The sequence below is a fragment of the Furipterus horrens genome, unplaced genomic scaffold (genome assembly GCF_987537825.1).
Source record: "Furipterus horrens unplaced genomic scaffold, mFurHor1.1.pri manual_scaffold_12, whole genome shotgun sequence".
Classification (NCBI taxonomy): domain Eukaryota; kingdom Metazoa; phylum Chordata; class Mammalia; order Chiroptera; family Furipteridae; genus Furipterus; species Furipterus horrens.
The window spans coordinates 65,704,350-66,857,782 of NW_028327182.1; the positions used below are offsets into that span (position 1 = coordinate 65,704,350).

General features: G+C 36.6%; 1 protein-coding gene and 5 pseudogenes across 2 annotated transcripts; 4 read left to right on the top strand and 2 right to left on the bottom strand.

Moving 5' to 3' along the window:
- Window positions 1–213,849: 213,849 nt before the first annotated feature.
- On the top strand, window positions 213,850–215,613 carry LOC149996294 (NADH dehydrogenase [ubiquinone] 1 alpha subcomplex subunit 5-like; annotated as a pseudogene).
- A 60,422-nt stretch (window positions 215,614–276,035) lies between these two features.
- Window positions 276,036–961,379, bottom strand: NALF1 (NALCN channel auxiliary factor 1). Of its 2 annotated transcripts, XM_090258354.1 has the most exons (4): window positions 959,807–961,379; window positions 333,785–333,956; window positions 278,607–278,652; window positions 276,758–276,822 (listed from the first exon to the last, which is right to left on the bottom strand). In XM_090258354.1, exons 1-3 carry the CDS (start codon window positions 960,722–960,724, stop codon window positions 278,630–278,632), a joined length of 1,113 nt encoding a protein of 370 aa, XP_090114480.1. In that variant the 5' UTR covers window positions 960,725–961,379; the 3' UTR covers window positions 276,758–276,822; window positions 278,607–278,629. The 2 variants fall into 2 exon arrangements, with proteins under 2 accessions (XP_090114479.1, XP_090114480.1); XM_090258353.1 differs by lacking the exon at window positions 278,607–278,652 and having other exon boundaries at window positions 276,036–276,822.
- Window positions 373,088–373,513, top strand: LOC149996296 (elongin-C pseudogene; annotated as a pseudogene).
- LOC149996297 (phosphoglycerate kinase 1 pseudogene) lies at window positions 687,856–689,372 on the top strand (annotated as a pseudogene).
- LOC149996298 (annexin A1 pseudogene) lies at window positions 937,928–939,176 on the bottom strand (annotated as a pseudogene).
- A 101,336-nt stretch (window positions 961,380–1,062,715) lies between the features above and the next one.
- LOC149996299 (TIM double twin CX3C motif protein pseudogene) lies at window positions 1,062,716–1,063,124 on the top strand (annotated as a pseudogene).
- The last annotated feature ends 90,309 nt before the right edge of the window (window positions 1,063,125–1,153,433 follow it).

The window sequence follows — 1,153,433 nt, forward strand, 5'->3', positions numbered from 1 at the left end:
CTTCTCTGTCTTCTGCTTCCCACCACCATATTGCCATATCGCCTTCTTCAGGGCTCTGCGCACATATGTAGTTAACATATGTGTTTTGTTGAGTATTTGTGAGGTATGTTGTTGCTATTATTGCTGCCAATAGAGGGAAAAAAGAAAAGGGTGTTTTACAATGATGTGGTAGCATAACAATGTTCACAGATTTTCCTGTCGAAATATTTAAAAATAAATGACACTTCACTGGGTATCATTTTGAACATAGTTACAACTTCTGAGGAAAATAAATCACTGAATTAGACAGTAGTTTATTAGCCAATGTGCTGTTATTTCCTAAACCACTGCTTTCATTTGTAATAAAATTGTCAGCCAGGCGATAAAAAGAGAGTGTTTGAACATGTTTTATCCATGGGCCCTAGATGAATTGCAGAAGTTCAATGTGTATTACACGAGAAAGTCTTTTCTTTAATATCATTTTGATGTTTTAGAAAAATATTATTTAAAAATATTAACTATCTTTCCTTTAACTCTGTTTAATTAAAACATTTCATGATTATGATACTATGAGGAAAATCAGCATTCATTTATTCATTTTTTTCTTTCAACAACTAGCTCTTGATGTTTATAAAGTATATATTTGTTTTTTAAATGTTTGTCATCTCAGGTTCTATAATAATTATGCCACTGGTAACACTGCATTCTCCGCAGTCATAGGCAGCATATGTAAGTTTTATGACAGCTTTCTGTTGCATTGGGGGAATATAAAAGGGCCTATCAAATCTCAATAAACTCAGGGATAAAGAGTCACAATATCTGCTGAAATCCTGTACGGTTCTCTAACAAGGGCAAACCTCCCATTTCCTTAGGTGAACTTTTTTTTTTGATATGTTTTATTGATTATACTGTTACAGTTGTCCCAATTTCCCTTTCCTCTGCTCCCCTCCACCCGGTGGCCCCCCTCCCTCCAGTTGTCCCCTGCTTTTAGTCCATGTCCATTGGTTGTGCATATAGTTCTTCTCAACCTCTTCCTGTCTACTCCATTCCCTCCTACTATGCTTCTAAATTCCTGTACCATCTCCCTCCCTTCCCCCCTTGTCCTTCCCTTCTGACCTCCCCCCAATATGTTCCCCATACCTATAGTTCTTTTTCCACTCTCGTTGCCTATTTAGTTTGCCTTTGTTTCAATTCCCTAGCTTCTGTTGTTGGTTCTTGTGTTGCAGTTTTCATTTTAGTTTTCATAGTTTTGATCCTCCTTTTTTTAAACCAGTCCCTTTAACATCTCATATAATAGTGGTTTGGATCTAATGAACTCTTTCAATTTTATTTTGTCCTGGGAGCACTTTCTCTGCCCTTCTATTCTGAATGACAATTTCGCTGGATAGAGTATTTGTGGTTGTAGGTTTTTGATTTTCATTTCTTTGAATATTTCTTGCCAGTCCCTTCTTGCCTGCAGAGTCTCCCTTGAGAAGTCAGCTGATAGTCTAATTGGGACCCCTTTGTACATGATTCTTTTCTTCTCTCTTGCTGCTTTTAAGATTTTCTCTTTTTCTTTAACTTTTGACAATTTGATTATAATGTGTCTTGGAGTGGTTCTTGCTGGGTCCAGTTTCTCTGGAACTCTCTGTGCTTCCTGGACCTGTAAGTCTATTTCCTTCCCCAAGTTTGGGAAGTTCTGCTTTATTATATTTTCACTTAATTTTTCAATTTATAGTTCTTCTTCTTCACCCTCTGGCAATCCTATAATTCTTATGTTCAATCTCTTATAGCTGTCCCAGAGATTTCTGATCCTCTTCTCACTTTCCTTGCTTCCTGTTTCCTCTCTCCACACTGGTTGACTGTTTGTTCCTTCTCTATGTTCCGGTTTGTTGATTTGATCTCTGGATTTTATTTCTTCACCACTTGTCTCCTATGTGTTTTTGTTATTTTCAGTATGAGTGGTTTTCAATCCTTTCTCGTCTTTTTCCAAATCTTTTGTTAATTCTGTAAGCCGCCTGATAACAATGGCTCTGAACTGGGTCTCTGACAGGTTTCTTATTTGTTCATCTGTCAGATTCTTCATCTGTTGCCTGGTGAGCTGCACCACCGAGATTTCTACATTTGTCTGCCTCATTTTGACAGTTTTGCGTTTTGCTTTCTTGGGCCAGCTGTAGGGGGCAGAGCCTGTGTACTCGTCACGACCCAGCGACCGGCGGTGATCCGCAAACTATTTCATGGCGCTGTGGCGCTTTGTCTTCCTTACCCAGAGACCGGTGGTGATTCATAACCTATTTTGCAGCGCTGTGGCACTTTGTGTGAGGGCAGGGGTCCAAGATGGATTCCTGCCATTATTCTCCGCTGGGAGACCCACATGGATCCATTCTCCTGCCCTCTGGGCCTCACCGTCCCAAGGCAATGTGGTGGCTGCTTTTCCCAGCGTTGGGGTTGGGAGCTGCTGTGGCTCAACTGCAACCAGGGTTGCTTTCTCTGCTGCTGTCCCTGGTGCTACTGAAGACAGCACTGCCCACTTTCACTCTTCTTACCTGCCCAACGAGTGCTGCTGGTTTATAACTTCGTATGTTGGGCTTCCATGTAGTTTTATTTTCTAGAATTTCTAGTTATCTTTTGTTTTGAGGTAGTTGTATTCCTTTCTAGTAGTAGAGGGAGACCAAGCGTGTCAGTCTAAATCTCCATCTTGGCCAGAAGTCTAGGTGAACTTGTTTAAGGCCCACCAATTTTGGGTTTTTGCCATGCATGTTGAGTTTGGGAGCTGAAATGGTATATAGCTCAGAAAGAAATTATAAGGAGCAAAAAAGAGGTTTTGTTGGTGGTCTGTGCCTTTCTGACAAAGACACTACATTCATGTATTCTCCTGTGTTTACTCCTTCTCTCCTTCCCAAAAGCCAAGATGCCAGTTCATCTACCAGCTTTGGCAACACCTTGGACTTGTCCTTGAGAATTTTGCAAACATCCCATTTTCCAGTCAGTTGTTTTCCTTACTCCTTCAGAGAATTGCCAAGATTGGCAAGGTAAAAGGACAAATACTCCATGATGAATGATTTGGTAATGGAGTGGAAAACAGTATCTGGTAAATTTCTGGGTACAGCAGGGAAGGGTCCAACAGTAGACCATTTTCTCTGTCAATGTACATTCAAAGTTAGGTACCAAATTACCCTGAAAAAAAATTGAATTCAAAACATAAAAAATGTTATAGACAAAATGCACTCACATTCACTGAGAAAATATAAAATGTTATCTGAAATTTCTAAAATGCCAAGTGACCTTTAAGACTTTGTAAGAGAATAGGCTGAGGATTTCTCCTGGGGGCCTTTGTCACATAACCTTTTTTCTGCATCACTAGCCTTTCAGATAGGATTTGCTATCCCAACATTTTCAGTCTTTTAAAATGGACAGATTATTTTCTAAATTTTATATTCTGAGCTCCTTTTTAAAACTATTACTGTAAATATTGTTTTGTGCCTTTTTTGCCAGAAACAAGCTACTCATTAAAGTGATCCCTTTGTGCTGGGTCTTCTGGGCATCTACAGATGAGATGAATTTCCTGGCCGCCTGTCTCTGTAGGTTGAGTTGGATATTGGTGCTGCTCTGGAAACACTGTGAATGTTCTAGTCCCAACGTCTCCCTGCACTGGACTGAGATGTCGCCTCTTATGCACTCTTCACAGCTTGTTGCAATGAGTGCTTCCACCATCTCTTAACCTTATTCAAATGGAACTGCATAGTCACAATTACGTATACATAATGTGGATGAAGCCTGCTCATTACTGTTTAGCTTAAGCTAAAATGACTTAGAAGGAAAATTGGTGAACGACAACATTTGTCGACTTTCTCTTGCATAACAGCTGGTAGGAATCAGATCATTCCACAAGCCTGGCCAGCTGGCGGGGAGCACGGCAGAGCAAGAGTGCCAGATACTTAACAGCTGTATCACTGCACATCCATCTGTACCACACACCACATGCCAAACCCCAAAGTCAATGGGGAGGGGACCCCTTTAAAAAAGAGACTTTCAAAGCTATAGAGAAAAAGCATTTTCTTCTTTAGTGTACCTGCTTTGATCTCATATTCTCATGCTTTTTTCCCCCATCCTCACCCAATCCTGATGGCCTACCTCCTTTAGAGTTGATGCAAAATAGTTATGGAGGAATATATTTGGTCAGCTTCAGGAAATCATTTTTCAGGTAACTTATAAAGAAACCTAATACCTGTATACCTTTTAAATAAAGAATCATGTAGTCATGTAATTTGGAAAAAAAATCTCTCATTGATGTTTAAAAATCATTATTTATGTCTTAACATTTCATCATAATGCCACATACTGAACTTTGAAAAGGACAGAATAAGTACCTTTAGGAAAGACTCCAAGATTTTCTTTACCTTAGTAATTTTAGCAGTTTTCAATCAACAGTTAAGTAACACCATATCCCAACAAGACAGTCTAATCCTGTTCTTTCCCTTCTGAGGTCATGGAAGATCATGAGAATTGAAATTGTGGAACAGTCTAACCAGATAGTCCATTTTATAAAAGGAGATGCCCATTTAAGTAAATGTGAATCCTAGAATAATGATTCTTTAGAATAGCCAATCACTTAGAGAAATTATTTTCTGCTGGAAATAAGAAGAAAATATTTTCTCACTCTTTTGTGAACATCTCAAAATACAGATGGCAAGCAGCCAGCAGACACGAGAATGTGCAAGGACTCCCAGTGGTTATTCAAGGATAGCAGAGCCACACCCTAACTCATAACTCAACTGCCTTTGGAGCTGCTGGTGAGTTTTTAAGAACATACTTGCCATTCTGTTTACTTTTTTCAGGGCAGTTCTCCTTGCTATCTTAGTGGAGGCAATAGGAGAAGCTAAATCTTTTTTCTTTTTTTAAAGATTTTATTTATTTCTAGAAGGAGGGGAAGGGAGAGAGAAAGAGAAGGAGAGAAACATCAACATGTGTTTACCTCTCACAGGGCCCCAGCTAGGGACCTGGCCTGCAACCCAGGCATGTGCCCTGACTGGAAATCAAACCATCAACCTTTTGGTTCACAGGTTGGCACTTAATCCACTAAGCCACACCAGCCAGGACAGGAGGAGCTAAATCTTTACCACATATTCCCCCTTTCATCTACTTTTTACTTTGATTTCTGAGTTTTTCCCCTATTACTATTAAGAACAACATTTCTTGTTTACAAACTGCTTAACCATTTAAAAAGTGCCTATTCATAAAGTATTTTGTTTAAAGAGAAGTTTAGTGTAAAAAAACTAATTGTGATGTCCTTTGGAAAATGACACATGCTGGATGGAACTGCCAGCCCTATTTGCTGACATGTTTTTGTATTATCCTAAGTATAGGGCAGGGAGCCACATGGCATAGTCTTTACATGGAATGACATTCAAAAGAAGAGTTTAGCTGCCAAGCAGCAAATAAAATGGAAATATAAATTTTACCTTCAGTTTTCAAATAACACTGAAGGGAATCCATTTTCTAATTTTTAGTAACACCTCTCAAGAACTCCTTTTCTTCACATTCCAATTGTTTAGTCATTCTCCAGATTCTGAATCATAAAGAATCTAGGCTGGCAGTATATTTTGTTCCTATCATAGGATTACAGATATAATGTATTTGTATGTTTGTGTATGTGCCTCATATATATGTATATATAGGTACACACACAGATATATGATCACTCAGAGTGTATACATACATATACATACACTAGATATATTCATATAACAACCATGAATATATAATAATGTGCATGCATGTACACAGACATGCAAACATTACAATATATGTGCTTCAGTTTAAGCATAGATATAGATATCAAAAGGATTGTAAGTAATCTTAGCAACACATATTTGTTATTTATCTTAGTATACTGGGCTTATAAATTTAATTTCTATTTCCACTTATTTTCCAAAAAAGTCTACAATGGAGATGTTGAAAATATGTCCCAAATAGCATTATTTCTTATGGCAAAGACAGTTTTTCACCCTAGTCATTAGTTGCCAGAGTTTAGAGAATCTAGAGAAATCTATCAATATGGTCCCAGATGTAGGAGGTGTCCACAACTGCATCTCTAAAAGAGGCTTATGGCATGCACACTGTGTGGTTCAAACAACCTTAAAACTGATTTTCTCACATTCCTGGAGACTGGAAGTATGAGATCTGAGGTGCCAGCACAGGCAGGTTCTTCTCTGAACTCTCCTTCTGGCATATAGACAACTGCCTTATCGCGGTGTCCTCACAATGAGAGAGAGAGAGTGCCCTGGTGTCTCTTATGAAGACACTAATCCCATCACAAGGACTCTATCCTCTGATATCAGCCAACCTTAATTGCTTCCCTAAGACCCCATCTCTAAATACCATATTAGGGGTTCATCTTATGAATTTTGGGGTGACACAAGTCCGTAACAGAGGTCATCTACAGTTCAATTTCAGTTAAGTATTCCAGGCTCATAAAAACAGTTTGGTGGGAGATTTTTAGGGACAGACAGCTTTTCATCCATCTGTCCTCTGCACAGAGGTGGCTGCCTTGCAATGGCCACACAATCCATGTACAGGTAGCAGAAATGCCCTTTTGGAGTTTTCTGAGGTTAAAGATAATATTATTCTAGAAATGGCAAAAACCCTGCAACCCAACATGCTATTTTCAATTCAGTGCAGATGATCGGAAAAAGAGGCATACAACAAAATTAAAAGAAAAACAAATTCAAAACAGATGTCAGGAAATACTTTGCTCCCCAGAGGAGAAAAAAATAGATGAGAATATTCAAACAAGGCAGTTTACTGAGCTAAGAAACTGGGATCATCATTTAAAAATAGAGACTGGGTGTTGGGCTGTGAGTGAGGTAGGTAGATGCTAAATTTAGTGAGAAATGTGACCTTCTGTGGATGAAAAGGGGCCCAGTGTGAGTTAGTCCTGCCAACTGCCATACTGCCCCATTGCCTTTGTCTCTCCTTGGGTGTTAGAAAAGGTGCACTCAAGTTATGTTTATGAGACAGGAAATACATGTTTTAGCAGGAAATAAATCTGTCCCTACTGACATAGACGGCTGTGTATTTCATTAAGTTGGGAGCCGGTTGTGCCCTCTTTGTTCCCACTTTTGATTCCATCTCAGGGACAGAGTTTTCTGGACAAAAGTCTCATAGCTGGTTTTCTAAATGACTGCAGGTCAGGCTTACAGACCAAAATTTCCTCGGTGATTATCGGTGGGTAAAGTTCTTATTCAGCCTAGTGTTTAACACACTCTCTTGTTTCAAAGCTGAGAGAAGTTGAGGGGAAATTTTGGACCCCAACATTTTCAGTTTGTTTTAGAAATTTAAACCAGGAAGACCAAAAATATTAAGCTCCTCAGACACAGCATTGTGAGTTGCTTCATTTCTATGTCAAGTCACTCTGCAAATGGATCAAGAAGTTAGGTTGCTTAAAAATAATGTATACATACAGTAAAATTTTTAAAATGGAAGGCTTTCATAAATTCTGCATGAAATTAAAAAAAAAACAACACAACAAAAAGTAGTCCCTCTTGTTGGAATGTTCACAGTACAGTGGAAAGTCAATGAAGTACTTGTAGTACTGTAGAATGATAAGTCCTGACAAAATATCCTACAAAATGCTGTTTTCTTCATTGACATGTTCCCAGTTCCCTGCAGGAAACATGGCATGTATAAGTGTTCTGTGCTTCATACTGAAAGAATAAATACTTCACACTTTTAATCTTTGTTCACATTACTTCAGCATTTCCTTTGTTTTTCATGTAGCACATTATTATTTGATATATCTAACATCAGTTTAAATACTTTTTCTGAAAGCTTTTCAAACAGGTTCCCTTTCCATTGCCCTCACCCCACAAAGAATTTGTTGTTCTTTCCTCTGAGTTCCTATAAACCTTTGGACATGCTATTATTATAGTAACTATAATATTCTATTGTGATGACATGTCTATTTCTCTTGCTCCTTCAAAAAACAAACAAACAAACAAACAAACTATTACTCCTTCAGGTCAGAAGAATGTATAATTGCATTGCTTATCTTTAAACCCTAGTGCACTTCCTAGCATAGAATTATTATCCAATAAACATTTATTGAACTGAAATGATGTGAGATACTGTCTTAGTTTGGGTTCACCTAAGAAGAGAATCTGAGAAGAAGGCCTTGGGTGCATGTGGTCTATTTGGAAGATGATTATAAGAATAAGGGCATAAAGGAGTGAAATAGGGAAGGAAAATCACCAATAAAGAGTGCACTATTGAACTGGTTTATCACTGTGAGCAACTGGGATTCAAATCCTCTTGAGAGCCTCTGAGAAACTGGATTGCATGTAACTCAAAACTCACATCTGCAGAAAGAAAGGTTGGGGCATTGGTCTACCCATCTCTCTAACTGCTAGTAATGGTAATGGTTATCCTGGTAGTAATACTCAACCACTTCTTGAATGCCCAGGTTGAGTGAGCTTCTAGGCATTGGAGAAAGGCCACAGACAAAAAAGCTGGAAGTTGGGTGTGGGAAAGCTGTCAGCAAGCAGGGGTTTGTCCATCCACATGCAGTTGAAGTTAGAGTTGAGCAGAGGTGGTGGTGGCATGAGGTATGATAGTGTCCAATTAATCCTTAGCAAGTACTTATTGAGTGGACTGAAGACCAAATGAGGAATGAACGAGAGCCTTGGAGAACATTGTGAGTGGATGCATGAATCACACCCAGCTAATGTCCCATGGTGAATGTAGAGGGATTCATTTCCAGGATCTCTTCCACCCACCAGAATGAAAGTAACTTCTTCAGAGTCATAGCTTAAGAAAATGCAGACCTATAAGTAGAGTTATGACTGCATATGCATGCATTCTAGGGATAGGAGAGAGCAATAAGATGTGTCTCCCACAGCCTCAAAGAATAAAAAAGGCATCCTTGCACGTGTTTTTACATGTTTTCACAGGCTTTTATTAGTGCCCGCATTCATGACCATCAGATTTCTAGGGCCTCATGTTAGGTTCTGAAAGTAATATAATTATGTCATAATTTCTCTAGCATCTTTGAAACTCTTAGATATGTATTTACTGAACTTATTCATATCCTCTCTAGAACCAGAGAGCTCACTTTACAGGTAAGAAACATATGATATGGAAATTAAGGGATTCATAGTTAGTGATGATGACAAATGCCTTGATCTACAATTTCAACACTATATCAAATTCAGCTAAAGTACAGAGTCAAACAAGCAAACCCTTTCATACAAGAAAAAATAAAGAAATTTACTGAGAAAGACTGTAACAGGGGTCCCCAAAAGTCCTCACAGCCCATGGTTTGGAGATGAGGGAAGGGAATAGTGTAGCTTTGGGAGAACTTTGCATATCTATGGATGGTAGCTAGTTCCTTAGTTATGCAGATAATGGTGGCTACTGCCTGGTGTTAAGAGAGATGGGAAGAACTTTGACCATAGAAGGGTGATGAAAAAGCTTACAGGGCCTGTGTGACATTTGGTGGGTGGCCTTGGCTGGTCATCGTACCCATGCATCACAGGCTGTGGTTAGGATTTAAATGATAGGCAGCAGCCATTTTGGCACACTGGGCCACACAGTTTGAAAGACTGCAGAGGGACCCCACCAGTCCATCATGAAGTCTGCCATGAGAAGAAGCACAATGGAAGAAGCATGTTGTAAGAGCATGATAGAACAGCAGGTTGTAGTAGCCATGTGAAAAGAAGTAACTATGCAGTTTGCAGTCAGGATCCAGGCGTGCAGCCTAGGCTAGTAAGAAAGCAGGCATGTTGCTGCTTTGACCATGCCTGCTCCAGCTGACTGTGAAGCCACTAAGGACTCCACTTTGCAGACCTGGACTCTCTCTGAAGTCTTGGAACTCAGGACATGCGAAGACTGTCTTAGGACTTGTGACTTTCCTGGACTTTGCCATGATCTGTTGTAACATGGTACTTGCTTTCCTGGACTATTATACAGAGGCTGATGACATCATACCCCAGATCCTGAAGAAGAGAGCTGACAGATAAGGAATGGAGAACTATTGAGCTTGGTTCTGGCTTATAGCCTTTTTGGGAGAAAGGAAAATGCTGGATCTCATGAGAGAACAAGGCTCAAAGTAGTAGTGCTCCTAGCCTCCCCCAGGTTGGAATATTGTAAATAAAGATCTATTTTCTCAGCACTAATTGTTGGGCCTTACACCGAGGTGCCATGTGAATGAACTCCGCTTTTCTTGGTAAACAAGACCAATGAGAATTATCACAATAATGGGGCCATCTAACAAACTGATGGGACCTCTTTGTGACAGACTTATCTCAAATAATTTTATTTGTAGAATATTTTTGCCCTTAAATTGTGTTTGACTTTGGAGTGAAAGAAAACATGGTGTTTTATGTGGTAGAGAATTCATTTGATTTAGAATTTAAAGATTGAGATTATACAAAAGAGCATGGGTAATATTTAAACAAAATGGAATTTTAAAGATTTAGAAAGTTGTCAAACTGGAGATATAATTTAAAAATAAAAGAGCTTTGTGTTTTTTGAGAGAAATTGACTTGTGCATGTTATCCATCTCCAGATTAAATTGGGAACAAATAACAGGTTATACTTTCAACATCATATCCTGCAATTGTATCATACAGCAGGGGCCCACTAACTCTATGGCATTGGGCCACTTTGAGACCACATGTGAATTAAACCTAATACTTGAGATATAAATAAATAAGAAGACTCTGTTTATGCATAGGTTAACTCCAGAAAAAGAAATGCAAGTGTTTGAAGATAATTCTGGAATTTCTCACTGAGAGTCTCTTCACAAGTCACCTGAATTAGAACAACTATATTGATGGGAAATGTCAGTTCTGTCCAATCACACTCTCAGAGATAACTTTTTCATGGATAAACCCAAGCTGTACAAATAATGATGTACTAGTAACAAAGATTAAAGCTATTCAGAAAAGATAAATTCTGTGGTATTGGAGCAGAATAGTTAATAATTTATTTGGTTAGAAACACATTCATCATATCTGCAGAAGCCAAGTTGTGTAAACCAAGGAGCTTGCAGAGAATTGATCATGATCAAACATGTGTAAAGGAGTAGCGAATTACCCATACACATATAAAACTGAAATACAAAGTGCAATTATGGTTCATTCTCCAGTGAAAGATAAGAAGACACATCCCCCTCACCTTTTAGGCCTTGGTCTTAAATGGCCCAGAGAGATAAAGATGAATTGTTAGTTTAAGGAAATCACAGCTCTCAGGATTAAAAGGAGCATCAATAATCAAGTTTAATTGTTCATATGAAAACTTATGGTTTTTCTATTATATCCTTATCAATGGTTTTTAGGTACATGCTTGAGTTTAAGTATTATTGAAGCATCTCAAATCTCTGAAGGCCATTTATTCTGTATTGAGATAAATAATTTCCTTGATAGTTTACAAGTCTTTGAGCATTTCCCAGTACCTACCTAGATATTCTAAAATGAAGTTTCAGGACATTTTAGAAATGATCTTAAAGCACAGAGTATTAAACCCATTATTTAATAAATTATGCAACTCTTAATGTAGCAGAAGATCAAATTGGCTTTAGTTTGGCAGTCAGTTGCATAACATCATTGATTTGACTTATAAAAATCTTAACCTACCTTTGACCTCACAAGGCTCTTTTATGTCTTATACCACTGGGACATGAATTCTCAGTTTTCTCCCTGTATAAATTTTGAAAATAGAAGGCTGTCTAATAATTTTGAATCTGATGAATAATTTTTCAGATTATAGGTAGGATCTATGGCTTGTGTATACCTCTTTCTGACCTCACTGTCCTGGCACACCAAGAATATATGAAACACAATGTGGGCCTTCATTCTTTCCTTGCTGTGGTTGCCTTTATGATAAGCTACTGTGATTCCATTTATTTAGAACAGTGGTTCTCAACTGAATATGATTTTGCTCCCCAGGAGTCATTGGCAATGTCTGAAGACATTTTTGTTTGCCACAGGTGGGAGAGAGTATAACTGGTATCTAAAGAATAGAGACCAGGGATGCTGTTAACATTCTTCAATGTACTGGAGAGCCTCCCACAAAGAATTATCCATCCCAAAATGTCAAAAGTGCTGAATTAAAAACCTTTGATGTTAACCATTATTATTATCATTAACAATATCAATTAAGTGCCCTTCTGTGTGTAATTCTCTGCATAAGAGTTGGATTTAGTTTTGTCCTCAGGTATTTGTGATCAAACCACCTATCCTGATCAGTGGAGAATAGAATATATTGAGGGAAATAACACAACAGTAAGTACAAACATATTTATCTCCGTATTTCACACTGACACATTTAAAAAAAATAGCTAAGAAACTAAATGTCAGAAGTTCTTTAAGTTTGATTCACAGACACAAGTAAAATATATAAACCCAGATGTGAATCCCAAGTGCTGCTATCTACCAAGTGCAGTACAGGTATTATAACTGATACTCAAGTTGACACAAGCTGTAATCCTTTTGGTCAGTTTTCATTAATTACAATTTTAGAGAGATGAAGCTTTGTGTAGAGCTCTACTATATCCTTTTTTTAAAATATAAATTTACCAATGCATTCTCAAATCCAAGATTTTATGATTTTTTTATTGGCCTCAATGTGATTTACACCTTAGGTAGCACCCATAGTAATGTATGCTTTATATGGAAACATTAATTTTTCAACACAGTAATTGATTATCCTCATGGATTTGTAAAGTAACTTGTTGAACTTTATCTTTTCCAGGTGATGCCCATTTTGATTAAATGCTTTTCTTTCAAGTTTAAAATTTTGATACATTCACCCATATCTGACCTGACCTTTTCTGAAAGCATTCCCTCCCACAGGTTTCCATAACAACCCATACTGCTATTTTTATCTTAACACTCCATCTATTATATTAGAGTGAGTGGGTGAAATGTGTTGAGGTCTTGGACATTGTGCTCCTCATTCCTCCACCCACCACTTTTTCTAGTTTCCCACCTCTCACAGAATTATCTACCTTATTCAATATTAGCTAAGTTAAAAATACTAATACCCAGTACTTATAGTTTCTTTGTCCATATGGGGAATATTGAGCACAACTGAGTCCCAGAGCAGGAAGTTCTTTTAGTCAAGAGCAATTCCTTACTCATTCATTAAATCACAATCACTAATACTTATTGAACATGTACTATGTGCTAGGTGCTATTCCAAGTGCTTTTTAGGTAAGAGTTTACTCAATTCTCACAGCAACCATTATCCCCATTTTAGAGTTCACAGGCATAATAACTTGTCCATTTTATAGCAGATAGAAACTAAACCCAGAATTAAGAATGTAATAGTGCAATCTTTAGTCCTGTCCTTAAGGCAAGTATACCTTACAAATAAACAAATAGGAACTATAGCACATTATTTTAATAAGCATCAATATAGGTTGTAAAAGATGCTACAGAGACTCATAACTAACTTAGACTTTAGAGTTCATCACAATATACTACTACTCTGAGCCCTGAAGAATAAGAAGAACTCATGAGGAAATGACCAGGGGTATCTCAGGTATGGAAAGAGGTCAGCATGGCTGCAACACACACATGAGGGGAGAGTGATGGCAGATGAGGCTGGAGAGGTGGCAAGAGCCAGACTTTACTGGCCTTCTTAGAAATGTTAAGTAGTTTGCATTTTACTCCAAGAACAATTGGGAGCCATTGTAAGGGGGTTTTTTTTTTGTTTGTTTGTTTTGTTTTTGCTTTTGTTTTCCATTGTAAGATTTTAAGCAGAAGAATGACATGATCATATTTGCATTCAAAAAGGATCCTATTGCAATATAAAGAATGTATAGATGAAATAAATACTAGAAGATAACAATTTAGAACAGTTGCAGGAATACTGGTGAGCAGTGATAGTGAACATTAGAACACTGATGGAGGTCATAGGGAGAAAAGACAAACTCAAAAAATATTTAGGGGACTTCCGGCCAAGATGGAGGCTTAGATGGACGCGCTAGGTCTCCGTCTACAACTAGAGAGGAATACAACTACTTCAAAACAAAGGATAACTAGAAATTCCAGAAAATAAAACTACATGGAAGCCCAACGTATGAAGTTATAAACCAGCGGCGCCCTTTGGGCAGGTAAGAGCGAAAGGGGGCGGCGCTGTTTGCGGTCACACCTGGGACAGCGGCGGGGAGAACAATCCCAGAAGCAGCGAGAACAATCCTGGCTGCAGTCGAACCCCCGGCAGCTCGCGACCCCAACGCTGGGGAAAGCAGCCACCACATCGCCTTGAACAGTGAGGCCCAGGGGGGCGGGAGGACGGATCCTGGTCACCTAGCGGAATAACTGTGTGAATCCATCTTGGACCCCCGCCCCCAAAGAAAGCGCCACAGGGCTGCGAAATAGGTCGCGGACAGGCGCCGGTCGCTGGATTGTGACAACAAAGCACCACGGCGCAGCAAGAAAGGTTGCGGAATGGCACCAGTCGCTGGGTCATTATGAGTACACAGGCACTGCCCCCTACAGCCGGCCCAAGAAAACAAAACGCATCTGTCAAAATGAGGCAGACAACTATAGAAATCCCGGTGGCACAGCTCACCAGGCAACAGATGAGGAATCTGACAGATGAACAAATAAGAAACCTGTCAGAGGCTCAGTTCAGGGCCATTGTTATCAGGTGGCTTACAGAATTCACAAAAGATCTGGAAAAAGATGAGAAAGAAGCGAAAAACACTCATAATGAAAGGAACAAAACCACATACGAGACAGATGGTGAGGAAAAAAAATCCAGAGTTCATTTCAACAAACTGGAATATGGAGAAGGAACAAGCAGTCAACCAATGCAGAGAGAGGAAATGGGAAGCAACGATGAGAGGATCAGAAACCTCTGGGACAGCTATAAAAGGCCCAACATAAGAATCATTGGTTTGCCAGAGAGCGAGGAAGATGAACTAGAACTTGAAAAATTGAGTGAAAATATAATAAAGGAGAACTTCCCAGACTTGGGGAAGGAAATAGACTTACAGGTCCAGGAAGCACAGAGAATTCCAAAAAAACTGGACCCAGGGAGAACCACTCCAAGACACATTATAATCAAAATGTCAAAAATTAAAGATAAAGAGAGAATCTTAAAAGCAGCAAGAGAGAAGAAAAGAATCATGTACAAAGGGGTCCCAATTAGACTATCAGCTGACTTCTCAAGGGAGACCCTGCAAGCAAGAAGGGACTGGCAAGAAATATTCAAAGTAATGAAAATCAAAAACCTACAACCACGAATACTCTATCCAGCGAAATTGTCATTCAGAATAGAAGGACAGAGAAAGTGTTTCCAGGACAAAATAAAACTGAAAGAGTTCATTAGATCCAAACCACTGTTATATGAGATGTTAAAGGGACTGGTTTAGAAAAAGGAGGATCAAGACTATGAAATCTAAAATGAAAACTGCATCACAAGAAACAACAGAAGCTAGGGAATTGAAACAAAGGCAAACTAAACAGGCAACGAGAGTGGAAAAAGAACTATAGGTACGGGGAACATATTGGGGGGAGGTCAACAGAGAGGGGTAATGGGGAGAGGGAGTGAGATGATATAGGAATTAAGGATCATGGTAGGAGGGAATGGAATAGACAGAGAGAGGTTGAGAAAAACTGTATGCACAACTAATGGACATGGTCTAAAAGGGGGGGACAACTGGAGGGAGGGGGGCCACCGGGTGGAGGGGAGCAGAGGGAAGGGAAATTGGCACAAATGTAATATTATAATCAATAAAACACATTAAAAAAATATTTAGGTGGTACAATTGTTGGGAATTTGATTAGGTGTGAGAAGGAAGGAAGGTGAGAGAAGCAAAAGGAATCTTGTTTGAGCACTTTGATAGATGATGTTGCCTCTCATCAAAATTTGGGACCAAGAAAAAGCAGGTATGGTAGAAAGGGGATGAACTTATTTAGGAATATTTGAGTTAGACTTACTGAGATATCCAAATGCTATGCTCCACTAATGAGAGAAAATTTAAAGCTGAGGTTGTAAGGAGATTTAGTGAGGGGAGAATTTTTTTGTTTTTTGTTTTTGTTGTTGTTGTTGTTCATTAGTTTCCTTTATTATGTGATATCATATGGTATTTTTCTTTCTTTGCCTGGATTATTTCACTAAGGATAATTTTCTCTAGTTCCATCCATGTTGTTGCAAATGGTAGAAGTTCCTTCTTTCTTTCTACTACATAGTACTCCATTGTGTAAATGTACCACAGCTTTTTGATCCACTAATCTACAGACGGGCACTTAGGTTGTTTCTAGCACTTGGCTATTATAAATAGTGCTGCTATGAACATAGGCATGCAGAGGTTCTTTTGAATTGGTGTTTCAGGATTCTTCACATATAATCCTAGCAAAAGGATTGCTGGTTCAAAAGGCAGTTTCATTTTAAGTTTTTTTGAGGAAATTCCATACTGTTTTCCTTAGTGGCTGCACCAGTCTGAATTCCCACCAGGAGTTCCTTTTTCCCCACATCCTTGCCAGCACATGTTTTTGATTTGTTGATGATGGCCATTCAGACTGGTGTGAGGTTGTATCTCATCGTGGTTTTTATTTGCATCTCTCTGATGGCTAGTGATGTTGAGCATTCTTTCATATGCCTACAAACCCTCTGTATGTCCTCTTTGGATAAGTGTTTGTTCAGGTCCTTTGCCCACTTTTTAATTGGGTTGTCTGTCTTCATGGTGTTGAGTTGTATAAGTTCTTTATATGTTTTGGAGATCAATCCCTTGTCTAAGTTATCATTGGCAAATATGTTTTCCCATATGGTAGGTTCCCTTTTCATCTTGCTGATGTTTTCTTTTGCTCAGCAGAAGCTCTTTATATGATGTAGTCCCATTTGTTTATTCTTTTCTTTATTTCCCTTGCATTAGGAGATATATCAATGAAAATATTGCTATGTGGGATATCTAAAATTTTCCTGCCTATGTTTTCCTCCAGGACTTTTATGGTTTCAAGACTCACATTTAAGTCTGTGATCCATCTTGAGTTTATTCTGGTGTATGGTGTAAGTTGGTGGTCTGGTTTCATTTTTTTGCATGTCCCTGTCCAGTTCTCCCAACACCATTTGTTGAAGAGGCTCTTTTCACTTAATTTTATGTTCCTTCCTCCTTTTTCAAATATCAGTTGACCATATAGACCTGGAGCCCTGGCTGGTTTGGCTCAGTGGATTGAGCGTCCGCCTGCGAGCTAAGTGTCGCTGGTTCGATCTCCCAGTCAGGGCACATCAGAGAAGGAAAACTCTGACTCCAAAAAACCTCCGCTGCCTTGCGGCATACCTCTTCAGGGGAAAGGCTAAGGGAGTAAACCCCGACAGAAAATTCGGAGCCGGAGTCCCTAAGGCGGTTTGACGTAGTCAACACCGGCAACTCCTGCGGCACACCTGAAGCCAAGCTGTATTGACTCCGTCTTTCCCTTGGACCCTTCAGCTGCGAAGAGAGGGGGGGGTCTGCTGCATGGGCAACAGAAGACCCTCCATATCACCCTGCCCAGGCTCTGTAGCTTCAGCTTCACTGGAGAGGACACTCCAGCGTCATCGCAAGATGTCAATTCAACACGGGAGGAGATAGATACCGTGTCACTCCCGAGTCGGACGGCACAGCCATTCTCGGCGGTGCAGATAGACTCTTAAGAAGCTACACCATCGTCTCTCGAGATGGACGGCTGCTGATGAGAGGGGATATAGACCTGGTTTTATTTCTGGGCTCTCTATTCTGTTCCATTGATCTATATGTCTGCTCTTATGCAAGTATCAGACTGTTTTGATTACCGTGGCCTTGTAGTATAGTTTGGTATCAAATATTGTGATTCCTCCTACTGTGTTTTTCTTCCTCAAGATTGCTGTGGCTATTCGGGGTCTTTTTGGTTCCATATAAATTTTTGAAGTATTTGTTCTAGGTCGGTGAAATATGTCATTGGTATTTTAACAGGGATTGCATTGAATCTATAAATTGCTTTGGGTAGTATGGACATTTTAATGATGTTGATTTTTTCCATCCATGAAGGTGGTATATGCTTCTATTTGTTTGTATCTTCCTTAATTACTTTCTTCAGTGTTATAGAGTTTTCTGAGTACAGTTCTTTTACCTCCTTTGTTAAGTTTATTCCTAGGTACTTTATTTTTCTTGTTGCTATAGTAAATAAAAATTTTTCCCAGTCTATCTCTGATATTTTATTGTTGTTATACAGAAATGTCTTCGATTTCTGAATATTGACTTTGTACCCTGCTGTTTTGCAAAATTTACTTATTAGGTCGAGTAGTTTTTGGTGGTGCCTAAGGGTTTTCTATGTACACTATCATGTCATCTGCAAATAATGACAGCTTTACTTCCTCTTTTCCAATTTGGATGCCTTTTATTTCTTTTTTTTTTTTTTTGTCCGATTACTGTGGCTAGAACTTCCAATACTCTGTTGAATAGGAGTGGGGAGAGTGGACATCCTTGTCTTATTCCTGATCTCAGGGCGAATGCTTTCAGTTTTTTTCCCATTGAGTATGATGTTGGCTTCAGGTTTCTCATTTACGGCCTTTATTATGCTGAGGTATGCTCTTTCAATTCCCATTTTGTTGAGAGTCTTCACCATAAATGGGTGTTGTACTTTATCAAATGCTTTTTCTGCAGTTATTGATATAATCATATGGTTTTGGTCTTTCATTTTGTTTATGTGATGTATTATGTTTATTGATTCGCAAATATTAAAACATCTTTGCATCCTGGGATGAATCCCACTTGATCATGGTGTATGATCTTTCTAATATGTTGCTGGGCCCAGTATGCCAATAGTTTGTTGAGGATTTTGGCATCTATGTTCATCAGTGATATTGGCCTGTAGTTTTCTTCCTTTGTTGTGTCTTGACCTGATTTTGGAATTAGAGAAATGCTGGCTTCATAGAACAAGTTTGGAAGTCTTCCCTCTTTTTAAATTTTTTTGTAATAGTTTGAGAAGGATAGGAGTTAGTTTCTTTTCTATATGTTTTGTAAAATTCAGCTGTGAAGCCATCCAGTCCAGGCCTTTTTTGTGCTGGGAGTTTTTTGATTACTGTTTCAATTTCACTAGTTGCTACTGGTCTGTTCAGGCTTTCTGCTTCTTCTTGATTCAGTTTTGGAAGATTATATGTTTCCAGAAATTTCTCCATTTTATATAGGTTGTCAAATTTCTAGTGATACAGTTGTTCAAAATAATTTCTTACAATCTTTTGTATTTCTGTGGTATCAGTTGTGATTTCTCCTCTTTCATTTCTGATTTTATTTATTTGGGTCCTTTCTCTTTCTTTCTTGATGAGCCTGGTTAAAGGTTTGTCAATTTTTTTAAATTTTTCAAATAAGCAGCTCCTACTTTTGTTGATCTTTTGAATTGTTAGTTTAGTCTCTATGTCATTTAATTCTGCTCTGATCTTGATGATTTCCTTCCTTCTATTCACTCTGGGCTTTGTTTGCTGTTGTTTAGCTAGTTCTTCTAGCTGTAGGGTTAGGTTTTATATTAGAGATCCTTCTATCCTTTTTAGGTAGGCCCCTATTTCTATGAACTTCCCTCTCAGGACTGTTTTTGCTGCATCCCATAGGTCTTGGGTTGTTGCGTGTTCCTTATCATTTGTTTCCAGAAACTTTTTTATTTCTTCCTTGATGTCATTGCTAACCCATTTATTATTAAATATTATGTTATTCATTCTCCATGAGTTTGATTGTTTTTGAATTTTTTCCTTGAGGTAGATTCCCAGTTTCAAGTCATTGTGATCTGAGGAGACACTTGATATAATTTTAATGTTCTTGAATTTGTTGAGGCTTGCTTTGTGTCCTACCATGTGGTCTGTCTTTGAAAATGTTCCATGTGCACTTGAGAAAAATGTATATTTTACCTCTTTGGGGTGAAAATTTCTATATATATCAATTAAGTCCATTTCATCTATAGTGTTGTTCAGTGCCTCAATATCCTTGGTGTTTCTTTGCTTCAAAGATCTGTCCATTGTTGACAATGAAGTGTTAAAGTCCCCTACTATGAGTGTGTTGCTGTCTATATTCTTTCTGAAGTCTTTCCGAAATTTCCTTATATATTTTTCTGCTCCTATATTGGGTGCATATGTGTTTGCAAGGGTTATATCTTCTTGATGGATTGTTCCCTTAAGTATTATGAAATGTTCTTCTTTGTCTCCTTTTATGTCCCTTGCTTTGAAATCCATTTTGTCTGATAGCTTTTTTTCTCACGTCCATTTGCTTGGAATACTTTTTTCCATTGCTTCACTTTCAGTCTGTGTAAATCTTTTGTTTGAGGTGTATCTCTTGTAGACAGCATATATGTGGGTCCTGTTTTTATATCCATTCTGCTACTCTATGTCTTTTAATTGGAGCACTTAATCCATTTACATTTAAGGTTATTATTGACATGTATTTATTCATTTCCCTTTGTACCTGTGTTCCTCTCCCTCTCTTTTTTTCCTTTTTCTTTTTTTTAAAGCAATCCTTTTAGCATCTTTTGCAATGCTGGTTTGGTGGAGATGTATTCTTTTAGTCTTTCTTTGTCCTGGAAACTCCTCATTTCACCTTCTATTTTGAATGAGAGCCTTGCTGGGTAGAGTATTCTTGGTTGTAGGCCTTTGTTTTGCATTGCTTGAAATATTTTTTGCCATTCCCTTCCGGCTTGTAGTGTTTCTGTAGAGAAATCAGTTGATAGCCTTACCGGAACTGCCTTGTATGTTATTTGTTGTTTTTCTCTTGCTGATTTTAGGATTCTCATTTTGTCTTTGAATGTTGCCATTTTAATTTTATGTTCCCTGGGGTGGGCCTTTGGGGGTTCCTCTTCACTGGAACTCTCTGTGCTTCCTGGACTTGCATGACTTTTTCTCTTGTCAGGTTAAGAAATTTTTCTGTCATTACTTTTCCTATCAGGTTTTCTATCCCTTGCTCTTATCCTCCTTCTTGTATTACTGTAGTTAGAATATTGTTTTATCTCATGTTGTCTTGCAATTCTCTTAAACCCTCTTCATAGTTTTTCAATCTTTTTTCATTTTGTTGTATTGTCTGGGAATTTTTTTTTTTTACATTGTCCTCTAAGTCACTGATGCGATCCTCTGCTTCATTTAGCCTGCTATTGATTGATTCTACTGTTATTCAGGTCAGAAATTTTATTCTTTATTTCTTCCTGGTTCTTATTAATAGTTTCTACATCATTTTTTATGCTGGTGTAGTTCTCCATAAGTTCCCTGTAGTTTTCTTGGAGCTGTTGGTAATTTCCTTGGAGTTTGTCATAGTTATCTTTGAGGTTGTCAGGTACACTGAGCTTCTTCATCACCATGGTTTTGAATTCTATGTTTGGTAGTTGGCTTATGTATATTCCATCTACCTCTCTTTCTGGGGATTCCTCTTTTCCTTTCATTGGGAGGTTGCTTCTGTGTCTTCCAATGTTGTATTCTTCTTTTTTGTTTTTGTTCATTAGATTTGTCTGTTTTGATTTCCCACCTTTGTGGTATGAGATTCTTTATAGGAGACCTGGGGGTTTCAGTGGTGCAGTCTCTTTTGATCTCCTGAATCTGACACTCTTGGGATACCCTTTATGTCATTTATTTACGTCATCTGGTTGTATTTTAGTTACTCTTTGGTGTGACATTTCCTCTGGCTAGTTGATTGAGAGTCACTCTTCCTACTTTGTCTTGGGTTCTTTTGTAGAGATGCTGTTAAAACATAAACACTCAGCCCAGGCAAGAAACCCACATCCTCAAAAATATCCCCCACTCTCTATCCCACTATCAGCAGCAAATGAACCAGTATTAATATAAATGTAGTGATGTTAATACTATTATCTATAGGAGAAATAGATAAAAATTGTTTTAAATGGAAAAAGAAAAGATTTTTTTGTGGGAGTGATAGAATAATAATAGTAGGAAGTAGGATCAATGCTATGCAAGACAGTAAGTAATATTTACATTATATGTTAAAAAAAGAAAAAAGAGAGGGAAGAATGCAGAATAAAGTAGGAAAGTGGAAGTGTATAGTATTAGGTTTATATAGCAGTATATGCTTTACATTTAGTGTGAAAGGGAGGCTAAACAAAATAGACAAACAAAAATTGAAGAAGAAGGATGTGAGGGAGAGAAGGTATGAAACAGATTAAAGAGATAGTTTTTTAAAAATAGAATAAAATAAAAAAATAAAAATAAAATAAAAAATAATAATAAAATTTAAAAATATATGTAAAAATGGTATTATATATATAAAGAAAGTTTTTACTCAGCTCAACCTTTGTGTGCAGTCTTCTTTTTCTGGATCCACACCTGGTCAAAATTACTTGAATTTCAAATTTTTTCTGGCTGGCTGGCTGTGAGGAGATCTGGCTGGTTTCTGTGGCTGCTTTTTTCTCACTCATGGGCCTGCTGTAACTTTCTGCTGTGAGCCCCGCGGAGTTGGGTGTATCTCCCCACTTGTCCTGTGGCAGCCTCTAGCTGTCCTCAGGCTTCTCTAGCCACGCTGTTCTGTTGGCAAGCCAGTGTGCTTGTTCCTAGTCCCCACTCAACCTTGGGTCCTGTCTTCGCTCCTCCTCTCAAGAAGTCTCTGTGCTCCAAGCTGCAGCACTGGGCTGGTAGTATCCCACCATTCATCTGTGCGCACTGCCTGCCTGTCTGGGGCTCCCACCAAGCCCACGTTTCTGTCGCAGCTCTCCCAGCCCAGCTCTGCTCCTTTCTGCTCAGTAGTGCCACGATACGCATACCCGGGGCATGGGGCCACCAGCTCAGACCTACCTGTCCATGGGTTCCCCACCCAGACTCAGTTCACACAGCTTCCCACAGTCTGGGCCACTCGCTGTCCTCTGCACCTCCAGCTGTTTCAAGGAAAATTTCCTATTGTCTCCCTCCCAGATTCCACTGGTCCCAGCGCCTATGGCAAACAGCAGTTTCCAGGCAGATCTCAGCCAGTGAGCAGGTCTGCAGCTACCCCTCTGGGGTGCAGTGCCTCAGTGGCGCTGGGCTCAATGGGCCCAGCAACTGGGCTGGGGGAGTCCAGAGACTCCTCTTGAGAGCATGGGTAAGCCTTTTGCCCTTTCCCACTCCACTCTTGCACTCCTTTTCCTGCTCGTGCTGTCTGAAATTTGCACTCATTCACTCATCTCCGTGTTTGTACTTTAAGACTTTCCATGATAGGAGCAAGCAGACAATACTGCTACATACTCCGCTGCCAATTTCTCCCTGTCTCCTGGCTCTTATTGATAGCTTCTATGTCCTTTTTCATGCTGGTATAATTCTCAGTAAGTTCCTTGTAGTTTCCCTGGAGTTCTTTGTAGTTTTTTTTGAGCTTGCTGAACTCATTGGGCTTCCGTATAATCCATGTTTTGAATTCCATATCTGATAGTTTGCTTACCTCTATTTCATTTAGCATTCTTTCTGGGGATTCCTCCTTTCCTTTTGATGGGGGATTGTTTCTCTGTCTCCCCACTTTTGTGACTCTTCTTGTTTGTTGTTGTCTATTAGATTGATCTGAACTTCCTGGACCTTCCCCTGGTGGCGTCAAATCATGTACCAGTCTGGGCCTAGGCAGCCTGTTTGAGACTACCAGAGATCTACTGCCTTTATCTGTCTCCTTTAGTTGGTAATATAAGGGGAGAACTTATTTAATGTTGGAAAAAACAATTACAATGGACCATTGACAGGAAAGGGTTGGTAGAGTTGGCGATGTTGAAAATCAATAAAGGTGCTGGAAAAGAAAGGAGGGAATGGAATCCAGACCACAGGTAGAGTCCTGGTTCAGAGGAGGGCTTAACTTCCAATGTAACAAAATAAAACACTGAAAATGGGTTCAGAGGCCAGAAAGTTTATAGCTTTGTCCTTGAATGTTGAAAGTGATCATCTCTTCCTTAATAGCATCATTTTCTGTCTGGAAGATTGCAAAGTTGTATATTGATTGTTCAATACTAATTATTGTGGGAAATATATTTCAGCAATGGAGAAAGTAAGAGAGTGTGTTTGGCCTTGAATGGCCTTCCATTTTCATTCAAATTTAAGAAAAAGCTGAAAGAGCATTTAACAAAGCCAAAAAGGGTATTTTTAAAGAATCATTCCACATGATAATCAAAATGTTGACTACTGTGATGTGATCAGGATGCAGAGATAAGAATAAATTTGAGAGAGTCTATTGTACACAAGTGGTGATTGGAAAAGGGTGCAGTAGGGATATAATTGTTGAATTGATTCCTCTGGGTCTGATTTGAGCAAATGCATCAATGGGATGTTTGTTTAGTAGATTTTGGAGAAGGAATTAGGAGTTCAGATTTATAAACATCACGCATGAGAAACCTGTGTGACATAAATAATATGTTCTAATTACATAGTTTGGTCTAGAGCTCAGAAGAGAGGTCTAGGTGGAAGGTAGGCCAAGGAATACGTATAAGAAGTCATGGGACTAAACCAGAACATGCATTTAAAATGCATGAATTTAGGAAATGATACCAGCAAAGTAGACAGAAATAGGTGAAAATCCAGGAGGGTGGGGAAACAGAAACAAAGAGAGAAGGCAGCCTCCAGGGGCAAGTCATCAACCATGTTGTATGTGATGGAGTGGTCAACTGCTTATGTCCATGGGACAGGCTTACATGGATATATGAAATCACAGGAATAGAAAAAATAAAATCAACAACAGTGACTGAGCTTAGAGCATTGCAAAAAGAGACTGAGGTATGTGCAATGAATGTATAGCATTGAAGCCAGCAGTTAACCAGTCTCTCCTCAGTCATTGTGAGATATGTCAGTGGACAATGGGATCAGGATGTTCAGAATGCTAATACTGAAGGAAAAGAGATCTCAGCTATGCCAAGTACATTTTCTTAACTGGGGCCTATATTAGAGGTGAGCAAATCACTGTGTAGCTAATGATCATGCTTCAGGTTGTCTGTCTTGTGTGAGATCCCATTCAAGGCCCTGAAAGATCCCTAACAATGTGATATTTTTTTTATTTTATTAAAGATGGTGTAAATGGTTAATCTTCAGGCTATTCAAAAATGTATTCAGCACCAGATCTTTACCATTACTGTGTGAATAAAAATTGATGAATATATTTCTTTACACTTAAAGAAACTGTTAGGCATGCCTTCATTATATGTAAAATAGCGTAAATTTGGTTATAGTCAACAAATTACGTTTAAGTCTTAAAAAATTTTTAAAAAGCAGCACATCTTAGAAATTAAGAAGTACCAGATAAATCAACTGTCATATAATGTCACTCTTATGGTATCAAAATTGTGTAAGGTAATAACATTTATCCAGTTTTTTAGAAGAATGTGTCTGTTTTCTGCTATTTCTCTTATTTAGTCTAATACAAGCCATATGTTTGTATTGCAACTACTGTAGTTTAAAAGGCAAACTTCCAAAATTAAAGCTGCCCAGGTTGACAGCAAACATTGGAGGATAAAGATGTGGAAAACTTTAAGAATGTACTTGGAAGTTAAGGCTTAGAGTTATACACTCACAGATTAGAATTCGTGGTGAAAATAAAAATTGAATATCAGATTTTGTTTGGTAGAAACAATTAATGCATATTCTAAGCAGTAATGCAGAATGGGTATAATGTTCATTTTATGTTTTACTTCTGGAAACCACACTAAAGATTGGTAAACTAACCACCCATTGTTTAACATTTGCAGGAAGGATGTTGGATGGAATAACTTTCTTTGGTCTTCTTGTTTTGCATATGAGGCCTTATTTGGATATACTTTTCTGTGCTATATGAGCAGACGCCCCAGAAATAATAAATGAAACTCATTTCTCCAGTGCCAGGTCTGGATACTCTGATGTCAGAATGCAGTCCCTTTAAACTCCACACACAGCACAGTAAACACTGGGCACAGTGGAATGGGACTTGAGATATGATGGGCAAAGGTAGGCCAGAGACAGCAACATGGAGGTGTAGGAGGGGGCAAACAAAAGTATCTTAGTCAACTCAGGCTGTTGTAACAAAAATATCATAGAGTGGGAGGAGCTTAAATAGCAATTATTTATCACAGTTTTATAAGTTGGAAGTCTGAGATCATGGCCCCCACACGGTTGGGTTCTGGTGAGTGTCCTTTCCCAAGTTTGTAGATAGTTATCTCCTCACTGTGTGTTAACATGGTGGAGAAAAATATCTGTAGTCTCTCTCTTCTTCTTCAAATAAGGGCACTACTACCATCATGGGGGCCCCATCCTCATTACCTCATTTAAACCCCCAAAGGCCCCACCTCTTAACATCATCACTTTGTGTGTTAGGTCTTCAGCATATGGGCTAGGGTGGGGGTAATCAAACATTTAGTTTACACAATAAGAAGCCAGACCAAAAGCAAGAAAGAAACACTCCAGAACTTGGGACCATCTGTTAACCCATGGCATTACTCCACTCTGATTTAAAAACAATTCTATTGGTTTGATTTCCATTCTTGTCTCTCTATGTTTTCTTCATTTCTTCCTTGTTCCTTCCTTCCCATCCTCCCTTCCTTCCTTCTTTTCTTTTTTCTTTTTTTCTTTCTTTCTTTCTTTCTTTCTTTCTTTCTTTCTTTCTTTCTTTCTTTCTTTCTTTCTTTCTTTCTTTCTTCCTTTCTTTCTTTCATCTTTGTAAAGTTGAGCTGCTGTTTCCACCAACAATTTGCAACTAATGGATTAAAATCAGTTTTGTTTTTGTTTTTCCTGAGGTCAAACACATTAATGGCAAATAAGCATTAGGCAGTCCTTCATTCAACTATACCTTAATTTGTAGTTTTCTACTTTTAATTTAGAAAATCCCTATATGCAGAAAATTGAATATGAATTAAACAATTATTTCCTATTAAAAGGTGAAAGTTTAAGGAATAAAAGAATTAAGCATGTTAAATTAGAAAAGAAGATATATATTTTAAATAAATGTTGTTTCACTTATTTAATAGTACTAACCTGAGACATAGGTGATATTAGTTACTGTAACACTAATAATTAGACTGTGCAAAAGGAAAGATTTAGTGGAATTCTTAAAAAATTTGACCACCAAATATTGTAAAACTTTCTTCTAGAAAGCACACATGCACATTTCTTTATGCAAGTTCAACATTGGCCAAAAAGTAGGCCATTAATTAGCTGCTTGACTGCTTATAAAACTGAAAAAAAAGGGCTTATAAAATTATTTAGAGCAGATTAGCACAGAAAGCATGATATGATGTCTTACCCTTTAGATTCCTACATTCTTTGCAGGTTTCTTCACTTGTTCTCAGTTATTGATAGCATAACATTTATTGTAATGTGGTATGTTATGACATCTCAGGGCCACATATCCTAGCTCATGTTGCTATGGTTTGAAATATTGGAATCAGAATCGGTAGTTAAGATATTCTTGAGTGTGGATAGAGAGGAATCAATAGTTTATTTTTTTAATTTAACATCCTTCTTCTTTTTCAGTTAGGATAACTTTAGATATATAGGAGTATGAAAGGGTATTTTGTGTTTTGACATCTGACTGGACCTTTTGGGAACTTTCTCATTGCTTTGGCATCATGGAATTCCTTTAGACTGTTTTGCCTAAATAGCTTATCTTTACCCATCTCTATTGTCCAACTATTTTAATTACTTTTACATTATGCTAAAAAGAAAACAACCATCATAAAATACAATTGTTAACATTGACAATACTGGATTCTATAAAGAACTAAAGCTCTTAAATACCAGTTTATAAAGCAGTCTTATTTTTTCAGTTTGTGTAACTTTATTCCAGTATAAAAACATAATTATTAAGCAGAATTAATAAATAATTCTGAAATAATGAATGACTAAATTGAATCAATTAGGCACCAGAACAGCTATATTTCTCACCACTCACCCACTCCTTTTAAGATCTGCTCCTCTAATTCTGGTAATTACAACTTCTTTTCAATTGCTTAAGTCAAACACCCTGGAGTCATCTTCATGTCTCTATTTGTCTCACACCTCATCAGCATATATCATCAACTTTATCTTCAAAATATCCAGGACCTGATCAATCTTCATTACCTCTGTTCTTATACTACACTGGTGCTAGCCACAACGATCACATGCTGAACATTCTGATAGTCTCTTGGTTGTTCTTTTGCCTTCAAGAATGTACACTCAGTAAATGCGCCAGGTGATTATTATTATTATCTTTATTATCCAGACATATCAAGTTTCCTCTGCTTAATCCTATGAGACTTCCCATACCAATTCAAGTTAAAACCAGAGCCTCAAAAATATCTGCTTCTTCAAGTCTTGCTTCCAATGCCTCCACATTTCTGACCTCATCCCTTACTCCTCTGGCTCTTGCTCACTTCTCTCCAGCTATACTGGCCCCCTTGCTGTGATTCCAACACTGCAGGTATGTTCCCAACTAAGGGCCTTTGTACTCACTGTTCTTTTCACCTAGAATATTCTTTCCTCATCTGTCATTAGGATGTGCTACCTCCCTTCTTGCTGGTTGGTTATTTAAATATCACTTCAGTGAGGCAATCCCTGACACCCTATTAAAATGTTCAACCCTCACATAACATACTATATACACACAGAACCCATATTACGTACTTATTTTATTGTCTAATCCTGCCCCGACCACCATCACCACTGTAGAATGAAATTCTTTGAAGGCAAAGATTTATGTGTGTTTTATGTAGGGTTGCAGTGTTAGCGCAGAGAACAATGCCTGGCACATATAGGGAACTCCCCTAAATATTGGCAAAATGAATGACTTATAATGAATAGTTCTAAGTTCTATTCTCAAAAACTTTTGTAATCTTATTTTCTATTCCCCACAGTATAGCTCCCTTTCCATGACTTAAGCTATCCTGCACTTAAAATGCCCTCTCACCAATCTTTGCCTGTCCGACTCAGTCAAGCTGCTCCTTCTCCATCAAGCCGCCTAGATGTCACCTGTTGGGAGTTCTTTCCTTCTTCCCAAGACTTACTAAAACCATGTCGTAGTTTGTTTCTTGCATATTTATGTGTCTATACTGACATTAAAATTCTCCAAAGCAAGAACATATCTTTCCCAGCCCCTGGTGCATATTTGTTCAATAAATATTTGTTGACTGACTAAACAAAGACATAAATAAAGGGGAAAATAAAAGAATGAAAAATTGTTATGCTCTTTACCAAATAGGAGGAGCATAGAAAATCTGGAAAGAATTTATTTATGGGTGTATTAGAAATATCCCGAATACACATTGATGGATTAGGCTGCTGATACTTTTTAATCATACACATCTTGGGTTCTTTTTCATCTGATTGAACTTCTTTTGGAAAATATTATTTATTGAAAAGTTATAATATCAAAGCTAAGAGCCACATTTTAAATATGAAACATCCTCTTTCCCCCCTGCCCTGATAATGATTCTTTTTGCCTATTGGAAGTTAAATATTTTATTGTTTTTTATTTTATTACTTTTAATTTAAGTAAATTAATCTTGAAGGTATTTTTAAAACACAGCTAAAACCATTGTCACATACTTCTGAAAGAAAATATATTTTTTACATACTAATTCAGGTGCTTGTTACAAATTTTATTTTTGTCATAATTTGATAAATGGAATTTATGTAATCCATATTTCCAAAATAGGATATATGTTTATTATGTAAGTGTGTATCTTTGTGTGTGGTAACATGTAACATATTTGTTTAAATGATATAGCTGTACAGAATCAGTCCATGGTAAAAAAGAAAAGTAAGAAGCTTAATGTGCTAGGATGAGTTCTCACCTAGAAATCAACACATTAGTTATTATACAATAAGATTTATGTAACTGCATCTATTTATTGAATATCTGTTTTATACTAAGTGCTTCCCATATATACCTCATCAATCCTCCCAAAACATGTGTAAAATAAACACTTAGGAAACCAAGGCACAAAGAAAATTAGTGATGATAATGACAACATCAAGACCAAGGCCACTCAGTTGGTAAAAATGCCCATTTGACTCTAATGCCCATGTTCTGATACTTTGCTGAAAAGATCCAGAAGTCATTCACCCTCTCTTGTGTCTGAAGAAAGTCATATGACAACTGCAATATAAATGATGCCATGCTTTTATGGTTCCTCAATATCTTTATCTGTAAACTGGGGACAGTAATAGCTGTTCTTGTTATCTTGCAGTTGGTTTATGGTAGAATCATCACATTATTCAATAAATTACTCCAGTGTAAAAGGCAACAACATGGCCATATTTAAAATACATAAGTAGAGCATTAAAGACATATGCTAGTATTCCAATTTGAATGATTAACTTATTTAATATAATTATTCATTATTAGTAGCAGATACTATTATCAGTTCAAACAACACTTTTCTGAATACTAGTTTATCTGTTATATTACTTATGTACACTAATTGTTTCCATCCTAGACATGCTCATTTGAGGGAAGGAACTACCTATTTTTTTTACCATTCCAAGTCTTCAGTTCTAACATGCATCTATGCATTTATTTCCAGCCTGGAATAGATTGATCTCAAACTTTTCCTTGATTTACCTTTTCAGAATTTAATTAATTTCTTTAATTTTTACATTGACCAAAAACAAAAAAAATGTCATCCAATAACTTCATTTCTACTTTACACTGTAGCCCTGGTACTTCGATTCTTTCAGATTCCTTCATTAAATGCATACAAATTAATAAATGAATCTTTAAACTATATACTCTTACTGTTCCTGCTTTTATAAAACATAATTAAAATTATTTAAAATTCAGGATTTAATTCTGCATTTCAACTGACAAGGATAACGAGTAATATTTCACTTTCATAAATTAATAATTTTTAATTATTTTAAATACACTCACAATATATGGAAGTTTTTTTTTTAACTTTTAGAAGTAGCATTACATACCACTGCTTTGAAGAATTCCTGTTGAAAAATGAATACTTTAGATCTACATAGAATGACATCTGTTATGTAGCCACCTGGTGTAGAGGGAAGAGTTCAACTTCTGAAATTTGTTTCCAGCTTTCTTCCTCATCTCACCCACTAGGAAGGGCAGGAGGCTGCAGAGTGCTGTGTGGGCTTAGCTCTAGGTTGTGGGATGCCAGGTGCTTCCCCAGCTGTGACACAGCTGCATGTACTCTCACTCTAAGCTAATGAGGGAGCTTAAGCCATCTTGAAGTAATCATAATTTTACCTTCTTGGAAGAGCCTTCATTGCTGAATTTACACTTGACCTTGGACCAAGTCCTTCTTAAAGGCTCTCATGCATGGACAGTGATGGGGTATGCCAAAACAAAATTGCAGTGATGATGCTAATCCTCCTCCATTACACACAATGTGAAAGGATGTACCTTGTCAAGGTCTATACAAAACTGAGAATGGAAAGCAGAAACCATTCTGACATTTTATTCTCTATTTCTTTCTATTTAGTTTAGAATAGTCAATTGACCCTGAGATATTTCAATTCATAAATTATACAGCTATGTACCAATTTTTTTTTATTTTGAGAAACTATGACATATTTGTTAGGTAGCATCTACCCATGAGTACCATTTAGCACCTACCCATTGTGCATCTGATACTGGTGTAAAATTCTGGATCTTGTGCAGGATAAAAGTGATCTAACACCTGTTTTCTATTTCACACTCTCTGAGGTCTATGTTAGCTTATTTGGGGAGTAGTTAATAAGTTATGAGAAAGAATTTACTCTCATATAGTTTTAATGATCTTTTATTATCATATCCTTACTATTATATATAGCAACAATACATGATAGTCATTTTAATCTTTTAAGAATAACTTTAGAAATTATAAAATTCACTGGCCTACTATGTCCGAAAACTTTTGGTAAAGAACAAAATGTAATGTTCTTACCTTGACTTCTTTCAATTACTTTTAAAAGCTTACATCTTTCATGAAAGTATATTGAAATGTAACTTGTCTAAGGAATTCCACTGTCATTAGAACAATGATTTCAGTGGATGTCCATATAAATCAAATGCAATGAAGACATATTTTGCATTCTATATCATGGAATGCTATTTACAGAAGTAACTCTATCAGAACACTAATTCCTATGGCCAATATAAATTTTTGTCTTTTCTACAAAGGACCAAAAAGAACATGTTAACAAGGTAAAGCAAACACGAGGGCTGTCCAGAAGGTATCCAACCATGTAATATGAAAAATAGAAACACTTATTAAAGAAGATACAAGATACAAGAAACACTGTACATAGGACAATGATGCCTCAGTCCCCTTCAAAGTAGGAGCCTTGAAATCTCACACAGTTCTCCTGATCTCCAACAGCTGCACTGTTGTATTTTCCTGAATCTTCTCAATGGTCTGAAATCTCTTCCCTTTCAAAGGTGATTTTAGTTTTGGTAAAAGCCAGAAGTCACAATGCACCAAATCTGGGTTGTAGCAGGGCTGAGCCACCTAGGTGATTTGATGTTTTGCCCAAACCTGCACAAGATGTGATGTTTGAGGGGGCACGTTGTCATGATGAAGCTGCCAATCGCCAGCTGCCCGTAGATGCAGCCTTCTGAATCATCTGAATAGTTTCCACAGAGGAATGTTCAAGCTTAATGCAAAATTTGATGCAGATTTGTTGCTCTACTCACTCATTTTGAATGTGACAGCTACATAGCACACACGCTTACTCAATGGCATCTACTGCCCAGAGTGACTAGTGCAGTGAAGTCATCATTGTTCATGAATATGAATCCCACTCCACTTTCCTTGGCTGCCAGGTTCCATCGATGTTGTTCAGAATGTTCTAATTATATTAACAATGGCTGGACTTTTTCCCAACAGACCTCATCGTATAGTCATCCTAGTTAGCCTAAGACCAGAATTTAATGTCTGTTCTATGTGCTTGATACATATACATTGGCAAAAATACTGTACTGTAGCATATAAATATTTAGAAAAATGGATTTCTCAATTCAGATGGTAGTACCAAGTAGAATTCTATAATTAGCAACACATAAAGTAAGATATAGAAAGAATAATTCAAAAGTATTTTGACTTTAGATTTGAAGAAAACACCAAAATGAATTATATGTATTTTAATAAGTATATGCTTTCAGTAAACAAGGCACACATATATGTACATACATGTGCACATACACCCAAATATACACACATGTGCACACATATACCAGCGCACACAGATAACACATATACACACAGCATATATTTACATACCAATGTATGTTTGTATTAAGTTAACGCTTGGTCAATAATAAATTGCAAACTATATTTATTTCTCCCAAATTGCTGGTATTTTTTTGTTCCACAGGACCACACATATGCCCAACACATATTAGGGACTCCCCCTCAATATTCATTTACTTAGTTGAATTGGATGAGTCTATGTACAGACTCCTTGATTTATGAAAAGGAATTTGAATTGGCAGTAGTGGGCTGAACTCAATAAAAAATTTCCAGTGTCAAATTCTCTCACTGTCTCCCATAATATGATCAACAGTTTCGTAGACACAGGTACAGTGCACAGAATATTCTAAAGTTGTAAAAGTGTGCCAACTGGTGGCTCCTAAAGTTACATCTTTAAAAAACAAAAGCAAATAAAAAAATTTTAATTCCTTTGTTTGTTCTTATTTGCAGCTTTTCTGACACAGTATCAGTTTTTCTAATGTTTCCAACCCAGAAAGAAAACAATGCCTAGCCTTCTGGAAGTGGATGGAATTGTTCATGTTCCTAACAACCAAAAGAGACTGCATCATTTTGCTGAACCTGGGGAAAAGGGGGAAAAGGACAAGCTAAAACAAGTCATAGGATTTTGTTCTGTGACTTTCCAAATTTGGCCTACATTTCCACATAAGGAGATTTGCAGGCTCTATATTTCTCTTTCAAAGCTTTCTTTTCGTTTTTTCCCATTAAGGAATAAACCAGCTACAGAGAGGGCTTCTATTTTTGCTCTTTGGTTTAAACTGGGAAAAGCTAAGGGTCTCTGTTTCCCTGAAGTGTAACACTATCTTCCTGGAAACAAGTCATGTGCAACCTGTGGCATCTGAAGTGATCTTTTCCAGGCAGGATGTGGAAGCAGGATGTTCCCCTTAAGCAAGACCTTCCAAAGTACCTAATCTAAGGCAAATAATGTTTCAGTACCCCCAGGTAGAAAACCCACATTCTTAAAAGCTTTCTTAGGTAAGGTAAAGGTCAGCAAAAATACCCAAAATAAAACAGCAAACCAGATAAGATTATCACATAACACATAAAAACCAGTCAGAGGTCACGATCAATCTCTGTGAAAATGTTCGGTCAACAAGTGAGCCATAAAAGGAAACAGAGGGGCACATAGTTTATTGGTCTCATGGAAACAAAATATTGATCAGACGGGTAATTCCACTAGATAATCTTCGAACACTGGTCAAATAACTGCTGACTGATTTGAAGAATACAACAGGTAATTTTTAAATAATTGCTGTGGGGTAAAAAAGATAATAATTTCAGTACATAGCACCCTGAAGTATACAAAGAATTATGACTTGCTAATTCAAAATGATTTTATGGTATATGGATAATTCTCTTTAAGATAGAAATATTTATGAGGAATATATTTAGTGTTAGGTCTTTCTTTGCCTTATGAAACTGTAAAAAAACAGATGAAAGAGGAGAGTATGTATAGCTAGCTACACATGAACAAATTCTTGTATACAAATATATTAATGCAGATTCATAGGCTCTTTCCTCAAATTTGTATTTAACATAAATAAGGAATCTTAAATTTTAATCATAGAGTAGGTTTGCTTCTCTAGATTCCAGGTAATATGCATTTTCATGCAGATAGGACACTTTCTGAAAAGGGAGTCCTTTTGAAATCTAGGGGAAAACAAGAAATAAGGGTGAATGCCTTTCCCCTGGAGAGAGATCTTACAGTTTGGCTTGTTGGACAATATGGACAAGGAAAAGCATTTTCATAAAGACTTATATTGTGATTTTCAGTTTGCTCTTTAGAATAAAGAAAATCAACAATGTTTTCTGTCCCACTATTATATTATTGTCTGATTTTAGAATCTCACTGGTGTTTACCAGGGATCAAAACACCTTTAAAAAAAAGTCTCCACTCTGTGTGTCTCTAACCCATTTGCAGTTTATTTTACGTTCATAATTTCTGCAAGGCTGCCAATTTGATGATAAAAAAAGAAAAAAATGAAGAGTTTAGTTTGCTCCTTTGGTTTAAATTAACATCTGCCATCTTCCCGACCTGAATTCTGACAACACAATTGCTATGAAATATTGGTTTAAACTTAAAACCAGAAATCCTGAATGTAGCTTTCTGCCAAATAGGTGCTAGTTAGAACCAGCTGCCTGAAGCGGAACTGCTGAATGCTTCAAGGTTGCCTATGATCTGAGCTGGTCGCAGGCAGAGCCTTTTCAAAGGAGATACCGCCAGTTAAGATATTTCTCCAGGATGGATTAGGATTCATCTATAGCCCAATCAATATGTTATTTCTCTTCTTGTTTAATTTATCACTGATTGAATCCCAAACGTAAGCAGAAATAATAAATTATAACTATATTTAGTAACTTAAATCAATTATCTTAGGATTTAGGTGGTGGTAGAAAGGTGTGTGTGCATGAAGGATGTGAAAGGAAAGAGATGGAATATCAATAAATCTGCAAAGTATAGTCATGAAACACATGTTTTTGAAAGAGTCCTTAATTGTGGGTGTATAATGGAAATTACAAGTCAAAAGAGGCTCAGATCACACCTCTACAAATCTTCTGTTGTGCAATAGGTGATCCTGGATTATAAAAAAGCAATGAATAGTTTAAATAATAGAAAAAATTCTCTGTGGATAGAATTGGCCATGGTCATCTCGTTAAGCACCACACTTCTGTTCTCAACATAATTATTCATCTAATTGCTCATCCAAAGTTAGTACATTCATATGCCTAATTAATTATAATTTCATTCAAGTACCCTGTTGGCAATGCTTTTGTTCTCTGTTCTGACAAATCAAATTACTGAGGGACAGATTTGATTTGGAAATTTGTTTGATTCTTATCATAAACATATTAAAATATTAATGACTAAAACAATTAGAGTATTAATTTCTATAATAAAAATACCCCCCCAAATATTAAGTATTTTCAAAGAACACTGGTTTCAAACATTAGAGCCATAAATCCCTTAGGGTTTCAGATTGAGTACTAAGACTGAAAGGGCAAGACTGAGTTCAAATACCTCCATTATTGGTAATGAAGTCCTATGCACACAAGACTGAAAAATAGCTTGTAGCACAGGGGTGTGGAAGGCTGTCTTGTTTCTTATGATCAATAAAAACTGTTCACTATTGTTTGTACACTGTCTATAGTTAACCAGGTAAAATTATTCTAAAAGATAATCTAAAGGCTGCATGATAGTTAATCTACAACTTTAGTATTATTCCAGGGGAAAAACAGTAAATAGCTATTTTGAGGCACTGATTATGCATTAGTCACAACTCTAAGGGTTTTGGATTTTGACTCATTTAATCCTCACAATCTGCCTTTGGAGTATAGGCACTATTGTTAGCCTCATTTTATGGAAGAAGACACAGAGAGGTAGATCACTTGCCTGAAACCACCAGACAGAAGTATAATAATAAAAACTTTTCTTAGAATAGCAACCTTAATACAATGTATTGAATATAATAAGTTTTGTCTGAAAATATCATAGAAGAAAACATCTCTGAATATAAAGATATATTATAAAAATATTAATACGGATTTGTTCTTTAAAAATTTTTGCTTTGTGATTTTCATTCACATGCAGGCATGACAATAAAGAAGGAGTTATACGAATGCCCACTGCCTACCTCAAAGTCCAAGTGTACTACTGAGACAATGCATGAGAGTGTAATATTATTTTCTTACAAAATATAAAAGATAATTATTGATATTCTCCACTTTGACAGAAACTTGAGTTCTAATAAGGAAGGAGAAGATTAAATGAAAAGGCAAGTACTAATTGCATGCAGCAATTGCTCTGAGAGAGACAGGAGTGATGGAACCTACTTTGAGATTTCTTACCCAGTATCTGTTACTAATTACTGTCCTGACAAATATTCACAATTCCTAAAATATTGGGGTACTTTATCGTGGCTTAGCATTGTTCCTGAATTACCTCCTCTACTTTAACTTTATAATCTTATGATATCTCTGGTATTAGCCAAGATCATTCAGAAAAGTTTGTATGCCAGAGTTCTCTGCCTCATGACCTAGTTGAAAAGAAGACAAATATTATATGTAAAATATCTCTATTTCAATGCTGGTGGATCATTGTGGGGTTAAATAAAAGGTAGCCTGATCTAGTAGCCAGAGAACTATAAGAGACCTGAGTTGTACTTTCATGTTTTGCTCCAAATTAGCAATGTAACTTAGGTGAGATACTAAATTTCTCTGCACCTTCATTCTCCCTTTGCAAGATGAAAGAATTGATATTTTTAGGTCTAAAAAGATATAACATGAATGACATAGCCAAAATGATTTAACCTGAATTGCTTTATACAAATTATGATAATAAAAATAGAAATAATAATAAGTAAACCATAATACTAATAACAAATAATGATAATGAAGAACAGGAATTGCTGCGGGGCAATAAATGAAACGACTACATTGGTAATATAAAATGACTTGATGAGTATTTTTTTGATGTGTAATATAATATTAGAGCACATAGTTAATTTTTCTTTCCCATTATTCAAAAGTAGCAGTTAAATGCATTCCCTAGATTCTTTATGCACAAGAGAAGACACGGAGCCAATTTATTTCTAACTCTACTGCAAACTATGTTTTTAAAAATCTACTTTTTCAAAAACTGGGCCACTGACTCATCTTTGCATTATAGTTATAAAAGGAAAAATTTAAACTCTTCAAAGAGACAAAACAAGAGAACCCAATTACCCAGCTGAAACTGTACAAATATCAGTTCGCACACCCAGCCTCAGAACAATAGGTATTGTAATGAATTATCCTTTTCTTGAAAGCCCTCTGTTTCTATCCCCTGGTTTGCTATTTTCTCCTAAGGTTGCCATCCCATCTGAGCTATAAAGAAACGATGCATAGGTTTCCTTTCCTCATTTCCCCTCTTGAGTTTGGTACAAAAATTAAACCATTCATTTTCATTTTTCTCAAGAGTTTTCTTGCCTTAGTGAATGTTTTTATGAGAACAAAAGAAAGATAAGAATAAAGATGAAATATACAAAGAGACTAGAGAAAATCTTAAATGGGGATAAAAATGTGAAAGACTAAAGGTGAATGGAAAGAGAAACAGCAATGAGATTGAGAAAATTAAAAGTGAGAGGAAGGGGCCAAGATGTGGGATTGTGTGCTCATCTTTCTTCATTTGTTAGTTTCCACATCCTTCTTTTCTTTCCTTTCATCTCCCATTCCTCCTCTGTTTCTGATTGTGCCTTCCAAACTCAGATGTACTAGAAAGGCTTGTCTTTCTTCCCAGATCCCTTTTGAATGATGAAATAATATGAAGTTTATGCATAATTTCTCTGTACTGTTCAAAAAACATTTTCTTGATGGGAGCTTTGCACTTATCCATTTTGCCTATTAATGTGTGTATTAAATAATTGCTAATTATTTTGTCACTGTTTTGTTAAATGTCCAAAACATTTGAACTGACTCACTTTAATTATCAGATTAACACAATTTCATGGTTGCTATGTTCAATTTCTCACCACTGGACATTATTTATTTATTTATTATTAACTAGTTCATTTCTGGTCTTTTCTCCAAATCATTCAAAGAAGCAAATCATGTCCTTGTTTCACACTCATGAATACTCTCCATAGACATCCAGAAATTAAGGGTAGCCCAAGAGTGCCTGTTCTTGCAACAAAGTCTTTCCTTGTCATTTTTCGTTATTGATTTCTAACCCATCAATGACATGTATTTATTCACAGGGTAAGAGCTTCAGTTCAGTTGGAAATATAAAAATTTTCATAGCTTTTTCTACAACTAATTGCTTCAACTCAGTGGTTTCATGTACAAAAAGAAGGGAACTTTGCATTAATGAAAAGGGGCATCTACAATTCTAGCTGACATTAGACTATAAAAATAAGAAAGATTAGTTATTTTTTTAAAGTTGTCAAACAGAAATGATCAAAGTGAAGGGGTAATGGCTGAATAAAATAAAGTAATTATAAGATCCAGAATAATTGATTTCTCAAATTCTCTGCAGAGTGTATTCATTGTAAAATACTTTGCATGGTTTCGAGCACGTATTAGGAGCCCAAACACATTTGTTCCTAGACACTAAAATTGCAATTTGCCTTCTGTGAAATTTAGTACTGCCTCTGAGCAGATTCAGAAGCAAAGCAACTATAATAATTCCCAAACTCAGAAATTAATCTCAATAATGCCAAACTGGCTGAGTTGAGCTCCCTGCACAAACTGGTTGACAAGCATCATTTTAAAAACAGCTTTACTGGGGCATAATTTTACATTTCACCCTTTTGCTTGTATAATTCAATGAATTTTAATAAATTTACAAACTTATGTAAACATTTTCATAACCCAGATTTAGAACATTTCATCATTCTAAAACGATCCTCTGCACTTATTCACAATCAAACCCCCTTTTGACTCCCTGGCCTCAGGCATCACTGATCTTTCTTTATTAGTAACACTTATGTAAACAAAATTATACAACATGTGGTCTTTTGTATAATGAATTTTCTGTTAGCATAAGTGTTTTTGAGATTCATTCACACAGGAACAAGCATCATTTTATGAACCTCAGTTTTATTGTTGCAACAGTTTTTCCAATAGATTTTGTTCCAGATTTTGGTTCTTCCTATGATCAGTTTTGCTAAAGTCTGTTATATTGTGAGGTACATTTCACTGGTTAAAAATATAAACAAAATCCAAATTATGTTAAGATGAGAAGACTATTTTCTAAATGATCTAAAGAATATTATCAAGAATAAGATGAGATAACAAGTACAGTATTAGGTTATATGTACATATAAAATACTTAGAAAGAAGAAATAACAGCATTTAATAACAAAATACTTGCTAAATAAAGTTACCCTGAATGGAGTCATAAAGGCTGTGCCTTTGAAAAATACTTAGATTGAAATATTTGTGTATTTCAATGTGAAAAAATTAGAAATGGGAATGAATATCTCATTTGGAGAGTGAGGAGGTAAGATTCAGACAAGATTAATTAATAGGAAGCAAAGTGAATATAAAATATTTGAGTATACATCATATTAGATAGTAGGAAAATGTAGAAAGCTATATTTTTTTCTGGAAGTATTCACAATATAAACAAATTTCTATAAAGAAAATGCAGAAAGTAAGTATCTTCTCACTGAATATGATTCTTTAAAATCAAGAGTAATTGAGTAGAAGTTATATGAAGGAGGGAGAAAAAAACAGCAAAGATATGTAACACTGTGTCATTAATATTTTTCTTAAGACATTTTTTCAATATAGTATCATTATTTTTAATTTTTTAAATAAAATTTCAAAAAGTGGGTTTTTTTGTTTATTTTATGGTTACTAAATTTGAAATTTGTTCTTCTATGTAGGAAACAATGATGATTTAAAATATATATATATATCCATTTATTGAGGGGTTTAACTGCTCAAAATCATAGAATGTTATCATATTGTTACAGATTCAGGATTGTTTCTGGGGATAAATCCTACACAAATTCAGTGGAAACACATCTACAATCATAAAATGAACATACAGAACACCAGCACCTTGCAATCAAATCAGTTGAGGATCAAGCCAGTGACAGCTGAACCATATTGGAGCTCCAGGCCCTTGTATAGAGGGTTTTATATATTTTTAAATATTTTTTTAAATCAGTTTTAGAGTAATGGGAAATTTAAGAGAGTTCTCATGTACTTCTTCTCTTAGTTTTCCCTGTTATTAATATATTCATTAATATGTTGCATTTGTTTCAATTAATGAACCAATATTGATATATTATTAAGTCCATAGATAATTTAGAGGTAGTTTTGAGGTAGTTGTGTTCCTTCTTAGTTGTGGAGGGAGACGCCGCGTGTCTGTCTATGCCTCCATCTTGGCCAGAAGTCCTCCTAGTGAATATTTTAATTGAATTATTATATTCTTCAATTCCTGAAGTTCTGTTTTTTAAGATACTTTCATTTTGTTCATGCATCATTTTCCTGATTTTCCTTAGTCGTCTGTTTTCTCTCGAAGTTCATTGAACTTATTTAAGATGGTCGTTTTTATTTTTGTCTCATAATTATTAGGTCTTCATTTCTTTAAGGTTGTTTCTGTGCTGGCTTAGGGGAGGGGCTCTCATGGGTGAAATAATTTTTTTAACCATTTTAATGTAGCTGGTTTTGGCTTTGCACTTTCCTGGGATATTATGACTTTTTAACTGGTTTCTGGAGTTCTCTTAAAGCGTTTTTAGACAGTATATTGTTAAGTTCGTGTCTCTGTGGAAGAACAAAGTGTGGGGCTTCCTATTTTTCTAAAGGATTGGGCTGGCCTGGCAGAGGGTCCCTGGTTTATTCTTTGGGTGTTCTAGAGGGAACAGGCTATGAGGCAGAAGCCTGTCATTCTTCCAAAGTTGTGTAGTTTTTGTATTTTATGCTGTTTTAGTTTGTAACTAGCCCTATAGAAATAAGGTGATTAAAACAGGGGGAAATGATAGCAGGGCCCAGGTGTTAGAGTTTAGCCTTAATTGATAGGCTTAAGTAATTGAAGCTGTGACTGGATAGACTTTCTTTATCACCAAACCTTTGCTTCTGGAATTTTGCCTAGAGGGTGGCGGCAGGCAGCAGGACCCCAAATTGCTTTTCGGTAGCATAACTACTATTGAATCAAGATTAAAGCATTTCCATCTCCCTAAAAATTATCCTGTGTCTTGTTGTATCATCCTTTCCTCTAGCCCCATAGCCCAAGGCAACCAGTGATCTACTTTCTGTCTCTATAATTTTGCATTTTCTAGAACTTCATGTAGACTTTTATGCTTTGCTTCTTTCACTTAGCGTAATGCTTTTTGAGATTCATTTGTGTTGTTTTGTGTATCAGTATTTTGATCTTTTTAGTGCTGTGGATGTCTGTGACGCGATATTCTAGCGTCCGCATCGTTTAGAGCTGCGACTCAGAACATGGCGCGTTCCTAGAAGCCGCTTTCGGCATCAGTGGGTGGCGGCGCGTGGACTTGCAAGCGTGGGGCGCGGGACCAACCAACGCCACTTCGTGTTGGACAGTGGAAGCTGGAGAGCCGGGCTATTCGGACTGAGCCAATTGGTTTCCATGGATCTCAATAGTGCCAGCACTGTTGTTCTTCAAGTCTTAACTCAGGCCACCAGTCAGGATACTGCTGTGTTAAAGCCAGCTGAGGAGCAGTTGAAACAGTGGGAAACACAGCCAGGTTTTTATTCAGTGTTGCTGGTAAGTTGCTTAAAAATAGTTATTATTTTTAATAAAATGAGACACTATTCTATTGTTTTAAAAACCTACTTGTGTTGGTGGTTTACTTAGTGAAACTGATCCAAATGTTTGGCTGCCATTGCACTGCCATTTACTAATTTGAGGCATGGCACTTGGAGGACATTTAAGAGATGTTTATTGTTGGGTGAGTATACCCAAGCAGGGTATTGGTAGTATCTGCTTAGAAGGTTACACTGCCAGTTTTCTATTTTAGCCTGTAAATGCTGCCCTCAAGACTGTAAAGGAGGAAAGAGGAAGGACATCTCTAAAATCAGAGAAGGAAAACTCTGACTCCAAAAAACCTCCGCTGCCTTGCGGCATACCTCTTCAGGGGAAAGGCTAAGGGAGTAAACCCCGACAGAAAATCCGGAGCTGGAGTCCCTAAGGCGGTTTGACATTGTAGTCAACACCGGCAACTCCTGCGGCGCACCTGAAGCCAAGCTGTATTGACTTTGTCTTTCCCTTGGACCCTTCAGCTGCGAAGAGAGGGGGGGGTCTGCTGCATGGGCAACAGCAGACCCTCCATATCACCCTGCCCAGGCTCTGTAGCTTCAGTTTCACTTGAGAGGACACTCCAGCGTCATCGCAAGATGTCGACTCAACACGGGAGGAGACAGATACCGGTTATAAGCTCATCCGATTGGCGAAGGAAACGAGCGCCAGGGGTCTCCTCTGACGGTGGGAGAGGTCATCGCACCTCACTGGACAGCTACCGTCTCGCCATGGCTCGCCTGCCCCACTGGGTGCGTGGGGATCAGAGAGGCGCCTCTCGAAAAGTGGGCCACAAAACACCCGCACCAGTTAATTCCAAGCAAACAACAAGAAAGAAGCCTCCGGCTCTTCGCCTCGCTAGCTGGAACATCAGGACCATGTGCCCCGGACTTACTGCAGACCTTCCGTGGATCAAGGGTGCCAGGAAAACCGCTGTCATCGATAGGGAACTGGCACGACTAAACATCGACATTGCGGCTCTACAGGAGACCCGGTTGGCCGACAACGGAACTATCAGAGAAACCAACTACACCTTCTACTGGCAAGGGAAGTCTCCGGACCAACCAAGACAGCACGGTGTTGGGTTCGCTGTGAAGAACACGCTTGTTAACTCCATAGAGCCACCCACAGGAGGCACAGAGAGATTACTTACCCTCCGATTGTCAACAACTTTTGGCCCAGTCAGCATTCTTAGCGCGTATGCCCCAACCCTCTGCGCCGCCACCGAAGAGAAAGAACAGTTCTACCATGCACTGGACGAAGCGTTATCCAAGATTCCCAGAAGTAACGCTCTCTATCTCCTTGGAGACTTCAACGCAAGAGTAGGAGCCGACCACATGGCCTGGCCCACCTGCCTTGGAAACTTTGGGAGAGGAAAGATCAATGAGAATGGTCAGCGACTGCTTGAGCTTTCGTGTCACCACAGCCTGTGCGTGACAAACACATTCTTCAAGTGCAAAGAGATCCACCAGGTGTCATGGAGGCACCCCCGCTCCCGCCATTGGCACCAGCTTGACCTCGTCATCACCAGAAGAACGGATATTGGCAGCACCCTCCTCACCCGCAGCTACCACAGTGCAGACTGCGACACGGACCATGCCCTCGTGGTAAGCAAGGTGCGCATAATGCCGAAGAGGTTGCACCACTCCAAGATGAAGGGTCGCCCACGCATCAACACCAGTTGTGCCAGCAACCCAGTTAAGACCCAGCAATTCATCAACAAGATGGAAGATGCACTCGGCGAGGGAGTGGCGGCAGATGACATTATCGAATCCAATTGGCCACGTCTCCGCGACGCCATATACAACTCCGCCATTATTGCTTACGGGAAGAAAGAGCGGAAGAACGCTGACTGGTACGAGGCTCACTGGGAAGAAATGGAACCCGTGATCGAGGCTAAGAGGAAGGCCCTACTGGCTTACAAGTTCACGCCCACTCCCAGTACACTTCAAGCTCTACGGGCTGCCAGGAACAAAGTCCAGAAGACCGCCCGCCACTGTGCCAACACCTATTGGCTAAACCTGTGCAGAAGCATTCAGGAAGCCGCCGATATAGGCAACGCACGAGGAATGTATGAGGGTATCAAGAAGGCAACAGGCCCAATCCCCTCCAAGATCGCCCCCCTTAAGTCCAAGACAGGTGAGGTCATCACTGACCAGGAACAGCAAATGCGGCGGTGGACCGAGCACTACCTCGAGCTGTACGCAACAAAGAACACCGTAACAGACACTGCTCTTAAAGCCATCCCAGACCTACCAGTCATGGAGGAGCTAGACACCCCACCTACTGCAGCAGAGCTCGGCAAAGCCATCGACCGCCTTGCTTGCAGGAAAGCACCAGGAAGCGACGGAATCCCTCCAGAAATCCTAAAGAGCGGGAAACCAGTCCTGCTACAGCCGCTCCACCATCTACTCTGTCTCTGCTGGAAGGAGGGTTACATCCCCCAGGATATGAGAGACGCCAACATTATCACCATGTACAAGAACAAAGGAGACCGCAGCGACTGCAACAACTACCGGGGCATCTCTCTCCTCAGCGTCGTCGGCAAAGTATTCACCCGGGTCGCTCTTGCCCGCCTGCAGACCCTTGCTTCCCGCGTCTACCCAGAGTCCCAGTGTGGCTTCAGAGCTGGCCGATCAACAGTGGACATGATCTTCTCCCTACGCCAGCTGCAGGAGAAGTGTCACGAGCAGCATAAACCACTCTACCTCGCCTTTATTGACCTCACGAAGGCGTTTGATCTGGTCAGTCGAAGCGGACTCTTCAGCTTGCTATGGAAGATTGGCTGTCCACCACATCTGCTTGCTGTGGTCATGTCCTTTCACGACAACATGCACAGCACGGTGTCCTACAACGGCGCAACCTCTGAGGCCTTCCCAGTCAGCAGCGGAGTAAAGCAGGGCTGCGTCCTCGCGCCTACGCTGTTCGGAATCTTCTTCTCCATGCTCCTCCAATACGCCTTTAAGGACTGCAGCGAGGGTGTCTTCATTCACACCAGATCCGATGGCAAGCTCTACAACCTGGCCCGTCTACGAGCCAAGACCAAAGTCAAAGAGGTGCTCATCCGTGAGATGCTCTTCGCTGACGACGCAGCTTTGACATCACACTCCGAAGGGGGACTCCAGCAGCTAGTCACTTGCCTTTCCCACGCATGCAAGGAGTTCGGACTAGCCATCAGCCTGACGAAGACGAATGTTATGGCTCAAGGCACGGGGACTCCCCCATGCATCACCATCGACGGATACACCCTGGAGGTTGTCAACGACTTCACTTACCTCGGGTCCACCATCTCGAGCTCTCTGTCAGTCGACTTGGAGGTCAACCGGAGAATCGCCAGGGCAGCCACAGTTATGGCCAGACTGAACCGGCGAGCGTGGAACAATTCCAGCCTCACTGAGAAAACCAGACTGCGCATCTACCAAGCCTGCGTACTCAGCACTCTCCTCTATGGCAGCGAGACGTGGACCACCTACGCAAGGCACGAAAGGAAACTCAACAGCTTCCACATGAGGTGCCTGCGACGCGTCCTGCATGTTGCCTGGCAGGATAAGGTCCCCAACACCGAAGTGCTGAAGCGAGCCAATATGAGCAGTTTGCATGCAGTTCTTAGCGAGAGACGCCTCAGGTGGCTCGGCCATGTCAAAAGAATGGATGCAGGCCGTATTCCCAAAGACCTCCTCTACGGCGAGCTAGCAGAAGGCCAGAGGATGACAGGGCGCCCAAAACTGCGGTTCAAAGACATCTGCAAAAAGGACATGACACAATGCTCCATCAATCTCAACACATGGGAAGTTCAAGCAGACGACCGCCTAGCCTGGAGGCTCGCGGTCAGGCAAGGTACGTCACGTGCAGAGGCTGCGCGCAACGAGGAGGCGGTCCAGAAAAGATCGAGGCGGAAGCAGCGTCAACAGCAGCAACAACGGCCATCTGCCTTCACCTGTACCAAGTGCGGCATGGATTGTCACTCCCGAATCGGACTGCACAGCCATTCTCGGCGGTGCAGATAGACTCTCAAGAAGCTACGCCATTGTCTCTCGAGACGGACAGCTGCCGACGACGACGAGATAATTTAGATTGCCTTAGTTTTTGCCTAATGTTCATTTATTCCAGGATCCTATCCAGGATGTCACATTACTATTTACCATTATGTGTTTTGGGGCTCCTTGTGACTGCAATAGTTTCTTGAAAATGTTTTTGATGCTTTTGACAGTTTTGAGGAGAAAAGATCAGATATTTTGTAGGATGCTCCATAGGACATGAATCAGTTTTATGTTAACTGATCCTTATCTCATTTTAATATTATGCTTTTTAAATGCATTTCTCATGGATATATCCAAACTCCTCTCCCTTGAATTATTCTTGGATCCAGCTTGTATTGCAGATGCTCAAGGCTTGGCAGGTTCAATCTGGATTTGGGCAACTGGAAAAAAAGATGAGGAATCAAGGGGATGTCTGATATGCCTTTATTACAGGTACTGGGGCATTCAGTGTTCACGCTTGCTTGCTCCCACCAATGGAGGTCCCACCCTCCCTATATACTATGCACAGACAAAGTTGGCTGCTTTCCAAAATATGACATCATAAGTTATATAATTATGAGTTCTCTGCTCATACGGGCCTCTAATTATTATTGCTAAGCTGGTCATGACTGGACATATGGGTGAGGGAGCCTGATTGACTCCATTTTCCTCAAAGAGCCTTACCATTTTCCTGGTTCCCTCACTAATTAAAGAGTTCCTTGAACACCTTTATCCTATATGGGTACACAAACTATATTTTTAACTTTTTGAGAGTGATACATTGACACTCTGAAATATTAAGAACCTCCTGTGTAGAGCGTTGTGTGAAAGCCTTGGGGTAACCTTCCCTTCAGTTCCTTACCCTCACCTTGGAGACAATCAAGCAAGGATAGGATGCATCCTAAACTTAAGTGCTATTTAGAAAAGAAGCAAAGCAAGTTAGACGTTCTTCAGAAACCAGTAAAAGGACAAGAGCAGTTCTATAAAACATAACTCATAACTCCTGGGGTCCTCTGACATCTTAGTCTATATGTTCCTCTGTTATACCAAACTTATAGCTGCAAGGGCTGACAGACACTCAAGAGGGGCGCTTTTAAGAATGAGACCCAATATATAACCCCTCTTTTCATATCCAGAGCACATCTATACACAGAAGCACATAAGTCAAGGGCTTATGTGTTTCTTTATAAAGAGGGAAGCGTAATATAATCCACAGTGGGTTCAGAGATGCATTCATTTACAACTTTAGCCACTCGCACGTACAATTAATACCTTATTTCATTCAAAAAGTGTTTGTGAATGCCTTCTTAATGTCAGGTGCCAATCTAAGTTCTGGGGTTTCAAGGCAGATGTGGGTGAAGAATTGAGCAATTAAATAGAGAATTAAAAGTCAGCAGAGGTTAGGTGGAGAAGGTCCTTACCCACATTCTGCAGATGACCAACAGGATGACTTCTCAGGATGAATTTAAAAAATAAAAAAATACTGAAGACTGAGGCAAAAATGAAAAACACATGCCAAGAACATAAACAGAGAGAGGGCACTGACATGTTTACTGTGGGAAGTCAGGTGTGGGAGAGGCATATTTCAGAAAGATGTTGGTGAGAAAGGAACAGAAGACAGATTATAAAGGGTCTTGAAAATCCTCTTTAAAACTTTGTTTTGATATTTTCTAAATAGTGTTTTTAACTAGACTTTAGCTAGTGTATCATGGTCAGTCAGCACTGCAAGGAAGTATTTTAGAGTGTTTTAATCTGAAAGAAAGAGAAACCTTCATTTACTTTTACCTTTCCCCCTCTTACTTTCATGAACTTCACACTTTTATTGGAAATATAGACATGAACTTGACCCTCAGGATTGGGCAATATGATCTACATACCCAAAATAAACTATGTGATGATAGAAACAGATATTAACCAAGTCATAAATTACTTTGCATGGGAAATAAGCCAGAGTTTGAGTTTATAACACAGTGAATTAGGGAGAGACTTGAAATGGGCAGAAATTATGGTCAGCACATTTAATGGAGAGGTGGATGCAACCAGGAAAGGATTTTTAGAACATATATATTAATAACTTTTAAAAAGCAATGTTAAACATTTTAATATTTTTAAAGCAATTTTTTTTTCCTAAGCAACAGGAACAAGTAACTATAAAATTACATACCACATATATTAAGGTGCACAATTTATAAATGTTTAAAAAGCTTTACTTTAAAATATCTCTTCTTAACAAAACAGCCCTCTAACAATGATTTAGAAGAAATCTACTTGTAAGAAATGTATGAAAGTACCCGAGTATAACACCTCACATGTAATTGTAAATTTGTAACACTAAATGTATTAGTTTTTTGATATCACTTTTTTCAGATTATATTTAATATGCTCTTTTTTTTTAATTTTTGGTTTCTTTTTTAATTGGGAGGTTTTTTTTTTTAACCAGTTAGAAGGACTAACTGCAATTGATTTCTTTGAATACTATTTTGTTGTTAGATAATAACTGAGTCTCATCTCAAAATAAATCCCCTAGGACCCTTTAATTGAAACATTCGTTCTATTCTACTCTCACTACAGAGAAATAACCTTTTTACCTGTGCTGTCTTCACCTGCCCAGCAAGCATTGCAAGTGAAATGAAGTGAAGGAGAAGACATTTTAGATTTCCCTTAATTAATTCCCTAATCTACTGCTGTTTGTGTTGAGAAAAATCAATCACAGACCAGCTACAGAAGAGAAAAAATAGTTCAGTATGAAATTTTAGTTAATTTAAGAACTGAGCTAACTACTGCAAAGACCCAAAACCATATTTACGCTAGAATTATAAATTTCTTTAGAGTCCTATCTGTTTTTTGCATTCTCAGCTATCTTGGTGGTATATTGTTGAATGTTATAGAAACAAATCATTTTTACTTGGATTTTATGAGTAATTAAACAATGCATGATATTAAATTTTCTAATTATATTGTGTTTTTTATGTAAGCAGGATAATGCTCTGAATTCTATTATTTATCAATCAATTAATACATATGTAAAATATAGGTATAGTATATATTTACATGTAAATATATAAATTTATATGTCTATATATAGAGAAAGAGATAAACAGTAAGGAACATCGTGCAGTTCACTAAAAAGTTTGCAATGAAGCTAAGAAACAAATGGACTTTGAACTTTAAAATTTTCTTATTGATAAGGAAGAAAATCCCAGGATTTTTTTCCCCATAAAATGGAAATAAAACAGCTTAGCATAAGTGAGACTAGGAGCCTACCTAGTTCACCTAGACTTTAGGGAAGAAATGATAATAGAGCTTGTTTTAAAGATGGGCAAAGTTTTCAAGAGTGGAGAAAAGAAATCTTCTCTCTGATTAGTGGCTGAGGGAAGAAATTTGAGCTAAAGCAAATGAATAAAAAGCCCCAATAAAGGGTTAAGGAGTTCATGCTCACTGTTAGAGGCAAGAGGAAAAATTCAAAAGTCTTGTGTAAGAATGTGAGTTAGAAGCACTGAAGTCGTCGTCGTCGGCAGCCGTCCGTCTCGAGAGACGATGGTGTAGCTTCTTAAGAGTCTATCTGCACCGCCGAGAATGGCTGTGCAGTCCGACTCGGGAGTGACATGGTATCTGTCTCCTCCCGTGTTGAATCGACATCTTGCGATGACGCTGAAGCTACAGAGCCTGGGCAGGGTAATATGGAGGGTCTGCTGTTGCCCATGCAGCAGACCCCCCCTCTCTTCGCAGCTGAAGGGTCCAAGGGAAAGACGGAGTCAATACAGCTTGGCTTCAGGTGCGTCGCAGGAGTTGCCGGTGTTGACTACAACGTCAAACCGCCTTAGGGACTCCGGCTCCAGATTTTCTGTCGGGGTTTACTCCCTTAGCCTTTCCCCTGAAGAGGTATGCTGCAAGGCAGCGGAGGTTTTTTGGAGTCAGAGTTTTCCTTCTCTGAAGTATGAAATGCTTATTTAACTACCACTGCACTCAAGGGTGGAATTATGTGCTGTCAGTGGAAGGTAAAAAAAAAAGTTGAGCTGATAAAGGTATTGTGGAGGACAATGAGGAAGATGTGGTTTGAGGAGTCTGAAAGTCTGGATTGTTGATCATTATATGTCTAAGTGCTAATCCAGGGCCTGACACAGTATGGAAAGTAAGCAGGTTTGGGGGGTTCCAAGATGGCTGCAGAGTGGATGGAAGCTCCGTCCACTTGCTCTTATCCCTGGACTGGTCCTACAGGTAAAATACAGAGCAATCAACCTGAAAAGTCAGTTGAGTGTATGTGAGAGTGTGTATGAATGAGTGTGTATGTAGGCAAGTGTGCAATTTTGCAAGTGTCTGTCCACTTGTGTGGATGCTTGGAAGCAGGAGGTCAGGGCTCTCTTTTAAGAGCCACCGCCATTGCCATTTGGCCCAGTAATTCTGGCTGCACAGGTTTGGAATGCGTGCATTTTGTGATATTTACAAAATTCTTCTCAGAAGGAAGCTGCCAAAGCAGCCGCACCTTGGCTCCCAGCCCCACTGCTGTGCTCTCTGCACTGGGCTGAGTCATGTGCCCCAACCAGGAGCTGGGGGTCCAGGGACTGCAGTATTTGCCAGAGAGGTGATTGTCACCTTCCAGGCCCTGGGCACTGCTGGAACCATGAGTAGGACAGAGTCTAACAGAGGATGCTGCCAACTAGCCAAGAAACCAGGAGTGCCTAGGGTGAAGAGAAGTTGCTGGGGTGGTGCTGGCTGAGGAGGCTGTGGTGAGAGCTAAGCAGCAGAAGTCTGAGGCTGAGACTCAACAGAGGTAGTGGCAGGAGCACCAGCCATTGTTTGTTATAGTTTTGCTGCTGGACTCTTCCCTCTCTTCCTCTACCCCATCAGGATGATATGAGACTTGAAAGATGATGCCTACAGGATATATTCTACTGATGTGAGAGAGAGAGAGATAAGTGTCAGTGTGAGAAAGAAACATCAATCAGTTGCCTCCTGTCCATGCCTGACTTGGGATCCCACCCACATCTAGAAGCCCTCTTAAGACAGAAAGGGATCCTATGGTAACTTGGGATGTTTACTGACATACCCCTGGAACCAGTGCTAATAAAAGCCATCTTTGCAGAGTAGCTTGTCCCACCTCAGGAGCAGCCAAGCCCAGAGAAATCAGCCACAAACTGTAGATTGTTTGTAGCTTTGAAAAGGCTACCAAGGGCCAGCCATGGACAGTACCTGACATTGGCAGTACCTGGACAATACCTGACTCAGTCATCAGAGTGGCATCCAAAGAGACAAACCAGTGGGCAAGCACCAAAATATATTGAGAACAATCCACTTGGTTTTTTTTCCATTATTTTTGCTATTTTTTCATAGCCTTTTCATTATTTTAATCTATTTTTACTTTTTCTTTTCCTTTTGTGCTCTATTTTTCCTTTCATATCTCCTATTTTACTCTTACATTTGATTACTCCATTGTTCTGTTCTTCTATTTTTAAAAATTTTGTTACTTTTTCTGTGTTCCTCCTCCCTGTTTTCCTCCTTCAATGCATTACTAGTATTAGTTCTATTCCCCTTTCTCCTTTCATAATTACTTTACTTTCCTTTGGCCTCCTTATATTCTTTTTCCATTTCCCCTTTCTCTACTATTCCATTTCTCTTTCCACTTTTATTATTCTTTGCTCTTATTGTTGATATTGCTGTTGTGGTTGGGGGAAATGCTTGCTTGTTTTTGTGTTGTGTAGCTTTGTTCTGTCAGCACCTATACAAAGTGTACAGGACATGGTAAGTGTTGAGCCTCCTAGTCATCCCTCCAGGGGGATTTCACACCTACAAATGAGCCAATAAAAATAAAGTCTCAAATATGACAGAAGAGTCCATGTAACCCCCACAAAGGATATTCTTAGAGCATCCACATCAGGAGATCAAGGATTCTGCACCACTGGATACCACAGGATTCTTAATACATAAGACCATTATAAAAGAGTCAAAGCATATCAATCTAATACACAGAAACAAACACAAGGAGCAACTAAAATGGGGAGACAAAGAAACAACCCCTAAGTGAAAAAACAAGAGGAATCTTAAGAAAAGGGTTGAATAAAATTGAAGCAAACAATTTATCCAACATAGAGTTCAAATTAATGGTTATAAGAATGCCCTAAGAACTTAGTGAAAATGGCAAGAAACTTTGTGGGAACTACATTAGCATAAAAGAGGACATAGAAACCTTATAAAAGAATCAACTAGAAGTGAAGAATGCAATATCTGAAATAAAGAATACACTAGAAGGAATTAAAAGCAGGCTAGTGACTTCCAGTCAAGAAGGCAGCGTAGGCAGACATGGCTTGCCTCTTTACACAACCACATCAAAATTACAACTAAAATATAAAACAACCTACACTCAGAACCATCAGAAATTAAGTTGAATGGAAATCTGACCACTATGGAATTAAAGAAATGACATCCATCCAGGTTGGTAGGAGGAGTACAAACATGGATAGGCTGGCCCCACACCCATGTGTGGTGGATAAAGACTCAGGAGGGATATCTCAGGAACAAGGATCACAGCTACTCATCAAGCCCCCAAGCCCAGGTTTCCAAAGCCATGAAGATAAATTCCCATAACTTCTGTCTGAAAAACCAGCAGGGATTCAGTTGATAAAAGAAACTGCTGGAATACTAGGCAGTTTCTCTTAAGGAATGCACATATGGACTCACCTATTCAGACTCACTCCCTCTAAGCTTCAGCACCAGGCTAGCAGCTTGAAAGACACCAGTAGCATACTGAGAGAAACTGAAATGTCTGGCATCAAGGCACTTCAGTTGTCCCTTTTCTAAACCCTCCAACTACAGAACCACAGAGTAGGCAAGGTGGTATCATATCTGAGACTTCATCAACCTGGCTAACACTGTTTGACCTACCTTAGGGATCCTCAGCGATTTTGTCCCACCCAAATTATGGGCCCACCCAAGCTGTTTTTCCATATGAATAGTTGGTCTTTGCTCATGCTGCACTATTACCTAAATTAATTCAAACAAGCAACAGCTGGTCTCAGCGAACCCCAGGCCCACCTCTAGCAACAGCCAGCCTAGACTCACAGCCTGGCTACTTCTGGGAATCTCTAAGCAAAGCAAAAGTATCAGTCACCTCAGTTTGCTTAATAGCTCAGAGAAGGTAGCCACTGGCAAAATACAGTTGGGGCTCACCTTGGCCTGCACCATCCAAGAAACAACAGAGCCAGTGCACCCAGTGTTCAGCTATAAACCACATTGGAGCGCCATCACCCTGCCCCTGTACAACTGATCTTCCACGGAGGATGGAGGTTGGTAGTAAGTGGTATCAGATAATCCTTGTAGCTGACTGGCCTGTGTAAATCCCTCCCATTGATCTGCCAACAGCATCCAAGGCTCAACTACAAGAGGAAGGTGTATTCAGCTCACACAAAGGGCTCAACTTAAGTACTCAGTTTGGGTGATAGGGCAGGCTGTGCCACTGGACCTTACAGAAGATCTACATTAGTCTACACCATCAAGACACAGAGTCAAAGAAGCTCTACTGAATAATAGAAACAGTGGGACTGCCAAAACAAGCAGACAAAGACACATGACCCAAATGAAAGGACAGATCAAAACTCTAAAAAAGAGCTAAATGAAATGGAAAAAAACAATGTATCAGATGCAGAGTTCAAAACACTGGTTATAAGGATGCTCAAGAACTTAGTGAAGACTTCAACAGCATTAAAAAGATTCAGTCAGAATGGCCATCATCAACAAATCAACAAACAAGGGCTGGTGAGGATGTGGAGAAAAGGCAATCCTAGTGCACTTTTTGTGGGAATGCAGACTGGTGCAGCCACTATGGGAAATAGTATGGAGTTTCCTCAAAAAACTAAAAATGGAACTGCCTTTTGAACCAGTGATTCCATTGCTAGGGTTCTACCTGAAGAATCCTGAAACCTTAATTCAAAAGAGCTTATGCACCCCTATGTTCATAGCAGCTCTATTTACAATAGCCAAGTGCTGGAAACAACCTAAGTGCCCATCTGTAGATGAGTGAATAAAAAAAACTGTGGTATATTTACACAATGAAATACTATGCAGCAGAAAAAAAAGGAGTTCCTGAGGTAACATGGATGGAATTACAGAGAATTATGCTTAACAAAATAAGCCAGGCAATGAAAGCAAAATACGATATGATATCACCTAATAAAGGAAACTAATGAACAACACAAACAAATGGGAAAACTGAACCAGAGGCGTGTAAACAAGGAACAGGCTAACAGTGACAAGGGCGAAGGGAGGGAGGGAGAGAAGGGTGCTAAGAAGGGGAAGGGTTTAGTAAAGGAACTAGTATAAATAACCCATGGACATGTACAATGAGATGAGAATTGACTGTGGGAGAAGGGGTAGGTTGGGTGGGGGGTGCAGTGAGAGAAAAAGTGTGACAACTGTAATAAAAAAAACAATAAATAAACCAAAAATTTTTAAAAAAGAAGATCTAGTCAGAAACGAAGGACACACTAATTGATATAAAGAGCAATTTACAGGGAAACAACAGTAGAATGGATGAAGCCAAGATTTAAATCAATAATTTGGAACTTAATTAAGAAAAAACAAAAAACTATCAGGACAACAAGAAGAAAAAAGAATCCAAAAAAGTGAGGATAGTATAAGCAGCCTCTGGGACAACTGCAAGAAGTCCAACATTCACTTCATAAGAGTGCCAGAAGGAGAAGAGAAAGAGCAAAAAAATAGAAACCTATTTGAAAAAACAATGAAAGAAAACTCCCCTAATTTGGTGTAGAAATAGGCATGCAAGTCCAGAAAGCATAGAGTCCCAAACAAGATGAATGCAAAGAGGCCCCCTCCAAGACACATCATAATTAAAATGTCAATGATTAAAGATAAAGAGAGAATCTTAAAAGCAGAAAGAGAAAAGCAGTTATTTACCTACAAAGACATTCCCATAAGAGTTTCAGCTTATTTCTCAACAGAAACACTACAGGTAAAAGGGATTGGCATAAAATATTTTGGGTAATGAAAAGCAAAAACCTGCAAACAAGACTACTCTATCCAGAAAGGCTCTCATTTAAAATGAAAAACAAAATAAAGAGTTTCTCAGATGAAAAAAAAAGACTAAGACAGTACAATTCCACCAAACCAGCATTGCAAGAGATCCTAAAGGGACTACTTTAAGAAGAAGAAGAAGAAAGAGAGGAACACATGTATAAAGGGAAAAATGGTAAAGAATAATTATCTATCAATAATAACTGTACATGCATATAATGAAATGCTCCATGCAAAATACATAAGGTAGTTGAATGGATAAGAAAACACAACCTGCATATATGCTGTCTACAAAACCACCTCAGAACAAAATATTTACACAGGCTGAAAGTGAAGGGATGGAAAAACATACTGTATACATATGGACATGAAAAACAAACTGGGGTAACAATACTTATATCAGACAAAATAGGCTTCAAAACTAAGGCCATAACAAGAGACAAAGTCACTATATAAAACTTAAGGGAGCAGCCCAACAAGAAGATATAAACATAGTAAATATATATGCAGCCAACATAGGAGCACCTAAATATATAAAGAAAATCTTGGAGGACTTTAAGAGAGAGATCAGCAGCAATACAGTCATTGTAGGATATTTTAACACCCTACTTTTAACACATGGTCCTGATGTTCCAGCTAGCGAGGCGAAGAGCTGGAGCCTTCTTTCTTGTTTTTTGCTTGGAATTGCCTGATGCGAGTGTTTTGTGGTCCACTTTTCGAGAGACGCCTCTCTGATCCCCACGCACCCAGTGGGGCAGGCGAGCCATGGCGAGACGGCACCTAATTGGCTGGGGGCTGCCCAGCTTGAGGCGGGCGGTAGCTGTCCAGTGAGGTGCGATGACCTCTCCCACCGTCAGAGGAGACCCCTGGCGCTCGTTTCCTTTGCCAATCGGATGAGCTTATAACCGGTATCTGTCTCCTCCTGTGTTGAGTCGACATCTTGCGATGACGCTGGAGTGTCCTCTCCAGTGAAGCTACAAAGCCTGGGCAGGGTGATATGGAGGGCCAGCTGTTGCCCATGCAGCAGACCCCCCCTCTCTTCACAGCTGAAGGATCCAAGGGGAAAGACAGAGTCAATACAGCTTGGCTTCAGGTGCGCCGCAGGAGTTGCCGGTGTTGACTACAACGTCAAACCGCCTTAGGGACTCCGGCTCCGGATTTTCTGTCGGGGTTTACTCCCTTAGCCTTTCCCCTGAAGAGGTATGCTGCAAGGCAGCGGAGGTGTTTTGGAATCAGAGTTTTCCTTCTCTGATGTGCCCTGACTGGAAGATCGAACCAGCGACACTTAGCTCGAAGGCCGACGCTCAATCCACTGAGCCAAACCAGCCAAGCAAGGTACGTCACGCGCAGAGGCTGCGCGCAACGAGGAGGCGGTCCAGAAAAGATCGAGGCGGAAGCAGCGTCAACAGCAGCAACAACAGCCATCTGCCTTCACCTGTAACAAGTACGGCAGGGATTGTCACTCCCGAGTTGGACTGCACAGCCATTCTCGGTGGTGCAGATAGACTCTCAAGAAGCTACGCCATCGTCTCTCGAGACGGACGGCTGCCGCCGCCGACGACTTTTAACAATGAACAGATCTTCCAGACAAAAAAACAAACAAACAAACAAACAAAAAAAAAAAACAAGGGTATAGTAGCATTAAAAAATGACACACTAGATCAAATGGACTTAATTGATATTTACAGAAATGTCACCCCATAGAAGCAAAATTACATTCTTCTCAAATGAACACGGATTATTTTCAAAGATAGAGCACGTTGTAGGACACAAAATAAAACTTAAAAGTTTGAGTAAGTTGAAATCATATCATCTTCACAGATCTCAACAGCTTGAATAGAAAACGACCTCAAGAAAAAACTCAGAAACATTTAAATACATGGAGGCTGAATAACATGCTGTTAAATAAGAAATAGGTTAATAGCGAGATAAAAAAAGAAATATAAAAGTACCTGGAAACAAATAAAAATGAGCATAAAACACCCCAAAACATATGGGATAGAGTGAAAGCAGTCCTGAGAGGCCTACATAAAGAGGATAGAAAAATGTCAAAAAAGCAATATAACCATACACCTAAAAGAACTACAGGAACAACAACAAAGCCCAGAGCAAGTACGAGGAAAGAAATAATAAAGATCAGAGAAGACTTAAATGGCACAGAGACTAAAACAAACAAGCAAACAAACAAGCAAAAAACACAATTCAAAGAATCAATGAATCCAGGAGCTGGTTCTTTGAAAAGATACACAAAATTGACAAACCCTTAACCAGATTCATCAATCAAAAAAGAGTGAGAAGCCAAATACATAAAATCAGGAATAAAAGAAGAGAAGTAATAACAGATACCACACAAATACAAAGGATTGTAGGAAATTACTATGAACAACCTAGGTGAAATGCATAAATTTTTAGAAACATACAATCTTCCAAAATTGAATAAGGAATAAGCAGAAAACCTGAACAGACCAACAACAACTAGCGAAACTGAAGCAGTAATCAAAAACACCGAGCACACAAAAGCTCTGGACCAGATGGCTTAACTAAGTGAATTTTACCAAACATTCAAAGAAGAACTAACACCTATCCTTCTCAAACTTTTCCAAAATATACAAGAAAAGGGAAGACTTCCAAACTATTTTTTTACAAGGCTGGTATTATCTTAACCCCAAACCCAAGTAAAGATACAACAAAGAAAAAAATTACCAGGCCAATACCTCTGATGATTATACAGTAGATGCTAAAATTCTCAACAAAATATTAGCAAATCAGGTCCAGTAGTACATTAAATAGATCATTCACCATGATCAAGTGGGATTTATTCCAGGGATGCAAAGATGTTATAATACTTACAAATCAATAAATGTGATAAATAAAATGAATGAAATAAATAAAATGAATGAAAAACAAAAATCATATGACATATCAATAGATGCAGAAGAAGTATTTTATAAAAATCCAGCACCCATTTATGATAAAAACACTCAGCAAAGAGGGAGTAGTGGGAGCATACCTCAATATAACAAAGGCCATATATAAAAAACTAAAAATATTTCCCTTAAGACCAGGAACAAGACAAGGATGTCCACTTTCACCACTCCTATTCAACATAGTATTGGAAGTACTAGTCACAGCAATCAGACAAGAAGAAGAAATAAAAGGCATCTAAATTTGAAAGGAGGAAGCGTAACTGTCATTACTCCCAGATGACATGATAGTATGCATAGAAAACCCTACAGGCTCCACCAAAAAAACTGCTCATAATAAATGAATTCAGAAAAATCGTGTAATATCAAGTCAATATTAAAAAAATTATTGGCATTTTTGTACACTAACAGTGAACTATCAGAATGAAAGACTAAGAAAAAAATCTCACTTACTATAGCAACAAAAATAATTAAAAGTACCTAGGAGTAAATTAAGCCAAGAAAGCAAAAGACTTGTACTCAGAAAACTATAGAACACTGAAGAAAGAATTTGAGGAAGATACAAATAAATGGAATCATGTACCCTGTACATGGACTGGAAGCATTGACATCATTAAAATCTAAAATCTAAAGCAATCTATAGTTTCAACACAATTCCTATCAAAATAGCAATGCTACACTATATAGATCTAGATCAAATGTTTCAAAAATTTTGTGGAACCAAAAAGATCTCTAATAGTCTTGGCAATCTTTTTTTAAAATTTTTATTTAGTTATTAATCATTTTTATTTATTTTTTAATTGTTGTATTATTACAGTTGTCCCATTTTTCCCCTGTTGCTCTCCCCTGCCATGCCCACCTCTCCTCTCTCCTACTGTCAATCCCCACCCTGTTGTCCATGTCCATTGGTCCTTTATACTAGTTCCTTGACTAGACTCTTCCCCTTCTTTCCTCATTTCTCCTTCTCCCCTTCCCCTCTGGTCACTGTCAGTCTGTTCCTTGTTTTCATGCCTCTAGTTTCATTTTGCTTATTTGTTTTTTCTGTTGTTGTTGTTAATTAGGTTCCTGTATTAGGTGATAACATATGGTATTTGTCTTTTGCTGCCTGGCTTATTTCACTAAGCATAATACTCTCCTGTTCCATCCATGCTGTCACTAATAGTAGGAGTTGCTTCTTTCTTTCTGTTGTGTAGTATTACATTGTGCAAATGTACCACAATTTTTTTGATCCATTCATCCACTGATGGGCCCTTAGGCTGTTTCCAGTAGTTGGCTAACTAGCACTACTATGAACATAGGGGTGCATAAGTTCTTTTGAATTGGTGTTTCAGGATTCTTCAGGTATAATCCCAGCAGTGGAATCACTGGATCAAAAGGCAGATCCATTTTTAGTTCTTTGAGGAAATTCCATACTGTTTTCCAGAGCGACTGCAATGGTCTGAATTCCTACCAACAGTGCACTAGGGCTCACTTTTCTCCACACCCTCACCAGCACTTGTTTGTTGATTTGTTTATGAAGGCCATTCTGACAAGTGTGGTTTTAATTTGCATCTCTCTGATGGCTAGTGCTGTTGAGTGTACTGTCATGTGTCTATGGGCCCTCTGTATATCCTCCTTGGTGAATTGTCTATTCAGGTCCTTTGCCTAATTTTTAATTGGATTGTTTGTCTTCCTGGCATTGAGTCAAATAAGTTATTTATATATTTTGGAGATCAAACCATTGTCTGAGGTAATGTTGTAAAATATGTTTTTTCATATGATTGGTTCCCTTTTCATTTTGCTGATTTTTTTTTAGTTGAGCAGAAACTTTTTAGTTTGATGTAGTCCCATTTATTTATTCTTTCTTTTATTTCCTTTGCCTTGGGAGACATATCAGTGAAAATATCACTGCATGGGATATCATAAGCTTTGCTGCCTGTTTTCCTTTAGGACTTTTCTGGTTTCACTGCTTACATTTAAATCTTTTATCCATCTTGAGTTTATTCTGGAGTATGGTGTAAGTTTTTGGTCTTGGCAATCTTGAGAACAAAGTTGGAGGGATTATAATACCTGATATCAAACTGTACTAAAAGGCCATTGTAATCAAAACAGTCTGGTTGGCATAAGAATAGACACAAAGATCAATGGAACAGAATAGAAAGCCAAGAAATAAATACATGTCTTTATGTTCAGTTAATATTTGACAAAGGCACACAAACATAATGGAGTAAAGGCAATCTCTTCCATAAATGGTGCTTGGAGAACTTGACTGGTACATGCAAATAATGACACTAGACCACCATCTTACACCATACACCAGAATAAACTGAAAATAAATAAAAGACAAATATAATCTAGATACCATGAAAAATCCTAGTGAAAAACAGTAAATTTTCAAATATTTCTTTTTTTATTTTAAAGTATATTTAATTGATTATGTTGTTACACATGTCCCAATTTTTTCCCCTCTGCTCCCCTCCACCCAGTACCCTTCTTCCCTCTTGCAATCCCACCCACTTTAGTTCATGCCCATGGGTCATGCATATAAGTTCTTTGGCTTCATCCTTTCCTATATTATTCTTAACTTCCCCCTGTATATTTTGTACCTACCAATTATGCTTCTTAATTCCTGCACCATTTCCCTCTTTATCCTTTTTCCCCCTCCCAGCTAATAGCCCTCAAAATTATCCCCATACCTATGATTCTGTTTCTGTTCTGGTTGTTTTTATATTTTAGATTCAGTTGTTGATAGTTGTTTGTTCTCATTTTACTGTTCATAATTTTGATCTTCTTTTTCTTAAGTAAGTCCCTTTAACATTTCATATATAATAATAGCTTGGTGATGATGAGCTCCTTTAGCTTTACCTTGTCAGGGAAGTACTTTATCTGCCCTTCCATTCTAAATGATAGCTTTGCTGGATAGGGTAATCTTGGTTGTAGGTCTTTGGTTTTCATCACCTGAATACTTCTTACTAGTCCCTTCTTGTCTGCAAAATTTCTTTTGAGAAATCAGCTGATAGTCTTATAGGCTTCCCTTTCTTGGTAACTCTGCTTTTCTCTTGCTGCCTTTAAGATTCTTTCTTTATCTTGAACCTTTGGCATTTTAATGATGATGTGTCTTGGTGTGGTCCTTTCTGGATCTAGCTTGTTGGGGACTACCTGTGCTTCCTGAACTTGTATGCCTATTTCCTTCTCCAAATTTGTAGTTTTCCTTTGTTGTTTTCTCACATAAGTTTTCAGTTTCTTGCTCTTCCTCTTCTCCTTCTGGCACCCATAAGGTTTGGATGTTGGCATGTTTAAAGTTGTCCCTGAGGTTCCTAAGCTTCTCCTCAATTTTTTCAATTCTCATTTGCTCATTCTGTACTGGTGACTGTTTTTTTCTTCCTTATGTTACAAATCATTGATTTGGACCTTGGTTTCCTTCCTTTCACCATTGGTTTTGTGTGGATTTTTCTTTGTTTCATTTAGCATAGCCTTCACTTCTTCCCTTATTCATCTGCCATACTTAAGCATATCTATAAAGCCTTTGACCATCTTTACCACCAGTGTTTTGAATTCTGCATCTGTTAGGTTGTCTATCTTCATTTGTTAGGTTGGGTATCTCCTCTTTGCTTAGTTCTCCCACTGGAACTTTGATCCGTTACCCCTTTTGGGCCATACTTCTCTGTCTCCAGATCTTGACAGGCTCCTGTGTTTGTTTGCCTCTGTGTCTTAGGTAGAGCTGTCACTCCTGTTACATTGTAAGGGGCGGGGTGCTAGGTATTCATCAGTACAGGGCCACCTGTTTCACCATGTTGTAGCGCTGTGTTGGAGGGAGGGGGTCTCAGAGGGAACAATGCTACCTGCTTAGCACTCACCCCTTTTTTAGGCACTTCTCCCACTTTGTATGGGACTGGCGCCTCCCCAGCTGCCACCCGAGCTGTCTCGCCCAAAGTGGGTGGGTCTGTGGTTGTTCCAGGAACCTGGGGGCCCCTTAAACAAGTGGACTACACTGAGAGACCTGCAGTCTCTTCCTCTGCCCCAGCCCCCACTGGCCTGCACAGTCAGAAGCAATGAAGCTTTATTTTCCCTGGTGCTGGAAACATGAGCTGCGTGGTCTGGTCTGGTGCTGGGAGTGTTTCCCAGGTGTCTCTCCTGACTTTTTAAAACACGTGAATGCCATTTCTGCTGGCCTGCTGCTGCCACCACTGCTGTTGCAACCACACTGTGTTCTCTCTGCCCCTTCTACCTGTCTGGATGAGTATTTCTTTATATTTTTGTTTGTTGGACTTCCATGCAGCTCAGCTTTCTGGGACTTCTGGTTGTCTTTAGTTTTGAAGTAGTTGTATTCCTTCTTAGTTGTGGAGGGAGATGCAGCATGTCTGTCTAGGTCTCCATCTTGGCTGCAAGTCCCAGATATTTCACATAGCAATATTCTTCCAGTAAATCCTCCAGGGTAAGGGAAATAAAATAAAAAATAAACAATTGGGACTACATCAAATTAGAAAGCTTCTGCACACCTAAAAATAATTATTAGCAAAATGAAAAGGAAACAGACTATATGGAAGAACATATTTGCCAAAGATACAACAAATAAGGATTTAATCTCCAAAATATATAAAGTACACAGAATAGTCATTACCAGGAAGACAAACAATCCAATTAAATAATTGGCAAAGAACCTGAACAAACACCTCTTCAAGGAAAACATACAGGTGGCTCATAGACATATGAAAAGATGCTCAACATTGCTAGCCATCAGGAGGTGCAAATTAATACCACAATGAGATATTACCTCACACCTCTCAGAATGGTCATTATTAATAAATTAATAAACAACATGGATGGAACTAGAGAGAATTATGCTTAGCCAAATAAATCAGTCAATGAAAGACAAATGCCATATGATATCACCTAATATAGGAAACTAATAAACAATACAAACAAACAAGAAAAATTGAACCAGAGGCATGTAAACAAGGAACAGACTAACAGTGACAGGGTGGAGGAGGGAGGGAGAGAAAGAGGATAAGAAGGGGAAGGGTCTAGTCAAGGAGCTAGTATAAATGGCCCATGAGCATGGACAACAGGGTGTGAACTGACTGTGGGAGAAGGGGTGGGCAGGATGGGGGGAAGCAATGGGGAAAAATGTGGGACAACGATAATAAAAATAAATGAATGAATGAATAAATAAATAAATAAATATAACAACATCATTGTGCTGGTGAGGATGTGGAGAAAAGGAAGCCTTAGTGCACTGTTGATAGGAATGCAGAATGGTGCAGCCACTGTGGAAAAGAGTATAGAGTTTCCTCAAAAGGCTAAAAATAGAACTACCTTTTGACTCAATGATTACACTGCTAGGAATATATCCTAATAATCCCAAACACCAATTCAGAATAGCTGATGTACCTCTTTGTTCATAATAATGCTATTTGCAATAGCCAAGATTTAGAAACAGCCTAGATGGCCATCAGTAGATAAATCTATTAAAATACCATGGTATAATTACACAATGGAATACTATGCAGTAGAAAAAAAGAAGGAATTTCTACCTTTTGACAGCATGGATGGACCTGGAGACTGTTATTGTAAGTGAAATAAGTCAGTCAGTGAAAGACAAGCATCATATGATCTCACTTATAAGATGAATATAAAGAACAAAATAATCTATGAGCAAAATAGAACCAGAAACATGTAATCATGGAATAGACTGGCAGCTGTAAAAAGGGAAAGGGGGGTGGAGACTAATTAAAATAAGGTGAATGGATTAGTCAAATAACATACATGAAGAACCCTTGTACATGGTCAACAGTGTAGGGACTAACTATAAAAGTGGGAAGCAGGCTTGGGTGGAGGGGGGAAAGGGGGAAAAATGGAATATCTGTAATAGCATAAACAAAAACAAAAAAAAACAAGAGCTTTAACTGTCAAATTCCATTCTGTCAAACCACTTATTTCAATCAGAGTTTTCCATTTGCAAACCAGGAGGGAGCTCTCACTAAACATGGGATCTTCTGGCACTTATAACTTGCAAGTCTAGCCTCCAGAACTCTGTGAAATAAATGATTGGTGTTTAAGCCCCCTCTCCCAAAAGTAAATAGTGTGGCTGAATGAAAAGAATGATGAAACTGAAGGTCACCCCAATATTTTTACCTTAGGAAACTGAAAAGGATAATTATGTCATTTAGAGGAAAAGAGCTATGGGACATGAAGCTGGTTTGGGGGTAATATAATTATTTAAAGTGAAGCATTCTATCCATGAGAAACTATTCAGCAAGCCATGTAGTAAGAAAAAAATTTAGGACTATAGAGAAAGGATTTGATAATATTTTGCATAAAGGCAATAGGTGAAGTCTTGGGGTTAGATGATATATTCAATGAAGAGAGAATAGAAAGTACAAATTTAGATATAAATGTAATGCAACTACTATTTATGCTCATACTGCACACCATGATCTCATAATTATTAATATAATCTTGTGATATAGGCTTAAAAACCTCACACCCAGTGGAAGAGAAATCTGGGGGTGAAAATTGTAGTGTAGTCTGTTGAGGGTCACAGTGTTTGAAAACAGTACAACCAAGAAGAGTTTCCTGTCCCTTCAGGCACAGAAGCTTCAGAGCAGAGGCCCAAGGGGTAGATATCAGAAACAACATAAAGTGGACAATTGTCATTGAGAATTTCAAATGCATACAATAGTTGTTTTGGCTGATTTTGACTTCAAAATCTGACCATACTTTATATTGTTCTTCTTCCTGTCCTTTTCTCTGCTAAATTCTCCTGTTATGGTAGGAACTTTCTCTGTATTTTTAGTCACTAGCTTAGATATCTCATATTTCAGTTCAAACATGAGTCATTGAAATGACTTTTAAGGTAAAATGTAAGTCTTTCTTCAGCAAGAGGTCTATTTATATATTTTTTGGTAAAAATAATTAAGGGCTATACATGCTATCCACAGGAAGAAAGCATATATGTACTGAATTACACTTAAAGCTATCTATACATTGTCTTTTTTAAGTCTTTTACTCATTACTATTATTTAACAATGAAGAAATGAGGTGAGTCCTAGTTCAAGTGTATAGCAGTATATTTACTAAGATTAGCAAAATGGATTTAATAAGGGATCACATTCTCACATGCACAGAGAGTTACTAAGAAGAATCTCTAATGGTCCCTTTAAAGAGGTGAGAGCCTGAAATCAAGATGGAAAGCATGGTTTGGAGAAAGCCTTGACTAGTTCAGGAAAGGAATAATTTAAATTCAAACAAGCTTTCTGTCTCATAATGCAACTACTAGGCCCAGATATTTGTTCTTCTATCAAATAGACTTTAAGTATCACCATAACATTTTTATAATAGTTCATTGAACTGATATATCAGTTTAACTCAGATGGGGAAACTGAGACCTAGAAAATAGGTTGATTTTTCAAAATAATTACTTCATTCCCCCCCACATTTCTCTCCTTCCCAAATTATAAACATGTTTATGACAGAAAACTTTGTTTCATTTTTGAATCTCCAGTTGCCTTAGCATAGAATCTGAGAGATAGTGCTATAAAATATTTGTTTAATGGATGCATGGATGAGTCAAAAATCATGGTAAAGTTCAAAGAATGTTAAGCTAAATAATAATTAAGTCTCCTTTACCTTTTATACTTCCCCAAAATTTACCTTTTATCCTATGACAAAGCTCACGTGGTCTGTGATTCTCTTCTCTCCATCACCCCTCCCAACATACTAAACAAAAATTAAGTTGACAGATAAAATTATTCACAGATAAAACAAGTCTAAAATTTGACTCAAATGACCATCTAGGTAGAATAAATTAGGAAAAAATAGTAAAATCATATAATTGTGGAACAACATAGATTATTCTGCAGACTACAATAGTATCCTTTTACCATGTTGTAGCTGTTGGTAATTATCAAAACATTGTTTCTCAAACTGTGACTGAGACCTATTAATGTCTTAAAAAATCAACTTCTAGTTGGAATGGACATTTTAAAAAGTGATAGAACAGTGAAGTGAAGAAGTGAAGGAAGAAAATTCATAAAATTTTGGATACGCATATGTATATAGTAAATATGTCATGATCACATGGGTTCATTAAAAAAGTTTGAAAAACACAGATGTAAATAAGTGCTAAAATAGATTACACATTTAGAGTTAGGAGACCTAATTTTTTTCTAGGCTTAGAGAAAAGGCACAAGATTTTCATACCTAATCATCTTTGGCAGACCACATTAAGTTCTGATAAGTTATTCGCAGACAAGTTTTGTCAAGTCATTGATGTAGCGTGACTACAGGCATAGCCTCACTATAGAAAAAGCAATGCTTTATGTGTGTGTGTGTGTGTGTGTGTGTGCACGTGCACGCGTGTGTGTGTGCATGTGTTTAAATACTGTAAAACACCACTAGTTGCAGGAAAGGTCAGACTAATTCAGTTCTGTAGCAGAAAAGCTTGTTCAAGAACACATTGAAAGAAAAGCATTTTCATTATTATCTCACCCCTTGGCTCTCAGCTGTCAGGGAAAGGCTTACAACACTTGTTAAGTGCTTCACAGAATAACTTGGAAGCAACTGTAAAAAGCACACATTGTTTGAATGGAAATCATGACTAGAATGGATTAAGAATAATTTATTAACCTTCCCTGCAAAAAATTATTTTTCATTTTCTTAGAAAGCCCATTTTCATAAAATTTGCTATTAAATGCTATGTCTGTGTTTCATTTATAATTTTTTAATTTATACTAATAGTATTTCATTAGCTCCTATATGCATGCATGCATTTATTCATTCATTCATTCAGTGTAATTGAATTTTGACAATATTCCAGGTTATGCACTAAATTCCAGGAAATAAGAAGACGTAGTTTCCACCTTTAGGAAGTTTGCAGTTTAGTGGGGGAGAAAGAGGAGTAGATGGACCTGTGTGATGAGTGTCTTGAAAATGTGCTCTAGAAATATGGAGGGGGACATTAAGATCATACCAGCTATCAAAGAGAACTACTGTGAAAAAGTAATATTTGAGCTGAAAATTCAAGGTTGAAGAGTTTCTAACCATGTGTACAAGGGGATAGTCAATGGGGTCGAAGGTGTTGAAATGACCAAGGGAAGATCAAGGATCAGACCGTTTGGAATATATCTTGCCCAAAAAGTAGCCCCCATAACATACTATTGCAATAGCCTGTCTTCTGGTTTCCATGACTTCAGTTTCTTACCCTATAGTTTATCCTGCACTCTACAATCAATATAAGATTTGGAAGCTTTTGTTATAATATAATTTTTCTCAGCGAGGAAAGAGAAATATTATTCTAACAGCTAACTAAGATCCTTTCTGATTAGCCTCATGTCTCTGTCTAACCTTCATTGCTGTGTTCATATGAATTATATGTGTTACTGAAGCTGGTTCATTGACTACCCCTACTTCTATTTTTTCATGATTTCCAATTATTTATCTCAACCCTTGCATCAGAGAAAGTGAAGAATATTAAACATGTCAATTTTTTACTCACTTCATAGCTAAATTTTTGGTTGTATCTATGTTCCTTCCTTCTTGTTTGAGGGGAAAGATTTTTTTCCCTGATTTTTATTATATGTGTTCCTTATGGACTTTTCCTCTCTTCTCCCTCTCTCCTCTCTTCTCTGTCATCTCTCTCCCTCCCTCCCTATATTTTACTAGGTGATTTCATCCATATGTGTAGCTTCAATTACTAAATAATGACTGATGACTCTAAAAGCAATGTCTAACTAAGATTCATCACCAATTATCTCAAACTGTATTTCCAGCTGCCCATCAGATACACTACCTGATTTTAAGAAACATGTCTAAGACTGGAATCAGTCTTTCTTTTCAGCTTAAAAAATATAGTTTTACTTACACCATACACCAGAATAAACTCAAAATGAATCAAAGACTTAAATGTAAGCTGTGATACCATAGAAGTCCTAGAGGGAAAAATAGGCAGGAAAGTTTCAGATATCCTACATAGCAACATTTTCACTGATATATCTCCTAAGGCAAGAGAAATAAAGGAAAGAATAAACAAATGGGACTACATCAAACTAAAAAGTTTCTGCTCACCTAAAGAAAACATCAGCAAGATGAAAAGGAAACCAATGATATGGGAAAATATATTTGCCAATGACATCTCAGACAAGGGATTGATCTCCAGAATATATAAAGAACTCATATGACTCAACACCAAGAAGAGAGACAACCCAATTAAAAAATGAGCAAAGGACCTGAACAAACACTTCTCTAAAGAGAACATACAGAGGGCCCATAGACATATGAAAGAATGCTCAACATCACTAGCCATCAGAGAGATGCAAATAAAAACCACAATGAGATACCACCTCACACCAGTCAGAATGGCCGTCATCAACAAATCAACAAACAACTTGTGCTGGAGAGGATGCGGAGAAATGGGAACCCTGGTGCATTGCTGGTCGGAATGCAGACTGGTGCAGACACTATGGAAAACAGTTTGGAATTTCCTCAAAAAACTAAAAATGGAACTGCCTTTTTAACCAGAAATTTCATTGCTAGGATTATATCCGAAAAATCCTGAAACACCAATTCAAAAGAACCTATGCACTCCAATGTTCATAGCAGCACTACTTACAATAGCCAAGTGCTGGAAACAACCTAAATGCCCATCTGTAGATGAGTGGATCAAAAAACTGTGGTACATTTACACAATGGAGTACTATGTAGGAAAAAGAAAGAAGAAACTACTACCATTTGCAACAACATGGATGGAACTAGAGAGAATTATGCTTAGCAAAATAAGCCAGGAAACGAAAGAAAAATACCTTATGCTGTCACCTATTACAGGAAACTAACGAACAACACAAACAAAGGAGCAAAATTGGACCAGAGCTATGTAAACAAGAAGTAGACTAACAGTAACAAGCGGGGAAGTTGGAGGGAGAGGAGGGGTAGGAAAGGGAAGGGTCTAGTCAAAGAACATGTATAAATGACCCACGGACATGGGCAACTGAGTGGGAACTGAATGTGGGGGAAGAGAGGGGCAGGGTGCAGGGAAGCAAGAGGGGGGAAAAAGTGAGACAACAGTAATGGAAAAACAAACAAAAAATATTTAGTGGGGGAAAAATGAAAATATGAAGAATGAAAATGCGAGTTCAGTGAATATTAGGACAAAGATTTTCCTTCATGTTGTATATTTTTCTCCCTATCTGATCCCTCCAGAGTTTGGCATTCTAAAGAAGTAAGTAATGACATAAGTTTCTTTGCATAAAACTAATAAGACCAGTTGTTAATAGAGGTTCCTTTTTTTTTTTTTTTTTTTTGACCAAGTCTTTGACTGGAATGTCAAGCCTAAAGGAGACATGCTTGGGCTCAGGTTGTTACCAAAAAGCCCTGAGGAACTGGAAATGACTTTCAAAGGTAATAAAAGCCCACGAGATAAAAGGCCTGGTACTATGGTGGGTTGTGTGGTCCACAGCAATCTTTCCAGGGAAGGAGCGAAGGTTGTTTTCCTGAAAGATGGCTAGAAGGGACCTTAAGGCACAATGAAAAACCAGAAAAACTTGGAAAATATAGGTGTGTACAGGCAAGGATGAATGTCAGGTATGTGGCCCACCTTCTGTGCCCTAAAGAGCAGACTTAAGGTCACCCTAAATGTTCCTTGGGTAAGTTCCAGCAAAGCAGAACTAAAGATCATAAGTGATCATTTGCTGCTCTTGTTGTGTTTATGCAAATGAACAGGATAAATTAAAAATGGACTTAATGTAGTCCCTTTAATGACAAGTAGGGTAATCTTAGGGAGAAAAATCATTGTTCAAGGACAATCACAATGCTCAGTGGTAGACTATAAAGTAGTGCAGCTAACAGTCTTAAAAGTTTCTTTTCATTTAAAATATGTTTTCACTTGAAAGTTAAACCATGTCTGTGATATCATCAAAGATATTTCAGTGGCAGGCAAGTAGAATGTCAAGTGCCTTGAAACTAGATGTCTTCCCAGTAAGACAATCTTACAGATTTAGAGACTTGTTTGTGGGTTATGTTACATAAATTAACATGTGTTTTCTGTTTTCAAAGGGCATAAGCCTATGGCCACATTACCTGAGTGATTGTCTGTACATATAAGCCTCACTTAATCCTCTCTGCAGTGCTGCCTCCTGAGACTCAATGGTTTGGCTGAACTAAGTGGCTGGGTTGGTGAAGTATGGGGTGGTCTGTGGGCTTCACTTTAAATCTGGTTTCTCTTTTATATCCTAATGGCTTGGACAGAAAGGTCCCAGAGGTCTGAGCGGTGGGAAACCTAAACTATTTCCCTCAGCCCAAACTAAGTATAATGGGCAAAAGGATTTTGGACAGGTGAGATGTGCCTAGCACGCCTTCCTCCAAAGAAGCCCTTTTTTCTTTTTCCTTTCTTTCTTTTTTTTCCCCCCTACTATGGAACATTGAAAAATTAATCCCTGCCTCTTGTCATCTAGTAGTTATGGATTGAATGATGTCTTTTAACCCTTTTTGTCAAATCTGTTGCCCCAGAACACAACAAGGATGCTAGCCTGTTAAACCAAGCATGCCATTGTCCGGAGACAGCCAACTGACCTGGAGTCTGCACGATCCTTCCCCATGTGGGAAGGCCACCCTCCCCTCCACACCCCCACACTTATTAGGAATTTCTGGACCCAAGGGTAGGTAGGACGATGACCATGTCCAGTTCGAAGCAGCTAGAGGAGCTTGAAACCTTTGCCCATTGTCCTCTATAAGATTACAAAGGGTCTTAATATCTGAGAGGGAAGAATTGTTATTTTTTATTGTTAAAATAATTAATCACATATTTACTAAAAAAAGAGAGAAGAAGAAGAAAAATATATGAAAAGGTGAAGCGGGAAAGCTTGTATGTATAAACCATGGTTATGGACTTGGGGGGGATTGCTGGGGGAGGGAGATGCTGGATGGAGGGGAGTAAAGGGGAGAAAATTGGAACTATTGTAACAATATAATCAATAAAATACATTAAAAAAAGAAAATAGTTTTAATCAATTAAAATAGATTCATCAATTGTTGTTCATGCACTAAGTGGTCATTGATACCGGTTCAGTCCTGCAACCCAGGATATGTGTTAAATATCCTCTACTATTTCATATACTTTCTTTTTTTAAAAAAAATTATTTATTTGTTTTTTGTTTATTTATTTTAGAGAGAGGGGAAAGGAGAGAAGGAGAGAAACATCACTGTGTGGTTACCTCTCACTTGCGCCCCCACCTGGGGACCTGATGTGCAACCTAGTCATGTACCCTGACTGGAAATGGAACCAGTGACACTTGGCTCACAGGCCGATGCTCAATCCACTGAGCCACAGCAGCCAAGGATTATTTCATATACTTTCATGACAACTTGATGTGGTATTTATGGTTGTTATTCTAATTTTATAGATAAGTAAATACTTTTGGAGAGGTTAAGTTACAAATTCCTCCAGACCCCATTCTTCATTAGCAGAATCTAGCCACAGACACAGTTCTGATTGCCCAAAACCCTTGTCTTTAAACACCTTACTACACTGTATTCTGCAGTCATCTGTGTTCATCTCATTAAAACTCCTACTGGTAAATATGTTGTTTTATCTCCCTGTTTTTCCAACTAGAAACTAGAATACAAGGAACATGAGGAGGGAATTTCAAATCAAGTGTGTTCATAGAGTAAAAGGCAGATCTGGAAAGTAAATGTAAATTTAGTAATGCATCTTATAGAGCATAATAAAACAGAGCACAGACTACAAAAGTGAGTTAAAAATATTTGAGCCTACCTTATTATATATTTTGAATTTTAATAAAATTTGAAGACTGTTTACAATATCGATGTAAAATATTTATTTGGTAGAATATAATTTTTCCAAACTCATATAGAGCAAGAGCTAGTAATTTTGAAAACTGCTAATTAAGAGAGCTTAACTTTCTCTTTTTAGCGTTATTTTGAAATGAACATCCCTAAGAACTATTATCTTTTAGTACATTATGAAGCTACAAGTGTTTCATGATCTGTTATCTGTGATGAAAAAATGAAATATTATTGTAAAATTTCTTTCTTTTTCCCTAAAATGAGAGCTTACTGCTCAGACAGCTCCCATGAATAGGCAGATAACATGGGCTTCAAATGACAGAAAAAGCAAAGCCAACATATCAAATGCTTTACACATGTAAGCAAAGAAAGATAATTTTGTTCCTGAATAATCATAAGGTCATGGAAAGACACACTGTTAAATTGATTGCTTAAGGTCAATCTAGAGAACGAGGTTTTTATTTTTGTGGCTAGGTGTCTATATCCTGAACCTATGAACTTTCTCACAGGGTCACAGAAAAAAAATAATTATCCCATGTTGTTGACAAAAAAAAAAAAAAAAAAAAGTCCTGGAAAAAGTAATACTAAATGACAAAATAAACAGGAAGACGATAAAATCGTAAATGTTAAAGTTGAATAAACTCTTCCAGTGATGGATGTTAAAAGCCATTTGTGAAAAAGTTTCTAGTTATTTTCAAAGACCAAAGCAAATTGATGTCATTTCTTATAATTTCCCCAAAGAAGTGATAGACTTAGGAAATATATATAGTAGCTAACTATAAGCTTTTATCAATATTTTATTTTTGTCTCCAAATAAAATATTATTAAAAGTCCGTAAATTACACCCTCACTCATGCATTGTTTCCAGAGCACTTCAGAAAAGTCCTGGTTGATCCTCTTATGCTTCTTTCTTGATTTAAGCAAACACTTTGTCACTGCAGTCAACATTCTAAATTTGGACAGAGAGTGTTTTGTGACATCGACTCATCTTTGATTATTTAGATTGCCACAGTCTATGGACTAAGAGCTCATGACAACCAGCTTCTGCTTCTTAAGGATCCACAACAGGTACAGAGCCAGACAGGAAGTAGGTTCTCACTAATGATTTTCAATATAGCATAGTAGGTAATGCTTTAGCTAAGTCCACACTGTGTAATCAAATAATTCTTAGTGAGGTAATACTGGATTCCTAAAATCATCATAACATCAAATTAAATATAAAATGTAATAATTTAAGTTCTTAATAAAAGGATGTTTTTCTTTTAAAAATATTTAAAATAACTTATTACTTCATATCCAAAATATCAGGCATAATGCTGATATGCTTTTCAAATCTTTAATGGTTACATTTAGAAAACAACTACCTATTCAATAGTTATTGTCTTTAGAAAAAGTGTGAGCCCCCACATATAAAAAATTATACCATCAATACACAGTAAAGTTAGTAATTATTACTTTTTTAAAAATCTGATTCGTTTAGGAATCAGATTAATGGTGATAAACCTATCTTTAGAAAGATTATCCTTTGAATCCCTACACTATTAGTTTTTAAGTCAAGTTCCATGGGCTTATCAGCAGTTCAAACCATTCTCTCTCAATTTCTTGGTCAAGAAGTTGTGGTTCTGTGAACCAGCTATGACTCCAACTAGCCATCGACAGCTATCTGCTGAGTAATCTGCCTTAAGTGCCTCAGAGAAAAAAAAACTGACTCAATTCTAGAGGTATCTCTTTGTAAACTGCATGACAACACTGCAATAAGAGGTAATCCTAAAATATGGAGTACACAGTCAATTTCTAGTCAAAAAAGATGAATTCATTTGAGAAGTTTAGCCCAGCTATGCCATTAGCTACTGGTACTATTAATAGTTAGATTTATTCATATTTATTTCATCAAAGAAAAATAGTGCTTTATACAGATAATCTAGAATTTTCAACACATTTAGACATTTAGTATTATAATACCTATTTCATTGGTGAAGAGAGAGGCTCAGAATAGTCTAAGTAACTTGCTCAAAATCGCAGTAACTTGTCAAGGTAGGATTCAATCCCAAAATTGCACTGTTACAGAGGCCCATATTAAAACACTCCTGATCAAGGATCCTAGATGGCAGAGGAGTTAGGGGAAGATACACTAACCTCCTACCAGAACCAATATAAAATTAAAACTTAATTGTGGAGAAATCATCTAGAATAACCAACTGAATAGTAGCTAGAGAGAAGTCTTATAACCATGGACAGACAGAAAAGGCCACTTCATTGAAACGTGACTAGTAAGAAGTGCAGAGACATAAAAGGGCTGGCTGGGCTCCCACAGGTGGTGCTGGAAGAGACTGAGAAACAGATCAGCAGCCAGGGTTTCCCCTAAGAAGGCCAAGGACTAAACCCCCAGCTGGGCTTCCCAGCCTACAGCAACAGAGCAAAAAGTAAAATAGCATCCAACTGTGAAAAGTAAAAAGCCAAAAGGTTTTTTGCTGTCCTGAAAGAGACAGCTGGAGAAAAAGAGCTCCTAAAGGAATCATGTACAAAAATATATTAGCACCCACTTACCCTGGGCTCCAAGCAGAGAGAAGGAAGAGAGGACTAAGGACGCTTAAGTAGAGGTTGGGGCAGTGACTTTGAGGAGAGAACTGAGGAAGCAGTCAGCCGAGACCCAGTGCTGATTCATTCCCCATACTACAGGCAGATCACTGTCCTCCGAGTGGTATCAGTCTGAGGGGAAGCAATAACCCTGCCTGCAGGAATTATTCTGCCCCACCCTTGGTGCTTAAGCTTGACAGCTGATCACAGACTGAATATATTAACAGCTAAAGGAGACAGACAAAGACAGTAGATCTCTGGTAGTCTCCAACAGGCTGTCTAGGCCCACATGCAGACATGACTGGACACCACCAGGGGCAGATCCAAGAAGTGTAAATAAATCTAAGAAGCAGAAACAACCAAGAAGAGTCACAAAAATGGGGAGACAGAGAAACAACTCCCCCATCAAAAGCAAAGGAGGAATCCCCAGAAAGAGTGCTAAATTAAATAGAGGAAAGCAAACTATCAGATATGGAATTCAAAATATGGATTATAAGGAAGCTCAATGAGCTCAGTGAGCTCAAGGAAAACTACAAAGCACTCCAGGAGAACTACAAGTAACTTACTGAGAATTACACTAAGCATTGAAAAGGACAGAAGTTATCAATAAGAGCCAGAAGGAAATGAAGAATACAATTTCTGAATTGAAGAACACAGTAGAAGGACTCAAAAGCAGGATAGAGGAAGCAGATCAGATCAGTGGGCTGGAGGACAATGTAGAAAAAAATTTTCAGATAGTGCAATGAAACAAAAAAGACGGAAAAAGAATAAAGAAGTTTTAAGACAGCTACAGGACAACATGAAACATCATAATACCCTATCATAGGAATACCAGAAGGAGAAAAAGAGGAGAAAGGGCTAGAAAACCTGTTTGAAAAATTAATGACATAAAACATCCCTACTTGATGAGAGAAAAATTAACACAAGTCGAGGAAGTGCAGAGGGTCCCAATGAAGATGAACCCAAACAGGCCTACTCCAAGATATAACATAATTAAAATGGCTACATTCAAAGACAAAGAGAGAATCATAAAATCAGCAAGAAAGGAAGAGCTAATAACACACAAGGGAGCTCCATTAAGGCTATCATCAGATTTCTCAACAAAAACACTACAAGCCAGAAGAGAATAGCAAAAAATATTCCAAGCAATGAAAAACAAAGGCATACAACTAAGAATAATCAACCCAGCAAGACTCTCATTCAAAATGGAAGGTGAAATAATAAGTTTCCCAGAAAAAAGGAGGCTAAAAGAATACATTGGCACCAAACCAACATTGCAAGAGATGCTAAAGGGTCTGCTTTAAGAAGATGAAGAAACAGAGAGAGACAGAGAGGAACACAGGCACAAAGGGGAAAAATTACAATGAATAAGTACCTATAAATAATAACCTTAAATGTAAATGGATTAAATGTTCCAGTCAAAAGACATAGAGTAGCTAAATAGATAAGAAAACAGGACCCCATATATATTCTGTCTACACGAGACCCACCTCAAAACAAAAGATCTGCACAGACTGAAAGTGAAGGGATGAAAAAAATACTTCAAGCAAATGGACATGAAAAAATTGCTCAGATAGCAATAATTACATCATACAAAACAGATTTCACAGCAAAGACCATAAAAAGAGACAAAGAAGTACATTTCATAATACCTAAGGGAACAATCCATCAGAAGATATAACCCTTGTAAACATATATGCACCCAACATAGGAGCATCCAAATATATAAGGAGAATTATAAAGAACTTCAAGAAGGATACTGACAGCAACATACTCATAGTAGGGGACTTTAACACCCCATTGTCAACAATGGACAGATCTTCGAAGCAAAGAAACACCAAGGATATTGGGACATTGAACAACACTTTAGATCAAATGAACTTTGTTGATATCTATAGAACTTTTCATCCCCAAGAAGCAAAATATATATTCTTTTTAAGTGCACACAACATTCTCAAAGATAGACCACATGGTAGAACACAAAATTAGCTTCAATGAATTCAAGAAAATTGAAATTATATCAAGCATCTTCTCTGATTACAATGTCTTGAAACTGAAAATCAACTTCAAGGAAAAAACTCAAAAACATTCAGACTCATGGAGAATGAATAACATGCTATTAAATAATGAATGGGTTAACAATGACATCAAGAAGAAATCAAAAAAGTTTCTGAAAACAAGAACTAATGAACATACAACATCCCAAAATCTATGGAACACAGTGAAAGCAGTCCTGAGAAGAAAGTTCATAGCAATACAGGCCTACCTAAAAGGGATAGAAGAATCTAAAAAAACAAACAAACAAACAAACAAACAAAACACCTAACCCTACAGCTACAGGAACTAGAGAAACAACAACAAACAAAGCCTGGGATGAGTACAAGGAGGGAAATCATCGAGATCAGAGCAGAATTAAATGACATAGAGACTAAACAAACAATTCAAAAGATCAATAAAACCAGGTGCTGGTTCTTTGAAAAGATAAGCAAAATTGACAAGTCTTAAAACAGGCTTATCAAAAAAAAAAAAAAGACAGAGATGCAAATAAACAAAATCAGAAATGAAAAAGGAGAAATCACAACTGATACCAAAGAAATACAAAGGATTATAAGAAACTGCTACAAACAAGTGTATGTCAAAAAATTTGACAACCTAGATGAAATAGAACAATTTCTGGTAACATATAATCTCCCAAAACTGAATCAAGATTAAGCAGAAAGCCTGAATAGACTGATCACTAGTAAAATTAAAGCAGTAATCAAAAAACTCCCAGCACACAAAATTCTGGACTGGATGGCTTCACAAGTGAATTTTACAAAACATTTTGGGAAGAACTAATGCCTATTCTTCTCAAACTATTCCAAAAATCTGAGAAGAGGGAAGATTCCAAACTCTTTCTATGAAACCAGTATTACTCTAATTCCAAAACCCGGTAAAAACAGAACAAAGAAGCTAAACTGCAGGCCAATATTGTTAATGAACATAGATGCCAAAATCCTCAACAAAATATTGGCAAACCGAATCCAGCAACACATTAGAAATATCATACACCATGATCAAGTGGGATTCATCACAAGGATGTAAGGATGATTTAATATTCGCAAATCAATAAACATAAAACAAAACATAAGCAAAATGAAAGACAAAAAACACATGATCATATCCATAGCTGCAGAAAAAGCATTTGATAAAGTAAAACACCCCTTTATGATGAACACTCTCAACAAAATGGGAATAGAGGGAGAATACCTCAACATAATAAAGGCCATGTACAAGAAACCTGAAGCCAACATCATACTCAATGGGCGAAAAATGAGAGCATTCCCCCTAAGATCAGGAACAAAACAAGGATATCCACTCCTATTTAACATTGTCTTGGAAGTTCTAACCGCAGCAATCAGACAAGAAAGAGAAATAAGAGGTATCCATATTGGAAAAGAGGAAGTAAAACTGTCATTATTTGCAGATGACATGATAGTGTACATAGAAAACCCTGTAGGCTTCACGAAGAAATTACTTGACCTAATAAGTTAATTTGGAAAAATAGCAGGGTACAAAGTCAATATTAAAAAATTGAAGGCACTTCTGTATAACAACAATAAAATATCAGAGGAAGAACTAGAAAAAAATCCCATTTACTATAGCAACAAGAAAAATAAAGTAACTAGGAATAAACTTAACAAAGGAGGTAAAAGACCTGTACTCAGAAAACTACATAGCACTGAAGAAAGAAATTAAGGAAGATACAATAAAGGAAGAATATACCATGTTCATGGATGGGAAGAATAAACATCATTAAAATGTCCATACTATCCAAATTAATTTATAGATTCAATGCAATCCCTATTAAAATACCAATGACATATTTCACAGACCTAGAACAAACACTTCAAAGATTTATATGGAACCAAAAAAGAACCCGAATAGCCACAGCAATTTAGAAGAATAAGAACACAGTAAGAAGAATCATAATATCTGCCATTAAACTATACTACAAAGCCATTGTAATAAAAACAGTCTAATGCTGGCATAAGAACAGACAAATAGATCAATGGAACAGAATATAGAGCCCAGAAATAAACCCAGGTCTATATGGTCGACTTACATTTGACAAAAGGGAAAGGAACATAAAATGAAGTGATAAGAGCTTGTCCAACAAATGGTGCTGGGAGAATTGGACAGGGACATGCGAAAAAATTAAACTAGACCAACAATGTACATCGTACACCAGAATAAGCTCAAGATGGATAAAAGACTTAAATGTAAGCCATGGTACCATAAAAGTCCTAGAGGAAAAAATAGGCATAAAATTTTCAGATATTCCACATAACAATATTTTCTCTGATATATCTCCTAAGGCAAGGTAAATAAAGGAAAGAATAAACCAATGGGACTACATGAAACTGAAGAGTTTCTGCTCAGCAAAAGAAAACATCAGCAAGATAAAAAGGAACCAACCATATGGGAAAACATATTTGTTAATGATACCTCAGACAACAGATTGCTTTCCAAAATGTATAAAGAACTTATACAACTCAACATCAAGAAGACAGATAACCCAATTAAAAAATGATCGAAGAACTTGAAAAAACATTTCTCTAAAGAGGACATACAGAGGGTCCATAGGCATATGAAAGAATGCTCAACATCACTAGCCATCAAAGAGATGCAAATAAAAATCACAATGAGATACCACTTCACACCAGTCAGAATGGCCATCATCAGCAAATCATCCAACAAGAAGTGCTGGCAAGGATGTGGAGAAAAGGGAACCCCAGTGCACTGTTGGTGGGAATGCAGACTAATGCAACCACTATAGAAAACACTATGGAGTTTCCTCAAAAACTAAAATGGAACTGCCTTTCGATCCAGAAATTCCCGAAGAATCCTGAAACACCAATTCAAAAGAACCTATGCACCCCTATCTTCATAGCAGCACTATTTCCAATAGCCAAATGCTGTAAACAGCCTAAGTGCCCATCTGTAGATGAGTGGATCAAAAAACTGTGGTACACTTACACAATGGAATTCTATGCAGCAGAAAGAAAGAAAGAACTCCTACCATTCGTGACAACATAGATGGAACTAGAGAGAATTACGCTTAGTGAAACAAGTCAGACAACAAAAGACAAATACCATATGATATCACCTATTACAAGAAACTAATAAGCAACACAAACAAATGAACAAAATTGAACCAGAGGCATATAAACTAGGAGCAGACTAACAGTGATGAGGATGTAGGGGAGAGGGAGGGATGGGAGTAAGAAGGAGAAGGGTCTAGTCAAGGAACTAGTATAAATGACCCATGGACATGGAGAATAGGGTAGGGATTGACTATGAGAGAAGGGGTGGGCAGTGTGGGGGTTAGCAATGGGGGAAAAATTTGGACAACTCTGATAGTAAAATAATTTTTAAAAAGAAGAAAAGAAATTAAAAATGAATAAATTCTTAGAAACACACAAATTTAAAAAAAAATAAAACACTCCTGATTATTTAAAAAATATCTGAGAAATAGTTAGATAGTTATACTAGGCAGGGTTTTCCAGAGAGAACAGAGCCAATAGTTAGAGTATATACACTAGGGTGGGCAAAATTATGCTCACAGTTGTTTCAATGGAAAAGACATTCAGTTTATGATTATTACAATAGCTTTATTAACTCAAAAGAATGTCATAATAAAACTGTAAACCTACTTCTGTCCACTTCTGTATATGCTCTCTCTATATATGTATACATAGGTATACATATATATAAAGATAGAAATGTAGATATAGATGTATAGATCTGCATAAATATGGAGGTATAAATATACATATACATATCAATAGAGAGAGGAAAAAATTTTAAGAAATTGACATGAGATGTTAAGGAATTGACTTATGTGATTATGGGGGCTGGAAAAACCAAAATCTATAGAGTAGGAAGGCAGGCTGGAGACCCAGGGAAGAGTTGATGTTGCAGTTGGAGTCTAACAACAATCTGGGGTTAGAATTTTCTCATCCTCAGGGGATCTCAGTTTTTTCTCTTCAGACCTTCAACTGATTACATTATAGAGAATAATCTGCTTTACTCAAAGTCCACTGATTTAAATGTTAATATTATCTTAAAAATACCTTTACACCCTGACTGGTGTGGCTCATTTGGTTGGGATTCATCTGGCAAAGCAAAGGGTCAAGGGTTCAATTCCCCGTCAGGGCACATGATTGTGTTGCAGGTTCAGTCCCCAGTTGAAGTGTGTGCAAGAGAAATCCAATTGATATTTCATTCTCACATGGATGTTTCTCTCCCTCTCTTTTCCTCACCCTTCCTCCCACTCTAACAATAAGTAAATTTAAAAAAATTAAAAATACATTTACAGTAACATCTTCAGTAACAGTAACAGACTAGTGTTTAACCAAAACTTTATATCATAGCCTGGTCAAATTGACATGTAAAATTAACCAGCACAATAATCATTAGACAGGAATGTACTAAAATCTCAAGAATCTGGTGGGTGATTGACAGTTTTGGCATCTTTGTGAGGTTCTATGATTTTACTGTTTTACACATGAGGCAAAAATGCTGGTTATATTGATAACTACAACTGAACCAGGAGATATGTTCTCAAGGAACTCACCTTCAAATAAGAGAATCACCAGGAATACAAAGAAGTCTCAATTAAGATAAAGTCCATGAAGTGGCTTTTTTCATTTCTTATAAATAGATTATGAACCTTTGTCAATGAATTTTGGTCTTGACCTCTTTCCTGAATCATAGGGGCTGGCCTGTTTTCAGGATAAGGAAACAGAGATCAGAAAGGTCAATACCATAAGTCAACATGACTAAGGCTAAACTGAGATGTATTATCTAACTCCCAGTTTCTTTCCTGCTGTCTTGATTTCTGCCTCTGCTTTATCAGTCCAATGCAGTTGGGTTAACTGAGTGATTCTGAGCATGAAATCAAAATTTGTGTATAACTCTGCCTTGAACTCTGTCTAGTGGAGTTTCAGAGCTACTTAAATATAATTGACCAGATTGGTATTTGTATGCACTGCATGCTCAGTTTTAGGAAAGTGCAACCAGTAAATGGTGAGGAAGGAAGACCTTGCTCAAGAGGTCAACTACACTGACTCTAGTGTGATAGATGATTGCAGTCACATGATCTTTATGTCCATGATCTATTGATGAAACCTAAATCGGGTGTAACACTGCACAGAGTTCAAGTGTAGAGCCAGTTTAGAGCAAATATTATCTCTGCCCGCTCCAAAGTTATTCTTTTAAGAACTCTCAGTAATGGATGGAAAATAAACAACCCTCTTTTCTTTCTAACCAAATTTGTTGTGCTGCCTGGTTTACAGACTCTTCATCTTGTTAAAGGTCCTAAATCATGACCTAAAGAACAGCAACACATTTTTATTAGCAAGGTTTTTTATAAACAATTTTAACTTACTTTTCATATGTGAGCCATTAAAAGTCAAACCTGTCTTCTAATAATAAATCAGTTCCCAGCACATTAGAGTTTCTAATGTAAAGATAAGATTTAAAAAGCCAAGTTGCTTAAAAATCTGAACAGAAACTTCACACCTGCATATCATCTTAAAAATGTGCAAATGCAGACAGGTTTTTAACAAACATAGAAATAACATCCACACCTAGACACATTGGAAATAGAAACTGAGAAACATGAAATCTTATGGACTTGCAAAGAACTTTTTAGATGAAAAAATTAAATGCCCCCCAAAAAACAACATGGTGACTTTTAATAATCTAATGCTAAAATAGCAAGACATTTAGTATCTTTTCTAACATATTAACTTTTATATACAGACATTTCAAAAATAACTTGATTGAAAATATTAAATTTGAAACATTAAAATTTTTTCTTAGGACAGAGGCTAAGGCTGAGGAGTTTTCCCTCATGACAATTATGTGCATCAGGAACTTTATAGTAGCAAGAAAAAATAATTAGAAAATAATATATGGTCAAGTATTAAGTAGTATGTTGAAGTGTTTGAATGCAACAAATGTCTAGGTAAAAAAAAAAAAAAAAGACAGTGCAAGCAGCCAGGGTGATATCATGGTAGGTTAAGAATTTTCATGAAAGAAATTAAGTGTGCAATGTATTCAAGTGATATATATGGATAGAGCAACAAACTTTATGTTTATTAGGCTTCAGTAAATAACAAGTGAAAAATGTTTTTTTCAATTTTTCAAAATTGTTATCTGAATTCAGTGATTTCCTAATGTTAACCTAAGAACGGATACTATGGTCACTCAAGTAAAATTTAAAGAAAAACTATAAGTGATTTTCAGTATTTCTGTTATTAGCTATAAACTTTAGAAAATCCCAGGACTAAACAAGTCCAATTCATTTTTATTACCCAAATATTTTTTATTGTGCTTCTACTTTTCATTTCTGTTGTCCTTGCAGTAGTTCATACAAAGGCTGGTCTACTGCACAACTCCAAGGGGCAGTGTCCTCATGTGTTCCAGTGAATGGTTATTCCCCTGGAGTCCTTGGGAAGATCCTTGAGAGTAGTGTTGAGGCACTGATTCTCATCCTTATCATTTCTTCATTTATTTATTTATCAAAAAACTACCAAATTCCCAAATACTCATAATTTTAAATAAAAACTACTACTGTATTGTATTTAAACTGCATGTCATATATTTTCTACTTCATTTCAACAAATATTTGATTACTACACGTAGAAAATTTGGTAGACTCAGGAACACTCAGACCTTTCCTTTTTTTTTTTTCTTCTCTTAACTGATTTTCTTTTTTTTTCAAGTATATTTTATTGATTATATTGTTACAATAGTTCCAATTTTTTCCCCTTTGCTCCCCTCCAACCACAACCACCCCTCCCCCAGTCATCCCCCCACAAGTCCATGCCCATAGGTTGTACATACAAACTCTCCCGCTTCACCCTTTCATATATTCTTCTTTTTTTAAAAATAAATAAATGATTAATTAATCAGTTTAAAAATAAAAAATAACAATCCCTCCCTCTCAAACTTAAGACCCTTTATAATCTTATAAAGGACAATGGGTGAAGGTCTCGAGCTCTTCTAGCTGCTTCGAACGGGACATGGTCATCGTCCTATCTACACTTGGGTCCAGAAATCCCTAATAAGAGTGGGGGTGTGGAGGGGAGGGTGCCCTTCCCACATGGAGAAGGATCGTGCAGACTCCAGGTGAGTTGGCTGTCCCCGGACAACAGTGTGCTTGGTTTAAAAGGCTGCCATTCTTGTTGTATTCTGGGGGCAACAGATTTGGCAACAGGGTTAAAAGACATCATTCAATCCATAACCACTAGATAATAGAAGGCAGCGATTAATTTTTTAATGTCCCACATTAGGGAAAAAAAGGAATTCTTTGGAGGAAGGTGTGCCAGGCACATCTCACCTGTCCAAAACCCTTTTGCCCATTATACTTAGTTTGGGCTGAGGGAAATAGTTTAGGTTTTCCCTCTCTCAGACCTCTGGGCCCTTTCTGTCCAAGCCATTAGGATAAAAAAGTGAAACCGGTTTTGTAAAGTGAAGCCCACAGACCACCCCATACTTCACCAACCCAGCCACTTAGTTCAGCCAAACCAGTGAGTCTCAAGAGGCAGCGATGCGGACAGGATTAAGTGAGGTCTATACATACAGACAATCATTCAGGTAAGGAGATCATAGGCTTATGCCCTTTGAAAACAGAAAACACATGTTAATTTATGTAACATAATCCACAAACAAGTCTCTAAATCTGTAAGACTGTCTTATTGGAAAGATATCCAGTAGCAGGGCATTTGACATTCTTCTTGCCTGTAAATTAAACATCTTTGATGATACCACATAGTTTAACTTTCCTTTTTTTTTTTTCAGATTTAATGTGTTTTATTGATTAAAATATTACATTTGTGCCAATTTCCCTTCCCTCTGCTCCCCTCCACCCGGTGGCCCCCTCCCTCCAGTTGTCCCCCCCTTTTAGATTATGTCCATTAGTTGTGCATACAGTTCCTCCCAACCTCTCTCCGTCTATTCCATTCCCTCCTACCTTGATCCCCAATTCCTATATCATCTCCCTCCCTTTCCCCATTCCCCCTCCCTGTTGACCTCCCCCCAATATGCTTCCCATACCCACAGTTCCTTTTCCACTCTCGTTGCCTATTTAGTTTGCCTTTTTTTCATCTCCCTAGCTTCTGTTTTTTTAAACCAGTCCCTTTAACATCTCATATAACAGTGGTTTGGATCTAATGAACTCTTTCAGTTTTATTTTGTCCTGGAAACACTTTCTCTGTCCTTCTATTCTGAATGACAATTTCGCTGGATAGAGTATTCGTGGTTGTAGGTTTTGGATTTTCATTACTTTGAATATTTCTTGCCAGTCTCTTCTTGCCTGTAGGGTTTCCCTTGAGAAGTCAGCTGATAGTCTAATTGGGACCCCTTTGTACATAATTCTTTTCTTCTCTCTTGCTGCTTTTAAGATTCTCTCTTTATCTTTAATTTTTGACATTTTGATTATAATGTGTCTTGGAGTGGTTCTCCCTGGGTCCAGTCTCTTGGGAACTCTCCTTGCTTCCTGGACCTGCAAGTCTATTCCCTTCCCCAAGTCTGGGAAGTTCTCCTTTATTATATTTTCACTCAATTTTTCAAGTTCTAGTTCATCTTCCTCATTCTCTGGCAAACCAATGATTCTTATGTTGGGCCTTTTATAGCTGTCCCAGAGGTTTCTGATCCTTTCATTGTTGCTTCCCATTTCCTCTCGCTGCATTGGTTGACTGCTTGTTCCTTCTCCATATTCCAGTTTGTTGAAATGAACTCTGGATTTTTTTTTCTATCTATCTCGTATGCGGTTTTGTTCCTTTTGTTATGAAATTTTTTCGCTTCTTTCTTATCTTTTTCCTGCTCTTTTGTGAATTCTGTAAGCCACCTGATAACAATGGCCCAGAACTGAGCCTCTGACAGGTTTCTTATCTGTTCATCTGTCAGGTTCTCTATCTGCTGCCTGGTGAGTTGTGTCACCGGGATTTCTATAGTTGTCTGCCTCATTTTGACAGATGCGTTTTGTTTTCTTGGGCCGGCTGTCCGGGGCAGTGCCTGTGTACGCGTCATAAATCAGCGACCGGCGCCTGCATGTCCGCGACCTATTTCGCAGCCCTGTGGTGCTTTCTTTGGGGGCGGGGGTCCAAGATGGATTCACAGTTATTCAGCTAGGAGACCGGGATCCGTCCTCCCGCCCCCCTGGGCCTCACTGTTCAAGGCGATGCGGCGGCCGCTCTCCCCAGCGCCGGAGTCGCGCACCGCCTGGGGCTTGACCGCAGCCGGGATTCCTCGCCGCCCACCGCTCCGGGTGCGACCGCAAACAGCACTGCCCTCTTTAACTCTTACCTGCCCAAATGGCACCGCTGGTTTATAACTTCATATGTTGGACTTCCGTGTAGTTTTATTTTCTGGAATTTCTAGTTATCCTTTGTTTTGAAGTAGTTGTATTCCTCTCTAGTTGTAGAGGGAGACCTAGCGTGTCCGTCTAAGCCTCCATCTTGGCCGGAAGTCCCAGTTTAACTTTCAAATGAAAACATTTTAAATGAAAAGAAACTTTAAAGATGGTTAGCTGCACTACTTTATAGTTTACCACTGAGCATTGTGATTTTCCTTAAATAATGACTTTTCTCCCTAAGATTACCCTACTTGTCATTAAAGGGACTGCATTAAGTCCATTTTTAATTTATCCTGTTCATTTACATAAACACAACAAGAGCAGCAAATGATCACTTATGATCTTTAGTTCTGCTTTGCTGGAAATTACCCAAGGAACATTTAGGGTGACCTTAAGTCTGCCCTTCAGGGCACAGAAGCTGAGCCACATACCTGCCATTCAGCCTTGCCTGTACACACCTGTTTTTTCCAAGTCCTTCTGATTTTCCATTGTGCCTTAAGGTCTCTTCTAGCCATCTTTCAGGAAAACAACCTTCATTCCTTCCCTGGAAAGATTGCTGTGGACCACACAACCAACCACGGCACCAGGCCTTTTATCTCATGGGCTTTTATTACCTTTGAAAGTCATTCCCAGTTCCTCAGGGCTTTTTGGTAACAACCAGAGCCCAAGCATGTCTCCTTTAGGCATGACATTCCAGTCAACATCTTGGTCAAAAAAACCTCTATTAACAACTGGTCTTATAGGTTTCATGTAAAGAAACTTATGTCATTACTTACTTCTTTAGAATGCCAAACTCTGGAGGGATCAGATAGGGAGAAAAATATACAGTGTGAAGGAAAATCCTTGTCCTTCTAATATTCACTGAACTGGCATTTCCATTCTTCATATTTTCATTTTTCCCCCACTAAATTTTTTTTGTTTGTTTTTCCATTACAGTTGTCCAACTTTTCCCCCCTCTTGCTTCCCTGCACGCTGTGCCTCCCTTCTCCCACATTCAGTCCCCATGCAGTTGCCCATGTCCGTGGGTCATTTATACATGTTCTTTGAGTAGATTCTTCCTCTTCTTACCCTCTATTCTCCCTCCTGCCTCTCCCCTTGTTACTGTTAGTCTACTCCTTGTTTACATATCTCTGGTTCAATTTTGCTCCTTTGTTTGTGTTGTTCATTAGTTTCCTGTAATAGATGACAGCATAAGGTATTTTTCTTTCATTGCCTGGCTTATTTCACTAAGCATAATTCTTTCTAGTTCCATCCATGTTGTTGCAAATGGTAGAAGTTTCTTCTTTCTTTCTACTACATAGTACTCCATTTTGTAAATGTACCAGAGTTTTTTGATCCACTCATCTACAGATAGGCACTTAGGTTGTTTCCAGCACTTGGCTGTTTTAAATACTACTGCTATGAATATAGGGATGCATAGGTTCTTTTGAATTGGTGTTTCAGGATTTTTCGGATATAATCCTAGCAATGGAATTTCTGGTTAAAAAGGCAGTTCCATTTTTAGTTTTTGGAGGAAATTCCAAACTGTTTTCCATAGTGGCTGCACCTGTCTGCATTCCCACCAGCAATGCACCAGGGTTCCCATTTCTCCGCATCCTCTCCAGCACAAGTTGTTTGTTGATTTGTTGATGATGGCCATTCTGACTGGTGTGAGGTGGTATCTCATTGTGGTTTTTATTTGCATCTCTCTGATGGCTAGTGATGTTGAGCATTCTTTCATATGTCTATGGACCCTCTGTATGTCCTCTTTGGAGAAGTGTTTGTTCAGGTCCTTTGTCCATTTTTTAATTGGGTTGTGTGTCTTCTTGGTGTTGAGTCATATGAGTTCTTAATATATTTTTGAGATCAATCTCTTGTCTGAGATATCATTGGCAAATATATTTTCCCATATGGTTGGTTTTCTCTTCATCTTGCTGATGTTTTCTTTAGGTGAGCAGAAACTTTTTAGTTTGATATAGTCCCATTTGTTTATTCTTTCCTTTATTTCCCTTGCCTTAAGAGATATGTCAGTGAAAATGTTGCTACGTGGATATCTGAAATTTTCCTATTTTTTCCTCTAGGACTTTTATGTGTCACAGCTTACATTTAAGTCTTTGATTCATTTTGAGTTTATTCTGGTGTATGGTGTAAGTTGGTGGTCTAGTTTCATTTTTTTGCATGTCCCTGTCCAGTTCTCCCAATACCATTTGTTCAAGAGGTTCTTTTCACTCCATTTTATGTTCCTTCACCCTTTTCTAAATGTTAGTTGACCATATAGACCTGGGTTTATTTCTGGGCTCTCTATTCTGTTCCATTGATGTATATGTTTGTTCTTATGCCAGTACCAGACTGTGCTGATTACCATGGCCTTGTAGTATTGTTTGATATCAGGTATTGTGATTCCTCCTACTGTGTTCTTCTTCCTCAAAATCGCTATGGCTATTCGAGTTCTTTTCTGGTTCCATATAAATTTTTGAAGTATCTATTCTAGGTCAGTGAAAAATGTCACTGGCATTTTAACAGGGATTGCATTGAATCTATAAATTGCTTTGGGTAGTATGGACATTTTAATGATGTTGATTCTTCCCATCCATGAACATGGTATATGCTTCCATTTATTTGTATCTTTCTTAATTTCTTTCTTCAGTGTTATGTAGTTTTCAGAATACAGGTCTTTTACCTCCTTGGTTAAGTATATTCCTAGGTACTTTTTTTTTTTCTTGTTCCTATAATAAATGGGATTTTTCTTTCAGTTTCTATCTCTGATATTTTATTGTAGGTGTACAGAAATGCCATCAATTTTTGAATATTGACTTTGTACCCTGCTATTTTGCTAAATTTATTTATTAGGTCGAGTAGTTTTTTTGTGGAGTCTATAGGGTTTTCTATGTACACTATCATGTCATCTGCAAATAATGACAGTTTTACTTCCTCTTTTCCAATTTGGATGCCTTTTATTTCTCTTTCTTGTCTGAATGTTGCGGCTAGAACTTCCAAGACTATGTTGAATAGGAGTGGAGAGGGTGGACATCCTTGTCTTGTTCCTGACCTCAGGGGGAATGCTCTCATTTTTTTTTTGATTGAGTATGATGTTGGCGTCAGGTTTCTCGTATATGGTCTTTATTATGTTGAGGTATGCCCCCTCTATTCCCACTTTGCTGAGACTTTTCATCATAAAAGGGTGTTGTACTTTATCAAATGCTTTTTCTGCATCTATTATTATGATCATGTGGTTTTTGTCTTTCATTTTGTTTATATGGTGTATTATGATTATTGATTTGTGAATATTAAACCATCCTTGCATCCCTGGGATTAATCCCACTTGATCGTGGTGTATGATCTTTCTAATGTGTTGCTGGATCTGGTTAGTCAATATTTTGTTGAGGATTTTAGCATCTATGTTCACCAGCGATATTGGCCTGTAGTTTTTGTTCTTTGTTGTGTCTTCATCTGATTTTTGGATTAGGGTAATACTGGCTTCATAGAATGAGTTTGGGAGTCTTCCCTCTTCTTGAATCTTTTGGAATAATAGTCTGAGGAGGATAGGAGTTAGTTCTTTCCTAAATGTTTTGTAGAATTCACCTGTGAAGCCATCCGGTCCAGTGCTTTTGTGTGCTGGGTGTTATTTAATTACTGCTTAAATTTCACTAGTTGTTATTGGTCTATTCAGGCTTTCTGCTTCTTCTTGATTCAGTTTTGGAAGACTATATGTTTCCAGAAATTTGTCCATTTCCTCTAGGTTTTCAAATTTCTTGCCATACAGTTGTTTGTAATAATTTCTTATAATCCTTTACTCAGACCTTTCTTAACAGGACCTGTCCCCAACTCTGCAGACTTCCAGGTGCTCCCCACCTTGTACATTTCATTCCAACATTGTTGAAGAATCTCAAGCTATTTCCTGTAACCTACCAAGCTGTTCTCTGGCTCAGCTTTAGTATGTTCTATTGTTTCTGTCTGAAGTTTCTATTCTCTGTCATTTCATCCTTCAAGACTCACAAGAATGTCTGTAATGTCAGACTGCAAGATTGCAGGGATTTATTTTATTTTATTATTTTATTTTATTGTTTATGTTATTACAGTTGTCCCAATTTCCCCCCTCCACTCCTCTCTACCCACCACCACTCCACTTCCATAATCAGTCCCCTCACTATTGTCCTTCACATGTTTTTTACTAATCCCTTCACCTTCTTGCTATCAGTTTCCACCTCCCCATAACCCACTTACAGCTGTCAGTCTGTTCCATGATTCTATGCCTCTGGTTCTATTTTGCTCACTCATTTATTTTGCTCATTAGATTCCTCCTTGAAGTAAAGTCATATAGTATTTGTCTTTCACCTACTGGATTATTTCAATAAGCATAATAGTCTCCAGTACCATTTATGCTTTCATAAAAGGTAAAAATTTCTTATTCCTTTCTGCTGCATAGTATTCCATTGTGTAAATGTACCATAGTTTTTTGATCCACACATCTACTGATGGTCTCAGGCTGTTTGCAAATCTTGGCTATTATAAATAGCACTTCTATGAACATTGGGGTGCATAAATTCCTTTGAATTGGTGTTTCAGGATTCTTTGAGTTTATTCCCAGCAATGGAATCACTGAGTCAAAAGGTAGTTCTATTTTTAGTCTTTCTTGGGAAATTCCATAGTGTTTTCCACAGTTGCTGTACCAGTCTGTGTGCCCACTGACAGTACACTAGGGTTCCCTTTTCTCCACATCCTTACCAACCCTTGTTTTTTTGTTGATTTGCTAATGATGGCCATTCTGACAGGTGTAGGATGATAGCTCATTGTGGTTTTAATTTGCTTCTTTCTGATGCCTAGTGATGTTGAGCATCTTTTCATATGTCCTCCTTGTAGAAGTGTCTATTGAAATCTTTTGCCAATTTTTTAATTGGGTTATTTGTCTTAGTGTTTAGTGGTATAAATTCTTTATATATTCTGGAGATTAAACCCTTGTTCATTGTATTGTTGGCAAATATGCTCTCGCATACTGTTCCCTTTTCATTTTGAAGATGGTTTCTTTAGTCTCATTTGTGCATTTTTTTTCCTTTATTCTCTTGCCCTAGGAGATATATTGGCAAAAATACTGCTATTTGAGGTACCTGAAATTTTACTGCCTATGTTTCCCACTAGGATTTTTATGGTATCCTGACTTATATTTAAGTCTTTTATACATTTTGAGTTTATTCTGGTATATGGTGTAAGATGGTTGTCTATTTTTATTTTCTTGCATGTACCAGTCCACTTCTTCCAACACCATTTATTGAAGAGACAGTATTTACTCAATTGTATGCCCTTGCCTTCTCTGTCAAATATTAATTGACCAAAAATGCATAAGTTTATTTCTGGCTTCTATATTCTGTTCCATTTATCTATGTGTCTGTTCTTATGATAGTACCACACTGTTCTGATTACAGTGCCTTGCAATATAATTTTATGTCAGATATTGTAATTTCCCCAACATTATTCTTATTTCTCAAGAATGCCAAGGATATTGGGGGTCTTTTTTGGTTCCATATAAATTTTTGGAATATTTTTTCTAGATCTGTGAAGTGTGTCATGGGTATCTTAATAGGAATTACATTGAATCTATAGATTGCTTTGGGTAAGATGGACATTTTAATGATGTTAATTCTTCCTATCCATAAATAGCATACATGCTTCCATTGATTTGTATTATTTTCAATATCTTTCTTCAGTGTCCTAAAGTTCTCCAAGTACAGTATTTTTACCTCCTTAGTTAAATGTATTCTTATGCACTGTATTTTTGTTGCAATAATAAATGAGATTTTCTTAATTTCTCTTGTTGATATTTCATTGTTGGTGTATAAAAATGCCATTTATTTCCGAATATTGACTTTATATCCTGCTACTTTGCTTAATTCATTTATTAGGTCAAGTAGTTCTTTGGTGGAGACTACAGAGTTTTCTATGTACACTACCATGTTGTCTGTGGACAACTTTACTTCCTCTTTTCCAATTTGGATGCCTTTTATTTCTTCTTCTTGTCTAATCAGTGTGTCTAGGACTTCCAGTATTATGTTGAGTAAGAGTGGTGAAAGCAAGCACCTTCGTCTTATTCCTGATCTTAAGGGAAATGTTTTGAGTTTTTGTCCATTGAGTATGATATTGGCAGTAGATTTTTCATATATGTCCTTTATTATGTTGAATTATGCTTCCTCTATTCCCACTTTGGTGAGTATTTTTATTATAAATTGGTGCTGGATTTTCTCTAATGCTAATGTAATTTTTGTATTTTGTTTTGATTATTTGATGTATCACATTTATTGATTTGTGAATATGGTACCATCCCTGCATCCCTGGAATAAATCCCACTTGATCATGGTGTATGATCTTTTAAATGTATTTCTGGATCTGATTTGCTAATATTTTTTTTTTGAGGATTTTAGCATCTATGATCATCAGATATATTGGCTTATAATATTTTTTCTTTGTTGTGTCTTTACTTGGTTTTAGAATTAAGATAATACTAGCCTCATAAAAAGAGCTTTTGAAGCCTTCCCTCTTCTTAAATTTTCTGGAATAGTTTGAGAACAATAATGTTAGTTCTTTTTTGAATAATTGGTAAAATTCACCTATACAGACACCTGGTCCTGGACTTTTGTGTGACAGGAATTTTTAAATTACTGCTTCAATTTCACTAGTTTTATTGGTTTATGCAGGTTTTTGCTACTTCCCGATTAAGTTTTGGAAACTATATGTTTCTAGAAATGCATCCATTTGCCTTGGGCTGCCCAATTTCTTAACATATAGTTGTTTATAGTAATTTTTTTCAATCCTTTGTATTTCTGTAATATCTGTTATAACATCTCTTTCATTTCTGAATTTATTTATTTGCGTCCTCTCTGTTTATTTCTTGATGAGCCTTGTTAAAAGTTTGTCAATTTTGTTTATCAAAGAACCAGCTCCTGGATTTATTGATATTTTGAATTGTTTTTTTTAATAATCTGTGTTTTTGTTTCTGCTCTGATCTTGATTATTTCCTTCCTTCTACTTGCTCTTGAGTTTTTTTTTTTTTTTTTTTTAATTCTTTTAGTTGCAGGGGTAGGCTGTTTATATAAGAATTTTCTATATTCTTTAGGTAGACCTATAATGCTATGAACTTCCTACTCAGGACTGCTTTTGCTGTGTCCCATAAGTTTCAGGTTGTTGTGTGTTCATTTTCATTTGTGTCCAGGTACTTTTTGATTTCTTCCTTGATCTAATTGTTAACCAATTCATTATTTAATAACATGTTATTTAGTTTCCATGTATTTGAACATTGTTGAGTTTTTTCATGAGTTGATTTCAAGTTTCAAGCCATTGTAATCTGAAAAATGCTTAATATGATTTCAATTTTCTTGAATTTGTTTAGGCTTATTTTGTGTCCTACAATGAGGTCTCTCTTTGAAAATGTTCCATGTGCCCTTGAGAAGAGTGTATATTTTGCTTCTGTTGGGTGAAATGATCTGTAAATATCAATTAAATCTATTTGATCTAGTGTGTTGTTTAATGTCATTATATACTTGTTGATTTTTGTCAGAAAGATGTATCCAATGTTGACAGCGTGGTGTTAAAAATCCCCTACAATGACTGTATTGCTATTGATCTCTTTCTGAAAGTCCTTCGAGATTTTCTTTATTTAATTATGTGCTCCTACATGGGTGCATATGTATTTACTAGGGTTATATTCTCTTGTTGGACTGACCCCTTAAATATTATGTAGTGACTTTTTTATTACGGTCTTCGTTTTGAAGTTTATTTCATTAGATACATGTATTGCTACCTTGGCTTGCCTTTCACCTCCATTTGCATGGGACATTTTTTTTTCACCCCATTCACTTTCAGTCTGTAAATCTTTTGTTCTGAGGTGGGTCTCTTATAGACAGTCTATATAAGAGCTCTGTTTTCTTATCCATTCAGCTACCCTATGTCTTTTGATTGGTACATCTAGGGTTATTATTGATAGGTACTTATTCATTGCCATTTTCCCCCTTTGTATCAATACTTGGGTTTCTTTCTCTTTATATTTTTTCTTCTTCTTAGAACAGTCCCTTTAGCATCTCTTGAAATGCTGGTTTGGTGAAAATGTACTCCATTAGCCTTTTTTTTTTCATCTAGGAAGCTGTTTATTTCACTTTACTTTTAAAATGAGGGCCTTGCTAGGTAGTCTTGGTGGCAGGTCCTAGTTTCTCATTACTTGGAATATTTCATGCCAGTCCCTTCTGTCCTGTAGTGTTTCTGTTGAGAAATCAGCTGACAGCCTTATCAGAGCTTCTGCTTGTCTCTGCCTGTCAGCTTGTTGTCAATCTTAGATTAGTCGCAAACCTGACATTTCTGAGAATGCTTCTGGTATACTTAGAGGAATGGGGCTCCCACTAACTTCTCCCTTTGGATATGGCTTTTATGTTATCTGAAGTTGGTGTAAGCAAATGTCAGGTGCTGACCACATTATCTAGCTCTCAGCAGCCTGTTTATATCTACAAGAAACCCACAGACTGTGGTTTATTCCTTCAGGCTTGGGTGTGCCTGTGTTGGGCCAGACTGCTCTGACAAGCTGAATTTTATTAGCACAGGGTCAAGGGGTGTGTCAGCAAGCAATCAATGTCACTGCAGAATCCTCCTCTGCATGCCAGCCTGCTGTCAGTTTTAGACTAATTGTAGACCTATTTCTGAGAGAGTTTCTGGAGAAAGCTGAGGGTGAGGGGTTGAAACTCCTGAATCTACCATGGCAGGTGCCTTTTAGACTTCAGGGAAGTTGGTGGGTGTGTTTCCCTGTCCCCAAGCCACTACTCTGAGTCTGTCTGAGATATTTTCCCTGTATTTGGCCGGGTGGGGTCCCTACTAGACTAACAGGTGGAGTCTCCAGAGACCAGATTTAGGGTCTGCCGAAACTGGGACTGGCTCTCTCGTGAGAGGGAAGTGCCAGTCTGTTTCCCAGGAAAGTGTATGGCATAGCTGTACCCTATAGCCCATCTATGACACCCCCCTGAGTGTGCATATGTTTCTGTCTCTTCAGCAGGAGTTAAGATGCAGGATGGAAAAAAGAAAGGAGAAACGAAAAAAAGAAAAAAAACAGACAAAACACAGAACTAAACAAAAAGAAAAAGAAAAGATTCAGGATGAGGTGAGCAAGATTCCAGAGGCTGGGGGAAGCAGTAACCCACAGGTAAGGTAACTGTTTTATCTCCTGGGAGGGGCTTGCTCTTCTCAAGAAAGATGGCTGTCACAGAATCCAGGTATATCCCAGCACACAAAACCTCACAGCTGCTCCCTCACATCTCTCCCCGGTATGTTACACGCCAGAGTCTTCTCATGTGACTCCAGTCTGCACCGCCCTCCCTTCACTTGGACCTAAGGTAAGCGGTTGTAAATACAAAACCTGTGCTTTTCCCCCTTTAAGAATTAAGAAAGGAAAACAAAATAAAGTAGTGGCTTTGTTTCCAGCATGTCTCGTCTCTCCTCAGGAGAAACAAACCCTGTGGCCTTTTACTGCTGGATGCTGCATGGTTCGCTGATCCTGGCACTGGCGCTCTGTGCTTGGCAACCACATTTGTGGTCCTGGTTTCTCCTCTTTCAAGGGGACGCTCCCCCAGCTGCGCTGCATCCTCAGCCTGCCTCTTTTGTGAATGAGCCAGCCCCTTTACCGACTTCACCATTCCTCCTGGTCATGGTGTTTTTTTCTCCCCTGTCCTTGGTCCTTGGTTAAAAGTCTCTTTCTTAGGTAGTCTTCAGTTCATTTTGGCTGTCTAGTCCTTTCTTTAGTTTTATTACCAATTTGGTTCTAACAATATATCCTCTTACTCTGCAGACATCTTGTGACTCCCACCCCCACCCCAAGGTCAGGAGTTTTTGTTGTTTGTTCCCTGAGATATTCCAAGCACCTAGAGCAATGCCCTGCATATAGTAAGCACTCAATAAATATTTGTTGAATGACTGAATGAACAAATGAATGAAGTTCTCTGTGAAACACTGGAAGTTTCTGAAACATTTCAACAGCTAAAAGGGGTGATGTTGGGGGTGTGTCAGGGAACCCCAGAGGGGTGATGTTGGGGGTGTGTCAGGGAACCCCAGAGGCTTCCCATTGCCCACTGAGTGCTTTCCTGAGGACTGACTCCTGAAGAAGGAAGTAGTAAGCATGAGGAAATGGGGTTTTGAAAAGTTATGTGGTTGGTCTTCATATGTGCCAATCATGTAACAATTTTCACTTCTATTGTGTTCTCCTGATTTTACTCATCTATGACTAAACTCCTGATGAATCACATGAAAAATGTTTATCTTATATAAGTGGGATGTGTACATGCACAATTAAATGGAAACATGAGGAGACCATAAAACAAGTCTTTAAGAACAATATCAGGAAAAGCTCAAACCTATGACAAATGAAGTTCATGAAAAATGCTAGGAAAAATAATAAAGCTTTTTTTTTTAACTACAAGGACAAAAAAGGCAGAGGCCTTTGGGAAATATGATGTAATATTGGCCAAAGGCAAAACTGGTCAACTTTCATTTGACTTTAGTCTCTTCAACTAAGAACAACCCCAAACTGTAAAGGGTAGGGCAAATCTGATGCGGAAATAACAGAACTTAAGTTAGCAGCTGCAGAGTATTTAAAACCAAACCCACCCATTTAAATTTTAAATATTTATTTATGTGAAAATTACATTAAATATGTTAAATACATTGTGTAACCTCAGAAAAAAACTTTATAATTTAAACAAATATGGATTATATGAAGATTTTTTTGACTGGATAATGGCACACAGTGCATATCTTCTGGAATTTTCAGAAACTATAGACTGTTGACCAAGATATGTAATTAACTCTTTTCAGTTGACTGTCTGTCAGTATTTAGAAAAGAATGTGGTTATTGTGGGTTTACAAAAGACATATCATGCCAGACTAGAGCAATTTAAAAATTTTTTGTTAGGATTACTAGCCACATATTTCATATGTGTCTGATGCACTTGACAGTTACTCTTATATTTGTATGACTGTGGTATTAAAATATTGAATGAGCAGAAGATATTAGGACTATCAGAATCACAATGTCAGGATTCCTTTGCTATTTAATTATCTGAGGCCACTATTAAGTTCCAAATTCAACATGCTCCTGTCCTTAAATCTGCATTCCTTGCAATGCTTATTCATCACTAAAATGAAGGTGTAAAAGACAATCAAATCTATTTTATGTTGACATATATATTTGAGCAATATTTAATATACTGTGTTGTGCATGCTGTGATGCTCATAACTTATTTTGGATTATCTGGGACACTGAATAAAAGCATGTTTGGTGGATTATATCCAATTAACTATGCTAAGTGACATGTAATATCTAAGATTGCTGAACATTTAAAATACTTTCATTATCATATAGCTATTCAGGTAGTTATAATTTTTTTTTATATTATGATACTGTGTGGACTATGACTAGCATCACCAAACCTCTGAGCACCTATGTCTCTGGGTGAAACTTTTCTAGATGCTGTATAAATTAGTTTGCCCAGTCCCGCTGTCCAGGTTTTTTTTTATCATGTGCCATAATAAAGCTTTTGTAGGAATATCAGCATTTATTCTGGTTTCTTACCATTGTGCCCAGAGTAATCAGGCTGCTCTTTTTTTTTTTTTTTTTTTTTTTTTAATGTCTGCGGTGGCTGAGCTGCACAGTATACTGCAGCAGCCCTGGGGTGCAACAAGACACAGAGGTGAATCCTACATCTAGCAACACCAATGCCAGAGACATCTGAGCACCAAGAAGGAGGGCAGTGACTATGACTAGGGGTGCAGGGACTCCAGGGAGACAGATGGCTCCATTGTGTCTCAAGAGGGTGCAAAATGACTCTAGTGTGCATTCCATGTCTGGTTCGTTGGGAAATTCACAGCATAAGCAGTAAGCACAAGGATGTAAACCCCGCTCAAGGCATCTATGCACAGTGCCACCCATCATGTCCTACAACCCCCATTCCTCATGGGCAGGGTCAAAGCAAGTCACCATCAACCATGCTAGAGTCTTCCCTCTTTGCTCTGGGAAGGGTTGGGGTGGGTGCTACCTCAGGTCCTGGCTGCTGCCCTGAGGCCACCTGAGAGCCCACCACCTTCTGAGCTCCATGACTCTGGCAGGACAGTGCGGAGAAGGAACAGCTCAGATGGAAAATGAGGAAGGGACTTCTGTAGGATGGGCCTGAGCTCTTTCCACAGGAAGACCACCATGGAGGCAGCTGGCCTTGAGCATGTGACCCCAGTGGGGCATAGAGTGAGGATCTGTGTAAAAACACATAATGCTGGTGGGGAGAGTCCTGGGCATCCTCTCACCTACCCATATCCTTGGGTGCTAAGGGGATCCTGTGGAGAGTGTAACCAGGCTCAGGAGTGGAAAGTTAGTGTACGGACCAAGTGAATGAAGGCTCAACTTCTTAGGACATTACTTTCAGCATCTGGAAGCCTCTCATAAACTTTGCTCTGGTACCACAGGTGGGAGGGCTGGTCCCTGATGGCCTGGTCTCTGTTGAACCCATCCTTGGCCAGGCAAACCACCCTGCTGCTTGGGATAAGGATAAGGTTTTGTACCATTCACTGAACCTTGGAGACCAGCCCCAGCACATCTGGGCTGGCTGGCTCACAGAGGCCTGGCTCAAACAGGGACACTTGCAAGATGGCGATGTTGGCAGAGATGTTGGCCAGTTCAACAGGACACTGGGCAAGGTAGGGTGAAACATGTATAGGCTGTTCTGGGGGGTCTCCAGGTTCCATCTGGTTGGAGGCCCCAGAAGAGGAAGGCTGAGTGATGGTCTGTGGGCTGTGGATTGAGGGTCCCAAGGGAGGCCTGGAAGAGCCTGGCTTCACTGAATGGCCCCAGGGCTGAGGTCCAGAAACAAGATCTTTCTGTCAATGCCAGTTCCATTTAAAATGACCCCTGACAAGGTGGTAGATTTGTAATGGCCAAGGATGGACTTTCTGAGGACCTGGGCTGTGCTGAAGGTCCACCTGACAGCTAGAGAAACAATATTCAAATATAAGAATTTCTTTTTTAGGGTTTACTGTCTATTAGTGGAGGACATGCTATAGGACTCAGAAAGGAGGTACAATAAGGGCTGTAGGCTTAGGAGAAATGAGCCAGGTAATAGTCATCACAAATAAAAGGAAAAACATTTGACTCCACTTCTCAGAAAGACAGGAATGTGATTTTGAAGCAAACTATTAGCAGAATGAAAAGCACATTTCCTGGAATGAAGACCAGTTCTGGAATCACCTCCAGGGAGATTGTTAACAAATAAATTTTCAACTTCAGGTTCCAGCTTTCTTATCAGGTACATGGAGAACATTATACAATATTATCATAAAAATAATAACATAATTAGTAAAGCATTTTGTGATTTAGAAAGTGCCTTCACATATACTATTGATTTAGTACTTACAACAACCATATGAAGGATTATTATAAATCCTTGTTTTATAGATAAGGAAATGGATTCAGGGGGGGTTCGAGGGCCTTGTGAACTATGACCAAGTCACTCCTATGTGGTGGCATCAGGACTGAAGCCTAGGAGTGTCAGGCATATCCGGCCAGGGACTCTCCAGTCCCTGATTGACCACCAGCCAACCAATTTCTTGGCAAAACACCTGGTCTCCAAAAGCACCAAGCTCCTTTCTGAAAAAAATGGCCAAAGGAGCCTAACATGCCTACATCCAAGTCACCTGATAATTTTATATCAAAAAATATTTTTATTTATCGTTAGTCCTGTTTACTCTTGTAAAAGCTGAGACCAGAAAAATAATGCACAGGCTAAAACTGATTTGAAAATTATGTTTACTTAAAACAGTGGTTCTCAACCTTCCTAATGCTGTGACCCTTTAATGCAATTCTTCATGTTGTGGTGACCCCCAACCATAAAGTTATTTTTGTTGCTACTTCATAACTGTAATTTTGCTACTGTTATGAATTGTAAATATCTGATACGCAGGATGCATTTTTTTATGTGTTTTATTGATTATAATGTTACATTTGTCCCAAATTCCCTCCCCTCTGCTCCCCTCCACCTGGTGGCACCCCTCCCTCCAGTTGTCCCCCCCTTTTAGACCATGTCCATTAGTTGTGCATATAGTTCTTCTCAACCTCTCTCTGTCTATTCCATTCCCTCCTACCATGCTCCTTAATTCCTATATCATCTCCCTCCCTCTCCCCATTCCCCCTCTCTGTCGACCTCCCCCCAGTATGCTCCCCATACCTATAGTTCTTTTTCCACTCTCGTTGCCTGTTTAGTTTGCCTTTGTTTCAATTCCCTAGCTTCTGTTGTTGTTTCTTGTGATGCAGTTTTCATTTTAGTGTTCATAGTTTTGATCCTCCTTTTTTCTAAACCAGTTCCTTTAACATCTCATATAACAGTGGTTTGGATCTAATGAACTCTTTCAGTTTTATTTTGTCCTGGAAACACTTTCTCTGCCCTTCTATTCTGAATGACAGTTTCACTGGATAGAGTATTTGTGGTTGTAGGTTTTTGCTTTTCATTACTTTGAATATTTCTTGCCAGTCCCTTCTTGCTTGCAGGGTCTCCCTTGAGAAGTCAGCTGATAGTCTAATTGGGACGCCTTTGTACATGATTCTTTTCTTCTCTCTTGCTGCTTTTAAGATTCTCTCTTTATCTTTAACTTTTGACAATTTGATTATAATGTGTCTTGGAGTGGTTCTTGCTGGGTCCAGTTTCTCTGGAACTCTCTGTGCTTCCTGGACCTGTAAGTCTATTTCCTTCCCCAAGTTTGGGAAGTTCTGCTTTATTATATTTTCACTTAATTTTTCAATTTATAGTTCTTCTTCTTCACCCTCTGACAATCCTATAATTCTTATATTCAGTCTCTTATAGCTGTCCCAGAGGTTTCTGATCCTCTTCTCACTTTCCTTGCTTCCTGTTTCCTCTCTCTGCATTGGTTGACTGTTTGTTCCTTCTCTATGTTCCGGTTTGTTGATTTGAACTCTGGATTTTATTTCCTCACCATCTGTCTCGTATGTGTTTTTGTTCCTTTCAGTATGAGTGGTTTTCAATCCTTTCTCGTCTTTTTCCAAATCTTTTGTTAATTCTGTAAGCCACCTGATAACAATGGCCCTGAACTGAGCCTCTGACAGGTTTCTTATTTGTTCATCTGTCAGATTCTTCATCTGTTGCCTGGTGAGCTGCGCCACCGGGATTTCTATAGTTGTCTGCCTCATTTTGACAGATGCGTTTTGCTTTCTTGGGCCGGTTATAGGGGGCAGTGCCTGTGTACTCGTCACAACCCAGCGACTGGCGCCGATCCACAACCTTTCTCGCCGGCACTTTGTCGTCACTGCCAGCTACCAGTGGTGATTCGCAACCTATTTCACAGCCCTGTGGCGCTTTGTGTGGGGGCGGGGGTCCAAGTTGGATTCACACAGTTATTCCACTAGGAGACCAGGATCCATCCTCCCGCCCTCTGGGCCGCACTGTTTGAGGTGATGTGGTGGCTGCTTCTCCCAGCGTTGGGGTCATGAGCCGCCAGGGTTTGACTGCAGCCGGGATCGTCCTCCCTGCTGCTGGGATTGTTCTCCCTGCCGCTGTCCCTGGTGCGACCGCAAACAGCACCACCCACTTTCGCTCTTCCTACCTGCCCAAAGAGCGCTGCTGGTTTATAACTTCATACGTTGGGCTTCCGTGTAGTTTTATTTTCTGGAATTTCTAGTTATCTTTTGTTTTGAAGTAGTTGTATTCCTCTCTAGTTGTAGAGGGAGGCCGAGCATGTCCGTCTAAGCCTCCATCTTGGCCGGAAGTCCGCAGGATGCATTTTCATTGTTACAAATTGAACATAATTAAAGCATAGTGATTAATCACAAAAACAATATGTAATTATATATGTGCTTTGCAATGGTCTTAGGTGACCCCAGTCAAAGAGTTGTTCGATCCCCCAAAGGGGTCATGACCCACAGGTTGAGAACTGCTGATCTAAAAGATTTAACTTATTCATCTGGTGCTAAATGTTAGTAATTCCAAAATATCATAGTATCATAGAAATTTAAAATATCAGTACTGACTCACACCTCTTTATTTTTCCTACATGAACCCAGGTTAAGGGCTATATTCTAAGAATGTTTTAAGAAGAATACCTGATAGCTAGTTGACTTTCCTGCTGATTTCTCCACAAAACCCCTCATCTTAATTTCTAACTGAGAAAGGTGGTTGCTTCAATAGATGATATTTCTCTCAGATTTTCTTTTTCTTAAAATTTTTTCTAGTATAATGCTAGGAAAAAATAAACTAGTACAAGCTGTTCACTGTTATTGAAAGCAGCAAATTCATCCTTAGGAAGTTCAAACAGAGGCTAGCATCTACAAATACAACTTTAAAATAAACTTAGAAACGTAACTAATTCAACTTTCTATTCTTGGTTTATAGCACTTTTATTTTAGCAAAAAGAAGGATCATGAAAACTTTTGAAGGAGGTCAGAAGTTACATTCCATACTCCAATTTGATTTGCCCCAACTGGAGGGCATTTTCAACACAATGTGAAGAGTTTTCAGCAAACACATTCTTAGAGATGTTTCAACTCTCTGGTTTCAATGTATGGTGAGTGGACACATATGTTAATGAAATATGTTTACTGCTCAAGCTGATGCTAAAATGAAACTACTGGCTAACCTCCCATGTTCATTTCTACCTATGCTGCTAGAACAGCCAAACTGACTTTTCTTTTCAGATTTTATACAGCTATTCCTTTTCTCTCACCCTCTCTTCTTCTATCCCAAAGAGATAATTCACCCTCGCCTTGCTTGCATGCTCAGCCCTACTCTACCACCTGGAATGTACTTCCTGCTCCCAATCACACTGAATGTTGTAAAAATGTTGCTTCTTATGACCCATTCCCTTGGTTCCTAATTTCCATATTTCACACTTTGTTAACTGGTACTCTAAGAAAAAGTAATTAAAATATCATTTTGCATATAATTATTTAGTCAGGCTTCTGAAAGGGGCAGGTCACTCGAAGGTTTTCATTGCAGTGAGTTGAATAAGTGAATTCTTTGAAGAGGTGGAGGCAGGTTTAAGAGAACCAGTGAAGAAAGGTGAAGCTATAAGGAGCTGACTATCATGGGAAGGTGTCACCACTCTGCTAAAAGTATGAAACCATTTTTATGGAGCCCAGAGAAAGGGTCTCTTGATAGAAATGGTAACAAATAATTTAGACAGTGTGAGAACTACAATTATGGAGGAGGCTTTGGTTAGATCCAACCCACAAGAAGCCAGAGGACCAGTGAGCCCAGGGGGCTTAGCATTCAGTCTCCTGAAGCATAGAGTAGGGCAGGAAGGGGTGAAGAATGATCTTGGGGTAATGGGCAATGGAGAATAAACAGTGCCTACCAAAAAGAAGGAATATTGGAGAGTGAATGCTTTGACTCAAAAAAATGTTTTACCCTGGAAATTGAGTTTCAGGCATGAAAAGGAGTCCTCACTTTATGACAACACTCCTAGTAACAAATATAAATGTAGTACCTGATTTCTTAAATCATTCATTTCATGTAGTAATCTTAAACCCCACTGGAAATCCTAAAAATATAAAGTGGTTCAAGCTGATATTGAGATTTTGACCACTATGAATCGTAAGAGCACCATCATGTTCCTGACAATAGGTACAGACAGTGGTCTTCAACTGGTGTGCTGCAGGAACTTTTAAAACATGCAATGCCTGACTACTTAGTCAGGGGCACTGACCTCTTTTCCCTTAGATTGTCAAATAAAAAATGACAACAACCAACACAATGATTGCTGTCCAGTGTGAATGGATCAAAATTATACCTATTTTTTATAAGATCAGCAGATGTTATATATCTTTGTGTGTGCCACCAAATTTTAGTAATTAGTTTAGATGTACCATGAAATGAAAAATGTTGAAAATTGCTGGGTAAGTATGATTACAAAACATACTTTTTAATATCAATACAGTCTTACCTTAAAAACCATGAAATTACAAGCTGTGAAGTGCTTAGGTTTCCTCTCCTCTTCCTCAAATCAGCTTCTCCAGATTGTCAGGTTTTAAACTGAGCCAAAAGAGCAAAAACACCCTACATTTGAGTGTCTCTTCTATGATTATTCTTTAATTTTTATTTTTAAATTTTGAAACAATGTTTTTTGAGAAAGTTATAAATACAGTGCATGGAAACATTTTCTTCCCTGAACTCTTCGAGAATATGTTGTCAATAAGATTTCCCATTGCTCCCTAAACTTTTAGTGTGTATTTCCTATGAACAAAGACACTCTTCTATAAAATCAGAATGAAGACATTGAAATGAGGAAAATACTATTTATGTTGCCTGCACTACCATCCAATCTTCACACCACATTCCAGTTTCTTCCAACTGCTCCAAAAATGTTCTTGTGTAGCAAAATATTTCATTTTAGAATTACACATGTGTTTAGTTGTTGTGATCCTTCAGCTCATTGGCTATGGAAGTGTTCCCTAGTCCTTCCTTAACTTTCAAGATCTTGAAAGTTTTGAAAATTACAAACCATTTATTATTCAGAACATTCTTCAGTTTGGGTTCATGATTGAATTCAGGTTATATGTATTTGTCAAGAATAACTCAGAAGCCATGCTGTGTTCTTCATATCACATTCTTCCTGGTGGGACATAATATCAATTTGTTGCATTATTGGTTAAGTTTGAATATTTGATTAAGGCAGTGTCTGTTAAGCTTCTCTACTACAAAAAGCTTCTCTAGTTAAAGTTTTCCTTCATTTCTGATAGTCATTGTTGGGACAGGGGAAGTGAGATTATATAAAACTATAATTCCTCATCAAACTGTCAATGTATTTATATCATATACACATACTAGAACTCTGAATATATATATATATATATATATATATGTATATATGTGTGTGTGTGTGTGTGTGTGTGTGTGTCTAATGAGCAACAGTTATCATCATCATTATTTCAATGCCTAAATTATCCCAGATATGGCCAGTGTGAGCATTTTTAAGATGACTTCTGTGTCTTTTAGACATGTTCTCACAATTTTTTAGAGCATTTCTTTACTTTCTGGCACAAGATGTTCAAGACTCTCATTGTGTACTCCCTTTGCCCTGGTTTTGGAATCAACTTTTTCTTCAAGAAACCCTGGTTCCCTGTAGAGAAGAATAGTACTAGAAGCCGAGATCTGGGTACAAGTTGTGCTGGCTGTTTTTGTGGTGTCACTAATCTTATGTCCTTTCTAGTAAACAGAAGTCATAAAATAAATTAAGGAAGATATAATTTTCTCACTATTGAGAGAAGAAAAGTATAAATGTATATTTACATTTGCATCTAAATTATTTTATATCATTTTCTTTATATTTGAGAATGATACATTCATTGTGATCTCATTTCTAATGCAACTTCACTGGATTCTTTTAGTTTTTTTTTTTTTAATATTTGTAATTCTTTTCTACCAACAATGAGGAACCTTCCCAATAAAATCTTTAAATTACTTACTTATATAACCAATTCCCCTTTTTGTAGCCAATCTTCTATTACTTCTGTTGCTGGTGGAAGTGGAGCTCTTGCAATGTCTTAAGGAAGATAATTTCCTGAGAACCACACAGGAGGATGTGTCTCTGTGATATGGTTTATTCATGATGTACAATTAAGGGGTTTCCCCTCCTGATTTCTCAATGCCCTATCTCTGCCTGTCTTGTCATGGAAAAAGTCCAATCTTATCTTCAGTGGGACCAGAATGAACGCCACTGCTCAGAGTCTCTGTTCCATATTACAGTCCAGTCCAGCATCCAGCTAGCTTAGCATGTGTTTCCACCTACAGTCCATTGCTGTGCTTCAGTATCCTGTCTCCCTCCTGGAGGCCATTGGCCACGTGGCTGTTAAAGCCATGTGGCCACGGAGAGAACAGGTGCATGGCATGCACACACAAACACAAGTCACATACAAGACAACTTCTTTGTTCCCCTGGTGTTATAACAAGTAACTTGGGTTTGGGATGAAACAAGTGCTTTCTCAAAAGAAGCATTCGACTTCACAGACTTTCATGGGCTTTGGATGTATCCATGCCCCCTAGTTAGACTGACAGGCCATTGCAATCCATCACCTCCCTTCATGCCCCTAGCAATTCAGTACCAAGGGTGGAAGGGAGGAGTGTTAATCCCCTTGGAGAAATACTATAATCCCATGGAGTGTGAAGTGGCAGCTTCCTGCCTAAGCAAGGAAACAGGCATATGTTTTCCAGTTTATTAAACTCAATGTCTAGTTCCCTTTGTTCTCTTTCCTTTACCAATTTCTAGGTAAACACTGATCGTAACACTACCACTGTGCCTTCCCCACACAGGCAGTGACACCCCCTGCTGGGCCAACCAACACAAGGAAGTTGTCCTCACATTGCCTGAGCTTCAACAGTCACCCTGAACTTGATTATTTCCTCAGTTGAATGCTATCCTGACTCTGAATGACCTCAGGCTACCCTGCACTGGATTACCATCCTACCAGGTATCTTCCTTGCCTTGTTTAGGTCCCAACTTCCTGTGCAAGGCTGGTACCTCTCCCTCACTCCATTATGTAGGTTATCCTCCTCACAATACAATATCAGAGAGGTAAAAAGTTGATATCTTGGACCATTGCACGTGAATTGTTCTGGAGTTTTTGCTTTATGCCAGATGATAATCATATTAAAAATAATTTGATATTACTTTGAGCTGAAAATATCGATCTCAAAAATCTTCAGTTGGTAATGGTGCTAGAAACTGTTCCTTGTATTTTGAAAAATTTTATTTAAAAGTGAATTTTTGTCTTTCAATTTCTACATTTGTGTGATAGAAACATTGTTACAAAACAATGGAACTATTGGGTTGGTGAAAATTTTTGTTCGTTTTTTTTCTGTTAGATGGCTCTAGTAGCATTTAGTCATCTTTAACTTCATTCAAAACAATTCTGTTAGATTGTATTGTGACAACTGTCATATCCTCATGCATTTTAAAAAATTATCAGAATTGGTGAATTTTGTGTAGACATTTAATATTGAAAATAAAAGATAACACAACATTTTTGGCATATTATGCTTTATTATTTCAAAAAAGTAAAAAGAAATTGAAATGCAAAAAGATGTATGTAGTGTATGGAGAAGGTGCTGTGTCTGATTGAATGGGTCAAAAATGGTTTGCGAGGTTTCATGCTGAAGATTTCTTGCTGTATGATGCTCCACAGTCAGATAGACCAGTTAAAGTTGGTAGTGACAAATCAAGACATTAATTGAGAACAATAATGTTATACCATGATGGAGACAGCTGACATACTCAAAATACCTAAATCAATAAGGTTATTGGTGAAAATGAAAAAAAAAAGTCTTTTTACAGAAAAAACTAAATGGACTTTTTAGCCAACCCAATATCTCATATTCATGGGCCATTTCTAATACCTTCCATACAAAAATAACCTTTGTGAAGTGCAAATGTTGTGAATGTTACTGCTACAATATTCTTTGCCACTAGTATCAGTCAAATACCACCTAAATAATATTGGTAGATTAAAAAAGTTGTATTTTTAATTTTGTTTCTCCACTTAGTATTCTAAAATTTTCTGCTTCTAAGAATAAAATTTTATGGACAATCCTTTAGCCCCAATCAGAGGACACATTTTTCAGCTTTACCCATTTTGAAGAAAGAAAAGAAGCTGTCACCTCACACATTATTTTTGATTTCCCCTGTAACACCGAGGTCACTTCAATGGGAAGACTGAGCAGAGCACATTTAGCAATGTTCCCATAGTGATCACAACCTTTGGGAGATAATGGTCTGATTTTTTAAACAGAAAATTAAACTAGTTGATTACAAGTGTGGTTATAGTGTTCTTATTGTCCTTTCTTATATTTTATTGCTAATATATCTGACCAAAAATCCATCTCCAGCCAGTATTTTCCATCAGATGGAAATGAGGAGAAACCCATACCAGGCTGCTGGTGAGAGAAGATTCTTCAGTATGTTAGAAGCTCACCTGAACTTTCAGCTTCATTATTCAGACTGGAAATCACTCAATTTTCCTGCATTTTATATTTTCTCTCTTTTAAACTATGTATTTTAAGTGCACTTTTATAAACGGGTATCACACTATCTCACTTTCACAGATGACAAAGGCCTCAGGGGAAAGTTAATGTTTTACTATTATTAATTTATCAAACAACCACAATCCCAAAGCTTTCTTTCAGGCAATAAACCATATTCCCTTTGGTTTTGGCTCACCCTTTATTTTTATGGCCCATTAACCAGTGCTGAATTAAAAACAAATTTGTAAAAATGATATAATGCTCATATAAATGGTCTTGCAAACTAGTTAGTCATCTGAATATTCAGTACATTGAAATGCAAAGATAAGATTATGAATCAAATACAAGCATATATTTTATATCACTGATGTCCAAAAATATTCTTATTTTAAAGCTGAGAACCAAAAATGGGAGTAAAAATGTTAAAAAGTGCCAAAGAAGATAAATTTGACATAAACTTTAGATAACATTTCATTACCACAGCAGAGCAGGAATTTTTGGCTGAATGAAACCCATGTTCGGTGTTGGCAAAGGTACAGATTACAACTATGTCCTTTGTTTATTTAATCGTGTCACTTCATACTGACATTTGGAGGAGTTGAAGGTTTCTGGACTAATTTTTCCACATCTCAACGCTAATACCATCAAAATATACTGTAGCTTTTCAGTGTGAATCCATTCACTATTCAAATATATATATAAAGCAGAATTTTTAAATAGAAAAATTTCTGTGAATCTAATGAGATAATGTTTGGAGTTCTCTGAACCACTAATTATAATAATTTCATTCTCATTGTCTCCTCAAATAGTAAGCAGTTCTTATTTTTGAGAGAAGAATATAACTTTTATTTCCTCCCAAATAAAGGAGGTGGGCCTCTTGGTTCCCATGTGACTTTCCAAAGAGATCTTCTCTGGTCTGGACCAATTTTGGTCACATGACTAAAGGGAGAGGCGAGAAAATATCACTTGAGGTTCCAGTAGTCAATTAATCATGTCATCACTAAGCAAAAGATTTTCTCAGAGTAGATTGTGATAGTACTGCAATACATTCTGCTCCAAAATATTTCTCTCACAATGCATAAAGTATGCCACTTCACCATGTGCTTCTGCAAGAATTTTTGCACACCAGACATCTTTTTGGACTGAGATGCTACGCCTTGAAAAGGGAGGAGGTGTGTGGTAGAAAGACAGGAACTCTGAGTCAGATGAATTTGGCGCCAATCTTGACCACACCATATGAGGGGGGATCCCCCAACAAAAAAATTCATTTATAAAACATTGTGTATTTATTTTTACATGTTTAAACTTTAGTCACCTTCAAAGTACTCTCCATTTGATGCAATACACTTATCGAGACATTTTTTCCACTGATCAAAACAATTTTTGAACTCATCAATTTTGATGCCTTTTAAAGTGCTTCTGCCAATTTTGTTTCACCTCTTCCACATCAGCAAAACTTTTTCTTTTGAATAATTATTTCATCAGGGGGAACAAAATAAACAAATAAATAAAGTTTCTAAGGGCAAGATCAGGTCAATAGGGAGGGTAGGGCATGGGGGTCATGCTGTTTTTGGTCAAAAACTGCTGAACATGCAGCACAACGTGGGCAGGTGTACTCGTAAATCACCCATCATGAAATGGGCAAGTACATTGAAAGAGTTTTCAAATAAGATTCGCTAAAACCACATGCAGCCTCCCACAACAGTGCCAGCTGGTACACCGACATAGATGGGTTCCCAGAACACTCACCTAGTAGGGGAAGCCTGTACTACAAGGGGTCTGTCCTCCAGAAGATAATTCCACCGTTTTGGGGTCTCCCCATTATATACTGTACAGCTGCACTGAACTGCTCTGTAAAAATGAGATGATGTTACCTACTATTGGGTTTATGGAAGAGATTAAATGAGATAATACATAAACTGCAATTTGATGCCTGGACATCATAGAAACTCAAAACTGATATTACTATTAATAAAGTAAAAAAACAGATATGAACAACCTCAGGTATTTGAATCCTCAGTTGGATTAATGTAATCTTTTGCTCTTCTCTGGGCTTCTAGTATAATTAATCTAGTTCGGGATACTGAAATGAGAGGAGTGGCTCTCAGTGCTCTCAAACTAAATGGTATCGTTTTAAAACCATAAATAGTTTGCAGTGCTCTACTTATTAAGTTGAAATGAAATCATAGGTAATATAACCTAAAATTAGATACACTTAATTTAAAAAAAATGTTTTTATTATAATACAAATAGAGACAAAAGTAAAGTAATTTAAAATAAAGTAATACACACTTCAGAAAGTAAAAGCTTGACTCATGAAAACTACTCTAAAATATAAAATAGTCAGATCCTCACCCTTCATGTAGACTCTCCATGAATACAGTGGATACAAATGCAGACTGATTGATATGCTTCTTGATGGGGATGTCACTACCAAGGACAATGCCATGGGGATTTCTAAAATTGTGACTAATCTTTGGAAAATTACAGTGAGAAAATAATATCTTCTCTCACTTTATATGCAGTTATATTGTTGGAAAATACTACTTACATTAAAATTATACAAAAAGTAATCTTCATTCACAATTAAACAACTTTTTAAGTATATTTTATTGAGTATGTTGTTATAGTAGTCCCAATTTTTTCCCTTTGCTCTTCTCTGCCCAGTACCCCTCTTCCCTGCAGCAAAGTCCCTCCCCTTAGTTCATGTCCATGAGTCATGCATATAAGTTCTTTGGCTTCATCCTTTTCTATATTATTCTTAACTTTCCCCTGTCTATTTTGTACCAACCAATTGTGCTTCTTAATCCCTGTACCATTTCCCCATTTCTCCCCCTTCCCCTTCCCAGCTGATAACCCTCCAAATGATCCCCATACCTATGATTCTGCTCCTATTCTGGTTTGCTTAGTTAGATTTTGTTTTTATTTTTTAGATTCAGTTGTTGATAAGTGTGAGTTTGCTGTCATTTTAATGTTCATAATCTTGATCTTCTTTTTCTTAAATAAGTCCCTTTGACATCTCATGTAATAAAGGCTTGGTGATGGTGAACTCTTAGCTTTACCTTGTCTGGGAAGCACTTCATCTGCCCTTCCATTCTAAATGATAGCTTTGCTGGATAGACTAATCTTGGTTGTAAGTCTTTGCTTTTCATTACCTTGAATACTTCTTGCCAGCCCCTTCTTGCCTACAAATTTTCTTTTGAGAAACCAGCTGACAGTCTTATAGGCACCCCTTTGTAGGCAACTCTCTGCTTTTCTCTTGCTGCTTTTAAGATTCTCTCTTTATCTTTAACCTTTGCATTTTAATGATGATGTGTCTTGGTGCAGTCCTCTTTGGGTCTAGCTTGTTTGGGACTCTCTGTGGTTCCTGGACTTATATGTCTATTTCCTTTGCCAAGTTTGGGAAGTTTTCTTCCATTATTTTCTCACATAAGCCTGCAATTTCTTGCTCTTCCTCTTGTCCTTCTGGCACCGCTATGATTCGGATGTTCGCATGTTTAAAGTTGTCCCAGAGTGAGTGGATCTGCAGATGTTCTAGGACTGTGAGGGACCTTTAAATAAGTAGACTCTGCTGAGAGACCAGCAGTTTCTTTTCTACCCCATCACCACTGGTTTGCACAGTCAGAAGCAATGAAGATTTATTTTCCCAGACGCTGGGACCATGAACTGCGCAGTCTGGTCTTGTGCAGGCAGCACTCTCCAGGTGTCCCTCCTGACTTTTTTAAATGTGTGACTGCGCTTTCCACTGGCCTTCCACTGTTGCCACTGCTGCTGCCACCACACCATGCATTCTCTCTCTTGGCTCCGCCACTCCTACCTGCCTGGATGAGTATTTCTTCTTTATATCTTTATTTTTTGGACTTCCATGCAGCCTGATTTTCTGGAACTTCTGGTTGTGTCTAGTTTTGAGGTAGTTATATTTCTTCTTAATTGTAGAGGGAAACATTGCATGTCTGTCTAGGCCTACATCTTGGCTGGAGTCCCCCAATTTTTTTCAGAAATAAGTGAGTATTGACGAGGTGTTGTTCCCCACATGAATGTTCTGTGGAAACTAGGAACACAACAGGGAGTTGTGACTATTCTTCATTGAGCAGGACCATCAATGCTTTGTAAGACACAGATTCTAGCCGAGGAGTTAAGCACTGTGACATAAATGTTAGGTACATTAATTTTGAAAATCCATTAGATCAGTTTTCTCAAGAAGGAGACATTATTTTAGAACAGTAGGCCCTGTGAGAAAGAGCAGGCTGGGTGAAATAATCAGGGGGAGGCCAGCAAGTAGTCACCAGATACTTGTGGACAAGAAAAAACATTGAGGCAATATGCTTACAAGAAGGAAGACCTTATAAAAGGAAGCTATCTGAGCATGAAGAACTGGCCAGGAGCATAAGTTCTTCCAGAAGAAGTTGTAACTAGAAATAGATGATTAAACATGCATAGGCTGAAGAACATAAACTTGCCTTAACTACTTAAGGGACTACTATTTTGCGGTGTAGTTATTATTTTCACCTTGAGTAAAGTTAAGACTATAAGAGTAAATTTAAAGTAACTGAGAAGATTATTTGATGCTTAAATATTAACAAAGATGGAAGAAATGGTGAGTTCCTTGTCACTGGCATGATCAAAGATGACCCTGGTTTACACTTGGTGGGGATTTGTGGAGGAAGTGCATAAATCATGGCAGGTTGGTATTTTAAATACTTGGCCTTCAGTAACCTTCCAAAACCTGAGAACTTTTGATTTTGTAAAACAAAGTATTATTCAGCTATACATCTAATTGGGGTACTGGTTCAAAGAAGAAAATTTCAATAAACATGAGAGGGTGTAAGGTAGCTCTGGGCTAAATAATGGAGGAAATATTTGTGGAGGACTTAGGAAGATATTCAGAGTTGAGACAATGTTCTGAAGAAATCTGTAGAGGAGGAAAAAACATCAAACATTCAGAGGTCAGTCTGACTAAACCTAAGCTTCTTGTAGAATTATAATAAAAACTGGGCTCATTGAATTACGGTGTGATACAATTGATGGGAGAATAAATTTTTGTTAACTGAGAAATACTGTACAAGTATCAATTATTATTTTATTTTCACCAAGAGACTTAAACCAGCAAGTAAACTGTCAGGAAATCTTGTAGGAGATAATGCCCAGGTTCAAGGTCAGCCAAGAGTGTCACAGTAGAAGAATAAAACTAGGAAAACTATTTAAGTTTCTGAGAAACAGGCAGCTATGCAAGCAGTTTACATCAAGGGAAAGGATTCTGACCACCAGAGAGATTACTAAGAATTAGAGAACACCTAAATCCCATAAAAATTATATATCTTTCAGCAGGTAACCCTGGTATAAACTCAGATCTGGCACAAAATAAAAAGGATCCCAAGAAGCAAGTCAAAAGCTCAGTGAATGGAACTGAAATATAAGGTCATGGTGGTACCAAGAAAAAGGCTCACTTGTTTTTGAACCTATAAATTAATAACCTGAGGTTCCTTAAACTTTTATATTTAGTGGAAAGGGTCACCTCTGAGCTTAGGTTAGAGCTGAACTAGAGTTAGAAATTAAGTGCTTCTGTACTGGAAAATAAGGGGAAAAAGAAAACACTCTGAACAATAGCTATATGAGATCTGTCCAGAAAAAGTCCAGCCATTATTAATCTAAAGAGAATGGTTTGCACAACATCAATGTAACCTGGCAGCCAAGGAGAGTTGACTGGAATGTGCATGCATGAACAATTATGACTTCACTGTACTAGCCAGTGTGGGCAGTAGTTGCCATTGAGTGAGCATGTGTACAATGTGGTCCTCGCATTCAAAATGATTGAGCAAGTAGAGCAATGAATCTGCATCAAATTTTGTCTTAAACTTTCACATTCCTCCATGGAAACTATCTGGATGATTCAGAAGGCTGCAGCTCTGGGCAACTGGTGATTGGCAGCTTCATCGCGACAATGTACCCACTCATGCGTTACATCTCGGTAGAGATTTTTTGGCAAAATATCAAATCACCCAGGTGACTCAGCCCCACTACAGCCCAGATTTGGTGCCCAGCGACTTCTGGCTTTTACCAAAACTAAAATCACCTTTGAAAAGGAAGAGATACCAGACCACTGGTGAGACTCAAGAAAATATTATGGGGCAGCTGACGGCTATTGGAAGAACTGTGTGAGGTCCCAAGGTGCCTACTTTGAAAGGGACTGAGGCATCATTGTCCTATGTACAATGTTTCTTGTATCTTCTTCAAAAATGACTCTATTTTTCATATTACATGGCTGCACACCTTCCAAACAGACATCGTATTTAGACTTGTATGCCTACTCTCATCAGTTGCTAACTGCTGCCTGGAACATGATACTGAGAAGATTTGTTACTGCTCAGCATTAAAAAAAATGTCACAATCAAGTGATGCTACCTTCCATTGGCATAAGACAGAGTCAACACAAGAATCACATGTTCATCATTACTGCACAAGAACATTCCAAATTAGAAACAATGTTCTGGAATAAATTTGAGTAAGAGTGTGGCAAACCTTAATTACCCAATTGAAGGATCATGATTTTATGTAAGAGCTATGGAATGTCACTTGAAGGTCATGGCAACAAGAGATGTGCACTCCTGGTGTTTACTTAGGTTAACTGAACAGGTTTGCAGAGAAGATAGGTTCATCAGGATAGTTACTATTCTTCAACATCTTTACTTGTGGTTCTCAGTTTTCTTTCTGGTGTGAGAAATTTTCTGTACAGTGAACTGTAAAAGCAATTGCCAATAAGAATTATTTCATGTACACATAATCCCCTGTGCAGCATGGTGCAAATTTATTCATGATCTTCTCCAGCTAATATGAGAAAACTCAGCTGCAGTGCTAAAAATGACAGAATGATTTATATATAAAATTGAAATCCACATTAAAATTCTTGTACTTGTTCTCCTGCTCTGGAATTTGAAAGGATGTTTAGAAAAATAACCCTTTCAAAGGTAAGATGTGCAGGTGGGAGATTAGCATTATTGCTCATATATGATATAATTTATGTGTTGCTTGTGAATATATATAATAAAGATACTGAAGAAATGACATAAAAACTGATGTATAAACTAAGTAAAAATTATATTGATATGATTTTAATCTGAGAATTAAAAAATATATATCGTACTGCAAACCAATTTTATACATGAAGAAAATGAGACCTAGAGAGCTGTAGAGACTCACCAAAGTTTTCGTAATAGAGGCAGAAATGTGACTTGTTTTAGATCTGCCATGTGCAAAACCTTTGTGCTTTCCTCCCTGTAATGATGTATTTTGAGTTTTTTCTTAAAGTACCATCATTGTCCACTAGTTTCTAATATTAAAAATCTTTTTTAAATCATATATACTATGGGGAAAATGGAGTCAATAAGGATCCCTCACCCAGATGTCCCGGCATGAATGGCTCAACAGCACTAGGTAGCAACCTGCATGCGTGACCACTCACCATTATGTAACCAATGATGCCATACTCTGGCATGCAGCCGACTTTGTCTATGCTTAGTATATAGAGAAGATGGGATGTTCTGCCTACATGGATCTCCCCAGCATCCAGAATAAAGGCATGTCAGATATCCTGACAGCTCTGCATAGTTTCTTCCATCTGCCCAAATCCTGAGTTGACCTGCTTGGTCTTGAACGTTTGCACAACAGTTGGTGTAGTCATTGGCAGGATTTGTCACAGCACAGTATGGAACCCTTGTTACCCCTGAAGAGGGGCTTAGAAGGGTGGACTGCCACTAGCATGTAGTATTCAGTGGCAAGTATCCTTGTGGCCTGGGCTCCTTCTCAGAACTGGCCTGACATCAGTAGTGCTCCAGACATGGTAGAGAAAGCCCTGTGGGTAGTTGGGAGGACCCTAGAGAAGCCAAGTATCTGGGCAGCCTCAGGGACCATGGGCGGGGTATTTCTTTCAGTTTTGCAAGCTGAGACCAAGATGGCACTTCATGATGTGGTGAAGTTCCAAGAGTTCCAGGAGAATAAAGAAACCTTGGGGGCTCTGATCCATGCCCTGGAAGAGGACCTCAAAAAATAGAGTTGCAGAAGTTCCCCTCTCCAGTTGTAGCAGATAACTTGGAAAAGGGGGAAGAGGAACCAGTTCCCTTGTGAGCCCACCCAGTGGTAGTACAGAAGAGGAAATTGCAGCAGCCTATGGGGCCTGTGGGGAACCTAGCTGGCCCACCAAGATCGTTGAGCACACCAGATACTGCCCCTATATGCAGCCTTAACTAGTAGATTTGATGAAGCAGTTTTGGCAGAGCCCTGGGGAGCCTTTACACATTGCTCCTCTACCTTTTGGACTTACGAGTGGACAGCATTATGTGCACTGATGAGATGGAAAAGTAAGCGTCCATTATGACACACCCCTCCCTGTGCCAGCAGGTACAGAATAGGTGGTGGCATGGAGTAGAGCAGGGATCCCACTCCCTCTTAGAATGGATCATGGCCACCATCCATATGGTTTGGACAGGTGCAGGAGACATGTCTGACCACGAGTAAATGGCAGTCTTATGCAGAGCTAGTACAGATCTTATGGGAATTGGGTATGTGTCAGGCTAATGGCCCAGGGTGCTGCAGCATGCCTCTTCTTCCTATTTTGGGTCTCTTATGGCCACTTTGGTTCCATATGTCTGGCGCCACATTAATGAAATCATTACAATGGTGGCAAGTCTGGGAGAGGCAGAGAGCCAGAAGACCCAGAAAGGGGTTCAAGTGGTATCTTGAACCCTCTCCTCTCTTCAGGTAAAGAGTGAACCCATGCCGGTAACTCACACCTAGATGTGGGCTGATCTTCTGGAGGCTGGAGTAGATCAAAACAAAATTATAAGAAGCTGAAAGCCTATCTATTAGAACTGTGGAAACAGTTGTGAGCTGACCATTTCCAGCAGCCTCAGAAGAAGGAAGTGAAAGGGCAGCAGAGAGTTGTGCCCCGGGAAACTCGTGCTGTGCATCTTGAAGACTACATGACTGTGCCAGCCACCTCCCAAGAGGAAGGAGATATTCTTTGGAAATTTGAATAAGGGGAGGACCAAGGAATCCATCTGCAGGGGACAGGCAGGGACTGGAGGTCACATGTGGAATTGACTATCCACTTGTCCCCTACAAATGTCCAGTAGGTTCTAGCCCCAGCAGATACAGGAGCAGAATGTACTCTCCTATATGGAAACCTTGATAAGTTATCAGCGCCTGCAGCCCTTGTAGATGGTTATGGGGGACACAGTGTAAAAGTGAATGCTGTTCATGTGTGCCCCATTCCTGAGTATATCTTGGGCATTGGTGTGCTTCAAGGGTTGTGGCTACAGACCACTGTGGGGAAGCTTCACTTGCAAGTGAGGGTGGTAAAAGCAGTTCTATGAGGTTGTGCAGTTGTCACCCCCATGCAGTTGTCACCCCCACTGTGGGTATCAGTGACTAAGCAGTACCAATTATCTAGAGGGCATGAGGAAATCATGGCCACTATTGGGGAACTAAAAAAGGTGGAAATCATTAGAACAGCCCACAGCCCCTTTAACTCCCCTATATGGCCAATGCATAAGCCTGATGTCACGTGGAGAATGAGGGTGGATTTTCAGGTGTTAAATAAGGTTATTCCCCCAATACATGCAGCGGTCCCCTCAGTGATGGACTTGATGGACCAGTTAACTAATCAGTTGGAGACTTACCATCTTGTGGCTGACTTGACAGATGCTTTTTCTCCATTGACATTGCCCCAGAGAGTCAAGACAGTTTGCCTTTACCTGGGAAGGCTGGCAATGAATCTTTATAGTGCTTCCACAAGGGTATTTGCACAGCCCAACTATTTGTCATGGACTTGTGGCAGAGAACCTAGCCAAGTGGCCATGTTCTGCTACAGTGTGCCTCTTCCTCTATAGTGATGACATTCTGTTAACCAGTGATTCTCTTGCAGAGTCAGAGAAAGTGGTACCACAAATGCTGTCACATCTAAAGACATGTGCCTGGGAGGTCAATGAAGCCAAGTTGCAGGGTCCTGGATTGTCTGTCAATTTCTTGGGGGTTGGCTGGTAGGGTAAGACAAAAGTTATCCCTGATTCAGTGATACAAAATTCAGGCATAGCCTATGCCCCCCATAGGGAAGCAACTTCAGATATTTCTGGGTTTGCTTGGATACTGGAGAGTATTCATACCACATCAGGATCAGACAATTCTCCTCATCTAAGTACTGGTAAAGAAAGGGGTGAGGTGTGACTAGACCTCAGCTGTGGTACAACTTTCCAGGGAGCAAAGCATGTCATTAAATGTGCTCAGGGGACTTCCGGCCAAGATGGAGGCTTAGACGGACACGCTAGGTCTCCCTCTACAACTAGAGAGGAATACAACTACTTCAAAACAAAGGATAACTAGAAATTCCAGAAAATAAAACTACACGGAAGTCCAACATATGAAGTTATAAACCAGCGGTGCCATTTGGGCAGGTAAGAGTTAAAGAGGGCAGTGCTGTTTGCGGTTGCACCCGGAGCGGCGGGCGGCGAGGAATCCCGGCTGCGCAAGCCCCTGGCGGTGCGCGACCGGCGAGGAGTCCCAGCTACGCAAGCCCCTGGCGGTGCGCGACTCCGGCGCTGGGGAGAGCGGCCGCCGCATCACCTTGAACAGTGAGGCCCAGGGGGACGGGAGGACGGATCCCGGTCTCCTAGCTGAATAACTGTGTGAATCCATCTTGGACCCCCACCCCCAAAGAAAGCACCACAGGGCTGCGAAATAGGTTGTGGACAGGCAGACGCCGGTCGCTGATTTGTGACGCCAAACGGCGCCCGCCGGTCGCTGGGTCATTACGAGTACACAGGCACTGCCCCCGACAGCCGGCCCAAGAAAACAAAACGCATCTGTCAAAATGAGGCAGACAACTATAGAAATACCGGTGACACAACTCACCAGACAGCAGATAGAGAACCTGACAGATGAACAGATAAGAAACCTGTCAGAGGCTCAGTTCTGGGCCATTGTTATCAGGTGGCTTACAGAATTCACAAAAGAGCAGGAAAAAGATAAGAAAGAAGCGAAAAAATTTCATAACGAAAGGAACAAAACCGCATACGAGATAGAAGGTGAGAAAAAATCCAGAGTTCATTTCAACAAACTGGAATATGGAGAAGGAACAAGCAGTCAACCAATGCAGCGAGAGGAAATGGGAAGCAACAATGAGAGGATCAGAAACCTCTGGGACAGCTATAAAAGGCCCAACATAAGAATCATTGGTTTGCCAGAGAATGAGGAAGATGAACTAGAACTTGAAAAATTGAGTGAAAATATAATAAAGGAGAACTTCCCAGACTTGGGGAAGGGAATAGACTTGCAGGTCCAGGAAGCAAAGAGAGTTCCCAAGAGACTGGACCCAGGGAGAACCACTCCAAGACACATTATAATCAAAATGTCAAAAATTAAAGATAAAGAGAGAATCTTAAAAGCAGCAAGAGAGAAGAAAAGAATTATGTACAAAGGGGTCCCAATTAGACTATCAGCTGACTTCTCAAGGGAGACCCTACAGGCAAGAAGGGACTGGCAAGAAATATTCAAAGTAATGAAAATCCAAAACCTACAACCACGAATACTCTATCCAGCAAAATTGTCATTCAGAATAGAAGGACAGAGAAAGTGTTTCCAGGACAAAATAAAACTGAAAGAGTTCATTAGATCCAAACCACTGTTATATGAGATGTTAAAGGGACTGGTTTAAAAAAACAGAAGCTAGGGAGATGAAAAAAAGGCAAACTAAATAGGCAACGAGAGTGGAAAAGGAACTGTGGGTACGGGAAGCATATTGGGGGGAGGTCAACAGGGAGGGGGAATGGGGAAAGGGAGGGAGATGATATAGGAATTGGGGATCAAGGTAGGAGGGAATGGAATAGACGGAGAGAGGTTGGGAGGAACTGTATGCACAACTAATGGACATAATCTAAAAGGGGGGGACAACTGGAGGGAGGGGGGCCACCGGGTGGAGGGGAGCAGAGGGAAGGGAAATTGGCACAAATGTAATATTTTAATCAATAAAACACATTAAATCTGAAAAAAAAATGTGCTCAGGCTTTGCATACTCTAGATCTTAATAGGCCTTGTGATTTAGATGTGCATGTGATACATGAGGGCTTTGGATGGGGCCCCTGGCAGCATTCAGAACACCTGTGGCAACCCTTGGGGTTTTTTTCCCAGGTGTGGAAAGGAGCCAAAGTCTGATACTCCTTAAATGAGAAGCAGCTAGCAGCAGTATCTACTGTCCTGTTAGCCACACAGGCTATAACAGAAACAGCCCCTGTGATGGTAAAGACCACTTATTTCATTGTGGGATGAGTTCAAGACTGGATAGATAAGCCATGCAGTGGGACAGATCAGATGCCCACATTAGCCAAGTGGGCAGCTTATCTGCAGCAAAGGAGCACTCTCCACTAGCCCTTTGTGGGCTAAGTTACAGAAAATATTACATCCTGTTACCTATGTGACTGAAAAATCTACTGCTCCTCTCAGACTAGAAGAAATGGAACCTAGTCCTTTACAGAAAGGGAAGGCACCTATCCCTGCAGATGCTTGGTACATGGATAGGCCCAGCAGAGGCCAGCCTGCCATGCAGACCACTGTGGCAATCCAGCCAGAGATGGACACTATCAGGTTTGACACTGAAATTGGTCAGAGTAGCCAATGGGCAGAGCTGAGAGCTGTGTGGCTCGTAGTTATGAATGAGGCACTGCCCTAGACTATTTGCGTAGATAGCTGGGCAGTGTACCAAGGCTTAACTGTGAATCTCTACATGGCATGCTAATCTATAGATGGTTATGCACATAGGACATTATGGGGGCAGGATTGTGGCAAGACCTATGAAAATTAGGTAATCAGAAAGAAGTTACTGTGTATCATGTGACTGGGCACATGCCCTTAGCTTCCCCTGGAAGTAATGAAACCAATACTCTAGCCAAGGTGTGGTGGCTAGAAATGGTGCCCAATGGCCCATCTGGAAGGGAATTTGTCCAATGGCTGCACCAATGCCTTTTTCATGCTGGGCAAAAGACCATGTGGTCAACTGCGAAATCCTGGGGGTTATCTGTAAACTTAGCAGAGGTGAAGGAGGCTTGTGAGACCTGTGTCATCTGTTCATGAGAACATCCCCAAAGGCCTGCAGGAACTCCTGGATAAGTGGTGTGAGGATGCGTACCACTGACTCAGTGGCAGGTTGGTGTGATTGGATCCTTACCCAGCTCAGAAGCATATAAGAATGCAACCATGTGTGTAGACATGACCACTGGACTATTGGCTGCATACCCTGTACGCCATCCAGATCAGAAAGTAGTAATCACTGCACTAGAGTTCTTATGTGCCACCTATGTGTGACCCTTGCTTATTGATAGTGATTGGGGATGCAGTTTACCGGGGTCCTGGTGCAACAGTGGGCCCATGACATACAGATAGACTGGAAGTTTCATGTAGCTTACCACCCCCAGGCTGCAGGAATGACTGAATGGTATAATGGCCTATTAAAGCAGGGTTTATGAGTCACGTCTGCCACTCCTACATTGAGGGACTGGACAAAATGCTTGTGAAATATTCTCCAAACTCTAAATGAGAAAAGTAGGAGGGGAGGTCCAGGTTCAGTGGAAGCATTACTTTGCTGGGCTGCTGCTCCTATCCAACAGCAGGTGCAGACAAAGGACACTCTCCTGAAACTAGGCATAGGAAGACTAGGAAATATCCTGTTGTCTGTACTGGAGGGCCTGGAGCAGGACCAGACAGCTACATTACTTGGACCTGGCCAAGTAACTCCCTACAGGCGTTGGCTAGCCCTTGTTGCCCCTTGGGGGCAAGGGATAGAGAAAAACCTGAAGATAGTGCCGTGGGTGATTGGACAATGGACCCCAGTGTTATGGGTAACATACCAAGGGCCAACAGACCATGAAATGTTTCTCTGTGGTTCCTTTGTAATTTTTCTATAGCCTTTTATGAGTTCTCCCCTCACGCTGCAAGTAGATATTGAACCGAGGCACAAAAGGTGTGGTACTTGTGTCCCAGGAGGTCCCCTCTGCCAGCCACTATGTTATTGACTGATCAGAAACTTGCATGTATATTGCCTGAAGGGAGGGATTTGCCACTGTTTGTTCCAGTAACTGCTTTGTCTTTTTGCCCCTAGGGTGCATACTAACACCTTAGTTGAATGGGCACATACTTATGCTGCAGAGGCTAACCAGTCAGCCTGTTGGATCTGCACTGAAATTCCTCTCAGCATGTCTGGGGCCTCCCCTGGCACATGTCTCCAGCCACTGTGACCAATTGGCCTTGGCTTCAAAGCCAATGAAACAGTGCACACTTCTTGTGGAACGTAACCTGGGCTGACAACTATGTAGGGGTAGAGCGGTACAACCAGTCCTGCCCGGCAGCTGGCTACACCATATGGGATGACTCGGTGTGGCTCATGGCTGAAGCCATGGAGCTGACTGGACCAGCTCCCCTCTGTATTGAAAATCCTAAAGAGAAAGACCAGGTGGGCTGGATTCCTGTAGGTTTGTGTCAGACCCATACTACCACTGAGCATTATTGGAAGGCAAGTGGTAAAGCATGGGCCATAGTGTCCACTGGAGCCCTTTGGATATATGTGGCTCACATGAATGGCCTTATTTGCCCAGGAACTGGACTAGCCATTGTACCTGGGGCTGGCCTCATCTGCTGGCCCAAGTCCAGAAAACCCGTGTAACTTGGGAAGTGTTTAAAGCACGATGCTGGGTAAAGCGCAACCCCTGGTGGTAGTACCAATTAGCTAGTTTTATCCCTTCAAGCTACTTTCATAGTAACAGAAGCTGAGGTAATAGCATTGGCATTGCACACTGTCCGGGCATTGAATGCAACACATGATGCCTTAAACCTATTGAACAAGGAAGTGTATCAGTTATGAAAAGTAGCTTTGCAGAATCACATGGCCCTAGACATGCTTACTACCTCCCAGGGTGGAGTATGTGCCCTAGCCAGGGCTAAATGCTGTGTATACATTCCTGATGTCCACTACAATGTTAGCCAAGCTTTGCAAGCAATTAACTTCTGAAATGCATGCCATTGAACACCTGACCAGCAACTCTTTACAAGAATGGTGGGCATCCCTAACCTCTGAATGGCGGTGGGCCCTTGCTGTGTTAGGAGGCAGTGCCTGCATATTAGTCACTTGTTGCTGTAGTCTCTATTGCTGTTGTGGTTTACAGGTGCAGGGCTTGGCCCTTCTCACCAAGGGACCCTCGAGGAAGACAGATCTTGCATAGATTGTACAGTGAGGAACCCTGAAGGGGTGAAATGTGGGGAAAGTGGAGTCAGTCAGGCTTCCTCACCTGGATGTACAGGCATGAATTGCTTCATAGCACTAGCTAGAAACCCACACGCACACAGCACTTACTATTATGTAACCAATGATGTCATACTCTGGCACACAGCCAGTTTTGTCTATAGGGAATACGGGACTTTCCACCTGTGTGTATCACCTTAGCACCTGGAATAAACGCATGTAAGATATCATGATGGCTCTGCATATTTTCTTCTGTCTGTCTGAATCCCAAGTGGACCTGTCTGGTCTCAATGTTTGCACAACACATACTCTCTGTTTCCCCTTCCCTAAATCCTTGCTACCTTACTGCTAATATCTGTCTGTCCTTCTGCTAACTTAACTTTTGCATTTACCTCTTTTTTTCTTCTTTAATTACTCTTGGATTTCTCATCTTTATTAGTTTGGTGGTTTTTTGTTTGCTTGTTGTTGTTTTTTGTCATATCTCATTGTAGCGGCACAGGAGTTCAACTTTAGCCAGGTTTACCTTGGATACAGTGAGACCGAAAAAGACAGTGGAGCATTTGAGAGGGAATTCATACCAGTTTATTCTCACTCTTGCGGGCAAGGATGGAACAACAGGATCTGCCTTTCAATTCTTGTGGTGGCAAACAAGAACATGGGCCAAGGGATCATCTGCCTCCAGTCTCATCCTGTGGTGGCGGGCAAGGACATAGGGAGCTGTGGGAGCCATAATCATTTGCCAGCTGCATTGCTTGAACAGTAGGGGCCTGTATATATACATGAAGTTAACAAAGGTGGCACACAGCCAGTCTGAGCTGTGTAATGCTTACACAGAAAGAATTCTCTTACAGAAGGGTAACGTAAGGAAATAAAAATATATGTGTGTAGAGGTGAGGACTCTGGCTGTGTCACCCATTAACCTGACATGACACCCATTAACCATTATTAGTTTTAGGTTTGAACAACATCTTTTATATCATTTTTCCCAGAATCAGAGAATTCAATAATATCCATTTCCTACTGATTCAGGTCCAACATTTTTGTAGCTTAATACTGAAGAATGAGATTCTAAAATGTAGCCCCAACTTTTGACCCACATCCAGAGAACATCACTCCTTTTATGCCCCATATCATATTTTATATGTAGATAAATACAAACATATAAGCTTAACATTATATATTATATACAGTTAGTACATTTTTCATATATATGCATACAAAGGTGTGTCACCTTATAAACTTGTACATATATATTAAATTTCAATTCACTGAATGCCCCAGAGGCTTTGTGCTCAGAAAGCACATCTAACCTGATTCCTCCATGCTTGCTTGTTAACTACTTCATCATAGGTGTTCAAGCATTTAGTGACTAACTGAAACTCCCTTCCCAGTTTATATGTCCCACTAATTCCTTATACAAGCATTTTCATTCTATTGAATTCATCCAGTCTCTGCTCAAGAATATGAACTGTGGTGGCCTTCATCTACTCACTCCTTTACACCAATCTCTCTACCTTCACAGCCATCCAGACTGGATTCTTTTCTACTACAGTCATACCTTGGTACTCGTTGGCTTCAGAACTCATCAAACCCTGTATTTATAGTATTTTGATGAGAAAAAAAATGTTTTAGAACTCGGCACTTGCTCAGTACTCATCGCATTTGCTAGAACTTGGATGAGTCATGACATGGCCCCACAAGAGAAACTGCTTCATCGGTCATTGTTAGAAATATTTGTTCAGCACTTGCCGGTTTCAGAACTCATCACAAGCTCTGGAATAATTACAGATACCACAGTACTACTTCAATTTCTACCCTTCTATTTAAATGCTAATTTTTCTTTATGCAGTCTTACTTGACTATTCATTTGGAAGGGTTTTTTTTTACTCTTCAGAAATTCTATCACTTAAGAATTGCAATACAGGCTGGAGGAAGATGGCGGAGGAGTGAGGGGAGGCTGTGCTTTCAGGCTCCCGAGACCCGTCTGCAGTTTGGGCTAATTGCAGACAGAACATCTCAGTGAGCAGCTGGACACTGGCAGGAGTCGAGCCATGGCACTGTTGGATTAGAGAAAATCCATCTGGGAACAACCTGTTTAGTGAGGATAGCGGAGGAAAAGGGGATGAAACGGGATTCCTGACTGGGGAGGCTGCCCGAGCTGTGGCTGGAAGTACACAAAGGCTTTTTGGTGACCACAGGCTACTCCAGAGAGGAGTTGGGAGGAGAGCGGATCTCTGCCCACTGGCAGAGACGGGACACAACCAAGTGGCATTGGTGCTGAAGGACAGGAGACAGCGTGCTGCCGGGCAAGTAAGAACATAATTCTCCTTTATATTTCTCTCTAGTGGACGGTGGAGAGGGGAGGAAAGTTTGGGGGTAGTAGGCCATTCTTGAGGAGCACAGGCACAGAGGCGTGCTGATCCACTCCCCAACCCTACCCTTGTGTCACGGGGGCGCGCATAGGGAAGTGCTCTCATTCACTGGCCCAGGTGCACAGGGCCGTGAGTCTGGGTGTCCCTTGGACACTCCCCAACAGGCATAAGGTCAGTGCCCCAAAGGGCACAGGGAGGGCCCACTGAACACGCAGAGGACCACGCACAGAAACCCCTAGACAGCTCCAGTGGGCGCCGGGCCCCAGGCCGGAAAGCAGACCACTAGCTCAGGCTCTGTTCGTGCCCACCCAGACAGGTGATGGAAGGCGAGCAGCTGCGGCTCTGGAACAGCAGGCGGCAGCGACTCACGGACGCTCACTTCCACTGTGCACAAGTGTCCGGGGCCCCGCTTTAAGAGGCGAGAGACCAACTCCCGGAGCTCGGCTCAGCGGGACTAAGGACATGGGCACCCAAGAGTGAAAACACCTCAGCCCAGCGACAATAGGCGCCATTCGCGGGGCAAGCTCTCGGGCCGCCTGAGCGTGCAGGGACGCGTGCTCAACGACACCTCAGTGTGAGCATGAAAACACCTCAGCCCGGCAACAATAGGCGCCAATCGGGGGGCAAGCTCTTGGGCCGCCTGCGTGCACGCGGGGACACCTCGGCGCAAGCACGGAAACACCTCGGCCTGGCGACAATAGGCGCCAATCGAGGAGCAAGCTCTCAGGCCGCCCCGCCTGTGCAGGGACTCGTGTGCAAGGACACCTCAGCTGGCTCCAGCGGGCAGCAAGGGAGCGCGCTGTGCCTGCAACCGCTGGTGCACACCATTGCTGCAAGAAACAAGAATCTCTGAACCACCACACTAGACCTGCTGCGGACGCAGAAAAAGAAGACGACACACCAAGGCTGAATTGAGTAAAAACATTCCTTTTTTATTCTCTCTGTCTTCTTTCTTTCTTTCTTCTTTCTTATTTCTTTTCTTTCTTTCTTTCTTCTTTTCTTTCTTCTTTTTTCTTGTTTTTGCTGGTGTTTTTTCTTTTATATTTTCCTCCCTTCCAAGGAAAAAAAAAAAAAAAAAAAAAGGAGAGAGGAGGAGAGGAGAGGAGGGGAAGAAAAAAGGAAAAGAAAAATAAACTATATCACTAATGTGTTGCATATAACCTCTCCTTCTCATCCTTTCTCTTTAATCATTGTTTATTTGTTTGTGTGTCTCGTTTAGCCCCCCTATCACTCTAAATAATAGAATATAATTACTATATAAACCCAATACAATACAATCCCACTTTCTTACTATATTATGCATTTTTCCATCCTTTTCTTCTATTTTTATTAACATACAATGTAAATATTACCTACTGGCTTGCATAGTCTCAACTATTATTAATCTATCACCCCCTCTATCAAAAATTATATTTTTCCTCCCTAAAAACAACTCTTATCTATTCTTCTTATAGTATAAAAGCTCTAATCTCTTTACATTTATATTAATATGGGCTCATTGGCTGACAATAGCCGGATAGAGGGTGGGGGATATTTTTTGAGGGTGTTGGTTTCCTGCCTGGGCTGTGTGTTTATGTTTTTAACAGCATCTCCACAAAAGAACTCAAGACAAAGTGGATAGAGTGACTCTCAATCAACTAGCTAGAAGGAAAATCTTACCAAAGAACACCTGAAATATAACCAGACAGCATAAACAAACAACATAAAGGGTAACCCAAGAACATCAGGCTCAGGATATCAAAGAGACTGAACCACTGAAACCCCCAGATCTCCCATAAAGAATCTCACACCACAAAGGAGGGAAGTCAAAGCAGACCACCGCCCCACAAGAAAAAACAAACAAACAAATAAATAAAAACAAGAAGAATCCAACATGGTAAGATGCAAAAATAACCCCTCAATGAAAAGAAAAGAGAAATCCTCAGAAAGAGAGATAGACGAAATAGACATAGCCCAAATGTCAGACATGGAATTCAAAACAATGGTGGTGAAGAAGCTCAATATATTTGAAAACCTTAAAAACAACTATGACAACCTCCAAGGAAGTTACCAGCAGCTCCAAGAAAATTACAGGGAACTTGCAGAGAACTACACCAGCATAAAAAAAAAGATATAGAAACTGTTAACAAGAACCAGGAAGAATTGAAGAATTCAATCTCTGAACTGAAAAAAAACAGTAGAATCGGTCAAAAGCAGACTAAACGAAGCAGAGGATCAGATTAGTGAGTTAGAAGATAATGTAGAGAAAAACTCCCGGACAATACAGCAAAATGAAAAAAGATTGAAAAAATATGAACAAGATGTAAGGGAATTACAGGATAGCATGAGAGAATTAATATCAGGATCATCGGAATTAGAGAGGGAGAAGAAAAGGAGCACGGAATTGAAAAACTGATAGGAGAAACAGTGACAGAAAATTTTTTGAACCCGATGAGAGAAAAAGTTATACAAGTTCAGGAAGCACAGAGAGTTCCAATGAAGAGGAACCCCCCAAAACCCACTCCAAAGCACATCATAATTAAAATGGCAACATTTCAAGACAAAGAGAGAATCCTAAAAGCAGCAAGAGAAAAACAGCAAATAACATACAAGGGAGCTCCGATAAGGCTATCAACTGATTTCTCAACAGAAACATTTCAAGCCAGAAGGGAATGGTCAAAAATATTTCAAGCAATGAAAAACAAAGGCCTACAACCAATAATACTCTACCCAGCAAGGCTTTCATTCAAAATAGAAGGTGAAATAAGGAGTTTCTCAGACAAAGGAAGACTAAAAGAATACAGCTCCAGCAAACCAGCATTGCAAGAGATGCTAAAGGGAGTGTTCTAAGAAAAAAGAAGAAGAAGAAGGAAAAAAAAAGAGAGGAGAGGAACAGAGGTACAAAGGGAAATGAATAAATACACGTCAATAATAACCTTAAATGTAAATGGATTAAATGCTCCAATTAAAAGACATAGGGTAACGGAATGGATCAGAAAACAGGACCCACATATTTGCTGTCTACAAGAAACACACCTCAAAACAAAAGATTTACACAGACTGAAAGTAAAGGGATATAAAAAAATATTCCAAGCAAACGGACCGGAAAAAAAAGCCAGGGTAGCAGTCCTCATATCAGACAAAATGGATTTCAAAGCAAGGGCAATAAAAAGAGACAAAGAAGAACATTTCATAATACTTAAAGGAACAATCCACCAAGAAGATATGACATTGATAAACATATATGTACCCAACATAGGAGCACCCAAATACGTAAAGCAAATACTAGAAGACCACAAGAAGGATATCAACAACAACACACTCATAGTAGGGGATTTCAACACTCCATTATCAACAATAGACAGATCATCAAAGCAAAGAAACACCAAGGATATACAGGCATTGAACAACACACAAAACCACATGGACCTAACTGATATATATAGAACTTTTCACCCCAAAAAAGCAAAATATACATTCCTTTCAAATGCACATGGAACATTTTCAAAGATAGACCACATGATAGGACACAAAACAAGCCTCAACAAATTCAAGAAAATTGAAATCATATCAAGCATCTTTTCAGATCACAATGCCTTGAAACTAAAAATCAACCTCAGAGAAAAACATCAAAGACACCCAAACTCATGGAGAATGAATAACATGCTACTAAATAATGAATGGGTTAACAATAACATCAAAGAAGAAATCAAGAAATTTCTAGAAACTAATGACAATGAACACACAACAGCCCAAAACCTATGGGACACAACAAAAGCAGTCCTAAGAGCGAAGTTCAGAGCAATACAGGCATACCTGAAAAGGATAGAAGAATCTCAAATAAAAAATCTAACCCACAAGCTATAAGAACTAGAACAACAACAACAAACAAAGTGTAGGGCAAAAAGAAGGAAAGAAATCATCAAGATCAGAGCAGAAATAAAGAACATAGAGACTAAACAAACAATCCAAAAGATCAACAAAACTAGGAGCTGGTTCTTCGAAAAAATAAACAAAATTGACAAGCCTCTAGCCAGGCTCATCAAGAAAAAAAAAAGGGAAGACTCAAATAAATAAAATCAGAAATGAAAGAGGAGAAATCATGACTGATACCACAGAAATACAAATGATAGTTAGAAATTACTACAGACAACTGTATGCCAAGAAATTTGACAATCTAGAACAAATGGACAAATTTCTAGAAACATATAACCTTCCAAAACTGAATCAAGAAGAAGTGGAAAGTCTCAACAGACCAATAACAAAGAAGGACATTGAAACAGTAATCCAAAATCTCCGTGCACACAAAAGCCCTGGACCGGATGGCTTCACAGGCGAATTCTACAAAACATTCAGGGAAGAACTAACTCCTATCCTCCTCAAACTGTTCCAAAAAATCCAAGAAGAGGGGAAAATCCCAAACTCTTTCTATGAAGCCACTATTATCCTAATCCCCAAACCAGGTCAAGACACAACAAAGAAAGAAAACTACAGGCCAATATCACTGATGAACATAGATGCTAAAATCCTCAATAAAATATTGGCAAACAGGATCCAGCAATACATCAAAAAGTTCATGCATCATGATCAAGTGGGATTCATCCCAGGGATTCAGAGATGGTTTAATATTCACAAATCAGTAAATATAATATATCACCTAAACAAAATGAAAGACAAAAATTACATGATCATATCAATAGATGCAGAAAAAGCATTTGATAAAGTACAACACCCATTTATGATGAAAACACCTAGCAAAATGGGAATAGAGGGAGCATACCTTAACATAATTAAGGCTATATATGAGAAGCCTGAGGCCAACATCATACTCAATGGACAAAAACTAAAAGCATTCCCCCTGAATTCAGGAATTAGACAAGGTTGTCCACTCTCTCCACTCCTATTCAACATAGTGTTGGAAGTTCTAGCCATAGCAATCAGACAAGAAAAAGAAATAAAAGGCATCCAAATTGGGAAAGAGGAAGTAAAACTATCATTATATGCAGATGATATGATAGTATATCTAAAATCCTATAAACTCCACTAAAAGACTACTGGATATAATAAGTGAATTTGGCAAAATAGCAGGGTACAAAATAAATATACAGAAATCTAAGGCATTTCTGTACACCAACAACAAAATATCAGAGACAGAGACAAAAAAGAAAATACCATTTACTATAGCACCAAGGAAAATAAAGTACCTAGGAGTAAACTTAACCAAAGAGATAAAAGACCTGTTCTCTGAAAATTACATAACATTGAAGAAAGAAATTAAGAAAGATACAAATATATGGAAGCAAATAACATGTTCTTGGATGGGAAGAATCAACATCATCAAAATGGCCATACTATCCAAAGCAATTTACAGATTCAATGCAATCCCTATTAAAATACCAATGACATATTTCACAGGCCTAGAACAAATACTCCATAAATTCATATGGAACCAAAAAAGACCACGAATAGCAAAAGCAAACTTGAGACAGAAGAAAACAGCAGGAGGAATCACAACACCAGATATCAAACAATACTACAAAGCCATTGTGATCAAAACAGTCTGGTACTGGCATAAGAACAGACATATAGATCAGTGGAACAGAATAGAGAGTCCATAAATAAACCCAGGCCTCTATGGTCAACTAATATTTGATAAAGGAAGAAGGAACATAAAATGGAGTGAGAAGAGCCTCTTTAACAAATGGTGCTGGGAGAACTGGATAGGGACCTGCAAAAAAATGAAACTAGACCACCAACTTACACCACACACGAGAATAAACTCAAGATGGATTAAAGACTTAAATGTAAGCCATGACGCCATAAAAGTCCTAGAGGAAAACATAGGCAAGAAAATATCAGATATCTCACATAACAATTTCTTCACGGATACAACTCCTAAAGCAAGAGAAATAAAGAAAAAAAGTAAATAAATGGGATTACATCAAACTAAAGAGTTTCTGCTCAGCAAAAGAAAAGATCAGCAAGATGAAAAGGAAACGAACCATATGGGAAAACATATTTGCCAATGACATCACAGACAGGGGACTGATTTCCAAAATATATAAAGAGCTTATACGACTAAACATCAAGAAAACAAACAACTCAATTAAAAAATGGGCAAAGGACCTGAACAAACACTTCTCCAAAGAGGACCTACAGAAGGTCCATAGACACATGAAAAAATGCTCAACATCATTAGCCATCAGGGAAATGCAAATAAAAACCACAATGAGATACCATTTTACAACAGTCAGAATGGCCATCATCAACAAATCAACAAACAACAAGTGCTGGCGAGGATTTGGAGAAATGGGAACCCTACTGCACTGTTGGTGGGAATGCAGACTGGTGTAGCCACTATGGAAAACAGTATGGATTTACCCCAAAAGATTAAAAATGGAACTGCCTTTTGAACCAGTGACTCCACTACTAGGGTTATACCCGAAGAATATTGAAACACCAGTTCAAAAGAACTTATGCACCCCTATGTTCATTGCAGCACTGTTTACAATAGCTAAGTTCTGGAAACAACCTAAGTGCCCATCTGTAGATGAGTGGATCAAAAAACTGTGGTATATTTACACAATGGAATACTATGTAGCAGAAAGAAAGAAGGAACTCCTGCCATTTGTAACAACATGGATGGAACTAGAGAGAATTATGCTTAGTGAAATAAGCCAGGCAAAGAAAGAAAAATACCATATGATATCACCTAATACAGGAAACTAAAGAACAACACAAACAAAGGAACTAAATAGAACAAAGAGCAGAATAGAAGTCAATAGGGGGGAGGGGAGAGAGAGAGAAGGGGGATAAGTAAGAGAAGGGTTTGTTTAGTCAAAGAACCTGTATAAATGACTCATGGAAATGGACAACTGGGAGGGATATGATTGAGGGAGAGGGGGTGGGTTGGGTGGGGGAGAGAAATGGGGAAAATGGGACAACTGTAACTGAAAAACCAAAAAAAAAATAATAATAATAAATTTAAAAAAAAAAGAATTGCAATACAAGGCACTTGACAATAAGTGCCCTAAGTGCCTTGTATTGCAATTATTTGATTGCATGTTTTATTTTATATCCTTGTTGATAACAAGGATTGTCTTACCAATATTTCTGTTTCTTAAAGCAGGTAGTGCCAAATGATAAAGTATGAAATGTTATTTCAAGGTGGAACACAGACGCATTCCTTAACGAAAATTTGTATGAAATTTATTAAGGTTTGATAAGAAAAAATATCACATCAAAGGTAAGGAGGCAGGCTATGCATTTATTAGGCTCTTTTTATTTTATTGATCAAACATAAGTCATTTAACATAGACCAACCTAAAGGGATATAATGTTACAATTATGAAAAGGAAAATTCAATATGTAAATACAGCAAAAGAACCTGTATCGGTCAGTGGTAATTGGGAAGATGCTATATGAATTTGGTGCTCTTACAACTCCACTGGTGATGGGATGGCATCCAGAAATGTAGTCCTGTGAGAAGGAGGGGGCTGATTAAAATGGGGAGGGAACTGCAGAACTGGACTGCCTTTAGCAAAGTTAGATCCAAATTTGAGGGAAGGGAGCTATAAATCAATATTAGTGGCTGAACTGGACAAATGTAAGCTTTGGAGTCAGAGAGTCCTGGGATAAAGTCTAGCACAGCAATTGCACAAACAAATTATTCGACCTCTTCAAACTTTATTTTTGTCTTCAAAATGATGACAATTATTTTATTATTTATTGATTTTAGAGAGAGAGACAGGAAGAGAGGAAGAGAGAGGAAAGGAGGGTGAACATCAGTTTGTTGCTTCACTTATTTACGCATTCATTGGTTGATTCCTGTATGTGTCCTGACCAGGGATCAAACCTGCAACCTTGGTGTACTGGGATGATGCTCTCTAACCAACTGAGCCACCAGACCAGGGCCTGATGATAACAATTCTTACATTAATTCTTACCTCATATTTGCTATGAGGCAGGTCAAATATGGACAGGTAATATTACTGTAATCCCAGAGCACTTATATTGTACCACAGAATAATTTGAAGATAGGTAGGGATGCAGAGATAAGCTTTGGTCCTGGATAGAACCAGAGTGCTGACAGAATGCCATGGAGCCAACAATTTGTATGAAGTGAATGTGTGCTGGAATTACTGGGTAAAGGCTGGACCTTGTTGAGTGCCAGGGTTCCTGGTTCACTCCTGGCACTCTGGCTATTGAATGCATGACAAAGCCAGTTGATTTCAGCCCTCAGTCAGCTTGGGGTGGGTCTGGGTCTCATCATGCTTCATTAGGTTGGGCTCAAAATTTAGTGGAACTGAATTTACAAATAATTGCCCCTCAACTTTATATTTGAATGATAGGTAACGATTAAAATATATATGTATATCAGAGTGCTGTTCTCTACAATATTTATTTAATCAATCTATTGTGTAGCCAGGATTAAGAACCACTAATTGAAATTCATTACATACACAAATAAGTGGAGATGAAAAATTAGGGACTGCGAATTGAGTCCTCAGATGTAAAAAGATGTTACCACCCATTTGCTTTGGACTCCAGTTCTGAAAACGATTATTGTCTTGAGTTCCATGTCAAGTTTTAATTTAATTTATGTATTATGAATGTATTTCACAGTTTAAAGGCTATGAGATAGCTCTTTAAGTTAGGTAACTCACTATAAGATGTCTTGAATAAACCTTGGAGTAACATGGAACACTTGTACAAGGCTACTGGGAAAATTTAATGTTATATAAAGATGATGTTATGATCACAGTCTTACTTTCCTAGCACTCAAGAGCCCTTTATGTATACTTAAACCAAAATGTTCTCCCTCAGTAATTTTTCTGTCTACATGAGGTTTCCCAAAACAGAGACAGTATTGAAGCATTGTTCATAGCTGTTTTTTGTCTTAGTTTTTAAACTAACCAGTACAGACAGACTTTTTCCTATTGATGGTACTCTTGGGACAAATCTGTATGTGTAGATTTACTGTTGTTCTCTTTTCACAAATATGCATTGAATAATTGATTGATTCTTTATGAGCTTATTTATTTATTTATTCCATTCAAGTTTCCAGTAAAGATTTCAGACAAGATAGTGTCTAATGCATGCCTTGACCACTCTACCCTCACCTTCTCTTGAGGGCCATACTCCAGGACTCCAATCCAGGCTGAAGTGCCCAGTGAGTGGCATTCTGGGTTGCCTGTTTAAACACCCTGAATCTCTGTGATTTGTTTGCAGTTTGTTTGTTTATTCACCAGCCCATATGCCCATTGACAACAGATAGCAACTTTGCTCATTACAGTTGGAGGTTGACAGATGACAGGTGTCAGAAAGAGATGGCTCTCTTACACATGACCAACCAATCACCAGACACTTCCTAAAGGTGGGGACAAGATTCCAGCCAACAGATGGATTGCCCTGTCTTGATTAGGTGGTAATTAAACATTTTGGCTAGAAACCTCTTTTTTAGGTTTCTGTTAAGAAGTTGTCACTCAATTCCATATGCCCTGATTTTCTCTATCTCCAAACATTCTTTCACACTGACATGCAGACATTTAACAGAAGTTTACACCAGTACATTTCCAGAGATTCTGGCCAAACACCAGAAATCAAAAGATAAACTAGAAATGTTTAATATATCACAAAGAAACAAATTATAAACAGCTACTTTACAAATGTTTTAGTAAAAGACTCATTGCTTTCTTTTTAAAAAGGTTGTTCTAAAAAGCATGTATGTTTCCTTACAGCTTCTCCCTCTTCTTGCTACTGTATGTTTCCAGAAGATTGTACTTTTCTCCACTGTGATTCTTTTTTTAACTTTTTATTGTTATTCTATTATGGTTGTCCCAATTTCCCCCCTTTTCTCCCCTCCAACCAACCCAGCCCTCACTCTCACAGTCAATCCTCACACCAATGTCCACGTCCAAGGATCATTCATACCTGTTCTTTGACTAGTCCCTTCCCCTTTTTCCCACCTTTATCTCCATTCCTATCACCCATTCTTCATCTGATTCCTTGTGTAAACAAGTTCCATGTATTTTTACTGAAGTCATGGCATTTCAGATTGGGTTCTCAGTCTCACAGCAGGACATCCTGTGATTGGAAAGAATAAGTCCATTCGATTGGATAGGAAACAACTTTATCCAGAGGGGTAGTCCTCATTTGAACACTCCTTCTATACTCTGGATTCTCTGTTCTGTGTGTTTTTTTCTGTACATTGAATTCTTATTCTGAGAGATGCCTCAGTTTCACAAATATTAAAAGTATTTTAAAATTCAGTCATATGTACCTAATGGAGATTATAATACATAATTTAAAAGACTATAAGATATTTTGACATAAAAATATTAAAAGTACTACTAAAGAGTAGGGTTCTATTTATTTTGTTATTGTCTACTACAAAGGAAATAACTTTCCCCAAGACAAATGGTATTTTTAAAAAATAATGTTGAATATAAGTTTTCCTAAGGGAAACAAAAATATCACTTCCAAAATCTGAATATCTTTGTCTCAGTGTGTGCTTTAGGGAAAAAAATGTTTAAAATGAACTCATATCCATGCTATATTTATGGAGAAACCTTCTACATAGTAAATTATGATGACCAACATGCTTGATTTAATCAAACCCTGTGTTTTAAAGAATTTTAACTCAATTTTATTTATGTATGTGCTCTTAAAGAAAAATTAAATGCACAGGACCATGGTCCATGGGAATATACCTCTAGAATTATACCTTATATTTGCTGCTTCTTCATGTTATTATCACTATTTGGCCACACTACTTACATCCGTAGTGACCCATAGTTCATTGATCACTGACATGATGGCATGTCATGGTTTCCACAAGTCATTACTGTGAGTGGCAAAGGTATGTGGTATGAAAGTCTTTATCCATGGATCAGGGACAGGATGAGGATACATACACCTTCCAAAATCTACATCATACAAAGCTGGCTATCAGGGCCTATTAATTTTGCGTCATACTTCTTATCACTAACAGGGCCCATTAGTTGCCTATATTTCCCTCAGAGTTTACCTCATTCACAATATTGATGTTTATTCAGGAAATCTCACCTGTAGGCTGGTTTTAAAAGCCTTTGAGAGTATCTGCAACTTGTCTTAGTAATTATCTACATAATCCACATGTTTGTAATCCACACATATAAAATTAAGCCATTAAAATTATATTGAAAATAATGTATAATTATTTATAACTTTAATTTTACTTACAGCTGTTTTTAACAAAATTTTAACTTGTAAGAGTTCATAGAATTGGTTTTGCAAAATAAAGCTACATATAAGTAATTTCTAGAACCTGATTTTTTATTAAAGCTATTATAACTCCAACCTGTAGCTGTTGGATATTGTGAAGTAATGAAGCCAGAAAAAGCTGACCAAACCTAGGTTTGGTGGTCTTTTAGTTTTCAGTCTTACTGTGGGTATGACCTAAGTTTGGGTTCTCTCAGGGGCAGTGCCTGAGACAAGCATCTGAGTGGAGGCAATTTATTAGGAAGTTCCCCAAGGAGCCAGTAAAGCAGTGTAGAGGTCGGTGCAAAGTTAGGCAAAGGTGGGATTTCAAAGGAAGACTCAGACTACACAGTATTCTGAAGGGGGTCTGGAGAATGTGTCCAGACTCGGACCAAGTAAGTGGGTGCTTTACATCCACACTAGTCAATGGCCTTGAGGGGCTGCTGGTGGTGGTGGTGGTGATGATAGTTGAGGGACTTTCTGGTTCTCTTTACCAGTTGAGCAGTGAATAAGGCAGCCAAACCAGTCTCTGAAGGTTGCTGATGTGAACCATTAGTGGGCAGTTCACAGAAGCTGGGAGAAGGATGCATCAGTATTGGTGAAGGACAGATGCTATGTTACCTGTGGAGAGGGCTGGGTGAGCACAAACTCTGCCTGCTGAGTTGATCGTGGCAAAATTACTATCTCAGAAGACCAGATTCCTTACCTGTAAAATTTTTTAAAAAGTGTATTTGTAGGAGGGGTTACATAAAAAGAAAATGCTATTGGGAGGATTAAATGACAAAATACTATGTCAAAGTGCCTGCCACAGTATCTCAGATATACTAACCAATGAGTAATCCTTACTTTCTCTTCATGCTTCTTAAAGTAAACTGTTTTTCTATAACATTCCCAGCTTAGAAATAGTGTTCCTTGTTTCCCACAGAAAACACCTTTATTTTAACATTTGAGGTCATTTACCAAAGTGAATCCAACACTTTACCAGTTACTCCATAGATCAAAACTGTTTAACCTGAAGTTGTGAGAACCCACAAAGTACATGGCTCCCCCTAAAAATTGTGTGGGAAATATATAATGCATCTTGTTCTAGAAAAAGGGTGCATCACTTGGAAATAGAGGATGGTGTTGAGTCCAAGTTCCAGGTCACCCATTCTTACTCAGTGATATTTAAACTTTGCAAAGCAATTTTATCATCTGATAAATGGAGATTTTGACCCTAAGACTTTACGGGATTGTGAGGGTTAAATTAGTAAAAAGCACTTATACAAAAAACAATGTATGGCATATTGAAATTATCTGTGTGTTACTGTTTATATTACTATTGATATTGTTGTTATGGTTACTATTATCATCATATCATTATAAGCTTAAAGGCACCTGTGGTCAAAAAATATTTGAGAGCCACTTCTGCTAAGTTGTAACAATGTTGGTTTACTGGCCATTCTCTAAAAGCCCCTGTACATTTCCCTCCATCTGTGTCTTTGCTCATGCACTAACTTCTTCTGAAGTTTTCTCTCCTTCTAACAAACTTGCACACTTTCAAGGACCAACTTCTCCATCACCCCACTCTGTCTCAGGCCCCAGCAGACTGGCTCTCCCTCTTCTGAATTCTCATCTCACTTACAGTTTACTTGGTCAACTGTAATCCAACACTTCTGAAGCTACCATCAAAGTCCCCAATGATGTATGTCTTATCCCTTGAAAAAAAATAAAAAGTTCTGTAGAAGGCCAGTCCTTGCTTATATGACCCAATAATGTTCTGTTCATCAGCAGTCTCATAGAACCAGTAAATCCTAAGCACAAGAAAACACTCAAATACTATGTGTTCAGTGCATCATTTTAACATAACTCATTCCTGTTGCCAATGTAAATATTAAACAGAGTGAGTTAATCTCTTAAGAAAGGACATGGAAGTTATGGGTGCCTCACAGAATGCCTGGCAGAGTGTAAGAGCTCAGTATACTGAGTGAAAAATATAATCAGTAAGAAGGTTTTACCTATTATGTTTGGAGTGAGTATCAACATTGATAAATTTTATGGCATCTTATTAAAACTGATTATGTAAAGAAGGACAAATACTATTTCTATCACAGTCAAGGAGAAGTTCAAGCATTAAAACAGGATCAGAAATAAGAGATAGACTTTTCCAGATGCTGTCATTTTTGAAGTAACAAAGTGTCACTAACTATAGCAAGCTATTGCATGACACTAAAATAACTGTTGCTGTGGAGCTGCTTAATGATACCTCATTAGTGATAGAAGATAATGAGATGATAAGGGCAAGATTCATTGACCTTTCAAAGGCTTTTGATTTACTAAATGACACTGTTGGAAAAGCTAATTAAATTTGGCTTTCATGCAGCGATGGCTAGGTTCTGATCTCATTTGATAAGTAAGAAAAATCAGGCACTGTTTTAAGGCTATCAGCCTGGCTTATTTCTACTCCTATCTGATGGTGCCTCAGGGCTCAATAACTTATTGACTTTATTTATTTTAAAATTATCTTTCAGATGCTAGCAATAAACCAAGAATCCACTCATAGAGCAATGATAATACCACGTTAAATAACGTTTCCCTTAGTGTCCCAAAATGTAATATGTTTTTCCATCTGAGTCACTACAAGAAAGAATCTGAACAATAAACTTACTGATGGTGAAAACATTGTTTGGTGACAAACTCCCCTAATACAGATAAAAGCAAACAAAAATCTGACTAAGAAAAACAGAAAGGAAAAGAGTTGGGTATAATTTAGTTAGTCAGCAAGTCTACTTAACTGTCAGTTTCCAGATAATTTGCATTTCCAGGTAATTTGCTGTATGTCATGCAACTCTGTATCAGTAGTAAGAGCTTGCCATTTTTCTCTAAACCAAATCCTACATTGAACTAGAGAATATAATGGGAAAAATAATTAAATTTATGTTTTAGACTGAGGCATATAATTAAATCTTTTGACTCCTACAAAAAGTTTAGAATTCTGTTCTTCATTGTCTATAGTTAAATGTAAATAATGTAAAACAATCCTGTTTTTAACTAAAATTAGTTTATTTTTTAGAACTTTAAGATCAGATTTAAGTTCTTTATACTTTCAAAGATAGACCTGTAAACAGTCATTCAAAAAATTGAGCTGAACTCTAAGGATAAAATAAATCACATTTCATAGCTAGAATTTATAGGAGAATGATAAATTGGACTTTGACCTCTTTATTGTATAATGGAAAACAGCACAGTTACAAGCCTATTAGCAGCATATACTACCATGTAACCGCACAGCCATTCTACTCCTAGGTATTTAACCAAGAGAAATGAAAGCATATTCCATACACAAATGTTCATAGAATATTTATTTGTAATGGCCCCAACTTGAAAGCTACTAAAATTGATATATATATATATATATATCGTCGTCGTCGGCAGCCGTCCGTCTCGAGAGACGATGGTGTAGCTTCTTAAGAGTCTATCTGCACCGCCGAGAATGGCTGTGCAGTCCGACTCGGGAGTGACACGGTATCTGTCTCCTCCCGTGTTGAATCGACATCTTGCGATGACGCTGGAGTGTCCTCTCCAGTGAAGCTGAAGTTACAGAGCCTGGGCAGGGTGATATGGAGGGTCTGCTGTTGCCCATGCAGCAGACCCCCCTCTCTTCGCAGCTGAAGGGTCCAAGGGAAAGACGGAGTCAATACAGCTTGGCTTCAGGTGCGCCGCAGGAGTTGCCGGTGTTGACTACAACATCAAACCGCCTTAGGGACTCTGGCTCCGAATTTTCTGCCGGGGTTTACTCCCTTAGCCTTTCCCCTGAAGAGGTATGCCGCAAGGCAGCGGAGGTTTTTTGGAGTCAGAGTTTTCCTTCTCTGATGTGCCCTGACTGGAGGATCGAACCAGCGACACTTAGCTCGCAGGCCGACGCTCAATCCACTGAGCCAAACCAGCCAGATATATATATATATATATATATATATATATATATATATATATATATATATAATAAGTCAACAATAAAAGAACCAGTTATGGAAACATGCAATGTTGATAAATCTCAAATTAATTACAATGAATGAAAGAAGTCAGACAATAAAAGAGTATATACTCTATTATTTCATTTGTTTAAAGTTTCTAATAGTGAGAGAAAGCAGATCAATGTTTACCTGGGGCTTAGGGTGGATTGTGGGATGGGGTTGGTGGGGGACTGGTGTATATAGCAGTCATTGTTTTCCAGAGAAACAGACCAACCAGGATGTGTAGAGATAAAGACAGAGATAGATTTATTTTAAGGAATTGTCTCACATGATTGTGGAGGTCTAAGTCTAAAATCTGGAGGGAAGAGCCATCTGCTGGCAGAATTCTTGCTTGCTTGGAGGATCTCAGACTTTTCTCTTAAGGCCTTGAACTGACTGGATGAGGATCATCCACATTATAGTGAGCGATCTACTTTACTCAATGTCTACCAACTTAAATATCATTCATGCAAAACAACACTTTCACAGAAATATCCAGAAAAAAAGTTTGACCAAATATCTGGGCATCACGGTCCAGACAAGTTGATACATAAACTTAACCATCAAGAAATAACAGAAGTGAGGATCACAAAAGGGCATGAGAAAATTTTGGATATTATGAATATGCTAATCATCTTCATTGTAATGGTAGTTTTATGACTGTATACATAATTTAAAGTTTATTAATCTTTATACTTTACATATGCACAGTTGGTACTATGTCAATTATATTTCAGCAAAATCGAAGCATACTCAGTCCTTAAAGATAGCTGAGTTGGCTGGTCAGGGCTTGAGAGGGAAAGATCTCCAATGCCTCACCCATATGTCTTAAATATCTTCTTAATCAAATGCCCTTCAGCAGAAAAATGAACTTTTTATATGAAAATACTCTATGTACAATAATAAATGTCTATAGCTTCTACTTAAAAAAATTACACACTGAAAAAAGAGGTATGAGATAAATAGTACTTTTGATATTTATCTGGGAAAATTGAAGATTTCAGATTTCTAGTGTAACTATTTTCTTTAGGTAAAGTAATTTTTAAAAAGAGCCAATTCTTTGCTATGTGGTTTTCTGGTGCTGTGAAACGGAAAAGGGCATGTCATACTCTGGTATACAAATTCATGTTGACAGGGGCATTGCATGCCAATGGATGGTGACTTCTGGAGAGATAATTAACTCCTAAACGGAGTGCATCATTTGTCTTTTCCTTTCTCCCCAACTTGCTCCCAACCCACACTGGTAATTGGTAGGTAATTATTTTAGTAACAAAACAAACCTTCAAATTATACACTCTTTCTTGTGGAAAAAAATGAATTAAATTTATTTCATGGTTGTAAATGTTAATGAGAATCTAAGAGATGTGTTAAATGAATGCCCAAACAGTCGGTTAATATTATTTAGGACCAGTAGGCTCAAGGCCTTCAAAAATAATGAGCCATTCTTGACAGTAAAGAGAAGCTTTAAAATAATAACTAAACTTAACTTTTAAAAGTTTTGTATTTAAGAGTTTTCTAGTCTTATACTTCAGTGTTTAAAGTTGATACAAGTCCTTATCTGTAGGGTCTGCGAAATGCTTTGTCTTATGGTTGCCTCTTTCATTGATCTTCACCTCTTATAATTAACTGACTGAGTTGACCCATTCTGAAAATGTCCCTCAGAATTAGCTTGGATCAGCAGAATAAAATGGGGATTCTTTCAGAAGCCATGCAGACTCAGAATCTTTCTCAACACAGTGTTCTAGGAGGCAATGACAATTAATTGTAAGGTTACAAGGGAATTGAAACAAATTCATTATCATCAGTACAAATAGCAACTACAAATGTAGAAATATCAACTTTAAAGACATATAGTAGAATCACAGATATAATCATACCCAAATGCTTCTTTATTGTACATTTTCCAATCACACCTACATGTACAGAAACTTAACCCATGTCTAGTAAGCTGAGGTTGAAGGTGAGTGAACAAATTATGGGAGAACATTCTCTTTTTTCTGAGTGGCAAACAAGTTTAGTTAGCCTATATGTCCATTCAAATGATCCAATTCCAGGAGACACTGCACCAGATTGTGAATCCTCATTAGTATTCCCTCTGGGATGGTAGAGTCACTCTCATTAATAACCCAAAGGAGATAGTCACTCGTGAATCTTAAATATCTTTGTAGTTATTGAGTAATTTAAATTTTTTCTAAACACTCCTGTAGAAGATTAAGGAGTGGTCAACATTATTACTCCCATTTTATGTGCAAGGGAACAGAGCCAGAAGGAAGTTAAATGACTTGGCGAGGTTTAAACTAGTTTAGGCAGAGGGAGAGCAATGCATTGCCTTTTGTTGTTGCAAATTAGTTTATTTCTCATGGGAAGTCTAAATTCCTTATATTCTTCCATCTACCACTTCTTAGTTTCTTATTACATAAGAAAACCAATGCTTATCCCATAAATATTTGTCTTCTATAGTATTGTAACTAAGACTGAGAGAAATGGAATCCAGACACTTAGTTTTTTTCTTGAGGCTAAACATTTATCGACCCCTATTTCTCTAGCAACACTAATAACCCAGTATGGCTTGGACTATCTTTTAAATACAGGCATAAGTATTCTTTGAATTCTGAGGGAAGCTGCAATAATTGGGGAGGGGGAACATTTGCTTTATGTTCACTTATTTTTGTATCACTATAGGGCAAAAGGATACTTTCTAAAATGGTTGTCTGATTTCCCCAAATCAAAACCTGTGTTTTTGAGCAAGATTTTCCATTTTCACACTGTATATGTCTCTTGTGATCACTTCATATCCAGACAGGAGAAAACAACTTCAGTAATTGCCGACTTAATTGGCAAGCATGGATCTCCGCGCTGCACTTATGTGTCTTGTCATGTCAGGTTGCTAGACAATTCTCGGAGGCTCTAGAATCATGTTATTCCCAAGATGGGCACTTGTGCATGCCTTTCATTTTCCAGTCACTGTGTTAAACCCCATACTCCACTCCTGCTGGTTTTAACTACCTAGACTGAGAGGTGGGGGTAGACACACACCTGCAGCCACTTAGCTATATCACAAGGAGACTTCTTTGTATCTGTTTGTGTGTTTGTTTGCAAACCCTATTCATAAAATTTATCCACTGGTGGGCCTGAACTAACAAAGTACCTATGGTGTTATGGCAGGGGAATGCAGGCTTAGAATTTTTCAGAAGGCTGAGGTTAAAATTGCTTATTGAACCTGGAAATAAAAATAATGAAACCACAAGATCACAGAAATCCAAGGATTTTAGAATTGAAAGGAACCATAAAGAACATTTAACTTAATCCCTTCTTCTGGTATAAAACGTGGGTCTGAGTCCCAGTGAGGTTATAAGATTTTAAAGAGGATAATTTTTTGTTTTTCTTTGCTTTCTTCCTCAAGGGCTTTCAATATTTTTTGTTTGTTTTTGTCTGTATGATGTCTTATTTGAGTCAACTCTTAATTACATTTGATATTGGGATGGAAAAGGAAGATAAAAAGAAGGTAATTTACATCTTTATTTTTGGACTTACTTTCCATATGAATACATGGTGTCTGAGAAATTCACAGTGTTATAGAATGAAGCTACAGCCCTAAAACCATCCTACTGCTAGAATGCAAAGTTATTGGAAGTGGTTCAGAGTTCTTGTTTTGATCACTGTCCATATTTTAATTCAAACTTCTTTTTTTCTATTTCCCTTCACCCCAAAATAACATACGCCATGAGGGATCAAAGTTGATTGTCTCCCTAAATCCTCTGAAATAACTATATATGTGCTCACTTAAAAATTAAATAATTATATATTATCACCTAATGCAGGGCTCATCTATCAACATAGAAGGTGAAAATATCAATAAAATTTTCAAAAATCTTGGAGCTTTCTCTGATTCTGTTCTTGGTTTAGCATCTATTTATAGAATATTCATCATATTTTTAGAGTCATATACCTTTTTGGGAATCTGATAAAGCTATGGTCTATGGTCCCTCAACCAGAAAAAAAAAATAACACATCCACTTGTACAGAATTCTGTTTACAATTTCTAGGGAATATAAAGATCTTAGACCAGGTACCACTATTAGAAAGCTAGTCCATTTTTAAAAGTGATTTGATAGCTGAACTCGTATTTAGAAATCAAGATGAACCAATGGTAAGTCAACTGATGTTAAAAAGAGATGGTAGGATATTTACCTAGGACTGAGGACTGAACCCAGTGAAAAAGCTATTAGACCAAAGATATTTGTAATAACTGAGACTTCTTGCAAATGGGCGTAGTAGAAACTCATCAATAAAGAATTCTGAAAATTTTAAGGATAATTACCTTAAAAGTAAATACACATAAGAATACAAATTAGATGAAAAGTTAATGAAATGCTTTAAGAAATGTTATTTCTATAGAACCAAAAGCATGGGGTACAGATGTGGCTAACACGATAAGAGCTTTTCTAAAACGACTTTTTATCAAAGGTGAGCCAAAGGTCAAAAAATGTAACTCATGTAGAATGTATATATTTCAAGAAGAGCAGAATTATGTGAAGTAGCAATGCACAGAGTTAAGAAAAATAAATGTAGTGCACTGGACCTTGAAAATTGTTAAGTTTACTCTGTTGAAATTCCAGAAACAGTTTAGAGGTACGATCTTGAAGAGGAGAATCCATCAGTTTGAAAAATTTTAGGAAATGAAGAAAATGAAGAGAAGTCACATTTCATCAAGACACATACACTTTAGTAATTATACAACAAAGGGAAAATTGCAAGTTATCAATTTAAAGAGCCATAATTTAAAAGAAAATTTTTATTGAATACTTACTATTTGGGGGGCACATGGGCTAAGACAAGACAGGCAGGAAGGACAGAGAATCCAGTTAAATATAAATCATGATTTCTACAATCAAGAAGATTATTGAGAAAAATAATATACATAAAACTGTAAACACAGGCAACATTTGAGTATTGGCACCAGAAGCAATTTTAAAAATAGAAGAAGAAATGTGAAGGAAGAAAGAAATGCAGGCATGTTGGGAGGTGATTGTTCTGTAGGAGCTGGGAATTAAGTGGATTTGGGATTTGGGGAGAATTTGTAAAAGTAGTGAGAGTCAGGAAGAAGAGCATGTTATCTTTAGGTTTCCCTCATGCTATATGGAAATAGTTCCTTGTACTTTAACTTGAAGGTGTTAGAAGATATTCTAATCAGTTACCAGTCACTGAACAGAAGCATTAAGAAACTGAGGGACATCACAGCCCTTCTGAGGTGATAACTTTAAATGGAGACCAGCCCTCCCACCCCCACCTCCTTCCTCAAGGCTGCATAGGATGGTGCATTGCAAAACCAGAGCACTCCTGACATTTTGTAACAGGTGTGACCAATTAATTCAGCAAAAATATTAGCCAACAGGGCTGTTGGGTGTCATGTAGACAAAACAACAGAATGGAGTGGCCAAATCTGTCATTTTTATCAAGCTATTATTTTGAAGACATGTAATTATGGATTTCACTTATTGCAGGCTTTGAGGATATCTATTTTAATGAGAATAAGGAGTGAGGTGTTCTAGGGTGGGAAGGAGAAGGAATGTTTTCCATAAGGGGAAAGGATTGCCTTCTCCAGTGGAAATTCTTACATGGTAATTTCCAAGGAAGGAAATGTGAAGAAAGAAAAGGTTTATTATTCATTTCTGGGAAAGGAGATTTACAAAGTAAGTGGTTCATAGGATGTATCCCAGAGTACATTCTGGATTTACCCAAACAATGTCAAACAGGTAAATGCCTTTGGTTAGTAAAATGATTTATCTCAGTTCTTTCGAGTGTGAAAATGCTTTGTTATTTATATGATTTGGACTTGCAAAAACTGTGCGCCATTGGTTTGGATTCTCCAATGGCATACGGACCCCTGTCACCAGGGATGCCAAGGCAGAATTTTATGTGTGTTTGTTTTAGTTTTTACTTAAAAAAAAAAAAAAACTATTCTGTATTTTAGTAAACATAGCAAATTCTTCTTTAATATCATTTAAAATTCATATGTTTATAAGTGCAACCAAAGAAACCAATTATAATATTGAATATGTCTAATTACCCAATCACTGGAGATTTTGAAATGTCCTATTGGTCATTTGGGCCTTCTATAAAAAAGTTGGAGAGATTTTAATGGCCACAACCTTGGGAATTTGTCTTTATTCTTTACTTTTTGTGCCTCCTCTCATAGAAGCAGACTTTCAGATATGTCTTATTAAGTTCCAAATACCACTTAGATATAGGAATAATAAAATAAAGAAGTATTTTTGCTCCCCTGCCCCTCGATATTGGTTACAGAGGTATTTGCATGGGAGTCTAAGCTCTGTTGATTATGTGGATTCAGACACATCCATGTAAGTACGAAGGGCCAGAATCTACTTGCCTTATGCGAAGCTACTTGCCAAAGTGGAGAGGTGTTGATGAGAGGGTCCCAAGAGTAATGGGTTATGGTTAGAATGAAGGAAAGAAGCAGAGAGGTGATTGTGAGGAACTATGTGTCATCAGATTGACTTCCCACCTAAGACCTCTGGACCCACACCAGGGCCTTATGGTGAGAGAGGTGTTTTAGAGAATGAGTAAAGAGAAAAGATGTGCATATGTAAAATCTCTGAAAAGATACCATGGCACAGAGAAACATTGTCTTGGGCCCTGTGGACAGAATAAAGCAGAACTAAATGATGGCATCTCCACTCTCACAATCCCCACCACCCACAGGGAATTGGTTGCACACAAAAACAGAGTAGAACATGGAGGACAGTGTATGCAGTGTCAACTCCAGCCTATTTCTGAAGTTCAGCCACAGAAAGAAGGCAGCCACCAAAGACCCAGGTGATTTTCTTGGGGAGGAAGGATCTCACCATAGTGGCCTGTGGCCAGCTCATGTGACACCACAGTAAACTCCAAATCTCTGTCCAGTTCAGGAGGGTCTTAAAGAATTTGATAATCGCTCAATTCTCTACCGGGGAACTGAGCCAGAGATCCTGTTATTGTTACCACAAGAAAATCTGGGACACTCATTCTCAGTGCAGGCCAGGATTCTTGGTAGAAAATATGCTTCTCGTGTCTCTTATTTTCTACTGAATAATAAACATTTCAGTTTTGTTCAGAGATGCTAGGCATAAGACTCCTCAAGGTTTGAATTCTCTAGTTGTCTTGATTTGGTCAGGTTATTTCAGCTTTATGGACCTCGGTTATTTTTCATCCATAGAGCATGGATAAAGTCACTATCTTATCAGACTGCTTGAGGATTAAATGAGATGTGTGTAAGGCACTTCCCTAATGAAGTTGGTGGAGTTGGAGGTTCATTTTCTACATGTTGCACTGGTTGACAATTTGGATGCCTTGGTTTGACCAGCATCTCTGTGTTGATGACTCCCATGCTTACATCTTCAGGTCCAATCTCAATCCTGAGTTCTAGGTTTGTATACCCAGCTGTCTACCCAGTCATCTGAGAAGTGGCAGCATTGGAGAAAGGCTAGAATTATCTGAGCTCTTCCCCCAGTGTCATTCACTACTGCAGAAGTTACTTTCTGTGCTCAGCTTCCTACTTGTTAATTGGGATTTTAATAATAATACCTATCTCTGATGTGTTGATTAAATTAGTTAATATATGTAAATTCTTAAAACATGCTTGATCCATAGGGAATACAATAATTCCTCACTTAATGTCATCAATAAGTTCTGTGACCAAAGTGAAACAATGTATAACAAAACTAATGTTACTATAGCCTAATTGATATAAACAAAAGTCAAGTTCCTAGGGTATCTCATCCAGGTTATAATAAAATTATATTGAATGAAAGATGTTATTCAAGTACCTGCTATATTCAATACATTTTAGATCTTATTATCACAATTGAATTTCTTTCTTATTGTATTTTTCTATTATCATTTACCCCCTTAAATGTCCCCCTGAAATCACCACATTGTTGTCCCTGACCATGAGTCCTTTTTCCTTTTTCCTTGATCCCTCCACCCCCTTACCACCTCCCAGCATAGCTGTCATCCTGTTCTCTGTCTACAAGTCTGTCTTTTTTTGCTTTTTAGTTCAGTTTGTTCATTAGGTTCCAAATATGAGTGAAATCATATGGTACTTTTCTTTCTTTGACTGGTTTATTTCACTTAGTATAATGTTCTCCAAGTCCACCAATGTTGTCACAAAGGGTAAATTTTTCTCTTTTTTTTATGAGTAAGTAGGATTCCATTGTATAAATGTCCCATAGTTGTTTTATCCACTCATCTATTGGTGGACACTGGGGCTGCTTCCATATATTAGTGATTGTAAATAATACTGCAATGAACATAGGGGTGCTTATTGTAAGAATGGAATCACTCAAATAACCACTAAGACACAGCAAACTGAGAAGCAGAGGCTTATTGGGGAAATCAGCAAGTGGGGAGACCTGCCACGGGTGGTCAAGACTCTGCCTTTCTAGGGGAGAAGGAGGTTGCTTTTATAGGGGGAGAGAAAATAGTGTGTTTTTTTGTGAGCATTGTCAGCTGTTTGGTCTTCTGGCATCTGCAGGTGCAACAGGCTGATCAAAACAGGATGTAGTTTCAGCTTGATACACCCTGTCATCCCACAGACAGCTGCAGGTAAAGTACGGGGCCAAAGGATCTCGGGGTCTGGGGATGTCATTTATTTTTATTTTTTTAATTGCCATTTTGGGTTTCTTTGGATATATTTCCAGAAGTAGGATTGCTGAGTCAAAATGCAGATCCATATTTAATTTTTTGAGGTATCTCCATACTGCTTTCCACAGTGGCTGCACCAATATGCATTCTCGCCAACAGTCCAAAAGGGTTCCCCTATGTCCACATCCTCACCTGTACATGCTATTTGTTGATTTATTGATGATAGCCATTCTGACTGCTGTGATGTTATATTTCATGGTTGTTTTAATCTGCATTTCTCTGATGATTAGTGGCATTGAGCATCTTTTTACATGTCTATTGCCCATCTGTATGTCCTCTTTTGAGAAGTGTCTATTCAGGTCCTTTGCCCATTTTTTAACTGGATTGTTTTTGGGTTTTTTTGGTGAGTTTTATAAGTTCTTTATACATTTTTGATATTAACCCCTTATCAGACACATCAGCAAATATGTTCTCCCATTCTGTGGGTTGTCTTTCTATTTTTTTTAAAAGTCCATGTAACCCAAAGCAATCTATAGATTCAACTTAATTCCTATCAAGATTCCAATGAAATATTTCACAAAACTAAAACAAACAGTTTAAAAATTTGTATGGAACCACAAAAGAACCCACATAGCAAGGGTGATCCTGAAAAAGAAGAACAAATTTGCAGGAATCATGCTACCTAATATCAGACTACATTATAAGGCTATAGTAGTCAAAACAGCATAGTACTGCTATAAAAACAGAGACATAGATTGATGGAACAGAATAGAGAGTCCAAAAATAAACCCAAACCTTTAGAGTCAGTTTTTGAAGAGGAAGCACATACAATAGGCCAACAATAGTTTTTTTTCAGTAAATAGTGTTGGGCAATAAGTGATGACGGGAAAATTGGACAGGCACATGCAGAAAAATGAAACTAAATCACTTTCTTACACCATACACAAAAATAAATTCAAAATGGATTAGAGACTTAAATGTTAAACTTAAAACCATAAAAATCTTAGAAGAAAACAGAGGCAGTAAAATCTCAGATGTTGCTTATAGCAATATTTTTTCTTATATATCTCCTCAGGCAAAGGAAACAAAAGAAAAAATATACAAAGGGACTACATCAAACTAAAGTTTTTTCATAGAAAAGGAAATTCATTGAATTTCTAACAGCATCTCATTTTTAAAACACTGAAAAAGAACTCTGGTAATCCTGCCATGTCCTATGTCACTCATTCAGTCAGTCTGTCAACAAGAATTTATAGAGCATTACCCAATGCCAGACTGGGAAATGGTTTTTTTGTCCTCAAAAAGCTGATATTCTAAGGCAGGGGCACACAGTAAACAAGTGAATAGGTAATAAAATCTTGGCATTCCCCATTTTCATCCATAGCCCCATCAACTAGGATCTGCTACATGGCTAAGTGTCCCACCTCATTTCACACACAGCCTCATTCCCTCACACTGCAGACACACTGTTCTTTAAAAAGAGGATGCAGAGAATAATAGAATCATTTCCTTTGTGGAGAACCATAATGAAAATCCAGGAACACATATAAGCTTCTGATTTCAATTTTTAGGGTCATTGATACTGGGTTCTTTATGGTCTTTGTCTTTTCTATTATCTAATGATTTTGTTTTCTCTAAGCTTCCTTTCCTGGGTATCTTTATAACACTCTTATACCCTCCCTAGTACTTAATAAATAGAATAGGTTCTTTTCAATTAAAAGAGTATTGTATTAAATTGCTTGTGAGAGAATAAATGGCTAAAAAATTTTTGCATGAATAATTAGTTATTTGTGTTATGATACGTATAACTATTTGTACATATGAATCCAGAAATTCCGTCGGCAGCCGTCCGTCTCGAGAGACGATGGTGTAGCTTCTTAAGAGTCTATCTGCACCGCCGAGAATGGCTGTGCAGTCCGACTCGGGAGTGACACGGTATCTGTCTCCTCCCGTGTTGAATCGACATCTTGCGATGACGCTGGGGTGTCCTCTCCAGTGAAGCTGAAGCTACAGAGCCTGGGCAGGGTGATATGATCAGAGATGTGAAGAGTTGCATACAAGAACAGATATGTATAGTGTTGTTTCCATTAGCAAAAATCTGAAAAACAACTAAATATATAACAATAAGATTAAATAATTTAATGTGCATGTACAGTGTGTGAAGGAAGAAGTATAATGTATAATGACAGAAAAGATATGGTATTAGGCAAAATAAAAAGGTTTTAAATCTGTGTGTCTTGTATGATTCAATTAAAAATATTTACCTACTCCTAGAGGCAGACTGGCAGGATATACACCAAAATGTAAAACCCATGGGTTAACCTAGATGTTGGGATATTTCTCTTCTTTATATATTCTAAAATGATAAGTATGCATAAAGTTTTTAATGAGAAAGTAATGAAATATAATCTTAACATAAAATGAATAAAGGAGAAAATGGAGATAACTGATGGAGTGGCTCAGAAGACACAGAGAGAAGAGGATTTAGATCACTTGATTTTAAATTATATTTTACATGTAGGGAAGGAATGCTTCCATCACATTGTTCATTTAAATCCATCACAGGACTTATATCTCTGCATTGTGTCTTTTTTATTTTTTTTCAGTTTGTCTTTTCAAAAGTGCTATAAGTTTCCTTGGTACAGAGGTATTTTGCATTTATAGCCCCTAGGACAATGAAGAAAATTAACAGATGTTTGTTAGAAAAATTAATACAGAGCACTTACTCTAGTAGAAAATAAGCAGTACTTTCTTCCCTTACTAGAGAGAAAGACATAGGTTTTATTCCTTTTATTTTTTATCTAACAGAAAGAATGGAACTGAAGGTGAATTGCACGTGAGACTCTATACCCCTCTTAGTGGGAGGAAAGGTCACCTGCTGAGAATGAGGGGACTCTGTGGAATGGAGAACACAATGAATGTAGGGCAATCACTGTGAGTTGGGGTCAGTGATTTACGTGTAGTAGACTCCAACTATTTGCCAGATTGGAGTTAAGCCTGAGCTTCTGTTGACTGACATTTAGGTTCAATGCTGGCATCCATTAGCGTACTAACTAACCAACCCTAGAATGTATTGAACATTGAGCTAATATAGGTTTCCTACCAGTAGGCAGGTTAATGATTACCTCACATACTTCCTATAAAATGCATTCTAGTATTTACAAGGACAGACACCAAAAAACCCTGGAATTATCTTTTGGAGGGTGTGCACCTTGCAGTGTAGACTTCTCTGCTAGGTGAGTGTTCTAGGAACCCATCTGTATCAGTGCACAAGCTGGTGTTCTTGTGAGAGGCTGTATTCAGCTTCAGTGAATTATTTTTGAAGACCCTTTCAATGCATTTGCCCATTCCATGATGGGTAATTTAGTAATTTACAAGCACACCTGCTCACACTGCGCTAAATGTTCAGTAGTTTTTGACCCAAAATGGCATGACCCCCATGCTCACCCTCCCTAGTCACCCAATCTCACCCCAAGTAACTTTTTTTGTTTCTCCTGATGAAAAATGCTCTCAAAGGTCACGTTTTGTTGATGTGGAAGAGGTGAAACAAAAAATGACAGAAGCACTAAAAGGCATCAAAATCAACGAATTCAAAAGCTGTTTTGAGCAGTGGAAAAAGCATCTCGATAGATGTATTGCATCAAATGGAGAGTATTTCGAAGGTGACTGAAGTTTAAACAAGTAGAGAATAAATACACAATTTTTAATAAATAAATTTAAATTTTGGGGTGTCCCCCACATACATATCATCTTCAATTGGATAACCTCTGAGATAATTAGGGGCCTAACTATCTACCTATTGCCACATAACAAATGACCACAAATTTAGCACTTAATACAACACACATTTATTTTCTTTGAAGTACGGAGAAAGTTACTTGGGTCCCCATCTCTAGTTCTCAACAGAGTGAGAATCATGAGCCTGTGATCTCATTTCAGTTCACTGGTTGGCAAAATTCAGTTCTCTGTGGTTATAGGACTGTGGTTCTCAGGTCCTAGAGGCTGCCTGCCATTCTCTATCATGTGGCCCTCACCACACTATGACAGTTTCCTTCTTCAAGGCCAGAAGAAGGCTGTTGGCTGCTGCTTTCAGACTAACTTATTCAGTGTCTCACTTCTAGATTTTCTTTTAAAGTGCTTACCTGATTAAGTCAGTCACATTCACAATAATCCCTCTTTTGATTAATTTGAAATAAACTTATTAGGGACCTTAATAACATCTGCAAATGTCTTCTCTTTTAAAATAAAATGCCATCTAATAGCATTAGTGATATTCCATCATATTCATAGATCTTGCCTATGCTCAAATGAATAAGAAAGCATATGATGTGTACATGAGGGGGTAAGAATCTTGGGGCAATCTTAGAAGAGGTTGACATCCCATGTTCCATTTAAGAGGTAAAACTATTGTACTCATCTGTGAAATGGGCATTATAATACCTTATATGAATGTACTTGAAGTGTGCACTTATCAAAGCACCTATCAACATGGTTATGCTCAGTATGAATTATTTTAAAAAACTGAACCTACTGAAGGATTTAATATTGTTTTACATTCCTGCTGCACCAAAACATAGTTCAAGGTCACAATGGCACCCTGTCTTCAACTCTCCCTCTCAGGTAGACGGATGCTTCTACAGGGATGAGAAGGTGCTATGGCATTCCTGCAGCCCACAAATAGCATCCCAGTCTTTATTATTGTGGGTAAAATTTAAGCATTAACTTCTGGGTTTAGAGTGGCCACCCAGAAGTCACACACCAAATATTTAACAACCTGTAATGAACAAGAAATTTCTAATAAAAACACAGGCCAATCTGCTAACTGAAGCTGTACCTAAAGACTCTTTGTGGGGCCAGACATTAACCCTTCAGTTACTGTATAGTGAGGTTCCATGATCTAAGAGTAGGGCCTAGGGCTTATGAGCATATACTGTTTACCAACATGTACGAAGATGTTTGGATATTTTGCCAATTGGTATGCAAAAAGTGCATACTAGCTGTAGACTGGTCCTGTTTGTAGTTTAAGAATATGGACCTTCCACGAGAATTCCTAAGAGAGGTAGTCTGTTAGGCCATTATCATTGAATGCTAGAGATTAAACTACCAGATCTTGGGGGAAAGGCTGTTTGATGTAAATGTATTGCCATGGTCCAGGTCTTTATTATGGGAAAGGGAGAAGAATCTTTCAGAGAATAAAAGGGTTTTTCCAGAGTCCAGCCAGCTCTCCTACTGTGCCATGTTCTTTTTCTAGGAATACCTCTAACATCTGTTCTGTGCATCAGTTACATTGCCACAGAGACCTGGTACTGCTCTTGCGTACAAGAAACCATGGAAAGTTGACTTTATTAATTAGAGTGCCTGCCCGATGGAACTATTTGCTTCTATTCATAACTCATCAACATCCTCACTTAATAAATATTGGGGTATTTACTCATTCCAAGCAATTATCTAAAAGAAGTTACATCCATCACAAGAATTCATAAACTGGGAGATTTGTGTATAAAAATTTCTAATTAAAGCAAGCCTACTTTTAATAGTCTATGCCCCCATTCTCATTCATATGCAAAACAATACTTACCAGTACTGGAAATGAGACACCAGCTGAGATGATACATTATAATAGAGTCACAGGCTTTCTTGGAGTGCAGGTATTATAGTGAAACATTCATACAGCTTTCTTCACCCATTGGACAATGAACAGTATAAGTTCTGAGTGTCCACACTGAGGCATCTTCATTCTCCTGTTTTCATCAGGATTCAGGTAAAACAAGGGGCCCTAACACCTGTGGGACTCAGCCCTCTTGTTACAGGTGAATTCAAGGAGGTTGTGATCTGCTCTCACCATTTGGACACCCAGCAGCCACACTGGCCTGGATTCAACATTCAGTGAAAGCCAGGCAAGGTTCAAAATCAGGACCCACATGTGTTCTAAGATATCAGAGATCAGAGGGTCTCCGCAGGAGATTGCCTCATTTCAGCTTTCAAAGCCTTGAAGGAAACCTTGGCACTAGCACGTCCCTCTTTCATCCCTCTATTTTTGAACGGCAAATAATTAAGGCTTTCTCAGGTCTATGTCAGCCCATGAGTTAAATAAATTATGCATGGAAACAAGCAGTTTCTTGCTGCCCTTACCCTCTCACATAATTACAGCAGCCATCTCCTGTGAGGCTGGTGGCTTTTCCTGTGTTATAACAGAATCCTCCTGTTGACTTTGATGTCGAAACTTGGGCAATCATTCAAAAAGAGTTCTTTCTTTGGCCCAATCTCTTTCCCAGCTTTTACCCCTATAGGAAATGGACATTTTCTCCTCAAAAATATTGTTGGTACTGGGCCGGAATTATACGTATTTATTTATGCCAGAGCCAGTCCTGGAAGCTGTTTTAAAGAACTTAACTTCTCACATAAATGTTGTCACCTGGTTCCACCATTGTTTGTTGATTGATACAGCACACATAATTAATTACCAATGTACTAGATGGCCCACTGTGACTACCTATTGCCTCACATTTTACCAAACATTAACAGAAGTGGGGAAAAGGATAAATTAAATATTCCATTTTCTTAAAAGTAGAATAAACTCTTAGTGTGGAATTTAATTTTTTTAATTTCACAGAATTATAAAACTAAAAGCAAGTTTGCTTTCTTTGCTTCGTCTGGGTCTAAAGTCTTTTTGAACGTTTTGGGGCCAAATCTTTGAGGGGTATGAGATGATTACTACTTTGGAAGTTTGTTAAGTTAAATATTGATAATAATGATTTGAAAAGGCAGTACCATTTTAATTAAATCGTGTAAAGAGTTTTCAAAATAGAAGTGACATGTAAGCATCAGGTAACATCATTACTCATTTATTATTGGTTCCGTATTTGAAGGTTTTGTCTTTTTGTTTTCACACTTGAACAGTAAAAATAAGATTATCTGCCTGCCACCTGGTTATAATGATTAATGAAAAAACATTTGATTGTCATTGTAGGTTTTTTGCATAAGTTTCTCTTTAACTATTGAGCAGTCTTACGTACTTTATTTAGTTAAAAGAATGTAGAATTGAAACTATCACTTCTTGCAATGTTTTGAACAATCACAGCCTAAAGACTATTGTCAGTCAAAATAAATATTATTTAAAAAATGATTAATAAATCTTTTCTAAAGCATCACATTGTGTACAACAGCAGTATTGCACATCTAAATGACAAAACAGCAATTCTCTGTTGTAAACATGAAGTATTATATAATTACTCTTCATTCTGAGAGCAGCTATCATATTCTCAGAAGGTATTTTTTTCTATAAAAAATAACAACTTAAGCCTTTGTGAGGTCTCTGTCACTTATCAAAAATTTAAAGAGCATCTTCCAAAAAAAGAAATGTAATATTCATATTATGACTCTTTTCTCCAGAAATGTATATTTTTGAGAAAACATGTTGTTTAGATTTTAAAAGATGACATTGCTTTCTGATGAGTCATTACAAAGTGCCAATTGCCTGCATAGCATAATTCAAAGTAATGTAAGCAAAATAAAATAATTATAATGATAACATCTTGAATTTATGTAATATTTATTCTGAAGAACAAATATTAAGTCATATGACCTCATTTAGTTGTAAAACCTCTGAAAGTTAGTGGGATGTTATATGCCAAAAGGCAACAATACAAAGAAATGTTATGTGATTCACAAGTTGACAATAAGTTAAAGGTAGGCTCCCACTTCCCATCTTCTATAAAATTAATTTTCATCAATAATTGTTTACAAAATACTGGGTTGAAAAAAGTGATAGGTTTCTATGAAGCTTCCTTCTTCCTTGTCTTCCTTCCCTTCATTTGTTTTCTGTCTTCCACAAACATTAATCGCAGCCATTTATTCATTTATTTATGGGGCTTGTATTGCATGTTGTACATTGTACTAGGTGCTGAGGATATGACAGTAAATCAAAGAGAAAATATTTCTGTATTATTGAGTTGGTATTATAGTGGGTGTAGGTAGAGTATTAACTCTCTTTTTGTATATGTAAATGCATATTTAGAGTATATTAGATGTTAACTATTGAAAAAATAATAAACAAGAAAGAAAGTAGAAAGAGACAAAGGTGGTAATAATAATGTTACTATTTTAAATTGGTTATTCATGGAGATACTCCCTAAAACAATGTACCAAGGGACTAGGCTAGGCACAGGGGTAAAAATGAAAATTTACACAGCTGTTTGTTGTCTCTGGAGAGGGAAATAGGGCAATGTGGAAGAAGTATAGGAGAGAATGATTGGTGTGCTAATAGATGCATGTGTCAGACTATGGATTTGCTTTCTGAAAATTATTTCAACTCTTTTTCTTTTACTTTTCTCTCCCGTAATGTCTGGGAATGTAAAATCCTTAATATGGGAGCCTTCCTTGAAGCCCGGGGCAGACAGATAGCCCACTTCTGGCCAATAAAAAGCAAGCAGGAGTCCCTGGAGAAGGCATCCCCTTCCAAAGAAGAGGGCAAAGCTTGTAGAACAATGTTCATTATCTTCTCCCTTCTGCTTCCTGGGATATTTATGTGATACCTGGACATTCCACATGTCTCCTTGTAAACCTGAATAAGAAAACAGATATACTGAGAGAAGGAAGAGGGAAGATGTTGTGCCCTGAGGCAGAGGTGCGTCACACACCCTAGGCTCGGTTGGAAGTCGCTCTGTCCAGCAGAGGCTTTGTGACCCCAGTGGAAGAAACTTTTACCCAGGACATTTTATTATGTCTGGGGGAAGGAAGGTGACTGCCCTCTCTAGTGGAGAACAGCAATTAGACCTTCTTCCCTCATGCTTTTTATTGAGGAGGATATGCATGAGAGATACAAGGTCAAGATTCATGAATCATCAATAGTTTGGAGGCGTTAGAGTTACAGTTGACAATAACAGATTACATGTACTAGTACAAAGGGTACAGTGACTAGTCTGTGTTAGTCAGTGTCTATCAAACATCTTGATGCCACACTGGCATTAGGTGAAGGTTTCATACATTCCTATCTAGGGACTGTTTATGTTATACTACAGATAAAGAAAGCAGAGCAACTTCTAAAGCATAATAAGCATTCATTAAATCCAATTCCCATGGGAACCCTCTGAGTGGCTTTCAGTTACATCTCTCACACAGCCTTATGTTGAGGCTTAAAGACAGACGTGACCAGAATGCCGGTGGTAGTCACACTCAGGCTGGGGCTACAATTCCCTAAACCATGAAGAGCGGTTCCCTACATCTCCCCCTTTTTTGTTTTTTGTGATGCCTACAGTAGATAGGCCTACGAAACTTGCTACTTGCTTTTCTCTAATACTATCACGGGTAAATAACTTGCAGATACATCGAAGGACACAAGGTATAGCAATCATTAACAAACATCCAGTTGTTCCTATTATTCAAATATGTAAATTTAAACCCTGAAACCAATTTCTAGGGTTAAGGTATTGAAGGTTATCACTTAGGGTTTGAAATACTTTTTGTTCAGCAATCTGCTTAATGTCCATAAGCTGCTGATGGAGCTCAAACTGCAATTGATCAATTTGGCCTTTAAGATTAGTAGAAAAGGCCCCTTGAAGATGATGTTGGATATTTGCCCAGTAATGCTGGCTGGAATTCCATCTCAGGGGAGTAACGCAGAGTTTTGAAAACCTTGGGTCACAAGTGAGCTGTTGTCTGGTAACCAAGGCATCCCGATGTTCCCCCAGCCACAGTATGGCTGATTCCATGGCTGAGAGTCAGGTCAGGATTTCCTGATCAATGCGAGTCTGTTGGATCATCTCCTGAGTGGTGTTGGTGAGCAAGGCTTCCACTGTATGGGCAGTCTGGATAGACTCCGCAAGAGCAGTCTCAGCGGTGGCAGCTGTAGCAAGGATAACAACAGCAGAGATAATACAAGCAATAAGAGTGCCTATAAGACATCGGACTCTAATCTTAGCAAGAGCTTGATTGAGAGTGGTGAGACCTCTAGGGTCTTGCTATTTCCTGGTGATATTAGCTTGCAACCAAATTTCTGATTGCCTTCGCACCATGAAAATGGTTGTTAAATTAAGTTGAGTGACATTGGTCTGAGTAATGCAGCTAGCGTAAATAGAGCCAGCAGTAACATGAAGATGATATATGTTAAGAGAGTGATTATAATCCAGCTGTAGCACCCCAGGAATAGCAAGAAACAAGTAAGAATGGGAAGTGCACACTGTAATCCATGCCTTATTTAAGGTTTTGATATCAAAGTAACTTTTTTCTGTCTTAGGATCCTGATTATAAGAGAAAAGTCCTATAATTCTTTCTATGAATAGCTATCCCACTTTCCATATATTCATATGCATGGGCTACTATGATTTTGAGATGTAATCCGAATAATGGGTGCCCCAGTACCTATCCCTGTCCATGCTAGCTTGGCATAGGTAACATGGGGAAATGCCTTAACTAGACCATTGTTGGTATTGCCTTTAATTTCCCAATAGGCTCCCCAATTCTCAACTTGTAAGGGAATATCAGGAATTCTTATAGCAGAGGCCTCTGTGCCTCTGCAGAATGACCATGTAATAGTTTTGCTGGCTGGTTAACTGGCTCACAAAGAGGCAATTCCGGGGGAGTACTGGCTGAGGTTTGATATTCTCTTCAGACCCTGACTGTCCCTATTATGAATATATTAGTTTGCTGTTTTCCCTTATACACAGCATGGGCATAAAACTTATTCATTAAAGGTAAACACAAGGTGCCAGATAGCATGCAGAAGCAAGCAGGCAAATGCTCTGATATATACATAGTATTGGTAGGAACAGGCAACCAATGTTTGTTTACTTCTAAAGGCCCGTCAGGTGGGAGCCAGGTGCCTCCTGTCCACTTGGTATCATTCTTGGACAGGGGAGGCTCAGAGTTCCAAGTAGGAAGCTTAAAAACTGGTGGATCAACTACATGGTTCCAATATACATGTTCTGTCTCAGCAGAGAGGCCTAGACTTTCAAGACAAATTAATATAGCTATAATTGTTAAATTTCTCATAGAATTAGAGGACATTATAGTTAAAAAAGCTAGAAAACAGTTTTCAGGGATGTCTGGTACTCCAACAATTTCTATTACTTCCTTAGCTCTATTAGTAAAACTTCTTAAATTTACCCGTTACATTTCTAGGTTTAGGGGGTTTGCATTCCCCCCAACTTCTCTTGCCCATCTCCTGTGACTCTGGTGATGCACTTGATTCCTGGCCTGGTTCTGATTCCAGTGCTCATTTGTCACAAGTTGAGACAGCTGATTGGTCAAGTCCTTGAGCTGCCTGATGCATTCCGCATGATTGTTCTCCTGGTGCTGGTTGTCTTCCGTGGTATGGTTTCACTCTTTTTGCTGGTAGCCACAAAGGTCCTGTAGAGGTAGAAACACAGGCATATCCTCTCCCCCAGGTTAGTGAATCAACTGGGCCTTCCCAGTTCTGTGCTCCTTGAGGGTCCCGATACAGCACTAGAGGGCGAGGTTCTCTATCTTCTGGTCCATCATGACAGAAGTGTTTTTCAATGGGAGTAGTAAGAGAGTCATCACAATTTAAAAATTATAAGTATAGATTGCTAGATTAGTTAGATTCTTTGGGGGTGACTCCATACTCCCCCTTTTTTGTTTTTTAAGGAGATTTTTAAAAATATGATGGGCCGATTCAACTATGGCTTGGCCTGTTGGATTATATGGAATTCCTGTTTTATGTTTAATGTCCTATCATTGAAAACTTGCCTGACAGGTAATAAAGTTTGGTGAACAAAGTACTGACAAATAGTAGGGCTATTTAACATTCCTTGAGGAAGAACTTTCCACTGATATCTTTGTAAAGGCTGAGAATTATTGATGACTGGGATGGAGAAGGCAAAGCATTCCTTATCCTTTTCAGCTACGGGAATAGTGAAAAAGCAGTTTTTTAAGTCTATAACTAGTAAAGGCTAGTCTTTAGGATTGCAAGCTGGGTTAGGAACACCAGGTTGAAGTGCTCCCATTGGCTGTATAATTTCATTTATTTTCCTAAGATCATGAATAAGTCTCTATTTTCCTGAGTTTTTTGGAACTACAAAGATTGGCGTGTTCCAAGGACTATATGATTTTTTTATATGTCCAGCTTTTAATTGTGCTTGTATTAATTCTTGAGCCTGTAATAATTTCTCCCCTTTGAGCGGCCACTGGTCAAACCACAAGCGCATATTAGAAAGCCACGTGAGGGACAGAGGCGATACATGAACAGTGCCCACTAGGGAAAAGGAGGCAAGTTAATAGTCATGCCCCCACTGAGTGAGTAAATCTCTTCTCCAGATTTTAAGGGGGACCTGCAGGATGTAAGGTTGAATTTCTCCTACTTGGCCGTCAGGACCATAACAACGGAGAGTCCACACACTTCTTTTAGGCTGTGAGACACCTCCTATTTCAGTAATAGTTAAATTTCCTTCAATTAGAGGCCAGTCAGGTGGCCAAAATTGGCTGGATATGACAGAGATGTCAGCTCCAGTATCTAATAGTCCTTGAAATGTCTTATCTTTAATTTTTACTTCTAGAAGTGGTTTTTGTAACTTAATAGAGGCAGCCTAAAAAAACAGATTGATTATTAGTGCTGCCAAAGCCTTTATTTTCTCTCTTAACATTCTGAGTTGTAGGCACAACATGAGGAAGAAGTATAAGCTGTGCTATGCGAGTGTTAGCAGGTATGATATGATAGCCTGTGACTTGTATCATAACTTTGATTTCTCCATTAAAATCAGAGTCAATAACTCCTGGTTGAGTAATAATGCCCTTAACAGTAAGGCTAGATTGGCTAATTATTAAACCTACATACCCTTTAGGCAAAGTTTCCCGTACTCCAGTAGGAGCAACATAGATGTGATCTTGTTCTTTAAGAGTTAATTGCTGGGTGGTGACCAAGTCCAGCCCTGCACTTCTGTTTGTGGTTGCGTGAAGGTCTGTGACTTGGCACTGCCCTGAGTCCAAAACATTTGATTGTTGGGGCCTTGGAGGCACCTGTTTTGGTTTGGGGCACCAGAACCCGCGCCCCCCTGACAGTTTCCCTGATTGTTAGAGGAGGCTATCCATTTGCCAGTCTTATTAAATGTAGACTTACAGTCCTTGGCCCAATGTTTGCCCTTGCCGCAATGAGGACAATTCTTATTCGGAGACTTTCCTTTCTGATTATTGTGGCAGTCCTTCCTAAAGTGACCTGTCTTTCCACAAGCAAAGCATTTAATCTCTTTTTGACTTTTGTCAGTTGCCGCAGTGATGGCTGCAGTGAGCAGAGATGCCTTATAATTCTCCGTGCCAATATTTTGACAAGCCTGAATAAACTGACTAATATTTTGAAAGTTTTGTTTAAAAGAACAAAGAACTGTTTTACAGTCTTCATTAGTGTTTTCAAAAGCCAATTGTTTTTGAGCTCTTTTGTAAAATTTTCTTATTTGACAAAGCTTTCCAAGTATTCTAAAATGGATCAAGCCTGATTGGTCTAGAGTTTTCTTCTTTTTGGTAAGAAGAAAATAATAAATTCCTGAGATATTTCAAAGGCCCTTTGAAATACCTCAAGGTTATAAGGAAGTTTTTTAACTTATAAATCTTGGAAATCTTGTCAACTAAGCAATATATATTATGAAATGATATTTTACTATTTATTTAAAGTGATAATAAAAGGTATGTAATATTAATATAGACTGACAAAAATTCACTTCTTAGCACTGAGAAACATGAATTTTTGGATATTAGTTAAGTACTTGAGTAATATACTAAATTAACAATATACCTTTCATTAACTTGACATCTAGTTCCTTTTACTAGTTGCTGTAACAACCAAAAATAAATCTCCTCTTTTTTAGATAACCCTGACCCCATTCTTTCATTGGAAATGGGTCCTTTTTTGTTGGTTTTGATTTTTCCCCTTTTTCTGCCTCTCATTCAAAGTGGACCAGTACTTTTCTTAACTCTAAACTAGGGATTAATTAGTGTAGTGGGTCAAAGTGTGCTGCTTGCGAGGAGGCCTCCCAAGGGTGTTACGTCTTGGTCATCTCAACTTTTCTTACGTGTCTCAGTTTCTCTCCCAGTCGTCTAAAACAACTGGAAGGGCTCAGAGTGCTGAATGACCAGTTCTTACTTTGCACATCTCCAGACGAGCCAAGAATTATATTCTGTGAGGGGAATTTTCTATGAGGCCCCTACACGTCTTGGGGAATGACCCCAGACACCTTTTCTAGGTCCCAAATCACATTGGGACACCTGAGAATTCAGGCTAGAGGGAGGAAGTGCCTCTTATCTTTGGAGCTTGGTCACTGCCAGAGCCCTCATATAAATTCTATTTCTGTCCTAAAGCTTTTCTCATTCTGACAAAATCCTAATTGGTGGGAAATGCCACAGGGTTGGACAGTAAGTGATTGTGACTTTGTTCCTGATGTTGCACAGACTTTGACTTGCAGCTGTCAGGTGCCTAGTGCTCTAATCTGGTCCATGTACCAGCTTATCCTGTCACGGGAGACTTCAAGTGGCAAGTGCCCTATTGGCTTTTAACTGCTCGACCCGTGCCCACAATTTTTTTGTGATTTATTGAACGAGAGAAACCAAAATGGTCTTTGAATGACAGGAGAGAAAGGCAAAACCAGAAACCCCTGCCAGAGAGAGTGGCAGAAAGAAATCTTCCCTTCCAGAACTAAACCACATAGGCAGCCTTTTCCATAAAGAGCCTGGGGGCTACAGCCCTTACCTTACCCAGGGCGAGGCACCAAAATTCCAATCCTTGCAGTGTGGTTGTCCATGGCCTGGCTCTTGGCCTCACAGCCTTTCCAGGTGTCACTTCTCTTGAGTGCCTGGCCCCACGTTGGGCGCCAGATGAGGTAGAGGTGCCTCACACACCTTAGGCTCAGCTGGAAGTCTCTCTGTCCAGCAGAGGCTTTGTGACCATGGTAGAACAAACTTTTACCCAGGATATTTTATTATGTCTGGGGAAAGAAAGGTGACTACCCTCTCTAGTGGAAAACAGCAATTAGACCTTCTTCCATCATGTCTTTTATTGAGGAGGATACACATGAGAGATACAAGGTCAAGATTCATGAATCATCAATAGTTTGGAGGCATTAGGGTTACAGTTGACAATAACAGATTACATGTACTAGTACAGAGTGTACAGTGACTAGTCTGTGTTAGTCAGTGTCTATCAAACATCTTGACGCCACACTGGCATTAGGTGAAGGTTTCATACATTCCTATCTAGAAGCTGTTTGTGTTATACTACAGATAAAGAAAGCAGAGCAACTTCTAAAGCATAATAAGCATTCATTAAATCCAATTCCCATGGGAACCCTCTGAGTGGCTTTCAGTTATGTATCTCACGCAGCCTTATGTTGAGGCTTAAAGACAGACATGACCAGAATGCTGTTGGCAGGTCATGCTCAGGCTGGGGCTACAATTCCCTAAACCATGAGGCGCGGTTCCCTATAGTGCCCCAATGACATTGTGTGCAGCTTTCCACCCTGGGCCACAGATCCTCTACCTCTTTTATGGAAGAAAAACAGACTCTTTATTAGTAAATAATGACTTTAATGTCAAGGCCAGCTAGTTTTATTAACGATGGCCTAAACAAATAAAGATCTGTTCTATTTTAGCAGAAGCCTTCAGAAGGATCTGAGCAGTCTGGGTAGGTGAATCAGGAGAAGGCATACTGTCCAGAGAGGATAACTTGGTGATTGGGCCTTGAAAATCACAAGAGTCTTTTCTAGGTGGCCAAAACTAAGGAGTATGATGAGACTGATATCATCAATGGTATTACTGACAGGGGAGCACTTTAAGAAAGAGGGTGAGGTTTACTGAGGAGCCCAAAGAATTTTTGTTTATGTGGATTATAACTGGATATTTATAATATTAGACTTTAAAAGTGAAAATTATTAATATACTCACTTATTAAAGAGTAACAATAATGAAGCTATTACATGTTAAGATAAACAACATATATGGATAAAAACAACCATCTTTCAAACACATAAAAATGTGAGAAGCGTGACATTAAAGACGTTTTGCAAATCTCTTTAATGTCTGACTTAATGAAAGACAGCTGGGTTCTCATATCTGCTTTTGTGTTCATGCTATTGTGATCTATTGTTTTGACTTAAGGATAGGGGCAAAAAATCTGGCCTCACACAGATATGAGGTTTAAGAAAAGAAGAGCACATAATAGAATTTTCAGACAATTCTGGCATGTTAGCAAAATTCAACAAAGGTTGTTTTGGAAAGGTTAGGTAAACTGTGGTACCTGAAATCATGTCATTGCACTTTCCATATGCTATTACTTTAAAAAATCATTGGTCTAGCTTGCACTTTGGCTGAATATTTTACTGGTGCATAATTTGATAAATTATAATGTTAATACATATTTATATGTATTATTTTAAAAATCACATTTGTTGTTATGGCAAATACCGAGTGCCCAAAGATCTAATTTTTGCTCTAAACTCAACATTTGGCAACAAATACTGTCATTTAAAAATACATATATTGATTGATTTGAGAGTGAGAGAGAGACCAATTTGTTGTTCCACTTATCTATGCATTCATTGGTTGATCCTTGTATGTGCCCTGACTGGGGAATGAACCCTCAACCTTGGCATATCTGGATGATGTTCTAACCAACCCGGCCAGGGCATATGCTGTCAAGTGTGTGTGTGTGCACACGAGTGTATATGTGTGTGTGTGTGTGTGTGTGCAAGCGTGTGTGTGAGAGAGAGGTAGAGATATAAATCCACATCTAAATAGCCATAGTTTGTCAGTCAGCAGTTCTTTCAAGTAAAAGTATCATTTCATTAATAAAAGCTATTATAGTTCAGCTTGCAACTCAGTATCATTAATACTTTTCCTTCTGAAATCATTCTATTTTGATTTGCAGGAAAAGTATTTCATGCATACTTTCTATTTCATTACACAGAATAAAAAGTACCCACTTAAGGGTCAAGTTTTAATTTAAAAAATTACTGTGTAATCAAGAACATATTTAAGTAAAATTCACATTAACAAAAACTGCATGCCTGCGCTGGTAAAAAATATATTGACTACTAGCATAGTTTGATGCCACTGCCTTGATCAGCAGTGTCAACCATTCTTGTTTTTATATCAAGAAAGCAAATGTTAACACAGTATGGAAGGCAAGAAACATCTTAGTATTATTTTAAGAGTTGTTGGCCCGCAACCATACATAGAGAAACACTGCTATAGATAGAAGTGTGGTTCTCACAGGTTAGTGCGTATCAAAGTCACCTGCAGAGCTTATTAAAATGCAGATTGCTTGGCCCCACATAGAATTTTCTAACAAGTTCCCAGGTGCTTATGCTGCTGATCTGGAGACCACAAATTGGGAACTACTGCTGTAGAAGAAAGTAAATCCAGTTCTTTAATGTACAATCTATCTTTTATTTGGAAGTTAAGGTCTGTATCTGTGCCATTATGAGCATTTTCTACATCCTTGTACTATCTAGTATTGCATTGTGCACAAAATTGACATTTGGTAAAATTAATTTGGCAATAAAAATAATTTGAGTAGTGTTATTGCTACTGGAATATCTTTTCAGACTGGCAACTTGAAAGAAGATAGGATATTATAAATATAGCACGGATATATCACAAGGGTACCTGATGTACCACCTCTAATCAAAGTTCTCATGAGGTAAGATTATGCATATTATTTCAAGAACAGCAAAGCTTTTTCTCCCTGTTTCCTGAAATGTTTCTGGAGCCAGCAGGGAAGGAACTGCTTGGATATGTCTATATGACCCATAAAAGAACTGCTTTCGAGGACAAACTGCTTTTGTGCAAAGCCCAGATCTATCTCGATGTCCCGAGTTTCCAGTGAAAATGAATGAGCCTCCAATCTTATTTTACCTGTCAAGGAAATCTCACTAAAATAAAGAAGGGCTGCTTATCAGAGTTTCAGAACTAGCCTGCAAGGTTTCTGTGTCTAAGTAACTTTCAAGTCACTTCAAGTTAAAAAAATAAGTTTGATGGATGAGGAATGGTAAGGTAGCCAAGCTCTCAGTTCAAATACCAAAATAACTTTAAAATGTGGGGACCTTAATTACTTTTGTCAAACTATATATTTTAGATTCATTGAGCTCAGGAAAGGATGGTTAAACATGAAAAACTGGACATGTATTTTTATTTCTACAATGATGAAGTAACATTGCATTTCTCAATATTCTGCTGTTAGCTGTTTTTTCAAAATTTATTGGCATGATATCCTGAGCTCTAATATCACTCAAATTTATCAAATGTTTATTTTCTTCTTAAAAAAGCCAACAACATAAAAGTAATAGTTATTGCCAAGTTCATGAATGCATACCAAAAGAAGCAATTTTTAAGTGTTTAGTATTAAATATATCACTTTTATTTCATTTATAAACAATATTTCTAGATATTTAAAATATTTTATTTCTCATAGATAATTTATATTAGAATAGTACAAATATATTTTTTACCCATTTTAGTTAGATTTTAAGACATTCGTTACACACTTTAGAATTACAGAAAGATTTAAGTATAAAACTTATTATGCCATCAAGGAAAGAAGGTAAAATCCTGGTAGGAGAACATACTAAATCACACAATTTGCTGTAGTGGGTGAATAATTCTTAGGAAAAAATAATGTCCAAGTTCTCAAAACCAATGAAGGTTTTATTTATCTAAAATTACCACCACTGGCATTAACTTTCAGAAAGTCACAGAACTGGAATAGGTCATTCCAGCTACTCTTGTCTGTTTTCAAACCAAAGAGCTAAGACACTTTAAATCGATGTATTATTTATTCCACTGCCACATTCAGTGCAACACTCACTAGTCGGTAACATTGATATACTTCATTCACCTTCAATAGGTTGTATGTCTTTCAAATAAAAATTTGTGCTAAATCATCAGTACTCCCTCAATTTTCCTCAATAGCATAACTTAGGTTTTGCAAACAAATATCATTCTGATTTTCCCAGAAATGAGCTTTATATGAAGAGGGTAATCAGACTGTGTTCAAACTCTCAACATCATTTTGTTGTAGTAGCTTCACCGTATAGACCTAGCCTGCTGTACTTAGGGTGCTACAGAGTATTTATTTGTTCATCTAAAAGGCAGTTCATTCAGGACATGTGGGAGATTTCTGATGAATTTGAAAAAAGATTAAAATAGCTCCCCAAATTTGCTTAAGGAAAGCAGCTGTGAACCAGAAAGGATGTGACTGTGCACTTCTTTACTAATCCCCTCCACTCTCCTTGAACTGCTGTTTTTCCTTCTGAGACTTGACTTTTGACATGATGCTGAATGCTGAGGGCACCATATAGTGGCTTGATGGTGGTGGTTTCTCTGGATTAGCTTTATGTGGTTCTATCTTCTAGAATAGTGGTTTTCAACAGGTGTGCTGCAAGAATTTTTAAAACATGCAATACCTGACTATTTAGTAAGCGACACTGACATCTTTCCCTTGGATTGTCCAATTAAAAAAAAAAAGCCAACACAATAATAGCTATTGATATGAATGAATCAAAATTGTACCTATTTTTTTTGTCAGATCAGAAAAATATATAATATGTTTGTGTGTGTGTGTGCTGCAGAATTTTAGTAATTAGTTTGTGGGCCATGAGCTGAAAAATCACTGCTTTAGAAGATTGCTTAAAGCATATGGTTGTGAAGAAGAAAAAAGATGTTTCCAACAGGAAAATGAGAACTCTTGGATTCAAAGAGTGCAATGTGAAAATATATCCTATGATTTTCAATGACTGATCCTCAAATTCTCAGAAATTTACACTCCATGTTTATCACTAAGTATGAAGGGAAAATGCTCAATAATAAAAAAAATTTCCTAAAATATTTTTAAAGTTATTTAATGTGTAAGCAACAAAAATTAATTTTTGAGAAATAATGTAAGCTCTACAACCTGGCCCGTCTACGAGCCAAGACCAAAGTCAAAGAGGTGCTCATCCGTGAGATGCTCTTCGCCGACGACGCAGCTTTGACATCACACTCCGAAGAGGGACTCCAGCAGCTAGTCACTTGCCTTTCCCACGCATGCAAGGAGTTCGGACTAGCCATCAGCCTGACGAAGACGAATGTTATGGCTCAAGGCACGGGGACTCCCCCATGCATCACCATCGACGGATACACCCTGGAGGTTGTCAACGACTTCACTTACCTCGGGTCCACCATCTCGAGCTCTCTGTCAGTCGACTTGGAGGTCAACCGGAGAATCGCCAGGGCAGCCACAGTTATGGCCAGACTGAACCGGCGAGCGTGGAACAATTCCAGCCTCACTGAGAAAACCAGACTGCGCATCTACCAAGCCTGCGTACTCAGCACTCTCCTCTATGGCAGCGAGACGTGGACCACCTATGCAAGGCACGAAAGGAAACTCAACAGCTTCCACATGAGGTGCCTGCGACGCGTCCTGCATGTCGCCTGGCAGGATAAGGTCCCCAACACCGAGGTGCTGAAGCGAGCCAATATGAGCAGTTTGCATGCAGTTCTTAGCGAGAGACGCCTCAGGTGGCTCGGCCATGTCAAAAGAATGGATGCAGGCCGTATCCCCAAAGACCTCCTCTACGGCGAGCTAGCAGAAGGCAAGAGGATGACAGGGCGCCCAAAACTGCGGTTCAAAGACATCTGCAAAAAGGACATGACACAATGCTCCATCAATCTCAACACATGGGAAGTACAAGCAGACGACCGCCTAACCTGGAGGCTCGCGGTCAGGCAAGGTACGTCACGCGCGGAGGCTGCGCGCAACGAGGAGGCGGTCCAGAAAAGATCGAGGCGGAAGCAGCGTCAGCAGCAGCAACAACAGCCACCTGCCTTCACCTGTACCAAGTGCGGCAGGGATTGTCACTCCCGAATCGGACTGCACAGCCATTCTCGGCGGTGCAGATAGACTCTCGGGAAGCTACGCCATCGTCTCTCGAGACGGACGGCTGCCGACGAATGTGTAAGCAACAAAAATTAATTTTTGAGAAATAATGTATGTCTATTTGATTTAGGAAATTTAGTCAAACTAGTTAATTCTGTGAGAAAAAAATTAGTAAGACTTGACATTTAGCATTGGGTACACCAAAAATAGGTTATTGTCTTCAGTATTCACTTTCTATTTGAATGTGTTAACAATTGTCTATTGTCTCCTACAGCTTAGTATAGAACTGGATGTTATACAGAGTACAATCAGCAGAAATAATGGTCTTATCAGATTTGAGTTCCATGAATATCGATTTATAACAATATGACCCTAGAAATTACAAATAAATTATACCTTTATTAAATAGTTTGGTGAAAGTGAACTTACAGTGAGCAATAGCAGACATAGTGTTTTAGTGAAACTCAGAAAAGCAGAAGATGGAAATATAATGTTATAATGATTAATAGTGGGTTTGCTATGTTACAATTAGAATATTGAATGTATGAAAAAGGGTCAGTATCAACAAAAAAGGGTAAATTTAGAGAGTTCAGAAAAGCAGAAGTCAGAAAATACAAAATTATAGTACACATTCAAGGAGAGAAATCCAATTACCAGACCAGTGCACTCAATTTCAAAACCTGGAGAGCTTATTAGGTTTTTATATTATCTGGGAAAATTATTTATTAACATTATGGAAAACTTGCTCTGATTCCTACCTATCCTTGGGTTCCCTGAAAACTGCATACTAAAACTATAAATTCTGCATAGTACATTCAGGTATTTTGATATCTGTAAAATATGCTTTTCCCCTTTAATATTGTAATTTGAAATGCTGGCTTTTATATATTGATCTATTGTTAGTTGTCAGTGTAAGTTAATCCTCCAAACCTCTACACTTCTAAGTATATGACAAATATCAACCTTCCAGACATGTAATCTGAGAACTAAACCTTTTCACATGGCAACACCACTAAATCTTTACAACCAGTAAAACCTTAATTTTTTTTTTTTAGGAACCTTACCTTTATTTATTTATTTATTTTAAGTATATATTATTGATTATATTGTTACAATAGTTCCAATTTTTTCCCCTTTGCTCCCCTCCGCCCAGCACCCCCCTTCCCCAACAATCCCCTCCCCAAGTCCATGCCCATGGGTCGTACATACAAGCTCTCCTGCCTCACCCTTTCATATATTCTTCTTTTTTAAAAAATAATTAATTAATTAGTTAAATATTTTAACAATAAAAAATAACAATCCCTCCCTCTCAGACTTAAGACCCTTTACAATCTTATAAAGGACAATGGACGAAGCTCTCGAGCTCCTCTAGCTGCTTCAAGCTGGACATGGTCATCGTCCTACCTACCCTTGGGTCAAGAAATCCCTAATAAGAGTGGAGGTGTGGAGGGGAGGGTGGCCTTCCCACAAGGGGAAGGATCGTGCAGGCTCCAGGTTGGTTGGCTGTCTCTGGACAACGGCATGCTTGGTTTAACAGGCTGGCATCCTTATTGTATTCTGGGGGCAACAGGGTTAAAGGACATCATTCAATCCGTAACCACTAGATGACAAAAGACAGGTATTAATTTTTCAATGTCCCACATTAGGGAAAAGAAGGGCTTCTTTGGAGGAAGGTATGCCAGGTACCTCTCACCTGTCCAAAACCCTTTTGTCCATTATATTTAGTTTGAACTGAGGGAAATATTTTAGGTTTCCCCCCTCTCAGGCCTCTGGGCTCTTTCTGTCCAAGCCATTAGCATAGAAAAGAGAAACCAGTTTTAAAGTCAAGCCCACAGACCACCCCGTTCTTCACCAACCCAGCCACTTAGTTCAGCCAAACCATTGAGTCTCAGGAGGCAGCAATGCAGACAGGATTAAGTGAGGCCTATACATACAGACAATCGCTCAGGTAATGAGATCGTAGGCTTATGCCCTTTGAAAACAGAAAACACATGTTAATTTATCTAACATAACCCACATACAAGTCTCTAAATCTGTAGGACTGTCTTATTGGAAAGACATCCAGTTGCAAGGCATTTGACATTCTTCTTGCCTGTAAATTAAACATCTTTGATAATGCCACAGACATAGTTTAACTTTCAAATGAAAACAAATTTTAAATGAAAAGAAACTTTAAAGACGGTTAGCTGCACTACTTTATAGTCTACCACTGGACATTGTGATCTTCCTTGAATCGTGATTTTTCTCCCTAAGATTACCCTCCTTGTCATTAAAGGGACTGCATTAAGTTCATTTTTAATTTATCCTGTTCATTTGTATAAACACAACAAGAGCAGCAAATGATCACTTAAACCTTAATTTTATAGATAGCCAATAACTGTTCTCTTTGTCTTAACTATGCCAGTACTTAAATTTTGCTCTGAAGCCATTATTAGCAACACCTTATGACATATCTGTAATGTACAATTTCTGTAACCCAGGATTAACAATAAAGTTGAATGCGTTCACTTACCTGGGATTTGAATGTCATTTGTGCACCCATGCTTCTTGGAGTAAGACTTGTGGTTTTGCCACATTGTCTAGGAACTTTTGTCAATGCAAAGATAGGTAAGTCTTTTTGTAGTCCCATTTCATGGAGAGCTGAAGAAATCATGCACTGGGAAGGTCATCCCAGGAAGTGTGAGACAAGGCTGGCTTTCTAGTCATGTGGCCTTTGAACAAGTCTCCTGAAGTTGTCTTGGACATCGCAACCACTGTAAGGCACTCTACTGTTATCTATCTTATGTAGCTCATGAAGAGAGGTAACTTTGAATGGTTTGACCTCTACAGATCTACAGAATTAATGGCTGAATATGTTGCTCCCACTACAGTGGCAGGAACACTTGTTTTGTTCCGTTCCAGGAAGCCACTGTTTTTAACCTACCAACTGGGTGCTCCTGATATTTCTTCTTGAGTTAACACTCTGTGTGTTAGGACATACATCAGGTTAATGTAAACATACAGCTCAGAGATCATTTCAGGACTCTGAGACATTTAAGGACTAGTATGGACCTTGAAGATTTTCTCAGGGAATGACAAACAGGTTTCAACTCCCAGGCCATTTATAAATGATAAATAGTAGCCACCGACATAACAGTTAATGCTCTGTGTTGTGTTAAGAAAAGTCTGAAGCTCTCAATAGCTTGAGTAGTAGAAAGTGCCCTGTTAATTTGTCATGCCAGCAATATGTGTAGAAGGCACTTTTTGAAATATTTTCCAAATATAAGACACTCCTAATCTTTTCCAATCCTCTACCTTTACAATTGGGAAAATTGAGATTTATAGGGAAGAATTACCTGTGTCCTCATTTAGCTCTCCACAATGAATCACCCTGGGAGGAAAAAAGAATCATTGATGTCCTAACCTTGGGGAAAGTTGAGCTTTCATTATCCTCCTCATTATAAAGAATAAAAACCTCACTCCTTACAGGTAATTCTGCGGGATCTGAAAGTTTAGTATCTCTATTTTAGATATTCTGTCATTATAAAGACCTTGAGCTATAGCTTGGAACTGAGTCTAAGGGAATATTTAGAAGATATTATGTCTAATAAATTGCTATAGTGTTTAATTAAGGTCCTACAAATTATTAAAATTACATTGGCAAAAGATAATGTGTGATGAGGAAATTAGGGATAATTTTTGAAAAACTGTGTTGCAGTGTAAAAGTTAAATACTTGAAGATGGGTTCTGAATGCTGGAGGATTTTAGAATCACTTATATACACCATGACTTCTCAACATTGGCACTATTGGCATTTGGGGCCAGATAATTCTTCATAGTGGGGGTTTATCCTGGACATTGTATTGAGTAATTCCAAAAAGTCTCTAAGGTTTTTTTCTGTAAAATAGAAGACACATTTTTAAAATTTTCACTGATAACTTCATTGACTTGGATATTTTGAGTATGTCAGCTATCTCCCGTGTGGTATGACATAGAATTTTTTTTTTAAATAAAAATCTTTACTTCTTAAATTATATTTTATTAGTTATGCTAGTACAGTTATCTGGATTTTTCCTGTTTGCCCCCCTCTACCTAGCACCCCCCGCTTCCTCAGGCAATCTCCCCACCATTGTTCATGTTCATGGGTCATGTGTATAAATTCTTTGTCTACTCAATTTACTATACTCTTTTACACTTCTATGGCTATTCTGTACCTACCTACTTATACTTCTAAATCCCCTTACCTCTTCTACCATTCATCCATTGCTCCTTCCTCTCTGGCAACCATCAAAATACTCTCTGTATCCATAATTCTGTCTCTGTTCTTCTTGTTTGTTTAATTTGTTTTTTAAATTAAACTGCTGTAAGATGTGTATTTTTTTCCTATTTTATTGCTCATAGTTTTGATCTTCTTTTTCATAAATCAGTCCCTTTAACATTTCATATAACAATGATTTAGTGATAATGAACTACATTCAGTATTTTTTGTCTGGGAAGCACATTATCTACTCTTCGATTCTAAATGATAACTTTGATGGGTAGAACAATCTTGGATGTAGGTTCCTGCTTTTTATGACTTTGAATATTTCTTACTATTCCCTTCTTGTCTGCAAAGTTTATTTTGAGAAATCAGCTGACAGTTTTATGGAAACTCCTCTGTAGGTAACTAACTTCTTTTCTCTTTCTGCTTTTAAGATTCTTTCTTTATCTTTAACCATTGGCATTTTAATTATAATGTGTCTTGGAGGGAGCCTCTTTGCATCCATCTTGTTTGGGACTCTGTGCTTTCTGGACTTGCATGTCTATTTTCTTCACTAAATTAGGGAAGTTTTCTTTCATTATTTTTTTCAAATAGATTTCCAATTTATTGCTCTTTCTCTTCTCCTTCTGGTACCCCTATGATGTGAATGTTGGACCTCTTGAAGTTGTCCAACAGGCTGCTTATACTGTCCTCACTTTTTTAAATTATTTTTTTCTTTTTGTTGTCCTGATTGGTTGTTTTTTGCTTCATTATGTTCCAAATCATTGATTTGACTCTTGGCTTCATCCCTTTACTGTTGTTTCCCTGTAAATTATTCATTTCATTTAAGATATCCTTTGTTTCTGACTGGATCTTTTTAATGCTGTTGAGATCCTCACTAAGTCCCTTGAGCATCCTTGTAACCATTGTTTTGAACTCAGCATCTGTTAGATTGCTTATCTCCATTCATGTATCTCTTTTTTGGAGTTTTGATCTGTTCTTTTATTTGGACCATGTTTCTTTGTCTCTTTGTTTTGGCAGCCTCCCTGTCTTTGTTTCTATGTATTAGGTAGAGTTGCTTTGACTCCATGCCTTGGTACTATTGTCTAAAGTAGGTGTCCTGTAGGGTCCAGTGGCACAGCCTCCCATATTTTCCAAGCTGGGTACACACTCCTTTTGTAGTTGAGCCTTGGTGGCTGTTGGCAGGTCAGTGGGAGTGATTTACCCAGGCCAGTCAGCTGCAAGGATTGACTGTGATCACTTACCACCAACCTCTACCCTCTGTGGATGATCAGCTGTGCAGGGACAAGGCAGCGGTGCTCCAACATGGTCTGTAGCTGCCCACAGGGTATGCAGGCTCTGGTGTTTCCCAGGTGGTGCAGGCCAAGGTCAGCCCTCACCTGTGTTTTGCCCAGTGCTATGTTGCCTGGGTTATAAAGCAATCTGAGATGGCTACTACTTGTGCTGAGATTGGAGATTCCCAGGAGAAGCCAAGCTGCGAATTGAGGCTGGCTATTGCTAGTGCTGGGCCTGAGGTTCACTGAGGCCAGCTCTTGCTTGTTTGAGAGGATTTAGGAAGTTGTAAAGCATGAGCCAAGATCAGCAATTCATATGGAAAAGCAACTTGGGTGGTCCCATAATTTCGGTGGGGCAGAGTCTCTGGAGTTATCCAAGGTGGGTCAAACAGTGTTAGCCAGGATGATAGAGTCTCAGATATTGCACCAGCCTACCAGCTCTTTGAGAAGAGGGCCCATAAAATGGACAATGGCCTCTGCTCACCTTGATTCCAGACACCTCAGCCTTCCGCTTCATGACATTGGTGCCCCTCAAACCGCCACCCTGGTACCGAAGACCAAAGGGAGTGAATCTGAGTAGGTGAGTCTGTGTGTGGGTTCTTATAAAGAAATTGCTTGGGGCTCCAGCAGTGTTTTTCCACCCACTCAATCCCTGCTGGTTTTTGCATCCAGAAGTTGTGGGGATTTATATTCTTAGCACTGGAACCCTGGACTGGGAGTCCTGGTGTAGGGCTGGGATTCCTCACTCCTGAAATATCCCTCCTGAATTTACATCCATCACACATGGGTGAGGGTCCACCTTATTCTGAGTCTATGTCCCTCCTACCAGTCTGATGGATGTAGCTTCTTTAATTCTGTAGTTGTCAGACTTCATTCAACTTGATTTCTGATGGTTCTGAGTGATGGTTTTTATATATTTTAGTTGTAATTTTTATGTGGTTGTACAAAGTGGCAAGCCATGTCTGCCTATGCCACCATCTTGACCAGAAGTCCGATCATTTTCAATTAATGTCTTGATTTGATCGTTATCAACTTCAACTGGTTATCCAAACATGGAGCATCGTCCAGCAAGAAATCCCCACCACAAAACTCGGCAAAGCACTTTTGACACATTCAATCAGTCACATAAACTTCTCCATTCAGTGCACAAATCTTTGTATGTGTTTTAGTTGTGTTTTTACTTTTCTGAAATAATAAAGTATAATATGCCAAAAATGTTTTTTTTCTTCCATCTTCAATATTAAAATAGCTACACAAAAGTTCACCAGTTTTGATAAGGTTTTCAACATGTATGCTGATGTGACAGCTGACACAACACAATCTAAAAAAATATTATTTTGAATGAAGTTAAAGACAACTAAGCACTCTAGAGCCACCTTATGGAAAAAAAAAACAACTAAACTTTTTGGCCAACCCAATAGGATTTTTAGCAGCATCCCTGGTGTCTGTTCACCAGATGCCGGAAGCACCCCCTGCCTAAACTGTCAATACCAAAAATATGTCCCAACATTGCCACATATCCCTTGGCAGACAAAAGCATCTCAAGTGTGAAACACTCACTGACCTAACTATATGAGTAGCTAGAAACCTTTGGGAATTATTTAAAAAGGAAGTACATAATGAGGGCTTTAAGAAAAATTAATCTGTCAATATACCAAGATAGATTTTTTATTTAAACTTTATAACCTACCTATTTATATGTTATTTTATAGTGTTTCAAATGAATGGTTTAAAAGGAATTTAATGGAGGAAGAATATTTTATAGAAAACCATTTTAACTTTTTGTTCTTTCAAAAATATTTATTGACTGACCAATATGCTCTAGATACTGAGAAAAGGAGGGTGATTGGAGGTGTGGTTTCTGCACATACAGAGCTTACTGTCTACAGGGCAGACAATGGAGTAGCAGTTCTTAAAATGTTAGCAGAATTGATTTACCTGCAGTGTTTCATTGTCCAAATAGCTGGGTCCCACCGCCAGAGCTGCTAACTCAGTGGGTCTGAGGTGGGGCCAGGGAATTTGCATTCTGACAATTCCCAGGTAACTTTACTGCCCCCAAAAGCACGTTTTGAGAATGATGGCAACAGAGTGTGCTAGGATGAGGTCATGGCCAGTTGCAATGGGAAATCACCTGTAAGCCACCCTGAAGGATGTGTGGAGTTAAGCTAAATGAATGGGAACAGGGAGACCATGAGGATAAGGAAGGAGGTTCCAGACACAGGCCTGAAAGTGAGAACCAATAAAGTACGTAAAAAGTTACGTTTTTGAACAGAAAGCTGTTGCTAAAGCTTAAGACATTGTGTCAGTGTTACACATAGCATGGCCTTTCACTCCACAGATATTTTTAGGAGGAAAGCTTTGTCCTAATATTGATCACACTAAATTTACTTGCATGCCTTTCCAATTGGACTGAGCATGGAGGTTAGATGAAGCTTATAATTGCATGCCAGCTCCCAGGCCAGTGTATGGCACAATGTATCCTCTTGCCTGCACAACACTAGAGACATGTTCATCATATTTTTTAATTTACATTTTTGTATTCTGGTCTTTATATCCAATATTTTTATTTTCAGTTTGCAACTTTAAAAATACTAACATAGTCATGAGTTCTCCAAACTCTATTAATACCTCTTCCCATTATTTTCACTTTTTCATTGTTGTGGGAATCTTGTTCATAGAAATTTATAAATTGAAAAGAATGCCAAAAAAAATAGCTGTATTGAGCTAAATCTTAGATATATTGACCTTTAAACATGGTAGTCTTCAGAATTTATTTCAGTGATCATCTTGTCTAATATCTTTTATATGAAAGCCAACAAACAGCCTAATAACATTCAATAATGCAACTCAGAGCACACAACTAGGTATGGGAAGATTTGGGATATGAATCCAGGTCTTTTTAAACCCAATAAAGTATTCTTATCTCTCTGCAACTTGGTCATATTGTTACTGAACAGCAAGTTGGGGTCCCGCTGCCCACTGCCACCCTCTAGGCAAAATTCCAGAGGCAAAGGTTTGGTGGTAAAGGAAATGAGTCTTTATTCAAAAGCAGTCACTGAAGCTTTAATTACTTAAGCTTATCAATTAAGACTAAACTCTAACATCTGAGTTTTATAGCATTTCCCCTGTTAGTTTCTGTAGAGTTGGTTTACAAACTAAAACAACACACTACACAAAAGCTACAAAATTGCAGAATAATGGCAGGCTTCTGTCTCAGAGCAGGTCTCCTCTAGAACACCCAAAGAATAAAACTCTCACCCTCTTCCAGGCCAGCATGATCCTCGTCTGTGCTTGGAGTTCCTTCCCATATGAAACACCACCCACTGAGAAATGTAGGCAGCTACAGTATGATCATCCAGGCATCCTTGAGGATGAAGAGCCTGAGAGCCAGTTTAAGAGGAGAGACAGGCAGTCCAGGAGCCAGAGAGCCCAAGCCAGAGCCTGAGAGAGAGCCAGCTCAGGAACCAGAAAAGCTCAGAAAAGCTCAGAAAAACTTGTGACCAAAGAGCCAGCCCTCTTTTTATTTCCATTGGTTCTGGAGGCATTCAGCTTCTCAGCCAATCCCATCCTAGGCTGCTTTTCATCGCCTCAGCAAACCCCTCCTGTAGCCATTCCTACTTCTCCCCAGTAATCTTAATATGATCTCTCTATATCAATATCAGGCGGTAAAATTGTATATTACTTGATATGTTAATTGCTGGTCACTAACTCGTTAAAAATCCTGCAGTTTCTAAACAAGGTAGGATCTGTTCTAAAAGAATTATCCTCTACCCACTCTGCTAGGGCCCATGGCACATGCACTAAGATATGCACATGTAGGTATGGAAAAATGTCCCATTGCCCCTGGAGAATGTAAACCACAGACTAGTCTCTGAAGAAGAGAAAGGATGTTTTAATGATGGTAGACTTTAGTATTCTGTTTCTACCTTAGGCACACAATATTCATCAACCTCATTCTAGTGAGATTGTAGAGATTCTGATAGCTCACTTACATTGTTCTTCATTCCAAATACTGTGTAACTGCCTCGCAGTTCTCTAAGAGGTTAATTTTGTAATATTTTGGTTATGAAAGCATTCTTTTAAATGATTGCAGTTAAGAGTATCTCAAACCATCAAGATAATAACAGCACTTTGTACTTAACAAGAGATTTTCTTCAACCAAGTTATCACAGTGTTTTCCTATGCACCCTTTAGGATGCACAGAACTTCCCAGCTAAACTAGAATTTAAGCGTATGTGTCTGAAAGGGAATCCTTTTCCCATAATTAGACCACAGTTTGCATCTTTACATTCTCAATTTAAAAGTGAAGCATTTCTATTAAGTTTATCATGGCATTTTTTTCATGTGAATGTTAAAATCTGGTACTTTTGGAAATTGTGTAGGTGGCTTTGTTATAGCCAATCATATGTTCTGCTTTTGAAATTCAATGATTGAAACATTTCTCCTTGTATCTTTAATGATCTTGTTCTCCCAAGCATTATTTAAATTTCTTAAAATACACTTAGTGTAGATGAATCTTATGAAAAGTGTTCAATGAGTGTGCTGTAAAACAATGTGGTTTCAAATTATATAAAAAACACTGAGATAACAAAGCCCTTTTCCAGCTCTTTGCTTCATTAAACAGTCTGAAGGGGCTATCTAAAGGGCAAAGCCTTGAATGGTTAGGTTATCACAACAGAAACCTCAGTGCTGAGGAACTTATTTCAGCAAAGAAACCCCTTCGTGCCTGTGTGTAGATGATAAAAAAGAACAAGAGCTCTATTCCATGACAGCAGAATTTAGAATGCACTGAAAGCACAGCAGAATTGAGGATAAAATCTACTCCAGTGTTGCTATCCAAATTTAAGAAAAATACCACTTTTCAATAAGGGGAGACTGATCTTGAGAGCAGATGCATCATGGTAATTAGTGCATATATTATGTTCATAAAGAAAATCTGCCCTGTCTTGATGATAGGTACAAATATAGATATAGATGAGAAATAATGGAGTGGGTATTTGAATAAACAGCATGTGTTATATTCTTTGGCTATATCTTTTTTATTAAAAATAAATTATAAAGTGGCCAAAAAGAATAATAAGCACAAATAATAAGTCTTGCTCAGAAAATACATTTTGATAAGTATTATGAGCTTGTAGAATTCTACTATTCTGAGCATGTAGTAAATGAGATAAGAAATCTTTATTGCTCACCCTTGCAGGTAGACATTTGACTAGTGCTTTGCCAAGTTAACATAAATCACAAAGCCTTTTGATCTTCTCTCAGTAAGATAGAAAGAAAATGAGTTACAAATATTTATGTAGAGTCTAATGTCCCAGAAAGACTGGTTGTAAAATACAGAGACCTCCATAATAAATAGCAAATGGCTGGGAATGTTTTGAATACAAAAGCTTGATACCTATTGCACCATTGTCCAATTCCTACAGCAAACAAAATTTATGCTGGAGAAGTGGTTTAAATATATAAATAATGTTTTGTTTAGTTTCAGATTTTTAAACATGGGGAAGTTAACTTGTCCTTTATACTTATCATTAACTTAATTGATGATTAAAATTTTTCAGTAATTTTTAAAAACCTTTTTTTCTACAATGACCAGAGTTTCATTAATAATAGATCCTTCTACTTAATGTGTATTATGGGAGGCCAGGCAGGAGTCAATGCATTACTAGGCTCTAAGTCTTTTCTCAGTGATACTCATTGTATGGATACAGAACACGCATTTGAGAAAAAATAAAAGTTGTTTCTGAGTCTGGTTCCCACATATAAATCTTCAAAAAAAAACCTGTTTATTTTTTTGTGGCGGGGAAAACTGTTAAAATGATAGATGAAATGAACAACACAAACAAATGAGCAAAATTGAACCAGAGGTATGTAAACGAGGAATAAACTAACAGTAACAAAGGGGGAGATGGGAGGGAGAGTAGTGGTAAGAAGGGAAAGGGTCTAGTCAAAGAACATGTATAAATGACCCATGGGCATGGACAACTGGGTGGAGACTGAATGTGGGAGAAGGGAGGGACAGGGTGCAGAGAAGCAAGAGGGGGAAAAAAGTGAGACAACTGTAATGGAAAAACAAACAAACAGAAAAATTTTTAGTGGGGGGAAAAATAAAAATATAAATAATAGAAATGCAAGTTCAGTGAATATTAGAAGGACAAAGATTTTCCTTCACACTGTACACATTTTCTCCCTATCTGATCCCTCCAGAATTTGGCATTCTAAAGAAGTAAGTAATGACCTAAGTTTCTTTGCATAAAACTAATAAGACCAGTTGTTAATAACGATTTTTTGACTAAGACTTTGACTGGAATGTCATGCCTAAAGGAGACATGCTTGGGCTTTGGTTGCTACCAAAAAGCCCTGAGCAACTGGGACTGACTTTCAAAGGTAATAAAAGTCCACGAGATAAAAGGCCTGGTACCTTGGATGGATGAGCGGTCCATAGCAATCTTTCCAGGGAAGGAACAAAGGTTGTTTTCCTGAAAGATGGCTAGAAGGGACCTTAAGGCACAATGGAAAACCAGGAGGACCTGGAAAAGACAGGTGTTTACAGGCAAGGCTGAATGCCAGGTATGTGGCTCAGCTTCTGTGCCCTGAAGGGCAGACTGAAGGTCACCCTAAATGTTCCTTGCGTAAGTTCCAGCAAAGCAGAACTAAAGATCATAAGTGATCATATGCTGCTCTTGTTGTGTTTATGCAAATGAAAAGGATAAATTAAAAATGAACTTAATGCAGTCCCTTTAATGACAAGGAGGGTAATCTTAGGGAGAAAAATCAAGATTCAAGGAAGATCACAATGCCCAGTGGTAGACTATAAAGTAGTGCAGCTAACCGTCTTTAAAGTTTCTTTTCATTTAAAATTTGTTTTCATTTGAAAGTTAAACTATGTCTGTGGCATTATCAAAGATGTTTAATTTACAGGCAAGAAGAATGTCAAATGCCTTGCAACTGGATGTCTTTCCGATAAGACAGTCCTACAGATTTAGAGACTTGTATGTGGGTTATGTTAGATAAATTAACATGTGTTTTCTGTTTTCAAAGGGCATAAGCCTACGATCTCATTACCTGAGTGATTGTCTGTACGTATAGGCCTCACTTAATCCTGTCTGCATTGCTGCCTCCTGAGACTCAATGGTTTGGCTGAACTAAGTGGCTGGGTTGGTGAAGAACGGGGTGGTCTGTGGGCTTCACTTTAAAACTGGTTTCTCTTTTCTATCCTAATGGCTTGGACAGAAAGAGCCCAGAGGCCTGAGAGGGGGGAAACCTAAAATATTTCCCTCAGTCCTAACTAAGTATAATGGGCAAAAGGGTTTTGGACAGGTGAGAGGTACCTGGCATACCTTCCTCCAAAGAAGCCCTTCTTTTCCCTAATGTGGGACATTGAAAAATTAATACCTGTCTTTTGTCATCTAGTGGTTACGGATTGAATGATGTCCTTTAACCCTGTTGCCCCCAGAATACGACAAGGATGCCAGCCTGTTAAACCAAGCATGCCGTTGTCCAGAGACAGCCAACCAACCTGGAGCCTGCACGATCCTTCCCCTTGTGGGAAGGCCACCCTCCCCTCCACACCCCCACTCTTATTAGGGATTTCTTGACCCAAGGGTAGGTAGGACGACGACCATGTCCAGCTTGAAGCAGCTAGAGGAGCTCGAGAGCTTCGTCCATTGTCCTTTATAAGATTGTAAAGGGTCTTAAGTCTGAGAGGGAGGGATTGTTATTTTTTAGTGTTAAAATATTTAACTAATTAATTAATTATTTTTTAAAAAAAGAAGAAGAATATATGAAAGGTTGAGCCATGGGCATGGACTTGGGGAGGGGATTGTTGGGGAGGGGGGGTGCTGGGTGGAGGGGAGCAAAGGGGAAAAGATTGGAACTATTGCAACAATATAATCAATAAAAATATACTTAAAAAATGATAGATGATACACAGATTGAAATAAAAGAAAATAAACAAGTGTCATTGGTTTGCTTGCTATTAAAAAAACATTTACATTGAAAAAGCATTCTCAGTGCTAAACACTTCAGTACACCCACCTGAGCACACCCAATTCTCCTATTTTTATTCCTAAAGTTCTCCTGATGCCTTTATATTGTTCCCACTTCAGATGCTCTTTATAGCTGAGAGTAATTGAACTGAAATGGAATTCTTAGTAGGCATTATTTTCTCTATCGTTATAAAAAATAATTTCAGGCCAGAATCTGATGAGCTGATCTCATTGCTTCTGCAACAATTAAACTGAGAACTGATTCATTCAATGCTAGAATAGACTCAGAGCTAGAGAAAAACCGAGTTTTAGCCTCTATCAAGTGCACTTACCCCATTCACATATATTTCTGTTTTCCTTAAGTCAAAATCTGATTCATATAAAACATCATTTTCAGTCTCATGTTGTACTAATCATTAAGAAGTTCAGGCTGTAATGTTTGTTTCAGGCCCTGTTATTGACCCAAATGTCTCTCACATGTTGGTTTTTTTGTTTGTTTTTTCTTACATTCCTGGAATTTTACTTGATATTTATTGATAAGTATAAAATACTTATTAGATAAAATACTTATGTAATCCCCTGTAAACTCAGAAATCTGACTGGGCTGGAGCTCTTCCAGGTCATATCTGTTTCTATTAGAGTCTATGATATTGGACACTTTCTTAATATCAATAATTCTGTATAGAATAGGTTGGGGAATAAAATAGAAATGATGTTGAAATTATGAACAAAAATGTAATAAGATAATGTGTGATGAGTCACTTTACTAGCACAATGCCTGGCCCAGAGTTAAAGACAAATGTTTGCTGACCAAAACTGGCTGGATGATTTACCATTATAAAGTCTCACTTAGCTTCAACTTGATGCATTTCATGGGCAGGACTCTATTATTTGATCCTTTTTCTTTCTTCTTTGTGTTGTCATAAAACCAATCAAACAAAGTATTGGCTTGGTTTCACCATACTCAATAAAATATTTTAAAAAGTCAATCAATTAATCATTGATCAATCAATCAACCTTGTCTCATAGAAATTCCTATAGACTTACCTCAACAGATTCTCAGGAAAACTAAATTTGAACTGAAGAAAGTAGAAATCATCTATTAGATTACTTTTATATACTTTTGCTCTATTTTTTCCCATTGAGCTCAGTATCCAGTTACCATTAATTCCATCCTGTTTTCTTTAAAGCCAAAGGCATGTGGATTACTATTTACTTCACAACTTCATTGCAATTCATTTAATTAATTAAAAAGGTGGCAGTAAAATTGACACCAAACTTACGTAGCCAAGCTAATACTGTGTCTGGGATGTTTATTACTTTCTGTCAGTCACACAAAATATGTTTGACAAAATTCTCTTTATGATATATGACACTTAGGTTTGCTAACACACAGTTAATTCTCACTAAAATATGATTTATATTGTATTCTTCATCACTGAAATAAGCCCTGAAAAGTATTTTCCTCACTATATATATAGATCCTACACCTTATTAATGATCTCTTATGGCAGAGAAGAGTCGTCGTCGTCGGCAGCCGTCCGTCTCAAGAGACGATGGCGTAGCTTCTTGAGAGTCTATCTGCACCGCCGAGAATGGCTGTGCAGTCCGACTCGGGAGTGACAATCCCTGCCGCACTTGTTACAGGTGAAGGCAGATGACTGCTGTTGCTGCTGTTGACGCTGCTTCCGCCTCGATCTTTTCTGGACTGCCTCCTCATTGCACGCAGCCTCTGCGCGTGACGTACCTTGCCTGACCGCGAGCCTCCAGGCTAGGCGGTAGTCTGCTTGAACTTCCCATGTGTTGAGATTGATTGAGCATAGTGTCATGTCCTTTTTGCAGATGTCTTTGAACCGCAGTTTTGGGCGCCCTGTCATCCTCTGGCCTTCTGCTAGCTCGCCGTAGAGGAGGTCTTTGGGAATACGGCCTGCATCCATTCTTTTGACATGGCCGAGCCACCTGAGGCGTCTCTCACTAAGAACTGCATGCAAACTGCTCATGTTGGCTTGCTTCAGCACCTCGGTGTTGGGGACCTTATCCTGCCAGGCAACATGCAGGACGCGTCACAGGCACCTCATGTGGAAGCTGTTGAGTTTCCTTTCGTGCCTTGCGTAGGTGGTCCACGTCTCGCTGCCATAGAGGAGAGTGCTGAGTACGCAGGCTTGGTAGATGCGCAGTCTGGTTTTCTCAGTGAGGCTGGAATTGTTCCACGCTCGCCGGTTCAGTTTGGCCATAACTGTGGCTGCCCTGGCGATTCTCCGATTGACCTCCAAGTCGACTGACAGAGAGCTTGAGATGGTGGACCCGAGGTAAGTGAAATCGTTGACAACCTCCAGGGTGTATCCGTCGATGGTGATGCATGGGGGAGTCCCCGTGCCTTGAGCCATAACGTTCGTCTTCGTCAGGCTGATGGCTAGTCCGAACTCCTTGCATGCGCGGGAAAGGCAAGTGACTAACTGCTGGAGTCCCTCTTCGGAGTGTGATGTCAAGGCTGCATCGTCGGCGAAGAGCATCTCATGGATGAGCACCTCTTTGACTTTGGTCTTGGCTCGTAGACGGGCCAGGTTGTAGAGCTTGCCATCGGATCTGGTGTGAATGAAGACACCCTCGCTGCAGTCCTTAAAGGCGTATTGGAGGAGCATGGAGAAGAAGATTCCGAACAGCGTAGGCGCGAGGACGCAGCCCTGCTTTACTCCGCTGCTGACTGGGAAGGCATCAGAGGTTGCGCCGTTGTAGGACACCGTGCTGTGCATGTTGTCATGAAAGGACATGACCACAGCAAGCAGATGTGGTGGACAGCCAATCTTCCGTAGCAAGCTGAAGAGTCCGCTTCGACTGACCAGATCAAATGCCTTCGTGAGGTCGATAAAGGCGAGGTAGAGTGGTTTATGCTGCTCGTGACACTTCTCCTGCAGCTGGCGTAGGGAGAAGATCATGTCCACTGTTGATCGGCCAGCTCTGAAGCCACACTGGGACTCTGGGTAGACGCGGGAAGCAAGGGTCTGCAGGCAGACAAGAGCGACCCTGGCGAATACTTTGCCGACGACGCTGAGGAGAGAGATGCCCCGGTAGTTGTTGCAGTCGCTGCGGTCTCCTTTGTTCTTGTACATGGTGATAATGTTGGCGTCTCTCATATCCTGGGGGATGTAACCCTCCTTCCAGCAGAGACAGAGTAGATGGTGTAGTGGCTGTAGCAGGACTGGTTTCCCGCTCTTTAGGATTTCTGGAGGGATTCCGTCGCTTCCTGGTGCTTTCCCGCAAGCGAGGCGGTCGATGGCTTTGCCGAGCTCTGCCACAGTAGGTGGGGTGTCTAGCTCATCCATGACTGGTAGGTCTGGGATGGCGTTAAGAGCAGTGTCTGTTACGGTGTTCCTCGTCGCGTACAGCTCAAGGTAGTGCTCGGTCCACCGCCGCATTTGCTGTTCCTGGTCAGTGATGACCTCACCTGTCTTGGACTTAAGGGGGGCAATCTTGGAGGGGACTGGGCCTGTTGCCTTCTTGATACCCTCATACATTCCTCGTGCGTTGCCTATATCGGCGGCTTCCTGGATGCTTCTGCACAGGTTTAGCCAATAGATGTTGGCACAGTGGCGGGCGGTCTTCTGGACTTTGTTCCTGGCAGCCCGTAGAGCTTGAAGTGTACTGGGAGTGGGCGTGGCCTTGTAAGCCAGTAGGGCCTTCCTCTTAGCCTCGATCATGGGTTCCATTTCTTCCCAGTGAGCCTCGTACCAGTCAGCGTTCTTCCGCTCTTTCTTCCCATAAGCAATAATGGCGGAGTTGTATATGGCGTCGCGGAGATGTGACCAATTGGATTCGATAATGTCGTCTGCTGCCATTCCCTCGCCGAGTGCATCTTCCATCCTGTTGATGAATTGCTGGGTCTTAACTGGGTTGCTGGCACAACTGGTGTTGATGCGTGGGCGACCCTTCATCTTGGAGTGGTGCAACCTCTTCGACGTTATGTGCACCTTGCTTACCACGAGGACATGGTCCGTGTCGCAGTCTGCACTGTGGTAGCTGCGGGTGAGGAGGGTGCTGCCAATATCCGTTCTTCTGATGATGACGAGGTCAAGCTGGTGCCAGTGGCGGGAGCGGGGGTGCCTCCATGACACCTGGTGGATCTCTTTGCACTTGAAGAATGTGTTTGTCACGCACAGGCCGTGGTGACACGAAAGCTCAAGCAGTCGCTGACCATTCTCATTGATCTTTCCTCTCCCAAAGTTTCCGAGGTAGGTAGGCCAGGCCATGTGGTCGGCTCCTACTCTTGCGTTGAAGTCTCCAAGGAGATAAAGAGCGTTACTTCTGGGGATCTTGCATAACGCTTCGTCCAGTGCATGGTAGAACTGTTCTTTCTCTTCGGTGGTGGCGCAGAGGGTTGGGGCATACGCGCTAAGAATGCTGACTGGGCCGAAAGTTGTTGACAATCGGAGGGTAAGTAATCAATCTCTCTGTGCCTCCTGTGGGTGGCTCTATGGAGTTAACAAGCGTGTTCTTCACAGCGAACCCAACACCGTGCTGTCTTGGTTGGTCCGGAGACTTCCCTTGCCAGTAGAAGGTGTAGTTGGTTTCTCTGATAGTTCCGTTGTCGGCCAACCGGGTCTCCTGTAGAGCCGCAATGTCGATGTTTAGTCGTGCCAGTTCCCTGTCGATGACAGCGGTTTTCCTGGCATCATTGATCCACGGAAGGTCTGCAGTAAGTCCGGGACACATGGTCCTGATGTTCCAGCTAGCGAAGCGAAGAGCTGGAGGCTTCTTTCTTGTTTTTTGCTTGGAATTGCCTGGTGCGAGTGTTTTGTGGACAACTTTTTGAGAGACGCCTCTCTGATCCCCACGCACCCAGTGGGGCAGGCGAGCCATGGCGAGACGGCACCTAATTGGCTGGGGGCTGCCCAGCTTGAGGCGGGCAGTAGCTGTCCAGTGAGGTGCGATGACCTCTCCCACCATCAGAGGAGACCCCTGGCGCTCGTTTCCTTCGCCAATCGGATGAGCTTATAACCGGTATCTGTCTCCTCCCGTGTTGAGTCGACATCTTGCGATGACGCTGGAGTGTCCTCTCCAGTGAAGCTACAAAGCCTGGGCAGGGTGATATGGAGGGCCAGCTGTTGCCCATGCAGCAGACCCCCCCTCTCTTCTCAGCTGAAGGATCCAAGGGGAAAGACAGAGTCAATACAGCTTGGCTGAGAAGAGTAACTGCTAATAACCACTGTATATAAATTATAATATAGTAATAAATAATTACCTTCTAAGGTTATACACATGGTAGTTTCCTTCACACTTGAAGTTATCTAAGGATAAATATAAGAAAACTTAGACAGGATTTTCAGTAATTACATGTAAAAATTGGATGATCCTATCAAATGAAACATGCTATTTAAATACCAAAAAATCTACAGAGCCTTTTACTACCCATACCAGACTACCCTTGATTGCCATACAACCCATTTTTCTTCCTCATTACCATGGGGCCATTTATAGGCTATTGCCAAAATTTCTTTGCTCAGCCACATTACTTGCTGTTTTCAAAATACTCATGCCTTTATCCTAGCTGCCCCTGTATCTGTGAGAGCTTCCTAAAGTTCTTCATTGCTTAATAAACTTCTGCTCAATTCCATTAAAAACACTTCCTCCTCTTAGAAACCTTTCCTACATCCCATAAAAAAATAAGCACTCCTTCCTGTGAACCCCTATAGTGATATATATTTATCTTGGCATATTCAGTCATGTTTGCTTACATGCCTCATTCCTCAAAGACAGACATTTCTCAAATTAATCTTTGTGATCATAGCACCTAGCAGAATGTCTCACACAAGGCAGTTTGATGAATGAATGAAACAATGAATAAATTAATGGAGTAGAATATAATAAATGCAAAAGATATTTTAAATGAAGGTACTAGTAGTATAAGTAATAATTTCTAAGATTGTTGCTGGGTTTTAACTCCCTTTAATGTGCTAGCTATTTGGCTGCTACTGGCCACCTAATATAACTGTAGATATGGATCAGGGAGAGTGCTTATTTCAGACTCCTGAAGAAAGAAGCCCGCCCCTTTTTTATCTGACTTCTTTCCTTACTTCCTTCCTTATCCTCACCCAAGCATATTTCTTTTAGAAATAGAGAGAGAGAGAGGGAGAGAGAAAGCGGTATATTATTGCTCAAACTGGGAATCAAACCTGCAAACCCTTTTGTGCACAGGACATGCTCCAACCAATTGAACCATACCAGCCAGGGGAAAAAAAGAGCTTCTTGAACTTAGAGCCTTTTGAGTTGAGCTTCTCTGTATCCCCAGCCTACACCACACATAGCAAGGAGCAGGTGTTCAATAAATATTTGTCAAGAGAGAAGATGGCAGATGAGTGAGGAGAGGCTGCGCTTTCAGGCTCCTGAGACCCATCTGTAGTTTGGACTAATTGCAAACAGAACATCTCAATGAACAGCTGGACACTGGCAGGAGTAGAGCCTTGGCACTGCTGGATTAGAGAAAAAACATCTGGGAACAACCTGTTTAGTGAGGTTAGCAGAGGAAAAAGGGACGAGACGGGATTCCTGACTGGGGTGGCTGCCTGAGCTGCGGCTGGAAGTACACAAAGGCTTTTTGGTGACCCAGACTTCCTCAGAGAGAAGTTGGGAAGAGAGTGGATCTCTGTCTGCTGGCAGAGATGGGACTCGACCAGGTGGCATTGGCGCTGAAGGACAGGAGACAGCGTACTGCTATGCAAATGAGAACGTAATTCTCCTTTATATTTTTCTCTTGTGGACTGCGGAGAGGGGTGGAAAGTTTGGGGGTGGTAGGCCATTCTTGAGGAGCACAGGCACAGAGGTGTGCTCATCCACTCCCCAACCTTCCCATTGGGTCGCGGGGGCACATAGGGAAGTGCCCTCATTCACTGGCCCAGGTGCGTGGAGCCGTGAGTCCAGGTGCCCCTCAGACACGCCCCAACAAACAAGATCAGTGCCCCAACAGGCACAGGGGGGGGCCACTAAACATGCAGAATACCGTGCGCAGACACCCCTGGTCAGCTCCAGTGGGCGCCAGGCCACAATGCAGATCACTTGCTCAGGCTCTGCTCGTGCCCGCCCAGGCGGATGCAGGAATGGCAGGCATCTGTGGTGCAGGAACAGCAGGCGGCAGCGACTCACAGATGCTCACTTCCACTGTGCACAAGTTTCCAGTGCCCACCCTAAGAGGCAAGAGACCAACTCTGAGAGTGCGACTCGGTGGGACTGAGGCTAGCTCTCGGGCTGCCTTGTGTGCCCACGGGTGCGCGAGCATGGAAGCACCTGGGCAGGCTTCAATAGGCGCCAATCTCTCACTTCCACTGTGCCCAAGTGTCTGGGGCCCAGCCCTGGGAAGCGAGAGACCAATTCCCAGAGTGCCGCTCAGCAGGCCCGAGGCAAGCTCTCTGACCACCCTGCGCGCATAGTGGCGTGCGCGCAAAGCCACCTCGGCTGGCTACAGTGGGTGCCAAGGGAGCACGCTGTGCTGGCCACGCTCACACCGCTGCTGCAAGGAACAAGAAACTCTGACCCACCACATTATACCAGCTGGGGACACAGAAAAAGAAGACGACACATGAAGGCTGAACTGAGTAAAAACATTCCTTTTTTTTTTTTATTCCCTTCCTTAAAAGAGGTAAAAAAGAAGAGAAAAGAGGAAGGGGAAAAAACAAAACAAAACTATATCTCTAATTCATTTCATATAATCTCTCCTTATCCTTCTTCTTTAATCATTGATTATTTGTTTGTGTGCCTAGTTTAGCCTCCCTTTCACTCTAAATAAATAGAATATAATTACTCTTTAAATCCAATACTATACAATCCCACTTTCTTACTATATTCTGCATTTCTCCATCCTTTTCTTCTATTGTTATTGACATACAATGTAAATATTACCTACTGTCTTGCATAGTCTCAACTATTATTAATTTATCATCCCCTCTCTCAAAAATCATATTTTTCTTCCCTAAGAACAACTCTTACCTATTCTTATAGTATAAAAGCTCTAATCTCTCTACATTTATATTAATACTGGCTCATTGGCAGACGATAGCGGGACAGAGGGTGGGGGATATTTTTGAGGGTGTGGATCTTCTGCCTGGGCTGTGTGTTTATATTTTTAACAGCATATCCGCAAAAGAACTCAAGACAAAATGGATAGAGTGACTCTCAATCAACTAGCCAGAAGGAAGATCCTACCAAAGAGCATCTGAAATATAACGAGACAGCATAAACAAATGACATAAAGCATAACCCAAGAACATCAGGCTCAGGAGATCAAAGAGACTGCACCACTGAAACCCCCAGATCTCCTATAAAGAATCTCATACAACAAAGGTGGAAAGTCAAAGCAGACAAACCCAAAAAGTAAAAACAAACAAGACGAATCCACATGGTAAGGTGCAGAAATAACCTCTCGATGAAAAGAAAAGAGGAATCCCCAGAAAGAGAGGTAGATGAAATAGACATAGCCCAAATGTCAGACACGGAATTCAAAACAATGGTCGTGAAGAAGCTCAATACACTCGACAACCTTAAAAACAACTATGACAACCTCCAAGGAAGTTACCAGCAGCTCCAAGAAAATTACAAGGGACTTGCAGAGAACTACACCAGCATAAAAAAAGACATAGAAACTATTAACAAGAACCAGGAAGAAATGAAGAATTCAATCTCTGAACTGAAAAACACAGCAGAATCTGTCAAAAGCAGACTAAAAAAAGCAGAGAATCGGATTAGTGAGTTAGAAGATAATGTAGAGAAAAATTCCAAGACAATACAGAAAAATGAAAAAAGATTGAAAAAGCATGAAGAAGAAATAAGGAAATTACAGGATAGCATAAGTAAAAACAATATCAGAATAACTGGAAATAAAGAGGGATTAGAAGAAGAAGGAATGGAAAAACTGATAGAAGAAATAGTGACAGAAAAATTTTCCAACCTGATGAGAGAAAGAGTTATACAAGTTCAGGAAGCAAAGAGAGTTCCAATGAAGAGGAACGTCCAAAAACCCACTCCAAGGCACATCATAATTAAAATGGCAACATTCCAAGACAAAGAGAGAATCCTAAAAGCAGCAAGAGAAAAACAGCAAATAAAATAAAAGGGAACTCCGATAAGGCTATCGACCAATTTCTCAACAGAAACAATACAAGCCAAAAGGGAATGGTCTAAATTTTTCAAGCAATAAAAAACAAAGGTATATAACCAAGAATACTTTACCCAGCAAGGCTCTTATTCAAAATGGAAGGTGAAATAAGGAGTTTCTCAGACAAAAGAAGACTAAAAGAATACAGCTCCAGCAAACCAGCATTGCAAGAGATGCTAAAGGGAATGTTCTAAGAAAAAAGAAGAAAAAAAAAAAAAAACAGGAGAGGAACAGAGGTACAAAGGGAAATGAATAAATACATGTCAATAACAACCTTAAATGTAAGTGGATTAAATGCTCCAATTAAAAGACATAGAGTAACGGAATGGATAAGAAAACAGGACCCACATATTTGCTGTCTACAAGAAACACACCTCAAAACAAAAGATTTACACAGACTGAAAGTAAAGGGATATAAAAAATATTCCAAGCCAACGGACTGGGAAAAAAAGCCGGGGTAGCAGTCCTCATATCAGACAAAATGGATTTCAAAGCAAGGGCAAGAAAAAGAGACAAAGAAGGACATTTCATAATACTTAAAGGAACAATCCATCAAGAAGATATGACATTGATAAACATATATGCACCCAACATAGGAGCACCCAAATACATAAAGCAAATACTAGAAGACCACAAGAAGGATATTAACAACAAAACCCTCATAGTAGGGGACTTCAACACTCCATTATCAACAATAGACAGACCAGCGAAGCAAAGAAACACCAAGGATATACAGGCATTGAACAACACACAAAACCACATGAACCTAACTGATATATATAGAACTTTCCACCCCAAAGAAGCAAAATATACATTCTTTTCAAATGCACATGGAACATTTTCAAAGATAGACCACATGATAGGAAGCAAAACAAGCCTGAACAAACTCAGGAAAATTGAAATTATATCAAGCATCTTTTCAGACCACAATGACTTGAAACTAATAATCAACCTCAGAGAAAACAATCAAAGACACCCAAACTCATGGAGAATGAATAAATGGGTTAACAATGACATCAAAGAAGAAATCGAGAAATTTCTAGAAACTAATGATAATGAACACACAACAACCCAAAACCTATGGGACACAGCAAAAGCAGTCCTAAGAGGAAAGTTCATAGCAATACAGGCATATCTGAAAACAATAGAAAAATCTCAAATAAAAATCTAACCCTAAAGCTACAAAAACTAGGACAACAACAACAAACAAAGCCTAGGGAAAGAAGAAGGAAGGAAATCATCAAGATCAAAGCAGAATTAAATGACAAAGACTAAACAAACAATCCAAAAGAGCAACAAAACTAGGAGTTGGTTCTTTGAAAAAATAATCAAAATCGACAAGCCTCTAGCCAGGATCATCAAGAAAAAAAAGGGAAAACCCAAATAAACAAAATCAGAAATGAAAGTGGAGAAATCACGACTGATATCACAGAAATACAAATGATAGTTAGGAATTACTACAAACAAGTGTATGGCAAGAAATTTGACAATCTAGAAGAAATGAACAAATTTCTAGAAACATATAACCTTCCAAAACTGAATCAAGAAGTGGAAAGTCTCAACAGACCAAAAACAAAGAAGGACATTGAAACAGTAATCCAAAATATCCCTGCACACAAAACCCTTGGACCGGACGGCTTCACAGGCGAATTTTACAAAACGTTTAGGGAACAACTAACTTGTACCCTCCTCAAACTATTCCAAAAAATCCGAGAATAGGAAAAAATTCCAAACTCTTTCTAAGAAGCCAGTATTACCCTAATCCCCAAACCATGTCAAGACACAACAAAGAAAGAAATCTACAGGCCAATATCACTGATGAACAAAGATGCTAAAATCCTCAATAATATATTGGCAAACAGGTTCCAGCAATACATCAAGAAGATCATACACCACGATCAAGTGGGATTCGTCCCAGTGATGCAAGGATGGTTTAATATTCGCAAATCAATAAATATAATATATCACCTAAACAAAATGAAAGACAAAAATCACATGATCATATCAATAGATGCAGAAAAAGCATTTGATAAAGTACAACACACATTTATGATGAAAACACTCAGCAAAATGGGAATAGAGGGAGCATACCTTAACATAATCAAGGCTATATATGAGAAGCCTGAAGCCAACATCACACTCAATGGACAAAAACTGAAAGCATTCCTCTTGAAATCAGGAACTAGACAAGGCTGTCCACTCTCTCCACTCCTATTCAACATAGTGTTGGAAGTCCTAGCCACAGCAATCAGACAAGAAAAAGAAATAAAAGGCATCCAAATTGGGAAAGAAGAAGTAAAACTATCATTATATGCAGATGACATGATAGTATACCTAGAAAATCCTATAAACTCCACTGAAAGACTACTCGATATTATAAGTGAATTTGGCAAAATAGCAGGGTACAAAATAAATATACAGAAATCTGAAGCATTTCTGTACACCAACAATAAAATATCAGAGACAGAGACAAAAAAGAAAATACCATTTACTATAGCAACAAGAAAAATAAAGTACCTAGGAGTAAACTTAACCAAAGAGATAAAAGACCTGTTCTCTGAAAATTACATAACGTTGAAGAAAAAAATTAAGGAAGATACAAATAAATGGAAGCAAATACCATGTTCTTGGATGGGAAGAATCAACATCATCAAAATGGCCATACTACCCAAAGCAATTTACAGATTCAATGCAATCCCTATTAAAATACCAATGACATATTTCACAGACCTAGAACAAATACTCCAAAAATTCATATGGAACCAAAAGAGACCCCAAATAGCAAAAGCAATCTTGAGACAGAAGAACACAGCAGGAGGAATCACAACACCAGATATCAAACAATACTACAAAGCCACTGTGATCAAAACAGTCTGGTACTGGTATAAGAACAGACATATAGATCAGTGAAACAGAATAGAGAGTCCATAAATAAACCCAGGCCTCTATGGTCAACTAATATTTGATAAAGGAAGAAGGAACATAAAATGGAGTGAGAAGAGCCTCTTTAACAAATGGTGCTGGGAGAACTGGATAGGGACTTGCAAAAAAATGAAACTAGACCACCAACTTACACCACACACGAGAATAAACTCAAGATGGATTAAAGACTTAAATGTAAGCCATGACACCGTAAAAGTCCTAGAAGAAAACCTAGGCAGGAAAATTTCAGATATCTCACGTTACAGAATCTTCATGGATACATCTCCTAAGGCAAGAGAAATAAAGGAAAAAATAAACAAATGGGATTACATCAAACTAAAGAGTTTCTGCTCAGCAAAAGAAAACGTCAGCAAGATGAAAAGGGAACCAACCGTATGGGAAAACATATTTGCCAATGACATCACAGACAGGGGACTGATCTCCAAAATATATAAAGAGCTTTTACAACTCAACATCAAGAAAACAAACAACCCAATTTAAAAATGAGCAAAGGACCTGAACAAACACTTCTCCGAAGAGGATATACAGAAGGTCCATAGACACACGAAAAAATGCTCAACATCATTAGCTATCAGGGAGATGCAAATAAAAACCACAATGAGATACCATTTTACACCAGTCAGAATGGCCATCATCAACAAATCAACAAACAAGTGCTGGCGAGGATGTGGAGAAACAGGAACCCTACTGCACTGCTGGTGGGAATGCAGACAGGTACAGCCACTATGGAGAACAGTATGGAATTTCGTCAAAAAACTAAAAATGGAACTGCCTTTTGAACCAGTGATTCCACTGCTAGGATTATACCCGAAAAATCCTAAAACACTAATTCAAAAGAACTTATGCACCCCTATGTTCATAGCAGCCCTGTTTGCAATAGCTAAGTGTTGGAAACAGCCTAAATGCTTATCTGTAGATGAGTGGATAAAAAAAACTGGTACATTTACACAATGGAATATTATGTATCAGAGAGAAAGAAGGAACTCCTGCCATTTGCAACAACATGGATGGAACTAGAGAGAATTATGCTTAGTGAAATAAGCCAGGCAAAGAAAGAAAAATACCATATGATATCACCTAATACCGGAAAGTAAAGAACAATGCAAACAAAAGAACTAAATAGAACAAAGAGCAGAATAGAAGTCAATAGGGGGGAGAGGGAGAGAAGGGGGATAGGTAAGGGAAGGGTTTAGTCAAAGAACGTGTGTAAATGACTCATGGACATGGACAATTGGGAGGGATATGATTGTGGGAGAAGGGGTGGGCTGGGTGGGGGAGAGAAATGAGGGAAAATGGGACAACTGTAATTGAAAAACTAAAACAAACAAATAAATAAATAAATATTTGTCAAACATCTAGTCCTGATTCACTGCTGATTCAATGTGTACTTCAAAAATGTTCTGTCCTTTAACCACCTAAGTGTTCCAAACATTTCAGTAATGATGGCACAATAGATATTTTCCTTACTGTGGAGACCTTCTAGATCCGTCTTTCATGGTAGCCTATGGGCATCCTGGAGGTCTTTTTCTGGCAGGGCACAATACATAGCCCGGTATATCCAATATATAAAAATATCAGGTTACCTCATAGTTACATAAAATAGAAGCCAAGTAATTTTTTAGCAACTGCTAACATTTCCAGCAAAATTTCAAGTACTTAAGGTACAAGAGAACTAGTGCTATAATCATTGCCAATAACATCTGCAAGTAATGACATTATATAGTCTCTTAAAAATATAAATTGTGGGCCCTGGCTACTGTGGCTCAGTGGGTTGAGCATCAGCCTGCAAGCCAAGTGTCTCTGGTTGATTCCCAGTCAGAGCACATGACTAGGTTGCACATCAGGTCCTCAGTTGGGGGCAACTACACAGTGATATTTCTCTCCCTCTTTTCTCCTTTCTCCTCTCTCTAAATATAAATAAACAAAAATTATTTAAATATATGTATATAAATTACTTTAATAATTCATACTATAAAATCATGAGAATTAGAAAAATGGTATAATTCTGATGCTAAACCTAAAAATTTTAATTTATGAACTCTTGCCACATATCAGGAAATACAGTAGTTTGAAAGATTTTATTTAAATCTCCAGGATATTAGACGCACTTGATTATATATTTGAGTATCATACAGACACTACAAAAATTTAACTTTAAGTTTACAAACTTCAGTTAATGTTTAATCCCTCTTTTATATCTGAGAGGGTAATACTGAGGATGTTTATTCAATGAAGTGAATATAGTAAAAAGAGAATCATTATGTTTACTTTGTTGGAAGATATAATCAACTTGGACTTCTTTTGTAACATTCATGGTAATTTAATTTTTGGACACAGGAAATGTGAAATTTCCAGAAATAAAGCTAATTTTTGAAAATACACACTAAAATTGACTGTTTCAGAGACACCATATGATGATTGTTCTTTAAAAGGCTAAATGTCAGTTCATCTTGGCTAAGTTGCACCCAGCCACAGATTCTCTTCAGCCTGTAGGTCTGTTCCTCAGTGGGTGGGTATTAAAGTTAGACTCTACTCATGACTGTCCTTCCTGGAACCTGTGCAGAGTGCCTGCACACTCCCTATTATAATCTTGCCCATCTACTCCACTATGTTTGTTTAGTCTGGGGCTGGGTGTTTGTCTTGGTTTCCTGTCTTGTACCATTATTCCCTTCTGAGAGTGAAATTCTTCCCCGGATTCCATCTGACTTGAATTTAGCTGGCCAAGCCCTTCTCCTCAGAGACTGGATTGTTGCCCATCTCCCAGCCACTCACTGCTTCAAACTGCATTATGTGTCTGGAGAAAAAATCTTGGTAAAGAATGATTATGTCTTGTTAATTGTTGTCTTTCCTATGTCTAGTTTTTTGTCTACTACAGAGCATATGACAATTATCAGGTCAGTTAGTGAAATAATGCAAGTTTAAGTTTATCTTAAAAGTTTTGTGGTTGGTTAATATTTAGTAAGTATTAAGTACAATTTTTGTGGTGTGCTATTCAAGTTAGGCTAGTAATATCAAAACTCTAACAAGAGTCCACAAAATTCATTCATTATAACTTATGTTAATTATGGGATCCAAAATATCCTTATAAAAAAACTTTAAAAGTTTTGTGTGTAAGGTGAAATTGTTACCGAGCAAAAGGGGGCTCGATCACATGATGTGATTATTGTTGAGAAAAACAGGTCTTTATTTATAATATTCCAACCTGGGGGGGTGTACTGTGAGCATTCCTGCTTAGACCCTTGTTCTCCCATGGGACCCAGCACTTCCCTTGCTCCCCAAAAGACTATAAGCCAAAAACATGCCGAGAAGTTCCCCACTTCTGATCTGTCAGCTCTCTCCAGGAAAGCATGTACTATGTTACACTGGATTATGGTCAAGTCCAGGAAAGGCATGAGTCCCAAGAGAGGGTTCTCTCCATGTGTCCTGAGTGCAAAGTGTCCAGAGAGAACCCAGGTCCGCAAGGCAGAGTCCCTGGTGGCTTTGGAATCAACTGGAACAGGCATGATCAAAACAGTGGCATGCCTGCCTTCTTACTAGCCCAGGCCACATGGCTGAATCCTGACTGCAAATTGCGTAGTTACTTCTTACATGACTGCTACAACTTGCTGCTCCATCATGCTCCTCTAACATGTTTCTCCTGTTGTGCTTCTTCTCATAGTGGATAGGAACCTCTCTTCCCATCAGGGTTCATGGTTGGACTGCAGGGGTCCCTCTATATCCTTTGAAAGCACATGCCTCTCCTCCTCACATGACTGCCACCTTATTTTTTAAACCCTGACTGTGGTCTGTGATGTAGTCAGTGTGGTGACCAGTCCTGGCCACTCACAGAATCTCACGCAGACCCCATAACTTTTTTGTTACCATTTTATAGCCAAAGCCCTTCCCATCTCCTTGATGCCATGGAGCAGCCATATCCATTTGCATAACTAAGAAACTAGCCACCTGACACAGATATGTAAAGGCATCTCTCAGGAAAATCGCTATGCTGCACTGAGCCCCATCCCCCAAATTCTGAGGCTTCTGTCCACTCTCTTACAAAATGATATTAGAGCAATTAAAATAACTTTACTATTAATTTTCCAAAACCAAACTTTTTAAAGTATATTTTATTGATTATATTGTTACAATAGTTCCAATATTTCCCCTTTGCTCTCCTCCACCAACACCCCTTCCACAACAATCCCCCCTCACAAGTCCATGTCCATGGGTCATACATACAAGCACTCCTGCCTCACCCTTTCATATATTCTTCTTCTTCTTCTTCTTCTTTTTAATTAATTAATTATTTTAACAATAAAAAAGAACAATCCCTCCCTCTCAGACTTAAGACACTTTATAATCTTATAAAGGACAATAGACGAAGGTCTTGAGCTCCTCTAGCTGATTCAAGCTGGACATAGTCATTGTCCTACCTACCCTTGGGTTTAGAAAACCCTAATAGGAGTGAAGGTGTGGAGGGGAGGGTGACCTTCCCACATGGGGAAGGATTGTGCAGACTCCAGGTCAGTTGGCTGTCCATGGACAACGGCATGCTTGTTTTAACAGGCTGGCATCCTTGTTATATTCTGGAGGCAACAGATTTGGCAACAGGGTTAAAAGACATCATTCAATCCATAACCACTAGATGACAAAAGACAGGTATTAATTTTTCAATGTCCCACATTGGGGAAAAGAAGGGCTTCTTTGGAGGAAGGTGTGCCCATTATACTTAGTTTGGGCTGAGGGAAATATTTTAGGTTTCCACCCTCTCAGACCTCTGGGCCCTTTCTGTCCAAGTCATTAGGACAGAAAAGAGAAACCAGTTTTAAAGCGAAGCCCACAGACCACCCCATACTTCACCAACCTGGCCACTTAGTTCAGACAAACCATTGAGTCTCAGGAGGCAGCGATGCAGATAGGATTAAGTGAGGTCTATACATACAGACAATCACTCAGGTAATGAGATCATAGGTTTATGCCCTTTGAAAACAGAAAACACATGTTAATTTATGTAACATAACCCACATACAAGTCTCTAAATCTGTAGGACTGTCTTATCGGAAAGACATCCAGTTGCAAGGCATTTGACATTCTTCTTGCCTGTAAATTAAACATGTTTGATAATGCGACAGACATAGTTTCACTTTCAAATGAAAACAAATTTTAAATGAAAAGAAACTTTAAAGATGGTTAGCTGCACTACTTTATAGTCTACCACTGAGCATTGTGATTTTCCTTGAATCACAATTTTTCTCCCTAAGATTACCCTCCTTCTCATTAAAGGGGCTGCATTAAGTCCATTTTTAATTTATTCTGTTCATTTGCATAAACACAACAAGAGCAGCAAATGATCACTTATGATCTTTAGTTCTGCTTTGCTGGAACTTACACAAGGAACATTTAGGGTGACCTTCAGTCTGTCCTTCAGGGCACAGAAGCTGAGCCACATACCTGCCATTCAGCCTTGCCTGTTAACACCTGTCTTTTCCAAGTCCTTCTGGTTTTCCATTGTGCCTTAAGGTCCCTTCTAGCCATCTTTCAGGAAAACAACCTTCATTCCTTCCCTGGAAAAATTGCCATGGACCACGCATCCAACCAAGGTACCAGGCCTTTTATCTCATTGGATTTTATTACCTTTGAAAGTCAATCTCAGTTCCTTAGGGCTTTTTGGTAACAACCAGAGCCCAAGCATGTCTCCTTTAGGCATGACATTCTAGTCAATCTTAGTTCAAAAAACCTCTATTAACAACTGGTCTTATAGGTTTTATGCAAAGAAACTTATGTCATTACTTACTTCTTTAGAATGCCAAACTCTGGAGGGATCAGATCTGGAGAAAAATGTAGTGTGAAAGAAAACCATTGTCCTTCTAATATTCACTGAATTTGCATTTCCATTCTCTATATTTTCATGTTTTTCCTTATTAAAAAAATTTTTGTTTGTTTTTTCCATTACAGTTGTACCACTCCCCCCCCTCTTTCTTACCTGCACCCTACCCCCCTTCTCCCACATTCAGTTCCCACCCAATTGTCCATGTCCATGGGTCATTTATACATGTTCTTTGACTAGACCCTTAGCCTTCTTACCCCCTTCTTTCCCTCCCTTCTCCCCCTTTGTTACTGTTAGTTTGTTCCTTGTTTACATACAGCTGGTTCAATTTTGCTCATTTGTTTGTGTTTTTCATTAGTTTCCTGTAATAGGTGACAGCATAATGTATTTTTTTTTTGTTGTTGCCGGGCTTATTTTGCTAAGCATAATTCTCTCTAGTTCCATCCATGTTGTTGCAAATGGTAGAAGTTCCTTCTTTCTTTCAGTACTTATTCATGGTCATTTTCCCCCTTTGTACTTGTGTTCCTCTCTGTCTCTTTCTGTTTCTTCATCTTCTTAAAGCAGACCCTTTAGCATCTCTTGCAGTGCTGGTTTGAAGGAGATGTATTCTTTTAGCCTTCTGTTGTCTTGGAAACTCCTTATTTCACCTTCCATTTTGAATGAGAATCTTGCTGGGTAAAGTATTCTTGGTTGTAGGTCTTTGTTTTTCATTGCTTGGAATATTTTTTGCCATCCCCTTCTGGCTTTTAGTGTTTCTGCTGAGAAATCTGATGATAGCCTTATTGGAGCTCCCTTGTATGTTATTAGTTGTTTCTCTCTTGCTGCTTTTAGGATTCTCTCTTTGTCTTTGAATGTTGCCATTTTAATTATGATATGTCTTGAAGTGGTCCTGTTTGGATTCATCTTCATTGGGACCCTTTGTGCTTCCTGGACTTGCATTACTGTTTCTCTCCTCGTGTTAGGGAAGTTTTCTGTCATTAGTTTTTCAAAGAGGTTTTCTACCCCTTGCTCTTCTTCTTCCCCTTCTGGAATTCCTATGATATGGATATTATTACGTTTCATGTTATCCTGCAGCTGTCTTAGAGCCTCTTCAGTCTTGTTCAGTCCTGTTTTATTTTGTTGCACTATCTGGGAGTTTTTGTCTACATTGTCTTCCAGCTCGCTGATCCAATGTTCTGCTTCCTCTAGCCTGCTTTTAATTCCTTATTCTGTGTTCTTCAATTCAGAGATCATATTCTTCATTTCCTCCTGGCTCTTATTGATAGCTTATATGTCCTTTTTCATGCTGGTGTAATTCTCAGCAAGTTTCTTGTAGTTTTTCTGGAGTTTCTTGTAGTTTCCTCTGAGCTCATTCAGCTTCTCCATAATCCATATTTTGAATTCCATATCTGATAGTTTGCTCCCCTCTATTTCATTTAGCGCTCTTTCTGGGGATTCTACCTTTCCTTTTGATGGGGGGTTGTTTCTCCATCTCCCCATTTTTGTGACTCCTATTGTTTGTTGGTGCTTCTTAGAATCCAAAACCAAAATTTTAAATTAAGTGATAAACAATTAGGAAAAAAGTTCACAGTTGTCTTCTGTTCCTATTGATTTAATCATAGGATAGAATACTTCTTTAAAATCTGTTACTGATTTTGAAATAAAAACAATTTTTTTCATATAATAGTAATACAATTATTTAATATTTAATTTTTTTCTGCTTTTGTTCTCTTTAGCATAAAATTATCTAGAGTGAAAAAAAATCAACATTGCATTGATCCACAGTATATACATAATTAGATTCTAGTTCTTGCTGGTATATCCGCTCATATGAGGAAATTGACTGTTTCATGGTTTCAACTTGGCCCTTTAATTGTCGTGTGGACAAGAACTTGGGATTGCTGGAGAGAAGTGGGGTACTGGGCAGAGTGGAGCAAAGGGGAAAAATTAGAACTACTGTAACAACATAATCAATGAAATATACTTAAAAAATAAAAATTAAACAAACAAACAAACAAAAAAAAACAGTGGCGGACAGAAGAAACCACATCCTCTTAAAAGGCCCAGAACAGACTTAGCGCTCATGCAGACTCACCCTTTCTTGGATTCAGCAAGAGAGCAACAGCTGGAAGGACACCAGTGGCATATGGGGAGAAAGTGAAGTGTGAGCAGGGAGACAGCTTCCTCCCAGAGAGAGCTCCTGAGGCCTTCCCCAACACAGAGCAACAGAGTGATGACAAGGGTAGCCCGCCTTGGCAATTACCTAAGGCTCTACCCCGTACAACTTAATAGGTACACTAAGACAAGGAATCAAAGCAACTCTACATAATACACAGAAACAGACACAGCAAGGCTGCCAAATTGAAGAAACAGATAAATATGGCCCAAATGAAAGAATAGAACAAAGTTCTAGAGAAACAGAACTAAATGAAATGGAGATAAGCAACTTATTGGATGCACAGTTCAAAACACTGGTTATCAGGATGCTTCAGGAACTCATTGGGTACTTCAATGCCATAAGAAAAACCCAGACAGAAATAAAAGTTGCATTAATTAAAATAAAGAAAAATCTACAGAAACCAACAGTGGAGAGAATGAAGCCAAGAATCAAATAAATGATTTGGAAACAAAGAAGGAAAAAGCATTTAATCAGAGTAGCAGCAAGAAAAAATTCAAAAAAATGAGGATAGGTTTAGGAACCTCTGAGACATCTTTAAATGCATCAGCATCTGAATCATATGGGTGCCAGAAGGAGAAGAGGAAGAGCAAGAAATTGAAAACTTATTTGAAAAATAATGAAGGAAAACTTAACTAATTTGGTGAAGGAAATAGACATACAAGACCAGGAAGAACAGAGAGTCACAAACAAGCTAGACGCAGGGAGGACCACACCAAGACACATCATAATTGAAATGCCAAAGGTAAAAGATAAAGAGAGAATCTTAAAAGCAGTAAGAAAAAAAGACAATTACCTACAAAGGAGTTTCCATAAGACTGTCAGCTAATTTCTCAAAAGAAACTTTGCAGGCAAGAAGGGGCTGGCAAGAAATATTCAAAGTGGTGAAGAGCAAGGGTCTACAACCTAGATCCAGAAAAAGTGTCATTTAGAATTGAAGGGCAGATAAAGTACTTCCCAGACAAGGTAAAACTATAGGAGTTCATCATCACCAAGCCATTATTATATTAAATGCTAAAGGGAATTATATAAGAAAAAGAAGAATATCAAAACAATAAACATTAAAATGGCAATAAATTTACAACTATCAATAATTGGATCCAAATAACAACCTAAGCAAATAAGCAGAACAGGAACAGAATCATAGATATGGAGGCCATTTGGTGGATTATTAGTTGGGAGGCAGAAGGGGAAGAATGAGGGGAAAGATGCAGGGATTAAGAACCATAATTGGTAGGTACAATGTAGACAGGGGGATGTTAAGAAAAGTATAGGTTATGGAGTAGACGAAGACCTTATATGCATGATCCATGGACATGAACTAAGGGGGGTATTGCTGGAGGAAATGGGGTCACTGGTTGGAGGGGACAAAAGGGAAAATTGGGGCAACTGTAATAGCATAATTAATAAAATATACATTTAAAATAGTCCTATTTTAAGGTAATTTTAAGGACTATTCATATTTAAATTCCACTGACATTTTTTTAACAAAATGGAGCCTAACTTCAGTCCCATGGGATGTTCTGTTAGCCCTCTCACTCTGAAAGCTTATACCAAATAAAACTCACAAGGAGTGTTTATTTAAATGATATTCTTTTATAAAAAACTGGGATTTATTCTTAGATTTGCTGATTGAATGCTTTAATTTACGAACAGGTTTCCCAAAGCTTCGTAAAGCCACCAGATGCAAAGAAGAGTGACTGCATCCCCCAGCTCAGCCTGTTTAATGCAGGCAATATTGTAAACAGCACTCTGGGGGAAGGTTTCAGAAGTGCATTTAATTGTATTTTCCACTTCTTGTAACAGCAAGGGATTAAGCTGAGATGGAATGTAATAGAACCTGCTCCATCCTGTCACCTTAATGGGAGAAAGGAGAGGAATGCACAATGGTGAGCTTGTCAGGAAGAAATGTCATCATCATTGTTATTGAATAAGTTGCTGAAAGATCAAGAGCAAATACATAGATTTATATTTTAAGTTTTCCGGTGGTCAGTTTGTAGGGACAGACATCCAAAAGTAAGTCATATTTATTAAAGGTGAATGGATTAAGAAGTACCGATTGGTTGTTACAGAATAATCATGGTATGTAAAGCATAGGGAATATAGTAGCCAAAGAACATATATATGTATGACCCATGGATATGGACAACAGTTTGAGGATTGCCTGAGGGAGTTGGGGGCAGTGGGTAGAGGTGGACATAAGAGGGAAAAATGGGACAACTGTAACAGCGTAAACATTAAAATATAACTGAAATTTAAAAAAATAAAAAAAAGTTACTTTGGCCTTTCATAATGGAATCTTGATTTCAGAAATGAATTCTAATATGCATTGAATGTGCAGCATCATTTAAATTATTTATATCTGATATATCCATACAATAGATAATAAGAAATATATGGACTGGAGAAGCAGCTGAGTCCTATGTGCTGGACTTTCTGGTTACTTGGGCAGCTGTAATGCCAGAAGGCATACAAAGAAACTCTGCTAGGTAAACAAAGGTAAATTAGGCATTAGTTTGCAACATTCCACTGAGGTCAAATCTTTTTAGCACTGTATTTATTATGACATTTCCACAGATTCTGCTTAGTACTTTATAGGTCATATTGAATGGAGTTAGTTCATGTTTTCATATTTAGACAAAAAATCTGAGCTTCCTCAGTAGATTAGAATTTAGGTAGCTTTTCTCAAAATGAGGTTTTCCCTCAACCATCTGTGTCGTAATCAATTGGATGATTGATTAGAAGAAAAAAAAATCAATCTTAAAACCTTGTGAATTAAAATCTAAAATTTCCCCAGGTTATTCTATACACTAAATGTGAGAGCTGGTATTCCACAGAACTGCTCAAGGCTCTAATTGACCTATTTATAGGTGTTTATTGGGCCAGTTAGAAATTGTTTCAACAAGAATTGGCTAGTAGTCCCAAAATAACATAAACTAGTATTTGCTACTTAAATTGGAAGGACATCGGAACTTTCATGATTTCACCTCACAGTTTTTCACAAGTGTCAATTCATGCCCAAGAGTGAACACCTCAGTTGTGTTTGAAACACATACTGCCTCCCTCTGTAAAAATAAACCCACATCCAGTGTACTTAGAGTAAGCTCATTGCTGTAACAATCTCTTACCCTCAGTGGTTTAGCATGATGCTGGGTTAGTTTTTCCTCCTGTCATTGGTAAGCGACAAGGAGTTTCTTCTCTATTGTGGTCCACTGTGCTTGTGGCTTAGAGTTCACGATGGAGGTGCTCTGCTTCCAACTGGCAGATGAGGGAGGGGAGAAAGAGCAGACAACGTTTGTAAGGGCCAGGCCCTGAAGTGTTAAATATCAGTTAAGTTCATATTTCACTGACAAGAAATCTGTACCCTGGCCACCCCCTGTCACTTCTCCTGAAGCTGATTGTTCCCCTGTATTTCTAAATGGGATAATAACACAAGGGAACAATTTTTTAACATAATTCCTGTTGAGTTCGATTTTTCAGCTGTTTTAGACAAATAGGCATGCTGATTTCAAAACTGTAGTTAGTTTTCTCTTACCACATCGAGTTTTTCTCTACAGCTTATCTTAATGCAACCACTCTAGGCTGGGTCGAGCCTGGATCAAGGGAAGCACTAGTGCTTTCCTATTGGCTGAGAGCAAACCTCCCTTAAGTGGGGAGGGGTGGGGGATGACCTTGGAGACCAGTGGCAGGTTCATACCTCTCTAGGCTATTCAGTTACACATGAGACAGTGTGGTGAGAGGTTGTGTGCTGCTCTATATAGTGAATCATATTCTGAATTGTAGTCCGAGTTCTTCTTGTCTGTATACAAGGAGTTAGCAGAATTTATTTTTTATTTACATACATATTTATTTTCCTTCATACCATGTCTGCCTCTGCTATTTCTCATCATAAGTTCCTAAACAACACTGATTTATTTTGTTATATCTGTGGCAGTTTCACCATTCCCAAAGGACAAACATGAGTGCATTCGTCAGGCAAGCCTATTTTGCATATTTTAAAGTAAAACTTGGTGATGAAGATAAGTCTTGGGCCCCTCACAAAGTATGCAAGAAATGTGTTGAGAGTTTACAGATGTGGACAAAGGGAACACGTGATAAATTGCCATTTGGTATACCTATGGTTTGGTGAAAGCCCAGAGATCATTCAAGTGACTGTTTCTTTTGTATAGTGAAAACATCAGGATATAACAAGGAAAATAAATGTAAAATAGAGTATCCTAGTCTACCATCAGCTATACGCCCAGTGCCTCATTCAGCTGAAATCCCAGTGCCAGTTTTCATTGAACTACCCTCTTTTGAAAAACAGGAGTATGGTGAAAAACTAAGTGACAGCAACAATAAAGATTTTGAAATTGAAGATGACTCAGTTTGTAAGGGATTTTATCAGCATGAGTTGAATGATTTGGCATGAGATTTGGGACTATCCAAAAAGGCTTCAGAACTCCTAGCATCAAGACTGCACGAGAAAAACTTGCTTAAAAAAGGAGTGAAGGTATCCTACTTTTGATCAAGAGAAAGTGCATTTTGGCAGTACTTTCAAAGTGATGGTGGCTTTGTGTATTGCCATAACATACATGGTTTAATGGAGGAATTGGGGATTCTAATCTATAGCACAACTGAATGGCAACTGTTCATCCATAGCTCAAAGTGGAGCTTGAAATGTGTCCTCCTCCACAATGGAAATTTATTTGGTGCAGTCCCAATTGGCCATTCAATTTGCTTTCATGAAGAATATGAAGACATAAAGAGAGTCATTGATCTATTGCAATATCACAAGCACAATTGGATCATCTGTGTTGAACTTCAAATGGTCTGCTTCATTCTTGGTCAGCAACGCTGATATACCCAGTATCCCTGTTTTCTGTGTATGTGGGACAGCAGAGCTCATGAGAAGCATTGGGTGGAGTTGAATTGGCCTCCAACATTTGACCTCAAACCTGGTGACCCAAACATTCTACATGAGCCACTTGACAGAAAGAACATTCTATTCCCACCTCTGTCATAAAACTAGGTCTCATGAAGCAATTTGTTAAAGCTTTGCCAACTGAAGGAGACTGTTTCAAGTATCTCATTTTGGCATTTCCTAGCCTGTCACTTGAAAAGATAAAAGACCTTAATATGTATGTTTGGTAGCAGAACTTTACTACTTGTACACAATTTGACTTACAGTAACAACATATAGCCTTTATATGAATAAAATAACTCTAAATAAAAAGTGTATTCAGATAATTTCTCTTTATTTTCCTTTGTATGTACATTTTGTATAATTTTGGGGACAAAGGGAGGGTATCCTGCACCTTAAAAAATTGATGTGATAGAGAAAAACTGTCATTATTTTTGGATTTAGATGCCAAAAATTAGTCAAGAACAAGTGTCATATCTAACTCAATGAAAATTGTGTTCCCCAGTGTACTAGTTGTCTGAAATTTTAAAATTTGATCATTAAATGAGACAATATATGCAAAGTGTCTAGGTAGTGAATGAAATACATACAATAGGCACTTAACGTAAGTGAAATCCTCCCTCCTTGCCTCTCGTATCACTTATTAAGTAATAGTATTTTGAGACTAATTATATTATATTTTTCTTTGTTTATATGTAATATTCTTTTTCTGTATAGTAGGAAATATATTTATACATTACTAATACACAAGTGAAACTCTTAATGAAACTTCAGAGGTGAAGGCTCTGGGCTGAAAATCTCATGTCTCCCATTTTACTAGCTGTTTCATATTTTTGTCTCAATATTCAAACTTTTATACTGAAAATGATAGTAGTTTTTACTGCACAGGGCTCTATGAGAATTAGAAAACACAAATTCTAAACAGAGTGTCTGGCAAATAGACAATAAATGTTAGTTACTATTACATCTTAACTCTACTACACTGTGGGTGAAAGTTTGACAGAGGAATATATGAGACAGAAAAAGCTTCTAAGAACTCGAACAATTCAATGCAGTCATTCTGTTCAGAAAAAAAGCCTTTCTGAAATAACTTTGTAGGTTTTAGTAGTATATCAAGTGATTAACTAGAAAATTTATAAGTGCTCATAGGGATAAACAAAATGACATTTTAAATTTTATTGACAAGACTGTAAGTGTTCCCGGTAAGACCATATACACTCTCAGTTAATTGTTTTAAATAAAAGATTTTACATTCATTTTATTATATTGCAAAACTTAACTCTGATTTAGCAATTAACAAATATAGAATTCTTATATGTGAGGTGGAGGTGGAAATAGTGGGGAAATTTCCAAAATGTAAATAACGAGTCAGTGGTAGACAGAAAACATCCAATATGTTCTCTGGGAAACCATCCTTTTGATTCTTCAGTTGGAGCTGATCTCTAAATACTGGTTAATATAGCATTTAAAAGATCAGAAAAAATATATGGCATAGTTGTCAAAAAATGAATGCTCTTTAATATCAGTAATTTTTAATACTTCAAAGTATATATGAATTTGCTTAAGCCTGGTTAATAAGAAAATATTCTTTCTGTTTGCTCTTTAGAAAATTAAGCATTATCCAGGTAATTCTAGTAACAATATGTTGTTGTGACCATTCTATAAGCTTTTGTTCCAACACAGATGACTCTTTCATACCTATACATGCACAATCACAGATACAAGAAAAATCAATTCACTATATGATATGGTGAAATGTTTTGGAGGTTGGGCTAAGGTAACCATTACCTACTTGCTTTGCCACTGCCAACATTAACTCCTGATACTCAAGGGGAAAAATAACTCATGTTAATAATTAAACAATTATTTTGCTCATTCTAGATTTTTTTTAAAAAGTTAAATGGTCTTTTAAAATGTCAGGTTGACCATCATTCCCCTAAGCAAATCAACATGCTCCAACATCTTTGCTGTGAAAGAGATAGGAAGTCCTCAAAGATGCATGGTACAGTGAAAATGGGAAAAGGTATGCCAAGAACCTCTTGTTATATGAATAGAATATGAAAATTGCTCAACTCTTAAATTCCCAGTCTGGCCAGAAGACTGGGCTTTCAATCAATCTACTGGATACCCAAATTGCAAGAGGACAGAATGAAGAGGGATAGCTGATGTAGTTTCCTCTAGGACCAGGATAATATAATAGGGTAACTCTTGTGATAAAGAGAAGGGCTGGTCTAAAATATAGGACCAGATGACAAACAAGGATAAAACTACCATGTCAAGTTAGCCTGGCTAGAACAACCCCATATGAAGCTACTGAATTTCCACACTGCTTCAGTTGGAGCCCTAGATATGAATTTTTCTTTCTCTTTCTCTCTCTCTCTCTGCTCCCTCCTTCTTACTCTGAATTTCAAACTTTCCCTTTCTCCCTCCTTGAAGTATTTTTCATGTTAAACACACAACTGGGTTCCAGCTTGGTTTTGTCTACTTCCTATGCTGCCTACCATGTACAGTTCCAGCTAGATTTTTATGGCTGCTCAAATACATGGCTGGTCTAAGTATGCCTCAAACCAGCAGGTTGGTTGCTTGGTCTGAATGTTGACAAGGTGCTGCCTTCCTGTAAAATAGGTTAGTGTAAATATATGCATGTTGCATATTTTCAGAATAATTCATGCCAACTACCACTTAAATAATAAACCAATTTTGTAAAACAGCCTGTGTAGGATCAACTATAATGTGGCCCAATGCTAAAAAAATTGATTAGTAGTGTCAGGTACACCTTGTTTTGAAAGCTAATATTGTTACTTAGAGTTTTATAAATTTACTTGGAAAAACTGACTTAGATCTTTGAGACTTCATTTTCTCATTTGTAGCAGTTCCTACAGTGAGTGATAACAAGGTAGACTCAAATGTATTGGTAGAAATATTATATCCCCAAAGTTTTATTATGTCACCTTACAGAGATAATATAATAATTGTAATTAATAATTATTTGCCACTTACTATATTCCAATGGTTTTCTAAGCATTTTATAAGTACTTTCTCACTGAATCTTCACAATAACTCTACCACACTAGTATTGCAATTATCTTCATTTAAAAAGGAAGCAGCAAAGGTAAAGGGGGGTTGAGTACTTACCTCTCAGGTCTATTTGAACAGTTTGATGTCATAGCCCATATTTTCTCTCATTATGACCAGTACTCTCCAAGAACTATTTCTGGAGTATATGAGGAGGGTTACCCCTCCCCCAAAACAGAATTACCTTCTGGAGGGTAGGTCCCTTATAGTACAGGCTTCCCCCACTAAGTGAGTATTATAGGAACCCATCTGTATAAGTGTACTAGCTGGAGTTGTTGTGAGAGGCTGCATTCAGCTTCAGAGAATTTTGTTTGAAGACTCTTTCAACATGTTTGTCCATTTCATGGTGGATGATTTACAAGCACACTGCCCAAACTGCACTGAGTGCTCAGCAGTTTTTGACCAAAACCGGCATGCCCCCCCATGCCCCACCCTCCCTATTCACCCGATCTCATCCAGAGTAAATTTTTTTGATTTGTTTTGTTTCTCTGGATGAAAAAATTCCTTAAAGAGAATGTTTTATCAATGAGGAAATGGTAAAACAAACAAACAAACAAACAAAAACAGCAGAAGCACTAAAAGGCATCAAAATCAATGAGTTCAAAAACTTTTGAGCAGTGTAAAAAATGTCTTAATAGGGGTATTGCATCAAATGAAGAGTACCTTGAAGGTGACTGGAGTTTAAGCATGTAAGAATATATATGAATTTGGTGTTTTGGGGTCCTCCCTCATATATGCTATTCCAGGAACTGTTTTAGGATCCAAAGACACAAGAATAAATAAGAAAGACACAATTGCCTGTTCTTAGGAATGACATTTTGGTGATACTGCAAATTATAAAAATAATTAACATGTATTGAACATTTGCTATGTGCTAGTGCTATGATATTCTTATATAATTCAAAAACTATTCTAATAATGTAGATAATATTTTTATTTCATTTTATAAATAAGAAAAGGGTTATTTCTCAGCTGCAAGCATTTTATATAACTATACAGAACAGTAAGAGTAGTAAGGGAAAAAATTTGTCTCTGCATTTTGAACTAAATTGGGGGACAAGGATTAATTGAAATATTGGCTTGGGTCAAGTTTGGTTTCTGATGACTTTTTAGGTTTTCTTCACTAATTTTAGTACATTAATCAAAATGTGTAGGCTAATTTACTAGTTACTATGCATTTTGACTGATAAAGACAATATTTGCTTCCATTGTGGGTCAACAAAAATGATGTGGGATGTGGCAGGCTTTGTTCCTAGGTTAGTTTTATTGGTTAGGTTTCCTCATATTTATCACTATGTCAGACTTAACTTCAGGGGGCTGTTGTGACTGTTAAATAAAATAACTGATTTAAAGCTTTGCTTACCTGGTGATCTGGTACATATCAGATGCTTAATATGTAGTAGCTGCTAAATAACCACTAGGAGGATGTCTAAAAGGCCATTTGGAAAGCACTTTAAGGGTTCCGGCCTCTGTCCCAAAGTGATGGACACAGGGACTGAAATAAACCTATTGAAGACCCTCAAATACAGAGGGATTATGAGACAGGAAACCCAATGCGCACTGATGGACTAAGAGAAGTAACGTTATGACACAAACCCTGAGTGAGAAATCAAGTGGAGCAAAAGAGAGGCTCCACTCCTGCATGCAAAACAAGACACAGTGGCAATAGACAGTCTAGCATTTATTGCTCACAATGAGAAGCTTGTATGTCGTGAGAAAATAGATCTGCACATTTTGGGGAAAGGGCAATTATACAGGAGAAATATAGGGTATTTGAAAATGAGTTTTGCACAACAAAGGAAAACATCAATATAATAACGAGACAACCCACAGAATGGGATATCATATTCACCAATATATCTGATAAGGGGTTAATATCCAAAATTTATAAAGAACTTACAAACTCAACACCAAAAAAACACAAAGAGATGGTGGGTTTGCTAAAGAAGACTAATGGCCTTGTGGGGTTGGCTGTATGTGAGAGTCCGCATGAGAGGTTAGGAATATTATACAGGTGTTTACAGGTACGGCTGAATGCCAGGTATGTGGCTCAGCTTCTGTGCCCTGAAGGGCAGACTGAAGGTCACCCTAAATGTTCCTTGCGTAAGTTCCAGCAAAGCAGAACTAAAGATCATAAGTGATCATTTGCTGCTCTTGTTGTGTTTATGCAAATGAACAGAATAAATTAAAAATGGACTTAATGCAGCCCTTTTAATGAGAAGGAGGGTAATCTTAGGGAGAAAAATTGTGATTCAAGGAAAATCACAATGCTCAGTGGTAGACTATAAAGTAGTGCAGCTAACCATCTTTAAAGTTTCTTTTCATTTAAAATTTGTTTTCATTTGAAAGTGAAACTATGTCTGTCGCATTATCAAACATGTTTAATTTACAGGCAAGAAGAATGTCAAATGCCTTGCAACTGGATGTCTTTCCGATAAGACAGTCCTACAGATTTAGAGACTTGTATGTGGGTTATGTTACATAAATTCACATGTGTTTTCTGTTTTCAAAGGCCATAAGTCTACGATCTCATTACCTGAGTGATTGTCTGTATGTATAGGCCTCACTTAATCCTGTCTGCATTGCTGCCTCCTGAGACTCAATGGTTTGGCTGAACTAAGTGGCTGAGTTGGTGAAGAATGGGGTGGTCTGTGGGCTTCACTTTAAAACTGGTTTCTCTTTTCTATCCTAATGGCTTGAACAGAAAGAGCCCAGAGGCCTGAGAGGGTGGAAACCTAAAATATTTCCCTCAGTCCAAACTAAGTATAATGGGCAAAAGGGTTTTGGACAGGTGAGATGTACCTGGCATACCTTCCTCCAAAGAAGCCCTTCTTTTCCCTAATGTGGGACATTGAAAAATTAATACCTGTTTTTTGTCATCTAGTGGTTACGGATTGAATGATGTCCTTTAACCCTGTTGCCCCCAGAATACAACAAGGATGCCAGCCTGTTAAACCAAGCATGCCGTTGTCCAGAGACAGCCAACCAACCTGGAGTCTGCACGATCCTTCCCCTTGTGGGAAGGCCACCCTCCACTCCACACCCCCACTCTTATTAGGGATTTCTTGACCCAAGGGTAGGTAGGACGACGACCATGTCCAGCTTGAAGCAGCTAGAGGAGCTCGAGACCTTCGTCCATTTTCCTTTATAAGATTGTAAAGGGTCTTAAGTCTGAGAGGGAGGGATTGTTATTTTTTAGTGTTAAAATATTTAACTAATTAATTAATTATTTTTTAAAAAAGAAAAAGAATATATGAAAGGGTGAGGCAGGAGAGCTTGTATGTACTACCCATGGGCATGGACTTGGGGAGGGGATTGTTGGGGAAGGGGGATGCTGGGTGGAGGGGAGCAAAGGGGAAAAAATTGGAACTATTGTAACAATATAATCAATAAAATATACTTTAAAAAAAAAACAATATTGTACACAAAAATTCTTGATGTTCTTGAGGAAATCCCTAAAAATGCAGCATATGGAAAGTACACAGAACAGATTACAAATGAGAAGTTGGATATGGTTAAAGTGGAACCAGATGTTAAAAAATTAGAAGACCAACTTCAGGGTGGCCAAATAGAAGAGGTGATTCGTCAGGCTGAAAATGAACTAAGTCTGGCGATAAAAATGATACGATGGAAACCATGGGAGCCTTTAGTGGGATGAGCCTCCTGCCAACCAATGGAAATGGCCAATATAATTATTATCAAATGGGCCCTGGCTGGTTTGGCTCAGTGGATTGAGCGTCGGCCTGCGAGCTAAGTGTCGCTGGTTCGATCTTCCAGTCAGGGCACATCAGAGAAGGAAAACTCTGACTCCAAAAAACCTCCGCTGCCTTGTGGCATACCTCTTCAGGGGAAAGGCTAAGGGAGTAAACCCCGACAGAAAATCCGGAGCCGGAGTCCCTAAGGCGGTTCGACGTTGTAGTCAACACCGGCAACTCCTGCGGCGCACCTGAAGCCAAGCTGTATTGACTCCGTCTTTCCCTTGGACCCTTCAGCTGCGAAGAGAGGGGGGGTCTGCTGCATGGGCAACAGCAGACCCTCCATATCACCCTGCCCAGGCTCTGTAGCTTCAGCTTCACTGGAGAGGACACCCCAGCGTCATCGCAAGATGTCGATTCAACACGGGAGGAGACAGATACCGTGTCACTCCCGAGTTGGACTGCACAGCCATTCTCGGCGGTGCAGATAGACTCTTAAGAAGCTACACCATCGTCTCTCGAGACGGACGGCTGCCAACGAATTATTATCAAATGACTTGTGTGTTGAAGGGAAACTGGTGTAATTAAATGTTCTGTTATATCAAAAATATTTCCATATTATTGACATCTAAAATCAAGAAAAATGATGGAGAGTATATTTAGGAGAATTGTTAAAACTGATAATTATGGTAATAGGAACATCAGTTTTTTTGTGAAAGCATTCATTCAAGTTATTTCAAATATGACATTTTTTAAAACAGAGCTTCTATAAGATTTGAAAATTAATTGGAAAAAGTTCAATGCACAGGCCATATATTTGATAGGTAAAATATTTTTAATAGTGTCTCTAACACACTTGATTTTTTTTATTATGAAGAAACCATAAAGAAATTTATTATTGCTTAAACAAACATACAGGTCACTGTTTGAAGTGAAGTAGTAAGAGTAAAAACCATTAAATTACAATTAATTGTACAGTTGAGGAAATTGATTTGGTATCTGAAAGAAAGATTTCTCATTTAGAGTGGTAGCTGGGAAACTTAAATTTTGTCTCATTTAAGAATGTTAGCTTTCTGGCCCTTAATTACACTACATCAGGATAGAGAGTTTCTGTAAAAGAAGAGATAATAAGAGTTCCTAAAGTTTATCTGGCATATGGATAGGCTTTTATTCAAAACATCTTAGTTGTATGGTTATAACTTCTAAGTAGAATCACTAAGTAGTTTTTACTTAGTTTCCAATATGAGTGTACCTGGTATCAAATGAGATAAAGCTATTCAAGGAAAGAAGTGACTGACAAGTTGAAGGTTAAACAAAAATAAAATTACTTTTCAGGAAAAAAAAATAAAAAACAACCCAACCCAAACAACCCAATTAAAAAATGGGCAAAGAACCTGAATAGACACTTCTCCAAAGAGGACAAACAGATGGCCAATAGACATATGAAAAGATGCTCAGTGTCACTGATCACCAAAGAAATAAAAATTAAAACCACAACAAGCTATCGTCTTACATCTTTCAGGATGGTTATTATCAATAAATCAACAAACAACAAGTGCTGGTGAAGATGTGGAGATAAGGGAGCCCTAGCACAGTGTTGATGGGCATGCAGATTAGTGACCCACAGTAGAAAGCAGTATGGAGAGATATCTCAAAAAAATTAAAATGTATCTGCCTTTTGACTCAGCAATTCCACTTCTGGGAATTTATCTGAAGGAACCCAAAACACTAATTAAAAAGCACATAAGGACCCCTATGTTTATTGCAGTGTTATTTACAATTGCCAAGATATGGAAGCAGTCCGAGTGTCAATCAGTAGATGATTGGATAAAATAACTATTGGACATTTACACAATGGAATACTACTCAGCTGTAAAAAAAATAAAAAATAAAAATAAAAAAAGGAGAAAATTTTACTCTCTGTGACAGTATGGATGGACCTGGAGAACATTATGTTAAGTGAAATAAGCCAGTCAGAAAAAGAAAAATACCATGTGATTTCACTCATATTTGGAATCTAATGAACAAACTGAACTAAAAAGCAAAGTAGAGACAGATTCATAGATAGAGAGCAGGATGAAAGCTAAGCATGGGGCATGGAGAATTGAGCAAAAAGGAAAACAACAGTGTGGTGATTGTGGGGTGGGGAGTATAAAGGGACTAAATAATAATGGAAAAATATAATTAAAAAGTGACAATAAATAAACATTTGCTGATATATATATATATATAAAGGATTGTTACCTAAATGCTTTTTATAAAAAAAAAAAAAAGGAAAAATGGAGAAAATGGGTTGGACACTTAGTTGGAATGCAGCACAAGGAGACTTAAACTTGCTGTTTCGCATCTTTATTGACTCCCGTGAAATCATCTAAGGAAATTAAATCAAGAGTAATTAGTCTACACTTTCCTCTGTTGTAGCTTTTACTTATCTGTGACATTTAGAAACCAGCAGGGTGCTCAGAAATATGGGAAAGTTAAAGTTTGAAAGGAAAGGGGAAAGCCAATTGATTATTTCTTTAAACATTGGTTCTAGTATGGAACCAAAGTAGAATTTGTGGCATGATGAAAGTACTCAGAGTCCACAGAGACAGCAATATATACATAGTGTTGCTCAAAAGTGTTAATTGTACATCATTCTAGATTTACAAACTAATTTTAAAAACCACTTGATCGAACTTCATTAATATTTCAGTCTTTGTTTATTTTTTTTTATTTTGGTTTTTCAATTACAGTTGTCCCCTTTTCCCCTAATTTCTCTCCCCCACCCATCCCACCCCCTCTCCCGCAATCATATCCCTCCCCATTGTCCATGTCCATGAGTCTTTTATACAGGTTCTTTGACTAAATCCTTCCCTTACTTATCCCCCTTCTCTCCCTCTCCCCTCTCCCCTATTGACTGCTATTCTGCTCTTTGTTCTATTTAGTTCCTTTGTTTGTGTTGTTCTTTAGTTTCCTGTATTAGGTGATATCATATGGTATTTTTCTTTCTTTGCCTGGCTTATTTCACTAAGCATAATTCTCTCTAGTTCCATCCATGTTGTTGCAAATGGCAGGAGTTCCTTCTTTCTTTCTGCTACATAGTATTCCATTGTGTAAATGTACCACAGTTTTTTGATCCACTCATCTACAGATGGGCACTTAGGTTGTTTCCAGCACTTGGCTATTGTAAACAGTGCTGCAATGAACATAGGGGTGCATAAGTTCTTTTGAATTGGTGTTTCAGGATTCTTCGGGTATAATTCTAGTAGTGGAGTCGCTGGTTCAAAAGGCAGTTCCATTTTTAATCTTTTGAGGTAATTCCATACTGTTTTCCATAGTGGCTGCACCAGTCTGCATTCCCACCAACAGTGCAGTAGGGTTCCCGTTTCTCCACATCCTCGCCAGCACTTGTTGCTTGTTGATTTGTTGATGATGGCCATTCTGACTGGTGTAAGGTGGTATCTCATTGTGGTTTTTATTTGCATCTCCCTGATAGCTAATGATGTTGAGCATCTTTTCATGTGTCCATGGACCTTCTGTATATCCTCTTCGGAGAAGTGTTTGTTCAGGTCCTTTGCCCATTTTTTAATTGAGTTGTTTTTTTTCTTGATGTTGAGTCGTATCAGCTCTTTATATATTTTGGAGATCAGTCCCCTGTCTGTGATATCATTGGCAGATATGTTTTCCCATACGGTTGGTTTCCTTTTCATCTTGCTGATCTTTTCTTTTGCTGAGAAGAAACTCTTTAGTTTGATGTAATCCCATTTATTTATTTTTTCCTTTATTTCTCTTGCTTTAGGAGATGTATCCGTGAAGAGATTGTTACGTGAGATATCTGATATTTTCTTGCCTATGTTTTCCTCTAGGACTTTTATGGTGTCACGGTTTACATTTAAGTCTTTGATCCATCTTGAGTTTATTCTCGTGTGTGGTGTAAGTTGGTGGTCTAGTTTCATTTTCTTGCAGATCCCTATCCAGTTCTCCCAGCACCATTTGTTAAAGAAGCTCTTCTCACTCCATTTTATGTTCCTTCTTCCTTTATCAAATATTAGTTGACCATAGAGGCCTGGGATTGTTTGATATCTAGTGTTGTGATTCCTCCCGCTGTGTTCTGTCTCAAGATTGTTTTTGCTATTCGGAGTCTTTTTTGGTTCCATATGAATTCATGGAGTATTTGTTCTAGGTCTATGAAATATGTCATTGGTATTTTAATAGGGATTGCATTGAATCTGTAAATTGCTTTGGGTAGTATGGCCATTTTGATGATGTTGATTCTTCCCATCCAAGAACATGGTATTTGCTTCCATTTATTTGTTTCTTCCTTAATTTCTTTCTTCAATGTTATGTAACTTTCAGGTCTTTTATCTCTTTGGTTAAGTTTACTCCTAGGTACTTTATTTTTCTTGTTGCTATAGTAAATGGTATTTTCTTTGTTGTCTCTGTCTCTGCTATTTTATTGTTGGTGTACAGAAAAGCTTTAGATTTCTGTATATTTATTTTGTACCCTGCGATTTTGCCAAATTCACTTATTATATTGAGTAGTCCTTTAGTGGAGTTTATAGGATTTTCTAGGTATACTATCATGTCATCTGCATATAATGAAAGTTTTACTTCCTCTTTCCCAATTTGGATGCCTTTTAGTTCTTTTTCTTGTCTGATTGCTGTGGCTAGGACTTCCAACACTATGTTGAAAAGGAGTGGAGAGAGTGGACAACCTTGTCTAGTTCCTGAGTTCAGGGGGAATGCTTTCAGTTTTTGTCCATTGAGTATGATGTTGGCCTCAGGCTTCTCATATATAGCCTTGATTATGTTAAGGTATGCTCCCTCTATTCCCATTTTGCTGAGTGTTTTCATCATAAATGGGTGTTGTACTTTATCAAATGCTTTTTCTGCATCTATTGATATGATCATGTGATTTTTGTCTTTCATTCTGTTTAGGTGATGTATTATATTTATTGATTTGCAAATATTAAACCATCCTTGCATCCCTGGAATGAAGCCTACTTGATCATGATGTATGATCTTTTTGATGTATTGCTAAATCTGTTTGCCAATATTTTATTGAGGATTTTAGCATCGATGTTCATCAGTGATATTGGCCTGTAGTTTTCTTTCTTTGTTGTGTCTTGACCTGGTTTGGGGATTAGGATAATACTGGCTTCATAGAAAATGTTTGGGATTTTCCCCTCTTCCTGGATTTTTATTTCAGCCTTTAACCACTAATTATCTATGCACTCTGTGAAGCTCACATAAGTTTCATATCTCATGAAAATTGTTATTCCATTCTGTGGTTCTATCTGACTTTATTTTATATTTAGTTGTTGTTTCCATCCACTGTTTCTGGTTCTGCTAAAATTGACTTGAATTGAGGGGTGTATAATCTAATATAATTTAGAAATTATTCTTATAGTGTAGGTAACATTTTTATTCTCCATTTTATAAGGAAAGGGTAATTTATCAACTGCAAGCATTTTATATAACCATACAAAACAACAATAGTAAAAGTGCCCCAAACTCATTGTCCAATTAAGAATTTTGCCTTGGGGAGATCCACAATGACAGAGGAGTAAATGGAAGCTACACTAACATTCTCCCAGGACCAGTCTGGAATTACAAATTAATTGTCGAGAAGTCATCTGGAATAACCAACTGAACACCAGCTGGAAAGAAGTCTTATAACCACGGAGCAACAGAAAAGGCTGCTTCCTCACAACACGACTTGTAGAAAGTGCATATATGAAAAAAGGATGGCTGGACTCCAACCGGTGTCACTGGAAGGGACTCAGAAACAGCCCAGCAACAAGCGGTTCCCCCTGAGAAGGGCAGGATCTACACCTCCAGCTGGATTTCCCAATCTACAGCAACAGAGCAGAAAGTAAAATATCATTCAGCTGAGAAAAATGAAAAGCCACAGGGTTTTTTGCTGGCCTGAAAGAAACAGCTGGAGAAAAAGAGCTCTTAAATGGATCACGTATGAAAATATTTTTGTACCCACTTACCCTGGGCTCAAGCAAAGGAAGGGCAGAGAGGACTAAAAATGTTTAGGGAGAATTCGGGGCAGTGGCTTTGGGGAGAGAACTGAAGGAGCAGCTGACTGGATCTCAGCGCTGACTCATTCCCCATACTGCAGGCAGACCATTCCCCTCCCAGTGGCGTCAGCCTGAGGGGAAGAAAAAGCCCCACCTACAAGAATTAATCTGCCCCATCATCGGTCCTTAAGCCTGACAAATGATCACAGATTGAATAGATAAACAACTAAAAGAGACAGGCAAAGGCAGTAGATCTCTGGTAGTCTCCAATAGGCTGCCTAGGCCTAGACTGGTACACAATCTGACAACACCAGAGGCAAATCCACGATGTGCAGATCAATCTAAAAGCAGAAACAAACAAGAGGAGTCACAAAAGTGGGGAGACAGTGAAACAACCCCCCATCAAAAGGAAAGGAAGAATCCCCAGAAAGAGTGCTAAATGAAATAGAGGGAAGCAAACTATCAGATATGGAATTCAAAAGATGGGTTATAGGGAAGCTCAGTGAGATCAGCAAGCTCAAAGAAAACTACAAAGAACTCCAGGGAAACTACAAGGAACTTACTGAGAATTACATCAGCATGAACAAAGACATAAAAGCTATCAATAAGAGCCAGGAGGAAATGAAGAATACAGTTTCTGGATTGAAAAACACAGTAGAAAGAATTAAAAGCAGACTGACTGGAGGAGGCAGAAGATTGGGTCAGCAAGCTGGAAACAATGTAGAAAAGAATTCCCAGACAGTGCACAAAATGAAAAAAGACTGAAAAAGAATGAAGAGGTTTTAAGACAGCTGCAGAAAAACATGAAACATAATAAATCTGTATCATAGGAATTCCAGAAGGGGAAGAAGAGGAGCAAGGGGTAGAAAACCTCTTTGAAAAACTAATGACAGAAAACTTCCCTAACTTGATGAGAGAAAGAGTAACGCAAGTCCAGGAAGCACAGAGGGTCCCAATGAAGATGAACTCCAACAGGCCCACTTCAAGACACATCATAATTAAAATGGAACATTGAAAGACAGAGAGAGAATTTTAAAAGCAACAAGAGAGAAACAGCTAATAACATACAAGAAAGCTCCAATAAGGCCATCATCAGATTTCTCGACAGAAACACTAAAAGCTAGACGGGAATGGCAAAAAATATTCCAAGCAATGAAAAACAAAGGCCTACAACCAAAAATATTCTACCCAGCAAGGCTCTCATTCAAAACGGAAGGTGAAATAAGGAGTTTCCAAGACAAAAGAAGGCTAAAAGAATATGTGTCCACCAACCCAGCATTGCAAGAGATGCTAAAAGGTCTGCTTTAAGAAGATGAAGAAACAGAAAGAGACAGAGAGAAACACAAGTACAAAGGGGAAAAATGACAATGAATAAGTACCTATCGATAATAATCTTAAATATAAATGGATTAAATGCTCCAGTCAAAAGACATAGGGTAGCTGAATGGATTAGAAATCATGACCCACATATATGCTATCTACAAGATACACACCTTAGAACAAATGATCTACACAGACTGAAACTGAAGGGATAGAAAAAAGTATTTCAAGCAAATGGACACGAAAACAAAGCTGGGGTAGCAATACTTATATCAGACAAAACATATTCACAGCAAAGGCCATAAAAAAGAGACAAAGATGGACATTTCATAATACTTAAGGGAAAAATCCATCAAGAAGATATAACCCTTGTAAACATATATGCACCCAACATAGGAGCACCGAAATATGTAAGGAAAATTTTGAAAGACTTCAGGAAGGATATAGACAGCAACGCACTCATAGTAGGGGACTTTAACACCCCATTGTCAGCAATGGACAGGTCTTCGAAGCAAAGAAACACCAAAGATGTTGAGGCATTGAATGACACTCTAGATCAAATGGACTTAGTCGATATATATAGAACTTTTCACTCCAAAGAAGCAAAATATACAATCTTTTTAAGTGTACAGGGAACATTTTCAAATATAGACCACAAGCCTCAACAAATTCAAGAAAATTAAAATTATATCAAGAGCATCTTCTCAGATCACAATGGTTTGATACTGGAAATCAACCTCAAGAAAAAAAGAAACTCAAAAACATTCAAATTCATGGAGAAAGAATTACATGCTATTAAATAATGAATGGATTGACATTGACATCAAGAAAGAAATCAAAAATTTTCTGGAAACAGATGATAATGAACATACAGGAACCGAAAACCTATAGGATACATTAAAAGAATCTCTAGTAAAAAATCTAACCTACAGCTACAATAACTAGAAGAACAACAACAAATAAACCCAGAGCGAGTAGAAAGAAGGAAACCTCAAGAACAGAGCACAATTCAATGACATAGAGACTAAACAAACAATTCAAAAGATCAACAAAAGTAGGAGCTGGATCTTTCAAAAGATAAACAAACTTGACAAGCCTTTAACCAGGCTCATCAAGAAAAAAAGAGAGAGGACTCAAATAAATAAAATCAGGAACAAAAGAGAGGTAATCACAACCGATACTGCAGAAATACAAAGGATTGTAAGAAATTACTACCAACAATTGTATGGCAGGAAATTTGACAACCTGGATGAAATGGAAAATTTCTGGAAACAATGATCTTTCAAAACTGAATCAAGAATAAGCAGAAAGCCTGAACAGACCAATAACAACTACTGAAATTGAAGCAGTAATTAAAAAATTCTTGGCACAGAAAAGCCCTGGACTGGGCTTCACAGGTGAATTTTACAAAGCATTTAGGAAAGAGCTAACTCCAATCCAAAGCATCCAAAAAGAGGGAAGACTCCCAAACTCTTTCTATGAAGCCAGTATTACCGTAATTCCTAAACCTGGTCAAGACACAACAAAGAAAGAAAACTACATGCCAACATTGCTGATGAACATAGATGCTAAGATCCTCAACAAAATATTGGCAAACAGGATCCAGCAACACATTAGAAAGATCATATACAACGATCAAGTGGGATTCATCCAAGGGATGCAAGGACAGTTTAATACTCGCAAATCAATAAACATTATACATCACATAAACAAAATGAAAGACAAAAACCACATGATCATATCAATAGATGCTGAAAAAGCATTTGATAAAGTACAGCACCCATTTATGATGAGAACTCTCAGCAAAATGGTAAGATAGGCAGCATACCTCAACATACTAAAGGCCATACACGAGAAACCTGAAGCCAATATTATATTCAATGTGCAAAAACTGAAAGCGTTCTCCCTGAGATCAGGAACAAGACAAGGATGCCCACTGTCTCAATCCTTTCCTACATAGTCTTGGAAGTTCTAGCCACAACAATTAAAGAACAAAGAGAAATAAAAGCATCCAAACTGGGAAAGAGGAAGTAAAACTGTCATTGTTTGCAGATGACGTGATGGTGTACATATAAAACCCTACTGATTTCACAAAAAACTACTGGACCTAATAAGTGAATATGGCAAAATAGCAGGGCACAAATAAATATTCAGAAATTGAAGGTATTTCTGTACACCAACAATAAAATATCAGAGATAGAAAGTAGAAAAAAAATTCCATTTACTATAACAACGAGAAAAAAAAAAGTACCTAGTAATAACTTTAACCAAGGAGGTAAAAAAACTGTACTCAGAAATCTACACAGCGCTGAAGAACGTAATTAAGGAAGATACAAATAAATGGAAGCATATGCCTTGTTCATGGATTGGAAGAATCAACTTCATTAAAATGTCCATACTACCCAAAGCAATTTACAGATTCAATGGAATCCCTATTAAAATACAAATGAAATATTACACAGACAAAGAACAAATACTTCAAAAATGTATATGGAACCAAAAATGACACCAAATAGCCACAGCAGTTTTGAGGAAGAAGAAAACAGTTGGAGGAATCACAATACCTGATACCAAACTAAACTACAAGGCCATAGTAATCAAAACAGTCTGGTACTGGCATAAGAATAGACATATAAATCAATGGAACACACTAGAGAGCCCAGAAATAAACACATGTCAACTAATATTTGACAAAGGGGGAAGGGACATTAAATGGAATGAGAAGAGCCTCTTCAACAGATGGTGTTAGGAGAACGGAACAGGGACATACAAAAAATAAAACTAGGCCAACAACTTACACCATACACTAGAATAAACTTGAGACCCATCAAAGACTTAAATGTAAGCCGTGACACCACAAAAGTCATAGAGGAAAATATAGGCAGGATGGTTTCATACATCCTGCATAGCAATATTTTTACTGATATATCTCCTAAGGCGAGGAAAGTAAAGGAAAGAATAAACAAATGGGACTACATCAAACTAAAGACTTTCTGTTCAGCAAAAGAAAACATCAGAAAGATGAAAAGGGAATCAACCATATGGGAAAATATATTTACCAGTGACACCTCAGACAAGGGACCTATCTACAAAATATATAAAGAACTTATATGACTCAACACCAAGAAGACAGACCACCCAATTAAAAAATGTGCAAGTGACCTGAACAAACACTTCTCCAAAGAGGACATACAGAGGGTCCATAGACATTTGAAAGAACTCTCAACATCACTATCCATCAGAGAGATGCAAATAAAAACCACAATGTGACACCACCTCACATGAGTCAGAATGCCCATCATCAATAAATCAACAAACAAGATGTGCTGGTGAGGATGTGGAGGAAAGGAAACCCTAATGCACTGCTGGTGGGAATGCAGACTGGTGCAGTTACTATGAAAAACAATTTGGAATTTCCTTGAAAAACTAAAAATGGAACTGCCTTTTCAACCAGCAATTCTGTTACTTGGATTATATCCAAAGAATCCTGAAACACTAGTTCAAAAGGACCTATGCACCCCTATGTTCACAGCAGCACTACTTACAATAGTCAAGTGATGGAAACAACCTAGGTGCCCATCTGTAGATGAGTGGATCAAAAAACGTTGGTACGTTTACACAATGGAGTACTATCAAGCAGAAAGAAAGAAGGAACTTCTACCATTTGCAACAACATGGATGGAACTAGAGAGAATTATGCTTAGTGAAATAAACCAGGCAATGAAAGAAAAATACCTTATGCTATCACCTATTACAGGAGACTAATGGACAACACAAACAAATGAGCAAAATTGAATCAGAGGTATGTAAACAAGGAGTTGACTAACCATGACAAGGGGGAAGAGGGCTGGGAGATAAGGAGGGTAAGCAGGGGAAGAGTCTAGTCAAAGAAGGTGTATATATGACCCATAGACATGGAAAACTGGGTGGGGACTGACTGTGGGAGAAGAGGTGGGCAGGGTGTGGGGAAGCAATATGGAAAAAAGTGGGACAACTGTAATAGAAAAACAAACAAAATTTTTAGTGGTGGAAAAAATAAAATAAAAATAAATTAATAAATGAGCCAGCAAATTCCCCCTTCCCCCCCCAAAATCAAACCTCACATGTGGGAAAGTGAACAAAATAAAATGTAAAGTATGGAAATGCAATTTTAGTGAATATTAGAAGGACAAGGATTTTCCTTCATACTTCATATTTTTCTTCCTACATGATCGCTCTAGAATTTGGCTCTCTCAATCCTCTTGACCCTAGCTGGTGTGGCTTAGTGGATCAAATGCTGGCCTACAAACCAGAATTTGGCTGTCTGAAGAAGTAAGTAATGACATAAGTTCTCTGCATAAAACTAAGAAGACAAATTGTTAATAGAGGTTTTGTTAACCAAGACTTTGACTGGAATGTCATGCCTAAAGGAGACATTCTTGGGCTCTGGTTGTTACCAAAAAGCCCGGAGGAACTGGGATTGACTTTCAAACATAATAAAGGCCTATGAGTAAAAGGCCTGGTACCTTGGTTTGTTGTGTGGTCCATAGCAATCTCTCCAGGGAAGGAACAAATGTTGCTGTCCTGAAAAATGGCTAGAAGGAACCTTAAGGCACAATGGAAAACCCACAGAACTTGGAAAATACAGGTGTGTACAGACAAAGCTGAATGGCAGGTATGTGCCTCTGCTTCTGTGCCCTGAAGGGCAGACTGAAGGTCACCCTAAAGGTTCCTTGTGTAAGTTTCAGGAAAGCAGACCTAAAGATCCTATGCGATCATTTGCTGCTCTTGTTGTTTTTTATGCAAATGAACAGGATAAATTAAAACTGGACTTAATGCGGTCCCTTTAATGACAGAAGGGTAATCTTAAGGAGAAAAATCACGATTCAAGGAAAATCACAATGCTCAGTGGTAGACTACAAAGTAATGCAGCTAATTGTCTTTAAATGTTATTTTCATATAAAGTTTATTTTCATTTGAAAGTTAAACTAAGTCTGTGACATCATCAAAGATGCTTAATTTAGAGGGAAGAAGAATATCAAATACCTTGCAACTGGATGTCTTTTCAATAAGACAGTCTTGCAGATTTAGAGACTGGTTTGTGGGTTATGTTGCATAAATTAACATGTGTGTTCTGTTTTCATAGGGCAGAAGCCTATGATCTCATTACTTGAGTGATTTTCTGTATGTATAGGCCTCACTTAATCCTGTCTGCATCGCTGCCTCCTGAGACTCAATTATTTGGCTGAACTAAGTGGCTGGGTTGGTGAAGTATGGGGTGTTCTGTGCGTTTCACTTTAAAACTGGTTTCTCTTTTCTATCTTGATGGCTTGGACAGAAAGGGCCCAGATATCTGAGATGGGGGAAACCTAAAATATTCCCCTCAGCTCAAACTAAGTATAGTGGTTTTGGACAGGTGTTGTGCCTTGCACAGCTTCCTCCAAAGAATCCTTTTTTTTCCCCCTAATGTGGGACATTGAAAAATTAATCCCTGCCTTTTGTCATCTAGTGCTTATGGATTGAATGATGCCTTTTAACCTTGTTGCCAAATATGTTGCCTCCAGAATACAACAAGGATGCCAGCCTGTTGAACCAAGCATGCCGCAGATAGCCGACTGACCTGGGGTCTGCAAGATGCTTCCCCATGTGGGAGGACCACACTCTTCTCCACACCCCCACTTTTATTAGGGATTTCTGGACCTAAGGGTAGGTAAGACAACAACCATGTCCAGCTTGAAGCAGCTAGAGGAGCATGAGACCTTTTCCTATTGTCCTTTATAAGATTATAAAAGGTTCTAAATCTGAGAGGAGGGAATTGTTACAGAGCAGGGATTCTCCAAAAAAGGGAGGAAGAAAGAAAGAAAGAAAGAAAGAAAGAAAGAAAGAAAGAAAGAAAGAAAGAAAGAAAGAAAGAAAGAAAGAAAGAAAGAGAAAGAAAAAGAATTTTGCCTTGAGCTCTACTGCTCCTTGCGGTCACTAAAAATGTTATTCTACCTCAAGTGCTCCTGATGCAGAGAATTCTGATTAAGATTACTGGAGAAAAGTAGGAGGGGCCATAGGAGGAGTTTGCTGAGGCAATGGAAAGCAGTCTAGGAGGGGATTGGCTGAGAAGCTGAATGCCTCCAAAGCCAATGGAAATAAAAAGAGGGCTGGCTCTTTGGCTCATGGGCTTTCTGGCCCTGGCTCTTAGGCTCTTAGGCCCTTCCTCATCGAGGATGCCTGGATGATTGTGCTGCAACTGCCTGCATTTCCCAATGGATGGTATTCTGTACAGGAAGGAACTTCAGGCATAGCCTAGGATCAGACTGGCCTGGCAGTGGGCGGCAGGTTTACTCTTTGGGTGTTGTAGAGGGAATAGGCTCTGAGGCAGAAGCCTGCCATTTCTTTGGAATTGTGTAGCTTTTGTGTATTATATTGTTTTAGTTTGTAAACTAACCCTACAGATACTAAAAGGGAAAAGATAGAACTCAGGTGTTAAGAGTTTTGATAGACTAAAGTAAGTAAAGCTGTGACTTGATAGGCTTAAGGAACTGTTTTTGAATAAAGACTTTTTCCTTTATCACCAAACCTTTGCCTCTGGAATTTTGCCTAGAGGGTGGCGGAGGGCAGCAGGACTCCAATTGTTGTTCGATAACACACCTCCTCTTTATGTATTTTATGTTCAAATCAACTGCACCCCATTTCCAAAATTCTGAGAGGCATGATTTAAATGCACATGTGATCACATTTACTCACACAATTGGTAAGGACCTATACCAAATCCACTAATTTTAATTTTCTTAGGCACATAAAACTATAAGTGTCTGGTTTACAAAAACAAAAAACAAAAAATCCTAAAATTGTTTTGTTGAGTTTTATTTTATTTAAGTAAATAAAGTAACTGTCTTTGGTGAGAAATTCAGAAGGTACACAAAACACAATAATTTACTTTGAAGTGATTTAAATTATAAAGATAATAAATCATTTATTTAAATTAAGCTACAATGCATAGAATTTAATTCCTGAAGGATATAGGTTGCTATTCTTTGTTTCTCCTATTTTATCTCATTAATTTAAAGACGAAGAGTAAAACAAAAAAGAAACAAGCACTTTCAGAGCATACAATACCAATTTTACATGTAATTAGAACTAACAATTTCTTTTCATTTATAGAACATACTCCAATGACCTTTGAGACTGGTGACAGGATAGGACACCAGCTTATAATTATGCTTTGATTTTGCAATGAAAAATTGAAATGACTATTCCTGTCCAATGTAAGAAATAGCAGAATGTTAAAATATGAAACATTACTGCCCTCCCCTGGTACATTTTGATATAACATTTCTAGAAAGATTTCAACAAGATACCAATTTTAAAAATCATTTTACACACTAGAAATGAGCAATTTTCTTTATGAATTTATATCTAACCTATTTTAAAATAATGATTTCATGTAATGTTTAAAAATTAAAAATGGTGTATAAATCTTTTGAAATCCAGATATAAATTAATGAAGAAGAAAATGTAGGAAAAATAATGATGGCTGTTAGTACCATACATTCATAAGACATTTTCTTTTTTGTCTTTTTTTTTTAAGTATATTTTATTGATTATATTGTTACAATAGTTCCAATCTTTTCCCCTTTGCTCCCCTCCGCCCAGCACCCCCCTTCCCCAACAATCCCCTCCCCAAGTCCATGCCCATGGCTCACCCTTTCATATATTCTTCTTTTTTTTTAAATAATTAATTAATTAGTTAAATATTTTAACACTAAAAAATAACAATCCCTCCCTCTCAGACTTAAGACCCTTTACAATCTTATAAAGGAAAATGGATGAAGGTCTCGAGCTCCTCTAGCTGCTTCAAGCTGGACATGGTCGTCGTCCTACCTACCCTTGGGTCAAGAAATCCCTAATAAGAGTGGGGGTGTGGAGTGGAGGGTGGCCTTCCCACAAGGGGAAGGATCGTGCAGACTCCAGGTTGGTTGGCTGTCTCTGGACAACGGCATGCTTGGTTTAACAGGCTGGCATCCTTGTTGTATTCTGGGGGCAACAGGGTTAAAGGACATCATTCAATCCGTAACCACCAGATGACAAAAGACAGGTATTAATTTTTCAATGTCCCACATTAGGGAAAAGAAGGGCCTCTTTGGAGGAAGGTATGCCAGGTACCTCTCACCTGTCCAAAACCCTTTTGCCCATTATACTTAGTTTGGACTGAGGGAAATATTTTAGGTTTCCCCCCTTTCAGGCCTCTGGGCCCTTTTGGTCCAAGCCATTAGGATAGAAAAGAGAAACCAGTTTTAAAGTGAAGCCCACAGACCACCCCGTTCTTCACCAACCCAGCCACTTAGTTCAGCCAAAGACATTTTCAAAGAGCACTTAATACAAGTTTTTTCATTCAGTCTCACATTATCCACAGAGGAACAAACCATTGTATTTTATTTGTTCAGCTCCTTAGGTTGGTTGTTGCAGTTTATAATTGATTTTTCAGATGCAAGTTGTAGACATTCGATTTGCATGCTTTTGTGATTTACTTATACTTTTTCATTCTACAATACCAGCAAAAGACAGTGCCTAAATATGTGTAAACAAATGATAGTCTCTTGGAATGATGATACTGATCCCAATCCAAAACTAAAGGGACAACTGCACATTTTCCATTGAAACCTAATCTAGTTAAGTAGGGATTTCCACCATTTCATCTTGTCTCAAAATAAAAAATTTAGATCAAAAGGTGAGATAAGGGATTGTTTATATTTAATTATAATTTATAATCCACTTAAGGATTGACCTCCTGCTCCAAATCAGAGTTTACTTCTTATTTTGGTATCCAGGAGAAAAAAAATATATTTATCCTTTGCTTAAGAATTCAAGGGATTACAGAATGATGTCTGTGCTCTGGTTTCTATCTTTGATTGTAAGAAGGAAAATCCAGATGGGAACTGTTTGCTTTGTATCTGTGCAAGAAATTTTCAGGGTCTTGTTTATGTTTACTTTTTTCTGTCTTTGGAAACTTCACATTTGTAGGGTCTGCAACCATATTTGCACAAGGATATTGCTGCCTGTACATTTGGGTCATTTTATTAATAGGGTTCAGCTGGGTAGTGCAGCAACCAACTCTTAAAGCCTTATCCTTATTGTACCACTAAATAAAAACCAACTGCTTTTTATATGTCTGTCCTGGTGTGTTCTCATGTTAAAGTGTTTCATAGCAAGTTTGTTTTAGTACTTAATAACTGAAATCTAGGGTAAAAATCAAAGTGGACTGTCTTTCACCTCATTGTAGCCTATAGCAACTAACATTGTGTTACACACAGTGAACTCCTAAAGGAGGTTTTATCCACTGATTCAGTAAACCCAGAAATACTTAGTGAAATCCTATCATGAACTAGTCACCCTGTTGGCAGAGTATATACTGGAGTGAGCCCAATAGACGTGGCTTTATCTTCAAAGACCTTCATCATGGAAATAGTTAAATACCAAATCAAGAGACAAATTTATGACTAGAATAAGTACTTGGAGGAAAAAAGAAGAGAATTCCTGTTGAGAGAGAGTAAAAGGGAATTATCGAGGGATCAGTGAAGGCCTCTGTGATTCTGTGCTACTGGATTTTATCACATCTCTGATGCAATGATTATAAGATACATTGATACATTGTTCCACTAAAAAAATATGGCTAATTAAACTATAACCCAAATCTCTCCTTAATTAGAATTTCTACTTATACTTAGCAGAAGGTATTTTTCTAGACATATTTAGGCATAGATTTTTAAAAATCATATGTTACCTTTGGGTGAACATAAAAAGAAAATATAAACAAAATAAATTGATTAATATAATTCTAAAACTTTCACATGTCCAGAGTTCATTTGAGAATGAGAGAAAGAAGAAGCAGCAGAAAGATCTGGTATAGAAAATGTGAGACCACTGGCTGTTAGGAGAGCAGAGAAACAGCACCATAGTGTTAGGCAGACTTGTAGATAAGAAATGAGTTGGGAAGAATATTAGGGATATTGATGAGAATAATCCACAGAATGCAAACTGAAAAGAGGCAGGAGGGGCAGATCCCTGAGAAGGTACAAAGGGATATGACCCTAGACTGCTCTGTGTATTGTTCTGTTGATAAGAGAAGGGGCACTGTTTTCTTTGAAAGGGCACAAAGAAGAAATGGGAGCTGATTCAGGTAGAGTTTTAGACTTGAGATGAGAAAATCACAGGTTTCAGTCTGAAGTTTCCTAGTCTCTCAATTGAACATGAGGCAAAGTCATCAAAGGAGTTGCGAGAAGGAACTTACTACAGATTTGAGAATTTTTAAAAATTATCAAATAAACTGTAAAGGGCAAAATTGTATCTGACTAAAAAACTTGTTGCAGTATTATTGGAGACTACCTGGGTGCTGGAGGGATTTAGCAACTATTTCCTTTACAGGACAGACCAGAGATGTATATGTTTGAATTTTTCTGTGTTAGAATTTTCCCAGCTAAGATCTTAGGAGAGCATCAAGGAAGTCAAATTAATTGCAAGGAAATAATTGTAATAAAATATGGAGTCACACTTTCAGAACACTTACTATGTGCTAAGCTTTGTTTTAAATGCTTTGCATGAAATTGCGCATTAAGCACTTAGAATGTTACTGTGAGGTAGGAATTTTTATTACTAGCATCCTTGTTTTGTAGGTGGTGAAACTAAAACACAAGGAGGTTAAATAATGTGTCTAAAGTTACAACCAGTGAGTGGGAATCCTGGGATCAAAATGTGGCAGTCAGATATGGAGGCTGTGTTGGAAGACCCTGTGTGACAGTTCTAAATGTAATGCTTAATCCTGTGATTTCAATGAAATATAGTCAGAAATAGGAAAAAGAGGAGCCTGATGGGTGGGGAAAAAATTGTTCTGTTATTGAGATAGAGGATTTGATAAGATGCTTGTCAGCCATGATGGGTTTAGATTTTCACTGATGTGTAATCAAAAAATATATAAAAATAATGTTATACAAAGGGAAAGGTAATCATACTCATATTTGTGTCTTTTAAAAAAGTTGTGCTGCCACTATGGATAAGAGATTGAGGAAAAACAAGACTGGAGTATAAGTGTCTATTAGAAGGCTCTCATAACAATTCACTAGGAGACTGTGGGAATGAAAAACAATGAACACATAGAAGAGACACTTAAGAGGTAGAATAAACTGGACTTTAGGTTTGATTGGAGGAAAAAAAGAGTCAATGAAGAGTCTCAACCTTTTGAATAATTTAACTGGAAGTTAGAACCCTCTATTAGGATAGAAACAGAAGTTTGGAGACTGTGCAAATATGTTTTCAATTTTGGACATTTTGAATTTGAGATGACAAAAGGATGTCACGATGAAGAGCTTTAGTTGGGATTTGGTTATACAAATATAAAGCACAATGGAGAAATTGAGGTTGGACTTAAGTAAGACTATAAGTTTCCAACTTGTTGGTTGTAAAGGAAGTCATGGAGAGGATGTGCTCATCAAGTGGCACAGAGACAGAGGGGTGGGATTCAGTAAGAAAGCCAAGATGGGCTGAGGAGAGGGAGGAAGCAGGAAAGGAGGAGGACTAGTTGAAAAAGGCAGGAGGGCAATCAGAAAAGTTTGAAGTCCTGGAAGCAATCAGAGGAAACAGTTCAAGAGTAAGGAGTGACCAACAGCTGCAGAAGGTCAAGAAAGATAAAGCTAAGTGTGTCCACTGAATTTATTGACAAGGAAATATTTGTTGAGCTCAGTGAGAGGCTTTACACTTAAGCAAAAAGGTAGCTGCAGATTTTAGGGGCTAAAGAAGGACAGGAAGGTAAAGAGGCAGAGATAGCAAGTATAAACAAGTCTTTGACAAAGTTAGTTGAAGTGGAGGAAAGAGAACTAGAGCTAGAGGGGTCAAGTGTTTATTTTAAGATGAAAGATAAAGAATGTTTAAACAGTGCTTAGAAGAATCCAATAGAGAGAGAAAAAAATCTAAAGATATAAGGAAAAAATTATTAGGAGAGAAAAGTCCCTGGAGATGTCAATAGGGGACAGTGACCTGAATGCAGATAGAAGGATCACTCTTGGCAGGGACAAACATACATCCATGGCAAGCAGGGGAAGATTTAACATGCGTGACAGAAAGTGAAAATGTCTTCGGTGATGGAAGTGGAAGGTGAGGTCATTTGTTGAAATAAAGTGGGTAATAGGAAAATCAATGGTCTGAGAAGGAAAAGGACTATTTGAAATAACCACTGCAAAGAACAAGGGAGAGACAGCATAGTTAGCACAGTAGGAGTGTTTGTTGTCATGGTTAGACATTCTGTATTTGTACCAAAGAGCGCTGGTGTATATTTTTTCTTCTGGTGCTTTCAGTATCCTGGGTAAAAATGTGGAGAACCATTAATCAAGGTTGGGATTTTGACTGGGAAGTATAATGGAGAGAACCTGAGTTAAGGGTATAAACAATATGTAAAACTGATGGGTCATAGAATTTAAACGGGGTACGAAAGTAACTAACTTCAAGGTGGACTTGCCAGGGATGTGCCTGAAGTGCACGTCCCTCTCTGATGGCAGATCTCACTGAAGTAGAAAACATGTGTGTAACTGGTATGTTAAAAAAAGTGCTTAACTTGAAAATTTTGATCACAAATATAACTTTCTTTCTGCTTTCATATCTCTGAAAATTTTATAGAGTGTAATATTTTCTTGCCCCTGGGTAAAAATTCTTGCATGCCCCTGCTTTTTTTACTCACTCATAAGTAACAGAGAATCCTATGACCACTTTATATCCTAAACACAGTTTTGAAATGTTGAAAACACTCACTCTCAATTGATACTAAAAATTCTAGATTCAAAGGATGTTCTACCTTTGGCCCTCCATCAGCTCCAGCCTGCTTCAGGAGGCAAAACTACAGAGGGCTAAGGATCTTCTTCTCTCCTCTCTACTGTCCTCCAACTTATCTCCTCCCATACCATAGAACTTTGCTTCCTCACTCATGAGTATCCATCACTGGTACTTAATGCATTTATTTTTATCTATTGAACTCAAATAATGCAGGTTATTTTGATATATGTATACATGTCTTTAAGTGTCTGCATTATTTCTCTATTAATGTTTATGTAAATTTAGAATACGTGGCAGAATAATTTTTTTAAATGGTAAAAAAGTTATTCTCTTATACTTCCCTTTTTCCTTTCATTTCATGCTAATGGCACAAGCTTTGCAATACACTTCCTCAAGAAAAACAAAAGTAACTTGAATTCAACAGATTTTCTGTCTTTTAGGAAAGCTTAGTCCTTTGTAAGGAGCAACTTAGTTTAGCTAGTGTACCTGGAGGGAAGGGCAGAGGAAGAAAGATTTTGAACATAAGACAGTGAAGGAAGAAGCTAGGAGACTAGAAGAAGGCTCTCTGAAAGAGGCTCACAAGGCAATGGGGGATTCAGAATCCAGACACTTGTGTTCCAGCTTGTATTATAAGGTTAGTGCAAAAATAATGTCCCATTTTGAGGTCTATTTTAAAAAATGAAAAAGCCCATGATTATGAAAATATTTATTTGTTAATATAACCTCCTTTGCTTTCTAGAACTTCATTCCATCTGTCAACTAGCTTATACATGCCACACTTTTAAATTCTTTAGGTTTTGAAGCAAAATATGAACCCAACTCATTTTCAACCTCTTCTCTTGATGTCAACCTAAGACCATCAAAATGGTTCTGTAGTTCCCAAAACAAGTGATAATCAGAAAGAGCAAGGTCAGTAGAATATGGAGGATGAAACAGTGTTTCCCAACCAAGCTCTTTCAAGAAATTTATGGTGAGTTGAGCTGTATGAGGACGAGCATTATTGTGATGGAAGATGACACCCTTTCTGTTGACTAAGGAGAGTCACTGTTGGTTCAAAGCTGCTTTCAGATGATGAAGTTGTTCACAGTAAAGATTAGCAGTAATTGTCTGATTTTTTTTCTAACAGTTTATAATGGACAATTTCTTCCATATCTCACCATACACTCAACATGATCTTCTTTGGATGAAGTCTTCCTCTTGGTTTTTAAACTCTTCTTCCTCCTTGACTGATCCACACTTAGTGTTTAACATTATGGCAAAGGATCTACTTCTCAGCACCTGTAACAAGCCTACCTAAAAATGGTGCCTGAAGGTGTCACAAAAGCAATGATTCACAACAAGCAACATACTGTTGCAGATTCTCTGGAGACAGTATGGGGCCCATTTTCCAACTACTGAAACCTTTCCAATCCTTTTCAGCTGGTGTAGCATGGTTGTATAGGCTATGTTAAATTGTCCTGCAAGTTCCCTAGAGGTAATGGTGGGGTTTTCTGTGACAACAGCTTCCAACACTTTGGAATCAAGATTTTTTGGACGACCCTCTTTTGGCCCATTTTTCAAACTAAAATCCCCATTTCAAATGGGAAAACCACCTCCTGCAACTTCTTTCAGTCACTGCCTAATCCTCATAAGTGCTCTGAATAGACTTTGCTGCTGTACTTGCACTGGCACCTTTATGAAACTCATAGAGCAAAACATTTCTAATGTGGTCTTTAGATGGAATGAACATGGGTGCAAATATTGCAGATGATTATAAATAATACTTTGATAATCTGAAAAAATAAGATATAAAATAGTCACTGTGACATCAAAAATTATAAGGAGGCACAAATTTAATAAATACTATAAAACTTTCTCTTAAAAAAGTCGAACATTATTTTTGCACCAGCCTGTTTATTAAAAACTTGTTTTGTAAGGATTAACTTAGTTTAGTTAGTGTACCTGGAGGGAAGGGCAGAGGAAGAAAGATTTTGAACATGAGAGAGTGAAGGAAAAAGCTAGGAGACTGGAACAAGGCTTCCTGACAGAGGCTCACAAGGCAATGAGGGATTCAGAATCCAGACACTTGTTTTCCAGTTTGTATTAGTCTCCTGTGGCTGCTGTAATCAACTACCACAAATTGAGTGACCCAGACCAGAATCTAATAATCTTCCTAAGTCGATATATTTTCCTTTCTCCAGTGTACAGCCATCCTAACAACAGCAAAAGTGCCAAGGAGGAAGATTTATAATACATGATGTTTATCATGGCTATGTTAAAGGAAACTTCTTCAAGGAAATCTTACTTTCATCAAAGAAGATCTGGATCTGTGAAAAGAGTTAATTCTTTCAACTTGGTGTGATGACATAAATTTCCATTGCAGGGATTCGTATCTGTTTTGAGAAGTTTAGGAGTTAAATAAATCAATTAATACTTTAGTACAGTACTTGTCTACTTAATTCCTAGGCACAATATGACCAATTATCCACCTCTATCAATGACTTTGGAGCAAAACACAGTGATTGGTCCTATACCCCTGCTTCCCATTTTCATAATTTCACCCCTTGTTTCTAGTATTTAAGCACTCCCATATGGCCTCTGTAACTCAGAGCTCATCACTTCTACTAAAATCAAGATATCATTTCAAAGGGTATACCTCCCACTATTCTCCCAGCTATGGAACACCAAAGAGCTTTCAAATGATGCTAAGGTTTTTCTCACCTATGCAATTTCTAATGTCTTAGCAAATGAGTGTCTTCTGACTTAATAAAGGAGCAGGTAAAATATTTACATGTAATAATCTATCCTGATATTACCATCCCCCTAAAGCTTTCGATTCCTTTCTCTACATTATGTCAGTTCTAGACTTTCAGCCACATTAAATTCAGTACATCATTCAGTCCATGGTTCTGTCACCCAAGCAAATTGTCTCATCCACTTTCAGTGCTTGAACTAACACAATGAGGAAAATATATCTCAAACAATAACTTTAGTATGATCCAACATTATTTCAGTCTTGTTGGACTAATAATCTTAAATTCCATTCTCACACATATTTGCTACTTCTCTGCCAATATAAGTTAGCATGGTCTAGCAATAATTTGTATGTACAAGTTGTAAAACTTTACAAAATCCTCATCTAAAATATGCTAGAAGATGATTGTATTTATGAAACTGGAGAAAAAAGTATAAATGGTAACCACATGTAACAGAACTGTCTCAGATGAAATGTGACAGGGCTTTAAGCAAGGAGAGACATTTCTCAGACAGGGAAGAGGGGGCACATATGCTGGCATGAGGTGACTCAACAGGATTTGTCATTCACAATTCTCATTTTCATCTTAGTCCAAAATCTCTGGATCTTCTTCCTTTCTAATCCTTTCCCTAGCCTCACTTAAGAAATTTGGCAGAAATCCAAGATAGCAGAGCAGTAAGTGGAAGCTACACTAACCTCCTTCCAGGACCAGTCTGGACTTACAACTTAATTGTGGAGAAATCATCTGGAATAACCAACTGAACACTAGCTGGAGAGAAATCTTACAACCACGGAGAGACAGAAAAGGCCGCTTTGTCACAGAGCAAAAGGGGGTTCTTTCACGTGCTGCATTGGTGTAAAACCCAACAACTAGTGTTGAGGAAAACAGGTCTTTATTTACAGTATTCCAACCTGGGGAGGGCAGTGAGCACTTCAGCTCAGAGCCCTGTTCTTCCATGGGACCCAGCTCTTCCCTTGCTCCCCAAAAGGCTAAGAGTCAAAAACATGCACAGAAGTTCCCTATCCCTTATCTGTCAGCTGTCTCCTTCAGGATCTGGGGTACAATGTCATCAGCCTCTGCACAGTAGTCCAGGAAAACATGTGTGATATTGCACTGGACCTCGCATGTTTCTCTCTTTGCCCTTTCAAAGTCACATGGAGTTCTCCTCTGCCCTCCTTGCAAATGGTGTGGATCTCCTCTCCTCCTCTCAAAGCCACATGGTGTTTTCCTCTTCTCAAATCCACATGGTGTTTTCCTCTTCTCAAAGCCACATAGTGTTCTTCCTTTTCCTTTCAAAGCCTAATGGTGTTCCCTTTGTCCCACAAACCACATGGATCTCCTCTCCTCTTCTCAAAACCACATGGAGATCTTAGCTAAAATGTCTGCAGCCTATTTTGAAACCCCTGACTGCATCCTCTGTTGCAAGGGGTGTGGTAACCAGTTCTGACCATTCACAGAACCTTGCGCAGGCTCTATATGCTCTTTCTGCACCATTCCATGGTCAAAATCCCTCCCATCTTCCTGGGGCCTTGGAAGAACAAAAGCTATTTGCATAACTGAGACACTAAGCTACTAACCATAGTCATGCAAAGGCATCTTAAAAGCTGTTCTCTTTTCCCCACCCCCAAATCTGCAGGCGCTGGGGATTTTTGGAGACCTCCAATCTGTAACAGCTTTGTCACTACATGACCAGTAGGAAGTGCAGAGACGCAAAAGGGCTGGCTGGGCTCCCACCAGTGGCAGCTGAAAGGACTGAGAAGCAGCTCAGCAGGTGGGAGTGCCCCCTGAGAAGGGCAGGGTCTAAATCCCTAGCTGGGCTTCCCAGCATACAGCAACAGAATGGAAAGTAAAATAGTATCCAGCTGTGAAAAGCAAAAAGCCATAGGGTTTCTTGCCAACCTGAGAGAAACAGGTGGAGAAAAGGGGATCACATATGAAAATATTTTGGCACAGACTTACACTGGGATCAAGCAGAGGGAAGGCAGAGAGCACTAGAGATGCTTGGGGAGAATTTGGTGTGGTTGCTTTGAGGGGAGAACTAAGAAGCAGCTGAACAGGTCCCACTGCTGACTCATTCCCCATACTGCAGGCAAACCATTCCCCTCCCAGTGGCATCAACCTAAAGGGAAGCAAAAGCCCCGCCTACAGGAATTAATCTGTCTCACCTTTGGTCCTTAAGCCTGACAAATGATCACAGATTGAATAGATAAACAACTAAAAGAGACAGGCAAAGGCAGTAGATCTCTGGTAGTCTCCAATAGGCTGCCTAGGCCTAGACTGGTACACAATCTGACAACACCAGAGGCAAATCCACGATGTGCAGATCAATCTAAAAGCAGAAACAAACAAGAGGAGTCACAAAAGTGGGGAGACAGTGAAACAACCCCCCATCAAAAGGAAAGGAAGAATCCCCAGAAAGAGTGCTAAATGAAATAGAGGGAAGCAAACTATCAGATATGGAATTCAAAAGATGGGTTATAGGGAAGCTCAGTGAGATCAGCAAGCTCAAAGAAAACTACAAAGAACTCCAGGGAAACTACAAGGAACTTACTGAGAATTACATCAGCATGAACAAGGACATAAAAGCTATCAATAAGAGCCAGGAGGAAATGAAGAATACAGTTTCTGGATTGAAAAACACAGTAGAAAGAATTAAAAGCAGACTGACTGGAGGAGGCAGAAGATTGGGCCAGCAAGCTGGAAACAATGTAGAAAAGAATTCCCAGACAGTGCACAAAATGAAAAAAGACTGAAAAAGAATGAAGAGGTTTTAAGACAGCTGCAGAAAAACATGAAACATAATAAATCTGTATCATAGGAATTCCAGAAGGGGAAGAAGAGGAGCAAGGGATAGAAAACCTCTTTGAAAAACTAATGACAGAAAACTTCCCTAACTTGATGAGAGAAAGAGTAACGCAAGTCCAGGAAGCACAGAGGGTCCCAATGAAGATGAACCCCAACAGGCCCACTTCAAGACACATCATAATTAAAATGGAACATTGAAAGACAGAGAGAGAATTTTAAAAGCAACAAGAGAGAAACAGCTAATAACATACAAGAAAGCTCCAATAAGGCCATCATCAGATTTCTCGACAGAAACACTAAAAGCTAGACAGGAATGGCAAAAAATATTCCAAGCAATGAAAAACAAAGGCCTACAACCAAAAATATTCTACCCAGCAAGGCTCTCATTCAAAACGGAAGGTGAAATAAGGAGTTTCCAAGACAAAAGAAGGCTAAAAGAATATGTGTCCACCAACCCAGCATTGCAAGAGATGCTAAAAGGTCTGCTTTAAGAAGATGAAGAAACAGAAAGAGACAGAGAGAAACACAAGTACAAAGGGGAAAAATGACAATGAATAAGTACCTATCGATAATAATCTTAAATATAAATGGATTAAATGCTCCAGTCAAAAGACATAGGGTAGCTGAATGGATTAGAAATCATGACCCACATATATGCTATCTACAAGATACACACCTTAGAACAAATGATCTACACAGACTGAAACTGAAGGGATAGAAAAAAGTATTTCAAGCAAATGGACACGAAAACAAAGCTGGGGTAGCAATACTTATATCAGACAAAACATATTCACAGCAAAGGCCATAAAAAAGAGACAAAGATGGACATTTCATAATACTTAAGGGAAAAATCCATCAAGAAGATATAACCCTTGTAAACATATATGCACCCAACATAGGAGCACCGAAATATGTAAGGAAAATTTTGAAAGACTTCAGGAAGGATATAGACAGCAACGCACTCATAGTAGGGGACTTTAACACCCCATTGTCAGCAATGGACAGGTCTTCGAAGCAAAGAAACACCAAGGCTATTGAGGCATTGAATGACACTCTAGATCAAATGGACTTAGTCAATATATATAGAACTTTTCACCCCAAAGAAGCAAAATATACAATCTTTTTAAGTGTACAGGGAACATTTTCAAATATAGACCACAAGCCTCAACAAATTCAAGAAAATTAAAATTATATCAAGAGCATCTTCTCAGATCACAATGGCTTGAAACTGGAAATCAACCTAAAGGAAAAAACTCAAAAACATTCAAACTCATGGAGAATGAATTACATGCTATTAAACAATGAATGGGTTAACAATGACATCAAGGAAGAAATCAAGAAGTTTCTGGAAACTGATGATAATTAACACACAACAACCCAAAACCTATAGGATACAGGAAAAGCAGTCCCAAGAGGAAAGTTCATAGCAATACAGGCCTACCTAAAAAGGAGAGAAGAATCTCTAATAAAAAATCTACACCTACAGCTACAAGAACTAGAGGAAGTACAACAAACAAAGCCCAGAGCGAGAAGAAAGAAAATCATCAAGATCAGAGCAGAATTAAATGGCATAGAGATGAAACAAACAATTCAAAAGATCAACAAGAGTAGGAGCTGGTTCTTTGAAAAGATAAACAAAATTGCAAGCTTTTAACCAGGATCATAAAGAAAAAAAAAAAAAGACAGAGGACCCAAATAAATAAAATCAGAAATGAAATAGGAGAAATCACAAGCGATAACACAGAAATACAAAGGATTGTAAGAAATTATTACGAACAACAGTATCACAATAAATGTGACAACCCAGATGAAATGGACAAGTTTCTAGAAACATTTAATCTTCCAAAACTGAATCAAGAAGAAGCAGAAAGCCTGAACAGACCAATAACAAACACTGAAATTGAAGCAGTTATCAAAAAACACCTGGCACACAAAATCCCTGGACCAGATGGCTTCACAGATGAATTTTACAAAACATTTAGGAAATAACTTACTCCTATCCTTCTCAGACTATTCCAAAAATATCCGAGAAGTGGGAAGACTCCCAAACTCATTCTATGAAGGCAGTATTATCTTAATTTCAAAAACAGGTCAAGACACAACAAAGAAAGAAAACTACAGGCCAATATCACTGATAAACATAGATGCTAAAATCCTCAACAAAACATTGACAAACAGAATCCCGGAACACATTAGAAAGATAATACACAACAATCAGGTGGAATTCATCCCCAGGATGCAAGGATGGTTTAATATTTGCAAATCAATAAACATAATATACTACATAAACAAAAAAAAATGACAAAAACCACATGATGATATCAATAGATGCTGAAAAGGCATTTGATAAAGTACAGCAATCATTTATGATAAAAACTCTCAGCAAAATGGAAGAGAGGGAGCGTACCTCAACATAATAAAGGCCATATATGAGAAACCTGAAGCCAACATTGTACTCAATGGACAAAAACTGAAAACGTTCCCCCTGAGATCAGGAACAAGACAAGGATGTCCACTCTCTCCACTTCTATTCAACATAGTCTTGGAAGTTCTAGCCACAGCAATTAGACAAGAAAGAGAAATAAAATGCATACAAATTGGAAAAGAGGAAGCAAAACTGTCGTTATTTGCAGATGACATGATAGTGTATATAGACAACCCTATAGACTCCATGAAAAAAACTACTTGACCTAATAAGTGAATTTGGCAAAATAGCAGGGTACTAAGTCAATACTCAGAAATCAAAGTTATTTTTGTACACTAACAATAAAATATCAGAGATAGAAACTAGAAAAAAAATCCCATTTACCATAGCAACAAGAAAAATAAAGTACTGAGGAATAAACTTAACCAAGGAGGTAAAAGAGCTATACTCAGAAAACTACATAACACTGAAGAAATAAATTAAGGAAGGTACAAATAAATGGATGCATATACCATGTTCAAGGATGATCAACATCATTAAAATGTCCATATTACATAAAGCAGTTTATATATTCGATGCAATCCCTATTAAACTACCAATGACATATTTTACACATCTAGAACAAATACTTCATAAATTTATATGGAATCAAAAAAGAGCCCGAATAGCCACAGCAATCTTGACGAAGAAGAACACAGTAGGAGGAATCACAATACCTGATAACAAACTAAACTACAAGGCCACAGTAATAAAAACAGTTTGTACTGACATAAGAACAGGCACATAGATCAATGGAATAGAACAGAGAGCCCAGAAAAAAACCCAGGTCTATATGGTCAACTAATATTTGACAAAGGGGGAAAGAACATAAAATAGAGTGAAAAGAGCTTTTTCAAGAAATAATGTTGGATTAACTGGACAGGGACATGCAAAAAAATGAAAGTAGACCAAAAACTTATACCATACACCAGAATAAATTCAAGGTGCATCAAAGACTTATATGTAAGCTGTGACACGATAAATCTCCAAGAGGAAAACATAGGCAGAAAAACTTCAGGTATCCTGCATAGCAACATTTTTACTGATATATCTCCTAAGACAAGGGAAATAAAGGAAAGAATAAACCAATGGGACTACATCAAACTAAAGACTTTCTGTTCAGCAAAAGAAAACATCAGAAAGATGAAAAAGGAACCAACCTTATGGAAAAATATATTTGCCAATGATACCTCAGACAAGAGATTTATCTCCAAAATATATAAAGAACTCATATGACTCAACACCAAGAAGACAGACAACTCAATTAAAAAATGGATGAAGGACTTGAACAAACACTTTTCCAAAAAGGACATACAGAGGGTCCATAGACATTTGAAAGAACACTCAACATCACTAGCCATCAGAGAGATGCAAATAAAAACCACAATGAGACACCACCTCACACCAGTCAGAATGCCCATCATCAACAAATTAACAAACAACAAGTGCTGATGAGGATGTGGAGAAAAGGAAACCCTGGCGCACTGCTGGTGGGAATGCAGACTGGAAAACAGTATGGACTTTCCTCAATAAACTAAAAATGGAACTGCCTTTTCAACCAGCAATTCCATTGCTAGGATTATATCCAAAGATTCTTGAAACACCAATTCAAAAGAAACCATGCACTCCTATGTTTATAGCAGCACTATTTACAATAGCCAAGTGCTGGAAACAGCCTAAGTGCCCATCTGTAAATGAGTGGATCAAAAAACTTTGGTACATTTACACAATGGAGTACTATGTAGCAGAAATAAAGAAGGAACTTCTACCATTTGCAACAACATGGATGGAACTAGAGAGAATTTTGCTTAGTAAAATAAGCCAGGGAATGAAAGAAAAATAGCTTATGCTATAACCTATTGTGCGATACTAATGAAAACACAAACTAGCAAAATGGAACCAAATGAAGGTAAACAAGGAGTAGATTAACAGCGACAAGGGGGTAGAGGGTAGGGGGAGAAGGGGATAACTAGAGGAAGGGTCTAACCAAAGAACATGTAAAAATGACCCATGGACATGGACAACTGGGTGGGGACTGACTGTGAGAGAAAGTGTGGGCATGGTGCAGGGAAGCAATAGGGAAAAAAGTGGGACAACTGTAACAGAAAAAGAAATAAATTAATAAATGAGCGAGCAACACCCCCCCCCCCAAAAAAAAAACCTCACATGTAGGAAAGTGAAGAAAAGAAAATGTAAAGTATGGAAATGCAATTTTAGTGAATATTAGAAAGACAAGGAATTTCCTTTACATTGTACATTTTTCTCCCTACCTGATTTCTCCAGAATTTGGCATTCTAAAGAAGTAAGCAATGCCATAAGGTTCTTTGCATAAAACTAAGACCAATTGTTAAGAGAGGTTTTGTTGACCATGATTTTGACTGTAATGTCATGCCTAAAGGAGACATGCTTGGGCTCTGGTTGTTACCAAAAAGCCCAGAGGAACTGGGATCGACTTTTGAATATAATAAAAGCTCACAAGCAAAAAGGCCTGGTACCTTGGTTTGTTGTGCAGAGCATGGCAATTTTCCAGGGAAGGAACGATGGTTGCTGTCCTGAAAGATGGCTAGACGGGACCTTAAAGCACAATTGAAAACCCAAAGGCCTTGGAAAAGACAGGTATTTTCAGGCAAGGCTGAATGGCAGGTATATGGCTCAGCTCCTGTGCCCTGCAGGGCAGACTGAGTCACCCTGAAGTTTTCTTGTGTAAGTTCCAGCATAGCAGACATAAAGATTATATGTGATAATTTGCTGCTCCTGTTGTATTTATGCAAATGAACAGGATAAATTAAAACTGGACATAATGTGGTCCCTTTAATGACAAGGAGGGTAATCTTAAGGAGAAAAATTGCGATTCAAGGAAAACCACAAAGGTCAGTGGTAGACTATAATGTAGTGCAGCTAACAGTCTTTAAAGTTTATTTTCATTTCAAGTTTGTTTTCATTTGAAAGTTAAACTAAGTCTGTGACATCATCAAAGATGCTTAATTTACAGGCAAGAAGAATGTCAAATGCCTTGCCACTGGATGTCTTTTCAATAAGAGAGTCTTGCAGATATAGAGATTGGTTCGTGAGTTATGCTGCATAATTAACATGTGTGTTCTGTTTTCATAGGGCAGAAGTCTATGATCTCATTACCTAAGTGATTATTCATACATATAGGCCTCACTTAATCCTGTCTGCATTGCTGCCTCCTGAGACTCAACAGTTTGGCTGAACTAATGGCTGGGTTGGTGAAGAACGGGGTGGTCTGTGGGCTTTACTTTAAAACTGGTTTCTCTTTTCTATCCTAAAGGCTTGGACAGAAAGGGCTCAGATGTCTGAGGTGGGGAAAACCTAAAATATTTCCCTCAGTCCAAACTAAGTATAGTGGACAGAAGGGTTTTGGACAGGTGTGATGTGTCTTTCACACCTTCCTCCAAAGAGGCTCCCCCCCCAATATGGGACATTGAAAAATTAATCCCTGCCTTTTGTCATCTAGTGGTTATGGATTGAATGGTGCCTTTCAACCCTGTTGCCAAATCTGTTGCCCTCAGAATACAAAGATGCCAGCCTGTTAAACCAAGCATGCCAACTGACCTGGAGTCTGCACAATCCTTCCCCATGTGGGAAGGCCACCCTCCCCTCCATACCCCCATTCTTATTAGGGATTTCTGGACCTAAGTGTAGGTAGGATGATGACCATGTCCAGCTTGAAGCAGCTAGAGGAGCACGAGATCTTCGAGCATTGTCCTTTATTATATTAAAAAGGGTCTTAAGTCTGAGAGGGGGAAATTGTTATTTTTTTATTGTTATGAAAATTAATGAATTAATTAACAAAAAAAGAGGAATATAGGAAAGGGTGAAGCAAAAAACTTGTATACATGACTCATGGACATGGACTAAGGGTGGTCGGATTGCTTGGGGAAGGGGGGTACTGGGTATAGGGGAGCAAAGGGGAAAAATAGAAACTACTGTAACAAAATAATCAATAAGATATATTTAAAAAAAGAAATTTTGCGATGGTGTGAATTCAACTTGCTTCATAAATATACAACCTCAATGATGTCATATTTGTTTGGAGTGTTTAGCTAACCTACATTGTGGCTATCAGAAATAAGGCATTTTTTAAAGCCATTAATCCTTTGACTATAAATAGAATTTAAAACCCTGTCCTACTCTTTTCTTTCTTCAAGATCTCCTTTGTAGTCGGAAATAGACATTCTAGCCCACAGTACTTGTGGTCATCTTGTATGCATACATACTGTGATATTCAGATGGAACAATTATTTTGTATACCAACACTTTTCTTTGCACCAACACATCATCCCAAATAACCATAGGTAACAATGTCTCTTGGTTTATAAATACAAAGTTTATTTTAATAAATACATTTGGGACCTTCTAACTTTAAATATTAAGCAAATTTCCTTACTACAACAGTTCTCCAGAGGGAAAGTGGGGAGGAAGGAAGGAAAGAAGGGGAAGGGTCTAGTCAAGGAAGTAGTATAAATGACCATGGACATGAACAACAGGGTGGGGATTGACTGTGGAAGAGGGGGTAGGTGGGCAGAGAAGGGGAGAGCAATGGAGGAGAAAAGAAAACAACTACAATAGAAAAACAATTTAAAAAATTTCTCAAAACTTTTATATGCTGAAATGTATTGTATATAAAGAATTTTTCCCCCAATGTCATCAAAGTTGTGTTCCTCAGGAAATACTTAGAAAATGTTACTCTAAGTCCTAGTATAACAATTTATTGTAAACTTAGTTTCTTTAAAAAAAATCCACATTTTTTCAACTCCTGTGAAAATGTCTTAGCTACGTCTATTCTTAGGTTCTCACATGATCTCAGTTCAGTGACTCTCAGGGATGCAGCACCCTCTGTGGCTCAACTAGAAAGCAATTGACTTTGCAGAACTCAATTTCTTGGCATTGTTACTAAGGGCTTTTATTATTTTTTATTTTTTGCTAACTGTTAGTCAAAGGCTACTCTTGGCTCATAGAGACTGCCTTCGGTTCTTTACCACGTGGACTTCCCAACATAGACAACTTTCAACATGAAGCTTGTTTCTTCAAAGCCAGCATGGGAGGAAGAACCCAAATGATCATTGTCATCTTATCTAATGCAATTATGCAATTACATATGCAAAAACACATATATCCATTACCTTTTTCTTATTCTATAGTTAGAAGCAAAGTACAGAACCTCTCTCTGCCCCTACATACACTCAAAGGAGAAGATTACCTAAAAACAGTGAAACAAGAGACAGGGATCTTATGTGGTTACCTTAAGAGTATTTCCTCCACACCTCCCTTTTTTGAATGGTCTTTTGTTTCTCACTTAGGGGAAAATGGTTAGGTTTATTTATACATTCCATAGGACAGATTGTCAGGTTTATATTTTCTGTTACTTATTCTCTTTAAAGAAGAATACAACTAAATATTAACCCATGATAGCCAACTCAACAAGCTAAGTTTTCTTATCTTTCTTTTTTGCTATACTTTGTACTGTCAAGAAAGTTTCTGCTTCAGCTCTAGATGCAAAAAAATCCTAGGAAGGCATAAAAATCAGGACATGAGTTAAGAATTGGGACATGGAGATGTCATGGGGCAATTTAGGCCACATGAAATTTTGTAGTACTCAGCAAGAGGAATTTTCCAATGGAACATGGAAGACTTTCCTTTGTGGCCCAGCTGGTGACCTTTTTATAAGACAAATATTGGCAGCTATTAATATTTTACTTTTTAAACAAATATTTCCTGGGATTATCCACTCTGATGTAATCTAACAAAACATTTAAAAAATTCAGGAACAGCTTCTCTCAAGCTGTTTCTGTGTAACTTCTCCCCCTGTCATCATTTGTTAGCACCCAGGAAATACAATTTTTAATATTAAACAAATGAAACTGTTAAGGTGAATCAGGTACTAAAACTACATGGAGTATATATGGAAGCTAATTAAAAAACACATGGGGTTACCCATGATTTTGCAATGTCTTTACATCTTTCCCCCATTATCATGGGTAGTTAGCAGTTGATTGTAATTTCAAAGCAGCCTTAGTATTAAAATATAACACCCAACTCATAATATTCAATAGTGATTGTGGTGTTCCCTATTTTGAAAATATTCTCTTAACTAATTTGCTTTATGATCTTTCCAAGATATATCCCTTCCACTCTGAGTAACCTAGAACAAAGTGATCCCTTTGACTCAATCTAGTGTTTCTTTTGGCTCATAATCTCATAGCAGAGCAATACAATTGACTTTACATTTGAAATAAAGTAAAAAAATTGCTGTGCCAATATTTGCTAATAACACTATCTCTTTTCACTACTGGGCAGCTAATTATTCTCTAGGTAGAACAAGAAACATAAGGAGATGCTCATTACTTATAAATTTGTTTTTTTTTTTAACTAGAACTATTTTTTAAATAAAGAAATTCTTAAATTTTTGGAAAAGAAATTTGTTATGATCCAAAAGTTGATATTAAAGTTATTTAATATTTAATGTGTTTTCTTATAGAAAAAGTGATTGAAATTGTGGTTAGGTTTCTAGTAATAATATCATAACAACCATTTATTGACAATCTACTGTTTGTTAAATACATTCTATGAATTGTCTCCTGCCTACCCTATTAGTTTTTTATTGTTTCACTCTCCCCTTAAATTTCTGTGTTTTAGCTGTTCTAGAGGTTGGCACTCTTTTTCTGTAAAGATGCAGATAGTACATACTTTGGGCTTTGCAGACCACCAATCTCTGTTGCAACCACTCAAAAGCTGCTGTTATAATGTGCTAGCAGTCATAAGCAATACATGAACAAGTGTGGCTGTATTTAAAAATAACTTTATTTATAGAAGCTAAAATTGAATTTCACATAGAAAAACAATTTTTATAAAGAAACAAAATTTTTGTTTCTAGCATTTGTCATCCTTTGGGTTAGGTGAAATATTTTTCATATCATGGAGGAAATTCACTGAATAGATTGAGTGAATTGTTTACTGTTCAGCTCATAATTTGCTGATATTTTTTTTTTTTTAAGATTTAATGTGTTTTATTGATTAAAATATTACATTTGTGCCACTTTCCCTTCCCTCTGCTCCCCTCCACCCGGTGGCCCCCTCCCTCCAGTTGTCCCCCCCTTTTAGATTATGTCCATTAGTTGTGCTTACAGTTCCTCCCAACCTCTCTCCATCTATTCCATTCCCTCCTACCATGATCTCCAATTCCTATATCATTTCCCTCCCTCTCCCCACTCCCCCTCCCTGTTGACCTCCCCCCACTATATTTCCCTTACCCACAGTTCCTTTTCCACTCTCGTTGCCTGTTTCATTTGCCTTTGTTTCATCTCCCTAGCTTCTGTTTTTTAAACCAGTCCCTTTAACTTCTCATATAACAGTGGTTTGGATCTAATGAACTCTTTCAGTTTTATTTTGTCCTGGAAACACTTTCTCTGTCCTTCTATTCTGAATGACAATTTCGCTGGATAGAGTATTCGTGGTTGTAGGTTTTGGATTTTCATTACTTTGAATATTTCTTGCCAGTTCCTTCTTGTCTGTAGGGTTTCCCTTGAGAAGTCAGCTGATAGTCTAATTGGGACCCCTTTGTACATAATTCTTTTCTTCTCTCTTGCTGCTTTTAAGATTCTCTCTTTATCTTTAATTTTTGACATTTTGATTATAATGTGTCTTGGAGTGGTTCTCGCTGGGTCCAGTCTCTTGGGAACTCTCCTTGCTTCTTGGACCTGCAAGTCTATTCCCTTCCCCAAGTCTGGGAAGTTCTCCTTTATTATATTTTCACTCAATTTTTCAAGTTCTAGTTCATCTTCCTCATTCTCTGGCAAACCAATGATTCTTATGTTGGGCCTTTTATAGCTGTCCCAGAGGTTTCTGATCCTCTCATTGTTGCTTGCCATTTCCTCTCGCTGCATTGGTTGACTGCTAGTTTCTTCTCCATATTCCAGTTTGTTGAAATGGACTCTGGATTCCTCACCATCTGTCTCATATGTGGTTTTGTTCCTTTCGTTATGAAAGTTTTTCGCTTCTTTCATATCTTTTTCCTGCTCTTTTGTGAATTCTGTAAGCTACCTGATAACAATGGCCCAGAACTGAGCCTCTGACAGGTTTCTTATCTGTTCATCTGTCAGGTTCTCTATCTGCTGTCTGGTGAGTTGTGTTACCGGTATTTCTAAAGTTGCCTGCCTCATTTTGACAGATGCGTTTTGTTTTCCTGGGCTGGCTGTCGGGAGCAGGGGGCAGTGCCTGCGTACGCGTCACAAATCAGCGACCGGCAGGCGCGCGACCTATTTCGCAGCCCTGTGGTGCTTTCTGTGGGGGCGGGGGTCCAAGATGGATTCACACAGTTATTCAGCTAGGAGACCGGGATCCGTCCTCCCGCCCCCCTGGGCCTCACTGTTCAAGGCGATGCTGCGGCTGCTCCCCAGCGCCGGAGTCGCGCAGGAGTCGCGCAGGAGTCGCGCAGGCCAGGGGCTTGATTGGAGTCGCGCACGCCAGGGGCTTGAATGCCTCCAGGATTTTTCGCCGCGCCGCCCCGCCCCGCCGCTCCGCAAGCAGCTTTGCCTTCTTTAACTCTTACCTGCCCAAATGGCACCGCTGGTTTATAACTTCATATGTTGGGCTTCCGTGTAGCTTTATTTTCTGGAATTTCTAGTTATCCTTTGTTTTGAAGTAGTTGTATTCCACTATAGTTGTAGAGGGAGACCTAGCGTGTCCGTCTAAGCCTCCATCTTGGCCGGAAGTCAATTTGCTGATATTTTGGACTGGATTTAGATTCACAAACAAGTCTTTATGATTTCAAAATATCCTTACAATTTTTAATTTTTAGTCTATTTTCCTGAAATTGTGTTTTAAGTTGTGAATTGTTGTGTTAATACTTTCATTATGGTATTATTTCCTTTTTGTTACTTGAGACTATTAATAGCAATGTCAATCTGTACTTATTAGAACTACACCTTTATTTTTTAAAAACAGTGCTTCATTACCTAAATTAACTTGTTTTGTGGATCATAAGATATGAACTTCAACTGTAGTCAAATACTTATGATAATAAATATTGATGAACATAATTATGAATTTCAGGGTATGGTCCTTAAAATGTACCATAATTTTAGGTAAGATTCTCTTAAATTTTGGCTGATAAGATAATCACATTTATATATAAAGCAGTCAACTTATAACTCAGAATGGTATTGACTTATTTTGTTAATAAATATGAACACCAGTTCTATTGTATAGCCTACTTATACTAAGTATTTGATATTTAATATTTGAATAATTACCTTATTCAAGGGTCCTAATATTTGAGGGGGGGGGATAGTTAATTTTTACGAACCAGGGGTATGGACTTGGGGGGGATTGCTGGGGGAGGGGGGTGCTGGGTGGAGGGGAACAAGGGGGAGAAAATTGGAACTGTTGTAACAATATAATCAATAAAAAACATTAAAAAAATAAATAAATAAAAGAAAAAAAATGCTTTGTTGAGTTGAACAAAGCTAGGTCTATAGATTAAGTCTTAAAGACAAATCAGACAATGCACAGATTTGTACAGGAGAATGAGAGAGGAAATAGTGCAAATCCAAATTATTTTATTAGAAAATTGCCACAAAGTGCTTGATCCACTTATTAACAGTACTCAGTGTTGATTCTACAGGCAAATACTATTATTTGTTATTGGTTGAACCGTATGTCCCAAAAAAATATATTGAAATTCTAGCCCTCAGGACCTACAAATATGAATTTATTGACAATCGGGTCTTTACAGATATGCTCAAGTTCAGAAGAGGTTATTAGGATGGGCCCTAATCCAATATAACTGTCACCTTTATAAGAGACACAGGGAAGAGACACCATGTGAAGGCAGGGAGATGACCATGAATAAAGAGGCAAAGACTGGAATCATGCTGACACAGGTTAAGGAACACCTGGGGCTACCAGAAACTTTAAGAGTAAAGGAAGGATCCTCTCCCATGGTTTCAGAGGGAGCATGGACCCTCTGAAACTTTCAAGCCTGAACTGTGGAATTCTAGCCTCAACTGTGAAAGAAGACATTTCTGTTGTTTTAAACCATTCAATTTGTGATACTTTGTTTTGGCAGTCCTAGGAAACAAATACAGATTTACTTATGTGAAAAATTCTTGGTGTAGGGATGGGAGTGGAAGGAGCTTCAACTCTTGAAAAATAATAATCAAGATTTTGGGATTAAATAGTTCAGTTATTTTCTCCTGTTTGAACTTTGAGCTAAGGGTGCTATTTGGGGATCATACAGCACCATCTTCTGGGCATCCATTTTAATTGTTCAACTTACTGAAAAGATAGTTTCCTTGCTTGCAATAACAATAGTAATAATTTAAAAAACCCACTTATTGAGCACTTACTATTATTGAAGTATTGTGTTAGCTTTCTTGGGAAGATGTCTATATATCCAAATAACTACAGTACAAAATAAAAAACAAGCACCACAATCTAGAATAAAAATGAGAGGAACAATTAGAATTCTTATTTTTAAAAAAATTAAAAATTAATTCAGTGCATATTTTACTTTGAAAAGTATTGAAACAAATTAGAATGTCAAGCTTCTTGTTCAAGATTCAATAAAATATTTAATTCAAATAACTTTAGATTAATTTGCATCTCTAGACAATTATGTTTTAAAATTATAAATAAATTTCTATATACATATTTATGATATACAATATGTAATTATAGTAATATATATAGCGACCATAATTAGTACCACTATTTTCCAAGGAAACAACATAAATCAGTGTTTACAGTTAGAAGGTTTATCTTATACCTTATGAAATTGTATAGGAAATTAAAAAGCAGAAAAAATAAATATTTAAATGTTCTTTATAGAGATTTAATTTTATCAGGCTACTTTACTCACTAAACATATGTCCTACATATATACACACATTAAATTAATAATTACTCTTTTTGATTTATTAGGATATTTTTTTGAGACGTCCAGATAAGGAAGTATTAATCAATACTGATATACACAGCCATTATTCACCTAGGTTGAAAAAAGAAATAAATTTGGCATAATGGCCCTTTATTTCTGATGTCTTTGGAGATTTTTGAGTGAATATGGTATTCATTAATATAGCAAAAAACCCTTATAACATATGTTTCATTTTCTGCTATCTCAGAACACACAAAAACCCATGGGAATGTGACTAAATTTATAAATTGTGTGCTTATATTGACTATATCAATATAACTTCAAATTTTGAGGAAAATCAATTCAAAAAGTAAGATACTAAGTTCTCTTGAATTTGTTGGCATCTACTTGTTAGACTTTACATAAGAAAGGAGCTGGAAATTGTATGTTGAGCTACTATGAGGTGTTCAACTATTTTGACTTACAGGGCCCATAGATCTTCCAGCCTTGTTGATGAAGAATATATTTTTGTAGTTTTATTTTTTCTCATAAAATAAAATGGTTTTATAGAAGAATAATCTTGGCCCCATAAAATTAGTTGGGCAACGTTCTCTCCTATTACATTTTCTGAAAACATTTTATTGATTTTTTTTTCTTAAAAATTTAAATGATTCACTAATGAAGCCATCTTGTAGTGGAGCTTCCTTTTTTTGGAAGGTTTGGACTGTGAATTCAATTTTTGTTCATAGATACAGACATATTTGAGAGATGTCTTGAATGAGCATTTGTAGTTTGTGAGGTCTTTAAGGATTTTTAAAAATTTCATCTAGATTGAAATTATTGGCAAAAAGTTGTTTGCAACATTATCCTTTTGCTCTCTGTAGTATCTGTCATAATAACCTGTTATTTCTCATATTGGTGATATGCATTCTCTCTTTTTCTAGCTAGGACTAGCTAAGGTGTTGTCGCCTTAGTGATTTCAAAAAGCCAGCGCTGGCTTTGCTACCCTTCTCTTTTTATCTTACAATTTGTTGATTTCTGTCTATGTCATTTTGGGCTGCTACAACAAACTACCATAGAATGAACTACTTTAACAGTAAATATTTATTTCTCACAGTTCTGGAGGCTGAGAAATCCAAGATTAAGGTGATGGCAGATTCCATCTCCGCAGGGCCCTCTTTCTAGTTTGCAGATGGCTCCCTTTCTGGAAGGGAGAAAGATGGTCTCCATCATGTCTCTTTTCATAAGGAAACTAATTCCCTTATTAATGTTCAACTTTCATAACCTAATTACCTTTCAAAGACTCCATATCCAAAAACCATCACATTTGGAATTAGTATTTCAACATATGAATTTGGGGGGGGGGGGACACAAACATTCAGTCCATAGCAACACCCGCTCTTATTTTATTATTTTTTTTATATAACTTAAATTGAGTACAATGCATACTTCTTCCCTTTTCAATTAGCAAAACCCACTACCAGTATTTCCCAGACCTGATTATTATATATTATTTTGGAATGTAGCGGCAAATTTTAAAGATTTCACAACCTAGAAAGACCAAATTAAAAATAATAAAACTCAGAATACATGTTTTATAAAATTACATATCTTGTTATCTTTGGTTCTGAAAAATCTATTAAGAAATGGAGTAAAAGTTCACAGGAAATTTAAAGTTTTTTGAAAATAATTTTTATGAAATTGTAGAAAAAATTTAAGGCATTCCAAAATATGTAGATTTTATGGAGAATTTCTCGCTTCCTCCAGAAATGATGTTTGTTGATTTCTGGGCTGTATGTAGTGTTGGGTTTATAATGAGACATTTCTTAAGTTTATATGTCATTTTTAATATTACTTATGGTCTCTTTTTAAATATATTTCCCTGGAGAACAGTAATTTTTTAATCAATTTTGAGAGGATGAATCCCAATCACAAAATCACTGGGCACAAAGATAGATTTCATTACTCTACAGCAATAAACCAAGACTACAGAGCCATGATCCTTTAAGCCATATGACTATAACTATAAACTTGTCAAAATAAAAGATGATATTTATTTTTCATCTTGACCATCTCCCTGAACACTATGGTGGTGTATTTCAATTTGTGTCAACTGATTTTCTTAGGAATACCACAGCAGTGTGACACAATAATACTTAATTCAGTACTGAATCCAAAGCTTTATTCTAAGAGATTTGGTAACTATTAACCTGTGGGTAGAACACTCTATAAAATCATTGGCCTTGAGGACCAAAAAACAAGAATGGAAAAATGGGAACCCCTTTCACCAGATAGTTTTACTACATTTCTCCCATATTTTTGACAATTAAGAATGAAATTTCTTTCTATTATATAAAGTTAAAATTAAATTTTAAATAATTTAATATATTCTGCCCTCTTCCTAGATTAAGGCAAGCAGGATTATATTAAATGTTATTTAAGGGGAAGAAGAAGGGCCTGGCTTTAGAAAAGTCTCCCTTGCACCAAGCAAATGTGTTTACATACTATTTGCGTGAACTTGCCCCTTTTCTCTCTCCAGCCATGAGGATCTCTGCAATTCTCTGTGCACTGCATAAATATCCCCTTGGCTTCTGTGTCTTTGCACATGGCCAATATTTTTGTCTGCCCCTTGTTTGCTGAATTAAAGGAATTATTAAGATATCACTTTAATCTGTGAAATTTTAACACCTGCCAATCAGAGTTGGTCACACTCTCTGAGACTTGCACCTCCTCCAGATATTTAGGATTAAAAATGACTTCTATGCAGGTTCATCATACAAACCAGAAATGAATTATGAAAAGTGTCTGACTCTGGCAGATGCTTAAGGAAATAGTGATGTCTCCCTTTAGCTTTCTTTGTTCTTGTAATCAATAAGGACCTGACGACTCATTTCCCACCTAGGTTTTATTTTCAAAAGCTTTAATCATTGTCATATTTAGAAAGTTGATGTATCTTTCCCGCACTCTCTCCTTCATCTGCACTGATGTAGACAGAGACACAAAGGAGACCTAGGGCATGGCAGAATTACAAGACAAAAAGCCTTGGCCTTTGAATTAACCTTAGGAAACGCACCTAGAGGATGTTACAGAGAGCAAAAAGTAAATGTCTATTGTAATAAGCTGTTGAAATTTTATTGTCTACTTTTTAGAGCAGCTGGTGTTGTCATAACTAAAAGAATATATCATGCTGTCTTCAGGTAGTTCTCCCAGGATGACTGCTCATATTTCTAAATGTGAATAGGTTGTCCATAGTCCCAACTCTATTCTTCCTGGATTCTTGACTTGATGAATGGCCACACTGGAAAAGTGAGATTCCCTTTAATGTCTTTTTTTGTCTTTTCTTGTCTTTATCACTCATATTCAGAAAAATTTAAAACCCCATTAATTTTACATCATAATATTGCTCAAAATCACCTATTCTTTCTGTCTCATTTGCTGCTGCATTTGTTCAAATTCTTATTATCTCTCACCAATTCTACAGTCCTTTGATACTTCCTTCAACCTATGCTCTATACTGCTACCAAGGGAAAATTTTTACATGCATAAAATTTATTATGCAGTATTTTTTAAAAAACTCTCTAATGGCTTTCACTTACTTTGAGGGTCAAATCCAAACTTCTAGATTGGGTTAGGAGACCAGGCTCTTCTCTCTCCAACTATGAGGCTGTCTGCATTTCTCTGTGCACTGCATGAAGATCCCTTTCACTTCTGTGTCTTTTGCACATAGCTACCATTTCTGCCTGTCTTTTGCTTGCTGAACTTCTATGTGATTATTAGGATGTCATTTTGTGAAATTTTAACTTCTGCCTCCAGAATAATCTAAGTTTGCTGTGCTCTTATCTCTCTACATTATAATTATATGCCCTGCAGTGATCTATGAATTCTTGAAAGACCAAAAATACTTCTTTTGTATGTTTCTCCAAAGCCTAGCTTAGTTCCAATGACATGGAGTTTTCTTAGTATTTGTTTTCATAAATGAATAAAACTCATGAATGTAGGCAGTCTATATGTCTGTTTTATATAAACCAGTAATAGAAATGTAAGATATACATACTCATCTTAAATGAAAAGCATTGGGTGTTGATTTTAATCATCATGTTTTTTCTGCTTTCTGAAAACCTCAATAAATAAAAAAGAAGAAAAGAAATCTATATAATGATATCTTTGAATACCATTAAGACATTTTTATTACCAGAAATTTTATTGGTGTTTATCATGTGATTTCAAGGAGAAACACATTCCTGCTCCTGCACCACTTGTTTTAAGTTAAGCTTGATTGCAACTTCAAGATGATTAACCAGTGACTGCACGCTGCCATCTAGGAGATGGAGTTTTGTCTTCTCACGTGTTGAATGCTGACTGTTATCAGGAATGTTGTGACAGGGATACAAATAATATTGTACCGAAGCTTCATTGTTTTTCCTCTAATGTCATGAAAAACTTAATATTCACTTTGTATTCACCTTTAAGAAAGGCCTAGAGAGAAATAGAAGATTAATTGATTGGCCAACTTCACAGGGAAAAGAAGGAAGCAGTGTTTTTATATTTCTATGAATGAAATTCCATTCTGTTTGACACAGTAAAAAAAATATTTTGCTGGATTTAGCTATTTGTAATTGCACTAATATATAAAATCCAGGATGAATTATTCTTAAAAATATATTTGCTTTAGCCTTAGATCTTTCAAAATATACCTGCACATTTAAAAGCAGTACCGCTTTAACTATATAGTTTTCAAAGTATTCAGATAAATACAAAATCAGTGGTATTTTAAGGTGGTGTGGGTATTGATAAAGAGAGCTAGGGTCTTATTAAAATGATACTTTTCCATAAAAATATAAAAACAAAAATTTCTCAAAATTCTTTAAAAACATATGTACAATAAAATTGGATTAAACTTCCATTTCAGTGGAAATGTATAATTTAGAAAGTACCTTTTCTATATTTTATCAATACATATAAATCCAAACTTTTAACTTAAAAGAAGCCAATTTTAATTTGCATCTTTAAATTTATTCATATGAGAATATTATACTAGTATTTTTCACAATCTAACAGTTTTCCTGTCATTTAGAAAAGGATATTTCTTTGTGAGTCATTTTAATAAATTACTGCATCAATTATTTGATTTTTTTACTGTTACTATATTACAGTTGTCCCAATTTTCCCCCCTATGCTCTATTCCATCCATCCCAGCCCCGTGATCCCACAACCAATCCCTACACTGTTGTCCATGTCCATGGGTCATTCATACATATTCTTTGACTAGTCCCTTTCCCTTCTTTCCACCATTATCCCCCTCTCCCCTTCCCTCTAGTCACTGTCAGTCTGTTCTATGTTTCTATGCCTCTGGTTCTATTTTGTTTGTTAGTTTATCTTCTAGGTGAGATCATATGGTACTTGTCTTTCACTGACTGCCTTATTACACTTAGCATAATATTCTCCAGTTCAATCCATGCTTTCAAAAAAGGTAAGAGTTCTTTTCTGATGCTTTGTATTCCATTGAGTAAATAAATGTACCACACTCATCTACTGATGGGCACTTAGGCTGTTTCCAGCACTTAACTATTGTAAATAGCCCTTCTGTCAACATAGGGGTGTGTAGGTTCTTTTGAATTGGTGTTTGGGGATTCTTAGAGTATAATCCCAGCAGTGTAAGCGCTGGGTCAAAAGGCAGTTTCATTTTTAGTTTTTTTGAGGAAATTCCATAGTGTTTTCCACAGCAGCTGTACCAGTATGCATGCCCACCAGCAGTGCACTAGGGTTCCCTTTTCTCCACATTTTCACCAACACTTGTTTGTTGATTTATTAATGATGAGCATTTTGACAGGTGTGAGGTAATATGTCATTGTGGTTTTAATTTGGATCTCTCCCATGCCTACTGATGTTGAACATCTTTTCATATGTCCATGGGCCATCTGTATGTCCTCCTTGGAGAAGTGTCTGCTCAGGTCCTTTGTTCATTTTTTAATTGGATTGTTTTTCTTCCTGGCATTGAATTGTTTGAGTTCTTTATGTATTTTGGAGATTAAACCTTTGTCGGAGGTATCATTGGTAAATATGCTTTCCCATATGGTCAGTACCATTTTTCATTTTGATGGTGGTTTCTCTGGTCATGCAGAAGCTTTTTAATTAGATGTAGTCCAATTTGCTTATTTTTTCCTTTTTTCCCCTTGCCCTGGGAGATATATCAACCAAAATATTGCTACATGGGATATCCGTAATTTGACTGGCTATATTATCCTTTAGGACTTCTATGGTGTCATTAATTATATTTAAGTCCTTTATCCATTTTGAGTTTATTCTGGTGTATAGTATAAGTTGGTGGTCTAGTTTCATTTTTTTTGCATGTACCAATCTAGTTCTCCCAGCACCATTTATTGAAAAGGCTATTATTACTCCATTGTATGCTCATGCCCCCTTTGTGAAATATTAATTGACCATAGAAACATGGGTTTATTTCTGGGCTCTCTTTTCCATTTCATTGATCTATGTGTCTTTTCTTATGACAGTACCAGACTATTCTGATTAGAGTGGCCTTGTGGTATATATAGTTTGCTATCAAGTATTGTGATCCCTCCTACTTTGTTCTTCTTTCTCAAGATTGTTGAGGCTTTTTTTGTTCTACATAAATTTTTGAAACATTTGTTCTAAATCTGTGAAATATGCCATAGGTATTTTAGTAAGAATTGTGTTGAATTTATAGATTGCTTTGGGTGGTATGAACATTTTAATGTTAATTCTTGCAATCCATGAACATGGCATATGCTTCGATTTATTTGTATCTCCCTCACTTTTTTTCTTCAGTGTTCTGTAGTTTTCCAAGTACAGCTCTTTTACCTCCTGGTTAAATTTATTTCTAGATACTTTATTTTTCTTGTTGTTATAGGAAATGAGATTTTTTCCTAGTTTCTCTTTCTGATTATTCATTGTTGGTATACAAAAATGCCTTCAGTTTTTGAATATTGACTTTATAAACTGTTCTTTTACCAATTTCATTTATTAGGTTAAGTAGTTTTATTGGTGGAGACTATAGTGTTTTCTATGAATACTATCATGGTGTCTACAAATAATAGCAATTTTACTTCTTCCTTTCTAATTTGGATGCTTTTTATTTCTTTTTCTTGTATGATTTCTGTGGCTAGACCTTCCAGTACTATGTTGAATAAGAGTGGTGAAAGCAGACAGCCTTGTCTTATTGCTTAAGAGGAAAGCTTTTAGGTTTTGCCCACTGAGTATGATGTTGGCAATAGGTTTCTTATATATGGCCTTTATTATGTTGAGGCATGCTCCCTTTAGTCCCACTTTGCTGACTGTTTTTATCATAAATGGGTACTGGATTTTATCAAATGATTTTAGCATCAATTGATATGATTATGCGATTTTTGGCCTTCATTTTGTTTATGTGATGTATTATGTTTATTTAATTGCAAATATTATGCCATCCTTGCATCCCTGGGATGAATCCCACTTGATCATGGTAAATAATATTTTTATGATAATATATTGTGGGATCTGGATTGCCACTACTTTGTTGAGGATTTTAGCATCTATGTTAATCAGAAATATTGGCCTCTAGTTTTCTTTTTAAGTTGTGTTTTTACCTGGTTTTGGAATTAGGCTAATATTGGCCTCATAAAAAGAGTTTTTTATGAGTTCCCTCTTCCTGAATTTTTTGGAACAGTTTGAAAAGGATAAGAGTTAGTTCTTCTTTAAATTCTGGTAAAATTCACCTGAGAAGCCATCAGATCCAGGGCTATTGTGTTCTGGGTGTTTTTTTGATTATTGCTTCAATTTCACTAGTTGTTATCAGTCTGTTAAGGCTTTCTGCTTGTTATTGATTTGGGAGACTGTGTGTTTCTAGAAATTTATTCATTTCACCCAGGTTATCCAATTTCTTGGCATATAGTTTTCATAGTAATTTCTTATAATTCTTTGTATTTCTGTGGTATCATTCTATCTTTAGTTTCTGATTTTATTTATTTGGGTCCTCTCTCTTTTTCTTGGTGAATCTGGTTAAAGGTTTGTCCATTTTGTTTGTCTTTTCAAAGACCAATTCCTGGATTCATTGATCTTTTGAATTTTTATTTTTAGTGACTACACCATTTAATTCTGCTTTAATCTTGATTATTTCCTTCTTCTCACTCTGGGTTTTGTTTGTTGTTGTTCCTCTTGTTCTTGTAGATTTAGGGTTAGGTTAGAATGTTTATTTGCGATTCTTCTATCTTCTTTAGATAGACCTGTATTGCTATGAAATTCCCTGTCAGGACTGCCTTTGCTGTGTCCCATAGGTTTTAGGGTTTTGTGCGTTCATGTTCATTTGCCTCCAGGTAATTTCTGATTTCTTCCTTGATCTCATTATTAATCCATTCATTATTTAAAAACATGTTTTTCATTCTCTATGTATTTGAGTGTTTTTATGTTTTTTCCTTGAGGTTAGTTTCTAGTTTCAAGCCATTGTGATCTAAGATGATGCTTGATGTGATTTAAAGTTTTTTAAATTTTTTGAAGCTTATTTTGAGTCTTACCATGTGGAATATATTCAAAAACATTCCACGTGATTTTGAAAAGCATGTATATTTTGCTTTTGGGAGGTGAGATGTTCTGTATATATCAATCAAGTCCATTTGATATAGAATGCCATTCAGTGTCACAGTATCCTTTTTCTCTGTTTGGAAGATCTATCCATTGTTGACAGTGCGATGTTAAAATCTCCTATGATAACTGTGTGGTTGTTGTTGTCATTCTTGAAGTCCTCCATGACTTTCCTTATACATTTATGCGCTCTTTTATTAGGTGCATATTTGTTTACAAGGGTTATATCTTCTTGTTGGACTCCTTCCTTAAGTATTGTCTTTGTCTCTTGTTATGGCTTTTGTTTTGAAGTCTATTTTGTTTTATATAAGTATTGCTACTCCAGCTTTCATTTGCATGTTCATTTACTTGTAATATTTTTTTCTATCCCTTTACTTTCAGCCTATGTAGATCTTTTATTCTGAGGTGGGTCTCTTGTAGAAACCATATATGCAGGTTGTGTTTTCTTATCCATTTTGTTGCCCTATACTTTCATGGACCACTTAATCCATTTACATTTAAAGTTATTATTGATAAGTACTTGTTCACTGTCATTTTTTCCTTTTGTACCTATATCCACCCATCCCCATTTCTTCTTCAAGCGGTCCCTTTAGCATCTCTTGCAGTGCTGGCTTGGTGAAGATGTACTCTTAACCTTCTTTGTCTGGAAAGATCCTTATTTCACCTTCCATTTTAAATGAGGACCTTGGATGGGTAGAGTAGCCTTTACTTTTCATTACCTGGAATATTTTGTGCTTTCCCTTCTGGCTTGTAGTGTATCTGTTGAGAAATCAGCTGACAGCCTTCAGTCGTCCCTTGTATGTTACTACCTGTTTCTTACTTTTTGCCTAAGATTCTCTCTTTTGTTTAAATTTTGCCATTTTAATTATGATGTGTCTTAGAGTTGGTCTCTTGAGTTCATCTTGATTGTGACTCTCTGTGCTTCCTGGACTTGCATGGCTTTTTCCCTCAGCAAGTTAAAGAAGTTTTCTGTCATTGACCTTTTCATACAGATTTTCTATCCCTTGCTCCTTTTTTTCTCATTCTTGTATCTATGATGCAAATATTATTACAGTTAATGTTGTCCTGCAGCTCCCTTAAACTGTCTTCATTCTTTTTGAGTCTTTTTTTGTTTTGTTCCTCTGTCTGGGTGTTTTATTTTAACTTGTCTTCCAACTCACTGATTCAATTCTCTGCTTCATCTAGCCTGCTTTTCAATTCATTCTAGTGTATTCTTCATTTCAGATAATGTATTCTTCACTTCCTCCTGGCTCTTATTCATATTTTCTATGTCATTTTTCATGCTGATGTAGTTCATACTAAGTTCCTTGTAGCTCTCATTGAGTTCCTTGTGATTCTCATTGAGCTCTTTGAGCATCCTTATAACCATTATTTAGAACTCTATGTTTGATAGATTGCCTCAATTTCATTTAGCAGTCTTTCTGGGGATTCCTCCTTTCCATTCAATTTGGGTTTGTTTTTTTGTCTCCCCATTTTAGATGACTTTTTGTTTGTATCTGTGTATTAAATTGATCTGCTTTGACTTTCTGTCTTCCTGGGGGTGGCCCTCTGTGGTAGGAGACATGTGGACTCAGTGCTGCAATCTCCTTGATCTCCTGCACTTGATGTTCTTGGGATAGCATTTATGTCTTTTTGTTGTTGTTGTTGTTCTCTTATTATAATTGGGTTTTGGTTGTTTTTGGTTTATTCTTTTGTGGGTTCTTCCCTGCAGCTGGCTGACTGAGAGTCATATCACCCACCATGTCTAGTATGCTGTTATATAGGTGTTGCCAGAACAAAACAAAAACTCAGGAAACAAAACCCACACCTGCAAAAATAACCCCCAACCACAACCACACTATCAACAACAAATGAACAAATATTAATAAAGGTGGAAAGAGATTAAGACTATTATAAGAAGGGGAAAACAAATATGAGATGAGTAAGAAAAAGAAAAATGACTTTTTATAGGGTAAGAGAATGAGAAATAATAAGAGTAAGGAATAGAAAAAAGGTTAATAAAGAATGAAGATAAATTTACATTGTAAATAAAAAGAGAGGGGAGAAGGAAAAATGGAGTAAGAAAAGGAAAAAGTAAAATATGACATTTAAAGAAATAAAAAAAGTGAAAAATTGCAACAAAATTGAGGAAAAACATCTACTACAGCAATATCAACAAAGAATGAGCAAATACTAATAAAGGTGAAAGGGGATAAGAAGGAAAATGAGATTAAAATATATAATGACACTCAGACTTCCGGCCAAGATGGAGGTTTAGACAGACACGCTCAGTCTCCCTCTACAACTAGAGAGGAATACAACTACTTCAAAACAAAAGATAACTAGAAATTCCAGAAAATAAAACTACACGGAAGCCCAACGTATGAAGTTATAAACCAGCGGTGCCCTTTGGCCAGGTAGGAAGAGCGAAAGTGGGTGGTGCTGTTTGCGGTCACACCAGGGACAGCGGCAGGGAGAACAATCCTGGCTGCAGTCGAACCCTGGCAGCTTGCAACCCCAACGCTGGGGAAAGCAGCCACCACATCGCCTTGAACAGTGAGGCTCAGAGGGCGGGAGGATGGATCCCAGTCTCCTAGCGGAATAACCGTGTGAATCCATCTTGGACCCCCGCCCCCACACAAAGCGCCACAGTGCTGCGAAATAGGTTGCGGATTGCCGCCGGTCGCTGGGTTGTGATGAGTACACAGGCACTGCCCCCTATAGCTGGCCCAAGAAAACAAAATGCATCTGTCAAAATGAGGCAGACAACTATAGAAATCCTGGTGGTGCAGCTCACCAGACAACAGATGAAGAACCTGACAGATGAACAAATAAGAAACCTGTCAGAGGCTCAGTTCAGGGCCATTGTTATCAGGTGGCTTACAGAATTAACAAAAGATCTGGAAAAAGATGAGAAAGAATAGAAAAACACTCATAATGAAAGGAACAAAACCACATATGAGACAGATGGTGAGGAAATAAAATCCAGAGTTCAAATCAACAAACCAGAACACAGAGAAGGAACAAACAGTCAACCAGTGCAGAGAGAAAAAACGGGAAGCAAGGAAAATGATGAGAGAATCAGAAACCTCTGGGACAGCTATAAAAGGCCCAACATAAGAATCATTGGTTTGCCAGAGGGCGAAGAAGAAGAACTAGAAATTGAAAAATTAAGTGAAAATATAATAAAGCAGAACTTCCCAAACTTGGGGAAGGAAATAGACTTACAGGTCCAGGAAGCCCAGAGAGTTCCAAAAAACCTGGACCCAGGGAGAACCACTCCAAGACACATTATAATCAAAATGTCAAAAGTTAAAGATAAAGAGAGAATCTTAAAAGCAGCAAGAGAGAAGAAAAGAATCATGTACAAAGGGGTCCCAATTAGACTATCAGCTGACTTCTCAAGGGAGACCCTGCAGGCAAGAAGGGACTGGCAAGAAATATTCAAAGTAATGAAAATCAAAAACCTACAACCACGAATACTCTATCCAGCGAAATTGTCATTCAGAATAGAAGGGCAGAGAAAGTGTTTCCAGGATAAAACAAAACTGAAAGAGTTCATTAGATCCAAACCACTGTTATATGAGATGTTAAAGGGACTTGTTTAGAAAAAGGAGGATTAAAACTATGAAATCTAAAATGAAAACTGCATCACAAGAACCAACAACAGAAGCTAGGGAATTGAAACAAAGGCAAACTAAACAGGCAACAAGAGTGGAAAAAGAACTATAGGTATGGGGAACATATTGGGGGGAGGTCAGCAGGGAGGGGGAATGGGGAGAGGGAGGGAGATGATATAGGAATTAAGGAGCATGGTAGGAGGAAATGGAATAGACAGAGAGAGGTTGAGAAGAACTATATGCACAACTAATGGACATGGTCTAAAAGGGGGGGACAACTGGAGGGAGGGGGGCCACCGGGTGGAGGGGAGAAGAGGGAAGGGAAATTGGGACAAATGTAACATTATAATCAATAAAACACATTAAAAAAATAAAATAAAATATATAATGAGATGTCTGACGGAAAAAAAGTGATTTTGAGAGACTAGAGGGGGAAGAAATAATAATTGTGTGGAGTGAGAACCAGGTTAAGAGAGGGAAATAGTAAAGTTTAAAAAAAGAAAGAAAGAAAGGGCATGAGGAGGGCCAAAGGAAGTAGGAGAACAGTAAAGTTTGAGATTTGAAATACAAAAATAGTAAACCTCTAAGAATAAATTTGAAGAAAGGCAACAACCCCCACCATATCAATAACCAATAAGCAAGATTAATAAAGATGGAGAGAGAGAGTAAGGATATTATTAAGAAGGGAAAAAAGAATGTGAGATGACTAATGCTAAAAATATGGTTTTGATAGGTAGGAGGGAGGAGAAATAGTGAGAACGAAAAATAGAAACAAGGCATAGAAAAATAGAAAAATAAAATTTAAAATAAAAATAAGAAGAGGAAGGAAGATGGCAACATGGAGTAAGATAAGGGAGGGATAAAATATGAAATATGAAATAAACTAAAATAAAAGATATCGTAAAATAATAGGAAAAAATCTTAAAAAGAAATGTTAAAAAGCTATGCTGGAGAAAAAATAACTGAAATAATGAAGAAGACCATGGTGGAATTCATCTCAGCAGAGTCTAGTGTTTGCAGATCCACCCCTGGTAATGTTAGACAGTGTTCTAGTCTAGCCTTAGGCAGTCTGTTTGAGACTACAAGTGACCCACAGTCTGTGGCTATCTCCTTCAAGCTTGGCTGGTTGCCACTATTCTGCCCTGCTGGCTTTCCACTAGCACAAGACCCAGGAGTGATTCATCTAATATCCAAGAGTACTGCCAGTAACACCTCCACCTGTCTCCAGAGGGGCCCTCTGGTGCGATCAGGAGGGTGGAATCCCTGAGTCACCCATGGGAGGTGCTGTTTAATCTTCAGGGTAAGTGGTGGGAATGTTTCCCTGCCCCCTGTCACATGTCTTGGTCTCTCCAAGATTATTTCCAATAGTGTATAGTTTTTGATGAATTAGCTGTCTGTTTTCTGTGAGGGGCTAATCTGTGTAAAAGGTGCAGCTCTTTCCTGCTTGGCACTGATAGCAGCTCTGTATAAGAGCCAAAGCTGAGTGGGGCCATGAACACCCCTTGTTGCACCTGTCTCTAATAACTCTGCTTTGCTGGTGTCAGTGGATCAGGGCCTGAGGAACCAGCATAACTTGTAGTGTCTGAAAGAAGTTCAGAAAGGGCCCTTTTGGAGCTTCTCCTTTCCCCTTTGGATATGTGCCAAGCAGGGGGCTCCTGAGACTGGCCTCACTGATCTGCAGAGCCTGCAATTCCACAGATGGGGGTTGGGCATGCCTGTTTGTAGGGGGACCTGCCTGACTACAATGAATGTTAGGAGTGCAGCTCCCAGCCTTCTAGTTCCCAGCCTGCTGATCTTGCAGGAGACTCAGGCCTGAACTCTCCACTCTGCTCAGCCCCTTGCTTGCCAGCCACACTGGGCTAGGTCCCACAATCCCTTCACCATGTCACTTTCTGTTCTTCTGCTGCTGCTGGACTCAGTGGGACTGAAATGTGCTCTCAATCTGGTTTCTCTGTTGGCAGAACTGCTGCATGCACATGCTAGCACAGGGTCCTTGCCCAGTCTCGCCTCTGCTCCCCTTTTAAAAGTCTCTATGTGACCTCTACACTGCAACACCAAGCCTTGGGCCAGTTCTTTTCACACTCCACCTGCCCCCAAAGAACTCTCAGTCAGGGCTGTCCACAGCCTGCCAGTGCCTCTGTTTTAGGAGATAGAGTTTCTCTCTTGAACTTTCCTAGTTGGCGCTGCAGCTATGGACATGCTGCTGCTGCTGCTGCTGTGTGTGTGTAGCCTAAATCTCTCTTTGTATATCTTTCCAAGTCTCTCCCAATTAGGTTTGGTGGTTTCCCTTTGTGGGACAGGGCCCTGCTCTGGGAGTGGAGGCTGCATTTTATGTCTGATCTCTCTTCTGCTACAGGCACCTCACACAGGGCATTTCCCCCTCAACTTATAAAATCTCTTACCAGATGGTGCAAAGCATCCTCTGTACTCCTTGGTTTCAAAAATTCATTTCAGTTGAGATTCTGTTGATTGTTCAGGTCACTTGTTGGAAGATCAGCTGAAAATCCATGCTACGGGCACAAGCAAGTGGGCTCAGCTTCCACCTACTCAGCCGCCATCTTCCTTCCAGTGCATCCATTTTTTTTTTCCTAGAAAATTAAAGTGTTCTGGCTGCTCAATTAAATGTATTCTAGTAATACAACATTTAATATATTTTACAACTTTTGATATTTTTCTCATATAATCATTTAATTCTATTTTCATTTGTAGAGATCATGGCATAGTCTACATGATTAAACAACACTGACACTAGTATAGCTCATTTAAAATGATCCTGAAGTTGAGATTTAAAAAGCTATCTAGACAGCTACTGATAAAACCACATGAATTAAGTAAAAAGGTATGGTTTTAGGAGGAGGGGGTGGTGAGAGGCTGCAAGAAAAAGAAAACCACCAAACTTTAGACTCTAATCTTTGTAAAAATACCTGAAAACATTTTACATATATTTTATTTATTTATTCATCATGCCGTGTGTTTTGGGTATTCAAAAACTTATTTCACTGTATCATATTTCAGAAAAATAAAATTGCATTAAATCAAAATCCTTTGGCTTAACATGACATTTGTGTAGAGCTGTAGCAAGTGTTTCACCAAGATTTTCTTCAAAACTGAATCACTATTCAAAGGCTCAGAATCTAATTTTATTTCTATTAGATTTCATTTACTGATAAGTTTTGCATGCCCTTTAGATTAAAGAGAAGGAAAAATAGAAATATGATTTCTGGTGTTTCTAAATAGTGAAAACCTTGGTGAGTGCCTTAGCAGTAGCCATGATTATATCACCAACTCATCACATGGTTTATCTGTTTATCTAGAAACGTCATAAAGGTCGATGTTGAATTTGTGAGCTGAGACAGCAGCATGAGCATTCCAAGTGATTCTAGTTCGCTTCAATACATAGCAGTTGTCCATTAGTCTTCTTGATGGGTTAATAAAGTCAGCAGAAATGATTACCTCAACTATGCTGCCTGACTTTTTCATAAATGCATATAGATATAGCTGAGAATAAAAAATTAAATTAAATTAAGATAAATAAGTTAAATTAACAGAAAGAAGTTAAGGAAAACACTGAAACCATTATATTTAACTAGATAATTTTTGAAGCTCAGTTAACAATATGATCAAACCTAATATACATATTTGCATAAATAAGTTTGTCTAATTCTATTTTGAGGGGAGTCAGTTGTGTCAGAAACATAAGAATAGTGAGGGAAAAAAGCAAATTAACCTAAAATGAGTAATCTAGCCTTCCAAAGAAACAAGATACAAATAAACCTTCTCAGTGGCTTCTATATATTTTTAATTTTTTAAATATTTAATATTTTAGTGATTTTAGAATTTAAAATTTAAGAAATAAAACCTCTCTCTAGCTGCTAACATACTACAAAATGGTGTAATGAAACTTGATTTCTTTCACATCATTCTTAGTCTCTCAAAACTGCATGATGTTAAGTAGTTTTGTTTCATGTTTCTATTCACTTAAAATTTATATTTGAGTGAATTCAGAAAAATAATTTTAAAATGATATGTTTATATATTTGTATTTTAATATATCACATTATCAACAAAGCTAAGAAAAATGGAAATATGGTAAATTAAGTTTATAGAAAACAATAAGATGCTTATCATAATGTGGAAATGAAAATGATATGGAGGAAAAGGAATAAAAATAAAGAGAGAAAGTACAGGGGGAATAATAATTTTTAAGGTTTACATAGAAACAAATGACCTTCTAGTTAGCTAGCACTCATAAAACTGTAATCTTGAAGCATTCAGTATTGGGTGAGTTGGGAGTTTTAGGAGAGACACTCACTGCTCCTATTAATATAGCTATAGATCAATAGCCTATATTCATAGATCAATGTCCATAATCTGGCTTTTAACTAAAGTTGTAAAGATGAAAACATTTGAAGATGTTAATTATAGTCAGAAATATAGATGAGGCAAAATATATTCAAATACATTGAAATATTTGTTAGCTGCGTGAGAGGTATATGGAATGGCAACAAGGATAATAATGAGTGAGATGAGAAAAGTTAATCAGAACACTTGCTTAATCCATTTACTTAGACGTTATCAAAACTTCTCAGGTTCCTCCTAATTCTTTTCACTGTGATTTTTATTACATGAAAATTGTGGTATTTATTTAATACAAATGAGTTATTAGTTCATTTTAGATATATATTTATGTTGAATAAAATTCAATTTAATATGGGTATTTTTTTTCCTTTTTTGTTTTTTTCTTAAGGAATTCAGAGGCATCAAAGATTTACTTTAAAAAAAAAAATTCATGAGTACTTTAAAAACACTTTGAGGTTGCATCTTTATTTCCACTACTGTTTCAGTTCAATTCACACTTGTGCATGAAACTGCCTCTCAACTGTTATGGACTCCTTTAACTTTTGCTTTTAGTTAATGGGTTTTTTGGGAGGAGGGGGAGGTTGTTGTGGAAAGATATAAAGGAACAAACCTTATTTACATGAAGGATCATCAGAGATTCTTAACATCTATAACATATGCAAACTCTTTCAAATTATGTTGAAAATTCATTGATCTTCAGTTTGCTAGATTAAAGATGGAAGTGTTTCTATAAGAAGTAATTAAGCAACTCTGAAAGACTTCCAGGAGCAGATACACTTCACTTCATGAATAAGTATTATTAAAATAAACTGCTGTTGAAGACCCATTATATCTAGGCATGTTTACATTACTTATTTCATTTAAGTCTCAATTTGTCTCATGAGATATTTTCACTTCATGAGGTGTTCTGTTCAAATATATCACTGACTTCATTGGGTCACATGGTAAGAGGTGCCAAAGCTGGTACCCAAACCATGACTTTGCCCCTAAGATCCCATGCTTTTTATCTATGCTACGAAAGGAATTTTAAAAACCCTAATACCAACCACTTCTCAGGTAGGTGCTTCTTCAATGTGTTCCCATTGAACCCCTTCTCCTTTACTTCCAAAATATTGAATAGCGGAGCAAAATAAAGTGTGTGCAAATGTGTCTGTCCTAAGCATGAGATAGTGTCTTTTATATTTTTTAAAATTTTAATTAAAACTTAGTGGTGTTGTCAATATCTGAGAATTTGGAGAAAATAAATTCTACTCCCATATATTTTTGAGACCTAAAGGTCTCATTGTGCTCCAGAGTTAGCGCTTGAAATTTACAGTCAGATGTGGTTTGTGTTCAACCTTTACATTGCCTACCTATGTGGACTTGGATAAAATAGCCAGGAGGTCTATTATTTTTAACTTTAATCTGAATGTTTGGTATCAGGTGGACATAGCCATGAAGTATCTTAAGACCAAAGAACATATTTTATATTTTGTTTCATGTCTTAAGTTTTATTCTAAGACTGAGAGTATTTTCTATATATTTTATTATTTAGAGAATTTCTAGAATTTGAAGAAATTTGATCATTCTTATAAATATCATGGAGATACTACTTTAAGCACCACTCAAGTTTCTTTTCTTCATTATACTTAAAGCCTTGTTATTCACCATAGCCTACTGTCTTAATGACATATTCAATTTTTCCTCTATATTATTAATTCTTGGAAGATGGACAGATTCTGATTATTGCAAAATAATTATTTCTTCATAAACAGAGAAAAATTTGAGGGTCAGTTTTCCATATCAAATATACAGTTTTTAATTGAGCATGCTGCTGCTCAAACATCAGCAAAAAATAGAACTCACTCATTATAATGTTATATGTGTATTTTGTGCACTAAATAATTTTGTGGTTAAAGTCTTACTTATAAACAATGTGTCTACATCTATATTTATATCTATTCATATGATATTTAAATCTGTAATGCAAAACCTGCACATAGCGAAGGTCAACTGTAATTCCAATTATGTTATTTCACATTTGGTTTTGCAGTATCAATATATTCCACATACTGGAATTTCTCTATTGTAAAGAAAATGGCAATAATAAAGTTGGGAAAATGTGTTCCATATATTTGTGAAAAAAAATATTTTCTTGGTTTTCAGCTTGTTTTCAAAAATAGTTGTTTTAATATCTTAATTCATTACCCAGTATGCAATGATTATCCACTAAGAAAAAAATGGAACAAGATGATGTTACAAAGGTGTAGGGTCTGTTTTTTCTGTCAGGATTAATATATGCATAGCATCAAGCGTGTTATCAAGTAGAAAAATTAGTACAATGATCAATGTGTATAGTGATATTTGCATCTTTAATGGTTGTTCCTTGAATTTGTAAAGCAATCATTGTTATTGGGATCCTTTAGCTGACCCAGAAAAAGCTGCTTTCATTCAGTGTGTCACTGGAAATACAGGTGAGTGGTTACACACTTTTGATAATAAGTACTAGGCACTGAGACCATTCTCACATAAGAAGAATAAATGTGTATGGCAAGAAAAAAATCCTACCAGGATTGTAGGCTATTCCAACACTGGCTGAGTTGTTGGAGAAAAAGAACTTATTTCCCTTCTCTCCTTATGTCAGTTCCTCACCTAAATTACAGCTTATTTACAATTAATACTGCATTGTTTCTTCCGGCTCGTGAAATTGTCTTTTGGGGAGCTTATCTTTCATGTAAAGCAGTGGTGTTTTTTTGTTTGTTTGTTTTGTTTTTTCCTTCTTTTGGCTGCCATTCTCCCCAAACTAAAGCTATGTGGTACATGGAACTTTTCAATCATCTTATATTGGAAAAGAATTTCAACCAGCTGTTAAAGACATTAAAAGAAAACAAAACCTTATTTGTTAAGGGATAATGCTTTTCATTGTTTTGCCTAATGTTTTGTTATGAGTGGGTAGAACTTGTATCTGTGTTGATGTATCATTTTTTTTCTGAAAGAATGGATATACCTCTGGCGTGAACAGAAGCGTAAGGGACATTGAAAAAATAAACCATAGAGTGGTCTTTGCACAGCAGAGGTAGATAAAGGTCATACAAACTTTTTCTGGGCCATATGACTTAAAGTCCTTAAATCAGTTGAGTAAGAGCTCAGCTACTATCTTCTTCCTCATTAGTCATCACCCACCCCCTTATCCTCCATTCATTGCCCATTTACTTTCCCCCCAACTCCACAGAAATCCACATTCCACCACTAGTTAGATTTTTTAAAATGCTCATTTCTACAAGTATTTAAAATTTGCAATAATTCAAAGCCTACCCCCAGCCACTTCCTGCCTACATGTTCCCAGAAATAGTACCATATTTCTGTAGATTAAGACTACTGTGTGTGTGTGTGAATGTGTTTGCATACTTATGTAAAAAATTTTTTTAAAAGGAACAAAAACTAAATAATTTTTATTGTGGGTAGTTTTTTTTTTTTTTTTTTGTATTTGCGCAGACCATTTTAGGATTTTCAGTCTCAACAAAACACTATTAAAACAAAGAATCTAGTAAAATAGTTGTGCATGTACTGCTAAACAATTCTAGCAATTTTATTAAGCAATACCTTTATTATTCTTGAATATTCTTAACAGACTGGAACAAAACATTTTTTATTCAAAACAAAATATGCATACTGTACGCATGTCGCAGAGTTAAGTATGATGCAGAGATTAAAGTTTGTTTGAAACAAAAACAAATGCCTGGAGGAATTTCATAGCTATAAAGTTAATGACTAAATTTTGTTTGCTAAGAGGACATTTTCTATGGTTTTCCTTCATCTTCCAACTACACAGCAAACATATCTGAAGTGCACTTCCCAAGTGTAGTTAGAGACTAGGAAGGAATGTAAAGTTTTTTTAAAATTATTTGTTTTGTTTGTTTGTTTTTTAAAAACAGCCCTTATTAACTCTTCCTTCCACTGATTCTACTGTAAACTCAAAGCCTTTTTTTCATAAAGCAAATTCATAGACATTCAGCAGGTGAAATGTTCCCACAAAAAGAAAAAAATACAAACAGAGCAATCAGATTTCTCCTCATTTCTTCAACTATCTAGAGCATGTTAGAATGATACAGTTTTTGCATTTGAATGAAAATGGCTAACTATTTTTTTTAAGTTCTTCTTTTGTGATAATTCAGAGTTGCATACACTTTATACCTGGAATAATTTAAAACCATATGTTGGAGAAATACAGGAGTAAAATTGTGTATATTCTGTATACTGCAGGTGTTTTGAGCATCTCTACTATCTCCTCCACAATGATAAAGGGGGAGAAAGAAGTCCAGATTTGTATTCTCAGCCTCTTTGTTCTCATTACAAAGGCCAAAATGGGCTCCTAGGTTACTGCAACAGAACTGAAATTACAATGAAAGCCCACGTTCCAGGAAGGACTTGCTGCCTCTTCTCTCCCTGTTCTAGGTGGCCACTGGGAGCCACCTGACCAGTGAGAAAGGGCTGGGGGCCTTGGGGAATGGAAGCTGGAGCAACATAGTTTGTGGTAGTTTTCTTTGCTTTTATTTTCTTTTCAGCATAGACATGTATTAACCTGTCTGATCCCACCTATTATGGGGAACACTTGTTTGTTCAGCTAAAAGGAACCCCCTTGTCTGGCCTGTTGCGGGTTTATGCAACAGCAGCTCAGAGGCCCACCAGAGATTGCTTGCCCAGTCACTGTGGCCACACAGACAGAAGCAAGCGGATGTAGTCTGTTTAGGGGGAAGAAGAGGGCCAGGGGAGGAAAAGCTGGGAAGGGCACTGGTTCCCAAGGCAGGAGGGAGAGTTTGGGATTTTTTTTTTTTTTTTTTTTTTGTTTTGTTGTTTTATTTTATTTTTTTTTTGTCTTTTTTTCTTTTTTATGATTTTTTTTTGTTTTGTTTTTTGCTATACCATGAGGTCATAGCAATCATTCCTCTAATAGAAACTGACAGGACATAGAGACAAAACTATCTGATGAACACACACTATGACTAGAAATATATAGAGAACAGTGAAAAGACTTAGTTTATCTCTGAGAAAGCATCCCCCAAAATAAATCCTGTATTAACAAGTGCAAAAAATAAATGAACAAACCAACCAAAACCAAAACCAAAGCAAATAAAACCTCCAAACATTAAAACACAGTGTATAAAATGGTGTGAGAAATTGAAGTCACTTGACAGCCTTTTAGTCGATAAAAAGCTGTGTTTGTGTCCTTGTTTGGATTCAGGCCCATCTTTTAAAATGTTACCCTAAAGGCCTTACAAGAAGTGATTGGAGGGTAAAAGCACCCAGTCTCTGGTACATTGGACAGCAGTAGCGTTTTCATGGTGGGCCAGCGACCACTCTTGTGACACTTTGTCCTTCTGCTGTTATTCCTCATTGGTTGAGCTTTCCTCCAGCGTGTTGATGCCTCCAAAGCTCAGTGCTGTGGTGTTCTGTGCTGCTGAGGCTGTGAGAACTGTATGTAAGAGAATCAGTACCAGAACACACAGTCTGAGTCTGCTGTTGCACAGTCTTGTTGCTGAGGAAACTGTGAGTGACGTCCTGTGACAGGAGCCACTTTTTTCCACCGTCCCTTTGGATGGGTTGTTTGATTGCTCTTCTCTCCTGATATCACAGCATTCTGGTTCATCATTGGTTAGAAAGGTCTCGTAGAGCCCTGTAAGATGAAAGAGAGTGGATGGTCAAAAAAAAAAAAAAAAAAAAAAAGGAAGACCTGAGAAGGAGCTCATAGTAGAGCAAAGCTGTTACTTTAATGTTCTGATCCACAAACTCTTACAAGCAATTCAACGTTTTGTAGAGGAAAGAAAGTCAGGACAGTCTGGGTAAATAGTCAACTATTCTCTCAAGCCAGTACTTTTAAGTTCCTCACTGTTTTTATATTCCTGGTGGTCATCCCATGAAAGTTCTAGGTTGAGATGACTGTAGAATAAAAGATGTCATTTGGTCAAAATCAGAACCTGAAATTCTGATTCAGCTTGGTGACCAAAGACATGCAACCATCCTTTTCCTTTAACAGGAATGAGATTAATTAATGCAATGCATAAAGTAACATCAACTAGTTATGCTAAATAAAATAACCAGCCAATCAAAATACCATAGCTATAGGAACCATTTTCCTAATCACTTCCTCTCCTAACCCTCTCTATGTCTTATGTCTCCCTGTCTTGGAGGGATACAGAATGGGCATAGCCACCCATACATCCAATCAGTAACCATTTCATTTTCGTTTAGTTTCTAAATATTTCTTTTACTCTTCCATTTGCTATTCTATTGATGACTGCCTAATGGGACCATTGGAGACTTAAATGGGATAAATAATATAAATGTGCCTTGTATCTTTTGCCTGGACCACTGCAGGAGGAGTCTCTCTGTTCTTGGTCTTTTTCCCTTCCAAGCTATCCTCCTCCCAGCATTGCCTTTCAGTAAATATCTATCTCATACCCTTACTTTCTTTCTCTCTTTTTTATTCCCTCCTGGAGAGTCCCCCTCCCCTTTTCCCCCATTCTTCCTCTTATTTTAAAATTGATAGATTGATAGTTCTCAAACTTTCAAACTGGTAAAAAGAATAAAACAACTGGTTATCTATTATCTTTCAACCTTATTTTTTGCCATATTATACATATTTAATGTTTTTATGTAGTTGTATAAGCCACTTATATCTCATCTTTTTCACTTGACAAACATTTTTGCATGTGTTAGAATAAATATTCTGTAGAAATTTTATTATGTTACACTCAAGCTTGAAAAACTTAAAAATAAGAACAGAGTAAGTGGAAGAATTAAATAAGATTTTGTATGTAAAGTGCTTGTCTTAGTTCATAGCACAGAAATATAACTTAAAAATTTGGCTACCATTAATAACAGTAGCTATTAATACTATCTCATGGCTCCACCTAAATAAAAACTAAAAACATTCTTTCCTCTCTTTCCAGACTCATTGCTCTCTGCTCCAGCCATTCTGAACTACTGGCTCTTCTCAGAACACATGGTATTTTCACCCACTCTTGTACCACTGCCAAGCTGCATTTCCTTCCCAGAATATTTCCCATCAACTCATATACCTACTCTCATTTACCCTTCAAGTTCAGCTCACAAAAAATTCCCTGTTGAAGCCCACACTCACATGCCTGGGCTGCTAGTGCATTTTGTGTAACTTCAATAGAGCAAGTATTATTTTTCTTTTTATCACAATTGCTCATTTTGATGTCAATCTTTTTACTCATCTGTCAACTTAAAAGCAAGAACTATGTATTTTCAGCTTTGCATTCCCAATATGTAGGAGAATACCTGAAGAAAACATACTTAACAAGCATTCATTACATGAATAAATTCAATATATATTTATTTAATAAAAAAGAATCTATTGAATAACATATTATACACTGCAATCTTCAGTTTCTTTCAAAGAAATGACCGAGATATCCTTTTAATGATGCTTACAATATTCATTTCTTCTTAGGTATTCAAAGGTAAACTTCACCTTCGCCTAGGTAGAATATGGAAAAAAAACTGAATTAATGAGGTCTGCATCTGTGACATTTTTATTGTATGATATTTTCTTTTATCACATAACTGGTAGACTAATAATTTATTGAAGTGTAAGTTTTCCAAAATTACATTCTACAATGAAGAGTGTTTATAGTTAAGATTATAAGAAGAGAAATCTAAAGGTTATTTCAATAAACATTTTAGAATGTTAATAGTCAAAAATGTTTAACAATGTCACCCAAATAAGAAGCTCTTCCAACTTTGCTCGATAGCTAGCTTGCTGCTTTATAACTAAAGTAATTTTAGAAAGAATAAGGCAGTAAATTGAGGCCAATATATGTGTTCATCTTTTTGACTGACAAAATAAATACTCTTTCTGTTTCCTCTGTCTATTCTTTAAATGACTTTTTATTCAGTTATACAGGCATCTTAACAGGCAAATAATTCCACAAGACATTTTACAAAAAAAAAAAAAATTCTCCACCTCCAGCTCTACCCTCTGAAGTCCTCCTTCTCAGAGGCAAATAATTGCAACTCTTTTAGCTGTTTCTGTATTAGCTCCATTTCTGTAAATAACCTGTTTGTGCTTTTTTTGAGTTTTCATTTTGTATCATGAAGATAAAACATTCAGTCTCCCATTTCCTCCTGTTTATATAATCCCCTCCATCCCATCCCTGCCCCTATTCTTCCCAGGTGGTGAGTTCAATATTTAATGTTTCCTTTATTAGGATGTTGTAAAAACAATTCTTAACTCAGTCAAGAAGTAAACTTCAGCTTCCCATCCCTAAACTACCTTGTTTTTCCTAGAGCTAAGATCTTACAGTTTTCTATGTATTTACTAATTCAATCCCAAATACTTTACCAGTGGTTTCAACTGAGTCAGTTATTCTATCAGTTTTATCTTTCTCAAGAAATATTTCTTGAAACATTTTACCATCCAGACTGGCTACTTTTATCCTGATGCATAGCTATCAGCCTGAGAACCATAAGGGGCCATCCTCTTGGAAATGCTTCCTGCCTCTCTCCCATGGACTTCCTATTTTCTGTATCCTATGCTTCTTTTCTCATTTTGGTGGACCACAACATCTAGTATCTTCATAAGGAAAAGCTCATGGGAGTAAGTTTCTGAGATGCTGTATGCCTAAAAATGTGTTTATTTTCCTGTGTATGAAATTGCTTGTTTGGCTAAGTATAAATTCTCGTTTTGAAATCTGTATCCTTCAAATGTGTTCAAGCACCACTCCAATATTTAATTGTTAGACCTCTTGGACCTGTCCTTTACTTTTCTTATCTGATCCCTCATATTTTATATCACTTCATCCCTTTGCTCTGCTTTTGAGATAATTTGGTGAGCTTTATTATATAATAATATTGAGTTGTTTTTTTTTTTTTCCTAGCACATTTTAATTTTGAAGAGTACTTTTATGTACTCTCAATGTTAGGGGCTCTTTTTTGGAAGTGTTCTCAATGTATAGTTGCAACATATTCTTTTACTACTCTCAGATATGTGCATCTCTTTAATTTGTCATGTTTTATTTCCTCTCTGCATGAGCTCTGTTTTCTCCAAATCACTTTTTTCTTTATTTATATAATATCTTTTACATGGGAAACTGCACATTCTTGATTGTCTTTGTACATTAAAAAGTATCAGAATATGGGCACCTAAGAAGGATTGTGAGCTGTGAGCTTCTCTGTAGGATAACCTGCCTCAACTATTTTGATGGCAAAAATTTTTAAATTCTTTCTTTTAGGTTGTTTGGATTGCCCAGAAAATATTCAATATCTATTCAGGAGTGGGAAAGCCAGGCAACCAGTTTTCTGAGAGCTAGATGAGAAAAAGCGCTGGGATGGGGGTAGTCTTAACCTTCAGCATTCACTTCATCCCCATTTTGCTCTCTCTACCTTAACTCCTCTCTGTGTCAACCAGTACAACAATATTCTGCAATAGTCTCTAAATATTCGCTTCTCCTCCCACAAACAAAGTATTCCAAGTCTCCCCTCTGAAATGTTGAAGGGGAAATTCCTAGGTTGTGGGGGTGGGGCATGAGCTGTGGAGATCTAACAGCTTCTTGAATAGATTTTCACCAAGTCCTTATTTTGCAGCCTTCTCCAAACATCTTATGCTGTTGATTCCTGTGTCTATAAAGAGTCTTGGAATTTACAGATTTACACTCTGTAAATCTTGTTGACTCTTGGTTTCCTCTCTGCTGCTTTTAGCCTTTAGCAAATCTTTTTGCATATATCAATTTTCTTTCTAGTTTCTAAGAAGTACTTGGTTATTGTCTCCTTATCCATTCTTCTATTATTTTGAATTTATGCCTCAAAACAATTTCTTTTCTGTTAGGTCTGCCTAGAAAATGTCACTACTCCTTTCTGTACATTATTCTGCTCTGTGTTGAATTCAGACAAATGTCTGTTTTGCTTTTAAATGCATTTTTTGAATAAACAAAGACATACAGCCTGGTAAGTTCAGTGTTTCTTGCTTTATGTGATAGACTATAAGGTGCATCACCCAGAGGTCCCCCAAGACATAATACTTGCCCTTCCATCTGGGAATGCTGCCAGCAGGTAAATTCTGCCTCAGTGTCTCTCCAGAGATCACCCTTGGATGAGGAGAACATTACCTAAACTTTCTCAGCCCCTGGGCAGCTGCTTCCATCCCAGCCTTGGACCTTTACTCTCTGCTAAATCCTCTTCCCTGACTCCTTCACAAATATAGTTCCCAATGTCCTGCCCAGTAAACCATTTGCACACAGACGTGCTTCCTGGAGAAGCCTACCTATAGTGGCTAACTTTTCTTCATCATTCAAAGAAACTATAAGAACATATTTCCAAACAAATAAGTTCTTAAACAATAATCTCATTGCACAAATATATAAGTAATTAGGATTAAAAAAATGAAGCAAATTTTCAGTTAATAAATACTGTTGTGATATATTATGCTTACAAAATGTTCTATTTTTGATAAATAATGACTTATTACCTGCTATTTGACATGGAATAATAATTATAGCAATTATTTCTCAATCTTCTAGTATCAACCTCATGGAGTTTTTTTAAGAATTAATACATAAAAACTGCTTAAGAACAGGGACTAGCAGATAGTAAAATCTCACATAATATTAATAATTTCTATTATAAATTAAGAAGGGATTTGAACATCTAATTAAAATTCTTTTTCTGTTTTCAATTATTCTAACCCACTCACAGAAACACCTTATTTTTCACCACTTAACATAATTATTCTAGTATGGTCATTAAAAATATTAGTTAAGTACAGGAAAGTCAAATATTCTCAGGAAATCCTTAGAATAAACACATCGTATTTAAATATAATCCTTCATTACCTCAGCAATTTACCTTTTACCATTTTTAAGTCCAAGGATAAATAAGATTAATTTCTCAAATATTTAAACTAGTAATATACCTCAATATATTTTTTGAATGCTAAAGTGTAGAAAACAATGAAGTAAAAAAAAATGAAAAAATTACCCCAAATCTGAATTTGTTAGAATAAAAAAAGACAAAAATAAATAAATGGCTGGAATTTGTTTTTTCAATTTTTTAATAATATAGACATACATATATACATATACATACTATGTGGATATGATATATAGATTTCAAATATAAAATTATATTTATCATGAGAGGTTGTACTTTACATTGTCATTCTTTACTTGGTTTGATATTTATTTTTATTTTGTATGCATATTAAAAGATTATGCATATAGAAAATATATGTATTTATATATATACATACATACAAACACACACACACACACATATATATATAGTTGTAGAATTTTAGAAATGCTAGAGTAGTTTATATGGCTTGGAATTTATAAAACTTTCTGGATATAATTTCTTTAATTTTTATAATTTTATAGTTTCTCATGGTTATTAATCTATCAATATTGTTTTGAGTCAGTTTTAAGCAATTATATTTCTCTAAAAGTAACTTGTTTTATTGATAATCTTCACTTACTAATCTAGAATCATACATAATATTGTCTCATTTTATTTTATTTTTTAATGTTTTATTGAATATGCTGTTACAGTTGTCCCAATTTCTTTTCCCTCTTCTCCCCTCTACCCAATAACCCCCCTCCCTCTAGTTTCCCTCCACCTTAGTCCATACCCATTGGTTGTGCATATAGTTCTTTTCAACATCTTCCTGTTTACTCCATTCCCTCCTACTATACTTCTTAATTCCTGCATCATCCCCCTCCCTTTCCCCTCTTCCCCCTCCCCCTGACCTCCCCTCAGTATGTTCCCCATACCTATAATTCTTTTTCCACTCCCGTTGCCTACTTAGTTTGCCTTTGTTTCAATTCCCTAGCTTTTGTTGTTGGTTGTTGTAATATAGTTTTCATTTTAATGTTCATAGTTTTGACCCTCCTTCTAATCAAGTCCCTTTAACACCTCATATAACAGTGGTTTGGATCTAATGAACTCCTTCAGTTTTACTTTGTCCTGGAAGCACTTTCTCTGACCTTCTATTCTGAATGACAGCTTCGCTGGATAGAGTAATGGTGGTTGTAGGTTTTTGATTTTCTTTCCTTTGAATATTTCTTGCCAATCCCTTCTTGCCTGCAGAGTCTCCTTTGAGAAATCAGCTGATAGTCTAATTGGGACCCATTTGTACATAATTCTCTTTTTCTCTCTTGCTGCTTTTAAGAGTCTCTCTTTAGCTTTAATTTTTGACATTTTTATTATAATGTGTCTTGGTGTGGTTCTCCCCGGGTCCAGTTGTTTTGGAACTCTCTGTGCTTCCTGGACCTGTAAGTCTATTTCCTTCCCCAAGTTAGGGAAGTTCTGCTTCATTATTTTTTCACATAATTTTTCCATTTCTAGTTCTTCTTCTTCACCTTCTTGCAACCCTGTGATTCAGATGTTGACCCGCTTATAGCTATCCAATAAGTTTCTGAGCCTCTCCTCATTTTCCTCACTTCTCGTTTCCTCTTTCTGCACTGGTTGACTGTTTATTCCTTCCCTATGTTCCAATTTGTTGATTTGATCCCAGGTTTTCTGCCCTCACCACTAGTTTCATATGTGTTTTTGTTCATTTCAGCAGGACTGGCCTTCATTTCTTCCCTGTCTTGTTTAAGATCTGCTGTTAGGTCTGTAAGCACTTTTATAAGCAAAGCTCTGAACTGTGCCTCAGAAAGATTTCCTATCTGCTGCTTCATTAATTAGAAATTTGCTGTCTGGTCAGCTGAGTCACTGGGATCTCTATCATGATCTGTGCCATCCTGAACAATTTTGTGTTTCCCTTTGCTTCCTGGGCAGGGCTGTCACACCTCCTATGCTATAGCGGGTGGAGCCCTGCGCATTTGTCACAATTGAGTGTTTTCTTCAGGTAGGGGTCCAAGATGGATTCTCTCACTCTCCGCTGAGAGATCAGGAGCCTCTTCCTCTGTCCCCACCCCCACCAGGCCTCACAGTCCAAGGCAATGGAGGTCTGCCTTCCCCTGCTTTGGAATCACAAGCTGATGGGTCTGGTATGCAGTTGGGGGTGCTCCCCCGGCACTTCTCGCCTCCCCTTAAATACAGTGTCTATGCTTACTGCTGTCCTAACACCGTCACTGCTGCTGCTGCAGACAGCACAGCTTCACCTCTCCTCCCCAGCTTTGCCCCTCCTACCTGTCCAGATGAGCACCACTTCTTTATAATTTCATATGTTGGACTTCCATTTGTTTTCTGGAACTTCTGGTTATTTCTGGTTTTGGGGTAGTTGTAGTTCTTCTTAGTTGTGGAGGGACATGGAGCGTGTCAGTCTAGGCCTCCATCTTGGCTGGACGTCTCCTGTGTTTGTTTGCTTCCATCTCCCAGGCAAAGCTGTCTCTCCTACTATGTTGTAAGGGGCAGAGCCTTAGGTATTGTCAGTAGCAAGCTGCCTGTTTCACCATGTTGTGGAGCTGCATGTGGGGGAGGAGTCTGAGAAGGAACAGTGCCGCTCGCCTAGCACTTGCCCCTTTTCCAGGCACTTCTCCCACTTCCACACTAGATTGGGGCCCCTCTAGCTGGTGCCCTGGCCATCATTCCCAGAGTGGGTGGGTCTGTGGATGTTCTAGGTCTGTGGGGGCCCTTTAAACAAGCGGGTTCTGCTGAGAGACTGGCAGTTTCTGCCTCTGTCTCAAACCGCACTGGTTTGCACAGTCAAAAGCAATGAGGCTTGATTTGCCCTGGAGCTAGGATAGTAAGGTGCTCTGATGAGGAGCTGGGAATGCTTCCCAGATGTCCCTCCTGACTTTTTAAAACTTGTAACTGTGCTTACTGCCAACGTGCTGTTGTTGCCACTGCTGCCACCACCACACCATGTCCTCTCCACCCAGGCCCCTCCTACCTGTCTAGATGAGTATTTCTCCCTTATATTCTTGTTTGCAGGATTTCCATGCACTTTGGTTTTCTGGAACTTCTGGTTGTTTCTAGTTTTGAGGTAGTTGTATTACTTCTTAATTGTGGAGGGAGATGCAGCGTGTCTGTCTATGCTTCCATCTTGGCCAGAAGTCTTCTGACCAGTGATTTCTTTTGTTCTAAAGTTACAGTTACATTTTCTTGCATTTTTGTTCTATAGTTAATTTTTAAAAATGAAAGTTAAACAATTCTTAGTTAATTCAATTTAATTACAATAGTATTATTAAAAATATTTCAAACACAGGGTAGGTAAAAGTAGGTTTATAGTTGTTCATATAGAAATCATAAGACAAGTTGCATACTCAAACTCTAACCCTATTTTGCCTAATACAGGCAAAATAGATGATCACTTTTTATACTTTATCAATTCACAAAATTTATGAAAATTTTAGATAGTTTTATATTTGAGTCATAATTCTTTTGCACATTTTTGGAGGTTCTAGTTTTCTTTTCTTTTTCATGTAATCAGAAAAAATATTATACCTTCAGCCCTATATATCCCTGTATCACTTACTCATCCAGTTTAATAATCATACCAATTTCAGTGTTGTAATGTGAATACTTTTGTTGAATAGATATTATCTTATGATTTATTGTTACTATATTGCCAATATTGAGATTCTGTATTATCCTCTTTCATAATTACTTTTTTGTTCTAATACAGTAAAATTTTAATTAATTTTCAGATATATGGAGGGTTAACTTTCAAGACTATATGTATTTGATTTTAACAAACTTTATTCTGTTTGAAAGATATCTTGCCTGGGTATAGCATCCTACATTCATAATCTTTTTCTCCTAATAACTTTGGAAACATAATTTTATTGTGTCTTAGTGTCCAGTGTTGTGTGTGAAATTCCAATTATATTTTTTCCTACAAGGTCTGTCCAGAGAGAGCCCGGCCATTGTTAATATAATGAGAGCAGTTTGCGTGACATTGATGTAACCTGGCAGCCAAGGAGAGTGGACTAGAATGTGCATGTGTGAACAATGATGACTTCACTGTACTAGTCAATGTGGGTGGTAGAAGCCATTGAATGAGCATGTGTATTGGGTGGCTGTTACCTTTCAAATGAGTAGAGCAATGAATCTGCATCAAATTTTGCATTAAGCTTGAACATTCCCCTGAGGAAACTAATTGGATTATTTAGAGGGCTTTCAAGGTTGGTGCAATGAATGCAGCACAAATAAAAGTGTGGCACAAATGCTTCAAAGATGGCTGAGAATCTGTCGAAAGGGATCCACATTCTGGAAGGCCTACAACAAACAGAACACCTGAGGATGTTGAACGTGCATGGGCTGCAATCAACAGATTGGTGACTGATAATGCAAGAACCAGAAGCTGATCTGGGGATTCCAAAAACTACTGTGTCTCAGATTTTGATGCAGGATCTTGTCATGAAATGTGTCATGGCAAAAAATTGTCCCATGTTTCTGCTACAAGAGCCAAAGGAACATCATGCTGCAGTTGCTAATGAGTTAATTCAAACTGCTTCCAGTGAACCAGATTTCCCCAAGAAGGTCATAACTGGAGATGAATTTTAGGTCTACAGCTACAATCCAGAAACAAAGGCCCAGTCATCCCAATTGAAGCTGCCTGATTCTCTAAGCCTGAAGAATGCGAAGCAAAGTTGAGCAAGATCAAGACCATGTTATCTGTGTTTTTGATTGTGAAGGTGTTGTCCATCATAAGTACACCCCTCCAAGTGAAAGAATTAATAAGGAATACTATCTAATGTTCTTCATTGGTTGTGAAATGCAAAGTGACAAAAATGGCTGCAGCTATGGGCAACTGATGATTGGCAGCTTTATCATGACAACACACTCACTCATGCATCACATTTTATTCAGAAAATTGCCCAGGTGACTCAGTCCGCTTACAGCCCAGATTTGGTGTCCTGAGACTTCTGGCTTTATCCCAATACTATCATAAAATCACCTTTGAAAGTAAAGAAATTTCAGACCATCAATGAGATTCAAGAAAATATTATGGGGCAGCTGATGATGATTCCAACAAAAGATTTTGCAGAGTGTTTTGAACAGTGGAAGAGATGCTGGAAGAACTGTGTGAGGTCCCAAGATAGCTACATTGTAGGAGACTGAAGCGTCATTGTCCTATGTGCAATATTTCTTGTATCTTCTATTGTCTTCAATAATGTTTCTATTTTTCGTAGTACATAGCTGGATATTTTCTGGACCGCGCACATATTGATGTTGTAACAAATTACCACAAATTTAGCAGCTTAAAACAATGCTCAATTATTTACTCATAGTTCTGTAGGTCAGAAGCTAGAAAGGTTGACTGGTTTCCCTGATCTGTGTTCACAAGTCCAAAACCAAGATATATTGGCAGGGCTAATTTCCTTTTTTAGAGCTTATAAGGATGGATCCACTTCAGAGCTCATTCAGTCTGTTAGTAGAATTCAGTTCTCTGTGAGTGTAGGACTGATATCCCAATTCCCTTGCATGCTGTTGGCCAGGGTTGTTCTCAGCTTCTAGAGCTTGTTGTCCCCACTCATTGGCTCATGGCCCCTTTCTCCGACTTCAAAGCCAACAAATGCACATGGAATCTTTCTCATTATTCCAGTCTCTCTGACCTCTTCTACCATATCTTTCCTGTCTTTTATGTGGTGTCTCCCTGACTGACTCTTTTGCTTTCTTTATCTTTCAGGACCTGTGTAATTAGATTGGGCCCGCCCAGGATAATCTTCCTATCTCAACATCTATAATCTTAATCATACAAAGCCCCTTTTGCTATGTAATATACTCAGAGGTTCTGAGGACTAGGTCGTGGCCATCTTTTAAAGGGGGCATTATTACTCTACCATACTCCAGCCTCTAGCCCCCAAAGATTTACACCTATGTTATGGGCAAAACACATTTACCCTATCCAAGGTTCCCAAAGTCTCCACTCAATACAGCATCAACTCAAAGTGTAGAAATCTCCTTTAAATCTCATCAGTTTTAAATCTCCAAATCTCATTATTTAAATCATCTAAATGAGGCATGGGTGTGACTCAGGGCATAATCCATCCTGGGATAACAGTTATTTCCATCTGTGAAACTAGAAAGCAAATTATCTGCTCCCAACATACAAGAGTGAAACAGGTGTAGGCTAGTAATTACAGACATTCTGCTTCAACAATGGAGAAAATGGAAGTATAAAGAAATCCAAATCAATTTTGAAATACAGCTGCACAAACTCCATTAGGTTTCTAGGCTTGGGAAAAATCCTCTGTGGTTCTCAGCTGTACCCTCTATGTTCCAAGCTTTGCCCTCTGCTTTACCCTTCCTGTTTAATGAACAGTAGTATATGTGTAAGCCCTGGCTGGTTTGGCTCAGTGGATTGAGCGTCGGCCTGCGAGCTAAGTGTCGCTGGTTCGATCTTCCAGTCAGGGCACATCAGAGAAGGAAAACTCTGACTCCAAAAAACCTCCGCTGCCTTGCGGCATACCTCTTCAGGGGAAAGGCTAAGGGAGTAAACCCCGACAGAAAATCCGGAGCCGGAGTCCCTAAGGCGGTTTGACGTTGTAGTCAACACCGGCAACTCCTGCGGCGCACCTGAAACCAAGCTGTATTGACTCCGTCTTTCCCTTGGACCCTTCAGCTGCGAAGAGAGGTGGGGTCTGCTGCATGGGCAACAGCAGACCCTCCATATCACCCTGCCCAGGCTCTGTAGCTTCAGCTTCACTGGAGAGGACACCCCAGCATCATCGCAAGATGTTGATTCAACACGGGAGGAGACAGATACTGTGTCACTCCCGAGTTGGACTGCACAGCCATTCTCGGTGGTGCAGATAAGACTCTTAAGAAGCTACACCATCGTCTCTCGAGGCGGACGGCTGCCGACAGACGACGACGGAGTATATGTGTGCAGTTTAGTAGTTTCATTAGCATGTTTTCTGCCTGAGAACTTTGGGGGTCCCACAGCCTTCCTTCATTTTATCTTGTCTCTATCCCTTACAGTAAAAGCTGGGAAATTGTGCTGTTATAAAATTCTCAATTGTGAGAATTTTGTCTATGTCTTAGGGATTCACTTCATTAGATAAGAAGCTCCTCCACAGACCTTTCCTAGATTAGCCTTTCTCTATCTGTGGTTGTTGCTCAGATGTCTGAGGGGATCTTTAATCTCCTAAGAAGCCTTTTATGGTACTTAACACTCTGATCTTTCAAATTTTCTGAGGTATTAGAATGTTTGCACAGCCACGCCCTCAGGTGTTTTGTTTTGTTTTGTTTTCTCTAGAGCATATTTTCCTGACAGCAATTTTAGAAATACCTTGCCAACTTCATAAATTAAAAATTTCCCAAATAATCACAACACAAATTCTTATTGTTTCACTCTTCTCTCAATTTATCTTTCTCCTTTTGAATTTTACTATAAGCAACAAGAAAAACAAACAAACAAACAAAAAAAACAGGTCACACCTTAAACACTTTGCTTATAATGTTTCTTTATCAGCTTATAGAGCCAAATTCATCACTTACCATCTCTGCTTTCCATATAACTACAAGACACAATTTTTCTAAGCTTTCTCACACTATACATCATGTTTCCAATTTCCATCAACACATTTTTCATTTTTTTCTGAGACCTCACCTGCAGTCTCTGATGTCCCTGTTTCTATTGGCATCCTGTTCAAAGCAATCTGGGCTTTTTCTATAATGTTTCTCAAAATTCTTCCATCTCCCTCCACTGCCTTATTCCAAAGCCACTTTTACATTACTGGGTATTTTATGCAGCAGCAGTTCATTTCTAGTTATCAAAATTTGTTTTCATTCTATAGGTTCTATTTAAAAAATTTCCCCAGATACAGCAGCTTAAAATGTCACTCATTTATTATCTCAGTTCTGTAGGTCAGAAATGACAGGGCAAGGTCCCTGGAGATATGTGGCCAAGGTTTATCATGGAGTCAGGCTTACTACTGGAGTGTGACTTCTGGATAACTGATGCAGCAGCTGAGTTCCAGTGGCTAACACAGCAGCTATTGTATAACCACTGATGTAACCTCTTCTGGTGACTGATGTAATTCTGTGCTAGAAGCCACTTTTGTTTATAATTGTATATAAGCTTGCTGCCCTGTACAGAAGGCGAGAGAGTGTACTGCCAGCACTCTTGGCCATGCCACACCAATAAAGCATGCAAAAGCTCCCCAAGGCTCTGCAGAAGTTTCTCTTCACCACCGGACCAGAGCCCACCTCACTATTCGGGGGTCTTGGATCCAACAAGAAGCCTGGGTTGGTTTGACTGGTTTCTCTACTCTGAGTTTCCTGAGGCTGAAATGAAGATGTTGGACTTGGTTATCAAGGCGGATAATAAATAGCAGAATTCAGTCTCATGTGGTTGTAGAGGTGAGGTCCCTGTTTTCTTGTTGGCTGTTGACTAGAGTCTCAGCTTCTAGAGGCAATATGTGTTCCCTGGCTCATGGTCCTTTTCTCCATTTTAAGATCAAGCAACAGTGGGTTGAGTTCTTCCCATGCCTTCTGTTTCTATAATTTTCTTTCTGCTTCATCTTTCTGGCCAACGTTTTTATGTTCTGTGATTACATTGGGTCCACTTGGATAATCCAGGATACAATTTCTACTTTAAGGTCAGCTGATGAGCAAACTTAATTACATGTGCAAAGTCTTTTTTGCAATGCAATTATCATATTCACAGGCATAACATCAAAGGAGAGTATGGGGGCCAAAATCTTGCCTACTACACTGATGTTAATATTCTTCTCATTTCATTGAGAGCTTCAGTTAGTTGTTCTCTGTGAAGCCTCTTTAGGTACTCCATGTATCTGTTATACTCTAAAATTTCAAGAAGATATGTCTACATGTGGTTTCATTATAGCTTATGTTGCTGTATTCTTTCTATCTGAAACCATGGTTTTCTTCCACTCTGGAGAAATTCCTTCAAGTGTTTCTTTGATAATTATTCATTTTCTTCACTTCCACCTTTGTTTTCTTTTCTTTTCTTTTTTTTTGTTTTGTTGTTTTTTTTTTTTTTCCATAAAGTTTATATTTAGTGGATCCTGGTCCTTCCACATAACATTTTAATATCTTGACAACTTCAATCTCAAGTTTGTCTAAGAGGCAAAATTCTACTTAGGGTGAATAAATGGAGATCAAGTAAACAAATTGCAGCTCCTTTCATATGATCTAAAAGTCACCAGTAAGAAGGCTTCCTCACATCCATCTCAGTAGCTCATTCAATGTCTTCTGAAAGTAGATCCTGGTATTTGTAGGCAAACACTACTACCATTATATATGTAGGAATGAGGATGACCAGTTTGCTCGGATATCTGCCCATAGTCTTTAATCCATCAAAAAATTTCTGGTGTTTTTATTTTCTTTCTATCTGTACATCCCAATAAACAAACCAAGATCATCAAATGGACCTATTGGAAGAACAGTTCCCACTTCAGCTATGGTCTTTTTGAGACCCTGTTCTGAAGGTTTATCTGTGTTTTGTCTTCTACATATATTTTTAAGCCTTTGTTTTTATCGATGTCCTATTTTATATGTTTCACTAATTCTATGACTGTATCTTAGTTTTTACTTCAATTTCAATATGTTTTAGAGACAGAAGGGAAGTAAAATTTTGGTTTCAGTTTGCCAGTTTGAACCAGAAGTCATACTCATACTCAAATGCAATAATTCACTCATTATCAAGACAAATTTTTGCCATCATGTAAAGTATTAGTGTTGCAGAAAATAGTTTTTGAAATTAGTGTTACAAGTTTAATATCTCTTCATTTTATATTTGCTACAATAGTGATTTCACATGACTATAACCCTAGGATTTATTTAGAAATAACTGGTATTGAAATTGTGTCCACTTTTTAAAAAGGTAAAGCTAATCAAATAAGTAAACTCTAGAGAATTTGCTCATTTTCTATGACTAACTTAAAATTGGTCTGGTAAAACAATATGAAATTAGAGGTCAATAAAAAAATCTAGAAAATAATTTCCAAATCATAGTGACCACCTGCAAAAGGAATTAGACGTAAGAATGTCTACATATGTATACACTACTGTTTTTAAGCAAGGGAATATTTTTAGTAATTAAGGTATACATTTTAAAATAGTTATTTTTTAGGGGTGTAGGGGCAGGTATATCAGATATGTATGATGAAAAAAGTCTAGCATCACTTTTACATTTAACTAATATTAATAGCATTATATTTACTTTTCTTGTAGTTGACATTGCTGAGACTAAAGATCACTCATTCACTCCATCCTGGCACTGTAAACACTTAGCAGGTTGCTTATCTCCAAAAAAACATAAGTATTTGCCTGGCTGCTGTGGCTCAGTGGATTGAGCGTCGGCCTGTGAACCAAGTGTCGCTGGTTTGACTCCCAGTCAGGGCACATGACTAGGTTGCACGTCAGGTCCCCAGTTGGGGGCGCGCGAGAAGCAACCACACAGTGATATTTCTCTCCCTCTCTTTCTCCTTTCCCCTCTCTCTATAAATAACTAAATAAATAAATAAAATTGTTTTTAAAAATGCCAACACATTTAAAAAGAAAAAAGTATTTGTTCAATGAGGGGAAGGAACCAAGGAATAAGGCATGCACTAATACCTCGAGTTACAAGAAAATGTTTCAATGAATTGACTATATTAGATAAGAAACCAAATTAATGTAACCTAATAGTAAAATATAAGTACACATATCAGAAAGAAAAGTGACACAGACTCTCAAGAACAGGTAATACAAATACCTGGTTGTATAAAGGCCAATCAATATAGCTTGTTCTAAAAACTGAAAATGTCACTAGTTGAAATTAAAATCAAAGGCTCACATTAAAAGGGCAGAGACATTCTACAGAGAATTCACTCATTTATTAAAACCATAAACTAAGTTGATTAATACATTGGGCACTTGAAATATCTTGAAGCTGAGCAGATAATTTCCTCGACAATGGGTCCTAAAGTTTTCCAGGATTTTACTATAACAAAGACTCTGCAGTCAGAGAAAATACAGTTTTAACAGAAACCTAACAAGTGCTGTTAAATATCATATTTCACTTTGTTATTTTCCCCCAAATGCTTACAGTAATTTTTAATTATGAAAAATTTATTGTAAGAAACTAGAAAAGAAACAGCAATGGACAAAGAAAATACATGCTCACCAAAGATATCATTTCATTTTCCATCCAATCCCTAGTGAATCCTTTTATGGTTGCTTTCATGAAGACTTTATGAGGTGATGTGGAGGAAAGCCATACAGATTACTGGAGGAGAGTTTAGCGCACCAGAGTGCAGCTGTTTGCATCTGCATGGGCATCAAAACAATGCAGGGTTCAAGGAAATTGGTACTGGTGGGACAAAAAGACTCACCCTTCTTTCTATTCTGATAAATACCAAGTACCAGGGACTCCACGGAAATATGGTAAGAGTCACATGTTAAAGGAATAAGAAATCTCAACTCCTTCCTTCCCATCATTATGAACAGAGTATTGCAAGATGCTTTCACTTCTGGTTAAATTGCTCTCACAGAAGGGAAGAGTCTTTAATGGAATTTCACAAAGTACCTTCAAGAATTCACAGAAATTTCTTAAAGTGTGTCATATTAGTTTACATTATAGGAGGGTGTGAAAAAATTGGAACTCTCTCATGGGATGTTTCTGTGACTTCCTGCTGAGTGACAGTTCATTCAGCATTGTTTCCCAAGGAACCACATGAAGAAAACTGTATGTTCCTTGTTAAGAACAGTACCTATTATGTTCTGTTTCTCTTTATTTTTGTTATTTTTCTCTGGAAATGGCTCAGGGGAGCTCACATATTGTAAATCAGTGTCATTGTTTAGTATATATCCCAGCCTTTTTTTTTTTAATTGGAAATCCTTGGTAACTATGACTCTGTTAAGGAAATATCCTTGAAAACAGGAAACTATGTAAATAATCCTGTGGTTGCAGTGTCTCAAACCATGAGTTGTAATTGAAGAGACAGGTTTGCTAATGCTTTGATCCATCAATGTATTTAGAGTAAGAACAACATTTGCTGCTTTTCTTTCTAAAGAGAAAACCAGACTTTCTGTGTAATCACAGAATACATACAAAATTATCCCAATGTCTGTGTGTACTCATGCATACGTAGACACATGTTAATGGCTCCAAGGCATGTAAACACCTCATAAATAGACCATGACTTCAAAAATATGCTTTCTTTTCAATGAGTTAAGGAAAAATCATTTTCCTAATTTGATGCACCAGTTTTTGAAGCACTAAATGGGAACAAAAATACAGTTGTGGTTTTAATCAAAATGTTTTTACTGAAAACAAATGTCAAAACTTAAATTGGCAATACACCGATTCTAATGAAAAACAAATATTCTAGAACAGTTTTGGACCAGATAAGAAAATCAGCTTCAATACTTTAAAATCAATATTAAATTTAACAAAAAGAATGTTAACTCAAATGATTAGCTACCTTTATTTGTCATATTTGAATTGAATTGACTTCCAGTAGTTTCAACATTTAAAGTAGGACATTAAAATGAAAATAAAGTAATATAACTAAATAGAAGTTATAGAAACATTGGAAGCAGTGACATTAATAGCAGGCAGATAGAGGTTTGGGAGACAAAATATAGGGCCATTTGAAGAATATATCACTCATTATAATGCATACTTGCATTCAAAATAAAGTGGTATCTAATAGTCACACATATTTTCTAACGAGTGAGGTTCTGGCATGCCACTTGTCAAAGGGAATGTCTCAGGCAGTAGCATATTAATTGTTTATTCCCCAAGTTACAATGCCAGGTAGAGCAGCAAAATCTTGATTCGTTTCATCCAGTAGCACCTTAAGTTATTTCTGTTTTTCTTCCTGACAGTTACCCTCTGGAGTCATTAGTTTATAGCTGCTCTCTGGAATCATTGGTTTACAAGACTCAAGTTCTAACATAATGCAAAGGAGTCTGACAATGGTTGCTAATTTGTCAAAGAATGAATTTAATGGGATAGATACAATACAAGGAAATTATTTTCTCTGTTTTGGGGGGGGGGGCAAGTAACAGATTTTAACACTCCGTGTCAACTCTAATTTGAGAAACCTAGAATATCTGTTCTTCATAATGACAAAATTTAATTCTTTCAATAGATTAGATATCTACTGATCTACTGCCTTCTGATTACATTTATGTGTGTGTGTGTTTAGTAAGAGTTATTAAACTGAGAAAATATGTATGAAGAATAATAAAAATGAATTTGAAGTTTATTTATTTTTAATTTTATTTTTATTGTTTTTCTATTAAAATTGTCCCACTTTTTCCCTCATTGCTACCCCCACCCAGCCCACCCCTTCTCCCACAGTTCATCCTGACACCGTTGTCCATGTTCATGGGTTATTTATATTAGTTTCCTTGTTAAACCCTTCCACTACTTACCCCTCCCCTCTACCCCCCCTCCACCCTGATAACTGTTGCTCTGTTCCTTTTCAATTTTGTTCATTTGTTTGTGTTGTTCATTAGTCTTCTGTATTAGGTGACTTCATATGGTATTTTTCTTTCATTGCCTGGCTTATTTCGCTAAGCATAATTCTCTCTAGTTCCATCCATGTTGTCCTCCTTTCTTTTTCCTGCATAGTATTCCATTGTGTAAATGTACCACAGTTTTTTGATCCACTCATCTACAGATGGGCTCTTGGGTTGTTTCCAGCACTTGGCTATTGTAGACAGCATTGCTATGAACATAGGGGTGCATAGGTTCTTTTGAATTGGTGTTTCGGGATTCTTTGGGTATAAATCCTAGCAGTGAAATCGCTGGTTCAAAAGGCAGTTCCATTTTTTTTTACGTCTCCCAGAAGCAATACAATCAATATAAAGCAATGCATTGAGTGAGAAGTTGGGCTTATTGGGTCCCTTCCACTTGACATTTACAGTGTTTGATACATCAACTATTCTATACCATGTGAATAAACAGCATTCTGTTTCCTATAATAAACGATGATGCAGGACAAGGAAAGTGCACATAGGTGATGATAGAGGGAAAGAAAGGAAGAAAGAAAAGATTATGTTTTAAGTTAAGAATTAGACAGTAAGGGGCAACATACAACAGAAGTAAAAAGAACCAGTGTAAAAAAGTTCTAATGCTAGAATATAAAGAATTGAAAAAATAATGATGTATTTTGCTTATAACATTGAAAAATAGTCATTATAATACCCTATGTCCACAAAAAAATGAGAAGTGAGTGATGTAGCACACTGCTGGGGAAAATCTACATTGTTATGAACTTTCTGAGTTTTTGGCAATAAATATCAAAAGCCTAAGGCTTTTGTGTGCCCTTTCATCTTCCAAGTCCAAGTCAATGAATTTAAGAAAACAAATCAAAAGTGCATAAAAACAGGTACACCTATATGATCATAGTAGCATTTTTATATAGCAAAAAGTATAAATAAAAAGTCCTATAATTAGTAAGACACATAATTTATGTTATACTCATATATGGTATTATTATAAAAATATTAAATTGTGCTGTAGAAGCATATTTAATTACTTGAAGCACTAGTCATGGTATAAAATGTTTTACCCTTGGTAGGAGATTATGTTTTTCCTTATTGTTTTCTTTTTGCTATGTACACATACTAAATGTTCCCAAAATGATTAAGGATACATTTACTAACATAAATATAACAATAAATATTACTATGTAGAAAAGATGCTGTGGGTTTTTAATATATTTGACCAAAATATTTAGATTGTCAAAAAGGTGCATCTTTTTGAAAAATATATTTGATGGCACAGGAATAGTAAGCTCAGAGTTTATGATGAAGCTGCCTTGAGCTCTCATGTGGCATTTATCAGCAGAACCCTGCTGGAAAACTTACTTGGGCTTTCTTGGTCTCCTAGGTAACAGGGGCAGCTGTTTAGTTTAAGGAACATCTATTGTACCTTCTGGGAACAGCATCGAGGTTTTATTTGAGGGAATAGCCCTCCCTGCTTGCCAGATGCAGTGCAGGTGGGCTGATCTAGTCCTTCCACATGCAGAAGGGCCTCTGACTAATCTGAATGAGCAGGACATTCCATCCCCCTGCTACAAGAATTGTTCAAATGTGGGTATTTGACTTAAGTAAAAACTATGCCATTTCAAGTCAGGACTCCTGCTAAAATTATTGGGAATGAGGTGATCTCTTCCTGCTAGAGTTCCTAAACTGAGAGGTTATAAATCTTCAGCTACTGTTGAATTCAACTAACAAAGAGAAAAACAGAGCTCAGAGATAGGGAGAAAAAGAGCTAAAGCTAGAGTTGGAGCTAGAACTAGAGAGGGATGTATTCATATCTATATCTAATCTCCCCATGAATTTCTGTGTATCAATATATCTGCATATGACCACACATCTATCCATCTAATATCTATCTATATATCTATCTATAATTAATAATATACCTTGATACTTATCTCTGGAGATTTCAATTATATTAACCAATGAATCATATTTTTGCCTATGTCAGTTTTAGTTAGGTTTCTACCACTTGCAAGAGTCATCACCAACACACACACTCTCCTCACAGAGACTCCATGAAGATTTAAAGAAATGGTCTACCTCAAGTGCTTGGCAGAATGTCTTGTAAATACTAATCACTCACAATTAGTAACCAGTAATAATGCTGGAAGTAGTTATAATAATAATGATTGTGGCATATATACTCAGCAAGGTAGCCCAGAGTCTATGAATTAAACCTTCATCATGGATTTTATCTATGTTTGAGATATAATCTGATTAAACCTGGGAAAATATAGTTCCTCTGTATTCCATTTTTATTCCATAAAAATTATAGAGATACAGCAAATTATTCCCTATCTCCTTAATACTTGTTAATACTTTACCTCCAGTCTAGCATTTATTTAATTTGTTTATTTCTTCAAATGAACATGTGTTTTTTAGGTTATGAACTACACCTATTAATCCTGTGTCTACTGCCACCATGTAGCACAATGCCTGGTACATAGATGTGATAGGCAAATGATAGTCCCCAAGATGTCTCCAAGACGTGTGAATATCTTGTAACATCACAAACAAGAATTAAGAATGCAGATGGAATTATGGTTCTTTATTACCTGAACTTAAAATAAGATAATCCTGGATTTTGGAAATGAAACTAATCACATGAGCTTTAAAAAGGGGAGAAGGAGGCTGAACTCTGGGTGAGAGAGATGTGATCATTGAACAACTTGTTTCTCCATTGCTGACTTTGAACATGGAGGAAGAGAACCACAGCCAAGGTGTGTGGGTGGCTTCCAGAAGCTGGAGATATCCTTAGTGGTCAGTAAGAAAACAGGGTTCTACAACAGCAAGGAACTAAATTATGCCAGCAATATGAATGATCAGGATCCACATCTTCAGTGGGCACTTTGATTTCAGCCTGGTGATATCCATGTACAACCTATGACTTACAAAACTGTGAGATAATGCATTTGTGTGGTTTTAAGTGACTAAGTGTGTGAAAATTTATTAAAGCGGCAATGGAAAATTAATGTAGGGGGTCTTTAGCAATTTTTTTGTTGAGTGAAAAAGAGAAAATACTTAGGGGAAAAAATACAGAACATACAATTTTATATACATCCGCTATCTCTATCCTTAAAAATTTCTCACTAGTATAGTGAACATTTTATAATAAAAGCAGGAAGAGTTTACAACCCTCTGGAGTCAAGCTTGTAATGAGAAAGTCACTATTAAGAGTAGGTTGGCTACTCCAGTTACAATGAGCTATGTTAGATAGGAAGTCAAATGTGTTGGTTTCTACTGCTGGTCTTTCTGTAAACTTGGGGAAGCTACTTAATTTCTCATATTTTTAGTTTTCTTATCTACTAGGTGTAATTGTTTAGCAATCATGTTGAATAGATATGAGTCAAGAAAGCTCTGCCTGCTTCTTCATTCCTGCATACATTAAGTGGTCACTATATGCATTCTTTCTTTTTATTTTTAAGTATATTTTATTGATTATATTGTTACAGTTGTCCCAGTTTTTTCCCCTTTTCTCCCCTCTGCCCAGTACCCCACTTCCCTCCAGCAATCCCACCTCCCCCTTTAGTTCATATCCATAGGTTGTGCATATAAGTTCTTTGGCTTCATCCTTCCCTATATTATTCTTAACATTCTCCTGTCTATTTTTTACCAACCAATTATGCTTCTTAACCCCTGCACCATTTCCTCCATTCTCCCCCTCCCCTCTCCCAGCTGATAACCCTCCAAATGATCCCCATACCTATGATTCTGTCCCTATTCCGGTTTGCTTAGTTGGATTTTGTTTATATTTTATTACATTCAGTTGTTGATAGTTGTGAGTTTGTTGTCATTTTAGTGTTCATAGCTTTGATCTTCTTTTTCTTAAGTAAGTCCCTTTGACATTTCATATAATAATGGCTTGGTGATAATGAGCTCCTTTAGCTTCACCTTGTCTGGGAAGCACTTCATCTGCCCTTCCATTCCAAATGATACTTTTGCCGAATAGAGTAATCCTGGTTACAGGTTGCCTTTCATCACATTGAATACTGCTTGCTAGTCCCTTTCTGCCTGCAAAGTGTTCTCTGAGAAATTAGCTGATAGTCCTATAGGCACACCACTGAAGGCAACTCTCTGTCTCTCTCTTGCTGCCCCTAGAACTCTGTCTTTATCTTTCACCTTTAGCATCTCAGTCATAATGCATCCTGGTGTGGTCTCCTCTAAGTCCAGCTTGCCCAGGACAATCCATGCTTCCTGGATCTGTATGTCCATCTTCTTCACAAAATTTGGGAAGTTTTCCTCATTTTTTCCAATTTTTGCTTCTTCATTGTGCACTGGTTGACTTTTTTTCTTCCTTATGTTCCCAATCACTGATTTGAACCCCAGTTTCCTTCCCTTCACTATTGGTTTTGTGTGGATTTTTCTTCATTTTACTTAGCATAGCCTTCACTTCTTCTCTTATGCATCTACCATACTCAAGCATATCTGTCAAGCCTGTGAGCATCTTTATCACCAGTGTTTTGAATTTTACATCTTTAGGTTGTCTATCTCCTCATCTGTTAGATTGGCTATCTCCTTGTCGCTTAGTTCTCCCACTGGGACCTTAATCCATTTCCCCTTTTGGGCCATACTTCTCTGCCTCCTCATTCTGACAGGCTTCTGTGTTTGTTTGCCTCCACATCCCAGGTAGAACTGTCACTCCTGTTATGTTGTAAGGGGCAGAGCCTTAGGGATTTGTCCGTACAGGGCAACCTGTTCCACCATGCTGTGGCATTGAATGTAGGGGAGGGGTCTGAGAGGGAACAATGCCACCAGCCTAGCACTCGCCTCCCTTCCAGGCACCTCTTCCACCACCGCACTGAACTGGCTCCCCTCCAGCTGATGCCCTGGCCGTCGTTCCCAGAGACATTCTAGGACCATGGGGGCTCTTTAAACAAGCAGAGTCTGCTGAGACTGGCAGCCCCTGCCTCCACCTCAATCCCCACTGGTCTGCACAGTCAGAAGCAATGAGGCTTGATTTTCCCCAGTGCTGGGACTGTGAGCTGCTAGGTCTGGTGAGGAGCTGGAAACACTCCCCAGGTGTCCCTCCTGACTTTTTAAAACGTGCGACTGCACTTTCTGCTGGACTGCCACCGCCGCCGCCGCCGCTCTCTGCCCCGGCTCCGCCCCTCCTACCTGCCTGGATGAGTATTTCTTCTTTATCTTTTTGTTTGCTGGACTTCCATGCAGTTTGATTTTCTGGAACTTCTGGTTGTTTCTAGTTTTGAGATAGTTGTATTCCTTCTTAGTTGTGGAGGGAGATGCAGCGTGTCTGTCTACGCCTCCATCTTGGCCGGAAGTCCACTGTATGCATTCTTAATGAACCAGTCCAAGACATCTCAATTCTCCCTCCCAATAGAGACCCAATAGTCCATGGAGCCAACATAAAACCCACCTAAGGGAGCTGGATAACAACTTTGGGATTTTTGGCTCTACAACTCCATGACTTTACCTATGGAGTTTCTCCTAATTATATCCTCACATATGCTTGTTTTGTACTAACTCATGGAGCTCATGATGTTTAATAAGTTTAGTGTCTTAATTGATAAAATTTCTCCATAGTTTTAAAAGTTATCTATTTGTGGAAAGGATAATAGAAATGAATAGGGTAATAAGTTATTCTTTTTGTAAAAATTAAACTTTGAAAGCTATCTACAAGTTTCATAAAACTGTTAGACAAAGCTATTAGGTTGTTTTTTTTTTTTTTAATATCACAAGAGTAGGCTAGAAATGATTAGAACAAACACACTTCCAAGTAAAAGACAAGGTATCTGGAGATAGAAAATTTATTTGGCTTGATTTTTTTGAAACCCCCATCCTTCAATAGACTTGATTTTTAGAGCAGTTTCAAAGCAATATTGAGCAGAAAGTATAAAGAGTGGCTAGATTTTCTCAAATAAAAATTTACTACCTGCGGTTTCTTGAGGTGAAGGGTTTTCAGACACAGGTTTAAAGTGTTTTAATTATTGAACCATGAAAACTTGAATGCAGCACACACAACAGCATTGCAAATTGATTGTGGTTCTAAATGCCTTCAAAAGGTGAGTCATAAAATTTACAAAAATAATTTAACTTTACAATTAAAATAATCTGTATAGGTTAATAGTCTTTCTTCATTATTACTCCCTTTATTACGCTTAGCTCTATCATGGCCCTTATAATGATTTTTATTGCTTCCTCTCATCTTCTAAAACTTTTGAAGTACAAACAATTTATCTCCATATAAAGGTTTGACATTATTCTATTCCTAAACAAGCAAATTGAATATATCTGTTTTATCCAAATTTGCTAGGCATTGCTGCTGTAACAAATTACAACAGACTGGGAGGCTTAAACAACAGAAATTTATGATGTCATGACTCTTGAGGCTGGAAGTCTAAGATTAGGGTGTTGGTAAGGTTGTTAGACACCCATCTTCTCCCTGTGCCTCTTTACAATGTCTTCTTTCTGTGTGGGCTTGTGTGCCCAAATCTTCCCTTTTTATAAGTACTTTGTTGTGGGATGAATTGTTTTCCCTAAAAGTGATGTAGAAAAGCCCTAACTTCTTCAAAGTACCTTAATATGTGACCATATTTGAAGATAGGGTCTTTAAAGAAGTGGTTAAGTTAAAATGAGGTCTTTAGGGTGGAGCCAAATCCAATCTGATTGGTGTCCATATACTGTAAAAAGGAAATTTGTACAAGCGTGTGAATACCAGGGGCATGTACACAAAGGGAAGAAGACCATGTGCAATACAGCAAGGAGGCGGCCCATGGGTGAAGCCTCCAGAAAATCAAACTCCACCAGTACTTCGATCTGGGTTTCTGACCTCCAGAACTATGAGACGGTAAATTTATGTTGTTTAAATTACCAAATCCATGGTTTCCAGTTATGGCAGCCTAGAAAATTAATACATACCTTAATCAGTACTGGGTTAGGGACCACCCCAGTAACCTCATTATAACATCATTGTTCCCATAAAGACCCTATTTTCAAATAAGGTCACATTCTGAAGTACTGGGGGTTAGGACTTCAAAATATGAATTTGCGGTGTGGGCGGCCACAATTTGACCCATGACACTAAGTTTTGTATATCCATTTAAAATGTAAGTTCCATAAGGTGAGATGTAACATAATTTCTTAGGCTTTTTTTTTTAAGTTCCTGTATTCCAGATAAGCAAGCAAGGTACGGAATAATGGTCTGAACTCAATTTAACAGAAGTCTGTATAATTCATGTGACAGGGGGATGGAATATGAGAGACAAACTGGTTTTAAAATGAAATATTGATATTCTTATCCACTCCAAAGGGAAGATGTTTTGTTACAGTGCATCTAACTGTCACCTCCTTTTGTGTAGATACTTATAATATCTCTGGCAGATGAATACAGGCAAAAGACATCTGGTGGTCCTGCAGGGCATTACCTACACCATCCTGCCTTCCTGAGGCTTGTCCCCCACTTAGCAGGGCCTCTTCTCACTTATAACAAGGACCACCACTGATTTCTTTGGGTTGTCACCCATGGATTAATTCTTTCCATATTTGCTTACTGAGCACTAACTAGGTGTCAGATACTGTTGTGGGCACTGGGGATATGGCCATAAACAGCATGAGATCTCACCCTAACCCAACTCACTGTACATGGGGAGGGGACAGGCCAACTGCATTGTTGTAAGTGCTGTACAGCACAGTACATGCTATAGAGCAGGAAGCACTAATGTTGTGAGTATATATGCTCTCAGCCCAGACCTGGGGTGTCCAAGAAGGCCTCCTAATAGAGGGCCACTTGCTGAAGGATTAGCCAGGTCAAGACTTAAGGGAAGAGTGTGCCGGCAGAAAGAACTAACACATGGGCTGATATTTGAAGTACTCGGTTTCAAAGGGGAAATGGTGAGGTTGGTGGGGGATGGTGGGGCAACAAGGGTCAAATCCAGCTCCATGAAGATTAGGGACCTTCCTGAGGGCATTGGGATTTTGGGAGAGGTACATGATTCATGCCCAGAATTGTCTGCAGAGCAAATATATTTCAAACACTAAATGCACAGACTCTTTGATGCAGTTAGACCGCTTCCACTTCCACTTCTTGGTATCATATTTATGCAAAAGATAACAGCACAAGTGTAGGAAATGATCCTTGCCAAACTGGATTTAATAACTGAAGATTAGAAATCACCAAAATGGTCATCAATATGATCTGATTAAATTGTGATAAATCTCTAACCAGTAACTGCCCATTGGAGAGAGGAAAGAGTTGGCTTAAATTTTACTCTTTAGTATCTTTCAAATTTTTTGTCATGTGCATATATTGTTAATTCAGAAATAAGTAAATCTAATTTATTTATTTTAAGTGTATACATGGGGTGGGAAAAAGTGGGTTTACAGTTGTTCAATTGGAAAATAATACAATAATTAATAAATAATAATACAAAAATCAACTCTGTTTTGCATACTCACAACCATAAACCTCCTTTTGCCCCACCCTGTAAACCAGTTGTTTTAGTCCTAGTGATGATAGTGTGTCATATGATTTAGCTCCTATTCATATATACAGGTTGTGGCAACTCTATTTTCAAACTATGAGATGGAAAAGCAGTGAAGGTGAGGGGAGAGTGAGGCACAGTTAAAATAAATGCACCAGCAGTGAAAAAGCCTGTCAAACACATCAACAAACATCACACTCACAAGAAAAGATGGCGATTGAGAGCCATTTTGGCTTTGTGTCCTGTTCCTGAAAACTGGCCTTTAATATCTGATAATGTTGGTAGACATGTTACTCTATTTTTATATGATCTCTGTAAGAAGAATTCATGATACAATAAGAAACAGATCCTATCTTGAAACAATTATTTCCCTTGTGACTGGAGTTACTTTAAGTTCCCTTGCAATGTTTGTTGCCAAATTTGGAAGAAGGAAGTTGGGTTTCCTGGGGTTTTCCAAGCTACACACACGAAGAAAGACTGAATCATGGCAAATGCTCCTGAGTTAACCCTGACAAAGCTTTATCTCCTCTGATAATGACATGTTTGGAAAAGGAGGGAATAATGATGAAAGTGATCATGAACCCTACCCTTACTAGTAGGAATAAGTGCCTGTGGTGAAGTCAATGCTTTCAGACTACTTCTGCCTGTTGTGACCATCCTTTCGACAGCATAAATTGGCCACTAAAGAGAAAACACAGGGGAACAATTTTTAACATAATTCCTGTTGAGTTCGATTTTTCAGCAGTTTTAGACTTAAATAGGCACACTGATTTCAAAACTGCAGTTAGTTTTCGTCTATCATGTCAAGTTTTTCTCTACATCTTATCTTAATTTGACCACTCTAGGCTGGATCAAGCCTAGATTGAGGGAAGCACTAGTGCTCTCCTATTGGCTGAGGGCAAACCTCCCTCAAGTGGGGAGGAGTGGGGGGTGACCTTGGAGACCAGTGACAGGTTCATACTTGTCTAGGCTATTCAGTTACACATGAGACAGTGTGGTGAGAGGTGTGTGCCGCTCTATATACTGAATCATATTCCAAAATGTAGTCTGAGGTCTTGTCTGTATACAAGGAGTTAGCAGAATTTATTTTTTTTGTTTACATACATACTTATTTCCTTTCCTTCATATCATGTCTGCCTCTGCTATTTCTCATCGTAAGTGCCTAAACAATTCTGATCTGTTTTGCTATATCTGTGGCAGTTTCACCATTCCCAGTCAAAGGACACACATGAGTGCATTTGTCAGGCAAGCCTATTTTGTATATTTTAAAATAAAACTTGGTGATCAAGATAAGTCTTGGGCCCTCATAAGGTGTGCAAGCAACATGTTGAGAGTTTATGAATGTGGATGAAGGGAACACGTGATAAATTGCCATTTGGTATACCTATGGTTTGGCGAGAGCCCAAAGACTATTCAAGACTGTTACTTTTGCTGAGTAAAAACATCAGGATATAACAAGAAAAATAAATGTAAACTAGAATATCCTAGTCTACCATCAGCTATACGCCCAGTGCCTCATTCAGCTGAAATTCCAGTGCCAGTTTTCATTGAACTACCCTCTTTTGAAAAACAGGAGTATGGTGAAGAACTAAGTGACAGCAATGATGAATATTTTAAAATTGAAGATGACTCAGTTTGTAAGGGATTTGATCAGCATGAGTTGAATGATATGGCAAGATATTTGGGACTATCCAAAAAGGCTTCAGAACTTAGCATTAAGACTGCACACAAAAAAACTTGCTTGAAAAAGGAGCAAAGGCATCCTGCTTTTGGTCAAAAGAAGATGCATTTCTGCAGCACTTTTGAAGTGATGGTTGCTTTGTGTATTGCCATAACATACATGGTTTAATGGAGGAATTGGGAATTCCAATCTAGAACACAACTAAATCGTGACTGTTTATCAATAGCACAAAGCGGAGCTTGAAGAGTGTCCTCTTCCACAATGGCAATTTATTTGGCGCAGTCCCAATTGGCCATTCAATTTGTTTTTGTGAATAATATGAAGACATAAAGAGTCATTGATCTGTTGTAATATTACAAGCACAATTGGATCATCTGTGTTGACCTTCAAATGGTCTGCTTCCTTCTTGGTCAGCAATGTGGATACACCAAGTATCCCTGTTTTCTGTATATGTGGAACAGCAGAACACGTGAGAGGCATTGGGTTGAGTTGAACTGGCCTCCAAGATCTGACCTCAGACATGGTGATCTAAACATTCTACAAGAGCCACTTGTTGACAGAAAGAACATTCTATTCCCACCTCTGCACATAAAACTGGGTCTCATGAAGCAATTTGTTAAAGCTTTGCCAACCGAAGGTGACTGTTTCAAGTATCTCATTTTGGCATTTCCTAGCCTGTCATTTGAAAAGATAAAATACCTTAATATGTATGTTTGGTAGCAGAACTTTACTTCCTGTACACATTTGACTCACAATAACAATATATAGCCTTTCTAGGAATAAAATAACTCTAAATAAACAGTATATTCAGGTAATTTTTTCTTTATTTTCTTCTGTATGTACATTGTGTATGATTTTTTGGGACAAAGGGATTGTATCATGTACCTTAAAATGTTGACGTGATAGAGAAAAACTGTGGTCATTTTTGGATTCAGATGCCAAAAGTTAGTCAAAAACAAGTGTCAGATCTAACTCAATAAAAATTGTGTTCCCCAGTTTAATGTATCATAGTTGAAAGGCAATAAAGTCTGTAAGGTAATAGAGGCAATAAAATTGTTGTCTTAAAATGGCATCTTAAAAGTTTTATATTCAACTTAGCTTTGTATTTTCCAGCTTTCATTTATGAGTTTACTCATTTATTCCAATTGTTATTGTTCCTAAATTGAATTCACTCCTTTATTTATTGATTTTTTTTGGAATTGCCTTTAATGTTAATTTAGAGTCACACTTAAAAACTGATTTTCAATTTTAAAATATAAAATATTTAAAAATAAAAAAATTTACATAAAATTACTTACATTACGTGTGAAATTTAACTATATTGATTGTATATAAATAAATTAGTATACTTGGACTTATATATAAATTTACTATATATAATATAATATATATGGCTATATGTCTCTGTGCACACACACACACACACACACACACACACATTTGGATAAATCTCCCAAAGCGCAGAGAGTATGCAGCAGAATATAAAAGTAATTTCCAAAGAAAATTTAAAAAATTATTTTGAAATATGACTGCATTGTGACTATAAAAGCAGTTTCTAAATTTTGCATAATGAAGAAAACTGCATAATGAAGACATGTGCTAATATTCTTTTTATAAAAAGTAGACATTAAGATTATCTGATAAATTAGAAATTGTGACTCACTATAACAATCTCATTTGGTAATTTCAAACCAAATTATCAAAAAGTATAATTTCACAATTAAGAAAAATTGGTTAATTTTTCATTTTCAAATTTATCAAATGTATTATGGCCCCATGGGACACAAATTAGAAGGTCATTTAAATTCACAATATTATTTGCACAGTCATTTTAGAAGCTTTGGTTTTTTTGTCATTACCCTTCATACTAATGTTTGTATCTATGCAACCTGAATGACTTACTAATCTGACAAAAAAATTTAGCCATCTAAGCTCATTTTTCACACAGCAGTGAGCCAGATAGTTCTCCCTTCTTTAACCAGAAAAAAATGGTCTAGGTAGCAAATACTTGTCACTTTGGTTTTTAATGTGATTTCCTGACCACAGGACATGGTATTAAACTGTTGAAAATGGCATTGCACAGTCTGCAAGCTAGGGGTCAATCTTCTTTCACCAGCTGATGGACTTTCTCCAGCTGTTCTGCAGTCTAAAAATATTTGCTTACAGGCTAATTTCCGGATGCACCGACTGGTCATTTCCTGTTCTACTGGTGATTCAGATGCTCTACTAATAGCCAGGAAATGTGCATCTATTCTTGTTTCTACAATAACAGGTTGAGGGTGGGGAGGAGGTTTTGTTTAATCCTATGTGAAAGCAACATCAGACTAGATGACTTCTTTAATTTGAGCTGGTTCTGAAATTGACTGAATCAATAATCATGTCAGAAAATTGCCATGTCCAAAGCAGTTCAAAATAGTTACAAGATGAGAATAAGTTCTTCACAGAGATGTTTAATTGTAAATAAAGTAGGTGAATGCCTTTATTGAATAAGATTACACCTGTTCTGGGAAAACTCTTTGCCTGGAATCATCCTTCCTAAATTGGAATTCCAGAGCTAGAATTCTTCCTTTGACTTACTATTTTAGCTGCTACCATGTCAGCGATAAACACTTCAGAGTCTTACCAGTCTGTTAGAGTTCTGGGGAACCTACACAATGGCATGTGTTTCATCCCTGCCCTTGTTCCAGAGAAGCTATCTAAATCTTTTGATTCAATTTCCACCTAGGCACAGATTAACCAACTTGTGGCCCAAGGTCCCCTGTGCTGTCCCCTTTTTAGGATAGCATTCAATAATTCTGGCTTGAGCAAAGGGTGGCTGTCCATCCTAGATGGATATATCTGTCACACAAAGAAAGTGCCACTTCTGCTGTAGGTTTACACGCAATTATGGGCCTCATGTCACTAGAATCCTTCCTAGAGCACAGCTTTCTTCCCAGTCCACCTGCAGTGCTCACTTACCTGGTGAAAGGCCAGGAAATGGCCTGAGCTCTGCCCTTCATGGCCCCCTTGAACAGCAAGCTAAGAGATCACTGTGATCAAAACTGGGCATTTTTTGGAGCTGAGTCCACTCTAGGCTATGCAAGTGCTCCAGGCATGGTTTTCTACTCTCTCTGGTCTAATTCCTTTCATTTCTCCTCTAGACTGGGTAATGTTAGGATTTCCCCAAAGTTTGTCTAAGTGAACAGGCTTAGAAAGATATGGTCCACATTATAAGCAACCTGGAGATAGATGAGTTTATCTATAAATTCTTCCTGGCTTTCTAGCAAAGATCATTCAGATGGCTTCCTACCACAACATGGGCAAGCATGTCACCTGTATTTTCCTCTGGAGCAACTGCACTTCACCTTTCCACAACTGTCAGTCATCATGCTGGGTCCGAGAAGTTCCCATTTCTAGGAGGATTCTGCTCTCAATAACCTAATGAACTGAGTATTCTAGAGGCTCAGCACTGTTAGCCACTTGTACAGACAAGGAAATTAAAACTTTCTACTGGGTGTGACTTTTCCAAATTTCATAGCTACTGGAAGAATCCAGATGACCTAATTTCTACCCTAGAGCTCTTTTCCTACATTACACCCACTTGCACAAGGCAAAGTTGAGCTGTTTGGGATGCATCTGGAGATGGAATCAGGGAAGACAATCCAGAGTATGAATGGGCTGAACTCAGGTCTAAATATATGAAGTTGAATAAACCGCAAAAATTACAGTGTTTTAATAGGAAAAGATGTCCTAAATACTTGAAGTTACTATAGTCTACTTGTTTTTTTAATAACCTATTTTCATATCTTTTTAATTTTATTCTAATCATACCATCTCCCTTCACATTTCTCTTTTGGTCTTAATTTTTAATTTATAAAAAGATTTTGGGAGAGGAGAGGGAAGATGGCGGCGGAGTAAGTAGCAGTGTTGTCTGCTTGCTCCTATCGTGGAAAGCTTGGGAGAAAGACAAGGAGACGAGTGAGAGTACAAACTTCAGACAGCTCGAGTGGGGAAGGGAGAGCAGAAAGGAAAAGGGCAGAAGGCCCTCCAGTGCTCTCGGAAGGAGTCGCTGGACCCACCAGGCCCCACGCTCCTATCGGACTGCACCCCAGAGGGACAGCTACAGACCAGCTCACTGCCTGGGATCTGCTTGGAGATTGCTGCCTAGTGTGGGTGCGGCGAACAGTGGAGTCCCATAGGGAAACAACAGAAAGGTTTCTGTGAACCGACCAGAGGTGCAGGAGGACAGCGAGTGGCCCAGACAGTGGGAAACTATATGATCTGAATCTGGGTGGAGATCCTCCAGACAGACAGGTCTGGGCCAGCGACTACACGCCCCTGGTGGACGCATCATGGCACCACTTAAAAGAGAGAAGCAGAACAGGTCCGGGAGAGCTCCCTTAGAAACACGGTCTGGGTCAGAGCTCCAGACCAGCAGGCAGGGCATGCAGGCGAACAGGGAGATAGTGAGCGACCAAGACTTTGGGAAGCTGTGTGAACTGAGACTGGTGCTGATGGCACCACATACCAGGCACGCACATCCATCGCGGTGCCACTGATCAGAAAAAAAGTGGATTTGGGCTGGGAAAGCTGCGTCAGATACATGGTCTCAGTAAGGGCCCAAAGTGGGCAGGCAGAGCACACAAGTGAATGGAGAGGTGCTGCTGGCCAGGGACAGACACAGATTGGTGCTGCAGCTTGGACACAGAGACTTCTTGGGAGGATGAGCAAAGGCAGGATCCAAGGCAGGGCAGGGACTAGAAACATGTGCACTGGCGCGCCAACAGAACAGCGTTACTAGAGAAGCTTTAGGACTGCTGGAGGGTGCCACAGGACAAGTGAGGAGAGACCCAATGCTGCAGCTCACAGCAGATAGTTACAGGAGTCCCCTGAGTGAGAGAAAAGCAGCCACAGAAACCAGCCAGAGCTCCTCAGAGCCAGCCAATCAGGAAAAAAATTTGAAACTCATGGAATTTTGGCCAGGTGTGGATCCAGAAAAAGAAGATTGCATACAAAAGTTGAACTGAGTAAAAACTTTCTTTTTAATTTTAAATTTAAGTGAAAGAGGGAAGGAAAAAATATTTTTTTAAAAGAGAAGAAAGGAGAAGAAGGGGAAAATTCTTTTTTCTCTTTAAACTATCTCTTTAATCTGTTTCATACCATCGGTCCCTCCCATCATTCACTTTTAATTGTTGTTTGTTTGTTAGTTTTGTTTAGCCTCCCTTTCACACTAAATATATAGCATACAACTACTATGTAAATCTAAAACTATACACTACCACTTTCTTACTTCACTTGCATTATTCCCTCTCTCTCTTTTCTATTTTTATTTTTATTTATTTTATTTTTATTAACATACAATATAAATATTAAATACTGTCTTGCATAGTCTTGACACTACCTGCTACTATTACTATTCTATCATCGACCCTCTCAAAAATCATCTCTTTCTTCATTTAAAACAACTCTTACCTATTTCTCCTATAATATAATAATCCTGTTACAGAACCCCTGGGCTACTTTAGTTGAAAACAAACCCACGGGCTCTTTAGTTAGGGGCCCGATTGTTCGCCACCAAAATTATAACTTTCAATACCAGAGTTTAGTGAAAAGAAAAAGAATTGTTTATTTAACAGTTATATAGATTTAGTTATTTGCAGATTTTTGTTAAGTCTTATGTTTTTTAAAACACCCATAAACACATATTTTTGCCTCCCCCCCACCAAACTAGGCTAGTTTTAGAAAAGTCAGAGAAACCCTTTCCCTACTTTCCAAACACAGTTCAGCTTTACCAGTAGCTGCCAATTATTCAATTCTGATTGGGGAGACCTCGTCTGTGTTATGGGGTCCACTAGCTTTTAATTCAGAACCTCATGGATTCTTAGCCTTCTTGTAAACTGTATAGTTAGTCCTTTTGTAATTCACACAGTCAGTCTTAGCCTTAGTCCAATTCGCACAGTCCGCCTTAACCTTAGTTAAATTTGCACAGTCAGCCCGCCTAAAATGTCTGCCGCTTATTTTTAAATTCCTGACTACATTCTCTGATGTAGTGGGTGCGGTAACCAGTTTTGACCATTTACAGAACCTTACGCAGGTTCTGTGTGCTTTCTTTATATTGTCCCCTGGTTCAAGACTCCTTCCATTTACCTGAGGCTTTGGATGCATTAAAGCCATTTTGCATAAAAAAAGACACTAGCCACCAGCCTCAGGCATGTGGAGGCATTCTGAAAAGCTGCTTCCTTCTCCCCATTCCCCAGCTGCAAACTCTGGGGTTTTTTGGAACACCCCTGTTCCTGTAACAGTTTCCCCCCTCTCAGACTTAGACCCTTTATAATTTTATAAAGGACAATGGGCGAAGGTCTCATGCTTCTCTAACTGCTTCCTGCTGGACGTGGTCGTTGTCCTACCTACCGTTGGGTTTACAAATTCCTAATAAGAGTGGGGATGTAGGGGAGGGTGGCCTTCCCACAAGGGGAAGGATTTTGCAGAGTCCAGGTCAGTTGGCTGTTCCTGGGTAGCAGCATGCTTAGTTTCCAAGGGCTGGCACTGCTGGACAAGCTGACATTCTTGTCGTATTTTGGAGGCAACAGATTTGGCAACAGGGTTAAAAAACACAATTTAACCTACAACTACTATATACAAAAGGCAGGAGTTAATTTTTCAATGTCCCACATCAGGAAAAAGAAATGGCTTCTTTGGAGGAAGGTGTGCAGGGCATGTCACACCTGTCCAAAGCCCTTTTGCCCACTATACTTAGCTTGGGCTGAGGGGTATAAATTGTGGATTTCCCCCCTCTCAGACCTCTGGGCCCTTTCTGTCCAAGCCATTAGGACAGAAAAGAAACCAGTTTTAAAGTGAAGCCCACAGACCACCCTATACTTTACCAACTTAACCACTTAGTTTAGCCAAACCGTTGAGTCTCAGGAGGTGGCAATGCAGATGGGCTTCTTAAGTGAGGCCTATATGTACAGATAATTACTCAGGTAGAGATCATAGGCTTATGCCCTATGAAAACAGAAAGAACATGCATGTTAAATCACACAACACAATTGACAAACCAGTCTTCAAACCTGAGAGACTGTTTTATTGTTAAGACATTCACTTGCAAGGCGCCTGACATTCTTCTTGCCTGTAAATTAAGTATTCTTGATAATGTTACAGACTTGGTTTAACTTTTAAATGAAAAACAAACTTTATAGACAGTTAGCTGCACTGAGCATTGTGATTTTTCTTGAGTCACAATTTTTCTTTTTAAGATTACCCTTCTTGCCAGTAAAGGGACTACATTAAGTCCATTTATAATTTAGCCTGTTTATTTGCATAAAAACAACAAGAGCAGCAGTGATTGATCACATATGATCCGTAAGTCTACTATGCTGGAACTTACGCAAGGAACCTTCATGTTGACTTTAGTCTGCCCATTAGGGCACAGAAGTTGAGCCACATACCTGCCATTCAGCCTTGCCTGCAAACACCTGTTTTCCCAAGTCCTTTGGGTTTTCCATTGCGTCTTAGGTTCTTCCTAGCCATTCTTCAGGAAAGCAACCTTCGTTCCTTCCCTGGAAAGACTGCCATGAACCGCAGAACCAACCAAGGTGTCAGGCCTTTTTCCTTTTCTGGGCTTTCCTTAGTTTTAAAAGTCAAGTCCAGTTCCTTAGGGCTTTCTGGTGACAACCAGAGCCCAAGCATGCCTTCTTCAGGCATGTCACTTCAGTCAAAAGTCTTGGTTAACAATACCTTTATTAACAACTGGTCTTTTTAGTTTTATGCAAAGAAACCTAATGTAATTACTTACTTCTTTAAATTGCCAAATTTTGGAGGGATTAGGTAGGGAGAAAAATATACAGTGTGAAGGAAAATTCTTGTCCTTCTAATATTCCCTAAAATTGCATTTTCATGCCTTATACTTTTTTTTGTTTACTTTTTTACATGTGAAGTTTTAACTTTCTCTGGGAAATTTAAATTTTCCTTTTAGATTATATGGCCAGTACCAATACAGAGAATTCCAGACCTTCCTTAGGTCCCCAAGAATTCTAGACCTTACATAGGTCCCCAATGGCTAATGCCAAACCAACACAGGGAATTTCAAATGACCTTTCATAGGTTCCCAATGGCTAATGCCAATCCAGGGAATTCCAGACGACCTTTCCTAGGTCACCAATGGCTAAAGCCAATTCCAACACAGGGAATTCCAAATGACCTTTCATAGGTCCCAAGGCTAAATGCCAATACAGAGGTACAGTAACCATACAATTAGACCACAAGTAGTTGAGGTTTTCCTTTTTCCAGGTTTAAAAACTTTTACAATTTTTTTACATATTTTTATGACTTTTCACAGACCTTTTGCAACATTCACAAACTTTTCATATATTTATTCATTTAGATTTAACCATAACCCATTTCCAATTCTTTTTTACACTGTAAAGGACTTTACCCAAACTTAGTATTTAGCAGCTAAAATTTTCCTAGATTTGTAGATATTCTGCAGTTTTCTGAAGCTTAGACCTTGCAAATACCTTTCATGCAACAATGACTTGAATGTTTAGACATATACCATTTTGCAAACAAAGCACATTACCTTAAGAGCATACCTAACCCACCATTTTGCCCGCTTCAAAGATGGTGGCAGCATTACATTCAGCATCTTTAAAGACGGTGGCACCCATAAGTACCACCCACAAGATGGTGGCAAACCCATGTGACTTATTCACCATGGTGGAGCACTTACGTGGCTTACTTTAAATGGCAGTATACCTATGAGGCTTAGTGTCCAAATTACAACCTTCATGCGGGCTCTGGAGGGAGAGACCCATTTCTTCTCCTGCAGAGGTGGAGTCATTGGCTTTGTAGTCACTTCAGAGGCCATAACCAAAAGGCGTGCTGAGAGGGAAGTCCCTTGAATCTGCAGATGGGTGGGCACTGCAGAAGCCACGCTCACCTGCAGAGGGGGCTGCGCCCCAGGAGCCTCCGATGCTGCCGGGGGAACCGCCCCCACCTGGGGAAGGGGTGGTGCCATGGGAGGCGCCTTTACCTGGGCGCAGTTTGGCGCCAAACAGTTCCTTTGTCTCCCAGATTTAGAGAGTTAAAGAGGGCTACTTTTTCATTTTCCTCCTTCTCCGGCGTTTGACTTTCAGGAAAAGGCTTTTTGGCCTCTTCTTCCCTCTGCACCATTATTTGGCCTTTTACCTTCACCAAGGCTTTATTATACAACTTTACAGATGCATTTAGATAATAAACATTTTCCCAATTTCCCGATTGCAGACAGTACCTCTTTAATTGATTAATTACATGGTAATTTAGAGAACCATTCACAGGCCACCTTTTCTTACCATTTAGAATGTACTTAGGCCAAACAGTGTTACAATAATAAATTAACATTTTTTTAGTCATAGGATAACGACAGTACATATTCCAATTTTCCAAAATTCTTTTTAGTGGGCTGCCATTAGGGACTTGCCCAGAACTGCTTTTATTGACCCAGACATACATGACAATGGCTATAACCAGAAAAACCCCAAAGACCAGAAAGCATATATACCACTTAGGCATTCATAGTTCTATTACTTCCAGGAATTCTTCTAATTGGACAAACAAATTTAGTATCCATGATGCCATTATTTCAGAAATACTTTAGAAATAAGTTTTAGCAAACAATTTTACTTCTTTAATTTCTTTTTAGTTCTATTTTTTTTTTACCACATTGGCGTGCTTAGGCGGTCGGCGCCCTCAGAAGGTGTCTCCCAAGGGGGTCGACCTGCCACAGGCAATTATTAACGTCCCATCTGGGTCGCCAAATTGTTACAGAACCCCTGGGCTACTCCAGTTGAAAACAAACCCACGGGCTCTTTAGTTAGGGGCCCGATTGTCCGCCGCCAAAATTATAACTTTCAATACCAGAGTTTAGTGAAAAGAAAAAGAATTGTTTATTTAACAGTTATATAGATTTAGTTATTTGCGGATTTTTGTTAAGTCTTATGTTCTTTAAAACACCCATAAACACATATTCTTGCCTCCCCCCCACCAAACTAGGCTAGTTTTAGAAAAGTCAGAGAAACCCTTTCCCTACTTTCCAAACACAGTTCAGCTTTACCAGTAGCTGCCAATTATTCAATCCTGATTGGGGAGACCTCGTCTGTGTTATGGGGTCCACTAGCTTTTAATCCAGAACCTCATGGATTCTTAGCCTTCTTGTAAACTGTATAGTTAGTCCTTTTGTAATTCACACAGTCAGCCTCAGCCTTAGTCCAATTCGCACAGTCCGCCTTAACCTTAGTTAAATCCGCACAGTCAGCCCGCCTAAAATGTCTGCCGCTTATTTTTAAATTCCTGACTACATTCTCTGATGTAGTGGGTGCGGTAACCAGTTTTGACCATTTACAGAACCTTACGCAGGTTCTGTGTGCTTTCTCCATATTGTCCCCTGGTTCAAGACTCCTCCCATCTACCTGAGGCTTTGGATGCATTAAAGCCATTTTGCATAAAAAAAGACACTAGCCACCAGCCTCAGGCATGTGGAGGCATTCTGAAAAGCTGCTTCCTTCTCCCCATCCCCCAGCTGCAAACTCTGGGGTTTTTTGGAACACCCCTGTTCCTGTAACAATCTTAACCTCTCTACATTTATATTAATACTGACTCATTGGCTACTGATAGTGAAATAGAGGGTGGGAGATATTTCTGAGGGTGTGGGTTTCTTGCCTGGGCTGTGTGTTTATGTTTTTAACAGCATCTCCACAAAAGAACTTAAGATGAGGTGGGCAGAGTGACTCTCAACCAACTAGCCAGATGCAAGTTCTCACCAAGGAGTAACAGAAATATAACCAGACAGCATAAATAAATGACATAAAGGGTACCCCAAGAACATCAGGCTCAGGAGATCAAAGAGGCTACACCACCAGAACCCCCAGATCTCCTAAAAAGAATCTCATACCGCAAAGGCAGGAAATCGAAGCAGACAAATTCAAAAAACAAAAACAAACAATAAGAATCCAATATGGTAAGATGCAGAAACAACCTCCCAATGAAAGGAAAAGAGGAATCCCCAGAAAGAGAGGTAGATGGAAGAGACATAACCCATATGTCAGACATGGAATTCAAAATAATGGTGGTGAAGAAGCTCAATGTACTCGAAAACCTCAAAAATAACCACGACAACCTCCAAGGAAGTTACCAACAGCTCCAAGAAATTACAGGGAACTTACAGAAAACTACACCAGCATAAAAAAGGACATAGAAACTATTAATAAGAACCAGGAAGAAATGAAGAATACAATCTCTGAACTGAAAAACACAGTAGAAACAATCAAAAGTAGGCTAAACGAAGCAGAAGATCAGATCAGTGAATTAAAGGACAATGTAGAAAAAAATTCCCAGACAATACAACAAAATGAAAAAAGATTTAAAAAGTGTGAAGAAAGTATAAGGGAATTACAGGACAGCATGAGACAAAATAATATCTGGATCATTGGAATACAAGAGGGGGAAGAGGAAAAACAAGGAATTGAGGGCCTGATAGGAAGAATAATGACAGAACATTTTTATACCCTGATGACAGGAAGGGTCATGCAGGTCCAGGAAGCACAGAGAGTCCCAATGAAAAGGAACCCCAAAAGGCCCACTCCAAGGCACATCATAATTAAAATGACAACATTCAAAGACAAAGAGAGAATCCTAAAAACAGCAAGAGAAAAACAACAAATAACATACAAGGAAGCACTGAAAAGGCTATCAACCGATTTCTCAACAGAAACATTACAAGCCAGAAGGGAATGGTCAAAAATATTTCAAGCAATGAAAAACAAAGGCTTACAACCAAGAATACTCTATCCAGCAAGGCTCTCACTCAAAATGGAAGGTGAAATAAGAAATTTCTCTGACAAAGAAAGACTAAAAGAATACATCTCCACCAAACCAGCATTGCAAGAGATGCTAAAGAAAATGCTTTAAGAAAAAGAAGAAAAAAAGAGAGGGAGAGGAACACAGGTACAAAAGGAAAGGAATGAATACATGTCAATAATAACCTTAAATGTAAATGGATTAAATGCTCCAATTAAAAGACATAGGGTAGCAGAGTGGATAAAAAAACAGGACCCACATATTTGCTGTCTACAAGAAACACACCTCAAAAAAAAAAAAAAAAAAAGATTTACACAGACTGAAAGTGAAGGGATTTAAAAAAAATATTCCAAGCGAATGGACATAAAAAAAAAAAAAGCTGGGGTAGCAATACGCATATCAGACAAAACAGATTTCAAAGCAAGGGCCATAAAAATAGACAAAGAGGGGCATTTCATAATACTTAAGGGAACAATTCATCAAGAAGATATAACACTGATAAACATATGCACTCAACATAGGAGCACCCAAATATATAAAGAAAATACTAGAAGATCACAAGAAAAATATTAACAGCAACAAATTCATAATAGGGGACTTTAATACTCCATTATCAACAATAGACAGATCCTTGAAGCAAAGAAAAACCAAGGATATACAGGCATTGAACAACACACTAAACCACATGGACAAAACTGATATATATAAAACTTTCACCCCAAAGAAGCAAAATATACATTCTTTTCAAAGCACATGGGACATTTTCAAAGATAGACCACATGATAGGACACAAAACAAGCCTCAACAAATTCAAGAAAATTGAAATCATATCAAGCATCTTTTCAGACCACAAGGGCTTAAAACTAGAAACCAACCTCAAAGAAAAAAAATCAGATATCCAAACTCATAGAGAATGAATAACATGCTAATAAATAATGAGTGGATTAAAAATGACATCAAAGAAAAAATCAAGAAATTTCTGGAAACTAATGAAAATGAGCACACAACAGCCCAAAACCTGTGGGATACACCAAAAGCAGTCTTGAGAGAAAAGTTCATAGCAACACAGGCATATCTGAAAAGGACAGGGAATCTCAAATAAAAAAATCTAACCGTAAAGTTACAAGAACTGGAACAACAACAAACAAAGCCTAGGGCAAGTAGAAGGAAGGAAATCATCAAGATTAGAGGAGAATTAAATAACATAGAGACTAAACAAATAATTCAAAAGATCAACAAGAGTAGGAGCTGGTTCTTTGAAAAAATAAATAAAATCGATGAACCATTAGCCAGGCTCATCAAGAAAAAAAGAGAGAAGACCCAAATAAACAAAATTAGAAATGAAAGAGGAGAAATCACGACTGATATCACAGAAATACAAAGGATTGTAAGAAATTACTACGAACAACTGTATGGAAAGAAATTTGAAAACCCAGATGAAATGGACAAATTTCTAGAAACATATAATCTTCCATAACTGAATCAAGAAGAAGTAGAAACTCTCAACAAACCAATAACAAAGAATGAAATTGAAACAGTAATCAATAATCTCCCAGCTCACAAAAGCCCTAGATCGGATGGCTTCACAGAATTTTACAAAACATTTAGGGAAGAACTAACTCCTACCCTCATCAAACTGTTCCAAAAAATCCAAAAAGAGGGAAAAATCCCAAACTCATTCTATGAAGCCAGTATTAACCTAATTCCAAAACCAGGTTAAGACACAACAATGAAAGAAAACTACAGGCCAATATCACTGATGAACGTACATGCTAAAATCCTCAAAAAATATTGGCAAAAAGGATCTAGCAACACATTAAAAAGATCATAAAACATGATCAAGTGGGGTTCATTTCCAGGGATGCAAGGATGGTTTAATATTGGCAAATCGATAAATATAATACATCACCTTAAAAAATGAAAGACAAAAATCACACGATCATATCAATAGATGCAGAAAAAGCATTTGATAAAGTACAACACTCATTTATTATGAAAACACTCAGCAAAATGGGAATAGAGGGAGCATACCTTAACATAATTAAGGCTATATACGAGAAACCGGAAGCCAACATCATATTCAATGGACAAAAACTGAAAGCATTCCTCCAGAAATCAGGAACAAGACAAGGATGTCCACTCTCTTAACTCCTATTCAGCATAGTTGGAAGTCCTAGCCACAGCAATCAGACAAGAAAAAGAAATAAAAGGCATCCAAATTGGGAAAGAAGAAATAAAACTATCATTATATGCAGATGACATGATAGTATACATAGAAAACCCCATAGACTCCACTAAAAAACTACTCAATATAATAAGTGAATTTGGCAAAATAGCAGGGTACAAAATAAATATACAGAAATCTAAGGCATTTCTGTACACCAACAATAAAATATCAGACAGAGACAAAAAAGAAAATACCATTTACTATAGCAACAAGAAAAATAAAGTACCTAGGAGTAAATTTATCCGAAGAGATAAAAGACCTGTATTCTGAAAATTATGTAACATTGAAGAAAGAAATTAAGGAAGATACAAATAAATGGAAGCAAATACCATGTTCTTGGATGGGAAGAATCAACATCATCAAAATGGCCATACTACCCAAAGCAATCTACAGATTCAATGCAATCCCTATTAAAATATCAATGACATATTTCACAGACCTAGAACAAATACTTCAAAAATTCATATGGAGCCAAAAAAGACCCCAAATAGCAAAAGCAATATTGAGACAGAAGAACACATCAGGAGGAATCACAATACCAGACATCAAACTATACTACAAAGTAACTGTGATCAAAACAGTCTGGTACTGGCAAAAGAACAGACATATAGATCAATGGAACAGAATAGAGTCCAGAAATAAACCTGGGACTATATGGTCAACTAATATTTGATAAAAGGGGAAGGAACATAAAATGGAATGCAAAGAGCCTCTTTAACAAATAGTGTTGGGAGAACTGGACAGGGACATGCAAAAAAATGAAACTAGACCTCCAACTTAAAGCACACACAAGTATAAACTCAAGATGGATCAAATATTTAAATGTAAGTCGGGAAACCATAAAAGTCCTAGAGGAAAACATATGCAGGAAAACATCAGATATACCACGTAACAATATCTTCTCGGATGTATTTCCTAAGGCAAAAGAAATACAGGAAAAAATAAACAAATGGGACTACATCACTCTAAAGAGTTTCTTCTCAGCAAAAGAAAACATGAAAAAACATATTTGCCAATGATACCTCAGACAAGGGACTGATCTCCAAAATATATAAAGAGCTTATATAACTCAACATCAAGAAAACAGACAACCCAATTAAAAATGGGCAAAAGACCTGAACAAACACTTCTCTGAAGAGGACATACAGAAGGCCCATAGACACATGAAAAAATGCTCAACATCACTAGCCATCAGAGAGATGCAAATAAAAACCACAATGAGATACCACTTTACACCTGTCAGAATGGCCACCATCAACAAATCAATAAACAACAAGTGCTGGCGAGGATGTGGAGAAACAGGAACCCTAGTGCACTGTTGGTGGGAATGCAGACTGGTGCAGCCACTACGGAAAACAGTATGGAATTACATCAAAAAACTAAAAATGGAACTGCCTTTTGAACCAGCGATTCCACTGCTAGGGTTATACCCAAAAAATCCTAAAACCCTAATTCAAAAGAACTTATGCACCCCTATGTTGATAGCAGCACTGTTTACAATAGCTAAGAACTGGAAATAGCCTAAGTGCCCACCTGTAGATGAGTGGATCAAAAAACTGGTACATTTACACAATGGAAAACTATGCAGCAGAAAGAAAGAAGGAACTCCTGCCATTTGCGACAACATGGACGGAACTAGAGAGAATTATGCTCAGTGAAATAAGCCAGGCAAAGAAAGAAAAATACCATATGATATCACCGAATACGGGAAACTGAGGAACAACACCAACAAATGAACTAAGTAGAACAAGGAGCAGAATTACAGTTATTAGGGGGGAAGGAGAGGGGGAGAAGGGGGATAAGTAAGGAAAGGGTTTAGTCAAGGAACATGTATAAATGACTCATCGACATGGACAACGGGGAGGAATTTGATTGTGGGAGAAGGGGTGGGACAGGCAGAGGGGAGCAAAGGGGAAAAAAAATGGGACAACTGTAATTGAAAAAAAAAAAGACTGAAACCCAGATTAATTAAATAAATATATCTGGTGAAAATACAAAGTAATTACATATACATAAAATAGAAGTAGTCTGAAGGTTGTCTATAAAACAAATATAAATATAAGATATGTGTATTTTATATATTTGCCTGTGAAAGGAATAAAAATAATTTTATACTGTTATTAAAGATACTAGGAAATAAAAGATAAATTAATGTAAAAAAAGAAAGATTTAGTATGACATCAAATTGCGCTATTAATTCAAGTGTCACTCTATCATTCTTTGATCAAAAGTCCCCTTATTTTAGAAAATAATAAGACATATTCACACATTAGGGAAAATACATAAATTAAAAATAGCATAGATGTACAAATTTAAATCATTGGGTAGCAATTTTTTTTTGCTAAAATACTCCTTTAATGAGAAAATCTTTTATGTTATCTTTAAAAATTTTTTATTAGTTCGACTTCCAGGCATAGACAGACACGCTGCATCTTCCTCCATAACTAATGAGGAATACAACTACCTCAAAACTAGAAACAACCAGAAGTTCCAGAAAATCAAACTGCATGGAAGTCCAGCAAACAAAAATATAAAGAAGAGGGAATGCTCTCAGTTTTTGCCCATTGAGTATGATGTTGGCTTCAGGTTTCTCATATATGGCCTTTATTATGTTGAGGTATGCTCCCTCTATTCCCATTTTGCTGAGAGTTTTTATCATAAATGGGTGTTGTACTTTATCAAATGCTTTTTCTGCATCTATTGATATTATCATGTGGTTTTTGTCTAATACTCAATGGGCAAAAACTGAGAGCATTCCCCCTGAGATCAGGAACAAGACAAGGATGTCCGCTCTCCCCACTCCTATTCAACATAGTCTTGGAAGTTCTAGCCACCGCAATCAGGCAAGAAAGAGAAATAAAAGGCATCCAAATTGGAAAAGAGGAAGTAAAACTCTCATTATTTGCAGATGACATGATAGTGTACATAGAAAACCCTATAGACTCCACAAAAAAACTACTCGACCTAATAAGTGAATTCGGCAAAATAGCAGGATACAAAGTCAATATTAAGAAATCAAAGGCATTTTTATACACCAACAATAAAAACTCAGAGATAGAAACTGAAAGAAAAATTCAATTTACCATAGCAACAAGAAAAATAAAATACCTAGGAATAAACTTAACCAAGGAGGTAAAAGACCTGTACTCAGAAAACTACATAACATTGAAGAAAGAAATTAAAGAAGATACAAATAAATGGAAGCATATACCATGCTCATGGATGGGAAGAATCAACATCATTAAAATGTCCATACTACCCAAAGCAATTTATAGATTCAATGCAATCCCTATTAAAATACCAGCAACATATTTCACAGACCTAGAACAAATACTTCAAAAATTTATATGGAACCAAAAAAGAGCCCGAATAGCCACAGCAATTTTGAGGAAGAAGAACACAGTAGGAGGAATCACAATACCTGATATCAAACTATACTACAAGGCCACGGTAATCAAAACAGTCTGGTACTGGCATAAAAACAGACATATAGATCAATGGAACAGAATAGAGAGCCCAGAAATAAACCCAGGTTCATATGGTCAACTAATATTTGACAAAGGGGGAAAGAACATCAAATGGAGTGAAAAGAGCCTCTTCAACAAATGGTGTTGGGAGAACTGGACAGGGACATGCAAAAAAATGAAACTAGACCACCAACTTACACCATACACCAGAATAAACTCAAAATGGATCAAAGACTTAAATGTAAGCCGTGATACCATAAAAGTCCTAGAGGAAAAAATAGGCAGGAAAATTTCAGATATCCCACGTAGCAACATTTTCACTGATATATCTCCTAAGGCAAGGGAAATAAAGGAAAGAATAAACAAATGGGACTACATCAAACTAAAAAGTTTCTGCTCAGCTAAAGAAAACATCAGCAAGATGAAAAGGAAACCAACCATATGGGAAAATATATTCGCCAATGACATCTCAGACAAGGGATTGATCTCCAAAATATATAAAGAACTCATACGACTCAACACCAAGAAGACAGACAACCCAATTAAAAAATGGGCAAAGGACCTGAACAAACACTTCTCCAAAGAAGACATACGGAGGGCCCATAGACATATGAAAATATGCTCAACATCACTAGCCATCAGAGAGATGCAAATAAAAACCACAATGAGATACCACCTCACACCAGTCAGAATGGCCATAATCAACAAATCAACAAACAACTTGTGCTGGAGAGGATGCGGAGAAACGGGAACCCTGGTGCATTGCTGGTGGGAATGCAGACTGGTGCAGCCACTATGGAAAACAGTTTGGAATTTCCTCAAAAAACTAAAAATGGAACTGCCTTTTGAACCAGCAATTCCATTACTGGGATTATATCCGAAAAATCCTGAAACAGCAATTCAAAAGAACCTATGCACTCCAATGTTCATAGCAGCACTATTTACAATAGCCAAGTGCTGGAAACAACCTAAATGCCCATCTGTAGATGAGTGGATCAAAAAACTGTGGTACATTTACACAATGGAGTTCTATGTAGCAGAAAGAAAGAAGGAACTTCTACCATTTGCAACAACATGGATGGAACTAGAGAGAATTATGCTTAGAGAAATAAGCCAGGCAACGAAAGAAAAATACGTTATGCTGTCACCTATTACAGGAAACTAATGAACAACACAAACAAATGAGCAAAATTGAACCAGAGGGCATAAGCCTATGACCGCATTACCTGAGTGATTGTCTGTACGCATAAGCCTCACTTAATCCTCTCTGCAGCGCTGCCTCCGGAGACTCAACAGTTTGGCTGAACTAAATGGCTGAGTTGGTGAAGAATGGGGTGGTCTGTGGGCTTCACTTTAAAACTGAATTCTCTTTTCTATCCTAATGGCTTGGACAGAAAGGGCCGAGAGGTCTGAGAGGGGGAAAACATAAACTATTTCCCTCAGCCCAAACTAAATAAAATGGGCAAAAGGGTTTTGGACAGGAGAGATGTGCCTAGCACACCTTCCTCCAAAGAAGCCTTTTTTTTTTTTTTTTTCTCCTAATGTGGAACATTGAAAAATTAATCCCTGCCTTTTGCCACCTAGTAGTTATGGATTGAATGATGCTTTTTAACCCTTTTTGCCAAATCTGTTGCCCCCAGAACACAACAAGGATGCCAGCCTGCTAAACCAAGCACGCCGTTGTCCGGAGACAGCCAACTGACCTGGAGTCTGCATGATCCTTCCCCATGTGGGAAGGCCACCCTCCCCTCCACACCCCCACTCTTATTAGGGATTTCTGGACCCAAGGGTAGGTAGGACGACGACCATGTCCAGCTTGAAGCAGCTAGAGGAGCTTGAGACCTTCGCCCATTGTCCTTTACAAGATTACAAAGGGTCTTAATATCTGAGAGGGAGGGATAGTTATTTTTTACGAACCATGGGTATGGACTTGGGGGGGGATGCTGGGGGAGGGAGATACTGGGTGGAGGGGAGTAAAGGGGAAAAAATTGGAACTACTGTAACAGCATAATCAATAAAATATATTTAAAAAATATATATATAAAGAAGAAATACTCATCCAGGCAGGTAGGATGGGTGGAGCTGGGGCAGAGAGGACCCAGTGTGGTGGTGGCAGCAGCAGCAGTCCAGCAGAAAGTGCAGTCACACATTTTAAAGTCAGGAGGAACACCTGGGGAGCATTCCCAGCTCCTCACTGGACCTTGCAGCTCATGGTCCCAGCACCGGGGAAAATCAAGCCTCATTATTTCTGACTGTGCAGACCAGTGGGGGTTGGGGTGGAGGCGAAACTGCCAGTCTCAGCAGGATGTACTTGTTTAAAGGGCCCCCATGGTCCTAGAACATTCGAAGCCCACCCACTCTGGGAATGACAGACAGGGAAGAAGCTAGAGGGGCGCCAGTCCAGTGCAGAAGTGAGAAAGGTGCCTGGAAAAGGGGCGAGTGCTGGGCAGACTGCATTGTTCCCTCTCAGACCCCTCCTTTACATACAGTGCCACAATGTGTTGGAACAGGTAGCCCTTTACTGACAAAACCCTAAAGGTCTGCCCCTTACAACGTAACAGGAGTGACAGCTCTACCTGGGACAGGGAGGCAAACAAACACAAGAGCCTGTCAGAAGGAGGAAGTATGGCCCAAAAGGGGGAACAGATCAAGGTTCCAGTGGAAGAACTAAGTGATGAGGAGATAGCCAAGCTAAAAGATGAGGAGTCAGACAGCCTAACAGATGCAGAATTCAAAACACTGCTAAGAAAGATGCTCACAGGCTTGACAGATATGCTTGAGTATGGTAGATGCATAAGGGAAGAAGTGAAGGCTATGCTAAGTGAAATGAAGGAAAATCCACACAAAATCAATGGTGAAGGGAAGGAAACTGGGGTTCAAATCAATGATTTGGAACCTAAGGGAAAAAAACAAACAAACAGTCAACCTGTGCAGAATGATGAAGCAAGAATTGAAAAAAAGGAGGAAAACCTCCCAAATTTTGTGAAGGAGATGGACATACAGGTCCAGGAAGCACAGAGGGTTCTGAGCAAGCTGGACTTAGAGGAGACCACACCAGAATGCATCATGATTGAGATGCCAAAGGTGAAAGATAGAGAGGCCTGCGGGCAGCAAGAGAGAGGCGGAGAGTTGCCTACAGGGGAGTGCCTATAGGACTATCGACTTATTTCTTAGAGGACACTTTGCAAGCAGGAAGGGACTGACAAGCAGTATTCAATGTGGTGAAAAGCAACCTACTACCAAGATTATTCTATCCAGTAAAGCTATCATTTGAAATGTAAGGGCAGATGAAGGGCTTCCCAGACAAGGTAAAGTTAAAGGAGTTCATCATCACCAAGCCATTATTATATGAGGTGTCAAAGGGACTTACTTAAGAAAAAGAAGATCAAAACTATGAACACTAAAATGACAACAAACTCACAAATATCAACAACTGAATGTAATAAAAAATAAACAAAATCCAACTAAGCAAACCAGAATAGGAACAGAATCATAGGTATGGGGATCATTTGGAGGGTTATCAGCTGGGAGTGGGTAGGGGGAGATGGGGAAATGATTCAGGGACTAAGAAGCATAATCGGTTAGTACAAAATAGACAGGGGGATGTTAAGAATACTATAGGAAAGAGTGAAGCCAAAGAACTTATATGCATGACCCATGGACATGGACTAAGGGGGGTGGGATTGCTGGAAGGAAGGGGGGTATTGGGCAGAAGGGAGCAAGGGGGAAAAAATTGGAACTACTGTAACAACATAATAAAATATACTTAAAAAAATTCTTTTTCAATCTCCTTGTCCTGTCAAAACTGGATTTTGGGAATGATCTTTCATAGTTGTGAACTCTGTCATGTAAATTATAGGACATCAAACATTTTAAAAATTTCTTTTTAATTTGATCAATCTGCATGTCAAAATATTTTCTCCTTCCTTTTTTTCTTTTAGCAGATTATTCTCTTGCCTGCAGGCAATCATTTCCTTAGGATCCCCTGCAGTAGCAAGGAGCCACCAGGGGGCACGCGTCTTCCATCACATCATTATCAGGCCTGTCAGCGTAACTAACAACCTACATTATTTTCCCAAGAGGCAGAAACATAGAATGTTTATCACAACCAAAAAATGAAATAAAAAATTTACGTAAAATTATTAGAATGTGTTTTATTTCAATCTTCAGTAACCCCCACTAGACCAGCTTTTACTTTTTTTCAATAATTTCTCTATGAAAAACATAGCAGCAAATCATGTTGAGTTTATTTTATCTCTCAATCAAATGGTAATTTTCATGTTTGTTACCATCGCACCCATAGTCTGTGATACTCTGCTACTTCTGTTTTCTTATGTTGGTTCTCTATTGCAGGTAAGCAATCAAGGATTTCCTTAGGGGATTCTAGAACAAGGAAAGGAGTGTGCAGAGGGGAAACCTGAATAATTACCACAGTGATGGATTGACAACGTAGAATCCACCAACGACTCCACCCCCTCACTTTAAATATAAGGAAATCAAGTTTTAAACTAGCAGTGCATTTTGTGAGTGAGTTTGAAAACAAAACCCACCTGGAAAAAATTCAGCTCAATTATGACTAACATTAAGTGACAGGTTTTCCCCTGACAGTACCCCAGAATGCCTCTCTAATTGATTTTTAAAACAATCCTTCAGTAATGTGTCAGTTTTATTCTTTAATATAAAAACCAAGAGAAATCTCAGACAAAGTGACTTCCCTTTCTCTCCAAAAATGAAAGCAGAGTTAAACATAAAAAGAGAGACTCTTCTTGCCCTCTAGTTTTGTGGTTAGAATATTTGGACATGACCTTCTGTCACATCCTCAGTCAGACATTATATAGTAATAGACACGTATTCTCAGACATTTCAGTTTTTTTTTCATTAGTTGTAGACTCACAGAGAAACATAAACAAATGAAGTAGCAGATGATCAAAACATAAAAATTTAAAACATTCAAATTTAGGACATGGGTAAGTAATTTAAGCATTATAAAGAAATGATATACACTATTCCCTCACTTATCATGGGTATTATGTTCTAGAGCTCTCCGCGATAGGTGAAAATCCATGAAGTAGAAACCTTACATTTATTTTAGTATTTATATATATTTTAAGGCTTTATAAACCCTTCCCACACACTTATAAACCGTTCCCAGTCCATTATTAACCTTTCCCATTCCCCTATTAACCTTTCCCACACTTTTATAAACACTACTTATGTTCTTAAACATAATCTACACTCTTAAACATATGTAACTTTAACAACATACGTATACAGTACCGCAAAATCCTGTGATATAGCAAAACACTGTGATAAATAATTAAATATAATATTTTTAAAAATCCTGCGATACAGTGAGTCCGCGATAAGTGAACTGCAATACAGAGAGACTACTGTACTAGATATTGAATCCAAACATTGTTAACAAAATTATAAATAACTCTGGATTATTTAAAGAAATTTTGTCTGTTCTGAATCTTCTAATTGGTTCACTGATTCCAAGGGCTGAGATGTACTTTTTTTGTGGATGATGGGATTCCTAAGCATCAGTAAATATCTAGTGAAAGCCTATTGGAGAAGAACAACTTGGTGTTCTATAATTCTGCATCTCCAAAAGGCTGGATGTAGAGGCATCCAAGGAAAAATCATCCCACACCACTGGTTTGTCACCAGGGAGAAGCACCTTGAACAAAATAGGTTCTCACCTTGACAACATTTGTCAACAAGTCATATGTAGTTATGTGCTTACTGAATAACTTTTTTTAAGTATATTTTATTGATTATGTTGTTACAGTAGTTCCATTTTTTTCCCTCTTTGCTCCCCTCTGCCCAGTACCCACCTTCCCTCCAGTAATCCCATCCCCTTAGTTCATGTCCATGGGTCGTGCATGTAAGTTCTTTGGCTGCGTCCTTTCCTATAGTATTCTTAACACCCCCCCTGTCTATTTTGTACCAACCGATTATGCATCATTTCCCCATTTCTCCCCCTCCCCCTCCCACGTGATAACCCTCCAAATGATCCCCATAACTATGATTTTGTTCCTATTCTGGTTTGCTTAGTTGGATTTTGTTTATTTTTTATTACATTCAGTTGTTGATATTTGTGAGTTTGTTGTCATTTTAGTGTTCATAGTTTTGATCTTCTTTTCCTTAAGTCCTTTTGACACTTCATATAATAATGGCTTGGTGATGATGAACTCCTTTAACTTTACCTTGTCTGGGAAGCACTTCATCTGCCCTTCGATTCCAAATGATAGCTTTGCTGGATAGAGTAATTTTGGTTGTAGGTTGTCTTTCATCACATTGAATTCTACTTGCCAGTCCCTTCCTGCCTGCAAATCAGCCAATAGTCCTATAGACAACCCCCCTGTAGGCAACTCTCCGCCTTTCTCTTGCTACCCCAGGACTCTGTCTTTATCTTTCACCTTTGCCATCTCAGTCATGATATGTTCTGGTGTGGTCCCCTGTGGGTCCAGCTCATTCAGGAGCCTCCGTGCTTCCTGGACCTGTATGTCCATCTCGTCCACAAAATTTGGGAAGTTTTCCTCATTTTTTTCAATTCTTGCTTCCTCATTCTGCACTAGGTGACTGTTTTTCTCTTCCTTAGGTTCCAGATCATTGATCTGAACCCCAGTTTCCTTCCCTTCACCACTGGTTTTGTGTGGATTTTACTTCATTTTACTTAGAATAGCCTTCGCTTCTTCTCTTATGCGTTTGCTCTACTCAAGCATATCTGTCAAGCCTGTGAGCATCTTTATCACCAGTGTTTTGAATTCTGCATCTGTAAGGTTGTCTATCTCCTCATCTGTGAGGTTGGCTATTTCTTTGTCTCTTAGTTCTTCCACTGGAACCTTGTTCCATTTCCTCTTTTGGGCCATTCTTCCCTGTCTCCTCATTCTGACTGGCTCCTTTGTTTGTTTACCTCCTTGTCCCAGGTAGAGCTGTTGCTTCTGTTACGTTGTAAGAGGCAGAGCCTTAGGGATTCATCAGTACAGGGCTACCTGTTTCACCACGTTGTGTCACTGTATGTTGGGGAGGGGTCCAAGAGGTAACAATGCCACCAGCCCAGCATTGCCCCTTTTCCAGGCACCTCTCCCACTTCTGCACCAAACTGGCACCCTTATAGGTTCTGACCTGGCTGTCATTCCCAGAGTGGGTGGGTCTGCGGATGTTCTAGGACCGTGAGAGCCTTTAAGCAAGCTGACTCTGCTGAGACTGGCAGTTTCTGCCTCCACCGCAACCCCCACTGGTCTGCACAGTCAGAAGCAATGAGGCTTGATTATCCCTGGTGCTGGGACTGTGGGCTTCGAGGTCCGATGTAGAGCTGGAAATGCTCCCCAGGTGTCCCTCCTCACTTTTTAAAACATGGGACTGCGTTTTCTGTGGGCCTGCTGCTACTGCCACTGCTGCCGCCACCACACCGTGTCCTCTCCGTCCCAGCTCCGGACCTTCTATCTGTCTGGATGAGTATTTCTTCTTTATATCTTCATTTGCTGGACTTACATGTAGTTTAATTTTCTGGAACTTCTGGTTGTTTCTAGTTTTGAGGTAGTTATATTCCTTCTTAGTTGTGGAGGGAGATGCAATGTATCTGTCTATGCCTCCATCTTGGCCAGAAGTCCCTGAATACTTTTTTGAGGTTAATGCTTAGAAGGAATCCTTACCATTTTGCGAGCTGTGAATTGCATGTATTTCTAATACAGCTGTATTAGGGAAATCACTGCAATTAAATATGTTGAATTTGACAGAATCTCCATCTAATCTTTCAACTCTTGATGATCAATGATAATATTTTTCAGCATATATAATGGAAATTAAACAATTTCTTAATATTTTTAAAGAGTGGAATTACTGCAGGCAAGATTAAATCCAAACTACTTGGTGAAATGAGGAAGACATCCAATAGATCAAATATTACTTGTGAACATGAAAAGTTCCTGTGAGCCAGCCATTCCATGTATTCTTAGGTTGTCTGCAGCCAACTGTGAAACTAGGAAAAATATTACCATTTCTCTATTATATTTAGTCTAATTGTTCCTGAGTACAGAAGACATTTCATTCAAAATGTGAAGTCATCTGAGATGACTTACATTCACTGCAAATTTATCTAAAAGGTGATTTTTTTGCATCATCATGTCCATCTGTAAGAGAAGAAGGTCCAAAAATTGTAGGATAATATTTCAAAATAAACATAAAAGTCTTACTAGTTTCCCTATAAATGTGACAAGTCACTTGGCTCCATAGATTTAACCAGTGGTCCTTGAGAATTATTCTCTATGCTAAATTCTTCCAAGACAGAGACTATTCTGGGGCCTGTTTTGGGGGGTTCTCATCAGTAGTGACAAGGCATCAAATAATTAGCATCAGTAGAAATGTTTCTTTTTCAGGCCAGTAGCAACACTCAAGAGACACCTGAGAGTTAAGGTGGGAAATGATGGCTTCTAGTAATCAAGAGAGATAAGTCTTCAAGGAGGCTTAGATCACACTTTAGAAAGCAGAATCAATCTTAAAATTAGTACTTTTATTGATGAAAAATTTCACATAAGTTCAGGATAAAATACCTTCAGAATTTTTTTCTATACATTCATGAGACGTTTAGTAATAAAAGAAACATAAGCCCAATTGACAGCAGTGAAAGAAGAGTGAAGTTACCAGATATTTTGTGATAAGATTCCTCCAGAAAGCTTCTAATGTCAATGGCATTGTTCCCTGGACCCAATGACAAATCCCTTTTCTTATCTTTGAAAAAAAACTGGATGTAGCTATGGTTAGGAAAATACTGCTTTTACAAAACTCAAAGACAAAAGTATAAGGTAGCTTTATGTTCAGGTTGTGCAGAAAGAGAGTAAATCTCACCTTCAGATTTCTGATGGCCTTAAAAGCAGGCAAAGAAGGGATGAACATTCAAACCTGTATTTCAGATTCTCACAGACAGATAAAAGATCAAGAAATTGTAGAAGATGCAGAAAGGCAACTACCTTACTCTTCATTTGAGAACCTGATGAAAGCTACTGAACTTCTCTATTTAAAAAAATCTATTTACATGTGAGTAAGTAAACATACAACATTTACATAAAATTCCATGAGTTCCTTCAAAGTCCTCAAATCATCATTGAGTTGAAGGCCTTAGCTTGATGACCCTTTATTAAAAACTTTATGCGAATATCAAATGAATTAATAGCTTGCGTCTGGTGAATTTGGGCTCAAAGGAATATATGAATACCCTTCTTTCCTTCCTTCTCCGCTCTCTTTCTCTTGCCTTCCTTCTGTCTTCCATCAGAGAAGAGCTACATGAAACATGATCTCAGCATCAAATCAGTAGAACAACAAAAACTATTGGTAAATCATTTTAGGATTCACAAATCACTTCTTATGTACAATGGCTATGGCCTATTGATGACATACCTTGTGTTTCTCCATCATCTGTAATCTTTACAGCAAACATGCATCAAGGGTGTTGATGGTGGCTCAGACAGAGAAAATAGTAGAACTAGGACAAAAGTGCATGTCTCCTAACCTTCAGTCACGTTTTCTTCCCACAACATTGGGCAGCATAAGAAATACTTATTGGTTTTTAGGCAGATTCTTACTGGAGAATTTTGGTGGACTATTTCTTGATAGCTTATCACTTAGAACAATATGGTTAATAGACATGTAAATAGTGATCTAGAAATAATTTGATAAGTTCTCGTGTTGAGCATCTCAATACGTCACTCTGTCCCAGAGGGGTTTCGTGAAGTTATATAAAAAGATGGGTTTCATGTTTCTCAATACTATGATGGTGTGTCTTATTACTAAAACTTGAAAACACACTACCATTGAAGGATCTAGTTACAAGGATATTGCACAGCACCTTCTCACTAAGAGGGCATGGGGCAACAACTTGGAAGATCACACACCAGGCACAGTGATTTGTTCTGACTTGTCTACTCACCATTGGTTTCAAAACACAAGCTGCTACTCTATCCTTTGCACTTTATTTGGTGTATAAGTTATGTAATAGTTATAAAATATCCAGAAATATTGATATAGGTGTTTTGCCCAGTCTGAATCATTTTTTGAAAGAAGTATATACTGTTAATCGGAAATGTAAGATAAAATTATATCTGGCCTTTATTGTGTGGCTCCAATACAAAAATACATACATACACACAAATAGGTGGACACTTCTTTATGTTTTTGATACTTATTTAAGATAACACTTCTCAGAAAACATACTTGAGATATAAACTTGTTACCAGTTTGAAGAAAAATGATTTGACTGGCCTTATCACATCATCTGTTATTAGGTAATATAAAGACAATGTAGGCAGAATCCAACCTACTCTAAGTCAGATTGAAGCATATCTCATGATTGCTGACATTTCAACCACAGAATCATTCATTTACATAATTGTGGTCACAGATAGGCTATCGATAATGCGGCATTTCCAAATCAAGTCTCTTCAGGGCTTTTGTGAAGGAAGCATGGAAAACTACCAGCCATATCTTCAAGGCTATGTCAGTAGAAAGAAGCAACAAAGCAAACAGACATCACATAAGAAAGCAAAGCCACCCTGAGAAGCTGGGTGACAAACCCCTGCTATGCACTGTACCTGTACAGATGAAACTGGAGAGTCCCCCGTAGATGACTTCATCATTGTCAGGCAATATAAACGGACACCTCGTCTGAACCTCCAAACAGTATTGCTTGCAAGGAATTGTCTTTCTGCAGTTAAACTGTGCAACTTCAAAGTACTGGGAACATAGCCAGGCTTTGTAGACCATCTGAAAAAAAAAAAAAAAAGGATCAAAAATAGGGAGAAATGATAACATTTCTGACTCTAATAAAGAACATTCCGTACAGTGAGAAGTAGGTGGTGGTTTCAAGTGGATCATAAGAAAACTCTTATTTTGAACACACATATTTACATAACGTCATCTGCAAGTGATAAAAACATAGCAACACAAGTCTGTAATAGAGCAAAACATTGGATTAACCCTTTAAGAGATTACAAAAGGTAATATGATGTTTGACTTGATATAGCTCATTTGAAAAACAGTGAAGTTAAACAGGACCTGAAGTTTTAAAAATCCAGTGATAAAGTAAAGGAATTAATGGACTGTGCCAATACACTTTAGTTATTTATTGTAGTGTGCATGTTAAATTGGTTTTCTAAACATGCATTTGCTTCAGCTATGCTGCCAGTGGACACTAGATGGTGCTGAGTCCTCTGTAATGATGGCCCCTGAAGATCCAGAAGCACAGAACCAGTAGCAGGAGATATTTACATTTATGACTCACATAATATGCATTAAATATCTCATCCTCTGCAAGTCCGGAAACACCTAGCCTAGGTTAGTCATAACATGCTGTGGTGTGGTAAACACTACAGGAATGAAACCTCCTCAGAACCACCAAGGAGGTCTTTGAGATGCTGTGTGATCTACATGAATACTTATTAAATATTTATTTAATTTAATAAAATGTGAAATGATTATGACTTCATTTATCTCTTTGTTTTTGATAGGCATTTAAGAAAATAAATATTGAAAAATACCCTTTTCTAATATAAGGAAATAAGTAGAACATAAACTCAAAATAATGACAAATGTTCCCAGGTGAAGGGATTGAGCAAAGAGAACAATAAAGAGAGGAAAAAACTCATGGACACTGACAACACTGTGGTGATTGGCAGGGGCAGGGGTTGAAGGGAGGTAGAAAAGGATAAGTGAGGATAAGTGGTGATAGAAGACTTGTCTTGGGGTGGCGAACACACAATACAGTGTACAGATGATGTGTTGTAGAGTTGTGCACCTCAAACCTGTATAATTTTCTTAACCAATGTCACCCCCAACAAAGTCAATAAAGAGGAAAAATAAAATAAAAATGCCATGATTTCTTAACTATACTTTGGGGAAGTTGAAGGTGTTTTTCAAAATATCATTGGTATTTGTGCAATATGGCATAATATGCAATATGATACCTGACATTTATGATAAAAACTGAATTGTAATATAAGAATAGTCGGTTGGTGTCTATTTTGTGATTCCTGGTTTAGATTGCCAGTTTTAAATACTAGAGGATGTTGACTATGTTTATGTATACAGTTCTAAGAACAATAAAATTCCATTATGAAGAAAGCTTACATTCTGAGCAGTTCTGGGATTCTAAAGATTAGAGTCATCTCTTCTCTTAGGATAGATGGCCCTGTGTAATTCCAGAAAATTACATGTATGTATTTTTATGGGCCAGACTACTCTCCATTCCTCCTTCTGGTCTTTTTTTGTGCAGTTGTTATAATCAAAATGGTTTCTGACTATGAAGTCACCTGTAAACTGTCTTAAACAATCTCTCCTCTCTCACAGATTATGGGGTCTTACATATTAAAGTCTCTTGGAATATATACACATCTTTTTTTCAATCAGTCTCCTTAACATTGCCCAATTGGAACAGATTCATTTTTATTCTAGATCCTTAAACGCTACATCAGCTATATTTTCTTTGCAGATTTTTTACTTAAAAAAGTCATCAAAGCAGTTTTTTTAGAAGTCAGGTAATAGTTATGAAGAAAGGGACTATGATTTGCAGAGCTATCAGCAGAATTCTGGATCTATTATGGCACTATAATAGCCTCTCTGGCCAGGTTTCACTGCATCATCAATTCTTTTGATCCAAGTCCTAGACTTTTAAAATGCAATAGAATATTCCTTATTTGAATCCTAAATAGTTTCTAAAATTTTAATTTCAGGAATACACTATGTGAGAAAAAAGAAAAATGAGGTGTTTATTGTTGTCTTCAATATCTGAGGGAATTGTTATGTGCTGATGCTGATAGGTTTTCAAATGTTAAATTAGAAGATAAAGACAAGAGAAAAAATAGACAAGCAAATATTGGTATGAAGAAGAGCTTTCCTGCCAGAAGAAATGAACAGATATAAAATGGGCTGCCTTGTGAGGTCCTGAGTTCCCAATAACTGGAAATAGTCAGAAAGAATTTAGATAACTTTTGCCAATATGCTGTGAGGAGGACTCTTGTGTTAGAAGGGTGGAAAAACTAAATGGTTCTGATATAATTTTCAACACCCTTTTGGAAGTTTCTGAGGAAGAGAGGTTGAGAAATTTAGTTGTTTTGCATTGGAACAAAGCTAAAGAAACAAGAAAATTAGTTTTTAAAAGTACTAAAGGATTTTCAAATTTTAAAAATTGAAAAACAAATATACTAGACTTCTTTCATGAGAACTCTGTAATAATAAAGAAGGTCAGAAATCTATTTTATAATGGCTTAGCCTTATCCTAAAGAAAGAAATATTAGGTACTTGCTTTTCTAAGTGCCACTGACTAACTCATCGGCAGCTGTCCGTCTCGAGAGACGATGGCGTAGCTTCTTGAGAGTCTATCTGCACCGCCGAGAATGGCTGTGCAGTCCGACTCGGGAGTGACAATCCCTGCCGCACTTGTTACAGGTGAAGGCAGATGGCTGTTGTTGCTGCTGTTGACGCTGCTTCCGCCTCGATCTTTTCTGGACCGCCTCCTCGTTGCGCGCAGCCTCTGCGCGTGACGTACCTTGCCTGACCGCGAGCCTCCAGGCTAGGCGGTCGTCTGCTTGAACTTCCCATGTGTTGAGATTGATGTAGCATTGTGTCATGTCCTTTTTGCAGATGTCTTTGAACCGCAGTTTTGGGCGCCCTGTCATCCTCTGGCCTTCTGCTAGCTCGCCGTAGAGGAGGTCTTTGGGAATACGGCCTGCATCCATTCTTTTGACATGGCCGAGCCACCTGAGGCGTCTCTCACTAAGAACTGCATGCAAACTGGCTGGTTTGGCTCAGTGGATTGAGCGTCGGCCTGCGAGCTAAGTGTCGCTGGTTCGATCTTCCAGTCAGGTCACATCAGAGAAGGAAAACTCTGATTCCAAAAAACCTCCACTGCCTTGAGGCATACCTCTTCAGGGGAAAGGCTAAGGAGAAGGGAAACTCTGATTCCAAACCTCCGCTGCCTTGCGGCATACCTCCTCAGGGGAAAGGCTAAGGGAGTAAACCCCGACAGAAAATCCGGAGCCGGAGTCCCTAAGGCGGTTTGACGTTGTAGTCAACACCGGCAACTCCTGCGGCGCACCTGAAGCCAAGCTGTATTGACTCTGTCTTTCCCCTTGGATCCTTCAGCTGCAAAGAGAGGGGGGGTCTGCTGCATGGGCAACAGCTGGCCCTCCATATCACCCTGCCCAGGCTTTGTAGCTTCACTGGAGAGGACACTCCAGCGTCATCGCAAGATGTCGACTTAACACGGGAGGAGACAGTTACCGGTTATAAGCTCATCCGATTGGCGAAGGAAACAAGCACCAGGGGTCTCCTCTGACGGTGGGAGAGGTCATCGCACCTCACTGGACAGCTACCGCCCGCCTCAAGCTGGGCAGCCCCCAGCCAATTAGGTGCCGTCTCGCCATGGCTCACCTGCCCCACTGGGTGCGTGGGGATCAGAGAGGCGTCTCTTGAAAAGTGGGCCACAAAACACTCACACCAGGCAATTCCAAGCAAACAACAAGAAAGAAGCCTCCAGCTCTTCGCCTGGCTAGCTGGAACATCAGGACCATGTGTCCCGGACTTACTGCAGACCTTCCGTGGATCAATGGTGCCAGGAAAACCGCCGTCATCGACAGGGAACTGGCACGACTAAACATCGACATTGCGGCTCTACAGGAGACCCGGTTGGCCGACAACGGAACTATCAGAGAAACCAACTACACCTTCTACTGGCAAGGGAAGTCTCCGGACCAACCAAGACAGCACGGTGTTGGGTTCGCTGTGAAGAACACGCTTGTTAACTCCATAGAGCCACCCACAGGAGGCACAGAGAGATTACTTACCCTCCGATTGTCAACAACTTTCGGCCCAGTCAGCATTCTTAGCGCGTATGCCCCAACCCTCTGCGCCACCACCGAAGAGAAAGAACAGTTCTACCATGCACTGGACGAAGCGTTATCCAAGATCCCCAGAAGTAACGCTCTTTATCTCCTTGGAGACTTCAACGCAAGAGTAGGAGCTGACCACAGGGCCTGGCCCACCTGCCTTGGAAACTTTGGGAGAGGAAAGATCAATGAGAATGGTCAGCGACTGCTTGAGCTTTTGTGTCACCACGGCCTGGGCGTGACAAACACATTCTTCAAGTGCAAAGAGATCCACCAGGTGTCGTGGAGGCACCCCCGCTCCCGCCACTGGCACCAGCTTGACCTCGTCATCACCAGAAGAACGGATATTGGCAGCACCCTCCTCACCCGCAGCTACCACAGTGCAGACTGCGACACGGACCATGCCCTCGTGGTAAGCAAGGTGCGCATAATGCCGAAGAGGTTGCACCACTCCAAGATGAAGGGTCGCCCACGCATCAACACCAATTGTGCCAGCAACCCAGTTAAGACCCAGCAATTCATCAACAGGATGGAAGATGCACTTGGCGAGGGAATGGCGGCAGATGACATTATCGAATCCAATTGGCCACGTCTCCGCGACGCCATATACAACTCCGCCATTATTGTTTACGGGAAGAAAGAGCGGAAGAACGCTGACTGGTACGAGGCTCACTGGGAAGAAATGGAACCCGTGATCGAGGCTAAGAGGAAGGCCCTACTGGCTTACAAGGCCACGCCCACTTCCAGTACACTTCAAGCTCTACGGGCTGCCAGGAACAAAGTCCAGAAGACCGCCCACCACTGTGCCAACACCTATTGGCTAAACCTGTGCAGAAGCATCCAGGAAGCCACCGATATAGGCAATGCACGGGGAATGTATGAGGGTATCAAGAAGGCAACAAGCCCAATCCCCTCCAAGATCGCCCCCCTTAAGTCCAAGACAGGTGAGGTCATCACTGACCAGGAACAGCAAATGCGGCGGTGGACCGAGCACTACCTCGAGCTGTACGCGACGAGGAACACCGTAACAGACACTGCTCTTAACACCATCCCAGACCTACCAGTCATGGAGGAGCTAGACACCCCACCTACTGCGGCAGAGCTCGGCAAAGCCATCGACCGCCTCGCTTGCGGGAAAGCACCAGGAAGCGACGGAATCCCTCCAGAAATCCTAAAGAGCGGGAAACCAGTCCTGCTACAGCCGCTCCACCATCTACTCTGTCTCTGCTGGAAGGAGGGTTACATCCCCCAGGATAGGAGAGACGCCAACATTATCACCGTGTACAAGAACAAAGGAGACCGCAGCGACTGCAACAACTACCGGGGCATCTCTCTCCTCAGCGTCATCGGCAAAGTATTCGCCTGGGTCGCTCTTGCCCGCCTGCAGACCCTTGCTTCCCGCGTCTACCCAGAGTCCCAGTGTGGCTTCAGAGCTGGCCGATCAACAGTGGACATGATCTTCTCCCTACGCCAGCTGCAGGAGAAGTGTCACGAGCAGCATAAACCACTCTACCTTGCCTTTATCGACCTCACGAAGGCGTTTGATCTGGTCAGTCGAAGCGGACTCTTCAGCTTGCTACGGAAGATTGGCTGTCCACCACATCTGCTTGCTGTGGTCATGTCCTTTCACGACAACATGCACAGCACGGTGTCCTACAACGGCGCAACCTCTGAGGCCTTCCCAGTCAGCAGCGGAGTAAAGCAGGGCTGCGTCCTCGCGCCTACGCTGTTCAGAATCTTCTTCTCCATGCTCCTCCAATACGCCTTTAAGGACTGCAGCGAGGGGGTCTTCATTCACACCAGATCCGATGGCAAGCTCTACAACCTGGCCCGTCTATGAGCCAAGACCAAAGTCAAAGAGGTGCTCATCCGTGAGATGCTCTTCGCCGACGACGCAGCCTTGACATCACACTCCGAAGAGGGGCTCCAGCAGCTAGTCACTTGCCTTTCCCACGCATGCAAGGAGTTCGGACTAGCCATCAGCCTGACGAAGACGAACGTTATGGCTCAAGGCACGGGGACTCCCCCATGCATCACCATCGACGGATACACCCTGGAGGTTGTCAACGACTTCACTTACCTCGGGTCCACCATCTCAAGCTCTCTGTCAGTTGACTTGGAGGTCAACCGGAGAATCGCCAGGGCAGCCACAGTTATGGCCAAACTGAACCGGCGAGTGTGGAACAATTCCAGCCTCACTGAGAAAACCAGACTGCGCATCTACCAAGCCTGCGTACTCAGCACTCTCCTCTATGGCAGCGAGATGTGGACCACCTACGCAAGGCACGAAAGGAAACTCAACAGCTTCCACATGAAGTGCCTGCGATGCGTCCTGCATGTCGCCTGGCAGGATAAGGTTCCCAACACCGAGGTGCTGAAGCGAGCCAACATGAGCTGTTTGAGCAGTTTGCACTGACTAACTGATATAATTATAAGATACTAAACAATAATTTGAGGAAGGAACAAAAATTTGTGTAAGGTCTCTGGTGACAAATTAATGGCTGGATTATATCTACCTACACCCTTCATTAAGGGCTTGTACCATTTTTTACTTGTAAAAGTAGTTATATTTGCCAGGTAATTATGCTCATGAAGGATACCCCAAAAGTACCATTCACCCACACTCTCACCTCTGCTTTGTATCCCCTTGGAAATGACTATTGATTATATAAAAACTTTTCTTTGACAGCTGTCCATCTTATAGTAATAGAGAACATTCTCAAGTTACAGTCTAGGAAAGAAACAGATCCTAAATTATTTATATTACCTAAATGTGAACATTATTTTTACTTAGGACTTTGGTAAAAATTTTCTCTTTTCTTTCAAAGCATTTTCTCATCTGTTATTTTTTCTCATGAAATCCTTGGGACATGTTTGGGAACTATTTTACAAGTGAAGAAAGAGTTACAGAGTGATTGTAGTAGCAAACAAAGGAAATCAGGTCTCAACATTTGATGAACAATTTTTTGGTTGGGAACTCAGACAACAAGAACTTGTCTGAGAAGATGCAGAAAGTGATGAGAATGCAAAAAATATGAATTTCTGGAGTCACCAAGGCATGATGTTCAAGAGTGGAAAGGTCCTAGAGATTTCCTAGCTGCATCTATTATGTTAAAGTAAGAATTGGAGACTATAAAGACTACAGTTGATGGCAACCTCAAATCTCTGACATCCAGGCCATTGCTTTAACAATGTACGACATTATTTGGAAGGCATCATCTGAGAATTATTCATTTCTAACATCCTTTTTTTTTTTTTTTTTTTTGCAAGCCACTTCATTTCAGACTATACTTTTGAAACTTCCTTTGCATTTCTCCACAGTGGACTATAAAGAGCCACCACCCCAACTCCCAACAGCCCCCCTACCCCCGCCACACAAACACACACTTAGCCCTTGGGCTGACTTCTGGGTCTTCTCTGTACTCAGATGAACATGTGGTGAGGACAGCAAAGGGTGAGGAGTGGAGAAGTAACCCAAGTGATCCATGGCCTACTGACTTCATTTCCAGACTCTTAATGAAGACCAATTTATTTTAAAGATGATTTTCAGTGTTCACCAAAGTTTTGTTTGTAATTGCACAAACATGGCTGAGTTGGAAATTTTGAAAGACAGAGAAAGGAAGGGTTCTTTGCTCCCTACTGTTGGAAGCAATGTTAAGCAGTGGGCTCTGGAAGGGATTGTTTTATGTGGATATAAAGATGAACCTGAAATAGTCACCATTTTTTTCATTAGAAGTTATCCTGGTTCCCTGAATAATCATGGTAGAGGTTGTTGTTATATATGACCTTCAGTGTGTACTGTATCAGGTTCTTATTACCTTTCTTGGTTCTGATATTTTTTCCAGTAGAGGCTTGGATTCTCAATTCTTTTAAGTATATTTGCTTCCCTCCTAAAAATATATATCTATGTTTTAATGCTAAGTAGGAGATTTATTTTACAAATATACATTAGTCTGCTGAAAAAAATGTCAGTTATAATTTTTTATTATTAAGAAAAATGTTATGTATGGAAAATGGTTGTCATCTTCATATTAGAAGGTTTATTTCACTTTTCCTCCAAGTATTAGTAAAGGCTGATTCTTTTTATACTTATAATATGTGTTGATACATTTTATGAGATCCTTTTCTTTCAACTCTAATCTGTTAGTGGCCTAAAATTTGAGTGTGGGGGGGTGAAATAATTGGTTATGTAAACAGTAGTCTGCTATAGCAACTGCCTCGGGCTAAGGCTTTTTGATGCATAACAGATGTTGTTACAATTATAAGTGGAGGTGAAAGTCAAAATAAATTTTCACATTCATATATCTAAATGTCTTCTTTCTTCTGTATCTGTGGTTAAAGCACATTGCACCCAGAAATTGGAAATATTGATATATTCTAAGACAAAAATGAGAAAACAAAATCCTTGCCTAAAGATGAGCCAAATCACCCATGGAAGAACATTAAGAAATGAACAGTATACTGAGAACCAGGCTCCTTGATCCAACAAAGATGTCAGCAACATCTTGTCCTCCAGGGTTATGTCTTGGCTCCCTTTTCTAAATAAAACATAATGTCTTCCTATTTTCTGTTGATGACCCACTTTTTGAGTCCTGTCATAACACTTGGTCTATTTCCCTGAACTTCAGAACTCCCCTACCTTCTTGGAGCTGCCCTACATGTTCAAGTCCACCCAAATCTTTCTTAATAACATGGTATAGCCCAGGTTCAATCCATATGGGAGAATAAATTGTTTTGAAAAAAAATCAAGGCTGATCTGGGCCCACCTGCAGGTCAGGTGTGGTATCCTGGAGGTCCGAAGCCTATATAATAATAAAGACAACAACAACAAAAAATAACTCTGCTTAGCTTTCTTGAATAGGATATTCCTATCCAAAGATGATCTGTGTGAGGCTTAGAAAAAAGGGAACTAGAGAAATTTGTCATGTGTCTCTAGCACTACCCAAGCAATCCAAAGCCAATTTCATTTCTTTTCCCTCTTTTCCTCATTAATGTATGTCTTGTATTGTATGTGCACAATGTCTTCCTTGTTTCATCTCTCTCGCCCTCCTCATCTCACTATGAGTTAGACTCAGCCTAAACTGTTTGTTCCACAGAAACTGTTCTTTCTAAGCAACTTGACCTTACTAATAAACCCAGCTGCTACAATTGGTTGTTTTCTTATTTGAGCTCTTGGCATCATTGAAGACTACTGATGAAACTCCTTAAAATTCTGGCCCTTCTGATTACAGGTAGCCATTTATCCTGGTTTTCCTCTTACTTTGGCCCTTCTTCTCAGTTTTCATTTGTTATTGTATTTTATCACTGTTTGTTTATTTCCCCTGCTATTCCCCGAAATGTTGATATCCCTTAGCATTCTGTTCTAAACTTTCCTCTACACATTCATTCCAGGCAATCATCTACTTTCATGACTCAATTATAGTCTTTGATATAGTGAAGCCTAAATCTATATTTCCAATGCATTTTCTCCTTTCCCTCTTTCTCATCTATCTGTAAACCTTGTCCTAAATATCTCTGTTTCAACACTCCTTAGCATCTCAATCTCTACATGTCCCAAGTGTAATTCAGCATCTTCTCTTCAGGAAAAAGCAATATGTAAGAAAAGTAGGAGTCATCCTCAATATCTCCTTCTGCTCCCTCCCACAACTATTTCATCAGCAAGTCCTATGAGCCTTCCTCCAAAGTATCTCTAATACCAATTCAAATCTCTTGATTTCTATCAACATTATCATCATTCTGCCATTATCATTGCTCATCTTAATGACTGCATGGATGTATCCATGGGCCTGTCCTGGTGCCTTCAGTCATGAACTCCTCCTCCATGCTGTTCTCTACACTACAGTTAGAGTAATATTTGTAAAATTAACTTGATATGTCACCACTTCACTTAAATTACTCAACGCTTCTCCACACACACATGAAAAATACAAACTTCTTAACCAACTCATAGCTTTGTGACCTTGCCCATCTTAGCACTCCAGCCTCATTTCTCTCTATTTCAATCCTTACACTGTACTCTCTGGCCCTGTGGAGTGATGTGCAAGGTCACTAAATGTGTCATGTTATCTGTGGCCTTGCACCCATGCTCTTCTTTCCACCTCCTTTACAAATACTTTAGTTGGGTTGATTCTTACCCATCCTATGTGATCTCATCTGTAAGTCTTCCCCAACACGCACCCTTCTCAAGACTCTGAAATGGACACTTCTTATGGACTCACATTAAGTGCAATATTTTTTCCTCCTCTACCTCCCCTTCTGCGCTCCTGTAAAGGGGTCTTGTGTACTTTTATGTTCACAGCACACTGGTGTAGCTGGGAGAAATTTACCTTCCATGGAATTGGCATTAGAAATTTGTATCATGGCTTTCTGGTTTGCACAGCACTGTCTTGTGATTCGGTTAGTGTGAACCAGTCCACCTGGCTCTGAGATTCTGCACAGAGTAGAAACTCAAACCATTAACCTTGATGAGCTTCCAAGATCTTAAGCCCTATGAATCCTTTTTGGAATAATTAGCTCACTCTTTGACCAGAAGCAAAATAAATTCTTTAGGATTTTTATTTTTGTATTTAGAAATAAAAATTTAAAAACCCACATCATGAATTGAACCTCTCTTTCCAGACAGATGCTGTGGTTTAGGTCACAAGATGCAATGTAGGCATTGGTTGCAAGCAGAGAAAACTCTCCACAGCAAGGAGATAGGATGTGCCTTAAGGCACAGAGCTCATGGAAGACCCACAGAGCTTTAGAGGACAGAATTTATTCTGAACTTATTCGAAATGGATAAGCTTCTTGGTCTGAGATTATGACAAAATTGCAGACACTAACAGAGGACACTAACTCATACCTTCCCAAAAGAGTTCTATTGTATATCCAAGAATAAATATTAAAAATAATAGTAATAGGTGAATTAAGCTCAGAGTTACTAAATAACCACTTCTTTGGTATAAAGGAAGATGTCTTTTAATTAGCTACCTTCTCTGGATTATCATGTTAAAGACAAAGATGATAGCAGCTCTGCTGGTGGTAGATCTTCCTTTGAGACCACTTCTGAGTGTTGGACACAGGTATTCATGACTGCTGTTTCTCAAGAGATTTTTTTGTAAAATAAGAAGGGACAGAAATAAAGGGAAGCTCCTTTTGTAGACTATTAGCGAATCAGTACCTTCGAATGCAAAAGTATTACATGTCACATGGTCCCCTAAATCCACTAGTCTATGTTAATTATCATAAAAATGCCAATGATCATATTAGAATTTACATTTTTAAAAGGCAGCATGTGAGGCCTTCAATATAAATTCAATTTTGAGCTCCATACCTTAAGCAAGCTGATAATGTTAAAAAGGTTTAAAAAGTGGAAAATCAGTGAAGAAAGAGAAGTGAAAGTGAATCTGCAGGTAAGAAATCTGAATCTAGTGTTAAGCATATAAAGTGATAGTATATTCACTAATAAAAGGAGAAGAATGTATATATGAGACTTCCTATTTTGTAGGACTCATATAGAAATCCATGGAATACGTGATAATAAACAAATAAATGAGTATTATAACCCATAATCTAGAACATATATTTAGAAAATACCAATACATTCAGTAGAAGTATAATAAGTAATCAGTAAAGTCACTGAAAACTGCAGATATATTCATTTTTTCACAAACCTAAATATAATAGGACTTACACCCCTTATATCTTAAGTTATTTCATAGCTTTTTTATAGAATCCAAAGTAAAATATGGAAATTTTTAAAAAATAAAGTAAAATTAGTTACACACTAATCCAATAATTTTACATAGTTGTATATATTATAGAACTAGAATGTAAAGTGTTTTGGGTGTATATGTAAATTTTCTACTTATTTACAATATTGTTAGGACATTTCTGCAGCTCTATTTTACAAATATCAGATTTATAAGAGTTTTCAATTAAAACAATAATAATCTATCTTTGCTCAAAAAAGGTGCTGCTGCCCCTTGGTTGAATAAGTCTTTTTTTTTTTAAGTGTATTTTATTAATTATGTTGCTACAGTAGTTCCAATTTTTCCCCTTTCCTCCCCTCTGCCCAGTACCCCACTTCCCTCCAGCAATCCCACCTCCCCCTTTAGTTCATGTCCATGGGTCCTGCATATAAGTTCTTTCATTTCACCATTTCCTATCTTATTCTTAACATTCGCCTGTCTATTTTGTACCAACCGATTATGCTTCTTAGTTCCTGCACCATTTCCCAATTTCTCCACCTTCCCCCTCACAGCTGATAACCCTCTGAATGATCCTCATATCTATGATTCTCTTCCTATTCTGATTTGCTTAGTTGGATTTTGTTTTTATTTTTTAGATTCAGTTACTGATAGTTGTGAGTTTGTTGTCATTTTAGTGTTCATAGTTTTGATCTTCTTTTTCTTAAGTAAGTCCCTTTGACATTTCATATATTAATGGCTTGGTGATTATGAACTCCTTTAGCTTCACCTTGTCTGGGAAGCATTTCATCTGCACTTCCATTCCAAATGATAGCTTTGCTGGTTAGAGTAATCTTGGTTGTAGGTTGCTTTTCATCACATTGAATACTGCTTGCCAGTCCCTTCCTGCCTGCAAAGTGTCCTCTGAGAAATCAGATTGTAGTCTTATAGGCACCTCCCTGTAGGTAACTCTCCACCTCTCTCTTGCTGCCCCCATGACTCTCTCTTTATCTTTCACCGTTGGCATCTCAATCATGATGTGTCCTCGTGTGGTCTCCTCTGGGTCCAGCTCGCCCAGGACCCTCCGTGCTTCCCGGACCTGTATGTCCATTTTGTTCACAAAATTTGGGAAGTTTTCCTCATTTTTTTCAATTCTAGCTTCCTCATTCTGTACTGGGTGACTGTTTTTTCTTCCTTAGTTCCAAATCATTGATTTGAACCCCAGTTTCCTTCCCTTCACCATTGGTTTTGTGTAGGTTTTCTTTCGTTTCACTTAGCATAACCTTCACCTCTTCTCTCATGCATTTGCTGTACTCAAGCATATCTGTCAAGCCTGTGAGCATCTTTATCACCTGTGTTTTGAATTCTTCATCTGTTAGGTTGTCTATATCCTCATCTGTTAGATTGGCTATCTCCTTGTTGCTTAGTTTTCCCACTGGAACCTTGATCCATTCCCCTTTTTGGGTCATATTTTTCTGTCTCCTCATTCTGACAGGCTCCTATGTTTGTTTGCCTTCGTGTCCCAGGTACAGCTGTCGCTCCTGTTACATTGTAAGGGGCAGAGCTTTAGGGATTTGTCAGTACAGGGTGATCTGTTTCACCACGTTGTGGTGCTGTATGTGGGGGAGGGGTCTGAGAGGGAAAAATGTCATCTGTCCAGCACTTGTCTCCTTTTCAAACACCTCCCATATGTCCGCATCAGACTGGTACCCCTCTAGCTGCTGCCCTGACCATCGTTCCCAGAGTGGGTGGGTCTGTGGACACTCTATGACCGAGGGGACCCTTCAAAGTAGCAGACCCTGCTAAGACCAGCAGTTTCTGCCTACACCCCAACTCCCACTGGTCTGTGCAATCAGAAGCAATGGGGCTTGATTTTCCCCGGTACTGGGACCATGAGCTGCGAGATCCGGTGAGGAGCTAGGAATGCTCCCCCGGTGTCACTTCTGACTTTTTAAAATGTGTGACTGCACTTTCTGCTGGCCTGCCGCTGCCGCCACTGCTACCGCCACCACATGGCTTCCTCTCTGTCCTGGCTCCACCCCTCTTACCTGTCTGGATGAGTATTTCTTCTTTATATTTTTGTTTTCTGGACTCCCATGCACTTTGAGTTTCTGGTACTTCTTGTTGTTTCTAGCTTGAGATAATTGTATTCCTTCTTAGTTGTGAAGGGAGACACAACGTGTCTGTCTACACCTCTATCTTGGCCAGAAGTCTGAATAAGCTCTTTGAGTTCTTTATTTTTCCCATGGATATAAGCATATCTGATTTTGTCATCATGGGGTCAATGCTCAACAAATAGTGGCTAATACCATCATATTGTTATAGTTTTCTGCTTTATTCTAACATGCCCATCTTTCCAAAAGCAGGGACAGGGTGAGGTGATAGGTCCTTTTGTAGACAATAAGCAAACCAGTGCCTTGGGAAGACTGCAGTATCACATGTCACATGGTTCCATAAACATGCTATTTATTTAAACTTGCTCTTCATTGACTGTCAGAAAAGTGCCAGTGGTCTTATGAGAATTTATAGCTTTAAAAAGTCACAGAGTAAACACTTCAAAATTCTAATCAAAATGCAGAGTTGTAGCCTGTTTTCATGAAACAGAAGCTAACTGATTTCTATGAACATTAGCTTCAAAGGTATTATTCAATCTATCTGTTAATACAAAATTATTTATTAAGAACCAGCTCTGGGCCTGACAGTAGAAAAGTACTAGGGAGCAGGAATGGATGGCAGGTTAAAAATTTCACTATAAGATATTTTTCCTGGCATCAAAAATAGTATCTTCAAATTGAAGGAGACAAGTTGAGATGTGTTACTATCAGGGCACTTTGGTTTGGAGAAATAAGAAATTAGTGATAACTGAGGGAAGAGGGGTTTTCTGGAGAGGGGAAGGAGCGGTCCATGAAAAAGAATGACATGGTTCATCAAAGACAGAAAGGAGTGCAGGTCAGTGTTCCTGGGATACAGGAAAAGAAAGGAGGGGCAAAGGGTGGGAGGAAAACTGGAAAGAAGGAACCAGATAATTAAATATTTATTATTCTCAGTTTTTCTGTTAAGTATCATTGCATTATCTATGTTAAGTGAGTATGATTATTCCAATATTACAAAGATGAAAACTAAGACTCAAATTTTCAGCCATTTTAGAATTTCAGCAAGTTCACACAGCAGAACATAGCAGAGCCAGTCTAATTCAGGTCATTTAACCTGCACCCCCAACCCCATATCAAAATGTGTTTTATTACCCACCATGGACAGTCTAGTGCAAACAAATACTACCTCTTGGGTTACTAAAACATCTCTTCTGGAAGTAAGCTTCAGAGATTTTAAACATTTTCAACACTTTATAGTTTCCTATCTCAATAAGATATTTCAGCAATTACCATGCATTTTACAATATAGTGAAGGATTTTAAATTAGCAAAAGATCATAATATTTGTGATGTTAGTAACACATGCTTAAAACTCCAAGCATTGGCCACATGAGTAATATTACTGATAATGAGGAAAGAGCCAGATTTATGTCTGAAAAAAATTACTTTACACTAGAATTAACAGCCACCACCAATTTGGAAGCTTCTGGTTCTAGTCTGGATCTTAAATTCTCTCTCTTTTTCTGGCCCCCAACCACCACCTTCCCTATCCTTTTCTCCCCTCTCCTCCCCTTCCCTTTTCTCTCTCCCCTTCTCTTTTCTCTCATCCTTTCCCCCTTTCCTCTTTCTTTCCTTTTCTTTCTCAGTCTGGCTGTTTATTTCTCATATAAACATTCATTCAACTATTAAGTGATACAGAACTGACACTCAGTTGTATATCTTGTAAGAAATACTTGCTAAATAATTTTCACTCCATTTATTTAAAATTTTAGCATATTTCCCATTACATAAATACTTATTTATAAAGCATACATATGAACTCTTGTATCATGTACACATTATCAATATACATATGAGTAATTGCAAAGAATAGGATAAAGGATAAATAATAGAATTTTAATATTTTCTTGTCACACTCCAATGAGTCATCTTGTACATGCCCTGGGTGTGCATACCCCACTTACGAGAAGCCTGAAAAGTTTTTAAAAATTGTAAACTTTAAAAAACTAAATTTATTGGGGTGATGATGATTAATAGGGTTATATAGGTTTCAAGCATACATTTCCATGATACAAAATCTGCATATTGCACTGTTTGTCCACTACCCAAAGACAAACCATCTTCTGTCACCATGTATTAGGCTCCCTCTACACCCAAACCCTTCCTTCTGGTAACCACTACACTGTTGTCTGTGCCCATGAGTTTCAGTAAACTTTTTAAATGCTGAAAAAAAAAAGATATAAATTATAAATTTGTTTTGCACAGACATTTAAAACCGAATGCTTGCTTAAATTTTACAAGCAAATTATAATAAATTTTATCTAACCAACTAGACAAAAAACAAAAACATAATGAGGGGGCAAAAACCTGGTATATCTTTACTCATCAATTAATTCTCCACCTGTGGAAGGATCTGGCCTTCAGAAAGACTCAGTTATTATTTCTTGGATAAATAAATGAGTTCATGTACACACAAATCAAAAATGAATCTAACTGGCCACTGCCAGTAAAGCAGTTATCAAATCCCTCTTGTTCTATTATGTTGGATTATTTTCTTAACCAACTTATTATTATTATTTTTTAATCTAGAGACTAAGGGTATTCATTTACTTTGATGAACTTTTTTAAAGGCAAGCAATAGAAGTTGAGCTAGTAAGCATAATTTTGGATTAGCCATTATGGTGCTCCCTTTTACCAGCAATGACAGCATTAAAGCTACTATTTCTTTGGTCTGCTTGGTATGACTTAGCAGGTAAGACTTAAATATGTAAATGATAATATTACATTTATTGGTATCTTGTGAAACTTAAAAAAATTAAATCATTTGTTTAATTTAAACAAGATACATTGTTGATAAGTCTTTTTCTTAAATATTCTTAAATATTTCACCAACTTTCAAGAATGGCAGAAGAGGGAAACATTTTTCTTCCTGAATATTTCTGTTTTTCTATTTTCTCAGTAAACATTGAGATTAAACAAAATGTGTTAACATTGTAGATCACACAGTTGTCTATGAACTCAGAAAGAACATATGTTCAAATGATCAAATTAATATGTTTCAGGTAAAACAGAAATAGATTCATTTGTGTTAATGGTCATTTTGGGAGATGGGACTTTTTAATTCCTCCCTAAAACATTCCCTAAGAGAATTTTTTATTTGGCACTTTTTGTTTCCATTTACTTTACACAGTAAAAAAATAATGCATTTATCTATTAGTATAACTAGTAAAATCTAATGTATTTTCTATTATTTAAGTGTGTTGTGTATCTCTTAGAGAAAAATCAGTGTCATACTATTTACATAGTTAGGAATATTAATACACTCTATTGACCCTTTCAATCTGCCCCTGAAAATGTGTTTCAGAGAATAAATCTCTGGGACAAGAAGTGATTTTGTTCCTACTTTTGCAGAAACAGATACTTTACAGTCATTTATGGGTAGGCATGTCACTCTTAGCCTGTATGTCTTCTTTTACCTTGAGGTTAGCATGCCATCAGAAATGTTTTTAATATAAAGTAATACTTTTTTAAGGTAGTACCATATTCATTGCAATTAAAAATTATAATTAATGGAATTCTTAATCAGTAATAGCAAAATTGCTGGTCATAGCAGAAGGTAGTTGATTTTTACCTAGTGTTCAGAATGAAGAGGGCAGTATCTAATTTCACACCCAGAGTAAAACCTGACAGAAAGTGTATAACTGTACTGAAATATGCTTACTTTAAATTAAGAAGGCACTTCTTAAGGTGTTATGTATAACATACCAGAACATTAAGATATTTAATTTTAAGAATTTTCTATGTTGACCCTAGTGCACTATTGGTGGGAATGCAGACTGGTGGAGCCACTGTGGAAAACAGTATGGGATTTCCTCAAAAAATTAAAAATGTAACTACCTTTTGACCGAGCAATTCCACTGCTGGGATTATACCCTAAGAAGCTCGAAACACCAATTAGAAAGAACCTATGCACCCTTATGTTCATAGAAGCATTATTTACAATAGCCATGTGCTGGAAACAGCCTAAGTGCCCATCAGTAGATGAATGGATTAAAAAACTGTGGTACATTTACACAACAGAATACTATGCAACAGAAAGAAAGAAGGAACTTCTATCCTTTATGACAGCATGGATGGAATTAGAGATTATTACATTAAATGAAATAAGCCAGTCAGTGAAACACATATACCATATGATCTCACGTATAAAAGGAGTCTAATGAACAATAAAATCTAATGAGCTAAATAGAACCAAAGGCATAGAATCATGGAACAGATTGGCAGTGGTAAGAGGGGAGGGGGCAGGTAGGGACTGTTTGAGATTGGGTGAAGGGATTAGTCAAAGAACTTATGTGAAGGAGCCATGGACATGGACAGTGGTGTGGGGATTGACTATGGAAGCAGGGGGCAGTGAGCTGGATGGAGGGGGGCAAAGGGGAAAAATTGGGACAACTGTTACAGCAGAACAGTAATTAAAAATTTTTTAAATTAAAAAATTAAATAGTTACATACACACAAAAAAATTCTATGTTGAGAATGCATGTTTATATGCATAATTAAAACATAAGTCATTGCATACACAAATGATCCTTCCATTTTTGAATATTAGATCTATATTAGCAGTCCAAAGCAATGCTAATTGGTTAAAATGTGCCTAAAGTTTGTGTCCATGGCAATGTCTTAAAACTAATAATTTTCTTCCATTTAGTGTGTTTTGTTGTACTGACTGCCATAGTTCCAAAAATAAGCACCTTAATTATTTTTACGCAATTTCAAATAACAAGGTTTAAAAGATAATTTTAAATCAACAGCAATGAGATTGTTTTGTGGCTTACTATTGACAGTGAAAAAAGAAATATATTTTCAATATACAAACTCCAAATTGTTTCAAAACAAAACAAGACATTAGTTTTTAAAAGTTTATCATTATGTGAATAGGAGAGAATCCATATTAATAAATTGATAGTCGATATGACTTATCAGTGGAAAACAGCAATGATAGAAAGAACAAATGGAAATAAAACAAAACAAACAACAATTTTATATCAAAATGAGAAGATTTAGGTAACATTTAAACTTAAATAATGACCATCCTGGGAGGAGGGTGATAATCAAGGGTGCAAATGAAATTAAAAATACCTATTCTGAAACCCAAATAACAAGAAGTTACCCTAGAGACTGCAGCTACAAATAAAAGAACTATCATTTTCTCATACTCTGACTACACACACACACACACACACATTTTGTTCATAGTTGGTCAAATTTTATTATCATATCAAGGAAAAAACACCTTCTGCTTGTTCTGCCTCCACTGGAACTGGAACTTAGCTATACCTTAGGAGTTAAAAATAAAAGCACCATACTACTTTCCATCTTTATGGACATCCCTGACAGATATTCTTTATGGATAGAACTGTGATTCAGATAGTTTTTACAGAATTCAGTCCCATTCATAAAGGTGATTTTCTTGGAGGTCAGTGAGCTGAAAGGATAACGATTGACCATAGAGAGTGCCTGAGTTTAAACACACAGCACTGCAGAAATAATAGAGCACCCAGAACATAGGCCAGAGGGAAGCTTCTGGGTGAGAGAGATCAGAAAGGGATACTGTTTGTATGATATCAAGTAAAGATAACAGAAACTCCTGGCAAAAATACAATTTGATTTTATTTCTTAGAATTTATGTATTTAAAATCACTTTCAGCCACAAAATGTCTTTTACATTTCTATTACAAGGGTAAAATGCCTTTTGTTGCATATCATTGGAATGTGTAAACATTTAGATGAAAATTATTTCTTTTACAGTGTGAAAATGTACTCAATAGCTTGTTTCTTGCACATAGTTTATATGTAAGAGTTCATTCAAAAAGGTAAATAACAAAACAAGATCCTGGTGCTTAACTTTATTAGACCTACAGTATAAGAGATTTCAACATCAGTTTCCTGACTCTTCTTAATCACTATCAATCTGAAGCAATATAATCGTCGGCAGCCGTCCGTCTCGAGAGACGATGGTGTAGCTTCTTAAGAGTCTATCTGCACCGCCAAGAATGGTTGTGCAGTCCAACTCGGGAGTGACACGGTATCTGTCTCCTCCCGTGTTGAATCGACATCTTGCGATGATGCTGGAGTGTCCTCTCCAGTGAAGCTGAAGCTACAGAGCCTCGAGAGACGATGGTGTAGCTTCTTAAGAGTCTATCTGCACCGCCAAGAATGGCTGTGCAGTCCGACTCGGGAGTGACACGGTATCTGTCTCCTCCCGTGTTGAATCGACATCTTGCGATGACGCTGGAGTGTCCTCTCCAGTGGAGCTGAAGCTACAGAGCTTGGGCAGGGTGATATGGAGGGTCTGCTGTTGCCCATGCAGCAGGCCCCCCCTCTCTTCGCAGCTGAAGGGTCCAAGGGAAAGACGGAGTCAATACAGCTTGGCTTCAGGTGCGCCGCAGGAGTTGCCGGTGTTGACTACAACGTCAAACCGCCTTAGGGACTCCGGCTCCGGATTTTCTGTTGGGGTTTACTCCCTTAGCCTTTCCCCTGAAGAGGTATGCCGCAAGGCAGCGGAGGTTTTTTGGAATCAGAGTTTTCCTTCTCTGATGTGCCCTGACTGGAAGATCGAACCAGCGACACTTAGCTCGCAGGCCGACGCTCAATCCACTGAGCCAAACCAGCCAGCAATATAATGATTACAGCAAATAGGTGATTTCAGATCTTACAAATGCAACATGTTGATTAAAAGCAAAGATTTTTATCACTAATACAAAGCACTTACTATGTGTCAGATAGTATGGATAAAATTATTACATGTAGTAGCTCATTTGACTCCCACAACAAATCTCTAAGGTAGGTAGTAGTATTTCTTCTTTTTTATGGATGTGAAAATAAGGCCAAGAAAGTTTAAATCCCTAACTGAGGTCACCAAGCTAAACAAAGGAGCCAGTATTTAAACCCAGGTTGTTTATTTCCAGATCTCATGCACTAAGCTATGTGATTACACAGCATCTATGATGACTGCTAATATTTCACATTCACAAAAGTATATGGTCCATTTTTCGCTATATGTTGTATGGAGACATTCTTGTGTTAGATCATTTCAGGAGATTTCCCTTTGGTCACATAGATTAAAAGTGTTGATCAACTCAACACATCATCAGAGCAGCACAGGAAATTCTTTGAGGTTATGCGCAATTCATCTCCAACAGCTCTCTTCCTATTTAACACAAAGCTCCAATCTCTCTCAACATATCTTCCATTTTATAAAACATAGATATTGTATATGCCTGCACAGTTTAACTTATGTATAAAATTTTCCCCAATTTTTGTAGAAAAAGAGTATGGCCATCTTCAGGTACCCTCAGGCAAGCATTTCAAATGCCTCTAAGTCTTCAGTTCTGACTAGTTGTGACTTGTGATATCTGCTTTTTGGTTGCCTTAATTTCTCCTTTGAAAATGGTAGTGCTAAGGCAGTTTATCACTCACCAGATTCTTCATTAGGGCAACACTTTGATCATTCTAGAAAGCTGTGTTTAGGACTGTGCCTTGACCTAGGAAGGGTTGATAAGTGGGTTTGATTATTGCAAGCTGTTAAAGATGTTCAAGACACAAGGTATGTAAAACTCCTTCTGAGGAGACTGTTTTGTAAACACCATGTGTCTAGAGGGCTTTTAAACACCAAAACAGTGATTAAGAATAAATTCCAACCTTCTGATCGAATATGCTTGGTAATTACTTTAAGTTAAAATTCTAGCAAGCTGCTTTTCTGAAACATCTTCCCCATTATGTAATTCAAGATTGCATAGTACTGGTGATTTTCATGTTTTGATGGACAGGAAAGTTAGTATGGCTAAAAAAAATCACCCTCCCTCTTACATGCCAGTTTTACATGATGAAATTGACAATAAAATAAAAAAGAATACATAATGGCAAGATAAGAGTCCTTCAGGAAGTGGGAAAGATCTCTGGGAAGTCATTTATTAGTCGTCGTCAGCAGCCGTCCGTCTCGAGAGACGATGGTGTAGCTTCTTAAGTGTCTATCTGCACCGCCGAGAATGGCTGTGCAGTCCGACTCGGGAGTGACACGGCATCTGTCTCCTCCCGTGTTGAATCGACATCTTGCGATGACGCTGGAGTGTCCTCTTCAGTGGAGCTGAAGCTACAGAGCCTGGGCAGGGTGATATGGAGGGTCTGCTGTTGCCCATGCAGCAGACTCCCCCTCTCTTCGCAGCTGAAGGGTCCAAGGGAAAGACGGAGTCGATACAGCTTGGCTTCAGGTGCGCCGCAGGAGTTGCCGGTGTTGACTACAACGTCAAACCGCCTTAGGGACTCCGGCTCCGGATTTTCTGTCGGGGTTTACTCCCTTAGCCTTTCCCCAGAAGAGGTATGCCGCAAGGCAGCGGAGGTTTTTTGGAGTCAGAGTTTTCCTTCTCTGCATTTATTAGTGGGAATGTGTTAAAGAACATGATTTATTTGCACTTAGCTTCTTTGTTTGCCTTTTAGTTAGTAATACCAAGCTCTTGGATTTTAGGGAGTTAAAATGACCATATAATATATGTGGGGAGAAGTAAAATGTAATTAAGTCTAATAAGACTTTGCTAATGGTATGTGTTGGCAAAGACCTATTCTTCACAATATGAGTTCTCTATGTGTAACATATACTGGTAGAACTAATAAATTGCCTTTTATTAACTTACTCATTCCACAAACACTTATTACTAAATATTATGTGAAGAGCATATGTCATATACATTGGTAAAAGAAGTGGTACCATTATTGATCCACGTGTATTTTTTATTAATTTAGGTAAACACTGATATCAGTGAAGGTTAATCTCAAAGAAGGTTAATAGCAGCTACAATCTATTATAGCAGTCACCCTTATCTGCAGTTTCACATTCCATGGTTTTTGTTACCCATGGTTAACCAAGGCCCAAAAATATTAATGAAAAAGTTCAAAAACAAACAACGCCTAAATTTTAAACCTCATACCATCCCATGCCATCCTGGCCCAGACAGGAATCATCCTTGTGTTCAGCCTATCCACACTGTACACACTCCCTGTCCATTGGTCACCCAGGAACCAAATTATTTTTCAAATAAACTATCATGATATCGCAGTGCTTGTGTTCAATAAACTTTATTTTACACTGTTACTTAATGATGCCACATTTATTATAATATATTGTAATAATTGTTCTATTTTTATTAACTTCAGTTGTTGATCTCTTACTGTATATAATTTATAAATAAAACTTTCTCATAGGTATGAATATATAGGAAAAATCATAGTATATGTAGGGTTTATTATCTATGCTTTCAGAAATCCATTGGGCATCTTGAAACATATGCCTCAGAGATAAGGGGGGACTACTACATAGCGTGTTTGAGAAATATATAATGAAAGCTAATGTGGTAGTATAGAATTATAAACATACCTCCTATCATTTTACTGAAATGACCTCCTTATTGCCAAGATGACAATCTCATTCAGTGAAATCAGACCATCAAACATGTCTTTTATGATCTTAGAAGATCCTGCATCTCAAAGAGGTGTAAGGGTAAAAAAGAATTAGGAAATCAGGGAAGTAAGAGAAAAGAGGCAAGAAAAGGCAATCCATCAACACAGAGAAAAGAGGCCTAGAAGTTAAATGTATACCTTTGCTTGGGTTAGGGGTGTGAAGCTATGACATAAACCACATATACTCTGTTGTCACATTTATCTCAAATATATGCCAAAAAAGGCTCAGTCCTTTTGAGATGTTTATATTGCTCTTTGGAACAACATCAAACATAATATACAATTTGAAGCATTTTGGAGATTCTCAGTTGATGATGCTTCTGCCTGTGTGCATGAAAAACCCTCCATTTCAATTTTTAAGCATCTCTTCTAAAAATTATCTTCCAGCTTCATAGACACTATGTCATGTGAATGTTTTATAGTATTTTCTAATATTGGTTTGCCTTTAGCTTCCAGCATAATAGTATTTGAATCAGAGATCGCTCGGATAAAATATGAACCATATTTTAGACACACGTATTAAGCTATTCTGAAGTAATAGTAAACTTGGGTGAGCACATTCATTTTGGATTTCATTAAAAATTTTTAATAAGAAAGTATGTCATGGGATTTCTGGCCAAGATGGAGGCGTAGAAGGACATGGTGCATCTCCATCCACAACTAAGAAGGAATACAACTACCTCAAAACTAGAAACAACCAGAAGTTCCAGAAAATCAAACTACATGGAAGTCCAGCAAACAAAGATATAAAGAAGAAATACTCATCCAGACAGGTAGGAGGGGCAGAGCAGGGGCAGAAAGGATGCGGTATGGTGGCAGCAGCAGCAGGCCAGCAGAAAGTGCAGTCACACATTTTAAAAAGTAAAGAGGGACACCTGGGGAGTGTTCCCAGCTCCTCACCAGACCTCACAGCTCATGGTTCCAGCACTGAGGAAAATCAAGCCTCATTGCTTCTTACTGTGCAAACCAGTGGGGTTTGCGGTGAAGGTAGAAACTGCTGGTCTCAGCAGAGTCCACTTGTTTAAAGGGCCCCCACGGTCCTAGAATGTCCACAGACCCACGCACTCTGGGAACAATGGCCAGGGCACCAGCTAGAGGGGCGCCAGTCTAGTGCGGAAGTGGGAAAGGGGCCAAAAAGGGGTGAGGGCTGGGCTGGCGGCATTGTTCCTTCTTGGACCCCTCCCCCACATATAGTGCCACAACGTGGTGAAATAGGTCACCCTGTACTGATGAATTCCCTAAGGCTCCGCCCCTTACAATGTAACAGGAGTGACAGCTCTACCTGGGACAAGGAGGCAAACAAACACAGGAGCCTGTCAGAATGAGGAGACAGAGAAGTATGGCCCAAAAGGGGGACCGGATCAAGTTTCCAGTGGGAGAACTGAGGGACAAGGAAATAGACAACCTAACACATGCAGAATTCAAAACACTAGTGATAAAGATGCTTACAGACTTGACAGATATGCTTGAGTATGGCAAACGCATAAGAGAAGAAGTGAAGGCTAAGCTAAGTGAAATGAAGGAAAATCCACACAAAACCAATGGTGAAGGGAAGGAAACTGGGGTTCAAATAAGTGATTTGGAACCTAAGGAAGAAAAAAACAGTCAACCAGTGCAGAATGAGGAAGTAAGAATTGAAAAAAATGAGAAAAGCTTCCCAAATTTTGTGAAGGAGATGGACATACAGGTCCAGGAAACACGGAGGGTCCCGGGCGAGCTGGACCCAGAGGCGACCACACCAGGACACATCATGACGGAGTTGCCAAAGATGAAAGATAAAGACAGTGTCTTGGGGGTAGCAAGAGAGAGGTGGAGAGTTGCCTATAAGGGGGTGCCTATAGGACTATCATCTGATTTCTCAGAGGACACTTTGCAGACAGGAAGGGATTGGCAAGCAGTATTTAATGTGATGAAAGGCAACCTGCAACCAGGATTACTCTATCCAGCAAAGCTATCATTTGGAATGGAAGCTCAGCTGAAATGCTTCCCAGACAAGGTGAAGCTAAAGGAGTTCATAATCACCAAGCCATTAATATATGAAATGTCAAAGGGACTTACTTAAGAAAAAGAAGATCAAAACTATGAACACTATAATGACAACAAACTCACAACTTCAATAACTGAATCTAAAAAATAAGAACAAAATCCAACTAAGCAAACCAGGATAGGAACAGAATCATAGGTATGGGGATCATTTAGAGGGTTATCAGCTGGGAGGGGGGAAGGGGAGAAATGGGAAAATGGTGCAGGGACTAAGAAGCATAATCAATTGGTACAAAATAGACAGGGGGATATTAAGAATAATATAGGAAAGGGTGAAACTGAAGAACTCATATGCATGACTCATGAACATGAACTAACAGGGATGGGATTGCTGAAGGGAAGAGGGTTACTGGGCAGAGGGGAGATAGGGGAAAAAATTGCAACTACTGTGACAACATAATCAATAAAATATACTTAAAAAAAAAGAAAGTATGTCATGGAAAATACATGCTAATCTAAAATCAATATTACTTGTGATGATGGGGACCACTGTCTGCCGGAGAAAGGCATTCTCTCTCTGAGGACAGGGTATTTTCATTGTGTCAGTCCTGTGATAATAACAAGAGTGTCAGTATCATTTCTCTTGTTGGTGGAGGTGCAACACCTGCAGCATAATTATGTACTCAAAATCTGTTTGTATTTCAAAACTGCTTTATATATCTGTTATTATGAATCAGTTAGTTAGCTCTGTTGCTAACCTTTTTTCACAGCATAGTTCAAGAGAACAGGGCATGGTATCCACTGGAGATTCAGAGGGCATGAGAAATATGAGGAAGCTTGTTTACCAGGAGGAAGCAAAGCTTTCACAGAAAAAGCAGCACATTGGACCCATGAACATTTATAGTTTTATTCTTGGTGTTAAATCAATTCCCCTCTCTACACCCTGACTCTGGGAGCAGAGATCATTAAGAACACATTTAAGTGCTTAATTGGGTTTTGAAGGAGGTTTCTCTATGAACATTAATTAAAGCCTCCCTGGGTTCAAGAAAGCTCATTTGCCAGGTAGGGGTTTTCCAGGCTTACTTATCTTTTCACTGCTGCCTCAGCAAAACTATTTTTCTTGTCTTAGATTTCAGACTATGCTTCAAGGGTAGGCAAGAAATAAAAAACAAAAATGGAAAAAAAAGAAAAACAGTTTTATCCTGTGATGGAAGATTTCGGTACATTTTAGAGAAGTTCTTCCTGATATGGTTTTGCCCTTGAGAAGCAAGATTATTAGTATTATGGTGAAATAATGTTAGTTGCTGCTAACTACTTGCTGTTACTGGTCATCAAAATGCAACCTTTATGGTTAGAAACACTTTTGAATTAGAATTATTATCTCGTGGGTATATTAATTTCCTTAGGTTGAGCCATAAGAAATTCCTGATATTCAACCATTTTGATCTACAAAATATGTTAATTTCATATGGTTCAATCTAATAAACTAGAAACTCTAGGTTTTATATAAAAAGAAAAAAATACCCTCACAAAATTTAGGAATACTTTACTTTTTTTACCTTCTCTGTACACCCTAGAATTTCAAAGGCGTATCTATATGTGCACATGTGAACTGGAAGCACAGAATGTCAGCAACTTTACCTTGGTTGCCTTTGACGTGAAAAAGACTTTTAAGTCTTCTTTATGTGAGTATATTGGCTTTATTGCAATTATTTCCATATGTTCATGCATCTTCTCTTTGGTATGTTTTCCTTTGCTCTTCAATATGTAAGGAACAGTAGAAGCAAAAAGGAAAATTATAAATTTCAAAAAAATAAATATTTATTGCTAGCTAGTAGGTATGTATTGTAAGAAATACAAAGACGACACGATGAGGGAACATGGAAGCGAACTACAGAAAGAGACAGATAATAAAAAATTTTTAAAAAAGCAGATAGCCGGGCTATGCAGTAGAGAAAAGGGACTATTGTGGTTACCTTAGATATTGAAAACCCAGTGATAGTAGTGGGGGTGTGATTCTAGATTCAAGGGTTTGAAATTTACCAAATGATAAAGAGAGTATTGATAGAAGGAATATAAGATCTAAGCCTGTTCACATGACACAAAAATCTTTACATAAAATTTTTCATATTTTTTTAGTTCTTTGCATATTATTATGTCAGATGTCTTCTAGGATGATTTCAAACATTACAAAGGTATAATTTATTTGAAAGTAAAGTCTTCCAAATTATGGTTCTCAATGGTTCATATGATCAGTGTTTTGTTTTTTGCTTTTCTTTTTTCATGTGCTGTGAATAATCATACATATTTGAAGTTACATTAATTTTAGACCATAAAATTTGCCTTAATATGGAGGAATGATCTTACCTAATGTATGGAAAAGAGTCACAAGAGGACTCTTCTTCACAGTACCTATCAATTTGATAAATACATATTGCTAGATATGTACTTAAAAGTTAAGAAATTGCATTATTTTAATAATGTTTTTCACTTCATCAGCAAGAAAAAATCGGTGCTCCATATTTTTTATCTGTGTCTCAGCAGTGCTATCAACCAGCTACATCTTAGTCTTATTGGTAGCTCTTTTTAATGGTCTTCTGGCTATAAAATACAAAAAAGCAGTTTTTGAGTTGTGCAGAAAAGTTATTTTTCCTCAAAAGAGAGATGTTAAATCTTTTTGTGACTAATACTAATTTGTGCATTTAAAAGCACAACCTAGAACCATATGAGATGTCATCAAGGTAAAGGGGAGAGAGAACTAAAAATGTTAGATACCCTTCAAAATTCTTTTAAATTTTCTGCTTAACTGAGGACTGCAGAGAGTATCACTGGAAGCAGAAAAGTTTTGATGTTTCATCTGATGTGAAAGTAGTCTAACATTTTAAAGCAATTTTAGTCTATTCCTTTTTATTTCCTAATAATAGAGTTCAAAATGGGTGGGTGTAAATAAGTGTGTTGAGATAGTTATGAAAGGTAAGGCACTTCTATTAAGCAAGTTCTATCAAGTACTTTGATCTAAATTTAAGCATTTGCAAATAAGGTCTGGGAAGAATGGAGAGATATGTACATCAGTCTTAGAAATCACGGCCATTTTCTCCTTTGCAGTCACCCTTTACATAAACACTTGGAAATAAAGCCAAGGTAATTGGTAAGGGCATGCCCTATTATTTCCACTATGGTGCCTGGCATTGAATTTAGAGGATGAACAAATGGAGAGTCCAAATCAGGGAAACAATGGATATAATCAGTAAGGCTGTCTGATAATGGAAAGACTGTCCCACAGTATAGTCATCTTGATAGCTGGATATCATCTTCGATGTTATAGAGATCTCAGATATGGGAGACCAGAAATACAATGATGCAATCTTACAATCCTTTTATTTCTATGATTCTATGCTATTTTACCTAGCACAAGCAACAGATCTGGAAATCAACTGACTGTATCATTCTATTCAAAAATGATCTTACCTAATGTTTGGAAAAGAGTCACAAGGGGATTCTTCACAGTTTCTATCAATTTGATAAATTCATATTGCTAGATGTGTACTTAAAAGTTAGGAAATTGCATTATTTTAATAATGTTTCTTGCTTCATCAGCAATCTAAAGATACTTGCTTGGGCTGGATGCAGAGTACTGAGATGCAGAGAGCTAAAGCCCATGCAAAAAGACTTTGTGCAGAGCTCCTGGAAAACTGGTAACACAAGCAATAATAAAAAGAGCCCACATTTTTGGAGCACTTTCTCTTTTCTTAGTTACTGTACTACTTCACATGCTGTGGCTCCTGTTATCCTCCAAATGATTTTATACAGTAGATGCGATTGTATCCCGATCGTTAGAGATAAATGAGCCAAGACTCAGAGAAGTTAAGTAACTTCCCTAAGGTCATACAGGTAGTTGGTTTTGGAGCAAGACTTTAAACTGAAACAGTCTAGCTTCAGAACCCATGTTCTTCTCTGCTCCGATATACTGTTTTTATTTTAGAGAGTGTTTTAAGCTAAAAGGAAAGCTTTTTGGTTCTGTGCCATTAAGAATTGACATAAAACAATTAAATGGCTAAGTTAAAAAGAGATTTGCTTTAATTATGAATTTTGAACAAGAACAAATGTTAAGACAAATTCCTTTCCGTGCTGTATTTTAAACCCCACATCAGGAAGATTGCATAGACCAGGAAGAAACGTGGAAATGAAGACACAGGGGAAGGTGAGACATGATGACAGGGCACAACTGAAAAACCACATAAGGTTTCATAGTCACCTACCGCTAGCAGTGCCACCTTTTTCTAATGAGAAAAGATTATAAATTAAAGCAGGAGCATTTGTAGTTTTCTGTATCTGAAAACAACTAACCATTTAAAAGAAGGTATAAAGGTACAGCATTCACATTGCATAGTGTGAGCCCACTAATTCTCAATCCACTTAGCTTTCATGAAATCTTGAATTAAAGGACCTTTGTGGGTATTGAAATAGATATCCGAGTGAAAAACATCCCCAACGTACAATTCCAGCCAAAGTCTGGGGGCATAAAAAAGGAGAAAAATACCAATAAGAGGTTTGCTTCCAGAGTTACGAAGGCATATTTCTGTTTGGCTCTGCTACATGTTACACAAGCAAATCTTAGGCAGGAAGAGCTGAGCAACAATCAATACTAGCAAAATTGAATTTAGTGCCTGAACAACTACATTTACCACAGAAGGCCACATGAAAAGAAGGAGAGAAAAAATGGGGGAAGAGGGAAAGCTTAAAATAACACACACGCAAAGTGCTATTTCATTTCTAACATAAAACTATCAAATAATAAAGTGAACAAGAATTTTATCCCATTCTATTTTAAAATTTTTTATTATTTAAATGTAATTATAGAATCATAATCTTCATTTAGAATCTACTTTGCATCCAACCTTTGACCCAATGAAAGAATAATTTCTTCTGCATTATTTTTCTTGAAAGTCTTTGTTTAAAATTTATTCATCATTTAAAAATGCATCCTTTTTTAATGGCAAGGGAAAATTAACTGTATAGATATTTCAAAAAGCAATGAGTAAAATAATCAGAGTTGGGAAGAGTATAATTCATAAAATATGCATAAGACAACTAACAAATCACTTTTAAAACTTAGTTATTCTCAAACTAAATGAAAAAAGAACCATGATTAAGAATCTACAACCTATTTGTAAAATGACAAAGAATAAGAGTTCTAGATAATATAATAGTATTATCTTGTTGTACCACATGAGCTTATTCTATTATTGCATTCCTTTAACTACATTATTTGAATTATTACATTACTATACAAATTTCATGACAAATAGAACAACAATAGAAATAAAGAAGTATATACTGAAAAATCTTTAACTTTCCAGTGGTATAGGTTAAGTACGGATTTCAGTATTCATAGTCTCAAGTGAAAAATTAGACATTAGGGCCAATGTTATATTTTAAATGGATCCAGCACAAATTGGCATTTTTGTATGCTCCATTTTCAAAGAGTGATAAATTGACATACTCTTCCAAATACTCTCTATCTTTCCTCCTTATATTTTCAAATAAGACAAATTTGCATCTCGTTAGAATCAAACAACAAAGGAGATTTTCCTGGAGCTTTGGTGAGCCCCCTCCACCAAACAAACCTGGCGACTTTGCCTGTATCTTCAGGCACAAGACAACACCACCTGCACAGCAAGCAGAGTCTGGGCCAGGGATGACCTGATTACCCTTTCACATGGGATAATGTCCTTGAGGTGACAGTATTTTACTTTAATGAGGATGCCAATGTTATCAACATTAAAGACAGGCTGGACGGCCAGCCTGGCCAGGCAGAAGGTTTCTGTCAGCCAGCTCTGTGCGGGGCAGAGCATTGACTCCTGTGGAAAAGCAGCAGAGCAGTCCCCTTCAAGAGCATCTGTTCTCCTTCACCAAGGACTACTTGGCCTTGCTAAGAGCAACTGCAAATGACTTCCCCAGAGTCCTTACTACTTTATCTAGGTATAAGCTCAACAAAAGAAAAATAGAAGACTAAGTTCTTCTACTCCTTTGCTTTAAACTTTTTAAATACCTTTCAACATGGTTATTCTTAAGAACTGGTCTGTGACATCTCTATTTTGGGTAATTACGGTTTGACTGATTGACACCCAGAATTCCTTCCTTAGACTTCAGACAGATTTGACATGATAATCCCAATGCTCTGCTTTCTTGAATGTTAATAAGCCACAGTGCAGCTCTCAGGATCTCTTTCCTCTCTACTTCCTTCATCCTAATGATTTTCACATTAAATGAACACCCCACTTATCCTTCCTCCAAATGTTGAAACCTGAAAATCTCTGTAACGTCCACTTTTTATTTTTCTCATTCTTTGTCTGTGTAATTTTGTCTTAAACTACTTTAATTAACTAAAGCAGCATGATATCACTAATTATTTTACAAGCTATTAGAAATCTAACTAGAATTGATAAAATAAGCGATATTATCAAAGTGCAATGCATCCAATGCAAAATAATTTATTTTTATGATCTATAGAAATATCATTTTAAAGGATATGTTAAAGCAAATGTTTTTCAAAAAATTATGACATAACTTTATGAAATAAATGGTAGAAATTAATATTATTCTACTCAGTTCAATTAATACTTAGTGTGGGTTTACCACATGAAAGGCATTAGTTAATATTATCTTCCCTGTTCAGGAAACATGTGAAGTTTTCTTCACTTGTAAGTACTATCATGATGATTGATGCCATTTTACAGAGATAACACTACAAAACAAAAGAACATGTCTCATATATGAATTCAACTTGCTATCTCCTAATGGTGCTTCAGAGCAATTTGCAGCAGGTACCCATGTCTGCTGCCTCCTGCTCCTCCTCTGACCTCTGCCCCAATGCCATCTGCTCAAGGTGGTGGGAAAGGTGGGAAAGACTGATGTCTCCACAGCCTGCTACTGCTGGGTGCTCTGTGCTTTGGGCTGGAGTTTGTCCCAGGTCACAACATTCTGTCTGGTTTCAGATATGCCTTCTGCAAACAGACACAGATAAAGGGTATGGTATGAAAATAAAGGTTCAGGGAATTATCAGAGTTTTTCAGGCTCACAGAGTAGGCAGCCTCCATTTTCTCTACAGAGGAGAACATTTAAAATATTCCAGGGTAGCTGTATTTAGCCAGAGGTCAGTCTCTTCTGATAATGTGCAAGGTTCTTGTCAAGATAAAGGAGAAGAAAAGCATGGTTGTTTTCCCTGGAACAGTCCAGTCATACCAGAGCTGTAAACTCCCAGGTTAGGAGAGCTCCTAGAACTCATATCTTCATTTTAAAAAATTGAACACAGACATAAAGTGGTGTGTTCTCAATGCTACACATCAAATTAGTGGAATATAAACTATAATCTATTTAGCAATTAAATTATATTTGACAATATAATTATATCCCTGGGACATAGTACACATTTACACATAATAATATGTTATCCTCTCTTTTATTTGTCTGTCCTTGATTATTTAATGAGACATTATGCTAAACACACCCAAAATATAGAATTTATCCATTACAAATAATTTAGATTAGCCTCTTAATTTAAAATTACAGCAATAGGAATATTTATTTAATAAGAAAGGCTGAAGATAGGTATGGAGAAAGTTAAACTCTGTGAACACTTCTAAAACATACATTTAGGGTATATGTATATAGAATATTAAAGCTCTAAGTATGAACTTGAGAGCTCTGATAAGGCAAATCTAGTAGGAAAGTTAACTTTTGTTAAAAAATATAACTTAGAAGTCACTCTAGGTCAAAATGAAGGGTTAATGTAGAAATGTTTAAGAATTGAATTGTATCTTTACAAAATTCATACTTGGGTTAAAACCCCAACCCCCAACACCTCAGAATGTGACTCTGATTGGAAATAGGACCTTAAAATAAATGATCAAGTTACAAGGAGGCCATAATCCATATGACTGGTATCTTTATAATACTAGAAAATTAGAACACAGACAGGGACAAAGGGAAAACCATGTGAGGACATAGGCTAACGATGGCCAACTATAAATCAAGAAGAGAGGCCTCAGAAGAAATAGCCTGCCAGTACTTTAATCTTGGTCTGGTTTTGCCAACACAAATCTAGTCTCTAGAAGTGTGAGAAAGTAAGTTTCTGTAGCGTAAGCCACCCAGTCTGTGAGCCTTTGTTATGGTAGCCCTATTGAATCAATACAAATGATTCCCAGAAAAAATAAAAATAAATAAAAACAATGTCTGTGGTAGGTGGATATTAAATAATAAATTAAAAGAACAATTTCAAAACAATGGAACTTCCATTCATTCATGCAATAATTACTTCTTGAGTTCCTACTACAAGTATGTACTACACACTAAGGAGATATAACTTCATGAAGTTAGTAGTAAACCAGAAAAATAGGTGTTAAACAAGTATCATAATTATTTAAAATATTGGAATAAACAATTCTGGGACCCTGCTAATGTGTCCAGGCACATTTTTGGGTGTTTTTCATGCATCATTTAATTTCATTCTCCCAATACAAAATGGTTATATGCTATATAATGCTTAAGAGACCCTCACCTCCTGAGTGCTAGATCAGCTGTGCCACTCACTATTTATATGAATTTGGGCAGGTTACTTTCTTTATCTCAATTTCAGTTTCTAAACTATAAAACAGAGATAACAATAAAAATTATAAGGTTGTTATATTTACAGGAGTTCATGCCTTTAGAGAAGGTATTTTAGTAAGTGCCTATTGATTAGCATCTGGATTACAAAGGAAGGAAGAGATATGGAAAGATATAGGTACTTTATTCAGACTACACAGTGCCTCTTCCTTCTGTGAATCCAGCTTACACATCTGGCATTTTTTGCTCTATGTAAGATCAAAGTCTTTGTTGCATCACCTTGAGCATCACTTTATTTGCATGGGAAATTAAAGCAATATTCTTAAAGTTACTGAACTTCCTGGGATCTTCTTTCTTGAAAACTGGGATATACAGGGGTGAGAAAAAGTAGACTTACAGTTGTTCATATGGAAAATAATACAAATATTAATAAATAATAATACAAAAATAAACTCTGTGTTCCATGCACTCACAACTGTAAACCTACTTTTACTCATCCTGTATAATGAACACTTCCAGTCCGTACCCATTGTTTTGTTTCCTTTATTTTTTGAAATACTCTTGTGAGAATTTTCTCAGATTCAGCCTCTGTGCTGTGAAATAATTCTATTGTTATCCCATCCACCCCTGGTGATTTACTTTTTCCCAATACTTTCAAAGTATCTCACTTCACTTTCTAGAAACAGAAGTTCTTCCTCATAGGGATCTTGCTCAGAGGTGTCTGTCATCCATTTATCTATTCTGTACAGATTTTCAGTATACTGTTTCCACCTTCCCTTTATTTCCTCCTGGTCAGATAATGTGCTTCCTTGGTGGTCATTCAGCATTACTAGTCCAGGTGTGAATTTTCCTTTCAGATCTTGAATCTTCTAGAAGAAATCTTCTGGTTCTCATTTTTTATTATTCTCCCCCATCTCCTTAAATTGACTGTGTAACAGTTGTCTCTGTGTGATAGTTGTTAAAAAAGTGTGTCCAGGATTCCAATCCTGCTTTTGTCACCTTTTACTTTTGCTCCTATCCTGTCTTTAACAATTTTTAATATTTCTTCTGTCATTCATCTCATTTTTCTTTCCTTTTTACGTTATGACATTGCTTTTCTCTTTCTTCCCTGATAATGTTTCTAGTTTTAACCACCAGTTCTTTTGGTTCCTGGTCAATTACGTTTAATGTTGCACATCTGTTGCATATGTGGGCTTTAAATTCATCAGGAGTGTTATGTACCTCGTTTTGGCACTACCATTCTTGTAGTGCTTTTCTTCAGCTTTAGTCTCATGTCTGATATTAATAATTCATGGTCAGTATCACAATATGCTCCTGGTCTTGCTTTTGCAGAGAGAATACAGCTTCTCCATCTCCTGGTTCCAAATACATAGACTATTTGGTTTCTATATTGGCTATCTGGTGATGCTCATGTCCATAGTCATCCATTTGGTTGTTAGAAGCATACGTTTGTAGTTGACAAGTTGTTGGCTTCACAGGAATCCATGAACCAATCTCCTGCCTCAATCCTGACCCCTTGTCCAAAATTTTGGAGGACACATGACTCTGCTTTATTTCCTACTTTTGCATTCCAATCACATATAATTATCAACATGTTTTATTTTGATGTATGATCAAGTTCTTCTTGGATACTTGCATAAAATCTTTCAATTTCATCTTTCTCAGCCTCTGTAGTTATAGCATAGACTTGAATAATGGCTATGTTAATAGGTTTTCATAGAAGTCTGACCTTGCGTGATACCCTCTGTCTGTGCTACATCTTGCCTCAATATTAAAGCCAATTTTTTTCTAAGTTTGTCATTTCTAGAGTAGAGCTTTTTATAGTTGCCTGACTGGAAATGTCCCACTTCAGTCCACCTTAGTTTGCTAACACCAAACACTGGAATTATTAAATGTTCTATTTCTCATTTCTCATTTCCAGTTTACCTTGGCTCATGCTTCTTGTGATCCAGGTTCTGATTGTATTACATATGTGGTGCAGCATTGTCCTTCCCTTTTGTCTTTTGTGCGCATCAGCCACTAGATGTCCTCTGACTTTGTTTACTTGTGTTATTGGCAACCATACTATTCATACTTGTTGTGTGCTCCTCCTCAGTAACTGTTTGAGTGCTGTCTGACCTGGGAGTCTCATCTTTCAGCTCTATCTTGTATTTCATTTTAGACTGTTTTAATATTGGGTTTTTAGGGTAAAATGAAAAGAAGAAAATAAAAAGCCAACATTGCCTCCTGCTGCAGTTTTTGGGTGGTTCCAAATCACATGCTCTTGGGTCTGTGGTGTCTCAAATACCAAAAGCATACAAAATGTAAGACACCTGGGGGTATTCTCCAGCTGATTAAAATATGCCATCAACAGAGCTAAAAGCATAGTTATCATAAAACATGTTAATTCTCAATGTTTTTGAAATCAGAACTGAAAAGTGCCATTGGTGTCCTACCTGATCACTAGCCAGTTACAGCATCTCCAAAGCTTGAGATAAAACAGTAGAGGGAGCTGGAATACTTGACATTGATATCGGATCAAAAGCTTTCTGTAGTTTTAATAAATGTAGTGAAACCTACTGGATGAGTACGTGAATTCTCTTCAGCCTCTCGTTAACTCTGTAATCATGAGTACATAAATGAGCACCTCTGTGCCTCAGTTTCTTTCTATATGTAAAAATTGGCTATTAATGATACTCAGCTCATTGGTTGTTTGTGAAGATTTAATAATTAATACGAAAAAAATCCTTAAAAGTGTCTGGCATACAATAGTCATCTATACTGATGTTGTTTGGAAAGCTTGCACAAATTCATGCTGTGTTACTATATGTAAAATCCTATAAGTCAATTAATTATTCCAATATTTGGTTTCTTTGTCTGCAAATGGGAATATATTTTACAGGTTTTATTGAAATTGATAATATGAAAATCATACAAAGTGCAATCCCACAATGATTAGCAGAGAATTGGCACACACACAAAAAAGAAACAGTTTCCTTCTTTTTTCCAGAAGACTAATCACATGTAACTTTTCTCAAGGTCTTGATGGAAGCAGTAAAGCATGTCAAAGAAGTACCTTGACTGAAACAAGTGAGAATATATGCCGACTCTGCAAGATCTTGGGAAATCTTATTTTCCAATTAGCACCACTCTTGCTGTTTAAAAACCTCTAATTCCTTTAACCCCTAGATAAACATAACAGTCGCTTGCCCCTACTATTTAAATTGGTTTAATTTGGCATTTAGAGCCCATTTCTTAGCTTATATTACCAGCTCAGTAAAAATATGTAAATAGGACTTCCAGCCAAGATGGAGGCGTAGACAGACATGCTGCACTTCCCTTCACAACTAAGAAGGAACACAACTACCTCAAAACTAGAGTCAACCAGAAGTTCCAGAAAAATAAAGCTTCATGGAAGTCTAATAAACAAAGATATAAAGAAGAAATGCTCATCCAGGCAGGTAGGAGGGGCAGAGCGAAGGCGAAGAGGATGCGGTGTGGTTGTGGCAGTGGCAGCGTCAGTGGCAGGCCACCAGAAAATGCAGTCACACATTTAAGAAAATCAGGAGAGACACTTGGGGAGCATTCCCAGCCACAGATCAGGCCTGCAGCTCACGGTTCTAGCACTGGGGAAAATAAGAGCCTCGTTGCTTCTGACTGTGCAAACCAGTGAGGGTTGGGGCAGAGGAAGAACCTGCTAGTCTCTCAGCAGAGCCCATTTGTTTGAAGGGTCCCCACGATCCTAGAACATCCACAGACCCACCCACTCTGGGAACAATGCCCAGGGCAACAGCTAGAAAGGCACCGGTTCCATATGGAGGTGGGAGAGGTGCATGAAAGAGGGGTGAGTGCTGAGAGGGTGGCATTGTACCCTCTCAGACCCCTCCCCTCCACACAGTGCCAGAGCATGGTGAAATGGGTAGCTCTGTACTAACAAACACTCAAGGCTGCGCCCCTTACAATGTAACAGAAGCAACAGCTTACTTAAGATGCAGGGGCAAATAAACACAGGAGCCTGTCAAGATGAGGAGACTGAGAAGTATGGCCCAAAAGAGGGGATGGATTAAGGTTCCCGTGGGAGAACTAAGTGACGAGGAGATAGAAAACCTAACAGTGCAGAGTTCAAAACACTGGTGATAAAGATGGTCACAGGCTTGACAGATAAACTTGGGTATGACAAACGCATAAGGGAAGAAGTGAAGGCTATGCTAAGTGAAATGAAGGAAAATCCACAAAAAACCAACGGTGAAGGGAAGGAAGCCAGGGTTCAAATCAATGTTTTAGTTCATAAGGAAGAAGAAAACAGTCAACCAGTACAGAAAGAGAAAACAATAATTGAAAAAAATGAGAAGAGGCTTAGGAACCTCTGGGACAACTTTAAACGTTCCAATATTCAAATCATAGGCGTGCCAGAAGGAGAAGAAGAAGAGCAAGAAATTGAAAAAATAATGAAGGAAAACTGCCCATATTCGGGGAAGGAAATAGACATACAAGTCCAGGAAGCACAGAGAGTCCCAAACAAGCCAGATCCAAAGAGCACCACAGAAAGACACATCATCATTAAAATGCCAAAGCTTCAATATAAAGAGAAAATCTTAAAAGCAGCAAGAGAAAAAGAGAGTTACTTACAAAGGGGTGCCTATAAGACTATCAGCTGATTTCTCAAAAGAAACTTTGCAGGCAAGAAGGGACTGGCAAGAAATATTCAATGTGATGAAAAGCAAGGACCTACAACCAAGACTACTCTATCCAGCAAAGCTATCATTTAGAATGGAAGGGCAGATGAAGTGCTTCCCAGACAAGGCAAAGCTAGAAGATTTCATCATCACCAAACCATTATTATATGAAATCTTAAAAGGACTTATGTAAGAAAAAGAAGATCAAAACTATGTACACTAAAATGACAACAAACTCACAGCTGACAACAAACTCACAGCTATCAACAACTGAATCTAAAAAATAAAAACAAAATCCAACTAAGCAAACCAGAAAAGGAACAGAGTCATGGATATGGGGATCATTTGGAGGGTTTTCAGCTAGGAGGGAAGGGGAGAAATGGGGAAATGGTGCAGAAACTAAGATGCATAATTGATTGGTACAAAATAGACAGGCAGAAGTTAAGAATAATATAGGGGCTGTGGCGGTGCGTGGGGACCTGGTGCGGTGTCTGCAGAGATGACGAGAAACTGCTAAACTTCTGTGGAAGCGAAGTAGAATTTCATAAGAACATAATGGATGGAGAAGAGAAAACCTATGGTGGCTGTGAAGGCCCTGATGCCATGTATGTCAAATTGGTATCTTCAGATGGTCACGAATTTATTGTAAAGCGAGAACATGCGTTAACATCAGGAACAATAAAAGCCATGTTGAGTGGCCCAGGTCAGTTTGCTGAGAATGAAACTAATGAAGTCAATTTTAGAGAAATCCCCTCACATGTGCTATCAAAAGTATGCATGTATTTTACTTACAAGGTTCTCTACACTAACAGATCCACGGAGATTCTCAATTCCCAATTGCACCTGAAATTGCACTGGAACTGCTGATGGCTGCGAACTTCCTAGATTGTTAAATAAAATAAATTATAATAAACTGTAACTTTTTTCAGTATTTAATACCTGTAGTTCAGTTAGAATTTTTTTTCATATGTAACATGTTCCCTGTGTGCAGTTGAACTTTAAAGTTCATTGCAAAGCAGATTATCGTTTCTTCTTTTGCATAGCAGAGTTGAAATTTGTTTGCTACATCAACAAATTAAGGACATTTTCACAAATTGAGAAATAAACAAATACGCCAGTTGTAAGTTGTTTTGCCTTATCCTTTGGATGTCATTTTTAAAATAAGAGCGATGGTGATATAATAAATGTTAAAATTTAGTCATAAATGAACATATTCTACAGGTAAATATTGGGGCTATGTATTTTTATGTTTTTAGTGTTTTTTAAAACCTGATCTTGTAGTCGTCATTAGCATTACTAGAATTATGCAAATAATTGCATTATAAACAAGTTTATAACTTAGCCAAATATTGATTTTTATAACTGTCAAAGACATGAGTTGAAATTTCTTATGTGTCTTTTGATAAACTGCAATATTGTTTAAGTATATCTTGTTTTTTTGTTTATTGCTACAATTCAAGAACTTTATTTAAAAGCAATTTTGGAAGATTACTAGGTACAGCTTTTGGAACAGTGACTTTTTGAACTGTAGCCACATGGTCAGTAAGTAAATTACATGACCTTGATTTCATGTGTACCGTGCATTTTGGCCAATCCAAAGTACTGTACTTTCATTGACTATAAAGCTTCCTTTGCAATATTCAAAAAAAAAAAAAGTTAAGAATAATATAGGAAAGGGTGAAGCCAAGGAACTTAAATGCATGAACTAAGGGGGTAAGATTGCTGGAGGGAAGTGGGGTGCTGGGCAGAGGGGAGCAAAGGGAAAAAAATTGGAACTACTGTAACAACATAATCAATAGAATATATATATCTTTAAAGTATGTAAATATATCTTCAAAGAGGGTCTTGTATAACCAGGAAAAGACCCTTGATCAAAGACTTTCTGGCTCTAAGCGTGGAATTGGCCTTCCTGCCTTTCCCTTCTCCACATATTCTCATAAGCAACCTGGTGTCCTCACTGAAGTGGTGATGAAAACCGTAGGGCAGGGAGGACCCCTGCTGGGAAGGTCCTTCAGTCTTCCTCTTCCGTGCCCTGCTCCAGGTGAGCACCCAGCAGGATCTGTCAGGCTCTGACAGCAAGAAGGAATGAAAGGGAAATATGCAAGAACAGCTAAACACATTTGGTACGAGGAATTTGTTTTTAGTTATTTTATAGAATAAAGTAGCATGTTATTTTTTGCCAGTGGTAAATTACTTTTCTTTCATAATATTTAAACAAGTTATGGATAATGTGTTTTGAATTAATTTACATTTATTTAAATTAATTGATCAACATTAATTAACACAGAATTCGTAAATAATTTAAAGTTATAGCCATGTGCACATTATTTATGTCTCTCTGTTTATATAAAGATCAATTTTGCAGTATGGCATTGTGGAAACAATACCACAGTAAGAAGACGTGGTTTACAGAATCTCTTATTCTTTAGATGTGAGGCTTGAGTAGGTTACATAAACACCCTGGTCTTTTTCTAAATGTATTAAATTTGTTGGACAGATGATCTCTCAAATATTATCCAATTTCTGTTCTATTAGAAAAAGTACTAATATTACCTGACATCAATTGTACCTCCAAAGAATTTCTAGAACATCTTTAAGTTGTTCCTTCCTTCCCTAGGTTGAGCCACCTTCCATCTTAGCTACGTAATTACATTCTGGCTTCAACACTATCCATCTTTACAGAGTGGGCAGGGAGTGTGACCCAAATTTCACCATTCCCTTCGCTGCTTTTGCTGTCCTACACTGCACTGAGAATTAAGTACACCCAGTGTCTCATATCTAAGAACTTGCATGCTCTGACTGCTGTCTGCTCTATGTCATTTTCTTGGGTCTCTCTCTCTCTAGTTGGCCACTTCATGGTTATTTCATATTTTCAAACAGGTAAAACTCTTTCTGCATCTTATACATTTTATATGCTAAAATACTACCTGTTCTGTCCCCCAACTCTTCATTCCTTTTTTTTTTTTTTTCTGGTTTCAGTGAATGCCATCTCATCAGAAAGAGCTCCCACTGTTCAACTTGGCCCCAACCCTGGTAGTTTCTTCTATTGAATGTATCACAATGTGTGCAGGCTATGTCTTCATATGCTTGATTACTATGTGTCCTTGTCAAGATCCTGAGCCTTCTAGGGCCATGTCTTACTTCATTTGTTGCCCAGCATTGAACATAATATGGTAGAAACTTACTAAGTATTTTAAAAGAAATAGACAAATAAATAAGCTATGCATTTGTGCATAGAAAGAGCTAGAGAAGGGCCTTCAAATGTTTAATGCTATCTCCTCTTCCAAATTCCTTATTTGTTTTAAAGTTTTATTTATTTATTTATTTATTTTACCTATAGTATTGGATGAAAATACTGAACATGTAAGCAGGGCTGACAGTCAAGCATCAGTAAACTGAAGGGTACTCTCTGTTGTGGCTCCAGGAGACAGCTAAAAGCAGGAGAAAGAGATGTGATATCCCTATTTGATTCCCATGCTGTGAGTTCTGTGACATGTTCATTTTGTCAAAGAATGCTGTGTGGTTAAAGGATATTTCCCATTTATCCCTGTCTCTCCTTCCCTAATCCAATCACTGAGGAAAAATACTGGATAAAGCTCAGTGCCAAAAGCTTCTGAGCTCACAAATACCAAGTTAGCCTTGTGGACTATAAGAAAGTTGCCTGTTGTATTAAACTCATCAATTAAAAAGCATATCTAAAACTTTGAAACAATCTGTGCCAACATTTTGTGTGAAAATTTGCTATAATTTTCCCTCAATAGTACTCATTTCAAATCCAGTAATAAATTATTCCACTGTTCATATTGACTCTGTGAAATGACACTGCCAAAAACCTGAGCTGGAACAATGTTAGGATGTTGATAAGATAAGTATTAATTGCTATGGTGATTTTGCTTGGGAAAAAGATGTAATTTATGATTATAAAAAAGTACACCATCAATATAGTATGTATGTACTGTCATTATAGTTGTGCATTCATGGCACTACTTATTATTTAAATGCTATTTGAACTTTATCATAGTGACCTCACATCTTTCAAGATTACATTCCTTTCCCTCTGAAAAACAAGAAAAGGTAAATATGAATTTTATGTAAGCAATTGTTAAAAAGTCAAAGGAAAGACATATTGAGTCTTTGCTTACCAATTTTGTTTAGCTGTTAAGAGTTATTATCTGGTCCTAACTGATAATCAGCAGACAGCATGCTGATAAGTATACCTTTCCTATTATTTATTTTACTAATAGCCAATGTCCTCATGCTTCAATGTGGATGACTCCAAAATTTATACCTCTATGACTAATGCTGCCTCTCTTGTAAGGTCTGGTGCCAAATTCTAAATGAAACATAGACATTTCCTCTGAAGGAGCAGTAGTATCACCTCAAACTTGAACTCAGTACATATAAAGAAAAATTACCACCTTACTCCTCAAACCAACATTTCCTTCCCTCTAGATCTGCAGATTTTGGTGGTACTCAGAGTGTTGTCCTCTTACTTCATCCATGTGCCTCTATCTCATTCTGCACAAACAACAATATTCTGCTTCTCTGAAATCCAGAGAATTTTATACGCTCTTCATCTGTGCACTTTTTAAAAATTTATTTCAAGACATTTTTCAAGTGGTATGAAATATTTTACTTGCCAGTATAAGTATTCCTTACAACAACAAAGACAAACATAATTTTCTTCAACCTTCAAGGCCCAGCTCTCTCCCAGCTTATCTCTCCTCCATATCTTAGAACTATTTTTAATACATTTTACATTAAACTGTGATTTTGTTATATTTATTTTTGTAATTACATTTTATTGATCATGCTATTACAACAATCCCAATTTTCCCCCTTTACCCACCTCTACCCAACACCCCCCACTCCCTCAAGTCATCCCCACACCATTTTTCATGTCCATGGGTCATGCACATAATTCTAATTTAACAATTAAAAAAGAAAGATAACAAAGTAGGCAGAATTAGAATCCCACTTGAATATCAAATGCTAAAACTTGAAATCCTGTGAGTTTGTAGGATATTTTTTATCCTTTCATCGTTTTTGTTTTCTCTTTCAAAGATCAGTTTTTTTTAACATAGTTGTTCTGTTTTTCAAAGCCTGGTGAGAAGTCACATAGGATTCTCATGGGATAAAATATATGACTTACAGAACAACTGTTCAACTCTATTTATATATTAGATCCCTCATGAGTATCTCCTGAAGAGTATAATATCTTATCAAAATACATTTTTCTACTTAAGATGCTAGAGTCTCTTGCCATATGAAGAGAAAAAAAATTTAAATAAGAAAATTATGGTTTATATTTGCTCTGGAAGAAAATGCTACTTTGGAGATTATTCTTAATAATAAATTGCGATTCAATCATCATGCATATGCTTGGATATAAAAAAGAGGAAAGGAGATAGTTTCACCTTCCAGTAACATTTCCCAAAATTATAATAAATAACTAATCATATGGTAACTTTCTAGATTAAAAAGAACATTTCTACTTTGGTTGTTGTACCCACTTATGAGAGTTTCAACTGGAGTACTTTCATTAGAACATTTTAGTGTTTCCATTATGATACTTATTTGCAAGGATGTATATCTCATCTGTAAAAACTTACTCAAAGTTGCAAATAAACATTTCCTAGCCAGGGAATAAATTCTTCTCACCAAATTTAATTTTTTATTAGTTTGACCTTTTTATCTCCTTGGATTAACATGAAGGAGAAAAAGGAAACAGCTGAAAATGTAACAGTGAATCTAAATCAATGCTACTAATAATTTATTGGTTGAAACATATATCAAAGTATTACATGGCAGTCCTAAACATTTCATTTCTTCTTTAATATTGACAGGAACATATTTTAAGAATTAAGAATGATTATTCTATTTATTTTCAAATTTTACTTAATGTCATTCATTGAAATATAAAATTTTTGGCAAGATGGTGACAGACAAAACCTATTTACTTGCATTTTCTTGACAGATAAGGATAATCAAAGTTCTTCATGCTATACCCCCAAATTTGATTTGTATGAGCAATCAAAGCAAATGAGAAAAAGCAAATACAATTTGCTTGTTTTTTAATAAATTCTGATATAAAAGCAACTTTTAAAAATCCCATGTGAAAATATGCTTAATGGGATATAAATAAAAGAGCTGCCTCAGATTTGAGGAATGAAGAGAATATTATACACAAAGATCACAACTTAAGTGTATGGTAAAATCACATATACTTGAAAGAGCTCTCTACTGCTCAAAATAGACTTGGGAATATCTGTTATTTTGATTTAAATGGAATTTAAGAAATCTGATGTAGAAAACAAAAAGGTAACAATAATGGAATCAGATTAGAATCAAAGAAGGGATGAATGAGTCTTAAGAAAGGACTCTGGGATTTTGAATTCACAGAGGCAGAAACAAATAACAACAAAAACACTCCATTGGCTCAATCTGCATGAATTCTGTAAGAGAAATGTGCTGAATATAAATCAGTGTGACATTAGACAATGGCTGAAGAGGTCACATCTGGGCATCTTGTTAAAGTCTAGCACATCACAATAGATTAGTGAAGAGGTGTAAGGGAATAAAAAAGATCACTGACAGTAATCAAGCATCTTGGGGAAAATCCACATTGACAGGAGAGTTTTAAGCATCTCAGATGAAAAGGTACCCTACTAAGGACATTAACATTATTAATATTACCATCACTTTGCTGTACCAACAATGAGTGGGTGAGGAAAACTATTTAGGAAGATAAAGATAAAAGTGGACCATGAGAACAGAAGAATGTGGGCTCTTCACAGGGCAATGAGAGGGGACTGTCACAGAACAAAAGAGAATGGATTAAAGGGGGAAAACACCCAAGCATTCAGTGAAATCTGGAATGAAATATTATGCAAAAGCTTTTACTGTACAAATAAATACCCAGGTGCTCTCTGTAGCAAGAATACCACACTTAGATTTTATGCTACAATCTATCATTTCCTGCAGAGGTCTTGCTAATCTAGTTATCCATCTGATTATGGCTTACTCTTAGGTATTGTACACAACCATTGGAACTAATCCATTCATGAACTTAAATTCTTGCAAAAAATTTGGCAAGTCGAGACTTCAGAAATTTCCTGTAACTGTAAAAGTGAAGTTAATAAAATCTAACTGTTCTAATTTTTTTCTGGAGTGCACTTTCCAATATGGTAGCTACTGGCCACATGGAGCTTTTAAATTTTATATTAATTAAAATTAAATAAAATTGAAAATCCAGTTTTTCAGTTGCACTAGCCACATTCTAAGTTCTTGACAGCCACATGTATTTATATGGGACAGCATAGATATAAAATATTGCCACCCTTGCGGAAAGTTCTAATGGACAAGTATTGTTCTTAGTTTACTAGAACATTTTCATAACAAGGGGACTTGAGTGTATAGAGTAACGTACAGTCTTTTAGCCCCACAGTATAGAATGCAGAAGGCTGGTTTGGCTCAGTGGATTGAGCGTCGGCCTGCGAGCTAAGTGTCGCTGGTTCGATCTTCCAGTCAGGGCACATCAGAGAAGGAAAACTCTGACTCCAAAAAACCTCCGCTGCCTTGCGGCATACCTCTTCAGGGGAAAGGCTAAGGGAGTAAACCCCAACAGAAAATCCGGAGCCGGAGTCCCTAAGGCGGTTTGACGTTGTAGTCAACACCGGCAACTCCTGCGGCGCACCTGAAGCCAAGCTGTATTGACTCCGTCTTTCCCTTGGACCCTTCAGCTGCGAAGAGAGGGGGGGTCTGCTGCATGGGCAACAGCAGACCCTCCATATCACCCTGCCCAGGCTCTGTAGCTTCAGCTTCACTGGAGAGGACACTCTAGCGTCATCGTAAGATGTCGATTTAACACGGGAGGAGACAGATACCGTGTCACTCCCGAGTCGGACTGCACAGCCATTCTCGGCGGTGCAGATAGACTCTTAAGAAGCTACACTATCGTCTCTCGAGACGGACGGCTGCCGACCGGATAGACTGCAGAAACAGTTTCTAAGTGAATAATGTTAACATTGATGGTTATGAATAAAGGCATCACAATAAATACAGAAACTTTTAAAATTTTTTCTGGAAGTCTGATTTAAGATGACAGATACAAAACACAGAAATGTGACTTGTTTAGATGAACATATAAGCTTATGTTTTCAAAGCAAAACATATATTTTTAAAACAACTATGACATGTTTTAAGTTGAAATGTAAAGAAAAGGAAACAAACCTCAGAAAACTTCCTGATTCCAGAATTTATATCCTTCACTTAGTCTTCAATGTCTTCAGAGTATGATTTCTACTATATTTAATACAAAAATATTTTGTATAAAATGTCAAAAAGCTAGTCATATACTATCAAAGTAATATTTATTTTTTGAGATTTTAATGACAAAGATATGATAAAAAGATCATTGTATATTGAGTTACAGGTTTACAGTAAGATATTATGATAGTTAATGGCAAGGAAATCTAGATTAAATGGATTCAATTAAGAATCTTATTTTCTCTTTGAGGAACATTAGATCTAGAAGAACACACACAAAAATATTATTTTAAAAACATCACATTCCAAATGTACTGTAAAATTCAGACAAATAAAATTGCACAAGAGAATGCTAGGAAATTGAGCCAATTCCAATTAACGCTCTTATTCTAATGAAAATACCAACTTTGGGGAGCCAAAGATATTTAGTAAGTGACTATAGGTTAGGTCATTTTGTATAAAATGTGGTCAGATACTTAAGACATTGTCATCCTGAAGGGTAGTTAAACTCCTTCTCAAATAGCTATTCATGTGTAAATGTTTTGTTTTTACTTTGAAATGCAAATAAGGTGAACTATATCAATTCTGAATGTAGATGCAGGGACATGGCCAAAACTATAACTTTATATGCCATAGATAAATGAGATTTTTATTTTGTATTCTTTCCCTTCTTTCCTTCTCTCCCTTTCATTTTCTTTCCTCTTTCCCCCCATTCTCTTTCTTCTTCCCTTTCTCCCTTCACTCCCCCTTCCCTCTTTTCCTTCCTTTCTTTCTTTTTTCCTTTCAGCATCTACCTTTAAAAAATATATTAACAAATCATGTTGTCCTTTAGTTTGTGTCTGGAAGTTTTGTTCTATAAAAGTTTTGTTTTGGGAATTACATTGGTTAATTATAATATTTGACTTTCATACTGATTACTAAATGTAGATTAACTAATAATTTAATAAACATGCACCTGGTTTTCAGGGACATTCTTTCAGTTATAAATCACTGGTTCTCAACCCTGGATGCTCATTAGCATCACTTGGGGGAATTTTAATATAGAACATGCTTTGTCTCCTAATCAGAACAATTATAACAGATTCTGTAGGAATTAGCTAGGGCATTGATTATTTTTTTCAAGCCCTCTAGTTAATATTACTATGCAGCTAGGGTTGAGGAGTATGGCTGAAATAAATTCTTCACTATTACTGGGACCCTAAATTAGTTTTAGATGTAATTCCGATTATACATCAGAAAAAAACCAATTTATTTAAGGGACATTATCACAGAGAGGAAAAGTATATTTACATAATTGAAATTAGCTAAAATCTATTTTCTGTTATTAACCAAAAAAGGTATTTAATGTATTCACATCAGAAAAAAATTACAATATTAGCCTCAGCAATAGTAACATGGTTTTTAAAATGCTTTAAAAACATGGAACTAGACAAGAGAATGCCAAAAGAACAAGGATGACCATACCTTATCTCACTTGTAATTTTAATGGCATTTTGGACAGTGGTATTGTTACTATTGATAGTTAGGTAATTATTATTAAGAAAAAAGATGCAAAAGGAACTAGATATTGAAGTTAACAAGGTGGAGAGCATGAGCCTATTCGCTTCACCAGGAAGCTACAGCCTCACACCACAGGGGATAACAGCATTGCTCAGCCAAGGGGATTAACACTCCTCCCTTCCCCTCTCTGGTACTGAATTGTTGTGGGGCACAGAGGGAGAAACTTGACTGTAGAATCCTGTCAGTCTAACTAGGGATGGACCTATCAAAAAGCCGATGAAAGCTTGGGAAATTGATTAGTTGTTTTGAACAAGCACCTGGTCCTTCCCAAACCCAAGCTAATATAATCCCAGGAGAACAAAGAAACACACCCCATCCTCCTCTATCTCTTTCTCACCTCCTGGTAATGCACCTGCTCAGTGTATTCGCATATACTCTGTTGCTTGGGAGTACATGACCATGTGGGTCTAACAGCTACCAAGGTCTGCAGCAGATGGTGTGCGTTCCAGAAGGACTAAGCTTTAATATAAAGCAGAAACACTCGACATTGGCTTTTGTTTTGGTCTTGCTGAAGATACAGTGGGATTTTTTCCACTATGTGATGGACAGAGATGGGACATTGAAAACCTAGCAGGCAGCTTCTATTTCTACCAAAATAAACAATGCCACACAATAATCTCCCATGCATGGGTCCTTGGGATGCTTTCCATGTGATCCTGTTGAAGAGCCCAATTTCCACCAACAATAGTAACATTAGACTTGGTAGGAATGACAGACATATTACCCATTTTTATTTTCATTAACATCTTGTGATAAAATTTTCAGAGATGATAGAAAATGCAAAATATCATTTTCATTAGTTTGGGCACATTTTACAGCTGAATTTGTTCTTTAATTAATGCCTGAATTTCTATTTCATTAGGCTGAATAAATTCAGAAAGCAGTAAGTCCAAGAAAGTTATACTTCTGGACAATCAGAAAAAAAGTCACAGAATTAAAAGAATAAAACAAGACACTGTTCTCCATTTTGTCTAAGTTTAAAAAGACATAAATTTGGTGAAAGAGGAACAGAAAATTTTGCTTGTGCAGACAGCTGAGATAGACTTTCAGTTTTCCCCAGTTATACTAAGTGCTCTCATTAGAGATGAGCACAGCTGATGAGCAGTGGCCTCAAGACCCACTCTGGAATAAGAGGTACAAACTTTCATGTGGCTTCAAGAAAAAAAAAAAAAAAGAAGCTGCAGAAAGTAGAGTACTGGAGTTTAATTATGGAAAAGTCACAGAAGATGGGGTAATGGATGCAATATAAGATAAAATGTGTTGAGAGGATATATTAATTTGTATTCTACTAAGAGGAACTTTTTCTTCTCACATATATTTGGGAGTTACATACATCATTGGATTTTGCGATAAAAGTAAGATTGTGTATGTCTATTAAAGAATGATGTTTAGAATGTATAGGTTTTGGTTTCTTGAAAATACCTTAATTCTATTATTATGTGATTTTCTAAAACCAGTACATGTAATTTTTAAAGGCATATTTGAACTAGTTTATATTTGCTAAGAACTTTGAAATAAGTATTTTATTCTCTTTTTGTATCAATCCTTTCTCCCCCTGTTTGATTTTTTCTTATCTACTTTCAGATTTCTTTATTTCCGTTTATCAAGTGATAACTTTGTTTTGGGAGTCCTGAAGCATGTCCATTTAGCAATGAGTTAGATACCTAGCAGGTTGTTTCTAAACCCATTTGCTTGTATAACAAAAGGGACACTAAATCACTGATGACTGGTATCTCTTCTTATGGCAGGCACAATGGGGACTGTTTTCAGATGCTCACATCTCCTCAGGATATCATGTACACAATCAGAAAGCCACCTTACTACCTTCAATATGTTCCTGAATTCCACTCCAAACTAACAGGGAAGTCCCTTTATCCTCCCTCTTTTCAACTGTTTGTGTTCTCAGCATCTCTAATGCTTATTTCCATGATGTAATCATATCATATCATTCTAAAATGCTAATTCTATAGCATGGCTTATAAAGTGAGTGATGAAACACTAACTTCTTGGCATGACTTCTGTCTATTCCTATCATAACCTAATCTCTGTCATAATCTTCATTATTCTCTCCAGGCACACAGATCCTTTTGCATCTCTCTGAACATACCAAACACCTTTGAGCATCAACTCCTTTCATCTCATTTCCTCTCCAAGACCTTCATATGTCATTTAATTTTCTGCTTAAATGATACCTCTTCAGAGGAGCCTTTCCTGTCAATGCCCCACACTGTCTCTATATCCTTCATAGCTCATATACCTGTCATCATATTATATATTCTTGTGTTTACTTGTTTATTGCGTGTCTCTCCCACTAAAATATAAGCTCTGTGATGACAAAGGCTTTGTTTTGCTAACCACCATATTCCTGATGCCCCAAAGAGTATCTTCATATCACAGATATTTAATCAGTAAGTATTAAATGTGTTTATTTAAACTGTAAGCACATAGGAGTTTGGTAAGAATAAGATGAGTTAACAAGCACTGAATGCCAAATGTACACAAATTTTGGAACATTTTATGTGTTCCACGGTAGTTTTATGGAACAGAGATGGGATGCTTTAGTCTGTCAAGGGAACATAGCTAGAGATGAACAGTCGGAATTTAAACCTCAGGTCGTTCCACTGGAAGCTCCCACTTTTAGCCTTATGTTATACTGAAAAGCATCACATGAAAAATAAGACTTATGCTGAATGTTGACTAGTAAGTAAAAACTAGACTGACTGTGGAGCTGGAGTAGAGTTGTGCATATTACAAGACAGGGATGCGGATAAGTGGAGGGCAGAAAAAGCAGTAGGAAAGACTTAGTAAAAACTTCTAACATTATAGTCTAAAAATTATCAAAGCGGAGAACTGTTTTATCTATAGTCACTACAACCAGTTGTAAAAGACTAATCCTAAAGTAAATAAGCCACCAAAGGTGATAACCACCTGCAAATGAGACATTTTCTTTTAGATTATAGTCATCACTAACAGAACTTTAAAAAAAATAATTTTGGGGACTTCCGGCCAAGATGGAGGCTTAGACGGACACGCTAGGTCTCCCTCTACAACTAGAGAGGAATACAACTACTTCAAAACAGAGGATAACTAGAAATTCCAGAAAATAAAACTACACGGAAGCCCAACATATGAAGTTATAAACCAGCGGTGCCATTTGGGCAGGTAAGAGTTAAAGAGGGCAGCGCTGTTTGCGGTCGCACCTGGGACAGCCGCAGGGCGGCGAAAAATCCCGGCGGCAGTCAAGCCCCTGGCAGTGTGCGACCCCAGCGCTGGGGAAAGCAGCCACCGCATCGCCTTGAACAGTGAGGCCCAGGGGGGCGGGAGGACGGATCCCGGTCTCCTAGCTGAATAACTGTGTGAATCCATCTTGGACCCCCGCCCCCAAAGAAAGCACCACAGGGCTGCGAAATAGGTCGCAGACAGGCGCCAGTCGCTGAATTGTGACGCGTACACAGGCACTGCCCCTTACAGCTGGCCCAGGAAAACAAAACGCATCTGTCAAAATGAGGCAGACAACTATAGAAATCCCGGTGGCACAGCTCACCAGGCAACAGATAGAGAACCTGACAGATGAACAGATAAGAAACCTGTCAGAGGCTCAGTTCTGGGCCATTGTTATCAGGTGGCTTACAGAATTCACAAAAGAGCAGGAAAAAGATAAGAAAGAAGCGAAAAACATTCATAACGAAAGGAACAAAACCACATACGAGACAGATGGTGAGGAAAAAAAATCCAGAGTTCATTTCAACAAACTGGAATATGCAGAAGGAACAAGCAGTCAACCAATGCAGCGAGAGGAAATGGGAAGCAACAATGAGAGGATCAGAAACCTCTGGGACAGCTATAAAAGGCCCAACATAAGAATCATTGGTTTGCCAGAGAGTGAGGAAGATGAACTAGAACTTGAAAAATTGAGTGAAAATATAATAAAGGAGAACTTCCCAGACTTGGGGAAGGGAATAGACTTGCAGGTCCAGGAAGCAAGGAGAGTTCCCAAGAGACTGGACCCAGGGAGAACCACTCCAAGACACATTATAATCAAAATGTCAAAAATTAAAGATAAAGAGAGAATCTTAAAAGCAGCAAGAGAGAAGAAAAGAATTATGTACAAAGGGGTCCCAATTAGACTATCAGCTGACTTCTCAAGGGAGACCCTACAGGCAAGAAGGGACTGGCAAGAAATATTCAAAGTAATGAAAATCCAAAACCTACAACCACGAATACTCTATCCAGCGAAATTGTCATTCAGAATAGAAGGACAGAGAAAGTGTTTCCAGGACAAAATAAAACTGAAAGAGTTCATTAGATCCAAACCACTGTTATATGAGATGTTAAAGGGACTGGTTTAAAAAACAGAAGCTAGGGAGATGAAACAAAGGCAAACGAAACAGGCAACGAGAGTGGAAAAGGAACTGTGGGTACGGGAAGCATATAGGGGGGAGGTCAACAGGGAGGGGGAGTGGGGAGAGGGAGGGAGATGATATAGGAATTGGGGATCATGGTAGGAGGGAATGGAATAGACGGAGAGAGGTTGGAAGGAACTGTATGCACAACTAATGGACATAATCTAAAAGGGGGGGACAACTGGAGGGAGGGGGGCCACTGGGTGGAGGGGAGCCGAGGGAAGGGAAATTGGCACAAATGTAATATTTTAATCAATAAAACACATTAAATCTGAAAAAAAAATTTTATTTGTTTGTTTGTTTATTTATTTATTTTATTTTTTTAGAGAGGGGAAAGGAGAAAGAGAGGGAGAGAAACATCACTGTGTGGTCGCCTCTCACTCGCGCCCCTAACTGGGGACCTAACGTGCAACCTATTCCTGTGCCCTGACTGGGAATCGAACCAGCAACACTTGGCTCGCAGGCCGAAGAATTTTTTATCATTAGTGATTTCAACCTCCCCAATATATCTAGAACTTAGAAAAATTATATTTTAGTCTTGTATAATTTAATCAAGCAAATATTATAATTCTATTTATTATTAGCATATTGGTTCATAACTTTTAAATATTCAGTTTAACTCAAGAAAAATATATACAGTAATAGTTAATAAATATCATTGGATCTATGGAAGTCCATATTCGCTTAATTCTTTCTTTTCAAAATTAGTTTCCTAAAAAATATAAGATTGCTAAACTCAGGATATATTCAGTTTATCTTAATTTTCTCATCACAGACATTTCATAAGTACCCTTTAAAATATTCTACACCACAGGGAAAAGAATTAGTAGTGCTCTGAAAATATTTCATTCTCAGACTTACAATTTGTATTTTAAAGCAAGAAAATAGACAAATCTTTCAAAGGTTGCATATTCTCTCCCTGAATGGCAGTGTACTGGCAGAAAACACAATGAATGCTCTGATTTTTTTCTACATCTTTACTGATTCACTGGTAAAATGTTTTTGTTCTTCATTCCCATCAAAAGAAAAAAAAACTTTCATTTTTCTATTCATTGTTTTATGATTTACTATGTCCTAATACTGAAGTAACTTTTAATAAGTTAGAGGGTGGGTTAGTATTCAACTTCTCTGTAGTTGTAGGATGTGTTACACAAAACAAGACTCAAATCCATAGATCTGTTCTTCACTCTGACTATAAGAGTAATAGTCACAGCCTTACTGAGTCATTGGCTGACATCCTGGAAAAGGCAGGAATCATTAACTCTATCTTATAGATACACAAATTCAACTTTTGAGTAATATTTTTCAAGTTTTTAATGTATGCCAAGCACATATATTATATACAGTATTTAATGCTCACAACATCCTATAATGTTGTTATTGCTAGTGCACCATTTTATGACTTGAAGCAACATGGGTCATTCCTTTCTCTCTGCACTCCTAGCAAGTTACAGAGCCAAGATTTAAACTTAGTTTGGCTGCCTCTGAATCCACCCCTTTAAAAACTTTTCTTTATTGTTCAAATAAATAAGTAGAATCTTATCAACTGGTCAATATATTTACTGGCCACCTAATATAGGAATATATTATCAATATCTTAAAATATTTGAAAAGTCAGATATCAGCACAGGCAATAATGACCAGCATTATTTGACAATATAAGCTCAGTGCCAAAAAATGCTTATTGGACAACAGGAATATTCAATTGTCTATGGATCCAATTTGTGTTGTCCTGGAAAAGCCCAATGTTAAATTTTAAAAATTTTTGTAAACTAGTTGTCAGATAAAAATAAATAAATTAGATAAATTTATAATTGAATAAATGTTATTAATAGCAAAGGGAATACTCAAAGTGCATTCCTTAATTATTTTACTATTTTCTGCATTCTTGAGGTTATCTGTACTGAGGGTATTCAGGTAGTGAAAATGCTGGTAATGGAGTGCTACTGTGCATCTTCTCTTAACCCCACCATGTTCAGTCATACCTGGATGTTGGCCACAATGTGTTTACACCACAGAAATAGGTAAACAATATAAATCACAGCTGGCTTGATTTATTGTTTTGTTGATTGTCTAATCTTAGGAAAGTGATGGATAAAATGTTAATAAATCAATTTAAACTTGAAAGTGCTTCATGAGTAATTGTCACATTTTGACTAGCACAGAAATTAAGAAATATTCTTCCAGTGTCCAAAACTACCATCCAATCCAGAAAAGTTCTCATATCACTTCATTGACAAATAAGCAAAGTTTTAATTTATGACATCAGTGTTATTACTTTCTTCTTACTAGTTAATGTAACTAAAAATATCAACCAGTATTCATGTTGGGACTAAACTCATTTGTCAGTTGCAACCATAGATTGGCTATAAATGCAAGAGTTTGAAAAATTCAACAAAAGCATCTATTTGCTAAATATAATTTATAACAAAGATTATTGTATATTTTATTTTTGTAAATTGTGTTACACATCCAATATCAGTAAAATGTACCATAAACTTAGGTACATATATACTATGCATACATCTCTGTCAACCATTTAACAGTATGGCAGTAAACAAGACAGTCATGATCACACCTCTCATGGAACATAGAATTGTTCAACTTATGATAAGAAATATAAAATCCTTGATCCATCTGACACATACTTAAAATATCAGTGTGTAAAAGAGCTGTCATGAACACTCACAAGACTTCATAATCATTCTTTCCACATTTTTCCTTGATTTTTATTTAATCTCATATATGCTCCAGCAAAACTCAGTGGTATAGTTATAAAGAGCCCAGAGCATCACTGAAATGGGTTTTTCTCTTTGATCTTGAGAAATTGCAGCAGGGAACTCTCCATCTGTGAAGAGGTCAGTGACCTATTCCCCACCACTTGATGCCCTGAGGTGTCCAGAGGCATAGGCAGCCATCTCTACAGATGGAACCTTTGCAGTTGAGTCACATGACTTGCAGAAAGGCCAGTTTGGAAGGGATTGTATGGCTGCTGAGGATGAGTGATAGGTAATGCAGCACTATGAAGAGCTTCTGAGCCCTTCCTGTGGTCTCTGCAAGTCTTTTTACTAGCAAGATTGTTATAGGAGAGAGAACTTGGCTCTAAATAACCCACACCTTGCTGGAAACACTTAGCAAGTTACAGAGCTCTTTTTCAAGGGGTTCTCTTCTGTAGCAATCAAACATTAGTGAAGAGGCACAGTAGATCTATTTATATCTATCTATCTATCTCTCGCTTTATCTAGCTATCTATCATCTGTCCAGAAGGTATCCAGCCATGTAATATGAAAAATAGAGACATTTATTGAAGAAGATACAGAATACAAGAAACATTGTACATAGGACAATGACATCTCAGTCCCCTTCAAAGTAGGCATCTTGGGACATCACACCGTTCTCCCAATGGCCATTAGTTGTTCTGTTGTATTTTCCTGAATGTCACCAGTGGTCTGAAATTTCTTCCCTTTCAAAGGTGATTGTAGTTTTAGGAAAAGTCAGAAGTCACAGGGTGCCAAATCTGGGCTGTAGCGTGGCTGGGTTATGTGGGTGACTTGATGTTTTGCCAAAAAAACTGCATGAGAGGTGATGCATGAGTGAGTGGGTTGTTGTGATGAAGTTGCCAATCACCAGTTGCCCATAGCTGTGGCTTTCTGAATCATCTGAATAGTTTATGCATAATTTGATGCAAATTTTATGCTTTACTTGCTGAGTTATGTTGAATGTGATGGCCACAGAGTATATATGCTCACTCAATGGCATCTACTGCCCCAACTGACTAGTACAGTGAAGTCATAATTATTCACACATGCACATTCCAGTCCACTCTCCTTGGCTGCCAGGTTACATCAGTGTCACACAAACCATTATCATTATGTTAATAATGGCTGGAAATTTTTCTGGATAGGACTTGTGTGTGTGTGTGTGTACATACATATGTAAATGAGTCTAGTGTAGTTTATACCTAACTGGAATAGTTTTTGAGTAAGATGATTTGTTTCCCATAATAATACACTTTTGTGAAACATTCTGGCATATCATTTGGTAATGACTGCAGAGAAAGTTTGGTTCTTATCTTAAATAAAATGTATAGAAATAAATAATAACTTAATAGCTTCTAATAAGTTAAATGTGAGCATTATTTTATACTTTAGGCTTTATTTTTTATTTTAGTTTGCTTAATTAGTATTTCAGGCATGTTGAACATTTTTTGTTTTGTTTTTAACAGTGCAGACTCCCACTTCCATTGCCTCCCAAACATTCAAAATTTAAGTAAAACTAAATGTTTTATGTTTGTATGTTTTATTCCTCTAGCAACAGAGAGAGCCAATAGATACCTAGTGTCAAAAGACCATAATTAACTTGATAGATTGGTCAGATCTACAATGGAGAAATTTAATTAGGATAAATGCAAAGTCTGTACCCAAGTTTTAAACCTAATTGTATAAGTACATGGAGTGTAATTTATCCACAGCTAATTACATACATTTGATATAATCTGCAAGGATGATATGGACAGCTATAAGCCAGTCTGATATTGGAGTTCTTGAAGAAGGGCACATTACCAGGAAAAAATTAACAGTATAGATTTATTTTGCACTAGTAATACCACACAAAGGATATTATGTTCAATTTTTATCCTATATTGACACAGTGAAAAGCTTTAAAAAGCAAGAGGACCAGAATAATAAATGGTCTATAAAAAAAGAATGTTTGGATAGCACAGATACAGAAAGAAGTCTAAGGTATTTTTCAAAATTTGAAGGGTATTCATGGTGAATCAGAACGTGAGGCCCCATAATACAAAATTAAAATGACCAGATGTTACTTTCAGAGATAGTTTTCAAATTTTCAGTTTACAGGTGAAAGGAGAACTCAAAGGAAATCTCTCTGAAGTAGAAAGAGCTGCTACACTTGGCTCTAAGTTGTCCACCTTTAAAAGGATTTAGGCAGAATCTAGACGATCATTTAGTAGAGGAATTTAGAGCCTCAAGAAATGGAATAGAAATCATTTAGTTCATTTCCAAATATCAAATCTGGAATATTATAAAATCCTACTCACATGTCAAAATCCAGAGATCATCATAGCAAGAGAATTGGGTTCTAACCCAGGTCATACAAAATTTGAGGTCCGTAAGAAAGCAGAAAGAAGTTTTCAAAATGAACAAATAGCAACAAACAATGGGAGAAGCAGGCGAAAGCAACAGCACATACATGGTCAAATATTACAAGTCACTCTTAGGAAACAGAGCTAGACTGTCCAGGGGAATAAGAAGAGGGCATTCAGAATTAAGGGAAAGCAACAAGATGTCCCTGAGCCAATACACATGAAGGTAACAGCCCAGAAGAGGAAATGACAGAGAATACAGAGAATAGAGCATGAGCCACTAGATTAAGTTGACCTCAGAGACTGAACTACCTCTAGAATTATAGTCACTTGAAAAAATAAATCCCTTCTTATTTAATAAAAAAGTAGTAAATACATCATCAGTTGAAAAATATCTTGACTATTGCAGTTTTAGATTGGGAATTTCAAAGCACAGATTTATAGGTATAAGAAATTTCCTTTTTTATTTTAAATCTCCATTTCAACAAAATATTAAGGCATGGAAATCTATCTAGTCCACATGTATCTTTCCAAAGCAATTCTGGGATCATTTGTCTACAGCTAGATCATTGATTCTGAAACCTAGATTAATACTCCTGAGAGTTCAATGTTATATCTTACTTAACTCATTTTATACTCACTGTGTCAGATATGGCTTTGCTTTTTATAAATTAATTTTGAAATAAAACAAAAAGTAATATTTGTTTATTTCAATGCACTAATGATGTGATTTTACAAATTACATTTATTAATTTATTTGTTATTTTATTCAATAAATAAATAAAAGTGAGCAAGTTTCTACCTGTTATTATAACAAATAAAGCTATCAGGAGGAACATATGAAATATACAGTATTTCTTTTAGATAATGCACATACTATACATCAAACCAAAACAGCAATCCCTTCCAATCTCCCAAAGAATGCAAACACTTCAAAAAAGTATTTGATACAGGCACAGAAAACAATTATTTCCCCCAGAAAACCATATTTTTTCACATTCTGAAATTTTACATTATGATATAAATAACTACTGTTTAAGAAATTATATCACTTAGGGAACCTGACTGGGTGGATGCTTCTGACTCTCAAATATTACCAATATGATTAGGGTGAAAATATACCAAGGGACTTTACTAATTTGTGTAGACCTGGGTTTGCTCACTCACTCTTGGTCAAGATCACTTTATTGTACATGGGTGACCTCAATAGGTTGTGAAAATCAAAATGACAAGCTGCTTGACAATATCTACCATAATTGTATGATATGCATGTGGTGCTCAATGTATGAGTATTTGGGCAAAATAAAGATAAATACAGACTTGATGCCCATATGAAGATGATGCAAGTCTGTTTCATCAAATGTTTAAGAGCAAGAGAAATGATATAGCAAAGGTGAGGAAAGACCAGGTAGGGCAAGGGTGACTAACCATCAGTTTTCCAGGGGCTTTAGAAAAATACCACATCTCAAAGAAAAGGGTTGGCAGACTAGGGTGACTGGTCACCCTCAGGGGACCCTTCTTAATCTAGAAGTTAAACTCTATTTCCTGTATTTAGACAATATAGACCCATAACACCCCACAAAATGACAATAACATCATATACGCAAGTATATATACAGCATATACACAAGTATATGTGTGTGTTTGTAGTTGTGTGTACATATACATTTGACATTTGAACAATGAGCATTTAAGGGCACTAAGCCCAGGACAGTCAAAAATCCACATAAAATTTTTTTGACTCCCCCAAAACTTAACTACTCTCAGGGGATTGGTTCCAAGACCCCCACACATAAAGTCCTTGGTTACTGAAGTCCCTTATATCAAATGGTGTAGAACAATGAAAATGGTCAGCCCTCTGAAGATGGGGAACACTCAGATATGGAGGGCTGACTATATTTATTGAAAAAAATCTGGTTATATGTGAACCCAAGCAGTTAAAACCTGTGTCATTCGAGGGTCAGTTGCACACATATATACATATGCACATGTATATATTGATGGGCTCACAGCAAATGAGTCTGACTCTTTGCTTGATTATTACAAAACCATCTTGATTTCATTGTAGTTCCTGAGCATTCAGACTATCAAATAGTATTTATGACTGCTATACTCCATTTATTTGTTAATAACTATAGAATCCATCCTTTATATCTCTACTGTGAAAATTACTCTAGATCTTTCCATGGATTGGAACCAAGTGTTTATGGCTTAGAACTTCCCTTTACTCTTAGCTGGTATTCATGACCACCTCACAGGAATAGCTGATGCACATCCTTTGGTTGAGTTAGGAATGTGGTTGGCCATTCCTTAGAAAATGGTGTTCATATTTTAATTTGATTAATGCAAAGAGTACTATTGGCAGATTCAAATACAAAATTTATTTAAGAGAAATGTGCATTTAATTTTTTTCTTCATTCATGATATTCAAATTCCAAAATGTGAGAAATATGCCATTCTTTTTACATTATTATCTTTTCTATAATGCGTAATACATATTCTTTTTCAGTGGTGGTAAATTAATATTATTTTTTCATCATATGTTGCCAAAAATTGGTTTATATACATTAGTTTACATACACAAAATATTTGTTTCTCATCACATTTTAAAGATTAGCTCATTTAATTTTTTTTCTATCCGAAACCCATTGAGAAGAGGATATGGTTCTTTGATTAAATTGAAATAATTATCAAATTTTGTTTAAATTAGTTAGCCAATTTAGATACATATAAGGGCTTATCTTGCACAATTTAGTAGTTTGGGAGATGGGGAAATACTTGGTTATTTTGCTCCTGATCATCACTACTGCTCTTATACATTCTACAATTCATTGGATCAAAGTAGTTTTATTTTTTAAATACAAAAATAATATATAATGCCACCTTCATTTAAAAATATTTTTTACAAATAAAAAGATATGTTTTTAAAAGAACAAAAACATCCTTTGCAGCAACATCAATTTCTATTCCCTACTCTTAAAAAAAACTGTGACTAGTTTGACATTTATTTTTACCATTATTTTTCTATGCATTTATATTTGTATGCATGTGTGCCTACTGAAATATGTTGCAATTATTATTTTTAATATATTAATAAAAACACAGTGTATGTTACTATTTTATTGTTCAATTTGATCTTTTGATTAATGCTGTATTACATATTAATATGATTATATAATGACTGTCTGTATGCTTTGTAATATAATTAACCACATCTTGATCACTTGGCATTTGGGTACTTTTTAATCCTACACTCTTTCAAACACTGTTGCACTAAATAGGCTTGCATGTAAATGTTTATGCAATTTAAGAAGAATTTCTACAGGAAAGATTTCTTAAAGACTACCTAGCAGGTGAGAAGGCATTCGTTTTACCATTTAAACATTTAAAAATTATTTTTTATTGATATTCTATTATAGTTGTCTCAATATTTTCCCCTTTGCCCTCCTCTGCACATCCCACCCCCAGGTCCCATAGTCAATTTCCACACTGTTGTCCATGTCTGTGGGTCATTTGGTCATTCATACATGTTCTTTGTCTAGTCTCTTCCCCTTATTCCCACCATTATTCCCCACTGTCCTCCACTCTGGTCACTTCCAGTCTGATCCACGCTTTTTTGCCTGTGGTTCTATTTTGTTCATTAGTTTATTTTGCTCATTAGATTTCTGTTATAGGTGAGATCATATGGCTTATTTCACTTAGCATAATATTCTCCAGTTTTATCCATGCTGTTGCAAAATGTAAGAGTTCCTTATTTCTTTCTGCTGTGTAGTATTCCGTTGTGTAAATGTGCCACAATTTTTTCGATCCACTCTGATGGGCACTTAAGCTATTTCCAGCACTTGGCTATTGTAAATAGTGCCACTATGAACATAGGGGTGCATAGGTTCTTTTGAATTGGTGACTCAGGATTCTTAGGATATAGTCCCAGGTACCTTTTGACCCAGCAATTCTACTGCTGGGAAAAAACTAAAAATGGAACTGCATTTTATCTTTTGAGAAATGCTGTCAAACACAACTTGTAGGAAGGGCTAGATATCATCCACATTTTATTTTGCCAATTGCTTGATTAAAAAGGTATTTGATTCTGGCTATATATTTCTCATTAAAATAAGATTAAATATCTTATTTTTTGACCCATTATATTTTTCCAAGAACTGCTTATACCTTTTCCAACTTTCTGTTGAGTTGTCTTTTTTCCCCCTAATCAATTTGTTGAATTTCTTTCTACACTATTCTCCACCTAGCCACAATACTAAATGTGGTTATCATTAATATTAACATAGGACTTGATTTTCTTTAGTTTATTATATTTTAGAACATTAATTCAATTGCTAAATGTCAACAACTTTGTTAAACATTAATTTTAAGATATGCCACAGAAGTTACATTTTCTAAAGTAAAATGTTTAGAGAAATTATCACAATTGCTTTGGTTTATAAATATGAGATTATTTTTTCCATGTAATTAATATCTCAGAAATCTTGTCATTTTCACAAGAATTGAGATCAGCATAGACAAAATAATATAATTATTTTGGAAGTATACCTTAGTAAAAAAAGATCAGCAGTATAGCTTCAATGTTGGGAATTATAAAAATACAGAATGAATAATATTTGGGTTTTCTCTAAGGTGTTGAGAGATCATTATTTCAGATTCTCTCTCATTTATCCTCTTTCTGAAAGTGGTGTCAGTATTATAATCTATTTCCTAAAATCATCCAGTGAAACAAAGAAAGGTTAAATAGTCTCTCAAAACAATCCAGCAAAAACAGTTTCAGTGACGTAGACAAGGTAACCTACAAATTCTATAAGCAAGCTAAATTATGGTATATATATATATTTTTCCAACAAAGTATTCTTTCCTATCACACTGACACATTCTTGGGCCAGCCACCTGCTTAGTCCCAGGGTGACTTTGTCATGGGTATAGATACTCAGGCATGTTTTATGTTTGTCTGTTTTTTTTACATTTAAGTGAAAACCTATCTCTTTTACTTTATTCTCCAAAGTTAAATAAATTATCTTTTTATTGCACAAAAGGATACAAGGTTGTTCATTGCAAGTTAACATAGTGCTTTGGGTACCCTGACTCTGGCAAGTAGATGGTTACCTCTATTGCTGATTAATAAGGTTTTACACTGTGGTACAAACATCGTTTTCTTTGTTGGCATTGATTTCTTCTTACTCAGCTTATTTCTCTCGTTACTCTAAGTTTCCTACCCTCTTGTGTTTGGACTTCATCTGTGGAAAATTTGATACCTGTGACTTTATATATCTATTTTTAAACTAGAAATACAGAAATATAATGTCATGGGGAAAACATTACAGAAGTTGACCAAAGTCACAGCACACCAGAATGAAAATACTAACTGTTCTTAAAAAAAGAAAAAGACCATGAAACATAATTATGTTCAAAATCAGCTACGTTAATCATTAACAAAATTTCCTTTTATTGCTCAACGATGACACTTTTTTTCTTTCCATCAGGTTAGGTTCTTGCATCACAGTTAAACTGAACATTATTGACCTGAGAGATGCATGACCACTTCTGACATGATGTGTGCAGTGCAACCCAGTCGGAGGTGACTCTAGAGCCTAACCATTTCAACTTCCTGAACCATGATGTTTACTAAACAATGCTGCTTCAAGCCCTGTTCTGCCTCATTTTATGCAAGGCTTAACTGACATCCCTGAGTCAAGTATTTCACTGTGGAGCCAGTCCTAGAATTGAGGTTTCCCCAAGGTCACTTTTTCCTGGTCTTGACTCCCTCAATTGTGTTTTATTTTGTTTTTCCTTGGAATCCATCAGTCAGTCAATAAATGCTTATTGATCATCTACCTTGTGCCAAGCAATGTGGTAGAAACTGAAAACACAGAGGTCAGTATAGAGCTTACAGTCTAGCAGGGAATGCAGATACCAAATAGAAGTTAACAATTATGATACAGCCATGCAAAGTGATGCCAGAAGCACAAATTGATAAAGGAGGGAATAAAAAAGAAAACTGCAGGTCAGATGAGTGGTTGCTAGAGATTAAAGAAGGAGTAGAAAGTAGGTGGGAATGGTGATAAAAGGTCACATGAAGATTCTTGTAATGATCAAATTGTATTTTGTCTGTGGTTGTGTATATACAAACTCACAAATAAAGAAATTATATACAAATAAACACACACAGGCACACACAAATGAGTAAAGTAAATCTGGAGAAACATGAATAGGAATGATGGATTGTGTCGTGATTAATATTCTGGTTGTGATATTGGACTACAATGTTGCAAGATAATAGCATTATGAGAAACTAAATAAAGGGTGCATGGGATCTCTTTGTATTGCGTTTACAACTGCATGTAAATCTACAATTATCTAAATAAAATGTTCAATAAAAATAGAGGGAGGGGTTTACTGGTAAATCAGATAATCTTCTTAAAGAAATCATGTTTAAGACCCAGAAGATGAGTTAGGTGGATGAGCAGAAGTGGGGGTCATGGGGATGGTATTTCAGAAAAAAAGAAGTAGTGTATTCAAATCCCTGAGGCAGCAAAGCCTAACTGGTTGAAGCCATTTAAAAAAAGCCAGTCTGGCTGAAGCAGAGAAAGCAAGAAGGGGTATCTCAATGTGAGTCTCAGGAGTAACCAAGAAGCCAGGTTTTGGGGGATATTGAAGTTATAAGTTTTCTTTTTGTTTTGTTTTTTACTTTTTTCCAAGGGCAATCTATTTTAAGGAGAAGAGTGATATGATTATATGAATGTTTTTCTATTATCACTCTGTCTGTAGAGTGGAGATTTGATTAGAAATTGGGGAAACATGAGTAGCTATACTTGAGAAGCTATAGCAATAGTTAAGAAAGACTACAAGTACCAAACTAATTGATGGCAATATAGATGAAGAAAATAGATGGACTGAGGATATAGTTAGGAAGTAAGGAAATGTACTTGGTACTTGACTGGATAAATTTATATCTTGCTGAGTGGATAGTAATGTTATTTACTAGAGCCAGAAACACCTGAAAAAAGGCCAGGGTCAAGTCTTCAGATAGTAGGATCGATTTTTGGAAAGACTTTGGAGGTCAGGATATTCATAATATTTTTAAATACATCTGTGTATAAAAATTTGAATTTATTTTTATTTCTGTAAGTTAATTTCATTGTGTAGAAAATCATTCCATAGTTCTTTAAGTCATTTTCTGATACATAATAACTAAGGGTCCTTTTCTCTTTTTTATATGTAGTGCCCTAAGGAAGTAATAGCTTATCACTCAAAGACACAACATAAATATCTCAATGTAATAATATAATATCCATACACACATATATATATAATATATGTATGTAAATGTACACATGTAAAATTAATGTTTGCTGACAAATAAGTAGACCCCAGAAATTTCCAAGAAAAAATTTATTATCAGTATTTTTGAGGGGGTATCTGTTCAGTCACATTTGAAGATTCCCTATACAATTCTGTTCATTTTTTAACAACTGAAATGAAGTTTGCTTAATAATTGTTGTTTTGTAGAAATAGTGCATGAAATGATATTGAAAGCTTATCAGGAAGCTATAAATCAGTATTAAAGTGAATTTCAGTTATCTAAGAGTTTTATTAATTTCATATACTACCCTTGAGAAAACTTTCAAGCAAAGTAAAAATTCCATAAATCATAGATTACTTTGAAATGTCAACATATTTGTAGTATTGTTGAAACTAAGAAAAGCTGAGGCTGTGGCTGCCTAAAATAAAATCCTGTTTTAACCATTAAAGAAAGATTGTTATCAATTCAGATATGCAAATGAACACTGGCATAAGATAACTGATACACACTGATTTTTTTTAGTTACAATATAGAAACAAGAATAAGGAGGGTATATAATGAGTATATATACATACATAGAGATTATATATATATATATATATATATGCTTTTATCAATGAGAAAGTATATGGCACAAATATGCTTTCACACTGTATGTAAAGTTCATGAAATCATGTCATTTTCTCAAAAAGCTTTGGATTATTTTAACATACTACTATCTATGTTATACCATTTAATTAATATTATTCTCAAAGTTAACTTCCTTTTAAATGATGGCCAAGGATTATCAGAAACCATGCCAAGAATATGATCACCACAAGAACCTATCTTAGAAGTGGTTCTTAGAACATGTTTTCCTTATTGTTGTTCTTGATGATTAATTGACCATTTTTAATAGAATAATCTATAGAATATATATTCTAGAGAGGTAGATGGATGAGAGAAACATTATGTGCTAGACATGAAACAGAACATAGACAGAGCTACCTTTACATTGTGAGAAGAAATGTGTTTGCAGAAAAAGAGGGTTGAAGACATATTAGTACAATAAAAGACAGAGAAATACTGCATTTCTGCATTTTAAAGGACAGATTGCCATGCAGTAATCAGAAATGGAATACTGTTATTGAGAAGGACATTGAGCAGACATTAGACAAATGTGGCAAAATGAAAGTAGTGGCAATCTCTGCCAACAGTACTGACATCCATAGCCAAAAAATAGTAATAAGCTTTTACAATACAACACAACACAACACAGAGTTATTCTGGGCTATAACACTTCTTTATGTTGGCAGTGTGTCTTCAGAGAGCTAACTTTAAAAACATACAATAGTGCCACTTAAAACCACTACCTCTGTGGTCTGAACTATCTAAAAATAATTTAGCCACAAAGACAGTCTTGATTTAGTAAGATTGTGACTTTTTAGAGGGTTTTTTATTTTCTCTTTTCACTAATTGATTTGGTGGAAAACAAAATGGAAATTTCTGTCTCACCAGGCTGTTAAAATTATAATCATCTCTTAATCTTCTAAACAAATTATATCCAAAGTTTTGACCAATTTTCAATATATTGTACCATGGAACAAAAAGTGCTTACTTATTTGGATGGTGCTAATTTAATTTTGTGATATATCAGGCACCAGAATATTCTCTTAACTGAGTGCTTTGTTAATAAATTGTATTTTGGCATTATGAATATAAGCTTCACTTTAGGATTTTGTAGCAACAGTGTATAAAACATGTGCCTTTTCTTAACATTTGTTTTTCTTGTAAATGGGAAATACACTCCAATTTTACATTGATTTACAATTAAACTTAATTATGATGAATTCAGTATTGAGTTCAAATATTGTTTCCTTGGCCACTGGCAGCTGCATCTGTTTTATTCTTTGGTAAGCTTCTGGCTGTATTGCATCCCTTTGAGTTTAACAAACAATTTATTGGTTATGCTGTGTTTCTATTTTTAGTCTTTTGAAAAATATTTATGAATTTGTCAATCATACACACATATCAGGAGTATCTCAGTACTTCACTGTTTTAGCTGCATTTCTTTGCCTCGGTCATAAAATATTTTAAAAACATCTATAATGAGAGTGATTTTAAGATAGACATTAAATAAATAATCATTATACCCTTTTATATAAGATGTATATCAAGTTATCAAATTTTAACTGGATACATTTTTTCCATCTCAAAGATCACATTCCCTGTCACTTCTTGCAGCTAGATATACAATGGCTTTAAGGTATTCCCAATAAGATATAGACATGGAAACCTGAAATGTCCTCACAGGAATAGGGAGTGAGTGCCTTCTATGCTGTTACCTTCTTCCAGCTGCTTTGAAGGTGGATATAATACCTGGACCTACTAGCTGAAACGTGAACTCTGTGGGAAGCACATGTGAAGCTACCATCATGGAGGGGGAGTTGAGGTCTCTAATACCATAGAGTCCCAATTGCTATGCTTATTTTATTTAACTGAGAGAGTAATAAGTGCTTATTTTGCTCAATGCAGTATGGTACAGATCTTTGTAACTTGCAGCAAAACAAAATTCTGAATAATAGAACATTAAGACCTGCTAAAACAAATGCATTGAAAACATTAATTGAGTGGAAGCAACTTTGTAAATAAATATAATGTTCTTATTTTCAATAGATTTAAAATGTCTTTTTACTTATACCGCTTTGGTTATTGGATTTACTGTGAAATTTCCAGCATTGAATCAATAAATCATTCTTACAGGACCACACAAAATTAAAATTAGATTGAACAGTGTTCTTTGTCTCCATATTTTTACTCACTAGACAAGACAAAAGAAGCCACTGACACATTTATCTGCTCATCTAGGGCAGATAAATCTAGACAAATAAATCTAGGGAAAATTTGTTTCTACATTACAAATAAAAAGTTTTGAAAACTTAACATATAATAAAAAATTACATAAAAATTTAACTGAACATATATCATTAGGATAGACATTTAATTTGGTTATAGAGGAGAGTTGCAAATATTGAGTTGGGACACACATTTTCTGTCTTTTGGGGTGCATATTAACAGGAAAATAAAAATATTATGAAGAACCACGTTATGAAAAAGAAGAATGGTAAACAAATTTCCTGGATAAATAACCTTGTTTTAGCTGAGGTACATAGAAGAGTACAAAGTTGGCCTATCTGCAAGAGAACAGGGCACTTCCCAAAGCTGAGGTGCTGAGCAAGCATCCTGTAACCTCCCAGGATCAGATAGGTGGGATGAAGTATTAAGAATACACTGAACTGCAAATTTTTATGGGTGTGGACCTCTATATTTTGCTGGGGAGAGGAATTACCATACTAATAGTTTCTCAAGTCTGTGATTGAAAAAGTTAAAAAGAACCTGAATCTTCAGAGGTCCAGTGATCTGTTTTAATTTTTCTCCTACATGTTAACCAATATTTTACTTTCATACAAAATTTTGTACTGGTGAATTGCATTTTTTAAATAGACATCCACAAAGCCTGTATCCTCCCTTGCTTCTGCACATGGTGAATACCCAAATGAGTGAAGATATGCTACATTTCACACAGGTAACAACAGAGTTATTTTCTTCTGTGGAACACCTAGCAACCAGTATATTGAAAATGGTTTTGTAATGTTAATACAATAGAAGAATACAATATGGCAAAGCAAAACAAACAAGAAATTTATAGTGACATTTTCAGAAAACATTACTTCTAGTTCAAAATATGTTACACCCATTCTCTTGGTTACAGAAAACAAGTAAATCTTTTAGAGTGTGGAAGTAATGTGATTATTGTAATATTTCAGATGGACACTGGTGTGTGGAGTTGCTCTGGGCATGTAAGAGACCATTGGTGGAGAGATCTGTTAGAAGACTATGGTAGTAGAATAGGTGGAATTGGTAAAGTTCTTACGTGGCTGGAAGAAAAAATGAGAAGAGAGAAGAAGGTAAGGGTTTGAAACATATTGCAAAGAGTAGCATAACAGCACTTAGTGATGGTTGGATATAAAGGGAGAGAATGAAGATAATTCAAAGATATCACTTGTGACGAACCTGTGTTTTTGATGAATCAGTGTGAAGTGTCTTACATATACTATGAAATCTTTCACTTCAGCGAGGGATCATATGTATAAACTACACACAGTTTCAAAAGTTGTACACAAACTTTTATTAGTATTGAAATGGCTAGTGACAATAAGCTTTTTTAGGCATGATTGTACTAATTTCTGAATACCACCTTTTTTAGAATAGGTGAATTATTTTTAAAACTAAATTTCCAGCAGTATGTATATATTTTTTATCCAGATATTTCTCTAATAGGGCTATGAATGTTGTATTGCAGAATTTGTGTTTCAGTTGAGTGTTTAAATATAAATTATATATCTCTATTCCATCTCCAAAGTAATAAATCATGTATAAGCAAATTAAAAGCTAGCTAATGTATTGCTGCATAACAAATTATCCTGTTGATGTCCAGTTAGCAAACAAAATATAACTTTAAGAGTTAGACAATTGGTATTATTCATAACTTTGCCTCATTTTTCTTTTCTCTCAGGAAAGAAATAATGACATATTTGTTTCTACTTCAGGCAATTTTCTCAAAAAACTTAATTATGCAGAAGGAAAGCTTTCTATTCCTCTGCTCAGTCAAAATTTAGCTACTTCTACAGGCCAAGAAGAGCTATTATCAGTATCTAAATTTGGGACTCAGCTGTCAGGTTTTCATTAGCATTGCACTGGAAAAAGGCTACTTAAAGTCACCCATCCTCGTAATAAAATTGGCCTGTGAAGCCAGTCACTAAACGATGCAAATATGTTTCTATTTTGCCTCTTCCCCATATTATCAACAAAGTCTCGGCATTTCTTCTACTCATTGGTAATTTCAAAAAACATTAGTGAGAAAGTTTATGAAATTGATTCCTAATTGTAACATCAAACCAAAATAACTTTAAAACAAGACAGTGAGAGTTTAAAAAATAAAATTAATGTGATTGGCACTGTACATATTTTACATATTCTGCCCCATATCATCATCATGGGACTATCCCATGAATCCTTTTCAGTAGATGTTGTTTTTCTAATTAAAGTGTGTAAAACTTTTACTACATATCATTAATCTCTCTATGCCTTTAACATTGCTGATTTAATAATTAAGGAGGAGAAGTGCCCCCAAATAGCCAATGTGTTTCCATTTGATACCATGATTTATGGCTAAGAACATAGTTTTTGCAAGATGTTTAAAAATGTGTCACAACTTCCAGGCAAGATGAAGGCGTAGACAGACATGCCGCGTTTCCCTCTATAACTAAGAAGGAATACAACTACCTCACAACTAGAAACAACCAGAAGTTCAAGAAAATCAAACTGCATGGAACTACAGCAAACAAAGATATAAAGAAAAAATACTCGTCCAGACAGGTAGGAGGTGGGGAGCTGAGGCGGAGAGGATGTGGTGTGGTGGCAGCAGCAGCAGATCAGCAGAAAATGTAGTCACACATTTTAAAAAGTCAAGAGGTACACATAGGGAGCATTCCCAGCTCCTCACTAGACATCAGACATTGAAGATTATGGTCCCAGCACTGGGGAAAATCAAGCTTCATTGCTTCTGACACTGCAGACCAGTGGGGGTTGGGGTGGAGGCAGAAACTGCTGGTCTCTCAGCAGAGTCCACTTGTTTAAAGGGCCCCCATGGTCCTAGAACATCCACAGACCCACCGACTCTGGGAATGATGGCCAGGGCACCAGCTAGAGGGGCACCAGTCTGGTGCAGAAGTGGGAGAAGTGCCTGGAAAAGGGGCAAATGCTGGGCAGGTGGCATTGTTCCCTTTCGGACTATTTTCCCACCTGCAGTGCCACAACGTGGTGAAAGAGGTCGCCCTGTACTGATGAATCCCTAAGGCTCTGCTCCTTACAATATAATAGGAGCAACAGCTCTACCTGGGATGCAGAGGCAAACAAACACAAGAACCTGTCAGAATGAGGAGACAGAGAAGTATCGCCCAAAAGGGAAAATGGATCAAGGTTCCAGTGGGAGAACTAAGTGAGAAGGAGATAGCCAGCCTAACAGATGAGGACACAGACAACTTAACACAGGAAGAATTCAAAACACTGCTGATAAAGATGCTCACAGGTTTGACAGATATGCTTGAGTATGGCAGCCACATAAGAGAAGAAGTGAAAGCCATGCTAAGTGAAACGAAGGAAACTCCACACAAAACCAATGGTGAAGAAAAGGAAACTGGGGTTAAAATCAACGATTTGGAACCTAAGGAAGAAAAAAACAGTCAACCAGTGCACAATGAGGAAGCAAGAATTGAAAAAAATTAGGAAAGCTTCCCAAATTTTGTGAAGGAGATGGACATACAGGTCCGGGAAGCACGGAGGGTCCCAGGCGAGCTGGACCTAAAGGGGACCACAGCAGGATGCATCATGACTGAGATGGCAAAGGTGAAAGATAAAGAGAGAGTCCTGGGGGCAGCAAGAGAGAGGTGGAGAGTTGCCTACAGGGGGGTACCTGTAGGACTATTGACTGATTTCTCAGAGGACGCTTTGCAGGCAGGAAGGGACTGGCAAGCAGTATTCAATGTGATGAAAGGCAACCTGCAACCAGGGTTACTCTATCCAGTAAGGCTATCATTTGGAATAGAAGGGCAGATGAAGTGCTTCCCAGACAAGGTAAAGCTAAAGGAGTTCATCATCACCAAGCCATTATTATAAGAAATGTCAAAGGGACTTACTTAAGAAAAAGATCAAAACTATGAACACTAAAATGACAACAAGCTCACAACTATCAAAAACTAAATCTAAAAAATAAAAACAAAATCCAACTAAGCAAACCAGAATAGAAACAGAATCATAGGTATGGGGGTCATTTGGAGGGTTATCAACTGGAAGGGGGGAGGGAAAAAATGGGGAAATGGTGCAGGGATTAAGAAGCATAATTGGTTGGTACAAAATAGACTGAGGAAAGTTAATAATAATATAGGAAAGGGTGAAGCCAAATAACTTATATACACAACCCATGGACATGAACTAAGAGAGGATGGGAATCCTGGAGAAAAGGGGAGCAAAGGAGGAAAAAATTGTAACTACTGTAACAACATAATCAATAAAATATACTTTAAAAAAATGTGTCACAAAATATTAGTTATCGCGTTACTCATAGGTCTCATTAATGATTAACTCACCATTCAGGCACATTTGTTGTTTTGAGGATATTTAGTAGAGGTTACTACCTAGATTGTTTCATGTATTTTAACACCAATCATTCTCATAATAAATCTGGATTCCATTTTGATCTTTGTCTTTCCTAAACTCCTGGTCTAATGTTCTGTTTATCATTTGTCAAAACAATAAAAAAAAAAGTATCACTGCTAATAAGTCCATGATATATGATATTTGTTCATGCAGGATAAATACATAGATGACAGATAGATAGATAGATGATATGTACATAGAAGAAGACATCAGACAATAAACTCCCTGGAATGAGGCATAGTGTGGGTTTTTTACTCCTTTTTCTTTCTGACACTCCTATAATATTCGTTAACACTCAAGAGTACTGTACACCAAATGTGATAAATAAGTGAATGAATGAAAAGAGTGGATGTGTCTATCATGTTTCTTATAATCTAAAATCCTAGAGCAAAACAAGAATGCCATATATTTTGAATATATGAGGTAAATCTGGATGCCAGTAGTTGTTTTATGTAAAATTAAACCATTTCTTAACTAATTACAAAACTTGATTTTTAAAAAAAACTTTGAGTCTTGGTACTGATAGTAATTTACCTAATCCTTTTAATCTACAAATGACTGGCTTTGAAGTAGAATTACTTTAAAAAAAGATTATTAGTCTGCACATTTTGAATAATGTTTTCCAGAGTACACTGGAATTTGTTATCTGCTTTAAATATTCTGCTAAACTTTCCATGTTATACAAAATTTCCCTTTCCACATTGCTTCAAGGTTTCTAGAAAAAGTCAGGCAATCAAATTGATTAAATTCAAGGAAAATGAATGTTATTCTTTCTCAATTGTCCATCTGCCTATTTGCTTTTTTCAGGATTTTTTTATTTTTATTTTTAACAAATTAATTCTCTCAACTGCCACAGTTTCTACATTAGTCCCTAACAGGACTGAGTTCAAGGCCATAGTGATCTGAGCTCTTTCTATGCTACATCTCTTTTTCCTCAAAACACTCATCTACTCTCTACTTCCCCCAGACACAGAGGAAGAAATAGCTGCCCCAATTCTTCAATCATTTCTAATGCAAAATTATCCAGAGATGCTCTTGAAATCTCCTCTTCTCAGACCTTGCACCATCAATTATCCCATTATCTCTTCCTCTTTAATCTCTCTGTCTCTCTCCACTCTGCCTACAACGTGCTTCCTTGTCTTAAAAATCCTACCTTAAACCTTTGATCTTTACAACAGGTAGTTTTATCTCTCCTTTCTTATCATCGTTACCCACAATCTCCACTTGCTATCTTCATTTCCTCTCCACCTGCTCAATAATGACTTGCAATCTACTCCCATACTTCAACAGCCAGCAGTTACTTTCTAAATGCCAATTAAGAGGGAATTTCCTCAATTCTTACTCTTCTGTTTTTTACAGTACCAAAAATAGCTTGTCCACCTATGAATTTTGTGCTCTCCAGATGGACTGTATTATTAGGTGATCAATACTGCACTTTATGTCTCTGAACCTTGGAATTCTCCCACTGACAATTATCAACTTTTCAATTTCCCTCTTTATTGTGTAAGGCTCAAATGCTTTTATTGATATTTGATGAAAATATTCTCTCTCTACTCTAAAATTTCAAGGTTCTCAGTTTTAATCTCTTAACTTCAATTATGTTTTTAGTTACTTATATAAATACTACATCTCGCTTATACAGTGAACTGCATAAGGGCTAGTAGGCTTTATATCTTTTTATCTTTGCATCAGTATTTTGATAAATGAGGTCCCAACAAACACTTAGGAATGTCCCATGTTTGATCATGAAGAAGTTGCTGATTGAATGATAAATGCAAACATTTGTTAATTGATTAACTTCTAAAGTATAATCACATAACATACAACCAGAAGGTAAGCTATAGCTTAAATACATTTATTGAATGATGGAAAAATATTCTTAAGATACAATTTGTTCCAACAAATTTGTATGTCTTTATTTTGATGCAAACTGAAGAATTCTAAGAGACTTTATTCTCTAAATAGCCTCCTTTAGGCAAATTGTTCAAACTAAAGGACAAATACTAATAAAATGAGTAGTTTGTAGTGTGTCTATTTTACCACTTGTCTATGGAAGCTACAAGAATATAAACTTGTGTGTCAAACTCAAATGTCTCACAATTGAAAACTATGTCTCTAGTTTTTCTAAACAGCTAAGAGAATGCATATGATCAAAATGGAGTATTGCAGCCCTTTGCATTAACAGTCTGCTATAACAGAGCTTTAGATACGCTTAATTAATTTAATATTTCTGTGAAATGTTTTATGATGCATATCCATCTTTTCATATCCCTATATGATTGTGAATATAAAGATCTACATATAGGACATGTACTCTTATAAATATTAATTGGTTAATATTTTAATTTATTCCAAAAATATGTTGAGTGCTTGCTGCATGCAAAATACTGCAGGTGCTCTGGGGATATAAAGGTAAATTAGACAAAAATTCTGCTCTTAAGGAACTCCTAATATAATGGAGAGCATAAGAAATATACACAAATAACTCTGATACAAGGTTGACAGTGATATGTCCCATAAGAGCATTACAGATGAAATGCAATGGGATTCTTGAAATAATGAGGTTCTTTTCACAGCAGGAAGGAACAAGAAAGGCATCACAGAAATGTGGAACTTGAGCTCATCCTTTAACAATTGGTATAATTTGGACACAAGGGAAAATATTTTAATTAAAGGAAACAAAATGAGAAGAGACGAAGAGGACATTTCAGAATGTCTATAGCTCTGCATGTGATGCAGGAAAAAAAAACAAAAACAGAACACAATGAAGCCCTGGCTGCTGTGGCTCAGTGGATTGAGCATCAGCCTGCGAGCCAAGTGTCGCTGGTTTGATTCCCAGTCAGGGCACATGACTAGGTTGCACGTCAGGTCCCCAGTTGGGGGCGCAAGTGAGAGGCAAGAACACTGATGTTTCTTTCCCTCTCTTTCTCCTTTCCCCTCTCTCTAAAAAATAAATAAATAAATAAACAAACAAATAAATAAATAAAATAAAATAATGCAACCAATTACTGAATATTTATTAAAAAAAAAGAACACAATGAAAGAGAAATGACTAACACTTGAGTGTTGATAAGGAGTCTCTAGTGGCCTGTGCAGGCTGTGGGTCCACAGTCCTGACTTCTGCAAACTTGACCCAAAAAGTTTTCACTCTGCCCTGACTGTATGGACCACTGAGCTGGTGCACCTCACTGAAAGAAGATGGAAGAATCAGGAAGAGCAGATCCCATCTCTCTGCTTTAACCTTATTTTGTGTAATATAAATTGACACTGCTAATTTGAGCAACACCGTCTCAAACTTCAATGTGTCATCATTAACACCAATATTCCATCCCAGACAATGCTTTTGTGGTCAGGCTTAAATCATATAGCAAACAATGGAGTGAATAATACCAGTAAGGCCTGGATTAGGGTTATAACAGAGAGAATGCACTGGGAAGGATAAGGGAGAGGTAGAACTGGTGAACTCGTTGACTCATCAAATAGTTGGTGTGGCGGCCAGCTAGCTCCAATTTTGCCACTAGTGATCCCGGCATCTTGGTAGGATTAGTGCCCTTATAATTAATTGAAACAGGAAAGCATTCTTTTTCTCTCTCTATGAATAAATAAAGAACAGGTCATGTTAGCCCTCAGAGAGAGAGTGCCACCTACAAGCAAAGAGAAAAAATTTGGCTCCTTGATCTTGGGTTTGCAGCCTCCAAAACTGGCAGAAATAAGTTTCCGTTAAGCCATTCAGTTTATGGTATTTTGTTATGGCACTCAAATCCCAAGTTAACTAACATAATAATTCAGTAGAAGTTGTGGAATTGAAAAGTACAATAACTGAAATAAATAATTAAATAAAATATTAGATAAGTTCAACTGAAGATTAGAGTACATGGGAGATATAATCAGCAAATTTTAAGACTGAACAATTGAAAGTATCCAGCATGAAGAATGGAAAGAAAAAAAATAAGGAAAAGTGAACAAATCCTAAGAAATCTTTGAGAAACTACTTAAAATTAACCAATGTATAAATTATGGACATCCCAAAAGGAGAGAAGAAGAAAAAGGAAAGAAAATAAAGAAATAATTATCAAAAATTTCCTAAATTTGTTGACATTAATTAATGTATGCATTCAAGAAGCTCTAAGTACTCCAAGTAGGATAAACTCAAAGAGATCAAAATTGAGACACCATATAATCAAAGTATTAATAATCGAAGATAAATAGAAAATCTACACTCTGACAGGAACATAAAAGGTTTCAGTTGCTGTAAAAAACAGTTTGGCAGTTCCTCTAAAAATTAAATGTAGAATTACCATATGACCCCACAATGAAAAAAATAGAAAAGTTACTCATATACATGATACATATATGCATATGTTCATAGCTGTACTATTGACAATACCCAAAAAGTGGAGACCAAATGTCCATCAATTTATATATAAACAAATATATGTCTCAAAATTTATTTATCCAAATATGTATATAATGTAATATTAGTCATAAAAAATAATGAAGTACTATTACTTGTTACAACATTAATGAACTTTGAAAACATTATGCTAAAGGAAAGAAGTCAGACACAGAAGATCACATATTGTATGATTTCATTTACACAAAATATCCAGAAGAGATAAATCCATAGACACAGAATTCAGATTGATGGTTGCCATGGGCTAGAGGAAAGGGGATTTGGAAAAATTGGTTAATGTGAGGGGTGTTACTTTGGAGTGATGAAAATATTTTAGAATTTGATAGAGGTGTTGGTTGTACAACAGGTGAATATACTAAATGCCAGTGAAGTAATTGTTCACTTTAAATTAGGTAATTTTATGTTATGTGAATTTCACTTCAATTATTTAAAAAATAGACATAGACTCATGAGCCATTATTCTGCAACCATTTGAGGCCAGGCAGGTTCACTTGGGATTCTGGCAGAGGGAAGAAAATACACAGAGCCATCAGGATATCTGACATGCCTTTATTCCATGTGCTGGGGCAATCTGCACAGGGGGAAAGTCCCATCTCCCTATATACTAAGCATAGACGAAGCTGGCTGCATGCCAGAGTATGACATCCTTGGTTACATAATGGCAAGTGCTCTGCACCTGCGGGTTTCCAGCTAGTGTCACTGAGCCATTCATGCCCGGACATCCAGGCGAGGGAGCCTGACTGACTCCATTTCCCCCATAGCCGTATCATGAGGAAGGAGTGCAATGATTACTATACTGCAGAATTGATAAGAACTGTTAGTGACTAAAAGTATATGGTAACTATAACCTTCACTTTATCTCTACTACCATTCCTCAACATACACTGTTAAGAAAACTGTTCTGGTATAAATAGATTCAGTCTTTGTCATTGGAACATTGCACAAATACAACACCATATAGCAATCTGGCCCCCTCTATGTATGAGTGTGTTTTAGAAAGTTCAGACTTTTCCCATTCTGCAGTGACATATGTAAATAATACATAATGTAAGCAAGTGTGTTACTACAGTTCTTGATTGCTGTCTAAATTTTTAAAAAATTTTGTTTGATAATCTGATACTCTAAACAAGTCAAATAAGCAGTAAGCGATTAAGCTTTCTTTCAGAATTCATGGAGCTTTTTCTGAAGATAGGTTTATTACAATACATGGAATTCTGATTACCAAATATGAGATTTATATCCTAGCATAATGACCTGAAATTTGCTTAAATTGTGCAAAGTCATTATTAATAAATTTAAGATTCTGTGTGTTTCTGGTTCTATATTTTCACCATGATATACAGATACTTCAAAAGACTTGATCCTTGTCTTCTAGGTCTTTATTAATAAAAGATAACAAAACAACAAATATAAAATTTTATAACTATGCTTTTATCATAAAATCTAGTCAAAATTAATGACTGTTGAAAGATTTTAAAGCATACTTAATAGCAGACCAGTCTCATGTCTTGGTAGAAAATATTAAATACAATTTTTATGTGTTGACTTAAAAAAAAGTTTCACAGGTTATACTCTCTCTTCTTCCTCCCGGTACAAGTTCTCCATTAGCTACATTTTAGTTAAAATAATAACAAACCCATCAAATAAAACAAACAACTCAAAAAAATCAAAAGTATTAAAAAGAGTATGTAAAAAAGAGATATATTCTTATTTGCTTTAACAGTGTCTTATTAACTGTTAATAAAGCTATTTTATTTTATCTTTATCCCATCTGCCATTGTCTCAAAGCATTTCACTTTTTATTTTCTCTTCTTCAAATATTTTCTTCACTGTCTCTCTCTCTATCAAGCGTTCCTGACTGCCCTAGCTAAAATAATACCCTTTCAGTTCCCATCACTTTCTAAACAACAAACCATGCTTTTTCCTCAGAATACTTATCAAACACTATATTACTTATGTATTGTTTATCTGTCCACTAAAATACATGCCCTATGTGGTATCAAACTTTGTCCTATTCACTGCTGAATCCTCATCTCTTAGAATAATACCAGGTACAAAATAAGTGCTCAATAAATGCTCACTGAAAAACTTGATAAATGACTTCTCTTAAATATTCTTTGCTTTTTTGTTGTTATTGTTGTTGTTTTATAATGTAGGTAATACATTATAGAGGTATGTCATGGTATGCATATATATATATGTTATGATACAACATACTATATATTTGTATGCACATGTAAACACATAGGCACACACACATATACACCTATTGGGGAGTTTTGTTCAAAACTGTTTGCTGATGGTTTAGAGACCAATGAACTAGAAGACAGTCAGATCCACATTTGCAGATCCTTTTAGGGAGTGTAGACACATGCAAATCCATCAGTCTCCATCTGCAGTCATCCAGCTGAAAGCCATTTGTGGCTACAAAAGCTATTTCCTGGATGAATTCATCACCAACACTCTACCAGAATCACTTGAAATATAGATGTTTCAATGATTAAAAGAACATTAAAAAATATGGCCATCCCAATGAGTCACAAAATGTAAATGAATAGATATTGAAGAATAAATGAATTTAAAAGACAAACCATTTCCCAGGACCAGCAATCACAGTAATGAGCTTGTTCAAATGTCAGCAAGTGTTGATATGACTGTCTAGGAATAGTCAGAGGAGCAAGGGTGACAGTCAATAGAATACTGACATTTCCATCTCCTGGTAGGATAGTGGCAGAACTGTCCTATATGCAGAGGATGCTTGGACTTCAGTAGACTTCACTGGTAGAATTCCTTTTTCAAGTGTTTGAAATACTAAGTATCCCCATCCCAGAAACCTAAATGCCACCCCACTTTCTACAGCAACAGGAAACAAATAGTTTTTGCTACAAATCACGGTGGATGATTTCATGCCAGGAAATTTCTTTTGGTGGTTTTAACTAACCAGTGTAATTCCCTCTCCCCTTAAAAAAATAGCAATAAAATAAAAATGTATTTGTTGTTAACAGTATTTCATTTTAAAATGATACCATTCAACACTTTAAGTGAACTAATTGATATTCAGGAATGCCTTTATGTGCCACATATATACATGTATACATATATATTTATGTACATATTATCTATAGTTGTTTACAGGCTGGCATAGATTTCTGAGTTTATTTTCAAATTTGCAAGTAATTGAATAAAAGGAAATACAGTACCACTTTTTTCTGACACATTTAGAAACAGTTATTAATAAAAAGTGTAGTATGTCCTCTAGCCCTCACTTGAGATTGTGAGGAAAATTCCAGGAAACAAAGACTGTTGCTTGCTCTTAGTTGGCTAAAGCTTACCTTTCATTAACTACAATGTGCTTTTATCATTGTCTCTCCTTAGGCACTCTTTCTAATGTGCCATATTTTGTAGTTTGATCATCCTTAATAATTAGCTCAAATATACAATCTCACATGTAACATCTTCTTTCCTAAAGTATATCTTTATTCTGGAAGCCTCTTCATTACCCATTATCTATGTTGGTGTGAACAACAATGACAAATTATGCCCTGAATAGTGTGTTCTAGTTCATTATCTTAAATACTAAATTATAATAAGAAATAAAACTCCTCCTTTATGTGGTTTATATTGATAAAGGATAACCTGAAAATATCTCCAAAACTATATTTAAAATTATTTATTTCTAGATGAGGACTCATAAATTATTTTTAATGAAAAGTAACAAAATTATTTTGCAAAAGAATGTTTTATCTCAAAATATTTTACGTGTTTTACTTTAACAAAAAATTGCAATACTCTAAATAGATTTAATTTCAGAAAAGAACAGTTATGAGACATTTTAACCTTCAACATAATTCAATAAGAATATATAAATATGTAAATTAAATCTGATATCTCATCATAGCTATTCTACTTTTATTGGAGTATGATTCTTTGAAAAGTATGCATTAGTTTTTTTTTTTTTAATTTTTTAAGAATTTGCCCTGAAAATAGAAAATGCTACAGTCATGATTTATTCCACCAATAACCAAAGGCCATGGGAAACCTTACTGGGTGTTTACAGCTCTCATTTCCCTGCTTGTTACTAAGTGGAATTTGATCTTCACCCTAGCATCCAGCAAAAGGCTTCTGGAAGAAAAACCAAAACAAAACTCAACTTTATGCATACAGAGGTAATTAATACTGAGTCATTCTTGTATAGGGCCCATTTGGTATTCCCTTGGAGTCTTGTGAAAAATGTAAATTCCTTGGCCTGGTCCTCAGAATTTCTGGAGGAAAGCTCAGCAATTTGCATTTATAAGAACTACCCAAGATTATTTAGGGAAATAGGCTTTAGGGGAAACAAAACAAAACAAATCCAGAAAATTTAAAGCATCTGGTTGGAAAGGCAATTTTACTTAAAGACTTGAACAACAAAACCTTATAATTTTATATAAAAATAAACAGATATTATTTGCATAGGAAGCAAACTTAGCACAAATTTAAAACAGAAAACAAGAGGATTTAAGCTCCTCTTGTTACATCACTAGAAGCTGCGAGGACTTGCTTAGCTTTCTTCCACTGTGAGGTAAACTTTGCAGTTCTGTTTGAAAAGCACTCTAGCAGTGTCTGCTCAGTTGTATGACTGTTTAGCTAAGGTGAGAAATTTCTATTGCGAATCTCACTCTGTTTGGGACCATCCAATCACAGAACTCAGGACAAAAATCAGCAAAAGAGAAAAGTCGTGCTATGGTTGCTACAGATAGCCAAACTAGTTGACTCTCGATCTTCTGTCAATCTTCATCATTTTATTTACTCCTTATAATCTTTGAAGGGTGGTGCTGTCTATCCCATTCATTATAATGAAATGGAACCTTACTCTACAAAACTTGTTCATGATCACATAATTACAAAATATCAGATCCAACATTCAGACTCAGGAACTTTGGAGAAGTTGCTTAATAATAACAGTAACAAGAAAAACAATAATACCTAAAATGTATTAGAAAATGTGTTCATTTCACAAATATTTATTTAGCGCCTAACAAGTTCTGGGTACTCTTCTGAGCACTTCCCATGTCCTAAGTGATATATTCCTCAACAATGGCATCAGGGTGGTACTGTTATTCATGACCATCTTAAAGACATGGAAACTGAGGTAAGAAGAGTTCAAGAAATCTGTCTAAGATCAGAAAGCTGGGAAGTGACAGAGCTGAAAATTTTATCTGCCACACTCAAGCTCCAAAGCATTCCTTTAGACTGTTTCTGTGTACCTAACTTCTTTTAAGTTAAGGGTATGAGTATGATGAAAATGAGACAATGTACCATTTACTGAGAAGAGTACTCAGAACAGGTCTTTTCCTTAGCTTCTGGTGTGTGAGAACCTTGATTGTTGCCACTCCTTGCGTTGCATTTCTTCCAGTGCCAGCTCCTCCAATTCTCCCACCTCTTGGACATCAGTGGCTCAGGAACCATTCTTGCTCAGTGTCATTCCTCAAAATGCAACCCACCTTTTCCACTGTTAGTGAGGGAACAGCTGAAGTTCCTTCTCTATGTGTCTATTAGATTTTCTTTTCTTTTCTTTCTTTTTTTCTTTTCCTTTTCTTTTTTCTTCATCCCTTCACCCTTTTCACCCAGCCCCCTAACCTCCCTCCCCTCTAACAGCCGTCAGTCTGTTCTACACTGAAAAACATTTTAAGAGAAAGCATTTTTACTTTAAATTGACAAGCAATGGGTATCAGCTGATGCCTAGATTTTATTCTCTTAACAAATATTTTTTAAGGAATGAGTCCTCAGGCAATCTTTTAGATCACAGCAGTGTACCAATGTCAAAATCCTTATGGGGGAGACAGAAAATTACCAGATAAGAAGTGAATAAAAATATAATCTTGCAGAGTGGCAAGAGATGATCAAAACAAAGTAATGTGATTGAAAGTGTTTGCAGATTAGGTTCCAAGGTAAAATGAGGTCACTAGAGTCACCGCTCTGCCTACACAAATGACTGGGGGCAGATATCATCTTAGTTAATTATCAGACAAAAGAGTCTAGAAAAAGTTAGAAAATTAATGCCACATTATTAGTCACCTCTCAGACCCTCATAGACCACAGTATTTTTTTTTCATTGATTTAATAGATCTGTAATAGAAAATACAAATGAAATTAATGTTGAATATCTCCGACCCTCTCAATCTGCATAATGGGCCTCTCCTCTGGGATTTTGTTATGCATCTTCTGGGCTCTATTATAGTTGCTGATTTTCTTCCCTTTTTCACTAAATGGAAAGGTCTGTGGGAAAAAAAGTCATGTCTTTTCATTATTTTACCTTCAGAGGACATAGTAACACAAAATTAGTATTTGTTGAATGTTTTAATGACTACTTTGATAATGAAAAAAATATTTTTCTCAAATTATCAGTAAAACCATTGCGATCTTATACAATTCATTTACCTGCCTGAGTCTCACTGCTCTCTCTTTAAAATGAGGTCTATCCATAAAATTACTTCTATGTCTAAAACTTATAGAGGAGGATAGGATATCTGACTTCCATATATTAAAAGGAAGGGGTAACTTTATCATTTAATTTTACTCAAGAAGGTAGCCAATTATGTTCAAAAGGTTAGATTAGGAAAATGTAATTCACAGGAAGAAAAGAAGATTCAAAGGATCTCAGAACTTCTGGAGCAAAGTAATGACTATCAGAATAACTGATGAAACACTTGCTAGCAGGTCAAACCTGGCAGATACAATTCAAATTTGAGTTAATCTCATTTATTAAATAATTTTTACTTTAATAATCCATCTTATTTTTATATTTTGATAATGACTTTTGAAGTTATTTAATAGCTGGCAACATCAGGCAGACTTAATGAATTAATTGCTGAATAGTTTATAGCCACATGGATGTGAACTATGCATACATTAGGAGCAAAATGAGAAACAGGACACATTTATAAATAACTCCATGAATCAATACAAGTCAAATAATGTTATCCAATTCTCTGAGGAATTCTTAAACAATTAAAGGGATCACTTATAACAGTAAAAGCCACCAGTTATCCACTCAATATAAGTCTCAAAGTTAAGTCAAAAATCTTTTCTATATTTATGCACTAAAGCTTGGCCAAACTTAATAGATTAGGTTTTGGTTATAATGAGTTAATAAAAATACACATTCATCCATTCACACACACAGACATATATTTATTTATTTTTATTTTAACAAATTTTAGACTTGCAGAAAAATTACAGAAGTAGTACAGAGAGTTCCCATGTACAGTACTGTCCATTCTGCTTTTCCTAATAACAACTTAAGTATAGTTCAACTCTCAAAGCCAGGAAATTAACTTTGGCATAATACTCTTTTTTAAAAAATTGATTTTGAGAGAGACAGAGGAATGGGGAGAGAAAAAGAGACAGAGAAATGTCGATTTGTTTTTCCACTTATTTCTTCATTCATTGGTTACCTTTTCTATGTGCCCTGAATGGAGATCGAACTCACAACCTTGGCATATGGGGATGATGCTGCAACCAAATGAGCTACCTGGCTGGGGCCTGGTATAACACTCTTAAATAAATATTAATGTTTATTAAAAATTTACCAGTTTTTTCTATTATTTTTTTTTCTGCTCTAGGATCCAAATCAGGATCCCACATTGCACTTAATTGTTCCTCTTATTGTCTTTTCATTTGTTACAGCTTTTATTCTTTCCTTTTTCATGATCTTTATACTTCTTATGAGAATTGATCAGTTATTTTGCAGACTGTGTTTGGGATTCCCTGATATTTTCTCATACTTAGATCGATGTCTGGAAATCCTATCACAGAAGAGATAATATGCCCAAAGTTTCAGGCTCATCTGTTATTTTTCCCTGTCTTCACCTAAAATTAACCATTTCTCCAAAGAGCCCCGTTCTTGTTCCTAGAGAATGATACTCATAAAAATATGACAGTTAAGAATTGGCAATATGGTGGATTTACAATATAAAAACAACATATTTACCAAAACCCCGTTAAACAAAATTGTTCTCATATTAGATAAAGACTGTGTTCTAAGTTCATATTAAATCAGTTAAATAGTAGTGAGTGTATCATTTGCTTGTGCTTGAGAGCCAAGAGATTTTTACATTTAGATAATAGGTTTGAGCATACTGGGCTGATCAGACAAAGTAATATGAGCTTCACACTGTAGCCTTGTTTAATTGGGACTGGAAAAATTGCAGGAGAAAATTATTTATTATATACTACAGGAGTTTAGACAAAACAATATATGTATGTAAGCGTGTGTACATTTGTGTGCATGTGTAGGAGGGATGGTGGAGCAGAGAGAACACTAAAGACTATGAAAATCTCAGTCAAATAGAAGGTGCCAGGAAGAATTATCAGCCTAATTTAAAAATGTTTCAGTTATTGGAGAAAAATGAGACTTCTGATTCCAGAACGGGAGCCAAATCATGAACGCTTTCCCGTTAAGCTTTCTGTGAGGGAAAGAAGGGCTATAAGGTTTTTACAACAAAATTTTCTCTATATGCTTGCAGTTTTTCACAATGAAGGTACAGGGCAGTCTCAGTTGTGCCCAAAGGTTCAGGGGACACTCACAGCCATGTTGGGAGAATGATTGTCCATAGCAGGAAATAGGTTTTTTGTTTCTTAGTTCATGTAAGTTAACTCCTGGGAACTCCTCTTAAAATGTCTACAGGACCTGGAGGCACTGCTTGGACAGTATGGGGTTATAAATTTCTGAAATTTAGACACAAATACCAATTGACTTAATTTTTAGTCTCTGCCTATCAAGGTTTGAGAACCTGAGGTTACACTATTTATTAAAGGTTATGGATCCAATAATTAAGATACCAATTATTCAAAGTTACTGCTTTGATAATTATTCATGGCCTTGTTTGTAGATTGACGAAGTTACAGAACCAGTTTTGAAAATTAATCTAGAAAATACCAAACCAGATAGCAACATGATAGGACTATGCACTGTATATACAGCCCCAGGACCAATTTTATCAGATGTAATTATAGTTTTATTTAACAAGATAAGTTTTCATTCACATGATTGCTTTCATTATACTCATTTGGACAATTATAGTAATTCATATTAATATTTATATTATTTCTAAACACAGAAAGTGAGCTTACTTTACACATCTACTTCTTTTAATTTCATCATCTTCAAAGTAGCTACACTTAGTTGGATATGGTAAAAAATAGAAAAATATTATTTTCATCTTAAATTTCAACTGTAAGCTAAAATTTCATGCTATTTGTGTATTTTAACAGTTGCCATGGCCCTTACTGATGGATCCTGAAATGAAATATGAAAGTATTATATGTAAATTACAAGGAAAAACAATGCAATTAACTTAATAAATAGCTTTTTAAAATGCCTCATATTCATAATGGTTTACCTCCCACTGGCAGTTTAAAATTTTTTAGCTAAAATATAGTCTTATGAGAGGAACAGATTAACTGTTTCTGTCTTCACTTATATCAATAAATTTCCCAAAGCTAGAAGAATACACTTCTAGAGCAGTCAAAATTCAGGTGCATGTTAAATATCTTAAATTCATATTATGTAACAAATTCTTCTTACATAAGCCTAAATCTATCAGGTTAAACAATTGTAAAATGGGATGCTGGCATTAAGAGTTTAGGACTTCCCTATGTTCTTTTCCTTTTTTTATACATATTGCTGTATAGTATTTTTATACATGTGTTATACATTTTTTCCTCATATACAAACCAGCTATAAAATTTAACCAATTCTGCTATGTTTAGTTCTCCATCCTAATTCCTAAACTTAATCTTGTGGACATTCACTTTGCTGCTCCATTGCACTTCTAGCCTGTTTAATATCCATCTTTGCATTTGGTCATTTGTTTATCTACTTATTCATCAAGTAAAACAGAGAACCACTGATGTGAAAAATTTAAAAATTAAAAATTAAATAAAAAAAACATATAAGGCAATGCTTCCAATCTAGTAAGATATATAAAGCAAATGTTAAAATTACTGAAATATAAAATAATCAGTAACATCAATAGTATGCTACAAACACGACCCCAAATAAACACTATAAAACACTTCTGTCCTGGATTCACCTGTGATATTAGTTTTTATGTGAATGTGAAAAGGTCACTTATTTCTCAACTGCATTTTCCTTATCTGAAAATAATACTATATTGGATTATGTTTATATGAAATTATCTTTATATACTTATCCTATATAATTACTTCTTATAATGAAGTTATTTTTGACAAGTTATGTTATAGAAATTTTGTTCTCTGGTTCATTCTTACAAGAACTTTTTAGTGACTATTCTTATAGTCTATATTTAGTATTAGTTATTTTAACATATTTAGCACAGTAAAAATAAAGAACAAATATACAGTAGTCCCTCTCTATATCGTGGTTCACTTATCGTGGCCTCACTGTATCATGGGATTTAAAAAAATTATGTTTAATTATTTATCACGGATTTTTTGCTATATCACGGGATTTTGCAATAGTGTACAGTAAATACTAAAATAAATGTAAGGTTACTACTTCATGGATTTTCACTTATCGTGGGGGGGGGTCTAGGACGTAATACATGCAATATGTGAGGGATCACTGTAACAACAAAAGGAACACTGTGGGATTTCACATCATATCACCATGGACTAGCTTGGAAGGGATCAGACCTATAACCAAAAAGAACTGAAAAACTTAGAAGAAAAATCTATTTGCTTTATTAGAGAGTTACCAAAAATATGAGAAGTTGAGAGCCCACAGTCTTAGAAATATGGGTGACACTGAAGTGGACTTTTTGTTTAAAACAATATCTTTATTGTCTCTTTTTGCCTTGAAGCATTTACTGACCTAAACTGTGGTGTACTGTGGATAAATAATTGACAACAATTGACAGAGTTGTGCTTTGGGCTAGATTTGGGCTGCAGGCTATTCTGATGTAGATCTTCAAATAATCTTTTTTTTCTTTATTAGTTAATTAAATGTACATAACATTCTTCACATCCTTGACAACCATATTTTGGTTGTTGTTGTTTGTTTTATTACAACCATCAAGTATAAAATGGGACTTCATTGTGTTTTTGATTCTCACATTTCCCTAATGATTGCTGATGTTGAGCACTTTTTTATTCACCATTTGTATATTTTCTTTGGAGAAATGTCTGATAAAATCATTTGCCTATTTTTGTTTCTCTTTTTGTTCTTGTGTTGTGGAAGTTCTTTATATATTGTGAACATTAAATTCTTGTAATAAAAATCAGAAAAAAATATCTTGACAAGATCAAAAAAAGAAACACCTAGAAAAATTATTGAAATACACATTTATGTTTTATACAATATTTTCCAGGTAATTTATAGTTCAATTAAAAATAAATAGGTTAATAAGACATTTGCATATTTGTGCCATAAATGTGGAATTATCTTGATTTTCCATTTTCTTTACATTTGAGATGCTTACCATTCAGATATAGAATGAAAATGTCTGAATTATATAAATTAAATTTCTTGGGTTCCTAAGAGTAGTTATGCTTTTGGACTCAACATCATTCTCTCTCTTAGTTATTACAAATCTGAAAAAATATAGTTTCTTTTTCTAAAATTTCCATTTCTGTTACACAATTACATAACCTATTACTATACTAATCATTTCTTAATGTTCAAAAGTCATGAAAGATTTACTGTTTTCTTCAATAATTATTTTTCTTCCCAAATAATTGAACTTGGAAAAAGACAACCCCAAAATATAATAGATACTATCTTTTAGCAGACTGAGATTTTTTTTTTCTAGGAAGTATTCAGATAGTTAAATAGTCTAAATTTTATTATGCTTTTAGTGACTACATGTTAATGTATTTTTATTTTATTTTTTATTTTCAGAATCCTTTTGAAAAATAAATCAAAGCACAACCTCCTCCTCTGGTTTTAGTTTCCTCATTCAAGATTTACAAATAATTAGAGATATATTATTATAATCATATTATTTTTTGATCATATAATTTTATTCTATATGATTTAGGGGAGCTAGTACAGCTGATCCCTCAACATTGAATCAGAGGTACTAATGAACATTAAAAAAATTACTTTTAGAAATAAAGAATTAAAGTTTATGTCAAAAGAATACATTTTTGAATTTGGGACTCATCAATAAGTAGATGAGAGATAGATCTGTGGAAAGAAATGAATTTGCTGAGATTATACAGAGAACACAGTAATGGCAGTGACTTAAAGTTGCACTATATTTTAAAGAACTTTAAGTATTCAGAGTGTTGGACACATCACCTCTATCAATGGTGTCAACATCTTCAGAATTAACAAAGGAAATATTAAAAAGTCCATTTTATAGGTGAAGAAACAGCAGCTTGAGAGATTTAATGACATCCGCTATAAATGTTTAAAATGTGTCCAAGGCTAGAATTATTTATTTCTCATTCTTAGTCTACTGCTCCTTAAGAATCTTGAATAATTACACTTCAGCCTAAAAGGAAAATCCAATTAAAGAAGACAGAGTTAAGTGAGATAGGAGATCCACACCACACTGATAAAGCAAGGAAATCCAGTGTCAGTGAGATGGTGGTTATAAGAATGTCAATTGTTGAAGACAGGTCAGGTCTTTGTCAACTCATAGTCTTATGCAAATGTTTTCTCATATTTATCACTGTTGTTATTATTCCATGAGTGTACTAGAGACCATTAGATAATTATGAGCACAGGCTACCTCCTGGAAAATAAATGCAGAAGTCTTCCAAGGTCTTATTGGAGCTATTTTCTGAATACAAAATAATAAGACTCAAATGAAGTTCTTCACGCACAGTTATGATAAGCTATTAAAAGAAATGCAACTAGTAGTTTTCAAACTAACAGTCTATTGAACAAAATCAACACTTCCATTCAACTCCATGCCCATTCCTTCAAGTCATAGCCTTATGCTATTAGCTGGTTGTAAGTCAGCAAATCATACCATCTCTTCAAAAACACTTATTATGTCTCTACAGTGTGTCCAGGAATTTAATTTAGAGATGAAAAAAAAAGGGGGGGTGTTTCTTTGCTGTCTTTACATTAATTGTATTTAAAAAACCCAACAGAATGAATCATAAAATCTCATATTTAATCATAGCAAGGCACACACACACACAAAAGGTAAATCTGGAGAACATTCAAATATGAGGCAATGTTACTTAAACTTAATGTGACGGTTGATGTTTGATAGAAATAATCAGTCCATTTTTGTGTTATTTCCAATTCTGAGTCTCAGCTAACATTTTGCTCACCAGACACTGGCTATAAAATAGTTGGAACATACAGCCAATTCCTCTTAAAAGCACATTGTTTATTTAATGGATTTGATTGTCAGGTGGCTCAAATTTCAGCCTCATATTCACTGTGATACAGTGATGTTTTCTTACAGTTATATTCATTCTCTGAGTTTTATACTAGAGAAGGCTCTTCTTAAATAAAGGCTTACAGCCATTGTATTTCTTCATTTTTAGAGCAGAGTACCCTGACAGATTATCTTAAACCTCCCAGATGTCAACTCTATATGACATTTGATTCATAAGCTACCAGCAAGTTGGGAAACAGATGTAGGATTTTTTGTGGGACTATTTTTGTATGTGTTTCTGTGTTTTTTTGTTTTTTGTTTTGATTTTTTTGTTTTAATGTCTTGATACATCAGGTATCAAAATATGATTTCTACTAAAATGTTGAAAAAGGAAATACATTTTCTTTGCTTCTTGTCAGTGATGTTTCTTTATATGAAACTATCATCATGAATTTCATTTAATCAAATCTGAAGGAGAAAGGCAGCTCTCCTGATATGAAAATAAAGCTGACATAAGAACAAGAACCCTAATTTTCTTTCTATATTGAATTATGTAAATGTATCAACCACCTTATCATAAAATACAATGAAACTATCTGTGATTATTAAAGACTATATATGGAAGAAAAGACTAGTATGAAATTACAAAATGTGGCCTTAGGGGACAAAAAAAAAAACAAGGTATAAATCTGATAAGAAAAGAACTTAGAGTCAACCAAATATCCTGAATGACATTATACCATTATTTCCCCTACAGAATAAGAGAGTTCTTCAGCTGTTCCCATCACCAATACCAGTGGGGGGGGGGGAAGAGTAGTAAAAGAGGTCTAGTTTAGAAAGATAGTTTCTGTTACCTCCCAGTATGCTTTTTTAAAAGATAAACATATTTATAATCTAAATTTAAACTACAGTTGAAAGTGTATATGAATTCCAAAAGAAATATCAGAAAAGTAAAAGGATTGATGTTACTTGGTTAATCTGAAAACAATCAGCTCTTAACCATATAGCTTATACTTTACAAACCTTCTAATTAAAAAAAGAAACAACTATTTATTTGGTATTTATTAGGTTTCTGGCTTAGAAGTAAACACTCTAGCATATAATTTAAAAAAAAGTTTTCTTAAGACTGAACTATAGACTTCTGGCCAAGATGAAGGCCTAGAGAGACATGCTGTGTCTCCCTCCACAACTAAGAAGGAATAAAACTACCTCAAAACTAGAGACATACAGAAGTTCCAGAAAATTAAGTTGCATGGAAGTTCAATAAACAAAGGTATAAAGAAGAAATACTTATCCAGACAGTTAGGAGGGGCGGAGCCAGGGTGGAAAGAATGTGGTGTGGTTGCAGCAGCAGCAGACAAGCAGAAAGCACGGGCAAACATTTTAAAAAGTCAAGGGGGACACCTGGGGAACACTCCCTGCACCAGACCAGACCACACAGCTCCCGGTTCCAGCACCAAGGAAAATAAAGTCTCATTGCTTCTGACTGTGCAAAGCAGTGGGGGTTGGACAGAGGCAGAAACTTCCTGTCTCTTAGCTGAGTCCGCTTGTTTAAAGATCCCTCCACAGTCCTAGAACGTCCACAGACCCACCCACTCTGGGAACAACTGCCAGGGCAACAGCTAGACAGGTGTCAGCCTCATACGGAAGTGGGAGAAATGCTTAGAAAAGGGGTGAGTGCTGAGCAAGTGGCAATGTTCTCTTCAGACCCTGCCTCCCCACAGAACTACAACATGGTAAAACAGGTTGCATATACTGATGAATACCTAAGGCCCTGCCCCTTACAATGTAACAGGTGCAACAGCTCTACCTAAGACATAGAAGCAAACAAACACAAGAGCCTATCAAAATGAGGGGACAGAGAAGTATGGCCCAAAAGAGGGAACAGATCAATGTTCCAGTGGGAGAACTAAGTTTGAGGAGATAACCAACCTAACAAACGAAAAGCTAGCCAATCTAACAGGTGCAGAGTTCAAAACACTGGTGATAGAGATGCTCACAGACTTGACAGATATGCTAAAGTATGGCAAATGCATAAGGGAAGAAGTGAAGGTTATGCTAAGTGAAATGAAGGAAAATCCACACAAAACCAATGGTGAAGGGAAGTAAACTGGGGTTCAAATCAATGATTTGGAATGTAAGGAAGAAAAAGACAGTCAACCAGTACAAAATGAGGAAACAAGAATTGAAAAAAATGAGAAGAGGCTTAGGAACCTCTGGGACAAATTTAAGCATGTCAACATCCAAATAATAGGGGTGCCAGATGGAGAAGAAGAAGAGCAAGAATTCAAAAGCTTATGTGAAAAAATAATGAAGGAAAACTGCCCAAATTTGGTGAAGGAAATAGACATACCTGTCCAGGAAGCACAGAGTCCCAAAGAAGCTAGACACAAAGAAGACCATACCAAGACACATCATAATTAAAATGCAAAAGGTAAAAGATAAAGAGAGAATCTTAAAAGCAGCAAGAGAAAAGAAGAGGGTTACCTACAAAGGAGTTCCCATAAGCTGATTTCTCAAAAGAAACTTTGCAGGCAAGAAGGCACTAGCAAGGAGTATCCAATGTGATGAAAAGCAAGAAACTACAACCAAGACTACTCTATCCAGCAAAGCTAACATTTAGAATGGAAAGGCAGATAAAATGCTTCCCAGACAAGGTAAAGCTAAAGGAGTTCATCATCACCAAACCATTATTATATGAAATGTTAAAGGGACTTAAGAAAAAGAAGATCAACACTATGAACATTAAAATGACAACAAATTCACAACTATCAACAACTGAATCTAAAAAATAAAAACAAAAACAAACTAAACAAACAATCAGAAAAGGAACAGAATCATAGGTGTGGGGGTCATTTTCAGAATTATCAGTTGGGAGGAAAAAGGGGGAGAAATGGGAAAATGGTGCAGGGACTAAGAAACATAATTGGTTGGTACAAAATAGACAGGGGGAAGTTAAGAATAATATAGGAAAGGGTGAAGCCAAAGAACTTATATGCACGACTCAAGGACATGAACTGAGGGGCGTGGGATTGCTGGAGGGAAGGGGGTACTGGGAAGAGGGGAGCTAAGGGAAAAGAAATTGGGTCTACTGTAACAACATAATCAATAAAATATACTTAAGAATAATAAATAAATAAATAAATAAATAAATAAAATATCTGTAAGAAATAAAAAGACTAAACTATATTTAATTGTTCACTAAATTATATGATAATCTTGGAGCATATTCACCACAATTCAGTTCCCCAAAAAGAATTCAATAAAAACCTAAACAGAATTAAATGACAGACTTCTAGTTTTAAGGTGACAAAATTCAGACATTTCTAAAACTTTTTTTATGCACTTAGAAGTCATCAAAATAAAATTAAGGAGAATCAGAGCAGAAATACTATATTTATTCAAATTCAAGGATATCTAAAACCCAGAATTGTAATCTATTTTTTTAAAAATGAAAGTAAATGGAAAAGTGGTTAGCACAGAGAACTCTGCAATGATTCCAAAACTCCCATCACCAATAAGAGATTATTCACTCAGCTTTTTTCAATGTATCACTTCTAATCACACACGCACAAGTTAAATTTCATAAAATATTTGAGAAATTTCCTTACTTAAGAGAATTGAAGCCAAAAAAAGCCAGAAGGGAAAACTTAAAAAAACTGTTATAATACACAGAGCAGAAGAAAATGCCAATGCCACAAAAAATATTATTTTCAGAGAAAAGGAAAAAATCCTGCATTCATGACATACAGACTAAGTACTATGAAAAGAAACTAGAGAAGAAAAGAATATCTCCTAGATATTTTAAATATTATAACTGAAATTAAGTTAATATAAAGTTTGAAAAATAAAATGAGAAAATCTCTAGGAAATAACAGAGGGGAAAAAACAAAAGAAAAGAACTAGAAAAATTGCCAAGTGTAGGATCAAGAATAGAAAAAATAAGCAACTAAATGTAGAATATAGATAACAAGGAACAGAGATTTTTTTATAACTAATGTAAATGTATTTCCAGGATTGAAGGCACATGTTTCCAGATTGAAATGACTAATAACCAAAACCTCGACAAACTTAAATAAAACCTGGACAATGGAAAAAAAAAAAGTACAACCAACTACAAGTTACTGTGTATTATAATTTATTAAGCTTGCCCATCTTCTAAATGACCCTCATATCTACTTACTTTCTGTTAAGACATCACATCACCATTCCCGTCCTAGAATACTCTGATTGCCTTCTAATTAGACTTTTGGTTTCTAGCTGGCCTCCTGGATCTCCTTTCCTCCAGATAGTCTGAATAACCTTCTACAAATGCAAATCCTTTCATATCCTCATTGCTTCAGGTGATATACTAATTCTTTAATGAGACTCTGCATGAAGTGCTCCGATTTAACTTTTTTGTTTTATTTTTCACCACTCTCTGAACTCCATTTCTCTCCTAGTTGTAGTAGGCAGTTAGACAGTCATGAGCAGAGTAGGAATGATAGGCCAGGTATGGAATGTCACCAGTGTGGAAAGCCCTGGATTCCTAGCAGTGGACAATTGTAAGGTGGGATCTTACCTCAAAAGTGACATTTCCTCATATCACTGGTCATGCAGTTTAGACCCCCTAAACTTTCGTATTGATGATCATGGAACTTAAACCCTCTCCTGGCATGTTATTAGCCATGTGATAGATCATCTTAGAAGATGAACAAAAGGTCTCAACAATAGCCTCATTGAAGAGGAAATCAAGAAATGCATCTGGGGGCTTGCACACAAGCCCCAACACCCAGGTGCCTTGTGATTCAACCGGCCCTGACTCACACACACATCCCCCTGATGCCAGCAGCTGCACACAGCTCCCGGTGGCCAGATCACAAGCCTCTGAGATCAAAGAAGCAAGAAGAACAGTGTCTCCTTTCCCATAGTGATAACATATCATGTGGAATGGACCCCTATGGTTTATTGCTTTGCTTTGTAAATTCGCAAAATTAACATTTACCTTCATTCCATGGGAAGAATGTATGTTAGGCACAAAAGCTTCTCTTTTTTTCTTGATTCTATTTTTAGTAACGTCTGTAACTCAATAAAAGGAACGGTTGGACTGTTAGTCTTGGCTGATAGCCTGAGTGAGCTGCAGCCCTCCGTTCGTTATTGATCACACATTCTGTCCGCTGGATTTTACTTCCGTGTCTCCGTTCCACAAACTACAGCAACACCTCATATTACTTCCATACAGGCCTTTGTAAGACCACTTCCTAAAGCATTAAGCTCTTAAAAAATGAAGTTCTGGCTGGCCTCAAATATCTTAGGAACAAAGCCTTGGGTCTGTTGACCACAAAGACAGAGTTTTGGTCAAACTAAAGATAACATCTAGGCCTCAGCTGTGTTTCAGCTTTGGACCTAGAAAAGCATGAAGGCCAGGAAGGGCGATGCCACAGTTTACATCAGGACTGGCTGCAATGACTAATGACCCCCTGCCCTGGCATTGACTAATAAGTGGAGACCTTGATCTTGAAAGAGTACAATTGAAAAGCTGATGAATATTTTACTGAGAATATCCCTTGAAACCTCCCCTAAAATCCCCACCTTTAAAAGCCCTTAGGACTGAGGACCCAGCCCACTCTCTCTCCTGAGCATACTGACTCCTTTCCACATTCCCTTCTTTCTCCGAGGCAGCTCCCTGTCTCTGGAACACCCCTGTGCCTTTCTCCCTCTCCTTCCCCCAGACAATGTTTTTTTTTTTTTTTTGCTTTGCCTTAATTTCTCCTAAACTCCAAGGTGTCTTCTTTTGCCTCCAACTTGTTTCCTGAGCCCAGGCAGCCCAGCTGGCTCATTTCTTCTATGGCTCACTTCTACCTCTGTGACTTTCTGAATAAACTTTGTTTGTATTTCAGTCTTAACTCTGAATTCTTTCTTAGCCAAAACTCAAGTACTGAGGTTGTGGTGTAGTGCCACCAAATATTCCCTGTAAAAAGTTTCAAAGGTCTGCTAAATATGTAAATATGTAAGGGCTTCAAATGTTCTTTGTGGAAAGTAGCAAGGACTTGCTAAAAAGCCTTAAAAAGAGGAATGTAGGAAGGAGTGCAGCAGTTGGTAATTTACAAGCTAAAAGGACCTCAGCCTCTATCACCTTCCATTTACTTGTGTCTGGTTTATAACATTTGTGAAGGTTGTGCTTTACAGAATGTCTAGCCCTTTGAAAATAGATTGCTTTGCAGGGAGTTCTTCCCTGGCTGAAGAGCTATGCTGCTGCCGGAGATAACCTTATAGCCTTGCAAATTTCTGTTCCTGTTACTGCCAAGACATTCCTGCAGTCCTGCCCAGCCCCTTCTTCCTAAGGCTGTTTCCCACCAAAGAAGAAACAAAGGGGGCCTCATCAGTATAAAAACTCAGCGTTTTAGACTCCATTGTAGGTTGGAGCATGTTAGAGACCAGCTCAGGGTCTGCCCAACTCCTGGCCATTATTAAAACCCTTTGCTTACTTTATACACTGCTTCAGAGTGTTCAATCTTGCCTATGAAGCCATAACAGCTGAGGTCCAATTGCCAATAACATTCTGGTGCTGTTTTACCACCAAAAATAATTATATCCTCCTCTTAATTTTCCAGAAAGACTAAATTTTCATTAGGTCTTACAATGAGTAGTTTTTCTCCTTTTCCACTCCAGTCCTTTCACACATGACCATCCCTTAACTAGAATATACATTTCACTCTTTCTCTACCTCTGGTCTTGTCCCAATTATTTCAGCTATAATACCATTTTATCTTGAAGATCTCCTATCTTCCTAGTCTTGGTTAGGTATACCCTTTATTTGACATTGAACTTACCCCTTGGATTTTTATTGTCTTTTACTGGCTTATATTTCCCAATAGACTATCCATTCAGAAGAAAGCTCACTTATTTTTCTATTAGCATTTCCAGTGCATAACACAATGTAAAATAATTAGTAAATAGTTAAAAAAAATATTAGCTGAATTAAGAAACACACAAATGAAAATATGTTTCTGAAATTCAAATAATGGAATCAAAGCAATATAATTGCCAGTGGGTAGAGTAAGGTAAATAGTCTGAAAATACTGTCACTATGCTCCTTCAATTTTTCATAATAATCTCAACTCATATACTCTTGATGTGGTTATCCTGTGGATTGCCACACATTCTTCAACAAGTAACTGGATGTTTCCATAAGAATTCCTTGCCCTCACCTTAAGTCCAACTTGAACAAAACTGTAAACTTGACCTTTTCCTTCAAATTGGCTCTCTTCTTAATAATGTTTTCATATATCAAAATAGAAAATGTGAAAGAATTCAGGAATTCTTTTCTTGTTGTTTGTATAAACAGCTGGTAATAAGTTCCCCATGTTTTCTATCAAATCTCTCTCAGATGCACCCAGTTTAATGAACATGCCTCTAGGCCAGACTCTACAGTGTTTGTTAGCTTCATGACTCCTTCACATACTCATGATAGATGATGCTGACAAGTTCACACTGTTTCTCACTTATGAGTTAATGTATTCATTTTACATTGGAGCTTCCTCTGTCTGACTTGAAAGGATTTCCATAATCTTACTTTGACTGCCTTCTCTTGGTTACTCACTTTGTCATATAATGTAAAATAAAGCATTACAGGTATTTTCATATTGGCATTGAATAAATTGAAATTTCAATATACTTTGCTTTTTTTTATATTTACTTCTGAATAAGTTTTTCTATCTTTGATATTCAATTCTACCAGGTTTTCCAAACTTATTAAAAGTTAACTATAAAAACTTTGCAGCTCTTTTCCATGTTGAGCTTGAGCGTCTGTTTTAGTTTAGTAGTTTTTAAAATAAAGTCTACAGCATATTTCTTTGCTTGAAAATTTTGCTTTTGGCTTCCTCTTTCCAAATTAGTAAAAATAAGCATATTCTTTTCCAATAAAAATTATAAATGAAATTAAAGTTTAAAAAGTCTTAAAATAACACATTTTTCATTAAGTCATCATTGTAACTATCACAGCACATGATGAGTGGGAAGTAAACATAGCTTTTATTTTATCTTTAGTCATATAAATGAAAGATATTGTCTATAAAGAGAGAAACAAGTTGCTCCTTTGTAGATATGTAAATTTTTAACATTACAATAGAAACATTAGTAACCAAAACTGTAATTCTGATTTTGTAATCAGAATAATACTTAGTTTTAGATTTAATTTTTTATCAACTATGATAAAACTTATTCAGCAAAATAAAAGATTATTTGGCAGTACAATATGATTATTTGTGGATAAGCTAAGCCAAGATAATAACTGTTTTCTTGATTTAGCCAACTTATGCACAATATTCTTCATTGAAACAGGAATACTTGCTTTTTTTAAATATAGCAGATCCTCAAATAAAATCATTTTATTCAACTTCATTTGTTATAATGCAGCCACTGCTGGTGTGGAGTTTGCACATTCTCCCCAGTCTATGTTGGTTTTCTCTGTGTAATCCAATTTTCTCCCATGTCCCAAATATGTGCATGTTAGGTGAATCGATGTGTCTAAATTGTCCCAGTCTGAGTTAGTGTGGGGATGGGTGTGAGTGTGCCCTGGAATGAAATGGCATCCTGTCCAGGGTGGGTTCCTACCTTGAGCCCTAAGCTGCCTGCATAGGCTCTGGCCACTCTGAACCCTGAACTGAAATACATGGGTTGGAAAATAAATCTCTTACTAATTTTTATTAATCTTTCTAAATGTATTTCAATGTTTAGCATTTTAAGTGTCTTATGTCTTTATTTAGAAGTTTTATGATGATTTTGTGACAAGAAATATGTTGTAGGAACATAATTCTTGTTTATATTAAGTAGCCTGTGGTAAGACACACACACACACACACACACACACACACATTCCTACATAGATTTACAATCGTGTAGAAGAAAGAGATTAAGCAGCATATTAAACCATCACAGCTTGCTAAACCATCCCAGTGCTAAGAGCTTAATAAGATGCTAGAGGACAGAGACAAGGTAGTGATTAGTATTGACTGAAAGATGTGAGGAGGAAGGTGCCACAAGATAAGGCTGGACAAACTGGCAGAGAGACTATTCATGAATAGGTTCATCAAAACAAACAAACAAACAAACAAACAAACAAAAAAAGAAAGGGAGGTTAGATGTTAAAACAATGAGTCACAGAAGAATATTGAAGTAACAACTATTGAACAAAATGTTATGGTGATTAAATTTATATAATGAAAGATCACTGCCAGAAACCTAAAGAATGGTTTCAAGGTAAGAACAAAGGTGGGATGATTAATAAATTGACAATAGCAATATTTCAAGGAGAGATGTCAAGGACCTGATGGCAAGCATTGGCAGCCAGGGCAGACAAAATGGAATGGGTGACTTAGAAATTCAAGGAGCATACCTGATAACAAGTGATGATTAGTTAGATATGAGGCAGAAGTGTTTATGATTGGTCTTACATTATTCTTAGAGGGGTATAAATAAAAAAGTAATAAATACTAATTCATTAATCACTCATAATATCTATATAAGGTAGCTTCTAATAATACCATCTTTATTATAAGATAAATAAATAGTAGTAGTATTAGACTTAAATAACTATTTCAACATCATGTTATGCAGTCAATAAATGATGGACCCAGGATTACCAACTAAGGAAATTTAACACCACTGTGTATAAATTTTACCACTGCACTCTTTCCTTCATGTTACTCTGATGACTCTGAACTGCTACAGTGATGCCAAAATTAGAAAATGGCTAAATGTTTGACAAGAGCTACCACTAATCCAATATTGGAAATGCAGGAGAAGCTCAACTGACAGGTGAGACCCAAAATGCTGGTGAGGATGTGGAGAAAGGGGAACCCTTTTGCACTGTTGGTGAGAATGCAGACTGGTGCAGTCACTGTGGAAATCAGTATCGCCTAACCTAAAAAGATTAAAAATGGAACTCTTTTATGACCTAGCAATTCCACTTCTGGGAATTTTCCTGAAGCAACTCAAAACACTAATTCAAAGGAATATAAATACCTCTATGTTCATTGCAGCATTATTTACAATAACCAAGATTTGGAAGCAGCTCAAGAGCCCATCGGAAGATGAGTGGATAAAACAGCTGTGGTACATTTACACAATGGAATACTACTTGGCTGTAAAAAAGATGAAAACTTTACCCTTTCTGACAGCATGGATGGATGTAGAGAACATCATGCTAGGTAAAATACTCATGAGACAGTCACAGAAATACAAATACCATATGATTTTACTCATGTGGAATCTAATGAACAAACTGAATTAATAAGCAACATAGAGACAGACTCGTAGAGAGCAGGAGGATAGTTCTGGGTAGGGGTTGAAGGGGTGGAGGGCTTGAGCAAAAAAGGAAAAGGACTCATGGACATGGACAACAGTGTGATGATTGTGGGGGGAGGGGAGGGGGAAGGGTAAGAGGGTGTAAAGGGGACAAATGTTAATGGAAAAAATATAATTAAAAAATAAAAATAAAAACAAAAACAAAAGAAATGTGGCCCAGACACCAATTTAAAGTTTAAATTTGAAATATATGTGATAATACATCCAAATTGAGACATTTAATAACAGGAGCTTAAAAAAGACAAAAGAGATCTAGATACAAATTTCAAACCTTATTGGCAAATCTACAGTACAGAGCATCTAAGTGGTTTCCTAAAAAGAGAATCCCAAGATTTTTGGTTTGTCCCATATAATGTTATGCATCAGTTTTTCTAGGATAAGTCTTTTAAATATGTGTATATAAAACAAGCAGACATTAACTGGTGGTAGGAAAACATGGTCATTTTGGTCCTTTAAAATAAATCTGAAAACTATATAGTCAAGGAGAAAAACACCCCATCTGTATGTAGCCTTTGCTTTGGTATTTTTTTCCTTAGGTCTTGTCGCCCCACAAAAACAAAATAGCAAAGAAAACCAACCAAACAGACAAAATCACCTTTTCCTGACCTACCTTGCTGCTAGTCAGTAAAATAATATCTTCTAAACCTTGAAGGCATTTTCCTATTTCCCCATATCTACTTTGGTACAGAGAAGGAAGTCAAGGGATGGAAACAGAGTTAAATTGATAATCATGCATGGTCTGGGAAGGAAAATAAAATATCGGTACTGGGAGACAAATCTTGAGACAATCATGAATTATTTCTACAAGTCTTACATTATTAATAAATAATCATTTAATATTGCAAGAATCAAAGTTTCCTTGAGTAAGGAACCAAGACTTAATAAACATTTACTAAGTTCTATATGCTGGGCAAATGATTGTTGATGTGATGAGCCTTCTCCGATGGCCTCTAGTGATGGCAAGTTTTCATCTTATACTGAAAGGGTAGGTCGTATGTTCTCTAATATTCCTTCTGGCTCTGAATCTCTATGAATACTTAATGATGACATTGTCTCAACAGGAGCTATTGTATCTTTAAGAATCTTATATCCTATCAATATTTATAAAAATTTTTGTGACTTTGCAGGCCAAGGATGTTTAATACTTGGAGATATTTACAATATTATTGCATCCTGTATTTGAAGATAAATTGCAAAAATTACAGTTGATGAAAATCTAGAGGACATTTAGTCAAAAGGATGACAAGTGTTTTTATTTTTGTTGGTAATATATTCATTTTACTTTTTCCATCAATATTAAGCATTCTAATTATGGGCCTTTAAATTTGTAAAGTGTAGTTTCTGAGGTAAATTAATGAGTTGAAAAGAACAGACTGGCTAAAAGAACAGAACAAGCAATTTTATTTTTCTGAGTATTGAGACCAAAGTATGAGAACATTGCAAGTGATTGATAATGAGTATTAATCATTTTGCCTGTAGTCTGTGCAATTTTCATTGCTAGAAGAACATCTTGAACTCCACTGGAAATGTTAAATTTGCTTTGTGAACTGAAGAAAAAAACTATACTTAGCAAGTTTGTTCCAAGTGTTTAAATCTTGATTTCAGGAATAATTAGTGAGGTGACTTTATGAGGATCGAGATATTCGCCAACTTTTTCTGCCTGGAAAAGCAGCCCATTCAGTTTTTAGACAACTCTGAATGATGAAAAGGTTGTGCTTATCTGGAACTGAACTCTGGCTTCCAGTGATTTTTGCGGGTTGTGCCTGGTCCTACATTAGGAAGCACATGGACTTTGTCTATGATTTCTTTAAAACATACCTTTCAGGTGTTTCTAAAGACTTTTGACCTGTTAACACTTTTCTGATTGTACTTTTGCCAATATCTAGTTTAAAATGTGACCTCTAAAGCCAAAAAATATATATATTTCTGACACAGAAATCAACTCACATAGAGCGAGATTTTTATATCCTTTCTCTATTAATGGAGCATAATGCCTTATTGTTATTATTTTTTAGTAGTCATACTATTGGCTTATACTGAACATATAATTTTTGTTAAGCCAGGTATCCTTCTATTGTATTTGTGAAGATTTTATTTGAATCTAGTCATGATCTCCATACTTACCCTTATTTCAATTGGTTGGTCATGCTGATCCAACCTTCCTTTGTTTAAGCCTGGCAATGGCTTACTCCTTTCAGGTTGGTATTTTCCTCTCAACATTTTCCAAAACATTTCAAACAGCTATCTTTTCACCTACCCATAATATGAATCAACCTCTTTACTTATTTTTATCTAAAAGGTTATTATAAACTATTTCACTAAATATTTCATTGAAAGCAATAAAGAATCCTTAGAAAATAAATAATTATTGGCATCAGATTACATTAACTGATTTTGGATTCTTATAATGACTTCATATTTTTAAAGTAAACACAAACAATCACCGGATATGAGAAAGCAACTATGGATCTATTATGCTACCTGTTACCTAATTCCTTTTTGTCTTCCTTCTGCAATTTCTTGTGCCTCCACTCCAACCTAATGCCTTGTTGCTGCATGAATGCCAAGACTTATTTTACCATCACTAATTTTTCTTGCTCTTTTCACCTAAAATTAAAGTGAGCTGTTTTTCTGCTTTTCAGTGTGCTCGTATTTTTATGAAGTCTTGTCAATTCACCAGACAGGTACTGACAAGCAAAGACATGATGCTGCGGTTCTGCGATCCTACCTTTTCCAAACTTCCAGAGCAGGATTCAGATCTATCTCTGAACAAAATCACAAATGCCTCCATGCTACACAATTTCTGATTAGCCCTAAAACAGTTCAATTAAATAATATTATACATATAAATTCCCAAGATCTATTACGCAGCTTTAAAAGTTCCTTACTGACATCAGAACACTTAACAATTTTGCCACATTTGAGGCTTTAATCTTCACATCACCATGTTAAAAATTTTGAGAAAAATCCAAATTTGTTCCAAATTCTCAGCCTTATACTCCTATTGCTCTTTTCTGGGAGGGGTAATGGGGAGGCCTCTCAGTTAGTTTCTGAGTTTGCCTTCCCAATTGTTTCTCTACTTTGTCTTTGAAGATATAATTTTAAAAAGGTAAATTTAATCATTACTTCCTATACTTAAAATACCAGCAGCTCCTAAATACAGTTTTCAACCACACCAGGTTGTGACAGTTGAAGATATGCTTGTTTCATGACCCCAGATCTTACTAGGGTGTATGTACTATGGTAGGCCTGCAATCAATATCTTTTGAATAAAATAAATGTATAAAACTAAATTATAAAAACATAATATTACATTTTCCCTTGACTCATTGTTTATCATGACATTTTCTCTAATTTTTTTTTCTAAAGCATCAAGCTTATTACAAGATTTGGAAGAACTAGATGTTTTAACAAGAAGCCCCACAAATATGGGAGAAAGAAAGAGCAAGGGAGGTGAAAAAGGGCCCTGGGAAAAACATCCAAGTCTGAATAAAATCCACACTCCTTCCCATGGCCCGCAAGTTTTGTCTGCCTTTCCTCTGCAGCCATAGCTCCTGCTCTTCTCACACTGGCTCGCTAAGCTTGGCCATCATGAAAAATGCCAAGTTGTTTCCCAGTTGAGTGTTTTATTTTTGTTGATCCCCCTGACTGAAGCACTCTTCCTCCAGTAAAGTCTGACTTATGTAAAGAAAAAGACCACCTGAGAATGACTGAAGCACTCTTCCTCCAGTAAAGTCTGACTTATGTAAAGAAAAAGACCACCTGAGAATGACACCAGCACAGAGGGAAGTAAGCAAAGCCAAGAGGTCAGAAGGGATGATTCCTGCTAAAATCATAGGGCAGACTATCAGCTGCATGAGAAGGAACACCTTTCCCTGCTTTACCCACTGCTCTGCCCTGGTGTCTGGAACCATCCTTTTCCCTATGGAGCCACGTTTGTTACTGTTGGATGATCTCATAATAAAGTCCATGTATTATATTACATCACTACACACATCTCACATTGGAGAATGCACAGCCCCAAATCTGTGCAGGGAGGATGAAATACAGAGTATCTAATACATTGCTCTGGAGCATCAAGTTTATTACAAAACTTGGAAGAATCAACTACTTGAATAAGAATCCCCACAAATGCAGGATTAAAAAAAAAAAAAAAGCAGGGAAGGGGAGAAGGGCCCTGGGAAATGCACTCTAGTCTCTAAAGCTTCATTCAGATGGGGGCTGAGACGTGCACCCACAGCTAGGGCTGCCTCTTCTCTGGACCCACAGGAGGCTTTTGGCCTTCCTCCAAGCTCAGCAGGTATTTTGAATACGATGCTTCTGAAGCAGATGGAGATACTAGATACCCTCCTGATATGAATCCCATGAAGAGAACACCATGGCAGTTTGTACACCTCCATCATCCTCTGGGCCAAGTCCTCTCACTGAGGGGTTTTTGCACACACAGCATGTATTTCTGGTGCCACTCTTATCCACAGATATTATGTCCAGCTTCTGGGTGACCTGCCACACCATGTGGCTGACCTCCCTGGAACTCAGCACCTTCAAGTTCAGCATTTAAATATAGGGAGTGCAGCTTGAACTCCCCAGAGTCTTTGATCATGGCCTTGCCTTGGTTATTCATAAGATTAACAATTATATTGGCTTGACTCTTGTCTTTTTGAGATGTGGTTTGTTAGTGGATGGCCTATAGCACATAAGTCTTAATAGAAAACTGAAGACCATCCTAGCCAGCCCCTACCAACCAAGTCTGTGGTCAGAGAGAGAAGCTGGGATCCCACCATCAGGCCACTCAGCATGGAGGGTGTTTTTGTTTTTGATTCCCTCTGGGGCTGCCATGGTTGCTGCTGCTGGTGAAGGGAGCCTTAGGGCCATGCTGGAGGTGTGGGCTGGAGGCACCAGTCTTCTACTCCATGCTGGGTGAAAGAATGGTCATACTTAGTTTCTGGGTGGCTAGGAGTGCATCTTTGACTCCAGGCTGACTGGGAGACTGGCAGGCTCTTTGATCTTCTGCCCTGATGGCTGAACCTCATTGACTGGGGAAGGACTGCTGTTGGGGTCAGGTTTGGGACAGGGTCTTACCCTGATAGTATGGCCCTTCACCTTGATTTTCCTGGTAGTTAGGATCAGATATGTGCCCATCACTTTGTTGTATTTTTTTGCTGTTACTTACTCCTGGATCCAATCCTGCTCAAATTCCAGGTTCTTCATTATTTCTGTTACCTGGAAGTCCATATCACCACAGGGTGACTCACTGTAAGGCCCGAGTTCTTCTCCTGGCCCATGTTGAGCCATGGGCCCTTCATTACATCTTCCAGTGTTCTTCTTTTGCTGGGGTTGAATGTCATTTTTTTTTTTACAGTTTTTGACAGTTTATAACCACAAAGTGAAGTACATGGAAGTGCCTGCAGAGTATCTGTTGCTTCAGTTTCCAAAAGTCCTCACTAACAAATGGCAGAGTCTCCTTCACCATCTGGTAAAGAACTACCCCCAGACTCCATACATCAACCCCAGGGTCATCATAAATTTGGTACAACAATTGCTCTAGGGCCTGTATTAGAGAGAGTGCCACAGAATATATTCGCTACTGAGGCCAAAGTCTACAAATTTTACATTCAGCTCAGTAAATATATATCCTTTGGTGTCAGGTCCCTATGAACAATTGCCTTCTAGTGGCAGCACTGTACCACTGATACCAGCTGCTGGAACAGAACTCAGGCCTTCTTCTCCATCATGCAGCCTGTGACCTCCAAGTAATCAAATAAGTCTGCTCCACTTATATGTTCCAAAAAGAGGAATAATCTTTCCTGGGTATCAATCACCTCAAATGCCTTTACAGTATTTGAGTGATTCAAGCCCTTCATACAATGGACTTCTCAAAAAAGTTTAGACTACCCCCACCAGCTAATGACTTTACAGCCACCTCTGTCCTGGTCAGAACCTTTGCTGGTCCAACCTCACCTTGGTACAGGACCCCAGGCAAATGGTGTTTAGGAGCACATAATGGCCAACATTGGCCTCCTTGTTAACAGAGATGGTCACAAGGTTGTTAGACATGGTGTCCTGTTAACTACACTAATTGACAATTCCAGCTATCAATGCTAACTATGCTAATAAACAATGCTAACTATACTAACTGTAGTAACAATGCTAATAAAATTAATAAACAACATTGACTATCATAACTATAATGATACTAACAATACTAACTAAAGAAATTATAAATGTTAAGGGAGTAAGCAAAAAGAGCAAAGAAACAAACAAAAAATCCTTTCAGAGACCACAGACAATATTATGGTGATTACCAGAGAGAAAGGGGGCAGAGGGTTAGGTGGAAGAGGGTAAAAGGGGACTAAATGGTGATGAAGGAAGACTTCACTTGGGGTGGTAAACACACAATACCATAGACAGATGATGTATTATAGAATTGACCATCTAAAACCTATATAATGTTATTAACCAATGTCCCCCTAATAAGGTCAATAAACTAAAAAAATCTTTTAAAAAATGAGAGAAAAAGAAATAAAAAAGTTAAAAATGAGTACAGCACAAAGAATAGTTGAGAAAAATTAATAAGAGAAAAAAGAAAAATGAAAAAGGTAACAATAAGAAAAATAAGAAGGAAAAATTAGTAAAGAAATAAAAATAATACAAAATAAAAAAGAGGAAAGAAGCTAACTAGTACAAGTCTACTAGGTCACTACAAATCAGCTTCCTGCCAGGGCATTCTATATGAGCTCTTTGCAATTTCATCACAATGGCACTTTAGGAGCAAGAAATGGACCAATCATGGCTGGGGATAAATCAAAGTGGTTTTCTTACTTTTTGTTTTCAAGACCTTTTTACTTTGGGGAAAGAAAAAGAACAAGAAGGTCCCAAAGAGCTTTTTGTTCATGAGAGATATTATAGATTGATCTTTACTTTGTTAGCAATAAAAATCTATAACATGCAAAAAGAGAAAGGAAGAAAGAAAAAGAAGGAAGGAAGGAAAGAAGGAAAGAAAGAAAGAAAGAAAGAAAGAAAGAAAGAAAGAAAGAAAGAAAGAAAGAAAGAAAGAAAGAAAGAAAGAAAGAAAGAAAGAACAAAAGAAAGAAAGAAAAGAAGAAAGAAAGAAAAAGAAAAGTCTGGTTTACTATCACTTGCTTAGAGAGGACTCCCCTGATCCATCCATTCTTACCTATCTCACCCAGCTCATCACATTTGTCATCTTTGTAGCACCGACCACAGGGTATCTGATTCTTGTTTACTGTCTGTCTTTCCCATAACAGAAGGAGCACATGACTGTAGAGTTCCCTGTGTCTAGCACAGTGAGAGACAACAAAATAAGCGTTTAACAAATATTTGTTGACTGGATTAATAGAAGAGTTTTGAAAAGAAAATAAGAGATAATCAACTACTTATTTAATCAAAATGATACATAAAAAAATCTTAAAACACAGTCATGTTCTGTCCTCACTCAGCTTTTGCAACAGATGAGATAAAAAAGAAGAGGGCTGAAGTCTGAGTTTCCACGTATGTGGGTGCTTGGTGAGGCTTAGGAAAAACCAACTGGTAGGAGCCTATTTGTCTTTCCAATGTTTAAGGCATAAGACTTGGGTTCCAGACCTAACACAGTGGTACTCGCCAAAGGATGCAATGAATTTGGATCTGCAATGAGGATGCAAGGTATTTTTACACTTTTGCTCTCCATTTCCAGATTACAAAAAAGGACTTCTAAGGTGAACTTGAATAGGCCATTTAGGTAAATATCTGTGTTATTTAAATGGAACATCTCTATGGGGAGAAGTAATGATGAGGTTTGTTAATTGACATTGGCAAAAACACTTTGAAATATCTGGATGAAAGAATTTCTGCAGAGGTACAAAGGGTAAGGTACTATATTGGGTCAGATTCTGCTCTTATGGAGGCAGAGAGAGGGTAGGCAGGCTTGGGGACACTTAGGGGAGCTTCTGGCATATTATATCTAATTTTTTTTGTTTTAAACTTGAACTTAAACAGAAAGACTATTAGGATGTACATGTCCTTTGTATACTGTATAGGTGTTTTCACCAGCAGGAGAAACAAAAAGTGGCTTTAGAGAAGTTTCATTTTTTTATTATTTTTCCAACATTTTGACAAATATTTTCCAGACTGCCTATTACTTTTCTAATTCACAGTATCTTATATTTTAAATCAAAGGTTTATCTCAAATGAGTACATTCTGAAACACTTTGCTTTATATCCATGAAAAGCTTTTAAAAATTCATTTTAACCTTTTCTCCCTTTAAGTTTAATATGTTTGCCTAAACTCACTAGAGACCATTTTAAATTTGCATTTCTGTGTCTCTTTTGAAGTGACTGACCTTGCAGTAAATTTATTGGGTAGCAGATTAAAGTATTACGTTTTTAAAACACAAAGAAGCAAAGAAAGAAAGAAACAAACAAAAAAAACTGCTTTAAACAGTATTCAGGGCATCTGTGCATATTTAGAGTCAGATTTCTATAAGAAGATTCCTAAATTCCAAGAAAATATCTTATGCTGGATGATAATGTTGCACAAAAGTGTAACTATCAGTTATTCAAAGCATTCCACTTCACCATATTTATACATTAGCTCATGAAATATTGTTTATGAGTTTGCTGCGTTTGTGTATGTGCAGTAGATTTACATGTACTTTTATGAGACAGGGCCAAATTTTCCTGAAGTTCTTTCCAAATTATTTCTAAAGAATCATTATTCACTGCAGAAGAGGTGAAACTAAATGTATTAATACAGGACAGCTATGCAAAAGTATCTACTGTCAAATAACTCAACATACATAATTAAATGCCAATAGTCCGTTTTCAACTATGATATTAAAAAGACATGCAAGAACCAATTTGCTCACTTTAGCAATCTTAAACAATTTATGTTTATTGCCACAAAACAGATTGTTGAAGCAATTGAATAAATTCTAAAGATGACTATTGCAATCACTCCATCCTGCCAAGGTTATCCTTTCAGTCAAATACTATTTTGAAATTGTCAGTGACTTCTTTATAGATATAGAAATACTCTGTTAACAATATGATTTATTTTCCATGTCCTAAAATTTTTCATGGTACTTAACAAACACTACATAATTTAAAGAGGAGTATGTGCATATTATTATACAAAATTGCATGATATAGTACAGTATAAATAAGAATAAGTCAAATGATGTAATATAACGGCCTAAAAGTAGAATGTAAAATAATGAAATACCTTTTAAAGTGTTAATGTTTTTTCTAAGTTTCTCTACTTCTATTTCATAATTAATTTGCTGGAAAACCCCATGAGGCATATTTTATAGTCTTGATTTGACCGAAGAAAAGGAATTCATGGCATATAATAATTTGTCAAAAATCTCTCAGTTTCAGAACTGAGAGCAGAAAACACGTTTGAAGTAAATTGCTCTCCTTTGACTTCTAACATTTTATTCTATAGTAACTACTAGTTTTTAAGAAAATAATCTATTTGTCATCAAGTTATTTCACTAACATAAAGTCATCAGAAAAGAAAAATAGACACATTTTCAAACAATAATTTTGACTTTGTGGTAGTAGAAAAAAAATTGAAGACTGAAAAGCTAGGAAGCAGGAATCTGAAGGTTAGGATTTTAGTCTCAGTAATATAACATCTGGGAAAATTAGCATGTCATTTAAAAAATTAAACTGATATTAGAAAGAAAAAGAGAGAGGGAAATAGAGAAACATTAATTTGTTGTTCCACTTATTAGTTGATTCTTATATATGCTCTTACCAGGGTTGGAAATGCAACTTTGGCATATCAGAAAACCCTCAAACCAACAGAGCTACCTAGCCAGGGTCATAAGTCATTTTTTAACTTTGAAAACAGAAACAAGGTTTAATGTAGCTTAGCCCTGATTACTCAAAACAAACAACAAAAAACCACTTTCTTCCAAACTCCTCCAGATAAACAAGATTGTCCAAGCATAGCTGATCTAAACACTGCTACCCATGCATTTCTGGCCTGAGAGGATATTACCAATGACAGGCATTAGAACATTTATTAGTTATTAATGTTTCTCATTTGCAAGACATCATGTTAAGATATTATATACATTATTTCAATTCTTAGAACAACTCTCTATTTTATCCATTTTAAATAAATAAAAAACTGAGTCTTGAGTTAAATAACTAGCCTATTCTTAGCAAGTGGAGAATTCTGGATTCGAACTCTGGCACTTTGTCTCAGAAGACACCAAAGGATTGAGTATCTTAGTGGATATTGTACTGATTTTCCTATTAAAAAAAGAGAGTTGAAGATTTGTGAGTTGGCTATGAAATACTGCACAAGGGCTTCAACCCTGCAGAGATAAGATATAAGAAAGTAGCAAGCATGGAATTTGTGCTCTTCAATACAGAACCTCCACTCTAGGTCTAAGATCCAAGGTGTGGCCTTAGAGAGGATTCACTCACAAGATCTAACCAGATGAGCAGAATTCTGCCATGAGATTACCTGCTCCATGAGAAGCCTGCATTGACAGTTTTCACTACTGAGGGCCAGGCCAGAGAGCTTGGGCTTGACTGAGTTTGCAGACCAGATAGTATGACTCTTTATAATAACATGCTAATAAATATTTACTTTTTTTAAAGAGAGATTTGATTCCACTGTAATATTCTATCTGATGGCAAAGTTACAGGAAAGGAGATCAACAGCTTTTTTTTTTTCCTGTTTCTAAATACTGGGAGCTAACAAATCTATTAAATAAATGTGGAGTCCAACAATTGTTTTAGGTCCATTGGCTACCAATATTCTAAGCATCCCTTTTCTCATGCCCTGTAACGGGGCCTGGTCTGCTGATTTGTAAGAGGAGAGAGGTTAGGTCCTGCCTTCTGTTCAACTCAAAGTTCATTTTAAGAGAAATAATTTTATGAACTATACTCATTTTGAGAGAAATAATTTTATAAAACATGCAATATGAATGAGATCACCATGTCCGAACTATTATGTAATGGGTAATATTTAATAGGTTGTCATTCATATATTTAATATATTCTTTCCTATTATCAGGCTTTAGTATAATTACCACTTAGTCAAATGTCACAGAGTGTCCTAGATATGGTAATGTATTAGGCTTGTGATTAATTTTAGGTTGATAAAGCATGATGATAGCAACGCTTTTCAAAACTGTCAGTGACTTGAACCACTAGACTTCAAATGCATCTCACTGTGGGTCACCATTTCACTTTCTCTAATCTTTACATATTGGGGATTGCAATACTAGCATGGAAATGGCTAATACTTCTTTCTTGGTAATTAGCTTCAGATATTAATGATGTGATGGTTAATTTTATGTGACTGGCAATGGTATAGGTTACTATGTACACACCTCTGCCTCTGTCATTCTGTCTTGATAGTGTGGCATGCCTCCTCCAATTCCAGGCTACCTTACCCTAATATTCCCTTTTCTACTAACCCTTGTCCTTCTTCCAACTCTGCATCCCTTCCAACACACACACACACACACACACACACACACACACACACTTTGGTTTAGCTCTCACTGTTTTTTTTTTTAAATGTGTTTTATTGATTATAATATACATTTGTGCCAATTTCCCTTCCCTCTGCTCCCCTCCACCCGGTGGCCCCCCTCCCTCCAGTTGTCCCCCCTTTTAGATCATGTCCATTAGTTGTGCATACAGTTCTTCTCAACCTCTCTCTGTCTATTCCATTCCCTCCTACCATGATCCTTAATTCCTATATCATCTCCCTCCCTCTCCCCATTCCCCCTCCCTGTTGACCTCCCCCCAATATGTTCCCCGTACCTATAGTTCTTTTTCCACTCTCGTTGCCTGTTTAGTTTGCCTTTGTTTCAATTCCCTAGCTTCTGTTGTTTCTTGTGATGCAGTTTTCATTTTAGATTTCATAGTCTTGATCCTCCTTTTTCTAAACCAGTCCCTTTAACATCTCATATAACAGTGGTTTGGATCTAATGAACTCTTTCAGTTTTATTTTGTCCTGGAAACACTTTCTCTGTCCTTCTATTCTGAATGACAATTTTTCTGGATAGAGTATTCGTGGTTGTAGGTTTTGGATTTTCATTACTTTGAATATTTCTTGCCAGTCCCTTCTTGCCTGCAGGGTCTCCCTTGAGAAGTCAGCTGATAGTCGAATTGGGACCCCTTTGTACATAATTCTTTTCTTCTCTCTTGCTGCTTTTAAGATTCTCTCTTTATCTTTAATTTTTGACATTTTGATTATAATGTGTCTTGGAGTGGTTCTCCCTGGGTCCAGTTTTTTTGGAACTCTCTGTGCTTCCTGGACCTGTAAGTCTATTTCCTTCCCCAAGTCTGGGAAGTTCTCCTTTATTATATTTTCACTCAATTTTTCAAGTTCTAGTTCATCTTCCTCGCTCTCTGGCAAACCAATGATTCTTATGTTGGGCCTTTTATAGCTGTCCCAGAGGTTTCTGATCCTCTCATCGTTGCTTCCCATTTCCTCTCTCTGCATTGGTTGACTGCTTGTTCCTTCTCCATATTCCAGTTTGTTGAAATGAACTCTGGATTTTTTTCTCTCACCATCTGCCTCGTATGTGGTTTTGTTCCTTTCGTTATGAGTGTTTTTCGCTTCTTTCTCATCTTTTTCCAGATCTTTTGTGAATTCTGTAAGCCACCTGATAACAATGGCCCAGAACTGATCATCTGACAGGTTTCTTATCTGTTCATCTGTCAGGTTCTCCATCTGTTGCCTGGTGAGCTGTGCCACCGGGATTTCTATAGTTGTCTGCCTCATTTTGACAGATGCGTTTTGTTTTCTTGGGCCGGCTGTAGGGGGCAGTGCCTGTGTACTCGTAATGACCCAGCGACCGGCGCCGTTCGGCAACCTTTCTTGCTGTGCCATGGGCTTTGTCGTCACAATCCAGCAACCGGTGCCTGTCCGCGACCTATTTCGCAGCCCTGTGGCGCTTTCTTTGGGGGTGGGGGTCCAAGATGGATTCACACAGTTATTCCGCTAGGAGACCGGGATCCGTCCTCCCGCCCCCCTGGGCCTCACTGTTCAAGGCGATGTGGTGGCTGCTTTCCCCAGCGTTGGGGTCGCGAGCTGCCGGGGGTTCGACTGCAGCCGGGATTGTTCTCCCCGCCGCTGTCCCGGGTGCGACCGCAAACAGCGCCGCCCTCTTTTGCTCTTACCTGCCCAAAGGGCGCCGCTGGTTTATAACTTCATATGTTGGGCTTCCGTGTAGTTTTATTTTCTGGAATTTCTAGTTATCCTTTGTTTTGAAGTAGTTGTATTCCTCTCTAGTTGTAGAGGGAGACCTAGCGCGTCCGTCTAAGCCTCCATCTTGGCCGGAAGTCAGCTCTCACTGTTATAGTCTCATGTAGCCGCTTGTAATTTCCCTCTCTACACTTGTCACACTCTACTCTCAGTGCCTGACGTGCTTTAAGAGTTTAAAGCAAACTTTTACTTATTTATTTTTATTTTTATTATTTTAATCTTTTTACTTTATATATATATATTTTTTTGGGGGGGGACCCCTGCTCTGTAACAATTCCCTCCTCTCAGACTTAAGAGCCTTTATAATCTTATAAAGGACAGTGGGCAAAGATCTCATGCTTCTCTAGCTGCTTCAAGCTGGACATGGTCATTGTCCTTCCTACCCTTGGGTCCAGAAATCCCTAATAAGAGTGGGGGTGTAGAGGGGAGGGTGGCCTTCCCACATGAAGAAGGAACTTGCAGACTCCAGGTCATTTGGCTGTCCCTGGACAATGGCATGCTTGGTTTAATAGGCTGGCATTCTTGTTGTATTCTGGAGGTAACAGATTTGGCAATAGGGTTAAAAGGCATCATTCAATCCATAACCACTAGAAGACAAAAGGCAGGGATTAACTTTTCAATGTCCAACATTAGGAAAAAAAAAAAAAAGCTTCTTTGGAGGAAGGTGTGCAAGGCACATCACACTAGTCCAAAACCTTTTTTCCCACTATACTTAGTTTGGGCTGAGGGGAATATTTTAGGTTTCCCACCTTTCAGACCTCTGGGCCCTTTCTGTCCAAGCCATTAGAATAGAAAAGAGAAAGCAGTTTTAAAGTGAAGCCCACAGACTACCTCATTCTTCACTAATGCAGCAACTTAGTTCAGCCAAACCATTGAGTCTCAGAAGGCAGCGATGCAGATAGGATTTAAGAGTTTAAAGCAAACTTTTCTTGAAGTTTGTACAAACTGGTTTTTAATAATTATTTTTGATTGATCTCAAACTGAAGAATCCAACTTGATATCAGGAGCCTTCACATAGAACATTTTCCTTCTGTCAATAAGTTAGTATGGGACACTTGAAACAAATGGCTTTTACATAACCTTTGGTTTCTCTGCTCTTGTACTTCCATGGATACATGAGGGTTTAAAGGAACAAAATGTATTTCTAAATGAACAGCCTAATGCCTCCTAAAATGTTTTATCCATATTCTGGGAAAACAATTTTCTCATCTCATTTTTAAAGGAAGAAATAAAGGGATAATCTTGTAACCTACAGCCTAAACCCCTACATCCACAGTAGGAAATAAATCAGAAGTACTTGTATTTACTGGGTTCATCCACATAGTGGTTGTCTGAACCATGAGAAATTTACCTCTTCTGCAGAATCCCAAGCAAACGCAGTTTCAGTGCAAATCAAAAAGAGTTTCAGGCATAAACAGTTTAAGCCAATATATCTACAAAAAAATATTAGCTAGGTTTTAAATTAGAGGTGCGAAATTAGAGATGTTTCACCACTATGACATTTAACATATTAGCTTTTATAAATGAGGTAGAGTTTCTAAATAAGGCTAGATTATCAGGATAATGAGACATGTAATATTCAAGACCAAAAAGGTACCATAAATATTAAGTATCCTTAAAATATAATTTTAAACATCAAGTTTCCTTAGGAATTGAAAATATGCCTTGTGGAATTTAGAAAAGCACAATTTAAGAACAAAATCTTAGTAGACATTAAAGCTAGTTTTGATAAAAGAGATTGAATTTTCAATGCAAGGAAATTTGGAACATTTTTCTGGAAATCCATTTAGTGATTTAATAACCAAATGATATGAAAAGGAGCATTTCACCTTAGTAAATGCAATCTGTTGTCAAGTATCAAGGAAACATCATGTCCTAACCTAGGTAACTGTTTTCCAAAAAGCATAATTTTCAAATATCTAATAGCTACTTTCCTCAGAAAATATGGCTTGACTTTTTAATTTACTATTTGAGAAAAAGCAATTGTCCCCACAGGTTTTATTGCCTAATTTTAATTTTTAATATGATTTATTTTCTCCCCCCTTTTACTTCAGGTCTATTATAGACTGAATGTTTCTGTCCCTCCTCCTGTATTCATATGTTAAGGCCCTAACCTCCAAAGTGATAGTGTTAAAGGGTAGGACCTTTGGCAAGTGATTAGATGAGGTCACGAGGAGTGGGGTCTTCATGATGGGATTAGTGTTCCTGTAATAAGAGACAACAGAGAGCTTTCTCTCTGTTTTCCTCTGCCATGTGAGGATAAAGCAAGAAGGCAATTTCCTGTAACCAGGAAGAGATCCCTCACCAGAACTCAACCATGTAGGCACCCTGATCTCAAACTTCCAGCCTCCAGAACTATAAGAAATTAATGTCTGTTGTTTAAGCTACCCTGTCTGTGGTTTTTTGTTATAGTAGCCTGAACTGAATAAGACAAAGTCCTATGACTTGGAAAAGTCAAGTTTGGAAACGAGACATTTGCTTTTTGCTTGAGAGGCATCTTTGGTTCTGAAGAACTCAGGGACTGAAAGGTCAGTGAGAAGAGTCCAGGTACTCTTACCCAGAACAGACTCTAGGCTCAGGCTTCTTGAGGGATGGGTGAGGGAAGCTGAGGTTGGCTGCACTGATTAGCTACACTGTCTAAAATCCTATGCAGGCATTTTAAGGCAGTACCCCTTGCTAAAACTATAGACTATTTGACTGAAATATGCAACACAGTACAAACCCAGGAGACTTTCAGGCCCTGGATATAAGAGGAAGTGGCCTGGTTATTTTGGCTCTGATGATGAAAAACTGTGAGTCTTTTTCTACTTGATGGCAAAAGGGAAACACTTATTGGCAAATACATAAGACACATTGTCTCCATGGTGTCTAATGTTTAGTATCTATTAATATCAATATTTCAATTTTTAACTATATCTTTATTGTTATGATAAAATAGATAAAATTTAAAGGAATACATCCTGAATCAAACTAATTCTCCTTTTTTTTCAGTTGGAGTGAAAAATAAATGAAGGTAACAATGGCAGGAATAGTTTATATTTATGACCCCAAACGAGAAAGCCTGAATAAAAAGCACTGTATATTCACCCTCTCCTCTCAACTGAACTTTCAAGGCTGGAATTACAGCATGAGAGCCATGGGGCTGTGTCACCATGGTTACACATGGATACTGGATAAATGTGCTTCCAGCAATAATTGTTTCATATTTGTGTACAAATAGCTGAACTGCATTTTTCAATTTCAAATATGATCAGTCTAAATTCAAACTCTGTCATGAAGAACACCAAAGAATGTTCCAAAGAGGAATAAAAATGAAGATTTATGCTAACAAAATTCTTGCAAATACATGAAAATGATTCTATCAACATATCCCTGGTACTATCCTTTTCTACATCTACATATGTCCATTTTCTACTTATATAATGCATCTTTTTAATGCCTGACTGTAACCTGTATCATGAAATACAGAAATGTAAGATGGCCCAGAAATTACATAAAATATGTATTAATTACTACAATGATATAGAATAGGAGGGTAAAAGAGCTATAGAAGGACAGACGATACTGTCAGTTTTACTTAATTTTTAATTAATTAATTATTTATTGAATTTTATTGATTGTCCTATTATAGTTGTCATTTTCTAAAGTGTTTCAAATCAAATTTATACAAGGCAGGCACCCCTGAATAACAGAATTTATTTATGAAAAATTGTGTATTTATTTTTACATGTTTAAACTTCAGTCACCTTCAAAGTATTCTTCATTTGATGCAACACAACTATTGAAAAATTTTCGACTGCTCAAAATAGTTTTGAACTCATTGATTTTGATGTTTTTTAGTGTTTCTGACATTTTTTGTTACACCTCTTCTGTGTTGGCAAAACATTTCCCTCTGAGGACATTTTTCCTCTAGGGAAACAAACAAACAAAAAAAGTCACTAGGGATGAGATTGGGAAAATAGGGAGGTTGGGGCATGGGCATTATGCCATTTTTGGTTAAAAAACTGCTGAACACTCAATGCAGTGTGGGCATCTGGGCTAGTATATGCCCATTATGATATGGGCAAACATGTTGAAGAAGTCTTCCAAAAAAATTCACTGAAGCCAAACACAGCCTCTCACAACAATACCAGCTGGTATACTGATACAGATGGGTTACTAAAACACTCATCTGGGGGTGCTGGGTAGCCTGTACTACATGGGGTCTGCTCTCCTGAAGATAATCCTGTTTTCTTGGGGGGCTCCATTGTATAAAAATTATAATGCCAATCTGGAAACTTTAGTTTTATAATATTGAATAAAAATATTGGTGTATTAATTTAATTTTTGTTAGCATTTAGAAGAATTTCAAGCTTTATTTTTTCCTGATAAACATAAAGTAATATTTTGAAGATATAAAACAATTGTTCAGTGTTTTGTGAAGACTGAAAAAAAATTGGTTCATAACTAATAAAAATGACTTAGATATATAGACAAAGTTCTTGTGGCATGACTAATGTTTATCATGTGTATATGATCACATTTTTCCCAGGTGACATGAACCAAAGAGGAAACCAGTCTCAAGATCTCATTTCACAACTGGGAAAACTGAAGCCCAGAAAAATCAAGTAACTTGTAGAAGTTTATATACTGAACTAGTAGCAAAATTGGTACTAAAATCTTATTCTCCTCACAAATATTCCAGGCTCTTTCTCTATATTTTATCATAATATTACAATGACTTTTAGATAACTATTCATTAGAATATGTTGGAATTTTTACATAACAGATACAAATTTCTTTCAACTAATAGAGAATATTATTATGCATATTTTAAATACTCAGAAAATGTCAGGCATTTAGAAAAGAAAATCAAAATGTGTATAAAGTTTTTCATATGACATTCAATTTTATATTTTTGAATGTCGACTCTGAGGGATCAAGAATAGATGTTTTAAATGACATCAAAATAGCCAATGAGAAAACAAGGACGAAACTTGTTAAGCATCCTATTTCTATTCCGTATTTTAAAAAAATTATTTGTAAAATATTTACTTTCCAAAGAAAATTTCCAGTAGCTTTAAATTAAGTTGCAATAAGGGAGCAATTCCTAGATATGGATATTAGCCCTTACTTCCTGGAATTGGCATTTTGCAAATAACTACATTCTGTATATAAAACAATCTGCTTTTGACTACACAGATTTTGTTAAAATATCAATAAACAACCTGCTTTGAAACAATATTCATTTATTAGTTTCATAACAACTCTGGAATGACCCTTCCTATCCTGTACAAATTACACAGTTTGTAGAAGGAACAAAAACACATTTAACCACAGTGCCACCTGGCATACAGATAAGAGAATTTAAACCTGGGAGGATATTAAATCAAAACTATTTAAACAATTAAAGAAAAATTCTTCAGAGGAGCAGGAGGAGTAAAACAAACAAGCAAACACAACCAGAGGGCATCTACAAGTATTTAACCTACTGTGATAGATGGCTTTTTCAGAGCTACACAGAGGAGCAAAGCCTCTTTTGTCACCAAAGGCACTGAGCCATATTACCAGAATAATACAAATACTAATTTTCCATTCATGGTCAAACTGAAGAACTGCTAAATTCATCTATGTCTATGAAAACCCACTGTTAAAACAGAATTCTTATCAGTATTCAAAATAGACTTTTAAATAATAAAAGATTAATGCAGTTCTATACTTAATAAAATATATAAATAAACATAAAAAAATTACAGTAAGTGTGTCACTCATGGCAGTTATGTCCTATTTAGATGCCACAAATACTGAATTAATGAATATTGATTGAGTCATTGCTCCTAGGGGGAACACAGGACCGGGTTCCTGCAAGCTTCTGGGCAGAACATTTTCATCCACCCATCAATATAAAAATTTGTTTTATATGTGTTTTTGTTTAAAGACAGCTTGCTTAATATATATTGTCGATTCAATAACATTGAACTCAAGACTAACAGCATCATAGCTTGTGACTGAATGAAGTTTCTCTAACAGATGTATTTTTCCTGTAAGGCACATCACAGCCTTCTAATGCACCAAAGAACACTAGACAACACTTTAGCATTATGCTTGGGAGCCATATCAAATAGCAAAATTATCACAAAAAGCAAACAAAATACACACACACACACACACACACACACACACGGTACTAAAAAGACCACAAAAATAGCTGAAACAAAAAGGAAAAGCATTGTTTTGTGTGATTTCAGTTGAGTATACACCCCTTGGGCAACTCAAATTTTCACTGTTTTGAGTATGTCCCTGAATGACCATGAAAGTACTCAAAATGTTGTTTGGGAGAGGCTGGCTTACAAATAAATTTTAAAGAGTAGATGAGTTTGCAAATATGATATCAATGAAGAATTAAGATTGGGAGAATTTGAAAAGGGGCATCAAATATTCAAATACTTGAGATCTTCTAAATGGGTTCCTCCATAAAATGTTTATTAATACATAATGTGTTAAAACGCAGAGCAAGTGAAGGTCAACATGGAAGCAATTAATCGTCCTTCCCCTCTTTCCCACGAGGACAGCAAATGCTCCCAATTTGTAGAAGGGATTACTTCTGTTAGTTGATTTGGGTTGTATTTTCTTGTTATTCAAAAATTTATTGTGATTTGCAAGTTTCAGAATTCCTCTCAGATGAATAATTGAAAAAAAGGATGTATCTTTATTTTTGTATATTTATTTTCTTCTGAGTTTCCCTTAAACAATGGGAATGAATTCTGTTCATTCATTTAAGTATTTCATTCATGTAGTTATGTTTAAAAGTTAAGAAATGCCTCAGCAAATTTAAAAATCCACATTGTAAAGGAAATGGAACATTAATTATTCTTGTTATATTTTAATTCATGTGATGGCAGATCAAATTAAAGGAAATGAATATTCAACAAACCTTTATTTAACATAGTACTAATATTTTAAGATTTGCATAGAGGCTTATCATTATTACCTGAGGAGTTTTTCCCCAGATAGAAAGCTCAGAATATGTATAATTTGAAAAACTTCACTGATGAATCTGATCATCTGATTTGATCTTCCAATTGAGAATATGCGATTCATAGGATGAACAATCAAGCTTCAAACCTCAGCTCGACCCTCACTTTCGTATTTGGAAACTTTCCCAATGCCTCCTTCATAGGCACCCTGCCAAATAATCTGATTCTGTGGAATATTCCTTTACATTTCCTTGATTTACACAGTCTTCCAGAAAGCTCTGTCACCTCTTTGTAAAAAACTTTAGAAGCTCATCAGAGGCAAGATGGTTTTCAAATTTGAACAATAAAAGCAGTGAAAAAAAATGTATTTAAAATTTGCAATTCATACCAGAAACGGAACTTTTCTTCAAATTTAGGACTGCTGGTTTTTTTGGTGGTGTTCTTTTTTTTTTTTTTTTAACTTCTTAAAAAGCTTTTTACACAAATTGAAAGCAATTACTTTTCTATTTTGGAGAAATAATGAAGTATCTAAATACAGGAATATGGAATAAAAATGCTTGGTTTGTTTACTAAGCTGTTGGTGAGACTATCAGCTTTTTAATGTTTTATTTTGCTGGGTGAAACAAAAGCATTATTTCTAGGTTTAGGAGGCACAAATTACTGCTTATTACTGGTGGTAGTGTTTTTGTTGTTTTTGTTTTGAGATTTTGAGAGTTGCTGTCAAAGACAAGGAAAAATCGGGAAATGTAAAAGGCTCACCTTCCTGTGTCTTTGTATGTCTTCTCAGTGGCAGACACGCTGAGGTTTGAAGGCATGGATTTAGAATGAACACTGTCCCCATTCCTGTCTTCCTCAAAGCCAGCACAAATATACTCAAAAAAAAAAAAAAAAAAAGAGAGAGAGAGAGAGAGAGAGGAAGAAAGAAAAGAAAGAAAAAAGAACAGCTAAAAAACTATATTCTGCTAAAGAAAGACTATTTTCTGCTAAAGAGAAGAATAAAATACCTAGGGATAAACCTAACCAAGGATGTGAAAGATCTGTACTCAGAAAATGATAAGACACTGAAGCAAGAAATTGAAGGAGAGACAAAGAAGTGGAAGCACATACTGTATTCATGGATAGAAGAATTAACATCAGTAAAATGTCCATATTACCCAAAGCAATCTATAGAGTCAACACAATTTTTATCATGATTCTCATGACATATTTCACAGAACTAGAAAAATATTTCAAAAATATATATGGAACCATGAAAGGCCCCACATAGCAACAGTGATACTGAGAAAGAAGAATAAAGTTGCCTAATATCAAACTAAACTATAAGGGTATACATAAGGTTATAGTAATCAAAACAGCATAATGCTGGCATAAAACAGGCACACAGATTAATGGAACAGAATAGATGTCCTAGAAATAAACCCACAACTTCATATTCAATTATTATTTGACAAGAGGAAGCAAGAACATACAGTAGGCTAAAGGTAGTTTATTCAATAAATGGTGTTGGAATAACTTATACCACACTCAGTAATGAATTCAAACTGGATTAAAGACTTAAATTCTAGAAGCACAGGCAGTAAAATCTCAGACATAGCTCATAGCAATATTTTATTAGATATATCTCCCCAGGCAAGGGAAACAAAAGAAAAAATAAGCAAATGGGACTACATCAAACTAAAAAGATTTTTCACAGCAAAGGAAAACCTCAACAAAATAAAAAGACACTCTACAGAATGGGAGAACATATTTACCAATACATTTGATAAAAGGTTAATATCCAAAATTTATAAAGAACTTACAAAACTCAACACCAAAAAACAACCCAATTAAAAAATGGGTAAAAGACCTGAATAGACACTTCTCCAAAGAGGATATACAGATGGCCAACAGACATTTGAAAAGATGCTTGATGTCACTAATTACCAGAGAAATGCAAATTAAAACCACAATGAGATATCACCTCACACCTGTCAAAATGGCTATCATCAATAAATCAACAAACAAGTGCTGGTGAGGATGTGGAGAAAGGGGAACTCTCATGCACTGTTGGCGAGAATGCAGATTGGTGCAGCCACTGTGGAAAGCAGTATGGAGATACCTCAACAAATTAAAGATGGATCTGCCTTTTGACCCAGCAATCCTACTTCTGGAAATATACCTGAAGGAACCCAAAACATTAATTTGAAAAATATAAATATCCCTATTTTCATTGCAGACTACTCAGACATAAAAAAGAACATTTTAGCATTTGTAATAGTACAAAAATAAGCCAATAAGAAAAAGATAAATACTCTATGATTTTACTCATATGTGGGATCTAATGAACAAACTGAACTAACAAGGAAAACAGAGATGAACTCAAAGATCGAGAGCAGAATGACACCTAAGGGGGAGAGGAAAAGAGGTGGAGGGATTGAGCAAAAATAAAAAAGGACTCATGGACATGGACAACAGTGTGATGATTGTGGGGAGGAGAGGGCAGTATAAGGAGACTAAATGTTAACAAACAAACAAACAAAAAAACAATAAAAAATCACAGTGCAAATATTAAAATAATTGAATTACTATATATATTTAATTTGTGGATTGCTACTAATGCAACAGCCACTGAGGCTGTAAAGTCATTTGCTGAAATCATGTAAAAGAAAACACAACCTCTAACTTATTTTCTAATGTATTGTCAGGAAGACAAATTGCGACAATGCATCACACACTATCAACCTACAAGGTCTCGTTTTTTTCTTCTGTGTTAATGTACTTGAGCATGAATTTCATGTAGCCTGAAACTGTGAGTGAAGTCCATTATCAGTAGTGGTAGTTTTTTTCTTTTCTTTTTATGAATAAACTTTGAAAATAATCTATTGCTGAACATGCTTACATTATTTTCCAACAGTCTAATTCAAGAAAGAGACTCTTCTGAATGGAAAGCAATACATTTTGGATTATAGTTGAATTTGATTTGAAGTGTATCCAAATCACTTTGTTTCTGCTTATTTTATTATACAGAGACAACAGGACCCAGACAGAAAATTAAGAACACTTTTGGAATGGTTGTTTCTAATCAATATTAATGCATTTGTGCATAATGATCAGTTAAAGGAAACAGACACCAGTGTTATTCTTCTTTTATCCTAGATAGTAGGTTGTCCTGAGAAGAGAATATTTCCTTTTGTTAGCTATAAATATATGTTAAAATGCAGGCCCTCCAAGAGAAATGGGAACATATGTCTACCCAAAAACTTGTTCATAAATGTTCACAGTGGCATTATTCATAATAGATCAAAAGTGGAAACAACCCAACTGTTCACCAACCAGTTAACTGATAAACAAAACATTGTCTGTCCATACAGTGAAATAATTAAGACATAAAAATAATGAAGTACTAATACATACTTCAACATGGATGAACCTTAAAAACATTATGCTAAGTGAAAGAAGTCAGATACAAAATATCACTTACTGTATTATTAAATTTATATGAAATACTCAAAATAGGCAAATCTATAGAGACAGGAAGGAGATTAGTTGTTGTGAGGTGCTGGAGGAGGGTGGAATAGGGACTGACTGCTAATGAATATGGGGTTTCTTTTAGGATGATGAAATTGCTATAACATTAAAGTGGTGATGGTTGTACTGCTCTGTCAACATACTATTGTAAAAATCACTGAATTGTACTCTGGAAAAGGTCAATATTATGGTTTATTATTCTTAATAAAGTTGTTATAAAAAATTTAAAAATGGGGAGCCTATTCTGGGCATGACACTTATCATGGTTTAGGCTAAACCTTGGAAAATACAAGTATCTGGGTGGTCAGAGAAAGTGCCTAGGACAAGTCCTTTAAAATATAAGGTACCTATCTTAGACATCTGTGAAATATGAAAACCATAACTCTATTATTTCTTTAAGCTTAATGATAGGATGATTACTTTGTAGAAGAGCGAAACTTACTGTGTAAATGTTTACAGACTAAAACCCAGTCATATAGCTGTCTGGCTTTCAAATGTAGCCTCTTTCTTTTTAATTTATTGTGTATCTTTGAATTCTTGAGACAGTTGAAATGTATTTTGGGACACCTCAATTAATTGCTGAAGTTCACTGATGTGTAATGTATTTCCTGGGTGAAATTAATAGTGAGAAAGAAGAGGAGAGAATAACTGTGTCTTTGTCTCATGCCTGCTATGCTATTCCATCCCTCGATGTTATCCTTTCTCTTCTTTGATGCTAGGAAAGCTCTTTCAGACCATTGTTATTGAATTTCCTCTGTGAAAAAGTCAAGATTCAAGAGCAGAAATACTTACACAGAGAGAAGAGTTTAAAAAGTATCCAGGGAGTAAGTACTGTGAATGTACCATAGTGCAGTATGGTTAAAGACTTTGGAATCAGAGAAACTGACTATCCCTTTGGACTCTCCCACTTAATGGTTTGATTTTGAATGACTTGCTTAATAGCTCTACGGCTTAATTGTGTTAGTTGCACAATGAAATAGTAATAATGTCATCGCGGATTGCTGAGAAATTTAAAAATATACGTACCCAATATATCCTTTCCTGGAACATCTATACATACCCTTTCTGCTAACATGGTGGTAACAGCAGTGATTTCTGACACTTGATGCTAACAACAAGGCCTAGACTATATCAATAATAATAGCAGAAAATGTCTTTGGATCTGATATGACACTTTCCAGAAACCTATCTTTGTATAAACTCTTAAATATTTGGAGCAAGACTCCTATATGGAAGAGTGCCTTTCTCTTTTGGTGAACTTATAATAAAATGGATTGGTAATATAAACAAATCAGCTTATGCAAATTGACCCAAATACACAGATATACACACTGTGTGTTTGGTGTATGTATATGTGTTTTAGATAGTTAGATGATAAATAGATGATAGAAAGATAGATAGAAACAAGCCAACCACTTAAGTGTATAATATACATTAGCTCCATAATCCTCCCTACAATCCATGAGTAACTATTATTTCTCTAATTTTTCAAGTTTTATATATATGTGTGTGTGTGTATACACACACACATACACACACATAAAGACACAAAGGGACAACATCTGTATGACAATGGAAGCTGAGACTGGAGTGTTGCAACTGCAAGCCAATAGGTGCCAATGGTTACAAGTAACCACCACAAGTTAGGACAGAGGCAAGGAACAGATTCTTCCTCTGAGCCCCCAAGAAAGAACAAATTCTGATTTCATACTTTTGTCTCTGTTGTGAAAGGATACATTTTTGTTGTTTTGAGCCCCAAATGTAGTGCTTTGTTGTGGCAGCCCTATGTAACCAATACACCATGTGTGAAGCAGATATTGTTATTATCTCTCTTTTACAGAAGAAACTGGGGCACTGAGACATAGATGACCAGTCCAAAGTCCCACAAGTGGTGAGGAGCAGAGCTGAAATTCAAATGCTTCTGGGTCCATGCTTTTGACAACTCAGTTTTGCTGCCTACCTAAAGGATATATGGTGAAGTATTTTTCACTTAAGATTAGAAATTTTATCATTTTTCAAATAAAGTTTTATTTTCTTGTTAAGATCTGGCTGAAGGCCATCTTCAGACATTTCTACAGAAAGATATTTCTAAGTCTCTATCTTCACAGTTCAAAATTTTGGCTGAGAATACACCATCCAGAAAATATTCCCTTTTGGAGCAGGCTGGGTTACAAGGCATGATTCTACAAAAGAAGAGTATGTTCACAGGAATTAACTGCTCACTTTGAAAGATGGTCTTCCCCCAGATACTGCTCTTGATATCTCAGTTTTATGGAAGATATTATAGCCAATTTTTTATGAAGACTTTCATTGATATGTGCCATTCTGTAAGTTTCAAATTCTTGTTTGTTTTACTATATGAGATCTGTCCAGAAGGTATCTAGCTATGTAATATGAAAAATAGAGCCATTTATTGAAGAAAATATGAAAAACATAGTATATAGGACAATGACACCTCAGTCCCCTTCAAAGCAGGCACCTTGGGGCCTCACACAGTTTTCCCAATTGCCATCAGCTGCCCCGCCATATTTTCCTGAATCTCATCGGTGGTCTGAAATCCCTTTCCAAGGTGATCTTAGTTTTGGGAAAAGGCAGGAGTCTCAGGGCACCAAATCTGGGCTATAGAGTGGCTGAGTCACCTGAGTGATTTGATGTTTCACCAAAAAAATGCACAAGACATGATGCATGAGTGGGCATGTTGTTGTGATGAAGCTGCCAATCCTCAGTTGTCCATAGTTGCAGTTTTCTGAATTATCTGAATACTTTCCATAGTGGAATGTTCAAGCTTAATGCAAAATTTGATGCAGATTTGTTGTTCTACTTGCTCAACCATTTTGAATGTGAGGGCCACACAGTACACAAGTTCACTGAACCATGTCTACTGCCTGGACTAACTAGTACAGTGAAATTGTCATTGTTCACCCATGCGCATTCCAGTCCATTCTCCTTGGCTGCCATGTAACATCAATGTTGCACAAACCATTCTTGCTATATTAACAATGGCTGAAATTTTTTTCTGGACAGGACTTGTAAAGTATTAATTTAGATTCTTCTAGCATGACTCCAGGTAATAGATCCATCTCTTTAACTGTTAGTTAAAACATATATGAGGGTCATATTTTATTGTGGTTAAAAAACACATAACTTATTTTAATAAGGACACCACCCATATTGGACTTAGGGCCTGCACTTCTCCAGTTTGACTTTATCTTAATTTAATTACATCTCCAAAGACCTTACTTCCAAAAAAGGTCACATTCACAGGGGTTAGAATTTCAAAATATCTTTTTGGGAGATGCAGTTCAACCCATAATGAATGGTTATAAAGATTAAATGAAGTTTGACATTTGTAAAAGGCTTAGGCAAAGATGTTATAATATAAACATACTATGTGTTTGCTAAGTAAAATAAAGTATAAATAGTATGCAGTAGATATGTTATGTACTTAGGCTTTACAATTGAAATAGAAATTGAAAATGCTATTCTTATTTTTGCAATAATATTTAAATGCTCATGAAAAACAAACCATACTGAAGGAAGTTGTCAAAAATGTGGTATATGAAGGCAGAGTTAAATTTTCTATGTTAGTGGTTTTTCTATGATATTATTAATCTTGAGATACAATTTCTGAATTTTGCATTGTCACAGATTTAGGACTGTGATAAAATTTGAGAAGCAATACATTCAACTCCATTTCTAGGATTATGTGCTTTTGGAGAACTGTTTCTTTTTCTTCCTTCTGAGAATTTTGGGAGGGAAAATCACAATTTTACCAATGTGGTTTTTCAAACTACACTTATATTCAGGAGAGCAGGATTAGGTTAATTGTTTTCTTGAATTCATTTCAATTAGGGGTACACAACTAAAAAAACAAACAAACAACAACAACAACAAAAACAGGAAAAATATGGTGAATTTAATCCAGTCTGTATTAGATTAATCTTTATATTAATACATTCATAAAGTATAGTTTTTCATACCTTCTTACAAAGGAAAGAGCCCACAAAAACCATAATGTGGATGTGGAATTAAGCACATTTCTTTAGTTTTACCAGACTCATTTCCAAGGAACCTCTACTGATGGCTGACTGTGGCCCTACTCTCAGACCTGTTAAGTCAAACATTCTTTGGCACCTGAAATTTCAAGTGGACACAAGTTTAAACTCCGGCTCCCTGAAGAGCAAACACATGTTTTGAGTTATGAAATAAGGTACACAAAATAGTTTGTGTAATTATTACAAGCCTATGACAAGCTTTATTTAGCTACAACACAATCTGCTTTAAAATTCCATCATCTTCTTTTCATGGGCAAACTATCTAGCCATGTCAAATAGTGATGAGCATAAAATGCCTGACCCTGAATCAAGGGGCTTGTCCTTATTTCTGGGCTCTTTGTTAATAATACAGAGTGCAAATACAAAAATCTCTGTTTGAGTCAGATGACAAGAAAATGACTTTCTAATTATTAACCATACCACAGTAAGTGGCTGCAAATATTGTAGTTATGCTAATAACAATGTACAAACTTAAACTTAAATGTCTGCTGAGAGGTTACCATGATGGGAATGAATTGTTGGTTGTCCATGAAGTGCTCCAAGATTTTAAGATGCATGGTCATTATGATGCAAATGCTGTAGCTAGTGCTCTCCCTAAACCAGCAGTTACTCTATGGGCCTGGATTTGGTCTTTTTTGTTTATACATCACAGCAGAAGGAAGAAAAGTATTCTCACCCCTTCTGATTCCAGAAAGTGTCAAACACTACTGGCATTCTTCCTGAGACACCCATTTCAGAATATTACAGTTATTCTATTGGTTAAACTTAATTATCTAGAAACATTTCTCAATTGTTTTTACACTGTCTGGACCTAGTTTTGAATGTTGCTTATTTTGTTTCATTTACATAGAAAACATAAAAGAGTTTCTCAGTATTTGATTGGTTGATCGATTTGTCAGGGGCATTTTCAGAAGAAAACTAATTTTGAGTGCAGTTTATGGATCAAATAAGTTAATTTAATTCATATAAATTATAAATTACCAGGCTTTTTAAAGAAACATTTTATTGACATTAAAAGGGTAAGTTTACTCAGCAACTTTAACACTTCAATAGATATAAAAAAAAAAAAAGTCACTTCTATTAGGGAAATTTTAAAGGCACATAATAAATATCCCTTTCTTAATCATTAACGAGGAGTGTTCACTTATTATATATTTTAGTGAACTCAGTGCCAAAGTGGTTTCCTAACTTAGATTTTTGTAAGTTAGTATGTGTCTGCCAAGGAAACTTAAGTTGCTTTGAAAGCAAAATTACAATTGGGGTCATCTTTATCCCTTCAAAATTAACAGTTTCTCCTATTTTTCTATTGCACATTTGTTCTATATCCTGCTGACATCTCTGCTCATTCCCTACCCTCCTTATCACTTAGAACTTAAGAGCAGAAAAGATGATATAAACAATCAGATAATGCAATCCATTTCACCAGGGCAAAACCTTAGAAATGAAATGATTTCCAATAATAACTGGTATCTATGGTTTTTAAAAGTTCATGATCAAACGAAGTAAATAAAACTCTTGTAATGCTGGATAGGAACATATTCTGCGGTCAGATCAATAAGGGCCAACAAATTTCAATCAAATTGTCAAACTCACTACAAGAAATTTTAGTTTATCTTTGAACAACCGTTGTAAAAACAGATGCCAACCATGCGAAATTCACTGATTCTGCTTTTCTTGTGGCTTTCTTGTGTTACAATTCTACTATTTAAACAAATACTTGCTGAATACCATAGTGCCCTACTCATAAACACACAGTGAGAGATAGGAAGATGAATCAAACATAAATTGGCATGAAATCTAAAAGAGAAAACAAGAGATGCACAAGACTAACTGTAACACAATGTAGAAAGTAGAGAGATTTTTTAAAAAGAATATTATGGCATGTTTTGGGGAGGGAGAGATAATTTCTTGTTGAAAGACCAATGGAAATGTCACAAAGAAAGTCACTTTGAAGAATTTGCACAGGTAAATGAAATACAAAGCATTTCAAGTGGAGGATCCCTATTATTTTTCTCACAGTACTTCATTTATTCATACAAAAAAAAAATTTTACCGACTAAGTGCTGAGACATAATCTGGGAATGATAATGGCAAATAATTCCATATTATTATTGCAGAGCAATGTGGTAACATATGAGCATAAATTAGAGAATTTAGTTTAATGGATTATTTCTTAAGGCATTTTCAAATAAAGAACACAGTGCAGCTCACTGATATTTTAGAGGTCACTGTGGGGTTCTCCATGGCCTGTTATTTGCATGGACAGTATCATTTAATTTAATTAGGTATAGTTTTCAGCAGGCCATTTGGGCTGAACGCAAAAACATGCATTTGTAATAAGAAATAAAAACAAATTTAACTTTAAATAAAATAAATAAAAATACACCCACGGTGAACAAATAAACAGATGAATTAAATATGAATGTATGACTATACATATGTGCATGTATGTTTCTGTATATATGTATAATATATACATGTGTGTCTTTCTATCTACCTACCTATATTATATAATTATATTAACAAATTAATAATTCAACATAATTACTAATTATACTTGTATATATAAATATGCTATAGTTATATTATTGTGATTGTTATATATATATAGAATATTGTAGTTTTATATAGTGTATATAAAATAAAATACTATATTCTATTATGTGTAATGAATGCAGGCTCTGGAGAAGAAAACTAGGATTTTATTTTTGATTCCTGGCTTCATCGTTTGCTTGCTATGTTACCTTCAGAGCATTAACATTTCTGTGCCCACCTGTCAAGAGAATAGTGGTAACTGTCACACAAATTATTTGAGCTTCAGTGAGATAGAGATAGGATTCAGTAAATGCTAGGAAACAAGACCTCCTCCCCACCCAGAGAAACAAGACCACCTCCCCACCCAGAAAAATACTAATCCCAGTTATTGTCTATGTAGTCAACTCAACTTGGCCCCAATTTGGGTCTGATGATTGTTGGGTTTGTCAAGCCCTGGTCTTACAGCCCTGGCTGGTTTAGCTCAGTGGATTGAGCGTCGGCCTGCGAGCTAAGTGTCGCTGGTTCGATCTTCCAGTCAGGGCACATCAGAGAAGGAAAACTCTGAGTCCAAAAAACCTCCGCTGCCTTGCGGCATACCTCTTCAGGGGAAAGGCTAAGGGAGTAAACCCCGACAGAAAATCCGGAGCCGGAGTCCCTAAGGCGGTTTGACGTTGTGGTCAACACCGGCAACTCCTGCGGCGCACCTGAAGCCAAGCTGTATCGACTCCGTCTTTCCCTTGGACCCTTCAGCTGCGAAGAGAGGGGGGGTCTGCTGCATGGGCAACAGCAGACCCTCCATATCACCCTGCCCAGGCTCTGTAGCTTCAGCTTCACTGGAGAGGACACTCCAGCGTCATCACAAGATGTCGATTCAACACGGGAGGAGACAGATACCGTGTCACTCCAGAGTCGGACTGCACAGCCATTCTCGGCGGTGCAGATAGACTCTTAAGAAGCTACACCATCGTCTCTCGAGACGGACGGCTGCCGACGAGTCAACTCAACTACACTCAAACAGATATAGAAAGCTAATTAAACTAGAATACTAGGCCTCCTTGTTTAACTAGTTTGAAGAAGAAGCTCTAAGAAGCATGTCCTTTTAAAATATACAAAGAAACACAGTCTCAGAAATTAAGAATACAATGTCTTCTGCCATCACCAGGAGAATAAACCATATATATGGCCCCTGCATCCTTGAACACAATATATTATGCAAGTGAATTTAGTCATCAACCCAGAAGTGGGATCTATGCTAATGTACAAGCTTGAAAACCACGACAATGTGCATAATTGAAACGTTGATTTTGAGGAGTTACATGTATTTTTTTCTATTTACATAGAGGCTTTTTTGGAACCTGGTGCAAAGACAAAGTAGCATGGAGAGAACACTCACACTGCTGCTACTTCTCATCTGCATTTTTCAAACCGCAAGAGCACACAGCTCTAGCTCTAGGTCTTAAAATAACTTTGTGTTAATTCTTGGGTTTAAAAGTTGTTTCAAGTCCTATTGGAGATCCTGAACAATTTTGGGGAATCTCACTTTAATTTTACTTTCTCTGTTCTAGCCAAGCTTGATATCCCCCAAAACATGCTCTGAACATTCCGTTCCCTGAAATTGTGTTCACTGTTGTCTCATGCTTAAAATTCATTCTCTCTTCTACCAGGTCAAATGATTCCCATTTTTCTTCCTCCATCCCCTTTCTCTTGCAGGAATTTCTTCCTGGACACTTTAATAACCCACAGTGAACACCTTCATCTTAATATAATTATACTGTTCCATTGATTTGCTGTGTGCTGCTAATTGATGTATTTGTGATTGTCCTGTCTCTTTTACTTGACTCCAAAGTACTGAGTTAGTGTGGGTTTTGCCTTCCATACTTCAATGTTTAAAATGGAAGAACGTGTGATCTAGTTAGATTTATGACTGACTAGATTTGTTAGTTGTAAGAAATCTAGAGTTGTTGAGTAACTGCTGTGATGTCACTTTATAATAGAAACAAGTAAAATATTCCCTTACAAGTGACCAATTTAATAAATATTAAAGAAGCATTGAATGCTATATTGATTAAAATTATGTAGTTACACTTCCTAAAACGGTTTTCTTCCCTGCCCTCCCCACATCCCTCCCTTGTTTCCATTTTACCTCAATGGCAAAATAAAAAATGTTCCTGCCTCTAAAATATGGCATTTAAAACACTTTTTAGTGGGGTCAAAATCAAAGTGCTCTTAAGGGTTCCAAAAAACCCTTGTCTTTGTTAGTCTCCCATCTGAATGGAGCATGTGTTCCCACACAACAGTAGCAAAATAATACTATGCAATCACCTTTGATTATAATTTGTTCATTTTCACTTTAATGAATAAATTAGTATGCCACATCAGTTCTGCTCCATTGTCATGATAAAACTTGCATTTATATAATGTGTAATCATTTTCACTATGGGCACAAGGGAGAAATTGATTTTTAAAGTTGACAACCACACATGTGGTTATGTTATTGCATAGATGTGAGAATTTGCAAATAACTTGTAACAACATGCAAGAGACAAGTTAAAATTAAATGAATGGCAATAAAAATAATTACTCTGATGATGGCTGGCTGCTATGCCACTAATAGACAATAAAAGTAGGTACTTATATGCAGTCACAAGTCAACAAATTGCATTGAAAATAAAATGAATCAGAGACAAAGAAATCTATGTAAAATTGCTAGCTATTTTTGACTTGATAGTGTATTAGAACCTAAACTTGATTTGAATTTGAACACAATCTCCACTAAACTATGGTTCACAGATCCCAAAAGAATTCAGGCTCCAAATTGTCTTTCCTCTTTACTTCCATATCAAAAACTCATTGGAATCATCCAATCCATTTGGAGCTAACCTGCTAATGAGAATTGGTGGAGCCTTATTTGTTTTTACCAACTTTAGACCATAATTTTTTATTATAACATTTTTGAACATATAGAAAGAGAATAATAAATAAATTCTCACATACCATTGCCAAGCTTGAACTCATATCCAATTATAACTGATATTTATCCCTACTACTTTGTTTATACTCTGCATTATTGTGAGGTAAATATGACATTATATTAATGTATTTTATTTAAAACATATTTAAATCATAACCTCAGCATCTTTATCACGCCAAAAATTAAAATACCTTAAAGTAATCAAAGTTTTCTTATTATTTTCTAATTTGTAATAGTTTGTTCAAATCAGAATGCAACAATTCTAACAGGTTGATTTTTGAAAGTATTTTCTAATCTCTAGCTACCTTTCACTGTCTATCTTTGTCTCTTTCTTTCTCGACTCCTCACCCCTCTCTTTCTCTGCCTCTCTCTTTTTACAATAATTTTGGTTAATAAGCTATGTCATTTTTTTCCGGTAGAGTTTCCTATAGACTCAATTTACTGATTGTATATCAGAGGTATTATTTAATATGTTCTTTCTTCCACATTTTATGTAAATTGATAGTTAAAGTTATAGGTTTGATCAGTTTCAGGTTTTATTTTGGAGGCAAGTTATTACTTAAATATTTTACCTTGTAAATCAATAACCAAGAAGTTGCTTTCCTTAACTTACCAATTCAATGTTCAGCTCTCCATTATCATGAGTATATACTAAGATAAGTAAACACAAAGTACTTATTACTTAAATACCATATATAAGTAGGCTGGAAGAAATTCAGGTAATGTCTATGAAAGGAAGTAACTGTTGAGGCAAGCTTTAACACCTTCTAGTGAAAGTGGCTGCAAAAAGCCCATGAAAGAACCAAGAAACATGGCTGGTTCAGGAAACTGTAAATAGCAAGTAGCAGGAAATTTGGTTCTGTTTGTTCAGAGATATCATGTAAAGATAATAATATAGTCATAGATGTAGAGAAGACTATTCAAGGAAAGTGTACACTGGAAAAAAATAAGACATTGGATAGAGCCTGGATTGAAGAGTTTACAAGAGGAAGATGAGTCAAGAGAAAAGATAAGGACTTGAAGATGGAAGTAGATGAATCAGCAGAGCTAGAGAAGAAAAAGAGCAGAAGAAAAATATTCAAATTAGAGATGGTACAGCATAAGGCAAATTTTATAAAGATGTAGAAATAAGGTGAAATGGAAAGGAATTGATATTTGTTTTGAGTCTACAAGCTTCTATTTAAATCTTACAACAACAAAGTAAGGTAAGTATTAGGTATCCCATTTGTAAGAGAAAAAAAATGAAGTTAAGCAATTAGTGAATGCGGGAGACATGACTTGTGGTCACCAGTGTGATTTATTCTATCATACTTCTGGGCACAGTTTCTTATCCTCTTGATATTAGGCAAAGCCAAATAATTTACTGGGGGGGGGGGGCAGTAAAATGTGAGTAAATTCTGATGTCACTCTGGCATGAAGCATTTAAAATCCAGTGCATGATTTTTTCGTGCACTCTTGTCCTATCTAAAATCCTAAATCCTGTTTTGAGATGGCCCAGTCATAAACTGGGTTCTTGAGACACATGTATACACAGAAATCCCACTATTGACCTGCATTCCACACATAGAAAATAATTAAACTATTAGTTCTTTAAGCCACTGAAATTTTGACGTTGCTTGATACTGGAGCATAATTTATCCTCCATTGAGTGATACAACAAATGACAAGGCTACCTGATGGTAGGTGAAAACTGGATCAGGTGATGGCATTGATTATGGCATTCATGTAGGAGGAAAGAATAGTTGTATGAAGTTTCTAAGACTGTCTTAAGAAAGTACCACTAACTGGGTGACTTTAAACAACAGAAATTTATTGTCTTATAGTTCTGTAGACTAACGGTCTGATATCAGGATGTCAGGGATGTGCTCCTTCTGAAATTGATATTGTAACCAAAATTGAAATTCTAGGGGAGAATCTAGCCCAGCTTACCATCCAAAAATCTTTTGTTTTCCCCAGCTTGCAGCCTTATCAAATGTCTGTGTTCACATGGTGTGTTCTTCTCATAAGGACATTAGTTATATTAAGATTAAGATCCATTATAATGACTTCATCTTAATTTGATTATAACTGCAAAGACCTTATTTTCAAAAAAATGTCACTTTCACAAGTTCTGTGGGTCAGGACTTTAAAATATCTTGTTTGGGGGACATAATTCAATCCCAAACAATAGTTTTTTGGGGGATGTGAAGTTCCTATTCCCCTGCAAAGCACGATGTGTTCTGTTAGGAATTCCCCAGGAGTGTTCAAGTGCATGTCTACATGGACACACACACGGAGTAGTTATATCGAACGTGAGTCTTTAGTGTATCTACAGTAAATGGAGTGTTTTTGTTATTACTCATATCCTTATGCTCATGATACAGGCAGAAACTCTAGCTTATATCGTTTTTCATCTAATCATAATGTCCCTAAAATTCAAAGGCTTATGATATATCAATTGATATCATAAAGTAATAAAATAAACATTATCCAGAAAACAATAAAACACATGTACACCTCAACTTCAATTAGAATAAGTAAATTCTTTAATACAGTGCATGTTTTAAAAATTGTATTTAGTTTGTTCATTCCTATTAAAACCATCAGATAATCAGATATTCCTCTAAAAATCTTAGTATTTCTACCAAGTATTAATCTTAGCACTTTACAAATAGTCAAAAAGGATTGCCTACAGTCTTATTCAGAACACTGTTAAGCCTGGATAAAGTTGACAAATATGATTTATTTGATTTATTCAGAATAATATATAATTTAATGTTTGGCTTGATTATGTTTATGATCCACAATAAAAGAGAGAAATTTTTGGTTTGTTCTAAAATTGACTTCGGTATTATAAATAAATTGGGCCCATGTGTTTCCTGGTTTAAAAGTTCCTCAATGGTGTTTATAAGTAAAATCATAAAAGTTATTTTTTTTCAAAGAGAGGATGCAGTGAAACCTAATTCAGGTTGTCTTTCTTAGCCTTCTCAAGGTATGACATTAGGTAACCTGGGAATCTGATTGACAGGATGTTTTTCACTGACAATGTATACTTGAGTAAGAGTAGAAATAGGCATAAATGAAAACTAACTAGCTTAGTTTTAATCATTGTACTTTCTGAATATTCTAATGAGTGAAAACTTATGTTTTGAGTATCACATAACATCATATTTGAAATATTTTCCTTTTCACTGAGAAACAAAAGCTACTTGGTACTATTTGAAGGTATCTTGATTTATTAAATAATTGAAGTAGTTTACAATGCTTAAAATTTTTATGGTGTGTTTCTTCGGGCATTCAAAGTAATTTTGACATAGGGAGGTCAAATTACTCTTGATACAAGCCTTTGTTACTAATCTGGGAAGGGAAGTGCCAATTACTTAATTTTTCAGAATCTTCAAAAAGCACCAAGAATGGCGAGCCATAGTTTTGCGGATATAAAATGTAAGGTATGCTGTTATACATCAAATATAGATCTCTATACATGCTTAACACATATAAAAATTGTAAAGACATAATAATATAGTTAATATTGCTAAAACACCCAGTGGTAAACACATGGACTTTCATTTGCCCATCTGCATTTGGTGTCCATGCTACCCAGACCAGGGAACTGGGTTCTGCTCTTACTTTCCTTAAGGGCAGAAATATCAGGTTGCTTGGTTCTTAGTACTCAGATCAGTGACCCCCTTATATATATATTATAGCATATATTGTAGAACAAAAGGATAGGTGATCAGACAGTAAAATGAGGTTTTGAAAAACAGACAAAATTTTCTATTTCATCTTAAAGTTAATCAGGATCTTAACATAAATATGCAAATATGGTCAGACACAAGCAACAGTGACAAGTCCATCAATACCTGTTCCTAATGGCCTGACAGCCAGGCCCTGAACGATGTGATATTGACCCTGAGACAAAGAAATGGTACTTTTTTTCATTGTACCAGTCTAGGTCTGTTTGTGTGTGTGTGTAAGTTTATTTTTTTCTTCCTTTCTTTGCCTCAAAAAGAAATTAGTAGCATGTTTACTTGAAAAGGCTCATCATATGTTATGAAGGGCATGCTTTTATTGTTAAAGTAATCAGACCAAATTTGAAAAGCCATAGAAAATTCATAGCTGCAAAAAAATACTTCATTGCAAGCTATGAGTACTTTGCCAGGTGTTAGGCTAAATGTGAATTGACAGTTTGCTGCTTCCCCCTTAATTATTTTCCAAAGTTCAAAATTATTCTCTCCAAGCTCTCATTGCTCTAACGTTTTTCTCTGGCACCTTTATAGAAGAACTTCATACCTCAGATAAACATGTCTCAGTTCAATTTTCTTACTCTAGCTGTATAGCTTTCTATCTAGAGTTTTTGACCTGAGAAAATGAGCAAAAAGTGGAGAAGCAGAGAAGAACAGTAGATGGCGTGGGTAGCAAATTTATGGCCTTTTCTTGTTCTGATGGTGCTTATTGACACCAGCTGCATACAGGTTGCTGGAAAGGTTGATTTTCTCCTGCAGAGGCACTCTGATTAACAAAGAGAAAGAAATCTCCCAGCTTCATTTGTGGTCTGAATCACACACTAAACAGACTGTGTAAATCCAAACAGAGAGAGAGAGAGATATCCTCCTCTGCAAACATCACTAATTTAATAGCTCTTCTGAGCTACAGCCTTTTTGGATTACCAAATTGCCCTTCAAACTATGCACTTACATATTTTTTTCTACTCTTGTTCATTATCTGCATTACCAGTCCCCACTAGACTGTCTGTGCTCCCTACACATCAAGCACCTTGCTACTTGGCTACAATATGATAAAAGTGGACACTGAATGAGCAAACAACAATGAGATTATAAAGCCTACTGTGGTTCTGCTCTGCATTCCCTGTGTGCTGAATGCAAGAAAATAAAAAATACAACAAATATGGGTATCATCCTAAAACAGACAGAGACACATTGAGTGATAATCATTCACAATTCATTTTTATAGAATTAGCAAAGTCATTCTTAGCATGTGCAGAGGCTCAATCCAGAAAGAAAGTTGGTATAACAGCTTCATTCATGAAAAACATCTCCAGGACTAATGGCTTTTAGGAAATCTAGGTTCATGGATACAGAAGTATGAAGCAGAAAGTGTGGTATGATTTTAATACAGAAAAAAAAATAGATTGTAAACACAGATTCATTTCTCCTTATGATGAAAATGACTTTGAATATCTAAACTTAAAGGAGGAATTATAATTATTTGATTTTCCACTCTATTCTCCTTCTTTCTGCTTTTAGTCTCTGCCCACTACAGTTCCCTAATGCAAACACAGCCTGCTCTGAACCTACAATCAGAAAAAGTTCTGCATATGTAAAGTGAGTAAGTTCATAATGAATATACAAAGGTCTCAGGCCAACTTATTTTTGAGCCAAGAGAATCTTATGGTAGCCATTATTTTCCCTTTATTTCTCCAATGATGTATTGTCAATACAGGTAATTTAAATCACACATTTAACGCTGTCAACTAACTTCTGCTTTGGGAGAGAGATTAAGCTGTGGCATAGAAAGTCCAAATTAACAGTGGCTTCAGCAATGCAGAAGTTCATATCTCGGTCAATGAATCACAGCTCTTGTTCTCTCCCCTGTTGATCTGTTGCCCTCAATATGTAGTTTCCACATTAAGGCATCACATCCACAGTGAAGACTTCAGAAAGAAAAAATAGACAGAAACATGGCACTCCTTTTAAAACACTGCCCGGATGTTCCAGAAATCTATTTATAGCACACTGGCCAGAACTTTGTTACATGGAAACTGAAGTCTTTATTCTGAGTGTCCCTGGACATAGCTAATCTCTGGTGGAAAAGAGGGATGAATATTGGAGACAAAGAGTCTCATACCCAAAATAAAAGTGAAAAAGCAAGAGAGAGAAATTGAAAGTTAAGATGAACAAGGGAAAGGGGGCCAAATATATGGTGATGGAAGAAGATTAGACTTTAGTGAAGAACACACAATGCAATATATAAATGATGTCTTATAGAACTAACTATACACTTGAAACTTATGTAATGTATTAATCAATGTCACCCTAATAAATTTAACTTAATAAAAAAGTCAGGCAAGGAAAGAAACACTACAACTAAGCTGTATGTTTTTAACTTTAGAAATTAATTTTTTTAAAAAGCTGTGGGGATAATTATTCTTACCATTCAATCTCCATCATAAAAATGTAATTCAGGAATGAATTATGATAATAAAAGACTAAGCTGTAAAGCTGACCTCTTACAGAGAGCCCTAAATGACTCTCTGCCATAGCTCAGGCCTGTGCCTTATCAGTTGATGCTTATTAAGTGTGCACAGGTTGCTCAGTCCTGAATTAGACTGACCTGAATAATGTTCCCAAATTCACATTGTCCTGAAGTCTTATTTTGGGAAGAGAAGCTAGAGGACAAAGTTTTGTCCTCATTTCTTGTTTGTATATATTGATCATGAGTTTCTTATTTGATTAGCATCTCTCCTGGTTGGCAGAAGAAAACAAAACTTGGAGACGAATTAATTACAACGGTGGTCTGAATTTTGCTCCACCTGGAGGACAACACACATAAAGCTTGTGGCTTCATTAGGAGCCTCACAGGCCCAGGACTAGCTGTCTAGCACATTTTCCTCACATCACATCATTATCATGGTCAGGAATATACCTACAGACACACACATTCTCACATCCAGATTCACATCCCTTTGTGCAAAATAATATAGTATTTCGTTTTTATTCAAAACTGTCATGACAGGCAAAGAAGGAAAATATCATTATCTATTGATAAACTACTAGGTAAACATTAGGATAGGCAAAAAAATTTCTCAAATCAGGATTGGGGTTAAGGAACCCAAGTAGACTACTTCACTGTGAAAAAAAATTCATTTACATAAATAAAATTTGTTTTAAAAAGAATGTCTTTCTGAAGATGCTGTCTTTGATTTCAGTGCAACCATTATACTCAGCACCGTGGTTCCCTATGGAAAGTGCTAAATTATTTAGCATGTAATCTTATGTATATAAAATAGGTGGTTCTGTATACTTGAGTTATATTCATAGATATAAATTGGCTTTTTATGTTTCATTGTAATTCTTAGAAAAACTCATAAGTCCTTACATCTAGTTCACAATGGTACATTTCCTTATACTCAAAGTTGTAACCCAAATATAGTGGTTTCACTCTCAAAGTCCATATAAAGCTCTTCATTATATGACACATGATGCCCTTTGTGTGAGTTTCCCAGGGCTGCTGTAACATTACCACACATTTGGTGCCTTAAAAACAACAGAATCATATACTTTCACAGTTCTGGAGGCAAGAAATCTAAAATTGAGGTGTTGTTAGGGCCATGCTCTCTCCAGAGATTCTAGGAGAGGTCCTGTTATTAGCTTCTTCTAACATTTGGTGGTTGAAAGCAATCCTTGGCATTCCTTGGCTTGTAGCCACTTCACCATGTTTTCAAATGGCTTTCTCCTTTGTATCTTCTCTTCCATTTATGTGTTTCTTGTAAGGACACTTGTGATTGGATTTAGGGCTCATCCAGGTTACCCAGAATGATCTCTTTATCTCAAGTTCTTTGGTTATATTTACAAAGGTCCTTTAACAAAAAAGGTAACATTAACAGGTTTTTGGGGATTAGGGTGTGGATATATCTTTTGGGAGGACCACTGTTTGACTCACTGCACTCTTAAAAAATTTTTTTTGTTCTCACTCAAGGACATTTTTTCATTGTTGAGAGAGAGAGAGAGACATCAATGTGAGAGAGAAACATCAATTGGTTGCTTCCAATATGTGCCCTGACTGGGAATCGAACCCGCAGCCTAGGCATTTGCCTTTACTGGGGATCAAACCTGCAATCTTTTGGTTTATGGGACAATGCTTCAAGCAAGCCATGTGGGTCAGGGCTGTCCCACAACACTATTTGTAGTGTTTCTCCCTGGACCCATTTTAACTTCATTTCCTATAGTGTTCCCCAATTCATTTTACCCTGATCTGTTCACTCATCCTTATCAAACAGTATGTCAATTGTTTACACAGCTTTCTACTCCCTCTTCATGAAATGTAGTCTTGCTTATTCCAACTTGTGATCTCCTACTCATTGTCTGCCAAAAATTCCCCAAAACATATGCTTTCCTCAAAGGGACATTTAGTATTCTTTCACTGAACTTCCCTAGCACCTAATGCACAACTATATCAGAGTGCCTACCATGGTTCATTTAGTATTTTTTAACAAATTCCCTCATTTGATTATGGTTCCTGTACCACAGAATGCCAAGATTCATCTTTGTATTTATTTTTCAATATCTGGAATATGATAGTTTTTCCTAGGTGCTCCATAATATTTTTCAACAACTTTTTCTTATTATGAGTACATTTAGATTATTTAAATAAGCATGAAAGAAAAAATAGAATTTCCTGTGACTCTACCATTAATAGATAAAAACAGGAAACATTTAACTGACATACCTTCCTAAAACGTCTTTTTTTATTGTGTGTACCTATTTATGTATACATACAAGAAGTCACTAAAATCAAATCATTCTGTGCAAGTTTTGTCTTGGTGAAACATAGTATATATTTGATAAGTGTTTGTTTAATGGATTAATGAATTGATAAGTTAAAACTTAAAAAACTACCACCTAAAAAAAGCTAACATTGTCACAGAATAAAAAGTTTGTAGAAGTCATTAATTTGGCTTAAACATGGGTCTCTGCTTGGGTTCCTCAAGATTTATTTTTAAGATTCTATCAAAAGTAGTTAATTACTATCCAAGTTGTATAGTTTTTAAGAATAGAGGTAGAAGAAATTCTTCTGGATATTGGATATTATGAAAATAGTTTATTCCTGAAATTATCTCTTCCTTATGATGTTCTAAAATATAATAAAAGACAGTTGGTATGTTTTCTCCACACTTTTAACTGTGATGTCTTTCCAAAGATGATCTTGGGATAAATATTAAAAAGATAATTCAGATCTTATTAGAAACGTCTAGTTCATTCATTTACTAAACTAGAGTAGGAATAGAAAATAAACAAACTATCACATTTTTTTTTTTTTTTTAAGAATTCAAGTTAACATGAATTGGACTGCAGGAGAAAAAGTGACCATGTGGAGCTTGTAGATAGAATGCCATTTCTGAAACATACAAATTTCACTTACAAAAAGTTAAATGTCTATTAGCTGGGAGGCACAGAAAGTGCAATTCTATGAACTTGACAAAGAATAACAATGAAACTCTTGTTTCATTTTCTGCCTTCAACATTGTAGTTTGGGGAAGGTTAGCTTTATTGGAAATGCTTGTCTGGAAGTGATCACTGAATAATTCGTACCTGGTGTACACCATGTGTGGAGAGATGCATCAGCACTGGCTGGAAGGCACATGTTCTCCTTCCCACAACAATCTGTTTCTGACTTCACTCTGGAAGAAAACTCGGGATTCCTGAGTTCCTAAGAAGTCTAACACATTCTTGCAAAGGTCTAGCTATTATCCCGTGTTCTCAAAATGAGTAACCTCTAAGACTTACAAAGGCCAAATCAGTAGATGGTGAACCATTTGGTGAGCCAAAGCCCATCCTTACTGGTCATAATGAACTCAGATCAACATAGACTTCAATCAATCAGATTTGAGCTATCCTTTGTATAGATCCAAAAGTGATTTCATGTAAAGAAAAAAAAAAAGCTTTATAATTTCTAATTTTTCTTCTATTAAATGATTTCTTCCTCAGTCACCACAGCAGAGTATACTGGAAAGCAAGCAAACAAACAAACAAGCAAAACAAACAAACAAAAAAACTCACAGGAGATCCTGATTTTAGATTTTAGCTACTCCTTATTCTCTGGCCCTGCATTTCCTCCATGGCAAACCCAGGGGAAAGTTGTGAGACAAGAATTTTAAGACACCATCACAGGAAAAACTCAAATGTAAAACAACAAAGGTGACACTTTATTAGAATAGCATATGTCATGAGATTGTCCTTACACCTTTAATTATGAGAAAATCAGCCAGAACAAAGAAGTCTTCTTGAAATTAGTAGTTATGATTGAGGGTTGTGATTTTATATGGGTCTTACTATCCAATTTCTGTTGTTGTGATTATATTGACCCTGAGAAATCGTGATCAAAAAATTAATAACCTTCCAATCCGGGGTATGTTTAATCAGACAGAAATGGCAGAAGTTAAAAGCTTGCAGCACTAGTCAAAGGATAAGAGGCATCAGATGTGTTAAAATTTCATTTTTAGACTATTTAAATATATCTTGTGATACAGAAATTTAATCAAACTTTCCCAGAGTTTCCCCATCTGTTTCCTACAGAACTTGAAAATAACCTGTCAGGATGACCTCCAAGAGCTCTTTCCAGCCTGAAAATTCTGTGACCATATATTTGTTCCCTGAGCTCAAACTGGTACCGTTGAGTGAACTCCTGCTTTGATTCCACAAAGCTCAGGGAAGTCTCAGCTGCAAATGCAACCAGAGTAGGTGAGATGTTAGAAAAATGAATTATTACAGATGAACTCAAGTCTCTCATTCCTTCATCTTTCAGACTGATAGAATCCCTTTTAATGCTAAAGTTTTAACAATGTGCATGTGATTTAAAGACCTTAAAATCTCCTTTCAATCAAATCCTTCTCTGACAGTGCCATGCTGCCTGCAATTTCTATTTTTGACACCCTTCAGGGTAAGATATGTGATGCTTCTGTTGAAATAGTAACTTGACAGGGACATATGACATGCCAGCCATGAACACCCCAGGCAAACTTAAATATAAATTTTAATTTGCATACCCACATCATTTTATTTTCATATGCCGAAACTATTTACTGAGTGCCTATTCATTGAAAGTTATTTCAATTATCTCTAAGATAATTTCTGCCATCCAAAAATTTGAAATTTAGCAGCAAAGAAATATATAATGAAATTACAAAACAAAAATAAATCATATTACATGTTATCATTAAAGGTAACCATAGAAAGAAACATGAACTAAAACAAAAGTCTGACAGAAGTAGTGATTAATCAGGGAGATCTTCGATTAGATGAGATTCTGGATAACAACACATGGCCATACATCACTGCTTACAGTGCACCCTTCAGAGTTCTAATCTAAATATGCTTGAAAAGGTGCAGCATTACATCACTGTGGGTATTTATATATCAAAGGCCACAAGAAACTCTGAAGAATATCTGCTTAACTTTGCTCTCCTCAGCATTTCTCAAATGTAAATAGCCACTAATAAAACTTGCTCACTCTCTGTAATATCTATTCCCTAAGTATCAAATACATTTGGATTGGATCCTAATGCCTCCACTGGTAACCTCTGTTAACTCAATGAAGTCATTTCACTTCTCTGAGCCTCAATTTTTTTATCTGCAGAGTGGAGATAATAATGCATACTTGATTTTTAAAGGATTAGTGCCTATAATTTTCTGAGTTACATAACCATGACATGAATAATAATGGACATACAGAGCACCTAGCAGAGAGTGTCTCTTGCTAGGAGCTCAATATATGTGGGTCCCCCTTTTCTCTCCCTTTTGTTCTTTATTAAAGAGTAATAAGGTCTACCAGGAAAATAACTTTTTGAAGATCACAAGTGAAAAGCAGACTTGAGATTAGCACCTCACATTCTTGACAGCTGGCTCTGCTAGGGAAAGAGAACATAGGTGATTTCACTTTAAATGATAGGTGACGGGGACTTCGATCAGGGGAGCGAGCAGACCCCAGGACAGACTGAAATCACAAAATGGAATAGAGCTATGTAAATGAACTGAAATCCCAGTTGTTAAAGGCCACTACCCAAGAGACTATTTAGTGACTCAAGCAAGATTACAGTGAGATCTGGGAGCATAATCCCAAAGCGCTACTCACTTTGGACTACACTGCAGCTCCTACAGCTACTGGATCATCCTCACTGGTCCAGCAGCTTTCTTAAACCAGACCAAGTGAAAAAGGCTGTCCAAATTTCCAGAGCTACTCAGCTGACAGTAATCAATACTCCTATCAGGCCTTTGAAACTTGGTCTTTGAAATGGCCACAAGAGGGCAACATTATCAGCTTCTTAAATTTTTTTCAGCACTCGATTTCTTCTGGTTCACGACACAAAAGTAATATTTTCAATTTTCTATCAGTCAGAACAACCTATTTTATTTATGTATATTTTCACTTATTTAAAATATTTATGAAAAGTAGATTTTAGATGCTGATGAATATTTTTAACATTATATTATTTAATATTCCTCAAAATAAAACAGTATTCTCACCACCTAAAGAAACAACATTTAGGATGTTTTATTCTCATGAAAACTGAGTAATATTAAAATGTTGATCTTTTTCAATGTTTTATTAATTAGTATGTTTTCCATGTTGTTTTATAATTATAAAGAATATATATTATTCCTCCTGCTTTCCTATGCAAATTATCCTGCTTTAATCAGACATCATGTTTCCCCATCATATTTTTGCTTGAATTGTCCCTCCATGACAATATGCATTTTGTGTGGAAGAACACTGTCAAGAATATATAACGATTTCATAGAAGAACTCCTCTACTCTAATTCATGACCATCTTCTTGGGCTAATTTTCAATTTAACAGGATGTCAAAAAGTAGGTTGCATACCAAATTCTAGAATATAATTTATTTCTTAATGTTCAAGGTTTTAAATACTTGTTAACCTAACAAATATTTAAAAATAACAACTTGAAGCAGTTTTCACTTGAGAAAAGCATTTTGTACTCATCATGGCTTGAGGAAATACTGAGTCAGATATTAAATCTTACCTGATTTTTTGGACAGAGAAGCTGGGGCTCTGCTCTAATCTCAGAAGGTCAGTAGCAAACACACAGAGAGAATTTATAGTCTAAAGTTTTTGGTAATATTTTTCTCAGAGGTCATTTGATTCACAACTGATTTTGAGGAAATAAGTAATGTTATCTGGCTGTTTCTGCATAGGCTTGGAAAAGACATACATGTATGTAACTTAAAATGATATGCTCTACTGAAAGGTGGAATTTTAAAAAACTCACCTTTATATAGTTTCTAACGATGTAAATGACCGAATTATGTTTGTGTGGCTCTATAGGAAAAAAAGTATGTGCATACACCCAACTGCATTAATTTTGATAGAAAAAAATGTGGCACATTTTGAATTTTAACACTTATGATTTAAGGAATAAAAATGAGTAAACTATATAAATGGGATGAGTAATGATATTGAGAGTATATATACTTGTGTGTATATTTAGCTTTCAAGTATGTGGTTTTGAAAATACATGTTTCCTAATTAAGCATATCCATTAAACATGTTAAAGTTACACTTAACATTTTCTATTCAACCAAGCCAATAAAGATAAATTGAAAATTCTTCTAGTATTGCCTATGTTGTCATAGAGTAACTCTGGGAAATGCTTGGTCACATTCTACAACAATATCATTACTTATGAAAGTGTATATTAAAATATAAAAAGCATTCCAGAAAATATGCATCATTTAGATAATTATAAAATAACTCATTTCTGTATTTTGTCCAATTTCAGTGATTAGCAACTTCATATTGCAAAATTTCCATCATCAGTTGAAAAAATTACAGAACAATAGTAAAAACTCCAAATTAATTTAAGTTTCAATTTAGACTTCTAATAATTTAATATTTTTAATAATATAATAACTCTTTAAGGAAAAGAAAAACTAGAACAAAGAAGTAGCTCCAAGTTTTAGAAAAGGATAAACACAGACTATTACTTCCTTATTCTGATAAACATTCACAATAAAAACAAGAAAAATTATAGAAAAAGTTTAGAAGAATAAGGATTGGAACTGGGAAACTGGGAAACTGGTGTGATAGCTGGGCTCCAAGATGAACCCAATGATTCTCCCTCCTAATAGTCACACCATCATGGGCACCCCCAAACACACACACACACAACATGCACAGAATAACTTATTTTCTTTTCTTAATATTTTCTTTTCTGATTTTAGATACTTAGCATGTATTCATGTAAGCATCACAAATGCAGCTATTTTGTCTGTCTTGTTTACCTCTATACTCCACCCCCCATGCCTGGAAAACTACCTGGCACATCATGGGCTCTTAATAAATGTTTGTCAAATAAACTCAGTGGGTAATCATTTCCAATTAAAAGTATGCAGCTGGTCCCACATGAAAATGACCAGAATGTTTCAAAACCCTGAAAACGAGAGCTCATTTACCAATGATAAAGTTGTAACCTATACCTGCCACAGTGGAAGAGGAGAATGAAATTTTACCTACTTTATCCCATATGGTCTAGACAACAGTGAAGACAACTGTAGAACCAAGAAGATTGATTGCCCTATAAATTCATGGTCACTGACCTCAGCTAGGCCCTCAAAATGCCCAGCAATTGTTCTATGTTTCTCTTGTCAACTCCCTTCTGTTCAGCACAGAGATGATTGTAAAGCCTCCTTTACTCTCCCAAACACTTAATACCAGCCGATCTCTCTCTCTGTCCTTCCTCCTTGTCAGGTCACTTTGCCTCCTATTCAGCAAAGACAAGAAAAATGGAAGGCAGCTTATTCACCCTGCAGCAAGCCCACTTGTTGCCCTGCCCTGTTCTGATAGGAAAGCAGCCCTGCCTGACACAGTTATCCATTCTCTTCCCACTTTGGCCTGGGGGTTATCAGAAACCAGTGCTAGACCTATTACCAGCCCTCGGGTGTGTCCTTCCGCCAAAAGGAAGGCTTAGATGAGCCCTGGAACCAGCTCTGTGTGGGGCCCTTGGGAGAGGCTCAGTCACCAAGCTTTTTCCTGAGTCACAATATCACTCAGCCTGCATCCCGAAAGGGAAGAGGTGGAAAACTGAAGGAATGCATTTCACTTCTTCAATTCAATGAAAGGAATTTCAGAGGGGCAAAAAGAAGAGAAAGAAAACAGAAAGAGACTGGGGGAAAGGCAAAGTCTTTTCCCTGACACAGGCCTTGGGTCCTGCCCTTATTCAGTTGTTTCTCTAGTTTGTATTGCAGAGCATAAAATGACCTGAGAGAAAGGCATCAATTTATTTTCAAAATAATCTGGCAGATAAGACTATCTTCTTAATAATAAATCACTCTGACTCTAAATTTAATTGAGAACTAAATGCATCTACTGGAACACAATTTATGTATGATAATAGTCCTTTCCCAAAACAGCCCTTCTTCTTTTTGTTCTAGTGTTAATCAGATATAATTTCCTTGCTTAAAATCCATCTCCTCACTCTTGCTGCTTCTTTTTGTGGCTACCTCAAAGTTTAAACAGAGTTGCAATTTAAAATGTAACAGACAATAAATTCTGGGCTGCCACGAGAAGAAGTTGTCTGAAAGTTCAAAGTTATAACAATTTCTATTTTACAGTCTCTTCAATGCTAGAGAAAAAAAAACAATAAAACAATTTTTCTCCCAAGAGTAAACAATAGGTTCTTAGAAGTTTGAGTAATGTGTACTTGAGATACAAATAAGCAGCTAATGATGATAATTACCTTGTAACGGCTTCTTCTCTGGTTAATAATTTGGAGATCTCTAAATATATGTAGATATATTCTTAATATCACCAGTTTTGATTGGTAACTACATGGGCAAATTAAACACACAGAGACATACTGTACCAAGTGCTTTTGAACATTGTGAATTAAAAAGAATTCTAAACTTATTTTGAAAGTAAACTTCCTCTTAAAATTGTTTCACTTTTTTCTAGCCATAAATGCTATGAGAAATTAGCACGAATTCTGGTTCAATGTGATGAAAATATTTAGCTGAGTAATAAAAAACCTGGAATTTCATTTGGATTATTATCAGTGTTCATATTACAGATAAAGGTTAAAAAAATAGAAAATGTGTAACTAACTCTGCAAGAAATCTTAGTTAATACAACAAATTTTTTTGAAAGTTTTAATTTTATTGTTAAAAATAAGATATGCAGGCATTTACTCTTTTTTTAAAAAAATACTACTTGTTTGACAGAAAAACAAATGGTATGTTGATTATCTAGAGACACAGGACAATTAGGGATTGATATTTTAAATGAAAAATAAAATGAAGATCACATTAATTTAGGATGCTTTTATTCTTTATATCATTCTGAGCAAAGTAATGATCACCATGGAGGGTAGACAAGTCATTGCTAACACAACCCCATATTGTATCATAAAAGAATAAATGTTGTGGTAGGTACTTTACAGGACCTCTTCCAAAAAATATCTTTATAAACTACCTTACATGTTACCAATTATTTTAAATAGTGTTGAAAGATTCCATTTCTTATGTAGCTCAAAAATCACTTTATGTTCTGTTCAGTGATAACCCAGAAATAACCATAGTAGTAGGTTGTTAATTAATTATAGCTTGTCTCACCAAGGAAACAGCCAAAAACAAATCACAACAACTTTAACTGTCCTAGTCCCAACCTGGGCCTGATTTGGTTATTGCTATAGTAACTCTCCATTCGTTTCTCAAAATGATTTAAAATTTCTGTGTTTCCATAAAGCTGAAAGGATAATTTATGAATATGATGCTTCCCACTCAGAATGTATTTCAGAGTTCATGGAAGAAATTCAAGTCTGAGAAGAATTCTTGGGAAAGTCAAAAGGCTATAAAACAGAGGAAGTGAGGCTTTATACCCACACCAGGATCATCAGGGAACTTCCACCCTTTTTGGTGAGTGTTCTCACCACCAGTACAGCCTCACCACCTGCTCCTCAGTTTCACTCAGGGCTCGCTGTAACCCCACCTAGAGAATTCTCTCTTTCCTCTTCACCATCCCTCATCCAAGAGACTTTGTCTGATTAACTGCACCTCAGCCTGAGTCCTTTATTCAACTAATTAAGCTTCAGACTGACAACACGCCTTAAGACCCGTCATAGAATACACTTCTATTTAGTGAGAAATAATTAACTGAATAGATTATATGAGGTTTAAAGCTGAAATTAAAAGTCTCTGTTAAATCAATAGGACATGTAGACACTAAAATTCCAAGACAGGTGAAGCGATGTCCTTTTCTAAAGACCCACCCACACTCACCTGAGTTATAAACCCCTTTTAAGTTTCAAGAAAACAAAATCATACACATGCCAATATTTTTTTAATGGCAAGACTGGCTTTTTATTTTTTCTTTATGAAACTGAGAAAATAATGAAATCATTTATAGTTACAATATTGGTACATTTCAGTACTCATTTATGTCATCATTTGTAGTATTTCTGAGTCATTACCCACTAAAGTAAGAATTTTTAAAAAACATTAGTATTTTTAATGTTTCCATTTTTACAGTTTAAATCAACATAGCCTTAAAAATTTCAAATTTCCCAGTCTTTGCCAGATTTTTGCATACTTGAAAACTATGTTTCATTTATGGCTGTTTTCTCTTTAAAAAATAATCCCCTGGTTATTTACTTATGTGACAATGCTTACAAAAACAAAATGAAAAGCCAAATAAACAAATCCTCTTAAGGGGAAAATCTTATATGAGGATGGAGTAAGGAGACCTTTGATTTGATGACCTTAACCAAAGAAATGCAAAATTTTGGTGCATATTTGTGTGGCAAGGACACATACAAGTATTAATTTAAATCAGTTCTGAGACTTCAAATAGGTTGTGTGATTCTCATTTCCTCCTCTCTTGAAATTCTCCCATGTCTCTTTCAGTACAGGAGACATAGGCTGTTATTTGTTGAGAGAATGTGTCCAAAATAGACAAAGAAAACAGAGAATATTCTATTTTTGATAAAAGAGAAAAGATTTTGTCAAAAGATGGAGGTAAAAAGTAGTATTTCTCAGTAATACTGGTTTGCTTTCATTTCCTATATATTAACTTTTTAAAGATTTTATTATAGAGAAGAATTAAACCTGAAAAAGAAAAAAGATGAAGAAAGAAAAAAAGGAATTTTAGCCCATTCTGCCCCTTCAAGACCAATTCTAAGTGTAAGGGCTGGACATAATAGATATTGGGACCCCTGAATAGTTTATTGGGTATCTACAAGTAAGGCTGTTTCCAACACAAGTTCCTGCTGACAATACCTGATTCAGCAGGCAAAGGATAATGGTCACTATTCTCTTCATTGGTCTTAGTTCTTTAGTGTCTAAGCTCAATATTGCACCTATATCCACTAGTCATTCACACTGGATGAGTACCCTTTGGATCCCCATCCTTGGGCCCTTCCCCGATCTCCCTTGTTACTTACCAGTGTGATTGCACTCCCAACTGCATGCTATTTTTCCCCTAACATTTTCCCTCTCATAAAAATAGCAACCACCATTCACTATTGCACAGGCAAAAACAACAACAACAAAAATAAAAACATAGGCGTCAGCTGCATTTTCTCTTTTCTTCTGTCTCTCATCTAATCTATTAAATTACGCTGGCTTCTCACCATACTCCTCCTACCAACCTAGCTCTAGCCATTATGATCTCTTACTGAGTTTCTATAATGGTCTCTTTACCCAATTCCATGTGTCCAATCTATTTCATCAAGAATATTTTCTTCTCAAAGTAGCCTGAGTTACCTATCAAAAACTACATTAATCAAACCATGTTACACTTTGCCCCAATACCCTCCAATGGCTTCAATTGCATTCAGAATTAAATGCAACCTCTTCAGAAATGGTTACAAGACCCTAATACTCTAGACCCTTACTGATTCTTCAAGGTCATCTCCAATTTTTCTATGCCTTATTCATTGCCCTGTAGCCACATTGGTCTTCTTGTTGGTTCTCAAATACACTAACTTATTTCTTCCTTTTGCAAGGCCATAGCCCTTGCCTTTCTCACCACCTAAAATTATTTTTACATTTTGATCTTTATACAAATGTCATTTATTTAAAGAGGGCTTCTTTGACCACTGTATTTAAAATGCCCTGTCCCTCTTCACAATTAACTTCTCACCCTTCTTCACATATTTCACAGTTCTTATTACTCCTTGAAATTGCCTTGGATATTTATTTACTTATAAATTTCTAGCTCTCCTGTTGGGAATATAAGATATATAAGGGCAGGAACATTATCTTTTTTCTAAGTGTATACTCAGAGTCTAGAACAGTGCCTGGGACAAAGTAGGAGCGTCACAAACAGTTGTTGGGCAAATGAATAAAAATAAAATAATGGTATGGTACCTCTAGGTATGTATGGGGTCTCTGATCTTCCCCATTTCAATACCATGAGAAACATTTTCTATCTGGCCAACTGCTATCTATGGTAGAAAAATAAAATGAATGACCACACAAATAGCTAATCTTTATCTAAGGATCTATCTGAATCATTAGAGGTTAAAAAATATAGAACTCTGTCAAATGAATTATACATAATTGGAATTTTCCAATAATTTGAAAAAATAATTTAATAAACAAAACTATACTAATAATTGTATTCATAATAGCATTTTCTTGGCTAGAAGATTAGTAAATTAGTGAAAGTTACAAAATAATAATACCCAATATTATTTCATGACACTAAAAATACTTCATTTAATAACATTGTCACTTTCTATAATTTGCAATTAATTATTTATAATTCTGGGTTCTTAAAATCAGTAGCTAATGACATAAATATGAGGTATTCCTTAGGTATGCTAGATAAAACTCAGAATTGTTGTTCTACTTGGTTGACTTCACAAATTCTGTATGCTACATGTTTCCAAGAAAAGGAAGAAGATTATAGACTTGAAATGTGATATTTACTAAAAATGATTTTCAAATTTATAATATTTAATGTGCACAAGTATGAAGCCATTGTAAAATGATGACCTAGTTGGTATATATGATGATATATATGTGATACATTTATGTGATATATACACAGTATATACATGAAAAATGTATGATAGCACAGAGTGGCACATAAATGATGGCTTAAAGGTAAAAATTATGTTTGAATAGTTGTATTAGTAACTAAAAGAGATTTGGCCAAATATTCTTTTTGTCCTAGTTCATTTGGGTTGCTTTAACATAATACCATAGACTAGGTGACTTATAAACAACAAAAATTTATTTCTCGAAGTTCTGGAGGCTGGGAAGTCCAAGATCAAGACATGGGAAGATTCATTTTCAGTTCCCCTTTCTGGTCCATAGTCTTCCCCTGTGTCCTCACATGGCAGGAGGAATGAGAATGGTTGCTGAGGTCTTTTATGTAGGTATTAATCCCATTCGTGAGGATTCCACCCTCATAACCTATGCACACCCCAAAGGTTCCTCTTCCTAATACCATCACCTTGAGGGTTAAATTTCAACATATGAATTTTTCCCTGGCTGGAGTAGTGGCTCAGTGGGTTGGACATTGTCCCACAAAGTGAAATCAGTGGCTGAAAGGTTACCAGTTTGATTCCCTGTCAGGGTGAATGCCTAGGTTTTGGGCCTGGTCCCTGGTTGAGGGTGTGTATGAGTCAACGATTAAAGTTTCTGCTACACATTGATGTTTCTCTTCCTCTCTTCCTTCTTTATCCTCTCTTTAAAAAATAAATAAAATATTTTTAAAAATATGAATTTTGAGGAAACACATTAAGTCTATAGCACTTATTAATATTCTGGAATCATATGACTCTATCTTCTTTAATGTGTTTTACTTCTTAATTTTTTATACTTTTTATTTTGAAATAATTTTAGACTTACAGATGTTTTGAATAAATAGTACAAAGAATTTCTGTATATTCTTCACCTACCCTCTCCTAATGTTAACATCTTATGTAATCATGGTGTGATTATCAGAACTAAGAAATTAACATCAATACAACACTATTAACTAAACAACAATCCTTCTTTTTTCCCCCTAGTATCTTTATGTCAGGAATGAATCTGAGATCCCACATTGCTTTAGTTGACCTGCTTCCTTAGAATCCTTCAGTCTGTGACCATTCCTCTGTCTTTCCTAGTCTTCATGGCCTTGACCCTTTTGAAGAGTAATGGTCAATTGTTTTGTAGAATGTCTCTCAGTTTGACAATGGGCACTAAAAATAGTGTCATCTGATGTTGAGTTCAATTTTTTTTTTCCCTGAACCCTTCTGCTCTTACATGATTCATCGGTTTTTGACTAAGTGGCTACTGTTAGCTCTCCTTTAGGGAATAAACATGAGTGTGAAGCACAGTAGAGACAAGGGACAGCATGAAGTGATTACAAGATACCCAGAGATCACAGCCCCAGAGATCCAAGCAGCAGCTACCAAGGAGAGGTGAATATAACACTAAGATTGAGATACAAACATCTGAACTCTTCACAGATTTTCTAAATGTTTAAAACCTACAATTTATTAGTTGGGTATATTTTGAAAATTTCATGACCAAATTACACTGTAGGAATTTTATTAAGCACATGTCTGCAAGATGCCTGCAGCTTCAAAAATGAATCTATTTAACACACGACTAGTATTAAAATAGCAAAATAATTTTGTGACCCCTTTCTTCTGAAAATATAGTGACTGCTTTTATTAACATGCAATTAAGCTAGTCAAATTTAACCCATTAACAGTAACTATTACATGACTTCACCTCATTTGCAAACAAAAACTATCTGATGGTGTTCCACTAACCTGGTTAGAACTTGACATGCAAATTCAATTAACATAAACATTAGTCTGTGAACATATTCAAACTGTGTATTTAACATGTAAAATTAATTGATTTTTAAATTTTTTTAAAGAAGTTTTACTAAAGCAAGCAACCTTTGAAATTCAAAATGCTCTGAGGCTCTACACCTTTAAAAATGTTCTCTTTTTTTGTGGATAGTAATTAATGTTTATTTCGTTGTTATGCTTAAAAATATTTGGGGGGTATAACATTCAGTATTTGGGGATAAAAATCTCTATTCTCTTGCACTAAAGGAAGAATTTACTTAGTGATATTTGCTATTTATCACTGAAACAACAGCAAACACATGGTATTTAAATGGAGTCAAGGGCATAGACAGACACCTGCGTCTCACTCCACAACTAAGAAGGAATACAACTACCTCAAAACTAGAAACAACCAGAAGTTCCAGAAAATAAAACTGCATGGAAAACCAGCAAACAAAGATATAAAGAAGAAATACCCATCCAGACAGGTAGGAGGGGCAGAGCCAAGGTGGAGAGGACGCGGTGTTGTGGCAGCAGCAGCAGCAGCAGGCTGGGGGAAAGCACAGTCACATGTTTTAAAAAGTCAGGACAGACACCTGGGGAGCGTTCCCAGCTCCTCACTGGACATCGCAGCTCCTGGTCCCAGCACCAGGGAAAATAAGGCCTCATTGCTTCTGACTGTGCAGACCAGTGGGGGTTGGCCTTAAGGCAAAAAACTGCCAGTCTCTCAGCAGAGTCCACTTGTTCTAGAGTCCTAGAACATCCGCAGACCCACCCACTCTGGGAACAATGGCCAGGGCAGCAGCTAGAGGGATGCCAGTTTGGTGCAGAAGTGGGAGAGGTGCCTGTAAAACAGGCGAGTGCTGGGCAGGCAGCGTTGTTCCCTCTTGGAACCCTCCCACACACACAGCGCCACAACATGGTGAAACAGGTCGCCCTGTACTGACTAATCCCTAAAGCTCCGCCCCTTACAACATAACAGGAGATACAGCTCTACCTTAAACGCAGAGGCAAACAAACACAGGAGCCTATCAGAATAAAGAGACAGAGAAGTGTGGCCCACAAAGGGAACTGGATCAAGGTTCCAGTGGGAGAACTAAGTGATGAGGAGATAGCCAACCTAACAGATGAGGAGATAGACAACCTAATATATGCAGAATTCAAAACACTGATGATAAAGATGCTCACAGGCTTGACAGATATGCTTGAATTCAGCAAACACATAAGAGAAGAAGTAAAGGCTATGCTAAGTGAAATGAAGGAAAATCCACATAAAACCAATGGTGAAGGGAAGGAAACCGGGGTTCAAATCAATGAGTTGGAACATAAGGAAGAACAAAACATTCAACCAGTGCAGAATGAGGAAGCAAGAACTGAATAAAATGAGGAAAACTTCCCAAATTTTGAGAAGAAGATGAACATACAGGTCCGGGAAGCACGGAGGGTCCCAGGCGAGCTGAACCCAGAGGGGACCACACCAGAATGCGACATGATTGAGATGCCAAAGATGAATGATAAAGAGAGTCCTGGGGGCGGCAAGAGAGACGCAGAGAGTTGCCTATAAGGGAGTGCCTATAGGACTATCAGCTGATTTTTCAGAGGACACTTTGCAGGCAGGAAGGGACTGGCAAGCAATATTCAATGTGATGAAAGGCAACCTGCAACGAGGATTACTCTATCCAGCAAAGATATCATTTGGAATGGAAGGGCAGATGAAGGGCAGCCCAGACAAGGTGAAGCTAAAGGAGTTCATCATCATCAAGCTATTATTATATGAAATGTCAAAGGGACTTACTTAAGAAAAAGAAGATCAAAACTATGAACACTAAAATGACAACAAACACAACTATCAACAACTGAATCTAAAAAAGAAAAACAAAATCCAACTGAGCAAACCAGAATAGGAACAGAATCATAGGTATGGGGATCATTTGGAGGGTTATTGGCTGGGCGGGGGAGGGGGAGAAATGGGGAAATGGTGCAGCAGCTAAGAAGCATAATCAGTTGGTACAAAATAGACAGGGGAATGTTAAGAATAATATAGGAAAGGGTGAAGCAAAAGAACTTATATGCACTACCCATGGTCATGAACTAAGGGAGGTGGGATTGCTGGAGAGAAGGAGCGTACTGGGAGGAGGGGAGCAAAGGGGGAAAAAATTGAAACTGCTGTAACAACATAATCAATAAAATATACTTAAAAAGGAATATAATTTTCTGAGAGACGTCTCAAAAAATTTAACAATGGAATTTAGCTCAAATGACTTAGGAGGTTTTTATTTTTTAATCTAAAACTGTATCTGTAGATAATGTTAATTTTAAATCAAAGTTGATAGAAATGAAAAAAAATTATAAAATATATCTCCATTAGATTTTTGGGTATCACAGATGACTAAAAAAATCAAGAAGAGGCGTTCTAAGATATTTGACTAAAACAATAAAAAGTATTGCAAAATACTATATAATGAATGTAGAGATTAATAGGTGAGAAAACGCTATTAAAATGTCTAGGAAGTGAGAAATTGTAGCCAGGACTGGAGACAATCTGGCAATAATGTAACATACAAATAACTTCACTCCAAAGATACTTTTCAGAATTGTACTAAGCTCTTTAGTAAATTGTCTCACCCTTTTCCTTTTTAGCAGTCTAATTAATAAGTTACTATTTTAGCGATTACTCACATGAAGATATTAATTAAAAAATAGTAATTTCCATTTTATTAAAAGTCACTTGTTCAATAACTTATTTAAATTTTACTGGAAAATATTTTACAGCCCTCAGATTCACTCTGTCAGTGTACAACTAACGTACTTGAGAATGTATCAGCAACATAAAAATAAATGTGGCCTTAAAATAATGGTTTTTTTGTGTGTGTCAAAACTGCCTTTGTAAATAGGTAGGTTCTATGTGACATGACCGTATAATACACCATTCAAAATGGGACACTCGTGAGAGTAAAAGAGGAGATATTAGTAGTTAAGCTAAGACAAAGGTGTAAACTGGAGCCATGCAAGACCCATGTATACACAATCTAATTACCAGTTAGCAAGGCTGGCGATACTGCAGACTAATTTCAAAATGGAAGTGTTTCTTTAAGCATCTGTTTTTGAGCTAAAAATGTACCTTAAGAGATATAATTAATTGTTAAAATTATTGAAACTTCAGGGCATGTGTTATTAGAGACCTTTTGCTATGAAAATACCTAAGATAATGTGAGATTTTCACAGTAGAATAATACACTGGGTTAATTATAGACCAGAAGGCACATTCCAGAAATGTATAGCCCGTTCTGTATGGACACTGTCCATCAAACTGACGCCTGGAACAGACAGTGAGTGCAGAAACAAAAGCAAGAAACAGGAAAGCAGGAGTAAAGCACAACAAACTAGCAATATTTCCACCATTTTACTGTGACCAGTCAGCCCTGGCTGGTTTGGCTCAGTGGATTGAGCATCGGCCTGCGAGCTAAGTGTCGCTGGTTCGATCTTCCAGTCAGGGCACATCAGAGAAGGAAAACTCTGACTCCAAAAAACCTCCGCTGCCTTGCGGCATACCTCTTCAGGGGAAAGGCTAAGGGAGTAAACCCCGACAGAAAATCCGGAGCCGGAGTCCCTAAGGCGGTTTGACGTTGTAGTCAACACTGGCAACTCCTGCGGCGCACCTGAAGCCAAGCTGTATTGACTCCGTCTTTCCCTTGGACCCTTCAGCTGCGAAGAGAGGGGGGGTCTGCTGCATGGGCAACAGCAGACCCTCCATATCACCCTGCCCAGGCTCTGTAGCTTCAGCTTCACTGGAGAGGACACTCCAGCGTCATTGCAAGATGTTGATTCAACACGGGAGGAGACAGATACCGTGTCACTCCCGAGTCGGACTGCACAGCCATTCTCGGCGGTGCAGATAGACTCTTGAGAAGCTACACCATCGTCTCTCGAGACGGACGGCTGCCGACGACGACTGTGACCAGTGAAATGGCAGGGATGGGATAAGTGTGGCATTCCAACGGGGGTATCCAGTAATGTTCTGCTTCATTATATTAAACAATATATTTTTGACTTTATATGCCATGTTCTTCTAAGTGATACAAAAAATAAGGCATAGGTTCCTCCCCCCACAAAAGAAATCAATAGGTTACATGAGAATGTTAATGTTTTCAAAGAAGACCAGTTTTTACATGAGAGAAAATTTAATCTAATTAATCAACTTGATAGCCTTCGTGTTCATGGCAGCAGTCAGTTGAAAAGACAGTTTTTAAAATTGAGGTAATCTTATCAACCACACTAAATAAGTTGATCCTGCTGGTTACACTTTTACCTTCTGTGGTGTTTCTGACCATGCTCACCTCTTCAGCCCTGGGGTGAAACGAGGAAGGCAAGAACTTCACAGCACAGAAGTCAATAACATCCTCTATGATAGTTGTAGATTAAAGGCCACAGTAAGCCTCCCAGTAACTACTCAATTTTCTAGGGATGTGCAAACATAGCACCTCCTCCTAGTTCCCTTTGAGTCCAAGGATTTGAGATTAGTCACCATGAACTCACAGGCATGTCTTTCTGAGGTTTACCTCTTTATGTTATTGATGCTTCTGTTAGACAGCAAATTTGCAATTTTCTCTGAGACTATTAGTATACAAAGGCTGTCATAAGACAGTATTATGGTGAGTGGCTTAAATTACAGAAATTTAATGTCTCACAGTTCTGGAGTCTAGAAATCAGAAATCAAGGTATCAACAGATTGGTCTCTGCTGAGGCCTCTCTCTAAGGCTTGTGGATGGTCACTCTCTCCCTGTGTCTTCACATGGTCTGTCCTGTGTCTGTTCCTGAATTTCCTCTTCTGATGATAAGTATATTGGATTAGGGCCCACACTAATGACCTCATTTTAAGTTAATCACCTCCTTAAAGATCATATCTCCAAATACAGTCACGTTCTGCGATATGGGGTAGTGGGTAAGACTATATTAATAAGCTCAGATGACATTAAAAAAATGCTTTTGACTGGTGGCATAAACAATGGGAATTTATCTTCTCATAGTTCTGGAGACTGGAAGTCCAAGGTCAAGGTGCCAGCCTGTGTTAGGTTGCAAACACTGTCTTCCTATATCCTCACTTGGTATATACACAGAGTATTTATTCCTTTTTTAACAAGGGCACCAGCTCTATCAGATTAGGGCTCCATTATTCTGACCTTATATAACATTTTATATCTCCTCAGAGGTCCTATCTCCAAATAGAGTCATACTGAGAGTTTCAATACTTAAATTTTGAGGCACACAATCAGCCCATAGCAGACTTCAACATACAAATTTGTGGGGACTGAATATCAACTCATAATGGAAATATTCTGTTATCAAAAGATCCTTCTTATGGCCACTTTCACCTTTGGTTTTGAAAGAGTGCAAGATAAAACATTAGGGTAGTTTACCAATATTGGTGCTTCAGTAGGCACAGCTGTGCTACCAAGAAGAACATGTACAAGAGTTTGTTTGTTTCCAGTCAGGAGAGCATCTGAATATCCCATTCCAATGTTTAAAGTATTTAAGGAGACTGAGCTGCTTAGGCTGACCATCAAGAAAGAAAGACAGAAAATGACCAAAATGGCAATAAATAGACTGTAAGGTGTCACAGAAACAAGCCTCATTGGTAAGGCCTGGTAAAGCTAGGTAAAATAACATAGGACCCTCATGCAAAATACTTTAAAAATCCCATCATTAGCACTTAATGAGGGAATTGGAATAAAATTCTCTAGTGCCATCCTCGTTTTAAGTTATATAATATTTGAAGAGTGGGTACAGGTCTCTTATACTGTAGTGGAGATGGGTTTCTCAGCAGAGTGTATCTTGCTTACACTCTTACTTCAGGAGTTCTGTGAAACATGTGTATGTGTGTGTTTATGTGTGTGTTTGTGAAAAATGGCTTCTGGGTGAAGGTTCTAGAGTAGGAAGATATAAAGATTGATTGATATTAATCATACTGTGTGTGTGTGTTCACATAAATATATATAAAATCAGTTAAGAAAATGGCAGAGACTAAAGGAAGCATATTTGAAGGTCTAATACCTAGGACTACAGGTCAAGGTTCTGGTTTGCATTTCCTCCTATACCACACACATCTGTTGGTTGGCTCTAAATACCAGGCCAGCCCTCCCAGTAGGGAAATTACTTTAGGACTGCCACAAGAACCATTCCTAAAGTCTGCTATTCCAGAGTCTACCCACAGGTGTCTACTTCTGTGTCTAACTCCACACAGCACCTGTAGCTGATAGTCTTCTTCTTGACCCTTATTTTCCTCTTCTTTTCTCTATCCTGAGAGATGATGAGAGGAGGAAAATATAATTAAAGATGCTCTAAGACTCTTTCTTTGTTCTGTGTGCTCCTGATATTAAGGTATGAGGAATGACAAGGAATCTTGACAAGGACTTAGAAATACTTCATAAACTCATTGAATGAACCCTGTATGTCAAACTTAGGTATATTCATTAATTGCATGTAGATGTCAACCAATAAAAATAATTCTCAGGCGCTTCTACATCATTGGAGTTAATCACTCAGGATTCTACTCTCATTGTGTCTATCTATTCTCCAGTCTGCCTGAGTTTCAGTCTGTATTTAAGCAATATTTGGTATTAACAACTGGCTTCCTACACTTTGATTTTTAGAGCTCCTCAAAGACATAGCCTTAGATTCATCACTTTGCTCCATATTTGTCAAGTAGAATAACCTATTACAGTTCCAACTTTAGGCCTTCAGAACGTAACCCCTGGCTTGAGTCTATGTAATTAGTGGTCATAGAAAGAAAGAGAATCAAAAAGTTTAATATTAATATGTCTTCCTATATATAGAAAATTACAGCATTCCAAAAATAAACCAGGGATTGATATATAAGGCTTATGACATAAATGATGGCCATCTTGAAAAGTGGTTAAAATTGGAGTGGCTAATACACTGTTACATAATTGATCCTGTTACAGATGAACTTGACTGTTATTTATTTGTTCTCCTCCATCAGCTTAACAATATAGGCAATTCATATTTCACTCTGCTTGTTCTCTTCAAAAGAAATTAGTAGTTTTTCTCTAAACTCCATGGTAATGTTTACAATTCTCTCCTATAAAATCCATTTTGAAGGAAGAAGTATGAAATGCATCTCCTTGTAAGAGGATTAATTTTTTTACACATTTTCTTATTATTTCAGCTATCCAAAGAAATGACCACAAAAACTTAAAATTGGTAAGATTCAGAATTCTTCCAAAGGATTCAGAGAAGAGAGATTTAACCCTCAACCAAGAAAATAAAGACATGGAATTTTAAATGTTGGCGGTTGTGTCTAATTCATTCATAAAGAAACATCCAAAAAAAAAAAAAATCCAAACAATATAGAATAAATGGACAATGTGAACTGCAATGCTTAAAAACATGTATGCCATCTCATGGATACTTCTCAAAACTAAATGTAAGCATTTTTAAATGGTCATTCTTTATGGTATTGTTCTTGTGTGGAAAAAATACATATTGTAGATGGTTTTGCTTCATTGGAAATTTATTTATCTTTCTCTATTTTGTTTTTCATGGTACATATTATGTCTACATGTTATTGATAATATGCAAACTTAATATGTTAATACAGAGTAAATAATTAGATAAAGATAAGTGTCTTGATCACTGATATATCCCTCAGCACACAGTTGAGGACATATAAATGTATGTGTGTGGGCATGTGTGTTTGAACATTCATGCATGTGTGCATGAATGTGTGTGTTCATACACCTGAGCACTTACTTTGGTATTCACAACAGAACACCCACAATATAGTGAAATGTTCAAAATTCATGATTATCTGACATATACTATACTTCACTGAAATAAATAACTCAAAATTAGAATGAAACACACACACAGACACACACACACACACACAATGCTTAAGAGAGAAGAAATTGAACCAGTTGGTGAAAGAGAAAGTTTCCCCTCACCTGTCTGCTCAGCCCTGATGCTCCTCAAAAACTCCACATATATCCACACTGTGTCTTTTACCTGCAGAACCCTGGTTAATCCAAAGCCTCTGACTCCTCACTTCCTGGAAGAACTCAGATGTTCTTCACATCCCATCAAAACCCTCAGAGTCTAAACAGAGAAATCCTGAGATGCATTACCAAGAGGATAAAATGTGGCAAAATACCTTAAATCCCAACTTTGATTTTTATTAGAATGTTTATGTAGCTGCTTTGATTCTTTCTTTATGAACATGTCATAAAAATGACCAAAAAGAAAAAAAAAAGCTTGAAAGCAAAAACAACAAAAAGTTATGCAATAATTATATCATTTTGTGTAGCTATTGTTGTAGAGGTGAATTATTTATATAAAATGATAGTAATTAAAGTTATTGTATAATGAAGCCTCTTTAAAAAATTATAGTATTTCATTTTAAACAATTTTACAAGACTGTAATGTATAATAAAAATGATACTAGAATTAAAATTTTGCTAATTGTCTATGATCACTTAATACCATGTCTACTTTATATATATATACCTCAGGATTGCATACTATGTCTCATGCATGTAATTGTTTTAATAAATGATTCACAAATCATCTAATTTTCTAGCTTTTCAAACATAATTAGGCATATTAACATATATGAATTTAGCCTATTATCAATTAGTTATGCAAATTGAAGTTTGGTTTATTCAATAGTGTAGCTAAGTTTTTTAATAGTAAACAAATTATTCAGAGACTATTTTTTCTATATAATTATATTGACCTTAGTCAAACTTTAAGAAAAAATTACATTTATAGAATCAATATCAACAGGGAGAAGATGCCTTCAACTATATTTTTGGCAGAGGTTCTCAAAACTCATCATGCATCAAAAACATCTGAAAGGCTTGTAATAATGCTGATTGATAGGTTCCTGACTTAAAGAGGTCTGGATTGGAGCCTGAGAAACTGTTTCTCTAATAAGTTTCTGTTTGATACTAATTCTTCTGGTCTGGGCCCTTCACTTTGAGTATTGCCTAAGGACAAGGTTAAGCTCAGGGTAATTGTTAATGCTGAAGTTTCAAGGTATGGATCACCAGTAGTTAACACTGGCGAATGTAGACAACAATCCCAATATCATCAGATATTTCAAAATAAAAATCAGTTAATTCCAGTAATAATTGAATTTTTTTCAACGAATTCGTGAAATTGAAGTAACTCTTTGGAAATTAATTCTCTTAATAGTGAAACACTTATTATTCTTGTTCTTTCAAATTAAGTTAATCTGACTTCCAGTCAAAATGACAGCATAGGCAGACATGGCTCACATCTTCACACAACCAACATCAAAATCACAACTAAACTATAAAACAACCATCACTCAGAACCATCATAAATCAAGTTGAATGAAGTCTGACAACTACAAAATAGAGTTGAATGGAGGTCTGACAACTACTACATTAAAGAAACCACACCCATCCAGGCTGGTAGGAGGACCATAGACATGGAATGGGCTGGTACCTCATTCATGTGTGGTGGATGTAAATTCAGGAGGGATATCTCAGGAGTGAGGAGTTCCAGCCCAAGGTACCAGTGTCAGGAAGATAAGTCTCCATAACTTCTGGCTGCAAAAACCAGCAGGGATCGAGTGATGCAGTGGAAGTAACTGCTGGATCCCCAAGCAATTCTTCTTAAAGAACCCACACATGGATTCACCTACTCAGACTCACTCCCTCTGAACTCCAACACTGGGGTAGCAGCTTGAAAGGCACCACTGGTACACAGGAAGAAACTAAAGTATCTGGCATCAAGCAGAGCAGAGGCAATTGTTCCTTTTCTAACCTTTCTCTCCATAGAGTTGGCAAGCTGGTACCACATCTGAGCCTCCATCAACCTGGTTAACACTGTTTGACCCACCTTGGAGGTCCTCAGAGACTCCACCCCACCCAACTTACAGGGCCACCCAAGTTTCTATTACACATGAATGACTGGTGTTGGCTCATGCTGCATGCAAGTAACAGCTGGCTTCAGTGACCTCAAGGCCTGGCGCTAATAGTAGCCAGATTAGATTTACCACTTGGCTTTGCCTGGCAATCACCAAGACCAGCACAAGTAGGAATAATCTCAGATTGCTTTATAACTCTGGCAGGGTTATAACCCCAGGCAAAACAAAAATGGGGGCTGACCTTGGCCTGCACACCCAGTGGACAGATGAAGACCATCTTAGAGCACCACCGCCCTGCCCCTGCAGAGCTGATCTTCCACGGAGGGCAGAAGTTTGTGGTCAGTGGTCATAGCCAGTCATTGCAGCTGACTGGCCTGGGTAAATCCCTCCCATTGATCTGCCAACAGCAACCAAGTATAAACCACAAGAGGAGGGTATACTCAGCTCACAAAAGGGGTACACCTCAAGCACCCAGCTTGGGTGAGAGGGTAGGCTGTGCCACTGGACCTTATAGGAAGCTTACTACATTAGGCCACATTATCAACACAAGGAGTAAAAGCAGCTCTACCTGATACAAAGAAAGAAACACAGGGAGGCTACCAAAACAATGAGACAAAGAAACATGGCCCAAATGAAAGAACAGAACAAAACTCCAGAAAAAGAGCTAAATGAAATGGAGATAAGCAGAGTTCAAAACTGGTTATAAAGATGCTCAATAAACGTAATGAGGACCTCAACAATATAAAAATTATCCAGTCAGAAATGAAGACTACACTAATTGAAATAACAATTTACAGGGATACAACAGTAGAGTGGATAAAGCTGAGAATCAAATCAATGATTTGGAACATAAGGAAACAAAAAATAACCAATCAGAAAATCAGAAGAAAAAATAATCCAAAAAAAAAAAAAAAAAAAAAAAAGAATGAGACTAGAATAAGCATCATAGGGGTGCCAGAAGAGAAGAGAAAGAGCAAGAAATTGAAAATCTATTTTAAAAAATAATGAAAGAAAACTTCCTTAATCTGGTGAAGGAAATAGATATGCAAGTCCAGGAAGCACAGAGAGTTCTAAACAAGAGGGATACAAAGGGGCCCACTCCAAGACACATCATAATTAAAGTGCCAAAGGTTAATGATAAAGAGAGTATCTTAAAAGCAGCAAGAGAAAATAAGTTAGTTACCCACAGGGGAGTTCCCATAGGACTGTCAGCTGATTTCTCAGAAGAAACTTTGCCGGCTAGAAGGGGTTGGCACAAAATTTTCAAAGTCATGAAAAGTGGGGACCTACAGCCAAGATTGCTCTACCCAGCAAAGCTATCATTTAGATTCAAAGGGAAGATAAAGAGCTTCCCAGACAAGAAAAAACTAAAGGAGTTTATCATCACCAAACTACTATTATGTGAAATGTTAAAGGGACTTATTTAAGGAAAAAAGGTCCAACTATGAACAATAAAATGGCAAAAATATATATCTATTAACAATTGAATCTTAAAAACAAACTAAGCAAACAAGAACAGAGACAGAATTGTGGATATGGAGAACATTTTGATGGCTGCCAGATAGGAGAGGGGTGGGGGGGAATGGGTAAAGAGGTGAGAGGATTAAGAAGTACAAATAAGTATTTACAGAATAGCCATGGGGATGTAAAGTATTGTACAATATACAAATGGAGTAACCAAAGAGCTTATATGCATGACCCATGGACATGAATAATGGGGGTGGATTGCCTGAGGGAGTGGCAAGTGCTGGGTGGAGAAGGGCAAAGGGGGAAAAATAAGGACAACTGTAATAGAATAATCAATAAAATATAATTTAAAGAAATAACAGGCCACTTTGGAGTAAATTAAGTCCATCTATTTTCAATTCTAATATAATGTACTTTATCAATATAAATATGGAAAGTTACATATATATAAAAACTTTAACTTTTGAAAAAATACTTTTTAAATTATTCCAAGTGTATTACTGTTATTGAGCTGTTTTGAAAATAAAGCCTATAAATTTTTGCTATATTTGTTCAAAATAAAGTGGAAAATTTAACTCAATATATTCAATAAATAAAGCACCAAAAACACTTCAGCTTTTTATGTTCGTGGTACTTCTTAGTATTTTTAGAATTGAAAAACAAAGTGTGTAAAAAGAAAGAAATAGAACTATATCTTTACAAAAGCAAGGAAAGCAAGAACAAATTAATTTTGATATTCTAGGATAGAGCCTTAGGATTTTTCCACTGATGGTAAGAAACATTGGAGGAAATCTTATTTTTTTATTTTTAATTGGATAAATTTATAGTGTATAAATTCTATATTGGAATTGCATAAAATTTGGAAAGCTTACAGTTTGAAGTGCCTAAACTTATCAAAATATTTATAATAATATAAATAACAGATTGTTAGATTTTATCATGAAAATATTTTTTTCAAACAAAAATAGTATGGCTTTGTTTTTTCAAACAAAGGTAAAAAAGAAAGGAAAACATGTGGTACTATTTGCACTAAAATATTTACCCTTTAAATATAAACAAAATTATATTGTGCATAAACGTCAATAACCAAACTTACTGTGAATTTTCTAGATAACTCAGCATCTGTACAGATATTTTTTCCTTATTTAAAAATAGTATAATATAGTGAGAATTAATAATGTTGATATTTCAAATTTTGTGAACATAAAACAAGAAAATGTAAAATGCATCTTTGATAAAGATGACAGCCAATCATATTTTTAAAAAATTAAGACCATATTTTAAAAAGCACTCTTCAGAAAAATACCAGGGGCATAGTATTTCAGAGAACTGTGTCTAATATGGCAATTAAAAGTATATGAAAATGTGTAATATCAAGAATAATTATTTTTTGTTTATGTTAGTACTTAATATTCAAATGATTAATATAAGGCTTTTTGAGAGGTTGTTTTAATATGTATGGATTTTATTTTTTATTTTTGAAAAAATTTTATTAAAATAATTTTTGTATGTAACTCTTTTATAAGTCACCAATATAATAAAACAATATGTTGGTTCATACATACTAAAATTACATATGCCTTATATCCTTTTTTATTCTCAAAATGTCTGCAATTGAACAACAAATTATATGGTTGCTCAAATTTTACTATATCTCTCTTTAATTTTTCTAAAATGTGTTTTATCTCCTTTCTTAATTGCCCTATCTTAGAACTCCAGTAAAAAATAATATAAATTTAAATTTGCTTTTATTAACTGAACTTAACATAATCAATTTTTCTTTTTATCTTTAGAAATCTTTTACAGCCTTTTGCAGTGACATAGTTTATAAAACAAACCTATATGTCACTGCAGTCAAAAGTAAATGATTGGACAATATAATCAATAAAATATACTTTAAAAAGAAAGTAAATGATTGGGCCAATTTAGGTAAGGCCCACACAGACATTCCTTCCCCAATGAAATTATTTAGATAACCTGATTAACTCAACACCACTGAGATGGGCTACAATAACTCCGGAGAGTAATAAAGTCTTCATTATATGTATATTGTGATTTGGCCAATGTGTAAATCCTTGTTGACACAAAATCTGAGGTCAAACCTGGGATGCTAAAAGATTTCATTTTCTTGTCTAGCAGCTTGCTAGTGATTATGCTGTCTCTTTTAAAATAACATCAGAATTATCTCTATTACAACAAATTCTGAAGATAAATTAAAGCAAATTATTATTTTGTCAACTAGTTTTTGTGTGACAGGCTTTTCTCTAGCGTTGCTCATTTCCATGTCAAAGGAAAAAATATTGTGCATCTCTAAAATAAACAGATCATTTTAAAATTATCCTCACACAACTGAAAGAATTGTCACTTTAAAAACAATGTTGAGCTTTTTTTCTTGGTTTAATAATTGCCAATCAGCTCTACTGGCATATGACAGGAGAAATGATTGCATAACACATATAGGATACAGTAAAGTCATGATCAAAGCCACATTGTACAGTTTCAAGTTTAACAGGGACTTTTTACATAGACACTGACTTTTTTATTGTTTTTTAAATTAATTCATTAATTTAATTACTTTTATTTATATTAGCATTTCTTATAAAGAAGTATTTTAATTTCCACACCTGTTGAGGTCAGACTCTCAGAAGGCCCTTGATGATCCTGATCCATCCTGGATTCATGTCCATGTGTAGTCCTCTGAATGTGGGTTGGCCTAGCAAAGCTGATGGGTTGTTCCTTCCATGCCAAGGTTTCATAAGGCAGTAATTTCATCTTTACTAACATACTCTCTCCTTTGCTGGCTTGAGTGAAATAAGCAGTCAGGAACTGAACACGGCCTGCAGCCAGTAGGGAACAGAAGTGCTTAGTTCAACAACACTTGGAACTTGAATCCTGCCAACAACCATGTGAGCTTGGAAATAAATCATTCTACAGTGAAGCCTTCAGGTGAGGCCTCAGCCATGACCAGCACTTTAAATGCAGTCCTGGAGATGACCAGAGCACAGAAGTCAGCTAAGCTGTGCCTGGACATATGATGCATTAATACTGTGAGAAACAGATGAGTGTTGTTTTAAGCCACTAAATTATTGTAATTTATTATACATCAATAGATAACTAGTACAATACTTGACAATATACCCTGGTTTTATTTGGGTTATATAAGTCATTAATGACCCTGGCTGGTTTGGCTCAGTGGATTGAGCGTCGGCCTGCGAGCTAAGTGTCGCTGGTTCGATCTTCCAGTCAGGGCACATCAGAGAAGGAAAACTCTGACTCCAAAAAACCTCCACTGCCTTGCGGCATACCTCTTCAGGGGAAAGGCTAAGGGAGTAAACCCCGACAGAAAATCCGGAGCCGGAGTCCCTAAGGCGGTTTGACGTTGTAGTCAACACCGGCAACTCCTGCGGCGCACCTGAAGCCAAGCTGTATTGACTCCGTCTTTCCCTTGGATCCTTCAGCTGCGAAGAGAGGGGGGGTCTGCTGCATGGGCAACAGCAGACCCTCCATATCACCCTGCCCAGGCTCTGTAGCTTCAGCTTCACTGGAGGGGACACTCCAGCGTCATCGCAAGATGTCGATTCAACATGGGAGGAGACAGATACCGTGTCACTCCCGAGTCGGACTGCACAGCCATTCTCGGCGGTGCAGATAGACTCTTAAGAAGCTACACCATCGTCTCTCGAGACGGACGGCTGCCGCCGCCGACGATAAGTCATTAATGGCTTTTGTTCATAAATATTTAAACTAGAGGTATCTTCATTGAGAGACACGGAAGAGTATAGACTTTGAAGTCAGAGCTGAATGTGAAACCCATATTTTTATGTAAAGAATTTAAACTCTCAGTTTTCTCACCTCTGAAAGCAGTTATATCAGTCTTATTTCAGAGGGTTGTAGGACATGTATGAAGTGACTGTGTGTTCACTTAACAGGTTGTCTGAAACCATCACTATAAAAGTTCTCAGAATATATAATCCATGAATTTTAAGATATTTTCCTTATTTCTGGCCACTCTGCCATTCTGCCCTTCTGATTCATTACCTTTCAGCACAATCTACTGCCCCAAATGTTAAGCCTCAGCAGCTTCTGTTAATTTACTTTAAAAATGCATAATGCAACATTTTAAATGTGCTCTGAAGATGAAAAAGAATGCATTTTTCATAGCATATATGGCATGCCCAATGTGATACTTAAACAAGTTGTCAAATCAGTCCTGCAAAACAGTAAAAAGAATGCTCAATAGTTTTAATAAATGTTATGCATTGAAGGCAAATTCTTCCATAACAAAATCCAATATTGTTTTCCCCCCAAAGATCAGAGAAAAGCAATGACACCTCTTTTAGAACATTATACAGCTTGGGGCAAAAGTAGGTTTACAGTGAGTATGCAAAACACAGAATTTATTTTTGTATTATTATTTATAAATTATTGTATTCTTTTCCATATGAACAATTATAAATCTACTTTTGCCCCACTCTGTATTTATGATAGAAATTGTATTTCCTTTTAGCTTTTTTTTACTTTTTAAAATATAAACAGAACCTTATATTTACTTTGTTATAAAAAGAATATAATATAATTATGTTATATTATTATAAAAGGGTCATTTGGGTCTATAAAAAGGAATAAATGAGAAAATTTACTATTACACCTTAATCTTTTGAATTGGATAATATAAAAGTTAGACTGCAGATTTGTCATTGTGAACAGTTGTTTTTATCTGGATTTTATCAGGATGCAATAAATGAAAATTTTAGAACTATAAAAGATTATTTACAGATATTTGTACAAGACACTGATAGGAAGGTATATTATTGTCATAATAAAAATGACCTTAAATTCCACCCTAAATACCCCCCTTAAATCTACTCTAAATCCCACCTTTTTGAAAGAGAATGGAGTCAAAATAGTCTCCCCATACCTTATCTTGCCCCAAGGTAGAACATTTTTCTTCTAACTATAATTTAACTCTCATGCATTATTTGACTGTGATTCTGTCAGTGTGCAGTGTGCAATATGCAACATGGAGGTAGAAAGAAACCCTGAATCCTGTACTGGTTCCAGAATAGGGGCAATTTTAAAGTAAATGGCCTTTCTAGTGCCTTCTGCAGTATACTGATAACTTATCTGAATTAATGATGGCTTCAAAGAATTTGCTCACTGAGAAAATATAAATTATTTTTTAAAAGAAAAAAATATTTTGTCAATTATTGTAATGGTTAAGTAGAGCACTGAAAAAATTTAAGGTTAAATTGACCCACAGAAGGCAAATTATGAAGATTAAACAATTAGGGTCCTAAGATGAAAGCTATTAAAAGAGTATATAATAAGTGTTTGTGATAACTTTAGGGAACAAATTTCAGTACTAAATAATAAATAGGTACTCTAAAGATGATGTAAGAAAGTCAATAAATATTCCATTACTGACTATACTTCAGTAGGAATTATAGTCTACTACAAAACAAGTTTGTGGGTCCTATTCAGAACACCACAATAAAACTGAGCAGGATCATCATAAGTAGTTTAAAAAGATGACTCAGCAAACAAAACCCAACAAGAATAGGTTGTCAGCTTTATGTTGACAGGAATTCCTAGGGACCAAAGTGGTGACTACTGGCTGGGTCCCAAGTGGTAGATGTCAGATCTCAGTTCAGTTTAATATGTTCTTAAAAGGGACACAACCACCCAACTACCATTACAGTAAAATAATGATAATATTTATGAAACAAATATTGGTGAAATGTTAGGTTCTAGACTATATGTTAGACATACAATGATGCACAAAACAGAAATAATCCTTTATTGAGCTTAAGGTCTTAGAAACAAATTAATCAAATCACTACATAAATAATGTAAAATTGCAAACTGTGAGAAGTAATGGAAAGATAAAGGTAAATGTGGAGAAAAATAAGAGGACGTTTTGACTTGTCTCAGGCAATCAGAGGAGATTTTCCTGGAGAATTACTGCTTGAGCTCCACCAAGAGAGATGAATGGATGTTGATTAGTGAGGGACACTGAGGCTCAAAGGAACAGTGTGTCCCAGGTTTCAGAGTAAGAGATTGTTTGGGTACAATTAAAGAAGTAAAAGGACATCAAGAGTGGAAAATTGTCTTAGGTAAGTGGACCTGCACTACGAATTTTGCACATTGTTTCACTAAATAACCACAACAACCAACAAAATTTATTTCAATATAGTTTTTATTATATAGACATGGAAACCAAGACTTAGAGAAAGTTTAAGCAATATCCAGTTAACAAGAAAATACATTATAGAGATGTCCAGCCAAGATGGAGGCATAGGCAGACATGCTCAGCCAAGATGGAGGCATAGGCGGACATGCTGTGTCCCCCTCTACAACTAAGAAGGAATACAACTACATCAAAACTAGAAACAACCAGAAGTTCCAGAAAATCAAACTGCATGGAAGTCCAGCAAACAAAGATATAAAGAAGAAATACTCATCCAGACAGATAGGAGGTGGGGAGCCAGGGTGGAGAGGACGCAATGTGGTGGCTGCAGCAGTGCCAGCAGCAGCAGACTGGCAGAAAGCGCAGTCCCATGTTTTAAAAGGTTAAAAGGGACATCTGGGGAGCATTCCCAGCTCCTCACGAGCACTAGGGAAAATGAAGCCTCATTACTTCTGACTGTGCAAACCAGTGGGGGTTGGGTGAGAGGCAGAAACTGCCAGTCTCTCAGCAGAGTCTGCTTGTTTAAAGGGCTCCACAGTTCTAGAACGTCAGCAAACTCGCCCACTCTGGGAACAACAGCCAGGGCAACAGCTAGAGAGGTGCCAGCCCTATATGGAAGTGGGAGAAGTGCCTGGAAAAGGGATGAGTGCTGGGCAAGTGGCATTGTTCCCTTTCAGACCCCTCCCCCACATACAGTGCTACAATGTGGTGAAACAGGTTGCCCTGTACCGACAAATCCCTAAGGCTCCACCCCTTACAATATAACAGAAATGACAGCTCTACCTAAGACACAGAGGCAAACAAGCACAGAAGCCTGTCAAGATGAGGAGACAGAGAAGTATGGCCCAAAAGAGGGAACGGATCAAGGTTCCAGTGGGAGAACTAAGTGACAAGGAGATAGCCAACCTAACAGATGCAGAATTCAAAACACTGGTGATAAAGATGCTCACAGGCTTGACAGATATGCTTGAGTATGGCAAACACATAAGAGAAGAAGTGAAGGCTATGCTAAGTGAGATGAAGGAAAATCCACACAAAACCAATGGTGAAAGGAAGAAAATCGGGGTTCAAATCCATGATTTGGAACATAAGGAAGAAAAAAACAGTCAACCAATACAGAATGAGGAAACAAGAATTGAAAAAAAAATGAGGAGAGGCTTAGGAACTTCTGGGACAACTTTAAATGTGCCAACATCCGAATCATAGAGGTGCCAGGGGAGAGGAAGAGCAAGAAATTGAAAACTTATGTGAAAAAATAATGAAGGAAAACTCCCCAAATTTTGCCAAGGAAATAGATATATAAATCCAGGAAGCACAGATTGTCCCAGGTGAGCTGGACTCAGAGGGGACCACACCAAGAGACATCATGATTAAAATACCAAAGGTGAAAGATAAACAGAGAATCCTAAAAGCAGCAAGGGAGAAGCAGAGAGTTGCCTACAAAGGGGTTCCTATGAGACTATCAGCTGATTTCTCAAAAGACTTTGTAGGCAAGAAGGGACTGGCAAGCAGTATTTAATGTGATGAAAAGCAAGAACCTACAACCAGGATTATTCTATCCAGCAAAACTATCATTTAGAATGGAAGGGCAGATGAAATGCTTCCCAGAGGAGGTAAAGCTAAAAGAGTTCATCATCACCAAGCCATTATTATATGAAATGTCAAAGGAACTTATTTAAGGAAAAGAAGATCAAAACTATGAACACTATAATGACAACAAATTCACAACTATCAACAACTGAATCTAAAAAAATAAAAACAAAATCCAACTAAGCAAAACAGAATAGGAACAGAATCATAGGTATGGGGATCATTTGGAGGGTTATCGGCTGGGAGGGGTAAGAGGGAGAAATGGGGAAATGGTACAGGGAATAAGAAGCATAATCGGTTGGTACAAAATAGACAGGGGGAAATTAAGAATAATATAGGAAAGGGTGAAGCCAAGGAATTTATATGCATGACCCATGGACATGAACTAAGAGGCGGGGGTGGGATTGCTGGAGGGAAGAGGGGTACTAGGCAGATGGGAGAAAAGGGGGAAAATTGAAACTACTATAACAACATAATAAAATATACCTTTTAAAAAAAGAAAATACATTATATATTTTGATCTGATAATATCAGTTAGTGTGAGTTACATAAAACACCATACAGGCAGACTGGGGAATTTCTACTTATACCCTCATCTGTGGAGTAGCACTGCCTCTTTAGTGCCCAACCCTTCCCTCCCTACACATGCTTTTTTTCAGAACAAACCCACCATTGCCAAAGGACCACTTTTTCCTATCTATTGATTATCCCAGAATATAATATACTTTTTAACTTACATCATCAGATTTTGGGAATGAAACTCCATAATAGCAGCTGAGGAGAGGAGATTTAGTAGAAGTGTGTATGATAATAAAAGGTAAACACCAATTTCTATAAATACCAAAATACAGGAACTTGAAGGTATATTATGAGCTTTCAAGAATTCAGTTCTATGACAAATGTATGAAAATACTCTATTGCCAGAATCCTTGTCCTGGTGCACAGATAGCATGACTGCAGCCCCTGGCCATGTCTCCAAACTTAACCACTTGTGTGGCTCTATTGCTCAGCTCCAGGAACAACTGACTGCTTTGCTGTTCTTGTAAATATATTAAGCATTCTCCTGCCTTCAGGTTTCCTCTTCTTGCAATGTTCTTTACATACGCTCTCATGATCACTCTATTATTGGAGAGGTCTTCCCCATCTGCACTAGTTAAAGTAGCAGTGCCCTTCCAACTTTTATCCTTTTGTTATTTTCTTCATATCTATGTTGATATGTAATATTATGGTTTTTATTTGTTTAATTGTTTATATTATAGCTCTACTCATTAGAATGTCAATGCTCTGAGAACAGACATTTGGTATGTTTTGTTCACTGCTGTGCCCCAGAGTCTAGAATAGAATATGTGCCTGGCACAAAAAAATGTTTAATAAATATTTACTTAATAAATAGATACATTTCAGTTTAGCCCATCTGACCTCAAAACCTGAACGCTTAACTTATATAGCTTTTCCGGGAAAATTAGACACAAATTGAAATTGTTAAAAAATGATGTGAAGCAATTTATGATTAAATGTGAAAAGTTGAATTAGAAGTTGAGAGAAGAAAAAAAAATACAAGAGACTGAAATATTTGATGTTTTCATAGAGAGAAAGGAATGAAGTAAACCCTAAATGATGGCAAGTCAGGATAAGTAGATATTATAGCATTCAGGGAGAGATAAGTGATACAAATTTAATGATTACCATTTTTAACTTAGCACCCAATGTAATATTCAGAGTCTCATTTTTAATGACTTACTTTTAGCATTAATATTGGAAAATATGCAGATTTTCCTGCTGTTATTTTCTGATTTCCAGCATTATCAGCATTTCTTTCCCCAAAGTATAAAAGTGAAAATGGACAAGAAAATCTGAATGAAATCTACTAAAAGAATCAACTGGTAAATATGACCCAATGTGAGACTAAAATGTAGATAGAGGTTTGTCAAGACAAGACTACATATGCTCCATTGGAAGATAATGGCAATGTTCAATAGCCCTAGTCTGATCCTTATGAACTGAAATAGTTTCTTTTGGAAAGGATTGAGAAATTAAAGCACACAAACAAATACCAGTTAAAACTGTTAAAACACTTGCCGTTTTTTTCTGGGTACAGACTAGGGAGAAAGACTTTAATGTCTTAGAAGGAACAGTAAACCAGATTTTATATGGCACTTAGGTGCAGACAATCTGAATTTTGTGTCATTCATTTTCAGAATATTTACTTCAGCTGTGCCCATATTTTTATTCAAAATTATGAAAGAGGGAAATAGACACAAGGCAAATCATGGCAATTCTGTATTTTGAAAAATATATGTGCAGAGCTACAACTTCTACTTGTATTGAAAACATTTATTCTAGAAGAAACTTTGAAACACTCAGTCCAAAGGAGCTCCACAGCTATGAGATTTTCAAAAATAGTTAAGATTTGGAGATGGGATGTGGTAGGGAAAATTGACAGTAAAAAAACTACCAACACAAATGCCTGGAACTGGGCTTCCAATTAGTTTAAGCTGTGTTTTTAGAATGTGCAAGAAATACATTTCCTTTAATAGCAAAGTTACATTTCAACTTTTAAGACCCCAGGGAAGCTTTGAGCTAAGTTTCATGAACAAGGGATTGTTGGAAAGGAATGTGAAACTCAAAGAAATGTAAAGACATTTAAGGAAGGTTGTGGGTTTTCATTTACTGCAGGGCTCTGGCACATTTCTTCTGGGAATGCTTTGTTGCAATCCTCCCCACAAGCTGAAGGCAAAAATATAAAATCTGAGACTGGCTTGGAATCATGAATTTATTCCTCTTTCAGTCCTTCAGGTGTTCAGCTCTTATTGTAGGCCAAGTGCTGTGCTAAGCACGGCAAAGGAAATAGTAGAAAGCAGCAATTGGTTCATCCCTTATGGTGCTTTTCTGTAGCAAGGAAGGCAGATATTGGACAAATGACATCGAGGGTGATGAGCATCACCAAGAAGAACAGGAAATATAAGGGGATCAAAAGAAAAAAGGAACATGTACAATTTCTGAGCACTTATAGTAAACTATGAGCACATGTCTTCACTTTCTGCTACACATATGACTGCCTTAAACACCATGCTGCTGCATTGATGGAGGGTGGGCATCACAGGTAACTTCCCAGAAGAAATCACTTTTAAAGGATGAGAACAGCTAGACAGGTAAATGGGACTTGAAGCAAGGGACCATTCCAGGAAGAGAGGACAACAACATAAAATAGAATGCCAGCAAGAAGTTCATTTGGAAGACCTTTGCAGATTCAGAGGAAGAGGGATGTGGGGAGGGGGTATAGGGTTTATGTATGTTGTGGGGGATAGGTATGTGGAAAAGAGACCAGCTGGAGTTGAAATCAGCGGTGTTGACAAAGTTCTACCTCTCTTTCCTGCTTTATGCTAAAAACAACGGGAAGCTACTGAATGATCAGATGTGCAATTTTAAAAACCTGCAATCCACAAATTATTAGGATCTGTTCGAGTCACCATTTTCCAGCTATGTGAGCTGTGACTACCAGTGAGAGATACAGAAACACCATAAGGTCTAGATTTCCACACACTTAAATGATAGTTTCCCAGATGAAACTCAATTTTCTCTGAAATTAATAATAACAGTGCATAGCACAATAAAGATTTATTTATACCAGGCACCATGCTAAACATAGCACAAAAATCTTCCATTTAATCTTTAGCATAACGCTATGGAATAGGTACTATTATTATTTTCAATTAATGGATAAAATCTTAAATATTAGTGATATTAAAACATTTTGCCCAGATTGCCAGGAATTAGTAAATGATCATCCAGTTTTGGTTAGCATTACATCTGCTGTCTTTAGGGCAGCCACTTCTTTGATCATATCAGATTATAATGTTGACTGTTGCTGCCACTGCAGTTTATTATTGAATTCATAGATTGCTAGATGTACTGCCTTCAGCAGCACCATATATTTTCATAATGGAGAGGAGCAGCATATTGCTTGCTATGTTTGTGTCTCTTGCAGCAAGTCACAATTTCACTATTGCCAAGTTCATGTTGCAATTAATGTATTTTGCACATCATTGTCACATAACATTATGTCTGCATAAAGCATAAGGCAATTGTTCAGTTAGATGTTGTCTTGAAAATATTTGCAAAACTAAAATGTCAAGAGGACGCATTGACCCCCTAACACATTAACCAATGCAGCACAATGGTATGACTCTAGTTATGGCTTTACCACAAGACAGAATCTGGCATAACAAAGTCATCATAAAAAGGAAAAAAATGGATTTTCTACTATATGAACTAGTAGAATCTTCATTTTTAAGAGTAAATGAAATATGCACTTATAAAGGTGTTATTTATTTATTATTTTTTAACAAAAACACCCCTTTTCTCATTAGGAAGATATTATAAGAAGAATTTCCCATTGTGTGTGATCTATAAAAGCCACATAAATTTTTATAAACTTAACCTGGATTTTTAAAATATATTAATAGTATTCTTCTGGCCAAAAGGAGAAACATGTTTTCCAGAGCCAGTTAGAAAGGAATACAATGTAAGTAATAAATAATCCCCTTTCTATCTGCCAAATTAAAATAAAAAAGCTTTTGGCTTTTATGGAAATATTCAACGTTTATTACTGTACAATTTATATTTATTAATATCACATTTTAGTAATTGGTTCTAAATAAACTTGAATAATTAATTACCATTAATTCTAAGTGCATGTTATGTGCAGTGATGAAAAGGTTAACACTAACAGTCTTAAGTTATTCTTTGAGTACAAGAAACAGAATTTTTACATTTAAATCTCATCCATTAACAAGGCCTCTTTGAATATTACAGCCAAATAATAAGTAAAGAGTAAAATGACAAAAGCAAACTTATTAATCTTCTTAAATGGTCTCTGTACAATTTTTAGATTATATATGTTAAAAATATGAATGATATAGCCCTGGCTGGTGTGGCTCAGTTGGTTGGAATGTCCGCCCCATACATCAAAAGGTCAAAAAGTCACAAGTTTGATTCCTGATCAGGTCACATGCCTAGGCTGTGGGTTTGATCCATGGTAAGGGCGTATGCCTAGGCAATCAATTGATGTTTCTTTCTCACATCAGTGTTTCTCTCTCTCTCTCTCACTCTTTCTCCCTCCCTTCCCTTTCTCTCTGAAATCAATAAGAATGCCCTCGGGTGAGGATTAAAAAAAAATAGGAATGATATAATTGAATTGTGGATACTAGTTAATTGACATTAAATTGCATGACAATTAAAAAAGAAAATAGTTAATCTGATTGTTGACTATTCTCTCTTTGTGAATCAACTCTATCAACTCTGTGTATTTTACTAATTTTTCTACGTTGAGGCTTTTTTTGTGTTTAGTTTACATTGATCATATATTAAGGATATATATAAAGAATATGTATAAAGACTGCCATATATATTGCAATAACTTGTTTCTCAGGTTTTCATTCAACTTTCACTCATTTAAATGGGAATTTTTATGCAGAAATATATTAAAAATTTTGTTTTAAAATATTTATGGAGTCAAAATTATATATTAAAACAATGTCTTATAATAATAATATAGTTTAAAAAGCCCTTCTAGACTTCCGGCCAAGATGGAGGCTTAGACGGACACGCTAGGTCTCCCTCTACAACTATAGAGGAATACAACTACTTCAAAACAAAGGATAACTAGAAATTCCAGAAAATAAAACTACACGGAAGCCCAACATATGAAGTTATAAACCAGCGGTGCCATTTGGGCAGGTAAGAGTTAAAGAAGGTAAAGCTGTTTGCGGAGCGGCTGGCGGGGCGGCGAAAAATCCCGGAGGCAATCAAGCCCCTGGCGTGCGCGACTCCAATCAAGCCCCTGGCGTGCGTGACTCCGGCACTGGGGAGAGCAGCCGCAGCATCGCCTTGAACAGTGAGGCCCAGAAGGGCGGGAGGACGGATCCCGGTCTCCTAGCTGAATAACTGTGTGAATCCATCTTGGACCCCCGCCCCCACAGAAAGCACCAGAGGGCTGCGAAATAGGTCGCAGACAGGCACCGGTCGCTAATTTGTGACGCGTACACAGGCACCGCCCCGGACAGCCGGCCCAGGAAAACAAAACGCATCTGTCAAAATGTGGCAGACAAATATAGAGATCCCGGTGGCACAACTCACCAGGCAGCAGATAGAGAACCTGACAGATGAACAGATAAGAAACCTGTCAGAGGCTCAGTTCTGGGCCATTGTTATCAGGTGGCTTACAGAATTCACAAAAGAGCAGGAAAAAGATATGAAAGAAGCGAAAAACTTTCATAACGAAAGGAACAAAACCACATACGAGACAGATGGTGAGGAATCCAGAGTTCATTTCAACAAACTGGAATATGGAGAAGGAACAAGCAGTCAACCAATGCAGAGAGAGGAAATGGGAAGCAAAAATGAGAGGATCAGAAACCTCTGGGACAGCTATAAAAGGCCCAACATAAGAATCATTGGTTTGCCAGAGAATGAGGAAGATGAACTAGAACTTGAAAAATTGAGTGAAAATATAATAAAGGAGAACTTCCCAGACTTGGGGAAGGGAATAGACTTGCAGGTCCAGGAAGCAAGGAGAGTTCCCAAGAGACTGGACCCAGGGAGAACCACTCCAAGACACATTATAATCAAAATGTCAAAAATTAAAGATAAAGAGAGAATCTTAAAAGCAGCAAGAGAGAAGAAAAGAATTATGTACAAAGGGGTCCCAATTAGACTATTAGCTGACTTCTCAAGGGAAACACTACAGGCAAGAAGGGACTGGCAAGAAATATTCAAAGTAATGAAAATCCAAAACCTACAACCACGAATACTCTATCCAGCGAAATTGTCATTCAGAATAGAAGGACAGAGAAAGTGTTTCCAGGACAAAATAAAACTGAAAGAGTTCATTAGATCCAAACCACTGTTATATGAGATGTTAAAGGGACTGGTTTAAAAAACAGAAGCTAGGGAGATGAAACAAAGGCAAACGAAACAGGCAACGAGAGTGGAAAAGGAACTGTGGGTAAGGGAAGCATAGTGGGGGGAGGTCAACAGGGAGGGGGAGTGGGGAGAGGGAGGGAGATGATATAGGAATTGGGGATCATGGTAGGAGGGAATGGAATAGACGGAGAGAGGTTGGGAGGAACTGTATGCACAACTAATGGACATAATCTAAAAGGGGGGGACAACTGGAGGGAGGGGGGCCACCGGGTGGAGGGGAGCAGAGGGAAGGGAAATTGGCACAAATGTAATATTTTAATCAATAAAACACATTAAATCTGAAAAAAAAAAAAAAGCCCTTCTATACTGAATATTATTTTTTAGTAAACCCTATATTATATTTACTGTGCTTTTATGATGTTACTTTTAATATATAAATATTAACATTAATTTGGTAAAAGTGTGAAATATAATCCAGTTTTCTTCCTTTCATCTTTTTCTCTCTCTTTCTTTGAATATTTATTTCAAATGACTACCCCATCATCCCAACTTTATTTATTAAGCAATCAATATTTCTTTTTTTTTTGTTTGTTTACTTTTTTTTCTTTTTTTTTTTAAATTTTATTTTTTGGTTATTCAATTACAGTTGTCCCATTTTTCCCCCATTGCTCCCCCCTCCCAGCCCATCTCTTCTCCCACAATTATATCCCTCCCCATTGTCCATGTCCATGGGTCATTCATATACGTTCCTTGACTAGACCCTTCCCTTACTTATCCCCCTTCTCTCCCTTCCCCCTCCCCCCTACTGACTACTATTGTAGTCTTTGCCTATTTAGTTCGTTTGTTTGTGTTGCTCTTTAGTTTCCCGTATTGGGTGATATCATATGGTATTTTGCTTTCTTTGCCTGGCTTATTTCACTAAGCATAATTCTCTCTAGTTCCATCCATGTTGTTGCAAATGGCAGGAGTTCCTTCTTTCTTTCTGCTACATAGTATTCCATTGTGTAGATGTACCACAGTTTTTTGATCCACTCATCCACAGACGGGCACCTAGGCTGTTTCCAACACTTAGCTATTGTAAACAGGGCTGCTATGAACATATTTCTTTATTGTTAATTGCATTAATAATATGACTTTATATGAACTCTCCATTATTTCCATCACCTGCCTGCCTCCTCATGTGCCAATATCACTATTAGTCTAGATGGCTTGCTAAAGACAACATTGCCAGAAGCCAACTCACTAAAGGAGAAATATGCTAAAGGTCTAATTCACTTAACTGACCAATTTACTAAAACTGCATTTCTTTGATAGGGGTCCTAGGGGGGATCTGTAGATCTAGGACCCAGGACACTGGGTCTATAAAAGGTCCTCTCAGTTTTCTCATATTCCTCCCTTCTGTGCTCCTCCACCTCCTCACTTCCTGGTTTAATATGTATTTGACAATAAAAGGGTTTTCTTTCAATGCTACCTTTGTGGGAAGGTTTCCTGGTTTGGGAGTTTTTGTTTTTAATTATATTTCCCCAATAAATGCCACTGAACCAATTCTCTTCTCCAACCTTTAATCTTCTGATCATTGTTTAATATTTATTCCTCCATATACAATTCAAAATTATTTTCTGGAGTTGAAAATAAAAAGGGTTTTTAGATTCAGACTGAGTTGAAATTTGATATATATATTAGATTTAAGATTAATGTTTTTGTAACGCTGAGCTTCACATCAAGAAGGTAATTTTTTTCTTTCTTTTTTGCGTTAAAATTCCACAGCTTTACTTTCACAGATTCTATATATTCCTTGTTAAATTAATACCTATACATTTTATGAGAAAGTGTTATTGTTTTAAAATTATGTTTGCAGTTCACTTTTCTCAGTAACTGAGATATATAAATATAACATGTATTTCTTTAATTTTATAAGTTTATTTTTATAACATATCATCTGAAAACTGAGACACACAAAGTGAACTGATTTACTGCATATTTGGATATAGGAAATGTATTTATGAAATTACCTCTACTTAGTACATATCTTATTTCTGTAAACAACAGTTTTAATTTTTTTTATTATGAAGGTGAAGGACCAGTGAGTTAAAAGAATAAAAAGATTAATCAACAAATATATTAACTCTGAGATGGTAAAATTTTATTGACTTTTACATCCACTTACAAATGCCCAACATTCTAAGGAAAGAAACAAGGACCAAAGTGAGAGATTTTTTTTTGTGTGTGTGTAAAACAAAGTTTCCTCTGCTTGGTAACAACAGTATATACTGTACTACCTAGATTGAAACAGATTTAGGATTAATGGTGGGTGAAAACTGGCATGCTTTCCTTCATATGAATCTTGCTGACAACATAGATTTCATTATCCTGAAGAAATAAAAAGCCTTGAAACTTTCTAAAGCAATAGAAAAACAATATTTATGACATCTCACCCAAATTAATTATTGTTGCCATAATAGTTCACTCTGAATATGTGGAAAATTAAATTTCATGATCACATAATGTGGTATCATAGTTTAGCTTTCCTCTAACTGTAAATGTAGAAGAAATTAAGTCACCTAACTTGATATTTTACTTTTCATTTAAAGTCATTTGTAAGATTTTTTTGATAAACATATCCAGATTATGTATTCTGATATGACCTGGCACCTTAGCAGGTTTTCCAGTTCCTAACTACAACATTGAGAAAGCCTACTTGGACACAAACTCTGGAGTGCAGGTGAGATTTACTATCTGACGTTAAGACCTACTTGAAATGAAAGCCCAACCCCCAGTGTTTTCTGCAGCTATTCACCCTCCCATATATGTGTCCTTCATGACAGTATTTGCATATTTACTTATACTGCTTCGTATGCTTACATTGTACTATTTCAAGTTGTCTTTGTTCAACACACACTGGAAGGAAAAAATCATTCCTCCCTGCCTCTGAGGACCTGTTGAGTGAATCCACCTCTCCAGAACTCTTGGGTTCCTGTCACACTGGTGTTCTTGCAGGTGGCTTGCTTCAGCATTCACCTGGCCCATGTGGGAAAACTTTCTTTTCCCTGATGCCTTCCATCATAGCTACCTTAGTCATTCAATTTCTTACAAATAAGATCTGTGATTCAATGCTCTGCTTATTTAATATTTTTTAAAAACCATCTTTCTTTCTCTCAGTCATCCTCCCTCAATGTAGAATTTATTTCCTGGGAATGGCTAGAAGACATTCTGAGTAAATTGTCCCTTGTTTTACTCAAAATTATCCTTCTGTTGGCCCCTTAAGCATTATCTGTACCTTTGAATATTGAGTCTAATTTCTTGGAGTAAGATATATTACTACTGTCTATCAGGTATTGACCTTGTTTGAGCCCCAGATACCAACCATGTAGACCTTCCAAGGGCATATCAGGCCTTCATGAAAGTATATATCTGTCATCTTCATCTAACAATCTCAAATGTGTCTAGACAATATCAGGTGCAACCTACAATTTCATTGTAACTAAATATCTATAATATTTATCACTTGTGCAATTAAATTTTAATATCTAATTGAATACTTTTCCATATTAATTTAAGCCTTTGTGTTTGTGTCTTCCTGACCCAGTTGTAAGATCAATGAAGGAGTATATTGCACTTATTTCTATCTAATCCAGTGGTACAGGTGTGGCTATAACAACTTCACCCTCATTGTGTAGTACTTTCTACCTCCTCTCTAGTAGTGTCACTAGGATGTTAAAAAAGCAACAAAATTTTCAAGAATTAAAACATGGTTGTCTGGCTCCACCTCTTCTCTATTATTTTCAAGAATACAGGAGCTTAAAATAATGAAAGAGTTTTCACTCATAATGGTACTATGGTATCTACCAGCTTGTTCCAATAAAGATAAGCTATGGTTTTTAGACATCTGACCCCTGTATGTTCTTTAGAAAAGATTCCTGTGGATGGTTCCAGATGATTCTTGCCTCTTGGTACTCATGCTCTTGTGTAAAACCCTACCCTTGGGTATAGGCAGGGCTTCTTGTATCATTTCTAATGAAGAGAATAGGCAGAAGTGATGGAAAGTTTCTTCCAAGGTTAGGCTTGTGATTTGGTTTCTTTCTCTCTCTTGCTTGCTCCCTCAGATCAATTCTAGAGAAAGCCAGGAGGAAGCCAAACAGAAGGCCCAGTGAGAGCCTGGAAGCACATCTTTTCCCAGTGGAGCATTGAGATGGCTGCAAACTCAGCTACACTACAACTCCATAACTGTAGTCACCAGGGAAACCCTCAGCCAGAACTACCCAGCTAAACTGTTTCTGAATTCCTGATACACAGAAACAGTGAAATAATAAATGTTTGTTTTTCTCAGTTGTTAAGTTTGGGGATAATTTATATGTAGCATGAGATAACCAGAACAATATAGTTCTAATATATATACAAGTAATACCACTGAAATAAAAGATATCATAAAAATAAAAAATAAGTGAGCTAGTATCAGAATTCTTAACCTTTTTCCAAAGGATTGTTTGACAGACACTAAATTGTATCTTCTGTTGCCTAATATGGTGAAGAAAAGTAAATAGCAAGAGTGTCACTTAAGATCAAGCTGAGTATGCAGAATTGTAATGCTATTCAAATCCAATAAATAAATAATAAGAAAGCATCAGTAGAATTTCTTGTCTTTCTAAAGTAAGGTTAATTGGACACATAAGCAAAGTACAGATTCATTAAACTGCATATGTTTTGAGTAGATATTTTTTCTTCATATGAGTTTATGGTTGTTTATATTTCTTTCTAATTTTGATTTGTAGATGATTAATTTAAAAGTAATTTTTCAATTACAAATTGATCAAATAGAAATAAATAGTTACATTATTACTTTAAAGTCTAGAATTTTGAAGCTACATTTCATAATGAAAATGTTCTAACGTACTATCAGTCATTTGGTGTATCACACAAGCTTATATCTAAAATGAGGCAGTCTTCTGCCACGAGTAATATTACTATAAAGCTAATCCTCAAGTATACAGAATAAAAGGATATAAGTTTTGAATTAGAAACAATAGAGCTAAACACAAATAGAATTGGCTCTTGCAGGAGGCAGTAGGTTTCAGTAGGGCTTCAGTCACAGATTGGAAAACTACTGGGTTAAAGTCCAAATTAGGTGGTTGAACTTTGAGATCCCTTTAACTTCAAAAAGTATAGTTCTAATAAAATAAATAATTCGATACTTTAAATTTCTTTTTATAAATATTTTATTTATTTATTTTTAGAGAGAAGTGGGGGGTGGGGGGAGAGAAGGAGAGAAACATCAATGTGCAGGTGCCTCTCACACACCCCCAACTGGGTACCTGGCCGGCAACCCAGATATGTGCCCTGACAGGGAATCAAACCAGCAACCCTTTGGTTTTCAGGCCAGTGTTAAATCAATTGAGCTACACCAGCCAGGGCTCAATACTTTAAATTTCATAATTTAGTCATTTTAAATCAATTCCTTTCAAAATATTTAATAAACACTACATATAAAATATTTCCTAAGACAAAAGAGGCAAACTTTAAAAATATCATGATGCTATCATTCACATTGGCAAATCAAATAAGCTTATTATTAAAGTATTTCTCTGATTTTTAGTGTTAATAAAAATCTACATCTTTTGTTGTTATATGAAATAAATTGTTTTTTAATTAATTCTAAAAATAATTTTAAAAAATTAGAAATCAATTTGCTATGGAGTGTTGACATAACAATATATTTGCGTGTTACTTGTCTGGTACTGAGAGGACCAGTCTCAGTATACTGGCAAAACTGCAAAAATGGAAAGTAAAAAAAATGAAAGTGAGTTTGAATTTGTACTTCAGAAAAGCACATGGCCTCTTACTTTCTATATCCACTTTCAATTGCTACCAGAACACTATAGTTATAGAGTTTGACTTCATTGTTCCCCAAAGAAAATTAAAAGATAAATACCATTTCAAGTTGATAGATTTGAATTGCTTACAAGTTTTTATAATCAGCAAAGATAATAAAGTGGTTTTTTTTAATTTTGAAGAAAAAAATGAGTAAATGAAATCATGGAACTGTTTTAAATCATACTTATTTAAATAGTTTATCTAATATAAATTTTCATACATTGATAACTTGACATTATAAAAATATATTCTTTCATTGAGGAAAATTAATTAAATAAATAATAATTATGTATAAGGAAGAACAGAAAATTACGTATTTTTATTGTCAGATATTAACTATCTCTAGTTGAGAAAAAATTAATTTTGTTGAAGCTCATGTGTTTTTGATGAGATTCTTAGAGAAGTTACAGCTGACAAATGAGTGGCAATCATCTAAAAGGGATGAGAGCTACAAATATGGCTTTCATTTCAGAAATGATAGTGTCTCCTCAGTTTCTAATGGAATCCAGTCACAACATTAATCTAGGAAAAGTCAGACACATGTGTATATTTGCATTTTTATGTGTCTTATTTATCATTAGCTAGAAAGCATTTGATCACTGCCTACTTTTTGTGGTTTTTTTTTTGTGTGTGTGTGTGCATTTCTGCATTTCTCTAGGTATTTTCTCTAACATCCCCCTTTTGTTGTTTCCTTATTATTTTTACTTTAGGGGCTGTTTTAACTGCTTTTACTAAACTACACAAATGAAAGGTCATAAAGGGAAGTTGTAATTGGTTTTTATTTCATCAACATACAATGCTAAAGTGGCTTTAATATTGAAGGAAATACCACTCTTATCCCAAAATACCCACTTTTCAGCAACGCATACTTGATCCAAGAATGAGAAAGAGAAACTTAACCATTTTACATAACCTCATGACTGGTGCTGTGATCTCATACAGTCCTCTCCAGCTCTGATGATCTCTAATCTTCCTAATCACAGATTTGTGTGGTATCTTCTTTGGTACTTCCTCTTCATTTGTACAATAGCTACTTAGTAAAAGAGGGCATTGTCATTTTGATTCAGAAAACAAAAAGTTATAAAAGAGAGAGAAAATAAAATGTGCCAAGTACATCTTACTTAATTTTATAAACATGAAAAGCCAGAAAGATAGCTATGAAGGAAGGTATACCCTGTTTTTATAGCTCTCCTCCCTTGAGCTCCATTACCCTAATAGATACCACAGATGCAGCAGGTGACCCCAGCAGACATGGAGAGAGAGCTGAGAAGCCCAGTTAGTAAGCAACACCACATGCTTGCCCTGCTCAGTCAGCAGCATTATTCCTCTTCTGTAAACATTGAAAGATGGGTTCTGGGTCAAATAAAAAAGTCGTGCTGGTTTTCAGCCCAACCTTCACCCAAACCTTTAACTAATACACAACTTGAAAAAAGGCAAACTGACAATATTGAGAATTAGAAGCAGAACAAAACAAATTGTGTTTTCTGAAGGTGACAGTCAATAAAGCATGAGATTCTCCTTAGACATTCTATTCCTTGGGAGATAATGGTTCCTTCCATGTCATTTTAAAATCTTATCCCAGGAACATGTTGCAAGCACTGTTATAGATCATTTCTTAATGGCAAGTACAAGTACTACTGTTCCCATTCATCATCACAATTACAGTCATTTTTATGAAAACATCATCAAATTCCTCTCTATACATGTCTATGCTAGGCATCATACCAAAATATTAAACCCATTATCCTCCCAATTAATTGATGTTAAAATATATTCCATATTGTTTTGAAGCCTTAGGATCTCAACTGTTGCCATGCATTTTACCTTAGTACATGAATATAATGAAAAAGAGCTTAAATCCACAAACCATTCACTAAGCATACTTTATTTTAAATGAAATAGAGAGCTATTTCATGATACCTTAGTGTCTCATAAAATAAATCTTAAAAACTACTGTGTGGATACTAATAATCATATCCAGCACATCAGTGGGTCTTCTTAGGGTAAATTGTTTACATCTTCAAACTCCTGCTTTATACTGGCCTTATTGCATAACGATGGTAAATTGATATAGTAGGCAGAGCAGCCCCTCCCTCCCCCAAATGCACACACCCTACACTTCCTAATCTCTAAAACCTGTATATATATATATATATATATATATATATATATATATATATATATCCAGAAGGTATCCAGCCATGTAATATAAAAAATAGAGATATTTATTGAAGAAGCTATAAGAAACAAGAAACATAGTACATAGAACAATGACCTCTCAGTCCCTTTCAAAAGTCCCTTTCAAAGTAGGCATATTGGGACCTCACACAGTTCTCCCACTTGCCATCAGCTGTTCCATCATATTTTCCTGAATTTCATCGACTGTCTGAAATTTCTTCCCTTTCAAAGGTGATTTTAGTTTTGGGGAAAGCCAAAGGTCGCAGAGTGCCAAATCTGGGCTGTAGGACTGAGTCACCTGGGTGATTTGACATTTCGCAAAAAACTTCTGCATGAGGTGTGATGAATGAGCAGGTGCATTGTCATGATGAAGCTGCCAATCACCAGTTGCCCAAAGCTGTGGCCTTCTGAATCATCCGAATAGTTTTTATCGAGGAATGCTTATGCTAAATGCAAAATTTGATATAGATTTGTTGCTCTACTCACTGTCATTTTTAATGCAATGGCCACACAGTACACATGCTCACTCAATGGTGTCTACTGCCTCCAGTGTCCAGTACAGTGAAGTTGTCATTGTTTGCACATGTGCATTCCAGTCCCCTCTCCTTGGCTGCCAGGTTACATTTTATTGCACAAAGCATTCTCATTATATTAACAATGACTAGACTTTTTCTGGACAAATGAAAATAGATCACATATATGATTGTGGTCTGCTCATGTTCTGCAATCCTGGCTGTTGCACTGGTCATTTTTTGTAGAATATTCCATATTTGCTGATATAAATACTGCTCAAAATAAAAGTATTTTTCACAAACAGAAAATATTATTTCAAAAAGAGGAAAAACAACTTGAAGAAAATACATTTTTCCTTATTTTCTTCTCAAATGAGAGAAAGGGAAGAACACCGGAGAGAGAAAATATGCAAATAAATCCTGCATTAAGTTTTCCTGGTATACCTCACTACTGTTACTCTACACTAAAAATTATGTAATATTTTCATATTTAATATTATCAGCTCACCTGATAAAATAAATGTTGGAGACCTAATAACATTTCTAGTTTTGAAATTGTCCTGGGAAGACTAGAAGTTATTATTATGAATTTAGTTAAGACATATGGACAATCCTGTATATCTATCAAAAACTTTAGAATATTTTCATATGCTGAATATAAATCTTCAAATTATTTATTTGTAAGATGTTCTTATCACAAAGCAAAATTGTATTATATGCTTTGGATAATTTAAGTAGTCCCCAGAACAATTATTTTTACTTTTAGAATAACTCTCATTTAGGGTTTGTCTAATGTTTCATCATGATTAAATTCATAGTATGCCTTTTTTAGGCAATAATGCCACAGAAATGGTGCTGTGCCCTGCTCTTCACATCCTATAAGGAGATGCAGGGCATTGACATGTCTCATTACTGGTGATGTTCACTTTCATTATTTGGTTAATGTGATGTTGGTCAGGTTTCTTCACTGTACAGTTATTATTTTATACTTTGTAATTAATAAATATCTTTGAAAAAGTACTTTGAAACTATGCAAAAGTCTGTTTTATCACTCTATTGTAAGCTACAAATTTAACATCCATCGATGCTAATTGTTTGAAATATTTATTACTGGGGTGTTTGTTAAATGACAATTTCCAATTTCAATCATTCCTTCTGTAATTTTACTGTAATGATGAATACACAACTATTAATACCCTTTAAAATTCCTATATGATGTTGTGGGGCAGGGCTGGGAATGCCAGAAATTCTACTTCCAAACACAGTTGCTGGGAATATACCTCCTTCTTCTGTTACAAATCATTAGAACAGTGTACATAATAGATGATAGAAAATGATATATTTGGAAGATAAGAAAGGCAAAAAGAAGTAGAGGAGTAAGAAGAGCAGTACAGTTGAAAATTCTGGCTACCTTCAAACAAGCACTGCAAAGATATTTGGGATTTATCATTTGGTACTCAGATACATGCAGCATCATTGATCCTATTAATATATCATCTTCTTCCAGTCTATTTATCTCCTTTCTCTCAACCTTGCAAGAACTTTTCTTAATACTTTGGATACAAACTATCAGCACAGATTAAGTTCTTTGTCTTGCACTACATATAAACAAAAGAAAAATCCTCTCTTAAAAGGAAAAACAAGTTTGAAATCACTATGTCTTTCCACTGGATTTAAACACCTCTCACCGACTTGTATTGCTCGGTTAATAGTATTCACCCAACTCCACCAACACTCAATAAGCAGTCAGACGGTGGCTTTTTCTCTCTTGTCTAACAGATGCTTTTTCTTGTAGATAATAACAGCTAACCTGTACCAAGCACTCACTATATACCATGGATAATCTCATGTCTATATGCACAGTATTTCATTTAAATCTCTAAAACCACAGTATGAGGTAATCACATACCATCTACTATAAAGACAAGGATGGCAAAGTATAAATGGTATCTGAAACCCATGTAAATGTCTCATTGGTCAAAGCAACCTGATTCCACAAAAATCATTTCCATATACTGTGAACAACACTTCCCTGACCAGAATGTCAACCAGGGAGAGGCAATTCCTGCAGGTGTCAAGTGTTTTTTTTACCTATAAATAATGTTAAGAATATCATAAAAAGGCCAAAAAGAGTTGTCTCATATTGCCTTTTCTGTTCATAAAAACAGGACCTAACAGTTAATTGAACGGTATGCAATAACAGACTCTGCGAGCATCAAATACTCACATCCAGCCATTGAAGAGTTAACTAATATCACTTCCACTTTGCACATAGGCTCTGGCACAAGTTCCCTTAAGTAATATATATATTTTAAGTCATCAAACCAGGACTTGATTCCAGGCTGAATTATTCTAAAATCTGTTTAAAATCATTTTCTAAAAAGCATTTTCTTTAAAGGTTTATCAGGATTAACAAGAGGGAGAGAGAAACACTTGATCTTCACTAATTCCAGAACCAGAATTGGACTATGTCAGTAACCACGAAGCAAACACAAATGCACTGATACCTCCAGAAGCTCAAAGCAAATTTCTTTTGTTTGACAATTTCCTGAGACTACCAATCTTAGATCAATCAGTATACATCATGTCATTTAGCAAGTTATTTTTAAAGGACATCAAGTTATTAACTGAATAGAATCATTTATAACTATAAGCATTCATATAGATCTTGAGAAATAGTATTTCTAATTCTAATAGAATTATCTAACTGCTTCACATTTCAATGTTTTGAATGCATTTATTTGTTATCAGAGCTCATCCAGTACTTGTTACAATCAAGTGAATTGGTATAGCTGATTCTTGGAGAACTTTCTAAAATGACATGAGATTCTTTTCTCCATCTGGAAATAAGCTGGTTTCTCATGCGCATATAGGTAGTTCTGACATATTAAATACTATGTACTCGTAGACTTATTTTGCATATTTTTAACAGAATAACATTTTAAGTGATTCTTGAGCACTCTATTAAAGCCAATTTATCTGCTCATCTCACTTGAACAAAATAATTAATTTGTGTTAAATAATTCATGTCATTGTTGGGGAGACACTTTAAAACATTTCAGATTTCACTTACAAATGTACAGTTGATAATATGTCATCTTTCTGTTCAATTCCTATCGATCTCAATTATTGTGACTTTTATTAAACATCATTTGCCTTTCAGAGCTTCTTCAAGACATTTAAAAATTTCTTATGCAATGAGGTACTAGCAGGTCACTAAAATGTTTATTTACAGTGTTTTGGTATTCTACATGAGGAAATGAGATTGCTAGGCATATATCTCTCTATCATTTAGTATTTGTCTAAAAATGGGATACAAAATGTACATCCTTTCACTCGTCAGTTACAAAGTTCCTCATTCTTCCTATTGGGTGAGTGAGAAGGGAGTACCTGCGCTCAGAAGCTTGCTTTGTTAGACAAATTAAACCTTCTCTAGCAAATCAAAGTTGCATTTTACTCCTAACTTCCCCTACTGGTAACAGTAAGAAAGAAAGTTAATTGGAATAAGGTCTCAATTGCCAGCCAAGAGTAAACTTAGAGAAAATAATGCTTTTTACTAAAAGCAGAGAACTTTGAAGCAATAGTGGTTGAAGCAATATGCCCAACCATAAATCAAATATGGGTGAAGATTTAGATACAGTCTTCTTGTTGGTCAATCATTTGCCATAGACAAGATGCATTTCAAAGGAGAAAAACCTCGTCAGTGAATTAAGACTAAAATATTGTAAAAGCATTTCCAAAATAGCACAGAGAGTATATATATTTAATATAAGTAGTTAGTATAAAAGGAGGAGAAAAGAAAATGGTCAGGTTAGGAATAAGTTATTAGAAAAAGTTTAACTTTCTACTAACTCAGATTTTTACTTATTTACTATTTTTTGAAAAGAACATACTGAATAGGTCTGTACCAGAGAAAGTTAGACAATTTCCCACTCAATCACTTGCTCTGGCCTGTCAGGCTACACTTCTTGGAAGAGGCATGCTCTATGGTAAGTTCAAGAAAACAGGAATTGTTAAATAAATGAAAAAATGCAGTGCAACTTTTTAGAAAGGTTAAGAAACCTCCAGTCAGAACAGACACTTGAATCTCCACTTGACCAACATTAGGGCATCTGGGACTTTCACCACTTGTGAATGTTCAAGCTCCTCCATCACCTTCGGAATGCCTAAGTGTGTTTGGGATAATTTTTTCTCATGTTTTTTACAATGAGTCATTGAATATACAGAAATTTTAAAAAAATACATGAGGAACTTGTAAATGGTCCAAATACATGTTTTCTTGAGAGAAATTAGAGTTTAGCCATCATAACTGCCTCTGTACTATCCTTGAAGCAGTAATGCAGTTTCAGAATTGCTAGAATTTTTCCAACCAAATAAACACTATCTTCAAACACACAGACCAACGATTTTCATCAGATTGCTCCTAGTAACATAGTTTCTCTTTCTTTACCCTATAGCAGCTTGCTTCTTGGAAAAACTTGCTCAATGATATCATGCTACTTTGAATCATAAAATAATTCAGATTTGAGGCTCTTGATCCACTAGAGTAAAATACAATACAATTATTAAAACTAATCATTATAAAGACTGTAAAATTAAGGTATCTCTCATATTATGTAAAATAATTACCTAGCACACTATATATCCTAAATAATGTTAGTTAATTACTTCAATTATTATTATATATTCTAAATTTACATGTAGAATAAATTAATAAGCAAAACTAAAACTTTTCATTGATGTTAGGATGGTGTGTGAATAGGTAATGTTTTTATAATTTAAAAATAAAGGGGAACTTCCAGCCAAGATGGAGGTGTAGACAGACATGGTGTGTCTCCCTCCACAACTAAGAAGGAATACAACTACCTCAAAACTAGAAACAACCAGAAATTCCAGAAAATCAAAGTGCATGGAAGTCTAGCAAACAAATCTATAAAGAAGAAATACTCATCCAGACAGGTAGGAGGGGTGGAGCCCGGGCGGAGAGGACATGGAGTGGTGGTGGCAGCAATGGCAACAGCAGCAGGCCAGCAGAAAGTGCAGTCACACGTTTTAAAAAGTCAGGAGGGACACCTGGGAGCATTCCCAGCTCCTCACCAAAGCAACTCACTGTCCCACGTCTGGGGAAAATCAAGCCTCATTGCTCTTGACTGTGCAAACCAGTGGGGGTTGAGACGGAGGCAGAAACTGCTGGTCTCTCAGCAGAGTCCTCTTGTTTAAAGGACCTCCACAGTCGTAGAATGTCCGCAGACCCACCCACTCTTGGAACGACAGCCAGGACAGCAGCTAGAGGGGTGCCAGTCTGGTGCAGAAGTGGAAGGAGTGCCTGGAAAAAGGATGAGTGCTGGGCAAGTGGCATTGTTCCTTCTCAGACCCCTTTCCCACATACAGCGCCAAAATGGGTGAAACAGGTTGCCCATTACTGACGAATCCCTAAGGCTTCGCCCCTTACAATGTAACAGGAGTGACAGCTCTCCCTGGGGCATGAAAGTAAACAGACACAGGAGACTTCAGGCCAAGATGGAGGCCTAGACTGACACGCTCCATCTCCCTCCACAACTAAGAAGGACTACAACTACCGCAAAACCAGCAATAACCAGAAGTTCCAGAAAATAAATGGAAGTCCAACATATGAAGTTATAAAGAAGTGGTGCTAATCCGGACAGGTAGGAGGGGTGAAGCTGGGGAGGAGAGTTCAAGCTGTGCTGTCCGTGGCAGCAGCAGCCACGGCAGCAAGACAGTGGTAAGCACAGACATCCGTATTAAGAGGAGGTGAGAAGTGCTTGGGGAGCACCCCCGGCTGCAGAAAAGACCCATCAGCTTGTGATTCCAAAGCCAGGGAAGGCAGACCTCCATTGCCTTGGACTGTGAAGCCTGGAGGGGGTCGGGATGGAGGAGGAGGCTCCTGGTCTCTCAGCGGAGAGTGAATGGCAGGAATCCATCTTGGACCCCCCACCCCCGTAGAAAACACCACAGTGTGGTGTGACGGGTCACCCGGTTGTGACGAGTGCATAGGGCTCTGCCCTCTATAAAGTAAGAGATGTGATAGCCCTGCCCAGGAAGCAAAGGTAAACACAAAACTGTTCAAGATGGCACAGATCATGATAGTGATCACGGTGACACAGCTGACCAGACAGCAAATTTCTAATCTAACAAAGCAGCAGATAGGAAATCTTTCTGAGGCACAGTTCAGAGCTTTGGTTATAAAAGTGCTTACAGACCTAACAGCAGATCTTAAACAAGACAGGGAAGGAATGAAGGCTAGTCCTGCTGAAATGAACAAAAACACATATGAAACTAGTTGTGAGGGCAAGAAAACCAGGGATCAAGTCAACAAATCCGAATATAGGGAAGGAACAAATAGTCAACCAGTACAGAAACAGGGAATAAGAAGTGAGGAAAATGAGGAGAGGCTCAGAAACTTATCAGACAGCTAGAAGTGGGCCAACCTCGGAATCATAGGGCTGCCAAAAGACAAAGAAGAACTAGAAATGGAAAATTATGTGAAAAAATAACGAAGCAGAACTTCCCTAACTGGGAGAAGGAAATAAACTTATAGGTCCAGGAAGCACAGAGAGTTCCAAAAAATCTGGACCCAGGGAGAACCACACCAAGACACATTATAATCAAAATGTCAAATATTAAGGATAGAGAGAATCTTAAAAGCAGCGAGAGAGAAGAGAGAATTATGTACAAAGGGATCCCAATAAGACTATCAGCTGATTTCTCAGAAGAAACTCTGCAGGCAAGAAGGGACTGACAAGAAATATTCAAAGGAATGCAAAGCAAAAACCTACAACCACAATTACTCTACCCAGCGAAGCTGTCATTCAGGATAGAAGGGCAGAGAAAGTGCTTCCAGGACAAAGTAAAACTGAAGGAGTTCATCACATCCAAACCACTATTATATTAAATGTTAAAGGGACTTGTTTAGGAGAAAGAGGATCAAAACTATGAACATTAAAATGAAAACTATATCATAATAACCAACAACAGAAGGTAGGGAACCAAAATGAAGACAAAATAAGTAGGCAATGAGAGTATGAACAGAATTATAGGCATGGGGAAAATTATGGGGGAAAGTCAGCAGGGAGGAGGAAAGGGGGTAAGGGAGGGAGATGGTGCAGGAATTAAGAAGCACAGTAGGAGAGAGTGGAGTAGATAGGAAGATGTTGAGAAGAACTATATGCACAACCAATGGGCATGCACTAAGGATGGGGGACAACTGGAGGGAGGAATGTCACTGGGTGCAGGAGAACAAAGGAAAAAGAAATTAGGACAACTGTAACAGCATAATCAACAAAGCATATTAAAAAATAAAAATAAATAAAAATAAAGAATGTTGACATTTAAAATAGAAATATATGCAAATGAGGTAGTTGAAATTTTTTATTAAATCACTATTTTCTTTCATTTCATATATATAATTACATTATATTCCATTGTTTTTTAGAACAACTTTCTATCTTAAATGATTTTTTCACTTTTTTATATTCTTAATGCATTTCCTCCAAAATACTTCTAGCTCCAGAATGTAGCAAAGAGAAAACTTTTATTTTCGATTTTAAAAAGTAGCTTGACATAATTTGGTACAGGGTTATCATAGTCATTTTGACTGTTTGAGGTATTTCATTTTGCCAAGAGACATACTACCTGAAGCATAAAAATACACATTTTTTGAATTTCATTTCTCAAAAGATAAACTTCTTAAGGAACAGGATGAATATTCAGAGAACTAGAGTGCGTTGTCAGCTTTAGATAAGTTCTTCAATACTACTGCAAATGAGTTAGCTTTGGATGGAAAGAAAGAAGAAAAATGATGGTAACAAAAAGAATAAGAAGGGAGATTTGAAGAAAGTTTTGTGACATCCTTGCTTCTTTTATTAAAAAAAAATAAAATAAAATAAACCAAAACCTTGCCTTGTGCTTTCTCTTTGGCATGCTCAAAGCTGGAGCAATTAGACACATGGGACAGAGTTTCCATCTCAGATCCAATTTTGAGCTTCCTCTTTAGAGTGGCTTCACAAGAGTTGTTCACAACGTGGCTGAGAGCTCTGTTCCAGGAACCAATTCTCCATTGAAATACTATTAAAAATGGGAAAGAAGATAAAGCTCACTCTAAAACTCAGCATCCAGAAGAAAAACATGCTTCAATTCAACAAGAGTGTATTTATCAAAAATATTTGAGTTATTCCATTAGTCCTATAAGACAAAGTACCTTGCCTAGGGAGAAAGACATCAAGTTATCTAAAGCAGAATAAAGTAATTGACAAAACAGAATTACTGGGGAAGAAACAGGTGAAATTGGTTGGAAATAATTCTTAGAAGAGAGGGTGTATGAGCTGATCTCTGGAATATAGTAGAGTAGTATTAATAAATAAAGCTGACTCTAGCTAATATATAGTACTCCCCATGAGCTGGGGCTTCTTCTAAGTCTTTTATATGTATTAACTCAGGCTAATTCTTGTAACAGCCTGATGAAGTCAGTAATAGTATTGTATCATATTTCAGAGATGAGAAAACTGAAGTTCAGACAGTATAAATAATTTGGCAGAGATCACACAGCTTCTAAAAATGACCTAACCATAATAATAACTCTAGCAATATAGACCTAGAATCTGGGGTCTTTACCACTATTTATGCTGCCTACTGTACTGGGAATCAGGATGTGAAATTACTGACAGTTTCATGTAAAAAGTCATTTTCTGGATCTAATTTTTGTCACCTAAAATTTTAGCAGTAGTTGAGACTGAATTATTTTTATGCTCTTTCCAGTTCTGAAAGTCTGAGAACAGTGACTTCCAGAATCAAGAAACAGCCCAAGAAAAGGTGCTGAGCAACAAAAGAATGGGAAATGTGAAAACAGGGAGTGACATAGTAGTGTGTTGTTAAATTTTGGATCCTCAAAGCTCTAAGCAAATATTTTTTAAAAACATCTTTGCTTCTATCTACTCAAATGTTAATGCTTTTGAGAAAATTTTAAGAAAAACAATTTCATTGTTGATTAATTGTTCACAGTGCTTTTTTGTCTCTTATTTTAGGAAACTGTATGTTTGGCTGCAACTTAATACAAATTTTGCTAATAGCAATCCTAAAACCTTTTTACTACTTAAAGAACCCTGCTTACAAGGGTGTAAGTTAATCATTAAACATTTAAAGATAAATTCTTCAGCATGGTTATTGAGTCCCTAGCTGGTTTGGCTCAGTGGATTGAGCGTCGGCCTGCGAGCTAAGTGTCGCTGGTTCGATCTTCCAGTCAGGGCACATCAGAAAAGGAAAACTCTGATTCCAAAAAACCTCCGCTGCCTTGCGGCATACCTCTTCAGGGGAAAGGCTAAGGGAGTAAACCCCAACAGAAAATCCGGAGCCGGAGTCCCTAAGGCGGTTTGACGTTGTAGTCAACACCGGCAACTCCTGCGGCGCACCTGAAGCCAAGCTGTATTGACTCCGTCTTTCCCTTGGATCCTTCAGCTGCGAAGAGAGGGGGGGTCTGCTGCATGGGCAACAGCAGACCCTCCATATCACCCTGCCCAGGCTCTGTAGCTTCAGCTTCACTGGAGAGGACACTCCAGCGTCATCGCAAGATGTCGATTCAACACGGGAGGAGACAGATACCGTGTCACTCCCGAGTTGGACTGCACAGCCATTCTCGGCAGTGCAGATAGACTCTTAAGAAGCTACACGATCGTCTCTCGAGACGGACGGCTGCCGCCGCCGACGACGACGGTTATTGAGTGCTAATATGGAACAAGTGTTCTGTAGAGTTTTAATCCTATAACCATGTCTCTGAAATGCTTGCAGTCTGGATTGTTCATATCTTTAAAACAAAAAGATTATAAAGTAGTCAACGTGTTTTCTATATGTATATTATGTATATTTACATACTAAATAAAAGTTAATATCATTTCTAATGTCATTTCTTGGTGGAGCACCAATTGCTAAAATACTTGAGGGAGAACGCAGAGGCCACTTAGTGCCACTCTAACATTCTGTTTAGATAATGTGGTAGATAGAATAAGTGTGGGGTGATAGCACTGTTGGGTTGTTGCCAGCTGTTGCATTGCATTCTTCCCTTCTCTTCTTATGTAATATTGTTATCAATAACTTAAGACTCCTTACTAATATGCAGTGCTTCCAAGCTGATAAGAACAACAGATGATAAACATAAAATTACAATTTAAAGTAAATTTCAGGGAAACATAGAACTAAAATACCTGAGATAAATTTAACAAGGATAAATGTAGAAATCCTAAATTCAATCTATTAAATACACATATATAGTTTTGAAGGCATTATTAAAGCAACTTGATGTACAAAGACCTGGGGGATTTTATATATCCCAGCTTACTAAGAACATTTGATAAAACTGTTAAACAAATCATAAAATAGTAGACTGCTTAACTTTCCTATGTAAGAGCTGAGTGATATCACTTGGATTTAGGTGTTCAGTTCTGAGCCCTAACATTGAGACATCATTTTCTAAAAAATACATTCAAAGCAAGGCAAATTAAATGAAGAGAGATTTTAGAATATATTAATTCATTTATTTTTCCACACACACATTCAACACATTCAAATATACTTATTGAAAAGCTATTACCATATGATCCAGAAATCCCTCTTCTGAGTATATCTACCCACAAAATTTGAAAACATTTATTCAAAAAGATATTTGCATCCCTATGTTCATTATAACATTATCCACAGTGGCTAAGACATAGAAATAACTGAAGCATCCTTCAATAGATGATTAGATAAAGACGTGGTGCATATATAGAATGGAATACTATTCAACCATAAGAAAAGTTGAAATACTGTCATTTGCGACAACATGGATGAATCTTGAGACTACCATGCTGACAGAAAAAGTAAAAAAACATATTTTTTCACTCCTATGTGAGATATAAAACTGATAGCAACAAATAACAAATAAGAAAAACAAACAAACAACCAAAACCACAAACTCATAGAGACATACAACAGTATGGTGGTTACCAGAGAGAAGGGGGTGAGGAGGTTGTAAAGGGGGTCAAATATATGATGACAAAGAAATATTTGACTTTGGGTGGTGGGCACACAATGCAATATACAGATAATGTGTCATAGAATTATATACTTGATATTTATATAATTTTATTAGCTAACGTCACCCCAATAAATTTAATTTTAAAAAGTTGATCAATCATGTATCAACAACAACAAAATAAGAAAAAGAGAGAGAGAAAGCTATTACATAATAGGATATTAGAAAATAATATTGATCATGACAGATAATTCAAATAACCAGAATTGGACATTAAAAAGGTCACGGAGCTAATAGATGCTGAAGTTCCTAACCAAGCACAGTTCTGATTCTAAACCACACCTTTTAGTCACTCTACCAATGTGGCTCTTCCTAATGTGGCCCTCATCATGTTGCCCAAGTGAATCTCCCAGTAACACTCCTCATTGCATAGCATCAGTTGGCTTCCTGGTGTGCTTGAGGAGGTCTCAGTTGATGCCTGATGTGCCAGCTTAACCATCATTGGTGCCTCCTGAACACATACATGCACACACTATCCCAGGTTGGACGATGAATAATTTGGTCACTTTGGCTAGCATCCTGATGTCATTAGGTTCCTATGCATAGTATAACTTAAACTAACTGAATATTTGCTACTAATAGGAGAAAATGTTAAGTAGGTTTGTATGGTAGAGCCTTGGCTCAACTTGCAAGAGTGACATGAACACTGAGCCATATCCTTAATCATATGCAGGAGTGACTATCTCAAGACTATGTAATGCACCCCCAAATATTTCCACCTCTGTACATGCAGTTTTCAGTCCCTGTAATACCCCTAACACCCTGTTCTGTCTACCAGATTTCCTTAATTCAGGCAGAGAGAGAGAATTAAGCCAAGAGGCCATAAGGCCCAAAGACAGCCATATATACTTAGAATAAGAGTAGTTATATAATTTTTTGAAAGAACTAAAAAAAAAAGTAGTTACTAAAATAATTTTGGATGTTCTGTAGTTCAAATGAGGAACCTCATTGAAGAAAGTGGACCATTCTAAATTCCTTGGTTGCATGATACTTTCAACATTGTAGTCTCTGTTGTCACAAGATCCAGTGCTTGTCTTTGGTGCATGCTAGAAGTATTTGGGTTAGCTTGAAAATAATAATGCTGTTTAAGTTACATTCTAAAAACATCAGACATTCTGAGGTGGGACGCCAGGCATTAGTAGGTGTTAAAAGCTGTCCAAGTGTATTTCAATATGCAGTCAAGGTGGAGAACTACTTCTGTGAATAAGCAAGTGTGTGAGGAAGCTTGTTGTCAGAGGCACCCCAAGTTTACACTGCTAGACAGATGGACATAAATCTAAAATTCCTTACCCATGTAACTTCAAACCCTCAACAAGATACTTTACTTCTGTGATGTTACGTGCTCATGGTCATCTCTGTCTCCAGGTTCTGTCACCTAATTTTGCTGTTTTCAGTTTCTCTTTGGGATTTCAATACTTTGTTCAATCAGATAAGTTAAGATTGTGATTGGTTTTAATTATTATTTGGGGCAACGGAAGGTAATTTTATATTTATGGAGGGAAATACCTAATGATTACAGATTAGACATTCATCTCCTAAAATATTCTTAAGTCACTCCATCTCAAAATCACTGTACCTCATCCCATGGAGCTCTCTGGTTACACCCTCTTATACTTTCTCACCCCCTCACTCACCTCTTGATCTTTTCTTTTATTTCTATTTGAAGATATATTCATGTTTGATCTTACAGAGAAATCTGCTATCTTGTTATTCTGTCATAAGTAGACAACCATTTCTTAAGGCTTGCCTTTACTTTTAAGCAGATCAGGTAAGTAGATTCTCAAAAAAAGCCTGACCCTATGAAGGTGCCAGCAGCTAATATGATAAAATATTCACTTTTTATACTTACTAAATAAATGTAAAAATTACAAATTATTTTATTATTATATAATAATGTGAGGCTGGAAAAAAAGACTAGTTACTACATAATAATGATTAATAATAGTCTAAGGTTAGATTAGATATTTTTTCTGAAAATACAATTATTTTATATTGTCTGAGCCACATCTTCTTAACAGGTCACAGACTTGGTTTTATGAGTAATTTGCCTATTCTATCCCAAATTAGTCTGCTGCTAGTTTTACAGATTATGGAAAGGAGATTTAAAGAGATAATTATTTCTCTTTTTTTCTAGAAGAATACTTCCCATTTCTTTGGTTAAAAATGGTTTGTTTTGTTTCATAACAGAAGCACTATGAACACTGATTATATACTATCGAAAATTCTTAGAGAAGTGAAAGAAAAACATTTCCCTAGGGATCATTTTCTATTTAATGTATAAGGAAGGTTAAATAGATTCCCAGATGCTCTGCTAAAATAGAGACACATCTCAAGAAACACATAAGCAGCCAATTTGCCAGCTGAAGTGAGATAAGCCCTTGTGAGTTGGCAGAGTTCTATGCATGTGAGGGGGACATATGAGCTCACGGCCAACTGGTCTTGTTCACTTAAGACTAGAAAATGGGAGTGAATTAGTTGACCATTGAAGCAAGACAGTGAGCCAGAATATCAAAAAAATGTCAAGTGAGAATCAGAAGCCTGATATACCTGCCTTACCCTCGGGTCTCCGGCACACTGACTAATTGCATATCCAGTTTTAGAATTCCATAACTATGTATGTCATTTTTTTTGAATAACAGATCTTGTTTTAGTGTCAGATTATCCCATTCAAAGTAACTTGAAGATTACTTTGTTAACATGCAAAGTCATTATATCTTAGTCAATGAATGTCATGGTTTCAATTTGTAAATGAAATTAGGAGCTTCGTATAAATTTACCATAGGCCGATTTTCATTTCCACTTACAATTAATGCTCATTTTACTCCTTTTTCAGTAGGCAAAGAGAAATGTAATCTTCTTTCCACCTATTTGTAAAGATCCACCATCATAAAGAGGATGAAGTTCATAATAATCATATTTGTAAAGAAGACCATACAATTCACATGAGGCTATTTGGTTAAAATTCTGTTTCTGCTCTTACACCAGCCCAGCCCTGCTGCACCTTTCTGTGAGTTGGTTCTAGAATCCCAAAATGGTTTATACTTTTGCAAAACTAGACAATAATAAAACTCACAGATATAGTACAACTTGCATCACTAAACCTAACTCATGGGAGTAGAGCTACTCAGGAAGGCAACATTCAGTGTTTGAGAACAGAGTTGGGAGTCAGAAAAATCTTACTTTATATTCTAGCTCTGCCACTCTCTAGCAATGGCCTTAAGGGACAAAAATATCCTCTCCTAGAAACATTTTATCTGTTTTGCAAATACAGGCAACATTATATTTCAAAGAATTGTTATAGGGTTTTAATATGATAGCAGAGGGCCCAAAATGTATAGTGATCAGTAAAAGTAATTAGGTTCATCAACCTCACAGGAGAGTGGGATGTATAGACACAAAGAGAGGAGTAACCACTCTGCATGGTCATACCCTTTCTTCGGTGACATCAAACTGATCTCCAAGCTGGCCTCAAAATGGTTACAGTCACCAAACAGCCAGAAATTTCTGGAGACATTGAGTGTGTTTAAAAGATGTTTTTCTTCATAAGGTCTTTGCTTCAGTTTCATTATGGGATTAGTGAGGTTTGTGGGGTAACTCTGGTAACTCACTACCATTTATAATTTGACCTCCATAATAAATATATGGACAAAAAGCTCAAAGTATCAAGGATTCCAGCCACTTGAAAACAACAAAATAGGCACCCTTTGAGACAGATTATCCAGCTGCTCTGTGGGTTTTTGAAAATCGTTTCCAGCTGCAGCAGAGCTGAGAAAATATTAAAAATAACAGCACCTTAGACAGGATTAGGAAACAAAATCAGAAGTCAAGTTAGCTCAAAATGATATTAGCAGACCCATGTAGGTGTTTTCCTTCATTAAATTAATAAAGCATGCCACAATTTTACCCACATTTCTAAATGACAAATCTATTAGTTTCTTAGATGTCTTTTGCATGATTATATAGGAATACAAAGGTTTATTTTCCATTCATGAAATAATTACATTTTGTGTTAACTTGCTGACAAATCTAGCAGTTTCAACACAGCTATTGACCCAGCCATTGTCTACTTGAAGAAAACTGCAAAAGTATTTGAGCTTATACTCTATTCAAATAAGCTAATGATATAGTGTTGTTGAAGATGAAAAGAAATGAATTGAAATGGGTAAGAAACTGATGTCTGAACTATGGGAGCCTTTGATAAATATTCACATCTCCATAATGTACATGGGGAGAGTGAGAAAGAATGAGAACAAAACTGGGGGAAAGATGAAGACAGGAGAGAGAGAAGGAGGGAGAGAGAGAGAGAGAGAGAGAGAGATTATATAAACAGAACAGCAATCTCTTGGAGAACGGACTCTTCTTTTCTGAAAGCTTTGATTACGGAGAGCACAGAGTGCTATGGTTCCCAGGAAGACTTACTGCAGCCTCCCTGATTGACCTAAAGCAGCTTCCTCACTAAGATCCCTACTAGCAGCTAATGTCGCAAAACTCAGTCCAACATGTCTTCCTAATACATTTCTAAATAACTGCTTAAACATGTTGTCAGAAATAACTTTTGCAATTACAATTATCTCAGCTAAGCTACAATTAAAAGACATAGGGTAACGGAATGGATAAGAAAACAAGACCCACATATTTGCTGTCTACAAGAAACACACCTCAAAACAAAAGATTTACATAGACTGAAAGTAAAGGGATATAAAAAAATATTCCAAGCAAATGGACCGGAAAAAAAAGCTGCGGTACCAGTCCTCATATCAGACAAAACGGATTTCAAAGCAAGGGCAATAAAAAGAGACAAAGAAGGACATTTCATAATACTTAAAGGAACAATCCATCAAGAAGATATAACACTGATAAACATATATTCACCCAACATAGGAGCACCCAAATACATAAAGCAAATACTAGAAGACCACAAGAAGGATATCAACAACAACACACTCATAGTAGGGGACTTCAACACTCCATTATCAACAATAGACAGATCATCTAAGCAACGAAACACCAAAGATATACAGGCATTGAACAACACACTAAACCACATGGACTTAACTGATATATATAGAACTTTTCACCCCAAAGAAGCAAAATATACATTCTTTTCAAATGCACATGGGACATTTTCAAAGATAGACCACATGATAGGACACAAAACGAGCCTGAACAAATTCAAGAAAATTGAAATCATATCAAGCATCTTTTCAGACCACAATGCCTTGAAACTAAAAATCAACCTCAGGGAAAAAAATCAAAGACACCCAAACTCATGGAGAATGAATAACATGCTATTAAATAATGACTGGGTTAACAATGACATCAAAGAGGAAATCAAGAAATTTCTAGAAACTAATGACAATGAACACACAACAGCCCAAAACCTATGGGACACAGCAAAAGCAGTCCTAAGAGGGAAGTTCATAGCAATACAGGCATATCTGAAAAGACTAGAAGAATCTCAAATACAAAATCTAACCCTAAAGCTACAAGAACTATAACAACAACAACCAACAAAGCCTAGGGCAAAAAGAAGAAAGGAAATCATCAAGATCAAAGCAGAATTAAATGACATAGAAACTAAACAAACAATCCAAAAAATCAACAAAACTAGGAGCTGGTTCTTTGAAAAAATAAACAAAATTGACAAGCCTCTAGCCAGGCTCATCAAGAAAAAAAAGAGAGAAAACCCAAATAAACAAAATCAGAAATGAAAGAGAAGAAATCACGACTATACCTCAGAAATACAAACAATTATAAGAAATTATTACAAACAACTATATGGCAAGAAATTTGACAACCTGGTAGAAATGGGCAGATTTCTAGAAACATATAACCTTCCAAAACTGAATCAAGAAGAAGTAGAAAGTCTCAACAGACCAATAACAAAGAAGGAAATTGAAACAGTAATCCAAAATCTCCCTGCACACAAAAGCCCTGGACAGGATGTCTTCACAGGCGAATTTTACAAAACATTTAGGGAAGAACTAACTCCTATCCTCCTCAAACTATTCCAAAAAATCCAAGAAGAGGGAAAAATCCCAAACTCTTTCTATGAAGCCAGTATTACTCTAATCCCAAAACCAGGTCAAGACACAGCAAAGAAAGAAAACTACAGGCCAATATCACTGGTGAACATAGATGCTAAAATCCTCAATAAAATTTTGGCAAACAGGATCCAGCAATACATCAAAAAGATCATACACCACGATCAAGTGGGATTCATCCCAGGGATGCAAGGATGGCTTAATATTCACAAATCAATAAATATAATACATCACCTAAACAGAATGAAAGACAAAAATCACATGATCATATCTATAGATGCAGAAAAAGCATTTGATAAAGTACAACACCCATTTATGATGAAAACACTCAGCAAAATGGGAATAGAGGGAGCATACCTTAACATAATTAAGGCTATATATGAGAAGCCTGAAGCCAACATCATACTCAATGGACAAAAACTGAAAGCATTCCCCCTGAGCTCAGGAACTAGACAAGGCTGTCCACTGTCTCCACTCCTATTCAACATAGTGTTGGAAGTCCTAGCCACAGCAATCAGACAAGACAAAGAAATAAAAGGTATCCAAATTGGGAAAGAAGAAGTAAAACTATCACTATTTGCAGACGACATGATAGTATACCTAGAAAACCCTATAAACTCCACTAAAAGACCACTCGATATAATAAGTGAATTTGGCAAAATAGCAGGGTACAAAATAAATATACAGAAATCTAAGGCATTTCTGTACACCAACAACAAAATATCAGAGACAGAGGCAAAAAAGAAAATACCATTTACTATAGCAACAAGAAAAATAAAGTACCTAGGAATAAACTTAACCAAAGAGATAAAAGACCTGTACACTGAAAATTATGCAACATTGAAGAAAGAAATTAAGGAAGATACAAATAAATGGAAGCAAATACCATGTTCTTGGATGGGAAGAATCAACATCATCAAAATGGCCATACTACCCAAAGCAATTTACAGATTCAATGCAATCCCTATTAAAATACCAATCACATATTTCACTGACCTAGAACAAATACTCCAAAAAATAACATGAAACCAAAAAAGACCCCGAATAGCAAAAGCAATCTTGAGACAGGAGAACACAGCAGGAGGAATCACAACACCAGATATCAAACAATACTACAAAGCCACTGTGATCAAAACAGTCTGGTACTGGCATAAGAACAGACATAGATCAGTGGAACACAATTCAAAGCCCAGAAATAAACCCAGGCCTCTATGGTCAACTAATATTTGATAAAGGGGGAAGGAACATAAAATGGAGTGAGAAGAGCCTCTTTAACAAATGGTGCTCGGAGAACTGGACAGGGACGTGCAAAAAAATGAAACTAGACCACCAACTTACACCACACACGAAAATAAACTCAAGATGGATTAAAGACTTAAATGTAAGCCGTGATACCATAAAAGTCCTAGAGGAAGACATAGGCAGGAAAATTTCAGATATCCCACGTAACAATATCTTCACGGATACATCTCCTAAGGCAAGAGAAATAAAGGAAAAAATAAACAAATGGGACTACATCATACTAAAGAGTTTCTGCTCAGCAAAAGAAAACATCAGCAAGATGAAAAGGAAACCAACCATATGGGAAAACATATTTGCCAATGACATCACAGACAGGGGACTGATCTCCAAAATATATAAAGAGCTTATACGACTCAACATCAAGAAAACAAACAACCCAATTAAAAAATGGGCAAAGGACCTGAACAAACACTTCTCTGAAGAGGACATATAGAAGGTCCATAGGCACATGAAAAAATACTCAACATCATTGGCCATCAGAGAGATGCAAGTAAAAACCACAATGAGATACCACTTTACACCTGTCAGAATGGCCATCATCAACAAATTAACAAACAACAAGTGCTGGCAAGGATGTGGAGAAACAGGAACCCTATTGCACTGTTGGTGGGAATGCAGACTGGTGCAGCCACTGTGGAAAACAGTATGGAATTACCTCAAAAAAACTAAAAATGGAACTGCCTTTTGAATCAGCGATTCCACTGCTAGGATTATACCCGAAAAATCCTAAAACCCTAATTCAAAAAAACCTATATACTCCTATATTCATAGCAGCTCTGTTTACAATAGCTAAGTGCTAGAAACAACCTAAGTGCCCATCTGTAGATGAGTGGATCAAAAAACTGTGGTACATCTACACAATGGAATACTGTGTAGCAGAAAGAAAGAAGGAACTCCTGCCATTTGCAACAACATGGATGGAACTAGAGAGAATTATGCTTAGTGAAATAAGCCAGGCAAATAAAGCAAAATACCATATGATATCACCTAATACAGGAAACTAAAGAGCAACACAAACAAACGAACTAAATAGGCAAAGACTAGAATAGTAGTCAGTAGGGGGGAGCGGGGAGGGAGAGAAGGGGGATAAGTAAGGGAAGGGTCTAGTCAAGGAACGTATATGAATGACTCATGGACATGGACAACAGGGAGGGATATGATTGTGGGAGAAGGGATGGGCTGGGAGTGAGGAGCAATGGGGGAAAAATGGGACAACTGTAATTGAAAAACCAAAAAATAAAATTAAAAAAAACAAACAATTATCTCAGCTAAGTACAGTTAGCTCAGAACATTATCTAAACAGAAAATTTGCTTCACTGAGAAAAAGTAAGCAAGCAATTCATCTCAAGTTTATAAATTAAAAAAAAAAGTCAGAATTCACTTATTTATAAGAAGGGTAATACATCATGACCAAATGAGCATTATCCCAACATGACTGGTGTAATATTTGAAAATAAACCCCTGATACTTACTTTATTAGCATAAAAACAGGAGATATATTTGTGATCAGTTTAATATGCGGAAAAAACATTTGACAAAATTCAACACCCATTCATGATGAAAACTCAACAAAGAACAAAAGGGAACTTCTCTCTGATAATGAGCATCTGTGAAAAATTAGTATTATAATTAATGAAATATTAAATATTTTGACCCTTAAGATTGAGAACAAAGCAAGAATCTGCATTTTCATTACTTTTTTTTTAACATTGTGACTATGTTTGTTTTCTTAAGAAAGATTCTTAATAATATATATTAACAACATAACCTTGTACATGCCATGGTTATTTATTTTAAATCATATTGTTATGTTTTTAGTATTTATATTTAAATTGAGAGATGTCATATATTACTAATGAGTTGAGGTAGAGTTCACACAACCCATAAAACACATGTCTTTTTTAAAAATTCACATATATTTGAACTCATATCAAGCATATTTAATGCTTAACAACCACAGTGTTGGGTGATGGTGTCCTTATTCTAACATAGGTTTACATGTTAACTTAGTATCAAGAGCCTGAAGACAGAACAGATTTTCATCATATTCTATGATTCTTACTCTGTGCACTTAGCATAGTATCATGGCCACGTTTCTGACAGGAGAGTTATAGCATCAAAAGAAAAGTACATATCAATTTCTTAGAAGAAAGATAGCAAGAACATTCAGTATTAATAGGACTAGTACTAACAAACCAGCCTCCTTCTGTCTTCCTTTTTAAAGCTGGTTTTCCCCAGGACCTAGTTCTTGGCCTTGTTCTCATTCTCCTGTTGCTGGTATTGACATGTTGGCTGGGTCTTCACAGTAGGCAATGACACTATTTCCCAAATAGCTAAAAAAAAATGTCACCTGTCCTTGGAATGTGATTTTAGAAGGAAAGAAAACTTATATGCCTGGATAAGTTCTCCCTTCCCAAATACAATGCTGTCCCACCTTCTTTCTACATTCTTTCCCTCCTGTATTGCTTTTCTTTAATTATCCCATTCTCTATGTGCACTAATCTAATAAACTCTCAAACTTGTTAGGGAACTTTGCTTTCAGCTGGATGGAGTTAAACCAGAGTTACTCCACTTCCATAGTCTACTCCATGGTTTTGATATTTGTTTGTTCTCTGAATCTATGCTCAATAAGCTACCTTCATAGTGAAATCAGACTTTTGCTGCCAAACTGAATGAGTTTCCCTGGAAATAGCCTCAGATGATTCTGGGCAGGAGAGAAGAGAGGGAGGAAGGGAAAGAGAAAGAGAAAAACATCTTACCCTTGATTATATTATTCTTAAACTGTGATTAAAATTGCAAAAAAAAATTACAGATCACAGACAATTTAAGAAGAAATGTATGTACTTTAACTATATGTATGTTTTAATATCTAAACTTTTAAAAACAAATGTGTCCATTTAATATTTCAGAACATCTGACTTTATCCATCACCATTGCAGTTTATGTAAAATCAGTGAATCTTGGAAGGAGGAGATATAAGAGATTTTCTAGCTCAACACCCTTTTGCTACAAATGAGGCATTATATATTTTGAAATTCTAAGAGATGTTGACTGATTTATCTACATATTACTTTGCATCAAAACTCTACCTTTCATTCACAACAATGGATCATTCTAGCTACCTGAGTTGAGGAAAGGATTTTATGGAATATGTGAGGGTGGTGGGAGATGAGAAGAAAATAATAGTTAATATATCAAAATATCATATCAATATAGTTGCTTTAATTGGAGTGTGTTAATGTTTGATATAGGTGATACAACTAAGCAAACCAGGAGAACTCAAAGAATATGTCACATAACTATTTTAAGTCATTAGGTGTTTATTTAGCACCCACTAAGAACACTCACTGTTCTAACTGCTAAAGAAGTAACAGAAAACATTTTTTGCTTGTTTGTTTTTAAGTCAGTGATAATGTTTGGACTGAGTGTTGAGAGAAGAGGATGGTGGGTTCTGTGAACTACCAGTAGCTCCATTGCTGAAGCATAATGTGTGAAACAAGGGTAAACACTAAGACACCAAGCAGAAACTCACACATTTGTTTATTCTGTATAATTATTGCATTTTGTTCTTATTTGTGAGGAAGATAACACAGATTCTTGCTTAAAATTGGATTTTAGTAAACTAACCAGATTAAATAAATTTAAAATCTAGGTATTTAATCCAATTTCTCTCATCATACTACACTTCTTTTATAATTCTTGTGCTGCATTGTTATTCAAAGAATTCCTTCAGAATTTATCTCAATCTCAGACAAGCTTTTCAGTTATATATATATGGCTGCTTTTAGTAAAATAAATGACTGCTGCTCTCTCAACCAATGCAACCATGTCACCAAATTGCCAGGTAGATGTTACCTAAAAGGTCCCTCTTTAACCCCAAATCAATGATTTTTAAAAATTTTGTAGGAGAGTCTTTTAGGGCTCCCTTCATGTATCTAGTTCTGTATAATTAGCCATTTAAACCAAATCCCAGGAAACTCAGTCTATTAAAAAGTATGCAATTCTTTCTCTTGGGGTAATTTCTGTCAGAAAAATACATTTGATATCTGACAATATTGAAGTATACATCATTAATTCAATCAACAGAAGGTGAAATGGTCAGAAAAGACAATCTGTCTGAAGTAAATAAATCAATAATTATGAAATTGTTCATCTCTGCAATTTGGTTAGATTTAGAAAGAAATTTAATCCAAGGTAAATTAAGGAAATGTATGGATCACTGCAGTTTATGCATAATCAGAGAGTCACAGGAGAGGAGATCCAAGAGGTTTTCTAGATCAACATCCTGTGGTTACAGAGGCTTTAGAAATAAATTTCAAAACTCTTTTTAAAATGTTGACTAATTTTTATCTTTATATAGTATTGCATTAAAATTCTACCCTTAGTCAACACCAGTGAAGTATCCTAGCTATTTCAGATTTAGCTTGAAGTAAAACTAAGTGAACCCATGTTAAAAGTTTTATTCCAAATAATTGTATAGATTAAGCAAGAGAGCCAAATCTTTTCCTGGTTATACTTTTGATCGTATTCCTAAGTTATTAATTTTCTTTAAAATGTGCTGATCTTCCTAAGAAGATTATTTGGATGTAATTTGGAAAGACTTATTTATTTTCCTTAGAGTATTCAAAATACCTTTAATATTTTAAAAATTATAAACAACTTGAAATTTTCAAATATAAATGTTTACATTACTTCCCTTAGAACATATTACTAAAACAAATCATCACTTTTCTGAATCACTTTTTCTCTTGATGCAAGAATTTAATTTTTTTTAATGTTATAAAAAGAAGTCCAACACTAGAATGAGTGAGACTATGGTTGGGATTAGGCAGCAATTTTAGTAGTTTGGAGTCAGAAGAGTAAGGGTTATCATGGGATAAAATAAACAATTTTTAAAACTATTATTTTTTATCACTATCATCTGAATCAATAGTTCTTAAAATAGCTCTAAAATTTCATTATTTAGTCCTTATAATATCACTAAATGAAGTAGATATTATTCTCATTGTACCAGTGAAGAAACCAAGGTTCCAAGATCTAAGTAATGTATTCAATCTTATACAGTACATCTTACAATCAGACTTACACAAAAACTAATCCCTTTCTCAAGATAGTACTCATTATTGCCTTTCTCAAAAAATGGGAATTTAATTAGGCTCTGGTGATCTGGCAGATGAGTCTGATAATTACATCTCAAGATAAAAAAACACAGACTGGTTTTAAGAGTAGTGAGTTGAGCCCTGGCAGGGTGGCTAAATTGGTTTGAGTGTCATCCTATACACCAAAAGGTTGCAAGTTTGATCCCCATTTGGGGTGGGAGATAACTGATTCAAGTTCTTTCTCTCTTGCCACCTTCCACTCTCTCTAAAATCAATAAACATATCCTCAAGTGAGGGTTAAAAAAAACAAAGTAATGAGTTGATGCCATGGAAACTGAACTCAGGATAGGAGCCTCTGAACCAGGTGTTGGATCTAGACAGGTTCTATGGACTAGAGACTATTAAATCACATAGGCCACCAAGTATGAAACTTCAGTTTGATAAAGTCAGGTTTACTAACTTGATACAAGGAAGGACACTCCAGAACCATGGAATGCCACTCCATGAGAACAAGGAGGGAAAAAAACTTATCTTTCATGAGGTTCAGACTTCTGGTAAAGGTGAAGAAGGACTCAGAGGAGGTCTAAAGAAATTGAAATCAGTTCTGGACTGATTGATACTTCTGAGCCAGAATTGAAAGTAGCAAGATTGATTAGGGGCTGGGTGCCACCGTGGAGCTGGAGTAGTTCAACAGTTGTATACCCTAGTAAGAGATGAAAATAGCCAAGTGGGCATAAGGCTCTACTGGTAAGAAAGTAGGGATTGTTATGGAAATCTTTAGCCACTGCAGTACCTAGAGAGAAATAGCATTTACTGTTCACTTTGCAACTTGATCTAAGTTTGTGTTCTCAGTTAATTCACAACAGTCCTGCTTCCTTTCTAGTCCAGGAGTTATTTCTATTAGTCCAGATAGGTTTTACTCTTTCAGGGCACTTAGAAGTACCATTAGTGTTGATTATTGAGCTGAAGTCTGTTACAGCCAGAAGGGCCTTACATTATGGAACTAGTCTCATAACATGATCAAACAGAAGCAAGTAGTAAAGCAACAGGCTGGCCTGCCCACACAAAGCAGCAATGATGGTGGGTTGACCCAGAGCTCACACTTGGCCTTCAGCTTTTTAGGTCTACAAATTACAAATTCAGCTTTTTAGGTTTACATTTCAGCAACTCAAGAGAGAATGGTTTAGAGGGATTCCATTAAGAAAGATTGATAACTAAAACAGAAATGCTGATTTAATATTTTATTTTTAGAAATAAAACTATCCATAAGATTGGACATGATTGGGGCATGCAAAACTATATGGTAAGGATTATCAAAATTAGAAGGTTGTATTTTGAACATAGAATAAATAAAGTTGTTTATAAGGATGGGAATATTTATGGCACAAGGTAACATTCTCTGGTGAGTTTATCTTGCCTAAGCAGAGCACAGATGGTGGGTGAGTTTACCTATCTTGAAATTTTGGCTCAACTCTTTTGTGATCTTGAATAATATACTTACCTTCTCTGTGCCTCAGTTTTTTCACGTGTGAAGTTGGGATAATAATCTGCTTCACCTGGCTATCAGGAGGATTAAATAAAATAATAAACGTAATATACCTACTAAAAAATCTGACATAGTACTATGTTAGTTGTTCTTGTTATTCTTATTACTAGTGTCATTATTATAGATTCATAATTCTGATCAGCTTCTGTCTTGGCTTGTTCTGATGGATACTGCAATACTGCCAATGTTTTATTTTTTTCTCTTCTGTGATTCTCATTTTACTAAGTTTCCTGGATGACCAATCTTTCTTCTAATTAACATTTTCACTTTTAAAATATGCTAATATTTCAATTCAGTAAAAATAAACTGTCACTGGCCTGGAAGGCATTTTTTTTAGAGGCAATTTTGAAACTCTCTGCTCTGACTAATTATATGCTGATGTTATCTGTAGTTTAACTACTAATGGGAAGCTATGTCTTCAGGTTCTCAGAAAGAGGTGATAATGGGCTGGCTGGCCTAAATAATTTGGGGGCAATTCTGGGTCTAGGCCTGGTTTGAGGAAACCCATATTTCCATCTACCTAACACTTTTTATTCTGTTTAAAATTATTGTTCTTTGAGCCCTGGCCAGGTAGTTCAGTTGGTTAGTGTCATCCTAATGCATCAAGGTTGTGGGTTTGATTTTTGGTCAGGGCACATACAAGAATCAGCCAAATAATGCATAAATAAGTGGAACAACAAATGAATGTTCTCTCTCTCTCTCTCTCTCTTTCTCTCTCTCTCCCTCCCTCCCTTTCCTATTCTAAAAATCAATAAAATAAATAATTGTTCTTTGTACAGTTTCATTGACCTCTAAATCATCAGCTCTTAATTTTATCTTTTTTTATTTTTTGGCTTCAGTTTAAGATTTATTTGAAGTAAGAAATCAACCAATACAAGACATTTGAAAACTGGTGATCAAAAACAGGTTTTTACAATACACATGTATGTACAATATATGGAAATTTTATTTTATGTGCAGTCCTGCTAGATAAGAATTGGGTAAAAGTTTTCTGTGTTCTAGGTTGTTCTGTATTTCTTTGGCTAGAGAAAGCTATATCTGCATTAGGCCATTCTAAAAGCTAAAGGACACAAAACATTGGTCAGTCACCAAGTGGAGTTTAGTGTGCTCTTCCTTTTCTCCTATGCAAATTCCTTAACACAAACAATGTCATGGGAGAATGAGAAAAGTACATCTTGACTCAGCAAATGGAGGAACCAGTGCAGGGTTGGGGCTCAATCCTTAGGAAAGATACAAATGTCCCTCTGAGTCACTTTGTGCTGCTCTAAGAACCCCAGTTTCAGCCTTGTAAAAGAACCACAAGTCAGCTGCTATAGTACAGAGCACATCTGATTTGAAAAGCAGGAGATAGAAATGAAAAGAACAGAAGTATAGATATTATGTAATTTTTCCATTTCTCTCAGCAGTAAACGGTCCTTATCCATGATATCCATTCTATTTCCTTTTTTTTTTTTGAGAACAGAAGAAATCAATTGTCAAATCCTGTTGATATTGCCACCACTAAGACCTTCACATGCACCCTTCATCTCCTTTCATCCTCCTACATCCCCAACCACTCCTTAACTCACTCTCAATGTCTCTTAACCAAAAGATCCCTGAGTTCACTTAATAAGTTCCACTCCAATTTTTTTTATTTTGAAATTAAGGCTTCAAGACATATTTGTCTAAGCAGTAATCTTTCCCAAATTCACCTTAGTTTATGATACTCAACTGTGGATCAATGTGGAATAATCTTAACCTCACTCAGGCATTGGTTCTTATCAGAGCAGCTTACTAGTTGTGTGGCAATTCTAAAACTCAATTTCTCGCCTGTAATCACACCCTATTCTCAGGTTGTTATAAGGACTAGCTGTTATAATAAATACCCAATAAACTTCATTTATTATTGTTATCTACATCCTAGGAAAATGGCAAGTTAAAACAAACCATTTGGTATATAGGATGCCAAATGACACATTTTATTTCACATTATATAAAAATGTTTTAATGACTGTCAACTGAGAGGTTATTTTATTTTAAAAAAAGGCAATTTCATATTCTATCACTTTTCCAATTATGAATAAATGGAGTCCAAGGAACATCATCCACCCAGTGTCAGAGCTCACAGCTCTGGCCACAGAGACTCCAGCATCAGGACTTGATAAGTGCAGCCATTGTTAAAGTGCAGTGCACTCCCTGCACTTGATCTTGCTTGGGCTGTAAATACTTAGGAAATATTTGTTCCTGTTGCAGCCAGGGGCATTTAAATTTTTTCTTTTCTTTTTTCTTTTTTAATTTGTTGTTCTATTACAGTTGTCCAAATTTTCCCCCTGTTGCTCTCCACTGGTCATTTATACATGCTCTTATCTATCTCTTGGTTTGGGGGAACTGATAGCTGCTCTTTCAAATACAGGGAGAAGTTGACTTTCTGCCTTCTGCTTCTTCCTGCCAGTTCCCATGGGCTTGAATTTCCCTTCCTTTTTCATACAGCATTCATTAGCCCAGTGCCTGACCCCCAGTCAGCCTTCCTGCTCTTCCCTGAGTTCTGCAGTGCCTATGTGTCTTGGCTCCACCTTACACATAACCAGCTCTATCTTGTCACCAGGCCATGTCTCTGTCCATCCACTGTGTGAAAATGATTGGAACTAAGTTGACCCCCCCAAAAATATCACGCAGATATATTAAAGAGGAAATGTTAATTTTTAAGAGTGGTCTTTTCTTTCTAGTAGTTTAACATAAGGAGAAATCCCAGTATCAGGTATTTTAGTCACATGACATAAAGGTATAGGAGATAATTTTTGACATTTGGCATCTTGGATCATTTCACTCTACCTCAGCATAGAGTTGCCATTGTCCATGGAAGTAAGAGATAGAATATTTACATAATATTTACATGAACGAATGGGAGAGTTAGTGTCTAAGATGAACATGTGCATGTGCACATATTTGCATTTTCTTTATGCACTTTCATATGCATTAGAAATTCATTCAATCACTGGAGAAACATAAAATGAGCTGTTTTAGGTAGCAGGGCATTTAACATTCCATAATGGACCCATATTCGTTGCATCTAAGCAGTTCTAGAATTGGTTTTGAAAATTAAGTGTCTAAAAGTGGCACAACAGACTTCCATATTAAAGTCCCAAGGAAATATTATCATGTCCTACTTATGGTTCATGTAGTCATTGTGATAGGAGCTGCAGGACTCTTTCTTGCTGTCCTCTGAATGCTGCCTAACTACCCACAGAGCAGAACTGTGCTGTCAGAACATCACAGGGGCAGTGGGCAGGATCTGGAGGATGGGTTGGGTGGCATGTGAAACTGGAACAAGAACTGGTTTGGAGAGTTCCTTATTGTCCAAATTAGGGAAGAAAGCCTGACCTAGATTATTGACAATGAAATATAAAGAATAAAATGGATGAGAAGAGATCACATTGCCAAGGGTAAAAGAGATAAAGGAATTAAAAGTGATTGAGGAGTTTCAAGCAAGAAGACTGGTAAGATATAACAATGATTAAAAAAAGAAAGTTCAGGAAGGTAATGCTCAAGCTGGTTTACAGAAGTAGGAAAAAAGAAATATGATTTTAAACCTATTGTCAGGTCCTTAGGGAACATGAGGTCAAGACATCAATCTGGTCCTGGAGCTTAGAAGAGAGATGAATGCTATAAATGTAGCTTAATGAGCAAAGGCTGTGTTAAATAAGAGCAGCCAGCATCCATATAGCTCTTACTATGTGTCGGATGCTATTCTTTTTCTTTTAAATATAGTAACTAATTTTATCATCACAACACCTGTGTGATAGCTCTCATTATATTCTAAATTTTACATACAAGTAAACAGAGGCCTACAGAGGCTGGATGCCTTGCCTAGAATTTCACAACTAGTAAGGAGGCAGAGCAGACTGCCTTACATGACCACCCTCTTGTTCACTATGATACCTTGGTCATTTTGGCTCCAACAATTTCCTTTGAAGTGTTTGTCCAGGAGGGAGGAGGGGTGAGTGATAGTGATGGCAGGGTGACATAAATAAGGCAAAAGAGCTTAAAAGATGCAACAAATGACATGCTTCTTCCCAGCTGTGCCCCTGGACTCCAAGCCCAGTTGCTATTCTAGTTAGCAACATTTTAAATAGGACTTACCTCTAAGAGTGATTTTCAGATGTAATGTGATAGATGACATCGTTAAGGAAAGAGTGTAGCCAAAAGATAAAACCAAATGAAAAAGACAGAAAAGGAATAATCAGAGAGGGTGTAGGGAAATAGGAAAGTGCCAATCAATTGCAGAGCCCAGGGACTGAACCCAGGAGTAAAAGGTGGCCCTGGCCAATGTCTGAGAGAAAAGAAAGGGGATGGGAGATGAAGGAGAGGATCAAAAAGAGAACTGAATAAAGGCATTTGAAAGATGTTTTTCTGAGGACAGATTTTAATAGAGCCATTTCTGCAGTGTGCTTCAGGAAACCCAACTGCAAGGGGATGAAGTACAGGAGTAAGGTGAGCTGACAGAAGCATTAAGTGTAGACTGCTTCCCAGAGCTATCTGGGGCGTGGGAATGATTAGAAGCCAGAGTATTTTTATTGCAGGGAGAGAGGAATGGAAAGCAGAAAGGCCACCATATGTTACATGTATTGGAGATGCCATGGTAAATTGCTCAGGCTCTGTGGCCTGAACTGGTTTAAAATTGAGAAATGAACTGGGGCTAGGCACTGTGGAGGAACCCCATTTGTTGTCAATCTCTTTAGGCATCACTAATAATTATAAACAGATAATTTTCAAGAAGATGAAAAAATCCAAATTCATGTTGCCATTACTAAATATATAACTAATGGAAAATATAGGCTTTGAATTGGCTCCAAAAACCTCAAGCAATGAGCGAAATTTTAAATACTCTGTGCCCTGGAGATGATGTTTCATTCAATTCCTGGCTGTACCAGATGGGGTGTGAGTCACAGCACAGGAAATAACACTAGATTTCATATTATTTTGCTTACACAAAGGATGTGGACCTTCTGAAACCAGTTACCCTGTAAATGAAGTGAAAACCCAAAGGGAGGCAATTAGGACAACTGTCCTTCACTGAGCAGACTGTGAGCAAGGGATGCAGGCTGGATCAGAGCTCTATGGCAGGACACCAGGGATGGCAGGATCCTACTAGTGCTGACAGGTAGAAATGCCTCCTTTTTATGCCAGAATGCAGAAGCCAGATATAAAGACCCTTCTGTGAGATTTATATAACTCTGTAGACTCCTCGGTCTGGGGAGCAGGTCTGGTATAATTGTGAGTTAATTGGGTTCTTCTGATAACCCCTCCTATTGATTATATTGTGGGTGTCTAAAGATATCTTCTTTTGAAGAACATACAATAGGTTAGATGAGTTTAAAGGTTTATAATTACATATTCTGTCTTGTTCACCGGAATGAATAGTACTTATTAAAGCCTGAGTGTGTGAAATACAGAGCAACCTATGTGGGCTTTACAGAGTGACAGGACATAGTGTCATTTTAAAAACAGGTACAGCAAGGAGCATATTTGAATAAATTCTCAAGATATTTTAGCCCATTTTCTCTTTTCTTCCAGCATTGTTATATACTGTCCTCCTTGCTGGTTTTCTCACTTCTGCTTTACACTTGAACAGATCTCTCTTGCTCAGAAAAATTATTTCTCTATTGACTTTATCTCCCTGGTTTCTGATCAATTTCTTTCTTAAATAAGTTCTGCACAGTTCCTTCCAAATTTCCCTCATCTTTGTATTCCCCCTGCTTAAATAGCATCCTAACGCTCAACTAATATCACAATGTTAAGGGTCAAGGGTAAACTTACTGGATTGTCTTCAGCTTGCCTTTGGTATACTAATTTCAGAAACTGGATATGGATTTCACCCCGTCCTGCTTGCTTGTATTCCACTTGATTGGTTTTCCTGATTTCTCTCTCTCTCTCTCCCCAACTTCCTTTCTCCTGCATGCCTAAATGAGGAGAAGGGCATGAAAACTATACAAATCAACTAAATTCAAACAAAGTTCACTCAGGCCTGCAACGTACTGCCTGACATGGAACTTGGCTGACTGGAAATGCAAGTAGACCATAAAAAGCCTCCAGACAAAGACAGTTCCTGCAAAGATTGATTAATAGCTACTCAGCCACACCTTTTGTTTACCAATATCATAAGAGGAAAACATAAGACCATAAAATATACCTTGTAAAGGTTAAAGTTGATATCAATGTTTTTCCTCTATTTCCCCATACCAGCAATTTTCCAGAGAAAATACAAACAGATATTAGCTTAACCTCTAGAGATGTTTGGGGGTCTCTCTTCCTTCTCTTGGGAGGAGAGAGAGTCTGCTACTTTGTGTATGGACTGGCTTTTCTTGTCCTCTCTGCTCAATAAAACTTGTTTTTTTGTCTGTTTGTTTGTTTGTTTATTTGTTTTTTACTTTAACCTCTTGGAAGTTTCCAGTCTTGAATTCTTTTCTTAGCAAAGTTAAGAACCCTCTTGGCTTGGAGCTCAGGTCCCCAACAGGGGCTCTCCCATCCAGCATCATGCCCACATCTATCTTTCTGTTTATCATACATAAGTGCATTTTATTTCATTGACAGCCTTGCTGCCTCCTCCTCTTCCTTCTCCTCCCATGTTTCCTGACTCTGTCCTTTGTTCTTAGCCAAGGACTCCTCAAAAGTCTCTTTCTAAACCCATTTCTCTTGCTCTAGAAGCTAAAAAAATTAGTGAACCACAGGCCACATTGGTCTTACAAGTGTGCTTGTTTTGGCCTGCTAGTTTCAGTTAATACTGGGGCATGATTTTTAATTTGGGAGACTTTTACATTCTGACTTCCAATGAAAATGTGGAAAATCTGAAAATATTTCTATTTTACCACCAGTTGAACAACATCCCTCTGGATGGAACTTGATTTACATGTCTCACTCCGGAGTTCCCTCCTGCAGGCTGTCTACCATGTAGACCATTTTCCTGGGCCCCACAGACCCTTTCTCACGACCACAGTTGTTGTTGTTATTATTGTTGTTTGCCAGGAATTAAATCTTTTTGTCAGTGGCCAAATGAAAGGTATTTATGCATTATTAGTAATGTATTAGGTCTGGCTAGTAAAAAAGTTTATTAAATCAAAGTGAAATGAGAGTGTTTTTAACAGTCCAGTTTTATTTTATTCAGCAATATAACATATTGTTTCCTAGTTATATTAAGTATTGGACTTAAATGTTAGTGTTTATTAAGAATCATAAATAACACAACACCTCAAAAATTCTGTAATTGAATATAACTATTGTACTATTTTAAAAAATAGATTTATTTTTAGAACCATTTTAGGTTCACAACAAAACTGAGTGGAAATTACAGAGATTTCCCACTTACCCTCTACACTCACACATGCATAGCCTCCACTCTTATCAGTATTCCCCTCTACAGTGATACATTCATTATAATTGATGTACCTCTATTGATACATCATAATCATCCAAAGTCCATACTTTACTTAAGACTCATTCTTGGTGTTGTACAGTCCTTGCGTTTCTATCAATATTAATATAATGGCATCTGTCCACTATTATAGTATCATAAAGAATAATTCCAGTACCCTAAAAAGCCTCTGTACTTCACCTATTCATTTCTTCCTCTCTTTAACCCCTAGGAACCACAAATTCTTTTACTGCCTCCATAGTATTGTCTTTTCCAGAATGTCACAAATTTGAAATCACATAGTCTTTTCAGACCAACTTCTTTCATCTAGCAATATGTATTTAAGATTTCTTCATGTCTTTCCATAGCTTCATAGCTTAATTTTTTTAGCTCTGAATAATATTCAATTGTATTGATGTTTATTTATCCACTCACCTAGTGAAGGAGAGTTTGGTTGCTTCTAAGTTTTAGCAATTATGAAGAAAGTTTCTATAAACATCCATGTGTAGGTTTCTGAGTAGACATAATTTTATTTTTTGGTTTTTCAATTACAGTGGTCCATTTTTCCCCCATTGCTCCCCCCCCCCATCCAGCCCACCCCTTCTCCCAAAATCATATCCCTCCCCGTTGTCCATGTCCATGAGTCATTTATACACATTCCTTGACTAAACCCTTCCCTTACTTATCCCACTTCTCTCCCTCCCCGGCCCCCTATTGACTGCTATTCTGATCCTTGTCCTATTTATTCATTTGTGTATGTTGTTCTTTAGTTTCCTGTATTAGGTGATATCATATGGTATTTTTATTTCTTTGCCTAAGCATAATTCTCTCTAGTTCCATCCATGTTGTCACAAATGTCAGGAGTTCCTTCTTTCTCTCTGCTGCATAGTATTCCACCGTGTAAATGTACCACAGTTTTTTGATTCACTCATCTATAGATGGACACTTAGGCTGTTTCCAGCACTTAGCTATTGTAAATAGTGCTGCTATGAACATAGGGGTGCATAAGTTCTTTTGAATTAGTGTTTTAGGGTTTTTCAGGTATAATCCGAGCAGTGGAATCGCTGGTTCAAAAGGCAGTTCCATTTTTAGTTTTTTGAGTTAATTCCATACTGTTTTCCATAGTGGCTGCACCAGTCTGCATTCCCACCAATAGTGCAGTAGGGTTTCCGTTTCTCCACATCCTTGCCAGTACTAGTTGTTTATGAGAGGTAGGGTTTTAAATAGGCCCCCTATTTTTCGAATATCCTGTTCATCATTGAGGCTGTGAATGATTGATCCAGAGCATATGAATAGTATAGCTTTGAAGAATGCGTGGGTGCAGTTGTTTGTTGATTTGTTGATGATGGACATTCTGACTGGTGTAAAGTGGTATCTCATGGTGGTTTTTATTTGCATCTCTCTGATGGCTAGTGATGTTGAGCATTTCTTCATGTGTCTAGGGACCTTCTGTATGTCCTCTTCAGAGAAGTGTTTGTTCAGTTCCTTTGCCCATTTTTTAATTGGGTTGTCTGCTTTCTTGATGTTGAGTCATATAAGCTCTTTGTATATTTTGGAGATCAGTCCCCTGTCTGAGATATCATTGGCAAATATGTTTTCCCACATGGTTGGTTTCCTTTTCATCTTGCTGATGTTTTCTTTTGCTGAGCAGAAACTCTTTAGTATGATGTAGTCACATTTGTTTATTTTTTCCTTTATTTCTCTTGCCTTAGGAGATGTATCCATGAAAATATTGTTGCGTGGGATATCTGAAATTTTCCTGCCTATGTTTTCTTAAGACTTTTATGGTGTCACGGCTTACATTTAAGTCTTTGATCCATCTTGAGTTTATTCTCATGTGTGGTGTAAGCTGGTGGTCTAGTTTCATTTTTTTGCACGTCCTGGTCCACTTCTCCCAGCACCATTTGTTAAAGAGGTTCTACTCAATCTATTTTATGTTCCTTCCTCCTTGATCAAATATTAGTTGACTGTAGATTCCTGGATTTATTTCTGGACTCTCTATTCTGTTTCATTGATCTATATGTTTGTTCTTATGCCAGTACCTGACTGTTTTGATCACAATGGCTTTGTAGTATTGTTTGATGTCTGGTATTGTGATTCTCCTGCTGTGTTCTTCTGTCTCAAGATTGCTTTTGCTATTCGAGGTCTTTTTTGGTTCCATATGAATTTTTGGAGTATTTCTTCTAGGTCTGTGAAATGTCATTGGTATTTTAATAGGGATTGCATTGAATCTGTAAATTGCTTTGGGTAGTATGGCCATTTTGATGATGTTGATTCTTCCCATCCAAGAACATGGTATTTGCTTCCATTTATTTGTATCTTCCTTAATTTCCTTCTTCAATGTTGCATAATTTTCAGTGTACAGGTCTTTTATCTCTTTGGTTAAGTTTACTCCTAGGTACTTTATTTTTCTTGTTGTTATAGTAAATGGTATTTTCTTTTTTGTCTCTGTCTCTGCTATTTTATTCTTGGTGTACAGAAATGCCTCAGATTTCTGTATATTTATTTTGTACCCTGCGATTTTGCCAAATTCACTTATTATATCAAGTAGTCTTTTAGTGGAGTTTATAGGATTTTCCAGGTATACTATCATGTCATCTGCATATAATGATAGTTTTACTTCTTATTTCCCAATTTGGATGCCTTTTACTTCTTTTTCTTGCCTGATCGCTGTGGCTAGGACTTCCAAGACTATGTTGAATAGGAGTGGAGACAGTGGACAGCCTTGTCTTATTCCTGATTTCAGGGGGAATGCTTTCAGTTTTTGTCCATTGAATATGATGTTGGCTTCAGGCTTCTCATATATAGCCTTAATTATGTTAAGGTATGCTCCCTCTATTCCCATTTTGCTGAGTGTTTTCATCATAAATGGGTGTTGTACTTTATCAAATGCTTTTTCTGCATGTATTGATATGGTTATGTGATTTTTGTCCTTCATTTTGTTTAGGTGATGTATTATATTAATTGATTTGCAAATATTAAAACATCCTTGCATCCCTGGGATGAATCCCACTTGATCGTGGTGTATGATCTTTTTGATGTATTGCTGGATCTTGTTTGCCAATATTTTGTTGAAGATTTTAGCATCTATGTTCACCAGTGATATTGGCCTGTAGTTTTCTTTCTTTGTTGTGTCTTGACCTGGTTTTGGAATTAGGGTAATACTGGCTTCATAGAAAGCGTTTGGGATTTTTCCCTATTCTTGGATTTTTTGGAATAGTTTGAGAAAGGTAGGAGTTAGTTCTTCCATAAATGTTTTGTAAAATTCGCCTGTGAAGCCATCCGGTGCAGGGCTTTTGTGTGCTGGGAGATTTTGATTACTGTTTCAGTTTCCTTCTTTTTTATTGGTCTGTTGAGACTTTCTACTTCTTCTTGATTCAGTTTTGGAAGGTTATATGTTACTAGAAATCTGTCCATTTCTACTAGGTTGTCAAATTTCTTGCCATATAGTTGTTTGTAGTAATTTCTTATAATTGTTTGTATTTCTGAGGTATCAGTCGTGATTTCTCCTCTTTCATTTCTGATTTTGTTTATTTGGGTCTTCTCCCTTTTTTTCTTGATGAGCCTAGCTAAAGGCTTGTCAATTTTGTTTATTTTTTCAGAGAACCAGCTCCTAGTTTTGTTGATCTTTTGATTTGTTTGATTGGTCTTTATGTCATTTTATCCTGCTCTGATCTTGATGATTTCCTTCCTTCTTCTTGCCCTAGGCTTTGTTTGTTGTTGTTGTTCCAGTTCTTGTAGCTGTAGGGTTAGATTTTTTATTTGAGATTCTTCTGTCCTTTTCAGATATGCCTGTATTGCTATGAACTTTCCTCTCAGGACTGCTTTTGCTGCGTCCCATAGGTTTTGGGCTGTTGTGTGTTCATTATCATTAGTTCCCAGAAATTTTTTGATTTCTTCTTTGATGCTATGGTTAACCCATTCATTATTTAATAGTATGTTATTCATTCTCATGAGTTTGGATGTCTTTGATGTTTTTCTTTGAGGTTGATTTTTAGTTTCAAGGCATTGTGGTCTGAAAAGATGCTTGATATGATTTCAATTTTCTTGAATTTGTTCAGGCTCGTTTTGTGTCCTATCATGTGGTCTATCTTTGAAAATGTCCCATGTACATTTGAAAAGAATGTATATTTTGCTTCTTTGGGGTGGAAAGTTCTATATATATCAGTTTTGTCCATGTGGTTTAGTGTGTTGTTCAATGCCTGTATATCCTTGGTGTTTCTTTGCTTCGATGATCTGTCTATTGTTGATAATGGAGTGTTGAAGTCCCCTACTATGAGTGTGTTGTTGTTAATATCCTTCTTGTGGTCTTCAAGTATTTGCTTTATGTATTTGGGTGCTCCTATGTTGGGTGCATATATGTTTATAAGGGTTATATCTTCTTGATGGATTGTTCCCTTAAGTATTATGAAATGTCCTTTTTTGTCTTTTTTTATTCCCCTTGCTTTGCAGTCCGTTTTGTCTGATATGAGGACTGCTACCCCAGCTTTCTTTTCATGTCCATTTGCTTGGGATACTTTTTTATATCCCTTTACTTTCAGTCTGTGTAAATCTTTTGTTTTGAGGTGTGTTTCTTGTAGACACCAAAGATGTGGGTCCTGTTTTCATATCCATTCCATTACCCTATGTCTTTTAATTGGAGCATTTAATCCATTTACATTTAAGGTGATTATTGACATGTATTTATTCATTTCCCTTTGTACCTGTGTTCCTCTCCACTTTCTTTCTTCTTTTTCTTAAAACATTTCCTTTAGCATCTCTTGCAATGCTGGTTTGGTGGAGATGTATTCTTTTAGTCTTCCTTTGGGAAACTCCTTATTTCACCTTCCATTTTGAATGAGAGCCTTTCTGGGTAGAGTATTCTTGGTTGTAGGCATTTGTTTTTCATCGCTTGAAATATTTTTGACCTTTCCCTTCTGGCTTGTAGTGTTTCTGTTGAGAAATCAGTCGATAGCCTTATCAGAGCTCCCTTGTATGTTATTTGCTGTTTTTCTCTTGCTGCTTTTAGGATTCTCTCTTTGTCTTTGAATGTTGCCATTTTAATTATGATGTGCCTTGGAGTGGGTTTTTTGGGTTTTCTCTTCATTGGAACTCTCTGTGCTTCTTGAACTTGCATAACTTTTTCTCTCATCCGGTTGGAAAAATTTTCTGTCATTACTTTTCCTATCAACTTTTCTATTCCTCACTCCTCTTCTTCTCCCTCTTTTATTCCAATGATTCTGATATTGTTTTTTTCTCATGCTATCTTATAATTCCCTTACATCTTGTTCATATTTTTCAATCTTTTTTCATTTTATTGTATTGGCTGGGAATTTTTTTCTACATTGTCCTCTAACTCACTGATCTGATCCTCTTCTTCATTTAGCCTGCTTTTGATTGACTCTACTGTGCTTTTCAGTTCAGAAATTCTATTCTTCATTTATTCCTGGTTATTGTTAATAGTTTCTATGTCCTTTTTTATGCTGGTGTAGTTCTCTGTAAGTTCCCTGTAATTTTCTTGGAGCTGCTGGTAACTTCCATGAAGGTTGTCATAGTTGTTTTTGAGGTTGTCGAGTATATTGAGCTTCTTCACCACCATTGTTTTGAATTCCATGTCTGACATTTGTGCTATGTCTATTCCATCTACCTCTCTTTCTGGGGATTCCTGTTTTATTTTCATTGAGAGAGTGTTTCTGTGTCTTACCATGTTGGATTCTTCTTGTTTGTTTATGTTTTTTGGATTTGTCTGCTTTGACTTCCCACCTTTGTGGTATGAGATTCTTTATAGGAGATCTGGGGTCTAATAATTCTTACTGACAAAGTTTTAAGAAATATGAACCTGAGGATCTTGTTAAAATGCAGATTCTGATTCAGGAGGTCTGGGATCAGTCCAAGATTCTGCCAGGATTTCTAACAGGCGCCAGGTGAAGCTGATCTCCGGCCCACAGACCAAATTTAGATGACCAATTTGTTCCAAATTCAGGAACAGCCACATTGACAGGATGCATCAGGCAAGGTATTGAGGAAGGCAGCATAGAGTTTCCATGCCCTTTCCAGGTCCCTACTCTCCCAGCACCAACCCAAAAGCTCTCTAAACCCCTTACTTCAGGGATTTTTATAGAAGCTTTGTTATGTACTCATGACTAATTAAATCACTGGACACTGGTGATTAATTCAAACCTCTAGCCTGTCTCCCATCCCCAGAGGTCAAGGGACTAGACATAATTTTTTAACTCATTTGAGTAAATATCTACAAGTATGGCTGCTGGATTTTCTCACCATGTTTCTTCAGTTCTTTATTTTGACTGTAGGACTGTCAGAAGGCTAGATAATGAGTTAGGCGACCTATGGGGACCTTCTTTGATGAAAAAAAAAATCAGAGGGTGGAAGGGCAGTCTAGAATTGGAATTTGTCAAGAGTTAAGGCTTTCAGTCACCTGACACCACAGTCCCTGCTTACTGTGAAAACAAAAATGATATTTTTCCACTAAAGTGCAACACAAAAATTAAAGCAATGGTGAACATTTAGAACAGAACACATTGTTACCCAGATTTATGTCACCTATGACACTTAGCATTACTCTTTAAGAATTTATTTCTTATTTGAGTAATCTTCTGTCAAATAACTTAAGGAGTTGTTGCTTGGGACCAGTAGGAATTACCTAAATAAATCATACCATATCTAAATGAAACTCTCTTCTTGGCCCAATCAGTTTAATAAAGTATTTAGGGGTCTAAACAATATTTTCTGGCTCTTCATCAGGTTTTCCCTACTTAATGTACAAATGGGGAAATTCTTTCTATCATTTGTGACTTAACAGGAGATTTTTGTTTATTTGTTTTTCACTGATGTTATATAATGTGTTTTGAGATTTGATCACCTGTTGCCATCTCTTCAGATTTCTTAGTGCTTTTCTTTCGGCAAAATGAAGCAAAACTTTTCTGTGCTCAGGAGTTGTTACCTCTAGGAAACTCTGTATGATGACATGTGAGAAATCTCCTCTCATGTTGATTTTTTTAAATTATATTTAAAATCACAATAAATTCTAGGAAAGGATATATCATTTCCTTAAAGAGGTGGGAATCTCCTCCCATAAATACCATAAAAATGTGTTTAGATTACATTGCCCGCACATTGAGAAGCTGTATAAATTACTCTAATTATTTAGTCCAGGAATTTAATGCTAACACTTTACATGGATCTGTTGATGTGAGAACATAAGACCACTATCAGAAGGATATATAAAAAAATCAATGATCAAATCACTGGAATGAGTTTCCATACTTAATTTTTCCATTAAAGTTCAATATACCCTGCTTTCATTCTAAAGAAATTTACATCCTAACAATTTATGATATGATTTAAAATAAAACTTCTCCATGAGGCAATGACGCATTTAATATATCCAAAGAAGATTAGTATTGGGAGGAACAATCAAGGTATTTTATCTAAATTCCTTATTTTAGTCATGAAAAGCAAGAACCTTCAATGATTTAGCCATGATCACCCCATTAACCAGAGATGGCCCCAACCAAAACTAGTATTACTCATTGCACCTGTGAGAAACACCATATGCAAATCAGGAGGCAGTGAAAGAATATTGAGACTTTCAGACATTTAGAGCTAATATTCCCATTAATCTAAATCATGAGATAATTTGTTATGTGAATTTACAATGTGCTGAGGCCCAAGGATGTGTGGTAGACAGGAGATCAGGAAGGGATCCTATTATTTAATTTGAACAATTGCTAGAATAATACCTTATTGTTTACAGTATTTCTAAGAGACATTTCCAGATGTTGTTGGCACTTTTTTCTATTTATTTTTTGTTGTTAATTCTTTTTATGTTGTTCAGACCACATTGTTTAACTGAAAAATACTCTGTAGCACTATGTTAATCTCACACACTCTATACCCTTATGTTTTTATTGCTCTCAAAAAGCAAAGCAGCAAAAAGAAAACAATACAGGGGAAAACATTCTGCCTTTATGCATTTGTTCATTTGTTTTTTGGTTCAAAACACATTCACTTAATGCTGACTTCATGCTAGGCACAATATTAGGAAAACAAAGAAAAAGCATATGCTGTGTCAGAAGATAAATAAGTGACCAGTCCTCAACACGTGGAATAATCAACATTATAGAGTCACTATATCAGATGAGATAAAGAACACTTAATTGGATAGAAGGGAATAGAAAGAACTTCTGGCAGAAATAATATTTGAACTGGGTCTTTGCCTAGCAAGAGTGACAGAAGGAAGTAATATCTTATTGCAGTTTTTAATTACACTTTCCTCATGATTAGTGATGTTGAGCACATTTCCACATATCTGTTGCCATTGGCACCTGTTAAAGTGGCTTTTATTATCAAAAAGCAAAAGATAAATGTTGACGAGGATACAGAGAAAGGAGAACCATTGTGTATTGTTGCTGGGGATATAAAATGGTACAACCATTATGGAAAAGACAATGGTGGCTCCTCCAAAAATAAAAATAAAATAAAATAAAACCTAAAAATTGAACTATCATATGATCCAGCAATCCTACTTCTGAATATTTACCCAAAGGGATTGAAGTCAGAAACTCAAGGAGATATCGGAACTCCCATGTACATTGTAGTTTTATTCACAGTATCTAAGACATGAAAGTCACTTGAATGTCTCCTGACAGATGAATGAATTTTAAAAATGTGAAATATTTTTAAGACTTAAAAATGAAAAAACCTTGCCATTTGTGACAACATGGATGACCCTGGGTATCATTATGCTAATAAAATAGTCACTCACAGGAGGATAAATACTGCAAGATTCCACTACATGATCAATCTAAAACAGTCAAACTCATAGAACAGACAGTGGAATGGAAGTTTCTAGGAATGGAGGGAAAAAGAAAACAGGGCAATATTAGTCAAAGGGTCTAAAGTGTCAGTTCCATGAGATGAATAAGTCCTAGAGAGCTATTATACAGCACAGTAGCTAGAATAACAATATTTTATTATAATCTTAAAATTTTCTAAGAGGTTAGATCTTATGTTAAGTATTCTTATCACTAAATAAATAAATAAATAAATAAATAAATAAACAAATGTGGAGGAAACCTTTGAAGGTGATGGATAGTTATGTGACAGATTATGGTGATGGTTTCACACATATATACTTATCTCCAAACTCATAAAATTGTGTACATTATTTAAGGCTTCTTGTATGTTAAAAAGTAAAATAAGAAAGAATAGATAATGGAAAAAAGAAAGAAAGGAAAGAGGAGCAATAGGAAAAGGCATTGCAGGCCAAAGGAACAGTATGTGCAAATGTCAAGAGTCGTGGGCTTCTTCCAACTCTGGAGCAGCTGGGATTATAGCAAGTACACATAAGAATAACAGAATGAGACTACATAAGAGGCACAATGCTGCTCAGATGTAGGGAATGCTTCCCCCCAAGATAATATTAATTTAAGCTAGTTCTATGGTTCTGATAGAAAGGACAGAAAGGGAAGGAAGCAAGCACAAAGTCAAGTTAAACAGGGAGACATTTACAGTTTTAAAAGCTTCCTTAGATTTCAACATAATTGAAGCACTAATAAAAGAAAACTGCTTCAATTTATCCATTCTTAAAAGGTTAAAATTTAAAATTTTGAAATAATGTACCAATAGGCAAAACATTCATTTGGAGATAAATAATAGAAAGCCCAGGGCTAAGTTTTCATTTTTGGTCTATGGCAAAAGTTGCATCTCAATGTAAAGAGGGAATTGTTTAATATTTATTACTAGCCCAGTTTTTAAATCAACGGTCTATTTTTAAGAGCAGTTTAGACACAACAACAAAAGCATGATCCAGGAAGAAAAAATTTGATAAGTTGGATTGTGTTAACATTAAAACCTTCTGTTCTATGAAGACACTGTTAAGAGGCTGGGAGGAAATATTTCCAAAACACATGCCTGGAAAAGATATCCAAAATGTACAAATAATTTATAATGCTTAACAAAGAAACAAGAAAACCAATTAATAAATGAGCAAAGATCTGAACAGACACTTCACCACTGAAGATATGCAGATGGAAGACAGATGTCTGCTTTCACCTCTCTTATTGAACATAGAACTGGAAGTCTTAGCCATAGTAATCAGACAAGAAGAAGAAATAAAAGGCATCCAAATTGGAAAGAAAGAAGTAAAATTGTCTTTATTTGCAGATGACATAATACTTACCATACACAGAGAACCCTAAAGACTCCACTAAGTAGCAGGATATAAAATTAGTATACAGAAATAAGTTGCATTTTTATATGCCAATAATGGACTATCAACAAGAGAAATTAAGAAAAAAAATCCCATTTGCTATTGCTTCAAATAGAAAAAATAAAAACCTAGGAATAAATCTAGCCAAGGATGCAAAAGATCTGTACTCAGAAAATAATAAGACACTGAAGAAAGAAACTGAAGAGACGAATAAGTGGAAGCACATACTGTGTTCATGTATAGGAAGAATTAACATCATTAAAATGTCAATGCTACCCAAAGCAATCTATAGATCCAAAGCAATTCCTAACAAGATTCCAATGGCATATTTCACAGAATTAGAGCAAATATTTCAAAAATGTGTATGGAACCACAAAAGGTCCCACATAGCAACAGTGATTCTGAAAAAGAAGAACCAAGTTGGAGAAATCATGCTACCTAATATCAAACTATACTATAAGGCCATAATAATCAAAACAGCACAGAAATGGTATAAAAAGATATACATAGATCATTGTAACAGAATAGAAAGCCCAGAAGTGAACCCACACCTTTATAGTCAATTAATATTCCACAGAAGAAGTATGCTCATACAATGGGTTATATATAATTTATTCAATGAATAGTGTTAGAAAAAAATGGACAGATATGTGCAGAATAATGAAACTAGGCCACCTTCTTATATATACACAAAAAAATTTAAACAGACTAAAAACTCAAATGTTGGACCTACCCAAAAACATAAAAATCCTAGAAGAAAATATAGGTGAGTAAAATCTTGACATTGCTCAGGACTTCAGGCCAAGATGAAGGCTTAGACTGACATGCTCGGTCTCCCTCTACAACTAAGAAGAAATACAACTACCTCAAAACAAAAGATAGCCAGAAATTCCAAAAAATGAAACTACATGGAAGCCCAATGTATGAAGTTATAAACGAGCGGTGCTTGTCTGGATGGGTAGGAGGGGCAAGAAACCGCGGTCCTGTCTATGGTAGCAGTGGGCATAGTGGTGGGACTGCGAAAAGTGCCAGGGGAGCAATCCCGGCCACAGTCAAGACCCAGTAGCTCACGATTCCAACGCTGGGAAAGACAATCACCCCATTGCCTCCAACGGTGAGGCCCAGAGGGCAGGGTGATGGATCCCAGCCTCTCAGAGGAGAATAACGGCAGAAATCCATCTTGGAACCCCGCCCCCACACAAAGCGCCACAGTGTGGTGAAAAAGGTCACCGATTGCTGCCAGTAGACAGGTAGTGACAAGTGCAAGGGACTCCACCCACTATAGCCTGCCCAGGAAGCAAAGCTAAACACAAATCTGTCAGAATGAAGCAGACAACGACTGAAATCCCGATGATGCAGCTCACCAGGCAGCAGACGCGGGACCTGACAGACAAACAAATAGAAAACCTTTCTGAGGCTCAATTCAGAGCTAAAGTTATAAGGTGGATTACAGAATTAACAAAAGATTTGGAACAAGAAAAGGAAGGAATGAAAGCTACTCATACTGAAACAAACGAAAACTCATATGAGACAAGTGGTGACAGAATAAAATCCAGAGATCAAATCAACAAACCGGAACATAGGGAAGGAACAAACAGTCAACCAGTGCAGAAAGAGGAAACAAAAAGTAAGGAAAGTGAGGAGAGGCTCAGAAACCTATGGGACAGCTATAAGCAAACAAACATTCAGATAATAGGATTGCCAGAGGGCGAAGAAGAAGAACTAGAAATTGAAAAATTATGTGAAAAAATAATGAAGCAGAACTTCCAGAATTGGGGAAGGAAATGGACTTACAGGTCCAGGAAGCACAGAGAGTTCCAGAAAAACTGGACCCAGGAAGAACTACTCCAAGACACATTATAATCAAATTGTCAAAAATTAAAGATAAAGAGAGAATCTTAAAAGCAGCAAGAGAGAAGAAAAGAATTATGTGCAAAGGGGTCCCAATTAGACTATCAGCTGATTTCTCAAAGGAGACCCTGCAGGCAAGAAGGGACTGGCAAGAAATATTCAAAGTAATGAAAATCAAAAACCTACAGCCACAAATACTCTATCCAGTGAAACTGTCATTCAGAATAGAAGGGCAGAGAAAGTGCTTCCAGGACAAAGTAAAACTGAAGGAGTTCATTAGATCCAAACCACTATTAATATGAGATGTTAAAGGGACTGGTTTAGAAGAAGGAGGATCAAAACTATGAACATTAAAATGAAAACTGCATCACAACAACCAACAACAGAAGCTAGGGAATCGAAGCAAAGGCAAACTAAATAGGCAATGAGAGTGGAAAAAGAACTATAGGTATGGGTGGGGAACATATTGGGAGGAGGTCAGTAGGGAGGGGGAAGGGGAAAAGGGAGGGAGATGGTACAGGAATTAAGAAGCATAGTAGGAGGGAGTGGAGTAGACAGGAAGAGGTTGAGAAGAACTATATGCACAATCAATGGACATGGACTAAAAGGGGAGGGACAACTGGAGGGAAGGGGGGCCACCAGGCAGAGGGGAGCAGAGAGAAAAGAAATTAGGACAACTGTAACAGCATAATCAATAAAACAAATTAAAAAAAAGATACAAAAAAATCTTGACATTGCTCATAGCAATATTTTATCTGGTATATCTCCTCAGGCAAGGGAAATAAAAGAAAAAATAAGCAACTGAAACTATATCATACTAAAAGTTTTTGCATAGTAAAGGAGGCCATCAAAATAAAATAACAAGACAACTCACAGAATGGGAGAACATATTTTCCAATACATCTGATAAGAAGTTAATATCCAAAATTTATTGAGAACTTATAAAACTCAACATCATAAAAACAAACAATCCAATTAAAAAATGGGCAAAGGACTTAAATAGACACTTCCCCAAAGAGGATATACAGATGGCCAACAGATGTATGAAAAGATGCTCAACATCACTAATCATCAGAGAAATGCAAATTAAAACTACAATGAGATATTACCTCACACAGGTCAGAATGGCCATCATTAATAAATCAACAAACAAGTGTTGCTGAGGACGTGGAGAAAGGGGAATCCTTTTGCATTGTTGGTAGGAATGCAGATTGGTGCACACTGTGGAAAGCAGTATGGATATACTTCAAAAAATTAAAAATGGATCTGCCTTTTGACCCCGTGATTGCACTTCTGGGAATATATCTGAAGGAACCCAAAACAATAATTCTAAAGAACATAAGCATCCCTATGTCCATTGCAGCATTACTTAAAATTGTCAAAATATGGAAGCAGCCCAATTGTCTATCAGTAGGTGAGTGGCTAAAACAACTATGGGGCATTTACACAATTGAATACTACTCGGCCATGAAAAAAGAAGAAAATTTTACCCTTTATGACAGTATGGATGGGCTTGGAGAACATTATGCAAAGTGAAATAACCAGCCAGAGAAAGGCAAACACCATATGATTTCACTTATATGTGAAATCTAATGAGCAAACTGTTTTAACAAGCAAAATAGAGACATACTCATAGATAGAGAGCAGGATGATAGATATGGGGGTTGGTTAGAGGGTGAAGGAAATGAGCAAAAAGGAAATAGGACTCATGGGCATGGACAGCAAGGTGGTGATTGCAGGGGGAAGGGATATAAGGGGAATAAATGGTAATGGAAAAAATACGATGAAAAGCAATGATAAAAAAGAAAAATATGCATAAATTATTTTAAAAATATATCTTTTCACTTCACACCATAGAGCTAATAATTGTAAATTAATAAAAGCTTTTAAAGTAAAACATAAAAGTGAATATATAAAGAGAGATATTTTGTTCACATGCAATGAACAAAGCTGTTTCCAGTCTAAATATAAGACACAATGAAACAACAGATTGATAAATTGTACTACAGAAATGTAAAAACAAGAAACATTTTTCATCAGAGACCACATAATATTATATATTTTTATAGTATATTGCATTAACTTTTACTGACAGAGTTCAAAGAACAGTCTCATTCCAAGACTGCAGTATGTGAAAGCCTTGTCAACCTTGCAAGCAGAATTATTCTGCTAAAGTGAAAGTAAGTAAAAGTCCCTTGTGTAAGAATATCCTTTCGAGGCTTTAATTTTTTACCATTTTTTCTGACATTTTTCTGTTCCTGTGAACTGAAGTCTTATATTTTGAAGCCAAACCAAATGTTTAATTAAAAAGTGAAATGAATATTCCTTTATATCTCACTTTCATCTCAACCCCAAAGAGGCAAGAGTGGGAGGTGACAAGATGATAAATTAAAAAGCCCGGACATCTCCAGGGATTCAAAACCTCCACATTTATCCCCACAAGGCACATTTGTGCATTCCTCCTAGCCAGATTCTGCATCCAGAGGGACTGTAGCTGGGAATGTAGCTATCAGGGTTATCAACTCTTTACATGACATCCAATTATTTTTCTAATTTAACACACATCTAACAATTTGGAGACTTGTCATTTACCTCTAATGTTATGAACTAACAACTTACATTCAGTGTATTATTCTGTGTGAGGAGTAGCTGTGCTCTGTTCCATTATGCTTACTTTTTCTAGTTTATTTTATTTTATTTTTTACAGCATATGTTCATGGGCATCAAATTCAATTTCTGCAAAAGGTACACAATTGTTTGGTGAAGCAGAACATTGATCTGTTTTGTACCTGGAAAAATCTCATGATAGATCTTGATATGATGTTATGTTTTTCAAGGTGGTACATACATACTATAGGTATAAGACTTTATAGATATTACAGTTGTATCTGGTATTCTATATACCAGACTGTGTATAATGATAACACAAAGTTACCCTAGGTTTTCTTAAAGTGATTTTGCTTTTGTCCCAACTCATTTTTCTCAAGGCAAAATTATTCTACAAATTATTTTTCTTCTGAATATTCTTTACACATTATCAAATTTAGCCTTTAAATGCAAGAACACATTTGTCTAATGGCGATATAATTTAATCATGGGTATTAGAAGGTATCTTCAACATAATCCTATTTTTTAGAAAGGAATCAGTTAGCACATGAGGACACCTCTTTTAATATTTAATGCAGGACTTAAAGCCATCTAATAAAATATAAAGTATAAAATCAGAGAATATTGTCTTGATTTTCACTGATCACTTATATAGCAAAATTCAGAAGATTGCTTCATTAAAAGGGACTGTACCATAAAAACCTGAAGCCTAAATAAAGACCAAAGCTATGGATTGGGCTCCAGAGGTTCATTTTATCAACTTCTTTTAAAAAGTAGAGATAATTAATATTCCTTTAAAAAATTGTAATAAAATGTTTTTTGAGAAAATTATAGTCTTTTCTTTGAGTAGAACAATAAACATTAATTAATACCCTTGTATTAATGAAAATTATCATTAACATGAAGTTTTAATTAAAACTGGGTGAAATCATGCTATGATTTTTTTAAAGACTTGCATGTAATGTCATTTATGAGCTAAATAGGTATAAAGAATATTAGATTCATTGTCCAGTTGAAGAAAATAAGATTTACAAGAACTCTTCAGAAACATTTCCTTATCTCTGTATTGAACTTCCAAAATCCTGTGTTCTACATAAAAACACTTTAGACATCTCCATCCTACCATGAGGTAGAAAGAATTTTTTTAAATGTATCTTTTTTCTTGCATGTGTATTTTGTCTCCAGTTAATACAGAGACATTTTTAAAAAATGATATCTGCCTTCTTTTCTTTTTGTTTATCCATTTCAGCACTCACTAATTATATCTTACAAATTTTCAAAACATGTTTTGTTTTTACTTAATTTTATTATGTTTTTTTCCATTACCATTTAGTCCCCTTATACCTCTCTCCCACCAGTTTTTTGAACAATGCTTTCAAAATCTAGTGAAACACTAAATTGAATTTTGTGAAGCAGGGTGGACTTTTCTTCTCCTTCCTTTTGCTTTGATCTTAGATGCCAGCTCTTATCAACCATCTCAAAGACTGAGTTCAAAAGAAAGACATTTATTCCCATTCATATCTTTGGCAGTAAACATTTTCTGACTAATATTTTCCTTGGCTTTGTAAATATTAGTTTTGATCTTTACATTTTAAGTATTTTTGGTGAAGTTGAACCCTCCAAGGAAGGTTTTCTCTGTTTACCCATAAATATGTACATTTTTCCATTTTGGGTACTCCAAGTTAAAGGGAAGATCAATGCCTCTTTGCTTTCTGGCTGTAACTGCAAACCACCAACCATCTTGGAAAGGCTCTCAGATAATTCAAAGAAATATAAATACAAAAGTTGAAGTGGGAATAAAAATACAGTTCATATTTTAACTGGTTCCCTAAATAAAAGGAAACGCAAAATAAACTTTTTTATTAATTATTATTATCAATTAGAAACCTGTAAATATATAATAAATATTTCACATTTGTAAGTATGTGTTAGGTAATGTCAGCAGTTTCAGAAATGCATTTATGTATTTTTACAACCACTCAGTAATGACTGAATTTAAAATAGTAAGTACTGAGAACATAGAAGAATAAGGCATGTGAAATTATTGTAATAAAACATTGTGGAGAATGAAGGGTTAATTCAGCAGGACTTAGTGGTCCTTTAATGGTCTCTTTCAAGAGGACAGGCCCTGGCCCTTGATTGATTAATGGGGCATAACTTCTCAGCCCTTAAGATCCTGCCTGATTAGCGTTTGGGTACCTGAGGCTTTGTTCCACAAATATCCGTGGTGTTACTAGATTGTGTATGCTTACAAGCTTACAATGAAATTAACTTATAGTAAGTGCTATTTTATTTATTTTATTTTATTATTTTATTTTATATTTTTTGGTATGCCTGAGGCCCTGGGCCATATTATATAAGTTGAAACTCTGAAACCCAAGTTGAGTGAGTTTCCAGCACTTCACAGGTTCTGTTTCATACTTGCTGTGAGAATAGAAGCTTCACTGGAGAAGTTCCCTGGAAGCTGGCACCTGGTTTCTCCTGGGCCACAACCAATGTACCTTGTCTGCTCATTTTAATCTTGTCCTTTCATTGTAAGAAACCATGACCATAAACCTAACAGCTTTGCTCAGTTCTGTGAGTCCTGCTGGTAAATCATTAAACAGAAGGTGGTCTTGGGAACACCTGGCATAAATATGCAAAATGTGTGGATAGAAGCACAAAAGGAGAGATAATTATCCATAGAGATTCAGGTATGTCTTCAGATAAAAGGAGATGTGTAATCAGAATCTTGGGAAAAAAAGGAAGGGGACTCTCATTTCTGACTATCTAGTCATGCCAGAAACAATACTTTATGATTTTACATTAAAAATTCCATTAAATCTTCAGTGTTTTAGATGTAGGAATTATCACCTTCATTTTACTAGTGAGGAAAGCAAACAGACAGAAGGAATGGGTGTGACATTTCAAGATAGATCTGTTAGACTACAATGTCCATGCTTTTTCACTACCCTAGGGGCATGGAGGTTTCATGCTACATCATCTGCTGAGGAGATTGTAACTATCTGGGAAAGGGTACAGAACACAGTGAGAGGAAAAGATGGTGCTGGACAAAAAAAGCACATATGTCAAATTTTGAACTTTGCAGATAATACCAATATATTAAATAATTTGAAAAAGATCTTTTTTTTTTTGCTTTTGCCTTCAAATTTTTATAAACTGAGAAGCATAAATTGCAAATGAAGATAAAATAGATGTGCATGGTATCTATCATGTATCATAATATCACATGATTTAAAATACGGTACTTATCTCACATGATAGAAATAGTGTAACAGAGGTTTGGAATGGAGGCAGGGTGGTTGTGAGCAGAAAATCATCATGAGTTAATGAACATTTAGTAGAGAAGAGAGGTGCATTGTTTATATTTGCACAGCCAAGGGTAGAAGGGAAAAGGAAAAGGAATAAAAAACAAAAAAACAAAAACCCAGGAAGCATAGTTGATGAGCTCTTACATTAAACCAGAAACTATGCTTGTTGCTGGCATAGTATATGCAAGGCTCAGTTTCTTGCCCTTGGAGAAGCTCCTAATCTAGTTGTAGAAAATTACTGTGTAAACAAATCATTTCAATCATTGGTCATTATAAGAAAAGAGCTATAAACAATGTGCTATCAATTTTGGGAAGAGGAACTACTAATTAAGGTCAAAACAGTGATACAGTCTTCTTAGGCTTCAACCCACTTGTCTGATATAAAAACCCATATTCACATCCAGAAAGGTGGCTTAGATTTCTAACTCTTCAATTTACTAGGTTATGTTATCTCAAACAAATTAGTAAAATCCTATGATTATGTATCTTCTGTAAAACAGAGATACTTTTATCAATTCATATAAAAAACCGACATACTAAAGTAACTAATACACAATAAGTGACATTTCCTATTACTATTATTACACATGAAAATGAATGAAATTTAAATAAAATGTTGACGACGGCATACATTGTTAGAAGGAGGAAGAATCAAAGTGACATTGAAGTGACAAAAATAGGACACAAAAATAATGTAGCATGGTGTGAGTTCTGAATTCTTATAAGATTTATTTTCAATTTTTATGTTTTGAGAAATCAGGCCATGATTTAAATAAATGCATATGAATTTTAAATGAATAAAATAGTCTAAGAATTATCTGATCTCTCTTATGCAGTCATTATAAGGTGGTCTTAAATTTTATTTTTCACAAAGAATTATTACCCTGTAGGTCACATTTTGACTTTTTAAATGAAATTTACACATTGGTGGACTACCTTTGCTTTGAACTTTTACACTTTAATTTATAGTACAAAAATAATATCAGACTTCTGATTTTTAAAAACTGTATTGCTTCTATCATTAAAAAGTATTTGGAACTTCAGTAAGATCACAGAAGTTTTCAGTTTAGTTTTTTTTTTTTTTTTAAGAAAATGACATGTGGTACCTTTGCTTAATAAATATTTCTTGGTTTCCTTGGTTTATTAAATATTTGCATGTTAACATATATAATTAATCAAATAATATAGTTCTTTACATGTCTTTCTGTTTACTTTTTTGGCATCCTTTGTAAAATTTAAAGTTTTCCAATTTTTCCTTTGAATCGTCCTGTACCCCTGTAGTTCAAGCTGTTGTTACACATACCTGGCAAATGCCTGGTCCTCTGCTTTGTGGAAAACTTTATCACATAAGATTGTAATGAACAGAGTCAGAGTAGAGCTGTCAGTTAACTGCTTACTCTGGTACATCTACTGTGCTAATGCATTTCCTATGTAACCAGCTTCAGTTAACAAGCTTCTGGTTTCACCAACCAAAACCTGCAATGGGATCTTATTTCACACCTAAAGCAGTGTCATGACTGGTGATTGGATGGAACAGTAGGGAGTGAGTTTAGGAATGTAATGGACAAGAATGGCCAAAGGGAAAAGGAGGGTGGTAGGAGATGAAGAACTTTGGGGGAATGAATACCAAGGGATCTCAGAACTGAGGTCTAGAGTAAATAGGGCAAAAGGCTTCTTGCTTCCAGGTAGCCCAACAATTGCCTTTATCTTGTGGGCTAGAGCATATGGACAGCTTTTAAAGTGTTCAGATTTTAAGTTTTCTGGTCCCTTCAGCTTCAGTTTATTTGATGGCTCAAAGGTATAATCTTTGAGATAAGGTGAAAAAAAATTTGGTTAAGCTGGAAAGGAGTTTTGGATTGGGAAAAATCTCTTTGTATCATCAGTTTTAGGTAAATTATTGTAAAAAATATTACTCTCAGGATATTTTTTCAATTTTCCCCTCTGTTGGGGTTTTGGGGGCAATATGAGGGTGGGGTGAGGGTATGTTAATCTGCTTTTTGTTCCTTTCAAAAGGCTCTATTAACTTTATGCTAAGTTTCTCTTTAACTTACGTTCATGTTATATTGCAATTAACTATTGAATCTGAATAGTAATTATAGATTTCACTCTCCCTCCTACCAAAACTTTACATAAAATTGTTGACCACTTTGTTTTTCTTAGGAACTTTAAAATTATTTTTATCTATTACTTCAATATGCTTTTTAAACATATATGTAAATGCTTTATATACAGTATAATATATATTCTTGGGTAACTGAATTTATGGAGAGGGCCACATCTTTCCACACTGACATGGAAGTAGGTGAATTCTAGTGACATTTCTATTAAAAGTGGAAATGAAAAATATCGAGTTGAAAATCTAAAATTTTAGCACTTGGGATATATATATAGTTTCACCCCTGAAAAGCTAAGGGCAAAAATGTCCCCAGTTCTCTTAAAAAACTATTACTACTCCATATTTTCTCATTTCTGTGCAGAATACATTATATTTTTTACTATCTACCTACAAAAGGATAGCAGCATATACCTGCTGTTCTTGAGTGTTGCTGTGAAATCGAACTATTGAAAACTACAATAAAAATCCCATTACTTTTTTCTAATTCTTATGATGGAATTTTTTTAAATATCTTTTGTTGATTATACTGTTACAGTTGTCCTAATTTCTTTTCCCTCTGCTCCCCTCCACCCAGTGAACCCCTCCCTCCAGTTGTCCCCCCCTTTTAGTCTACGTCCACTGGTTGTACATATAGTTCTTCTCAACCTCTTTCTGTCTACTCCATTCCCTCCTACTAAGCTTCTTAGTTCCTGTACCATCTCTCTCCGTTTTCCCCTTCCTCCTCCCTACTGACCTTCCCCCAATATGTTCCCCATACCTATAGTTCTTTTTCCACTCTCACTGCCTATTTAGTTTGCCTTTGTTTCGATTCCCTAGCTTCTGTTGTTGGTTGTTGTGATGCAGTTTTCATTTTAATGTTCATAGTTTTGATCCTCCTTCTTTTAAATCAGTCCCTTTAACATCTCATATAATAGTGGTTTGGATCTAAGGAACTCCTTCAGTTTTATTTTGTCCTGGAAGCACTTTCTCTGCCCTTCTATTCTGAATGACAGTTTCGCTGGATAGAGTATTTGTGACTGTAGGTTTTTGATTTTCATTACTTAGAATATTTCTTGCCAGTCCCTTCTTGCCTGCAGGGTCTCCTTTGAGAAATCATTCTTCCATCTTGGCTGGAAGAATCTTATGATAGAATTTTTATGATTAGTCAACATAAAGTACTAATTATGAAGCTTTTCTTATCAATATTGCATTTAGCAGGAAATTTAGCTGTATGAAAGCAAAATGACCACTTTAAGCCATCATTACTTTAAACCATCAATGAAAGTTTTATGTGGTTTAGTAATCAATATTCTGGAACTGTTCAAGTCACTAACAGGTTAAGAAAAGTCATGACTCTTTTATCTCTCTGTTTTATAGAATGGAAATGCACTTGATTAAAGTAAATAAGAAATAATTTGTTTCATATGCACAAAATATCTTTTTCCATTACTTTAGTTTTCTGTGTGTATCTTTTGTACTGAGGTGGATCTCTTATAGATAGCATATATATGGGTCTTGCATCCTTTCTTTAAAAAATTTAAAGATTTTTATTTATTTATTTTTAGAGAGAGAGGAAGAGAGGGAGAAAGAGGAAGAGAAACACTGCCTGTAACCCAGGCATGTGCCCTGACCAGGAATTGAACCAGCGACCCCTCAGTCCACTGGACAATGCCCAACCAATTGAATCACACTAGTCAGAGCTGGATCTTGTTTTCTTATCCAATCAGTTATCTAATGTCTTTTGACTGAAGCATTTAAGTTATTAACATTTAAAGTGAATACTGATAGGTACATGTTTATTGCCATTTTATTTTTTAACTAGGTTCCTCTTTTCTTTTTCTCCTTATAGTTGTTCTTCTTGTTCTCTTCTTTGTTCTCCTCCTCCTTCTATTTTTCTTCTTCTTCAAGCAGGCCATTTAACATTTCTTGTAATACTGGTACAGTGGTAACAAACTCCTTTAGTTGTTTCTTGACTGGGAAGCTCTTTATTTTTTCTTCAATTTTAAGTGATAGCCTTGCTGGGTAAATTAGTCTTGGTTGTAGGTCCTTGCTTTTTATCACTTTAAATGTTTCATGATAATCTCTTCTGGCCTTAAATGTTTCTATTGAGAAATCAGCTGACAGTCTTATGAGAGTGCTCCTTTAGGTAACTAACTTTCTTTTTTGGATGTTAAGATTCTCTCCTTGTCTTTTACTTTGGCCATTTTAATAATGATATATCTTTTTGTGGGCCTCCTTCAATCCATCTTGTTTGGAACTTTCTTCACTTCCTGGACTTTTGTGTCTTTTTTGTTCACCATGTTAGGGAATTTGTCAGTTATTATTTTTTCAAATAACTTCCCGATTCCTTGCTCTTACTCTCCTCCTTCTGGTACTCCTATGATGTAGGTGTTGTTATACTTCACATTGTCTTAAAGGTCCCTTGAGGATCTTTTCTCAAAATAATGGTATTAACTAGAAATCAATCACAAGAACGAAACTTAAAAAAAAAATGAAGACATGGTTGCTAAATAACATGTTACTAAACATTGAATGGGTTAACAATGAGATCAATGAAGGAATCAAAAGGTATCTTGAAACGTATAAAATTAAGAATACAACCCCAAATCTATGGGACGCAGCAAAACCAGTCCTAAGAGAGAAATCATAACATTGCAAGTCTACCTTAAAACACACAAAAAGCCTCAAATAAACAATCTAACTTGACACTTAAAGGAACTTGAAGAAGAACAACAAACAAAACACAAAGTGAGTAGAATGAAGAAAATAATAAAGACTAGAGAAGAAATAAACAGACAGGGTCTAAAAAAAAATACAAAAGATCAATGAAGCCAAAAGCTCATTTTTTAAAAAGATAAACAAGATTGTAAAACCTTTAACCACACTCATCAAGAAGGAAAGAGAACCCAAATAAACAAAATCAGATACGAAATAGAAGCAACAATTGAATCCAAAGATACAAAGGATTATAAGAAAATGTTATGAACAACTTATGCCAACAAATTGGACAATCTTGATAAAATGGATAAATTCCTAGAAACATACAATTTTTCAAAACTGAATCAGGAAGAATAAGAGAATTTGAATAGACAGATTACAGCAAGTAAAAATGAAGCAGTAATAAAAAGAATCCCAACAATCCTGGCCAGGTGGGTCAGTTGGTTGGAGTATCATCCCATACACCAAAAGGTCAGGGGTATAAAATTGCCAGTCAGGGCATATACCTAGTTTGTGGATTTGATCCTTAGTTGGGGCATTTAGGGAGGCAACCAATCAACATTTTCCCCTCACATCACTGCTTCCCTCTCTTTCTCTCTTTCTCTCTAAAATCAACAAACATACCTCAGTTGAGAAAAAAAAACCTCCCAACAATCAAAATCCCTGCACCAGAGAGCTTCACAGGTGAATTATCAAACATTCAAAGACAAACTAACACCTATCCTTCTCAAACTATTCCAAATACTTCAAAAAGAGGGAAGAACTCCCAAGCTCATTTTATGAGGCTAGCATTATTCTAATTCCAAAACCAGATAAAGGTACTACAGATAGAGAAAATTATAGGCCAATATTTCTGATGAGCATAAATGCTAAAATCCTTAACAAACTATTAGCAAACCAGATCCAGCAATACATTAAAAACGTCATACACAACAATCAAGTGGGATTTATTCCAGGTATGCAAGTTTGATACAATATCCACAAATCAATAAGCATGATATATCACATAAACAAAATAAAGGATAAAAACCACCACAATCATATCAATGAATGCAGGAAAAGCACTTGGTAAAATCCAGTACACATTTATGATAAAAACTCAGCAAGTGGAAATAGAAGGGACACATTTTGATATAAAAAAGACCATATATGACAAACCCACAGCCAACATCATATGCAATAAGCAAAAGCTAAAAGCATTTCCCTTAAGATTAAGAACAAGATAGAGATGTCTGTTTTCACCACTCTTATTCAACTTAGTACTGGAAGTATTTGCCACAGCAATTAGACAGGAAGAATAAATAAAAGGTATCCAAATTAGACAGGAAGAAGTAAAACTTTCATTATTTGCAGATGACATAATACTCTGTGTGTGTGTGTGTGTGTATCCCTAAAGATTTTACAAAAATAATTACTAGAACTGAAAAATGAACTCAGTAAAATAGGAAGATATGAAATAAGTTGCATTTTCATACATTAATAACAAATATTTTCAGAAAAGGAAACTAAGAAAACAATCCCATTTACTATTGCTTCAAAAAGAATAAAATACTTAGTAATAAATTTAACTAAGAATGTAAAAGACCTATACTTGGAAAATTACAAGACACTAAAGAAAGGTATTGAAGAAGATATAAATAAGTGAAAGTATATACACTGTTCATGAATAGAAAGAATTAACATCATAAAAATGTCCATACTGTCTGAAGCAATCTATAGATTCAACCTAATTCCTATCAAGATACCAACTGCATGTTTCACAGAACTAGGACAAGAATTATTTCAAAAATGTATATAGAACTACAAAAGACCCTGAATAACTACAACAATCTTGAGAAAAAAACAAAGTTGGAGGAATCACACTACCAAATAACAAATTATACTATAAGGCTACAGTAATCAAAACAGCATGGTACTGGCATAAAAACAGACACATGTATTGATGGAACAGCATCAAAAGCCCAGAAATACACCCATGTCAATTAATATTGATAAAGAAAGTATAATCATATAATAGGGTAAGGATAGTCTGTTCAATAAATGATATTGAGAAAACTGGACAGATATATGCAAAATATGAAGTTAAACCACCCTTTTACACTATATGCAGAATAAACTCAAAAATAGATTAAAAACTTTAAAAAAACATAAATCATAAAAGGAAATTTAGGCAATAAAATTTTGGACATTTCTCATGGTAATATTTTTTTTCTGCTATATCAACTTGGGCAAGGGAAACAAAAGAAAAATGTAAACAAATGGGACTACATCAGATTTAAATTTTTTTCACACCAAAGGAAAACATCAAAAAAATGAAAAGGAGGCTTCCGGCCAAGATGGAGGCCTAGACCAGCATGCTCTGTGTCCCTCCACAGCTAAGAAGGACTACAACTACTGCAAAACCAGAAATAACCAGAAGTTCCAGAAAATAAAGCTACATGGAAGTCCAGCATATGAAGTCATAAACAGGTGCTGCTCGTCCAGACTGATAGGAGGGTGAAGCCGCAGCTGAAAGATTGAGCTGTGCCGCAACGAGTAGCAGGACCCAGTGAGCAGACACTGGTATTTGGGGGGAGGAGAGAAGCACCTGGGACCCGGCCCTAGCTGCAGACCAGACCTGTAGGCTTGCGATTCCAACGCTGGGGAAGGCAGACCCCCATTGTCTTGGACTGTGAGGTCCAGAGGGCATGGGGACGGAGGCGGAGGCTCCCAGTCTCTCATCGGAAAGTAACAGAACGAATCTATCTTGGACCCCCGCCCCGACACAAAGCACCACAGTGTGGTGAGAAAGGTTGTCAGGTTGAGACCAGTACACGGGGCTCCGCCCAATATAGCAAAGGAGGTGTGACAGTGCCCCGCCCAAGAAGGAAAGATAAACAAAACGGTCAGAATGGCAGAATTAATGATTGAAATATCAATCATGCAGCTAACCAAAAAGCAAATAAGGGACTTGACCGATGAACAAACAGAGAATCTTTATGAGGCTCAGTTCAGAGGTATAGTCATAAAGCAGCTTACAGACCTAACAGCAGGACTTAATCAAGACAAGGAAGGAATGAAGGCTAGCTCTGATGAAATGAACAAAAATACATATAAGACAAGTGGTGAGGAAGGGAAAGCCAGGGATCAAATAAACAAACCAGAACATAGGGAAGGAACAAACAGTCAACCAGTGCAGAAAGAGGAAACAAAAAGTGAGGAAAACTAGGAGAGGCTCAGAAACCTCTGGGACAGCTATAAGCGAATGAACATTTGAATTATAGGATTGCCAGAGGGTGAAGAAAAATAACTATATATTGAAAAATTATGTGAAAAAATAATGAAGCAGAACTTCCAGAATTGGGAAAGGAAATGGACTTACAGGTCCAGGAAGCACAGAGAGTTCCAGATAACCTGGATCCAGGGAGAACCACACCAAGACACATTATAATCAAAATGTCAAAAATAAAAGATAGAGAATCTTAAAAGAAGCAAGAGAGAAGAAAATAATCATGTACAAAGGGATCTCAATTAGACTATCAGCTGATTTCTCAAAGGAGACTTTACAGGCAAGAAGGGACTGGCAAGAAATAGTCAAAGTAATGAAAACCAAAAACCTACAATGAACAACAGAAGCTAGGAAACCAAAACAAAGGCAAACTAAGTAGGCAACAAGAGTGGGAAAAGAATTATAGATATGGGGGACATATAGGGGGGAGATCAGCAGGGAGCGGGGAGGGGGGAAAAAGAGGGGAAAGGGGAGAAAGTGAGGGAGATGGTATAGGAATTAAGAAGCATAGTAGGAGGGAGTGGAGTGGATAGGAAGATGTTGAGAACTATATGAACAACCAATGAGCATGGACTAAGGAGGGGGGACAACTGGAGAGAGGGGAGTCACTGGGTGGAGGAGAATAAATGGAAAAGAAATTGGGACAACTGTAACAGCATAATCAATAAAGCATATTTTAAAAAAATGAAAACTATCACAACAAGCAATGACAGAAGCTAAAGAACTGAAACAAAGGCAAGCTAAGTAGGCAACAAGAGTGGGAAAAGAATTATAGGTATGAGGAACATTATGGGGGGAGGTCAGTAGGGAGGGGAAAGGGAGGAAAGGGAGAAAGATGATACAGGAATTAAGAAGCATAGTAGAAGGGAGTGGAGTAGATAGGAGAATAGAAGGGCAGAGAAAGTGCTTTCAGGACAAAGTAAAACTAAAGGAGTTTGTTAGATCCAAACCACTGTTATATGAGATGTTAAAGGGACTTGTTTAGAAGAAGGAGGGTCAAAACTATGAACATTAAAATGAAAACTATATCACAACAACCAACAGCAGAAGCTAGGAAATTGAAACAAAGGCAAACTAAGTAGGCAACGAGAGTGGAAAAAGAACTATAGGTATGGGGAACATATTGGGGGGAGGTCAGTAGGGAGGGGGAAGGAGGAAAAGGGAGGGAGATGATGCAGGAATTAAGCATAGTAGGAGGGAGTGGAGTAGACAGGAAGATGTTGAGAAGAACTATATGCACAACCAATGGGCATGGACTAAGGGGGGGGCGACAACTTGAGGGGGGGTCACCGGGTGGAGGGGAGTAGAGGGAAAAGAAATTGGGACAACTGTAACAGCAAAATCAATAAAATGAGAAATAAAAAAAAATGAAAAGACAACACACTGAATGTGAGAACATATTTGCCTATATATCTGATAAAAGCTTAATATTCAAAATTTATATGAAACTTATAAAACTACACCAAAACAGAAAAGCAAAAACAAATAATCCAATTAATATATGGGCAAAAGATCTGAATAAACACTGTCCAAAGAGGACATATAGATGGCAAACAGACATGTGAAAAGCTGCTCAACATCACTTATTACCAGAGAAATGCAAAGTAAAGCCACAATGAGATACTACTACAAAGTTGTTAGAATGGCTATAATCAATAAATCAACAAACAACAAGTGTTGGTGAGGATGGAGAGAAAAGGGAGCACCCATGTACTGTTGGTGGGGATGCAGACTGGTGCAGCCACTATGGAAAACAGTATGGAGATACCTCAAAAAATTAAAAATGAATCTGCCTTTTGACCCAGCTATTCCACTTCTGGGAATATATCCAAAGAAACCAAAACACTGCTCTGAAAGAATATTTGCATCCCTATATTCACTGCAAAGTTATTTACAATAGCCAAGATTGAAAGCAGCCCAAGTGTCCACCAGTAGATAAAACAAACAAACAAATAAACAAACAAACAAAAACTGTGATACATTTACACAATGAAATACTACTTAACTGTAAAAAAAGGATATCTTCCTTTTGTGACAGCATCGATGGACCTGCATAGCATTATGCTAAGTGAAACAAGCCAGTCAGAGAAAAACAAGTACCATATGATTTCATTCATATGTGGAATCTAATGAACAGAATAAACTAACAAACAAAACAGAAGCAGACTCATAGATACAGACAACAGACTGACAGCTATAGTTGCAGCTGGGTGAAAAAGGTGAAGGGATTAAGCAAAGAACAACAACAACAAAAAAACCAACTCATAGACACACACAAGAGTACGGTGATTAGAAGCGGGTGGGGGGGGAGTAGAAGAAGGTAAAGGGGAGATAAATAGTAATGGAAGGAGTCTTGATTTGGGGTCATGAATACACAATACAATATATAGGTGATGTATTATAGTATTGGTATCTGAAACCTATATCATTTTATTAACCGATGTCACTCCAATGAAATCGATAAAAAATAATAAAAGACAATAGAAATACCCCCCAAATGAAACAAATTGATACATTTTACAATTCAAAGAAGAAATATGCTAAACACTGATAAGCTGCAGTAGTTTCTAATATAAACCTAACTAATTAAAATGTACTTGTAACTACCTGAAGGAAAATTGTGGCCACTATACCAAAAAGTTTGATTCCATTCAACAAATATTTACAGGTACCAAACAAGAAAGAAAGAGACAGTAACACAACTCTGGTACATGGCAGAATGAAATAAATGCTGAGACTGTTCTGCTTTAAATATTTATAGCCTCAACTCACTATCTGTCAAACTGGTTATGAGTGGTTAATCTACTTAAAATTCTATGCCTAAATTTCCTCATATTAATACTAGTTATTACAAGAAAAATATGAGAATAAATAGTTTTAAAACTGCAAATACAGAACACCTAGAATTCTGGACAAAATAAACATATAACACTTTTTATCAAGGTAACTAATCTTATGAAATAGTAAGAGATGAATTAAATGCATAAACACCATTATAATAATGGATAAATTGAAAAATGGGAATATGAGCAAAGCATTTTAGAAAAAAGGAAGAGGGAAAATACTAATAGTGAAAGCAAATAATTACCTTCTAGTTATATTTGTATAATGTTAAATTCAAATACATAGACTAACATGCACAATTACCATTGAAAGTGAATCCATTTGATGTCGTCGTCGTCGTCGGCAGCCGTCCGTCTCGAGAGACGATGGTGTAGCTTCTTAAGAGTCTATCTGCACCGCCGAGAATGGTTGTGCAGTCCGACTCGGGAGTGACACGGTATCTGTCTCCTCCCGTGTTGAATCGACATCTTGCGATGACGCTGAAGCTACAGAGCCTGGGCAGGGTAATATGGAGGGTCTGCTGTTGCCCATGCAGTAGACCCCCCCTCTCTTCGCAGCTGAAGGGTCCAAGGGAAAGACGGAGTCAATACAGCTTGGCTTCAGGTGCGCCGCAGGAGTTGCCGGTGTTGACTACAATGTCAAACCGCCTTAGGGACTCCGGCTCCGGATTTTCTGTCGGGGTTTACTCCCTTAGCCTTTCCCCTGAAGAGGTATGCCGCAAGGCAGCGGAGGTTTTTTGGAGTCAGAGTTTTCCTTCTCTGATGTACCCTGACTGGAAGATCGAACCAGCGACACTTAGCTCGCAGGCCGACGCTCAATCCACTGAGCTAAACCAGCCAGGGCAATCCATTTGATGAGTCTTCATTAAATATACAAAAGTGTGATTATAATTAAAAGTATATAAAAGATAGCATGCCTTGTTGAATTTTGAACTTGATTTCTTAATAAAATTTTTACCAAAAAATATATACTTTGATTTCTCCCAAAGGCACTGAGGTCTTACTTTCACAGATATACCCAGATTGTTGTTTTTTTTAATGTGAAATAAAAATCAATTCATTTTTTTAAAATAACAGTGATAAAATATGTCTTCTAAGTTTCTCTTCTTCCACAAAATATTTTACTTTTTAGTGCATTTATTATTTTTCCAATATGAGCTAAACATACAGTGTTTGAATATACCGATTGAGTTAAACCACTCTTATCTAAACCTCAGTGATCAAACTAGCCACCCCACTAGGAGATGCTGGAAGACAAAGCCAGGGTTTGTAGGCACAATATTTGAAATTGGTACCATCCAGAAAAATGAAATTGAAGGTTCCCATTAGAGAACTAGGAGCGGCACGAGATTTTGCAAGAGGAGACTAGCAGAGCTGAAACTGAGATGCATATAAGGCCACACAACTTATTGAAACTTTCATTCGAATTTAGCTATCATTCACTGAATACATGTGGAAGCTACTCCTCTGTACGGTTCCACACATAGCATTTTGATTTCACACAGAATGTCTTAATTGCAATAAAATGATCAAATGCCTGATGTTCTTGACAATAGGTTTATTGGAGATTCTTAGGATAATAAGAATTTACTCTTTAGTGATTTAAAGATGCCCTGAAGAGTCAAGTAATAAACTAATGAATATAAATATCTAATTTTGTTTTAGGACTGCTAAAGAAAATTCTTAGAGAAATTATTGTCTCTTTCAGTTCAATGAAATGGACACAATTAAATCAGGAAGTAATGGAGCTTGAGGGAGAAATTATTTCCTCTCAGAAGTCTTTAGTGAGAATTGTTCAATCAGCACTGTGTAGGAATTCACTTACAGAGAAACACGTGCTCATAGCCTTCACTCAGTACAAAAATACAGTTTTTCCTTTAAGTCACTGGCACAGGATGACTCTGGAGACACACTTATTGAGAAGAGAAGATGTTGAAGACTACCACATTCTTTTGGGAAATAAATTAGTACTCAGTTTATATATTGAGTTTGTGAAAGAAATAGATATTTCAAAAATAAAAGCTTCTAGGATTAATATAATTACTTTCGGGAGTGGCATTGAGTTACAAAGAAAGTTCTGTCCTTTCAGGTCACTTTATGTATAATTTGACATTTTATGGATACAAATAACCTGTCTTGAGCTCTGAACTTTGAAATATAAACCACTTATCAAAGAGCATGATTATAAAATGAGATATTCTGAACTTGCTTGCTATATGGTATAAAGATCTATGATACACTGGATTAGAATTTCTAGTTTCCCTCACTAACTATCTGACGATTTCAGAATATTTTTCCATATGCATAACATGTAAGTTAAGTTAAATTAAATTTTGGTTGCAAAAATATATAAGCCTGCCTTTTAAATATAGTGATAATATTAATCTAATTTTAATATGTTGTAAGCAAAGTGATGATCATTCTATGAGTTAGACCTCTAAAGTATTCCTTTCATATTTAGAGAGTGTAAAGCCATGCAAAACATTTACTCTTTTACATAAAGTGAATAAAGTATAGCTAGATATTGCTCATTTTATTATTTCTGATAAAAGTGCACCTCACTTTAAGCAACTGGAGTTGGGAGTTTCAAATTTGATCTTATCAGGCTATGCTAATAGATTTATGTTGAAATCCCTAAATAGATTCACCTGGTAGAAATTTTCTGGCAGCTGAGACAACCCCAGAGACCCTTTGCTGGGTCAATTAATACAAGTGTTCTTCTAATGAGACAAGAGGTATTTAGAAACTCAGGTATCAATTAATTTTTAAGTGTACAAACAACTTAGAAGAGTAACTAGACCTTTTAAATGGACAGTAATTCTTTTAAAAATACAAATCATGTTAATGTGACCTTAAAAAGTATTTTCATGTAGTGCTTAAAGATTCACCAATAACATCTGTAGTCAGGGAAACTAAGTCAAGAAACAAATCCAAATGAAATGAAAGCAATCTTTATCTTCTATTTCAATTTTTGAAAAAAATAAAAAGTACAGTTGAATGTTAACTACTGAGAACTGACTTCAAGGCATCCTGTAATTTAATCGCCAGGACTAAGATTAAGGACTTTTACATTAACACGACTTTATTATTTGCTTCAAGAAATTCTTGCTCAAGAAAGACAAGCCATAAATCAGGAAATGATTTAACTTGCTTCAGAAACTTTCTCCCAATCAAAGTACTGCTGAAACAGAAGTCTACTCAAAGAACTGTTCATTTACAGATTCCTGTTTCAAGAGCCCAACCGTTCTAGGTCCACCAATCCAAAACCACAGGATTTGGCCCAATTCCAATCAGATCCCTGCATTGAAAGACTCAACTCACTTGAGTCGAGACCTCAAAAACCATAAATATTCATCAAAAGACTTTCTTATGTTCTCTTCTTTAGTGAAGTCCATGAACTAACCTTTGCTTGGTCAGGAGTGACTGGTGCTTGACCAAGACAGCGCTAAAGTTTTCTCCATGGGACAAAACTTCAGATAGGCTTTTTCCTGATTCTAGATCCCTAAAGCCTCCCGTCTTAGATCATTCACTTTAGAAAACTTGTAAATACTTTCTGCCCCTTTGAGATGTAAATCTTTGTAAAAGCCTATTGTCACTTCTAAATCCAGGAATATCTTCCTCAAGCATCTGGGACCCATCCCTTATAAATGTAATCAGCAAAGTAGATAGCATCCCCATCTCCCAGGATCAGGGATTGAGGGGGAAGGGGAGGATCTACTGGCAAAAGTAGCTACAAGTTCTGGTATCTCTTGTCCTCTGCGTAAGGACAATCAACAAACTCAGCCTATGGTCCCTCTGCTCTAGCTCATAAAATATATCAGCCCTTTGTTTCAGCTGAGTTGAGTTCATTCTGGGTTCTGGCCTCTCCCCCTTATTGCAGTAGCCTTGAAATAAGTCACACGGACCCATTTAATTTTGTCAGGAGCAGTTTTTGTTTTGGCATCGTCTTTTACTCATTTTCTTACCCCGCCTCCAAATATGCGACCTTTTAATGCACAATTCAAACATTGTTAAGTTTAATGCAAAACTTAAACATGCTTGCTGAAAGGAAGGCTTGGATTCCTAAATGTAATTTTTATTTCTAGTTGAACCTTATTCTTCTCAGGGAATTCAACAAATTCTAATTCATTGTCAATTAAATAAATAAATATCTGGAGATGTTTCAAAGCATATACTTCAAATAAAATTATTTACAAATATAATGTATCAAGCAAGGTAAAGCAATATGAGTGTCTAAGTAACAATATTTGCCATTATTTATCAATTAGGTAACAGGCATCACAGAAAACTCACTGTTATATAAGTTTCATACAGTTACATTAAATATTAAAAATATGCATTTGATTAATAAACAGAAGCTTTAGGAAAAAATTGATTGTTCCAAATTCTAAAATGAAATAATTTCTGACTTTTCATTAAAGTTACAGTTCAAAAGTTTCTGTAGAGTCTCATCATGTAAAGCACCCGGTAAAACAGTGAGTTAAACATTCTCCACATTAAAGTCACCTTTTCATTCAAATGAGTTGTTGAGTGCAAACGAGTCACTTATACTGTCAGTTCTAGCCTTTTGTAAAAGATGACATTCAAGTCAATAACCAGGTGAGGACAAGCCACCCTACTTCCTGGTCTGTTTCCTCTCTTCCTGCCCCGGCCCTCCAGTGTGGCAAAGCATCCCAGATATTTGACTACCTAAATTACCAGTGGAAAGTCCTCAAGATATATATTATATAGTCAAGATCTGAATTTGGTGAATTTCAGGGTTCTTAACACCATAACTATTAGTCTCTTATGAAAATAATTTGCTTTGTAATATCTGTCTTTAACTTTTACAGTCATATTAAAGAAATATCAATGTTATATAAATTTTCTATATTTTGAAACATTGTTATTACTTTTACCTATTTCTTGAGACCAATTCTAATTCTGCCCTCCTCCACACTAGCAATTTTTATAGATACATTTATCTCTGGCATATATCCTCTATGCCTCTACTTTTGTAATTGTGACTTTGGTGACTCAAATTGCTAAATAGTTATTTCTAAACTGAATTAAATGGTTGATGAAGTTTTAAGTGAGATATACTCCAAAAGAATATAAATGAAATAGTTAATGCTTCTTTTCTCATTATACTCATCATTAATTAATATCCTGACTCTCAAGGAGAATCTAATGTTCCTACAGTTTTAGCCCATTGAAAAACATTTAGATATATGAAATATGGTAGCCATGTATTTGTAAGTGTCTGGTAACATTTTAAAGTAAAAGTGGATTATTTTTCAAGAATTCTCAGTCAGTCAATATCATGGAAAAACTGGATAATGTCCTTATAGTCATGCACAATTATTTCCACTTAACTTTTCCCCCTCACCTTTTTATCCTCTCTCTCCCCCTTTATCTCTCTCTAAATTTAACTTTCATGTAAAGTGTTGCAATACTAAGTATGAGATAGAAGCTCAAGAACATAAGTCATTTAAAGAATTTCTGGCTTGATGTAGGGCATGGAAAATATATATTTCAAAGGGTTTGATTTTCAAAAAGAACAAAATATATTAATCAATGAAGGGAAATTATTTTACTCCCAACATGGAGACAAAACTTCAAAGCTAAATTGAGTTCTGAAAGCTAACTTCTGTTAGCAGTATTCCTGCTGGGGCTTTCCCACTTTACAGTGGAGGACAGTGAGACCCAGTGAGGTTAAATAGATGGGCCAGGAACACATTGCTGCTGAGTAGCAGAGCTGAAGTTGAAACCAGGCATGCTGGCTTCACAGACCCTCTTTTAATAACACTAATTTTGCCTCTGTGGAGGTAAGCTTACTCATTAGCTAAGTCATTCATTTGATAAGTCATTCATTAACTAAATCATTCTAGCATGCCTGCCTTGCAGTATTTTGACTCAAATTTGTTCTTCAGTAAAATTTCAAATTGCTATATCATGTATCTTTGAGGTCTTTACAGAATAGTTAAATCTTTTTATACTAAAAGTCTACTGTATTTTTTACTCTGGGCCACAATAAAGTATTTTAGAATTTGAATAGGGATTATATGAAACAAGGTAAACTCTCAAGCTGTATTGAATAAAACTAAGATTGCTCTTAAATCTCTATTTTAAACAAAATATACTGATGAAGGCATTCTCATGTCCTTTGGCTAATATATCTGTGAATTCTGTTAAATTATTTAAAATGTTCCAGAATAAAACAAACACGGGTGGGGGGGGGCATTTGATCATTTGATACTGAAAAACCCTGTGATGTTACTGAAGAAGATTGATATTTGAATATGTTAGGTCTTTTGACCATAAAAAGAAGTTCTAGGTCTCATCTGATTCTTTGAGGCTGAAGATTTTCTCTTTTTATGAATTACATTTAAACTGATCTGATAAACATACAACCACTGGGTTGATTGTTAGGAGTTTGATTAGCATGTTAGAGAATAATTGCATTATTATTTCATTGACACTAAGAGAAAGCTACTGAAGGAAAATTGTTCAGTCCATACATTGCTGAATGGATTTCATATCATGAAACTTCTTTCCAAGAAAAAAAATTGGCCATATCTAAAATTTCTAATAAATAAAAGACTATTTTGAAAGGGTGTACTACACATAAATACTTGACATAGTGATATGAAACAGTTGACAAAATGATTTAATCATTTTAAAGTCTTTCCTACTGTCCTTCCAAACTGTAGCAGAAAAAAAAAATCCAGAGATATTTTCTTTTCTATTAAAAATAGGTTATTATTAAAAACAGTCATACTGAAATAACCATTGTTTATGTTATTTCTCTGTAGTTTTTCAAATTATAAGAGAAGTTTATTTAGAAAGTTACAGAAGTAGTAGAAGTGAGCTAGCTGGGCTTTGTAGGCTCGGTAAACAAGTTACAGAAGCAAAAGGGCCCTTGGAGCTTAGAAGAGAGAAAGGCAAAGGTAACACACCTGGGGGGAAGAAGAGGTGGAAGGGAAAGGTGTGAGCATGATCCTGAAAGGAAGAGCACGCCTATGTTATTTCTCTCTAAAGTGTGTAAACAGATATGCTAAATTTGACTTTTTAATTGATTTTGTAATTCAATTAAAAATTATCTGTTAAGCATCTATTAGGTAAAAAGTAGCACTCTAGGAGGACAAAGGATGGAAAAGACACACTGTCTTTAGTCTAAGAGTTTCTGGTAAAGCAGTATGAGTGATATCCAAGGGAAACAATGTGAAAATGCTATTGGGGTGATGGGGATGGCAGCAATTAAAGAAAGAATTGGATGCATCTAATTAACAGAATGAGCAGCACTTCTTGGAAAAGGTGATAACTGATAGGTGCCTTTGAGGATTAGGAGAATTAAAAGAAGCCCTCTGCTCCATGACATTATAATTTTAAGTGATCTTACCAGACCAAGCACCCCTGGTTGGTTTGGCTCAGTGGATTGAGTGTCGGCCTGCGAGCTAAGTGTCGCTGGTTCGATCCTCCAGTCAGGGCAGCTAAGGGAGTAAACCCCGACAGAAAATCCGGAGCCGGAGTCCCTAAGGCGGTTTGACGTTATAGTCAATACTGGCAACTCCTGCGGCGCACCTGAAGCCAAGCTGTATTGACTCCGTCTTTCCCTTGGATCCTTCAGCTGCGAAGAGAGGGGGGGGTCTGCTGCATGGGCAACAGCAGACCCTCCATATTACCCTGCCCAGGCTCTGTAGCTTCAGCTTCACTGGAGAGGACACTCCAGTGTCATCGCAAGATGTCAATTCAACACGGGAGGAGACAGATACCGTGTCACTCCCGAGTCGGACTGCACAACCATTCTCGGCGGTGCAGATAGACTCTTAAGAAGCTACACCATCGTCTCTCGAGACGGACGGCTGCCGACCAGACCAAGTAATAGGAATACCATAAGCAGAGGATGTTGACCTAGGCCATACAGAAAGTTTTTGATTTTTTTTATTTCTGCCATCCACATGAAATTGTGGTGAACTTCATGTGTCAGCCTGGGCAAGCTATAGTGCCTAGATATTTGGTCAAACACCATTATAGATGTTGCCATTAAGGCATTTGTTACATGACATTAATCTTCAAATCTGTAGCCTTTGGAAAAAGCAGATGATGCTCTATAATGTGGGTGACTTTTTATTAAGTCATTTGAATATCTTAAGAGAAAATGGCTGAGGTACCCCAAGGAAGAGGAAATTCTGTGAGCACACTGCCTTTGGACTCAAGGTTGCAATATCAACACTTCCATGGTTTCCAGCCTACCAGCCTATCCAGCAGATCTCAGACTTCCCAGCCCCATAATTGCATGATCCAATTTTTAAAAATAAATCTCTCTCCCTCCATTTGCCTGCCTGTCTACCTGGCTATCTATCTATCTATCATCTATCTATCTATCCCCTACCTATCCAGCTATCTGTCTATCTACACGCACACATACACACTATTTATTCCCTTTCTCTAGAGAATCCTGACTACTACACTTAGGGATCCTAATAACAAAATTATTTTTCAACAAAAGAAGTTTTATGATATCTTTTCATTTGTGTGGCAGAGGACTCAAATATAGGACAGAGATTATTGGAATAAAAAAAGTGAATAAAGACAGAGAAGCAACATTGAGTGTTTAAAGTAAAGTGGGCACCCACATTTTGCAAAACATGAGAAATAACAAGCCTTTTAAGAGGAATAATTAATAAAAATATGTTAAATGAATTTCCAGTCCCAAAACACTTCCTTAGCCACAGTGTTTATAATGAATAGTAACTTGAAAATGTAATTCACAATCTCCTTCTTTACCTTCTGAAATTTTGTCATCTTCTTGGTCTCAGTGCCGTGTAAGTCTCCCAGAGAGGCCTTCCCTGATTCATGCTGAGGGTAACCCCTACTAAATGGTTCTGGAGTGTCAGGGATTTACATTTATTGGTGAAATGATCAATTAGTGTTTACTCTCCAAATAGGGCATGAGCTCCCCTGTACAATATAGCACACTCATCCTGTCTGTTTTTATCCACCTAGCATCATGACTGTACTTGGCAAGCACAGTCAATATTCATCAAGTAATAAATGGATGAATGAATATCGTATAATCAGCATAATAAATGCTTTGGCTAACTTAGATAAAGTGCATATAAATCTAATTCACATCCCAAACTTCTTTGATTCTAAGACAACTTTACCCCTCATGTCATAACATTTCTGAAATATAGTCATTTAATAAAATCAGTAACTTTTCATATTTCAATTATTTTTATTTTTTTACTCTTAAAATGAATGATTGCATACTAGATTTGAAGAAATGAAAAGTATGTTTCTTCTTCATTTAATCAGATTTTCACCTGTAACATATAGAAATCTAATTTATTAAAGCAACTAAAGCAGTAATTATTCAGAGTCTTACCTTCTTAATATACAGATGAAAATATAGGCCTTCAAGGGAACTACTAGGAAAAATAAATCAGACTATTTTAGAACTGCAACAATTTTTGAAACCATGACTCCTTTGTTGAAAGAACTTTGAACAAATTATTATTATGTTGGATCAGAAAGAGATTACACAGAAAATAATTGGAGCTTCAAACTGGAACTTAATTTTTAAATTCTCACACTTGTGACTGACAACACTCTAAGAATTTATAAAAGACAGCAATTTTATAAATATAAATATATTTTACATAAATAAAATAGCTAAAATCATTTACAGTTAAAAAGGTTTGTAAAAGATTATATACATATATATTCACACACACACACACACACATATATATATATATAAAATTTTTTGAGATTTCTACAAAAACTGTAAGGAATAAGTACTATTGGTGTTATTATTATTATTAATATCCTGTCTTCTCTCAAGTTTGGAGGTTAAATTCTTTATCCACAGTCTCACAGCAAGTAAATGGAAAAGTCAATATTAAATGCAAATTTCCAGACTCTAAAATTGCATTCTTTTCTACAAATCAATACAGCACAGTGTAGAAGTCCAAAAAGAAATGAGGAATTCATCATTCATTATAGCTCACAGATGGTAGACAAATATGTATATACTATGACTATATATTGCAGTGCTTCTAGAAAAAATGAATTATCTACTTTTTCCTACATATTCTATGTTCAATATAGAATTAAACTTGTTTTGTGTCCATTTGAGACAGTTTCTGAAAAATTACTTTAGGGAATGGTCATGTTTTCAATCACAAGAACACATTAGATGTCTGAAACTTAAATTATGCTTTAGTATTCTGAAATCTCCATAAGACCTTGGCAAGGAGAACCATTGGTTTGTCAGGGGAAGAATGTGTGCTTTGGGCTGAGAAGAACTTTCTTCTTTCTCCTTTTCTCTTTTCCTACATTGAGGTTAAATGAAGAAACAAAGATCTGAAAGGGCTTCTTACTACCCATTTTAGGATTTCCTATACCAGACAATAAATATTTGTTGAATGAATGCTCCTTTGAATAAATGTTTCTAATCCACTCGGAACTCTCATTAACATCCTTCATGCAATACAGCACACTTTGGTAGCAGGCAGGAAAGATGAGGAGAGCAATAGATAAGAATGTCTATTGAGTCCTGATCAGTGTATCTCAGTTGGTTGGGTGATGTCCCACAAATGAAGGGTCACTGATTCCATCAATGTTTCTCTCTCACACCAATGTTTCTTTCCCTCTCTTTCTCTTTCCCTTTCCTTCTCTTTAAAAATAAATAAGTAAAATATTTTTTAAAAAAGAACATCTATTGCCATTCATCAGAAGATGTTTGTACAGAGTTCTCACTGGTAGAAGAAGGGTGCGATGGAATATTAAGAACAGCTTTCTTAAGGCAGCAGAAGACAATCATATTTTGAATCAGAACTCCATGGACATATATATATAAGCAGAGAAAGTCTACAGAGAAACTAGAGTTCATGACCATAATAATCCATCTTTAGTCTGAAAGTCTATCAAAGGGATAACCTTGCAGAGTATTTTTCATTAGGGTGTTTCCAATGATCAAAGCACCTGACTAGCGAAATATGATGGAATATCAACTTCTACTATTCTTTATACCCTCACAGGACTTGCTAGCCTCATAAACACATAGGCCTTAAAAAGTCTTATTTTTCAGCAAATTTCCCAAATGTGCAGCTATGATATAAGTGTTATCAAGTAGGGTTTCATGGGTAATTGCCACTTTCCCAATAATGAAGGCTTTGTCAGTTGTGCTCTGTGTGTCTATGTTCCTTTTGCAGATGAAGGCAGTGCACTTTCCTGCTGCCTCTCTCAGTGATTGCCAATTAGTAAAAATTAATTAGACACTTTACTAGCACTTCTGCTAGAGCTTCAGCAGGCTCAGTTTCTTTCGCATTTCCCAGCAAGCTCCAGACACCTGTTTTGGAAGGGCTGACACACTAATGCATAGTATTTTATTGCAGGGCAAACATCTAAGTGGATATAGCATTACCTTTTAAACAAGGCGTCTACTTTTCTTCTTGTTATCTGCAGTATATTTCCTATAACTTATTTACAGTCAGATATTCAAAGGCGGAATTGGTGAAAAAGGGAATGGGATTGAGAAGTATGGATAGATAGTAACAAAATAATCATGGGATATAAAGTTCAGCAAAGGAAATATAGTCAATAATATTGTAATAATTGTAAAGTATATGATTGTATACCAATTATGCTGTACACATAAAACTGACACAAAATAAAATTGACTGTAAACTGTAACTTAAAAACTTAAAAGTTTAAAAAAAGATGGCATTGTAAACACTTTAGAGACTGAACTGCCTGAACTCAGAAATATCAAACACTTCTATATTCCCAGTACCCAACAGACAAACATGTTTGCAAAGAATTTTCAGTAACTGTTCACTGAATGCACAGATGAACAATTGCTCTAATAGAAATATAGATGCATCTGTTTAACTGAAGTAAAAAACCATTAACATACATTCAGTTTCTTTGGGTATGGGCCTTTGCTCGGTTCCCAGAACACCATGTTCTCTTGCAAAATATGGGGAGGTGAGGAGCTTTGATAATTTTCAGACAATTCTGTAGACTTGGAAAGTAAGTTTCCAGGTATCTGGGTATGACAAGACAGTGAATATATTGTTGATAAGTTACCCACAAATAAATAAGGACCTCTGTGAAAAACTAGGAGGTTTATGACCAACAGTGTGAAAACCTTGCATACTTAAAGACCAATTTCATTTGTTCAACACATATTTTATGCCATATGGTAGAACCATGGTGTTTGAAATGTATATCCATTTAATGATAAACTCTGTGTAACATTTTATTATTTTCCCACAAGATGTCTCATTTAAAAAAGGGTACCATTATCTATATAAGCATCACCCACTTGGGGTTTTCTCTTAAAATTTATTATGCAGAAACACATTGTAGCATAAAAAAATGATAAATGATAATATAATGTACTTGAGAGGCTAATAAAAATGTTTAATCAATATCAATTCAACTTAACTCCTAATTAATTTTACTGCAAAGAAACCTCATAGTGTTGACCAAACACTGAAGTTCCCCAAAACAAGGTGACCCACATCCTTACCCCAACTTACGGTTTTACCTCAACAAAATTAAGCCAAGTATCTTACAAACTCAACTTAAAAAGGCCACAGAACTCTCTACCTCAAAGTCGTATTAATAAGTGCCTTATGAGTCTAGATAGCCAGTTTATTAGAGCTGAAGATGTTCATGTTAAGAAGAAAAAAAAAACCCAAAACTGGGGCAGGGAAAATGTCCTGAGTTGATTCGCAGAGTAGTCGAGCACTCAATCCATATAAAACTAACTGAAAGGACGTTTTGTAGAGTGGAGGTGGCAAAGAAGGAGTTGTGATTTAGAACATTTGTACAGGCTTGAAGAGTTTCTGTTTCCCCCTGAAGGGTCACATACAAATGACCTGTGTCAATTATAAGAAGTGACAGACACTGTAAGAAATACCTTTATGTGATTGACTTTAGGTCTGAGAATGAAAAGGAAAAAAGTGAATGATGCCTGCAGAGAAGGCATGGTTTCCAGAGCAGTGTAGGATGCTGCATTTATAGTTAATTTTACAGCTTTAGTGGGTTCAGGGTGTCCTGCCAAGACAGCAGGAGGGAGATGAGGGCCAGCCACCTGGGGCCAAGTCCACAAAAAGAGGGTCCTTCTTTGATCCAGGTACCAAAAGGTGCCATGTGAGTTAGGTTTGCTCTATGCTCTACCCCTGCACAGGTTAAGGATAATACTGGAGAAGGCAAAAAATAATAATTGGAATTTGAAAGTCATCAACCACAGTGGAAACCATTGTTAAATATTATATCTCATTTGTCTCTCATCGTCATCGGCAGCCGTCCGTCTCGAGAGACGATGGCGTAGCTTCTTGAAAGTCTATCTGCACCGCCGAGAATGGCTGTGCAGTCCGACTCGGGAGTGACAATCCCTGCCGCACTTGTTACAGGTGAAGGCAGATGGCTGTTGTTGCTGCTGTTGACGCTGCTTCCGCCTCGATCTTTTCTGGACCGCCTCCTCGTTGCACGCAGCCTCTGCGCGTGACGTACCTTGCCTGACCGCGAGCCTCCAGGCTAGGCGGTAGTCTGCTTGAACTTCCCGTGTGTTGAGATTGATGTAGCATTGTGTCATGTCCTTTTTGCAGATGTCTTTGAACCGCAGTTTTGGGCGCCCTGTCATCCTCTGGCCTTCTGCTAGCTCGCCGTAGAGGAGGTCTTTGGGAATACGGCCTGCATCCATTCTTTTGACATGGCCGAGCCACCTGAGGCGTCTCTCACTAAGAACTGCATGCAAACTGCTCATGTTGGCTCGCTTCAGCACCTCGGTGTTGGGGACCTTATCCTGCCAGGCGACATGCAGGACGCGTCGCAGGCACCTCATGTGGAAGCTGTTGAGTTTCCTTTCGTGCCTTGCGTAGGTGGTCCACGTCTCGCTGCCATAGAGGAGAGTGCTGAGTACGCAGGCTTGGTAGATGCGCAGTCTGGTTTTCTCAGTGAGGCTGGAATTGTTCCACACTCGCCGGTTCAGTTTGGCCATAACTGTGGCTGCCCTGGCGATTCTCCGGTTGACCTCCAAGTCAACTGACAGAGAGCTCGAGATGGTGGACCCGAGGTAAGTGAAGTCGTTGACAACCTCCAGGGTGTATCCGTCGATGGTGATGCATGGGGGAGTCCCCGTGCCTTGAGCCATAACGTTCGTCTTCGTCAGGCTGATGGCTAGTCCGAACTCCTTGCATGCGTGGGAAAGGCAAGTGACTAGCTGCTGGAGTCCCCCTTCGGAGTGTGATGTCAAGGCTGCGTCGTCGGCGAAGAGCATCTCACGGATGAGCACCTCTTTGACTTTGGTCTTGGCTCGTAGACGGGCCAGGTTGTAGAGCTTGCCATCGGATATGGTGTGAATGAAGACCCCCTCGCTGCAGTCCTTAAAGGCGTATTGGAGGAGCATGGAGAAGAAGATTCCGAACAGCGTAGGCGCGAGGACGCAGCCCTGCTTTACTCCGCTGCTGACTGGGAAGGCCTCAGAGGTTGCGCCGTTGTAGGACACCGTGCTGTGCATGTTGTCTTGAAAGGACATGACCACAGCAAGCAGATGTGGTGGACAGCCAATCTTCCGTAGCAAGCTGAAGAGTCCGCTTTGACTGACCAGATCAAACGCCTTCGTGAGGTCGATAAAGGCAAGGTAGAGTGGTTTATGCTGCTCGTGACACTTCTCCTGCAGCTGGCGTAGGGAGAAGATCATGTCCACTGTTGATCGGCCAGCTCTGAAGCCACACTGGGACTCTGGGTAGACGCGGGAAGCAAGGGTCTGCAGGCGGGCAAGAGCGACCCGGGCGAATACTTTGCCGACGACGCTGAGGAGAGAGATGCCCCGGTAGTTGTTGCAGTCGCTGCGGTCTCCTTTGTTCTTGTACATGGTGATAATGTTGGCGTCTCTCATATCCTGAGGGATGTAACCCTCCTTCCAGCAGAGACAGAGTAGATGGTGGAGCGGCTGTAGCAGGACTGGTTTCCCGCTCTTTAGGATTTCTGGAGGGATTCCGTCGCTTCCTGGTGCTTTCCCGCAAGCGAGGCGGTCGATGGCTTTGCTGAGCTCTGCCGCAGTAGGTGGGGTGTCTAGCTCCTCCATGACTGGTAGGTCTGGGATGGCGTTAAGAGCAGTGTCTGTTATGGTGTTCGTCGTTGCGTACAGCTCGAGGTAGTGCTCGGTCCACCGCCGCATTTGCTGTTCCTGGTCAGTGATGACCTCACCTGTCTTGGACTTAAGGGGGGCGATCTTGGAGGGGATTGGGCCTGTTGCCTTCTTGATACCCTCATACATTCCTCGTGCGTTGCCTATATCGGCGGCTTCCTGGATGCTTCTGCACAGGTTTAGCCAATAGGTGTTGGCACAGTGGCGGGCGGTCTTCTGGACTTTGTTCCTGGCAGCCCGTAGAGCTTGAAGTGTACTGGGAGTGGGCGTGGCCTTGTAAGCCAGTAGGGCCTTCCTCTTAGCCTCGATCATGGGTTCCATTTCTTCCCAGTGAGCCTCGTACCAGTCAGCGTTCTTCCGCTCTTTCTTCCCGTAAGCAATAATGGCGGAGTTGTATATGGCGTCGCGGAGACGTGGCCAATTGGATTCGATAATGTCATCTGCCGCCACTCCCTCGCCGAGTGCATCTTCCATCCTGTTGATGAATTGCTGGGTCTTAACTGGGTTGCTGGCACAACTGGTGTTGATGCGTGGGCGACCCTTCATCTTGGAGTGGTGCAACCTCTTCGGCATTATGCGCACCTTGCTTACCACGAGGGCATGGTCCGTGTCGCAGTCTGCACTGTGGTAGCTGCGGGTGAGGAGGGTGCTGCCAATATCCGTTCTTCTGGTGATGACGAGGTCAAGCTGGTGCCAGTGGCGGGAGCGGGGGTGCCTCCATGACACCTGGTGGATCTCTTTGCACTTGAAGAATGTGTTTGTCACGCACAGGCCGTGGTGACACAAAAGCTCAAGCAGTCGCTGACCATTCTCATTGATCTTTCCTCTCCCAAAGTTTCCGAGGCAGGTGGGCCAGGCCATGTGGTCGGCTCCTACTCTTGCGTTGAAGTCTCCAAGGAGATAAAGAGCGTTACTTCTGGGGATCTTGGATAACGCTTCGTCCAGTGCATGGTAGAACTGTTCTTTCTCTTCGGTGGTGGCGCAGAGGGTTGGGGCATACACGCTAAGAATGCTGACTGGGCCGAAAGTTGTTGACAATCGGAGGGTAAGTAATCTCTCTGTGCCTCCTGTGGGTGGCTCTATGGAGTTAACAAGCGTGTTCTTCACAGCGAACCCAACACCGTGCTGTCTTGGTTGGTCCGGAGACTTCCCTTGCCAGTAGAAGGTGTAGTTGGTTTCTCTGATAGTTCCGTTGTCGGCCAACCGGGTCTCCTGTAGAGCCGCAATGTCGATGTTTAGTCGTGCCAATTCCCTGTCGATGACGGCGGTTTTCCTGGCACCATTGATCCACGGAAGGTCTGCAGTAAGTCCGGGACACATGGTCCTGATGTTCCAGCTAGCGAGGCGAAGAGCTGGAGGCTTCTTTCTTGTTGTTTGCTTGGAATTGCCTGGTGCGAGAGTTTTGTGGCCCACTTTTCAAGAGACGCCTCTCTGATCCCCACGCACCCAGTGGGGCAGGTGAGCCATGGCGAGACGGCACCTAATTGGCTGGGGGCTGCCCAGCTTGAGGCGGGCGGTAGCTGTCCAGTGAGGTGCGATGACCTCTCCCACCGTCAGAGGAGACCCCTGGCGCTCGTTTCCTTCACCAATCGGATGAGCTTATAACCGGTAACTGTCTCCTCCCGTGTTAAGTCGACATCTTGCGATGACGCTGGAGTGTCCTCTCCAGTGAAGCTACAAAGCCTGGGCAGGGTGATATGGAGGGCCAGTTGTTGCCCATGCAGCAGACCCCCCCTCTCTTCGCAGCTGAAGGATCCAAGGGGAAAGACAGAGTCAATACAGCTTGGCTTCAGGTGCGCCGCAGGAGTTGCCGGTGTTGACTACAACGTCAAACCGCCTTAGGGACTCCGGCTCCGGATTTTCTGTCGGGGTTTACTCCCTTAGCCTTTCCCCTGAGGAGGTATGCCGCATTTGTCTCTAGTTACCTCATATTTAACACTTTCACTTACTGTCACCCTCTAAGCCACATATTCTCTCTCTTTTAGAACTCAGTAAGTTTTTAGTAAACATGAAAGAGTATGAAAATCACAATGCACATTTAATTCATTCTGATAAATATTATTGTAGAAAGAAAAGAAAAAAAACTAAAGACAAGGAAAATATGTATGAAACTAAAGATAAAAATGTATGAAATTAAATTATAATAATTATAATAATTATTATTGCCATTATTTTTATACTGCTAAATGATATCTGAGAACATATAGCCTTTAAGGCACTCTGGCAGGCTGCAAATGTATTTTTGCCTTATTTTTGCAGGCCTGTTTTAAACTTACCCTGACACAGAGGTTTGATGGCAGCAGACAAAATACCAGATTCAGAAGTTGCAACTAACATGTTCCATGGGTGAACAAAGGGAGAATTTAGACAGTAGATGTGTTGACCCTTACAGCATAAAACAGATTTTGTCAGATCTTACTAAAAATCATGCTTTCTGTAATATATCAAATGATGTGTCCAATCACAGCCACAAAAAAAAGAAAAAATGATGTACTGAGCTCTTAAATATTTTGCTCTAAAAAATGAAGCTTTAAATTGTCATCTTGACTTCTATGAAAAATTTCATGAAAGCTCAGAAAACACAAACAAAAATTGTTGGTTGTTGATACCGTGTCTAAATGCAAACTAGACTTTGCTCATCGATTTGCATATGTGGCAGAAAACACAAAGTTTGGTAAATTTCATTCAAACTATAAACTTTACATTTTCACCTCTATTCCACTTCCAGTAAATTACCATCCAAATGTCCTATATGCATTGTATACAACACTGTTAAATAGGATGTGATCTGCATCCCTGTGACACTGAGGCTTTCATCATAAATGTTTTGGTCACTCTTCAGTTGCCTCAAAACACACAAAAGCACTTAACGAGACTTTTTTACATTCAGAATTATGGAAGGAGATAGCACCCACAGATGAAGCGGTTATGATTGCTGTCAGCCATAGAAAAGATGTTAAAATGTTGATGTGCTGTATGATTATACTTTCAGAGTATGGAAAAAAAAGAATGTCCTTCACTAACTTGGAAGTACACTGTGGAGAAAAGGATGTCAATAAAACAGAAATACATATGTTGCTCCACCAAAACTGATTATCTTTGAAGAGGCCAGAAGGTGCCTAGAGGGAATAAGCGGACGACGCCTGAGTTGTTCAACACTCTAAGTAAGCTATAACAAAAACTCAACAGCAGAAGAACAAACAGAACAACATAGAACAACCAAAACACCATTAAAAAAAAAAAGACTACTTAAATTTTTTTAAATGTTACTAGAAAAGAGCAAATAAATTTAACAGTTCTTTCTCAATTTCTTTACTAAAATTGTTACTCATTTGGAAACCAGCTTTGATTTCACAAGTTCAAATTGTTTTTTGCCTTAAAGTACCTTCCCTGAGAAAGAGCTGTTTTGAGTACGACATCTGATGTACCGGTATAGACAGACACAAAGACCTAATTGAAGCACAGCTGGACTTTGAAAACGAGCCTGTAGATACAAAGTGGGTGGACATTTTTAGAAAGCTGGAAATTGATTCCAATAAGTCTAAAGCCTGCTGTTGCTAGTAATTAAAATCCTAAGTATTCCACGCTCTGGTGCCTTTGTGGAGAGGATATTTATCTTAACGTCATCACATAGGATTAACACCAGGAACCAGTGTCATGCAGGTCTGATAAGAGCAGAACTGCAAGTCAAAATAAAACTTATGTTTTACTGTGTTTAATTTTACCACCACACGAAAGGAAAGAAGGATGTCCTGAAGGCTGCAGGAAGTCCAGAAAATTATTGGAGAAGAAAACAAAGAATAAAAATATCCTACTGTACTATGAAACAGAGAGCAACAACTTAGTATTATTTTATTAAGTATAAGCAATATCTAATTTATTCTATTTTATATATTTTCATTTCTAAAATTCTCACATTTCTGAACATTAAGAATATTTGGTAATATAGCCTACAAATTTTAAACATCCACTAGTCTAACAAAACGTTAAAAGAAATAGCTGTAAGAACACAAAGAAATGTTACAAAAATATTGATATATTTTATCACAGTTTGATTAATTAGTTCTGCTACTTAATTACTATTAATTGACACTGTTAAATAGGTCTATTATTTTATTTAAACAATAACATTTACATAACAGAAAAGTAAATAATACAAAATAATATCACTTCAAACAAACATCAATATTTTATAATTTTGTTAAAGCAACAACATGTGTATAAATCATTGATTATATATAATGCTGTCTTGTTTCTGTTTTATCTAGTGTAGCTGTATCCTAGGTGGTCTCCCTACAGAGGTGATAATTTTGATCACCAAGATCATCTGCTGTTCTCAGGACAAGTCACTTCCTCAAACAGATGTACACCTTCCTTTTAGATAATTTAAGACCCATATCAAATGCTAGTCTATCAATAAAGACTTTCAGAATCAAAGCAATAAAAATGAATAACTCTCAGTTTTCCCACAGCACATTGCCTATAATTTACTATAATTGATTTGTATTATAGATATTTGTGTGCATGCAAATCTTCCTCATCATATATAGATAGTACAGGATCAGATGCCTGTCTCAAGTATCTTCACATGCTTACAGCACCTCTCCTAGGTCCAGTCCTTTAATTAATGATAATTAAATGTGTCTTTGTTGCATCTGACAATTAAATAAAAAGAAACAACTAAATCACAAATCAGCATATCTATCACATGCATGCAGATAATTAATAATTGCAACCTTTGTCTGTTTCCTGATCATCAGCATCTTTGCCCTTGTAAGAAGAGTATTGTTTTATGAAGTACAACCATGTTGTTTGATTGCCCTCCAGGTTTTGACTTCTACCCAAAAAATTAAGGTAAATCCAATCAGATTTGATATTTTATTTTATCGGTATGATGTTAAATAGATGTGATATTGATATCCTAATTAAAGAGATATCACACGAAACACTCCTGGACACAGAATCTATGTTTAAACAATGAAGAAGAATGAAGAAAATTATATTGGGTGATGGTTTTATCTCTATATAAAATGAGAGGCTGAGAAAATATTAATGACATTGCAAAGGAGTCAAGCAGATAACGTGTCAGATTGTATAATAGAAAGCTCAAAGAAAAATTCCTATTGTTGGTTGCATGGTAGAATAACAACAGAAGAATTTGATGGTCTTGGGAGAGAAGTGTGGGAGAATAAAAACAATATATACTGGAGAAAAGAAGAAAGCCCTGGAGATTTCGGCTTCCTGATCATTGTTAAAAATGACTTCAGATTTCTAAAAGTCAATTGAATTTGGGCAATGATCAGAGGGTAAGCAGTTTTGTGCAGAAAAAGATATGGGAAGATGATGACTAATAATCAAAGGGCAAGATTTACTGCTGTAATTTTAAGAAGAAAAAATGGTGAGAAGAAGACATTAGGAGAACAATGTGGAATTAAGAAGTAATTTCAGACCTAACAGATGCCTTGAAATTGAGACTAGCTCAATTATGAAGAGCATGAAAACGAATGAATACACACAGATTATGAAAAACTTAAATAGAAGTTTATTTTTTGTTCTTGTTTCTATTATCAGTTTAACAATGATTTCAAGTTTCTTCAACCTGAGAAATAAAAACAGCATTCCTGATGATTGTCATACAGTAAGGGGCTAGAAAAAATTATTTAAGGTTAACCTCCCCCCTCTAAAAAAATTGGGAGAGCATTTAGAAGCAGTGTTCATTCAGAAAAACTGAATGAGAATAAATATATAAAGAAAGTGTAATAGTAATATATTTTTTTAAATGTTAATAGGGTTTCATTATACATGTGGGTATATATGCACATATCTATGATACACACATACATACACACTCATACACAAACACATAACTGTGATGCAGCCCTAATGACAACTGTACTTCAGCAAAGAAAAAATGATCAGAAAAATTGTGAATAAAACTGAAATTATGCCTGATTTTTAATTATCTTAATTATTTCAGTAAATAAATTAATGCCAGAAGGAAAAAAACTCATATATGGTAACTTACTAAAATTTATTAATATAGACCATTTAAAGAGCAATTCTTCAAACACTTAAAGTATTTTCCTAAATAATTTGTGAATTACAGATCCACAGGGTTCACAAACTATTTGAATTTAACCACTATCTTATATACAAAAGTTATACACAATAAAGTATTTTTAAGTCATTTCTCAGAAGCAATGGAAATCCTAAATTATGTGCCATATGCATGATCTTGATTGTCACTATTTTTTACTATATTAATAATGTGTGATTTTTACAGTATAATTCTGAAAATTGAGGACACTGTAAAGAAGACTGAGATTTAGATACCAAAGAAAAAATAATTAAACAATTATTTCCTTATGCCTTTGGTTTGTCTTTCCTGCTCTTCTTAATTTGACATAGTTTTCTCTAATTATTCTACATTTCTTTTACATGTGATATTTTTACTTTTCCTTGAACTATAAGTGAATTTGAGATTTTTATTTACTTTATATCTCTGTTATGTAGTATAATTTTATTTATTATATTTAAATAGTACACTGATAGCCAACTCTATTGTTTCCTAGACAACTCCTTATCTTTAAAACACTTGGTAACATTTCATTTAAAAGGTAAGATATAAAAATAGAATCAAAATTATGTATACTAACAAAACAGATCACACACAGTTTATAGGACACCTGTATCAATTATTATGTATGAGGGTAGAAGGTTCAATTGAGCTTGTCAGCAAGAGTATTGAAAGGCTTGACAGTCACACATACGTACATTAATTCTAAAATAGACTGGAATACAAAAAAAATACCTTGCCATTTTGTTCTTGTGGTTGTACAAATTATGTCTTAAAATGTCATTTTATGCTTAATAACACCTTGCTGCAGCTCTTATTTTTTCCATCGTATTAAATAATTTGTCATTTCCATTGTGTCATATCCTATCTCACCATTAAGATGTTTGCTGAGAATAAGGCTGCTGAAACAGCAAATATTTTGTACAATGACTTAATAAACCAAAGAATTTAAGGAGAAGCTCTATTTTCAGAACATTAAATATTCAGGTAGATGTGATTTCATGCATTGACCAAGTTGATTTCCTTATACAATTTTAAGAATAAGTGTGTCAGTTATTAAGCTGACTTCTCATGGAAACAGGATGCTATTGGGTAAGCCAAAAAGTCCGTTTGGTTTTTTCCATAAAAGACACATTTTCATTTTCATAAATAACTTTATTGATTTTGATATTTTGAGTGTGTCAGCTATCTTCCAAATGGTATGACATTGATTGTTCTCAGTCAATGTCTCAATTTGCTTGCTATCAACTTCAACTGGTCTACTGGAGCATAGAGCACCAACCAGGAAGAAACCTCTAGTATGAAACTTTGCAAACAATTTTTGACACGTTTGATCAGTCATAGCACCTTCTCCATATACTGCACAAATCTTTTTGTGAATTTTAGTTGTTTTTTTACCTTTCTGAAATAATAAAACATAATATGCTGAAAATGTCACTTACTTTCTTCTATCTTCAATATGAAAATGGCTACACAAAAATTCACTTTTTGTTGTTTCTTTTTTAAATGTATACTGATATGACAACTGTCACAATACAGTCTAACAGATGAAGATCAAGACAACTAACTGCTAGTAGAACTATCTTACAGAAAAAAACAAATGAACTATTTGGCCATCCCAATACTCTCTGTTGTATGTGGTAGTTTAAAGAGGATAAATTAAATAATGACTTACTAGAAAATAAGAGAGAAGTGGATTTTTGCATCCTGTTAATGTGAATAAGAGTTTTTGATGTATATATAATAGGAGCAACTAACAATTTATTCAATTGAAAAGATGGAACTTCTGCAAACCATTTCGTTCTTTTCACATAATGCAAGAAGATTATGATATAGCACTTTCTTTTGGAGGAGGTAGTAATAAACTTCTTGAATTTAAAATGACTAAATAAATCTTTGTCATTTGTAGACTATATTTGACCTAGATCAAGACAGATTATTTTTGTCAGCAGAGCAATCTATTTCTACTACTGAGTACCTGCTTCATAAGGTCAAGTGTGCAAAGGATACATAATCTTGAATGCTAAATAAGGCTTCCTCATATTTTTAATATTTTGGAGATTCTTGTAAAATATGAAGATGAGAAAAACCCTTTGAAAATGATTTTTGGAAAAGATCTTTAAGAGATGTTTGAGCTCTCCAGCCTCCCTTCATCCCTCCAGCACACCATTATTTAGTAAACACCATCTAAGTCTCCCTTATACTTTCTGAGTTAAATCCCTTGTGAGATTTTTATTTAAAAACATACGTATTGTACAGCTCAGTTGTTATTAATTTAGAGCAGTAAGCAATGTAAGAGGTATTTTTCTAAAATCATAAAAACAAATGAGAAATTCAATTGCCTTAATGACAATCCATCTTGATGGGAACCCACCCACCTGTTCCTACCCAATCCCATGACTGCCAGGCACCTCCCATGGTCCCAGAGCTCCTTATCCTACACCTTGTGACTTTGGATGTACCCATCCTTTTAAAAATCTGTCTGTTGGGTATTATGCTTCTTATAATCATTTAAACAATACATTCTAGAGTGTCAGAATATTTTTTCTGACAATGAGATAAACATGAAAGTAGATACATGATTAAGTCTAGCCTTCTCCCTTTATATTTTTACTTTATGAAATTTGACTTTCTAAAAGCTTTCAGAAAATGTAGCTCTGAAGGTGCATCCAACTTCATTAGTAGCCCATGCGTTAGGTGATTTAAGTGTGGAGAATATTATTGCAGACTCAGAACCCCCAGGCTGAATCCTACCAGCATACTGGTATAGATTGACTTCAAGTTAAAAAATATAATGTCATTCCTTTAGATGAGGAAAACTCTCTCTCTGCCTCTTCCACAGGGAGCCCTCCAGCCAGGCCTACTCATCATTTAGTTTTCCTGTATAGTCCATCCTTAGAGGTATTCAAAATTGTGGACTTTCACAGAAGACAAATGGTGATTAGAAAAAATAGACCAACTTTTTAATATACCCTGTAGTGGCTATTATTGCTCATTGTAAAATTTTTAAAAGAGAGCTAATTTATTATCAAAATGTTCCAATTATATCACTATTCAGTTTCACATTGCTTAACGGGTTCACAGCTTGTCCAAAATTCTTAAGACTGATACTGAACACATTTCCACAATCTATCTGACCTTAGCAAAGTTTTTTTTAAAAAATTTATACTATGCTCTAACCTCATCCCAAAACTCATATTTTTATTTGGTACAACATATCTTCTCATTCAGGCCTTTCTCCCTATTTTGTCTTCAGTTACTATCATTACATCTGGACCATTCTAACTGTCCCTCTTCTGTCATTCTTCATGTCTAGGAAGAGATCATCCTTGGTAAAATTACTTTGAGCCCCAGGTCTAGTTACTCCCTCCCTATGCATCAGTTTATTCAACAAATACTTAGTGAATGTTACATATGCCAGGACCCTATTTGGCTCTGGAAATGCAGGGTTGCATAAAGCGGGAAAGGTCTCTGCTGCAGAGAGTTTATGATCTAGGCAGGGGGAATAGACAATACATAGACAAATCTGTATGTGTTTGGTGTACCTGCAGGAAGATCTAAGGGCTATGGGGAAGAATTACATGGGCAAGGGCAGCCTTAAATGCTCTAATTAAATAAGTAATGTAAAAAGCTTAATAATATATATTATAAAAATATATTCCTATATAGCTATATTAATTATAGTAACATAATATGGTACTATGTTATTAATACTAACTATATATTACATACATTGGATTAATATATGGCTATTATTACTGATGATTAATACTAGTGAAGATAAGGAATTTTGATAACAAAATGAGCTGAACTACTTGCTTGGTAGAGGCTGTATATCTAAACAAGTGTGACTCTTGAGCCAATCATTTAATCTCTCTTAAACTTGTAATTTTAATTTGTAATACAGGAGATAAATTAACTTTCAAATGTTGAGAATAAAAAGTAGTTCCTGACATTATCCTCATCTTTCAAACTTATTCTGATTTTCCCTTGAGCAGGTTGCTGAAAATCATCACCAAAAATAATCATCTGAAGGAAAATTCCAGCTGTTCATTATCACAGGTTTCAACTACACAAAGATAACCCCCATATCACACCTGATACAAAATCTGAAAGAAATAGTCAATGAAATCAGCCTCATAAATGGAGAGCAGAGCTAAATAAATCTTTTACTTGTTAAAAAGCAAACAAGCAAGACAATAAGATACTTTCTGTGCTTACTAGGGCTAAAATTTGGATTTGAGAAATTTTTATCTTTTGTTAGTCTATGCTAAAATGAAAATAAGTCTAACACCAAATAAGTTATTTGCCAATTACTGTATATGTTAACAAAGCCCTAATAGTTAAGGCAATAAAATATTTGAAATACATAAATACATTTATGTTAAAAATACATTTCACATATATAACTTTTATTTTGTATCAGATTTTGTTTCAAACAGAAACTAGTTGAAAATATACAAAAAAAATTTAGCCTACTGCTGCAGAAGTGATTTATTAGATTATACCATTAGTATGTATATTTATATTGTAGCATTATATGTACAGTTTGCATAGTATCTTACAATATTGTACATATGCACAAACATATTCACACACAAACATGCCATACATTTTGTGGGACTTTATATTACAATTTTCAGGTTGAATTGACTGATCCTCTTTATACTGCTTTAGAGCTTTAACTCCAGGAAATCTGAACAATGATTAAAAAGCAAATTAAGTTTACTGTAACCAAACCCTTACTACAAAGATTTCAGTAGGAAAGAATTTATGAGAAAAAAACTTTAAAGTGTTATATGGAAATTAGAACAATGGAGTATTGGAATTTTTGAATATATATGCTTCAAAGACACAATACTTTTGGACTGTCCTCGAACCCTATGAACTTTGCAAAATGTCATTTTCTTATTTTACGTTGTTACTTCCAATTTTTTTCAAAATTTCAACAATTCTTGTTAGATGCACAATAATTTCATCATTGCAACCTATTGAAAAATAATACATTAACAAGTAAATTGGTGACAAAAACCATTAGCCACCTCAAGTTTTTCTTAAAGCCATTAAACAAAAAATGGCCTTAAATGGACTTTCCTTTGAAGTTAAAAAAAATGCTTAACTAAAATTTAAGCTTGCTATTGTTTTCCCTTAATAAAATTTAACCCTGCATAGCAGCTAATCAAAGCTCAAGTATGTTTGTGATTATGATGTATTATTTAAGTGATAACATTCAGTTTCACTGATGTTTTCACACCTAAGTCCCATGTCTTCTTCTCATTAATTCAGAAGGAATGGACAATTAAACCATGTTTGCACCATGATTCTCAAGACCAACTGCCCAATAAAGATTGTGATCAGAATAGAAGAGGAATATTCTCCCATTTGAGCCTATAACAGATGGTTTTATTTCATTGCTTTTCAATGAAAAATCAAAGAAAAACAAAGATAGAATCATAACAGGGGTTGATTATGCTATGTGTCCTGGAGATTTCCAAAAGAACACCAAAATAAAACTAAATTTTCTCAAGTATTTCATATTTTTAGACACTATGTTAAATACCATAAAATCTATTTAATTTAATCCTTACTATAACTCTGCAACATCAATATTATTAAGGCCAATTTATATATGATAAAATAGTTGAGAAAGCGAGAAGTCACCTCTGTCATCCTATAGTTTGTCCATCAGTCACAGCCAGGCCTTGGCATTCTGCTGGTGAATACAGAACAATTTGACAGAACATCGGCATCAGGTAAGTCCAATCTGTGACCGTGGCAGATAAGAGCACTCTGTAATAATGTCTGAATGCTCACAAAATATGAACACTGTACAAACCAAAATGTTCAAATACCCCTCTGTCCTAATATGAGTGACTGCTACTTTCTTACAAGTTATAATCTCACTCTTGTTCTCCCTCCTCCTAGGTAAGTTTTATTAAGATCTCCGAAACAAAATAGAAACAGACTCATAGATACAGAAAACAGATGGTTGCCACAGGGAAGGTGAAGGGATTAAGAGGTATTAATTGGTAGTTATAAAATAGTCACGGGATGTAAAGTATGGTGTAGGTAATATAGTCATTAGTATTGTAATAACTATGTATGGTGTCAAGTGGGTACTTGGAATAATAAGGAATAGCTGTGTAACACATATGATTATTAACAACTGTGCTGTACAACTGAATCAAATACCAAATGTAAACTGCAATTGAAAAATAAAATAAAATAAATCAGCTCTTATAGAATACCCAATCCCCATCCTGCTCCTTGACAGCATCCAGAGAAAAGCACCACTTCTTAAGCCTTCCCTGAATCACCTAACACAGACCTAAAGGCTATAATATGTCAAAAAACCCTCCTGCTGAGATGCCCCATGATTCTCTATGGTATGTTCTCCCTCGCTGCAACAAGGAATAATCTAAATTGTCTAACTACAGGTGTGTTTCAGTGATATTCAATGCCTCCAGTGCTAGAGAGCATTTACATAGTAAAACTCAGGTTTTTCTTAAAATTTATTTTTTTAAATGTATTAAGGTAACATTAGTTAATAATATTATATAAAGTTCAAGTGTACAACATTATAATTCTGTATCTGTATACTCTATTGTGTGCTCACCACCAAAATCTAGTTTCTTTCCCTAATTATATATATATATCACTTTACACAATTTGTCCTCCCCTCCTTACCCTCTGGTAACCACTATTCTGTTGTCTATATCTATGAGTTCATTTTGATTTTACATTGTTATTCATATGATACTTTTTTGTTTTATATTCCACATGAGCAAAATCATTTTAAGTGACAGAAGCAAGTCTTAAACTCTTCTCTTCTATTATCTGCACTTTCTTGTGATTACATTATTATTGTCCAAGATTTATTCTATATAATCTTAGAATATATAGCATGTGATTGAAATCATGAGACACCCAAGTATAGGTTTACAGACCATTGGAGGACAAAAAGAAAATCACTTAGGACCAGTGGGAGGAGTTGACAAATAAAATTTATCCAACAATGTGCAGAGGTGGGAAGAAGTAAGAAACGTTATAATAATGCCAAAAATGCCTAAATTGTGAGCAACTCCTACAAAATGACGAGTTAACAAATCTATGACAGTGAGAACAGTCTTAAATTTCTTGCATGGATTGACACGTTTCCCATAACACCACTGATAACTATTTTATTCAGATTTTACAAATGGAGAAATTAAGGCATCAAGAAATTAAATATCTTTGTAGATGTTTTATGTAGCTGGTAAATGACCATGCCAAGATGCAAAATTTAGGACCACAGACAAAATAACTGCTCATCTATATTTAATATTTAATTTGTTAATTTTGTTCCAATAATATAGTCACTTTATAACATTGACGTTTCCATCCATATTTCATAAAAATTATTCATCTCTTCACCTGCATCTAGTACCTTCATGTTGAATAATTTTTTGAGTATCTAAAAGTGATTACCCAAAGCACATCGCCTTCAAATTCCAAAAATCTGAGAGGCAGTAGCCTCCTTGATGACTTCCCTGAAAGTAAAATTCCAAATTAAACAAATATCTGTATAATGTTAGTACTTTTCTTTTTTTTATTCCCTCTGGAGTTATATATCTAAATCACATACTGCATTGAATCCAAAATAATCCTTACAAAAATCTTGTCTACTTCAATATCTAAAGCTTAGTACTGTAGGAACATACCTTCAAAAGGTAAATATTAGATCTGTAATAAATTTCTTTGGTTTGTAAATATCATTTGCTGACCTATTATAATAGGGATAAAAACAACATTGCTTAAGTTTATTTCAAGCCAATACGTCTTTCTATAACAGTATTTTCAAAATAAGTATATAAAATAATACATTATAGTATGAAGGACTTCATAAGGACTCAAATGTAAGACAACACCAACTTTTTTGAGGAATAATTTCTGGGTTAAATAAAGCTTTCTTTGGTATTTGGTCATACAACGTAGTTGCTGATTACTACACCCTTACCATATGTCACTTTTCTAGGTGTTCTGTGGAAAACCAATTTATTAGTCTATTCATTTGGATTACTCAAAAACTAAGTCGTTTTTTCTACTTTTTATTTTGAAAAAATTCAAAACTACAGGAAAGTTGTCTAAATGACATTTTGTGTGTTGTTCTTAGGCTATGAATCTCTCTCATTTTTCTATTCTATGCCCATTGAGAAATTTACATATTTTCCTGCCCTAGAGGAAGTTAATGCTGTGAGGAAAGAAGAAGCAGTTATTTGATACCAGAGTATCCTGGACCCCTCACCCCCCGCCCCTGATATCTGAGCTATAATTAAAAGGTTATTGCTACTGTAAAAGAAGAGAAATATGCATTTGAAGGATGATTGTAGAATTAATTACAGAAAACAAAAATACAGTAGTCCCTCTCTATATTGTGGTTCACTTATCGCGGCCTCACTGTATCGCAGGATTTTTAAAAATATCTTTAATTACTTATCGCGGATTTTTCACTATATCACAGGATTTTGCGGTATTGTATATGTATGTTGTTAAAGTTGCATAGGTTTAAGAGTGTAGAATCTGTTTAAGAATATAAGTAGTGTTTATAAAAGTGTGGAAAAGGTTAATAAGGGAGTGGGAAAGGTTAATAAGGGACTGGGAATGGTTTGTAAGTGTGTGGGAAGTATATTGCCTCTAGTCAAGGTAAATGGTGGAGATGCGTGAGTGTAGAAGATTCCAGGTTCCCTTCTTCACATTGTTCAGGTGTCCTCCTGAGGTGGCAGGTCATCTGGGGAATGGCTGAAGATCCATTAAGAGATGCTCAAACCAGAAAGAGAATTGGTCCCAAGGCAGCCAGAAGACCCAGAACATCAGATTCTATGGCACACTTCAATGGACAATGGCTGTTTTAGTGACTATTGGACCTATGGTTTGAGGAGCTGCTTCTTTGTTTGTTTGTTTGTTTTTCATTCTGCATAAAAACCTTGAGGTCTTTGAATGACCTCAGGTTATGAAGACTTCTGGGCCAGCTATAAGGTTGAAGACCAAACTTATGGCTCAGATTTCACCTAAATAAATGTAAACAAAATTTTCCTGCTGCACATATGAATTATTTTAAAAAGATTTATACCTTTCATGTGGCAGTGTGGAAAAAAGTAATCCACATTATTTTTATTCACTGAATCCTGCCTTTCTTTGCTCAGAGAGCTTTAATGGATTTGCTCCAGGTCATGGAGCAAGTGAATGGTTAAACCCATACTCAAACCCTAGCCTGTCTAATCTAAAAGCCCCAAATATCCCTACTCAGCTAGTTGTTCACTTCAGTTTAGCTGAATCATTGGATAGACAACAAAATATAAAGTAGAGAAGTAGTCAGGCTAAGGAACTTTACGTGATTGGTAGGCAATGGACAATGTAGTCAGATATGGCTTTTATGTAATTGCTACTTATCATATAATTCCTATAATAAACAAGAATAGACCCTGTTCTCAAATAGATAAGATCACAATTTTACTCAAATGATTAAATGTAAAATAGATAATTTGTATGAGGGTTATACGTACACATGGCACTCACTTAATTATTTACATATTATTTATGAAGCAAACTCAAATGTTAGAATTTGGGGGTGTCTAGAAGTTGGAAGAACAGTTTTCATAAAAATTGAGGTGCTCATATATGTACTTAGGAAGAAAGAAGCTCTCTAACTGACTGGAAAATGGCATAAGGTTTGTGGTTCTACAGAGGGTATAATGATAACAGAAGAAGGACAATGAAGGCCTAAGTAAAATAAATGGGAAATTAAAAATAGACATCAAATAATTCAGCAATTCATAAGTGTTACTTTGGTGAGACACCACTAAAAAAATTAAATAATAATTTTGTTTCCCAATTAGAAAAAAATTGGGTATACATGTAATTTTCTCAATTTTAAGTTTCTTTCATGTACAAACATTTTTCTACTCATAAATTCATTCATTTATTTGTTCATTCCACAAATATTTACTGACCGACTTATGTGCCTGTTGTTTTTCTAGGCACTTAAGATATATAAATTTGCAAAGCAAAATTACCTATTCTCCCAGAGCTTATTATCTTTGTGGAGAGAGACAAAAGATTATAACATGACAAGTGAGTAAATGTATGGTATATTGAAAATTTATAAAAACTTCAGGAGAAAAAACATAAAAGTAGAGCCAGGTGAGAAGCTCATGAGTGCTGGGACAGCAAGCCCAAGTACAGATTTCAATAAGCAGATCATAGACAGGACTGGCTCCTGCTATCACTTTATGCTAAAGGTGAATAAAACAAAGGATGTCTGAGCCTAAAATTGTACATTTTTTTTCTTTTGGGTGTGCTTCAACACACAGGGTTATTTTCAGAGAGAATATATTAAACAACTGTGAGAAAATTTCAGCATCATGGTGATTTATTGGAAAAGTACATTTAAAATGGAACCATGTAAGGTAACAAGGCCAGACTGATTTGTAGGAGAAATGAAAGTAGAACTGAAATGCCAAGTGAAAACTAAAGCCAAAATGTCCCTGTGGGAAAGCAAATTGGGATGAGGGTGTGAGTAAAACAATAAAGCAAACACACAGCTAGACTAGTACTCAGATGTATGTAATCAAAGCACAGTTTTTGGTAGAAATTTTAATTTGCAGAATCTACAAAGTAGCTTTTGAGAACTTTAATGTCTTGTAAGAATCATGGGTAGTGCTTGTAATGTTTGTGAATAATCAATCACAAGTCACAGGTAAAGTATAATTATTTTTTATATTGGTTTACAACAATACTTTTTGTATTTGAGATTCTCATAAAAGATGAAAACTTTTTGGGGCACTTAATTCCAACTTCTTGCCATTTACAAAGGCATAAGCCACTTCTAATTCTGCACCTTCCTGAAACTGAACTGTCCAAGAACATCAACAGAGAGACTATTTTTCCTTTCCATCCCTATTTTCATAGTTACTAATCTTTTGCTTCATACACACAGAAAACGGGCATATCTCTCACACACTCGGAATCTTACTATGTGCCTTTCTGCAGGAATACAGCCTTCCAGGGAACAAAAGAAAAAGACCATTAAAATACTGGTACAAGTGAGAAGGTGCTACTTCTCAGCCAAGACCCAGATTCCGAGGCATCTCTCAGACCCTTTCCCAATGCTCCTAATCATACTGCCTTCTGCCTCAGTATTCCCCTAACTTCAGTTGTAGAAATAATGGCTATTATTTATCAGACTCATTATGGATAAGACATGGTCATATCTTTATATATATTATAGCATTTTGGATTGAGCGTCTGCCTGCGAGCTAAGTGTCGCTGGTTCGATCTTCCAGTCAGGGTACATCAGAGAAGGAAAACTCTGACTCCAAAAAACCTCTGCTGCCTTGCGGCATACCTCTTCAGGGGGAAGGCTAAGGGAGTAAACCCCGACAGAAAATCCGGAGCCGGAGTCCCTAAGGCGGTTTGACGTTGTAGTCAACACCGGCAACTCCTGCGGCGCACCTGAAACCAAGCTGTATTGACTCCGTCTTTCCCTTGGACCCTTCAGCTGCGAAGAGAGGGGGGGTCTGCTGCATGGGCAACAGCAGACCCTCCATATCACCCTGCCCAGGCTCTGTAGCTTCAGCTTCACTGGAGAGGACACTCCAGCGTCATTGCAAGATGTCGATTCAACACGGGAGGAGACAGATACCGTGTCACTCCTGAGTCGGACTGCACAGCCATTCTCGGCGGTGCAGATAGACTCTCGAGAAGCTACGCCATCGTCTCTCGAGACGGACGGCTGCCGATGATGATGATGATGATGATGATGATGATGATTCCTGTTGAAAGGACATTGAATGATGTTCAATTCACTAGGAGATTGTCAGAATCCAAATTCCTTAAAAAAAAAAATTCTCTAAAGAAGACAAGTTGGAGAAATTTAGGAATATGAAGTCATAAGCTGAGCATGTCAAAAACTGAATGCATCATTTGTTTCCCTATCTCAAACTATGGTTTATTAACATTGATCTCAGAGAAGTACATACATTGGATAAAGGTTGGGAGTGGGGCAAGGTAGATGTCAAGAACTACAAAGGTGAGAAACCAGCTTAAAATTATCCAGGGAATGGAACTGAGTAGAAATAATGAAGAAGGGATGGAATTCAGAGCTGTGCTTTGCAATATTTGTAATCGTTGTGGACCATTCACAGATGACAAAACACTGTCAGTGATAGCCTTCAATGTACAGAACAATTCTCAAGTGGCACAGGTGAGTAGTTCACAGATATTTCAGAATCTCGGTTGCAAAAATGCCCCTGTACACAACCCCACAATGAAGATCTTTATATACATATCCTTCCTCAACATCTCTTGAGAATCACTGTTGCAGAGTCATTTCCAGGTGCTAAGACTTCTCAATGGTGTGAAAGCTACAGCAGAAGAGATTGCATTCTTAGGGTCACTGCTTTTAGTTTTCAAGTTTGAGTGTCAGGAGAATTAGTGGTTCCTATCAATGGAAATAAGGCAAATCAGAATGATGAGTATATTTAAGAAGAAAGTTAAATTATTTTTTAAATTTTATTTCTAAAATGAGAAGAATGTTTTTCTGATTATAAAAAATATTTAATTGAGCCAAGAAAAAATAATACTAAAAAGAAACAATTATATGTTATGCTATAACCTCATAGTTTCATTTATTAATATATGTGGGTATATTTTACATCAATAAAAGTAAGTCTGTAATCACTATACAGAAGTACATTACATGAAATTATCTTATGTTATTTAGATGATTACCAAGTGATGCATATTGATATTTTTAAATATCTTTGCTTTAAATGATGATGAGTCTTGATTATACATATCTGTACATGTTTTTTATTACAGAAGTGATAATTCCAGGTGAAAGAACATGCCATAGAAATGTTCAATACCTCTTGACAACTGGCATTACAAGATTTCTTCTAGTTTTAATTTTCATTAATAATGCAAGAGAATTTCTATTCCAACTCTCAGCAATAATGAGATTTTTCAAATACAGAAAGTTTAAGTTGTCATAAAAGTCAAGCGGAGAACCTGCAATTGACTAGAAATGGATGCCTAAAGTTCAGTAAAAACACCAGGAAACAAAATACAGGTATGGAAGCTATTTCCATGATTATTTGTTAGAAAAAAGCCAAGACAATCAATATAAGTTTTCAAAGAAAAATGTGTGAGGGAAGAGAATTGATAGATCCAAATTTCTTAATTAACAAAATGTCAACATTTGAAGGACGAGAAAAAGGAGATCTATAAAAAAAAGTTAGAATGTAATGATCAACAAAGTAGTAGGAAAATAAGAAGAGGTCAGCAAAGTAACAGAAAATACGAAGGGGGCAGTATAACAGAAAGCAAGGTAGACTTTTTTTTTTTTAAAGAATACAACATACTAATAATTTAGCACTAGAATTATTCTGTATCCCAAAACCTCAAAGCACTTTGCAGTCTAGTCATCTGAATTTCAGAATACCCTTGGTACAGAAAGGGTCATTCATTAGGAAAAGATGGATAAAATGAAATAAGATAGATGGCTTAAGAGTTTACTCAACTTTGGCAATTTCAGGAACTCAGCACCTTGGGTTATGGAAGAAAATATTGACTCTATTCTAAATTATTGTCTGTATAATATTTACACATTCTCAGTTTCAGATGATTTCCAGAGCCATAGTTCAGCAGCTGTAGTTTAAAAGCTTTGAATTTAAATATTTCAGTATAACAGTTGAGAAGTTTTCTCTCAGAAAACAAAAATCCCAGGATACACAGAGAGCTTCGAAGAATTGAAAGTTCACCTGATCACCATTTCTGAGTTTGTTTTCCACATGGGGCTTTGAACGGCTTAACCTATAGACAAGTCAGGAAATCTTGAAAACTCTCCTCAAAGAGGCCATGTGAACCCACTTTGAAGAGAGTTTTGCATTTTAAATTAATGGTTTTTGTGTGTTCAGTTCTATGAATATTAACAGATGTAGATTCCTATATAAACCACCATAATCAGATTAGAAAATAGTCTAGTCATCCCCCAAACTTCCCATCATATTTCTTTAAAGTCAAACAACCTCCTGACTCCTAGCCTCTAGCAAGCACTAATCTGTTGTTTATCTCTATAGAGCTTTGTCTTTTCCAGAATGCATTATCAATGAAATCATACAGTATGTAACCTTTTGAGACCATTATAGAGTCACAGTAAACATTTGTACACAAACTTGTTCAAATATACATTTATATTTTTGCCTGCATGATTACCTGGGATTATTTCAAAAGAAAGGAGTGGGATTTTGAGGTCATATAGTAAGTATATATTTAATTTTCTACAAAAATGACAAAGTGTTTTCCAGAGTGTCTCTACTATTTTTTACTTTTTTATACTATTTTGCTTCAGAAATGTGTAAGAGATCCAGATGTTCTGCATCCTCACTGGCACTGCTTGATATTGTGTGTGTGTGTGTGTATGTGTGTGTATGATTAGTTATTATAACAGGTTGTGGTATTGTATAGCGGTTTTAGTTTGCATTTCTGCAATGGCTAATGGTGTTTAATATCTTTTCATGTGTTTAATTACTAATCATATGTCCTCTTTGGCAACATGTCTTTACATGTTTTTGTCCCTTTAATGAATGTTTGCTTTTTTATACTATTGGTTTTAAGTGTCTTTGTAAACTACCTATTTGCAAAGTTCTGCTTTGCAAATATTAACCCTCTACCCAATTTGTAGTTTTTTTCACTCTTCAACTTTTATTCACAAAGCAAAAAGTTTTTTAATTTTATTATTTGTTTATTTATTACCATGCCATTGTTTCAGGGTTCCTTATAAAGGTGCTTACGCTCTGCCTCCATGTATTTTCTTGAGCACTTATGTGTTTAGAGAAACTGAAATATGTTGTTAAGATAGTTTGACCTTTTAGCTATATGTAGCTATATGTAGACTCTGAGCCATCTCTTCTGTGAGTATTCATCTACTAAAAGCTTTTCCTGGGAGTAACTAATGTTCTGTTTGCTAATGTTCTTATCTCTTAACTCTGTTTCAATTGATTGTTTTAGGTTATCTGTGTATCCCTCAGCAGAGAAAATGGGGAGTCCTCATATAGGATGGTTATTTGTGTAAATAATTTAATATTTATTATTCATTTCATGCATTATTTTCCAAGGCAATATGGTAATCCTGACAATTTTTGTGCATTAGTTGCATTCTAACTACAAATAAGTTTATCGAATTACAATAAAAAGTAAAAAATGATTGTTTACCAAGGGAAGCCTAAAGTGTGATAGGAATTGCTATGTTATCAATATAATTGATATGGTTTAAAGGTCAAAACAAAAGATAATCTGAAATTACAGACCTAGGATTAACCCTATGAAGAAATGTAACTTGTACCTCTGTGCTTAGAGAGCATTGAACTCAAGAAATTCAAAATCAATAGAAATCTACTTGACTTTAAGAAACAGTATCTGCTATTTGGAAAAAAAATGAGTAAAGAAAACACTTTCAAACATAAGACAGCTTGGAAGCTGTTTATTAAGTGACAAAATGTAATTAAACTGAGAACAAGTTTAGTCTAACCTAGTTATGACCCAATTGACCTTCTGGTGGAGATCCACTGAGACTCTTGAATAACTAAAAATTTAGGACAGGAAGGATGTGTCTAAGCCATAATGTGTCTTCTGGAGTTTTCTAATTAACCCCAGTGAAATTTCAGACATGATTTTTATATTGCCTTGAATGGTAAGAATAAAAAACCGTGTTAGGTAGGTCTATGATGTGCTGACTTTACTTGGGGAATTGCAGCTGCTGACCCACTGTCATGGGGAATCACTTTGAAGTGTAGAGAGATGAACAGATTTGTGCTGATACACCTCCATGCTTAACTTGGTTCTTTCGTGATAAATTGTTAACATTTGCAAAAGGTTCAGAGGACATTTATGGAAACATGGACAGAAGAACTTTGATGGTTCAGGAAAAAACATTCTGAGAGCTCTCATAAATGTGTTCTATTTGGGAAGTATAAATCTTTAATTTTAAAAGTTAATTGACATATTAAGTGTTACTTTTAATCGTACACATGCACACACACACACACATGTTTTTTATGGTCAATAATTAACTACAGAATTTTTTTGCCTCAGTTTGAAAAACTCTGGGCAATTTAAGCCTGTCTTGATTTTCTTCTTTAAAAAAACTTATTACATTTCAATAGTATTTAGTTTACTACAGATGAGTAAATCATAATTGAACTCTTAAAACCAAGGCGGTCATTACTAATGTAATTAAAAGAACATCCACTGGTTAAAAAATGAAAGTGTATATAAATATAAATATTCTTAAATAGCAAATTATGTAAGGATGATAACTTTAAATTTTCTCCACAATGATCTAGACTCTAAGACATAATTTACAAATCTGTAATAGCAATTTTAAAAAGCATGGATATGTTTTACTGATTAGAAGAGCTTGTACAGTGGGGCCAATTTTCTCATTTACATAATAAAGTAAATATAAATTTTATATTGGGACTTCTGGTAAAGATGGAGGCATAGGTAGACACACTTTACCTCTTCTCACAACCATAGAAAGAATTACAACCAGATCTCAAAACTGATAACACTTGGAATCTGTATGGAAGTCTAAAAACCAAGGACTTAAAGAAGACAAATTCATCCAGGTGGGTAGGAGAGGCAGAGTGGTGGAGTGGCGAAAATGGGCAGAGAGGAGGTGTGGCATGAAAAGGTGGCACTTTGGGCAGAATGGGAGGGTTACCTTAGGAGCCAGCAATCCCAGCCTCAGGCTGTACTGCACAGCCTAGGGTTCCAGCACTGGGATAATAAATCCCCATTACCTCAGGCTGTAGAAACCAGTTGAGGATGGGGCAACAGAAGAAACTGCCAGATTTTTGGTGATTAAAAGGCCAGAACATATACAAACCCACCCACTCCAGGATCCCCACTGGAGCAACAGTTGGAAGGGTGCCAGTTGCACACTGGAAAAGATTAAAGTAACTGGAAATGGGGTGAGCACCAGGTGAACATCCAGAAGCCAGGGGTTGGCACTATCCCTTCTCCAAACCCCTGCCACACAGCCACAAAGTGGTTAATTGGGTTGCCCCATCCTGGCAACTACCTAAGACTCTGACCCAAGCAAATTTACAGGTACTTTTTCTATATAGGCCATGCTACTAAGACAGGGAGTAAAAACAGCTCTACCTAATATACAGAAACAAACACAGGGAGGCTGCTAAATTGAGGAGACAAAGAAATATGGCCCAAATCAAAAGACAGAACAAAACCCTAGGAAAGAAATAAGCAAAACAGAGATAGCCAACCTATCAGATGCAGAATTCAAAGCACTGCTTATCAGGATGCTCTGAGAACTCCTTGAGTATGGCAAAAAAATAAAGGAAGAAATGAAGATTACACTAAGTAAAATAAAAAATAATCCACAGCATATCAACAAAGGAGGGAAGGAAGCCAAGATTCACATCAATGATTTAGAACATACGGAGATAAACATTCAACCATAAGAAAATGAAGAAATTGGAATTCAAAAAAATGAGGATAGGGAGTCTGAAGATGGCGGCGGAGAAGGTAGCAGTGTTGTCTGCTTGCTCCCATCACAGAAAGGCTTGGAGTACAAACACGGAGACAACTGAGTTAGTGCGGATTTCAGATAGCGTGAGCATGGAAGGGAGTGTGGGAGCAGAATGGAAAGGGTAGAAGGCTTGCCCACGCTCTCAAGGGGAATCACTGGGTCCCCCAGCTCAGCGCCGCTGCTGCACTGCACCCCAAGAAGGCAGCTCCAGATCAGCTCATTGGCTGAGATCTGCTTGGAAACTGCTGATTGCCGTAGGCACTGGGACCAGCAAAGTCCCAGAGGGAGACAATAGGAAGGTTTTCTTGAAATAGCTGGATGTGTGGGAGGACAGCAAGCCGCCTGGACTGTGGGAAGCTGTATGAACTGAGTCTAGGTGGGAACCCCCTGGGCTGGCAAATCTGAGCTAGCAACCCTGTGCCCCAGATGCGTGCATCACAGCACCACTGAACAAAAACGAGAGGAACTAAGCTGGGGAGAGAGGCCCATACAGGAGAGCTGTGGAAGAAACGCAGACTCAGTGAGGACCCCAGGCAGGAAAGCAATGCGCACAGGCGAACAGTGAGACTCTGCCAGCCGGGGATGGACTCAGCCCGTGCTGAGGCTTGGAGCACAGAGACTTCTTGGGAGGAGGAGTGAAGACAGGACTCAAGACTGGTCGGGAACTAGGAACATGCGCACTGGCTTGCCAGCAGAACAACATCGCTAGAGAAGCCTGAGGACTGCTGGAGGGTGCTGCAGGACAAGTGGGGAGAGACCCAACTCAGTGCAGCTCACAGCAGAAAGTTGCAGCAGGCCCACAAGTGAGAGAAAAGCAGCCACAGCCAGATCTCCTCACAACCAGCCAGCCAGAAAAGATTTAAAACTGATGGAATTTTGACCAGGTGCGGATCCAGAAAAAGAAGACTGCGTACAAAGGTTGAACTGAGTAAAAACTATTTCTTTTCCTTTTTTTCTTCTTTTTTTGTCCCCTTTATTCTCTTCCCTTTTGTTTTCTTCATTTTTTCTCTTCCCTTTTTTTCTCTTTTAATTTAATTTAATTTTATTTTTTTCTTCCTTTAAAAAAAAAAAAAAACTCTTTCGGTAATCTGTTTACTATCTTCTCTCCCTCCTATCCTTCTTTAATTTTTGTTTGTTTGTTTCTCTATTTTGTTTAGCCTCCCTTTCACACTAAACATATAGCATATAACTGCTATTTAAACCTAATACTATACACTTCCACTTTCTCACTTTATTCTCCATTCTTCCCTCTCTTTTTAAAATTACAGTGTAAATATTACTTATTGTCTCACATAGCCTTGAACTTACTTGCTACTATTATTATTCTACCATCTTCCCTCTCAAAAATCATCTTTTTTTTCATTTAAAACAATTATCTGTTTCCCCTATAGTATAATAGTCTTAACCTCTCTACATTTATATTAATACTGGCTCATTTGCTGCCAATAGTGGAATTGTGGGTGGGGGATATTTTTGAGAATGTGGATTTCTTGCCTGGGTTGTGTGCTTATGTCTTAACAGCATCCCCACAAAAGAACTAAAGACAAGGTGGGCAGAGTGACCCTCAACCAACTAGTCAGAGGGAAGGATCCACCAAAGAATAACTGAAATATACCAGACAGCATAAACAAATGACATAAAAGACATCCCAAGAGCGTCAGGGTCAGGGTCAGGATCAAAGAAACTGCACCACTGAATCCCCCAGGTCTCCTATAAAGAATCTCATATCACAAAGGCAGGAAATCAAAGCAGACAAGTCTAATAAACAAAAACAAACAAGAAGAATCCAACATGGGAAGACACAGACCTCCCAATGAAAGGAAAAGAGGAATCCCCAGAAAGAGAGATAGATGGAATAGACATAAGCCAACTATCAGACATGAAATTCAAAAGAATGGTGTTAAAGAAGCTCTATGTACTTGACAATCTCAAAGAAAACTATGACAATCTCCAGGGAAATTACAAAGAACTCCAAGAAAATGACAAAGAATTGCAGGGAAGCTACAAGGAACTTACAGAGAACTACACCGGCATAAAAAAGGACACAGAAATTATTAAAAGAACCAGGAAGAAATGAAGAATACAATTTCTCAATTGAAAAACACAGTAGAATCAATCAAAAGCATGCTAAATGAAGCAGAGGATCAGATCAGTGAGTTAGAGGACAATGTAGAAAAAAATTCCCAGACAGTACAACAAAATGAAAAAATACTGAAAAAGAATGAAGAGGGTTTAAGAGAACTGCAGGACAACATGAGACTAAAGAACATTAGAATCAAAGGGATACCAGAAGGAGAAGAGGAGAAGCAAGGGATAGAAAACCTAATAGAAAAAGTAATGACAGAAAATTTTCTTAACCTGATGAGAGAAAAAGCCATGCAAGTCCAGGAAGCACAGAGGGTCCCAATGAAGATGAACCCAAAAAGGCCCACTCCAAGGCATATCACAATTTAAATGGCAACATTCAAAGACAAAGTGAGAATCCTAAAAGCAGCAAGGGAAAAACAGCAAATAACATACAAAGGAGCTCCGATAAGGCAACCAACTGATTTCTCAACAGAAACACTATAGGCCAGAAGGGAATGGTCAAAAATATTTCAAGCAATGAAAAACAAAGACCTACAACCAAGAATAGTCTACCCAGCAAGGTTCTCATTCAAAATGGAAGGTGAAATAAGGAGTTTCCCAGACAAAGGAAGACTAAAAGAATACATCTCCACCAAACCAGCATTGCAAGAGATGCTAAAGGGAATGCTTTAAGAAAAAGAAGAAAAAAAGAGAGGGAGAGGAACACAGGTACAAAGGGAAATGAATAAATACATGTCAATAATCACATTAAATGTAAATGGATTAAATGCTCCAATTAAAAGACAAAGGGTAGCGGAATGGATATGAAAACAGGACCGACATATATGCTGTCTACAAGAAACACACATTAAAATGAAAGATTTACACAGATGAAAAAAATATTACAAGTGAACAGACATGAAAAAAAACTCAGGTAGCAATACTTATATCAGAAAAAACGGATTTCACAGCAAGGGCCATAAAAAGAGACAAAGAAGGACATTTCATAATACTTAAGAGAACAATCCATCAAGAAGATGTAACCCTGGTAAACATATATGTACCCAACATAGGAGCACCCAAATATATAAGAAAAATACTAGAAGACTACAAAAAGGATATTAACAGCAACATACTCATAGTAGGGGACTTTAACACTCCATTATCAACAATAGACACATCTTCGAAGCAAAGAAACACCAAGGATGTACAGGCATTGAACAACACACTAAACCACATAGACTTAACTGATATATATAGAACTTTTCACCCCAAAGAAGCAAAATATACATTCTTTTCAAATGCACATGAAATATTTTCAAAGAGAGAGCACATGATAGGACACAAAACAAGCCTCAACATATTCAAGAAAATTGAAAGTATATCAAGCACCTTTTCAGACCACAATGCCTTGAAACTAGAAATCAACCACAAGGAAAAAAATCATAGACATCCAAACTCATGGAGAACAAATAACATGATATTAAATAATAAATGGGTTAAAATTGCATCAAGGAAGAAATCAAGAAGTTTCTGGAAATGAATGATAATGAACACACAACAGCCCAAAACCTATGGGACACAGCAAAAGCAGTCCTGAGAGGAAAGTTCATAGCAATACAGGTCTACCTGAAAAGGATAGAAGAATCTCAAATAAAAAATCTAACCCTACAGCTACAAGAACTAAAACAACAACAACAAACAAAGCCCAGGGCAAATAGAATGAAGGAAATCATCAAGAACAGAGCAGAATTAAGTAACATAGAGACTGAACAAACAATTCAAAAGATCAACAAGAGTAGGAGCTGGTTCTTTGAAAAAATAAACAAAATCGACAAGCCTTTATCCAGGCTCATCAAGAAAAAAAATGGAGAGGACCAAAATAAACAAAATCAGAAACGAAAGAGGAGAAATCATGACTGATACCACAGAAATACAAAGGATTGTAACAAATTACTACAAACAACTTTATGGCAAGAAATTTGACAACCTAGATGAAATGGACAAATTTCTGGAAACATATAATCTTCCAAAACTGAATCAAGAAGCAGAAAGCCTGAACAGACCAATAGCAACTAATGAAATTGAAGCAATAATTAAAAAACTCCCAGCACACAAAAGCCCTGGACTGGATGGTTTCACAGGTAAATTTTACAAAACATTTAGGAAAGAATTAACTCCTATACTTCTCAAACTATTTCAAAAAATCCTAGAAGAGGGAAGACTCCTAAACTCTTTCTATGAAGCCAATATTACTTTAATTCCAAAACCAGGTCAAGACACAACAAAGAAAGATAACTACAGGCCAATATTGCTGTGAACATAGATGCTAAAATCCTCAATAAAATATTGGCAAACCAGATCCAGCAACACCTTAGAAAGATCATACACCATACCATGATCAAGTGGGATTCATCCTAGGGATGCAAGGATGGTTTAATATTTGGAAATCAATAAATGTAATACACCACATAAACAAAATGAAAGACAAAAACCACATGATCATATAAAAACAAACAAACAAGAGTTCTGCAGTCACCCTATAGGACTTTCCCATAGCTCACTTTCATTCAGTTTATAACAGGCTCCCTTAGGTCATTTCAAGCTCTCAAACTCCCAGGCTTGAGGCCTTTGCCCTACTTTCCCTTCTTCCTGGACCACTTTTTCCTGCACTTGTTACATGGCCACTCAGTCTCAATCTTTATATCTCAGTCACCTCCTCAAAAGTCCAACAACACTATGATATTTGAAGAAAAACCCTCCATCCCAGCAGGACACTCATTTGTTCACTTCAAAGCATATATCACAGTCAATGATTCTATATTTGTTTTCTTGGTTCCTGCTTGTATCCCCCACTATCATATAAAACACAAAGAAACTTGTACATAGTAAGTGCTTAGTAAAGAATTTTTATATTAATAAAACATATTCACATAGAAAGAAGCAGAGTTCAACAAATTCCTCCTACATAAATTCCTAAAGTTGAAAGAAATGGATTAAGGTTGTGTATTTGGTCTGATTATTTTTATATATGCCCATAGCATACACTTGCATGCAAAAAACACTCATTCCACATAAAAAATACCATGACAAAAATACTACCTGTTGAAGCAACCAATAAGCTATGATATGGCAAACAAAAGGCAAAACAATATTTCAATCACCAAAGCCATTGGGGAGATGGGAAAAACATGATATCCATTACATTATAATTATATGAACTAGAACTTGTCCAGGATACTGATGCTAATCCTCTAGGAAAAATCAGCTGACACCATACAAAGAAAAACAAGCATTTCTAAGTAATCTATAAACTATAAACTTTCCCCAATTCTGTCAGTAAAATTTCAAAAGTTATGGAAAACACCGTAAGTGCCAGAAATGTATATGGTCCTGTACAAGAATATTTCCAATTTTTATTACAACTTTTAGCGAAGAAATTTTAGTTGTGCAAAATCTCCTGGAAAGATAAAACTCTGTCTTCTGCACTTGTAAGAGGCATGGACCCTCCAAATGGAATTCACAGTATAAAAAATTGTCTATTCATTCTTACATGTTTAAACTTTAGTCATCTTTAATGTACTCTCCATTTGATGCAATACACCTATCGAGACTTTTTTTTCCCCACTGCTCAAACAGTTTTTGAACTCGCTGGTTTTGATGCCTTTTAGTGTTTCTGCTATTTCTTGTTTCACTTCTTTCACATCCACAAAACGTTTCACTTTGAGGACATTTTTCATCTGGGGAAATAGCAAAAAAGTTGCTTGGGGTGAGATCAAATGAATAGGGAGGGTGGGGCACAGAGGTCATGTTGTTTTTGGTTAAAAACTGCTGAACACTCAATTCAATGTGGGCAGGTGTGCTGGTAAGTCATCCATCATGAAATGGGCAAACACAGTGAAAGAGTGTTCCCAAAAAATTCACCGAAGCCAGAGCCAGCCCCTCAAAACAAACACTGTTAGAGATAGGTTTCTAGAATACTCACCTAGAGGGGGAAGCCTGTACCTGCAAAGGGTCTGCCCTCCAGAAGTTAATTCCTTTTTTTGGGGGTCCCTCTCTTATAAATAAACCTCTGATGAACATTCTTATTAATAAATATTTTCTTGCATCTTAAATATTATTTGAAGGTACATTTCTGTAAGAGGAATTACTGCATCAAAACACATATGTGTATATATAGAATTTTTAAATATGGCCATCTAAAAAGGTTTTTTATTGGTTAAATATACATTAAACATTTCTATTTTCTTCTTTTGGGATTTGTCTGTTCATATGCATTTTTTTCCATTTTTATTGGCATGGTCATCTTGGTCTGAATTTGATGGACTTATATGTTCTCATTTACATTTTAATTTTTAATTATATTTTATTGATTATGCTATTATAGTTGTACTAATTTTCCCCCTCCCCCCCCTCTACCCAGTAACCCCATTCTGTCAGCAATTCCCCCTCCCCTTAGTTCATACCACTGGGTCATGCATATATGTTCTTTGGCTTCTCCATTTCCTATACTATTCTTAATATCCCCCTGTCTATTTTGTTCCTACCAATAATGTTTCTTAATCCCTGCACCTTTTCCCCATTCTCCCCCTCCCAGCTGATAACCCTCAAAATTATCTCCATACCTATGATTCTGTTCCTGTTCTGTTTTTCTTTTTAGTTTTTTTTTTTTAATTCAATTGTTGATAGTTGTGAATTTGTTGCCTTTTGAATGCTCATAGTTTTGATCTTCTTTTTGGCTCAGTGGTCATAAACTCCTTTAGCTTTACCTTGTTTGGGAAGCACTCTATCTGTCCTTCCATTCTAAATGATAGTTTTTTGAATATAGTAATCTTGGTTGTAGGTCCTTGCTTTTCACGACTTTGAATACTTGCCAGTCCTTTCTTGCCTGCAAAGTTTCTTTTGAAAAATCAGCTGATATTCTTATAGGGGTCCCTTTGTAGGTAACTCTCTTCTTTTCTCTTGCTGTTTTTAAGATTTTTTCTTTATCTTTAACCTTTTGCATTTTAATTATGATGTGTCTTTGTGTATTTCTCTTTGGGTACAACTTGTTTGGGACTCTGTGATTCCTGGACTTCTATGTTTATTTCCTTTACTAAATTAAGGATGTTTCCTTTCATTATTTTTTCAAATAACTTTTCAATTTCTTGCTTTTCCTCTTCTCCTTCTGGCATCCTTATGATTTGGATGTTGGCACATTTGGAGAAGTCCCAGCGTCTTCTAATATTATCTGCATTTTTTGAACTCCTGTTTATTCTTTCAGTTCTAGTTGCATGTTTATTTCTTCCTTGTGTTCCAAATTTCTGATTTGAAATTTTATGGTGCTTTTGGATGTGTCAAAGTTTTGTGTTTTAAAAGACTTCATATCCTCCTTTGGTTTACTTTTCATTGCTTTTATGTTTACAAAATTCTCTGTCATTTTGCAAGTGGATATTTATGAATTTGTTTTCTAGAGGATTAAGGCATATATTTTTCATAATTGTGTCTTTGATACAGCTGATTTAGTATACTGATCAAACTTAATTTTTTCTCTCAAATAGTTATCTAGTTATCCAGAAAGCATTTGTTTAAAAAATGCTTTATTTCCTAACTAATTTACAAGCCACTTTATCATACACTAAATCCTTCTAAGTGCTTGGATCTGAATGAAAAACAGAACGAGAATCTGAAAAAACTACAGGTTTTTAAGAACAAATTTTTAATTGAAAACTACATGAGGCATTTTGAAATATTGTGAATTCCCCAGTGTGAAATGTGTTCCTCTCCAAGGATGTCTTGAAGAATGCATTAATAATTTTCAAATATTTTTATTTGCTATGGATAAGCTGTCAGCGTGAACTATTTTGTTATACTTTCTTGATGAGTTAAAACCATTGTTACAATATTACTCTAATAAAAATAATAGATAAATAAAAACAAAACATAAACAAACTATTGTTGGTATTTTCTTGTTGTTACAATGTTTTTTCAACAAGTGTTTATTCTAGCATTGTGTGCCTTCTCATCAACAAACATGAATTTTATGATATTAAATATTGAGAGTTCAGGTGATAAACTTCAGACTTTTGATATAATATAGTTTAAAATCAAACTTCATAAACTACTGAAAAATTAATCAAAATGCATTACATGAAGTTTTTATATACCCATATCTTTTAATGAGTGATCTTAAATGTTTGGTTATTTCTCATATCATTATCAGAGAAGGAAAACTCTGATTCCAAAAAACCTCCGCTGCCTTGCGGCATACCTCTTCAGGGGAAAGGCTAAGGGAGTAAACCCCGACAGAAAATCCGGAGCCGGAGTCCCTAAGGCGGTTTGACGTTGTAGTCAACACCGGCAACTCCTGCGGCGCACCTGAACCCAAGCTGTATCGACTCCGTCTTTCCCTTGGACCCTTCAGCTGCGAAGAGAGGGGGGGTCTGCTGCATGGGCAACAGCAGACCCTCCATATTACCCTGCCCAGGCTCTGTAGCTTCAGCGTCATTGCAAGATGTCGATTCAACACGGGAGGAGACAGATACCATGTCACTCCCGAGTCGGACTGCACAGCCATTCTCGGCGGTGCAGATAGACTCTTGGGAAGCTACACCATCGTCTCTCGAGACGGACGGCTGCCGACGACGACGACGATAATATTGATTTTTCTATCTCACACACCTAGTCCATTTATATGACTAGCTTTGGATGGTAATGTAATTCTCAACAACTTCAATTTAGATTATATATGAATATCTAAAGAGGTGGTAATTTAGAAATTAATGCAGAAATATAATCATACTTTTTGTGCTGGTTTCTAAAATAAAACTGCAATTATATTGACCAAAGGCAAAATGTTGGACCCCAGGAAACTTCAAAAATTACATTAGCTTTAGTGGAAGTACTAGAAAAATACATAAAAATAATAGCTATACAATATTTATAATAACAAAAAAATTAATTATAAATACTAAGCTGAAATTAAACATTTTAGAAACTGGATTACTTTGACAAAATCCAATTGTTGCCTTTCCTTTGTATTAAAACTTTTAATCATTTTACCTAAACATATATATTCCCACCAAAATATACAGTTGTAAACATAACTTTTATAGAGACCCAGCTTTGTCAATTTCTTTTTTCTTTCTATGTATTTTGATTGTTTGAAAAGTGACAGAAATCTTTATAGATGTTTACTCATTTTAAATGCATAATATTAAATTTATGATTATAGTACAGTTTCTTTAATGTGTTTAGATATCTTTTGAATTTGAATTTTAAGGATCACTAGAAAGGCCTTCCTTTGGAAAACAAAACAAAACATGCTTACCAAAAAAAACCAAAAAACCCAAATCCCCCCTGTGTTGCATGCAGATCTATGGTACCTGGAAGGGCACAATTGGAGATCATGACTTCAATTCAGGACTTTATAAAAGGTTAATAACTCTAAGGAAATGTTTTCATTGTCATTGGATAATAAGAGGTAAAATCCTTTCTTCAGACTGCCTAATGATTTAACAAGTTAATTTTAATGGGGAGAAGAAATAGGGATCTATTATTGCCTGGGGGAAACCAATAATCTAAATATCGTGCTAGACAAAAGACTGCAAGAAGGAAATTCTTTACACAATGGAAAAAGAGAAGGGGGGTGGATGAAATGTGAGAGGGAAATCTCAAATAATGATTTCAAACGTGTGGATCTTGGACCAGGATCATTTGCAAGCTTGGGGACTTGTAAGAAATACATATTATTGGGCCCTTCCCAGGCCTACCAGATCAGAAACTCTGTGGCAGGGCCCGGACATCTGTGTTTTTACAAGCCCTCCAGATTAGTCTGATTTACATTCAAGTCTGAGAATCACAAATGTGTTTACTTCAGAATTTCTGCCTCACCTTCTGATTATTTTCCTCAGGGTCTTTAGACATCCAAATGAGCTTTTTACAGAAGAGCTTTGCAAGTAATTGGTTAACCCAATTTGGAAACTAACTTAAACATGTATTCCCCTTACACATGTGATTTGTGTCACAACTGAGATGGAACATTTGATTATCCTCTGGCTTCATTATTATAACTTGTTTACTTAGTGACTGGGACACATTTTTCATCACTCCACTTGAGCATTTTAATGGAGCTAGCATTTACTTAACATCTGATTTCTGCAATACCAGGAAATTGTTTTCCATTCTGTTATCTTAACAATATTTTCTAGAATCATGTTCAAAATGGTATTATTGTGGTCCCACATCAGGATGACTGGCTCGAAAGCCCACGGCAACCAACCAGCCAATATGAATGAATGTGAGGGTTACAAATATGTCTCAGTGTTACTGAGCAAACCAGGACCCATTCATGTTGTGCCACGGTGTATGGCTCAACAATTAGTGTTGAGAAAAACAGGTCTTCATAGACAATATTCTAACCTAGGTGGGGGGGGGGCACTTACAGCACTCCAGTTCAATAAGAACGCTGCTCTCCCATGAGACCTAGCACTTCCCTTGCTTCCCCAAAAGCTGTAAGCCAAAACCAAGGCCAATATTTTCCTATTCCTTATCTGTTATCTTTCTCCTTCAGAATCTGGGGTATGTTATCCTCAGCCTCCAAATAATAGTCCAGGAAAGCATGTGCCATGCCATGTTACACTGGATCATGGAGAAGTCCAGGAAAGGCACAAATCCTAAGTGTCCTCTCCATATGTCCTGAGTTCCAAGAGTCCAGATAGAGTCTGAGTCTGTATGGCAGAATCCTTGGTGGCTTCAGAGTCAGCTAGAGTGGACACAATCAAAGCAGCAGCATGCCTGCTTTCTTACTAGCCCAGGTCACATGGCTGAATCCTGACTACAAACTGCATAGCTGCTTGTTGCTTCCCACTTGGCTGCCCCAACATCCTCCTATATGCTCCTCCTCACATGGCTGCTACAACTTGCTCCTATGTCATGGCACACCTATATCATGCTTCTCCAACATTCTCCTCCATCATGCTCCCTCCTCATGCTCTTCTAACATGCTCCTTCCTCTTAAGGCTGCCGGCCCTTCCTTTTAAATCCTGAAAGTATCATACATCTTTTGCCCTGTGGCGATAACCCTGGTAGCTATTCTCTAGCTACCAGCTTGCAATAGATATGCAAAGTACCTTAAAAGTTGTATTATTTCCTTGCTGCATACCCCAAAATATGGACTGTGGAGAATATCATATCTATAACATGTTTCATCAAGACCACAAGTCACTCACAATTTACTTGTTTTCATTTGAGTGACTTATCTTCCAATTAAGCCATTTAATAAATGCATTCCTTACTTTCTTTTTTTTAGTTTATTTCCTCCATTTGACTCTTTGAAATGTTCTAAATCACGTGGTATATAATATATGTTTCTAACTGTAGCTGTTATGATTTTGTGTCTATATAATAAATGGTAGAGCTACAACTCAATCTCAGTTCTTTCTGACTCCAAAGCAGATATCCTTAACTACCATGATGCATTGCCCTTCCTTGCTTATGTTACTGGTAAATGTAAACTTACAAAGCCTGAATTTTTTAAGTCCCTAATGATAGAATAACTTGAAGAATAGTTTTGGTTAATAAAGTTTCTTAAAATGCCATTAAAAACAACAACAAAAAGAAGACAAAAATAGATAGCCACAGATTTGGTTAGCCCATAAAATTAAAGTGTTCCTAAATATATAATAATAATCATCCACAAGGAAATTTCTCAAAGCATTATAATTTTGCAGATAACTCTCAGAAAAATAACACTGCTAAGTCATCCTTTGTCATGGTTGAGGGATGCTTTTTAGACCTTAGGTTGGTGTAAGTGGCATAAAGCACAGACTGGATTTTACATGGGCTCCTGCTCCTCCAATAAAGCTCTAACCCACTGAAAAGGAATATAACTCCAAATCCTTCAGCTTCTGCTAAAGCTGGAAATATCTGACATACAAAAAGATTATTAAATTTGATTAACCTAAAAAGATTGCCTATGAGTTTTGATTTAGCTCCTTTTCCATATACTTCTACATTAATAACATCTATCATGATAAAAAAATAGTATCATGTGTTCTAAAGTTGCGTTTTTATTTCCTAAAGTGAATATTTTATATTTGTGTATATATGCTGACTGAAAGATAAAAAACACCTTTTAAAAAAGTGAACAATTTGTTTTGGTAAAACAAGATTGATTGAAAGCTTGTGTGTCATTTTCCACAATATTCTCAGATGCAGAATTAAGGGTAAAAAAATTCCTAATCTTCCTTATACTCACAAAATTTTGTGTAAACTAAAGTCATCCTATTTCCAAACTCCTGAAAACATAGCAACCACTAATGTCAGGAGGTGTACCTACTCAGTGACATGTACAACATATATCAAAAATATTTTCAGATATACTCAAACAATAAGAATCCAAAGATGTGCAGGCTTGACTACATGAACTAATTTAGATAATATGATATTTGCATTAAGAATCCATGAAAGCTTTTGGTATTCTTTTTATATATGATTCAAATTACAATCCAGACCTACAATAATAAAAACAGCATGGCATTGGCAGAGAAACAGATACAAAGACCAATGGAACAGAATTGACAGCCCACAGAAAAACCACAGGTATATAAGCAGATAATTTTTGTCAAATGTGCTAAAAGCACACAGTGAAGAAAAAAGCCTTTTTAATAAATGGTGCTGGGAAAATTAGAAAGCAACAAGCAAAAGAAAAAAACTGTAATTTGTCCATATGTACAAAAATTAATTCAAAATGAATAAAAGACAAATATAAGGTATGAAAAATATATATTACATGGAAGGAAACACAGGTAATAAATATAGGTATTGGTCATATAGAACCTTTTATGAATTTGACCCCAAAGCCAAGGGAAGGAAAGGCAAAAACAAATGAATAGGACTATATCAAACTAAAAAGCTTCTGCACAGCAAAAAAACAAAACAAAACAAAACAAAACAAAAAAAACAAAAACAAAAAGGCAACCAACTGAATGGGAGATGATATTTGCAAACAACAGCTTCAACAAGAGGCTATTATCCAAAATATATAAAGAAATCATCCAACTCAACACCAAACAAACAAACAATCCAATTAAAAATGAACAGAGAACCTAAACAGACACCTGTCTCAAGAAGACATACAAAAGGGCCAACAGATATATGAAAAGATACTCAACTTCACTAGTTATTAGGGAAATGCAAATCAAAACTACAATGAGATACAACTTCACACCTGGTAGAATGGCTATCAATAGTCCCTTTCTATATCATGGTTCACTTATCACGGCCTCACTGTATCATGGGATTTTTAAAAATATTACATTTAATTATTTATCGCGGATTTTTTTCTACATGACAGGATTTTGCAGTACTGTATATGTATGTTGTTAAAGTTACATAGGTTTAAGAGTGTAGAATATGTTTAAGAACATAAGTAGTGTTTATAAAAGTGTGGAAAAGGTGAATAAGGGAGTGGGAAAGGTTAATAAGGGACTGGGAATAGTTTATAAGTGTGTGAGAAGGTTTTATAAAGCCTTAAAATATATATAAATACTAAAATAAACGTAAGGTTCTTCGCAGATTTTCACCTATCACGGGGGGGTGTGTCTAGAATATAATACCCACGTGTAATCAACAAGACTGGCAATAACAAGTGTTGGAAAGGTTATAGAGAGAAAGGAACCTTCATTCACTGTTGGTAAGAATGTAAACTGGTACATCCATTATGGAAAACAGTATGACAGTTCCTCAAAATATTAAGAATACAGTTACCATATGACCCAGCAATCTCTTTTCTGGGTATCTACCCTAAGAACTCAGAAACATTTATTTGCACAGATATAAGCACCATATGTTTATTGCAGCGTTTATTAACTGTGGCCAAGATATGGGCAGAATCAAAGTATTCTGTGATAGAGGATTGGATAAAGAAGATATAGTATGTATATACTATGGAATTCTATTCAGCCATAAGAAATGGTGAAATAGCACTTCTGGCCAAGATGGAGGCCTAGACTGACACACTCCATCTCCCTCCACAACTAAGAAGGACTACAACTACTGTAAAACCAGAAACAACCAGAAGTTACAGAAAATAAAGTTACATGGAAATCCAAGATATAAAGTTATAAACAAGTGGTGCTCATCCAGACGGGTAGGAGGGGTGAAGCTGGGGCAGAGAGGTCAAGCTATGCTGGCAGCGGCAGCTACACTGATGAGCAGCGGGACTGCGGTAAGCACAGACTCCCATATTTAAGGAGAGGCAAGAAGCACCAGGGAGCACCCCTAGCTGCAGGCCAAACTCGTCAGCTTGCGATTCCAGTGCTGGGGAAGGCGAACCCTCATTGCCTCATACTGTGATGCCCAGAGGTTGTGGGGACAGAGGAGAAGACTCCCAGTCTCTCAGCAGAGAGAGAACAGCAGGAGTTCATCTTGAACCCCTGCCCCTACACAAAGTGCCACAGTGTGGTGAGAAGGGTCTCCGGGTAGTGACATGTGCACAGGGCTCTGCCCCCAATAATGTAGGAGGTGTGACAGCCCCGCCCAAGAACTAAAAGTAAACAAACCTGTCAGGATGGCGGGGATCATGATAAAGATACCAATCACACAGCTGACCAGATAACAAATACATGATTTAATGGGCCAGCAAATAGATAATCTTTCTGAGGCCCAGTTCAGAGCTATAGTTATAAGACAGCATACAGAACTAACAGCGGATCTTAATAAAGACAGGGAAGAAGTGAAGGCTAGTCCTGCTGAAATGAAAGAAAACACATACGAAACAAGTGGTGAGGAAAGAAAAACCAGGGATCAAATCAACAAATCGGAACATAGGGAAGGAACAGCCAACCAATGCAGAAAGTGGAAACAAAAAGGGAGGAAAATGAGAGGCTCAGAAACCTCTGGGACAGCTATAAGCCAGCCAACATCTGAATCATAGGGTTGCCAGACAGTGAAGAAGAAGAACTAGAAATTGAAAAATTATGTGAAAAAATAATGAAGCAGGACTTCCTTAACTTGGGGAAGGAAATAGACTTACAGGTTCAGGAAGCACAGAGAGTTCCAAATAAGCTGGACCCAGGGAGAAGCACACCAAGACACATTATAATCAAAATGTCAAAAATTAAGGATAAAGAGAGAATCTTAAAAGCAGTAAGAGAAAAGAAGAGAATTATGTACAAAGGGGTCCCAATTAGGCTATCAGCTGATTTCTCAAAAGAAACTCTACAGGCAAGAAGGGACCGGCAAGAAATATTCAAAGTAATGAAAAGCAAAAACCTACAGCCATGATTACTCTATTCAGCAAAGCTGTCATTCAGAACAGAAGGGCAGAGAAAGTGCTTTCAGGACAAGGTAAAACTGAAGGAGTTCATTAGATCCAAACCACTGTTATATTAGATGTTAAGGGGACTTGTTTAGGAGAAGGAGAATCAAAACTATGAACATTAAAATGAAAACTGTACCAAAACAACCAACAACAGAAGCTAGGGAATTGAAACAAAGGCAAGCTAAGTAGGCAATGATAGTGGAAAAAGAATTATAGGTATGGGGAACATATTGGGGGGAGGTCAGCATGGAGGGGGAAGGGGAGGGAGATGGTGCAGGAATTAAGAAGCATAGTAGGAGGGAGCGGAGTAGGCAGGAAGATGTTGAGAAGAACTATATGCAGACCCAAATGGGCATTGACTAAGGGGGGGCAAATGAAGGAAGGGGGTGTCACTGGATGGAGGGGAGCAGAGGGAAAAGAAATTAGTACAACTGTAACAGCATAATCAATAAAACATATTAAAAAAATAAGAAATGGTGAAATAATACCATTTGCAACATATGTGGACCTTGAGCATATTATGCTAAGTGACATAAATCAGTCAGAAAAAGGTAAGAACCATATGACTTTACTCTAATGTGGGATATAAAATTGAAACTCATAAACACAGAAAATAGTATGGTGGTTACCAGATAGAAGAAGGTGGGGAAGTAGTAGAAGGTAAAGGAGGCCAAATATATAGTGATGGAAAATGATTTGACTCTGGGATGTGGACATATAATACAATATGCAGATCATGTATGATAGAAATGTACACTTGAAACCTATATGATCTTATTAACCAATGTCACCCTAATAAATTTAATTTTAAAAAACAATTTTAATAACACTTCATTAGAATTTTCCCCTGTTAAATTAACTATACAGACTTCAAATGAAGTTCTTAATTAGGCTTATTATTAAGTAGAATATTAAATGAATTAAAAACAGCCCTGACAACAACTTGTAATACACAAAAGATGGAAAGCAAAATTTATGACTCTTACTTTTCTCCCACAATCTAGAGCTCTTAATAATCTTACAAATGTATTGCAATTAATTATTTAACTATCAAAGAATAAAAAGCTAAGATCATAATATGCATGTTTGAAGAAGGCCCTCTGGTCATTTCAAAGATGAGGCTGGTTGCTGAAGCACTGTTTAGCCTTGCTCTTGAAGAGGCTGCTACACCTCAGATAGCATTTGTAATATAACCAACCCTCTTATGGCTTCAGGATATTAATTTAGCATGTGAGCATCTGCATAAGTACCGTTTCTCTTTCTTTATTTTCTAGATCAAAAGGAGCACTTAAACAGTAGAAAGGAATAGTTTTAATTCCAAACTCAAGACATCTGAATGACCAATCTCTTCTCATTTAGAGAGAGAACAAGATTTATGTGTTCTGTGGATCACACTAAATCCATGAACTTAATTATACATAGATTAAACCTCTATTGCACACTGAATTTTTTATTTCATAGATATGTATATATAATTTGAAGTAATAGATGTGAATGTTACAGATAAAAGACTAGGTAGAACAAAGGTGACCTCTTATTAAATAAATAGCTTGAGAGTAAAGAGTTCTTCAGATAGGAAATATCTCCGAATTTTAGCCAACAGTCTTTAATGGTAGTAACACAACAGCCTTCCCATATGAACATGGAATGAAAGATAAAATGTTAAATGTTTTTCCAGGATGAAGAAAGGCAGTGGACTCTATTATACTCACTCACCAAATCTTTATCCCTAGATGACTGCTTTTCTGCGATGACATTTGAAGGCAGTGTAGTTTGAAGAACTAAGTTAAGTTTGTCACCGCTTTGCAGTGTTCCTTATATCTTAGCAAGAAATCAGGAGGATCCCTTGATAAATAAGAATAGAGACACTCCAGAAAAGTGAATATAAAATAATGTCTATATATCAAGTGCTATTTTTACTTAGCCCAAATGTATATTGAATGAAAAAGCAAGAAAAAATTTTGAATTAATGTGAAGCCAGAGTTCAGAGCTGTACTTATGTCACCAAGCCTGTCATTCACCAAACCTTTGTGCCTAAACAGCATAAACAGCATGAAGTCAGTTTTTCTTCCCATGAGAACAAGAAAGAAGTGTTACCTATCATGTTTATGGCTGCAATAAGTGGAATTTTGCCAACAGGGAGGTGAGTTAGAAACTACTGCATAATAACTGGCATATTCTTCAAAACCCAAAGATCCTAAAAGCCTGACTTTTAAATTTAAATTTTATTTCATTGTTTATGCTATTACAGTTGTCCTAAACTTTCTCTGTTGCTTTCCATAACAGAGCACCACTCCCCAGCCCCTCAAGCAATCCCCTCAAGCAATCCCCTCACCATTGTCCACATCTATGGGCTAGGCATATATGTTTTTTGGCTACTATATTCCCTATACTGCTTTACATCCCCATGACTATTCTGTAATTAACAATTTGTACTTATTAATTTCTTCACTTTTTTTTGTCCATCCCCACAACAGCCTTCCCATCTGGCAGCCATCAAAACGTTCTCTGTATCTATGATACTGTTTCTGTTCTTCTTGTTCATTTATCTTGTTTTTTAGATTCAATTGTTGATAGATATGAATTTATTGCCATTTTATTGCTTATATTTATTCCTCCCCCTCTCCTCCTTTCTTCTTCCTTCTTCTTCTTCCTCTTCATGAAGATCCTTAGCATTTTATATAATACTGGATTGGTGCCGATGAACTCTTAGCTTTTTCTTATCTGGAAAGGCCTTTCTATGTCTTTCCACTCTAAATAATAGCTTGGTTGTAGGTCCTTGCTTTTCATCACTTTGAATACTTTTTGCCAGTCCCTTCTAGCCTGCAAAGTTTCTTTTGAAAAATCATCTGACAGTCTTATGGGAGATCTCTTGTGGGTAACTAACTCCTTTTCTCTTGCTGCTTTTAAGATTTTCTCTTTATGTTTAACCTTTGGCATTTAATTATGATGTGTCTTGGTGTGTTCCTTTTTGGGTACAAATTGTTTGGAACTCTCGGTGCTTCCTGGACTTGTATGTCTATTTCCTTCACCAAATTAGGGAAGTTTTCTTTAATTCTTTTTCAAGTAAGTTTCCAATTTCTTGCTGGCTTTCTTCTCCTTTTGGCACCCCCATGATGTTAATGTTGGAATGCTTGAAGTTGTCCCAGAGGCCCCTTACACTATCTTCATTTTTTTTTAATTCATTTTTCTTCTTGTTGTTCTGATTGTTTTTTTTCCTTATATGGCAAATCACTGACTTGATTCTTGGCCTTATATACTCTACTATTGATTCCCTGTAAATTGTTCTTTACTTTAATTAGTATATCCTTCATTTATGACTTGGTTTTTTTATGCTGTTGAGGTCTTACTAAGTTCATTGATCATCTTTATAACTGGTATTTAGAACTCTGCATCTAGTAGATGCTTCTCTCTATTTTGTTTAATTCTTTTTCTGGAGCTTTGTTCTGTTCTTTCATTTGGGCCATATTTCTTTGTCTTCTCATTTTTGTCAGCCTCCTTGCGTTTATTTCTATATATTAGGTAGAGCTGCTACATTTTCCAGGCATGGTAGAATGGCCTAATAGGCATGGTAGATGTTCTATAGGGTCCAGTGGCACAGGCTCCCCATTGGGGGATGTTGTATGACAGGAGCTGCATTTGGAGCAATGAAAGGTTTATGGCTAGGATTGAAAGAAACCCAGAACATGGCCTGGTCCAAACCAAGAAACGTACAGATTTTGAACATGGTGACCAGGCAAGGGGCACTTTGGGCTAATACTCTAGGTTCTTTGGCTTTGCTTTATAGTGCATTTGGGGTCATCATTGAGAAAACACGAGGTGCAGAAGATGACCTCAATACAGTAGCAGCTGGAACCATGACGGGCATGTTGTATAAATGTACAGGTGGTCTTCGAGGGGTAGCACGAGGTGGTCTAGCAGGACTAACACTTACTAGCCTCTATGCACTATATAATAACTGGGAGCACATGAAAGGCTCCTTGCTCCAACAGTCACTCTGAAGATTTTTGCCAGCCTGCAAATAGAGGACAATTTAGTAGTCATCCAGATCAATTTATGAATCAATGTGGAGTTCTCTTATACCTACAATTAGGTTGAAAAATTGTGCAGATGCTGGCTTGCTGTGATGAAGATAGTTGACCAGACTGGTTCTCCTTCCAGCCATGAATGAGTTGAAGCCAAAGCCCTTTGGTGGTTGAGTAAATATGGTTCTCTTTGAAGATCTTGCACCTGTTCTCTTTCCTACCCACTGAATGGAAAACCACTTACTCCCATCATTCATTTCATTCCTACCATTATCATATCACCGAGTTTGTTCATTTAATGATCAAAAAGTGTAATATTGTCCTGTATTCCCAATAAAGGGTGAAAACAGAAAAAAAAATACAGCTCCTTTCTTGGGTGAGCCTGTAGGGTCCAAGCCAGGTATTCAAGGGGTGCCCACACTGTGGGCTGTGTACACACTCCTCATTACTTGAGCCTTGATTGGTGTTGGCACATCCAAGGTCAACCACTGCCGGTGTTTTGTCCAGGGCCACCCAACATAAGCTAAAATGCGATCTGCAGATGGATGCTCCTTGTGCTGGGCTTGAAAGTGCCCAGGAAAGGCCAAGCTGTGAACCAAGGCTGGCTGCTATTAGTGTTGGGTCTGGGGACAATTAGCAAGGGATACAGGGCTCACTAAGGCCAGATGATACTTGCTTGAGAGAATTTTTAAAAATCTAAAGCATAAGCCAAAAAAAAAAAAAAAAAAAAAAAAAAGCATTTCTATAGAAAGGCCATTGGAAATAGCTTGGGTGGGCCCAAAAGTTGGGTGGGGTGGGGCCTTAGGGAATCACCAGACTGGAGAAAACCATGTGAGCCCAACTGATAGAGTCTGAAATATGGTGCCTGTCTATAGGCTCTGTGTAGGGAGGGCTCAGAAAAGGAACAATAGCCTCTGTTGGCACTTCTCTCTGGGATAAAGCTACATTCTCAGCTCTCACCCTGTTGCCAGACACTTCAGTTCCTCCAAGTATCTCCCTGGTGCCTTTCCATCTTCTACCTCCAGAGGTGGAGCTCAGAGGGAGTGAGTCTGAGTATGTCCATGTATGGGCCCTTTAACAACAGCAACTGCTTGGGCTCCAGCAGTTTCTGTCTTCCACAGCCTCAGTCCCCTCTGATTTTTACAGTCAGAAGTTACAGGGACTTCTTTTCCTGGCACTGTAACCCTAGGCTGTGGGGCCTGATGTGGGACTGGGACCCTTCACTCCCAAGATATCTTTCCTGATTTTTATCTGCTACACATGGGTTTGGGACTAGCTTGTTCTGCTTCTCTGCTCCTCCCACCAGTCTTGATGTGATTTCTTCCTTAATTCCATCCAGGTCAATTTTTGGCAGTCCTAAGTGATGGTGGTTCTGTAGTTTAGTTGTAATTTTGATGTGGTTTTGTGGGAGGTCAGCCATGTTTACCTATGTAGCCAGCTTGACCAAAGGTCTAAGCCTGACTTTTTTGGAAATACTTCACATTGGTTTATTAATTCTATGTAGCTAAATTGCAAATGTTTACTTGAGTGCAATTACACATATTAGTGTATACACAGCTATGCAGAGTCCAGACACCTCTGTTCATCATTCAACCAACATGCACTATGGGATGTATTATAGGAACAAGTAGTTAATTCCTCTCTTTATTATCTGCTCCTCCCAAACACATAGTTTATTATGAGAGTCAGGCAAAGCAAGAATTAAATATATAATGCAGTAAATACTATGGCTTAGAGAAGCAAGTGCTTTCCTCCACACTCACATGAGCACATGTTCTGCTTTCAGAGGGTCAGCTTCCAGAGGAGATTGTGTCTGATTAGTGTTTTGAAAAATAAACAAGGGTAAGCAAAGCAAAGAAAGTGAGGGGTGCAGGGAATTATTCAGTCTTGGGGAGAAATCACAACCAGCATCTACTCTGTGATAAGGGTTAGGAATACTGTGGGAAGCAGAGACCTGGTGTCTACCCTTGTGTGTCTCCAGTGTTGAGGGTTACATTAAGCTGAATACTTATAATAAGTAAATATAGTAAAAATGAGTAAAATGATATTAAGAGCTTGAGCTTGGAATCTGATTTTGGGGCTTGAGTACAGGATAATCTACTTGATAAATCTGAGTTCTTGGGCATGTTATTTAGTTTCATAGTCATATAAGGGTTGAATAAGAAAGTACATGCAGAATAGTTGAAGATATATCTGACATACAGTGTTGAATAAACGTTGTCCTGCAAAGACATGCACGCCTTTCTGTGGGAGCACATGACAAGGTTATTCTCCCCAGTTTGGAGAAATCAGGGAAACAAAGGTGACTGAGACCTGAGGTATGTGAACAGAAATGTATATGTGGAGATTGTAAAAGAAAAGAAAGATCAGGAAGGGGTTGCAAAAGACATAGAGCCAAACACACACAGGAGACTTCTGGCCAAGATGGAGGCCTAGACTGACATGCTCCATCTCCCTCCACAACTAAGAAGGAATACAACTACTGCAAAACCAGAAATAACCAGAAGTTCCAGAAAATAAATGGAAGTCCAATATATGAAGTTATAAAGAAGTAGTGTTCATCCGGATGGGTAGGAGAGAGGAAGCCGGGGCGGAGAGGGGAAGCTGTGCTGGTAGCAGCAGCAGCAGCAGCAGTGATGACAGCGGTGGGATGGCAGTAAGCACAGACACCTGTATTTAAGAGGAGAAGAGAAGCATCTAGGGAGCACCCCTGGCTGCAGACCAGACCCATCAGCTTGTGTGATTCCAATATCAGGGAAGGCAGACTGCCATTGCCTTGGACTGTGAGGCCCAGAAGGGGTGGGGAAAGAGGAGGAGGCTCCCGGTCTTTCAGCAGAGAGTGAACAGCAAAAATCCATCTTGGACCCCCACCCCCAAACAAAGCACCACAGTATGTGGTAAGAAGGGTCGCCTGGTAGTGATGAGTGCATAGGGATCTGCCCCCTATAGCATAGGAGGTGTGCAGTCCCACCCAGGATGCAAAGGTAAATATAATACTGTCAGATTGGCACAGATCATAAAAGAGATCCCGGTGATGCAGCTGACCAGACAGCAAATATCAAATCTAACAAAACAGCAGATAGAAAATATTTCTGAGGCACAGTTCAGAGATTTAGTTATAGAAATGCCTACAGACCTAACAGCAGATCTTAAACAAGACAGGGAAGGAATGAAGGCTAATCCTGCTAAAATGAAAGAAAACACATATGAAACTAGTGGTGAGAGAAAGAAAACCAGGGATCAAATCAACAAATCGGTACAAAGGGAAGGAACAAACAGTCAACCAGTGCAGAAAGAGGAAACAAAAAGTGAGGAAAATGAGGAGAGGCTCAGAAACTTATGGGACAGCTATAAGCGGGCCGACATCTGAATCATAGGGTTGCCAGAAGGTGAAGAAGAACTAGAAATTAAAAAATTATGTGAAAAAGTGATGAAGCAGAACTTCCCTAACTTGGGGAAGGAAATAGACTTACAGGTCCAGGAAGCACAGAGAGTTCCAAATAAGCTGGACCCAGGGAGAAGCACACCAAGACACATTATAATCAAAATTTCAAAAATTAAGGATAGAGAGGATCTTAAAAGCAGCAAGAGAGAGGAAGAGAATTATGTACAAAGGGGTCCCAATTAGGTTATCAGCTAATTTCTCAAAAGAAACTCTACAGGCAAGAAGGGGCCAGCAAGAAATATCCAAAGTAATGAAAAGCAAAAACCTATAGCCACAATTACTCTATTCAGCAAAGCTGTCATTCAGAATAGAGTAGCAGAAAAAGTGCTTTCAGGACAAAGTAAAACTAAAGGAGTTCATCAAATCCAAACCACTGTTATATGAGACATTAAAGGGACTTGTTTAGGAGAAGGAGGATCAAAACTATGAACATTAAAATGAAAACTGTACCAAAACAACCAACAACAGAAGCTAGGGAATTGAAACAAAGGCAAGCTAAGTAGGCAATGAGAGTGGAAAAAGAATTATAGGTATGGGGAACATATTGGGGGGAGGTCAGTAGGGAGGGAGAAGGGGGGAAAGGGAAAAAGATGGTGAAGGCATTAAGAGGCACATTAGGAGGGAGTGGAGTAGGCAGGAAGATGTTGAGAAGAACTATATGCACAACCAATGGGCATTGACTAAGGGGGGGGGACAACTGGAGAGGGGTGTGGTCACTGGGTGGAGGGGAACAAAGAGCAAAGAAGTTAGGACAACTGTAACAGCATAGTCAATAAAGCATATTAAAAAACTTATTAAAACAAGGATTAAATGATACCATATTCATTTTTTTTTAAAGAAGGGGTTGGAAGACAAAGGAGAGTTTTTCTTGCTTTCTTTGACAGAAAAATTTTGCTATTGAGATTTGAAGTCATGATCAAGAGTTAAAAATCACCAAGATTAAAAATAAGATGAATGAACCCAATTAATGGAAGTGCAACAGATCTGAATAGATATTTCTGCATGGAATATATACAAATGGCCATAAATACATAAAATTATGGCCAGCATTATTAGTCACCAGGGAAATGTATATCACATGACCTAGTAATGACTAGAGTTGAAAAGTCAGATAATGACTATTGGTGGGGATGTGGAGGAATCAGAATAAAAACAGTTGATAGGGAATGTAAAATACTATAGCCACTTTGGAAAATAGTTCTGCAGTTCTTCAGTTGTTTAAACACAGTATTACCATATGAACTAGCAATTCTTCTCCTGTGTATATAAAGAGGTGTGTGTGTGGGGGGGGAGGACTTGTACACAAATGTTCATAGCAACACTATTTACAACACCTGAAAGGTTGGAAGGTGAAAATAACCCCAGAGCCCATTAAAATATGGATGAAAAAACAAATTGTCTTTTATACATATTATGAGATATTATTCAAAAATGAAAAGGAATAAAGTACAGACACATACAATATTATGGGTAAGCCTGAAAATATTATGCTGAATTAAAGAAGCTAGTCTCAAAAGATCACATCCTTTATAAATTAGTTTTTATAAAATATCCTGAATAGGCAAATCTATTATAAACACAGAAAATAACTTAGTAATTACTTAGGTCTGGGGGGTGGGGAGCTTGTTTGAAGGACTAATAGCTAAATGGTACAGGTTTCTCTTTATGTTGATGATAATGTTCTAAAGTTAACTGTGGTGGTAATTGCACATAGTTATAAATATGCTAAAAAGCATTGAATTGTATACTTAAGTGGGTGAATTGTATAGTATGTGAATTATATCTCTACAAATCTTGTTTATAAATAGTTGAATTGTGTTTATTTTTGAAAAAGAAAACTTTAATAGCGATATTTGCACTCTATCAAATGTATTTATTTTATACGTGGTTTAGTGTGAAGTCCAAGGCCAGAGGTTTTCAATATATCAGATATAAAAATAGAAGTAAAGCAAAATATGTTATTCTATACATATTGTTGGTAGAGCATACACAGATAATTCCAGAGGGCTTTTCAAAAATATTAAAAATAAGAGTTAAATTATTAACTTCAAATTTTTCTTAGAAATTATGCTAAACTATTCTAAATTTAGATTATTAAGCAATGCTATCATTTATAATTTTAATTGTTGTTTTAAAATCTTTAGAAATCATGACATTCAGATAGTTTATATTCCTTGATAAATTATATACACTTTTTTAATCCTGTCATCTTTTTTTAAATTTTTTTTATTTTTATTTTTGGTTTTTCAATTCCAGTTGTCCCCTTTTCCCCCAATTTCTCTCTCCCACTGAACCCACCACCTCTCCTGCAATCATATCCCTCCCCGTTGTCCATGTCCATGAGTCATTTATATATGTTCTTTGACTAAACCCTTCCCTTACTTATCCCCCTTCTCTCCCTCCCACTCCCCTCTATTGACTGCTATTTTCTTTCTTCTATTTAGTTCTTTTTTTTGTGTTGTTCTTTAGTTTCCTGTATTAGGTGATATCATATGGTATTTTTCTTTCTTTGCCTGGCTTATTTCACTAAGCATAATTCTCTCTAGTTCCATCCATGTTGTTGCAAATGGCAGGAGTTCCTTCTTTCTTTCTGCTACATAGTATTCCATTGTGTAAATGTACCACTGTTTTTTGATCCACTCATCTACAGATGGGCACTTAGGCTGTTTCCAGCACTTAGCTATTGTAGACAGTGCTGCAATGAACATAGGGGTGCATAAGTTCTTTTGAATTGGTGTTTTAAGATTCTTTGGGTATAATCCTAGTAGTGGAGTCGCTGGTTCAAAAGGCAGTTCCATTTTTAATCTTTTGAGGTAATTCCATACTGTTTTCCATAGTGGCTGCACCAGTCTGCATTCCCACCAACAGTGCAGTAGGGTTCCTGTTTCTCCACATCCTCGCCGGCACTTGTTGTTTGTCGATTTGTTAATGATGGCCATTCTGACTGGTGTAAAATGGTATCTCATTGTGGTTTTTATTTGCATCTCCCTGATGGCTAATGATGTTGAGCATTTTTTCATGTGTCTATGGACTTTCTGTATGTCCTCTTCAGAGAAGTGTTTGTTCAGGTCCTTTACCCATTTTTAAATTGGGTTGTTTGTTTTCTTGATGTTGAGTCGTATCAGCTCTTTATATATTTTGGAAATCAGTCCCCTGTCTGTGATGTCATTGGCAAATATGTTTTCCCATATGGTTGGTTTCTTTTTCATCTTGCTGATGTTTTCTTTTGCTGAGCAGAAACTCTTTAGTTTGATGTAATCCCATTTATTTATTTTTTCCTTTATTTCTCTTGCTTTAGGAGATGTATCCGTGAAGAGATTGTTACGTGAGATATCTGATATTTTCTTGCCTATGTTTTCCTCTAGGACTTTTATGGTGTCATGGCTTACATTTAAGTCTTTGATCCATCTTGAGTTTATTCTCATGTGTGGTGTAAGTTGGTGGTCTAGTTTCATTTTTTTGGAGATTCCTATCCAGTTCTCCCAGCACCATTTGTTAAAGAGGCTCTTCTCACTCCATTTTATGTTCCTTCCTCCTTTATCAAATATTAGTTGACCATAGAGGCCTGGGTTTATTTCTGGGCTCTCTATTCTATTCCACTGATCTATATGTCTGTTCTTATGCCAGTACCAGACTGTTTTGATCACAGTGGCTTTTTAGTATTGTTTGATATCTGGTGTTGTGATTCCTCCTGCTGTGTTCTTCCATCTCAAGATTGCTTTTACTATTCGGGGTCTTTTTTGGTTCCATATGAATTTTTGGAGCATTTGTTCTAGGTCTGTGAAATATGTCATTGGTATTTTAATAGGGATTGCATTGAATCTGTAAATTGCTTTGGGTAGTATGGCCATTTTGATGATGTTGATTCTTCCCATCCAAGAACATGGTATTTGCTTCCATTTATTTGTATCTTCCTTAATTTCTTTCTTCAATGTTATGTAATTTTCAGAGTACAGGTCTTTTATCTCTTCGGTTAAGTTTACTCCTAGGTACTTTATTTTTCTTGTTGCTATAGTAAATGGTATTTTCTTTTTTGTCTCTGTCTCTGATATTTTGTTGTTGGTGTACAGAAATGCCTTAGATTTCTGTATATTTATTTTGTACCCTGCTATTTTGCCAAATTCACTTATTATATCAAGTAGTCTTTTAGTAGAGTTTATAGGGTTTTCTATGTATACTATCATGTCATCTGCATATAATGAAAGTTTTACTTCCTTTTTCCCAATTTGGATGCCTTTTATATCTTTTTCTTGTCTGATTGCTGTGGCTAGGACTTCCAACACTATGTTGAATAGGAGTGGAGAGAGTGGATAACCTTGTCTAGTTCCTGAATTCAGGGGGAATGCTTTTAGTTTTTGTCCATTGAGTATGATGTTGGCCTCAGGCTTCTCATATATAGCCTTAATTATGTTAAGGTATGCTCCCTCTATTCCCATTTTCTGAGTGTTTTCATCATAAATGGGTGTTGTACTTTATCAAATACTTTTTCTGCATCTATTGATATGATCATGTGATTTTTGTCTTTCATTTTGTTTAGGTGATGCTTTATATTTATTGATTTCCAAATATTAAATCTTTCTTGCATCCCTGGGATGAAGCCCACTTGATCGTGATGTATGATCTTTTTGATGTATTGCTGGATCCTGTTTGCCAATATTTTATTGAGGATTTTAGCATCTATGTTCATCAGTGATATTGGCCTGTAGTTTTCTTTCTTTGTTGTGTCTTGACCTAGTTTGGGGATTAGAATAATACTGGCTTCATAGAAAGAGTTTGGGATTTTTCCCTCTTCTTGGATTTTTCGGAACAGTTTGAGGAGGATAGGAGTTAGTTCTTCCCTGAATGTTTTGTAGAATTCACCTGTGAAGCCATCCTGTCCAGGGCTTTTGTGTGCAGGGAGATTTTTGATTACTGTTTCAATGTCCTTCTTTGTTATTGGTCTGTTGAGACTTTCCACTTCTTCTTGATTCAGTTTTGGAAGGTTGTATGTTTCTAGAAATTTGTCCATTTGTTCTAGATTGTCAAGTTTCTTGCCATACAGTTGTCTGTAGTAATTTCTAACTATCATTTGTATTTCTGTGGTATCAGTCGTGATTTCTCCTCTTTCATTTCTGATTTTGTTTATTTGGGTCTTCTCTCTTTTTTTCTTGATTAGACTGGCTAGAGGCTTGTTGATTTTGTTTATTTTTTCAAAGAACCAGCTCCTAGTTTTGTTGATCTTTTGGATTGTTTGTTTAGTCTCTATGTCATTTAGTTCTGCCCTGATCTTGATGATTTCATTCCTTCTTCTTGCCCTAGGCTTTGTTTGTTGTTGTTGTTCTAGTCCTTGTAGCTTTATGGTTAGGTTTTTTATTTGAGATTCTTCTATCCTTTTCAGATATGCCTGTATTGCTATGAACTTCCCTCTCAGGACTGGTTTTGCTGTGTCCCACAGGTTTTGGGATGTTTTGTGCTCATTATCATTAGTTTCTAGAAATTTCTTGATTTCTTTTTTGATGTCATTGTTAATCCATTCATTATTTAATAGCATGTTATTCAATCTCCATGAGTTTGGGTGTCTTTGACTTTTTTCTCTGAGGTTGATTTCTAGTTTCAAGGCATTGTGATCTGAAAAGATGCTTGATATGATTTCAATTTTCTTGAATTTGTTGAGCCTTGTTTTGTGTCCTATCATGTGGTCTGTCTTTGAAAATGTCCCATGTGCATTTGAAAAGAATGTATATTTTGCTTCTTTGGGGTGGAAAGTTCTATATATATCAGTTAGGTCCATGTGGTTTAGTGTGTTGTTTAATGCCTGTATATCCTTGGTGTTTCTTTGCTTTGATGATCTGTCTATTCTCTCATCTTCTTAACCCCATCTCTTCTTAAATTTGTATTAATCACTGATCTACCCATCACCTTAGTAAGTATTATTATTAAATTTCTCATCCCCATTTTCCAAAGATCCATAACTCACTCAGCTATAGATATCAGTTGAAATTACCCCACATGTACTATAATCAAAAAATATTTAACAGACTTGCTGAATATTATATAAAAGTCAACTTATTGTCTTTTGAAAAAATGAATTGCGCACTAAAATATATTTAATTAGTGTATAGCTACAGTATTGACATTTAATAGGGCTATTACTGAGCTTATATACTTTGAAATACATAATAAACATTGTTATTTCTCAGGAAAAATTCTATTCTTAAATTAAATATATATAATTCCCTTATCAGATATCATATTGAATAAATATAACTTAAAGTATGTTTAGCCTTGAAACTGGTAACTAATGCTGCATATGTTATAACTCAATTTTAGCTCACTTTATTTATAATAGCAACAACTACAATACAAAAACCACATAACATGAATTTAAGTCTAATAACTAAAATGCCATGCAGACCCACTGATAGGAGAAATAACCCAAGCATGTTCTGGAGCTTTCATATGAAAAGGCAAGTATAATTCAATCAATCATCAGAGATCATCATTTACAAGATATCTCCATAAAGAAAGTTTTTATAGGGCAGATTTTAGAGTTCTCAACCTGAAGAGCATTTCAGAGTTGCAAAGAAAACCCACAATAAAATAGTAGAATTATAGTGGCAATTAAAAATGATAAACTATCTATGGATGATGAAACATATTTATTTTCAATATATATGGCCAAGAGTATTTTCTAAAAATCTAATAGTGGGTGGCATTTCCAGTCAGAGAAAAAAATCTAAAAATCAAAATAAAACCAAAGTATCTTGAAACACAAATATATCAGAATGCACCCTTCCACTAGAATTAGTCAGATAAACAAAGTATGCAAACATGATAATAGCAAGCTACTGTAGAGCAAACTATATTATGAAAAATCAATCTAAGCAAACTAATAACAAGCTGCTAACATAAAGGAGGTGGGCTGACACATGCTTTTAGATAAATGACCTCTGTGGTATCCAAAACGAATAACATTTTGACTTTACTGAATCCTTAGTTAGAAAATTTAGCCACTTTTGATCTTATTAGAGAGTCTAACAATATGTATTTTGGTCAAACTGGCCGCAATGTGAACATGGGCACTCACCAGCGATGATGACTAAATAATCTGTGTCTTTAATCACATCTATGTGTAATAGAAGGATTTTTTTCCCCCTCTGACCTAAGGAGGAGCCTGCCTCGGGGGAGAAGGAAAGGATGAACATTTGACATGTGAGATGAGAAGTAGAAAAGAGATTTATTCCTAGAAAGTTTGAGCATCAAGTGTGTACCAATCATTGTATAAAGAGCTGGATGGAGCTAGAGGTAAACAAATTCAGATCACAGTCCACTTCAGGAGACAGATTTGAAACAACTAACAATTATACAATGCATGTACAATGGTAGATCATACTGGATGCTTTAAAGGGAAAATATAGGTTTGTATATGCTATTGGTTGCATTGTGTCCCCTCAAAAGATATAAAGAAGTCCTATCCTCCCAGTACCTTAGGTACAACCTTATTTCGAAATAGGATTTTTGCACATGTAGTCAAGTTAAGACGAAGTCATTAGAGTAGACTCTAATCCAATATGACTAGCTTCCTGGTAAAAGCAGAACAGCTGCAGAAGCCAATTTGCATGAAGGGAAGAAGCAAAGAGACCCATGGAGAATTCTGTGTGTTGACAGATGAGGGGATAGAAGTGATGCATCTACATGCCAAGGAATGCCAACAATTGCCAGCAATACTGGAAGCAAAGATAGAGGCAAGGAATAGAATCTCCCCTGGAGTCTTCAGAGAGAATATGGCCCTGCTGACATCACGATTGCTGACTTCTAGCCTCCAGAACTGAGAGAGTAAATTACTGCTGTTTTACATAACCCAGTTGATGGTACTCTGTTACAGCAGCTCCATTAAACCAATACACTATGAAAGAGTATAGCAGGAATGCCTAAGCTTATTTCAGGAGGGAGGGAAGAGGTCAGGAAAGGTTCCCCTGGAAAAGTGAAGGTGAAGTTTGAGATCTGAAGGCTCAGTAAGGTCAACTAATGCAGCGAGGGATACATAAGCTGTGTTTTCAGACATGAACCAGTAACCAGCATGGTGTAAAGGCCAAAGGAAGCAAGATGTCTGATGCGTTCCAACTGGAAGGAGGTGGTGAGGATGATGCCTAGAGACAATGGAGTTATCATGGGTAATGAGGTAGGAAGGGCAGGATCATAAAGGTCTCATGGACAGAGAAATAAACCCATTAGCACACATCTGAGCAGGGGACAGATTCAACGCACAGCTCTCTCCTCCTGTGATTTCTAACACCCTGGAATAGATCATTGGGACATACAAATATCCCTAATAACTAGTGTGCCTCTAATAGTATGGCTTCTTCCCAATAGCAAGCATCTTTCTAGAAAAAATGACGTTGCATTTTTTCAGGCACATAAAAACAAGAGCTTCCTTGACATTGAGGTGTTCATGGTCTCTTGGGCAAGCACTTGAGAAAGTCTCTTAGTTTTCGCCAGAGTCCCCCACAGATAGTTTGAAGCTGCTGGGGCTTCCTTCTTCCTGAGAAGTTACAGCCAACAACCCAGTAATATTGGTAAACTCCCACTTGGCCTCTGGCATCCTGGGGCCACTGAGCCTGTGAAGGCCATTGTGATTCATCCATTCAATTGCTGCTCTGCAGGCAGGCCTATGTGCAGAGGGAAAGTGCCACTTGAATTTAGTGTTCTTAACAGATAGCTACTGAGTTTGTCCACAAGGCAAAAGGAATCAAATTGAAAATACAAACATATCATGTTATGGTATTCCAGTCTTTCCTATCAAAGGTTTGCAGAGAAAATCTCTTAGATGTTTCCCCTTAATTTACATCATGGGTGATGAGTGTCCACAGTATAATGGCTTGAATTATTTCATTTTAAACTATAATCAGCTCTCCTAAATATTGTATTCATTTGTAGACTCATATTGTGTATTGACCTTTTTATTTGCACTTCCAGGGGGCAAAAGAGCTCTAACGGAAACATCAAGCACTGCAAATACAAATCAATAATATTTCACTGTGAGGCAAGTTTAATTACTTTGTTGTTTCTCTCTTTCTCTTTCTCTTGGCCAGCTTTCTAAGAGCTAGCCATCTAGCCTCACTCTAAAGAGCAATATTGAATTTAAAAATGTATAAATTATATATATGTATATCATTGATACATATATAAATGAAAATATTTTAGTAAAGAATAAAAATGTCAAATATATTACTATAAAAATAGATATGTGATAGATATCAAATATAAGTATATAATATATAATATTTATCTTTATGAAAAAACAGAATTAATTTATAAAAATTGTGTACTTATTCTTACATGTTTAAACTTCAGTCACCTTCAAAGTACTCTCCATTTGATGCAATACACCTACTGAGACTTTTCCACTGGTGAAAACAGTTTTTGAACTTGTTGATTTTGATGCTTTTTAGTGCTAATGTCAGTTTTTGTTTCACCTTCTCCACAACTGCAAAATGTTTCCCTTTGAGGACGTTTCTCATTCTGGGAAACAGAAAAGTCACCCTGAGTGAGATCATGTGAATAGTGAGGGTGGAGAATGGGGGTCATGTCATTTTTGGTCAAAAACTGCTGAACACTGCAGTTAAATCACGCATCATGAAATTCGTAAATGGTCTAAAGAATCTTCCAAAGAAATTTACTGATGCCAAACACAGACTCTCACAATGCCAGCTGGTACACTAATACAGATGGGTTCCTACAACACCCACCTAGTGGAGGAAGCCTGTACTACAAGGGGCCCACCTCCGGAAGGTAATTCCATTCTTGGGGTCTCCATAGCTATATATTTATATATTTATATATCTATCTATATAAATATTTATATATTTATCTATATTTCTTTATATACCCTAGTAGCATTTTCTGCAACACTTAGTGTAATTGCATACATAATATAAATTTGCCATGTAATTGTATAAGGAGGAAATATGTTTAGAATGATTTATTGTATAGGAAGGAAAACATAATAAAAGTATTTGCATAAAAACATTGGCAGTCCGTATTTTCTAATTCCAACTCCAATATTTGCTGTGTGACAGTTACTAAATCACTTAATCTTTCCTGTCATCTTAGGTTCCTCATTTGCAAGTGGGGGTAATAATACCTGCCTCATAGTTGTTAAGAAAATTAGATGATATAGAGATCTTTGATATTTACAGAGCTCTTTTCTCATTGCCAGACACAGGAGACAGTGCAATAAATGGTAGTTATTAATAATTATTTTATTATCAACAGAATTACATCATAAATTGTACTTTGATGGCATCAGAAAAGTAACTCATATGTATAATATGGCTTTTAATATTTATGTGACTTTGAGGATAAAGATAGTGAAAGAGTTGATTTTTTTCCCTAAAGAGTATTGAAATTCAGAAAAGCTGAATTCTGTTATGGAATCCCAGATCTTTTCATTTTACAATATTTACTAGAATAACAGGTTCAAGTATTTTGGAACTTAAGACAGTCTGTAGTAAATACTATCCATAAGCTACCAAATTAATTTGTTAACAGTTGCTTGATAACAACATAGTTAATGATTATTGTGCATTTACTATTGGCCAGCTACTGTGCAAAGTATTTTGCATAGATTCACTTAGTAAAACCTCACCAAAGTTCTATAAGGTAGCAGCTAACATTATCCCCAGTTTATAGATGAGGTCACTCAGGCACGACTTACCAGTATGTCACAGGTAGCAAATGGCAGAGCCAGGTTTAAAGTGAGGTGGGCAGCTCCAGAGCCTATATTTCTGACCCACACTGTCCCCTTCTATAGATCATCCTAAGTGTTAGATACTGGGGCCCACATTAGAGCAATTTCATATAGAGCTAACACAGATTTTAACAGACTGGTAAATGCACACTTGTATTAGATTACAATGTACTGATCTAGCCTAAAATCCGTGGAACCGTCAGTAAAACAAAAAAAAAATATTAAAAAAAAATCTAGATAGAAGAGCTGTGTCTGAAAAACCACCCACAGCAGGACACGTGATTGTAGAATGGAAAAAGTTCTACTAGGAAAGAAGGAATAGCAGATGCCCCATCCTGACCATTGTTAAAACTGTCCATAAATCCCTTCCCCATCTCAGTGGCTGACATAATGCTTCCTCTTCCTCCACCATCCATGCTCCCTTAAAGGGTTCTTCTAACTCCCCTCCTAACTCCTCTCTACTCCTTCCCTGTTCCTCATTTAGTTCCATTAGACACTAGCTCTTCAAGTAAGTGTGCTGTGGTATATCTACTGATGTTTGTGAGACTCAAAAAAAAAAAAAAAAGCCTACTTATTTAATTAAATTAATGCACTGGGCAAATTGTGAATGAACAGATTAATCGTATCAGGAAAACATACAGATGATCTGATGGAATCTCTTTCTTTTCAGAGTGAATTTAGTGATTTTAAAGCCTTCAATGAGAACCACGAAGCTATAGGTGCAAATTTGGCTCATTTGTGCTTACTGCTGTCTCATAAACAGAGGATGTAGGGAATATCTCTTACAGGTAGCACAGAAACACTCCCAACTTCAATCTTTCTAAATTTCAGCCCCTCTTTGCTGTAAACATTCAAGGAACTATAACATGTATATCTATATTAATTCTGATTGTCTTATAAAAAGAAAGAACATATTAAGAAGATAGATAAGTATGTTATAGTTTTGCATTAAATAGCTCAAGTTTTCAGATTGCTTTTTATCTTAGGTCATTCAGAGTATTTATAAAGTTATATCACATTTTTAGAAGTTTAAAATGCATACTTTGAGAGTCATTTACTTCCATTATATAGTATCAAAGTATGGCACACACTAATATTAAATAGAGCTTATAAAAGCTAGGAACTCATTACCAAATCTTTGTATAAACTGTTTTATAACAAGTAAACAACCCTATTGTATAATGCACTTCACTTTTCAAAAAAATATTTTTGTTAGTGTGCCTTGGGCAATCACCAAAAATCATATCTTGTGATATGCCCACAGCACATAGACCCCTATGTGTGACCCACTATTCCTGATGATACACACATTGTGAATTTTACTGTACTAAGAATATAAGTACATTTTTGAGTTAATATTTATACAGTACTTATTATATTCCAGGAATTATAAGAGAACCTTTACATACATAATATAATCTTTTAAAAAGACTTAAAATTGCTTCTGAGTTTACTATAGGTTATTCTTATTTGAAATTTACAAATCTTGATAATTTTCTATTTTCAGGTCCAAGATTAATGCCATTAGTAAAACCTCAGTGATCAAAATGTTCACTGATTTCTTTGCCATTTAATTAATGAGTGAGTTATATAAGTTCATTAATTTATACATAACTTATTGATATAACTAGAGTGAATAATGAGTAACTCATCAAAATTATTCCAAAAAGAGGCACTTTCTGGCTCTGCCTTAAGTATAAGACAGCATGACTGAGGATCTCACAGCCTTGAAGAGTCAACATGCTTCTTGAATCCCTGCTGTAACTCAAGTTCATGCAGTTGTGCATGTGGCTGGGTGATGTGGAAAGCACTTGCAACCAGGTAGGTTCTCCTGATGTATGGCAGAGAGTTTTAGTCAAATTCAGAGCCTGAGCCAAACTGGCTGTGTCAGAAGGTGCAGCTAGTGGAGCACAGCTTCTCTTTGCAAGTAGTTTATTTTCAGCTTTCTGTAGATTGAGAGGACAGAATTGTGTGTGTTTTTCCACTCAGTTCCATGGTTTTGGCCAAAGGTCCTGGGGAAAAAGGCTAAGTCTTGAGTCAAAGGCTTTCTTTGCTGCTTCAAAGAGGTGGTGATGAAAGTCAGTGGAGAGTTGAGCATTCCTATAGTGAAGGCCTAGTGCTTCCAGCAAAGGGAGGGCTCAGAGAAGGCAGTGCAATTAGTCAGTCACCAAGAATCTTTGCAGGTTGGGGACCCAGAGAGGCCTGCCTCTTGGCAAGACGACACTTCCTCATAGAGTGTCCAGATGGCAGTGACATTGAGGCCCAGGAACACTCTGAAGGAGCAGAAGCCAAGATGTGAAAGCCAGTAGGGAGTTGTCAAAGTAGGCTATGGCCCCATCAAGTTGGATATATTATTTACACATGTTTTGACATCAGAGTTTGAAATTCACTCTTCCTTCTAATAGCCTCTGGCAGCAGCTCACCTTTCACATTATTCACATTTGCTGTCCCCAGTTTTGTATTATGTCTGTGTAATTTTCATCCTTCAGCTGCCACTGAGGTTTAATGATAAATGTTGTCATTCCTTTAGTGGAGGGAAGGTCTTCCACTCTGCAAAATGCACAGTCGGGCTGGCTTGCAGAGATGGAACACTGGCATGCTGACTGAGGACTGTGGATAATGCCTTAGAAGGGAGGAACCAACATGTAGGTTGAAGAATTGCCAAGGAACTCTCTAACTCTGTAGTGAGTCCTGCAAGTACTTGCAAGTACTGAGACCAGGCAACAGTACAGAAAAGGCTGGGCGCCTAAACTACCCAGGAAGGCTGCCACTGAAAGATGTTCGCTTTCTCTTAAATATTTCAGGTAAAAAAAGGACCATGTTGCACTGTAAAACAATCACTCTCATTTGAGTGATTATTGCAACTTTCTAATTGCACCAGTTGGCAGCAACCAAAATAATCCAATCAATCATTTAGCAAGTTGTTTAATTATATTGTGATTCACAACCCTTAACCATTAGAATAGGGCCCTGGAACAGGATAAAGCAAATTTCTTCACGCAAATTATCATTCCAAGTTCTTTTTTGTGAGAGGAGAAAATGTTTGATTGTAGTAAAACAAATTCGGGAAGCTCTCTAGAAACCCAAATTCACGTTGGAGAACAATCATTAACTTTTCTCTGCTTATTCAAATTGCCTTATGGCTTTTTAGTATATCATTCATCAGGTATCCTCCCTAAGAATCATGAAAAATAACTGTGAATAATTGGGGGAAGCTTGTTTAAACTAGAAAAAAAAGCAGGCTTCATAAAATAATTTTAGAAAATATTCAGTTTTACTACCTGCAACTTACAAGGTTATATAAAAGTAGCTAACAAAAAATATTATCAAATACAATTGATATAGATCTCTTTCCTTTTCTTTTATTGTGCAAAAACCATGTAACATGAGATCTACCTTCTTAATAAAATTTTAAGTGTACACAACAGTATTGTTAACTACGGGCACAATGTTGTACAGCAGATCTCTAGAACTTATTCATCCTGCATAACTGAAACTTTATTCCATTGAACAGCAACGCCCCATATCCCCATTCTCCCAAACCATGCAACCACCATTCTACTTTCTACTTCAATGAGTTTGACCACTTTAGATACTGGTGAGATCATGTAGTATTTGTCCTCTTGTGACTGGTTTATTTCTCTTCAGTTAATATCCTCAAAGTTCATCCACATTGTAGCATATGACAGGACTTCCTTCTTTCTTAAAGGTGAATGATATACTATTGTATGCATATACCAATTTTCTTTATCCATTCATCTGTCAATGGACACTAAGGTTGTTTACATAGTTTGGTGGCTATTGTGAATAATGCTGCAATGGATATGAGAGTGCAGATAGCTCTGAGATCCTGATTTTAATTCCTATAAATATACACCCAGAAGTGGAATTGCTGGATCAGATAGTAATTCTAGTTTTAATTTTTTGAGAACTTTCTATATTGTTTTCCATAGTGGCTGTGTTGCTTTACATTTCTACCAATAGTTATGCAGATCTTTTTCAATGACTGGGTAAAAATTATGTTTGTTGAGAATATGTTGAAATCAAAACAAATGCTTCAATGTTACTTAAAATAATTTAGTTTGAAAATATTTAAAAATACTTTTCTTACATAAACTATTATTGAATATTCTAAATCAATAATTTTTTTAAAAGACTAGTCTAGGAGTGTATTATATCTTTAAAAAAGTGGGATATATTCTTTTCCTGAAGGTTATTCTGGTTTTGTATTTAAGCTAAACTTGTCTTAATTGAAGAGAGTTTACCAAAATTCTTATACATATAAGTTCTGTGGGAGACATAATTTATTAATGAAAGGGAGGAAAAGGAGAAACAGGAGAAGAGAGGGAAAGGAAAAGGTACCAATTAAAAAGCTTAGGGTTTTTTGTTTGTTCATTTTGTTTTGCATATATGTGGAGAAGCCTTAGAAGTATCTAGATTAAAAGTTTTTCTTATTTTTATTTTAACATTAAAACTCAAGAGGCTTTATAGTACTCTACTTAATTCATATATTTTATTGTTTTACAGTTTCTTCAGATTAGGTTCAGCTTCTTTACCAATATTTGATAAAAGAAGATAGAGGAGATGGAAGAGAAGTGGGAGGAAGAAGGGTAGAAGAGGGAGAAAGAGGAGAGATAAGGAATACAGTAGAGTAGTCCCTTTCTATATTATGGTTCACTTATCGCAGCCTCACTGTATCACGGGATATTTTAAAATATTATACTTATTTATCGTGGATTTTTCGCTATATCGCGGGATTTTGCGGTACTGTATACATATGTTGTTAAAGTTATGTAGGTTTAAGAGTGTAGAATATTTTAAGAACATAAGTAGTGTGTATAAAAGTGTGGAAAAGGTTAATAAGGGAGTGTAAAAAGTTAATAAGGGACTGGGAACGGTTTATAAGTGTGTGGGAAGGGTTCATAAAGCCTTAAAATATATATAAATACTAAAATAAATGTAAGGTTCCTACTTTGCGGATTTTCACCTATCATGGGGGGAGGTCTAGAATATAATACCTGCAATAAGTGAGGGAATACTGTAGTCTGCTAACACCCAGGAGAGAAGCACATACATTTAATATTACACTATTTGCACGATGAAAATTTCCAGCCTGTGACTTGCCATATGTGTTGGGTTGTGGTTGGGGAATAACAATTTACCTCCCCCAAAATAGGGAAATTGTTTGATTAGATTCTAAAATATTGCAAAAATAGTAATATCTGTTCTTCAATCTTTTTTATATCCAGAGGTTTACTTCTTAGCATGAATATTGTTTTCTTTAGTTTTTTAAAGAACAGTCATGCATGAATAAGCACAGTCTATACAGACCTCTTTTTTAACTCCTCTAAAGATGTACTGGAGGGCATAGGGATAATTTTTCATGGCCAAATCAAATTTGGGGTAAGACAGATACTAGGGAAGAGTATGTGAGTGAAGAGATATTAAAGATTTCCATGAAACTGGTAGAAGAAGGAGGGCCTGCTCTTTGTCAGTTTTATCACATCCTAACAACCCCACTCTAGGTGCACAATAAATAATCACCCAAACAACATCTCCCCACTTCAAGCTTAACCAGGAACATTTTCTTTTCCTTTAACCCTGAGACCTTTTAACATCTTTAATTCAGACAAGGGACCGTGGTAGATTGTTAGTGTTTATTTTACTTAAATTTTTATTTGACACATTTGTTTGATTACTTTTAATTGTACATTATTGTTTACTCCTTTTACCAATTTATTAAAAGTAAGCTACTTCTTTCAATAGCAAAGATAAGTTATTGAATTTGGGCTAGCTGGCCAGATACTCTTTCTACAAAATGTGTCCATGGATGCTGCCCATCTCTCCAGTGGGTAAAGCCACAAAGGTCATTCTGGTGTGCTGTGACTGAGTGGCTACTGTCCTTGTTCAAATGTTCCCTTTGACATAAATTGTCAGTAGAGATTAATTGCTTCACAGCTAAATTCAATATAACTGGAAAATTTAAGGATTTTCCAAGAAGGATTACTTACTATTAAGTTGAGGCAAATTCCAAGAGACATAGAGGTTATCACTTCAATCAATAGTTATATGAATCTTTCCTTTTGAATATTAAGGAAATTTACTTGGAGTTGGGGTTATTGCCAATACAGTCAGCAGGACTTGGGATACTTCAAACAAACTCAACAATGCATGGACATTCAGACTAACTATGATTCTCTTCACCTTTCACTCATCATCATCATCATCATCATCATCATCATCATCATCATCATCATGCATAAACTGTAGTCCATGTCTTTCTATCTGGCTCATTTTCCCTAGATATGATTTCCTGTGTCTTACATGAATTATAGGAAATAATGCATATAAAGACTCAATACAGCTCAGAACAACATATTGTTAACTCTCCACAAGTTTATTTTTCATTAGCAATAGTAATATTAGTGTTACTATCTATAGACCCTGAGATTTGCTGCAGTTTCAAACATTAAATGTTCAATCATCCTTGGTCTAATTTTCTTAGACATCTTTTCAATAGATTGTGGGCCATATAACTTGATTGCATTAGGCAGAGTTATAACTTTTAAACCAACAGAAATGGGTTTTGGCTAATTATAACAGAAAATAAATGTTTTGAAATTGCCTAAAAATCTTGAGAAACAGAATTGGGAAATGGGGTGCAATATGGTCCAAATCACTTCTAAACAGTGTCCAAACACATGGCAGAACTAATAGGACACTTCTGCCAATATAAGAGACTAGATACTTTTTGCTGCCTCTCCCAAATAATGGGTCCAGTTGTTGGCTCTAAAGTCATGGCTACCCTGGAAAATAGATGATGGTTATTCTTCTTTTAATTATTTTAGTTTCAAAGAACCATGGCCTTTTTTGAGGTGGAAGAAAAGACATTTTATAGAACAGAACACATGGGCACATGAAATGTAGGTATTTTTCATAAGACACAAAATATTTGGTTCCCAAATTCCATTTCAATATGTTTCTACCATACCATACTTTGTGAGAAAAAGCAAATAAAAAATAAGTGAAACACCTATATTTGATTAACAGAAAAGAGGCTCCACAATGACTCTAATTATCTTTATTTAAAAAATAATTTTATCAAAAGTGCCTGCTGTCAATATTGTATCTGTGGGTTCATGTTCTTGCGGGATGTGCCTTTGTCACAGTGGTCATTCATATTGAAAAGGCACTGGCATTCAGGAGGACTGTATAGATAAAACAGAACCCATACCCAAACCATAGCCTCATGGATATACTCAGGTTACTAGAACAATAACTCTATAAGCTTTCCCTGAGAATCTTCTAAGAAAAAAGTTATTCAGACTTGATGAGAAAATGAGAAATTAATTGCTTCCCAATATTGCAGAAAATTAGTGGTAAATCTATGACTAAAACTTGGGTCTCTTTTTTTCCTAGTGGATAATTTAAATATGCTAAATATATCTCTAAATATAGCATTCTAAATACCTTGAAAAATATTAATTTGACCATACAAACAAAATATTAAGAACAACTGTGCATGTTTATGTTTATTTTCACAGTAAGAGTTTAACTAAATCATTGCATACTCTTGCCATTGGTTTAAAGTATGGCTTGAACTAGAATTTGGTTTTGAAATGTAGGATTGTGGAAGACATCCCACATGAAAGACACATCCCATGGGGAGAAACCCACAGAAGCAAATGCAGAGAAGCAAGAGGATAAATTGCATTCAAGAAACAGTCTGTGTTGTTGAAGAAAGGATAGTACAAAAGGGTTTGGTGAATGACCCCTGAAGCTTGCATTTATGAAGGGAACTAGACAGAGAGAACAGTGTAGGTAAGAAATAATTCTTTGATTACTTAAGAATTTTGCCTCATAAAAACAACACAGGTGAAGACAGCTGAGAAAGATATGGATTATAATAAAATGTAGGAATAACTGAAAAAACAGTGGAAACAGGAATTTATAAGAGAAGTCAGATGAAATCAAGAAAAAAGTAAATATCCGGCAATACATTATTTGTTTTAATCTGAGCTTCCTAGTTCCAAAATAAGGAATAAAACCTTATCAGACTTGGGAAACATAGTATCTATAGAGGTGAAATGTACTGTTTGTGTGCATTATTAAATTGTTCAGGGGAGGAACAAGCTATTCATCAAGATGGAAACTCCTCATAAGGAATATAAAGGTCATGCAAAGAACCTATGCGTTAGACCTATGCAAAAAAGGACAAAATCTATCTGCCTGTTAGTTATATCATTCATCAATGTTCACTAATAACAAAATTTTAAATTAAAAAACTAAAATTAGCATAAATTTTTATGTAAGGGGAAATGATGATAACTTGAAATAGATCAATGTTGGTGAGAGAAAAGGTGAGAAGGAGAGACACCACAGAGATGAAATAAATGGTGATGGATATGAAATTAGCTGATGAAGGCTTGAAGTCAGATCATTCCAAGGTTTCTCTCTTAACAATGAACAATGAGATCCCATGAAGCAAGGTAAGGAACACCAGGGAAATTGTCACATTACTTAGAATTGTGGCAAGTAGTCAACGGAGAAAACGAGTTGGTTTGGACATGTTGAGTTTGAGAAGCTAATAAAATTTTCAAGCAGGCTTAACCAAATCTACAGTCTTCTGAAATACGCTTTTGAAATTGGCAAAGGAATGTGCTGAAAAAGATAAAAGTCAAGAACTCCAGACAAGAAAGAAGGTGTTTATTACAGGTAGAGAGTAGAACTGGAGGGGTAAGAGGGAGAGATTTGGGTATCTTGAAAAAGGGAAAAGAAACCTCTGAAGAGAACTAATACACAAGGATTTATCTGGTAATTTTTTGTCAATGACACTGAAAATAAAAAAGTGAAATAGATATTGACGTACATTCTGTATTACTTGGAAAGGCCTTCACTCCAAGAGTAAATATATTTTATTTTCTTTCAGTACATTTTTACTGGTTAGCCTTTAAATGTATTTTTAAATATGATATTAAATAAGTTAAAATTTATGTTATTTTAAATGAAGAGGAATTTTCAAAAGTCTGTGATTATTAGCACAGTCTTTCTGCTCATGTCTTCATAATATAGTAAATTCACACACACACAAACACACACACACACACACACACGTGCTTGTACTTTGTGCTTCCCAAGATCTATTGTTGCTTAGCTAACACCAGTGATTTTTTAAATGTTTATATTTTTACATTTGCTAAGGCACATAGGAAAATTTCTTCAAAATGTTGTTTAAAAGTCTTCACTGCAAACATTATGTATACAGGATAAACTTCCTATCATGGTGAAAAAATATAGTTAATTACTTGTTCTCAATATACCTCTTTTGAGCCTTATTTTCTAACAACACCTACCACCAAAACGAAGTTTTATTTTTTAAATTATTTATTTAGTTCATTATTTCATGTCATTACATGTGTGCCAATTTTTCTGAACCATTTGATATATATATATATATATATATATATATATATATATACTTTGACCCTTAATACTCATTTATGTTTTTTCCTAAGAACAAAGATCTTCTCGTGTATATTAACGACACAGCTATTGAAGTTACTAAATATAATATTGATACCATAGCTTCAGCTAATATACATTCCATATTGTAATTCTGACAAACCCAGTGATGTCCCAATGATGTCCTTTATAATATTTCCCTGCTCTGATAAAGAGTTCAGTCTCAAATTACATATTATATTTGAGTACCACATTTCTTATGTCTCCTTTTAATATGTAAAATTTGCTTTACTTAGCCTTTTATGTATTGATATTTTGAAGGCTGAAGGCAAGTTATTTTATAGAATGTTTCTTTGTTTGATGTTACAACACTAGAATAATACAGAACTGTAATTCTCAGGGTATCAAATTTGAAAGCACTCAGTGTCTGTCTACTGTCACTGGCAATGTTAATCTTAAATTCTCGGTCAAGAAGTTATCTAATATTTCCACAGTAATTAATTACCACTTTTCCCTTTAAATAAAAAGTGATCGATAGGGAGAAACTTCGAACATATATAAATAAATACTCCTTGTCATATTTTTAGTTTGTTAACTCCTACCTATTATTTTTTTAAGATTACCATCTTTTTGTATAAAATTTTCACCAGTTGCAGAACACAGCTAATTACTTTCTCTTCTGTGGGCCCAGCAAATCCTGTGAGTGACCCTGCTGTAGTACACATTGTCAGTATATGCTTAGGTAGTAGCTGTCTTCTCCCTCCACTGATATTTCAGAGGCAGGGACAGAATAGTACCAGCCCTTATTTCTCATCTTGTGAATTACTTAAACTGTTATTAAGAAACTTATACTTATTGAAAGAAATCCTCCAAGGTTTGCCATTTTAAATTAACAAGAGGCAAAACTGAGCCTATATTGTAATTCCTTGAATTTAAGCAAATTTAGTAGTTTAACAACTACTGCTTAATAGACCATCATAGAACAAAAAATAAATTTTTTCTATTTTGACTTTGTCTCGAGGTCTTAGAAATAAAAAATTGTCTTTACTTCAGGGTCCACTGCACTGTATGTCTTGAATACATGTGCATACTTTCTCAGAATGGTATAAAACATACAAAGTTCGTGTATTTTGATATAGATTTAACCTTTAATGTCATTCTGCAATGCATGTTATTTTGAATGAGTCTTAATGCTAGAATCTGTGCAGTTTTATTTCTAAGGGAAATTACAATCACAGGCGTATGTTAATCTGTGTACCTATCCCTATCTGCCACTCAATTTCAGGCTGCATGACTGTTCCAGAAGGCAACTTAAAGTTGCAGTATTGCACAAATTCCCCCTGTGCTGAGCCTCTTCTGCTTTGTATGTGACCCACAGCAACTCCAGCACTGGGCTTTGTGAAGATATTTGAAATAAATACATGAGTTTCCATTTTATTTGGTTCTGAAAAAATTGGTGAACAGCTAGGCATCTAGTAGATCTTTTTTTTTTAAGGTTTTTTTTTTTTATTGATTATGTTGTTACAGTACTTCTAATTTTTTCCCCTTTGCTCCCCTCTGCCCTGCAGGAATTGCCCTCCAGGAGTCCCACCCCCCCTTAGTTCAGGTCCATGGGTCATGCATATAAGTTCTTTGGCTTCACCCTTTCCTATAGTATTCTTAATTTCCCCCTGTCTATTTTGTACCAACCCATTATGCTTCTTAGTCCCTGCACCATTTCCCCATTTCTCCCCCTTCTCCCTCCCGGCTGATAACCCTCGAAATGATCCCCATTCCTATGATTCTGTTCCTATTCTGGTTTGTTTAGTTTGGTTTTGTTTTTATTTTTTAGATTCAGTTGTTGATAGTTGTGAGTTTGTTGTCATTTTAGTGTTTATAGTCTTGATTTTCTTTTTCTTAAGTCCCTTTGACATTTCATATAATAATGGCTTGGTGATGATGAACTCCTTTAGCTTCACCTTGTCTGGGAAGAACTTCATCTGCCCTTCCATTCCAAATGATAACTTTGCTGGATAGAGTAATCCTGATTGCAGGTTGTGTTTCATCACATTGAATACTGCTTGCCAGTCCCTTCCTGCCTGCAAAGTGTCTTCTGAGAAATCAGCTGATAGTCCTATAGGCAACCCCCTGTAGGCAACTCTCCACCTCTCTCTTGCTGCCCCCAGGACCTTGTCTTTATCTTTCACCTTTGATATCTCAATCATGATGCATCCTGGTGTGCTCCCCTCTGGGTCCAGCTCGCCTGGGACCCTCCATACTTCCCGGACCTGTATGTCCCTCTCCTTTGCAAAATTTGGGAAGTTTTTCTCATTTTTTCCAATTCTTGCTTCCTCATTCTGCACTGATTGACTGCTTTTTTCTTACTTATGTTCCAAATCATTGATTTGAACCATACTTTTCTTCCCTTCACCATTGGTTTTGTGTGGCTTTTCCTTTGTTTCAGTTAGCATAGCCTTCACTTCTTCTCTTATGCGTTTGCTGTACTCAAGCCTGTGAGCATCTTCATCACCAGTGTTTTGAATTCTGCATCTGTTAGGTTGTCTATCTCTTCATCTGTTAGGTTCGCTATTTCCTTGTAACTTAGTTCTCCCACTGTAACCTTGATCTGTTTCCCCTTTTGGGTGATACTTCTCTGTCTCCTCATTCTGAAAGGCTCCTGTGTTTGTTTGCCTCCTCGTCCAAGGTAGAGCTGTTGCTCCTATTATGTTTAAGGGGCGGAGCCTTAGGGATTCATCAGTACAGGGCGGCCTGTTTCACCACGTTGTGGTGCTGTATGTTGGGGAGGGGTCCGAGAGGGAACAATGCCGCCTGCCCAGCACTCACCCCTCTTCCAGGCACTTCTTCCACTTCTGCAGCGGACTAGCACACCTCTAGCTGCTGCCCTGGCCATCGTTCCCAGAGTGGGTAGGTCTGTGGATGTTCTAAGACCATGGGGGTCCTTTAAACAAGTGGACTCTGCTGAGAGACCAGCAGTTTCTGCCTCCACCCCAACCCCCACTGGGTTGCACAGTCAGAAGCAATGAGGCTTGATTTCCCCAGGTGCTGGCACCCTGAGTTCCTAGGTCCAGTGAGGAGATGGGAATGTTCCCTAGGTGTCTCTCCTGACTTTAAAATGTGTGACTGCGCTTTCTGCCAGCCTGCCACTGCTGCCGCTGCTGCTGCCACCACACCGCATCCTCTCCACTCCGGCTTCGCCCCTCCTACCTGTCTGGATGAGTATTTCTTCTTTATACGTTTGTTTGCTGGACTTCCATGCAGTTTGATTTTCTGGAACTTCTGGTTGTTTCTAGTTTTGAGGTAGTTGTATTCCTTCTTAGTTGTGGAGGGAGATGCAGCATGTCTGTCTATGCCTCCATCTTGGCCGGAAGTCTCCATCCAGTAGATCTTTAAATTCATAATCTCCTTTGTAGGGTCTCTAGGTATTTTCCTACAAATGTGAAGCTTATAATCTTAATGCCATTTGTTTCCAAGTTCATAAGAACTCATACAGAGATCTTCTTGACCATCCATGGTGCTCCAGGCTGAAGGAGGCTACAAGGACAAGCTAAATTGATCCCTGCCCTGAAGGAAGACTGTGCAGTAATATAATGGAACAGAAGTAGGTGCTCTGAGTTCTCTTTTTTATTTTAAAGATAGTTTTACCTCCCAGCCAACTAGAGCCCTCTTGGCTGCCATGTTTGGTTTCCTTTCAGTTTCACCTCAGAACTGCCAATGCAGACTTTTGAAATTTTTCAGCTGGCTCTACTGAGAACTCAGACAGGCAGGCATTCTGAACTCAGAGTTTGGAAGTATTCAAACAAATACGTTAATGTGAGTGAAAATGTGTTTAATAAATTTTTTAATGTGTTTTATTGATTATAATATTACATTTGTCCCAATTTCCCTTCCCTCTGCGCCCCTCCACCTGGTGGCCCCCCTCCCTCCAGTTGTCCCCCCCTTTTAGATCATGTCCATTAGTTGTGCATATAGTTCTTCTCAACCTCTGTCTATTCCATTCCCTCTTACCATGATCCTTAATTCCTATATCATCTCCCTCCCTCTCCCCATTCCCCCTCCCTGTTGACCTCCCCCCAATATGTTCCCCATACCTATAGTTCTTTTTCCACTCTCGTTGCCTGTTTAGTTTGCCTTTGTTTCGATTCCCTAGCTTCTGTTGTTTCTTGTGATGCAGTTTTCATTTTAGATTTCATTGTCTTGATCCTCCTTTTTCTAAACTAGTCCCTTTAACATCTCATATAACAGTGGTTTGGATCTAATGAACTCTTTCAGTTTTATTTTGTCCTGGAAACACTTTCTCTACCCTTCTATTCTGAATGACAGTTTCGCTGGATAGAGTATTCGTGGTTGTAGGTTTTGGATTTTCATTACTTTGAATATTTCTTGCCAGTCCCTTCTTGCCTGCAGGGTCTCCCTTGAGAAGTCAGCTGATAGTCTAATTGGGACCCCTTTGTACATGATTCTTTTCTTCTTTCTTGCTGCTTTTAGGATTCTCTCTTTATCTTTAATTTTTGACATTTTGATTATAATGTGTCTTGGAGTGGTTCTCCCTGGGTCCAGTTTTTTTGGAATTCTCTGTGCTTCCTGGACCTGTAAGTCTATTTCTTTCCCCAAGTCTGGGAAGTTCTCCTTTATTATATTTTCACTCAATTTTTCAAGTTCTAGTTCATCTTCCTCGCTCTCTGGCAAACCAATGATTCTTATGTTGGGCCTTTTATAGCTGTCCCAGAGGTTTCTGATCCTCTCATCCTTGCTTCCCATTTCCTCTCTCTGCATTGGTTGACTGCTTGTTCCTTCTCCATATTCCAGTTTGTTGAAATGAACTCTGGATTTTTTTTCCTCACCATCTGTCTCGTATGTGGTTTTGTTCCTTTCGTTATGAGTGTTTTTCGCTTCTTTCTCATCTTTTTCCAGATCTTTTGTGAATTCTGTAAGCCACCTGATAACAATGGCCCTGAACTGAGCCTCTGACAGGTTTCTTATTTGTTCATCTGTCAGATTCTTCATCTGTTGCCTGGTGAGCTGTGCCACCAGGATTTCTATAGTTGTCTGCCTCATTTTGACAGATGCGTTTTGTTTTCTTGGGCTGGCTATAGGAGGCAGTGCCTGTGTACTCGTCACAACCCAGCGACCGGCGCCGTTCGGCAACCTTTCTCTCTGCACCGTGGTGCTTTGTCGTCACAACCCAGCGACCGGCACCTGTCCATAACCTATTTTGCAGCCTTGTGGCGCTTTCTTTGGGGGCGGGGGTCCAAGATGGATTCACACAGTTATTCCGCTAGGAGACCAGGATCCGTCCTCCCGCCCCCCTGGGCCTCACTGTTCAAGGCGATGTGGTAGCTGCTTTCCCCAGCGTTGGGTTCGCGAGCTGCCGGGGGTTCGACTGCAGCCAGGATTGTCCTCCCTGCCGCTGGGATTGTTCTCCCTGCCGCTGTCCCTGGTGCAACCGCAAACAGCACCGCCCCCTTTCGCTCCCCTTACCTGCCCAAAGGGTGCCACTGGTTTATAACTTCATAAGTTGGGCTTCCGTGTAGTTTTATTTTCTGGAATTTCTAGTTATCCTTTGTTTTGAAGTAGTTGTATTCCTCTCTAGCTGTAGAGGGAGACCGAGCGCGTCCGTCTAAGCCTCCATCTTGGCCGGAAGTCGTGTTTAATAAATTTTAACAAGTATGTATTGAAATCTGATTTAAAAATACATTGACTAAACAAAAGGTCAGTTTACAGTACATCACTTGGGATTTGAGAAGTGAAAACACCAAATGCAACATAGCCTTTGCCTCAAGGTGACTAGTGGACTGGGGAAGATGACAGCTTTATGTGAACTGCAGCTGCTGATTAAAATCAGCCTTCCCAGATCTGTAGACTTAAGGACAGCTAAGAGAGCAATGATCACTTTGACAAAGACAATCAGTTGTGTAGACTCCTGCTCCTGAAAGAGCAGGTCAAGGACCATCAAAATCATTCAAGGGCTGGCAAGAAAAGCAGCATCTCAGGACCAGCCTTGAAGTGGGAATCAGAATTTGTATTTCAACATGTTTTTCAGGTGACTTGGATACACATTAATGTTTGAGAAGCATGTTGTAACTATGTTATTCTTTTATTTATATTTAAAATGGTGACATTAATTTGCAAAGTTGATTTCACATGAGGAGATTGCACTTTATACTACAACGTATTTATTCCTATAAAGCCCTGGGATCCCTCAGCTCTGACCCTCTTCCAAAAGTCTTTGAAGACAGTGCAGCTGAATAACCCTGTGCAGTTCCAAGGGAATCAAAAGAAAACATTGCCATTCTGGTCACTCACAGCAGCACCAGCTGTTACATAATTTTGTTATAAAGCTATTTCCTGCTACTGGAGGGTTTGAAATAACATTTATTTGTATAATTTTAATTCTATTTAGTTTACCCATCCGGGGCCAAATAAAAAGCATAAATTAATCCACTATGAATATGTCAGGCAGATAACCATTTTAAAATACGAGAATTAAATGTTATTTACAAATACTTGATAACCTTATCAAAATACCTTTCCAAAGATCTTTAAACACCTACTGTATGTCTCCTATTTGATCCATTATTGTTCATCTAAATAATATTTTCCAAATTTTCTCTGCATGCTTAGGATTTTATGGGATATACTGGGAAAGAAGGCCAGGAAAGAAGGAGCTATTGTTTCCCCCACTTTCTGGAAAAGCACTGAATCACGACTGCAAAAGATGCTACATGACCCCTGCTTCATTATAATAGCACTATAATAAGCATTGTGGGACCCCCTTCCATGGTGACCAATCATGGGAGACCACATACACAGTAGCTTAAAAGCACTATAACTACTTATACATGCACAATAGAAGCTTGCCAGTACTAGCCAGGAAATATTTGCCCTATAAGAATAGAATCTTTCCAGCCCCTGAAGTCAATCTCTGCTTGGAGCTGGCCTGCTCCCATTTTCTTTAGAGTGTACAATTGAATAACAAATCTGCTCTCTCTCTCTTTTTGCTATTAAAAAAAGAAAAAAAAAGGATGGAGATAATGTCTCACCCTACAGGAGATGGGGTGATGAGACCTCTATTTCTGCACCTCAATGCTCATCTCTCAGTATTAATATGCAGCTAATCAATTGTAAGGCTTTTTTAGCTCTTAACATTCAATGATTGTGAATTTTTTTGTGTGATTTCAAAGGTTTTAAAAATACATATTATAACATAAAGCGGCTGTGAAAGTATAAATATATGTGGGAAGGAACAACGGATAGGGGCACTGAGTTATCAGAAAGTTTTACTTCTTCGAATAGTCAATCTTCATGAAATAGGTGCAGTTGTCAGTTACACTTCAAGGTCCCTCTCTGCCTTCTGATTGACCATGTCCTGGAGTAAACATTAAAATATGTCTTTTCAACAGTGAGGTTGATCTATGTGGCTGGAACCTTCTGAGTTCACCCTGGTTGCTCCTCATCCTCAGTAGAGCACAAACATCCTAGGGTCGCAGGCACCTAGTTCTGGGAACTTCATTCTTGGTGGCTGGCCCCTGCTTCTGCTCAGAGTAACTCAGATGATCACCCCATATCTGAAACCATTTGAACACTGAACACTGCCACTGCTGGAGCCTCTACACACCTGTCCTCCTTCTGTCCTAGAGGGGGCCACTGGCTCTGAACTAGCCTAAAGCATATTCTTGCTCTGGAGCCAGGGGACAGGGCTTCTCCTTTGGTCAGTTTTCTTAACCTACAGTCCAGCTAGGAGTAGCAGGATTTCTTTACTCTTTGCATCTAAATAGAGTCTTTAGAGTTCTTAGTTCAGAACCTCCATGTAAGTGAGGCTGATACAAGGCTTGGAATACAGAGTAGACATTGCTTCTATTGGGACCACATATAACAACTCACCACAAGAATCCTCACAAGTTCCCAAACCTAAAGGAACATTACAGATAAATGCATAAATGTGACTTTAACTTTTACATTGGCCAATGCAATTATAGATGAACGCAAATCTTGGAACAAAGACATTTTTCTTGGTTTTCACTTCCCATAGAGTAATCTCTAAATCAGGGAAGAACTCAAAGGTGAAACTGTTTATATTCAGGGAAATATATAAGAAAGTATGTTATTTGATTAAGTAGTAGAACAAGTGGAAGAGGAAAAGGAAGAAATAGAATAAATAAAATAGAATCAAGAAGATACAGGTGAATCATGGTAACTCAAAATATGAGCAGGAGAAGTCAGAAACAAAGGATGGTGGGTAAATGTGGAAATGTAAGAAAATGAAGGGTAATAACTGAGAAAAAGTTAGCATACTTCAGAAGGAGATGAAAATGAGCAAACTCAAAGACAAAAAACCATTATAAAGTGAAAACAAATAATTCATACAAGGAGAATAGATAGAAATCCAGAGATTACCAGAGGAAATGGAATAATCACTAAATATAAGAAATTAATGAAATAAAGGGGTGAAATACAATAAGAACTCTAGGAATGTAATAAAATATTTCCAGAAGGAAGTGATTGTCAAATAAAAACAAAACATAATCCTTAGTTAAGTGGACTAGAAAAGAGGCACAAAGATATTTTGAAAAGAAAGCATTCCTGGCAGTTGGAAAATCTTTCTAGGTCTAAATTTGACACAGATTCATTCTGTGACCCAAGCAAGTAATTATTATCCATAGGCTTTGTTTCCTCTTCTGTAATCAAAATAGTTATCATGATGCTAAATAATATACATGTGTGTTCAGGGTTGTACATGCATGTATGTGAATATTTGTGCACATGTATATGCATTATGTATGTAGGAGTATTGGGATACAGCTTGTTTTCTTCCTTTTTTGAGGTGTGAAATACCTTCACTTATTTTTTTTAATATTAAAAAATTTTCAATTGTGGTTGACATATAATATTACATTAGTTTCAGGTATACAACATAGTGATTAAACATTTATATACCTTATGAAGTGATCACCCTGAAATATCTAGTACCCATTCTTTTCTCTCTCTCTTTCTTGCCTTTGTAATTTATAAACTCTTGAGGCTTCTATGTCTTCCAATACAAGAATAGTTGGACTGTTCTCCTGAATCTGGTTGTTCTTGAAATTGATGGGTCTATAATGCTTTGCCCAGGCAAAATTTTAAATTTCCTTATAATGCTTTGCAATTGATTTTGCTAGTGACCTCCATTAGTTATTTCTTACAGGAAATTTTTTTATTTAATTTTTTTTTAAGACAGAAACAACTTTTCTCAATCTCAAATTCAACCTAACATATGATGGAGGCCTGATTTTTCAATAAAATAGAGTTCTATTTTTCCAGAAAGAATAAAACAATATACTTAAATTACAGCACACATAAATTGTAATTTAGTTTGGTTTAGACTTTCTTATTGAGAGGCAATTGTTATATGGAGAACTTCTCAGTGATAGAAAAATTTTTATCAGCAACATTAAGGTGATGAGATATTCTTTTCTCATCTAAAGCCAAAAATTGCTATAAAAACATTCCTTCTTTCTATTCATGGCAATAGAAAAATTTTATGAAAGGCATTTCACAAAAGATATTCACAAGTTTACAGGCAAGGAAGGATTTTGCAGAAGGCTTTAACAGAGCACTTCCTATTTGAAATGAGGTGCACTTATAGTGTTTCACACACTCTGTAGATTTATGCAATAACAAATATGAACATAAGTATGCTCCATCCCAGAAACAGAGGTGAGGAAGTCTCTATAGTCACAGCCAAATCTTTCTGAACTTTAATGACTGTACTGGGAGCAACTTCTAAGGTGCAAGGCTTCTGGAGTTTGAGCTGAGACAGTCAAAGGTCCCCAGTGCTGTTGTGGTCTGTTATTACCTGGCCAAGGTGTAGGGTAGGAGAAATAACTGACCTGGTTAATCAGAACATCTACAGTCCTTAGCTCAGAGTTGGTGGATGAGGCAGGAACTTTCTGCGCCCAGTATATCTCTCCTCTTTTTGTCAAAGTCCTCAGCTAAAAGACTGCTATTCCCAGTCACTCTGGGTGTGGAAATGTGACTAAGTTCTGGTCCACAAGGGGTAAACAGAACTTCTAGGTAAAGTCCAGGAAAGCTACTCAGTAAGCATTTATCCAGTCTTTCACGATTCTTGTTTGAAATGTGAACATGATGGCTGAGCTTCTGCATCCATAAGATGATGTTGAGGACAGAAGTTACCTTTTAGAATGGACCATAAATATATGTCACTTAGGTCCCTAATAAAAGATTTCTGGACTGCCTGCCTCTGAGACTCCTGCTTCATGAGAAACAAATTTTAGTCCTGTTTAAGCCAGTGTTATTTAAGTTTCCATTTTATGCATCAAATTATGACCCTAAATGATACAGTGCTCAGAGATTTGATCAAATAGACCAATATAATTAGCAAACCAATTACCTTTAATTCTCTGTTCTTTCATCATACAACATTTTTCTTCTATCACTTATCATCACCTGACATGATGTCTTTATCATTTACTGTTTGTTTTCTATTTCTTCCCACCTCACTACAACTAAAATACAAACTGTGCGACAACAGAGACTCTTCTTGAAAATTGGGTTAGTCTTAGCGCCTACAAAAACAAGCACTCAATAAGTATTTGTTAAATATGTGAGTGAATTAAAAAACTCAATAAATTACTCCTTTAATTTTTACAACTGATCTTGTGCTATGAATATATAAAGAAAAGACTTTTATTTCACACTAAAACCATACGTCTGCATTAGAGTCACTTACTGGAGATCATGCTTTGCTGTTTCATGAAAAGAGAGGCTCATGGATAAGTTAGTGACTTGTTGGTAGCAGATCAAAAATCTCATAATGTAAAAGGCTCCATGGACCTATTATTCTGCAGGCCTGACTTAATTCCACAGCTTGAAACTCCTATAGGACACACTGATTCTTCAATCTGCATAACAATGAACAGCCCTTTTTTAGCAAAGATGTTACTATGAATTACAAATAGAAACTGGCACACCAAACAGAAGAAAAGTCTGGGGGAAAGGTCAATACCATCTAGAGTAAGGAGAGGAGAAGTTCTTGACAACTTGGCGAGTAAAGTGACCAATAATTATTCTTACACTTGAAATATTTTGCACATATACTTTACAAATACTCATAACAAAACTCAGCTAACATAACTGATTGATGCATGCCATAAAATTTTTCTTGGGACTGAGAAAGGGATCTAACCCTTTTTGCTGTATTAGGACTAAGGGAAAACTTGAGACTTAAGTGGACAAGGTCCACTGTGAAATTCTATTTTCTACTAGCAATAGGAAATTATTTGGATATAGAACAGAAAAATATTTGTTATAGAATTGAACCTTGGGACTTGGCTGATTTTTTCAGATTAATAAAATTTAGTGGAGTCCATTTGCATTAGAGAAGATTAGGGGGTAAAGGAATGGAGGGAGGAGTCCAAATCCAATCAGATCAGCGAAGAACCACACCAGTACTCAGTCTAAGATGATCTGCCTTTTCTTGGAACCATCTCAGAAGCACCAGTGTGCTTATGTAAGTAAGCACAGCATGATTCTCTGAGGCTCTACCTGATTTCTCCATACATCCAGGAGAGCAAAATCACCTCAAAACACTAAGGCCAACAGCACCAGGAGAGTCCATAAGCATAGCTAATATGCTGGGAAGTGACAAGAGGTGGTTTATATTTCTTGATATAAACAATTTGCTGTTGTCATCCACATTATGTCATTTTCCCTCATGGATATGAACTACTTCCTCCACCTCATTTGGAGTGCCTCAGGGATCACTTTTCTCTCTTTCTTTCTTTTGACTAAAGATGGACACTTGACTGTCACTTCCAGCCATATGTCTGTGGAGGGGCAATATCTGTGGAAATATCAAATTTTTCTATGTTACAAAAATCATAGCATTTAAGATTATTTTATTTTCCTTCTGTAACACAAGCTTTGGATTCTGAATTCCAGTTCAAGGTTGACACAGAACACAGTTTGTCATAAAACAAAGTACATGAATGTATGTTTTTGAAGGTTTTTGTGTGTGTGTGCTTGCAGGTTTAATACTTTGGTGCCCGACTCCTGATCAAGAGCAAGAACATAAATAAAACAGTAACAGGATCAGACCTGATTAATTTCTCTGTCCTACTCAAATCAGGAAATAAGAGTACAGTCTACCATCCTCTTCAACTTTAATGATGAAAGGGAATCTCTCTGACAGATCTTATTGCAGATAATGATTCAGCTCCCATTATACCAGATTTAAATGCACTAAAAAGTTCATTTCAGAGAATAACTGTAGAATTAATAATTTATACATATTCATTAACATCTTTTTTTCTCCATCTAAAATTCCCAAGAGTGAAACAATTATTACCCCAAAGGAGACAAAATTTTTCTTTCTCTATGCTGAGAATTCTTTGGGCAGTTAAAAGTTGGAAAATAATGACAAATAAATCATGTGACATACTCAACAAGGACTTCATAGTCTAGTTCAGGAGTCTAATGTAAAAATAATTAACACACAATGTGATATACTACAGTAAGAGTATTTACAAAGTCCTGCATATGAGTCACCTAAATATATGTTAAAGGAGAGATGCTTAATTTTATGGCTAATTCATGGAAGGTTTTATTATCTGGATCTTATAGAGTTGGGTGAAGTAAGCCAGGCAAAAAATGAGAAAGACCACTCTAGGAAGAGAAGACAATCTACAGTGGCAGGGAGGTAAAAAATGGTATACTGTGATTTAAAAATGACAAATGGCAGGAAATTTAGAAGGACAAAAGCACAAAAAAACTTCCTCATCTCAATTCAGAGTTGACTTAACAATTGATCATACTCTGTTGAAATCTTCTGTAATAGAATTTTCTCAAGAGAGTGAGTATATTGCAGCTAGCCCTACATGGACAGGAGTTACATGAACTCTAAACCATACCCCTACTACAAATTAGAGGATAAGCAAAAATTTCATAACAAAAAAGTGCCTACTCTTCTATGGCCTAAGTAATATAAAAGTTTGTTTCTCATTCAAGAGGCTGGGAGTAGGCAAACCATACCTGCAAACTGCAAGGGCACAACTAGCTGCAAGGAGAGTGTAATGCATGTTCTAGTTGGTCAGCTGTGGACCTAGGAAGAAAGGGAAAATGAACTGGGAGGGAAAAAACAAGCCATGTGTAATATCAAAAACTATTAAAAGTCACAGCACTTCCAAATGAAGCAATATGTGATCTTGGAAATATATGTTCAAAATTCTTTTGCTAAGTTACGGTATGTAGCATGTTGATCCTCACTCTATTAGTTCTGTGATTTAAATAATTTACTTAAATCTTCTTCTGCCTATTGCAAAAATCTTATTAGATGTTTTGGTAGATTTTTTAAAGCATATTTTATTGAGCATGCTGTTACAGTAGTTCTAATTTTTTTCCCCTTTGCTCCCCTCTGCCCAGTAACCCCCTTCCCTCCAGGAATCCCACTCCCCTTAGTTCATGTCCATGGGTTGTGCATATAAGTTCTTTGGCTTCACCCTTTCCTATATTATTCTTAACATCCCCCTGTCTATTTTGTACCAACCGATTATGCTTCTTAGTCCCTGCACCATTTCCCCATTTCTCCCCATTCCCCCTTACAGCTGATAACCCTGCAAATGATCCCCATACCTATGATTCTGTTCCTATTCTGGTTTTCTTAGTGGGATTTTGTTCTAATTTTTTAGATTCCATTGTTGATAGTTTGTTGTCATTTTAGTGTTCATAGTCTTGATCTTCTTTTTCTTAAGTAAGTCCCTTTGACATTTCATATAATAATGGCTTGGTGATGATGAACTCCTTTAGCTTCACCTTGTCTGGGAAGAACTTCATCTGCCCTTCCATTCTAAATGATAACTTTGCTGGATAGAGCAATCCTGATTGCAGGTTGTGTTTCATCACATTGAATACTGCTTGCCAGTCCCTTCCTGCCTGCAAAGTGTCTTCTGAGAAATCAGCTGATAGTCCTATAGGCAACCCCCTGTAGGCAACTCTCCACCTCTCTCTTGCTGCCCCCTGACTCTGTCTTTATCTTTCACCTTTGGCATCTCAGTCATGATGCATCCTGGTGTGGTCCCCTCTGGTCCAGCTTGCCTGGGACCCTCCATACTTCCCGGACCCGTATGTCCCTCTCCTTTGCAAAATTTGGGAAGTTTTTCTCATTTTTTCCAATTCTTGCTTCCTCATTCTGCACTGGTTGACTGCTTTTTTCTTACTTATGTTCCAAATCATTGATTTGAACCCCGGTTTCATTCCCTTCACCATCGGTTTTGTGTGGATTTTCCTTCGTTTTACTTAGCATAGCCTTCACTTCTTCTCCTATGCATTTGCTGTACTCAAGCATATCTGTCACGCCTGTGAGCATCTTCATCACCAGTGTTTTGAATTCTGCATCTGTTAGGTTGTCTATCTCCTCATCTGTTAGGTTCACTATTTCCTTGTCACTTAGTTCTCCCACTGGAACCTTGATCTGTTTCCCCTTTGTGGGCCATACTTCTCTGTCTCCTCATTCTGACAGGCTGCTGTGTTTGTTTGCCTCTGCATCCCAGGTAGAGCTGTTGCTCCTGTTTCATTGTAAGGGGCAGAGCCTTAGGGATTCATCGGTACAGGGCAACCTGTTTCACCACGTTGTGGTGCTGTATGTGGGGGAGGGGTCCGAGAGGGGCCCAGCACTCACCCCTTTTCCAGGCACCTCTACCACTTCCAGATGGGACTGGTGACCCTCTAGCTGCTGCCCTGGCCATCATTTCCAGAGTGGGTAGGTCTGTGGACGTTCTAAGACCATGGAGGCCCTTTAAACAAGTGGACTTTGCTGAGACCAGCAGTTTCTGCCTCCACCCCAATCCCCACTATCTGCACAGTCAGAAGCAATGAGGCTTGATTTTCCCTGGTGCTAGGACTGTGGGTTGCGAGGTCCAGTGAGGAGCTAGGAACGCTCCTCAGGTGTCCCTCCTGACTTTAAAATGTGTGACTGCGCTTTCTACCAGCCTTCCACTGCCACCACTGCTGCAGCCACCACCACACTGTGTCCTCTCTGCCCCAGCTCTGCCCCTCCTACCTGTCTAGATGAGTATTCCTTCTTCATATCTTTGTTTGCTGGACTTCCATGCAGTTTGATTTTCTGGAACTTCTGGTTGTTTCTAGTTTTGAGGTAGTTGTATTCCTTCATTGTGGAGGAAGACGCGGCATGTCTGTCTGCCCCTCCATCTTGGCTGGAAGTCCTGGTAGATTTCTTTTTCTCATTTTCTCTCCCTCAAATATTTTATGGCCTTTGATATAAAAACCACCATGTTTTTGAAACTTTCCCACTCCTACCCCATTAGCTTCTGGAATATTGTATTTGCAAAAATCCCTTCAAGTTCAACTCCCATCTCTCTATGTCCGTTTTGATTTCCTGTTATTTTTAGCCTTGAGGTCCCACTTTTATCCTTACCTGCCTTGTTAGAAAACACTTGTCTTTCATTGATATCATTCAATATCACTTCTAATACTTTGTCTTTAGATGTATAACCCCAGCCTAAAATTCTTTGAATTTCCATTCATTTAAAAATTTCTCCTGCAGATTTCATGAAGACCTAAAATTCCACAGGTGCAACACTGAGTTGATGCTATTCTTTCTCCAGTTTTCACCTCCACTTTTACTTTGAATATTCATTTTCTCAATCAATATCCATTCAGTATTTAACTTTGCCACAGTATGTCCTCAATTTGTTCCCTAACAATTTTGCCTGTTTCTACCAAAGAAATTTTTCAATCATTTATTTCATTGTTTGGAATTCTCTGCCTCCATTCTGTGTATAGCTGGGTCCTTTCTATTATTCATGTGTCAGCTCTCATGGCACCTCTCTGAGAGGTCTGCCCTGGCTGATTTTTCAAAAGTAGCACTTGCCCAGGTGCTCTTCATTACATGACCTTCTTTCATTTTTTTCATAGTCCTTTTCATTGTCTCAAATTGTATTATTGTTTATTTGTTTAATTTTGTGTATCTTCCTTTAAGAATATATTTGATGACTGAAAAACTTTTCTTGCTGGTTGTTCTATGTTTTTAGTCTAGAACTGTGCCCAGCACACAGAAGGCAATCAATGTTTCCCTAATACATTAAACTATAAATTAAATTCTTTCTGAATTTTAAGAAAAAAGCTGAAAACTCTGGGGAATTGTATTTAATGCACATATTTTCACCTCTTTCTGAATTACAACTAAATATTTTAAGAGCATAAAGAAAGGGTGTCAGCTTTTGACCAGTGAGAAATAGAGGCTTAGCGGAAATTCAGAAATCAAAGAAAAACCAGCTGAAGAACAAGAGGAAAAAGAAAGTCATTGCAACAATAGAAGAAAAACTGTTCTTCACTGTGCCCATCTGAACAGGAACCAAGAGGCATTAAGTAAGAAAAGGACCAGAGAATAATGGTGAAAACACTGTAAACCCAGATAAGAGCTAAATATAATGCCCTGGCAGTAAAAACTAAGACTTAGAAATGATTTTTTCAAGAAAAATAGTTACTTCTGTTTTGTTTGCACTATTTGTTCCGTGGAGGCATTTTGATTAGGTTATGGCAAGCTAACCACTGATCCAGGACAGCATTTGTCAAAAGCTGGGTAATTGGTGTGTTATTGTTTCTTCTTGGTATTACTTCAATTGAAACATGTGGTATTTTTTTCATATATAAAAAAGTAGAATCAACGGAGCAAAGCTCTGTAGCTTGATGTACTATGGCTGGTTTCTGATTTAAACCTTTTGATTTTCCTACTTATCATCTATCTTAATTAATATGAATGGTTTAAAGTTTAATATAATGTCTTTTTTTCTGTCTAGTGTAAAGCAATCAGAAGATAAGAATACACTTTCAAAATCAATGGTCTTGCTAATTTAACTAAAAACTAACACATAAAACCTTATGTAGTACAACAAAATTGTATAATGAGAGAGGCAACTGAATCATGAACAAAATAAACATTAATTCTAGTTCTATTTGAAGCAAAGTTTTAATGAGACAAAATGAAAGTATACTCCAATAAATGTCGAGATAATAGGTGCAACCTTGCAAGTACATGCTTGAGTCCTGTTGAATTCTTCATCATAAGCAAATTGTATTTTTCCACAACTCAGACATTCATCAATTCACATTAAATAGTCTCTTACTTTCTGTGACTCTATTATCGCCCATCATTTTATATAAACCCATGATAATGATAATGGTTCTTGCTCCTAACAATTCCATTTATGGTGATTATTCCTTCATCATATTCCTTTGGGAGCTTAATTCTCATATGATTAATTTGCTATAAAGCTATAGGCTTTCTTCCAGCAATTTTTATATTTCATTCTACATTGTCACTCATGTCTCCTATGTCATAGGGTGCTTAGCACAAAGCTCTAGACATGGTATGAATCATATGTATCACATACAAAATGCTAAACAAGTAATGATAAAAATAATTTTTTGTTGACTGAGGATGTCTTAAAATTAATACGACATGAACACCAAAGAAATTGTCATTAAGAACCTACTATGAATAAGCACTAAGAAAGAAACCAGGGATACAAGCCTGGAGGAGACATGGATTCTGCTCTATCTATAGGATAAGACTAATATGGAAACACTCACATTTTATAGAGAATAACAAAAATGATAATAATGGTGGAAATACAAGTGTTATGGATTATTTGATAAAGAAGATCCCCTGCATTTTCAGAGAAGCAGGAAAGGTTTCACAGACAGGTAACAATTATATCTGGTCTGAAATACTGAAAACATTCCGGACCAAAAAGACAAGACTTGCCAAGTCATTCTGGATCAAGAAAAAATAAAGGAATGTCAATCATCCAGCATGATGATTGTAAGTCGAATTTGTAGCAGGAAGCATAACTGGTTATTGGGTCAGAATTTATAGACGATTATTTCAACTTTAACTTATAGTTTTAAATGGTCTATTTTCTTAAATTTTTATTTAAGGAAATACTTAAGGTAAATTTGAATTGCATATACTTTTTTTACATGTAAACAAATGTATAAACTCTAAACATGAAAATGTCATATCTAAGAACAAAAAATCATGAGAACGATATTTTAATTATGATTTCCTCTCTTAAATAAAAAAAATTATGAAAAATTCAGTTTCAATTTTTTAATCTGTTATCTACAGGTAGGCTGAAATGTGTCTACACTTGTACATTCATGCATTATATTCTCACTTTGGCTTTGCTCTTGAGAAGTTCAAATTCTTTTGTTTCTTTTTATGTCATTTCTTTCCATTCTCTGGCAAATCTTAGAATCTTCCTCTAATGGTTTGAAATTTCCCAATAATATATCTAAAGGTAGGACCATTTTCACCATTTCCAGGAATATTTCTTGAACTATTTCATTATAATTTCCTTCCTCTTTTCTCTATCTCTTCTTCTAAATCACCCAGTCTATTCTTTTATTATAAAATAAAATAAAGATTCTGAATTGGAAAGATAAAACATTTGTATATATTTAAATTCATATATAAAAATATATAACAACACATTTTAAATATATATTTATGAAATATACAATTTGTAAAATATAATAATTATATATGTATTTTTCCAAGAACTACCTTAGTGATGTACTCTCTATCTTAAGATCTGTGTATATGTTTTATGAAATGAATACATTTTCAAATAATTTTATTAGCATGCTTTATATCATCAATTAAATAAAATTTTTACTAGAATATTTTATGTCAGATCAACTATAAATTATAAAGTTTAACTTGATAAAAACTACATTATCTTTGTTTTCATAAAATAAATATTTTCTGTCTATTGGTGTGGCCCATGATGATAAAATATAGCAAGAGTCATCCATTAAAATAATCATTTTAAAATAGCCACTGTGATTTTAAGTCTAATTTTAAAACGTTAAGCTTTGTAATAAAAATTTTGTTTAAACTCTCAATTTAATAGTAAAAATACACTGGGTTAGCATGTATGACTGCTGACATTCTCTTACCTAAAGAGATTCAGGATTCTTAATCTGACATTAATGATGAACATTTTAGGAAGTACTGAAACTTTCAGAAATTATACACAGAATTTTGCATGTATGTACATTTTATAGGGATGCAAATATCTGGCTTTCATTATATTTTCAAATCACTTTGAACCTCCCCCTGCTTGCTAATTTGGCCTTTTTCCTTCCTCTTGTTCTCTCCTCCCTTCATTATTTCCTCCTTTGTTTTCCAGTGAAAGAGAGAAGTTTACCCCAATTCTAGGTTTACCCCAATCCTAACAACAAATAGTTTTCCCTTAATTTTCCATTATGTATCACAATAGAGTGCACAGCAATGAGGCCTAAGGACCATATAGGACATAGGTTACATTCTAAAAGGTCCTTGGGACCTGCATATGTAGATACTACAGTTTTTATTTTAAAGACATGCAATAACCTATGGGCTTTCCCATAAACAACACTCCCTTTCCTGTTTCTAAAAGGAATACATCTATTTTCTTGAAAGAATAGCACATAAGGACAAGGGAGTCACTCAAATGAATGCAAGATTAATATGCATTACATACATAGAAAAATTAAACATATACCAGACTCATTTCAGAGTTTTAATGGGAATTGTGATTTGAAACAGCAGAAGTTACCACATATGAGCAAGACAGTTACAAAGTAGAACCATTGAAAATATTTTACTACATGGCTGTTTAAGGAATTGAGCTACTTTCTTCTAAATCTTGGATTTGAAGAACTCATTTTTTCTACATTTATTTATCAGTTCATACCTGTAGTTTAACATCAAAAATTAAACCTCAAAGAAGCAGCGATCAATATGTCAAGAGCAGTTAGAAGAAACTTTTAAATTATTGCTTCTTGAAGGAATATCAGTATCAAAATGGTTCTCATTTTTTATCATGGAAATAAATAATATTAAACCAAGTAGAAATATTAACGGAACTACCACATGTTTTTAGGTGGTTTGTACTTTTCACTTATGATAAATAGAGAGGTTCATTTCTGATAGCAGGTAGATCTCACTATCACTTTCATACCTGTCTTCATGGCAGGCATTGCTCCATTTGAAGCCCACAAATTGGGTGGTTCTCACATTCCTCCTGCTTTGTTGCTTTCTTTTACCCAGTACAGTGGGTTTTCAATATAATCAGTAGTAGTACAGTTATCACTAATATTTAATATCAGGCTACCATTTTTAAATGCCTGTTAGATACTATATAATGCTGGCTTCCTTGAATAATTAAAAATAATTCATCCTCACACTAGCCTTGGAAGAGATTTTTTATGCTTTGCAGATGATTAACAGAGGCACAGAAAGATAAAATTATTGACTATAGACACAAAAGTAGAATGTGATAAAATTGCAATTTAGAGTTATTCTGATTTTCAGAGACTTAAAATTTCTGTTCTATTAGTCACTGATCTCCCTTCAAAATAGATTTTAATTATCAATTGTTTAAACCAATCAAATAAAAAAATTTTCACTCATTCACCTTAAAATCAATACAAATAAATTTGGGAAATTATTACACCAAATTTTAATGAATGGGGCAAACCAGTCATGGCTGGCATGGCAAATATGTGCAAACAAGAAGTATTTGGGACATTCGCTGCTGTCTCCATCGCTGTGTGGTCCTTCGGTCTCTCTGCGCTGCTCTGTTGCCAATATGTCACTTTCCAACAAGCTGACTCTGGACAAGGTGGATGTGAAGGGGAAGCAGGTCATCATGAGAGTGGACTTCAATGTTCCTATGAAGAACAACCAGATAACAAACAACCAGAGGATCAAGGCCGCCATCCCAAGCATCAAGTTCTGCTTGGACAATGGAGCCAAGTCCGTTGTTCTCATGAGCCACCTGGGCCGGCCTGATGGCGTCCCCATGCCTGACAAGTACTCCTTGAAGCCCGTTGCTGTGGAGCTCAAATCTCTGCTGGGCAAGGACGTTTTGTTCTTGAAGGACTGCGTGGGCCCTGAAGTGGAGAAAGCCTGTGCCGACCCGGCCACGGGGTCTGTCATCCTGCTGGAGAACCTGCGCTTTCATGTGGAAGAAGAAGGGAAGGGAAAAGATGCTTCTGGGAATAAGGTTAAAGCCGAGCCAGCTAAAATAGAAGCTTTCCGAGCTTCGCTTTCCAAGCTGGGGGATGTCTATGTCAATGACGCGTTCGGCACTGCACACCGAGCCCACAGCTCTATGGTGGGAGTCAATCTGCCACAGAAGGCTGGAGGCTTTCTGATGAAGAAGGAGCTGAACTACTTCGCCAAGGCCTTGGAAAGCCCGGAGCGACCCTTCCTGGCCATCCTGGGCGGAGGTAAAGTTGCAGACAAGATCCAGCTGATCAATAACATGCTGGACAAAGTCAACAAGATGATTATTGGTGGTGGGATGGCTTTTACCTTCCTTAAGGTGCTCAACAACATGGAGATTGGCACCTCTCTGTTTGATGAAGAGGGAGCCAAGATTGTCAAAGATCTGATGTCCAAAGCTGAGAAGAACGGTGTGAAGATTACCTTGCCGGTAGACTTTGTCACCGCTGACAAGTTTGATGAGAATGCCAAGACTGGCCAAGCCACCGTGGCCTCCGGCATACCTGCTGGCTGGATGGGCTTGGACTGCGGGCCTGACAGCAGCAAGAAGTACGCCGAGGCTGTCGCCAGGGCCAAGCAGATCGTGTGGAACGGGCCTGTGGGCGTGTTTGAGTGGGAAGCCTTTGCCCGAGGGACCAAAGCCCTCGTGGACGAGGTGGTGAAAGCCACTTCCCGGGGCTGCATCACCATCATAGGTGGCGGGGACACTGCCACTTGCTGTGCCAAATGGAACACGGAGGACAAAGTCAGCCATGTCAGCACTGGGGGTGGTGCCAGCTTAGAGCTCCTGGAGGGTAAAGTCCTGCCGGGGGTGGACGCTCTCAGCAATGTTTAGTACTTTCCTGCCTTTCGGTTCCTGTGCGCATCCCCTCACTCGGCTTAGTATCTGTACTTGGTGTTAGCTCAGATCTTCCCCCATTGCAAGATTCAGCCAGTGGCCCAGAGATGCAGCCCGGGAACACTTAACACAGTTGCCCAGCAGCGTATCAGCTCACCTTTCCTGCAGCCTGGATTTGACTACGTTCTTCAGGATCCCATCTGAATTTCTTAGTGGCTAAACCATTGTGCATTCTAGAGCGCAGATATTTATATTTTGCCTGTTAAAGTAAACTGTTAGCTTAATTCTGTTCTTGGAGTAGCTTACTCCAATTAGCTCTGTCATTGTTTTTGCTACTGGGCATGAAAACAAGATGCAACCCCCCAGTTGGAGGTGAGGAGTGAGGGAGATGAAGGTGGAGACCTGTGAAATAAATAATAAAAATATTCGTGGAAACTGGGAAAAAAAAAAAAGAAGTATTTGGTAAACCTAACTGCTTACAGAGGGAAAGGAAAATCCAACTAATCTTGCAATAAACATGAGGTTTCTCCTCTTAAAGCCGATAATTTTATTTCAGAAGCAAACAAATCATTGTAAGTTTTCTGAAGAACATTACACAAAGGCAAAGGTAAGACTTCTGAATTTTATTTTCTTACAGAAAGAAATAAAGTATTGGACAAGATTCCACAGATGATGTTTTAGGCCAGCATCTATTCACTTTGGAAGAGCCTTCTGAATAGCTGCTCCACTATAAGAAATTACCAATCATTTATCATCACCTACCTCCTGCTTGCTCGGGCCTCAGAACCCAGCCGACAGCCTCTGCCATCTGTTCCTGGATCATAGTCAGGAACAATAAATACCTCAACACAACAAAGCAATGCTCTTTTTGTTGATTTTTTCTGCCATTACCACATACCAACCTCATAAACATACTGTATGGTAGTTCATTAATTTAATCATTCATTTCACAAAATTCTTCCTATTGGGGAAAAATACCAGTTCTCTGAAATTTCACACAAAGTCTGTATTTAATTATTTTTTACCATATGTTTAGCGCAGGAACAATTGCTATGATAGAAATAGGATTCAAAGTTAGTACTCTAAGACAGAAATTTTCAACCCTTTCCACCTTACGACACACATAAACTAATTATTAAAGTTTTGTGGCACATAAAAAAAGCATGTATTTTTTGCTGGTGTGACAAAAAATAGGTATCATTTTGATTCATTCACACCAGATGGCTATTGTTGTGTTGGCTGTTGTAATTTTTTATTTGACAATCTAAGGGAAAAGCAGTCCGTGCTCCTGACTAAATAGTTAGGGATTGCATGTCTTAAAACTATTGAGGCACACTAGTTGAAAATCACTGTTCCAAAGCCTCTACTGTGAAAACTTAAGCTCTGGAAGAATGTTTGTCACCTCAGCAGATAACAAAATGTAGTCAAGCAATAAAATTCATTTTATACTCACTGAGTATAGAAGGCTGTGTTTGAAGGAAAGAAACAAAGCACAAGAAAGGAAATTCAAGGCACCTGGGGAAATTGTAGTCTCTGGGGAAAAGTAGTGTAGAGAAGGAGGAGCTAGTTCTAATATGCAGCTCCATGGAATCTTACCTCAGGCTCCTCACTTATAATATAATGTGGGGTCTATAACCATCCTATAGAGTGGTTATAAAGAGGGTAAAGCTCTAAAATATATATCTTACTATGTGTTACTGATGAGAATCCCAGTGGTCCATGTGGTTTAAAGATATGCATTTGAAACCTTCAATTTCCTGGGGTTTAAAACACTGAAAGCAATCACTTCAATGTGGTCCTAGAATACCAGGGGGTTATGGGTTCATTTTGTTGGTTTTCTAAATAAATAATTGAGTTTATCAATTCATGGAAAGTAGGTTATTTATCTTGTATTTTAGCAATATACTTTCAGAAAGCAATCACTCAGAGATCATGCCTGTATTAAAAGTTATCCTAAGCTAATTTTTGGTAGAAATAAGTTTATAAAATGCATTAGAGAAAACAGCATTTCAAAAGTAAAGAACATCAACAAAATGCTACAATTCTTGCATTCTACTGTTCTCAACATACTGCCTTGGTTACCTTTGGGTTCTAAAATTTATGTGCAGAAAAGAGACTTGGATAATAATTAAACAGAAATAACTAAGGTGTCACGGTAAAAGGAGAAACATTAAGCTTCATATATGTTCCATGAATTATCTATTATCCTAAGATACTTCTATAAAGCCACGAATTAGTGGTAGAATAAATAAATCTCATGAAATCTTCACATGAAACAGAAGTCTTAAACCTATCACTAATTTTGGGACCTGTGCTTTTGAGTACCTGCCCTTGCTCCTAGGAACAATGACAGAACTACCTATAACTATACCAAAAGGGTTATATGGTGTCTGGAGAATTGAAGCTACTGAAAGTTAACATGCTTCCTCATGGCTTAAGGTTCAGGAGAGCAGGAAGAGAGTGAGGGAGATACAACATTCAATGAGACTGATAAACGTCTCTACCTATGAATTGCAGGGACTGAAGATCTTTCCTCAGCTAAATGTGGATGCTTTAGAGACAAAGGTCTCAAACACTACACAGTGCAAAAGTCAGGAATCATTCTGTTAGGAAGATAAGTTTACTGACTTACAAAATATACACAATTTTTATTTATATCTTCCAGGGTAACCTTTTCCTGTTTCAATTATGTTTTTTTTAATCCCCATTTTTCTGTAAAGAAAATTTTAAATATTACTGTTAATTTTGAGAAGAAGGGGTGAGAAGAAATGAGAGTAAGGATGCATAAAAATAGGCAGTTTTATAAATGAATCTGCAAAAGTGATTCGTTTCTATCTCATATGAGTAGAAAGGGACTGCCAAGGTGATAAAAAACATGAATAAAACAACTGTCTGAGATTTAGATTTCATCACAGCTTGCCTAGGAATGAATGGGAGGTACTTATAGAGCTCCTAGTCAATAGTGACTTTTATCATTATTGCCATTAGCTCTATTGTGCCTATTTTTACTTTCAGCTGGGCTGGGGGAGAATCTAATAGACACTAGACACTGTACATTGATTTCTGTCACTTGAGTGCATCTCTGCTGTTCTGTAAACCACCTGAGGGTACATCTGTATTCCTTTCCTCAGGGCCTGTACAATAAGATGTGATGAATAAACAAATGAATGGATGGATGGATGCATGATTGAATGGCTTGTAAAGATTTTATTTTGCTTTCGCATGAATCTTTATTCCCAAAGACTTATTTAATTAAGCTATCATAATCCACTCATCAAGAGCTGTTTCCACAAGCCCACATGAAGCATCCTCCTTTATTCTCATGGTGATATCATTGAAGAGCTACCAAAAGCAGAATGTTAGTCACGGGGCACTATTGACATAAACAAATTTTAGCTGAGAAATAGGTCCAGAGAGCCTTAACAGAAATTAGTTTATCAAATAATTTAATGGCCCATATCACTTTAGGCCCTTTTGAGTCTCTGACTAGATGCAATTTGACATAGCATAATACATGAATGTTACAGGATGTGGAAAGAATGATTTGAGAACCATGACCATGACAGCCTTAGATGTCTGGAGATCACAAGAAAAGCCCCAGATAACTGAACCAATTAAGCACATTTGAAAAAATAAGACAGGGCCCAATTAATTGGGCATGAAAAAGGGACCCAGGATATAATGGCTTGGGCACACAAGTGGACGAGAGTGCAGTCATTAAAGAAATACTTTGCTCATTATATTGCTTCAATGAAGGCTGTTTTGGCATTTATAAACCTGCTATTTGTGAATGGAAAAAAGAAAATAACATAAGTAAGTTTCCCTTGAACAATCTCTGGCATGTAGTCTTAGAATTTTTAATTTCTACATCTGCATAATTTTGGCAGCAGCAAAAAAAGAAATGTCCTTTTAATTTTTTTTTTTGAATGGGTTATACTTGGCACCATGTTGATGGCATTCCGCATGTGTATAAAACTGAATCAATCATATTTTCCTAGAGTAATGAAAAAAAGAGAAAGAGAGCCAAATCTTTAAATGCATTCAGAGCATGTAAACCTCCATGAATGGCAATATCATAGCTTGATGTCATTTTAAGAAATGGATTAAACATTTAAAAACACTAAAATTATCAACTTAATCAAAGGCCAAGGTACATTTCTGCCCAAACAAATTTAATTACAATCCATTTTAATTGAAAAATGTCCTAAAATATTCAGGACAAAAACTAGCAAACAGGTCACTGCCAAAATATTTTGGACTGTTATTTTTGTTCATGGTTTTCTAATTATTTTTTTTGTGTAGTGTATAATGTGGTAACATATAATGAATTCTCAAGAAGTCAAGAATCAAATATCAGTTTGTGAATTATCCAAATTGTTGTTTACCTCATATGTTTCCCTTTTACTACCTTTTAACATTTTTATGAATATTGGCTCACTAGCCGTGGTTAAAAAAATCAAGATAAAGACAAATTTACAGGTATTATTTTCATCAGCATTAAACTTTTGGTGACTTTTCAGGTCACAAGAGAAGTCAAAAACAAATTCTGTCTAAATTTTGGTTGTTTTTGACTAAATATCAATTAAAAGCCTTTCTACTATAATAAATTCATTTAAGGAAATAATTTCTGAAACAGTATGTAATTTCACAAGTGCTTTAAAGGAATAACATATTTAGTTAAGCTTTGAGAAGTTCTAAAATTTTGTTTTATGAATTTTCTTTCATTTCACAAAACCATTTTCAATAGTTTAAGAGTAAATGACCTCTTCAAGATATTCCTGTTTCTGTGAAGTAGAGAATAACTGGTATTTATCCCTAAACATTAAATTGTTGTTATTAGAATACAACTGATATCATTTAGTTTCATAACAGTTAATATACAGTTCTCTGAATTTTGTGTAATTAGGCTGCAATTGTAAAATGAATCAGTAAAGTAAAATATTTCCAAAACAACAATTCATGTATAATTAGATACTGATTAAGGAAGTAGATTATGTAGTAAACTAGTTTCTTCTTTGATTGTCTGGTTTTTGAAAATTCCCCTGAGGCAGTGATTATATACTGTGATTGGGGCTTGCAATATTTGCTAAAACTTGTAACATCAGTTGGGATGGCCAAACAGAATACATATCTAGATAGCTGGATCATTTAACAGGCTAAACTTTAGTTTTCACATGGATGGAATTAACTGTTCTTTCTAGTCCTGTTTTCTGTTGGCAAAAAAAGACACTAGAGATACCTCACAATTGTAATTATAATAGCCTTTAAGCACTGTTTTGACAAATCTTCTTATGAAAAATATTAACTATCAGCTAGGTAGAAAATGTCTGATGTTTATTTGTAATGTAAAGATAAAAACTCAACATTTTTAAATGCTAACAAGTCCACAAAAATTACAACAGTCAACACCTGGCTTTTAAAGTGAGAATTCTATTTCTGTGATTTCTTCTCTTAGGGGACAGAAATTAGTTCATTAATCTCTTAACTTCCAAAATACCTTAGATTTGCTTTGAAAAACAATGTCATGTATGACATTCAGGATAATCACTGTACTGTGTATCCTTTGTCTCCTTAAATATTGTGCACTTAATAGTCTGTTCATTGGTTGAAAGAAAATAAAGTTGTTTGAATTATAGATTATTAATTCTAAAATAAATAAACCATCCTTATTTATAGTAATCATAAAAACAAAAAGTGGTTTTCTGGTTTACAACAGCACACAACACAACTAAATATTTTGTATATTTTTTTATATCAAAGACATATTTTGAACAAAAAGTGTTACTTAAAATGGGTAGAGTCCTTCTCAAAGGATAGCAACAAGCCTCAACCATCTCTAACATTTCTTTTACCATTTATACATCCATCAGTTGTGAATTTCTCTTTCAGTAACAGTACATGGATATCACTTTAAATTGGCATATGAGTACCAATTTAAGCCATGTTTGTCTTGTCACATTGAGACTCTAAATAAACCCAACTACTTTCTTCATATGTAGTTTTGTAACTCACCTGCTCCATCAGTCCCCAACCTTTCACTGCCACCTTCTATAATATGCTTTTACCTTACAGACATATGGAAACCCCTGTATATTAGCTAGACTTGACTGATAGGGTTTGTGTGACTATTTTCTAAAATACAATTATCAAACTGTTATAAACTCTATTGTAGAGTTTACAAAGACTATTATAAAGCTTATTGACAGAAAAAAATGTGTAAATGTGAAACTGAGAGACAGCTAAGAGAAAACAGACCAAACAGTGAGCCAAATCCCTAACGAAACTAAATAAGAATGAGAATAACAAAAGATCTTAGCAGGGTAATTCAATATTTCAATGGTTCCCAAGTATTATTTATGTAACTGAAATATATTTACATAGATATTGTAATAAAGTTATACTTCACACTAAATATGGAAAGGAACTAAACAAGATAGAACTGAATATGAGGTAGGGTATGGATGGAAATACTCCAGAAACCTTTACCTCTCACAATTTGAGTAAACGCATTGTAAAATGAGTAACAATTTTCATTTGGGTGGCCAAGGTTAGGGTCAATCATTTTGTGGTTTTAACACAACCAATCTGTCACCCTGTGTTCCCCTGCTTCCAGTCTCTTTTTTTCTTTTTATGTTTTCCTGTGTTTTCTCTTAAATTAATCAGTTTGGCATGGTATCAAAGAATATTACATTTAGTGCCATCACAGTAATCCTAAAAAATTGTACCCATTGCAGTTTAACTTATGAGATGAGAAATGAAAATCATAAACCAAAATATTTCCATGTATTTATATAATATTATGTTTAAAGCATAGAAACACAATACTATTTGAGTGACTCAAATCTCAACTATGACAATTATCTCTATAAGTTGGAAAATAAAAGTAAAATTAATATTGTTCTTTCCCCCATAAAGAATGTGTTGAACTGATGCTTTCCCATAACAACTCTGTTAAAGGCTAGAAAACCTTTGCAAAAAAAGGAAAAAAATAAATATTGAACTTTTTGTATGCCTTCAGGGCACTAGCTTATCTATCATCTTTTACAATGATATAATTTCAAATGTTAGATATACCACAAACTAATTAGTCTGTTATCATTTTAAAACACAAACACACAGAGTTAAAAAACATTCCAGGTACACGAGCCACAAGACCACCACTTGTGTCCCTGAAGTGTTTTAGTGTCATAGTAAAGGGAACAGAAATCCTTCAGCCTTTTTAAATCAAACTGCAACCTTGTCATTTTAAAACCATCACTTTGCTAATAACCATGGTACAACCTTTCCTTGTCATTGAAGTACATCAAGTCTAGGACAAAATGAGAACAAAATGTGGTCCTAAGAAAAATTACTCTTGCACAAAACATTCTAAACAATAAGAACAAATTCAGGGCATTTTTCCTTTCTTTTTCACAAACTTTAGTATATTAAAAATTTTAAAAGGGTCTTCTTATATATTTTTTATTGAATGCATTAAAAATAACCATGGTACATAGTACTGAGGAACATCTTTCCATTATTGCTGGTATATTTATGCTTTCCATAGCCCACCATATTCACTGACTCTATTTCATGATGACACAAAATAGTTGGTACTAAATAAGTACAGTCCCATACCTATTTTATTTTTATATAAGAAAAATTAGATTTATTTATAATGCATGCTTTCTAATTTCCATATCTGCCAGTTAATACCTCTTAAGAAGATTACTGCAAAACTCAAATTAACATGTCCAGTCTGAGTTAGCCTCACATGCATCATTGTCTCGGACAATGAATGATGTGTGAGAGAAAATGCAGAACAATCCCCCTCCCTAAAAAAAATTAAGCCTTAAAGATCTTGACATATTTTAACACAAAGAGTAGAAAATAGGAAAGCCCTACTCTACAGATGACCAGCCTACCATCATTTTCTGAAATTTTCCCCTCATTACTAGTACAGTGCACTCTCTGGCTTTTCTGTTCATTTTTTCATATTCTGTACTTCAGTTTAGATATTTGGCTAATAGCCACTGAGATGATAAATAAAAATAATAATGTTAAAGCCTGTACTGTGGAAACTGCTAAAACCCAGCTTGTGTGCATGTGTATGGGTGTGGTGTGGTGTGTGTGTGTGTGTGTGTGTGTGTGTGTGTGTGTGTGTGGTGTGTGTGACAGAGAGAGAGGAATCAGGCTCTGAAGGCATTAGAGAAGAAATCATGGAGGAGGAGTAAACTAAGTGAGAAGGCATCTAGGCACATATAATATTACAGATTACATGCACAGATGCTTTGCAATATTAAGGTCTCTGTCAACCTCACATCTGGAGACTAACCATGCTATGTCAAATCCTCTAAAGAGGTTTATATACCTCCTCATAGAAAAGGCAATTTTCTTTATGCTCAATATTATATATATTTATCTTAAGGAAAGACATCATGCCTGTTCTTTTAAGAAATTGAACTTTTTGAAGTCATCTCCCATCAATTAAACAACAATGACTTGTTCTAAGGTATGTTCCCTATTTGCCCTCTTTCAACCTGGTGTTTGCTTGGGATAGTTTGATCTATTTTAAAATTGAGATAAAACTTAAATGATATTTTGTATATATTAGGGGACTACTGTTCATATTTGCTCTCTGAGATTATCAGATGTGCACTTCTAGATAAAGTGAACCAATTCTTCAAGTCAATCCTTGAAAAAGTCTACTTATTATGAAAGGTACTAACAAAAGGCAGCAAGTATTGGGTTGGCCAAAAAGTTTGCTTGCTTTTTTCTGTAAAGATGGCTCTAGTAGTGCTTAGTTGTCTTTAATTTCATTCAAAATAATTTTGTTAGATTGTATTTTGACAGCCGTCATATCAGTGTGCATTTAAAAAAGTATCAAAATTGGAGAATTTTTGTGCAGCCATTTCAATATTGAAGATGGAAGAAAATAAGCAACATTTTGAGTTTGTTATGCTTTATTACTTCCAGAAAGGTAAAAATGCAACTGAAGCACACACACAAAAAGATTTGTACAGTGTATGAAGAAGGTGCTGTGAACATGTCAAAGGTGGTCACAAAGGTGTGAAGTTTTGTGATGGATGATGCTTCACAGTTGGGTGGACTAGTTAAAGTTGATAGCAGTCAATTGAGACAGTATTTGAGAACAAGCAATGTTCTGTAACACAGGAGCTAGTCAACATACTCAAAATATCCAAATTAATAGTTATTGGTGAAAATAAAAAAATGTGTCTTTTATTTTATGGAGATAAAAGAAATGAACTTTTTGGCCAACCCAATAACTGCCTTGATGCCTTGTGACATGCGTAATGAATATAAAAAAAACACACACACACTCACACATTCACATACTCATGGCACTCCTGCACATGTAGACAAGGTGATTTAAGGCAAAGATGGTTTAAATTATGAATTTTGTACAAGATTTAGGAAACTTCCACAGTAAGTTATTTTATCTAGCATTCTATCCTCCATACCATTCACTCTACAACTTTCTTTCATATAATAGAGACAATGAAAATACTTAAGTTTTAGTTTGTACATTAGAGGTCCAGCTGAAACTATCGATCTTGCACCCATGAAAACTCTTTCTTTCCAGTGCTTTTGTTCTTATAAATAATGGAGGTAACATAAAGGGTATTGCATTGTGCCAATGGCTTGTTTCCAGGAGGAAAAAATGCAATAGTGTACAAAAGAAAAGTAATCAATAAAGGTAGTTCAATACAATGGTAAACAAAAGTAAAAATTTATCCTGACTGAGACTATGAAAAACCTGCCTGATACTTTTCATGAAGAAAAGTTTTTGTTGTTCATTGTAAAATACTACATAATTATTTTTAAAAATCAGCCACTATAATAAAAAATAAAAGAAAGAAATAGTTCCAAAACCTGATGTCATATTACCTAGATGGTGATAAATAATGTTAACATTGTACTATATGTCCAGATAGTGCTTTATGTACACACCCACACACACAATTTTTAATGTAATTTCCTTTTTACTTATTTTTATATTATATGTACCAATAACTCTTGGATCTCTGCCTTTATCTTTATACTTTTTTAATTACCTTTTTGTTTAATCCTTTTACCTTCCAATCTCTAAATATTTAAGTAACTCAAGACTCAGTCCTTAAAAGTTTGTATTCACATTTCTGGTAATTACAACCAGTCTCATAGTTTTAAATCAATTTATAGGCAGAAGTTTCCCAACTATATACCTCTAGTCCTGAACATTCCCCTTGAGTGCCTCTTCATATGTACAACTGCCCAGATAACATCATTTTCTGGATACCTGATGTGCATATCATATTTAATATTCCAAAAACCAAATATTTAATAATTCTTATATCAAGAATGCTCCTTCCTCAGTCTTGTCTATAGAAGCAAAACAAATTCTATTCTTCTACTTTATCTGGTAAGAAATGGCAAACAACGATTCCTCTAAAGTACATGCTTTGGAAATTACTGGTCCTTCTTCATAGGATCTTTTCCTCCACATTACTGCAGAGTTTACTCCCTTACTTCATTCAAGTCACTAATTAAGTATCACTTTATAGAGATATCGACCACCCTATCTGAGATAGCAGCCTTTCATCTATTATCATTACTTACTGACCATAGCTTCTTTTTCTTCTCACTTCTGATCTGATGTAATTTGTCTTCCCTGATTAAAAAGCCAAAATATATTTAGGACTTTTTGTTGTCTATTTGTTTTTGCTGTTCTTTACTCAGAGACTAGAAGAGTACATAATAAAAAATAATTAACTTTCAAGTTAAGTAATTGAATCACTTTATTTGTTTTATGATATCATGTAGTATGAGTTTATAACAATTTATTTTATTGTTGAACATTTCTGTTGTTTATACAACACAATATAATGAAAATGTTTCAAAGAACACTGTTAGGCATGATTCTGAGTATGTGTGAAACGGAATCTCTAGATTATATCTAGACATAAATTTTAGTGTATCTGGTGTAATCTTTTTAAAATGCAAAGGGGGACCCAAAAAAACTAGAATTTTCTTCTGGTGGGTGGGCTGCTTGTATAACAGGCTTTCCCCACTGAATGTTCTAGGAACCCATCTGTATCAGTGTACAGCTGGTGTTGCTGTAAGAGGCTCCTTTGGCTTCAGTAATTTTTTTGAAGACTCTTTCAACATGTTTGCCCATTCCATGATGGGTGATTTACCAGCGTATCTGCCCACACTGAGCTGAGCATTCAGTAGTTTTTGACCAAAAATGCATGACCCCCATGACCCACCTTCCCTACTCACCCTCTCTTGACCTGGATGACTTTTTTTTTTTTCTTGATGAATTAAGTCGTCAAAGGGAAACATTTTGCCCAACGTGGAAGAGGTGAAACAAAAAATGGCAGAAGCACTAAAAGGCATTAAAATTGATGAGTTCAAAAACTGTTTTGAGCAGTGGAAAAAAACACTTGATCAGTATATTGCATAAAATAGGGAGTATTTTGACAGGGACTGAAGTTTAAACATGTAAGAATAAATACAGAATTTTTTATACATAAATTTTTGTTTTGGAGGATCCCCCTCATTTTGCTAAATTGCTCCCCAAAATGTTTTTCACCTCCTCCAGCAGTCTGACTTCCGATTTTCCCACATCCCAGTCAATACTTGTCATTGCCAAATATTTGAAGCTTTGTAAATCCAATGAATATATAATGCCATTTTTATTATTTATTTTTACTTGAACTTAATTTCCAAAATAGTAAAAATGTTCAACATGATTTTAAGTGCTCTTGTTTTTGTTTTTTCCTGTCCAGTCTTTATATGTCAATTTTAACTGGTACACTCGGAAAAGAAGCTAACAAATGCTAATTAGTAAAATGAAATTAATAAAGAAATACGATTTGATTTCTTTATTTAAATAAGTTGCATAATGCCTTTTAGGGAAATTATATCTATATACCTGCAGATAAGAAAATTTAAATAACTTTAAAGATTTTCCTATTATATAGCCTAATTCCAGTGTAATACATTATTACTCACATGAGACCATCATATCTTATAGAACATAATCACAAAAACTGTAGACCATTGTCTCACTTGCTTATCACCTGATGGTTAATTATAAAAAATCAAATTCTTACCTCTGGTTAAGAAGCTGTAAGAAACTTGTCTCTCTAGATAATGTTATAGATAATAAAATCACCATGACAGTCAAGGTTGAAGATTATGTATTACAATGACAATTAGAAGAAAGTAACCCAGCAATCAAATTTAAGTTTTTCTAAATAATATGATGGTCTCCTATATAATGCTCATGCATATGCTGAACAGGTAACAAGCAAGGACGATGTTAACTTTTCAATGCCTGTCAGGTTATTGATATTTTACAGATAGAATGACTTTCCCTTTCTGAATGCTTCCTATATGCCAGACCCTATGCTAAGCACTTTACATGCAATCTTGTTTTCTTTTAAAATATGCTCTAAACTAGATACAGTGTTGTTTCTGTTTCCAGATGAGAAACTGGGACAATTCATAATTTCCACAAGGTCAGAGGATGACTGGGTTTCAAAGTTTAATCACAGTTGCTTCCAGAGTAGGACTCTAAGCTGCTTTGCCCTGCTACACTCTAAAGGAAAACTTTAAAGAAGGTGTTGGTCAAAGCATGACTTTCATTTGTAAAAAGGTAAAAATTCCATATAATCATGAGTATCATTCTGTATTTTCCTTAAGACAAAATTCTAAGAACTTGATGTGCTTGTCTTCTAGCAAAATATTTTAAGCCATTACTGTTCATGGCATTAAATATGTAGCACATCTTTCTGCTCTCTTTCCAACTTAACTGGACATCATAGCAAATTCTTCCTAAAGAAAGTAAAAACATTCTTCAACCTCCCCTGTTAATTGATCCAATACTTGGCCGTACAGATTTATAGATTCAACAAAAAGCTCATTATTAGGCCTATTTCTTAATTGTACATTATCCTGTTTTTGTTTATAATATTCCCATCTATTTGATTTTTCTATGAGTAATTTTGTCATGGGTTTCATAAAAAAATGATTTGTTAAGAAAAAAAGACTCTGTTAGTAGGAACAAAAGAATATTAACTTGGTCTTTCTTGAAAATTTCCATCCATGTATGTATGACACTGCAATGTTCTACAGGCCTGAAAAGATATCTTATGTTTCCATATAGTATGTTTCTAGAGAACTAGACAAGAGTGTTTCTGATTATGCAGAGTGGATGGAGTCATTACTGTTGGGAAATACAAAGTCAAACACATTAGTTGAAGAAAATGTTTATTGAAACATTTTTTAGTGAACAACTTATTCCCATGCTGAGAAGCTAATACCTCACCTCTGATGCACCAGCTAATTCCTTTCAAAAACACATGTAGACCCAGCCAGGCTGCATCATTCAGATCATAATCCATCATGGGACACAACCTGGGGATGTTTGAATTTTACTACTCGATAGTCAAATCTCTGACAGATTTCTTGACATACCCTAAAGAACAGAATACTTCATTTCTATCTACACTGCAGATAAAATGCACATTCTGAGAAAAACATGTGTTTTCTACTGTTTAAATTCACATGTACATTCAAAGCCCAAAACAAGCATTTTATAATCCTTGTATACTTCTGACAATCGCCTAGTATTCACAATGACCAAATTAAGCAGAAAGCTTGGATTGAATATTTCCAAAGGAAACAGTCTCTATCTTCCTGTCAACTTTACATTGCTTAACATCTTTTGAGAAAAAAACAAAGTATATTTAGTGATAAATAAAAAGAAAATACAAGTTAAAACTGTTAACTTATTAGCATAAATTTTGTTTCCAAGCTAAATAGTCAATTGATTGGCTCCAAGTTTTCTTTACTACAATCTTTCTCTGAGGCACTAATAATTTAGATTTCTTTAAAGTAAGTTTTATCTGTCTTATGAAGTAAAAAAATGTATTAGGCTTGATTTGTATTTATTTCATAACAATCCAACTTGGCTAAGTTAACAAGAACACTATTTGAACTTTGCTCTGCCTCAGTCCATTTGTAACTAGGGGTAATTCTATCTCTCTTACTTTAAAGGGTAATTTTCTTATAATTTTTCTATAGTTATTGGGTCAGTTCTAGAAAATACTCATGGTCTTGGGTTATAATCCCAGATTTGCCATTTTAAGACTCCACGGACCCTCATGGACATGGGCAACAGTGTGGTGAATCCAGGAGGAGGGAAGCATAAAGGGGTTATATGGTAATAAAAAAAAAACAATAAAAAATAAAATAAAATAAATGGTCCTTTGGAATTTTATAATGCCCAATTTGTAAAGTCCTAACTGGTAAAGTGGGTACACTAATAGAATCCACAAAAGATTGTTGTGAGTGTGAAGGAAATGAATCTAAAGTGCCTTTCACATGGCAGGTGCTCAATAAATGACAAATGCTTTCTCATGTAATTTCTATGTTAGTGGTGAAGGTAAAGAAGTGATGTGAAAGTTAATTTCTGCATCAAAAACAAATATATATATATATGTATATTTATTTATACACACACACACACACACACACACACACATATATATATATATATATATATATATATAAACTTTCAGGAACATAAATATATAATTTTTAAAATAAAATTGTATAAGAAAAGAAAATGAAATTTTAAATGTTAAGATTAAAATTCTAAAACACACATGCATACTTAGGTTTCAAGTGGGCACCTGCTTTTTAAAAACTGGCTTATTTGAATGTACCTGACAATTTGCCTATTCTTCGTGAAAGTTTCTCAGTCACATTGATGTCATCCCTCTTAGTAATAAAGCAAGAGCAATTAGTCAGGTGCTAAGGCTTTTGTTGTCATATATATCATAACCAGAGTTTTAAAAATTCTCTCTTTCAAAGCCATTAGTCTCTTTTTTCTCTTTGATGAAAAATGTTAAAATTAAAAATATGTAGTGGTCTTAAAACAGAATTCAGTGAAGCCTACCTGTTACAAGACTGAGCTCAGATAACCAGATGCTTACTCTTTCTTGCTTTAGTCCAAAGCAAATGTCAATAACTGCTATTTCATCCCTCCTTTATAGAGCAAATGCCAGACAAGCTTTCTTATGAGAAGACATACAGTACCCTGGGTCATCAGGAATAGTGAGAGACGTAAAAGGACAAGCTGATGCCTTTCTGCCAGGAAATCCCAACTACAATGGATTGAGCATGGCCAGTAAAAGCAATTCCAAGAGCACTTTGTTGTGCTCTCTTCTTCCAAGATGACAATAAAGCTGGATTTGCAGTTAGATGCCACCCGTGGAATACAGAAATAAAACATCAAGGTATGGAAAAGTGAAAAACTCTTATAGGGCAATTAGTGTTTTTGTTTATGTATAGCAGCCAAGTTAATAATTCTTAACAATAATTTTAATACAGAAATGCCACCCCATATTTATAAAATAGGATTTCTCCAGAACATATAATAAGTGTACAGTTAGCAAGGTAAATTCATGTGAGATACATTCAATTTGTCATGGGATTTAATAATCCAAATAAAATATTAAGGATTTTTACATTTTAAATCTTGCTTCTTTAAATTTGAACCAATTCATGTCTCTGTAAATTTAACCATGAAAATTTGAAAATATCTGGCTTCCATTTGAGAAAACAGTCCAGGTATACTCTATGATATGAAGCTCTATTTTAAATGCCTGATGAAAGGAATCACTTATTTAAAAATCATTGATTGCATTGAACTGTCTTACCAAAACAAACAAAAAAAAACCATTAATTCCAGTCATTCTGTAAAAGGATTTTATAGTTTTCCTATTTGTATCAATAAGGAAGAACATAGTGCTTCCTATAACAAGTTGTTTGAATAGCAACTTATCAGACATTGAATAAAATTTTTGTTTTATTTACCTGTATGTGCGATAAGAAAATAACATTTCCCAAGAGTTAACAGTAGTCTGGCCATCACCACAGTGGGTAGTAAATAGCCTGTCAAAAAGAGCTCCAATAAAGACAAGCCACTAAGAGAGAACCAGGGGACCTCCCTGGATTAGAGAAAGCTAAAATAAGGAAAGTACCAAAAATTGATTGAAAAAATAAAGCAAGGCAGGACAATCTGTTAGATAAAGCAGCACAAGAATGACAAATGGGAAGAGGTTCACTAAAAAAGCAAAACTATGTGGGTGGGAGTAGGTGCTTATTTTAAGTGTCCTGATAATGTTTTCATTTTCCCCTTTCATTTTTTTCTTTAGCATTCCCACAGCATCTGGACCCTGATGTTTTCATGCTGCCCCCATTACCTGGAAATTGTCACTCTAAGTAACTTACATGACCCAAAATTTTTGTGATTATCTTTCCCTGTCAAAATTTTGCTAGTCTCATTCTTAGAAGTGTTGGTGCAGGTAACTAAACTAAACTGATGAATGCATTTTGTTCACTTATTTATCCTTTTACTCAACACATTTATTAGAATATGTATTCCCCAATGAATACAACAAGCAAAATCATTGCTCATATCAAACAAATAATAAAAAAGAACACAAATAAAATAAAAGCTACTTACAGTGGGAAAGGTGCTACAGAGCATATAAATAGGATAGTGAGTTAGGAAATATGGGAGGATGTAAAGTAAAACAATAAGGAAAAGCCTCTTTGAAGAAAAGAGGTATCAACTGAGATTAGATGAAGCCAGAGGAAACCAGACATTTACAATGTGGGCCAAACATTACCAGAGAAGGCAAAGGAAGGTAGGGGCTGGACTACTGTGGGTCATTGGGTCATAAGGCCATTGGGTTATGCTTTGTCATAAGTGTTTTTGTCATAAGGGTCTTTCCTCTAAAAGGTCGCTGAGTTTTAAATGGAAGTGTGACCCATTATAACTTATATGTTTTAAAAATCATTTGGCCGTTGTGTGGAAAATGAACTGGCATCCAGGAGTGAGTGGAAGACAAGAGACCACTTTGAATGCTTTTCAGCTATCCAGGTGAAACAAATGACAGTGGAAGGCCTAGGATGCTGGCAGTAGAGAAAGAGGGGTGGCTGGATTTGAGATTCATTTGGCTGGTGAACTTCACCTGTGTCAGGGTTATGGGGAAGAAGTTTGAAGTCTGAAGTTTATGGGGAGGGAAGGAAACAACATTGACAGTTTGGACGTTGGCTAAGATGTAGCAACAATGGCAAAGGCTTGCTTATTTACTTCTAAAAAACTTCTTAACATCTGTCTCTTCCTCTTTATTGCTAGTGTTGCTACTCTAGAAGATCCTCTTCATCTAATATCTATAAGGACACCAGGAGCAGTACTCCATCATTATGTATCTTGTTACCTCACAGCAAAACAATGTCCCTCATGAACACTGGTAATCGATGGGGAAGAAATGTAGCTTTATAACAGAAAATTCAGAGTGGGCTGCCTCAGAATGTAAAATCTTTTGCATATTACACTTTTCTTCATTAGATCATGACCAAATATATAATATTTTACTAAAGTCAAAATTGTAAAGATAAAAAAAATCATCATCTAAGAAATTCCACTTTTATAGAAAATCACAGACTATTTGAACTGCAGGCACTCAGGGATCAAGTCCTGCCATCTGACTTAAATGAATGAGTTGCTTGCCAAGTGGCTTGCCTCAAGGTAAAGGACTAGCTAATAGTGGATCTGGGTGGGACAAGAATGCAGCTCTTCTTATTCTTAGTGTGTATCATTGAGACATAAAATGTAATCATGGCAAGTTTTAACCAAAATAGCAGTAGCCAAAGCTATATTTTTCCAGAGGAGGCCAATATCAAAATTTCAGTGTCTAATGCCTGAACATTCTGTTTTTTTGTCACTTTCCCGTATCATTAATAGTTAGAGGGTTGGAAAGAAACAGGTATCCTTATTTCTATGTTCATTGTTAAGTAATCTGGCACAAATCAGCCGAACATTTTTTTCCTGGCATATCCCAATTGGCTTTTTAAGGCCTTTAAAAGTGAATAATCCTTAATTGTGATGTTTGAAATAAATTTGTTCCAAAAAACCCTCTGGAACAGGGGAAAAAAGCCACCAATCCTTAGCTGAGAAACTTATCACTGAAGTCCAAAGTACACATTGGAACCACAATTTGAAGGTGAGCCAAAGCAGGAATTTCAAAAGCATGGTGATGATTTGAGCAACTGGGAAAAACCGTTGGTATTCAAAGCTATCAATACCTGAGCCACAAAGAGCCATCAGACACTAATAAAGATAATCTATGTGGGGAATAATGTGCTGTTGGCTGAATGAGACAGGGTAATCTCTAATTGTATGTGTGGTCTGGAAATTCTAAGAGAAACAGACAAGGCTTCAGCCTTGCAACTCTATAATTGAATGTTCAGGAAATCTTTAACAGAATTCATTTGCATCTAGACCTTTTATCTGCCACATTTCTCAGCTTTATTAACCATAAGATGTCTTCCCCATTTGTGGATTCCCTGGTAGATGGGCAACAGTTTCTGATACTGCTGCACGAAATGACTTTGTCACAGCAATAAGAACCTGGTACACATGATTTCTTTCCCACATCCTCTCTTTGTCCAGTTAAGAGTATAAAATGGCAATTGATGTGTGTATTTAGTACATGATGACACCCAACCAACAAACCATACTAATTATGTAGATTCCTAAATATTAAGTGTATTTCTAACTTAACCATATTTTTTCTTTGATATTCCATATGGAACTTTCCATGCAGGGAAGGCATAATGGGCTCTTAACTATCCTAATTCAAAGCTTCTCCTCAACCAATTAGTCACCATTCCTGTGTCATTCTAAGTTTTTCAAAATGTCTTTGGTTTATTTGAAGAGAAAATTTATTTCACAGTACTTAAAGTAATGCTTTTTTTCTCCTGCTCATCCTCTCCTATCAATCATGTGTCCATCTCTCTGACTCTTTTTTTCTCTCTCTCTCTGCTTCATTAGGGAAGGCTCATGTCATTTCATATCATTCACCCCTTCATAGTTTTCATTTTACCTAGCTTACTGTGAGCTTAAACACAACATACACCTCACTGGTAGTCACAGAGAACATCATTCTGTCAAGTAGAACACGTGATTAATATCAGACCAACTCATGATCTTGAAAGTTTTGCTGCAGACCCACGCAATCATGAAAGGTATGTGGTGTTCTGTTTGATCTTTAACTTAACAATTACATCTGACCATCTTAAGTCTCCCCGCAGTTTCGTAAGATTCTTCTTGTCCTAAATTACAGTGTTAGCACAGCAGTCTACTGTGAGGTTGTTTGCATATTTCAAGGTCAATAAGAATATTTTCTTATTGTATTTCTTAATTTTATAAATATTTTCTAGTATTATTAAGATCCCTAGGGTTTAAAAAATTATAGTAACATATATCTTTTATTAGTGAAAATGCTGAACTTTCTAACCTCTATCAAGAACTTCTGAACAATGAGAAACAAGACAGTAAAAGAATCCTGCTCAGTGAACTTTTAAGCTAAATCAGACAGACATAAAATTAGAGATAGGATTATTGAGTCATCAGAAGCACAGTCCTAGCAAAGGATAATCTTTTCAATGCCTGCTGTCCCCATTGTGTGCTACCACTAGCATGCTCTCAGTTTCAAATGTTACATTGTTTTCTTTTTTTTTTTAATTTCTTATAGTTGTTAGAATATTACTTTCTGCTTCTGGGTATTCTTGTTCCATAGGGACAATATATATTTAAAATCAGGGCACATTTGAATGTAATACCTGGTGATCTGACCTGTCACTCCCTACTCAAATACTGAACCCTCAAAATCCATGAGAAAAACTGAGTCACATTACTCCATTGAGGTTACCTATAATGAAGTTCTAGAGCAGGCTCTCACCTCTTAAGCAGAAATCATGTTAATCCAATCCCTGGGGTTCTGATCCAAGTGATATCCCAGAGAATCGAGTCACCTAGGCCTCTACCTCCTTCTTCGCTCCAAAAGCAGTTCTGCCATGTGTAACTGGGAATAAAATTGTCCTCTACATAGGAGATGATGCTGTGTTCATGGAATGATATCTGAAATACGCCCATGAGAAAAATTTCCCAAGAATGATTATTTCACTAACCTTGTGTCTCTGATCAATTTCTTCTGCTTAACTCAGAGGGAAATTATAAAAAAGAAAGATATATACTACATAAAACCCTGGGGTTGCCTTCACCTCAGGGATTCACAAATCAATCTATGTGGGTGTAATATCAACAATTAGTCAACAAACACATCACTATTTACCAGCAAAAATAATTCCATTTCTGATCCAATTCAGGTTAAGTCTTTTTTTTCTCCTTCAGATAGTGCATTCTATAGGGAATCATTTTAGAAACTATTATAGAAACTAGTTATGTCAGTGAAATTGGGAGTGATTGATGCTATCTCCAGTGGTTTTCCATAAAAATGAGAAAAACGCATTGATATGAGACCATGTATGTCTAAAGAAACAGACGCACTACACAATGCACAATTGCAGAGATCATCAAATAAACCTGATTTCACCAGCAAAATGCACAGCGTACCAGTGTGATATTTCTTATATGTGGAAGCAAAAAAGCTGAACTCATTGCAATGGAAAGTAGAATGTTGGTTGCCAGGGTGGGAGAAATGGAGAGATGTTGGTCAAAGGGTACACCCTCTCAGTTATAAGAGGAACATGTTATGAGAATTTAATGTACAGTATGATGATTATAGTTATTAATATTGTATTATATACTTTAAACTTGCCAGGATAATAGAGCTTGAATGTCCTCATCACAAAAAAGGATGGTAATTATGATGCTGGTGTTAGCTTACACTATGGTGATAATCGTTTTGCAATAGTTAAATGTATCAAATCGACACATTATGTACTTCAAATTTACATAATGTTATGTCAATTGTATCTCAGTAGAGATAGAAAATTTTTTTGATAAATTCTTTTTTTAAGTGAAAAAATAAGAACTTAAGTAATAGATTGCCACTGTTGCCAAGTACGGGCTCTTTAGAATGAAGTGGGTCTTGCTCCAAGCTTGATCAGGATAACTTGAGTCACCTGGGCCTATAGCTTCCTCATGAGAATTCACAGATAGCATAAATTATAAAACACAAGCACATAATCAACTTTGTGTTATCTAGGGTTAGTCTTTCTTTCAAATTCAAGTGAGAGAGTTTATAACTTTTTGACTGTTTTAATATCTCCTATCATGACTTTCTTTTTAGTCTGTATTCAGAAAAACACACATATATAGCAATTTTTCTTTATATATATTTTCCTGGAAAATATTGTTTTCATGCATGACTGAACATTTAAGTTGAAAGTCTATACTACTCAGAAAGGAAACATTTCTGAGTCTTGCAACAGGGTAGAGATATCAGAAAATAATTTAATTCCTTTTGAGCTGTATCTCTGAAGTTACTCTTGGAAATGTTTTGAATGCTTAATAATTTTAAAATGCAAAAATATTCAAAATCTTAGATTAAATATGAAGTAAATGTAGAATCTGCACCATTGTTTCTTTCTGTTGTATGTATAATTTTAGTCAACTGCCCAAAACTTTTATGGAAACGCAGAGCTAGGACAAGATTGCTCTGGAATAAAAAGAATAAGGTGGCATTGTTCTCTGTGCTCCCCCATCTCTTGAGAATTCTAAAACATAGTAATAGGTCCTAAGTATCTGTTCATTAATTAAGCAAGTGACATGACTACAGAGAGAAAACAATATTAGAAAAATATTCATGAACTAGATAATATTTAATCAGGGAATAGAAAGAAGAAAATTGGTTTGAGCCAAAGGATGAGAATGCATTGCCTAGATGAAGAGAAAATGGCATGCAAAAGCATTTTAAAGCAAGACAACGAATGAAAACATATATAGGGATATGACTAGTATGTCAACATATAGATTGGTTGATTGAAGCATAACTACCATTCAGTTGTATAACAAGATAACCAAATATCATAAATTTCCATCTGAATTGTACTTTACCATTTGCAAAAGGTTTTTGAATATCATAGGATTAACTCCTTGATAAAAAATAACTCAGAGGAATGATCATTCTCATTTTTTTTTCAGATTTAATGTGTTTCATTGATTAAAATATTACATTTGTGCCAATTTCCCTTCCCTCTGCTCCCCTCCACCCGGTGGCCCCCCTCCCTCCAGTTGTCCCCCCCTTTTAGATTATGTCCATTAGTTGTGCATACAGTTCCTCCCAACCTCTCTCCGTCTATTCCATTCCCTCCTACCATGATTCCCAATTCCTATATCATCTCCCTCCCTCTCCCCACTCCCCTTCCCTGTTGACCTCCCCCCAATATGCTTCCCGTACCCACAGTTCCTTTTCCACTCTCGTTGCCTGTTTAGTTTGCCTTTGTTTCATCTCCCTAGCTTCTGTTTTTTAAACCAGTCCCTTTAACATCTCATATAACAGTGGTTTGGATCTAATGAACTCTTTCAGTTTTATTTTGTCCTGGAAACACTTTCTCTGTCCTTCTATTCTGAATGACAATTTCGCTGGATAGAGTATTCGTGGTTGTAGGTTTTGGATTTTCATTACTTTGAATATTTCTTGCCAGTCCCTTCTTGTCTGTAGGGTCTCCCTTGAGAAGTCAGCTGATAGTCTAATTGGGACCCCTTTGTACATAATTCTTTTCTTCTCTCTTGCTGCTTTTAAGATTCTCTCTTTATCTTTAATTTTTGACATTTTGATTATAATGTGTCTTGGAGTGGTTCTCCCTAGGTCCAGTCTCTTGGGAACTCTCCTTGCTTCCTGGACCTGCAAGTCTATTCCCTTCCCCAAGTCTGGGAAGTTCTCCTTTATTATATTTTCACTCAATTTTTCAAGTTCTAGTTCATCTTCCTCATTCTCTGGCAAACCAATGATTCTTATGTTGGGCCTTTTATAGCTGTCCCAGAGGTTTCTGATCCTCTCATTGTTGCTTCCCATTTCCTCTCTCTGCATTGGTTGACTGCTTGTTCCTTCTCCATATTCCAGTTTGTTGAAATGAACTCTGGATTTTTTTTCCTCACCATCTGTCTCGTATGCGGTTTTGTTCCTTTCATTATGAATGTTTTTCGCTTCTTTCTTATCTTTTTCCTGCTCTTTTGTGAATTCTGATAACAATGGCCCAGAACTGAGCCTCTGACAGGTTTCTTATCTGTTCATCTGTCAGGTTCTCTATCTGTTGCCTGGTGAGCTGTGTCACCGGGATTTCTATAGTTGTCTGCCTCATTTTGACAGATGCGTTTTGTTTTCTTGGGCCGGCTGTATGGGGCAGTGCCTGTGTACGCGTCACAAGTCAGCGACCGGCGCCTGTCTGCGACCTATTTCGCAGCCCTGTGGTGCTTTCTTTGGGGGCGGGGGTCCAAGATGGATTCACACAGTTATTCAGCTAGGAGACCGGGATCTGTCCTCCCGCCCCCCTGGGCCTCACTGTTCAAGGCGATGCGGTGGCTGCTCTCTCCAGCGCTGGGGTCGCGCACTGCCAGGGGCCCGACCGCAGCCGGGATTTCTTGCCGCCCCGCCGCGGTCTCAGGTGCGATCGCAAACAGCGCTGCCCTCTTTAACTCTTACCTGCCCAAATGGCACCGCTGGTTTATAACTTCATATGTTGGGCTTCCGTGTAGTTTTATTTTCTGGAATTTCTAGTTATCCTTTGTTTTGAAGTAGTTGTATTCCTCTCTAGTTGTAGAGGGAGACCTAGCGTGTCCGTCTAAGCCTCCATCTTGGCCGGAAGTGATCATTCTCATTTTAAAACAGATAATTAAAGGTTCAAAAATGTTAGTGAATTAGCTAAAGGTACTTACAAGGAAGTGGTATAGATAGTATGCAAATTTTGTCTTATTTACTATCCAATGCTCTTTCATTAAGCCATTGTATGGTTTATAGAAATGTAAGTACGTATTATATGTAGCTATTGGGAAAAAATACAGGAGACAATTATTAAATCTCTTAAGATTCAAGTTATTTACTATAACTCTTGTCTCCCATCGTATAGTGGAGTTTTTTAGTCAAAATTCTTAAGATATCATACTCTTTTTGATCTGTAGTTCTGGGGAAAAAACACAGTGTAATACTTTATACAGGCAAGTTATTATCTGTTTAATATAATTTTTAAAAATGACATAAATCTCTCTTTTAAAGTGAATTTTATTATCTTGAATAGTAATTTATCCACAGTCACTCAGAAAGCAAAATGATTCAATAAATTATAGAATATAAATTCTTGCTCTTTTTCTGATATCTGTTGTATCCAATCTTCACACCCACCAACCCATTCTCACCTCATAGTGTGTATCCCTCCAGACTGTATTCATACACAAAAACACACATGCCCCCTCACACACAAACACAGACATACACATACACAACCATGTACACACATACTCTCATTTCCCTCTTTATTACATAAAGAGGCAGCATACTAGACACATTACTCTGCACTGTTGTAAAATTTAACATATCCTGAGATATTTTATAATCAATGTAATAGATGTCTTTTTTCTTTATTTACAATACAATCGATGTCCTTTTAAAAAAAGTCTGCAGAGCATGTCAATGTGTGGATGTTTATGGATGGGTGCTTAGGTTCTTTCTAATTTTTGTTATAAAAAGTTGAACAGTGTATTGTAGAACAGACATAGTTAGATTGTAAAGTTGAATTACCAATATCCATGGCCTTTGACCTTTAGCTCCCAACCCTCCCTCAGTTCCTATTTTGATCATCATGCTCTTTGCTGGCTCATCAGCATCACTATTCCCCTTGACTTCTCAGTAAAAGAGGAAGGGAGAGGGAAGCAGGATGAGAAAAAGAAGCTCGAGTTCCATATTTTCAAGGTAAATGTTAGGTTATGTTTTCAGGCTACATTCAAATGTGCTAAACCATAGACCCCTACAAATCTCTCATTTTAACACATAGATTTCCCCCGCAAAACCCCCAGCTTTCCTCAGCATGCATTCTAATCATATGTACATATGATTTTATTTGCCTATCACAATCTCAAGAGTCATTTATGCTGAAGAATTACCAAAAATCATAGCTCAGACATAAAACTCCCACATAGAGTATCACTTTTTCTTGTCCTTAAAGATAAATCTCCTCTAGGATCTGCTAATTTGATCTTAACCTATCTCTTCTTGCAGCTTTATGTGGATACAAAATTAGGTTAATCTTCACCCAGAGGAAATTTAAAAAAAAAACAAAAAACATCACCCATTGCTTTTGATAAAAAGAGCTACAAGGAGAGCATCCTAATGATTCAGAAAATATGTGCCATTTTTGCATTTACCAGAAAACAGCACACAGATATGAATCACCCACTCCAAATAATTAGCTCGTTCTTAAGTGATTAAACAATTTATTTAATGTAAAAGTTATTATTTAAGGTATTGTAGAGCAAAGCATGTTTAAAAGTGTCTTAGGGATATTGCAAAATACAGTAATTTTCCATCTTTCATTTCTACATATGTTACTGCTGCATTGAATGTGAGGCATTAGTTGTCTAGACACAGTATTTCTAAGAATTCAAAGTTTATAAATGATATGCTGAAAAATATGATTAGGTCTCTTTTACTCCACTTAATCCCAATGTTCATTTCCTCTTCATCATTCCCTAGTATGATCTTTCATCTTCTTCCAGACTAGAGGAACATTATAGTTTCCCAGAAAAGATGATATTTCTGAAATAAATATGCTTTTTAGTCTGAGCTATGACACCAACAAAACCTGTTGAAAAGAGAAAATTCATTCCTACCTGACACCAAATAACTGTTTTGACTGATTATTTTCTCTGAACTGACAGATTGTTTTGGCAATGAAGACACCAACTTAGTCAATTTGGTGCATGAATGATACATGAGAGGTTTCATATTCAAAGCAGAAAAATTGTACAGTGGTTCATTCAACACCCAGAGTACTTTTCTGGTTCAATAACAATTATTTTTAAAGTATTCACTAGGTAGATTGTAAAGGGCTTTTTAAAAACTTGTTAACCTTATGCACTACATGAAATTGGAAAAAAATGGCAATGGATGTTTAGCAGATTTCATTAATAACTGATGAGATGAAAGATATGTCAAAATTATTCAAAAAATACACTGAGCTCCTACTTTTATAAATCAATCACAGACACTGTAAAGGAGTTATATGCAATGCTGCTCCTTTTATTATTATTTATGACTAAAATGTAGAAACAATAAAAAATCACTACAATGAGAAAGTGATTAAATAAACAAAGGCACATTCTATTTTTCATTCTTCTCTGTTACATCCTCTGTAAGGATAAATTTCAAAAGCTGAATCACTTCAGAGTGACATACCATTTCTCATGCTTCCCCACAGGGTCCCACAAGGAACAATTCTATATAAAAGTTGAGTCAATTTCAAGATGGTGTGGCACAATAAACATGTAATCAAAACTTAGAGAAGGTGATTTTTGTTCCCTCTTGAAATATTTCTAATTCTGCTAATCTAGTTCTTGCTCTCTGTACCAGTGAACTTAAGAAAGTTTTAATTGCCTAGAAAAGATGTTATTATTTCCCCTGGGATATGGGAATTAGAGAGTGGTTTTCAAAAAACGTATGGAAGGAAACAAGCACTGTATTAGCTTGATTCCATCACAGTATTTTATCAGATCCTGTATTATGAAAATGAACAGATTTCTTGAGGCTTTTTCTTCTTATGATTATTATTAGAAAAGCTTATAATGAAGTTCATGATGGAAAGTTATATTCCTTTCAGTGTTATTGACAACAGGACAAGGGGATGTTGTCTGTCAATAGGTGCCAGTGAAACTTCAATGAAGTTGTCTCTTTTGTACTTATATTTTCTTTACATAAAAGCTGCCTGAATGCCAGCAAACAGGACACATTCTTTCCTATAAGCCTAGGAGTGCAATTGCTTAACTTATATTTTAAAGCCTACACACAAGGCTTAAAGAAAATGCCACTTAGAAAGCAGCTTGGACCAAAGAATCAAATAAAAGATCACTATTAAGAAAGAACGTGACTATGGACTTGTAGGGGTTCAGAACAAGCCCCCCTAGAATGTGCCACTTTCGCATGTGGGTTATTTTGAGCTGAAGACAATTGAGGCCCAAAAGATTCAGGAAGGGCTTTTATCTACCCCCTAACTGCCTAAAAGAATCTAGGTAAGGAGCCTGGCCAAAGAAGATAATTGTCACCAGAGATAACTATCAAAAATAAGACTCAGGTGTAGCAGACTGGGAGACACTTAGCAAAGTCTGTATGTTTCAAGTCCTTTCTGTATCTCATTGTCTCTGCATGGCACAACAAACACTTGCTTTTCCATCTTTCTATCAATGGTTGGCCTCCTCTTTGATGTCCCAGACCCCAAAACCCTCCTACTAGTTCAAAAGAGCATACAAACCTTGAGCACCCGACTGCCTATAAGCTTCATATTCTTATGGAACCCATGTATATATAAAATTAACTTCTATTTTCTCCCATTACTCTGTCTCATGTCAACTTAATTCTTAGATCAACCAGAAGAACCTAGGAGGGTAAGAAGAAAAAATATTTCTCCTCAACAGACTCTGTTTTCTATCCTCTTTTTATTAATTCTCAGCTTAGACCTAACAATGTCTTGCTTTCCAGAGGAAAAGTACATATTTGCATGTATTGAATATGAATACCTTTCATGGGTTGTTTTCATTTTCCTTAAATTCAAAAGTGGTTGTCATCTTGGATTTGTTCTGAAACTCAGCTCATTTGAGCAACAGGAATGAAATTTTAAATGTTTTTGTCAGCATTGAAAGTAGAAAAGTAAAATATACAGGGTGTCCCAAAAAATGTATACACACTTTTAAATAATTATAAAGTCGGTGTTTATTAAAATGCATTTCATTTTCAAAATGTAATAGAAGCTACAGACATTATTTAATTGTTTTGTCAATGCCTGTTTTCAAACTGACATCCGTTCTGGTCCAGACACTGCTGACAATACGAAGCAATGGCAAACATCACGAAACAGCAAGATGGGGCACCCCGGCACTACAATCAAGATGTTAGATCCTATCTTGATGAGATCTTGCCAAACAGGTGAATTGAACTAAGGGGTTTCATAGAATACCCTGGGCGTTCACCAGACCTCAGACCACTAGACATTTTTTTTTTATGGGGATACTTAAAAGACAAAGTCTACACTATGAAACTTACAACAGTCACTGAATGGAGAGCAGCGATTGAACTGGAATGCACACAAATACCAAACAAAATGTTTCGTGATGGTTGCGATTCCATTGCTACACATTGTCAGCAGTGCCTGGACCAGAACGGACATCAGTTTGAAAACAAGCATTGACAAAACAATTAAATAATGTCTGTAGATTCTATTACATTTTGAAAATGAAATGTATTTTAATAAACACCGACTTTATAATTATTTAAAGTGTGCATACATTTTTGGGGACACTGCATATATGACCAATGAATGTAATTCTACTTTAATTTCTCAGTAATGTCTATATGGAATATGTAAGTGTTATGAAGGTAAAATTATTCACTCATATTTCTGAAGATTTACAATCTATCAGACAAATCAGATTTAAACCTCTTTAGTGGCATGGACACCTCCCTCATCCATATGATTGATCTTTTATGTTTGTTTGTGTGTTTTCTAATAAATCATCAGGAAGACTTACTACCCACATAACAGACACAATTGACATCTTCCCAAAGCAAGGCATTTCATTTAAAAAGACAGCCAAGATTCATGCTCTGATCACTTGGTGTTATAAATCAACACAGTTCTGACTGCTTCACTTTGCATTTTTGCAGAGCACTGTAGCTAATTTAAGGCAAAACCAAAGACCTTTCTATGTATTGGACATTACATATCCCCAAGTTCCACTAGTCTTTCACTAGAATACCCCTTTATGTCATTTTTTTTCAAGCAGAATGTGAAGTGAATATACTAATTGATCTCTTGCTGCTTTGTGGGCCTCAATTTTTAATTGGGAAACAATTTCTGCTTCCCATTGGCAAAACTGTTAGAGTTAACACTTTTCATTCAAGGCAGCCTACCCTCTACTTCATCTTCTTTTGTGTACAGAAATGTCTGAGAAGGGCTTTACTGTTTTAACATTTCATAAACTATGTTTCATATTATTAAAAGGTGTATTGATTAAATGCACTCACAAATACATGGCAATTGAAAAAGATAATTAGCTAAAATAAGTTTGCTCAAGTATTTTTCATATCAGAAGGTAACACTGTTTTTCAGTTGCTTGAGGTAACTCTAAATGTTCTTTTAAAATGAGACTATCAGAGTTTTAAGTAATATCTTAAACATTTTTTTCAGTCACATTTTTTTCTTATTCAGGAAAGAAGCCATTGTCTAAAGTGATACTGCCAATTTGTAAAAATGTTGTTTAAGAAAAACTAAACAAATAAACAAACCCTAATTAGTTTTTATATGGAAAGCCAAATGGTATACACACTTTAAATTTATTATAGATGTTTTTACTACAAAATAATTTATTAAACACTTGGGTAATTTTCAGTAATCAGCACACTGAGACATCAAAGTGTTACCATGGCAAACATTTAATTTTGGGTTAAGAAGTGAGGTTATTGTACTCTTTCTTTCCAATTAAATTTCATATGTTTTAGGACATTCTTTTTACTTGTACCTGTAATTATAAGTAGCACTTGTATTTATAGCCTCTCTACCTCATAAGAATATACTTGAGAGAAGTTGTATTTTCTACTTTCCTTTTTGGTCTCTCATGAACCCCACATGGAATGAATTAAATTATTTAAGACTAATGTACACTAAAGGATAAAAGTTTCTAGACATAAAACACAAGGGAGCAATTATTCATATAATTCTTGTTGAGTGCGATTTTTCAGCTGTTTTAGATTTATATAGGCATGTTGATTTCAAAACTGCAGTTGGTTTTCTTCTATCACATCAAGTTTTTCCTGTACAGCTTATCTTAATGCGACCACTCTGGGCTGGATAGAGCCTGGATTAAGGGAAGCACTAGTGCTCGCCTATTGGCTGGGAGCAAACCTCCCTCAAGTGGGGAGGGGTGGGGATGACCTCGGAAACCAGTGACAGGTTCATACTTGTCTAGGCTATTCAGTTACCCATGAGACAATGTGGTGAGAGGTTGTGTGCCGCTCTATACAGTGAATCATATTCTGAAGTGTATTCCTTGTAGTACAAGGAGTTAGCAAAATTTATTTTTTTATTTACATACATATTTATTTCCTTTCCTTCAGATCATATCTGCCTCTGTTGTTTCTCATGGTAAGTGCCTAAACAACCCTGATTCGTTTTGCTTGATCTGTGGCAGTTTCACTATTCCCAGTCAAAAGACAAACATTAACACCTTTGTCAGGCAAGCCTATTTTGCATATTTTAAAGTAAAACTTGGTGATGAAGATAAGTCTTGGGCCCCTCACAAAGTATGCAAGCAATATGTTGACAAGTTACAGATGTGGACAAAGGGAACACGTGATAAATTGACATTTGGTATACCTATGGTTTGGCGAAAGCCCAGAGATCATTCAAGTGACTGTTACTTTTGTATAGTGAAAACATCAGGACATAATAAGAAAAATAAATGTAAAATAGAGTATCCTAGTCTACCACCAGCTATAAGCCCAGTGCCTCATTCAGTTAAAATACCAGTGCCAGTTTTCACTGAACTACCCTCTTTGGAAAAACAGGAGTATCGTGAAGAACTAAGTGACAGCAACAACGAAGATTTTGAAACTGAAGATGACTCAGTTCATAAAGGATTTAATCAGCATGAGTTGAATGATTTGGTACGAGACTTGGGACTATCCAAAAAGGCTTCAGAACGCCTAGCATCAAGACTGCATGAGAAAAACTTGCTTGAAAAAGGAGTGAAGATATCCTACTTTCAATCAAGAGAAAGTGCATCTCTACAGTACTTTTGAAGTGACGGTGGCTTTGTGTATTGCCATAACATCCATGGTTTAATGGAGGAATTGGGAATTCTAATCTATAATGCAACTGAATGGCGATTGTTCATAATAGCTCAAAGAAGAGCGTGAAGTGTGTCCTCCTCCACAGTGGCAATTTATATGGTGCAATCCCAATTGGCCATTCAGTTGGTTTTCATGAAGAATATGAAGACATAAAGAGAGTCATTGATCTCTTGCAATATCACAAGCACAATCAGTGTTGACCTTCAGATGGTCTGCTTCCTTCTTGGTCAACAACGTGGATATACCAAGTATCCCTGTGTTCTGTGTATGTGGGACAGCAAAGCTCATGAAAAGCATTAGGTCAAGTTGAATTGGCCTCCAAGATCTGATCTCAAACCTGGTGATCCAAACATTCTATATGAGCCACTTGTTGACATAAAGAATATTATATTCCCACCTCTGCACATAAAACTGGGTTTCATGAAGCAATTTGTTAAAGCTTTGCCAGCTGAAGTAGACTGTTTCAAGTATCTCATTTTGGCATTTCCTAGCCTGTTGTTTGAAAAGATAAAATACCTTAATATGTATGTTTGGTAGCAGAACTTTACTACTTGTACACAATTTGACTTACAGTAACACTATATAGCCTTTATATAAATAACTCTAAATAAACAGTATATTCAGGTAATTTTTTCTTTATTTTCCTTTGTATGTACATTTTGTATGATTTGGGGGACAAAGGGAGTGTATCTTGTACCTTCAAAAGTTGACATGATAGAGAAAACTGGGGTCATTTTTGGATTCAGATGCCAAAAGTTAGTCAAAAACAAGTGTCAGATCTAACTCAACAAAAATTGTGTCCCCCAATGATAATCAAACACAAAGTTAATTTTATGAAATTCTCATGTTTTCATCAACAGGTAAAACTGATTTATTTACTTGACCATTGATTCTAGGATGCTATTTTTGAAAACAATAATAGCATATTGTACTCATTAATATATCATTCTATTCTCACCCTTTACACATATATTTATTCAGGTCAACGTGAGAAAACTGTTTATATATATATATTTCTTTTTATTATCTATAAGGGATTTATAATATTGTGCTCTAAGGCATGAAGTCATATCACTGAAAAGTGCTTGAGGTTTTTGGCAATATGTAACGAATTTAAAATACTCTTTTTGATTCACATATCCATATCAAGCTTCGACTCTGATTTTTCCATATTTCTTGATTGCCTACTAGATATCATCTTAGTTAATGGGAATGTTTTGTCAAAATCAATCTAAAACTCAGTATTTGCCCTCATTCTCCCAGTTGCTCTGTCTCTCCCTCTTGACTGATAACGGCATCATTCATCATATCACTAAGGTACAAACATTCAAGTCACTTTCAACAACTCTATTCCTTTACTGTACTCATTTCAATTGATTACCAACTCCTGTGACTTCTACTTCTGAAACAGAGATACATCAATAGACCTATGATAGATCGATGATAGATAAGTAGATAGATAGATGATAATTAGATAAGTTTTTAAGAAAAGATATCTTTACTGGTGAGAGTGAGAAGATCTTCAAAACAAAGATATACTTAGGAAGCAGTTAAACTAATCCAGAAAGTAATTATGTGATTTTCATTGAACAAGGTATGAGAATAAATACACACATTTATGGACTGAAGTAGATTATCTATGTACAAGGGTGGACCCCAAAAATCTTAGAATTATCTTCTGGAGGGAAGGCCCCTTGTAGTATAGGCTTTCCCCACTGGGTGGTGTCAATGTTCTAAGAACCCACCTGTACTAGTGTACCAGCTGGCATTGTTGTAAGAGGCTCCTTTGGCTTCAGTTGACTTTTTTTTTGAAGACTCTTTCAATGAGCTTGCCATTTCATTATGCGTGATTTAAAGTTCACCTGCCCACACTATGTTGAGTGTTCAGCAGTTTTTTTGACCAAAAATGGCATGACCCCTGTACCCCACCCTCTCTATTTTTTTGTTTCATGAAAAGAGTCCTCAAAGGGAAATGTTTTGCCAATGTGAAAGAGGTGAAACAAGCAAACAAATAAACAAAATGGCAGAAGCATTAAAAGGTGTCAAAATTGATGAGTTCAAAAACTGTTTTGAGCAGCGGAAAAATGTCTCAATAGGTGTATTGTATCAAATGGAGAGTATTTTGAAGGTGACTGAAGTTTAAACATGTAAGAATAAATACACAATTTTTTAATAAATAAATTTCATTTTAAGGGTCTCCTTCATATATATGTATCTGTCCAGTTGGATTAAGTCTATTCTCTTACATAAGAGGTATTTTTCAGTTTGCTATGCTCTCTGTCTACTCTCACGTCTTTCCACATACACCCCCCACCTTTGAGTTTATTGCACATCACCAGGCTGTCATTCTGGTTCATTCATCAGTCCTCCTTATATCATGAATTCTCTAACTTTAGGGCCTTTCCTTTAGTTAATTTTTCTTCCTAAACTTCTTCAAAATCCACATATAAATGGAAAAAAATTCAAATATCACCCTCAGAGTAATAGAAAGACATCACGGTGCAAAATTAATGTATCATTGTCATGCAGTTGAAACAGTAAAAGTAGAGATACTGTTCTAATCATCTTTCTACCTGCTGCCCCTGCCATGGAGAAAGCTCACAATATGTATTTGTTGAATGAATAATTGGAACAAAATTTATCTTTGTTCTACTTATTAATAGCTAACATATATTTATTTTGCATATACAGGCATTACTTAAATCTGGCATAAAAGGACAAATAAATGTTTTGAGGCAAAAAGGAGTTCTTGAGATATGGTTTATAAAACATATATGGTTAGTTATGTTATGACAAATGAGGTAATTGCAGGTCAATTATTAAACAGAAAAATGAGGATTCACGCTCATCTGTTAGGAAGCTGAGACAATTACCTCGGTAACTCATCTTAAAACTCCTCGTTTCTGAATCTATAGACCTGAATGTTCTGAAAATACTACTTATGTTGGCAAAATGGCTTTTTTAATGCAGTGCTTTCAAATATTTTTTAATGAGCATGTATAATAAAACCTGCCATACGTGGTGCCTGCTCTGTGCTCTCCTGTGTTGGGGGCTTATGCATGCTACCTCCCCATTTCTTCTGTGTTGGTATTGCTTCATATTTTACAAATATGGACATATAATGTTTTCATAATGGGAATAACATTGCTAAAGGGAAAAAAATACTGTCTTTTAAGACAGAAGCTGAATAATCACTTTACTATTAATTCTTAGTTAAGACATGAGAAAATTACTTTCAAAATTTGGCAAACTTAATAGAAACAATGCCACTGTGGTAACTGAACACCTAAAATTTAGACTAGAGGCCAGTTCAGAGTTCTTTAGTCCTGAAGGCAGGCTATGAACAAGCAGGGTGCACAGCAGGACTCATGCCTACAAGTCACTTGGCTGGAGGATTGCACTGACTTTAGTCATGCACAGACTTGCCAGGACCTTAAGTAGCAAATGATTTGTTTTGTTTATGATAAGCCCCCACATATCCCTGGTGACATAAAATTAAGAGACAACTCATTTTATCTGATGCAGATCATATATAAACAGAAATATTAAAAGTATTTCACATGAGTTCCCTTTAATTTTTTAAAGGCAATCCAAGAAAACATCAGCTCAACCACATAACATATTCATCTCTCTCTTTTACTTTCTTTGTCCTCTTTCATTTTATCTTTAAAGGTTTTGAAAAGATGACATTCCTTTATTAGAAGTGAAAATAATCCATGTCTTAGTTCTCCACATTTCATATAATGGGTATAAAATTTAAAATTTGTATATTAATATACTAATAACAAGAAAAGATAGTTATCATTTACATAACATGTTGTTGTCAAGACATCTTTGTACATACTATTTAATTTAAACTGAGTCTAATGTCACATTGGGGTATTATAAGTGTCTGTAATGGGATATATGTATTTTCAATGCTCTAGAGATTAATGCTCTATCTATCTTTGTAACTATCTTGTATCTATGCATATTTCACCATGTATCTATGTATTTATCTCCATCTATCCAGTCACACACACACACATACACACACACACATGTTTGACTGATTTATCTGTGTCTTTACCTCCTTGGGTTATTCACACCTCAGTATGGTCCTTCTAGATTCTGATCCCTGGGAAAGGAAATGTAAATGAGGGTGGGCTGGAAAGGCCTGGCCTTGGATAACATCAGCAAAAAATCCCTTCTGTGTCTTTTTTACAATCCTCTCCTCTCTCTTCTCTCCTGGCACCTAGGAACATACCTTCCTAATAACACTTAAAATTCTGTAGTTTTCCACACAGGACATACTCCAAGATCATTGATCCTCTTTTACTTTCTCTTTGTCTTCCATCTTTTAATGATGTTTTCTTCACCATGTCTTCAATTGCTTCTGCAGGCTGATGTCACTTGCCCTTAACTTCATCACCAAACCCAAAAATAGAGGGTGAAAAAAAAATTTACTCTTAGGTGCTTCCATATAGAAGTCTTAAAGGTTAAATCTGATAGCAGTTTCTATATACTTTAAAACAAATTGAGCATAAACATTATTTTCAAAATTAATATGGGAATAAATGGAATATGATTATTATATCATATGCTCTCTAGAGAAGGAAAACCCAGAAAAGTATAAATGAAAACAGAAACTTTTATAACAAGCCTCTTAAAAAACATGAAAGTGCAGGTGTATAGACATCACTGACAGATTTCAATTAGTGCATCTCTTTTTAAAATTAGCACCTGTCTTTAGTGAGAATTGGCATGCAAAATAATGTATGCATGTATAGTTAGAGAGATCTGATGATTATAAAATCATACCCCATCTTTAACAATTGGTGAGGGGAGAATAAGATTAACCAAAAAGCCAAATAATGTATGAAAAACATATTCAGATGTGCAGACTTGTATAGTTTGTCATAAAGGCAGACAATTTCCAAAGTTAGTGACATTTCAAAAAGTAAATGTTTAAGGCCTTCTGTGTACATAAAACACAGATATAAGAAATTCTGAAAAACAATAATGCCAAATGTAAAGAAAATTATACCAGGAACTTAAGAATTCATAAGATCTAGGCTTACACTCAGCAAATCGTATAACCCTTTAATATTTAGACATCATATCCAAATATTAATGGTGAAAATAGGCCATTTCTGAGGTCATTTCAAGTTCCTTCATTCTACCATAATGCATCATTTTATAACATCCTTGTGAAATGATTATTCTATATTGTTAATGCTAAAACATTAGCTTGTCACTAATATGACTTTCATCCAATCCAATCATTACCTCCTATGAAAATAAATACAGGAAATCTTATTTAAAGTGAAGTTGGGAAGCCCTGAAAGGAGAGCTCTCACACACTTCTCACTTCTTGCATCCTGCATAACCAGCAGGAACAAGAAGATAAGAATTATTTTGACAAAGGAGAACACTTTTATTTCATAAGAATTTTATTTACTGTTTTGAATAAAAAGAGAAGAAAATTCTCTCTGTGTCCCAGCAAAACTGCAGTAACCACTAATATCAGCCTATGAGAAACTGCCACAACCTGAAACCCTTCTTTTCCAATAAACTTTAGTTTAAAACCACCTTCCTCATTTTTTCCCTAAAACCTGATGAAAGCTAACCTTCCCTTTATCACTATATCTTGCTTGTCCCAAATTGCAATTCTCTGTTGTGCACAAATGAACTAATTTTGCTAATAACATAATTAGTTTTTATTTTTGAGGTTGACATTCCCCTGATCTTTGTGATACTTTATGTCTTAGATATCATAAGTGTCACATTTCCACCTTGTTAAACCTCTTATCTTATTTCTTTCTTCCTTACTAAGATATTGCATAACACTATAAAACCAAATCCAGAAAATTTTATTGTGAGTCTACCACACAAACATTTGCCCAGTGTTTTATATCCACACACACACACAAGTGAGTGTGTGCACACATGAGGTTTGTCTGGAAATAGGGCAGGAATTGTTAACATAATGAGAACGGCATGTGTGATGTGATGTAACCTGCAACCAAGGAGACTGGGATGTGCATGCGTCAATAATGATGACTTCACTGTACTAGTCAGTGGGGGCGTAGGCGCTGTCGACTGAGTATGTGTACAGTGCGGCTGTCACATTCAAATTTTGCGTTAAGCTTGAACATTTCAAGTGGCAACTTGAGGCTGCAGCCCGGCAAGCCCCCCACAGTGGTGGTTAGCTTAGACGGGGGCTCAGTGCACCAAAGAGGTGTATGTGGGGTGGGGCCAGCCAGCTGGGACCAGCTGGTGACCCTAAAAATCCTCCCACACCCACACACCCCTTTTGTGTTGCAGGCTGCCCAAGAAAAGAGGTAGTGAGAGGATGGGTGAGTCTTCGAATGGGTCCACCCAGAGAGAGCATTGGGTATGGAAACTGGCACCACCTTCTGGTCTTTCAAACAGATGAGGAAATTGAGGATTATAGCTAAGAAGTGCTGGAGCCTGGATTTGAACTCAAGCTATCTGAAGACAGAACACAGTGACAACCAGAAAATAAGCCTTTGAAAGACATATTTAGTTCTTCATTGTAAATGTCACTCAAAAAAATTTTATACTAGATCCAAGAAGTACTGATCAATCCAAGAAGCAGCAACAAACAATAAGAGTCACAAAAATGAGAAGACAGAGAAACAACCAACCATCAAAAAGAAAGGAAGAATCCCCAGAAAGAAGGCTAAATGAAAAAGAGGGAAGCAAATTATCAGACATGGAATTCAAAATATGAATTATAGGGAAGTTCAATGAGATAAGCGAGCTCACAGAAAACTACAAAGAACCCCAGGGAAACTACAAGGAACATACTGAGAATTACACCAGCATGAAAAAGGACATAGAAGCTATCAATAAGAGCCAGGAGAAAATAAAGAATATAATTTCTGAATTGAAGAACACAGTCGAAGGAATTAAAAGCAGGCTAGAGGAAGCAGAAGATCAGATCAGCGAGCTGGAGGACAACGTAGAAAAAAATTCCCAGACACTGCAACAAAATAAAATGGACTGAAAAAGAAGGAATAAGTTTTAAGAGAGCTGCAGGACAACATGAAACATAATAATATCCATATCATAGGAATTCCAGAAGGAGAAGAAGAGGATCAAGGGATAGAAAACCTATTTGAAAAATTAATGAAAAAAAACTTCCCTAACTTGATGAGAGAAAGAGTCACGCAAGTCTAGGAAGCGCAGAGGGTCCCAATGAAGATGAACCCCAACAGGCCCACTTCAAGACACATCATAATTAAAATGGCAACATTCAAAGACAAAGAGAGAATCCTAAAAGCAGCAAGAGAGAAACAGCTAATAACTTACAAGGGAGCTCCAATAAGGCTATCATCAGATTTCTCAGCAGAAACACTATAAGACAGAAGGAAATGGGAAAAAAGTATGCCAAGCAATGAAAAAAAAGGACTACAACCAAAACTATTCTACCCAGCAAGGCTCTCATTCAAAATGGAAGGTGAAATAAGGAGTTTCCAAGACAACAGAAGGCTAAAAGAATACATCTCCACCAAACCAGCATTGCAAGAGATGCTAAAGGGTCTGCTTTAAGAAGAGGAAGAAACAGAGAGGAACAGAGAAATACAAGTACAAAGGGGGAAAATGGCAATGAATAAGTAAGTACCTATTGATAATAACTTTATATGTAAATGGATTAAATGAACCAATCAAAAGACATAGGGTAGCTGAATGGATTAGAAAGCATGACCAACATATATGCTGTCTACAAGAGACCCACCGTAGAACAAATGATCTACACACACTGAAAGTGAAAAGATGAAAAAATTATTTCAAGCAAATGGACATGAAAAAAAGCTGGGGTAGCAATACTTATATCAGAAAAGCAGATTTCACAGCAAAGGCCATAAAAAGAGACAAAGAAGGACATTTCATAATACCTAAGGAAAAAATCCATCAAGAAGATATAACCCTTGTAAACATATATGCACCCAACATAGCAGCACCCAAATAAGTAAAGAAAATTTTGAAAGACATCATGAAGGATATAGACAGCAACACACTCATAGTAGGGGACTTTAACACCCCACTGTCAACAATGAACAGATCTTCAAAGCAAAGAAACACCAAAGGTAATGAGGCATTGCATTGAACAACACTCTAGATCAAATAGACTTAGTTGATACATAAGACACCTATTCTCACATCAGTACCTCTGAACACAGAGAAGGAAAACTCTGACTCCAAAAAACCTCCGCTGCCTTGCGGCATACCTCTTCAGGGGAAAGGCTAAGGGAGTAAACCCTGACAGAAAATCCGGAGCCGGAGTCCCTAAGGCGGTTTGACGTTGTAGTCAACACCGGCAACTCCTGCGGCGCACCTGAAGCCAAGCTGTATTGACTCCGTCTTTCCCTTGGACCCTTCAGCTGCGAAGAGAGGGGGGGTCTGCTGCATGGGCAACAGCAGACCCTCCATATCACCCTGCCCAGGCTCTGTAGCTTCAGCGTCATCGCAAGATGTCGATTCAACACGGGAGGAGACAGATACGATGTCACTCCCGAGTTGGACTGCACAGCCATTCTCGGCGGTGCAGATAGACTCTTAAGAAGCTACACCATCGTCTCTCGAGACGGACGGCTGCCGACGACGACGACGATATATATATATATAGAAATTTTCACCCAAAAGAAGCAAAATATACATTTTTCTCAAGTGCACATGGAACCTTTTCAGAGATAGACCTCATGGTAAGACACAACACAAGCCTCAGCAAATTTAAGAAAATTAGAAGTATATCAAGCATCTTCTCAGATCACAATGGCTTAAAACTGGAAATCAACCTCAAGTAAAAAACTCAAAAACATTCAAACTCATGGAGAATGAATAACGTGCTAGTAAATAATGAATGGGTTAATAACGACATCAAAGAAGAAATCAAAAAGTTTCTGAAAACAAATAAAAATGAACACATACAACCCAAAATCTATGGGATACAGCGAAAACAGTCCTGAGAGGAAAGTTCATAGCAATACAGGTCTACCTAAAAAGGATAGAAGAATCTCTAATAAAAAATCTAATCCTACAGCTACAGGAACTAGAAGAAGAACAACCAGCAAAGCTCAGAGTGAGTAGAAGGAAGTAAATCATCAAGATGAGAGCAGAATTAAATGACATGGAGACTAAACAAACAATTTAAAAAATCAACAAAAGTAGGAGCTGGTTCTTTGAAAAGATAAACAAAATTCACAAGCCTTTAACTAGGCTCATCAAGAAAAATAGAGAGCCCTGGCTGCTGTGGCTCAGTGGACTGAGCATTAGTCTGTGAGCCAAGTGTCGCTGGTTCAATTCCCAGTCAGGGCACATGACTAGCTTGCACGTCAGGTCCCCAGTTGGGAGCGCAAGTGAGAGGCAACCACACAGTGATGTTTATCTTTCTTTCTTTCTCTATTCCCCTCTCTCTAAAAATAAATAAGTAAGCAAACAAATATATAAATAAATTATTTTTAGTAAATGATAAGGGGTAATTAGATCTTGATAATTTCTCACAATGTACTTATGTTCTGAAAAGTCAACCTTAATTTAAAAAAAGAAACAAGAAAAAAAGAGAGAGGACTCAAATAAATAAAATCAGAAATGGAAGAGGAGAAATCACAAGCAATACCACAGAAATACAAAGGATTGTAAGAAATTATTACGAACAACTGTATGGCTAAATTTTTGACAACCTAGATGAAATGGACAAATTCCTGGAAACATATAATTTTCCAAAACTGAATCAAGAAGAAGCAGAAAGCCTGAAAAGACGAATAACAACTAGCGAAATTGCAACACTATCAAAAAACTCCCAGCACACAAAAGCCCTGGACCAGATGGCTTCACAGGTAAATTTTACAAAACATTTAAGAAAGAACTAACTCTTATCTTTCTCAGACTATTCCAAAAAATACAAAAAGAGGGAAGACTCCTAAACTCATTCTATGAAGCCAGTATTACCCTAATTCCAAAACCAGGTCAAGACACAACAAAGAAAGAAAACTACAGGCCAATATCGCTGATGAACATAAATGCTAAAATCCTCAACAAAATATTGGCAAACCGGATTCAGCAACACATTCGAAAGATCATACACCATGATCGAGTGGAATTAATTCCAGGGATGCAAGGATGGTTTCATATTTGGAAATCAATAAATGTAATACACCGCATAAACAAAATGAAAGACAAAAACCACATGATCATATCAATAAATGCATAAAAAGCATTTGATAAAGTACAACACCCATTTATGATGAAAACTCTCAGAAAATGGGAATAGAGGGAGCATACCTCAACATAATAAAGGCCACATATAAGAAACTTGAAACCAACATCATCCTTAATGGGCAAAATCTAAAAGCATTCCCCCTGAAATCAGGAACAAGACAAGGATGTCCACTCTCTCCACTCCTATTCAGCATAGTCTTGGAAGTTCTAGCCACAGCAATCAGACAAGAAAGAGAAATAAAAGGCATCCAAATTGGAAAAGAGGAAGTAAAATTGTCATTATTTGCAGATGACATGATAGTGTACATAGAAAACCCTATAGACTCCACAAAAAAACTAGTCGACCTAATAAGTGAATTTGGCAAAATAGCAGGGTACAAAGTCAATATTCAGAAATCGAAGGCATTTCTGTATACCAACAATAAAGTCTCAGAGATAGAAACTAAAAGAAAAATCCCATTTACTATAGCAACAAGAAAAATAAAGTACCTAGGAATAAACTTAACCAAGGAGGTAAAAGACCTGTACTCAGAAAACTATATAACACTGAAGAAAGAAATTATGGAAGATACAAATAAATGAAAGCATATACCATGTTCATGGATGGGAAGAATCAACATCATTAAAATGTCCATATTACCCAACGCAATTTATAGATTCAATGCAATCCCTATTAAAATATCAATGACATATTTCAGAGACCTAGAACAAATACTTCAAAAATTTATATGGAACCGAAAAAGAGCCCGAATAGCCACAGCAATCTTGAGGAAGAAGAACACAGTAGGAGGAATCACAATACCTGATATCAAAATATACTACAAGACCACGGTAATCAAAACAGTCTGGTACTGGCATAAGAACAGACATCCAGATCAATGGAACAGAATAGAGAGCCCATAAATAAACCCAGGTCTATATTGTCAACTGATATTTGACAAAGGGGGAAGGAACATAAAATGGAGTAAAAAGAGCCTCTTCAACAAATGATGTTGGGAGAACTGGACAGGGATGTGCAAAAAATGGAACTAGACCATCAACTTATACCATACACCAGAATAAACTCAAGATGGATAAAAGGCTTTATTGTAAGTCGGGGCACCATAAAAGTCTTAGAGAAAAACATAGGCAGGAAAACTTCAGATATCCCACGTAGCAACATTTTCACTAATATATCTCCTAAGGCAATAGAAATAAAGGAAACAATAAACAATGGGACTATATAAAACTAAAGAGTTCCTGCTCAGCAAAATAAAACATCAGCATGATGAAAAGGGAACCAACCTTATGACAAAATATATTTGCCAATGATACCTTCAACAAGGGATTTATCTCCAAAATATATAAGGAACTTATATGACTCAACACCAAGAAAATAGACAACCCAATTAAAAAATGGGCAAAAGTCCTGAACAAAAACTTCTTCAAAAAGGACATACAGATGGTCCATAGACACATGAAAAAATGCTCAACATCACTAGCCAGGAGAGAGATGCAAATAAAAACCACAATGAGATACCACCTCACACCAGTCAGAATGGCCATCATCAACAAATCAACAAACAACTTGTGCTGGTGAGGATGCAGAGAAAAGGGAACCCTGGTGCACTGCTGGTGGGAATGCAGACTGGTGCAGCCATTATGGAAAACAGTATAAAATTTCCTCGAAAAACTAAAAATGGAACTGCCTTTTGAACCACCAACTCCAATGCTAGAATTACATCTGAAAAATCCTGAAACACCAATTCATAAGAACCTATGCACCCTTATGTTCATAGAAGCACTATTTACAATAACCAAGTGCTGGAAACAGCCCAAGTGCCCATCTGTAGATGAGTGGATCAAAAAACTGTGGTACGTTTACACAATGGAGTACTCTGTAGAACAAAATAAGGAACTTTTACCATTTGCAACAACATGGATGAAACTAGAGAGAATTATGCTTAGTGAAATAAGCCAAGCAACAAAAGAAAAATACCTTATGCTATCACCTATTGTAGGAGACTAATTAATAACGCAAACAAACGAACAAAATTGAACCAGAGGGCATAAGCCTATGATCTCACTACCCGAGTGATTGCCTCACTTAATCCTGTCTGCATCGCTGCCTCCTGAGACTCAGTGGTTTGGCTGAACTAAGTGGCTGGGTTGGTGAAAAATAGGGTGGTCTGTGAGCTTCTCTTTAAAACTGGTTTCTCTTTTCTATCCTAAAGGCTTGGACAGAAAGGGCCCAGAGGTCTGAGAGGGGGGAAATCGAAAATATTCCCCTCAGTCCAAACTAACTATAGTGAGCAAAAGAGTTTTGGACAAGTGTGATGTGCCTTTGCACACCTTCTTCCAAAGAAGACCTTTTTTTTTTTACCTAATGTGGGACATTAAAAAATTAATACCTTCCTTTTGTCATCAAGTGGTTATGGATTGAATGATACCTTTTAACCCTGTTGCCAAATTTGTTGCCCCCAGAATACAAGGATGCCAGCCTGTTAAACCAAGCATGCCATTGTCTGGGGACAGCCAACTGTCCCGGAGTCTGCAAGATCTTTCCCCATGTGGGAAGGCCACCCTCCCCTCCACAACCCCCATTCTTATTAGGGATTTCTGGACCAGGGGTAGGTAGGACAATGACCATGTCCAGCTTCAAGCAGTTAGAGGAGCACAAGACCTTCACCCATTGTCCTTTATAACATTATAAAGGGTCCTAAGTCTGAGAGGGGGGATTGTTTTAAAAAATTAATTAATTAACTAATTAATTATTTTTAAAAAGAATAATATAGAAATGGGTGAAGCCATAGAATTTGTATGCACGACCTATGGGCATGGACTGGGGGTGGGTGGGATTGCTGGGGGTGGGTGCTGGGCAGAGGGGAGCAAGGGCGAAAAAATAGGAACTATTGTAACAATATAATCAATAAAATATACTTTAAAAAAAAGCTTGAACATTTCTCTGAGGATACTATACAGATGATTCAGAAGGCTTTCAGGGATGATGCAATGAGTGTAGTGCAAATGAAAGTGTGGTACAAATCTGTTGAAAGTAATCCACATTCTGAAAGTCCTGCAATAACCAGCACAACTGAGAATGAGGAAACTGTATGGGCTGTAATCAACAAAGACTGGAGAACTGGGTAAGGTCCCAAGGTGCCTACTTTGAAGGGGACTGAGGCAGCATTGTTCTATTTACAATGTTTCTTGTATCTTGTAACTTTTTCAATAAATGTCTATGTATTGTACATGGATGGATACTTTCTGGACAGACCGGAAAATCACAAAATCACAAAATATGTCAGTTAGCTTCTCATTGTTTTTCTAGATACTATAATGCTCAGAAAATTATATGGGTTTTATCCATATTTTTTTAAAAATCAGATGTACGATTACTAAACTTTTATTCCTTTATGAAATTATATAGAATAATAGGACCAACTCCAAGCAGGAGACGATAACTGGTCAATTTACAAGCATTTATTTTCTACCCCAGGTATATTTAGTAAATAACCTCTGAAAATATAGTAAGGATGGTGGGGATTCAATGAGTAACTAAAACGTTAATTTACTTTTCCTTCTTTTATACACATTAATATCCCATGGGGAAATGTCATTAATGTATGTGAACAAATTAAGAGAACAAATTTGTTTCTACAGCCTGTGGTGTTGCATCAGAAGTTTAGAGAAAAAAGAAAAGTGTAGAACTTGGTGCAATGTAAAATATTTATTTTTGGAGGTGGAACTTCAGGTAAATTGTGAAGATTTAAATAAGTAGGGGAGAAAAGATGGTGGAAAAATGATATGAAAAAAGACCCAAAGGTAGTATTTATTTTCTTTCCTCTCATTCCTTCTGTTCTTCCTTCCTTTCTTTTTCTTCCTTCTTTCCTCTCTACTTTCTTTCCTTACCTCCCTCCCTCTAAGGAGAGAAGGTTGGTAGAAGCCATGAGAATAATCCAAGTGAGTAATGATGAGAGAATCTAAAGAAGTCAATGATTCTCATCAAGGCAGTAGAGGGATGAAATTCAGTGTCTTACAGTGTCTGTATAAAATCCTACTGTAGCATTGAAGAGAAAAATGTTAATAATGGACATGAGATAGAGCAAGAAAGTTATAGTAAACTATTAAAAGCGATGTTTCAGGAAGTGCTGGGAATAAGCCCTCTAAACAGTATAAGATTATGGTTATCTAAAAAAAGGAAAGACCACTATACTTGTAAATTAACTTTTATATCCTAGTTCATATTTATCCAAATTAAAATTATTAATACATACAAAGAATAATTTAAATGTTTTGACCAGATATGAATATATGAATGTCTTAACAACTAGAGTCCCTTCTACAAACTGTGGGGCTGTTGACTTTTATATACCTGCAAACTCAAATTCCTTCATGTCTTGATGATTACCATTTGAGGATAATGAAAGTTTTTCTTAGAGCATCCTCTGTCTTCAGTCCATCACTAAACCGGCTACTTATTCTTGGACAATTCAATTAGACAATATAAATTTTAATTTCCCATCCATAAAATGGGAATGGTAATAACTTTAATAAACTCATACAATTGTTGGAATAATTGAACATAAACCAGTGCTTAGAGAACACTTAGCCCCATGACTGCCACATGACTATTATCTAATATTAGTTGTAATTATTAGTAGCATCCCAAATCAAAGAAATTCGTTACACAGTAAAATGATTGGCTTGAGTAGGAGACAAAAGCCTATTCTCAGATTTATAGTATGATTTGATCTCACCCTCTAGCTTACTCAGTTATTAAACCTGTAAACTTCAATCTGACTGAGACATGTTCAGGAAGAAAAACCACACAAATGAGATGCAAATGGAGACCTTTTTTTTGGAGGTATAGAAGAGAAGATAAGTGGGAGACTGTACTAATTCAAAGAATGAGTGCTCTAATTAATGCAGTTTGAATCTGCACCAAAAGAAGCATAAAGCAGGTGAACTGAGTTCATCTTACATTGTTGAAAAGCACAAACTCACTATACCAAACAGTTGAATTATTTAATCCATTAACCAGAATAACTTGATCCAAAAATCAAAGTTGACACATAAGAAATCAACTAAAATGAAATATAGATGGATTTGCACAGACATCTATTGGAAGCTTTTAAACAAACAATTGTTTGAAAGTATCTGGTGTCAATTCTATAGAACTTGCAAGATAAACCAAAACATTGTTCCACTGTGTGTTATTTAGAAGATTAAATTGCGGTTGTTCGATATAGAGGTTTATTAAGAAGACTGACTATACATTTAACTGTTTTCAGGAAAAAAAAATAGTAAAGGATAAGCCCAATTCTTTATTTCTAACTCTAATAGAATAAAATGCATTCATAACTCAGTGATAGTTTAGTGCCTGTGTACTTTCTATCATACATTATTTTGTTTTGATTTTGAAATAATGGTGGCTTCTTATCATTACTCTTAACCAATTTTGTATGGTAAGGGGAAATATGTTTTAAAAAATAAAATTATAGTAGTCTTTAAATTAGTCTTAATTTTATAATTTACTTAATTAGTAGTCTCTGTGTATCTTTTGTTCAATATTAGTTATTTTAAATATTTCTTAATACCTCCCAGTATTCAAAACTTTCTCTTTTACTCATAAATATATAACATATGAAGTAAAGCTGATTCATCAATATTGTTTTATTCTCATGAGAATCCTCTCATTCTCTTCATTCAACACATTTATTGAACACTTACTATGTGCTAGATTCTGTTTAAAGTGCAGCAGAAACAACAGTGAGTTAGTCAGAGGTGGTCTCTGCTTTAATAAGTCATAATCTGGCATAAGCAGAGGAAGAAGAGGGTGCTGGGTAATAACAAAATGAAATTATCACTGAGTAAGACAATTTCAGAGATTGGCACAAACTTCAAAAGAGAGCAAAGAGGTTAATGAAATAAAGGAGTAGTTGAGGGAGTTTCTATGGCATAGTCAGGAAACCGGTCTGAAGATCTAGTACCTAAGTGAGTCAAAAGGCAGTCATTTGAAGATACTTAAGAAAAGCTCTCCAAGCAGAGGGAATGGGCAAGTACCCCCATGGCATGATGGCAATTAATTTGATAGAAGCACTACGGAGGGCTGGTGAGACTGCAGAAGCATAAGCTATAGGGAAAAAGATCAGCGATGAAATCACAAATTTGGGAAGGTCAAATCCCATAGGACTTAGGAAAACCTCTGTGTCCCTAACATCTGGTTTCTATATACACATATAATATGTGAAATGCTTTTCATTACCAGGAGCTAAATAAGCAGCTGTTGATGGATTATTTTTAGAACAGTTGATTGATTACAGTGCGAAGCCAGTAAAAGCAAATTGTTCTCCTGAGAGAAATAGTGAAAGAGATAGGTCTCCCACGGAAAAGATAAGTTACCTAATATAAGCTATTTATTTTACTGGAGGCCAAATGGATTACTTCAATTCCCTCCTCTATGGCAGTCAGACTGATTAAAAAGGCAAAGTCCAAAGCTACCCCTCTCTGCTCTTCCATAGATTACAGCCTGACCCCCTCGACCTAGAGCACAGGACCTTGCATGATCTGACCCTTGTCTACTTCTTCAAACATATCTATCAGCAAAGTCACCTTCCTTTCTCTTCTAGGGTGCAGACAAATAAATTTATAGTTCCACAGACACTATATGTCGTCTCTGTATTTGTTCACAGTATATACTCTACCTGAAGTGTCCTTACTCTATGCCTCCAACTTATGCTTTAAAAAATCAGTTTAGGTGACAATTCATTTAAGAAACTGCCTTAACTACTCAGCTGACACTAGTTGACTACCTTCCCTCCCTCCTCCCCACCATATCCTCACTGCAGCCTGTGCATATTTTTTAACACTATTGTTTGTATAGGCATGTAGGATCCCTTCACCAGATTACAGGTTTCTTCAAGGCACAGATTTTGAGCATATATATCTTTATATCCCTAGCAACTAGGAACAAATTCTACAATAGAGTAGGTATTCATTAAATAATTAAAAGTAAATGAACTTTCTTGACTCAAATCAAAGGTTATCTACTCTTTGACATCATGCCTCATACCCCAAGTGGAAATAAGCATGCTCAGCTTTATATCCTCACTGTACTCATGATATTCTTTTATTTACATAAATGTAGCAACCTATAAAGATGAGTGGGATTGTTTTACTCATGTTGGTATTCCCAATATCTGATAAAAGTAATTGGCACTTAATCAATGTTTGTTGAATATAAATATTTGAAAAGTATCAATTAACTTATTTTACGCTTGCTTGGAACCAGTCTTTACAATAAAATATCATTCAAGCATATGAATAATAATGTAATAGAAAATATTATATTCAAAAGGATTAGAATTATTTAACACTTCAAATATTCATAATTTATCTTGCATTCTTATTATTATGGCATTGCTTTGTTGAGTTCAAAGGAAATCACTTAAAATTTTATTTAGAAGATTCTGCTGGCAAAGTAGAAGAAAAACAGTTTACACAATGCTGAAGGTTATAAACAAATGTTATGTCTTAACCACTAAGTACCACAGCATTAGTCAGAGGAACAAAATAAAAATTATAACCTTCCCTAGATGACACAGCCTACAGCTGAACTGATGAGAACATGACTTGTTTATGCAGTAGAGCAAACAAATTTAGGACTTAAAAAGCAGGGCATGGAGTTTTATAATATAATTCAAAATAAAACATTCCTGGACATATCAGCTTATTTAGTTTTATTTATTTTAATATAATACTTTTGTGATAAAGTAGGAATACATTCAAACTATTTCAGCCAGCTTTCCTGGCAGCATTCTCATTATCTTTAATTAATTTCACATCAATTTTCTTGATAACATTTGGGATTCATAAACATGAAACCGAAACAATAAACTTTAGATCAAGTATTGTTCAGAGTTGACTTGGATCCATCATTACATGGCACTATTTACCAGCAAGAAAAGAGTATTTGTGAAAATACTTCTACAAGGTATTTTCCCCACTGCAGACTTAATTTGCATAATTTTTTTCTAAGAATAATGCCTTAGTGAAACAAATACACTTGACATGTATGTTACATCATTCTGGGTGATACCTAATAATGACAACAATGAAAGATCCTCAAAATGCTCACTAGTAAACAAGATTCATTATGCTATCCTGGATTTTTAGACCAGTATGAGGCCCCATGTTAAGATGTAAAAGATTAAAAGGTATAAAAACCTAGTTTTAAAGAGTCAGCACTGTAGCTGGGGAAAAGAAATATATTGTAGATTAGGGGATATAATTATAGTGCAAGGTTAGCAATGACTAAAAAGAACTGATTAGGTACCACTATAGCTAAGGTACTATTCCAAGCCTTTGATTTAAAATAATTTAATCATTTAATTTTGTCAACATCCATCAGGGTTAGTACTTTTATTAGCCCCATTTTGTATATACAGAAATGGACACCCAGGGTTACACAACAAAAAGTAACAGAGTTGACAGAGCTATAAATTGAATGTACATGACCAGGCTGTAAAGCCTGAATTACTGCCATTACATCTGTACCTAAAAATGATACACAAGTAAATGAAACTGCATTGGAAGCTTCTCAAAGATAGGAGCCATGGATGTATATTTTTGCTTGTGCATATTATATACCATAATGCTAATTGTATAATAAGTGCATAATTTTTTAAAGATTATTTCATAATGACAAATCTCATGCGTAAGTTTTAATTTTCCAGGTATCTCCAGCTACTTTGGCATGAACATACATCTTCAGAGAAATCTGGTCATAAAATTTCCCCTTCTAGCATGAGAATGAAGAGAATCAAATGAAGTTGAAATATGGGTTTTTATAAATTTATCCCTTGTTCTTCATATAACTTTTACCTACACTTACAATCTCTCTTTGGTGAGGCTTCAACAAAAGCTGAGAATCCACTATAGTGACAAGATAAAAATGGTCAGGTGTCAACAGGAAAGATGTGGCTGCTCTTTTTCTTAGCATCCTTCTTCCTACATATATGCATATTCATTTTATTTTTTTTTCAGCTAAGGTTCTATTTTGGCAATATATGAGTGTGTAAAGAGTATGTAAGCATATGTACCCATTTATAATTTACTAATCAGTGGGACTTTCAAAATATGTTGCTCAAATTGATTATTTATTATTTTAGTCAAGAATCATCTGAGAGCAGCTAGCTAGCCTCAAAGGAGAGTTTCCTTCAAAGATGCAGAAATTTTTCATGGAGGCTAAAGGCAATAAGTGTAGTGAATCTCAAAAGATAGGAACCAAAACCTAGGGCTCCAAGGTCTCCTCAATTTTCATTGAATTTGGCTTCATTTATCAACTTATGTGCAGACTGATGCTTCTATTTCTCAAATGTCAGAAAATAGCCACGGTCCAGATTGACTTCACTCTCTAGTCTGCATTAGGCAATAACCAGAGTCACACAGTCCCAGTTTTACAGGTTCATGGATGACAGTACTTCATCAGACATTGAATCCTGGACTGGGCTGGTGTATAACTTAGCAGGGCTAAGGGGAATGAACAATCTAGGACAGATTTATGAACTGGTTGTCCATACACAGTGCTCCACACAAAGTCTGTACGTTACAACCCACTGGAGGACATCAGAAACCTCAGTACCCAGTTCTCATAGCACAACAGTAAAATCCAGATACCTCGGAGAGGGATTCAGCTCAGAAGCTGTTCTAGCTTCCCAAGTGATTCCAGTGTCAGCCAAGTATGACAAACACAGTGCTGAGACACCAACATTGCCTGGCAGCTTGTTAGAAATGCAAAAACCCGCCACAACTACTGGATCAGAATCTTGACAAAATCCCCAGGTGATGTTTATAGTGAAAGCTGAGAAATACTACTTTAAACACATCAGTGTTAGAAAGAATTAAATGCCATAACTCATGGAGTTATATTTTCACTAAGAGTAAATACTTCAGTTGTCTGTTTCTCTGTGGTTCAGTTAACCAAGCTAAAACTTAGCTTTGTCTACACAATAAAAAAAATCTGCTTTGAAGTCAGCATTTATGCATTTATCAACACATATTTATCAAGTCAATACTATGTATCCGGCACTGTATCAGACATGGTATATTTTCAGTTCCCAATAAATAAAACGTAGACTTTATATGCCCAGGATATAGGATAATGATTATGATGTATATTGCATGTTATTGAAATGAAATTTATCTATTTTGTTCTTTCACAACATAATATTTATGTAAGGATATCAGCATGAATCTCCTGAAAATATGAATGAGATTTGTCTTAACTAAACCACTGAAATGTATAGTTTCTGTGGAAGGACATACTGGCACATAAAGGAGGTAATGTGTAAGTAAACAGTTCACCAAGACCAAGATAGAAGATACTGCTACACTGGGGAAATGAGAGAGAGATGCGTATATATGAGTTAGTACGTAAAATGTAACATAGCCATACCATGTCATTTATCATTAATGGATGCCCTGTTTCATCATTTTCATTATGTTTTTATTACTTAACCCAGAAGTCTTTTTTAAAGTATATTTTATTAATTATATTGTTACAATAGTTTCAATTTTTTCCTTTTGTTCCCCTCCACTCAGCACCTCCCCCCCACCCCCAGACATCCCCCCTCCCAGTTCATGCCCATGGGTCATGCATACAAGTTCTCTGGCTTCACCCTTTCTTATATTATTCTTTTTTAAAAATTAATTAATTAATTAATTAGTTTTTTATAACAATAAAAAATAACAATCCCCCCTCCCAGACTTAAGACCCTTTTATAATCTTATAAAGGACAATGGGCGAAGGTCTTGTGCTCCTCTAGCTGCTTCAAGCTGGGCATGGTCATCGACCTACCTACCCTTGGGTCCAGAAATCCCTAATAAGAGTGGGGGTGTGGAGGCGAGGGTTTTAACTGCACTGGAATATAGCTATGAGTTCTGCTCTTGAATCACCAGTGTTTTAGGTAAAGGAGCTTATGTGAAGACCTTGTGTTAGAGTTTCTGCCTGTCACAATGTCACACGTATAAACATGTATGAGAGCCAGCATATAGAAGTAGAGAGCAAATCTCAAAGCATAAGTCAGCAGATGGCATATAGCACAGCAGATTGTTGGATCAAGAGTAGTATCAAGCCACTAAGTTTTGCAGTTTATTCTCTGCTCAATGCACACAGCCAAAGGGGTGGGAGAGGCTGCATTCACCTACCTAAACTTGAGACCTGGCATGGGTGTAGTCTGCCACAAGAAAGGGGTTATGGGTTGTTAATAATCTTCCCCCAAAACATAGTAGTCCCATTAAATATAATATACAACACATGAATAATAAATGGTTTTATTCAGATGGTATTTCCAGGGATGGGGCAGCCAACTGAATGGTAATGGAGATGAAAGCATTATTTGGTTGTATTTGTTTTAAACAATGAATTGGCATAACTAAAAAAGAAAATTAGAATTAGCCTAACTAAAAAGAAATGTCAGAAAGGAGTGTGAGCAAATCAACAGATTGTGGTTTAGTAACCATTCGCATTTAAAAATGAGTATGATACAGTTATTCATAGTTATGTTTTCAAAGAATGTATAAGTTATAGAAAAGGCTTCAAATAGAATGAATGAGATAAGAAAAACTCGGGATATAGAAATGTCCATATACAGTGTGCAGGAGGCAGGAGAGAATGGAGGGAAAAGAACAAAATTTAAAATATGGTGGCAATAGTTAATAATAGTGTATTGTATACTTGAAATGTGTTAAGAGAGTACATCACCATATAGGCAAAAGAGATAACTATGTGAGGTGATAGATATATGAATTAACTTGATTGTGGTAATTATTTCACAGTGTATATGTATATCAAACCATCATGTTGTATACCCTAGATATAAACAATCTGTATGTGTCCATTATACTTCAATAAATCTGAGAAAAATTTAAAAAATGGTTATTTGAGGAAATGATCAATCAATAAAAGGGGACAGTTAGAAAAATAAGTAATTTTATTTTCTCCTCTATGATTTTCTTTGTTTCCAAATCTCAAATTTAATATACTATTTTTTATGATGAGAAAAAAGATACATTTTCAGTTTTAAAAGGAAAGAGAGTTTTTGAACCATAAAGTAACATCATGCCTGATGCCACAAAATCTTTGAATCTTATAACCTAATCACATTGTTGCCTTTTTGCTCACTCAGCAACCTTGGGTCTTCTGATAATTCACTTCCTGTGTAGCCTGTGGGAGGTGGAATCCAAGCTTTAGAAGCAGGTACCCCTGGCCTGCCTAGCAGCTGGGTTTTGCATTGAGAAAGAGGGAAGTTCATAGTCAGGAGACGGAAACTCCTCCTGTCACTTTCAGATGAATTTTTAATGGCAGGTATCCACAATTGTGTAATAACTTATGCTAATCCCTAGGGCTCTGCTATATACTCAGAACTGTGCTTCTATTATTTCCAATTTTCCTAACAGCTCATCAGGTTGGTATTATTTACCTCTGTTTATATATATAGAGGCTGAAATAAAATTTTTTGTCAAATGCTACATGGCCAATAAATGCCAGACACTGGTCTTGAAACCCTGTCTAAAGAAAGCATGTGCCTCTTACATTCAGCCACCCCACACTGAGCTTTCTGATGGCTTTTTTTTTTTTACTACTTGTGAATTTAAAAATATCTTTAAATTTATTTTTAGAGAGAGGGAAAGGGGGGAAGTAAGTGAGGGAGAGAAACATCAATGTGTGGTTGCTTCTCGCAGACCCCCAAATGGGGACCTGGCCCACAACCCATGCATTTGCCCTGATTGGGAATCGAACTGGTAACCTCTTGGTTCTCAGATCAGCATTTAATCCACTGGGCCATACCAGTCATGGCTTAAGTAATTATTCTAGTTTACTTCAGCACTGTAGACAAAGGGGGAAAAAGAGTATATTAACAGATATTTAGAGTATTTATATGCTTTTACTTAAGTTGCCTGAGTAGTTTAATCATCAAATAACTCAAGATGAAATTGGTACTGAGCATTGAGCTAATTTCTTTTTGACTCTCTTCCTTTTGGTTTCCTCATTCTTGGGTTTCAAGGCAAAATTCAGTGTCAAGTTTTGTTTCACAAGCTCCAAGAGGCTGCAGAAAGCTCTAGTGCTTTCTCTATATCTCAGCAACTGCTCTGCCCCTGAGGTCTTGGTTACTTGTCCTACATCAGGGAGCAGCAGATAACCCTACCAGAAACTAGAATGCACTGGCTTGCTTCTGTCTCCTCTCCTGTAATGGCCCTTCTAGTTGTGACTGCTTCAGCAGCTGTCTGGTACTCTCAAACATTTTTTACAAATAGTACCTGACTTTTCTATTTGTTCTCAGGAGCAGCATTGGTCAAATACATACAATTGGGAAAGTAATATTATTTTATAAAGTAAAAACATTAGCATTCCCTCTCTTGTTCTCTTTCACACATACTCCCTGGATAACTGCCAGCTACTTAGGATAAAACAAAGTAACAGAAAAGATGGGTAAGAACCTTTCTATGTTCTAAAATAATAGCAAAAGTATTTTCATAATGATATAAAATAATGCACAAGATGAGATTATAGTCTTTTCCATTATAGAGAAACTACTCCCTGATAATAAATTTTTTGAAGGTGATCTTTACCTCTCTTTTCTTCTGCTTTTGATCCTGTACTATATTCTTCAGTTAAAATACGCAATGATTTGTTGATCAGACGACCCAAATTATTTCCTTATGTTTAATTACTGAGTAGTTTTGCCTTTTATGTGAATTATTTCTCTATTAATGTATATTTGACTTCCAATAAAAATAAAGTAATACTATATATAAATCAATTTGGTGAGATTCCTACATTTAGCTTTATTTAACCATGATGTAAGTATAATATAAGTCTTTTTACATTAGCAGCTATCTTTAAGCCCTTTGTCACTAAAATTCATGAGGTTCATTCATGAATTCATTAGGTTGAATCTGAATGACCTCAGTGGTTAAAAATTATATAGTAACTTTTTTATTCTTCTAAAATCAGTGATAGGTATTTACATAATCTCTTTAAATCTGGCAACATTACTAATAAAAGTGTAAATGCACTAAATGTTGGGCAAGCAATTCCATTTATAAGTATTTACTCTGCAGATATATTTGTTCATGTGGACAAAGACATATATGAAAGAATTATTATTGTGACTATTAATAAATCAAAAGATTGGAAATATCCTAAAGAAATAGTAGTAGGGACTGGTTAAATTATATTAAATGTATTCAGTAATTCACTGTAAAGATTGAGATAATTTGGGATGTGATAACATGAACAATATTTTTAAAAAAAGAAAAAAAGAAAAACTTTGGCAACTGCTGATCTTTTTACCGTCTCTATAGATTTGCCTTTTTCGGGATGTCATATGGTTGAAATCATACTGTATGTAGCATTTGCAGTCTGCCTTCTTTCACTTAGCAATATATATTTAATGCTCTTCCATGTCTTCTTGTGGTTTGATAGTTCATTTCTTTTTAGCACTAAATAATACTCCATTGTGTGGATGAGCCAGTTTATTTATTCATTGCCCTATTGTGGGTTGCTTCAACGTTTTAACAATTGTGAATAAGCTTGCTATAAACATTCCTATGCCAGTTTTTGTGTGGATATGTTTTCAATTCATTTAGGTAAACACGGAAGAGAATGATTGCTATATCATATGGTAGATGTACATTTAGTTTAGTAAAACTGCCAAATTGTCTTCAAAGTGGCTGTGCCAGTTTGCATTCCCACCAGCAATCAATGAGAGTTCTTGTTTTTCACATTCTTGTCAGTATTCGGTGTTGTCAGTGTTTGGAATTTTAGCCATTTGAAGAGGTATATAGTGGTATCTTGTTTTAATTTACAATGCCCTAATGACATGTGATGTTGAGCATATGTCATATGTTTATTTGCCCTCTGAATATCTTTGTTGAGAAGCCTCTTAGATCCTTTAGTTCAGTTTTTGATTAAGCTGTTTGTTTTCTTAGAATTCTTTGTATATTTTGGATACAAGTCTTTTACAGTTATGTGTTTTGTAAATATTTCTCCCAGTCTATGCCTTGTTTTTCTTTCTCTAAATAGCACTGTTTTAAAATGTTAAAAGAACTATGTTATCAGCTAAGCTATGAATTAACTTGGTTCCTTTCCTTGTCGTAAAACTATGTGGGAACTTTCCATTTTTATTGTTTATATAGATATTCAGATTCTCAAATAGGGACTTTGATTTCTTGACTCTGAAGATTAAACCATCAAGAAACATGAATATATAGTGCTGTGTTCTGTTTATACCAAAAACATTCTTAAAGATTATCTTTGGTGTTACATGTTATACAATAAAATTTAGATAGGTAGTTTTTTAAATGTACTGACAATGCAGTAATTGTGTTTTTCCCCCGTTATATTTTCATTAAAATGATTAAATCAGATGTTTCCTTTTCCAAGCATTTACATTTGAGTTTTGGGTTATATAGTGTTATTTCATATACATTATTTTCCCCATGAGACATATTTACTGAACAATATACATATTTACCTTTATATAATTCTAAGTTTCTCAGTGCAAATAAAATTTTTCACATAAGAAATTGATCAGTCACAGTGAAAATAATATCCTGGAGAATTACTGAAAAAATGTCATGCTATGTGACATAGTAGTTAAAAGGAAAGCTATAATATATAACAGCACAAAAGATTTGACTTTTTTATAAAACAGACTTTTTTAGGAAACTTTATGTTTTGTGGTGTGCTGTGTCCTGGAGTCCATACTAAAAAGATGGTCCTAAGAACAATGATATAGGCACAGGTCAGGCCCAGATTCCTAAAACTCATCTTGTCATTTAAAAACATAATTCTATATTGCAAGTTACTTTGGTCATTAAATTATGGAATTTAAAAGGAGAAGAACCACAGATTAAAAAGCATGTTTGGTAATATACTCTAAATTTTAAAGAGATTAAATTTGTTCTGCTGATCCCTCCATTTTTTAAATTAGTATTTTAAAAGTTGTTAAATCTAGAATTGGAGGGATTTGTACCACTTGGGGTACATCCTGCACGATTATTAATAACATATTCTTTATCTAGTAAGATGAAGCAGACACAGATGCCTCCCAAGTTAATAATAGCACATGCAAAGTAAGGTCATTTTAGTTTCAATCAAGTCAGCAAATTATTCCATCTGAAAGGACCAACTGTCTGGAAGCCTAGAACTGGCTTGGTGGGAGAGTGTAATGATGGTACGCCACCTAATGGTAGTAGTTTAGAGTCTCCTCTGATAAAACCAAATGTTTCTTTGGTAAATATGTACTGCATTTGAATAGTAATATCAGCTTATGGAAGTAATTATAAATACACTACATTATTTGATCTTAAAAACTTAGGAGAAAGGGGGGAAATTAGTTATTATCCCTATTTAATATGTGGTGAGAGAGCGTAAAGGACTTGCCCAGGGTCACATAATACACTACCTATGGCTTCAGACATTTGGTCCAGGGCTCTTTCATTTACATTCTTTATTTGTACAAAACATAGTTGAAAAGCAATGGCAACACATCATGTCAGCGATGCTCTAAAACATTTCATTATTGTAATTCTCAATGCCAAAATGATTAGTCACCCATCTCAACGTTTGTATTATCTCATGTGAATGAATATCTCATATTTTCATAAATATTTTGATGTTTTAGAGCAGCAATTTTCAACCAGTATGCCACAGAATTTTTAAAACATGCAATACCTGACTATTTAGTCAGGGGCACTGACTCCTTTCCCTTAGATGAAAAAATGACACTAGTCAACACAACAATAGCTATCCAGTGTGAATGAGTCAAAATTTTAACTGCTTTTGTATTTTTTGGTGAGCTGCAAAATTTAATAATTAGTTTGTGCGTGCCATGAGATGAAAAGATTGAAAATTCCGGTCTTAGAGGCTTGATTTGCGCGCGCATGTGTGTGTTGGGGTGGGGGAGGAAAGAAAAATCCCTAAAACAAACAAAACCTGCATATTAAGATATTGAAATTGTACTTGCAATAACATTAATGAAAAATTTGATGGGCACAGTATTAAACAGAAAATTTAAAACTAGCCTGTTAATTGGAACAGCATATTAATTACTTTTGCAATTGAAAAGACATTTCAGCTTGTTTAGGGAAAGAAACAGAAGTTCTACCCATACCTTCATGTCCCAGCACTTTCAACTGTCACAGCTGAAGCCTCAGCTTACTATGTGAGGTTCCTAAAGAACTGTTCACAATGCTTTATTTTTCAATACTATCCACATGAAGACTGCTAAATCTCAAGTACTAACAGCTAGTTTAATTGAAATAAGATTCAGGGTAGAATGAAGGCTAGGAAGGAAGAAGGATGCATCATTCCATCCTGATGTTCAGATGTTCAAACAGGACCATGGAGCTTGCCCTCTGTGAATACATCAAATCTAATTTTAAATATGAAAGTCTTCTATTTTAATGAGTGTGAAGTTATAAACAAAATAAAGAAATGTTATTTAAATATATATATATATTTATAGATATAGGGATGATCTCTATAAGTAGCTTTATTATGCTTTACTGAAAAAAAACTTTGATTTACAATGAAGAATACTAGGATGTTGTATTTTTTTTAATTTACCTTTAGTTTGGAGAATTTACTAGTCAAATCAAGCTCGTACTTGAGTTTAAAGTATTTTGCAACCTAATGCTATTAAACCGGTAAAAGTAAAAGTTATAAAAAAATGTTAATAAGAAACAAGGTATCAAATAGAAAATAATGGTAATATTTTTCATATAATTAAATTAATGAATGCATTTGGTATTTTTAAACTCTCCTCAGAAAGCATATCTGTGTGCAGGGAACATAATGCTCACAGAGACATTTTTTTTTATTTTTTTATCACTTTTTAAAGTACTAAAACTTTGAGGTCATATCATATCCCTTGAAATATTCCAGAGTATTATTCTGCTTCTATTTTCCTGCCTGACCCTATGCTGATAAATTGATCATCCTTGCATTGTCAATAAAGAACCTTATTTTTAGAATCACTTTATTGATTATGCCCTTTTCACAATATGGAAAACACCAATAAATAGAAGCACTGTTCCATTCAGAGCCTCAGATCATCACCCTCAATTTATCCACAGTTTGTTCTATGTGCACTGGGTCTACTTTCTTTTTCTTCATAACTTCTGTCAACAATGTTTTAACAGAGATAAATGCAGGTTAAAGGAAACTTTATTCTCAACACACAACCCCTCCACACACACACACTTGTCAAGTAATACAACTCCAATAAAAAAGCCTTTCTGGGTGATGTAAAACTTGCTGCTAGTAGCATTTCTAGCTTTGAGAATTAAGTTCCCAACTACAGTGGGCCCCCACGAGATTATTCAATAGAATCTCTGTATTGCATCTCTTTGTGTTGTTGCAGAAGCTCAAAAATAAACGATTGGCATGGGTAAAGAATTCTTAAGCCATGATTATTTTTCTATGTTCCCATGTGACTCAGATATTATTGCTATTGTGAAAAAATTAAATAAAAGTAAAGAGAAACAATTTCAACCTAGACTAGCTCATAGTGGGAAAAAGAACATTAAAATGTAGCAGTCAAGCTTGGTAACCCTTTCTTTACTTTATGCTAGAAAATCTATTAAAAATTATATGTTAATTGAAAAACACCTTAAATCTTGTCAGGAAATTCCTAAAACTCAGTTCATTATTCTGGTGGAAATTCCTAACATTTTTTCTTCACACTTAGAGGTCTTGTACTGTGACTTTCCATATTGTTAATGATTATTTTATATAATTTCTGGAAGCAAATATGCTGGATTAAATCCAAGTTCATTAAAGCAAAGGCCTTTCCTTTCAAAATAGCACCAGAAAACTTCATTAATCCTTAATAATAATAAAAGGCACTGTATTATTTGGGAGAAAATAGATTAATATACAACACTCTGGAGCTTCTTGAGTGGTAAGTGTAGCTTTCTTAGCCTCAATTTCATCATCACCATCTGATCATCAAATACTCTCAGCCCCCGAATAGCAAAAGCAATCTTGAAACAGAAGAACACAGCAGGAGGAATCACGAGGAATCACGATACCAGACATCAAACAATACTACAAAGCCACTGTGATCAAAACAGTCTGGTACTGGCATAAGAACAGACATATAGATCAATGGAACAGAATAGAGAGTCCAGAAATAAACCCAGGCCTCTATGGTCAACTAATATTTGATAAAGGAGGAAGGAACATAAAATGGAGTGAGAAGAGCCTCGTTAACAAATGGTGCCGGGAGAACTGGACAGGGACCTGCAAAAAAATGAAACTAGACCACCAACTTACACCACACACGAGAATAAACTCAAGATGGATCAAAGACTTAAATGTAAGCCGTGACACCATAAAAGTCCTAGAGGAAAACATAGGCAGAAATATTTCATATATCTCACATAACAATATCTTCATGAATACATCTCCTAAGGCAAGAGAAATAAAGGAAAAAATAAACAAATGGGACTACATCAAACTAAAGTTTCTGCTCAGCAAAAGAAAACATCAGCAAGATGAAAAGGAAACCAACCATATGGGAAAACATATTTGCCAATGATATCACAGAGAGGGGACTGATCTTCAAAATATATAAAGAACTCATACAACCCAACACCAAGAAAGCAAACAACCCAATTAAAAAATGGGCAAAGGACCTGAACAAACACTTCTCCGAAGAGGACATACAGAAGGTCTATAGGCACATGAAAAAATGCTCAACATCACTAGCCTTCAGAGAGATGCAAATAAAAACCACAATGAGATACCACTTTACACCGGTCAGAATGGCCATCATCAACAAATCAACAAACAACAAATGCTGGCGAGGATGTGGAGAAACGGGAACCCTACTGCACTGTTGGTGGGAATGCAGACTGGTGCAGCCACTATGGAAAACAGTATGGAATTACCTCAAAAAACTAAAAATGGAACTGCCTTTTGAACCAGCGATTCCACTGCTAGGATTATATCCGAAAAATCCTAAAACCCTAATTCAAAAAAACTTATGCACCCCTATGTTCATAGCAGCCCTGTTTACAATAGCTAAGTACTGAAAACAGCCTAAGTGCCCATCTGTAGATGAGTGGATCAAAAAACTGTGGTACGTTTACACAATGGAATACTATGTAGCAGAAAGAAATAAGGAACTCCTGCCATTTGCAACAACATGGATAAGACTAGAGAGAATTATGCTTAGTGAAATAAGCCAGGCAAAGAAAGAAAAATACCATATGATATCACCTAATACAGGAAACTAAAGAACAACACAAACAAACGAACTAAATAGGACAAAGAGTAGAATAGTAGTCAACAGGGGGGACGCGGGAGGGAGAGAAGGGGGATAAGTAAGGGAAGGGTCTAGTCAAGGAAAGTGTATAAGTGACTCATGGACATGGACAACGGGGAGGGATATGATTGTGGGAGAAGGGGTGGGCTGGATGGGCGGGGAGCAATGGGGGAAAAATGGGACAACTGTAATTGAAAAACCAAAAAAGAAAAGAAAAAAAATATTCTCAGCCAATATGATCATTTTCATCATCCAATCAATCACAGGAATCATAAGAAGTTAGAAAAACTTTAGAAGAATTTACCATTTTTAAAAAGTTTTATCCATTTCATTTTGTAATCTTCCACAAACTAATGTAAGACATAATAAAATGCGTTCGTGCTCCTGACTTTGCTGGATAAGAAAAATAAGGAAAAATTAGTCCTTCTTTGAGTTTAATACTGGCACCAAATAATTTTGGTAACCTTTGTCTTCTTAATTTTTCAATTACTCTCTCTCTGAAACTCAGACTGCTGAATAAAATAATTATTTTTTTAATATATGGAAAACTTTGCATATATTTCAAAGCACTCTAGGCATAGGCTTGGTGTTTGTTTATTCTGTTATTGGGTATATGTATGTGGGAGTCTTATGTGTGATAGGAATCAAAGTAGCAAGAGAATGGTATAGGTGATAAAAAAGTAAAAGCAATAGTCCTCTCTGTAAATACTTCAACAAAAATTCAGTGGTCAAATTACTGAAAAGCAATCTCTAAACTCAAATGCTATCAAAAGATATGCTACCAAAGGGAGTACGGTAGGTGTAATAAAATGGAAATAAGGACAAAGAAGATTGGTGAGAATCAAATAGATTACTTAGTAATATTAAAACGTCATTGTTTGGTCAAGGCTAATTTTGTTAATGTTATAAATGAAAAAGTAAAGTGTTTTCTATGATTGATAGATAATTTTGAGAAATCATAGTACTAAGTTAAATATATCAGCGTATTTAATAATGTAAAAAAGAAAGAGCCCTAAAACACTAAGAGCAATATTTTATTATTTCACTTACTATTAATACATTCCTCCACCAAAATGTCTTCATGTCAACTGTTAATTTTTTGAAACATAACAGTATGAAAAATCCTGGTAATTTTGCATGAGCCATTTAAATAAACAAAGCTCACTCAGATATATGGTGCAACTTAAATATCTACTCAGAGTACTGATGTCGTTCCAAAATAGCATTTCATTTGCACAGCATCTTTTAGATTACATTAGTTAAATTTATTTAAATTGAAAAATTATTGCATGGATATAGCAACCCTATAGCTTTCTATTTTCATTTCTACTTTTACCACAAACATGAACAAAATGCTAGTGGCAATGTAATATTTGGAGACACATAGATTTTGCAATTAGTAAATACACTTAAAAGAAATAAACATTGCTATATATAAACAATAACGTTGATGATTACTTTATGATGACAGTTTGTTCTGTATAATATGTATGTATTCTTCTACAAAGAAAATATTAAAGTTTAAATAGGTATCAACAAATACATTTTAGCTAACAGAAATTAAGCACCCCAAATCTCTTTTTTTATTTTATATCTATTCCTTGCATTATGCAAATTAAACCTTTTCCATATGCTATCAAATTAAAGACAGGATGCATACATATATTCCCTCAGCATGGAGCAAAAGGAGATACTCACCATAGCCAGGGTTTCCTCTACCATAGCACATATTGTTCTTAATGTTATTGCTTATTTAATGATTTACTTTGCCTGTAAACTAACCAAAGGTGAGAGGAAGACTATATCCACTTTCTATTGTATCCCTTTCTAGAACATCAATTGCATACAGTCAAGCCTAAATCACTATTTGCTGAAAGGATGCATGAATGAATCAAATAAATCAGATATATGGGGGAAGGGATAAATTAGGAATTTTACCAGAATGAGCTTTTGACCTGAGAAGAAATTATCTATGAGTTTAAGTAGGAAATGTCCTTTGTGAGAGTAAAATAAAATGCTATTTAATAAACAAAATTAGGCTTTTAAAGCATTTGTAAGAACATGGCATTTCAAGAAAAAATAGTCTATTCTGTTTTATTTTACCACATTTAAATTATATGTATGTGTTGCTTATTGAGTTGTTAGCCTATTAGCTAATTAATATACTATATTTTCCATACATTTTTTGGTAGAATGAGAAGCTAATTGGGAATTAACTAACTGGGAAGTCAATTCACTAAAAGTTTCCTCCTCATTGAAAGAAGAAATCAAGTGAATTAGGTGATGGGAGAAATTATCTACCAAATTATCTACTTTTTTCCTTTTTTACATTGGGGCATCATTTATTTTTTTTGTCCCTAGTCAGCTAACAATAATAAATATAATTAAGCCATTTTCATTCTTAGCATAAATTTTGTCTTTTTTAATTACAAATTAAGTTGTAGAAATGTTGGCATCTGTCAACTATGTCATTATCCTCATTTGTTACTTCTAATGCATTTTAATATTTTCATATAAATAGACTATCCCAAAATAAGATATATTCTCTCTACCTTATGCACAGTACACATAGATACAGGAATCCATGTAAGATAACTTCCAAAATCTAGATTCCTAGAGACCTCCACAACTGCTCATGTGGAAACAATCTTCAAGCCATTTTCAAGGTCAAACTTACTTACCTCTTCTTCACACACATGGACAAGCATGTTGTAGGAAGGAAACTGTAAGTAAAAATTAAAAATTCAAGCAAGTGAAAATATGAGTGCATATTTTGATGTGAGTCCAACTTCTGCCTGTGGTTGCATCTGAAAGTCAGAAAGACCTGAAAGTGAGAGTTCTTTCCTTCTAGGGGTACTGGATACTTCGGCCTGCAGACAGCAGCTGCCTAGCTCAGTCACTTGTCTGTGGCAGGCAAGAAGGGCAGTCTCAGGACAAGACAGCAGGGAAAATAAGGTAATTCCACCTACAAGAAGTTCAGTAGGTCACGTATGATGGGTATGCTGTGCTTTCACCTAGACCCTGTGCATATATATTTCAAAGTGTGAAAAGAAATTGAAAATCATGGGCTGACAACTACCAGTGACTACACTGTGACAGTGGCAGGCATGAAGGGCAGCCTCTGGACAATGCAGCAGGGAAAACAATGTAATCCACCTGCAAGAAGTTCAGTATGTCACATCTGATATATATGCTGTGCCTTCACTTAGATTCTGTGCATATATATTTCAAAGTGTGAAAACAAATTGAAAATCAAGGGCTGACAACTATGAGCAACTACACAGTGACCAATAAATAGGTCTTTCAAACAAGGAGGAGGTACTTTGGGATCCCAAATGAACAAGAAAAAATCCTCTATGACAAAAGTGAGAAAGGTACTCAAAAATCTCATTTCATTCAAAACTCAGCAGTATTATTATCCCTCCTCTACTCAAAATAAAACATGAACATACATTAGCTTGAAAACTAAAGAGCATCTTTCTTCTTCCCCCTTCCTCTCTCTTTCTCTTTTGGCTTTTTCTCTTTTATTTTGTAGTTTTATTATGATGTCTCTAGGTGTAAATATATTTTTACTTATATTGTTGGGGTTTTGTGAGCCTTTTTAATATGAGTATTGGCAGGTTTTATTGATTCTGCAAAATTCTTCTATATCTTTGAATTTTGTCTTCTACCAATTATCTCTCCTCTCTTGAGCAATTTTGATTATCTTATGCAAGAGCCTTATCTGTCCACCATCTATGCTTCTTGAACTCTTTTTCACATTCTTCATCTTTGTCTGCTTTTGAATCATTATAACCCTCTATTAGCTTTCTTAATAGTATCTACTATTTTTAGGTCATTTTATATCATGTATCAAAACTCTGTTAGCCCAACTTCATGTTTAATACTATTGATAAATTTATCTTAACCTCTACACAAAATGGATTGACCTCTATACTTCAATCACTAAGACTTTCCAAAAACTTAGTACTATTTTTAAGTCTTATTTGTTGTCATCACTTGAGATTGTTTTATTTTTGAAATCAAACTCCAAATTCTTACCCTGACCACAGCTTTGCATTATTCTAGATTCAGATTTGTTTACTCCAACTATACCAGTTCTTCAGCCTCATGGAATCTTCATTACCCTCATCCACATTTATCATTTCTTACCAGTATTATTAATACAATCTCCCTGCCATAACTTATTCCTCAGTTCTGGTTCCTCTCCCTTATAATTCTACCACTAGAATTATATTTCTGTAACAAAAATGGGATTGTCATTCCCTCCTAAGATTATTTATTCAATAGATCCCTATTACTTCTTAAATGCAAGGCGACCTTAACAATCTAAAACTGTGCTGCATCTCTAGTTAATCTTGTCCATGTGCTCCATAATGCTCCACGTGTGCAAATTGAAGTTTCTAAGTTACCAGTATAAACCATTATTTCTTCTTCTTCTCTATATCATTTTATGTTAACTATGTATTCTACTTGGGATACCCTCCTCAACTAGTCACAACTCACCATGCAAATGCATGTGTGTACATGCACTCACATGCAAGCATGCATGTGCATACACACACAGAGATACACACACACTTTTCCTCCGAATTAACTCCTATTCATCATTTAAGAATCCATTGAAGTATAATTTCCCCCTGAAAAGTCAACCACACCACAAAGGGTGAAGCAAAAGTCAATTCTTTGTGCTGCATACCATCCCATTTGTACAGCTAGCCTATAATTTTCACATAATCTATTGTGTTTATTCCCCCACCCACCCCATTAGATTGCTGGTACTTCTAAGTAGAGAGTGTCTTTTATCTTCCTGTCTGTAGTACCCTGTGCACTGTCTTCAATGTTGTTGGCCTTTAAAAAAAAAGTCAAATGAATGAATGCCTTAAAAGATCATCCTTCTCACCATTCAAACTATCAACATTTAACTTATTCCTAGAAACCCTCTCTCTCTCCTCTCTCCTATAGCATTTACTTTTCAATTTAATCTATAAAGTACACACTTTTGTTAGCTTGGGAAAGCAGTTTTACAATTTGTTTTTACTTTTGCATCTGCTATTCATGACATATTTAAGGAATGGTGTATATATGATGCCCAGCAACTAAATTGCAGTCATAATCTTATTCAGGAGACCAGTTAATCTAAGGCTACAGACAACTAAGTATGAAATACATGATGGAGAAGATTTCTAACAAATAAAAGCTCTAGGCATATAATACCTTAAATAAGACATGCCCCATACCTCAAGGATTAATTCAATTAGCGTTACACAAATGTTCTGTGAAAATGGAATTACCTCCCATCCCACAGTTTGATATAATATCCAGTCATCCAGTCATCCAGTCATCCATCATCACTGGGAAAACCATGGGTTCCCCAGCCCAATTCACATTGAGGTAATTATACCTAACTAATAAGAAATGTCAAGGAGTAAATATATTCTACAACACTAATTTTATACATATTTTAAGCCTGATACTTAAACTTGTTAAAGCCTTATCCAGAAGGGAAAATTTTTTCTCTATTCTCAACTGTATTTATAATTTTATTATTTTGATATTTTTATGGCTATAATCTTTTTAAAAATTGTATGTAGAAATTATTAACATTAATATTTGTTCCAATAAGGGCTAAATTCAAGCATCCCCATTATATAGGAAAGGGATGGTTAGTGAGATTATAGAACAAAGCTTATATCATTCCACTAAAGTCTAATCCTTTCTCCTGGTATTTTCTCTCGTCACTCACATTGGCAACTACTCTTTCCATTTGCTCTATGTCCCATGGCTTGTTCATGATAACTTGGGCAGGGCTGGTGATGAACATGCTTAAGGTAACCATGATTGCAAGTTATACAGGAAATTATACATATAGTATCCTGGGCACTGGATATGACCAGCTGGCCAAGAAACTTAGTTCAAGGATATGTCTCTGTGAAAGACAAAAACACCAAATAAAGTATATGATTTACTAAAAACCTGTATTTATTATTTAGCAGATAAAATTATTGAGAAAATAAATAGTATTTTAACATGAAAAATTAACTCAACAATCATTAAAAATACCATAGAAAATATATGAAAAAATATTTTTAATTGGGTTTGTTTTCAGCTATCATATAATTTCCTACAAATGTATTTTTTGCAGTTCTTAAGCACCATGTTCATTAAAAATAATTTGAAAATAGAATTAATGTCACAATTCCTTTTTATTAAATTCTGTGATCTTAAGGATTCTAAAGGGTTAAATTAGTAAATTAACAAGAAATTTTTATGTAGATGTTATTCTGTAAGATTTCATCTTTAAGAAAATAAAAGAAAAGGGAATCTGCACTTATGAACATATTTTAATTAAATTATAATGAATACTATTATTAGTTGTAAAAAGATAATCTCATTTCTCAGAGGCTCAATGACCACATATAAAATTGAAAGCAGATTTAGCTCAACTAAACTAAAACTGTATTTTCAGGGTAAGTATATTTTAAAAAATTTAGAAACTCTAAAATCTTAAATTAGTCATGTACAATTAACTTAGATTAAACTTTATTTTTTAAATGTTTTGATATTTGTACATTATTCACTTTAATATGTCTAAATATGGAAGCTTAAATAATTAACTCATCTAAATTAACAATATGTATATTCCTTTTCTACTTACTGTGACACTAAGGATTCAGTGTGAATGATTCCCTGTCACTGAAAAACAAATAATACTGGTGTTAGAGAGGTATCGTCTCAGTCTCATAGTATAATAAGCCTTTACACCAAATGTATAGTGGTATTTCATACTTGAACAAGAGTTTTCATCTGTGTTTGGAACTGATAAACTTAGTGATTCTTTTCACATCTTAGCCCATAAAATTTATCAGTTCCTTAGGGAACCAATTTTTCTTTCTTCGCCCAAAAATAAAAGCCCTGAACTGAAAACTTATGAAGCATTTTTTTTATCCTAATGCCAGAAAATGACCTATGTAGTAGATTCCACTACTGCAGGAAAACACACTCTTCAGCAAATGAGAACCTAGTTAATTTTTAATGACCTTCAAAGCAGAAAACTATGCAGATAATAGTCTCCTTTTTAAATGTAAAACTTGATACCTTATACTACAGTTTAACTACAGTTACATAAGTTATATTTTCAGTATCGTTAGCTTAGGAAGTACATTATAATTTGTTTCAAGTATTTAGAAAAATACAATATTTTATTGTAGAAAATCTAAATGATTAAAAATTCTAGTCAGCCTTTTGTTTTTATCTTTTTAATAAAAACTATTGTTGACACTGGCATCAGTAACCTCGTTATCAAATTTAATAATAAATTCTCAATTATCTTACTAGAGCATTTGCACAACTGATCTTTCTTTTTCATAAACATGTTCTTCATTGGCCTCTTGGACACAAATGTGCAGCACTCTTATTCTTCCCCATTTCTTGTTTTTCCTCAACTCCCAAACTTCTTAGTGTTGTAATGGCCCAGAACTCCATCCTTGGACCACCTTTTCTTTATCTACACTTATTCTTTTGTAATCTCACCCAATGCCATCACTTTAAATGTCTTCTGTATGCTAATGACTCCCAAATATATTACTTATAACTCAGAAACCTCTGCTGAAGCCTAAACCCATATATTAACTGCCTACTTCATATCTAATAATATCAGAAAGGCATATCCATGACTCTGTCCTGACATGCAAAGTCTTTTTTCATTGAAGTTATGAGGGATTTCATTTTTCCAGAGTTCAAACTTCCATTCTTCTCCTGTCTCTCACATATATCCCATCTGTCCACCTATCCACTTTGTTGGTTCTACATCCCAATTATACTCACAGCCCACCCACTTCTTATCCCCTTTTCCACCTTATCAGAGCCCGTCTCATGTCTCATTAGGGATATTATATTAACCTTCTAAATTTAATTAATCTTCACACAATTGCCAACTTCCCAAAAGCCTACTGTCATCATAGTAGCCAATATGAGTCAGATCACAGACCCTTCTGAACAAAATCCTCAGTTGCTTGTCACTCCATTCAGAGAAAAAGCAAATGTTGTAATGACTTTATCTGATCTGCATTCCCCACCACACTCCAAGCCCAAATTTATGAACTTCTTTTCCAATTACTTTTCCCTGAACCAACTTCTCTCCTACTTGACTCATCTCTAATTCATTGCTAATTTTATATAATTCGTTACAAATACAAGCACAAGAAAATGGTTCCCCTGGATATATTAGATGAAGTTGTGGTACCCATGGCCTTTCCTTTTCTGCACTGTATTTTTTTTCTTTTTTTTTTCCTATTACAGTTGCTATTAAATATAATTTTATATTAGTTCAAGGCATACTACATAGTGGTTAGACAATTATATAATTTACAACATGATCTCCCCAATAATTCAGGTACTCACCTATCACCTACATAAGTTATCTGCACTGTATCATTTTAATTCAGTGTAATATTCTGTACTCATACTTTTTTAACTTGACCTTAGCATCTTTTTCTGTAAGCACTGCTGCGGTTTTCCAAGAGCACCTTGAACTTGAAGCCTATCTTCTCAGGTGATTCTGTCCCCCTTTTTCACATGACACAGTGTCACTTTGGTTTTACTATGTGACCACATAGACAACTCAGATAAAGTAAAATAACAGTGGGCAAGTAAAACAGAAAGTGAAAAGAGACATATGTACTCTAAGCTATACTCCGTACTAATTTTCTACACATATAAAAAGAGAATGATCACAACAAGCAACCAGGAGATTTATCATTGTGTTTACTCTAAGGCTATAAGGGATATTTCTAAAGACAAATAACTGAGGATGTATGTTGTTACTATCATAATAGCTCTTTTTCTTGAGCAAGCTTTGCTTTGCACTATATGGGCACTATAAATATTGTAACTGACAGGTTTTTGTATCATCTTTGGCTTCAATAAAACTTAAAGACAAATTTGTGGACCATTTCTAGTAAGTATAAAGTAATTCATGGCTTCTAATTCTTCAGAAAATACATTTTTCCCTCCTTCTTCCCATTCTAAGAACTAAATATAACCTACAGTTGAATACTTTCTTATTACTGATGAAAATATTTTGCTCTCCTACACTATTTTTATACTTATTTGTATTTTATCTCATCTTGTCATGTTGTTTATGTGTTTTAAATTGACTTAAATGTTTTTTATTAATATGGAGAATAAAGAAAAATATGTAAGTAGAGAACAAGGGACATCATTAAACCATTTTAAAAAGATAAGCAATTGTACTTAAGATTTTTTTCAGATTTCTATAGGGTCACCTCAATAAATGAAGTTGCAGCTAACAAACTGATACCCAAGAATTTAGTCACATTAAACTTCACATTTAGTTATTATAAAACATTTTTATTTGAGTTTCTTACATTTGTGGTATATATATATGAGAACCCCCTTCACATGCACATACTAAAAATTAAACATAAGCTCTAAAAATGTCAGTATCTTTTACTTCACAAATTGAAGTCGATCCTATCATCCTCCCATCCCGCCCAAAAAGGTTTCACTTCAAATTATTGTAAGATTTCCCACCTTCTACATTACATAATAGTTTAAGGGAAAAGAGGCCCAATAGCAATGCTGGTTATTAATTATTTAAAATGAGAGAAAGGGAGACCTGTTTTTTTTGTTTCATTAGATATGTTACTCAACAATTTGAACCTCAGTTTCTCACTAATTATACAAGGATTTAAGCTAGAAGGTCTCTAAGATTCTTAAGCCTAATGAAGCTAGAGAAGTAGTATAAAGAAAAATGAAATATTAATATGCTTGGTTCAATATATAAGCTTTTAAGCAAAATTTAGTGACAAGTGATTTTTTAAAAAATTCAAGTTCTGTCATTTTCTTTTAAGAAAAAGTCAAATATCTATCCATCAAAAGCAAAATTAACGTGTAATTTCTATGTATATCAGAAATAAGATAATTATGGAAAATGTTGGCTACTATAATTACTTGATGGCAAAAGAGTTACCCAATCAAAGTACTGCAAAATCATAGAAGAGAACTTGAATTTTTGAAAAATCTCATCTTAATATAATAAAAAATATTTTCTTTTTTTAGTGATGGCAGAATGAATGACTTTTTTATTACATACTTACCTTTGTTTCATATACCCAACTTAAGGAACATCTTTAAAGTCATAAAAATATATGCCACGTGGGAATTTTCATCAATACTTATTTTTAAGTAGAAATGGTGAATTGTATATTTAACTGAAAACTTATATTGGTAGTTCAAATAGCTTCCAATTTTGAAATCACCCTTTCTAAAGTTACTGGAGGATGGCACAGCATATCGTCGTCGTCGGCAGCTGTCTGTCTCGAGAGACGATGGTGTAGCTTCTTAAGACTCTATCTGCACCGCCGAGAATGGCTGTGCAGTTCGACTCGGGAGTGACACGGTATCTGTCTCCTCCCGTGTTGAATCGACATCTTGCGATGACGCTGGAGTGTCCTCTCCAGTGAAGCTGAAGCTACAGAGCCTGGGCAGGGTGCTATGGAGGGTCTGCTGTTGCCCATGCAGCAGACCCCCCCTCTCTTCGCAGCTGAAGGGTCCAAGGGAAAGACGGAGTCAATACAGCTTGGCTTCAGGTGCGCCGCAGGAGTTGCCGGTGTTGACTACAACGTCAAACCGCCTTAGGGACTCCGGCTCCGGATTTTCTGTCGGGGTTTACTCCCTTAGCCTTTCCCCTGAAGAGGTATGCCACAAGGCAGTGGAGGTTTTTTGGAGTCAAGAGTTTTCCTTCTCTGATGTGCCCTGACTGGAAGATCGAACCAGCGACACTTAGCTCGGAGGCCGACGCTCAATCCACTGAGCCAAACCAGCCAGGGTGGCACAGCATATACAGCTAAACTATCCACCAAATAGAGACAGATATTTTACTTTATAAACCCAAAGAATAAACATGCAGGGTTAAGAAAATAGTCCTGCTTAGATGTGCTTTTCATCTGAACTACTAAGTCATTTCTAAAATTTTGAAGGTTCCTGAACCTTTTTCCCCTCTCATACATTAGTGAAGCCCAGCACCCAGGCAGTTTTACTGCTGCTGTTGGACTGGGTGGGGTGGAGGCTGCAGAGAAGCTTGGATGGCTGTGAGGTGGTACCTCAACTACCCTAGGAATTCCCCAATCCCCAAAACCACTTAGTTCTATGTATCTGATACCTAGATAACTAAATTGATCTTTGTTGGTTTGTTTCTATGACTTGCAACATTAAAAGGAGTGATTACATTTGGTGGGGGTTCCTGAATTAGTGACAGCAATCATTCCTCTCCTCCTCACCCTAGGACTTAAACAACCGAGGACACTGGAATCAGGAGCAACTCTGCCTGTGAAATCTGAGTTGTGCTCATGGAGAGTCCAGGCCTTTCTGCCTGTTGAGACTCTATGTATGAAATACTTTATTATAAATCTAACAGCTTTTCATTTATAATTTAGCCATGGCTCATAAGCTACCTCAGAGGAATAGTATTAAATTTAATGAGATTGGGTCTAGAAGATACTATGAGCTCCTTGGAAGACAGGCAGCACATAAATAGTGCACTAAATATTGGAATGATCTCTTGAGTTTTCACTTTCAGATAACAATTTTTTTAAAAAAGCTCTAATAGCTTCAAAATCAGAAATACTAAACAATACTATAAAATCCTTGCAAAATCATTGCTTTTATATTTTCCTTTTCATATTTCTAAACTAAAATATTTTTTGGAAAATCTAATTATGCGGTGTTGATGTTAAGTTTGTATTTTTCTTATGTTTGTATTACATGTTCATTCACACAATCAATAAACACTTTGAGATTCCCTATTATATATTAGCACTGTCTTACGTCTGAGATCCAGAACAAAGAAAAGAGAAAAGTCTGACTCTAGTTTTCAGGAGATGTTCAGTATGAATGGAAAATGGTAGTGATACCTTTGTTTATGCATGGTTTTTGCATTTTAAATTGCATTTACTTACTAATTTTTTAGTAATAACCAATACTAATAGTCACTGATTAAAAGATTGTGCAGAAAATGTTATAATGTAGAAAATGCTTGAAAATTACAAAATGTCAGGCTTTGAATGCTACTTTAAAACTGCTTTATATATATTTACCTGAGTCCAAATTTTCATCAAAATAAATACAAACAGGGATGTGTGATGGGAGCAGAGTACACTAATGGAGCAAACAAATTCAATACCAGGTGAATGAGTCACAGGTGCCCACTGAAGGTATCAGATTCCCTGACAGAGCACAGATCTGCCACATGAACAACAGAATATCTGTTATTTATAACAGGTTTACAAGCAGAGCTTGCATGAGTTCATCACAAAGGTTTACCAAAATAACCACGTTTAGAGATGAACCAACTGCAGAGCGATATATTTGTCTCTCTCATTTCAATAGTGTTTTCTGCTAATGTTCATGCACTCAGTGTAGGATCCAAAAGCTAAGACAGGAATTATTGGTTCTTTTTTAGAGAAAAGCTAATGATAAAAAGCAAAAGTGTTTTGGGATATAATGAAAATGAGAACCAATACAAGAACAATCCAGGAGTCCTATTTCAGCATCCATCCTCCCAGTTGCTGGAACTGCACAGTTTTATTACTCTCTCTCTGGGTCATGAAATTGTGCAGATAATGAGGCTGCAAATTCTCAGTGACTCGGGAGTGACACGGTATCTGTCTCCTCCCGTGTTGAATCGACATCTTGCGATGACGCTGGAGTGTCCTCTCCAGTGAAGCTGAAGCTACAGAGCCTGGGCAGGGTGATATGGAGGGTCTGCTGTTGCCCATGCAGCAGACCCCCCCTCTCTTCGCAGCTGAAGGATCCAAGGGAAAGACGGAGTCAATACAGCTTGGCTTCAGGTGCGCCGCAGGAGTTGCCGGTGTTGACTACAACGTCAAACCGCCTTAGGGACTCCGGCTCCAGATTTTCTGTCGGGGTTTACTCCCTTAGCCTTTCCCCTGAAGAGGTATGCCGCAAGGCAGCGGACGTTTTTTGGAGTCAGAGTTTTCCTTCTCTGATGTGCCCTGACTGGAAGATCGAACCAGCGACACTTAGCTCGCAGGCCGACGCTCAATCCACTGAGCCAAACCAGCCAGGGCTGTTTTGGGAATAGAGGGGGCATATCTCAGCATAATAAAGGCCATATATGAGAAACCTGAGGACAACATCATACTCAATAGGCAAAAACTGAGAGCATTCCCCCTGATGTCAGGAACAAGACAAGGATGTCCACTCTCTCCACTCCTATTCAGCATAGTCTTGGAAGTTCTAGCCACAGCAATCAGACAAGAAAGAGAAATAAAAGGCATCCAAATTGGAAAAGAGGAAGTAAAATTGTCATTATTTGCAGATGACATGATAGTGTACATAGAAAACCCTATAGACTCCACAAAAAACTAATCGACTTAATAAGTTAATTTGGTAAAATAGCAGGGTACAAAGTCAATATTCAGAAATCGAAGGCATTTCTGTACACCAACAATAAAATCTCAGAGATAGAAACTAAAAGAAAAACCCCATTTACAATAGCAACAAGAAAAATAAAGTACCTAGGAATAAACTTAACCAAGGAGGTAAAAGACCTATACTCAGAAAACTACATAACACTGAAGAAAGAAATTAAGGAAGATACAAATAAATGAAAGCATATACCATGCTCATAGATGGGAAGAATCAGCATTATTAAAATGTCCATACTACACAAAGCAATTTATAGATTCAATGCAATCCCTATTAAAATACCAATGACATTTCTCACAGACCTAGAACAAATACTTCAAAAATTTACATGGAACCAAGAAAGAGCCCGAGTAGCCACAGCAATTTTGAGAAAGAAGAACACAGTAGGCGGAATCACGATACCTGATATCAAAGTATACTACAAGGCCACGGTAATCAAAACAGTCTGGTACTGGCATAAGAACAGACATTTAGATCAATGGAACAGAATAGAGAGCTCATAAATAAACCCAGGTCTATATAGTCAACTACTATTTGACAAAGGGGGAAGGAACATCAAATGGAGTGAAAAGAGACTCTTCAAAAAATGGTGTTGGGAGAACTGGACAGGGACATGCAAAAAACTGAAACTAGACCACCAACTTACACCATACACCAGAAAAAACTCAAGATGGATAAAAGACTTAAATGTAAGCCGTGACACCATAAAAGTCCTAGAGAAAAACATAGGCAGGAAAATTTCAGATCCCACGTAGCAACATTTTCACTGATGTATCTCCTAAGGCAAGGGAAATAAAGGGAAGAATAAACAAATGGGACTACATCAAACTAAAAAGTTTCTGCTCAGCTAAAGAAAATATCAGCAAGATGAAAAGGAAACCAACCATATGGGAACATATATTTGCCAATGATATCTCAGACAAGGGATTGATCTCCAAAATATATAAAGAACTCATACAACTCAATACCAAGAAAACAGACAACCCAATTAAAAAAACGGGCGAAGGACCTGAACAAACACTTCTCTAAAGAGGACATACAGAGGGGCCACAAACATATGAAAGAATGCTCAACATCACTAGCCATCAGAGAGATGCAAATAAAAACCACAATGAGATACCACCTCACACCAGTCAGAATGGCCAACATCAACAAATCAACAAACAACTTGTGCTGCAGAAGATGCGGAGAAATGGGAACCCTGGTGCATTGCTGGTGGGAATGCAGACTGGTGCAGCCACTATGGAAAACAGTATGGAACTTCCTCAAAAAACTAAAAATGGAACTGCCTTTTGAACCACCAATTCCATTGTTAGGATTATATCTGAAAAATCCTGAAATGCCAATTCAAAAGAACCTATGCACCCCTATGTTCATAGCAGCACTATTTACAATAGCCAAGTGCTGGAAACAACCTAAGTGCCCATCTGTAGATGAGTGGATCAAAAAACTGTGGTACATTTACACAATGGAGTACTATGTAGCAGAAAGAAAGAAGGAACTTGTACCATTTGCAACAACATGATTGGAACTAGAGACAATTACGCTTAGTGAAATAAGCCAGGCAAGGAAAGAAAAATACCTTATGCTGTCACCTATTAAAGGAAACTAATAAACAACACAAACAAATAAGCAAAATTGAACCAGAGGTATGTAAATAAGGAGTAGACTAACAGTAACAAGGGGGGAGGCAGGAGGGAGAGAAGGTGGTAAGAAGGGGAAGGGTCTAGTCAAAGAACATGTATAAATGACCCACGAACATGGACAACTGAGTGGGGACTGAATGTGGGAGAAGAAAAGGACAGGGTGTAGGGAAGCAAGAGGGGGAAAAAAGTGGGACTACTGTAATAGAAAAAAAAATTTAGTGGGGGAAAAATGAAAATATGAAGAATGGAAATGCCAGTTCAGTGAATATTAGAAGGACAAGAATTATCCTTCACACTGTATATTTTTCTCCCTATCTGATCCCTGCAGAGTTGGCATTCTAAATAAGTAAGTAATGACTTAAGTTTCTTTGCATAAAACTAATAAGACCAGTTGTTAATAAAAGTTTTTTTTTTGACCAAGACGTTAACTGGAATGTCATGCTTAAAGGAGATATGCTTGGGCTCTGGTTGTTACCAAAAAGCCCTGAGGAACTGGGAATGACTTTTGAAGGTAATAAAAGCCCACGAGATAAAAGGCCTGGTACCGTGGTCGGTTGTACGGTCCACAGCAATCTTTCCAGGGAAGGAATGAAGGTTGTTTTCCTGAAAGATGGCTAGAAGGGACCTTAAGGCACAATGGAATACCAGAAGGACTTGGAAAAGACAGGTGTGTACAGGCAAGGCTGAAGGCCAGGTATGTCGCTCAGCTTCTGTGCCCTGAAGGGCAGAGTTAAGGTCACCCTAAATGTTCCTTGCATAAGTTCCAGCAAAGCAGAACTAAAGATCATAAGTGATCATTTGCTGCTCTTGTTGTGTTTATGCAAATGAACAGGATAAATTAAAAATGGACTTAATGCAGCCCTTTTAATGACAAGGAGGGTAATCTTAGGGAGAAAAATTGTTATTCAAGGAAAATCACAATGATCAGTGGCAGACTATAAAGTAGTGCAGCTAATCGTCTTTAAAGTTTCTTTTCATTTAAAATTTGTTTTCATTTGAAAGTTAAACTATGTCTGTGGTATCAACAAAGATGTTTAATTTACAAGCAAGAAGAATGTCAAATGTCTTGCAACTGAATGTCTTTCCAATAAGACAGTCTTACAGATTTAGAGACTTGTTTGTGGGTTATGTTACATAAATTAACATGTGTTTTCTGTTTTCAAAGGGCATAAACCTATGATCTCATTACCTGAGTGATTGTCTGTACGTATAGGCCTAACTTAATTCTGTCTGCAGCGCTGCCTCCTGAGACTGAATGGTTTGGCTGAACTAAGTGGCTGTGTTGGTGAAGTATGGGGTGGTCTGTGGGCTTTACTTTAAAACTGGTTTCTCTCTTCTATCATAATGGCTTGGACAGAAAGGGGGGAAACCTAAAATATTTCCCTCAGCCCAAACTAAGTATAATGGGCAAAAGGGTTTTGGACAGGTGAGATGTGCCTGGCACACCTTCCTCGAAAGAAGCCTTTTTTTTTTCCTAACATGGGACATTGAAAAATTAATCCCTGCCTTCTGTTATCTAGTGGTTATGGATTGAATGATGTCTTTTAACCCTGTTGCCAAGTCTGTTGCCCCCAGAATACAACAAGGATGCCAGCCTGTTGAACCAAGCACGCCAGTGTCGAGGGACAGCCAACTGACCTGGAGTCTGCACGATCCTTCCACATGTGGGAAGGCCACCTTCCCCTCCACATCCTCTACTCTTATTAGGGATTTCTGGACCCAAGGGTAAGTAGGACGATGACCATGTCCAGCTTGATGCAGCTAAAGGAGCTCGAGATCTTTGCCCATTGTCCTTTATAAGATTATAAAGGGTCTTAAGTCTAAGAGGGAGGGATTGTTATTTTTTATTGTTAAAATAATTAATCAATCATTTATTTGTTTTTAAAAAAAGAACAAGAATATATGCAAGGGTGAAGCAGGAGAGCTTGTATGTATGACCCATGGGCATGGACTTGAGGCAGGATTGCTGGGGGAGGGGTGTGCTGGGTGGAGGGGAGCAAAGGAGAAAAAGTTGGAACTATTGTAACAATATAATCAATAAAATATACTTAAAAAAAAGAAAAAACAGTACCCTACTTTTTTTTAAAGTAAAACTGCAGTGAAGATATAGTCCTCATAGGTTTGTAAGAATTCAAATTAAATCAAGTCTGTGCATCCCCCAAAACGGTACCTGGCAGAATAGACATTCAGACAATGTTAGATATTCTCCCCTTCTTCCTTAAGGCTCCAGTCTCCACTGGCCATGTATTTATCAATGAAAACTCCTAAGTCTACTAACCAGCTGTAAATCTTCATTAAATATATCATCCAGTCTTTTCTCTAGTATGTCCATAAGGGTGTCATAAGATTTTTCCAAGTAGACTGTTAAAATTGAGAAAGATTTTTTAATATAAGTATTATACTTTAAATCTAACAATACCTTTTATATATTTTTCCAGCCCTGTAACTCTTAGAAAGTAATGTGACCTGCTTTATCCTAAAAGGTAAAGCTCTGGTTCAGGGCTTACACTCATCATCCAGTGTAGGAAATGGCCTGGGATAGATGATTGGTATAGGAAGGATTATTCTTATTACCATTTTTGTAGAAAAGAAAACAGATAACTGAGAGAGGATACAGGTCAAGAAGAGAGCCAATGTCGCCCTGCTGAGATACTTGCTTATATGTGATATAACCCCTAAGTGAATTGGAAATTATTGCCTTTTTAAAAATCTATGGTTCTTTTATATTATCTTGCATCTCATTATTTCAAAAATCTCTACTTATTTCCATATATCCACGACCAGTGATATCAGTAGTTCCATCAGCACTTTCATTCATTTTTCATAAACTCACTAAATAAACTCTGGGGGGTTAAAGCTCCACAGAAAAATTTTTCCAAGGTCATCATTGTTCTGCTAATGGTAGACTGTTATCTTTTCAATGCTCATTCACTAATGTCTGACAACTCTCAACACCTCATCATCCTCTTTCCTCTCCCTGCCCTTCATGCCCCCCGCTTTACCTTCATTAGGTTTTCTTGTGTACCATCATGTGAAGATATATTTATTTCACAAAATCTAGATTGTCACTTCTAATTGAATAATGCTAATAGCAACTACATATCCACAGCAGAAGTCATTCAGGTGTAACTGCTGGCGCTGATTCACATGGGGAGGTAGGAAGTATGGAGATAACATGTGTTCTTCCCACCTCTAGGGTCATTACTGTAAAATAGACAGCCGTTATTAAATGTCAACCAAAGTGTATCTACAGGGACAAGAATCAACACTAATCCATCACTTAATTTTTACTTCCAGTTTCAGCATGGAGCACAGTGTCTAATCTGGTTTCCTGGCATTGCATGCTCCTTAAGCCTGGTGTGACCAATGGAAAGATTTGAAAACAAAGAACAAGAGCCAAAAACCTGCACTAAAGTCATTGCCTCCATTCTCTGCTTCCTTGCTACCCTGCACCACAATTTTAACATGACCTACAAACAAAAGAGGGCATCCCACTTTTCTTTTCCAAAATCTTCAGTAAGGCAAATTCTCTTTTCAGAAGCACAAACATGCTATCAGCCATCATCATTGATGCAAACATCCCAGCCTTATTTTCTAGTGCACCCTAGAACAAATACTATTATTTATAGTTATATTATTCATAACTAGAAGCTTCTATTCATGCTGTTCCCTCTGAATTCTATCCTGTGTTTCCAATTTATTTCTACTGGAATAATCAGCACTTATTCATACATTCTAAATTTTTCCAAATAGCATTTATTTGATCCATTCTATACATTATACAATGTGCTGAGCCCTGTGCTTACCCCTTCTAAGGGGCTGAAACTGGAGACTGGGGAGGACTGATAAGGAAAACAATTACAATTCTACCATATGTCTTACAATGCATGTTATAAACAAATAAGGCAGAGTCCTGAAGGGACAAAGAAAATCTTTGCCTCAACTATAATAAGACCATAAAACAAAAGTATAGGAGACTGAAGAGATCTTGATTTAGGGACCAGGAAAAGCTCACAATGGGTGGAATAGAAAGCCCAGTGATGGCAGAGAATGTTATCGAAGTTAGTAGTTTATCTTGCTACCTTCCGTCTGTCCCCAGCTACTCAAAACTACAGTGCTACTGAGGATTGGAGCTCAATTCTGAGGATTATGTTTAACCCGTCTGAAAAGGAGATGGGGAAGAGGGAACTGAGCTGTATGATGGAGTTTGTGTCAAAGTGTTGGAGCCAGCCTTGATAGAGGTCCTTGCAGTGTGTGGGCAAGAGAGAGACAGAGACTCAAAACAGTCCTAGCCAAGGGTCTGGGAAAACTGGGACTGGAGAGACATTTTTGCACTTTTTTAAAAGGTTCAATTCAAATATCATCTTCCATGTCAAATCATGAAATGGGCATTTTATACCCTATTTTCATGGCAATGTGCTTATCAGCTGACTGGCATTATCTCTCCCCATTGAAGTACAGGTTCCTGCTGCCCCTACAAACCGCATAGCACCTGGTCACAGATGACGTTGTTCTCATGGCTTTTCTGTGGGTAAAAGATGTAATTTTTAGGCATATGTTAAAAAAATCCTAAAATCATTTTACTTTATTACACTTGCTTCATCTTTTGTTTCTTTTTCAGAGATCTCTAGAGATGTGAAAGTGTCTCATTAATTATATCAAAGTCCTAAAATAAGTGTGGACCACAGCCTTCTGCCCAAGCCAAGAAGAACTTTCAAAGTTAAAATAATACTAAGGGAAATTTTGTCAAAACTGAAAAAAGATTCCAACAATTTTAGCAATCACATTATATATGTATATGTAGAATCCTTATCTTCATTCTGCCTCAAAAGCTAACCCTAGACAATAAGTGACCTAGTCAAATAATCAGTCCAGAGTGTGTAATATGTTTAAGGATAGGGTTTCTGCCCTGAACAAATGGTTCATGGACGGGCTGAAAACAATACATGGCACTGGGTAGTTCATGCACAAATGCTAGTGGCCTAAAAGAAAGGTCCACGTCATCATCAGTTTTGCAACCCAGAGTCCACTGAAAAGACAAACTCCTTGAAAGCAAAGTCTGGGACCTGAGAAATGACACCAGAAACTTTCAAGAGGGAAGCCAGACATCTTTAGGATTCCCTTTCTGGAAACGAACACGGGAAAGCACAGGGGGGAAGAGCATGTCTCACTTAATAAGGCCTCTTATCTGTTGTGTTATTTCACAACCACAAATCTACTTTTCAGAACAATTTCAGTTGGCTTTTTGTCCAATATAAGAATTTTTATTCATGAAAATATAACCACTCATTATACAGCATACAGAAAGAGTCATCTTGATCTTCCTATGGTCATTAGAGTAAATCCTTCTAGGGAAAAAAAAGATAGCCCCCAAAATGTAGGTTTAGAGGTTAAAATAATATAATGTTCAATATTACATTAGGAAATGTGCATAAAATAAATTACATGTACATAAAGAAATGCCCTTGATGACTTTAGAACTATCAGTTGGTTTGAAAAAATAAGACACATCAATTGTTATTATCAGGGCATTTAATGTTTAATTAAACTATCATCTGGCATTGTCTGAACAATACACACACTTCTCAATATTTTTTCTCGTAACATCGTTTGATATCATGTGGGCATTAGGTAGACTGAGTCTACTGTGTCAAAAAATAAATATGTTTTTCATAGACCTTTCTCTGTTTTTTTGTTTTGTTTTGTTTTGTTTTTAATCTCCCTGGCTGTCACCACTTGCTTCTATCACCAGACTTTTAAATATTGGTATTTTCCCAGAATTCCAGATTCTATTTCCATTTTGTATCATTTTCTCCACATCATTGAATTATCACACCTACTTCTATGACTTCATAAATCATCTGTACTTTGATTTCTCCTGATTAGCTACCTCCAGGCCTTATCTCTCTGAGTCTGTCATTTCTTTCACCACATCACTCTGCTTGCAATCCATCCCCAGAAGGTAGAGATTTGCACAGATCCAGGTTTTTCAACCTGAAATGAGCATCTTACCCCCAACAACAAGTAATTCCTATTAATTAAACAAAATAATACCATACATCATTTGAGCCCTTGTTTTTGTGGCAAATACAACCATGCTTTTATTTAATCCTCACCAGTTCAAACAAGTAGGTTCAATTCCCTTCTTATAAAGAAAGTGAGATTTGGAGACTTAAGTGGTTTCCCAAAGTTATAGATTAGAGAATGGAGGAGAGAGGATCACAGTTCAGGCAGAATATCCTCACTGTCTGCACTGATGACCACCTTGCTGAATCCAATCCTCAGGAGAGCCCTCCCTGGCCCCACTAGAATGTCAGCATCCCTTCCGTGGACTTAATCTCAACTTGTATTGTATGTTTCTGTCTACCATCCAATTTCATACAAATAGAACAAGAGGCCCTTGTCTTTGATATTCAAGATTCAGCTAATTGTGTGAACATATTCTGAAAGTATATTTGTTGCTGTACATTTAATGTCAAAGTAGTTCAATCAGATTAATATACCAAGCAATTTGTTCATGACAAACACAAGACTCAGTTCATTTAAACTGTTACCAATGTTGCCCCAAAAATGTGTGCAGTACCTTGCCCTTATACTGTTTCATGTTACTCTGACAAGTAAACAAGTAATACCAAGGTCATTGGTTGGAGATAGAGATGAGCAGTAAGCTTTCTAGGAATTCTTGCTTGAAGAATCAACCTTTAAACAATCTTAAATATTTAACTGCAGATGAATGGAAAGAAAAAATTCAGGGCATGCTTACTTTGGGCATAGTAGACAATATAAAAATATTTGGGATATTTGAAAAATGTAAATAATTTGTCAAGGCTGACTAGGTAGACTGGGCTTTCTTAGAATGGCTGTGATGCCACGTCAAAGTCCCTGCCTTTTGCTGTGTCCACAAGATGTTGTTACAATAGCATTTTTAAATGAGGAGAGTTATATAATTATCTCTTAGAAATACGATTTCACTTACAGTTTAGAGGAACTTAAAGGGAAAAAAATTATATTTGGAATATATACAAATAAGTATATATATAATATCTTAATATGGATGTCAAATGTATATGTATACATACATATATGTATACATATTTCACATTCAAATGTATATATCTGTACATTTTAAAAAATTATAAATAGTGCTTATGTGTGGTTTTTTTGGGTTATAAAACAATAACATTATTAGACTTTTAAAATCATGTAAATTACTCTAATAAAGGATAAAGGGAGAGGGGAATAAAATACCAGAATGATTTTTAAAATCCTATAGAATATTAAATATCTAGTTGTTAAAACACCCTACAGATATTAAGATGCTGACTGAATTTGGGAGTCAGGATCACATATGACTAGATAGCTTAAACTGGATATCTGAAGCAAGGGTTGTTCAAATTGATATAAATAGAGGAAAATACAACAATTTTTATTAAGATCCTTTATAGGGTTAAACATTGCTTTTGTAACTCCTCTCCTAAAATTGTGTCATAGGAAATAATCAGACTTAGGAACAAAGATTCATAAACATTCATATTAACAAAAGTATTATTTGTGATATTTAAAAATCAAAACTAAATTCAATGTTTGACAACAGAGGAACAGTAAAATACCTCATGGCAAATTCATATTATGAAATGTTATACAGATAAAATTATTTCTTAAGGAAAATGTAAAGATATAACAAACTATTAAGTGAAAAATGCAAGTCACAACATAACATATAATCAAAATATTGCTTGAAAGGCTTTTTAAGCACGTTATTCACCTATTGCTTTTAATCACATTATTCACCCAATACATCTAAATCTCTGATTATACAGTAAAAAATTAAAACGTGAAATGGAGATAAAGAAAGCAAAAACAATCAAGCAAACAAAACAATATACTAGAGACCTTTGATTCAGATGCCTTAAAGAGGTTTGAATTGAATTTCCTAGAATATTTTACAAATATGTATTTAGAGAGACTGCTTCTTATTTTTAAACATTTTAGATGTGTTTATGCCACAGTAAACTGTGGGAAATGTCTATACACAGAAATGGCCTGACTATATTTTCAGTGAAGTCATGAATTTTTGTTTTTCTTAATAACCAGGACACGAACAATTGCAGAGCTCACAGTCCATTATGAGTGTGTGTCAAAATAAAAAGTATTCCTGGATAAACTATTTTTGAAGCTGGTGACCTTCATCGAAGCACTTACAGAGCCATAGGTTTACACATTCAGTTTATATTTTAAACAGCTTTCTCCTTCCTACCAAGAAACTTGATAACACTAGAGGACATTCTTAATGTGGGGAATTAATTGAGCTCTTAGCATTCAGAGGCTGGGAAGGTGGCGAGGTGAGGTGAGGTGAGTGCAGCAGGGGAAGGAGGGGATGTGGGGAGAAAATCTCCATATTTCCACTTCAAAAATATTCTAGTATGATCCATTCTCTTTAGATAAATGTTTCCACAGCTCTTGAGAAGTGGCCAGAGAGGTTTCCTAGAACAGCGCCCTGTCCTAAACTGTTCTAGTGACAAAGCCAAATCTCCATGGCTTCAAGCAAGTCAACAACCCCTTTACATTGGTTTCATCTGTTTTACCTCATGAGGCAATTCATAAAGTATTTAGCAAATAATTGCCATTCAATATGTGATTGTTCCTTTTTCTGGAAAAATCTTTAAGGCAACATAAATGATGATTGTGAGCTGTAGGTTTCATTCACACACCATTTATTTGACTTGCATCTCTGGGTCCATACATGTTTTGTATTCCCATAGATTGTTTTAAATGTTCAAAATTATAATTTATTAGATCAAGAATTTAATATTTGATTTTTTATAAGCTAGTAATTCTTTCCACATAAATAAATTTATAATAGAAAATATACCTTTTCAGACTCTTTTTTTAAGTTATTGGAAACTATAGTCATCTTTAATTACAACTGATCCTAGGATACAACCTTAGTATCTTTTAGTTTTCTTTATTAATTCCCTCTTAGTCATACCTAGCGCTTAGCGTATAACAATTGCTCAATAAATATTTGTTGAAGGAATAAATGTCTGTGCCCTGCTGACTGCTGACGGAGAGCCCCCGGGTGGGAGGAGGGGTAGTGACAGCACCAGAGCTCACCGTGCAGGTGGCTATGACTCTTACTTTAATGTGTTATGAAGGTGAAAGCTGATTAGAATTATAATAAAGATTATGGAATGTATTTCTGAGACCTACCACTCCCAGAGTGGAGGAGGGCAGAAGGTCGTGAAGAGGTGTCCGTGATCTGATAGAATGTGTGATCTACCTCTTCAGAGACCCCCAGGTCATTCCTTGCTCATGTCAGAGCTCTGTCACCAAGGTAGTCCACGGCCCTCAGTAATCACAAGGTTCTGTAATCCCCAAGTGTCCTGACTTCACCTCGTCTCTATGAATTTGTATAGTACTGACAAACCTCTCAATGGAAAAAATGGATCTTCACAGCGAAGCTATACCCAACTTACTGTCTAGTGGAACTCACAGGGCACCTCAGTTTAACTAAGAATTAGATATTTTAAGCAAAGCCTGAATATTCTGCACTGGGATTTGAAGCTAGTGACTATATTCAGTTCCATTTCTGAGAAGTAAGAACACATTATTCACTACTCTGCTTCTGCCCCCTTACTTTGAGGAGGAAGCATAATTCCCTCACTTGGGACAGTGTGGTATATCTGAACATGTCTCCCCAGCAGCCATTGGAGATGTATGTATATATGTATGTATGTACACTTGTGGATGTGTATACATGTACATATGTATGTGTGTATATATATTATAAGATTGACCATACTGACTTCAAATGAAGTACATCATAAAGTATAACATATGAATGACATAAAAGGCACGTTAATTTGGTTGAGCCGGGGATTGGGGACAAGCTGTCATATCTAACCTCTTGCTCCCTAAATGGCCCTGGGTTACATTCAGGAACTCGGTTTCCAGGGGGGAAAGTTTGGAAAAATAAATTACTATTTTATACAATCTCTGTGCCCTGTTATTTTCTAAAACCGATTATCCAATACCATTCTGAAGTCATAAAGGAGAGTCAGGATGGTCCCTAGGGTGAGCAGGGTAGGTTGAGCCAAGGGAAAATGAAGGAACAAGTTGTACATAACTCCACAGGCTAGTGCAGTGTTGTGACACTTAATGTTACCATCTGAATTCTGGGGTGCCTATGGGAGGCCATGCCTTCTAAGGAGCCCAAAGTGGTGCAAATCTTCTGCTGCTTCTCCTGTTCTCAGCCCTGACCACGCCTGTCCCAGAAGCCTTGACTATTTATAGATACAGGTGCCTGGGAAGCAGCAAGAGAGGTCGGTCACACACTCTATCAGAGCACAGTCACCCCTTCAAGGCCTTCTGCCCTCCTCCACTCTCAGAAGTTCATTCCATGATCTTTATCATAATGCTAATCAGCTTTCACCTTCATAACATGTTAACGTAGGAGTCAGAGCCACCTGCACAGTGAGCTCTGGTGCTGTCACCACCCCTCCTCCCACCCAGGGGCTCCTACCCAGTCAGCAAGGCACAGACATTTATTCCTTCAACAAATATTTATTGAGCAATTGTTATATGCTAAGCACTAGACATAACTAAGAGGGAATTAATAAAGTAAACCAGACCATGCTCCTCCTCCTTCCTCAGCACCTCACACATGCTATTTTTTCTGTAGGGCTCGAGCTTTCTCCAGCACTGCTGCCACTGCTCTGCCAAAGCCAGGCTTCATTCTCATGGTCTCCAGTGGCTCCAGGCTATTCTCTTTCTCAACAAGTGTTTAAAAACATGTAGTCATTTGCATAAAAAAGAATAATTTATTTAACATCTGCGACTCATATTGGACTATAAGTTCTGTGAGGCCCAGACTGTTAGCCTTGTCCCTTCTGCATATCTATTTAGTAGCAGTCTCCATGCGTATGTGGCTGCATCAGCAAATGGATAAGAAGACCTGAGGCGCCCATGGAAGATCACCTTCATCTAAGCCCAGCGTGCTTTCCACTTCACCACTGCTGCAGGGATGCCCCAAACTATTTCCAAAATATATTTTCCCCAAATTATAAGTTTCAGATTAAATTATATTTAGCGTTCATTTTAGTAACAAATATTCTTTTTTAACTTAAATTTTGAAATTGATACCATATGTAAATAGTAAATTGACTAAATATAATCAGTGATGTCAGAAAGCTCATTTTTATTGTGACTTTCTACCATCCCTTTAAAATAAATATGGTGAAGTAACCTTTCCTTGACACTGGTAAGACCTCTATCAGAGTCTCTATGTCATTTCTGCTCATGAAGTCAGGAGACACGCTTAGAGTCATTTTGTGTTGCCAAATAACCTTAATTCTGAGATTAGAATCTATAGTTACAGGTGCTATTACAAATTACACAATTAATTTAGCATGAAGTCTTTGCTCTGTCCTCACTTAGGCAGGTGGCCTACAGTGGGGAGAATGCAGTGTTTTTGCTCCTTGTGGCTGCACTGTCCTGTCCTGTGGAAGCTGGGGAGTGTGATGCTGGGTTGTCTGAAAGGCCTGAGAGTTGCCCAAACTGTCTGTCTTTATTGAGGACACTGGCAAGGCCTCTTCAGAGCTTTCCTGCTGGCCCCTTTCTGTGGCTCTCTTGCCCTGTGCATTTCTGTTCTGAGTACTCACTGTGATTCTCCCTCAGCTTCTGTGCTCTCAGGGGACAGCATCTTTTGGGGGTCTTTGAACATCTGGATGACAGGACCCACATGAACCAAACACTGGTCCTTGTCTCTATGGCCACATCACTTCAATGAAAAGGCTTCAGGTATCTTTACTCCAAAAACTTTGGCAACTGTTCAATACTGGTGCTACTGCCAAAGCATCCTCTTAGCCATTTGCTCCTCATTTGGGTTGCCCCAGGGCATTTGGGACTTAGGCCATTGCCCCTTCACCCTTCTTGGGCAAGGGAAAGCCCCAGTTCTCTGGTCCTCCCAAGTACAACCTCACAGATCATGTGCTTTACCAAACCGTCCCCTTCCCCATTATGTTTATGGTAGGAAGTAGTAATCTCCACATTACTTGATTTCATATGAGGTGGGGAGAACCTTTCTGAATCTTTTTTCTTACCCTCGATCTTGCTGAGTGTCTGAGTTTCAGAACCATTTCTCTAGGCCATTTCCTGTGTAAATGTACAGAAGGGAGGATGTGCTCATACCACCCTCGCCTTGGTGTTTGGTGCTTGTATACTGAAACCTTAAGAATCTGAGGTTGGAAGACTCCCATTTTAACATGTCGTTAAATATTTTGAACACAGGATGTAACGCTAACATTCTAGACTTCATCAATTCTAGGCACAGAGTATTTGTTAGGGAAGAGATGAGCCCAAGTGATATCAGAGGAGATTTAGGAAAGAACGAAGTCAGAAGGATTCCTGGGGACATGTGGAGCCAGGAAAATGGACATGTCTTTGCCTGGTGTTCCTCCCATCCCAACTTTAACTTTGAGACAGAGGTTTCTAAAATGGAATATTGTCAATAGTTTCTCATACTGGTGTAAAGCTTTTAATTGGCAAGATATGGAAACACATGTAATTTCATTTTAGTTGTGTCCAGTGCATTATTCAGCTACCAATGAGGACTGATTTCAAAATACTGAATACTTATTAACGAGCACAGGTGTGGACAGATAGCTTTAATATGGTGAGTTTCTAAATAAAATAACATCTATACCTCCCTTTGATTAGCTGGTGTTACTGAAATTTAATCCTATATGTCCCCAAAGGTCCATTGCTTCCTTTGCTGCCTTGTTGTACTCTTTCCTTCCCATTCTTAGACCTCCATTCCCAGGTTGCTGGAAGTCTGGGGAACATGTTGTCTACTGTAGCTAATACTTATGTCCACATTACATCATCCTTCTTGGTCAACAAAATTTCTTAAAGACACAAACTCACTGTAGCATTTCTCTTTTGCAAAAGTTACTAAAGGTAGGAAAGGCAGATAAAATCTTGTTGAATATTAATTTTTTTTCCAAAATTAATCACAACTGGTTATAAAGAAAAACAATGTTTGAATTCAAGCAAAGAATAACAGCAGCTTGAAATAAAGAATGGACTTTTAAAAAATACCTATGTATATTAACATGGATTTTTGAATGACATGTTTGGATGCAAAGTATGGAATGAGAAGGAGGGAAAAGACAGGACACTATATAATTTTCCAAAGGTACATTCTTATTGTGAATGAGGATTGATAAAACAATTAAAGAGTCCCTTAAATATGTTTCTATCCTTTTATGACATGGAAATATATTATTTTAAAGCAGTTTTAGGCCCTGGCTGCTGTGGCTCAGTGGATTGAGCACTGGCCTGAGAGCCAAGTGTCACTGGTTCGATTCCCAGTCAGGGCACATGACTGGGTTGCATGTCAGGCCCCCAGTTGGGGGTGTAAGTGAGAGGCAACCTCATAGTAATGTTTCTCTCCCTCTCTTTCTCCTTTCCCCTCTCTAAAAAGAAATAAAAAAACAAATAAATACATTTTTTTGTAAAAGCAGTTTTAAAAATCTTAACTGAAACTAAACTTTGCTTCAACAATACCCCTCCTAATATGTAACATGTTGATGGATTTCTCCATATACACCAGATTCAAAATTAGAACAAAAATAGAGAAAAAGGTGACACAAGAAAGCAAGGTGCAGAAATGCAAATGAGTGGCAATCCAGTCAAGATGGCAATGTAGGCAGACGTGGCTTGTCTCTTCACACGACCACATCAAAATTACAACTAAAATATAGAACAACCATCAGCCAGAAGAGTCAGAAACTGAGTTGAATAGAAGTCTGGCAACTACAGAATTAAAGAAGCCACATCCCTTGAGATAGGTAGGAGTGGTAGTGACATGGAATGGGCTGGTCTCTCACCCACATGTGGTCAATAAAAATCTGGGAGGGATACCAGGAGTGAAGAGTCCCAGCCCAACACCAGATCCTAAGCCCCAGGTTCTAGTGCCAGGAAGATAAGTCCCCACAGCTTCTGGCTGAAAAAAACAGTAGGGATTGAGTTGGCGGAAGAAACTTCTGGAGCCCCAAACAGTCCATCTTAAAGAACCCACACACAGACTCACCCAATCAAACCCACTCCCTCTGAGGTCCAGCACTGGAGTAGCAGCTTGAAAGGTACCAGTGGTATACAGGGAGAAACTAGTGTCTGGCATCAAGAAGAGCAGAGGCCATTGTCTCTTTTCTATACCCTCTGCCCACAGAACCATCAAGCTGGTACCATATCTGATTGTTGCAGGAAGACAGATCTCTGGGTAGGGGCATTCTCATGCCCCTCCACCCAGGTGTCATCCCATGACCCAAGAGGTGATGAGCAACTCTTGTCTCTGCTTTCAGCTTTAGGCTGTCGAGGCCACTGAGTTGTGGAATCCTGGGAAAAACAGGTTCTGTTGTGTACTCCATCTGCTTCCTTATTAATAAAGTTTTAAAATGGAGCTGGCATTGAGGATTAGTGTGTCTACCTTGCTTCCTTGACAGGTGCTAGCTAAACCAGGAGTTACCCTGGCTGTATTTTACATATTAATGACACTTTATAAGAATTCTTTCACTTGTAAAATTCTCCTGTTGTTGGCTGGAATGTCACACCCCCTGTTCTAGTAACTTTTGAAATCCTAATAAAAGGAGGATGAGGCTTCCCGCTCTCCACTGTTGGTCAGAGCGAGTCACAGTCCTCCCTTCGTTACTGGCCAATAATCCTGCTTGCTGGATTTATTTCAGCGTCCGAGATCATAATCAACACTACATCTGAGACTCCATCAACCTGGTTATCGCTGTTTAACCTGCCTTGAAGAGACTCTGCTCCACCCAAATTATGGGTCCACCCAAGCTTCTTTTCCATATGAATGGCTGGTCTTGGCTCATGCTTCCCAATCTTCTAAATCCTTTCAAACAAGTGACAGCTGGATTCAGTGAGCTCCAGGCCTGGTTTAGCAGTAACCAGCTTAGATTCACAACTTGGTTTTCCCTGGGAATCCCCAAGCCCAGCACAAATAGCGGTCATCTTGGACTGCTTTATAGCTCAGGAAAGATGCCCTGGGAAGAACATAGGTGGGGGCTGACCTTGGCCTGCACCATCCAGGAAACCCTGGGGCCAGCTCACCCAGTGGACAGCTACAGACCACGCTGGAGTACCACCACTCTTCCCCTGCACAGCTGTTCCTCCGCAGAGGGCAGAGGTTGGTGGTCAGTGGTCACAGCCAGTCCTTGAAGGTGACTGGCTAGGGTAAATGCCTCCCATAGACCTGCCAATAGCAACAAAGGCTCAACTACAAGAGGATGTACAGAACTCAGATGAAGGGTGCAACCTTGAGTACCCAGCTTGGGTGATAGAGAGGCTGTGCCACTGGACCCTACAAGACACCCCCTACATTAGATCATACTACCTAGACACGGAGTCAAAGCAGCTCTCCCCAATACACAGAAACAAACACAAGGAGGCTGCCAAATTGAGGAGGCAAAAATGTATGGCCCAGATGAAAGAACAGAAAAAATCCTCAGCAAAAGACCTAAACAAAACGAAAATAGCCAACCTATCAGATGCAAAGTTCAAAACAATGTTGATCAGGATGCTCAGAAAAATGATTGAGTAAAGCCACTAAGTAAAGGAAGAAGTGAAGGGTATACAAAGTAAAATAAAGAAAAATATATAGGGAACCAACAGTGATGGGAAGGAAGACTGGATTCAAATTAACAATATGGAACAAAAGGAAAAAAATAAACATTCACCCAGAACAGAAAGAAGAAACTGAAAAAAATGAGAGGAATAGGAACATCTAGGACAACTTTAAACATACCAATATCTGATTAATAAGGGCGCCAGAAGGAGAAAAAGAAATTGAAAACTTAGTTGAAAAAAATAATGAAATAAAACATCCTTAATTTGGCGAAAGAAATAGACATACAAGTCCAGGAAGCACAGAGTCACAAATAAGTCAGACCTAAAGAGAACCACACCAAGACACATCACAATTAAAATGCCAAAGGTTGAATATAAAGAGAGAATCTTAAAAGAAGCTAGAGAAGAGACGAGAGTTACCTACAGAGGAGTTGCCATAAGACTATCAGCTGATTTCTCAAAAGAAACTAGGTAGGCAAGAAGGGCCTAGCAAGAAGTATTCAAAGAGATGAAAAGGAAGAACCTACAACCAAGATTACTTTATCCAGCAAAGCCATCATTTTGAATGGAAGGACATATAAAGTGCTTCTCAGACAAGGTAAATCTAAAGTAGTTCATCATTGCCAAGCCATTATTATATGAACTTTTAAAGGAACTTATTTAAGAAAAAGAAGATCAAAACTATGAACATTAAAATGAAAACAAACTCACAACTATCTACAACTGAACCTAAAAAATAAAAACAAAACCAAACTAAGCAAACAACAAGAACAGGAACAAAATTATAAGAATGGGGATCATTTGGAGAGTTATCAGCTGGGAGGGGGAAGAGGGAGAAAGGGAGAAATAATGCGGGTGGTGCAGGGATCAAGAAGTATAATTGGCAGGAACAAAAAAAGACAGGGGGTTGTTAAGAATAGTATAGGAAAGGGTGAAGCCAAAGAACTTACATGTACAACCCATAGACATGAACTAAGGCAGAAGGGATTGCTGGAGGGAAGGGGTTACAGAGAGGCTGGGGGAAAAAGAAAAAAAATGGGACAACTGTTACAGCATATTTAATAAAATATACTTAAAAAGACCAAGATGCAAATGATGAAATCATTCTGTTGATTGATTTAACCAGTATATTTGGAGCATCTATATTCTGTCAGTTATAGCTTTAGCTATAAGCTGTAACTTTTTTTAGCTATTGATTTTCAATACTAATAAATTAGAGAGGATTTTTCTTTCATACGCTTATATTCTAATTCGGGGGAGCAGATTTCAAAACGAATAAACCACAGATTTCGTTAATGATGGTGCCATAAAGAACATATAACAGGCTGGTGTATAAAAAGTAGCAGGGCAATGGTGAAGAAGTTAGTGCATGATGAGGTGAGGTGGTAGGAAAAGACTACTTTAAAGTGATGATGTTTGACCTGAGAACTTTAGGAAAAGCCTTGGGAATGATGAGGGCACAATATTCCAGAACAGTCTGTTTCAAGGTTGCGTGCTAAGAGCAAACATAGTATATAGGACAACAAAAGAGCCAGTGGGACTGGATCCAGAGTGGGAGAGTGGAAGGCAGCAGCACATGGGCCGAGAGGGTAGAATAGGGCCCTCCCTGGAGCCAGGTAAGAATTTTGTTTTAACTACAGTGAGGCCACATGAGTGGGATTTAAGCAACGATGTGTTTACAAAGTTTTTTCTCTTTTGTGTAAAATACATTCTAAGATTATAATGATGGAAGTCGAGTAAACACAGGAACTCATATAGGATATAGCCATGGCTCAGACAGGTGTATAGGCAGAAAGAAGACAAAGTTTGGAGGATGGCTGCTTGACTGGAAGTGAGGACAAAGCAACAGGAGATATGAAAAATGCACACTTGGATTACAAGTATATTGATATCATCATAAATACATCTGACGTCTATATAAGGTTTATTTTACTCCTTTGGTCTTCATGATCATTCTATGATATAGGCTTTATTTTTCTGTTTTTCTGTCATCCCTTTTAGTTTGCCTATTCCATGATCATGCAAACACTTCTTGTCTTAAAGATAGTTTTAATAATTAACAGGAAAAAATCATTTTAACTACTTTTGTATTCTCAGAATATAAAATGTTCTGATTTCAAGTAATTATGAATTTGATAATGATAATTATGAATGTTCAATGAGTTTTTTTAAAGATTGAGAAATTACAAAATTACAAAAGATATTCTATAGAGAAGAGTGATCAAAAATAAATAATCTCTCCTTCCCTTTATTTTTATTTCAAATCATTACTGCCATCTCTGTTGAAAGTAAATGTTTGCTTGTATCCCAAATTCTTTATTCTTAAGACTTATAGATGTGGATAAATAAGAAACTATTACAGTATTTAAAGATGCAAGCACTTCTTGTTCAGTCTCTACCCAATGGCCCAGATCTTCCTATTACATTACCCAATATGCTATTTAAGGCCCATATTTATTCAAAAAATGCAAATAATTTCTTGAAGTTATCCACTATTTCAATTATTCAGCTTATATTTCATAATAAGTTATAAAGAGATAAGGTTCAACTTACATTATTTAAAGTCCTTGAATCTTTCCATAATATCACCAAGAAAATGTATATTTTAATTGTAGACAATGGGTCACAAAATGCAGGGGGAATTAATTAATTAATGACATATCTGAAATATTCTTGTTAGATGAATATGGTAATTTCATCTAGTTAAAAAAATAAGTTTGTGTAGAGCTACACTGTTCAATACTGTAAGCATTAGTGACATGTAGCTCTTGTATTCACTGATAAAATACTTAGTATAAATACATCACAGAAATATTTGGAAAATAGTTATGAAATTGTATTTGTTGTTTGAAATTAAAATCAAATAGATGATCTGTATTTTTGATTTGCTGAAGATGGCCATCCTAGGCTACTAAAATTAAAACTATAATTAAATATAATTATAAATTCCAATTATGAATTGCACTAGCCATATGTCAAGTGCTCAATAACAATATACAGCATGTGTGGTTCTGTAGACTGAGGACAGTTCAAACATTGCAGAGATGTCTATTGGACAGCACTGGCAAGAACACCTGCAATCCCCAAACCAATTATTAAGCAAGAAAGGAATATAACTTTAAAAGTAACAACCTTCCTTTAAGACCACTGGCATAACAATTTAACATTTTAGAAATAAAATATTCTAATATGACAATTTTAGACACTACTACTAACAAAAACAACAATAATAATAATGACTGACAATTTTGAATTGCTCTCTAGGTGGCAGATACTCTGTTAAACAACCACATTTTCATATCATTTTGATTAAAATCCAACAATATAGGCACTGCTACAGTCACAGCATCTCATGGCCGTGCACCTGGCTTGCAGCAGTTCATTCACTTCCCCAAGGCTGTTTGGACACAAAACAGTATCACGAAGCATTACAACCCAGGCACCTAATGCCAGACACCTGTTCTACAACTGATCATCTCACCCACTTTGCCAACAGTTTACCTTTCAAACAGGCGTAAGGTAGGGTTTTACCCCAAGTGCTAATAAGCTAACACTAGTGAATTTGTTATGTGCTATTTCTGTTAACTTAGATGAGTGGTTAATAATCTCAGACTTATCAGCTATAAAAAAAAAATATATATATATATATATATATGTTTTGAACAGTATAAGTTACTGTAGATATCAATAGCAAAGCTCTAGTCAATTGTATTTAGTTTAAAGGAAAAAGAAGTAATAAAGATGACAATTCTAAGGCGCTATTCAAATAAAATAAAACCAGACTTTCTTTTTTTCCTGCCTAAGATTTACAGGGAAAAACCCAGCAGTAAAGTCAAAGGCAGCATTTCTCTATGTCACTCACTGTATAGCTCCCACCAGACACCCCTGGCTCCAAAGGCCCTGGGCCTTTTTCAGAACTGGGAGGAATCTGCTCAGAGAATTCAGAGGTCAGAGGCCAAGCTTTGGCAGAATGTGGCTCCTGGGTCTGGTAACATAACTACATTACTTATTGAAAATGTCACCAAAGTGAGGCAGACAAGAATCCCTAAATGGAGGTCATAAGTGAGGGTGATGGTAATAAGGAGAAGCAGAAAAGTGCATTTTAAATTAAGTCAAAAGACAAAATGACAGAACAAAGAGACCCAGCTAGAGAAGCCTGTAATTGTGTTCTGTCATTGGATTGGGCAGGAAGGTTGATCAGACAGCTTGCTTCCCTAGGAATAATTTCTCTATAGTCCCCTTGAAAACATCCAGAGAGAAGTCACCCTGCCAAGATTCACAGTAATGTAGGACATCTGCCTGTGCTTTCCAGGAGTCAGATTTTCTATTCACAACTCCGCCCACCCCAGCCAGCGCTGTCTCACCTCTTCTCTCCTCTCTTATCCTTGGTTTGCCCTCCCTGTTGCAGCTATCTTGCCTTCTCTTCTGTCTCCTTTCTCTTCCCTTCTCTGTCTCACTCAGTCCTGCTACATTTTTATGATGACATTTTTAAATAACTAATACAAAACAGTTCACATTCCTTGACTATTCTTTGTTCTAGGATCCCAGTAAATAATCACACAGGATAGGAGTTTGCAACATTATAATAAGTGAAATTGAAATTGCCTTGGCTACTAGATTGACAATTAAGAAGAATATACCTTGGTTTTATGGACCTTTGCCAAAACAGAATTTTAAGAGATGGTCACTGAAGCCTAAACTTAATTCTGAAAATAATATTTGATTTATTTTTAAAATTTATTAAATTTAAAATATCAGACATCAAAGAGTTATGGCAGATATTTTTATATAGTGATTTGGCAGTGGGAGCATAAGTTTAGAATTCTCCATGCAAATCTGGGAGTATAAGAGTACTGGAAAGAAAAATAAATTTTCTTCTATAAAAAGCCTTCACATTCTTTATATGTATAAGTGAATATGTATAGCAACTCTGAAAACATTCCAGGTCTGCCTTTCAGCTTAATTTTACTTTTTGTCTCCATTCTGTTTGCAAGTGGAAGATACCACCAAAGGTCACAACTAGAATGGTATATTTTTGTCATTAAGAAATTCAAACTCTATAGTTCCCTGTAGATATAACTAAATGTTAGCTTGCATCTTTTTTAAAGCAAATATTAACTAAATTTAGAATGTGTATAGGTAAAAGTGAAAAAATATGCAAAAGAAAGTTTAAGAAAGGAACTAACCATATTAGTTACCTTTTGCTGTTGTTAGCTGATTTGGTACTCATAACAAACTTTAAAAGTAAGTCTTATCATCTCAAGTATACAGATGAAGAAAGTGAGCATATGGAAGTTTAAGAAATTGTTTCAGAGGGAAAAAAAAAAAAAACTGAAGCGAGATTCAAATTCAGTTTTGCTAGGGTCCAAAGTCCACGCTTGGCCCATTTTATAATGCTTTAAGGATTAATGGAATCAAAGATTTAAATGAGCATATTCACAATGCAAGTAAAAGATAAACAGTGCTTCACCAAGAGGGAAAAGATGTAAATTAGGGAACATTAGAGAACATCATACCCTTAATATGCAGTTCACAGGTTCAACAGCATCTAAAAGTTTTGAGGACTTGATTTCGCAGGGAGAAGTCAATGTAGGACGTTTGAAATGATAGCTTTTAAATGTGTTTTTCTGAGAAGCTAAAGTGGTTTTTGTAATGTCTCCTGGGGAATTAGTGAGTGATTTAAACTTAAGAAAACATTCAAAATTAAAGATATTTTAATTAAGTGGAACAGATAAGCTGTTTACACTGAGTGCTCATCTTACATACAACCTCTGAGCACGATAGACTAGTAGTGGAGGAAAGAACTGTTTTGCACCAGTCCACCATATATGGTCAGAACAAACACCTTGAGGGGGGATGGTTGACTGATGCCACTCAGAATAGCCTCTTAATCAAAGAATTAAATAAATGCTGTGGTTGGAGGAATGAAGAAACTAGGAGAGGCAGAAATTTAATTATTCATGCTACAAAAACATGTGGAAAGTTTCTACGAGTCATGAAGAAGGCACACAAACAAAATGATGTCAAGAACATAGATCACTCGTGCATTCTGCAGAGATTTGGAAAATCCATTTAGTTTTATGGAAATCAGAGCCAATAATTTATTATCTGTTAGGAGCTGAACTGAGTTCCCTCAAAACTCATGTGTTGCAGTCCTAACCCTGAGTACCTCAGAATGTGCTCTTTTGTGAAAACAGAATCATTGCAAATGCAATTAGTCGTTAAGATGAGCTCATTAGGGCAAGCCCTTAATCTAATATGACTGATTTCCTTATAAAAAGGGGACATTTAGACACAGATGCACACACAAAGGGAATGCCACAGAAAGATGGCAGAGATTGGGGTGATGCAGCAGAAGCCAGGGAATGCCAAAGACTGTCAGCAACCACTAGAATCTGGGGAATAGGTTCTCCCTCACAGCCTTCAATAGGAACAAATCTGTCGACACCTTGAAGGACTTCAAAACTCGAGAATTATGAGACAATTTCTGTTGCTTAAGCTTCTCAGTTTGTGGTATTTTGTTTGTGGTTGTTTTAGAAGACAAATAAAGCATCCCAGGAATCATTTCTCATCCTTTTTTCTACAATATATAAACTACATCAGATTTTAAAAGTGTGACCCACGCTTTGCATTTGAGGTCAGAATCAAAGTAACATAAAGAGCTCATCTTATGTCTCTTATGAATCAGAGTTCCATTTTTCTTAATAGCATATTTTTTCCAAAGGCAAACAATGAAACAAATTAACAATGAAACATTGAAAGAGGCAAGTGTCTGATCCATTTATACTATACAATTTATTTTCAATATTGCATATGAATGTTATGTGTTTGATATATTCTACAAATGTGAAAATAACAAAAACAGTGTATGTAATGAAACAAACATAGAATCTGAACACTATTAGGTAAAAATCTATTTCTGCTTAAAAAATTTAAACCACAATACCCTATCCTCTTTATTATTTTGTAGATAAATTGAGGACAAAACAATGACATGTGTATTTCTTTTATCTGCACCTACAAGCATAGTTTTTAGCAAACAGTACATTAAAATAAATGTTTCTCAAATCCATAAACAATGAAGCAAAATAAAATCTTACAAACAATTGAGCACTACAACATTAGTCATAATTATTTACATAAAAAGAGACAAGTAGAGATGTTGAGACTTATAGGTAATTAATTTACCTGGTGGTTTTGACCTATACAAAGTTCAAAAAATAGATTAAAACTATTAATTTATTCCTGTTTATATTAGACTTTAGTGAGAAGTGTTTCCAGTCAATGCCCATTTTATGCTACCTCCCTTTGACCAAAAATTTATATTGGGTACCTGAATTTATTGCATATAAAATATAATGATAATTCTTTCAAATATCGGTATTGTGTAACACATGAATTTGGTTAAGTGATATACTGAGTGTTAAATTTTGATAATATATCCAATGTATAAAAACACAAAATTTTTTCATTTGAAATATCATTTTTCTTGAGAATTGAAATCTAAAATGATTTTAATTATGCACATCTAACCCCATTTAAAGAAATCCAGAAATTACTTTAATTCAGGTTATTTATTCATTAAGGTGTTATGCTTGACACAGAAACTCAGACTATATGGTTCTTAATAGTTTCTTCTGGGGTCTCAATCAAAACCAAATAAATATATGGCAAGACTAAAGCCAAACTACCCATTAAAAGTAAAAATTTCTTACAAACATTGACAAAAAATCTGTGCAACTAACATATTTGAAAATAATCTTCTTAGTCTGATTTATATTTATGGCTAAGCCAAACTAACAATATCTACTTAACATAGAAGTATGGCTAGAAATCTACTCATTCACTATGTACCAAAAACAAAAACAAAAAACAAAAAAATCACATCAATTCTTAAATGAACTTCAATAAAATTTTAAGTTAATATAGGAAATAAAGAACAGTACACTTCTAGAATAAACAAACGGGAAAAATATTTTTCAATAAGAATTGCATGGGAATCACCATTATTTTATATATGAGGCAAAGTTCTTTTAGGAAGTCATTTTTCTTTTTTTTCTCTTTGTAATATGGGTAAGGAATAAATCAATTTTATCTAGTTCATTAGCTGAATAACTACTGTTTACTGAGTACTTTCTGCCATATTGCCATTCTAATTGTCACTGACTTTGACCACATGAAGTAATATAATGTTTTCCAGGAAAAAAAAAGTTATAAATTTACATATCTAATAAAAGACAATTCAGTTTTAAGAATGCTAAAATGTGACTCTCAGATCGAAGAGCCATAGCATTTTCTAAGTACTGAGCTAGTTTCACACAATTACTTCATGTATCCTTGCAAAAATCTTATTAGGTAAAAATTATCACCTCATTTACAGATGAGGAAACTGAAGAGGAAAGGATTAAATAACACACGTAAGGTCACAGAAGTAGTGGTGATGTTGCAAACCACCACTATGTCACAGCACCTGACATATTTGTACATTATCATTAAAATATAGAACTAGACAGAAAAAGGTTTTGGCTGTGGGTAGAATTAATCAATAACCTGCAGCAAGGAACATTACTTGTTAAATGTTTGGACAGGAGATTTTTCAAACAGATGTCGAAGCTAGAAAGGATTAGGAGATGCTGGAGATACTGTCTCAAATCTTATGAACTCATGAAATGAAATTCTTAGCCTCAATCCTTCTTTGAAAATCAATTGTTAAGTTGTCTCTCACTTTTTGCTTCATGCACATACAGTAAGAGGTTGGGGGGATAAGAAGATCTACCTGTAACAGAGACTGGGACCCCCACAACAAACTACTTAGCACCAAATTACTAACAATTGATTCATGTTTGTGATCAGTCATTCTGTTAATTTTTGCAGTTTCCTTGTTCAAGTGTCAGACTCTGTTTTAATTACAACAAAATATTCTTAACTTCTTAAACAACAACAAAATCTGTATAATCAAATCTCATTTAGAAATTAAAGTTATTTTCCCTCCTCTGCAAATTCTCTAATTTTATGACATTATTTTGGAGTTGGTTACAGATCCCAGCTCTCTATCTTACTCGAATTTAAGGAAGCTCCTTACTCTCCAAGCCTCAATTTTCTCAAATGTGACACTGGACCAATAAAAACCACCCTTAAGATAAAAGGAAATAAAAATAAATAGGCACATACACTGTGTCTTAAAGTCAGAGAGAGGTTAGTATATCTTGATAGTTGTCATGAGAAAGCCCTCATGAATTTGAATACCTGAGATTCAATATTTAATTAATACCATAATTTTAGCTTGGCAGAAGACACAGGCATTAAAACAAACCTTTCAAGTGGGGGTTACAAGAGAACATTCAGAATTCTCTTATATATTTTCTCAACAAGTTAAAATATCACTTAAGTGACAGATTCATGGGTCAGTACCCAACTGATTTTGCTTATTGCTTCAACTAACACTCCTGTCTAATTTAATTAGTGTTTACTCAAAACCCAGAATAAGTTCTTGTTTTAAATACAGAAATTTCTATTTAATTTTATAATGAAAAGAACTAAGATTCTTGGAGACTAAAAATAATACAGGTAGAGAGTAATGAGCACATAAAATAATTCTTAGTACTCTAGTTGAGTACTCTTTCTATTACACTGTGTGTCCTTGGTTTGTTATTCCAGTGCCTTTGTGATATGTTGTTTTATTTAGGAGCCTGTACAGACAGTTAAACCAGACTTTATCAAAGGCAAAAATAAGATGCAATTTTCAACAGACTACCAATTTCAGTAAGTTTTTGTTGAATAAATTAGTGCCATTTTAATGGTGGAAATATGATGTATATTTAATCATCTATAAATTACACTTAGTACAAGCCTTTATTAGTCATCTCTGAGTCAGTGAGACTTAACACAGTAGGAAGCATGAGAGTGGCTCAGATAAAGGTTATGCTATGTATAATTTACATTTCAAAACTTCCAACACCTTGTAAATGTTAATCATTGTGGACATCCATTTGATAATGAGTGATTCAAAATCCAATTTCTATTTCACAACTGAGAACTTCAAAGACAAAAGAGAGTAATATAATGAACTTGGGAGTCAAACACATTCAATTTAAGTATCAGCTTTACTACCTACTTAGTATTGATAGTAAGTGTGTGTAGGTAAAGTACTTCACATCTCCAGGACTTCAAGCATGCATGTGTGTGTGTATGAATTTTTGTATGTGTGTGTTTATATATGTGTGTGTACATAATATTTATGGATGTGTATATGAATACATATGTAGTTTATTTCTGTTATATATGCCTATGTACATATGTATATACACATATTTGTAAGTATATAATAGATACAAACAATATATTATAATTAATAATATTTCATAGAAATATTTTGTTATACAAAATACTCAATAAATAGCAGCTATTATTTAATTTTTTAAATTAGCATTGTATTTATATTTGGAATTCTTTCTAAATTTTGTGTGGCTTTTACTGTCCTAATTGACCTGGTTTTTATATTTTGTATACTGTATCCTTGGCTGTATACTTGCTTTCTAACCCTGGCTGGTTTGGCTCAGTGGATTGAGCGTCGACCTGCGAGCTAAGTGTCGCTGGTTCGATTTTCCAGTCAGGGCACATCAGAGAAGGAAAACTCTGACTCCAAAAAACCTCCGCTGCCTTGCGGCATACCTCTTCAGGGGAAAGGCTAAGGGAGTAAACCCCGACAGAAAATCCGGAGCCGGAGTCCCTAAGGCGGTTTGACGTTGTAGTCAACACCGGCAACTCCTGCGGCGCACCTGAAGCCAAGCTGTATTGACTCCGTCTTTCCCTTGGACCCTTCAGCTGCGAAGAGAGGGGGGATCTGCTGCATGGGCAACAGCAGACCCTCCATATCACCCTGCCCAGGCTCTGTAGCTTCAGCTTCACTGGAGAGGACACTCCAGCGTCATCGCAAGATGTCGATTCAACACGGGAGGAGACAGATACCGTGTCACTCCCGAGTCGGACTGCACAGCCATTCTCGGCGGTGCAGATAGACTCTTAAGAAGCTACACCATCGTCTCTCGAGACGGACGGCTGCTGATGATACTTGCTTTCTCCATATTTATGTATATTCTTTCTCTTTTATTTCCCCTCCACATTACCTTCTTTATTGTCTTTCTTTGAATGAGCATGAAGTTAATATGTACAATAATCAATAAGGGATAAAGAAGGAATAAAGAATATGGTATATTGAGGCAATTTTGGTGAGTTTTAGAGAATGACTAAATAATGATTTCCTAGAAAGTAAGTTCCCTGACTAAAGCCACATATCAATTGCTATGGAAACTAAAATTGGAAATATAAACTAATTTACCCAATATCTAACACTTCAGTCAGATGACTATCTCTAGGACAGATATTTATTAAAAAAACTTCTGATATGTTTTATCTCAAGCTACTAACTAATTCGTAATAGCATTGAATTGGTTAAGAATACCTTATGTGAAGACACTGATTGACCAACTATCTTATTTAAATAAAAACAAAACTACAAAACTGATAATGACCTTTAATCAAAAATATTAATTTTAATCTTGCATTCATAGATTAAGGCAGATAATTTCATTTTGAACTTTATACATTAATGTAGTGACATTTTATTTGTATTGCTCAATGTTCGGTCATATTTTTCACCTACAATTACTTTTTTATTTGAGCATATTTATTTTTCAGGCTTTTAGATATTCTTAATTAAAAATCAGTTGCTGACTTCCAGCCAAGATGGAGGCGTAGACAAACACGCTGCATCTCCCTCCATAACTAAGAAGGAATACAACTACCTCAAAATTAGAGGCAACTGGAAGTTCCAGAAAATCAAGCTGCATGGAAGTCCAGCAAACAAAAATATAAAGAAATACTCATCCAGACACGTAGGATGGGTGGAGCTGGGGAGGAGAAGATGTGATGTGGTGGTGGCAGCAGTGGCAGCAGCAGCAGACTGGAAGAAAGCGCAGTCACATGTTTTAAAAAGTCGGGAGGGACACCTGGGGAGCACTTCCAGTTCCTGACCAGACCACACAGTCCAAGGTCCCAGCACTGGGGAAAATAGAGCCTCATCACTTCTGACTGTGCAAATCAGTGGGGGTTGGGGCAGAGGAAGAAACTGCCAGGCTCTCAGCAGAGTCTGCTTGTTTAAGGGGTGCCCATGGTCCTAGATCATCCACAGACCCACCTACTCTGGAAACAATGGCCAGGGCAATAGCTAGAGAGGCACCAGTCCCATACAAAAGTGGGAGAAGTGCCTGGAGAAGGGGTAAGTGCTGAGCAAGCAGCACTGTTTCCTCTCAGACCCCTCCACCACATACAGCACCACATTGTACTAAGGAATATCTAAGGCTTCATGACTTACAATGTAACAGGTGTGAAAGTTCTACTTGAGACACAGAGGCAAACAAACACAGGAGCCTGTCAAGATGAGGAGACAGAGAAGTATGGTCCAAAAGAGGGAACAGATCATGGTTTCAGTGGGAGAACTAAGTGACAAGGAGATAGCCAACCTAACAGATGCAGAGTTCAAAACACTGGTGACAAAAATCCTCACAGACTTGATAGGTATCCTTAAGTATGGGAAACACATAAGAGAAGAAGTGAAAATTATGTTAAATAAAATGAAAGAAAATTCACACAAAACCAGTGATGAAGGGAAGGAAATGGAAATAGACATAGAAGTCCAGAAAGTATAGAGAGTCCAAAACAAGCTAGACTCGAAAAGGACCACACCAAGACACATCATAATTAAAATGCCAAAGGTTCAAGATAAAGAGAGAATCTTAAAAGCAGCAAGAGAAAAGCAGAGAGCTACGAACAAAGGGGTGCCTATAATATAAGAATTTTAGCTGATTTCTCAAAAGAAACTTTGCAGGCAAGAAGTATTCAAAGTGATGAAAAGCAAGGGCTTACAACCAAGATTACTCTATCCAGCAAAGCTATCATTTAGAATGGAAGGGCAGATGAAGTGCTTCCCAGACAAGGTAAAACTTAAGAAACTCATCATCACCAAACTATTGTTATATGAAATGTCAAAGGGACTTAAGAAAAAGAAGATCAAAATTACAAACATTAAAATGACAACAAACTCACAACTATCAACAACTGAATCTAAAAAATAAAACCAAAATCCAACTAAGCAAACCTGAATAGGAACAGAATCATAGGTATGGGGATGATATGGAGGGTTATCAGCTGGTAGGGGGAAGGGGGAGAAATGGGGAAATGGTGCAGGGACTAAGAAGTATAATCAGTTGGTACAAAATAGACGGGGGGGTGTTAAGAATAATATAGGAAACGGTGAAGTCAAAGAACTTATATGCACAATCCATCGACATGAACTAAAGAGGATGGGATTGCTGGAGGGAAGGAAGGTAATGGACAGAGGATAGCAAAGGGAAAAAAACTGGGACAACTGTAACAACATAATCAATAAAATATACTTTAAAAAAATCAGTTGCTACTGCCCTGTCCTAAACATGTTATTGTTTTTAAATGCCTTTTATTTGTCAAGTAAGCTCTCACCAAAATTCTATTGAGGAGCAAGGAAGGTATTTCAATGTTTTCACAGTTTCTATACACAAATGTAAAACTAAAAAGAATCATTAGCTATAAATTAGTACAAACTAAAGTAGCGTTTAAATTGAAACTCTGTTTTCCTTGCGTTTCATTCTCTAATATTTCGTGACTTAAAAACATCATTTCAACCTTGTCTTAGCAAACAATTCCACTCTTCTTTAAATTATCTTTCATATAGAAGCATATTCAAAATCTCAAAATGCAAAACATGTGGGAAAAGTCCTCTTCATTCTGATCCCCTAAGGAGCGTGGGGCACAGGAGTCATGCCATTGTTGGTCAAAAACTGCCGAACACTCAGAATGGGTGAGCAAATGTGCTGGTAAATCACCCATCATGAAATGGGCAAACTCTTGTGTCTTCCAAAAAACACTCACTGAAGTGGAATGCAGCTTTTCACACCACCACCATCTGGTACACTGATACAGATGGGTTCCTACAACACTCACCTAGTGGGGGAAGCCTATATTATGAGAGGCTGACCCTCCAGAAGATAATTCTGGTTTCTTTGGGTCCCACTCATATACTATATAAATTCAGGAGACACTGCTAAATTACCTCCAAAGGGCTGTGTCAATTTACACATCCAACAATTACAACATATTCTTCCTTCCTCTACTACCTGTCTTGTCCTCTGTGGTTCAGCCAGGGAAAACTTTCTAACTGCCCATCATAATACTCACTAGTGCCACTTATGCTTGTCAGAGGCTGTTTCCTATGCCCTCAACTGTCTCCTACTTATTCTCATATAAATTGTTAGAACACCCCAAGTATATATTTAAACCAGAATATACTCCCTACTAAATATTAGTTTTCCTTCTCTGATTCCAAAAAACCTCCGCTGCCTTGCAGCATACCTCTTCAGGGGAAAGGCTAAGGGAGTAAACCCCGACAGAAAATCCGGAGCCGGAGTCCCTAAGGCGGTTTGACGTTGTAGTCAACACCGGCAACTCCTGCGGCGCACCTGAAGCCAAGCTGTATTGACTCCGTCTTTCCCTTGGATCCTTCAGCTGCGAAGAGAGGGGGGGTCTGCTGCATGGGCAACAGCAGACCCTCCATATCACCCTGCCCAGGCTCTGTAGCTTCAGCTTCACTGGAGAGGACACTCCAGCGTCATCGCAAGATGTCGATTCAACACGGGAGGAGACAGATACCGTGTCACTCCCGAGTCGGACTGCACAGCCATTCTCGGCGGTGCAGATAGACTCTTAAGAAGCTACACCATCGTCTCTCGAGACGGACGGCTGCCGACGAAATATTAGTTATTTGCTTTATGATTAAAATCCTTCCCAAACCACTAAAAATTGTAATATATCACTCCCTGAGTTCAAGATCATGAGGTGTCATCCCTCATCCATAATGATTACAGTTTTTAGTTAGACACAGGGGTCTGCAGAATAAGGACTACATTCCCCAAACCTCTTTATAGCTTTGATATGGCCCTGAGTCTAATGAGATATGAGCCAACTGTAGCCAATGTCTGGGTCCTGGCTGCAAACGGAGGGTGTGCCTGTCCTTTTGCTTCCTGTGAATTGCAATGTTAACACTGGTGGTGATCTGGGACATAAGGATTTTGGATGTCAGAGCAACAAGATTGAAGAACCCAGGATCCTTATGACTTCATGGAACAGTGTTGCCTTAATAGTTTAGAATTTGACAAGGGAGATGAAAAATGATTCTATCTTGTTTAAGGTGTCGGTCATTTCAAGTTTCTGCAATTTATAACTGAACATTTATTGTAGTGAATATTCCTTTCTAAGCATATGCAGATTCAACCAGTTTTTCATTCAATTAGAAAGTCAAGAATTATGATAAATATTTTATGGAAGTGATGTTAATGTGACCTTTCTTGTGTGGGGTACTACTGGTGTTTGCCTTACTGAGGCAATAATAATTAAAATCCCTTGAATGAATCTGTCACTGCACTCAAGGCCAAAATAAAGAAGCTACTTGGAGAAAGTGCATTACTGAGAATTGAATTGTTTTGAGAGAGGGGAGAAAAGTCATTACAGAATCATGAATCTTGATTAGGAGATGGGTGCTCCATAGTATGAAATTCAATTATTCTGAATTACCTTGAATATTTTCTGTTCAAACCCCTTCTAAAACAAGCAACTGAAAGGTCATGATCCTCTCCAGCCACATTTCATGCATAGCAAGAACTCTTGAAACATGTAAGTATCTGGTCCTGGTGTGAGGGGAGGAAAAGCAGGATGAGAGCACATTAGTAAAACTCATTGTTTTCTTATGCCCAGTTAAAACAGGTGTTAAAGTGGGCTAATTACAGTGGACTCGTGTTGGCTGGGAAGGGAAAGGTTCCTAAAACTATGCAGCCATCGGGAGCAAAAAGATAAGGACATCACAACTGGCTATGAACTATAATTAAAAACACTCAATGACCAACTCTATTAGTCCAATAATTTTTTTGAAAGCTAAGCACACTGCATTACTTATTAAAGCAGGAAAAGATTTAAGTGTATTGATACATATATGGAATAGTTGCTGACACTGTTAATGTTGAAAGTATGGAGTTCTGGAATCAAGTCATTTGATTTAAATTATGGTACTTTCACTTACTATCTGAATGACATTAGCAAACTTACTCAATTTTTTTTTTTTACTTCTAGTTTCATTCTGTAAAAGTAACGATGTAAGTAGCAGTTACTATAATTAATTCAGGCAAAAGAAAGCTTAAAATATCGCCCTGTTTGGTGTGGCTCAGTGACTGAAAGGTCACAGGTTGGATTCCGAGTCAGACACATGCCTGGGTTGTGGGCTAGATCCTCAGTTGGGGGCGTGGGAGAGGCAACTGATGTTTCTCTCCTTTTCTCTCCCTTGCCTGCTCTCTAAAAATAAATAAATAAAATCTTTAAAAAAAGAAAGTTTATAATATCAATTTCTTTTAAAAGCTTATTATGACAAATGTCTCCTTGCCATCCCTTTTGACTCATCAGGCTTGCTTCTTAGGAGCAACCACCATCACCCATTTTAGTTGTTTCTTTTAGTATTTAAAGGTATATTTCTAAAAAATAGTTTTAAATACTAATTATTGAATTATACATTTTAGAAATTTTCTATTCATTTTCCATTATGGTGGATGGATATTCTGTGGTCACAAGCAATATCTTAGTCAAATTATTAATTAGCTTAGACATTATATGACTATTTAAATATTGTTCCCTGTTGGACACAAACATTATAATAGGTATTTATTCTTTGTACAAATTTTGCTTTTCTTAGAGTTTAGAAACGGTTTGTATCTTCAATAACCATTGCTTATTATACATATACATATATATTTAAAATTTCCCAGGTACCTATAAAAACCTTATCAATCTAATCGACTTATTTTCAAATGCACCAGATAACCTAGCAATTTTATTTTCTTTATTTTTTCTGGAGTCCTTAACCCTGAAGCTTTTCTAGTTCTGTTCCATATGGAACAGGTGTTCCCTATAATCTCTATTAAATCTCTTATTTCCTAGATCTCATGCCTTTTCTTTCCACAATAGACTCATTCCATTGTTTGGATGGAGCACAGCCTCTCTAGCATCATGATAAATCTTAAAAGAAGAATTTAAAAAATTGGGGGCATGAAGTGAGTAGAGGTGGGCAAAGTGGGGCAAGGAGAATATCTGTAATAGTGTCAACAATAAAAATAAAGTTAAAAAAATTTAAAGAATTTTACATGTCCAAAAATGTCTTTATTTTTCTCTTATTGATAGTTTGCTTGGCTATATAATTCCCTTAAAAATATATTTTCCTTCAGAAATTGAAAGGCATATATTATTCTGTCTTCTAGCTCCCAGTGTGGTTCTTAAGTTATTGAATTACATTTCATGCATTTGCATGAAACTTTTTTTCATCTTTAGACATCACTGTTTTTTTACACTCGTATTATGTTTGGCACTTTAGCAAGAGATTTCCCCCCATCCATTATTCTGCTTGCATGATGACCTTTTTAATCTGAAGATCCGGGTTTTCCAAATTTGGAATATATTGAAGAGATACTTTCTTTGATAATAGTCCATTTATTTTTCTTTGTTTTTCCTTTCTGAAATTCCAAATAGTTAGATGTAAGAATTCCTGAATCACTTTACCTCATTTACTAAACTTTTCTGTGCTATTGTCTATCCCTTTCCTTTTCATTGTACATTTTGGGAAAATACCTATCACTTTAAACTACAATTCTTCTGCTAATTATTTCAACACTTATATTTCTAATTTCCAAGATCTCTTTCTCAGTTCTCTGATAATTTATTTTACATGTTATCCTATTCTTATTTCATAATGCAGCAGCATTTATCCTGAGCCAATTGTATTTGCTGTGGGCTCCCAGATTCTAGTGTCACTGTCTTCTGCTTGGAATTATTGGGTTTATTCAAAGGCAAATTTTATTATTTCCAGCTTTGGAAAATATTTGCATGATTACAGGCATTCTTAAGTAAAATGTTAAGAGAAAAGAAACTACACCATTCAGTGTAGAATGTGATACACTCATTGTGTTTTTATTTCTAAATTTATTTCTAAACTAGAATTGAGACACTCTGAACCCCAATTTCTCTAGCTCACTTATTCCAGATAATAAATAGAGAGGGAAGGGAAGAAGAGGAGAAAGAATGAAGAATATTCCTTGGTTGTTTATGTCTCTACCTTTGGGTCTAATTAATGTGCAAACAAACTTTATTATCAGTTTTACACGTGGCCTATATTACTCATGGAAATTGGTTCTTCCATGTTCTGACCTCCTTGTTCATATTACGTCTCAACATTAAAAGACATCCTCTCATTTAAAGTTTATATCAGCTATATGAAAGAGGTGCACATATTACTCCCTTTTATAGACAAGGAAAAAGATATTGCCAAAAAGGCACTATAAAATGGTGGTGGTGAGACCCAAACCCAGTTTTGTCTAACTATAAATTTAATGCTATTAACCACTATGAGGTACTACCTCCCTCACAAAGACGTAGAACACATATGCTTTGCCATAATGGCCTTTCTATGTATGTTGTGGTCATTGCTGCTGTTTATTTATTTATTTGTTTGTTTTAAGAAACCTCAATTTAAATAAATCCAAACCTATTGCGATAATCCCAGGAAAATGCTTGTGAGATGGACATGCAACATAAGAGAAAGCACTCACTTCTGAAATATTGGCAAATTATGCAGCCTTGGGCAGTGAGTTGCGGAAAGTTCATTTGCCAAGTCTACATGATGAAAGTAGTGTGTGTGTGTGCATACACATATATACATGTGTGCATATATCATGCACATATCTATTTACAGTTATGATCTGAATTGGATCATGTTGCATAAGTATAAAACAACACAGAAGTTGGCATTGATCACAATAGAAGTGGTATCAAACATAAGAAAAAAAACATTGACTTAGAAAGAAACAATGTGAGAAAGTAATATAATTGTCCTTATAATTTATTCCAAAGGCAAGGCTCTGTCACTAAAAAATATATATATTGGTTGAATTAGCCACCAACCTCTGCTAAGGACAAATGGAAATAAAGATGCCTTTCAGCATAAGAAAACAAATAGATGCTTTAGTAAAATCCTTATACAAAACTTTCAAGGCATTACTATACTAGTAGTAGTAGTAGTAGTAGTAGTAGTAGTAGTATTTGTATTGAAGCTTTCATTTGTTCATAGATTTGTAGAGATGAGAAAGGAGGAAGCTAGTTATTGCTTAAGCTGATACATAATGCAGATATGTAAGGGAGGGACGGAAGGAAGAGAGGGGAGGCTGTTCAGTGCTGCAATGGCTAAAACACTGAAGAAACTGTCAAAAGCTTAACTCAACAGGGAGTACAGATTTTCACGCCAGGGACACCAATGACTATAGTAACAGAGACATTTGGACAAATGACAAGATATTCAGTTTAAGGACACATTCTTAAAATCCTGCTAAACTGTAGAGAAACAGAAAGCTGGATGTCTGCAGTATTCTGAGACAATAGGATTCAATCTTTATTGGCGAATAAATGCCTGAAAAAATGCTTTTTCTCTACTCTCTATGAAGGAGGCTAAATCAAATTAGTCAGAAATGTAGACAGAATTCTTCTCCCTTCCAGAGATTATAAATTTCTTCTTTCATCCTATATTTATTTTTCTAGAAATACGTGATGTGCAGAGTGCAAGGACAAACAGCTCTGCAAGACAGATTGCATTGGCAGTTTACTGCATTAAGCCTAATAAGAGCTCTTATTATGCTTAGATTTCTCACATGAATTCTTTTCAAGCAGATGGGTTTTATCTTGAAAAGATTCTGTTGTCATATTTATTTCTCTATGCCTACTGAACCCCAAAGAGCTTTTCTTAATGCAAATTTATATTTAGTATTTAATGCAATCTATTTCATTTGGTGACTGGAAAGCAGGATTAGTCTTGAGCAAAACAATGTCATTCAGAAAAACAAAGGAATTGATTTTGTAAACGGAGAGAATATAACTTCAGGCCCCACTCACAGGAAGCAGGCTGTACTAGTATGAGTGGCTGTCCTTAGACTGGTTCAAGGATTGGATGTACTGATGGTCTTCAATTCTTTGAACTTAAACTTTGTATCTTCTAACATAAAACATAAAGAAGAAAATGTTTCATTCTTAGTGCTTTTAATTTCATTAGTAGTTGAATGCAATTGTTTGTTCACCATACATGGAGAGAGAATTTTGTCCTACAGTTTCTAAATAAAGTATATTCATTCATATGAATACTTTGTCACTTGGCCATTCAGGTAGACTGAAGTAAGTCTAATAATCTAGTAAAATTTAATTTCTTTGCTTTCCTGAGTCATAAAAATGATGCACCTGATGTCAGTGATAAAAAGATGTAACTAGAGTTTATGTATAATAGGGATTTTTCATCATTTGTGTTTGCTTAATCTAAAAATCCCCTTTCAGCATTTGAGAAATCCCCTACCTCTTCAGCCAGAGCTCACACTCACCACCAAACTGAAAATTCTAGATACTCACTTGCCCTTCTGCTTCACAGCTAGGCACAGCTAGGACTTTGGTTCTGCCAACCACAAGAATTCAATCCCTATTCTGAACAGGAAGCTAATGATGCAAAGTGAGAAGAAATGCACAGAACTGGTTCTGATTAGCAGCAGCCAGCGTCTACTGTCCCACAGATAGTTATGGTGGCATCTTTATCTGGCTAGATATTTGGGGGATGAATTGCACTGCCCACACCTATATAGCCTTCCATCTGGGTTAGCTGGCTTTCCTAGAGTTTTCCTTAGCTCTGTAATAGCCTTAAATGCAATTTACTTTTATGTTTAAATTAGACACATAATTGGCTGATGTATGTTACTTGCTAATAAGAACTCTTATTGATACTTGTTTTTCTGTTTGCTTTGATTTTTCAGCTTGGCAACTTCTAGATCAAGAAGACACACTGCTCCCTCATTTGGGAGGTGCATGTTATTCTAATACAAATAATTATAATCTCCACAAAACTTTTTGCATAGATGGGTGTGTTTTCTGGATGGCAGCAAAGAAAAGATGGATAAAGTCCATTTGCTGCCATCTAGAAAATGCTCATGTAATTTTTTTATAAGATAATGATGGGGACTTTTAAAAGTTATAATAAAATTTTTTCATAGGGAATAATCTATCCTTAGATAAAAATATATTTGTTTCATTTTTCTCCATTATATCCAGAAGCAAGGTACACTTTCTGGGGGAAAAGAGCAATACAACTACTCCTTCAAGTCAATGTCTTTCTTTTGACTGAAAATCTATTTTATGGCTACCCCCTCAGTTACTTTCACCTGATGTCCTGAAATAGTATCTATCCTTAACATATGCATAGCCAAAGGTATTATTATAACTGACACCATATAAACTTTTGAAAGGAAGGAAAGTCACAGTCTTCGTCTTCAAGAAACTTATAGTATAATCCCAAGGTTAGGCGTAAATTAAATAACATTAATAAAAAACATGCTTTAATTATTATTTCTTTTAATTTCTGGGTACATGTATTAAGATTATAGGTAACTTCCAGGATACTTTTTAAATTTTATTTTTAAATTGTTGTTCTATTACAGTTGTCCATTTTCCCCAGCTGCTCTCCCCTGTCCCATCCACACACACGCCTCTAACCACAGTCAATCCCCACCCTGTTGTCCATGTACATGGGTCATTTATGCTAGTTCTAAGACTAGAGCCTTCCCTCCTTTCTCCCTTGCTCCCCATCCTCCTTCCCCTCTGGTCACTAGCAGTATTTTCCTTGTTTCCTTGCCTCTAATTTTATTGTGCTTATTTGTTTGTTTTGTTCATTAAGTTCCTCTATTAGGTGAGATCACATGGTATTTGTCTTTTACCACCCGGCTTATTTCACTAAGCATAATACTCTTCTGTTCCATCCATGTTGTCACAAAAGGTAGGAGTTCCTTCTTTTTTTTTTTTTTTGGTGTGTAGTATTCCATTGTGTAAAGGTAACACAAATTTAAAGCAAATATTTCAAAAATCTATATGGAACCAAAAATGAACCTCAAATAGGCTCAGCAATCTTGAGAAAGAAGAACAAATTAGGAGGAATAATTGTATCTGATATCAAACTGTATCACAAGGCTAGTGTAATCAAAACAGCCTGGTACTGACATAAGAAAAGACATAGATCAACGGAACAGAATAGAGGGCCCAGAAATAAATCCAGGTCTCTATGGTTAATTAATATTTGACAAAGGGGGCAGGAGCATAAAATGAAGGAAAAATAGCCTCTTTAACAAATGGTGCTGGGAGAACTGGATTTGGGACATGCAAAAAATGGAACTAGACCACCAACTTACACCATACACCAGAATAAACTCAAGATGGATAAAAGACTTAAATGCAAGCTGCACCACCATAAAAGTTCTAAGGGAGAACATAGTCAGTAAAATTTCACATATCCTACATAGCAACATTTTCACTAATATATCTCCTAGGGCAAGAAAAATAAAGGAAATAATAAACAAATGGAACTACATAAAACTAAAAAGTTTCTGCTCAGCTTAAGAAAACATCGGCAAAATGAAAAGGGAACCAACCACGTGGGAAAATATATTTGCCAATGATACCTTGGACAAGGGTTTGATCTCCAAAATACATAAATAATTTATACGAGTTAACACCAGGAAGACAGACAATCAAATTAAAAACTGAGCAAAGAACCTGAACAGACACTTCTCCAAGGAGAACATACAGAGGGCCCACAGGTACATGAAAGGATGCTCAACATCACTAGCAGTCAGAAAGTTGCAAATTAAAACCACAGTTAAGTACCACCTCACACCTATCAGAATGGCCACCATTAAAAAATCAACAAACAGCAAGTGCTAATGAGGATGTGGAAAAAAGGGAACCCTAGTGCACTGTTGGTGAGAATGCAGACTGGTGCAGCCACTGTGGAAAACAGTACAGAATTTCCTCAAAAAACTAAAAATGGAACTTCCTTTTGATCCAGTGATTCTATTGCTAGGATTATACCTGAATAATCCTGAAACACCAATTTAAAAGAACCTATGCACCCCTATATTCATATCAGTGCTATTCACAATAGCCAAGACCTGAAAACAGCCTAAGTGCCCAACATTGGATGAGAGGATCAAAAAACTGTGGTAGATTTACACAATAGAATGCTATGCAACAGAAAGAAAGAAGGAACTCGTAGCTTTAATAATTTCAAAAGAGATAAATGGCAACTGTCTTTCTGGTTACCAGGAGAGGTGTGCTCCGCAGTGAGAATGGGGATAATGTATGACATGCTTTATCAATTCTTCAGATTAAATGAGTCTGAAAACCTTCAACTCTGAATGCATGCTAACCAAGCAGCTAGCTGACCACAAATGTGCTTCTTGTGTGTAACATATACTGAAAACGAGACATTCTAGATTGCAAATGTATCATAGTAGTTTCTGAGAAAATGTCTCTTCTAGAGTAAAATCCTTTCAAAAAATTCGAAGTTATTCATCAGTCTCCCGTGAAACCAGTTTCCATTAGTCAGCAACCAGAAATCATTTTAACATGCATATGGAGTTTAGAAAGTCTTCTGAGCCACTTCACCTTTTAAGAAGCTCAGAAAAAACATTCAAGTATTCTTTCCTACATCATTTGAAACAGTTACAACATATAACAATCCCAATCAGGTATTGGTGTTACACAATGGCACATTTCAACACATTTAAGGTCTATTTCACAGAAGTTAGTCCCAAATATAGAAAATTTCTAACAGGAGTTTTGACAAGATGTCAAATATGATTGAAAAGGACTCAGTGTAAGTAATAGCACTTGTATCCTCATCACAGACATGCCAAAGCTCTAGATATCTGTTCCTTGTTAGAAGAGTTGACAACAATCGCTCATTACATAACAAACAAAAACTCAGATCCCCTAGAATGGCTTATTTGTTATGCATTCTTACTTGATTATCCTCACCATAAACCCCATCATCATTATCTTTTGATCATTATCACTATCATCCCCACCACCATGCCCACTGCCACCACCATTATAGTTTAACATTTATATTTAACCAAAGACAGGGATTTTCAAAGCCCAAAGAATCTGTAGGAGACCAAAAGTTCTAGATTAGGGCTCTTTAAATTAATTATTCAAAAAATATTTTTTAACTTTCTGTGCAATAAAATATCATGGTTCTCCTCTCAAAGGAACTTAAGTATAGTGCTGTTCAATAGAATTTTGTAAATGATAAACATATTCTACATCCGAACTTTTCAATATAGAAGTCACTACCCACATGTAGCTTTTTTTGTGCTTGAAAAGTGGCTAGCAGAACTAATAAAATAAATTTTTATTTTCCTTAATTCTAATTGATTTGAATATAATTGTAAATAGCAAAACATGGCTACTGGCTTTAGTACTGGACAATGCAGGTTTCGTGGACTATTGCTAAGAAGTTAATTTTAGAGAAGGTCATAAAAATTTTTTTACTATACTATTTGCCACTCTTTCAACATTTGTTGTTTAGGAGAAAAAGAATAAGGCTATTTTATAAATTTCTTTCTTTCTTTTTTACACAGCTTTCTTTCCTTTTACTAAATGCCAAAACACAGCTAGAGAACTGTTTTTTTTCTTTTGTTTTTTTTTTTATTATTTGGTTTTTCAATTACAGTTGTCCCATTTTTCCCCCATTGCTCCCCCCTACCCAGCCCACCCCTTCTTCCGCAATCATATCCCTCCCTGTTGTCCATGTCCGTGAGTCATCCATGCACATTCCTCGACTAGACCCTTCCCTTACTTATCCCCCTTCTCTCTTTCCCCCCTCCCCCCTATTGATTTCTTTTTCATGATGAAACAATTAAAATGTTACCATCAGAATTGGAGAGTGAGTTTTTTCACATTAATTAATTCCATTAATTCTACTTGTTTTCATATATAAAAGTATAGAAGAGACATTTACAAATGTATATACAGTCTTCATTATTAATTTAATGCCTGCTTTTGTGATGGCAGCTTCATCGAGATTCAATAATTTGGTCAAATTGGGCAGACATAGGCATCCAATGGCAAGATGGGTAGGATATCACCTATCCCAAGATGTTCTGCAGACAACCCATATTTGATTATTTTGATATAAACCAAAGTTTTATGATATCAATGTAGTCCTATAAAAATCAGCACAAAGACTTCCCTCTGGCATCTATCTTATATGGAATGGTAGTATATATAAAAGCTTATATTAGTTGTTATATCTCCATGGGTCTTATTTGCTTGGGAATAATTGTCTATGTGTTAGTAGTTATTTTATAAAAGACCACCTCAGATAATGCTTATTTTACATTAAAAGCAATCTGAGAGAAGAGGTTCTGTCTTGCACAGCACTGTATTATTTGCATGAACTAAAAGGGTGCCTTTCTCTCACTATATATTCCAGAATGTTTATGGAATTGAATGATATTGTCACACTATACCAAACTTACAATTCTTCATTCCTAGTTTTCCTTTTAACCTAACATGAAGCATATGTGTTCATGAAGAAAAAAATCAGTCAGTTGTATAAGTACCTGGGAAAATATCCATAAATATGTTATCAAAGTTTTCCTCTTCATCTTAGGGATATCTGTATTCTATGAGGATTCGCATGGAGGCTTTTGTAAAAAAAAGAAATATTTTATTAATTTATGACAAACCCCACCAGGATATTCATCAAGAATCTCAAACAGCATTCTCAAAAGTACTCCTAAATACTACTTTTTACAGAAATAAGCAGAAAGACAAGCTAGAAAAACATATTTTTGCTGTAACTATTGAACTTGTTCTTTATTTCCACTTAATAGAAAATGTGGTTGGTGACTATTTATAATAAAACAATACTTTAAATTTTTTGCTTAAAATAATAATTTACTGATATGAGACAATTTCAGATTATTTTCACATGCAAGAGAAACAGATTTTTATATGGAGTACCTAAAGTCATGCAAAAGTCCCCAGCCAGAATCCACAAATTAGACCCCAATTATATCAATCTCTTCCATGTAAAAAAAAAATGTTTTAAACCTTTTACATTAATTAAATTATCTTAATCCATACATACTTTATCTTTTAATCCTACAATACACACATTACGAATTATGCCCCAATTTTATAAAAAGGATCTAAAAGAAAAATACCAATTGGTGACTCCATTAAAGTCAGATATTTACATTTGCATTTGGAGATTTTCAATACCCATACTTCTTTCTCTTGTTCCTCTTTTGCTTCTCCTTTGCAGTGACATTCCCAAAAAGGATTAAAAAACAAGAAGGAATGAACCCTAAGCAAACAGATGGTAATAACAGCAATAAAACAGAAGTCGAGGCAATACACAGAGTAAAAACTGTGTTGGATATGAGCCATGAACACACACTAAGTTCAGAGGTCCTGAATTAAGCTGAGATCCAGGATGATGCATTGAGGCCTTGAGCATAGAAATAATTTTGAAGGATCTTTTTCAAGATTTCATTAACAAGCAGAATAGATAACACAGAGTGATACAGATGTAGAAAAGCAAAAAATGTATAATACAAAGCATTTCCTACAGACCCAGCTTCATTTCAGGGAGAAAGAATCTTGCCAGATGGTGGACTGCTATACTTGTAATTTTACTGTGGCCATGTCCTAAAAAGATGAAAAAAATGAAAGCACTGAAAATGTCACACAGTGTGAAAGGCTTGTATGAAAAAGTACAGAGCTGTCTTTCAGCACACAGACTATAAAAGCTTTTCAAATTGTTGCCTTATATCAGCTGCAGTGGTTTGATTCCTTAAATTCAAAAGACTTTCTCTTGTATGCTATCAAAGAAGGAAGATGACTTGTTAACCCACAAACCAAACAGACGCTAAGTCTTGAGGTCTACCCAGGCTTCTTTTCCACCTGGAGATGGACCTCATCTAGTATGTTATTCTAAGCACTGAGGTGTGAGCCCTTGCCATCTGCTCCCAAGCAGGGCATTATGAGCTACAGTGTCCCTGCAGGTGCACCAAATCTTTCCTGACCCAAATCTTCCAGTCAGCCTGTGGCCATGTAAGGGACAGCCACTGCAAGGCAGCATCTAATGTTCCTAAGAATGGTACTCTTAAACTGTATTTTTTAATTTAATTATATTCTTCCAATTTCCCTGTTTCTTCAAAAAGCAGAGCATGTCAAATATTGATTGTCCTTGAAGGGAAATGAATGAAAATAAATGGGTTTTACTCTCTCAGAGAACAAGGATATAAGTAGTCATTGTTTCTTTCTTAATTCATTACATATTTTTCCCCTCTATTCTTTTTTAAGGACTCTGATATTTTTCTATTGAATATAATGGTATAAAGTTACAATGACAAGGGTGATGTTTATTGCTTGTGTACTGCATGTTAGGTATGAACTAAGTGTGCTAATAAATGTACATATATAATGCTTATAATGGGATTGTATGGCAGAAATTGTTATTATCTGCATCCTATAGACAAGGCAACAGAGGGCTAAAGCTACTAAATACATCATCTGAAATCACAACACTAAAGTTAAGAGTGGGCAGTATAAACTGGTGTTCCAATCAATTCACTATCATAATCTTACTTTAGTTAGTCAGGTTGGGCCCTGATAACTTAGTAAACAACATAGTATGGAAACAAGTGCATGATAAAATGGAGAGTTTAAACTGTCCAGCATATACAGTATGTGTATTCTATATTTATTAGTAATTTTGCTTTATCAGCATTTTAAAATAAAGGGTCAAATGACAGCATGACTCAATACTTTAATCTTTCCTAATGTATAAGTTTAGTCTTGCATGGTAAGAAACAGGATCCTTGAATTAAAAAAAAACAATAATTGCATAATGGTCAGTATGCTGTATAGACCAAGGAGAGAAGGGTTTTTAAATAATTAAATAAAGAGAATGAAAAATCAAGATGGAGAGGGATGGAATGGGGTACAGGAAATCATTTCATATTTGAAGTCAGTAGTCCAAGATAAGGGTCCTACTTAAGCATTTACTACCAGTGAGGCCCAACTGTATATGGTCTTAAGTTGACTTCATATAAGGAATAAATTATCACTAAAGCTTCTTGCAGCTTTTAATTTCATGATTACAAAATTTAATGTAAAGAGTCCATTTCATGGTCACCATTGGTCATGAGATATGATGATTAGAACATACAGGAAAAGCTTGGAATTAACAAGTCCCAAAGCTTCCTTTAGAACCCTTCAGATCACTCCACCTAGCTTCTTCCTATGATGGCAGCAGGCACCCAGAAATTGTCTTCAATTATTTTTCCTCACAATATGACAGCTTCTTAATCTGAAGAGAACATCTCTCTCTTTTATGTATTCATTTTCTGCTTTGATATTCTGAGTTTATTTCCTATGAATATGATACAGATGTCTCCGTATCAATGTTATTTCTTACTTTAAATTCCAAGAACCCAGGGACAGCATCCATGGCAACATTCTATGACTATGGTATTTTGCCTGAAGAGTTTCATATCATGAAATGTCTTAAAAATTAACCAGCTTATTCTACACAGAGCAGTGCTACTCCAAGCATGGCCATAAACATTTAGTCATAGCCCATAGCAAGGTAAGTATATAAATTGAGAAAGTTTTAAAACATTTTTATAACAATGATTAGGAGAGTCACATTGTTGAACAGCGCACCACCTACTTGGGCTGTTTTGAGACTCAGTGATGAGCTGTGTGTGACATGATCTTTGCATGGCCATGTACAGGAGACCACCATGGGTTATGATGCAAAAGAAAAAAGAGAGTTGTTCAGCAGAGACAGTTTGCAAAGCACCACTCTATAGCATGCATTTCAGACATGGAGGGCTCTATGTCTTCTACTCACCACTGTGGTTAGCCACAGTTTGCTGAATTAGCTGTGACTAATTTTGACATTTTTAAATGAATACAAAAGCTAAAAAGATTTAGATGCAGGCTTTCATGAAAGGAAAGAAAATGTTTTCCTATAATTATAAGAATCATTCCAAAGAAAAGTAAATGGGTACGTATAGAAATATGGCATGCTCTTGTGTTTTGTTCTCTGACTTTGCTTTTTCAAAGTGTGCCAAGTTCAATGCATGGAACACAGTTAACTTTGGGAAGCTAAAAGACTGATGATACCTATAAAAATTAGGGTGTCCATCTCTCAGGCAGTAACTGAAACCCATTTATGTCATCCTTCAAGGCAACATTAATATCCAAGTTCACCCTATCAATGTTTCCATCAAAACCATTCAGATGTTCTCAAAGGCATCAGGCACATTTACACTTCTTAGCCAGAGTTATCACCAAGGATAAGAGAGTGCTGAAAAGTTCAAAATTAATCCATCAGAGTCTTTGCATTTGGAAAAGAAAACTTTCAATCACTCAAGAACAGTGATTCCTGATTTCAGCCAGGTGTAAAATTCACCCAAGGGAAAAAAAAGAGTCACAGCATATTATATTGCACTGCACCATATTTTCCCCTTCATTTTCACTGCAAACGCTTTATCAATGTTCCATGTTGAGTACAGGAGAGAGAACAGCTTGATTACCTTTTTCTCTAAATTTTATTCTCAGTATATCCAGTGTCACTGCTTGATAAGGGAGAGAAAATCTGCACTTAAGTAAAAACAAGTTATTTGGACAATCTGCTTTCTCTCCACTTCCTGTATAATCAGGTGACTCACTTTGAACTCTTTTCAGGACATTACACTGGAAATACCTTCTTCTCCAAAATGGAGAGGTGACTATATTTGAATACATATTTATTTTCAAATGATATTTTTTAAATGGCCAGTAAGATCTTATACTGGTTGCATGCCTCACCAGAAAGTATGGTGAATGTTAAGTTTGGTAGGAAGAGAGTTCAGATATCAACTCTTACTGACAGTGGTGAGTTGAAGAGCTGAGTTGTAGAGAGAAACTCATTTTTACAGTAATTTTAATTGAGTGTTTTAATGGGAGGGTAGGTTCTGGAAAGGGATGAGGGTCTAAGTTTACTCTGAATAAAAATGTTCACTTGGGAGAATCAAAATCACTGGACCTCAGAGTTAGGGAGAAGCTTAAAGATCATCTATTCCAACTGCTTATCTGTGCTGGAAACTGCTACAGCATCCTCAGCAGGAGTCCTCGAAGCTCACTCACATTGACTGCATATACCATGTCAGTGCACCCTTTTGGTTGAGCTCAGTTCTTGCTATGTGTGCAAGCAAGATTTTCCTGTACCTTCTGCTCATTAATTGTAGTTGTATGCACTGGGACTAAATCACAACATAATCCCTCTTCTGACAAGTGTATAGGTATTTGAATCAGTCAATAATACTCTCCAGAGTCAGTCCAATATATTCTGAATTTACAAAATCCCTGTGTACAGTATGTTTACCAGCCATATAAGCACCACCTTGGAACTTACTAGAAATGAAAATCTCAGGTCTCACCATAAACCTACTGAGTCAGAAATTCTAAGCTGGAAGTCAGCAAGTGCTTGTTTTATAAACTCTGGGTGATTATGATGCACACTGAACTGTAAGAAGTGAGCTAGAAAATCCTTAAAAGGAAAGAAAAGAGAAGTTAGGAAATCTGTGAGGTATGAAATCAGAAAGGAACAGAATATGCACACTAAAGTAGCTGGGGGATGTTGTCCAGTGCCCAGAGCACTGCAATTATAACCAAGAAGTAACAAAGATGGGTGAGGCTGAACCAGAAAAACAAGGACTGATTCTCAAAAAGAAAATAAGATTTTATTTTCTGCCTTTATTACCTTTCAAAGTGCTAAAGCAAGAGAAGGAATGATTCCTCGGGATCCAAGCTTGAAGGCCATAGTGGTATTTTATTATTTTTCCTCCTTTACCCAACATTTACTCAGTGCTTCTACCTTGCTTATCCCTTTATTACCTCTGTCCCAGACTAATAAAACAACTCTTTGAGAGCATGTTTTGGGACTTTCTTCACCAAAATTTATTGCAAATATGGCTGCATGACTGATTTTCCTAAATAAAGAGGCACGATGTTGCTCTCTTGCTCCTTGTTGATTTACCCACTCCCTTTGTCATGTCTCTTTGTTAGAACACCCTCCCCACTAACTAAGCCCCATCCCAAACTCATCCTGCCTTTGTGGCTTCTCTCATTTGCCACTAACTTGGTGCAGCACCTCCTGCTCACTTCCAGTTAGACATAATTTTTATCCCGTAGCACTCTGGTGCCCTCCACCTCATGACCTTGCCACTCATTAGGCCTACACATGGTTTATCTGCATTATTAAATCTCCTTAAAGATAATCATGTGCTCTGCTCACTTTTGTAATAGCCACAGGTCTAAGCATCATACTTATGAATATTAATGACTGTTGAATTACATTTTTAAGTTCTTCATTTGACCACCTAAAAGACTGCAACAGCTAATTAGCCAAATCAAATGATGGAAAAAATTTGGCTGGGGAACCAGAGAGTTTGTTATTTTCTCAAGCATTATCCATCTGCCTGCACTGCAGTTCTAACCCATAGTCCTTTTAATGACTGATCACTTTAGAGCAAGATCATGCTGGCTAGAGGGTAGTGATTCCTGCCACCTTCTGGGTAAACACAGGTTGAAACACATCTGTTTAAAGCAAAGGTTGCATATATGCTTTTTTTCTTCTTATACAGGGAGACTAACCCACCTCCATTTGTGTACAAGCAAATCTGAATGAAACTCTGAGGTAACAGGAGATATTTTCTAAATCAACTTGTATTCAAATAAATTATAGTGCTCCACATAAATATTTCATCATGTGTATTATGTGAATGTTATCTTGTGTTAAGTTAAAACTAGTGTGACATTAAATTTCAACACATAAATATACAAGACAATAATCATAACTTTCATCTCTCAAATAGGTATCCAGGACAGTCCTCTGTGAGAGAAGCATTCTGAAGACTGGATCTCTCATATATACATTCCTGCCATAATTTCATGAATATTTTAAAACTTCTCAAACAACATATGCATACAAAAAGGCTTTTGTCATGCTCTATTTATCCATACACTCTGGCTAATGATAAATTACAGAAGTCATCAGTGAGTGCTTTTTATTTCATCCTTTGAGTTTAAGGCCATTATAAAGTCAAAATTAACATTCAGCAAGTTAAAAAATAAAGCATTCTGGTGGAATTATAGGTACACCATAACTTAAATAGAGAGAGCCATCAAAGAAAGAGAGGAAGAGAGAAGGAAATAAAGAGGGAGAAAGAAAGGGAGGGTGATAGAGATAACATTAAAGAATTAATTATGTAGTCTTGTTATATCCTTTCTGTATTCAGAGAACCCAGACTGAGGGAAACAATGAAAAAGGCTATGAAACTGGATGATTTGATAGTTCGTGTAACAGGAATTTAGGAGTAAGCTCAGCCACGTCCTTTCTTGCCTAGCGGCCTGACTTCAGTATTCTAGAACCAAAGGGGCAGAAGTAGCATCATTTGACTCAGGAGTGATTTTCCTGTGGCTCCTTCCTGCAGTTCCCCTTAAAACACTGGTATTTACCTTCTTAAAATGTCTGCCTGTAACTCTAGCAGCAGAGTATGGAAGAAAGGCTTTACATCCAGAAATCCCGTGTATATCTAGCCATATCCTCTGAGCAGAATACTAAACTCCTTAACCCTTATTTTCATCTGTAAAATGGAAGTAATAAAATGTCATTTCCAAGACTTCTGTAACAATTTCAAGTATTGCATTTAAACTTTCAACCCAGTCAGATCAGATTATTACAATTTGGGATGGATTTCAGCATGTACTTTCATCTTTGGAAAACCCACATGGTTGCTCTCATCACACATCTTAAAGGCTAGCTATTACAATAACCACATGCGCTAGAATTTTCTATGCATTTATTTGTCACAGACTTTCAATATTTTTTAAAAACCTTACAAGCCATCTAGTTAGAAGTCACACCCAGAGCTGGAATTCTTTGTGAAATAATCCTAATTAATTACTGCATTCTTTCATAAAATTGAGCCAATTTGTTGGGTATCGAAGAAGGTAATAATGGTGAAATGAGGCATGTGATTCCAAGGTTAGTCTTTTATGAATGTCTCAATCCGAAAATCTGATTGCCTTTGTGGTTCCTGACTTTTTCATATATCTTTTGTCCTGCAATTACTATTGCTAGATATTGTATACCCCAGGCCCTGAAAACTCATAGTCTTATATACTAGTTTTAAAAATTCATTTTTTATAATATATACAATAAATATTAATTTTTTTAGACATGGCTTCAAAGCTGTAATGAATGTAACTAAGAAATTTTGAAAGATAAAAATGTAAAACTTAATAGAACTTGTATATCTCCTATGCACAAGGCATTTAATTGGCAGCTTTAAAAGAGTGCAGGAACAATAAAATTCTCCCAGTTCTATGAAGTTAATATCCAAAGACCTGATGTGAAACTTTTTGAGTGTGGATCACGTATAAATCAAAACAAATGATATTCTTGCAGCAGGATAAAAGATACAATCAACTCAAACCTCAAAAAAAAAAAAAAAAAACAATTTTGAATTGTGAAGAGTACTGTTTCTTCTTGGTTTTTTAGATGACAGCAAGAGAACTTTAAAACACTTTTAAAACACCTCAAATTACACCTTTAAAAATAAAACTCCAGTGCTCAGGATCAGAAGAAAAATGGCAGAAGAGTGAGGGGATGCTGCACTTGCTTGCTAAGAGACCTATCTGTAGTTTAGGCTAATTGTGAACGAAACATCTCAATTAACATCTGGATACTGGCAGGAGTTGAGTCTTTGGGCTGCTGGCAGCAGAGGAGACCATCTCAGAGCAACATGTTTGGTGAGAATCACAGAGGAGAAAGGGGTGAGATGAGAGTTCTGGTTAGCTTGGCTCCACAAGCTGCAGCTGGCAGTGTGCAGATATTTTTTAGTGAACCTAGGTTTCTCCTGAGGGGAATCAGGGTAGGGAGTGAGGCTCTGCCTGCTGGCAGAGCCAGGAGTGGGCTAGGTGGCATCTGGATCTGAGAGGCAAGGAACAGTGTGTGTAACTAGCTAGCTAGCTAGCTAGATAGATAGATAGTGTGTTTGTATGTGTGCGCACATGTGTGTGTTTTCTTTTGATAATTTTTTGTGGACCAAGGAGGAAAGGCTAGGAGTGCGGTTATATTCTTGATGAATGCACGCACAGGAGCGCACTCACCTACCCCGACACCTGGTCCCTGGTGGCAGGCGCACGGGAGCGTCTGTGGTCAGCTCGCCCCTGTGCTCAACTGGCCCACCCCAGTGCTCAAACAGCCAGCCCATTGCCTGACGGTACCCAGCCTGCATAAGGGAGCACACTCACCCCTGGCTGAGGCCAAAGGAGGGTAAAATGAACTAGAGGTGCTTTGTAAAAGTTTGGGGTGCCGGCTCTGGAGAAAGAGCTGGGAGAGCAGCAAACTAGATCCCAGTGTGTAATCATCCCCAGTGCTACGGGATAAATCTCTTAAGCAGACTACTCCTCTTCAAGTGGCATCAGCCAGAAGCAGCAGCTCAACAACTGTATACAAGAAGGTCACACTACAGAGACAGGAAATAAAATCAGATCAATCTAAGAACAGAAATAAATAAGAAGAGCCACGTAAAATGGGGAGATGAAGAAACAACACCCCATCAAAAGGAAAGGAGGAATTCCCAGAAGGAGGGATAGATGAAATAGATGCAAGCAACTCTCAGACATGGAATTCAAAACAATGGTAATGAGGAACCTCGATGAACTCAACAAACTCAGAAAACTACAACAAGCTCTAGGAAACTACAAAGAACTCCAGGGGAACTACAAAGAACACCAGGGAAGCTACAAGGAATTTACCGAGAGCTATACCAGCATGTAAAAGGACATAGAAACTATCCATAAGAGCCAGCAAGAAATGAAAAATATAATTTCTGAACTGAAGAACACAGTAAAAGCAATCAAAAGCAGGTTAAATGAAGCATAGGATTGGATCAGTGAGTTAGAGGACAATGTAGAAAAAAATTCCCAGACAGTGCAACAAAATGAAAAAAGACAGAAAAAGAATAAAAAGAATGAAGAGGGTTTAAGAGAGCTTCATGACAACAGGAAATGCAACAATATCTGTATGATTGGGATACCAGAAGGAGGAGAAGGGGAGCAAGGGGTAGAAAACCAGATTGAAAAAAGTAATGACAGAAAACTTCCTGAACATGAGAAAAGAAAAAGTCTCACAAGTACTGGAAGCACTGAGGGTCCCAATAAAGATGAACTCAAAAAGGCCCACTCAAGGGCACATCATAATTAAAATGGCAACATTCAAAGACAAAGAGCGAGTTCTAAAGGCAGCAAGACAAAAACAACATATAGCATACAAATGAGCTCTGATAAGGCTATCAGCTGATTTCTCAACAGAAACACTACATGCCAGAAGAAAATGGCAAAAAATACTTCCAGCGATGAAAAACAAAGGCCTACAACCAAGAATACTCTACCCAGCAAGGCTCTCTGTCAAAATGGGAGGTGAAATAAAGTTTCCCAAACAAATGAATACTAAAAAAATACATCTCCACCAAACCAGCATTGCAAGAGATACTAAAGGGCCTGCTTTAAGAAAAAGAAAAAGAGAGAGGGAGAAAAACACAGGTACAAAGGAAAATGAATAAATACCTGTCAATAATAGCCTAAAATATAAGTGGATTAAATGCTCCAATCAAAAGACATAAGTTAGCGGAGTGAAAACGTGACCCACATATATGCTATGTACAAGAGACCCACCTTGGAACAAAAGATCTACACAGACTGAAAGTGAAGGGAGGGCAAAAAGTATTCCAAGCAAATGGACATGAAAAAAAAGCTGGGGTAGCAATACTTATATCAGACAAAACAGATTTCACAGAAAAGGCCATAAAAAGAGACAAAGAAAGACATTTCATAATACTTAAGGGAACAATCCAGCAAGAAGATCTAACCTAGTAAACATATATGCACCCAACATAGGAGCACCCAAATATATAAAAGAAATCTTGGAAGATACAAGAAGGATATCAAAAGCAACACACTCATAGTAGAGGACTTTAACACTGCATTGTCAACAATGGACAGATCTTCAAAGCAAAGAAACACTAAGGCATTGAACAATACTCTGTATCAAATGGACTTAGTTCACATATATAGAACTTTTCACCCAAAAGAAGCAAAATACACATTCTTTTTAAGTGCACATGGAACATTTTCAAAGATAGACCACATGGTAGGACACAAAGACACCTCAATAAATTCAAGAAAACTAAAATTATATCAAGCATCTTCTCATATCACAATACCTTGAAACTAAAAATCAACCTAAAGGAAAAAACTCAAAGACATTCAACTTCATGGAGAATGAATAACATGCTATTAAACAATGAATAGGTTAACAATGAGGTCAAGGAAGAAATCAAAAAGTTTCTGGAAACAAATGAAAATGAACACGAAACAGCTCAAAACCTATGGGACACAGTGAAGGTGGTCCTGAGAGGGAAGTTCATAGCAAGGCCTATGTGAAAAGGATAGAAGAATCCCAAATAAAAAATCTAACCCAACAGCTACAAGTACTAGTGGAACAACAACAAACAAAGCTCAGAGGGAGTTGAAGGAAGGAAATCATCATGATCAGAGCAGCATTAAATAACATAGAAACTAAACAAATAATTCAAAAGATCAATAAAACCAGGAGCTGGTTTTCTGAAAAGATAAAAAAAAAAATCAAAAACCCTTTAGCCAGGCTCATCAAGAAAAAAAGAGAGAGGACCTGGATAAACAAAATCAGAAATGAAAGAAGAGAAATCACAAATGATACCACAGAAATACAAAGGATTGTAAAAAATTACTACAAACAACTATGACAAGAAATTTGACAACCTTAATGAAATGGACAAGTTTCTGGAAACATATAATCTGCCAAAACTAAATCAAGAAGAAGCAGAAAGCCTGAATAGACTGATAACAACTAATAAAGTGAAGCAGTAATCAAAAAACTCCAGGCACACAAAAGCCCTGGACCAGATGGCTTCACAGGCAAATTTTTCAAAACTCTTCTCAATCTATTCCAAACAATACAATAAGAGGAAAGACTCCTAAACTCTTTCTTATGAAGCCAATATTACTGTAATTCCAAAACCAGGTCAAAACACAACAAAGAAAGAAAACTACAGGCCAATATCACTGATGACATAGATGCTAAAATCCTCAACAAAATATTGACAATCCAGATCCAGCAACACATTAAAAAGATTATACACCACGAGCAAGTGGGATTTATCCCAAGGATGCAAAGATGGTTTAATATTCGCAAATGAATAAATGTAATACACCGCATAAACAAAATGAAAGTCAAAAATCAAATGATCATATCAATAGATACTGAAAAAGCATTTGATAAAGTACAACACCCATTTATGATGAAAATGTTGAGCAAAAGGGAATAGAGGGAGCATACCTCAACATAATAAATGACATATATGAGAAACTTGAAGCCAACATCATACTCAATAGGCAAAAACTGAAAGCATTCCTCCTGAGATCAGGAACAAGACAAGGATGTTCTTGGAAGTTCTCACCACAGTGAAGAGACAAGAAAAAGAAATAAAAGGCATCCAAATTGGAAAAGAGGAAGTAAAATGGTCATTACTTGCAAATGACATGATAGTGTACATAAAAACCCTATAGACTCCACAAAAGAACTACTACACCTAATATCTGAATTTGGCAAAATAGCAGTATAAAAAGTAAATATTCAGAAATTGAAGGCATTTTTAAACACCAACTATAAAATATCAGATCTAGAAACTAGAAAAAAATCCCATTTACTATATAGCAACAAGAAAAATAAAATAGCATGGAATAAACTTAACGAAGAAGGTAACATACCTGTACTCAGAAAACTATATAACACTGAAGAAAGAAATTAAGAAAGATACAAGTAAATGGAAGCATATTCCATATTCATGAATTTGAAGAAAAAACATCATTAAAATGCCCATACTACCGAAAGCAATTTGTAGATTCAATGCAATCCTTATTAAAATACCAGTGACATATTTCACAGACCTAGAACAAATACTTCAAAAGTTTTTATAGAACCAAAGAAATACCCACAACAGCCACAGCAATCTTGAGGGATTAAAATTTTACCATTCAGGACAATCTTTCTTATTCCAACTATCTTTTTCAAAGTGCTCTTCCCCAAAATTTTTGTATTGGATATTTCTAATTTGTAGAGAATTGGGTAAACCCATAAACACTGGAAAAGTACAGAATTACTTCCCATATTTAGGTTAGAGCTAGAACTACTCAGGTTCAGAAGCCATATGCTTACTAAATATGACTTCAAAAACAAAGTGAAATTTCTTGTGGTATACCACCTAAAGCAATAGAATAGTTGGCCTATATTAGTCTTCTGATAACTAATCTTAGAGATCTAAAATTAAGACATAATTCTTAGCTCCACACCACTGACTCATTTTAAATACAAAACCAAAAACTCTGTCAGTTAATCAGCGTTTTAACTGAATGATAATTCCCATTAAATATAAAAGATTTATGCAATGAAGGTAAAGATACAATGTGTCTCTCTTCCCACCATACTTACACCCACATTCCCAAAATTTATTATAGATTCTATAACATCAGCATATTTTTTATATAATGTATATCTTGGTCACTAGAGAAAGAAACAATTAAAATTTTATCCATATATTAAAATTTGATGTTACACATTCAAAGCAGAGCAAAATTTCTCTTATAAGTTAGGCTATGTTGTTATGTACATAATCAAGTTGCAAGTAATGCACACTTAATATGTTAATTCAATTTATATGCTATAAGTATTTTGTGTGAATTTGGGGGATGGGAGATGGCTTGCTTGGTCTTATTTTACTTTTATTAAATAAGCCCTGATTCAGTGTGTTTAAATTATAGAAAACAGAATGACATATATAAGGTGTTATATTTTTTAAACTAAAATCATGGATAAAAATTATATCTAACTTGCATTTGTATCAAATTAAATGCCCTTCCATAAAATCAATTCATACTAAAGTTTCTTTGTTGCTTGGAAATTATTATTAATTCATTGAAACCTGATTGCTTAATATGGGTAAGACTGAAATTCACTGCCTTTGATGTCTCTTATCTCTCATTATAAGGACACATACATGAGATGGAGTCAAGAGCCGCATTTTACAATGAACTGTTAGAGAATGGGGCAGGTCTATCTGTCCACAAATGACACAGTTTTGCTATTCGTCGTCGTCGGCAGCCGTCCGTCTCGAGAGACGATGGCGTAGCTTCTTGAGAGTCTATCTGCACCGCCGAGAATGGCTGTGCAGTCCGATTCGGGAGTGACAATCCCTGCCGCACTTGGTACAGGTGAAGGCAGATGGCTGTTGTTGCTGCTGCTGACGCTGCTTCCGCCTCGATCTTTTCTGGACCGCCTCCTCGTTGCGCGCAGCCTCCGCGCGTGACGTACCTTGCCTGACCGCGAGCCTCCAGGCTAGGCGGTCGTCTGCTTGAACTTCCCATGTGTTGAGATTGATGGAGCATTGTGTCATGTCCTTTTTGCAGATGTCTTTGAACCGCAGTTTTGGGCGCCCTGTCATCCTCTGGCCTTCTGCTAGCTCGCCGTAGAGGAGGTCTTTGGGGATACGGCCTGCATCCATTCTTTTGACGTGGCCGAGCCACCTGAGGCGTCTCTCGCTAAGAACTGCATGCAAACTGCTCATATTGGCTCGCTTCAGCACCTCGGTGTTGGGGACCTTATCCTGCCAGGCGACATGCAGGACGCGTCGCAGGCACCTCATGTGGAAGCTGTTGAGTTTCCTTTCGTGCCTTGCGTAGGTGGTCCACGTCTCGCTGCCATAGAGGAGAGTGCTGAGTACGCAGGCTTGGTAGATGCGCAGTCTGGTTTTCTCAGTGAGGCTGGAATTGTTCCACACTCGCCGGTTCAGTCTGGCCATAACTGTGGCTGCCCTGGCGATTCTCCGGTTGACCTCCAAGTCAACTGACAGAGAGCTCGAGATGGTGGACCCGAGGTAAGTGAAGTCGTTGACAACCTCCAGGGTGTATCCGTCGATGGTGACGCATGGGGGAGTCCCCGTGCCTTGAGCCATAACATTCATCTTCGTCAGGCTGATGGCTAGTCCGAACTCCTTGCATGCGTGGGAAAGGCAAGTGACTAGCTGCTGGAGTCCCTCTTCGGAGTGTGATGTCAAAGCAGCGTCGTCGGCGAAGAGCATCTCACGGATGAGCACCTCTTTGACTTTGGTCTTGGCTCGTAGACGGGCCAGGTTGTAGAGCTTGCCATCGGATCTGGTGTGAATGAAGACACCCTCGCTGCAGTCCTTAAAGGCGTATTGGAGGAGCATGGAGAAGAAGATTCCGAACAGCGTAGGCGCGAGGACGCAGCCCTGCTTTACTCCGCTGCTGACTGGGAAGGCATCAGAGGTTGCGCCGTTATAGGACACCGTGCTGTGCATGTTGTCGTGAAAGGACATGACCACAGCAAGCAGATGTGGTGGACAGCCAATCTTCCGTAGCAAGCTGAAGAGTCCGCTTCGACTGACCAGATCAAACGCCTTCGTGAGGTCGATAAAGGCGAGGTAGAGTGGTTTATGCTGCTCGTGACACTTCTCCTGCAGCTGGCGTAGGGAGAAGATCATGTCCACTGTTGATCGGCCAGCTCTGAAGCCACACTGGGACTCTGGGTAGACGCGGGAAGCAAGGGTCTGCAGGCGGGCAAGAGCGACCCGGGCGAATACTTTGCCGACGATGCTGAGGAGAGAGATGCCCCGGTAGTTGTTGCAGTCGCTGCGGTCTCCTTTGTTCTTGTACATGGTGATAATGTTGGCGTCTCTCATATCCTGGGGGATGTAACCCTCCTTCCAGCAGAGACAGAGTAGATGGTGGAGCGGCTGTAGCAGGACTGGTTTCCCGCTCTTTAGGGTTTCTGGAGGGATTCCGTCGCTTCCTGGTGCTTTCCCGCAAGCGAGGCGGTCGATGGCTTTGCCGAGCTCTGCCGCAGTAGGTGGGGTGTCTAGCTCCTCCATGACTGGTAGGTCTGGGATGGCTTTAAGAGCAGTGTCTGTTACGGTGTTCTTCGTTGCGTACAGCTCGAGGTAGTGCTCGGTCCACCGCCGCATTTGCTGTTCCTGGTCAGTGATGACCTCACCTGTCTTGGACTTAAGGGGGGCGATCTTGGAGGGGATTGGGCCTGTTGCCTTCTTGATACCCTCATACATTCCTCGTGCGTTGCCTATATCGGCGGCTTCCTGAATGCTTCTGCACAGGTTTAGCCAATAGGTGTTGGCACAGTGGCGGGCGGTCTTCTGGACTTTGTTCCTGGCAGCCCGTAGAGCTTGAAGTGTACTGGGAGTGGGCGTGACCTTGTAAGCCAGTAGGGCCTTCCTCTTAGCCTCGATCACGGGTTCCATTTCTTCCCAGTGAGCCTCGTACCAGTCAGCGTTCTTCCGCTCTTTCTTCCCGTAAACAATAATGGCGGAGTTGTATATGGCGTCGCGGAGACGTGGCCAATTGGATTCGATAATGTCATCTGCCGCCACTCCCTCGCCGAGTGCATCTTCCATCTTGTTGATGAATTGCTGGGTCTTAACTGGGTTGCTGGCACAACTGGTGTTGATGCGTGGGCGACCCTTCATCTTGGAGTGGTGCAACCTCTTCGGCATTATGCGCACCTTGCTTACCACGAGGGCATGGTCCGTGTCGCAGTCTGCACTGTGGTAGCTGCGGGTGAGGAGGGTGCTGCCAATATCCGTTCTTCTGGTGATGACGAGGTCAAGCTGGTGCCAATGGCGGGAGCGGGGGTGCCTCCATGACACCTGGTGGATCTCTTTGCACTTGAAGAATGTGTTTGTCACGCACAGGCCGTGGTCACACAAAAGCTCAAGCAGTCGCTGACCATTCTCATTGATCTTTCCTCTCCCAAAGTTTCCGAGGCAGGTGGGCCAGGCCATGTGGTCTGCTCCTACTCTTGCGTTGAAGTCTCCAAGGAGATAGAGAGCGTTACTTCTGGGGATCTTGGATAACGCTTCGTCCAGTGCATGGTAGAACTGTTCTTTCTCTTCGGTGGTGGCGCAGAGGGTTGGGGCATACTCGCTAAGAATGCTGACTGGGCCGAAAGTTGTTGACAATCGGAGGGTAAGTAATCTCTCTGTGCCTCCTGTGGGTGGCTCTATGGAGTTAACAAGCATGTTCTTCACAGCAAACCCAACACCGTGCTGTCTTGGTTGGTCCGGAGACTTCCCTTGCCAGTAGAAGGTGTAGTTGGTTTCTCTGATAGTTCCGTTGTCGGCCAACCTGGTCTCCTGTAGAGCCGCAATGTCGATGTTTAGTCGTGCCAGTTCCCTATCGATGACAGCGGTTTTCCTGGCACCCTTGATCCACGGAAGGTCTGCAGTAAGTCCGGGGCACATGGTCCTGATGTTCCAGCTAGCGAGGCGAAGAGCCGGAGGCTTCTTTCTTGTTGTTTGCTTGGAATTAACTGGTGCGGGTGTTTTGTGGCCCACTTTTCGAGAGGCGCCTCTCTGATCCCCACGCACCCAGTGGGGCAGGCGAGCCATGGCGAGACGGTAGCTGTCCAGTGAGGTGCGATGACCTCTCCCACCGTCAGAGGAGACCCCTGGCGCTCGTTTCCTTCGCCAATCGGATGAGCTTATAACCGGTATCTGTCTCCTCCCGTGTTGAGTCGACATCTTGCGATGACGCTGGAGTGTCCTCTCAAGTGAAACTGAAGCTACAGAGCCTGGGCAGGGTGATATGGAGGGTCTGCTGTTGCCCATGCAGCAGACCCCCCCCTCTCTTCGCAGCTGAAGGGTCCAAGGGAAAGACAAAGTCAATACAGCTTGGCTTCAGGTGCGCCGCAGGAGTTGCCGGTGTTGACTACAATGTCAAACCGCCTTAGGGACTCCGGCTCCGGATTTTCTGTCGGGGTTTACTCCCTTAGCCTTTCCCCTGAAGAGGTATGCCGCAAGGCAGCGGAGGTTTTTTGGAGTCAGAGTTTTCCTTCTCTGATTTTAGAGATGTCCTTCCTCTTTCCTCCTTTACAGTCTTGAGGGCAGCATTTACAGGCTAAAATAGAAAACTGGCAGTGTAACCTTCTAAGCAGATACTACCAATACCCTGCTTGGGTATACTCACCCAACAATAAACATCTCTTAAATGTCCTCCAAGTGTCATGCCTCGAATTAGTAAATGGCAGTGCAATGGCAGCCAAACATTTGGATCAGTTTCACTAAGTAAACCACCAACACAAGTAGGTTTTTAAAACAATAGAATAGTGTCTCATTTTATTAAAAATAATAACTATTTTTAAGCAACTTACCAGCAACACTGAATAAAAACCTGGCTGTGTTTCCCACTGTTTCAACTGCTCCTCAGCTGGCTTTAACACAGCAGTATCCTGACTGGTGGCCTGAGTTAAGACTTGAAGAACAACAGTGCTGGCACTATTGAGATCCATGGAAACCAATTGGCTCAGTCCGAATAGCCCGGCTCTCCAGCTTCCACTGTCCAACACGAAGTGGCGTCAGTTGGTCCCGCGCCCCACGCTTGCAAGTCCACGCGCCGCCGCCCACTGATGCCGAAAGCGGCTTCTAGGAACGCGCCATGTTCTGAGTCGCAGCTCTAAACGATGCGGACGCTAGAATATCGCGTCACAGACATCCACAGCAATAAAAAAGATCAAAATACAGTTTAGCTATTATGTGTTGAATATCTGTGTATGTCAAGAGTTCTCCATTGGAATAGAAATACCCTAGTGTTAAACCTTTTCAGCCAACTCTTGAAAAATTACACCCAATTAAAGGTCAAAAAGAGATATTGATGAGGCAATGGGCAAGCAAGAACAGAATGGCACCAAAGATATGTAATTTCTACTTTATAGTATTTTCTTCAGCAAATCTAGGGAAGCTTACAAATCTAAGGATTTGCAAATTAAGTTTTACACTTAAACTCTGAAGTCTGCAGAGGTAAACTAGACCACTGGAGTTCAGTGCATAATTTTTTTTTATTTTAATAAATAATTAGTACTTATAGTACTTCTTTAAATAAATAAGTCATCACTAATCAAAATTACTATAGTTAAATATGTATTATATATGGTATATGTTAATAATCTATATGCTATATTATATATAATGTGGCTGTAGTTTATACACATTAAAATATACTTTATGAATATATATACCAATGTAAACATATACCATGTTGATATTTATTATATAAAATACATATAATATAAAAATGTTTCTTAATAGTTTCTTATGATTGTCCAAAAGTTGATGTTTTTACTATCTGCCTAAAATTCTTGTTTTAATTTGACAGTACCCAAACATGCAGGGAGAATAAATACATTCAAATTTCATGATCAGTAGGACCCAATGAAATTTTATTAAAAATGGTCCCTGGAGGCTCACATGCAAACAGAGTAGACTTGTGGAGAAGGAAGAAAAAATGTGGTCCAATATAACTAAGAAAATAGTTATGCTAGCAGAGTGGACCTGAAAAGAATGTCAATTGTGTAGTAATTTCATGAGAAAAATTATACCTGGAGCAACTAAACAATAAATAGAATGAGTTTAGTGGCTGATGTATAGAATTATTTATAAAACAATTCCAACTCTCCAACTGGGTGTCACAGAAGGTTCTTTAAAGTCAACCTGCATCTGGTTTGTGATTTTCCTAGGGCTTCTCTCAACAAACTCTCAGATATTTGTTATCTTGATCAGAAATTCATGTACTTTTTAAATATTTTCTTTGTTACATGTTTTCTATTCACAGATTTCACTTTTATTTAACTTTTTGCTATGAAAAACTATATGAAGAGTAAAAATGCTCTTACATATTGCTGTATTTATCAACATTCCTTATCTATCTATTTGAATTTTACATTGATAAAGATGTAATCAAAGCTAAAAATTAAGCTGAATAATTGAAGTTGAAAAATAAGGAATTCCTTTTTCATGGGAAAACAGATGGTTGCAGATTAATTTGCAAAAACATGCTATTGCTTACAAAGTAAACACAGAAAATTAAAGAGGAAAAGGTGAGGCTTGTTTCATGTATTTCTTTTTAGGAGAAACCCAATACTATTTTGTACCCCCAGTTTCCAAGAATTCTGCCTTGATTTTCTTTTCTAAAAGATGTTATTATCTTAGCTGTTATAATCTTGTTGGCATTTTATGCTTTTATGAATTCATTTTTATTTTTCCAAGTTGGGATTCCTGGCTGCATTATGGAATAAATATACATCCCCAAATTTTCAGCATGGCAGAGCAGAAAATTGATATAAAGAAACACACACACACAAAACTGCTCATTATAGTGAAAAAAATGGCATGTTTTGAGGCACAAACATGATTTACAAATGCACAGCTTGCCATGAAATAAAAGTGGTAATATACATAAAGAAAAATTAAAATAATTTTGTAAAAATTTAATCTGAGAAGATTAAAATGGTTGGGTGCATTATTCTCTATCTCTATTTGACTTTATACGAGTTGTTCCAGAAAATCATCATGAAAAACATTCTGGACCTTGTGGCACTTTTTATAACAGTTTTACAGCCTGAGAGTTTTCAGAACATTGAAAAAGGGCATGTATTCTCTGGGCCACCAAATACACACCGAATTTTAGGACAGCCCCATATACATGTACAAATGCATCCCTTTTATATTGTAATGATCTAAGAAAATTTTTACAGTTTTAAATGATTCATAGAAAAATAACACAAAGAAGAAAATGTGATAGAAATTGTACAGTACTGCAAAACCCAAAGCCTAGACAATTACTATCCTGCCATTTACGGAAAATTCTGTCAATCCTTGACCTAAGCCATTATTTGACCTATCTTAAAACTTTTTCTGCCTCACCCATAACAAATGCTATTTGTGATGCATTACATTGCAACTGAGAAAAAATAAATGAGTAAATGTATAGTGATAATCTTAAGATGTTAAGTATTAATGTATTTTTAATTTTACAAATGAGTTTAAAATGAATCAAACTGCTAGAACTGTACTATGCAACTGCTTTTGGCCATGTATAGTAGATGGACTTTGGGGTATATGCCTAGAAAAACTGACTCAATCTACCACAAGTGTTTACTGATGTCTAATCCATGCAATGTAGTCAAAATACTTTAAATTTCCTAGATCTATAAAACTTTTGGTTAATATAACAAAAAGCCGTTCCTACTGATTATCAATAATATAATCTTTACAGCACCTGTTTTATAAGTCTGCTACTAAAATTGCTACAGGAAAGATAAAATCGGTCTATTCCAAGAAAAATGAGAGAGTGCATTCATAAAGTAGGCTTCAACATACAGATTTACTGTCAAGAATCTTCTTATGTTTTTTAAGTAATTTCTTTTCACAGAAGCAGGCACAAATAAGTTATTGAAAAATTGCTGATACATAAATTTTTTTCACACGTTTTACACATCACAAGGGGATTCAGGCTCAACCAACACTCTTCTATATAATGATTGAGATGTATCCTCATAAAGTGAAAATTTAACAGTACTCTGGTTGCTCAATTGGTTTTCACTTCTTTTTTTTCCTGTGTGGTTGTGGTCGCGCCCCCAACTGGGGAACTGACATGCAACCTATTCATGTGCCCTGACTGGGAATTGAACCAGAGACACGTAGCTCGCAGGTCGACACTCAATCCACTGAGCCACAGCAGCCAGGGCTGGTTTTGACTTTTGTTGTGACTAACATTAACTGCTGAGTGGTATGCTTTTTTTGTTTTGTTTTGTTTTAACTTTACTCATAACATAAATTCAACTGGGACTTTAATTTAATTTAGTGTTTTCCCAGCATTTCTGTGTTCATTGAATTCATAGGCTGGAATTGAAAATGAGTCTCTAATAATTCCTAGTGTTCCAATCTACAACTTACTATCTCTAAAAAAACATTCAAGTATTACCTTGGACTGATCTGATACCTCAGAAACAATTTTTAAAATGTCATATGGAAATCATTTTCAATGTGTTTTTCAATAAAAAATGTCATTTTTTAAAATGTTTTCAGGTACCTTATAATATTGAATAAAACCAAGTAACCATCTTGGAGTGACATCACCATTTATTTACCTTATATTATAAGTCAGTAATTGAGTAATATAGTCTAAATTGAGTGCTACTGATACTGCAGAAACCAAGCAACATTCCTCTCTGTAGACTAACACGAACTGAAATGCTTAGTTTCAGAGTCTGTGAATAATTAGGGACATGTAACATATAAGCACTGTGAATTATCTCTTGTTTTTCAGCCTCAGATGAGTGATAAAATGTTTAGTATCAACACCACCTGTATATTAATGGATACCCATCTGAGAGGAGAACCTGCATGCCAATAATTTTAAGACAGCATAACAGCTGTTTCCACAATATAAATGACAGAAATGAATATTATTAGAGAATTACATGACATTATTTTCCTGGGGTCTTTCTTAGGAAGTTAATATGCTGACTAGCTTTCCAGAAAAAAAATAAAAAAGAATCTTTGCTCAAAGATGTAGAAGGCATCCTGTATCTGTGCAGGAAATAATTTGAATTATATCCCTGTAAGAAAGTTTTATCCCTAAATTAATACAAGAATAGCATAATTCACTCTCAACAATAACCTTTGTATCATATGTGAATTCTCAGTAAACTATTATGCCTTGGCAGCAATAGTTAAGAAAAATGCACTTGAGGGTCCACATACTAATTTATGCTATAGTAAATTTAAAAATTCCTTAAAACCTTTGGCTCCTGCCTCCTTTGTTCTATATAATGCTCCAAACGGCTATTTGGTACTGTAGAAATGTGTATGATAAGGAAAAACAAATAAAGGAACATAGGAATTAAGAATTTACTGCTGCCTAACTGACATATCCCTCACAGGTTAATTTCTCATATACTATTTCCCTTATTTCTAGTAATTCTTGACTCTTTTGTAGCTCCATGGGAAAATTTCATTCATCCTTCCTCATTTCTTTTCTGGATTGTTTTCACTCAATTTTGCACACTAGTTCATATATACTGTATGTACTATAAACATGAATAAATATACAGGATGAGGCAAGAGTAGGTTTATAGCTATGAGTATGCAAAACATAAAGTTTATTCTTATATTATTGTTTATTAACTATTAAATTATTTTCCATATGAACAACTGTAAATCTACTTTTGTCTGACACTGTACAACACTATAAACACGGCATATATGTATAGTATCATACACATCATATGTACATATACATATAGATGGTTTGTACTGATTTCAATTCCATTTGATTTTATTTCTGTATTGCATGCAGTACACACAGTGAGTGTATCATTCTCTGTCAGTGCTTTGAACACTGTGGGCACTTGAAAAGAGGTATTAACTATCTAACAGTCAAACTGCCTAGCATCTGGGCCAGCCTCACAAGAGGTCATGTTGTGCTTGATTTGGAGTGGCATTCCTGCTTCATTCTTTTGTGTGAGAGAGCAAGTGTAGTGTTCCAACTGCTACCAAATGTCTACTGTCTCCTTATTTCCTCAGTTGATTGCCACATGATTCTTCACCTGCTATCTAGGACATATTTTCAATAAAAGTGAAAGCAGTTCCTCTTAAGTATTATTTAGGACTAAAGGAGGAGAGTTTTTGCCTCTTGGTATTTATTCATTCTAACCTACTTTTCTCAATAGTGAGAGTTGTGGCTTTCTCTCATCTTCACTGACTTTCATTGTCATCATATACAGATATGAAAGGTAATACAAGTCTATTCAGAAAACACATAAACACATGGAATAACATATGCCACATACCCTAATCACCAACTCTTCTTTCATTTTTCCTCTTTCTGCCTTAAGTTTTACGTAAGCAAATTCCCTAGAAATATTGGACATTTCTGCGGGCTAATAAATTTGAGTGAAGATACTTTTGATCCAGAAGTCCCTCCTGTTCTCCAGGGTTCTACCGTACTTCATGAAGTTCCACGTTATTTCATTAAATTAACACATGCTATTTTCAAGCAAAGGTGTCATCACTCCTTGCTTTTGTCTGAACTCTAAAAATAACTTGTGGAAAATAAAGTTTCTACTGAATGTGGGTAAGCTATACACAAATTTGCCTACATAAAACTTATGGTAGAAGGAGAAAGATGAAAGAAGAGTGGGTGGTTAGGACATGTTGCATATGTTATTCTATGTGTTTATATGTTTTCTGTACAAGATTGATACTACTAGTGAAAAAGAGTAAGCCAGGCCACATATTCTTATCAAACACCCTGAGAAAGAGGATTATAATAACACATTTTGGTTTTATTAAATTTTAGTTCCACATATGACAACTAGACCTATGCAATAAAGGCATACCAAAGCCAATATGCCCTTGTGACAGACTAAGTAATGGTCATTTCTAAATAACAAGTGCTTGAGAATATGACATGGTTGGATGAAAAATATAATTTACAGAGAATGGCCAAATATTTTTAGCCAATGTGAGTTTTGGCAGCTTGCCTTTTCTCCTGACTTTTAAATGCTGACTAGCCCACTTTATCAAGGAAGATACTATGAACTCAGAAAGCTTGTCTCTCCAAATTCCCCATCTGAACACACATATGTTTAAATTTTCTTTATTTGGAGGTTAGATTGCAAGAGGGGTAAGTGGCAAGGAGGAAATTTAAAAAATGGATTACCTGCACTGTCTCAAATAGACCCCTTTAGAAGCTGTGATCATGAAATCATTCTTTTTAACTAAAACAGCTAATTACATTTGTAAAAACAATAGATATTGCACAAAGAGTTGTAGCCTTCTATTTGAATTCACATAATTAACAGACTATGATCAAACGAAGGCAGGTTTCTCTCCCAGCATCCCCTTACCTACAAACTGTTTGTGGTATGAGGAAAATGTAGAAACACAGCAAGCCCTGGAAACTGAAAATTATGTCATTGTATCAAATAAAGCAATCAACATAGTCTTGCTTAAGAATGACAATTGTGTATTCTTGAACTCCTAGCTCTTTTTAATTATTTTTCTCTACTCTAACTTATCTCAGTTTATCTTGAATCAAAGTTACTTTTATGTTAATCCTAGTTTCCCTATTAAACTATAAAGACCCTGAGGGCAGGGACAATCCCAGCCTATTGGCCATAACCCGGTGCTATTTGGCTATATGATGTGACTTACAACCCAATGGAATGTAAAAGAACAAGCCTCATATCTTATAGTTTCTCTGACAACTGCACCGAAACACACACACACATATGTACACACATCTAATAAGCTACATCTGACCAGTTGTACTCTGTAAGAAATTTGGACACCTTCATTAGAGTGTATCAGCAGTTGTGGCAGCAGCATTTATTAGGTTGTGTAATGTTTCCTTGTTGGGAGTTCACTTTTTGGATTGTTCACACGGGTAGATTACAGCCCTGCTATGGCTGCTGTCAGTAGGCTTCCCTGAAAATAAGATGTTGCAATTCACAGGAGAGAATAAATTTGCACAGACAAAAAGCAAACCTACTCACTCCTTCGTGCTTAGTTATGAACCTTTTCAAAATGTAGCTACTGTTAGTTCTCTAAAGAACTCCCAAGTATAGAGCACAGCCCCAAGTTCAATTTGGATGTTAGATCACCATTCAAATGTTAGGGGTTTTAAATAGAGCCTTTTTTTTTTCAGCTCAATCCTCCTGCTTATAAATTCTAGTGATTTAATTTACTGCTTTTAGTTTAAAAAATTATAAAATAAACCAGAGTTAATCAAAGGCTGGTAGCTAACTTCAAGTGTGGAGAGGCACGATAGATGAGAAAAATAAAGGATGTGAAAGAAGTGCCAGAGTAGAGGCCAGCAACACCGTCTCCAAAATTTAAAACAAAACAAAAGCCACTCTTCCATATTAATATATCACCCTAGTCTAACTTGACAGGGGATTCCCAGGCAGTGAAGAAATATCAATAGTGTGCCAACCACTGGAGCAGCTCTCCCTTTCTAATTACACATATTCTATAAATTACAGCATGTTTTATCTGTTCAGTCAGTTTGAAATCCAGCTGAGAATCACATCAACTTTTCCACGATCTTCTTTAATTCTAAACATTAAAACACTATTATTAAATCCTTATAAACAATGTTAATAGCTGTATAACAGTATATCATACAGAAACACCAGTAACTTCTTCATTAACCATTATCTAATTTCCAGTTTTCATTATTATTATTAATGATTTTTGAAATCATTTCTCTGAAGTTTGCTGTTGTTACTTATATTGTATAGCTAACAATAAATGAAATTCCTAGGTCAAAAGTGATGAATATTTATAAGCTTACTGAGCCAATTTATTTTTGAAATAAATTTTATCAACATTCCAGTGCAGTGCAGAATTCCTATTCAATGAGTACTAAATAACATCAGATATTTTAATTTTAAAACTAATTGATTTTTTAAAACTGTTGATGGGGGAAGTTAGAGGATTGTTACTTTCAAAATCTATACAACTTTGATAATGACAGGTAATTCTTTTCCATGTTTACCACCATTTACATTTTCTATGTTATAATCATTATTTTTTTCTTAACCTTAAAAATATTTGCTGGTTCAGCAAAAAGGAGTCAAAATAAAACACTCAATGCTACTTAGTTTCACTCTATACTCCTTCATAAATAACTTCCAGAGGAGTTGAAAAAACTACAGTAGAAACAACTTTTCTAATTATTTCTGGACTTCGTTTTTCATTTTGTATGAGGATATCAGTTATATATAAAAATATTGCAAAAGCCCTGGCTGTGTGGTTCAGTTGGTTGGAGCATCATCCTGTAAACCAAAGGGTTGTGGGTTCAATCCCCAATCAGGACACATATCTAGGTTGTGGGTTTGATCCCCTGTCAGGGCACACATGGGAGGCAACTGATCAATGTCTCTCTCTTTCTCTCTTCTCCTTTTCTCTCTCTCTAAAATCAATAAACATAGCCTCAGGTGAAGATAAAAAAATTAATATATTGCAAAAGATTCATTGTACTGTAGAATATACTGCTTCTGCCTAATGAAAACAATTTTCTTCTTATAATATAGAGGTCAGGATATTCTTCCTGAAGAATATAAAATGCATCCATGTATGATTTGGGTGTAAGCATACTAAAACTTGTAAAGTCATTTGGAAAAATATAAAATTTCTGCACAGCCGTAAATACAAGCATACTAGAAGCAGTAAAAATGTTTTTAGTTTAGTCAGTTTGATACTAAAGCACAACATTAAGTCATTTAAAATACAGGTTTCTGCAATTAGCACTATTTTACTATGGAAAAGCAATGGAATGAAAATGGAAGATACCACCACCTACTTGTCAGCGACTAAGTCAAGTGTTGGTTCCTAGGGGTTAATTGGTGACATTTTAAAAAATTATAATTGAAATTGATAACAGCATATTTGTTTTGATTCATGGCCAGCCACAAAAATAGGATACTGTAACACTTTCCAGAATGTTACCTAATGAGAAGTTTGCTCTGGATAAGAGATCACGATTTCTGTTTTGATTGGTTTTTATCTGTTCTATAGACTCAAGACCTTAATGGATAGTGTCCATTTCACCAACTGCACACAGTCTTATGTGATTTCCAGTCACAGGCACACACCTTGCTCAATCTCCCTACCTCTCCACATTTCCTTGTTCCCAAACTCTTTTTCATCCTTTTTAAATCAACTTGGGGCAAATAATTAGTAACTTAAGAGTACACAATGAAACTACAATACCACTTTGCTCAATAAAAAAAAAAAAAAAAAAAAAAAAGATGATTAAGAGATTTTCCCTACAATTCTAGAATGGGTAAATTGAAAATGCAGTTATAAATTAAGACAATAGATTTTAAACAGAACCGTATACAATTTGCAAGGAGAAAGCTGAAGTTAAATGTGTAATCAAAAAGCACATTTGCTCAAAAAACTGACTGCAGGAGTTTTCTAGTCATACACTGAACAAACTCTCAGCTACTGATACTGGCCCCACTGAATCATCAGGAACATATGGTGATGAATACATATCTAATGTATTATTGGATTAATGCCATACTGATTGTACAAGATAAACTCCGTTATTCATTAGAACCTAGAGGAGCTGAACTCTAACATGCATTCAAATCAATATGACTTAGTATATGCTTTGCATAATTTATATTCCAGAAATAATATTTTAATAAAACCCTGGTAAAAAATAATATCTATGGATATAGAAAACTATGCACTTTCTCATTAGAAGTTATATATGTAGAATGAGAATATCCCATTAAAAATAAAAACAAAATCATGAAACAGAATCAGAATAGATAAAATCCATGAGGTATTTGTTGATAACATTATACATGCTCTCTTTACCTTTGGAAATTATAGGATGAAAATTTTTAAATATTACTTTTGGTTTGAGGGACCACTGAAAAACATATCAGGTTGGTGCAAAAGTAATATCCAACTTTTTTAAAAGAAAATTTTAGGTAGTATTTATTAAGGTTGTGCTTCTTATAATTTTTTGATGTCACAATGACTACTTCATATCTTATTTTTTCAGATTATCAAAGTATTATTCATAATCACCTGCAATATTTGCAACCATGTTTGGCCCATCTAAAGACCACATTAGAAATGTTTATGAGTTTCATAAAGGTGACAATGCAAGTACAGCAGCAAAGTCTATTCAGAGCGCTTATGGGGATGACGCAGTGACTGAAAGAAGTTGCAGGAGGTGGTTTTCCCATTTCCAAAGTGGGGATGGGATTTCAGTTTGAAAAACGAGCCAAAAGGAGTTCATCCAAAAAAAAAACTTGATTTCGAAGTGTTGGAAGCTGTTGTCACAGAAAGCCCCACCATTACCTCTAGGGAACTTACAGAGCAATTTAACATAGCCCATACAACCATGCTACACCAACTGAAAAGGATCGGAAAGGTTTCAGTAGTTGGAAAGTGGGTTGCACACAAACTGTCTCCAGAGAATCTGCAACAGTGTGTTGCTTGTGAATCATTGCTTTTCCAACACCTTCAGGCACCATTTTTAGGTAGGCTTGTTACAGGTGCTGAGAAGTAGATCCTTTACCATAATGTTAAATGCTGATGATCATGGATCAGTCAAGGAGGAAGAAGAGTTCAATAACCAAGAGGAGGGCTTCATCCAAAGAAGATCATGTTGAGTGTATGGTGGGATATGGAAGGAATTGTCCATTATGAACTGTTAGGCAACAATCAAACAATTACTGCTAATCCTTACTGTGAACAACTTTGTTGTTTGAAAGCAGCTTTGAACCAAAAGTGACCCTCCTCAGTCAACAGAAAGGGTGTCATCTTCCATCATGATAATGCTCGTCCTTATGCAGCTTGACTTATCAAAATTTCTTGAAAGAGCTTGGTTGGGAAATATTGCTTCATCCTCCTTATTACCCTGACCTTGCTCCTTCTGATTATCACTTGTTTCCGGGACTACAGAGCCATTTTGATGGTCTTAGGTTGACATCAAGAGAAGAGTTTAAAAATGAGTTGTATTCACATTTTGCTTCAAAACCTAAAGAGTTTTACAAGCGTGGAATTTATAAGCTAGTTGACAGATGGAATGAGGTTCTAGAAAGCAAAAAAGGTTATGTTAACAAATAAATATTTTCATAATCATGGGCTTTCCCATTTTCAAAATAGACCTCAAAATTGGACATTATTTTTGCACCAACCTTATAGATTTGAGTAGTGTGGGTCCACTTATGCAGATTTTTTTTCAATAAATATTTGTACTGTTTTTGATCTCCAGTTGGGAGTCTCAGGGTGCAGAGGGCATTGATCTAACCCACTTTATGTAAAGTGGACCTGAGCATCTGTGAATTTTGGTATTGAAGTGAGGGCCTGAAACCAATCTCCCAGGTACCCAAAGACAACTTAATTTTGGGGGTAGTCAAAGCTATATGCAGATTTCTGACTGCATAGAATATCAGTGTTCCTAAACCCCTGCATTGTTCAAGGGTCAACTGTACATTCTTCATAGTGTCCATAATTCTTAGCATGGTGCCATTCATTCATTTGGTCATACATTTAAAATTCCCTATGTAGTGTGTTAGATGCAGGCTCTGTGCTACGGATTATAGATATATCCATGAACATGATGGATATCAGTGCTGCTCACATAGAGTTATACATTTTAGAAAGAGTCCGTATACAAGAAAGGAAAAAAACAGAGACAACATCTATGCACTATCCTTAAGGGAAACCTGCAAGCAAAATTTTGTTTGCCCCAAGTTGTTAAAGAAGCAAAATCTACATTAAAAGCATTTTTTTTAATCCAGGTAGTACTGCTTTAGGATTGAGAAATATGCTGTTGAACATCATTTAATATGGCTGTCTTCTTACATTAAATATATATATATATATATATATATATATATATATATACACACACACATATTCTAAATATTTATATTTTTGTCTTAATTTTTTCAAGAAAACAATGCTTAAATTTGTAATAAATTGATCATTTCTTTGATCAACTTATGCTTTTACAAATATTTCTCCTAGGAGAGGTTAAATTATTTCTCAATGTATAATAACTATTTATTAAGGTTTTCCTGTGAAATATGTAGAAAATATTTTTTGCCATATTTGTTATTTGGGAAACCAACATTCATAGAAACTCACAATAGTTAGGGGAATTCCAGAATCCCATGAGTACCAGAATCTAATGTAAACAATAGACCTTGGAACTGTATGTCAACTACATCATTGCTAAAGCCATATACTAGTATATTCTCACAAATAAATTATATTAATATCAATTTGATTTTGTTGTATTAAAACTAACAAAACACTACTTATATCTTACAGGATAATCAGTGTTATCCCTGGTATATAGTAGAAACACGTTAAATGTGTATTAAATGAGTGAATAAACATCATGGTCACTGCCAGTCTGGCTCTTGAACTTAATCATAATTGAAAATGTTCTTCATTACCTTCATATCCAACCACACACCCTCATCTTTAAGCCACAGAAATAGTTTACTTTCTCTTGTCTCTAATGTGAAGCATACACTTTATCTCTTACTCAGAAGAGTCCAGTGTGATTTTGCTTTTCTCATCCCCAAGAAAACTGGAAGGAATTGGAAGAATTTCCTACACATGTGGCATACCAGTCTTGGACTAGTGATACATGCAAGTGTTATGTAGACAAAGTGAGCACATTCACTAATATCTGGGAGTCTCCCACATTACTAATTTGATTTATGGAAAGACAGAAGAAACTGATATGCAAACAATTTTAGCTTTATAATTACATGTATTAATTTTATAATACTTTTTACATGAATCTGAAAGATTAAAAGTGAATAATAACCCAATGATAGATGCTATGCAATTTCAAAAACTCAGTATAAATTACATTTAGTTGATTGCAAAATTTAAGTTGTCCCTGAGTATAATGCAGGGGACTGCTTCCAGGACCTCCTTGGAAAACCAAAATCTGTGGGTATTCAAATTCCATATACTATATAAAATGCATACAGTTGGCCCTCTGCATCTGCAGACTCTCAACTTTGGATTGAAAAAAGAATAGGTATTTGTTGAAAAAAAAAACTCACATTTAAGGGAACTCATGCAGATTAAATCTCTGATTTTCAAGGATCACTGTACTGATAAATCCACAAAGTTTTGCCCTGGAGGCATAATGTGGACACAGTCTGTTCTACCCATACCCATTACCCTCAGCACACACATTTCTCAGGCACACCACGTTTGCTTTCTCTGGCTGCTTGATGGGCTAGCTGGCCAGGCTGGAAGAACTGGAGAATCAACCTTATCTAAGTGATATCCTCTAAACCAGTACCAAAGGGAATTTCATAAATCAATACCCCAGCTTCTTCCTCTCTAGCAAGAACACACAACAATGTCTTACACATTCTCAGAGAACTGAATCTCATTGTCTCAGAGTGTTCGCTTGCTCATTAGCACACATCTTTCCCTTTCCTATCTCACTCTTACAAATCTTCTATAAGTGCTTCATAAGATCAAAAGAAATTACTTGTACTCAAAACCTTGTTTCAGTTTTGACTCTTGGACAAAGTACTTATATTCTGGTATAATATTAAAAGTGATAGAGTCCATAATGTAAATGCATATGAAGTGCTATGGAAGTTCATGGAAGGTACTATACTTAGAATCAATTGAGATGACATTTAAAAAAGAAAAGAACCATGGACACATACCTAGGGTGCGCAATAAGTCAAAACTAGGTCGAGTTAAGTTGAAAGTGATGTTTAGGATACTGACATGAAAGGAATGAGAAACATATGGAGGCCATACAGCAGGTTTATATGGAGAAGATAGTGTGTGTTTCTGTTTAGCTGGACCACAAGCTGCACGAAATGGATTAGTTAAAACGATGAATTGGACATGGATTTTCCTGTATGTTTGACCAAGAATTGTGATTATTTTGTAAGCAATTTTTTTAAAAAGTAAGTGACATGATCAGAATGTGCCTTCGGAGAATTGATCTCTTAATTATGTAAACTAAACTAGGATTGGGAAAGGGAGTTGTAAAGTCCTTGTAGGAAGCTAGTCAGTAGTCTAGGTAGCAAACAATGATGCCAAGAATTAAGGTTACAACTGAGGAAATGGAAAATAAAAGACGGAGGTACATATCAGATGCAGCCTGGTTGACTGTAATCAAGGAGGACGTGACTATAAAAATATAGCACAGAAAGTACAGCAGATAGAGAAGTCTTTGAGGCAGAAAGATTTAGGTTTAATCCAGTGTGAGATCTTGCACACTCTTTGAGCCTTCTGCGACATGAACATTTTCATTTGCAAGAATGGGAAGAAGGCATACCCTATAGGATTTTGGGGTTTGAAACAGATAATTCATTTAAAGTCCAGCAGAGTTCCTGGAGAATATTAAGTATGCAATATCTGGCTGAACAGAAGTCCTATAACTAAAAATATACAAAAGAAGTCACACTGGGACTGGTAGAAGGGGCAGAGATATGGAATGGGCTGTCCCAAACCCATGTGTGGTGGATAAAAATCAGAGGAATATCTTGGTTATGGAGGACACTCTTGAAGAGCCAGGGAGCCCCAACTCCATACAAGACTCCTCAACTCAGGGTTCCAGTGCTGGGAAAAGAAATCCTCATAACTTCTGGATATAAAAACTAGTGGGGTTTGTGACTGAATAAGACTGAGGGAAGCGGAGATTTACTCAAGCTTACTGGCTCTGAACTCCAGTGCTGAGGCACAGTTCAAAGTACTTGTATTCTGGTATAATATTAAAAGTGATAGAGGCCATAATGTAAGTGAAGATCAAGTGCTATGGAAGCCCATAGTAGGCGCTACACTTAGAATCAATTGAGATGGCATTTTAAAAAGAAAAGAACCACAGACACATACCTAGTGCAAGCAATAGGTTAAAGCTCAGTTGGGCTTTAACCTAAAGCCAACCCTTAAAGTCAATAACCCTGGAGGTAAATCCCTCCCATTGAGGTGTAAACAGCAATCAAGGCTCAACTACAATAGGATGATGTACACGGCCTGCAAGGGCAGGGCACACCTGAAGTGCCCATTTTAGGTGAATGGGAAGCCTTGCCACTGGATGTTACAGGACACCTACTATTACATAAAGTTACTCTACTAAGTCTGGGAGATGTAGCAGCTCTACCTAATACATAGAAACAAACACAGGAGGCTGCTAAAATGAGGAGTCAAAGAAACATGACCTAATGAAAGAACAAAACAAAACTTCATAAAAAGAACTAAACAAAATGGAGACAAACAATCTATCAGATGCAGAGTTCAAAACACTAATTATGTGAATGATCAGTGCACTCAGGGTAAGAGTTGATTAACTTAATGAGAACTTCAACAAAGAGATAGAATGCAAAATGGAAATGGAAAACGTAAAAAATAAAACAGTTAGAAATGAAATATACATGAACTGAAATGAATAATACATTGCAGGGAATCAATAGCAGACTAAATGAAGCAGAGGATCGAATCAGAGATTTGAAAGAGAAGAAAGACAAAAACATTCAATTACAACAGCAAATAGAAAAAAAGAATACAAAAAATTAGGCTAAGATAAGGATCCTCTGGGACAACTTCAAGGATATTAACATTCACATCATGAGGGTGCCAGAAAAAGAGATAGAAGAGAACATTGAAAACCTATGTGAAGAAATAATAATGGAACATTTCCCTAATGTGGTGAAGGAAATAGACCTACAAGTTCAGGAAGCACAGAGAGTTCCAAAAAGGTGAACTCAAAGAGGCTCACACCAAGACACATCATAACTGAAATGCCACAGGTTAAAGACAAAGAGAGGATCTTAAAAGCAACAAGAGAAAAGCGATTAATTATATATAAGAGAACTCCCATAAGACTGTCAGATAATTTCTCAACAGAAACTTTGCAGGCCAGAAGGATTGGCAAGCAATATTCAAAGTGATGAAAAGCAAAGACCTACAACCAAGACTACTATACCCAGCAAACCTATAATTTAGAACAGAAGGACAGATACAGACCTTCCCAGGCAAGTAAAAGTTAAAGGAATTCATCACCATCAAACCAATATTACAAGAAATGTTAAGGGGGTCTTCTTTAGAAAAAAAAAGGGGGGTCAAGACTATGAATAATAAAATGGTAATAAAATACATATATTTATATCAATGATTACTTTAAATAATGAAATTTTCCCATATGTAACAACATGGATGGATCTATGGTGTAATATGCTGAGTGAAATAGAAGAAGACAAGTGCCATATGATTTATTTATATATAGAAACTAAAAAAACAAATAAACAAATAAGCAGAATAAAACAGACTCATAGATTTTGACAGTTGTGAGATTGAAAGGGTTTGGGGAAATGGGTGAAGCTGTTAAAAAATACATCATGGGATGTAAAGTACAGGATAGGGAATATAGTCAATAATATTGTAATAATTATGTATGGTGTCAGATGGGTACTAGATTTACCAGGATGCTTACTGAGTAAGTTATACAATGTCTAATCATCTGGATGTACTGTACGTCAACTGTAATTGAAAAAAATAAATAAATAAAATTCTGTCCAGAAAAAGAAATGCAAGCTATTTGGCACACACCCAAACAAAGACAAATTCAAGTTTCTAAGAGTGCAAACCCTAAGATTAAACTCTAGGCTGAACCCTGACTGGTGGCTCAGTTGCTTGGGCATCATCCTGTAAAGCAAAAGGTTGCTGGATTGACTTTGGTCAGGGCACACGTCTGGAGTTGCAGGTTTGGTCCCCAGTTGGGGAGAGTTAGAGAGGCAATTGATTAATATTTCTTGCTCACACCTGCGTTTCTCTCCCACTTTTTCTCCCTCCCTTTCCCTTTCTCTAAAATTAAATACATAAAATCTTTTAAAAATTATAGGCTGAAATGAATTTAGAAAGAATTATTTGTTTATATATTTCTTCCCTCTCATAATGCCTGGCATATGATGGTTCTCTACACTCCTGAGTGAATGATTTGACTGTACAGCCTTTTTTATTCTATTTCATTTATATTAATAATCAGCTGAAGCAAGTGTGTTGGACCCATTATCAACTTCAGTATAAGTCTCTTAACAAACATGACAATAGCAATATCAAATCCATTATGTACCTAGAGTCAAAGGAATACTAGCATGGACTTTTCATTACAACTAAAACAAAATAGACACAAGAAAACCCAATGATTTTATTACTAAAAAAAAAAAAAAAAAACCTTCTGAAGAAAGGTTTTCTTTCCACCTATAGAAAGTTATACAGAACAAGACAAAAAGTAAGGCTTTTCCTGATACACTAGGAAGAGCACTTGATTGGGAATAAAAAAGCCAGGAGAAAAATCTGCTCTCACTTCTATCATAAACTAGTTAAACAGCTGATGCTCGCTAGCACTCAGTTTCAGCAAATGGTCATGAGAATATTGGATTAGATGGCTATGAAAGTCTCTACAAGTCCAAAACCCTCCCTGAACTGCTATTGCTCCTTAGCCAACATTGATCCAATATTATTTCTTGCTTTCTTTTTATTTCATAATAAATTTTATATAGATAACTAAAAAAAAAAATAAAACCTTTATAATGACCTATATCTATTTTTCTGATTCAAAATAACCTCAAATAAGGGAATTCCTGTTCTCAAACACAGGGCCAACATTTATTATTTATTATAGCAGTAAAGCAGAGCAATAATTCATATCATGTGTTTACCCCACAGTGCCTCATAAATATTGATGCCTCAATATGTGTCTAAAGGAAATAGATACTCTGTTGGGAAAAAATCAAGTTTTCTTTCAAGACATTATGGGAAAAATTGTGTTACAGACCTTGATTAGTAGTTATTCTCCAGTTAGTTAGAAATTTTACTATCAAAAAACACATATTCTTAGTTATTTTTTACATCTTTGCTGCACATGCACTAAAACTTGGAGCTCTTCTCAACATTAATTGGAGAGGAACACTTGGTGTAATAACTATTTAAACAGGTCTTTTCAAGCAAGCATTAATACATATGCCTCTAACCAGATTAAAGATTAAGTATTCCATTCTTCAGGCAGGTATTTGGCTATCATTCCAAGATAAAACAAGTTTCTATTGTAATAAATGTAGCAAAAGTAACACCATTGCTTCTACTTTCTATTAAAATGTTTATGAAAATATATGAGTATACAAATATCCAAACCCAAAGGCAGTTATTTTGCTTTCACAGAATACAGCAGTGAAATTAAAATTGCCTAAGAATATACAAAAGCAGGTTGTGTTCAATAACATGCAAGGCATACAAGCTCCATAGCTGGTACTCTGTTCCAGAGTCCATGAGAACATCTACAATTACAGAGTAAAGCTTGGGTTCACAACCCATGGTATGTCAAAGGCAGTATAAAGTAGAGCCATTAAAATTCCCATGCCATTACCCTCCAAAGCATCATCACCTAGTTTTGCAAAGGTATTTCTGGAACTGCCAGGGACAAAATCAGGGGTAAGAACAAACCTTAGCCAGTGTCTGAGATTCATCACTGTTACCAATACACTCAACACAAAACAGAGATTTTGCTTTTTTTTTCATCCTCACTTTCCCTACAACTCTCTACTTCTCCTAGTTATTGGGCTCCCTCCCTTTTGTCCTTTATCTGACACATTCTCTTCTATCCCTTAACCACATTCTGGATCTCTATCAAGGCAGCTGAAGAAGTCTTGCCTTGCTTTGAGAGACTACTTCCTTATCCATTGTTTCTAAGTTATACAAAACTATTGCTTTTCCAATAACAAATTCTTAGACCATTTTACTATGTTCTAGAGGATTTGCCAAGTACTTTCCATATGACTTATTGAGAACTTATGGATCTAAGATGATCAATACTATTATTATCTCTATAGTTGAGAAAACAGAGGTAAAAAAATATATATATCTTCCCAAAGTTTCTTGTAAATGCAGGACCCAGGATTTAAGACCAGGCAGTGGGGTTCAAGAGCCCATACTCTTATAACCAGTAAACCCTATTGCCCCACTGAATCATTTTGTGATATAAGTCCTTGAAAATGTATTATAACCTGTTGAGACCTGCTTTATGTGTGGCTTTGTAGATGATTTTTTAAAGTTAAGAAACATTTTAAAAGTTAAGAAACAACAGATCATTTTTAAAAGTAAACATTTTTTCTCCAGCTTTCTCTACAAGTTTTAATAAATCAAACTTTTTCATTAGGTTTTTCCAATCTTCTTTATCTTTGCTTACTTTTCACTTCCTTGACTTAATAAATGGGAAAAATATATTGAAACCTGTCATTATGATAGCAGAGTTCTGTGGTTCTATCAATTTTGCATTATTATCACTTTAGTTGTTTTCATTAATTGCATACAATTCTAGAATTATTATATAATTCTGATAAATCCAATGAACTCAGATGAAAAGAAGAAAATTGGCTAAATATATATTTTATGGAAGTATAAGAGAATTCCCACTTAAATTTTCCAAAGTCATTTACATTTTGAATCAAATATTTTAATTAATAAATAATTTTTCTATTTAATAATCTAAATAAATTTTATACTTGTGAATGATTTCAAAAATTGAGGGTAGGCTTCTTTATTTGATAAAAGCAAAGATGTTTGCTGGGTATACTCTAATTCAAAGTCTGCATTATCCCTAAATAAGAAGCCTAAATGGAAAGCTTGAATTCAAAAAGATCAATAAAGTGTGAAATAACAGAGTTATAGTTAAAAATAGAGCTTGAGAGGACTTCTGGCAAAGATGGAGGCATAGACAGACACTTCGCATCTCCAGCCAAAACTAAGAAGGAATACAACTACCTTAGAACCAGAGACAACCAGAATATCCAGAAAATAGAGCTGCATGGAAGTGCAACAAACAAATATATAGAGAAGAAATACCCATCCAGACAGGTAGAAGCCTGGGCAGAGAGAACATGTTGTGGTGGTGGCAGCAGTAGCGGTGGCAGTGGCAGGCCAGTGGAAAGCAAAGTCACATGTTTTAAAAAGTCAGGAGGGATACCTGGGGAGCACTCCCAGCACCAGACCAGACCGTTAAGCTCAAGGTCCCAAGCCTCATGGCTTCTGATTTTGCAAACCAGTGGGGGTTGGGGTGGAGGCAGAAACTGCTGGTCTCAGCAGAGTCCACTTATTTAAAGGGTCCCCATGGTCCTAGAACATCCACAGACCCACCCAGCCTGGGAACAATGGCCAGGGAAGCAGATAGAGAGATGCCAATCCCGTATGAATATGGGAGAAGTTCCTGGAAAAGGGGCGAGGGCTGAGCAAGTGGCACTGTTTCCTCTCAGGCCCCTCCCACACACACAGCACCACAATGTGTTGAAACGGGTAGCCCCATACTGACAAATACCGAAGGCTCTGCCCTTTACATCATAACAGGAGCAAAAGCTCTACCTAAGACACAGACACAAACAAACACAGAAGCCAGTCAAGATGAGGAGACAGAGAAGTATGGTCCAAAAGAGGAAACAGATCAAGGTTCTAGTGGAAGAACTAAGTGAAGAAATAACCAACCTAACAGATAAGGAGATAGCTAACCTAACAGACACGGAGTTCAAAACAGTAGTGATAAAGATGCTCACAGGCTTGACAGATACATTCGAGTACAGCAAACACATAAGGAAAGAAGTAAAGGCTATGCTAAGTGAAACGAAGGAAAGTCCACACAAAATCAATAATAAGGGGAAGGAAACCAGGGTTCAACTTAATAATTTAAAACATAAGTATGAAAAAAACAGTCAACCAGTACAGAATGAGGAAACAAGAATTTTAAAAAATGAGGAGAGGCTTAGGAACCTCTGGGACAACTTTAAACATGCCAACATCCAAACCATAGGTGTGCCAGAAGGAGACGAGCAAGAACAAGAAATTGAAAGCTTTTCTGAGAAAATAATGAAGATAAACTCACCAAATTGGGGAAAGGAAATAGACATACAAGTCCAGGAAGCACAAAGAATCCCAAACAAGCTAGACCCCAAAAAGACCACACCAAGAAACATCATAGTTAAAAAACCAAAGTTTAAAGATAAAGAGAGAATCTTAAAAGCAGAAAAGCAGAGAGTTACATACAAAGGGGAGCTTGTAAGAGTATCAGATGACTTCTCAAAAGAAACTTTGTAGGCAAGAAGGGGCTGGCAAGAAGTATTCAAGGTGCTGAAAAGCAAGGACCTACAACCAAGATTACTCTATCCAGCAAAGCTATCATTTAGAATGGAAGGGCAGATAAAGTGCTCCCCAGACAACATAAAGCTAAAGAAGTTCATCATCACCAAGTTATTATTATATGAAATGTCAAAGGGACTTACTTAAGAAAAAGAAGACCAAAACTATGAACATCAAAATGACAACAAACTCACACCTATCAAGAACTGAATAAAAAAAAATAAAAACTAACTAAGCAAACCAGAATAGGAACAGATTCATACGTATGGGGATCATTTGGAGAGTTATCAGCTGGGAGGGGGAAGGGGGAGAAATGGGGAAATGGTGCAGGGATTAAGAAGCATAACTGGGGACTTCTGGCCAAGATGGAGGTATAGACAGACATTCTGCATCTACCTCCACTATAAGAAGGAATACAACTACCTCGAAACTAGAAACAACCAGAAGTTCCAGAAAAACAAACTGCATGGAAGTCCAGCAAACAAAGATATAAAGAAGAAATACTCATCCAGACAGGTAGGAGGGACGGAGCCAGGACGGAGAGAAGCAGTGTGGTGGCAGCAGCAGTGGTGGCAGCAGCAGACTGGCAGAAAGTGCAGTCACATGTTTTAAAAATTCAGGAGGGACACCTGGGGAGCACTCCCAGCTATGGTTTGGATGTTGGCACCTTTAAAGTTGTCCCAGAGGTTCCTAAGCCTCTCCTCATTTTTTAAAATTCTTGTTTCCTCATTCTGTACAGGTTGACTGTTTTTTTCATACTTATGTTTTAAATTATTAAGTTGAACCCTGGTTTCCTTCCCCTTATTATTGATTTTGTGTGGACTTTACTTCGTTTCACTTAGCATAGTCTTTACTTCTTCCCTTATGTGTTAGGATTCAGTTGAGTTTCTTCAAGGAAACTTGGAACTTTTAAAAACTCTAGTGAATCACTGTTAAAATGTATATTTAATTTTGTACTAAGAACAAAATGTTGAAAAAAAAAAGCTTTAAGGTAAAATATTTAATTATATATTTAACTATTATTGATATATTTCCTGCACACAATCAGTGGAACATTTCATAGAATGATGTTATGTCTCATCAAATACTGATTACTAATGAAGAACATCTTAAGTGAACTAGTTATCAATTGACGGAAACCATGTTATTTCTGTAATGGTTTTAATTTTAACATGGCATGGTGAAAATACTTCCTGTTTCCCTTCTTTTCAAGAATCAAATGTGATATTAAATATTAAATCACACTGAAAAGTGAGGAAGACATAAGAAAATGAAAAACAGAATTCTATCATATAACCCTGGCTGGATGGCTCGGTGGACTGCAGAGTCATCCATACACCAAAAGGTTATGGATTCAACCCCCACTTGGTGCTCATAAGGGAGAAGACCAATCGGTGTTTCTCTCTCACGTTGATGTTTCTCTCTCTTTAAATAATTCAATAAACATACACTCAGGTGAAATTTAGAAAAAAATAATCTATCATGTAATTGTGTATCTGCTTTTCAGTATATAATTTTATATTCTTTATCAATTTAAAGTGTATAAAACATTTTAATATAAGATATCTTGTTTATATTAAGCATATTAAATATTCCACATAAGATATCTTACTTAACATAAGAAACAAAAAAGAAATTTCACAAAATAATAAATGAATAAGTCTTTATACTATATTACCATTGGCTTTTTTTGCTAAATGTATGGCACTCGATTACTGATACAATCATTCTCTGTGAGGTCAGATTAATAACTGACCTGAAAATCAATTAATACTCACATGAATAACTTTGTATCAGTAGCATTGAATGCCCTCTGATATTTAACTTAATGTCTTAAATATTTAATTGAAGCTAGTGAAAAAATTAGAAATGTTTAACATATGAAAATATATGTGCTAAACACTGGAGTAAGGCTTTCACACACATAGTTTGATTCAATATGTTATTTACCCTTTTACACACAAAGAGTGTATCTGAGAATTAGGGAAACAGTGAGTGGAGCTTTGTGAGGAATCTAAAGTTATACAGCTGGAAAAGACCATTTATCCAAATGGAGAAGCGTCAATATAAAATATATGTGAAATATGAAGGTGGGATGCTGTGTGAAGCACTGCAATTTGTGATATTAGAATAAAAGATGAATAAAACAATGACCTGTATAACCATTACTGTACTTTCCAACATCTAATCATCTGGTCCATAGATTGCTATTTTTTGAGAAATGTTCATTAGAAGTCCATTTGGGAAGAGCTTCATGGTTTAATGGTTATCATATATGGCACATAGCATATTAAAACTTAAGAAACTTTTGTAACATTGTCAATATATTTTTGGAAATCTGTGTTTAAACATGTTTTTCTCTTGATAAATGTAAAAGGAAAGAATCTGTAATGATGCAGAAAATTTTCAATTTTGTGGGAACGTACTGCTAAGTTTCACCTCTTTGTAGAGAACTATCACACCCTCCACATGAACTGCTGAGCTGCACTGTACAATAGAAACATAACATAAAGCACAAAGGTAATTTTAACTATTTTAGTAGCCACATTAAAAAAACACAAAAGAAATGTAAAATTAATTTTAATAATACATTTTATTTTAAATAATATATCTAAAATATTTCATTTCAGCATACAATCAAAATAAAATTTTTTCTTGAAACATTCTATTCCTTTCTTCTATTCAATATCTTCAAAATATTGTATTTTATATATGTAGCATATCTTAGTAAAATAAAATCTCAAAGGTAAAATATAGTTCTAGTAAAACAAAAATATGTTTAATGCAAATTTATTTTACACTGTGTAAGTTTTTTAAGTTAATCTGATTAAAATTAAATAAACTTGTAAAAAATGCATTCTTTCAATCTCACTGAACCCATTTTAAGTCCTTCATATTAACATATGGCCAATGGCTGACACATTGGAGAACACAGGCCTAGAGACTCAGCATATCCTCTGCTCAAAAGTATGGGCAGCTCATGACAATGACATCATCCATCAAAACTAGGAAATGCAATAAGACTTTTAAGCTTTCCAAGCAGTGTCTATCTAGGTCTTTCATAAAGTGACCATGAGAATCTAATTTCTTAAGGAAGAGAAAATTATTTAGCAAATATTTAATTCATCCTTAATTGAGTCACATCACATTTAACATGAAAAAAGGGAAATAAAGATAAGCAATGGACAAAACAAACACACAAATAGTTACATTATAATAACAGGTTAAAATACTTTTAAGTAGATATTAACTTCCCTCTAAAATAATAATTATATTGTACTCAGTTAAAAATTCTAGTAGAGAATCACAGACCTTAAATATTTTCTCAAATGTTAACATGAAACTCCATTACACTAAAATCATAAAATATTAAAAATTAGAAAATAAACTTGTTTTAGTAATTTTTTAATTTAGAAAGCTAAACAGTGTTAAATTTGAAATAACTGATTAATTTCAAATCTTTCTATAAAAGAGGACAATTTAAAAAAGCAACATAGAAAACTTTCTTTAAAGACTACATCTTAGAATGCACAGGTGAAAATATAATAGGTGGCAACCTTAATTTGGAAGCCTTTTGAGTAAGTGATAAAACAGAGCAGAAATTGATTTGTCACTGTGAGTTACAATGCTGAGTGGGATGTGCTATTAAGCATTCTAAAGCAATAACTTCATTTTCTCCAGGGCAAAGCATACTTAGAAAGGAAAGTTGCTTTACCATAAATTAATCTACTTTGTAGACTTAGGAGGTTTTAGCTGGATGACATGTCTTAACATTTCTGGAATGTGTAAATTACTCTAATGCTCATAGCAAAACAGCAGAGTATATTCCAATAATATTTCACATTGCTTTGCCCAACATAGAGGTAACAGAAGTTCATGTGTACCTTTATGGAGGCCTTCTTTCAGATTAATATAATGGGAAAGCACCTTGAAGAGTAAATGTTTTGTAAAACATTGGAGAAAATTACTTAGATTAAAAAGTAGTAACAATAATAGCTATATGATATGCAACAACTAGTCTTTGGATTAAACACTGGTTCAACTATTCTTCTTTAAAAGAATATATTTAATCACCCATGGTGAGCACTTAGGCTGCTTCCTAATCCTGGCTATTATAAATAAATAGTGCTCTATGAACATGAGAGTGCATGACTTCTATTGAATTGGTGTTTCAGGATTCTTAGGATATACTCCCAGCATTTACACAATGGAATACTATGCCGCAGAGAAAAAGAAGGAATTTCTACCTTTTGCAACAACATGGATGGAATTGGAGACTATTATGCTAAGTGAAATAAGCCAGTTAGTGAAAGACAAATACCATATGATCTCACTTATAAGAGGAATCTAATGAACAAAATTAACCAATGAGAAAAATAAAACCAGAGACCTAGAATCATAGAATAGACTGACAGCTGTAACAGGGGAGGGAGTAAGTGGAGACTGTTTAAAAGATGGTGAAAAGATCAGTCAAAAAACATATATGAAGGACCTACTAAAATGGACAATGGTGTGAAGAAAATGAAAGTGGGGGGTGGGTTGGGTGAAGGGGAGCGAAGAGGTAAAAACTGGGACAACTGTAATAGCATAAACAACAAAATATTAAAATTAAAATTAAAAATGATTTAAAAGTCATAAAAAAGAATATATTTAGATTTAACAGTTACAAAGTTAAATCAGCTTATACATGCACAGCTTAATAAAATAAAATAAATACAGTTGACGTTTGAACAATGCTCAAGTTAGAAGTGCTGATTCCTCATACAGTCAAAAATCTGTTTATAACTTTTGAGTCCCCCAAAACTTAACTACAGCTCCTTAGTATCCTCAAATAATTAGCTTCAGAGTCCTCATGGATACCAAACCCAAGGGTGCATGAATCCCTTATATAAAATGGTGTAGGGTGATGCATACAGTCGACCCTCCCCATTTACAGATTCCCATCCATAGACAAAAATACTGTTTTCAGTTGGTTGAATCCACAGATGTGAAACCTGGTTATATGGAAAGCCAAATGTATATTTATTGAAAAAATAACCATGCATGAGTAGACTCATGTGGTTCAAACCTGTGTTTTTCAAACATCAAAATAATTATTCTTTAAACAGACCTAATTAATTTTACTGACTTTTCTATTGTATATATCACCTGCTGAATGTTATTGAATATGTACAAATTCAAATCCTAATAAGGAACTGCACTATAAAATAGTTGTGATTCAAATGGTAAATCATGATGGGAAATATAAGGCAGAAATTCATAGATATTGAGCTCTATAACTGGCTGCCCACCCAAAATAGACTTAAAAGAAACCTAAACTTAATCAATGTGTTATTTACTATAAGCACATTATACATATGGGTTCTGTCAGGAAAAAGACCAACCATGGTTAATATAATGAGAATAGTTTGCAACATTGATGTAACCTGGCAGCCAAAGAGAATGGAATGGAATGTGCATGCATGAACAATGATGACTTCACTGTACTAATCAATGGGGGTAGCAGATGCCAGTGAGTGAGCATGTGTAATGTGTGACTGTCACATTCAAAATGACTGAGCAAGTAGAGCAACAAATCTGCATCAATTTTTGTGTTAAGCTTGAACATTCCTTTATGGAAAATATTCTGATGATTCAGAAAAGTGCACCTATGGGCAACTGGTGATTGGCAGCCTTTATCATGATAATGCATCCACTCATGCATCATGTATCCTGCAGAGTTTTTTGGCAAAACATCAAATCATCCAGGTGACTCAGCCCTTCTGCAACCCAGATTTGGCACCCTATGACTTCTGGCTTTTCCCAAAACTAAAATCATCTTTGAAAGGGAAGAGACTTTAAGCCATTGATAAGATTCAGGAAAATACAGCAGGGCAGCTGATGGTGATGGGAAGAACTGTGTGACATCCCAAGGTGACTTCTTTGAAGAGGAGTGAGGCGTCATTGCCCTATGTGCAATGTTTCCTATATCGTGTATCTTTTCAATAAATGTCTCTATTTTTCATATTACATAGCTAAATACCTTCTAGACAGACCTCGTTAACACATATGTATATATTATATATTGCCATTTATAATTTAAATTAATAGCAAATGAAATTCATGTAATCAAGGAACTTAGAAATTTTGCATATAAAAATATAAATTTTAAATTTTGCAAAGTATATTTACTTTTATTATTTTATCAGTGTCAGCTTTTTAGAAAACACTAATATATGTAGGAAAAATTTAATCATTGTTATTTACCTCACAATGAAACAAAAAAATTAAATAAGTTAAATTTAGTAATGAAAGGTAGGTCAAATATGTTGACTACCTGTCCAATGCCCATTACACAAATTGCACAACACTATATATTTCCTTGCCTTTACAATATGTTGCCAATGTATAAATTTTCTAATTAACTTTCACCATTGTATTAGCCACCATTTAGACATTGGACATAACATAAGTATTACGGTTTCATAAGATAAAGGCAGATTTTCATGAGATTTACATTTTCTTTTGAAAGTCAATCAGTTTATGTTCTTAATCCTTCCAAAGAGATTTAAGACTTTTAATAATTTGTTCATAGTCAACTCTTCACCTTTTTTAGCCCTAGGTCTCTCTTTGGCTATCTTCCTTTGCTTTGAATATTTGCCCTTTTTACCAATGCCTTTATTAGTATCTTGACATACTTCTAACCTCTTTGAGGCATTACTTTTCTAAGTATTTATAGCCAGTTTTCTTGTTTTAACTGGCTTATGCTTATATGTTCTTTCATTCATTTTGCAAAAAGGCCCTAACCTATTCATATTGTCTGAAATTATCAATGAATTTTAGCCCCTGGTTAAATTGTGACCAAAATTAGTTGTTAAAGTTATTGGCAACAAAACAATAAATTTTCTTTCTTTTTGTTGTTTTAATTTAAACGGCATCATAAAAACAACGTGGTTAATTCTCAAAAATGTTGAACAGATGATGAAGAAATACAAAGCTGTGTTTGCCAAAACTTCAGAAATTCATACTTTTATGTTCAATTGATCTTCAACAAATGTGCCAATAGCATATGAGTGGCTTCCAACATTCAGAAGAATTAAATTAGACTCTTATCTCACTCCATATACAAAAGTCAACTCAAAATGGATTAAAGATTTAAATGTAAAACCAGAAACAATAAAACTATTAAAAAACAAGAAAACATCTTCTTGACATAAGTCTGGGCAATGACTTTTTTAGATGTGATTCCAAAAGGACTGGCAACAAAACAAAAATAGACAAATGTTATTGCCTCAAATAATAAAACTTCTGCACAGCAAAAAAAAAAAAAATCAACAGACTGATGAGACAACATTGTAAATCATACATCTGATAAGAGATTACTATCCAAAATTTATAAAGAATTTGAACAACTCAATATCAAGAAAACAAATAACCCAATTAAATTGGGCAAAGGACCTGGATAGACAGTTCTCAAAAGACATGCAAATAGCCACTGAATATATGAAAAGGTACACAACATTAGTAATTACCAGGGAAATGCAAATCAAAGCCACAATGAGATGTCACCTCATATCTGTTAGGATGGCTATTATGAAAAAGACAAAATATAACAAATGCTGGAGAAGACATAAACAAAAGGAACCCTCATGCACAGCAATTATGGGAAACACTATGGAGATTCCCCCCAAAAATAAAAATAGGACTACAATATGGCCCAGCAATCACTGTTGTGAGGGGCTGTGAGGAGCTGGGTCAGTTGGTGAGGAAATGGAGAGATGTTGGCCAAAGGGTGCAAATTTGCACTTATGTAGGATGAATAATCTAGATATCTAAAGCACGAGCATGATTAACTGTGCTTAATAATGTATTCAACACTGGAAATATGCTAAGACAATAGATTACAGGTACACTCCACACAGAGTGGTTATTGTGAGGTATGTTAATTAGCTTGATTGTAGTAATCATTTCATTATACATATATAAAATCATCATGTTGTATACATTAAATATATACAATTTCCATTTTAAAAACTCATTATAAAAATGTTAAACACATGATGAAATACAAAAGCTATGTTTTCCAAAATTTCAACCTGGCATAATTTTTTTAAAGTACACAAAACTGATTCAAATTTTATTTATGTCAAGGGAAAAGAAATATGACATATTATTAATACAAAGAATACATTCTGTGAGCAGTTTTACATAATTTTCTTGCTCAATTTTTCTGACAGCCTGAAGACATGGAAAATAAATTTTATAAAGATACACCATCAGTATTTTTTAAATGCTGAATAGGATACAATACTTGGCCCAAACCAAAATGTATATAGTTAAACAAAGATGAATACAAAGTGTTGCCTTTAGATTCAAAACTTTATTTCACAAATAAAGATGTGGAGTAAAAGGTCTGAGACAATAGTTAGAATACAAGCTAAGCAAATAGAATGTTAATACTGACAAAAATATCAATTGCACTGACACCTGGAGCATGTCCAAATAGGAGAGGACTGCATCTGAGAGTACTGTGTTCCATTCTGAAAAAACATTTTTAAAACATATATTGACAAAATATATTGACAAAATCATATAGAAGAATGCTTTCAAAATGTTGGTCTGGGTGGAGGAAAGCAAAGGGGGTTGGGACAAATGAAACAGAATAATGATAAAATATTTAATAAAAAATGTTGATCTGTTGACCATAAATAACTTTTCTCTAAATCATGAAAAAAAAGTGAGAAAAATAGGAACTATATTGTGCATAGTATTGCTATGTATAATATAATTAAGTTGTTGTCAAGGGTTGTTTTATTCTATGATTACTTTTCTTCCTACATTTTAAGTGAAATCTATATCTTTCTTTATGCAATAAAGGTGAAATTAGATACATTATAGTGATAATTTTTAATGCAATTATTTAATAAACCATTCATTTGATTTGAATTAAATGGTCCAATAGATCAAAAACCTTAGAACTAGTCCAAAAAGAAGGGACACCAGGGTACTCAGAAACTGTATGCACATGCACAGACACACACAGACATAAGTGTGTATGTGTGTGTATATATATATTTAATATATGTACAAAATATTACATATGGAACATTTGTAGAATATATGTGTTTAACTTAGAAAAATACCAAAGGTCTAAACAGAAAGAGGTTATGTGTTCCCAATTTCTTAATTTGGGATTAAGGATGAACAAACAATTAGAACATTGAATCATTTTCCTCTGATTTCCAATCAACTCAAGAAAAAAAGATCTTACCAAAAGCTGTCTTGAAAATTTCAGTGAAGAGGCCTATCAGTGAGTGAATTTAAACAAAACCTTAATGGAAACCAGAAATGAGATAAAAAGGATTTCTGTCCTTTATATGAAAGTTGGAGAAGATGGCTCAAATGATATTTTCATTCTGAGACCAAATGATTTTAGTTAACTATTTTAAGAAGTGTCTTTTCACATTTATCTTTTAAATTCATCTGAGCATCTTTATCTACCAATATCAACACAACTAATACAATTACTGAGTTGGCCAAAAAGTTTGTTTAGTTTTTTTTTTCATACAATGGCTCTAGTAGTGTTCAGTTGTCTTTAACTTCATTTGAAACAATTTTGTTAGATTGTATTGTGACAGCTGTCATATCAGCCTGCATTTAAAAAAACTTATCAAAATTGGTAAATTTTAGTGTAGCCATTTTGAAGATGGAAGAAAATATGCAACATTTTTGCCGTATTGTACTTTACTCTCTCAAGAACTGTAGAAACACAACTGAAAGGCAAAAAATATTTGCGCAGTATATGGAGAAGGTACTGTGACTGATTGAACATGTTAAAGGGATTTGCGAAGTCTGTAGCATTGGCATTTTGGACAAATAATTATTTGCTGTGGGGCTGTCTTTTGCATTGAAGATGTTTAGCAGAACCCTTGGCCTCTCCCAACTAAAAGCCAATAGCAAGAGATAGCCAACATACTCAATATACCCAAATCAGTGAAGTCATTGGTGAAAATGAAAAATGTGTCTTATTTTCAGAATAAAAGTAAATAGACTTTTTGGCTGAGTGAATGTATATCTCAATTATTAGAAGAGTAAGAAGATATACATATTGTGGAGTAGTGACAAGTAGAGTTCTCTTTTTTCAATTTTTGTAGTACTTTTAATATTTTTTCACATTTTTCTCTTGGATATTTTTCAGTTTCTCTCCATGCCTCATCATTTTTTGGTTTTCTTGTTTTTGTTTGCACTATTGCTTCCAGTTAAAGTGCTCTCACCTTTTTCTACCTGTGGAGTGCCATGTATCTTTCAAGATTCAATTAAATACCAGCTCATCAAAAATGTCCTTTTGATTACCCCTTTCAAAAGTAATCAAGAGCTCCTTTGTTGCAGTTCATACTAAAGTGATTTCTGTTCACTTTACTTTGCATACTAGATAATAAATGTTCAGATGGCATAATTATTCTCTGCTTATATCTGTAACTGCTACAGCTCCAATAATGAATTCAGGGTAATAGACAAAACTATTAGAGATACTCAAATTTAATTCAAACTATGCTTGAGTGCATGTGGGTGCACACATATGTGTATACATATAAGGGAAAGTTACAGTTTACTGCAGACTTAAAATGGACCCAAAGTTTTAGTTGGTAGTATTTGTTTCAGAATATAAAATCTTGAGCAGTACAACCAGGAGCTCTGTTATGTAAGGAGCAATAGAAATCAGATCCAGTAATTTCATTTGCCCAAAATTTTAATTTACATACAATTTTATGACAATCTTATAGATTTCCACATGGAATATAGATATGACAAATAAGGAAAAATGGGTCACTAATGAGGAAGAACCTAGTTTCAATGATATTTAGACCTGTTAAACACAATATCTAATGAAGTCTTGTTTTTTAATTTACTAACAACACTATGTTAATGTCTGCTTGTAATATTTCGTTTGTGTGGCTCCCAAGTAAAATTTGTATCTTCCAGATAGAAGCCAGAAGACTTTATTATGAAAGATATAAAATTATTTTTTCTAGGGGCCCCAATGTTTCAAAAATAATGGCATGTTTCAAAACAGAACAGTAATTCACATCTACAAATAGTGGACATTTTATAGAAATGTAGCAGCACTCAAACTTCAATGTGCATAGAAAACATCAGGATGCAGGTTCTTGTTAAAATTTAAGTTTCACTTTGTAGTTTAGGGTGAACTCTGCATTTTTAACAGGCTCTCCCAGAAGATGCCAATGTTGCTGGTCAACAGACTGCATTTTAAGAAGCTATTTGAAACAATCATAACTAAATATTAAATTGGCTTAATATCAGTGCATATAAAACATAAATACAAAATCATAATGGAGGCTTCACATTGTAACATAATATAAAGTAAATTTTATCCTAAGCAGGTCTGACACACCTTTTGCATCCTCACAACTGTCATTAGAAAAATTTTTTATCTTTTATTCACTATGTATACTTAACTATATTGAACACCTCCAGGGGTTTGTCACCATTTAAATTATTCCTCGTGGCTCATAAACCATGAATATCAATTTTCACAAGCACATCATGGGTCAGAAGCAATATTAAAGAGGTGCAGGGAAAGAGGGTGTGTAAGCAGTGAAAGCAACAATTAATCTCAGAAGGAAGATCCACATTTCCTCTTTCACACAATAAACATGCATAGAAGACTCACTGCATTGTGAATTTAATTGTTTGTTCACATACAAAGGTTTAAGGATCTGATTTTACTGTAATGACATTAGATATACTTGTCACACAATTCTTCAAAATTAGTCTCATAAATTCTTCAATGCATCATTGTCATGAGCTTTAGTTAGTAAGTTGTCCCTCATTAAAAATATTCACTCAAAGATACTTTGTAAAGCAAAAAATTATCTGTAGATGTTATTCCATTCTGAAGACATGTTAACAAAAATACCTTGCCCAACATAAGCTTTGAGGCCATTCAAGACATGCTCCATGACATTAAATAAGGAACGAGACTGTCATGAGGCAGTATGTGCTGGTGTGGAGGAATGAAAGATAAATACAGGAAGGTATGAAACTTGCAGGATCCAGTAGATACTGTGAGATCGCCTTTGTTAGCAGTAAGGATCACATTCCGTGTTGAGAAGGGTGGGAGATTTATGGGGAGAATGGACATAAATAACAGAGGCTTAATTTGAGAGAAATAGAAATTTGGAGGAGATAAAGAGGAACATTAGGATAACTTCACATTCCAGTTACGATTGGCTTTTGTTTTTATACATTCAATATATACTGTTGAACGGCTATCTGAACAATAAAGAGCTAGAGATCTCTGAAAATGCAGGCCCTACCTCTGAAAAACGTTGAATTTTGTCTAACAGAGGGTAAGGAGTCATTGTAGATATAACAAGTTGTGCACATCATTACTCCCAAAGTATCTCCTTCAATGTTTTGAAATAGATGATTATATGTTTTTGTACACACCCACACACGCATTACATATTTCCCTTATAAAATTGACTAAATCTTAATTTTATTACTGAAAGATAGGTTCTAAGACCTAAAGATACATTTTTTTTAGTTTTATTTATTGATCAGTAAAATCAAGCATCTGTCAAATGAATCGCTTGACTATTTTGAAGATTTTTTAAAGTGGATGCTTAAATGATTTAAACAATTTGAAAAAATCCTGTAAAATCATCTTAAGCTTATGATGTCATTCTTAATGATAATAGCTCATGAATAACCTCTTACTTTGAACATTATAAATAGTATTAATTATTTTCCACTACCATTTGTTTGGGGACTGATAAGGAAGGTACATTATTTCTCTTTATTTGGTTATTTTATTTATATATTCAGTTGATAGTAGTGTTTTACCATCATCAATATAGAAAAATAAAAAGAGGAAGTAACATCAAAATGCAGCCCCTCTTTTGTGTTATTTGGCAATGCAAGGAAACATCTGACTGAGAAATGGGTTAAAAAGATCAAAAGAACTCCAATAAGATTTTGACTTTAAGTCAACTTATCTTATGTCATTCCTTCCTACACTACTATTAATAAATTGGTGTGGGTTTTATACTGACAAAACTATAAATTTCCAAAAATAAATAATTTTCTACTGATGTATGGACATCATCATATTCATAAATCTCAAACTATTAAGACTGTCAAACAGTTCAGTTATTTTAAGTTTTATATAAAAGAACATAAATTTTCTTATTGCATCTCATTTGCTGAGACAATACAAAGCAGGCTATCCTTGCTGTCCTTTAGGTTTCATCAAAATGTATGCTTAAAATAATTTCTTATGTATAATAAAAAATGTTTTTACTGTTATTATTATTTGTTATAAATTGAACTGTCATCACTTACTCACTAATATGTGTTTAATTTCTAATCCTGAGTACCTCAGATTGTGAACTTATTTGGAAACAGGACAACTGCAAATGCAATGTCAAGGTGAGTTCATACTGGAGTAGGGTAAATCCCTAATCCAATATGACTGTCCAAGATGGCCATGTAAACACATAAACCCACAGAGAGAATGTCATGTGAAGGCAGAGGATTGGAGTGATGTGTCTACCTAAAAGACAAGGAATTCATGGCACCAACAAAATATTGGAGAGAGATTGAACAAATTATCCCTCAGAGCCCACAGAAAGAATTGACCCTGCATACAACATGAATTTGAGTTTCTAGCCTTCAAAAGTGTGAAACAATACATTTCTATTTTTTTAAGCTACTCACACGTGATCCTTTGTTACAGCAGCATTAGGAGACTAATATATGATTTAATACAGTTAATTAAAAGAACTTCAACAGAGCAATGGATAGTTCAGGCTTTCAAACTTTGTTCTAAATAGATGATAGATAGATAAACATATTTATATATATGTACATATAATCATTGACTAAAGGTAAACTTCTCATCTTTTTCAATTATATACATTTTATTTTTCACATGTATATGTGTTTATAGCAAATTGAACTATAGGAGCCCTGAGGAGGAGAAATAACTTATATCCAGGAGATTACTAAAGAGAAATATTTAAAGTCAGTGTGATACTTATTGGGCAAAAGAACAGAAAAAGTGAACAAATGAAGAATATGAATAGAAGGGCACCATACGTCTTGGCTGACCCTAGACAGTCCCAGGTTATGTCTATTGTACTAACTTGTTAAGTTTCCCCTTCCACTCTCACAAACATTCTGGTTTTATATTCAATTATATTTTCTTACAGAACAAATAACCTAAAAATATAATTTCTAGTTCTTTCTACACTAACCATTCTTATCTTCAGCAGTAACTTTGTAAAATATGAAATGTGATATTCTATCCTTTCTCTCAAGGTCAGCTATGAAATAAAAATGACAAGCGAAATGTTAGCATGCTTTCAAAGTTTTAAGTGTGATTCAAATGTCAGACATTTTTACCACAGTTGTGACAAAGAATTCACATTCCAGTTACTGGATACCGTTTTCTTCTTAAATCTGTGCTATTTTTTTACAGCTTATTCTGACTGTAACTCGTATTCTTAGTGGCCACTGCAATATGCTGCTGACCTAATTCTTTTGCACTAGTAGTTGCCTCTGACTGGCTCTAATTAAGGAAGAAGAGAGAGAAGAAAATAACTAATATTTATTTAAAGTATACATCATTATAAACATTAAGCAAGATATTTGACATATATACAACAGTAATGTTATCATTTATTGGGTTTTCACCGAATACCAGGCATTACTCTAAGAAGCTTGCATACATAAGAACATTTATTATTCATAATCCATATCTGAAATGGTTATAATAACCCTTATTATAAATAAGGAAATGGGGCCCCAACACATCAAGCACTATATTTCTGAACATGACTTCAGTTTCAAAATTCTTGATTCCAGAGACAGTTTTGTTCTTTTGGAGTTGTGTGACCTTCGACAAATCACTTAACATCCCTATTCTATTTACTCATCTGCACAATAGGCATAATCATAAACTTACTACATAAAATTATTATAAAGATTAAATTAGTTAATATAAGAAAGGGCTAAAAAAACCCTAGTACATAATAAATGCTCTGTAAATGTCAATGACGGAAGCTTGCTACCATTACTGTTATAATTATATTATTATTGTCAACACTATTATTATGTGTCCAAAGGTACACTCAACCAGTAATTGAAAAGATAAGATTTAGAATTAGGTATTTTGAGCACTGACCCATTTATTGAGTAAACAAGTATGAATCTAGTGTGTACAATGGTGTTGGTAATAAAATAAGGTCAGGCTTTATTATATATAAATTCTATAAATATGTCTATATCTGTGTATCTCTATATCTCTATATCTATCAATCAATCTGTCTATCATAAAAACAGAGAGAGAAAAAAACAGAAAAACATATAGACCTTAACATCAATGTCTGGTAAAGTATTCTAGGGAAGGGACTTTGTTTCATCTAGATGCCAGTAATGTAAGAAAAATAAAGAAAAATTCAAGCACATTTGACTTCTTAAAAACAGCACCTAAAAATTACTGTGATTATGTCAAAATGGCTATTCTGTGTCAAGTCCTTTGGAGAGCTATGTTTGATTACTAATTTTCCAGCCATTGGAATGAAATAACTAATACAGATTATGAAGTGATTTATATTACAACTTAAAAGTAGTTTATGCATGGAGGATATCTAGTCCTTGCTTTTCAAAACTGATGTTTTTATTTATGTAACTAGTGATTTTAGTTTCAAAGGGCTCACATTCTATCAGAAAAAAAATATTTAAAGCTAATTATTGTGATTGTTGGCAATACTACACAGGGCAAAAGTAAGTTTACAGTTGTATGTGAAACAGTTTATTCTTTTATTATTATTTAGTAACTATGTATTATTTTTTATATGAACCTACTTTTGCCCCACCCTGTAAAAAGCACATGCAAGATTAGATAGTGGGTATACAGCTTCCTCTCTAGGAGCCTTGTAAGTCTTAATTAAAAGGTGAATTGATGGTTAATCATATAAGGGGTGGGGGACATAATGTGGAATCCTGAAATGAGAATATGAATGCAGAATGGAAAGACTTTTTGAGTGCCTGTAGAGCAGGTTTTGAGATGGATTAGAGAAAAATAAAATAGCATAGGCAGGAGCCAGATCAAGAAAGTTTTACAGAGTGGTGGTTGTCAGAGGCTGGGGGAAGGAGGAAATGGGGAATTGTTTAATGTAGAGGTTCGTACTGCACCAACCCTTACCCACCATCCACAGGGGGGAATGAAGCTATTCATTTACAGTGCCAGCACTGTAACAACATAATCAATAAAGTATAGTTAAAAATAATCTCCCAGAGATCCAAGAAGGTGGAGGCATAAGTGAGAGCTGTGCTGACCTTTTCCCAGGACCAGTCTAAAATCGTAGCTGAATTATAGAGAGGTCACCCAGAATGAGGGGTGTCTGGAGGGAGGCCTCATAACCATAGACAGATGGAAGAAGTCACTTCACCACAACATGACTGATATAGAGTGCAAAGAAGATGTGAGATGGCTAGCTGGGCTCCAATGGTTGCAGCTGAAGTGCTGGAGGAAAATTTCAGTAGCTGGAGGTTGTCCCTGAGCACCAGAAAGGCACCCAAATATCATCCAGCCATCAAAAGTGGCAGGGTTTTTATTTGTCACGGACAGACAGCTAGAGACATAGAGAGACTTTTATAGGGCCAATACCCAAAATATTGTTTGAAGCCACTCACCCTGTGCTCTGGCAAAGGAGGGGCAGAGTGGACTAGAGACACTTGAGGAGTTTCTGGAGCTTGTGGCTCTAGGGAGAGAACTGAGGAAACATCTGCCAACATCCCTATGCTGAGTCATATCCCATATGGCAGGACCCATTTTGCTCGGACAGACCACCCCCTTCCAAGTGGCATCAGCCTGAGGGGAAGCAAGAGCCCCATCTGCAGGAATTACTCTGCCCTACCCTGTGGTTCTTAACCCTGGCTTCTGATTACAGATTGAATAGATTGCTGGTAGTCTCAAAAAGGCTGCCTAGAGCCAGAATGGGACACCTTCTGACATTTCCAGGGGTGGATTCAGAATAAGAAAACAGTGGTAAAACTAGATTCTACTGAGATGAATTCCACCGTGGTCTTCTTCAAGAATTGTATTACTTTCTCTCCTGCAAAGCTTTTTAACATTTATTTCTAGTCCTTCAAGTGTATGCCTATTAAGTCACTAGTTTTTATATTACAGTTTATTTCAAATCTCATATCTTGCTCCTCCTTTCCCTCCTCCATTTTACCTTCTTGTTTCTTCTTATTATTTTTATTTTAAATTTTACTTTCTGTCCTGCTACAATTTGTTTCTATTCTAATTTTCCTTCCTCCAGCCTCTCAAAACCATTTTTCTTGTCATTAGTTATCTCACATTCTTTTTCCCATTCTTAAGATACCTTAATCTCTCTCCACCTTTATCAATCTTTGCTTATTGGTGTGGATATGATGGTTGTTGATGCATTTCATCAAGTTTATTTCAAGATCTTCATTATTTTTGTATTTCGAATCTCAAATTTTATTGTTCCCCATTTCCAACTCCATTTTTCTTTCTTTCTGCTTTTTCTTTTTTCATTTTAAATGTTAATTTCTCCCTGTTTTAGCCTAGTTTTCATTCCTCACTCAGTGTTCATTTCCTTCTATATTCTCAAAACTATTTCTCTTTTCACTAGACATCTATTAAGTTTTTCTTTCTTTCTCTTTTCTCTCTTTTTACCATTCCACCTATATTAACCTCTGCTCATGTGTTGTTGATATTGTTGTTGTGGACTTGCTTCCTCAACTTGGTTCCTTTTTTTTCTTTTTCTTTTTCTTTCCTTTCTCTCACTTCTCTCTCTCTCTCCCCCTCTCTGCTTCCCTCTCTCTCTCTCTCAATTATGTATATACATACATAATCGAGATATATATAACCTAATACTATATGCTTCCCTTCTCTTACCCCATTCCACCTTCTTACTTCCCTCTTTTATTTCTGATGTAAACTTTATTTTCTTTCTTTCTTCACCTTGTCTCTATTCCCTACTCTTAGTATTGCACTTCCTTCTGCCCTTTAAAAATTATTTTTATTTCGAGTACTCATCTCATGTTTATTTTTCCTTTCCAACAATAGTCTTAATCTTTTTACACTTTTATTAATATTGGCTCATTTGCTGTTGATAGTGTAGTGGGTGGGGCTTATTTTTGCAGATGTATGTTTCCTTGGCTATTTGGTTTTGTTGTGGAAGCACCAGTATAACAACATACAAAATATGGTGGCCAGCTGGAGGGGAGGACCCACTACAGAATGACCCAAGAACAACAAAAATCCGATTACAAACAGAGAGCCCACATAAATGGCATAAAGGGCATCCCAAGAGCATCAAGCTCAGTAGATCAAGGAGACTGCACCACTGAGTCCCACAGGTCTCCTGCCATTGATGGTCACACCACAAAGACAGGAAGTCAAAGCAGATATATCTAAGAAGCAGAAACAAGAGCAAGAAGAGTCACCAAAACTGGAGAGTCAAAGAAACAACCCCTAAACAAAAGGAGAGGAAGAAACCCCACAAAGAGTGCTAAATGAAATACAGGCATGCAAATTATCAGACACTGAGTTCAAAAACAATGGTTATAAAAATCCTGAAGGGGCTCAGTGAGAACTACAAAGAACTTCAAGTAAGCTACCAGGAACTTACTGCAAACTACACCAGCATTAAAAAATACATATAAACTATTAGTAAGAGCCAGAAGGAAATGAAGAATACAATTTCTGAATTAAAGAACACAAAAGAAGAAATTAAAAGCAGGCTAGATGAAACAGAGGATCAAATCAGTGAGCTGGAGTACAAGGTAGAAAAAATTTAAAAAAAAGAAAAAAAATGAATAAAGACTCAGAAAAATAGATGAAGAGGATTTAAGGAAGCTTCAGGATAACATGAAACAGAATAATATCCATATCATAGGGATACCAGAGGGAGAAGAGGATCAAGGAATAGAAAACCTGTTTGAAGAGTAATGACAGAAAACTTCCCTAACATGATGAGAAAAAAGTCTTGCAAGTCCAGGAAACACAGAGGGTCCCAGTCAAGATGAACCTGAAGAGGACCACTCCAAGACACATCATAATTAAAATGACAAAGTTTAAATATAAAGAGATAATCTTAAAGGTAGCAGAGGAGAAACAGCTAGTAACATACAAGAAAGCTCCATTAAGACTATCAGCTAATTTCACAACAGAAACACTACAAGTCAAAAGAGAATGATGAGAAATATTCCTCATAATGAAAAGCAAAGGTCTGCAACCAAGCCTACTCTACCCAGCAATGCACTCCTTTAAAATGGAAGGAGAAATAAGGAGCTTCCCAGCCAAAAAAAAACAGACATAAGGAATACACCTCCACTAAACCAGCATTGCAAGAGAGGTTAAAGGGACTGCTTTAAGCAGATGAATAAAAAAGAGAGAGAGAGAAACACAGGTACTAAGGGAAGCAATGGTAATGGATAAGTACCTATCAATTATAACCTTAAATGCAAATAGATTAAGAGCTCCAATAAAAAGACATAGAGTAGCTGACCAGATAAGAAAATATGAACTGCATAAGTGCTGTCTACAAGAGACCCACCTCAGAACAAAAGATCTACACAGACTGAAAGTAAAATAATCGAAAAAATATTCCAAGCAAACATACATGAAAAAAAAAAAAGCTGGGGTAACAATACTTATAACAAAATAGATTTCAAAACAAAGGCCATAAAAAGAGATATGAAAGGACACTACAAAGGACTTAAGAGAATAATCCATCAAGAAGATATAACCCTGGTAAAAATATATGCACCCAACATAGGAGCACCCAAATAAATAAGGAAAATTTTGGAGAACTTAAAAAATATATATCAACAGCAACACACTCATAGTAGGGTATAATAACACTCTATTGTCAACAATGCATACATTATCCAAGCAAAGAATCACAAAGATATTGTGGCATTGAAAAACACTCTAGATCAAATGGACTTAATTGACATATACAAATGTTCACCCCACAGAAGCAAACTACACATTATTTTAAAATGCACATGGGACATTTTCAAAAATAGACCACATGGTAGGACACAAAACAATCCTCAACAAATTCAAGAAAATTGAAATTGCATAAGGCATCTTCTCAGATCACAACAGCTTGAAACTATCAACCAACCTCAAGGAAAAAAAAATCATTCAAATTCATGGAGATTGAATAACATGCTATTAAACAATGAATAGATTAACAATAAGATAAATGAAGAAATCAAAAAGTTTCTGGGAACAAATGAAAATGAACACACAACAGCTAAAAACCTATGTATGGGACACAGCGAAGGCAGTCCTGAGAGGAAAGTTCATAGCAATACAGGCCTACCTAAAAAGGACAGAAGAATCTCAAATAAAACTACTCACTGTGGAAAACAGTAAGGAATTTCCTCAAAAAATTAAAAAACAGGCTCCCTTTGACTCAGCAATTCTACTTCTGGGAATACACCCTAAGAATCCCAAAATACCTATTCAAAAGAACCTATGCACCCCTATGTTCATATCAGCACTGCTTATAATAGCCAAGCGCTGGAAACAGCCTAAGTGCCCATCAGTAAATGAGTGGATCAGAAAACTGTGCTACATTTACACAATGAAATACAATGCGCAGAAAGAAAGAATGAATTCCTACTCTTCACTACAGCATGGATGAACTTAGAAAATGTTATGCTAAGTGAAATAAGCCAGGCAGCAAAAGATCTCACCTAAAAGAGAAACCAAATGAAAAAAACAAAGAAGCAAGCAAAATAGAATCAGAAGCATGGAAACAAGAAACAGACTGAGAGTAACCAGAGGGGAAGAGGAGAAGAGGGAAAAGAAGGGTAAGGGTGTACAGTACTCCCTCACTTATCATGGGTATTACATTATAGATCGCCCCCCCCCCACCCTGTGATAGGTGAAAATCCGCAAAGTAGGAACCTTACATTTATTTTAGTATTTATATAGTTTACGGCTTTATAAACCCTTCCCACACACTTATAAACCATTCCCAGTCCCTTATTAACCTTTCCCACTCCCTTATTAACCATTTCCACACTTTTATAAACACTACTTACATTCTTAAACATATTCTACACTCTGAAACCTATGTAACTTTAACAACATACATATAGCATACCACAAAATCCCGCGATATAGCAAAAAATCCACGATAAATAATTAAATAATTTTTAAAATCATACGATATAGTGAGGCTGTGATAAGTGAACCACAATATAGAGAGGGATTACTGTAGTCAAGGAGCTAGTATAAATGACCCACGGACATGGACAATGGGATTGACTGTAGGATGGCAGGGGAGGGTGTGCACAGGGCAGTGGAGAGCAATGTGGGAAAAATTGGGCAACTGTAAAAGACAAACAATAAAAAGAAAAACAAATTCTCCACTGTGGTGACAACTTTATTTCCCACTTCTTTTAACTAAGGTGGAACCTGGACATATCAGGAGAGAAACTATAAAAAAAATACTGAAATGAACGGACTTTGTCTCATGTAGGTGACAATTATGTAAGAAAAATAAAGAAAAAATCAAGTACAGTTGCCTTCTTAAAACCAGCACCTAAAAATTACCATGATTATGTCAAAATGGCCATTCTGCATTGTCAAACACAAAGCATAATTATTAATACTGAGAAACCTCTTCTATCACAAAAATATTCATCAGAGCTCCAAGATCAGTAATATCAATGGAAAGGTTTTAAAATATTCAGTGATGGATTAGACATATTTTGACAAAGGTTACAATTTCTCCTGAAAATAATTTCTATGTTGAAATCAACTATATGTTCTCAAGTCAAGGCCTTTGGAAATCTATGTTTGATTACTAATTTTCCAACCATTGGACTGAAAGAACTAATACAGATTATAAAGTGATTTATCTTACAACCTTGGAGTAGTTTATGCACAGAGGACATCTAGTTCCTGCCATAAGTCGGTACAAATTACTCCACTATTAATAAGTACTCACTAAATGAAGAGTTGCTCTTCACCCACTGAAACAGAAATCTAGTAGATATATTTGCTACTTCTCTTCATGATAGTTATGACTGAATGGAAAGAAAATGTTGCTAGGATTAGAATACCACAGATATCCCTATCACCACATGTGCCAGCAGATCAGCAGAAGAGATACTGAAATCTCACAAATTCAATTTTCAGCTTTGTTGTGTTAATTGCAATTTACAGATTTTCCTTGCTCCACAAATGTTCAACAAGCCATAAATATCATTTCCAAAGAGAGCTGGGTATCACCAGAATCTGTTCTGTATGAATCCAGTCCAATAGGGTATCTAAATTTTTCCTTAAAAATATTTATCTAACAGCAAAATTCCAAGGCTCAGTATTAGGTTAATGTAGATGAGACAGTATAGTTCTGTTATGTCAATAACAGCATACTAAAATGCCATCTTATTTTGATTAGTTATTAGAGCTTAGCACGGAAACTAGTAAACCTATTTACATAATACTTATTTAGTTGCAAATATGTGTGTATGTATATAAATGCACAAATCTATATGTATGTACATACACATTCACAATTATAATAAGGATAGATTTCTAAAATAAACATAAGTTTAAAAATGAGGACAGATTTAAAATGAGTGTTCACCATTCAGAGGAGAAAACACGATTAACTGAAACTTAAATTGAATGGTCTCTCATGAGACCATTTAGTAAATAGACTTCCTGCCCACTCACTCTCGTCGTCGTCGTCGGCAGCCGTCACTCTTTATAATCATAATAAATGAAAATAGAGGTCTTGATTGTATCATTTATAAAACCTAGTCTTGTTGAATAATTCTGAAATACCATCTTAGTTTACTTAAGTTTACTAAAATAATAAATATTCAAACTAATAAATATTACTTAGACTTGAGGTTTTAAAAAGGATGAAATATTTAGAGTATACCTATTATTAAACCTTTATAAATATTTGAGGAATGTATTATGTCTATGACAAATCACATAGTTTAGGGGTCTCATCAACTAGCTGTTTTCAGTTCCTTTTTAGATCATATTTTCTGTCCTTTTAAAAATATAGCTATATTTTAGCTGTTTTTCTCTTTGCTCATTGTAAAACTAAAAAGAAAGAAGAGAACGGTCATCCATAATAACTCCATCAGATTCTACCACTGTTTGTATATGATGAGTATCCTTTATGCTGAGTTAGGGTGTGTGTGTAACTGGAGATACGATATACATGCAAGTGTAACAAGCCTTTCTGCAGTCCTGTTTCCTTTCTACTATGATAGACTGCAGCTAATGGCCACCTGAGAACCTTAGTAAATCTCAGTGTTAGAAAGAAGACTCTGCATCATTCCTTGATATCAAGTCAATATAAGAGGTGTTTTTCATACTAAAGCAAATAATGACTTAGCAAATGTGATAGAAATACTGCTTTGCAAATGAGTGAGTAGTGGGTAACAACATGTTTACCAAACATTTCTTTTTTAAATTAAGTGAAAATCAGACAAAGAAAATACATGCTTAGGTCACTAAAATTAATTTTCTTTCAAGTGAAATGCTACTAAAAACAGATAAAAATGCAAGCTTATTGGCATTAACAATAATCAGAGAAATATGTATAAAATGTTAATTTATTGTCTCAGATATTGTCTGGCTTAATATGTCTAACCAATACAGATTTAAGCAGATAGTTTGAGTATCAAAGAAGGTATTCTATAATCGTTAACCTATGGTAGGATATATACGTGCTTATGTAAAACAACAGAAAAATCACTTCTCATATTATGAAGATATTGATACCTTTTTGTTAAAGTAACATTCAAAGAGCACTGATTCAATTTAAAATATAAGACAAATTTTACTAAAATACATTAAATATAACAAGTTAAATTTCAAATTATCATATATTTATTCCATGTATTCACTTATAAACAGATCATGGAAAGGCAGAGGAAGTGGATTCATGCTCCACTCTTTGTTTTAATGGCATCTAGTCCCTAAAAATAATCAACTAAAAACTACAGAAGTATAAACAAATTAACTTTTATTTTGATATTGCATAAAAGGCCAAAAATTGACTCAGTTATGTATTTTATTTTATATTATGATTAAAAGAATCAGGCAACTGACAAGAGAAAGAATTACAAATGTGGGGGGAAGGGGACAAAAGAGTAAGAGTCAGGAAAAATGCAACAAAAAAGGAGAAAAGTACAGATAAAGAAAGGGAGATCCACATGGAAAAAAAATGATGAAGAAATACCCCATGATGTGTCTCTCTCAGAAACAAAATAAATATCATGTGTGCAGAAACAGATACAAAAGGTAACAAGATGGAAATCCATACCCTGTGATCTTCTATGGCCAGATGAAATGAAGTTAAGGACCCAGGATTCCCTCTCCCTGCCATACATTCAAGTGTAATTGGATAGCAGCAGAGGTGGAGTCTAGCCCTCCATTAATGTTTTGTAGCAATAATTGGTTATTACATGTTATTCCGGTGTCCTAAAATGGTCTATAATGCCTTACAAGATTTAGTTTATGGCCCACATCAGAATATTTCAGAAGGTCATATATCAATATATCAATTAGGGCATAAGTGCATTCCTTCTGAGAACTATCCTAGAATTGTATTAGTACCTTAAGTTAGGGAGAATATCAACTGTATTATATGTTTCCATGTAATAATTTGAGTCATATGGATGTTGCTAAAGGTCATTGCATGTAAATCATATAAATACATATGTACATGTATGTATTTGTGTGCGTGTATGTATAATCCCAGAAGCTACAGAGCCTGGGCAGGGTGATATGGAGGGTCTGCTGTTGCCCATGCAGCAGACCCCCCCTCTCTTCGCAGCTGAAGGGTCCAAGGGAAAGACAAAGTCAATACAGCTTGGATTCAGGTGCGCCGCAGGAGTTGCCGGTGTTGACTACAATGTCAAACCGCCTTAGGGACTCCGGCTCTGGATTTTCTGTCGGGGTTTACTCCCTTAGCCTTTCCCCTGAAGAGGTATGCCGCAAGGCAGCGGAGGTTTTTTGGAGTCAGAGTTTTCCTTCTCTGATTTTAGAGATGTCCTTCCTCTTTCCTCCTTTACAGGAGTAGAGACAGTATCTAAAAGGTTTAATTACTCCGAACAGGGACTCCAGCAGCTAGTCACTTGCCTTTCCCACGCATGCAAGGAGTTCGGACTAGCCATCAGCCTGACGAAGACGAATGTTATGGCTCAAGGCACGGGGACTCCCCCATGCATCACCATCGACGGGTACACCCTGGAAGTTGTCAACGACTTCACTTACCTCGGGTCCACCATCTCGAGCTCTCTGTCAGTCGACTTGGAGGTCAACCGGAGAATCGCCAGGGCAGCCACAGTTATGGCCAGACTGAACCGGCGAGTGTGGAACAATTCCAGCCTCACTGAGAAAACCAGACTGCGCATCTACCAAGCCTGCGTACTCAGCACTCTCCTCTATGGCAGCGAGACGTGGACCACCTACGCAAGGCACGAAAGGAAACTCAACAGCTTCCACATGAGGTGCCTGCGACGCGTCCTGCATGTCGCCTGGCAGGATAAGGTCCCCAACGCCGAGGTACTGAAGCGAGCCAATATGAGCAGTTTGCATGCAGTTCTTAGCGAGAGACGCCTCAGGTGGCTCGGCCACGTCAAAAGAATGGATGCAGGCCGTATCCCCAAAGACCTCCTCTACGGCGAGCTAGCAGAAGGCAAGAGGATGACAGGGCGCCCAAAACTGCGGTTCAAAGACATCTGCAAAAAGGACATGACACAATGCTCCATCAATCTCAACACATGGGAAGTTCAAGCAGACGACCGCCTAGCCTGGAGGCTCGCGGTCAGGCAAGGTACGTCACGTGCGGAGGCTGCGCGCAACGAGGAGGCGGTCCAGAAAAGATCGAGGCGGAAGCAGCGTCAACAGCAGCAACAACGGCCATCTGCCTTCACCTGTAACAAGTGTGGCAGGGATTGTCACTCCCGAGTCGGACTGCACAGCCATTCTCGGCGGTGCAGATAGACTCTCAAGAAGCTACGCCATCGTCTCTCGAGACGGACGGCTGCCGACGACGCCGACGATGTATAATCCCATAATGCCATGTATAATAGAATGTTTCTGTTTACATATGACAGCATACCATGCTCTAGTATATATTTTAAGGCATTGCTAAATTTTTACAGTGTTTTCCTCATTTCCATGTTCCTATATAAGGTGATATGTTTAAAGAGTGGGGAGACATGCATAAGGAGAGACACTGAGGAATTGAGGAGCCCCATGAATCATATTTGGGCAAATATTCTTAAGAGACTTAATCCACAGAGATGGCAAAAACATGGAGGGAAAGAAGCAGATTGATCAGGATATGAATCACATCTATGTCACTTAAGAGGCCAGCATCTCAAGCCCTGGCTGCTGTGGCTCAGTGGATTGAGCGTCAGCCTGCAAACCAAGTGTCGCTGGTTTGATTCCCAGTTAGGGCACATGACTGAGTTGCATGTCAGGTCCCCAGTTGGGGGCATGTGAGAGGCAACCACACAGTGATGTTTCTCTCCATCTCTTTCTCCTTTCCCCTCTCTCTACAAATAAATAAATAAATGTTAAAAAAAAAAAAGAGGCCAGTGTCTCTGAACAAGTTATTTCACTTCTTTGAACTTTAGTTTCCAAAACTGAAAATGGGGTCTATGCAACATACCTTATAGGATTCATGTAAGGATAAAATCCTTTCAACAACATCTGACTCAAAAATGGATAATAGTTTATGTATTGTATAAGATTATGGCTCTGAGAGGCTAAAAATACTGTATAATTGTGGCAAGTTATTTTACCACTGTGATTCTTTGCTTTCTTCTACAAAATCAGCATAAATACACCTACCTAAAACCAGGACTGCTTTTCAGGATTAGGACTAATCCATGGAAATACCCTAACATGAAGGGGAACCATCAATTAACATTACACAGTAGTTTCAGAAACACTTAGGGTGTAAAAGTTATTAACACATTTTTCCCTACTAACTTAAATCTCTAGAAAGCGTGTATTAAGAACAGGGATGAGCAATTTGAATCATTCTCTCTCTGTATAACATGTCCCTCCACCTCTTACATCTGATTTAAAAAGTAGAACAAAATAAAATCTTTTTTGGAAGTAGGATACATTCTTAAAGTCCATACTACCAAAAAATAAATTGAAAAAAACATACAGCAACAGATAAGCAGATATACCACATTCTTCTGAGTTTAGAAATAAATATAGTGCTTAACAGCAGAAACTGCTCCATTAACATTAACCAAACCAACCAGTCTTCCATTAGATCAATGGCTACTTCAACTGGACACATCTGCTCCTGAGCTTAAATTGTAATAGACTATGGTCACAACTTGGAAAATTTTATTAATATAGGCCCTTCAAATATCTCAAACTTCAACATCTACTTTAGTTTTTTTAAAAATAATTATGATAATCTCCAACAACAGCCAGAGCTACTTAAGACATTCTTTTGATTATTTATATTGTTTGGAGCTTCTGAAATTCAGAGGAAGTTAATTTCTTTTCATAAGCAATTTAGTATTGCATAAAAAGTGTTGATGAAGGATGGAGGTCAGCTTTCGATATGATACAGCTTTTGCATGCCTTAAGATTTAAATATGAATTATTTAATATTTATGCATAGCAAATTGTCCACAGATAAACAGACTAGTAACTCTAGTTCATTATTTAGAAAAATCTCTATACCATAAGTACATTTTTCATAAATATCTATAACTGGGCTTTAACTTCTGATGTTGGCTTTAAAGTATGATGGTTTCATAATAATATAAGACTCTTACACAATAATCCTTCTATCCCTTTCAAGACATTATCCAATTATGTTTCTTAAAATTGCAGGGTTTACCAAAAGCCTGTCTTAAAGTTGCCTTGTGTAATTATGATGATATGTTAATGGCCTGGGTGAACATTCTCTGGGAAATTGTAAAATTTGATGGCTTTGTTCTCTCTGACTTTGACTAGTCAACTAAATAATAACCTGAACTTTCCTTTTTAGAGAACTTGCTTATTTCCTTTTTAACTGTGTCTTCTCTGCTCCTGGCAATTCTTTTGTTACATTCTTGGCTGTAGCCTAAATTTCCTTTGATTTTTAGCAGTCCTTGTAGTCATTTGTCTTCTTCCCTTTAAAGACTAAAGGAGTTTGGGTTAGCACCTTAATAAAAATCACTTGATATGTATGCTTTCTTTACAAAGGGACATGAAACAATTTTATTTGACAATGTATTTATAATACATGTAATGTTTTATCTTGCAGTTTTGATTTGCATTACATTAGTGATTATAGTTCAAAAATATCTAACCAAAATATAAAATTATCAACATTTAATCTTTCTGTATGTCTCCAAATCTTGAATTTCTAGATTAGCTTAAATAATATTTTTAATTAATTTTTTTATTATATGATAAATACCTGGATTTTAACCAAACATATAAATAGATTTTAGAAAGTCTATAATTACGAATGTAATTAATATATAATATATGTAATTGCTGTCAAGTAGATTGGAGGCCATTAATACACACACACCCACACACACGCACACACACACACACAAAGAAATGTCAGGTTCTTAACTGGTTAGTTTGGAATTTTCTTTTCTTTTTATTAGTCTGCAGACAAATACTCAAAACATTAGTTAATACTTTGCATTAATTAGGTTACTCATTCAGTTAACAAACTTTTTAAATTTATTTTTTAATATGCTTTATTGACTATACTGTTACAGTCATCCCAATTTCTTTTCCCTTTGTTCCCCTCCACCCAGCGACCCACCCCTCCAGTTGTCCCCCGCCCCCTTAGTCCATACCCTTTTGTTGTGCATATAGTTCTTCTCAACATCTTCCCATCTATTGCACTCCCTCCTAGTATGCTTCTTAATTCCTGCACCATCTCCCTCCATTTTCCCCTTCCCCCTCCCTGCTGACCTCCCCCCATAATGTTCCCCATACCTATAGTTCTTTCCCCACTCTCGTTGCCTACTTAGTTTGCCTTTGTTTCGGTTCCCTAGCTTCTGTTGTTGGTTGTTGTGATACAGTTTCCATTTTAATGTTCATAGTTTTGATCCTCCTTCTCCTAAACAAGTCCCTTTAACATTTTATACAATAGTGGTTTGGATCTAATGAACTCCTTCGGCTTTATTTTGTCCTGGAAGCACTTTCTCTGCCCTTCTATTCTGAATGACAGCTTCGCTGGATAAAGTAATCGTGGTTTTAGGTTTTTGCTTTTTATTACTTTGAATACTTCTTGCCAGTCCCTTCTTGCCTGCAGAGTTTCTTTTGAGAAATCAGCTGATAGTCTTATTGGGACCCCTCTGTACATAATTCGCTTCTTTTCTCTTGCTGCTTTTAAGATCCTCTCTTTATCTTTAAGTTTTGACATTTTGATTATAATGTGCCTTGGTGTGGTTCTCCCTGGGTCCAGTTATTTGGAACCCTCTGCTTCCTGGACCTGTAAGTCTATGTCTTTCCCCAAGTTAGGGAAATTCTGCCTCATTATTTTTTCACATAGCCCTGGCTGGTTTGGCTCAGTGGATTGAGCGTCGGCCTGCGAGCTAAGTGTCGCTGGTTCGATCTTCCAGTCAGGGCACATCAGAGAAGGAAAACTCTGACTCCAAAAAACCTCCGCTGCCTTGCGGCATACCTCTTCAGGGGAAAGACTAAGGGAGTAAACCCCGACAGAAAATCCAGAGCCGGAGTCCCTAAGGCGGTTTGACGTTGTAGTCAACACCGGCAACTCCTGCGGCGCACCTGAAGCCAAGCTGTATTGACTCCGTCTTTCCCTTGGACCCTTCGGCTGCGAAGAGAGGGGGGGTCTGCTGCATGGGCAACAGCAGACCCTCCATATCACCCTGCCCAGGCTCTGTAGCTTCAGCTTCACTGGAGAGGACACTCCAGCGTCATCACAAGATGTCGGTTCAACACGGGAGGAGACAGATACCGTGTCACTCCCGAGTTGGACTGCACAGCCATTCTCGGCGGTGCAGATAGACTCTTAAGAAGCTACACCATCGTCTCTCGAGACGGACGGCTGCCGACGACGACGACGACGACGATTTTTTCACATAATTTTTCACTTCTAGTTCTTCTTCACCTTCTGGCAACCCTATGATTCAGATGTTGGCCCGCTTATAGCTGCCCCATGGATTTCTGAGCCTCTCCTCATTTTCCTCACTTTTGGTTTCCTCTTTTTGTACTCATTGACTCTTTGTTCCTTCCCTGTGTTCCGATTTGTTGATTTGATCCCTAGTTTTCTTTCCCTCACCACTAGTTTCATATGTATTTTTGTTCATTTCAGCAGGACTAGCCTTCATTCCTTCCCTGTCTTATTTAAGATCTGCTGTTAGGTCTGTAAGCATTTGTATAATTAAAGCTCTGAACTGTGCCTCAAAAAGATTTCCTATCTGCTGCTTCATTAGATTAGATATCTGTTGTCTGTTCAGCTGTGTCACCAGGATCTCTATCATGATCTGTGCCACCCTGACAGTTTGTGTTTACCTTCCTGGGCAGGGCTGTCACACCTCCTATGCTACTGGGGGCAGAGCCCCATGCCCTTGTCACTACCAGGCGACCCTTCTCACCACACTGTCGTGTATTTTGTGGGGGCAGGGGTCCAAGATGGATTCCTGCCATTCAGTCTCCACTGAGAGACTGGGAGCCTCCTCCTCCCTCCCCACCGCCTCTGGGCCTCACAGTCCAAGGCAATGGGGTCTGCCTTCCTGGCGTTGGAATCACGAGCTGACAGTTTTGGTGTGCAGCCAGAGGTGCTCCCCAGGTGCTTCTCGCCTCCCCTTAAATATGGGTGTCTGTGCTTACCACCATCTTGCCGCCATCGCCAGCACAGCTTGACCTCTCCACCCTGGCTTTGCCCCTCCTACCCATCTGGATGAGCACCACTTCTTTATAACTTCATATGTTGGACTTCCATGTAGCTTTATTTTCTGGAACTTCTGATTATTTCTGGTTGTGCAATAGTAGTATTCATTCTTAGTTGTGGAGGGAGACGGAGCATGTCAGTCTAGGCCTCCATCTTGACCAGAAGTTGTCTCCTCATCTTGACAGGCTCCTCTGTTTCTTTGCCTCTGCATCTTAGGTAGAGCTGCCACTACCATTACATTGTAAGGGGTAGAACCTTAGGGATTCTTCAGTACAGGATGACCTGTTTCACCATGTTGCAGTGCTGTATGTGGGGAAGGGGTCTGAGAGGGAACAGTGCTGCTTGCCCAGCACTCGTCCCTTTTCCAGGCACCTCTCCCACTTCCGTATGGGACTAGTGCCCCTCTAGCTGTTGTCCTGGTCGTCGTTCCAGAATGGGTGGATCTGCAGATGTTCTAGGACTGTGGGGGCCCTTTAAATAAGTGAACTCTGCTGAAAGACTGCCAGTTTCTGCCTCCGCCCTTCCCACTGGTTTGCACAGTCAGAAGTAATGAGGCTTGATTTTCCACAGTGCTGGGACCATGAGCTGCTTGGTCTGGTGAGGAGCTGGGAATGCAACACCAGGTGTCCCTCCTGACTTTTTAGAATGTGTAACTGTGCTTTCCGCTGGCCTGCTACTGCCGCCACCACTGCCACCACCACACGGTGTCCTCTCCACCCCTACTACCTGTCTGGATGAGTATTTCTTCTTTATATCTTTGTTTGTTGGACTTCCATGCAGCTTGATTTTCTGGAACTTCTGGTTGTCTCTAGTCTTGAGGTAGTTGAATTCATTCTTAGTTGTGGAGGGAAACGCAGTGTGTCTGTCTATGCCTCCATCTTGGCCAAAAGTCATCTGAGATTTTCTGACCAGCACTAGTGAGGTAGGTAATCTCTCATATAGGCCTTTCCATCCTCAAAGAAAGATGAGGTAATCCTCCTAATTGACCCTTTCTCCTGCAAAGGCAAGTGACCTTGATTTAAATAATCTTATTTTCTTGTTTATGACTTCCTTGTTGTACCTTTAAAATCCTTTCTCTTACTGTAGCCCTTGGGAGCTCCTTTCCACTTGCTAGATGGAATGCTGCCTGATTCATGAATTGTTCAATAAAGCCAATTAGATCTTTAAACTGTACTTGCTTAAATTTTTGTTATTTAACAATATATATAACATATTCTTATATGTTAGTAATGACTGTGAAATAATATTGTGGTAGGTGGACCTTTGGCTAATCCAGTTTCCATACTTGATGTGGAAAAGAAATTTGTTCTAGCATGAATAACACTGGTGAACACAATTTTCGTTGAGTTAGATCTAACACTTGTTTTTGACTAACTTTTGGCATCTGAATCCAAAAATGAGGCAGTTTTTCTCTATCACATCAACTTTTTAAGGTACAGAAAACCCTCCCTTTGTCCCAAACATCATACAAAATGTACATATAAAGGAAAATAAAGAAAAAATTACCTGAATAGACTGTTTAGAGTTATTTTATTTATATAAAGGCTATATATTGTCACTTTAAGTCAAATTGTGTACAAGTAGTAAAGTTCTGCTAACATACATATTAAGGTATTTTATCTTTTCAAATGACATGCTAGGAAATGCCAAAATGAGATCCTTGAAACAGTCTCCTTCAGTTGGCAAAGCTTTAACAAATTGCTTCATGAGACCCAGTTCTATGTGCAGAGGTGGGAATAGAATGTTCTTTCTGTCAACAAGTGGCTCATGTAGAATGTTTGGATCACCAATTTTCAGGTCAGATCTTGGAGGCCAATTTGACTCCACCCACTGCTTCTCATGAGCTCTGCTGTCTCACATACACAGAAACAGGGACACTTGGTGTATCCACGTTGCTTACCAAGAAGGAAGCAGGCCATTTGAAGGTCAACACAGATGATCCAAGTGTGCTTGTGATAATGCAACAGATCAGTGATTCCCCTTATGTCTTCATATACTTCATGAAAACAAACTGAATGGCCAATTGGGACTGCACGAAATAAGTTGCCATTGTGGAGGAGGACACACTTCAAGCCCCACTTTGAGCTACAGATGAACAATCACCATTCAGTTGTGTTATAGATTGGAATTCCCAATTCCTCCATTAAACCATGTATGTTATGGCAATACACAAAGCCACCATCACTTCAAAAGTACTGCCAAAATGCACTTTCTTTTGATTGAAAGTAGGATGCCTTCGCTCCTTTTTCAAGCAAGTTTTTCTCATGCAGTCTTGATGCTGGGCGTTCTGAAGCCTTTTTGGATGGTCCCAAATTTCAAGCCAAATCATTCAACTCATGCTGATCAAATCCTTATGAACTGAGTCATCTTCAATTTTAAAATTTTCATCATTGTTGTCACTTAGTTCTTCACCATACTCCTGTTTTTCCAAAGAGGGTAGGTCAGTGAGAACTGGCACTGGGATTTCAGCTAAATGAGGCACTGGGCATATAGCTGATGGTAGACTAGGATACTCTATTTTACATTTATTTTTCTTGTTGTATCCTGACATTTTCACTATACCAAAGTAAGTCACTTGAATGACCTCTGGGCTCTTGCCAAACCATAGGTATACCAAACGGCAATTTATCACATGTTTCCTTCATCCACACCTGTAAGCTCTCAATACACCACTTGCATACCTTGTGAGGGGCCCAAGACTTATCTTGATCACCAAGTTTTAGTTTAAAGTATGCAAAATAGGCTTGCCTGACAAATGTGCTGATGTTTGTCCTTTGAGAATGGTGAAACTGCCACAGATAGAACAGAACAAATCAGGGTTGTTTAGGTACTTACGATGAGGAATAGCAGAGGCAGACATGATCTGAAGGAAAGGAAGTAAGTATGTATGTAAATAAAAAAATAAATTCTGCTAACTCCTTGTATACAGACAAGAACTCAGACTACACTTCAGAATACAATTCACTATATAGAGCAACACACAACCTCTCACCACACTGCCTCAAGTGTTACTGAATAGGCTAGACAACCTGTTGCTGGTCTCCAAGGTCATCCCCCACCCCTCCCCACTTGAGAGAGGTTTGCTCTCAGCCAATAGGAGAGCACTAGTGCTTCCTTCAATCCAGGCTCGATCCAGCTTGAGTGGTCGCATTAAGATGTAGAGAAAAACTTGACGTGATTGAAGAAAACTAACTACTGTTTTGAAATCAGCATGCCTATTTAAGTCTAAAACAGCTGAAAAATCGAACTCAACGGGAATTATGGTAAAAATTGTTCCCCTGTGTAATACATTCAGTATGTCTCCATTTTTAAAAATAAATTCAACTTAAAACATAAGTTCAGTGAGGTCTTGGAGGTGTTACATGAAATGTTACGTGAAAAAAAATTCCTTATTAACAATGTAAGAAATTCATCAGCAAAGGACAAATTAATCTAAAATGTGTAATATCATTCACATCAGGCTTTCTTACAATAAATTTAATGAAAAAAGACGCTTTGTGGCGAAATAATCATGGAAAACACAATAATTATCACTTCTTGGGTCATGGTCTTGCATATTGGACTATTATAAAATCTCTGGACTCTATATGAGAGAAAGAATCTGTTAACCTCTGAAAGAAGGGTTTTATGAAACACACTTTAAAAAAAATATATGTTATTTAAATTTTACCATCTGTGATTGTTTCCAGTTAAAAATTATGTTTAAATTTTATAGAATAAAAAATTTTGGGATAGGCCTTTATTACAAGTTTATTTTTAAAAAGTTTTCTTACATCTTATATTTCCTTTATTTAGTGACCATTAAATGATTATCTAGAATGTACTTTGCTAATTGGCCAAAAAAATTTACAAAGAATAATTCACAGTTCCTACTTTTAAAAAGCTCAAGGCCATGGTAATCCAAAAAGTCTGGTACTGGCATGAGAACAGACATCAATGGAACAGAACAGAGAGCCCAGAAATAAACCCATGTCTCTATGGTCAACTAATATTTGACAAAGGAGGAAGGAACATAAAATGGGAGTGAAAATAGCCTCTTCAACAAATGGTGCTGGGAGAACTGAACAGGGACATGCAAAAAAAAAAAAAAAAAAAAAAAAAAAAAGAACCTAGACCACCAACTTACACCATACAACAGAATAAACTCAAGATAGATAAAATACTTAAATGTAAGCCATGACACTATAAAAGTCATAGAGGAAAACATAGGCAGTAAAATTTCAGATATCACATGTAGCAGTGTTTTCACTTATATATCTCCTAGGGCAAGAAAGATACAGGAAAGAATAAACAAATGGGACTCCATCAAACTGAAAAGTTTTGCTCAGTGAAAAAAAACATCAGCAAGATAAAAAGGGAATCAACCATATGATAAACCCTATTTGCCAATGATACTTCAGACAAGGGTTTGATCTCCAAAATATATAAAGAACTTATACAACTCAATACCAGGAAGACAGACAATCCAATTAAAAATGGGCGAAGAACTTGAACAGACAGTTCTCCAAGGAGGACATACAATGATGTTTAACATCATTAACAAATCAACAAACAACAAGTGTTGGCAATGATATGTGAAGAAAAGGGAACTCTAGTGAACTGTTGGTGGGAATGCAGACTGGTGCAGACACCTCTATATTCATAGAAGTGCTATTTACAATAGCCAAATGCTGGAAACAGCCTAAGTACCCATCAGTGAATGAGTGGATCAAAAAACTGTGGTACATTACACAATGATATACTATGCAGCAGAAAGAAAGAAGGTACTCCTACCTTTTGAGGCAACATGGATGAAACTGGAGAGTATTACGCTCAGTGAAATATGCCAGGCAGCAAAAGAAAAATACCATATGATCTCACCTAATACAGGAACCTAATGAAGAAAACAAATGAGCAAAATAGATCCAGAGGCATGGAAACAAGGATTAGACTGACAGTGACCATAAGAGAAAGGGGAAGAGGAGAAGAGGGGAAAAAAGGGGGAGGATCTAGTTAAGGAACTAATATAAATGACCCATGGACATGAGCAACAGGGTGGGGATTGACTGTGGGAGAGGAGGGAGGTGGGCAGAGCAGGGGAGAGCAATGGGAGAAAAATGGAACAATTGTAATAGAACAACAATAAAAAAATAAAAAATAAAATAAAATAAAAAGCTCATTTTCACTTAAGTATAATACAAAAGTACTAGTTCTCAATTAAGGTAAACTATTTATTAGCCACGTGTCTGCAAAAGACATTTGACTCCTGATATATATTTTATTCACATCTTTGACATATTCCAGCTTGTTCATATTCCACCTTGATGGTTTATTTTCAATGTTCTTATCAGAAACATGAATTAGAACAAAGATAGCACTAGAAGATGTAAAACTATCCTGATATATATCATAAATCATAGTTCAGTATTATAAATCATATTCATACAATAAACTAGCTTAAAATAATGTTGAATATAGACTAATTTATTTGTTTAAAGCTACTGTATGTCTGTATCTTGAAGTTAGTAACAAAATAACCTTGTGACTACTTTGCCATGGGAAGAACAAATTAGGATTTTATTTTAAAATTTCAGTCTTGATATCTTATTCTTGTCCTAATAACACCCTTCCATTTCTCAATAAACTTTCTGAAATAAAACAAAACAAGAATTGTCTTACAAGAAATGTTTCTTTTCTTTAATGAAATCATGTTTGTTTTAAGCTCTGATTTTCTTTTATTTATCAGTTAAAAATAATAAGTGTACTATTTTGTACTAGTTTAAAATCAATTAAATTCTAAAGATCATTTTATGTTTTCACTCCTGCTAAAAAATTTTTTCCCCTTAATGATCAATTTCAAATACTTCAAACAGTTCATTATTAAATTAATTAAGCCATCCTCCTATGATTCTATTAATTCACCATTAATTGCTACATAGTGAGCTAGAATATTTGCCCCTTATTGAATGCAAAAAGAACAGTCACTTTAATCATTTATTTCTCCTGACATTTTCAATGTATTTAAGAAGGCTTATAATTGTAGCAGTAGTTATGAATCAATTTAAATGTGTGTTTTTATGTTTACTTGCATACATGTGTTTTAGAGCTCCAATTTTGTATGTCATGTCATACCATTTGTTTTGCTAAATGGTTTGCTAGTATTAGTGGAAGCTCTTGTTCTTATTGGGAACTTTCAATGGGTTCAATATACTTTTAAGTCAGGTAGGAAAATGAAGTCCACATGCAATCACCATTGAATTCCAAAAGAAACTTGAACACTTGGTTTTAATTCCCTAGGAAACCGCAGTTACTGATTTTACAGTCATACAGTCAGAAATTCGATGTTCCTTTTTTTTTTTTTTAAATCCTGACTAGATGAACTATATTGGACAAAGTACAATCTCTCTGAGCCTAAATTTTCCATCAGTAAAATGAAGTTAAAAATAGTTCTGACCTAAGAGGCAGTATATCACTTTGGTTTTATTGTCTGCTGATTGATTCAACAGATATTCATTGAGTTCCTCTTATACGTAAGCCTTTGCTACTAGACAGTTAGGATGGAGTTTTAGGAAAACAGTTCTTACCTTTGCCCCCATAGAGTCTATCCGAGTGAATCCCTACAAATATAGCCATTCCCTGATGGAGCTGAGAATTTTCTTCAAGGACTAGACAGAAATACCGATTTTTATAGCTTTTCGTTTTTTCCCATCTCCATCACTCACCATCTGAGTGACCTTGGATAAGTGTCTTATCTTATCTTCTCCTTTAGTTTCTTCATCTGTAGGTGGGGATTGACTGTGGGAGAAGGGGTGGGATGGGTAAGTGGGGAGCAATGAGGTGAAAAGTGGGGAAACTGTAATAGAAAAACAATAAATAAATCAAAAAATTTAAAAAAGAGGCTAGTGATTAAATATGTATCATAGGGATGTTGTGAAGATTAAATGAGAAATTGTACATAAACAGTTCAGAAATATGGTAATCTTTAAGTAATAATAGTAATATGGTCATTAACACATGAAGAACAGGTCATAGGTGTATACTAGCACTATGTTGTAATGAGGACTATCACTAAATACAGTAGTCCCTGTCTATATCGCGGTTCACTTATCGCAGCCTCACTGTATCATGGGATTTTTTAAAAATATTATATTTAATTTTTTATCACGAATTTTTCACTATATCATGGGATTTTGCGGTACTGTATACGTATGTTGTTAAAGTTGCATACGTTTAAGAGTGTAGAATATGTTTAAGAACATAAGTAGTGTTTATAAAAGTATGGAAAAGGCTAATAAGGGAGTGGGAAAGGTTAATAAGGGACTGGGAATGGTTTATAAGTGTGTGGGAAGGGTTTATAAAGCCATAAAATATATATAAATACTAAAATAAATGTAAGGTTTCTACTTCGCGGATTTTCACCTATCGCGGGGGGTCTAGAACCTAATAAGCATGATAAGTGAGGGAACACTGTACTACTCAAGCTTGACTCATGACCTCTTAGAGTGTATAATATATTAATTTATTAATCTATTTATTACATTAATTTTATAAGCATTTAGAGTACTACTGTGTGCCTGAAACCATGATAGAGCATATGATTACAAAATTGAGTTGGAAACAGGCAGTTCCCTTAAGAACATGATAGATTTTAAAGCAAACAAAAATGTAAGCACATACTTGAAATATGCTTTAAATGTGCTTTGATGTAAGCCATGAAATATATAAAATGTCCAGATTCAAAGATAGCCTAATAAAAATAGCTAATATTTACTGATGCCTTTCTATGTCTGCCAATTTGTAACTTCAGATATCGTCCCTTATATGATTGTCACAGTATTCCTATGAAGAATGCATTATTATTGCCCCCATTTTAAAGGTAAGGTAACTAAGTTTAAGAGAAAATTTAATATTTGCCTTAGACATGTAACTACTACAGTAGTCCCTCTCTATATCGCAGTTCACTTATCACAGCCTCAATGTTCGCGGGATTTAAAAAAATATTACATTTAATTATTTATCGCGGGGCTTTGTGGCACTGTATATATATGTTATTAAAGTTACGTAGGTTTAAGAGTGTAGAATAAATGTAAGGTTCCTACTTCACAGGGGGGTCTAGAATGTAATACACGCCGTAAGTGAGGGAATACTGTAAACTGCAATAGCCGTAAGTTTGCCTCTTGAGTCCTATCACTCACTGGAGAAGAGCTATAATGAAAGACAGACGCACCCACCCATGTCTTTCTACAACAGAAATCTAATTTTGTCTAAACAGAAAAGAAAGCAAGAGAGAGATGTTTTAAAATCTGGAAAAAATAAACTTTAAAAGGTTATTAACATATTTATATAGATTTTATGTACTGCATGTTTACTAAATTTGGTAAACATTTTTAAAAAATGTTTCCAGAAACATTTTCTCTATGACTCCATGATAGCACATTGTGCTTACTTTTTGTCTTGTTCAAATTCTCTGCTGGTTTATTTGCTGGTGAACTATAATGTAATTTAATAAAAGTAGATTTAAATGGCACATTTTAAGTTCTAAAGAATTGACTCCAAATTCCAAGGAGACCCAAACAAATGAAAGAACTTGTTAAAAACACCCAGGGCTTTTTTAGAGTGACTACATATTTAACAGGAGTGAACAGAGAGACTTGGCTAAAAAAATGTCCTTGCAAACTTGGGCTGCATAAGTAGAAACACATGATTCAGAACAAAGGAAACATCTGTTTTCCTTTTATTCTTTGGTGTGTGAAATGTATTTGGAGCATCATGTTTAAATCTAGGCACTACATTTTAAGAAGGAACTTAATTAGAGTATGCCCAGAGGAGGGAAATCAGGGAAGTGGAAAGTTAAAGTGATACCATGTGAGGAGTGATTAAAGAAATTGGAAATATTAGACCTGATAGATTGAATATTTAAAAGCGGTATCACTGCTATTTTCACATGTTAAAGATCTGAATGTAGAAGAGAAATTGAAACTGATGTGACTTTTGATGGCTGACCAAAATCAATGATTAGATGTTTGGTGAAGGCATATTTTAGGACTGGGTTAAGATAGGAATGTGATATTTTAGTGGAGTGAATTACCTGTTTCTAAAAGGACCTAAGCATACGTTTTCTGTACAAACAGGAGATGGAGGCCACAAACCCTAAAATCCCTCCCATATCGCTGAATCCTCTTCCTTCTTTTCCCTTTCATTCTCCAGTATCAACAAGAGTTCTGTCCAGCATCCTGTTCTTCAGGAACGCATTCATTCATTCATTCATTTATTGGGTTGGCCAAAAAGTACATATAGTTTTTTTTTCAGTAAAATAAAACATTTTTTATTTTCATAAAAAAACTTTATTGATTTGAATATTTTTAGTATGTCATCTATCTCCACTGTGGTATAACACTGATTATTCTCAATTAATGTTTCCATTTGATTGCTATCAACTTCAACTGGTCTACCCAATCATGGAGCATCAATTAACAAGAAATTTCCAGCATGAAACTTCATGAACCACTTTTAACATGTTTGATCAGTCACAGTAACTTCTCCATACACTGCACAAATCTTATTTTGAGTTTCAGTTTTGTTTTTACTTTTTTTGAAATAATACAGCATAATATGACAAAAATTTTGTGTATTTTCTTCCATCTTCAATATTAAAATACACAAGAGCCATCTTATGGAAAAAAAAACTTTTTTATGCCCAACCCAATATTTATTTATATTTATTTAATTATTGAATTTATTGGGATGACATTGGTCAATAAAATTATAAATGTTTAGATGTACAATTCTATAATATATCATCTGTATATTATATTGTGCTCAACATCCAAAGTCAAGTCTTCCTCCATCACAATTTATCTTCTGCTTACCCTCTTCTACCTCCTCCACTCCCCTTTCCTTCTGGTAATCACTATACTGTTGTCTGGGTCTATGATGTTTCTTTTTTTCCTTAATCCTTTCACAACTTTCACCCAACCCCATAAGTCCCTCCCTTCTAGCAGCTATCAGTTTGTTGTCTGTATTTATGAGTCTGTTTCTATTTTGTTTGTTAGCTCATTTTGTTTGTTAGTTTATTTTGTTACACAGCCAATGGCTCCCTTAACAGTTTCAGTTTCTCACTGGCCAAATATCACCTCTTCAAGCTATATATTTTTAGCCACAAATGCTTACATTTTTCTAATAGCAATTACTTTTTATTTAAAAATTATTACTATTTACCTCTTCCTCATCTCACATACTCTGTAGCCAAATGTCATCAAGTTCTGCTTTGTCTTTCTTTTACTTAGGTCAATAAGATTTTTAAGAACTTCATTATTTCATATTTTAAATAGTTTGGCTGAATTATTGCAAAGAGGTGAAATGTTTTCCGAGCTTCATGCTGTTTCATACATAAATCTTACTGGCCACCTTTGATTTTTCTGCTATATATTCCATTATCTTATCATATTGATCTAACCAAGAATGAACATCTTCACACGTGCATTGTTATAGAATTCATTCAAATTTTTGAGTTCATGTTTCATCTTAGGCTATTTCAACCTTGCCAATGTTTGCTCAGAAACAAAAACATCCAACTCTAATACCACCTTCATTACTATATGTATCATATTTTAAGTTATTTTTTTCCATATTTCATTGAGGGAATATACAGTAATAGAATCAGCTAGTTCATGATTTCTGATTCACACATATGATGAAATTATTTCCAAGTCAGATCTAATGACTTTCAAACAGTGATATTTTTCTATGTGTCTTTTTGCTTATAATGCCCCTAATTCTTCCCTTGAAATATTCTTCACTTCTCATATCCCCTCTTAGCCAAAAATTCATAGCTTGCAAAAATACATTGATTCCTAGCATGCCAAGAACTAGTTATTTCCTATTCTGCCTTTTGTACTAGGTTTTACTTGGACATTTTCATACAATAGCTGATATTTCTCCACATCTGGGTCATTTAATTAATCCTTTCAAGCTGCCTTTTAAATCGCTTCTCTTACTCCTCTTTGCACCTGATTCTAAAACCTCAGGTAATTTCCTTTTACTTATGAAACAGATATTAGCGATTCTTCTTTTCCATATTATGTTGGTATGTTCAAGTGAACATCCTCTGTTATCAAACTTAAAGTATTATTCATGGTCTTAAGCCCTTTGGAAAACAAAGTTGTACTCAAAAAAGGTAATAATCATAATTTTTTATTTTCATATAAAATCTGATTTTATTACTTTGTTTCCTATATCCAAAGTATATGTTTCCCCTGAATCTATAATTGTTGTTTTGTTGTTGCTGCTGTCGTTGTTGCTGCTGTTATTGGAGCAACATTTTGTTCTTGGTGATCCTGTACACAAAATTTTGTTCTGAAACTTGAAAACTCATGGCAGTTAGCTAATCTTAATATTAGCTTACTACTTATATTTATAATCTTTTAACTATTTGTATTTTGCTTTTTTGTTTTATTTTTTCTCTTAATTTTCATATCTCATACTCCCCACCCATATAAATATTTTAATTTTTACTCAAGTTTCTTCTCTTATTTAAAGTTTTTTTCTTATATCCAGCATATAACACAAATTTCCCTACCTTATAAAAAAGTTCTGATTCCATTCAGTTTCAACTTCATTATCCATATTATGAAAGTGATAAAAATTATAGTTATTAATCAGAGGTACTGAAACTATCAAATGAGCTGATGTATTTTAAAATTTTTTCTGCAAAATGCTTTGCAATAATAGCTATCACTATGTAACCATTTTAAAGGGGTTCCAAACTGACAGTAAAACCCTTTTATTTAAGATATACTGTGTAATAGATTGGAAGAATTAATATTATTAAAATGCCCATACTACCCCAAGCCATCTCTAGATTCAATGCACTCCCTGTCAAAATTACAATGCCATTTTTTCAAAGAAATAGAACAAACACAATCCCACAAAAGACTTCAAATAACCAACATATGCTTGAGGAGTATCAAGCTTGAATTACCACCTTTTCTGAATTAAGACTATCTTACACGGTTATAATAATCAAAACAGTATGGCACTTGCATAAAAACAGACAAATAGATCAGTGTAACAGAATTAAAAGTGCAGAAACAAACTCATGATAACATGTTCAGTCAATGTGGAATAATAATCTCTTTGATAAATGATAATGGGAAAACCAGATGTCACATGAAAAAGAATGAAACTGAACCCCTGTCTTACACCACTTACAAAATTAACTCAAAGCAGATTAAGAATTTATTTATATGTAAAATGTTAAATCATAAAGCTATTAGAGGGAAACATAGGTAAAACTAGTTGACATTTTTCTTTGCAAGATATATAAATTTTTTTGGATATGACAGAAAAAGCACAGACAACAAAAGTGAAAATCAGCAATTGGCACTACATCAACTAAAAAGTTTTTTGCATGGCATAAGAAACAACAAACAGAATGAAAAAGCAATCTATGGAATGAGAAAAATTATTTGTAAACCATACAAGAGGGGGACCCAAAAACATTGGCACTATTTTCTGGAGGGTGGGCCCCATGTAGTCCAGGCTTCCCATGATAGGTGGGTGTTCTAGGAACCCATCTGTATCAGTGTACCAGCTGGCATTGTTGTGAGAGGCTACTTTCAGCTTCAGTGAATTTTTTTAAGGCTCTTTCAATATGTTTGCCCATTTCATGATGATGATTTAAGAGCACACCTACCCACACCATGTTGAGTTTTCAGCAGTTGTTGATCAAAAATGGCATGACCCCCATGCCTCACCCTCCCTATTTACCTGATCTCATCCTCAAGTGATTTTTTGTTTGTTTCCCCAGATGAAAAAAGTCATAAAAAAGAAATGTTTTTCTGACGCAGAAGAGGTAAAACAAAAAATGGCAGAAGCAATCAAAACCAACAAGTTCAAAACCTATTTTGAGCAGTAGAAAAAACTTCTTGATAAGTGTATTGCATCAAATGGAGAACACTTTGAACGTGACTGAAGTTTAAACATGCAAGAATAAATACACAATTTTTTATAAATACATTTGGTTTGGGGGGTCCCCCTTATATATCTGATGAGGGGTAAATACCCAAAATATATAAGGAACTCATACAACTCAATAGCAAAAATTAATTAATTAAGTAATCCAATTTTTAAATAGGCAACAGTTCTGAATAAATATTTTCCAAAAGAAGACATACAGGTAGCCAACAAGTATATGGAAAGGTGCTCAACGTAATTAGTTACTATAAAATGCAAATCAAAGACATGATAAGCTATATCTGTTAGGATGACTATTATAAAAAAGACAAGAGATAAATTCTGATAAAAATATAGACTAAAGGGAAATTTGGGCACTGTTGGTAAATATGTAAATTGATATAGCCATTATAGAACACAGTATTCATCAATCTCACTTCTGTGTATTTATTCAAATGAAATTAAAGCACTACCTCATAAGAGATATATGCATCATTACTCACAACAGTCAAGACATAGAAATAACCTCTGTCCATTGACACATAAATGGATGAAGAAAATATGGTTTATATGTACAATGGAATATTATTCATTCATAAGATAAAAATAAATCCTACCATTTGTGTCATTAAAGAATTTTGAGGACATTGTGCTAAGTGAAATGTGTCAGACAAAAAGAAGGGCAAATACTTATACATAGAATCTAAAAATCCAAACTCAAAGAAGCAGAAATTAGATCAGTGATTTCCAGAGACTAGATGGTAGAAGAAAAAAGATGATGCTGAGCAAAGGATACAAATTTCCAGTTACAAAATAAGTCCTGAAGATCAAATGTACATCACAGTGACTGTCATTAAGAATACTTTATTGCATACTTAAAAACTGCTGAGAGTAGATCTTAAATTTTCTAACCCTAACAACAACACAAATGGCAATTATATGAGGTTAAGGATATTAACTAATCTCATTGTGGTAATCATTTTGCAATAAATACCTGTATCAAATTACCACATTGTATAGCTTGAACTTACAAAATGTTATATATCAATTATGTCTCAACAAAGCTGGATAAAAAACCTTTTGCAATCCCTTCAATAATAGGAAATTAGCTCTTGGAGGATGGACACAAAAGTTTTAGTATTTTAATATTTCTTACATCTAATACATTGTCTATCACAAAATTTAGGTGCTCATTTATTGAATTAGTCAATAACTACCTGCTAAGTATTTTATTCAGTTGCATAAAATAGAACAAAGCAGAAATGCCAAATGTTTATCAATGTTATGGTGGATTTGCAGCTCACTTTTTACTTGTAATACTGCAAATCTCTTATGCAAGGGGGAAAATAACCAATATTGTCTATACTAATAGTATTATACAAAAGATCTAATTAAATTTGTATATTTTTGGAACCAGAGATTCTCTACAAAAAAAAAAAAAAGAAAAGTTTGTTCTGTGTTCAGTGAGTCTTTCCCACATTAATCATTCTAAGGCAACACAAGGTGCTATATGAAAGTACTGTATATATACTTGGAGCAGGGGCTTTATTACAAAAATCTTAAGAGACTTAAAAATCAACATCCAAGTGAAGAAAGAGCTTGAGTAATTTGTTGACTTTTTAAAATCTAATCTACACTTTGGATCTGTACAAAACTTTAATACAGCTTGCACCTAACCCCTCACGTGCAAACTCTGGTGTTTATCTCACTCCAGGTGCTACTTGAGTCTATCCACATCTGTTCCACCCTCACTATTAATATTACATGTTTGAACTGTTTCTTAAGAGTGTGATATTTTTGGTCTGATCAGTTAATATGTATCAGCAACTCCCATTAATTGATAGAGATACAAATTTTCCAGTTGACTAGACCATGTCAGAAGCAAAACCCATCCGTCAACTCTTCTTTACAACACTTTATCTGGGAATCTAATTTTGAGTTAGATGCCTCTCTTTTATGCCTCTAAAACTATATTATTTTATTTTAAATAGTTATTTAATTGAATGTTGCATGAATTTAATATAATCATCACGTAGACAGTAAGTATATATGTTTTAATCATTCTAATACCCTTATTGCCTGCCCTGGCTGGTTTAGCTCAGTGGATTGAGCGTCGGCCTGCAAGCTAAGTGTCGCTGGTTCGATCTTCCAGTCAGGGTACATCAGAGAAGGAAAACTCTGACTCCAAAAAACCTCCGCTGCCTTGCGGCATACCTCTTCAGGGGAAAGGCTAGGGGAGTAAACCCCGACAGAAAATCCGGAGCTGGAGTCCCTAAGGCGGTTTGACGTTGTAGTCAACACCGGCAACTCCTGCAGCGCAACTGAACCCAAGCTGTATCGACTCCGTCTTTCCCTTGGACCCTTCAGCTGCGAAGAGAGGGGGGGTCTGCTGCATGGGCAACAGCAGACCCTCCATATTACCCTGCCCAGGCTCTGTAGCTTCAGCGTCATCACAAGATGTCGATTCAACACGGGAGGAGACAGATACCGTGTCACTCCCGAGTCGGACTGCACAACCATTCTCGGCGGTGCAGATAGACTCTTGAGAAGCTACACCATCGTCTCTCGAGACGGACGGCTGCCGACGACGACCCTTATTGCCTAGCTCAGTAAAATCTGTTGAATGAATAAGTGAACCAAATGATTGAGTATTCTATATTTGCGATTATTTTTTGCACACAACTGAACTGCTTTGAGCTAAACACTGTTTTTTATTTGTTTTTTACTCCCCAGTAGATCATAAAGATAGTAAAGAAGGGCAAGTTACATTTCTGTGGACGAATTGTATAAGAAAATCGTATGAAAACTAAGAGAGATGAGCTTAGAGGAGGCCAGCAAGTCCTGTTTGGGTTACAAAAAACCAATTCCATGTTACTGTTCCCTTCAGTCAGGCTGAGAAACTAAGAGAACTCTCTTCCCAAGAATCATAGACAGATTACAGCAGCCACAAATTGTGTATGAGATGACAATCAAGCTACGTGGGCTATCAGAACTACTTACATATGAAGTCTCTCCAGAAGTATCCATTAATGTAATATAAAAAATAGAGACATTTATTGAAGAAGATACAAGATGCAGGTGTCACAATGACACCTCAGTCCCCTTCAAAGTAGGCACCTTGGGACCTCACACAGTTCTCCTAATTGCCATCAGATGCCCCATCATACATTCATGAACCTTATAGATGGTCTGAAATCTATGCCCTTTTGAAGGCAAGCTTAGTTTTGGGAAAAGCCAGAAGTACCAGGGTGCCAAATCTGAGCTGTAGGGAGGCTGAGTCACCTGGGTGATTTGATGTTTCACAAAAAATCTCTGTACAAGACATGATACAAATGGGCGCATTGTGGAGATGAAGCTGCCAATCACCAGTTGCCCACACCTGCGGCTTTCTGATTCATTCGAATACTTTCAGCAAAGGAATGTTCAAGCTTAATGAAAAATGCAGACTTGTTGCTCTACTAGTTCATTTCAAATGCGATGGCCAAACATTACACATGCTCACTCAATGACTAGTACAGTGAAGTTGTCATTGTCCACATATGCACATTCCGGTCCACTCTCCTTGCTGCTAGATTACATTGATGTCTTGCAAATTGTTCTCATATTAACAATGACTGGATGTTTTCTGGACAGACCTTGGACATTGGGGTCTACGTATATTTGTTTGTTCTAGGAAAATAGATTAGCATGAAGACCTGGCTTATAGCTATTGCACTGAATGATGAATCTCAAATAGAAACTGATTTTTGAGCATCCAAAACAGGAGGTCAGTATATGAAAATTGCATGCTGCTAGTGACCATTTAAATATCAACTCTCCTATGCTGTTATATAAAAGCATGCAAATACCAGGATAGCTGTTCCTATATGACAGTTCAGGAAGAGTTTTCCTAGTTGTCGATAATTCTTTTTTTCCCCTTTATATAGAACAGAAAACTCCTCAGCTTGTCTAGAAGTGTCACAGATGAAACAGCTTAAGGTCTGCTTTAACCAATATTTAAAATGAAATTGATATGACATACTGTACCACTGAGATACAAAAAACAAACAAACAAACTATAATTCTGGACACACTTGCAAATGGTTTTATTCTGATGACAGTGGTTTTTAAAACAAAGAGAAACAAAGAATATTTTTCCTGATTGTGGTGCTACAGACTCTGTATCTCAGGATCTGACAAAATATAGATGGTACTTAAATTGGAACAGTGTGAGGAAGCTTTGTTTACAATGGGACAACTGTGGGCAAGATGTAAAAATACCATAAGGGGTAAAATAAAAGTCAGAGGCTAGCTAGCTTTCTCACAACCAACACCCCAAAAGACAAGGGGAAAGAGAAAGATGAGAACGTTCCACAGGGGTCTCCTTTGGAAATTAAAGGTCTTTTGAGTAACGAGCCAGGACAAGGCAACATCATAGGAAAGGAATCAAAGAATAAATATTTTAACCATAGACTCCTCCTCCTCCCTCATCTTTTCCTGAGAGAATCACTTACCTTTCCCAAATGATCAAGAGTCTCACTAAGATAAAGCTTAGAATAGATATCATGGGTCCACCTCCCACAGCAGAGTTGAAAATGGTAGAGAATTGATCTGAAGGGACAGATTCTGATGTACCTGACATCTTTATTTTAGAGATAAGAACACAGGACTCCAGAGAGGATAACAAGCTACTTAACAGAGAAATATCTTGAAACCTTAATATAATAATTTCACATAATTATTCTGTCTCTCATTCTATGCTTACTATTGATCTACACTTAAAAATCTACTGGGCCTTAAATTATTATGTTCATCTAATATTAGTTCCTTATTATTATATGAAATTGTGATCACTATTTATTACTGAGGATTGAAAAAAAATTTAAACAATTCTATTGTCTAGCCATAACAGAAAATATTTTTATGCTGAGAAATCCATACATATGCATACAACCAATTATTTTGATCAATCTATAACTCCCAACTTATTTTTTTCCAATAATAGATGCATGTGGCAAAAAATATTATCATCACAACTTTTTAGATGGGAATGTCTATGTAAGTGGGCCTATTCACAGATACAAACTTAATTAAAGGCTCAAAGACATTGCAAATTCACATGAAAGGAGTCCCTATTATGCCCTTTGTCCTCTTTGATTCACAATTTATGTCTTTAATTTTACAAAAAAGAAAATTACAGCAGGCTTATGTTAAAAACTAAAAGCTATTGCCAATGTTTATATGTCTTTTTATGAGTTCTAAGGAATGGGATTCACAGCTAGCAGACCCTGGCTGCATTTGTATAATTTATTCTAGTAAGTCAGTAAGTAAAGTATTTTCAAAATTGTCATTTCAGAAATAAATTACTGCCAATCTGAATCCTCTTGCAAACAAATATTATATGTAATTTATGGATTAAGTAATAAAACTACTCTTTTCTGAATACTCTATAGTTTGCATTTAAGTTATTAATGTGTCCCTGCTAATCAAATCTTCCTATGTGATATATAATTAATTATTTTAGACCCTGGTGGTTTCATTAATTACTCTAACTCATGCAACTTTAACTAATATTTACATCCTTATCTCCGGATTAGATATGAACCTACCAACCAGCTGTATTCTTTAATTATCCCATGGACATATCCAAGCTAGTATGTTCATGAGTCTTCTTCTCTAGTTGTTTAGCATGCCCAGTGGAAGCACTGTTTTAACAGTTGGATAAATTTGAACTTTTTAGCATTTAAATCTTCTCCGCCCTCCACATTTGAATCCTGTCAATTCTAACTCTGGGCTTTTCCCCACTTCCTTTTCTGTTTCCCTCCATCCCATTATCACTGACCTTCGTTGTTTCTCAAGTGGATTACTGCAATAGTCTTCTAATTATGATCTCAGCCAACTTGGGCCTTATCTATCTGTTGTTCCTATTTGGGCCTAAATGCTGGTGCTTAATTGCCAACTTGTTCCATTTTTAATCCTTCTACTTGAGCCTTGTGGATTGAGCGTCGGCCTGCGAGCTAAGTGTCGCTGGTTCGATCTTCCAGTCAGGGCACATCAGAGAAGGAAAACTCTGACTCCAAAAAACCTCCGCTGCCTTGCGGCATACCTCTTCAGGGGAAAGGCTAAGGGAGTAAACCCCGACAGAAAATCCAGAGCCGGAGTCCCTAAGGCGGTTTGACGTTGTAGTCAACACCGGCAACTCCTGCGGCGCACCTGAAGCCAAGCTGTATTGACTCCGTCTTTCCCTTGGATCCTTCAGCTGCGAAGAGAGGGGGGGTCTGCTGCATGGGCAACAGCAGACCCTCCATATCACCCTGCCCAGGCTCTGTAGCTTCAGCTTCACTGGAGAGGACACTCCAGCGTCATCGCAAGATGTCGATTCAACACGGGAGGAGACAGATACCGTGTCACTCCCGAGTCGGACTGCACAGCCATTCTCGGCGGTGCAGATAGACTCTTAAGAAGCTACACCATCGTCTCTCGAGACGGACGGCTGCCGACGACGACGACTTGAGCCTTTTGTGGCCTTATCTCTGTTTTTCTTCCACTGGTGACTATAGGATGAGTTTTATAAAGAGTGCTTTTCTCTGAATGTGTTATAATCATTACCTTTCTTCCTGAAATAGCCTCCTCCTTTCTGCATATGGCAATCCTTTCCACATTCACTCTAGTTCTTTCCTTTTCCAGTGAGCCTTCTGTATATTCCCAGGCTGCCCATGTGATTCTACATGGTAATAGTTATTACTTAGCTCTGGTCCACTTGTGTCACACACTTCAAGGCAAGCTCCAGAAAACAGGGACTTATATACTTATCTTGAAGACCCCAGCTCCTAATTTAGTGACTGGGACATATCTACATATCTGTCAATAAATGAATGCAGTTTCATTAGATTTTTTTTTTCTTCAGGGGGAGCATTTTGTCAATTTGATAAAGGAGAGGGATAGTTGGAATTTTCTTTTAAATAAAAATGCAGAAATATATGCTTATTAAAATGCTGGCCTGAAAGTTGATTATAATAAAAACCAAGCATGTATAGCCTAGTTAGTTTAATGAAACCTTATTAGATTAAAGAGAAATCTGAGTGTCTGCCACAAATGGTATTCAGACTGGAGAGAGGAAGCTGTCACGGGTGACAGAGCAAGCTCAGAGTCCAACTGAACCCCTCTCTTGTGTTGTAAAGCCTCATCTGAACTGGACCAAAAGTAGAAATACAAGTTAGAAAACAGTGAAATAAAATGGTGTGTGTGTGTGTGTGTGTGTGTGTGTACATTGTACAATGACAGTGGAAATTTGCCATGTCAACACTAGAACTGATTATGATGTAAGAATTGTTCTAACATATGAGTTAGTGTGAATTTAAAGTTAGTCAATGCCATCTCAATGTATGAACTAAAATAGCTCTATCCAATATCACGCAAAATGTTATCCTGAATGTTTTACTTATTCTATTTCTATAAGTTTCCCAAACTACATTAATTGACATATAACAAGTAATACCCAATTCTGCTTCTATTAAGAAGTCAGTTTATGTAAAAATTTAGGTATTACTATTTTAAAATCTCAATTTCAAAGCTTCTGCCATTAATGAATCATAAGTTTGGATGAGTGTAGTCATTCTGAATAAATTTCTACTACAATTTAAGGTAATAAAGTCTCTCCCCACCTACATAGTCTATAATGAATTCTGGTATCCAGACACAAATAAACCCACTTCAGCTTAACTACTTTCTTTAGATTTTAAATTGACAATGAATCGTTATAGACATTTTCTTAAGTATTTAAAAGTTGCTGGATATCATTTGAAAGAAAATGATGAGTTTGAATATGAAACTCATTAATTCATCCTATTCAGTAATAATTTTAAGCATTGTAACTAACACTTACATCATTCCCAAGATATGAGAATATTTTCACTGTTTTAAAGTATATCCAGAAAGAGTTAAATATCCTCTTTAAGTAAATTATTCCCACAGTAATTTTATATTTAACCAATAGCCAATTTATCTTTAACTTAAATTCATTGTACCCCTTATTACTTGTTCTATGCTCTTGGTAATGAAAACAAGCCTGGCACCTTTTCAATCTAAAAGCTTTTGGACACGTAACTCTTTGGGTTTTTTCCCCCAGATGTAAACCATGGTTGTTCTCCTGTGTGCTTAGGACATCTCCCTTACTGAATAATTTCTGTGTCCATCTTTTTCCAGTTCTTTTGTTTTTTGTTTTTTTGTATTTTTTTGCTTTTGTTTTTCTGTTTGTTTGTTTTAAGTATATTTTATTATGTTGTTACAGTAGTTCCAATTTATTCCCCTTTGCTCCCCTCTGCCCAGTACCACCCTTCCCTCCAGCATTCCCACCCCTCCTTAGTTCATGTCCATGGGTCGCGCATATAAGTTCTTTGGCTTCATCCTTTTCTATATCATTCTTAACATCCCCCTGTCTATTTTGTACCAAACGATTATGCTTCGTAGTCCCTGCACCATTTACCCATTTCTCCCCCTCCCTCCTCCCAGCCGATAACCCTCCAAATGATACCCATACATATGATTCTGTTCCTATTCTGGTTTGCTTAGTTTGTTTTTGTTTTTATTTTTTAGATTCAGTGGTTGATAGTTGTGAGTTTGTTGTCATTTTAGTGTTCATGGTTTGATCTTCTTTTTCTTAAGTAAGTACCTTTGACATTTCATATAATAATGGTTTGGTGATTATGAACTCCTTTAGCTTTACCTTGTCTGGGAAGCACTTCATCTGCCCTTCCATTCCAAATGATAGCTTTGCTGCGTAGAATAATCTTGGTTGTAGGTTGCTTTTAATCACATTGAGTACTTCTTGCCAGTCCCTTCTTGACTGCGAAGTGTCCTCTGAGCAATCAGCTGATAGTCCTATAGGAACCTCCCTGTGGGTGACTCTCTGCCTCTCTTGCTGCCCCTAGGACTCTCTCTTTATCTTTCACCTTTGGCATCTCAGTCATGATGCATCCTGATGTAGTCCCCTCTGAGTCCAGCTCACCCGGGACCCTCTGTTCTTCCCAGACCTGTATGTCCATCTGCTTTGCAAAATTTGGGAAGATTTCCTCATTTTATTCAGTTCTTACTTCCTCATTCTGCACTGGTTGACTGTTTTTTTCTTCCTTATGTTCCAAATCATTGATTTGAAGCCTTATTTCCTTCCCTTCATAATTGGTTTTGTGTGGATTTTCCTTCTTTTCACTTAGCATAGCCTTCACTTCTTCTTTTATGCATTTGCCATACTCAAGCATATCTGTCAAGCCTGTGAGCATCTTTATCAACAGTGTTTTGAATTCTGCATCTGTTAGGTTGTCTGTCTCCTCATCTGTGAGGCTGGCTATCTCCTCATTGCTTAGTCCTCCCACTTGAACCTTGATCTATTTCTGCTTTGGGTCATACTTCTCTGTCTCCTTATTCTGACAAGCTCCTTTGTTTTTTTGCCTCTATGTACCAAGTCGAGTTGTCACTCCTGTTATGTTGTAAGGGGTGGAGCCTTAGGGATTCGTCGGTGCAGGGCGACCTGTTTCACCACGTTGTGGTGCTGTACGTGGGGGAGGGGTCTGAGAGGGAACAATGCCACCTGTCCCGCACTCACCCCTTTTCCAGGCACCTCTACCACTTCCTCACTGGACTAGCGCCCCTCTAGCTGCTGCCCTGGCTGTCGTCCCCGGAGTGGATGGGTCTGCGGACATTCTAGGACTGTGGGGGCCTGTTAAGCAGGAGACTCTGCTGAAACTGGCATTTTCTGCCTCCACCCCAACCCCCACTGGTCTGCACAGTCAAAAGCAATGAGGCTTGATTTTCCCTGGTGCTGGGACCGTGGACAGCAAGGTCCAGTGAGGAGCTGGAAACACTCCCCAGGTGTCCCTCCTGAGTTTTTTAAACATGTGACTGTGCCTTCTGCCAGCCTGCCGCTGTTGCCACCACCACACTGCATCCTCTCCACCCTGGCTTCACCCCTCCTACCTGTCTGCATGAATATTTCTTCTTTATATCTTTGTTTGCTGGACTTTGATTTTATGGAACTTCTGGTCGTTTCTAGTTTTGAGGTAGTTGTATTCCTTCTTAGTTGTGAAGGGATATGCAGCATGTCTGTCTATGCCTCGATCTTGGCAGGAAGTCTTCCAGTTCTATTTTAACTGTTACACTGCTGACCTGGATAGAGATGCACAGAATCTGATAATCCTAATTTTAATGGGAAAAGTCATGTGTTCTCTATTCAAGGTAGCATGTAGTTTGTTTTTTATAGCCAATGTTAAATTCTTAAAACAAAATATGTCAATACATTTTACAACCATTTTGTCAAAACTTCATCAAGCAACAAAAAATCCTTACTATAATATGACATGTGTTTCCAGTGTCCAAGTATTCTTTCAATCTACATAATTGGAAAAAAAATCTATCTCCATCCCTATTTTCTACCTATGGGACATTAAGAATAATGGGAACTCCAATATAAGATAACTGTAAAAATTTAAAATACTGTAAGGCAAATCTCTGTCACAAAGGAAGCATTGAAAAATTATTTTACTTATACTCTTTGATTTTTTTCTTTCTTTATTTTTAATCATTTTTATTGTTATTCTATTACAGTGGTCTCATTTTTCCCCCTTTCCACTCCTCTGCTCCCAACGCCTGCTCCCACAGTTAACTCCCACACTGTTGTCCATGTCCATGAGTCATTCATACAAGTTCTTTGTCTAGTCCCTTCCCCTTATTTCCACTATTATAGTCCTCCTCCCTCTCCTCTAGTCACTTTCAGTCTGATACATGTTTCCATGCCTGTGGTTCTATTTTGTTCATTAGTTTATTTTGTTCATTAGATTCCTTTTATAGGTAAAATCATATGGTATTTGTCTTTCACCTACTGTCTTATTTCACTTAACATAAAACAGTATGGGGCCCTGGCCTGTTTGGCTCAGTAGACTGAGTGCTGGCCTGTGAACCAAAGGGTTGTAGGCCAGGTCCCCAATTGGGGGTGCATGAGAGGCAACCACACATTGATGTTTCTCTCCCTCTCTTTCTCCCTCTCTTCCCCTCTCTCTAAGAATAAATAAATAAAATATTTTAAAACACAGTTTGGAATTTCCTTAAAAAAATAAAAATAGAACTGCTTTTTGACCCAGCGATTTCACTGCCAGAAATATACTCTAAGAATCCCAAGTCACTGATTCAAAAGAACTTATGCACCCACATGTTCATAGTGGCACTATTTACAATAGCCAGGTGCTGGAAACAGCCCAGGTGCCCATCAGTGGATGAGTGGATCAAAAAATTATGAAATAGCATGGATGGACCTGGAGAATATTATGCTAAGTGAAATAAGCCACTCTTTGAGTTTTATTTTGAATGATTGTACAATAGATTCAGACCATATTTAAACTGAACCAAATAATTGGTGTAACTCCTTAAACAATAGGAAAAAATCTGTCTGAACAAGTTCTTTTAGCATTAAAGAGAGAAAAAAAAACTTTGGATAAATTATTCCCAGTAGCTTTTATCCACTGAGTACAAAAATGAGAACAAAACAAAAACAAAAACAAAATAAAAGGACAAAGTGAATTTGCACATTAATTTCACAAGGTGTTTATTTGCATATACAAATAATTGTGAAAAAAAATATGCATCACACAAAAATTAGCGAGGTTAATGTGAGAGTTGTGCATTTGCAATTTTTATTTAGAACACAGGGGTAATTACAAACCATCCTGTGTTTCTGGATAAAATAAACTACATTCAAGTAATATTTAGGTCAATCTAATTTGCTCATTCTCAGGCAAAAAAAAAATCTGTACACATTTTGTGAAAGAGGGAAAAAAAAGTCTCCACTGATCTAGAGAATAGAAAAGCTTTAACAAGGGTCATTATTCACATTCAAGTTATCTATCTAGTTAGGCATCCTTTTGTAGAAGCCATGGATCAACAAATTAAGTCACACTGAAAAGACTAGTCTAAGGTTTTCCTCTAATGCCACATATCTCTACCTTTCAGCAATTTAAAGTTTAAAATACTGGAAGAAAGGGCCTTTACATTTTTCTGTATGAAGCCATCCTCTTCAAATACACTCCATGTTCATTAAGGTAGAAGACTCTGTTATTTTATGATTTTAACATATCATTTTATGTTAGCATCATACTGTAAGTGGAATAATTATTATGGCTAATATTCATAATACTATGTTAATATAGCACTTAACATTTTTCAATTAGTAAACCCAAATAATCATAAGTTAATAATGATTGAGAGTTTAGCGTATGTTGTCAATATTCCATTGACTATAATATCCTTGAATAGAAAAGACATTTATCTTCTATAACTTCCATCTCAATATTCTTGCACTGTGTTAAATGAGAAAACAATTCTCCAAATACAATTAGTCTACATTGTAGGTTTTTCTTTCTTCCTCCTCCCTCACCTCCTCCTTCCTCCTCTTCCTCATCCATCTTTAGTCTTAAAAGAATCTTGTTTCTTACCTGTTAGATTTCATACTAGACTGATTACTGCTAAATTTAAAATATGTTAATGTCAATATCGGCATCTTATTGTATTTCTATACCACCATTTTTAAAAACATCCAATATAGTGAATTTGTTTTTTTATTTTTTACATCAAAACATACTTTAATGCTAATGTAAGGTATCTTTAGAGTTATAATTATATAGACTGATAATTCTCACTAATTATATTACCTTCTTAAAATTTAGTCATAATATTGAATTTCTTTTTATTTATCTTATCTATTTTTTAAGTATATTTTATTGATCATGCTATTACAATTGTCCCCATTACTTTTACCTTTGCTCCACTCCATCCATTTACCCCCTTACCCTTCAGCAATCCCACCCCCTTTAGTACATGTCCATGGGTCATCCATATAAGTTCTTTAGCTTCAACCCTTCTTGTATTATTTTTAACATCCCCCTATTTTGAGCCTACCAATTATGCTTCTTTAGCCCTGCACCATTTCCTCATTTCTTCCCATTCCCCCCTCCAGTTGATAATGCCCCAAATGATCTCCCAATCTATGATTTTGTTCCAATTCTGGTTATTTGCTTGATTTGTTTTTTATTTTTATTTTAGAGATTCTGTTGTTGATAGTTGTGAGTTTCTTGTCATTTAATGTTTATAGTTTTGATTATCTTTTTCTTAAATAAGTCCTTTTAACAATTCATATAATAATGGCTTGGTGATGATGAACTCCTTTAGCTTTACCTTATCTGGGAAGCACTTCATCTGCCCTTCCATTCTAAATGATAGCTTTGCTGGGTAGAGTAATCTTAGTTGTAAGTCCTTGCTTTTCATTACCTTGAATACTTTTTGCCAGTCCCTTCTTGCCTGCAATGTTTCCTTTGAATCAGCTGACAGTCTTATGGGAACTCCATTGTAGATAACTAACTTCTTTTCTCTTGCTGCTTTTAAGAATATCTCTTTAACTTTAACTTTTACCATTTTAATTATTAAGTGTCTTGATGTGGTCCTCCTTGGATCTAGCTTGTTTGGTACTCTCTGTGCTTCCTGGACTTGTACGTCTATTTACTTAGACAAATTAGAGAAGTTTTCCTTCACTATTTTTTTTACATAATTTTTCAATTTCTTGCCCTTCCTCTTTTCCTTCTGGCAACCCTATGACTCAGATATTGGCACGTTTAAAGCTGTCCCAGAGGTTCAAGGCTCTCCTCATTTTTTTCTTGTTTCCTCCTTCTGCACTAGTTGACTGTTTGTTTCTTCCTTATGTTCCACATCATTGATTTGAACTGTGGTTTCCTTCCCTTCATTACTGGTTTCTTTGGGTTTTCCTTCGTTTTATTTGGTATAGCTGTCATTTCTTCCCTGTCATGCTTAATCTTTTCTGTCAAGCCTGTGAGCATCTTTACCACCAGTGTTTTGAACTCTGCATCTGTTAAGTTGGTTATCTCCTCATCTGTCAGGTTGGCTATTTCCTTGTCACTCAGTTCTCCCACTGGAACCTTGATCTTCTCCCTCCTTTGGGCCATATTTCTCTGTCTCCTCAATTTTACAGCCTCCTGTGTTTTCCTCTGTGTCTTAGGTAGAGCTGTGACATCTGTTATGTTGTAAGGGGCAGAGCCTTAAGTATTCATCAGTATGGGGTGACCCATTTCACCACATTGCAGTACTGTATGTGGTGAAGGGGTCTGAGGGGGATCAATGTTGCCTGATGAGCACTGGCCCCTTTTCCACTAAACACATGGACACTGATGAGGGATCAGTCACTCTCTACATTGTCCCATCCCCCACTAGTTTTCACAGTCAGAAGCAATGTGGCTTCATTTTCCCTGGGGGAGCAGAACCATGAGCTGCCCGGTCTGGTTGAGGGTTGTGATAGTTCCTCATGTTTTCTCTCTAACTTTTTAAAATGTGAGTCTGCACTTTCCACCAGCCTGTCCCAGCCATTGTGCTGCCACTGCTTCTGGCGCTGCTGCTGTTGGTGTGGGTACTGCTGCTGGTGGTGCTGCTGTGGGCTTCGCCACCCTGGTTCTGTTGGGACAGCCTCCAATGGCACTGCCCCAGTGCCACTGACACTGACAGCTCTGCCATAGGTGTAGTCTCCCAGCTGTCGCTGGTGACACCAGCTCTGCTGCAGTTGTCTCCCAGGTGTCGCTGGCATTGCCGGTGTCACCACCCCACCCCAGTGCCTCCGCCCTGCCCTGGTGCTGCCACCACTGTCACTGGTGCAACTCCCCAGTTCCTCTCCGCCCTAGCTCTGCCCTTCCTACCTGTCCAGATGAGTATTTCTTCTTTATTTCTTAGTTGGACTTCTCTTATGTTTGGTTTTCTAGAACTTTGATTTTTATAGTTTTTGAGGTAATGTATTTCTTCTTAGTTGTGGAGGAAGATGCAGCATGTCTACCTATGCCTCCATCTTGGCCAAAAGTCTTATTTATTTCTTTTAACAATTTGAGTGCTATAATAAATTCAGTGTAGTTTTTAATCACACCAAAAGCATCCAACTTGTCGACATTCATCTTTTTCTGTTCTGGGGATTACAAAGTTATATTTATTAAATTGAATTTTTTTCAAGCCTAATAAAAAATTTCAGCAGTTTGCCTGTATTTAAGGGATTGTTTTTGGCATTACAATTTTCTAAATATTCTTTTTATTTATATAAACAAATACTTGAGATATGTTTAATTTCAATTTTCACTGGCTAACATATGTTGCTATTTCAACTCCATCTAAATTTTCTATGAAACCTATATTTATTCCAACAACTGCTAATCATCTCTAAATACATTAATCTCAGTAACTTTTACTGATTTTTGTTGTTCTTTAACCTCTCAAATAGTTGGCCTTAGTTTTCTATGTTTTTAGTACAGTTCCCCCATTCCAACAATTACAAAATATTCTCCTATGTCTGCCTAATGGTCCCAATCCCAACTTATTCTCCAAGATGCTAAGAAAGCTACTGTTCTAAGATACCATTTAGACTTACTTCCTTATAACTTTTCAATGACACCTCTCTGATTATATTATAGAATTTTAAAAAAATTCCTTAGCAGGATATATAAACCACTGAGACATGCATTCTCTTCCATCATGACATTTCACCATACTTCTTATTCTGCATATAAAAGTATTTCAACAAACAAAATGGAATGCATTTCAACAGAAATGGCCAAAGATCTCTTTCTATATATATTTTTCTATATTTAACAAGTTTGAAAGCAATTTACAGCAATTTAAATAGCATGCCCATTTTCCTCAGCCTAGATTACAGCAGCTTCTATGAAAGTCCTTCGAAAACAATGTTTAACACTATTCTTTGGAAAACAACATTCTTGGCCACAGAGACATGTGGATGTGTAAGAAAGGATATTCAGTTTTCCCCTGTTAATTTATGCTTTCCACTTTTACCCTTATGACTATGGGATGCAATGGAGTTTAGTCCTTTCACTATTAGTGAAGATAATCAGTGACTGATGGCAGTCAGTTTTCTTGAATTTTGCATATAAAATTATATTTCAGAGGGCACAATAAAATAAAACCCACATTAAATATATGTTGCAAGTTCAACATGCTAATTTCTTATCTCTAGAGACTTAATATTTTTATTCAGAATTGAAACACTACTACTTATTATGTATATTAATAACACAACCTTTCTAATAGATTAACAAAAATTCCTCAACTCTAGTTGTAAAACTATGTAATAGTTTTTGAGACGATACAGACATCAATTTCTTCTTTTCTTCTCTTATTATTGTATTTCCTTATTTACTTCATTTCTCTCATTTGTGTCCTTCCTGTCTTTTCTTTTGAATTTTGAAATATACTCAAGAAGCAGAAGAGCCAAGTAAAGTGCAGTTTAAATTATTAGAAACAGTATATCCAAAGTGGAAATTCTTTTACTTTCAAATGGTTTCATGGCTCCAATTTAAGTATTTCTAAAAAGTTTGCCCATGTGAGATAAAACAATATCTCTTTTCCAAGCTAATTCTATCTAGCTAGTCTGACTTTGAATAGAGCCCATAGTTTATAAAGTCCTGGCAATAAAGATAAATAATCTGCCCCCCAAAATACAGTAGAACAAAATACAACATTTTCCAAATTAGTAACAATAAAAAACCATAAATTATGGCATTTTGAGCACTTATCCATGCCAGGAACTTTATGTTTTTGCCTTTAAGCCCTCAATGAATTTTCCATAACTAACCTCATTTAATAGGAAAAGTCAGCCTGCAGCAAGTCAGATGTATTTAAAGTTCCACAACCAAAAAAACAGCAGAAGTTAGTACCATGGTCTTCTTTATCCCTAAACCTGTGTTCCTTGCCATAGTATCCACATCATCTACTTAGTGCATGATCCTTGTAAACATGGCTGTGGCCTTAGGCATTTACTACAATGACCAAAACACCTTCTGTTGGGTTATGAAAGTATGCACTGAAAAATCATTAGAAACTTAGAGTAAGATGCCACAGCCTCCTCTCGTTATGCCCTATTTATAGCAGCTTTCTGGGTTGGCTCAGCAGAGGAACCCAGTTGGTTCTGATGTGAATGGGGCATACCTCTAAATGAGGTAATGTATGTATAATGCTCAACACAGTCTGGGGCCAGGGTAAACACTTTGTAAATACTGGTTTTATTGAACATCCTTTGATCTTCCTTTCCCTGGCATATGCAAAAATATGAATGATGAAAACAATATAAAGAGATTTATGTTCAGCTTTTCTGCAACCTACCCACTACCATGGTTAAAGGCTAAAAGTTTAGACTCATTATTTTACTCTGACAATTAGCAAGGTTTATTTATAGTAATAAATCTTAGGGTACAAGGGTCTAGACTGATTCTTAGGTGCTTTTAAAATGAGAGTTAACACACATTAACACATTTTATGCAAAAGAGCCTTAAAAGAATGCTGAAAATTTGAAAACCATGTTATGATTAGGTCAGCAGAGGAAAGCAAAACAGCAAGGCTGAAGGTCCAAATAAATGTTCTTCAAATTCCCTTTACTTTATAGAGCAAGGAAAAATAACAACAGGTAAATAAATTCAAGAACTTAGTTATATATTTTGACTAATTATTAGAGGTAGGAGAAAGCAAGGTAAATTGAAATAATTCAGAAAAATAAAAATATGTTTGCATAATTTACCCTGTTACAGGTTCTATAAATTTGTCAATTAAACTATTTAAATACTCTTCAATAATACATGCTTTCATTTGTTTTGACTAGTCCTGCAGTCTTTTCTACACATTAATACTAAAATTAAAGGTACACTACATGGCATAATATTGAGGTATTTGTTTTAAAAAGCATTTATAACTATAAAATGTCATTTGCTGTCACAGAAATCTAGTCATCCTAGATAACTAAATGGAATTACATCATTGTAAACTATTCCCCAATGCCTCTATATTTAATTTTCTTTCCTAGGTACCCATGCATACAAAATATAGCAATAAGACACTTCCCAGATATTTCAGAAGTGTAGAATAATGTAGAATAATGGTGTGATAGAATGATGTCAGTTTGTTTTAAAATATTTGCAAGAAAGGTTTTAAATAGATGAGCAGTATTAAGGGGAGTGGGGTGGGTGCAATTGTAATGCAGTCACAGGAAATGTTCCAGTACTATTCTTCTCTTATGTATAAGGAATGCCAAGGAAATCCAGTAAAAATTAATAATAATAAGACAAATGGTTTGGGCAGGACCATGGCAGCTGTCAGTAGAAAATATAGATCAGTGTGTTCCATTCCTTACAAGGTTTTCTAGAAACAGACTGCAGAAAAACAAAATTCTGTCAAGGGCCAACTGACTATGTGCCTTATATTGCTGACTTAATATTCAGTGAATGAGGCAGATTTTAATTTCATATACTAATCAACACTGATAGAGACAACTTTGAAAATGTTTTACAAGGATGAAACAAATCTATTCAGTTAGCTTTCTAAAATTGACCATGAATATACGTATGCATAAACTTAGCCCTCCTACTTGTCTACTTTTTTTCCTCTTTCTTCATCCCACACCCTACACTGTGTTGGCTGAATGGAATGATTGTGAATACCCTCTGTCTTTTGTACATTTTATTGGCTGAAGTCTGCATCAATGGATTAAGGAGCCATCTTGTTTACCAATGTCTTTAGGTGGGATTATGATTTTTTTAAAATTTAATGGAAATTTGCATGAAATCTATCTTACGAAAACACCACAATAATAAAAACTCTTTACTGGAAATATTTTTAGCTCTCTTATCAAGAAACTAGTTTCTAGATGTCTCCTCTCACAGATAAAGAAAATATTTGTATAAAAAATTAATATAGTTCAACAGTTATTTAAGTTATAATTTTTATAATTGTTTTCTTTCAGTTTGTAAGACTTTCTGTTCTTTTTCCACATGGGTAAACTTATTATTCACTTACCATATTGTAAATGAGTATGCTGTATAGATATCTCTACAAAAATATTATATTACCACAAATCTAAATAACAAAATGAGTCTTCCCCAAACATGAGTTTGGGGTATTATTTATATATACATACATAAATAAATAAAACAGATATATTATATAAATTAGATATATTTAAGATATATATTATATATCTATATCTGTTATATATACTGTACTACAGATTGTTGAAAGAAAAGCAAGTTTTACAAAAAATATCAAAATCATACTACTTGTAAAATATATCCTTATTAATACCATGCATGTGATATATAATCATAATTTGTGAATGATTCTATAAATATTATAACAAGTAAAATATAAAATATTTATTTTTTTCTCTAACCTCTTTTTTCCTACAGTCATCTAACACATAACATATATGTGTTACTCAAACACATAGCATATATAGACATGCATTTCCCAGAATGAAATAGATGCACAAAACAAAGTTTCCCTGAGGAAAGGGCATGATTTTGTGTATCCACTTAAGTATCTAACAAATGCTTAGCAGAGAGTATATATCTAATAAATTTTAGGGTGTGGATGAAAGAACAAATAAAAGGAAGGTTGCTAAATGTGCTACACAAAATAAAAAAGGAAAAGTCATTTTTATACCATACCCATTGCTAGGAATTTAAGGTCTAGTACTTGGCTTTAAGATTGAGAATGATCATTTACCTGACAGAGCAAAGGCAAAAAAATCTTAGTGGAGAGTTAGGTTCAAATGAATAGTTATTCATTGACCAATAAACCCAACTGCACTAGATAGTCAAGCTCCATCAACACCCTTCATGTATAAATGAACAGATCTCTTACATGGAGTAAGAGAAAAAAATGCCTGGAAAATAACCAATTTGGTATCACTCAATCATGCATACATGTCTTCAAAAATATTTACTAAGCCCTTGCTAAGTGCTAGCATTGTGCTGTACTATGGGATAATCCTCGCAGACATGAAAGAAATGGGTTTTGTTCTCTCAGATTAGAAGAAGGTACAAAGATTGTGCCTATTATTCAAAATAAGCAAATGAACAGTCCAGAAAACCAGAGAAGATGGGATTTAATTTGTAAATTATGTTGATATGAATTCGAGGGAAAAAGTCAATAACGATGACATCAAATGTCTAAATTTAACACTTTTTAAATCGACACAAGTTGGTCAAAATTTATTTCTTTCAGAATCCTAGTTGTTTCTAGGAAATAATAATGAGATCTTATTAAAAAGTAACAATTTTTTGAAGTCAATGTAATATTTTATAGCCTAATCTGGATTAAAACCTTTAAAAGTAGCTTTGTATTAGTAAGGATAAAAAACGTTAAGAAACTGTTGATGAAAAACATTGCATTATCTCAATGTTTATTTTCAAAATACTACATTTCAACTTTGCTGTCCTTTTCTGCACATATTTTTATGATTTCCAGCACAGAAAAACACCTTCTTCCAGACAAATGAAGAAATCTTTGTACTATAAGTTCCCTTATAAAAGTTATCACAGAATATGGGGTTTTATTTTTGTTTATGGTTTTATTTTTTTCAACCAACTATAAATAAAACTAACTTAAAACAACTTTTGCAAGCCTTTAATGAGTACCATCATATATGAGCACTTTCATCTGTATTAATTACCATATTTTTTGCTCCATAAGATGCACTTTTTTCCCCCAAAAGTGGTGGGAAATGTCTGTGCATCTTATGGAGCAAATATTACATCACAGACCGTGATGTGTACTACCTGACCTCTAAGCGGTGGCGACAGCTATTAGAAGAGGAAGCTGTTGGCCCACCCGAAACCCCTGGGAATGCTTAAATGTCCCACTTTACTGCTGAATCTCAAGGTGTAAGGTCAGTTGCCATCCGCCTCTGCCCATCACCTAGGACTGGAAGAGTGCAGAGAGCCGCCTGACACTCCCAGCTACAACCACTGACCTGCTGAATCAACTGAAATTAATAACAGGTATGACGCATAGTGTCAATTGCCAACTGTCTTTGACACTGGGTGGGGTCTGTGTCAGTAGAGCCTCCAATCACCAATCACTGTATCTTAAGCTCGCCAATCATGAGAGGCAAATGTGTGGAGCTGAAGTAACATGTTCTCATCTGGCTACTGGCTCCACTAAATGCTACAGCTGTCTTGTCTACCTCCATATTGTTTCCAGTGCATACCCGATTTCTGTGTGAGGGGGCCAGCAGTAAATGGGTGAGCACCCATAAATGCCTAAGTTTGTAATATATAAAGGGAGTTATGGTGGGGTCACTATTCTAGTAGTAACACAGGCACTGAGGGGATTAAGGGGTATCACTAGCCATACCAGGCACTGGGAGCAGTCCACCAGAACCTGTAACTAGAATAGTGACACTCTCAGTGACTGTTACAACTAGTGATACATTTTAACTCCCTCAATGCCTGTTATTAAAGGCCCCCATAAATTCTGACACTAACAGTAGTGAGTTCTTGGGGTTCCCAAAAAACTAGAAGAGTATTTGAACCTTAAAGTGTCTCATCATTTGTTAATGACAGTGATGATGGTTCTTAATACTGCTGTTGACTGCTGTTCACTTTACATGGTTGAAATATTGTTCTGTTATACTTTATTAAACATTTTAGTACACCGTTTGGTTCAGAATTTTTTTTTCTTGTTTTCCCCCTCTAAACCTACATGTGTCTTATGGTCAGGTGCATCTTTCAGAGCAAAAAATATGGTACTTTAGCCCTCCGACTAACACATGATGGATATAAGAAGCCAGCACCTTGCTCAAGGACATGCAGGTGAAAATGGCAGAGCCAGATCCAAATAACTCTTGCCCTCTTTTCAGTCAGTGGTCTTTCCAATGCACCACAGTGCTGATTCTACAACTCAAGTCAACTAATAGGATACACTACCAACTTCCCAAATCTAATGCACAGTGTGTTCACCCCAAATTTAATGTGCTCTAAATACTACTCTATGATCTTTGTCATTAGACAGGCCTTTCTGAAAGTTAATGATTTGGGTCTTAATAGTTGAAGTTTTCTAATGCCTGGTTGAGTGAGGGATGTTGATATTTCTTGTATATTCTGTAAAGCAACAAATAGTGCAGAGAATAATTTAGGCATGGAATTTATCATTTTAGACTTCTGTGCTATGTGGTGCAATAAGGATTTGAACTGAAGTGAGGCAGTTTGAAAAACAAGACAATTTGAAATGGACAAAGGAAAGGAGAGAAGTAGCTTGAAGTTTTAAGCTTCATTTTCTCAGAGAACAATGTGAAGGGTGGTACTTGGGTGTTTCAACTAAATGTAAAAAATTCCCCAGAGAAAAACATTTCAAACATATCATGGCTACACCTCAGACTCACAATGTGTCTCAAGGTATTTATTTTTGATCCCAGCAGAAAGGAAGAGAGATCAGGGGGGTGGGGGACCAGACAGAGATACCTTCAATATGGTGGTCTGTGCAAATAATTTGCACTAAGGAGTCTGAGTATGGCTATTAGCTTTCTTTTTTTTCCCCGCACCAATTATAAATGTTTTATTACCCCTGTCATTCATCCTGTGAGTCCTGCAAAAAAAAATCTTTCCCTTGCTTCTCCTAATTCATACTATCATTAACTCCACAGCTCATGAACACATTGCCGTTGGGATCATCAAGACAGGTCTCATAACTTTGTTTCTGTTCTCTGAATGAGAATGGAGAGATATGTACTACATGTAGGTGGGAGCATCTGGGTGGGATATTAATTGCTTTCCCTTAAGGAATGGTTCATCTACTCATTGATTTCAATCTGTTGGGCACTGTGCATCAGAGCTTACTAATAATGAATAATGATCTCTCGTAGTTATGGTAGCTCGTTTTAGAGGTGATTTAGCTTTTCTAGACCAAGAACAGTACTAAGGTTTCCTAAATTGATTGGATTTTGTTACCCAGGCCATAGTCTTTTGACTCAGAGAAGTTACTTCACGTATGTGGCTAGAACTACAGACACAAATGAAAATCTCAAAGTTAAAGTTCAGAAGCCACTCACTAAACAAAGACAAATGGACAAGTTGCCTATACCAACTAAAGGAATCTGTTTTAGTTTTTCCACACTTGATTTTCTGCAAAACACACTTTGTACTCCACCACCCTCTTCCCCCTTGTTGAACATCTTCCTCCTAATTTCACTGATTCAGATACAGGGTAAATTCCAATATTTTCCTCCTCTTCCATTATTTTCAAAGTGAGCTGGATTGTTTTCCATGGCTCCAATCTCAGTAAGCTGTCTGAAATGGAAAACTTGTAGTTTCATTGACTTTCTCTCATCACGAAACATGCATGACAAAGAAATGCCGAGTCCTACCCATTCTCTCACCCCAATATGTCACAGTTGTGTCATGTCCTCTCCTCTACTTTCCCAGGATTGTCTTTCCTAAACAGAAATGCAATCACACAAACCCCCTTCTATAAGCCCTGCTCTGATGCTAACCGCATCACAGGCTAAAATGCAGCTCCCGTGTTCTGCTCCCCTGACTCATGGCAAGTACCTCTCTGGAAGCGCTCAGAGGACTCTCTAGCCTTCAAGACCTTGCACATGCCCATCTCCAGTCTGGCACATCTTTAATCATTCTTTTAAAAATGTCTTCAGATTCAATTAGGCCCAACACACTGCTCTAGAGCTGGAAGGCAGGAATAAAAGACTCAACAGGTTCTACTCTCACTCTTTTCCACTTCCCCGTCCTTCAGGTAGAGCTTAAAGGCCATTTCCTTTCTCTGAGAAGCCTTCCCCCACCTGTGTCCCAGTATAAATCCATGCTATATTCTCTCCATGCACTATTCTCAGCATCTGTAGTGGAATGGCTCTACTAGCAAGTCGGCTCTCCAAAGAAAGAGCCTATCCACCTCTGCCTCTCACAAAGCCTTCCATGCTGGGGTCACTTAGCACATATGTGTTGAATTGAATAATTCTTTTCTCACCACAGGATAATATCACTACACATGTGTTCAGTAAGTTGTCTAAAAAAATACGTGCCTGCAGGATTTACTGCCTCAAAATATAAATAGAAATCAAAATATCTACTTGTCAATAAAAACAAATATATGTGATTATGTGCCTTACATATTTAATCATAATTCTTTTGCTTCAAGTTATATTTTGAGGACTTAAGGAATTAAGTACAATAACATGCAAGAGCAAATGTTATAACATGATTTACATGCCATCAATATACCATAACTTAAAAATAACTGAATATATCACTGACTTGGCGGGTGATCCCAGACAATTGACATCAAATCACCCTAGAGTCAGGCAGCTAAAAACAGTAATTGAAATATGGTTAGAGAAGTCTAATTATTCTTGGTTTATTGTGTAACATTGGAGATGGCAACAGCGTTAACTACTTCAGGCTGTAAGTAAATTCTATACATCATTGAGCCTATTTTTAAAGATTTCTAAGAGCCTACACCTAAATATTATATGCAGTCCTCTTACATGTGCCTGTGTCGCCATCAATTTCCCCTCAAGTGCATCAAACCTATCAGTGTCATCAGCACTGGCATTTTCAACATGTGTTTCTCTTTGCAGTGTTTCACTTATATGTCCTTGGTCTTAGGTACAGATAATATTTTAACATGTGCAACATACTTCTACTCCTTGAAGATTATAACATAAACTAATTTATTCTCCACCCTCATAGGGGCTTTTTTATTCTTACAGAGGGAAGGGAGATGGAAGACACTCTAATAAACTACAGAGTCTCTCCACTTTCTGACCCTTTATTTCCATGCAGGAAAAAACAACTTTATGGTTGCAAAATTTCTAAATTATACTTCATGAATAAGTACACGTTTTCTGGATAAATGGTATACTTTATTTAATCTGATATCAATTAACCCTTAAGATTAGTGGCCACAAGGGTAAATTTATATACAAATAAAGCATTTTTACAGTCTTGGAAGTCTTGAATCAGCATTTTATGGTATATTCTTAATGAATTAGAAACAATTCTAATTCCTGTCAGTGTTGTACTTTCAGTTTAACAAGTGACTTTGGCTTCTTCTGGCCCGTATCCTAGAAGTGGATAGGGCTGTTGATCACAAAAATCACAGGAAAAGTTTCATGTACCAAATTAAAGGACAAATCCAAATATCTGCAGGTTTTAAGAAATAAAGTGAAAACACATTCACTGTTTTTATATGGATATTCAATGTTATAGATTTTGAAGAATTATATTTTTAAAAAGATGGAGAAACATTCAGAAACTTCATTCATTTTTAACAGTTTCAGACTGCAAGTATTTTGAAATAAGCATATAAACCTCAAAGTGACCTAGAGAGAAAAGGCGAGTGCATGCATTTGTACAAGGATGACCTAGTTTCTAATACCAAATATTCCACAGTGCTACAGGTTCTGCTACTGACAGCTTTAAAATTCTTTATGCCTTTAGGTGTTTCCTTAATATTGTCACTGCATATATGGCTTCACAATGACCTTCTTATTTGGAGAAGAGGAAATATATTACATTTATCACTTGTAAAAATGTTAAAACATTGAAATGTCAAAACATTCTAGATCAAATTAAATAAGTTATCTCATCAGTAGAGAACTTTAAAAATTAATTACTTTTAAAGCTATTTATATATTGCATCCCTCTCTTACTATAATTTCATAAAATTTTAAATGGTAACAATGTATAATTTTATGAGTTTTATAAAGCAAGAGATTGCTCATTCATCATTAAATATGGTATTAAAATGTGACATATTGTCAGAAGAGCAAAAATGTCAGCACACCAAGTACAGATGAGAAAATATGAAATCAACTTTGAGAATATTTCCTACAAAAGTCACTTGGTAATCTTTGATATACCATTATGATAGTTTCCAATGAAACTTTAAAAATCTGCATTTTATCTTGGGCATGTCTCCAAACAACAAGAAGTAATTAAAAACAAATATTTTTTAAATAGTGCCCTTTTTTCCAACTTTGAGAGTGTAAATGCAAGAAATCAATAACATGCACTTAAAAACTCCTAACTTATAAGTATTAAATTTGTTTTATTTCAAATGCATTTTTACAAATTATATTATTTTGCTAGTAGAAATTCTATAATTCCTTTTCAAAATGAAAATACTTTGGTAAGTTCCTCTTATTTCCCATTCAACTGAATTTAAGTATGTGTTTAAACTCTAATTATCAAACTAATAGGATACCTAATACTGACATGTACTTGCAAAAGAACATGGCAGTGTATTTAGTTTCTTTTATTAATAATCCCCTTATGATTTCTTCTTTATAAATTGAGTAATAAAATATTTAACAACTAAGTAGGATAGCATTGATATGAGGGTCTGCTTATTCAGCTTCATGAAACATTTGGTATTATGGCAAAAAATTGTTAACATCTCTTGTATGTGTATTATGTGCATTCAAAATACAACCTATCACCAGGCATAAATATACATTATAATAAATTATTAAATAGTTTTACTGTAGCACCTGGATGATTTTGCAGAGGCTGATAAAATCAAATAAATATAAACAAAAAAGTTTAACATTTCCAATAAGTGATCTATGAACATCTAAAATGCCACACAAAGATATGAAATTTTTCAAAACTGATGAGCGTTCATTTTCACCAAAACAAAAATTTATTCAGAGCCAGTACATTGTTCCCATTAAAGCAGCACTTGTAGATTTTATGTTGTTCTTTCCACACTGCATTACCTACATATTTTGATAAAACAATAAATGTACCAATAAGAAATGAATTCACAAGATTTCAATGTGGGTCCTTTCACAAACTATAATTTATGCAGAAAGCAATTTTTTTTTCCACTGAGTTCTAGGCCTCCCTCATCAACAGGCTGTCTGATTTAAGAAAATTACTTTTTTTCCTCTTTAGGTCTTATTTAGTTTATTTATCAAAGGGGACCATTATTATCACCTAATTTGCAAGGATATTACATGATCTGAGTACTTTTGCAGCCTAAATATATACCGCAAAGGGAATACCTTATAAGGACTACCATATAAATTATTGTACCAAACAATATTTACAATGAAATGTTTATGATACTTATTTAGATGCTTCCCTATTAAAGGAACTTCTCCCCATCCATTTCTCTTTTTTTCTGGAAAATATAGATTTCATTTAGTTTTTGGAAATTTCTTCCAAGATTGTTCCTACTTTTAGCTTGTTTAAGCTGGTCTTTCTCCTTCTCCTGACTTCCTGTACAACACCATTGTTTTAGCTTTAACAGGTCCACTTGCTATGAACATCAGCTATGGATAAAGACTGTTAGAGACAAGGATGACTCATGAGGAAAAAAAAAGTCTAGCTGACAAAGAAAGTGGTCTTTCCTACTTCCATTTTCAATCCTAGTTGTGACAGAATTCCCATTATCCAGATAAAAAATACTCCAGAAAAATGTAGAAAACTGCGTAGTAAAAGAAAAGTCATTTGGAATATAATTTCCTGAAATCCCTCAACATTTATTTCTTTGATTCTGCTCACAATATAAAACATAACTAGGAATAAGGTCAAGAAATCTCATAAGACAGGTCAAAATTAAAGTGCTTTGTGACCAGATTGTCCAGTTCAGGACTGACTCCCAGAACTAGAAGTAGGTGACTAACATGTCTGTGAACATGTAAGCCTGTTTTTATTGATTAACATCAATAATAGGGCTAAGAAACCTTGTTTTCCAAAAATCATAGACCAAGCAAAATTTGCTGTGTGATTTTATAGTTTCTCATAAAGTTTGCTATATATTAGGTGCTATTTATTAATATTATTATCATATATAATACATAGTATACTTTATTAATTTAAGCCTTTATTGCTGTGCAAACAACTCAAATGCCCATCAACAGGTGGATGGATAAGAAATATGTAGCACAGCTATACCATGAAATATTATTGGATAATAAAAATAAATGTAGATTGATACAAACTACAACATGATGGACATTGAAAACATATTCTAAGTGGAACACTCCAATCACAGAAGGCCACATACTGCATGACTGCATTTATGTAAAAATCTCAGAATAGGCAAGTCTATAGAGACAGAGTGCAGATTAGTAGCTGCCTAGGGATGGTGGTATTAAGGAGAAATAAGGAGTGCCTGCTAATAGAGGGTTTGTTTTGAGAGTGAGAACAATGTTCTAAAATCAATTGTGGTGATGGTTACACAACTTTGTAAAAATAGTGTTTAGCACTTGAATGTACACTTTAAAAGGGTGAATTGGAGAATATGTGAATTTTGTAGCAATAGAGCTGTTAAAAAATATTTTTATTGACAACGAAGCATATGTGATTATATGACAAGGCTTGTTGACCTACTTAGCATTAAATAAAAAATAATTTAACTACAATGAACAATTGAATTATGTTAAAGTAGACTTTTAGGCATAGTGTGTCCACCTATTTCACAGAATTAACTTTCTATCTACCCAGAACAGAAGTAGCCAGGGCTATTTGAAAGCAAAAATGTGGGTCAGTAAAAACAATAATGAGTGACATCTCCAATCTGATTTTATTATTTCACCTTTTCTCCCTTCTGTTATACATATGGAGTTCTCTCTGGGGAATTAATACAAATGTTTTTGTAATTTTTAAATTTCGTCAGTACTTAACTATTCTTTAGCTGGAGGGAAAGAGAGAAAGAGAGAGCTTTATATGAATACCAGCATCAATATATGAAAAGGTAAATATGTTTGTAAAATATATGTAAATAGGTACATAAATATTAAGGTGCTTGTACAAGATAATTTAAAATAATTATCACAACTAAAATAAAAACCTTATCATTTAACATAGTGTTGTGAAATGCATCATGATTTGTATAAAATGACAAAGAGATATGGAAACAACAATGTAGTACAGCTATAGAATCTTTGTATATGTTATTTACAGTTATGTTTCTAAAATTATTTGTAGACTTAAACAAAGATCTGTGACATAAGTACAAGCAGGTTAATGACACCCAACCATACCTATGTAAAAAAGCATACTATCATATCTTAAGAAAAATTCTTATCTTTAAAATAACCACCATGGGGATTATAGGAATTTTTATCCCTATAAATCTATCTACTCTCCCAATTCTTTCCTATGAAAGAAACCTTCCTTCCTTTATATTGCATTTCACCCATCTGTGCCAGTTTTCCTCATTTTTAAGTTTGTTTTCAATCTCTCACCAATCATAGAGGACTTCCAATTAGTCTACAGTCATTCTCAAGTCTCCTAAATTCTAAAGGGCTTCTCTTTTTCCTTTAACTCCACTGTGCTTCCATTGTACACTGTCACTCTGCACATCAATGAAAAACTTCTTGGAATGGCACTATCTTTGTGAGTCTTGCACTTCCTCATACAGAACCCCTTGTGATTTAGCTTTCATCTGCTTTGTACTATAGTTGCACACTCAAAGACTTTAAGATTTCTTCTATTTCCACCCATTCAAACATCCATTTTTCTATTCATCCATCTAACAAATATTTGTTGATTGTCATATGTATGGTCTTCTAATTTGTGTGAAAATAAAGATGTATAAATCAAACCCTTTGCTCTCAGGGAGCTGTTTGGTGGTAGAGACAGACCAGCAATATTGGGACAAATGTAGTAAAATAATAACTTTTTAAAATCTTTTAAAAAAAGATCAATTACTATACTCCTTGAATTCTTCCTATAAGTCATACAGTGATCAGTGCTGTCTTTTTTAAAGCTATCTTCTCTGGTACATGGTCTCTGAGAAACATCAATAAGTGTTACCTGATAAGAGTTAGGGATGCATTAATTTCCTGAGGGAATCCTGGAGAGAGATAAATTTTCTCCTGTTCAACTGGACACATTGAGGAGTACTGATACAGAAGGACTTAAGCAACATGTTGCTCTCTTTTTAGGGGACATGAGCATGATAGTGGAGAGAAAGCAAAGCCCTTTGAGCTTGCATATAAGTAATCTTAGTTTGGGCTTGCAGGGGTTGCTAGAAACAGCAAATGCTCAGAATATTTTGACTGTGTGAATGAGGGCCTTGGTAAAATTGGACTAAGTAGAGTGCAGGCATAACTCTTCCTGCTAGAGGAGGGCATGTGGAGAATGAGTCCCTGTCCTAGAGAGCCTCTCATCAGGCAACATGGATTAGTGTTGAGTTGGAGACTGTAGAGTCAGAGTTGCCATGTCTTCCTCTTGAGATCAGGTTTGGTCCTAGAAATTCAGTTTACCAAGTTTGAGACTTCTAGCTTAAGGATAAAAATATCTAGCTTTGTGCCTGCAGGAAGAGAATGCTGAGGAATAATAAAGAATGATAGCTTGCTTCCTGAAATTGACAATCAAGTATTTTCCTTCTGTTTTCTATAGACAGGGTACACTCTCATTAATGCATACTCCCTCTTATTTTTGTAACACTGGTCATGATTGCATGCTTTATTGTTCTGTCTCCTGAGCACAGTGTCTCCTTAGCAGAGTGTCTTACAGATAGTAAGTTCTCAATAAATACCTATTGAATACATGGATAAATGATTTGTAATCGTTTAATTGATGAAGTCTCTTTTTCCCATTAGAGTGTAAATATATGAGATAAGGGACCATATTTACATTGTTCACTCTGAATTTCCAATATTAACATAGTGACTGGCAGAAAAAGAATAAGCACACAGTAAATACCTTTTAACATGAATGAGTCTATAAATAGTTATCATTGGTCAGATTCTACTTCAATGGTGTTCTTGCATTTGTGTGCTCTTTTCTCCAATCTTAGAACACCATCATCTTTTGTACCTACTACTTAGATAGTATAACAAGTGATCTACACACCTAAAATTTATTGTATAAACTATGGTCAAAACAATCTTTCTAAACAGCAAGTCTGTTTATGTTTCTTCACCACTTACAAATAATAATAATTTCTCATTGACCACTGAGATTTGGAATTAAATTATTTTAGGAGGATATTACTTGTTTTCTGATACTACATTTCCATGAAATGAATCCAGTCTCCACCTGGAAATTCTCTCTCTCTCTCTCTCTCTTTCTCTCTCTCTCTCTGCCTCCCTCTTGTCCCCTCCTTCTCTCAAACATATTCCAAAATCTGTGTTTTCTTGTGGCTCTTGCCACTTCTATTTTGTACAGTTTCTTATTTGCAGTTTTTTTTATATAGCTGTCTAAACTGATTCTACCTTATTATCCACTTCTTTAGCAACAGTAGATTCATTCACAGGAAATCTTGTACTCTTCTAAATCCTTAAATGAGGATTACAGAATTCCTGCTCAGATTTCAGTCAACGCTTTCTATTTCATTACCTAGCCCTGCTTCATGGAATCTATGCCCCTTTCTTGGTTCAAAGAGATGTTCAGACCTATGCTCTTACTCATACAGTTTTTGGGAACTAGATTCTTTATCTCAGATATCATTTTCATAATATATAGTGCCACACAGTGTTTTGCACCACAGTTCAATAAATACCTGATTCATAAATGGTGGATTGAGTGATGTTTTGTAAATGCAAGAATTTCCTAAACTATCAAAAAAATTTATAGTCAACTGAACTTATTGTTAACCATATATTTTTATGAGTATGAATGACTCTAATGGCCTGAATCACACTCATGTTTTTAAAATTGAATGCACATACAGGTCTGACATATATTTTGAATGGATTATTCCAGACTCTTGATAGCACATCACACAAGCTAACTAAAACTGCCTTCAGCCTTGTTACATGCGGGTTCTTATCTACTTTGTCAAGGTGCTGACACATAAACTTTTTTTTTTAAACCTGTTAGGCAGAAGCTTGTGGCATTTAAGAAGTCCAAAAGCCTAAATGACAATTTCAAAATGAATATTGGGAGAGTTAATCTACTTCCCCTTATCTACTATATAAATCTGTCTCTTCTTGCTCAAGGACTTCACATTTTAATAGAAAATACATGTTTCCCAGTACTAACTACATTGATATTTCTGTCACAATGCCTGCTGCTTACAGAGATTTTCCAGTTCTAGTCTGTAGCTTAATAACCACAGAAGACCCTGATTTGGCAAAGTATGATATTATTTAACGATGCAGTTCACAATCAATTTTAGAGACCTGGCAGTAAAACACCCCTGCCATATATTTACTCCAGGTATTAGTAAAAATTATCCTGTGTTACTTGCACTTTCACGTACTTAGATAAAACGCATACTCTTTATTTTTGTATACTCCATCCCCTTAGCATTTCTGCAAAAAGAAAAAAGAAAAAAAAAACAAATAAAAATGTTTCTTTAAGGACTAAAAATATTTCCATGCCTAAGTATGATTTTTAAACTTATTTGTTAACATAACATGTGAAATTTACTTTGTTATAGCAATATTTATTAGATAATTTTCTACCTAAGTTACTGATGGATTACACCTTGCTATTCAACTACTGGTTGGATTAAACACTTATTTTTATATTTTGTTAATGTGATTAGTGATATGGCTTTATTTGGAATTCACCAGTTACTGAATTAGATTAGTGTCCTCTTTCTGTTCCAAGGTTAAATCTAATCCAACCTATTACATTTCACTTAGTTCTCATATCTCCCCAGTCTCCTCTGGCCTGTGACAGTTTTTCAACATTTCTTTACTTTTTATTACCTTGACAGTTCGAAGAGTACTGGCCAGGTATCCTATAGAATGTCCCTAAGCCAGATTTGTCTATATTTTTTCAAGATAAGACTGGGGTTATGAACTTTTGAAAAGAATATCACAGAAAATAAATGCACTCACCACATCATATCAGAAGATGCATGATATCAACATGACAGCACAACATCATCTCCATTTACATTTATGCCTGCATTATATAACTACAGGGATAATAACTGATGCTCAGTGGTAATAAATGCATAATAGTAAACAACAGAGCAAAAGTTAAATCTTCAGAGAAGCCTTTCATTACTTTCTAGAGACCTGTGCTCTTCCTTCAATATATTTATATATGTTTCTGTGATAAGTATATAGATTTTGGAGTGATAAAACCGGAGTTTGAATGTTGGTTATGCTCCTGGAGCTGTGCGATACTGGGCAACTAATTTATTTATCCTCTCTGTTCTCAGTTGTCTCACCTATAATCTAGAAATAATAGTAATGCTTATTCCATAAGGCTATTGTAAGGAATCAGTGAGTTAATACATGTAAAATGTTTCTTATACTGCTTGCATCTACAAAACAGTCAATATTATTAATGTAATTATTGCTCTTACTATTATCCATCTGACTATACACTCCTTAAAGACAAGAATGGCTCCTGTTTTCTCTTCTTGAGCAACATGTTAATGGCACAACGCTGGCTTTCAATAACTGTTTGTTGAATAAACAAATGACCATTTCTATTATTATATTTAGTTTATATTAAAATAATTAAACATAATTCTTTTTTCCACTGGATTGTTGGCTGATAATAGTATGGACCATATCAAAGTCATCTGCTTTGACTCCAACATCTAACAGTGCCAACCATATAGTAAATACTGTTGAATGAGTGACCAAATTAGGAAATAAAATAAAATAATGTGTGATATATTGATTGCTTTACAGTCATATTTTTTTTACCATAATTTCCTTAACTACTCGGCTTTAGGCAAACTCCACTGGATTGAAAAACCTGTAATGGAATGTATTTTCCATTAATACAAAGCCTAGGGAAACATTCCTGAGAATTGAGAACACAAGTAAGAAAAAGGAAAGAATAGAAATCCATGAGTCTGATATTCTAGACAGGAAACTCTGACCTAAACTAATCCAGATTAAAGGATTAAAATAACTGATTCAATTAGAAAGTTGCTTGACTCTCAACTCCATTCTGCATGTGTTGATTCCTCCATTCTTTACACAGAACTGTAGGTAAATCACAGAGTTCAAGGAAAAGAAGTCACAACCATAAATGCAGTTCATTTCTGATGAGAATCCTGGTAAGTGTGTGAGTGCACCTGTTTCAGCATGTGTATATCAGGCCTTTCCATCATCATGTAGTCACGAATTATGCTCGCATGGCACCACTGCCATTATGAAATTTGGTTTACCACTTCAGTGGCTAGGGTCAGAAATGTGAAAGTAAAAGATAAAGTAATAAATTGTTTCCACCTCTCCTAAATATACTAGGAAATAATCCCAAATAACAAATCTAGCAATTATGCTGATGTTGTTATTTATCTTCCTGTTTGTTTAAATTCCAATAGTATTTTTGGATGTTTACATAGGAAAAGCAATATTGAGAATAATAAACTCATCATTATCAGAAGTAAAAATACAAGTGTCAGTTCCTAGGTTATAACAGATATATTTGTGGGCAGGAGAGAGTTAGGACTTCTGACCTATGTGACTAACTAGCTTTGTTGTTTTGTGATAAGTAGCCTAAAATCTACCTTCTTGACATTCTCTCAGGAGTAAAATGATGATATTGGTCTACATTGGATGATATTCAATGATTAACAGACTTTATAACTATAATTTCTTATCTATCTCTATATATAATTTCTTGTCTCTAACCTAACCTAAAAGAAGAACACTATTTAGTTGGTGAACTGCCATTTTCAATATTAAATGCCATGACACTTAAAAAAATATTGATACTTCTCAACTTTAAAAAAAAATTGAGATATATACCTGGCTGCTGTGGCTCAGTGGATTGAGCGTCATCAGCCTGTGACCCAAGTGTCACTGGTTTGATTCCCAGTCAGGACACATGACTAAGTTGCACAGCAGGTCCCCACTTGGGGGCACGTGAGAGGCAACCACACATTAATGTTTCTCTCCCTCTCTTTCTCCTTTCCTCTCTCTCTAAAAACAGATAAATAAAATAAAATTAAAATTAAATAAAATAAAGTAACCTTGTTAAAAAATTAATTTAAAAAATTGAGATATATAACCTTTCATCAGAATCCTCTTTCTTACATCTGAATTCTTACTTCAACCCATACTTAGACCTTAATCCTTATGTAACATGTTAAAAAAACAACTCACAGAAAGCATTGAGTAACTCCAAAAATATTAATAATTGAAACTAAAAGGATAATTAAAAGTCAATAAATTCACATGCTTGTAGAAAATAATCAACTTCATATTTTTCTCATGTAAGCAGCTCTTCACCCATGAAAAAGTATGAAAAGAAAGCCTAACTTTTTAAAATAGTTACCATTTCATCAAAGTTCAATAATGAATCTGTATTTTGACTGTAAATAGTAAACCTATTAAAAGAGTAAAAGGATTGAGCTGTTAGCCTCTTAAATATGGTTACTTTTGTGGAGTCTGGAATAAAAAATTTCAGATTGAGAAAATGAGAGAGAGAAATTGAGGGAGCAAGAAGTGGCTCATTTGAGGTCCTTAAAGAGTGGTCTTTCTGAACTACTCCATTCCTAGGTAGGTGCCAGATTTCGCCTGTGTGCACGTTTATGCATGCACATATGTGTATGCATGCATATGTAGTTCTTACTACATATTTCAAAGTCACTCAACCAACAACACAACCTGAGAGGGTGTGACTCAGGGAATGCCAGCAGATGAAAAGCTGTCAAACACAGCAATGAAGACTATGCACAGTAGAGAAAGCTGGAGTAATATTTGCATGCTTGAAACAGAAGAGCATGCCCTAGAAAGCGCAGGTAAAAAGCATCATCTATAATGATCCGGTGTGAACAGAAAAGCAACAGGGAGCTCCAGGCTGAAGGTATAAAGCAGAAAAAAGTATTTTTCATAAAAGTAGAAGGCAGCTTACAAACACTTTTCAGCAAGGGTTGGAAAGTCCTTTTAGAATCACAACTGGTAAAGAGACTAGTGGAGAGGACCATAGTCAGCTCACAGAGAGGAGGACCTTTCCCTCTTGACAGGAAAAGCCTTTGAATTCAGAAACACTTCAATTAAAATTCTGCTCCACCTTATTATTTATCTGACTTTAAGAAAACACTCTTTACTCTCCCAGACTCAGCTGCAGGCACAAAGGAATAATCTTTGTCAGAGCCAGAGAGTTTGCTGCAGAATCACTGAGAATACAACTATTTCTAGGAAATAAACCCAGTGTCTTCCCACAAAAAGTCTTGATCATAAGGAAGCATTAGAATGCAACAGCCAACACCCACTTTCACAAGCCAGCAAACATGCTACCTCTAGACCAATTTATTTCATTTATTTTTTTAAATCATTTTTATTGTTATTCTATTACAGTTGTTTCATTTTTCCCCCTTTTCCCTCCTCAGCCCATCCCAACCCCTGCTCCCACAGTCAATTCCCACACTGTTGTCCATGTCTGTGGATCATTCATACATGTTCTTTGTCTAGTCCCTTTCCCTTCTTTCCAACATTATACCCTTCCTCCCTCCCTTCTGGTCACTTTCAGTCTGTTTCCTTGCCTGTGGTTCTATTTTGTTCGTTAGTTTATTTTGTTCATTAGACTCGTGTTATACGAGAGATCATATGGTATAGTATCTGTCTCTCACTGACTGGCTTATTTCACTTAGTACAATACCCTCCAGTTCCATTCATGCTGTTCCAAAGGTAGGACTTCCTTCTTTCTTTCTGCTGTGTAGTATTCATCGTATAAACATACCCAGTTTTTTCATCCACTCATTTACTGATAGGCACTTAGGCTGCTTCCAGCACTTGGCTATTGTAAATAGTGCGACTAAGAACATAGCTTTTAATTAACTACTGTCCAATTTTTTCATGTGTTTTTGTTTGTTTGCTGATATAATCTTTGCCTGTGTTGTAGTCCATTCAGGCTGCCATAACAAACTACCATAGACTGAGTGTCTTATAAAACAACGTAAGTTATTTCTCACAGTTCTGGAGGCTAGTTAGTCCAAGATCAAGTTAACCTCAGATCTGGTATCTAATGAAAGTCTGCTTCCTGGGTCACATGGCAGGAGGATCAAGGGAGCTTTTGGGATCTCTTTTATAAGGGCACTAATCCCATTCATGAGGGCACTGCCCTTATGACCAAATAATTTCTCAAAGGTCTCACCTCAAATATAGTCACTTTGGGGGTAGGTTTCAACATACAAACTATGGAGAAACACAAACATTCAGTCTATTATACCTTGCAAATCAATAGATTGATTTTATCCAGCAAGAAAACATTCTATTTATAAACACTGCTTTATTTAACACAGACACAAAAAAATGAAATAAATCAAATATTTCTTTCTTTGCCTGTATAGTAGTTAATTGAAAAAATACTACAATTAATAGTGACAGGTTTTAAAAATTAAATATGAGAAAAAAGATCAAAGTTGGGGCCATGATGCTACTTGATTTCAAATTACACTGCAAAGCCACGGTAATTAAAACAGACCTTTAGACCAATAGATCAGAACAGAGAACCCAGAAATAAGCCCGTAGTTATTGGGAAATTAACCTATAACAAAGGAGACAAGAATATAGAAGGGGTTTTAAACAGTATTTTCAATAAATGGTGTTGGGAAAACTGGACAGATACATGCAAAAAAATGAAACTAGCCTACTTTCTTACACCATATACAAAAATAAACTCAAAATGAATTGAAGACTTAAATATAAGACCTGAAACAATAAAATTCCTAGAAGAAAACAGATGCAACAAGTTCCTGAATATTGGTCTTAGCAATATTTTTTGGATGTGACTCCTAGGGCAAAGACAACAACAACAAAAATGGGACTACATCAAACTTAAAAGTACACTGAAGGAAAACTACAACCAATGACTAGGAGAAAATATATGCAAATGATATATTTGATAAGGGGTTAATATCCAAAATATATAAGTAACTCATACAACTCAAAAATCAAAAAATAAATAACCTGATTCAAAAATATGCAGATGAACTGAATAGACATTTCTCCAAAGAAGACATAGAGATGGCAAGTACATGCACAAAAAGATAGATGCTCAATATCAGCACTCATCAGGAAAATGCAGATCAAAACCACAGGAGATAACACCTCACACCTGTCAGAATGGCTATTCACAAAACAAAAACAAAAACAAAAAACAAAGAATATGTGTTGACAATATATGGAATAAAATGAAACTTCATGAACTATTGGTGATATTAAAAATCATTGCAGCCACTATAAAATTAGCATATTACTTAACAATACCACTTCTGGGTATTTTTACAAATTGAAAACACTAAGTTGAAAGGATACATGAACCTCTATGTTCATTGCAGCACTGTTACACTAGCCAAGATATGGAAGCAATCTGTGTCCATCAATATACAGATAAAGAGGAAATGGTACATCAGACAATGGAATATTACCCATCCATAAAAAGAATGAAACCTTGCCTTTTGCAACAACATGGATGGACCTAGAAGGTATTATACTAAGTGATATAAATCATACAGAGAAAGACAATCTGATTTTACTTATATGTGGATTCTAAAAAACAAAGTAAAGAACAAAACAGAAACAAAATCCCAGTTACAAAGAACAAACTGATGGTTACCAGCTGAGAGGAGGTGAGATGATGGGTGAAAGGGTTGAAGGAGATTAAAAAGTACAAACGTCCAGCCCTCACCAGTGTGGCTCAACTAGTTGGAGTGTCATCCTGTAAACCAAAAGTACAAAGGTTCAATTCCCCCATCAGGGCACATGCCTAAGTTAGGGGTTCAGTCCTGGTAGGGGCGTGTACAACACGTAGTCAATAGATGTTTCTCTCTCACATCAATGTTTCTCTCCCTCTTTCTTTACCTCCCTTCCTCTCTTAAAAAAAAAAAAAAACCCACAAGCTTCCAATTATAAAATTAGTCAAGGGGTTCTAAAGCAGAGCATAAGGAATATAGTCAATAATATATAATAACTATGTATGTTGCTTGATGGGTACTAGACATCATGGTACTCACTTTGTAAGGTATATAAATGTCTAATCACCTGGAACTATTATAATATTGTATATCAACCACAATTGTGCACTTAAAATATTAAGAAGATAGATATCATGTTAGGTGTTCTTACTACAATAAAAAAGTAACTTCTGACCCCCTTATTATGTAATTCCATCATAATGTTTCCCATGAAAAATATTGTTTCATGGCAACATTTTACTTTCTTTTCATAATATTTGAATTTTTAGTGCTTTGCATAGTTAAGGTAAGCTGTATTTTATTTTTAATCATGGAATTCATTAATATATGTGTTAATTCTGGCAACTTTGAGGAAGAAATTTCAAAGATAATACTAAATTATACTGTCTTTGTTTTATATACGAGTCATAGAACCTGAGACAGAATTTTTTACATTTTTAAAATAACAGTAAAGTTCTTATAATTGATGTCAAGAGAGTGGTGGTGGGGTGGGGAAGGGTGAGAATGCAATGAATCATCCCCTACTTATCAGCCAAGCTGTGAGATGGTCCTCATCAGCTTATTGGCCTAACAAAGGTGGCAATTAATGATGCACTAACTGGATAAACAATTAATGGGTATAATTAAAAGAGATTCTGAATCTCATGGTTAAATGTTACTTCAGACAGCTGGATCATCTGCCTAGAGAAAAGCTTACTCTCCAATTTTTAATAAGAAAAATGGAATCATTTCTCACTTTTGTATCCCCTATTTGGATGATAAAGATAACTCCCTCAGGAACATATATATTAAGATATCTCAACTCTGCTAAAGTATGGTATGCAATTTAATTTTGAAAATTGTCAAAACATTATTCATCTGTAACATTATTTCCCTTACTGTGGGATGATAATTTCCTGTATAACACATCACTCAGAAAGGTTTCTAAGGAAACGAGACAAGAATGCCAAACTAATTCCAGGTTTAATATGACAGCAAATAGCACCCAAGCAGAAAGGAAAGATAATTTCTGGGAGACATGCTATAAATGATAGCCTTTAGGGATTTTGAAACAACACAGTGGTGATATATAAGTTACTTCTTTATTTTTTCTGTTGTTTCTTTCATGGACATATATGATCGTATAGCACCCATAAAGTCTGATATTGACTTAGTTACTAGTTAATTAATTATTTTTTCTTTTGATGTGGCAAGGTATTACAAGATGTTTGTCCATATATAATGTCAAGTTAAAAATGAAGGTCATGGAAAGATGTGAGTACAAATTTACATATAAAATGGCACCTAGAGTTGTTTTTCTATTCTTAGACACACAAAAAATTAAAAGCCTTAAAATTTCTGTACACATGTCATCAGTATCTTTCTTCCTCAACAACAGAGAGACAGATAGACCTCACCTTTCTCCTCCTAACCTCCTGCACTATGAAAGCTGATACAAGTGAGCAGAATTGACCTTAAAGAAAATGGCCATCTTATCGACCCATTCATTCCCCCCAGAAACAGGAACAATAAAACCTGACTTTGGGTCTGTCCCTTCCCTCTGCTGAATCTGCCCTAAAAATGAAGGATTCAGGGACTTTTGTCACTGAGTCTTTTGTGACACTGATTTTGAAGCAAACAAAAATTTAAAACTATACAATTAGCCCATTCAAGCAAATGTAAAAGTGGGAACAAGTGCACGAGGCCAACCAGTGATGGAGAACTTAGATTGCTATTAATGACAATTTTGAAGTATATAAATAATGTGACATTAAAAGTGTTAAATGACAATATTAACTAAAAGAGCTATCATTCACCCATGTTTACTCTCTACCAAGCTGTATGCTTCACATTCTTATTTTAATCATCACAACAAAAATTCAAATATAGGCTGTAACACAGAGAGCCTTCCTGACTTTAAGCACAATACAGGAGCAACTTTATGCAAATTTCAGACAAAATTTTGCTTGAAAAATTGTCTTGAATTATTTGTGTTTGATACAAGAAGCACTTAGAAGAGTATTCTATGCCTTGAAAGACAGTTGAATATTGACATTTATATAGTGCTATTTTCTTGTTAAGTATAACAACTAGGACACAATGAATGACAATGTGGTGACTGCTGAGGGGAGAGGAGAATAAGGGACTAAATGGTAATGGAAAAAATATATAATAAAGATTAAATTTTAAAAAACAATGAGCCCTGGCTGGTGTGGCTCAGTGGATTGAGCACTAGCCTGTGAACCAAAAGGTTGCAGGTTCGATTCCCAGTCAGGGCACGTGCCTGGGTTTCAGGCCAGGTCCCCATTTAGGGGCATGCAAGAGGCAGCCACACGCTGGTGTTTCTCTCCCTCTCTTTCCTTCTTCCTTCCTTCGCTCTAAAAATGAGTAAATAAAATGTTTATTAACTAAATAAGTAATGAGAAATTTCTGAGAAACAGATTATCCCAATGGCTCATGAGATGGAATCTTTTTAAATTGCAAAATATTATGGTTTTAATTAGAAAAACAGTAGCAATATATCATTAAAATACAAAAATCAGGATTCCATAACATTCTATGTTAAATATTACTCGATATTTATAGGGTATTTAACTGAATTTTTCTAGCAATTAAAGCCCTGACATAGCTTCAGAATTCCTTAAATCCCTGCTAGCCACATAACCTCAGGCAAGATGCCCTACAGTATTCCCTCACTTATTGAAGGTATTACATTCTAGACTTCCCCGCAATAGGTGAAAATTCACGAAGTAGAAACCTTACATTTACTTTAGTATTTACATACATTTTAAGGCTTTATAAACCCTTCCCGTACACTTATAAACCATTCCCAGTCCCTTATTAAACTTTTCCACTGCCTTATTAGCCTTTTCTACACTTTTATAAACTCTTATGGTCTTAAACATATTCTACACTCTTAAACCTACGTAACTTTAACAACATACATATACAGTACCGCAAAATCCCACAATATAGCAAAAAATCTGCGATAAATAATTAAATATAAAATTTTTAAAAATTCGGCAACACAGTGAAGCCGTGATAAGTGAACTGCAATATAAAGAGGGACTACTGTACCTTTGTTGCTCAGACAGTTTATATGAAAAACTTTGTAAATATTATTAACATTGGGAGATGTTATTCACAACCTTTTTTATAAACTCATCACTCTCAAAGAGTACGTATCTATCAGGGCAAACACAACAGTCTGGTAGGGCCTGTACTGAGATAAGGTAAAAGGGGGAGCAGCAGACACACTCTCAAAATTGCCAGTTCTAATCTACTGATTAGAACTGATAAACATTTCCAGCAGTAAAGGGACTCCCCCACACACACACTGTCAAATGGACCTCACAAATTTCTTCAAGCATCTACCTTTCTGAGGGATTTGTGGTGAGTTCTGTAAGCACAAAGGATGTTGTATAGAATGGGTTGTGAAATTAGTGTGAAGATGCTGAGAACACAGAGAGATATCAAAGTTTGAGTGACACATACGACCTGAAACAGACTAGGAAGGATTCCAGGCCCTGAACACCTCACCAGCTGCACAGACTCTCCCAAGAGTCTGCACAATATATACTTTCACTTACTGGATACAATGCCATCCCGGTTTAAGGAAAGGTATTTGATGAGGATGATAAATGCAAATGAAACTTTCCCAGTGCTTTCTGCAAAAAAAAAAAATGCCTAAAACCTCAAAGATCATTTAACTGAGGTTCCTCTGTGAACAAAGCAGTCATAAGTAATTTACAAGGGAGCCAACATCATTAAATTATCCAGATGATTTAAAATCATAGGTTCAAAAACTCATGTTAGACACAAAATTCTTCAGAAATGTGCTGTGGTTTGGTGTTCATACTAGGTGCTCAGACTGTGAGTGGGAGTGGCTGTGACTTCTGTTTAGATTGAAATTCCAAGTGCAGGAACTGAGTACAAGAACCACTCACAAAGATTGGGTTTCAAAAAGCTTGTCGTTGACCATTTCTCACATCTGCTAATGAGTCATGCCATCAAGCCATAGATCCTTACTACTCTGAGTGCAGCCATAAGCATCCATCAGCATCACCTGACTCTACCCCATCAACAAATCAAAATCTGCATTTTAAGAAAGTACTTTTTCCTAGAGCAATAAAAAAAAATGTCACTGAATATTTTTATTTTTCCTTTTCAGCTCTCAGCTACAGTATGTGCATGTTTGTGTGTTTGTGTTTTGTAATTGCTTACACCTTACATAGCATCCTACATTTGGAAATATTTTGTTTTTTGTATTCAAAGGGGACTCAGGGACACATTTATAAAAAACATTTCAAATCGCATTATACATAAAAGCTAATTGTTGGAAAGCATGTTTGCGTGAATATGCGTCTAGTCTATATCATAGATTAAAGAGATGTTAGCAAAAACAATGAAGATGGCAAGATTGTAAAAAAGTGTTTGAGATCATTTTTATTCAGGCTCTCATTTAAATTCTTGCCAAAAACACCTCCATCCTTGTGATCTCACTTAGCTTAAAAAAATACGTGCTGTAAGAGGTTTCAATTATTTCTGAGCAGGTGGGAGGGTAAGACAGAGCTCTTCAATCACTCATCTGCAAGGAGTTTGGAGATGTTTTATAACATATGAAAAGCATAATATGGAATCCATATATGAAAACAAATTATCTTCTATCTAATTTTATTAGTGAGTAATTATTATGTTCTAGCAAGTGAAGAGTTAACTTTACAGAAAGACAGAAAGAGAGCACAGCAGCCCTGGCCAGTCTGGCTTAGTTGGTTGGAATGTCATCTGGTACACCAGAAGGTTGTGGCTTCCATCCCCAGACAAGGTTTGTATTTAGGTTGTGGGTCTGAACCCTAGTCTGGGTGCATATAGCAAGCAACCAATCAATATTTCTCTCTCATATCAGTCTCTCTCTCTCTCTCTCTCTCTCTCTCTCTTCCTCTCCCCACCTCACTCTCTAAAAGCAATAAACATATTTTTTAAAAGTAAAAAATATAGAAAGAGAAAGAGGGCAGAGCAGTTACTCACATAAATCTGCAGGTGCCTTAACTTTTGGCTGCAGAATTCAGATTCCAGTTCTGTGTTTGATTATGGATCTTGCCCGTCCAAAGAGCAAGGATTCATAATTATCTTCTCCACCACCCCAAAATAAGTTAATAATCACCATGGTAAAAAATACCTGATTTGTAATAAAACTAAGAGTAAAACATTGATATTAGTTGGCCTAACTAGTTTAGTGCTTTGGACAATCCTTATGTCAGGAAGATGAAGGCAATCTTACTGTTCTCATTCTAGTCACCTTATGTAAGAGCTTAACTGTAATTTAAATGATGATCTAATATCTCTTCTTTATCTTTATTTCAATCTATCTTCTAAACTCAATTTCTTTAACTTACCTAAAATCTAAGTTTTCTTACCTAGTATGTTCCCACTTCCAATTTAAATTGTTTGCTATTTTATAAATAAAGTCTAAACTCTAGCTTATCATAAATGAATCACCACTACAAAAGTTGCTAGTCATTTTGTGATGTTTATTGGTGCCAAGTACCATACAAGCAACTTCCAAATATTAACTCAATTCACTCTCTAAGGTAAGTGCTATTATTCCTAATCTTACCTGTGAGAAAACTAAAAGAAAGTTTAAGAAATCCTCCTAAGGTACTTCAACTAGAAAACAGAGTTGGGAATTGGAAATCCAACTCTATGTCCATAGTATAAAAACGTGTATGTTTAAGATAAAACTATCTCTTTAATATTACTTATATTTTAGGTAAAGTATCTTCATGACCCATAAACAATTTGAAAGATGAAGAATACATGCAGAAAATAAAGAAAATGAAAGACTATTATTTTTAATACCTTATATTTAACTTTAAGACTTCTGTGCATAATTTAAAGTGCTGAAGTGGTATAGCATATAGTATTCAATTTGTCTTAAACTTGTATTCTCCCTCCCTTTAATGTACAAAGACACAAACACAAATACTCTAAAAATGCATATATACTGTAAATGTCTTATATCCCTGCATAGATAAAGTGACATGTATAAATTGACCTTATAAATATCATAAGATCTAAATTTAAAGAAACTAAAAGATATTATTCACAAATGACAAAGCTCTTTAGCAAAATCACTATTTTCTTTCTTTTAAAAAATATTTATTTATTTTTAGAGGGAAAGGAAGGGAGAAAGAGAGAGAGAAAAACATCAATGTGTGGTTGCCTCTCGCACACCCCCAATGGGGAACTTGGCCAGCAACCCAGGCAAGTGTCCTGAATGGAAATCAAATTGGTGACCTTTTGATTTGCAGGCCATTGCTCAATCCACTGAGCCATGCCAGCCAGGGTACAAAGTCACTATTTTTCAATCACTTATTCACACATGCTATATATAACAGTAAAATCCCAAATAATAGTGGTTTCAAGCTGTTATATTTTTCTAGAATTTATTTATTTGTTTTTAGAGAGAGGGGAAAGGAGAAAGAGAGGGAGAGAAACATCATTGTGTGGTTGCCTCTCACTTGCGCCCCCAACTGGGGACCTGCCATGCAACCTAGTCATGTGCCCTGACTAGGAATCGAACCAGTGACACTTGGCTCGCAGGCAGACGCTCAATCCACTGAGCCACAGCAGCCAGGGCTTCAAGTTGATTTTTTGTTTGTTTGTTTGTTTTTTCTCACTTTGAAAAGGAGGAAGTTTGGCACCAGGTAGTCCAAACTTTAGTGGCTCCAAATACTCATCAATTCCCCTGTTTAAACTGCACTGTCCTTAGCTTAGCAGACTTTTTTCATAAAGATTTAAGATGCCTGCTGGAGCTGGAGAACATCACAATTGCATTCCAGGTAGCAAAAAGAGAGATACAAAGTAAAGGACGGTCATTTCCCTTTAACATTACCCCACTGGAGGATAACAATGAAATTCTGCATGCATTTTGTTGGGTAGTACTTGGTCACATGGCCCCATATAACTGCAACTGAGATCAGGATATCAGGGTTTTATTAGAAAACAGTAAAGAGAGAATGAGGACTTCCTGTCAAGATGGAGGCATAGGTATAAACACTTCATCTCCTCCCACAACCACAGAAAGAATTACAACTAGATCTCAAAACAAATAACACCCAGAACAGTCAGGAGATAAAAGCTATATGGAAGTCCAACAGTCAAGGATTTAAAGAAGACTCATTCATGCAGAAGAGTCGGAGGGGCAGAGATATGGTATGGTGTGGAGAGATGGCAGCAACAAAAGGGGCACTCCCACATTCACATGTGGTGGATACAAATTAGGAGGGATTCCTTGGGAGTGAGTGACCCCAGGCCCAGGCCAGACCACAAAGCCCAAGGTTTCAGTGCCAGTAAGATAAATCCCCAAAACTTCAAGCTGTAAAAACCAGTAGGGGTTGGGTCAGCAGAATAAATTGCTGGATTTTGAGGAGACTCTGCTTAAAGAGACTGCATGGACTTAAAACATATGCAGACTACCAAACTCTGGGATTAAGCACCAGGGCAACAGCTGGAAGGACGGCAGTCAAACAGGGCAAGTGCCAGACAAATCTCCAAAAGCCAGGCAGCAGCACTGACCCCTCTCAGAGCCCACCCACTACACAGAGCCCAAAGCAGTGAAGTGGGTTTCCCTGCCCTGGTGATTACCTAAGGCTCCACGCCACACAATTTACAGGTGCCTTTTCTAGAATATGCCATGCTGCAAAGACAGGGAGTTAAGGCAGCTCTACTTAATACACAGAAACAAACACAGGGAGGCTGCCAAACTGAGGACACAAAAATATGGTACAAATGAAAGAATGGAACAAAACCCCAGAATAAAGAACTATACATAATAGAGATAACCAACCTATCAGGTGCAGAGTTTAAACTACTGCTGATCAGGACGCTCAAAGAACAAACTGAATATGGCAACAAAATAAAAAAGACCCAGGAAGAAATGAAGGTTACACTAAGTGAAATAAAGAAAAATTTACAGGAAACCAACAGTAGAGGTGATGAAGCTTGGATTCAAAACAATGATTTAGAATGTTAGGAAGAAATGAGCATTCAACCAGAACAGCAAGAAGAAAAAGGAATTCGAAAACTGAGGATAGTATAAGGTACCTGTGAGACATCTCCAAATGTACCAACATCCAAATCATAGGGATGTCAGAAGAAGAGGAAGAGCAAGAAACTGAAAACTTATTTGAGAAAATAATGAAAGGAAACTTTCTTAATTTGGTGAAGGAAATAGACATATAAGTCCAGGAAGCACAGAATCCCAAACAAGCTGGACCCAAGGTGGACCAATACACATCATAACTAAACTGCCAAAGATTAAAGATAAAGACAGAATCTTAAAAGCAGCAGGAGAAAAAAAGAGAGTTACCTATAAAGGAGTTCCCATGAGATTACCAGCTGATTTCTCTAAAGACACTTTGCAGGCAAGAACAGACTAGCAGGAAATATTCAAAGTGATGAGAGGCATGGACCTACAACCAAGATTACTCTATCCAGCAAAACTATCATTTAGAATGGGAAGGCAGAGAAAGTGCTTCCCAGACAAGGTAAAGCTAAAGGAGTTCATCATCATTGAGCCATTATTACAGAAAATGTTAAAGGGACTTGTTTAAGAAAATGAAGATCAAAACTATTAATACTAAAATGGCAACAAATTCACAGCTACCCACAACTGAATCTAAAAAAACAAACTCAGCAAACAACCAGAACAAGAACAGAACCATAGTTATGGAGATCAGTGGGAAGGATATCAGCTGGGAAGGGGAAGGGGGAGAATGGGGGAAAAGATGTAGGGATTAAGGAACATAATTGATAGGTACAAAATAGTGTGTGGGGGGTGTGTGTGTGTAAAGAATAGTATAGGAAATGGAGAAGCCAAAGAATCTATATTCATGACCCATGGACATAAACTAGAGGGGGCACGGTTGTTTAAGGGAATGGAGGAACTGGGCAGAGGGGAGCAAAGAGGGGAAATTGGGATAACTGTAATAGCATAGTTAATAAAATATATTTAAATAATAAAAAAAGAGAGAATGACTATTTCTCTGTAATTCAATATCCTAATCAACCTTATATATCAATTAAAAAGAAAATACCTTATAAATAAAATCTTTCTTAATCCTCCTGGTTGAACTTGACCTTTTTCTAGCAATTCACAGCATCCTGGTTTGGAATAAAAATAGTTGTTGTTTTTTTGTTTTTCTTTTCCTGTAAAATCATTATATTTTCTGTTACATACACATCTTTCTCAGGTAATGTTACCAGAACAACCTGTTTATGGGATTTTACACTTTAGGTTACATATTTTTTTTAAACTTATCTCTACTATATAGTTGTGATATAAAAATGATTTCTAAGCTATAGTTTTCAGAAACTAGTTAGCTAGACTAATCCTGCTTTAAACTTTCCTATTTAAATCTATAATATGGCATAAAAAGACACCATTTAAAAAATCTCCTGATCAAAAATCTTGAGATCGTCAAAGGAATGTTTACTGTCCTCCACAGAGAGCCACTAGGATTTTTTCATAATCTCCTTTGGTTTCATCCAGGATGGCTTGGCAGAGAGAGATACCATACAACTTCTGAGAACATGCTTTGATATCATTCATGTCAATTTCAGAATGGGAAACCATGATCCTGATCAATGTCTTATGACGCGTTCCCACACCCCTCATGGCCTGATGAAGCTTCTCAGCAAAGAACATTGGTTTGTTTGTGGCACACTTCACGATCGTTGTGAAGCATTTCTCGACATCACCTTTCATCTCCAGTTCCAGAACTTTGTTCATGTCATGCTGGCTGTACTTGGTGTACTTCTGAAACACTCGGCGAAGATGGGGATAGCTTCTGGTGGTAAGAATGGTGTTGAAGACGTTCACATCTGTCCCTTTTCTCCTTTCTCCTGCTTCATATAATGCCCTGGCGTCTGAATCAGCCAGGTCCTCAGTTATGCCAAGCTCCTCAGCTCGGTCACCCTTAACAAGAGAGAGCAGGGCCTTCTGATAATCTCCAGAGGTGTCCGAGGTGATGTCTTTAGCCAGATCTCTCTTCAGTTCTTCTCTATAGACTCTGTTAATTTCTCTGGTTTCTCTGTTAGTTCTTGAGGCCAAAATTTCATTCAGAGTGTCTTCATCAGTTCCAAGGCCCTTCATGGCAGCACGGAGTTCATCAGCATCAAACTGGGCTGGAGTTTTTAACAAAGCCAAAGCAACCTCCTGGAGGTGACCTGTAAGGGCTTTCTTTAGAGCTTCTTCAGATGACTTTTCTTTTTCCTGGAAGCAAGCTGCTTTGATCTGTTGACGCTGTGCATTGTTTGTCTTAGTTAGAATGTCAATGATGCTTGCTTCATCCACACCTTTAACTGTTATTGCTTTATGCAAGGCAGCAACATCTGAGGAGGGGTTGAAGCTGAAGCTGGGATACGGGCTCACTGCTGACCCAGGACCACCTTTGGATCCTTTCACAGTTTTGATGTATTCCTGCTCTTCATTTTCAATAAACCAGGCCTGCTTGAGGAATTCTGATACCATTGACATTTTAAAGAAGTTTCTTTTTTACCACCTCTTCCAAAGACCGAAAGAGAGATTCTTCTCTGAAAGTTTCACACTGGAATAAAAATAGTTTTAAGCAATTAATGCCTTTCCCATTAAATTGTATGCTCTTTGGGGGCAGGGGGTCATCAGTGCATTTATTCATCCATAGATTCAACAAACATAAATGAAATTACTTCCCCCTATTTTTTCATATTGAAGATGTTCAATAAATATCTGTTAAATTATGCAACTATACTTAAGCAGATTTCAAATAATAAACTGTTAACAACACTTAAGGCTTCACGATCCAATGAAGGATGGAGGCATTCTGAGAATGTCTGTGCCTTTATCTCTTCCTGCTGAAACTACTGTCCAATGAGCTTGCCATGGAGCAAAAACTCTGGCTCTGTCAGCCTTTGGGGAACCATCTCAAAGGAGAAAGAGCTTATCAAAGACCAACATTTAGCATTGTTGATGCCCTTAGAAAGTACTGTTCAGAAGTGTTTTTGTTAAATGGAAAAGAATAATAAAATGCTTGCAGGGAAAATAATGGAAAATTCCCAGCACTCACATGATCTATAAAGGTATATATAGGTCATAGATATTCCCTCTTTTATTAGTTCTTGGTCCTTCTCTATGAAAATGACTTGGGGCTTTTATTGCCCATACAAACCAGAAATGCAAAAGGCAAGCTGCAATCTCTGATAAATTGTTTTTAAAGCCCAAACTAGAAAAAATAAAAAACAAATTTTGTGTGTTTAACATTACTTTCCTTTGTTTTGTTTTTACACACCATATTTTACAAAGACTGCTTCCACACTGACATGGGGAAAGCATATTGTTTGAATAAATTCAAGGAAAAAGTCAGTTGCATGCTTGTTTTACTTTTTATAATATTTCCAGCATGCTGAAATTTCAAGTATTCTTGCAGAAGAATGCTTTTCACAAAATATATGTATAAATGTGCATCTATACTTAAATTTCTACCATTTTAGAACACAACATGTAGATAAAACATGTATATAAAGTAGTAATGAACAGTCCTGATTGGTGTGGTTCAGTTGGTTTGGCATCATCTCCCAAAACAAAAGGTCCCTGATTTGATTCCCAGTTGGGGCACATGTTTGGGTTGTGGTAACCAACTGATGTAACCAACCGATGTTTCTCTTCCTCTATTTCTCTTACACACAGATGTTTCTCTCCCTTGCTTTCCCCCTCCCTTTCTCTCTCTCTAAAAATAAATAAGTAAAATCTTTTAAAACATTAACAAATAGTTTTATATTTAGAATGAAAATACATACATTTCTACTTATAAAATCTTATCTATAACTTGGTGAAATAGATTCTTTTCATATATACATAATTTTGAAAAAGTTTGATCCCATTTTAAAACATTTTAGCCGATTTGACTATATGTAGTAAGGTAAGGTAAAAGATAAATGTTTTTCTTTACAATACCCAATATGTCATTAAATATGATCCAAGATTCATATACTCATAGATATCAGATTGATAATAACAGAAAAAGTGATCTAGTTCATCATTTACTTGTGTGCAAATGAGGTAAGCCTAGTTTAAGATAAGAAAATAAAAACTAGGAAAGATCAAATACTTGTGTATGATCACAAAGAAACAACATGTCTACTATGATATTTGGTATATTGTCTTTTTAAAATTCATTCTGAGTATATATCTGAAGAAACCCAAAACACTAATTCAAATAAATGCATGCACCCCTATGCTCACACTGTAGCATTATGTACATCAACTAAAATTTGGAAGCAGCTCAAGTGTCCATCAGTAGATGAGTGGATAAAAAAGCTGTGGTACATTTACACAGTGGAATACTACTCAGCCATTAAAAAGAAGGAACTCTTACCCTATAAGACAGCATGGATGGACCTGGAATGCATTATGCTAAGTTAAATAAGGCAGCCAGAGAAACATAAGTACCATATGGTTTCATTCATATGTGAACTGTAATGAACAAAGTGAACTAGCAAGCAAAAATAGTGACAGACTCATAGATAGAGAGGAGGCTGACAGCTGTGGGGGGAGGGAGTGGAATGATTAAGCAAAAAAGAAAAAAACATGGATATAAGCAACAATGAGGTGATTATGGGGGAAAGGAGAGAGGTGGTAGAAGTGAAGGAGGGTATGTGAGGATAAATGGTGATGGATGGAGACTTGACTTGGGGTGTGAACACACAATACAGTGAACCAATGATGTAGAATTGTGTACCTTAAACCTGTATAATTTTGTTAACCAGGATCTAATTTTGTTAACCAGTATCACCTCAATAAATTCAATAAAAAAGAAAAAGAAAATAAAATACATTTAGTAGTAACAATTATTATGATGCAAAAATTTTATTTTTTCAAAATCAAATATGTAGATTAAAAGTATATTATATATAAAGATTAAAGGTAGGTATTTGTACATTTACCAACAAATAATAGTATTTATTTAAATTCTGTTTAGTGTTGTTTGAATTATTTTACAGTGTATCAAATTATACTGGATATAAGTCCCTCACAATGTCTCTTTAAAAAAGTTTCATAATTAAACAAGTTTGGAGATTTACTAAGCAAAGTGATATATGAAAAACTCTGAACAGACCTGTCATAAAATATAATTAACATTTTTTAAAGCTAGCAATTCTCGGATATACCTGAGCACAAAATTCTTTATCTTTTAACATTTCTTAACCTCCTATGTAATTAGTCATTTCCCAGAACACTCTTTGGAAAAACTTGATGCTGATTTAATATAATCTTGGCAAGTCTCCAGGAAAAGACATCTGCTAGAGTGATATTTGTGCCCAGCTTTTAACTTAGGTATCACTAGGACACCCCCTGACATACCCCTATGAGTTTTTGTGTGTTCTCTTCAATAAAATCATCATCTAGATATTCTTGGACATGTGCATTTTATCCAGGCCACTGATACTTGCTTAGGTAGTAGAAATACATTTAACTAATGACATTTACCAGACCATCAATGGTAATTGATGGCTGGCTGCTTTGTTTTACATGCCAGTGTATCTTATCTGTCTAAGAAATACTTCTACAGCACTAACAATCTGTAATGTGCCTGACACTATTCTAAGTGCTTTACTAATATAGATTTATTCAATCTTTATTACAACCCTGGGATCTCGGTGCTATTATTACCTCTTATTACAGCTGAAGAAACTGAGTCAGAGAAGTTAAGCAAATGGCCAATGGTTATACCATTTCAAAATTGGAGAAACATAATATCAAACTATACTACAGGGCCACAACAATCAGAACAGCATGGTACTGCCATGAAAATGGAAATATAGATCAATAGGACAGAGTGGAGAGCCCAGATGACAAGGGAGGCTAGAACATACAGTGGGATAAAGCAGTATATTCAATAAATAGTGTTGAGAAAATTGGATGGATACATGCAGAGAAAAGAGGCTATACACCATATACAAGAATAAACTCAAACAGTTTAACTACTTAAGATTATTAAAGTGGCAAAATTTTGAAATTTCTTAAATTATGAATGGTCAAAAATGAAAGCTTTGATATGTTTTTCGACTTCTACTTAATATTTTTAAATGCCTGAAAAATTGCCCATACACTTGTAATTGTTATTCTGAGCCTTATTCAATGGATTTCAACTCCTTTTCTCCTATTATCACTTTGAATTGTATTAGAAACCTCTTCAATGAATGAAATTGAAATTATACCAGTAGTAATGGTTAAAAAGGCCTGCTCATGGAAAGTTTGAAGTGAGTGGAAATAAAAATATTTTAGAGCAAAATACAGTGTAGGTAAGGACAAGAGGCTATATATCTTGTACAAGTTACGCTTTAAGTCCAATACTATCTTACTTATCTAGAAATCAGGAAGTATAAATTATTTCTGTGCTGATGTGCCTAAAGGTGCAGAAAATAGTAAGCCCATAGGTGAGTGGATTCTTTTCCCATATATCTATAGAAGGCATATGAGAAATCAATTGTCTTGATAACCTGTTTATATTTTCACATTGCTTGTCTTTTACTACTAAGAGTAAAAGCTACCTAGATTCAAATCCAAGTCAAAAGATCTTACCAGACATCAAGGTCTGGCCCAATATTTTATCAGATTCATGATTCACTCTCAGATTTCTACATTGGAAATTAAGCACATTATGTTTATTAAGCCTAAAATAATCCAAACCATTGTAAGAAGACAAGTTAAAAATTGAAAAATATCGAGTACATTATGGTCTTCTAAATTATTGTCATGACAAATGAACAATCGTACAGTATAGTTTTGACTACTGGGGAGATTCTTCATCTATAATGTGGACTTTTATCCAAACAACTCAATAGAACCTGACAAATTGCATAAATTAAACAATTATTTAATCAAATGAGGTTTCTGACATTGAGATATTCCAAAATTATGATAATAATTAACATTTCAAATAATGAAGAGAAAAAGTCATACATCTAAGTGAAATAAGATATAGTTCTTAAATAACATCATGCAAAAAAAGGGGTTTACTGTCCCATAGCTAAATGAACAAAGTAAACTAACAAACAAAATAGAACAACAGACATAGAAACATGGAACAGACTAGCAGTGTCCGGAAGGGAAGAGAAGGGGGTAATGGTGAAAAGAAAGGGAAGGGACTAGTCAAAGAACATGTATGAATGCCCTGTGGACATAGACAATAGTGTGGAATTTGACTGTGGGAGTAGGGGTTGGGATGGGTGAAGGAGGGCAAGGGGGGAATTAAAACTGTAATAGAATAACAATTTAAAAATCTTTTTAAAAAGATGTTGGCTATTTTTAAATGACTTAAATGTCCAGGAAGCTAAAGTTGAGAAATAAAACTCAATAACTTTAAAAATAGATCCTGAACTATACATCTTACAACATATTAAATATACTTCCTTCATTATTATGTGCATGTTTCTCTCTGTTCATTTTATTCACTTTTGATAGATCATGAATTAAATGCAAACTGTCTAATGAGTCTGATAAAGAAGAGATGAATTTATGAAAGGTAAAGTTGTTTAATGAAAGGTAACTTTTCACCAAAAGTAAACTGGATGGATTTATGAAAGATATAGTATATATAACTTGAAGCAAATAAGTCTCTTCATAGTAGACAATTAGTAAGCATAACCAAATATAAGAAGACAGTAAGTATGTCTGTTTTGTGTTTTTACTTGCTGATCCTTATAATCCTGATATACCAATCTCTTTTGTTCAATGCTTAAAATTAAATATGAAACATCTGTTAGATGCTAATATTTATGACTGGAAATAACTACAAGGTGTTAAGGAGCAAGTTGTAACTCACGATAAATAAATCATAGATTTTTAAAAAATCTAGAAAGTCATTAACTATACAAGAAAATCTTGTGAAATGACCAGAAGAAAACTGATAGTAAGAAGCATGAATTTAAACTGAAAGCCAAGTCATTATGCCATTTTTTTCAGAATGTTAGTGAGAATATGAAAATTCATTACTATGTAGGTCATTCTTAAAATATACTTTAATGACATTTTAAGGAACAAAATGTTTTGTTTCTGGATTCAATCTTATTAAAAGAAAATTCAACAATAACTCTAACTGTATTCCATATTAAGCATTTCAACTGCAGGATAATTCTTCATACTTCTTTTCATCCATTATGAATCATTAAAATACGTTCAGACCTTTAATAAAATTAATCATGATACAGTAATTACATGACTTGTGCTTTGATTTGAAAAAAAAATTCAACAACTACTGATAGTTTGACAATGGAATTAATATAGTTTGAAATGAAAAGATGTGTTTGTTTAACTTCTTTTTCCTTAATTCAAATAAAATGTTCACATTGTGATCCAGCATGACTTCACCTAAAACTATGCAAAAAAGGACCACAGCTGAGTTGTGCCTGATTTCCTCAAGACTACAGCGTAAAGTTAAGTGTTTCTGGGAGTCAGAGCAGATTTGGCTACCCAACTTAATAATTTTTTTATGTTTATGAAATTAAAACTAGATTTTCTCTAAATGAATACTGTCTATTCGGCAAATATTTAGTGAAAAATATGTTCTTGTAGGGCAAGGATAAATAATGAGTCCTAGAATTAATTTTACATAGCACATTAATTCTAAGCCACTAATTATGCATAGGAAAAAAATAAAAACAGGCACATAGCTTAACATTCAGTTCAGAATGTCCAGGAAGACGATTCCATTTACGAAAAATAAAAATCCAGAGACATTTTTTTTAGTTCTTAATTTTGTACTAGGTTATTTTTTAAAATCACTTTGGCATGACCTAGGTCCAGATGAAGAATTGTTAATTTTATTTTTTCCTTTAAATAACAATATGATGCTATTAAATAGAACATGTTTGAAACCATTTTTCAAATAGTAATGATGTATTTGCAGTGATGTATTTCTACTTCTTTGAACAATTAGAAGGTTCAGTTGGTGCTGTGAAATAGAATTACCTGATGACAAAGAAGAGGTGGAAGTTGAGGTGGGCATACCTTACTCTTACCCTGTTTTCTCAGCACACCAATATAATTTACTACTTCTCCGTACAAATCCATGTCAGTTCCTCAATGAGTATGAATCCATAAATTAGAACAATATCTCCAAACTGGGTTTCCCTTTTCAATATGAAGCAAGTGCTTTAATAAAGAAGGACTAAAGACAAAAGATGAAGCTCCTAGAAAAATATCTGGCATTCTGGAATTGGTGAAAAAAAAATCTAGTAGGTTGAGAAGAAAGCATTTCCAAATCTCTGTTTATAAAGGCAGTTGCCCTAAAGTGCATTCATGTTTATTTCAAATCCCATTGCAGAAACCTTTAATCTGAATTTAACATTATGGACAGCATTCCAGACAAATGAGATTATATATGGATGACTAAATAGGCAAATGTGATTACTGCATTGGTCTAAATAAGTCAGTCTTATTATAAGAATTTTAAGTCACCACTTAGAAACTACAGGTTTTAAATATTTGCTAATTTACCCTAAAATATTTACCAGGAAACAGACTGTATTTGTCTAAAGCAATTATGTGATATTTATTATTCCATAAAGTAAATTTTTTTAATTAAAAGAAAATATTTCAAGGCAAAATCTAGAATTTAATTTCAAACAGAAACAATTCATTTTTAATTCTTCTCAAATGTTTTAGATAAACTGAATGTGAAAATTTGTACAAATGCTGTTCACAATATTCCAAAGATATGGCTAGTACGTACATAATCAAAAAAGTGATGTTTTTAATATGTTTGTAAAAATGTAACTACATTCTCCTAAAGAACAGTAGAACTAGGTAGCTAAGAGAGAATATCATGTTAATCACCCATTTTAAAATGCTTGCTGTAAATGAAGAGTAAAGGATTCAATTTCAAGAGCACTAGTTCACTACAGTTTCTTAATTTAAAACAAAATTCAAAATATGAGGATTTCAACTGAATATCCCTGATAATGCAGCCTTAAAATTACTTTCCTCCTAAAAATTTCCACATATATATATTGATGCTTTAATTGTTTGAACATTTATATTGATTTCCAAAATGGGAACACAGTGAAATATATTAGTATAATCTAATGAAAGAAGTAAGAAAATCATCTCTTCTAAATTCCCAGATCAGTGTGCTATATCTCTCCATGGCACTGTTTATATGCAGCCTCAAAATATATTTTCAGTTACATTTTATAAAACCTGCTCATAGACACTGTATCTTAACATCATATATCTCATAATTGCTCAGATGATGAATTGTGCACATGAGTCAATATATGAATATTTACTTATAAATGAATTAAATGAGTTGACAAAAGAAATGTGATAATAACAGCTCCAAGAAACTACTTACCAACATTACTAATCAGAGAGGGAAAGAATTTAATAAAACATATGAAGCCACAAAGGTTTCCTATATTTTAATTTTCATCAATTTTATTCAATGGAACCTCTCATGTGAAGAAGAATCATTCTACAAACTATTACTGAACACTATCCTGATTAGCTATTGCTACATAATAAACACCCCAAAATGTAGTTTGAAACAACAAACATTTTATTACAGTCTAGAATTCTGTGAATTAGTTAAGTCAGACATTATGTATGAGTGTAGTTTTTATCCCCTCCAAAGTATTTAGTGACCTGAGAAGATTTGAAGGTTTAGGATGATTTAAATGGGTAAGTGTTGAACTCATCTGGAAGCTTCAATCACATGTCTGGCACCTGCCCTAAGTCAGCTCAAAGGCCAGGCTCAATTGAGACTGTCTATGAGAAAGCCTAACCATGGCATCCTTTATATTGCTTGGGCTTTTTTACAGTATGGTGGCCTTGGATTAATTGAGAATCTTACGTGACAGCTCAAATTTCAAGAATACATATTCTATTATAAAATTATGGCCTTTTATCACTTAGAAGTTACAGAATATCACAAATACCTTAATCTTTTTAATGAAGCAGTCACAAACATATCCAGATTCAAAAGGATGGCATGCTGGCACTTCTCAGTAGAAAGCGTGTCAAAGTATCTGCTTCCATGCTTTATAATCATAACAAGCTCATTTATCCTAAGTTTCTTTCTTTTCTTCTTTACACATGATTACACAAAAATTAATAAAATAGATCTCCTAGTTTTAACAGTATTATCAAAATCCAATAGAAGAAATGAATGGACTAGTATATATATATGGGGTGGGGAAAAAGTAGGTTTATGGTTGTTCACATGAAAAGTAACATTAATTCATAAATAATAACACAAGAATAAACTGCATTTTTTGTACTCACAACTGTTAACCTACTTTTGCTACACCCTGTATATAAATTTCATTTCATAGATTTATCATGTAAATTGACTACATGTTCTTGAAAATGTCTTCAAACTAATATGTTCAGTAATTTCTTATTTTCTTCCTTTTCAATAATCTGTAATCTCTGAAAATCAGGATTGCTTTTATGCCACAGCAATATGATAAAACACAAATATAAAATACTTGTTAAATGCTTCAGTTAGGGGAACTGTGTGTGCCCTAGGCCTTTGTTTACTTATCTACAACGTGGGGATAATTATCAAACTTACTTCATAGGATTAAATAAATGGTCTAGTACCAACACTAGATGCTAATTGCTAATTATCTTAACAGAATAAAACTGTCCTTCAACTTTGGGTATAACTTTGCTTAATATCCATCAATCAAGTTAAAGTTCATAAGTAAAATTTATTTAAATCACTTGAATTTACAAAGACAGAGACATAGATTTATATCAATTATTTTTCTTATACTTGGATTGGTGACTGAAATCAAACTTTTTTCAAATGACCAAAGAGTCACAGTACTGACTTATGTTCATTTCAATGAGTGACACATTGTCCAAAATGGGATTCAGCTTCTTCTTTGTTTCATTACTAACACTCTAATTCATTCCACAATGTGAAATAATACAGAACAGTGTTTAAAAAGTGATAGTTTGAAATATTTTCCTGTGAGTTATTTGAATTTTTGAAACTATTTGGCCCATCCAGGTTAATTTCTCAGATGACATAATAAATTTGCTGCTTGAATATTTTATCTGGTTATTGGAATAGGATCTTACAGTAAAGAAAGAAAGTATCTATACTTTTATCCAGTGTCTGGATTAATCAAAATGTTTCTATTATGCTGTCAAATAGCTTCTCTTGCTTTTTTCTGTTAAGTGGAAACTTGTCTCAATCCTTTCTAAATTTCGGTACAACATAGTAAAGTTATGGTAGCTTTTCAGTTTAAAATTCATAAACTAATCAGAAAACCAAACACTGAAAAGTCTTCTATATTTGGAAAATTACACTGGCTTAAAAAAATGCTTATCTAGAAAGGTTCAATGATGAATAGTTATTTCCTTCTTTAACTAGCCAGATTAAGAAAACACACATCCCTGCCACAAGCTATGGCATAATTACACTGCTGTTTATTACTTTTCATAGCCATAATTACCCATAAGAAGCTAGTATGAATAAAATGCTATGTTTATATTTCCATGCAAAAAGGCTCTGATGTTTAGCAACAAAGATATCAAACACCATGTATTTTATAAAATTAGTATTTTGTAATGATCTGATTCAGAGCCTACTGAATTTTAAGAGGGAAACAATGAACTTCTTGAAAACAAGTTAGAGGGAACAACTTCAGGTTGAAACTACAACACTGTCCTGATTCCAAGTCTCTGAGTAAAACCTAATTTTTACTACAGGTTGAAAGCAGGACCATTTGAAAAGGGAAATTTGTTACCAAGATTTTTTAAAATAAAAGATTATGAACAAAACAGCTTTTGGATTAAGAGATTCATGTGTCTTTTAATCTTATTCTCATTAACATGCATCTTAACAAAAAATAAATATTTTACTGCAACTGAGCTAGCATCTGCACCTCATGGCATATTTCCTCTCCCTGGTGGAGATGCCAGTGGGTGGTCATTGTGTGGGGTATGTGTGCGGCTACAGCTGATGGACAAAGGGAAAAGCCCTCCTATTTCCTTCCAGTTTCTGATTGAATGTGGAAACCAGAAGTCACAGGGGCATGTACACCTAAAGGTTAACATGGTGGCAGGGGAGAGTACAGACCTGCCAGTCTAACCTGGGAAAAAAGATGGAATTGCTTGGGGGAGCTGGAAGCTTCTAGAGTGCATGGAAGTTTGGACCAGGAGATTTAAAAGGAAAGGAAGGCACAGACTCACCCTTCCCCTCTTCCTCTGGGATCCATGCATGGACACGTGGGCCAGAGCACTGACCTGCTGGCAGATGGGGCAGCTTGAGGGACCAGGCCCCATGGAGGGAGCCCCTGCACCACTGGCTGCCGCAGTTTACAGCAGCCCTGCCCATGCCCACCGAGTAGGAAGCTGCAGCATGGTGATTGTGGCACCAGCCCCTCACTACAAACTCCAGAAAGAGAACTGAAGCCAGAGAACCCTCCGCTTAGCAGCCTCTGACTACAGACAAGGATGGAATGGGACTTCTGGACACTGTTTCTGGTTCTGGCAGTGGCTGGGTTTTGTCTGTGTGAGATTGGCCTAGAGATAGGGAGTCACCATTCTTCAAAATTGTGCAACATTTCAATGAAGACCTTTTCCTTTCCCACCAACCTTTGTCCTATGCCTGTGTTCAAGGGTTGGGAGCTAAACGTCACTTTTGTTCAGTAACAATTCCACAACAAACAGTGACAGCCCTAGAGGATGGGGCTTCACTATTACTTGGAGAAATCAGGGGAAATTCATTGACTAGCCCTGTAGGAAATTCTCTAATAATTTACCATGCTAAGTGCATTATATATTGTCATGGTATTTAAAAAAGCAAAAACAGTAAAATAAGAATAGGCTCAGGGTCATACAAAATAACCCAGAATGAACACAATATTAAAAAGACAAGAGTAAACTGTTGTAATGAAAGGTAGGAAATGGGAACTCTCAAATACCATTGTGTGTTTTCCATGCTATCTTTGCAGCATCAATTCAGTTACTTCATCTTTTTCCATGTATTTCAACTATCCAGTTATTAAAATAAATTAATATATTTGGATGAAAATATGATTTTCTCTTAAACCACATCTACCGTAAGTTAACTTTCCTACAATTCATCAACTGTAGTCGTGGCCTGGAAACAAAATGAAATTATTGAGGGCTGCATAGTGCCTTTCACTACATTATTTTAGTATTATTATAAAATCAAATTGTTAAATAAATGCAAATTTGCACTGCTTAGCTTTTACATTTATCAGTTTAAAGTGAATACTGTGAGAATGTTAAACATCTATCAATTAAAGTAATATTGGAGAAGTGAACATCATTTCAGACAAAGACTATTAGCCAAGAAAGTTAATCAATTATTTGTAAATTTATATTTGTCTCAATTATAGTTATTTATTGGTACTACTTTTCTGTTCCTGTGTGGACACAACCAAAATGGAGGTTAGGAAAATCTGATAGCACTAACATTCAATGACAGTGAATGCTCTGGCCAACACGTTTGTGGTACTACTTGTCTGGACAGTGGACTAGGGCAAAGCCTGGTCCCATTTTGTGGGTGTTAAGAATTACTCTTGCATTAGGCCTTCTTAAATGTCTCTACAACTATGAAATAATTGAGAAACATCAAAAATTAATTGTCAAAGCTTTAAGGAAACATTTTAAGTGTTTATTATGAAAATGTCTGATTTCTCAATATCACATATAAAATGTATAACTAAAAAACTGAGACTTAACAGCCCTGGCCAGGTGGCTTGGTTGCTTGGGCATTGTTCGTGCACCAAAAGGTTGCCAGTTCAATTCCCAGTCAGGGCACATACCTGTGTTCTGGGTTTGAGCCCCAGTTGGGGCACTACAGTGTACAGCAGGCAACCAATCAATGTTTCTCTCTCACATAGATGTTTCTCTCCCCCTCTTTCTCTTTCTCTTTTTCTCTCTTTCTCTTTCTTTCTTCTCTTCTCTTCTCTTCCCTCTTTCTCTCTCTGCCTGTCTCTCTCTGTCTCTCTCTTCCCTTCCTCTCTCTCTAAGTGAGGATATTAAAAAATGTTGAGACTTACAAATATCAATGGATTTTATTAACTTTCCCCAGATTTCAAAGTCATTTGGACATGGGAGGAGATTAGTGTAGTTTCCACCTATACACTACAGTTCTGTGGGGAGTTCTTTGTACCCCAGATCCCTGAACTGCTGATTAGAGATGGTTTTTTGAGGGGCCAAGCTGCACAGTGGAAGTTATTTGGAAACAAGAAATTTAATTGTCAAAGACTAAGTAAACAAATTTTTTAAAGTTTAGGTAGTTTTTAGTATGTTTACCTTTCTAAAAATAAATAAACACCATTATCTCCAAAAATAAACTCCTTGTTTCTTTAACCAATCTCAAGCTCAACTTGTTATTACTCTTATGTATCCTATTTCATTAAATACTATTAACATTCACAGTCTCACCTTTTATAAAGCTTGAATCATACCTTTCCTCTACATAGCAATTTGTAACTTTGAACCCAGAAAAGTCTCATGAATCTTGCTTTTATTCTCTACTTTAATAGCCCCTAAAGTTGTTTAGAATTTTCTAATATGGCAGCCAGTAGCTACTTGGGGCTCTTTAAACATAAACTAATTAAAACTAAATATAATTTAAAATTAAGTTTTTAACACACTCTAACTACATTTCAAATGTTCAACTGCCACACATTGCTAGTCACTACTATATTGAAAGAGTGAACTACAAAGCATTTCTGTTACCATAGAAATTTCTGTTGGAGTAGAGATCCATTTATCATACTACTCATAAGGAAGACAGCCTTTTCTGAATTGACCTCCCTGGCATAAGTTCAACCTGTTCCAACCTATTATTACATTGCTGCCAGGGCTAACTTTTGAGAAAAACAAATCATCCCAGGTTATTCCTTAATTAAAATCCCACTCTGATATTTTATCATATAGGGAATAAAATTCAAAGGTCCTAGAACAAGATAAATGATCTTTTCAATTGAGCACTAACATCTTCCCAGAGGTATTTTCTACATCTCTTGACACATACCTTACTCAGTGTTATGAATGAAATTTTATCCCCCCAAATTCATATGTTGAAGCCCTGACCCCTCAGTGTGACTATATTTAAAGACAGAGCATACAATTCTCAAATAATGAATTCGAACACCTTTTAATACAATAAGGTAAAGATGGGATATTGATTAAAATAATAAAAAAAGTAAATGTATTTTATCTAACATATGAATTCAGCATAAGAACTATCACAGATTTTCTAAGCTTATTTCTTCCCACTAAAATCTTATGCACATCATTTTATCTACTCAACTCTAAACCTAAGTGTTCTGCTGATTTTTTCATTTTCACATCTCCTCCCTAAGCTCTTGAAATGATGAACCAGGAATTTCTGGCCATCCATACCAGCTGTCCAGGACTCCTAAATTTCTGTCATTTTAGCTTGCTTTATCATCTGTAAAATGTTTTTAATTATAAATTTAAAATAAAAAGAAGTAAATATGGTAAGATTTTTAACAATTATTAAATCTATGTAACAGGTATATGTAAGTTTTTTAATCTCTTCATTTTTGGTATGCTTGTAATATTCATAATGAAAGAAAAACAGAAAATACAAACAATAAAGTGTACTCGATCTTGAACACTACCCAGCAGTTTGACCTTGGAATAGTTAACTTTGTGTCCTCACTTTACTCATCTATAAAATCTGTGATAATACCTCATAGAGATGACATAAAGAAAAAATAAATTAGACTAGTTTCTGACTTTTCATAAGCTCTAAAGCTTGTTAGCTACTATTGAAGTTTGTTCTAATACTTAACTTTCTGAGCAATTCAAATCATTTTCTACAAGAGCTAATATATTTTCATGATCATCCATTTATATCTTAGTTCAATTTTCTTTTCAAATAAACTAAGTCAGTAATAGTTCAATAAAAAAGAGACTGATTGCTTTTTACAGAAGTGGAGTTCTGACCTTCAGGTTTCTCATGGAACACAGCCCCTGAAAATGCAGCTTCCATGTATGTGCCAGAAGAGGACAGAGCCAAATGACATCAAGAAAGCACACAGAGGTAAAAAGGTGAAGAGTCACAGTTTTGACAAGAGCTGATTTTCCCTTTTGTTCAGGGTGGAGAAGCTGACAAATATAATACCCATGCATTTTGATAGACATGATTATTGCATTCACTCATCACACCTGTGTGGCTATCCTGCTGCTACTGCTAAGATCAATAACAATATTTAAACAGATAATAATTTCTATTTTTTTGCAGGGTTTTCATTGTCATCTCTGGTGTCTTCTACTACATTTTGTTTATAAAAGACTGAATGCAGAAACAGATTGCAGAGATGGGTGAGGGGAATCAACTTTATCTTTTAACACTTTACACACTCAAGAATTAGTTATTTTTATGTATCCCAGTATAATACATAGAATAAATCATTATCTATTCATTAGCAAAGAAAAGCAAATGTTAACCATCTCTTACTTCCAATATCACAAAATCAGAGTACTAGAAAATTTTATGACTAAATTTCACTATCTGGGTTGTAATAATATTTAATTTATTATTAGATAAAACTCAGATTAAGTGTTTCACAGCATCTTATAATCTAAAATGTTAAAAATAAAGTATGACTGATGTTACAATCACTTCAAAACAGAGCAATAGATCATTTTAAAACTAATACTAAATTAAGCTTAGTAGTAATCTGTGATTAGTTAGCAGTTTGTGCCTTCAAAAAACCACATAAATGTTATACTAGTTATTCCAGCATTACAGAAATAAGTAAAAAAGAAAACATGGCTTATCATCACAATGAAAAAAGAGTAAAAAAGGATTAGTAATTTCCTAGGTTTACTAAAGTGAATAGATGAAGAAAGAATACATCTGATTCAAGCAAAATGCTATAAAAAGCCAACAGGTTTATTCTTAAAATCAACCATGCACTTTTGAAAAGAATTCATCCATTTTTACAGGCTAACATTTGAGACAAAAATAATAAAGCTGGGACTCCCCTGATAAAACAGTTGATTAATCTTCACAAAAAAATCACTTAGTTTCTTTGCTCATGTATTCAGCCCATTATTGAACACTGTGTAATGACTCAGTTTTGGCTAAAAGACAGATTGTTGACAGCCATTAGACCCATCATTAAACATTTCAAACTCTGATCCTTTGTTCATCCACCTCCTTATCATTATGTTCCCTTATAGAACGTCCCTAACCCTTTCACCCAGTTAATTCGCTTCTCATCTATTTCCTTAGCCCAGTCACTACGTATTTGCTCCCCTGACCTCTAGCTGTGTCCTATTGCCTTTACCACTTTAAACAATATTTGTCTGTGTCCCAATATCATCAGTTTAACAAATAAGATTACTATGCATTACTGATGCATAAGAGCTAAAAGGTCTTACCACATTAGTTGTCACTGTCAACTAGAACAATGGTTCTCAACCTTGGCTATACATCATCAGAGAAAGTGGAAGATCTAAGTTCATGTCACAAGCCTGATGAATAAAATCAGAATCTCTTGTGGCTGGGGGCATTTTTAAAGACCTCCAGGGTATTCCAATGTGACCCCAAGGATCACTGATCTAGAGTAAATACTTACTGATATTGAAGAAACATCTTTGCAGCATAAAGCAATATAAACAAAATGTTTGTACCTAGTCAATGCAAGGTCAACATAGAAGATAAAGATTTTTTAAAAATAAGGATTGCAATTAAAGCAATAAGTCAAATAATTCAAACTAAAATATTTTATTTGAAGTACTTATCTGTATACTGTTCTTGTATATTTAATCTAACATGTAAAAATATCTTAATAGATTATGTTTTTTATGTGGAGGAGCATGAGACTGAGAGCAGTATTGATTTCCTTTCCTTCATATTTTAATTCATTTTGCACATACAGACACTGATCTCATACAGTTAAAATGATTAAAATCCATGTATAATGGCAATTATTAAAATTTTGTGGTTATGCTCTACACAGCTACTAATTTGACCCAGTTACAAGTCCAAAATAAAAATATTCATTCTTTGTTCTATAAAACAGACATCTAATATATTAAGATAAAATTTTGTTGTGTTTTACTATAAAAATAAATTACAGATCATAAATTAGTGATTGTATATGAAACAAAAATATGAAAAAACATGGGTCATAAAAATGGTTATGATAGGGGTTTTGACCTTATAAATGGCCTTATTAATGGTTAAAATGATTACCTGCATGGTTAAACTGTTTGACTTTGCGAAGAAGCAATTCAATTATAAAAATATGACTTGAAAATAATAAAATGGTAAAATATAAAAAACATCTATTTGTATATGTATTCCATATTCCTAGATAATGTCACACTATGTACAATTGCACTTAATCAACAGCAAATAATTTATATTCAATATTTAAGTGGAAAGATGTGTTACATTATGATTTTATTTTTAAAATATATTTTTCAAGAATCTAGAGTGCATAACACCAAAATGAGTTAAGAACCTAAGAAATGCTCAAATTGTACATTATGTAACCCAAATTCTATGTTCTCAAACTGGTTAGTGTTTATGGGTTGTTCCTGCAAGCAACACAGACAGTCTCAGATAACACGATTATTATATATGCCTAACACTGGCAGAGCATCTGTTGGCCAATGTCTGTTAAATAAAAATAGGAAATAGAATCTGCTTTAACAGTATATTATAAAGATAAAAATATGGAAATGCATACATTCCTGAGAATATATATTAGTATTTATTCTGAGAAAAGTGAAACACACATGATGTAATATTATGTTACAATCTGATCTCAAATCTGCTTTTACTGTCTGGCTTAATTTAAAGTATAGCAAATACATAAAGCTATCAATAACAAAACTTTACTAGTAACATAGAAACTTATGTTCCTTAAATATTCTAATTTTATAATATATATTATCAAGTATGCTTAGGAGATAAAAGACATATTTAAGTAAAAAAATCAAGCACGTTAATAATATACATATGCAATTTTATAGCTTAGAATGCTGCATATTTAAATATTACCAACCAACTTGAAGATTATTATAGATTTGTCACTTATTATATGTCACAAAGATTATTTTTTAATACTGTTATAATTATTTTTGCTACTTGATTTATATAATTTAACAGCTTAAATGTTCTTTATTTTTTTTAATAAATTACTTCCCAGATAAACGTGTATATTCAATTTTTAAAAAATTAGTCCAGACTTTCCCACAATATTTAAAATATTCTTGGGTGCAAATGGTTGCTATTATGTGTTGCAATACAAATGTTTACTAAAGTAAACCCAAGCAGCATTTCATCTTCAATTGCTATGGACTCAAGGCACTATAATTGTATTAGATCACTATTGAGGGATTTTTTTTTTTTGAAGCATAAGGGGTCCAAAACAAATTAAATAAAAATTAAATTTAATCAACTTTATATATAGAGAGAGAGATAATGTGTTTTTTTTAATGGAGGAGAATATAAAACTAGAAGGTAATAATATGTACTAACTTTTAAATATTAGATATCACTGCATTAATTATTTAATTATATATAGACATGATAAAATTAATATTTTTCTCCTAAAATATACATTTTAATAATTTGTATAACTAATATAACTAAATGTATTTTCTATATTTTTATAAATATATTTATAATCTATTAAATTGGATTTTTCATCAATATATCACCCACTCCAGAAATATAATAGATTTGCTTTTAACATAACCTAAAACTTTGTGGTTATTTTAAAATATAGAAAAATTTTCATAGAATGTATATTATGAACAAAGTCCTTGATGACAGTCACAATTTCATAACTACAGGTATGTTTGAAATAACTAAAAGTATTTAGAAAGAAACTCAAACACATTCTTAAGAGACCACAAGTAGCATTTTAAGCCATGTAATATAATTTATATGTGGATGTGTTTGTGTCTTTTGCATTATCATAAATAAATTATATGTTAAAATAAAGAACTAACCAATCAATTTGTAAGTTATCAACTGGCAACAATTGCCCATTAAATTTGATACTCTAATTATTGAAAACAGTCATTGTGGAAACAAAAATCATGCAACCAAGAAAATAGGTACAATGCATCACAGGTAATAAATTATGTGTTGAGGCAATGAGAAACTCAAAGGGCTGAATGGCTGTGCTACTTTTCAATGTGAAGAACAAATGTTCCTAAAAAGGAGTTAAGATTTTTATAATGTGCTTTTGTGTATACAGTTAACAACTACCACTTTATATAAAACCACAAACCAGAAGTACTTCATAACATTACAACTTAGTTTCACCTACATCATAATCGTATAGCTATGATGGCAATTATAAAGTTGACAATTATTTTAGGTCAAGGGAGAAATTAAAATTTACTTATATTTAAATTTGGATATTTGAACAAAAGTATATTTGGCATGCTTATTTGAAAATGTTGCAGTCTATTGACATCGCAGGCTATATTTTAAATACTAAACCTATGCAAGCTAGAAGTAATAAATATTTCTATGACAATTTCATTCAGAAAAGCATGCAAATTCAAATTATTACAAGGTACTACTTTTAAACATAAATAATATACTGAAATGCTTGTAATCTTTTTATGAGTAGCAAAATTAGAAGACACACTATTTATCTTATTTTTATAATTTGATGCAATATATCTGGTCACAATAACTAACTATGCAATAAATACACTAGCTTTTCACTATTAACATCTACAATTAAGAACAAGTTTAATACCCAAACATGAGTCATAGTGTTATGGTTAAGACAAGTATGTAGGAAAGTTTAAAATACATTTATCATGTGAAGTACCATTCAAAATTAAGACTGTAAACTCAATATTTTCTGGTCTTAAAGAATGTTGAAAAGCAAGTTTACTTTGAGCTTAGCTTAATTGTCAAAAGCACAACAAATGAATCCAAAGTAATACACAGCGCTTGAACTATGTTCATTTTAAATATGTATCAGACCAGTTCTCTTGTCAAAGCATCACAAAGTCCTCTTTATCCATACTGCCCTTGATTACACTTCACCAGTACAAAGCAAGTGAAGCAAAAGAGGAACAGTTTTTCTGTTCCTGTGTTGTGTTGGGTGAGTGGTTAAGAGAAAGAAATAAAGAGAGTGTGGTATATACTTCTTTTTAAGAGCAGTGTCATTTTATTGTTCTGCCAAAAAAATTACCCGTGGAACAGAACATTAAGGTTTACTGAGATTTTTGTTACCATTCTTCCCTACTAAAATGTCACTGCAGTATCTTTAACAGAGCTCTTAAGCAAATCTCGTTTCAGCACCACGGACAGCGACACTTCTAGGATGTGCAACCCTGGTTTCATTGGCCATTCCTTAAGAAATTTGCGTACACCTTATTTTTTGTCAATAAACAAAGGTTACAGCCATTATTAAACAGGGAAAGATTGAATTTGATACTGATTATTAAAGAGTTCAGTTTTTTTTTTTTTTTTTTCTATTCAGAGCATCATGCATCTGCTGTTTAGTACTTCTGGAGAACATTCTGAAAATTCAGCTAATTACATAAAGTGTCTAATAAAACCTAACACTGATCATTGATCACCAGATACTTAATAAAAACTCCACTGAGACTCAGGTCAATAATTATTCAAATATCTAAGAGAAAACAGAAAACTTATTGTGAGTAAATATGATTAGGTAGGCCTCCAGACTTTCCAAACAGCCAGAACTATCCCTGTAAAACAGGTAAAATGCATTCGTGTGTACAGATCCATAAGCAAACCACACATGCCTGTCTCTGACTCTTCTAATTTTAGCTAGGATCATCAGTATGCAGTTCCATCATTGTTTCCCAACAAGCTGCATTTAAATTCCTTTTTTACTTTTTTTTTAAAGGTTAGAGTTTGAACCAATTACATATCTGTAAGAGGTAATTTAAGCCCTAGCTTTACTGTAGACCAGGGTATTCCTTGATCTTCCAAGGATTCCCAGAAGGCACCTATTCACCAGTAATCCACAAGGTAGTTCCAACTCAGGCACCAAGTCAAGCTCTTATAACCACAATAACGACGAGTTAAGTAACAAAACCAGATCCAATATATATATATATTGAAGACACCCTAAACAAAATAAATGGAAAAGCTCAAGAGGGGCAGGATGGAAAAAATCCACTCTTCCTACCTTACAATCCTCAGGACAGGATTTCACCGAGTACTCCTGCGATTGTAAATATTTATGGAGCACACTTTCAAACTCTTCGTACTTCTCCTGAGCGTGGTGGTCATAGTCTTGGTAAGCCTGGATGCATTGCCTGCAAGCGGTCATCTCGCCGCCCTCTTTGAGCACCACATCCAGACTACAGTTCAAAGTGTTGGGACTTGACAGCCCCGAGAACAACTCCCAAAGTGTGTAGGAATTACAAAACGAAAGGTAAAAATCCGACAAGTTCCAGAGTGGAGATGGATGCGTCCCTCTCACCTGCTGCTCCGCCCCCCCGGCCGCCACCCCCCGACTCCAGTTCCTGGCGCACACCGCCTCTGCGCTCTGCACGGTAAAGCACTGGCCGGAGGAGGCACCCTGAGGGTAGCAAGTCTCCAGGCGCCACAAAGGTTTGGCAGAGTTTCCTAGAAAAAGAGCCTTGCTCTGGTTGTTTTTGCCTCCGTTGCCCTTGCCGCCGCCGCCGTCTCCCGGGGAGGGGGGCAGGGTGGGGGACGAGGAGGAGGAGAGGAGTCTGTGTGCCTGGGCGGCGGGCGAGGACTCCCCCATGCTCGCCAGGAGCGCAGGCCAGGAGGGCTCCTGCTGCCGCTGCCTCTGCTGCTGCTGCTGCTGCTGCTGCTGGCGCTGCCGTTGCTGCTGCTGCCGCTGATGCTGCTGTTGCTGATGCTGCTCCTTGTCCCGGGTCCGGGTCAGCTTGGCTTCGGCGCAGAACCACAAGTGATCAGACAGCAGGACTGTGAAAAACAAGAGAGATGCCAGAGACAGTCGCCATTTCTGAGCCCTCTCTGAATCGATGAACGGTTTCTCGTTCTCCCGGGGTGCTGCCAACCAGATTTTTAAGCCGTCGTCATACTGCCGACACATCCAAGCACCCCTGGTCATATTTTGGGAACGCACAGCCCTGGCCGACTCCACCGTGAGGGCTCGTGTGCCGGTGTCTCCACAATATGCATTGACTTAAAGGGTTTAATTTCCTTATGCCCTCCTCCCGTTTCTTCTCTCTCTCTATCTCTCTCCCCCTCTCCCTCTCTCTCTCCCTCTCTTTTCTCTCTCTCTCTCTCTCCCTCTCTTTCTCTCTCTTTGCCTACATAAATATTACCAGGCTTTGGAGGAAGATCTGACTTGCTTCCGACCTAATCATTAGCCGACCCCATCCTCTGTAGAGTAGGAAACAATAGTAGAGAGAGAGAGGGAGAGAGAGAAAGAGAGAGAAAGGGGGGCAGTCGGAGGTGGCTGGGGTTGGTGGCCGGTGGTGAGCTGAGTGCAGGAGGTGATGGTGCAGGTGACAGGGTGGCTGGCGTTGCTCCTCTCACCCAGGCATTGTCAGAGCACTGGTCCCCATGGCCCTGATGAGGACAGCCCGCTCTTCCCTGCCAGGGGCATTCCGCGTCTCCGATGCCCACTGACAACGAGCGACCAGTGAGCCTCCCCAGCTCCTCTCCTCCTCCTCCTCCGCTTCTCCTCCTCTTCCTCCTCCTTCTTTCCTTCTCCTTTCTCTCTCCTCCTCCGGCTCCTACTTCTCGCTGTTTCTCCCCGAGTCCCGAGCCTGGGCAGCCGCCGCCGGCAGGGCTCTCCCTCCCCCCCACCCCCCACCCCGCGTTCTGACTGCCGCCGCCGCTGTCGCAGGTCTGCCCGCGGGCGCCTCCGCCGCTGGGCTCCGACTGCTGGCGCCGCCTCCCCGGGACCTCGGGGCCGAATCGCCTGGGCTGGGCCTCCCGAGAGCCACAGTCATCTTCAGTCTCCGGCTAAGTTGCCGCCATCTTCGTCCTGGAGAAACACTTTCTTGGGGGGGAGCGCTGGCTTTTGCGTCATCTCCTCCCGCGCCGAGATCTCTCCATCCTGGCGCATTGGCACCGGACTCGGCTCGGGCGCAGGAGGAGGACGAGGACGCACTGGGGACTGGAGGCGGGGGGAGGGGCGGCTATGCCCTCGAGCCCCACCTGGGCTTCTGGGCTCCGGCCCTTGTTTCTTCGTTTCCGTACCCTTTCCCCACCTTTTCGCTTTTTCTGTTAGCACTGACAAAAGTCAGAATGCGGATGCATGACTGAGGATGCTAGCTAATTCCTTCAGCCTCTCCCACTCTCTCTCTTTGCCTCTGGAAAAAAGCCTTAGTTGCTATCCGTTCCAGCTTTTTAACGGGGAGAGAGTCCGGATATTGCACTCTTTACTAAGTAATGATCGACTTCAAATGAAAGGTTGGAGGCGGCGGGGGAAGGTGCGGGGTGGCGGGGGCGGGGGGAACGCTCTTAGGGAAGTAAACATGAATTGGCTAGAGGAGAGAGGAGGTGACATCTGGTGTCTTTGGATGGGCCTCGGGATCCCTAAAAAACTAGAGATCAACAACCAGTGTGTTAAATTATTTTGTCAAGTGAGTTCAGTGCTTTATACGAAAAGAATGGTGTGTATATCTGTAGCTATACGTGCCACTGTATATATTACAGAGACGTATTTCATATTCAAAAGTAAAAGATTAGAAATAGGCTCATATAGTCAGAAAACAAACAAACAAACAAAAGAGTAACACCTCGGATACCAGGAGTCATGGTCTAGCCTTCTGTTCAGAGTTCAAAGGCTTGACCTCGAAGGATTCCTCCTCGGATCTAGAGCATCCCAAGCTTCCTTGACCTCAGTCCTCATCGAGTAACGCTTTGCTGTCTCCCAGGACTTCCGCAGCAGCGGACCATCGGACCACCTGGGTGGCAGACGCTGCAATCCAAGCCTTTGGTGCCCCTTAGCGTTGGTTCTCGGAGTTCCGAGAAAGCGGCAGCCGCACTGGAAACGGGGTCCTTATGATCCCAGCTCTTGGCGGTTGATGTTGTGAGCAAAGGTCAGACTGCCTTTATATAAGGACTCTGCCCACTCTTTCCCTCACTCCCACCTGAGCTGCGCGGGAGCTGGAGACTGCACTGGTTCCTGGATCCTCCTGTGCGCTGAACAGCAGCGCAGCCTCGCCTGATCTCTCTCTCTGGCGGTGGCCTAGGAAAGCGGTTTGCTCCACCTACCAATCACTGTGTCCCTTTCTGCTTTATAATTGCCCTAATAATAATCTGTCCGGTGCACATTCACATAGGCAGTATTATGGTGCCAACGTTTTAAGTAAATATCTTGAGAAACCGAAGAGATGGATCATCGTATTCATTTTCTAGAAATGCTGTGGGTATTGGGATGCTGGAGAAGTGGGTATTTTTTAATGTTAAATTGCAAAAGAATAGGCAAGATTCAACCAACTAGTCCTCTCCTCAGCATACTAAGGCTTATACTAATTTTTACTCATGTAAATTTTAAGTTCCTAAAAACGATATGCAGTGTCTATAAAGGCTTGGTGCACAGGGCTGATTGATCTGTGTCATACAATGTCTTAAAAGACCATTTGTGTAAGTATATCATTCTGGCTCTTTGGATTTCAGTGTACTGAAAAATTTTAACTACATAAAATATCTAGAAATTTACAGATATGTTTTCTTTGGCAAATTTATCCTTACCATAAAGCATCTGTAAATAAGCAAAAATTGAGGGGGTTTTTGAAAATTCACAAAAAGTGTTATGAGCTTTGTATCTGAACCTAGCTTAAGCTGAAGAGATAGTCTTTAAATTCTTCTCTTTTGATAGTTTAAACTCTTATTTTAACATTGAACAAAATCTTCTTTTCTCAACCAGTGATGTGGTTAAAGATACCCTTTGAAGAAAATACCTTGAAGTTTTAGAAAGCATTTTTTTCTTCTACCCTTTTCTCGTGATTATTCTTTTCTTCAGTTTAAAACTTAAACTTCTTAAACCAAATCCAATTTAAATACAACATAAAGACATAAGTGAGTATAAGATTTGGCATTTTCTATTGTATAAATAAATACATGTGGAAGATAATATCAGAAGTCTGCATTTCTATTTTTTTGATAGATTTTGCAGAACATGAAAGTGAGCATATCATATTCTAAATCCTGAAATGATTCTCTCTCCCTTTTGTTTTGAACCTGTTGAACCTTCATTACAAAATATAGATGAAATAGCCCTGGCCAGGTAATTCAGTTGGTTAGAGAATCATCTCAATAAGCCAAGATTGTGGGTTTGATCCTGGTCAGAACACATACAAGAATCAACCAGTGAATGCATGAATAAATGGAACAACAAATTGATGTTTCTTTTCACTCTCTCATCAATAAGTACACTTTAAAAATTAAAAATATATAGGTGAAATATAATAATCCAAAGCCTTTCTTTTAATAAACTCAGAGTGGGGATTTTTGAATCCAAAAAAAAAAATAAAGTTTTAAAAGAATTTTCTATCTTAACTCTGTCATTTATCTACATTTCAATCTTTATCCAGATTTAGTTATTTAATACTCAAGTTACAGATTTAATTTCATACTTGTTTCTCTTATCTGCACCTTAATTTTTCTTCACCCCATTTTTTCCTTATTTGAAGATGCTGCCTGGACAGATTTATATTTCTCTTGATCTCTCCTGTGTGAGACAGAAAGCTCAGAAGATCCTTGGCTAGAGAAGCCACCAGGAAGTTGTTGAGCTGGGATGTTCACACAGAAAGCTCAGGGGCAGACTAGAGTGAGTTTTAGAACACAAAGATGGTATCAATATGAGAAGAATTTTAATATCGAAATGGAAAATGCAACAGACACCTTCTACTAGCCCAAAGGGAGAAAGGTGAGCCAAGCAACTGAATACCTAAATAGATGAACACTTCCCAACTGCATACCACACCACCACCACTCAGCCTGGCTTCTTTTGCATGTACTGTGCTTCTAACCCAGGCAATATGGACTTCCAGCTCAAGTCAGACCTGTTCTTGTTCATAGTGATTAATAACACCTCAACTGAATATAAATGTCTTAAGTTCCTCTTCCAAGAAAAACAGTAGCAGAAGTTCTGCTGAAATGAATTATCATATTTGTTCTCAAATATGTATATTCTTTCTTCTCCCAAGTCCAGTATACTATATATTTTTTTACTAACAGTCTTCCCCAACCTTACCAATCCATATTTATAGTCTTTTTATTCCTCTTCCACCTGGCTAGAGTTGTGCTCTCTATTGAGTGCTCTTGCTATCGACAGATAGACTCATTATAACTCCCAGATTGGTTTAAAGTTAAAAACCAACAGAGCTACTGATATCAAGCTATTTACAATTTCTCTAGACAGTGTTTCTCAGCATTACCTCTGTTAACATTTGAGGTCAGATAATTGTTTTATGTGACTGGTTGTCCTATACTGTGTATGAGATTCAGCAGCCTCCCTAGCCTCTATTCATAAGACACCAGACAACTAAAAATGTCACTAAGCATTGACAAATATCCCGTAGAACAACTTACTCTTAGGTAAGAACCACTGCCCTAGAAACATCTTAAAGTAATAGTGGTTGCTTAATTCATATCGGTGGGTGTTCTGGAATCAGAACAAAAACTAACTTTTTCTCTTAATCCATGGAATTTATCATCTAAGAGCTCTTCACCTATCATCACCACCTAATCATACTCTCATTATAAAATATTTTTAAAGGATATAAAATATTGAAACTCACCTCTATCCAACACCAAGTTGAGGAGACAGTTGACAATTATGTAAATCTGATTGTCAGAATTTTTCTCCATAATTCAGACTAAAATATTATTTATTAAACAGATTGTTAAAATTACAAAAATAATAGCAATTTAAAAAGTTACAAATAATCCCAATATCCAGATATGGTCACTATTTCCCTTTTGTAGTATCTAACATTTATTTTATATTACAAATCCCCCTCTTTTGTGACATTTACTATGCCAGGTATTTTTAAGGATTGAAGTAGATAATAATGCAACTTTCCCTTCACTATTGGATTATTCAGAGACACACAAGTTCTAACAGTGTCTCAGAACATTTGAATATTTTTCTTTCTTTGAACATGTAATTAAATAAGGAGAACTAGGAATGGGGCAAATTAAAAAAATGAACAATATGTAAAATTAAAAGTCCATTACTTTCAGACAAGGTGAAGAAGCAAAACTGAACTCTGTTATTTTCATCTTATTATTATTCATATTTAGTAAAATTATGTCTCATAAAATACTTCAATAATATTTAGCAAAAGTATGACATGCCATATTAAAGTAATAGTGTTTTATCTGATTTAGTTATTTAATTAGGATAATAAATGCCCTCTAGAGAGTATTAGGTTATAGTTAACTCTACATTTTAAAGGAATCTGGACTTTGCATTCTTCTCATAGTTCCTATGAATTAGAATGTTTTAGAATGAGACAGCTTTAAGCATACAGGCTTTCTGAAAGTAAATTGTCAACAAAACCAATCCTAAATTGGCTTACTCTACATTGATTCTAGAGTGAATATGTGATGACTGAGATGAAAGACCATGCCTGAGCACTTGAAGCTTAGTTTAGGGGAAAGGATAACAACTAGGCCAGCAACCACAATACAATGGAAAATGCTCAAAGATTAGCAATTTGGCAATCTTCAAATGAGGAAGGGTGAACTCCAATCCAATGTTAGAGGAACCAAGATAGTACGGTGTTAAACATTGAGCAACATTAGGAAGAATTCTTGAAGGCCCCCAATTTTCAAGGACTCTGGTGCTTGCAGAAACCCAAGACTGTGGGGGATCTATGGGTGGGTGGGCTGTGCTGGAGAGTGTGTGGAGGGGTACATGGGGAATCTGAAAGGAACAAGCTAGAGAGAAATGCTGAGGCTCCAATTGAACAATGTTATATAATAAGTGAAGGAAAATGGCTCCACTGAAGGTGGTTAGGATTCATTAAGGAAATTTAGATATTGGTTAAAAGTTCATTTTCATTAACATACCTGCTTACTAAAATCAAAACGAGAAATATGTTTGAAGGTTTTAACCAGGTTAGTAAATAGTGATTCTTGTTAGTTTATTCATTCAAATGTAACACAATGAAAAAGAAGAACAAATTAGCTTATCTGTGAGGTAGGATAGTTGAAAAGAAGAGCGAATAGTTTAGTTAAATGTAAGATTCCTTTGTCAGGAACAGCAGGCTGTGGAGTCTAGAAACTCCTACGTAGGTTTTACCTAGGAGTGTGACTAATGGCATAGAGGAGTTTAATAGCATGGGCACATTTCAGAAGGCTGCTGAATTGTACACATTGAAAATAACATTATATTGAGGGATATGGAAACAGGACGTGCTTTTTACAGACCATTGCAGAAATGATCTACACATTTATCAGATCTGTGTTTACTTTTTGGGGTGTCACTTATGCTTATATCCTTCCAAAAATTCAAAATTCTTAACTTTTTTATTATACTTATTTTAATGAAAATATGTACTTTTATTCCTATTTAAATGGCTTAATTTTTTATGCATTGGAAGGAAGATAATTTTCTAATTCTGCTTTTGTATTATATAAACAATAAAATGTTTGTTATCTTTTCAAATATTTACTCTTATCCCCTAAATTTAACATCCGTGTAATAATTTTACTATAAAAAAGTCAAATTAAAAAGGATTTTTTTTGTTGTTGTTGTTTCTGCTGGCAAACACCACTACTTGAATACATTCACTCCCTAAATCAAATATATATAATCCTGATATTTTTCATTTTGAATGTCTTCTGGATGCAGTAAAATAGATGCATCCTCAGTGTTGTCATTATACATTGTTTATGTGCCACATATAAGTGAAACTAAGTCACCTTTTTTATACCTGTTGATCTAGAATAGGGATTTTGTGTTTTCAGAATTCAAGATATGAACATTCTTGACCATAATACCTAGATTCTTAAAAAGAAATTAAACATAAAGAGGTAATAAAGAATAGCCTGTTTAGTTACAAAGAAAATAAGTTTAAACCTTTAGCTTTTAAGTTCTCTACAACTACTATAAACCCTTCTTTAAAGATACAAACAAATTCTAGCACTATCAGGTACCTCAGGGCTCTGATTATTTACCTACAATGGTAAATGTACCAGAGTCTCTCTGTAACCCTGATTGACCTTGACTTGACTGTTGATTGTGCAGAACTAAGACTTGTTCTCTATCTGTGTACTCACAACTTGTTCTAGCTCAGTGGTTTTCAAACATTGTTGGGCAGAGAATCAAGTGGAAGCTTAGTCTCCAGAGAACTGCTTTAGTGGGACTAGAATGATGTCTAAGGAAATTGCATTCATAAGAATTCCTCTTGGTAACTTTATATAACCAATAAATCCTTCTATATACCGTGACGGCCCTGTTGAATAGAGTGGCCAGTGATAGCCAAATGAGGGTATGCCTCTAAATCCTAAACCAATATCAAGGTTCATCTGTAAGAGAATGTAGTCTTAAATATTATTATTTGTGATTGAGAGCACATATAGTCAAACAACATACATGAAGGACCCATGAACATGGACAATGGTGTAAGAATTGACTATGGAAGTGGGGGGTTGGCTGCATAGAGAGGGACAAAGGGGGAACAGTGAGGCAACTGTAATAGCATAAACAATAGAACATTAAAAAAATAATAAAAATTAAACCTAGGATTTATGATAGAAAAAAAGTTAGTGTAGATGGTTAGTTCATGAAGATTTTCCATAGAGTGAATATATAATATACCACACATATTAAAAATCTACATCGTAGTCATCATTATAGAAATTACTTATTATATTAAAAATAATGTTCTGAGTATGTGTGTAAACACACACAATTTTGCAAGTGAAAAAGTGACAAAGGGAAAACATTTCCTTCAAGACACATACAGCAAGTTCCCTGAGAAGAAATAAACAAAAGTTATTGTGAAATCTAAGAACTTAAACAGTAGGAAAAAAATATTCCTGAATATAAATAGGAAGATGATTATAATAAAGATAGAAATTCTCCCTAAATTAATTTAAATATGACTGAAAACACAATGAGATTATTTTTCCTGAAAAAATAAGAAAAGATCCCTCATTAAAAAAAAAGAGCCACTTTATGTTTAAATCCTCACAAAAATCTCTCAGATTTTCTTTTGGGGAATTTTGAAATAAAATAATAATAATATGTCCTAAAATAAAACTTACCATGTTAGTTTTAGATGCTTATAGAGTTTACCAAATAAAGCTGTTATTGTAACAAAATTAATTTTTTTAAGTAAAATTAGTCATTATTTCTGTGGTAATGATTCCACAATAGAAAGTATTAAATGTCATTTTAAATAAGAATTTTAAAGATCAAAGTGTAAAACAATATAATAAATGTTCATGTGGCAGTGGTTAAGAATATTTTCAAAATTTTTAAGTTTTTTATTTTTGTTTGTTTATTTTTTAAAGAGAAGAAAACAGTCTCATCATTATACAAATGGATTATCTGATTTGGTACAAAAGTTCCAAGTCACATCAACACAGAACTACATAAGGCTGGAGAGAGAGAATAAACTTGATGGTGACAGTTAGTGTCTGTAGTGGTGAGGAAGGCTCTGATATCAAATCCACAGTTTGAAGAATTTGAGTACTATTGTTTCCTGGAGTGTGAGAGTATCAGAAGGATCTTTCGAAATTAATATATTACTTTATGTGCAACTTTCAATAAGTGTGTATGTAAATGAATACACAGTGTTATAAGTACATATTTGCTATTTAATTTCATTTTTATCCTTAAATTTGCTAAGTACAAACTTAAGGCTTTCTGGGATAAGTTTCTGATTCATTAAAGGGGTGATCTTAAAATATATTATATTTGGGTTTGCCTTATATTTTGCAAAAATATGGTTTAGTACAATTTCAATGAAAATAGAAATTTTATTTTTGTAGAACCAAAAAAATTATGAAGACTCTCTGGAACTATGAATGATGTTAGAAAGAAGCCTCCCTGAATGTGTTCCCACAATGCTTTGCAGCTGCTATAGGAACTTCTGTCCCACTTTCAACAGGCCTTCATGGGGCTCCATTACAGGACTCAACAGGAAAGCAGACCAGGCAGGGGATATAAATGGTGACTTATTCATTCCACCAACATGTGATTCAGCCTCTGCCCCTCCATCCCTCTACAGCATTCAGAAAATCTCCAGCCAGAATATGGGTGAGGCCAGAGAGACATTTTCGGAGTGCCACACCTGGGCAGTTATTCCCAGATATTATGATGCTAGTGCTTGTTCCCACCGTACCATCCAAAGAATAAATGTGTGACACTAGCTACAGAAATTAATCATAAATTATTATAAGATACATCTACAGAAGAGTAGTCTGTGCTATATTTCTCTCACTAGGTCTCAAACTTTAAAATCAATAGCAGTGTTAGTGACAGAGATCAGGTTCTCCAGTGAAAGCTCTCTTCTTGGCCTGCTGTTGGTAGCTTTTTCACTTTGTACTCACGTGACTGAGAGAGGAAGCAAACTCTAGTATCTCTTGTTATAAGGGCATTAATCTCTTCATAAGAATCCTACTCTCATGTCCTCATGTAATTCCAATTACTTCCCAAAGGCTACATCTCCTAATACCACCACATCAGTGGTTAAAGCTTCAACATATAAATCTGGGGGAGACATAATTCAGTCTGTATAAACTAGTATATATCTGTTTAAATTCATTACAAATATTTTATTTTATTTTTTTGTGGGATGGTCGGAGGGCTGCTGCTCGCTCAGGCAGGATCAGCACTGAGCAGTGCAAGCACCTTCCTTTTATTGGATTTTGCAGATATGCTAATCAGCAGGGAGGGTCCAGGAATGAGCTCACAGGCACATTCCAGGAATGATTACAATGTACTTGAAACTTACAACAGAGGAAGCTTAAAGGGTTAACTGAAGAAAACACTTCCTGATAAACAAGTCTATATATCCTCTATAAGTTCAAAAACCGAAATCCAATCACTTATTCTTTTAAGGCTATTGAATGGATGCACTGTTCCTTAAACACTAATAGAAAGCAATCAAGGTTAAACATCATTTGTGCTTAGTTTTGTTTGATTTCCTTATCAACATCAGGGAAGATGGAGTACTCAGCAAGATTCTTTTTAAGTCACAGGATGTCTTTAAGATCCTGAGGCCTGAGCAGTGAGAGACTGTCAGCACCAGCGAGTCCAGCTCGCTGCTTGGATCATTAAACACCTGGACCGAGAGGCATGTAAACATACCTCAAATCAGAAGTCTTGATTTCCAGCATCATCTCCCCCTTTTTGTTTTACTGAAATCTTATTGGCCATAATTGAAAAGATGACATTTTTAACCTGTTGCTTTCTTCTATTCATTACAAATATTTTAAAATCTAATAAAAGCCCTGGCCAGTGTGGCTTAATTGGCTGGAGCATCATCCCATAACTGAAGGGTTGCCAGTTTGATTTCTAGTCAGGGCACATATCTGGGCTGAGGGTTTGATCTCTGGTCTAGGCACATGTGGGAGGCAACTAATCGGTGCTTCTCTCTCCCCTCCTCTCTTCTTCTTACTCTAAAAAGCAATGAAAAAAATGTCCTTGGGTGGGGATAAAAAAATTAAAAATCCAAAAAAAATCTAAATAGTGGTTATCTCTGAGGGGTAGGATTAAAAGGCAGAGTGAGAATTACTTTGTATTATTTAATTAGAATTCAAGGTAATACAAATGATGTGATCATTATGGCAGCACATTTTTTTGAATATCTGAAGTATTCTTTCTGGAAAAATAAATAAATTAAGATAGTTAAAGTAAAAACAGTGATAACATATTCTACAGAACTATGGCAAAGGGTATCTTAATACCCTAAGAAATGTTTGAGTTAGGCTAAGTCAGTACAAATCAGTATCTGGTGTGGGAATGGCAGGATGTGTGGAAATCTACAACCTATAAATCCTGTGAGAACCAATAGGTTTCCAACCTCTATATGCACCCAAACAGAGAATGGAACTTTGAGTTTAAAAGCCTGAGTGGACAGAGTCACAGGCACACCAGAAGCCCTCAAAGCCTCCAAGTCACTGGCAAGTTCCAAGGGAGGGCTGCAAACACTGCCACAGCAGAACCAGTGCGTGTCCATCTCAGAAATATGTGCAAATACACTCCTCTAGAAGAAGAGAGGTTTATTCTAAGGAACAGCTAGAAGACAGGATCCAATATGAGCAACGAAGAAACACTAGGGTTGAGAGCAAGAGAAGGTTCACATGAATCAAAGGGGAGCCGCCCTACAGAAGCAGGTCCAAGAAGTAGTGAGAAACAAGACTATGTCTAAGGCAGAGAGCCTGGCCCTGAGCAGCAAGGCCCCTGAGCCCTGGGACTGGGGCGTTGGACAAAAGAAAAATCATCCTGAGGTTTCATTTAGAAAGACCAAGGAAAGGCTAACTGAAAGAGGTGAGGCCATATTTTTAATCCTTCGGGGGAAAAAAAACAAAGGAGGAGCCCACAAGCCAGCAGGGAAATGGGGAAATCCTCCCTATCCCATCCCTGTTCTATTACCTCATGCAATGGAAGGACCCAAGGGGATATATTCCAATTCATAAGAGTTACAAGAAGAAAGATAAAAAATAAACCTATTAACATTTTGACAGATAATGAAAGCACACCAGAAACATGTAGGCACAGAGTGGATGGAACTGTAGTCTAATATTTTATATTTATCTACAAGAATTAAGGAAACAACCAAAGCTTTAAAATAACCAGTCAAATATATCAAAGTTCAGAAATGATATGGCTAAACTAAACCTATAATATATTATTATTTTATAAACAAGTTTTTAAAAAATCACTCCCATTTTGATCAAAATTGGTTGGAAATCTTTTAATACAAATATCCAGTGAATGGAGTGCCAAGAAACTTCAGCTTTTAAATAACTGAATGAACAACAATTAGTGAAAATAGACCTTTCAAGAACGAAAACACCGAAAATTATCCTGACAAAAGAAAGAGAGGACGTGAACAAATCAAATAGTAAGAGCTCAAATGGCATACAGAATTTAATTTTGAACTTCTATAAGTGTGATTTGGAATATCTTGGATTGTGAGAAAAATTTTTGATGAAGTTCCTATTTTAATTGTATAAATTTATGTGCTTGCTGACGGGTACAAAATGAAAAAGAAATACTATAATTTTCCAACATATAAATTTGGTGAAACATTAAAAAGAATCACAAATAGAATTCACTGATTTAAAGTAATTTTTTCTTGTAAATTTTTTTTCCAAGAAAAAGCATTTTAATAGGAAGTAAAAGATAGTACCTGAAAAATATCTTGGTAAAATAATTACACATTCAATATTTTTTAAAGAAACAAAATAAAATCCTATACTATGTAGAATTTGCTCTGAGTTACTAGGAAACTAAAAATATGAAAGGAGTATTTTCTCAAAAAAATTTGGGTTTCCAGAGAAAAGTCAACAAACATAAGGTCTCTATAAACATAAAATTATTAACCATAAATTAAATTTTTTGAAATTTCAATAAATTTTATAACAAATTATATATAAGATAATATTTTTAATTATCTTTTTAAATATAGAATTTTTAAGTATATTTTATTGATTATGTTGTTACAGTAGTTCCAATTTTTCCCCTTTGCTCCCCTCTGCCCACTACACTACTTCCCTCCAGCAATCCCATCCCCATTAGTTCATGTCCATGGGTTGTGCATATAAGTTCTTTGGCTTCGCCTTTTCCTATATTATTCTTAACTTCCCCCTGTCTATTTTGTACCAACCAATTATGCTTCTTAGTCCCTGCACCATTTACCCATTTCTCCCCCTCCCCCTCCCAGCTGGCAGCCCTCCAAATGATCCACATACCTATGATTCTGTTCCTATTCCGGTTTGCTTAGTTGGGTTTTGTTTTTATTTTTTAGATTCAGTTGTTGATTGTTGTAAGTTTGTTGTCATTTTAGTGTTCATAGTTTTGATCTTCTTTTTCTTAAGTAAGTCCCTTTGACATTTCATATAATAATGGTTTGGTGATTATGAACTCCTTTAGCTTCACCTTGCCTGGGAAGCACTTCATCTGCCCTTCCATTCTAAATGATAGTTTTGCTGGATAGAGTAATCTCGGTTGTAGGTTGTCTTTCATCACATTGAATACTGCTTGCTGTCCCTTCCTGACTGCAAATTGTCCTCTGAAAAATCAGCTGATAGTCCTATAGGCAACCCGCTTTTGGCAACTCTCCGCCTCTCTCTTGCTGCCCCCAGGATTCTGTCTTTATCTTTCACCTTTGGCATCTCAGTCATGATGCATCCTGCTGTGGTCCCCTCTGCGTCCAGCTTGCTTGGGACCCTCCATGCCTCCCGGACCTGTATGTCCATCTCCTTTGCAAAATTTTGGAAGTTTTCCGCATTTTGTTCAGTTCTTGCTTCCTCTTTGTGCACTGGTTGACTGTTTTTTTCTTTCTTATGTTCCAACTCATTTATTTGAACCCTAGTTTCCTTGCCTTTACCTTTGGTTTTGTGTGGATTTTCCTTTGTTTTATTTAGCATAGCCTTCACTGCTTCTCTTATGTGTTTGCTGTACTCAAGCATATCTGTCAAGCCTGTGAGCATCTTTATCACCAGGGTTTTGAATTCTTCATATGTTAGGTTGTCTATCCCCTCATCTGTTATATTGGCTATCTCCTAGTCACTTAGTTCTCCCACTGGAACCTTGATCCGATCCCCCTTTTGGGTCATACTTCTCTGTCTCCTCATTCTGACAGGCTCATGTGTTTGTTTGCTTCCACGTCCCAGGTAGAGCTGTTGCTCCTGTTATGTTGTAAGGGGCTGAGCCTTAGGGATTCGTCAATACAGGGCGATCTGTTTCACTATGTTGTGGCACTGTATGTGGGGGAGGGGTCTGAAAGGGAACAATGCCACCTGCCCAGCACTCACCCCCCTTCCAGGCATCTCTCCCACTTCTGCAAGGGACTGGCGCCCCTCTAGTTGCTGTCCTGGCAGTCATTCCCAGAGTCGGTGGGTCTGCGGATGTTCTAGGACCCATAGGGGTCCTTTAAACAAGTGGACTCTGCTGAGACCTGCAGTTTCTGCCTCCACCCCAACCCCCACTGGTCTGCACAGTCAGAAACAATGAGACTTGATTTTCCCTGGTGCTGGGATGAGCTGCAAGGTCCAGTGAGGAGCTGGGAATGCTCCCCAAGTGTCCCTCCTGACTTTTTAAAATTTGTGACTGGGCTTTCTGCTGGCCTGCCACTGCCGCTGCCACTGCTGTTACTGCTGCCGCCACTGTTGCCACCACCACACTGTGTCCTCTCCACCCTGGCTCTGCCCCTCCTATCTGTCTGGACGAGTATTTCTTCTTTATATCTTTATTTGCTGGACTTCCATGTAGTTTGATTTTCTGGAACTTCTGCTTGTCTTTAGTTTTGAGGTAGTTGTATTCCTTCTTAGTTGTGGAGGGAGATGCAGCATGTCTGTCTACACCTCCATCTTGCCCAGAAGTCAAAAAAAAAAAAAAAGCTAAAATGAAAAAATTATTTCTAAAACATAGCAGTGACAGAATAAAACAAACAAATGTAGGTTAAAAAAAAAGTTTTGTGAATATTACCAAGATTAATTATACTGCCTTTATTATCTTTTAATGCTGAGAGTAAAAAAAGATTTTAAAGATTTGCTTTAATATGTATAGTGATGTGATAGACTGGTCTCTGTCCCCTTAAAATTTGTATGTTGAAACCTAATACGCAAGAAAATGATATTTGGAGGTGGAGCCTTTGGGAGGTTACTGGATTATAAAGGTAGGCATCATATAAGACTGTGGACCATATAAATATAATCTCAGACCTGGCTGGGTAGCTGACAAGGTTATGGGTTCCATGTCCAATCAGGGCACATACAAGAAGCAACCAATGAATGCACAAATAAGTAGAACAACAAATCAATGTTTCTGTCTGTGTCTGTTTGTCTCTCTGTCTATCTCCCTCTCTCCCCCTCTCCCTGTGTCCCTCTCCTCCCCTTTCCCTCTGTAAAAAATCAATTTAAAAATATGACTCCAGAAAGCTCCCTCACCCATTCTGGACACCGTTAGAAAACAGAGATGTATGGTTCAGGGAGCTGGCTCTCACCAGAGTCTAAACTTACTGTTGCCTTGATTTTGAACTTCCCAGATTCCAGAACTATGAAAAACAAATTTCTGTGGTTTACAAACCACCCAGTCTATGGCATTATGTTATAGAAGCTGGAATATACTAAGATAAAATTATTTTCAAAATAATTTTATTGTAAAAAATCACATTTTATTGGAATTTCTATAAACTCACCAATATAGTAAAATTAAATTAAACATGAATAAATAAATATTTCTAAAATTCACATAATTTTATTTTCTGGTGCCTTCTTTTACTCTCACAACTTTCCCACTTTGGGAAACAAATTATAAGGTCACTTTAATTACTAAGCTATAGTTAGTAACACATTGTAGTATTGGATGAAAGATATCCATAAAGTCCAATGGATAGAATGAGAGGTTCAAAATCAGAAAAAGATTTTGCTTATATGAATGCTTTCTTTATGAAAGACATAACCATGCAAGGCATTTAAAGTTTTTTGAACAAAAATGTTGTAGTCGATATCAATATATGGTTATAATTGTATTAACACATGGTAAAAGTGAAGGTCTTCTATAACCTTACAAAAAAATCAACAGCAAATTGATATAAATAAGCTGTATGAGGGAAAATTATAAAACAAAGAACATAGGAAAATAACTTCCTTATTTAAGGCAGGAAATAATTGCTTAAGTAAGACAAAAGAACTACTACCCATAATTTATGTCATTTAGAAAACTAGTTAAAACTGAAGAGAGAGAGAGAGAGAGAGAGAGAGAGAACATAGATGACAAAAACATAAAAGCCATCATAATGTGCAAAAAAAATAAAGAGGTACTTCAGCAAAAAGAAAATTCATGTGATAAGGTACAAAAGGATGATGACAATTTGAAACAATAATACATATGTAAACAAATTGACAAAAAGAATTTTAAATGTGACCATATAAAGTAGAGTGAAGATGTAAAGCTACAGGAATTCCAATCCATTTTTGGTAGGAATGTAAACTGACTTAAATAGAATATCTGTTAGGTCTTATCTTCTAAATGGAAAAACATACATATCCTGTGACTCAGAAACTCAGTTATAGGTATGTGTTGTATAGAAACATGCACTCTTCATACAGCATATACTTATGTGATCACATTTTTTGTTGCTGTTTTCTAAGGGTAGAAACAATATCAACAAAATCTCTCAACCACACTATAGTGGATAAATAAAGTATAGTCTATTCATGGATTGGAATATAATACTTCAATGACAATTAATATACCACAACTGCAATCAATGCTTTGCATGAGTAACACAAGTATGATATTGAGCTAAAGAAGTCCATTAAACTATTTTCTACTTGTTGATACCATTTATACAATTTTCAAAAACATATAAAGTCATATACAGAAGCTTGTAATGAAGTGCTTAAAGTGCCTATTATGGTCCAGTCACTGCATGCTCAGACCCTGGCTTTGTCTCACGTCAGACCCTGTCATGAGACATTGAGCAGATTGGTGCTTTAATGTTTTCATCTGTAAAATCTGAATAACAGTAGCAAAATTTTCACAGTATTGCTCCAAGAATTAGATAATAAGAGTGTTTAGAACATTGTTTACTACTTAATAACTGCCCAATAATTAATTACTTTTACTATTAGCAATTAATACTTTGAAAGTGTCTGGCACATAATAAATGTTAACTATTACTATAAAACAGCATTATTAATGTCAAGAATGAAAGACTGGCTATCACTGTTAATTCTACAATTATGAGAGAAAATATGAAATATTATGAATATTGTTATGGCAATAAATCTAACAACTTAGGTAAAATTGACAAATTTCTTGGAACATAAAACTTACCCACACTAACACAATTAGAAATAGAAAGTCTGAATAGCTTCAAATCTGTTAAAGACACTTAATTCACAATCAGGAAATTATCTACAAAGAAAATTCTGATTTCACTGTTGAATTCTACCAAACATTTAAGGAAAGAATAATGCCAATATTACAGAAATAAATTTCAGAGTATAGAGAAGAAATTCAATGCCATCATTTTATAAGACTAAAATGATTGTTACCAAAACCTGAAAACAAGAGTACAAGTAAAACAGGACTTCCAACGAAGATGGAGACTTAGACAGACACGCTTGGTCTCCCTCTACAATTAGAAAAGAATACGACTGCCTCAAAACAAAAGATAACCAGAAATTCCAGAAAATAAGACTAAATGAAAGCCCAATGTATGAAGTTATAAACCAGCGGTGCTTGTCCAGACGGGCAGGAGGGGCGAAATTGGAACCGGAATGAAAAGGTCGGGCAGCGCTGTTTGTGGTAGCAGTGGGGATAGTAAAAGGGGGAGCAATCCAGGCTGCAGTTGAGCCCTGGCAGCTCACAACCCCAATGCTGGGAAAGGAAGCCCAAGCCCCCTCATTGCCTGAGATGGAGAGGCCCAGAGTGTGGGGTGATGGGTCCCAGTCTCCCAGCAGAGAATAACGACAGGAATCCATCTTGGACCCCCGCCCCCATACAAAGCGCCACAGCACAGCGAAAAATGTTGTGGACCGCCAACAGTCACTGGGTAGTGAGGAGTACATGGGGCTCCGCCCCCTACAGCCTGCCCAGGAAGCAAAGCAGAACACAAATCTGTCAAAATTAAGCAGACGATGATTGAAATACTGGTGACTCAGCTCACCAGCCAGCAGATGAGAGACCTGACAGACGAACAAATAGGAAACCTTTCAGAGGCTCAGTTCAGAACTATAGTTATAAGGTGGCTTACAGAATTAACAAAAGATTTGGAACAAGACAGGGAAGGAAAGAAAGCCACTCATACTGAAACAAATGAAAACACATACGCGACAAGTGGTGAGGAAATAAAATCCAGAGATCAAATCAACAAACCAGAACATAGGGAAGGAACAAAAAGTCAACCAGTGCAGAAAGAGGAAACAAAAAGTAAGGAAAGTGAGGAGAGGATCAGAAACCTCTGCGACAGCTATAAGAGACCGAACACACAGATTATAGGATTGCCAGAGGGCGAAGAAGAACTAGAAATTGAAAAATTATGTGAAAAAAAATAAAGCAGAACTTCCCAAACTTGGGAAAGGAAATAGACTTACAGGTCCAGGAAGCACAGAGAGTTCCAGAAAAACTGGACCCAGGGAGAACCACTCCAAGACACATAATCAAATTGTCAAAAATTAAAGATAAAGAGAGGATCTTAAAAGCAGCAAGAGAGAAGAAAAGAATCGTGTACAAAGGGGTCCTAATTAGAGTATCAGCTGATTTCTCAAGGGAGACCCTGCAGGCAAGAAGGGACTGGCAAGAAATATTCAAAGTAATGAAAATCCAAAACCTATAGTCACGAATACTCTATCCAGCGAAACTGTCATTCAGAATAGAAGGGCAGAGAAAGTGCCTCCAGGACAAAAAGTAAAACTGAAGGAGTTTATTAGATCCAAACCACTATTATATGAGATGTTAAAAGGACTTGTTTAGAAGAAGGAGGATCAAAACTATGAACATTAAAATGAAAACTGCATCACAACAACCAACAACAGAAGCTAAGGAATCGAAACAAAGGCAAATTAAATAGGCAATGAGAGTGGAAAAAGAACTATAGGTATGGGGAACATACTGGGGAGAGGTCAGCAGGGAGGGGGAAGGGGAAGAGGGCGGGAGATGGTATAGGAATTAAGAAGAATAGTATGAGGGAATGGAGTAGACAGGAAGAGGTTGAGAAGAACTATATGCACAGCCAATGGACATGGACTAAAAGGAGGGGGGACAACTGGATAGAGGGGGACCACCGGGTGGAGGGGAGCAGAGGGAAGGGAAATTAGAACAACTGTAACAGCAAAATTAATAAAACATATTTTTTTTTAAAGAAGAGTACAGGTAGAACAAAACAGAGCTGCAGACCAAGATACCTTATAAACATAACAATATATTAGAAAATTAAATCAAATGAAATATCCTAAGTATAATCCATGATGACCCTGTATGCTTATCCCTGAAGTGAAAAGTTTATTTAATAACTAAAAATCAGTAAATGCAATTTAGCATATTAACAGAATGAAAGATAAAAACATAAAAATATCTCAATAAGTTTAGAAAAAGCCTTTGACAAAATTCAACACCCATTAATGGTAAAGATTCTCAGCAAATTGTTACATAAGGAAATATTCCTCAGCCTGATTCAGGGTATGTAGTAGATTGAAAGGTGGCTCGCAAATAATATTTTTTGGTCCATAGAAACTATGAATGTAATCTTATCTAGAAAATGAGTCTTTGCAGATTTAATTAAATTAATGTAATATCATCTTGATTAAATTTATTATCTCACAGTTGTAATGCCAGAAGTGAGCCCAAATTTCCAATGAGAAGTTTCATTAGGAGAGACAAAGAGAGGACTTTTGACAAATACGGAGGACTAGATAGACCGCTGCATCTCCCTCACAACTAAGAAGGAATTTACAACCACTTCAAAACTAAAAAGAAAGAAAAAAAAAAAACAGAAAATTGAAACTACAAGGAAGTTCAGCAAAGCAAAAAAAAAGAAATATTCAGCCAGAAAGGTAGGAGGGGTGAAGCCTGGATGGAGAGAATGAAGTCCAGTGCAATGGCAGTGGCTGCAGGGGTGGGGCTTGGCAGGGCTGATGGTGCAGCTAGTGGTATAGCTACTATAACTGAGTAAAAAGTGCAGTTATACATTTGAAATATGGGAAGTGACCCTAGCCCCCGACAAGACCACACAGAGCACGATTCCAGTGATGGGAAAAATAGAGACACATTGCTTCTGACTCTGAAAGCCAGTGGGGGTTGGGCCAGAGAAAGAAACTGCTGGTCTTTCAGCAGTCTGCTTGTTTAGTATGAGAAGGGAAAGCAAGCAGCATTGCTCCCTCTCAGACCACCACATATAGCACCACAACACAGTGAAACAGGTCAACAGCATTGATGAATACTTAAGGCTCCACCCATTTAAAACATAACAGATGTGACAGCTCTACTTAGGACACAGAGGCAAACACAGAAGGCTGTCAAGATGAGGAGACAGAGAAGTATAACCTAAAAGAGGGGGCAGATCCAGATTCCAGTGAGAGAACCAAGTGATGAGGAGATAGCAGACCTAACAGATGAAGAGATAGCCAACTTAACAGATGCACAGTTCAAAGTACTGGTGATAAAATGCTCACAGACTTGAAAGAAAAGATTAAGCATGACAGGGAAGAAATGAAAGCTATACGAAGTTAAATGAAGAAAAATCCACATCAATCTAGTGGTAAAGAAAAGGAAACCAGGTTCAAATCAATGATTTGGAACATAAGGAGGAAATAAACAGTCAGCCAGTACAGAAGGAGAAAATAATAATTCTAAACAATGAGGAGAGGCTTAGAAACCTCTGGAATACCTTTAAACATGCCAACATCCAAATCATAGGTGTGCCAGAAGGAGAAGAGGAAGAGCAAGAAATTGAAAAATTATGCAAAGAAATAACGAAGGAAAACTTCCCTACTTTGGGGAAGAAAATGGACATACGGGTCCAGGAAGGACAGAGTCCCAAACAAACTAGACCCAAGGAGGACCACACCAAGACATATCATAATTAAAATGCCAAATGTTAGGGATAAAGAGAGAATATTAAAAGCAGCAAGAGATAAAAAGAGAATTACCTACAAATGGGTACCTACAAGATTATCAGCTGATTTCTCTAAAGAAACTTTGCAGACAAGAAGGACTGGCAAGAAATATTCAAAGTGATAAGAGGCAAGGACCTACAACCAACATTATCCTATCCAGCAAAGCTATCATTTAGAATGGAAGGGCATATAAAATGATTCTCAGACAATGTAAAGCTAAAGGAGTTTATCATCACCAAGCCATTATTATATGAAATGTTAAAGGGACTTATTTAAGAAAAAGAAGATCAAAACTATGAACATTAAAATGATGGCAAAATCACTACTATCATCGATAGAAGCTAAAAAGTAAAAACAAAGACAAAATGAGCAATCAGAGTGAGAGCTGAGTCATAGGTATGGGGAGCATGTGGAGGGGTGTCAGCTGATAAGAGAGAAGTAAATGGTGCAGGAATTAAGAAGCATGGTAGAAGGATGCAGAATAGACAGCGGGGTGTTGCAAAGAACTTATATGCATGACCAATGGATATGAACTAGGAGAGTGGGACTGCTGGGGGTGGTGCTGAGTGAAGGGAGCAAGGGGAAGGGAAATTGGGACAACTGTAACAGTATATTTAATAAAACATACAAAAAAATAGAGACAAAGAGGAAAAACATGTTACACACAGAAGAGGAGGACTCAATATAACCATGGGGACAAGGATTAGAGTGATGCAGCAACAAGCCAATGAATGCCTGGAGCCACCAGAAGTAGGAAGTAATAGAAAGGAACAGAATCTACCCTCTAATCTCCACAGGGAGTGTGGTAATGCCTAAATCTTGATTTCAGACTTTTGACATCCTAATTGTTGAAAATAATGAAATTACATAAACTAACCTAGAGAGCTATCCCATTCAAAAAGATAATAAAGAAATGAATATTGTTAAAGATAAAGGAAAAAACAAACCACAAAATAAAAATAGTAACTGCATTCATGTGAGAGGTCTTTGCTCTCATTGAAACAATAAAACACTGGATAAAATAAAAGCATGCTTCTCTTTAATGCCACTGAAGAGCAAAGAAAGCAGACAAATCTCAATTAAATACATTCTGAAGAGGATAAGCCCTTCAGTGAAGTGTTAGACATGGGCCAGTTGCATAAAGTCGGTGTGTGTTAAGTAGAAGGACATGAATGCTGAAACTGGCAAGACCTTTCTAGGAAAAGGAGAAACTGGCCACACTTTTATTAACATTGTTGTTTGAAAAATCTGATTGGTAACTGGAAGAGTCTCAAACACAAAAATCAGTATCTTGACTTGAGAATTATTCTCCATTGGAATTTTGTTAAGTTAACTGAGGGAAAGGAAAGCTGTAAAACAGAGCACCACTGGATTTAATTTAGTGCTAAGCTTAATATAACTATAGCTACAAACACACATTCAGTCCCAGGTAATATATGGAAGATAAAAGAGAATAGTCCCTCTGTCAATGCAAGAAGTCAAAGGTTGGGAAAAAATGGTAATAATGCTTCCTGTTATATCATTTGAAACCAGAGGTAAAGTAAAACTAATTAAATTTGCAGTTGTCCAACCCCAGTTCAGTTCAACTCAACTGTTAACTATTTCACTTAGACTTCTATGTTCCTAGTGGAAAAAATCAAAACAATACAATATGATATTTTACTCTCTGATGAACATTTATACAAAATGTCAAGCATACTATAATGATCAGACACATGCAAATATATAGGGAAATGTCATCCATAATCAAGAAAAATAAGTCAACAGCTCAAAAAAAGAATGCTCTAGGTGTTGGAATTAGAAAGCACAGATAACAGGATAAGATAAAATCCATAATAAGTAAATGAAATGACTAATGGAGACAAAGATTATTAGTTTATAAAAAAAGATGGTTAGAATGTGTGAATAGATGGGGATTTCAGCAGAAAAACAAAAGCTCTAAATTAAAACTACAGACATTATATAACTAAAAAATAGAAAAATATGAAATTAAATATTTATCTTTTACGATTTTATTTATTTATTTATTTATTTTTTAGAGAGGGGGAAACGAGAAAGAGAGGGAGAGAAACAACACTGTGTGGTTGCCTATCATGTACCCTCAACTGTGGACCTGACATGCAACCTAGTCACATGCCCTGACTGGGAATCAAACCATTGACACTTGGTTCACAGGCCGACGCTCAATCCACTGAGCCACAGAAGCCAGGGCAAAATTAAATATTTATTGTACGGCACTGACAACATATTTGACATAGCATAAGAAATGCTCAGTGAACATAAACAAAGGTAAATAAGAAATATTTAAATAAAAATACATCAAAATAAAAAGGGGAAAATATGAACATGGTATTAGATACCTGTAAGAAATCAAATAAACTTACCATTTATAAAATAGATTTCCAGAAGGAGAGGAGAGAAAGAATAAAGTAGAAAAGGATCAGAAAAGGTATTGGGTAAAGTTTATCAAACAGATATCAACCCACAAACCTAAGAAGTTTTGTAAACACCAAGAAAGATAAATACATTGAAAAATCACATCTATGTATATTACAGTCAAATACTAAACTCTAAAAACAAGGAAAACAATCTTAAGAACAACAGAAGAAAAGGACCTTTCACATGCATGGGAAGTGCAATAAGAATGATAGCTGCCATCTCATCAAAACAATGGAAACACAGTGTTAATGAAAAACCTCCTTAAAGTGATAAAATTAAAATGCAAATAAACTTCTATCCTCAGCATCATCAGATTTAAAAGATGAACACTATATATAAAAGTTTTTTGGGAGATCTGAGTTTTTTTCTGGTGATATTTCTTTTCAGCTTGAAGAACTTTCTTTAGCATTTCTTATGGCAAGATGAGGTGTTAAATTATTTCTCTGTATTTCTTTCTCTGAAAACTATTTTTACCTTCATTATTTAAAATTAAGTTTATAAGTTATACTTTACAGACTATGGACAAATTTTAAGTACAGGGTATATCCAGAAAAAGTCCACCCATTGTTAACATAATGAGAACAGTTTGCACAACACCGATGTAACCTGGCAACAAAGGAGAATGAACTGTAATGCATATACATAAACAATAACGACTTCACTGTACTTGTCAGTGGGGGCTATAGATGCCATTGAGTGTGCCTTTGTACTGTGTAGTTATCGTATTCAAAATGACTGACTGAGTAGAGCAACAAATCTGCATCAGAATTTGCATTAAGCTTGAACATTCTTTTATAGAAACTATTCAGATAATTCAGAAGGCCACAGCTATGGGCAACTGGTGACTGACGGCTTCATCATGACAACATGCCTGCTCACGCATCATGTCTTGTGCAAGTTTTTTGGCAAAACATCAACTCACCCAAGTGACTCAGCCCCCATACAGCCCAGATTTGGCATCTTGCAACTTTTGGCTTTTTCCAAAACTAAAATCACTTTTGAAAGGGAGGAGATTTTAGATCATTGATGAGATTTGGGAAAATACAATGGGATAGCTGATGGTGATTGGGAGAACTGTATGAGATCTCAAGGTGCCTACTTTGAAGGGGACTGAGGTGTCATTTTCCTATGTACAATATTTCTTGTGTCTTGTAATTCTTCAATAAATCTCTCTATTTTTCATATTACATGGCTAGATATCTTCTCTACAGAACTCATATGTAATCAGATGAATATTCATAAGAGTATACACCCATAAGACTACCCCATTATTAAAAGTATAGAATATTTCTATCATTTCATGAAGGTCTTTGCACCTCTTTGAATTCAATCCCAGCCTAAATCTTACCCCAAAAATTTATGATCTGTATCATTATATATCAATTTAACTGCCTAAACTTTCACATAATTATAAAATATGTACTCTTTTTTTCCTAGCTTCTTTCATGTCACATGATGTTTTTGAAATTCATCAATGTTTTGTAGATCACCATTTGATCATTTTTATTGAAAGTGTATTCCATTTTATAAATATACCATGAATTATGAATTCATTCACTGTGTAAGAGTATTTTGATTATTTCCTTTTAGGGCTATCATGAATCAAATGGCATATGTGTATAACTATTTTTGGACATATATTCTTATTTCCTCTAAGAAAATGCCCAGGAAAGAAATTTCTGGGTATTGTGATAAGTGCATGTTTAACTTAAAAAAAAGAGAAATAAAATTTACCAAAGTTTTATTGCACTCTATTGTTAGCAAAATATAAGAGTTATAGTTGTTTTCTATCTGGCCAATACTCTTTTTTAATTGTAGTCATTCTAGTGTTTATGAAATAGTATCTCATTATAATTTTAATTTGGACTTTTCTAATCACTAATGCATTTGAGCACCAGTGCTTGTGCTTACTGGTCATACCTTTGTCTTTTTTGTATAGTGTCCAAACAACACAGGGCTTATAACCTGAATACATAAGCAATTCTCACTATTTAATAATAAGAAGATGAAACCTCTACAAAAACAATAGGCAAAAGACCTGTTTGAACTTCTGAATATAGTTACAGCTACAAAAGTCTAAAAAGAAACCACACTGTCTCACAAATTGTGTAAAGAAAGGTATTGAATGAGTGAGGAAACTTCACTGACAAGCCAGCACTCTGTATTTATTGTATCAGGTGTTGTGATCAATAATACACCTTTTTTATGTGTTGTATTATTGATGACAAGACTAAAATTAAATGTTTGTCTAGTTCCTAACAGTTTACAAGTCTTTCAAAATGCATTATATTATGTACTACTAAAATAATACTGTAATAACAAAGATTGTTAGTTTTCCTCTTTTTGTCTTTCTTTCTTTCTTTTCTTTTTTTTTTTTTTTCATTTGTACGTAAGGAAACTGAGCTCCTGTACATTTATGAATCTCCCTGGGTCAAAGAAGAGGTGATAAGTTCTGGAGGACTGACTAAAACCTACCTAGTTCCTCTGTTCCCACAAAAAAATTTCTTCTCATTACAATCAAATTTTAAGCCCAGTCTTGAAATAAAGTACAATTTTAAACTTTAAATGTATTCAAAACAGAATTTGCAAAGATGAGGAAATGGGTAACCCTTCCCCAGAGTCTTCGTGCACAATTACATGTTTCTTTGTGTGTCTCAGAGGAGGCGGTAACTCTCTTTTAAACTTTACTGCATTAAAGAATGGTGGCTGTTAGTTTATTTCATATTAGAATTCATTTTCTAGACTTTCTTCCCTGACTAGAAATATCACTTCAACTCCACTCACTATGGCAACAGAACAGCTGAAGATTCTTACAGCTTGTCTAGTGAAGAAAAATACTTGAAAATATTCTTTGATGCTAAAATTGGTTTTGTTTTCACAGTACTACATGAAGCAACTGAGGGTGAGGGATATCACCATACATTGCAGATGGATTCACCCAGTAGGAGCATGGAGGGGTCTGTAAGAAAGAAAAGGAAGGAGGGAAGAGAGTAAGGCCTATCTCATATTTATATACTTGAACATATATTTACACACACATATGCTCCCACAAACCATCTTTCATTTATGTCATTGCACTCGCTTTGTTGTCGAATATCTCCTCTTTATTCAGTTGTATCCTCCAAATAAATTATAATTGCCTTGAGGGAAGAGACCACTTCTTATTCACCCCTAAATATCTATCATTATTTTAAAGTATGTGTTGGATAAAAGAATAAATTAAGACCTTTATAAAAGAATAAAAAACATATAAAGTAAAAAATAGTTAACTTTAAACAACTTCAGAATTCTTGGCATGAATGAAATTTCAAGAATACTCTTTTTCTTGAATGTATTATTTGTAGCAAAATATGATAATTAGGCCATCTTCCTCTTGCTTTCAAGGTATGTGGCAAAGTCCTATGTGAAAATGTTAATGCTTGACTGGGTTAAACTAAACACATTTGTAAGGGTAAATGGCTTCATCAAATAAATTAGGTAATAGCTTACAAAGCCACATTGAAATGATTGTATGTATTTTTAAATGATTAGTTGTTATTTACGTATATAAATAAACTTTGATTACATATACTGAAAAATGGCTAAGTTGCAATTCTGTATTAAAAGTGTGTTTTGTTTCCTGTGCAGGGGAAAGTTTCCTGAGAGCTTAGTTTTCAGAATCTGATGGCCATTATGGATGGTTTTCTGCTCTTGCTTTCTAGTCATCAACAAACAATGGTTTCCATTTGAAGAGAAGTATATAAGTGGTATGCTGTCAAATGACTAACAATAGCAATCCAGGAGAAAACTAAACACATATTTGTAGTACTTGTCAATGTCTGTGATATAAATATTTATACCATAATCAGTTTCAAGGTGATAACACAATGTCACTGAACACAGAGCTGTGAAGAAATGCTCACTAGTACACAATGATGTAGTAGTTTCACCATAAAAATATAATTAATGTAAATAATATCAGGAGCAAATGTAATAATAAAATAGTTAATAAGTGATGAACCTTGAGTATTTATTATTTTGTTTTAATATCATTTAATTAGAAGTTTATATCACTTAATTTTTTATAAAGGCTCTGTTAAAACTTTAACAATTATCTGTCATGAGTGGACAGGAGCCTGCTCCAGCACATCACTGGGTATTGGTTCTGTAGTACTGCCTTAGGTTACAATGATCCAGGGGTATGTTTCTTACTTCCTTAACATGGCACCTCTTAGCCTGCATAAGGAGGTATGTAGTCTTCCCTTCTTTATATAACCGAGGCACAGACACACAGCAACAGGGAGCTGTGTACTGTAAGTGTTAAACTAGAAATATTGAGAAAAAGTATAGGTAGAGAAGTCGTATAGAATATGTTTTCTTATTTTATCACCATTCTGCAGAGGTAGCTTGTGTTGGGCATCATTGACCACACCAACGAAGTGCACCACCTTAAGGATCCAATCCTTAACATTAGTCTGTGTATTACAAGGAAAAGCAGAGAACATGCAGTCTACTATATAACAATTGGAGCTTCCTGTTGAAGAAATTACCTTGAAAACAAATGTTTCCAAAGCTGTTTTCCCATTGAATCAACGTGTATATGCTGAGTCAGATTCTGGAGGACTCTGAAGGGAGGAGGAAATGAGCCTTTAAAGTATTTTTAATATGCTTTTCTTCACCCCATAATGATTTAGGAAATTCAGCAAATAAAGTATACTTGGCTGTAATTGTTTCTTTTTCCAGGCTAGATTTTAGCTTTTCTGAGTCTTCCAATTTTCCTGACTGGTACAGACAGATCCCAGAAGTTCTTAGATCTCCTTCTGAAGCAGGTAGTAAGGTTAAAGTCTGCTTGTGAGATCTGAACTGTTAAAGGAAAAGATAAGTTCCCAGTCAAATCTGTGCCATTGATACCCTGGCCAGAAGATGGAAAGTGGAAGTGGAGACCACTGAGAGAGGGTCTGAGAAACCAGCAAACACCCTGGGGTATAATGTCACCACTGGAAGGTGACCTGGCTTTCATTAAGCTAAAAGGAAATAGGCTGCATATTTTACTAGCTACTGTCTTTAGCAGAAATTCTAGCAAATATCGGTAAGAAACTACTGAACCCAACTGTGAATGGAAGACTCCCTACTCTTCAGCTGCCATGTGATAGAGCAAGCTCCCTCATATACCTGGACATCATCTCAGGCAGAGGGATGAGGAGTAATATTAGAGAATGAACATGTTTCCCTAAGAGCGTTGAACAATTCCTTAAAAAACTACTTGAATTATCCTATGGAACTGAATTTAATACATCGGAGTTAAATTATACAAGGTCTGCCTTGAAAAATATCCAGCCATTATTAATATAATGAGAATGGTTTGCATATTGATGTAACCTGGCAGCAAAGGAGACTGGATTGGAATGTGCATGTGCATGTGTGAACAATGATTACTTCACTGTACTAGTCAGTAAAGTCAGCAGATGCTGTTGAGTGAGCATATGTACTGTGTGGCCATCACATTCAAAATGACTGAATAAGGAGAGTAACAAATCTGCATCAGATTTTGCTTTAAGCTTGAACATTCTTCAATGGATGAATCAGAAGGCTACAGCTATGGGCAGCTGGTGATTGCTTTATTATAACAACATGCCTGCTCATGCATCCCACCTCATGCAGTTTTTTAGTGAAACAGCAAATCATCCAAGTGACTCAGCACCTCCTACAGCCCAGATTTGGCACCCTGGGACTTCTGGATTTTCCCAAAACTAAAACACCTTTGAAAAGGTAGAGATTTCAAACCATTAATGAGATTCAGGAAAATACGATGGAACCACTGCTGGCAATTGGGAGAACTGTGTGAGGTCCCAAGGTGCCTACTTTGAAGGGAACTGAGGCATCATTGTCATATGTATAATGCTTCTTGTATCTTATATATTTTTCAATAAATGTCTTCATTTTTCATATTACATAACTGGACACCTTCTGGACAGACCTCATATTTTTTCATTTCCCAGTGAAAAAGGAACTCTAAGGGAAAGAAATCTATTTTGAAAGAAAGAAAGAAAGGAAGAAAGAAAGAAAGGAAGGAAGAAAGAAAGAAAGAAAACAGAGGAGACTGAGAAAGAAGGAAGCTCAGTTTACTTTGCACATTTGAGTATGAAACTAATATATCCATGAATCATATGAGGGTAGTACCAATTTTAGTCCACCAAATTTAATGTATAAGTCCTTAAATTTTCCCTATTATTTTAATACTTTAACTTACTACTATTTAAGTATACTTCTAACACTGGTGAGAAACCAAATAATATATCACAGATGTCCCTTAAAAAACACAAATATCTTCCATTTGTACAAAAGAAGAAAATAAATTTACAAAAAATTGTAGAACTTGCTCAAAGTCAAATGGTCATTTGATAATGGAACTAGTACATAACCCAAGTCTCCTCAAGCCTACTGTGATGCTATTTCCATGTGTTACCCCATTTTATTAAGACACTTACTGGACTGCTATTCATTTGTTCCAAGCCCAGAAATCCTGTTCTTTTAGGGAATTTGTAGATTTCCTGCCTTTCATTAGCAAACTTTTTATTTAGTTGGTACTTTTTATAAGGCTTTGAATACAAAATTTAGAATGAGCAGAGTCAGATGTCAGGGGAGGGAAAAGGCTTTTTCATCAAATTCCTTATATCTCTACATAAGAAAATATTAATAAATACTCCAGTTATTTACCTGAAACAGATTTCACAGCTTTCTGCTGGTGAATGTGCCCTGGACAAAAACATCTTAACTGAATATCTTTAAAGAGAGTATTCAAATTCTAGATAGTAAGATATTTTATTTTCTCACTTACCATTATTAATTCTTATTGTATTTGATAAAATAATAATGTATTTTATGACTTCTTTTTGGAATGGTTTGATGCTCTCTTCGTCAGTTATTGTGACTAAGATACGAAGTCATTCCGTTGATAAGAGCCAATAGTAGATAAAGTACAAGGTGCAGAATTCATTATATCAAATAGATATTTAAATTCATTAAATTATTTAGGGCATCTTTATCATTATTTTATATACATGCTATACCATGCTTTGTTACATTTTTTCTGCTTGCTATAAAGTACAATTATTATTTTATGTAATTGAATAATTAACTTAATAGTTTTATAGTAATCTATCAAATAGACCTAACTTATTTAAGTGGCCCATTATTCGACATTTAAATTGAGTCCTACTTGTCTACATTATGAGCAAGTGGTTTACAACTTTTCTAATTGCACAGATTTTCTAGTAAAATTTTGAACATAAACCCAATATGTAATATACATTTATAAATATATATAATTTCATATGTCTATTTTTAATTTTTGAAGGTAATGTCAATAATTTTTTTCCAAAACTGTGTAAGTAACTAGATGGAAAAAATTTTAAACACTCATTTACTTTGAAAAATATATGTGGAGCATCTTTTCATATGTCTGTGGGCCATCTGTATGTCCTCCTTGGAGAAATGTCTCTTCAGATCCTTTGCCCGTTTTTTAATTGGATTGTTTGTATTTCTTGTGCTGAGTCATATGAGTTTTTTATATACTTTGGAGATCAAACCCTTGTCTACTGTATCACTGGCAAATATGTTCTCCCATACAGTTGGTTCCCTTACCATGTTGATGATGGTTTCTTTAGATGTGCAGAAGTTTTTTAGTTTGATATAGTCCCTGTTTAGTTTTTCTTTTATTTCCCTTTTCTTAAGGAGATTTATCAGAAAAAAATATGACGACATCACTAACCATAAGAGAGAGACAAATTAAAACCACATTGAGTTATCACCTCACACCTGTCAGAACAGCCATCATTAACAAATCAACAAACAACAAGTGCTGGTGAGGATGCAGAGAAAAGGGACCCCTAGTGCATGGTTGGTGGGAATGCAGATTGGTGCAGCCACTATAGTAAACTGTATAAAATTTTCTTTAAAAACTAAAAATGGAACTGCTTTTTGACCCAGTGATCCTGCTGCTGGGAATATACCCTAAGAATTCAGTCACTGATTCAAAAAACCTATGCACCCCTATGTTCTTAGTGGCACTATTTACGATTGCCAACTGCTGGAAGCAGCCTAAGTGCCCATCAGTAAATGAGTGGATAATACACTGTTGTACATTTACACAATAGAATACTACACAGTAGTAAGAAAGAAGAAACTCCTACTTTTGTGACAGCATGGATGGAACTGGAGAGTATTGTGCTAAGTGAAATAAGTCAGTTGGTGAGAGACAGATACCATATGATCTCACCTATAACAGGAATCTAACGAACAAAATAAACTAATGAACAAAGTATAATCACAAACAAGGAAACATGGATCAGACTGAAAGTGACCATAGAGGAGGGGGTAGGGGAATAATGTTGGAAGGAATGGGAAGAGACTAGACAAATAACATGTATGAATAACCCACAGATATGGACACAAATGTGAGAATTGACTGTGGTAGTGAGGGGGCAGAGGAGGGCAAAGGAGGAAAAATTGAGAGAACTGTAATAGACTAAGAATAACAATATTGACTATCTTTGAGTAATAGTTGTATTTTTATAGTTCTCTTTAAAACATATTCTTTTTAAATTCAGATAAGTTTTATGGGCCAAGTAATTCTAAAGTTATTTGTTATCCTTCTATGCCTTTGGCACTATGAGTCCTGTTGATCCTATGTCTTAGGTGTGGACTTAAACAGTTTTGCAATATTCTTACACAAACACACACATACATATGCACACACACCTATGTATGTATGTACATGGTTGTGCAAAAATTTTTCAAAAATATTATTAAGTATGTATACATATATTTTGTTGTTATATAGTATATATAAGATAATATGCTATTATCTTATGAGTTTCTATATAATCAAATATATGTACATTATTTTTCATTCTCTTATATAATTCTACCATGTGGTTTTGAAGTTACTTTGCTCTTTCGACTGTTTTATTCTCTCTCCTTTTGTAAGCCTTTGGGAGTAGCTCAAGCAAGAGGTTTAGAAGATAATTTGTTTATTATTGTGTGAAAAGAATGATAGATGAAATAGGACAGCTAAACTTCTTCACTGAAACTCATTTTTACTTGCTTGTGAAAAGTCCACTTTAATGGTTTTATTAAATACCTAATCTTTAATTAAATAATGAAAGTAAAGTAATGTCACTACATAAAGATAATGAAGTTGGATATGATCATTTTGGTAGGAATAAAAGTACCTTCCTCTAGGAAGTTATATTAGTACTAGTAGACATGTTTGTAAATCATTTTGTGAAGGGGCAAGATGGTCATTACAGGGCTCGACTTTACTCTTCCTTTACTTCTTTCTTCTCCTCCATGTACATAACCCAGAAAATTTCACAGTTCCAGACACATTAATAGGGTGGTCTCTCACCCTATTAATTTTGCCCTTAGGACAAAAATCTGTGGAAGAAAGGGAAAAGAATAAAAAGAAGCTAAACAGAATGGTCTGCCTGCAGTATGGGAAATGAGTCAGCACTGGGACCCAGTCGACTGCTCCCCCATTCCTTCTCTCAAAACCACCACCCCAAGTTCTTCCCAAGCATCTCTAGTCCTTTCTGCCTTCCCTCTGCTTGAACCCAGGGTACTGCAATGACCTTGAAACCATATTAAAACCCTGTAACAAGAAGTGGATTTTTTTTTTTTTTTTTTTTTTTTTTGCTGTGGTATGTATTCATCAAGGTGCTTTAGAAACTAGGGGGTGGGGGAAGATGGTGGAGGAGTGAGGGGAGGCTGTGCTTTCTGGCTTCCGAGACCCATCTGTAGTTTGGACTAATTGCAGACAGAACATCTCAGTGAGCAGCTAGATACTGGCAGGATTCAAGCCTTGACACTGCTGGATTAGAGAAAACCATTTGGGAATGACCTGTTTGGTGAAGATAGCAGAGGAAAAAGGGATGAGATGGGATTTCTAACTGGGGTGGCTACTCGAGCTGTGGCTAGAAGTACACAAAGGCTTTTTGGCGACCACAGGCTTCCCCAGGGAGGAATCGGGAGGAGAGCGGATCTCTACCTGCTGGCAGAGACAGGACTCGACCAGGTGGCATTGGCACTGAAAGATAAGAAACAGCATACTGCTATGCATGTGAGAACGTAATTTTCATTTATATTTTTCTCTTGTGAACTGCGGAGAGGAGAGGAAAAGTCAGGGGTGATAGGACATTCTTGAGGAGCGAAGGTGCAGAAGTGCGCCTGCCCACTCCCCAACCCTTCCCTTGGGTCGCGCGGGTGCACATAGGAAAGTGCCCTCATTCACTGGCCCAGGTGCGTGGGGCTGCACGTCCAGGTGCCCCTCAGACACACCCCAACCGACATAAGATCAGTGCCCCAACGGGAGCAAGGAGGGCCCGCTGGGCATGCAAAAGACCCTGCACAGACACCCCTGGCCAGCTCCAGTGGGCGCCAGGCCAGAGCGCAGACCACTTGCTTGGGCTCTGCTCGTGCACACCCAGGTGGGTGCAGGAATGGCAGGTGGCTGCAGTGCGGGAACAGTAGGCAGCAGCGACTCACAGATGCTAACTTCCACTGTGCACAAGTGTCCGGGGCCCTGCCCCAAGAGTTGACAGAACAACTCCCAGAGCGCCACTTTGCAGGCCTGAGGCTAGCGCTCAGGCTGCCTTGCGCGTGAATGAGCACTCACACAAAAGCACCTCAGCCAGCTCCAACAGGCACCAAAGGAACGCACTGCGCCAGCCACCATGGGCGCACACCACTGCTGCAAGGAACAGGAACCTCTGGCCCGCCTCATTAGAACAGCTGTGGGTCCAGAAAAAGAAGACGACACACAAAGGCTGAACTGAGTAAAAACATTTCTTTTATATAATTTTAAAATTTTTATTTCTGTTCTAGTTTTTTATTTGTATTTTATTTTATTTCAAGTTCTTATTTTTAATTTTAATTTTAATTTGTACTTTTCTAAAAATTTTTTTCCTTAAAAATTATATCTTTAATTTGTTTCATACAATCTCTCCTTCTCATCCTTCCTCTTTAATTTTTGTTTGTGTGTCTAGTTTAGCCTCCCTTTCACACTAAATAAATAAAATATAACTACTATATAAATCTGATATTATACAATCCCACTTTCTTACTATATTCTGCATTCTTCTCTCTTTTTCCTTTATCGTTATTAACATACAATGTAAATATTACCTACTGTCTTGCATAGTCTCAACACTACTTGCTACTATTATTTATCTATCATCCCCTATCTCAAAAATTATATTTTTCCTCACTAAAAATAACTCTTATCTATTCTTCTTACAGTATAAAAGTTCTAATTTCTCTACATTTATATTAATATTGGCTCATTGTCTGACAATAGCGGGAGAGAGGGTGGTTTTCCTGCCTGGGCTATGTGTTTATGTTTTTAACAGCATCTCCACATAAGAACTCAAGACAAGGTGGAAAGAGTGACTCTCAATCAACTAGCCAGAAGAAAGTTCACACCAAAGAGTAACTGAAATATAACCAGAAAATGTAAACAAATTGCATAAAGGGTATACCAAGAGTGTCAGATTCAGGAGATCAAAAGAGACTGCACCATTGAAACCCCCAGATTTCCTATAAAAAATCTCATACCATAAAGGTGGGAAATCAAAACAGACAAATCTAATAAACAAAAACAAAAAAGAAGAATACAACATGGGAAGACACAGAAGCAACCTTCCAAATGAAAGGAAAAGAGGAATCCCCAGAAAGAGAGGTAGATGGAATAGACATAGCCCAAATGTCAGACACGGAATTCAAAACAATGGTGGTGAAGAAGCTCAATATACTTGACAACCTCAAAAACAACTATGACAACCTCCAAGGAAGTTACCAACAGCTCCAAGAAAATTACAGGGAACTTGCAGAGAACTACACTGGCATAAAAAAGGACATAGAAACTAATAATAAGAACCAGGAAGAAATGAAGAATACAATCTCTGAACTGAAAAACACAGTAGAATCAATCAAAAGCAGACTAAACGAAGCAGAGGATCGGATCAATGAGCTAGAGAATAATGTAGGAAAAAATTCCCAGTAAATACAACAAAATGAAAAAAGATTGAAAAAGTATGAAGAAGATGTAAGGGAATTACAGGATAACATAAGGAAGAACAATATAAGAGTAATTGGAATCAAAGAAGGATCAGAAGAACAAGGAATAGATAAACTGATAGAAGAAATAGGGACAGAAAATTTTCCCAACCTGATGAGAGAAAAAGTTATGCAAGTTTAGGAAGCACAGAGAGTTCCAATGAAGAGGAACCCAAAAAAACCCACTCAAAGGCACATCATAATTAAAATGGCAACATTCAAAGGCAAAGAGAGAATCCTTAAAGCAGCAAGAGAAAAACAACAAATAACATACAAGGGAGCTCTGATAAGGCTATCAGCCGATTTCTCAACAGAAACACTACAAGCCAGAAGGGAATGGTCAAAAATATTTCAAGCAATGAAAAACAAAGGCCTACAACCAAGAATACTCTACCCAGCAAGGCTCTCATTCAAAATGGAAGGTGAAATAAGGAGTTTCTCAGACAGAGGAAGACTAAAAGAATACATCTCCACCAAACCAGCATTGCAAGAGATGCTAAAGGGAATGTTTTAAGAAAAAAGAAGAAAAAAAGAGTAGATGAACAGAGGTACAAAGGGAAATGAATAAATACATGTCGATAATAACGTTAAATGTAAATGGATTAAATGCTTCAATTAAAAGACATAGGGTAACGAAATGGATAAGAAAACAGGACCCACATATCTGCTGTCTACAAGAAACACATCTCAAAACCAAAGATTTACACAGATGGAAAGTAAAGGGATATAAAAAAGTATTCCAAAAAAACGAACATGAAAAGAAAGCTGAGTAGCAGTACTCATATCAGACAAAATGGATTTCAAAGCAAGGGCAATAAAAAGAGACAAAGAAGGACATTTCATAATACTTAAGAGAGCAATCCATCAAAAAGATATAACACTGATAAACATATATGCACCCAACATAGGAGCACCCAAATGCATAAAGAAAATACTAGAAGAACACAAGAAGGTTATTAACAACAACACACTCATAGTAGGGGACTTTAACATTCCATTATTAACAATAGACAGATATTCGAAGAAAAGAAACACCAAGGATATACAGGTATTGAACAATACACTAAACCACATGAACTAACTGATATATATAGAACTTTTTACTCCAAAGAAGCAAAATATAAATTCTTTTCAAACGCACATGGAAAATTTTCAAAGATACACCACATGATAGAACACAAAACAAGCCACAACAAATTCAAGAAAACTGAAATCATACCAAGCATCTTTTCAGACAATAATACCTTGAAATTAAAAATCAACCTCAGAGAAAAAAATCAAAGAGAGTGAATAACATGCTATTAAATAATGAATGGGTTAACAATGACTTCAAAGAAGAAATCAAGAAATTTCTAGAAACTAATGACAATGAACACACAACAGCCCAAAACCTATAGGACACAGCAAGAGCAGTCCTGAGAGGGAAGTTCATAGCAATACAGGCATATCTGAAAAGGATAGAAGAATCTCAAATAAAAAATATAACCTTAAAGCTACAAGAACGAGACCAGCAGCAACAAACAAAGCCTAGGGCAAGAAGAAGAAAGGGAATCATCAAGATCAGAGCAGAATTAAATGACATAGAGACTAAACAAACAATTCAAAAGATGAATGAAACTAGGAGCTGGTTCTTCGAAAAAATTAACAAAATCGACAAGCCTTTAGCCAGGCTCATCAAGAAAAAAAGAGAGAAAACCCAAATGAACAAAATCAGAAATGAAAGAGGAGAAATCACGACTGATAACATGGAAATACAAAGGATTGTAAGAAATTAATACAAACAACTGTATGGCAAGAAATTTGACAACCTAGAAGAAATGGACAAGTTTCTAGAAACATATACCCTTCCAAAACTGAATCAAGAAGAAGTAGAAAGTCTCAACAGACCAATAACAAAGAAGGAAATTAAAACAGTAATCAAAAATCTCCCAGCATACAAAAGTCAAGGACCGGATGGCTTCACAGGTGAAATTTACACAACATTTACAGAACTAACTCCTACCCTCCTCAAACTATTCAAAAAAATCCAAGAAGAGGGAAAAATCCCAAACTCTTTCTATGAAGCCAGTATTACCTTAATTCCAAAACCAGGTCAAGACACAACAAAAAAAGAAAATTACAGGCCTATATCACTGATGAACATAGATGCTAAAATCCTCAACAAAATATTGGCAAACAGGATCCAACAATACATTGAAAAGATCATACATCACGATCAAGTGGGACTCATCCCAGGGATGCAAGGATGGTTTAATATTCGCAAATCAATAAATATAATACATCACCTAAATAGAATGAAAGACAAAAATCACATGATCATATCAATAGATGCAGAAAAAGCATTTGATAATTTACAACACTCATTTATGATGAAAACATTCAGCAAAATGGGAATAGAGGGAGCATAACTTAACATAATTAAGGCTATATATGAGAAACCTGAAGCCAACATCATACTCAATGGACAAAAACTGAAAGCATTCCCCCTGAAATCAGGAACAAGACAAGGCTGTCCACTCTCTCCACTCCTATTCAACATAGTGTTGGAAGTCCTAGCCACAGCAATCAGACAGGAAAAAGAAATAAAAGGCATCCAAATTGGGAAAGAAGAAGTAAAACTATCATTATATTCAGATGACATGATAGAGTACATAGAAAACTCTATAAACTCCACTAAAAGACTACTCGATATAATAAGTGAATTTGGCAAAATAGCAGTCTATGAAATAAATATACAGAAATCTACTAAGGCATTTCTGTACACCAACAATAAAATATCAGAGACAGAGACAAAAAAGAAAATACCATTTACTATAGCTACAAGAAAAATAATATACCTAGGAGTTAACTTAACCAAAGAGATAAAAGACCTGTACTCTGAAAATGACATAACATTCAAGAAAGAAATTAAGGAAGATACAAATAAATGGAAGCAAATACCACATTCTTGGATGGGAAGAATCAACATTATCAAAATGGCCATACTACCCAAAGCAATCTAGAGATTCAATGCAATCTCTATTAAGATACCAATGACATATTTCACAGACCAAGAACAAATACTCCAAAAATTTATATGGAACCAAAAATGAGCCCGAATAGCTGAAGCAATCTTGAGGCAGAACACAGCAGGAGGAATCACAATACAAGATATCAAACAATACTACAACGTCACTGTGATCAAAACAGTCTGGTATTGGCATAAGAACATACATATAAGTCAATGGAACAGTATAGATAGTCCAGAAATATACCCAGGATTATATGGTCAACTAATATTTGATCAAGGAGGAAGGAACATAAAATGGAGCGAGAAGAGCCTCTTTAACAAATGGTGCTGGGAGAACTGGACAGGGACATGCAAAAAAAAAAAATGAATCTAGACCACCAACTTGTACCACACACGAGAATAAACTCAAGATGGATCAAAGACTTAAATGTAAGGCGTGACACCATAAAAGTCCTAGAGGAAAATAGGCAGGAAAATTTCAGATATCCCATGTAACAATATCTTCATGGATACATCTCCTAAGGCAAGAAATAAAGGAAAAAGTGAACAAATGGGACTATATCAAACTAAAGAGTTTCTGCTCAGCAAAAGAAAACATCAGCAAGATGAAAAGGAAACCAACTATATGGGAAAACATATTTGCCAATGATATCTCAGAAAGGGGACTGATCTCCAAAATATATAAAGAGCTTATATGACTCAACATCAAGAAAACAAACAACCCAATTGAAAAATGGGGTTAGGAACTGAACAAACACTTCTCTGAAGAGGACATACAGAAGGTCCATAGACACATGAAAGAATGCTCTATATCACTAGCCGTCAGAGAGATGCAAGTAAAAACCACAATGAGATACCACTTTACACCTGTCAGAATGGCCATCATCAACAAATCAACAAACAACAAGTGCTGGCAAGGATGTGGAGAAACGGGAACCCTACTGCACTGTTGGTGGAAATGCAGACTGCTGCAGCCACTATGGAAAACAGTATGGAATTACCTCAAAAAACTAAAAGTGGAACTGCCTTTTGAATCAGCGATTCCACTGCTAGGATTATACCCGAAAAATCCTATAACCCTAATTCAAAAGAACTTATGCACCCCTGTGTTCACCTCTATGCAGCACTGTTTACAATAGCTAAGTGCTGGAAACAGCCTAAGTGCCCATCTGTTGATGAGTGGATCAAAAAACAGTGGTACGTTTACACAATGGAATACTATGTAGCAGAGAGAAAGAAAGAACTCCTGCCATTTGCAACAACATGGATAGAAGTAGAGAGAATTATGCCTAGTGAAATAAGCCAGGCAAAGAAAGAAAAATATCATATGATATCACCTAATACAAGAAACTAAAGAACAACATAAACAAACGAGTTCGTTTGTTTGGACAAGGAGCAGAATAGCAGTCAATAGGGGGGATGGGGGAGGGAGAGAAGGGGACTAAATAATGGAAGGTTTTAGTCAAGGAACATGTATGAATGACTCATGGACATGGACAATGGGGAGGAATATGATTGTGGGAGAGAGGGGTGGGCTGGAGCAATGGGGGAAAATTCGACAACTGTAATTGAAAAACCAAAAAATAAAATTAAAAAAAAAAAGAAGCTAAACACATTGAGCATTTGTCTCTGGATGTGTGTAACTGCATGTGCCTGGTCATGAAATAGTTTCTGCTCAAAGTTTCAAGAGAAAAATTAAGAGGTAGAAAACAAGACTTGCTATGCTGAAGTGATAATATTTTTACTTCTACCTAACAGTCTGGGAATGCTGAATGTTGGGCATATCTTGTGGTCTTCATGATGTGTTTAGGGGATAAAAGTCATATCCCAAGGCATCATCCATATAATTATAATCTAGGATGTGTATTATACACTGTCTTGCTTTCTGCCTCTGCCCCTAAGATGTTAGTTGTGTGAGGTTAGGGACATTTTCTGATGGTTCAGTATCTAAAAGAGTTTGTGTCACATAAAATTGTTAACAATTATTGAATGAATGGCTAAATTGGTTTTTATGCAACAGTGTGAATAAGAGCTACATATATGTAATCTTTATGTTCTGTGTTTATTTCCATGGCTGTCTGTTCACAATTTAAACAAGTTAGGCAGAGCATTTCCCTGAGACATTTTTGTTGCATGATTATTGCCAGAATGGTGAATACTTAAAATTTAGGATCATGTCTGCAGGAGAAGAGGTTAACCGGAATGCCAAAAATGTCAAAGTACAGTCTCTTGATAATGGAGTACTGGAAAAAAATAGATCAAAGATTAGCCTATGCTTATCATGTACAGCAGTCCCCTGCCCCCTTACCCACGGGTGTTATATTCCAAGACTCCCAGTGGATGCCTGAAACAGTGCATAGTATTGAGACCTATATACACTATGTTTTCCTATACTTGCATAGCTATGGTAAAGGTTAATTTATAAATTAAGCACAGTAAGATTATCAACAATAACTAACAATGCAAAAGAAAAATAACAATATACTGAAACAAATTATGTGAATGTGACATTATTAAGCAAAATAAATGTACTTGCACACAAGCACTGTGATAACACGACAGTTGATCTTGTAACCAAAACCAATGATTTTCAACCAGTGTGCCACAAAAAATTTTAAAACATCTTGTACCCAACTATTTAGTCAGGGGCAGTGACCTCTTTTCACTTATGTTGTCAAATAAAAAATGACAACAGCCAAGACAACAGTAACCATTAGTGTGAATGAATCAAAATTATACCTATTTTTTGTCTGATTGGCAAAAATTATATTTTTAGTGTGCTGCAAAATTTTAGTAATTAGTTTATGTATGCCATGAGATGAAAAAGATTGAAAATTGCTGATGTATATGGCTAAGTGAACAGGAAGGTAGCATATACAGTGTTGATAACCTGGACAACAGGGTGATTCATGCCCAGGACAGGATGGAGCAGAAAAGTGTGAGATTTCATCACTACTCATAATGGCATACAATCTTAAATTTATTAATTGCTTTTTTCTGGAATTTCCCATTTAATATTTTCAGACTACAGTTGGCCACGGGTAACTGAAATCATGGAAAGCAAAACCAGAAATAAAGGAGAACTATTATACCAGAAATGACTTGGTGCCATGTTCTACAAACAACATTGCCCTTAAACTGTGGTACATTGCCCCTTTGTCCTTCCCCATATTGCAAATTAACATCCACATTACCAAAACAATTCATTTTCAACATTAGCCTTTATAAGAGAAAGAATATTAAATTCAGCAGAAATCATGGCAGGCTTTTTCCAATAGTTTTGCAGGAAAGCAGAAAGAATGATTTTAGGCTAGTTTATGTTCTTCTGTTAATATTTTTTTGCAATAACAAATGCAATAATTGCTTATTGTAGAAAATGCCAAAAAGTGAGAAGAAAATAATTGTTTTCATTATTCTTTTAAATAAAAGAGAATAATTTTTTAATTATTTAAAAATTTTTATGGTATTTTATATGTGTGTATGCACACATGTACACACATGTATTATCAAGTCTGGATGTCTCTGTAGCATGAAAAAAACAAGAAAAAAACTAATGGAGTTCATTGTCACCAACCATTATTATATGAAATGTTAAAGGGTCTTATTTAAAAAGAAGACCAAAACTATGAACAATAAAATGACAATAAATACTTATCTATCAACAATTAAATCTAAAAAACAAAGTAAGCAAACAAGAACAATAAAGAATCATGGATATGGAGAGCATTTTGATGGTTGCCAGATGGGAGGTGGTGTGAAAGAATGGGTGAAGAGGTGAGTGAATTAAGAAGTACAAACTGGTAGTTACAGAATAGCCATGGGGATGTAAAGTACAGTATAGAAAATGGAGTAGCCAAAAAACATAGACATGACCCACAGACATGAACAATGGTGTGGGAATGGCCTGACAGTCAAGGGGTGCAGGGTGGAGGGGGGCAAAGGGAGAAAAATTGGGTGAACTGTAATAGCATAATCAATAAAAAATAATTTAAGAAAATTTAAAAATTAAAAAGACAGAAAAAGTGATACTTTAAAAAATTTATTTAAGCAAACTAACTCTGCCTTGAGAGCTCTCTCCTTAATGCTGAAGAGAAGTATAGTTTCCAGGATTTTGTAGTAAGTCCTTTATCAGTGATACTTCAGTGCAAAAAGCCTGGCAGAATGTTGGCCTCTGGTCATTGTAATTGGTCTTCTTATCCCTAGGACTCTGACCTAAAGTTTGAAATCTGTTTGAAGGTGGTTACCTTTCTACAAATGCAGCATCCTTTGAGCTAAGCTTGTTCACCTGAGAACTTTATCTCAATCCTAAAGTCTCTTTGGTGTGTTCCCACACTCAATATTCACTACATTTTATATTTGCACCTAGTTTTCAAGGAAATTCACAATTCTTAAAACAACAAATTTTGAACTATTTATCTGAGCTTTCAGAACAATGTTATCTTTCTCATCTTCAAAATCATACTTTTACAAATCTCCTGTTGAAGTTATCTAATTTATTATTCTTAGAAATAAAAATATTTCTTTACCAGATGCAAGTCTGTGGCTGCCTACTGACTTCTGCCCAAATCCTCTTAGGTCACTCAATGGGTAGCACAATGTCGTGCAGTGTTCCTAAATGATTTCTCTATTTCTGGAGGATTTTATCTAATGCCACTTTGTGACTAGAGATGGGATTATCTCCTGCCTCAATTGCCTCAATGTTTAACACACTGAATGAATGACATACAGACATCTTATTATTATTGACCTACTATAAAAAGTTACTGGAAAAGAGAGCATCTAAGTAGAGCATCTACTTCCCCTTTTCATCCATTGGTCACTGAAAAGAGAATGTCAAAGATGCAAAGTCAGTGAGCTGGATGTTTCTGAGAATGATGAAGCAGCAGGGATTTCCATACCCATGACAAGAGCTGGAAGGAGACTGATGGATTTGCTAACCAACAAAAGCCCTATGAGAAATGTATAAGTCCATAGAAACTGTTGGCTTGATAAGTTTGAGGAGGAAAGTGCAGAACAGAATAAAGGAAGGATAGGACTAGGGGGAATGCACAGAGTGCAGAACACAGTTTTTGGTGTGCTCTTTTCTCTTAGCAGCATTGCTGTATGAAGGCCACTGGCGGCATCGTCTCAGCAGCATGGAGGGACATCATTAGTCGGTACGAATTAACTGGCAAACATTGCAGCATTAACTCCATCTTAAATCTCTTTCCACACCTCAAGGGCAAAATGATTATGACTGAGAAAGATCACTTTTGAAAATTACAGCGCAAGGATAGAGGTGCAGTATTATAATGTCAATGGATTGTCTTGAGACATGCCTCCAACCCCTTAAATTCATCACAAGGAGCATAAGATAGTCAAAGCATTGTGCAAAAAGCCTTTGCAGCATGCATCACCACACCAACACACTCACAGGAAGCAACTGAGAGGCATTTTAAGAGCACAGCTATATGCCATGAGGTCAACACAGGTTTATGTGTCCTCACGTAGCCCCCCTGTCCTCCTCTGCCGTCTCCCAAGTGACGTCTTTATCCCCTCCCCGTCCTAACAATACACCATAACAATGCACAGATGTCAATTCGGTCTGCCCTGGGAGGTTGTCTCCACCAAGGCCTTTATCATTGGTCCCCTGACCATCCCCTGATGGGGAAAATGGAAGCCAAGGGAAAGCACACTATTGCCAAGTCTGGAGGTAGCTGTGCTCATTTATGTCTTTGGCTATCAGTGGGCATGGCCTTCGACAAAGTAGGAGGAGACCACCTCCTATGCCTTCGCCCTTCAGGGGAAGAAGAGACTCCCCAAGAGTTTTCCGCCACTTTCTTCCGAGACAGTGCCGTGTTGCATTAAGGGAGCCACGCGAATTTACGGCCCAGGACTGGGGAGGGTCTGGCTGAAAACAGTCTCTCACAGAGCTCACCATTTCTCACAGAGGTCTGTGAGTCATCTCTGCAAGGTGAGTCATCTCCCAGAAAAGAATAGAGACTGGCCTGAATGGGTGGGCCCCAAACCAATCTGGAAGGCAGCTCTGAAGTGAGGGAGGAAGGCGGGGTTGGCAATGCGTTGCTGAAACCTCAACGTGAAATGTACCAAGGAACTCTGGGAGACTTAGACATTGTTCATCCCTGGAGGGACTCCTAAAGCTAGTACATGGCAGAGCATCCCTTCTGGAAATTACTGGTGACTTTGAGACTATTGTGAAACTGTGTTTGTTGACGCAGTGCTAATGTTAATGTGACAGCGGGGATTGTTGTGTCTGAGGGGCCTGTGTCTCAAGACATGGGCTCTGGGTTTGTTACTGCTTCACCTCAATCACTTGGGCTTGCAACAGAGAAAATTTCCAGAGTGGGACAGATGTCGGGTTTTAAACATGTTTCCCAGCAAGGAGGCCCAGAGTAGGCTCAGAATGAGAAAATTAAAATCTGGAAATGGCCTCAAAGTCTGCTCTGGGGAGACATAATGTTGATGCCCAAGGATTAGGATAAACCCAAGCAGATCCAACTTGGGAAGATCTTTTAGATGTACCTTTATGTTTCAGTCCACAGCATTCCCAAGATCTGAGCCCAGAAACCTGGTGTAAACTCAGAGGTGTACTCCGGGAGCCCTATCACTTTTCACTAATTATTTGAATGAGATGAGGATAGGTGTAGCCCTAAAGGGTGTTTACTAAGTTCAGACAGTTCCCAGAACAGCCTGTGGTAGCTCATGTTCTTCTAGCCCCAGTCCTTACAGATATTTCTAAGAAGGATCTCAGGGTAGTAGAAAAAAGTGTTGTACAGGTAAAAATCAAGGTTCAGGAGAGTTTCAATATCTCCAAGCTTGTGAAACATTTTTGTTGTTTTCTATTATTTGTTTTTAGTATACGGCCATACTGTTTTAAGCGTAGTTGTTTTTCACACATGTATAGTTATACCACCATCGATACGGAGAACACTTGTGGTGCCAATTTGTACAGCACCCCTGCACTCTTAACCACTGATCTGCTTTAGGTCCCTTACCTTTTCCAAAATATCATATAAATGGAATGCTGTTTTGCCTTATGAGTCCTGTTTGTATACTTTGATGCCACATTTGTAAAAGCGGATACTTTACAAACCTTGCAGTGATTTTATGAATTTAAAATTATTCACAATAAAGGAGCATACATTATGTCTTCAAAACAGAGATTCCACTATTATGAGCTATGTGAATTCGAGTAAGACCCTTCCCTAACTTTAATCAGTTACACAATGGGAGGAATAATAAGTGCAGGTGATCAAATGAGATACTAATAATTACAAAAACCACATCATCTCTATAGCACTAAGAAACCATAAATTGACACTGAGAAAAATGGTGAAAAAAAAACACAGCTATACAAAAGAAAGATAAACAGGATCACTTACACAAAGTAAAAATAATAGAACACATAATTAAAGAACTTAAATTAGCCTTATTAAATATTCCCAAAGAGATAAGCAAATATAAAGTTATAAGAAGCACCAAGGTTGAGTATTATATTTTTAAATTTTCAATTAATTATTTAATTACCATGAAAAAATAACTAAACAGATTGGGGAAGTAAATTTAGGTAAAGACAAATCAATGAATTCAAAGTTCAGATTGTGATACATTTCTGAAAAGTGTAAAGAGATAAATAAGTAGATAATGCAAAAGAAAAGCTTAGGAATATTGAGGACTAAAAAGTGCAACTATATCAACATAAAAAGATTACTCAGGGACAGAATAAAAGGAATATCATCTTAGAATTTCCAAGAATAAGAAAAAAATACTAGCAGATTGAAAAGCTTCAGAGTATTCAAAGCATCACCTCTAGAAATACTTTTGTGAAATACAAGCGAATTAAAAGCAAAAATATGTTTCATGACCTCTAGAAAGCAAAAAAATCTGTACAGAAAACAAATTCCACCAAATTTACCTCAAATTTTAACAGCAATCTTGAAGTAAGAAGAAAGTAATATTTACAAGTGTTTAGGTAAGTAACTTTGAAACTGTAGTGTTATACTCAACTCAATTATCCCTGGATCAATAATTAACGTAAATAATTTTTCAGGCTTTCAAGGCATCAGATGGTTTATCATATACCAAGACCTATTTATAAACACCCTTGAGAATAATGCTGGATTAAGAAGACAGCGGTATCACAGAGAATAGTAGGGGCTAATGGAAATAACGGTTTTATATAACTTAGTAAAATTTAATGTTTCCTCACAAAGCAAAATAAAATGAAATACAAGTACCAAGTTTATATGAAGTTTGTCCAGAAAGTATCCATCCATGTACTATGAAAATAGAGCCATTTATTGAAGAAGATACAAGATACAAGAAACATTGTACATAGGACAATGACACCTCATTCCCCTTCAAAGTAGGCACCATGGGACCTCAAATAGTTATCCCAATCGCCATCATTTGCCCCACCTTCAGCTCTTTCCTTTTAAAGGTGATTTTAGTGTTGGGAAAAGCAAGAAGTTGCAGGGTGCAAATCTGGGCTGTAGTCTGGCTTAGTCACTTGAGTGATATGATGTTTTGCCAAAAAACTGCATGAAACATGATGCATAAGTAGGCCTGTGTGTCATGATGAAGCTTCCAATCACCAGTTGCCCATAACTGTGACTTTCTGAATCATCCAAATAGTTTCCACAGACAAATGTTCAAACTTAATGCAAAATTTGATGCAGATGCATTGTTCTACTTGCTCAGTCATTTTGAATGTGGTGGGCACACAGTACACTTGCTCACTCACACGCATCTACTGCCCCCACTGACTAGAACAGTGAGGTCATAATTGTTCACACGTGCACATTCCAGTCCACTCTCCTTGGCTGCCAGATTACATTGATGTCATGCAAACCATTCTCATTATAATAACAATGGTTGGACATTTTTAGAAAGACCTAAAGTTCTAGATGTTTTTATTATGCATTGGCTGAGTTGGGAGAGGGTGATGAACATTGGTAAGAATGAAGAAAGATCATGAGTATGAAATCTCGCAAACATGCTCATTTTGCTGGGTGGTGATCTAGACAATGGTAAACTAAAATTGTTGTGGAAATAATTTTAGTACCTATTAAGGAGAGAAGAAAAAGGAGTCCTGAGATCAAAAGTTTCAAGAATTGCTATTTCTACACAATATAAATGATTGAAATAGGGCTACACAAATCATTCTGAGTAAATCTGAAAGCTATGATAGAGAAAATGTATGGTCATAGAAGAATAAATACAGTATCAACCCATTTTTATAAAGCTGACAAGCAAATTTAAAACATGTATTATTCATGGATACCAACTATTATGATAATTCTACAAAGAAATCAGAAGAAATGGTTATCAACAAATTAAGAAGAATGATGCCATTATGAGGGAGGAATTGTGAACAAGATTGCAGAGGGGCCCATATAACGCTCCAAAGCAGTGGTCCCAACCCTTTTGGCACCAGGGACTGGTTTCATGGAAGACAACTTTTCCATGGATGGACCAACGGGGTGGGGAGGAGGCAGGAACAAAGCTTCACTACTCACCTGCTGGGACAAGAGTCAGAGATCAGGTGGTAATTTCAACAAAATTTCCCTTGCTCACCACTACATCTCCTGTTGTACATCCTGGTTCCTAACAGGCCAAGCACCACTACTGCTACCGGATCCCTGCTCCAAAGTAATAATATATTTACCTTAGAGAGTCACTGGTTCAATGGGGTACATTTTAATATTAGTTTACTTTACATATTTGCCTTAACTTCTTTTAATGCACAATGTATTTTACAACATATTTTTAAAACCAAATATTTATTACAATTGCTGCATTTTCTCCACTTAATGGACATCAGCATACACAGTTTTATAAATAACACACTACATGTTAGAGAAAATTTTTCATCATTGCCAATGACCAAAGAATTACATGAGTTGGAGGTGCACTGTCTTTTTATTCTGAGACACCTTTCAACTTTTTAATCAATGATGAGTTTGACAAGTTTTCACCATAGGTTTTGGTGTTTTAAATGCACTAATAAAAATTACTTAGTTGTCCATGCAGTGATAATGTGATAGTAACTGTAAGCGGAGACACACAATTATTTGGAAACAAAGTACGAAGGTCTGTCTGGAAAAAAATCCAGCCATTGTTAATATAATGAGAATGGTTTGCATGACACCATCGATATAAACTGGTAGCCAAGGAGAGTGGATTGGAGTGTACATGTGTGAACAATGATGACTTCACTGTACTAGTCAGTGTGGGCAGTAAACACCATTAAGTGAGCAAGTGTACTATGTGACTATTGCATTCAAAATGAGCAAGTAGAGCAACAAATCTGCATCAGATTTTGTGTTAAGCTTGAACATTCCTCTGAGGAAACTATTCAGTTGATTCAGAAAGCTGCCACCATGGGCAACTGGTGATTGGCAGCTTCATCATGACAACATGCCTGCTCATGCATCATGTCTTGTGCAGTTTTTTGGTAAAACAACAAATCATTCAGGTGACTCAGTCCCCCTACAGCCCAGATTGGTGCCCAGCAACTTTTGGCTTTTCCCAAAACTAAAATCACCTTTGAAAGGGAAAAGATTTTATACCATTGATGAGATTCAGGAAACTATGACGCTGATGGTGACTGGGAGAACTGTGTGAGGTCCCAAGGCACCTACTTTGGAGGGGACTGAGGCGTTATTGTCCTATGTGCAGTTTCTTGTTTCTTGCGTGTTCTTCAATAAATGGCTCTATTTTTCATATTACATGCTGCATACCTTCTGGACAGACTTTGTATACACAATAAAATATTGTGAGCGCTGGAAAATAAAATATTTTTTGGTTTCTCTTTGTACTTTTAAAGAGCCTGTAACAATCTAATGTATTCTTAGCTAAAAAGACTGTTTCATATGTTAGAATGTTCTTCTTTTATTTTAAAATAATGTTTAGTTTTTTGTTAATGCTACCATCATTCATTTATTCAACAAATAAATAAACTATCCTCCACAATATCCCATACATTGTGCTAAGTACTTCACATGTCATTTTTAATACACTATTAAAAACGAACCTATGGGATAAGTGTGACAATATGAAATTCAGATTAAATTTTTGTTAAAATGCCATGGGCTGTTTTATAAATATATTGAATAAAGAATTTGTGGCTAAAAATGGATGAATGAATTATAAATTGACCAAAATTCATGCAATGAATATGCTCAAAACTAAGATTTCAGCCCATAATTCTGTATCTGACATGTTTATATCTTTGCTTTCTTTCATTTAGCATATGTATGAACTGTACCTAATCTCCAGTCTGGTCTATGATTTTTAGAACATACTACTGCTATTTGCTTGTTTCTCTTGTTTGCATTTAGACTGCTGTATGCTTTAGAAGATTAACTTAAAGGAATCAAGTTATTATTATTAAGCTACTGTGATATTTTAAGTGATGTGATTCTTTGTGGTTAGGGATAGATAATTGAGTCAGGGAAACGTCTGTACCAACAAACACATGGAATGTTTGGGAGTGGTGGATAGGTGTCTAAGGAAAGAATACATGACTAAATCTCATAATAACATTTTTAAATTACATTTGACATGTAGATTTAACTAACAACCTAGATTTTTAATTGATATGTGAAATTTTTTTTCAATCATATTCTGGCTTTTTCTACACACCACATTAGTGGACTCGGGAGATATTTTCGTGACAAGTATTAAAGGTATATGGAAGCAAACTGCCTGCTTCCATTTATGCCAAATATACCGAATGTTAAAAATACAAATAGATATATTCCTTTCTCTGTATGCTTAACACTATGCAAATACAAGTTTAGGAATAGGCCCAATATAATATGCAACACAAAAGTGAATAAGCAAGCACACTCTCTTGACATACTTTGTGATTCAAAATACAAGACTTTCTATTTACAAAGGAATTTCAAAGTGCTGGTCTTCATGTTTATACTATGCTGCAAGATATCTGTGTTGGAGACTTTTATTTTCTGGTGTGTTTTTATGCAAAATTCACATAAGATTACTGATCTAAAATAAGTACAAATATATGTGAGAGTTTGAATGAATATGAGTGGTTTTTTCACTATGGAAAGAGGAGCAATCAGCAGTTCAGGCTAATGTTTAATATACACTGAAAAAGGAAAAATAATCAAGAAATTTAATTTAATAAGTAATGTATGATATTGGCACATGTTGAGTTATATTGAATATGCCCTGTTTTTCTGGTTGATTTTATTATTTTCTAAATCATATTATTTCAGAAAGCTATTGCTTTGACTGTTAAAAATATTTTCTTTGGAATATACAATGCTTGCATAAAAAGTGTGTATATCAAAGTAGTACAATTTTATTATGTATACATAAACACATGGGTGTGTACAGGAAATAATGTTCTAGAGATACACATATTCAATTCAGAAGCAAGGCATTAGCATTTTTCTAAAATGCAGTATCTCAATAAAACAATAGTATATATTATATATAATACATATTTTATATATGTATTTCACAATTGAATCATATTTGAATAGCTGGCCTAATTATGGCCCAATCTTTTTTTGGCATGTATCAAGTCCTCTGAAAAATATTTAAAGTATTAGAAAAATGCATCCAGGGAAGACAAAAAACTGTTTTTGAAGCACATTATTTGGCAGGGGCCAGAGTGCTGCATTCACACCTTACAATGTGTCTTCCAGATAGTTCTCAGACTTGTTTTTCTAACATGGAAATGCAATTATGTTAATGTCCTTTACATTGTTGATGCCTCTCGATTTTCTATAGGATAAAACAAAATATCCTTTTTATAATATCATGGTCCACACATCATATTTATTTTCTCTCCCTCAGGAATTGGTATTTGTTTGTTTTTTGGTTACATTATCTTACATTATCTTTTTATTTTCTACCCATGATCTATTTTGGAAGTTATCACCTTTATACAATTTTACAATAATTCTGTTCATTTTATATGCTAAGAAAGATGTTTACACTACCCTCTGCCTTGCCCCAGAGGTGGGCATGTGAGATCAAACATAGTAACACAGAGTACGTTACACATTTGGAAAATGTAATTGGGTCAGAAAAGAGATAATGATCCAAAATGAACCAATTTACCTTCTACTCAGAACTTTTACTATAACATTAGAAAAATAACAATGCCAACTTATGCTAAGTGAAATAAGCCAGGCAGTGAAAGACAAACACCATATTATCTCACCTATAAGAGGAACCTAATGAACAAAACAAACAAATGAGCGAAATAGAACCAGAAGCATAAAAACAAGGAACAGATTGACTGTGACCAGAGGGGAGTGGGGAGAAAGATAAGAAGGGAAAGAAGGGGAAGGGTCTAGTCAAGGAACAAGTATAAATGACCCATGGACATGGAACAACAGGGTGGGTATTAACTGTGGGGGGGGGGGCAAGGGAGAGTAAGGGGCAAAAATTGGGACAACTGTAAAAGACAACAATAAAGAAGGCAAAAAAAGTGAATCAAAGATATAAATGTAAGTGCTAAAACTGTCAAAATCTTAGGAGAAAATATAGGTGTAAATCTTGGTTTCTGGTAAGCAATGTTTTGTTAAATAAAACACAAAGCACAAGTCAAAAAAAATGAGTACATTGGATATTATCAAATCTAAAAATGTTATGCTTCAGAGGTCACTATCAGGACAGTCAAAAGGCAGCTCACAGAATGGGAGAAAATATTTGCAAGTATTATATTTGATAATGGTCAAGTATCTATAATACACAAAAGATTTTACAACTAAACCAAAAGACAACTCAGTAAAAATGAGCAAAGTACTTCAATAAATATTTCTCCAAAGAATATATACACATGGCCAACAAGCATATGAAAATATTCTCAACATCATTAGTCATTATGGAAAACAAAATAAAAACTATAATGAGCTACCACTTCATATTCACTAGGATAGTTATAGTCAGGAAAATGGAAAATTCTGGCAAAGATGTGGAGAAATCGGAAACTCTATATACTGCTTGTAGGAATGTGAAATACTGAACCTGTTAAAGCAGTTTGGTGATTCCTCAGAATTTTAAATGGAAAACAGTGTGGCCCAGCAATTCTACTCTTCTGTATATACCCAATAGAATTTTAAAAGTAGAAAACTTGTACATGAATGGTTATATGTTTACTAATATGTAGGAAGAACTTATACCTTCATATTGTGATGAATGGATATACAAAATGTGGTATATTTTTACAACAGACTGTTGAGACTTAAAAAAGGAATAAAATGCTGATTTATGCTACAATATGGTTGAATCTTTAAAACAATGTGCTCAATTAAAGAAGCCACACATATTATGTTTCCATTTATATAAAATTTCTAGAATAGAAAATTCCTTAGAAACAAAAAGATTAGTGGTTGCCATGAGGCTGAGGTGGGGCAGAAAATGGAGAGTGGCTGATTAATGAGGTTACATTGTGAAATGATGGATATATTATAAAATTAGATAGTGGTGATGGTTGCACAATAGTATGAATGTATTAAAAACCATTGAGCTATACACTAAATTAATTTAAATGGTGAATTTTATGTTATGTGAATTTTATTTAAATTTAAAAAAATGTTTAAGGTACAATGGATGTGCATAATTCAGGTCATGGCAAATTATATTAATGATTACTCAATTAATTACATACTGATTTGAAGTGACTTCCTATATTTCCTTCTTTCTATATTTTATTTTCTTTAGCACAATTACTTATTTCTTGGACATTAATGTAAGTGTAATATAAATTAATATTAAGATGTGCAATTACTTTATCTTCTTTTGCCTACTTGAAGTAAAAAGTCACTCTAATATTGACAAATAACTTCAGTTTTCAGGTTTGTCAAATAAATACAATTGTTAAACTTAACTTCAGTAATAACTTTTTGTGAGTTTAATTGCTCATCTTTTTCACCAAAATATCTTACAAACACATATTTTCTAAAAGAATAAATATGTGGCAAGAAATATAAACCCTGAAAATGTATTATTCCTTTACTGTACTGTTGACAAGTGCAAAATATTTAGGTTACTGAATAATCTTAAATATTAAAGTGACACTGAAGAGAGATGTTGTACATTTAGTAGGGGTCTTTGAACTGTGTAGAAGAAAAAAATATGAGAAGACTCATTGATTTTCTAAGATTACCAGTAATGTAACCATGCTGTGGCAGGACAAGCAAAACAAGAATGGCAGGCAGTTTAGGTTCTGGGTTTTGGAGGGATGTAGGGATAAAAGGTACCCAATCATCCAAAAGTTCTTTGTTTGCTTCTTTGATTTTTAATTGTATCTAGAAAAAAATGTTTAATACACTGATTGGAAAGCATCCTGATGGAGAGTTTTTGGATGAAGTGCATTCTAGAGAAATTTTCTGATTAGTTGAGTTGATTGCTCATTTTCCATCCCACTCTCACATCTGGTAGCAGTTGCTATGGAAGAAAGAGCCATAGGAAAAAAGAAAAGTGAACAACTTTGACGTTTGACATTCTGTTTCTCATATTTAGTTTGTTTGTATAAACTTCAAAAGAAACTGTTGTTAATTTTTGGAATCAAGTCACCATAACAAAAAGCAATCATAATGTGTCCTACTGTTCACAGTCACAGGCTGGCTGTATTTCACTATTCATGCTATTTCACCAATCAGTCTTATGCCAATATCAACAATGCCATGAATATTGTTCTATCTGTACTTACTTTCCTTAAATAACACCAATTAATTAAAGCCCTAGGTGAAAAAATATATTATCTGTGGAAAAGAGTAGTTTGAAAATTTAGAAAGAAAAAGATTTATTTGTTACAAGGCAAGACACCAATACAATAATGCAAACAAAAACCATTACCATACTAACTTCCATTTACATTGCATAGGTAAATTTCAGAGTGCTATCAGATCTAATTTCATAGTGTATTAGCAGATTAAACATAGAAAAGTAAGTGTGGTCAGTTAGTTTTTTCTTCAACACATGATTATCTATGAAAAATATGCATATTATGCACCTTGAAATGAAAGATTTCTTCCCCTATATCCAGATTGTCATCTCTGTTTGAAAATGAGACAAACCAAAAGGATTTTCTAAAATAATGTCTTATTGTGAATGAACACTCTTTTCTTTTTAGCACCTTTAAATCTGTTATTTCCATCATGTAACACTCAGTTTAAAAAAGGAGGAACAATGTAAGGAAAAACAGCATATTTTCCAGCTTTGTTATCTTTAGAAGATTAACACCAACCCAAATATTAAGTCTGTTTTAGAATATAAAATATCTTGCACGTGGTCATCAGTTCTACAGTATCTCACTGGAAGAAAAATAGGCATCGCTACTTAACATGTCAAATATGATTCAGAAATATTAATTATTGAAATCAATCTTCATTTTTTTATTACCATAAATATAATATGCAGTACTAACAGGTCCAGGTTGCATCTAATGGTGCTTATGTAAAAGAAGGAAAAACATTAATTTTGTAACTAGTATTAAAGCAGTTGACTTCAGAATAAGTCTAAAAGGTAATTTAAATTAAATGTTTTGGGCTTGATTAGTGAATTAAGGTAAATGAATTCTTATGCACACATATGGATGGCTAGATTATATCCTATAAGATATTCCTCTTATAGGAGATACTGGGTTGGCCAAAAGTCCATTTAGATTTTTCTGTAAAACAAAAGACACATTTTTCATTTTCACCAGCAACTTTATTGATTTGGATATTTTGAGTATGTTGGCTGTCTCACAGGAATTCATTCATTCATTCACTCATTCATTCATTTATTGGGTTGGCCAAAAAGTCCGTATAATATTTTCATGAAAATAAGAGACATTTTTTTTTATTTTCACAAAAAACTTTATTAATTTAGATATTTTGAGTATGTCATCTGTTACCCATGTGGCATAACATTTTTTGTTCTTAATTAGTGTCTCAACTTTATCGCTATGAACTTCAACTGGTCTACCCAACCATGGAGCATTGTCCATGGAGAAATCTGAGGTACAAAACTTTGCAAACCACTTTTTACACGTATGATCAGTCACAGTACCTTCTCCACACACTGCACAATCTTTATTTTTGCATTTCAGTTGTGTTTTTACATATTTTCTTCCATCTTCAATATTGAAATGGCTACACAACAATTCATCGATTTTGATTAGTATTTTTTAATGCACATTGATATGACAGCTGTCACAATACAATCTAACAAAATTGTTTTGAATGAAGTTAAAGATGACCAAGTGCTACTAGAGCCATCTAATGGAAAAAAACGAACAAATTTTTTGGCTAATACAATATTTCTTCCTTTCTCTAAAGGTTGGCTATGTATTGGCAAGTAAACTCAGAGGACCAGATGGCCAAAGCCCTATGAGATTATTAGACAGCTCCTGTTAAGATTTTGGACAACAATTAACAGAAGCCCAGCAGGAGTTCCCCACTGTTGACCCCTAAAGGGTGGCTAATCAGCAGCATATGTGTTTATTCATACCATCAGGTCCTTTTAATTAACAGCTCTGAGGTGTTTACTTTTTCAAATTTGGTACAGTATATTAGGAAACAGTTCTGATAAGACTCAGTCATGAGCATAATTCATATTAAAATTGAAGGCAGAAGACAACAAAATCTCAAAAGGTCTAGTCATAGTACAGATGGACAAAATATTTACAGGCTCCCCCCAGAAAAAGTTATTTAGCTAGTGTCAAGATTTACTAAAAGTTGGTTCTATTTTCATTCTCCCACCTCAGTCTAGACAAGTTTACGTCATCTATGATCATAGTACTACCCTACCTTGGAATGTTTCTGCAGATACTGAAACCATAACATTCTTCCCTTATTCTTATTAATGCCCTGTCATATAAAATGAAGTCATATTTAAAACTCAGCATAAAAGTCCTTTTGGTTCATAATGGGAAGCCAAACTTTAGGCCGTTCTCTAACAGGTCTTCTGAAAGGTAAGTTTTCTTGAACCAGGTCTTTTAGTGAGGCTCTTTATTTAGACTAGAAACTAGTCTTGAAAATAATCACATTATTTTTGACAGTGAAAAGAGCTAAAATAAAAACAAAAGTAAGAATGCAGTGATTTGAGTTGGAAAGGCAGGATAACTTACTGAAGAAGATAACTTCTGAGCTAAGTTTAAAGAATAAATGCAACAATTCCATAAACAGGAGCATTCCCCAGGGTGAGAGTCAGTGGTATATGTGAAAAAAGAAAATATGGATGCTTCAATATTCATCCTGTTGACTTTATGCTTCAGTCCCACTCTCTGCACTACTCAAAGTTTCAGTTTATTTCCAGATTTCACCCTTCATAACATCAAACAAGCTGTAAATAAACATAAAAATGACATATTGATTAAATCAGTGTTTCTCAAATTCAAACTTCTGTAAACAATGAAAAGGAATTGCAAACACTAGGGTACTCAGCTGATTGGTGGCAGCAGAACAGATTCTTCTTTAATCATAGCAAGTACATTACACACATCTTCCCTTACCATCTTTTGCCTATGTCACCACATCCACCCTCTTAACATCCCCTTCCCAACCAATGTTGAGACATTGTTAATCAATCACAACTAATTTTCTTGCTGACAAGAGTGCAGCCTAGAGTCCTCATCTCAGCACTGAGGTATCTTCTTACCATTTAATCAGGGGTGATGTTGGGGGTAAGCGGAAGCATCTTAGTAAAAGGGGACGTGGAAGTCTGAAACTACATTACCTCAGTAGGGGTGAAAGAAATGGAGTGGGTAAACATTTTATGGTTGAGAAAGAAAAAAAAAAAGCATTGTTTCATACGAAGCTGTGAGAAAATAAGTTTTTACTTTCCAGAAAATATAAACTCTTCAGAATGTTTTATTCACTTAGTATAACTTTTTGATAACTTTTATATTATTTAATAGCAACTAAATTATTAGCAGATGACACCTGCTTGTTTTCACAAGCATATTTAATACAGCATAGTTTATGGAGTTTAGTTTCAAAATAGGTACCATTTATCCTGCCTGGCACCTCCCCTTCCTCTTCTCTATCACAAAGCGTCAACTGTGAGTGGAGTAGCCCCCAGCAATTAGACCTCTGGACAGCCGCTTTTCCCTTCCTTCTCAGCAGTTATTGGCAGTGTATCACTCCCATGAGCTCGCTGGTCAAACAGATGTACTACTGGGTGGATCCCACAGTCTGACCTTTCCTAAGCTTTTTAATAAGTAACTATTTACTATATTATAAAACCTGCAAAGAATTCAGTAAATTGAATAAAACAATGATTCGTGGTTAGAAGGTTGCACGAATTTTTTCTGTTATTTGAGTACAACCATAGAAAGGCACACATTTTTACGCTAACTCTAAGTAAACACAGATGAAACATTTCAATTACAAGGATAATTAAAGTAGACTAATAAGATAAAGTGATACCTTTCTTCCGATACTGTTTTCTTCATGTGGTATTGGCTAGCTAATTTCCTGGGGCCACAGTAAAATAAAAAGGTGGAGTCCCATATAAAAATTATTGAGAATATCAAGATGGCAAGAGAAAAGCATTAAACTAATTGTGGGTCCTTTTGAACATGGGCTTCTGTGACTAATAGGTCCTGTAACCAAGAAGCCAGCTCTTTTTTCATGGTTTGACTCACAATGTTCTTTGTGTACTTCAGCACTATTGAATCTAGTATTTTTATTTACCAATGATTTTTCCTCTTTTATACCTTATGATGGATTATCTGTTTTCCCTTTATTCATACGTTTATTTGGAAGTGAGAAAAATAAATGTTAAATACAGTTTTTAATTTATTAACTATTGACAAATTATCAAATTCTTCCTAGGAAGAAACATATCTAAAATAAATTCATAATTCCATGAGTTAAAAGAAACAGAAGACATAAATGACTTGAAAATTAATTTCATAATTGTAGGTATATTTAATATGTAGTAATACTATATTAAATAGTTCAAAAATAACCTTAAATGACATAATTTTCATGTTATATTTAGTTGATTTACTATTCTGATGTTTACGAGCATTGTTGAATAGAGAAATAATATCCCTAATTACTAAAAATACTAAAAAGATGTGAAATTTCACAAGTGAAATGTGTTTCAATATATCAGCTTTTTGCTGATTGATATGTAGATATGGGCTCCTTTACTATTTGCTGCTAAAAATCCAATCACACCAACAATTTGTTCCATGCAAAACCTATTGACTTCAATTTCTTTATTGAGAGAGGGAATGATTACAAACATAAAGATGTCTTGGTCGATGACAGACCAAATACAACGCTTGTTCCATAAGATTATAATGTAGCTGAAAAACTCCGGTTGCTTAGTGAAGTCTAGTCATAGGTTGTAACTTTATACCATTAGCTATTATTCACGTGTTTATGGTGATACGGGTATAAACAAACCTACTACTGTACTGCCAGTTATATAAAAGCATAGCACATACAGTTATATATAATAATTGATAATGGTAATAAATGACTGTGTTACTGGTTTATTTACTACACTAAACTTTTTACAATCATTTTAGAGTGTAATATTTCCTATTATGAAAAAAGTTTGCTGTAAAACACTATGTCCTCTTAAGCTGGGAGCAGCCTCACACATCTCGTGTTTTTCACTTTTCTTTAATTACATCATTATTTTTTGGTGTTTGATTTAATCACGTGTTGCTTTGTGCATCATGGCCACTATATGTACAAAATCCACTGCTAATGTTCCCATTAAGAGGTCACATTAAGTGACTGACCTGGAAATGAGAGCAAAATGTGATTAAGAACTAGCAAAGTAGAAAATCAGTGATGATTATTGTTGTGGAGTAAGTGCGAGAACCAAACGGTCGGAGACAATCAAATTAGAATTTAAAGAGTCTTTATTAGCTGGCCAGCGACTGCCCACCAGTCCACAAGCCGGATTTAGGTGGACAGCTCCGACCTTAGGGATTGAGGGATTTATAAAACATTTCAGGTGCAGGAACTTGAACAGAAATACAGCTTGTGTAAGCAAAAAAAAAATTTTTCCCACTATTCCCCAGGTCATTGCTCAAAGGAATCGGTTACTGCTATTCCCTAAGTCATTGCTCAAAGGAATAGGTCACTGCTCAAAGGAGGAACAGTTAGGTCAAGTTCCTTGTTCTGCTTGGTCGGAGCATGCAACTGCGGGGGTCTGGTTCCCGGGACCCAAGTTTAGCTGATTACTCTGCTGTCTGGACAGCTAAGAAATACCCTTTAACAATTATTGCTCTCAAATCAGTCATGTCCCATTCTAGAATGGCTTTTTCACTTAGTACAATAATATAGTTGGAATTGTACAGTATGTGGCCTTTTCAGACTGGCATCTTTCACTTACTAATATGTATTTAAGGTTCCTCCATGTCTTTGCATGGCTTGATACTTCATTTACTTTTAGTGCTGAATAAGAATTCAATGTCTGGGTGTACCTCAGGTTATTTAGCCACACACCTATTGAAGACATCTGGTTGGTCCCAAATTTTGACAGCTATGAATAAAGTTGCTATAAATATCTGTGTTCAGGCTTTTGTGTACACATAAAGTTTCCAATACTTTGGGTAAATATCAAGGAGTGTGACTGCTGGATGATATGGTAAGAATATATTTAGTTTTGTAAGAAACAACCAAAATGTCTTTGAAAGTAGCTGTACCATTTTGCATTCCCACAAGCAATCAATGAGAATTTCTGTTGTTCCACATTATTTCCAGCATTTGGTATTGCCAGTGTTCTGGATTTTGGCCATTATAATAAGTATGTATTAATGGTGATTTTTCTTGAAATGAAAATTCTGAATTTTGAATTTTGATGAGGTCCAAGTGATGATTTTTTTTGTTTATGGACTGTGTTTTTAGTGTCATAACTAAAAAATATTTGTCTAACCCCAAATATCAACAATTTTCTCTTAGTTTTTTGTATTTTAGTTTTAGTATATCATTTAGGTCTATAATCAATTTTGAATTAATTTTGTGGGTGGTAGGTATGAGATACAGGTCTAAGTTCATCTTATGCATATGGATATCCAATTGTCCCAGCACCATTTGTTGAACAGACTGTCTTTACCTCCAGTGAATGTTCTTGGCACCGTTTTTCAAAAAATAAGTTGACTATAAATGTAATTATTTCTTTCTGGATTTTCAATTTTGTTTCACTGGTCCATATGTCTATCTTTATTATCTTGATAACTGGAACTTTATATTAAATTCTGAAACTGGTTAGTAAAATTTCGCCAATATTTTGGTTTTTTTTAAGCTGTCCTGGCTATTGTACATGTTTTACAAATCTGTATAAATTTTTGAATTAGACTGTTAATTTCTGTAACAAAAAATGTACTGTAATTTTGATAGTAATTAAATTAAAACTAAAGATCAGTTTGGGGAATATTATTATTATTATTATCATCTTAATATTATTGAGTCTTTCAATCCACATGTTTATATTTTCTTTAATTTCTCTCAAAATTTTGTAATTTTTAGTTTATAAGTCTACACTTACTTTTATTAAATTTATTCAAAAACATTACTTTTATGCTATTGGAAATGGAACTTTAATTTTATTTTTAGATTTCTCATTGCTTACGAGCATGTATTACTTTTGTATGAAACCTAAGACAAGGGGGAACAAAAAGTCCTTGCTACATATGTGGAGGAGAGGAAGAAAACCTCAGAGCAAAAAAATAAAATAAAATAAATCACATTTTAAAAATAAAAACCTGTATTTCTCTTTTCTTTTTTGAGACAATAAATACCCATTGTAAAAAATATGGTTATAATACAGGAGTCACTTGAAGTTTCAGTATCAAGGATTTGAGTCATACCTGTGCCAACCTCAGTTCCCTGGTCCCATCTTCTTCTATACCTGTACAGCCAAGACTGTGGCATTCACTGGTTTCCAGATTCCTTTCTTGCCATCCTTTCTACCAAGTATTTTCTTAACAAGCTGAAGAGCTTAGTGGTGAAGCACATGGGTTCTGGATTCAATCATAATTCAAAACACACACCAGTAGTAAGATCCTGAGGGGGGCTTCTTCAATTTCCCTAACTATAAAAAGAAAAGTTTTAGTCTCTAAATTTTAACCAGTCCAATAACCTAAAGAAACGAGAAATGTGTGTGCTTGTACAAACCTAAGCTGAAATGTTGTCTCTATTTAAAAATAAATATATGTATATCCATTTCTGTTATTTAGTCCAAGTTGAATAGTGTAACCAAGGATAAAGATAATTCTATCACAGTAAGTAGTTTGTGATTTTTTGTTGAGGGTTGGAGGGACTGGTTCTTTATTTTAAAAAGACATTTGTCAATTTTCCGAATCAAAATAGTTGCACTATTGGTTTCCCTTTCTCCCAATTGGCCCTAAAAGAGACCACACAAAGGAGAGTACATTTTAAGCCAATAAGCTGCAGGATACAAACCTGACAGACCTCACAGAAAACTCACCAATAAGGGGGCACTGGGTAAGGAAAGAAACTTAAACATCAGCACACTGCCAACCCAGACTATAGAGAGTTAGTGTGCCTCAACCCCCAAACAGCAAAGTTTCAAAATAATATAAAATTTAAAAACAGTTTTGTACATAAACTATTTAATATTTCTCCAGCACTGATATAAAGCACAATAAGATGATACATTTAGAGACAACAGCTTCAGACCCAGGGAAAAGTGATGAGATGAGTTTCGTATAGCTAAATCAGTGGCGAAAACATAATTTTCTTTTTTTTTTTAAATTTCATTTTTTGGTTTTTCAATTACAGTTGTCCCATTTTTCCCACATCGCTCCCCCCACCAAACCCACCCCTTCTCCCACAATCATATCCCTCCCCATTGTCCATGCCCATGAGTCATTAATACACATTCTTTGACTAAAACCTTCCCTTACTTATCCCCCTTCTCTGCCTCCTCTCTCCCCCTATTGACTTATTCTGCTCCTTGTTCTATTTAGTTTCTTTGTTTATGTTGTTCTTTAGTTTCCTGTATTAGGTGATATCATATGGTATTTTTTTTCATTGCCTGGCTTATTTCACTAAGCATAATTCTCTCTACTTCCATGCATGTTGTGGCAAATTGCAGAAGTTCCCTTTTCCTCTCTGCTGCACAGTATTCCACTATGTAAATGTACCACAGTTTTTTGATCTACTCATCTACAGATGGGCACTTAGGCTGTTTCCAGCACTTAGCTATTGTAAACAGTGCTGCATAGCGGTGAACACAGGGGTGCATAAGTTCTTTTGAATTAGGGTTTTAGGATTTTTCAGGTATAATCCTAGCAGTGGAATCGCTGGTTCAAAAGGCAGTTCCATTTTTAGTTTTTTGAGGTAATTCCATACTGTTTTCCATAGTGGCTGCACCAGTCTGCATTTCCACCAGCAGTGCAGTAGGGTTCCCGTTTCTCCACATCCTCGTCAGCACTTGTTGTTTGTTGATTTGTTGATGATGGCCATTCTGACAGGTGTAAAGTGGTATCTCATTGTGGTTTTTACTTGCATCTCTCTGACGGCTAGTGATATAGAGCATTCTTTCATGTGTCTATGGACCTTCTGTATGTCCTCTTCAGAGAAGTGTTTGTTCAGTTCCTAACCCTATTTTTCAATTGGGTTGTTTGTTTTCCTGATGTTGAGTCGTATAAGCTCTTTATATATTTTGGAGATCAGTCCCCTTTCTGAGATATCATTGGCAAATATGTTTTCCCATATGGTTGGTTTCCTTTTCATCTTGCTGATGTTTTCTTTTGCTGAGCAGGAACTCTTTAGTTTGATATAGTCCCATTTGTTTACTTTTTCCTTTATTTCTCTTGCCTTAGGAGATGTATCCATGAAGATATTGTTACATGGGATATCTGAAATTTTCCTGCCTATTTTCCTCTAGGACTTTTATGGTGTCACGCCTTACATTTAAGTCTTTGATCCATCTTGAGTTTATTCTCGTGTGTGGTGCAAGTTGGTGGTCTAGTTTCATTTTTTTGCATGTCCCTGTCCAGTTCTCCCAGCACCATTTGTTAAAGAGGCTCTTCTTGCTCCATTTTATGTTCCTTCCTCCTTGATCAAATATTAGTTGACCATATAATCCTGGGTATATTTCTGGACTATCTATAATGTTCCATTGATCTATATGTATGTCCTTATGCCAATACCAGACTGTTTTGATCACAGTGACTTTGTAGTATTGTTTGATGTCTGGTATTGTAATTTCTCCTGCTGTGTTCTTCTGTCTCAAGATTGCTTCGGCTATTCGGGCTCATTTTTGGTTCCATATAAATTTTTGGAGTATTTGTTCTTGGTCTGTGAAATATGTGATTGGTATCTTAATAGGGATTGCATCGAATCTATAGATTGCTTTGGGTAGTATGGCCATTTTGATGATGTTGATTCTTCCCATCCAAGAACGTGGTATTTGCTTCCATTTATTTGTATCTTCCTTAATTTCTTTCTTCAATGTTATGTAATTTTCAGAGTACAGATATTTTATCTCTTTGGTTAAGTTTATTCCTAGGTACTTCATTTTTCTTGTTGCTATAGTAAATAGCATCTTCTTTTTTGTCTCTGTCTCTGATATTTTATTGTTGGTGTACAGAAATGCCTTAGATTTCTGTATATTTATTTCACACCCTGCTATTTTGCCAAATTCACTTATTATATCGAGTAGTATTTTAGTGGAGTTTATAAGGTTTTCTATGTATACTATCATGTCATCTGCATATAATGATAGTTTTACTTCTTCTTTCTCAATTTGGATGCCTTTTATTTCTTTTTCTTGTCTGATTGCTGTGGCTAGGACTTCTAACACTATGTTGAATAGGAGTGGAGAGAGTGGACAACCTTGTCTTGTTCCTGATTTCAGGGGGAATGCTTTCAGTTTTTGTCCATTGAGTATGATGTTGGCTTCAGGTTTCTCATATATAGCCTTAATTATGTTAAGTTATGCTCCCTCTATTCCCATTTTGCTGAATGTTTTCATCATAAATGAGTGTTGTAAATTATCAAATGCTTTTTCTGCATCTATTGATATGATCATGTGATTTTTGTCTTTCATTCTATTTAGGTGATGTATTACATTTATTGATTTGCGAATATTAAACCATCCTTGCATCCCAGGAATGAGTCCCACTTGATCGTGGTGTATGATCTTTTTGATGTATTGTTGGATCCTGTTTGCCAATATTTTGTTGAGGATTTTAGCATCTATGTTCATCAGTGATATTGACCTGTAGTTTTCTTTCTTTGTTGTGTCTTGACCTGGTTTTGGAATTAGGGTAATACTGGCTTCATAGAAAGAGTTTGAAATTTTTCCCTCTTCTTGGATTTTTTTAATAGTTTGAGGAGGGTAGAAGTTAGTTCTTCCCTAAATGTTTTGTAAATTTCACCTGTGAAGCCATGCGGTCCAGGACTTTTGTATGCTGGGAGATTTTTGATTACTGTTTCAATTTCCTTTTTTGTTATTGGTCTGTTGAAACTTTCTACTTCTTCTTGATTCAGTTTTGGAAGGGTATATGTTTCTAGAAATTTGTCCATTTCTTTAGGTTGTCATATTTCTTGCCATACAGTTGTTTGTAGTAATTTCTTATAATTCTTTGTATTTCTGTGGTATCAGTCGTGATTTCTTCTTTTTTGTTTCTGATTTCATTTATTTGGATCTTCTCTCTCTCTCTCTCTCTCTCTCTCTCTTTTTTTTTTTTTTTGATGAGCCTGGCTAAAGGCTTGTCAATTTTGTTTATTTTTTCAAAGAACCAGCTCCTAGTTTCATTGATCTTTTGAATTGTTTGGTCTGTATGTCATTTAATTCTGCTCTGATCTTGATGATTTCCTTACTTCTTCTTGCCCTAGGCTTTGTTTGTTGTTGTTGTTCTAGTTCTTGTAGCTTTATGGTTATATTTTTATTTGAGATTCTTCTATCCTTTTCAGATATGCCTGTATTGCTATGAACTTCCCTCTTTGGACTGCTTTTGCTGTGTCCCATAGGTTTTGGGCTGTTGTGTGTTCGTTATCATTAGTTTCCAGAAATTTCTTGATTTCTTCTTTGATATCATTTTTAATCCATTCATTATTTAATAGCATGTTATTCATTCTCCATGAGTCTGGGTGTGTTTGATTTTTTTCTCTGAGGTTGATTTCTAGTTTCAAGGCATTGTGATCTGAAAAGATGCTTGATATGATTTCAATTTTCTTGACTTTGTTGAGGCTTGTTTTGTGTCCTATCATGTGGTCTATCTTTGAAAATGTCCCATGTGCATTTGAAAAGAATGTATATTTTGCTTCTTTGGGGTGAAAAGTTCTATATATATCAGTTAGTCCATTTGGGTTTTAGTGTGTTGTTCAATGCCTCAATATCCTTGGTGTTTCTTTTCTTTGAAGATCTATCTATTGTTGATAATGGAGTGTTAAAGTCCCCTACTATGAGTGTGTTGCTGTTAATATCCTTCTTGTGGTCTTCTAGTATGTTCTGTATGTATTTGGGTGCTCCTATGTTAGGTGCATATATGTTTATCAGTGTTATATCTTCTTGATGGATTGTTCCCTTAAGTATTATGAAATGTCCTTCTTTGTCTCTTTTTATTGCCCTTGCTTTGAAATCCACTTTGTCTGATATGAGTACTGCTACCCCAGCTTTTTTTCATGTCTGTTTGTTTAGAACACTTTTTTATATCCCTTCACTTTCCATTTGTGTAAATCTTTTGTTTTGAGGTGTGTTTCTTGTAGATAGCAAATATGTGGGTCCTGTTTTCATACCCATCCCACTACCCTATGTCTTTTAATGGGAGCATTTAATCCATTTACATTTAATGTTATTGTTGACATGTATTTATTCATTTCCCTTTGTACCTGTGTTCTTCTCCTCTTTTTTTCTTCTTTTTCTTAAAGCATTCCCTTTAGCATCTCTTGCAATGCTGGTTTGGTGGAGATGTATTCTTTTAGTCTTCCTTTGTCTGAGAAACTCCTTATTTCACCTTCCATTTTGAATGAGAGCCTTGCTGGGTAGAGTATTCTTGGTTGTAGGCCTTTGTTTTTCATTGCTTGAAATATTTTATGCCATTCCTTTCTGGCTTGTAGTGTTTCTGTTGAGAAATCGGTCGATAGCCTTATCGGAGCTCCCTTGTATGTTATTTGCTGTTTTTCTCTTGCTGCTTTTAGGATTCTCTCTTTGCCTTTGAATGTTGCCATTTTAATTATGATGTGCCTTGGAGTGAGTTTTTTGGGTTTCCTCTTCATTGGGACTCTCTGTGCTTCTTGAACTTGCATAACTTTTTCTCTCATCAGGTTGGGAAAATTTTCTGTCATTATTTCTCCTATCAGCTTTTCTATTCCTTGCTCCTCTTTTTCTCCCTCTTTTATTCCAATGATCCTGATATTATTTTTTCTCATTCATCCCTGTAATTCTCTTACATCTTGTTTATATTTTTTCAATCTTTTTTCATTTTGCTGTATTGTCTGGAAATTTTTTTCTACATTGTCCTCTAACTCACTGATTTGATCCTTTTCTTCATTTAGCCTGTTTTGACTGATTCTACTGTGTATTTCAGTTCAGAGATTATATATTTCATTTCTTCCTGGTTCTTAGTAATAGTTTCTGTGTCCTTTTTTATGCTGGTGTAGTTCTCCGTAAGTTCCCAGTAATTTTCTTGGAGCTGTTTGTAACTTCCTTGGAGGTTGTCATAGTTGTTTTTGAGCTTGTCGAGTATATTGAGCATCTTCATCACCATTGTTTTGAATTCCATGTCAGACATTTGGGCTATGTCTATTCTATCTACCTCTCTTTCTGGGGATTCTTCTTTTCTTTCATAGAGAGGTTGTTTCTGCATCTTCCCATGTTGGATTCTTCTTGTTTGTTTTTGTTTTTTGGATTTGTCTGCTTTGACTTCCCACCTTTGTGGTATGGGATTCTTTATAGGAGATCTGGGGGTTTCAGTGGTTTCTTTGATCTCCTGAGCCTGATGTTCTTGGAATACCATTTATGTCATTTGTTTAGGCTGTCTGTTTATATTTAAAATGTTCTTTGTTAGAATCTTTCTTCTGGCTAGTTGATTGAGAGTCACTCTGTCCACTTTGTCTTGATTTCTTTTGTGTAGATGTCAGTTCAGCTTTTTTGTGTAGTCTTCTTTTTCTGGATCAATAGCTGGTCTAATGAGGTGGATCAGAGGTTCCTGTTCCTTGCAGCAGCGGTGTGTGCCCACAGTAGCTGGTGCATTCATTTAGTGCATGCACAGCAGTACGCTGTTTCTTGTTTCAGCGCCAGATGCCACCTGGCCCACTCCTTGCTATGCCAGAGGGCAGAGATCCGCTCTCTTTCTAATTCCTCTCTGGGAAAGCCAAACAGGTCATTCCCAGATGGTTTTCTTTAATCCAGCAGTACCAAGGCTCAACTCCTGCCAGTGTCCAGCTGCTCACTGAGGTGTTCTGTCTGCAATTAGTCCAAACTACAGATGAGTCTTCTCTCCCCCTAATTTTCTTTCTTTCAAGGAGGTGTGAGAGCAAACAACTGGTCACTTCAACATAAGGGTCACATGATCCAGTTTGTGAACCGCTGTGAAGTGGGTAGAAATGGGGCAAGGATTTGGTCCCAGACAGAGGTATCACCATTTTAATTTGTTTGGTTACTCCTGATTTAAAAAAAATAAATTACCCCAAAATACCTTAAAGCTGAAACCTGAACATGAATTTTTTTTTTTTTTTTGGCTAACTCCTCCTGGAATCATCTTTCTGGTTTGACTGGTACTCTGCACAAAGCAATGTTTCCGCATAGTGAAGTCTTTCTCTGGGCTCTGTCTGGCTCTTAGTAAGGCAGGCCCATACCTCTTCCCCTCTTCCATGGAGAAGGCAATATGGATTAAGCTGAAAAATTACCTTCTAAAAGTGCAAGGGATTAGACTGCTACTTGAGAACTGTGGATTTGGAATGGTTGCTACAACAACAAAATGGTAATTACAAAATGTGTACATTACAAAATGCTTTTAAAGACAATTTGCATTGTGCTCACATTCCCTTAAATATTGTTCCCAAAGTTGCTCAACCTCTAGCCCAACTAGAATCTCTGGGAGAGGCAGAGACAGTTTGGAGAAAAAGACATTGGGTCAGGGTGGGGGTGGAGGAAAACGAAAGGAGAAAGTAACCTTCTGGTTAAAGATAGGTTAAATATAAGCCCTCAGTTTAAAGTTCTGCTTCTGGCCCAATGACTTCAGGGAGAGTCAGATTCAGAAGGAGGAGCAGAGCAGGCCACCTTATAAGCCACCTCTTCATATTCCTGACTGCCTCTTCTGTAATGTGTTTAGCTTCTTTGAGTTGGGTTTCCTAGAGTCCCATCTTTTCTTCATCTTTTAAAGCTCAGTTTTGTTTTCAGTAACCTTCATACCTCTCTCGCTCTCATCGGCAGCTTTCTCAGCTTCCTGAAGCTTTTGCAGGGCAGTGGCCAGGAGCTCCTGAGCACTGTCCAGCTCCTCTACAACCAGCTGGATCCTATGGTTCAAGGAGACCACGTCAGCCTCAGCGTGTTCCGGGGCCCGCCTTTTTCCCTCCACTTCCCACTGGAGGTGCTCGGCCCTCTCCTTTACACCATCTTCCTGCTGCTGCAGAACTTGGATCTTACATTACACCACCTTGATGGTGGTGATCCCGGCCATGGTGCCCACCCAACTCCTGCTCCTGCTCCTGCTCCTGCTCTTGCTCGGTTTCCTGCTTCCTCCGCTCGGCGCTGCAGCCACTCCTCCTTGGGATTCTTATATAGTCAAACAGGTTAACTCAAAAACTGAACTGATGCAAAATTTTAAAATATCATAGATAATTTCTATTGCAGAACAAAAGAAAATCTATGTGGTGCATTAACACATTGGTCCTTGATTTTAAATTTAGAAAGAGAATTAGTGGGTTTTTACCACAATATCTCTATGTTTTGTGACAGAAGAATAATTGCTAGTTATTTCTTACAGGCAGTTATATATTTTTAGTGACAATATTATTTTGGAACCCATATGACAATAACTCATCAAGGACAAAATGTCCTCATACTACTTAAAGTAAAATAAGGGCTTAGTTCATTCAGAGCGCATAAAATTGTTAAAAGAATGGGTTTAAAATAAATGTTATTTTGTGATATAAATCTTGACTTTCAGTCCTGAGAGGCTAAATGGTGTGAATTTATGTCATCGTTCTGCATAAAAAACAAAAAGCAAAACTTAGTTAATTAAAAAAAAATACTTGTTTACTGGTAATAAGCCACCATATTCTTTGTAAAATGCCTGTCAGGTCCAGCAATTTTTGATGAAATAGACAATGAAATTTTGCCATTTTTGAAGTGATTTTCATTCTATAGCTCATAATTTAGGAGGTGTTATTAAGCTTCCCTCAAACCCTCACACTTGCTTTTTTACATTTACTAGCTTTAACTGTTGATGTGTGTGGCAACAATTCAAAAAGGACAGAATTGGAGTCATTAAACTACTGAATGCTTAAGAACAGCCATGTGATCATTTTTAAAGAAATCTCTTGTATGGAAACTAAGGTCCATATGGTATGACAATTACTTAGTGATCAACAGTATGCATAACACAAGTAGAGGAGAGAATATAAATATATCTAAGTTAACATGGCATCAAGAACAGAGTAACTATTGAACAATCTTTCCCATATCCAAGCAGTTCAATCAGCAATCCGTTACAAACTGAAAAGGAAGACATACCTGGGAAGCAGAATTAGATTTGGCAAAGTAAAGCTTTTTAACTTGGATCTAGAGTCTTAAGACTGCTGTAAACCACCCCCTACTGCTATCTCCCACCTCCACCTAATGTAACAAAGCAAGACTTTTAAAAAATATGACCTAAATTAACTTCTTTATTTCAAGTTTCTATGAAGTCAAGTTATAATTTTCAGTCCTTTCTGGCTCTACATCCTGTGGTTTTGTGAAACAGATGTGTAGGGTCCCCAGAGCTGGCTTCATGGGTATGTGACCTGGACAATCACACAGGACCCTGTCTCAGCAGAACCTCATGCTTACCATAATGCCCTGCTGTTGTCATCTCAAAATTTCTAATAATTTTTTGCCCTGGATGGTGTGGCTAAGTGTATTGAGCCTCAGCCTGCAAATCAAAAGTTTGCCAGTTTGAGTCCCAATAAGGATACATGCCTGAGTTGTGGGCCAGGTCCCCAGTTGGGGGCATGGGAGAGGTAACCGATTGATTTTTCTCTCTCTCTCTTTCTCCCTCCCTTACCCTCTCTGTAAAAATGAAATAAAATCAATAAGTAAATAAAACCTTTTAAAAATGTCTAATAATTTTTTAACAAAGGACTCCACATTTTTATTTTATACTGGGTCTTACAAATCTTGTAACCAATCCTGGGTGTACTGATTTGTGAAAGTTTTAGTCAAAACGTATGAATAACTATGTAATTTTGAGGAATAATATTAATTTTTTATTAAAATGCTTGGTATTTTAATAATGTAATCAAGCAAGGCATATATGAGGGTGCACAGCTCTATCCAAGATTCTGAAAGAATTTTAAAGCTCTTAACTTATTGGGGAATAAATAACAATAAAATGATAAAAATGAAAAAATGTTCAAAAATATATTTCAAACTAATTTTCTTACATATAGTAAATAAAAATTCTAAATATTAGCATAATAAAATTCAGCAACACGTGAAATGAATAATAAAATGACTAAATTGGAGTAAATCCAAAAATGCAAGATTTTTTAAATTAAAAAATATAAAATTATATATTTTATAAAATATATAAAAATTATAACTTATGTATATAAAGTGAAAAATCTCCATTAACACTGAAATATCATTTTAAGATTCATAATCTGTTCTTGGCAAAAATCTATAATAAAATAGAAGTAGACATATATTTTAAATACAATAAAAACAAAAGCAACAGTATCAAATTCAACTGGGAACACTAATCACATCAGAAAAAGACTAAATGTGTACTATTTCACATTGGTACATTAGTATTTATCATCATTTGATCACTGCCTTTGCAATCTGATGTTTTGTATTTAAGTAAAACATTGAAAGTTGCTCCTATTTATCTTAAAAAACTGAGCTGCTTATATTTCCTGACATTTCTGGACACACTTTAGATGATGGCTGCAGAGTAGCTGGAAGCTCTATCCACTTGCTCCTAGCCCAGGACCGAACTTGTAGCTAAACCACAAAGCAGTCAACTCAAAACTCCATTTGAATGTGAGTGAGAGCATATGTGAGTGAGCGTCTGTGTGTGGACAAAGGTGTGCAAGTGCACAAGTGCCTGTCCACCTGCGAGAGCACTCCGGAGTGGCTGACCCAGGCTCTTCTGATGGATTCGCTGTTGCTGCCCCAGCAGCTGCTGCCCAGCCTGGCATTTCTGGCTATGGAAATTTGAAGCAGGAGTAATTTTGTGGAATTTGCATTATTCTCCTCAGGAAGAAGCCACCAAAGTGGCTTCATCCTGGCACCTGGATTTGCTTTTCTGATCTCTGTGCCCACCTGGCTGGGCCGCGCAGCCCACTGCTACCAGAGCCAGGGTCGGGCAGACTGTTATACTTGCCATCGAGGGGGCTATAACCTCCCTGGCCCCGGGTGCCACTGGAGCCTTGAACGAGACAGAGTCTAACTGAGCAGGCTGTGGATCAGTGGGGGAGCCGGGAGCACTGGGGACAGAGGGATGCAGCCTGCGCAGTGCTGCAGCAGAAACAAGGTAGGAATGCAGTGGGGAGAGTCCGAGGCTGACACTCACTGGAGGGAGCACCATGGTCTGGTGTTATAGTTTTGCTCCTGGACTCTTCCCTTCCCTCCCCCACCCCATCAGGATGATATGAGACTTAAAAGAAGACGATGCACACAGGATATATTCTATTGATTTGGAAAAGAGGGAGAGAGGCGTCAATGTGAGAGAGAAGAAAAAGTCCATAGGTAGCCTCCAGTACGTGCCCCGACTGGGGATCCAACTTATACCTGGGCCCTCTCAAGGCAGAGGTGGGCCTGTTAGGGGTTGAGCCCCTTAGTCAGCCAGATGAGGGAAATTTTCCACCAAGGATGGGCCAATGAAAAACCTCATCCCAAATAAAACAAGAGAATCCACATAACCCATACAAAGGACATTCTTAGAGCACCCAGATCAGGAGATCAAGGAGTCTGCACCATGGGGATTCTCTGCTCTGGGGAGAGACAAAAAGTGCTGGAGATAGACCCATAATCTCTTTCTTGTCCTTAAAGAAGCAAAGCACAGGTTGTGTGTTTGTGGCTACCCACCTTGGGCACCAGCGAAGAGAAGGGGACACAGACTGGGTCACATGAGGAGAGTCTGAAGTGGGAGGTACAAGGAAGAACCTTGGGGGAGCGGCGGTGGGATTTTCGGGTCCCAGATACACTGAGGCTATAAAGAGGCCATCTTTCTTGAGGATAATTAGCCCCTCTCAGGGGAAGATCAATTACCTTGCCCTGTGAAATCCTGCCCCTCCCATCCTCTGGAAAGCCTCTTGCTACAACCTCTGAAATCCTGTTGGCTCCACTCAGCAATTTTTTTTGTTCTTTTTAGTTTTACTCTGTCTTGGTGTTCTGTTTGTTTGTTTGCTTTTTCTTTTCTCCCATCTAGTATCTTAACCCTTGCTGAGGAGACAGCAATATAAACAGACTCAGGAGTCATCAGAGACTGGCAGTAGAGTGCAGCCAATCAATACACTATCCTAGAAAACAGACTGGTGCTTCCCCCTCATGGGAAAGCCATAGAAACACCCGCATGGCACCTGACACATCCAAAATCTGGGCTCTGGAAGCCTACTAGGGGCCCTGTCTTGTCCAGTACAGGGAAATAACCCTGGACAGACTCAGACTAGAGGCTTGGAGGATGGGGAACAAACCCACCATCTTTTCTGAAATCTGAAAGTCACCTTCCATGGGAGATCCAGGAATCACAGCCCTCTTTCTGCCAAAAACACTCTCCGAAATAGTGGGGTTTGCAACTAATATAAGATTGACAGCAGGCCAATAGGCAGAGACAGGCAGAAACAGTTCCTGTGGCAACCTGGGACATTTTCTGATGCACTCCTGGACCCAATGTTGACAAAACCCAGCTTTGAAGAGCAGCATGGTCAATCCTAGAAGCAGCCAAGCCTGTAGGAATCAGACACAAACTGTAGATTGCCAGTAGCTTCAAAAAGGCAGCCGAGAGCCAGACATGGACAGCACCTAACATTGGCTTACACCAGAGCAGTAGCCAAAGGGAGAAAACAGAAGGCAAGATCTAAACTCTGCTGAGACCAATAAACTTGGCTATTTTCTTATTATCTTAGCTATCTTTAATATATTTTTCTTTTATTTATGGTGCTTTAATTTTTCTTTTTTATCTCCTATTCTACCCTTATCTTTGATCACTCCACTCTTCCAATCTCTCCTTTTACTATTTTTGTTACTTTTTCTGTATTCTTTTCCCCCATTTTCCTCTTTCAATTCATTACAAGTAGTTCTCTTCCTCATTCTCTTATTATAATCACTTTTATTTCTTTGGTCCTCTCATATTCTTTTTCCTTTTTCTACTATTCCATTTCTCTCTACTTTTAATATTCTTTGCTCTTGCTCTTTTTTAATCTACTCATTGTTTTTTTATGTTTTATTGATTATGTTGTTACAATAATTCCAATTCTTCCACCTTTGTTTTCCTCTGCCTAATACCTCCTTTCCCTCAAGCAATCCCACCTCCCTTAGTTCATGTCCATGGGTCATGCAGGTAAGTTCTTTGGCTTCACCCTTTCCTATATTATTCTTAACATCCTCCTGTCTATTTTGTACCAACAAATTATGCTTCTTAGTCCCTGCATCATTTCCCCATTTCTCCCCTTCCCCCCTCCCAGCTGATAACCCTCCAAATAATCCCCATATTTATGATTCTGTTCCTATTCTGGTTTGCTTAGCTGGATTTTGTTTGTATTTTTTAGATTCAGTTGTTCATAGTTGTGAGTTTGTTGTCATTTTAGTGTTCAGAGTTTTGATCTTCTTTTTCTTAAGTAAATCCCTTTGATATTTCATATAACGATAGCTTGGTGATGATGAGCTGCTTTAGCTTCACCTTGTCTGGGGAGCCCTTCATCTGCCCTTCCATTCCAAATGATAGCTTTACTGGATAGAGTAATCTTGGTTGTAGGTTGCTTTTAATCACATTGAATACTGCTTGCCAAGCCCCACCTGCCTACAAAGTGTCCTCTGAGAAATCAGCTGATAGTCCTATAGGCACCCCCTTGTAGGCAACTACCTGCCTGTCTCTTGCTGCTCCCAGGACTCTCTCTTTATCTTTCATCTTCAGCATCTCAATCATGATGCATCCTGGTGTGGTCTCCTCTGGGTCCAGCTCGCCCAGAACCCTCTGTGTTTCCTGAACATGTATGTCCATCTCCTTTGCAAAATTTGGGAAGTTTTTCTAATTTTTTTCAATTCTTGCTTCCTCATTCTGCACTGGTTGACTTATTTTTTCTTCCTTATATTCCAAATCATTGATTTGAGCCCCAGTTTTCTTCCCTCCATCATTGGTTTTGTGTGGATTTTCCTTCATTTCATTTAGCATAGCCTTCACTTCTTCTCTTATGCATTTGCCGTACATACTCAAGCATATCTGTCAAGCCTGTGAGCATCTTTATCATCAATGTTTTGAATTCTGCATCTGTTAGGTTGTCTATCTCCTCATATGTTAGGTTGGCTATCTCCTCGTCGCTTAATTCTCCCACTGGAACCTTGATCCATTCCCCCTTTTGGGCCATATTTCTCTGTCTCCTTATTTTGACAGGCTCCTATGTTTGTTTGCCTCCGTGTCCCAGGTAGAGCTGTGGCTCATGTTACATTGTAAGGGGTGGAGCCTTGGGACTCATCAGTACAGGGCGACCTGTTTCACCACGTTGTGGCACTGCATGTCGGGGAGGGGTCTGAGAGACAATGCTGCCTGCCCAGCACTCACCCCCCTTCCAGGCACCTCTCTCACTTTCACACTGGACTGGTGCCCCTCTAGCTGCTGCCCTGGTCGTCGTTCCCAGAATGGATGGGTCTGCGGATGTTCTGCGGTTGTGGGGGCCCTTTAAACAAGCAGACTCTGATGAGACTGACAGTTTCTGCCTCCACCCCAACCACCACTGGTCTGCACAGTCAGAAGTAATGAGGCTTGATCTTCCCCAGTGCTGGGGCTGTGAGCTGAGAAGTCCGGTGAGGAGCTGGGAACATTCCTCAGGTGTCTCTCCCGACTCTTCAAAACGTGTGACTGAACTTTCTGCTGGCCTGCTGTTGCTGCCACCACTACACCGCATCCTCTCTGCCCCAGCTCCGACGCTCCTACCTATCTGGATGAGTATTTCTTATTTATATATTTGTTTACTGGACTTCCATGCAGTTTTATTTTCTGGAACTTCTGGTTGTTTCTAGTTTTGAAGTAGTTATATTTCTTCTTAGTTGTGGAGGGAGATGCAGAGTGTCTGTCTATGCCTCCATCTTGGCCGGAAGTCCTCTTTGCTCTCTTGTTGTTGATACTACTATGGTGATCAGGGAGGGGTGGCTTGTTTTGTTATTGTTTTTCTTTGTCCTCCAGCACCTATACAACAATGTACAAAACATGGTGGAGGCTGAGCTTCTTAGTCAGAAAGACATAGGGTAGTTCCCACCAATAATGGCCAATAGTAATTATGACCCAAATACAACAGGAGAATTCACATAACTCATACAGAGAACATTCATAGAGCATATAGATTAGGAGGTCAAGGAGTCTGCACTATTGTGGCCCACAGAACTCCTAACACACAAAAGCACTCCACATAAAAGTGGGTCAAAGTAAGTCAATCTAATGCATAGAAGCCAACACAAAGAGACCACTAAAATGGGGAGACAAATAAAAAACCCACAAAATAAAGAAAAGGCAGAATCTCCATAAAAAGAGCTAAGTGAAATTAAGGCAAGCAATTTATCAAACACAGAGTTTTGCTGCACAAGGCTGCACAAGGAACTTGGTGGGACCTAATCAGCATCAAAAATGATAGAAACCTTGAATAAGAACCAGACGGAGGTGAAGAATGCAATATCTCAAGTGAAGAGCACTCTAGAAGGAATTAAAATAAGGCTAGACAAATCAGAGCACCGAATCAGTGAGCTGCAAGACAAGGTAGAAAAAAGACAGTCAGAGCAACAAAATGAAAAAAAGACTCAGTAAGAAAGAGGATAGTTTAAGGGAGCTTCAAGATACCATGAAATATAACAATATTCACATCATAGGGATTACACAAGGAGAAGAAAAGGAGCAAGGGATAGAAAGCCTGTTTGAAAAAAGAATGACATAAAACTTCCCTAACTTGGTGAGGAAAAGTGTCATACAAGTCCAGGAAGCACAGAGGGTCCCAATCAAGATGAACCAAAGAGGCTCACTCCAATCAAAATGGCAAAATTTAAAGACAAAGAGAGAATCTTAAAGGCAGCAAAGGAGAAACAGCTAGTAACATACAAAGGAGCTCCAATAAGGCTATAAGCTGATTTATCAAGAGAAAAACTACAAGCCAGAAGGAATTGGCACAGAATATTCCAAGTAATGAAAAGCAAGAAACTGCAACCAAGACTACACTATCCAGCAACACTTTCATTTAAAATGGGAGTGAAATAAAGAGCTTCCCAGACCTAAAAAAAAAAAGGGGGGGGCTAAGTGAGTACATCTCCATGTGGTCGGCACTGCAAGAGGTATTAAAGGGACTACTTTAAGAAGATGAAATAGAGAAAGAGAGTGAGAGAGAAACACAGATACATATGGCAATGAATAAGTACCCATCAATAAGAACCTTAAATGTAGATGGATTAAATGTAGACTCAAAAAACAATTCAAATGATCAATGAACTTAGGGGCTGGTTCTTTAAAAAGATAAACAAAATTGACACACTGTTAACCAGACTCATCAATTAAAAAAGAAAGAGAGCCCAAATAAATAAAAATCAGAAATGAATTGCTTAAAGGAGAAAGTTCACTGTCTACCGGGAGTGCACACACAAATACACATACATTTTTATGCTGTATTCATACTTCTAAAATTACCCTTTGTGTGAGAGAAGCACAACTTCTGAAGGCATTAAAGGGAAATGTCCTCATGGATCCTTATAAATAAAATAGTTTCACAACATGGCTGTAGTTAACACTGCTTGCATGCTATATGAGGAAGTTAAGACAGTGGATCCCAAAGGTTCTCTTCTTAAGGGAAAAACATTTTTTTGTGTGTGTGCCTATATAAAATGATGGATGTTAACCTGGTTCATTGTGGTAATTATTCCATAACATTTGCAGGTCAGATTATTTTGTTCTACACCTTAAACTTATACTATGCCATATGTCACTTATAACTTAATAACACTAGGAAAAAAATAAATAATGTGTGAAGAAACCATCTGGGCCACATTTTTATTCTGGAGATGGTATGTATGACTTATATGTAGTGCATCATTGAAGAGAGAAAAAATTAGATAGTTAAAAGTTGCTCTATATCATGAGCAAAGTTTTTACTACTACAACTTTTTAAAATCACTCCCCTATTTTATTCCAGTTATCTAGTTCTATTTTGTCCAATCCAGTAGTAGCTATTGAGCACTAGAATGTGGCCAAGCCAACTGAAAGGCCTGAAAGTGCATGGGATTTAAAAGGCTTAATATAAAAAAGTAACAAAAAATGTTTCTATAATTTTTACAGTAACTACTTGTTGACATAATAACGTTTGGGAGATAGGAGTTAAATAAAACATATTACTACAATTAATCTTACCTATTTCCTTTTACTTTTTTTATGTGGCAATTAGAAAATTTAGGTTACACATGTGGCTCTTATTTACAGCGTTCCTTATATTTCTATTGGACAGTACTGCTCTAGAGTCTTCATCCTTCTAATTATTGTTACTTTTAAAAAATTATGCTTTTCCTGGGTTGTGTTAGTTACATCTTTATGTGAACATATGTATGACACTTAAATAAATAAAGTAATATACTGCAAAAGGAATGTTATCTGGGTTGTGGATAATTTAATTTTTTTCTAGATTTAGAAAGCATAAATTTCTTTTAAATTATTTTAATGTCTTTACACAGATATAGGTATATAAATTGAATGTGATTACATAAATAATCAAATCCAATGTCTTTTTAAGTGCTTTTATGCTTAACTGTCCCTTTTCTCACATCAGATTCTTTGTCCTCACTTCTATGCATGTTAACAAAGTGAACAGCCTAATATATAATCTTTATATTTTCCCATGCTCAGATAATCATTTGTGTGTATAGGTGCATAAATATATGTATTTGTCATTTTTACCTTGCAAATAATGGGTTCATCTCATACACATTTGCTAAATCTTTTATTTTTTTACTCATAGCTTTTTGTGGGCACCATTCTAACACAGTTTTTAATATTGTAACTCATGATTTTCAAAGGCTGCAGGAGTATTCCAAGATGTGAGAGCAACATAATGTATTTAGTTATTTCTCTATTGATGAATATTTTTTTGTTTTCAAGGGTTTATTTTGTTGATGAGTTCGTTCTTTTTCTTTTTTTTTTCTGAAAGGAGGATGACATTATAAGCAAGACTTTTATAAACATGTCATACATATCATTTCTAGTTAGACTTTTATTTCCAAGGGACAGATTGCAAGCAGTTATACTTCTTTCAAGAGATTTAAAGTGCTGGAAACAACCTAAGTGCCCATCTGTAGATGAGTGGATCAAAAAACTGTGGTACATTTACACAATGGAATACTATGTAGCAGAAAGAAAGAAGGAACTCCTGCCATTTGCAACAACATGGATGGAACTAGAGAGAATTATGCTTAGTGAAATAAGCCAGGCAAAGAAAGAAAAATACCATATGATATCACCTAATACAGGAAACTAAAGAACAACACAAACAAAAGAACTAAATAGAACAAAGAGCAGAATAGCAGTCAATAGGGGGGAGGAGGGAGGGAGAGAAGGGGGACAAGTAAAGGAAGGGTTTAGTCAAAGAGCATGTATAAATGACTCAGGGATATGGACAACAGGGAGGGATATGATTGTGGGAGAGGGTGTGGGCTGGGTGGGGGAGAGAAATGGGGGAAAAATGGGACAACTGTAATTGAAAAACCAAAAAAAAAAAAAAAGATTTATATGCAACACATACATTCATATTTATATTGTAAGATGTTATTAAATAATATTATTTTCTATATAAAATAATATACTTATTTACAATTCTATGGTACTGGTAAGAATAAATTATTCCCAGGCAGAGAAAACCTTTGTTCTTTTCAAGTTTTGCCAGTTCGGTGAGTGTAAAGTAATACCCTTTGTTACTTTCATCACTATTGTACACAATGCTAGTAAAATTGAAAAATTTTTGTTTGTTTCCTGGGTGGTCATTTGTGTTTGCTCTTCCGTAAACTAACAACTCAAAATAGCACTCTTCAATAGAATTTCAAAGACAGTGGAAATATTGTCTTGGAATATAGTAACATGACTGAAAAACTACATTTTATTGTACTTTTATTTTTATTTAAATTTAAATGGTTGCACATGTCCATGGGTTATTATACTGGATCTCGCAGAGTTAAAGTCCTATCCCATCTTTTATCAATTTTTTTCTTTAACCTGTAATTATTAAAGAGGACTTCTCATGTTATAGAAATTAACATTTAATCATTTTATGTTACATTTCTTTACAGTGTTTACCTTTTGGTTATTTATTATATTTTATGTTTTGAAAAGTGTCAGAGTGATATTGAAAAATCTTACGTAAAGATATGCCTTCTTTTTAAAAATTTTTCAATAAAATTTGATGTGCAATCATGCTGCTATAAGTTTAACAAATAGGATGAGAGAAAAAGTGAATATCTTGACTAATGCTTTACTACACAAGGTATGTTGGGGAAAGTGCAGCCATTGTTAATATAATGAGAATGGTTTGTTTGACAACCATTTAACCTGGCAGCCAAAGAGAGTAAACTGGAATGCACATGCATGAGCAATGATGACTTACTTTACTAGTCAGTGGGGTCAGTAGGTGCCATTGAGTGACCATGTGTTCTCCATTGTTGTCACATTCAAAAGACTGAATGAGTAGAGCAACAAATTTGCATCAAGTTTTGCATTAAGCTTGAACATTCCTTCACAGAAACTATTCAGATGATTCAGAAGGCCACAGCTATGGGCAACTGGTGATTAGCAGCTTCATCATGGCAACATGCTCCCTCATGCATCATATCTGGTACAGAGTGTTTTGGTGAAACGTCAAGTCATTCAGGTGACTCAGCACCTCCTACAGCCCAGATTTGGCATCCTATGACTTCTGACTTTTACCAAAACTAAAATCATCTTTGAAAAGGAAGAGATTCCACACCAACAATGAGGTTCAGAAAAACACAAGGGACCAATGATGACAATTGGGAGAACTGTGTGAGGCCCCGAGGTGCCTACTTTGAAGGGACTGAGGCATCATTGTCTTATGTACAAGGTGTCTTATAGCTTCTTCAATAAATGTCTCTATTTTTCATGGTACTTGGCTGGATACTTTCAGGACAGACCTTGTAAAATCAAGAATTTATTTAAATGTAATAACTGGTTTTTCATCTACTTTCCTCTTTTGACTTAAAATTTTGTTGAGAAATGATATGCAAACATTAAATACTTAAAATATTTACACTTATTATGCAATTTTTAGGCATTAATACTTTTCTTTATTTTGGAATAACTGACATTGACAGTGAATGGTTATCTTAACATCTGGCCATTGGTAATAGGTTAAAATTATTTTTGTCTTTTTCAATATAATTGTTCCAGTAGATGCTAAAACACAGTGTGGGAGGAAGAAAGGTAAGGGTGAAGGGACCCCCTTCGGAGCCTCTCAGTGGATCACACGGAGACACCATTTTCACATATTGCCATAGTACAATAATTTCTTTACAGAAAAGTGAATTTGTGGATTCAGTTCAGTCCTAAGGCCATATATATTATCCTTTATTACTCCTCAAATTTGGACATAATATGAGAGTTTTAACCCAACTAATATGAAGAACTATCTACTGAAATAATAAGTACTGATAGCATAATCATATAATTTTATTTTTATTGATAATTTAATAAATACCAGGCACTTAGCAAGGTTACCAAAAATATGATGGTCTGTCCAGAAAGTATCCATCCATGTACTCTGAAAAATAGAGACATTTATTGAATAAGTTACAAGATACAAGAAACATTATACATAGGACAATGATACCTCAGTCCCCTTGAAAGTGGGAACCTTGGGACCTCACACAATTCTCCTATTTTTGTTAATTACAGCTCATACATGTTCAACATTCTCAGGCATTCTGCTTGTTGCAGGCCTTCCAGAAAGTGGGTCACTTTCAACAAATTCTCAACCATCTTCAAAGCATTTATGCCACACTTTTATTTGCACTGCACTCATTGCATCACCCAAAAATAACTTCCGACTCATCTTAATAGTTTCTGCAGAGGAATGTTCAAGCTTAATGCAAAATTTTATCAGATTCGTTGCTCTATTTGCTTATTTTGAATGCTATGGCCACACAGTACACATGCTCACTCAGTGGCTTCTACTGCCCCCACTGACTAGTACAGTGAGGTTGTCATTGTTCATGCAGGAGCATTGCAGTCCAGTCTCCTTGGCTGCCAGGCTACATCGATGTCGCACAAACCATCCTCTTTACATCAACAATGGCTGGACTTTTTTGATAAGAACGTGTATATAACCAAAGATTTACTATGAAACTTTATTTAACCATTTAATGATGATCATATATGCCTAGATGTTACAACATAAATCCTAGTTTTGTATTCATTTTTCATTAATTAATATACAGGTATCTATGCTATGTGACACACAGTGTTTGTCAGATTATTTGATTATGTATCATGTTTGAGAAACCATAAAATTTAATTTTTCTACCTAAATTGCACCAACATAGATTTACTGAACTTTGTACTTGACCTTTCCTCTCCTTAGTGATTCCCCTATGCACTCAATCATTTTTTTCTTTCTAGTTCTGAGTTCATTTTCATGAAAGAATAAATGATATTGACCTAGTTTGTCAGTTTTAACCATTTTTCTGCATAATTATGAGAGATGTTTGAAAGTGAATGCAAAGTAAAAGTTGATTTCTGTATTTGTTTATGCCATTTTCTGCACTTTTTCATATATTTAATGAAGAAATAAGCAAGATTCTGTAATGTTTAGGAGTTTGTACTTTAAAGTTAGATGAAGTTAAAGTCCTGGTGTTATTGGTAACTTAATTTTACTAAGAGCAAGTTAACTTCACTAAATTGAGTTGCCTCATCTGAAAAATTATACAGGGTGTGGTTAGTATTGTAAAAATAGAAGATGTTTATATTTATTCACAGTTACAGCTAAGTAAATTTTACTGAAACTTGGATCTGAGCTGAAAGAAAATCCAAAAATTAATTTAGTATTTTACAGACTGAGAAACTCAGAGACTTACTAATGGTGAAGTCACATGTTGACATTCTGGATGGGTAGAGCAGTGGGAAGGCCCAGGGTCATGGCAACATTCTATTTGTTATAATTGGAGATATGAGGTTTATCACTTCTCTGGGATTTATTTACATTTGAAGAGTTGGAGTAAGACATTTTAAGACAGACTTAGTATGAAGAGGACAGGGAGACAGTGATTTATTTTCCCCATTCTAATCAGATCACAATTATTTTCCTGTGTTCCTAGACTCTGTATGTGTAGGACATGGACCAGGTGTAAGAACTAGAAGACACAAGAGAACAATGTTGTGGGTTGCTTTGAGATAATAAGAAATATCTCTCTGCTTCAAAACCCTTGTGGGTGTATTTGTGACAGAATTAATAAAGATGAATATTAAAAACATAATTGTTTATTGCAAATATTAAATAAGTATTTTGATACACAAAAATAATTATCACAGTATTTAGTACATACTAAGACCTCAGTTATTTTTTTATTCTTTATTTTTTTCCCACTAAAATTTTTTTATTTTTATTATTTTATTTTATTTTTTGGTTTTTCCATTACAGTTGTCCCATTTTTTCCCCATTGCTTCCCCCCACCCCACCCACCCCACCCACCCCTTCTCCCACAGTCAATCCCCACCCTGCTGTCCATGTCCATGGGTCATTTATACACGTTTCTTGACTAGACCCTTTCCCTTCTTACCCTTCTTATCTCTAGAATTCTTTATTACACTGAAGACCTGACATCAACTGGTGCTTCCACTATAAAAAATAATCAGACGGGACTATAATTTACTGTCTACTCCTGGGTATGTATATTCAAGTTAATATAGGAATGTATATGCTAATCTGCATTGTTGCTCTCATCTACCAAATTCTCAGTTACTCCTTCTGATTTAGAGGAGTTTAGCTCCTGGCTCACTGTCACTAACACTTCTCCTGTCTTAAGTCTTGCCTGTTTCAGTACATAGACGATTCTCCAAATAACTTGTCTTCTTGAACTCTTCTCCTCCAAAGATTTTGCCTTCTATTTTACTTTAGACAGGCTGTCTCACTTTCATAACCTGACCCAGTAACTGCAACCACTCCATAACCTCATTTTTGTACCACATAAAAACACATCACCTCCTATATTTCCAGCTACACCCTCAATCCCAACTATCCTTTTTTAAAAAAATATGTTTTATTGATTATGCTGTTACAGTTGCCCCAATTTCTTTTCTCTCTGCTTCCCTCCACCCAGTGATGCCCCCTCCCTCCAGTTGTCCTCCCCTTTTAGCTCACGTCCATTGGTTGTGCATATAGTTCTTCTCAACCTCTTCCTGTCTACTCCATTCCCTCCTACTATGCTTCTTAATTTCTGTACCATATCCCTCCCTTTCCCCCTTTCCCCTCCCTGTTGACCTCCCCCCAATACGTTCCGCATACCTATAGTTCTTTTTCCACTCTCATTGCTTACTTAGTTTGCCTTTGTTTCGATTCCCTAGCTTCTGTTGTTGGTTGTTGTGATGCAGTTTTCATTTTAATGTTCATAGTTTTGATCCTCCTTCTTCTAAACCAGTCTCTTTAACATCTCATATAATACTGGTTTGGATCTAATGAACTCCTTCAGTTTTACTTTGTCCTGGAAGCACTTTCTCTGCCCTTCTATTCTGAATGACAGTTTCGCTGGATAGAGTATTCGTGGATGTAGGTTTTTGATTTTTATTACTTTGAATATTTCTTGCCAGTCCCTTCTTGCCTGCAGGGTCTCCCTTGAGAAATCAGATGATAGTCTAATTGGGAGCCCTTTGTACATGATTCTTTTCTTCTCCCTTGCTGCTTTTAAGATTTTCTCTTTATCTTTAATTTTTGACAATTTGATTATGTGTCTTGGAGTGGTTCTCCCTGGGTCCAGTTTTTCTGGAACTCTCTGTGCTTCCTGGACCTGTAAGTCTATTTCCTTCCCCAAGTTCGGGAAGTTCTGCTTCATTATTTTTTCACATAATTTTCCAGTTTCTAGTTCTTCTTCTTTGCCCTCTGGCAATCCTATTATTCAAATGTTCAATCGCTTATAGCTGTCCCAGAGGTTTCTTATCTTTTCTTCACTTTCCTTACTTTTTGTTTCCTTTTCTGCACTAGTTGTTTGTTCCTTTTCTATGTTCTAGTTTGTTGATTTCATCTTTGGATTTTATTTCCTCACCACTTGTCTCGTATGTGTTTTCATTCATTTCAGTATGAGTAGCTTTCGTTTCTTCCCTGTCTTGTTCCGAATCTTTTGCTAATTCTGTAAGCCACCTTATCACTATAGCTCTGAACTGAGCCTCCAAAAGGTTTCTTATTTGTTCCACGGTCAGGTCTCTCATCTGCTGCCTGGTGAGCTGCATCACTGGGATTTCAATCATTGTCTGCCTCATTCTAACAGATTTGTGTTTAGCTTTCTTCCAGGGTAGACTATAGGAGGCGAGCCCCGTGCACTCGTCACTGCCTGGCGACCGGCAGCAATCAGCGACCTTTTTCACCACTCTGCGGCTCTTTGTGTGGGGTCGGGGGTCCAAAATGGATTTCTGCCGCTGTCCGCTGAGAGACCGGGAGGCTCCTTCCCCACAGCCTCATCGTCCAAGGCAATGGCGGGGGAGGGGTCTGCCTTCCCCAGCATTGGAATCCTGAGTTGCCTGGTCTTGACTGCAGCGGGGATTACTAGACCTCAGTTATTTTTAGCTGTGACTGTAACCTGATTGTTTTTAGCTCCTATGAGTGAAAAAGGATCTTTTACGTGCTGCTTCATGGTGTCTTCCATAAGAAATAGAGAAAATCACAGGGTTATTAAAATTACCTGCATATTTTATATAACTCCAGAACAAAGCATTCATCAGGAATTGTAGAAAAGTCTGTATGTCCTTGATCTATAGAGTTGTCTCTGTACGTTTATTTACATGAGTTAAGGCTGTAACATGGGTCATTTAATTGCTAATTTCAGTATTTATACATATGGCAACCAAATTAACAAATTAACAATTTCAAATCCATATTATAAGTGTTTCTATCAAGATAATCTAGCATTAACAGTACTGCCATTTTATCAGAATGTAGCTCATATCATCAAAATACAAAAGGAAAATGTGGGACACCAATGCACAGCTGTTGTTTAAATAGAGCTAGAAATCACATTAGCAATCAGAAAATTTTAAGATCTAAAATGGTTCCAAGATAAATATAAATACTTTTTAAATACTTCATGCCTTTGAAAGTAATAAAAGATAACTTAAACAAATGAAAAATTAAAAGAACAAGGGGTCTGAATATAGATAACCATAGGGACACATACAAAAAAGAAATCCTCAACTTTCATTTGTAAATAAAATATTTAGTAAAGTTGTAACTTAAGCATATTAAGTGAAATAAAACTCAGTCCATAGTTCTACAGAAAAGTTCTAAATGCAATCATGGTCATTAGGAATTAATATTTTTTTACCTCAAAAGATGGAATTTAAGCTGATGGTGGTACCCTATTTGAACACAAGACATATACATAGTGATGGAATATGGCATATGAGCTACATATTGGCCTTCTTTAACTCTTTGGTCACTTATTGTTCAGGTTTCTCTGTAGGATCTTAGATGACCTGTGACCCTTTCTGAGACACAGAGGAGAATAAGAGAAGAGGAGGATGACAATATTTCCATGCCACACTGTAATCCAGGAATTCAATCAAACTCCCTATTATTAACTTACTCAGTTCTATTTTAGACGATGGGAATTATTGTGTTTCCCTTCTGCACTTATGAGATGAGGAGGAATGTTGCAGGATTGCCTCATGTTCACCTTCCTCCAAGTCTCTGCATGGCTGATCTCTCATTATTCTGTCTTCAACTTAAGTCATTTGTTGGAGTGGTTAGATAAGAGTTGTTCAATAGAAATTTCTAAGATTATGTAATGCAGTATATTTACATTGTCCAACATAATATTCCTACATTTATGTGGCTAGTGAATACTTAAAGTGTAGCTAATGCAACCAAGAAACTGATTTTAAATTTTTATTTTATTTTAGATTTTGTAAATGTAAAAAGCCTCATGTGGTTAATGCATAATATGTTATACAGTGTGAGGGTGAGTAACAAAAGCAATTTAGAGCAAGAGGCTGTGATGACTTAGATGTTAGACTATAAAATGAATAGTTAATTTGTGAAGGTCAGAATGAAAGAACAGAGATAAAAAAAAATAAACAGGGACTAGGTCACCTTAAATACATAGTTTCTTAATATGTAAAATGTAGAGTCACTAAAAATATTTTACTTATTGAATAAAATAAAAACAGACAACAAGAAAAATCAAGCCTTAAACCAAGCTCTAAAATCGGAGAACTCCTCCTGATTCCTATGAGTTTAATGAATTCAGTTTCCCAAAAACATGATATATATATCGTCGTTGGCAGCCGTCCGTCTCGAGAGACGATGGTGTAGCTTCTTAAGAGTCTATCTGCACCGCCGAGAATGACTGTGCAGTCCGACTCGGGAGTGACACGGTATCTGTCTCCTCCCATGTTGAATCGACATCTTGTGATGACGCTGGAGTGTCCTCTCCAGTGAAGCTGAAGCTACAGAGCCTGGGCACGGTGATATGGAGGGTCTGCTGTTGCCCATGCAGCAGACCCCCCTCTCTTCGCAGCTGAAGGGTCCAAGGGAAAGACGGAGTCAATACAGCTTGGCTTCAGGTGCGCCGCAGGAGTTGCCGGTGTTGACTACAACGTCAAACCGCCTTAGGGACTCCGGCTCCGGATTTTCTGTCGGGGTTTACTCCCTTAGCCTTTCCCCTGAAGAGGTATGCCGCAAGGCAGCGGAGGTTTTTTGGAGTCAGAGTTTTCCTTCTCTGATGTGCCCTGACTGGAAGATCGAATCAGCGACACTTAGCTCGCAGGCTGACGCTCAATCCACTGAGCCAAACCAGCCAGGGGTGTGATACATATATATATATATATATATATATATATATATATATATATATGTGTGTGTGTGTGTGTGTGTGTGTGTGTGTGTGTGTGTGTGTGTAGTCTGCTTCAAAATTTTTTAGCTTCTAAAGTAGATTGCCTTTAAAAATGTTTAGTCCCATCAGAGATACAAATTAAAACTTCAATGAGATATCACCTCACACCTGTCAGAATGGCCATCACTAATAAATCAAGATTAAAAAAAACAACAAGAAGTGCTGGTGAGGATGTGGATAAAAGGGGACCCTAGTGCACTGTTGGTGGGAATGCAGACTGTTACAACCACTGTGGAAAACAGTATGGAATTTCCTCAAAAAATTAAAAATGGAAGTGTCTTTTGACACAGTGATTCCACCGCTGGAAATATGTTCTAAGAATCCTAAATCACCAATTCAAAAGAACTTAAGCATCCCTATGTTCAGAGCAGCACTATTTATATTAGCCAAGTGCTGGAAACAGCCTAAGTGCCCATCAATAAATGAGTGGATCAAAAAACTGTGGTACAGTACATTTACACCATGGAATACTACACAGCAGAAAGAAAGAAGGAACTCCTACCTTTTGCAAGAGAATGGGTGGAAATGGAGAATACTATGCTAAGTGAAATCAGCCAGTCAGTGAGAGACAGATACCATATAACCTCACCTATAAGAGGAATTTAATGAACAAAATAAACTAAAAAGCAAAATAGAACCAGAGGCATGGAAACATGGAACAGATTCACAGTGACCGGTACAGTGGGGGGAGGGCAATAATGGTGGGAAAAAAAGAAAAGGGATTAGTTAAAGAACATATATGAATGACCCATGGACATGGGCAATGGTGTCAGGGACTGACTGGGAGCAGGGAATGACCTGGGCGGAAGAGGGCAAAGGAGGAAATATTGGGACAAAAGTAATATAGCAATAAACAATTTTTTAGTAAAATAAAATAATAAAAAATGTTTAATTTCAAAAATAAATAAAAAATTTTGGACTTTTTAATTTGTTTTGACATTTTCATTTTGCAGCTGCTGCATGATGAATTGTCTCATCCAGATAAGGGTATCAAAACTGCAAGTCATTTACAGCATTATTTAACTAGACTTTGTTAACTGTTCTGCTAAAACATTAAATTTACATGAGGTAATAACACATATGCAAAAGAAAAACCACTTATAAGTATGACAGAAAAATCATGGTTTTCAGAAGTAGGCTTTATTTTAAATCTTTGTTTTCTCACAAAAAACATACAAAATGTAAGATCAGATATTTTAAATCTTGATTCTTGGTTTAAAAAATATAGACCACTTATCCATAGGTGTTGTATGTTTGTATGTTAATTTAATCTATTAGAAAGGTATAAGATTTAAAATTCATTTTATCCTAGTCATTTATATGTAAAAACAGAATATAAAACTCAAGTTGCCAAAATTGAGAAACTCCATGGAAACATTTGGCATGCTTTACATAAACCTAAAAGCCTTGATAAAAACATAAAAATTCAGTTTCCAGCTCATTTGAGGAATTGTGACATTAAATAGACATAACCTAAACTGTGTTTATTTAAAGTGGTACCACATTCATTTCTTCATTCACTGTCTACCATCTGGAAGCCAAACTTCAGGTAGTCCATCAAAATCAAAAAAAGTCTTAATTGTTTCATTTTATTAGGTCATTCAAACACAAAACATTTTCAGATTTTTAAGATTTCAGTTTCTACCATGCTAAATGAAACTTGCTTTTACCTCCCAAGAATTTTACTCTTTTACCTTAGTTCAAGTAATAGACATGTCTGCTAATCAAGTGGTTCTAGCTCTGGAAGGAGCAGTGACCAGTTTGTCTGAAATTAAATGAGAAAAGAGAAAAAAAAGAACTAATATAGCTGTAACAATAAAGGTTTAAAAAACTACAATCAAATATGACCTTTCCAAAGACTAATGCTATAAACAATTTTAAAAATGTACTGTATGCAAAAAAAATAATAACCTAATACTGATAAAAACATCAGCTTTCCTTTTTAAATTTATTATACATTTATCATCATTTGAACTATGCATATTAACGTTGCTAGTTGAATGTCAGGTAACATTACCGACTTAGTTTTCTTGGAGAACTAAAAATTATAACCTGAAAGTTTATACTGAGTAACTAAAATATACATGTCTTTTATTTTTCAGCTAATTCTATGGTGAACCAGAAATCTTTCTATTCTCCTCAATATTGAGAGACTCACCCTTAAAACTATAAAATAATTGCAAAGAAAATAGCTGGAATTTTTGCTGTTACATAAGGGGATTAACATTTCTAAGTCACTGGTAGACACCAAGAAAGCACAAAAGTATTTCTGTATCCATTCTAAATTCCTGATAAACATAAAATGTGGGTTAAATGTTTTGCTTCTGCATTAGGGATATATACAAATTGTCTATGGAATTAAAAAAAACAATCTTTCTTGTGATAAATTTGGAAAAATAACAAAATAATGAAGAAATTAACATCACTTCAATTTCACTATCCTGATAGAACAACTATTAACATCTTTGGTGTCTTCATATATTATGTGTGAGGAGTTGGGTGTGGGTGGAAGGATATACATTTATCTTCATAATTTGTTTTTAGAAAACTGGAAGCAAGGGGTATATACAGTTGAAAATATTAACTTTAGTGACATTCTAAATTTTAAGTCCTCAAATGTTCTTCAAAATATGATTATTTAAAGTTTTCATTATATTTTATAGCATAACTATTTTATTGCTTAATTAATCTCAATTTTTTACATGCAGGTTACTCATGAAGTTTCATTACTATAAACAATACTGTCCTAAATATTTATTATTAAACATTCCTGTAATATAACCTTAGTAGCTAAATAATTCAGAGAAGGAAAACTCTGACTCCAAAAAACCTCCGCTGCCTTGCGGCACACCTCTTCAGGGGAAAGGCTAAGGGAGTAAACCCCGACAGAAAATCCGGAGCCGGAGTCCCTAAGGCGGTTTGACGTTGTAGTCATCACCGGCAACTCCTGCGGCGCACCTGAAGCCAAGCTGTATTGACTCCGTCTTTCCCTTGGACCCTTCAGCTGCGAAGAGAGGGGGGGTCTGCTGCATGGGCAACAGCAGACCCTCCATATCACCATGCCCAGGCTCTGTAGCTTCAGCTTCACTAGAGAGGACACTCCAGCGTCATCGCAAGATGTCGATTCAACACGGGAGGAGACAGATACCGTGTCACTCCCAAGTCGGACTGCACAACCATTCTCGGCGGTGCAGATAGACTCTTAAGAAGCAACACCATCGTCTCTCGAGACGGACGGCTGCCGACGAGCTAAATAATGTGACCTTAAAAGCAATAATTTCCTTGGCTAGATTAATGTTAATATCTTTTCTTTGTACAACATATGTTAAATGCACAGAAAGAAAAATTTAAATATTCAAAATTATTCATAATCCTATCCTCTTCTTAGTTTTTAAATTTAGATAGACTACACATTTTTTAAAAATTGGGATTCAATTTTAGCTAAGATAAGAAGTCTTTTGTTCCAGGTTCATAGTGCAAACTTTCTTTCTAAAAGGATTTCACCTATATACATTCTTCACAACTATTGTTATATTCTGTACTAAAAATAAATGTTTTATTACAAAATTAGAACTTGTTCATTTGAGAAGCATTTAAAAATACATATAAGTAAAATGTAGAAAAAAAACTTTAAACATTATTCCATTGAAATGAAATGGTCATTGTTAATATCCTGGTATATCTACTTCTAGGCAGAGGAGAAAGTTGATGAGAGTCAGCCCATCGGGGTGCAAATTCTGTCTCCATTGTAACAGCCATGGTACCTACTTATTTGTGCCTTTGTTTCCTTATCAGTAAAATAAGGATAATAGTTGTTTCTAACTCACTGAGCTGTTTTGAAAGAAGAATGATTAATATATGTGACATGCTTAAAACACTTCAAGGCCCAAATAAGTGCCAAGCAATGTGTTCAGAGAGAGGAGATAAGTCTTTGCTGTGAGCTTACTAGTCCTTTCCTTAGGAATGCTGAAAACTCTGGTGGTCAGTGAGGTTTCCTCACTCTGGCTCTTCAGGGCTCTGGGAATTTTCCAGCTACAGCTAAATGATAGTAGTTTTTCTTCTCCCGGTCTCTTCTTTCCTTCTTTCTTTTTCTTCCTTTGTTTCTTTGTTTATTTCTTTTTCTCTTTCTTTCTTTCTTTCTTTCTTTCTTTCTTTCTTTCTTTCTTTCTTTCTTCTTTCTTTCTTTCTTTCTTTCTTTCTTTCTTTCTTTCTTTCTTTCTTTCTTTCTTTCTTTCTTTCTTTCTTTCTTTCTTTCTTTCTTTCTCCCTCTCTTTCTTTCTTTCTTTTTCTCTTTCTGTCTTTCTCTCTCTCTCTCTTTCTTTCTTTCTTTTTTTCTTTCTTTCTCTCTTTCTTTTGAAAAAACAAATGGTGATGGTGGTGGTGGTGGTTATAGTGATTGTAAGGGCAGAACTATAACACCCTTTCTTATATTTTTTATCCCCATCTCCCCACTCCTTCCCCTTTGGCAACCATTAGCTTGTTCTCTATATCCATGGGTCTATTTATGTTGTTTTGCTTATTCATTTGTTTTACATTTTAGGTTCTAGATACAAAAGATTATATAGTATTTGTCTTCTCTGTATGATTTTTCACTTAGCATAATATCCACTGTGTTTGACCATGTTGTCACAAATGATAAATTTTATTCTTTTTATTGCTGCATATTACTTTATTGTATATACACCACAACTTATTTATTAATTCATTTGCTGATGAACATTTGGGTTGTTTCCATATCTTGGCTATACTAGATATGCTCTAATGAACATAGGGAGATATACACACATACAAAACACACACATGAGGTTTCCCTGGAAAAAAGTCTAACCATTGTTAATATAACTAGAATGGTTTGTGCAACATTGATGTAACCTGGCAGCCACAGAGAGTTGACTGGAACATGTGTACATGAACAATGACAACTTCACTGGACTAGTCAGTGAGGGTGGTAGACACCATTGAGTTTTTTGTTTTGGGTTTTTTTTTGGAGGGGTGTTTTATACCCTTTATTGGATGTATCATTTCCAAGTATGTTCACTCATTCAGTAGGTAGTATTATCATTTTGTTGATAACTTTCTTCAAAATGCAAAAACATTTTAGTTTGATGTAGTTTCATTTGTTTATTTTTTCTTTTGCATCTCTTGTCCAGAAGATATAACTTTTAAAATATTGCTAAGAGTGATACCAAAGTTTACTGCCTCTCTTTTCTTCTAACTTTGGGTCTAACTTTTAAGTCTTCAACCCATTTTGAGTTTTAACAACACAGGTACAGTTGAATATTCAAAGACCGAAGTTGCTTCTACTTCTAGACATTTCCTCACTGCCAAAACCAGGATCATGATGCCTTCCAAAAATAGTAGCCCCATTTAGAGGTACCTCCTTCTCCTCAGCCTCTGGGTCCCTTTTTTGTGAGCAGCCAGCCAGTACCTTTTCCTCAGAGGTCCTGATCCCAGTTTAGCAAAGGATTTCTCAAGCTCATGAAGTGCCAGCACCAGCTAGGCAAACTCCCTATTCAGATGTCCAGTTTTCAGTTCACAGGGCTCCTTAACCAAGGTTCCAGGATTTGATAATCCTCAACCTCTGCTCTTTTATCATCAGTTCTTGGAATGTACTTCACTGTGGCAACTCACTGGCTCCATTTTATACTCCAGCTCTCCAATATCTATTTAACTAATAGCCTGTATTAAATTCATTCTGGTAAAAAAAAAAAAAAACATTGGGGTTTCTGTTTTCTCAATTTGATTTTGTCTGATACCAATCTCAAGTCCCCTAATTTGAAAGTGTATTAGTTAAAGCAATTTTTAAACATATCACAGTTATACTAAAATTTCCTTATTGACACTAAAAAGACATTACACTTTTTTTTCAATAGTCTCTTAGAAACAGAACTGGACCCTATGACACTCCCTATTCCTTGGGCAATTATGTTAGTAGCTATTACAAAGGATTAGCAAATGAACTTTATTTCAGATTGTGGACAGCTGATGGATAATTAACTTTTTCTTACACCTTAAGGAATAGTGAAAGTTAGGACTCTGAACTTAGAAATGTAGAGGAATACAATAATGAGAAGATGCATATTTATTTTACTAACTCATGGAAATGGCTGTGTTATACCCCACTGGGCAGCCCATGCATCTAAACATATTTTTATTTCAAGAAGAATATTTAGGTTGTCTTATGTTGGTAAGTATCATGTATATGGCATGCATTATTTTCTACAGTTAAGCTAATTTATGACCTTAATTTCAGTTGTTCCTGGTCCCTGCCCCACAGGGTTAGGGTAGAGTCCAAAGGTCTCATGTCATGCCAAAATAGGGCAGTCAAACCATATGGTCCTGTCACTGAACCACAGATGATTAAAAGGCTATGCATAGGGTCTGGTGACGCACCCAATCTAGCTCTCTGTGGTGCTCTCAGGCCACGGACACATTTGGTGAGGCCACATAGGAGGGTTCACATACATGCCACATGGGCATTTCTTCTTGGCATCCTGTTTCCTCCCCATGGCTATGTGAGGAGCAGGAAAAATATTCCTCTGCTCTCAGGGCATGCAGAGATACCTCTTCTGTCTCCTCCCTAGCCTGGGAAAATTTCTTTATTTTTGTTTGGACAGTGCTTAAAATTTTGTTTATTTATTATTTATTTATTGTATAAATTTCCTCAAAAGTTTACCCATTCCCTGTATCCTAGAATATTAGTTTAAGAGTCAGTAAAATGATTTAACTTCATAATCCATTGTGATCTTAAATTGTATATAATACATTGATACAAATATTAAAAAAGGGAACATGATGCAAGAACATTGTGACACTTTTCAGGTGACTACTTCTGTAACTGAATTGTTTTAACAACATCAGTCACTTGTGAAATTCTATTTCTTTTTACTATCATTTAAATGATCATTCTAAAATGTTCATTTGGATTTCTGATGTGTTTCTGAGAACCACGTGAAATTTCAGAGCTTAAACTTGCACTTGTTTTTATTATAATATTTGTCACCATTCTTTATTTTAATTTTAATAAGTATGTGTTTCTTTTTATTGTAATTTAATATTTAAGCACTTATTGTAGGGGATCATTCTATATGGTTTTGAGAATTGTAGCCCAAGCCATGAGCCAGGCTCCTGAGAGCCTTCTCAGACTTGACCAGAATACCGGGGAGGCTAGAGGCAGGCATGACTTGAAGGCCACTCAAAAGGTTCCCATGGAAATTGGACTTAAAGAATGCATATTATGCTTTAGCGCTTGCTCTGCTTTTCTTATCTCTTAGTTAACTATAAACAGTGTGTAGCAAAAAATGTATGAAGCCTTGCTCCTGATGTCTCTATGGCATTGGGATGTTTAACACACCCTGACACAGAGTGGTCACTCTGTTCTTTATATTGATATTTGTAACCAGTAACTGTCAACTATAACCCAACTCTCTAAAAGCTAAGTGATGATGTATGAGTCCTGACCTTGTATCTCCAAAATCCTCCTCAATAAAAGGTTCTAGGAAAGGACATTCAAGGCTCTTCTCCACTAGAGAGATTTGCCACCCTTCTTCTTCCCAGCCAAAAGGCAGTCCTGGGTAAATTTGTTCTCTCATCTATGATGAGAAAGAGTGTTTCCACCGAGCTGGGGCATTATCATGAAAAATTTTAATAAAGGAAGTTTATAAAAGGAAGAAAAAACCTTGTTTGTTCTTAATATTGAAATGAATAAAAAACATTACTTTAAGATGCCTTAGTTAACATTTTAACCAAATAATTTTCATTCCTTGTCAACTGAAACAGGTTTTATAGTGCTAATAGCCAAATAGCAGTGACATTTTTGAAAACCCATGAACTGATTTCCACCACTTGTTTCTGAAGGTTTGATTTTTAAATCATGACTTGTGTAATAATTTATGATTACAAAGGTTTTGAGAAATCCACAAGGGATTCACAGAATTCTACAAACTCCATAGCAAACTACAGCATTAAGGAAAGACTATCTCTAGTTCCTCTGGAACTTTGTTGCATCTACAGAGCTATGAGTGAGCAGAAATAAAATCAACAATTCATTGAATCCATTCTTCACATTTGGAACATTTTATGCCTCAGATTTTGTGTTAGTTGTCTAAAGCAAAACTGCATCTCCTGAATGAGTATAGAGAGACCAAGCACACAGACTGTCAGGTCACAGTCAACTCAGATAATTTGTCTTGGCAGCTGTTCAGTGCTAAACTAGCCAGTGCGGTGAAGAAGGGATAACTAATCAGACCCACTGCAAGTGTAGCAATTTGGTACTAAAGGTAACCCTGGGACAGAGACTGGCTTATGGGAACTACGGTAATTGGTAAAAACATTCTTTTGGCAAGAAAAACTACCTTACCTAAAGGAATAAATTACCTATATTTTCACACTGGATTAAGCTTTTTGTTTTTTGTTTTTTTTTTCCCCTGTGTTCATTCATCTCTATTCCACTATCAGACTGGCAATCTAATTTTCTTATGTGAACTTCGGTTACTTCCAGAAGTTGGTTTTGTGGCACTTTATTCTTAATTCTTGTGCCAGACGGCTTCTTAGATCACCCAGTCCAATATGAGCAATTGATCAATTTTTTCTCTTACCTTTTATTAACATTTTAACTATTTTATTTTCAGCAATGTACTTAAACTTTATTTTCTGTCCTGTTTTATATATTCTGTATCAATAAATTGCCATTTACTCATTTGTAAAATAGAAGTAGTTGGATTAAATACTATGACTTTTATGCCTTTTTCAATAACAGAAAATATTTGGTAAAAATGTATTTTATAATTACCTTTAAGATATTGGATTTAAACTTTATATAAATATCTCTTACAAAAATATTTTTCCATAATCATATCCTTTATCCTACTAATTCAGTTTGTGAGTTTGGCCTTAGAAATATTGCATTGATTTTACTTCTCAAAATTACAACTGTGGATAGTCTTTACTTAGTGTCTTAGCATATGACATGCACCTTTTCAGATGGGTTACTTCAAAAAGGTGGAAAATTTGGAGTATTTTATTTAGGTTAGGTGAAAAAGTAAGCAAGTTGAAGGTAAATCTATTTACCAAATTTGAAACTGCTTTTAGATTTCCAGACTATCTAGTTTATTATCTTTCTTCCATGAGCTATCTTTTAGAATTTCATCTTTACCATGATAATAAGTGTATTTTATTGCTTAAATAGGTGACTAGAAATGGTGCTGTGGGCAGCTTGTTTTGTTTCATAGCTTTCTTGTAATCTCCTTAGGTCCTGGCTGCCACTGTTTGTTGCCTGACATGTGTCTCCCTTTACAAGCAGGTTGTCCCTGGTTGCCCACGTATGAGCAGATGGTGGGCAATTGGAAGGCCCTGATGTCCGCTTTGTTTTCTCCATATAATACAGTTTGAAGTTGTTTGCTTTTTTCTCTTAAGCTCTTTTCACTCGCTTTAGGCAAACACTTCATTCCACATCATCCCTGCTACAATCTGTCATGACAATTTAGAGACCAGATAGAATTTCAATGTTGTGAAACCACAGTGCACAGCTGTCACTTCCTCCTGAAGAATGCTCCTGCCTAGTGATTTAACAGACCTGTTCTGACATGGTGCGAACCTGCAAGGGAAAGCTATTGTCTCTGAAAAGTTGTTGATTTCTCCTAACAGAACTCAAAAGTGTTATACAAACTATAAGACAAACACCTTCTTCCTAAAACTCAATACAGTATTCCCTCACTTACCGCAGGTATTTCATTCTAGACGCCCACCCCCACCCCCCGCAATAGGTGAAAATCTGTGAAGTAGGAATCTTACATTTATTTTAGTATTTATATATATATATATTAAGGCTTTATAAACCCTTCCCCACACTTATAAACCATTCCCAGTCCCTTATTAACCTTTCCCACTCCATTATTAACCTTTTCCACACCTTTATAAACACTACTTATGTTCTTAAACATATTCTACACTCTTAAACCTATGTAACTTTAACATCATATATACAATACCGCAAAATCCTGCAATATAGTGAAAATCTGTGATAAATAATTAAATATAATATTTTTTAAAATTCCACAATACAGTGAGGCTGCAATAAGTGAACCACAATATAAAGAAGAACTACTGTATATTTATTACTATGCTATACATTTATATAAAACACAAAAGTCAGAGTATTGCACAATGTTTGAAAAGTGCTGCATTTGTTACTAAAGGCACCTGACAGTGTATTTTAATAAAGGATGATGAAGCTCAGTGTCACAGTTTACATACATTTTGAACTAAATTTCAAAAATGTAACCAAAATACAGATAGAGCTTTTTAATATTACGCAGTTTGTAAACTATTGACTTAATTTTCTATATAATCTGAGCTAAAACATTTGCATTCTAAATGCTATGAAATATAGCATATTCTGATTATCATTCTATAACTACCTTGTATCATGCTAAGGGAATTATTTGTGCTGTTTCTATGCATATTACTAAATCAATCACAATGGTACATACAATGAGACACAAAACCCAGAACCTGGTCGGGGTCCTCCCTGCAGTTATACTTTTGTCTCTTTCAAGTTTATAAGAAGTCTAAAAACAGTCTCTCAAAGAGATATATTGGCTCCCATATTCACTGCAGCATTATTCACAATTCCCAGAATATGAAAACAACCTAAGTGTCTGTTAACAGATGGATAAAGAAAATGTGGTATATATATGCACAATGGAATGTTATTCAGACACAAGAAAGGAGAAAATTCTGTGATTTTCACCAACATGGATAAAACCAGAGGTCATATGCTAAGAGAAAGACAAAAAACTGAATGATCTCACTTGTATGTAGAACCTGAAAAAAAATGTTGAATTTACAGGAGCAAAGAGTAGAATGGTGGTGACTGGGCCTGGAGGTGGGGAAGACAGGGATATGCTGCTCAAAGGGTATAATCCTTCAGTTATCAGATGAATAAGCTCTGGTGACTGTAGTAGTTACTAATACTAGAAAAGTGTTGCAAGTAAATCTTAAGCATCCCCACTACAATAAAATACATTAAAATATGAGGTGATAAAGGTGTGAATTAACCTGATTAACATAATTAGGGTAATCATTTCAAAAAGTATATCAAATTATTATATTATACATTGTAAATATATACAGTTTTATTTGTCATCTATACCTCAATATAGCAGGAAAAAAAGTAAAAGTAAATCTGAACTCTGTTTTGATCTTCTGATATGATAATATGCATTTTATCTAATAACACTGAAGAACTCAACCTACTTCTTCCTAGAAGAAAGGACAAAGAAAATTACTGCATCTATGAAACGACTGCCCAAAATAAAACTGTGATTCTGATACAAATGTTAATAACACAGCAGGCTGGGTACTTGAATCAACTTTTGTCCTGAATGGAAAGTAGAATTTATCTATTTGAAAAACTAAGTGAACATGGGAAAGACTTGGTCAACCAGAGAGTTATATTGAGCACAGAAACTGATTTTGCCCTGAAAGTATTTGCCAAATCAGGGGAAAAAAAAAAAAAACCACAGCGTGCTAGAGTCAGATTGTTCCCAGGACAAGTTAGGGAAGGCATATAACAAAAGATTCGTCTCTCATAAAGTGGAAACCTAAAGGGCTATTTCCTCAGACCACCCTTCTTCAACCTAGGATTGCAAATGAAATTACCTGTCTGAAACTGTGTAGAGGTGAAAAATTACATCTCAGAATGTAGGAAAACAAGGTGTTTTCCTGTGAGTTTTACATTCCAGAGCCATACTGAGGAAAGCCTAGCATGCTATTTGGACTGATCTTGTCCTGTCACATCCCTCAGTTTCTTGGCTGATGTAAATGAAGATACTCCCTGAAAAATTCACTCTCATTTCTGGCCCTCAAATATTTCCAGAGACAAATGTCAAGAAAAATATGCAACCTAGAAACAAAAATAACTAAACATAGGTAAAGAGACTCCATCTATAAGCAAAACATTGTGAATTAACAGAGAAATTAAATAAGCAAGATGTCTGATTTGTCAAAGATAGATATACTTTTCAATAAATGGTGTGGGAGATCATGCAAAAAATAAAACCAGACCACCAACTTACACAATACACCAGGATAAACTCAAGATAGATCAAAGACTTAAATGTAAGTCATGACACCATAAAAGTTCTAGAGGAAAACATAGACAGGGAAATTTCAGATATCCCATGCAGCAATATTTTCACCAATATCTCTCCTAGGGCAAGGCAAATAAAAGAAAGAATAAACAAATGGAACTACATCAAATTAAAAGCTTCTGCTCAGCTAAAGAAGATATCAGAAAGATGAATAGGGAACCAATAATATGGGAAAACATAGTTGCCAATGATAACTTGGACAAGAGTTTGATCTCCATAATATATAAAGAACTCATACAACTCAACACCAGGAAGACAAACAATCCAATTAAAAAATGGGAAAAGGACCTGAACAAACATTTCTGCAAGGAAGACATACAGAGGACCCATAGGTATATGAAAGAATGCTCAACATCACTAGCCATTATCAGAGAGATGCAAATTAAAAATACAATGAGATACCACCTCACACCTGTCAGAATGGCCATTCTTAAAAAGTCAAAAAACAACAAGTGCTGGCAAGGATGTGGAGAAAAGGGAACCCTAGTGCACTGTTGGTGGGAATGCAGACTGGTGCAGCCATATGGAAAACAGTATGGAATTTCATCCAAAAACTAAAAATTGGACTGCCTTTTCATCCAGTGATTCCACTGCTGGGGTAATACTCAAAGAATCCTGAAACATCAATTCAAAAAACCTATGAACCCCTATGTTTATAGCAGGATTATTTACAATAGTCAAGTGCTGGAAACAACCTAAGTTGCCATCAGTAAATGAGTGGATCCCAAAACTGTGGTACATTTACACAACACAGCAAAAAGAAAGAAGGAACCCTTCCTACCTTTTGTGACAGCATGGATGGAAACTCGAGAGTATCATGCTAAGTGAAATAAACCAGGTGGTGAAAGAAAAATACCATATAATCTCATCTATAACAGAAACCCAATGAACCAAATGAACAAATTAGCAAAATAGAACCAGAGGCATGGAAGCAAGGAACAGACTGACAGTGACCCAAGGGAATGGGGGAGAGGGGTAAAGGGGTAAAGAAAGGGAAGGTTCATTCAAAGAGTGTGTATAAATGACCTATGAACAAGTACAACAGGGTGAGGATTAACTGTGGGAGTGGGGAGGGGTGAGTGGGGCAATAAAAAGAAATGGGGGGGAAATTGGGACGACTAATAGAACAATAAATTTTTTTTAAGGTAGACTATAAAATAATTATGCTTTATATGTTTAATGAACTTACAAAAGCTTGAAAATATCTAGACAGTCTATAAAAAATTAATAAGCAAATTATTTAAATATTCACAGAACTCCCCATTGAAATTTAAAATATAGTAACAAATACTTAAAAGGCAAAAGATAGATTTAATGGCAGGTTGGATACACTGAAGAATCAGGCTCTACTACCTGTCTTACTGTTCCATGCTTTCCCTTTGTATGCTTCAGTCATCCCACCAAGCCTTCATTTACCACACTGGCTGACAGACACTTCTGTGAAGAAAGGAGAAGGCAGGAGAATTAATGTAACATTGGAAAATTATAATGGGAAAAATTATAGTGGGAAAGTGTAACCTACCCTGCCATTCTTTTGACTTTGTTCCTGTAAGTACTGACCCTGACTAATATGTAGCTTGTAGATGAACAGCACGTTTGTATAAGCATCCTAGGAGCGAACTTCAAAAGGTACAGGCTCCGACCCTCAGGTATCCCAATTCCAGGAGATTTGCTGACCTTCAACCATGGAGCCAGAATGATGTGAAACCAGAATGACTAAACCTGAATGATGCAAATCAGACCATCATTTGCCTTATCAGAATGGATTGTGCTCCTCTGAATGTAGAGGACTTTTCAATCCCTCCCTTGATCTTTTTGTTTTGCTCCCTTTTCCCTCCTTATAAAAACCTCTGCCTTCACAGAGAAGTAGAAATAGGCTTTGAGACAAGAGTTTCCATGGGTCCCCCATTTTCCCGTAAAGATGAGTGTTGTGGCATAAGTCCATCATCTTCCAGGTGGCCAGCACCTGAAAATAAACCACTTTCCTTCAAATCATACCTGCCTCTGGAGTCATACCTGCATTTGGCTACAAGACTATGAAGGTGAAAAACAAGAGAAGGAAGAGATAGGGGGAAGGAAATATGAGCACCTGGAGATGACAAGAATAATGACCTAGAGAAGAAAAAACACAGATATGGGTGCTTATTGCAGCATGGCACACCACAGGGTCACCATGGCAGACCTACAGCAGCTTTGGGTTCAGTAGGCTGTGGACTCCATGGTGAAGAGTCTGGAGAGAGAGAATATCCAGAAGATGCAAGGCCCCACATCCCAGTGTAGCACCAGCTGTTGGGAAGACAGCCAGGTAGCCATGCAGCAAGTGCATTGAGTGCTGCCACATGCATCTGGCTCAAGCCCAAGCACTGGGTACCAGCAAGTTGGAGAAGTTCCAGGACCACCTGGTCCAGTGCACCATGCATTGCAACAACAAAGCCAAAGATTCAATAGATACAGGGAGTAACGCGCTTCAGGAAAAGTGGCAGCTGCAGAGTTTTGTGAACAAGTGTGTGGATGACCATATGAACCTCATTCCAACCATAACCAAGGAGATAAAGGAGTCTTTCTCATCCATTCAGAAATAGAAGCCTTTGCCATTGGCCATTGAGGCTGAGGGCAGGAATCTTATTTAAAATGAAGAATGAGGAGTTTGGTCTTTTAAGCAAAGTTTATGAATGAAGAAATTAAAGATGGTAGCAAGGTTAAGTCCTGTCACTTGCCTCTGGACACTGGTTCTTTTATGCTTTAATCTTAGAAAGTGAAATGGAAAAAAACGGTGCTAAAATTTGGGTCAGAGAGTTTTTGAGATTCTAAATTTTATGTGGCAAATGCTTATCCTGGCAACAGGCATTTTCCTCAAACCAAGCCAGTGCCCTCTGAGGTGCTAACAGTCTGACAGGTTCCTCTAAACTGCCAGTGATCTGGAGGAATGTGAGGAGAGATGTTTCTGTTTGTTGCCAATATCCTGTTTACCGGAAGCATCACCACACCATTTTCCATAAGCAGTAAAACAAAATTCATGAAGTCACTAATTTAGAAAGATAATAACAGTTTCTCAGTATTTATTTTGCATGGTTTTGTTTTATATACAAGAGCGTGAATTTGGGAAAGGTAGTTTGGATAAGAACTTTGAAAGGTTCCTTTGGATATCCATTTCTATCCATCAAGATGTGAATGCACACTTCTTAAGTTCTCACGCATTACATCTTTCAGCTTGGAGATCCTCCAAAAACATGAGAGGCAATGTCACACTGGGTATGGGAAGCAGACCTTCCTTCTCACTGGCTGCCATGATGGGCCTGAAGCTTGCCTGCATCAGCTCGACAAGACAATCTAAGTACTCTACCTTGAAAAGGAAGGGGGTTTTACTTGTGCTATATACCAATATCCAGGAATGAACAATGAAAGAGGAACTGTTGACTGCTTAATTAAGAGACTTATGAAGTATTGGATTTAGAAAAAAACTGGTTTACAGTAATGAAACCTAAACTTAGTAATGCTTCTTTAGGGCCCTGAAATAACAGAGACCTACTGACAACAGGGAAGTCAAGATAGAAAAAGTAAGAAACTCAGTTGGGTTGTGGCTCCTTTAGAGCAAAAGAGGAGCAGCCCCCTCACCTCCCATTATCAAATGCCACTTTTGCCTGGGGGTTTTGCAACATGTAGTGTTCCTATCCCAGCTCTGGCACCTTACCATTTTCATAGGGACCTAGTTGTCTTTTTATCAACTTATTAGTTGAAATGGCAATATAGCCTTTCTGTTTCCTGTTTCAGGACTATAATAGATTTTCCTAGTGGTTTGGTTTTAAAAAATAAATGGTGTAATTTTTAAAAAATAAAAATCCACAAAATTAGTGAATATGACTAAGCCACCAGAAGGAAAAACTGAATTATAGAAAAAAGTGAAAAAAAATACAACTTCTCTGTGTTTCTAATATTCTGAACATGGTCATCTTTGAATAGAAAATTCTGCCCATCAAAGAAACACCACTCTTGAAGATGATATAACACACAAGATCAACAACAATTTAAACACCAAGCAGAGAATTTTCAATGGGAAGTGGGGAGGGAAGAATCTACATTGTTAAAGGTATTATTTTAAAGGTATTGGTTCTCTATGGCTGCCATCACAAAATAAAAAAAACTGGGTAACTTAAGAAAACAGAAATTTTTAGTTCCACGTTTCTGGATAATGAAAAATATAGAAGCAACTGCATTATATGCCCAATAAATATGACGTTTTAATTTGCTTCATGCAGGCTCATCTTGGTAATTTTTATGGCATATAAATTATAATATATAGTAAATTTTAAGTTACTATCATCAAACTCTGCCATTTAGTAGGTATGGAGAAACAGACATATTTCACACATTTCTAAAAAATTCTATTTGGATGACTTTTACTAGCATTTGTAGTTACTTGTATTCCAAAAAACATATACATAAGAAGTAAGACCCTCCCAGGATGCAAGCCATCTATTCTAACATGCCATTCACACATTTTTTTTATCTGCCAAACAAACCATGTACCCACTATCTCAAGGATTTTCCTTTGTATGAATCCTTCCAAACTGCACCTCAATTCTTTTCTGCTGTGGTTGTAAGGATATATTGTTATGTCTAAAAGTATCTTGTTGAGTTGGTATTTTCATAAGCTTATAATGATGTAGTGTATTCTATTTTTACAAAGAACACTATGTATTTATATTTTCAAACATCCACATGCACAACTGAAATAGGGAGGAGGACAAGAAAATAAGAGGCTGGGATGTTATAGGGTTAATCTATGTGAATACTGAAAACACCAAAGTTAATACAGGAGAGAATAACAATGAATGAAATGAGGAATAAACCAGGAGTCTGTAGATGGCTATTATTAACCCCATTTTCCACAAGAAGAAATCAAAGCATAGAGACATTAGTAGCCTGCCCTAAAAGAAACAGAGCATGAACTGGAATCCAGTAGCCCAGTTCCAGAGCCCTCACTCTTAACTCTCATATCTTCAAGTATGAGAGGACAAAGTCTGATACAACCCCAGCCATCATTTTCTTTCAAGGTAGCTTTTTTTAAACTGGAAAAGCATTATCATGACCAATAACTTTATGAGATGGTGTTTATACCTGATTCTGTGCAGACTGAATTTCTTTCAATATATTTTTTTCTGATGCTGTGGCACTTTCTTCATATTATAAAATATTAAATGGCATGCAAATAATGTTAGGTAATAGACTGTCTATCTTGTAAGTAAAATGTTTTCACTCAGAGCCATATAGGTTGATTGTATCAGAAGGTGTAGTATAAATAATTGCTCACCCATTATACATAAGTGGCTGGGTTTTCGTTTGTGTGTTTATACATAAAAAAAACCTATCTGTGCATACATACACAGTCAATGAAAAAAGTTGGGTTTGTCTATGTAATCTCTATCAGGGCCAATAAGAAAGCAAGTGGCCCTAGCTGGGGACCAGAACATACTCCTGATGGCTTAAAGCACGGGCAATAAGTCCCAGTCTGTCTTCCATTCATTATGTAATTCTAATTTTTAAAATCTCAAGCCTAACTCCTCTTACGTTTGTTTGCTTCATAGTGCTATGGAGACATGCAAACATATAAATATAAAGATGGTAAAGAAAAACATGACTATATGTTTTACTGCATGCATACATGACTTACTTTTATGCATCTGTATATAAAGTTCTGAGTATTTATAATTACATGTAATACAAATAATCAAGAAACACTTTCTTATAATAAACTTTAAAACTCCTACCATATCTTTAATGTACATTTCTGAGAATAAGAATCACTTGTTTGACAAATGAGATAAGAAGTAGGTCAAAGATACACTAAATCACTGAAACCAGCTTACCTGACAGAATATTGTGTTTTTCCCCGGAAAACCTTAATGAAAATACCAAGACTCTTTGCAGGTTTTCTAATGTTGAGACAAAAAATTACAAGACTTTATATTTGCACCCAATTTTAGAGCATATCAGGTCAAGTAGACTTGACTTTACATGAGACTCCCAAAACTTACGCTGGTTTTTATATTTATCTTCCTTTCTTCTAGCACGATTAAGAAGCAAAAAAGACCTGGCTGGTGTGGCTCAGTGGATTGAACATCAGCCTGCGAGCCAAGTGTCGCTGGTTCGATTTGCAGTCAGGGCGCATGACTTGGTTGCACATCAGGTCCCCAGTTGGGGGCACGAGTGAGAGGCAACCACACAGTGATGCTTCTCTCCCTCTCTTTCTCTTTTCCCCTCTCTCTAAAAATAAATAAGTAAACAAACAAATAAATAAATATTTCTTTTTAAAAGAAGCAAAAAAGAAAAACAGTTGTAGACACAGACAACCATATAGTGATTATTAGAGGAAAAGGGGTGTAGGGGAAGGTAGAAGATGGCAAAGAGGGGATAAATAGTGATGGGAGGAGACTTGACTTGGGGTGATGAACACACAATACTGTATACAGATGATGTATTATAGAATTGCACACCTGAAATCTATATAATTGTATTAACTAATGTCACCCTCCTAAATTCAACCAAAAAACAACAAAAAGCCTCCTACTTTCTCACAATCATCAGATCATGAAATATTATGTCGTGTTCCAACTATAACATGTCTCTATAAGGCTGTTAGGAATTCTACGCAATGTTGGAAAAAAATACATGATTGCGAAGTCATTACAGAGAAGAAAATCATGGTTCTTGAATTTGTTCAGGCAATTTTATGTGTTCAGGACAAGTTCAATTAAATTAAAATTCCAATAGAATTTTAACTAAGAAATAACTGTCCAGACATGTTCTGTTTTAAAAAAAGTAATTCTGGATTTTATTTCACTTGCCCCTAGCCCCTCCCCCTGGTGAGAATATTTAGCATTTTTCATATTAAGATACTAAAACTTGAAAAGAGGGTACTTTGTTTTATCATGATGTTTTAAACCTTTATCATCTTTGATATGAGGAGGCAACATAACATAGTGGTTAGGAGTTTGTGCACTGGGATAAACAGGTTCTGTTCAAGTCCTTGAACAACTAACCATTTTGTGTCTCATTTTCCTTATTGTTCTGCACAGGGGATAATGGTACCATTAACTTCATAAATCTTGCTGAGAAGATAGTATTTGGAAAATAGTGCCTGGTACCTAGGAAGAACTCAATCAAATTTCCAGTTCTGTATGAATTGCTGTGGGTTTGAACATACAGGCAAAGAACTATGCCATATTTTCCCTGGGTTTATTGTCTTTAATAATATGGTTTAAAATAAATAAAAGACTCATTTAATTCCATCCATCTAAAGTTTTCCTGTGAATGGTTCTCCACTCAGAGACCCAGTGTCTTGTCTGTAACTAAAAGTAAAAGTGTCCAAGGGAAAAGTAGGGTGATCATGAGTTGAACTTTTTAGAAATGAGCTACTTCAGATTTTTCCATACTTTCTAGGAACATTGGTGCTTGAATATTTTTCTTTCCTCCCATAGTGTCCTTATTTGTTAATTGTGAATAAGGTGATGTTTCCGTGCAATTATATGTTTTGTCCTATGTTCTCCTAGTATTATCAATGATAAGCTTTGGTATTATATATTAGAAATTAGAGTGGCAATATCAAAAAAAAGTGACTGTAAAACCAGAGTAACAATAAGAAAGTACTTTTCCCTATTTTTTACACACCAAATATAACAGAGAATCATCCTGAAAAACTAGATCTTATAGACCATGTTCACAATTGACATACTAGAAGGATAAGGGAGACAACCCATACTGTCTTCTAGGGTAGTTCTTTGTAGATCTTTTCCCATATTGGTTTTAGAGATACTTTTCAGCAGCATACACACAAACACACACACACACACACACGCACAAATATCAAAAAAATACTTTTCTATTATCTGTCGTAATTACAGTAAGAGTTTTGTACTTCATGTTTTCATTTTCTGAAGAGCAAGGAGGATTTAGAACATATGATAAATGAAAGACGCATTAATTTTACATAGTAACTCAAGACTGCTAAACATTAAACCCATTTCCAGTGATTGTTTTCATCTTTTGTACTTACTTTTTTGAAATGGGAACATACAACTATGAATTCTAGCTTCAGTATATCAAAATAAGTCACATTGGAAGATTTTGCTGAAATGGATAAGCCACAAATTCCATTTAAAATGTTTTATTAAATTATAGCTGACATAGAATATTATATTAGTTTCAGGTGCACAACATATCGATTTGACATTTATATACCTTATAATGTGATTACCTCAGTAAGGCTAGTAACCATCTGTCACTGTGCAAAATTATTATAGTATTACTGACTATATTTCATGTGTTGTACACTACCTTCTATGGCTTATTTATTTTGTAGCTGGAAGTTTTTACTTCTTATTCCCTTCAACTTTTCACCCATCCTTCCCTCAACCCTGGCAGCCATCAGTTTATTCTCTGTATCTATAAATCTGTTTTGATTTTGCTTTGTTTCTTTTTTTTTTCAGATTTAATGTGTTTTATTGATTAAAATATTACATTTGTGCCAATTTCCCTTCCCTCTGCTCCCCTCCACCCGGTGGCCCCCCTCCCTCCAGTTGTCCCCCCCTTTTAGATTATGTCCATTAGTTGTGCATACAGTTCCTCCCAACCTCTCTCCATCTATTTCATTCCCTCCTACCATGATCCCCAATTCCTATATCATCTCCCTCCCTCTCCCCACTCCCCCTCCCTGTTGACCTCCCCCCAATATGCTTCCCGTACCCACAGTTCCTTTTCCACTCTCGTTGCCTGTTTCGTTTGCCTTTGTTTCATCTCCCTAGCTTCTGTTTTTTAAACCAGTCCCTTTAACATCTCATATAACAGTGGTTTGGATCTAATGAACTCTTTCAGTTTTATTTTGTCCTGGAAACACTTTCTCTGTCCTTCTATTCTGAATGACAATTTCGCTGGATAGAGTATTCGTGGTTGTAGGTTTTGGATTTTCATTACTTTGAATATTTCTTGCCAGTCCCTTCTTGCCTGTAGGGTCTCCCTTGAGAAGTCAGCTGATAGTCTAATTGGGACCCCTTTGTACATAATTCTTTTCTTCTCTCTTGCTGCTTTTAAGATTCTCTCTTTATCTTTAATTTTTGACATTTTGATTATAATGTGTCTTGGAGTGGTTCTCCCTGGGTCCAGTCTCTTGGGAACTCTCCTTGCTTCCTGGACCTGCAAGTCTATTCCTTCCCCAAGTCTGGGAAGTTCTCCTTTATTATATTTTCACTCAATTTTTCAAGTTCTAGTTCATCTTCCTCACTCTCTGGCAAACCAATGATTCTTATGTTGGGCCTTTTATAGCTGTCCCAGAGGTTTCTGATCCTCTCATTGTTGCTTCCCATTTCCTCTCGCTGCATTGGTTGACTGCTTGTTCCTTCTCCATATTCCAGTTTGTTGAAATGAACTCTTGATTTTTTTTCCTCACCATCTGTCTCGTATGTGGTTTTGTTCCTTTCGTTATGAATGTTTTTCGCTTCTTTCTTATCTTTTTCCTGCTCTTTTGTGAATTCTGTAAGCCACCTGATAACAATGGCCCAGAACTGAGCCTCTGACAGGTTTCTTATCTGTTCATCTGTCAGGTTCTCTATCTGTTGCCTGGTGAGCTGTGTCACCGGGATTTCTATAGTTGTCTGCCTCATTTTGACAGATGCGTTTTGTTTTCTTGGGCTGGCTGTATGGGGCAGTGCCTGTGTACGCGTCACAAGTCAGCGACCGGCGCCTGTCTGCGACCTATTTCGCAGCCCTGTGGTGCTTTCTTTGGGGGCGGGGGTCCAAGATGGATTCACACAGTTATTCAGCTAGGAGACCGGGATCCGTCCTCCCGCCCCCCTGGGCCTCACTGTTCAAGGCGATGCGGTGGCTGCTCTCTCCAGCGCTGGGGTCGCGCACTGCCAGGGGCCCGACCGCAGCCGGGATTTCTTGCCGCCCCGCCGCGGTCTCAGGTGCGATCGCAAACAGCGCTGCCCTCTTTAACTCTTACCTGCCCAAATGGCACCGCTGGTTTATAACTTCATATGTTGGGCTTCCGTGTAGTTTTATTTTCTGGAATTTCTAGTTATCCTTTGTTTTGAAGTAGTTGTATTCCTCTCTAGTTGTAGAGGGAGACCTAGCGTGTCCGTCTAAGCCTCCATCTTGGCCGGAAGTCGATTTTGCTTTGTTTCATTTTAATTTTTAGATTTCACATATAAATGAAATCATAAAGTATCTGTCTTTCTCTGTCTAACTTATTTCGCTTAGCATAATACTCACATGGTCCAAGTCAATATTTCATTTTTTACATGCATATATATATATATATATATATATATATATATATTCACCTTTATTTATTTATCTACTGATGGACACCTACGTTGCTCCCAAACACCTTTTAACCATTATCATGCTTGCCAGAATTCTAGGTAAAATTGCTAAGAAATAGTTAATGGACATACTCACAGCTCCCTCGCACTAGTCCCCTTAAACAAGGAACAGAATAATACAAAGAATATACGTTTCACAAACAAATGGATAAAAAGGGAGTTTGTATTTTTCTTATGAGGTAGTCCATAGTTGAACTGTATACATTTCTAGTAATGTTTCTAAAACTCAAATCTATTTCGAAGTCAGTCTTAAACTTCTGACAATAAAATAAGCCATAATAACCAATTTTCACTTGAATACAAAATATTATGGAATGCAGATAATGGTCATTGCATTATATACCTCTCAATATTTTCAATGCTTTCTATTTTTCAAAATGCTCTCAATTATAATGTAATGGAAAAAGACATTTCTTGAAATAGTTTATATCTGGGCCATTAAATTAAAATATGTTATTAAAAATTACATAAAACTAATGTCTTCAGAGCCATAGCTAGAAATATAGTAATAAAAATTTATATAATAGTGCAATTATTGAAGCCATTACTTGGAGTTAAGTGTAATTTTAAAATCCATGTTGATTAATCTTATTTTTTCTTTTGAGCATTAAAATGCACCCTTTTATGCAGTTGAAGTTGAATCCCATCTCAGCTGGTTTATCCTGTTCCCCATGAAATAAATTGGGACATAACTACAACATGGGCCTTCCGGAAATTTTCCATAATTTAAGACTCACTTTCTAGAGTTATTCCAAAAATGATCTTTAAGAAATTTTCAAAATTATATTGATTAAATTTTGTCTAGTTAAAAAAATATTTTGTTGTGACTTGAAAACATTCTGGTGATTTTCGGTTAAAACTTGCATGCTTTATAGTAGTTTACAAAGGCAAAGTTCTGCTTTTTTTTTTTTTTTTTTTTGCCATAAGAGAACAATGATATTATGGTACATTTACATTTTCATGAAAATAAAATTGACATTTTCTGCACTGACTGTTCTTGTTTACTCCAAAATCAAAATTTCCTGGCATAGGTTATAGCTTTTTAGAAGGTCCCTCAATTGAAATGAAAGTTTTGATGGCATCAGGATGTCATAAACTTCCCTTGGTTTTTTACAGATTTGCAATGATTTTAATCTTATATTAAAAATTTCTTATTTTTATAACTAATGTATGTTCTTAATTAAAATAAAAATTTTAAATTATTACATTTCAGAGACTAAAGTAAAAAAAATGTCTAAAATTACACTCACCTGAAAAAGTAAAACCCAAGGATTTTGTTGTCATTGCTGTCCATTGAAGCAGTCATGTTGAGTTGATTTGTGGAAAATAGAATTAGAAAATCCAAAGTAAAAAGAAAAGTTGTATCAGGAAATAACAGTTTTCAAAAAAGAAAATAAATAAACTATATTTCTAGGTTTCAAAATATTTGCTCAAATTACAAAAGTTTCATATTTTTTACATTCTTTTATTAGGTAATTACACATCGAGCATTGTTATGTCTTCTCAGAGAGTAGACTCTTTTCTTATTATGAAATGTCACTGTCTATCTGACAATTTCTTTGTTCAAAAGTATGCTTGTCTGCAATTAACATGGCAACTGTAACCTTCTTTTAATTACTGTTAGCATGGTGTCTGTCTTCCTCCTTCTACTTATAAGTGATTTGTGTCATTAAATTTTAAGTAAGTTTCTTGTAGACACCACAAACATTATTGGGTCATTTTTTAACCCACTCACAATCTCTGCATTTTAATTGGTGTGTTTAGACTGTTCATATTTAAAGTTAATATTGATATACTTATATTGAGATATTTACCTTGTATATGACATATTATATCTATATGGTAAGATTTATGGGCATGACTTATGCAAGTGAGGTGGTCTCCCAAGGTTTTAGGCCCCAGGTGTGACTGTCATTCATACTATTTCACTCTTTACCTCCAGCACTTAGTAGTTACTATCTAAGTGTTCTTATTAGTTTATGGCTCCAACAGGCTCTGATCCCACTAAGCTGATCTCAGCTCTGATTCTCTATATCTGCCTATATGTCTAGATTTTGAAATGTCAGTCTCACTGTGATGTCAATTCTCTAATGGGCCCAAGAAAAGTCATTGTTGTTTTTTTAACATTTTTTTCATGTTGTAAGGACAGAGTTTCCAAGATCTTTAAATGTAGAGCTGAAACAAGAAATCTTGCAATAATGCTTTAGTATTTAGATATTAACCACATTAATAGAACAATGAAAATCATTGCTTAAAGAAGCAAGAAACATATTGGAAAAAATTAAACAACATTTTCTGATGAAGTATTTTTTAAAATACCCTCACCAAACTACAAATTAAATGGAATTTCTTAAATCTGATAAAGGGTATTTGTGAAAAAATACAACTAAAGTAAAACATGAAATATCAAACACATTTTCCAGAAGGTCAGGAATAAGGTAAGAATGTACACTGTAATTACTCCAACATATGATTCTAGGCCCATCTATGGCACACACACACACAAAAAAGCATAAATTCCATACATACATAAAGCAATAAAAATAGATCTCAGTAAATTAATTTATAGATTCAAAGGAATTCCAATCAAATATTAGGTATCTTCTTTTTTTAAAGATTGGCAAGCTGATTCTAAAGCATATATGGAAGTGCAAGGGACTGGAATAGTAAAAAAAAATAAAAACATAGAAAAGAAAGTTTGACTTTACAATTTACTATTAAAAAGTAATCAAGATATGTGATATTAACATAAGGGTAGTTGCCAATGGTAAAGAATTAAAAGTCTAAAAATATACCCACAAATATATGGCCCATTTTTTTGACAAACTCACTGAAGTATTTCAGTAAGAAAAATTTTTCAATAAATACAGTAACATAGACAAAATGGAAGGAAGAAACTCAAATATCAAACTTAAATAGTGCAAACACATAGTAGACCTAAAAACAATCTTAAGATATATATTTGTGTCCTTGTGGTAGGCAAAGATTTCTTTGGACTCAAGTAGCACCCACAATAATATATATATATATAAATTGGCTTTATCAAAATTGAAAATTCTTCATCACAAGACATAGTTAAGAAAATTAAAAGGGACTTCCAGCCAAGATGGAGGCCTAGACAGACACATTGTGTCTCCCTCCACAACTAAGAAGGAACTAGAAACAACCAGAAGTTTCAGAAAATCAAGCCGCATGGAAGTCCAAAAAACAAAGATATATAGAAAAAATACTCATCCAGATAGGTAGGAGGGGCGGCGCCAGGGCGGAGAAGATGCGGTGTTGTGGCAACAGGAGCAGCAGCAGTGGTGAGCCAGTGGAAAGCACAGTCACACATTTTTAAAAGTTGGGAGGGACACCTGGGGAGTACTCCCAGCACAGATCAGACTGTGCAGCTCATGGTCCCAGCGCCAGGAAAAATAAAACCTCATTGCTTTTGACTGTGCAAAACACTGGGGGTTGTGGCAGAGGAAAAAACTGCTGGTCTCTCAGCAGAGTCCACTTGTTTAAAGGGCCCCCATGATCCTAGAACATCCGCAGACCTTCCCACTCTGGGAACAATGGCCAGGGGAACAGCTAGAGAGGCACCAGGCTCATACAGAAGTGGGAGAAGTGCCTAGAAAAGGAGCAAGTGCTGAGCAAGTGGCATTGTTCCCTATCAGACTCCTCCCTCACACACAATGCCACAACGTGGTGAGACAGGTCACCCTGTACTGATGAATACCGAAGGCTCTGCCCCTTACAACATAACAGGAGCAACAGCCTACCTAAGACACAGAGGCAAACAAACACAGGAGCCTGTCAAGATGACAAGACAGACAAATATGGCCCCGAAGGGGGAACAGATCAAGGTTCCAGTGAGAGAACTAAGTGATGAGGAAATAGCCAACCTAACAAACAAGGATATAGCCAACCTAACAGATAAGAGTTCAACACACTGTTGATAAAGATGCTCACAGGTTTGACAGATATGCTTAAGTACAGCAAACACATAAAGGAAGAAGGAAAGGCTATGTTAAATGACACAAAAGAAATTCCACACAAAACCAATGGTGAAGGGAAGGAAACTGGGGTTCAAATAAATGATTTGGAACATAAGGAAGAAAAAACAGTCAACTAGTACAGAATGAGGAAACAAGAATTGAAAAAAGGGAGGAAAAACTTAGGAACCTCTGGGACAACTTTAAACGTGCTGACATCATAACCACAGGGGTGCCAGAAGGAGAAGAGGAAGAGAAAGAAATTGAAAACTTATGTGAGAGAATAATGAAGAAAAACTCCTCAAATTTGGCAAAGGAAATGGACATACAAGTTCAGGAAGCACAGAGAGTCCCAAACAAGCTAGACCCAAAGAGGACCACACCAAGAAACATTATAATTAAAATGCCAAAGGTTCAAGATAAAGAAATAATCTGAAAAGAGGCAAGAAAAAAGGAGAAAGTTACCTAAAAGGGGGTACCTATAAGACTATCAGCTGATTTCTCAAAAGAAACTTTGCAGGCAAAAAGGGACTGGCAAGAAGTATTCACAGTGGTGAAAAGGAAGGACTTACAACCAAGATTACTCTATCCAGCAATGCTATCATTAGAATGGAAGGGCAGATAAAGTGCTTCCCAGACAAGGTAAAGCTAAAGGAACTCATCATCACCAAGCTATTGTTATAAGAAATATCAAAGGGACTTACTAGAAAACGAAGATCAAAACTATGAACATTAAAATGACAACAAACTCACAACTATCAACAACTGAACCTAAGAAATAGAAACAAAATCCAACTAAGCAAACCAGAATAGGAACAGAATCATAGGTATGGGGATCATCTGGAGGGTTATCAGCTGCAAGGGGGAAGGGGGAGAAATGGGGAAATGGTGCAGGGATTAAGAAGCATAATTGGTTGGTACAAAATAGACAGGGGGAAGTCAAAGAACTTATATGCATGACCCATGGACATGAACTAAGGGGGGTTGGATTGCTGGAGGGAAGGGGAGTACTAGGCAGAGGGAAACAAAGGGAAAAAATTGAGACTATGTAACAACATAATCAATAAAATATACTTAGAAAAAAAGAAAATTAAAAGACAAGCCATAAATAAGGAGAAAACACTTTACATATATAATTATATTTTGTCAAATATATGACATAACTAATGTCCATAACATATTTTATTATTATTTTTGTTCATAACATATTTTTTAAAGTCCAACCGCTCTATAACAAAAAGACAAATAATTCAATTAAAAAACAGGCATGAGGTAATTTGACTTTGGTAGTTGTGATAAGCTGTATATTTTGTTTAAAACTCACACTGCATATTTAAAAGCTTTGCATTTTATTATATGTATGTGTGTGTGTTACTGTATAATATATAATAAAATATATAAATGTCATTTAGTGATGTTCAGTTTATTAATTTATTTTATTTTCCTAATGTGAAATTAAACTTACTCTAGAAATGAATTGGGTTAAATGTTTTAAAAATAATTATTTCTACTTCCTGCCAAGATGGAGGCTTAGATTGACACTCTCTGTCTCCCTGCACAACTAAGTAGGACTACAACTACCTCAAAACCAAAGATCACCAGAAATTCCAGAAAATAAAACTACATGGAAGCCCAACGTACGAAGTTATAAACCAGCGGTGCTTATCTGGACACGTAGGAGGGGTGAAATCGGAATCAGGATGGAAATGTCAGGCTGTGCTGTCTGCGGTAGCAGCGGGGATAGTGGCAGGACTGCGAGAAATGCTAGGGGAGCAATCCCGGTGGCAGTCGAGACTTGGCACCTCACGATTCCAATGCTGGGGAAGGCAAACCCCCCCATTGCCTTGGACAGTGAGGCCATGGGGAAGGAGGACCCAGGTCTCTCTGTGGAGAGTAATGGCAAGAATCCATTTTGGCCCCCGACCCCACACAAAGCACCACAGAGTGGTGAAAAAGGACTCCGGTCACAGGGTAGTGATGAGTGCACGGGATGCTGCTCCCTACGGGATGCTGCTCCCTACAGCCTGCCCAGGAAGCAAAGGTAAACAGAAAATTGTCAGGATGAAACAGACTGTGATTGAAATCCTGGTGATGCAGCTCACCAGGGAGCAGATGAGGGACCTAACCAATGAGCAAATAAGAAATCTTTCTGAGGCTCAGTTCAGAGCTATAGTCATAAAGTGACTTACAGAAATAACAAAAGATTTGGAACAAGATGGGGAAGGAATGAAAGCTAGTCATACTGAAACGAACGAAAACACATATGAGACAACTGGTGAGGAAATGAAAACCAGAAATCAAATCAACAAATTGGAACACAGGGAAGGAACAAAAAGTCAACCAGTGCAGAAAGCGGAAACAAAAAGGGAGGAACGCAAGGAGAGGCTCAGACCTCTGGGACAGCTATAAGCGAACAAACATTCGAATTATTGGTTGCCAGAGAGCGAAGAAGAACTAGAAATTGAAATATTATGTGAAAAAATAATGAAGCAGAACTTCCCGAACTTGGGGAAGAAAATAGACTTACGGGTCCAGGAAGCACAGAGAATTCCAGAAAAACTGGACCCAGGGAGAACCACTCCAAGACACATGATAACCAAATTGTCAAAAATTAAAGATAATGAGAGAATCTTAAAAGCAGCAAGAGAGAAGAAAAGAATCATGTACAAAAGGTTCCAATTAGATTATGAGCTGATTTCTTAAAGGAGACCCTGCAGGCAAGAAGGGACTGGCAAGAAATATTCAAAGTAATGAAAATCAAAAACCTACAGCCACGAATACTCTATCCAGCAAAACTGTCATTCAGAATAGAAGGGCAGAGAAAGTGCTTCCAGTACAAAGTAAAACTGAAGGAGTTCATTAGATCCAAACCGCTATTATATGAGATGTTAAAGGGACTTGTTTAGAAGATGGAGGATCAAAACTATGAACATTAAAATGAAAACTGCATCACAACAACCAACAACAGAAGCTAGGAAATCAAAACAAAGGCAAACTAGGCAACGAGAGTGGAAAAAGAACTATAGGTATGGGGAACATATTAGGGGGATGTCAGCAGGGAGGGGGACGGGGGAAAGGGAGGGAGATGGTACAGGAATTAAGAAGCATAATAGGAGGGAATGGAGTAGATAGGAAGAGGTTGAGAAGAACTATGTGCACAACCAATGGACATGGACTAAGAGGGGGCGGGAACTGGAGGGAGGGGAGGTCACTGGGTGGAGGGGAGCAGAGGAAAAAGAAGTTGGGACAACTGTAACAGTATAATCAATATAACATTTTTTAAAATAAAATAAAAAATAAAAATAAAAATAATTATTTCTGAAACAGATTTTCTGTTTTTAATATTTAACTATTGACTATTCTTAAATAGAGATTCTACTGATTTTAGGATTTTTCCATGCTTTATTTTCCTAGGTAAAAATATTTTTAATAATGTTCACTATATCTCCTAGGAGAGGTCTCCTATCGCCAGGACATATTATTATATTCCTCTTTATTCCATCTTGTAAATTGAGATCTCCCCATTTAGAATTTTTCTAAGCTTCTATCTCTCTGTTTTTACTTTTACTTTAATATTTCATGATCAATAAGAACAAAATCTAAATAAAAGGAAATAATATTAAAAGTAAAATAGCCAGTTGGGGAAATGTGTCACATAAATTCTATATTGCAATGACTAAAACTGAATCAATCAAATGAATCTCAGACATATTAAAGAATACATTATTTTTAATTAAGTAAAACACATATTTTTAGAATACTTTGCTTTCCTTGAGACAGCTTTATTTCAATTTTCATTTACTCATATCAAGGACTGAAAAGATTTCCTAACAAGGACTGAAAACATATATATAATGTTTATAGATTTTAACTTAAAGATTACTGATGTACCCCTTTAGATAAAATAATACAATGATTAAATGAGTAAACATTCTTAAATTAATTTAAATTATTTCTGCTTTTCTGAATTTTAAATTAAAATTTATTGTTTTATGAATAAATATGGAAGTCTCCACTTAAAAATTAGAAAAAATAAACTGAGAACTTATTAAATAGGTAGTTGACAAAAGGAATGCATATTATATGAGTATTTAATACTAAGACTATAAAACTTATATGCTATATAAAAGACCACAATGGGAGAAAAGAAATTAACTTGTTACATAGATTTTTTAAATGATTTCACATGAAATAGTTATATATAAGCCTAGTAAAAAAGGAAAACAACTATGAACAAAGCTAGAAGTTTAAATGCTTTGGAAGAGTATTTAAATTGATAAGAAATGCTAATATAACTTCAAAAGATTAGTTTATAATGTTAATGAGGATATGACTTATTTAAGTAGAAAAACAATAAACATATATGGGAAAATACTCAACTTCGTTACTGAGAAATATAAATTATAACTGAATTGAAGTAAACTTTTGACATATTCACATGGCATTAAAAATCTTTAAATACTTATTGTCTGCAGAATGGTAATGATTCTGGTTGTCTCAAACATTGTTAAAACTACTATAAAGTGATACTGATCATTTAAAATGCTAGGAGTATACTTATTAAGAGACCTTGTAATTTTCATTTGTTAATGACCCCATATCTTGTAATCAATTCAAAAGAAGCATCATTAAATATGAATAATGCAAAAGGCAAAAAAATTTTATAGCATTTTTAACATAATTAAAAAACAGGAACAAAATGATTGTCCAATAATATGGAAATTATTTCTATTTAGTAAGTTGTTAGTTTAAGTTATTTAAAATGATAAGAAATTAAGATGGTTAAGAAAATATGATCACGATACAACAATAAAGAAAATGTTAGCATAAGACAAAATCAGTTTTTTAAAAAAGTCGTATTTGTCCTTATAATTAAAAATATGTTAACAATATTTGTATAAGGGTGGTCAAATTATGAGTATCTTTTTTTCCCAATTAATACTTATATCAAAATTATAATAAAGTCGTAATAAAAATTATATATAAAAGGAAAACAAAATTAGCTATCATTAATTCATGTATAAGTAAAAACAATGATAATATATGTAAGAGTCATATTTATGTTAGCACAAATCTTCACTATTTAATAATTTATTTTTTAATTTTTATTGCATTTTTTAATTATGATTTATCCCCCTTACCCGTCTTCTCTCCTACAATTACCACATTGTTGTCCATGTCCATGAGTCCTTTTTTCCTTTTTGTTTGATCCCTTCACCACCTAATCTCACCCCCAACCCATCCACAGCTATCATCCTGTGTCTATCTATGAGTCTGCCTCTATTTTGTTTGTTAGTTCAGTTTGTTCATTAGATTCCACATATGAGTGAAATCATATATCTGTCTTTCTCTTACTGGCTTATTTCACTTAGCACAATGTTCTCAAGGCCCAACCCTGCTGTTGCAAAGAGTGAAATTTTCTTCTTTTTTATGGCCAAATAGGATTTCATTATGTAAATGTCCCACCGTTGTTTTATCCACTCATTTGCCAATGAATACTTGGGCTGCTTCCATATATTAGTAATGTAAATAAGGCTACAATGAACATAGGGGTGCTTATGTTCTTTCAAATTAGTGTTTTGGGTTTCTTCAGTTATATTCCCAGAAGTGGAATAGCTGGGTCAAAAGGCAGTTCTATTTTTAATTTTTTGAGGTATCTCTGTACTGCTTTCCACATTGTCTGCTCCAATCTGCATTCCCATTAAGAGTGCAAAAGGTATCTGCTTTCTCCAGATTTTTGCCAGAACTTGTTGTTTGTTGATTTACTGATGATATACATTCTAACAGGTGTGAGGTGATATCTCATTGTGGTTTTAATTTGCATTTCTCTGATGATCAGTGATGTTGAGCTTCTTTTCATATGTCTTCTTTGGATAAGTGTTTATTCAAGTCATTTGCCCATTTTTTAATTGAATTGTTTGGTTTCTTGGTGTTGAGTTTTGTAAGTTCTTTATAAATTTTGGATGTTAATTGCTTATCAGAGTTGTTTTTTTATTTTGTTGATGGTTTCCTTTGCATTAATAATAATTTAAATAAAACTATTTGGCAGTAGAGTTAGATAAAATGAGAAAGACAATTTAATTACCAAGACCTTTAGAGAGAAAAGGGGGGGGAAGAATTTTCCTCTCTTCCTATAAACTTGTGAATTTTATTTCTAATGCTTCCATGTGAACTTATTTTTGTAAATGTGCTAAATAAATGCAGAGTTAAAGTAAACCATCTGAGTCTTGGCTTTAAAAAAAGTAGAATTTCACATCACTGATCTCTCTAGTAGGTACATACATACATTTTACTAATGTCTACTCAGTGAACCTAACATAGCAGAAAGAGAGAAAAAAGAAGGGAGGGACTGAAGGAAATAGCATTGATTTATTAATCTGTTAAATTTTTAAATATCTTCAGTTGAATGTCTCCATAGAGAGGGCTTAAGGGCATAACATTTGGACAAGGTGACTTCCCTTATAATGCTTAGTGCCATGCCTGACAATTTGTAGGCTCTGGAATAAGTGTTCCAGTTTACTCATCATATTCAACATAGTCTTAACTGGGTTCACTTTTCTTCTCAAAGCCTCTTTCTACACCCACTTATTCTATCTTAATCTTATTATTATCTTCTCATACACTGGAGCAAGAGATTACCAAGTCAGATGTATTTCTTGCCTTTATTCACTCATAAATAATTCATTAATTCTACAAATATTGTTTCTAGGAACTAAAATAAGTGCTGGTGACAGAGTCAAATAAAACACAGCCTCTGCTTTCAAAGGCTGTTTCTAGTGGAAAAAAGAGACAAGTAAATCATGATTTAAAAGACAATGTGAGAAGTTCAATGGCAGAATGAAGAAGGAGCATTAGGTGAGAGGCCAAGAGAGTCAGGGAAGCCTTCATGGAGAAGGGATCCTTAATCAGAATTTTGAAGAGTAAATGGGAGAGAGCTATGCAGAATAAGGTGAAGGGCAGAGGAAATGAGGTAGGCAAAGGTAGACAGGGTTCACTGGTGACAGCAAGTAGTACAGAATGGCCATAGTGGAAACCAAAGGTCAAGGGGTGGGATGCAAGCTAGAGAGGCAGATAAAGGCAGTCTGTCTTCCAAACACCAGACACCTCATGGGCCCCAGGGAGAATGACCAAACAGACACTGTTTTGCAGTAAGGGCATTTTGTCTTAATCCTTGAGAGCTCTAGAGAGTGATGAGGTATTTCATACAGGGTTTAACTTTCTCTGTGTGTGTGTTCATGCAAGCTATTATATCAAATTTTTAATATGGTTTGCATATAGTATGTTTACAGCAATTCCCTTATGTCTGTACTAGTTCAAAATGGAAATACAGTATTACCTATTTTGTTCTAGGCACTGAGGATCCAGAAACAACTAGGAACAAGTCCCTACTCTGGTGAACTCATAATCCATAAGTCATAAAAACATGGACAATATAATGTGGTAAATATTAGCATAAAGATGTGAAGTAGCTGCTATTAGAGTGCTGAGAAAAAAATAGGGCTAAGTGACTAAAATATAACTCTCCACTGGGTTATGCTGGCTTCTGATGAACAGACTTCCTTATCTAAGTACCCACAAACAGCTTCATGATAACTTATTCAAGAATCTTCTGAAGAATTGAGGACACGTTCATTTGTCTGTGGATAGTAAATTCTCTTCTGACTTCTCAGTTCATATTAAAACTTGTTTTTATTAAAACTTTCTAACCTTAAAATGTTTGCAGACATCAGTGGTGCAAGTGTATTTTAGTGCTTATTAGTTAAAAAGGCATATAATGATAAAACTATACAACTAAATATTTTAAATACATAATTATTATTATAGTTACAGTAGTATCTATATCTATTAGAAAAATGTGGGGGTGTACCTGTGGGTATGTGTTTGTATGTGTTGTGGGTGTGTATGAAATATGTATTTGCAAGAATTATGTAAAACCAATGCTAATGAGTCAGTCTCTGTAATTAGGAAAAATAAAAAGTTGATGGTTACTTCTAAACATAAAGAAAGAATGTAATTCAATGAGGTAAAAATCAGTAGAATGGATGAGCACATTCAAACAATAATTTGGGATGATAACATGCTCTTACAAATACTGCTGAGTAAGTGCCAGCCACTGGGCAAAGATGTTTTCTCATTCATTATCTCCTTTAATAGAACAAAAGGGGTAGAAAAATAATACCACAAAAACAAGTACTATTTTCAAATATGTAAAAGATCTGTTACATGGCAGAATGAGTGAATTTGTAGTAGGAATTATATGCAGCCAGATTTTGGTTTTAAAAATTATTTAAGAATGTGACAGACAAAAATAATAAAGGCTTACCAAAACAATAGACAAAATATCTACAAACACAATTATTACAACTATTTTCAAAAAAAGTTGTAAATCATACATCTGATTTTTAAAACATATAAACATACATTTTATTGAGAAAATATCTTGATATATAAAATACAATAATTTGAGATATATAATATACCTATTATATTATGTATATTTTGTTATACATATATAATATAACAATAGTATGCATAATATGCAAAATATAACAAGAATATCATGGGAAAAGATTCAGTAAGTCTGGGGTAAGATCCACCATTGGTACTTTTATAAAAATCCATAGGTAAGTCTATTGCACATCAGTAATTGGAAATATGTGGCCTGGAAGATGCTAGATTCAAATCAAATAAGTAAGGTTATGTCCAAGTAAGAAAATTAAATAAGAACTAAGCATGCTAGTGTTATTGGTGGAAATCAGGCTCTTTCACAGCATTACAAGGAAAGCATTCCAAGGACCCACACATGGGAGACTGTGGTGTGGCAATGCTGTTTATTTGGGTAGAAATTTGCTCCTAGGTTTCCAACGCCCCACCTCCTCAGTCCCTCCATGGAAAAAGTCCAATCATGTCCTTAGCAGGGCAAAAAAAAAGCCAGTGTCCAGAATTTCTGCTTCTTGGTAAAGCTTAGTCTTTTGGAGCCCACATTGTCTGCTCTGGGCCTTGGTAGCTTCTAGACCTGCATGGTCACATGCATTAATAGGTGGGTAAGGGAGAGAGAGAGTTTTTTGTTTCCCCTGAGATTATATTAGCTTGGGTTTGTGATTAACCAGGTGCTTTTTCAAAACACCCAATCAACTTCCCAAACTTTCATGGGCTTTTGATAGGTCTACACATTCTTGTTAGACTGACAGGCCTCTATAGTGAGGAATATCCCCCTGCAACCCACAATAGTCCAGTACTGGGGAGGGAAAAGGAAGAGAGTTAATGTTTTTGGCAGAGCAATGCTATGATCCCATGGGGTGTGAAGCTACAGCTTCCTGGTGAAGCAAACAGGCTTACACTTTCCAGTTTATTAAGCTCAATGCTTAACTCCCTTTGTTCCCTTTATTCATATCTATCTAACTACCTCGGTAACACTAGGATGGTACCTAATATCATCACACAAAGTACCAATAGGACTCTGATAACTAGAAGCCTATTATGGATAGTGAGGGTATTGATAAATATCTAGGGACTTCTTATAAAATATATAATTTCTGAAATATTTATACTAACATTTTTTTCCTACAAGGCTCAGCATCTCTTCTGATTTGACTAGTCTTTCTGTGCAATTATAATAATAACCCATTAAGAAGTACAAACACAGAGAGGAGTGAGTGAGTGTGGATTTCAGATAGCACGAACAGGGAAGGGAGTGTGAGAGCGGCGTGAAAGAGGGCAGAAAGCTTGCCCACGCTCTCAAAAGGAGTTGCTGGGGCCCCCAGCCCAGTGCCCCTGCTGCACCACACCCCAAAGGGGCAGCTGCAAACCGGCTCATTAGCTGGGATCTGCTTGGAAACTGCCACCTGCCATAGGCACTGGGACCAGTGGAGTCCCAGAGGGAGACAATGGGAAGGTTTCCTTGAAATAGCCGGAGGTGTGGGAAGACAGTGAATGACCCCGAACTGTGGGAAGCTGTATGAACTGAGTCTAGGTGGAGACTCCCTTGGCTGGAAAATCTGGGCAGGCAACCTCGTGCCCCAGAAACATGCATCACGGCACCACTAACCAAAAAAGTGGAACAGAGCAAGGGAGAGGGGCCCATACAGGAGAGCTGCAGTGGAAACACAGACTCAGTGGGGACCCCAGGCAGGCAAGCAGTGCACACAGGAGAACAGTGAGACACTGCCAGCCAGGGATGGATGCAGCCCAGTGCTGTGGCTTGGAGGACAGACACTTTTTGGGAGGAGGAGCAAAGATAGGACCCAAGGCTGGGCGGGGACTAAGGACATGCTCACAGGCTTTCCAGCAGAACAACATTGCTAGACAAGCCTAAGGATTGCTGGAGGGGGCTGCAGGACAAGTGGACAGAGACCCAACTCAGCGCAGCTCACAGCAGAAAGCTGCAGCAGGCCCACGAGTAAGAGAAAAGCAGCCACAGAAACCAGTCTGCTCTCCTCACACCAGCCAGCCAGAAAAGATTTGAAACCCATGGAATTTTGAACATGTGTGGATCCAGAAAAAGAAGACTGTGCCCAAAGGTTGAACTGAGTAAAAACTCTTTAAAAAAAAATTAATCCTCTTTTTTTTCCTTTTTTCCCCTTTCCCGCCCTCTTTTTTTCTTTCCTTCCCTTCTTTTTAAAACTCTTTCTTTAATCTATTTCCTACCTTCTGTCCCTCCTATCCTTCTTCTTTAATTTTTGTTTGTCTTTTTTCTTTATCCTCTCTTTCACACGAAACATATAGCATATAACTGCTATATAAACCTAATATTATACACTTCCAATTTATCACTTTATTCTGCATTCTTCCCTCTCTTTTTTAACATACAATGTAAATATTACTTACTGTCTCACATAGCCTTGACCCTACTTGCTACTATTATTATTCTATCATCTTCCCTCTCAAAAATCATCTTTATTTCATATAAAACAACTCATATCTGTTTCTCCTATAGTATAATAGTCTTAACTTCTCTACATTTATATTAATACTGGCTCATTTGCTGCCGATAGTGGGATTGTGGGTGGGGGATATTTTTGAGGGTGTGGGTTTCTTCTGAGTTGTGTGTTTATGTTTTTAAAGCATCTCCACAAAAGAACTCAAGACAAGGTAGGCAGAGTGACTCTCAATCAACTATCCAGAAGGAAGGATCCACCAAAGAGTAACTGAAATACAACCAGACAGCATAAACAAATGACATAAAGGGCATCCCAAGAGCGTTAAGGCTCAGGAGATCAAAGAGACTGCTCCACTGAATCCTCCAGGTCTCCTATAAAGAATATCATACCACGAAGGTGGGAAATCAAAGCAGACAAACGTAATAAACAAAAACAAACAAGAAGAATCCAACATAAGGAGATGAAGAAACAACCTCCCAATGAAAGGAAAAGAGGAATCCCCAGAAAGAGCGATAGATAGAATAGACATAAGCCAACTATCAGACATGGAATTCAAAAGAATGGTGATAAAGATCAGTATTCTTGACAATCTTAAAGAAAACTATGTCAAACTCCAGGGAAATTACAAGGAACTCCAAGGAAACGACAAAGAACTGTATGGAATCTACAAGAAACTTACAGAGAATTACACCAACATAAAAAAGGACATAGAAACTATTAATAAGAACCAGGAAGAAATGAAGAATACAATTTCTCAACTGAAGAACACAGTAGAATCAATCAAAAGTAGGCTAAACGAAGCAGAGGACTGGATCAGTGAGTTAGAGGACAATGAGAAAAAAATTCCCAGACAATACAACAAAATGAAAAAATACTGAAAAAGAATGAAGAGGGTTTAAGAGAAATGCAGGACAATATGCGACAAAACAACATTAGAATCATAGGGATACAAGAAGGAGAACAGGAGGATCAAGGGATAGAAAACATGAGAGAAAAAGTAATGAAAGAAAATTTTCTTAACCTGATGAGAGAAAAAGTCATGCAAGTCCAGGAATCACAAAGGTTGTAATAAAGATAAACCCAAAAAGGCCCACTCCAAGGCACATCATAATTAAAATGACAACATTCAAAGACAAAGAGATAATCCTAAGAGCAACAAGAGAAAAACGGCAAATAACATACAAGGGAGCTCTGATTAGGCTACTGACCAATTTCCCAACAGAAGGATTACAAGCCAGATGGGAATGGCAAAAAATATTTCAATCAATGAAAAACAAAGGCCTACAACCAAGACTACTCTACCCAGCAAGGCTCTCATTTGAAATGGAAGGTGAAATAAGGAGTTTCTCAGACAAAGGAAGATTACAGAATACATCTCCACCAAACCAGCATTGCAAGAGATGCTAAAGGGAATGCTTTAAGAAAAAGAAGAACAAAAGAGAGGGAGAGAAACAACACAGGTACAAAGGAAAATGAATAAATACCTGTCAAAAATAACCTTAAATGTAAATGGATTAAATGTTCCAATTAAAAGATATAGGGTAGTGGAATGAATACAAAAACATGACCCACATATATGCTGTCTACAAGAGACACACCTCAAAACAAATGATTTACGCAGATGGAAAGTGAAGGGATGGAAAAAAGTATTCCAAGCAAATGGACATGAAAAAAAGCTGGGGTAGCAATACCCATATCAGAAAAAATGGATTTCACAACAAGGGCCATAAAAAGAGATAAAGAAGGACATTTCATAATACTTAAGGGAACAAACCATCAAAAAGATATAACACTGGTAAACATATATGCACCCAACATTGGAGCATCCAAATATATAAGAAAAATACTAGCAGACTACAAGAAGGATATCAACAGCAACACACCCATAGTAGGGGAGTTTAGCACTCCATTATCAACAATAGACAGATATTCAAAGCAAAGAAACACCAAGGATATTGAGGTATTGAACAACACACTAAACCAAATGGACTTAACTGATATATATAGAACTTTTCACCGCAAAGAAGCAAAACATACATTCTTTTCAAATGCACATGGTACATTTTCAAAGACAGACCACATGATAGGACACAAAACAAGCCTCAACAAATTTAAGAAAAATTGAAATTATATCAAGCATCTTTTCAGACCACAATGCCTTGAAACTAGAAATCAACCTCAAGAAAAAAAATCAAAGACACCCAAACTCATGGAGAATGAATAACATGATATTAAATAATGAATGGGTTAACAATGACATCAAGGAAGAAATCAAGAAGTTTCTAGAAACAAATGATAATGAACACATAACAGCCCAAAACCTATGGGACACAGCAAAAGCAGTCCTGAGAGGAAAGATCATAGCAATACTGGTCTACCTGAAAAGGATATAAGAATCTCAAATAAAAAAATCTAACCCTACAACTACAAGAACTAGAACAACAACAACAAACAAAGTTGAGGGCAAGTAGAAGGAAGTAAATCATCAAGATAGAGCAGAATTAAATGAAATAATGACTGAACAACAATTCAAAAGATCAACAAAAGTAGGAGCTGGTTCTTTGAAAAAATAAACAAAATCCATAAGTCTTTAGTCACGCTCATCAAGAAAAAAAGACAGAGGACCCAAATAAACAAAATTAGAAAGAAAGAAAAAAAAAAGAGGAGAAATCACAACTGATATCACAAAAATACAAAGGATTGTAAGAAATTACTACAAACAACTGTATGGCAGGAAACTTGACAACCTAGATGAAATGGACAAATTTCTAGAAACATATAATGTTCCAAAACTGAATCAAGAAGAAGTGGAAAGCCTGAACAGACCAGTAACAAAGAGTGAAATTGAAACAGTAATCAAAAATCTCCCAGCACACAAAAGACCTGGACCGGATGGCTTCACAGGTGAATTTTACAAAACATTTATGGAAGAACTAACTGCTACCCTTCTCAAACCATTCAAAAAAATCTAAGAATGGAGAAAATTCCCAAACTCTTTCTATGAAGCCAGTATTACCCTAATTCCAAAACCAGGTCAAGACACAACAAAGAAAGAAAACTACAGGTCAATATCACCAAAGAACACAGATTCTAAAATCCTCAACAATATATTGGCAAACCGGATACAGCAACGTATTAGAAAAATCATACACCACCATCAAGTGGGATTCATCCCAGGGATGCAAGGATGGTTTAATATTCTCAAATCAATAAATATAATACACCACCCAAACAAAATAAAAGACAAAAATTACATAATTATATCAATAGATGCAGAAAAAGCATTTGATAAAGTACAACACCCATTTATGATGAAAACACTCAGCAAAATGGGAATAGAGGGAGCATACCTCAACATAATTAAGGCTATATATGAGAAACCTGAAGCCAACATCATTCTCAATGGATGAAAACTGAAAGCATTCCCCCTGAAATCAGGAATAAGACAAGGATGTCCACTATTTCCACTCTTATTCAACACATTGCTGAAAGTTTTAGCCACAGCAATCAGACAATAAAAAGAAATGAAAGGCATCCAAAATTGGGAAAGAGGAAGTAAAACTGTCATTATTTGCAGATGACATGATAGTATATATAGAAAACCCTACTTGACATAATAAGCTAATTTGGCAAAATAGCAGGTTGCAAAGTAAATATACAGAAATCTAAGGTATTTCTGTACACCAACAATAAAATATCAGAGATAGAAACTAAAAGAAAAAATTCCATTTACTACAACAACAAGAAAAATAAAGTACCTAGTAATAAACTTAATCAAAAAGATAAAAGACCTGTACTCGAATAACTATGTAACACTGAAGAAAGAAATTAAGGAAGAATATAAATAAATGGAAGCAAATACCATGTTCATGGATGGAAAGAATCACCATCATTAAAATGTCCATACTACCCAAAGCAATGTACAGATTCAATACAATCCTTATTAAAATACCAGTGACATCTTTCACAGACCTAGAACAAATGCTTCAAATTTTATACAGAACCAAAAAAGAGCCCGAATAACCAAAGCAATCTTGAGAGAGAAGAACACAGCAGGAAGAATCACAATACCAGACATCAAACTATAATACAAAGCCACTGTAATCAAAACAGTCTGGTACTGGCATAAGAACAGACATATAGATTTATGGAATAGAATAGAGAGCCCAGAAATAAACCCAGATCTATATGGTCAACAAATATTTGACAAAGGGGGAAGAAGCATAACATGGAGTGAGAAGAGCCTCTTCAACAAAAGGTGCTGGGAGACTGGACAGGGACATGCAAAAAAATGAAATTAGACCACCAACTTACAGCACACACAAGAATGAACTCAAAATGGATGAAAGACTTAAATGTAAGCTGTGACACCATAAAAGTCCTAGAGGAAAACATAGGCAGGAAAATTTCACATATCCCATGTAGCAACATTTTCATTGATACATCTTCTAAGGCAAGGGAAATAAAGGAAAGAATAAACAAATGGGACTACATCAAACTAAAGAGTTTCTGCTCAGCAAAAGAAAACATTAGCAAGATGAAAAGGAAACCAACATATGGGAAAACATATTTGCCAATGATACCTCAGACAAGGGATTGATTTCCAAAATATATAAAGAACTTACACATCTCAACACCAAGACAGACAGCCCAATTAAAAAATGGGTAAAAGACCTGAAGAAACACTTCTCCAAGGGGATACACAGATGGTCCATAAACACATGAAAAAATGCTCAACATCACTAACCAAAAGAGAGATGCAAATAAAAAAAACACAATGAGATACTACTTTACACCTGTCAGAATGGCCAACATCAACAAATCAACAAACAACTAGTACTGGCGAGGATGTGGAGAAATGGGAACCCTGCTGTGCTGTTGGTAGGAAAGCAGACTGGTGCAGCCACTATGAAAACAGTATGGAATTACCTCAAAAAGTTAAAAATGAAACTGCCTTTTGTACGAGCAATTTCACTGCTAGGATTATACACAGAAAATCCTGAAACCTCAATTTAAAAGAACTTATGCACCACTATGTTCACAGCAGCGCTATTTACAATAGCTAAGTGCTGGAAACAGCCTAAGAGCCCATCTGTAGATGAGTGGATTAAAAAACTGTGGTACATTTACAGAATGGAATACTGTGCAGCAGAAAGAAAGAAGAAACTCTTGTCATTTGAGACAACATGGATGGAACTAGAGAGAATTATGCTTAGTGAAATAAGCCAGGCAATGGAAGAAAAATACCATATGATATTACCTAATACAGGAGACTAAGGAACAACAGAAACAAATGAACAAAATTGAACAAGGAACAGAATAACAGTTATTGGGGTGGGGAGGGAGGAGGGAGAGAAGGGGTATAAGTAAGGGAAGGATGTAGTCAAGGAACATATACAAATGACTCATGGACAAGGACAATGCGGGGACAACGCGGTGGAATATGACTGCAGGAGAAGGGATGGACTGGGTGGGTGGGAGAAATGGGGGAAAAATGGGACAACTGTAATTGAAAAACCATAAATAATGATAATAATAATAATAACCCATTAAATAAATGTAATTATTTCCAGCATCTTTCTTTCTATAAACGAAAGGATAAATTTTGGTAATTATCCAGCATCTCTCTAACAAACCTCAAGCTACTTTTAGGTGTAAAAGATGTCCTAAAAATTATATAATAATTTTTAAATATTTAAGATTTAACTTGGGAATGCACAAATCAAAACAGATGTTACAGGAAATTTGGACATTTGATTAAGACAGGACCATGGATGCACCTGGGACAACACCCAGTCAGCTATTTAATTATAGTGACAATAAAACATTTAAGAATTAACCCAACCATCTAATCAATAACAAGAAGACACATCAGGGGTATACAGAATGGAACAAAGAATACTCTTTACATGCTACAACAAGATAAAAGCACGACAAACTTAAAATTAATGACTTTTTTTTGAGCCCATCAGAGAAGAAAGAAGCAGATCCTAAACATTTGCTTACAGCAGACACATCTGAGTATAATATAATCTGGTAGGAAGTTAAATAGAAAATTTTAGCGAACTACTAAAAGCTGAATGTGGGCTAGAGTGAAAGTGTAAAGCTCCTGATGTGTATGTGTGTTGGGGGGCATATATGACATATAGAGAGGTTCTCACATTCCTATGGGTCTTCTCTAGGACAATCACCAGTCTCACTCAAGGAAAATCAGAAATAATTTTCTCCTCTCCTTCCCACCTTTCTAAGAAAGTGTACCCAAACCCTTTCTTTCTTTCTTCACTAGGAAAAAATACGGATGCAATCTTCAGGGGAGGACACTGGTGACATTCCACTGTAATGGGGTAGGGGAACAGAAGCTAGCACTGAGACAGCACATATTCATTCCTCTTATCTTCCCTAAATAGGAAAAAGCTAACCTTCAGAATAGAGGTGACAAAACCATAATCTGATGACCTTGCAGCTGGTGGAGGAAAAGGGGTGGGGAAATAAGTGCTACAACTAGAGGAGAGGCAAAGAATCTTCTGAGAGCCACACAACCAAGATTCAGGTTCCCAGGACATCTCCAAGTCTGCAACTGAGTCAGAATACATTAATGAACCCACCCCCACCTATATCCCTACCCCATAGCAATTGTAACATGCCTTCAGTTAAAAATTGGAGGAAACAGCTGGAGAGCTGCTAAAGGAAAACTCTCTCAAGGGAGAACCACAAATTGAAGACAAAACACCAACAAAGGAGATAAGAGCAAGATATTACAAGGGGATGGAAAGTCTTTGGCACCCAAAACAAGTTTCAACTCTATAACTAGAGCAACAATAAACTTTACATTCGGCCCAAACACTGGCTGGATGAAAACAAACCCCATACTAAAGTCATGGAAGAAGGAACATCATAAATACCTGCCTCAGTGTCTGCTGTCATAGACAACGTAAAAAATTTCAACACAAAATAACAAGACACGCACACACACACACACACACACACACAAAAAAAAACAAGAAAAATACAATCTAAAGAATTAAAATAATCATTATATCCAAATAATTATGATATGGTGTTGAAGCATTCAGATTGTGAATATAAAAATAATTCTAATTAATATGTTAATGACCATAAGTAGGCAAAGTGGGCAACATGCAAGATCAGAAGGTAAATTCAGCAAAGATAGACACAATCTCTAACAGTTGAATGAGAATATTTGGAATAAAAAAACAATCACATAAATGTAAAAAAATAACCTGCTTATCAGCACTGATGGTGGAGAATAAGTGGAAGCTACTCTACCTCCTCCCAGGAACAAACTGGAATTACGCTAAGTTAAAGAAAAATCATCCTGAATATCCAACTGAACTCTAGATGGAGAAAAGCTTTATAACCAAGGATAAATAAAAGAAACCACCACCTCAATGAGACTGGTAGGAGTTACAGAAGCGCAAGAGGGCTGACTGGGCTACCACATGCAGCACCTGAAGTTCCAGAGGGATGTTTCAGCAGCCGAGGGTTACCCCTGAGAAGTGTGGAGTCTAAACTCCAAGTTAGTCTCCCCAGCCTAAAGCACCAGAACCAGAAAGTAACCCAAATAACATCTGGCTGTGAAAAGCAGCGAGGCTTCTGCCTGCCAGGAAGAAATTACTAGAAACGCAGAGAGCCTCTCACTGGACCAATGCAGAAAAGTTTGTTTTCATCCACTTACCCTGAGCCCTGTTGCAGAGAGAGCAGAATGGACTAGAGATTTGTGAGGAGAGTCTGAGGTTGGTGGCTCTGGGGAGGGAGCTGAAAGTTTAGCCACCATATCTCCGCGCTGAATCATTCCCCAAACTGAAGAAGCCATCTTTCTCAGGGAAAGCACTTCCTTCCAATGGACGTCAGCCTGAGAGGAAGCAGTAACCCCACCCACAGGAGCCTATCTCTCCCCTCCTGTAGGGGACAACTCTTTCGCCAATCCCTAGATTTCCAATGTGCTATAGCTGATTATACTGGAAAACTCAAGATCAATCTTCCTTCAGATAAACTTTTACAGAATATTCCTCAATTAAATCTACATATTAAAAACAAAATGAGTCCTACCCCAATATCTGGTGCAAAAACTATCTTTATAGATAAATCAGGAAAAAAAACTGGAAAAGCAGCCATCATGTGAAGGAAAGAACTGAGTTGGAAAGATTGTGTGACCCAGAGAGCTGAACTCTCTGGGGCCATTATGGCCTTTCAACAATGATCAAATAAACCCCTGAATCTAGTCTGTGATTCTGGGTCTATGATGTATACTGTATTCCACATATATCAGGCTCTACTCAAGGAGCCTATAGACCCACAGTTACTCAGTCTATTTCTAACCTTGCAAAGTTCAATTGACAGAAAAACACATCCCATATTTGTCACCCATATTTGCTCTTATTTAAGCCTCCCAGGCCCTAAGGCAAAAGGCAATGAATGTACTGATGCTTTAGGCAGTGTATTATCTACCTTCCAAAAGGCAGTTGCCTCTCAACAATTTTACCAACAAATTTCTCAAGCACTTCACAGAAAATTTGTCATTCCCCATTCTCAAGCCAAGCAAATTATCCAGGAATGCACAGACTGCCAGGCGCTAGGTGTAGCACCACCCAGCCGTAGAACCAACCTCAAGGATTGGATCCCCAAGTAATTCTGCAAACAAATGTCACTCATTACCCCTCCCCTTTAGAAAATTTAAATACATTCATATATCAATAAATATACTTACTCTAAAGTGTTGCATGTCTCTGCTCTTACCGGAAAACCAGCCAAGTATATTCAGGCACATTAGCTCAGAGCATTCGATTTCTTAGGCTGAGTGCAGCAAATAAAAACTGATAATAAACCAGACTACATAGTCCACTATACCTTCAAAAATATTCTTAAAAAAACTAAAAGGGGGGAGTATGGAGTCCTCCCCAAAGAATATAACTAATTTAATAACCTAATTAGGCTTAAGTTTTAAAGAATTTATTATGTTTCTTTCAGAATGTTGGGTCAAAAAGATTCAGAAAGCTCCAGTAAATCATAGATGGTCTGTAAAAATTGAAGAAGGATTGTGTAGGGGGAAGAAAGAAAAAAATAAAGCGAGGGAAATGGAAGTGAAAAATAAATAAGAAAGAAAAGAAAGCATATAAGTCTTTAAAACATTGTAAATTTTAGACCTAGAAGCTACAGTCCCAGGAATAAGCCATGCCAAGTTTGCTATCCCCCCTTCCTTCTCTAGCCTCTGTGAAAGTTTTCAAGGTCACTGAATAATGAAAACAGCCCACTTTTAAGCACACTAGAGGAACACAATAATCACTACAAATAAAATTATTTCTCTTTCTCTAGCCTCAGAAAAGGAATGGGGAGGGCACTCTACACTCCCAACTTCCTCCTAGGGAATAGCTATCACTGTTTAATCCCTTATTTACAGAAATAGGCTTGTCTCTCCTTTACATGCAGAAAGTCCTAGGTTTATAACATCATCAAAAATGCTATCATTCCAGCAAAGGCCTTGTGACTGGATGTCTCCACACTCTTACAGAATCAAAGTCTGGTTGGTAAGTTATTATGTAAATTAACCATTTTGCACAAGTTTGCTAATTGTAGGCTTATCTATCCACCTGAGAAGCCCCTCGACCCACTCCAACCAGGGGACCAAGTCTTACTGAAGACCTTGAAGACTCAAGGCCCTGAACAGCCACTGGCTAAATAATAGACTGGCCCCTGTGATATCCTGTTGCATACCCATATTGATCAGAAAATCCTGGCCCAACGCTCAGCCACAGAATTGGCCATGCTATGGCTGGGAAAAATACAAAATGCCCAAATCACCTGGCAACAGCTTACCTGCAACCTCAGGTTCTCAAGATTATGCATCACCCCATTAAAATAGACACTAACCTGAAAGGCCAGATTGATTGGCTACAACTTGAACTCCATCAACAGCATATGGACATTAAGCAGCTTACTGAATAAAAGGTGTTTCAAACCCTAAATAATAATCTTCAATGGCTTAACCCTAAGAATTGATTTCAAGGACTAAATTTACACATATTAACAATAGGAGCAGCTGGGTGCTTATTGGTCATTGTTATATTCTGTGACCTCTGATGTATCTGCAAGCTGTTTTCCCATTATCATATTCAAGAAAAGCAAGTAGCAAGCTTTATAGGGCTTTCTATTATAAATGTTTTAGAAAACAAAAAAGGGGGAGATGTATGGCACCACTCCTTGTGGTTTCAGTAATTGTAGCTCAAGCCATGAGACAGCCCCACCCCAAAGGAGGCCTTTACGTCTCAATGGAAAACCAGAAGGTTGTGTGGGAGACAGGACCGAAGGCGACTCAGAGGTCCCATGGGAATTAGATTTAAAGCATACATATTATGCTTTAGAGCTTGCTTTTCTTTTCTTATATCTTAGTTAACTATAAACAATCTTTAGCTAAAAAATATGAAGTCTTGTACCTGATTTCAGTGTGGCATCAAGATGTTTAACAGACCTTGACACAGACAGGTCACTGTGTCCTCTATATTGATATCTGTAATTGGTAACTGTCAACTGTAACCCAAGTGCCTAAAAACTTATTGATGATTCATACGTCTTGACCTTGTATCTCCTGATTCCCTTCCTCAATAAAAGACATGGGAGATGGAAGTTTTTCTCTCTTCTTCCCTAAAGAGATCAGCTACCTCCCATCTCTCCAGACAAAATACAGTGTTCTGGAAAAATTTGTTTTTCTGCCATGGTCTTAAAACCCCTGCTGGACAGGGAGTTTCCAAATGAGCCAGGGCATTGGAGGCAGGACAGCCTTACCCACCCTGTGGACCTTAAGCCTTGCTACTGATTAGAGATAGAGGTTATTTCAGTGATTGAACCAAACAACAAAGGTGGATATGTGGGAGCTCTGAAACTCTAGCCAACTGTTCCCTGAGCCCAGTACTGGTAAAATACAGCCTTGGTGTACAGATTAGTTTTTTCTGCATACATCCAGGCCCAGCACAGGGGACCACAAGCTGTGGATTACTGATAGCTCCAAACAGGTTGCCCAGGGCCAGCCAGAAGCAGTATCTGACATACGTCTGAACCAGAGTCTTTGCATATCTATGTAAAACACAGAAACATATACAAAGAAGCAATCAAAATGGGAAGACTTAAAAATAGTCCTCAAATGAATGAACAAGAGCATTCTCCAGAAGAAAAACTAGATGAAATTGAGGCAAATAATTTATCAGATAGAGAGTTAGAGTAATTATTATAAGGCTACTCAACAGTATGAAAAAAGACAAAAACAATAAAAAAGGGCCAGTCAGAAATAAAGAATGCAATATCTGAAATAAATAATATGCTGCAAGGAAAAAAAAACAATAGGTTAAATAAAGCAGATGATTAAATCAGCATTATATAAGACAAGGTAGAAATAAACACTGAAGCAGAGTAGCAAAAAGTAAAAGAATCAAAAAATGAGAACTTAAGAAACATTTTTGACTACATGAAGCATAATAATATCCATATCATGAGAATACTAGAAAGAGAAGAGAGTAAGCATGGATTGAGAAGCTACTTGAAGAAATTATAACTGGAAACTACCCTAATCTGGTGAAGGAGAAAGACACACAGGTCCAGGAAGCACAGAGCCCTAAACAAGATGAACTCAAAGAGGTCTACACCAAGATAAAGCATAATTATTAAAATGGCAAACCTTAAATACAAAGAGAAAAACCTAAAAGTCACAGGATGAAAAGAGGTAGTTACCTACAAGGAAACTCCAATTAGATTTTCATCTGATTGTTCAACAGAAATATTTTAGACTAGAAAGAATAGGTATAAAATATTCAAGGTAATGAAAAGAAAGGACCTACAATGAAGGCCATAACCCAGCAAGGCTATCATTTAAAATTAAAGGATAAATGAAGAACTTCCCAAAAACAGAAAAGTGAAGTTGTTTGTTAACACAAAACCAGTATTGCAACAAATGCTTAATGGCTTGCTTTGAGAAGAAGAAAAAGAAAAAGAAATAGAAAAAGAAAAGTAAAAAAGAAACATAGGAAAATAGTTTAAAAATAAAATAGCAATAAATAAATATCTATCAATAATAACCTTACATGTAAATTGATTACATGTTCCAACCAAAAGACAGGAATATCAGAATGGATAAGAAATCAAGACATATATATGCTGTCTCCAAGATTCATACCTCAATCAAAAGATACACACAAAAGGGGAGAAAAGATGGCAGAGGAGTGAGGGGAGGCTGCACTTGCTTGTTCCAGAGACCTGTCTGTAGTTTAGGCTAATTGTGGACAGAACATCTCAGTTAAAATCTAGATACTGGCAGGAGTTGAGTTTTGGCACTGCTGGCAGCAGAGGAGACTATCTCAGAGAGACCTGTCTGGAGAGGATCATGGAGGAGAAATGGGAGACGAAAGTTCTGGCTGCTTTGGCTCCCTGAGCTGTGGCTGGCAATGCACAAAGATTTGTTAGTGACCTTAGACTTCCCCTGAGAGGAATCAGGGGTGAAGAACGAGGCTCTGCCCACTGGTGGAGCCAGGAGTGGGCCAAGTGGCTTCTGGCTCTGAGAAGCAAGGAACAGTGGGCTGTTGTTGTTGTTGTTTTTTTCTCTGTGATTGTGTGTTTCTTTTTCTTTTGATTTTTTTTTTTGTGTGTGGATTGGATAGGAAAGACTAGGGTCAGGGCGAGATTCTTGAGGAATATAAACACAGGAGTACACTTGCCCACTCCCCACAGCACCTCACCCCAGGCCAGTGCACAGAAGTGCTGCATGCCCCAGCGCACAACCAGCCCACCCATGGCCCTCCCCTGGCCTGAGCAAGGGAGCTCACTTGCCCTTGGCTGTGGCCAAAAGAAGGTGAAGTGAACTAGAGGCACTTTGTAAACGTTTTGGGTGCTGGCTCTGGAAAAAGAGCTGGGGAAGCAGCAGACTAAATCCCAGTGCAGAATCATCCCCAGTGCTATGAGAGAAATTTCTAAAGCAGACTAGTCCTCTCCAAGTGGCATCAGCTGGAGGCAGCAACTCAACAACTATATACAAGAAGTTCATACCACAAAGAAAGGGGAAAAAAACAAGTCAATCTAAGAACAGAAACAAAAAAAAAGAGCCATATAAAATGGGGAAAAGAGAAACAATAACCCATCAAAACGAAAGGAGGAATTCCCAAAAGGAGGAATAGATGAAATAGAGGCAAGCAAACTACTAGAGTATGAATTCAAAACAATGGTAATGCAGAATTTCAATGAACTCAACAAATTCAGAGAAAACTACAACAAACTCCAGGGGGACTACAAAGAACTCCAGAGAAGCTACAAAAACTTACTGAGAACTACATCAGCATGAAAAAAGACAGAGAAACTATGAATAAGAGCCAGAAAGAAATGAAGAATACAATTTCTGAACTGAAAAACAGAGAAGAAGCAATCAAAAGCAGGCTAAATGAAGCAGACGATTAGATCAGTGAGCTAGAGGACAATGTAGAAAAAAAAATTTCCAGACAGGGCAACAAAACAAAACAAGGCTGAAAAAGAATGAAGAGATTTTAAGAGAGCTGCAGGACACCATGAAATGTAATAATATCTGTATCTTAGGAATACCAGAAGGAAAAGAAGAGGAGCAAGGGATAGAAAACCTGTTTGAAAAAGTAATGAGAGAAAACTTCCCTAACTAGAGAGAAAAAGTCACACAAGACCAGGAAGAACAGAGGATCCCAATGAAGGTGAACTCAAACAGGTCCACTGCAAGGCACATCATAATTTAAATGGCAACACTGTAAGACAAAGGGAGAATCTTAAAGGCAGCAAGAGAAAAACAGGAAATAACATACAAGGGAGCTCCAATAAGACTATCAGCTGATTTCTCAACAGAAACACTACAAGCCAGAAAGGAATAGCAAAAAAATATTTCAAGCAATAAAAAACAAAGACCTACAACCAAGGATACTCTACCCAGCAATGCTCTATTTCAAAATGGAAGGTGAAATAAGGAGTTTCCTGGACAAAAGAAGACTAAAAGAATACATCTCCACCAAACCAGCATTGTAAGAGGTGCTAAAGAGAATGCTTTAAGAAAAAAAGAAAGAGACAGAGAGAGAGATGAACACAGGTACAAAAGGAAATAAATACATACCTGTCAATAATAACCTTAAATGTAAATAAAATGAATGATCCACTCAAAAGACATAGGATAGCTGAATGCATTAAAAAGCATGACCCACATATATGCTGTCTACCATTGACCCACCTCAGAACAAAAAACCTACACAGACTGAAGGGATGGAAAAAAGTATTTCAAGCAAATGGACATAAAAAAAAAAAAGGCTGGAGTAGCAATACTTATAACAGACAAAACAGATTTCACAGCAAAGGCCATAAAAGGAGACAAAAAAGAACATTTCATAATACTTAAGGGAACAATCCATCAAGAAGATATAACCCTGGTAAACATATATGCACCCAACACAGGAGTACCCAAATATATAAAAAAATCTTGGAAGACTACAAGAAGGATATCAACAACAACACACTCGTAGTAGGGGACTTTAACACTCTATTGTCAACAATGGATAGATACTGAAAGCAAAGAAACACCAAGAATATTGAGGCATTGAACAACATTGTAGATCAAATGGAATTAATTGATATATATAGAACTTTTCGCACTAGAGAAGCAGAATATACATTCTTTTCAAAGGCACATAGAACATTTTCAAAGACAGAAAACATGATAGGACACAAAACAAGCCTCAACAAATTCAAGAAAATTGAAATTATATCAATCATCTTTTCAGATCACAATGGCTTGAAACTGAAAATCAACTTAAAAAAATTCAAAACATTCAAACTCATGGAGAATGAATAACATGCTATCAAATAATGAATGGGTTAATAAGGACATCAAGGAAGAAATCAAAACATTTCTAGAAACTAATGATAATGAACACACAACAAACTAAAACTTATAGGACACAGTAAAAGAAGTCTTGAGAGGAATGTTCATACGAATACAGGCCTACATAAGAGCGATAGCATAATCTCAAATGAAAAGTATAACTCCACAGCAACAAGAATGAGAATAACAACAAAGTCCAGAGTAAATCATCAAGATCAGAGCAGAATTAAATGACATAGAGACTAAGCAAACAACTCAAAAGATCAATAAAACCAGGAGCTGCTACTTTGAAAAGATAAACAAAATAGACAAGCCTTAAGCCAGGATCATCAAGAAAAATAGAGAGAATCCAAATAAATAAGATCAGGAATGAAAGGGGAGAAATCACGACTGATTCCACAGAAATATAAAGGATTATAAGAAATTACTACAAACAACTGTATCACAAGAAATTTGAAAACTTAGATGAAATGGATAAATTTCTAGAAACATATAATCAGCCAAACATTTACAAATGATATGATAATATACAAAGAAAACCCTATAGACCCCATGAAAACACTACTCAACCTAATAAGTGAATTTGGCAAAATGGCAGGGTAAAAATTCAATATACAGATATCAAAGGCATTTCTGTATACCAACAATAAAATATCAGAGATAGAAACTAGAAAAAAATATTCCATTTACTATAGCAACAAGAAAAATAAAGTACTTAGGAATAAATTTAACCAAGGAGGTAAAAGACCTATACTCAGAAAACTACATAACACTGAAGAAAGAAATTAGGAAGATACAAATAAATGGAAGCATATACCATGTTCATGGATGGGAAAAATCAACATCACTAAAATGTCCATACTTCCCAAAGCAATTTATAGATTCAATGCAATGCCTATTAAAATATCAGTGACATATTTCACAGACCTAGAACAAATACATCAAAAATTTATATGGAACCAAAAAAGACCCCAAATAGCCACAGCAATCTTGAAGAAGGACATGGTAGGAGAAATCACAATACGTGATTTCAAACTACTGTAGGGGCACCAAATATTCCCTGTAAAAAGTTTCAAAGGTCTGCTAAATATGTAAATATATAGGGGCTTCAAATGTTCTTTGTAAAAAGTAGTAAGGACTTGCTAAAAAGCCTTGAAGAGAGGAATGTAGGAAGAAGTGTAGCAATTGATGATTTACAAGCTAAAAGCACCTCAGTCTCCATCACCTTCCATTTGCTTGTATCTGGTTTATAACATTTGTGGAAGTTATACTTTACAGAATATCTAGCCCTCTGAAGATAAATTGCTTTGCAAATAATTCATTCCTAGCTGGAGAGCTATGCTGCTGCTGGAGATAACCTTATAGTCTTGTGAATTTCTATTCCTGTTACTGCCAAGACAATCCTGCAGTCCTGCCCAGCCCCCTCTTCCTAAGGCTGTTTCCCACCAAAGAAGAAACAAAGGAGGCCTCACCAGTATATAAACCAGCATTTAGACTCCATTGTTCGTTGGAGCATGTTAAAGACCAGTTCAGGGTCGCCCAACTCCTGGCCATTATTAAAATTCTTTGCTTACTTTATACACCGCTTCAGAGTGTTCAATCTCGCCTATGTAGCTGTAACAATACTACAAAGCCATTGTATTCAAACTAGTCTGGTACTGGCATAAGAATATACATATAGATCAATGAGCCATAATAGAGAGCCCAGAAGTCAACTAATATTTGACAAAGGGGGTAGGAACAGAAAATGGAGTAAAAAAAGCCTCTTCATCAAGGGGTTGATCTTCAAAATATATAAAGAACTTATACAACTCAACACCAAGAAGACAGACAACCCAATTAAAAAAATGTGCAAAGAACCTGAACAAACACTTCTCCATAGAGGACACACAGAGGGTCCATAGGCATGTGAAAGAATGCTCAACATCACTAGCCTTCAGAGAGATGCAAATAAAAACCACAATGAGATACCACTTCACACCGGTCAGAATGGTCATCATCAACAAGTCAACAAAAAACAAGTACTGATCAGGATGTGGAAAAAAGGGAACTCTCATGCATTGTTGGTGGGAATGCAGACTGATGCAGCCACTATGGAAAATATTATGGAATTTCCTCAAAAAAAACTAAAAATGGAACTGCCTTTTGAACTAGCAATTCCATTGCTAGGATCATACTTGAAGAATCTTGAAACACCAATTCAAAAAAAACCTATGCACCCCTATGTACAAAGCATCACTATTTAAAATAGCCAAGTGCTGGAAACAGCCTAAGTCCCCATTTTCAGATGAGTGGGTTGAAAAACTTCAGTACATTTATACAATGGAATACTCTGCACCAGAAAAAAAGAAGTAACTCCTACTATTTGCAACAACATGAATGGATCTAGAGAGAATCATCTTAGCAAAATAAAGCCAGGCAACAAAAACAAATACCATATGATATACCTACTACTGGAAACTAATGAACAACACAAAAAAATGAGCAAAATTGAATGAGAGGCATGTAAAGAAGGAGCATGCTGACAGTTACAATGGGGGAGTGGGGAGAAAGAGAAGGGGTGTAAGTTGCGGAAGGTTCTAGTCAAAGAGATAGTATAAATGACCCATGGAGGTGAACAACAATGTGGGGTTTGACTGTTGAAGAATGGGTGGGCTGTGTCTGAGGGGAGTAATCAGGGGAAAAGTGGGACAATTCTAATAAAATAAATAAATAAATAAATAAATAATAAATAAAACACAAAAAGTAAAGGGGTGGAAAAAGATATTTCATGCAAATGGACGGGAAAAAACTTCTGGTATAGCAATAATTAAATCCAACAAAATAGACTTTGAACCAAAGGCTATAGTAAGAGACAAGGAAGAACACTACATAGTGATACAGTGAACACTCCAACAAGAGGATATAATCCTAAAAAACATTTATGCACACAAAATAGGAGCACTTAAATATGTAAAGCAAATCTTTTTTTTTCAGTAGCTTAATTTTTCTTATATTCACACTCAGTGCTTTCTTATTTATTTATTTATTTATTTAGTTAGTTAGTTAGTTAGTTTTTGGTTTTTCAATTACAGTTGTCCCATTTTCCCCCCATTGCTCTCCCCCACCCAGCCTACCCCCTCTCCCGCAATCATATCCATCCCCGTTGTCCGCATCCATGAGTCATTTATACACGTTCTTTGACTAAACCCTTCCTTTACTTATCCCCCTTTTCTCCCCCCTATTGACTGCTATTCTGCTCTTTGTTCTATTTAGTACTTTTATTTTTGTTGTTCTTTAGTTTCCTGTATTAGGTGGTATCATATGGTATTTTTTGTAAACAAATCTTGATAGACATAAAGGGAAAGAGCAACTGAAATGCAGTCATAGTAGGGTACTTTAACACCCTATTCACTTCAATAATAGATCTTCCAGACAGAAAATCAACTAGGAGACAGGTGCTTTCAATGACATATTAAAGCAAATGTATTTAATTGATATCTTCAGAGCATGTCACCGCCCCCCCCAAAAAAGCAGAATATATATACTTTTCAAGTGCGCATGGAACACTTTATAGGATAGACCGCCCTTAGGATACAAAACAAGTCTGAATAAATTTAAGAACGTTGATCATATCAAACATCTTCTCTGACTACAATACTATAAAACTAGAAATAAATCATAACTGGACCCAAATAAATAAAGTCAGAAATGAAGGAGAAATAACTGACATAAAAGAAATACAAAAGATTGTAAGAAAACATTATGAACAACTACATGCCAACAAATTGGACAACCTGGACAAAATAAATAAATTACTAGAAACAAAAAGTCTTCCAAAACTAAATCAGAAAAAATCAGAGAATCTGAATAGACAGATTACACATAGTGAAAATGAAGCAGTAATCAAAAAAACTACCAAGAAAAAAAGCCCTGTCTCACATGGCTTCACAGGTGAATTTTACCAAACATTCCAAAAAGAACTAAAATGTCTCCTCCTAAAACAATTTCAAAAAATTAAGGAGGAGGGAAGGCTCTCAAACTCATTTTACAGGGCCAACATTACCCTAATTCTAAAACCAGATAGAGACTCTACAAAAAAGTAAAAAAAAAAATTTAGGCCAATGTCTCTGATAAACATAGATGCTAAAATTCTCAACAAAATATTAGCTAACTGAATACAGCAATGCATCACAAAGATCATACATCAAGATCAAGTGAGTTTACTATGAGAATCCATGGTTCATACAACATTCACAAATCAATAAATGTGATTCACCACATAAACAAAATGAAGGATAAAAACCACTTGACCATGTCAAAAGATGAAGAGAAAGAATTTGATAAAATCCAGCATCCATGTATGATAATAAAAAAAAAAACTCAACAAAATGGGAATAGAGGGAGCATCCCTAAACATAATAAAGGTTATATAAGATGAACTCCTGCCAGCATCATACACAACAGACACAAACTATAATCATTCCCCTTAAAGTCGAGAACAAGACAGGGATGTCTGCTTTCACCTCTCTTATTCAACATAGTACTAAAAGTCCTAGCCACAGCAATCAGACAAGAAGAAAAAAAAGAAGGCATTCAAATTGAAAAGAAGGAAGTAAAACTCTTTGTTTGCAGATGACGTGATAAACTATGTAGAGAACCCCATAGATTCCACCAAGGAACTAGAAAAATTGATCAAAGAATTCAGCAAAGCAGCAGGATACAAAATTAATATCCAGAAAGCAGTTCCATTTTTATATGAAAATAATGAACTATCCAAAATAGAAATTAAGAAAACAATCCCACTCAAATTGCTTTAAAAATAATAAAATACTTAGGGATAAATCTGACCAAAGATATATTGACAAAATACCTTTATCTGGAAAATTATAAGACACTGAAGAAGGAAATTGAAGAATATACAAATAAATGAAAGCACATACAGTGTCCATGGGTAGAAAGAATTCACATGATTAAAATGCCCATGCTGAGATGTGTAGCTCTGGCTCAAAGGGGAAAGAGCAGAATGGAATCAAAGAGTCTCCAAAACGCTGCCTAGACCCAAACTGGTACACGATCTGACATCACCAGGGGCAGATCCAGGAAGTGCAGATCAATATAAAAAGCAGCAACAAACAGTAAGAGTCACAAAAATGGGGAGACAGAGAAACAAACCCCCATCAAAAGGAAAGGAAGAATCCACAGGAAGAGTGCTAAATGAAATAGAGGGAAGCAAACTATCTGATATGGAATTCAAAACCTGGATTATGGGGAAGCTCAATGAGCTCAGCGGCAACTACCAAGAACTCCAGGGAAACTACAAGGAACTCCAGAAAAACTACAAGGAACTTACTGAGAATTACACCAGCAGGATAAAGGACATAAAAGCTACCAATAAGAGCCAGAAGGAAATGAAGAATACAATTTCTGAATTGAAGAACACAGTAGAAGGAATTAAAAGCAGGCTAGAGGAAGCAGAAGATTGGATCGGTGAGCTGGAGGACAATGTAAAAAAAATTCCCAGACAATGCAACAAATTGAAAAAAGGCTGAAAAAGAATGAAGAGGTTTTAAGACAACTGAAGGACAACATGAAACGTAATAATATCTGTATCTTAGCAATACCAGAAAGAGAAGAAGAGGAGCAAGGGATATAAAACCTGTTTGAAAAAGTAATGACAGAAAGCTTCCCTAACATGATGAGAGAAAGGGTCATGCAAGTCCAGGAAGCACAGAAGGTCCCAATGAAGATGAAGTCAAACAGGCCCACTTCAAGATACATCATAATTATAATGACAACATTCAAAGACAAAGAGAGTATCATAAAAACAGCAAGAGAGAAACAACTAATAATATACAAGGGAGCTCCAATAAGGCTATCATCAGATTTCTCAGTAGAAACACACTACAAGCCAGAAGAGAATGGCAAAATAGATTCCAAGCGATGAAAAACAAAGGCCTACAACCAAGAATACTCTACCCAGCAAGGCTCTCATTTAAAATGGAAGGTGAAATAAGGAGCTTCCAAGACAAAAGAAGGCTAAAAGAATACATCTCCACCAAACCAGCATTGCAAGGGATGCTAAAGGGTCTGCTTTAAGAAGAGGAAGAGTAGAATAATAGTCAATAGGGGGGAGGAGGGAGGGAGAGAATGGGGATAAGTAAAGGAAGGGTATATTCAAGGAATGTGTATAAATGACTCATGGACATGGACAACGGGTAGGGATATAATTGCAGGAGAAGGGGTGGGCTGGGTTGGGGGGAGCAATGAGGGGAAAATGGGACAACTGTAATTGAAAAACCAAAAAATAAAAGGAAAGAAAAAAAGAGAAAGAAACAGAGAGACAGAGAGGTACACAAGTACAAAGGGGGAAAATGACAATGAATAAGTTTCTATCAATAATAACCTTAAATGTAAATGGATTAAATGCTCCAATCAAAAGACATAGGGTAGCTGAATGGATTAGAAAACATGACCCACTTATATGTTGCCTACAAGAGACCCACCTTGGAACAAACGATCTACACATACTGAAAGTGAAGAAATGGAAAAAAGTATTTCAAGCAAATGGACATGAAAAAAAAGCTGGGGTAGCAATAATATATATATATATTTAATATATAATCAGATAAAACAGATTTCACAGCAAAGTCCATAAAAAGAGACAAAGAAGGACATTTCATAATACTTAAGGGAAAAGTCCATCAAGAAGATATAACTCTTGTAAACATATATGCACCCAACATAGGAGCACCCAAATTTGTAAGGGAAATCTTGAAAGACTTCAGGAAGGATATAGACAGCAACACACTCATAGTAGGGGACTTTAACACCCCATTGTCAACAATGGACAAATTATCAAAGCAAAGAAACACCAAAGAGTTTGAGGCATTGAACAATACTCTAGATCAAATGGACTTAGTTGATATATATAGAACTTTTCACCCCAAAGAAAAAAATATACATTTTTTTCAAGTGCACATGGTACATTTTCAAAGATAGACCACGTGATAGGACACAAAACAAGCCTCAACAAATTCAAGAAAATTTAAATCATATCAAGCATCTTCTTAGATCACAATGCCTTGAAACTAGAAATCAACCTCAAGAAAAAAAATCAAAGACATCCAAACTCATGGAAAATGAATAACATGATATTAAATAAATGGGTTAACAATGACATCAAGGAAGAAATCAAGAAGTTTCTGGAAGCAAATGATAATGAACACACGACAACGAAAAACCTATGGGAATCAGTGAAAGCAGCCCTGAGAGGAAAGTTCATTGTAGGTGTAGTGTTGTGGATGTAATCAAGCGACACTGAGGTAATTCCGGCAGACAGAATTATTGGACGAATGGGGGGCTGCCGCACGCTCAGGCAGATCAGCCAAGAGCAGCGCAGAAGTCCATCCTTTTATTGAGTTTAACATGATACTAAAAATGGATTAATGAAAACAGGCTCAAGGTAGAAAATTTTAAAATTTGTATAGAGCACAATCGTTATCTAAAAGTTAAGCAAAATAACATATGTTGAGGCTTTAACTTTCTAAAGATTTATAGCTTTGTCTTTAGGTCTGCTTTCAGACAAGAGTTATCTAAAAGGCAAGGAGATGGAGTACTCAGCAAGGTCTCTTTGCACGCAGGATACCATGGCTCAGCGGCCTGATACAGCTTTGCAGCTTCAGGCATCAGCAAGGCCAGCTCCCTCATCTAAGTCACAGGACACCCGGGCTGAAGGACGTGGAAACATGTCCTTCTTCAAGGGGCCTGATTTCCTCTAACAGTTCATAGCAACACAGGCCTATCTAAAAGAGATAGAAGAATCTCTAATTAAAAATTAACCCTACAGCTACAGGAATGAGAAGAAGAACAACAAACAAAGCCCAGAGTGAGTAGCAGGAAGGGAATCATCATGATCAGAGCATAATTAAATGACATAGAGACCAAACAAACAATTCAAAAGATCAATAGAAGTAGGAGCTGGTTCTTCAAAAGGATAAACAAAATCGACAAGCCTTTAGCCAGGCTCATCAAGAAAAAAAGAAAGAAGACCTAAATAAACCAAATCAGAAATGAAAAAGGAGAAATAACGACTGATACCACAGAAATACAAAGGATTGTAAGAAATTACTACAAACAAATGTATGGCAAGATATTTGACAACCTAGAAGAAATGGACAAATTTCTAGAAACATATAACCTTCCAAAACTAAATCAAGAAGAAGTAGAAAGTCTCAACAAACCAATAACAAAGAAGGAAATTGAAACAGTAATCAAAAATCTCCAAGCACACAAAAGCCCTGGACCAGATGGCTTCACAGGCGAATTTTACAAAACATTTATGGAAGAACTAACTCCTACCCTCCTCAAACTATTCCAAAATATCCAAGAAGAGGGAAAAATCCCAAACTCTTTCTATGAAGCCAATATTACCCTAATTCCAAAACCAGGTCAAGACACAACAAAGAAAGAAAACTACAGGTCAATATCACTGATGAACATAGATGCTAAATTCCTAAACAAAATATTGGCAAACCGGATCCAGCAACACATTAAAAAGAACATACATCATGATCAAGTGGGATTCATCCCAGGGATGCAAGGATGGTTTAATATTTGCAAATCTTTGAACATAATACACCACATAAACAAAATGAAAGACAAAAATGACATGATTATATCAATAGATGCAGAAAAAGCATTTGATAATTTACAACACCCATTTATGATGAAAACTCTCAGCAAAATGGGAATAGAGGGAGCATACTTCAACATAATAAAGGCCATATATGAGAAACCTGAAGTCAACATCATACTCAATGGGCAAAAACTGAAAACATTCCCCCTGAGCTCAGGAACAAGACAAGGACCTCCACTCTCTCCACTCCTATTCAACATAGTCTTGGAAGTTATAGCCAGAGCAATCAGACAAGAAAGAAATAAAAGGCATTTAAATTGGAAAAGAGGAAGTAAAACTGTCATTATTTGCAGATGACATGATAGTGTACATAGAAAACTCTATAGACTCCATGAAAACACTACTCGACCTAATAAGTGAATTCAGCAATATAGCAGGGTACAAAGTCAATATTAAGCAATCAAAGGCATTTCTGTACACCAACAATAAAATTTCAGAGATAGAAACTAAAAGAAAAATCCCATTTACCATAGCAAAAAGAAAAATAAAGTACCTAGGAATAAAGTTAAGCAAGGAGGTAAAAGACCTGTACTCAGAAAACTACATAACACTGAAGAAAGAAATTAAGGAAGATACAAATAAATGGAAGCATATACCATGTTCATGGATGAGAAGAATCAACATCATTAAAATGTCCATACTATCCAAAGCAATTTATAGATTCAATGCAATCCCCGTTAAAATACCAATGACATATTTCACAGACCTAGAACAAATACTCCAAAAATTTATATGGAACCAAAAAAGACCCTGAATAGCCACAATATTGAGGAAGAAAAACACAGTAGGAAGAATCACAATACCTGATATCAAAGAATACTACAAGGCCATAGTAATCAAAATAGTCTGGTACCGGCATAAGAACAGACATATAGATCAATGGAACAGAATAGAGAGCCCAGAAATAAACCCAGGTCTATATGGTCAACTAATATTTGACAAAGGGGGAAGAAACATCAAATGGAATGAAAAGAGCCTCTTCAACAAATGATGTTGGGAGAACTGGACAGGTACATGCAAAAAAATGAAATTAGACCACCAACTTACACCATACACCAGAATAAACCCAAGATGGACCAAAGACTTAAATGTAAGTCATGGCACCATAAAAGTCCTAGAGGAAAACTTAGGCAGGAAAATTTCAGATATTCCACGTAGCAACATTTTCACTGATATATCTCCTAAGGCAAGGAAAATAAAGGAAAGAATAAACAAATGGGACTACATCAAACTAAAAAGTTTCTGCTCAGCTAAAGAAAACACCACCAAGATGAAAAGGAAACTAACCATATGGAAAAATATATTTGCCAATGATATCTCAGACAAAGGATTGATCTCCAAAATACATAAAGAACTCATACAACTCTACACCAAGAAGACAGACAACCCAATTAAAAAATGGTCAAAGGAACTGAACAAACACTTCTCTAAAGAGGACATACAGAGGGTCCATAGACATATGAAATAATGCTCTATATCACTAGCCATCAGAGAGATGCAAAGAAAAACCACAATGAGATACCACCTCACACCAGTCAGAATGGCCATCATCAACAAATCAACAAACAACTTGTGCAGGAGAGGATGTGGAGAAATGGGAACCCTGGTGCATTGCTGGTGGGAATGCAGACTGGTGCAGCCACTATGGAAAACAGTTTGGAATTTCCTCAAAAAACTAAAAATGGAACTGCCTTTTGGACCAACAATTCCATTGCTAGGATTATATCCGAAGAATTCTGAAATACCAATTCAAAAGAACCTATGCACCCTTATGTTCATAGCAGCACTATTTACAATAGCCAGGTTCTGAAAACAGCCTAAGTGTCCTCCTGTTGATGAGTGGATCAAAAACTATGGTACATTTACACAATGGAGTATTATGTAGCAGAAAGAAAGAAGGAACTTCTACCATTTGCAACAACATGGATGGAACTAGAGAGAATTATGCTTAGTGAAATAAGCCAGGCAACAAAAGAAAAATACCTTATGCTATCACCTATTACAGGAGACTAATGAACAACACAAACAAATGAGCAAAATTGAACCAGAGTGATTGTCTGTACATATAGACCTCACTTATTCTTGTCTGCATTGCTGCCTCCTGAGATTCAACGGTGTGGCTGAACAAAGTGGCTGGAATACAACAAGGAAGCCAGCTTGTTAGACCAAGCACTCCATTGTCCGGGGACAGCCAACTAACCTGAAGTCTTCAAGATCCTTTCCCATGTGGGAAGGCCACCCTCCCCTCCACGCCCCCACTCTTACTAGGGATTTCTGGACCCTAAGGTAGGTAGGACAGTGACCATGCCCAGCTTGAAACAGCTAGAGGAGCATGAGACCTTTGCCCATTGTCATTTATAAGAGTATAAAGGGTCCTAAGTCTGAGAAGTGGATATTGTTATAAAAAATTAATTAATTAATAAAAATTTTTTTAAGAATAATATGGGAAAGGGTGAAGCTGGAGAGCTTGTATGCACAACCCATGGAAATGAACTAGGGGGTGAGGTGGGGTTGCTGGGGGGGGAGTGTACTGGGTGGAGGGGAGCAAATGGGAAATAATTGAAACTATTGTAACAATATAATCAATAAAATATACTAAAAAAATAATAATAATTACATCATTCCTTTTGTTTAGTTAAAAAAAAAATGTCCATTCTACTCAAAACAATCTATATATTCAATGTTAATCCTATCAAGATTCTAATGAGGTATTTCATAGAACTAAAACAAATATTTTAATAATTTATATGGAAATAATAAGGCCCCACATAGCAAACAGTGATCCTGAGTAAGAAGAACATTTTTGGTGGAATCATGCTAACTAATATCAAACTATAGTGTAAGCCAATCATAATAAAAAAAAATACATTGTATTGGTATAAGAACAGACACATAGATCAATGGAACCAAATAGAGAACCCAGAAATGAAACCACACCTTTATATTCAATTAATATTCAACTGAGGAAGCAAGCATATACAATGGGCTAAAGATAGTTTACTCAAAAATGGTGTTGGGAAAATTGGACAGATACATGCAGAAAAATGAAACTAAACCACTTCCTTTTTACCACACACAAGAATAAGTTCAAAATGGATGAAAAACTTTAATGTTAGTCTGGAAACCATAAAGATCCTAGAAGAAAGCATAGGCAGTAAATCTCAGACATTATTTGTAGCAATATTTTATCAGATATATCTCCCCAGTCAAGGGAAGCAAAAATAAACAAATGGAACTACAGACTAAAATGTTGTTGCACAGCAAAGAAAACCATCATGAAAATAAAAAGACAGAATGGAAGAGCATATTTGCCAGTACATCTGATAAGGGGTTAATATCTGCAATTTATAACAAATTGCAAAGCTCAACACCAAAAAACAAACAATCCCAATAAACATGGGCAAATGACCTGAGTAGACACTAATCTAAGGAGGACATACAGATGGCCAATAGACATATGAAAAGATGTTCAGTGTCACTAATCATCAGAGAAATGCAAATTAAAACCACAAACAGATGATCTCGCACCTGTCAGAATAGCTATCATCAAGAAATCAACAAACAACAAGTGCTGGTAAAGATGTGGAGAAAGGGGAACCCCTTTTGCACTGTTGGTGGGAATGCAGACTGGTGCAGTCACTGTGGAAAGCAGTATGGAAATACATCAAAAAATTAAAAATTGATGTGTTTTGATCCACAGTTCCACTTCTGAGAATATATTTGAGTAAATACTCAATTCAAGAGAACTACTACTAATTCAAGAGAACATAAGCATCCCTATGTTCATTCCAGCATTATTTACAATCACCAAAATATGAAAGCAGTCCTAGTGTCCATTGGTAGATGAATGGCTAAAACAAATATGGGGCACTTGGACAATGGAATACTACTTACCCATAAAAAAGAAGAAAATTTTACCCTTTGATGGACATGGAGAATATTATCTTAAGTAAAATAAGCCAGTCAGAGAAAGACAAATATCATATGATTTCACTCATGTGTGGACTCTAATGAGCAAACTGAACTAACAAGCAAAATAAAGACAGGCTCACAGAAAAAGGGCAGGATGACAGCTATGGTGGGGAGAGTTAGTGGGTGGATGGATGGAGAAAAAAGGAAAAAGGACTCAAGGATATGAACAACTTGTTGTGATTGTGGGGGTTATAAGGGGAATAGATGGTAATGGATAAAATACAATATAAATAGATAAATAAATAAAATTTAAAAAGGGAAAGAATCACAGAATATGTAGATTTTATCAGTAGATTTCCACAAAATTAGCATAATAAAAAGAATCTTGGATCTGAGCAAAGAAATGAAGAATGTTGGAAATAAAATAGATGAATGAAAAGCATTTTTATCACATTTTAATGGCTTTAAAAGATTGTTAATGGACTACTGTTAACAATGTATTGTGTGATTATAGCACATGTAGAAATAAAATGTATGACAATATTGGCACAGGATATGAGAGAGAGAAATTAGGAATACACTGCTGTGACTTTCTCACACTACATGTAATATATTCAATAGTATAATATTTCTAGGTGGACTTGGATTATTTAAAATTTTATTCCATAAACCCTAGGGCACAATGTTCTCCTTAGGTAGAGTGATATAGTGCATATGATTTTCTCTATCTGATTTACTAGCATTTTATTTACATATGATTTTTCTCACAGTAAAATTACTATCATGAGAAAGAGGTCATTCTCAGTTCACCAACAGTTATAGCCCAAGCTTCATCTAACTAAATTATATTTTTGCTCCACCAGACTAACCAATGTTCATAGTTTACTTTACTCTATACCAGTCTGGCCTATTGCAACAAATATACCATAGATTTAGTGGCTTATAAACAACATAAATTTATTTGCTAATCGTTTGGAAGCTGCAATTCAAGATCAAGGTGTCAGCAGATTCAGCATCTGTTGTCCACCGCCTGGTTCATAGATGGCCATCTTCTTGCTGTATTTTCACATAGAAGAAGCAGTGAGGGACTCTCTGGAGTCTCTTTTATAAGGGCACTAATCCTATTGAATCTTTACCAGGTTTATGCGAAGGTCTACTTTCTCTGGGTCACTATCAGTTAATGAATGAACATGGCAGAGCTACTAGAGAGCCAGCCTATTCTTACCTGATATCAGACTACTCCAGTAGGCAACCTTTGCTTGGAAGCTCTCCATTGAACTGTGAAGCTGTGATCTTACAGTATCCCTGCACAATTCATTCACTGTTTCTACAGAGGTCTGGCATGCCTCTTACCTGAAGATTTCCCTGCTGTTTATCTGTTCCTGACCCTGCCCACTTCATTCTGCTTGGATCCAAATTTCATACTCTTTATACTATAAAATACAGTCTCTATTGGTAAGCAGGGTCTCTTGCAAATGGCTCAAATAATGCTTGGAAGTTTAGTCATATTTTAGGCAAATAGATGTCATATATATCTGTATATCTTCCCAATGAATTTCTATACCAAGTTAATTTCATTGATTATATATGTATGATATGTTTCAAGATTGATGAATTGTATCATCACTTTATTTATTTATTATTTTTAATATATTTTATTGATTATGCTGTTACAGTTGTCACAATTTCTTTTCCCTCTTCTCCCCTCCACCCAGTGACCCCCTTCCCCCCAGTTGTCCCCCACTTAGTCCATGCCCATTGGTCGTGCATGTAGTTCTTTCTAACATCTTCCTCTCTACTCCACTCCCTCCTACTATGCTTCTCAATTCCTGCATCATCTCCCTCAGTTTCTCCCCTTCTCCCTCCCTTTCTCCCCTTCTCCCTCCCTGCTGCCTCCCCACAATGTGTTCCCCATACCTATAATTCTTTTTCCACTTGCGTTGCCTACTTAGTTTGGCTTTGTTTTGATTCCCTAGCTTTCCCTAGCTTCTGTTGTCGGTTTTTGTGATACAGTTTTCATTTTAATGTTCATAGTTTTGATCTTCCTTCTCCTAAACAAGTCCCTTTAACTTTTTATATAATAGTGGTTTGGATCTAATGAACTCCTTCAGTTTTACTTTGTCCTGGAAGCACTTTCTCTGACCTTCTATTCTGAATGGCAGCTTTGCTGAATAGAGTAATCATGGTTGTAGGTTTTTTATTATCATTACTTTGAATATTTCTTGCCAGTCCCTTCTTGCCTACAGAGTCTCCTTTGAGAAATCAGCAGATAGTCTAATTGGGACCCCTTTGTACATAATTCTCTCTTGCTGCTTATAAGGTTCTTTATCTTTAATTTTTGAGATTTTGATTATAATGTGTCTTGGTGTGGTTATCCCTGGGTCTAGTTTATTTGGAACTCTCAGTGTTTCCTGGAGCTGTAAGTTTATTTCCTTCCCCAAGTTCAGGAAGTTCTGCTTCATTATTTTTTCACATAATTTTTCAATTTCTTGTTCTTCTTCTTCACCTTCTGGCAACCATATAATTAGGATATTTGCTCTCTTAGAGTTGTCCCAGAGGTTTCTGAGCTTTTTCTCATTTTCCTCACTTTTTGTTTCCTCTCTCTGCACTGATTGACTGTTTGTTCCTTCCCTATGTTCCCATTTGTTGATCTGATTTCTGGTTTTTTTCCCCTCACCACTTGTTTCGTATATGTTTTTGTTCATTTCAGCAGGACTAGCCTTCATTTCTTCCATGTCTTGATTAAGTCCCTCTGTTATTTCTGTAAGCTGTCTTATAACTATAGTTCTGAACTGAGCCTCAGAAAGATTATCTATCTGTTCATCTGTTAATTTGTGTATTTGCTTTCTGGTCAGCTGTGTGATTGGTATCTCTATTATTATCATCTCTGCCATCCTTTCCTTCTTGGGCAGGGCTGTCACACCTCCTACGCTATAAGGGGCAGAGCCCAGTGCACTCCTCACTATTGGGTTACCCTTTTTACCACACTGTGGCGCTTCGTGTGGGGGAGGGAGTCCAAGATGGATTCCTGCTGTTCACTCTCTGCTGAGAGACTGGGAGCCTCCTCCTCCATCTCCATGCCATCTGGGCCTCACAGTCCAAGGCAATGGGGGTCTGTCTTCCCCAGCATTGGAATCGCAAGCTGATGGGTCTGGACAGCAGCCAGCGGGGCTCCCCCAGTGCTTCTCGCCTCCCTTTAAATATGGGTGTCTGTGTTTATTGCAGTCCCGCCGCTCATAGCTGCAGCTGCTGCTGGCAGCACAGCTGATCTCTCCACCCCAGATTTGCCCCTCCTACCCATCCAGACAAGCACCACTTGTTTATAAGTTCATATTTGGACTTCTACATAGCTTTTTTTTCTGGAACTTCTGGTTATTTCTGGTTTTGCGGTAGTTGTAGGCCTTCTTAGTAGTGGAGGAAGATGGAGCATGTCAGTCTCGGTCTCCATCTTGGCCAGAAGTCTGTATAATAACTTCAATGAAAGCTTTTAGAAGCACTAAAAAATGAACAATTCCATAAAGTACAAGCCTAACCTGTATCCACATATAAAATACATTTAAATTTCTGTTCTACCACTTTGTATAGATTTTCAGTTTTATCTAAGAGGCTATATATAAAAATACTAAGACATTTTGGTACTGAAAAAAAAATGGAGAGACTTGTAATAATAACCTAAAAGCCTGAATAAAATACTGAATCAAAAGACCTTTGTAATCCAAAAAGATAAGATTTCAGAGTTAGGGAGCAAAAGAAATCATATATGCAAATTATGATTTAGAAGTGACATTTTTATACTTGGGTTCAATATGCAAGAGCAGAGTAGCTTTTTCTGTCCTATAAAATCTGTCAAATTTCTTATAAGATGAACAGCAGCACCTTTACCTCCAAAGACAACTGAGGATGGAAGTGAAAAGTGGCAAACCCTCTATCACTAACTACTCTTAACAATTAGCAGACCAAGCTTTCTCAATTGTCAGGCAGAGAATGTGTGTTTAACTGTTTTTTTTATAAATGACAGACTGCTCTATATTTGAAATAATTTGAAAGCCATGATTAACATTATCTCTGCTTAAGAATGCTAATATTTTCAAGAAAGAAGTCTTGAGCTGTTGTCCAAAGAGTAACACAATAAAAATTCATATTTTAACACCTTACTCAGGTAAAGAAAATGTAACAGTGGTAGTCACATAAGATTTGTGTTAAGCCAAAATTTTAAAACTTTGACTAAAATGTAAATGATGAATCAAAGTGGGGTTAAAAATATAATGGCTCAGGTAGGATAGTAAGTGAAGCATTAGATGACTCAAACCATAGAAATAGTTGACATTTAATTTGCATATAGAGCAAACATTATCATAACTTCAATACAATTAAAAATAATAAGGCTCTCCTCAAAAAGATTATTGACTCACTATTAACTAGTACTATTTTTACTACTAATAATAATTTTCACTATCTTGGTGATAAAGTATGTCAGGTTGCTGTGCCTCGAAACACCACTTTTTCATTATCATCACCATCACAATCAATATCATCATCTCAACCATGACCATCATAGTCCTTATAAGATGTAATGTAATTTGCCCATTTTAGTTATTTCTATGGGCAATTTTTCTGCCTCTGACCTTAATATTCTTTCTTCTACCAAAAAAAAAAATTAAATAATACAAAATATGAGAGGTGATACCTTAGCAGGAAATATGCAATGAAGAATTTAGGAGTAAAGGGTGAATTGTGTCTGCAACTTACTCTGAAATGATTAAGAAAAATCAAATAGATGTAGTGATGTTAATATTGGAGGATTCACGGTGAAGGGTATCCAGCAATTCTTTGTGCTTTTATTATAAAACTTCCAAAACTTTAAAATTGTATCAAAAATGTATATATAGTTTATATACATAGGAACAGATGACCATTTTTATTAAGTCTATAGTCAATAATTATGTTTTCTCTGATAATTAAGTTATCTATAATTCTGTAGCACATTGTTGCTATAATAATAGGAGTATTGTTGAAGAAAGAAGTGGCTTGGGTGATCCAAGATGGTGGAGGAGTAAGTGGAAGCTACACTAACCTTCTCCCATAACCAATCTGGAATTGAAACTTAATTGTGGAGAAATCATCTGGGATAACCAACAGAGCACTAGCTAGACAGAAGTATTGTAGCCACAGAAAGACAGAAAGGGCCACTACATCACAACATGACTTGTAGGAAGTGCAGAGATGTGAAAGGGCTGGATGGATTCCCACAGGTGGCAGCTGAAGGGACTGAGAAACAGTTCAGCAGATAGCGGTTCCCCTGAGAAGGGCAAGATCTAAACCCCCCAGCTGGGCTTCCCAACCTACAGCAACAGAGCAGAAAATAAAATAGCATCCAGCTGTGAAAAGTGAAAAGCCACAGGGTTTTTTGCTGGCCTAAAAGAAACAGTGAAAGAGCTCTTAAAAGGATCACATATGAAAATATTTTGGCACCCACTTAGCCTAGGCTCAGGCATAGGGAAGGCAGAGAGGACCAGAGATGCTTGGGGGGAGTTTGGGGTGCTGGCTTTGAGGAGAACATTGAGGGAGCATCCAACTGGGTCCCAGTGCTGACTCATTCCTAATAATGCAGGCAGACCATTCCCCTCCAAGTGGTGTCAGCCTGAGGGAAAGCAATAGCCCTGCCTGCAGAAATTAATCTGTCCCACCCTCGATGCTTAAGACTGATGGCTGATCACAGATTGAGTAGGTTAACAACTAAGGAGACAGACAAAGGCGGTAGATCTCTGGTAGTCTCCAACAAGATGCTTAGGCCCAACTGATATACAATCTGATGCCTCCTGGAACAGATCCAGGAAGTGCAGATCAATCTAAGAAGCAGAAACAAAAAATAAGACACACAAAAATGGGGAGACAGAGAAACAACCCCTCCATCGAAAGGAAAAGAGGAATCCCCCAAAAGAGTGTTAACTGAAATAGAAGAAAGCAAACTATCAGACATGGAATTCAAAACATGGATTACGGGGAAGCTCAATGACCTCAGCAAGCTCAAGGAAAACTACAAAAAACTCCAGGGAAACTACAAGAAAATTACTGAGAATTACACAGGCATGAAAAAAAAACATAAAAGCTATCAATAAGAGCCAGGAGGAAATGAAGAATACAATTTATGAATTGAAGAACACAGTAGAAGGAATTAAAAGCAGGCTAGAGGAAGCAGAAGATTGGATCGGTGAGCTGGAGGACAACGTAAAAAAAATTCCCAGACAGTGCAACAAATTGAAAAAAGACTGAAAAAGAATGAAGAGGTTTTAAGACAGCTGAAGGACAACATGAAACGTAATAATATCTGTATCTTAGCAATACCATAAAGAGAAGAGGAGCAAGGGATATAAAACCTGTTTGAAAAAGTAATGACAGAAAACTTCCCTAACATGATGAAAGAAAGGGTCATGCAAGTTCAGGAAGCACAGAGGGTCCCAATGAAGATGAAGTCAAACAGGCCCACTTCAAGATACATCATAATTATAATGGCAACATTCAAAGACAAAGAGAGTATCATAAAGACAGCAAGAGAGAAACAACTAATACAAGGGAGCTCCAATAAGGCTATCATCAGATCTCTCAATAGAAACATTACAAACCAGAATGGAATGGCAAAAAAAAAATATTTCAAGCACTGCAAAACAAAGGCCTACAACCAAGAATACACTACCCAGCAAGACTCTCATTCAAAATGGAAGATGAAACAAGGAGTTTCCCAGAGAAAATAAGGCTAAAAGAATACATCTCCACCAAACCAGCATTACAAGGGATGCTAAAGGGTCTGCTTAAAGAAGAGGAAGAAACAAGGAGAAACGAAGATGAAGAAACAAGGAGAGACAAAGAGGAATACAAGTAGAAAGGGTAAAAATGACAATGAATAAATACCTACCAATAATAACCTTATATGTAAATGGATTAAATGCTCCAATCAAAAGACATAGGGTAGTTGAGTGGAATAAAAAGCATGACCCACATACACGCTGTCTACAAGAGACCCACCTCAGAACAAAAAATCAACACATACTGAAAGTGAAGGAATGGAAAAAAATATTTCAAGCAAATGGACATGAAAACAAAGCTGGGGTAGCAATACGCATATCAGACAAAACAGATTTCATAGCAAAGACCGTAAAAAGAGACAAAGAAGGATACTTCATAATACTAAAAGGAAAAAGCCATCAAGATAATATAACCCTTGTAATATATATGAACCCAACATAGGAAGACCCAAATATGTAAGAAAAATCTTGAAAGACTTCAGGAAAGACAAAGATAGCAACACACTCATAGTAGGGGACTTTAACACCACGTTGTCAACAATGGACAGATCTTTGAAGTAAAGAAATGCCAAGGAAAAAAAATATAAGAAAGTTAGGAAAAGAAAGAAAATGGTCTCCATTCACAGATGACATGATTGTATATACAGAAATTCCCAAATATCTACCAAAAATACCTCTTAGAACTGGCATCTGAGTTTGGCAAGTTTGCAAGATTAAGTCAAGTTTTCTACATACTGGTAATGACAAATTAGAATTCAAATTTTAAAAATAAACACCATTTAAAATAACATTACAAAATGAAATTTAATTTCATATATGTCATTGCTCTTACATATATAAAAGAAACTGTGCAGAATCTGTATAATGAAAACTATAGAACACTGAAGGAAAAAACAAAGAAGACCCAAATAATCATATTAATGGATTCAAAGACTGGTATTATTAAGATGTCCATTAGACAGAGAACAACAAATACCACATGATTTCACTTATGTGTGGAATCTAAAACAAAACAAAACCAAACAAAAATATACTCATAGAAACAGAGATCAAACTGTTGGTTGCTGGGGGTGGGAGGATGAATAAAAAAGGTGAAGGAGAATATAGTCAACAGATTTGTGATAACTTTGAACAGTGACAGGTGATTACTAGACTCACTGTGGGGATCACATCACAAGGTACAGAAATGTTGAATCGCTACATTATACAAATGAAACTAATATATTGTTTACCAACTATACTTAAATGTTTTAAAAGATGTCAATATGATCTATAAATTAAACACAAAATCTCTGTACAGTACAGTAACTTTCTACACTGCTTTTTGAAATTCTTCTGTAAGTCTAAAATTATCTCAAAATAAAAAGCTTTTTAAAATAGTAAAATAACTAGGACAATTAAGTACTTGTTATTTCATTTTGGGTAAGATGAAGATATTGAGGGTTTTTTTTAAGATCCTTATGTCTTTGAGACATAAATTTGCATTTTAAATAATTTAAACAATAATAATTAGAAAAATCACTGAATGGCAACCACCATAGATTTACTTGTTTTCTCAAGAATATTGGATGCTAAAATTAGTGAGTGAAAGTATGATGAGAAACAAGATGCTTACATTGTCTCAAAGTATCTCCCCACATGGTAAACTTATTAAATGTAGGAAGAATGATGGCAAACATTAACTTAACCATGTCCCTCTGATATGCTGCACAGATAGATGATCCAGCACCATTTCTGTGTATCCCTGCCAAAAATGCATAACCTAAATCTTAATCGTACAGAAGCACTACACAAACCCAAAATGAGGGATAGTCTACAAATGTGTCTTTAGTCTTTTAAAATGTGAAGATCATGAAAGACGGAGACAGACTGAATTACCGCTCCAGATTAAAGGAGACAGATGATATATGAGATACAAATGTAACGTAAAAAAAAAAAAAAAAAAAAGAAATGCCAGGGATATTTAGGCATTGAACAACACTCTAGATCAAATGAATTTAAACGATATGTATAAAACTTCTCATCCCAAAGAAGCAAAATATATATTTTCTTTATTTTTCTTTTTTTTTTTCAGATTTAATGTGTTTTATTGATTAAAATATTACATTTGTGCCAATTTCCCTTCCCTCTGCTCCCCTCCACCCGGTGGCCCCCCTCCCTCCAGTTGTCCCCCCCTTTTAGATTATGTCCATTAGTTGTGCATACAGTTCCTCCCAACCTCTCTCCGTCTATTCCATTCCCTCCTACCTTGATCCCCAATTCCTATATCATCTCCCTCCCTCTCCCCACTCCCCCTCCCTGTTGACCTCCCCCCAATATGCTTCCCGTACCCACAGTTCCTTTTCCACTCTCGTTGCCTATTTAGTTTGCCTTTGTTTCATCTCCCTAGCTTCTGTTTTTTTAAACCAGTCCCTTTAACATCTCATATAACAGTGGTTTGGATCTAATGAACTCTTTCAGTTTTATTTTGTCCTGGAAACACTTTCTCTGTCCTTCTATTCTGAATGACAATTTCGCTGGATAGAGTATTCGTGGTTGTAGGTTTTGGATTTTCATTACTTTGAATATTTCTTGCCAGTCCCTTCTTGCCTGTAGGGTCTCCCTTGAGAAGTCAGCTGATAGTCTAATTGGGACCCCTTTGTACATAATTCTTTTCTTCTCTCTTGCTGCTTTTAAGATTCTCTCTTTATCTTTAATTTTTGACATTTTGATTATAATGTGTCTTGGAGTGGTTCTCCCTGGGTCCAGTCTCTTGGGAACTCTCCTTGCTTCCTGGACCTGCAAGTCTATTCCCTTCCCCAAGTCTGGGAAGTTCTCCTTTATTATATTTTCACTCAATTTTTCAAGTTCTAGTTCATCTTCCTCACTCTCTGGCAAACCAATGATTCTTATGTTGGGCCTTTTATAGGTGTCCCAGAGGTTTCTGATCCTCTCATTGTTGCTTCCCATTTCCTCTCTCTGCATTGGTTGACTGCTTGTTCCTTCTCCATATTCCAGTTTGTTGAAATGAACTCTGGATTTTTTTTTCTCACCATCTATTTCGTATGCGGTTTTGTTCCTTTCGTTATGAAAGTTTTCCGCTTCTTTCTTATCTTTTTCCTGCTCTTTTGTGAATTCGGTAAGCCACCTGATAACAATGGCCCAGAACTGAGCCTCTGACAGGTTTCTTATCTGTTCATCTGTCAGGTTCTCTATCTGCTGCCTGGTGAGTTGTGTCACCGGTATTTCTATAGTTGTCTGCCACATTTTGACAAATGCGTTTTGTTTTCTTGGGCCGGCTGTATGGGGCAGTGCCTGTGTACGCGTCACAAATCAGCGACCGGCGCCTGCCTGTCCGCGACCTATTTTGCAACCCTGTGGTGCTTTCTTTGGGGGTGGGGGTCCAAGATGGATTCACACAGTTATTCAGCTAGGAGACCGGGATCCGTCCTCCCGCCCCCCTGGGCCTCACTGTTCAAGGCGATGCGGCGGCCGCTCTCCCCAGCGCCGGAGTCACGCACCGCCAGGGGCTTGCGCAGCCGGGATTCCTTGCCGGGGTCGCGCACCGCCAGGGGCTTGCGCAGCCGGGATTCCTCGCCGCCCCGCCGCTGTCCGCTGTCCAGGTGCGACCGCAAACAGCACTGCCCTCTTTAACTCTTACCTGCCCAAATGGCACCGCTGGTTTATAACTTCATGTGTTGGATTTCCGTGTAGTTTTATTTTCTGGAATTTCTAGTTATCCTTTGTTTTGAAGTAGTTGTATTCCTCTCTAGTTGTAGAGGGAGACCTAGCGTGTCCGTCTAAGCCTCCATCTTGGCCGGAAGTCTATATATTCTTTTCAAGTGCACATGGAACATTTTCAAAGATAGACCATATGATAGGACACAAAACAAGCCTCAATAAATTCAAGACAATTGAAATTATATCAAGCATCTTCTCAGATCACTTGCCTTGAAACTAGAAATCAACCTCAAGGAAAAAAGTCAAAAACATTCCAACTCATGGAGAATGAATAACATGCTATTAAATAATGAATGAGTTAATATTGACATCAAGTGAGAAATCAAAATGTTTCTGGAAACAAATAATAATGAATACACAACAACCCAAAATTTATGGAACACAGTGAAAGAAGTACTGAGAGGAATGTTCATAGCAATACTGGTCTACCTGAAAAGGATAGCAGAATCTCAAATAAAAAGTATAACTCTATACCTACAAGAACTATAACAACAACAAATAAAGTCCAGAGTGATTAGAAGGAAGTAAATCATCAAGATCAGAGCAGAATTAAATGACATAGAGACTAAACAAACAATTCAAAAGACCAATAAAACCAGGAGTTGGTACTTTGAAAAGATAAACAAAATAAACAAGCCTTTAGCCAGGATCATGGAGAAAAAAAGAGAGGGCCCAAATAAATTAAATCAGAAATGAAAGAGGAGAAATTACAACCGATTCCACAGAAATACAAAGATTGTAAGAAATAATTACAAACAACTGTATCACAAGAAATTTGAAAACCTAGTTGTAAAAAACAAATTTCTGAAAACATATAATCTGTCAAAACTGAATCAAAAAAAAAGTACAAAGCCTGAAAATACCAATAAAAAGTAGTGAAATTGAAGCAGTAATAAAAAAACTGGCACACAAAAGCCCTGGAATGGATGGCTTCATAAGTAAATTTTACAGAACATCTAGGAAAGAACTAACTCCTATGCTCCTTAAACTATTCCAAAAAATCCGAGAAGAGGGAAGACTCCCAAACTCTTTCCAATAATCTAGTATTACCCTAATTCCAAAACCAGATTAGACACAAAAAAGAAAGAAAACTACATACCAGTATCACTGATGAACATAGATGATAAAATCTTCAACAAAATGTTGGAAAACCAGATCCAGCAACACATTAGAAAGATTATACATCACGATCAAAGAAGATTCATTCCAGGGATGGAAGGTTGGTTTAATATTGACAAATCAATAAACAAAATGCACCACAGAAACAAAGTGAAAGACAAAAATCACATGATCATATCAATAGTTTCTGAAAAAGCATTTGATAAAGTACAACACCCATTTACGATAAAAACACTCAGCAAAATGGGAATAGATGAAGCATACTTCAACATATTAAAGGCCATGTATGAGAAACATGAAGCCAATATCATACTCAATGGGCAAAAACTGAAAACATTCCCCCTGAGATCAGGATCAAAGAAGGATGTCCATTTTCTCCACTCCTATTCAACATAGTCTCGGAAGTTCTAGCCACAGCAATCAGAGAACAAAAAGAAATAAAGGGCATCCAAATTAGAAAAGAGGAAGTAAAACTGTCATTATTTGCAGATAACATAAAAGTGTACATAGAAAACCCTATAAAATAAGGAAAAAACTTCTGTACCTAACAAGTAAATCTGGCCTAATAGCAGAGTACGAAGTAAATATTCAGAACCCAAAGGCATTTCTGTAAACCAACAATAAAACATCAGAGATAGAAACTAGAAAAAAAATATCCCATTTACTATAGCAACGAGAAAAATAAAATACTTAGAAATAAACTTTACCAAGAAGGTAAAAGACATGTACTCAGAAAACTACATAACACTGAAGAAAGAAATTAAGGAAGATACAAATAAATGAAAGCATATACCATGTTCATGGATGAGAAGAATCAACATCATTAAAATGTCCATACTATCCAAAGCAATTTACAGATTCAATGCAATCCCTGTTAAAATACCAATGACATATTTCACAGACCTAGAACAAATACTCCAAAAATTTATATGGGACCAAAAAAGACCCCAAATAGCCACAACAATATTGAGGAAGAAAAACACAGTAGGAAGAATCACAATACCTGATATCAAAGTATACTACAAGGCCATAGTAGTCAAAACAGTCTGGTTCTGGCATAAGAACAGACATATAGATCAATGGAACAGAATAAAGAGCGCAGAAATAAACCCAGTCTATATGGTCAACTAATTTTTGACAAAGGGGGAAGGAACATAAAATGGCATGAAAAGAGCCTCTTCAACAAATGGTGCTGGGAGAACTGGACAAGGACACGCAAAAAAGTGAAACTAGACCACCAACTTACACCATACACTATAACAAACTCAAGATGGATCAAAGACTTAAATGTAAGCTGTGACATCTTAAAAGTCCTAGAGGAAAACATAGGCAGGAAAATTTCAGATATCCCACATAGCAACATTTTCACTGATATATCTCCAAAGGCAAGGGAAATAAAGGAAAAAATAAACAAATGGGACTACATCAAACTAAAGAGTTCCTGCTCAGCAAAATAAAACATCAGCAAGATGAAAAGGTAACCAACCAAATGGGAAAATATATTTGCTACTGATACCTCAGACAGGGGATTGATCTCCAAAATATATAAAGAACTATACAACTCAACACCAAGAAGACAGATAACCCAATTAAAAAATGGGTAAAGGACATGAAGAAACACTTCTCCAAAGAGGACATACAGAGGGTCCATAGACATATGAAAGATTGCTTAACATCACTAGCCATCAGAGAGATGCAAATAAAAGCCACAATGAGATACTACCTCACATTAGTCAGAATGGCCATCATCAATAAATTAACAAACAACATGTGCTGGCGACAATGCAGTGAAAAGGGAACCCCAGTTCATTGTTGGTAAGAATGCAGACTGATGCAGCCACTATGGAAAACAATATGGACTTTCTTCAAAAAACTAAAAATGGAACTGTCTTTTGAACCAGCAATTTCATTGCTAAGATTATACCCGAAGAATCCTGAAACACCAATTCAAAAGAACCTATGCACCCCTATGTTCATTGCAGTACTATTTACAATAGCCATATGTTGGAAACAAGATAAGTGCCCATCTGTAGATGAGTGGATCAAAAAACTGTGGTCCATTTACACAATGGAGTACCTATGTAGCAGAAAGAAAGAAGGAACTCCTACCATTTGCGACAACATGGATGGAACTAGGGAGAATTATGCTCAACGAAATAAGCCAGGCAACGAATAAAAAATACCATATGATATAACCTATTACAGAAGACTAATGAACAATGCAAACAAATGAAAAAAACTGAACCAGAGACATGTAAACAAGAAGCATACTAACAGTGACAAGAGGTGAGGGCAGAGGGAGAGAAGGTGGGTAAGAAAGGGAAAGAACATGTATAAGTGACCCATGGACATGGACAATGGGATGGGGATTTACTGTGGGAGAAGAGGTGGGCAGGGGAGGGGGAGTAATGGGAAAAAAGTAGGACAACTCTAATAGAAAAACAAACAAAAAATTTAAAAATAAAAAATGAAAGCAAAATAAATAAATCAACCAGCAAATCCCCCCACCCCTCCACAAACAAAAAAAAAAACTTCACGTGTAGGAAACTGAACAAAAGAAAGTATAAAGTATGGAAATGCAATTTTAGTGAATGTTAGAAGCACAAGAATTTTTCTTCCCACTGTATATTTTCTCCCTATTTGATTCTTCCAGAATTTTTCATTATGAAGAAGTAAGTAATGATATAAGGTTCTTTGCATAAAACTAATAAGATCAGTTATTAATAGAGGTTTTGTTAACCAAGACTTTGACTGGAATGTCATGCCCGGTCTCTGGTTGTTACCAAAAAGCTCTGAGGAACTGAGATTGACTTTCAAAGGTAATAAAAGCCCACAAGAAAAAAGGCCTGGTACCTTGGTTGGTTGTGCAGTTCATGGCAGTCTTTCCAGGGAAGGAACAAAGGTTGCTTTCCTGAAAGACGACTAGAAGGAACCTTAAGATACAATGGAAAGCCTGAAGGACATGGAAAAGATAGGTGTTCACAGGCACAGCTGAATGTCTGGTATGTGGCTCAGCTTCTGTGCCCTGAAGGGCAGACTAAAGGTCACCCTAAAGGTTCCTTGTGTAAGTTCCAGCAAAGCAGACTTAAAGATCATATGTGATCATTTTCTGCTCTTATTGTGTGTATGCAAATGAAAAATGGACATTGAAATAAAACCCAAAAGCAATAATGCTTCTTTACTGTAATTATAGGAGTAATAATTTACATTATACAATTTTTTAGAGATTTCAAAGGACTTTCTTATAAAATATTAAGACAGCATAATTAGATACCCACTGGGAATACATACACAAAATTTGGAGGTTTATTTTTATGAACAACATTTTAGGAACTATTTTGTATTTAAAAGTAAAATCAGTGTGCCTAACAAAATGTTTTGATTTTTTGTTGAGGAAATTGACTAAAGACAATGAAGTGTGAAAGTTTTGTTATATTTGTTGTAATTTCCTTTCACAGTTGATATCTAATTCAGTGATTAAACATATTTTTATTAAATATAAAAGTCTACAGTAGTTGTCAATCAATTGTTCAAATTAAGATCCAGTTCCTTTTCAATGAAACAAAGTTGGGCTGTACATGAAAAGTGAAATTTGTAGCTACTCAGTCTGTCAATCTAACTCCAGCAGCTTCCTGTTTCATCTCTTTGTTCTTAACTGAACCTTACCCCAAATTTTCCAGGTTTCCTGTGAGTCCTGGTAAATCATGTACCTGACTCCACTTTTTGCATTTAGTCAACTCAACTAGTATGCAGCTTTCCCAACTGAACTCCAGCTCTGTTTCTCAGCTGCTAGCTGCATTTCTCATTTTGGCCTGAACTCCCATCCATAAATTTGTCACTTGCAGGCAATGTTCAGGGAGTCCCCAGAACCACACAAAGATCTTCCTTGCTAGAAGCTTCAATGCAGAATCAAGTTTTCAGTATTTCGAACATGAAGAATTTGAAAACCTCTAATCCAAAGTTTTCAGCAGTCATGAGAATGTGGATGTTTAAAAATAAAATCAGAAAATATATTTTTTGTATTTTTATTTACTATTTTTTGTGAGTTTTATATTTTTAGTTAGTGATTCTGAGATCCTTTACAGTGGAAAATCCTATTTTATATTCACCAATTTAGATTAATGAGCCCAAAAGAACTGTTCCTGAATAGCTTCAGTATAGATCAACCTCATCTCATTATTTCTTCTTATTGCCATTATATACAGCCAAGTTATTTACAAAAGAATACCTAAAGAAATAAATATTGTTATATTTTTTAACATCCAGTTGTGCTTTTTAAATTAAAATAACTCAATTTATGACCAGATTGTGTTTTCAAGTGTCAAAATTTTTTGACTAACCTAGAAAGATTAATTGATCACTATTTTTCTGCAGATAAACTGCAGGGATCACTTATGATAAATTAGTGTGTCTTTTTATTCACAGAAATTCATTATAACACAAAGAAAAATGACCCCAAATCAAATATTTTAAATAAATTACAATTTTATACAAAATTAATTTATAATACAATCGAAGTTGAAATATATTTAATCTTGGGTAAAAATACTAGTGTAAGAATGGTGTCGCTCAGATAACCATGAGGAGGCATCGAGCAGAGAAAAAGAAGTTTATTTGAGGGAATTAGCAAGCAGGGAGGAAACTGTCCCACGAATTGCCCGACTCCAGGGTCCTAGGAAAGGAGGGGCTGTTTTATAGAGGGAAGAGAAAAGAAACTATTGAATTCAGTGGTTATCTCACAGCTGTGAGTCTAGGGCTCATCAAGGCAAAACGGAGCTCAGTTTGATGTACCTCACTAGTGTGGGAAAGTCCCAGATAGCTGCAGGCAGGTGGGAGGAGGGGAGGATGGTGTGGGAACCAAGGCTGTCAACTAGTAGGCCTTGTTTTTACTGTCTTATGTCAGACTGTTTTAGTCTCACAGGTCATAATGGGCTCATTTTGATTTACTGCCTTGCAATGAGGAGATACAAATCAAAAATTAAGAATATAATAATTTCCTTATTAACTATAATGATGATTTTTTTTGCAGAGTTTTGTTATATGTGGTTCATTCCTAAACTTTAATAATTTTGTCATCAGGAAAAATCTAGAATATTTTTAAAGCACGAAAAAATGAAATAAAGAGCGGGTTCTATTGTGTCATATTTTGTCATGTCATTTTCCAATTATTAATATATTTTTCAGTATCTGCCTTGTTCTAATGCTGCCAATGCTTGTTTTATAAGGGATTTTTTAAAGGATGCTTTTATGTTTTTATAACTTGAACAAATAGATCACTCACATATAGCTCTTAGTAATTGATTTAATAGCTGTTTACTGAGGCCATGGATGGTCTGGGAATTGTGACTCAGATATGAGTTCTAAAGGTGGTTAGAATCAATGAGTCAGTCATTATGGATTAGGCTGTTCTCAAAATATGAGCTTTTTTATTTTTATATGCCACATATAGTTATCAGTTATGTAGACTTTATGCAAGAATTAAATTGGCACCAATGTACTAGAATATTTAAATAAAGGTAACATGCTGAGTGTTCCTTGCATGAATGCCCAGAAGGGAAATAGAGAATGCCAGTTGGACAAAAAGTGAGAACTGGGTCAACATTTAGATATTAAAATACAAAGTTTAAGTCCATATGTGGGAAACATTTGAATATTGTTTTTTAAATGTCTGCATGTTAATGCACATTGAGAAATATTTTATTTATTAGAATTTGTTGGGACAGATCATGTTTTATATTACAATCTACTATTCAATAAGATGAAAGAAAAAATTCAGAAGGAAGAGACACACACAGTAGTTTCTTTTGATATTTTTATTTCTAAATGCAAGTCAATAGATAAAATATTAAGAATCTCATACACACATTCATTTATAAATGAAATAATGTCTCTGCAATATTTAGGTAATCACTTTCATTTTCTTCATTCACTGTAATTGGAGAAATAGTTGTTAGTGCTTTATAAAATTGGCTTTAATAGAAGTATGGTTAAAATATATAGAACTTCTAAAATTTTAGTTTACTGAATATCATTTAAAAAATTTTTTCCTTAGAATAGCATTATAATGCTCACTGTTGAGAAAATAAGTAACATTTCAATTGGTTTAATAATAAAAAAAAAACTCAAAAGGTTTGTTCTGCTAGAACATATTTCTATAAAAATAATGTTCAAGAAAGTTATACAAATTACTACTTCCTGTTTTGAATTAAAAAGGCAAGAAATTGGAGAGTAGATCAAAAAGCCTACATTTGCTTGTATATTATCCCTTGATTTATTTTCTTTATGCAAAAGAGTCCTATTTAGTTTGTGTATTCTGTGTAACTCCTAGAAATCCAAATATTTATGTGTGCAGCATTATTTTTATATTTGGAGTCATCCACGTATATACCCACATCAATATACTCACATATATACCCACCTAGAGAAGGAAAACTCTGATTCCAAAAAACCTCCGCTGCCTTGCGGCATACCTCTTCAGGGGAAAGGCTAAGGGAGTAAACCCCGACAGAAAATCCGGAGCCGGAGTCCCTAAGGCGGTTTGACGTTGTAGTCAACACCGGCAACTCCTGCGGCGGACCTGAAGCCAAGCTGTATTGACTCCGTCTTTCCCTTGGACCCTTCAGCTGCGAAGAGAGGGGGGGTCTGCTGCATGGGCAACAGCAGACCCTCCATATCACCGTGCCCAGGCTCTGTAGCTTCAGCTTCACTGGAGCGGACACTCCAGCGTCATCGCAAGATGTCGATTCAACACGGGAGGAGACAGATACCGTGTCACTCCCGAGTCGGACTGCACAGCCATTCTCGGCGGTGCAGTTAGACTCTTAAGAAGCTACACCATCGTCTCTCGAGACGGACGGCTGCCGACTCGACTCATACCCACCTACATTTCTAATCTGTAAACTGAAAGTAATTATATGATCAACTGATTTATATATTCTTTTTTCCACTAATATTTTATTAAGGAATTTCTGTGAGCTGAGCACTGTGTTTGAACATATAAAGAAACCATAATCTCATAGAAATCCTAGTCTAGACTCTTTATGACTTGTTCTGAGACACAGGTAGAAAAAAATCTCTAAGGCAAAACCTTAGTAATAAAAATTGTGAAGGAAATGATGAAAAAGAATTAGGAGAAAAATACTGAAGAGATAACTCATGAGTAATGAAATCATAGATAGAGGAGAAAAAAGGCCAAACAATACTGTAAATTAGTCAAAGGTGAAAAAGTACTTTGCAACTGTACTTTGAAAGGCATTCCTAAATCCCATTTTGTTACTTGTCTTGGTGTCATTTATGAAGTCAAAAAAAAAAAAAAAAATACAGTGCAACTTTATGATGAGAAAAATAAAATGAGAGAATAAAAATGAAATCCATATCTTATGAAAAAGGCTGGTAGATAGAACACAGTGTACCAATATTATAAACTTTGGAGAGACCAGGACAGCAGTCAAGAATACTGTGGCAAGACTAGATAGCATCCATCTGCTAAGAGAAATAAAGATAGTTTTGGAATTTAAAATTTCAGAAAGCATTCTGCCTGAGCTGGTCTTGGCTTGTTGGGTCTAAGCTCCTGCCCTTTCATTCCCCCAGGGTCTGTGTCCTCAAACCAAGATTTCCAGGCCCCTCTCCAGCTGGTGTTTCAATAGCTTTCAATGATAGGACACCCTGACAAGGTGCCAGCAAGTAGAAGAAAAGAGAAACCAAAGATATTTCTTCTTCCTCTTCTCTGTTTCAGGTTGCTTCCTTGGCTGACACTGACTATCTTTTTCTATGATTCCAGTTCCCACCACAGTTCTGTCTCTACCTCAACCTCTTTTCACTCAAGCCCTAACTGAAATAGCTGCTTCTTTCTATTGCTAATCAATGTGCTGCCTCATCTGTTCCCACACCTTTGTCGCAAGTTTCCTGTGATTGCTTTTTCAACCACTGAACTGCTTCACATGAACTCTATTACACTGTCTTTATATGCCATCTGTCAATTTTCTAAGTATTCTGAGAAATAACCATCAAAACAGAGCAGTTACCTCAGGGAACACTAAAAGGAGGAAAGAGTGGGAGAATCCATTCAAATCCATTTAACTATAGATTTTGCAATACATTGTTAAACACTAATAAGTAACAATAATTAAAATGAAAATTTGAACAATTATTGCTATGTAAAGCTTCTTAAAATAACAAAGGTGTATAATAAGGGTGAGTGTAATACCATTCTGGAAATAACTAATTTTAGACTCTCTTAGAGAAAGGAGGAGATGGGGAAATTCATAATACATTTTGTTCAAAGCATTCTTAAGTTTTCATCTTGGAACTGGGAAATGATGGCAAGTAAATATGGGGAAGGGGGCATACAAAAATTAGTTAACATTGATACATTGCTATAAAACAGAAAGAAAGTTAAGCAAGCATAATGGAACTTCCAACTTCACAGGAAAGAAAGGAAAAAATGATTCAAGCCGTGAAAAAGAAAAGAAAACACACACACACACAAAAAGAGAAAATAACACCATAAAAATTATTTGTAGAAGTGCAACTTAAAGATTTAAAGTAACATTATCACTTAGGATACAAAAGGTCAATATGTTAAAATGTCAACTCAGCCTTGGCTTGTGTAGCTCAGTGGATTGAGTGTTGGCCTGTGAACCAAAGGGTTGCTGGTTTGATTCCCAGTCAGGGCACATGCCTGTGTTACAGGCCAGGTCCACAGTTAGGGGCATGTGAGAGGCAACCACACATTGATGTTTCTGTCCCTCTCTTCCTCCCTCCCATCCCTTCTCTCTAAAAATAAATAAATAAAATCTATTTAAAAATAAAAAAATTAAAAAACATTAACATTAAAAAATAATAAAATGTCATCTTACAATAAATGTCAGATTCTATTATAAACAAAAACAGCTATTATTTACAAAAACACCACAAAACAAAGTAACAGTAGAGGGTTTACAGTTAAGTGGATGTCAAGGGCACACAGAGGAAATGAAAATGAAAAGAAAGCTCCAGATATAATGTTCACACCAAATCATACATTAAATAGAGCAAAAAGAGCTCATGTATGTGATTCTAAAATGTGTAGTCTTCAAAAAATAAACATTTATGCCTCAACCACTATAGTTTTCATATACATATAAACACACACAGAAGAGGCAATCAAACAGAGATTTTACAACATTGTTGTTGCAGGTCTAACTCTTTGCCAGAGCTGCTGATGAGGGAACCAGAATAATATCAAAGAGCATCATTATGGTTGTAGAATCAGACAGAGGTAATTGCACTAATAGAGGAGATAACTTAATGAACTGAGGAATAAGAGTAATAAAGTAGATTTCTCTCCTCTCTTGTCTCTGCAAACTTATTAAGTGAACATAAAATTTGCATCAATGTTTCAAGTCTCCTGAGAGTCACTTCCTGGACTTACTACTAAACAGCACTTCATGATCGTATCTGGCAGCAGATCTTTAAGGAATGTACCCTTGCCTGCAGTAGTGATATTAGAGTAGATGATATCTAAGATCTCTTTCAGTTCTGCAATTCCAATATATAGAAAAGTTTCTATCAAATGTTATTATTCATAAAGCATATGACAACATAGTCTCAGAATTTTATAATGTATAGTCTCCTTCTATAAGGAATACAAATTTCCTGGTTGTTTGATTATATAGTGACTTAAAGCTGTACAATTTGGTATAAATTTTTTACTCTTAATAGTCCTATCCACCTATAAATTAAAAAGGAAGTACAAAATAAAAGAAAACAAAACTAGGAAAGTAAATTTATTTCAAATCAATAGTATTTCTTAAACTAGATTCTTTTGTTGAAATTAAATTATAAATGATAGCTTTAATAATAAAGAATTTTTACTTAATTAGGAAAATTTTGCCTGAATTCTAATTGTATTTTTTAATATTTATTCCTATGTTGAGTTAAATATACTAATATAAAAATGCTTATTTCCCTTGATATGTTTTATAAAATATTAATAAATTTTAAGATGACTACTTGAGCTAATCAGGCTTTTCACTTTAATGGAACAGCCATAAGGTGTTCTCTTATGCTGACTTTAATTAGAATTCACTGGTTAATTCTGTATAGTTGTCTAAGTGAATATAAAGTTTGCATGGCTGCATTACCAAATTCTGCATTTTGTGGGTATGCACTGTAATCATTACCACTATCAGGAACATAAAAAGTCTTCATTGACAATGAACTGTTGACAAATATGTCTGCTCATAATATGGAGGTCACAATGTGTGACGACAGAAGTTGTTTCAACTTACCTAGCCTCTGCCTATGAGAGATGTTATGGTCCAATTTCTCCCTCATGTTTTCCAAAGTATTGCAAAGCCCTCATTCCTACAGTATACCACAAATGTTTACATATGGTCTTCACTTACAGTAAAGTTAAACAGAGGGGGAAAAAAAGCTAGGAATCCATTACAAGCAGTGATGCATAATCTAGAATACCCTTTTAAAAGTATATTTTATTTATTATGCTATTACAGTTGTCCCAATTTTCCCCATTTGCTTCCCTCCTCCCAGTAACCGCATACCCTCCAGAAATCCCCAACTCCTTAGTTCATTTCCATGGGTCATGCAGATAAGTTCTTCAGCTTCTCCCTTTCCTATACTATTCTTAACATCCTCCTGTCTATTTTGTTCCTACTAATTATGTTTCTTAATTCCTGCACCATTTCCCCCATTGTCCCCCTTCCTCCACCTCTTCCCCACTGATAACCCTCCAACTGATCTCCATACCTATTATTCTGTTTCTGTTATAGTTGTTTGCTTAGTTTGTTTTGGTTTTTGATTTGTAGATTCAGGTGTTGATGTTTGTAAATTTGTTGCTATATTACTGTTTATAGTTGTGATCTTCTTTTTCTTAAATAAGTCCCTTTAACATTTCATATAAAAGGGCTTGGTGATGAATTCCTTTAACTTTACCTTGCCTTGGAAGCACGTTATCTGCCCTTCAATATTAAGTGATAGCTTTGTTGGATAGAGTAGTCATATTTGTAGGTCCTTGCATTTCATCACTTTGAATACTTCTTGCCAGCCCCTTCTTACCTGCAAAGTTTCTTTTGAGAAATCAGCTGATAGTCTTTTGGCAATTCCTTTGTAGGTAACTCTCTGATTTTTTCTTGCTGCTTTAAGATTTTTATCTATCTCTTTAACCTTTGGCATTTTAATTATGATGTGTCTTGGTGTGGTCCTCTTTGGGTCCATCTTGTTTGGGACTCTCTGTGCTTCCTGGACTGTATGTCTATTTACTTTGCCAAATTAGGAGAGTTTCCTTTTATTATTTTTTTCAAATAAGCTTTCAATTTCTTGCTCTTCCTTTTCTCCTTCTGGAACCCCTATGATTCAGCTGTCGGTACATTTAAAGTTGTCCCAGAGGTTTCTAAACCTCTCCTAGTTCTTTTTTTTTCTTTTTTTCTTTCTTTTTTTTTTTTTTTTTTTTTTTGCAGTCTGGTTTCTTCTTTCTCTTCTGGTTGAAGGTTTATTTCTTCCTTTTGTTCCAAATCATTGATTTGGATTCCAGCTTCCTTCACTGTTGGTTCCCTGTATATTTTTCTTTATTTCACTTTGTGTAGCCTTCATCTCTTACTTTATTTTTATTTTTTGCCATACTTTATAATTATTCTGAGCATCCTTATCACCAATGTTAAGCTGGTGATCTCCATTGAATAGGTTGGCTACCTCCATTTTGTTTAGTTCTTTTTCTGGGGTTTTGTTCTGTTCTTTCATTTGGGCCATATTTCATTGCCTCCTCGATCTGGTAGCCTCCCTGTGTTTGTTACTGTGTATCAGGAGGAGCTTCTTTTACTCCCTAAGTAGCATGGCCTACATAGCAAAAACATCTGTAAATTGTTTGGGGTGGAGCCCTAGATAATTGCCATGTTGGGGCCACCCACTTCATTGCTTTGTGGCTTTTTTTTTTTGTTGCAGGGGGCTCAGAGAGGGCACAATGCCACTGTCTGGCTTCTGGTGATTTGCCCAGCACTTACCCTGTTTCCAGTCACTTCACCCACTTCCCATATGTCCTGGAGTTTGCATACATTCTAAGACCATGCAGGCCCTTTAAGTGGTGAAAATCTGGCATTTTCTTCTACCACCCCAACCCCCACTGATTTTTACAGACAAAGATAAGAGACATTTACCTTCCCAGAGGGAAAACCCTGGGTTGTGCAGTCTGGCTTGGGGCCAGGATTGCTCACTCCAAGGGTATCCCTCCCAATTTTTATCCACCATACATGCATGTAAGAATGTCTGTTCCACTGCTATTGCCACCACTGCTTGTCCAAGACACACCACCTCTCTATGTCATCTCTGTGACTCTGCTCCTCCTACCCATCTGGATAAATGTGGCTTCTTTAAATCCTTGGTTGTTGAACTTCCATATAGCTCAATTTTCTGAAGGTTCTGGTTGCTATTTGTTTTTGAGATCTAGTTCTAATTCTTTCTATGGTTGCATGAGTAGGTGAAGCATGTTTACCTACACCTCCATCTTGAGCAGATGTCTAGAATATTCATGTATGAAATGTATTAAATCTAAACACAATGTGAAAATATGGAAAACCTAAAGGCCTGTAATAATGTTTCCAGGGTTAGTAGAAAATTTTGTATCACAGTCTAAGAAATATGGATTTTGAGCATAGTAGTTAATAAAAATAGCAACATCCTTTTAAATGAATATTCAGAATGCACTTTTAACTGAGAAATTTTAAGGTAGAAAACTAGTGGAAGAAGCTAAATACTTTATCAATGTTCTAAATAATCTTATTATCTGTTGTTACACTCTGTTTACTTACAGAAAATACAACCTGTAGAAGACAAAGCTAAATTTTCAATTAGTGGCTTCCAAAATTGATTTAGATGAGAAATAGTATAAATATGTAAAAACATCAGCTGTTCTCTCGGATCCTTGTTTTATTTGTCTTATTTATCTATTCAGCTGCTTTGAAGCAGGTAGGAAAAAATACCCTCTTTTATTTCTGCCTTTCCAGTGTGCAATGGTGATGCTAATGACCACAACGTTTTCAAGGAGAAAAGAAACAGCAGAAGACAAAGAAATACCAGGTTATAGAAGATAAACTAACTGATAACCTGCTCCCCTGCAAAGAGATCTGGCTGTCCCTCTAAAATAATGAGAAGGTAGAGTATTTTGTTAAAGCTTTACATTTCTGGTTATTTTGGAAAAGATCAATGTTTTGTCAGCATGATGCTTGTATAATTTGAAAGAAAAACTCTAGGTTATACCATCCTTTCAATTTAGAATAGGGAAAAATGTTAATGAACAAATGGTAGGGGTCAACCTGAGGTCATTTCTGCTAGAACAGTCACTGTTCTCCATATGAGAACTAAAAGGATTTATTTGATGCCTAGGAGGTTTGAGATCAGTTTATTGCACTTGATAGGGAGGAAAAGTAAGTAAACCTTTTAAGAACACTGAATTCCTGTTATTTTTAAAATGTGTTTAAGTGACATTGGTTAATAAGATTATAAATTTTAAGTGCACATTTCTATGACACATGATCTGTATATTACATTGTGTGCCCACTACCCAAAGTCAAGTAATCTTTCATCATCATATATTGAACACCTCCCCTCAATATTTTAAATTTAGGGTTACTTAATGTTTGTTTTTTTGAGACAAAATTTTGTAAGTGTCCTGAAAGCAAATGGTTGATTGTTGAAGCAGGAAGGAACACTAGAAACAAGCCAATTTTATCTTTTTATTTCAGAGCTAAGCCTGACTCAAGGAATATCTTAGTTGTGTGAGGATGGGAATTTTTATTAGATGAAATTTGGGTTAGAGTGCTAGTTCTGTGATTAATTGTAGCATGGCCAGAATTAAAGGTATTCACTTTCCTAAACCTCATTATCCTTATCCATAAAATATGAATGATAGTGTCTATCATATGAGGTTCCCAGGCGGATAGGGCCAGATATGAGCATAAAGTACACTGCATATGAAAAGTGCCTAATAAATGGCAGCTATAATTATTAATGCTTGAAATAACATGATTAATTACTACTTTATGATGGCATATGCCAAAGAAAACATATGTCTCCAGGTTATTACCACCCCCACCCCTACCCCCATAAAAGCCTAACCAGCACCAACTATTGCACAAAGAATACTGAGTTCTTGTCTTGATTTTCATATCAATTCTACACATGACTTGGGGTACATCACTATAACTTCTCTGAACCTTGTTTCTCAGAATTAAAATATAAGGCAAGCCTTTGTATCCCTTAGGCGCCATTCCACTGATAAAATTAAATCATTATCTACTTTTGTATGAGTTCCTAGTCTCTGAATGATATGTAGACTGCTCACAGCTTTTACACAAGGTAGATGAAGAGATTGCTCTTGAGTTGACACAATGCTATAACTACTGATGGAAAAGTGACTGAATATTGCCTTTATCATTTTCTACACATTTTCTGCTGCCCTGTAGCAAAACCAATCAATAACAAAAAATTTCTGTGTGACAATCATGAAGAAGTAAGGTGATGGGTCCTTTAGGTGGCCCAAATTTGAAAAGGTAAACATACACTGAAGAAGAAAACTTACTTTACTCAACCCTAAATACAGTGTCTGGCAAATATGCAGTGCTAAATTTATGCTGAGTATATGAATAAAAGAAGAAGACTGGAGATTAACTGATTTTAAGATGGATAAGACTCCTATAATAAGGAGGAGACATTTAGTGACAAGAATTTTCTACCTTTCTGTCCTGTGCTACATTTCATTTACAGATACATTCTTTCAATTTGTAGTCTAAGTCATTTTTAATTACTTTACATTTCATTACTCAGGCAGATATACAAAATATATGTATATATACAAAGTCAAATATACCCAAGAATATGATGGGGGATCCTCCCAAAATAAAATTACATTTTGGAGAGTAGGCTTCCTTTAGTACAGGCTTCCCCTTTTAAGTGAGTGTCCTAGAAACCCATCTGTAACAGGATACCAGCTGGTATTGTTGTGAGAGGCTGCATTCGGCTTCAGTGAATTTTTTGGAAGACTCTTTCAACCATTTGTTCATTTCATGATGAATGATTTATGAGCCCACCTGCTCACACTACATGGTGTGTATAGCAGTTTTTGACCAAAAGCAGAATGACCATCATGTCCTACCCTCCTTATTCACCCTATCTCACCCCATGATATTTTTTGTTTCCCTGGATGAAAAATGTCCTCAGAGGGAAATGTTTTGCCCACATGAAAGAGATGAAACAAAAATGGCAGAAGCACTAAAAGGTGTCAAAGTCAATGAGTTCAAAAATCATTTTGAGCAGTGGAAAAAAACACATCAGTAGGTGTATTGCATCAAATTAAGAGTACTTTGAAGGTGACTGAAGTTTAAATATGTAAGAATAAATACACAATTTTTAATAAATAAATTCTGAGTTTTTGGGGGTCGCCCTCATGAAAAACAAAACTCAAGTTGTAGAAAATCACTTTTTCCTAAAATCTTTTGGCATCTTTAACCTTGTGTTTGAACTTCAAGTTACTTCATGAGTTTAGACAATTTCTCTACCTGAAATGCTAGTACCCCTCATCTCTGATCATACATGCAAAAAGAAAGAACTGAATATATCACAATCAGGTTTGGGGAAGATTCAGGGCTCTACCACATACCAGCCTGACATGAATCTTTTAGAATCTTATATCATTTTAGAATTTTCATATTTGACTTCTCACCAATACCCTGTGGTTCAGTGACACTTTCCTTCCTAATCACTCCCCTATTACAGACAATCTTTTGGCCATAAAAATGTCTTCCCTGATCTCTGAACATATATGCTCTTTCAAAGAATAGGACATTTATGTATGTTGTCCCATTTGTCAGAAATGCTCCATCGGTTTTCCATAGTTGGAAAATCTCTACCCACTTTTACAAACCTCTGTATATTGTTCTGTTCTTTCCTCTGTTTCCTTGTATATTTGCTGAGACCATCCAGTAGAGCCCCTACCAATTTATATTGTAAGGCATTGTCTTACACTGTTTTTCTAACCTAACTGAGCATGAGTCTTCAAAGATACAACATATTATTCATTTTTGTATTAGGGATGATTTTGGTTGAATCAAATGGATTGAAAGATTCAGAGTTTCTCTAAACTTCCAAGAGTCAGTGTAGGTATGTTCCAAAAGCAGAGGACTTTAAAATGAAAAATGACTCAAGAATTATGATAGGCTCTCATAATAAAATTATGAAGCTATATTGACATAAGAACTTACTGAGAGAAAAAACATAATTACCTATTTGAAGAAGCTTATCTAATTATACAAACTAACAAATTAAGATATCAATAACTGTGAATAAAAAATGGAAAATAACTAGGGGCAGAGATGATGGGAATTCAGAAGTAAGGTGATTCACTTTAGGGCACTAAACTATGCATGGAACTTTATTCCTCCCTGGGGAAGCAAGATAGAAATAAAATTTGCAATGTCCACCAGACCATAGAAGATGTGTCCTGAGACAATATCACTTTGAAGGAAGCTTATTGAACTAATGAGATGTATCAATCAGAGAGGTGAAAATTTTCTAGTTTTATGTACTTCTAGTGGTATTAATTAAGCTCTTGTCAGAGTCTGAAGTATAGGTCACATGGATAAAAAAATTAGCAGAGGATAGACAAGTTATTAGAGCTATAACTATAGGAGTTATTGGAGGTCCCATCTCCAACAAGGTACAAGAGTGTAAGTCAGAGTCTGGGAGGGTCAGTTATTGGGCTGAGAAGTTATAGTATAAAATACTGAGACTGTTGGATATTTAAAGATATAGGGTAGTAAAAACAGAAAACTAAGAACAAGATATACTAAGCTTAAGCATCAAGATCATCTTTTCTCATAGATAAGTGTTGATTCTAATGTATTAATAGCTTTTTTAACTAGATCCTCTAGGAGAGCGAGGTGATGGAAGATGAAACACAAATATAAGGTCAACAATGAAACAAGGTTATTATAGGCTATTTAATTCTATTTTTTATTAATGAGAGTAATTTAACAAAAATGTATTGTATAGAATAAAATATGTGATTAATATTCTATATTTGAATATCCAGTTGCATACCAGGAATGTCATATTACATTCTCAGCATGCATGTTAAGTTGGAAAAAAAAACCATGAACATATTAAATAGATTAATAGTCAGAATTCAAGATAACTTCAAATTATGATATATAAATATAAGGTTATTTTTAGACAGAAAGGAGAAAAATATGAATTATTACTATACTATTTAATATAAGTGAGACTGAATCTATAATTTGTAAAGATGAAGTAAGTACAAATAATTTGAAGTTGAAGAGAATTTATAGTCTGTCTAAATACAAAGATCTTTTTCTTTTTCTTCAGTAGCAGAGCTGTCCAAACAAAAATAAAAAAGGGATGATCTACAAAATATATGTTTTATGAAACATGCTCCCTGGTAATATATTTTGTTTAATATAGGTAAAAAGAGAATTATCAACTCAGTTATATCTCTGACCTTTAAATTAATTATATTATTAAAAAGACAATTTAAAAAGTTTTGCTAGTTGTACTCCTAGACCTTAGAATTTCTTACTTTTCTGTCTTTTTTGGTAATATAAATATTACTCTTTTAAACTTACATAGGAAAAGAGTTATGACTGGTGAATGGAAACAAAACTGGTTTTCACATGTTGATTTAATATTCAGCCACAATGATGACTATCTTATAAATTCTAACATGATGACTATAAATTATCTTGGTTTTCTTCCTATATATATAATATTATATTAAAATAATGATAGTTTTATGTCTTCTTTTAAAATTTTTATAAATTTTATTTCTTTTTCTTGTCTTATTCCATTCTTCGTAGTGAATGAAATAGTAAGCACAACCATGTTTGTCTCATTTCTTATTTTAAAGGTAATGGTCATTTTTAAAATGTGTCAGGGAGATCCAAAATGGCCAAAGAATTAAGTGGAAGCTATACTAACCTCCTCCCAGAGCCAAACTAAAATTATAAATAAATGAAAGAAAAATAATCCTGTATAATCAACAAACAATAGCTGGAAAGCAGCCATATAACCAAGAACAGACAGAAGAAACTACTTCACCACATTGAGACTGGTAGGGACTGCAGGGGATACATGAGAGGGCTTGCTGGGCCCCCGCAGATGGCAGCTGAAGTTCTGGAGAGACATATTAGCAGCTAGGAGGTGTTTCCCCTGAGAAGTGTGGGGTCTAAACATCAAGCTGGGATCCCCAGCTTACAGCCCCAGGACCAGAAAAGGATCAAAATAACATCTGGCCATAAAAAGCATCAGGGTTTCTGTGTGCCAGGGAGAGATGGCTAGAAATGCAGAGAGCTTCTTAAAGGGCCAACACAAAATTTAGTTTTCAACCACTTACCATGGACTCCAGCAGAGGGAGGGCAAAGTGGACTAGAGATGCATGAGGAGAGTCTGGGGTTGGTGGCTCTGGAAAGAGAGTTTAAGGTGCAGCTGCCAGGGTCATTGTTATGAGTCATTCCTTTTACTGCAGAAGCCATCTTTCTGAAGCAGAGCACTCCCATCCAGGCATGAACCTGAAGAAAAGCAAGAGCCCTTCCCACGGGAATCCTTCTCCCCTACCCTGTAGAGCTTAAGCCTGGCTGCTGAAGAATACAGACAGCTGGAGGCTATTTCAAAGACAAAGCCTAATAGGAAGCCTTCAGGAAAAACAGATCTCTGGAAGATATGAGCCTTTAGCTGACCTTCCCCAGGCTGATAAAAGCTGAACTTGGATTATAGCTTTGTTCTTTCAACACACACCAGGCCAATCAGAGAGAGCTGCAGGCTGTGGCTGATGACTCCTAACAGGTTGCACATGTCCAGTCATAGGCAGAGTCTGACATAGAACTGAACTAGAGTCTGTGCATATATAACTAATACATAGAAACAAATGCAAAGGAATAGCTGAAATGGAACGACAAAGAAGCAAGCTTCAAATGAAAGAACAACAAAATTCTCCAGATGAACTGGATGAAATGGAGGCAAACAGTTTATCAGATGTATAGTTTAGAGTAATAATTATAAGGATACTCAACACCATGAAAAATGACATAGAAATAAATTTTAAAAAGGACCAGCCAGAAATAAAGAATGCAATATCTGAAATAAATAATACACTGGAAGGAATAAACAGTGGTCTAGATGAAGCAGAAGATCAAATCAGTGATATGGAAAATAAGTTAGAAAAAAAGCACCCAGGAAGAGCAGAAAAATGAAAGAAGAATTTTTAAAAATGAGGAGAGCTTAAGAAACCTTTGGGACAACATGAAGCATAATAACATCTGCATCATAGGAGTGCCATAAAGAGAAGAGAGTAACCAAGAAATTGAGAACCTATTTGAAGAAATAATAACTAAAACCTTCCCTAGTCTGGTTAAGATAAAGACAGACAAGTCCAGGAAGAGCAGAGTCCCAAACAATATGGACCCAAAGACCTAGATCAAGACACACCATAATTAAAATGACAAAGCTTAAAGATAAGAAGACAATCCAAAAGGCCATAGGAGGAAAGCAGGTAGTTACCTACAAGGAACTCCAATTAGACTTTTATCTGATTTCTCAAAAGAATTATTACAGGTCGAGGGACTGACATAAAATATTAAAGGTGATAAAAAGCAAGGATTCACAATGAAGGCTACTTTATACAACAAGGATATCATTTCAAATTGAAGGAGAGATAAAGAGCTTCCCAGCCAAGAAATAGCTAAGGAGTTCATTAACACCAAACCAGTACTGCAACAAATGTTAAAGGCCTTGTTTTAGAAAAAGAAAAAGAAAAAATGAAAAGGAAACACAGAGGAAACAATTTTTAAATAATATGGTGATAAATATTCATCTATTAATAATCACCTTAAATGGAAATGGCTTAAATGCTCCAATCAAAGGCATAGGGTAGATGAATGGATAAGAAAATAAAACTCATATATATGCTGTCTCCAAGAGACCCACCTCAGATCAAAGATACACACAGACTAAAAGTAAAGGGATGGAAAAAGATATTTCATGCAAGTGGAAAGAAAAAAAAAGCTGGGGTAGCAATACACAAATGCAATAGGATAGGCTTTAAAACCAACTATAGTAAGAGACAAAGAAGGATGCTACATAATGATAAAGGGAAAAATCCAATAAGAGAATATAACCCTAGTAAATATTTATGTACCCAATATAGGAGCACCATAATATGTAAAGCAAATCTTAATGAACAAAAATGGAGAGAACAGAGGAAATATACTCATAGTAGGGGAATTTCACACCCCATTGACTGCAATAGATAGATCTTTCAGACAGAAAACTAACAAGGAGACAGCAGACTTACACAACATACTAGGGCAGATAGATTTAATTGATATCCTCAGAGCATTTCACCCCAAAGCAGCAGAATATACATACTTTTTAAGTGCACCTGGAACATTTTCTTGGATAGACCACAAGTTAGGACACAGAACAAGTCTCAATAAAATTAGGAAGATTAAAATCACATTAAGCACCTTCTCTTCTCACAATGCTATAAAACTAGAAATAAATCACAAGAAAAATACAAAAAGACATGGAAACTAAATAACATGTTACTAAACAATGAATGGGTTGACAATGAGTTCAAGGAAGAAATCAAAACATACCTTCAAACAAATGAAAATGAGCCCACAACAATCTAAACACAGGGAAAGCAATCATAAAAGGAAAATTATCCTTTTTTCTTCTATCTCAAGAAAGAAGAAAAAGCTCAAATAAATAGAATAACAAACAAAACCCAAAATGAGTAAAAGGAAGGAAATAATAAAGATCAGAGCAGAAATTTAAAAAATAGTCTTAAAAAGTGATACAAATAATCAATGAATCCAAGAGTTGATTCCTTGAAAAGATAAACAAGATTGACAAAATTTTATCCAGACTCATCAAAAAGAAAAGAGAGAGGACCCATATAAATAAAATCAGATATGAAATAAGAGAGAAAAAAAAACAACTGACACCAAAGAAATACAAAGGACTGTAAGAAAATATTTTGAACAACTATATGCCAGCAGACTAGACAACCTGGACAAAATAGATAAATTCCTAGAAACATACAATCTTTCAAAACTAAATCAGGAAGAATCAGAAAATCTGAATAGACAGATTACACATGATGAAATTGAAGCAGTAATTAAAAAACTCACAACAAACTAAAGCCCTGGATCAGATGGTTTCACAGGTGAATTTTAACAAACATTCAAAAGAGAATTAACACCCCTTCTTCTCAAACTATTTCATAAAATTCAAGAGGAGGGAAGGCTGCCAAGGTCATTGTACAAAGTCAGCATTATCCTAATTCCAAAACCAGATAGATATACTACAAAAAGAGAAAAAGAAAATTATATGCCAATATTTCTGATGAACATAGATGCTAAAATCCTCAACAAAATATTAGCAAACCAGCTCTTGCGCTCGCTTGCTCGCTCTGGGGCTCTCGCCCTCTGGCTCTCTCGTGTGCTCCCTCCACGTGGCTTGGAGAAGGAGTCTCCAGGCTGCTTTAAGACGCTCTTGCCATGCGGTTTTGAGAAGGAGAGGAGATCTGCGCGGTTTGCAGGAAGAAGGCAGTTTGCAAGAAGGCTGAGAATCCAGGCGGTCCTGCATTGAGAGCTGGAGGGCACCACAGCACAGAAAGGACCTCCCCAATCAGATTGAATGATTGGCAGCTGCTGGTAAAGCTGAACTGTGTTTGGAAAGAAGAGAAACAAGATGGCGGAGGAGTAAGTGGAAGCTACACTAACTTCCTCCCAGAACTAGTCTGGATTTACAACGTAATTTTGGAGAAATCATCTGGAATAACCAACCGAACACCAGCTGGAGAGAAGTCTTATAACCACGGAGAGACAAAAAAGGCCGCTACATCACAACGTGACCAGTAGGGAGTGCGGAGACGCGGAAAGGCTGGCTGGGCTCACACGGGTGGCAGCTGAAGGGACTGAGAAACAGATCAGCAGCTGGGGATTCCCCCTGAGAAGGGCAGGGTCCAAACCCCCAGCTGAGCTTCCCAGCCTACAGCAACAGAGTGGAAAGTAAAATAGTATCCAGCTGAGAAAAGCGAAAAGCCACAGGGTTTCTTGCTAGCCGGAGGGAAACAGCTGGAGAAAAAGAGCTCTTAAGCGGATCACATACAAAAATATTTTGGCCCCCACTTACCCTGGGCTCAAGCGTAGGAAAGGCAGAGAGGACTGGAGATGCTTGGGGAGAGTTTGGTGTGGTGGCTTTGAGGAGAGAACTGGGGAAGCGGCCGGCCGGGTCCCAGTGCTGACTCATCCCCACACTGCAGGCAGACCATTCCCGGCCAAGTGGTGTCAGCCTGAGGGGAAGCAAAGGCCCTGCCTACAGGAATTAAGCTGCCACACCCACAGTCCTTAAGCCTGACAGCTAATCACAGATTGAATAGATTAACAACAAGCCAGACAAAGGCAATAGATCCCTGAAAGTCTCCAACAGGCTGCCTAGGCCCAGACTGGTACAGGATCTGATGCCACCAGGGGCAGATCCAGGAAGTTCAGATCATTCTAAGAAGCACCAACAAACAATAGGAGTCACAAAAATGGGGAGACAGAGAAACAACCCCCCATCGAAAGGAAAGGTAGAGTCCCCAGAAAGAATGCTAAATGAAATAGAGGGGAGCCAACTATCAGATATGGAATTGAAAGCATGTATTATGGAGAAGCTCAATGAGCTCAGCGGAAACTACAAAGAACTCCAGAAAAACTACAGTGAACTCCAGAAGAACTATAAGGAACTTACTGAGAATTATACCAGCATCAGAAAGGACATGGAAGCTATCAATAAGAGCCAGGAGGAAATGAAGAATACGATCTCTGAATTGAAGAACACAGTAGAAGGAATTAAAAACAGGCTAGAGGAAGCAGAAGATCGGATCAGTGAGCTGGAGGACAATGTAGACAAAAACTCACAGACAGTGCAACGAAATGAAAAAAGGCTGAACAAGACTGAAGAGGCTCTAAGACAGCTGCAGGACAACTTGAAACGTAATAATATCCGTATCATAGGAATTCCAGAAGGAGAAGAAGAAGAGCAAGGGATAGAAAACCTCTTTGAAAAACTAATGACAGAAAACTTCCCTAACATGAAGAGAGAAAGAATCATGCAAGTCCAGGAAGCACAGAGGGTCCCAATGAAGATGAACCCCAACAGGCCCACTTCAAGACACATCATAATTAAAATGCCAACATTCAAAGACAAAGAGAGAATCCTAAAAGCAGCAAGAGAGAAACAACTAATAACATACAAGGGAGCTCCAATAAGGCTATCATCAGATTTCTCAGCAGAAACACTACAAGCCAGAAGGGAATGGCAAAATATATTCCAAGTAATGAAAAACAAAGGCCTACAACCAAGAATACTCTACCCAGCAAGGCTCTCATTCAAAATGGAAGGTGAAATAAGGAGTTTCCAAGACAAAAGAAGGTTAAAAGAATACATCTCCACCAAACCAATATTGCAAGAGATGCTAAAGGGTCTGCTTTAAGAAGATGAAGAAACAGAGAGAGACAGAGAGGAACACAAGTACAAAGGGGGAAAATGACAATGAATAAGTACTGAAAGAAAGAAGGAACTTCTACCATTTGCAACAACATGATTGGAACTAGAGAGAATTACGCTTAGCGAAATAAGCCAGACAACAAAAGAAAATTACCTTATGCTATCACCTGTTAAAAGAAACTAATGAACAACACAAACAAATGAGCAAAATTGAACCAGAGGTATGTAAACGAGAAATAAACTAACAGTAACAAAGGGGGAGATGGGAGGGAGAGAAGTGGTAAGAAGGGGAAGGGTCTAGTCAAAGAACATGTATAAATGACACATGGACATGGACAACTGGGTGGGGACTGAATGTGGGAGAAGGGAGGGACAGGGTGCAGAGAAGCAAGAGGGGGAAAAAAGTGAGACAACTGTAATGGAAAAACAAACAAACAGAAAAATTTTTAGTGGGGGGAAAAAATTAAAAATATAAAGAATAGAAATGCAAGTTCAGTGAATATTAGAAGGACAAGGATTTTCCTTCGCACTGTATATATTTTCTCCCTATCTGATCCCTCCAGAATTTGGCATTCTAAAGAAGTAAGTAATGACCTAAGTTTCTTTGCATAAAACTAATAAGACCAGTTGTTAATAACGATTTTTTTGACTAAGACTTTGACTGGAATGTCATGCCTAAAGGAGACATGCTTGGGCTTTGGTTGTTACCAAAAAGCCCTGAGCAATTGGGACTGACCTTCAAAGGTAATAAAAGTCCACAAGATAAAAGGCCTGGTGCCTTGGATGGATGAGCGGTCCATAGCAATCTTTCCAGGGAAGGAACAAAGGTTGTTTTCCTGAAAGATGGCTAGAAGGGACCTTAAGGCACAATGGAAAACCAGGAGGACCTGGAAAAGACAGGTGTTTACAGGCAAGGCTGAATGGCAGGTATGTGGCTCAGCTTCTGTGCCCTGAAGGGCAGACTGAAGGTCACCCTAAATGTTCCTTGCATAAGTTCCAGCATAGCAGAACCAAAGATCATAAGTGATCATTTGCTGCTCTTGTTGTGTTTATGCAAATGAAAAGGATAAATTAAAAATGAAGTTAATGCAGTCCCTTTAATGACAAGAAGGGTAATCTTAGGGAGAAAAATCACGATTCAAGGAAGATCACAATGCCCAGTGGTAGACTATAAGTAGTGCAGCTAACCGTCTTTAAAGTTTCTTTTCATTTAAAATTTGTTTTCATTTGAAAGTTAAACTATGTCTGTGGCATTATCAAAGATGTTTAATTTACAGGCAAGAAGAATGTCAAATGCCTTGCAACTGGATGTCTTTCCAATAAGACAGTCCTACAGATTTAGAGACATGTATGTGGGTTATGTTACATAAATTAACATGTGTTTTCTGTTTTCAAAGGGCATAAGCCTACGATCTCATTACCTGAGTGATTGTATGTATAGGCCTCACTTAATCCTGTCTGCATTGCTGCCTCCTGAGACTCAATGGTTTGGCTGAACTAAGTGGCTGGGTTGGTGAAGAACGGGGTGGTCTGTGGGCTTCACTTTAAAACTGGTTTCTCTTTTCTATCCTAATGGCTTGGACAGAAAGAGCCCAGATGCCTGAGAGGGGGGATACCTAAAATATTTCCTTCAGTCCAAACTAAGTATAATGGGCAAAAGGGTTTTGGACAGGTGAGATGTACCTGGCATACCTTCCTCCAAAGAAATCCTTCTTTTCCCTAATGTGGGACATTGAAAAATTAATACCTGTCTTTTGTCATCTAGTGGTTACGGATTGAATGATGTCCTTTAACCCTGTTGCCCCCAGAATACAACAAGGATGCCAGCCTGTTAAACCAAGCATGCCGTTGTCCAGAGACAGCCAACCAACCTGGAGTTTGCACGATCCTTCCCCTTGTGGGAAGGCCACCCTCCCCTCCACACCCCCACTCTTATTAGGGATTTCTTGACCCAAGGGTAGGTAGGACGACAACCATGTCCAGCCTGAAGCAGCTAGAGGAGCTCGAGACCTTCGTCCATTGTCCTTTATAAGATTGTAAAGGGTCTCAAGTCTGAGAGGGAGGGATTGTTATTTTTTATTGTTAAAATATTTAACTAATTAATTAATTATTTTTTTTCAAAAAAGAAGAATATATGAAAGGGTGAGCCATGGGCATGGACTTGGGGAGGTGATTGTCGGGGAAGGGGGGTGCTGGGCGGAGGGGAGCAAAGGGGAAAAAATTGGAACTATTGTAACAATGTAATCAATAAAATATACTTAAAAAAAAAAAGGAAAAAAAAATATTAGCAAACCAAATAGAGCAATACATCAAAAAGATCATACACCACGATCAAGTGAGATTTATTCTGGAAATGCAAGGATAACAACCACATAAACAAAATGAAGGATAAAAACCACATGACCCTATCAATAGGTGTAGAAAAGTCATGTGATAAAATCCAGTACCTATTTATGATAAAAACTCTCAACAAAGTGGAAATAGAGGGAACATCCCTAAACATAATAAAGGCCATAGAAGACAAACCCACTGCCAGCATCATACTCAATGGGCAAAAACCACAAGCTACAAGATCAGGAACAAAACAGTGATGTCTGCTTTCACCTTTTTCATTCAGCACAGTACTGGACATCCTAGCCACAGCAATCAGACAAGAAGAAGAAAGAAAAAGCACCAAAATTGGAAAGGAAGAAGTATAACTGTCTTTATTTGCAGATGACATGATACAATACATAGAGAACTTGAAATATTCCATGAAGAAACTACTAGAACTGATAAATAAATTCAGTAAAGTAGGAGGATACAAAATTGATATCTAGAAATCAGTTGCATTTTTATATGCCAAAAACTAACAAAAACGGAAATTAAAAAAACAATCCCCCTCACAATTGCTCCAAAAATACCTAGGGATAAACTTAAAGATGTTAAAGAACAGCAGTCAGAAAATTATAAGACACTGAAGAAAGAAACTGAGGAAGATACAAATAAGTGGAAGCACATACCGTGTTCATGGGTAAAAAAATTAACATCTTTAAAATGTCCATATTATGCATAGCAATCTATAGATTCAACCCAATTCCTATCAAGATTCCACTGATGTATTTCACAGAACTAGAAAAAATATTTCATAAATTTATATGGAACCACAAATGACCCCATAGAGCAATGGTGATCCTAAGAAAAAAGAACAAAGTTGGAGGAATCATGCTACCTGATATCAAACTATACTACAAGGCCATAGTCATCAAAACAGCATGATATTGGTATAAAAAAGACACATAGAACAATGGAACCAAATAGAGAGCCCAGAAATAAAATAAGCCCACACCTTTATAGCTAATTAATATTCAACAGGAGAAATAAGCACATACATTGGGCTAAAGATAGTTCACTCAATAAATGGTGTTGGGAAAATTGGACAGTTAAGTATAGAAAAATAAAACTAGACCACCTTCTTATAACACACACAAGAACAAATTCAAAATGTATTAATGGCTTAAATGTTAGACCCAAAATCATAAAAATCCTAGAAGAAAGCATAGTCAGTAAAATCTTGGACATTGCTTACAACAATATTTTATCTGATATATCTCCCCAAGCTAGGGAAACAAAAGAAAAAATAAACAAATGAGACTACAACAAACAAAATTTTTTCCACAACAAAGAAAATAATCAATGAAATAAAAAAGACTATCTATAGAATGGGAAACCATATTCACCAATACATCTGATAAAGGGCTTATATCTAAAATGTGTAAAGAGCTTACAAAACTCACCACACACACACACACACACACACACACACACACACATCCCTCCAATTAAAAACTGGGCAGACGACTTCCGGCCAAGATGGAGGCATAGACAGACATGCTGCGTCTCCCTCCACAACTCAGAAGAAATACAACTACCTCGAAACTAGTAACAACCAGAAGTTCCAGAAAATAAAACTACATGGAATGGAAGTCCAGCAAACAAAGATATAAAGAAGAAATACTCATCCAGACAGATAGGAGGGGTGTAGCCAGGGCACAGAGGATGCAGTGTGGTGGCAGCAGTGGCAGGCCAGCGGAAAGTGCAGTCCCACATTTTAAAAAGTCAGGAGAGACACCTGGGGAGGATTCCCAGCTCCTCATCGGACCTAGCAGCTCATGGTCCCAGCACCGGAGAAAATCAAGCCTCATTGCTTCTGACTATGCGGACCAGTGGTGGTTGGGGTGGAGGCAGAAACTGCTGGTCTCAGCAGAGTCCGCTTGTTTAAAGGGCCCCCATGGTCTTAGAACATCTGCAGACCCACCCACTCTCGGAACGATGGCCAGGGCAACAGCTAGAGGGGCGCCAGTCCGGTGCGGAACTGGGAGAGGTGCCTGGAAAAGGGACAAGTGCTGGGCTGGCAGCATTGTTCCCTTTTGGACCCCTCCCCCACCTACAGCACCACAACGTGGTGAAACAGGTTGCCCTGTACTGATGAATCCCTAAGGCTCTGCTCTGTACAATGTAACAGGAGCGACAGCTCTACCTGGGATGCAGAGGCAAACAAACACAGCAGCCTGTCAGAATGAGGAGACAGAGAAGTATGGCCCAAAAGGAAGAACAGATCAAGGTTCCAGTGGGAGAACTAAGCGACAAGGAGATAGCCAACCTAACAGACAGAGAATTTAAAACACTGGTGATAAAGATGCTCACAGGCTTGACAGATATGCTTGAGTACGGCCAATGCATAAGAGAAGTGAAGGCTATGCTAAATGAAATGAAGGAAAATCCACACAAAACCTATGATGAAGGGAAGGAAACCGGGGTTCAAATCAATGATTTGGACCATAAGGAGGAAAAAAATCAGTCAACCAGTGCAGAATGAGGAAGCAAGAATTGAAAAAAATGAGGAAAACTTCCAAAATTTTGCAAAGGAGATGGACATAAAGGTCCTGGAAACACAGAGGGTTCTGGGCGAGCTGGACCCAGGGGGGACCACACCAGG

Excerpts from the sequence above, each read along its gene's own strand:
- NALF1 (XM_090258353.1), bottom strand. The coding sequence starts at position 960,724 with ATGACCAGGGGTGCTTGGATGTGTCGGCAGTATGACGACGGCTTAAAA. Across the intron at positions 333,957-959,806 it reads CCTGTCCTGAGGATTGTAAG|ATGGTCTACAAAGCCTGGCT; the intron begins GTAGGAAGAGTG and ends TTTTTTTTTCAG. Across the intron at positions 276,823-333,784 it reads CTCCAGTTTCATCTGTACAG|GGCTCTACGAGACCTTTCTA; the intron begins GTACAGTGCATA and ends TTCATCTTACAG.